The 1,153,433-nt window shown below is 36.3% G+C and overlaps 3 protein-coding genes, 1 long non-coding RNA gene, 3 other non-coding genes and 2 pseudogenes across 15 annotated transcripts in view; 5 read left to right on the forward strand and 4 right to left on the reverse strand.

The window, feature by feature from the left end:
• Nucleotides 1-37,993: 37,993 nt before the first annotated feature.
• Nucleotides 37,994-40,038, reverse strand: LOC101708152 (pre-mRNA-splicing regulator WTAP). Its single transcript, XM_004841945.3, has 2 exons — nt 38,513-40,038; nt 37,994-38,288 (listed from the first exon to the last, which is right to left on the reverse strand). The coding sequence occupies exons 1-2, from the start codon at nt 39,016-39,018 to the stop codon at nt 38,219-38,221; spliced, it is 576 nt and encodes a 191-aa protein (XP_004842002.2). The 5' UTR covers nt 39,019-40,038; the 3' UTR covers nt 37,994-38,218.
• Nucleotides 40,039-45,134: 5,096 nt separating this feature from the next.
• On the forward strand, nt 45,135-45,272 carry LOC147826562 (U4 spliceosomal RNA). Its single transcript, XR_015439021.1, has one exon. It is a non-coding gene; the product is annotated as a U4 spliceosomal RNA (small nuclear RNA).
• Nucleotides 45,273-99,804: 54,532 nt separating this feature from the next.
• Fbxl17 (F-box and leucine rich repeat protein 17) lies at nt 99,805-589,231 on the forward strand. 5 transcript variants are annotated; one of them, XM_021255850.2, is made up of 10 exons: nt 99,817-103,891; nt 113,831-113,953; nt 117,054-117,311; nt 131,819-131,950; nt 194,580-194,663; nt 244,153-244,260; nt 280,600-280,730; nt 428,024-428,100; nt 568,768-568,910; nt 586,371-589,231. In XM_021255850.2, the coding sequence occupies exons 1-10, from the start codon at nt 102,866-102,868 to the stop codon at nt 586,509-586,511; spliced, it is 2,223 nt and encodes a 740-aa protein (XP_021111509.2). In that variant the 5' UTR covers nt 99,817-102,865; the 3' UTR covers nt 586,512-589,231. The 5 variants fall into 5 exon arrangements, 4 of the variants coding, with proteins under 4 accessions (XP_087036814.1, XP_087036813.1, XP_021111509.2 ...); XR_015438886.1 differs by lacking the exon at nt 280,600-280,730 and having other exon boundaries at nt 99,807-103,891; XM_087180687.1 differs by lacking the exons at nt 568,768-568,910; nt 586,371-589,231 and adding an exon at nt 504,048-543,010 and having other exon boundaries at nt 99,809-103,891.
• On the reverse strand, nt 220,557-220,975 carry LOC101725112 (protein CEBPZOS pseudogene; annotated as a pseudogene).
• LOC147826563 (small nucleolar RNA SNORA73 family) lies at nt 247,038-247,238 on the reverse strand. The gene has a single exon (XR_015439026.1). It is a non-coding gene; the product is annotated as a small nucleolar RNA SNORA73 family (small nucleolar RNA).
• LOC147826564 (U6 spliceosomal RNA) lies at nt 509,436-509,542 on the forward strand. The gene has a single exon (XR_015439034.1). It is a non-coding gene; the product is annotated as a U6 spliceosomal RNA (small nuclear RNA).
• Nucleotides 530,310-530,790, reverse strand: LOC106009145 (V-type proton ATPase subunit G 1 pseudogene; annotated as a pseudogene).
• Nucleotides 589,232-763,268: 174,037 nt separating the features above from the next.
• On the forward strand, nt 763,269-1,038,112 carry Efna5 (ephrin A5). 5 transcript variants are annotated; one of them, XM_087180887.1, is made up of 7 exons: nt 784,578-788,576; nt 790,688-791,039; nt 793,918-808,104; nt 990,221-990,513; nt 1,027,916-1,027,981; nt 1,028,381-1,028,461; nt 1,033,711-1,038,112. In XM_087180887.1, the coding sequence occupies exons 3-7, from the start codon at nt 807,983-807,985 to the stop codon at nt 1,033,830-1,033,832; spliced, it is 684 nt and encodes a 227-aa protein (XP_087037013.1). In that variant the 5' UTR covers nt 784,578-788,576; nt 790,688-791,039; nt 793,918-807,982; the 3' UTR covers nt 1,033,833-1,038,112. The 5 variants fall into 5 exon arrangements, with proteins under 5 accessions (XP_004841817.1, XP_004841818.1, XP_087037012.1 ...); XM_087180886.1 differs by lacking the exon at nt 784,578-788,576 and adding an exon at nt 763,336-763,448 and having other exon boundaries at nt 790,688-808,104; XM_087180885.1 differs by having other exon boundaries at nt 790,688-808,104.
• A 113,906-nt stretch (nt 1,038,113-1,152,018) lies between these two features.
• Nucleotides 1,152,019-1,153,433, forward strand: part of LOC147826565 (uncharacterized) — a 4,957-nt gene continuing 3,542 nt past the window's right edge. Inside the window, exon 1 of the long non-coding RNA XR_015438911.1 lies at nt 1,152,019-1,152,124. This is a non-coding gene — a long non-coding RNA (uncharacterized LOC147826565). The remainder of the gene's footprint in view (nt 1,152,125-1,153,433) is intronic.

Consider the following 1,153,433-nt stretch of genomic DNA (forward strand, 5'->3'; position numbering starts at 1 on the left):
TTTGCTATGCAGGAGCAGAGGATGTCTGTCCATTTTCTGATTTCATCTTCAATCTCTTTTCAGAGTGCTACAGTTTTCAGAGAAGAGGTCTTTGATTTCTTTTGTTAGGATGATTCCTAGGTATTTCAGTTTTTTGGATGCTATTGTGAAAGGAATATTTGCCCTATTTCTCTCTCAGTGAGTCTGTCATTGGTGTAGGGGAAAGCTATTGATTTTTGTGTGTTGACCTTGTAACCAGCTACTTGACTGAATTTGGTTATTAAGTCTAGAAGACTTTTGGTGGAGTTCTTGGGGTCTTCTATATAGAGTACCATGTCATCTGCAAATAATGACAATTTGACTTCTTCATTTCCTGTCTTTATTCCTTGTCTTTCTTTCTCTTGTCTAATTGCCGTGGCTAATGTTTCCAGAACTATATTGAATAAGAGTGATGATAGTGGACATCCTTGTCTTGTTCCTGATTTTAGTGTGAAGGATTTCAGTTTTTGACCATTCAGTATGATATTGGCTGTTGGTTTTTCATAGATGGCTTCTATCAGTTTGAGGTAGAGACCATTTATTCCAATTTTTTGTAGGGTTTTTATCATAAATGCATGTTGGATTTTGTCAAATGCTTTTTTTGTGTCTATGGAGATAATCATATGGTTTTTGTCCTTGGCTCTGTTAATATAGTGTATTACATTGATTGATTTGCGTATGTTGAACCATCCCTGCATCCTTTGGATGAATCCCACTTTGTCAGGGTGTATGATTGTCTGGATTCTGTTTGCCAGTATCTTATTAATGATTTTTGCATCTATGTTCATTAGTGAGATTGGCCTATAGTTCTCCTTTTCGGTTGGGTCTTTCTCTGCTTTGGGGATCAAGGGGATGCTTGCTTCCAGGAATGAATTTGGGAGTATTGCTTCACTTGGAATTTCACTGACAAGTTTAAACAGTAGTGGCAGTAGTTCCTCTCTAAATGTCTTGTAGACTTCAGCAGTGAAGCCATCAGGGCCTGGGCTTTTCTTAGTTGATAAGTTTTTAATTACATTTTCAATTTCATTGGTTGATATTGGGTTGTTTAGAATTTTTAGGTCTTCTTCATTCAACTTTGATAATTCATCTATATCTAGGAATCTGTCCATTTCATCTGTGTTGTCCAACTTATTGGCATATAGGTTCTGGAAGTAGGTATTGATGATCATCTGGATTTCTGCTGGGTCTGTTGTAATTTCACCCTTTTCATTCCTAATTGCATGGATTTGGGCCTTTTCTTTCCTTTTTCTGATAAGGTTGGCTAAATGTTTGCCAATTTTGTTGATTCTTTCGAAGAACCAACTATTGGCTTCATTGATTGTTTTTGTATCATTCTCTTAGTCTCCATTGCATTGATTTCTCCTCTGATCTTTATAATTTCCTCCCTTGTATGAGCTTTGGGGTTATCCTGCTCTTCTTTTTCTAGAAGCTTGAGGTGCAGATGAGGTTGTTTAATTGGGCTGGTTCTATTTTCCTAATATGCGTATTCACTGCTATGAATTTCCCTCGTAAGACTGCTTTCATTGTGTCCCATACATTCCAATATGCTGTATTGTCACTGTCATTTAATTGAAGGAACTGTCTGATTTCTTCTTTAATTTCCTCTGTGACCCATTGGTTATTCAGAAGTGTGTTGTTCAGTTTCCACGTGCTTATGAAATTTTTTGAGTTTCTTTTGCTATGGATCTCCAATTTCATCGCACTATGGTCTGATAATATACAGGGGATAACTTCAATTCCTTTGCACTTACTTAAACATGTTCTATGTGTGAGTATGTGGTCTATTTTGGAGAATGACCCATGTGCAGCTGAGAAGAATGTGTATTCTGATTTTGTGGGGTGGAAGACTCTGTAAACATCTGTTAAATTCATTTGTTCAAGAGTTAGATTGAGTTCTAGTATTTCATTACTTATTTTTAGTCTAGTTGATCTATCTATTTGTGACAGTGGGGTGTTGAGGTCCCCCGCTACAATTGTATTAGTGCATATATGACTTTTCATGTCCGTTAGTATTTGTTTTATACAGTTGGGCACACTAGTGTTTGGTGCATAGATATTTATGATTGTCATCCCTTCCTCTTGGATTCTTCCCTTTACAAGGATGTAGTGTCCTTCTTCATCTCTCTTAATCAGTGTTGGTTTGAAATCTACTTGATCTGCAAAGAGGATAGCTACTCCTGCTTTTTTTCAGGTTCCTGTCTCATGCAGTATTGTTTTCCACCCTTTAACTTTCAGTCTATGAGTTTCCTTTTGAATTAAGTGTGTTTCTTGTATGCAGCATATTGTTGGATTTTGCTTCTTGACCCTTTCTGCCAGTCTATTTCTTTTGGTTGGTGAATTGAGACCATTAACATTGATGGTTATAACTGAAACGTATTGACTTGTCATTGCCATGACTTTTTCTTTTTGCTGGGTTCTCCCCATTTACATTTAATTTCTTGTCATGCCAGATGGGTTCATTCGGCTTTGCTTCCTGGGGTTGTGATCCTCAATGTCTGTTCCTAGGATATTGTGTAAAATTCTTTGGAGTGCTGGTTTGGTATTCACGAAGTTCCTAAGGTGCTCTTTGTCATGAAAGTACCTTATTTCTCCATCAATTTTGAAAGATAATTTTGCAGGGTACATCAATCTGGGTTGAAGGCTGTTTTCTTTTAGGGCTTGGAATATGTCACTTCAAGCTCTTCTTGCCTTAATGGTTTGTGTTGAGAAGTCTGCTGTGATTCTGATGGGCTTTCCTTTGTATCTGACTTGTTTCTTTTCTCTAACTGCTTGTAGAACTTTGTTCTTCTGTTGAGTTTCTGCAATCTTAACAATTAAATGCCTATGTGTAGATTTGTTTTGATCAAGGCTATTTGGAGTCCTATATGCCTCACTTATCTGTATTTCAAGTTCTTTTCCTCTGGTTGGGAAGTTTTTTGCCATTGTTTCTGTGAAGAGTTTTTTTTATGTCATCTGCACTCTCTCCTGTTTCTTCATTGACCTCCAATCAGTCTTATGGTATTCTTCTTTGCATCATCTAGCAGCTGCTGGATTGCTTTCTCATGTTCCCTTATAATTTTGAAGGAATTTTTCTTTTCCTGGTCACTAATTGCAATCTTCTCTTCTATATCTGAAATTCTGTCCTCACATTGGTTCATTCTGCTGAGTAGACTTTCAATGGAGTTTTTCATGTCCTGGAAATCTATTTGCATCAGTTTTATGGATTCCATTTGTTTCCTATGTTGGGATTCCATCATGTTCCTCAGCTCCTCTCTAGATTTTTTAATCATGTCTTGTACTAGGAGCACAATTTCTCCTATTATCTGAGAAATTATTTCTGATTTCATTTTTTCCAGATCCCGTTTTGTTGCCAGTTCAGTGGGTCCAGGTGGTTAAGTATCAGAGTGTTCCATCTCATTTCCCTTTGAGGTTGCTGTAGGTGATCTGGAAGTCTGGTTTTGAGACTTATTAATGTGTTTTCTCATTTCAGCTCGGGGGGGGGGGGATGTGCTGTTGGCGCCCACGAGGATTACCTCCTCTGAGCTGGGAGAGGTGGGATAGGGGCCAGGAGCAACAATAGGGATGGTCGCCCAAAAGCCCTTTTCTCTGGGCTGGGAGCAGTGGGAGGGATAGTGGCTGGGAAGCCCCTTCCTCTGGACCACGAGCAGTGGGACAGCGGCTCAGAAGCCCCTACCTCTGGGCCGGGAGGGGCAGGCCCCAGTACGGTGGTCTGGTGGTCTGGTGTCCTCCGCGTCTTTGTAGTGTGGAACCAGGTGACTGACTGTACAGAGGAGTGGGGGTGGGGGGGTGGGGGGGTGCTGGGGTGTCCAGTGAATTGCTGCCAGGATGCGGGCTGATTTGGCCTGTTCTGTGCAACTCGTGAACTTGGTAGGGTGTGCGCTGACCTGCCTGTCTGCAGCGGGCTGATTTGGTGTGAGTTCCGCGCAACTCTTGATCTTGGTAGGGTATCCCAAACAACTTCTCTTTTTGCCACTCAGTCTTTCATTGGTTACTTTTTCTTCCCTTTAGAAAGAACCTCTGCAGTAAGTCCTAGTCTCCTGCGAGCCATGGCAGCACTCGGCGAATTACAGGAAAGGTCGAAAAATGAGACCAGAAATCCTTTCTTGAGAGTAATGGTGGATTAGAAAGCATGAAGAGAGTAATGGAGACTTGGAATAGTCATCAAAGATGTAAAGAGAGCTGACTTGAAGAACTGAGATAAATTCTAGGCATCATAGAAGATCACCATACATGGGAGGCCATGAATCTGTGGAAATTCCTTACCAACCAAGTTGTGTGACTTTTCTCCCAGAGTGTTACAATGAAAACAGCAGGCCAAAATAGTTGAGAGCATTTATTTATTATGCATCTCTGACAGAAGGAAATAAAGCCAGGAGAAGTAAAGTAGGGACAGAGTGGTAGGGAGTAGTCAGTGAGAAAACGAAAGGATAGGATGCTCTAATTATATAATAACTTGAAAATGTTAAATACTTACCAGTGGGAACCAATCCAATTCAAGGAAAATCCTTGGAATAGGTACATAAATGGGACTAGATAAAAGACTGAGCCAAGGAGAATAAGAATGACATGAAGTGTGATGACTGACGTGTATGTGTAAATGCCAAGATCACGTAGAGGGACCGAAGGTGGAAAAGAATGCAAGAATGTAACAAACTTATTTAAATTCCCACTCTGTATCAGGTATAAATTGATAGATCCAGTATGAACTAAAGTAGTATATAATGTTGTTTAGAATAAAACTGGTAAATAAATATATTCCATTTATTATATGATAGATAGTAATTGACATGAAATACCCAGCTAAAGTGAGTATATGAAAGTGAAAGTATAGTAAACAACTTGGCAATTTTAGAGATAATGTCATTATGCAAGCAATGAGTGATATAGTTACTGGGTAGGGGTTATTAGGAATTAGATAAATGAAGAGGACTTAAGGATAGCTGTCCCTACAGATGAAAATAGGAATGCACGTAGTACTAAAGGTGTACAAGAAGGCAATAATATCCCCTTCCAACATCTATGGCTGCCCTACACCCAGGCATTCCTCACCTAAACAATTCAGCACACCAACACCACACCTTTGGGCCATAAATATTATTTTCAACATATGAGCTTTTCAAAAAAAATCAAATCCTTCAATTTTTCCAGTTCCTTTGCCAGTGAAATAATAAGCCTCAACTCTTACATCACAGAGAAATGAATGTTGTAAAGACCATTAATTTTACCTACCTCTCACTCCCTGTCCAACAATATTTTCCTTCATTTATCTTTTATATATTGCTATAATAGGTCATTTGCTTCTTTCTTTCTGATTCATAAACATTTATACTCATTCCCACATTTTCTCCATGTGATCTCCATGTCTGTAATATTTCTCTCAGATTTCCCTCCTGTATCAGGCAGTATTCACTAGAGGAACAGATTTAATATAATATTTACAAGGTAGGTTTTACAAGACCACTTGTAGAGTCAGATGTAGAAGAATGCACAAGTGCCATCTGGGTGCTGGAGATCAGAAGGTCCCAGTCAAAAGTCGAAGGCCTGAAGCTCACTTTAAAGTCCTGTGAGAGTCCATATCAAGAAGCCTAGGGGTCTGTGCTGAAAGGTGAAGAATCTGCACTGGAAGCCTGGAAATGAACATCCAAATGCAGTGGCTGGAAGATTGCAGCTCCTCCAAAGAAACAGGGCGTATTCTTTTCCCTTTTATTCCATCCAGGCTATAAGCCTATTGGTTGGTACCACCCACACCCAGGGTGAGTCTTCCCTCTTCAGTAAGCCTATCATCAATATTCAGAACTATGCTAACCAATCAACTTGGCATTTGTTATTCAAGTTGGCACCACGGTTAACTATCATACCTCCCAAATGAGGTCATTCTTCATGGTCTGGCTGAAGTTCCCTTGTTCCCATGGATCCCTTCCTTGACTATTGCTCAAACACTTTTCTACATTAGAGTCCTTAGAATTGTCCTATTTCCTGGTATACTCTCATGGTTCCTATGTGCTAAAGTTGTCTTCTCAAATAAAGTCCCTGAGGAGAGAAATCTTATTTTATATCCTTAGTTTCCCAACCTAGCATGTAGAGCACACAGTAGATAACTGAAAGGCCAATTAGTATGGTAGAAAAAGTACCTCAGTTGGGAGATCTTAGTTTTTAATTCAAGCTTTTGCTCCTTGGGCTGAATCTCTTTGTGAACTTAGGAGCTTGGATTCATGATCACTCAGAACTCTTCCAACTCCAGCTATCTGATGTGAGCAGATACTAATTATTTTACTTACTTACTTGTCCAGAAGCAATGATACTGCATATCATGCATATCATAATGCTTTGATTCTAAGATTCTATCCTATTCTATCATATCCATCATATTTAATAGGATAAAAACTATTTAGTGTTGTGTTATGTACATGTACCTACTACCCATAATAAATGCAATCATTCTGTATTGTGAACATGTGCTCATAAAAATTAAAAAATTAAAAAATGTACACTTTAAGATCAAGCTTAATCTAGGATCTGATGTAGATATTTAATAAATATTTATTAAATTCACTCATTCATTACGCAAACATTTACTAAGCATCTGCTATACATCAGAAACTGTTTTAGGTTTATAGGACACAGTCATATTCAAGATAGACAAGATCTTTGCTCTCTTGGAGTTTATGTCAAAGGAAAACAGACACTAAATAAATGTATTACATAATATCAGGAGTCAATAGTGCTATGAAGAAAACTAAAGCATGGAGCTATAGTTTGGATATGGTGTGTCCCCCAAATGTGGAACTTCTGGAAGCTTGGTCTTCATCGTGGCAGTGTTGAAAGAGTGAAAAGTTTAAGAAGTGGGGCCTAGTGGAAGGTAATTAGGTCATGTAGGCTTCATCTTCATAAAAGGATTAATGCTGTCTCTCAAAAGTGGGTCAGGGACTAGATTAGCTCCTATGAGTATCAGTTATAAGTGAGTCTCATACTTGTGCTCTATTGCTCTTCTGTATATGCTTCCAACATCATGATACCATTCCCTTGAGGACCTCACCAGAGCCAGGCAAATGCTGGCACCATGTTCCTGAAGCTCCAGAATTGCGTGCTAAATATATATCTTTTCTTTATAAAGTACCTAGTCTTAGCCAGGGATGGTGACACACACCTGTAACCCCCAGCTACTCCAGAGGCTAAGACATGAGGATTTTGAGTTTGAGGCCTGCCTAACATACCAAAACCACATCTCAAGATAAATAAATAAATAAATAAATAAATAAATAAATAAATAAAAAGTACCCAGCTTCAGGTATTTTGTAATAGCAACACAAAATAGACTAAGACATCTGGAAAAGGAATACAGACCCATAGGGATGGTTTTAGATGAGATGGTCATCTTAATTTTAACTTCATACATAAAAAATTGACATTCATACAGACCTAAACATGGACAAATATAGCTATAAACACAGATGCAGGTGTAGAGATATAGGTAAATACAAATGTAAACTTTCTAGATGTAGCATTATGTGTGACATACTAAGCTAACGTGGGTCATATTCTCCGCTTTATCTTACCTTCCTAACAATAGTAGGAAACAAGTATCATATTTTATAAGTGGAAAAAAATTAGATTCAGAGGCTTTAAATTGTTAAAGTCACTTAGCTATCATGTTAGTACATGAAAACTACAAGTACTATATTCACATGCCATCTATATAAACAAAGATGTTATGTTGACTTTCTTGTATGAAATATTCTAAATTAGAATAGGAAGGTAAACCATCATGTATTCTGCTTGCCAAGAAAGGAAATATATTCTAATTTTAAATATATCCTAAAATTCAGAGGTCCTTTGTGATAGAATCTTACACAGCTGTAGGGCCAACAAAATAACTGAATATGAAGAGAACTCTAAGATACACTATTATTTGAAAAAGTAAATTTATATACAAAAGTGGCTGGGGACCAGGGATTTAGCTCAGTGGTTCCAGTGCCTGCCTCACAAGCGCAAGGTCCCAAGTTCAATCCTTGGTACCAAAAAAAAAAAAAAAAAAGTGGTTGGATTTTTTATATGCCTGTATATGCATAGGATATCTCTAAAAGGATACAAAATTGTTGGCAGGGGCTGGAGACGTAGCTCAGTGGCACCGCACCTGCCTGGCAAGCACAAGGTCCTGAGTTCGATCCTTGGTACTGCCAAAAAAACCAAAATTGTTGATAGCAGCAGTTACCAGCCACTGTTGATGTGAGTAGAGATGAGCAGGTAGAAATTTGCTTTGCAATGTATATAACTTTCATAACTCATGAAACATTTTATGTATGCATGTATTATATATTAAAATAAAATAAAGGTTTTTTAAATTTAAAAAATGGAATAATTAAGGCCAACAGGATATCCAAAATTGTTGACAAAATTATGTGAGGCAAATAGATCTTTCTCTTTACAAAGTGTACAAAGTTTCCTTAAGAGAACTCATTAATGTGTAACATTGAAAATTGATATTATAATAAACTTGGCCTGCTTCGTAATTGTTGAATCATGATCCTCTATCAACAAATAAATGGACAACTGAACAATACCTATGGAGTAGAAAATGAGCACACAAATGATCTGAACACTATAGTTAAAAGCAGTAATTCTTCAGCATACATGTAAAGAATGATCAGATCCCAAAACCTATATAAAAATTTGGATTTTTTTTCAAATCCTTATAACATCTTTGCTTCAAACTTTCAAATCTCTGAAAATCTATTAAGTAACATATTAATGAGAGAGTTGTGGAAAATAAATGAGGTAAATATCACGGATCTCTTTATATAAAGCTATAAGAATGCCTAATATCACCATTATCCTGTTATTTAATGTATTTTAAATATAAAACACTATATACTTGGGGCTGGGGATTTAGCTCAGTGGTTCCGCCGCCTGCCTTGCAAGCAGGAGGATCCAAGTTCGATCTCCGGTACCAAAAAAAAAAAAACAACAAACAAAACAAAACAAAACAAAAAAAACAAAACACTATATACTAGTCATTTGCCCCTTTGAGTCATGAAATGTAAGTTTTTAGATGTAATAAGTGTGTCATCTAAAGAAGTTTTACTTAATTTAAATTCATGCTACTGCACTGAAATAGGAGGTGGGGTCCAGGGTACAATCTTAATACAACCAACTGGAAATCAGACCTGTAATTAACCATCCTTGGGTATAACCACTTGCTGTTCAATATAATTGCAGCTGAGAAAGCATTTATCTGGCAGTAAAAAGCTTTTTAGATGTTATATGTGTCAGATTTGTGTAGTTAGTCAAGTCTATAATTAACTCTTCTTTATAATAAGCTATGGGGAAAGAGTAGGAGTATAGGTAATGAAATCATGACAGGTTGATGTTTTGTATCATTTTATAGGCCAGTTAGTTACTAGGACGAGAAAAGTAGCAGGTCAACACAAAATTGAAATACACCATTATCTTTAATTTCTGAGATTACCTGAAAATAAATAAATAATTTATTTGACATACACTGACCTTGCATCCATGGAAATATAAGCTTTTCATTTCTGAAACTTTGTTCACAGTATTAAAGCTGCCATTCCATTTTTTCCTTTTCTTGATGCAGCAAGTAGATCATTGAGATGTCTTCCTAGAGTGAATAGAATACACACTTAGAGAAGAAATATTCTCAGCATAAAACTAATTTAATTGGGTTAATAAGAGACTCTTTTGACTATACCATCATTGCCATTATGTTGTAACAAAACAATTCAGATACTCTTGAATCTTTTGCTGTTTTCTATGAATTATTAAATGGAGATTCTGATGGCTAGTCCACTTAATGGTATTCATTTTGTTTTCAGGAAGGATTTTATTTATCTCCAACAACTGTTCACCAGGTTGGGAGATTTTTTTTAAAAAAGTTAAAATTTGGGTCAAGAAAACCCACGGGATTTATGTGAGTCATTAACAAATGGTTAGGATAAGAGTAAAATAACCTTCATCTGGAATATTAAGAAAAAGAACAAAATTTCCATTGGAATGATTTCAGAACAGAGAGGAAACATATTGGAAAACATCTCCTTTGACAAAACAGAGATTCAGACAAGGAATAACAGAAGTATAAAAAGCTGTTCTTCTGGAATTGGAATTATAAAGGGTCCATGATTACAGAGCTGTATTAGTCATATATCTAGATGATATGTCTGAGAAAAGAAAACTGTCTGACATCATTTAAGATTTCAACTATGGGTATGCAAATGAATCCTTTAAATCTAAGTTTCTTTTAAAGCTCTGTTCAAATATACATCTAATGACCAATAAATTACTTTTTCCTGCTCACTTCAATGTAATGTGTGATGTCCAGACATCTTTATACAAAAAAGGCTTGTCGGAGGAGAAATAAAAATATATACAAAGGACAACCAATTTTGGTCCTATTATTGGCCTTTTGCGATGCTCTATTGTCATTGACCAAATAGATGTTATCACATTTCTACCAGACATAGGACATGATGATGGGAAGAACATAAAAGGGATATTAACAATGTCATTTTTTCTGTATACTGAATAAAAAACATATATTTTCTCAGAGCAGATATTAACATACTTAGAAATATCAAGTATATACATTCTCAAATTGAGGACAAGAAGAAGCATTTGACCAGCTCTCCAGTACATGGGAAAGACTATATAGTTACAGGCAATTAGAATGGGAAGTAGTTCACATAGCTTAGACATCGATTGTGGAAACTTTAGTATGTGTAATAATTTAGGAAACATGAAAACATTGAGAGAGTTTGGACTTAACCCTAACTCAAAACAAGAGTTTAAAACTTTGCATTTGGGCAAGAGTAAGCAAAGTATATTCATATATTCAGAAAACAGCAATAAGACCAATTGTTGTTATCATCAAGAGAATGAAGAGAAGGCCAGTTTGGAAGAGCAATAAATATAAAATATAGAATCTAGATTTTTTTTTTGCTGCTGTCATTAAATACCTTTTACTATCATGTGCAAGTGCAAATTTTAGCTAAATAAAAAGTCCCTTAAATTTAAAATTTGTTACAAAAGCACCTTTGTTAACCAAAAGTCACACAGTCATGTGGATACTGTTAAGAAAACTAGTAGCTGTTTAAACTCTTCAATGAAAGTGTAAGGGAAGCAATACTCCCAAAATCATTCCTGGAAGCAAACATCACCTTGATCCCCAAAGCAGAGAAAGACCCAACTGAAAAAGAGAACTATAGGCCAATCTCACTAATGAACATAGATGCAAAAATCCTCAATAAGATACTGGCAAACAGAATGCAGAAGATCATCAAGAAGATCATACAGCCTGACCAAGTGGGATTCATCCCAGGGATGCAGGGATGGTTCAACATACGCAAATCAATCAATGTAATACACTATATCAATAGAGCCAGGGACAAAAACCATATGATCATCTCCATAGACTCAGAAAAAGCATTTGACAAAATCCAACATGCATTTATGATAAAAACCCTACAAAAAATCGGAACATACAGTCTCTACCTCAATCTGATAAAAGCCATCTATGAAAAAGCAACAGCCAATATCATACTAAATGGTTAAAAACTGAAATCCTTCACACTAAAATCAGGAACAAGACAAGGATGTCCACTATCACTACTCCTGTTCAATATAGTTTTGGAAACATTAGCCACAACAATTAGACAAGAGAAAGAAATAAAAGGAATAAAAATAGGAAATGAAGAAGTCAAATTGTCATTATTTGTAGATGACATGGTACTCTACATAGAAGACCCCAAGAACTCCACTAAAAGTCTTCTAGACTTAATAACCAAATTCAGTAGAGTAGCTGGTTACAAAGTCAACACAAAAAAAATCAATAGCTTTCCTCTACATGAACAACAGACTCACTGAGAGAGAAATAGGGCAAACAATTCCTTTCATAATACCATTCTCAAAACTGAAATACCTAGGAATCAACCTAAGGAAAGAAATAAAAGACCTCTTCTCTGAAAATTATAGCACTTTGAAAAAAGATATCGAAGGGGATATCAGAAAATGGAGTGGCTGGGGATTTAGCTCAGTGGTTCCAGCGCCTGCCTTGCAAGTGCAACGTCCCGAGTTCGATGCCCGGTACCAAGAAAAAAAAAAAGAAAATGGAAAGACAACCCTTGCTCCTGGGTAGAGGATCAACATAGTGAAAATGGCTATATTTCCAAAATTGCTATATAGATGCAATACAATCCCAAATGAAATCCCAGCAGCATACTTCATAGACTTTGAGAAAACAATCCAAAAATTCATTTGGAACAAAAAGAGACCCAGAATAGCAAAAGCAATTCTAGGTAACAGAGCCATGGCAGGGGGTATTACAACCCCCAACTTGAAAACTATACTACAAAGATACTATGATAAAAACAGCATGGTACTGGCAAAGAAACAGACCTGAAGACCAGTGAAACAGATTAGAAGATGCAGAAACAACTCCAGAAACACTCAGCCACCTCATCTTTGACAAAGGAGCCAAACACCCTCACTGGAGGAAAGACAGCCTCTTTAATAAATGGTGCTGGGGAAATTGGGTTTCAACTTGCCAAAGACTAAAATTAGACCTGTATCTCTCACCATGCACTAATCTAAAATCAAAATGGATTAAAGATCTAAATATAAAAACAGAAACACTGAACCAGCTGGAACAGATGTTAGGTAGAACTCTTCAAGGCACTGGGGTAGGAAAAGACTTTATGAACAAAACCTCAGTTGCCCGTGAACTAGCACAAACAAGCAACAAGTGGGATCTCTTCTTATTAAAAGGCTTCTGCACAGCAAGAGAAACCACCAGCAGTGTGAAGAGACAACCCACTATGTGGGAAAAAACTTTCACCAGCAGTCCTTCAGACAAAGGTCTACTATCTTGAATCTATAAAGAACTTAAAAAAATCAGACCTCCCAAATTTAAAGACCCAATCCAAAAATGGGCATCTGAAATGAACAGACATTTCTCACACAAAGAAGTAGACATGGCGAATAAACATATGAAAAAAATGTTCAACATCACTAGTCATTTGAGAGATGTAAATGAAAATAACACTGAAATTCTACCTCATTCCAGAAAGAATGGCTGCTATCATGAAATCAACCAAAAACAAATGCTGGCGGGGATGTGGGGAAAGAGGAACACTGCTCCACTGCTGGTGGAAGTGTAGATTGATGCAATCACTGTGGAAATCAATATGGAGATACATCAAAGAACTAGTACTGGAAGTCCCATTTGACCCAGCTATTCCTCTGCTGGGTATCTTCCCCAAAGAATTAAAAGAATCATACCACAGTGATATATGTGCACCCATGTGCATAGCAGCACAGTTTGTAATAGCTAAAACTTGGAAACAGTCCAAATGCCCATCAACTGGAGGCTGGATAAAGAAAATGTGTTTTTTTTATAAAATGGAGTACTACGCAGCCATCAAAAATGACAAATTAGAGACATTTATTGCTAAATGGATGCACATTGAGGCAATGCTCTTAAGTGAAATAAACAGGACACGCATATGTAAATACCAAATAGTTTCTCTAGTGTGAGAAACAGAAAGTATAAATAAGGACTAAAAGGTATAATAGATAATGTGAAATAGGAAGAAAAGGGCAAAGGGGAGGGGGAAGTGGGAAGGGTAGGGGAAATGAAAGAGGGGAATGGAATTAATATGAGAAAATGAAAAAATGGAAACAAAGTCTTTGTAAATAGAGAGGGATGGAGGGGTTGAAGGGATGGCAGGGGAAGGGGGAAAATAAGAACCAAGAGAGTATGTAAAGGTGCACATCTCCAATGATGAATGTCATTATGTTGTACACCTAAAATGTACCAATAAAAGGATATACAAAAAAAAAAAAAAGAAAACTAGTAGCGAGCAAAAAGCAGCCACTGAATACTGAGGGGAAAAGATTATAAATCCCTATAGGCCACCCAATTCACCATTAGAAAATTTTGACTTTCATTTATGGCTCATTTAATCTTATTTCCAAGAAAAATCAAATTTCCTTCCTCATTGCAGATTAGAAGCAAGAAATGAAAAGGATAGCATCTAGACTCAGGCACTGACAGTTGTAACAATGGATAGCTAACAATGGCAAAGAAAGCAGAAAAAGTATTAAAAGCAGCCATAAGTTAAAGGATGTGTGTAACTGTTTACTTGAAACTGAGATCAATTTTCCCTGTAAGAAAAAAACTTCATTAAATTATTTAATACTTCATTTTGTCTCTAATAATTTTGTTCCTATAATAGAAACTTATATACTACTCAAAAGAATAGCTTTAAATTTTTTTTTTTTTTTGGTACTGGGGATCAAACTTGGGACCTTGCACTCATGAGGCAGGTGGCAGAACTACTGAGCTAAATCCCTGACCCAATAGCTTTAAAATTTTCGAAAAAGGCCAGACTTGCCATGGATTTAGCTCAGTGGTTCCAGAGCCTGTCTTGCAAGAGCAAGGAACTGAGTTCGATCCCTGATACAAAAAAAAAAGGCTGGACTCTCTGATTTTCTGACCAATTTCAGATGTTACATATTTTTTCTTAGTAACATGTGGGTATAGTTACACAAGACATGCATAACATTTGCTTCAAGAGAGCTGAATGAAGGATATTGTATGACTACAATATCTTCCTTGTACTGTAATCACATCTTTTCAGGGAAATAAAAAAATTTTAAGTAAAAATGTTTAAAGGCATATGAAGAAAACATCTATTTTAAAACCAGGCACATTTCTTGCTAACACAGTTCTCTTCTCATTGATTTCATATCATACAAACTGGTTTAAGTGAGCGTATAAAAATGGAAATTGCCTAAGGCTGAACACAATCCTGATATAATCAGTCATACTTTGTTGCCTTTCTGTATTCACCATTGACCCACAAGAACTGAAAGAGCTAAAGTCTACAAAGCCTTGTGTTTGTACCTTGGGCCACCAGATCTGTTTCTAAATGTGGCTGGAGAAACAGATGAGAATGGTGTCATGGTGTGAGAATCTAGGTTCTTTTTGGGGACCAAATGCTGTGATGCTAAAATTGGAAGGGAATAATAATCACAATAAATGTATTTTGAGCACTTGTTACTATTGTAAGCTAGTTCTGTAAATTAAACTGTTTGGCTGTTTTTAAAGCCCTATTAGGCAGCACTATTTTTTTTTTTTTTTGGTACCAGGGATCGAACTTGCAAGGCAGGTGCAGTGCCCCTGAGCTAAATTCCTGGCCCAAGGCAGCACTATTATTATTATTCCTACTCTAACTATGCAACTATGGCTGAGAGGTTTAGCAACTTGACCATGATCACAAAGCTAGAAAGCAGCCAGGTGTGGTGGCACATGGCTATATTCCCAGGACTTGGGAGGCTGATGCAGGAGGATTGCTGCAAGTTTGAGGCCAGCCTGGGCTACATAGTGAGTTCAAGGCCAGCTTGAATTACACAGTGAGACCTTGTCTAAAAAATCCAAATGAAACAAAACCAAACCAAAGTAAAACAAAACAACAAACAAACAACAACAACAACAAAACAAAGCTGGAAAGCAGAGACTAAATTCCTATCAGAATTCTTCGGTACCTCAGTTGGGGTTTCCCTTTCATTTATTAATTATTATACCTTTCAATCAAATAATAGAATTTGTTTTTAAATTGAAGTGTCACGATGATGTAGTAACACCATTATTCTTTGCTATCCAGTTTTATGAAAGAAGTAGGATTTCAAAACAGAACCATCAACCTACAGCCTACTTGCTGATCTTCAGGAATATATCAATAGTTGGCCCCTTTAATATTAAGAGAGATCTGTTTACAAGGTTGAGAAGGCAAATACAGCCACATATCATACCTTGAGATTTGTAGTCTTCTTCACCATGTTATTCAAGATTCTTTTGGTTGCAAAGGATAGAAACCAATTCAACTAATTTAAGGTAATATAATTTAAAATGTTAAGGGTTTATTACCACTTTAAAATAAATCTAGATGTAGGTTCTCAAACAATGCTTCCCCTATATTACCTTCATTCTCAAGCTGACTTCAAGTGGTAACAAAACGGCTATCAGCTGGTCTAAAGTTTCTTTTTCCTAGTGGTTCCATTTTAGCCTAATGTTCATGGCTATGACAGACCTACTTGGGCCTGAGGCCTACTCTTGAACTAATCTCTACAGCCAGGGAACACACTACTCTCAATTATTTCATATGAACTACTTGACCAAGAGGATAGTTCAGTCCCAGCTGAAGTATAACCTTATGTGAACCAATGGAAGAGGGTGGTTCCCCAAAGAGTTAATTTTACCCCAATATAAGGAAATAGATGCTGAGCAGGGAGAAGCTATAGATGTCCATTATATTCACTTTGGCATGCAGAAGGATAAGATGATCAAGGAGATTTGAAGTTCTTGATCAAAATAACTTCTCTATAGTGAACTAACCTGTGGTGAATTAAATAAGGCAAGAGTAAGCCACAGAATATTAACAAGGTCTCAGTGAATCTCATCAATACAGCTTAAGCAGGAGAAAACTCAGTGACTGAGGCAATCAGAAATGATGTAGCTATTTGGGAAAAGGCAACTGTGGGAGCTCTTACGAGGTATGTCAGTCAAAGCCTGGGTGTCTGAGGACTCCCAGAGGACATGACCCTGACGTTAGCACAGGTGCACGACAGGCTTACTTATATAATCATATATCAACCACACATGCGCAGTATGGTCATACAAGGTCACACAGCTGTTGTTTTTCAGTATGCCTCAGTATGGGATAATGGACACCATAACTGCTGGGAAAAAATAAAGAAACTTATTGCCCCACACACTTTCTTTTCTTTGGTACCCTCATTTGAAAAAACACCCCTTCAGCCCCTCGACCCTGACAGCAACCTTTAGCACAGAGGGTAGAAGCATTGGTACCAAATCACTTTGCCACACCACAGTCTAGAGATGGACTTCACACATGTAATGCTTATTGTAAAAGTAACTAAAAAAAAAACAAAGTAACTGCAAGTCATATATGCATCAGAGTTTGTACCTTTGCAAATCTACTGAGAACAATGCCGTCAGCAGTAATATCTTCAAATGCCAAGAATAGTGCATGGAGATAAAGTATGAAAGAGCTTAATATTCTCTTGCACACACAAATTATTCTAATTCAATTTGTCATGCTGCATAGGTTCCCATTCATTAAAAATTGTAGTTACCTAGTTCAGACAGTTCCTCACTTATATTGTATTAAGAAACTTCATTTATTAATCAGTGCTTGAAAAGTTAGAACCTATTTTCCTACTGAAATGGAGGGGTTGAAAGGAGGGCAGGGGAAGGGGGAAAAATAGGAACCAAGAGAGATTATGTAAAGGTGCAAATTTCCAATGATGAATGTCATTATATTGTATACCTAAAACGTGCCAATAAAATTAAATTTTAAAAAAAGAAAATTGATTTTAAAAACTGACTGGGTTCTAAGACTAGCCCATGAGTATTAATCAAGTAATTTGAATGTGTTTAGCACAGTGATTAGCACAGTTTAAACACTTCATAGATCATAATTGTTATTATTAGTTATGATATAATAAACATAAACAAAATAATCAAAATGGCTTTTAAATAAAAAATGATAATTAAGCTAGTGACCACTTAAATATGATAGTAATACTCAGTAAAGTGCTATAAATAGTTAAGTCTTTGATACTACTTTAAAGAAGATATATATTTAAAGATTATTGTTACTAAAGGAGAAATTAGGAAATTATTTTAATATCTGTCAGAATAGAATATTATTTATTATAATTTAATTATGGGATTCTATATAGTTGCAAAACCAAATCAGATATTGTTAGTATAGCTAGATCCATATAAATGGGAATAATATTTAATGAATTGCTTTTCGGAATTTCTCTTTCCACATGCTTAGATCTGAATGCAGTTCCACTTACAAACTGACACAGTTTACTTCTATTACTAAAAAAAGAACTGTAATAGGGACACAGTTATAATTGAGCTTACATCTTAATTATTTACTCTTCTCTTTGCAGCCTGAATATTCTATACCTTGGAGCTGTTTTGCAGGCAAAATTTCATCCAAGATTAGTAATGTAGATACTCTTTTGACATAGATGACAAGTTCTTTTAGTAACATGCACAACTTCTTTGTAAAATTAACTTCATTTATATATTAATTTCACAGATCTCTTATGGAAAAATCAGATGCGAATTTCAATTTTTTAAAGATTATGTAAATGTCAGAGCTTTCTAGCTGCTATAATTTATCTGTCCACTTGTTTATAATGACACCTTTGGGGAGATTTTAAAATCAAATATCTGTTTATGAAATAAATATACAGAATTATGAGTATCAAAAATTCAGTGACTTAGTATCAATAAGACTACCTCATTAGGGTTTGAATTGCCACTTAACAAATATCTGCCATACAATGTGTCAGAGATGGAATAATCAGTTGACTGAACTTTGCTTCATTCTTTCATTCACTCAACAACTCGTTATTGAGAACCTAAATGTGTCAGGCATTTTTTTTCCTTGATGCTGGGGAGAAAAGAAGAAATAGTACAAAGTCTCATTCCTCTACAGAAGTTATATTCTGCTTGTCAAAGACAGACAACAAATTATTATCTTCCAATGCGGAGGGCAGTTAGGGGAGCTGGATAAGGCTAATGTAGGGAGGAGAAGTGACCAGGGAAGATGTCTCTGAAGAAGTGACACCTGAGAAGACACTTGAATGAGCAAATAAGCCATGCAAAAATCAGAAAGATGAGAAGTGCAAAAGCCCTGAGGTAGAAGAAGCATACTGTGCTCAAGGGACAGGAGGATCACAATAGGTAGAACTAAATGATCAGGGAAGGAGGAAAATGACAGGAGATGAAATGAAGGAAGTGGGAAGTCCATATCCTATAGGGCTCTGAAGGCCATCTTAAGGAGTTTGAATTCCATTTAGTTTTAAAGAGATGTCATAGGATATTGGGAATAAGATAATTACATAAAAGCAGTTTAGAGAAAAGGCTCTACAGAAGCCATTTCAGTAGTCTGGGGAAAGTCTAATATTATTTCACTATTATTATAGCATTGACTCTTCAATTTATTTCCAAGATAAAAAAGAAAAATTCTTTTTGTGCAAATGGTGTGTTGGAAACAGAAATATCAGCTATTTAACTGGAGTGGTACAAAGGCAGCCAGAATAAAATTCCTGTCTATAATGACTAGGGAAACTTGCCTACCTGAACTGCTAATTTACAGAGGTTCTTTGTGGATAGTAGATTAGGGAAGAATATGAAAGGTCAGAATATTTTGAAATGCATCTACCTCCTTGTGTCCCATCCTCTCCCCCTGTTGTCAGCCTGACTCTTACTCTTATGAATGGAAAAGCAAGAGGTATACTGGAGGCACCAAATGTCTTCTTCCAACGTAAAATGCTGCCATCTGAAGGCTGCCAGAGCAAAAAAAAAAAAAAAAACCCCCCCCAACACCTGTTTCTGTTTAATGTTTCTATATAGCAATTATGTAATTTAGAAAAAAATTATAACCCCATTATTTTAAAAAGAAATGAGGAGGAACTTCCTAGTCCCACTCTCTTGCTTTTCCTAGCCCAATCAGTTAAATGGAAACTCTTTATAGTTAGTTTTGAAGACTTCACTTTTTTGTGGGCTGTTAAGTTCACTATAAATGGTGTTCATCTTTTTCTTTATAGTCTATTAAAATGAACACTAGGACTTATTCATTTTCAAACAGTAAATATTCTCCATCTCTTATGTGATTATTGATCTATTTAAATTTTCTATTTGTTCAATTCTGATCATTTATATTTTTGAAAGAAAACATCAATTTCTTCTAGATTTTCAAATACATTGTTAGAGTTACATATAATATTCTTTTTTTTTCTGGTACCGGGAATCAAATGTCTATAAAAATTTTATGCTCTTCATAGTAGTTTTATTCACAACTTCCAAAAACTAAAAAAAAAAAAAATCAAATGTCCTTCAATAGCTGAATAGGTAAACAAACTCTGGTATATCCACACAATAGAATACTGCTTAGAAATCAAAAAGAATGAACTACTGATACAAACAGCCAGGATGGATCCCAAGGTAATTATGCTTAGTGAAAAATGCCAGTTTCAAATGGTTAAATACTGTATGATTGCATTTACATACCATTCTCAAAATGACAAAATTAAAGAGGTAGAGAATAGACGAATGTTTGCTAGGGATGGGGACTGGGTGGCTGCAAGTGTAAAGAAACCACAAGGAGGGCCGGGGACTTAGGTCAGTGGTTCTGTTGCCTGCCTCAAAGTGCAAGGTTTGAAGTTCAATCCCCGGTACCAAAAAAAAAAAAAAAAAAAAAAAAACCACCACAAGGGAATTCCTTTGCAGTGGTAAAATAGTTCCATATCTTGATTGTGGTGGTGGTTACACATATCTATACATGAGATAAAATTTCATTCTACATTACAAACGGAAATTTAAAATGAATAAAGTCTATAGTTAAGTTGACAATATTATATCATTGTTAATTCTTGGTTTTGTTGGTATAGTTGTAGTTGTACTATAGTTATATAGGATGTTACCATTGGGGAAAACATGGTAAAGTCACACTGTTTTAGCAACTTCCTGTGAGGCAATAATTATGTTTAAATGAAAAAGTTTTAAGTTAGTGAGTAAATGTATATGTCTAGAAGTAGAAATTACTAAATGTGGGAACACTGCTTTTAACCTGAGAGTAAACACAACTGTTTTTGTTTCATGTTTAATTTCATTATTTAATATGTAAAAATCAATAAATAAAAAGAGGAGAAAACCTATACAAAAATGATACATTTACTGAAAAATGAGCATGGAACTGTAACAGGCCACTCAGCAAGAGAAATACCATGAATGATCAAGATCATTGGTAAAAAAATATAAATTAAAATCATATTCTTTCTTCTTTTCTTTCTGGTACTGAAGATTGAATCCAAAGCCTTCATGCTGAGATATACACCTAGCCCATTTTTATCCTTTTCTTTCTTTCCTTTCCTTTCCTTTTGTTTCCTTCCTTCCTTCCTTCCTTCCTTCCTTCCTTCCTTCCTTTCTTTCTTTTCTTTTCTTTTCTTTTTTTTTCCATACAGAGTCTTGCTATGTAGTTTAGGCTGGCCTTGAGCCCACTATGTAGCTAGATTGTCCTTGAACTTATGATAATCCCTCCTGCCTCTGCCTGGCTACTTCTTTTTTGATTTGGAAACAAGATCTCACTAAGTTCTTAAAGTGTCCAGGCTGGGCTCAAATCAGCAATTTTTCTGCTAGCTTCCTAGAGTACTTGGAATTACAGATGTGTACAAAGCTAGATTCTATTTTTTACTACAAAAATTTAAAAGATGAGTAAAACTGTAAGGTTACTAATACTCAGAATTTATGTGATTATGAAGAAATAGGGGCATATATATACTTAATATATTTCTGGAAGATATTTTGGAAATACAGTAATTATTACACTTTTAAAATGGTCATTGTATTTAATGCTCACATTTTCAAAATTTTATCAGATACAGTCTCATAAGTGTTCAAAGAAGTAGCCCAGAACCTGGAAGGAAGCTCCCCTGCCACCATCCCAAGCTCCTAGGGCAGAGAGGGTGAGCTGCGCAGGCACCAGGAGCACCACCCCCCTCACCGTGGAAATGAGAAAACATGTAAACAAGTCTCAAAAACAGACTTCTGGATCACCTACAGCAACCCAATGGGAAACCAGATGGAACAATCTGATACTCAACCAACGGGACTCTCTAAACTGGTAAGAAAAGAGGATCTGGGAAAAAAGAAATCAGAAATAATTACTCAGATAACAGCAAAGATTTTGCTCATGGTGCAAGACATGATTAATAAATCTAGAGAGGACACAGATTAAAAAAATAGAGGATTTGAGGAACATGATGGAATCCCAACATAGGAAACAAATGGAATCCATAAAACAGATGCAAACAGATTTCCAGGAGATTAAAAACTCCATCAAAAGTCTGCACAGCAGAATGAACCAATGTGAGGATAGAATTTCACATATAGAAGATAAGAGTGCAATTAGTGACCAGGAAAAGAAAAATTGCTTTAAAATTGTAAAGGAACACGAGAAATCAATCCAGCAGCTGCTAGACAATGCAAAGAAGAATAACATAAGACTGATTGGAGTCAATGAAGAAAGAGGAGACAGTGCAGATGACATAAAAAAACTGTTCACAGAATTAATGGCAGAAAACTTCCCAAAGAGGGGAAAAGAACTTGACATACAGATAAGTGAGGCATATAGGATTCCAAAGAGCCTTGATCAAAACAAATCTACACATAGGCATATAATAGTTAGGATTCCAGAAATCCAATAGAAGAACAAAATTCTACAAGCAGTGAGAGAAAAGAAACAAATCACATACAAAGGAAAGCCCATCAGAATCACAGCAGACTTCTCAATGCAAACCTTCAAGGCAAGAAGAGCTTGGAGTGATGTATTTCAAGCCCTAAAGGAAAACAGCCTCCAACACAGATCGATGTACCCTACAAAACTATCTTTCAAAATTGATGGAGAAATAAGATGCTTTCATGATATAGAGCACCTCAGGAACTTCATGAATATCAAACCGGCACTCCAAAAAATTTTAGACAATACCCTAGGAAAAGACAATGAGGATCACAACCCCAGGAAACCCAGCAGAATGAATCCATTGGGCATGACAAATTAAACGCAAAGGGGGAGACTCCAACAAACAGAAAAAGTCATGACAAGGCTTTTAAAACTTTTGACTTCATCTCCCTAATAAGTGTATAATTCAGTATTATTGTACTGATTAGTATTTTTCTAATTCTAGAATTGCACACCATTCCTTGTGCTATACTGGCTATTTATCATCTTCTTATGTCTACATTTTAATTGGGTTGTCTATTAAAGAGCTCTAAGAATTCTTTATATATTCTGGTCATAGGTTATATGCATTGTAAATATGGTCTGTTTAAGGACTACTTTTCATTTTAATGATGTCATTTAAAGTTCTAAATTTTGATGGAATCTCATCAATTTTTTTTCTTTTATACATCATGGTTTTTGTATCCTAGGTAGTTCTTGCCTACCCTGAATTCATAAATATTTTCCCTTATAACTTCTTCTTAAAGTTTTATACTTTTAGGCTTTCTTATTTAGGTTCACAGATCCATTCAAGTTATTTTCATGTATAGAAAAAAAGGGTTGAGGTTAATTTTTTATATACGGATACCAGGTGTTCTAGTGCCATTTGCTGAAGACACTATCCCTTCCTCGGCTCTTGAATCGAGTTTATATTCTATAAAAAGCTAATGTTAAATAATCTTTCAAAACTCAGTGGACCATTTATGTGTGGTTCTATTTCTAGATTCTCTGTTTTATTCAAATGATCTATATGTCTTTCCTTATACCAACAATGCCTTGATTACTGTAGCTTTAGAAGAAGTCTTAAAATTGGGTGCTAAACGTCTTCCAACACTGTTTTTGTTTTTGTTTTTGGCTTTTCTGGGTCCTTTGTACTCCTATATAACTTTAAAATTTCAATATCCAGTTCTTCATTTATACCAAGTATACACAGACCTGAATTTTTATATATACCTTGTGTTTTCTAATCCTGCTAAATTCAAGTACAAGTTCTAGGGGCTCCTAGAGATTTCTTAGTATTTTCTCTGTAGATGATCATTTCATCTACATATAAAGATTTTGCTTCTGCCATGCCAACCCTATCTTAGTTGTGTCATTTTATTGCCAGACTATTTTGGTTTAGACCTATGTTTCAAAGTCTAATGGACAGATGAAGAGTAGGCATATATGCCCTTGTTCTCCACTTTAGGGAGAAAGCATTGTATGGTCTCCATTCATAGAAGGAGTTTTTGTTGGAAGTATGGAGTACATGTCTTTGTTCTGTTGAGAAGGTTCTGTTGTACATCTAGTCTCCTGATAGCTTTTACCATGAACAGCTGTAGAATTTAGTCCAATACTCTTTCTCCAACTAGTGACAGAATCATGTGGCTTTCTCCTTTCCTCTGTTAAAATGATGACTTTTGGGGGTGGATCTTCCAATGCTGAACCAACACTGCCAGATCTATAACAAAACCACTTTCTACATACTGCCAGATCTGACTTCTAAGAGTTTGTTTTGTTAAACAAATTTCTATCTATGTTCGTACTTTTTTCTTCTATTATCTTCATCCTGTTTTAATATTAGCACAATGTTGATTTCCTAAAATGAGGGGAGAAGTGTTCCTTCTTTTTTCTGCTTTAATTGTTTGATATAATTTATCAGTTAAAATGTTTATGAGCCTGCTGTTGTCGTATAGGTAGGTTTTCAAGCTAGGAATATACTTTCTTTAATAGGTGCTATTCAAATTTTATATTTCCTCCAGAGTTAGTTTCATTAATTTGTCTTCTAATTTACTTCTTAGAAGTTGTCCAATTCATTTCAAAACAGATTTTTGAAATATGCTTTCTATAAATATGCTTTCATATTTCTTTTCTGTAAAATCTGTGGTAATGTCTCCTGGATCTTAATATTGTAATTTAAAAAATGTATAACTGATATTGTGTAACAGGAAGAAAAGGTCTAAAAGAGCAGGGTAATTGGGAGGGGTAGGGGAAGGGAAAAAAGGGAAAGGAAAAAATATGAGAAGAGGAAAGAAATGGAGACAGGCAGGTCTGTGCACGCCCTACTGACGTCCTGAGTCACGTGGAAGATGCGGAATCACCCTGCTGCAGAAAGGCAGGTCTGCCCACACCCTACTGAGGTCCCCAGTCCCATGGAACATGCCTAATCAGCCAGCTGCAGACAGGCAGGTCTGTGCACGCCCTACGGAGGTCCTGAGTCACACCAAAGACACCAAATCACCCCGCTGCACACAGGCAGCCACCTGGCTCCACACTACAAAGACTCAGAGGACACCAGACCACCAGACTAAGGTACTGAGTCCCACTGTTCCCGGCCTAGAGGTAGGGGCTTCTGAGCCGGCGTCCCACTGCTCCTGGTCCACAGGAAGGGGCTTCCTGGTCACCATCCCTCCCGCTGCTCCCAGCCCAGAGGAAAGGGCTTTTGGGCCACCTTCTGTCCCACTGCTCCTGGCCCAGAGGGAGGGGCTTCTGAGCTGCCATCCCACTGCTCCTGGTCCAGAGGAAGGGGTTTCCCGGCCACCATCTCTCCGGCTGCTCCCAGCCCACAGGAAAGGGCTTTTGGGTCACCATCCCTACCGCTGCTCCCGGCCCCTGTCCCACCTCACCCAGCTCAGAGGAGGTAATCCGTGCAGGAGCCAACAGCCCCCCGCCCCAGTCGAAATGAGAAAACACATAAATAAGTCTCAAAACCAGACTTCCAGGTCACCTACAGCAACCCCAAAGGGAAATGAGATGGAACACTCTGATACTCAACCACCTGGACCCATGGAACTGGCAACAAAAGGGGATCTGGAAAAAAGGAAATCAGAAATAATTTCTCAGATAACAGGAGAAATCGTGCCCTTAGTGCAAGACATGATTAATAAATCTAGAGAGGAGCTGAGGAACATGAGGGAATCCCAACATAAGAAACAAATGGAATCCATAAAACTGATGCAAATAGATTTCCAAGACATGAAAAACTCCATTGAAAGTCTACACAGCAGAATAAGCCAGTGTGAGGACAGAATTTCAGATATAGAAGATAAGATTGCAATTAGTGACCAGGAAAAGAAAACTTGCTTCGAAATTATCAGGAAACATGAGAAATCAATCCAGCAGCTGCTAGATGATGCAAAGAAGAATAACATAAGACTGATTGGAGTCAATGAAGAAACAGGAGAGAGTGCAGATGACATAAAAAAGTCTCTTCACTGAAATAATGGCAGAAAACTTCCCAAGCAAGGGAAAAGAGCTTGACATACAGATAAGTGAGGCATATAGGACTCCAAATAGCCTTGATCAAAAAAAATCTACACATAGGCATATAATTGTTAAGATTCCAGAAACACAACAGAAGAACAAAGTTGTCCAAGCAGTCAGAGAAAAGAAACAAATCACATACAAAGGAAAGCCCATCAGAATCACAGCAGACTTCTCAACACAAACCATCAAGGCAAGAAGAGCTTGGAGTGACATAGTCCAAGCCCTAAAAGAAAACAGCCTCCAACCCAGATTGATGTACCCTGCAAAACTATCTTTCAAAATGGATGGAGAAATAAGATACTTTCATGACAAAGAGCACCTTAAGAACTTTGTGAATACCAAACCAGCACTCCAAAGAATTTTACACAGTATCCTAGGAACAGAAATTGAGGATCACAACCTCTGGAAGCAAAGCTGAATGAACCCATCTGGCATGACAAGAAATTAAATGTAAAGGGGGAGAACCCAACAAAAAGAAAAAGTCATGGCAATGACAAGTCAGTACGTTTCAGTTATAACCATCAATGTTAATGGTCTCAATTCACCATTCAAAAGAAATAGACTGGCAGAAGGGGTCAAGAAGCAAAATCCAACAATATGCTGCATACAAGAAACACACTTAATTCAAAAGGAAACTCATAGACTGAAAGTTAAAGGGTGGAAAACAATACTGCATGTGACAGGAACCCGAAAAAAAGCAGGAGTAGCTATCCTCTTGGCAGATCAAGTAGATTTCAAACCAACACTGATTAAGAGAGATGAAGAAGGACACTACATCCTTGTAAAGGGAAGAATCCAAGAGGAAGAGATGACAATCATAAATATCTATGCACCAAACACTAGTGCACCCAACTATATAAAACAAATACTAACGGACATGAAAAGTCATATATGCACTAATACAATTGTAGCGGGGGACCTCAACACCCCACTGTCACAAATAGATAGATCAACTAGACTAAAAATAAGCAATGAAATACTAGAACTCAATCGAACTCTTGAACAAATGAATTTAACAGATGTTTACAGAGTCTTCCACCCCACAAAATCAGAATACACATTTTTCTCAGCTGCACATGGGTCATTCTCCAAAATAGACCACATACTCACAAATAGAACATGTTTAAGTAAGTGCAAAGGAATTGAAGTTATCCCCTGTATATTATCAGATCATAGTGAGATGAAATTGGAGATCCATAGCAAAAGAAACTCAAAAAATTTCATAAACACGTGGAAATTAAACAACACACTTCTGAATAACCAATGGGTCACAGAGGAAATTAAAGAAGAAATCAGACAGTTCCTTCAATTAAATGACAATGACAATAAAACATATTGGAATCTATGGGACACAATGAAAGCAGTCTTACAAGGGAAATTCATAGCAGTGAATATGCATATTAGGAAAACAGAATGAGCCCAATTAAACAACCTGATGCTGAACGTCAAGCTTCTAGAAAAAGAAGAGCAGGACAACCCCAAAGCTTATACAAGAGAGGAAATTATAAAGATCAGAGGAGAAATCAATGCAATGGAGACTAAGAGAATGATACAAAAAATCAATGAAGCCAAGAGTTAGTTCTTTGAAAGAATCAACAAAATTGAGAAACCTTTAGCCAACCTTGTCAGAAAAAGGAAAGCAAAGGCCCAAATCAATGTAATTAGGAATGAAAAGGGTGATATTACAACAGACCCAGCAGAAATCCAGATGATCATCAAAACCTACTTCCAGAACCTATACGCCAACAAGATGGACAGCACAGAAGAAATGGACAGATTCCTAGATACATATGAATGACCAAAGTTGAATGAAGAAGACCTAAAAATTCTGAACAACCCAATATCAACCAATGAAATTGAAAATGTAATTAAAAACTTATCAACTAAGAAAAGCCCAGGCCCTGATGGCTTCACTGCTGAATTCTACAAGACATTTAGAGAGGAACTGCTGCCACTACTGTTTAAACTCTTCAATGAAATTCCAAGGGAAGCAATACTCCCAAATTCATTCCTGGAAGCAAGCATCACCTTGATCCCCAAAGCAGAGAAAGACCCAACTGAAAAAGAGAACTATAGGCCAATCTCACTAATGAACATAGATGCAAAGATCCTTAATAAGATAATGGCAAACAGAATGCAGAAGATCATCAAGAAGATCATACACCCTGATCAAGTGGGATTCATCCCAGGGATGCAGGGATGGTTCAATATATGAAAATCAATTAATGAAATACACTATATCAATAGAGCCAAGGACAAAAACCATATGATTATCTCCACAGACTCAGAAAAAGCATTCGACAAAATCCAACATGCATTTATGGTAAAAACCCTACAAAAAATTGGAATAGATGGTCTCTACCTCAAACTGATAGAAGCCATCTATGAAAAACCAACAGCCAATATCATACTAAATGGTCAAAAACTGAAATCCTTCACACTAAAATCAGAAACAAGACAAGGATCTCCACTATCACCACGCTTGTTCAATATAGTTCTGGAAACATTAGCCACAGCAATTAGACAAGAGAAAGAAATAAAATGAATAAAGATAGGTAATGAAGAAGTCAAATTGTCATTATTTGCAGATGACATGATACTCTATATAGAAGACCCCAAGAACTCCACCAAAAGTCTTCTAGACTTAATAACCAAATTCAGTCAAGTAGCTGGTTACAAGGTCAACACACAAAAATCAATAGCTTTCCTCTACACCAATGACAGACTCACTGAGAGAGAAATAGGGCAAATAATTCTTTTCATAATAGCATCCAAAAAACTGAAATACCTAGGAATCAACCTAATGAAAGAAATCAAAGACCTCTTCTCTGAAAACTATGGCACTCTGAAAAGAGAGATTGAAGATGATATCAGAAAATGGACAGACATCCGCTGCTCCTGGGTAGGAAGGATTAATAGAGTGAAAATGGCCATACTTCCAAAACTGCTATATAGATTTAATGCAATTCCAATTGAGATCCCAGCAGCATACTTCATAGACCTCGAGAAAACAATCCAGAAATTCATTTGGAGCAAGAAGAGACCCAGAATAGCAAAAACAATTCTAGGTAACAGAGACATGGCAGGGGGTATCACAATCCCCAACCTGCAACTATACTACAAAGCTGCTGTGATAAAAACAGCATGGTACTGGCAAAGAAACAGACTTGAGGACCAGTGGAACAGATTAAAAGATGCAGAAACAATGCCAGACACACTCAGCCATCTCATCTTCGACAAAGGAGCCAAACACCCTCACTGGAGGAAAGATAGCCTCTTTAATAAATGGTGCTGGAAAAATTGGGCTTCAACTTGCCAAAGATTAAAACTAGACCTGTATCTCTCACCATGCACTAAACTAAAATCAAAATGGATTAAAGATCTAAATATTAAAATAGAAACTCTGAACCAGTTGGAACAGAGTTTAGGTAGAACCCTTGAAGACATTGGTGTAGGAAAAGATTTTATGAACAAAACCTCAGTTGCCCGTGAACGAGCACAAATAATCAACAAGTGGGATCTCTTCTTATTAAAAGGCTTCTGCACAGCAAGAGAAACCACCAGCAGTGTGAAGGGACAACCCACAATGTGGGAAAAAATGTTCACCTGCTCTTCCTCAGACAAAGGTCTACTATCTTGAATCTATAAAGAACTTAAAAAGATCAGACCTCCCAAATTTAAAGACCCAATCCAAAAATGGGCATCTGAAATGAACAGACATTTCTCAGACAAAGAAGTAGAAATAGCAAATAAATACATGAAAAAATGTTCAACATCACTGGTCATTGGAGAGATGCAAATGAAAACAACGCTGAGATTCCACTTCACTCCAGAAAGAATGGCTGCTATCATGAAATCAACCAATATCAAATGCTGGTGGGGCTGTGGGGAAAGAGGAACCCTGCTCCACTGCTGGTGGGAGTGTAAACTGGTGCAAGCACTGTGGAAATCAGTATGGAGATACCTCAAAGAACTAGGACTGGAAGTCCCATTTGACCCCACTATTCCACTGCTGGGGATCTTCCCCAAAGAATTAAAAGAATCATACCACAGTGATATATGTCCACCCATGTTCATAGCGGCGCAGTTTGTAATAGCTAAAACTTGGAAACAGCCCAAATGCCCATCAACTGGAGACTGGATAAAGAAAATGTGTTTTTTTAAAAAAATGGAGTACTACTCAGTCATAAAAAATGAGAAATTAGAGACATTTATAGCTAAGTGGATGCACATTGAAGCAATACTCTTAAGTGAAATAAATAGGACACACATGTGTAAATACTGAATAGTTTCTCTGGTGTGAGAAACTGAAAGTGTAAATAAGGACTAAATGTATAATAGGTCATGGGAAATAGGAAGAAAAGGGGCAAAGGGGAAGGAAGTGGGAGGGCTAGGGGAAAGGATAGAAGGGAATGGGATTAATATGAGAAAATGGAAAAATAGGAACAAAATCTTTGTAAATAGGGAGGACTGGAGGGGTTGAAGGGAGGGCTGGGCAAGGTTGAAAAATAAGAACCAAGAGAGACTATGTAAAGGTGCAAATTTCCAGGGATGAATGTCATTATATTGTATACCTAAAATGTACCAATTATTAGAATGAATAATCAATAATGTAAAATAGGAAGAAAAGGTCTAAAGGGGTAGGGGTAGTGAGAGGGGCAGGGGAAAGGAAAGAAGGGAAAGGAAAAAACAATGAGAAATGGAAAAAATGGAAAGAAAGTCTTTGTAAATAGGGAAGGGTGGAGGGCATGAAGGGAGGGCTAGAAATGGGGAAAAAATAAGAACCAAGATGCATTATATAAAGGTACAATTCCCAATGAGAAATGTAATTGTGTTGTATGCCTACAATGTACCAATAAAAGAATTTAATACAAAAAAAAATAGAAAAAAAAAGAAAAGAAAAAAATAGAAACACGGTCTTTGCAAATAGGGAAGGGTGGAGGGGGTGAAGGGAGGGCAAGGGCAGGGCAAAAAAAAAAAAAAAAAAGAACCAAGAGACTCATGTAATGGTACAAGATCCCAATGATGAATGTAACTGTATTGTACACCTAAAATGCACCAATAAAGTTAATGGGGGGAAAAAAAAGAAAACCACATAAGCACTAATACAATAGTAGTGGGGGACTTAAATACCCCACTGTCACAAATAGATAGATCAACTAGACTAAAAATAAGTAATGAAATACTAGAACTCAATCGAACTCTTGAACAAATGAACTTAACAGATGTTTACAGAGTCTTCCACCCCACAAAATCAGAATACACATTCTTCTCAGCTGCACATGGGTCATTCTCAAAAATAGAACACATACTCACACATAGAACATGTTTAAGTAAGTGCAAAGGAATTGAAGTTATCCTCTGTATATTATCAGACCATAGTGCGATGAGTTTGGAGATCAACAGCAAAGGAAACAACAATAACTTCATAAACACATGGAAATTGAACAACACACTTCTGAATAACCAATGATTCACAGAGGAAATTAAAGAAGAAATCAGACAGTTCTTTCAAATAAATGACAATGACAATACAACATATCGGAATGTATGGGGCACATTGAAAGCAGTCTTACGAGGGAAATTCATAACAGTGAATACTCACAGTAGAAAAACAGAGCGAGCCCAATTAAACAACCTCATCCTGAACCTCAAGCTTCTAGAAAGAGAAGAGCAGGACAAACCCCAAGCTCATACAAGGGAGGAAATTATAAAGATCAGAGGAGAAATCAATGCAATGGAGCCTAAGAAGAGAATACAAAAAATCAATGAAGCCAAGAGTTGGTTCTTCGAAAGAATCAACAAAATTGACAAAGCCTTAGTAAACCTTATCAGAAAAAGGAAAGAAAAGGCCCAAATCCATACAATTAGGAATAAAAAGGGTGAAATTACAACAGACCCAGCAGAAATTCAGAGAATCATCAATATCTACTTCAAGAACGTATACGCAATAAGATGGACAACACAGAAGAAATGGACAGATTCCTAGATACATATGAATTACCAAAGTTGAATAAAGAAGACCTAAAGATTGTAAACAACCCAATATAATCAGTGAAATTGAAAACGTAATTAAATTCTTACCAACCAAAAAGGTCCAGGTCCTGATGGCTTCACTGCTGAATTCTACAAGACATTTAGAGATGAACTACTGCCACTACTGTTTAAACTCTTCAATGAAATTGAAAGGGAAGCAATACTCCCGAAATCATTCCTGGAAGCAAACATCAACTTGATCCCCAAAGCAGAGAAAGACCCAACTGAAAAGGAGAACTATAGGCCAATCTCACTAATGAACATAGATGCAAAAATCCTTAATAAGATACTGGCAAACAGAATGCAGAAGATCATCAAGAAGATCATACACCCTGATCAAGTGGGATTCATCCCAGGGATGCAGGGATGGTTCAACATACCCAAATCAATCAATGTAATACACTATATTAACAGAGCCAAGGACAAAAACCATATGATTATCTCCATAGATGCAGAAAAAGCATTTGACAAAATCCAACATGAATTTATGATAAAAAAACCCTACAAAAAATTGAACAGATATTCTCTACCTCAACCTGATAAAAGCCATCCATGAAACACCAACAGCCAATATCATATCAAATGGTCAAAAATTGAAATCCTTCACACTAAAATCAGGAACAAGACAAGAATGTCTACTGTTAGCACTCTTGTTCAATATAGTTTTGCAAACATTAGCCACAGCAATTAGACAAGAGAAAGAAATAAAAGGAATAAAGATAAGAAATGAAGAAGTCAAATAGTCATTATTTGCAGATGACATGATATTCTATATAGAAGACCCCAAGAGCTTCACCAAAAGTCTTCTAGACTTACAAGGTCAATACACAAAAATCAATAGCTTTCCTCTACATGAACAACAGACTCACTGAGAGAGAAATAGGGCAAACAATTCCTTTCACAATAGCATCCAAAAAACTGAAATACCTAGGAATCATCCTAACAAAAGAAATCAAAGACCTCTTCTCTGAAAACTATAGCACTTTGAAAAAAGATATTGAAAGGGATATCAGAAAATGGAAAGACATCCCTTGCTCTGGGGTAGGAAGGATCAACATAGTGAAAATGGCCATACTGCCAAAACTGCTGTATAGATTCAATGCAATCCCAATTGAAATCCCAGGAGAATACTTTACAGATCTTGAGAAAACAATCTAAAAATTCATTTGGAACAAGAAGAGACCCAGAATAGCAAAAGCAATTTTGGGTAACAGAGACATGGCAGGGGGTATCACAACCCCCAACTTGAAAACTATACTACAAAGCTACTGTGATAAAAACAGCACAGTACTGGCAAAGAAACAGACCTGAAGACCAGTGGAACAGATTAGAAGATGCAGAACCAACTCCAGACACACACAGCGACCTCATCTTTGACAAAGGAGCCAAACACCCTCACTGGAGGAAAGACAGCCTCTTTAATAAATGGAGCTGGAGAAATTGGGTTTCAACTTGCCAAAGATTAAAACTAGACCTATATCTCCCACTATGCACTAAACCGAAATAGAAATGGATTAAAGTTCTAAATATAAAAACAGAAACACTCAACCAACTGGAACAGAGGTTAGGTAGAACCCTTGAAGACACTAGGGTAGGAAAAGACTTTATGAACAAAACCTCAGTTGCCCATGAACTAGCACAAACAATCAACAAGTGGGATCTCTTTTTACTATAAAGCTTCTGCACAGCAAGAGAAACCACCAGCAGTGTGAAGAAACAACCCACAATGTGGGAAAAAATTTTCACCAGCGGTCCTTCAGACAAAGGTCTACTATCTTGAATCTATAAAGAACTTAAAAAAATCAGGCCTCCCAAATTTAAAGATCCAATCCAAAAATGGGCATCTGAAATGAATAGACATTTCTCACACAAAGAAGGAGACATGAAAAATAAACATATGAAAAAATGTTCAACATCACTGGTCATTTGAGAGATGCAAATGAAAACAACACTGAGCTTCCACCTCACTCCAGAAAGAATGGCTGCTATCATGAAATCAACCAACAACAAATGCTGGCTGGGCTGTGGGGAAAGAAGAACCCTGCTCCACTGCTGGTGGGAGTGTAGACTGGTGCAACCACTGTGGAAATCAGTATGGAGATACCTCAAAGAACTAGGACTGGAAGTCCCATTTGACCCAGCTATTCCCCTGCTGGGTATCTTCCCCAAAGAATTAAAAGAATCATACCACAGTGATATATGTGCACCCATGTTCATAGCAGCACAATTTGTAATAGTCATAATTGGAAACAGCCCAAATGCTCATCAACTGGAGACTGGATCAAGAAAATGTGTTTTTTAATAAAATGGAGTACTACTCTGCCATCAAAAATGACAAATTAGAGACATTTATTGCTAAATGGATGCACATTGAGGTGATACTCTTAAGTGAAATAAATAGGACACAGGTGTAAATACCAAACAGTTTCTCTAGTGTGAGAAACTGAAAATGTAAATACAGGATTAAAAGGTATAATAGATAATGTGAAATAGGAAGAAAAAGGGCAAAGGGGAGGGGGAAGTGTGAGGCTTAGGGGAAAGGAAAGAAGGGAATTGAAGTAATATGAGAAAATGAAAAAATGGAGACAAAGTCTTTGTAAATAGGGAGGGATGGAGGGGTTGAAGGGAGGGCAGAGGAAGAGGGAAAAAATAAGAACCAAGTGAGTATGTAAAGGTCCATATCTCCAATGATGAATGGCATTATATTGTACAGCTAAAGTGTACCAATAAAAGATATACAAAAAAAAATTCTAGGGCCAGTGATTTAGCTCAGTGGTTCCGTCGCTTGCCTTGCAAGCACAAGGACCTGAGTTCGATCTCCGGTACCAAAAAAAAAAAAAAGTCTTTTCCTATGCTAATGTCTTCAAGAGTTCTATCCAACTTATCTTCTACCAAGTTTAGTGTTTCTGTCTTAATATTTAGATCTTTAATCCACTTCAATCTTAGTTTATTGCGTGGTGATAGGTATGGGTCTAGTTTTAATCTTTGGCAGGTTGAAATACAGTTTTTCCAGCACCATTTATTAAATAGGCTATCTTTCCTCCAATGAGGGTGGTTGGCTCCTTTGTCAAAGATGAGGTGGCTGAGTATGTCTGGAGTTGTTTCTGGATCTTCTAATCTATTCCACTGATCCTTGGGTCTGTTTCTTTGCCAGTACCATGCTGTTTTTAATCACAGTGGCTTTGTAGTATAGTTTCAAGTTGGGGATTGTGATACCCCCAGCCATGTCTCTGTTACCTAGAACTGCTTTTGCTATTCTAGGTCTCTTCTGCTTCCAAATAAATTTTTGGATTGTTTTCTCTAGTTCCGTGAAGTATATTGTTGGAATTTCAATCAGCATTGCATTAAATCCATGTAGTAGTTTCGGAAGTAAGGCCATTTTCACTATACTGGTTCTTCCTACACAGGAACAAGGGATATCTTTCCATTTTTTTACATCCTCCTTGATCTCCTTTTTTAGAATGCTTTAGTTTTCAGTGTAGAGGTCTTTTGCTTGTTTTGTTAGATTGATTCCTAGATATTTCAGTTTTTGGGATGCTATTGTAAAAGGAATTGTTTCCCGAGTTTCTCTCTCAGTGACTCTGCTATTTGTGCATAAGAAGGTTATTGTTTTTTGAGTGTTGACCTTATATCCAGCTACTCTACTGAATCTTTCAATTAAGTCTAGAAGTCTTTTGGCAGAGTTCTTTGGGTTTTCTATGTAAAGTATCATATCATTAGCAAATAATGAGAGTTACACTTCTTCTTTTCCTATCTTTATTCCTTTTATTTCTTTCTCTTGTCTAATTGCTATGGCTAATGTTTCCAGAACTATAATGAATAGGAGTGATGATAGTAGGCATCCTTGTCTTGTTCCTGATTTTAGTGTGAAAATTTTCAGTTTTTGACCATTTAGTATGATGTTGGCTGTTAGTTTTTCATAGATAGCCTTAATCAGGTTGAAATAAAGACCTTCTATTCCAATTATCTGTAGGGTTTTTATCATGAATGGGTGTTGGATTTTGTTGAATGCCTTTTCTGCATCTATTGAGATGATCATATGGTTTTTTTCCTTGACTCTGTTAATATAGTGTATTACATTTATTGATTTACAAATGTTGATCCATCCTTGCATCCCTGGGATAAATCCAACTTGGTCAGGGTGTATGATCTTCTTGATGACACTCTGTATTCTGTTTGCCAGTACCTTGTTGAGGATGTTTGCATCTATGTTCATTAGGGAGATTAGCCTGTAGTTCTCTTTTTGGGTTGGGTCTTTCCCTGGTTTGGGGATCAAAGTAACACTTGCTTCCAGGAATGAATTTGGAAGCGTTGCTTCCCTTTCAATTTCCTTGATGAGTTTAAAGAGTAATGGTGATAGTTCTTTTTTAAATGTCTTGTAGAATTCAGCAGTGAAACCATCAGGACCTGGGCTTTTTTTTGTTCATAAATTTTTTACTACATTTTCAATTTTACTCATTGTTATTGGGGTGTTTAGAATTTCTGTATCTTCTTCATTTAACTTTGGCAATTCATATGTTATCTAGGAATCTGTCCATTTTTTCTGTGTTTTCCATTTTATTAGAGTACAGGTTCTTTAAGTAGGTATTGATGACCCTCTGGATTTCTTCCGCTGGGTCTGTTGTGACTTCAGCTTTTTTATTTTTAATTGCATGGATTTGAGTCTTTTCTTTCCTTTTTATGATAAGGTTGGCTAAAGGTTTATCAGTTTTATTTATTCTTTAAAAAAACCCAATTCTTTGATTCATTAATTTTCTGTATCATTCTCTTAGTCTCCATTGCATTGATTTCTGCTCTGATACTTATAATTTCCTCTCTCGTACCAGCTTTGGGTTTGTTGTGCTCTTCTTTTTCTAGGAGCTTGAGGTTCTGCATTAGGTTATTTATCTGAGTTCTCTCTGTTTTCCTAATATGGGCATTCACTGCTATGAATTTCCCCCGTAGAACTGCTTTCATTGTGAGGGACACTTAAATTCTTTATTAATGAAACTGAAAAACTTTTAACCTTAAATGAATCTGCTGATGTGTGTGTTCTTTTTGCTTTTTTCTCCTGGAGCTCTTGATTCACATAAGGTTAGCTTAATTTTAATTACATGGCAATACTACATGAAATGAACTTTCTTTCTTTCTTTTTTTTTTTTGGTACCGGGGATTGAACTCGGGTCCTTGTGCTTGCAAAGCAGGTGGCGAAACTGCTGAGCTAAATCCCCGGCCCTGAAATGAACTTTCTTTAATCATGAAAGAAAGCATCAATAATGAGCATGAAGTTACTAAACACATCTGATTCTATTTCTAGATACCATAAACTTCTCTCTCAGTTTCATGAATAATATTTTTTTTCTGACTTTATAGTGACTTGCTACAGTACTGGATACTAAACTTAAATGTTCTAGCAGGTTATTTAAATAGTACTATCTGAACATAATTTTTTATAGTACTAGGAATTGAACTCAGGGCCTCACTGCACAGCAGGCAAGACATCTACCAGTAAACTACATCTCCACCCCCATTTATTTATTTTATTTTATTTTATTTTTTTATTTCAAGGCACATTTAATTTAATATCAGAAGTGTGAACACAAAAGGCCCAAATAGAATGAAGGAACACATTCCCCCATTAACACCAAAGACAATGCTCTTTTAACATGTGCCTGTTGAATGAGATGAGGGTTTCATAAAGTTCATTTCTGAAAAAAATTTTGTAGTGAGTCTCATCACAGCCAATATCCTTATACAATCTAGTTGTGAAATGAATGTTTATAATGCTTTGAACAGTTTAACCCTGAAATCTGATACCACTCCTTCATGTTTGTACAGTCCTTAGTTAAGATTATCTACAGTTTTTGAAACCATTCAAAGAACAAAGCATTAATTAAAACGATATTAATTTAGACTCTATTAAGTAATATAGAGCCCTAAAGCTAAATGGTTAAATATATGTACTACTTTACCAACATCTGTTATTTCTTTTGTGACTATTCAAGTTGGTTCTTAGCAAATAAACCCTTTAAAGGCAAAATTAACCTCATTTGAGTTTTGACCCAGAAGTTCAACAACAATCATGAAGCCCACAGTCTTATTGGCAAAACTGATATACAGTGTCTCTAAGTCACTATGCTGAAGGTTAAGAGCGATGCATATTCCGTTTTTACATTTAACTGGAATTTTACATGTTCAATTCATGATTTGAAATCTCTAGGTTTTCAATCCTCCAAACTGTCTGAAGACACAGTGTGCCACATACTAAAGACTTCTGTTTCTCCCTCTATTTTCTTCAAACAGAAACATTTCTCAAGTGTCTACATGTTGTAGAAGGGAAATTTTTCAAAGGTGGCCTCTTCTTCGGAATAGTCTGATGGCATCAGGCCTCTGAAGCAAAGGGAAGGGGAAGAGAAAAAAGCTGAAACACAAGGTTCATCTGCTAAGTTTTACATTAACCATTAGAAGCTGGACAGTATAAGAATGTGGCTTTTTCTTTTTTCGCTCAAAAAGTCTGAGTCTTGGTGTGCAAATGAGTACTTGGCTGTCCCACCATGGCTTTCTCATAGTGGGACTGTCAGGGAAGTCTTGACTGGGGAGTATGATTTGTTTACGTATCAGGGATAAACTTCCAGGCACTCAGTTCATTTTGGACTTGTTCCCGTTTGTCTTTAGTCTGTTCCAGTTCACCTTTCATTTTCAGGAAAAACAAGTTGATTGCTGGGTCCACCACTGTTGATCTCAGTTGGGCAACACTCGGCTGCTGGACTTGCTTGAGGTACTGGATTGGAGTAGTACACTCTTGCATCTCTTGTTCCTTGGTTGCTAGTCTCATTACAAGGATGTTTTCCCTACATGCAGACTCTTGCTGTTGCTGCTTTAGCTTTTCTTCAGATTCCCATAAGTCAGTTACATCATTTGAGTTAAGATCTGTGTACTTGGCCTCCAAAGCTTGAACATATGCTTCATATTGTTTCCATCTCAGAATTAACTCATCTCGCGCCATAACTTTGAAGTCTGTTTCACTCAGTCGAACCTTTTTGGAAAGAGGTTCTTCGTTGGTCATCTTGAATCTGAGCAGTCGCCTCCAAGGCGCGGCCCCGCAGTCACCCTTGCCCATGGCTGGGCCCCGCAGGGGGCAGCCCAAACAGGGCTTTGAGGAGTAAGGGAACAGCTGCAGCCCTCGGGCGCCCCAACCCAGTCCCCAAGTCTGGCTCGTGCCCCGCGGCCGTGGGGGGTTCACCACACTCGCTGGGGGCGAGGAGGGAGCGGCTGAAGAGAGGGATGGGCTGGAGAGGTCCCACCTCCATTTATGTTAAGACAGAGACTAACTAAATTGCCCAGCCTGGACCCCAACTTATGATCCTCTTACCTCAGCATCCTAAATAGCTAGGATTACAAGTGTACATTACCATATCCTGCTCATAAAACTATTTTTAAAAACACACTTCTCTCGATACCTAAAAAACAAAATCAAACCAAACAAACAGAAAATCTAACCTAACCAAACCAAACCATACAAAAACCTCTCATTTCTCTTTATGCTTCCTGTGCTAATTAATTTTATGTATCCAATTGGTTAGGCCACAGTACCCAGTTTTTGGTCAAACACTAGGGGAGGTATTGCTGTGGAGTTATTTTTTAAAGACTTCTTCTAGTAGATTACCATTCATAATATGGGTTGGTTTCATCCATTCAGCTGAAGATTTTAAGGGAAAAGTCTAAAGTTCCCCAAGGAAGGAATTCTGCCTCTAGGTGGCCTTTGGGCATAGATTGCTACATTAATTCTTTCTTGTGTCTCCAGCTTGCCTACCTGCCCTACAGGTTTCAGACTTGATAGCCTCCAAAATGGCATGGCCATTTCCTTAAAATAAATCTTTCTATAGATACATACTTACATTAGATGCATTTATATACAATCATGAGCCATTTAGCAATAAGGATACATTCTGAGAGGCACATCATTTAGGTGATTTCATCATTGTGCAAAAATTATAGAGTAAACTTACAGAAATTAAGACAGCTACAATGTCACTGCATCACTAGATACTACCAATATACACATTTTATTGGATCTATTTCTCTGGAGAAGCTTGGCTAATAAATTTCCTAAATTTAAAATAATAAATCTTCAGAGGAAAATTCTATGTAATTTTGTTTGTTTAGAAGAATTTCTTCCTTGTTTTTCCTCCATCATTTCAGAAACCATGTAAGGGTATGAAGGATACAAATAAGAAAGATCATGGGTGTTTCTTTAGCACTTCAACACAATAACATCAGAGGTATGGCTCAAGGGAGCAAGCATTACTCCTGGCTGGAGAAGCTGAGGAAGCTTGACAGAAAAGTCACAGTTGAGCTGGATCTTGAGAGGTAAGCAGGTACTGGGTAAAGTAGTAAAGGAAAGAGGGGATCTCCCTTCTAGACAGGTAGTACATTTGATCCAAAAACATGCAGCCACCTGATATATTCATTCATTCATTCATTTAACAAGTATTTAATAAATATATGTTTTGTGCCTGAGATGGTTTTTGCCCTTAATTTTGATCAATGTTTTTATGTCCCCCTTCCTTAGGCTGGGAAAGGTCCATCATACTAATCTTGCTAACTGGCTGCCTCTTATAATACTGTTCTTCTCAGAGCACTTTATTTTAATGATAAAATGATCAGCAAAAACAAAAACAAAAGAAAAATATTTAGGATTAACTTTGCTAGCTAGTGAAAACCCAAAACAGTATGACTTAAGTAGGACAGAATTTTATTTTTCTGTCTTCTCAAAGTCCAGACCAGTGATCTAGACTGAATGATAACACTGGGCTACTTTTATCTTTCTGGCCCATCAACCTTATCACCTAATTACTGCTTGGTGACCCAAGATGGCTACTCCAGCTCCAATTCTCTTATCTATCTTAGCCAATTGAAAGGAGAAAAGGAGAAGATGAGCATTCATCTTCTCTTTAAAGATACTTTCTGGAAGTCACAAACATCACTTTTACCAATATCTCATTTTTCAAAACTTCATTATGCACTTGTTAGCAATTTTCATTCTTGGCATCCAGATCCCCAGCTAAAAACTAAAGGAAAAACAAATAGTGAGAGGCAGTAGACTGTAATGCAGAAAGGAGAAAATTAGGATGACTATTATTCTGAAGCCTATACCCTTTAGCTGAAAAATAAGCAGAAGCTAGTTGTTGTATTACATTGTGTTAATGATTGCCATTTAGAGTTAGTTGTTTAAAAGAAAAGTGTAGTTAAGTTTTTTTTTAAATCAAGAAACAAATTTAATTTTTTTCTTTGTAAGTTAACTGACCAATGGTTATGACAATTGGTTTTTAAAAGGTGAACTCATGGCCAGGTGTGACAGCATGTGCCTACTCAGCTACTCATGAGGCTAAGACAGGAGAATCCCAAGTTCAAGGCCACTCTGGGCACTTAGAGAGACTCTGTCTCAAAATAAAATTAAAAAGCCTGGAATGCAGCCCACTGGATTCAATCCCAGTATCACAAAAACTGGTGAATTAATGTTCAATAGGTACATATTTTTTTTCATGTTTTGAACCCTTCATATGATACATGTGAGAGGACAACACCAACATTAAAAGCACAAAATATAAGACAATAACAAGTGTGCTCACTAATAGCAAAAGTCTGAAATGTTTTAATCATTGTAGTAAATCATATCTATATGGTGACCATGGAGGAGCACTGGCCACACCTCCTCTTCAGAGAAACACTGTGAAGACCATTATTGATTGACATATCCCTATGTTCTCCATAAGATTTACCCAGAGGCCAAGCACCCCAGCTGCTCTTTGCTAATAACTGATCAAAATAAGGAACTGGAGAAGTAAGCTATGGGATTCCCAAGCCTAGTATTCAGAAGATCTTGCATCTTCTGTTCTTCGTCTTCACATGGCAACACCACTGGAGAAGCCAAGAGACTATATAGGGAGAGTGACTCAATCAACAGCTGATACTAATCACCAGGCCTGCAAGAGCACCTCAAACTATCTAAGTCCAGTCAAACTTCCAGGTAACTTTTAATCATATGAATAATCCTAGATGAACCCTGAAAAAGAACTGAGTTCAACACATATTGCTGACCTACAGAATAGTGAGCAAATCAAATTATTGCTGGGATACTACGAAATTTTGGAGCAGTATATTAAGCAGCAATACATAACTGATGCATAACTTCAGTAGAAGGCACATGGTGGATAAAGAGTCAAATATATATATATATATATATATATATATATATATATATATATACATGGCAAATATTAACAAAGTGAAAGTTCAGCTTTCTATATTAATATCAGACAAAATAGACTTTTAAGACAAAATCCTTTATTAGAGTTAGAGGGTCAATATAATTCTTAACTGCATATACCTTATAAAATGTCCTCAAAATAGATAAAGCAGGAAAAAAAGGTTGGAACTACAAGGAGATAAATTCAAAATAATACAACTTATTAAAATAAGTCAAGCAGACAAAAATAAATTTGAATAATGCAATTAAAATGTTGAAGACCCTTTTAGGGTGGAGAGAATTCTAAGAAAATCCCCAAATGACATGCCCTATATAACCCTCTCCTCTTGCGTGTGTGCAGAACCTGTGAATAGGATGGGATAGTCACTTTCCATCATTGTATCTGACTCCTTCTTACCAGACTAGGGAGAAAGATTCTTCTGCTGGTTTTGAAAAAGTAACCTCCTATCTTTGAAAGGCTCCATGGCTAGGACCAGAGTGGGTTATAGGTGCTGAGAGCAACCACAGATCAACAACCAGGAAGAATATGAGGGCATCAGTTCTATAGCCACAAAGAGCTGATAAATACTGACAACTTGAATTAGCCTGGAAGAAGATCCTCAGCTGCAATGAAAACACTGCTGGTGTACACTTTGATTTCAGTCTTATGAGATTAACAATTCCATGCCCAACTTACAGAAACAGTGAATTAATAAATGGATGACATTTTAAGCCTCTGAGTTTATATTAATTTATTATGTAAAAATAAAAATGAATATACATTAAACCATTAGAGAAGTATATTTTCAGCTATTCATGGAATGGTTATAAAAAATGATCACAAACCAGGTCTTAGGGCAAGTTTCAGCAAATTTCAAATAACTGATGTCAGACAGACTATTTTCTGATCCCAAGACAATTACATTACAATCTGAACATTAGTTTCAGGGAATCCTGAAGTTTTCAGTGTCCCAGTGTAGCCTAAAAGTGTTAAAAATACAATGAAAATACTGTATATGAGCAAAAGCCTGAGATCAAGAAAAAGAAGTCATAATGAGTGAAAATGTTGGAATCAGGGACAAATGACTATAAGCTGGGACTAGCTGTGGTGCCTATTCCTGGATAGTTCATGACAGGCCAGCTACAAGCTGTACTTCTGCAGTCACTAGTCCAGGGACCAACAAAGCAGCCACTCTACAGCTGGACCAGCAATTACTCTGAGGTCATTTTTCTTCCCACCATCCTAGACTCAAGAAAGCACCCCTAACACTTTCTGGAGAGAACTAGGTAAGAGGGAAGGGAGACAGAAGACTGAGTACTGGTTCAAAAGGGAATGTGAATCCTCATAAGACTATTTAAATGGAAGCAGATTGAGATATTACTGCTTAGAAGGTCTAAATTTTGTGTAGTGTCTCTGCCATACAATTTGGTGGCTGGCAAGGCATTTTTTTCCATATCTGAGAGGAGCATAAGTCTGAATACTTTAACACACCACGCAGTTTGCTTTAAGATTCACTTAAAAAATAGTTTTAAAAATCAACTTTTAGCATCTTGTGGGTGGTGTTTACTTGTTAGCTCTATCTCTGTACCAAGATCTCAAATTCAAGTGCTTACAGGGAACAGGTAGGTAACCTATATGAATGAATCAGACTAATTTTAAAAGAAAAGGATTGGTGGAATTTTTATTAAATGGAATACATGTCCCAAATTAAAGGTTCTCTAATTCTGTGGACTGGTTCTGGATGGTATGCCATCATTTCACAGTTTGGTCAAATTGTATCATAATTAAATATTTTTGTATCTGTTTTCCCCACAATGAGATCTTCCAAGTGTTGGAACAGTGTCCTATTCATCTTTATATCCCCAGGGTATATACCCTGGCACACAGTAGCCTGAAATAAACATTTGTGGCAGGAATGTTGAATGAATGAATAAATGAACAAGGGACCATGGCAACAAATTATCCAGATCAATGCATTAACTGAATGATAGCATGAGTAATCAAATCAGGGGTGTGAGCATGAGACACCTCACAAAGGTCTGCCGGTCTGTAATATGACATGCAAACAGCTGACAGCTCTTTGCTTAATGACACTCTGTAATCTGAGATTCTAGAAGCTCAGTGTTTGAAAAGGCACTAATTTCTTTCATTTTTAATTAGGTGACCAGTGATTAGATTATTATTGCTAGAGACAGGCTGATTAAGAAGTCACTGACTAGTCATTTGTCCTCCTCAGAGGGCTGTCACATGGGTACATTTACATAATGACAGCTACCCCGCTGGGAGCTCTACTCTGCTTCTGTCACTTCTGGTGATAAATGCTGGTTCCTCACTGCTTGGGACTTCAGTAAATTTTTCCAAACAGGCAATCTTTTTGAGGAAACTTTTATTGAAAAACCTTAGAAATGAAATTGCTCCCTAAAAGAATTTGCTACTGCTTCTGTACTCTCTTTCTTCTTAGAAAGTTTGTTAAGGTGGTTGGGGAAAGGGAGGGTTCACAATTTCCACCTTAAATGCTCTGTGGAAATTGGTTAAAAGTGCATCACTTTAAAGGGGGTGAGAAAGTTAGGAGAGTGTGTATGTAGAGATTGGGTATGGGTTGAGGAGCTGGGGATATATGGGAGGTTCGCTCCTAAATACTGTATCCGAAAAGCAGAGAAATACCTTTTCACTGGAGCAATCCCAAGACTTTAGGCTGCTTTATTTTTTTCTCATTTTTCATTTTCAAAACCTTTGAAAGTCTCATTGTGTATCTCCACTTTTGCAAAAACAGTTGATTACATTCAGAAAATGAAAGTCAGTGAGATATGACAGAGAGAGAGAGGGAAAAACTAAGAGGGAGAGAGAGAATCCTATGTCTGATTATTTCAGATTAGTGAAGCCTCAGTTATTTTCTAAATGGAATGCTATTAATCAAGTCCCCAAGTTGAATCACAGAAAGAACAAGTGGAAAAACTGAATTCAGGTGCAGCATTTAAAATAGCCAAGCTTTGCGCAGTGGCAGTATGGTAGCCAATGAGGTTTATCCAAGGCGTGATTATTGCTAGTTAAAATAGCCAAAAAATATAAGACAAATTAGCTCTTTTGGATTAAGTGTTCTAAATTAAGGAAAAGTCTAACTATGCAAAACAAGGAAAACTGATTTGCAGTACTGTCAACTAGGAGCATTCTGGATTATGTAATGATAGCCTACTCTTGTGCTTGAAACTTTTGGAAACAGGTAAAATATTTTTATGCATTTTATTTAAATTAATTTGTTTAACAAATCTATTTTTTCCATTATTAAGCTCAGTAAGGAGCCTGAATTGTGGGAGTATATTAAGATAAAAAGGATTTATTTCAAGGATATGTGTTCAATATCAAAAAAACCTACAAATGCAATTCACCACATTAACATATTTTTAAGAGGAAAAGCATATTAGTTCTGATCACTTATTTTGCTCATAAATCTGCAATTTTGACTGCATTTATTAGAGATAGATATTAGAGATAGATTATCTCTGCTATACACAGCTTCAGTTGGAGTGGCTTGACTGGAGTTGGCAGATCACCCTTAAAGATGACTCACTTAGTAGACCAGCAAGTTGGTACTAGCTGTTATTGGAAGCTCAGATGAAATTTTTAGGGGAGCTCAGTTCTGCTCCAAAGGGTTACCTGGATTTTTTTCCAGCTTGGCAAATGGGTTCTAAGATCAAGTATTCCAAGGGACCTGAGTTGAAGTTGCAAGGATTGTTATGATTTAGCATTAGAAATCCCAGCATGTCATGTTCATGCATTCTATTTACAAGCAAGTCTCTAAAGCAAGCTTAGATTCAAGGAGAGAGAACTGCTTAGTTTGGTTTGGGTGTGACATCTTTTGCAGGCGTTAATGAGAACACTGCTTATAGCCAGAGATCAGAGGTATCTGTGGAGGTACAGTACCCCCTCTGTCAAAGGATGGAAATTACTGATCTTATGGGAAGCTGAACCTGGACGCAGTCTGTCCATCCAGTGGAGGAAGTAGAATGGGGTCTCAGCTTATTGACAAGATCACCCACAGTGAGTATTTTGTCAATTCCCTCATTGCACTCCAGGTCTAATTTTTATTCATTATGGTGGACAATTCCTAGGTCCCTTCAATTTTCCCATCTTCAGGTTTCCTTGTTCTAGAACTCCTATTATTTGGACATTGGATTTCCTGAATTAGTCTTCTAATTTTCTTATCTTTTCATTACTATTTTCCATGCCTTCATATTATTTGTTCTATTTACTGGAAGATTACCTTAATTTTATTTTCTAATATTCTATTGAATATCTTGCCCCTGTTACTATTTTTAATTTCCAAAACTTTTTTGTCTCAAAAATTTTTAATAATTTTCTTGTTTCACAGTAGCATTTTTTTCATCACTTAGTGGATATTAAATATGGTTTATTTTTAAAGGTTTTTTTCTAGCTGGACAGCTCTGTTTCCTCCAACTTGCTGTTTACTGTTAATTGTTATCCTTATACTGTATTTTGTAGCAGCTTTCCTGGTAATACTTAATGGCATGCAGTTTGTTGAGCAGGGGGCTAAGAAGCTAATTAGAAGTTTTGAGTATGTGAGGCCTATCAATTCTGAACTTCCCTGTAAGTTTATCTGGATTGGCCATTTTGGAGAAAAGCTCTGGTGTTGATATTTTTAGGTATTTTCTCCTACTCTGATCATATTTCTCATACATGGTGAAGAATTTTTTCATACATGGTAGAGGGTGAAAGTCTAATTGCTATAATTTGATGCTGAATGTCCCCCTAAAGACCATGTTAAAGGATAGCTATTCTACCTCCTGTTGGGAGGTGATGGAACCTTTAAGAAGTGTGGCTTAATGAAATGTTTAAGGTCACTGAGGGTATGGCCCTGAAAGGAACTGTGAGATCCTGATTCCTTTCTCTTTTGCTTCCTGGCCATGAGGTGAGTTCTGCTCTGCCATGTTTTCCTTGCCATAATATGCTGCTTTGCCACAGGCCCAAAGAAACAGAGCCAATTGATGATGTACTGGAACTCTCAAACCTGTGAACCAAAATAAACCTTTTTTCTTTATAAGTTCATTATCTCAAGTATTCCATTATAGTGACAGAAAGTGTATTGTGTTCCGGAAGTCAGATGAAGGATAGAGGTATTCTGCTTTCAGTCTTACCATTCAGCATTCAGGTAAGTATGCAGATACTCATTCCCTTGCTTTGGACACAGAGTGCATGAACACTCAGTTGTGAATAGAATTCTTCTCTCTAGCAACTTGACATTTTCTGATCTATAACAAAGTTTGCAAAAACACTCTAAAATTGCTAAACTACTGTATACAGCATTATATGGCAATTTAACTTCTACAAATCTTAAAAAGTCTATTGGTGGGGGAAAAGAAAGTGGCAGAACAGTGAATGCTAACAACTCAGCTTCTCCAGGACAAAGTGTCTAGAATTTGGAAAACAGTAGCTTGGAGAGGAACCACAATAAGTGGAAGGTACATGGGAACCACGGAGGAACTGACAAGAGAAGAAAATAGGATTAGGCGATACAGAAGAAATAGATCAATGCTGCCAAGAAGGGTAAGTGCAGCAACCCTGCCGACAGTGGCTGGGTACTTTTCTGCTTACAAAGAAATAGAGACTGGGACCAGGAGGGTGTTATGCAGTTGGAGACAGCAGGAAGTACAAGACTCTGATTCTCAAGTGGCCCTCTAGAATCTCTGCTCCTTAATATGAGCCTGAGGAAAGGACCTACGTGCCCAAACAATAGAAGATTTTCTTTTACTAGTCTTTATTTGATTATATTATTTTTCATTTTTAAATTTTTTTACTCTTTGCTCTTTTCCTCCCTCTGTACATTTCCCCCACACTTTTATTCCATCATTTTACATTTCTCTTTTATGAGAATTTCTGTGTATATGTGCTTTCCTTACTACTGCTTTTTTCTCCCAATGTAGTTTATAGAGGGTAAGGAAATTCTCTCCTGTCCATTTATATCCCTGCTTACTTTTACCCATATCTGTTCGCCTGACTGCTTTTTCCTGTTTTATTCATTTTCAATTTTACTTTTCTCTCCTCTCCACCTTTTCAATTATCTCCCTTAAACTTTTTCTTTAATTTTTATATCGATCATAGAATCTTTTCCCATCCTCATTTCCCACTACCAATTTTGTACAGTTTTCCCTATGTACAAATATACATTCTAAATATGGACATACTCTTAACATCAATAGGACCCTTTGTGCCCTTCCTATTTCCTCCTTCCCATACCACGGAACAGAAGACTTAAAGTTTTTCCCTTTTTTCTTTTTCTCTTCTTTTTCCCTCTGGCATTACCTGGTCCCCAACCCCCTGAGCTTTAGATAACTGATTCTATGAAATTACTGTTGAGTGCTGTTTTTCACCAGTAGGGGAGACACAGTCATTGCATTTAGTGCGCATTAACTGTGGGTCAAGACTTAGGTTGTTATGATGCTTACACTATAGCTGTGGATTTCTTCTCTAGGCTAAAGGGAGACCAAAACAGCGGTATGTTATTTCTCAACCAGCCCTGATAGATACTACTGCAATGGATTAGCCAGTTAGTGCTGCAATTGAATTGACTTCCTAGAAAGAATCCTGATTCAGTGGACAATTTCATACCACTGAATTTGTCTGCCAGATCTACCATCAAGAGGGACAGCAAGGGACAACAAGAGCTCCTAACACAAGAACTTGGACTCTATCAGACTCTGCAAGAATAACTGCAATCTGGCAGAAAGAGGTCCTGAGTCTGAGTTAACTTCAGTATTGAGGTGGAGGGATCACAGGAGTTATTGCGGTGTGAGCACTTAGACTCTGGCAAAGAAGCTACTTGGGAATCACATATGCAATGTCTCATTGGAATATCTCATCTGTGTTCCCATTAGACATTTTATTGATTTAAATTTTTGTACATTTTTTGATTTATTTAGTAATGTGAGATTATGTTCTTTTATGATTTCATGTGTTTATTAAGTTGTTACTCTTATATATTTGTTCCTCCATTGGCTCTGATTTAATAGGTATCTAGGTTCTCTCCATTGTCTCAGATCTTTGTCTAGTTTCTTCACCTCAAATCCCTGAAGCAATATTATTAACACATTTCTTTATTCTTTTTCCAAACAAATAATCTCCTCCTCCCAAGTTTTTAAATTCACCATACTAAGGCCCCTCACAGGCACTCCTATCTTCACTGTATAATTCCTTAGTCCTCCCCCTCCAAAGCTGGTGGCTCTTCCATATCTTACCTAGCTTATTGTCCTCCCTATAAGCAAGTTCTGATAACCACATAACTTTCCTTAACCACAAAAAGAACCAACTTTCTCCCATATCTCACCCTTACCCCCACAAAATATCCTCTGAAAACCCTTAATACTAAACCTTCAACTCAACTAAAAGTACTCCAATAAAATCAGAATCTATAGCAATCTTCTTTTCATGTACCACTATTCTCTCCTTCAAACCTCCTCCTTAGTGCCTAGCATTACTCATCCAACCACCTCCCATTCTCATCATCTCACCTTATCTACCTCACTGCAGAACAACCACAAATAATAAACTGTCACAGGGTACAAAGAGAAAAGACAAAGGGGAGGAGAGTAACAGCAAGGGCTATCATGTAGAAGTGCTGTAAGATTGAATCTGTTGACATTGTTATTAATAGAAGCAATTCTTTCAGCATAACATAGAGACAGAGTCAAAATCACTCGAAGTAAATAATGGAGTAAATACTAGCATCAGACATACAAAGATGAAAATGATCCATGGGGAGGCAACATCCTACTAAAAATTTCCATGTAAGCCACAACTCGCCTCACTTCTCTAGTACCCAACTTACAGTAATACTAGAAGATAGCACATATGGATTCACTAATATCCTTACAGAAATTATGGAAGAAAATTTCCTAAACATAAGAAAAGAGTTTAAAATACAAATAAGTGATGCTTATAGAGCACAAAGCAATTATGATAAAAGGAGAAGTTCACTAAGGCATATCTTCATTAAATCTACAAATATCCAGGAAAAAAAAAAACCAGAATTTTTTTTTTTTGTAGTGGAGATCGAACTCAGGACCTTGCGCTTGCAAGGCAGGCACATAGTATTGAGCTAAATCCCCGGCCCAAAACCCAGAATTTTAAAGGCAGCTAGAGAAAAACAAAAAAATTACATGTAAAGGTCAACCAATTAGAACCACAGCAGACTTCTCAGCACAAACCCTGAAGGCCAGAAGAGGTTGGAGCAGAGTATTTAAAGACCTAAGAGCAAATAACTTCCAACCCAGATTATGCTATCCTGCTAAATAGATGGAGAAATAAAGTATTTCTATGAAAAAAGACCAGTTCAAAAGATATATGAGTGTTAAACCAGCTCTTGAGAAAATACTCAAGACTATTCTCGAGAGAAACAACAAATTGGGCACAGCTAAAAACACGGAGCGAAATGATGAGGGTAATGGATAAACAGAAATAAAAATCATCAGGAAAAAACAACAAGTATACACCAACAGATAAAGAAGGCAATGATAGTAAATAACCAACACATCTCAGGAATATCTCTCAATGTTAATGGCCTCAAATCTCCAATCAAAGACATAAACTGGCACAGTGGATTAAAAAACAGAATCCAACAATCTGTTGCATTTAAGAAATTTATCTAATCCAAAAAGATATTCCCAGACTAAAAATTAAAGGATGGAAAACAACATTTCATGCACCAGGACCCAGAAAACAAACAGGGGTAGCAATTTTAATATCAGACAGGATAAACTTCAAATTAAAACTGATTAGAAGAGACAAAGAAGATCACTACATACTAGTTAAGGGAACAACCCAACAGGGAAATAACATTTATAAACATATATTCACTGAATACTGGAGCACCTATCTTCATTTTTAAAAATGCTGAAATTAAAAGACCAAATAAACAAACAATCATAGTAGGGGACTTTAACAACCCATTTTCGTAAAGAGATAAGTCAACTAAGCAAAAAACCAATAAAAAAATTGCAGAGCTGAATCATACATACTTTGTATATACAGAGTATTCCACCCCTCTATAACACAGTATGCATTCTGTTCAGCAGCACATGACACTTTCTCCAAAATAGATCACATACTATTCCACAAAGCCTGCTTAAGTAAATACAAAAGAATTAAAATTACCCCATGCATGGTATCAGACCACTGTGCAATGAAAATAGAAATCAATGATAGAAGAAATTTCTGAAAAGGCAAAAGCTCCTGGAAAATTAACAACACACTCCTAAACAACCAATGGGTCAAAGAAGAAATTTAAAAATTTCTGAAAATTAATGACAATGACTGTACAACTCAACAAAACCTCTGGATGCTATGAAAGTAGTCCTAAGAGGAAAATTCATTGTAATCAATGCTTACATTAGGAAAATAGAGCCAGCCCAAATAAATAACCTTCAAGAAATCTTAACATATTTGAGAAACAATAACAAACCAGCCCCAAACCAAAATTAAGGGGAGAAATTACAAAGATGAGAGCAGAAATCAATGAAATTCAGACTAAAAATCTGTAAAAAAAATCAACAAATCAAATTGCTGGTTATTCAAAAGAGTAAATAAAATAGATAAGTCCTTAGCCAGACTCACCAAGACAAAGAGAGGAAAGATACATCAATGCAATTAAAAATGAAAAAGGTGAAATCACAACAGACACTGTCAAAATCCAGAAGACAGTAACTACTTCAAAAAATTATATTCCAACAAACTAACCAATTTTGAAGAAATGGACAGATTCCTAGACACATACAAGCTACCAAAGAAGACATAAATATGCTTAAAAACCCAATAACAAGCAATGAAATTGCCTCAGTATTAAAGAATTTACCAACCGGAGTCATGGGGAAGATGCCAAATAACCCTGCTGCAGACAGGCAGGTCTGCCCATGTCCTATCTAGGTCCTGAGTCACACAGAACATACCAAATCAGCCCGCTGCAGACAGGCAGGTCTGTGCATGCCCTACTGAGGTCCTGAGTCAGGTGGAAGATGCCGAATCACCCCGCTGCAGACAGGCAGCCACCTGATTCCACACTACAAAGACTCAGAAGACACCAGACCACCAGACTAAGGTACTGAGTCCCACTGTTCCCGGCCTAGAGGTAGGGGCTTCTGAGCCGGCGTCCCACTGCTCCTGGTCCACAGGAAGGGGCTTCCTGGTCACCATCCCTCCCGCTGCTCCCAGCCCAGAGGAAAGGGCTTTTGGGCTACTTTCTGTCCCACTGCTCCTGGCCCAGAGGGAGGGGCTTCTGAGCCACCATCCCACTGCTCCTGGTCCAGAGGAAGGGGTTTCCCGGCCACCATCCCTCTGGCTGCTCCCAGCCCATAGGAAAGGACTTTTGGGTCACCATCCCTACCGCTGCTCCTGGCCCCTGTCCCACCTCACCCAGGTCAGAGGAGGTAATCGGTGCAGGCGTTAACAGCCCCCCACCCCAGTCAAAATGAGAAAACACATAAATAAGTCTCAAAACCAGACCTCCAGATCACCTACAGCAACCCCAAAGGGAAATGAGATGGAACACTCTGATACTCAACCACCTGGACCCATGGAACTGGCAACAAAAGGGGATCTGGAAAAAAGGAAATCAGAAATAATTTCTCAGATAACAGGAGAAATTGTGCCCCTAGAGCAAGACATGATTAATAAATCTAGAGAGGAGCTCAGGAACATGACGGAATCCCAACATAAGAAACAAATGGAATCCATAAAACTGATGCAAATAGATTTCCAGGACATGAAAAACTCCATTGAAAGTCTACACAGCAGAATGAGCCAATGTGAGGACAGAATTTCAGAGAGAGAAGATAAGATTGCAATTAGTGACCAGGAAAAGAAAAATTGCTTCAAAATTATAAGAGAACATGAGAAATTAATCCAGCAGCTGCTAGATGATGCAAAGAAGAATAACATAAGACTGATTGGGCTCAATGAAGAAACAGGAGAGAGTGCAGATGACATAAAAAATCTCTTCATAGAAATAATGGCAGAAAACTTCCCAAGCAGGGGAAAAGAGCTTGACATACAGATAAGTGAGGCATATAGGACTCCAAATAGCCTTGATCAAAACAAATCTACACATAGGCATTTACTTGTTAAGATTCCAGAAACACAACAGAAGAACAAAGTTCTACAAGCAGTGAGAGAAAAGAAACAAGTCAGATACAAAGGAAAGCCCATCAGAATCACAGCACACTTCTCAACACAAAACCATCAAGGCAAGAAGAGCTTGGAGTGACATATTCCAAGCCCTAAAAGAACACAGCCTCCAACCCAGATTGATGTACCCTGCAAAACTATCTTTCAAAATGGATGGAGAAATAAGATACTTTCATGACAAAGAGCACCTTAGGAACTTCGTGAATACCAAACCAACACTCCAAAGAATTTTACACAATATCCTAGCAACAGACATTGGGGATCACAACCCCAGGAAGCAGAGCCAAATGAACCCATCTGGCATGACAAGAAATTAAATGTAAAGGGGGAGAACCCAACAAAAAGAAAAAGTCATGGCAATGACAAGTCAATACGTTTCAGTTATAACCATCAACATTAATGGTCTCAATTCACCAATCAAAAGAAATAGACTGGCAGAATGGGTCAAGAAGCAAAATCCAACAATATGCTGCATACAAGAAACACACTTAATTCAAAAGGAAACTCATAGACTGAAAGTTAAAGGGTGGAAAACAATACTGCATGAGACAGGAACCCGAAAAAAAGCAGAAGTAGCTATCCTCTTTGCAGATCAAGTAGATTTCAAACCAACGCTGATTAAGAGAGATGAAGAAGGACACTACATCCTTGTAAAGGGAAGAATCCAAGAGGAAGAGATGACAATCATAAATATCTATGCACCAAACACTAGTGCGCCCAACTATATAAACAAATACTAACGGACATGAAAAGTCATATATGCACTAATACAATTGTAGCGGGGGACCTCAACACCCCACTGTCACAAATAGATAGATCAACTAGACCAAAAATAAGTAATGAAATACTAGAACTCAATAAAACTCTTGAACAAATGAACTTAACAGATGTTTACAGAGTCTTCCACCCCACAAAATCAGAATACACATTCTTCTCAGCTGCACATGGGTCATTCTCAAAAATAGAACACATACTCACACATAGAACATGTTTAAGTAAGTGCAAAGGAATTGAAGTTATCCCCTGTATATTATCAGACCATAGTGCGATGAAATTCGAGATCCATAGCAAAAGAAACAAAAAATTTCATAAGCACGTGGAAATTGAACAACACACTTCTGAATAACCAGTGGGTCACAGAGGAAATTAAAGAAGAAATCAGACAGCTCCTTCAATTAAATGACAATGACAATACAACATATTGGAATCTATGGGACACAATGAAAGCAGTCTTACAAGGGAAATTCATAGCAGTGAATATGCATATTAGGAAAACAGAATGAGCCCAATTAAACAACCTGATGCTGAACGTCAAGCTTCTAGAAAAAGAAGAGCAGGAGAACCCCAAAGCTCATACAAGGGAGGAAATTATGAAGATCAGAGGAGAAATCAATGCAATGGAGACTAAGAGAACAATACAAAAAATCAATGAAGCCAAGAGTTAGTTCTTCGAAAGAATCAACAAAATTGAGAAACCTTTAGCCAACCTTGTTAGAAAAAAGGAAAGAAAAGGCCCAAATCCATGCAATTAGGAATGAAAAGGGTGAAATAACAACAGACCCAGCAGAAATCCAGAGGATCATCAATACCTACTTCCAGAACCTATACGCCAACAAGATGGACAACACAGAAGAAATGGACAGATTCCTAGATACATATGAATTACCAAAGTTGAACAAAGAAGACCTAAAAATTCTAAACAACCCAATATCAACCAATGAAATTGAAAATGTAATTAAAAACTTATCAACTAAGAAAAGCCTGGGCCCTGACGGCTTCACTGCTGAATTCTACAAGACATTTAGAGAGGAACTGCTGCCACTACTGTTTAAACTCTTCAATGAAATTCCAAGGGAAGCAATACTCCCAAATTCATTCCTGGAAGCAAGCATCACCTTGATCCCCAAAGCAGAGAAAGACCCAACTGAAAAAGAGAACTATAGGCCAATCTCACTAATGAACATAGATGCAAAGATCCTTAATAAGATAATGGCAAACAGAATGCAGAAGATCATCAAGAAGATCATACACCCTGATCAAGTGGGATTCATCCCAGGGATGCAGGGATGGTTCAATATACGAAAATCAATTAATGTAATACACTATATCAATAGAGCCAAGGACAAAAACCATATGATTATCTCCACAGACTCAGAAAAAGCATTCGACAAAATCCAACATGCATTTATGGTAAAAACCCTACAAAAAATTGGAATAGATGGTCTCTACCTCAAACTGATAGAAGCCATCTATGAAAAACCAACAGCCAATATCATACTAAATGGTCAAAAACTGAAATCCTTCACACTAAAATCAGAAACAAGACAAGGATCTCCACTATCACCACGCTTGTTCAATATAGTTCTGGAAACACTAGCCATGGCAATTAGACAAGAGAAAGAAATAAAAGGAATAAAGATAGGAAATGAAGAAGTCAAATTGTCATTATTTGCAGATGACATGATACTCTATATAGAAGACCCCAAGAACTCCACCAAAAGTCTTCTAGACTTAATAACCAAATTCAGTCAAGTAGCTGGTTACAAGGTCAACACACAAAAATCAATAGCTTTCCTCTACACCAATGACAGACTCACTGAGAGAGAAATAGTGCAAATAATTCCTTTCACAATAGCATCCAAAAAACTGAAATACCTAGGAATCATCCTAACAAAAGAAATCAAAGACCTCTTCTCTGAAAATTATGGCACTCTGAAAAGAGATTGAAGATGATATCAGAAAATGGACAGACATCCCCTGCTCCTGGGTAGGAAGGATTAATAGAGTGAAAATGGCCACACTTCCAAAACTGCTATATAGATTTAATGCGATTCCAATTGAGATCCCAGCAGCATACTTCATAGACCTCAAGAAAACAATCCAGAAATTCATTTGGAACAAGAAGAGACCTAGAATAGCAAAAGCAATTCTAGGTAACAGAGACATGGCAGGGGGTATCACAATCCCCAACCTGCAACTCTACTACAAAGCTACTGTGATAAAAACAGCATGACACTGGCAAAGAAACAGACCTGAGGACCAGTGGAACAGATTAGAAGATGCAGAAACAACACCAGACACACTCAGCCATCTCATCTTCGACAAAGGAGCCAAACACCCTCACTGGAGGAAAGATAGCCTCTTTAATAAATGGTGCTGGAAAAATTGGGCTTCAACTTGCCAAAAATTAAAACTAGACCTGTATCTCTCACCATGCACTAAACTAAAATCAAAATGAATTAAAGATCTAAATATTAAAATAGAAACTCTGAACCAGTTGGAACAGAGTTTAGGTAGAACCCTTGAAGACATTGGTGTAGGAAAAGATTTTATGAACAAAACCTCAGTTGCCCATGAACTAGCACAAACAATCAACAAGTGGGATCTCTTCTTATTAAAAAGCTTCTGCACAGCAAGAGAAACCACCAGTAGTGTGAAGGGACAACCCACAATGTGGGAAAAAATGTTCACCTGCTCTTCCTCAGACAAAGGTCTACTATCTTGAATCTATAAAGAACTTAAAAAGATCAGACCTCCCAAATTTAAAGACCCAATCCAAAAATGGGCATCTGAAATGAACAGACATTTCTCAGACAAAGAAGTAGAAATAGCAAATAAATACATGAAAAAATGTTCAACATCACTGGTCATTGGAGAGATGCAAATGAAAACAATGCTGAGATTCCACTTCACTCCAGAAAGAATGGCTGCTATCATGAAATCAACCAATACCAAATGCTGGTGGGGCTGTGGGGAAAGAGGAACCCTGCTCCACTGCTGGTGGGAGTGTAGACTGCTGCAACCACTGTGGAAATCAGTATGGAGATACCTCAAAGAACTAGGACTGGAAGTCCCATTTGACCCCACTATTCCACTGCTGGGGATCTTCCCCAAAGAATTAAAAGAATCATACCACAGTGATATATGTCCACCCATGTTCATAGCGGCGCAGTTTGTAATAGCTAAAACTTGGAAACAGCCCAAATGCCCATCAACTGGTGACTGGATAAAGAAAACATGGTTTTTTTTAATAAAATGGAGTACTACTCAGCCATAAAAAATGAGAAATTAGAGACATTTATAGCTAAGTGGATGCACATTGAGGCCATACTCTTAAGTGAAATAAACAGGACACACATGTGTAAATACCGAGTAGTTTCTCTGGTGTGAGAAACTGAAAGTGTAAATAAGGACTAAAATGTATAATAGGTCATGTGAAATAGGAAGAAAAAGGGCAAAGGGGAAGGAAGTGGGAGGGCTAGGGGAAAGGATAGAAGGGAATGGGTTTAATATGAGAAAATGGAAAAATAGGAACAAAATCTTTGTAAATAGGGAGGACTGGAGGGGTTGAAGGGAGGGTTGGGCAAGGGTGAAAAATAAGAACCAAGAGAGACTATGTAAAGGTGTAAATTTCCAATGATGAATGTCATCATATTGTATACCTAAAATGTACCAATGATTAGAATGAATAATCAATAATGTAAAATAGGAAAAAAAGGTCTAAAGGGGTAGGGGTAGTGAGAGGGGCAGGGGAAAGGAAAGAAGGGAAAGGAAAAATCATGAGAAAAGAAAACAATGGAAACAAAGTCTATGTAAATAGGGAAGGGTGGAGGGGTTGAAGGGCTCACAGGTAATGGGGAAAAAAGAAGAGCCAAGATACATTAAGCACCCAATGATAAATGTAAACATATTGTATACCTAAATGTACCAATACAAGAATTTAAGCAAAAAAAAAAAAAAAAGAAAAAAAAGAAAAAGAAAGTGAACACTGTTCTGCGGGACTGCATAACTCTGTAATCATAAAACTCCCCTAGCCCCAACTGTGATTGAATGTGAGTAAATAGATAAAGATGCTTGTTACCTCCCGGACACTAGATAAGATCTGTATCAGCCATAAGGTCCCAAAGTAAATTACTCAACTCTTTGTTCGAAAACTGATGCTTATAGAACAATTTACAAACATCTGCTGACCATCAGTACGTGTCAGCTGACCACTAACCTTTGTTCCTCTTCTGTAAATTTCACCTGTTAACTTCCCCTGCATCCCCCTATAAAAGAGCCTGGGACTCTGGGCTAGTTGCCTCTCTAAGCTACTTTGCTTTGGGAGTACTGTCTGGCCAGACTAAGGTCTGTTTTACTTTCCAACTTGTCCGGTGTATTCCTTCCTGGGTGTTCTTCGCTGCAGTCAGCTCCTCAGAGCGTTTGGTAAGGCCCTCGGTTTTACATTTTGGAGGCACCGCTGGGATCCCTGGGTGTTCTTCACTGCAGTCAGCTCCTCAGAGCGTTTGGTAAGGCCCTCGGTCTTACATGCTCTTTCTTTGGTAGGATAACTTAAAGATATTTATAACAATTTCTAATTTGTAATTACCTTCAAAGTCATCAGTTCTGACAAAGCTTAGGAGAAAATACCTTAATCTTCCATCACAAATTTAATTATATAAATTAAACATGTGAAGTAACCATTGTGTGTGTTGATTTAAGGAAGCCAGTACTGTATATTAACCATGAGGTAAGCCCATATATTAAATTCTTCATTCCTCGATCTTTTGATAATTAAAGCCAGTCAAGTTGGGGTTTTTTTGCCTTTCTACTATCAAGATGAATTCCATTTTATGTCTTGTTGGGAGCAATGCTACATAATTCTAGGGAAAAATCATTTGAGTAGGCCTAGTTCTGCCTTCAGCCCAGCTATGGAATTCCAGACATAATTGCATTTTGGCCTCGGGTCACAACTGAGACCTCAGTGACCCCTGGATGCTGTGATTCTCCAGGACAAGAGCCAGGGAGGAACCAAATCTTCATCTGCATAGTTCCTCATTGTTCTTAGATTTTCACTGGCCCCCCCAGTCTTTTGTTACACCTTGTTTATCCCAATGTGAGGTACTGAACTCTGCATTTCACTTATTACATCTGTTTCCCCATGTACTGAATAAAAGGTGCTGCAAGCTAGGGGGTCTTTGCCTTTGCTGTCCAGAGCAGCACTGATCAGACCCAAAGCTCAGCTTCTTCTCAGTCTCATTTTTCTACCTTTCCTGTAATTCGCCTTGTGCTGCCGTGGCTCTCAGGAGACTAGGACTTACTGCAGAGGTTCTGGTAATGTCCCCTTCCCCTGTTCCCTACAATGTCTTATTGCTTAATTAGAGGATATAAAGCTTCCCTTCTGATGAAAATGTTTCACCTCTAGAAAACCAGCACTGCACTGTACCTTTTCCATTTCCTAGAGGAAACTTGCCTTCACATAGTGTGGAGCAAGAGTGACATCTGGTGATCAATAAGTTTATCAATACCTGTGCCCTTAGAATCATTTCATTTGTGTTTTAAGGGCTATGTCTATTAAAAAATAAAACTTTTAAATGTGTACTTTCAAATATGTATGTATTTTAAAAGTTGGCTTTAGGTAAAACATGTAGAAGATTACAAAAGTAATAAGAGATGCGCTATGCAATGAAAATCACCTGGAATATTTTGAATTACAAAAAAGTTGGGTGTGGAGGTATACATTGTAATCCTAGTATTCCACAGGCTGAGGCAGGAGGATTACCATGAGTTCCACAACGGCCTGAACTCCATAGCAAGACCTTGTCTCAACAAAACAAAACAAAACAAAAAACACAACCCCTTCCTTTTTACATTACAAAAAAGTTTATTGATTCTTCTGAAAATTAGGGACTTTTCAGAAGATTCTTCACAAAAATCACTTTTTAAAAACCCAACAACAAAGAAAGCATAAAGACAATATTATCAACACTAAACTAAGGGAACATGTTTGATTTTCTTACAAACTTCAAAAGACATAAATAAAGAACAATTTAATTTAGACCAAAGTAATTCAATTTAGAACAAAGTAAATACAAATACCAGGAGTCAAAAGAGAACTTCCCTTCTGAACAATCTGAGTCTTAAGACAAGATGTTATAAAAACCTTTGATGCTATCTGGTTTAGAAGTACTAGAATTGGTGACAGAAACATATTAGGAAAAAGAGACGAATATCTTCTTTAAAGCCCTTTAGTCAACATTCCAAAGTAGGACCTAAAAGAGATACAAAACAGCAGAAGTTTTCTCCTTGACCCCCACAAAATAATGGGGCAATTCTTGCTTTTCAATGATAGTGGCAATAAAGACAGATGAGTACAGGAAAATAGATGCACATATATACAGACACACAAAAAATAACACTTTTCACTTGTCCTGAAGATATGAGCAAAATACACTGAAAGTAATGTCTTCACAACTGGTTAGGAAATATCACTGGCTCAATTCAGCTAGTTTTGGGTGCAGGGATTTCCGCAGAATTGTGAATAAAGAGATAAAGAATAAATTTCCCTAAATATAGTTGCTCACAGACATCGCTTTCTTTCCATCCATCTCATGCAGCTGCATAAATGGACAGAAAATATAAGCCAACAATATCTAATCTTCTTGTTTGAGCTCTATGTGAAGGAACAGGCATATAGAAAAAAGTTAGTAAATGGTCACATATAGTAATTTTTGGCAAATAAGAATCCTAAATAAAGGATCACCGTATTACAGACAAAAATTAGTGTAATCAAAATACACTGCACAAAATCATGTATAAATATCGCTACCCTTATTTAATTATTCAGCTCACTAATTGCTTTATTAGCAAAAAGTTCAGTATCCATCGTAAAGCTCCATCTTCTTATAGATTTAATCCATGAATTCTCATGGCCATCACAATCCCCAAATGGTCAGAAACAGGATACACCAGGTTCCAATTCAAAGAAGAAACAGAACTTTACTATGATCAGCCTATTCCTTTAGTGCAACTCAATAGATTTTTAGGCAAACAACATAATAATAAAGTCACAGGCAAGAACCATCACTGGATACTAAGGTTAGTGGGAAAAATATAATGGGAAATAGGACAGTCTGAAAAGGCCATCCCTCCAACATATTAATTGAAAAGAGAAACATAGAAATGTTATATTAGAAAAACTCTGCATACACCACTATGTCCTGATATGATACACTGAAAAGAGCATAACCTCACTTCTGACTAATTTTGCCCAAAATGTGTAACTCCAATCTAACTATGCATGAGGGCATATTAGACAAATTAAAACTGAAAAAAAACATTAAAAAAACCTGACCTGTAAGAACTCTTCAAAGATCATGAAGGACAAAGGAAGACGGAGGAAATGTCACAGATTAGAAGAGATGAAGAAAACTAATGCAATGTACATCTTGGACTAGAAAAAGAATGTTAATGAAGAAACTTAAAAATTTAAATGAGATCACAATTTAGTCAATATTGTTTTGGTGTTAATTTCTTAATTTTTATAATTATATTATGATTACATAGGATACTGTTAACATTATGGTAAGCCAGATAAAAGGTATGTGCAAATTTTCCACTGTATTTACAACTCTTCTATATGCCTAGAATTATTTCAAAATAAAAAAAAACCTTTTGTTTTAAGGTCATATAATTCATTAATCTTGATATCCTGCCTAAGACATACTATCCTTTTAAAAGGAATGATTCATTCTCTCAGCGCTGACCCAACTAAATTTATCCTATCCTCAGTGTCCTTGGAGAGGAGCTTTTTGTGCTTAGTTCTGTTTTTCATACATAGGCACATCCCCAGGTTTCTACTGGGTCATTGCTTGGGTGGGACTGGTTGCTGGTTTTGGCTTCCTTGTGATATTAAAATCATGTCTGCCTTTTCATGACAGAGAATAATCCAAAAGGCAAGCATCATTTTTTATTCTTAATCTTTAAAACATGAAGGTTCTGATTATTTTCCTTCCCCTAAATTATTCTATTCAGTCATTGAGTTGTAGCAGATATGGTTGATCCCCTGTTCCATTCCCCCTTAACCCAGTAAGTTCACTTGTACCTAATGTAGATAGTTTCCAACATGCTCAGATTCTTGCCTCTCGTGCTGCTTCTTACATTTTGTCTGTGATCTCTTTGTGGCATTGCATTCCCTTAGTCCTGGCCAGCAGGTGTAACCTATGGTGTGAGGCATTAAGTGTCCTTGGGCACAAACATTGGGGGACGATAAATGAATAAATGTTCCATCCTTCTCCTCTCTAATATTCAGAGTTCTTTTCCATGTGTTTTCTCAGAAGGCTGTCAGCAGGCCTGAGCCTCTGTTGTCCATGGTGGTTACAGGCTCCTTAATTGTACTCGTCAGTGATTTTCTGCCCCTCCTTCTCACTTTTATCACTTCCTTGCATGTGATCACCTTCCAAAAAACTACCTGCATTTCAACTATGATATAGAATTATATTAAATGATAGAAGTAAATTTTCACAAGATATTCAGAACTAAAAACTAAGACATTATAAAGCATCATAGCCAGTTAATGTCTAAGTAGCATGAGATGTGACTTCCTACCCAGCAATCAACTGAGACATGAAACAATCAACTGAGACATGAAACAATCAACTGTAGACATGATTCTGAAGCTAAAGAGCACTTAGTGTGTGCCAACACTCAAACTGTGGAAGGTAACAGGTCACACAGTATGTAATGTGTGTTGGGGAGAGGAATGTTTAGGTAGAGTAGATGAAGGCTAGAAACCAGGAAAAGGCATAGGCTGGAGAGGTCTTCCTGAGTTTGCCACACACCCACCCTGCATTTCCTAGACAAGCCTATTTGCTGTAGAAATGTCTTCTTTAGCAGGCCTATCCAAATGCCTGCTGGGTGTTGGGCAATATTGGGTAGTGCAGGAACTTTGCTACATGCTAGAGCTAATAAGGATCAGGGTAAGCCTTTACTTTCCAGTGAGACTGGATGTTATACTTCCTTATGTTATTAAGGCTCCAGCCCCACCATCCACACCTCAACACCCATGGATCAGGCAGTTACAATAAAAGAAGGTGGCACCTGTTTCCTGAACGACAGGCCTAGGTTTGAGGAAGAGGATGAGGTAAATGAAGAGTGATTGAGCCTAGACGGTTTTATTTCTATACACAGCAACTCTCCTAACTAATCTAGGGAGATGTATGAAAGGGTATGGATTTTCTTCTCTCCCCTACATAAATAATTTTAGTAGAAGAAATCAGGCCAAAGGGAATACAGTGAGCTCAAAGGCATCCAGACCACTGAAGAGTGCAAACACTATAGGAGATTACTTTCATCATTTAAAAAAATTAGAAAAAGACATGATAGGAAATAATTCACATGATTATTATGATGCAGAGGACCATCTAGGTACAAAGATTTGTGCAAGAGTAGTGGGAGGAATACAGAAAGTGTTGAACACTGTGGAGGTAAGTTTGTATATTTAGAAATGGGAAGATGATAATTGTGTCTATTTGGAATATGAAGTAAGGCACGAGATAATTTCTAGAGCAAAGGGGTAGCTTTGGAGTGTGCAGCATTTTGGAAAGACACAGAGGAGATGGGGTGGATTAAAAGTTAAAGGAAATAGCTTCATGGAGACAAAATAGTGCATTTCCCAAATGAAAACAGCAGGACTAAGATCAATGATCATGGGTTTGCAGCGGAGTCAATCTTCTCTGTTGTATGACATTCATTACCAATGCTCAGCTGCGCAGTTGTGCATGGAGCAGATACTTGGGTTTATTCAGACTAAGGATTTTGCCAGACAAGGGACAAAGAGATAAAAAGGAGAAAAAATCTTATTGGTGAACATATTACTGAAACGAGCCATTTAATTCAAAATGGAAGAGAAATATAGAAAAATAGCTAGCAGAAAGGGAGAAAATGGAGAGACATGTAACTAAATTTCCTATTATTTTCATTTGTATGCAGGTTTCCTACAGCTTGCTAGATGAACAAGCGATTCTTCTCTTAAAAGAGGCTTTAAAAAAATACACTTCATTTTTTTGTGTTGATTTTTGTTCAGAGCAAAATTGATCTGAAAGTACAGAGATTTCCTATACATCCTCTGCTGTCCTCTACTATCAGCATCCCCCACCACAGTGGCATTTGTTATAATTGATGGAGCTACACTGACACATCATTATTATCCAAAATCCATTGTTTACATAAGGGTTCATTCTTGGCGTTCAACATTTTATGGGCTTGGACAAATGTACAATGACATACATCCGCCATTACAGTAACACTAGATACTATATAAAATATCACAAAACATTTACATAGCCTAAAAATTCTGTGGTCAACCTATTCATCCTTCCCTCTCATCTAGCCCATGCAACCACTGGTGTTTTTATTTTTCCATAGTTTTGCCTTTTCCAAAATGTCATATTGTTAGATTGGCTTTTTCCTCTTAGTAATACACATTTAAGCTTCCTCCAAGTCTTTGCATGCCTTGATGTTCTGAATAATACTCCATTGTCTAAGTGTACCATAGGTTATTTACCCATTTATTTACTGAATGATAGATAATGTGGTGGTTTCCATATTTTGGCAATTATGAATAAAGCTGCTATGAACATTCATTTACATGTTATTGTGTGAACATACGCTTTTAACTCCCTTGGGTAAATACCAAGAAATGTTTGGTAAGAATATGTTTAATTTTATATATGCTGGGGATTTAGCTCAGTGGTTCTGGTGCCTGCCTTGCAAGCACAAGGTCCCGAGTTCGATCCCCGGTACCAAAAAAAAAAAGAATATGTTTAATTTTATATTAAAAAAAACACTGTCAAACTCTTTCCCAAAGTGGCCATACCATTTTGTATTCTCACAAGTAGTGAATCAGAATTTATATGTCCTGCTGGCATTTGGTGGTGTCAGTTTTTCTGGATTTCAGCCATCTAATAGGTTTACAGTGGTGTCTTAGTCACTTCCTTCACTGCTGGTACAAAATATCTAACATCCATAACTTACTAAAGGAGAGGTCCATAGTGAGATAGTTCCAAGGCAGAAGAACTGCTTGGCAGAGGGGTGAGGTGGAAGAGAGCTGCTCACAGCATGGCAGACAGAAAACAGTGAGTGAAGAGAGAGCCAGGACACAACCACCATGACCTGCCTCTCCAGACCAGATACCACCTCCTAACAGCAAGTCATAATTATATTAATTATATTATTATTAATTATGCTTCCAAATATATGAGGCTTTGGGGGCCATTCTAAACTATAACAAGTGGTACCTCATGGTTGCTTTAATTTGCTTTCCTTTATGACATATGTTACAGAATGTTTTCTTTTCATGTGCTTATTTGCTGTTTGTCTGCTTGTCTTCTTTAGTGAGATATCTGTTAAAGTCTTTGACTTTTTTATAATTGCGTTGTTTTGTGTTTTTCTTTGGAGATCTAACTCAAGGCCTTATGCATATTAGGCAAGTACTCTACCAAAGAGTTATACTCCAAGACATTATTGTTGAGCTTTAAAAGTTCTTCGTATATTTTCAATAGCAGTCTTTATCTGACATGTCTTTTGTATATTCTTCCAAATTGTGGCTTGTCTTTTCATTTTCTAGATAGGGTCTTTCACAGAGCAGAAAATTTTAATTTTAATAAAATCCAGAAATCCAGCTTTCTTTCTCTTTCTTTCATGGTGTTTCATCTAAAAAAATTCTCTCCAAATCCAAAGTCATTTAGATTTTCTCCTGTTACCTTCTTTATTTATTTTTTAAGATTTTTAAATTATTTTAGTTTATTAGTACAGGTGTGTAGTATGTATTTACATTTCTTGAGGGAAGTTGGTACATGTACATAACATGTCTTAATTCCTTTTTCATCCCTTTCCCTTCCCTTCCTCCCCCTTCATCTATCCTTTGATCCCTTCCTCTTTTTTTAAATACATGTTACAATACCTACTGTTTACATTTCTTGTGTGGAGTTGGTACATGTACATAACACATCCCAGTTCTTTGTTTTTCATCCTTTATCCCTTTCTTCTCTCCCCTTTTCTTCTGTTATCTTCTAAAAAGAGTTTTATAGTTCTGTGTTTTACATTTAGGTCCATGATTCATCTTGAGTCAATTTTTGTGAAAAGCATAAGGTCTGAGTCTAGATTCTTTCTGTTTTGCTTGTAATTGTCTAGTTGTTGCAGCACCACTTTTTGAAAAGACTATCTTTTTTCCATTTATCACTTTTGCTCCTTTGTCAAAGATCAGTTGACCATATTTATGTGGATCTATTTCTGGGCTCTCTATTCTGTTTACTTGATCAATGTATCTGTTAGTTTAACAATACTATCTTGATTACTGTCACTTTACTATATGTCTTAAAGTTAAATAATGTAAGTTCTCCAACTTTTTCTTGTCTTTCAATATTATGTTTGCTATTTTCAGTTTTGTGGCTTCCCATATAATCTTTAGAACCAGTTTGGCAATACCCAAAAAGTAACTTGATGGGTTTTTTATTATCATTGCACTAACTGTATAGCACCTAAGGAAGAATAGACATTTTGACAATTTTGAGTCTTCCTATTCATGAACATGAATCATCTATTCTCTTATTTAGTTCTTTGGCTTCTTTCATCAGAGTTTTATAATTTTTTTCATATAGCTCTTATGCACATTTTGTTAGGTTTATACTTATTTCATTATTGTGTGTATTATAATCGTATTATGTTTTATATGTCAAATTCCACCTGTTCATTGCTGGTATATAGAAGAGCAATTGACTGTTTTTGTCTGTATTAGCTTTGTATTCTGCAACCTTGTTGTTCTCACTTATTAGTTCTTAGAGCTTTTTAATTGATTATTTCAGATTCTCTGTATCGATGATCTTGCTAACCAATTCCTCATACAACATAATTCTTATATATGTTTAATTTTACCATATACTTTACAAAATGAGAATAAAGGGATAAAATTACAAAATTAATTTCTCTAGTAAATTTATTTACAAGGTAGAGTATATGGTTAATTTTCTTATTTTACAATTGTCAAAATTCATGCTTTGTCTCATAAATAGAAAACTTCCTTTTCTCCTGAACAGAGTAATCATCCTTAGCTGATTAGAATTCTGTATTTTCAAGTGTCTGCTCTCAAGGAGCTTTTGGTTGTACCAAAAATTCATTTAACATGTAGAAATGGCAAAATAAATATTATTTGTCTTTAGGAAAGCTTGCTGATCACATGTGATCATCATATTCTGAGGGGTTTTTTTATGCTTTTTTTTTTTTTTTTTTGAGTCAGGCTTTCATTATGTGTTTAAGCTGGCCTTGAATTCACTATGTAGCCCAGGCTGGCCTTGAACTCACAGCGATCCTCCTGCCTCAGGCTCCTCAGTGCTGGGATCACAGGCATGTGCCACCACACCTTGCTTTTTTTTTTTTTTCTTGCCATGCAAAGTACAATCTGACATGATAAAACCTCTCCAGCTATTTTGGTCTGTGCAACAAACCCAGGTTGAACCATGTGACAGACCAAATCATGTTCAAAATGGCTGAGACAAAGAAAGAAAGAAAGAAAGAAAGAGAAAGGAAGGAAGGAAGAAATAAAGAAGGGAGGGAGGGGAAGGGTGGGGAGGGAGGGAGAGTCTATAACAATTTGGCCCAATACTGAGACCACAGGCAGAATCTTTTAGTGAATCCCTAACTCCCTGAATGGGGATGCTCTCAGCTGCAGCCAACACAGCATGTTAGGAGATCCAATGAAGTAGCAGTGGTGGATGAGTATAATGGTTTAACCCTATACCGGAGTCTGGCCAGTGTCCTTCCTTTGTTGTCAGTGACCAGTGACCACAAGTGGAAATGTGGACCAAAACTTCCCTTAAATGATGAGGACAATGGTTTGATTCACTGGTTAGTCAGCCAAAAGAGAAGTATAGGAAAGATTTGCAAAGTAGAACTGAGAGGCAGCTATTGCTTCCTGAAGGATGCTGAGGGTAAAGAGAAAACACAAAAGACAGAGAACTCATTCTTTCCAAATTTGCTCACAGTTCTTCCTGACTGCTGACTATGCTGACCAAAGTAACCCCAGGCCCACCCGTCTCTTGCTGTGAATTCACAGGAGATAACCAACAAAAGAGAACAGCTTTCCACAGTCTGGGACAGGGACTTCAGAGTCCCGTTCTAGCAGTTGGGTGTGCCTAGTTCCCCAAGCTCTGACTTGTCTATATGTGCCACTGCTTTAGAACAACTGGTTTTTCATGATCCTCCAATTTGTTTATCAGAACTTTATAGCCCCAATCCTTCTCCTAGTTGTAATCAGTCCAATTCCTGAAATAAATCCTTGTCCCATATGCTTATAGTGGTTCTGCTTCCTTGAAAGAATTTCCTGAAATATTCCCTCTGCAATAATCCATGACTGCAAAATGTATGCCCTGTACATATCTGTTTCCCTGTGTAACTCAGCTCCAAATAAACATTTCAGGAGACTTGTCTGAGTAGTAGAATCTAATTCACATTAGCTTTCATGTAAAACAAGAAATTAGTAAATGTATGGTTTTTGTTGTTTTTATGTGTTTTGTTGTTGTTGTTGGTTTAAGTACAAAAATGTGGAGATGGTGTTTGCATAAGTCAGGTTCCAGTATGGAATAGTTGACACCATTAAACTTATAGCATAAGGATATTTTAAGGTATGAGAAGGGTTTGGGAAAGTAACAAGGGATAACTGGCTACTCTAGAAGCAGTAATAGTGGAGAAAGGTTATAATTGCTAGGCCTGGGGGTAAGCAGAGGAACCATCTGTAACACAACAGGAGAGACCATGTGGAAGGGCCCTCACAGAGAAAAAGGCCAACCCACTGTGACTTGTCAGGGATAAATATTGTGACCACTTTCTCTTCTGCCTTCTGGACCACGTCGGGTGTATTTGTGGTGGGTCTCACCCCAGCAGGCCTGGCAAAGCCCAGTGCTAGATTTTGTCCTCTGTTCCCCAGTGAGTAGTCTTGCTCCCTGTGCTGCTGCCTGAAGTTGGAAGAGGGGCAGGAGATAGTCATCCACTTGGCCTAATGAAATTCTAGTTGCTTAGTCTGCAACTATTGGCCTGATAGTAACCCTCGTAGTAGGGGTCATGGAACTTTGTGTTCAGCACTGGGTTTCATGGTAGTGGGCCGAATACTGGATTTCAAGTCTAAAACCTGGATTTAATTATCTTCCCTTCCCTAAATAGCAGCCTTAGGCCAGGCTGCTTGTTGGGGGAGAAGTGATACAGGCAGCTCTTTCCTTTCTGCCTTCTTCAATATGTCTTTTAGTTTTTCTATGCTAAAAGCACATACTGTGGTCTCTCACTTGACTTCCTTGGCTCCTGTGAGGGCAGTTTGGTGTGTGAGTAGCTGTTCAACTTGGTGTACCTGTGGAGAAAAGATGGATCACCAGAGGATCATAGCCAGCACCTTTCTCCAACTCCCATTGGAGTCCAGCCAGGGCAACTTAATGGTTAGTGAGACCCTGTCTCAAAATAAAATAAAAAGGGGTGGGAATGCAGCTCACTGTGAAGCCTTTAGGTTGAATGGGTTTGGGTTCCATCTGGGTTCAATGTCCCCCCACCCCCATACAACAGGAAAAGGAAGAAAATTTTATTCTGTGCCACCAGTGATCTTTCTTTTTATTTCTTTTCTTTTCTTTCTTCCTTTCTTTTTTTTTGCATTACTAGGGATTGAATACAGGAAGTGCTGTTGCTTGGCTATATCCCTAGCCCTATAATTATTTTTTTCTGTGAGGCAGGGTCTCATTAAGTCACTAAGTTGCCCAGGCTGGGCTCAAGCTTGCAGTCATCCTGCCTCAAACTTCCAGAGTGCTGGAATTAGAAGCATGCAACATCTAGCTCTGTCAGTGATTCTTAACCCAGCTACACACCTGAGGGTAACTTCACTGGGAGCAGGAGAGGAGGATTTTAAAAATTAGTACTTCTAATTTTTACTTCTTTATCAGTACTTCTTTCTTTCATACCCCAAACCAACTAAATCAAAATCTCTGGAAAATGGGGCCTGGAGTGTGTGCGTGCATGTGTGTGTGTGTGTCCCATATGAGACCAGAGCTGAAAATGAATTGACCAAACTGATGAGTTAGCTAAACAGGAGAAACCAATTCCTTCTTCCTTCTAGTTACTTAGCTGTAAAGCCTTGGATCCATCTTTCTAATACTAAATTAATTCACAAAACCTTTACATTAAAAACCTCTCTCCTAGGTATTTAAATTTAAATACTACAGGACACTTAAGATGTGATACTTTGCAGAAGTATTTTCTTATCTTAGGCTGAGAATGTGGCTCAGTGGTAAAACACTTCCCTAGAACATATGAGGCCATGGATTTAATTTCCAGTACTGCAAACAAATAAATAAATTTAAAGCTATGTCTTTTCTGAATTTTTTTCTCTTGTCATACCAACTCTAATGCCTGGTTATGCTTCTGGTAGCCTAGCTTAAAAAGTTAGTAATGGGACTAGGTGTGAGAGTTCATGCCTATAATCCCAGCTTCTTGAAGCTGAGCCAGGAGGACCGCAGGTTTGAGAACAGCTGGGGAACTCAGCAAGATCCTGTCTCAAAATAAGAAGAGCTAGGGATGTAGATTAGCCTTAACTGAGTTCACTCCCCGGTATCAAAAAAAAAAAAGGTCAGCAATGGGGTTCAGTGAGAACACTCTCTCAAAATATGGTCTTGGCATAATGAACATTTTAAGCTGAAAGAATTTGAGAACAATCACATAAGAAGGAAGATTTCTCTCTGAGCTCCCTGAAGTGGGTCATAAAACCTAGGGAGGTTAACCTTCCCCTGAAGCAGATCATTAGCCCCTCATGCCAGAAGTACCCTCTCCATACCTAAAAGAAAGGAGCATTTTTATCTCTAAGACATCTTCCTGATGAGGCTTTGGAAAATTCTTTAGGAGGCTATTCCTCAATCTACTTAGTTCTCTTTTGCCTAATACAGATTTTCTTCCTCCTCTGGGCTAGAAAGAGCTTTTAATGAAGCTTCCTCACTCCTAGTAGCCTAGTTTTAAAGGAGTAAATTTTTTAAACATAAAAATTTTCTAATGCTCATTTCTTCTTTTTCACTTTTAACAACCACTGGGTTCTCATAAGAAATGTGTTTTAGCAATCTTAGAGGCACTGGGGAATTAATTATTGAGGAAATTTGTATGAAGCTATAGTCTTCTTTCCACTTCAAGAACCTTATTTCTTCTATAAGCCTTAAGATCTGAGATGGTATGCTCTAATGAAGAACAACCTCATCTAACAAGAACTGATGACTGAACCTAGTGCTGCCTTGTGGTTGTGAAACTGAGGTGTAGATGAAAGCACATGAGTTTTAGATTCAGAACGCAGAGTTCAAGTTTTCTGTCACAATTACCTACTTATTGCATATTTTAATTGATTCTCAATCTCATTTCCTTTAGAATCATATTTACTCCCATAGAGTTGTTGAGAAAATTAAATTTTATAATGACAGGGTTCAGGACATGGTATCCCAATACATACCCCTGTGGCATACTCAATATTTTAAGCTAAACTAATTTGAAAAGACCTCAGAATTTGGAAGGTTTCTCTGACTTTCCCACATTCTTCTCTGAAGCAGGTCATAAGATCGTCATATGAGAGATGCCTTCTCTATAACCAGAGGAAAGAAGCATTCTTCCCTATGAAGACATAGGGACACAAAAAGTAATATGAACAGAGGCCTTGCTAAGTCTCTCCCAGATTATTGCCATTTGATTGATTATACTTTTGGGGGAGCAGTACAAGGGGTCAAAACCAGAGCCTTCCACATGTTGGGCAAGTGCTTTAACACTGAGCTACACCTCCAGCCCTAGATCATATACTTTTGCCCTATGTTTGTGCACAACTTTCCATTCTACATTAAAAAACTATATAAAACTTTTTTTAAAACTCACTGTTAACTGTTTTTTAGGTCTTCCTTTCCTTAAGTCTTGCCAGTAACATAAGATTTGTATTAAATTAAATTTGTATGCTTTTCACTAGTTCTCCTTCGATTTCTTTTTCAGACCAAGCCAGGGACCCTAAGAGTGTTTTTCCTTTCCTACAGTTTTTTATTACTGTACCTGGAGGGTCAGCTGAGACACCTCACTTACTCCAGTAGTGCAGCTCCTGGATAAAATAACAAAAGCCAGTGAAAGGTAAGAATTCTTACCAAAGTCAGCTGCTCCTAGATCTCTGTTTATAGGCACTATGGGGGCCCTATAGGGCCCTTCTTTTCAAATTCAGATTAGTAGGAGAAAAACATTTGATTGGATTGTTACTAACCTAGGATAGGTGTTATGGTTTGTGTCTAGATGTCCCCCCAAAGCCTCCTGTGGTCATAAGCTGTTCTGGAGGTTGCTGAACCTAGAGTGTGTGATGCTAGGATTAAGGGCGTGTGATTACTAAACCATTACACACCAGTGATTGGTTTGACACTGCCCTAATCCAAGTAGTCTGAATAAGATAAAAGGGGCAGAAAGACACTCTTAAGGTCTCCTTTGATGCTTTTGCTGCTTCTGCTGCCATGAACTGTTATTCCTCTGCCACCCTGCCTTGTAGCCAGCTGATTATAGACGAAAACCTTTGCAAACTGTAAGCCAAATAAACTCTTTCCTCTCTAACTTAGGGTGTGGAGTATTTTGTCTCAGCAACTAGAGAAAAGTTAACTAACACAATGGGTAGAAGAGAAGATGTTTTTCCTCCCATATAATAATATACATAAAAGTGTCTAACATAGGACTTGGCACACAGGGAGATATTCAAAGGAGAAGCAACTGGGTCCTGACATCTGAGAGTTAATCAAGGGCATGGGCTATTGACTCGTGAGAACAGAAAATATTATACAAACCTCACACTTTTATTCTCTTGTTTATATCTCTAATTGGTTGTGTACATTCTCTAACATGGTGGCTTTCAATACTGGCTAAACAATTATAACTTAAGGAATTTTATAATAACATTGAAGGAATGGGTACACTTGTGAATTAAATGAGAATCTTCAGAAGAGGCAGGGAAAGATAATTTTTTTTTTTTTTTTTTTGGTACCGGTGATCAAACTCGGGTCCTTGCGCTTGCGCAGCAGGCGGCGAAACCACTGAGCTAAATCCCTGGCCCAGGGAAAGATAATTTTTAAAGTTTCCCCGGTGATTGTAATGTGTAAGTCAGTATTGAGGATCAGTGAAATAAATGTTTAAGGGAAGATGTCATATAACTTTAAGAATGATTGTCTAATCATTAGCAAAAAAGCCTGCCACCAACAGGGAATAAATATTTGCAATGCACAAACTGGATAAAGGACTTATATCCAGAATTTACAAAGAACTCTTTTGGCTCAGGAGTAAACAACTCACTTAAAAAGTGAGTCTAAGATATGAACAAATAATTCACCAAGGAAGATATATGAATGACTAAAAAGTACATAAAAAGATGCTAGTATAATTTTCATTAGGGAAATGTAAATTGAAACAACCTTTCATGCATACTAGAATGGCGGTAATAAATAAGACAAATAATAATAAATGCTGATAAGGATATGGAGAAATAGGAACCTTCATACATGGCTGGTGGGAATGTAATATAGAAAATAGTTAATTTCTCAAAAAGTTAAATTACCATATATCTCAGCAACTCTATTCCTAGAAATCTAACCAAGAAAAATGAAATTATATTCACACAAAAAACTTATAAATATTCATAGTATTATTTATAATAGCCCCAAACTGGAAAAACACTAAATGTCCATCAACTGGTAAATGGTTAGGCAAAAGTGGTCTATCCATACAATGGAACATTGTTTGGCAACAAAAAGGAGAACACTATTTTCATGCTATGATATGGATGAACATTAAAAGCTTATGAAAGAAGCCAGAGAGAGAACACACATTGTAAGTTTCCATTATATGAAAAGGAGTCAAATCTATAGAGACAGAAAAACTAGTTATTACTTGGGTTGGGAGTGAAAATGGGCATTAAATAGAAATGACCATAGGGAATTTTACTGTGGTGATAAAAATGTTCTAAAATTGATTTGGGTGATGTTTTTACTACCTAATAAATTTACTAAAAATTTAGTGTACATGTGCATATGGTGAATTTTATAAAATATACTTCAGCTGTTTTTTAACTCATTTTTTGAAAGGTGCTGCCTTTGGGGAATGGGTCTCCGAAGGTAACTGCTACTTTACCTGATCATGCAGCTCCCCCAAGATCTCTTTCTACATTAAGAAAAACATTGGTGGATTTAAGCAATTTGTTTTATGCTACTGTCTCATCTCCTTCTTTCCTGCCCAATTTCAAATGAAGAGGAGAAAAAATGGGGAGATTTAGTAAATACCATTTGAGTTATTCTTTGGAAAAATTGAAAAGTAGATACTTGTGTGTGGATGCCTCAGGGACTGACCTTTCTATGCTGTTGTATTTCCCAATGCCTCTCACCTCTCCTATCTTCTCGGACCCTTCTAAGAGTTGCACCCAGGTCTCTAGGGCAATGATTTGCAATGCTTCTGAAATTTATTTATCTATAAAATAAATATGAAAATCAGTGTAAACTCTTGCTCATTTTTAAACCAGAGAAGACAAAATTATTTTCATAATAAAGCCACTTCCATTAACCTACTCCTGAGGTAATAGCCTAAATCCATTCAGGAGAGAGTAGTGTCCTTATGACTAGCCCCATTGTGGTGTTTTACAGTACTGGGGATCAAACCCAGATGTCTGCCCTACCATTGAGCCACACTGCTGGCCTTTTAAAATTTTATTATTATTTTTTTAATTTTGAGAGAGGGTCTCACTCAGTTGCCCAGGCTGGCCTCAAACTTGCATCCTCCTGCCTCAGCTTCCCAGATAGCTGGGATTACAGGTGTGGGCCACTGTACCAGCTCCTAATCACTACTTAAAAGTTCTGTTCTCAATGCAATCCCACTGACAATTAAATTTCAACATGCATTTTAGAGGGGGACATTTGAAATGAGGTAGGATGGAAAGATAAAACATAGATAAAAAGGAGGCAAGAACATTATAATTTTGAGAAAACTGCAGCTTTAAGACATAATAAGATTTATCTAAAGTTATAATATCTTTATACCCCTAGGCCTGTTTCATTTCCAGGCTCCTCACTTTTGAATCCCTAAAGGCCTTAAACATACTATAAATCTATAAATTGGGCCTATGTTTTTCTTCCAATTCTATAAATCTACATATTCCACACTCCTTTTTCCTCAAAGAAATAACACTATTAATTGGATACTATGTCTCTAAACTTTAAACCCATGCAAATATTTTCTATTTTAACTTTGTTCATAATGTCAGTTTTTACTACTAATGGGTAACCTAACAGACACTAAGTAAACGCTAAGTAACTCAAAAGATGAATACCATAGGACCTAGTTCATGCATATTGAGGCTATCCCAAGGCTATCCCAAAACTATACCTCATGGTTCAAGTTCCTGTACTTCTTTGATTGTGCCTAATAAATGCATCTCACTAATGTGTCTCAAAGATGTCTTTCTGCAATGTTAAGTCAAGAACCTACCTGTAGCTAGCTGAGGTCCACATATCCTCTTTGGGGGGGAACTCCTCAGACAGTAACAAAATCATAGCAAGGCCATTACTGATATTATCTTTGGCTACCTCTTAGATTTCCACTATACTTTGCCTTTTGTCTTTACTTGACTGCCTCCCCATAGGAGCATAATCAGCATATCCTGCTCACTCACTGTACTCATTCTGTTCAAGTGCCACCTTATCAAAATGCTCCAGTTCTTAACCCATATACTCTACTTTCTAGAACAGCCTACTGAGAAGAAGACATTTTGACAATTTTATTCAGTACTATATCTTAGAGGTATTTGATTGGGGGTAGATGCTCAAAACTATTTGTTGAATGAATGAACATATGGTAATCTGAAATGGATGTAGGTGAGTTACTACATCAAATAGTGATGCAGACCTAAAATGGTGCAAGTTGCATAGGCAAACTTAATCCTCACAAATATGTTTTACCCTGGTTTGTTAACAAAAAGATTTAAGGAAAAAAAAATAAAGTGAGTAATCCACCTGGGAATTGTGAAGGCATTTGTGTGTGAAATTAAATTACTGTTGGCTAGAGTGTTGGCATTATCTGTGATAGCTGAGGACACACCGAAGCCAGTTTCAGAGGATCATGGTGTATTGAAAAAGAGGCACCCGTGAGCTGGCTGGAGCAGAACCAACAGTGATTGTCACTTACTGGCTGTGTGTTAATGGGTCTTCACTCATAGGGTTTCATCAACCAACAAAAAGGCCTGTGGGGTGGGCTTTATCATGGATAGGGAAAATGATGCTCAGAGAGGTAATTTGCCTTAACTTTAACTTTCTTACACAACTAAACTAATGGGTTTCATAAGCAGTAAGACTGCCAGATAGAAAAACAATGTATCGGTGGTGTTTTGGAAAATAAAATTATTCCTGTTATTGAAATTCTTCAAAGGAGAAAATGTAGGTTAAGGAAAGTAAGAGGTAATATTACAAATCTTCTAAAAATTTACTATGGAAATACAACAGGGAAGGGAGTGGAGATTTGTCTGTGATGGCTAATCTTGATTTTCAAATTGAATGGATGTGTGAGTGAGGGTGTTTCCATGACGAAGAGAACTGCCTTGATTGTGAACAGCACCATGCTAAAGGGTGGGGACCTGGATGCAACAAAAGTGGAAGAAAGAAGTCCCCCAGCAATGCTCTCTCACTCTGCTTACTGACTGCCATGAAGTGACCAGCTTTCCTTTGCTGTGCCCTCCCATAATGACTTTTTCCCCCCCTTGGAGACAGCTGAACATGGACTAAAAACTTTGAAACTGTTAGTCAAAAGAAACTTTCCTTGATTAAGTTGCTTATCTCAGTTATTCTGTCACATCAGTGAAAACCTAACACAGTCAAAAATTGAAAGTTGCCCTGGAGAAGAACTAAATGGAAAAGATAAATGGGAAGTTTGAAGGGTTGATTTCTTAATAACCAGTGTTATAATCAGTCTTATTTAGCACATTTATAAATGGTGTAGAGGAGATTTTATCAGAGAGTTACTGATTAAAATAGACTTTTCCTTTGTGTAGTAAGGAGGATTTAAGAAAAGAGGTTTCAGTCACTGAGTTGCTGATGAATCCCATCTTTACCTGTGGGACTTAGAATAGCTGACTTTGAGCCAATTAAATGTGCTATTACCATCCAGATAAGGAAAAAGAACCTTGGAGGTAGGAGTAAGAGAGATGGGGGTAGTGGAAGAAGTAATTGAAGGTGGAATCAAAATGGAAACTTGGAAAATAGGGTCAGAATGAGTTTTGGGTTAAGAAAATTACTGATTCACTGAAGAAATCCTCACACTACCACTAACATGAAAAGAAAACCTTTTTACTATACTTTTTTCGGTGCTTTTGTAAAAGTGTGGTATTGATATACACAGAATATTGTGTATAGTGGACCCTCAAGTTACAACCTGCCTGACATCAAACAACTTGAGCTATTTAGGTTAACAGAAGATTAATTTGCTTCTTGTCGTCTATAGTGTGTATCCAGGTAAACATCCAGATCTCAGACTCAGCTGTATTGACTTACAACCAACTTGAGTTACAACCAGCCCTTGGGAATGGATCGAGTTGCTGAGTCAAGAGTCCATTGTCTTTTTTTTTTTGGATTGTTATTTGTGAAAAATGGGATTGTTGAAGGGCAGCTAAATTTATTGTAGGGATGTGATTAAGAGATTGCTACCTATAAGGGTTGAGAATATGAAAGCACTAGTCTGAGGAGATGGGAATGCAGGACATGTGAGGATTTAAAGTGACATGTCTGGTAATTTTTGCCAGTCAAGATCTGCTAGAATTTTTATATCTATTGCTGGGTCCCTGGCTGTATTAAAAACTTTACATAACCTAGATTCAAACTGTCTTTCCAAAATCATTCCTCATTTCAGCTTCAGACCACTACAACATGGCATTCAAGTGCACCTAGTTAACAAAGATTAATTGTTGTCATTATCATTATATTCCTTAAAAAAAGGATTAGCTGCTCAATTTTGTGACATGTTTCCAAAAGATCTCTTGTTTCTCTCAACAGCTTAACTTGATCTTTTTTTCTGTCTTCCCAAAGCACCCTTATTACTCCTTTCCTCAGTATTCCCTTTATTCTGCTTCTTTTTTGAGTTGTCTTCCTCTCCTTAACCCACTCTTCATGATTATTATCAAGTAAGGGAATCTTGTTATATTCAGCTTCAAGATTTCTACTAGATTTACAGAAAGAGTAAACTGATTTTTAATTTTTCTATGATGTAACTGATTTCCTATAAGATTTTAGGAAAGGATTTCATGGGAGGCAGTGAATATTGCAATTATGACTTCCTGGCACAACCAGTGAGGGGCATCAATTTCTGTCAGAGGAAAATGATTGTAAAATGCTAAAAATGTATGGTTATGTTTTGATATAAAGTACTTTTGATACTTCCTGAATATGTTCTTAAAAATACAGCATGGAGAAAGGCAAGAGAGAGAAGAAAAGGAATTCTAGTTGTTTGAACATAATAGAGAATACGAATAGAGGTTAAAAAGATTGATAGCATTCAGGACAAACACTAACCCTAAAATATGGAATCCTGGCATTTGGGAAAACAGCAGAAAAATAAAAATCACTCTCACTTTCTCCACACCCTTGTCCACTGAAGCAGGATGAATTTATCTGCCCATTCCCTAAAGTCATAAGACTCTCATGTAACAAGGACTTACAGGCAGCTTTTGCTAAAAAGTACTGACTTCACCTGGGTCTGCAAATGCCAAGTAGGTAACTAAAAGCAGGATAAAACCTTAGCATTTCTATCTTTATTTTGACTTGCCCTTTCTCTAAGTCATTTTCCACTGCGGCTACCTGGGATTCCAGGAACAACAGATGTGATGTATAAACATCTTGTGAGGAGAACTGAAACTACTCACTAGGCAACAGAAACTTTCTTATTACTGCTGCTCCTGATAATGATCAAGCAGACCACACTTTGATCAAAACTGTTTAATTACTGATACTTATTGCCCCCCTCACCTTTGCTCGTGTAATCTTGGAGCTCCTGTCCCCCCTTTCCTGAGCTAATGACACTTGTCCCCTTGTCTCCATAGTACATATAGCTATACTTACTAAAGTTCCTTTTGTCAATACTTTTTCTGTTGGTTTTTGGGGGTGAGTAGTCAGAACTGATTTGTTGGAACACTCAGAATCAAGTTCTAGCCTAGGACTCTGGCAAAAATATAAGTGATTCCCTCCACATGCGGAAATAAAAAGAAAAATTATGATGAAGATAATACGATGAAGCTAAAACATGCAGAACAGATTATGCCTAGAGACTCAAGATGTGTATCAACAGGTTGTCAGACTTTTGTATGGATATTTTTACTGAGTATATATACATTCTTTTGTAGCCTCTGACACATAGCAACTATTTTCAACTCTTCCCTACAAAATAATTATTATTGCTGTATAATAAGCATTGTGTTGGGGATAGTGGCACATGCCTGTAACTACAGCACTCTGCGAGGCGAAGGCAAAAGGATCACAAGTTCAAGCCCAGCCTAGGTAACTTAGTGACTTATGGAGACTCTCTCAAAATAAAAAATATCAGTGGAGATAGGGGTTGGGTAGGGACTGTAGTTCAGTACAAAGAGCAGGGAGTCAATGCCTAGTATCACATTAAACAAGCAAACAAAAAAATAAATAAATATTAACTGTTCAATATAAGCTCCCACTTTCCCTGCCTTCTTTGGAACACTGATTTAGAGCAATCTAAATTTGTGTTTCCTGAGTTTCAATCCCTAAGATCCTCTAAATAAAGTCCCTTTTACATACGGAGTTTCTGAGTTTGGATTGATTAACAGTGAATAAAAGAAGCATTCTCTGTGAAGACAAAGGAACACAGAAAAGGGATCTAAACAGCTCTTCTGATGTTTCTCCTAACTCATTGCCACTAGATCATATCCCTTTGTTCACCTGCCATATTTCTCCATGACTACCCACTGTCCATCAAACCTACTATGAGAAACAGATTTACGTGTTTCTTTGGATCTCCATTTCTTGTGTAATTTTCTTTTGTTAATCTATCTTTTATTTATTTATTTATTTCCCCATTAAGTTTATTGGTACATTTTAGGTATAAAATACAGTTACATTCATCAATGGGATATTGTACCATTACATGAGTATCTTGGTTCTTATTTTTTTTCCCCTTCCCCTGCCCTCCCTTCCCTATTTGCAAAAACTTTGTTTCCATTTTTTTCCTTTTCTCATATTTTTTCTTTTCCCTTTTTGCCTTTCCCCTACTCCTCCCACTTCCCCTGCTCCTTTAGACCTTTTCTTCCTGTTACACAATATCAATGATACATTTTTAAAATTACAATATCAAGATCTAGGAGACATTACCACAGATTTTACGGAATTTAAAAGGATATAGAAAGCATATTACAAAAATCTGTTTTGAAATAAATTTGACAACTTCTAAGAAGTACCTTGGAAGACAAATTGATGAAACTAACTCTGGAGGAAATATAAAATTTGAATAGCACCTATTAAAGAAAGTATATTCCTAGCTTGAAAACCTACCTATATAACAACAGCAGGCTCATATACATTTTAAATGATAAATTGTATCAAACAATTAAAGCAGAAAAAAGAAGGAACACTTCTCCCCTCATTTTAGGAAATCAACATTGTGCTAATCCTAAAACTGGATACAGAAAATAGATGAAAAAAGTATGAACATAGATAGAAATTTGTTTAACCAAACAAACTCTTAGAAGTCAGATCTGGCAGTATGTAGAAAGTGGTTTTGTTATAGGGATGGCAGTGTTGGTTCAGCATTGGAAGATCCAACCCAAAAGTCATCATTTTAACAGAGGAAAGGAAGAAGCCATATGATCCTGTCACTAGTTGGAGAAAAAGTATTGGACTAAATTCTGTAGCTGTTCATGGTAAAAGCTATCAGGAGATCAGAAGTAGAACAGAACCTTCTTAACAGATTAAAGACATGTACTCCATACTTCCAGTGAGAAAGCCTTATATGAATGGAGAAGATACAATGTTTTCTCCCTAAGGTGGGGAACAAGGGCAGATATGCCTACTCTTTATCTGTCCATTAAACTTTGAAACCTAGGCCCCACCAAAATAGTCTGGCAATAAAATGACACAACTAGGATAGGATTGGCATGGCAGAAACAAAATCTTTCTATGTAGATGAAATGATCATCTACAGAGAAAATATTAAGAAATCTCTAGGAGCCCCTAGAACTTGTACTTGAATTTACCAGGATTAGAAAACACAAGGTATATATAAAAATTCAGGTCTGTGTATACTTGCTATAAATGAAGAATTGGATATTGAAATTTAAAAGTTATGTAGGAGTACAAAGGACCTAGAAAAGTTAAAAAAAAAAGAAACAGTGTTGGAAGATGTTTAGTACCTAATTTTAAGACTTCTTCTAAAGCTACAGTAATCAAGGCAGTGTTGGTGTAAGGAAAGACGTATAGATCATTGGAATAAAACAGAGAATCTAGAAATAGAACCACACATATACGGTCCACTGAGTTTTGAAAGATTATTTAACATTAACATTTTATAGAATATAAACTCAATTCAAGAGCAGAGGAAGACATAGTGTTTTCAGCAAACGGCACTAGAACACCTGGTATCCGTATATAAAAAATTAACCTCAACCCTTTATTTCCATACATGAAAATACCTTGAAGGGATCTATGAACCTAAATATGAAAGCCTAAAAGTATAAAACTTTAAGAAGAAATTATAAGGGAAAATATTTAGGAATTCAGGGTAGGGAAGAATTACCTAGATACAAAAGACATGATGTATAAAAGAAAAAAATTGATAAATGAGATTTCATCAAAATCTAGAACTTCAATTGACATCACTAAAATGAAAAGTAGTCCTTGAACAGACCATATTTACAATGCATATAACCTATGACCAGAATATATAAAGAACTCTTAGAGCTCATTAATAGAAAATCCAATTAAAAAGTAGACATAAGAAGATGATAAATAGCCAGTACAGTACAAGGAAAAGTTTGCAACTCTAGAATCAGAAAAATACTAATCAGTACAATAACAAGATTGAATTATACACTCATTAGGGAGATGAAGTCAAAAGTTTTAAAAGCCTTGTCATGACTTTTTCTGTTTGTTGGAGTCTCCCCCTTTGCGTTTAATTTGTCACGCCCAATGGATTCATTCTGCTGGGTTTCCTGGGGTTGTGATCCTCATTGTCTTTTCCTAGGGTATTGTCTAAAATTTTTTGGAGTGCCGGTTTGATATTCATGAAGTTCCTGAGGTGCTCTTTATCATGAAAGTATCTTATTTCTCCATCAATTTTGAAAGATAGTTTTGTAGGGTACATCAATCTGGGTTGGAGGCTGTTTTCCTTTAGGGCTTGAAATACATCACTCCAAGCTCTTCTTGCCTTGAGGGTTTGCATTGAGAAGTCTCCTGTGATTCTGATGGGCTTTCCTTTGTATGTGATTTGTTTCTTTTCTCTCACTGCTTGTAGAATTGTGTTCTTCTGTTGGATTTCTGGAATCCTAACTATTATATGCCTATGTGTAGATTTTTTTTGATTAAGGCTAGCTGGAGTCCTATATGTTCACTTATCTGTATGTCAAGTTCTTTTCCCCTCCTTGGGAAGTTTTCTGCCATCACTTCTGTGAAGTTTTTTTATGTCATCTGTATTCTCCTCTTTCTTCATTGACTCCAATCAGTCTTATGTTATTCTTCTTTGCAACGTCTAGCAGCTGTTGGATTGATTTCTCGTGTTCCTTTACAATTTTAAAGCAATTTTTCTTTTCCTCCTCACTAATTGCAGTCTTTTCTTCTATATCTGAAATTCTATCCTCACATTGGTTCATTCTGTTGTGCAGACTTTCGATGGAGGTTTTAATCTCCTGGAAATCTGTTTGCATCTGTTTTATGGATTCCATTTGTTTCCTATGTTGGGATTCCATCAAGTTCCTCAGATCCTCTATTTTTTTATGTGTCCTCTCTAGATTTATTAATCATGTCTTGCACCATGAGCACAATCTTTGCTATTATCTGAGTAATTATTTTTGATTTCTTTTTTACCAGATCCTCTTTTGTTGTCAGTTCAGAGAGTCCAGGTGGTTGAGTATCAGATTGTTCCATCTCGTTTCCCTTTGGGGTTGCTGTAGGTGATCCAGGTGTCTGTTTTTAGGCTTGTTTATGTGTCTTCTCATTTCCACGGGGTGTGTGTGTGCGTGCGTGTGTGTGTGTGTGTGTGTGCTTCTGGCACCCGTGTGGTTCAGCTTCTCTGCCCTAGGAGCGTGGGATGGCGGTGGGGGAGCTTCCTTCCGGGTGCTGGGACCGGCTCAGCTTCTTTGCCCTACGAGCCTCTATCTTTTATTATATAGGCCTCAGCCATGAATCTAGAATGGACAGAGAAATATCTACCTTTCCCCCTACACAATTCTAAGACTGTTTAAGACAAAGCTATCCTGACACTTGCGAACATGGCACATTAGTCACTTTGGTAAAGACCCTTGTAGTAGGGGTAATGCAATAGGGAAGAGAGGTCAGGCACATCTCTCAATACAGCAAAGACATCTCGGGATTTATAAGCAGACAGGGTGAGGGGTTATTGGGTGGAAACCACTAAAAAGAGAGGTCAAAATAGGGAAGTTCTTGATAAACTGACCTAACTAGATTCTTGCTAAAGACAGGCCAAAAACGTATACTTCAAAAGTGAGGGATGAGAAATTTGATCAAGAATGACAGGAATACTTGCTAAACTGATTTAGCAAGATTCTTGCTAAAACTGGGCTAGGCAGGTCAAAGATAGGATGGGGCTAAGGTCAGAGCCTACCTTGAGACTAACAGGCAGCTCATAGCAGTGTAGGTTTTGGCCTCTGGTACTGTGCTGGTCTTTGTGGGCTCAGGGTGTGATAAAGCACTGTGTTGCTGTCTACTGACATTGCATCGGACCCTGGGGCTGGTCTCTCCACCGTGATTCTGACCTAAGTAGAGCAAAATTCCACAGTACTTGACTCTAAGGCCAGTAATGGATGAGGCATTTGGGCACACCCCAACCCCACAGAAAGGCTTGCAGGGATGCACTACCCTTATTAGGCACGTCCCTGGTTCATGTGGAAACAACACACCAGTTGCAGACTTGGGGCAGACTTGGGACAAACAGGCTAGGATTGCCTCCAGTGCTGAAAAAGTGCTAATGTACTCGGACTCAAGGCAAACCTGAACTTAGGGTGCCATCTAGTGCTGAAATAATGAAAATTATTACAGGCTCAGAGAAAATAAGCAGGGAGCCATCTTATGAAGGTCATGTCCAAGCTTGGGACCAAGTTTGGGAAACAAACACCCTTAATTTTCCTTTCCCACGGAAATCACAGCAAATATTGCTGCCCTCTTCTGGTTAGCTTCTTGTAGCCCAGTATGGTTCCAGTGAATTGGTACTGAAGCAGGGCCACTGAAGAATAAATACAGTAGAATTTGGGTTAGAATCATAAAAGGAAGTGGAATTTGCTAGCCCTTTAAGACTGATGATGCAAGTGGCAGCTGAAGAGGATCTGGAGGCTAAGCAGTCAAATGTGACTGCATGCTGGGACGGGGGCATGGAAAGCTGTAGCTTAGGTGGTAGATTGCATGGAACCTGCTCTACTCCTCCACCTACAGCAATTGGTTGCCTTGCCCTCTGAGTTGGCTTCTCAAAGGGCACCAGAGGCCCAAACACATAACAGAGCTTGGCATCAGCCTATCCCTTGGAGTTCACTGAACAAATCTGTCCAGAGAAAGCTCCTGCCAGTGGAGCTTCCTGTCCTGTACAACCTTGAATTTGGTTAACAGTGAAGGTGACAGACACTCCAGTCAGCTCCAATCCCAAACCCCTCCAGCTGGCAGTCAGGTGAACAGCACAAAAGGAAGAAGGTGTAAATAACACCAGCTAAGAAGATGTGGAAAGTACAGATTGGCAGAGGTAGTGAATATCCACTCTTGTCCACATGTTTGACCACCTCAGAGGAGACAATTCTTTCATTTTCATTAATTTGCTAATTAGGTCACACATACATTAAACTTTTTCTTTTTGTTTATTTTTTCTTGCCACCTTTTCTGTTTTCTTCTAATAGTCAAATTATTTTATTTTCATTTTATTTGATTCCTTTCTTAAATTTTTGATTTTTTTGTTTGTTTGTTTTTGGGCAGAGAGAGAGAGAAAGAAGAAAACGAGAGAGAGACATTGAGAGTGAGAGAGATTGAGATTGATTCTGGGCTACAACTGAGCTACCAAGCCTTTATTTATTATTTTGTTTTGATATGGGATCTCTCAGGGTTGTCCATAATGACCTTGAACTTATGGTGTTCCTGCCTTGACCTCCTAGGTGGTTACAACTGTAGGCATGTGACAACACGTTGAGCTTTTTTTTTTTTTCTTCTTTCCCTCACTTTCTACTTTTCTTCTTGTTTACTTTTTTGAATATTGTAAATTTTCTTAGCTGGGCTTGGTGGTGCATGCCTATAATGCTAGCACTCAGGAGGCTGAGGCAGGAGGATAGCCACAAGTTTGAGGACAGCCTGGGCTATGTAGTGAGTTCAAGGCCAGCCTGAACTACACAATAAGACCCTGGCTCAACAAAACAAACAATGTATTTTTTTTTTCCTCCTATGTCTCCCTCCTCCCAATTTCTTCTCTTAATTAACTACACTTTTGTCACTGTTTAAAATATATCATTTCTGCCCCTAGCATTCCTGTGCATGTTGTTAGGATGTCATAATTGGTACTTGGGTTGTACCCCCTTGCTGTATCTGGTTCATTGCTATTTGTTGTTGTTACTGCTATTCATTACTCTCTTTCTACATGGTGCTCGGACCAAGCATAACACTTTAAGTACTTTGGATAAACATGCTGCTCTTGAGCTATACTCTGAGTGAAGATAAAAAGCAGAACACTGTGGTTCCATGTACAACCCAGTTCCGCTTACCCATCAGCAAACACTTTAACTCAAAGAATAGGGGAGATAAAACCCCCAAACCAATGACCAAAATCAAAGTAGACATGAAGCTGGGGAGAAGAGGAGGCTGAAGATCTGATCATGGATATCAAGCCCTACAGCAATAAAAGGAGAATACAAAGGTTGTGGAAGCTGCACATATGAGGTGCTCAGCAAATATCACTTCCACATCTTTTCAGAATGTACATTTTTGGTGGAACTACAATAGTAAGCACAGGGTGCACAGCTTATATATTACAGAATCTGTAATTTCTTGGTCCAAGAGAAGGACCCCACTGATGTGATACTTATAGAGAAAGCAGGATTCTCAGGCTCCTACAAACTATGCACTGCATCAAAATACACTAATCACCACCAAAGAAGCAACAGGGAAACTATTCTACAAAATTCACTTGGAAATACATTCAATACTTCACAATAATCGAGTATCTCAGAAAACATAATAAAAAACAAGCTGTTCCCTATAAAGGCCCTCACATAAATCTAGAAAATATCTCCAAAGTAACACTGTGCAAATTTCAATACATAAGCCAGAAGAAAATAAAAAAGGCAAATTATGACTCCAAAAGTTCATAATTCTATAGTAACTGACTTCAGTGAATTGAATCATATAAAATATCAAATAAAGAATTCAAAATAATGGTTTCTAAAAATACCAGTAATAGCTGGGGCTGGTGGCACATGCCTATAATTCCATCACTTGGGAAGCTGAGGCAGGATTACTATGAATTCAAGGCCAGTCTGGACTACATAGGAAGACCTTGTCACAAAGAAAGAAACAAAAGCACCAGTGAATCCAAGAGAATACAGAAAAACAAATCAGTGGTTTAAGGAAGACAATACAGATTATAAATGAGAAATTCCATACAAGAATAGAGATTTTGAGAAAGAACCAAACAGAAGTTTATTTTGTGGTCCTTAGCACTTAGTGCTCAAATTTGAAAAACAAAACTAAGGAAGCACATATGGTTTGTTTATATTCCTCCTCCTAAACTTTTCTACAAGAGGTAGCTAATAAATATTTTAAGCTTCATAATAGGGCCAAGACCAAAGTGAGGTGAGTGAGATCCAGCAGTGCCATGCCAAGCTGTCTATGAGCCTTAGGCTATAGAGGAGGGAAAATATCTTTCCTTTCCTTTTTCTAGGTTCATAGCTGAGGGCCTAAAACAAAAGACAGATTAACAAGAGAAAAACATTAAATTTATTTAATGTAGGTTTACTTGATTAAGAAGAGAAAAGCATTAAATTTATTGACAGGGAAGTCTTCATAAGAAAATGAAGGCCCAAAGGCATAGTAAAACTTGAATTTTTTTTTTTTTTGGCACTGGGGATCGAACTCAGGACCTTGCTCTTATGAGGCAACCACCTTGCGCTGGAACCACTGAGCTAAATCCCCAGCCCCACTTGAATTTTTTTTATAGCAAGTTTGATGAAGAGTGGACAGTCTGACAAATATGATACAGCAAAGAGGATGATCTCGTGGTAAATCAGGGGAAACTTAGCGAAGTTTTTTTTGTTCAGATTCTTGTTGTCTGTGTCTTTGGAGATAAGGATGCTCCTTTCTTCTGGATACAGAAAGGGCACTTCTTGTATAAAGGTCTCATGATCTGCTTGAGGGAAGAAAGGTCTGGGGAAGATTGGAGTGGCCTTTCTGCTTCTGCCTTTTTTCTCAAATTCCTTCAGTTTAAAAAATTGAATATGCCAAGGTACTACATTTTAGGTTAGCATGTTCTGAGCTCTATCAAGGAAAAAAATCAGTAATACTGATCTTGTCTTTAAAATTTTGACATTGTTTATCTTTTGATTGTAAAATATACAGTTGTTCCCCAGTGCGTGTTAGTTTGCTTATGATTTTCCACTTCATGATGTTGTGAACGCAACATGTTTAGTGAAAACAGTATTTCAATCAATAGGTTATATGAGACATTCAACACTTTACTGTAAAATAGGCTTTGTGTTAAATGATTTTTGTCCAATTGTAGGTTGTGTATGTGTTCTGTGCATGTTTAAGGGAGGCTGACTAGGTAAGCTATGATATTTAAATGGATTTTTGACTTACAGTACTTTTAATTTATGATGGGTTTATAAAGGAGCATCTGTATTGCACCCTATTATTCACATGACTTTTGGTGCCTCTTTGAATCTTGTGCCCAAAGCAAGTACTTCACCAGCTTCATTCTAGTCTTGGCCTTCTTTTGTAAACCATATTGTCTCTGTGACTTTTCCATTGTAGAAAGCAAGCCACAAACTGTGTAAACAAATAAATGTAGCTATGCTCTAATAAATATTTAATAATTGAGACAAGTTTGAATTTTATGTAAATATCATGCATCAAAGAATTATTCAATTTTCCATGCTTTTATATTAACTTTATAGTTGTTTTTTATTATTTTTTTTTGGTACCAGAGATCGAACTTGGGACCTTGTGCTTGCAAGGTAGGCAATGGAACCACTGAGCTAAATCCCCGGCAATATTTTTATATTAAAAATGTGAAATCTATAGTTCTGAGGAGATACAAAATCAGGCTTTGAGTAAATAGGCTGCAGTTTGATTCCTGCCCTTGCTTCACTAATGTAAATAATCAGAATTTTATATAGTTAGTCTTTTTGTGTGTGATCAAGCATAGCCTTTGAAATTATTATCACAAGGGCAGGAAATTGGGAAAAATTGTAAAAACCTTTGAAATGACAGAAAGAAAATATTACTGGTGTTCTATGAAATGCTATGTATTGTTTAGCCCACTGTTCTATATTATTAGCGAATTTTGTTGTTTCTGAGCTATTTTACTACTTTATTTAGTTTAAGTAAATTGCTAGTATTGCAAATTATTTTTGGTGGTGAAGATTCAATTGATTATTTCCCTATGGAGTTTGAGTATTTTGCATCTATTAAATTCATTTCACACTCCTGATTGACTCTATTTCTGTCTTGCCTTTGGAATCTCCTTGAATTAGCTTTCTACCCTTTCCTTCCCTCACTAATTGAGTAAAAACATTCTTTACACATCTTTTACTTTGTAAAAGGTAATTTTATCTTTTTGAAAAGGCCATGCTTTAATAGTGGGGTAAAACATGAATAATTTATTTTAAAAGTCCATTTCCATACCCAGGGAAAGTGAGGATAGCTCTTCAATCATTCATTCAACATTTATTGAGAACTAGCCATTTGGCAGGATGCTGAGGATACAACCATGAATAAGAACAGTTTTTTCCTCCCAGAGTTTATAATCCAGTGAACTTTGAGTTCTTTTCTATTGATGTATCCATTTACTCCATCTTTTATACTACAAATATTTATTTTAAACAGGCCTACTGTTAGTACTACAGCTTAGTCACATTTGGGTTGAACAAACTTTTCCAATCTGGCTTCAGGGTTTATAGATATGTTTAACAATGTTGCTGTGGGAAAACATGTTGTGTGCTCCAAGCAAATTCCGTGATCTCAGGTTTTTCAAATAGAAGGGGAAAATGTCTTGCTCTCATAATTCCTAATCACTACAAGGTTAGTAGAAACTTGCAAATGAATTTTTAATTTCTTGGTGTATTAGTGTTCTCTAAAGGAACAGATTCAATATAAAATATATGTATGATTGTACAAGGGATTTAAGAGGTAGGCTTACAGCATCATAATCAGAAGAATCCCAACAGCTTCTGCCAGACCAGACCAAAGAATCCAAACCGGTCATCTGCATGATGGAGAGCCAGAGGATCCAGTAGCAGTCAAAGGTCAAAGGCCTTGAAATCACTGCAGTCACCAATGCAAGCCTGTGCTGGAAGGCTGAAGAGTCTGTGCTAGAAACCTGAAAGAACTGGAGACCAATGTCCAGAGGCAGTGGTGAAGACTGGGAGCTTCCTCAAAGGGAAGATTTCCTTCTTCTTTTCTTTTTTATTCTGTTCAAGTTATAAGTCTATTGGTTGGTGTCACCCACATCCGGGGTGGCTCTTCTTTCCTCAGTTTATGGCCTACATGTCAACAGTCCACAGACACACCCAGAGCTTTACTAATCCACTAGAAGGTTCTTACTCAAGTCTAGTTGACATATCACAATTAACAGTCACACGCTGTTTCTGTATTAGGAACTCCCTATAGTACCCATGGATGGCATGTACTTTTCCAGTGACGCCTCTATTGCTGAAAATGTTTCTTAAAATTCTTCTTCTGGTTGCCTTAAAGTGTAAAAGTTCACTATTATGAAAACCCAAATGTCCTCTTTATTTTTTTTTTTTTGGTACTGGGGATCGAACTTAAGACTATGCACTTGCCAGGCAGGTGCTGTGCTGCTGAGCTATATCCCTGGCCCATGAAAACCCAAATGTAGTTTTTTTCATCCACTTTGGGAGGATTTAATTATAGAAAGGGTCAAAAGTCTTTTGGAAAGAATTTTAGTCTCATTGTATAGATATGAGATTAAGGATCAAAAATAATAGGCTTTAGATGACCTTCTTTCCACCGCTATTCAGTCTTCTGCCACAGTAAAGATCATCCAAAAGCCTTTTACCATTTGAGGTAATATAATGTATAATGTATAGCATACTAAATGAATTTCCCACTTTAGTCCTTCCAATTCCTGCTCCTCTGCCTCATTTATCAGTGTGGATTGCTGTTAAGGATATGAAGTGTATCAATACCCTATTTTTCAGGAGTTTATACATAGATATGTGTGTACTAATTGAACATAGTTTTTAAAAACCTAGTATTATATGACATATATTTGTCTACAATTTTCCTTTCACTCATAACTATTTTTCAGAACTATCTTTTTAATCAGAATGAAAGATTTGCTTCTTTAATTTTAAAGGCTGTTCAATTGTTTTGTATAATGACATATCATGATTTATTCAATCATTATTCAACTGATGTTCATTTAAATTGGTTCAATTTATTCCCATAGCAAAAGTAAAACCCAAAAAATATGCTTCAATGGTATCATTTTGTTTATATCTGAATATCTTCTGCTATTATTTCTGGACAGATCGTGGGGAAAAAAAGCATTTTAAAAAATTAATTCCATTTCTTTCTTTCCTTTTTTAATTTTAATAGATTTTTCCAATTTGCTTTTCCACAAGATTGTAGAAATTATTACTTCATGAAGGTATAAGAATATCAGCTTCCACATAGTAACACTGAATTATATTAATCTCTTAAATTTTGACAATGTGTTGGGTGAAAACAAGAATTTCATTATTGTGGTAATGTGCATTTTCCTCAATGCTATCGTTTGATTATGCTTTTTCTGTGTTCCCCAAAGATTCACAGGCAGGGTAATTAGGTCATGTAGGCACTAAAGGGATTAATGCAGGTCTTACAAAGTGAGTTAGCTCTTGGGAGAGGAGGCTGTTATAAAGTGAGGCCATATCACATGCCTAGTTTTTTCTTTATGTGCTCATTTCCCTTTCTGATTTTCTGCTATGTTGTGATGAAGCCAAAGGTGTCCTTGCTGGAGGCTAAACCAATGGAGCCACCACATCAGGGACTTTCAGCCTCCAAACCTTTGAGCTAAAAGTGTCTTTTCTTTATGAATTACTCAGCCTCAGATATTTTTTTCCTACCATCAGAAAATAGTGAAGTCTAAGTCCTAACATATTTTCGTGTATTTGTAATGATTTTGTTTTGCTTAAAATACTTTTCATATTTACCACGATTAGATTTTATTAATTTCTAGAAGACTTCTAAGTATGAATATTAACTCCTCATTATATACATGCCATCTACTTTTTCTCAGTCTTTAAAATGTGTTCATGTGTCATTAACTATATGAAAACATGTTTCTATGTGATTACAATTATGATTCTCCTCAGGAGGAGATTTTATTTCCTTGCATTGCTTAGAAGGGCTGTATTTTTTATTTTGTTTGAAAAATAATAAAGTAATGAGGATTAGTGTTTCAAAAAGGATAAAAACTTCTCTGGTCTATAAATCAAATGAAAAATCTTATTTTTAAGTGAAAAATTATTTAAACTACAAACCAATTTAACTAACAAATATAAATTTAAAAACCTAAATAATTAAAAAAGACTGGAGTTCCACATTAAAATAATACAATATGATCACATAAAGTTTATTCTAGTAAAGTAAGCATGAGTTCATATTTTGAAATCTGTTAATATAATTTATTACATCATTAGGGCAAAAATGAAACACATATAATTATTAAGATATGTGCCAATCCCCTCCATAAAAAAGAAAAAAAATTGTATCCAAGTTCCACAGCTGCTATTTCAAAATACAGAAAACAGAAATGCAAGATAAAGCTATCTCTAACATCCAAAATCATACTCAACTTAGGAAGCACCAGTTATTGTTGTTGTTATTATTTTTTTGTTGGTACTGAATCCAGGACCTTGCACATAGTAGGCAGGCATTCTGCCATGGAAGTACAGCCCCAGCCTAGAATTATTAACGTTTAAAAGTTTCAAGTACATTATAATTTTGGTGCTTCATTGATATTATTTATTTATTTAATTTTGTACTGGGGATCGAACTTGGGACCTTGCGCTTGCGAGGCAGGCAGCGGAACCATTGAGCTAACTCCCTGGCCTTCATTGCTATTACTTGATATTGTTTGGTAATATTATGCAAATAAATAAGATATAAAAGAAAATTTACTTATATTGGAAAAGAATTAAGTTAGATAATCATTTAACTGAAGACTAGATGATTTGTTACCTAAGAAAATTTTCATTCAAAATAAGAGCTAATAAACAAATTCATTAAGATGGCTTATAATAATATAACTATATAGCAAACACTACATTTATATATATCAGGAATTACTAACTAAAAACCACAATAAAAAAAGTCAATTACAGTAACACAATTAAGTAGGTATAAAGAATGCAAAATGTCTTGGAAAGAATAATACATTAGAGTAAGGGACACGAAGATTTGAATTTGAGTAAAGATAGAAGCATATCATGTTACCCCAAAGAAAGATTTCCATTTAAAATATGCTTATTTCCACAAATTAATTTATAAATTCAATTTAACACTAATCCAAGTCCAAATAAGACAAAATCATTCTAATCCTTTTGAGAATTTAATGAAATGAATTCTGAATATTTGGAAAAGGTAAATAATATAGATAAGTACAATTAATAATATAGGATGGCATTAATATAGGTCAAAATAGACATTTCTATAAATATACTAATAAATTTGATATATAATAAAGGTATTTTTTTTCAAATCAAGGTATTATAACTAAACTTAAAAAAATTATCTGGTTAATGTAATGTGTTCCCACAAATTCTTCACCTAGTTGAACAATGATCAGCATTTCCCATGTTCCTCCTGCCAAGTTTTTTCAAATACCGTTTGAAATTAAGTTCTACACACCATATTTTGTCTTAAATATGTCATTATTCATCTCCTAATAAAAAGCATTCTTCTACATAAATATAATATCCTTTCAATGGTCCCAAATTAACCCAAATTATATAGCATCAGTCCAAGGTCAATGATTCAGTCCACATGTAAATACTCCCAATTATACAAATACAATTTTATTAGTTGTTCTTGAATTATTTCAGACCAGAGTATTTTTTTTTGTGGTTTCCAGATTTGCTATCTTTTTTTTTACATTTAAAAAAATTCATTAATCATTTTAACTATACAATATGATGACATTCATTATTGGGAATACCTTTACATATCTCTTGGTTCTTATTTTTTTATCCCCATTCTCTGCCCTCCGTTCAACCCCTCCACCCCTCCCTGTTTACAGAGACTTTGTTTCTGTGTTTTCCTTTCCTCATATTTATTCTTTTCCCTTCTTTTCTGACCCCTACCCTTCCCACTTCCCCTTCCCCTTTGGATCTTTTCTATATATCTACATCTATATCTATATAGATATAGATATATCTATATCACTTCTTTATCCAGTCTCCAGTTGGTGGGTAATTGGGCTGTTTCCAAGTTTTAGCTATTAGAAACTGTGGTGCTATACACGTGGGTGCACATATATCACTGTGGTTTGATTCTTTTTAATTCTTTTGGGAAGATACCCAGCAGGGGAATAGCGGGGCCAAATGGGACCTCTAATCCTAGTTTTTTGAGTTATCTCCATACTGATTTCCACAGTGGCTGCACCACTCTAATTTCAAGTTCATTAATGTCATTTGGTTGTTTCTGTAGTTTCCTTAGCTTCAGTTTAGATAACCTACTTCATTTTTATTTTTCCCATGACATTGCTAATGTGAAGAGTCTATGCTATGTTAGATGTCTTATAAACTCTTGTCCTATATTTCTTTCTTTGAGTCAGGTTTATGGGGATATAATTTATATAATGTAAAATCCATGAATTTTTACACATGTACTCAGTGATGTAGCTACCATCACAATCAAGACCTTTTTTTTTTTGACTGAGGCTGGGTCCTGGGGCCTTCTGCATACTAGGGAAGTGTTCTGTCATTTAGCTAGCTACTCTTGCTAGCTCAAAATAAAGAACATCTCTTAGTCATTCAGAAAATTCTATTATGCCTTTTTGTAGTAAATCCTTGTCCTAGTCTGCCAGATTCTGACAACCACTGTTGTATTTTCTGTTCCTACATTTTTGCCTCTTTAGGAAAGTACTAAAAATGGAATTATATAGTATGTAGTCTTTAGAGTTGGGCTTCTTTTACTTAGTGTAATTTGAGATTAAATCATTGTGTAGCTGTACCACAGCTTGTCTGCCCACTTTGAGTGATGTGCAGGATTTGATAATTATGAATAAAACTACTAAAAAATATTTAAGAAATTGGTATTGTTTTCCAAGACAGCCGTACTATTTTGCATTTCCACCAAAGTAAGAGTTTTAGTGGTTCCACATTACTTGCCATGTCAATCTTTTAATTATAGTTATTCTAAGAGTTGTGTGATGGTATCTCATTATGGTTTTAATTTGCACTACCCTAATGAATAATGACATTGAGCTGTATATTTCTGGGGTAGAAAGTGAGTTTCTAAGTTGAATGGTATTAGATTCTGCCCTACTGAAACTTTAGTCATTTCTCTATTCTCTATTATCTTTTTTGATTTCTTTCAAGCTTTTTCTTTCTTGGCTGAAATAAAATCAAGCCCTGATCCTTGTAGCAGACTATTCAGAAGGCTGCCAGATTTTTCCCAACACTGAAAGCTTTTACTTGTTTGTGTGGATAATAGTTTCACTACCAAATGAATCATTTGTAACTTTTTGAAAATGATTATTGATGGTGGCAGTCTTTCTCTGTCTCTTTCACCCATACTTATATACATACACCTCGTTTAAAAATGTTTTCCAGAAATGTATTCCATGTTCATGTTTTATTAGAGAAACTATTATTCCCCCCATTTACTCTTCCTTTAATGCTTTTAAGAGTAATCTCCAAAATAATCTTAGCAAATATTCCCTCTAATGTGCCCCAAAAGATTAGTTTTATTCACAGTCTATTTCCTAAAATTAAGTCTATAAAAAGATACTATGAGGCATATCTTAATATTGTTGAGGGGTAGGCAAAAATAGAAAGACAATAACGGAGACATTTCAGGGGTGAGGGACAGCTGGCTAGTAATGAAAATAAATGCAATAGGATGGAATAGGCAATACAATTGAAAAGTGGGTGTTAGGGTTAATTTCCCTAGAATTACAGTTCTTTTAGAAATAAATTTTTATTGCAGTTCTTATAGATTCTTGTCCCTTTTCAATGATTAATTGACCCTTAAATTTTTTCAGTGAAGATTTCTGACATAATTTAGTGTCCTTATGGCTTCAAAGACTTCAAAGTAAGTTTTCTTCTTCCCTTTTTTAAAAAAAATTTGTAACTATGTGCATTGCTGGTGATAGGGAGAACATTATTTGTCCTTTTATAGCTGACATGGGATACAACAACGTTATTTTAGAAACAATAATCCTCTAAATCCACAGACCATGAAAACAGGACCTGCCACTATCTGCTATTGTGTTACCTACTAGTAAATCAACAGCAGACATCTTTGATTTGCAGTGCAATAAAGATTCATTTCTTTTTTTTCTGGTACCATGGATCAAACTCATGGCCTTGTGCTTGCCAGGCAGGTGTAGCACCACTGAGCTACATGCCTGGGCCTCATCAATGTTAAGTGATGTCAATTTTTAAAAATGTTGAAGACAACAGGGAGGAAATATATTGATTTCAGGGAAAATTTCTGGCAAAAAAATTGGAAGAAATCCTGACTCCCATTTTCTTCAATACACACACACACACACACACACACACACACACACACACACTTCCAAAATAAAACTGAAATGAAAATATAAGATAGCTGTAAAGGGAAAAGGAGTCACAAAGAACAATATACTACCTATGGCAATGATTTTCACCCTTTTTGAATTAGTTCCCCTGAAGAGAGGAAAAGACCTTACCATTTTTATTTTACTCATTCTCATTTTTCAATTGGATTAGGAGAGGCAACTTAATAATAGACACTGCTGAACAAATGTAAGGATATTATGCTTCCATCTACTTTAATATTTGAGTTATACACAATTATAATTTAAAACCCCCGTGTCTTAACATATAATTAGTGGGTAATAATGGATCCCAAGTAAGCTTGATCCATTTGCATGTAACATACTGTTAAGAGTAACTGAGCAACATACAACAAACTAAATTAAAAATGACAAAGAGCCAATAATGTATATTGAAATAATGTATTGAAAAGCAAGTAGAACAGAAAACTAAGGCTACTCAACCCTGGTGATACCATGATAAAGTGTTTTTCCAGAAAGTTAAGGAAATTTATAGTTTACGAGAACAGATTTTTTAATTCACTTCTTCATTCTTTCACACTGAGGTATGACCCTAGCTTTCTGTTTTTGATAAGGAAAAACAACTAAGAAGAAAAAAAAAGTTCTCTTTATCCTTTGTACATCTAAGGAAACTTAACCATGCTTCAAATATTGACAAAGATGAAAGCCTTATCACTTAGTACATAAGGTAAAAAGTTCTGTAATCCAGTGATAACCCCAGTAGTTTTACACAGAGGATCAGAGGTGACATCAACACTGCCACTCCTGCCACCCTTCCCTTCTTTTGTTCCCCATCTGCCTTAGGAGCGACTTACATATACTGCAACTTAAATGAGTTTTTCATTCTTTCCAATTTGTGGCTCCTGATTATGACTGTTTTATCTCCAGACATAGGAAATGAGTTAGGAAGGGGCAATTTGCTATGTATCAGACTTGGGCAGAGTAAGCAAATTTGGAGCATAGACATTTGTTTATTATAATAAAACCACAAGGTATGAACGTGCCTTGCCATTTTTGAATCACTAAAAAAGTTTTAATATCTGGTCTTGGTTTATTGTTAGAAAGTTATGTAACAATTTTAAAATTATGAAATAAGAAACTCATATATTATTAAATTTAGGAGGAAAAGCCATGAAATTGGTTAGATACCCATATACAGTAACTTTTTTCTCTAGACACTTTCTACTTATTGAAAATGAGAATTATAAGATACAGCTGGGCACAGAATTGACAAACTAGAAATGGTAGAACACTTTTGTGTTGTATGAATTTCATTTAAGTAAAGAAAAAGTTAAATATGTGAGTCGAGCAATAAAATAATATAAACTACACCTTTGCCTTCTTTATCCCATTAATTTATATAAAATTGGGAGAACAAATCATCTGTACTAAGACTCGGTTAGATGTTTCCTTTTATAAGCTTGAATTAATCTTTGGAGAATTATGGATAATTGTTTGCTTTCTCCTATTAAAATTACTTCAGGTCTCCACGTAAAATTACTTAGGGCTATGTTTGAATACATTTTCCATTTCTATGAAAACACATTATAGAAACAGTGACTTAAAAAAACCTATTTATTCCCTCATAGTTCTATTAAGTTAGAAGCCCTATTATGTGCCCAACTAGTTTCTTTATTCAAGCTCTCACAAGCCTAAAATCAAGGTATCCCTTCTATAGTTCTGCCCTTCTCTCAAGGTCATGTGGTTGTTAGTAGAATTAAGAATTATGTACAACTGAGGGCCTGCTTTCTTGCTGGCTATCAAGTCAAGCTATTCTTGGTTCCTAGAGGCCATGTGAATTTTCCTGACACATAGTTCTCCCCACATGTGACTTTAGTTTTTCAAGGCCAAGAAGAGAGAGTCTCTGCTGGTGCTTTGAATTTCTCTGATTTCTCCTTGACCGTGACTTCTAGATTTTCTTTTAGAGTTCACGCCACTACAACAGGCCCATCTAGAATAATCTCCCTTTAAAATTCAATTGATTAACACAGGTGCTGATAATTCAGGAGTAAACAAAGTTGGGCTTAATTCTGATGGAGGTGATAGTTTGCAGTGGTCGTGTGTCTGTATTAGCCGACTTGTGAAGGAAATCTACAGGTTGGTGTGATAGACTAACTAGGTAAATGTGAACTTTAAAGTGAGTATATTCTATGTTAGCTAAGAAGAAAGAAAATGCTTTTCTTTTAAACTGCTTTATAGTTTAAATTTATATACTGGCTTGCAGTGCAAGTCTATGTCATAGGAAAAGTCTACCTCAAGCTGGATTATTCAAAAATGTATATGGTTTACATTACAGAATCCACTATTTTACACAGTAAGACTGGGATTAAAATAAACCATATGAGCATACAAATAGCCATGTGGAGGTTCTTCATTTTCTTTGTGCCCATCATTCGCTCTCCTCTACCCAGATTATAAATAATTCATTAAATCCTAAAAAGTCCACATCCCAGAAATGTTTCTTAATTTGATCCCTACTCATTATCCCCAGCATGTCTCAATTTTTGCTTTTAAGGTCTCTCCATTGACCCTTTTAACAATCTTTACTAGTCTCCCTGCTAACAACCTATTCCTACTTCATTTCATCTTCACAGCTGCCGTATTATTTTCCTGAAATCTGAGCAAAGTCTTGTCCTCATGGAGTTTATATTCTAGTAGAACGGACTGAACACATACATACACAATCAGGCCAAGTTTGGTTTAATGTCTACTGCAAAGAGCTAGAGAACACATGATAAAAACTTTAGGTACTCTCAGTAAAAGGGAATTGTAAAAGATGCTACAGAACAGGTCTCATGTTATATGATTTAGGGGAAGGATCAAAGCTTTGCTCCGGGATTGAATGCTGTCAAAGGGGAGAGATAATTTTGTAACTGGATATTTTAACATTTATTATCTATAAAGCAGGAAGAATAGAGATAAAGGATAAGGTTCAAGAAAGTATGGTCCTATACAATAGTCAAAATGTGTTTGTAAGTTCTTGTAAGTCTTCAGTCATGATTATGGAGGGGTCTTGTTTTCATCTTGTCTATTATGGTCACTGAGTGGCTGTACCTGATGTTTATGTTTTCTGAGATTATTTATGTTCAACGGAACACTGACTTAGTTGATGATGCCAAGCCAGTTGTCAGTATCAAGGCCTAGCTAACAGTACCAGTTTAGCTCCTGGCTGTCCAAGTCTGTTTTATTCTTTCCAGTAACAAACATATCAGGTGCTACAACTGTCTCATACTTGCAATTTATAACTCTAACTCATGACTGTTTCTTGGATATTTATCAGTATTACTACTTAGGGTAATGAGTTAAAAAAACTCATTACAGTTTTGGAGATAACAACAGCATCTTAATCACTGATAAACTATACAAGACTTTCTGCTATATATTGTGTTAAAGAAAGAAAAAGGGGGAGTGACTATCCTAGACCTCAAGAAATTTGCAATTTTTCTGGGGCGTAGTAGGGGCATGAAGGTAGGTGGTGAGAACAGATATCAGAATCTTTTTTTTTTTTTGGTACCAGGGAACGAACTTGGGACCTTGCACTTGCAAGGCAGGCACCAGAACCACTAAACTAAATCCCTGGTCCCAGAATCTTTTATCCTTAACACAACTGTCATTTTTTAGAACGGGGCACAGAAATCAGTTGACAGACCAAGGACAACCTGCTCAGGACTGAATGGCTTAGAAACTGTATCAAAAGTGTCAGTCATTCACCTCACTCAACTCTGAAAACAATTAGTTTTAGATAAATTGTATGCATAGTCCTGATGAGTCTGTATACAGGTAGTCTGTACAGGAATCACATACAAACCTTGGGAAAATAAGGTAGATTCCAGGACCTCAACTCCAAAGAGTCTGATTCAGCACACATTTCCCAGATTCATTTGTATTATTTTTTCTTTTATTGTTAAGTAGTATTTCACTGGATGAATATACCAATTTGTTCATGTACTCTCCTACTGATGGACATCTGGGTTGTTTGCAATTTTTTGGTGACCATACATAAATTCGCTATGAGCATTTTTGTACAAAGTATTTTTGAGGATATGTTTTTATTCCTCTTGGATAAATACCAAATGTGAGATTGCTAGGTCATACAGTAGATATGTTTGACTTGTATGAAACTGATAGGCACACAATTTTGACATAAATAAAGTTTTAGAATTAATCAAAGTGCAGCCTAGAAGAGATTACGAAGGATTGCTATAAGGTCTTAAGCAAACTCTGCCACTCACCAATGGAGCTCTGGGGCCCTGTAAGAGCCTCTTACATGCAGGCCGTGGGATGAAAGCTGTGTAGATACCTGTAGATAAATGTAGTTTGGTAGTGAATAATGGTTATGTGAAACATTTCAACATATTTTTTTGCCTCTAAATTTCTTGGAATTTTATTTAATTATGAATAAGTTCAGTAAGGGGAATTCCTGAATAGGACAGACTTAAGATCAAAATCATTTTGGACAAAGGCCAGTATAGCAAAGGTTTGATGGCATGTTTGGGTGAAGGCTGTTTGAGGCTGGCGATTGTAGTAGGAAAATTGTCTTGGCTCAAAAAGTGGTCTCTAAGCTGATGGGCCCTGAATATTTCACAATACTGTCTTCTCAATCAGTGCTCTCAGGTTATCCTTAGGTTCTAAAAACACCTGCCACCCATCAGCAGGTAACCAGACTTCACTTGATGGCAGGTAGAAAACATGAGAAAATAACGGGAACTTTTTTTCCCCCACCGGAAACATCCAGGTATCTGTCCCCATTCTTTATCCTTTCCTCTTTCTCTCCAAGGACAATGAAGGAGACATTGCCCTAAAGCAGTCTATTTATCTTCTCTTACTTTATCTACCTGTGTAATGGTCTGCTAAGGTTTGAAAAGCCTCTCCAAAATTCACGTTAAAATTTAACTGCCATTTTAGTATTATTAAGTGCTGGCTGGTGCCTTTAAGAAAAGTGCACAAGACTTGAACACTCCACCTTTATATGCGGATTACTACTGGTATCTTGGGAGTTCTTGATTTAAAAAAAAAAATGAAGACCAATCTTCCTTCTTTGTGTCTCTTGAATGCTCTCTTATCCCTTCCACACTGTAATAAAACAGCTGGACAATACTGTTGGACTACTCAGCCTCTAAAATTGTGGGCCAAATAAAATTGTTTACAATTTATCCAGTCTGTGGTATTTTGTTATAGCAGTACAAGATGGACTAAGACCAATATTGGCACATTCCCATCAATATCCAAGCTTCCCCTAATAGCTCCATTCTGAAAGCTAATTCCAACACACCACGAAGCGCTCTGGTTACCGCCCCTATCTCTGTAGCTCCATTGTAGTTAAAACTATAACATAATGGCCGAATTCCTCTTTCTCATCTGGGCCATCAAGGTTTGTCACACAGGCACTGCACGGGTAAGGCTGATGTATATAATGGATAGACAATCCCCAGGTGCAAATGGTAGTCACCGAAAGCTTGTAGCCTGCGACTCACTGGGTTGAGAAACGGTCTCTCCGCCGTATACAGGTATTTTGCTATATTTTCATTTGGAAATAGTTGTGGAAAGGCCGTAGTATGCAACAAGTATGAAAACAAGTGAGGAGCACAGTGGCACCGCACAACCAACTGGCCTCTCCCGTGATGACGGGCGCTGTCACCCAAAGACAGCGCATCTGCCACTCCTGCCAGAGGGCCTTCCGGTGGAACCCAGTTTGCGGTTCCGATGAAGCCTGTTTCCGAGTTGGGGGCGAGGATGGAGTGGAAGGTGAGGAGAAGAGCCCAGCGGCTCCCGGCCAATGGCAGCTGTTGAACTTACACCTCAAAACGTCAGCGCGGCTGTGGAAACGGATGTCACACAGCTGGCTCGGAAGTGTCTCCTCCCGCTTCAGAAGCGGGGCGCGCGCAACGGTCTGAGAAACCTGGGGCAACGAGAGGGAGGGGCGTGCGCTACACCCCGAGAGCTCCGCACCCTCGCCGGCCACCTCCCAGCCAGCAGGGCCAGTCTGGCCTCGGCCTCAGGGGAGCAGCTGAGCGCCCGCGTCCACGCCCCGAGCGCGCCGCCGCGACCAGCTCCGCCCCCTCCGGAACGGGCCGCGCGCTCCTGCGGCTCTGAGCTGTGTCTCGGGCGCGCGCGCCGGCGACGGCGGCGGAGCCGCAGTTAAAATGGTCCGAGCAGGACCCAGCGTCGCCCCCGCCGCGACGCTGGCTGACTGACTGAGGCGGCTGGCCGGTTCCGGACTGGTCGCCTAGCCGGCAGGCTCGTTCGCTTTCTCCCTTGCGTCCCCAAAGCTCGCGCTCATTATTCTCCCGGCTTCCCTGGGCAAAGCATGTAGCCCCCGTCGGGCGCCCGGGCTCCCACCCCGCCGTCGCGTGTGTGCTCAGGGCCGGCGACCCCGCTGCGGGCCCGAGGCCCAGCCGCGAGCGGCCTCCCGGGCCTCCCTCCCCGTCCTGTCCCGTCCCCTTCCGCGGGGCCTTCTATATGGGCCACCTTCTCTCGAAGGAGCCGCGTAATCGTCCAAGCCAGAAGAGGCCTCGCTGTTGCAGCTGGTGTCGCCGCCGGCGCCCTCTCCTCAAGCTGCCCCGCCGGACGCCAGCCAAGGCGACCCCCCAGCCGGCAGCGCCCCGGAGCCGGGACTGCTTCTTCCGCGGACCCTGCATGCTCTGCTTCATCGTGCACAGCCCCGGCGCGCCCGCCCCCGCCGGCCCAGAGGAGGAGCCGCCGCTCTCGCCGCCGCCGCGGGACGGGGCCTACGCCGCCGCCGCCGCCGCCGCCGCCGCCGCCGCCGCCTCCTCCTCCTCCTCTCAGCACCTGGCGCGACGCTACGCGGCCCTGGCCGCGGAGGACTGCGCCACCGCCGCCCGCCGGTTTCTGCTGTCCTCGGCCGCCGCCGCTGCCGCCGCTGCCGCCTCCGCTTCGTCTCCCGCCTCCTGCTGCAGAGAGCTGGGGCTGGCCGCGGCCGCTGCCTGGGAGCAGCAGGGCCGGGGCCTCTTCCTGGCCAGCGTGGGGCCCGTGCGCTTCCTGGGGCCGCCCGCCGCCGTGCAGCTCTTCCGGGGGCCGCCGCCGCCGCCGCCGGCCGAGCCCCCCGCGGGCCCCGATATGGTGTGCAAGCGGAAGGGGGCCGGGGTCCCCGCCTGCACCCCTTGCAAGCAGCCCCGCTGTGGCGGCGGGGGCTGCGGCGGCGGGAGCGGCGGCGGGGGCGGGCCTGCGGGGGGAGGCGCCTCTCCGCCGCGGCCCCCCGACGCCGGCTGCTGCCAGGCCCCGGAGCAGCCCGCGCCGCAGCCGCTGTGCTCCCCGCCCTCGTCCCCACCTTCCGAGAGCGCCTCCATCGAGGCCCGCGGGGACGCGGTCCGAGCCGGGGGCACCGCCCCCTCGTCCGCCAAGCAGCAGCCTGAATGCGGCGACACGAACGGTCAGGAGCCCCCCGAAAACCCTTGCGACTGTCACAGGGAGCCGCCCCCCGAAACCCCAAACATCAACCAGCTACCGCCGTCCATCCTGCTTAAGGTGGGTCTGGGCGAGAGGCGCAGGGAGGCTCCCTTTTCCCTAACCCAGGCCCCCGCCTCCGAGATTTTCTCTCTCCTCCCCTTCTGCGCAGGGGAGGGGGTCTCTGACCGCCGGGGAACGTCCGAAGGGGAGACTGCCAAGCCAGGAGTGCTTGTGATCATGGCCTAGTTAGAAGTAGAAAAACTTGGGAGTCTACCTAATGCCTTTTCATAGTTTAAGTCGTTACCTACAATTCAGGGTTCATCTGTCATTAGATTCCTAACCCATTGGTTTATAAACTATTTGTAGGTTTTCTGTGAAATATATATACACACATACATTTGTAGAGATAGAGAGAGAGAGTAACTTCTGCGATGTATATTTGGTGAGTAATGGCTTTACATATTATTTTTGGAAAGTCTTCCAACAGCACTTTCAGGTTGGATAGCTGCTGGTTGATAATAGTTAACTTTCACTGAGTGTTTACCGTGATCAGCTTTATATACATATCTCCCAGTTCATGCTGGGAGACAAATAGTGTTCATCCTTATTTTATACAAGGAAGAAACTGATTTTTCAGTGCTTTGGGCCAGAAAGCATATAGTGAGTCAGGCAGAAGGGGTCTTTGCTCCTGTGAAGTTAACAGTCTAGTGGTGCTTGAAGCTGTTGAATGATTTGTACATGGTCATGCAGATAAAGGGCAGATCTAAGTTTTGAACTAGGGCATTTAAACCAGCTTGAGGTAAAAACCCCATTTGTTTATGCTATGTTATATCGCTTTCCTATGTTTTTACCCTTACATAAAAGCAGATTACCAGGATAGCAGTATTTTTGAGGGAGAGAGGTGAGTGAAGAAGAGTGCCCTGTAGGAACTTTGTGTCACTTTAGATCACTAATTTTGCAGTTTTGTTAATGCTACTGATGATTTTAAATACTGTTTTTTCTCTTCTTTTCACCCTCATCTCTTCCTTTCTGGAGCTTTCTAAATCTATAAACCTATTTATATTGATATTTAAGATTAGCCAGAAATAAACTTGTTAAGAACTTAGATACTTTTATTGTTATCGAAGTAACTTCCTTGAATTACAATTGCCTGACACCAATATACTTTTTTGATTAACTTTTTGCACATTTATAATTCTGTGTGTTTGCATCTTTTTTACAGTGATATGAATGTTCTTGTGACTAATACAGCGAAACAGTGGAAAGCGTATATTTCCAGTGTCAAAATGCAGTGATTTAACTGTTATGGAGGTGTATCTGTTGAAAGAGTAATTGCTTACTCTGTGTAAAGTGTGTTTTAGGGCAGAGGGAACTTTAAATTCTTAAAATCACTGAATGACATGGACGAATAAAATAATAGTTATTTGGTGTAGAGTTTTCACTACAGAATTTTTTTTTGTACTGGGGATCGAACTCAGGACCTTGCGCTTGCAAGGCAGGTGGCAGCACCACTAAGCTAAATCCCTGGCCAGTACTGAATTCTTATTGGGCAAACAAGACTGTTTAAAAACAAACCAAATAAAAACCAGGTACTTCTTTCAACCTAAGCCACTGCTTACGTAGAGAACATTTTAATGTCAAAAAAGGGACATGATCTCATAATAAAGAGAAACTCTGTAGAATAAATTTATTCTATTTACTACATTGTTCTTTTTTTGCATTTTTGTTGTGGATTGTTGCAAACCTGGTCTATGGAACACATTTAGTAATTGCCCATGGACTTGCACTGTTATGTTGGATTATTGGGCATATTATGTAGATTCCCATTCCACCTTGAATAAACATTCTTTAAATCTCATGATGCTAGTGGTATTCAGTATGAAGTGAGTTGAATTGTCTGAGTTGAAATAGAGACTTGTCAAATGTCTGCCAACCCAAGTAGAACTTTTGGAAGGGAGAGGTGCTGTGCCTAGATATCTTATTCATTGCTGTATAGTATTATTCAGTAAATATTAATGAATGAATGAATAAGTCAGGTATTCAGAATCTGGGTGACTGTGCCACGTCATGAAAAGAAGATTCTTGAATGAGGTACTGCTCATTAAGCCACACAAGAGCCATGTGATGGTGAAAATCTTCCGACTGCTTTTGTTTAGGATTGTTGGTGTTTGGCTTGGAGAAGACAAGACTTAGGGAGCTTTGTCAATTTTTTCCCCGCTATTAGCAGGGTTGGTGCATACAGAAGCACAGATCCCTCACCCACATTGGAAAATGTTCTTAGAAAGTATGCTTCACTACCCCAGATAATGGTTCAGTAGCCTTCATAATTGTACTGGTTCTTATGAATTAGCAAATTGCTATCACTGTTAAAAAATGAGGGGCCAGAGGAAGAACTTGTGAGAGAAATATGAGGAAATGTGATTGAAAGGGTGATTTAGGGGAAAGCTGCCATTTACTTACTTAATTTTTTCCGGATATGATAAAACAGAAAAACTAAACTCTACTGGCTTTGTAAGCTAATTTTGGTTTAATATCATCAGGGTTGCTTTTCTTTTCTTTTTTTTATATAAATAATAAATATTTCTTATTTTAAAACATCCAAATAATGAAGGTAAAGCCAAACTGCCTTGCTTCACCCCTACCCTCCCATCGATTTCCACTCTAGAGATAACCACTATTAACAATTTAAATTGTTTTTTTAAACCTGTGCTGTCTAGTATATTAGGCACTAGCTATGTGCATTTAAATTTAAAGTAGAATTAAGTAAAATTTAAAATTCACTTTTACAGTTTTATTAGTCACATTTCAGAAATCTATATTCACATGTGGTTAGTGGCTACTGACCTGGACTGTGGAGATAAAGAGCATTTCTGTCACTGAAAAAAGTGCTATGTAAAACTTCATAGTTTTTTTCATAGATGGCCTCAAAATGTACGTCATAACTTTCTTGTTAACAATATGGGTTGGAGGTCTTTATTAGTGAGCATATAGTTTTTTCATTCTTTGTAACTGCTGCTTAGTAATTTATAGTATTATACCATATTGTATTTCTCAAGGGATGTTGCCTGTTTTTTTTTTTTTTTTGCTATTAAGAATAATGTTTATAGGTACTTTCTACGCACATTTGGTTATATGTTTCTAGGGTATATTTCTTTTTTTTTTTTTGGTACCGGGGATCGAACTCATGACCTTCCACTTTTGAGGCAGGCGGCAGAACCACTGAGCTAAATCCCTGGCCCTCTAGGGTATATTTCAAGAAGTGGAATTTTAGTGTTGAATAGAGTATGTTTAGAATTTTAGAAAGTTTTTTCTAATAATTAGAGCTGTCTAAAAATAAAATGAGTTCTTCCTTAAAAATATATAGTAAGACTTACTAGAAATAATAATTATGTAACTTCAGAACAGGAAGAAAGTTTTGAGATCATTTGGTCATTGCTCTTCCCTTTTAATGCATATAGAGATAGGGATGGTGAAGTGAATTTGCTTACCTCAAGGCATCATAGTAAATGGCAGACCTTAGTCTGGATCTCAGCTCAGTGTTTACAAGTTTAGAGAGCTTTTCAGAATATTGTTTCAGCGGCCTAAATACTCTCAGGGATTTTATGAAAGGGATTCCTGAATTGTGTGGGGCTTATGCCAGATAACTTCGAAACCACTGAGTATGCAGTTAATTTTATAATCGGGCCTATAGGGTTGAGTGTGGTCTTTAAATATAGAAATTTGAGAAGCAGAGAATGGCTCTTCAAAGGTCAGCTCTGGGAGTAGCATTTTTCTTAGGTAGTTAAACCTGGTACAGTTAGTCTTTGGTTACTGGATTGTTTTGGATCAAATTAGGAAGCTTTTGTCTTTATTTATTTATTTATTTTGGTACCAGGGATCGAACTCCCGTCCATCCTTGTGCTTGCCCAGCAGTCAGCAGGCGGCGAAACTACTGAGCTAAATCCCTGGCCCAGGAAGCTTTTGTTTTTCCTACTTGTTCCTTTTGTAACCTTCAGCAACTCTACCTATTGAAACCATAATTAGATTGTCATATGGCTGAAACATTATGCAACTTTTTTTTTTTTAACCTACTTCCTATTTGAGTAATTTGGTATATTGAAACCTATGTTTAAGTAGTAGAGACTTTGTTTTGTGGTTTATGTTTAAATTATATTGCTCTCTGTCAGCAGACCTGTTTTTTTCCAAAGTAAACTAGGTGGGGATGGGGGTAACCTAAAATCTATCACTACTATTAGAAAACCATCTCACAAGCATTTACCCCTGGTATTGTCAGTAGATATTAAATATTTATTTTTATAGGTTTATAACCATTAGTTGCTTCAGTGGTAAAGGCAGTTTTATGAGAGAATTGTATTTTGAAGGAAAATTTTAAGTACTCAATCTGTTTTTTTTCTAGATAGAAAAACATGAACAGGTGCCTGTGGAAATGAAAGTCAAAGAAGAAAAATGTCTCTTTTTAAAGCTCTAAGTGTAGATTATTAGTGAGCGGGAGGAATTACGTTACATGTACTGTTTATGAATATTTGATTTGAGGTTCCATTTACCACATTACCTGTGGAAGGGATGTCTTTGGAGTTCTAAGGATGGTTTTAATTAATACTGAAATGGAGTGACTTTAGGAAGTCAGATTCAGAGTCCTTTTTTTTTTCTGAAGGATATTAAGTGGGTTTAATTAACTTAAATAATCTACCAAAATGTGAGATTTGTTTACTTCTCATTTTTTTCACTTTTTTATTGGTCACACAGATTGATGAATTCTGTTTTAGTAGATTTGTAGGTATGCATAACATACTTTGATCATTTTCACTCTCCCACCTCATTTTCCATGCCCACCTCCCTAGTTTTACATTTTTTGAAGGGGTTTCAGTGCATATATTTTGCTTATATCGATCCCACTTATTATCCTTATACCTCCTCCCCTCCCTCTTATTCCCTTTCTTTTGTCTAAGAATAGTCTCCTTTCTACTTTATTGTCATCTTTTTTTAGTTTACACACATTAATTAGAGAGAACGTATGATATTTATCTGAGTCTGGCTTATTTCACTCAACATGATGGTTTCCAGATCCATTTATTTTCCTGCAAATGACAAAATTTTGTTCTTCCTTGTGGCTGAATAGTATCCATTATGCATATATGCCACATTTTCTTTGTCTATTTATGTGTTGATCTGACCATGCTTGATCTCATCTGTTTACTTCACATTTAAGAATTTTGTCATTTTTGCCTCCTTATAATGAGTAGTTGTCAAAAGGTAACCTTAAGCCTTGCTTTGTGAACTTGGGATACCTGGTTATATACATGATAGGGAAAGGAAGGGAGGGTAAGTGAAGGCAAATATGAAAGCATTTCACATTAGCATAATAGGTTCTAAAAAAGTGGCGTAATCTTTGGCCATATATCCTATTTTATACTTATCACCTTATTGAATTCCTTTTCTCTTCATTGAATGAAACTTGTCTAGATCCATATGAATTTAATCAATGATGTGTGTATTGTAATAGTCATCTTACTTTTACAAAAGAGAAAATGTTTCCAGAAGACATGCAGAAAAAGGACTAACCAAACAAGGTGCCCCTCAGTTACAATGAGGATGCTTTGCATATTATTTGCTAAGGGATAAATTAGTCCTTGAAGACTATATAGTTCTTTAAACAAATGATCTAGTCTCCCAAAGCCTTATTTTCTCATATAAAATGAGAATGAGTATAAAAATATCCATAAGAGGGATTTAGAGCAATGGCTCCATGAAGAATTTAGATTATCCTTTCCACAGAAAGCCAGTATAAACTGGCAACATTGCTGGAAATGATTTTAGAAATTAACCAAAGGTAGACAAAAAATTGGAAAGCATTTATTCTTAGGAAAACTTTTAGAGCTTCAGGTAAGAATACTGTCGTGGAACTCCATGGCATTTTTGAATGGGGCCTCTACTGTAACCTTCTGTGCCAGCACTTGTGGCAAGAACTATAGTTTGGAAAGCCAGCTTTGCTGCCAAAGGACTCTCAATTTTCGACAGTGAATAAAAATCAACTGAAAGTGGTGAACATGGTAGGAAATATACAAAGCCAAACCACGTATTTGCTAGTCTGAGATTTTGGCAGTAATGGGAAGAGTGAGGCACTAGCCATAAATCAAGTAGGCAGACTGTGGAAATGAGAACAGTAAGGGATAATCTTTCCACTCATCCTGGTTTATTGTAAAAGCTATGCACATTTATATATGAGGGTGGGGGGATGGTGGGGGGCTGTGAGTGTCTAGCAGAAAGTAAGTGTCCATGTAGGCAGATTTAAAAATTGGCTAGGCCAGGAAGTCCCCCTTCCCCAATTTGATGATCTCAATTGGGAGGCTGATGCAGTAGGATCACAAGTTCCAGCCTGATTCTGTAACTTAGCAAGACCCTGTCTGAAAAAATCAAAAGGCCTGGGCATGTAGCACAGTGTAGTACAGTACTGGGTTCAATCCCTAGTACTGTATAAAAAAATTGTCTAATTCATCAGATGTAGTGGGGCATGCCAGTATATGTAGACCGTCTTAGCTTACTTAAGACTTCTGCTTGTTCTAATCTTGTATTGAATCCCTATTATGAATTTAGTTATTGTGTGATTCAGTTTCAGAATTTTTATTTGGTTTGTTTCCACAATTTATACTTTTTATCCATATTTTCTATTTAATGAGCCATCTCTACATCTCTGTTTGGTTCTCATGATTTTCTTTTCTGTTTTTTTTTTCTTTTTTCCTTGTGGTACCGGGGATTGAACCCGTGCATACCAGGCAAGCACTTTACCATTGAGCCTCACTCCCAGTCCTTCTTTAGTTTTTTGTACATGATTTCCTTTATCTCTTTGAGTATAACTTAATTGTTGCTTTATTTTCTATGTCAAGTAAGTCCAATATCTGAGCTTCCTCATAGGGAATTTCTATTAAATTATTTTATTCTTGTAACAGGTCATGGTTTTTTGTTCTTTGCATACATGTCATATAAACATATACATATAAATAATTTTATTACATATATTTTATTTATCTTTTATGTATGCTTTAAATTGGTTACTGTGAATATCACAATGCAGCAATTCTGGAAATTATATTCTTTCCCCTCCCTAGGATTTATTATTGTTTCTCTTGGTTTCTGCTGTTTGCTAGTGACTTCTCTGAACTAATTTTGTAACATCTGGTCCTTGTATGTAGTCACTGAAGTCTTTGTTTAGTTTTGATAATTCAGTAGTGATTTGGTAGATTTCTTTGTGTTGAAACTCAGTTGCCTTTTTCTTGATTAAATATTTTCTTGGTTTCTGTAAACCTGTTCTTAGTTCTAAAGCTTTAATATAGTTGATCATGACACTTTTTGTCAATTTAAGCTGTTTTTGTGAATGAACAGACTTTTGAAATTCCCTCTTCTGTCATTTTTGCTGATGTCATCTAATACTTCTAATATTCTGTTTATCAAGGAAGACATCACAAGAAGTTAGAAAATATTTTAAACTGAACAGTACATGTCAACATTAATGAGATGCAGCTAAAGTGTTGATTAGAAAGAATTTATAACTTCTAGTGCATATATTATAAAGCAGAGGTCTCAAACCATAGACCTAGGCAAACCAAATATGCTGCCAGTCTTTGTAAATAAAGTTTTATTGGCACACAGCCATGCAAAAAAGGGGTGTTCAGGGCTGTATGCCAGTAAAATTTTATTTTATTTTTTGGCTAGAAAGATGGAATTTCTGTCAGGGATACACAGCTACCTTGGTTGCTATGTAGTTTTCTGTGACTTGGGCTGCTTTCTTGGTGAAGGGGTCAGAAAACTAATGAGTCCTTGCACATTCTTTGGAACACAGAGTTCCCTTTCCTCGTTCTTTTGGCCAGAAGTATGGGTTTACTTTTGGGAGTTAAGGTTCCCTCACAGCTGCCACATTGTAGTTCTGCTACTGAGGCAGCATTTAGGATATGAAAGCTAGGAAGAAAAAAGGGAGAGGGAAGAAAACAAAAAGTGAAGACTCTTCTCATATTTTGTGTCTTGCAGAAGTGCATTTTCCTAGTCCTCTGTCCAGAAAGGTGGCCTTTTCTCTGAATTTTGCCTGTTGTGCCTTCTGTACAGTTCTACCAGGGACTACCTTCAATTCCAAACTAGGAGATAAAAGAAAAAACAGACAAATGAACAGACACCTCCAAACCGAGAACACTCATTCCTGTTTTTTTTGTCATTCTTCAGATTTTTGCTCTGCTCTGTAGTCCATCCATTATTAACTTTTTTAGAGTTCTGAGGTAATTGCTTTTAGTATGTTGTCCAGAGATTTCATTTGTAAGAAGTGCAAATGAAAGGCTGTAATAGGCTTACTGCATGTTTGCTGGTATTGGAGGTACATTCATTAGGTGATTTCTATGTATATTCTTCACTTCTCACTGGACCCTTTGGGAGAAAAACCAGTGTTTAGGAAGGGTAGGCAATTGTTTTCCCAAGACTCAAGATTTAAACATAATAGATATTCTAGACTAGATATCTACATCTTCTAATTATACAAAGTTAAGTAATTTCAGCTCATAGTTATGATAGAAATTGTTTATGTCCTACTTACTCCTACTCAGTTTCAGACACTGTTCACAAACTTTACACTTTTAACTTTCACAATGGTCCTGTTAGGTAAAGTGCAAAGATACTATAGAGTTACCCATACAGTGATACCTTGTTTGTCCAATGGCTCCAAGCTCGAAATTTCCACTACTTAAACAGCTATGTTTGAAAAAAATCTGCTCAGTGTTCCTAACTTTGCTCCATAGTCAACTGAAAATCCAACTTGAAAAAACCTGTAGAGCCCAAGAGTGAGTCACGTGTCACTTCTCACCTGGGACACAAAGGGGTGATGCTTCAGTATAAGCAGCTCTCACCCAGACAACATGTAGTGCTTGTGTTACTGCATTAAAACATTCGTCCTTGTGCTTTTCTTTTTGCGTTATTTGTGTCACCAGTGTAACCGTGTTTACAAAAAGTGATACTACCAATAAAGCTAAGAGGAAAACTATGAGAACCACAATACAGTTAAAAAAAGAATTCATTGCAAAATTTATTAAAATTCTGGAAAAATGAATTTATAAGTGTAAATTTTTGGGCCTTAGAACCAATTACTTGTTTTCCATTATTTCTTATGGGAAAAATATGTTCAGTTCTTGAACTTTTCAGTGTTTGAACAGGAATTTGGAATGAGTTCAGTTAAATAACCCAGGTATTACTGTACTCTTCACCCAATTTGCTTTCCTGAATTTTATTATCTTACTTTACTGTGGTACATTTGCCAGAACTATGAAGTGAACATTGGTGTATTATTGTTAATTCAACTCCAATTTTATTTGGATTTTACCAGTTTTTCCTTTAATGTCCTTTTCTCTCCCAGGATCTGATTCAGGATTGCATTAGTTGTCATTTTGCCTTAATCTCCTCTGGACTATGGTAGCTCTTCAGCCTTTTCTTGTTTTTCATAACTGAATATTTTGAGGAATCTTGATCAGATATTTTGTAGAGTGCCCCACATTTGTTGCATATGGTTTTCTCAGAATTAGATTGGGGTTGTGGCTTTCTGGAAAAAGATACCATAGAGGTAAAGTGCTTTTCTTATAATTTGTTTTGTTTCTTCTTAAATCACATATAAAAAGTTCATATAATTTCAAGGTCAAATTAGAAAACTTTAATCTCACTTTCACCCCAGTCTTTTTCCTAGTCTTTTCTCCCTTTCCCTAAAGATAAGCAGTCTTTATTAGTTTTTGGCTTATCCTTCCAGTCTTTTTTTTTTTTTTTTTTAATACAAGCAAATACACAGACACATACATACATGCTAGTATCCCTTTGTTTTCTCCTCTGTCCATGTTCTTAGCTCCTGTTCTTACCTCTTTAATAGTGACTTTTCCATGGCCACTTGTATTCAAGATGATTTTCTGTTTTAAACAATTAATTTTTCTAACTAATAAAAAGCCTTTTCCTGTGCCTTGGAAATGTTTAGCACATATGTGGTTCCTTTATTTACAGATATTTTCCAATTTATCCCTGGATGAACGTTGCCTTTCTGCATCATTGGTTTGCAAGTACTGGCGTGACCTTTGTTTAGATTTCCAGTTTTGGAAGCAGTTGGATCTTAGTAGTCGACAACAGGTATGGAAATACTCAATCTCATTCCCCTTCAAAAATCTCTTCCATGTTGTTATTCAAGGTAGTTCAAATACTAATGTACAATTTTGTGTTTTCTTAACAATTTTTTCAGAAATTCAAGTTAAGGCTAGGTTGGCTTAGTGAACAAGATAATTTTAAGCATAGATTGATAATTTTGGATTGCTTTTTAATATTTCTTATTCCTTATGTCTTCCCCCTTTTTTCATTAACTTTTGAAAATTAGTAAACATTTCCTTTTTTAGGGGGAGGTTGTATTAGTTTAATAGTAGAAAATGATGCCAGCCTTTTATGTAGCACTGCCTTTGTGTCATGTATTGCTCTGAGGGCATTATGCATAGTAATTCGTTTGATGCTCTGAGCAGTGCCATGAAGAGATACTATTTCAGTGTTTCAAGGATGAAGAAATAAAAGTTATTAAAATATGCTCTTCTTAAGCTTTCCTTTTGCAGATTTTCCCATTCTTATTACACAGCTGTTCGATATATTGATATGGCTACATAAATATGGAAAAATATGGAAGTTATAGTGTTTTTTTTATTAGTGTATGTTTTGGCACATGATAATTATGTTTGTTCCAGGGAATTGGTACATGTATATAACACATCTTGATAATTTCTAATTCCTTTGCCTCTCTTTGTGTTCGTCCTCCATCCCCTTTCAGTTCTCAAAAACATCTGCCTTTTTGTTTCATACTATCTCTCCTTGATCTTTCCCTTTTATTTCTTTATATTTTAGGTTTCTCTTATAAGAAAATGTGCAATATTTAACTTTTTGTGTCTGAGTTGTTTTACTTACCATGGTTTCAAATGTCATCCTTTTTTTTTTTTTTCCTCAAATGACGTGGTTTCATTCTTTATGGCCAAATATTACATTGTGTATTTATACCACATTTTCTTTCTTCATGTTGATAGACCTCTGGAACTTATAGTGCTTATTGCAAACAGTTTGTTGGAACTTTTTGGATTTATACTTTAAAACTTGATAATATTTGGCATTAGGAATACATAAAAATATCCAGTAAGAATAGGATTTTATTGGACTGATAAACCTGCTCTAAATTCCTCTTTGGAATATTACTGTGGTATGCTGGTAGATATTTAACAACCAGCTTCCAAAAGAAGGTTCTGATTTTTAATATTTGCCAATTTCTATTGTATAAATAATTTTACTGTAACTAATTTCAGTCTATACATATGATGCCATTGAATTTAGATTTGGAGAGAAGTACACATTGTAGGCTCTTATGAGTTAATATAAGTCAGCTCTAATACACCATTGATAGTTTGTGATGGCCACATTTTGAACAGATGTGCTCCCGAGCACTTATATATGTTGTTCAATTTTTGTTTCCTATCTTGTTGGTAAGGGTACAGAATTAGTTCTTGCTTGAGTTCATTAAATGTGTGTCCAGAGAGAATGAGAAGCTAGTTGTGGCTAATAGAGTGAAAAACATGTGAAGTAACCCATTGGTCCTTTTACTTCATGACTCTTAGATATCTAAACTATTTAATAAGAAATCACACTAAGAATAGCTGTTCTCTGCTGATAGTAAGGTCTGGAGATGAAAAAATTAAAAAACGAAAGGAGAGGTATATCAGACTTCTATTAATCTTTTAGGGTGCTGTTTCATTGATGCTGTTTCCAGCAAGCATAAGCAAACAGTTTCATTTTTGGCTGTTATTCCTACTATTGCTCAACTTTCCATTTTGTTTTTCTTTTTCCATTTTAAATTTCGTGTGAATTTTTCTTCTTTATTATTTTTACCTCAAGGATTTGAATAACATTAACTCTGTTTCCCTTTGAAGTGCGATGATTGGTCAGGGAATATGTAGAGAATGACTTTAAAAAATTCAGATGTCTGTGTGAATATTTTACCAGGTGAATTTTAAGGTTACTTATGTTCTGAATACATTTTTTTGACATGGACATTTCTGTAGAGTTTTTGGTGTTTTGAAATTCAAAATAGTATATTTTCTAGGCTATGAATTACATGTGTTAGTATTCTGATAGTAGTAAAACAATTGAAATTTATGTATGATAAATAGTATTATCTGATATGTATAAAAAGTATTCATACATCATGACTGATATACATTACTTACTGGGTTAAAAGGAGAGAACAATACATTTAAAATCTCAATACAGTTTTGTTTGTGGTAAATTTTTGATAAGCTTGAACATTTAAAGTGTTGTTTCCCCAAAAGGATACATTTTTAGGCTTTTAATGAAAATTAATACATATATTTTTCCTTGGTATTTTCTCACACTGCTTTTGACTCCAAATGTGTAGTTTCTTTTACACTAACAACCAGTTCTACGTCACCTGGGTGTCCAATTCAGTTCCTTTCTGGCCCTGTGTGCCAAGGTTAGCACCTTCCTCACAAGTTAAGGGTCTTACCAGAATGCTCCCACTTTCAATGTCAGTTGCATATCTCTGAAGCCATGTATACCTCTGATCAAAGCGCTATAAATTCAGGAGTTCCTCCTGTGAGGACCTCAGATTCTATAAGTAGCTATACATATTTATTGAACTCAGAAAATTACTTATATTTACTGGATTATTGTAATGGATACAACTCAGGACCAGCCAAATGGAAAAGTGTCATTGGGCAAGGTAGGGGATATGGCACCCTGCTGTCACATGGATGTATTTACCAGAGGCCCTTTGAGTATCCTTGTTGAGTTTTTATAACCTAATTTCCAGTCCTACCTGGAGGACAGCACCCTTTAATCACCTGATTAATCCTTAAGGTAGCCAACCCAGTCCGGAAGCAGTATTTAGGGGCAGCCTCTGAGTCAGCTAATTCCTACCAACTCAGGTGTGGTCCAAGGATTTATTGTAAATAACAAAAGACAGGAATTCCAAGGGTTTTAGAAGCTCTGTCAGAAACTGGAGGACAAAGAGCAAATATATGTATTTTTAACCATACCACAATTCTTGTTATGCTTTAATATTAAGGTTTTTCTTTTCATTATGTTTTCATGCTATTATCTAATGAATATTATAGGGGGAAATTTAATTTAAAATGTGATTTTCTACATTTAGCAACAGTTTAAATTTATTGCCTTTTTTTTCTCATAGGTCACTGATGAATTATTGGAAAAAATTGCATCAAGAAGTCAGAATATAATAGAAATCAACATTTCTGATTGTCGCAGTATGTCTGATACTGGCGTATGTGTTCTAGCATTTAAGTGTCCTGGACTACTTAGGTATACAGCCTACAGGTGTAAACAGCTTTCTGACACCTCTATTATTGCGGTTGCCTCTCACTGCCCTTTACTTCAGAAAGTACATGTAGGCAACCAGGACAAACTTACTGATGAAGGACTCAAACAGGTAAATTTGAACAATGATTTTATTGAGCAATTCAAACTGTTCTTTTGGAGCAGCACTTTAAAAAGTTGTCATATTAAAAATAATGCTTAACAACTAAAGAGAGTCATCTTTTTATGTACCAATGAGTATTCACTTAGGTTCATGAACTAGAGTGTTTTGTAGTATGTGCATCAGCTTCTCTGACCAACCATTTTATATGAGTTTTTTAAAAAAGATTTAATGCAAAAGTTTACATTAAGTAACAATATGCAGTTTGAGAGGTCAGCAGTTTGGGTAGGGCTTTAAAGCTTAATTTTCAATTTTTCCATTATGTTACTTGATGACATACTTATATGCTTTTAAATACTTGAGTATTTCAAGACATAAGATGGAGGTCCAGACTGAAGATCATAAAATCAATTAAAAAGTGGTATTTACCTATATTTGGCCCAATAATTATGTTAAAAACAGGTTTATATATACTTTGTTCTTGATACACCTTCCTTTAGAAATGGCATTTAAAGCTTCTTCACCGAACCAGTGAAGATCCTTAAGATTAACTTTATAAATTAACTGAAAGCTCAGTATTAGGAGAAATTTGGGATCCTATCCTAATTGTGTCCTAATGACTACTGAGTTTGTCAGTTCAATTTATATATTAAGAATATTACCAATTTGTGATGGATCTTATATCATCACAAAGGCAAATTGTCCAGTTATAGTCCTTTATTTTAATAATTTTCCTGGTCTGTTTTTGCTTTCTACAGGATGATTCATGAGCAAAGTGTATTGTGAAGTTCTTAAAATATATTTAAGCAAATTAATCATTTATGAGGAAATATACATTTCATGAATGTAGCATGATTTTGCTTATTTTGATAGAAATTTTCAGTGAATTATATTGTACAGTGAAACGTTTAAAGGTTTATGCATTAAGAACTGGATTAAATGTGTTACATATTTAAATCTTTATACGTCACTAGGTACCAGTTTAGACAGACTTCTGAGAATGTTTCTTGTAATATTTGTGAAAAGGAATAAAAGCATACTTAGAATGTTCTTTAAAGTGTAGGACTTAGGGCTGGTGATTTAGCTCAGTGGTTCCTCTTCCTGCTTCACAAGTGCAAGATCCTAAGTTCAGTCCCTGGTACCAAAAAAAAAAAGAGTAGGACTTGGTGTGTCAGTTAAACATCATAAATTTTACAACTTTGAAACTAATGTAAATCTTCTCTAGAATGTATAATACTTTACAGTTTGTGATTTAGATGTTTACTTCAGATTTTCATGGTTTCAGCTATATGAGAAATAGTATTCTGATAGAAATAGTAAAACAATATCCCATACCCATCTTTATTGTGCCACTATTCACAGTAACTAAGGCCAAGGCCATCGATGACGTAGACCTAACACAGAGCTAACTAGAAAGAATAAGCAAAATGTTTTGTTTTGTTTTGTTTTGTTTTAGTTGTTTTTAAGCTTTTGGCGTTAAAGGAAATCTTTTTCAGAATACTGATTCTTTAACAAATTGTTCTGAGAAATAGGAATATATGTAGAAGATTGAAACTAGACCCCTGTCTCTCACCCATCCTATATTAAAAAAAATGGATCAAAGAACTTAATGGAAGACCTGAAACTTTGAAACTACCAGATGAAAATATAGGGTAAACACTTCAAGTTACAGGTGTAGACAATGATTTCCTAAATAGGACTTCAGTAGTTCAGGAATAATAGCAAAAATTGGCAAATGGGATTGTATCAAAGGAAACAACAATGAAAAGACAGCCTATATAGTGGTAGAAATTTTCTGTCAACTACTTTTCTGACAGGATTAATATCCAGAGTACTATAAAGAACGCAAAAAATTTAACACCAGAAGAACAAGTAATCCATTCAGTAGATGGGCAGATGAACAGAACTTCTCAAAGAGTTACAAATGGCTAAGAATGATATGAAAAAAATCTTCAACCTCTGTAGCCATCATGGAAATACAAATCAAAACATTGAGATTCTATTTCATTTCAGTCAGAATGGCTATCAGAATACAAAAAATAATAAATGCTGCCCAGGATGTAGGGAAAACATAATCTTTATACATTGTTGATGGGAGTGTAAATTAGCATGAACACCGTGGAAATCAGTATAGAGATTCTCCAGATCAAAATAGAACTACCATATGACCCAGCAACACTACTGTGGTGTTTTCTTGAAGTAATGAGAATCAGCGTTTGACAGAGATACCTGCATACTCATTTTTATTGTGCCACTATTCACAATTGCTAAGTTATAGATCAACCTAGGTGCTCATCAATGGATAGATGGTTAAAGATAATGTGTGTATAGAGAATGGGCATATTATTTAGCCATAAAGAAGAATGTACTGTTATTTGTAGGAAAATGGATGGAACTAGAGATCATGTTAAGTGAAGTAAGCCAGTCTCAGAAAGACAAGTATCTTACCTTTTTTCCCCCAGATATGATCAAAATATGTTGCATGCATATATGGAAATCTATTCTATATAAATAATATGTGCTAGTAAATAATAAAAGAAATTATCTTGGGCATTGTGAGAAGAAAGAAAAATACTTGCTGAATACAAACTACACTTTGTATAACCAAAACCAGCAAACTCTGGGAAGGAGGGGAAAATCTAATTTTCTAAGGTACCACATTATTTTGTAATTTTCTCATATCAGATTTTTCAACAAGAATGTCTGAAGCATGCAAAGAAACAGATATGGCATGCAGAAAGGGAGGTTGTACTGATATAACCTATTTTGAGGAAGCCTAGACATTAGATTTATTAGATAATGTTTTAAATCAGTTATCTTAAATATCTTAAATATGCTCAAAGAGCTAAAGAAGGCCACGGGCAAATAACTAAAGGAAATCAGGAAAATGATATTTGACAAAAAGAGAATACTAGCAGAGATACAAAAGGAACCAAGTAGAAATTCTGGTGCCAAAAATTACAAATACTAAAATAAAAACTTAGAGGGATTTAGCAGTAGATGTGTACAGACAAAAGCATCAGTAAACTTGAAGATAAAGATACTTGCCGTTAGAAGAGAATAAAGAAAATTGGACAGAGACAACCTGAAGTACTTGTGACTGAACGACATTTATCTTATAATAATCCCAGAAGGAGAAGAGATAAAGAGACAGAAAAAAAATTCTTAAAGATGTGAAGTCCAAAACTCCCCAAATTTGCTGAAACACACAAATCTTTATATACAAAAAGCTCAATAAACTCAAGCTAGATAATTTCAGAGTTCTGTACTAACACACATTATAGTTTGATTATTGAAATCCAGTGACGAGCATTTTGAAAGCAGTACCAGATGAATGACTCCTCAAAAATAAGCACTACTGAATAAAATTTATAATTGATTTCTCATCAGAAATCAGAGAAGACAGAAAACAGTGGGCTGGCATATTTAAAGTGCCAAAAGAAAAGTCTAACAGTAATTCTGTATCTGTCAAACTAACTGTCCAAAAGTGAAGTTGACATTAAGAAGTCTTCAGATAAGAAAAAGCTAGGACAGTTTATTAATTATAGAACTGCCCTACAAGAAATGCTAAGGTGAGTACTTGATGTTGAAGAAAAAAAATACTAGACAGTTACCCAAACCTATGTGAATAAAAAAATGTCTGATAAAGGTAACCACATAGAGATTGAGAGTCCAGAGGTAGGTGGAAAAATATATTCCATGCAAATAGAAATCAAAATAGAGCTGGAGTGACAATTTTATCAAGAAAATAGATTTTAAGTTCAAAAAATTCATAAGCGACAATGAAAGTTATTATGTGTTGTTAAAATTCAATCCATCATGGGCCAGGGATTTAGCTCAGTGGTGCCTTTGCTGCCTTGCAAGTGCAAGGTCCTGAGTTTGATCCCCAGTACTGCAAAAAAAAAAAGAAAAAAAAGATTCAATCCATAAGAAAGATACAGCAGTCCATCAGGAAGATATAACATAAATGTACCTAACAACATAATCTCTCTATATGTAACAACAACTGAAAGATTTGAAGGAAGAGAGTTCTACATTAATAGTTGGAGTCTTCAGTATTCACTTTCAATAGTAGAACGACCAGATAGAAGATGAACAAAGGAACAGACAATTTTTTTGGTACCGGGAATCAAACTCGGGTCCTCAAGGTTGCCCACAGGCACTGTCCTGCTGAGCTACCTCCTTGTCCTGGAACAGACAATTTGAACCTTACAATAAAACAAGTACACTTAATAGACACATGAAATATACATTGCTGAACAACAAAATACATATTCTCAAGTGCACATGGAGCATTCTTATGAATAGACCATATATTTTAATATATGTAAAAATGAAATCATGAAAAATATCTGTTAGGACCATAATAGAATGAATCTAGAGAATAATAACAGAAAACTAGAAATTACTAAAATGTGTTGAAATTAAAAAACATACTCTTTCACAACCAATGGTTCATAAAAGAAATCACAAGAGAATTTAGAAATTATCTTGAGATGAGTGAAAATGAAAACATTATGCACCAAAATTGTGGGATACAGCAAAAGCAACATTCAGAAGGCAATTTGTAGCTGTGAAAGCTTATGGTAAAAAAAGATTGCAAATCAGTAACCTAAGTACATTTTGAGGTAACTAGAGAATGAAGAGCAAACTAAACCCAAAGCTAGTAAAATAAATGAAATAATAATGACTACAGCAGAGATAAAATAGAGACCAAAACTAGAGAAAAACAAATCAATGTTAGGTTCTTTGAAAAGATTGAAAAAGAAACTGATAAACTTCTAACTAGATAGACCTAAGGGGTTGGGAGAAGAGAAAAGGCTCAAATTACTAAATCAAATGAGAGTGGATGTTACTCCTGACTTTGCAGAAATAAAAATGATTATATTAGAAAACTGTGAGTAACTATACATCAACAAATTGGACAGCCTAGATGAAATGGACAGATTTCTAAAAATACAAAAGTACAAAAAATGATTCGGGGATTCGAAAATCTGAATAGATTTATAAAAAGTAAGGAGGTTAGAATTAGTTTATTTAAAAAATCCTCCCAGGAAAGAAAAGCCAAGCATCAAATACCTTTACTGATAAATTTTGCCAGATATTTAAAGAAGAATTAACACTTATCTTCCTTAGATTCTTCCAGAAAGTTAAAGGCAATTCTTCCTACTTACTCCACGAGACCTTTGTTACTTTGGTTCTGAAAACCTGAAGACATTACAGAAAACAAACAAAACCAACTATAGATCAATTTCTTTAATGATTATGCAAAATTTGTCAGTGCAGAATTTGTCAACAAAGTAAGCTGAATAGGGCAGCATATTAAAAAGATTATACATCATGACCAAATGCAGCTTATCCCAGGGATGTAAGCGTGATTCAGTACACAAAAACTAATCAATGTAATGCCATAATAACAGATTGCAGGGGGAAAACCCAACATAAACATCTTAATTGGTAGAGAAGAATTATTTGGAAAAATCACTATTTCATGATAAAAATACCCAGCAAATAAGAAATGAGTGATACTTCTTCAACAATAATAAGAGTCACATGTGACAAACTCATAGATGTTAATAGTGGTGAAAAATGGCAAAGTTTCCCCTTAAGATCAGAAACAAGACAGGAACACATGCTTTTAGTGCTTCTATTCTACATTTTGCTAGAATTTCAAACCAGAGTAATTTGACAAGGCAAAAGATGTAAAATACTTTCAAATTAGAAATAAAATAATTTCTGTTTGCAGATATCATACTTTTTATGTGTAGAAAACCATAATTCATAAACTATTTGAAATAGTAGACATTTTCAGTAGCGTGCCGGCCTGCAAAAAATTAGTTGTATTTCTGCATATTAGCAATTGAACAACTTGAATGAAACCCAAACAATCTCCATTAATCATAATACCCCAAATTATAAACTTCCCTTTGAAAGCTATTTTTGCTTCTTTCCAAACATTTTGACATGTTGTACTTTAATTTTAGCTTAGTTGAAAATATTTTTAAAATTTCTCTTGAGGTTTCTTTGACTCATTTAGAAGTATGTTGTTTAATTTCTAAATATCTTGGGACTTTCTAGTACTCTGTTATTGATTTTTAGTTTAATTCCATTATTGTCTGAGAGCAGATACTGTATGATTTCTCTTCTTTTAAGTGTGTTTTATATCCCAGAATATAGTCTAGATGAATTTTTATTGAACTTGAGAAGAATGTATTTTTTGATGTTGTTGAATGAGGTTTGTAGTCTATAGATGTCCATTATATCCAGTTGATTGTTAGTGGTGTTGGAGTTCAGCTATGTTTTTACTGTTTTTTGCCTTCTGAATCTGTCCATTTCTGATAAGATATCAAAATTTTCAACTGTAATAACTAATATATAAATTTATCTATTTTTTCTTGCAGTTTAGTCAGTTTTTGCTTCACATATGCTGATATTTTGCTGTTAGGTACATAGCGTTAAGAGTTATTATGTATTGTTGTAATATTGTCCCTTTTTTCATTATGTATGTCTCTGTTTATCCCTGATAACTTTTCTTGCCTGGAAGTCTGCTCTGTCTGAAGTTACTATAATTTTTTAAGTTAATAATTGTAATTTGGGGCTGGGGATTTAGCTCAGTGGTTTCGCTGTCTGCTGTGCAAGCGCAAGAACCCAAGTTCGATCCCCGGTACCAAAAAAAAAAAAAAAAAAAAAAAAAAGAATTGTAATTTTTACAGTTCTGGAGGATTTCTTCTAAGTAGTTTTTCTTAATTTATAGTTTTACTGTAAAGTTTTTCTGCCTGTTCAGATCATTTTGGAATTAATTTTAATTTAAAAATTTTATTTGGTGTCTAATTTTTATGGATGGATTTTTAAAGAAAACTTACTTTAGAGAAGTTTTAGATTCATAGCAAAATTGAGAGAGTGGCCTAGATTTTTTATTTCTTGTTTCCACACATGCATGGCCTCCCTCATCAACATCCTCCACCAGAGTAGTTTATTTATTGTTCGTATATGTTCATCAAACATCATTATTCCCAAAGTTCATATTTATCTGTGAGTGCTGCATGTCCTATGGATTTCAACAAATATACAGTTACATGTATCTACCATTATAATTTCATACAGAGAATATTCACTGCCTTAAAAGTGCTTGGTGCTATGCCTGTTCATTTCATACTCCCCTCTACCCTATGGCAACCACTCATCTTTAAGGGTTTTTTTTCCATGGTTTTAACTTTTCCAGAATATTTCTGATTCCAGTTGGAATTGCACAATATGTAGTCTTTTCAGGTTGGATTCTTTCACTTAGTAGTATGCATTTACATTTCCTCTATGTCTTTTCATAGCGTATTTTTTTTCTTTTTTTTTTTTACCACTGGATAATATCCCATCATCTGTTTGTACCATAGTTTATTTAACCTTTCAACTACTGAAGGACAGTTTGGTTGCTTCCAAGTTTTGGCAATTATGAATAAAGTTGCTGTATGCTTTTGTGTGGACATAATTTTCCAATTTTGGGGAAATACAAGGAACACAATTGCTGGATCATATAGTAAGAGTCCCTAGCTGTTATAGTGAATTCATCTTACTATCCTTGTGGTTCTTTAATTTTTTTGCCTCACGTATTCTGAATCTTTTGTTAGGTATACATACACTAAAGATCGCTGTGTCTTTTTGGAGTGTTGACCCCTTTATCACTTTTTATGTAGTGTTCCTTTTTATCTTTGCAGACATTCTTATGAAGTCTGTCCTTTCTGAAATTACTATAGCTTCTTCTGCTTTCTTTTGATTGTTGTTAGTATGATATAACTTTCTTCATTCATTTACTTTTAATCTATATATTGCTTTATATTTATGACAAATTTTTTTGTAACATAGTTGGATCATGTTTTTTGATTCTGACAATCGTTTTTAGTTGGTACATTTATCCCACTGACATTTAAAATAATTACTGATATAGTTGGATTAATATCTACCATATCTGTTCATGTTTTCTATTTGTTGTTCTTTGTTTCTATTTTTGTCTCCCATACTTTTTCTGCTTTTTTGTGGTTTTGAGAATTTCATATGATGCCATTTTCTGTTTCTCTCCTCTTCAGGTATATCACCCATACAGTATTTCTTTTTTTTTTTTTTCCATAATGTTTTGGTGGTTAGCCTAGAATTCAGATACATGCTTACAGCTAATCCAAATACATTTTCAGTTAAGACTGTACTGCCTCATGGGTAGTGCAAACATTGTATAATAAGAAAATATTCCTAATTTTTTCTTCCTATCTTTTCCTTTCCATCATTATCATTAATGACACTTACATATAAGCAGGCGCGTGCACATATACGTACACACCTTCACACACATGATCAAACATGTTGCTGTTGTTTCAAGCAAATCATACCTTGTTAGCGCAATTTAGAGTAGGACAAGAAGAGTTTATTTCATCTTTATTATTCTTTCTCCATTGTTCTTTCTATAGATCTAGGTTTCTGATCTATTTTAATTTTCCTTATTTCTAAAAAATTTTTATCATTTCTTGTAAGTCAAGTTTACTATCAGTAATTTTCCTCAAGTTTTGATTGAGAAAGTCTTTATCTTTCACTTCTGAAAGATAATTTTCCACGTTAAAGAATTTTAGATTGGTGGTTTTTTTGTGTGTGTGTGTGTCGGGCATTGAACTTGGGACCTTGCGCTTGCTTGCGAGGCAGGCGCTGGAACCACTGAGCTAAATCCCCGGGACTGGTGTTTTATTTTTATTCCAAACTTTAAATGTTTTACTCTCTTGCTTGCATGATTTCTGAAAAATCATATAATTTTTATTTTTTATTTGTAAGTAAGGTGTTTTTATCATCTGGCATCTTTTCAGGATTTTTACTTTATATTTGATTTTCTTATATTTGATTATATTTGATTTTTCTTATATTAATTTGGGAAATTTTCAGTCATAAGTCCTTCAGATAGTGCTTTGTTCCTTTTTTCTCTTGATTTTGTGGAGTTGATCAGTGGTTCTTGGTTACTATGTTTTGGTTTTTTTTTCAGTCTCTTTTTCTCTTTGCTTGTCAATTTTGGAAGTTTTTGTTACCATATTATGAAATTCTCAGATGCTGCTTAGCCTTGTATAGTCTATTAATGAGCCAATTAAAGGCATTCCTTTTTGTTACAGTGTTTTTTTATTTATAACATTCTTTTGATTTTTTTTTTCTTAGAATTTTCCTTTCTCTGTTGTATTACCCATTTGTTCTTGCATGTGACTCCCTTGCATTAGAAGTGTTAGCATATTAATTACAGTCCTAAAAAATTCCTGGTGTTAGAATTCCAACATTCCTGCCATGTCTGACTCTGTCTCTGATGCTTTTTCAATCTCCCTAAACTGTACTTTTTGCCTTTAGAGTGCCTTGTAATTTTTCCTTGAAAGGTGTATGTGATCTATTGGGAAATGGAACTTTTGCGAATGGATCTTTAATGTAGTGGTCGTAAGGTGTGAGGGAAAGAAGAAGTGTTCTATTGTTGTATGAGTAGGTTTCAGTCTTTTGATCAAAGAGTCTATGCGCTTGGATTCTTAACTTCACTTGTGTTTCTAATTTTTTTTCTCCTCCCAGTGGGATAGGATGGCTAGAAGGGCCTAGAGTTCAGCATATTTCAAAATGGTTACTTTTCTTCTTCCAATTCCAGGAAGTGATTATTCTCTGTAAGGATCTGGTAGAGTTCCTGTAGGTTAAACTCATAAAAGTGTAGAGGCTCTTTTCAAACTGTATATCCCTGAAATTTTTAACTGTCTGACTTGTCTACACTGAAGCTCCAGGAATTCGTCATTCGCAGCTCAAATTTTCATATTTCAGCCTAGTTTTTGCTCTTTGTGTTAGTAGGCCTCAGTTCTGGTAAGTTGTGATTCTCTGTATATTTTCATTTCTCTCTTTCCAGCTTTGAGGACAGCAGTTTGCTCTGTTTTCCTTTCTCTGGTGAATAGGGAGAGTTGCTGATTTTTCAGTTTGTTTAGCTGTTTATTTTTCTAGATCACAGTAGTGACTTACAGGTTCCTCAGATGTCAGACTAAGAAACAGAAATTGATTTTCTTTTAATAGTCATTGCAATTACTAGATGATTATCTGTATCTTTTTTACTTTTGGTTTTATGCCTTCCTGTGGTGGGTCTGTGGAAAGTCCAAGGTATTTCCAAATCTCTCTAACTTGGATGGTCTAGAGTAGGCCTTTGGGAAATGATGGAGAACCTTTCAATGATAGAAACAGCCTGCTGCAGCCTGTGTGCCATCAATTTGGCACTATTGCTTTAGGCCATGTGTTTTAGTCCTGGTATACCAACTTTTTGGTGTCTCAGTTGGATGCTGGGGCTCTTGTCAAGATCTCTCCATTTGAGTCAGAGATCCAGTGTCTGTAGCTTACTCTTTCTGGGTAGAGAATTCTTCATTTTAAAGATTTGTATGTTGTGCTGTTCTATAAATTTTTTTAGAGGGAGGATAATTTAGGGCTTGTTAACAGGAATACCTTTTTTTTTTGGTAGTACAAGGGATTGAATCCAGGGTCTCATTTGTTAAGCAAGTACTCTATCATTGAGCTACACCCCTAGCAGCCCTCCAGGGGTGCTTTTTTTTTTTGAGACAGGGTATTGCTAAGTAGCTAAATTGCCCAGGGTGGGCTCCATTTGCAGTCCTCCTGCCTCAGCCTCCCAGGGTTCTGGACTTATAGGTGAGCACCCCTGTGCTTTGTGCCCAGTGCAGGGATATTCCTTTTTTTTTTTTTATTTGGTACCAGGGATTGAACTCAGGACTTGTGAGGCAGGCTCAGCACCACTGAGCTAAATCCTTGGCCCAAGGATATTCTTAATAGGGGTTGTTTGCTGCCATCTGAATGTTTTCTCTGGTTGTGAACAGATGAGAGATTTGAAGGATATTAGCAGAATTGGGAATACATTGGGTATAATGATTGATTTTATGTGCTTGCATAGTCTGAAATTTAGAATACTTATGGGTGAGATAATGGTAATTTGTACAAATAAGGAGACTTACATATTTTGTCCATTGATGTTGTCTAAAATAGAACATCAGTTTCTGCAATGGTATTAAATAACACTTATATTCAGTAGTAGTGAGCAATAATTGCTTGTCTGCTGAGGCACTCTTCATTACTAGCTGGACCATGCATGCTGGTAGTTTCTGCAGCCACCACACACATGGTCTTTTTCTTTGTGTGATTATGCATGTGGCACTTGCCTCTGAAAAATCATTTCCTCATAGACAAAGCCATCAAAACTGTCAATGTCAGCATGTCATGTAATCAGCTTATATCTTTTTCTGTAGCAATGTGATTTATATGTCTTAACATGAGGTTCTACCAACTTGTGCATACAATGACATTTATGACTCCATCAAAAACTTGAGTTACTCCTTAGTCTCAGTGTTCATTGCTGACATGCTAAATATTGAATTCCCAAGAGATCAGCCTTTTACTGTTCAGGATGTGGTCATATTGATAAATAAGACAAATGGTGACAGAAGAAAAAAAATCAACTTTATTACTCAGAAACTCTTAAGTGGAGAATGTTGCTTACTAGAGCAAAATGGGGTTGTTAACTTGACTGTGGAGTTTGGCCAACTGACTGAGTCATTGGCTAGGCCATACCAGCAGAGTGGCTCCAATTAAAGAAGTGAAGATTATTTACTCTCTGTAGGCAGTTTGTTCCTAAGGAGAGATATGGAGATAAATGAAGATGTCTCCTTTATTAAATACAAACTAATTAGTGGCAAGACTAGGAATTAGACTAACTGGACTTCCTCCTTTTCTCTGTCATGTTTATCTGTAATTTTATAATTAATCTACATTAGCTAGGTGGATGATTTCTAGCCATGGAGGATAAGAATTTAGTGGACTTACATATCCTCTGTTGCTTATCCTCTCATTCTCTTGTAATTTTCATTTTGTTAAATAAGAATTCCATATTCAGATTTCAAAATCATATACTTACCATTTTTTTTAGTCTGTAAAAAATTTTGTTTTGTTGGAATTAATAATTATTTCTTCTTTAGTTGGTTTTTAATTCTCTCTTTTTTTTTTTTTTTTTGGTATCTGGGATCGAACTTGGGTCCTTGTGCTTGCGAGGCAGGCAGGCGGCGGAACCACTGAGCTAAATCCCCGCCCCCATTCTCTTAACACTAATAGAATTCCAAGATTTCCCCAGTTATAATAGTATATTGGTATACTGATGCTTAATCAAATTTACCTTTAAGGTCTAGTCTGGACTTCTTGCGTGTAAGTGCTGTTGCATTAGTAGTCATCTTAATACCTTACTTTCAGCATTAACCTTAGGTTTACTTCATCTTGACGTTGGGTTACATTTCATCACCCAGATGTCTTGTCTTCTTCCTTTTGTTATGTGGAGACATATGCTCTCATATTTGTAGAGCACAGATTCTAATTGCGTCTTGATAAAAAAAGTATGGGAGATAAGTTTGAGAATTTGCTTGCCTGTAAATATCCTTAATTATACTTGCACAGTTAATTCATGGTCTGAATTGAGTGCATAATTCTTTATTAGAAATAATTTTCTTTCAGAATTTGATGGCATTGCTGTTTTGCTTTTAGTGTTAAGAAGTTTGATGCATTTTTAAATCCAATCCAAACCTTTTGTATGAAATCTGTTTTCCCGTGGAAGTCCATAGAATCTTCCTCATAGCTATAATTATGAAGTCATATGATAATTTGTGGTGCCATAGGTCTCTTTGTTTCATTTGTGATAGACATTTACAGGAACTCTTTCAGTCTGGAAGTTCATATTCTATCATCCTAAAAAATTGAATAGAATTATTTATTTGAAGTATTCTGTTTTTACTGTTACAAACTTATTCATAATCCCCGCATTTTCAGCAGTGTGCTTCTGTTCCCAGCTAGGACTGATGAACCCAGTCTGAAATTCCCCAAGAGCTCCAGTCTTTGGCCATTGAGTGATGAGTGCAAGATCAGGCTTTGCAGTAGTATGGAGGTGATCTGAGGGCTTAACTGCTATTTAAGCTGATTTTCCAGAGTCCTGATTGTTCTGTCCCCAGTCTCAGCCTTGCAGCAATATGTATGTGAGCCCCTGGAAGGTCTATAGCATACTTGCTTTGCTGATTTTGCCATTTTTGGCTTTCGATTCCGCTTTCTGAGATCTAAGTCATGTATATTAGTTCTGGAAATCTGTGTGTCACTTTTAATGAATTAAATAAGATCTGGTAGCTGGTCTAATGAGCATGATGAATACTAATGAGGAAGAAATGATATTTCTAGTTATTGGCAGAGAAAATGAAATACGAAATTATCTTTGATTTCGTTATATAGTCACAAGGCTATCTAAACTACTGTGGTGTTTTGCTTATATTATGTAAAAGAAAGGGTAAAGTTCAGTTAGAAGAGAATGGAAAATAAATATAAATTCTTTTTTTCTTACCAACTTTCCTGGGAACCTGAACTCTGTCCATGGACCCAATTTAGAACCTCTGAATTAACTAGAGCATAGTGATGTATGGAGCCACAATCATAGTTTTATATGTTTGTTCATCTTAAAGAAGCCTTCAGGGCTGGGGATGTAGCTTGGTGGTAGAGTTCTTGCTTAGCATATACAAGGCCTTGGGTGGTTCAAGCCCCAGCACTGAAAGAAAAATCTTAAAGAGGCCTCTGTACATGCATGACCCTGATCAGCATTTTCACTCATTCAACAAATATTAAGTATCAGATAAGTGTAAGACACTGGACCACGGATGTATTATTTAACAAAACAGAAAAATTCCTGTCTTCATGGAGTTTATGTTTTAAAGGGGTATTTATCGACTAGAGTATAGCCTAGATTAGAATAACCTAGTTTGTGTATACCACTGTCACTTGAAAAGTAACTGAACTTACATATCCTTCTAATACCATCACTTTATTTAAAATAGAACTTGGAACATTTTAATTATAAAAATATTTATTTAAAAAGTTAGAGAAGATTGATAGGCAGAAAGGAAAAAAAACTCTGCAGAGTCACTCATCAGAAATAACCACTGTTAATGCTTTGGCATACCTATCAGTCTCTTTTCTCATATATGAATGTACATTTAGATATACATTTCTTTATAAAGTTGGGTTATGCTTTAAAAACTAGTATGCATTTTTTCATTTATTTTGGTCAATTTTTCAAATTTTAATGGTAGTATAATATTGAATTTTATGAATACGCTGTAATTTATACCTTTAGGTTGTTCCTGCCATCCCTTTTCCCCACTATTAAGACTTAAGAGAAATGAAATGTGAATTTGAATGGTAAGGAATCTAAGTACTTGGTGGACATGTAGTATGAGTTAGCTGAAGCAAGGAAGAAAGTTAGAAGGTGAAAAGTTTTGCACGTACTATACTGTTTTAAGTTATAGATTGCTTCTATTTTATCTCCTTTTAAAAGTAATTTATAAATGTGTTTAGCTCTGGTATGGTTATTTTCAAATAATACAAGAAAATCCTAGTACAATATATGTTGTCTTTGTTATTTTTCTGAGCATTAAGCCAAATCCCTTTGTTTACAGCTGGGATCAAAATGCAGAGAACTCAAAGATATTCATTTTGGCCAGTGTTACAAGATCTCAGATGAAGGCATGATCGTCATAGCTAAGGGCTGCCTGAAACTACAAAGAATATACATGCAGGAAAACAAATTAGTAAGTACTAGTTTTCATCTTCATGGTGTTCATTTTGTTTCTAACCTTTGAATTCCTTAAATTTTGGTTGTACATTTTCTTCTGCATTTTTCTTTTGGTAGTTGAGAGGCAAATACTACTCTTTGAAAACATATTATCTCAAAACATTGAATTTATAAATTAGTTCTGTAACCAAATAGATGCTTTTGTGTGGTATTTGATTTTGAAATAGTCCTCATTAGCATGTGCTAATGTGTCTTTTCTAAATTCTGGCATTAGGCAAATTGGAAAATACAAAATTGATTTGCCAAATATGTCTGTGGTTATATAGTTCTTTTTGATTCCCCTAGGAATTATAATTATTCTAGATAGTTAAGATTTAATGTAAAGTTAAGAGTACACTTCTTAAATAGAGCTTTTTACTTAACATGATGTAAATGAGATTCGATAAGTTGGGTCAGATAGTCTGGATAATTACCTAGATTTTGTATGTTAAGCACATACATTTGTAACTCAGACACATGTATTTAATACATTTAAAAACATTCAATTTCCTTTTACTAGGATGTAATTCACATAAGACCCACCCTTTTTAAAGTGTATTACTCATAAAGTAACAGTTATCACCAATATCTAATTCCAGAACATTTTCGTTATCCTCACAAAGAAACCTTCTGTCCATTAGCTGTCATTTCCATTTCCTCCTTTCTTTAGCACCTGGTAATTGCTAATCTCCTTTCTGTTTCTATGAATTTGCCTATTCTAGACATTTCCTAAAAATGGAATGACTTAATATGTAGTCTTTTGTGTGTAGTTTCTTTCATTACATCATATTTTCGAGGTTCATTGATGTTGTAATCTGTATCAGAGTTTCATTCCTTTTATGACTTGATAATATTCAAAGTCACTTAATTTTCATTTGAAGGTGTACTATGCAAATTAACAGAAAAATGTGTCACAGGGTGACACTAGTTGGAATTTTCAATATTGAAAAATAGTATAATTAAAATGTGTTTTTTAAAGGAATATAAAACGATTGACCACTGATTACCATTATTCACAATAAAGTAAACAATATACAGTAGGAGAACATTCTGACTACTACAAAGTTATTTTTCTGGGTTCTGCTGAAGCAGTAACCCAAATATTGAAGATTGAGCCTACATGTAAGGAAAAAGTTGGGGTCAAGAAAAACATTCAGGTCAATGATTTAGATTATAAGTTTGTTCATTCATTTATTCTAGCAAGTCCTAAATTGTGACCACCTCTAGCCACTCAGTAGGTTTCCATGAGCCAAGTCTTAGACATCTACAAATCTTTACTTTGAGTACAGATTTCAACTTGTAAGGGAATGGGTCATGAGTAATCTTTAATGTTCCCTTAACAAATCTTCCTTAGCTAATTCAAACAAACCAGCTTTTGACTAGTTACCTTATTTGGGTGGGGAAGTTGTTGGTAGTGATAACAATTTTTTTCAGGAATTTTGCAAGCAAACTGCTGTATTTTTGTAGCTAAACACACAGATACGGATTCTGATATGGCTGCTTTGCAAATACCCACTTTAAGCTGTCCAATTAACCACAGAATCATCTATTTAACTTGAAAGGTTATGGCTTCAGGAAAACTTTTAATTTAACTATGATTTATTTCTTAGGTTGCTCAGAATGATGGCATCTCAAACATGGGCTTATCTATCACCCATAGTTTTTGTTTTAGTGAATGTTTAAAAACAAAACAAAAACCATTTACATAAGTATTTTATTTATACACACACAAAAAAATGAGAATGGTCCTTAAGCATGTGAGCTAAAAATGAGTTCTGTTTGAGTTTGACTATGGATAATTACCCCAATATTTAGAAAAGCAGAGGAAATATATCAGGCTATCAAATGCTGATTTCTGATGAAGAACTGCAACTTCAGAAAGCTTTTTATTTGTTCAGAGTAACCAGTGCTATTGATGCGAAACAAACAAAACCCAGCAACTTCTCTGTATACTTTCAGAACCAACATACTAAACTTGATTTTCAATAGAATGCTGTTTTCTTCACACTAGTGAATCAAAAACCAAGACCCATATTTTATATCTGTATAATAGTTTTTATGATTAAATGACATAGTATCTTCAGAATACATAGTATAAATTATTTATTTGAGATATTAATAATCTAGTGGTTTTTATGATAACACTAAATTTGTTAAAATGTTGGTTTCTACTTTACATTAAAAGTAAATTAGGGCTGTGGATTTACCTCATTGGCACCGCGCCTGCTTTGCAAGCGCAAGGTCCTGAGTTTGATCCCTGGTACCAGGAAAAAGTAAATTAAAGGATAGTAACCCTCAACTCAAAATTTTTCTGTTCTTTAAAAATATTTGTAGATTTTGACTAATATTTGTTTTCTTGTGTAAACACAGAGAAACTTTTTTTATAGGCACAGTAAACAATTTTTAGCTAGTGGTTTCCCAAGGAAGCAATTGTTTGGAACTTTTCCTTCACTTTCACTTTAGTTTTTTATCTAATGTTATCATACATTAAAAAGATGTTACTAAGTACTAAGGACATTGGTTCAGGATTTAGTGTAATCCATTAAACATTTTAATTTCCTTGGGAATTTGAAGTAATTTTTCTAAATCTTAAATGTCAATTCAATAAAATTCTCTCCATTAGAAAGAAAAATTTAGAATAATTGGTCTCTATTGGATAACTAAGTTATTGATAACTAACTTCCCATAAAAAATTTATATTCTATCTTTAAAATTTATGAAATAAGAAATATTTAAGTTACTTGCAAAGCTGCAATTTTTAGTAGTTTGGCTATTTTAAAAATAAGTTTTTTTATATTAGCAACTAAGGTAGGTTTTTATTTTTTATTTTTTATTTTTTGGTACCGGGGATCGAACTTGGGACCTTGCGCTTGCAAGGCAGGCGCCGGAACCACCGAGCTAAATCCCCAGCCCTAAGGTAGGTTTTTAGAACAGTGTACCTGAAAGGATACCAAAAGAATTCTACCTATGCTTTGACAAATACTCATAATTCGACTGTTTTCTTAGAGAGTTCTGGAGCTTCGTAGCATAGTTTAAAAAATCATTATTTTCTTTTTTTAAGTGTAAACTTTGCTGACTTGAAATAGCAAGTTGATTGGTTTTTGTATATTGGCAATATTTGATTTAGCAAACATCTCTTCATATTATATCTTGGCCTTTAGATGGCAGCATTGTCTTTGTATATTTTGGTGATAAAGCTTTTGTGTCCTTGATGTAACTTTAAAGATAAAATGCTTATACAGTTTCTGCTGATGTTATGCTTCATTTTTAGGTTTTGTCCTTTAGATGGTCTTAAGGGAAAAATTTCCTTTTCAAGTCATTTGAAACATCTAGTTGTATCTAGTTGATCAACAGGACAAACGACCATTTTACATGAAGTAGCAAGATATTTGAACATTCTTACTTTTGGCCCTGGTTTAAGCAGAATAAGTTTTAGAGTAGGGAAAGGATTCTTGTGTTTATCAGATGAAGAAGTTTTTTCATGTGGAAAATGAGGGAAATAATTTGATCTTTTAAGACTCAAATAAGTTACGATGAAACAAAGAATTAAGGACCTACATTCAGAATCTTCTCAAAAGAAAGTAAGTTTCTGTCTCAGTCATTTTTTGAGTAAGACTAGTACCATGTACCTACATAGATGCATTTTATGTTTGCTGTAAAAAAAACTTATGTAGACTCTAGATATAGGTTTGAGGAATTCAAGTGTAGTGAGAGTCTTAGCATATTGTATGCATCTGTCCTTTAGAGATAGCTTTTATGTCATTTCTGTGTAGTACTTGCCAGAAAGCTATTTTAAGTCATATTTATTAGACATTATTTTGGTTCATTTTCTGTTGCTATGACAGAATACTTGAGATTGAATAACTTACAAAAATGGAGATTTATAGTTCTGTAGGCTAAGAAGTCCGAGAGCGTGATACCAGCTGGTGAGGGCTATCGTTCCATGTAATCCTGTGGCAGAAGGTGGAAAGGCAAGGGAGAAAGGAAAAGAGAGAAAGGTTGGGTTAGGGAGGGAGAAGCTGTGAAAAAACAAGCAAGGGGGGAATCGAAGTGGCTTTTATAACAATTTCACTCTTGTGATAAATAATGAGTTCTCAATGTAGCAGCATTAATAAGTTACTAAGGACAGTTCTAATGAACTAATCACCTTTTAGTAGGCCCCACCTCCCAGTGGTGTTGCATTGGAGATTAGATTTCCAACACAAGGGTCCCATTCAAACCATAGCAGTTGTATAGTTACTGGTGATCTGGAAACCTCTTTCTCTGCTTCTTTAATCTCCCTGTACCAGATTCTGCTTTTCTGCTTTTTGGACATACAAGCTCTTGGGCTGGCTTCATATTTGGTTGTAAAATGATGAGCTCAGATAGATTCTCTCTCATTTGCTATACAACCTAATGTTTTAAAGTACTGGGATTTTGTGATTTATTTCAAGTATAACTTCTGTGATAACTCCTAGGGTCAGCTTATTTGTTACGGATTTGTATATTTTATGTGTGTCTTTGGTCTGGTGTTATTTAAAATACCTTTTACTCTGAAGAATTGAACTACTATAGATTTCTCAATCAAGAAAATACTAATGTATTATGAAAAGATTTTATTTTAGAAAGTTTCAGGGAAATGATAGAGGTATTCTAGTTAATTCTTGATGCCTGAAAGTTAATTTTGATCTTATATTTTTCAGTCTCCTGGTTGACTGATACTTGACTAGTTTTATAATTTTGTTATATTTATTAGAAATCTTTGGCTGCTAGTATAATAATATTGTTTTAAATGTTACTATCCTTTGGAGGCTTACATGGATGAGGTAGAAACTAAATTTGCCTCTTTAAAATTTCTTCTGCCGGACTGGAAGCTGGTTAGGAAGAGATTGATGAAAATGTCAATTTTGAATCACACTGAGCACAGTTCAAACCTAGATCCTGCTGTTTCTTACTGATGTGACTTCAGTTAGTTATCTTAATTTTTGTGCCTTCATTTTCTTCTTCACAGATAGGATATACTACTACTTGAAACATGTTCTTATCAGTGTCAGACTAAATGAGATTAAGAGGTAAAACAACAAATATATTTCATGGTCCCAACATAGGAAAGAGGCTTCTCTCTCTTTCAGGCTTTACTTTCTGCAGCCTGGAATTGGGCTGTATCAGTGCCTGATGTCACCTATCGTGGTCTGATTTCACTGAGCCTCTGACAGTTTCTACTTTTGCTTTGTTGTGATTTGAGACTGTTGCAGCAGTTAGGTCAATAGATTAGTGGCCATGTAGATCATTAGCTAGGATGGTATATAAAAGAAACATTTGTGCCACAGTTTAAACGGCAGTAGCTAATTCAGCATTATGTGAAACTTGAGCATCTCTGGATTTTTACATTCACAAATGAGAACTAATATATTCGGGAGATTGGTTGCTCTTTACCCCTCCTTCTCCCACTACACTCCTGGTAGAGTTTCTCTAACACTTCTTTTTTTTTTTTGGTACTGGGGATCAAACTCGAGTCCTTGCACTTGCGCAGCAGGTGGCAAAACCACTGAGCTAAATCCCTGGCCCCTCTAACACTTCTTATAAAGTAAATTTGTTTGCAATCCCAGACATAAATATTTTGCACTGTGATGAATTCTGTTCTTAAAAGTATGCCCTTCAGCCTCTAAAACCTCTTAGGGGTAGATATTTGCCTCCTATACGCTTTTATCTCTTAGTGGATAGACATTAGTTTACAGGGAACAGTGATATTTTATTGTGTCCTTCTAAACAAGGTTACCTAAAGATACTGAACCTTATTTTATTATTGTGTACTACTGTCTTAGTTTGTTTGTGCTGGTACAACAAAATAGTGTAAATGAGATAGCTAACAAAAGGCATTAATTTATTTCTTACAGTTCTGGAGGCTGGAAAGTTCACAATCAGTTGCTAATGAGGGCTTACATTCTGATAGATAGATGACTTGTTTCTAATTCTTTGTCCTCATGTGATAGAAGGGCATATTTTATAAAGGTACTAATCCCATTTATTAAGGCCCCACCCTCATGATCTGATCACTCCGTTAGAATGAAGGGTAGGATTTCAATATATGAATTTTGAGAGACAAACATTTAGACCACAGCAACTACATTACAGCATTTGCTGTCATTTGTTGATACTATGTAATATTTAATAGTTGTTATAAATATAAGGTACTGGCACTATGCTGTTTTGTATAATTCTCACAAACACTATCTGATGTAATTGTTCTTGTCCCATTTTACAGTTGAGGAATTTGAGGCCTGCAGAGGTTAAGTAAGAACAAAAGCGTCAAAGTCAAGAGTTTAACCCATATCATTAAGATTCCTAAACTGTTGTTTTCTAGCCCTTTGCATGAATTCTTCACAGATGGTGCTAAAACACATAGATCTGCACCAAACAGTAACTTCCAAAAGACTTTACTTGTCTTTACACACTAAGGGACAGGTGCTAATGTGACATTTAAGGAAGAAGTAATTGTAAACATTAGTCAAAGTTCTTTTTGCTGGGATGATCATGTATTTCAGAGGAAGCTTCAAATACCAGTAGAAATATATTGCAAACTGTTCTGGGAAAATTGGTCAGTATATCAAAGAGGATATCTTTGATAATTGTCATCTTCAAGGTGTTGTTTAGAATTAATCTTTTTTTCCTTTTTTTTTTTGATGCTGGAAACTGAACCCAAGGGCCTAACTCATACTAGATAGGCACTCTGTCATGGGACTGTATTTCCAGCCCTTTTTGTTTTACTTTGACAAAGTCTTTTTAAAAAAATAATTTTATTGGTACATTTTAGGTGCACAATATAATGACATTCATCATTGGAGATTTGTACCTTAAATTTTTTATTTTTACTTTTTTGTACCAGAGATCGAACTCATGACCTTGCACTTGCGAGGCAGGAGTGGTACCACTGAGCTAAATCCCCTACTTTGACAAAGTCTTGAGACAAAGCCTTGCTAAGTTGCCTAGGGTGGCCTTGAATTTACAGTCCTTTTGACTCAGCCTCTGGAATAGCTAGGATTACAGGTGTGCGCAGCTACATTCAACTGATGTTGATTTTCATCCTGTGTCACTTTAATGGTAAAGTTGAGCTATTTATACAAAGTTTTTGTTTTTTTTGAAGCATAATACTTTATATTTTTGTGAAATTTGGATTTAGGTTCTAGTACCATTTTATTTTTGTCCAACAGATTTAATAGAAATTTTAATGGGTTTATGAAAAGGTAACTGTTTGTTCCTTTACATTTGAACACTTGTTTTGTGACAGGCAATGTGAGAAGTGTGGAGAAATTAAGGTTATAGTGACAGAGGGAAGCTTCTGTTCTATTGATAAGTGCTATAGGACTAAAAATTGCAAAATGAGTTATTTCTGGACGAAAAGTAAGAGGGATCAGAAAAGCCTAAAAATTCTACCTGAAATTTGAACTGGGTCTTGAATGATATGATGATTATGTACTTTTTTGGGGGATATGATTACAGTTAAGGAAAACAGGGTTAACAAAGACAAGGTATTAGAAACTAGATGGAATGCTTATTAAGTGGTGGATGTTGTAGTGGTGTTAGAAATACAGTCTGGGTGGTGGGAGAAATGTTTGTATTGTGATCTGAAAAGAAAAGCAGGGATGAGGTTTTTAAATTTCTTGGAATGTAATACAAAATGTAAGGAATTTTGAAGTCTCTAAATAATGAGGATTATAGCAAGAGGTTTCAGCAAATGTGAACTGTGATCAGATTTTTCAGTCTTGCAGTTTTTTAATATTGAGAAATTAAGAAAAAGATAGAACACTAAAAAATGAATTACCCAAAAATTAACATTTTATTTGATGCTTCTTTTTGGATTAATAAGTCCAAAAAGGGATTTTTAAATCCCTGTTTTGCATTGCTGTCATCTCATTATCTCCTTCCAAAGGCAACTATGATGATGATCTAAAATTCTTTAAAAAATATTTTACATACATATGAATAACTAGACAATATTGTGTGTTTAATTGTGGTCACATAATTTGTATGTGATGTCATATGGTTAGTACTTGGTTTCACAAAAGATATATCAGTCTACACTTTGTGTTTTTAGTTTTTTGAGATCTGGCTGTAATGAATATATAATTCATTCTTTTTAACTGTTAGTGTTCTGTCACATGTATATATCTCCTGTTGAGGGACACTTATATTGACTCTAGTGTTTTACTATCATACGAAGTGTTGCAGAAAAATCCTCGTGTAAGTCTCTTATACTTATCTGTAAAAGTTTCTCTAGACATATATCTAGAAGGATAGGTAACTATAGGGGACTAAGATGTATACATTTTCAGAATTTTATTATACAATTTCATATTGTTCTTAGTAATTGAAATCATGGTTGGTAGTATTTCTTGCTGATGGACTCGCAACTCTTTTGAGGGAGGAGAGCATTTAAATGTCATCCTTTCATGTATTAAATCCTTCCACCTGTATTCATATAAAATAGACATTCAGCAAACGTTGACTCAGTGACCTAGGGTTCCCACTGAATTGAACATGCTTTTAAAATGTATTTTTTCAAGTATTTTAAGAACATATTTTTTAAAAGATGCATTTGAGTGTATAAATTAAAGGTTAAAAATAATTTAAAGATGCAATCAATAGTTTTTGGCTTTTCAAGTAGCTTTTTAATTTACTTACAATATTAAGCTTGCCATTTTTCTGTATCAAATTCATTCAGCCAGAGTCATTAAATGAGTATATTGATGGACAATTGTCTTTAACAACATGCTGCTCTGATTAACTAAGGTACAATTTCTGTACTTCTTGTCAGAATTATGTTGACTTATACAGTATTACTATTAATAAAATTATTTTTATTTTGTTGTAGTGGTACTTGGAAGATCAAGTTTAATTAAAAATAGAAATTATTTAATAGAATAATTTTAATCTAAGAATAAGTAATTTTTTACTCATTATAAATTCTTTGCTAGATGTCACCCTGTCATTCCCCTTTTAATTTGTTGGTATCTGTCTCATACAACTGATAACTTAGTAGGAACATAAATAAATGTATTCTATAATTTAAAAGGCACAGAAAACAATAAAGAATACATATATGTATTTTTTATTCCCTTGAACTCTGTTGTATGGAGTACAGGCAGTGACTTGGATAATATTCAAATAACCTTTTTTGGAATATATTAATTTCTTTACTCTGCAGATTGCTTAATATAAACAAACTTTGCTTGTTTATGTTAGTTTGGTGATATTAAAATTAGTTCAAAAATTCTATGGACTCATCAACTGATGATAAGAGATGCTCAAATGCAAACAATCTCAGGAGAAGTTAGTCCAGTATTAAAAAAACTCTGATACAGATAGGTACCCCAGTGTGAATAATGCAGAATTTATTATGGTTGAAATCAATCTCCAAATAGTATTTAGATGTTCTTTTTTATTTAAAAAAATTTTTGCATCAAATTCTATATTATTTGTTTTGGGTTAAAAATTTGATTGATTTCTTATGTGTACTGTGTAGTTTTCAGTCCTGTTTTTCATATGTAATTTTTATTTACCCTCTTTTGGGATTATGTATTTTTGTAAATCAGAAACAGATTTGAGTAAATCAAATTATGTCTAAACACTTAAGTGTGAAACTTCTGTCTTGGTCTTTGTGTTTAAGTGCTGGCAATGGGAGATGGTTGAGTTAAAGAGTTGAATCATTAGGCCTAGGTAATAGAAATTTTATAAGGTGAGATGCCAGTGGGAGGCTGGGTATACATCAAGCCTGTCATTTATGAGTACACATTCCTCAACTACCTTTCTAGGCTGTCAGTCAACAAGTGAGATATATTATATAAATCTAGGGAGAAGTTTTCGCTAATGCTCTTCCTTATCTATAGTGATGAGGTGCTAGGGTTTTAGGTTATCTAAGAATTAATCTATTTATTATTTTAGTGATTAGGCTTAAGGAATGAATTGGAGAATTAACTTTTTCTTTTTCTCAAGATTTGCCTTTCTGAATACAGTTTACAGACTATAACTGTTTGCCTTCCAGATGGTAGGATTTATCCCTTTATTGTTGTAAAAAAGATGCACTGTTGTGAAAGTTCTGTTCTACTTAGCCTTTAACTAGGAGATCATTCTGCTCGCCAAAGCTATAAAATCTACCCAAATTATGCTCTTATCTAAACCTGTGTGGTAAGTACTGTCCCTATTAATGCTGCAGATTTTGTTATTCATAATAGCTACATTGGCTTCCTTTGCTGTCTTGAAATTCCTGTTAAAGATCTGAATGTGAAGTTATATCATGGTCAGCAGAAGGATCAATAATCATGAAATGTTGGGGTGATTTCTTTTCTTTCGACATTATGTTCTGGATTTCAGGAGCTGAGATATTTCAAAGCCAGGTGAAGTCTGTAGCGCTTTGATATTTACTTTAAAAATTTTTTTTAATTTAAAAGTTTCTTTTTCTTTTCAACACCTTATCCTGTCAGATCTAATTTTATGTCACCATCTAGGTTGCAGAAAAGATCAATGTAATATTTTTCTTTAGTGGCTGCCATATTTTATTACTTTTGGGTTCTAAAATATAATAGTAGAAGTCAGGTTACTTCAGGAAACTTCAGGGCAGGAAAATTTACAGTATCTTTTACCAAATTTTCATAGGCTGATTTTTGAGCATAAAATCTAAGTCTTTGTCATAACTTTAAATAAGATGTTTAAATGAATATATTGAGAATCTGTAATCCAAAGGAAAGGAATTATAAATTAGAATCCTCTTAATTGAACAATGGTTGGTAGCTATTCTTATCTTTTATTTTCTTCTTATTAAATATCTTTGGGAATATAGACAAAAACATATATTCAGTGGTGTTTAAATGCCTATGTTGAATGCCTAGTGACTATAAAATTATTTGCATCTGTTTTGGTAGCTTTTGATTCTGACTTCTCTGAGATCATTAAGCTGTGATTTGTAGATTCTCTGAGGAATCAAAATATGTTTCCTTGTCTTTTTACTTGATTAATATTTGCTTTAAAGATTTGAAGATAATTTTGTAGTTTGATGTTTCATAAATTTTAAGTGGCCGTAGGACCCAATTTTATATACATACCCATATACATACTTATAACCTTCTTCCATTAATATACTAAGGAGTCTTTTTTAGTCACAGGTAATTGTAGGTAATTCCATTATATAATCTAGTGTGCAGTCTATAAATTACAGTTGTATTAAGCTTATTAGTGTATAGGTTAGTGGAAAATTGTATGAAAGGTAAAGGCATATTGTAACTGAAGTCCCTCATGATCTAAGATGTTTCCAAAAGTTGACTTATTTTTTATATTCACAAATAGAAATGAGCTTACTAAAACAAGTATTTTCATCATTTTAGAAATGTGTAGTGGGTCATGTCAAAGATTTCTCCAGTAACTAATATCCATGTACTTTTACTACTTGTCCATTTGTCTTACATTTCCTCTGATTATTTTGCTTTCTTTCAGTGTGTGTGTGTGTGTGTGTGTGTGTGTGTGTGTGTGTGTATATATAAAGAGAGAGAGAGAGAATTACCTTTGAGCTGTGATGATTATAGTTTTTTCTCAAATGTTCTTTGAGAAATCTGTTACATTTAATAGTTTTCCAAAGTCTGTCTGCTTCTTTTAGTCTGACTCATTCACCATTCACTGATAATTTGTGGTGGATTTGAGGGTTTCAGTTTAGTCATGTCTCCCAGTGTACCTCTTTAAATCAGTGCAGTAGGTGAGTATGTATTCTTTAGTGTTTTGACTAAATGGATAGTCGTTGGGGCTTCTTATAAAATGAACTTTTTCCTGTACAAAAATTATAAATTTTCTAAAAAAAGACTCAAGATGAACCATTTTATATTTTTTGTTTTAGTTCTGGCAAAATTCTTCTTAAAATGAGGAAAGCTAGCATGTCTTTCGAGATTACGTTTTAACTGAGGCTCATGTCATTAATCTTAAATGCAATTGTTTATGTTTTTTAATGTGTACATTAAAGTATAGCTTTTAGGATTATAAGATTCCATTTTTATTGACCCCTGAATTGGTGAAAAATGTTGCATTCTATAGTGAGGGATCAAGTGATTAGTCATTAGTGTTCGTATCAGAAGAATGGCAGTGATAATTTAAGGATATGTAACCACAAGTTAAATGTATCCTTTTCAATAATTAAATAGTTCTTGGAAATGATTTCTTAAAAATGAAGGTTGAAACTCATGGTTTTAAATTTTTTGAACTTGAATGTTGAATAGGTAAATTGCCTATTATATCTTTTCATTTCTTGGCTTACTTCCCTTTGAGGGTGTTTGGTTTTCAATATTTCAACCAGTGTGTTTCTTTCTGTGTTCAGAAAAGCCTAAAAAAAATTCTCTCAAGCTTGCTAAGTCATACTTTTGTTACCTGATTCTTGAAAAGATGAAATTAATTGCTTCCTAGGTTGAGTTTAGAGGAGCTTGAGTTTTATCATTGCACTTAGAAAGAGGTAGATCTTCATTGCTTGGTTCCACTAAAATGTAGCAAACAAATTGGCCTTAAATTTAGTTCTGACATTGTGTGCCTTGAAAGTAATATACCTTGCAGAAATTATAGACAATGTTTAAAAAAATTTTCTATGAAATTCTTAGCTTTAAATTTTATTATTTTTATCTTTTCTTCCCTGAATAAGTTCTAACAGCTTTATAGAATCAAGAAAAGGGGAAAGAATGCCCCCATCCCTAAACACATACATAGGTATCTTGGTAGAATAATGTAGTTTGATTCTTCATTTTTGGGGGGAGAGGGGTTAAGTGACATTGACATTTGGACGAGAGAGAGAGAGAGAGAGAGAGAGAGAGAGAGGGAAACAGTGAGAGAAACACAGAGAAACAGAGAGAGACAGACACACACATACATAGAGACAGAGACGAGAGAGACAAACACACCTTGGGCAAATATTGGTTCTGCCAGCTGTATTATTTATCCTTGAGTTAAGTTGCATTCCCCACTCCCATCTTGAAGTGATATCTTTCTCTAGTGTTCTCATAATGGCTTTAAAATTTTTTTTGGAATACAGTTAATCCAAGTATATCGGAATCATCTTTTTCATGTATCAAAATTATTTAAAATATTTTTCTAATATACTTTGTATTGTAATCTTTTTAGATTATAAATTCAACTTTTAAAAATGGAGATAATTTTATAAATTGTTGGTTAATGTAAGAATATGAAGTATTTTACAGACAGTTTTTTATAGTGCTAAATCATTTTTAGTCTGCTGTGTCCAGTTGCCTAGTGTCATGGATTAATTTTTTGGATGTGGGTACCTTCCCCCTTTCTATATAGATGTACCTTTCTCCAGTATTGTAGAAACCAATTTCCTCTAGTTATTAGAACCAACTTGTAACCACTTGGTTGCCCTCTACCTCTGAGGTTTGATTTTTTTTTTTTTTTTTTTTTTTTGGTACTGGGGATCGAACTCGGGTCCTTGCACTTGCGCAGCAGGTGGGGAAACCACTGAGCTAAATCCCTGGCCCTGAGCTCTGATATTTGTACATGTCTAAGGTTAATTACTCATTTTTGTGTACTATTATACTGCACTTATATTAAATTTGATTGCTTATTGTTCATATACTTCTAATCTTACTTTTACAAAGTTAATAAATTCCCTCTTTCTTTTAAAAAAATTGTTTTAACTTTTAAAATGATCCTAGAAGCCCTTTTAACTTGGTTTCTGTAAATCCTTTGATCCCAATGCTTGATAATAAGCTGTTCTTTATTGTATGTGTTGTGTGTGTGAGGGGTAGAGTGGAGGGAAGAGGTATTTGTATTCAAGAAGCCAATAAAATTTTCTAGTGGTAGTTGAAAAAATGTAAAATTTTACCAAAATGGCATTTGAACCGATTTTTCTAATTTATGATGATTAAAAATGTGATTAATATCCTACAAAAGCTTATATATACTCACCACAAATGAGACTAATGGAATTTATTTTTAAAACTCACTTTTTCTCATACCAAATTACTGTGAGAATCTGTACTTCAGCAATTGAAATGATTGCTTCTTCTGAGTACATGCATTGTTTTAGGAGTTCTTTCCATTTTAGGCATTGAATGGCAATATCCATTAAGTAGTGGTCCTCATAAAATTTCTGTGGTTTCATTTACTATTAACATGCTGTTTGACAGCTGGCCTTTACTAATCTCACACCATGAGTTTGAAACTCTTTTCCTTAAAGGTTTATAGTTGAATTACAATACACTGTATTCTTTGTTTTCTCCTGGAAAGGGATTTAAACAAACTTTCTATTGGACTTGTTGAATATGTATTTTATTGTATCCACCATGAAGTTTGCAGCATTTAAGAAGATGAAGAAGCAAAGATAAAAGATACACATTCAAGAAGGCTTGGTTTCACAGTTGGTGCATAATCCTTTCTGCTGTCATTGGTACCCTAACCCTGTACCTACCAGAACAAAAGAAACTGAATTAAAAATTGTGGGAGCTGGGGAACATTCCGTTGGCAGCACATCACATGGCCCATAGGCGTTGTCAGGTCTCAGTTTGATGCCCTTTATTCTTTCTGACAGACTTGAGGTAGGGTCTATGAGGGAGAAGTCATTACTAGAGAGAGGGCAGTGTCAGATCAAAAGTAACCAGTGATCAAACAAGGTAAAGGGCTGTGGAAAATAGGCTCTCTTTCTGGCCTCAACACCTGCCTGATCACTGAAGGGAATAGTCCTTGTGTGTCAGGGCAAGTTGATTTTCTTTGATGTACAGTGAATTAGAAGTCAGAATGGAAGCTTAGCTAGAGTACAGAAGATTTTTACTTCCTAGTTCTTGAGCAATTTGTTTAAATTTTTTTACTTCAATTACCTAGAAATTATAGAAGTTATTTTCTGTTGAATAGAATGTTAGAGTTTATCCACACAGACCTTATCACTATATATTTAGGGATAATACTAATAAACATGTTTCAGTACAGTATAGATGGACTTTTACATAATCAAACTCATTTCTTAAGTATGTAGCAGTCACATCATTTGTATGACTATAATGGTGGATATAGACTGTGTACTGCTGAGATTAGTACATTGTAGGTACCCTCACTGTAAAATTTTGAAAGTTACCCCACTAAGTAATTTCAAATACATTCAAATTAATAGTTTGTACATAAAGTACTTATTACTATATTTACTTTTAAGATAACCATACATAGTCAATTCAATGGAAAGAAAAATTAAACAGACAAGCCCATCAGGATTTAGTATATATGGTATGTGCCTGCCATTTCATCTTTAGAAGTATATGACTAAAGTCCTCAAGGATATAATTACATTCAAAGCAATGATATTTCATTGCCTCCCTGTGTGGATAAATTGACAGTTGAAGCATACTTTTATAAAATTCAATTATGGTTTTTTTTTTACATTTACTGGCTATCTTAACTTTTGATATAAGTAGTGCTGCATTTCATTATGGTTCATAAATAATTAGTATCATTTTGCCCTCAAATAGTAATAATAAAGATTTATTTAAAACTACTTATTTTCTAGTCAGAAGAATAAAGCATGTTAGTGCTTTAGTCTTTTAAAAGTGATTATTAACCTAATAATTTGTCTTATCTATTCATCTTTGTATTGAAGTCTCATGTTTGTTTTTGATACTTTTAGGTAACAAATGTTTTTCCTTTATATACTTAGAAATTTATATTCAAAATTATGCTGTATTGCTTTCACATTAAGTTAACGTATGACTTGTAGACCACTTTTAGATTATAAATGTTTTATACTTGGAAACTTCAATAGTATATAGTGAATCTACGTTTTTTTTTTTTTTTGGTACTGGGGATCGAACTCGGATCCTTGCGCTTGTGAGGCAGGCACTGGAACCACTGAGCTAAATCCCCGGCCCCAAGTGAATCTACTTTTAAATACTGATTTTCTTGTTTGACTCATAAAACAAGCTTGCTTTTAAATACATTTTGTTTAGGCTTTCATTTTGTAGCAATTCAACTTAAAGGTTCTAAAATTTTCCCTGAGTTAGATATAATTTTTTATTGTATTTGTAATAAAATTTCATATAAATTAAGATTCTGTGTTTTCAAAACTGGAATTAAAAATCTACATATTTATTATATAGGTTTCTTTTTCTTTTTTTGCTTTTGACTGTTTTTTAACATGTTTGCCCTGATCTGCCTGAAAGGGTTCTAAGTTGAAACCAATATTGTAATACTATCTCTTTTAGTGTGGAAATAATTTTGGCCTTGATTTTGATTGTCTAAAAAAATCCCTCCAATTTACACTTTAATCTGAATATTTATAAAAACAGATTGAGGTTTGATAATTTTAATAAGAAACATTTGTGAAAGATGAATTTCTGTAAATGTCAGTTTTTTCAAATGAATCTTAGCAACAGACTTTCACTAGTCCTAATCTTTGGTTCATGACATTCTATTGTAATTGGTCCAGGAAAGAGCTTACTTTATTATAAAAGTTAATTCTAAAAGTTACTTAACATTTGCTGAAGAACCGTCTCTTAAAGCCATTAACAAGAGTATTATCAGTAACTTTCATCTACCCGTGGATTCTTTTCTCCTTTTGACTTTTTCTTCCCTTCCCAAGGAAGAAGAGATAATCAGAAGTAAACGTTATCCCAAATTTTATCAATCTTTCCCATTAAAGTACATATGTATATATGCCTGCACAGTAAATTAGTTTGTACTTGTTTTTTAATGAAATGCATTTTTATTTTTTATTTATTATTAGTATATGTTTGTGATACATACTGATTACATTTATTTGGGGAATTGGTACATATACTTACTTATAACATATTGATCATTTGTACTTCCCCCTTCCCTTCTCCCTCCTTCTCCAGACTCCCTTCCCATCTCCAGAGTCTAGCTCCCTGTTTTCTACCCACCTCTCTTTTATTTTGTTCTTGTAATTATTTATATTTTGAGCCTTTTATATTAGATAAATAACCTAGGTCAATTTTATTTCACTTAGTATTACAGTCTCAAGATTCATTCATTTTCCTACAGATGACTCAAATTTATCCCTTTCAGCTAAATTGTGTGTATGTGTATATATATAATATATAATGTTTATATTATATAATTTTATAATATTTACATTGCATATATAATATACGTACATTGAATACATATATCTCTCATTTTCTTTATTCATCTATTGATGGGCATATAGGCCATTTCTGTAATTTGACTTGTGATTTGTGCTGCTCTAAATATGGTATGCATGTATCACTGTACTATGATAACTTTAACTTTTTTTAAAAAATAGGAGAGGTTTGGTTGGGTCAAGTGAGATTTCTATTTTTAACTTTTTTGGGGGGGACGCGTACCAGGGATCGAACTCAGGACCTCGCACTTGTGAGGCAGGCGGTGGCACCACTGAGCTAAATCCCTGGCCCTATTTTTAATTTTTTGATTAATCTCCATACTGGTTTCCATAATTTATTTCCACCAACAGTGTAAAAGGGTTTCTTTTTCCGCACTATTTTGCCAGCATTTGTTGTTTTATGATTCTTTGATAATAGCTGTTTTTAGTGTTCTTATGCACTAATATTGAACCCACCAAGAAAGAATTGAGGCAAACAATCTCATTCATAATAGCTTCAAAAATATTAAATGTCTAGGAATTAACCAAGGAAGTGAAAGACCTCTATAACCAAAACTACAGTGCTGTGATTGAGGAGGACATTAGAAAATGGAAAGACATCCATTGTTTTGGATAGGCAGAACCAGTGTTGTCACAGTGGCCATATGACCAAATGATGTAAATAGATTTAATGCAGTTCTAATCAGAGTACCATCAGCATTTTTCGGATCCTTAGAAAAACAGTTTTAAAACTTATGTGGAATCAGAAGAGATCCAGAAGAGGAAAAGCAATCCAAAGCAACAAGAGCAAAGCAGGAGGCATTATAATCCTAAACTTCAAGTTATACTACAAAGTTTCAATAATAAACTCTGTAATAATACACCATCTCTCTTTCATTTTGCTCTTGAAATTATTTATATTTTGGGTCTTTCATATTAGAGAAATCATGTGATATTTATCTTTCTGTGTCAGATTTACTTTGTGCATTTTACTGGCATAAAAACAGACATATTGACCAATGAAACGTAATAAAGCATGCAGAAACAAATCCCATGTACCTTCAGCCATCTGATTTTTGATAGAGGGACCAATAACATATGCTGGAGAAAAGATAGCATCTTTAACAAATGGTGCTAGGCAGCTGGTTACCCATGTGCAGAAGAATGAAACTGGATCTATATCTCTCGCCCTGTACTAAAATAAAATAAAAATAAATCAAAAGATCTAGCTGTACAAACAGAAACATGGAATCTGCTGAAAGAAATAATAGATAAGTTTCTTGCAGACATAGGCATAGGCAAGGACTTCGTGAACAGAGAGCCGCATTTATATAAGATATAATGGCAAGAGTCATCAAATGGGATTATATCAGATTATAAGCTTCCACTTGGCAAAGGAAACAGAGTGAGGAGACAAACTACAGAATGGTAAAAATTTTTCACCAGCTGCTCCTTTGACAGAGGATGAATATTTAGAATATATAAAGAACTCAGAAAAGAGAACCCCCTCAAAAGACTCAATAAAAAACGGGCACTTGAGATGAATAGACATGTCTCAGAAGAAGTAGTACAAAGGCCAATAAGTACATGAAGAAATGTTTAGCATCTTTGGTCATTAGAGAAATGTAAATCAGAATAACACCGAGGTTTCATCTTAAGTAAATTTTAAGGAGGTCATTAATGAATTGGTAAAAGTAGTGCTTCACTTGATATTTTAATGTATTATTCCAGAGGGATTTATAGTAAGGGCAGTATGTTTCTGAGTTTAAGATTGATACTATTCAAATCTAACTTTTAAAAATATCCTGTACTGTATGTTCATATTATTTATTTCAGATCTTTAGACCACATATGTAATATTTGTATGTTGGCCCCTTACATTTTTGCATCTTCTGTTTAAAGATCATGTTCATAGATATGGAGAATGAGATCTTTTTGTCTTAGTTTTGGTTTGCTACAATTGTAGCAATTCTAGTGATTTAATGTAGAAGTTAGAAAAGTTATATTCTTTTAGGTAGGAAGTGCAGTTGGTTAGGAATAGCTAACATCTAATCAGTTAGCTAGTGTAGAGTGTAGGTAAGTGAATTTTAAGTTTACCGAATGACTTTTATGTTTACTTATCAGTTTGCATTATTATCAGTAGTTTAATAAATCCAACCAGTGTTATTTTTCATAGAGAAAATTACTGTACTAAATTTCCTTTATTAACAGAAATACCATTGATCTAATAACAGCTTTTTGGGAAGAGAAACTATGTTAAATATTTATGTTGATTTTAAAATTTCTCTTTACTTCAGAACCTCCAGTACACAGTTTTGGTAATATCAAACCGAACCAGACACACGTATGTGCTATATAACTGTATTTTGGTCAGTGATTGACAGCATGTAATCAGGTGGCTCCGTAAGATTTTATTGCCTAGTAGTGATGTCATAGCTGTCTTGGTTTGTGTATCTAGAGTCTATATTTGTATGTTTGTTTGTTTGTTTGTTTTTTTGGTACCTAGGATCGAACTCCGGTCCTTGAGCTTGCAAGGCAAGCGACGGAACCACTGAGCTAAATCCCTGGCCCTAGAGTCTATATTTGTATAGTGAACATCATAGCGTATACTTACACAAAACTAGGTAGTAGGGGTCTATCACTTGAGATGTATGAGATGGGTACCTGTGTAATGTGGTCTATTTTTTAGTAAGCTTCTTATTTATAAATGGAAGGAGTATCTTTAAAATTAGTTACAAAAAGTATGGTGTAGTAAATATATAAACTGGTAATCATTTATTATTAACAAGTATTGTATAGTTAATAATTTTATGTGCTACACTCTTATACATCTGGGAATATAATAGATCTGTTTACCCCAACATACCACAAACATGAGTAATGTGTTATATTACACCATTATGATATCTGCTTTTTCACTGTGTGATAAGAATTTTTCAGCTCCATTATAGTGTTTTGGGATCACTGTTGAATAGAAGTCTATTTTTGGCCAGACTGCTGTTATGTGGCACATGGTTCCTTATAGTTTGACTATAGATGGGGTTTTTCTGTAGTTTGCATTTTTAATACATATTTCATTTTTATTTTTTGTAGTGCTGTCGATTGATCCTAGGGGCTCATGCATGCTAGGAAGGCACTCTTTCACTGAGCTATGCCTCAGCCCGTAGTTTCCATTTTTACCATGTAGTCTTTGTAAAATAAAAACAAATGTTCATATCTGCCTTTGTAGTTTTGCTACAAACAGTTTGAAAATATAGTTGGTTATAATTACCAATAATCCTTGGAATGGTGATTGGCGTTTCAGTTCTGAGTGAACTTATTGATAAAATATTAGTGGAGTCAAATTAGCATATTTTAACTTTTGATTACAACAGACTTTTCTTTTTAACAAGTTATGATTAATCACATTTACAAGAATATAAGCTGAAGAGTAAAAGTTTTCACTAACAATAAATTTTCAGTTATAAATTTACTAGTTTTCATTTCAGTCTAAATGGAGAGCTCATGCATGCATATGTATGTGCATGTAAACAATAAGAGGATGGAGTAATTTCAGATTAATATATTGTGAGTTTTAAAGGGAGAAAGTTCTTGGTTTTCTGGTTTCTTTATATTAAGTAATATTTATTACTTCATTAATTTTTGAAGGATTCTAAGAGGTTCACATTGAGTGTTAATTTGTTTATCTTCTCTAAAATATATATTGGTGAAATTGCTTATGAATGCTTATGAATGATTAATACAGATGGGATAGTTTGAGAAGTTCCATGTAGTTCATTGCATTGAGGTCTATTCATTGTTTTTAAATGTGAGACACATCTGAAGATACCATACCATGCCATATCATTATCCAAATAGTTTTATAAAAATACAGTGGTATAGTGCCTTGGTTTTTCTCAATGTAGACCAATTATTTGGATAATTTAATGGAGAAAAGTTACTCTGTGGTTATAGCATTCATGGATTTATGATATTTGTGGGAATAGAAAACAAAGAGGTAGAAATTACTATAGAGTAACATGACATTTTATGTCCTAAGAAATTACATTGAGAGCCTGGAAGTTAATGATGCTGTAGTTATAGGTGATATGATCCTGGAAAATACATTCTTCTTGGTTGCTTTGTTGTTAATTAACTATATCAACCAATTAATTTTTTTCTAAGTCCAATCTCCTACAATTCATTCATTAAAACATTGAGCACTAACAATGTTTGAAGTGTTCTGATTTTAGACCCTTTTTTCAAAGATGTCATATAAATCTACTTACTTTATAGTAATGTATAAAGGGAGTAATTTTTTTCTCTTTTGTATTTACCAACCTCAGTGCCTGTTGGGGAGAACAGTAAGATTCCCCATCAAAATCATTGCTCTAGAGCCTAGATTCTTAATCTCTTGTATACCAAGGACTATATTTTAAGAGTAAGAATTTGAAAATGATGGCATTTACATATTTAATTTCCTAAGATGATAACCTCTAAATTATTTCATCATAGCTACTTGTTTAAGATGAAATATTTTGAAGATTAAAATTAAATGATCTGTTTTATAGTATAAAACTTGATATGTTTATTAAGACTTGTTGTGATACTTTTCTATGAAGATGTTTTGCTGTTAGACTTGTTCCCTTGAGCTACAGTTGTGCTTGAGAAGAGCATATGTAGCAGTATACTTGAAGAATTAAATACAGTGAATTGAAGTTTGGCATTATTTGATCAGGTTGATGTTTATTTGTTAGGATGTAATGTTGAGAACATTGTCCACTACATTCTATAGCATCCACTTTTATGAGACCTCTCAGCTAAATATTTATTCTGGTCTTAGTACTCAGGAAAAGATAGATTTTTATGTAATTGTTTTCCTTTATTATGTTAATACTGTTTATTTTATAAAAGATGTATTGATCTTTTTTATGTCTTTGCTTTGACATTTAAGAGGCCAAGAAACAAATAGTCATCCATCTAGGTAAAAATGTTTAGGAGTTCTCCCTAAATAAAAACAGAAGTACTTACATAAGCACATTTGACTTTATTTTTAAAAATTTATTTATTTATTTTTTGGTACTAGGGATCGAATTCGGGACGTTGCGCCTACACGGCAGGTGGCGGCCCCACTGAGCTAAATCCCAGGCCCCCACATTGGACTTTAAAACACCTTCTTTGCATAGACAATTGTAGTATAATGGAAAGTTTCTTGGAGCTTGAATTGGGAAGAACCAAATATAATTAATTGCCTGTATGTCTTAGTTGAGTAACTTTTGACAAGTGAGTCTAAGGTGGTTTTCTCATTTGTAGCATGAGAAATTATTACCTTAAGTCAGACAGTTTATATAAAAGTGATAGTCACATATAAAGTGTTATATGTGATTTTTCCTTTAGTCAGTTACCTGTCAAGCTGTTGGTAAATATTGATGGCTATCCATAATTTATATATATATATTTATATGTGTATGTATATATACATATGTGTGTGCAACCTATAATATATGGATAATATATTTAATGTTTATGTATATGTACATATATGTGTGTGTGCATCCTGTAATATATGGATGTATTGTGTATTTTGCAATATATTGAGAACTACTAGAAAGAAGTTAAATAAGAAATGCAAGAGTTATATTATTTTTTATAAATAATATAAGAACCCTAAAAACTCCTGTCTCATAAAAAAGATGAAAAATACATGTGCATGGATATAAAATTCTCAGTATAGAAAAGTCAAAGCTCCTGTTAATTCCTCTGGTAATTTTTCGCAAAATTTTTAACTTACATACCAAAATGCATGTATCTGTCTCTGTTTAAAATATTAACTGCATATTTACTTTCATGTGAAAAGGTAGATTTTGTGTCAGATTCTAATTGCAGTGTTACTATTTTACAAGTTGTGGAATCCTTCTTAAACTTCTTGGGGCTTTTATTTTCTTATGTGCAAATTGGAGATGATACCATCTACTTTGGTTGTGGAAAAGATTAAATGCACCCAGTATTGTATATATACATTGCTCAGTAAGGCATTGTGGGAAATAGCAGTTTGTACCCAAAGTGTTAGCCCCCTCGCAAACTTTCCAGCTGTCATTTGTCTTCTCTTTCTTAATGACAAAAGAAAACCTACAATTATAACTTTGCTCATAGTGAATGGTGTTCTTACAACTTAGCAAGGGGGAGAAGTAAGTGATGGCTGCTTTATGTATTTGAGAGGGCCCAGTAAGCCTTTCATCTTGAGAGGGTCTTCTGGAAAAGTCTTTAACCTGTAGTGTTTGCTTGTTTTTGCAAACTGTGCCTACACTTGTTACATATTTTACAGTGTTTTTTACTTATCCACATGATTATTGCAGCCCATCAATTTTTTTTCTTGGTATCTGTTACTTTCTTTGCCATAAATTGTCATTCCTAACAGTTAAGTCACTAAGTGGGGAATATTGAAATCATTAAGTATAAGTTGTATCACATCTATAATTGATTTGATCGCAAGTAAACCCAACTCGGCTTACTAAAACAAGGTTATTGGCTTATAATTGGACTGTGTCGTTCAAGCTTTAGGGTTGATTTAATTCAGTGTCTGTGCATGGCTCTTGGCTTAGTTTTGTACTACTGGCATGTTCCCTTTGATCTACATCTGGATCTACTTGTGGTTCAGATTGTTGGCAGTTCCTAAGTGCATGTTTGTATATCATAATTCATTCCTTTTTATATCTGAATATTTCATTTAAAAAACTTACAATGATTTATTTACCTGTGAATGTATGTTTGCGTTGCTTTCCAGTTTTTAACTGTTACATTGTAAGTCTTACAAGAACATTCATGAACAAGTCTTTGAAAAGGCAAAAGCTTTCATTTTCTCTTGAGTAAATACCTAGAAGTAGAATAGCTTGGTCATATGGTAAATATATTTTTAGCTTAAATTTTATGAAAAATTGCCAAAGCATTTTAAAAAATAATTGTACCATTTTTACATTGCTGCCAGTTACATTTAAGAGCTCCATTTGCTCTATATCCTCACCAACAAGTAGTATTGTTAGGCTTTTTACTTTCAGCCAATCTAAATTGCTTTGGTTTGATTGTCCCTGATGTCTAATGATAGTGAGCATCTTTTTTTTTGGTACCGGGGATTGAACTTGGGTCCTTGCTCTTGCAAGGCAGGCGACGAAACCACTGAGCTAAATCCCCAGCCCAGTGAGCATCTTTTTATGTGCATATAACTTTATCAGTTCTTTCATGAAGTGTCTAATATAGATTTTTGGTTTGTTAAAATTTTTGGTTGTCTTTTTATCTTAATCCTTTATTTTTATGTCTGAATCTCAGTGTCTTCTTACATTGGTCAGATGCCACGACTTCCCCTCTACCTATAACCCAGAAAAATCAGTTAAGTACTTCCTGTTTCTCAATAATATTACTTCTCTGGGTAGGCAGTGATCAAAGCTCTAGTATAGGTGTTAAAGTAGGACTTGTCATGTTAATATTTCTGTCTTCCTTTGTTCTTATTTTTCATAGTTTCCAGTTTTGTTTGTCTTTTTTCCAGAATACCTTTCCTCCTTCTGAAATAAATCCCGCTTATTTTTCAGGTATTCTGCTTAATCTTCCCAGAATACTTTTTTTTCCTGCTGAAATAAATTCCACTTATTTTCAGGTCTCCTATATATAATTTTTAAGATCAAGTTTTTTGGCCTAACTTATCTTTCTGAGGATTTCATAGGTATTCTGTTTTTAGTCTCTCTGAATTGTTTCCTTCTTGAGTAAGAATTCTTGTATTCTGCTTCTCTGCTAAAGTGTTGGATGCAGAGACTGAATTTGATGGTGATATATTGGATGGGAGTACCTTCCTATTGGTTTTTCACCTCTAAATTTAAATTTTTTAATTGTAAAATATGTATCAAGAATTTTTACCATCTTAGCTGTTTTAAAGTGTACATTTCAGTAGTGGTAAATACATTCACACTGTTGTGTAAATAATTTCCAAAACTCTTGTCTTCTTGGGAGACTGAAACTCTATGCCCATTAAACAATTCACTGTTCTTCCCCCATCCCTCAGCAACCATGATTCTACTTTTTCTCTCAATGGCTTTGACCTATAGGTATCTCTTCTGAGTGGGATCATACAGGGTTTATCTTTTTGTGACTGGCTTATTTCCCATCTGTAAAAGATGTGTCTCCCTATTTCCTATTACAGTGGTGCCTCAGTTCAGGAACTTAATTCTTCCCATGATTCTGGTTGCAGAATTCATTCCATGATTCTGGTTGCATTTATCTTGTGTTTTGCTTTTTAATTTATTTATACTTTGAGTTTTTCATATCAGAGAAACCATGTAATATTTAATGCTTATATGTTTGATTTATTTCACTTAACATTGTAATCTCAAGGTGCATCCATTTTCCTACAAATGACTCACATGACTCAAATTTACCCTTCTTTATGTCAGAGTAGCACTCTATTGTGTATAAATACCACATTTTCTTTATTCATCATCTGTTAGTGACAATATAGGCTGCTTCCAAGACTTAGCTATTATGAGTTAGGTTGCTATAAACGTGGGTACACCTGTATCATTGTAGTATGATGTTTTTAACTGAGAAAAATATTGAGAAGGGGAATAGCTGGGTCAAATGGGGTTTCTATTTTTTTTTTTTTTTGAGGAATCTCCATACTGACCTCCATAGTTCTTATACTAATTTACATTTCCATCAACAGTGTAGAAGGATCCATTTTTCCCTGCAGATAAGGGTCCATTTCATTCTTTTGCATATAGCCATCCATTTTTCCCGGCATCATTTGTCTTTCTTCACTGAGTGGTTTTGGAAACCTTGTCAGAAATCATTTGACAGTATGCAGGAGACTTTATTTTTAGATTCTCTATTCTTTTGGACTGTATGCCTTTGTTCCAATATCATACTATTTTTATTACTGTCATTTTGTAATAAGTTTTGGAACCAGGAAGTATGAGATCTCCAACTTTGTTCTTTTACAAGATTGTTTTATCTGTTTGGAGTCCCTTAAGATTCCATTTGAATTTTAGGATAGAATTTTCTTTTTCTGCAAAACATACATTGAGGGTTTTGATGGCAATTACATTAAATCTCTATATTGCTTTGAGTATATTTGCCATTTTAACAATTTGAAATCTTACAGTCAATAAACAGGATGACTTGCCATTTGTTTCTTTAATTTCTCAGTAATATTTTGTAGTTTTCACTATACAAGTCTTTTGTGTAATTAAGTTTTTCTAGATATTTTACTCTTCTTGGTCTTTTTTGTAAATAGAATTGTTTTCTTCCTTTTTTCAGATTGTTTGTTATTGGTGTTTAAAAATGCAACTGTTTTTATGTGATTTTGTATTCTGTAACTTTTCTAAAGCAGTTTATTAGTTCTAATAGCTTTCTTTATATATGTGGAATCTTTCAAATTTTTATTTTTTCTCTCCATCCTCCTCCCCTCCCCCAACCCCTGAGTTGGCATCAAACTCAGGGCCCTGTACATGCTAGGCACTTCTTACTGTATATGTATCCACAGCCCAAGTTTTTTTTTTTTTTTTACAAAATATAACAAATATTTGATTTCTTCTTTTTAAATTTGAGCACCTTTTACTTTTTTTTGACTAATTGCTCTCATTAGAACTTTCAGTACTACATTAAATAGAAGTAGCATAAGTGAGCATCCTTGTCTTGTTCCTAATCTTACAGGAAAAACTTGTAGTCTTTCATCATTGAATGTGGTATCAGCTGTGGGTCGTTTCTATCAGTTTTTGTTGACCCATGTTTGTTGCATGTAATGTATATACTTTTTAAAGTCACAACTAAAAACTGATATTAGCATTAAAGTTTTGGAGCTTAGTCTTTTTCTGAGGAGACTTGCATACAGTAAGTTCTCAGTATCTCCAGTGATTGTGTAGGCGTTGATATGGCACTTGTTAACTCATCATCCTAAGTTTGAACATCTGTTAAATAATTGTTATCAATATAACAAGTGATTCGTCAGAGTTAAAGTAGTAGTGTATCACTAATATCTGGAAAAAGTCACCATCTTTTATATAATTTTTGGAAAGATTTATAATTCAAAAGTAGCTCCAGGGGTAGATTGCTTGCTTTGAATGTGCAAGGCCCTGAATTAGATCCCCAGCTCTGCAAAACAAAACAAAACAAAGAAAAAACACCAAGAAATCTTGGACCAATTTATTTTCGTCTTTTCCATTGCTTTCTATGTGTAATCAATGTTTCTTTATGAAAAATGAGAAGATAGAACCATATATTATTATGCAAAAAACCTATTTATGTCATTGAAGGCATGTTATTTACCCAAAAGTTTAGTTAGTATAAAACATTGCACTAAACAGATTTCTCATGAGTCCATAGGATTTTTCTCCTTTTTTATCTTCTCTTCTCTGTGGTGTGGTAGTGTGTTTTTGAAAGTAGCATAATTCTTTCAATCAGTACCCACCTGATTGTTGGACACTTGAGGTATGCCATTCTTTTCTGTTGTATAAGCTGTCATTTTAGATATTATTATATATATATTTTTATATATATTTTGGTGTATTTGTGGAAGAGATCATCAGAAATGGGATTACTAGATAAGTGGGTATAGGTACCTGTGATTTTGGTATAGAAACTGCCAGATTCCCTTCCTTAGGTGTTATACTATTTTGCATTTCCATAAGCAGTGGATTATGTATCATTAAACTATTCAATTTTTGTCATTTTGATAGGTAAGAAATAATATATGAATAAATTGTAATTTGCCTTTTACCCAATACAAAGTCTGATTAAACATATGTTTAAAAACCATTTGGATTTCTTTCTTACTATTCTTCCTTGCCTCATTTTTTCTGCTGAGTTGTTGAAATGTTTCTTGTGCATTCCTAGGTATTTTTCACATATTAGACAAGCTCCTTGCATTTGACAGGAATTGTAAACATTTTTTTTTCATTTGTTGTTTGTCCTTACCCTTTGACTATAGCACATTTACTATGCAATTTTTTTCTTTATTTTGACTTTAAAAAATACATTTACATTTATCACTCTTTTGGCTTGTGAATACAAATAGAAAGGCAGAAGCAACACCTTGTGAATGGAGTGTAATGTCCTCAGGTATTAGGAACAGTAGCAATATACGTTGCACAACTTGGTATGTGGCAGGGACATTGAAACATTTTCAGGACAATAACATGCATATGTACTCTGTAGAATACAATTCCATTTCCAGGTTTCTGTAAATCAGTAGCCATTTATGTATAAAGAAAGCATGAAAGCAGCTGGCCTTTCTCTTGAGTGTACACTGATAAAATCCTGCAGTTGATTTTGTCAGAGCTTGGAAAGCAGCCACTTCTCTTATTCTTCCATACTCAAGAAGCAACAGAATAAATATTTTAAAGTTATGAATATATCTGTAGCAGTAGATATTTTGATATTCATTTTTCCTAATTGTTCATTATTATTGTGTATTCAGTAAAGATTTTAAATGTGAATATGATTATAGATTTGAACATTCTGAAGCAGTAAAGCATGCAATCTGCTATATGATAGGCAAGTAGTAACATTTAAAAAAACCCATTGTTAGGCAATATGAAAATTATCATTATTGAGATATATTGTTGAATACATACTTTTAGGACATCCTGGCTAGATGTACCAGTTTGTGATCATTTATTTACATTTAGATTTTATTATTTATTAAACCTTGATATGAAGCTTTGTAGGTCAGCATTAAATTTGTGCTTTGATTTTAAATGATTTTTTTGAGTTAAAATTGCTACAGAGCTAATCGGTGCTTTAAAAATTGTATTTAAATATAGCCCACTCAAAAAGACATGCTGAAGATCACAATTTTAAAGGCTTATAGAATTGTTTTGAGTCTTTTTGGTTGACCTGTAAAATTTAGAGTTTTCTTTCTTGACTAATCTAGAAATTACATATTTAGTTACTGATATTCTTATAAGTTGGACCAAACAGTCTGGGAAAAGAATTTAGCTGTATCTCAGATATAAATATTTAAGTGAAATTAAAACTTCAAAAATCTTAGCTTATAAAGATTTCATTGAAAACATTTTCTTACTTAATAGACTTGAGAAAGAAATTGAATTATTATAGTCCGATTATTTGTTTAGGTCTCTTTACAAGACAGGAGCGCAGAGACCAAAAGAAATTTTTTGGATGCTTTCCAAGAGCTCTATGTGTGTGCATGAGAAGTTATAATCACTTGATTCGAGTCTCACTTTTATTGGACAGGCTTGTCTGGGTCAAAATCCCCTCTTTCTCTCCCAGTTGATAACTGGCCTGTTTTTTCTCCCCTTCATTATAGTTGAGTTTATTTTTTATAGCTATCTCAGACCTGATGACATAGGCCATGTTGGCTGTATGTGCTGCTGGCTTAAAGAAGGAATGAAATGTGAAAAGACAAAAACAAAGAAGGGCGTAAGCAAATGATAAGGCAAACAACAAAGCTAAAAGAAGAAAATGAGAACTTTGAGAATTTAAAAATAGTGAAATAAACACAAGGCATTAAGGAGAGATAAGTTTACAATGCTAAGTATTCCAAAGGAGGATCTCATAGAAAATGCTTTTTGAGGTAAGAGCAATTTTTTAAAAAGAAATATCAAAATAGCTTTATGACCTATCAGTAATATTCAAGACCAATAGGGCACTTTTGGACTATATGCTGCCATTTCATCTCATAAACTTATTTGTTACTAAACACATCCTAAATACACCTATTTGAGAAAAATATTACTTTTTGGTAGTGTCTAATGTGGTGTCTAGAGATAATTATCCTAATAATATCATAATATTAATAGCAGTTATGTATTTAAAATAAATTATTAAATATTAAAAGTGAAAGTTACCAAAAATTTCAAATGGTTTTTCTGAGATATAATTTTCTTAAACTAAAGTAACTGCTGATTTTTTTCTACTTAAAATGTGTTACTCTTAGGTATATGTATAATATTTTCAAAGGTAGTTTTCATTTATCTAAAATATTTTTAATTAGTTTAGAAGTATTAATTTAACTGAGAGCAAACCTTAAAAACTTTGTACTTTTTTGATGTCTTATAAAGTAAGTTATTTTCTGTTGAAAAAATGATTTATTTTGTTAATATATTTTGGATTGCAGTACATAGTTAAAATTTACTAGGTATAGCTTCCACCTAATGGTAATTGCTTGTCCCAGTGAAATCGGGAATGCTTTAATACAAGATGTTTAAGTCTTCTTTTATTATAAATGTAATGTGCACTGATAATTTTGATATGCAGAAAAATTTCAAATGGTTAATGTTTTAAGATAAGTCTTAATGGAAATGATTTTTTTACTTGTTTTTCTTATGCTATTTTTGCTCATTCTGCACTTAGAATAATCACTTTTCACAACTAGGCTCTCGATATAATTTTAACATGTAAATTATATAAATCATAGATAAAATTAAGTATAATGATTTATTAAAAAATATTTCTCTTCTTGTCCACAAGCATAGAATAAATCCAGTGGAAGACAGACCTGTGTCCCCACTCTTGTGTCTTTTAGGGAATTAGACAAAGCAGAATGTTCCAACTTTATCAAATCAGTCAGTCGTAGTTGGGTTTGCCCTTGATTTGGGGATGTGTTATAACTTATTTTTAAGTGATTATTTAATTTCTACTGTGGTTTTTTAAACTGTAAAATTAGAAGAATTTTTATAATACTAGTATAATTGTCATATCATTCATATAATGGAGATTAGGCAATTGTATTCATAACTACCACTAATTTAACTTATAATTTTGAGTGCCATAGATGGGAATATTAAACATTTCCCTGCTTGAGAACATCATTTTGTATCTGTTTTGTGTGATATTATGTGTGCTAAATCTGCAAACAACCTATAAAATTGGAATGATTTTTCTGTTTGCTATTTATAAATGCATTTAGTGTCATAAAATCTTGAACGGTTTTGTTTAGGGGAAATGTAAATACAGTCCATACTTGAAAATATGCACAAATAGTAAAAGATACTATGTGCTCTTCATCTTTAAAACTAGCTTTTACTTTATGTTCTGAATTCCAGGGCCTTTTTGTATGCTAGTTGTTGAGGAACTTTTTTTCTTCTTTGTGTCTCTTTTTAAAAGCATTATTATTTTGAGATTATTTAAAAATCAAAATTAAATCACAAATATATTAATACATAGCATCGTGTAAGGTATATTATAGGAGGTCATTAAATTCCTTTTGGCTCATATCTGTATATCTTGTCCTGACTGCTGCAGTAAACTCGTAGCAAGGGTTAAAAATCTAGTATTTCAGACATTAAGTGACTGCATATGTTATTATTCTATTACTAAATTATTGAATATCATTCTATTAATAACTTTTAATAAACTAGTTGATAATTATTAAAGATATGAGACATTTTTGTTATGTGTATGTATTATTTTTTAACTTTCTGTTAGGAACCTTGATGGTCATGTCTTAGGAAGGGAAACTGTTTAGTCTTTATAGTTATTAGTATATTATTTCATATTCCATATACGCACTGAAATATTTTGTGAACTGTTTCATAAGAGTCATTTTGGCCCAGAAATACGCAGAATTTTATTGTTACTTTATGATCTATTACTGTTTTTATGTTGGCAAATGAGTTTCAGTGAAAATAGTTAAATCTCTTATCATCATTTATTGGCAGATACACATATAGATGGAATATATAACTTGAAATGCTTTTGCATTTCTGTTAGATTTGTAAGATGCACAAACAGTACTTTTATATTAAAGTATACTGTCCATTTGATTGGTAGCTGAAATTCTGTGTCGGTATTGGAATAGATATTAAGTGATATTGTTTTAAGGTAGTGTTTTTAATATGATTAAATATTATGTGCTTATTGATCTAATTTTTGATGAATTTGGTGATGTTTTCTTTTTGTCTTAAAGTAGTTAGCTGTCAGCAAAACATATCTTCATTTTCATACTACAATACTTAAGTATTTTCTTTTTAGGATTATTAACTTCTAGAAAAATTAAAGTCCACTTTAAAAGTATGACATGTCGTACTTTCTGTGTATGACCAAAGTTTTGGGTGTATGACTCTTAATATAGTATCAGTTTGATTTTTGGAGAACTAATATATTAACTTTTTATATGTTTTTAAAAAACTCTGTAATGAAAACCATAGTGCTGAAAAATTTGACGTTTAACATTGTTTCTATTCTACTTAATACCTGATGGGGTTTGATAGAAATATTACTCAGAACTATAAAATGTGACCACTCTGTACAATTTCCACGTGAATATTCTTTGAAATTATTTTAATTTAAACTGTGATAAGTGTAAAAACAATTAATAGTTTAAAAAGCTAATGTGGAGAAAATTCTATCGATTGTTTATTTCATGTAATTAGGTTTAGAATAAATTGTAAGGCTTCTAATAGTTTAATAGTTTGATGATTTATTGATTACTGATCTTTAAAAATTCAACAGTATATATAATTTCTGATACATGCTATTTATTTTATGCTTTCTTCTTTTATACTATTATTACCTAACTCATGACTATTACATTTGGAGCATTATTGTACTGTTCAAATATGACTACTTGGTTGACAGGGATAAAACTATACTTAATCTAGTTTGCTTAATAATGAATGGTCATCATTAATCATAGGAATTAAGGGTTGTATTCTAAACTTAAAATTATCCCTCATTTTTTGTTTTGATATTGTAATGTTAAAGATTTTTTAGTTTATATTCAAAGGTGGCTACTGTGTATATATGTATACTTTTGAGTATCTGCTTCATAAAATATTCTTTGTGGTGATGGCTAGCACTTGTATTTTGAATGATAGAATTTTACTAATATATTTAGTATCATTTAGGCTTTATTACCAATCTAGAAGTATTTATTGTTATAGAAGTTATTTCATGAGAAGTTAGAATTTAAAATTGACATTGCCATATAAAATGGCTTTTATTTTTATTATAATTTATTGCTGATGATTAAAAAAACATTTGTTAGCAAATTATTTTAATAACAATATGGCACTAATTTTTCCCATTAATATTTTCAGAAGGTAAGGTGGACTCTAAGGATAGATTTTACTAGAATTCTGAATTTTTTTCAAGGGTAGAGTTTCATTGGATTCATAGTATCTAATTTTTCATGAATCAGTACATCCTGATCAGAATAGATTTGTGTGGGTCTCATTCAAAATGTTTCATAACTGAAGACCCTTCTACTTAAGACATGTACTTAATAAATGTCATGATATGGTCTCATCAGCTGTGTCCACATTGTGTGTGTGTGTGTGTGTGTGTGTGTGTGTGTGTGTGTGTGTGTTGGGCAGTGTTGCAGTCAGACTCCAGGGCTGTTTTTGTTCGAGATATTAACAAATGAAGGCTGTTTACTTCTAGGTTTTGTTTTCTGTATCAAGGATAATGTTTTATAATATTAATTCTAAAGTATTTTATATATGTTAATTGGTTTTTAGGTATTCTGAATATTTTAAGTATTTGGGAAACATTAGATTTACATTCTGATTTATTTACTACATGGTATAGGTTAGCAAGGCTGATTTCAGTTGTCTTTGGGAATTCATTGGGTATTTTATGAGGATGAACTTGGTGCTGAAGTGAAATAAGCACATGATTAATGCTTTGTTGCTTAAAAGATTTTTTTTTTCTTTTATTGACAATGTTCATGTTTTTAGAAGACAATTTTTTTTATATTTGGAAAAGAAATAATGAAAAAACATTACCAAATTTGGTTAAAATTATTCAATTTTGGGGTAAATGTTAGTGTGTTATTTGAGTTTATTAGCAGAAATATTCTGAAATACAGTATATTTATTCTGAGATGACACAATTTAGTGACTACATCGTTACTATATTTATGCATAACTTCATATTTTCTTCTCACTATTCAGAAGCCCACAGTATTGAATTATAAATGAGTTTTTGTGACTTATTAAATATTTCTATTTTAATAGTAAATTCTAAAAAAGGAAAATTGCAAATAGGTTAATCAAACTTATTTTCTCTTGGTTTCATAGAATTAGATGGAGTATAAAGGCTTCGTGAAAATTTTTTTGTTACTATTTTTTTCAGTAATGAAGTGGCTTAATTGATATGTTTTCTCACATTTTGATTAGATTTTCCTTCCTAATGAGTTGCCTTTTTGCAACTCTGTTAATTTTTAAAATTTAAAAGTGATTAATCTATCATTCTTGACTAAGTCATATAGTTCTCACAGTGAGCATAATGATGTATTTCCTGGCACCTGTTATTTACCTTTTTGTTCAAAAAACCTTCTTAAATTTTAAAAATAAGACAATAAATGACTTTAAATTTAATATTATGGTAGGTATAAAACCTACTAAATTGGTATTATGATACCTTTGTGCAAAGTTTTATGAGACTAAAATCATATTTACATTTTTAAAGTACTTTAAAGTATGAAATATTATAGAAGTCTAAGATACTAGTGTTTTCTTTAGGATTGTAATAACTTTCTTGCCTATATTTAAAATAATAAAAAATAAACGTCATTATTCTTACAAGTGATATTTCAGAAAATTTGAGTATTTATTTTTATTCTGATTGTTCTTTTCTTTGGCCTAATTTCCAGGTAGTATAGATAGACTTTTAACTTTTAAGCACTATTAATATGAACTCAGTTTGTAATATGGAAGAAGAAATGTTCAAATTAAGAGCAAAATTTAGGATTAATGTGAATAATGTCAGTGTGGAATTTGGAACCCAACGTGTGCCAACTGTATGAGTGGAATGTTAAATTATAAATTATCCCCCTTGTGCTTATTTTCTAAATCCACTCATGGGAAGGTGTTAGAATTTTTATGTAATACAAAGAATTAGTATTTCTCTGACAAAATTCATTCTTTGTAATATAATTTTAAAACTTTTTTACATCTGATTTCTATACATTGTAAAGGCTATGATAATTTAAAAAATTATATTTGAGTTAGTAGATTTATTTATTTTTAAAATTATAGTCTAGGAAAAAATATTTTTAAAAATGTAGAAAACATTTGAGGATGCTTGAATTTTTTTGAGTGATGTTATTAAAGAAAATGTTTTAAATGCTGGTCTCGGATTTTTTTAACTTTTCTTTTGTAATAATTTTAAAATAGAGGTGTTGTAAGAATAGTACAAATACATTTACCTTTCATGTAAATATAATAATTTTTGACATTGTCTTCCAATATGATACGTTCTGCTTTCTTTTTTGGTTGTGAAAGCATGCTTTTCTGTATAGTAACTATCGATACTACTAAGGACTTTATTTCTATATTTAAAAAAAATTAAGTTTCCAATACTTGTGCTATATAAACCTTTTATTAGGTAGTAAAATAAATACTCTATTGAATGTTCAACAATTATTTTTAGATGTACTTTGATACCAAGGCTAATAAGCCTTAAATGATTGCAATGTACAGAGTTTCAAATGGTATTATTTACCACTTTCTACATACAGTATTCATTATCACTGAGGCTAAGTGAAATTACAACCCTAATCTTAATGGTAGGTAGAGGAATAGTAGGAAATACAGTATGATAATATGTAAATATAAATAATTGAAAGAAAACCCTTCAAACCTGGTGCTGCCTGATTTAATCCTTCTTTGCTACTATACTACTCTTCTGGAAATGTTAATGAGCAGGATAGTATTGTTATTAAAGATATCATTTGGAGTTGTCTTCTTGCTCTAAGTGAATAACAGATCTAGGTCTATCTAATTCCTCCATCACCAACATAGTGGTAGCAGAAGGTAGAGTTCAAATTAAATGGCCTTAAGCCTCTGCTTTTGGAAGATGCTTGGCCTGTTATTTTCAAATTGAAATGTTGGTTCCCAGAGGATATATATTTGGTCTAGTTGCCCAAGGCTGGATATAAATGTAAGTGGTAGGTAGAACTTCTTCCAGAGAAGTTTTCATCCTACTTCTAAATTGAAAGGCCTATACGTATATCAATAATGTTGGAAGGGTCATTCATGAGGTAGAAAGTTGGATTGGATATATACTTCTAACAACATGGAACTGTCTACTTCATCATGTCTTATAATCTCCTTGTTTCTTCAGTGGGTAAGAAGTGAAGAACCGTAAGTGGAAGTCGAAAGGAGAAATAAAAGCTGTATAAGCATTGGCTGGACAGATCTTCACTAATGAAGATTTGATGACATTTGAATTGCTTTCTTTCATTTAAAAATATGGCTATTATCAATTGGAATTTGTAATTGATTAAATTCAAGTTTTTATTTTATCTGAGTAACCTGAGTCTGACCTAAAAGTAGGAAGGCAATATCTCTTGCATTAGCCCATTTCATCTGGTGAAATAGGAGAAGCACAGATTTTAACTGTTGAAATGACTGTGTACCAAGTTGGAAATTGTCAATTTTGAAGCATTTTAATTAGAGTGCTGGAAAAAAATCGTGAATGTGTAATGTGGAATAATTGAGTTTGGCATAGGATAATGAATCATCCTATCATATTTCCTTAAAGTAGTGAGAAATTTACATAGTTGTGTAAATAGGGCAGTTTTTTTGAACTATAGGATTACCTTACCTTTGAAGCAACACATTCAGAATTAGAATATTAGGCTTTTTTCCCTCAAGTTGTAAGGTGTTCTTTAAGTGAAACTTAGCTTATAAAAGTTAGCTTTCTGTTCACACTTTAGTGTTTGGGCAGTGTCATAACATGTGTGACTGCTTAAATAGAAGATATGTGTGAAATTACTCCCATCCTACTATTGCGGCTGCCTTCCAGCAATGGCTTGGACTGCTATAGTCAGGCAATCTGCTACTCAGGATATGTAAGTTTAGAAAAAGCAGATTCATTTTTTTATAGGAAGAAAGGAAATTACTTTTCTATATGGAAATGTTGCTATACTTACTCTGGTTGTATCAGAAGGGTAGTTGCTTCATGAAATATAAATGAGCAATATGCAAGAATTGATTTTTCAAAATTGTGCCTGTTTCAGGGTTTTAGGGGAGTAGGAACACTTATTCTTTCTAGGAGTGTTTTATGTAATGGGTCCTTAATCTAGTCTGCAGTAACCTTTTACATGAGCTATTCATGCTGATGGTATTATGAGACCAGATACCCTTTATAAATAAGAAAGTTTCTACTGAAAAATGTCTTCATGGCATTAGCTTAGGTTGCCCTAAAGACACATTTCTAACTTTTGATTTCAATAATGACCTGCACAGGTATTCCATTAATATGCCAACTGGGGCCACACGCATGTGAATCAGGATATGGAGAACAGCTTTATAATTTAAATGATAAGAGGACTGAGTAGAACTTCTTTTGCTAAAACCTAGAGCAGTGGTGGTGAACCTATGGCACACAAGCAGCAGTGGGGCTATTTATTATTAGAGAAAGCTCTCAAATATTCACCATCAGTGACTTAGAGCATGGTCAGTGTTACCTGGCAGTGGGCTATCATTCCTCTCCTCTCCCATAGATTTATTATTAGCCTCTTATCATACATACTTTTTTGTGATTAGGATTTCTTTCTTCACCTTTGTACTATAATACAGAATAATGCTAACAATTATCTTTTCCTGTTATCAGTGCAAGTCTTGCCTTTTTTTGAGATTTTGTAAGTTTATGCAAATAATACATTAGGGATTTTGAAATGATAAAAAGACACCTATGGAAAAACTAGAAACCAGAAGTCACAATGTGCATTTGCAAGGATTCTCAAATTCCTTGGTGCATATTTACAGTGAAGAGCATGAAAATAATTTGTGAGTTGAAAGTATGAAAGGAAAGGCTAGGTATGGTGACTTGTCTGCACCGGGGTCTTGAAGTTAGGATACAGCGATTTCAGTCGTGCTTACCTTTCCTTCATTTGCCTTTCCCTTTAAGTTGCACATTTTATGGTGTTGACTGGCTCTGAATTGTTCTGTTAAAAGCTAGGAATGGCAGTTACCTGCAGTTTGCTGGCAGTTTGCCTAAGAGGTAACACTGAAAGGAAAGGGGTTTAAATCTCAACTGATTGCAGCAGACAGTGAAGAATTATCTGTAGACTTATTGTTGAAATAGAGGCCCTTCATATGTAGAATACATAGTGTGTAAGTAAAGGACACTTGTAGGTCACTTGTTGCTTTTTGTTTAAAATAAACTTCAATTCCAAACTACGATTCTTAAATAATAGAATGTAATGGTTGTCTAATATAGCAATGGGAGAAGGGCTGTGGAATAAAGTTAAGTAAACTTTCTAGCACACATAATTTATTAATGTTAAATACCTATTTCTCAGCTTTTTCGGAAACTTTTTTAACTATTTCCCTGTTCTAATGGAAAATAATTTTTGTGTAATTTAGTAGACTGTTTCAAATTATATATTATAATTATAACAAGGTTATTTATTAAACTACACACTGTAAGTGGGCAGTTTCTGACATAATTAAACATTCTGAGATATGATAGCAGAATCATTAAATAAAAACAATATGGCCAAAAGTGGGGCAGAGGATTTAAAAGAATAATTTTTTAGAATAAGGCAGAGTTTTAATTTTATAATAGAAACATATTTGAGTAGAAAGTGAACTGTAAGTGGTTAGGTTATATTTTTAAGGTTCAGGATAAGTGTGTACAGTATAGTAGAGCTTTTTTTAAAATTTTAAACTTGGAGGCCTTTTACAGGACGGTAATTTAGAAATTTAGAACTGTGATTTTTGTGTAGGAAATCTTATATCAGGAAATCCTGGTCATACTTAGGAAGACCTTTAGTTTACTCTCAAACAAATTATTGAATGGTAGATCTTAATCTATAGACATCCATTCACCTCCCTTTAAAAAAGTTAAACTTTCAGTTTTTTTAGAGTGATATTTTGCTTTGGATAGAAATAGTTAATTGTAGAAAAACGTGTGACTGTTAGTCATCTATTTTACTTACTGTACACAAAATGGTTTGCAGTTTACTATTGGATATAGAATATTTGTTGTCTCATATATAAGTAGGTTAGGATTGGAAAATCCTTTTATTTCTTTATTTTACTTTTTAAAAACTATAGAATCAATACATTTCACTAAAGAAATGTTGGGAAAAAGAATAAAGCACATAATAGAAGCAATAAATTACCTGTAATAACCACACAAAGACAAATCAATCACTGTTTATACTTGAGTGTATATTTTCAGTATTTTGTGTGCATGTAAGTTACATTTTATGAAAAAGTTATACTTTATATATAGCTTCACTTATTTATGTATTTGGAACAGTATCCTGGGACAAATAATTTGCTAGAATGTTCTTCATGAATGGGAAGTATATCATTTTATTTGGTACCTAAATTATTTTTATTTTTTCTTGTTATGTTATACAGTACTTTAATGAATATTTCTGTACATACATCTTGAGTCTCGTTTCTAAAAGATGGAAAGGACCATTTTATTCATGATTATTAAAGTAATAAAGGGAAGGGATGTACTCAGTAGAGTACTTGCCTACCATTTGGTGATGCCCTAGGTTCAATCCCTAACATCGTAACAAAAACCAAAAAAACCCCCCAAAAACAAAAACAAAAAAACCCAAACTGCCCCACATTTATTGTAACTCAGTACAGAAATGTCTTTTTTAAAGTGTACCTTCTCAGAATTCTTATGACTACATAGTCTCTTATTTGATTAGTCATATTTGAGACTTGTTAAGGCATGTATACACAGATATAAACATTTATTTTCATTGAAAATGCTTTTGCTCTTTGAAACTTCCTAATATACATTACGCTAGGTCTGTAAATACAGTATAATATTACTTTTAAAGGCTGTCTTCTATACCGTTTTATTGGTCTGCCAAGATCTATGTAACCTGTTAATCATTGTTGAATGTTTACGTTGTTTTTGGTATCTCAGTATTATAAACATCCCTGTACTAATTCCATACTGGCATGCCAGATTTTAATTTTTTTCATTTTTCTTTAATGGGAATATAATTTAAAATTGAAATGTTGGGTGTAGAGGGTATTTGCTTTTAAAAACCAGATATTTTAAATTATTCATTTAAACACTTTTTTGGTTTTTTTTACAAAAATAAGATTACCTAATTAATTTCCTTTTCAATTGAGAATAGTTTTCCCATCAGAGGAAAAAGATGGAAGTGGAGGCAAAAGTTAATTCTGTTCTGAGCGGCTGCCTGAGATGCTCACACAGATTCTCTTAGTAGTTTAGTAATTTTGTGGAATAATTGGTCCAGTTACTGAACTTCTCTGAACCACATTTTTTCTGATCTGTAAAATACTAATGGTATTTTGTAGTGAGATTGTATATACAGTATACTTTATGTCACATAGTACCTCTATATTCTAGGCACTCAGAAATGAAACCCACCATTATTTGTTATCATTATTATCCCAACTACTTTTCTTACTATTAATACCACTGTTGTTATTTTTACTACTAATACAAAAATATTCTTTCCTGTTCTATAGTTTTAGTGGATAACGTCTTTAAAAAAGAGGAAGAAAAAAAGTTAGGATAGTGAGAAATAACAACAAAAGTTTTTTTAGGTACGTATGGTGAAAATTGGAAAGTAAGTGTTTCTGTCAGTTTATAGGGAAAGACCCACAAACCTGAATCTGTAAAGTTGTATTCATCGATCAACCATTATATAAGAAATTTTTTTATATGTCAGCTTATTGTATCTCCTGTCACATAATGACTTTAATGAAATTATTATGACTTTAATGAAATTATTATGTTGCCTTAATGTTGTTTGCATGTGTAGACAAAATTTAGACCAAAATTTATATATATATGTATCTTTTTTCAGAGGTTATTATATAAATAAAATAAGATTTTATGCTATAAAAGAGTAAACTTTCTAAATAATGAAAGGCTACTCATTTAGATTTAAAGCTCTTTTTCCCTTAAAGGCAGTTTTTCTACAGTGTCTTCTTAAAGAGAACATATTGAGAAAATACAGCCTTTTCTTGGTGATTTAAGTTCATAACTAAAATTATCAATGTTATAATGGCACTATGTTATGCAATGTGATACACCAAGGAATGTGAGTTTATGAGGTACTTAACCCAACAGTAGTCTCAGATTATTACTTTTTGAATTTCATCATAAATGCCAAAAAACCGCAACATACATCATAAAAAATAAGTAGAGGAACCAATAAATGATGAGGATTGAGCAAGACATAATTATTAAATTAATGCATATAATAATATATAGTAATTAATAGTGTCAATATTTATAGTATCTTTAGATGTTTTTATATACTCAAGTGAATTAATTACAGAAGAGGGAGAGAGTATAAAGATTCATGTTGCTTTTATGTAAGATCTACAGTTTCACCCAATTTAAAATACTGTGACTCATTGCTCTGTGAACACCATAATGGAGAAATGGTTTTCCTATTCCCCCTACTAAGAATAAAAAAATAGGGCTGGGGATTTAGCTCAGTGGTTCCACTGCCTGCCTCACAAGCGCAAGGTCCTGAGTTCGATCCCTGGTACCGAAAAAAAAAACCCAAACAAAAAAAGAATAAAAAAAACCCTTACATACCACACAATGAGAGACTCCGTTCATTTAAAAGAAACAAAATTTTGATTGGATAAAAAAGTTTCAACGTAAGTTATAAAAATAGTTAATATTTGAATGAAGCATTTTTCTTAGCCCTTTATATATTTTACCTAGTTTAATTCTCACAGTATTCCCATGGAGAAATAAAGACTATGTTGTCATCTATGTTTTCTAGCTCAGGAAACTTGAAGTACAGAGAGATGACAGCAAAGCTCAGGGCCAAAGTTAGAAACTAGGCAGGATGACATAAATTCATATTCTTAATCGCTATTCTTTGAACCACTTCAATTGTAGCAAAACATTGAATATAAAGTTTTAGATAGGAAAATAGTAAAACTTGTTCTTGGAGACTTGTATCTTTTCATACAGTTGGCCCATCATATCCACAAGTTCCACATCTGCAGATTCAATCAGCTTTGGAATGAAATATTTGTAAAAACTTGCAGCTGCACTGAACCTGTGTAGACCTTTTTAACTTGTCATTATTCCCTAAATAATTCAGTATAATATAGTATAACAACTATGTAGTATTTACATTGTCTTGGTAACTATAATCTAAAGATAATTTTAAGTGAATGGTAGAATATGTGTGGGTTATATGCAAATACTGTGACATTTTATATAAGGGAATTGACCACCTGTGGATTTTGGTATCTGCAAGGGTGCTACAGTGAATCCCACTCAGATACCAAGAGACAGCTCCAACTTATCAAATCCATCAGTTTTTCTTTTTCATTCATTTTATAGCATTATAAATTAAATCTTTAAGCCCACTTGAGGTACTGTAAAATATAATTTCCCATATCTAAATATTCAAACAGTGGTACCATCAGTGAACATACATACCCAATAATTTTGGGTATAATAATACCCAATAATAAAAGAATACTTCTTTTCTCCAAGAAATACATATATACAAATTTACTCTAAAAGTTAAAGATTCTTTTAACAATACACAAATGTGTATTATCCTCCCATATATGTAAACAGCTGCAGATAAGGTTTAAAAATGCAAATGTGGTAGCCCTTGGATATAGCAGTTGCTCAGATTACTGCATCAGGAACCTAGATATCCTTCAGTAATCCGTAGTCAGTGACTCAATAGAGAGTTTTGATATAAATTTATTGAACCCAAATTGGTATTTTTTAAAGGAATGGAAGCTTTTGAGATATATTATTCAATAAGTAAATATCATTTTATGAAATTTAGTTCCAGAAACAGATAGATAAAACAAATAGAGGAATGTTTCTTTCCGTCACTACTCTTTTGTAAAGAAAGATAAACAAGTGATTTCCAGTAAAATGGATGCACCTTGAGTCCATAATGTTAAGTGAAATAAATCAGACACACAAGCTTAAATATTCTTATATGAGAAGCCCATATTATAAATAAAGAACAAAATAAAAGATAGTAGGAAGTAGGGAGATCTTTTCCAGATGAGAAGGGGACCAGGAGTTGGTGGGATAGGGAGTGAAAAAGGGAATCGAGATGTGTTATATACATGTACCAACTCCACACAAGGAATGTGAATATCATGTACTGCAAACATGGACTAATAAAGAACAAAATCAAACAAACAAAAAGCAGTTTGAAAGGACCACCCAACAACTCCTGGAGTCTGGCTTAGCTACTCCTTTATGCTGAGATTGTCAAATAATTCTTAGCCTTTTTTGGTATAAGTCTTTACTTTCATTTCTAACTGAGCATGCCCAAAACTCAATTGAACTGAACCTTTATCAGTCACCTTGTCTCAGTATATTATTCTTCTGTGGTCTCATTCTTTAGTAAAACCCCTTAGTGGTTTTTACTGCCATACTTTGTAGAGTCCCACACTCCTTAGTAAACTTACCTATGGTCTCCTGGCCTGACAAATGCATAGAAAGCCTTATTTCTGCTATGCTGAAAACCTTTCAGTGTTAGCTGAATTCATGTGTGGCTTTTGGAGCATGCTGTTCCCATACATCTTTCTGCTCTAACTTCTCTTTCTCCTCTTCTCTACCTGGCTCATCAGCTAAGACTTTTGATTTATGATAGTTTATGAGGTAGATTTTATCTCATCACTTTTCAGATGAGGAAACTGAAGCTTAAAAATTTACCTTTTCCAACAGCTAATGATACTTCTCTTTAGGGAATTAGAAAATTGGCAAATTATGAGTTCCTAATAGAAAGGTGTTATTGTAGACATAGGGTAAAGAATTGATTCTTAGTGGGAAAGTTCATTTATTTTTTACTGTAGAGAAGGATCACAAAGAGGTCTCCCCACAGGAGTGGGAAATGGTTTTTAATCCAAAATACTTAAGGCAGAGATATAAGTTAACAGAAGGGATTATTGACAGTGTGGGAAAGAAGGAGCTTTCTTAGTGCCTTTTCATTCTTGTGTTGATAGTTTTGAGAGAATCCCTTTCTCTGGAGTGCATTTGAGTTGACTTTTATTCTTGGCAACTTAATGGGCAAAATTAAAACACCTGTATATTTATTTGACTAAGCTTAATTTCATTTGTGTAGAGGAAATATTTACTGAAAAGTGATTTTATTCCTTTTGAATTTCGTTGGAATTCAGAAAGTTCCACATAAACTAGTTATAAATGATTTGGTTAGCTTGTATTAAGTAAACCTATCAAGTTGAACTACTGAATATTAAAATGAAATAATAACACTTGAAATATGATTAGAAGGAAAAATCAGTAATTCAGATTAAGATTAAAATAGTTTCTCAAGAATGCTAATACTTGAAAAAAGTAGTCTTGAAGTTTAATGTACTGAATAGAAATTTTTATAAAAACTTGGTTGCTTTCAGTTTATTTCAAACTATCAAAACTGCTTACTGTCTATCATAGATTATTATTTTGGATTTTAAAATATAACCAAATTGAAATGGATGAAGATGCATGTATTTGGGCTATGAAACAGTAGAAACAAAGGAATATGATGGTATATGATATCTCCTACCCCCTCTTTAAAGCAATATTGAGGAGACCACATTTTCTCTAGTTTAGTGGTTCTTGACCTCTGATCTGCAGAGCCACTTACACTCTTAAAAAATTTTGAACTCCAAAGAGCTTTGACTATGTTTTATTAATATTTTTTTGCATTTGAAATTAAAAATGAGAAATTTTGAATATACAAGCATATATCCCATTAGTCAACAGAATGATGATGTTATTGTAAGTCAGGTAGTCTCTGAAAATAGTGAGAATGGAAAAGGCAAATAATATGTAAGTAATATTAGTAAAATAGTTTGGCCTTGCAGACACCCTGGACAAGTCCCAGATAAGAATCTCCAGCCCCTTTGAAAAGTGTTTCTTACTCAAAATACTTGTATTTTAAAACTGTATAAATTGGAGAGACTTTTAAAGAAAAAGAAAATCTCCAGAATAGTAGTAGTTCATAGTACTTCAGCAAACTCATCTGTGTATTTTAATTATTTTTTTCAGTGAAAGAAAGTAGACTTCCCTGTTTTCATTTATTCTTAATTTGGAAGACTAAAGTATAATGGAAAAACAAACAAACAAGGAATTGGTGGTTTTGAGTGTGTGTCTGTGTGTGTGCATGTTTTGAGGGAAGTGATGTGGTCGATTAAAATTGAACTGAGACTACAAATATTTCCTAGGTATGTTCATGGAGTTAGTATCTAATGGTGGTAATTTCTCATTTTGTCACATTTAGCTATATATTATACTAACCATATGGCCATTATTTGAGCCTTAGACCTGGTAATTTAGAGACTAGTTAGTAAAGCCTCTGAATTTTGAAACATGTTTACATATAAGAGAATCCTTTCTTGAGATGTATAAAGTATGTTTATATTGAGACTTAACTGTCTTGTAGTGCTATTGACACTAGCTGGATTTGAACCAAAATGTAGTGGTGAAGCTGCACAATTTCATGTACATTCACTTTCTTAATACTGTCTGCAGCTCTACTTTTATTAGAAAGCAAACTATACATTATTTCTTGTACATTGAGTTTCATGTTAATTTTTTGTGATGTTTTTGGCTTAAAAAGTTGTGTGACTTTTAATAAAGTGAACAATTACTTGAAGTGTGAATTTTCTCTAATTTGTCTTTCCACATAAATTTTTCTTAAAATTAAGGCATATCTAATGTGAATCCTATAGATTACATTACAAAAAGCTTCTAGTTTATACACAAAGGCTATATGTCAATGGTAAACAATTATTTAAAATACTGAATTATTTCTTAACCAGTTTAATTAGGTTAAGAGTTTGATGAGGAAAACTATTTTAATTACAGTTGCTTAGTTAGAAGATATCACATATTAATTTTCTAAGGTTTTTCTCAAGCCTCGGCAATTATAGGCTAATTGCCTTTTTAAAAAGGGTTAATTTAAAAGTGATTATTTCTTCAGGATAAAAACTAATTTAGAGAAGCTTCTAAGACTTAACTGAATAAAATTAGGAGGCAATATATATTCCTTTTATTTTGGGAGTTTGTTTGAAACAGTTATTCTATATACCAGAGATAACCTCTCTTTTTTCTGTATTGTACATGGAAGTATTTTTGACTAGTGATGACTTTAGAGTCACATAGATAAAGTCATTATACTCTTTTTAGTGTAAACTTTGTTTTTCTTTAGATCTATCAATTTAATTACATTGGATGACATTTGTTTTTTCAAATAAATTAGCCTTGACCAACTGCCTTATTGATTGGTCCAAATTTGTGACATGTTTTTCAGAAAGACATATGATGGGTTGGCGCACAGAAATATCATATTCCAATCACGACATGAGAAATGGTTGGATTGCCTGTCATACTAGGAGGTATTCTTAAAATTAGTTATCCTATTCTATCAGTATATATATCTCCCATTAAGAATGATACATATTGGGATTTTGTTATTATCTGAGTCAAAAATCATCATAGACATTTATAAAATTCACAGAAATTACCATTCTAGGAATCAGTGGCCCAAATATTTTTGGATTCTAAATTTTTATAGTCCCTATAAGTCGGAAAATCATGACCCCTAGTGGATCATTAACATACTCCAATTATACTAAGAACTGACATGCATTTTCCACAAATAATGGATTTTTCTCATTTATATTCCATGTAGGGATAAGTATCACTTCTCCAGGTTTTTTTTTTGAGATTGTGTCTGTGGCACTGGAACTTGAAAAATATTTAAAAATTTTGCCTATTAGAATTATATCTTCAAGGGCTGCTTAAGAAAGATATAAGACTCTGCAGCACAGGCAAGCTATTTAATGTATGCCAAAAGAAATTTAGTAAAATTAATATTAAAGTTTGATAAGTCAAACAGTATCAAGAATTTTCCATGAAAAAATGGCTTGCTATGTTTTAAAAATTCTTTTATTAATGTGCATTTTTAAAGCTCTAAAACTCATCTTAGATTTTTTCTTTTAATTAGTGTTTATATATATATATATGTCCTTATTAAGAATACTAGAAAACTAAGCAACAAAGTAAAGCCAAAGATCATAGATTAAAAAGTTGTGAGAATAATAGAATGCAGAGATATTTTTATAGTACTTTTTCTTAAATTCAGTAGACACAAAAATATTTAAAAAATTACAGTTAAAATCCCATAGTGAGTACTCCATGAATCAATTTAATTGTACAAAATGAATGTTTAGTAGATCTATTACTTATTCTGTACCTGCATATATACTATCTTGCTGTATTTTACTTTGTTATCTAGTTATAGGCTATATTTTATTGTTTTAGACTTTAAACATGTATATTCATTAATATTCATTTTCTTTTACAGTGATTTTTATAAATCATTTTCAATTAATTTTTTTAGAAGTAGCAGAACTTTTATATATATAAAACAATTCTATATGTAGGCTTTCATTATATAAAATCAGGGTAATAAAAATGTAGTTAGAAAATTAGATTTTTCTTTTGCTTTTTCTCTTTGCTGCTTTCTTTTGTATGTATGTGTAAAAGAACCTAAGAGGGGGCCAGGGATTTAGCCCAGTGGTTCCGTTGCAGGCCTCGCAAGTGCAAGGACCTGAGTTCGATCCCCGGTACCAAAAAAAAAAAAGAACCTAAGAGAGTTATTTCATGCTAATGAATAATTTTTAGGTCTAGGAGCTTGTCTTCCTGGTTGTCTCAAATTGTAACCACAGTTAAGTAAAACTATGTGGAATGATATATTTCTTCTGTTTATAGAGCATGGTAAATTTTACAGTAAAAAATCTACATGTGGAGATAAAATTATATAAAAGAAATAGATTTTAATCGTCATTAATTTTTATAACTATTCATAATTCTGTAGAAAATTTGATTTACGCTTAATTAAAGCAATTATCTTTCTCTTTAGAAGCATTTTAAAATATAATCCCGAAAGTTGAACATAAGAAAAAAAATCCTTAAGTTTGATTGGGTTGTTTTGAACAAATGGCAGAAAGTGACAGTCTGTCTCTCTGTAAGGATACTCCACTTCACATCTTTGACAGAATTGAACATTAAGTGTTACATATATTTTTTCTGCTGCAGACTGAAACTTTTGGAAATTATTTTGTTTAAATTCCTAAATTTTTTGAGTCATAAAGGTAAATATTAAATCATTCATTAGCATAACCAGTGGTTACTTTAAGATGCTTTTAAACATCTTAAATGATGTGCTGATATATGACCTTCTGTTTTTGGTTTCAAAAATTGTAGATTATATAAACTGAAAATGGTAATCAAAATTCTCTGTAAGAACAGACACATTCTTTTTGAACATTAAGAAATCACTTTTCTGAATCTTTCGAATGTTGGATCTAAATTTGGATATTTAGGTTCATTTACCCGTCATTTCAGATGTTCTGGGAAGAAGTATCTAATGATTTTTCCATGATATTTACCCTTTTTTTCAGATTCTCCACTGGCATTTTGTCGGGTTATTGTGTCCATGCTATTTAGTTCCTCCTGGAGCCTTCTGATTTTCACATGCACTGCTAGAGTCAGCCCCTGCAGAGCGGATAACTTACCTAGGGACCCAGGCCTTACTGGACAAGCAGCCAATCATGAGCAGAGACATACTGGCCTTTTTTTTTATTTTAAATTTTTCTATTTTTATCATTTGAAAGTATAGGTGTTTATTATAAAAATAAATAAAGAAATAAAAATCCTTGAGGCTTTAGGAGATACATAGCTTTATCTAAAATGCAGAAGTTTTCCTCTCTTGGCTTCTCTTTCCCTTTTCAATAACTTTTACGTTGTGACTGAAGCATTTTCTTTCTGTAAACTGGAATATCTTTGTTTTATAGTACATATTTTTGTAATGTTAATGTACTTGTGTATATATGAAAAAGCAGTTTTGAAACTGTTTGTACAAAATACACTTCAGTGGTTTCTTGGGGAAGAAGGGCAAATGAGAACCTCAGATTTAGTAAGAACTACAAGACAGATTTGCATAAGGAGCTTTAAAGGTGCAAATTGAGAATTTATCCTACATGTCATAAATGCATAAGAAGAGCAAGATTTTGGTAGCATCCTGACTAAGTGATTTTAACAATTTTAATGAATTTTAAAAACTTATGAATTAAACTTTGTTTTACAATAAGAAAATAAATTTGGGACCACTTCATCAGATGTGTACTCACATTCAAATTATGTGTCTTTTGGCAGTTACATAATTGAGGTAATGAATAAAAAAGTATTATTTTAATTAAATGTGGCTGCTATATAAAACTGACAGTTAATATTTAGTGTGGTACAGTTTCAGTGTGGATATAGAAGAAAAGACTAAAAATTGCAAGCATAAATACCTATTTTAAGGGCTGCAGTTTTAGGTTTTTCATTTTTTACTTTGAAAAATGTAAGAATAATTTTGGTTCGGTTAGATTAGGTTAAATTTAGTTAATAGTTACTACCATTTAAATGAACAAGCATCTAAATGTGAAATGAATTAGGAATTGTATGACCTTGATACTTCTGTTTAATATTCTGTATGACAAACATGTATTACCAAGGGATGAACTGTTTTGTGTTGAGAACTTTGCCATCAAACATTTTATTTATATTTTCTAGGAATAAAACATTGTTTTTCATCTCTCAGACTGAATTTGAGTGGATTTCATCTTGACACCATTAGGGAAGTTAGTGGCATTTAATTTTTGTTAAGGAGAAATTAAGGCTTTAGATGCTTCCAGTAAAATGAAAAGACCATTGACATGGTTTTATCTAGATTTTGTTTTCAATCCATGTCTGTCCTGCTTTATTTATCACTTTTGGCTAATGGAGTAGAAACAGTTTTTTCTGTGTTTGGATTGTGTACAAGATATTTTTTTTTAGTGCCTTCTGTCCTTTTAGATTTCTTAGGAGCTAAATATTATTTACCTTATTTTTACATTAAGTAACAAGATTGTAGCTTGAATGTACTAAAAGTTATTGTTGGAGTATTTTTTTTTTAAAACCACGTGAAGTTATATTTTTGAGAATTTCTGTGGTTCTTTGTTTCTTCTCCTCTAGTAATAAAAAAAGTCCTATACAGTAGAAAAGTTAAATTTATATGATATAATCTCTACCTGGATATTTGACAATTCTGGAGTGAAATTGTTGTATCATAATTCTGATAAGTAATAGTATTGCTTTTGGTGAGAGTAACTTACATTTGGAATTCAGTTTTGCAGTTGGGTCATATGCTGTTTTTATAAATAAAGACAATAATGCTATATAAATGCTTCAAGAATGCATCAGTCCTAATTTTGCTGAATTTCTTAGTTTTTTTTTTGTTTTAAAAACTTCTAATTGAAGAATAGAATGTTAAATGCTTGCCCAGTAAGAATTGTAGGGCCAGGGATTTAGCTCAGTGGTTCCACCACCTGCCCTCGCAAGCGCAAGGACCCGAGTTCGATCCCCGGTACCAAAAAAACCCAAAAAACAAGAATTGTAAAGCATGGGTTAAGTTGGAATGAAATGGCTTAAAATTACTATGCATACTGGAACAATATTTTGCTTATTTCTGAGTTACTTAACACTTTTTGTGGTACTGAATGTTCATTTTTTTGTTGTTGTTGTTTTGGTTTTTTTTGGTACTGGGGATTGAACTTGGGACCTTGCACTTGCAAGGCAGGTGACAGAAGCGCTGAGCTAAATCCCCAGCCCTGAGTGTTCATTTTTAAAGCAACATTTCAAAAATAGTATTAGCAGTTGTTTATAGATGGTGTTTCTCAGTCTGAAACTCTTTTGGAAGGTAGCCAAAATTATTTTCCCCTGCACAGAGTACAGTTAACTTGATGTTTATATTATATATAGGATTTCCTGATATTTGATTCTTTAACTTGGCACATAGTCTGAAAGTTATTTCATTGTATTAGAATTTTTTTGGAGATATTTATTTTCTTCGAAAGTGGAGATTGAGCACCACCTGTTGGTCAACCTGAAGTATTTTAAATTGTAAATTCAGCAAAAAGTTTTTGTTGAATGATAATATTCCTCACTTGCTGAGGTCTCATGTATTATATAATTTTGTCACAATACAGACATATATCTAAAAACTAAAATTTCATATATCTAAAAACATAACATTTATCAAAGTGCCTTTATTATTATAGATTATAAAATGATCCATCTTTATTACCTTTGCTGTTTAAGTTTTCCTAAACTTAAGTTTTGCCTTGCATTACTTAATTATAAATTATCCTTTTAAGGAGGTAAATGGTATTAACTCTGTGTTAAGAATAAGCCCTGTGTATTTATATAGTTTTCAAAGTATATGATTATTTGCATGTGCAGAGATTATCAAATTGAGGAAGAATAGACAATTTCAATGTTACTATCTATTCTTTACATGGATATACTAGATTTAATGATTAGCAAATAAAATATCTTTTACTTTGCCTTTAATATCCATTTAAAGGTAAAAAGTATGTAATTGCTGAGTGACAATGAAGACTTGTAAAAACAATTACTATATTTATTATAGTTTTATACTTATAATTTTGAACTTTTATCGTAATGAATTTTTACTTTTCTTTGAAATGGATACCCATAACTCAGCCAGGTATTAATAAAACAAAGCATTAATTTAAAAACATTAATTTTAATGGTAGATATTAATATAAATATTAATAAACTAAACTATTTTCAGAAAACAGCGAAGAATAAGACTGAAGGGACATTTGGTGATCTCAAATATATTTAAAATATATATTTTTTAAGACTGAGTAGAAAAGACAGCTCTGTTACTTCTTTCCTTTCCTGACTTCAAAGTGAGTGCTACAGCTATATCAAAGTCTTAACTTTCATGCATTAATAATATACAGTAAATAAATCAGTGCTTTTGGATTTTAGGGAGGTTGATCTTTTTATTTTAGGTCTTCCTTTCCAAGCAGAAATCATTCACTGCTTAGTATTAAATGTATTTTATTAAGAAAATATAAATAAAGCCATAAAGAAACAAGATTAAGAAACTTACATTGCATACATTCCGTGAGGCTTGGATTTGATCCCCAGCCCTGGGGGTGGGGGTGGGGTGGGGAAAAAGTTACATTACTATTTCATAACAGAAAATAACCTCTTCTCTCCTCCCCTCCCCTTCTGACCTTCCAGTCCCCTTTTCTTTTTGTGGTGCTGGAGATCAAACCCAGAGCACATGGAAGCTATACTTTCTACCACTGAGCTACATCCTCAGCCCTGATTTTTAGTACAGAATATATCCAAATGTGGAGGTTTTGTTTTGTTTTGGTTTGGTTTTGGTTTTTGAGATAGGGTCTTGCTGTGTATTTCAGGTTGGCTTTGAATTCACTTTGTAGCTTAGGCTGGTCTCAAACTCACGGCAATCCTCCTGCCTCAACCTCCCAAGTGCTGGGATTACAGGTGTGTGCCACCATGTGCAGCAGAGCAATGTTTTAAAAAAATAACTTCTTGTAGTAAAATATCATATTTTAATGTTAATTTGAAATCTTCTTTTTGGCCATCTTGGTTAAAAGCTAAATAACTGAGAATTATATAAAGATAAGAGTCAAAATGTTCTTCAGATTTGAAAAATATACATTTATAAAACCATATTAGTTTGTGTTAAAGTAATTGCTGTTTTATTTTACTAAATACCTATTTATTTTATTAAATACCTACTAAAATTTTTTGAGATACCGTAATACTGTTAAGAACATAAGAAACTGGCCATAGCTTTATAAGTTGACTTTTAAATTTAAAATGAAGAGGCTTCATTTTTTTTTTCTAAGGTAGGCTAATTATAGTGATGTCAATAAATGGCTTTAAAGGACAACTTATGGGATATAGTAAGTCATCCTATGTGAAGGTTTATCACAGAAATAGACTAGCTTATGATTGACAGTGTTTTCAAAGTTTCTAGTGTTTCTTGTTTGACTTTCATTTTTTACTTTGCCCTTTTCCTTTTTTTATTGGCTTGATGAGTTTTCTCATCACTTCTGGCTAAGATCTACATGAAGACTTACTTATCTCATTTGTTTTAAGTGGTATTTGGAGGATTTCATAGTTTTAGGTTTTACAGTTAAATTTTTGATTCACTTTGAGTTGATTTCTGTATATGGGAGGATACAGTGGTTTAGTTTCTGTCTTCCTTGTATGGATATCCAATCTTCCCAGCACCACTTACCACAGACACTTTTCTTTTCTCCAGTGCATATTCTATTGCTTTTTTAAAAATCAGTTGTAAATACATAGATTTTCTGGGTTCTCTATTCTGTTGCATTGTGTGTCTGTTTTTATGCCTATACAATGCTGTTTTGGTTAGTACAGTTTTTGCAGTATATTTTAAAGTCAGATATTATTATGCTTCCAGCTTTATTCTGTTTGCTTAGGATTGTTTTGGCTTTCAGGGTCTTTGTGGTTCCATACAAATTTTAGGAGTTTTTTGTTCTTTTTCAGAACAAAATACACTACTAATTTTTGTTTATGGATTTTTGTATTCTGCAACCCTACTGAATTTTTTATCAGTTACAGTGATTTTTGGCTGAGTCATTAAATTTTCTGCATATAAAAACATGTCATTTACAAAGAGGTATAATTTGATCTCCTTTCTTATTTGGCTACCCTTTATGTCTTTTCTCTGGCTAAGATTTCTAATACTGTGTTGAATAAGAGTGACAAATGTGAACATCCTTGTCATATTCCTGATCATTGGGGAGACAAATTCACCTTTCCATTATTCAGTATGATGTAAGCTGTGAGTCAGTCATATACAGTCTTTATTGTGTTGAGTTAAATTCCTTTGATACCTAATTTTTCGAGGTTCTTTTTTGTCACGAGAAGGTGTTGAATTTTATCAAATGCCTTTTCTGTGTCTATTGATCATATAGTTTTTATCCTTCCTTCTGTTGTGATATATTATGTTTATTGGCTTACATATGTTGAACCAGTTTCACATTCTATGATAAATCTTAGTGGATCATGGTATATGTGGTGTTGAATTTGATTTACTAGTATATTACTGAGTATTTTTTTTTTTTTTTGGTACTGGGGATTGAACTCAGGACCTTGAGCTTGCGAGAAGGCAGCAGCACTACTGAGCTAAATCCCTGGCCCTATTGAGTATTTTTGTGTCTGTGTTCATCAGTGATATTGGTCCATAGGCTTTTTTAAAAGATTAATTTTATTGGTACATTTAAGGTATACAATATGACATTCATCATTGGAAATTTGCACCTTTACATAATTCATCTTGGTTCTTATTTTTTCCCCATTCTCCTGCCCTCCCTTCAACCCCTCCACCCCTCCCTATCTACAAAGACTTTATTTACATTTTTAAAATTTTCTCATATTATTTCCATTCCCTTCTTTCTTTTCCCCTACCCCTCTCACTTCCCCTTCCCCTTTGCCCCTTTTCTTCCTATTTCACATTATCTATTATACCTTTTGGTCCTTATTTACACTTTCAGTTTCTCACACTAGAGAAACTATTCGGTATTTACACGTGTGTCCTATTTATTTCACTTAAGAGTATCACCTGAATGTGCATCCATTTAGCTATAAATGTCTCTATTTCTCATTTATTATGGCTGAGTAATACTCCATTTTATAAAAGAACCCCCACATTTTCTTTATCCAGTCTCCATTTGATGGGCAGTTGGGCTGCTTCCAAGTTTTAGCTGTAACGAATTGTGCTGGTATGAACATGTATTACTGTGGTGTGATTCTTTTACTTCTTTGGGGAAGATACTCAGCAGGGGAATAGCTGGGTCAAATGGAACTTCCAATCCTAGTTCTTTTAGGTATCCTCCATACTGATTTCCACAGTGGTTGCACCAGTCTACACTCCCACCATCAGTGGAATAGGGTTCTTCTTTCCCCACAGCCCCGCCAGCATTTGTTATTGGTTAATTTCATGATAGCAGCCATTCTTACTGGGTTGAGGTGGAATCTCAGTGTTTTTATTTGCATCTCTCGAATGACCAGTGATATTGGACATTTTTTCATATGTTTATTTGCTCTTTCTACTTCATTGTCCGAGAAATGTCTGTTCATTTCAGATGCCCATTTTTGGATTGTGTCTTTAAATTTGGGAGGTTTGATTTAAGTTCTTTATACTAGATGGTAGACCTTTGTCTGAGCGACAGCTGGTGAAAATTTTTTCCCACATTGTGGGTTGTCTCTTCATACTGCTGGTGGTTTCTCTTGCTGTGCAGAAGCTTTTTAGTAAGAAGAGATTCCACTTGTTGATTGTTTGTGCTAGTTCACGGGCAACTGAAGTTTTGTTCATAAAATATTTTCCTACAAAATCAGAATACACGTTCTTTTCAGCTGCACATGGGTCGTTCTCAAAATAGACAACATACATGTTCATAGAACATGTTTAAATAAGTGCAAAGGAATTGAAGTTATCCCCTGTATGTTATCAGACCATAGTGGGATGAAATTGGAGAAAAATAGCAAAAGAAACCGCAAAAACTTCATAAACACGTGGAAATTGCACAACATACTTCTGAATAACCAGCGGGTCACAGAGGAAGTTAAAGAAGAAATCAGACAGTTCCTTCAAATAAATGACAATGACAGTGCAACATATTGGAATGTATGAGACACGATGAAAGCAGTCTTAAGAGGGAAATTCATACCAGCAATCCTCACATTAGGAAAACAGAGTGAGCTCAATTATACAACCTGATGCTGAACCTCAAGCTTCTAGAAAAAGAAGAGCAGGACAACCCCAAAGCTCATACAAGGGAGGAAATTATAAAGATCAGAGCACAAATCAATGCAGTGGAGACTAAGAGAACAATACAAAAAATCAATGAAGCCAAGAGTTGATTCTTCGAAAAAAATCAACAAAATTGACAAACCCTTAGCCAATCTTATCAGAAAAAGGAAAGCAAAGACCCAAATCCATGCAATTAGGAATGAAAAGGGTGAAATTACAACAGACCCAGCAGAAATCCAGAGGATCATCAATACCTACTTCGAGAACCTGTATGCCAATAAGATGGAAAACAGAAGAAATGGACAGATTCCTAGATACCTGTGAATTACCAAACTTGAATGAAGAAGACCTTAAAATTCTAAAAGATCCAATATCAATCAGTGAAATTGAAAACTTAAAACTTACCAACCAAGAAAAGCCTGGGTCCTGATGGTTTCACTGCTGAATTCTACAAGACATTTAAAGAGGATCTACTGCCACTACCGTTTAAACTCTTCAATGAAATTGAAAGGGAAGCAATACTCCTGAATTCATTCCTAGAAGCAAGCATCACCTTGATCCCTAAAGCAGGGAAAGACCCAATTGAAAAAGAGAACTATAGGCCAATCTCACTAATGAACATGGATGCAAATATCCTTAGTAAGATACTGGCAAATAGAATGCAGAAGATCATATACCCTGACCAAGTGGGATTCATCCCAGGGAGGCAGGGATGCTTCAACGTGCACAAAGCAATCAATGTAATACAATGTATCAATAGAGCCAAGGACAAAAACTATATGATCATCTCAATAGATGAAGAAAAAGCATTCAACAAAATCCAACACGCATTTATGATAAAAATTCTCCAAAAAACTGGAAGAGACAGTGTCTACCTCAATCTGATAAAAGCCATCTATGAAAAGCCAATAGCCAATATCATACTAAATGGTCAAAAACTGAAATCCTTCACACTAAAATCAGGAACAAGACAAGGATGTCCACTATCACCGCTCCTATTCAATATAGTTTTGGAAACATTAGCAATTAGACAAGAGAAAGAACGAAGTCAAATTGTCATTATTTGTAGATGACATGGTACTCTATATAGAAGATCCCAAGAACTCCAGCAAGTCTTCTAGACTTAATAACCAAATTCAGTAAAGAAACTGGTTACAAGGTCAACACACAAAAATCAATAGCTATTCTGTACACGAAAAACAGACTCACTGAGGGAGAAATGGGGAAATCAGTTCCTTTCACAATAGCATCCAAAAAACTGAAATACCTAGGAATCAACCTAACAAAAGAAATCAAAGACCTCTCTGCTGAAAACTATAGCGCTCTGAAAAAAGAGATCGAAGAGGATATCAGAAAATGAAAAGACATCCCTTGCTCCTGGGTAGGAAGAATCAACATAGTGAAAATGGCCATACTTCCAAAACTGCTTTATAGATTCAGTGCAATCCCAATTGAAATCCCAGCAGCATACTTTACAGACCTGGAGAAAACAATCCAAAAATTCATTTGGAAAAAGGAAGGACCTAGTATAGCAAAAGCAATACTAGCCAATAAAGACAAGGTAGGGGGTATCACAACCCCCAACTTGAAACTATACTACAAAGCCACTGTGGTAAAAACAGCATGGTGCTGGCAAAGAAACAGACCTGAGGACCAGTGGAACAGATTAAAAGATGCAGAAACAACTCCAGACACACTCAGCCACCTCATTTTCAATGAAGGAGCCAAATACCCTCACTGGAGATTAGATAGCCTTTTTAATAATAATGCTGGAAAAATTGGGTTTTAACTTGCCAAAGATTAAAACTAGACTATCTCTCACCATGCACTAAACTAAAATCCAAATTGATTAATGATCTAAATATTAAAATAGGTCCATAGGCTTTTAAAAAATATTTTCTCATCTAATTTAAGTATGAGGCTAATACTGGCTTTTACGGTAATATTGGAAGGGCTTCCTCCTTTTCAGTACTTAGGACTATTTTAAAAAAACATTGGTGTTAGTTTTCTTTAAAAATTGGGCAAAATTCAACAGTGAAGCCAATCAATTCTGGGCTGTTATTTTTTTAGGAGACATTTTATTACTATCTCAATCTCATTACTTGTTACTAGTCTTTCTTTTTCTTAATTATTAAATTTTCTTAGGTTATATGTGTCCAGAAATTTATCCATTTCTTCTAGGTTTTCCAGTTTATTAGAGTATAGTTGTTTATAGTAGTCTCTACTGATCCTTTTTATTTCTGTGGTATCAGTTGTGAGGTCTCCTTTTTCATCTCTGATTTTATTTATTCAGGTCTTCTCTTTTTTTTTTTCACGTTAATACTCCATAAAGGTTTGTTAATTTTGTTTATGTTTCCAAAAAATTGCTTGGTCTCATTAATCTTTTTAAAAAGTATGTATATGTATGTGTGTGAAGTCCTTCTTGGATCTTATATTTTTTCTTTCTACTAAGTTCAGGTTTGATTTGTTCTTGCTTTTCTTTTATTTATTTTTTCTTTTACTAAGTTCAAGTTTGATTTGTTCTTGCTTTTCTAATTCTTTGAGTTACACATTAGGTTTTCTAATTTGAATTCTTTGGGATTTAAAAAAATTTAGGCACCTTTTGCTATAAATTTCCCTTTTAATAATGCCCTTGCCCTGTCCTAGAGGTTTTGGTGTGGTATTTTTTTTTCCCATGTTGATTTATTTGAAGACATTTTGAATTTCCCTTCTGGTTTCTTCACTGAGCAACATCATTCATGAGAATGTTGCTTAATTTCTGTGTTGTAAAATATTATGAAATGTTCCTCTTGTATTGATTTCTGGTTTTATCCCATTTTTCCAGAGATGATACACGCTATGATTTTTAGTTGTGTTGAATTTGTTGAGACTTGTTTTGTGGCTGAACATGTGATCTATTATGGAATACGTTCCATGTGTTGAGAAGAATATATATTTTGCTGCTACTGGATGAAATTTCTATAAATGTGTTTTAGGTCCATTTGGTTTATAGTGTAGTTTAATTCTGATAGTTCTGTGTTGATTCTTTTTTGTCTGTCTTATCTGTCCATTGATGAAAGTGGGAAGTTGTATCGAAAACTTTAGCAAAGAAGCAGAATCCAAAAATTCTTACTCAAGGAAACAACTCAGAGAGACCAAAAACAGAGTACTTGTGAAATACTCAGGAAGATGAGTTAGGCAAAATCTGTGTCTTATTGGAATACTAGTTAGGTTATTGATAGAAAATTAAAATATGATGTTATAAGAATCGAAACAAGGCATGATTCAAAAACATTTAGAGAATTGTTAAGTCTTGGAAGTTCATGAAAGATTTTTGTGAGGTAATGATTCTTCAGCTAGTTCATATTAATCTGACAAGTATTCCAAGTGAATAATTAAAAATAAATGGAACAGTACGTGCCAGGGGAGTGGAGGTATTTAGAAAGCAAGGTCAGGATGAGGGACTGTGGACCATGACATGTAGGATATAAAAGCTTTTTTGAATATTATATTAGCAATTTTGGATTCTATTCTTCAGTTATGTATTGTGGAGGCATTAAAGAAGTTTGAGCTTGTGAATAATGTGCACCCATTTACATGTTTGGAAGATTATTGTATTCTGGTTACTTTGTGGTAGAAAGATCTATTAAGGAAATTATTGGTGTAATACAGGAAAGAAATGATGACTGCTTGAACTAAGGCAGTTGTACTGAGTAACAATAGAAGATATTAGGAAAATACAATCAAAGAGCAGATCTTGATGATTAATTGGACATTGAGATTCAAAATGTTTTTTGTAGTACTAGAGCTAGACTTTTAGATTCCTAGCTAGAGGTGCTATTTGCTACATAACAACTAATCAAAAAAAGACCTAGTTTCAGGAGTGAGGTGGACTGTAGTAATAAACATGTCTTGTTGCAGGTATCAGAGAAGGAATGCTTAGGAATGTCCATGTAGGCAGTCAAGTATTTAAAGATTTGACACCCAGGGGAGTATGGTAGTCCAAAAGCATCACCAGCTTTATTTTTTAATTAGTTAATGGCCTTCAGTAAAAGTGTAGGATAATGAGAAAAAGAAGAATGTAGAATTTAAGTAGCAGAAATTTTGGAAAAATAAATGTGCACACACACACAGACACAGACACACAGTGGTACCTTGGTTTACGAACTCCTTTCTCTCCACAGTTCTGGTCACAAGCTGAACTGGAAGAGAACAAATTAAATTTCCTCATAAGGTCAACTTTGAACCTAACCACTGAATTTGATTTGATTCTTGTCCAATTTAGTTTACAACCAGAATCAACTTTCTATAATTCATTTCTAGTGTTAGTAAATTTCAGTTCTCTGCCATTAGCTATCATACATGTGATCAGTGGAGTTGTCTTAAGGGAAAGGAGAACAAATGATGATGATCTGGCTGTTCTGCATGCTTACAGATCTAGAGGATTCTTAACTTTTTAGTGTATCTTCAACTCATCTGGGTGGATAATTTGTGATTTTCAGTTGCATATATCAGTGCTTCTTTCTGTTTATGTGGACAGTTGAGAATTGACAGAATATAATCACAGAAGTGAGTGAAAATAATTGTTTTGATATCATTACCCATTACCACCATATTACTAATTTCAAAATTCAAGAAATGGAATTAGTTGAGTATTTAATAGTCTAAAATTGTATATGTAGAATACAGCGTACATAAGTCCTGGTTGCTTGTTCTTCCCAGAACAATTTAAATCTGTTCTTTATTAAGTGAAATTACATATATGTTATAAATGTTTTATTTAGACTTTTGTGATTTTAATATTCTTATTTCATGGGCTGGGGATTTAGCTCAGTGGTGCCACTGCCTACCTTGCCAGAGCAAGGTCCTGAGTTTGATCCCCGGTACCAAAAAAAATATTCTTATTTCATGCACATTTTTGTTAATTTTTAAATTGTGATCTCAACATACAGAAGAGCAAGGTTAGACATCATAATATTATTTTGCCAGATGTACTTTAGATTATTAGATATGCCATCAGTTTATATAATGTAATTCAAATACCACTTCTGATAATAACTTCCAAAAATAAAATACCAAGGAACAAGTTCAACAAAAGATGTGCATAACCTTTATGTAAAAAAGAATACAACTTCATTGAAAGACCTAAGATCTAAATGAATAAATACCATGGATGGGAAAACATAAAAGAATAGAAATTCTCCCAAAATCACTTTGATAAGTTAAATAAAAGTCCAATCAAAATCGCAGCTAGTGTTTTTTAGTTTTGACAGTGTGATTTAAAATTGATGTGGGGAACTAGATATGTAGCTCAGTGGTAGTATGATTGCCTAACATGCAGAAAGCCTTGAGTTCAGTCATTAGTAACAGACACATAGACACACACGCACACATAGACACACACACACACACACAGTCAAATTGACATGGAAAAGTAAGACAAGAAAGCCAATGATGTTGAAGAACACTAAGATGTATTCACCTTACCAAATAACACCATTTACCATACAACAATTAGTAAGTTAATCTAGTGTGATAATGACATAGTGGGAAGAAAGGTAATGTAGTACTCTGCCTTTTTAGCATTGCTTCCTAGTTCTTTTTTGTGTACAAATATAGGCCAACCAACCTGAATTATATGTGCCAATGTTTGTAACCTGGCATTTCTAGTATTGTACCTTTAGTATTGCCATTCTATAGCATTCTCTTTGTTCTTATGGACTGTACCACACAATCTGAGATAATTAGTTACCTAGAACTAAAAATGTTGCCTATTAAACTAACATGTCAGCATTGCCAGATACATCCTGTTTCACAGATGTTAAAATATGAAAATATGGGTTTTAGGAAATTATGGAATGTGGTATTTAAAATGCCAGTATCTCTAAAAAAATATTTTCTGCTTTTTCTTTTCTTATCTGAAAATAAATTGTCTTGCTATGAATTTATATAGTATTTCTGTGAACATTTTCAGAGTAACACAGATGCATACGTAGGCTGATTCTCCCCTGAATTTTTCCTTTCTGAATTTATCTTCTACAATAATTCTTTTTTTTTTTTGGTACTGGGGATTGAACTCGGGACCTTGCACTTTCGAGACAGGCGCCAGAACCACTGGGCTAAATCCCTGGCCCTACAAGAGTTACCAAATACAGAGAACCTATGTCACATGATAATAGCTTTAAGGACATTACCTTGACCCTTAGGAAACCCTGCAAGGAAACTTCTGTTATTCAAATTTTTACATAGACTGGATCCTGGAGTTTAAGAGTTTTTCTTCAATACACAGTTGTAGGATTGGAACTCCAGACTGACAGTCAAAGCCATGACATACATATCATACTGTGTTTACTTCTCTCTCTGCTTCTCTATCTTGATTACAGTAAGCTATTTGAGCATAGAAACTGCATATTTGTATTTCTCATTTATTCTTATGCTGTTCCTTGAAACATAACGTGTGGCCAATTTCTGTTGAGTGAGTAAAAATAGAGGTAGAGGCCAGAGCATGCCTACAAACTGATAATTCTTTTTTTTGGTACCGGGGATCGAACTTGAGTCCTTGTGCTTGTGCAGCAGGTGGGGAAACCACTGAGCTAAATCCCCAGCCCCAAACTGATAATTCTTTAAATATTTGTCCAGTGTTTGTTTATGTGTGGGTTCAGTTCAGGGAATATATGTAGGGGGCCGGGGATTTAGCTCAGTGGTTCCGCCGTCTGCCTCGCAAGCACAAGGACCCGAGTTAGATCCCCAGTACCCCCCCCCCCCAAAAGAAGTAGAAGCAACTTTTTAATTGAAGCAACATTTGAACATTTTGCTAAAAAATTTGAATTAAATTTACATATTCACTATAGAAAAATTAAGTGAAGAAAAATAAAAAATAATAACATTATTATGTGTATACCACGTAACAGATGCAATGTATCATTATAGATGCAGTTATTATTTCCTGTTTTGCGTATGAGAAAAACCAAGCTAAGAGAGCTGATAATACATTTGCCTGTCCTGACGTTACTAGTAAGTAGAGGAGTTCCAGTTTCCCTAATTTCAAAAGCTATATACTTCTCTCTTTGTTTTGGTTTTCTGCCTTTAAATTGGATGTAAATAGTATCCCACTGAACTTAACTTTCTCCAATTTTATTTTTTCCCCAACAGTCATTTTATTTTACTCTTACCAGTTTTGGCTCATTTAGCTCTACTTTATTCAATTAATTTTAATTTTTTCCTCAAAGTATACATTGTTGAAAAAGTCAGACTATGTTAGGCTTAAAGAGTAGATAATTTCTTTCTCCATTCCTTGGTCCTCTTCAGAGAGACAATTCTGTTCACATTTTTTCTCTTCAAGTTGCTTTCATATCTGCCCCCTTCCCTATTTCATACCACCCTTTTCTGATTTTTCAATTTTAATTACATGCCTTTTTACTCTGCAATAAAATGATTTGACACTTTTCTTTCTCCTACCATTTTTTTGTTTTACTTTTTTTCTCATCTTTCCAATATACTTGTATCATACCATTATGAATATGTAAACATTTGCAACTTAGTCTGTAGTGTACTATGTTCAGTTTTTTCCCCCTTGAGTAATTTGTTTTTATTTATTTTTTGAGAGAAGTTTACTGACTCCTTTTTTTCTGTTTGTTTAGTTTTCTAGCAGATACTGATTCTTTTAACTTTGCCAGAACTCTAAACCCTTTTCAATATAACTAGATAAATAACATAATTAGTTAGTCGGTTTATTTTTTTTCTCCCGGGACCTTCAGCCCTTCTATTTCAATTTAGATTTCTTTTCTGTGTTAGATCTCTGTTTTCATGGTGTCTATATTTTCCTCCTACTTCTTTTACTTCTTCAACTTTAATTACTCTCATTTTCTTGAGAAAAAATGCACAGAGGTTAAATTTTTCCCTTCAGAAAGTTTAGTCTAAACTGATTGGCCAAGTTAATTTTCCAAATGCAAGAAAATCTTTATTTCTTTTCCATGAAACCTAATAATAAAAAAACATTATTTCTACTCATTCGGTAGTCAAATAATTTGGGAGGAAAAATACAGTGAATTGTTAACTTGTTCAAAATTTTCATTTTACTTAAGTGCTGTCAAAGATTTCAGGTTAGTTGAGCTGAATAAATCATGAAACCTGGCGATGTAGAAAAGACTTAGTATATCTCCTTAAATAAGAGAGTCTATGTCAGTTGTAAAGCAGTATCATGGCTGTTTTTATAGATATAATGACATTTATTCTAAGTAATGTTGGTTTAAATGAAAATACCTAAATTGTAGTGTTTAAAAGCAAGTATAGTCTAGTTTTCATATAAAGACATCAAGGGTATAATCTAAATACATGTTAAACTAGTAAAATGTCTTTTTAAATTACCTGTGGAAAAAAATTAATGAGGATATGCATGTTGGCTTATGTTTTATGCTTTTTAAGTGGAAGCTTTCATTTCTGACATTGTAGAGAAGTCTTTTCACATAAATAACCTCCTATAAATCATTTCAAAATGTCTCAAGGCCTGAAAAATAATTGTTTTTTCTTGAATAGTCTGCAAATGACATCTCAGTCATTAGCTACTTTAGGATAAAAGCATTGTGCTATCATTGAGCTTCACTCAAAATTCTTCACTTGTTTAGATTGGCATATGGTGTTTATAATATTGTATTTGACTTGTTTGTTAGATGTCTTTTTTTTCTCCTTAGTAAGAAATTTTGCTGCTAGTTAGCTTGTCAGAGATCATTATATATTGGGGAATAAAAATCCTGGTGGTAAGACTTCAGTATTTTATACTGAGCATTATTGATCCATGAAGAGTTACAGTATATTATTCTGAGCTTGTCATTGCTAGAAAGGACTGAGGAAGGATTAAGAAACTACATCGACAGAAGTCATAATCTTAATGACAGGCAATTTAGTTTGAGGTAACTGAAGCAAGGAAAAATGCAATCAATCATCACAGTGAGGATTTTCACAAATGTTTACCAGTCTATAATGAATGTTGTGTAGATCATCAAGGTCATTTGATAGCTTCTCTAAAAGTAATGTTTTCATATTCTAACAAAACAATTCAAGTATTTAAGGAAATGTCCATTTCCTAAAGTTCTGTAGTACAATGAAACAGTGACTTATATAAAGGATTTAAAAATTGGGAAACCTGAAACAAAATAATCCAGCTAATTCCCTAAACATTTTGTTTCATACTCAATCAGACATGTTGCTTTCCCTTCAGTGATAATTTCCACACTCACTGTCTGGCAACAGAATACATGTAAAGACTAATTTGATATTGAATAACATTTGCTTTCTTGTTGTTTTCAAGTTTTAGTATGTTGTTAAAACATCTTTAAATTGTTCTATCACTGTTTTGAAATGGGAATTTATATGTTGTGTATGTATTTCTTCCTACACAAATTCTCCATTCATGTTGGTTCTGGGATAAGTGAGAGAAATGCAAAATTAGGAGATTAGCGTTGGTGAGAGTATGCATTGTCTGCAGAGCATAGCTGACACTGCTTCTGGAATCCCTGGTGGCAAGGCTTTAGAATTAGTTTCAAATTCAAATTCAGGATTTGTCTTTTACTGGGTGGGTGTTCTTGTCAATATCTTTTTGTTTTCATTTCCTAATTTCCGAATGGAAATAGTTATATCTTGCACATATAGTAATTGTGATGATTAAGTTTAAAACATTTGTAGGGGTCTTACTGGTTGTTTGAGATGTTAATTCATTTTCCTTCTCCTTTATGTCTGATTGAAAATGTAGTAAGACATAATGACCTCTTTAGTGTAATAGTGGTTGAGAGAAGAAAGTCATCATTATTATTTTACATTTCAGTGGGAATCTATTTAGGGTAGTTAATAGTATGTTATCATAGGCCAAAGCAAATTAAAGTGAAAATTGCCATGTTTTGACTTAAATTATTAAAGAAAATCCTTTGAAACAAAACCAAAACAAAAAAATTCTAAACTGTATATTTTATCAAGTGGTTTGTTGGAGTTGTGTTATCATTAGAACTTCTATTATAATCATAATTGAAGGAAATATCCTTGTCATCTGCTTTGAGTTACACATTTGCATTTCTTTCATCACTCATGATAAATAATCCTATAGGTCACTAAGTGGTATGTTGTGTATGTAAGTGATTGCAAAATTGAATTTTCAGTAGGTTGATACTTATTTGTGATGACAGTGTTCATGCTGATAAGGATCTCTGGTTTGGAGATTACATAGATCTTGGCTTTAATTCTGGATTAGTTAACACTTCATGTGAATTTGAGCAGTTAATCTTTCTGCTCTTCAATCTCCTTGTATGTATAATTAGAAGAATAATAGTACCCACATGTGGGGTTCTGTTTTTATTTAATATTACATGTAAAAGTCCTAAAATAAAGTACCTAACATTAACTATTGACTATAATTACTTTTTCATACTGTTCTATGGAGACTAAGTTATTTATGTACACATATATGCCAGTTAAGCTGGATTGTCAACTGGATTGGCTTTAGGGTCTGCCCAGTGGATTTGTGATGTGCACTTCTGGGTGTGTCTAAGTTGGTCATAGACACATGACCTTGGGATCTATATCTGGTCCCTTTCCCACACCTCTCTGGTGTTGTTCCTCTCCTGTTTCTTGCCCACCATGAGCTAAGCATCTTTGCTCCACCATCTTTGCTCTGTCTTAGAGCCAGCTGACTGAGACTGATTCCCCTGAAACTGGGAGCCAAATTAATCATCGCTTTCCTTAAGTTGTAGCTGTTGAGTATTGTATCGTAGAGAGGAAAGTGGACTAAAACAACCCACACATATACAAGGGGTGATCAGAATATACTGTGAATATTTAAATACAAATTTTTATTATAATAGATTGCCATTAACCTTCTTGAGATACTCTTCTTGCTTCGAATACACTAACCCATCATTCTTGCCACTTTCTAAAGGCAATTCTTGAAGTCTTTTGTTAGGCTTTTTAAGAGGTGTGCTAAAAAAATACAGTGAATGCTGTTGCCAAGTGGCATTCAGGGGAAAGGTAGGTTCTTAAAAACATTCCTCATTCACTTTATTCACTATATCTATCCCTGTGTGACTTCTGGCTCTTCTTCACAGTTAATATGACTCTGAAAGGTAAATGTTTTGAATCTATTCAGGATATCAAGGCAGCCAGGACAGCACAACTAAAGACACTCTTATGAAAAAATACTTTCAGGAGTAGTTCAGAAAGTGGCAAGAATGATGGGATAAATGTGTTTGAATGGAGAGAGAGTATTTTGAGGGGGATTATTGGCAGTGTATCTTTTGTTGTAATAAATTTTTAGAATTTAATTGATCATTGTATTTCTTGTTCACATGTCATCCCTCTCTATAAAATTCATGTTGATATAACTATAATCAAAATATGGCTTTTTAAAATTAAGTTATCAATCATATGTAATAGGTTTCTGAGAAAATCAAAGAGAATATTGATCTTTATCCCATATGAAGCCAGATACTCTGTTACTGGGAAAGCATATAATTTGTTAAAAAATTTTACTATTTATTGCTTGCTTTTTTATGTGCCCCACCTAGTGCCAATATAGTGGCTTATTTGATTTTCACTATGACCCTGTGAGATCTGTACTGGTATTACACTTTATAGAAGAAATTGAAGGAATGAGAGGGTAATTTTAAGCAAATCTGGGCTCTTTTTAAATCTTGGAAACATTCTTAAATAATTTATATTATTTAACTCTGCCATACTCACTCATCTATCACATTTTAAAGTTCAAGAGTTTGAAAGATTTGGAATTAGTTCACCTAAGTAACAGCTTAAGGACTACTCAGTCTACCCTTATCTGTGGTTTCACTTTCTATGGTTATAGTTATGGTTTGAAAGAGTTAAATGGAAAGTTCTGAAAATAAACAAATTTGAAATTGTTTGCTATTCTGAGTATTGTGATGAAATCCTGCACAGTCCCATTCCCTTTTACTCGGCACGTGGATCATCCCTTTTCCCCAGTGTATTGACACTGTACCCAGTGTTTTTCCCGCTTTCTGAAGCAAGTCTGAAAGTCCTCTTTTGTATATGCCTTGTCAGGGTATGATAAAAATACTGTGAATGCTGCTGCTGAGTGCCATCCAAAGGAAAGGCAGACATGTAAAAATGTTAGTGTGTCTTCATCCACTTTCTTCACTGGACCTGGCACCATGCACCTTCTCTCTTTCCAAAAATCAGTATTATCATGAAAGGTAAACATATTGAGTAGATTCAGGATATCAAAGTATCACAACAGCACATCTAAATACATTCACAAAAGAAGACTTCTAGAACTGCTTAGGAAAGTTGCGAGAATGATAAGAAACACATTTTCTAAGTGAAGGGAATATTTTGAAGGGGAATAATATCAGTGTGTCTTTTACTGTAGTAAATTTAAAAAAATTTAAACATTGACCATATTTTTTGACCATACCACATACGTACAGGCATTAAACATATGTCAATTGAAAATAAGAGAAAAAAAGAAAAAAGTTTGTTATGAATGCAGGTGCTCAGGGTCCACCCACTGAAACAGGATTATGTGTGTGTGTGTGTGTGTGTGTTTGTGTGTGTGTGTGTTTGTGTGTGTATAGTTTTTTTTTTTTTTTTTGTACTGGATATTGAACTCAGGATCTTGTGCTTGCGAAGCAGGTGTGGTACCACTGAGCTAAATACTTGGCCAGAGGATGGATATATATATATATATATATATATATATATATATATATATATATATTTTGTTGTTGTTGTTACCGGGGATCGAACTCGGGTCCTTGCACTTGTGCAGCAGGCGGTGAAACCACTGAGCTAAATCCCCGGCCCAAGGATATATATTTTTAATAAGTTGTTTGTAAGCATATTAATATCTGGAATGTTCTAGTTTATAATAAGTTCTTCTAACAAACAATGAAAACTGATTTTAGGATAGTTAAATTGGTTTTTCAAAGATTATTAAGAAATTTGATAATCAAATGCTTTAGGTCTTGGTGGAAGTAAGGATGTTATAGGATATGTGAGCCTTGATAATGGTAGTTGATTTAGTTATCTTTTTAATAAACTATATGGAGAGCAGTGGAACATTGACAAATCCTAAGTATATCTTTTTAGTATGTGATTGTATTCATTATTATAAAGTGGTATTGGACTGAGTGTATTTTAGGTATAATAAATATCTATGTATAATAGATAAGAAATTTTGAGAAAGTCAGTATTGGCAATGATGAATCAATTGTGTAGTTTTGGGCCGGGGATTTAGCTCAGTGGTTCCACCGCCTGCCTTGCAAGTGCAAGGTCCCCAGTTCGATCCCTGGTACCAAAAAAACAAAACCAAACAATTGTGTAGTTTTAAAAATTATGTGGTCCAAAGGTGAAGGGGAAGTGGGAGGGGTAGGGAAAAGGAAAGAAGGGAAAGCAATATGAGAAAAGGAAATAATGGAAACAGTCTTTGTAAATAGAGAGGAGTGGAGGGGTTTAAGGGAGGGCAGGGGAATGGGGGAAAAAAAAACAAGAACCAAGATATATCATGTAAAGGTGCAAATTTCCCAATGATGAATGTCATCATATTGTATACCGAAAGTATACCAATAAAATTAATGAAAAGAAAAAGAGTTGTGTTAATATTTTGAAATGTCAAGTTGGAGTTCCTTTGCTGAAGATGTATACAAATAGTTTTATTTTTCCCTGATTAGTGGAATTACTGGTAGATCATTATTTCATAAAATAAGTAACAGCTGTCTTAGCTTAATCATGTCATCAAAGCAACTAAAAGGGCAATGAAGTAGTGTCCTATCATGAAATCAGGAAAAATCTTTTTAATGTATGCAGATCATTAAGACAAATCTTCTGAATTATTCTGTTGCTTCTTCTAAATAGAGTTTTCTGTTCTCGACAGCATTAATTTGTGAGTCTTTTAATATAGAAAAAAACTCTTGGGTCATGAATGAACTTTGGCCCTATGACAGTGTTGATAAGAGTTACACCACCATGCCTGGCTAATTATGAGTTTTGAGGAGTTAATTTTTTTCGACACTTGTCAATTTTGAGACTTCTGTGAGAACTTTCAAAGATTAATGTTAAAAATACATAAATGTGTGAGTTTTAAAGGAAATAATATCATTGGCTAGCAGTAATCATAATGTTGAAATAATAATGAACATTAATGCTATTTCAAGACATCTGCAACTACTGTAATTTGGTATGGAAACATCTTTGATTTCTCTTTGTGAAAACTTGTGGTTTATTACCTAATCTTAATAATTGATCAATGTTTAATAATGTTACATAGAGAAGGTAAAAGTATAATGGAGGTTAGGGAAAGAAAATAGAAATATTTCAAATAGAAATTGAATGCTAAAGTGTAATTTATTTTCCCATCCAAATTAATTGGCCCACTCGTTTTCAACTCTAAGAAAAGAATCCCTCATCAGGCAATTTTACCTCGCTTTCTTTTTCTGATATATTTTTTTACTTTTTTTTTTCCCCCTCCTTGGGAAGTTTTCTGCCATCACTTCTGTGAACAGTTTTTTTATGTCATCTGCACTCTCTCCTCTTTCTTCATTGACTCCAATCAGTCTTATGTTATTCTTCTTTGCATCGTCTAGCAGCTGCTGGATTAATTTCTCGTGTTCCTTTACAATTTTAAAGCAATTTTTCTTTTCCTGGTCACTAATTGCAATCTTATCTTCTATATGTGAAATTCTGTCCTCACATTGGTTCATTGTGCTGCGCAGACTTTCGATGGAGTTTTTAATCTCCTGGAAATCTGTTTGCATCTGTTTTATGGATTCCATTTGTTTCCTATGTTGGGATTCCATTGTATTCCTGAGGTCCTGTCTAGATTTATTAATCATGTCTTGTACTATGAGCACAATCTCTGTTGTTATCTGAGAAATTTCTGATTTCATTTCTTCCAGATCCTCTTTTGTTGCCAATTCAGGGAGTCCAGGTGGTTGAGTATCAGAGTGTTCCATCTCGTTTCCTTTTCGGGTTGCTGTAGGTGATCTGAAAGTCTGGTTTTGAGACTTGTTTATGTGTCTTCTCATTTTGACGGAGGCTGTGTGGGTGCTACTGGCGCTTGCAGGGCTCACCCCCTGTGTGCTGGCAGGGGTGGTACGGTGGCCTGGAAGCCTCCTCTTATGCGCTGGGAGCAACTCACCTCCTGTGTGCTGAAGGTTTTTTGTTAGTGTCTTCATGATCTGTAATCAAAACTTCGGTAAAAGCTGCTGCTGAGTGCCATCCAATTGAAAGGCAGGCTTGTAAAAACTTTACAGTATGTCTTCATCACTTTAGTCACTGGATCTGGCAGTGTGTGACTTCTTGCTTTTCCCTAAAGTAAAAATGATCATGAAAAGTAAATCTTTTTCAACTGATTCAAGACAGGCAGCCAGGATAGTGCAGCTCAAGAAAGGACTTTCAGAAGTGCTTCAAGGAGTGGCAGGAACAATGGGATAAGTATGCTCAAAGTGAGGGGAGTATTTTGAGGGGGATTAATGGCAATGCATCTCTTATTCCAATACATTTTAAAAATTTGTACATTTACTGCATTTTGATCACAGCTCATATATTTGACTACCTTTCCAAGAATGTTTTCAGTTTGGATCTCTGTGAGACAAACCTGTGGTGCTGTATGTCTGAGTAATGTCTACTTTTTCCCAACATTTGAGTGATAATTTGGCTGATATAAAATTCTAGAATCAAAATTATTTTCCTTTAGTACTTGAAAATATTATATTATTATACTTTTATACTCTTGTTCCAATTTTTCCTCTTTCTCTCTTTAAGCTTTAAGAATTTATTTTCTTTTTGTTCTAAAATTTAACCACACTATATCATTGTATAGATTTTTCTTAATTTTTTTTCTGGTAATTCTTCATTCTGGGGTCCATCACTGTTTTTTGTTCTGGATTACTTAAATTATTTCTTTGAACATTTCCATATATCTCTCTTTACCTTCTCATTATTTTTTATTAGACTCCTATTATGTGGATAGTCACATATCCACTTCTATCCTTTGGCTTTTCTTTCAGTTATTAGGTTTCATCCTTTTCTGTTGTCTTTTAGGAAAGATCTCCAATCTGATTTTCTAAGTCAGTTTATCCTTTAGCTGTATCCATCTTACTATTTGTCCCCTATATTGTATTTTCAAATCGCATGTTGTATTTTTATGCTGTTATTTTAAAGTATTTTTTATGATTTCATATTTATACTTGCACATTGCTGATAATCTTTCTTTGTTGTTTTAGCTTTACCATGATTATTTTAAGTTATTGGTACATCTTTCCCAATAATTCTGCTTCATCATGTACATAAAACGTCCCTTTATAAGACAATTAAGCAAGTCCAAGTTTTCACTTATATAAAATACAGCACTGTGTGATACTAATATTGATGACATGGCCAGAACAAACTTGTTCCTCCAGATCTGTGGGTTTGCTGAGAGCCAAATTTGTTCTGGCTGTAAGTGCCATCTAGTGGCCATTGACTCATCTGGTTGAAATTTCCACGTGTATAATTTAGTTTTCTTTGGTGAGCTCTAGATAGGATAGCTGCAGAAGTTCCAGCAATCTCTTTCTAGTTTTTCTCTTTATTTATGGGCCTGACTGAATAATTGTTCTGGGAACAATCTGAGGTTGTAGGAATCCACTGCCTTCCTCCCTAATTCTAAAGATGGTATTGCCTGGCATGCCTTTGAGCTCTTCTCCATTGCCTATTTTCTCACCCTTTTCTCACTCCTACCATAAAGGGCTGCCTGTGTTATATGTTGAGGTTTCAAAATTTCTTCAATTAGGTGTAGGTTCTTCATAACTCATTTCTAGAGCAATTCTTATTGCTGCCATACAGCTACGCTGAATGATAATGTGAATTGGGAGAGGCCATAAGCCAGCCTGTGGTCACTGTTACTCTGGTAGAGAACTCAGGTACTATAGAATCCCTGCTTCTTCTCTACTCCTGGTTTCACTTTTACTTCACAAGATCCCTTAAGCAGTCCCATAGTAGTCTGTTGACACTTAACAGCTGAAACTGGGTCTAATTTGTGTGGTGTGGTTATGCTGTATGCTTTGCTTAGCCTCAGAAGATTAGCAAGATTAGCTTGGAAAAGTTTTCCAAAAACCTGTTCCCTTCCAAACTAGGCTGCAGTATCCTGACTCCAGTGCATATAATTTTCCTTCTCTTCTCCCCCTTCTGTCTTCTCCACTCCTCTCCCCTCCCCTCTCCTCCTATTCTTTTCCCTTTCCTTCCCTGCTCCCTACCCTTCCTTTTCCCTTTCCTTTCCCCTCCCCTTCCCCTATTGTTTTCTCCTTCTCTCTTGGCCAGCCCTTTTTTCTTCCTCCTCCTCTTTTTTCCTTTCCCTTTCCCTTTCATTCCTTCCCCATCACTTCCAGTACCTTATAGCTACTTTTCTCACTAAGCTGTAATTTTTCAGGATTGATTTTTACAGAGAAATCCAGTAGTAATCAGAGTTTATCATTTTGATAGGTACAAGGCGAGTTCCATCTTCGGTGAGGTTTAAAAAAATTATTAGTTCCTAGTAGGTAAACTTTATTATCTTGTTACATTGCCTTTTGATATTTCAATTTTCATTTTATTAGCTATTGAAAAAATGTCCTTCTAAGTATTTGGTATGTCCTCATGTGATTCTTTTGCTTTGGGAACTCTTCTTGCCTTTTGTTTTGCTATGTGTCTTTCACAGCTCATATCATATCTTTGATCTTGAGAAACTGAAAATGTCTTAGACATTAGAAATTTTCACTTTTTTAGCAACAACATGTTTTTTTTTCTTTTTGGTACTGGGGACCGAACTCAGGACCTTGCGCTTGCAAGGCAGGTGTGGTGCCATGGAGCTAAATCCCCGGCTCCAAGCAACAACATTTTTATAAAGTACTTCCACCTATGTTAATCATACTCATGTTTTAACTGGTGCAATGGGGAGGAAATTATAAGACTGAGAGAGGTTGAGTGTGTTAGAAATGACAACACAGCCAATAAATATAAACCTCAACCACCTTCAGTTTCAGGGATCTGTCTGCTACACTACAGCTACACAGGAGATAAGTTTTTTAAAATACCGGCATCCTCTTTAATTCTTTGAAAATAATTCTTAATTCTACTTTTTATAATAGTATGAATTTCAGTTTTGTTACTCAAACTTAATCTAAGGATTTCCACAGAACCTTCATGTCGATAGACATTTTTTGTTGTGTTTTGTTTTTGGTACAGAGGATCGAACTCAGGTCCTTGTGCTTGAGAGACAGGCAGCGGAACCACTGAGCTAAATCCCCGGCTAGATAGATATTTTTGATGAATTATGCTTAAAACCTAACATCCTTATCTTCTTCCTGGATCTGATCTCTTCAGTTCCTCTTACTGCTTCAAAAACAGTGATGTTTATGCTTTCCTTTCTCCAATTCAACTTATGCTGTGAAAATAGCTGATAGCATCCAATGACTTATTGTTGTAGGGGTATCTGCCATTTTTAAATCACAGAAATTTGGTAGTTCAGTGGAAATTATGTAATTGCTTTCATTTGACCTATATAGACTGCCTTAGAAATATGTAGATGCTAGATATAGCATATCATAAATTTGTTTATGTTTTTTTAATTAGATAGTGGGATTTTAATTTTAAATTCTGTGTTCCCACTTCAGGAATATATCCTGGCAAGTGTCTTCTGTTGACTACTTTTCCACTACCTAGATAGGACCTTGGAGTGTTCAACAAAAAAGTAGTTAAAGATCATCTACCTTGATTTCATTGATTGTATCTAAGGATATTGAAAATCTAAATGATTTGTCCAGGGACACACAGTTTATAAGGGATGATCCTTCCTAGGACCCAGATTTTCTGACTTCAACTCTACTTCCTCATTTTACCACTCAGTATCTTTAATGAATGGTACACTGCAGTGTATTTTTAAAAAATCTGTTCCTCTTCTAAAAATGTCATTTTTCATTTTAACAACTGAGTGCTCCTTTGCTGCCTATATTGTCCTCCAATATATAAACATTAGAAAAAGAACAAAAAAGAGAATAGTATTTAAGTTCTTTCCAATTTTATGCTCCGTGTTAGTCTGCTCAGGCTGTTACAACAGCATACTATAGACTGGATGGCTTAAACAGCAAAAATTAGTTTTTTTACATTTCTAGAAGATGGAGAGACTGAAGTTAAGGTGTGGAAGCGTTTGGTTTCTGCTGAGGGCTCTCTTTCTGGCTGATTGCTACCTTCTCCCAGGTTCCACATAGCAGAGAGAACTTACAAAACCATGGTCCTGTGGGATTAGGACTTCGGCCTTATAATCTTTCTTTTTCCTGTTAAGACCCTATCACCAGACAGAATCACATACAGGGTTATAGTTTCAACATACGATTTTGGGAAAGACATAATTCAATTCATAGTATGCTCTACAATGAAAGTAGCATTCCTCATAGCTACTGACATACCTGCCTCATTGTCCTTAATGTGATTAGACTTCAAGATCAATGTATGACTGGTCTGAGATAATATAAGCATAGTGTATTCTTCTGCAAAGCAAACACAGCTTTATATCATTGCTTTGGCATCAGAATTCCTGATTCTGAATCTTGGCTGTGCTGATTAGTACCTGTGAACCTGGATATATTTGTGCCTCAGTTTCTGATTTGTAAAGTGGACAGAATTATCTCACAGCAGTTGACATCTAGTATTACATGAGATAGAATCTGGTAAATAGTAAATACTCAGTGATAATGATTGTTATCATCTTTACTTGCTATACCCCTGTTGAGCTTTGGGGTCCAAATGATTCTAGCTTATTTACTCCAAGTCCTAGAGATTTCTCTCTGTCACTTAGGGCCTTGGTAAGCTTCAGTTAATTTTATGTTCTGTCTTGCTAGGTGTATGCTTATAGAAGATTTTATATAAGCCTTTTATAATTCTTAAATAATGAGTTCAGAGAAATCAAATCAACCTATGATATCCCTATGATATCCTGGAATCAATGATGCTTTTTTTTCCCTAAGAGATAAGGAAACTGAGGGTCAAAGAAGTTAATAAGTATTCAGTTAGGATGAAGATAGAATTCTGCCAGAACTGTCTCCATATCTTGGGGTGTTTCCATTACATCACATTAAAACAGTTTAACACTTCTAAATGATATCTAATCCATTTAAAATTTTCTAATATCTGGAATATTTGTAAATAATAATTAGATCTCCAGTAGTTTGTGACCCAGGCCCGATAGACTCCAATAGACTTGATTACTGAAGTGCTGTTAAAAGCCTTTGAAGTATTTCTCTTGCTCCTAAAAATGCCAAAGACACACAATGGTTATAATGCACAGGAAAACTTCTAAAATATACTGTAGTGAAGAGTTTGCAGTTAGATTTCTATTACATACTTATAAAATTAAGCAACAGTAGCAGCAAAACTGCAAGACGGGTTTACTTCAGTTAAACATAGAATTGCTTAGGAAAGGAGAAGTAATGATAGTCACTACAAGTCTTAGTTCTGAATATTGTTTATGTAGTCATAATTACGTAAACACTAAGAGTCTAACCAAAATGATAATTGAACAAAGTAGGAAAGATTATATGTTATACCTAAGTGGAAGAAATAGAGCTCAGTCCTTACTTTTTTTAATTTGAAAAATCATATGCTTGAAACTTGAAATCAAAAAGTACTCCCCAAGAAGTAGCAAAATAAGCAGGATGTTAGGAGGTAACTGAAATAAATTATAAAATAATCCTATGAAGAACTGAAAGTGCTTACCTCTGGAAAGGGGATATCTGGTGGGGATAGAGGGAAAAGACTAGTCTTCTGTCTTTTTAAGTCAATCTGGAGTTATTTTATAATTCAAAGTAAATATATAATTTCAATAAAATCAAAGCTAAAAGTATAGAAAAAGCAAACTTTTGCCTAATGATAAATATTTTGACTTTAGCTTAGTCAGTGTTTTGTTTGAATGTCAAGATAAGCATTGATTTTCTTTAAAAGGCATCATACTTAATTAATTGGCTAATATTAATTGAATGTCTGCAATGTGCTAGGCAGAGCAGGGGATATAAATGTAAATTAGGCAGTAACACTTGCTTCCAAGGAAGTTGTGATCCTGTCAGTAGATGAGATATATGCATATAACCTAAATGGAGTTTAGTACACAATACCTACTAGGATAGCAGGCTTTCTTTCCTCAGCTTTCATGACTCTGAGTTTTGCCTCAGCCTTAGGTTTATAACATGTTTTCAGTGATTTTGGCCTTATTTATGATTTATAGAGTTGGCTTCATTCCAGATCTTAATGTGTTTCCAGTCTTGGGGTTTTGACCCTTTTCTCACTGCTTGCTCTTTTTTTTTCCCCCATTAACTTTATTGGTACATTTTAGGTAGACAATAGTTACATTCATCATTGGGATCTTGCACCATTACATGAGTCTCTTGGTTCTTATTTTTTTTTCCCGTTCCCTTGCCCTCCCTTCACCCCCTCCACCCTTCCCTATTTGCAAAGACCTTGTTTCCATTTTTTTCCTCTTCTCATATTTTTTCCTTTCCCTTTTTTGCCTTCCCCTACCCCTCCCAATTCCCCTGCTCTTTTAGACTTTTTCTTCCTGTTACACAATATCAGTTATACATTTTTTAAATTACAATATTAAGATCTAGGAGACATTACCATAGATTTTACAGAATTTAAAAGGATATAGAAAGCATGTTACAAAAATCTGTTTTGAAATAAATTTGACAACTTCTAAGAAGTAACTTAGAAGACAAATTAATGAAACTAACTCTGGAGGAAATATAAAATTTGAATAGCACCTATTAAAGAAAGTATATTCCTAGGTTGAAAACCTACCTATATGACAACAGCAGTCTCATAAACATTTTAATTGATAGATTATAGCAAACAATTAAAGCAGAAAAAAGAAGGAACACTTCTCCCCTCATTTTAGGAAATCAACATTGTGCTAATCCTAAAACTGGATAAAGATAATAGAAGAAAAAAGTATGAACATAGATAGAAATTTGTTTAACCAAACAAACTCTTAGAAGTCAGATCTGGCAGTATGTAGAAAGTGGTTTTGTTATAGATCTGGCAGTGCTGGTTTAGCATTGGAAGACCCACCCCCAAAAGTCATCATTTTAACAGGACAGGAAGAAGCCCTATGATCCTGTCACTAGTTGGAGAAAAAGTATTGGACCAAATTCTACAGCTGTTCATGGTAAAAGCTATCAGGAGACTAGAAGTAGAACAGAAACTTCTCAACAAATTAAAGACATGTACTCCATACTTCCAGCGAGAATGCCTTATATGAATGGAGAAGATACAATGTTTTCTGCTTAAGGTGGGGAATAACAGCAGATATGTTTACTCTTTATCTGTCCATTAAACTTTGAAACCTAGTCCCCACCAAAATAGTCTGGCAATAAAATGACACAACTAAGATAGGATTGGCACGGCAGAAACAAAATCTTTATATGTAGATGAAATGATCATCTACAGAGAAAATACTAAGAAATCTCTAGGAGCCCTTAGAACTTGTACTTGAATTTAGCAGGATTAGAAAACACAAGGTATATATAAAAATTCAGGTCTGTGTATACTTGCTATAAATGAAGAATTGGATATTGAAATTTAAAAGTTATGTAGGAGTACAAAGGACCCAGAAAAGCCTAAAACAAAAACAAAAACAAAAACAGTGTTGGAAGACGTTTAGCACCCAATTTTAAGACTTCTTCTAAAGCTACAGTCATCAAGGCAGTTTTGGTGTAAGGAAAGACATATAGATCATTTGAATAAAAACAGAGAATCTAGAAATAGAACCACACATATATGGTCCACTGAGTTTTGAAAGATTATATAACATTAGCATTTTATAGAATATAAACTCGATTCAAGAACCAAGGAAGAGATAGTGTTTTCAGCTAATGGCACTAGAACACCTGGTATCTGTATATAAAAAATTAACCTCAACCCTTTTTTTCCATACATGAAAATAACTTGAAGGGATCTATGAACCTAAATAAGAAAGCCTAAAAGTATAAAACTTTAAGAAGAAATTATAAGGGAAAATGTTTATGAATTCAGGGTAGGCAAGAACTACCTAGGATACAAAAAACATGATGTATAAAAGAAAAAAATTGATAAATGAGATTTCATCAAAATTTAGAACTTTAAATGACATCATTAAAATGAAAAGTAGTCCTTAAACAGACCATATCTACAATGCATATAACCTATGACCAGAATATATAAAGAATTCTTAGAGCTCATTAATAGACAACTCAATTAAAATGTAGACATAAGAAGATGATAAATAGCCAGTATAGCACAAGGAATGGTGTGCAACTCTAGAATCAGAAAAATACTAACCAGTACAATAATAAGATTGAATTATACACTCATTAGGGAGATGAAGTCAAAAGTTTTAAAAGCCTTGTCATGACTTTTTCTTTTTGTTGGATTCTCCCCCTTTGCGTTTAATTTGTCACGCCCAATGGATTCATTCTGCTGGGTTTCCTGGGGTTGTGATCCTCATTGTCTTTTCCTAGGGTATTGTATAAAATTTTTTGGAGTGCCGGTTTGATATTCCTGAAGTTCCTGAGGTGCTCTTTATCATGAAAGTATCTTATTTCTCCATCAATTTTGAAAGATAGTTTTGTAGGATACATCAATCTGGGTTGGAGGCTGTTTTCCTTTAGGGCTTGAAATACATCACTCCAAGCTCTTCTTGCCTTGAAGGTTATGCATTGAGAAGTCTGCTGTGATTCTGATGGGCTTTCCTTTGTATGTGATTTGTTTCTTTTCTCTCACTGCTTGTAGAATTGTGTTCTTCTGTTGGATTTCTGGAATCCTAACTATTATATGCCTATGTGTAGATTCTTTTTGATTAAGGCTAGCTGGAGTCCTATATGTTCACTTATCTGTATGTGAAGTTCTTTTTCCCTCCTTGGGAAGTTTTCTGCCTTCACTTCTGTGAACAGTTTTTTCGTGTCTTGTGCACTCTCTCCTCTTTCTTCATTGACTCCAGTCAGTCTTATGTTATTCTTCTTTGCATCGTCTAGCAGCTGCTTGATTGATTCCTCGTGTTCCCTTGCAATTTTAAAGCAATTTTTCTTTTCTTCCTCATTAATTGCAATGTTATCTTCTATATGTGAAATTCTATCCTCACATTGGTTCATTGTGCTGCACAGACTTTCGATGGAGTTTTTAATCTCTTGGAAATCTGTTTGTAACTGTTTTATGGATTCCATTTGTTTCCTATGTTGGGATTCCATCATGTTCCTCAGATCCTCTATTTTTTTTATCTGTGTCCTCTCTAGATTTATTAATCGTGTCTTGCACCATGAGCAAAATCTTTGCTGTTGTCTGAGTAATTATTTCTGATTTCGTTTTTCCCAGATCCTCTTTTGTTGCCAGTTTAGAGAGTCCAGGTAGTTTAGTATCAGAGTGTTCCATCTCGTTTCCCTTTGGGGTTGCTGTAGGTGATCCAGAAGTCTGTTTTTGAGGCTTGTTTATGTGTCTTCTCATTTCCACGGGGATGAGGGGGTGCTTCTGGCACCCACAGGGCTCACCTTCTCTGCCCTAGGAGCTTGGGATGGCAGCAGGGGAGCTTCCTTCCGGATGCTGGGACTGGCTCAGCTTCTCTGCTGTAGGAGCCTGGGATGGCGGTGGGGTAGCTTCCTTCTGGGTGCTGGGACTGGCTAAGCTTCACTGCCCTAGGAGCCTGGGATGGCGGTGGGGTAGCTTCCTTCCGGGTGCTGGGACTGGCTCACCTTCTCTGCCCTAGGATCCTGGGATGGCGGTCACTGCTTGCTCTTAATTAACATTTTCTTTGGTAGATTTCACCTAAGAAAATACTTGCGCAGTTAGAGAAATTCAATAGTTAAGAATAGATCCTCTTCATCAGCAGTTCTGTTTTTAATTCTAATTTTCCTCTTCTTGTGTCAGAACAAGTATTTCTTCATTTGTCAACAAAACATTTTAGTGTGTAGAATGAGACAGAGATGAAGATGGTGAAGTAGTATATAAAATATTTATATATTTTAGAATAGGTTAAGCATTCCTAATCCCACTTGCAATATCCTAAATTCTTCACAATTTGAAACTTTTAATTAATTTATTTATATATATTTTTGGGTACCAGGGATCGAGCTTGGGTCCTTGCACTTGCTAGGCAGGTAGCAGAATTGCTGAGCTAAATCCCCGGCCCCATAAGAATGACCTTATGATTTGATTTCAGAGCAGCACAGCCTCTCTTCCCCTGACCTCCACTTCATGAATGCCAAAGAAGCTTGTCACAAGGAAGTAACAGACACAAACTTAGATTTTTTTTTTTGGTACCTGGGATTGAATTCGGGGCCTTCCACTTTCGAGGCAGGGGGTGGAACCACTGATCCCCTGCCCTAATTTGCAACTTTTTAAATGGAGTGTTTCACATTTCAGATTTTTGGATTAGGAGTACTAAAATAGTAAAATTTATGCAAATATTCCAAAATTTTAAAAACTCCAAAATCTAAAATACCTCTGGTCCCAACATTTTGGACAAGTAATATTCAACTTATATTACTTCCTATCTCTCCCCAAAATCTAGATAAAATTTTGGAATTTGTAGTGACATATTTAGTATAGGCGTATTCAATTAATTTGTATTCCCAGGAAGGTATACTATATTAATTTGAGATAGGTCATAATTTCATACAAATATATATTCCTCATAAAAATGAGCAAATAATAATGATAAAGCAAAAAAGAAAACAAAGTAGGCTGTACCCTCTGCTTTCTCCAATAGGGTTGTCAGAGGCACTGCATTAGGCCCTGCAGAAAATCAATTAATATCAATGTTTGAGTTAATCTCATGTACTCTTCCTTGAATGGGTTATGTATATGTGGGCTACTTGGTCATAATTTATTGCAATACAACACTGTGCAATGTGTACACTAATTTTTTTGCTTTATAATACGTATCTATGATGTTAGAAATAATTCAGCATCACTTTAATGTGTGTTCAAAGGGTCCATTTAACTTGATGGACAAGAGTGCTAAGTATTATTTCTATCAAAGAGATTAACCAGTCTTGTAAAAAAAAGTGTATATACATGTATCTTAATACATATTTATGATTTATTCTGAGACAAAAATTAAATTTTTCTCAAATCTCAAAGAATATTAAGTTAGAACATAATCATGGAAAACACAATTATTCTAAAAATTGATGTGACTGACAGTGTGCAGCATATTTAAAAAATGTGTATAACATAAAACAGATTTTAACTTTTTTATTTGTATTATTCAGGGCCCCAGATGGTCTTCTTATTAGCTTATGCCTTTTTTAAGAGTGAAAGAGTACTGTGATGGATTCATTTGGATAGTGGTCCATACTTGAGGAAAATTTGAGGATTTTCCTAATAGGGCATGACTTTTTACAATTTTGTTTGTCTTTCTGCTGCTAGAGAAATTTGATACCTGTAATCTCTCTTTGGGCCTCGTATCTGTTTTACTCTCTTATCAAATCCGAGCATATTATTTTACGTACTTTATGTATTTTATTGTATGTAATAGAGTATACTCAAGTGGTATTAAATTTCTAGGCTGATGTCCATTGTGAGCTTTCTGAAAACAAATGACTGCCGGAATCTATAACAGATATATTGCTATGCTTTTACTTGGTTTTGTTCATTTATTACAGATGTTTTAGAAGCAATTTGAAAATAATTGTCTCTCAAAATTCTAGTTTTACAGAATTTATTTTTCATTAACATGGTATTACATATTAATGACAAGATTGCTGATTTTATTTTGTACTTATGGATTTAATCATTCCAAGCATTGTTCTTCAATAAAATATTAGTATGTTAGTTTTTTTCTCACTGTAGTTTACTTGCTCTGAATACACCTAAGCTAGGCTTATAGATGATAACATGAGAAACTTCTAGATATAAAATGACAAGAGCATAAGGAAATCTTAAGGATAAATTAGAAGAAGAAACTTTGTAAGATATGGCAGCAGCTTGTAAACTGTCTACATGGTCACTGCAGCATCACCATAAACTAATCTTAATATTTCATGTGTTTCTTTAGCATTTTTTTGCAGGTTTGAAATAAAATATCATGTCAGTGTGTTGTTTGTGATCCATGATTTGTAACACTTTAAAACACACCTGTCAACCATAGCTCACAGTTTACTGACTGCACCAAACAAACTGAAAGCTGTGGCATACTGTACCAAGGTTTGATGTATTGCTTCTCTTACTGCAGATTCCCTGCTTTTCTGTTGGATGGTACTCAACAGCAGTACTGACTACATTGTTGATCGCATTTCATAGAAATATGTATTTATAGAGGCTATTGTATATGTGGTCAAAGAGATATGTACAAAAAAATTCTTTACATCTTTGTAATAAATTAAGCATCAGCAAGAATTGATAAGTAAATCATTGTATATTAAAGAATTGGAGGTGGTTAAAGTTAATGGTGTATATTTACATATATCAGTAAATATATTATACCTCAGCTACATACTGTTGATTAAAGACAAAAGCAAATTGTACAAGGATGTGTATAATATAGCATTTATATGAAGGATAAACCTATAAAACAAAGTATATAGGATTTATAAGGTATTATACAGTTAAAGGCTTTATATAATGTGAAGAGATGCATGTTATGGATAACAGGATAGATAATTGTTTAAGATTATAGCTACAGGAAAGCAACTGTATGTTATGTTTATGTTGTGTGTCCATGGTTTTAAACTACTTGTCTCATACCGTTCCCAGCTTCTCTTGGCTCAGTTTGAAGAATCTTGTGAATTTTGAAAGGGCCTGAAAAATAGTTCATCTGTGGAGAGATTTCTACTAAGTTATTACTGTATTTATCTAATAAGACCATAAGTATTTACTGAGTGGCTATTATGTGTTAGGCCCTAAAATAAAGGGACCAGATTTTATATTCCTGGTCCAAATAAGTAAGAAAATAATAATTTTTTTAAAATGTAGTCTTTAAATATACAATGTTTATACCCTTATTTATAATGAAAAACAAAAAACTCCAAAGGAGAACATTGTTTTTTATTTATTTTTTTAACTTGTCAGTTATCAGAAATGTTTGATAATTCCTGATGGTATCAGGGATGTGGAGAAAGAGACATTCTCTTCAGTGGCTCGTATCAGGTAGTGCAATGTTTCTGAAGCATAGTGTAACAAAATCTCTCCTCATTAAAAAGGACTATATGCTTTAGTCTAAAACTCAGACTACAGAGAATTACAAGGTTTCTAAAATATATGTGCAGGGATGTTCATTGAGCATTGTTTACAATAACAAAGCAAAATAAACAACAGGAGATAACTTAGATATCTATCAGTATAGAAGTAATTAAATAAATTGGTATTTTCATATGATAGAATATTGTGCAGCTATTAAGTAGGTGAGATAGATTGATGCATAGCAATATGAAAGGGTCTCCTAGATATTGTATGTGAAAAAGAAGGTTGCAAACAGTATGTCAGGTATGAATTTTTGTATAAAATAAAAAGGAAAAAAATTTTCCTTACCTAAGCATATGCATTAGGCACATTTAAATATACAATTTCAATTAATAATGAATACCTTTGGAGCAAAAAGTGAAGGGAGGATGGCTGTTACTTTTCATCTTGTACCTATTAGTTTTGTTTTTGTTTTCTAACCCAGTATGTTTTACTGGTATTTTCTAAATGTCATTAGAATTTTACCAGATTTTCTATCTCCTCACCCTCTACCATTATATTCAATTTTAATGATAAAATACCACCAACTGCAACAAGAAAACAAATGAAAATCAGCAATTGACTGATTATTTAAACACAAAAACAATTATGTTTTCAGTGAGCATAGTCACTGAGAAACACCCTTCAAAATAGGTCATTATTAATAGTTATTTATTGTCTTGTTAGTTTAAACCATGATGTAAAGGTCAGAACAATAATGGCTAAAGCCAGTTGGTTATTAACTGTGGTAATCATTGACCTTAAGGAGGATTGGTCTTCTGAATGATTTTTCTGAAGTTGTTAATAACTGTATTTGAAGATTAACAGTTATATTGTGATAGTGACAAGCCTGCCAAAAGACACTGGCCCCATTCATATGGAAAATTATGTTTTTAGTGTATAATTTGTGATAGCATTTATCAAAATTATGCATTCTTTCTAAAAGGAAAAATTGGTAGCAGTCGCAGTGCCAAGGTTAGCATTAATGGTGCTGAAACATCTGAATTTTCTGGCTTTTAAACGTTTTACAAACCTTTGAAGAGATTTATATAGGTTCTTAAATATAAAACACCTTTTAAAAATAGTAAGGTCACTCTTTGGTTGCATGCCAAAAATGTGTTCTCTGCATGTAGGAGAGTTGTCAACTCCTATTTTTAGTGTCTTCCTTCACTCGTGTTTATTTTTGGGTAACAGATAGACATTTGTTTCTCTGTTGTCATGTGGTGGCCACAGTTAAACTTTTCTTTGTGTTCGTATTTTGTTAATACAGAAACATAATTTCAGGCAGATGATCTCCAATCCCATGTTCTAGAAAATAGAGGTCATATATGTCTTGTTCTCAGCCCTGTATTTCTTCTCAAATTTTACTTGGAACACTGGAATATGAACTAAAGCCATATAGAGTGCATAACATTTGTTAATATGGGAATACAAAACTTCTTTTTTTTTTCTGCTAGTAGATTGTACTCTTATGCAAGTTCATGTCCTTTCAAAAGCGGTAGAACAGGCCCGGGATTTAGCTCAGTGGTTCTGTTGCCTGCCCTGCAAGTGCAACGACCTGAGTTCCATACTCAGTACCACCCCCCTCACCCCCCCGCAAAAGTGGTAGAACAAGTTTCAGTAATTGAAAAAATTAAATTTCAAATTCTCCTAATTTATCCTAAAATATGTATAACACTGTTTATGGTATGTTTCTTTAAATTAACTTGTTGCAGACTAGAGAAGCATGTTTAATTATGTTTGGCCAGATCACAAGTAGGAATTGGACTTTGGTTTTAGTCATTTGTTTGTGCCCTGGTTTAAAATCATGTGCAGAGATCTTTTATCAGTTAGATGCATTCCCAGCTTTTTTTATACTTACTCTAGCAGAGGAAGGGACTGAAATCCCTGTTTCTTAGAGCTCTAATAGAATGAGGCATATAACCATTGTAGCGTAGGGTTAGAGGAGTTAGATTTCTTGGCCCAAGTATGATCACTGTGCCCACTTGCTGGTTAAGAAAGGGAGAGAAATGGTAAGGGCATCATTAACTATGGCCAGAATCTAACTTTGAATTTTTCTCAGTCTGTACTTGCCTCGAAGGTTTCAATGTCAAGTATAATTTACAAAACTCAAGCAGAGAAGGAGAGCCTATTATATTAATCCATGTCTTTCCTTTTCCTGTTTTTTCTTTTTATTTCCTGATGTTTTAAGATTTGTTTATCATTTATTTTCCATTTCAAGAACTCCCTTTAGTTATTCTTAGGGTAGTAAATTGCCAAAAAAATTTTGTTTATCTATCTTTGAATGTCTTGAATTCCTTTTCAGTCCTAAAAGATATTTTTGCTGTACATAGAATTATGAATTGAAAGTTCCTTTCTTTCAGCACTTGGAAAATACTGCCCCACTTCCATTTGGCTTCCATGGTTCCGGATGCAAAATCTGTTATTCAAATTGTTTTTCTAACATAAATGGTAGCAATGGCTTGTTGCTTTCAAGATTTTATTTTATCTTTTGTTTTTAGGGCTTTATTATGATGTTTTAATATGTGTTTCTTTGAGTATTCTGTTTGAGGCTCATTTATTTTGAGTTCACATGTTCATATCTTTAACCAAATTTGGGCCAAATTGTGTTTATTTTTAATATTACTGCTTTAGTCCTATATTCTTCTTTCTAAAATTCCATGAAATGACTTTTAAATTTTTTGTTATAGTCACCTAGGTGTCTAAGATGATTAAGCACAATTGTCAGCTTCACTGGGTTAAGAGACTCTTGGAGATGTGAGTGGATCATAGGGGCACTATACTCATCCATTGGATATTGGTCACTGGAGGCATGCTTATATCTTTCACTGATGCTCTTCCTTTTCTCTCCTTCCTGGTCACGATGAACTAAGCAGCGTTGTTTCCCCACACAGTTCCACCATGGTGTTTCTGTCTTGGAGTCAGCCAATCATAGACTGAAAACCTCTAACCTGGTTAAACCTTTCTTTCTTCAAGTTGCATTGTTAAGTATTGTATTCCAGCAATAGGAAAGGTAACCCATACACTGTCTGAGTTTATTTTCTTTTTTTTCAGTGTACTTTCTCTGTATTTTACAGATTGGTTATTTTATTGTTCTGTCTTCAAGTTAAATAATTATTTCCTGTCTTGCCTTCATTCTTTTATTTATGTCATCTAGTATCTTAAATTTTGGCTACTGATTGTAGTTCTTGGTACGAAAACTCACATTTGGTTTTTATATCATATTATTACTTTACTGACTGAGGCCTTTTCTTATTGTTTCAAGTAGTAGTGTATGTCTAATTGGTGGTGGGAGCATTTTTTACAGTGACTAATTTGTCGAATAATTCCAACGTGCATTATCTCAGGGTTGATATCTCTAGATTATCTTGGCAATATTCCTGGGAACCCAAGTAGCAGTACAATAATGAATTCCCCAGATGTTCATTTTGCTCTATATATTCCAGAGTAGATGCTGGAGAAGCCAACAAACCAGAAACATCAATGAGCACAAAGTCTAAGCCAAAAGATCAGAATCTTCAAGTGTTTCTTTATAAATAATGTCCAGGTTTTTTATAAATAATGTCCAGGTTTTTGTACTTAGTAGGAAGAATGCAATACTTCATCTTGTCCTGAACTGGAAATGCTGGCTTGAGTATTAATCCCTGATATCTGGCTGATAGGAGTAATATAATTTACTAGCATTATATAGATAAATGATATAAATCTCTCAAAGCCATGGATTCTCCAAATAAAAGTTTGAAAGGCAATAAAGTTAAAGGCTATGAGTAAAAATTAAAATATACCCTTTTAAAAATCAACTTTGAAAATCAAAAGTTTAGTTTTATTATTTTTAATCCTTATTACATTTAAAACATATCTTAAAGTAACCTGACAGAAAAAGTTATTTTTTAATAATACTTTTATAATATTTTTATGAAAGTAACTATTATGAGAAAGCCTTCATCAGATAGTATCATCTCTTTTTACAGAAAACAAAACTGAGATACAGAAAGTGAAAAAATGTGTTCAAGGTAGTTATGTTGCTGTCAAGGGTAAAGCCAAAACTTGGCTTTTCTTTCTTTCTTTCTTTTTAGTAGAAGCCCAAGCTCTGTCCTACACCTGTTCCATCATTATCTTTCAGGTAGTGCACAAGGGCTGTTTTTTTTTTTTTTTGGTACCAGGGATCAAACTCTGGACCTTGCGCTTGCGAGACAGGCTGCGGAACCACTGAGCTAAATCCCCGGCCCTCTTTCTTTCTTTCATACACATTGTATAGTCATATCTCTGGGCCCTTGCAGGTATTCTCTTTTCTTACACTGGTTCTACCTCACTTCCATGTCTGGAATGATCTTTCAAAAGTCTCTCTTTTTATAACTTTTAGGAAACCTTTTCTTCTCTACAGATACAAAAATCTAATTGCTCTTTTTTCTTCTATCCCATGGTAATTTTTGTATAATGGTTCCAAGCATGTTAGTATGGATATCTCTTTTTCTTTTTCCTTCCTTAGTGTTTTATTTGTAAAATAATAGTCCTTGACAATAAAAGTAGAAGAGCAATGAACAGACAGTTTGCCTAGTGGGTTTGCATACCATGGGCTACCTGAAGTTCCCGTTACTCCGCAGAATGTTCTGTGGAAGTCCAGCATCCACAGTGTGGTGAACTTGTCTTTCTTTTCTAAAGGTCTCAAACAGCTTAGATAGGAGGCTGAATGTGATGATCCTAATTTTTGGTATCCAGCCATTTTTCTTGATCTTGCTGTTTGGTTCCATAAATTCCAGACTGTTCAGTGGAGTTGTAATAAACTTTAAAATGAAAGAAAATTTCTTATTCATTGTTTGCCTGAAATCTTGGCTTGTGTTCCTCTTATTAAACAAAAAATATGCTCCAAAAGCACCCATAAGTTCAGCTACTAAAATTCCATTAAAGATCATCTTTGTCAGTGTTTCCATGGTGTGAGCCATCCTGGGGCGCACACATCCTAGTATGGGTACCTTTATGAATTACCCCACCATTACCACTACCAGTGCATATTAAAATCAGGAGTTTGACTTTTTTAAGAGTATACATTTCACACAATTGATGATAAATATTTGCAAATTGAATTACATTTAATATCTGAATCCCCAAGTAAGTACTTGATCATGTCCCATTGCCTACAATGAATTTAGGGAATTCCACAATGTTAGGGAAGTACAAATTCCCCAAGACACCAAGAGACTGTCTTCTAAAAAATAATCCATAGGGCTAGGGATTTAGCTCAGTGGTTCCAGTGCCTGCCTCACAAGTGCAAGGTCCCGAGTTCGATTCCCAGTACCAAAAAAACCAAAATAATAATAATCCAAAGCCTCATTGAATTAAGAATGTTTTTGTTGATCCTTCTATGCTTTTTTTCTTTATGAAATGATGAAAACTTAGGGTTTCCCCAGATTAGCATATAATCTTTTCTGCATTTTGCTCAACTAAATTAACTGGTTCATTTTAAAGCAGTGGTACTAAGCTTGTACTACATGATTTTTTGGTTTTGTTTTCTATTGCTGGGTATTGAACCCAGGGCTTTTGTATGGAACTACAACACTTTCCATTTATTTGTTCGTTTGTTTATTTATTGAGATATGAGATCTTGCTAAATTACTAAGGCTGGGCTCCAAGTTTCTCAGCCTCCCAGAGTTTTGGAGTTACAGGCATATGCCACTCTGTCTAGCTGTCATTTCTTTACATGAATTATTTCCTCTAATCCTCATAACTCAATGTAGAATGCACTATAGTGGTGCTGTTTATGATGAATTTATTGGGATTTGGAGAGCATTAACTATATATCTCATACGTGTGAAACGAGTGAGTCAAGTCCAGTCCTTATAACTCCAGATCTAGTCTTATTCAGCTAAAGTTGTAGAGATCCTCATCCACACATTTATTTTTGTGTATTGTGTTAGCTTTCCATTCCCATAACAAAATACTGAGGTAATCAACTTAAAAATGTCAATGTTTAAAAATTTTTATTAGTACTTGTTTGTAGTACACAATGATTAGGTTCATTGTGGGAAGTTGGTACATGTAAATAACATCCTAATTCTTGTTATTTCCCTTTCCTCTCTCCCTCCATCTCTTGGTGCCCTTCCTATTTACAAAAGATCTATCTCCTTGTTTCCTATTATCTCTCTTGTCTTGTGCTCTTTAAATTGTTTTTACTTTGGGTTTCTCACATAAGAGAAGCCATGTGATATTTAAATGTATGCTTGATTTATTTCATTTAACATTATGGTCCTAAGTCACATACATTTTCCTACACATGATCCACATTTATCCTTCTGTATGGCAGAGTAGTATTCCATTGGATATAAATACACTTTCTTTATCCATTTATCTGTTAATGGATATATAGGTTTCCTCCATGGTTTAACTGTTATGAGCTGTGCTGCTATGAACATAGTATGTATGGATCATTGTAAAATGATTCCTTGAACTCTTTAAGGAAAATATCTAGAAAGGGAATAGCATACACTGTTTTGAAGATTTTATTCTATAGTGGGTTGTCCCTGGTTTGTTTTGTTTTGCTTGTTTAAGGTAGTACATCATGATGCAAGTATGTGGTAGAGGAAACTACTCACTTGATGGAAAAAGTAATAAAAAAACATGGCAAGAAAAAATGAAAGGAGAAGGAGAAAAGAAGGAGGTTCCTGTGTCTGCTAGCCTGCATCTTTGCACTTTTGGGGAAGGTTACCAAACCACAGCATATACATACATACACAAAGTGTTTGCCAGTTTCTAATGTATATATTTTGAAAACATGAGAGAGAGCTGAGCATGGTGATGGTGGGGAAGAAAGTATATAGCATCTCCTCTTTACTCAGTCTTTTGTTCAACCCTTTGTTTGGGGTTTTAATTGCCAGGGTTACAGGTAGCAGCAGGCCAGAAACTGAAGAACTGTGTGTGAAGTGGTGGGCCCCAATAGATAGTCATTGGGTGTTCATTTGATGAAGCTTTGTACAGAATCAGGAAGGAGGCAAGCCTCAGACTATCTGAGGTCTGGAGGCTATAGGAGATGCAAGAGATCACGTCTTGACACTGGAATGGTTACAGGAGGCAGACAAAGCCTCACACTTCAGCTAGTGGCTCTGCTATTGCATACATAGTCACAACAGAAACCAGAGCAAGTCAACAGTTGTAGAAACAGCAACTAACAGATGAGTACTTGAGCAGGAATGAGGTGTATCTCCGGCATCTTAGAAATGATTATGCAGAAAATTTGGAGATACTGATTTCTAGCAGTCATCAGGCTGATGGAGAATTCTAGCTCCCTATTTCAGCCATTATAAAGCAAATTAATTATATTTTGTAGTCCAATACAAAGAAAGTGTAGGGTATATATGATTTATATTGTTTTCAGATTCAACACAGGTGAGAAGCTGTGTAATTTAAGCATGTTATCACCATGTTGGTGAAGCAATTGGTTTTATAAATTCCTGGAGTATATCCAAGGATCTAAGCATCTCATATTCATGTACTTTCTTTCCCTCCTGCTCTCCCTCCTTCCTGTCCTCCCCCCTTCCTTCCTGCTTCTGGGGATTGAACCTAGGGGTTTGCATATACTAGCCCAGTGCTCTACCACATACCTACTGGCAGCTATCAAAAACCATGTAATACTAGGTTCTAACTGAATGACTTGTTTTGCATTCCAGCTTCATGTTGGAACAATGAGTTGATCTTATATTTCTGATTTGTATTTTGATTCTAAATTAGCAGGTTGCCTCTATAGCATTGTTTCTTTTTAGTTTTAAAAAAAGTTTACATTTTCTCAATACATATAAATTTGTGGCCTAACAAGAATAATTAGATGTAGTATATAGTTTGATAGCATTTTTTTTTAATTCCATAGTTTATAGAAGTTGCTTTGGAAGAATAAAGGCCAGGTAGAAATACTTATTTATACTTAAAATTCTATGTTAAATATTTTATAATCTTTCAACTTCTAAAAGATTTGTACTTTCTTTTAAAAAAATGTTTTTATTGGTGTATGTTTGCAATACATAGTGATTGCATTCACCTTGGGGTAGGGGGAATGAAAATGATCAACATGTGATAATGCTCTTTATTTCTTATATTTTCTAAACTTTTATGAAAATAATTTAGGGTAAAATAAGAATAAAAATAGGATAAAGTTGAAAATGTTTCTACATTTTTCCTTTTCCTATTATTTATTTTCCATGACTGTAATAGTGTAAAAATATTGATGTATAATTTTGGAAAATAAATCATAAAGACAAATAGAATTATACTGTATAATTGCACTATGAAAAGGCCCTCACTAAATTATACTTCTTAATGGAGTCATGTTTATACCCCTAATAATTTTCTATCTTCCTTTCTCAATTATATTGCATTTTCCTAGTTTATTAAATACTTTTAGTAAATAAGATCTCTTATGGCCACATTAACAGTCTATTAAAAATATGCACTGTCATTTAACTGTTATCCTATTTAATGCATTTGGGTAGTTTCAACTTTTTTGTTATTATAAATAGTGCTGCGAAGAGCATCCTAGTCTACAAATTTGTCTGCTTCTTTGCTTAGCCTATTCTGTAGAAGTTTACAAAAGTCCTCATCTTGGGATAAAATGTGTAGACATCTTTAAAACTTCTACACTTTAGAATAAACAAATATAAATCAAAATTATCCAGGACAATGCCTGGCACATGTGCACTAAAATACTGACTTTTCTGTAATGATAGAAATTGTGAATTGCACTTACCAGTTTGTTTTCAGTGATATATTTTTTCCATTACTTGCCTTTCCTGGATTAATTGCTTGATTTTATTCCTTCATTTATTCAGTAAATATTTCTTAAGCACTTATTATCTCATGTGTTAACTTGGACTTGAGTAGAATGTTCTTATAATTGTGTCTGAAAACCTTATTTGATCCTCTACCTGGATAAATTGTGTCTTGACATTGTACAACACAAGCCCTGCCTATTCTGAAGTTCTAACTGAGAAAAATGAAATATATTTATACCATATGCTTTCCTCTGCCAGAATTGACAAAGATAATGCCTTTACTGTTATTACCATGACTTCTTTTGCTAAGATAGTAAGTATATATGCTCAGTGAACTGGGTTAGGGAACATGGTGGACTCTCCATCTTTCTTCCAGTTATTGTGAAAACCTTATTTAAAGGAGGTGGGGTTTTATAAGCTGTTTGAAATGTAAGAAAGAACATTTAGTGAGCTGTGAACATATTTGTCTGACATGATGAAAAATGTATAACCTAATTTTAGCTTTTGTTTTTGATGATGCGTTTTCTTGTTTAAAGAATGTTAATATGAATATGTAAGAAATGCTCTATATTCAAACACCAAGGTGTTTGTATTCTTTTTTAAACAAGTGATTATTGCCTTTCATGTATGTTTAAAACATAGATTATTAGGGCTTTATGCCTTGGCTAGATTCTATTCATCTTTGGAAGCATTTTCTCCTGCTAAAATATTAACATCGAATCTGAAATATTTTTATAAGCACGGGTGACTTTTTGAAGGTTGTGCACTTGCTTCTGTGTATTTTCCTTTTGCTTATTATATATCAACCTTATGACTGTGTTCTTTGTTGTTATGGAATTCTAACATTTAAAATAAGTCTATTTCTATATATGAGTTAAACGTCTTAATGAAAACTTACTTTATACATTTCCTTGAGAAAGAAGAAGCTTTGCTATTTATTAAGTCCATTACAAAATTTAGTTTTGGGTGCATGTACTTTGTTGTAATTTATAAAGATTTTAACAAAAGTAGCCATATCCAAGTGCTATTAGAATAAAATATTGTATCATTTATCAAGTTAGAACATTTAAAATGGAATCAGTATACTATAATAAAACAGTTATTTGGGTTACTTCTTTTATAAACTGTAATTTAAAATATCGCAGAATATAGATCAACCTCTTAGGTATAGCTAAACTTGCTACTGTTATTTTACTAATTGAAAATTCTAAATTGTACTTTCCCCTCTCTTATATATAACTTCAGTCTAGTGAAAAAATATAGAGTAAAACAGTTTATGCATTGTCATTTCTATTTCTATTGGCTTGGAGGAGGGTAGGCATGACATATCATAACAGATTTTCACCAAATGCTGATTTATATTCTTTTGCATGTAATGATAGGAATAAGTGAATTTTGTATAACATTTAACATCTTATTTCCAAGGAAGTGGGGAAAGAAAGTATGTATACATTGAATAGTACCTTTATTGACAACTTTGTATAGTATATTCTTGGCATATGGGTATTCTCTTGGAATGTTCACAAGAACCCCCTTTTGTTTGATAAAAAAGTGTTTCACACTCTTTATATAACAAATAACTTCAAGGCCACACAGTTAATAAGAGGTGTAGCTAGATTTAAAGTTAGCCTAATTTTAATGATATTGAGTCATAGAATCTTAAATTTATTTTTGAAATAAATAAAAGTTTAATATCACTGATTTTGAATTAATATAATATTTGTATTTAAAGTGCTTTCATTCCTAATCAGACATAGTGGCACACACTTGTAATAACAGCATTCTGGGAGGATGAGGCAGGAGGGTTGCAAGTTCCAGCCCTAGCCTGGGAAATTTAGCAAGACCCTGTCTCTAATAGTGCCTGTTTAGCATGCATGAGACTCTGAGTTCAGTCCTCAGAACTGCAAAAACAAGACAACTAATGTCAAAATAAAAAAAAACTGGTGACATAGTTGATTGAGGAAGCCCTAGGTTCAATCCACAGTACCAGGGGAAAAAAGGAAAAGAAAAAAAAAAGAGCACTGGGGATTTAGCTCAGTGGTTCCGCTGCCTGCTTAGCAAGTGCAAGGTCCAGAGTTTGATCCCCAGTAACAAAAAAGAAATGGTTTTATTCCATACTATGACCAGTTAGTGAAGGAAGGATGACCCTGGGCAAAATAATTCAGGGGAAACATGACAAAAAGGAGAGATTGGAGGAAGGAGGTAAGAGAACACATGGAAATGCAGAAAGGGAGAAAAATAACAAATAGCATGGATGGGAAAAGATTTTTAGGGTTTGGGGAAGAAAAACAAAGAAGACAGGGTTACATAGATAAGGAAAGAACCACGAACAATTTGAAGTCTATAATGTCTGGCTTTCTCTTTGCTGTTTTTCAGCATCCTTTTTGAAATACTAACTACCTCTGCTGCTATTCAGAACTCTTTCACTGATCTTTGTGTATTAGCATTCTTGGACTTAAGTTCATTTCATCGTTTATGATGAGATTTCAAAGCAGTATGATTCAGAATTCAAGTTTTATATACCATTTCTATTTTTTCCTATTTTCTTATGTAAGTCATAATACATCCACACAATCAAATTTTGGTAAGTTATCTTCATGGTGGATTTAATTTAGCCTTCAATCATAGTCTTGTGAATTTCTCCTTTTTAGTCTTTGAAATTAATTCTTAAACTCAACATATCTGTTAACGTAAATAAAGGTTTTATTTAGAAATGAAAGCTTGACAGAATTGAAGAAAGACCTTCGCTGTCAGAGAAATGTAACATTCTTCTTATAATATAACCAAAGAATTATGTATGTTTATGAAACAACTATTGGGCTCACATATAACCTTGGGTAACTCACTTTAATTTTTCTGCTTCTTCATGTAAAATGGCAGTTGTACCTGCCTGTCTCACTATGCTGATGTACAAGTTTATGTGTCTGCCAAAAACTACTTGTAAATATCACTTCTATATACCACTATATTGTTGCATTAGTAGGTCATTTTTTATTACAGTATAAATCCTTTTCCTGAATTAAAAAAATGAGGGGATACATTATACTAATTTTGTTTCATTTACATTATACAAACACTGAATTCCAACAAACTCAAACACTATTAATCAAAGAAACTTAGCAAATTGAAAAAAAATAGTTAATAGCCAAATAAGAGGTCTTTTTTAATAGGTACAGGTAGCTATACCATTATTTGTGGACCAATTTCCCTTTCACAATGCAGAATTTAAAAACCACTCTTTTATTAACCAATCCAACTTTTCCAGAGAGTACGAGAATAGAATGAATAAACTAAGAAGAAGGTCAAATAAGTAATCAAATTATCAAATGTTCATTGGACAGTAATGGAATTTTAGACTTTTAGAAAATGATTAGTTATGAATTTCAGTGCTCTTGTTGACAGGGTCAGTTATATAAAATTATAGTAAATTTTTAATGAGATCTTTAAATCAACTGTTAGATTATCTCCATTAAAATATACATAGTTCATATTGCTTCACATGAACATTTTTGCTGAATTACTGTTTTGAAAACTATTTCTTAGAGATATATGGGAATATTTATAGATGAATATGTTTTAGAAGTGGATCAGGGCAAATATGAAACAGCATTGGCCACAACAATAGTTATTGAAGCTAGAGGATTGGTAAATGTAAGTTTATTTTATAATTTTATCTCTTTTATATATGTTTGAAACTTTTCATGATAAAAGTGAAGTAGTAAAGTTCATTACTTTATGGTTTTTACTTGCTTGATGAAGTAATTGCATTATGGTAGTTCAAAGTTGTATCAGTGAGAGAGAAGGTGAGCCGGTCCCAGCACCCGGAAGGAAGCTCCCCCACCGCCATCCCATGCTCCTAGGGCAGAGAAGCTGAGCCGGTCCCAGCACCCAGAAGGAAGCTCCCCCGCCGCCATCCCACGCTCCTAGGTTAGAGAAGCTGAGCCGGTCCCAGCACCCGGAAGGAAGCTCCACTGCCGCCATCCCATGCTCCTAGGGCAGAGAAGCTGAGCCAGTCCCAGCACCTGGAAGGAAGCTCCCCCGCCGCCATCCCACGCTCCTAGGGCAGAGAAGCTGAGCCAGTCCCAGCACCTGGAAAGAAGCTTCCCCCCCGCCATCCCAAGCTCCTAGGGCAGAGAAGGTGAGCTGGTCCCAGCACCCAGAAGGAAGCACCCCCACCGCCATCCCACACTCCTAGGGCAGAGAAGCTGAGCCAGTCCCAGCACCTGGAGGGAAGCTCCCCCACCACCATCCCAAGCTCCTAGGACAGAGAAGGTGAGCTGGTCCCAGCACCTGGAAGGAAGCTCCCCCGCCGCCATCCCAAGCTCCTAGGGCAGCATGCTCCTAGGACAGAGAAGGTGAGCCACGTGGGCTCCAGAAGCACCCCCCCACACCCCCCGTGGAAATGAGAAGACACATAAACAAGCCTCAAAAACAGACTTCCAGGTCACCTACAGCAACCCCAAAGGGAAACGAGATGGAACACTCTGATACTCAACCACCTAGACTCTCTGAACTGGCAACAAAAGAGGATCTAGTAAAAAAGAAATCAGAAATAATTACTCAGATAACAGCAAAGATTTTGCTCATGGTGCAAGACATGATTAATAAATCTAGAGAGGACACAGATTAAAAAAATAGAGGATCTGAGGAACATGATGGAATCCCAACATAGGAAACAAATGGAATCCATAAAATAGATACAAACAGATTTCCAAGAGATTAAAAACTCCATCCAAAGTCTGCACAACAGAATGAACCAATGTGAGGATAGAATTTCACATATAGAAGATAAGATTGCAATTAGTGAGGAGGAAAAGAAAAATCGCTTTAAAATTGTAAAGGAACATGAGAAATCAATTCAGCAGCTGCTAGACGATGCAAAGAATAACATGAGACTGATTGGAGTCGAAGAAAGAGGAGAGAGTGCAGATAACATAAAAAAACTGTTCAAAAAAGTGATGGCAGAAAACTTCCCAAGGAGGGGAAAAGAACTTGACATACAGATAAGTGAGGCATATAGGACTCCAGCTAACCTTAATCAAAAAAAATGTACACATAGGCATATAATAGTTAGGATTCCAGAAATCCAACAGAAGAACAAAATTCTACAAGCAGTGAGAGAAAAGAAACAAATCACATACAAAGGAAAGCCCATCAGAACCACAGCAGATTTCTCAAAGCAAACCCTCAAGGCAAGAAGAGCTTGGAGTGATGTATTTCAAGCCCTAAAGGAAAACAGCCTCCAACCCAAATTGATGTACCCTGCAAAACTATCTTTCAAAATTGATGGAGAAATAAGATACTTTCATGATAAAGAGCACCTCAGGAACTTCAGGAATATCAAACCGGCACTCCAAGAAATTTTAGACAATACCCTAGGAAAAGACAATGAGGATCACAACCCCAGGAAACCCAGCAGAATGAGTCCATTGGGCGTGGCAAATTAAACGCAAAGGGGGAGACTCCAACAAACAGAAAAAGTCATGACAAGGCTTTTAAAACTTTTGACTTCATCTCCCTAATGAGTGTATAATTCAATCTTGTTATTGTACTGATTAGTATTTTTCTGATTCTAGAGTTGCACACCTTTCCTTGTGCTCTACTGGCTATTTATCACCTTCTTATGTCTGCTTTTTAATTGGGTTGTCTATTAAAGAGCTCTAAGAATTCTTTATATATTCTGGTCATAGGTTATATGCATTGTAAATATGGTCTGTTTAAGGACTACTTTTCATTTTAATGATGTCATTTAAAGTTCTAAATTTTGATGGAATCTCATTTATCAATTTTTTTCTTTTATACATCATGTTTTTTGTATCCTAGGTAGTTCTTGCCTACCCTGAATTCATAAACATTTTCCCTTATAATTTCTTCTTAAAGTTTTATACTTTTAGGCTTTCATATTTAGGTTCATAGATCCCTTCAAGTTATTTTCATGTATGGAAAAAAAGGGTTGAGGTTAATTTTTTATATACGGATGCCAGGTGTTCTAGTGCCGTTTGCTGAAAATACTATGTCTTCCTCTGCTCTTGAATTGAGTTTATATTCTATAAAATGTTAATGTTAAATAATCTTTCAAAACTCAGTGGACCATATATGTGTGGCTCTATTTCTAGATTCTCTGTTTTATTCAAATGATCTATATGTCTTTTCTTACACCAACACTGCCTTGATTACTGTAGCTTTAGAAGAAGCCTTAAAATTAGGTACTAAATGTCTTCCAACACTGTTTTTGGTTAGTTGTGTTTTTTTTGTTTAACTTTTCTAGGTCTTGGACTCCTACATAACTTTTAAATTTCAATATCCAATTCTTCATTTATAGCAAGTATACACAGACCTGAATTTTTATATATACTTTGTGTTTTCTAATCCTGCTAAATTCAAGTACAAGTTCTAGGGGCTCCTAGAGATTTCTTAATATTTTCTCTGTAGATGATCATTTCATCTACATATAAAGATTTTGCTTCTACCTTGCCAATCCTATCCTAATTGTGTCATTTTATTGCCAGACCATGTTGGTGGGGACTAGGTTTCAAAGTTTAATGGACAGTTAAAGAGTAAGCATATCTGCCCTTGTTCCCCACCTTAAGGAGAAAGCATTGTTATCTTCTCCATTCATATAAGGCATTCTCGCTGGAAGTATGGAGTACATGTCTTTAATCTGTTGAGAAGTTTCTGCTTTACTTCTAGTCTCCTGATAGCTTTTACCATGAACAGCTGTAGAATTTGGTCCAATACTTTTTCTCCAACTAGTGACAGGATCATATGGCTTTTTCCTTTCCTCTGTTAAAAAGATGACTTTTGGGGGTGGATCTTCCAATGCTGAACCAGCACTGCCATCCCTATAACAAAACCACTTTCTACATACTGCCAGATCTGACTTCCAATAGTTTGTTTTGTTAAACAAATTTCTATGTTCATACTTTTTTCTTCTATTATCTTTATCTAATTTTAGGATTAGCACAATGTTGAGTTCCTAAAATGAGGGGAGAAGTGTTCCTTCTTTTTTCTGCTTTAATTGTTTGATATAATTTATCATTTAAATTGTATATGAGCCTGCTGTTGTCATATAGGTAGGTTTTCAAGCTAGGAATATACTTTCTTTAATAGGTGCTATTCAAATTTTATATTTCCTCCAGAGTCAGTGTCATTAATTTGTCTTCCAAGGTACTTCTTAGAAGTTGTCAAATTTATTTTGAAATAGATTTTTGAAATATGCTTTTTATGTTCTTTTAAATAATGTCTCCTAGATCTTGATATTGTAATTTTAAAAAATGTATAATTGATATTGTGTAACAGGAAGAAAAGGTCTAAAGGAGCAGGGGAAGTGGGAGGGGTAGGGGAAAGGCAAAAAGGGAAAAGAAAAAATATGAGAAAAGGACAAAATGGAAGCAAAGTCTTTGCAAATAGGGAAGGGTGGAGGGGGTGAAGGGAGGACAAGGGAAGGGGAAAAAATAAGAACCAAGATACTCATGTAATGGTACAAGATCCCAATGATGAATGTAACTGTGTTTTATACCTAAAATGTACCAATAAACTTAATGGGGGAAAAAAGTAAGTTGTATCAGTGAATATGAGTTAAACAGTTCTTATTTTTCCTTGATATATAGAAGCAACATTTATTATAATTCTCTACTGAAATGTTACTACTTATAAAATGCTTTTAATGAGGAAAAATGTTATTTGCAATAATTGATTAGAATTTTTGGCTTCTTTTCACATTAACTGCAAATTACATATGCAATTTTACATAGGCAATTTTACGTATGTAAAAAATAATAATTCATTGAAGACTTAAAATGATTACATTAATGTAGTGATCACACTTGAAACAAATGTTTGTTTAACCTATGCTCCTCTTGACAGATTGTAAGTCCATAGGGAAATTTCTCTTACTCATTGTATGCAACATAGTACTTGGAGCAAATAATGTGCTCAGTAAATATTGTTTAACCACAGTTGAAAGAAACTTTCTGTTTTTAATGATTTACTTTTATTTTTGAATCACTAAATATTTACTTTTATTAAGTGAAAAACATAGTCATAAATGTCTTATTGAAATATTTATGAAGTGATCCATATTAAGTCTTTTGCTATATTAAGCTATTTCTTTTTATGTGATGAATGCCAACTTTGTGTGTTTTTTACATTAGTATTTTAAATAAGAAGGCTTTCTAATACATTAATTGATAGAGCCTGGAAGACCTCTCATTGCCTTCATTAATAGCAAGTGCACATACTGCATTCTGTGAGGGATTAATACATAAAGGAAGGTAAGGAAGGAGGAAAAAAAATTTTACATTGATTCTGAGGAATTGAATAAACAAATAGAAAATTTTATTGTGTTCTAGTTTTAAAGTTCCTGTAAATATAATTTATATTTATTGAGGTTTGAAATAAATTCTTACATTTGAGATTTCTGTCATCACAGTGTTTCATGTACTCTTTGTAGTTTGTCAAACAGGGGTGCTTACCTACACTGGCATGTGGCCTGGTCTAACAAAGGTACCTTTTGGTGTAGTTGTGATACGGTTATGGACCTTGCTATTGTATGATCTCCTGGAGGCCAGAAAATCCCTTGAGCCAGTCTTGTGTATACCTGTTGGACTTTGAAGTATAGTTTTCCCTTTTTTATTCTTCCATCAGAGCCTTTAATGATAGGCTTCATCAAGTCATGGGCCTGCAGTGTGTTAGCACTCAAACGTACTTTAAGATCCATTATGCCAATACATTTCTCATATTTCTCTTAAGATAGATTTCTTCAGTATCAAGTCACAATTCTGCTTTGCCACAGCCTGTGTGGCAAGGGTCCAGGGCCTGAATGGGGCAATGGAAGATGAAGAAAACAAAAGAGAATTAAAGGGGGGCGGGTGGAGGATGGGGGAGGTCCCTGCCTGCTGAGCAGAGAACACCACAGCCTACGTGTCACTTTATTTAAGGCATGAGGAGGGGAAGTACAAACAAGGAGATGGGGCAGGGTGTCCTTGGTAATTTGTTGTTCCAATACATTGTGAGACTAGTTGACTGATAAGGCTGGTGGAAACAGGGACATGCAAGCTTGCTATTCCTAGGACCATGTCAACTAGGACTACAATAAACAGAGTACGCACTCTGGGCTATTTTGGCTGGGTAAATCAGCACAGAGAGGGAAGTCATGAAGTGCAGGAGGTGGGCAAGATGCCTCCTGATCATGGCAGCTTCCAACACTGCTTGGCTTTGCTTCTTCCATAATCGGGTTATCTCTTTCAAATTTGGTTTTGGATCTAGTCAGAAGAACCATGGGAAATTGAACTGACCTGGGATTATGAAGTGTAGATTAAAATATTCCCAAGTATGTTGCTGCTCATTTTGGGAGCTAGGCCTGTTCATATCCCAGCCTGTATCTCTGCTTCTAGAAGTAGGGACTGTATCTTATCTTCATATAACATAAGCACATAAAGCACACAGTTCACTCCAAACCTATCAGTGAAGAATCAAAGAACTCCTGTTGCTTTCTTTGAAAATTCTGTTATTATCTTTGTAAAGATATTTATCTAATTCTTAGCCACTGTTTCTTTGTTCCTTTTGGAAGCAATAAGATCAATAATTTATCATTTCTTGGCATTGAAGTATTTCCAATATTGCACCAAGAAGCTATTGGCATGCATCACAGCAGAACTTCATTCTCACATTCACTTAATTTTGGAGCTCTTGTTTTGTTTGATGCCCTATACCGAGCATTGGTTATACAGTAGTCAGTGGTATTGACAAGGTCTTCACATAGGAGTGGGAGAAGGGATAGTGGGATGAAATGAGGTTGAAGAAGTTGATAGGAGTCAGATTATGCAGAGCCTTGTAGATTATAGAAAGAATTTGGATTTTAATTCCAAAAGTAATTGGTACCATTAGAAGATTTTGAAAAGCAGAATCATATGGTTTGATCTACATTATATGAAAGATCAGTCTGGCTTGATGGGAATCAATTGATGGAGGCAAGGGGGTACTGAAGCTGTTCAGAAGGATGATATATATTAGACCATGGTGGAGACGGTAGAGATGTCGAAGAAATAAACTTGTAGGGAACAGGGAAAGAGGACGTTACTAGAACCTCTGCAGTAAGTCCTAGTCTCCTGCGAGCCACAGCAGCACAAGGCGAATTACAGGAAAGGTAGAAAAATGAGACTGAGAAGAAGCTGAGCTTTGGGTCTGATCAGTGCTGCTCTGGGCGGCAAAGACAAAAGCCCTCAGTTTACCGCACCTTTTATTCAGTACATTGAGAGAAACAAATGTAACAAATGACTTGCAGAGGGGTAAACAAGATGTAACAATCCAAGAACAATGAGGAACTGAGCAGATGAAGATTTTGTTCCTCCCAGGATGTCTTCAGCTGGCGTAATCTTGTCCTGGAGAATCACAGCATCACCAGATCATTGAGGTCTCAGTTGTGACTGGAGGCCAAAATGGAATTATGTCTTGGAATTCCATATCTGGGCTGTAGGCAGGAGAACTAGGCTAACCAAATGATTTTTCCCTAAAATTATGTAGCATTGCTCCCGACATAAACTCAGTATATAATCAGGGCCATCTTTAATACTAGTATTTGAAGTCCCTCTAACCACATTTGTTAGATGTATTCATGGGATTGTTTCTAGTTAATTCCATAAGAATAATTAAGAGTATTATTAAAAGTATATGTATTCTTGGGCTGGTTAGAAGGTTAGAGAAATTTTCTTAGTTTATGATCAAGAAATGCTATTATATTGCTTGGTACACTCATGTAAGATTACACAGAATAACTCTAATGACAGCAGCATAAAAATGTCCAAAGATTGTTTCAACTTTATAGAATTAATACTATAAATTGCTTTCTCCCCCAGATATGCTAACAATTATTTGCAAAAGTTTTTAGTATAGATTTCAAAGTTTTACTTATCTAATAAAAGATATATCCATTGGACTAGGAAAACTTTGTCTCAAAATAAGAATAAATTGCATCTCTTTATTCTAAACCCTGAAGTTTACAAATGTTTTATCATCCTTTTTTCTTCTCTATTTTTAATCCTTTCTAGACCAAAATATTTCCTTGGAGTCCAAACTGGACTACTTCCATTTTATAATTTACTGTCATTAAGCCAGCCTCTTCAACATTTCTGAACTAGATTACCTAACCCTCTACATGCATTCATCTTTCATGTGTGACACGTTGGGGATAGTTCCCAGTATATACAAGATTTTCACAGAGTCAGCACACACCAGTCTTCTCTGCAGAAGAGGAAAAACAAAGAGCATTTTTTTTTTCAAAAATTCCTTAGAAAATAGACCCATTGGTCCTTGATGCTTGACACTCGACTTCTCTTGGGGTGGAAGGAAAGCCTTGAATTTTAGCAGGGTTAGTACCATGAAAGGAATCACACTTTAATTTATTTAATGTAAAGAACTTGGTTCAAAACCTAAAAGACTAGAATTTATTTTTATTTATTTTTTGGTACTGGGGATCAAACTCGGGACCTTGTGCTTGCGAGGCAGGCTCCTGAACCACTGAGCTAAATCCCCGGCCCAAGACTAGAATTTATGATCCCTGTTTGTCAGGGCTGGGGATTTAGCATAGTGGTAGATCACTATCCTAGCATGCACAAAGGCCTGAGTTTGGTCCACAGCACCACAGAATAAAGAATAAACAACAAAAAAAACCCTTGATTTTGCCCCCTGCTGATGATTTGATATTTTAGAAAATCAGTCTCTAATAATCTTATTTTAGTCACCTATTAAATATGGATTATAATGGGTCTCTGAGCTGTTAGGATCCCAGATTTATTCCATTGAGAGGTCTTAGTTTGACACACACAGAGGCCTTAGTAAATTTAGCTGTTTTTATTGTCTGTTCCCTCTTTAACTCTGTGGCTATGAGTACCCCAAACTTAAACTCATTGTGCACTGTTTAGAGACTGAATCTCTAGGTTAAAACAGAGTAATCCATGAGCCAAAATCCCATTTATAAACAATAACTTTCTGTGTACATTAGGTCATCAGGTACTGCCTGTCTTTATCTTCTAGGCAAAAGTTTAATTCACATGAGGCCATTTTTACCACAGTGTGATTACAGTTGTCTCCCTATTCTAGATTTTTTGAAAAAATTATTTGTGTTTAATGTAATACAAGTAGATAGTAATAAAATATAAAAGCCATTCCATGAAAAAATAATTTTTCATAACAAAAATAGAGAATAACAATGGTAAATACACTGTGTATCGTGATCTTAATATGTTTTCATTTGCTAATCTCTCATTTTCTAATGATACTATCCTTTTTTGCATAAAATATTTTAATTATTAACAAAGTATCTCACACTCGGTTTAATTTTGAATAATTTCTTCCAATTTCATAATATCTATTATACTTTTTGGTTCTTATTTATACTTTTAGTTTCTTAAACCAGAGAGACAATGTGATATTTACGTATATGTGTTTGATTCATTTCACTTAAGGAGTACGGTTTCAAGGTGCATACATTTATCTAGAAGTGTCTCAAGTATATTCTTCTTTATGGCTGGGTAGTACTCCATTATATAAAAAGACATCTTTTTTATCCATTCATCGGTTGATGGACATTTGGATTGTTTCCAAGATTAAGCTATTACAAACTGTACTGGGTGCGTATATATCACTGTGGTATGGTGCTTTTAATTCTTTTGGGAAGATACTCAAAAGAGGAATAACTGGGTCAAATGTGACCTCTAATCCTAGTTTTTTCAGGAATCTCCACAGTTGTTGCAGCAGTCTACACTCCCACTAATGGTGCAGAAGGGTTCCTTTTTCTCCACTGCAGTGCCAGCATTTATTGTTGGTTGATTTCTTGATAATAGCCATTCTTTCTGGAGTGAGATAGAATCTCGTTGTTTTACTCTGTATCTCTCGAATGACCAGTGATGTTGAACATTTTTTTCATGTATTTATTTCCCATTTCTACTTCTTCATCTGAGGAGTGTGTATTCTCTCAGATACCCATTTTTGAATTGAGTCTTTAAATTTGAGGAGAATGACTTTTTTCAAATTTGTATATATTCTAGATATAAGTCCTTTGTCTGCGGAACCCCTGGCTAAAATTTTTTCCCCCTCGTGAAATGACACCTTTCACAATAGAATAAAAAAAACTTAGGAATCAATCTCATAAAGGAAGTAAAAGATCTTTACATTGAAAATTACAGTACTCTGAGAAAAGATCAAAGAGGATATCAGAAAATAGAAAGATATGCCTTGCTCATGCGTAGGAAGAACCAGCATAGTGAAAATGGCCATACTCCCCAAATTGTTAAATAGATTTAATGTAATCTCAATCAAAATGCCATTACCATACCTCACAGAACTAGAGAAATCATTCCTAAAATTCATTTGGAATCAGAAGAGACCTAGAATAGCAAAAACAATTCTGGGCAACAAAGACAAAGGCAAAGAAGCATTGCAGTCCCTGACCTGAAATTATACTGCAGAGCTACTGTGATAAAAACAGTATGGTACTGTCAGAAAACAGACCCAAGGATCAGTGGAACAGATTAGAAGATGAAGAAAGAACTCCAGACACACTCAGCCAACTTATCTTTGACAGAGGAGCCAAACACCCTCACTGGAGTAAAGATAGCCTCTGTAATAAGTTGTGCTAGAAAAACTGGCTTCCTACATACTGAAGACCCATGTCTCTCACTAGGCACTAAACTAAAATCAAAATGTATCAAAGATCTAAATATTACAACAGAAACACTAAATCTGCTGGAAGAGAGAATAGGTAGAATGCTCGAGGACATAGGAATAGGCAAAGACTTAATGAACAAAACTCAGACTGCATTGGAAATACTACAAAGAATCAACACATGGGAGCTCATCTTACTAAAAAGTTTCTGCACAACAAGAGAAACCACCAATAGAGTGAAGAGACAACCCACAATGTGGGAAAAAGTTTTTACCAGCTATTCCTCAGATAAAGGTCTACTATCTAGAATGTATAAAGAACTTAAAAAAGATCAGATTTCCCAAATTTAAAGACCCAGTCTCAAAATGGGCATCTGAAATGAACAGACATGTCTCCGACAAAGAAGTAGAAATAGCAAATAAACATATGAAAAAACATCCCAATTTTTAAAAGCCCCAGAATGGATAAAATTGAAATATTTATCAACTGATGAATAAATAAAATGTTGTATATTCATACCATGGAATTATAATCACCAAGAAAATGAATAAACTGCTGTTACATATAACAGCATAGATGAATTTCAAAATCACTATACTAGTGGAAACAAAAAGGACTACATATGACAAAAATTCTTTTTACATAAAATTTCTAGAAAAAGCAACAGTGCAGATATAGAAAACAGATCAGTAGTGCCCTGGATTTGGGGGTGGGAAATGTGATTGAATATGGGCATAAAGTCAAAAGTCAAAAGGGAATTTTGTGGGTGATACAATAAAAGTATTCCAAAACTGGACTGTGGTGATAATTATGACATTGCACAAACTAATTAAAACTCCATAAATCATATTCTTAAAATGGATGAACTTTATGGTGTGCAAATTCTACCTTAATAAAGTTGTTTAAAAAATTCTTCATAGCCAGGTGTGATGATCTTTAATATCAGCACTCTGACAGGCTAAGGCAGGAGGTTCTCAAATTTGAGGCCAGCATGGGCAATTTAATTAGACCTTGTTTCAAAATAGAAAATAAAATTTAAAAAAGGGCTGGGAATGTAGCTCAGCTCAAAGTCCTGGGTTCAGAAAACAAAGCGAAACAAAATGAAACAAAACAACCCCCAAACCTCATAATGCTTCAGTTATGGCACACCTATTCAGTTTTTGCCTCATCTCACCTCAAGATGATTTTTTTTTTATCCCTTGAGCAGTTTTTTCTCAAGCTTTAAGGTGTATAAGTATCATGTAAGGATTTTTTTAAAACTGCAGATTAGGATTCAGTAAGTCTGTGGAAGGGCCTGAGATTTTGTATTTTCATCAAACTCCAAAGTGATACCAGTGCTGCTGATCTGAAAACCACTCTTTGAAGGAGGTATTAGAACTTGTTCATAACCCAGCCTAGATATTAGAGTCTCTTGGGGGAGCTTTTAAAATAAAATGGATGCATGAATGAAGTCAGAAAGTCTCTCAGATGACTTTAATGTGTAAACAGGTGGAAACCCTTAAGGAAATGGGATTCATTTTATTAATTATCAGTAATAAACTTCATCCATTTTTTTCACTCCTCTACTAGAGTTTAGGTCATATCCTAGAGCTTCCACATGAAAATTGGGATCTCTTCAAGTAACCAGGAGAATAAACTAACAGGGTTCAATTCCATTGGTTTTGAATTATCCCCTTATACATGTCAACCCCTTCATCCTGGCTAAGAGTGTCCAGGTGAAAGAGAACCAGGACTGATAATAGTAGCTAAAATATTGAAGAATTACCACATTCCATGCACCGTTCAAAACAGTTTACATGCATTATCTTTTCTTATCTTCATACTTTACTCTGTGAAATAGGTATTTTTTTATATTATAAAAAGAATAATGTATTAGAGAAGTGAAATAAGTTGTGCAAAATCACACACCTGGGATTTAAAACTAGACAGCCCGACTCCATCATCCTAGAGATCCTGAGACCCACCAATACTTGTCTCCTGTGATGCACTTTTGTGTTTCTCCCAGGCCTTCTGCTCAAATCTTTACCTGATCTTCTATTTTTGAGAACAGAGCTGGACGCCACCCCAATTTTCAAGATCCTTTTACTGGCCTTCTAAAACATAGCTGAGCCTACCTAAAGTGTTTCTGTATCCTAAGGAATCACTCTGGCCTTGCTTTTCTAGGACTCTGTTGATGGTGGAGGCTGCTCTGGGTAGTTTTATTCTGATTACTTGAGCTAAAAGAAAAAGACCCACCAGTGAATTTTTAATGTCCCTTTTCTTCTCTCTGAAAGCTCTGGCCCCTTGAGCTGAAGTTTTCTTTTGTCCTTAGTTCTTGAGTTCCTTTCCCCCTTGAAGATGAGTATAGGAAAGACTTGATGGTACATTCAGATTGAGCAGGATGTTTAAACAACTGATTATATACTTAATCTCTGATACTTTGTTTTATTTTTGAAAAGAGATAGAGTTTCATTGAAGCTTCTGATGATTTTAAGGCAAAAGTATTTTTTTGTTAACAGTGTCTTTAGAAATCAATGTCAGGAAAGCCCATTTTTAATTTATCAATGGCACTCTTAATCTTAATATGCTTAAGTATACTTTACTTTTGAGGACAGAATTAATCTTTTATCAGACTTACTGTGGGTGCTGTTGGTTTCATTATTTTAGGAAATGTTCATGTGATTGTTTCAGAATTAATGCTGTTCACATACTTGTATTTTTCCAGCATCTGTTCAGCATAAAGAAGACAAAATAAGAGTCATCTACGCTACAGCTAATGCAGAAGAGTTGTAAATCTGTTTGAAAAATTAACAAAAGTGTTTAACTTGTTGATTTTGTCTTGACTGAGAAGAAAGTACATCTAAAATTAACCATATGTTACAGAGTATTTGGACTACCTGTTGTAAGTTATGTCTTTGTGAAGCTATGGAGAAAATTTTTGGAAGTAGAGGTGAAAAATAGGAAATTTCATTCTGCCTTTCATTTAGAGTAAGGATGGTTGAAAATACCAAAACTATTAGTGTAAATTCTTTGTGGCACTGAGAGTTTAAGCTTTAAAATGACTGAGTCACTTTAGGGCTCGTTAAAAATACAAATCCTTGAGCTCCATCCTTTTTGGCTCTGAATTTTTAATAAATTCCTCAGAGGATTGTAATACTCATTGTATTAGTCTATACTGAGAGATTTTATGGGGAGTTGGACTTTTGGTTCTAAGACTAAAGCCATCCAAAACAAACTAAAATGGTTGGTTACTATAGTGGAAGAGCAGATTCTGGTTAGCTTGAAGACAGCAAACTAATGATAGGTGTGTTATGTAATTAGGTAATGATTAATGGTATGGAAAAAAGCAGAGTAAAAGACAGCGACTGGCAGAATTATATAGTGTTATTTTCAGGAGATACCAATGAAGCAGAGAAAGGAATGAAATTAAGTGAATCATGTGGCCACCATTGGGGGTACATTTGGGGAAAAGGGTAGAGCAAATATGAAGACTTTGAGACAGAGACAAATGTGGCATATTTGAGGAAGACTGACACTACTTTGGGTAGAATAAATGAGGGAAATGGAAGGGAATGAAGAAAGTTGAGGTCTGCTGGGGTCAATTGTCAAGAGCTTTGGTAACCATGGTAAAGAGTTTGGATTTTAAGTGTGATAAAAAATTTTGTACTGCAAACATGTACTAATAAAAAAATTAATTTTGAACAGAACAGTGATATATGTTAGATCCTGTGGCCATTATGTGAAGAATAAAGAGAGGAAGCCAAATGTGAGTGCAGACCCCTGCAATCCCAGCACTCAGGAGGCTGAGGCAAGATCATCATGAATTTGAGGCCAGCCTGGGCTACATAGTGAGTTCAAGGCCAGATTGAACTACATAGAGAGACCCTATCTCACAAAACAAAAGAAAAACAAAAAAAGAACAAAACACAAAACAAAACAAATAGAGGAACAAGAATGGAATCAGATTCCTAAGCCTAAATTAGGCTGTTTCCATTGTTCAGGTAGGAGAAGATGCTAGTAATGGACCAAATTGGTAGCAATGATAGAGATGAGAGTAGCTAGATTTAGTATATGTTTGGAAGAATTGACAACATTTTTTAGTTTACTGGATGGAATTTGAAAGGAAAATGTTTTGGTTTGAATTCCTAGGTGAATATTGATACTCTTTGTGGAAGTGGGGGCATCCCAGGGAAGAGCAGGCTTGTTTGGAATGTGAAGATTTCTTTTGGATGTATTATGATTGAGGTGCCTATAGACGTCCAAGGGCAGAGACAGTTGGATATAGAAGTTTGAAGTAGAGTGCAGAGGCCTAGGCTAGAGATAGGAACTTGAGGATTAATACTTATTACTTAGTGCCATGAGATTAGATTATGTCAGCTGGGATGTGAAGTAAGACAGATAAGAGAAATAAAGTAATGACTGAAAGGAGAGGGAGATTCAGCAGAGTGACTAAGAGCCACCAGTAAGGAAGAAAAAAACTCAGGAGAATGTAGTTCTCATAGATAAATGAGTGAATTGATTGTTTCAAGAGAAACCATCAACTGTGTCAGATGCTGTTGAAAGGCTAGGGTGAGAATCTAAACCAGTAATGGTGAACCATTTAGAGCTTTCAATGATAACAAACAGCCCACTGCAGCATGTGTGCCATAGGTTTACCACTACTGACCTAAATTGACTGTTTAATTTGATGGGTGGTAACACCTGAATGATAGAAACAAAAACCTGATTAGAGGGAGATAAGTGTATAGTATTTTCCAAGGGCTGCTATAACAGTACCATAAACTGAGTGGTTTAAACAGAAATTTATTGTCTTACAATTGTGGAGTTGGCAGAGCCATATTCCTTCTGAAGGTGATAGAAAAGGATATGAATTATGTGTTCCTGGCTTGCTCATATCTTCTGATACTTAAAAAAAATCGACATTCCTTGCTCGTAGCAGCGTAACTTTGTATCTCGACATGGCATTCTCCCTGCATATGTGTTTGTATTCCAGATACCTTTTTCTATAAGGATAGCTGGTGTATTGGATTATGGGTCCACTCTATTATAATATGACTTCATCCTAACTTAACTATATTTACATCTGCAACAGCCCTGTTTCCAAATATGATCAAATTTTGTTGCACTTGGGATTATACTTTAAAATATGAATTTTGAGAGAACACACTTCATCCCATAACAATGTGCTGTATACATATAATGAAATATTCAGCAATATAAAGGAACAAAGTACTAATATAGTCTACTCCACGGACAAACCTTGAAAATATTATGCTGAGTGAAATAAGACAGACACAAAAGGTTACAATTGTATGTTCCATTTGTAGTGTCCAGAAAAGACAAATCCACAAAGAGAATATTGTCACGGGTTGGAAACGGGAAACAGGAATGACTGTTTATGGGCATGGAATTTTTTTCTGAGATGGTTCACAACCTTGTGATGCTTGCTGATGCTTTATTAACAGCATCTGAGCTATACCTTTTGAAAGAGTGAATTTGATGATATGTGAATAACTGTCAATAAAAATGTGAGATATTTATCTCAGATATTTCTCATACATGCACACACACAAAGCTAGACACAGATTGAGAAAGAGAGAGACAAAAGAGACAGAAGAAGACGGAAGAAGTAGACATAGCTGATGTCAGCATCTCTTTGGGGTATTTTTATGATTAAATACAAAACCATGAGGTGATAGGTAAAATGGGATATAAGGTCAAGTAGAACTTTAAAAAAGAAAACAGTACATATTGTACCATTTTGTATGTTGATTCAAATGCTCCAGTGGAAAGGGAATTGGTAATGATGCAAGGTAAGGCAGAGGGAATTTCTGGTAGACATATTCTTAAGTTCACTGTAATTTTATGTTGAAATACTTTCTTCATGTTTCTTCCCTAGGTGACAGACCAGTCAGTGAAAGCATTTGCTGAACACTGTCCTGAACTTCAGTATGTTGGCTTCATGGGTTGTTCAGTGACTTCTAAAGGAGTCATCCACCTAACCAAGGTAGGTGCCATGGCTACTTCTCCTTGGTTTTTCTGAGTATCATTCAGATGATGGGTCCTAACGTTGTTTTTGTTGTTTGCTTGTTTTGAATATATTTTGTTTTTATATTACTAGGAATCAAACCTAGCACCTTCTTGCTTGGGTACAGCCCTGGCCTTTTTTTTTCAGAGACTTGTTTTTAGGTACTTTTATTTTTCTTAGTATATGTTGATAGTATATAATTATTACATTCATTGCAAGGAGTTGGTACATCGCAATTCTTTTATGTCCCCTTTCCCTCTCCTTCCTAGAAATTTTTCATTTTGAGACAGGGTTTCACAGAATCACTAAGTTGCCCAGGTTGGGCTCAGACTTGTAGTCCTACTGCCTCAGACCTAACCAGAGTGCTGGCATATACTGGTGTGTACCACCATGCCTAGCACATTGGTTTTTTTGAGACATCTCACTGTGTTTCACTGGTTGATCTTGAAGTCGTGGTGGGTTCAAGTGATTCCCCTGCCTCAGCTTCCCAAGTAGGTGGAACTATAGGCATATACCACTACACCTAGCTCTCTGACTTTGTTAAGTGTACTTTAATATGGGATAGTCAGACCATTATAGAAATGTACTAGTGTTGATAAAGTTAAAACCAGTTTAATATAATAATATCAAACTTACACTTTCTGCATTGTGACAATCATTTAAACGAGAAACTTCTTGCTATTTAATTGCTGATCATTTTGAATATATGCGTTAAAGAAACTGATACATGTGACACGAGTCATTTAAATGTTAACTTAATGTACTGCTCTTAGAAGATGTATTGATTGAGTTTTAACTGCTTACATATCATTAGGTCACATATCATTGGCTTCAAAGTGAATATGGTCAGAATGATTAAGCTGAATATGTAAAGTGAAAAGAGGTGACTGTATATCAAAAATTTACCTGATAGTTCAGTTCACTCCTATACCAGATATAAGATGTCTCATATTTTAGCAGGGATGAAAAAATGCCAAGTCCTTTGTGATCTCTCAGCTCAACTGCTTTCCAGAGCTTTAGTATGATTAGGAACAAATTCTCACATTCATATAATGAAAAATCTGCTGTCTATAAAATTACCTGTGTATTGTTTGAAATTTTTTACTGACAGCTTGTAACTCTATCCTATAGAACTTAATTTATCTTAAGTGTTCCTGTTTACTGGCTGACTAAACCTTTTCATTTAAGCTTCCTTCACTTCTTAATGATTAGAAAACCACTATGTTTGCAGCACTATGCTGCAAACCAGTAATATCCCAGTGTTTTGGGGGCTTGATCTCTTCAAATCTCTTCAGGCTCAGTTTAGTGGGAAATATTGTCTTCTTTCCTTCCACATGAAAGAATAAATGTTTATGATTTATTTAGGACTATGGTAGAGATACACAGTGAGTATGACCCTGGACTCCATTGCTAGTTTGAATTTCATTCTTGTCTCTGCTACTTATTAATTAAGTGGACAATTTTTTTTTCTGGGTATTAAATAAGGTAATATATGCAAGATTCTAGATTAGTATCAGTGCCACAATAAGTACTAATGCTCACTAATCTTAAAATAGATTTTATGGTATCTAAATTGCTAGAAAAACAGTACAAACTTTGATTTTAAAAAAGTCAAATCACTTTTCTTAGCTACTGTATCTGAGAGCATGTGGTTATACTGAGTCTTAAATGAGTGATCAGATATTATTGTATTTTAAGGATCAGAGCCTAAAGCTAGAGGATAGATATGGACTGTTATTATTGCTCTATCAGAACATCTTAGTGTAACCAAGACCATATGTAACCATAATTTTTACTTATTTCCAATAACCTTGGCCTGAATATCTTGGTAGATGAATGTTTTTCTCATCTAATGCTGTTTATAGTATAGAGTAGAAATGCCGTTGGATGAACAGATTGTGCACAACAAATGTTGTAATGACCATATGTGGGATTTTTATGATCGCCCAAAATTGTACTCATTAAAGACAAAACAAGACTTATTAGATCAGTAAGCTTCTGTGAGCATTTTGAGATGGCCAAAATTTATGGTACACTGGTACTTAAGAGGTAGAATTATTCTCTGTGACAAAATAGCTACAGCAAATGTCTATATTGGGAAGCTCAGTTTGCTGAGAAAGTTCTTCTGAAGATTATAGAAGAGGGTTGCTGGTTTGGTCTGTTAACAATTGGACTCATATATTAATCCTAGTCCACAAAGTTCTAAAGAGTGTATTTTTCTTTTTTGCTTTGATGAGAATACTGATTTGTGGTGTAGTATTATACCAGAATAGTTTCCTGGATTCAAGTTAAAGCCAGATGTCATTTTAAACATATATAGATTTTTCAGAGCTCTTTTATTTCTTGAAAACCATGAATACAACTCTGATTTTAAGAAAATTAAAGATTTTTAGTTTAAAATATTTGCATTCTAATGTTTTATCAATTACTAAAATATTTACAAAATATTTGTAAATCTATAAATGTCCCTGAAAAGTTGTTTCCCTTATTTATTATCATCATAGTACATATAGTTTTAAAATAAATTATTCAGGACATGTGAGATATAGAGTATTGAGAGAGCTATCACCTAAATATGTTTACTTTTTTGTGATTTAGAAAGTCACCCTCACATATAACTTTACTGGCTGTTGGTTTCAAACTTTGCTAAAAGAGACACATTACACAAAATCTGTGTCCCCTTAATTTATTATTTTTCAAACCATGGGTCTGGATTTAATAATCTATCTGTAGATATAAAATTTCTTCTTTTAAAATATTGTTTCCTGCATGGTTTATCTCCTCAGTCATTGCCCAAAGGACTCTGAGAAGTTTTAGGAATATGCAGGCGCAGACACAAAGCCCAGCTTCTTCTCCAGTGTTGTGGAAAGGGACTGTATATCATGGGGCAGAACCCTATGCTCCCCTATGCCACCTGGACAGAGCCCGGGGAGAGATAAAAAGTTTCTTATACCTGAAAGAATCTATGAATTTAGGATTATTGGACCATAAGGGACTGTGAAGGGTGTCACTGAAACTAAGACAAATGTCAAAAGCCATGAATTAGAAAGGAAAATTGGAGATTTGTGACATCTTAGATTGTTAAACCAAATGCCAGAAGACAGCAGATTGGGAATAGATGGAAGAATATTGATGTCCTTTTAATTTGGTCTCTTAATTTAATTTCGTTTTGATATTTTCAGTCTTAACTGGACTCTCATTTACTTTATAATATTAATGACATTTCCTTAGTGTTAGGTAGATTCTGCTAATATCAAACAGTACTGAGCTTGGAAGCCTTCTTTTCAAACTGCTATTTCTGTATAAAAGAGAGTCCAGAAATAGCCAAAACCAAATGAACATAAGTTGAGAAAACAAAGTCAGTTTTACTGGACTGTTTGGAAGCATAGAACTCCATGTTTAGGATGGAAACTTTTGTGATCTCTATTTAACAGTTGAATATTAGTGTTGTATGCAGCAGAATTGGTTCTCTTCCACCATAGGTGTATTTTTTCATCATATTATACCTCCTTATACATATAAAAAATTTTCTTTGTTCTCTGTCCTATTTTTAAAAACAACTTCAGCAAATGCAAATATACAGTTAATCCCTAATGTCTAGGTTGGGGCACTTAGCTGTTATTTACCAATATGGGAAGTAGAAGGAACATGTCAAAGGAGTCAAAGCCAAATGGAGTGATTCCTACTGTCTTAAATAGGGGAACTTTGAGAATCAAATAGGAAGAGATTGATATATTAAAATAAATAAAATATCCAGAAATCCTGAGTTCATAATAATATAAAAAATAAAAAACGCTGGTCTGCTTTATCCTACTAAGATGTAACAAGAGAGACCAGATTTATTCTCATCTTCAAGACAAACCCAAAATAAAATATATGAAGAAGTGGTTTTCAAGACACTGGATATCAGACAACCAAGGAAGCGATCCCTGAGATATGAGAAACAAATAAGAGGAGTCCTCTGATTGTCTCAGTTTACTCATTGGGAGAATATTCAGATTGCAGCCCAGTGAGGGGTAACCCAGGCAAAACTCCGCAAACTATTTGAAGTGACAAGACAGAATGTCAAGACCAGGGAGACCAAGGCAGCTAGATTCCAGAGGACAGAGCCCTGGAGCTGAGAGGACAGCAGAGGAGCCCACCTGTCTGTGGGGTCCTCCATGTCCCATGCATCTCGATCTGTATAACCTATGAGTGAGGAAGAAAATAAGAGAAATTAAAAGGTATTTTGAAGTGAATGAAAATGAAAATACCACTTATCAGATCTCCTGTGATGCTGCTAAATTACTACTTAGATGTAATTAATAGAACTAAATACCTGTATAAGAAGAAAAAAAAGAAATCTCAAATCTGTATCCTCAGCTTCCATTTCATGAAACACTTTACACTAAAATTTAATTTCTGAACATGTTAGATGTGTGCCTTCTACATGATCTAGCCATTATGTAATTAGGTATTTGTCCAAGAGAAATGGAAGTATAGCTCCACATAGGTGCTTTATCTGTAATAGCCCCAAACTAGAAACAACTCAAATGACTATTAGTAGGTATGTATTTGACTGATCTGTTGTATGGATTACAACAGGGTACCATACAACATTTGAAACTAGTAAATTATTGATACACAGTGACATGGATTAATTTTAGAATAATTTTGCAAAGTATAAAAAACCCAACCAAAAATAATAAAACATGTTCAGGTCCATAAAATTCTAGGAAATGGAAATGATTGTATTTTGTGTGTGTGTGTGTGTGTGTGTGTCTGCGCACACGTGTGAGCTAAATCCCTGGCCGCCTGTTGTATTCTGATTGTAAACTGACGAGTCATTGACTGGAGACTGGGAGCAGGGAGAGCAGAGAAGGGAACAAAGGAGGGGACCCAAAAAACATGAGGAAACTTTGGAAGATGATGTGTAAGTTCATTGTGTTAATTGTGATGAGCATTTCGTAAGTATATGAATATGTCAAAATGTATCAAATTGTGTAGTCTACATATGTCCAGTCTTTGATATGTCAGTTTTACCTCAATAAAGCCCATCTTGCCTTTTGTTTTGAAGAAACATTAATTTTTGGAGTGTAGTAAGGTTGCTGCAGCTCATTGAGTGAATAAACAAACTGTGAATCACACATTTATCCTTTTTTACATACTACATAGAAATGACCATGCATTGCATAAGGAAATGTTCTATATGGAAATTTAGATAAATAATGGAAAAGAAATGATAGAATTAGAACACAATTTTTTAGTTATTGCAAAAGAATCAACTCAGGTAATGATCATTAATGAAAGCAGACACCACTAATGTGGATTGATATTCTTATATAGTCATTTAATGATATAATTTGACTCACTTATCAATCTTGGTATTGGGAAATGTGAGATAACTAGACTCTGTATGCACATGAAGTGATGTAAAAGAAAGTACACAACCCTGTTTGTGCAGTATTTTTTGCCTAAAAGTGCTTGAAATTAATTTTGCCTCTATAATTAGCCATTTAAAGAAAATATTGGGATTTAACATTTTAAATATCACCACAAAGAAACATTCAACTAAATGCATGTTTGTCCGAGGCAGATAACCTAGTTTCTTTAGTGAATAAACACTGAGAGAAAAAAATGGAGGAATGCTTGTTAAAAATTCAGCAAAAAACAACTAAATGTAATATGAAGATATTGCATGGATTTTGATTAAAGCAAAGTAACATTCAAAGGACATCTTTGATACTGTTGAGAAAACTTGAATGTGATCCAAGCATTGGATGATATTAAGAGATTATTAATTTGTCAGGGTTGACAGTAGCATATTTGTTATATTTTAAAAACTTTAAAAGTAAGGGTCACATACTTGAATATTGTTGAAATGACATGATATTAGGGATTTGGCTGCAAGGGAATAAAAGAAAGAAAAAAAAATTGGGTAGGCCAATAAAGGAAATAAAAAATGGTAAAATATTTATGATTGAGCCATTCTATGGGGCCATGGAAGTTCACTGTACTATTCTCAAACTTTTTTTTCTATTTGAAAATTTCTATAGTAATAAAATTTAAGATGTTAAAATGTTGATGTCAATTTGCACAATAAAACTGTAATATTCAATATTATACTTTTAAAGAATATATAGTATAGAAAATCCTCAGGATAATAATAATAATAGTATTTATTAACATATAATATTAATTTTAAAAATCAGTTGAATAGTCCAGTGGAGTCTAAAATGTTAGAATTAGCCAGTCATTATATTTTACATGCAGTTGGAGTTTAAGCCTTAGAAGTCCTCAGGTATTTAATGTCACAGATCCATTGTGGATCGATTCAAAGAAGATCAGTACACAGATGATTTCAGTCAGTAATCAGGACTTTATTCTAAGTGATTTTTAGGAAAAATGATGAATTTTTGATAAAAGTTCATCTTTATTACATGCTTTGTGAATATTTATTATTTGTCATAAGTCAGAGGTAATACATCCTTTTATATTGTTGATATATTTTAAACTTTCATTAACTAATAATTAATATTCTGGTGCTGCATTTGATTGTATTGTGGATTTAGTTATTCAGTTTATAAACATTAAATTCTTGGGCTATGTCAAGTATAGGTTGGTTGAGTTTGTTTTAAAAAACAAAGTTCATCATGAAGATAATCAGTTAAAATACCAAAGCTTCTGTTACATACTTGGACCATAATCACATTTAAAGAACTTTAAAAAAGTTTTTAAAGGGCTTATGGTTGAAAAATTTAAAAATGAAAACAAAATTGATTTTTTCAGTTGATTTAACATAAACCCCATTTATGCAGCTAACTCAATTTTTTTCTTCTTTTTCTTGTTTATTCAGAGAACAGAAATGAAAGATGAACTTTCTTGCTTTTTAAAATTTGAAACAACTGTTAGTTAAAATATCTTCTTCTGTAGAATATGCTGCTTTACTACTTAAGGGATGAGATTGCTGTTTAGTCATAGATTACCAATTCATTTGTTTCTTTTTTTTTTTTTTTCGTGTTATCAGGGAAAGATGAAATATTTTTTTTTGTATTAAATTCTTTTATTGGTACATTGTAGGTATACAACACAATTACATTTCTCATCGGGAATTGTACCTTTGCATAATGCATCTTGGTTCTTATTTTTTCCCCATTCCTAGCCCTCCCTTCATGCCCTCCACCCTTCCTTATTTACAAAGACTTTATTTCCATTTTTTCCATTTCTCATCATTTTTCCTTTCCCTTCTTTCCTTTCCCCTGCCCCTCCCACTACTCCTACCCCTTTGGACCTTTTCTTCCTATTTTACATTATCGAGTATTCATTCTAATCATTGGTACATTGTAGGTATACAATATAATGACATTCATCATTGGAAATTTGCACTTTTACATAGTCTCTCTTGGTTCTTATTTTTCACCCTTCCCCAGCCCTCCCTTCAACCCCTCCAGTCCTCCCTATTTATAAAGATTTTGTTCCTATTTTTCCATTTTCTCATATTAATCCCATTCCCTTCTATCCTTTCCTCTAGCCCTCCCACTTCCTTCCCCTTTGCCCCTTTTCTTCCTATTTCACATTACCTATTATACATTTAGTCCTTATATACACTTTCAGTTTCTCACACCAGAGAAACTATTTGGTATTTACACATGTGTGTCCTGTTTATTTCACTTAAGAGTATTGCCTCAGTGTGGATCCATTTAGCAATAAATATCTCTAATTTCTCATTTTTTATGGCTGAGTAGTGCTCCATTTTATTAAAAAACCACATTTTCTTTATCCAGTCTCCATTTGATGGTCATTTGGGCTGTTTCCAAGTTTTAGCTTTTACAAACTGTGCTGCTATGAACATGGGTGCACATATATCACTGTGGTATGATTCTTTTAATTCTTTAGGGAAGATCCCCAGCAGTGGAATAGCAGGGTCAAATGGGACTTCCAGTCCTAGTTCTTTGAGGTATCTCCATACTGATTTCCACAGTGCTTGCACCAGTCTACAAATTTATAGGTGCTTGAGTGGTATTCTGAGATGTGGAAAATGTGTTTTAAAATTCATTCAGCTCTGAAATATTCCATAATGAATATGACTCAGTATTATGAAAGGGCCTTTGTTGAATGACCATGGTTGTGGTTCTTTTAATCCTTTCACCATTGAAGGGTTGAGACATATTAATTGTTGGAGAATATAGATGATAATGGGTTATCTAGGGCTGATGTGATACATTAGCTGATTGTTTCCTTAGAAGTTTGTAGAGACCAACAAAACTATTTACTGCCCTTATCAGTGTTGATGTGATATGACTGCTGATGGAATTTCCTGGGCAAATCATCTAATCTCTCTGTTTTAGTTACCCCAGTTGTAAATAAGACAATGATAGCATTTACCTACATCTTTTTGTGTATGTATTTATACATAAATACATGGATTTATGTAAGGAAATATGTAAGGAAAATTCTTTCCTTCCATAAGGAAAAATGGTTGGCACATACCTAAAGAAATAGGAAATTAAAAAAATAAGAAATGTATTCATCACAATATACAAGAATTTCTTTTAACTCTTTAGTCCTAATCTTCTTTTGTTAAAATAATAAAGTGAAACAATTTTTATGAAAATAAATCTTAAAAACTTTGGGACCAAGTTTTCTACCTGAGTGCTAATGCTGAATATTATAATTAATAGTTATATATTTTTATCTTTGTTGTTATGTTTTTCCTTCCCCTCCTTGTCCTTTAAGGGTTATTTAATGGTTTGTCTAACACACTGAAAAACCAAAATTGTATTTTAAAACTCCACCTGTAGCAATACACTGAATCAGAAATGTACTATTCTACCTTATTATTACTCCAATTAGTAACTTTGATTTTAATTTTTCTAAATTATTATGGACAGTGTTTATATGTTTAGTAATTTATCACATTTATTTATATTTTTCTGTTAAGTCAGTAATATCTTCTCAACAAGGCTATTCTTTCTATATTTTGTAACTGTTATTCACACTCAAGTTGTAATATGTTCATGCTACATTTTTATTTCAGGAACAGCAATAACTAGATGTATGGGTATAATACCCATAAAATAAATGGATTCATCTTTCAAATGACTCAGCTTAGGGGCCTGTGATTTAGCTCAGTTGTTCCAGCCAGCACCTTCCTCGCAAGCGCAAGGTCGCAAGTTTGATCCCCCGTACCAAAACAAAAAACAATCAAATAACTCAGTTTGAGACAGTTCTTACAAGTAAAATAAGCAAATTAGTTTCTTTGTGCCACCTATCCTCTGATAAAATGGTTGCTTCAGGCTTTACTTATAAATATAAATACAAAAAGAGGAGAGGAGGCAGTGTTTTTGAAAGGGACTTTCTTAGATCCTGGTTTTAAATATTTAAATATTATTTTACTGCGCTTATATTATCTTCAGTTCATCAATCTTTTTATCACATATTTGCCTATGAATTGTGGATTTTGTTGCCAATATTCTTACAGAAAAGGATTTCAACTTTATTTTATCTGGTCTCAAACACATGAGGTCAGTCTTTATCCAAGAAAGATATTGTGAGATGTTGCTTTCATTCTTTATTTTACACTGTCAATTTCATTCACACTGCTTTGTGATGGGAATTTTATGTGAGGATTGCTGTGACTGTACTTCACTTATTCTTGTGGTTTAAAGACAAATAGTGGTATTTTAAAATGGATGGAGTCCCATTTCTAAATCACAACAGTCTATGAATTAGAGAAATAAGATTTGGGGCTTAATGAGAATTAAATTGATAATTTAGTGAAGAAATATACTACTGAGAAAAAGTAAATACACCTCATTTATTAATTTACATGTTTATTGATAATTATAGAATAATTAATGTAAAAACAATTGATAACATTGACATATATAGTCACATAATTTTGAACATTTAACTTAATAGCATTTTATTTGGAATCAATTTGGCTGTCTCATTTAAGTAATATTTTTACTGTGCATGGGCAGGCCCATTCAGCACAGGGAAGTACCTGTGGGCATGGATATGACTTACGCATTTACATACATACTTTGACATAGACACACTGTACTAATTTTTTAGTCAGAGTCCAAAAAATCAGATTTTATTCCAATGTCAACACTGTGTAATGTTTATACTAATGATCTAGAATATATAGACTATACCATAAGATTGTAAGGGGTCCTGGATACTGAGAGATAAATTATATTGTGTCTTTTTGTGTTGTTCTTTGAAAGTAGGGAATTCATTTTCATAGTAACTCCGTTATCCAGAAGTTAAGTTACTCATGAGAGTGTAAAGTGCTTTGAAATTTAGCTTAGAACTTCAACATTTAACCAGAGTTTTGGCCTGTGTATTATTATTCATTATTTTCCACAATAATTTATGGATTAGGGTTTAGTTCTGAGCTCTCCTTTCACTACACTCACCCAAAAAAAATGCCAATAGAGTACATTGACTAGAGGCAATTGAGCTCCTCACATGTTTGCTCTCCAGCCCAGAGGTATCACAGGCATTTACACAAAAGCTGTTGATCACAGTGTATTTACAAAACCTTCAGGACCATAGCTGCTTTCCCCACCGTAGATTTCCCTTCAATTGATTGTATCCCAGTGGGATGATTGGCCATCAACATTTTTTTTCCCAAGAAAAAGCTTCCTGCCGGAGCTTTCTCTGTTATATTCACTAGAGGAAATTCTTGGTTATTGTGTTTGATCAGAGGTACTTTTTCATCATGCAGTTGGCTATCAATCTTGGACTTTTAACAATGAAACAAATACCCCTGTGCTTGAGAAATCTCCAGTTATAACTTTTACAGCTTTCATTTTGCTCAAAGAAGGAAACAAACTGGTCAGCACACTGGGTTTCTAGGCAAGATACAGGAATACTCTGACAATTATTCCTGCTTCTGTGTTGTTATAAAAGAACTCCCATTAGATAGACTGTGCTTCTTTTCATTGTTGGAAACCTATATCTTGTTTCTCTCTCTTTTGACTTCATGCTGGGCCTACGCCTATTTGCCTGCAGGATTTTTCTTCACTCTTAAGTAAGTCCTTCTGTAGCTATATTCTGTAGGAGGCTTCACTCTGTAGTCTGTGTTTAGTTGGAGATAGGGAGGCCAAGTGAGGTAGAATGTATGAATTTTTCTACGTTTCTCTCTGTCTTAGGTAGTAGTATTGCTGGTAACAGTTCTTTCTTCTTTCTGGCTCCAGCTCTGGGTAGATCTCCTGCAGCTTCAGCTTGTACTGGTTGACTGTTGGTTCCAGCAACACCAAGTCTTACATTTCATTTGTCAGCTTTGGGGTGCTGGTGTTTTCCTACTCTTGCTGTATCTCTGTCTTAGACTACAAAATCCAGTTTGTCTTTTCAGCCTGTCCTTTACCAGAATAACCAATTCTCTTAATGAAATTCCCTTCTTGTAATTTGATACTCATAGTAGTTTCTGTTTTCTTGGTTAGGTCCTGAGTGATACATCTTCCTTTTGGCCTTATTTGTGTTTCTTACATAAAAGTTTATTTAAAAGAATAGAGATGGTATTTATTTTCTTTCGGGGAGGGGCAATTCTAAGAATTGAAATCAAAGCACAAAGAATAGAATTGGACATGTGATTTAAATTAAACTTGACCCTTCCTCAGATGACTGTGTACCTCTACTACTGTCTTGAATCTAGGAAAACTGTAGCTAGAATGATAAGGACAGGCCACTTACATGACAAGAATAATGAAGCAGGTGGAGGAGGCTTCTGAGTAGGCGTGCTGCAGCTCCCAGCACAGAGGAGGCTTCTGAGTCAGCATGCCACAGCTCCCAGCACAGAGGAGGCTTCCGGGTCAGTGTGCCACAGGTCCCAGACGAGAGGAGGCTTCCGGGTAAGCGTGCCACAGCTCCCAGTGTGGAGGAGGATTCCGGGTAGGTGTGCCATGGCTTCCAGTCCAGAGGAGGCTTCTGGGTCAGCTTGCCGCAGCTCCCAGCCCAGAGGAGGCTTCCGGATAGGCATGCCGCAGCTCCCAGCATAGAGGAGGCTTCCAGGTATGTGTGCCGCGGCTCCCAGCATGAAGGAGGCTTCCAGGTAGGCATGGCACAGCTCGAAGCAGAGACAAGGCTTCTGGGTAGTCATTCCACCACTCCCAGCACAGAGGAGGCTTCCAGGTAGGTGTGCGGTACCTCCCAGTGTGGAGGAGGCTTCTGGGTAGGCGTGCCACGGCTCCCAGCCCAGAGGAGGCTTCTGGGTCAGTGTTCCACAGCTTCCAGCGCAGAGGAGGCATCTGGGTAGGGGTGCCACAGCTCCCAGCACAGAGGAGGTAAGCCGTGTGGGCATCAGCAGAACCCCCCGCCCCCAGCAGTAAAATCAGAAGACATATAAACAAGCCTAAGAACCAGACTTCCAGATCACCTACAGCAACCCCAAAGGGAATGAGATGGAACACTCTGATATTCAACCACCTGGAATCCCTGAACTGGCAACAAAAGAGGATCTGGAAAAAATGAAATCAAAAATAATTTCTCACATAACAAACAGAGATTGTGTCCAGAGTGCAAGACATGATTCATAAATCTAGAGAGAACACAGATGAAAAAATAGAGGAGCTGAGGAACATGATGCAATCCCAACATAGGAAACAAATACAATCCATAAAACAGATGCAAACAGATTTCCAGGTGATTAAAAACTCAATTGAAAGTCTATGTAGCAGAATGATCCAATGTGAAGACAGAACCTCAGACATAGAAAATAAGATTGTAGTTAGTGACCAGGAAAACAAAAACTGGTTCAGACTTGTAAGGGACCATGAGAAATCAATTCAGCAGCTGCTAGACAATGCAAAGAAGAATAACATAAGACTGATTGGAGTCAATGAAGAAAGAGGCGAGAGTGCAGATGACATAAAAAAACTGTTCACAGAAGTGATGGTAGAAAACTTCCCAAGCAGGGGGAAAGAACTTGACATACAGGTAAGTGAGGCATGTAGGACTCCAACAACCCTTGATCAAAAAAAATATATACATAGGCATATAATTGTTAAGATTCCAGAAACACAACACAACAAAATTCTACAAGCAGTTAGAGAAAAGGAACAAATCACATACAAAGGAAAGCCCATCAGAATCGCAGCAGACTTCTCAACCGAAACCCTCAAGGCAAGAAGAGCTAGGAGTGATATATTTCAAGCCCTAAAAGAAAAAAATCTCCAACCCAGATTGATATACCTGCAAACTGTATCTTTCAAAATTGATGGAGAAATAAGATATTTTCATTACAAAGAGCACCTTGGGAACTTCATGAATACCAAACCAGCACTCCAAAAAATTTTAGACAAAATCCTAGGAAAAGACAATGTGGTTCACAACCCCAGGAAGCCCATCAGAATGAATCCGTCGGGCATGACAAGAAATTAAAGCAAAAGGGGAGGATCCAACACAAAAAGTCATGACAATGGTAAGTCAGTACATATCAGTCATAACCATCAATGTTAATGATCTCAATTCACCAATCAAAAGAAATAGACTGGCAGAATGGGTCAAGAAGCAAGATCCAACAATAAGCTACATACAAGACACACACCTAAATCAAAAAGAAACTCATAGACTGAAAGTTAAAGGGTGGAATATAATACTCCATGTGACAGGAACCCAGAAAAAACAGGAGTAGTTATCCTCTTTGCACCTGAAGTGGATTTCAAACCAACACTGACTAAGAGAGAAAAAGAAGGACACTACACCCTTGTAAGGGAACAATCCAAGAGGAAGAGATGACAGTCATAAATATCTATGCACCAAACACTAGTGCACCCAACTATATAAAACAAATACTAATGGACATGAAAAATCAAATAAGCACTAATACAGTAGTAGTGGGGGACCTCAATACCCCATTGTCACAAATAGATCAACTAGAAAAAAAATAATCAATGAAATACTACAACTCAAACTCTTGAACAAATGAACTTAACATGTTTACAGAGTGTTTCACCCCACAAAATCAGAATACAAATTCTTGTCAGCTGCACATGGTCGTTCTCCAAAATAGACCATATACTCGCTCATAGAACATATTTAGGTAAGTGCAAAGGAACTGAAGTTATCCCCTGTATATTATCAGACCATAGTGCAATGAAATTGGAGATCAATAGCAAAAGAAACCGCAAAAACTTCATTAACATGCGGAAATTGAACAACACACTTCTGAATAACCAATGGGTCACAGAGGAAATTAAAGAAGAAATCAGACAGTTCCTTCAATTAAATGACAATGACAATACAACCTGTCTGAATCTATGGGACACAATGAAAGCAGTCTTATGAGGGAAATTCATACAGAGTGAACCCAATTAAACAACGTGATGCTGAACCTCAAGCTTCTAGAAAAAGAAGAGCAGGACAAACCCAAAGCCCATAGAAAGGGGGAAATTATAAAGATCAGAGCACAAATCAATGCCATGGAGACTAAGAAAACAATACAAAAAATCAATGAAGCCAAGAGTTGGTTCTACGAAAGGATAAACAAAATTGACAAACCCTTAGCCAACCCTATCAGAAAAAGGAAAGAAAAGGCCCAAATCCATGCAATTAGGAATGAAAAGGGTGAAATTACAACAGGCCCAGCAGAAATCCAAAGGATCATCAATACCTATTACGAGAACCTATATGCCAAAAAGATGGAATACACAGAAGAAATGGACAGATTCCTAGACATGTATGAATTACCAAAGTTGAGTGAAGAAGACCTAAAAATTCTAAACAACCCCATATCAATCAATGAAATTGAAAACTTAATTAAAAACTTACCAACCAAGAAAAGCCTGGGTCCTGATGGCTTCGCCGCTGAATTCTACAACACATTTAAAGAGGAACTACTGCCACTACTGTTTAAACTCTTCAATGAAATTCCAAGGGAAGCAATACTCCCAAATTCATTCCTGGAAGCAAACATCACCTTGATCCCCAAAGCAGAGAAAGACCCAACCGAAAAAGAGAACTATAGGCCAATCTCACTAATGAACATAGATGCAAAAATCCTTACTAAGATACTGGCGAATAGAATGCAGAAGATCATGAAGAAGATCATACACCCTGACCAAGTGGTATTCATCCCAGGGATGCAGGGATGGTTCAACATACGCAAATCAATCAATGTAATACACTATATCAATAGAGCCAGGGACAAAAACCATGTGATCATCTCCATAGATGCAGAAAAAGCATTTGACAAAATCCAACACACATTTATGATAAAAACCCTACAAAAAATTGGAATAGACAGTCCCGACTTCAATCTGATAAAAGCCATCTATGAAAAACCAACAGCCAATATCATACTAAATGGTCAAAAACTGAACTCCTTCACACTAAAATCAGGAACAAGACAAGGATGTCCACTATGCCCACTCCTGTTCAATACAGTTTTGGAAACATTACCAACAGCAATTAGACAAGACAAAGAAATAAAAGGAATAAAGATAGGAACTGAAGAAATCAAATTGTCATTATTTGCAGATGACATGATACTCTATATCAAAGACCCCCAGAACTCCACCAAAAAGTCTTCTAGACTTAATAACCAAGTTCAGTAGAGTAGCTGGATACAAGGTCAACACACAAAAATCAATAGCTTTCCTCTACACAAACAACAGACTCACTGAGAGAGAAATAGGGCAAACAATTCCTTTCACAATACCATCCTCAAAACTGAAATACCTAGGAATCAACCTAACAAAAGACATCAAAGACCTCTTCTCTGAAAACTATAGCACTTTGAAAAAAGAGATTGAAGAGGATATCAGAAAATGGAAAGACATCCCTTGCTCCTGGGTAGGAAGGATCAACATGGTGAAAATGGCCATACTTCCAAAACTGCTATATAGATTCACTGCAATCCCAATTGAAATCCCAGCAGCATACTTCATGGACCTTGAGAAAATAATCCAAAAATTCATTTAGAACAAGAAGAGACCCAGAATAGCAAAAGCAATTCTAGGTAACAGAGACATGGCAGGGGGTACTACAACCCCCAACTTGAAGCTATACTACAAAGCTACTGTGATAAAAACAGCATGGTACTGGCAAAGAAACAGACCTGAAGACCACTGGAACAGGTTAGAAGATGCAGAAACAACTCCGGACACACTCAGCCACCTCATCTTTGACAGAGGAGCCAAACACCCTCGCTGGAGGAAAGACAGCCTCTTTTCTCTGCTGGAGAAATTGGGTTTGTCAAAGACTAAAACTAGACCTATATCTCTCACCATGCACTAATCTAAAATCGAAATGGATTAAAGGTCTAAATATAAAAACAGAAACGCTGAACCGGCTGGAACAGAGGTTAGGGAGAACTCTTGAAGACATTGGTGTAGGAGAAGATTTTATGAACAAAACCTCAGTTGCCCGTGAACTAGTACAAACAATCAACAAGTGGGATCTCTTCTTACTAAAAAGCTTCTGCTCAGCAAGAGAAACCACCAGCAGTGTAAACAGAGAACCCACAATGTGGGCAAAAATTTTCCCCAGCGGTCCCTCAGACAAAGGTCTACTATCTTGAATCTATAAAGAACTTTAAAACCTCCGACCTCCCAAATTTAAAGACCCAATCCAAAAATGGGCATCTGAAATGAACAGATATTTCTCACACAAAGAAGTAGACATGGCAAAGAAACATATGAAAAAATGGTCAACATCACTGGTCATTCGAGAAGTGCAAATGAAAAGAAAGCTGAAATTCCACCTCACTACAGAAAGAATGGCCTCTATCATGAAATGAACCAATAATAAATGCTGGCGCGGCTGTGGAGAAAGAGGAACACTGGTCCACTGCTGGTGGGAATGTAGACTGGTGCAACCACTGTGGAAATCAGTATGGAGATACCTCAAAGAACTAGGACTGGAAGTCTCATTTGACCCAGCTATTCCCCTGCTGGGGATCTTCCCCACAGAATTAAAAGAATCATACCACAGTGCTGTATGTGCACCCGTGTTCATAGCTGCACAGTCTGTAATAGCTAAAACTTGGAAACAGCCCAAATGCCCATCAGCTGGAGACTGGATCAAGAAAATGTGGTTTTTTAATAAAATAGAGTACTACCCAGCCATCAAAAATGAGAAATTAGAGATATTTATTGCTAAATGGATCCACACTGAGGCAATACTCTTAAGTGAAATAAACAGGACACACATGTGTAAATACCGAATAGTTTCTCTAGTGTGAGAAATTGAAAGTGTAAATAAGGACTAAACGTTATAATAGATAATACGAAACAGGAAGAAAAGGGGCAAAGGGGAAGGGGAAGTTGGAGGGGTTGAGGTAGGGGAAAGGCAAGAGGGAATGGCATTAATATGAGAAAATGAAAAAAAAGGAAACAATCTTTGTAGATAGGGAGAGATGGAGGTTTTGAAGTGAGGGCAGGGGAATGGGGAAAAAGTAAGAACCAAGAGAGATTATGTAAAGGTGCAAATTTCCAATGATGAATGTCATTATATTGTATACCTAAAATGTTCCAATAAAATTCATTTAAAAAAAAATAATGAAGCAACAAGGCCATGAATAGGATGGAATTCTATTCTTAAGGATAGGATGGAGGGCTGGCTGTGTGGTTATAGAAAGAGAGTTTGTACATATGCTCCCAGGAAGAGCAAAATTGGAATGTTTTCTCTTTGCTGTAATCTATAATGTTAATTCAGAAAGACAAATGCAAAAAAGAAAAATCAAAAGAACAGCAACAACAGCAAAAAACTAAACCAAACAAAAATCTGTGACTAAAGAAGTTAACTGTTATAAACTAGTTGTTATTGGTTGTTAGTTATTAACTGTTTGAAGCTTTGTCTGGGTTTTGTTTGACAAAAAAGAACATGATATGTGATATATTAGTACTTTTATTTTTCAGTTTTCATAAACCTTTGTCATTTTTTTTGATATGAGAATTTATAAATGACACCAAATTCATAATATTAAAGTAAATCATAAATCGATATTTAAAGTTTTACTTCAGAAGTACGCTAGAAATTGTCATTTTAAGTTTCAATTAGTTGAAGCTTTTGAACTCATGGATGAGGAAACAGGATTGTAGATGGATAATTGTTTGCGTAACAAAGTAGTGCTTTAATATACAAATCAAAATTACAAACTTTTGGAGATAATTTTGCAAATTTTCTATTTACATTAATTATGGTATAAATTCTTTTTCCACATATAGAGGAAAACTTCATAAAAACCTTCTCATTGTTATTTCTTACCCATAACTGAGTTTTTGCCCATGACATATTCATCAAGCTAAAATTTTAACTCCTTCATTTTCAGCTCTTAAAGTTAGTGTGACTAGAGGAGCCAAGATCTAAAACTTACTGATTCCAAATTTAAATATTTTATAAACCAAATGTGGTTGCTTCTTGGAACCATTTTGTAGAATGATATCATATAAAATAAAACAAATGAGATTTGATTCAGTCTTCAGTTTCTGACTTGGATATTGAGTATGAATTCTTACATTCCTTTTAAAAGATTTGACTGGTCTAATATTTTTTTCTTACCTGAAAAGTGCTCATTTCTTCACTATTAGAGGCGGGGGTACTTTGATAATTAATATTCATGAATAAATAACTGAAACACAATGCCAAAGGTTGTGGAAGAGATAGTATTTTTTTCTAGATATGCACTGTAATTTCTTTTAGGTCAAGATTTTGTGACTCCTTTTTCAGTATGAGTGATCTGATTGATTCCATTTTTAATTATTAATATCAGACTTATGGCTTTATTTGGAGACTTTAGGATATTGGTAGGGATAAAAATTCATTTTGGAATGTTTTTTTCTCATAAAATGTGGCTTAAAGTTTGTAAGGAGAGAAAGCTGTTGTTGAATGACTGAGTTATCTAGTTTCTTCCTGGGTAACTTGGAGTGTTCTATTGTTCTGTAGTTAACTGAAGAGAATCTGTAGGGACATACTGCTTGGACTCCTGGTGTTTCTTTACCTCTTAGAGAAGCCTTTTCAGTCAGTACAGAAGGCTCAGAAGTGGAAAGTAGCTCAGCTGTTGGTTATTAACGTGCATTTACAGCTTTTTGGCTCAAAGAATGGAAGGCTCTCACACATACTCCTTCAGGCAATGCCTGGTCATAAAAAATAGGAAAATTGAAATTTGAAATTAAGGTCTAGACACTTCTTGCTCTGAGTCTAGGCTTTAGACTGAGGCCTGTAAATGAGAATGTAAAACTAAGAGTTTTGATGTGAAGATGAGTCCCAGTTGTATATTCTAAACCAAGAAAAATGTTTATTTTAATTAAATTTTTTGAGGCTCTGGAGATTGGACCCAGGGCCTTGGGGTCATATTAAGCATATGCTATCACTGAGCTGTTTACCCAGTTTGGGACATTTTATTTTAGAGAGTAGATACAGCATTTCTCTAAAATTTTTGGAACACCAGAAAGTAAAAATTCATGTCAGTATGTTCTTCTAAGTTAAAAATTATTAATGTCATTCCATTGTTCTTCAGCTTCACATACTTAGAAATAAAGAATTAAATTGTTTTATTGTTTTGCTTTAATAATGTAAAATGCAGAGGCCTGTGTACATGTCACTTGGTTTGCATATGAAAAGCTTTTGCTTGGGCAAATGGCATTTTATTTATTTTGCTGCTTTTAAAAATAAGGTTGTAAAGCTTTTATTTAGAATGTACTTTGAACATTTTTGGCCCGTTGAAGTTGGTACATGGATACAAATGAATAAAATTGGTTCAGAATTTCATGAACTTCTCCTTCCCTCCCCTCCTCATCTTTCCTGTCCACCTACCACTCACCTTTCTCCTTTCTCTCTCTCCCTTCTTTCATCTCTGAGCTTGGTTATGAGGAAAGGAAAATAGTTCATAACCAGTCCAATTAGATGGAACAATCTCTCTTTGCTTACATTTGACTTAATTTACTTAAGCTTTGATTTTTTTTCTTAGTTAAGTGAAACAGTGTGAATATTTTATTTTTTAATTGAAAAGAAATTCTGATTCTTAGCTCCTGCTGAGTAAAAAAGTGACAGGCTGCTTAGTGCTGCAGACTGTAAGTTCTGTTTGTAGTTCATTATGAGCTCAGAAATCTTATATGGAGAAAAGAAGGAGATTGGGTAGAAAGAAAAGTACTAGAAAAAAGTCAATTAGGACTGTACTGCCTGCCAGAGTTTTAAACAGGAGGAGCAGAGCATCCATTCTGAATTGATATACTAAGAAGCAGAAATCTAATTAACAAATTCACATTTCTGCAGCAGAAGACGGTGATTAAAATTTTGGTGAACTACTCAAAATTCCTGCCATACACATCAAAACCCTGACAACTTACAGAGGCTTTTTTTTTTAATGTTCTGCATTTTAAGAACAAATATGTAAATAGGGAATTCATTATGCTTCTTGTTCTCAAATGGCCTTTAATTGTGTGGCATGAGAATGTTGTTTTTATTATTTAATGTTTACATATTAGTGAAGCTTATGTTCAAATAGAGTGCTTTAAAAAGCAAGTAGCTTCAGAGCTGCAGATCCTGTGTATGACATAGAAGAATGGAGAACTGATTTGTGGAAAATAAATAAATGCACCTAGTACTGTGTTAAGCAATGATGACACAGTGATGAATAAGACATGGTCTTGATCTGCAGTTGCTTACCCTTGACTCTGGTGGGAGGAAAATACACTGAATTAGACCAAATTATAAAGCAGCACATGTAACAAATTATAAGCAGCACGTGATGGAAGAATGAGCAGTATCAGTAGATGTATACAGAGCAGTCTCCTTCTCTGAGTGTGGGTGTCCTGGCTGGCTTTATGGAGGATATGCGCTGGGACTGTGAAGGATGAATTATGCACTGCTAAGATGAGGAAATGAGGCCAGCCTTTTAGCTAATCCTGATGGCTTGATAACACTATTACTATTAATACTTTTACTATTTTTTTTTTAGAATTGGACTAAGGTTCTATGTGTTATTCTTTCTTGCTGTATGTATTTCAACATATTAATTTAATAAATTAATAATTTTTTCACTCTTAAGTGGTAAGACTAGTGTTTGTACCAAGTTGACCTAATGAATTTAATATATTTATGTATAATTAACATAATTATATATTAAATTTATAAGTGTAATTATCATTTATGTGCTGAAGATCTACATTTATTTGATGTGTCTCCTTGAATATCTAGGCATCTCAGACATAGCATATTCAAATGTCTTTTTTACTTTCCCTCAAAATGTCAGTTACAACAATATCTTCCAGTTCCTGAAACCAAAATCTTAAAATCATTCTTGATTCTTTTTTTTTTTCATGTCCTGTTATAACCTATTTGTCAAATAATTCTATTGATTTTACTTTCAAATTTATCCATTATCTTATCTCTTTATATCACCTCCAAATGCTATGACTGTGGTCCAAGTCACAGATACTCCTTCACTGGATTAATTTAATTCAGTTGTCTGCTTCCAGCCTTTTTGCTGTGTTCTAGCTCAACACTGAAGCTAGTCTGATCATTCAGATGTTAAGTTAGATCATGGTACATTCCTGTTCAGTGGAGCCCCAAATCCCTTAGAGCAAAAGCTAAAATCTTTAGTGTGACCCATGCAGTTTTTTGCTCTTGCCTCACCTGTGCTCTCTCTTCCATTCATTTTGTTACAGCATAACTAGCTTTACTAATCTTGTAAAACCCTAGGCCTGCTTCCATCTCAGGACCTTTGCACTGTGTTATCTTTTGCCATAGACATCAGAATGGTTTTGTTTGCTTCATCACTTCCTTCAAGTCCTTGCTTAAATATCACCTTTTCAGTGATATAATCTCCTTTTATTTTTTGATACTGGACACAGAACCCCCAGCCTTCTGCTGAGCTACATCCCCAGACTTTTATTTTTTTGTTTTAAGACAGTCTCGCCAAGTTGCCAGGCTCACCTTGAATCAATGAGATCATTCTTGACTGCCTATTTAAAATTAGAGCCCATTTCCCTTCTTTCTTGTTCATAGAGAAACTTTGTTAACCTTTTAACACACTATGTAATTTACTTTACACTACATATTTTATTAATTGCCGTCTCCCCAACTAAGAATATAAACTCACCATGGACTTGGATTTTTGTTTTAGTTAACTGCTATATTTTTTAGCAATTAGAATAATTACTGATACATAAGAGCATGGCTACTCAATAGTTATTGACTACATGAATCATATCTGCATTCTCTTTTAATTTATTAAAGAGATTGAGCTTTATTAGTTTTGTACCTTCAGTATCTAGGTTTAAATATCAATCACTCCACTGGAGAAACAGCTCTCAGTACAGGCTAGGATCTACTGGATAATATTTTCATAAATAGCCCTATCCCAAGTCAATTAAGTCAAGAATTTCTAAGGATGGGGCCTCCCCATCAGTATTTTTGAAATTCTCCAGTTGACCTAAATACGTAGCCAAAGCTAGAGTCAGATGCTCAGTTAGATGCTCAGAGAACATTTAATTCCTGTGAGTGAATGAATGAAGGAGCTCCATATCCACTGGATTATATACCCAGATTTGGACCAGCTCAAGCATTAGCATTGGTTTTCAGATATTTATGGTGTGAAGTTGGTCCTGAGCAGCACAAGCCTAAGGAGGGCTGGTAGAGGAGGAAGGATATGGGGAAGGAAGGTGAAGGAGGTGGAGACGTCAAAGAGGGGATTTCTATCATTGCAGCAGGAAAGTTATGCCCTAGTCCCTTGGAAGCTGTTGCCAATTAATTATTCTCATTTAAAAGGCGTAGATCAGTCATGGCGGATCTTTTAGAGACTGAGTGCCCAAACTGCAACCCAACACCCACTTATTTATTGCAAAGTGCCAACAACTGCAATTAAACCTGAATACTGAGGTTTTTAGTTTAGAAAAAACAGCTGTTGTCCAATGCATGGCTGCTGCAGTGACTTTGTTCACTTTTCGACAGAGAAGGCCCTGCGTGCCCACTGTAGCACACATACCATAGGTTCACTACCACTGGTGTAGATGTTTTGGCATTAAGGGAAGTACATCATATTTCCAAGACATGTGTTTTTCTTTTCTCTAAAGTAATTGAGAAGACAAAATTAAATTTGAACCAGGTAGTTGAATAAATGGAAGGGAAAAGAGAAGAAACATTTTGAATTTATGAGTACAACTAGTGAAGTGAGGTCAGTCTTTAAATGATGAGAATGATTTACTGGGCACAATGAGAACAGGGATGGACAATGAAGGACTTTGATAGGGAAGCTCTGGGATTCCTTTTAGGAGCAGAAATATTTGTTTCCTGAGGGCTATTTGGTGGGAAATATGATCAAGATGATTTAAGAAAGATTCATCTGACTAGTGAGAGGCAAGAAGGAGTTAGAGGGGATAGTTCTTTTTTTTTTCTTTCTTGAGACAGTGTCTCACTATGTAGCCCAGGCTGGCCTTGAACTTCTGCCTCAGCCTCTGAGGGCTGGGATTACAAGCGTGCATCACTATGCCTGGCAGAAGGGACAGTTCTGAGAAAAAGCAGTGTAGTAAAGTGTCCTAGAAAGCAAACAGAATGTTAAAATGCTGAATGATGTCAGATCTGGTAGGAGAATCCAGTTCTTGGATTTGAAAACAATACAAAGAAACAGAAGTCTACATGTTGTTAGAAAAACGCAGCTGTTAAAATGAAATACACAGAGATAGTACCTGAAAATTAACGTAAAACTTACTTTAGATTCCATGATTCTGGAAGTTGTATTTTCATGGATAGACTTAGTGATTTTTATTGTATCTACCATGCTTTCAGGCTATTTAAAAGCCTTCTAATTCTACTTTGATGCTCTCAGTTCTGTGAGGTGATGGGACGGGTTTGTCTGATGTCCTAAATGTGGCTTATTTAACTTTTAAAAATATTACCATTTCTGATACAGAATGCCAGTCCTAACAAAGCTGAGGTCTTGGCCTGATTGATATGTAGAAGGGATGTGCCCTGTTCATTACCCAACGAAATTCTTCTTTAAGTGTAGATATAACACTCTGTGGTGGTGTGGAAGACTTCTGTGCTTGCAGGCAGAAGTGTTCTCTGTTCCTTTCCAGCAGTCTTAGTTTCTTTACTTACTTTCTTTTTGTACTCTACAAGATCCCTTCCCTTTCTCTTTGAGTCTTTCTTTCTGTCCTTAATAGGAAGTTTTCCCTAGTTTCCTTATAAATGCCTTTCTCTTACCTCATGTCCCCTTTGCCTTTGGACTCTTCCCTGGTCTCTGTCTTGACAAACCCTATGGGTGTTTGACAAAGCATTTGGTGCTGGTCTACAGCCCCAGTCACCCCTTCATCACCAAGGCAGCCTGTCTTTACCCCTGAGTTTGCCCCCCGGTGATTATAACAGATTGTTTAGACTTGTTTCCAATAGGACCAGTATTGGCAGGGCTGGTTAGAGATCATGTAGGTACTAACTGACATCTAATCATATTTAACCATGCAGAAGTTTGTATCTTTTTACAATTATCACCTCCAAATGGTCTCAAGTAAATTGCCTTTCTTAGTCTAAAATGGTGAAACACCCATGGTACTTTTTTTGTTGGTTTATCACGATAGTCAGTTTGCACAGTTGAGGGTTTTGTTTCTTTCTTTCTTTTTTTTTTTTTTTTTTTACTTTTCAGGTTTTTAGAAAATTTGGAAGCCATTTGAGGTCTTTTTATAATCCCCAAGTCTTATGTTTCCTAGGTAACATTTTAGATTTAAGTATATACATAGCCATACCAATCATTGACTAATTTTAGTCTTTTACATGAATGGTTAGAAGTTGCATATTTTTTTTTCAATAAAAGTAGTATTAAACTGAGAGGTGATTGATTACATACCTTCTACATTCTGACTTGAGTTTCTTTTAAAATATGTTATTTGAAAGTTGGAGTGAAGTATTTAAAAGATCTTTGTTGTAAGACTTTGTTTATTCAAATCCTTTATGATTTGTATAACCCAAGACTACCAGTAAATTATGAGGAAAGTAAGTTTAATTAAAATGTCAGTTTCCTAAATGTAATTATCTATTTCAGACTATGAAGGGTTATTTTAGGTAGCTTTTTATGAAACACTGCAGGGCACTATTATGATATTCCCATAGAAAGGGAAGGAAAATAATGAATTAGGCAGAGCAGTTTGTAGAATTTTGAATAAAAATGCCATAGAGAAGCTGGATCTGTGTCTTTTTTTTTTTAAGTCTTGCTATGCACTTCAACTCACTATGTAGCCCAGGCTGGTATTGATCTCTTGTGGTGATTCTCCTGTCTCAGCCTCCCAAGTGCTAGGATTGCAGGTGTGCACCACACTGCCTGGCTGGATCTGTGCATTGTGATGGTGCTGTTTACTGGGAGTTTGTCTCCTGGAACTGTTTTTGGATATTGACATGTTTCAAGTTGTGCTAGCCCAAATGGTCATCTGGAAGGCCATGTAAACAATAGTCAGTGCCTTGTAAGCTCATGAAAAAGCAAATCTTAATGAGTAAAGTACTCTTCAAGACCCCAGTAAAATCCTGGAGTAAACCTGTTTCCTTGTGTATGCATTCCTCCTATGTACAGTAAATGTGGGGCAGTGACAGTCATCATATGGGCCATTTTGCACTGTGTGGACCTGGATACAGGGTTTTTCAAACTTTAGAGTCAGTAAGAAGTCGAATTTTTGTCACACGTATTTACTTACTGGGATTGTTTACTTCTTGTTGTAGATTAGTTCTGTAAGGTATTTTTGAGTCTTCACAAGTCTATAAAAAGGTTTAGGTTTGCAAACATTTTTCTCATTATCTGCACTTTAATAAGATATTCAAACCCCTTTTCATCAATTTTGTTTCCCTCTATGAGGGACTGGACTAACACAAATAACTTTAAATTTTATTTTCTATATATTTTTTATTTTATTTTATTGTGTGCTCTCACTTTCTTATGGTTGGTGAAGTGTTGTAGTACAATATTTTTAGCAATGTTTATTCTTAACCCAGGTACCAGGGATCAAACTGAGGTCCTTGTGCTTACACGGCAGGCAGCGAAACCACTGGGCTAAATCCCCGGCCCTGTTCTTAACTATTTTGAAGTATATGTTTCAGTGGCATTAAATACATTAACACTACTGTGATGAAGACATACTTTACAGTGAAGGAAGCTAAGAGGTACATAATAATTCACATAGAAACTATTCTAGACCAGAAAGTGTACATGTAGGAAATATTTATATTTCTGGATAAAATTTTTATGAATTTTTATCTTCTTACATAAAGGGTGAATGGAAAAATAAGTGATTTTTGTATGAATTTTCTATTGTTGTGCAACAAATTATGACAGATTTAGCAGCTTAAAAGAAAGCCCACTTGCCATCTCATTATTTTTATGGGTCAAGAATCTGCGGGGCAAGGTTTAGTTCAGTGGTTCTGGTGCCTCCTTCACAAGTGCAAGGTCCAAAGTTCGATCCCTGGTACCGGAAAAAAAAAAAAAAAAAAGAATCTAGACACACCTTAGCTAGGTCTTATGTCTAGTGTCTCAGAAGATGTTCAAGGTCTCAGTTGGAACTACATTTCTCTCTAGAGCTCTTGTTCTTTTATCAGCTCATGTGGTGGTTGGAAGAATTCAGCTCCTTGTGGTTTAGGACTGAGGACCTCATTTTCATTCTGTGTCCACCTGATCAGGAACCATAATTAGAGCGGCAGAAATCTTCACATACGATTTATAAAGTGGATCACATTCTACTTACAGTTCTGCCCACACTTGAAGGGGAAGGGATATTATTAGGGATTGGGTCATTGGGGTTATCTTAGAATTCTGCTTATTATACCTATTTTATTTTATCAGTGTGTTTCTAAGGTTCAGGAGGTAGGAGCAGGATCCTCTTTCTCCTCCATAGCTGTTTCTGGAACACTATTCTCTTACCTCTGTTGAAAAATAACAGCAACAAAATCTAATTAAGGAAACACTGATACTTTGAGACTTGTGGTATTTGGCATGATTGCTATCTCTCCCCTTTTATTGCCACTTCCCATATTACTGGTATCTCTTGTTCATAAAAATACATTGACTCTTGACCCAGTTTTCCGTGCCCACCACATGGAGATGTTTCAGGTCTTTTAGAGGGAAGAAAACATTGCAAGGAGCAAGGGCCTTTTGATTTTTTTCAAAGTGAATTTTAGGCAGAAAGATTATAGAAGCTTAATTTTCTCTTTATATTACATTTTATAGTTATCTTTTAGTTACCTTAGATATCTGAAACAAATGTTTTATGTTGACTTTATTAACACCAGCCTGCCTTAGCTAAGAGGTAAAGGATAGGAATCAGAAACTGGAGTACAACTTTAGAGCTCCATCAGCTTGATTTTGAGCCCTAAAATTCTTTTACTGTAATTAACCAAGTGAAAAGGCCCTTAGAGAAGGAGATGCTGAGGGACTCAGTCCATATTCTGACTGGTCAGCTGCCTGGATCCACTGAGACAGGTAAAAAGGTTTATTTTAACATGGGTATGCCTAGTCTCTTACAGTGTGTTTTCGCTTCCGGGTATCAGTTATGTCAGTATCAGTATTGTCCTTACCCCATGGTGACTTGGTAGGAAGTTTGTCAGAACCCATTTTTTCCCCATACTATCTCTTTTCTTGAGTATTGTTTTCCTGAGTCCCATAATAGATTGGTTGTGTCTTCCTTGGAGATCTGACTTGATTGCAGAAAGATTTCGTAAAGCTTTATCTTCACAAATGCTCAGAATTCAGCTCTTGGAAGAGCCATTACAGAAGAATTTACTTACTTTTGTGGATCATTTTGTATTTTTCTCCAAAATTCTACAGCATACTTTCAAAAGCAGCTGCCAGTAGTTTGACTTGTTCTGAATTCTTTATGTAGCTTCTCCCTTTGTGATCTGGAGTGAGGGAGGTTAGGTGCTACCTGGCAGACTCACCTCTCAGTGGCCATTTTCGAGAAGGGCTGTGGTCAACAGTGTCATCACTAGCCACTCAGATGTGAAAATAAATGTGAATGGGTTAAAGTTCATTTAGGCCCCTATTATGCTGGTTACATTTAAGTGCTCAGTAACTGCATGTGACTGGTAGTTACCATACTGGACAGTGGAGATGTGGAGATGGAAGTGTCTGCTTTTCTTTTGGGGTTAGCTCAGCAACTCTAGGCTGGGACTTAGCTGTTTTTCTAAAGGCAGTTGAGTTATATAGTACTTGCAAGTCTGCTTCCTGCCCCATCTAAAGGATTTAATGTTGGCATAGAGAAGACCACTTAGTCCTTTGGGAGCTCTCTGTAATGTTGGAAATCTGCACGTGTTTCCTATTCATGTTGTAACAAATTTCCACACACCTAATTAGCTTAAAACAGCACAGATTTATTATCTCACTGGTTTTTTTTTGTATATCCTTTTATTGGTACATTTTAGGTGTACAATATAATGTGATTCCTCATTGGAGATATGCACCTTTGCATACTGTCTTGGTTCTTATTTTTTCCCCCTTCCCCTGCTCTCCCTTCAACCCCTCCATCCCTCCCTATTTACAAAGACTTTGTTTCCATTTTTTCATTTTCTCATATTAATTCCATTCCCTCTTGCCTTTCCCCTGTCCCTCCCAGTTCCCCCTCCCCTTTGCCCCTTTTCTTCCTGTTTCGTATTATCTATTATAACGTTTAGTCCTTATTTACACTTTCAATTTCTCACACTAGAGAAACTATTCGGTATTTACACATGTGTGTCCTGTTTATTTCACTTAAGAGTATTGCCTCAGTGTGGATCCATTTAGCAATAAATATCTCTAATTTCTCATTTTTGATGGCTGGGTAGTACTCTATTTTATTAAAAAACCACATTTTCTTGATCCAGTCTCCAGCTGATGGGCATTTGGGCTGTTTCCAAGTTTTAGCTATTACAGACTGTGCAGCTATGAACACGGGTGCACATACAGCACTGTGGTATGATTCTTTTAATTCTGTGGGGAAGATCCCCAGCAGGGGAATAGCTGGGTCAAATGAGACTTCCAGTCCTAGTTCTTTGAGGTATCTCCATACTGATTTCCACAGTGGTTGCACCAGTCTACATTCCCACCAGCAGTGGACCAGTGTTCCTCTTTCTCCACAGCCGCGCCAGCATTTATTATTGGTTCATTTCATGATAGAGGCCATTCTTTCTGTAGTGAGGTGGAATTTCAGCTTTCTTTTCATTTGCACTTCTCGAATGACCAGTGATGTTGACCATTTTTTCATATGTTTCTTTGCCATGTCTACTTCTTTGTGTGAGAAATATCTGTTCATTTCAGATGCCCATTTTTGGATTGGGTCTTTAAATTTGGGAGGTCGGAGGTTTTAAAGTTCTTTATAGATTCAAGATAGTAGACCTTTGTCTGAGGGACCGCTGGGGAAAATTTTTGCCCACATTGTGGGTTCTCTGTTTACACTGCTGGTGGTTTCTCTTGCTGAGCAGAAGCTTTTTAGTAAGAAGAGATCCCACTTGTTGATTGTTTGTACTAGTTCACGGGCAACTGAGGTTTTGTTCATAAAATCTTCTCCTACACCAATGTCTTCAAGAGTTCTCCCTAACCTCTGTTCCAGCCGGTTCAGCGTTTCTGTTTTTATATTTAGACCTTTAATCCATTTCGATTTTAGATTAGTGCATGGTGAGAGATATAGGTCTAGTTTTAGTCTTTGACAAACCCAATTTCTCCAGCAGAGAAAAGAGGCTGTCTTTCCTCCAGCGAGGGTGTTTGGCTCCTCTGTCAAAGATGAGGTGGCTGAGTGTGTCCGGAGTTGTTTCTGCATCTTCTAACCTGTTCCAGTGGTCTTCAGGTCTGTTTCTTTGCCAGTACCATGCTGTTTTTATCACAGTAGCTTTGTAGTATAGCTTCAAGTTGGGGGTTGTAGTACCCCCTGCCATGTCTCTGTTACCTAGAATTGCTTTTGCTATTCTGGGTCTCTTCTTGTTCTAAATGAATTTTTGGATTATTTTCTCAAGGTCCATGAAGTATGCTGCTGGGATTTCAATTGGGATTGCAGTGAATCTATATAGCAGTTTTGGAAGTATGACCATTTTCACCATGTTGATCCTTCCTACCCAGGAGCAAGGGATGTCTTTCCATTTTCTGATATCCTCTTCAATCTCTTTTTTCAAAGTGCTATAGTTTTCAGAGAAGAGGTCTTTGATGTCTTTTGTTAGGTTGATTCCTAGGTATTTCAGTTTTGAGGATGGTATTGTGAAAGGAATTGTTTGCCCTATTTCTCTCTCAGTGAGTCTGTTGTTTGTGTAGAGGAAAGCTATTGATTTTTGTGTGTTGACCTTGTATCCAGCTACTCTACTGAACTTGGTTATTAAGTCTAGAAGACTTTTTGGTGGAGTTCTGGGGGTCTTTGATATAGAGTATCATGTCATCTGCAAATAATGACAATTTGATTTCTTCAGTTCCTATCTTTATTCCTTTTATTTCTTTGTCTTGTCTAATTGCTGTTGGTAATGTTTCCAAAACTGTATTGAACAGGAGTGGGCATAGTGGACATCCTTGTCTTGTTCCTGATTTTAGTGTGAAGGAGTTCAGTTTTTGACCATTTAGTATGATATTGGCTGTTGGTTTTTCATAGATGGCTTTTATCAGATTGAAGTCGGGACTGTCTATTCCAATTTTTTGTAGGGTTTTTATCATAAATGTGTGTTGGATTTTGTCAAATGCTTTTTCTGCATCTATGGAGATGATCACATGGTTTTTGTCCCTGGCTCTATTGATATAGTGTATTACATTGATTGATTTGCGTATGTTGAACCATCCCTGCATCCCTGGGATGAATACCACTTGGTCAGGGTGTATGATCTTCTTCATGATCTTCTGCATTCTATTCGCCAGTATCTTAGTAAGGATTTTTGCATCTATGTTCATTAGTGAGATTGGCCTATAGTTCTCTTTTTCGGTTGGGTCTTTCTCTGCTTTGGGGATCAAGGTGATGTTTGCTTCCAGGAATGAATTTGGGAGTATTGCTTCCCTTGGAATTTCATTGAAGAGTTTAAACAGTAGTGGCAGTAGTTCCTCTTTAAATGTGTTGTAGAATTCAGCGGCGAAGCCATCAGGACCCAGGCTTTTCTTGGTTGGTAAGTTTTTAATTAAGTTTTCAATTTCATTGATTGATATGGGGTTGTTTAGAATTTTTAGGTCTTCTTCACTCAACTTTGGTAATTCATACATGTCTAGGAATCTGTCCATTTCTTCTGTGTATTCCATCTTTTTGGCATATAGGTTCTCGTAATAGGTATTGATGATCCTTTGGATTTCTGCTGGGCCTGTTGTAATTTCACCCTTTTCATTCCTAATTGCATGGATTTGGGCCTTTTCTTTCCTTTTTCTGATAGGGTTGGCTAAGGGTTTGTCAATTTTGTTTATCCTTTCGTAGAACCAACTCTTGGCTTCATTGATTTTTTGTATTGTTTTCTTAGTCTCCATGGCATTGATTTGTGCTCTGATCTTTATAATTTCCCCCTTTCTATGGGCTTTGGGTTTGTCCTGCTCTTCTTTTTCTAGAAGCTTGAGGTTCAGCATCACGTTGTTTAATTGGGTTCACTCTGTATGAATTTCCCTCATAAGACTGCTTTCATTGTGTCCCATAGATTCAGACAGGTTGTATTGTCATTGTCATTTAATTGAAGGAACTGTCTGATTTCTTCTTTAATTTCCTCTGTGACCCATTGGTTATTCAGAAGTGTGTTGTTCAATTTCCGCATGTTAATGAAGTTTTTGCGGTTTCTTTTGCTATTGATCTCCAATTTCATTGCACTATGGTCTGATAATATACAGGGGATAACTTCAGTTCCTTTGCACTTACCTAAATATGTTCTATGAGCGAGTATATGGTCTATTTTGGAGAACGACCATGTGCAGCTGACAAGAATTTGTATTCTGATTTTGTGGGGTGAAACACTCTGTAAACATGTTAAGTTCATTTGTTCAAGAGTTTGAGTTGTAGTATTTCATTGATTATTTTTTTTCTAGTTGATCTATTTGTGACAATGGGGTATTGAGGTCCCCCACTACTACTGTATTAGTGCTTATTTGATTTTTCATGTCCATTAGTATTTGTTTTATATAGTTGGGTGCACTAGTGTTTGGTGCATAGATATTTATGACTGTCATCTCTTCCTCTTGGATTGTTCCCTTACAAGGGTGTAGTGTCCTTCTTTTTCTCTCTTAGTCAGTGTTGGTTTGAAATCCACTTCAGGTGCAAAGAGGATAACTACTCCTGTTTTTTCTGGGTTCCTGTCACATGGAGTATTATATTCCACCCTTTAACTTTCAGTCTATGAGTTTCTTTTTGATTTAGGTGTGTGTCTTGTATGTAGCTTATTGTTGGATCTTGCTTCTTGACCCATTCTGCCAGTCTATTTCTTTTGATTGGTGAATTGAGATCATTAACATTGATGGTTATGACTGATATGTACTGACTTACCATTGTCATGACTTTTTGTGTTGGATCCTCCCCTTTTGCTTTAATTTCTTGTCATGCCCGACGGATTCATTCTGATGGGCTTCCTGGGGTTGTGAACCACATTGTCTTTTCCTAGGATTTTGTCTAAAATTTTTTGGAGTGCTGGTTTGGTATTCATGAAGTTCCCAAGGTGCTCTTTGTAATGAAAATATCTTATTTCTCCATCAATTTTGAAAGATACAGTTTGCAGGTATATCAATCTGGGTTGGAGATTTTTTTCTTTTAGGGCTTGAAATATATCACTCCTAGCTCTTCTTGCCTTGAGGGTTTCGGTTGAGAAGTCTGCTGCGATTCTGATGGGCTTTCCTTTGTATGTGATTTGTTCCTTTTCTCTAACTGCTTGTAGAATTTTGTTGTGTTGTGTTTCTGGAATCTTAACAATTATATGCCTATGTATATATTTTTTTTGATCAAGGGTTGTTGGAGTCCTACATGCCTCACTTACCTGTATGTCAAGTTCTTTTCCCCTGCTTGGGAAGTTTTCTACCATCACTTCTGTGAACAGTTTTTTTATGTCATCTGCACTCTCGCCTCTTTCTTCATTGACTCCAATCAGTCTTATGTTATTCTTCCTTGCATCATCTAGCAACTGCAGGATTGATTACTCATGGCCCCTTAAAATTTTAAGGAATTTTTTTTTTCCTGTTCACTAATTGTAATCTTATCTTCTGTATCTTAAATTCTGTCTTCACATTGGCTCATTCTGCTGCATAGACTTTCAATGGAGTTTTTAATCACCTGGAAATCTGTTTGCATCTGTTTTATGAATTCAATTTGTTTCCTATGTTGGGATTGCATCATGTTCCTCAGCTCCTCTATTTTTTTATCTGTATTCTCTCTAGATTTATTAATCATGTCTTTCACTATGGACACAATCTTAGCTTGTGAGAAATTATTTCTAATTCATTTTTTCCAGATCCTCTTTTGTTGCTAGTTCAGGGAGTCCAGGTGGTTGAGTATCACAGTGTTCCATCTTGTTTCCCTTTAGGGTTGCTGTAGGTGATCTGGAAGTCTGGTTCTGTGGCTTCTTTGCTTGTCGTCTCATTTTGACGTAGGGGTTGATGTGTGTGTGTTTGTTCCTGGCACCCATGCGCAGCTCACCTCCTCTGTGCTGGGAGCCGTGGCACACCTACCAAAAGTTTCCTCCTGCCTGGGAGCCGTGGCATGCCAACCTGGAAGTCTACTCTGAGCTGGGAGCCATGGCATTCCGACCTGGAAGTCTCCTATGTGCTGGGAGCCGTGGCCCACTGACCTGGAAGCCTTCTCTACTCTGGGAGCTGTGGCACGCCTACCCAGAAGCCTCTTCCTGCCTGGGAGTCATGGAGCACCTACCTGGAAGTCTCCTCTGGGCTGAGAGCTGTGGCATGCCGACCCGGAAGCCTCCTGTATGCTGGGAGCCGCGGCACACCTACCCGGAAGCCTCCTCCTGCCTGGGAGCCATGGCGCACCAACTTGGAAGTCTCCTCTGGGCTGGGAGCCATGGTATGCTGATCCGGAACCGATCTCATTCTTTTATAAGTTAGAAATCTATCTGGTACAAATTCATGAGGCTAAACTCAAGATATTGGCTGTTTCTAATCCTTTCTGGAAGTTCCTAAGGAGAGTCTTGTTTTCTTGCTTCTTCAAGTTTTCAGCAGAATTAAGTTTCCTAAGATTGTAGATCTGAGGTTATATATCCCAGCTCTTGAGCCACTCACATTCCTTGCCTCCTGGCCCCCTTCCTTAATAGTCACTGTTTTTAAAAGGCAAATGCATGATTCAGATATCTCCTGTCTCTTTCATCACATCTCTTTTACTTCGGCTGAGTAAGATTTTCTGCTTAAAAGGAGCTCATGTGTTTATACTGGGCATGCTTAGATAATCTCTCCATCTCAAGGTCTATAAATTTAAGAAATAATATGAAATCACTTGATTTATAAGGGAACATGTTAGGGCATAGGCATCTTTGATGGAGTGTTGGAGTATTATTTGTTGTACCACATCTGTCCAGAATATTTCTTTACCCATTATTAAGCAAAATTTATTTAAAATGTACCTTATTTGGATTGTCTTTAAATTTGGGGGGGGGGGTCTGATTTTTTTGAACTCTTTGTATATTCTAAATATTATTTCTTTGCCTGAGGCATAGCTGGTAAATTTTTTTTTCCTTCTGTGTGTTGTTTCTTGACTGTAGATTTCCAAAAATGATATATGAAATGAATAGTCCCTTCAGATGAAGAACTACAAACACCGAATACAAATAAAATGAAAAAAAAATGTTCAGCCTCACCGGTCATTTGAGAAATGCAAATTAAAACAACACTGAGATTCCATTTCACTGTAGAAAGAATGGGTATCATAAAGAAATCAACCAATAACAAATGCTGGCAGGGCTGTGGGGAAAAAGGAACCCTTCTCCACTGTTGTTGAGGTTGTAAATTGGTACAACCAGTATAGAAATCAGTATGGAATTTCCTCAAAAAACTAAAACTAGAGGTTCCATTTGACCCAAGTATTCCCCTTCTTGGTATCTCAAAACAGTTAAAAGCATCAACTTACGGTGATATATGCACACCCATTTAAAGCAGCGCAATTTGAAATAGCTAAATCTTGGAAACAGCCTAGATGCCCATTAATGGATGAATGGATGAAGAAAATTTGATTCTTATATACAATGTAGTACTACTCTTCCATAAAGAAGGATAAATGAGACATTTTTAGGTAAATGGATACACCTTGAGAGTGTACTTTTAAGTGAAATTAATCAGACACATGTTTAAATATCCTGTTGATTCTCTTATGTGAGATGCCAAAAGTGCAAGTAAGGACCAAAATGGATGATAGATTTTGGGAAGTAGGAAGAAATTTTTCAAAGAGGAAGAGGGATAAGGGAGGGGAGGGGGGAATGGAAAGGAGAAAAAGTAAAAAAAGAGAATGGAAGGAAAAAAACGGAAACAAAGCTTTTGTAAATGGGGAGGAAAGGAAAGGTTAAAGGGTGGGGAGGAGAATGGGAAGAAAAGAATTAAGATTTACTACATACGGGTACAAATTCCCTGTTATGAATGTGATCAATATATATGACAAGTATGTACTAATAAACGCAGTTTAAAAAATTAAAAAATAAAAAGAATGATGTTACCTTTGATATCTGAAAAAAATGTGTCTTATTTGAAGAGGATAATTAAGATCCTGTGACTTTTATGTAAATGATATAATAAATTTACTTTTTGAGACAATCAAGGAAGGACAGGAAACCTCAAGAGACTCATGGAGAAAATAAAGAAATTGGAGAAGTTCTATCACTTAGAGGAAATCATTGCATCTTAAATGTTTTGTCTTGTTACAGTGTTAAGCATTGTAATATCCAGAATAGTAGAATTTGGAGAAAATTGTTAAAATATTAGGAAAGAAGAAATGGGCTCTAACAAAGTTATAAATGAGCTATGTATTCATATTTTATTTTTTAAAAAATTAGAAAAGCTGCACAGACGTGGCATTATCATTATAAATATCTGAAATTGAACACTGTTAAAATAATCTTATCAAATTGTAAGTACTTTTTATTATGTATTAAACAGTTTTTTAACATATTAGACAGTTGATTGATAATACTTGTTTTTTATTATGCTTCATTAAAATCTATTTTGTTTGTTGCCATTTGTATATTGGCCATAGATTTATACTATCATTTTTAATTTACTGTATAAAAGACCTCATAACAATGATTGTAGATTATCATTTTAAAAATATAATATGGGGGCCGGGGATGTAGCTCAGTGGTTCTGCTGCCTGCCTTGCAAATGCAAGGATCCGAGTTCGATCCCCAGTACCAAAAAAAAAAAAAAAAAGAATAAAAATATAATACGATACTCTGTCTTTTAAATAAACTATAATTTTTTAGAATGAATATGCTATTTAACTTTTTTATCTTTGATTTATTTCATAGCTAAGAAATCTTTCCAGCTTAGACCTACGTCACATCACTGAATTGGATAATGAAACTGTGATGGAAATTGTCAAGAGGTGCAAAAATCTTAGCTCTCTCAATCTCTGTCTGAACTGGATCATAAATGACAGGTAATTGTTGGAACATCTTAAGAGTACTTTTGTAAAGGAAAATATAGCAAATATGAGCTACATTTATAACAAGGCATGTCAATGTTTAAGTAAAATTGAATGCTGCTTTGCTTTTTCAAATTGATATGCTTCAATTATGAATATCACCTAGATATATACTTTTGTTTTCATTGCTGAGGATTGAACCCAGGGTCTTGGGTGTGCTAGGCAAGTGGTCTACCACTGAGCTACATCCCTAGCTCTAGAGTTACAGTTTTAATGCATCCACTATTTATGAATGTAGCCAGATTTTTATGTGTGTTGATGCAAATGTGTGCCTAAATAATTATAACAGTAGTAGTTTGTTAAATTTTCTTGTTACCCACCCAGGATATATCGTTTGTCTTTATAATATTTTTGCAACTTTTCTTATTGATTTTGCTATTCACTTGTCATGGAAAATGATTCTGAAAAACTATCTCAAACATTATACATTTAGACCTTTTCTTAATGAACATCTTGTTCTCTGTGTAAATATACTTTGCTTTGGAAATGGAAGTGATGTGATGAAGTTTGATATATAGTGTTAAAATATCCAAAGTCCAAAACTTGTCTATAAATAATGATAGACCCTTTTTTATATATTGCACGAAGGAAGGAAAATTCTTCATAGTAGGCCTTTAAAAACATTGGCATGGCACCACTGGTTAGTTTAGGTCACTTTATAAACACAGGCATGAGTCAAGATTCTTGCCCACTAAATTTACAGGAATTTTTTTTTAAGATAGGCCACCAAGAAACTTCACACTTTCAAAATAGAAAGTACTATTTCTAGCTAATAGAACCTCTATAGATTGAAATGTTTTTTAAGTAGAAGTTTAAATTATAGATCAGATAATACTTTAAATGTAAAGCTGTCTTCCCCACTTTTAATTTCTTTTTTAGACTTTGAAAATAAAATCATATGGATTGCACTTTCCTCAATTTTGGGAAATTCAAATGATTTTTTTGATTGCCCAGAATTATTTAAATTATATAATAGCCTTGACTTTATTCCTTCTTAGTAAAAATTTTCTAGATTTTACTTTATTTATTTAAAAATTTTAACTTATACAGTATATAAAATTTATTCACATATATAAAATTTTAATTTATATGTAAAAATTATAAATATGGAGTACCCGTATGATGTTTCAATATATGTTTATATAATGTTTAAATCAGTTTGAATATGCCTGTCTCTTAAAAAATTTATCCATTTGTTAATGGTGGAAACATTCATGATCCTTTCATTTAGATTTATCATTATTTATAATTGCTGTTACTGTGCAGTAACACACCAGGACTTCTTGTTTCTGTCTGTGACTCAGTATCCATTGATAACCATTCCCATTGATTGATAATATTCTTAACTTTCAAGAGATCAGTTTTTTCAGATTCCATATATGAGGATCATCTAGCATCTGTCTTTCTGTGTTTGTCTTACTGCACTTAACATAATGATCTCTAGTTGCATACAAATTTCACAATTTTATGGGTTTTTTATGGATCAGTAGTATTCTATTAAGTACATGTACTGCATTTTGTTTATCCATTCATCACTTGATAGAAATTTAGGTTGATTCCATTTTCTTGGCTATTACGAATATGCTGCAAGGAACATGGAAGTGCAGATCTGTCTTTGACAATTTAATTTCCTTTGGATATGTATACATAATGTGGGATAGTTGGATAATATGGATGTCCTATTTTTAATTTTTTGTGGAACCTCTGTACTGTTTTCTATAATGACTATACTAACTGACATTCCTACCAATAGTTTGTAGGGGTTCCCTTTTCTCCACATCTCACCAGCAGTTGTTATCTGTTGCTTTTTGATATAGCTATTCTTACTGATGTGAAGTGATACCTCATTGTGGTTTTGATTTCTTAAATGATTAGTGATGTTGAGCATTTTTAATATACCTGTTGGTCATTTATATGTCTTCCTTTGAGAAATGTCTATTTCAGGCTATTGCCCATTTTTAAATTGCATTATTTTATTTAATTGTTTTTGTTGGTATTGAATTAAGTCCTTATATATTCTGAATATTTGTCCCTTGTTGTGTAGTTTGCAAATATTTTCTCCCATTCTGTGGGTTCTTTTCACTGTGATGATTGTTTCCTTTGCTCTGCAGAAGCTGTATAGTTTTGTGTAATCTCATTTTTTGTAAATTAGTGTTTGTTTCTTGTACTTTTGGAGTCTTGTCCAAAAAAATCTTTGCCCATTACAATGTCATGAAATATTTCCCTTATGATTTCTTATAGTGGTTTCTTAGTTTCAGGCCTCATGCTTAAGTGTTTGATCCCTAACTTTTTTTCCGTACATGTTTTCTAATATTTCAAAGTTTTGTATTTTCTTCAAAATTCACTGATGTACTATGGATGTGTGATTATCACTTATGAAAGGTTTTTATTATTTTACAGTAATACTCACCAAAGTACACTAAAATATAATGAAAATTGATCACAATTTAAAAATTCATTTTTTTCTGTATACAAGTAATTAACATTATTCTGTATAGACAATTATATGACAGTTTGTAGTAATCTTTAGGAAGCTTTTAATAAGAAATAATAAAATAAGAACATAAATAAACATTATCTTATGGTTTTAGTTTTTAACATTAACTTAATACTGAGGTAAATTTCTTAGTTTTGCTTTCAGTTAAAGGGATGACTTTTTCTGCAATAAAATGATTATATTCCATGACAGTTGTCTGTATATCTGACCTATATATCCTCACATTGTGACCTGTGGAAGAGTCAGTAACTGGAGAATACTGTAATTGGGAAATAAAAATTAGTCCATATATGATTATGTATATGGATTACTCCTAAGTAAATATTTGCATAGGTTTGTATCATTTTAACAGATATTCAGGGATTTCTAATCTTCAAGCTCTTTAAATGTTTAGTTGCCCATAATGGCTAATGTACTAATGAAAATATAGGCAGGATTCATATTCCCTTCCTTCCCTTTGTTAGGTGTTATGTACTCAAGCTTTTCATTGTTTCAATCATTTTTTTTCCTCCTACTTAACTGTAATGGTTATTTGGTGTTTGAACCTAAATATATGTATGAAGAGATTTATTTGCAAGAAATGAAAGTGTTATTTTTATGTGTTTATTGGAAAAGTTTGGATTAATTGAGAAAACATGCATTTTAATGAGGTTGAGCAGTAGAGTTTTAAAGATCAGACTCTTTTAGGTTTTAATTACCTACTTGCACTTATCCTGTGTACTGTAATAGAAGTTTCAAACATTAAAATCCACTTTGCAGTATCATCTAAATTACTCATCTCATTGTTCTTGCCATACTGTATTACTAAGCTAAGTAATATTTGTAATTATATTGGTATAAATCTAGCACTTCCCATCAGACTTAATTATAATTTCAGCACTTAGCTGAAATGGGTTAATAACCTTTAATATAGAGGGCACTGGGATGAACTAATGCATTTAGCCTATCAATTAGCTTCTGTTTTACATTTGTTCATTGTTATTATCCTTCAGTAAATCAGGAAGCATTTATTAACCTCCTACTAAATACTTGGCACTGTGTCTCAGACTGTGAGCACTGAGACCCTGTTGCTTTCAAAGGTCACTCCTCTTAGGTGACATATGACTTAATGATAATAATGAGCCTTGTAAGGATAGATGGGAAGAAAGAAACCTTTATTACCCAGGTAATTGATAGACACTTTACACATGTTCTCATTTGTGCCTTTCAATATCTTTTGTTCAAGGGAAGGTCATACTATTTCTGTTAAATTTAGACCATTTGTTTGACTTTTCTTTGGCTTTTCAATGGATGTACTTTTTGTCATTGTGTAATAAAAATTGGGTAAGGACAAACAAGAAAAAGTGAATGGCTCCTGATTCTATTTTTCATTTGATAGCTGCAATTCACACACAGTTGACGTTTATATGTAAAATTCTTAGTTTTTTTGTATTTACTGAGCTCATTTTTTTCAATAATAGAAACTGTGGATAATATTTTATATATAATACCTATTACAAGGATCTATATTTTATGTTGGTAGTTTTAAAAAAGGATTCCTCACATTAAAATTTGACGCTAGTCTCAGTTCTTCTTACATAAGGTTTATCCTAGGTTTTGAAAGTTATTGTCTATGAATATTATTTTTGAAGCTCAAAATTTAAAAATAGGTGATGATTGAACAACTTTTCTGTTATGCTAATGGTATATGTTAACATTTAGTCTTCCTGGAATTGATCTGTGTGACTAAGACATGCTGTTCTTTATCTTTGTTTTTCTAAAAGTACTTTTTATATTGAGAGAGTTAAACACCATGATATTTCCTTGTATTCAGAGGGATGGTCTAGTAGTCATTTGACATTTACCATTACTTTTGAATACAAATAAAATCTAAGTGTTTCATGAAAAGAGAACACTGACTGTTTCTATCAGTGCTTTAAATTAAACATCTGGTTATTATGTCTCTTCTACTCTCTCTGACTCTGTTTATTAAAATATTTATTTTTACTTGCTAAAATTTTTTTGTTATTTTATATCCAGTTGTGTCTGCAGCATTTTTGTATGTTTGACACAGAGTGTAAAAGTAGCATGTTTTGGGCCAGGGATTTACCTCATTGGTGCTATACCTGCTTTGCAAGCACAAGGTCCAGAGTTCGATCTCTGGTATGAAAAAAAAAAAGTAACATATTTTGGATATAAAAAGTTGATATGTAAAAACCTTAATGATTTTAAGCATCATCATAACAGTATGTTTAAAATGGCTTCCTATGGGCTTTTTTTTTATGCCAATAAGACTTGAAAGAAATCGTATTTTAAGAGATCTTAACAAAAGTTCTTTTTGAGTTTTAAAGCCACTATCAAACAGTCTTTCCATTTCAATTTTTAACATTGTTCCTGAAAAATATGAGTTCACTCCTATGATCTGTATACCTGTTATTAAATGGTCCTTTTATTGATAGTGGACCTTGCTTGCTTATGAACTAAGAGAAAATTTAAGGGTAATATAAGAGAAATTAAAGATTAAGTAGCATGCATTATGTAACATCACAAAGCATAGCAAAACCCATGGTTTTTCATTGCTATTACAAAATATGGGGGATCCATAATATGATGAAAAGAGGTTTATTTAGCACACAATTTAGGAAACTGAAAGTTTTAGGATGCAGTGGCCCATGTGTTTGGCCTCTAGCGAGTTCTTTGTGCTGGATGGCATCACAGTAGCAGGTGAGCCTGCAGAAGACATCACATGGCAAAACAGAAAGCCAGAAAGAAATTCTGGGGTTAGACTTGCTCTTTTACAACTCATTTGTGCAAGAACCAACCAAGGCTTCACCAGAATCCCCATGATCTCTTAAGAGCAGCAACCCCAGTGTCCTAATTACTTCCCAGCAGATTCCATTTCTTAAAGGTTCTGTCAGGTCAACACTGCATCATTGAGTACCAACCTCCTAGCACATGAACCTTTGGATAACACACTCAAACCATAACCAAATAATAGCAGTGGTTGATAAAATAAAGTATTTCTCTATAGTTTGCTCTGTGTCTTATATTTACTATGTAAAGTGAGCCACTAGATCAGTGTATACTCTAACATATAGGGAATTCGAAATTGGGACTGTTGTGGTTAGTTTCTTTCATGTATGTAGTAAGGCTTATAGTATATTGCTATTTTACTTTGTGTGTGCTGAGGTTTAGAATAGTAACTATAGATATTTTACTATATTAAATAAAAGTTTTAAGTAAGACCTTTTGAACATGCGAACTGGTAGACCACATCTAAGTCCAGACTACAAAGTTGTTTTGTTTGGCATGTATGGTACTGGTGAAATATTGAATTAGCTGCCAACACATTAAAAATTGGGATGGTCCTTGTAAAAATTCTGAATTTGGGTCTTCTTTTGAAAAAAGTTTTAGATCTAGTGATATCAGCCCCTCCCCTCTCTCTGTGTCTTTCTCTCTGTCTTTCTGCCTCTGTCTCTCTCTCTCTCCCTCTGTCAGTCTCTCTCTCTCTCTCTCTCTCTCTGACTTTCTGCAATGCAAAGTATTGAACCAGTGACTTCATACTGAAGTACAACTCTAGTCCTTTTTCACTTTTTGAGACAGAGTCTTGCTAAGTCACCGAATTACAGAGGTTGAGCTAGAATTTAAGATCCTCCTGCCTTAGCCTCCCAGAGTGCTGGGATTACATGTGTGGACCACCACATCCAGCTTACATTTTCATATATCAACACTCTTTTCAAGATATGAGTGGGCTGTTCTCTTGGACCACTCTCTAGTTCTCTGCCCCTTCCACCTGGCGTGATCCTTTTTTTAATATTATCTGTCTCCCACTTGGTCTATAAGCTTAATTCTCTTGCATTAAAATCCAGACTGTAGACATTTTTAGACATTTCATATTTTTAATCAAATATTTCTTTCAAAATTGAGTGGGATAGGATATATTAATAAGTAATAGAGTTAATTGCTCCACCCAAATTAGTTATTGTTTTTTCAGACATCAGAATTTCAAGCCACAGGTAGAAGTTATAGAGAGAAATGCAGTGCAACTTGCAGTATGTTAAAATCTTAATTTTCTTTGACAGATTTCTAAAATGGAAAGGTCATTCTTAGTGTTTAAACAAGACAACTGTGAAAGAGTTTCTTGAATTCTGAGGTTGAACTACTTTACCTAACTACTTCCAATTTCAAATCTATAATTTAAATTTATTCATTTATTTTGATGCTGGGGATCAAACCCAGAGCCTCACTCTTGCTAACCATGTGCTCTACCACTGAGCTACAGCCCCACCTTTTAAAGTTGTTTATTTTAAAATGAATTCATTGGCAGTACTTAGCATTTGATTCATATTTTGTTTTAGTATTAAGAAAACTCTTAATACTATTTTCTCTTTTCCTATATGAAAAAAACGTTTTTAGTCTTTTAGGTTTGTGAGTAGGTTAAAGTTGTACCTTGACACATTATTCCACCAATCCTTTCAATGAGACTGACAGCACCCCAGCTCATGTAAAACTCAATGAGGCTTTATATAAAGATTTTTCTAACTCCCTTGATCCTCTCTGGATGTTTATTTTGTTTCTTCTTTCAAATTTCCATTGATTCAATAAAAAATGGTGATATTTAGAAATAAAGTTCAGAGAGTATTTGAGCAGGTGTTGGTGATATAAAATATTTGCTGAGTGCCTATTGTGTTTTATTCCAAGAATTGTTTTGTGAACATATGCTATATGTTGTATTTATAAGTGTTGAAAGACTTGGTGGATAATCTACCTTCTTCCAGTGAATGTCATGTCACAGTGGATTTAGAATTTTATTTCATTTCAATCCTCTAATATTACTTAATTCTCCTAGAGACTGAGGTTTAAAGATTGCCCAAGGGGGACAAACTCCTCTATTAAAACCACTGGGCATAGTTGAGTTTGAGTTTAAGAATATTTTGCTTTCTGTTAAATTTAAGTGGTTTGAAGGAGAGGAATACTTTTTACCTTGGAGTATTGAGTGAGAAGTTTGAGCAGTGTGCTCATCTAAAAGCCTGAAAACTTGGAAATAAAGAGGGCAGAAATAATATTGCCTATTGACAGGCATGTTAATATGTGCCTGTAGTCCTAGCTACTTGGGAGGCTGAGGCAAGAGAATTGCTTGAGTTCAGAATTCTGTGGCAACCTAAAGGCCTTGTCTCTTAAGATAAAAACAAAAACAAAAACAAAAAACCATAAAAATGCTGACTATTGAAGCAACTTGGTAGTGTTTATAGCAACCCTGTTCTTCCTCATAAAGTATGCAACAGGCTGTTGGCATACTTTTTGTGCCTAATAAAGTGGCTAAGCTGGTTAGGCAGAGCTTTAGTAAAACTGAATTTTAACTTATTTCTGTAATCCTCTGAATACTTTTGTGTACGTTATATCATGCTTATTCATATTTTATAAAAAGTATAATAAAATATATTTTACTGAGTTCTGGGAGGATTTTAGTATCAGGTAGACATCTTTCTGAGCAAGTTTGATGTTAGTTTGCCGTAGTGTATATTTTTTTACATTCAAATATTTTTATATTGAAATATTCACAGTTGTTTGTAAGACCGTCCTCTAAGAACAGTATGATATTTGAATAACTATAACCAAAGCTCCCAAACCATCTAAGAAAGTGATATTTCTTTTGTCCTTCTATCCATCAGCTCTTCTGTTTAAAACTGATTGGGTTTGTAGTGCTAGTGAGGTCAGAGTGCATACCCCAACTTTCCTTTTATTCCAGAGCAAGGATAATAACAGTAGTTAATAATAACCACTTACTATAATCTGTACCAGACATCGTGCTGTTTACACACATTGTTTCATTTAATCACTACAATACCCCAAGAAAGGAATTATTAACCCCATTTTCACACTAAGAAATTAAGGCCAAGAGATGTTGAACAGCTCACAAGTACTGCCAGGACTGGATCCCATTTTCATGTACCATCAAAGTTCAATTTCTAGTCATTAGAGGGTCACTATCTCCTACCTTATTCTGCCTCAGTTTTAAAGGGGCCATCTATCCTGGTTTTTCCAGGACAGTCCTATTCCGTACAGGACATTCTGTCAAGTTTGACATTTGTGGAGTTTTTTTCTCTCTTCTGAGTTGTAAAATATTATAGTTTGGGTGATAATGGTACAATCTTGTGACCTCAGATAGATAACTATGCTTGATCATTCTGAACATCACTAGAATGTTACTTTGTCTTTTCCCAAGGGAGTATAACTAAAAGGTGATAAGTTTTGAGTATTTTACCACATACATAGAGTTGTAAACTGTTTTGAACAGCTTATTTTGTAATAAAAAGTAATTTTCCCACACAATCCCATTTGTAAGTGGCCTTCATTTCTAATGAACTTCCTTGAGATAAAGTGGAAAGTCTTGTCCATTTTTGTGTTTCCTACCACATCTGACTCAGAATCTGACTCATACTTGATCTCAAAAAGAATTTCACATGTGCACTTTGACAGGTAGTAAGTATGTAATGACATACTATTTGTTTTCACTAATATTTTATTTTCTGTGATTGTTCCCTGAAAGTTACAGCAAATACTTAATTATTGCAAATTAAAAGAGAATACTGGATATATATTTTGAATAAATTGCCTTTCAGAGAAAACAATTTCTTTCATGGTTTTAATGTCTTTGATAAGAAAAGATTGCTGTAACTAATCTCTACACTTTTCCTAGTATATGTGATTTTTTGATTAATAAGTATATTTTTCTATAAAAGGTGAAGTTTCTTTGCTGTAATAATTTGTACATTTGTCTGCACATGAATTTATTAGTGTGCTCAAATTTAAAGGTACTTTTTTAGTTGTTTTGCAGGAAATAATATTGGATATTAGTTCTACTATTGGTTCTTTCAGTACTTCTATTTATTAATATAATTTTTAAGAGTGTACTAGTTGGCAGGTAAACCCAGAATATTTACCCTAGTGAAATCACTTAAAAGAAACAATCTATATGAGCTACTGTTTCTTAATCTGCTTTGATTTTTAACTCCAATTCTGCATACAGGAAGGAAATTGAATTTGATATGGATGAATTTGGTTTATTAATTCTCTATGTTTATATTATTTTGTCTAATGAATAATGTGAATTTTTATTTTAGTTCTAACATGGAATGATTATTTTAGTTTCTACATTGTCTTTGGAACCTAGTAAGCAATAATACGTAAATGAACATTTCTACAAGTAGAATAATTAACAGAGCCTCTATTGAATAATATTATAGTATTCCTGGGTGTGTTGCTGGGTTTTTTGTTTTTTTTTTTGTACCGGGGATTGAACTCGGGACCTTGCGCTTGCAAGGCAGGCGCTGAAACCACTGAGCTAAATCCCCAGCCCTTCTGGGGTTTTTTTTCGAGACAATATATGAAGAAACAGATGTAGTAGGCATTTGAAGGATTTTTTTTTTTTTATATTTAAATTTCTTTTTTTTGGCGGTTGGGAGTTGAACTCAGGGCCTTGTGTTATAGTAAGCATACAATACACTCTGCTGCTGAGATACACTCCCAGCCAAGTTTGCAGGGTTAAAAAAAAAGTAATTTTCATGTTATGAAATCAGAATTGGTGATTAAATTATGGGAAAGAATAGGATATATTTTACATGATGATGACTGCAGTACTGTAAGCCCATGATTTGGGAAGCTTTATAACCTCCAATCTGTTTTTAAATTTCCAACAATGAAGAAAAATCTTCATTTATTGATGAACATGATAGTTTATTGACTGCTTGGCTGAATTTTACCATCTCTTCCATCCTAACTGCTCCCAGGAGTTGTCTTATTTTTAATTTCCCAAACTAGAAATGGTAATTAAAATAACTTACTGTTGTCAGAATTTTTAAATGTATGATAAATGAAGCTCAGTAAATACTGAAAATATGAGAAAGGTGATTAAATCTGACAATTTTCTTGTAAAAGACTTGAGATGATAAATATCTCCTGTGATTAGTTATTAATTTTGTTCAAGGGATTTTACTTCACCCTAAAATATTTTATGAACAGTGGCATAAAGAAATATTTCAGAAGATAGGTATACATGTGTTTAACCAGAGAAGAATTTGCTGGAACTTGATTGGTAATAATTAAAAATGGCAGACCTGACACACATGTACCTGGGCTATTTTCTGTATGATGGTCCTTTCAAAAATTAAGAATAGGGGGTATTTCCTGAAGACCTGAAGAATGACAGAGTACTTTCAGCTTGAACCCTGTGCCTCATGAAAATGGAATGGTTTTATGTATATCATTCTCTAACTGATAAAATATTTAAGGTAATATAAAGTTATTCCTGACTGAAGTATGAGAAAGGCTTGTTATATTAACAGTAGTTTCCCTGCTAGTAATAATGTCTCTTAAAATGAATATGAATTATTTTATGTTTACAGAAAAGTTGGAATAGTATTGGTGGTTGTAATGAAGTGCTGTATCATGTTACTGTCTAAATGAATTTATGGCACATTGTTCCATTGGTGGCAGATATAATTTCGTGACTGAGTGATGTTTGTTTGAATAAAGTTGATACTAAATAAAGTAAGGATGTAATGTCATTGTCTGGGTTCAATAGAGCTTGCTTTATGTATTACTCGCTATTTATCTGAAATACATAGTCTCATGTTTTGAACAATAAATAGAATTTCAATTTACAGCCACTGGATTTTGACCTTTTATTAGGAACTTCAGAATACTTTTAAAATAAAGAATTAGAATCTTCACTTGCCTTTCTTCTATAATAATAACTTGTATTAATTGAAAAGAGAGAGAGAAGACAAGTTATAGCTTTTATTCTGCTTCTTGGTGAGAAGAGTATAGCTGTATAAGAAAAGATGTTGGAAATTTTTCCTAGCTCTTCTTGTGATGCTCCTTAAATGTATGTTTAGTATTTGGTTAATTACTACTGTGAACCCAGACATACTGATTAAGGCCAGGTTCACATTAGAACAATTATCTGGTTAATTGCTCTGGTGCAAAAATATGCTAAAAAATCATCAGAACATCAAGTTGTGAAAACACTGGCAGGAGTTTCAAAACCACCAAGCATACCTACTGCAAATCACATCAGCAAAGCAATTAATTTAGGCTAATTGCTTTTCTGTTTGTTCAAGATGCACTTTGGAACTGTATTTTGAAATCCTGGCAATTAAGATTAGTAAGCAATCTAATTAAAAATGTTAGAATAGTCACTATTTCTCAAAAGTGATAACCATTCTATATAAGCTTACATAGTGTATCACCCATGTCAGACTTTGAAATAATTAAACAAAATAAGGTTATTTTAGACATTTATAAGATTTCCTTTTAAAACGAGGCATAGATTACCTATTTCTGAACTGTAGCTTGCGGTTAACTTTAACTTCCTGATTATCGTTTTAAATTATCTAATTTCACTAATTCATGCCACACTGCCTTGGCCAATGCAGTACAAAATAGCTGGACACGAAAGGTCTCATTGGCTATTGATATTTCCTCTGGGTGAACAGTATTTTGCTTCTCAAACATAATCAGAAGTTTAAAATGACTCAAAAAACCAGATAAGGCAGTTCACACTACTGAGGTTTTCGTTTTTCTTATAGTTAGCACAGCTCGGCCTAAAATTGAAAACTACTTGAATTTCCAACTGTTTCTTTATTAAACAATTATGTAACAGAATCTCAGCTGAAAATAATGGAATTCTAGGAATTGGTTCCTCATCGAAAATTGTGTAAGTGGCATTTGTAAGGGAATTAACCATTTCCCAGACTGCTTGCTTCTCTTCTCACCATGTTGTCAAACAGCAAGTTACTCTTGTGTGTTTCATAGCATACTTTACTCCCTGAATAGTTTCAAAGCAAATTCATTCCGTTTTATTAACAACTGTAGCTCTAGAAATGTATCTTTTAGAGACAGACATGTTAAAGAAAGTCCTAGAAGCAATTATCTTTTTGTAACTTTCTGTGGCTGTGACAAGAAATTTAGAATATATTCGGTAAAATGGGACTTGATACAATAAACTAAGGATAAATTTCAAGTTTTATTTTAGTATTCTACTTTTTATTTGTTAGTGGATATAGATGTAGATATAAAAGTTATTTATTGTAGTAAGTTTGACTCCTTCCTAATTGAGTATGAATAGATCTCTGGGCCTAGCTAATTAACTGCATCACAAAGTTAAATTTTCATCTGATGATCATTTCTATGGAAAAAATAAAAAATATGTGTACTTTTTACATTGATATATTTTTCTTCTTTAAAAAATTAATAATTTGTAGAAGTGCTAAATATTCAATCCAGATTTCTTGCTTATGCTATTTGTTGTGGAATGAAAATTACTTGTTAAAGGTAAAAGTATAAAAAGAAATTTAATGTTTAGATGAAATAAAGAAGTGTTGAAGACTTTTAGAGCACAGAAAAACCACCCGCCTAATTGACCAGTCACCCATTCAACTTACGTTACCAGCCATGTTCTCTGAATCTTAGTCTTTTAAAAGCTGTCGCCGAAACAAGTAGATCTGTATTACCCCATTTTGGGGCACATGCATGCTAGTATTTTCTTTTGCTCCTCTGCAGTTATTTATAGTTGAAAAATAACATAGGCACTATAAAAATTCTTCATTTTGCAGACTTTCTACAGTTTTTCTTTCTTCCACATATGCACTTCCTTTTGCAATGTGACATTACTTATTTTCCCATGAAATGTGGAGTTTGTTTCTCTCTTCTTTTGTATCTGGGCTGGCTCTGTAACTGCTCTGACCAACAGGATGTACTGAAAATTATGTTATGGGATTTTTCAGTCTTTGATCTCTTCTTCTGTTCTTGCAACTTCTGTTCTTGCGTCTTTGGAATCCTACCATCACCATGTGGATAAACCCCCAGACTACTCTCTGTGAGGATAAGAGACCATGTAAAGATAGAGGTCTGGCCAACAACCGGGACCAGCTGTCTTGTGAATGAGATCATCTTAGACCATACAGCTTCAGTTTAGCCTTCAGATTCTTGTAACATTGTGTAGTGAAACCAGCAGAATTTCGGCTGAGTGTAGTTCCAGTCATGTCAGTGTTGTGAACAAATAAGTTATTTTTTTAAAAGCTACTAAGTTTTGGCATGGTTTGTTATATAGCAGTTGGTGGCTAAAATAATGACTTATTGCCAGTCCTGTTTTGCAAATTTTATATTAAATCAGACAAGGTACTAAGAGTTTTTCATTCATTATCTTATTTATCACATTAATTCTGTGGTGTAGGTGTTAACATGGTCTATTTTATAAATAAGATGAGGCACTGAGAAGTTGTTTTTCTGAAGATCACAGCTACTAGGTACAGAGTCAAGACTAATGGTGATCTATCTGGCTTCAAAGCCTTTGCATTTTCCTAGCTATCAAACTGCTTCCAGTAGCTGATTCTGAGTTTAAAAATACAGTTGTTTTTGATTTAATCTTTTTCCCATTAGTAAATTATCAGTATACTTTAATATTTTTAATATTGTATACCAGATTATACACACAAATACTTTGCTATGTATGAATATATATTTTGAGACTTTTTAATTTAGGAAAAGGTAAGAAAGAATAAATTACATTTCTTTTTGGTTTAATTTACACTCAGTTGGATTATACATTTCTTAGATTTTTATATTGATGACAGTATTGGTATTAAAATGACATTACTTTTCAACAGTTCTGAGCTTGTCGCCAGAAGCTCAGGAATTAATGATTGATTGATTGAATGATTAAATAGCAATCAAGTCTAGTAAACATGATGTGTGTTCAAGTTAAGAGGGGAAGGAAGGGAACTATACAAATTGGACATAAAATATATTAATTTAAAATAAATCAGTCAAAATATTCACGTTCATTTAAAGGGTATGGACAGAGCATTTAAAATATTCTATAAATGTAATTGAAGAGTTAAAGAGGCATTCACTGAATTCGTCAACATAGGGTGTTGGTTTATGTGTGAGGTTCATAGATAAATAGTTTTAATCTAACTGTTAACCATTTATATTAAAAAAAATCGATTCAGACAGAGAGAAAAATCCCAGAGAAACCTGATATTCTTGTGGTAGCAATTTATTTGGAAGAGGGATGACAAATTATGTCAAGCAATGCCTTGGCTTTCTTCATTAAATTTAGTAATGAATTTGAAAAAAAAGTTACATTCTTCAACATTTCTCTCTGCAGATTTCTATATATTCATGGGATGACTACCTTTGAAGAAATATATTACTAGTGTATATAGTTAATGTTTATTTTACTCTTACTAGAATTAGCTATTAGTATTTTATTTTTAAATTGATAACCTATTTTTTTTCTAAGAGTTTTCTTTCACAGTACTCAGGCATCATTATGTTATAGAGAGGCTTTCCTTGTGATGGTGCTTAGCAGCCATCCATCTCCAGGTAAGACATAACAGTGAAGCTTGTTAGAGGAGAAGTATAAAGCATTACCACGCAGGCCCTGACAGGCATTTAGACATCTGCACAGACAGGGCTATTACTTGATGTTTGTCTCCCATTGTGAAAAATGTAGCTGTTTAAAAAGAGACAAGGTCACAGTAACTTTACAGTGCTACACTCCTATTGTTTATTATATGCACATATATTTTCTATGTAATTCTTTCCCCACTGACAGTATTTCTAATGTTTAATTTGAATGGTTGTATTTATCTTTACTGCTTGTCACCATTAGTTGTATACTACATTCCAGTCTTCTAAATACATTCTGTATGTGCACAGGTACTTGGTAAAATATTTAGAATTTGTGATAATCCATGCTTATCATGGCTTGAGGGTGTGCATGGAGAACATGGAATAATAATCCAAAGTCTTGGGAAATCCTAAAATGTAACTACATTTTATTAATAATCATATTAGCATAGATTTCACTTTAGAAGGTTGTTGGAAAGATGATGACCTGTACGCATATAGGTGGATCAAACTGTCTAGAACTAAACCTGGAGTATGGTTAATCTTCAAAACAGTTAATTCCATGGTGGCACACTCCTGCAGTTCTGTCTCTGAGGCAGGAGGATTATGAGTTCAAGGCCAGCCTGGGCTACTTAGGGAGACCCTATCTTAAAACAAACCCTCACACACACACACACACACACAAAAAAAAAACCCCAAAAAACTATAAAACAAGTTAATCCTCAGATATGAAAAGCTTACACATACATTATTTTGAAAGTTCTGTTCAAGCTGTTATTTAAAATTTGCCAGTCATATACAGATGAAAAGTGTATTCCATTCATCAATGATGAGCTACATTTTTTTATTTCAATAATAACATTTGCAAGTGAGGTCCATTTTAAATAAAAATCTAAAGATGTAGTATAAAAGTAATTTTCTCAGTGAGACCCCACACTTCTTTTTAAATTTCAAAGGTACACATAGATCCAACTAGATTGTTTGATTTTAAATATATGTGTAATTCAAACTTTACCTTCCAGCATCACAATATGAGGAAATCAACAACTGACTTTCTATTTTAAGGGCAGCAGGGAATGAATTTTTATTCAATTTTTATATAATTTTCTGTGACTACTCTTGACATTCAGAAATTATGTCATTCATTTTGATGTGCAAATAAGAATATGAATAACTTTGGGATTCAGATCTGAAGAGCTTCTCACAGGTGCTTAGACATGTTGCCTCTCCTCTTCCCATTCCTTCTTTCCCTAGGAACAACAGTCTGATCTCGAAAAGAAAGTTGTTTTTCCATAAGCTTTTCTACATAGTCTTTTCCCCTTTCTGATGGATTAAAGAGCACGTGCTTCTTGGCTGATTGTTTTCCCCTTTAAATTGTTGCCTTTTCCTTTTCTTAAAGGTGTATTTTGTTTACTTTTTTTGTTCATAGTCACTGATGACATTTTCTCCGATAGTTTTTCCCCTTTAATTTGGACCTTCTCTTTCTTAAATCTGTAGAATATTTTCTTTTATTGTTGTCAGTATCACTGATGACATTTTCATCTGATTCATGACATATTCATTTCATAAAACATAGCATTGTGAGTTTTTGGTCAGTGACATCTTGGCAAACACTTGCCGGTGGCCACCAGAGAAGGTCGGTTAGATTCAGAGCAAGGAGATAAATTACCCTGGAAGGCTTTTCTGAATACTAATGAATAGAACTCACAATGGGAGTTAGGAGAGTGAGGCCCTTTGTGGGGTTTTTTTTCTTTTCTTTTTCCTTTTTTGTTCCAAACTTTTATCATTGGGTCCTTTGCTATATAACCTTGGAAAACTTACTTGAGTTCTCTTTTATGATTGGGGTAATGGAAACCCACCTTATTGAAATGTTTAAAGGCTTAATCATGTTTCAAAAGCACCTTGAGCATGAATCATTAGTTCATTATTAGAATATTGGCTTGGGTGGTACCATCCATCATGGATGCCTTATCACTATTGTAGCCTTGTGGTTTCCTTCAAATGGACAGTGAAGGTCTTAAAACAAACTTTGTAAAGTTACTAGGAAATTCTTGAAGGTTACTTTTTGCTTAACATATGTTAACATTTGTAATTACTTGAGGGAAATAAGGTACTTGTAGTGTATTTATTATTTATGGTTATAAACATCTCTGTTTTCAGATTAAATGGACAAAGTGCACTCAGGTTCATAAATAGAGATTAAATAGTAGTGATCCCTTCTTATATTTTGTTTCCATAAAAAAAGATCCCTTGATTATATAGTCAATATATCTTTGTGAAATGTTTTTCACTTGGATTTTTCATCTGAATATATTTACTAGCCCACAGTTTTAAAAAATATATTTTGATTATCTATACGCACAATCAAAATGATAGATTAAATGACATTCACAATATTCTAGGGAACATAGGTTTTAATTTATAATTTCCAGTTTAGGTGAGAAAATGACCGAATTGATTATTTATTTTGAGTGTTTATATGCAATTTTGAGTTTAGTGTATTTCAAGAATCATAGAATCTGATTGGAAGCAGTGTCAAAGGACAGCTTATTCAGCCTTCTACTTAAAAACTCTGGGGTCTTCATTTGTTACATAGAGTTCACTGTTTTGGGTTTTTTGTGTTCTTCTTACCATTGTTCTTCAGCTGTCATCATGATCTATTTAGTTAATATATTGAAATCACATTTTGACTATCTGCTACTCAAGAATGCTGCTTATAAGTAAAAGACAAGCATTTTCTTAAAGTACAGTATTTTAAATCAGGTTATTTAGTCTCAGTTTTTAAAAAGACTATAACATATCCTCTTAAACATAGAGCTTGGGGAGATCTATGGGAGATTTTAAAATACAGAGATGTTTCCTTGGAGTACATGTGTTACTGGAGTGGAGCAGGAGGACACAGTGGACTCCCAAAGGGCAAACTGCTAGAGGTAAGACACTAACAGATGCTGATTTCCCTTTGCTCTGTCTTGCTCTGTTTTTCCAGGCCTATGGCTTGCAGGTTTATTAAAATGCTAATGATGTTTATTTTATTTTATTGGCAGCTCTCCAGATTTGATTATTCATATATCTGAATAACAGTGAAATGCAACATCAAAGTCTCACTTGCCTCTTTCCTTAGATTTTTGTCAGTACAAACATAAATTTCATAATGTCAGATAGAAAAAAAATACATGTATATTTATATAAAGTTAAATGTTATAGGGAAACTGTCAACCATTGGAAATGAGCTCTTAGTGGGGCATTTTCTTCCTTAACTTATTGTATTATCCCACTCTGAAGAAAAATCATAGTTCCAACACTTAGTACTCAAGTATATTTTGGGTTTCTATTGTTGTTCCCATTTTTTGGTCTTTGGTATTTTACTTTGGGTATGAACTGATTAAAGTGTAGACTACTATACTGCAGAATAATCCATTTCTGAGTGGAAGGTGATGGAGGAGTTGTTCTGCTCCTCTCTCATCTTTCTTTACTAGCCACTCATTTGTTAGCAATGCTTGTTGTCTTTTATACCCTAGAATTGACTGTAGTATCTGTAGGGTCGTGTATTTTTGTAATGCTCCTTTGAATGGCAAAATAAAATACAAATAGGGATTTAATAAATTTTTTTAAAAATCAAAACTACCTAAAATCCCACTATGTAGAGATTTCCACTGTTTATGATTTGGTGAACATCTTTTCAGATGTGTACATATGCATGTGTAACTGCGCTATTTCTTTGTGTAATTATACCATCCATAATATTTTGTAGTCTTGTGTCTATGATTATGGACTTCTTTTTGTTTTAATAAACAAAGCAAACAAATAAGATGCCATGGTTAATGGTCATATTTAACTATAAGTCTCTGAGTGATAGGCATTCTAATAATTTCCAATATTTACTCCTACAAATAACTGTATGACTGTACGAGGAACTTTTTTTGTGTATATCTTGGTATACTTTTATATTTGTCTCCTTAGAATTAAATAGTTAAAGTATAGTTTCTTCATTGAAAGACTTACATGTCAAAAATGCTTATGTATGTTGCTTAATTCTCCCTATAATAATACAAATACATATCTCCATATCCTTACAGAAGAGTATCTGTGTCTCTCTGTACATGCACCAGAAATGGCTGCTATCATCAACTATTTAAGATTATTTAAACATGACATTGGTCTGGGGATTAGTGGTAGAACCCATACTTAGCATGCATGAGGCCCTCGGTTCAAATCCCAACACCAAAGCACCCCAAAAAACAAAGATAAAAAGATTTAAAATCCTGCACTATGGATTTTCCATTAAGACTCAGTATAGTATAGTGAATATGAGCACAGGCCCTGGCATCAGACAGTCTAGATTTGAATCCTGGATCTCCCCCTTTGTACCTTTTTTTCGCTGGGCAAGCCGCTTAACACCCCAGTCTCATTTTATTTAATCTATGAATTGTGGATAGTAGTAGTGTTATATCATAAAGTTATTTTGTGACTTAAATATGATTTTGTATGTAAAGTACTTAGAATACTTCTTGGCTCATCATTAATTAGCCATTCAGTACACATCAGCTATAATATAATAATTTTATTATTAATGTGTATTGATTTCTATCTACATTTAATAGTCAAAAATATTGAAAAGAAATATGAAGCTTTATTGGCAGTACCTTCAAAGATCTACCATATACTAGAAGAAATAAGGCACAAATAAAATAGAAGTTACCTAATCAAGTTAAATAATAGAACTACAGCATCAGGATAGGCTTGGACTAAATCCAAATTATCAAATGATGATATATTCATGAAACCATTTCCTTATGGTATTTGGAATGACAGTACTGACGTTTGCTCTGCTGTTTTGTCTTCTTACAAAGTCAAATTTCTGAATTTGAGTACCTATACATCTAAAGTTGTATAGCACATTCCTGGTTTATGTCTGGCTAAATGTTAGGTGTGGATGATAAATTATATGCTTATCTTATTTCTAGTTGATATCATTTTTCTATGGACATAATTGTGATGATAATGTGATGTCAATTTCTCACTTTAGCATGGGAGTTATTTTGATTACTAGAGGTAGCTTTTCTTTTTTTTTGTCACTATAACAAAAAAACCTAAGGCTGACTTTCTTATAAGAAATAGGTTTTTTAATCTCATAGTTTTAGAGACTGAAAAGCTAAGGTTTGGTAGACCATCTGTTCAGACTCTGGTAAGGGCCCTTTCCACTGTGTCACAACAACATGGCAAAGAAGAAAGGGAACTGGTTGCATGCACAAGGGCTTACATGATGAACAGGAAGCCAGAGGGATTCAGAAGCCAGGATTACTCTTTTTATAACCACTCACTCTCTGTGGATGCAACTGGGTCCTGCAAACTACATTAATCCCTTCTGAGGGTTGAGCCCTCAAAGAGTTAACCATATTTAACCTGGCCCCACCTGTTAGAGATCCCAGAATCTTAATACTACCATATTGGAGATGAAGCTTTCAGCACATGATGCTCTGGGGGACACAGTCAATCCCTATCTAAATTATGGCAGAGAACAATGTTGGTAGGTGCTCTGAGCAAAGCTCATTAAAAAAATTACTAGTACATATTTCCAGTATGTAACAACATTCATTGCAGATAATTGGGATGTGTATATGAAACATCTCAATTTTTTTTGCCTTCCTTCACCCGCCCCCCAGAAAGCTCCTTTTTGGCCTATCATGTGCTGCTTATAAATGCTGGGAGAGAACATCTGGAAAAATAATTTATTACCAGATTTCACATGATCTAGCATGTTGCATTAAGACAACAATTTTGAACTTTACTTTTCTGTAACCAAAGAAAGAAATATCTCAGGCAACTAGGTAGAAATTTTTAAATTTAAAAATAAAACTAGCCTTTCATAACATGTCATAAGTCTTTCTAATATATGATTTATATGCAGTTATACTGTAATGCTAAAGATGTTTTGACCACTATGTAGTTCTCTGTATTTTCAGTACATTTAAAACAGTTTTTAATGTCCTGTATTATTGAGATCTCAGCCTGTTTTCCTGTATTTGTTCCATCAGTTGAACTTTTTTTATCTTCTTTCCTCGCCTTTACCACAATAATACATTTAAATGATTGAGAGCTTTTAAAATTATGAATAAATGCTTAGAATATAAAGGTTTATAAGTTGACTCTTTGATGAGCCCTGGAAAAATAAAACATTTTAAATTCTTTCATTAAAACTGTCTCCTTAATTTGATATTATCTAATGTTGGACAAAGACATTTGTCATCCTTGGGTTTATCATGTAGGAAATTCATGTTCTGAATCATAATGGGCTTACATGACTCTATCCTGATTCTTCAGAACATTGTAATAGAGATATTTGATTCAATATAACTCGCATTTCTTTATTAAAAAACATTTGTTATTCTGGGTACTGTACTTAGTATTGAGGACCTATAACTGATTCAAGATTTCAAAACCTTTCCATGATTTCAGAAACTTCTGCATGTTATTATAGAATGATAGTAGTAACCACTAATACTTTTATTACACTGACTGTACTAGTTATTGTTATAAGTGTTTTACTTAAATTAAATTTCCAACAGTCCTGTGAGGTAGATACTATTAATATTCACTTTTTCAAATAGTGGAACCAAAGCACAAGATATTAAGGAACTTGTGCAATGTCACATAGGTAGTTTACTATTACAAGTGAACACTTAAAAAGAATTGTTCACATATTCCCATTTGTGTCTCGTAATCATTGTGAGAAATACTTGCTTGTCCAATCCACGAAGATGTGAGAGAAAATAACTAAATATAATTTGATTTAGTAATTCATTTGCTTATTTTCCAGATTTATTGAGTGCCTGCTTTCACCAGATATTTGGCATAAGCAATGAGTAGAACATTTGGGTTCCTACCTGCACAGAGTTTATATTTTAGCAACCCTTGCCTCTGGTATCATTAAAGGATTTCTGGATAATTGTATAATACTTTTGCCACTTTTCATTTTCATCATTTCTTCTCACCCACTTTAGCTCTTCTGAGCATACTCTGAAACTGTTTTTGTTGTTCCTATAATTAATGGTCTTCAATTTTCATGTGTGGACAGTTTTTAATTATTACTGTGTATTATATTTTTATATAACCTGAATTTTCACACTTTGTATAAGAACATCCCTAATCTGCCTTTTATATGCCTAATTTCATTTCTCTAGCTGATGAAAGATGGTCCCTGGCTTTCACATTTTCCATCCTATTTTTCAGTGACTTATACTGATAAGTCCTGACTTACACTGATAAAATGTTTAACTAAAATTCCAATTGTAATCATATTTCTTTTTATACAGAGAGAAAATGAATAAGATTTTGTTATTCTAATGAAAAATAATACTGGATCCAAGTTGATTTATTATTGGTCAGTGATATAACATGTCAAGGACTGCAGCTGATGGGGAAGAATCTGACCTCTTTAGTAGTCTTGGGATGCCAATGGGTAGCAGTTTGTGATAAGAACTGACCTGCTGATTGTGTTTGTGTGGGTTTTCCTTTCAGTATGCCATGATTCTTTATCCAGAGAGCACAATCTTGGTTGTTGAAAAGAAACCCCCTTCTCCTGTATTGCTTCAAGGGATATAATGTTCCCCAGTGTAATACTTAGAGGTTTAGAGGTGGCTGACTGAGTCCTAGTCTTAAGGTAAAGAGAAGAGTTCCTGCTCTCGGGCAAAGGAAATGGTGCTCTTGCCCACCCTCAACTATGAGTCTTCTGAGATGACTGGAAAGTGACTTCCCCAGGGCCCTTATCAATATTATTACCTCCTCATGAAATTGCATGGGCCCAAGGCACATGTGCCTGCAAGAACCACAATTAGTGATGTTAAAATTATACTTTTTAAAAGATCTTTGGAAATAAACCTTCTTGGTTCTCCTGTCTTGTTTTTCTAACCTGGTCCTAGGTCTGGGGTTTATTGTCAGTCCTTAGGGGAAATGCCTGCCTAAAAGAGTATAAAAAGGACTTTCTTGTGGGATTTTGGCCAGTACTTTGGACAATTAACCAAACACATAACATAATTTATGAAAAACTATTTTCTTTTCTTTTTTTGGAGGGGTTGGGTACTGGGGATTGAACTCGGGACCTTGCTTTTGTTTTCTTACTGGTAATTCTTTTTGCCCAACTAGAATACCAATGTAATTTTATATCCTCAAAACTAATGACTGAGAGCTTTCTTCCTGTACTGTGTTTCACAAGTAAGTTCTGTTTTGTCCAATTACTGTACAGTAGTTACAAACATAGAGAAAAGGTCATTCTAGTCATTGGCAATTAAAATAGGAAAAAGCTACATTTATAACCACTAAGAGCTATTATGTCAATTTAATGCTGTTCATCAGCATGTAACCATTTTCTGGGATATATAAATGTGTTCCTGGTATTATAGTACACTTATTCTATTAAAGGCCTTTAGTGCTGCAAAGAAGATAATATTACAAGCAACTTATATTAATTGTGTATCCTTTCATTGTGACTTACCACAGATTTTAGGATCTGGGTTTTGTAAAACCTCACTACCACGAGTAGAGATAGAGACTCCAAATCACTGGTTGTCCCCTTTATTCTTACATATTTGACAAAGTTAAATAACCTATTGAGATTTTTTTAAGCTATTTTTTCTTACAGGGGTATACTATTAAAATTTTTCATTATAGTTATGTTTCTTTTTATATAATAGGGAAAATGTATAAATTTGTACTGTTCTAATAAGAAATAATTCTAAACCTAAGTTAATTTATCATTGCTATTTTTTAGTTCTATATCTTCATGTAGTATTTAAGTATTTTTAGCTCATAAAACATTGATTTATTATAACTTAAAAATATAATGGAAGCAAAATATTTTTGTTAATTTCACCCCATATGAAAAGTCTGTCTGAATTCTTCTCAATATATGGGATCTTTATATGCTGTTCTAATCTATTCAAACTGCTATCACAGAATACCATAAACTGTGTGTCTTATAAACAGCAGAAATTTATTTGTGACAGTTATAGAGACTTGGAGGTTCAAGATCAGGATGCCTTCCTGGTTGGAGTCTGTGAGGGCTCCTTCCTGTCCCATAGATGATCCTTTCTTGCTGCACCCTCCTCATGTAGTAGAGGGACAAGCTAGCACTCTTCATCCTCTGTTACAAGGGCACTAATTCCATCATGAGAACTCTGCCTTCATGATCTAATCACCTTCAAAAGACTCTACCTTCTAGTGTCATCACAGTGGAAATTAAGATTTCAACATATGAATTCAAAGGGAATAGAAATATTCAGAGCACAGTGTTACTGTGGAGGATATATTACTTATCATCAAATTTTTACCGATTTGATATGTTATCTTTCCAAGACCTTGTTTTACCTTAGTTTTTATTTGTTCAGTGGTGTTTGGGATTGAACTCAGTGCCTCCTGTGTGCTAAACAGATACTTTAGCACTGAACTACATGCCCAACCCTGCTTAGTAGCTTTTGGGTCAAATTTCATAGCGTTTTGAATCAAGAAAAGGGAGGAAAAGTTGGGTTGGTTTAGACTTATCAGGGATATGAAATCATATCTTCAACGTGATAGCAAGCAGTAGATTTTTCAGTTCAGAATAATTTCCCATGATATTAAGTCAAGGTTATTCTGATCTATATTTTCTGGTGCACTTATAAATGGAAAAGATTTTATTACTCATTGAAATATGTATTTGCTCGTGACCTGCCTATTTTCCTGGTTCCATTTTTTCCTTGTTTTGGTAAGACTCAAGGTATATCTTTAGACTTTTGAAGCTCTTTGCAGCAACATTTGCCTTCCCTGATAACTTTTATACCCAAGAGAAAATCTAAAATCCAGAAGATTTATCAAAGCTTTCTTTTCTTATTTTAGCTTCCAAATGATGCTATTGTTTTGAATTCCCCAATCAGAATATTTCGTAGTTCCCTCCTAAACCTGGTTTATGCTGAGTCAGACTAGTTACAGAATCATTTACCTTTGTCTTGACTCCTTAGAAATCAAATTCTGGAGTCAGTTGATGGGAAGATCTTTAATTGTTGGTCTGTGTTACTGGAATAGTGCTTGGCTCTGCTTTTTTTGCCCAAGTCCTCTACTTGGCAGTGTTTGTATAATGTCATAACACTCCCTTCCTCATACCCTTGTGCATGAAAGTACATTCTTGCACACATATATACATATTACAAATGGTTGTTACTACTTTACACTTGATCTTAGCCAAAAGGCCGAGAAGCGATGTTACTACTTTATACTTACAGTTTTACAAGTGGAATGTTGATATCTTTAAAATATTATTAGGTAGCACTTCTAATTGGCTTAAGCCCTTCTTTTTGAGCTATAGTGTTCTTATTAAAGGTTGTATATATTTCATGTCAAGTTTAGTATTATATATTCAATAATTTTATTGCTCTTGGAAATGGTAGTGGTTCACTGTTTTCTAACTATTGATGAATGAGAATATACTTTTTTGTACATTTTAAATATAATTTTGAACTTTAATTTTATAATTTGGCTTCTTGGACTTATGTAGTTTCTTGTACTTTATAGATGTTCTCTTGGATTTTAAAGGTACATACATCATTTGAAAATAATGATAAATTTGTATTCTCTTCTCTAGGATTTTTGGCTATTATTTCTTTTCTCTAATTGTATTTTCTAGAATATCAAGAGATAAGATTTGTACTTAAAGCTTAATTCTTTAAATCTAATCCTTGTTTTTCCTCTTTCGTTATTTTAATATTTTATCTAGAGTAGATATTTTAAGTGAAATAAAATGGCAATTTAAAAAAAATAATTTTATTTGTACATTTTAGGTATACAATATAATGACATTCATCATTGGAAATTTGCACCTTTACATAATCTCTCTTGGTTCTTATTTTTTCCCCATTCCCCTGCCCTCCCTTCAACCCCTCCATCCCTCCTTATTTACAAAGACTTTGTTTCCTTTTTTTCATTTTCTTACATTAATTCCATACCTCTCTTTCCTTTCCCCTATCCCTCCCACTTCCCCTTCCCCTTTGCCTTTTTTCTTCCTATTTCAAATTATTATACCTTTTAGTCCTTATATACACTTTCAGTTTCTCACACTAGAGAAACTGTTTGGTATTTACACGTGTGTCCTATTTATTTCACTTGAGGGTATTGCCTCATTGTGCATCCATTTGTCTGTGTCTCTAATTTCTCATCTTTATGGCTGAGTAGGACTCCATTTTAGAAAAAAACACATTTTCTTTATCCAGTCTCCAGTTGATGGGTATTTGGGCTGATTCCAAGTTTTAGCTATTACAAACTGTGCTGCTGTGAACATGGGTGCAAATATATCACTGTGGTATGATTCTTTTAATTCTTTGGGGAAGATACCCAGAAGGGGAATAGCTGGGTCAAATGGGACTTCCAATCCTAGTTCTTTGAGGTATCTCCATACTGATTTCCACAGTGATTGCGCCAGTCTACACTCCCGCCAGCAGTGAATCAGTGTTCCTTTTCCCCCACAGCCCCACCAGCATTTGTTGTTGATTGATTTCATGATAGCAGCCATTCTTTCTGGAGTGAGGTGGAATCTCAGCTTTGTTTTCATTTGCATCTCTCAAATGACCAGTAATGTTGAACATTCTTTCATATGTTTATTTGCTATTTCTACTTCTTTGTCTGAGAAATGTCTGTTCATTTCAGTTGCCCAGTTTTGGGTTGGGTCTTTAAAATTGGGAGATCTGATTTCTTTATGTTCTTTAAAAAGTCTAGGTAGTAGACCTTTGTCTGAGAATCAGCTGATAAAATTTTTTTCCCACATGGTAAGTTGTCTTCTCACACTGTTGGTAGTTTCTCTTGCTGTGGAGTAGCTTTTTAATAAGAAGAGATCCCACTTGTTGATGTTTGTGCTAGTTCACGGGCAACTAAGTTTTTGTTCATAAAATCTTTTCCTACACCAATGTCTTCAAGAGTTTTACCTAACCTCTGATCCAGTTGGTTCAGCATTTCTGTTTTAATATTTAGATCTTTAATCCATTTTGATTTTAGCTTAGTGTATGGTGAGAGATATAGGTCTAGTTTTAGTCTTTGGCAAGTTGAAACCCAATTTTTCCAGCACCATTTATTAAAGAGGCTATCTTTCCTCCAATGAGGGTATTTGGCTACTATATCAAAGAAGAGATGGCTGAGTATGTCTGGATTTGTTTCTGCAGTTTCTGATCTGTTCCACAGGTCTGTTTCTTTGCCAATACTGTGCTGTTTTTATCACAGTAGCTTTGTGTATAGTTTCAAGATGGGGGTTGTGATACCCCCTGCAATATCTCTGTGCCTAGAATTGCTTTTGCTATTCTGGGTCTCTTCTTGTTCTAAATGAATTTTTGGATTGTTTTCTCAAGGTCCGTGAAGTATGCTGCTGGGATTTCAATTGGGATTACATTGAATCTATATAGCAGTTTTGGAAGTATGGCCATTTTCACTATGTTGATTCTTCCTACCCAGGAGCAAGGGATGCCTTTCCATTTTCTCATATCTTCAATCTCTCTTTTCACAGTGCTATAGTTTTCAGAGAAGAGGTCTTTGATTTCTTTTGTTAGGTTGATTCCTAGGTATTTCAGTTTTTTGGATACTATTGAGAGGAAGTGTTTGCTCTATTTCTCTCTCAGTGAGTCTGTTGTTCGTGTAGAGGAAAGCTATTGATTTTTTTGTGTTGACCTTGTATCCAGCTAGTCTACTGAATTTGGTTATTATGTCTAGAAGAGTCTTGGTGGAGTTCTTGGGCTATTTTAAATAGAGTATTATGTCATCTGCAAATAATGACGATTTGACTTCTTCATTTCCTATGTTTATTCCTTTTATTTCTTTCTCTTCTTTAATTGCTGTGGCTCATGTTTCCAAAACTATTGAATAGGAGTGGTGATAGTGGACATCTTTGTCTTGTTCCTGATTTTAGTGTGAAGGATTTCAGTTTTTGACCATTTAATATGTTATTGGCTGTTGGTTTTTCATAGATGACTGTTATCAGATTGAGGTAGAGACCGTCTGTTCTGACTTTTTGTAGTGTTTTTATCATAAATGCATGTTAGATTTTTTCAAATGCTTTTTCTGCATTTATTGAGATCATGTGGTCTTTGGTCTTTGGTTGGCTCTATTGATATAATGTGTTACATTTATTGATTTGCACATGTTGAAGCATCCCTGCATCCCTGGGATGAATCCCACTTGGTCAGGGTGTATGATCTTCTTCATGATCTTCTGCATTCTGTTTGCCCGTATCTTAGTAAGGATTTTTGCATCTATGTTCATTAGTGAGATTGGCCTATGGTTCTCTTTTTTGATTGGGTCCTTCTCTACTTTGGGGATCAATGTGATACTTGCTTCCCAGAATGAATTTGGGAGTGTTGCTTCCCTTTCAATTTCATTGAAGAGTTTAAACAGTAGTGGCAGTAGTTCTTCTCTAAATGTCTTGTAGAATTCAGCAGTGAAGCCATCAGGACCCGGACTTTTCTTGGTTGGTAAGTTTTTAATTAAGTTTTCAATTTCACTGATTGATATGGGGTTGTTTAGAACTTTTAGGTCTTCTTCTTTCAACTTTGGTAATTCATACCTATCTAGGAATCTGTCTATTTCTTCTGTGTTTTCTATCTTATTGGCGTATAGGTTCTGGAAGTAGGTATTGATCATCCTCTGGATTTCTGCTGAGTCTGTTGTAATTTCACCTTTTTCATTCCTAACTGCGTGGATTTGACCATTATCTTTCCTTTTTCTGATAAGGTTGGCTAAAGGTTTGTCAATTTTGTTTATTCTCTTGAAGAACCAACTCTTGGCTTCATTGCTTTTTTTGTATTGTTCTCTTAGTCTCCATTGCATTGATTTTTGCTCTGATCTTTATAATTTCCTTCCTTGTATGAGCTTTGGGTTTGTCCTGCCCTTCTTTTTCTAGAAGCTTGAAATTCAGCATCAGGTTAATTGGGCTTGCTCTGTTTTCCTAATATGAGTATTCACTGCTATGAATTTCCCTCATAAGACTGCTTTCATTGTGTCACGTAGATTCAGATAGGTTGTACTGGCATTGTCATTAAATTGAAAGTACTGTCTGATTTATTCTTTAATTTCCTCTGTGACCAATTGGTTATTCAGAAGTGTGTTGTTCCATTTCCATGTGTTTATGAAATTCTTGCAGTTTCTTTTGCTATTGATCTCCAATTTCGTCTCACTATGGTCTGATAATATTCAAGGGATAACTTTAATTCCTTTGCTCTTATTTAAACATGTCCTATGAGCGAGTATGTGGTCTATTTTGGAGAATGACCCATGTGCATCTGAAAAGAATGTGTATTCTTATTTTGTTGGGTGGAACACTCTGTAAACATCTGTTAAGTTCATTTGTTCAAGAGTTTGATTGAGTTGTAGTATTTCATTGCTTGTTTTTTTTTCTAGTTGATCTATCTATTTGTCACAGTGGGTTATTGAGGTCCCCCACTACTACTGTATTAGTGCTTATTTGATTTTTCATGTCCGTTAGTATTTGTTTTATATAGTTGGGTGCACTAGTGTTTGGTGCATAGGTATTTATGATCATCATCTCTTCCTCTTGGATTCTTCCCTTTACAAGGATGTAGTGTCCTTCTTTGTCTCTCTCAGTCAGTGTTGGTTTGAAATCCACTTCAGGTGCAAAGAGGATAACTACTCCTGCTTTTTTTTGGGTTCCTGTCACATGGAGTATTATTTTCCACCCTTTAACTTTCAGTCTGTGAGTTTCTTTTTGAATTTAGTGGTTTCTTGTATACAGTGTGTTGTTGGAGCTTGCTTCTTGACCCATTCTGCCAGTATTATTTCTTTTGATTGGTTAAATGAGACCATCAACATTTTATAAGTGATACATATTGACTTATCATTGTCATGAGTTTTTCTTTTTGTTGGAGTATCCCCCATTGCTTTAATTTCTTGTCGTTCCCAAGGGATTCATTCTGCTGGGCTTCCTGGTGTTGTGATCTTCATTGTCTTTTCCTAGGATGTTGTCTAAAATTTTTTAGAGTGCTGGTTTGGTATTCATTAAGGTGCTCTTTTTCATGGAAGTATCTTTTTTCTCCATCAATTTTCTAAGTTTTGCAGGGTACATCAATCTGGGCTGGAGGCTATTTTCCTTTAGTGCTTGAAATATAGCACTCAGCTTTTCTTGCTTTGAGGGTTTGGGTTGTGAAGTCTGCTGTGATTCTGATGGGCTCTCCTGTGTATATGATTTGTTTCTTTTCTCTAACTCCTTGTAGAATTTTGTTCTTCTGTGAGGTTTCTGGAATCTTAACTCATATAGCTATGTGTAGATTTTTTTTTTTTTGATCAAGGCTAGTTTGAGTCCTATATGCCTCACTTATCTGTATGTCAAGTTCTTTTCCCTGCATGAGAAGTATCGTGCCTTCACTTCTGTAAACAGTTTTATGTCATCTGCACTCTCCTATTTGTTCATTGACTACGATCAATCTTATGTTATTCTTCTTTGCATCATCTAGCAGCTGCTGGATTGATTTCTCATGATCCCTTACTATTTTAAAGAAATGTTTCTTTTCCTGGTCACTAATTGCAATCTTGTCTTCTGTATATGAAATTCTGTGCTCATATTGGCTCATTCTGCTGGGTAAACTTTCAGTGGAGTCTTTAATCTCCTGGAAATCTGTTTGCGTCTGTTTTATGGATTCCATTTGTTTCCTATGTTGGGATTCCATCATGTTCCTCAGCTCTTCTATTTTTTTTTTCTGTGTCCTCTCTAGATTTATTAATCATGTCTTGCACTATGGGCAGAATCTCTGCTGTTATGTGAGAAATTATTTCTTATTTCATTTTTTCCAGATCCTCTTTTGTTGCCAGTTCAGGGAGTCCAGGTGGTTGAGTATTAAATTATTCCATCTTGTTTCCCTTTAGGGTTGCTTTAGGTGATCTGGAAGTCTGATTTTCACACTTGTTTATGTGTCTTCTCATTTCATCGGGGATGGAGGGAAAGGGATGTGTGCTGCTGGCATTGGCATGGCTCCCTCCCTGGCTCTGAGGGCAGTTGGCCCGGAAGTCTCCTCCTTAGCACTGAGGCTGGCTCTCCTCCTTGGTGCTGGGGGTAGTGGTATGGTAGCTCCAAAGGTTCATCTCCCAGGTGCTGTGGATAGCTCTGCTCCTTGGGACTGGGGTCAGTGGTATGGTGGCCTGGAAGGTTCACCTCCTAGCCACTGGGGGCGGCTCTGTTCCCTGTTGCTGCAGGTGGTGGTAAGGCCCAAAAATGGCAATTATTAATGGAAAGTTACCTTTGAGTCATTAGGATTAAAGGGTACTATATGAAATATTTTTACATTTATTCTATTTAACATTGAACCTTTAAACTGTTACCCTAAGCTGGATTTTTAAAAATTCCTATCAAATATAAATTTTGTCTTTCTTTTTTATCATTTCATTTTCTTTAGTAGCCATTTTAAAATATGACTCTTTTGAAATGATGCCACTCTGAACTTATTTTACATATAATGTACCAATAATTCATTTATAACTCTTTTAAGTTTTTTTAAAGGAAAATCTTATTTGAATTTACTCATTATTAAATCATTATATACTGTTCCTAAAATTGTTGACAGAGCATAGCAAACATCATTTTTTAAATTAAAAACTTTTATTTTTATATTTTCTTACCTCTCTCTTTTTGTTAAAAAGTGCCTTCTTGTAAGACATATTTTCATGACTAAATCTGTGTGAAAAAACTTAGTAATGATATAAAATTTAAAAAATCTGTTTACAGAACACATTTCAATATCTGTATGTAGCCAAAGTGAATTATTTATAATGAAGAAGTTTTTTGAAAAGAAACCTTCTCCCTTTCATTTATTTGAAAGTGATTTCCCTAATTATTTACCACATTGATACGTTGCTCTGAGCTCATTCGTCTTTTCTAGTTTGTTCAGTGCCACATGTAGGCGTGCATGAACTGAAAAATCAAACAGTAGATGATGCATATTATCAGAGAGTGGGTATTTGCATATCTAATAGATCTGTCCCTTGTTTGGATTAATTATAGAAATGTATTTATTGAAATTCTTGTTTCTTAATTTAAATGATATAGACCATTTAAGGAATCATTAGAAATAAATTTATATAGTTTCATTTTTAAAGATTGTTGCTTTAGTCCCTTGTAAAATTCTCTTTGCCTGTACTATGTAATTGTGTTAATTTTTCTGTATCTATTTGCCATGTAGAAGAGCTAACCTATTTGCATTAGAAGGAAATTATTATTCTGAGAACTTTAGATTATAGTAAAAGTCCAATTGCTGCTATTATTTTTTAATTTGATATGTAAAACTAAAAGTACATTTTAAGAAAAACCTATTATAGAATCATAAAATGATTCTTAAAAGTTTTTTTATGGAAGCAGATGAAAACTTGTTGATTTCAAGTATTTTTATGCCATCACATTTATAATTTCCTTATGTATAAAATAAAAATATTTAGGAATTTATTTTTGATAGAATGCAAAAATCTCAGCAACTTTTGTCTCTTCCAGAAGTTTTGAAATCCCAGAGTTGTAAAAAGACAACTATTCTGTTTTTTACAATTCATGTTTACAATATATAATGAGTACATTTATTGTGGGGAATTGGTACATACACATATCACATCTTAATCCTTTCTGCTTCCCTTTTCCCTTTATCCCTGGATCTTGTTGCTATTTTTTGTACTTCATTCTATCTAGTATATACGACAGGATTTTGACACTAACATTACTATACAGTTCTCCAGAAATTATGCATTCATGTTAAAGACAGACTTTTTAGGTTTAATATATTTACAGTTTACATTTTTGTGGTGGATTTTGTCCTCTCAATTAATTTTATGAATTCAAATATATATATTGAACATCTAACATACTCTGACATTATGGTAAGTTCTGGACACAAAAATGTGAAGAAATGGTATGATCTTTTGACTTAAGTTCTCATTAGCATCAGTAAGGGGAAGACCACATTATAAATGAATATAGCATGATCTAATGCCTTTTATAATTCATTATAATTGCATGAGGCAAAGCTAACCAATAAAATAAATGTCTCCTATTTGGAACATACCAAATATTTTCTCCAGGATTTAATAGTTTATAATGGATACTGCTGTACTGAACTAATTGAAACTGTGTATAGATTCCTTCTACAAAAATAACATAAATTATAATTAATGCACCCTCTTTTTTGTATAAAAATGGTCTTTTTATTTATAATCCTCTTAACTTTCCAGGGAGTATCTAAGAAGTATGTAATTTTAATATACGTGAATTAAGTTTAAAAGTAAAATATGAAAAATACCTGAAAATGTAATGTTTATTGCATGGTGGATTCCTTGAGGCACTTTTCTTTTGATTTTTCTTCTAAATCATAACTTGTTTGATATGGTACCCATGTGTACCCGAAGTCTGATGGTATATTACATGTTCATTTATAAATAAACAATTTATGCATTAGGAGAAAGGCACACTTGTAGGCTCATTCAAGATCAAGATTCTCAGCATTTTAAAGATCTGTTAATTAGGATTTCTTTCATTGTTTGAACTCAGAGAGGCCTAGCTATTGTCAGGTTAATTCTAGGGACAGGACAGAAATTTGTAACTCGAAACTGCCAACAGCTGTAGAACCTACTTTATTTAGGTCAGTTTCTTTCTTTTTTTGTCTGAGAAGCTTCATCTGGAGACACCTTTAAAATATGTATTAACTATCCCCTGCTATCCATGAGGGACTGGTTCCAGAACTTCCTTGGATACCATAATCCAGGATGCGTGTTTGCATAAAATCTATGTACATTCTCCCATATATTATATAAATCCTTGTTATACTGTATTGTTTAGGAAATAATGTCAAGGAAAAGTATCTATACCTTTAGTACACACAAATTCTTTTCAAATATTTTCAATCTGTAATTGATATTATCCACAGATGCAGAACTCATGGATACAGAGGACTGACTGTATATGTATTTGAGTGTATGTGTGTTTGTTTTTTTCTGAGTTATAAAAGGATTTGCTTAATTTATATAAATATGAATATTACATCAATTTTATTGGCAGCTAGTTAGGAAGAAGTCACAAATTTAGTCTTCTCCTTCTTAAATCATAAGGGAGACCTAACTTCTTGTTAGACTCTGATTTGTTGTGAAATTTGGTGAAATTCCATTTCTTGACTCCTCTTGTTTTCTTGCTTTCAGAGCACTCTGTTGCGATTAGCTGCTGCTTGGTCTCTGTCATTGGTCTGTTCAAGGGTAATAATTGAGTAGACCTCCCTCATGCTTCCTTTCACCCTTTCTAGTCATTGTATTTTCTTTTGTCCTCTTCTCATATTTTGTTTTCCTACCAGATTCCCCATTTTATCTTTGAGATAATCTGTGCTCCTTTCTACACCATTTCTTTAACCAATTCTGTTTCTATTTTATCCCTTTCTCTTCTCTCTCTCATCCTCCCATTTTGAAGATAATACTGTCTTCCAGCATCTAAATCAAAGGTTAATTTCTCTGGTGTTTGGTGGAAGCTGGAATACGACTCAGTATATTACTTGTTATTGTCATTTCCCTGCTATATACCTGCTGTCCCAGTTAATAGATCTGAGGAATGGACTTTTGGGACACAAGGGAGTCCTTGCACAATCCCAACAAGGAAACACTGCCTACAAGAAAGAAATTGTAAAAGTTAACTGGGTATTAGACAGCTAGGCAGAACACATAATTAAACTGTGACAGAGGTATTGAAGCATTTTGATTATTTAAAAAATTTTTTTTAATTAATTCAATCATATGTAGCTAGTTTTGAAAATAGTGTAGTGAGTCTTCTTGTGAATTTAACCCTTTATCAGAGGATTATCTTGACTTTAAATGAAGTCCCTTGTTCAAGAAGATAAGCTGGCCCAACCTTGATATATTTTCCAATACAGTTTTCCAACATTCAGTCGTAAATATAATGGTCCTTGGACCAAGTGCTGTTCATGGAACTATGTGGCATTACTAACTTATAGTTTATGTTTTAAATTTCTTGTTTGTAACGTTGTCTCTTCCTTCCTGGGAAACTGAAACCTCTTGGGGTAGAGGTGTTTAGTTTTAAACATCTTGGGCCTCCACCAGGTAAAAGAATGATAAATCTTTTCACAGGTAAATCCAGTGCCCTGGATTGAACCATATTAGAACTTGAGGCAGAAATACAAGAATAATATTTAACTCTATATAAATTTACCAAAATATCCTTCCAAATTTTGTACCAAATGTAAAACTTAACAGAAGCTCCACAATAAAAAATATAGATGTTCTTAAAGATCAACATTGAACACCAATGCCAATCTGTATAAACTTACTTAGTGAGGGATTCAGAAGCCTCATTTGTTGGGAGTCACTGCCAGTTGATTGGAAATGAGTGTTCTCATTACATAATAATGTAGTCAAACAAATAAACAAATACAGTAAAGTTTTCATATGGTGTCCATCATGGATTCTTACATTGATTTTTAAATATTGATAAAGCGTTAATAAAATACTAATTATCTTGAATAGCAAGCCTTTTGGGTGCCCCTTAAATTTTATGCTTCTGGATACATCTTTTAGGGGGAGTGCATGGAATTATTTTATTTTAGTATCTGTATTTTTTTACATCTTAGTCACCTGTTTATTCAGGCATGCAAATGACTTCTGAATACAGACTCTTGAGAAGTCATCAAGACTTTTTCTCTGTAAATGTAGAAAACTAGTCACAATGGCCGAGTTATGAGAATTGCTTGCTCAGCATCATTTCTGCTGACCATTTAGGCTTCTCTGTGGAAGAATGCATCATTTAATTCAAATATTCTTTTTTATCTTTGGTATCAAAGTTCTTGAGTATAAAGAATGTCATTGTACCATATTGTGCTCATTATTGGAGGCATTAATGCATACTGCTTATCCCTAGATCACTTACTCAAAAACCTTTCCAGGTTTTTTACAAAGGAAAAAACATTAAGTGGAAACATAGCTCTCCTTATTTAAATTGCTTTTCCATTTTGTGTTATAGAAAGATCAGTTTTGATTTTTGTGAATAACATTTGAGCCTAGGTCACAGTTATTTTCTCAAAAAGTTCCACTATTATAATTATCTGTCTTAGTGAAGTTTCTTCGAGGTGTCTATAGATGGTTATGCTCTTCCTTGAATTGCCCTCTTGACTTATGATTTGGGAATTAAGATTTTGATAGAAACCTTATCTCACCTTGGTATATAGTTTGCCTCATTAGAGCTGATAAGCGAAGATCCACAGCAATACAGAATACTGGAGATGTGACAGGCAACCTGGTACAAATCTTTAGGAGACAAGCTAAGAGTATGATTGACTGATTGTCTTGTAATTTTGTGAAGTAGAGAGAATTTTCTTTATTAACCAACAGTACAGATGGGCTCAAGTTGTATGGGTTTAGTTTAGTTCTGCTTGTGTTTGGATAGCTTCTTTTACTTTTCTTTTTATAGAAAGGCAAGCAGATATACTAGAATATTATCTATAGGAGCCTGAGACAACTATTATATAAAATACTGTATTTGAAACTCTAATTCAGAGAATTTTATACTATATTAAGGAAAAATTTCTGAGAAAGACAGATCAGCTAACATAGCAATCTAAAGAAATAAGGGATACATAAAAACTTAATTGTCAGGGCTGGGAATTTAGCTCAGTGGTTTTGTGGCCTGCTGCCCAAGTGCAAGGACCCTAGTTCGATCCCCGGTACCAAAAAAAAAAACAAAACTAAATTGTCAAATTCATCATTGATGCTAAAATCATTGTGTAGGAAAAGATAGTTTTACAGTGTCAAACATTTCATGGATTATTAATTATGAAAGGATAAAAGTACTTTTTTAGTAGAGGAATCTAGTAGATATCCCTTTAATCAAGTGATTGAACATCATCAGTAAGGGTCACAATGGACACCACGCCTTCAGATGCAATCCTGTGGGAAGTATAGGATCTCCCATAGCATTCTTGCCAAAAATGCTTAATCTGAATTTAATTTCAAGGTAGCATTCAGTCACATCAAGATTATACACATCCTACATGGCAACTGATATGGACTCTTCAAAATTGTCAGTGTGATGAAAAGCAAGAGCAAAAGTTAAAGAAATATGACAATTAAATGTGATGTATGATTCTTCATTGGTTCCTTTGCTAAAGTGAAGCTATCAAGCACATGATTGGGATGAGTGGAGATAAATTATATATGAAAAATGGTTATATCAGAGTTAAATTTCTTGGGCACAATAATGATATATAATGTGATTTAATAGAATATCCTAGTTCTTAGTACATATATATACTGAATATTTAGGTATAAAATATGATATTTGAAAGTTCATGTACTTGTCATCTATAATTAAACTTTTAAAAATATAGGTTTAAAAGAAATCTTGTACTTTTTAGAAGTGCTTCTGTAATTGGAAGTGAACTTCATACATTTCCCCCATCTTATTTTTTCTGATTTTAATCAGAAGTTTCAAAGAGTATTTGACACAAAAGTGAATTTATATTAAATTTCTTAGTGTTAGTCATTTAAATAAAAATAAAATATATTACAATTAGTCTTTTATCTATTTGATTCACTATCGTTACACCAAAAAGCTTTACCAATTTATTTAAAATAGAAAGCTCTTTTATATTTATTTAAGTTTAACTTGCTAATGAATTTAATATTCTTTTTAAAAATTTAATTACATTGTAGTAAGCCATATAAGGAAGAAAACAGAAAAATCCTTTGGAAGAAAATAAAACCAGTAGGATCAATTTCATTTTAAGGAAAATTCTTTTAAAGAAAGGAGGGCCTGGGATTTAGCTCAGTGGTTTCGCCACCTGCTGCGCAAGCGCAGAGACCGGAGTTTGATCCCCGGTACCAAAAAAAAAAAAGAAAGAAAGAAAGAAAGGAAATGCTTTAAGGTAATAATACTATATTTACACATTATTGGAAATTATGTAAAATCATGTGACCCTGAAAAGGCAGAAATAAGTCCCCAAGATATATAGTTTGAAAATGCCAAAAATTAATACTTATACAAAATTAGCTTTATAAAACATAAATGAAAAATGTAGTTTGATAAATTATGAACATGTTTTGTTTTTGAAAAGCTCTTCTGGAAGAGTTTTTCACTTTTCTAGAAGGAAAGTCATCAATATTATGTTTTTGTCTATTTCTACTAAACAGTACTTTAGTTGACTTTAATGGGGAGAGGTGGTATAGGAGACAGAGGAGGATGTCTTTATTGCAGCAGATATAAATTCTGCTCCCACTTCTTGCAGGCTGTGGGAAATCTCTGAGTTATTACTTCTTGCTGTGGTCTGAAAGCTGGTGTTCCCCCGAAACTCATATGTTAAAAACATAATCCTCAGTGTGATATTATTAAGAGGTAAGACTTTTGGGGAGGTGATTAAGTCATGAGATTAGTGCCTTTATAATGGAGGTCAAAGGGAGTAAACCTGCTCCTTTCTGTCCTTTGAGGATCTAGCAAGGCACCAAAGCACCAGACACTAAATCTGCTAGTGCCTTGATCTTGAACTCCCCTGCTCCACCACTGTGAGGAATAAATTTCTATTATTTGTAAATTAGCCAGTCTAAAGTGTTGCATTACAACAGTGGGAAAAGATTAAGATTGTGCTTTTCTGGCCTGTAATAGGTAAGATTTCAGAAATCTTTTATTATTTCATCCTGATTGGAGGTTTTTAGCCTACACTTCCAGTGTGCTACTGCAGGACATAGCTTCTTTGAATTTCTCTCTTCTTATGGGAAACTAGACAGTCTTAGGCATTGGAGAAATGGCTGGCTCTCCAGTAATCTTCTTGGTCTATAGGTAATGGTGTAAACCATATAACTTTAGTTTCTAATACTTTTGAAGCTTAAAAGCCAAGTTTTTGCATCCCAGAAGCCTGGGTTTATGAAAGTGAAAGAAAGGCTTGATTCATGTTTTCCTAAAGTTGCTTCTCTGAGACAGTGAGATAGATAACACTAGCCACTTAGATTGGAGAAAAGAATATGACCTTTAAGCAACTAAGTCAGGATGGGAAAAACTCCTATTAATATGATCTAATATGGTGATAGTGGAACAGAAAGTACACCTGAAGTTATTTGAATTAAATTAATGCTCCTTTGAATATGAGTATTTGCAAGTCTTTTTAAAAAGGTGACAGTTTGATTTAGAATTTAAGATTCTGGCTCAGCTTTGGTGATGGGGCTTAACCATTTACCGGTATAATTATTTAATTACAAGATGACCAAAAACTGCATATTTTTTGTTAATTTTTTGTTTTTGTTTTTGTTTTGTTGTTGCTAGGGATTGAATTCAGGACCTTGCGCTTGTGAGGCAGGCACCAGAACCACTGAGCTAAATCCCTGGCCCAATTTTTTGTTAATTTTTATAAGCTAATATAACAAAATATAAACATGCCAATTTTATCAAATTTATTCAGTACAAGAAGCAACTGGTTGAAATGACACCTGCCTGAGTGATGCTTGGGGTAAACTGTTAAGTGATTAATATCTTATTATTACCGCCACCACACTTATGTGTTTCTTTCTAAGATTGTTAGTGATTATCTCTAAATTGTAAAAAAGTTTCTTTGTTTTCAGGCAACAGAAATGTAGTGCTATATTCTATAAGCAAGTGATTGCTTTCCTTTAAATATACCCTTTAGATATTAACAAAGGCACCTAAAATTCTGATTTCAAATAACTGTTCAAATATGACACCTCTCTTGTTTATAATAATTTCCAGTGTCTGTTAATTTTGTAAAACTAGACTAAAAGTATAACCTATTTCATATCCTTGACTTTCTCGTAGTATTATACGACATTTCTTAACACTTCTGAATGTTACTAAATGGAAGAGAATGAAGATTTCTGAGTTAATAATACTGTTTAAGGAAATTATTATGTAAGCTGGTTTGATGGAGAGATAAAATCCAAGATGCCTTGACTTGCCTGTCATTCGATTTTGTGAACTTGAAGGTTGTCTAATATGTCTGAGTATGAAGGGATTTGAGATGCTGTGTCTCTAAAGATTGGAGTTCTGTTTGCTGCTGGGAGATTCCCACTCATTTTCTTATGTTAAGCTGATGTGTTCTTATTATTTTACTGTATTATTCCTATCCCCATCTATTTTTGTGGTGCTAGGAGTTTAACCAAGGGCCTTGTACATGCTAGGCAATTACCCTATTACTAAGTTGTACCTTCTAACTCAGTGGTGGTGAACCTAAGACCATGTGTGCTGCAGCTAGCTGTTTATCATCATCAGAAGCTTCACCATCACTGCCTAGCCCAAACTTCATACTTATCATTTCAATCACAAATTATATTCCCCAGTCAATCATTGGCAAGTGTCATAAACTAGGATATATCAGAGTATATAGAAAATTGGGTCCTGTTTTACTGTTTTCTTAAAAAATTATGTGAAATTCTGGTAATTAAGTACTGTCTTTCTATTTAATGCCATTTTTTTCTTTGTTCTGGTAACTGTAAATTTAAAGTGCATAATTCTTAATGTGTTCAAAATAGTATTTATCACATTTGCATTTTAAATATAAAAAGATAGCAAACTTTGCAGTCTAGAAGTCTAACTAAATTACTTGAGTATTAATCTTGTTTATTTTCAATATATATGGAGAGTCAGAGTCATGAGCTCCATTTTACTGGGTTTTCCAGGTAAAATAGGCCAACTAAAAGATTTTGTCAGTTTTATTCCTATTATGATTTAATTTATTTGGAGAAATTCAGTAGAATTTCTTAAAGTTTCTGATAAGAAAAATTATGCAAAATCTATTAGACATACTGTATGAGCAATGTTTATGAAATAATTTAAAAATATATCACCAGTACAGAATTGCTAGGTACAGTTTTTTTGCCTACAGCAGTTGACTATGAAATGATTAGGAATGTTGGAATGCTTGGTGTATCTTTGAAAGAAAAATCTGCAAAAGTCTGTATCTATCCTTGGCAAGTTGCCAGATCCATGTATTATGACATTTTAATGTAATTTTATTCCATCAGATCTTCAAATATTTGTAGCTGTGGGAAATTGCTTCCTCTAGTTGACAAAACGATTAAGCAGGGGACTTTTCACGTTAGAAACAATTTCAGTCTGTTTATATTGGTTCATGAGGGTACATAAATTGAAACCCAAATAATTTACTGTTTATCATATCATTTTGAGTCTGTGTAAAATTAGCTTGTTAAACAACTTTTAAGAACCACCTTTTTAATTGCATGTGCATTAACTCAGAACATTAAAGTACAATCTAGAAGGAAATAATTTCCTCCTTTGATAAATGTTTCAAATAGAAAACATTTTATTTAACTTACATTTTAAAAAATTTAGTATGTTAGAAATACCAAAGAAGTATACAGCCAAGGAGAGGTTTTAGAGATAACATGATCTCTTGATTCTGTTCTCCCCTTAGAAACGTGAGTTCCTGATCTGTTTCTAAAAGCTGCAAAGAAGGAGCTGCTACAACATTTCTTTATAAATTTTCTTTCATAAGTTATTTCAATTAGCCTAGAGTTTTGTGGGTTTTATTTGTATCAAAAACTTCACCAGTTTACTGAGATGTAGATTAAGGAATTAGAGAACGTGAATTGGTTTTCCAGTCCAAATTCATGTGGAACTACACTGCCATAGCACACTCAGGATGAATATCAGTCAAGAAAGCAGTACTGAATTTTTCCTTTTTATTCCCATTAAAAAATAACAAATGTTCACAGGAACCAAGAGCAGTAGAATCAGCTTTATTTCCATTAGGAGGCTCAAGGACTCTTTTATTGGATTTCACTTTTGTTGGAGCTATCTGGGCTTCAGAATATGCTTAAATATTTGTATATATAAAAGAGGATGGGGGCATTTTATGTGCAGGTACTAGTTTAAAAAGAGACTGAAAAAATCGGATATAATCAGCAGATTGAGAGTTCCATTGTGATAGCTAGTGTGGCTGTGAAGGGATGCCTAGGGTTGCGCCTTTTATAAAATGATTCAGCCAGTGAATAAAAATGTTGATTGCATTTTTTTGTGTATGTGAATGCTGTTCTTCAGGCAAAACGTGTTAAGACATAAAATTCTGCTTGGTGGTGTCTATAATATATTTTCTACTTTAAGCATTGGAATTCATCATGAAAGCGTGTTTTAAACTTTAAAAGAAATTCTGTCCACCTATTTATCAATATTATTTTCCCTTTAGCTGTCTTTGTTCCCAATTAGGTTTTTATACAGTGATTAAATGTTAGTTATGTAGGCTTTAGGGCAAAATTTAATTAACAAATTGATATTTATTTATAAACAGATAGCATTTTTGGACAGAGGTGTACTTGTGATTGCCAGCTAACTGGTGCTTGGAGCTGATTTAAGGAAAAAAATAATAAAGAATTGCTGGAAATTCAAGTTCATCTGATTTACCATTATCCATACTGTTTTGTGTCTGTACAGATTTAAGTCATTAAACACCTTTTAAGAATCTCTTTTGTTTTAAATAGAGTGGGAAAAAATTCCCCAGGTTTTGGAAAATTGCTATTTCCAAAAAAAATATGAGAAGCAAAATATTGAATTTAAAATAACTATAGAGTAAGTATCTTACAGTCATTAAGGTTCCAATGAAAAAATGATAATAGAGGAAGAAGATATTTTAAGTACAGTACAGACAAATTAATGCCAATTTGGAGTAACTATATTTGTATTTTTGTGTTTGTACATCTTATTTTCTTACTCATCCTGATAGCACTTGAAACATCCTCCTTTTGGGGGGGGGTACTGGGGATTGAACTTGGGTCCTTCCACTTGGGAGGCAGGCGACAGAACCACTGAGCTAAATCCCTGGCCCAGAAGAGAAACATCCACTTTTAAGTGCCAAGGATTAAAGATAAATGTAATATCCACTTCTTTGAAGTAGCTGACACTCTAGTAGAACAAATAAACTTTAAAAAAAATAGTTAAAATGCATTTTAATGATGGAACTTTTATAGAGCTATGTTGGAAGTATACCAGAGGGCAGGTGAATCAAAACAACCTGGGGTGGGAGTGGGGAGGTCAGAAATGCTGCATAGAGGTGAGATGGCTAAACTGCAGCTTGAAGCATGAGAGGGGCTTTCTGCATGGACCCTGCTGGTGCACAGTGCCCAGGTGTATGGCTGGAGGCATGAAACAACATAGCTTGTGATATTGCTGGAATCTGGTTTGAGGTTAAATGGCAGAAAGTGACTGTGGAGAAACAAACAAGCTTTTGGAAGGTATTATAGTGATTTGGATGCCTTGTTGGGGTGTTTGGAAATTACCTCAGGGGCTCCTCATTGCCTTCAGATTAATTAGGGAGTAACCTGATTAGAGATGTTTTGTAGATAGAAGTCATGGCAAAATAAAAGAAAGATGATAGGAAACAGAGGGATAGACTTTGTGGCAATGGGAAGAGAATCTGAGGATGGGGGGAACAGGAGGGAGCATGGGGAAAGGGGAAGGAAAAGTGATCAAGGAACAATACATGTATGTACCAATGTGTATTGAAAACATTCTAATAAAAATTTTTAAAGGAATTCATAAAAATATGTGGGAGATTGGAAAGATACCAGATTGAAGCTCATTTTTTTTCTTGAAGAAATACTGTTTCCTACACTGCCTTGCACATGATTTGTGATTTGGGGTTATGTACCAAAGAAGACCTGGCCTTTTCCGTGCTTACTAAATACCAGGCAACAAACACTTCTGCAGATCAGAGTATGGGAAAGTGTATAGTTAATACAGTCATTTTGATAATAGGGAAAGAAATACATAAAACTCCCAGTTCTGTGTGTGTATTAGATGTGGATAGTCAGGGGAGGGAAGCCAAGTTTGGTTTCACTAGGAAAGGAAGAACAATCACTTGAAAGCTAAGATAGAAGGCATTCTGGGCAGAGAAAACTAGATCATCAGAGGGAACACATTGTGTGAGGAATACACACAGTTCATTGTTGCTAGAGAATAAAGGATAAGAGATGAAGCAGAAGTAGACAAGGGCTACCCAGTAGAAAATTATGAGTAGAGAAGTGATATCATTACATTTCCATGTTAGGACAAATAGAAGATGTTCAACATCAAGGTTTAAGAAAATTGATGTAGAGAAACAATTTAGTTTGTTCAAGGTAGCAATGACAGTGTCTAAATTTAATGAAGGAATAGAGAGAGAATATTAGAAAACATGAATTAAAAATTAGGAGATGGAATTAACAATTTGATGGTGAGAGGTGACAGATAGGATGTCTCATACTTCCTGTCTGTTACTGGGTGGAGCCATAGGCAGAATGAGGAAAGTCATTTTGATTGGGGAAGGAGGTGGTTATCCTTGTGTTTATATCTACTTGGAATGTGGGGCAAAACTTGGTAGAGAAATTAAATAGGTGTTACCATACATTAAATCCTTGGGTGTGGATGACCTACCCTCTCAGGATTATAATACCTTGAAGGTCCAGAAGTAAACTCAGTGAACACTGTTGTTAAGGAAAAAAATAAAAATAATTGGCAAAGTTGTTATCAATTAGACCAAAGGAAGAGAAAATTTCAAGGAGATAGATATCAGATGCCTGAGTTATCAGGAGAATTGAGGAAGCATTTTTAATTTAGCATCCTCCTCTTGAAGAATCTTGCGGATTCTTTAACAAAGGAAGTGTTGGGGGAACAAATCACAGATTATAATGTATAGATTTTTATTTAGATTTTTAGAGTGAGAAACTGAACATATTTAGAGGCTGAATCAAAGTAGATGGGAGAATGAGAGAAAGTGAGAGGAAGGGGAAATTGGTGGGACTAGTCAAGGAGGAATTCAGGAAGAATGATTAGGAATAAGGGAATGTCAGAAAGAATTAACCTTGAAGAGAGAGTGCTAGTTATATTTTCTACCTCTGAGAAAGAGGATAAATGCTGATTAAGCATTTGTAGATTTTGTGGACTATTATAGGAAGTTGAGAGCATACAGGCTTGGCTTGATGGCTTCTAATTGTTCTTTGAAGCTAATCACATTCTGAGATAAAAGCCTGAGGCAGAAAAGGACTTGGTTAGGGTCCCTGGGACTGGAGATAAAATTTGAAAGAGGGTCCACGGGAAGCAGCAGAGGAAGCTGATGAGTAGAATGTAGAATTCCTGAATGGTTTTGAGAGCTTGGAAACCATAAATTTGTAGTGGCACCAGTCCACATGATTGCTGTATTTTCTCTAGCAGAACTCAGCAGCCCAGTTATGAGGCCTCTAAAAATGTTCATTGAAACTGAAACTGGAGGTGCTGTGAGCCCATGATAGGATAAGACAGCTATCAAATAGCATAAATTCAAATTTGTAGATGATTGAGTAGACTGAATAATTCTGTGATTTTTAAACTTAGCAAATGCCAAATTATGTAAAAATACGTAATTTCTATTCAGGAGTATCCTTGGTTTCTTAAACATTGTACACAATCACCATGTATGTACCTTTCCCTGTCCCCTACAACATTGGTGTTAATGCATACATATGCCAAGCATGTTATGATCTTAATATTTATGTGCCTGTTTTATGCCTAGAAACTTACTTCATTTAGATCATTTCATTCCAGTATTAGAAATTTCTCAATTGGTTATATAATAATATAAGATACTCTTGGTGAATGATGTCTTGTGAAGGGAGATGAAAGCTGAGTAAATCCGGAGTTAGTAAAGTTAGTAAATCTGGAGTTACTCTTATCTCAAAATACAGTACTTATGTGGCCCTCTATAAAATTTGCCCAGTGCCCCTTCCCCTTAAATGGAAAATTTAATCTCTTCTTTCTGCCTTTACTTACAGCCTCTTTTCCATACCTTGTTCACGCAGCATTTTTCACAGAATTATATGACTCTTTCCATATTCTTATAGGTTCCATGGGGAACTGAGCCTTATTCTTCTTTGTATTTTCAATGTCTCCCTCTCATCTGGTGCAAATTATATACTAAATTAGTAGTAAGTAGTAACTGCATAAATGATACATTACTTCACAGTGTAAAGCCCATGAGTGAGAGAGAAGAGAAATTAAAACTTTTGATAATCTATAACTTCTCTTTGTCCTCTCTTCACCTTCAGTATCCTCTGATTTACTTTTTTAACCTTTGAACAATCAAGAGAAGATATTTACTTAGCTATGTGATATCAGATCCACTTATTGTAGGCATTGGAATACATGGAAAACATGAAATCTTCACAATTCAAAAGTGCACACAAAATCTTCTGCCAAAGTTACTGATAGAGCAAAAAATTGAGAGCCCTAAATTTTCATATTTCTTCTCTATGTTTAAGTTCTATAGATAATACAAATTTAGAATAAGATCAGTGAAAACTTAACCAGACTTTCAGGGAGAAGTACAAACAGATTTCTATAAATGTCAGTTTCTTGATGTTTGTAGTCTGAAACATATTCTCTTTACTTGATCTTGTTTTGTTTCTGTTTGCCTGATGCCTTATTCTACTTATCTATTATCTATTTTTAAAATAACTTTGGACAAATTACTGAATAATACATTATCCTGCTAACAGTGTTCTTGATCTTTAAATTAACTTTGCATTTATAAACTCCCTAGTCTTGAGAACTTTTTTGGGAAGTTACATAACACAGGCACAAAAATTCTAGAAAAAAAGGACATAGTGACTTAAGATTAAAATAATAAATAATTATAAATAGTTATACTAGCTCTCAGGTTTTTTCTTGTATATATTGTACCCAGATTATCAATAGTCTAGATAGACATTGATTGTATGTTTCTTAGCAGGTCGCCCAATTCTCACAGGACCTAGAGTAAATGTGATGTTTCTCTTTTTCTCATTATTTGAATTATCATTTTTTTCAGAGATACTGTATGAAATATCTGTGTAAGTCCTTAGCCATTTATTATGAGGAAGGACACTACGATGATACATGTCCAGAAATTTTGGTTATCAATCCGATTTTATGACTTTTACTTGAAATAAAAAAATTTGCAAGCACACTGCATTTTGTGAAGTAGATAATTGTTGGTCAGTGATAAGCTCTGGAATAATTAATCTAATCAGTCTGCAGTTATCATCTATCACAGCATTTTCAAAAGTGCTATGCCACTTTATTCTGTTACATGATTGCTAGCAGGTAATCATACCAGGTTTTAAAACATAGTGGTTATGGGTGACATTCCTGATTATTTGTGAACGTGGGTAGTGAAGAGATCAGGAGCAACATGTCACCACATGAAGGCAAAGAGCAAGTAGGAGGCTCTTCCAAGTAATGCAGAAGAAAGCAGTGGTTGAGTCTTATACTCACCCCGACTCCCACACACAAAGCAGCCTTAGTTTGCCAACACCTGCTGTATATCATGTGCAAATAACTAATTTCCATAGAATTAGAATAAATAAACTGTGTTTATGAGTGAATACACTGGATGTAATTTTTCTTCTTTAAAAATGCCAAAGATATTTAAAGATTTTCCATGTTTCATGATTAGTAATATGATTATCATCTTAGAGAAGATGTATTTAGCTCATAGAAAATTCAGTCTAGGCAACTTTTACAATTCTGTAGGTTAACATACTATTTGGGATGACTTTTTCTTTATTTTTATTACCCCTTATTTGAAAGATTGAATAATACAGTGTGAGCATAAAAATGAATTTCTTGGAATTTGAAGTAACTATTATCTTTACTTTATATACATAATTTAACCTGTACTTTTCTTTTTTTCTCTTTTTTGGTACCAGGGATCCAACTCAGGACCTTGCGCTTGCAAGGCAGGCGGTGGAACCACTGAGCTAAATCCCTGGCCAGCAGTTGGGCTTTATTCACAGCACAAACTTAATATTATTATAGATTATTCTTCGTCCGATAAATCAAGTTTTTATGCATATATTTGGGGGCACAAGGAAATTACCACTAAATAGCAGATTATGTGTTTGTATGAAATAGCAGTCATTGTTGCTCATTGTTGTTTGAAATACTTCTTTTACTTTGCATGATCTACAAAGAACTATGTTGGTACCTGGATTGTGTGACACAGTGGTACCTGGGTTGTGTGAGATGAAAGTAATGAATATTTTAGAACTGATTTGCCTCCATTCTGATGCTTCCTAAAATGTTCATCTAGGGGCCTGAGATTTAGCTCAGTGGTTCTGCCGCCTGCCTCGCAAGCGCAAGGTCCAGAGTTCGATCCCTGGTAGCAAAAAAAAGTTCATCTAAAAAATTCCTTTTTATGGAAGATCAGAGATGTCTAATTTTTTATAGAGACTGGAGTGACTGAGAGAAATAATTATCTTATCCTGCTTTTGAACATCTGAAACCCAAATCTAAAATGGAGAAGAAACTGAATACTAAATGTAAATATAATATTTTAGAACAAAGACCCCCCCCCCGTTTAGTCCTTTTTCTAATTTTCTCAGAATTCCTTGTGTAGCTTGAGTTTCTTGCTGCCTACTCAGAAATAAATTTTAGGAGTGTGAAGAATTATGAAAGAAGATAGGCATTTGAAAAATCTAGATTTGTTCATTCCTAACAACACTTGAAGGATTAAAGGTGGAATCAATCTCTTACAAACAGGGATTGAATCCAAGGATGTTAGTCAGATTGTTTCTCACCAGGATCTAGACTTTGCAGAAAACTCTTATCCTTTCTAATGTAGGGATAAAATTACCAGGAACACATTCTGAGTAAATATTCCCAAATCTCACCTTCTGTTGTACTTTTTTCAATGAAATCATCTCTCTTAGATATGAAGGGGTTGTTCCAAAACTATTCTAGTTTTTAGGGACTCACCCTCCCTCAGAATCACCACCAGCTTTGTCCATTCTGATCTATGCTAAATGAACAGGTAGCATATCAAGAATTATCAACCAGCTATAGCAACATGGCAGTAAAATAATATCTATAGGTGCTTCTCCTCCTATCTGATTGACACTTCCAGATCTCTTCTGTAATGAAATTATGAAGCTGCCACTAAATATACAGATATATTACCTGTTTTTGCATTTGTGATTTTTTGACCCCAAAGAACTCTTTTAGATTGCAACAGATAAAGGTAAAACTTTTCCATTCATACAGGATGACAGAATACATTTAGATGATGTGATCATTGAAATATAAAATTACTAAACACTACTCAATTCATAGCATCTTTTTCTGGCCAAATTGATCACTAATCTTGATATGTTAGCATCCGTGGATTAACAAACACCTAGCTAAATTAGTAAAGTGTGCTCCTGGGCATATCTGTGCAATTCAAGGAAGTGTGACCTTGGGAACTGGTCCCTAGCCAGTTCCTCTCTGGCACTGATCTGCCCTGCTTCCCTGCTGCCGCCACCTGCTTTCAGCATGATATTCCTGCCTTGGAGCTGGCTGACTATTGACTGAATACCCTGAACAGTGAGCAAAATTGAAATTCTCCTATAAATTATAGGCTTCTCGTGTTGTGTCCCAAGGATGGGAAAGCTGATTAATACAGTCAATAAGGAAGAGAAAGAAAACGAAATATATGAGAGGCTTAATGTGTAGCAGGAGTGGCAGGAAAGACATCATGATCTGAGGATTTCTACAGAAGTGTCTGCCACCCTGAGAGTGATTTCAGAAACCAGGAGTCTGTTGGAATTAGGATTGGAAATCAATGGCTATATCAGTGTAATATACATCTTACACGTATGTGTGATTTTCAAAAGTGATTGTCCATCAAGACCTTCCCCTGTTTACTCTTGTCACACTTTTAAGGCTCTGTTGATAGAATTATGCTTTTCTTTCCTTCACTATACCCTGTCATGCATTCCCAGGAAGAGAATTCTGGAATTATCTGAGGGAGTGGCTGCAGTTCAGTTATGTGGCTTGAGGAAAAAATTAATTGTAATTTTTAACATGTCATTTTCTGACAGTACATCTCTGTGTTAATTTAAAATTTATGGGTAGATAAATAAGTATACCCCAGTTTAAGAAAACCTAATGTGTTAAATTATAAACTTAAAAGTCAAACAAGTTAAGGAGAACTTACTTTTATTATGAAATGATTTCTTAAAACAAAAGGGAAGAATCACCCTTTGGCTCCCTCAACATTTTTTTAAATCACAGTACTGGGGAATTAAACGTAAGGATTCATGCATGTTAGGTAAGTGCTTTACCACTGAGCTACATCCCCAATCTTTTAAATTAATTAATTAATTTTTATTTTGTGACAAATCTCCCTAAATTCCCCCATGCTGGCCTAGAACTTGGGTTCCTCGTGCCTTAGCCTCCCAAGTACTTGGGATTATAAATATGTGTTATTTCTCTGGTGTACATATATATTATTACATATATAAATATGGTATTACTACTATTACATATATTTGTTTTCAACTGAAATGCGATGTTTTCTTTCTTCCCCCAAATCTCCCTATATTTAGGTCATTTAACAGATACTAAAGATATTCCCCATTGACATCATTTGAGAATTATTATTTATTGCTTTTTGCAATTCTTTGGAAATAATGAGGTTAGACTTCTGGTCTTTTCTAAGCATGGTTATATGTCTTCAAAAATAACTAATAAAAACAGCTAGTGTCCAGCCTTGGCTTACTGGTAGTACTTAAATGTACTATTAGAGAAGGTGAGAATATAGCTTAGTGGTAGAGTTCTTGTTCAGCATGTGTAAGACTCTTGGTTCAATCACCAGTAACACAAAGAAAAATAAAATGCAGCATTAGGACATTAGAAGTAAGTTTTAAAAACATATATTTCTCAAAGTGTATTGAAGCATTAATAGAACATCAAGTATTTACACAGCACCTATGTGTCAGAATTCTGCTAGTTATTTTATATATGTCAACTCATTTGACCCATGTTTTTGACAAGGATAAAGGAACATAAAAATGTAAATACATTTATGACTTTATAGCCAGTAAGAATTCACACAGAATTCATGCTGAAATGTTTGACTCCAAAATCTAAGGTTATTTCCTCCTTTCTTTCCCTTCCTTTTACCTGTCCATACTAACCATTTTATATTTTCTTTCCCTTCTCCTTGCCCTTTCCATTATTCCTTCCTTTTTTCTAACAGTTCCCAGCTTCCTGCCTAGATTCCTGTCACTGTGGCTGGCCCTGGGAATTCAGAGTTGTTCTTGGGAATTTAAAATTCAGTCTAAGATGAACTGTACATTTGTGCTGTGACTGGCTGAATGAATGAATGAATGGCTAGAGAAAATAAAATAGAAAATTTATATTTTTATATTAATTCCATGTAGTTTATTATTGCTGTTAGTAAATAAAGCTAAATGCCCAATACCATTCAAATGCGTAAACTATTAAGAAATATTTAACACTCTAAAATCTCATGAACAGCACTTCCCCCCAGTCAGACTACTAGTTGAAGACCTCCAAAGAGCGAAACTAAATATAAAATATTTAAGACATAGGAATGGATAGAAAGAGAATAGAAAGGAGGTAGTTAATAGGAGAAGTTTAACACTTACCCTAAGATTATGATTTTTTAATCTTCTTCCAGCTGTAAATAGGTCCCTTAAAATCATAATCATAGCACTTACAGTTTCATCAGTACTCTGCATCCGTGTTCCTCCAGTATCTTCAGAATGAACATATTAATGTTGTCCACTATGCTTCTGAGTGAATATTTACCATAGTTTAATGAACCATTGGCCTTTTTCTCTTTGAAAGCATTTAAAGGTGCTTCTGATTTTTCCTATTCTTTACAACACTGCAGGCAATTTCTTTACCCATATATCATCTCATTCTTTTATTTTCATGGTTATGTGCTGAGTTAGTGGTAAACTGATGGCTGAACATCCAAATGATGGTATTCTATTTATATTTGGAAATACAGGATATAGGTTAGGGCAAGTAAAGTAAACTTCAGTGGTTATAGTGATATTTCTATACTGTGCCTTGAGGCATCAAACTATATTTTTGTACTATAAGACCATTATTAATAAATACTTAAAGTGTCAAAAGAAAGTAATAATGAAAATAGAAGATAATTTGTAAATTACTGTTTACTTGACCAAAAGACTACTAAAATATAAACTTTTTTGTATTTGGTAATCAATTAGAAAATAAAGTCACTCTGAAATAATTTTTAAAGAGAAAATGTAGTTTCTGTAGTCTTTAAATATTTAATGTTTATTCCAAATTGACAACCAAAATATAGTTTATTCCTTTGTAAAGAATACTCATAATTTTCCTAAGTAACCTTCTTTTTGGCAAATATGTATTAATAAGAAATGAGCATTAATGTATTAGCCAGTTAGTTTCTATTCTTTTGTGTTTAATACTAATAGACACAGATTTCAGTCTATTGTGATCATGGGTATTTGTATGTAAGGTATTTTTTTATTTTACATAGTTGGGTGCAAAGTGTTTACACTTTCGCATTTCTTTGAAGAAAGTGCTCAAGGTTTATATAATTCTTTTTGGTAAGACTGTTATTCTTTTAGTAGAATACTAGATTGAATAAGATTGTACATATAAATTTTTGTGCCAGTTACTCTTTTTAAAATTTTAAAAGCGAAATTAATCTTTTTTTTTTTCTGCTTGTGAGTATACCAAGAAAACATTTTCTCTTACATTGAGGGAGAAAGCTGTTTTGAAGACAACTTACTATTGATGAGTGTTAGGAGAAATATTAAACCCTTTTTGTCTTCCTATAATATAAACATTAGGAACTCCCTTATAAAAATGAGTACCTGAGTCCTCAAGCCTCTGTCATAGGAAGATTCAAGAAGGCCAAATGACTGGAGTGTCATTGCCTTTCAGATTACAGCAGTGTGCCAGTTACTCTTGAATAACTAAAATGATTTCATGAAAACTCTAAAATTCAGCCTTCATATTTATTGAAATTTTTTAGAAATTATAAATACACTAGAAATAATAATAGAACCATAAATATTGTAGTCATACAATTATATACATAATCATAACAAATATTATATAATTCTTTTTATTCATTGTTCTAAATTCACTTTGTAGTAAAGATTTATATTTTGATGAAAATATGGTTTATTGCTACGCAGAGAATTTGAGGGAATTCACAGTGGTGATTAGTTGGTAAGGAATAAGTCTCCTGTTATTTTTTTCCTAATGGAATGTTTTATTAGGAGTTTCTATCAAAGGTGTGGGTTCTCATTATTAAAACCAATAATGCCCATGTAAGTTTTCTTTCCATAGAAGCATTCTCTGTACTACAATTTTAAATCATTTATAGTCATCCTATTAATGAAGACTCTTGAGGTCTCTTCATTTCTGATTTTGGTAACTGAATTCTTGAGCTGCTTGCAAATTTTTCACAAATCACTCTTATAGCAAAATATTGCTACCAAACAGTCATTGATTTATTTATAATAGAATTCAAAACTTCCACTGTTGAACAGTCAGGGAAACATATTTATTATTTAAGATTCATTAGATGCTCAAGGAGCCTTTTAATGTAAGCAGGAAATAATAATTTACTGGTGTCAGAAATAACTCCAATGAAAAAGTTTTTGTCAGAATAGACATAAAACAGGAGTAGATCTAATCCTGCAAAATTGTTCCTATTCCTGTTTGAAATATGATATTTATTTCAGTAGCCAAGTTGAGAATTGCATAGAAATTTATGTGGATAGTATATCTTTTCAGTTTTGCTCTTTTTATAGAATTTGAATATTTAGAAAGATTTGAAAAATCTAGGGTAACAAAATCTATTACTTAATCTTCATTTTTCAGAAACAAAATCTAACTGAGAAATATGTTAAAATGATGACTGGAACTTCAGAGTCAGTGTTTCAAGTTAGTTCACTACAAGATGCTTCTATTAATTGAATTTTTAAGAGCTCTTCTCATCCCAGAACACCTGGCTAATGTGTGTGTGCCACCTTTAAGCCCATAAATCTTATTCTGTACTTAGAACACAATTGACAGCCTATATAAAGTTTAAAAAATAAAGTAGGATGAAAAAGAAAAGAAAGAAGACTTTAACATTTATCAACCTAGATGTTAATAAATGTTCCTGTTAGGTAGTAACAGAAAAGAAACAGTTTGAGAAATATGAGCATGCAGAAAAACAATCTTTACAAATGAACTTGTTTTGGATTTTTGCATTTTACTCCCTAAGTTAAAATCTTGATTAGTTAGTTGGGTATTTTTACTTTATCCATTTAAATGGAATCTACACGTAATAACAGTTCCTGACCTCCAATCTATAGGCCTACTAATAATTTCATTATAGTTTTATGGCATCTCCCAAAATTATGTTACAATATCTAGGCATTTATGAATGGTTTTTATTTTCCATTTCCACTCTAAGCTTTTTGAAGGCTAAGATGTGATTTTCTGCTAATTTCAGTACAGTATTTGTGCTTTTTATCTTAGAATATAGAGTTCACTTTTTATATCGGAAAGAGATTTTTTTCCTCCTCTCATTGCTTTCATAATGGAAGTCTGTTTTGACTTCATATAATCTTAGTAGTTCTTTTCTCACTCATAGTAAAAATTATATATTAAATGTAAATTATATTTATTTCTCTGTTCATGGTACATGAATATGAATGACATTTTTAAAGGGATCATGAAATATCAAAACAGTTTATGTATAATTATTCTAACACAATTATTTCTCTTATAATATTACTGTAGTGATCAGTCATGAAAAATAAAATTGTTTATATAGACTAATCAGAACTTGTACTAATTTTCACATTGCTTATTTTTATTAGATTATTAAGTAAATGTAATTAAAAGAGATAGCCTATTTAGATAGGACTGTGCAACCTTTTCTTGAAAAAGCATATCCAAGAAAATGGTAATTTAGTATTATCTTATATTTAAAAGATCTTAGTGTATCAGCAAATCTATTTGCATTTATTTTGAAAATCATTATTTTATTCTGATATTCCAGAGTAGATTTTAGCAATCTATTGTGGTAATGAATTATTGCTTTAATGAATGCTATTTGATATATCCTCAGGAGTTATGTAACTACCATGACATATTTTTACTCAGTAATTTCCATCTCAGTAGAGACAAATTTAAATAAGTAATGTTATTCAAAACTGTTCCTGAAATCTTTGACTTGTTTTCACTGTATAGGAAATATTAAGCTTAAAACTGCAAAGTGATTGAAGCTAAATGGGATCCTACTTTGATTATAAAGGAAAATTATATTCAATTAGACAGTTTCATACCTGTGAGACTTTTCAACAGATAGTGGGTAGAGTGTCTATTTTAAGAACATAAATCAGACTGCAAATGGATTCCTTAGAAAGGTATGTATGCAACTCTGCTTGAAGATGCATTCCCTTAATTTACAGTACTGTCACCTTATGACTGACAACTGGTGAATATGTTGCATTGATTTCTTAATACTTGACAGCTTATACAAGCTCAGAACAAATTGGTGAAATCCTAGCTCATGAAAAAACAGTGGTAAAAGAGCCTTTCTTTTTTATTTTTTTCTTAACTCATGTGCTCTGTCAGGATGCAATATAAGTAGATTAATTGCATACAGTTAAAAGAAAATGCTTAAATTCATATTTTCTACTAACAATAATCAAGATTGTTGAGTGAGTTTATATGTTAATCTTTTTGGTGCAATTCTCTGAGAATGCAGTTCTCTCAGTCACAAATTGGTATCATCTCTACTCAAAAATCACATCAACCAGAAAATTTCTCTTAAATAGATGAGGAAATGAATTCCACATACTATGAACATAAATGTAATGATTGAGCTTGATTATTTGTCATTATGTTACAGATATTTTACTATTCAAATGGTCCTTTTGAAATTATATGTAATTTAAGAAGTTTGTTTTTCTTACAGTTGGCATTATCTGCAGAAATGTGTATTGATAAACTGTAATCCCTGATGTTTCCCTGTTGCTATCTTTAGCTAGTGTTGACCGATCTATATCTCATTAAAATTTTACACTGCTGGACGTAAAATTGTGCTATAAATCTTCACGTTATTTTTAATTAGGCTTTGTAGACTCTTGTTGATTTTGGAATTTTAATATGTTATCATGAAAAACCATCCGAAGTGTTAAGGAAAGCTGTCTTAGATGTTGTTTATATTATAGAGTTTCTTTGTGCCTCAGGGCAAGTTATAATAAAATGACAAATTACTGACAGTAGACTATCTTTATTTCTCATCTGTTTCAGTCTTCATTCTTACTATAATAGCATTTTTTAGTAGCAAAGCTGAGCCAGACTAGTAGACTAAAGAATGCCCAATAGCAGCAGTAATTTTTAGTGTTAGAGAAAACAATACTTGAAATAGAGAACACTGGCCTCTATCACAGCTGGAAATCCAGTGGAAGCAAAGAATGACACCTGACTGATGATTAGATTTTCTGGTTAATCAAGGATTAAGGAGAAATTCCTAATACTTAATTAGTAGAAAACACAAAATACTGTTTTGTGAAAACTATGCCTTCTAATTTATATATTATCTAAAATCTTTTTCTGAAGCAGAGTTTTTAATTTTTATTTTTATTAGTACATGTTTTCAGTACACAGTGATTACATTCATTGTGAGGAGTTGGTACATTTACACAAGACATCTTAATTCTTTTGTGTCCCCTTTCCTTCCCTTCCCTTCCTTCCCTTCCTTCCCTTCCTTCCCTTCCTTCCCTTCCTTCCCTTCCTTTCCTTCCTTTCCCTCCTTTCCCTTCCTTTACCTTCTCTCTTCATCTCTTTGTCCCCTTGCCATTTGCAAAATATCTGTCTCTCTGTTCCTCTTATCTATCTTTTATTTTCCTCTTTATTTATTTTTAAAAATCTATTAAACAAAGGTGTTTTTGAATTGTCTGCCACAATACTTTATATGGCCTCCTGCAGAATTTTCCCATAGTAGTTCCTAGTATTTCCTGAGTACTCCATTCCTCATCATCTTCTGAACTTCAAGCACTTACCTTTCCCTAAGGGAACAAACATTATGTGTCAGTAACCTTTGAAACCAAGCTCTATCAGTTATGCCAATTCTACTCTGCATTCTACTTATATAAGAGTGAGCATTGATGGGATTTTCCAAAAGGAAGTAAAAATGGATGCTACCTGTGCCAAAAAACCTTTTGTATACTGTTTTTTTCTTATAAACTGGGCAGGACAATGACAGCAGTTTGGTATTAGGCAGGTTTAGAGTTCTTGAATATTAGAATTTATCGCTGGTTGTCTCACCATAGTTTCAATTTGTACTATAGAATAGATGACAGTTTTAAAGTTACCTCTATAAAGACAAACATTTGTATTTTCCATATTTATAATTATAATTATAATTTTTTTGGTACCGGGAATCAAACTCGGGTCCTTGCGCTTGCGCAGCAGGCAACGAAACCACTGAGCTAAATCCCTGGCCCTATAATTAAAATTTGGACAAACTGGCTTTTTAAATTTCATATTTATATCTTTCTCCTTATCCTTATTTGTACAAGCAAAAAGCTACAAAATACACACACAGCGCTATCAACCATATTACAGATAAACAAAAGTAAGATTGAAATTGTATGTTTTTGAAGATTTAGGCACCTAAAGGCTTCTGATGACTTTAAATAGCATCCCTTGAATGTCTTCTTTTTGGTGAACATGGGGATACTCTTTCCACTCTCAGTCATATATAATTTTTTGTTGCTAAATGAGTCTTAGTGAACTAAAGAACAGGCTAAACCATGTTATGTAAAATGCTATGCCATGGTTGCTTTTAAAGTCAATAGGCTTTTTTGTCTAAATCTTTTTTAAGACCCATTGTTATATATTAATCCTAAGATTTAATGAAGCACGCACATACATTCACACACACACATAAGCCACAACTGATGGTAAAAATACAAACTTGGCAATTCCTTCTAGGGTCCTAGCTTCCTAGAATGTTAATAAAATCATGTTTATCTCAGGTGAAAATAGTCTTAATTTGAATTGGATGAAATTTTCTGGTTTTTCACTTTAGCCGATAAACTTTTAAAAAATGATTATGGTTAACGAAAAAACCACTGAATCATAAATGAATATAGAGAGAAAAGTGTATGAACCTTATTTGGTTTCACCTATGAAATGTCCAAAATAATTTCTAAGAAAATGTGCCCTTGGAGAGTATCTCATACACTCTAGCCTAGGGCCCAATTTTTTTCACCCGATTTTAAAACTGATTAAATTAGAGGCTAAATTATGCTCTGTATTGCAGTTAAGCCATGTGCTATTAGGAGGGCACCCTAGGACTATCTCTAGTGTACAGCTGACCAGAAACCACTTGCCTTTGCACCTTTCATAACTGCACATGATTGCTCTAGAGGAAATTCTCAGAAACCACATTCCATCAGAGCAATCTAAAATTGAGGAGTTGAGAAATGGGATTTTTCTGCTTGTAGACTTGCAGAATTTTTTTAGACTCTGTGGGCCTTTTGGATTTTGAGAATATACAGGTGTATTTCATTTGGGTACATTTCTCAGGAAAATAGGATATCAAATATCAAAAAGATTTTCTAGTTTCTTTGGGATTTAGATTGTATTTGAATGATAACTGAATACCATAAACTCATCTACCTTAAAAAGATTTCTCTCTTCCCACACATAAACTGGTAACTAGTTCTGGTAACATGAATAACTAGCATATCAATTAATATACCAAATCAAAGCTATAACCTTTTTAGTTATCTGCCATTTTTAAATGGTCCCGTGAAATTTCATTACCTTCTATCCTGTACCCCAGTGAAGACTCTTATAGTACTCATTATTTAGACAGTTCTTACGTTTATCTAACTTAAAGTCTAATTGATATGCATCGTTCATTTTGTTCAGTTTTGTCTGTGATCTACTTTTCTTCTGGAATTGTCACAAATTTTCAGATTTTTCAAGCTTGTTTTTATGTGGATTTATTCTTTCTGTACAGTAAAAACAGAAAAAACCCTAATGTTTAAGATCACTTGTATATGTTACATTTTACTTTCTTATGTTACTTAGATGTGTGTATCTGTGGTTTTAAGTCCATCTTTTAAAGTAGGATTTTATAGCTTTTAGTATCTGAATTACAAGGAAAAGTATTAGCCAGTTGTCCAACCAAAAGCCCTTTTCTTGGATAACTAATTTGGTAATTCGGTAGACAGTTTAGATGGGCGTGGATTTTTATAGTAGTACTTAGGATATTGCTGTAGTCGTTTTGTTTTCTTGAAAAGGGGATATTTGATTGCTGTTAAATTGTGAAGTTCTAAAGCTATGTTAGCTAAATTTTTTACCATGTCAGCAAGCAGAATATTGTTTGCACTTCTTTGCTTTTTAAATGCTGCTCAGGGAGCTGCATAAGTTATAATTGATGCACAGAAGAGATTTCAAATTTTATATGCCTATAAATTGGCACTGCTACATAGACTAGAAAGATGAGATTGGAGAAGTTATTTTCCCATGAGAATGATACAAATTACTGTCAAACTGTTTATGCTTGCTGTAAAAATATTTTCAGTGTACAGGTATTTGCTTACTAGCAGGGTAGCACTCTTATTAGAGTAGAATAACATTTTGAGCCAAATGAATGTTTCTCAGTACCTTGCATATTGTGTGTAGTAGTCTGTTTTAGTCATTCCAGGACTTAAATATCAATAATTATATCTGTTCTTTAAAACTCAGATAATTTTACTTAAGATCGGAGTTTTAGAATTTTAAGGAACTGCAGAGTTTATCCAGTTCAGCTTTCTTATTTTAGATATGAAAAGGTAAGGTTAAGGGCCGGGGATTTAGCTCAGTGGTTTCGCTGCCTGCTGTGCAAGCACAAGAACCCAAGTTCAATCCCTGGTACCAAAAGAAAAAAAAAAGATAAGGTTTAGAGAAATTTAAAAATATGCCAAGGTTGGAGACTTCGAAATTTGTTTAAATGAAACAAAACTAAGATTTTTGCTACTTTAGTTCATTTCTGGCATATCTTACACTTGATGAAACTGCTATACTTAATATTCATTCATTTCAGAAATATAAAAGCTTTTCTTCTTATTCTCTTACATTTAACCTCCAGCTGACTTAAAATTTAGATGAATTTGTAGATCTTATTTTGGTAAAGAAGCCCAGAATTTTAAAAACACAGATGCAAGTGAGTATAACATGCTGTTTTCTTACTTTAAAGGCATTTTAGTAATGTCAGCATCAGGAGTGTGAAGTGATTCTTTACTCAGATAAGCTGACAATCACTGATTTGCTGAATTATTTAATGTAGTTCAAAAGGAATGCTGATCTGTAGGTGCTCTGTATTTGGGATCTAGAAGAGGAACTCACAACCTGATGTTATGTAGGCATTTCCATCCTTCACTTTTTGAGTGACTTCTAGTAATTAATGTGATATGTTTTGCATATGAAGTTACTGATTCTAACCGACCATTTATGAATGTAAGTTATTGTTTTGCTTCCCCTACCTAATAGCAGAATGTAAGAGATCTCATATTTTTGCAGTGATTTGTTGTTGTTGTTGTTGTTCTACTTGTCGTACAGAAGAGAAACAGGTAGGGAGCATTCAGCTAATGAAAGGTGACAGTGAGACAGTTTGAAGTGCTGTAGCATAGGAAGAAACTCGGGTTTGATTTCACTCAGATTATTTTTTTCTTTCATCTTAGAATGTAAGCTCTGAGGAAAAGACCACTGAAATCTTTGGTAAAAATTTAATAACATGAAAATACTAAGAAGTAATTTGTTTATATCAAAGTTATCTAATAGAAATATGAATATAGTAGCTGAATATGTTTCAGTGCCCACAGTGATGTTTATTTTGAGATTTGCCTTTAGGATTGGCCTACACATATTATACTGTAATTGCTGATCTGTAGGTAATCTCCCTCAATTATTTTAAGAGTTGCATGATATTACTTTGTGGAACTTTGCCTGTGTAGAAAGGAAAGGAAAACAGTGGAGAGAGAGAAATTATCAGGCTAATACACTTCTCCTAAGAGAAAGCTATTTAAACATAGAGATATTTGAGCAATTTTAGAGAATCTTGACTTTCCTACAAAGGGTTTTGCCCAAACTGAAAAAAAGAAAAAAGCTAAAATTAAAACAAGAAAAAGACAAAAACACCTTACCTAAGCACATACAACCATCTGCACCACAATTACCACCATCACCACAACAAAAAGGCTTTTCATAAAAGATCTGGTATGGTGAATATCAAAGTAATGGTCATACCAGAAGGTGAGAAACCATAGTGCTTATATTTCTCAGCCCCAGACTTTGGCCAAGAGAAAGGTCATGTGTTGGCAGTATCAAAAGCAGATTTTAGTGAACTCAATTTTAGGTTAATGGGTGTGGTAGCTCTACTGATAGTCAGAGGTGACTGTGAGGAACGTGTTTTCTTGCACATGCTTTCTCCAGTGCTCTAGGAACAAGAGCATGCAATAAGCAGAAGTGGAAACAGCGTTTTTTTGGGAGCATTTCATGGGCATTTTCTTTAAAGCTATTTGCAGATAAATAATGTAGACATTATTAAGAGTTATTTGCATTTGTCTCACTGACTTTGCTTATGTTACTCAGAGGTCTTGTTTTTGTGTAAATACACAGTTGGCCTTAGTTTTATATGTTGATTTTCTATTGTTAGGCATTTCTAGATAGAAGTTATTTCTGTTTCTTTCCTGCTATATCCATGTATCTCACATTCCTGGTTATGTTAGGGCTATATTTTATGGGAAACTCATGAATCTTTATTAAAGACACTGAAAATATTTATTTTTACATTTTCTAACAATGTACCTAATTTATGACTTTTCCACAAAAAATTAAAATACATTTCTCTGTGAAATGTGGCCTAGTTAAAAAGATCATGAACTCAGGAGCCAGACTATTGGAATGTGAATCCTGACTCTGTTATAGATTCACTATGTGACCTATTAGCAAATTATTTAACATTTCTGTGCCCTTGTCTCATGTTTAAAATGGAGGAAATGATAGTATCTACTTCACAGAATTTTTGTCAAGATAAGATATATATCATAGTATTTTATTTTTATAAATTATATAAAACTATATGAATTATGACATGTTAGTATAATACTTTTATATATACTTGTAGTTTAATAGTGTAATACATGGTACATGAGCTCTTTTAAGAATTTGTATTTATTGATATTTTTATTCTAAAGGATGAATATATTGTCAATATACAGTTATATAATTTGGAGAGTTATATTTCATTGTCTTCACAGATGTTTTAGTACATATTAATTTAATTTTATCCTTTTTCCATATATGGAATGAAGGTGTTAGCCAAATAAATATGAAATTTTTAGGTTAAAAGAGATATAAAAATACAGAGTATCACTTTTTAACTTCTTTAAAATAAAGAAAACATTTAAATTATAAATACATTTTTGTATTGATTAGATTTATGTAGCATTTTCTCTTCATATGATGGTTATTTTAAAATATACACAAGCTAATTCAATGTAACTTAGAAAGAGCTTCTTTCTTGCTTTTGAGTTTTGTTCAGTATTGTTCAGTGACTGTTATGTTGCCAGAAAATGCTTTAGACACCAAGGATACACTGGTAAAACTTTCAGATCTCATAAGTATTTTTTCCCTTATAATGTGGGAATTTTGTGATCTTAATTATTAGTAACATCAAGTATACATTCAGTATACAGAGCTGTTATTTGTGTTTGCAGTTAAAATACTTTTTATTCTCTTCTTATAATGTCTTAGTTATTAAATGCAATGGCCAAATCTGAAATATCATTTCTTAAAAAGGAGGATAAACACTGTGTAATTGTATAAATAACTTTCATCTTTATATAAGCCACCTTTTCATTGAATTTATATCATAAATAGTATTTTGCATCCTGATTTACACTACTTTTATTTAGACTATGTATACTTTTTGTTCCAAATGGATAAAAACCTGGAATAGGAGCATTTTCTTCCCCTCCCAGTCTTTTGGCAAGTTTATAACATCGAGGTGCTATTCTCAAGTGAGTTTCTCTTCTCTTTCTAGCATATACTTTTTAGAATGATATGAAGGGTTGGTGAATGTTAATTGTAAAGCCAATGCTAGTAATACAGTGCAGCAGCATATGTTACCAATATGGAGATTTCATGATGAGTGCACAATATAAGCAATGCTAATGCCTAGGCTTGATAAAGTAGTGCTCTGGAGCCAATTGGTGGCTCACCATTGGAGGCCACTTTCTTTAGTTCCCAAATTTTAATACTATGGAAATATACTCACATGTTAATTTTTATTAATTTTTTTCTCTGAATATATTTGTAAACACAATAAAACGATCAGAAATTATTACTGAATTAAACTTGTCTCAAAATGATAAGTTTAAGCCACCATGGTGGCTTCTGTTCTCATTTCATAAAACCTTCTTCAAAGTGTCTAATTAAAGTAACAATTTACTGTATTGCTTACTCCTTCTCATTAAAATATTAGAGGTTCTTATTTAATTTGCTGAAAAAATATGAATGATGAAATTTCATTGATCCTTAAGGTGTGTGTTCCATTCCAGGTGTATTTCTTCATTTGATCTTGGGAGAAAGGGAAATATACTCTTTCTAAAGTTGAGGTCCTGATTTTTCTCAGTGTTAACAATGGTCCCTATTATGCTGCTTCCAACTGAGCAAGGCTAGGAAGAACTTCACAGCTGGCTGAGCACCTGACATGCCTAAGGCAGGTACTCTGACCTGCTTATATAGCCCTAGTTCTTCCTGGGGAGTATAGCAGCTTCCATTCCCTAAAGTGCCTAATTTATTCCAGGCTATGAATAGAATGAGTTTGTTGATTTGGGACTAGTGACATTCCCCTTGCACAGCCTTGGGAGATGATTATCCACACCAGGGTCAGGCTAGAGCTCATCTGGCCCTGTGCAGTCCTCTTCCTGGGCCCTTAAGAAGACTGATAAGAGGCTATTAGAATGTCACATTCTCTGAATTTATTTATATTGGCATTCTCTTTTGCTTTTATCTGAGCTTAACTTTATTGAAACTTGATTACAAAAAGTCAGTTAACTTTTGTTACATGGGAGATATTAATACATGACTCAGGAAAGTCATAATCTTAGACTATTTCTTTTTAGAACACATGTGCTTTTTAAATTCATAATGTATGCAGAGCATATGTGTGACACAGAAATAAAACAGGAAATAATGGTCCTATTTATAAGGCAAGAAAACTTAGAGACAGAAAATTTGAGAAATAAGTAGATGAAATGTATTGATAAATAGTATCATATGTACTGTGGTCTGATTGAATACCTGATATTTTTTTAAACACACGCAGAAACACACACACACACACACACGTGGAACAAGGGTTGTTTGGAAAGTTTTCTTGTAGATTTGGAATTATACTCAGAGAGTATTTAAGTAGGTTCCAAAAGAATGGAAGGCTTCCTGACATGAGTAATTTTTGCCAGGTTGGCAAAGCTGGGGCTGACTTCTACTTAGTGGCTTCTTGATAAATATTTGTTGAATTGAATCAGTTTTCTCCATAGGGGAAGAAAGTCTAAGGTCACTGACACTGTCAGCAGAATCATTCTAAATTTTTCAGATCCTCATGTCCTTCATGCATATGGATTTGTCATCAAGAGGGAAAAGAGACATACTAAAATTAAGATTTTTTGAATCCATATTTTGTGCTATATTTTTAGATTTGAGTAGGAAAAGATGGAAGGAGACATTTATCTTTTACTCTTAGACATTTTTTAAGGAAAATTTAAAAATCAATTGAGGAAATAGATGAAGATTGACATTTCTGCGGGTGTTTGTAAGAGAGAATAGGAAAAGGAAGGAAATGATTGTAAACTTAAACTTTAAAACACTACTTTGGGGAGGTATTGAGTTGATTTAGGTACTGTGCTAGATGTTTAAATAATTTCCTGAATACGTGAAAAATAATCCATCGCTCTTAGTGGACAAAGCAGTTATATAAAGCAAATCATTGCAGCAATTTGAAATGAGTGCTTTTTGCATATGTGAATAAAATGTAGTGGATTGTACAGAAAGAGGGAAAGTATGCAAAGAGCATGGAAGATTCCCTAGAGAAGAATGTTAGGAAGGTTTCTTTGTCTTTTGGAAGAGAGTGATAAGGACATTCCAAAAAATGAAACCACATGAATGAAGATAGATCTGAAAGTGCAGGAAGATGGATGTGTATCTAGAACATAGCGTAAGTGTAGAGGTTGTAAGAGAGAGCTAGATATGTAAGTAGGCCGCAGCACAAGACATCATGAGTATGATAGAAGAGTACTAAGAAGTTAGGAAATTACTGAATAATGTATACAAAAAAGGAAACAAACAAAATTACCACCTACAAGGGATTAGAGAGAGACAGAGCACCCTGCCAGAGGTTTTTGCAATGGTCCAGGAGGAAAATCATGACAAATTGAATGTCAAAGAATGGAAAGAAACAGATGGATTTAAAAGGTATTAAGGCTGTATTGCACTAAAGGACTAAGAACTCTGCCATTTACTCTAGTTTTGGATTTGAGCGCCTGGGTAAATGGAATACCATTGCAGAATTGTAGAAAGTTGGAGTTCGAACAGATTTTTATATGGACAAGAATGAACTCAGTCTTGGACATGTTGAATTTAAGTTAAGTCAGTCAGTCGGGTATCCCTTAAGCAGTTGATTCTGAATCTGGTAATGAAAGTCAGGGAACCACCAGAGATATAGATCATGGTGAAAGTCATGTATCTGTATGGCGTTTTCAGAAAAGAAGAGACACCACTGTTACGCTCAGGAAAGCATAAACCAGTGACTTTGGACCCTAGAAATCTCCTGAGGAAAAACTATTTCATTTCATTAAGGCAGCCTCCTTGCCAGCTGTTCTGTAGTACTTCTAATAATGGAAACTTCTTTCTCTCATACCAACTTTGTCATTCCCTGTAGTGTCCAGCATCTGACAAAGAATCCTTAAAGAGTATTCCCTATCTAATATAGGATTTTCCAAACTATGTTCTCTGAAGGACTTTCTGCCATTCTACAAGATGTTAATGAGTATCAAATGGAATTCTATGTTCAAAGAAAGAAGAAAACATTTCTTTATGTAGGACTACCTCAAACCTTTAACACTGTACACGAGAAATTTCTAAGATATGGTTTGTGCGATATTGAAGTCTTTTTTTTTTTTACAATTACATACGACTTTCCCTCATGCAATACATATTAATAGTTCAAATTTGAAAGATGCTCATCTTTCAGAGATGCTTATCTCTTTTGAAAGATGCTCACCTCCTCAATGAAGAAATTATTGTTAGTCTTCAGAGCATCATTTGGAATTTTAATCTTTGAGATCATCTTTGCAATCTGAAAAAATATTCTTAATTTGAGTGTTTTAATTATACTCTTTTTTAAAAAGTTGGAAATGTTAAAGTTGGATGTTCATAAGCCGTAAAGTTCAATTTATAGGCCTTGTCATTTTATTCATAAATCTAGTAATTTGAGGTTATATTTAAAGTTTTCATTTTTTCTTAATTAGTGATCAATTAGTTTATACATTTAACAAACTAAGTTCCTCTAAACATTTTATACCAATTTTCAGACTTGATTAACTAAATTCCTTTAGACATTTCAAACTGTAACCCTCAATATACTTAATTTTCCAAACCTCTTTAAATCTCTAGCAAGCAGACTTACAAATCTAATAGAAACCTTCCTGAACACTTTAAGCACCATTTACAAACTGACATATGCACTAGTCAGTCAGTTTTCAAACTCTGTGTAAACTTAGTCAATCCAACTATTCTTCAGTATTTCAAATTAAATCTCAAGATTACCATTAGTTAGCCTCTTTTAAATATTTTAAATAAAAACCACAAGCCTAAGTGTCATTTTCTTATATCAGATGCTCTTAAATGTTTCAAACACCCTAAATATCCAAATATCCATAGCTCTAACAAAAAACTTTTATATTATTATTTTCATCCACTTCATTGTTTTTCTATGCATTCCTTCCTTCTGCGGGGTCGCAGGGATACTCACCTGACAAAGGACAGAAAATTATGTTATCAGCCTTCCCTGCTAAGGCCTAGGATTCAGGGATGCTTGTTGGATTAAATACTTGGGTTCATGCTATAATGGATCTACCTGAACTGCTATTTAGAGTGATGAGATTTTGTGTGTGTGTGTTCTTAGCTTTTGGTTGAAAACAGTCATGCATCCTTTGTTTTATTTGTCTTTATCTTCTTTTACTATTTTTTAGTTGTCCAGTTATATTACAATTAATTTATTCATTACTTAACTTGATTCTGTACTCCTTTGTATTTTGTCTCTATTCTGCAGTAATTTTAACTGAGATGATTCAGAGATCCTTATGTTTTTGATTGTATGCTTCTTTGGCTTTAGGGTTTCTTTTGTTTCTATTTTTTGTTGTTGTTCTCTATATTTCTTCTGTGCAGAGTTTTGTTCACTGTCCCCTTCATTTTAAAGTTTCATTTGTATCTTTTTTGAAGTTTTGGCTTATTCAGTAAAAATTTCAGTCAGTGGCTAAAGCTTAAAAACAAAAACAGTCACAGAAGGTGGTCATTCTAATATGCTGTTTAATTTCAGAGTGATTTTGGACAAGGTATTTTTAATCTTTTTGAGCTTGACTTTCTCAGCTTTTAAGCTAGTCAACTAATTTATCTGTCTGAAGAAAACCACCTACATGAGAGGTTGTCTTGTAGGCTTCTCTTTAATTTCTGATAGCTTTAACTCTTACTCCTTTTCATCTTGCTCAGTTGCTCTTTACAGATCTTATCTAAATATTTGGCTCATTTTATAAAATTATTCAGAGAAACAACTTCTTCAACTTTTAATTAGCTGCAGAAGTTTAAAAACTGTGAGGATTCTTCCTTTCTTTTTTCTTTAAAAAGGGAAATATATAAAAATTTAGTGTCTTCATTCCTACTTTACCCCAAGCAGCTTAAGCTGAGTCTTGGCTATCATCACTGGATGGGTCTGTGCTTTCCAGTTAGCACCAGTTCCCACCATACTTTTCTTGTTCTGAATTGGATCTATGGGCTTTACATAGAGACAGTGAATCTAAAAAATGAGGATAATTGTAGAATTTAAGGAACAGTGTATCTGAATATTGTGTGCACATTGAGCATTGTTTAAAAAAATAGAAATAAATTACTGTATTTTTGTATATCAAATTCAGCACTTATGTATACTAAACACTTACATTTTAAAAATAAAATTTTATTGAAAATTCAATGGATAATGTCTATGCTTCTTCTGTTTTTGTTTTTCTCTGTAGGATGAATTTTTTCATCTGACTGTACTAGGAAGAGTCAAATATTTTTGTTTGTGAAAGTTAGGTATTTCGTTCTCTCGGAGTATTGTACCTGAATGTATAGACACGTTCATATATTTCCTGAAAATTATTCCTCATTTTTCTAATATATCTTGAACAGTTGTCAGGTGATTGATGTAGTCATTTGAAAAATGCTTAGCAATTATGATCTCATACATATTTTTAAAAGTACATACCATATTGCAATTACTGTGTTTTGAGGATTAAATGTCTGTGTAGGATTAGAGGCACTCTTTTAATATTCCAGATAAGAAAAGAAATCTGCAACATGTTTGTCATTTACCTTGGTTTTCTGGACTTAGACATGAAATTCTATCCAGCAGCTTGAGAGCAATATTAAAAACTGATGTAGCATCAAAGTCAATGATAAATATTTTCACCCTAAGAATTTAAATGTGTTGAGTTGATGCCGCAGTGTGATTAGCATTCAGTGGTGTATGTCTAATTCTCTTTTCAGGCACTGAAAAGCCAACCAACCCTGAAATATTTTGCAATGTGCCAAGCATTTGTGTGCTTCATTCAGTATCAGGGTAAATTTTGCCCATTTGAATGTCTTTCTGATATACATAGCTTGAAAAACAAATGTCCACAGATAAGAATATAAAAGTCACTTAGTATCCTACACCATCACAAACAGCATGGGGCTACTGAACATACAACTTTATTTCTCATTATTGGCTATAAAATTATTTTCCTGCCTAATTTATTTCAATCAGACATTTAGTGATGTGTACCTAATTGTCTTTCAATAACAATAACCCTCAATTAATATAAATGATGATTTATGCTTGATGTCATACTGAATTTAGAATAATTTCGAACGCAGAGAAAACAACAACCTATAGAGAATGAAGAAAATGAACTCACTTAGATATTTACAAATTGAAAGTGCAAATTGTTACTATTCACAGTCAATCCATAACCAGTTATGAAATCAAGTTCTTGGAATTGGAATGCTTAAAATATGCATGTTATATTCACAAAATATAAATTCTTTTGGGGAGTGCTTTCTTACTTTTTACCAAGAATGACTACTGAGATTAGCTTGTTGACCTTCAATTGCAACAATGTTGTATAATGAAAATAGCATTGCCATAATAATGCTATTTTTACATAACTGAAACAATACATAAATAGTTTAGTTTAAATGACTCAAAATAATAATTATAAATATCTTTTATATGCAAAAGTTCTGAAAATACAATAAACTAAATTTGATGATTCTTAATTTTTATGCCTGAATTCTATTGTGAATTTTCTTTTGAAACAGCACTTTTCTGAAAGTAGTTGTACACATGAATTCAGGAATTATATTGAAGCTAAAGGATATATTGAGTAGAATGATTCTGGGGACACACTTTCCAAGTTTACACAAAAAAGATTTTAAATAGGTATGTCTTAAATTGTCCATTTTCAATGAGAAGAATGTTTAGCCTATGGGAAATTTCTCATAGAGATTTATTTTTGAGGTATCATTTTAGTGTTCTTCAGTAGTTGTTCTGCTTCTAAGAAAAACATCTTGCAAGTACCTTTTAAAAATTTTTCCATTGCCTATATTTCTTGTTTACTTTAGCTGATTAACTTTCATTTATTACCTAGTCATATTTCCTTTTATCTTTTATACATTGAAAGAAAAATTTAAAAACGGAATTTTCCAAATATGATTTTTTCTTCTCTGCAATAGTAATTTGTTTTGCTATATGTTCACAGAGGTGAGCCTTAGTTATCCTAAAACTAGTATGACTATTAGTAGCAAATATTCTTTATTAAACTTCTGATTTTATTAACAATAAACTGAACTACTTATGGCACCTAGATTATGGATTTAATAATATATTCTGAATACTAAAGTGATTTAGCATGTATTTACTTGATGCTAAAAAATGTTACATCATGCTTACTTTAGTAAAAGATGCAGAGTGCCAACCCCCTTCCCATCTTTCCTTATAGAGACCCTCCTTACCCCTTGAACTGTGACCTTCTGCAGAGCAGATATGCTGCCATATCCACCAGTATGTACCCAGTACCTTATGCAATAACTGCACACAGATGTTCAATAAATATTTGTTGAATAAATGGGAACATAAATAGCCAAGTTGAGAACACATTCCTGCTGAACCCCTGCCCATGTCTTTCCTACAATATCTGGGAGAAAGAGTAGGTAAAAGTAAGAAAAGAGAGGGCAATAATAGCAAATTCTAGATTGCAGTAAGCTTGATCATTGTATAATATGCAATTTTGAGAATGTAATCTTCTGTCTATAAATGGGGAATAGGGTACATGAGGACTATTAGAAAGATTAAGGATATGAGAATACCTACTTACACTTTTGCCCTGTATTAGAGTTAAAATATCAGAGGATATTAGGGGAAGGAAAAGCCTTTACAAAAATATAATATTGGTTAACTTTAGAATATTTAGGGCTCAAAGCATATCAGCATACCATTTCATTCTTACTGTTTGACTTGGGTCTTTTTGTCCTCCATTTCTCTCTTGATCATGCTGGTGCTTTCTTTCTTTGAGCAGTAGTATAATAACTAATTAAATGTCCATGTTCACTGGTTCTGTCAGCCATGTTATATATCTATTTTTGTTGATTGGCTTTTTTTTCTGGTTGTGAGATGTATTTTTCTGCTTTTTATGTCTGGCGTATTTGAGTGGATACCTGATACTGTAAATGTTATGTTGTTTGGTACAGATTGGTTTTTTAAAAATTCCTTTATTTCTTGGCCTGGTTTTAGGAAAAATTAGTTACTTGGACACAGTATGATCATCTATGGCTTGGTTTTAAGCTTTGGTGGGTCGTAAACAGCTTTTATTCAAAGGCTAAATTGGTCTCACTATTGAGGTACTGTCTTTCTGATGCATTAACTGATGCCGTATGAATGAGGAGGCCATTCTTTACTGACTTGTAAAAATATCAAATATTACTAGGCTTTGTGAACTCTGATTATTTTTCCATTCATTTCTTAATTACAGTTCTCTCTCTGGCCTCACTAGTTTCTTTTTATGGAGGACCAGACCAGAAGCCAAAGACAGGACTAGACTCCCATGCACATTTCCAGTGCTTGCTTACTTGGCTCTTGACATATAACCCCCTCCTTTCTTGTACTCTTTCAGTTGGTGTCCTGGAGCTTTGAACACCTGACATAAGCAATAGGGCTGGGTGGGCTGGGTTTGAGATCTCTTTCTTCATGAAGCCTCTGAAAATTCCCAGGAAATGAGTCTTGTACTTACAGGAAGGGGTTTTCCTACTTTTCTTCCTCTCAGAGATTACTGTCCTACATTTCCTGTTCTTCAGTTTTTGACAGCAGGTTTATGACATAGTACTAACATTACTACATGGATGAGTGTAGGTGGGTTCTCTGAACACTACCTGAACTCCTGTAAACACAAGGCAGTGACTAAGTAATCAATTCACTTGACCAATACTCATTGAGTGTTTATTATATGATGGAATTTTATTTGTCATTGTGATTACAAATATGAAAAAGCATGGTGCCATGGTCTAGTGGAGAAAGCTAGCATGTACAATTTTATACGCTGAAATTATAAAAATGAACAATTCCAGAGAAGAATTCAGTAGGTCTTAGAAAATATTTTGTTTAGAATGTAGCATATTAATTACACTTTGTATAAGATAGCATTTAATCAATACTTGCTAATGAAAGATACACTCACTAATTTATAGGCATATACTAAAAGAGATTCACAAATGATTTTTTCTGAGTTCTCAAGGAAAGAAAGCTCTAAAAATATACAATAAGAATATGATGATATGTATGTTAAGAAAAAGTTTCTTATTTTAGCTTAGACCATCATGAATATTATTTATTGACAATTCCAAGACTTTAAATGTAACATTGATATCTAATGTATACATTGCTATCTAATTATATTAGGCTTGTTTTGTTTCTAATTGTCAAATCAAAGAGTTGAAAACCTTCATTTTAAGCTACTGCTCTTGTTCACTTTTTTTTTTTTTTGCTTATTACTGTTCATATTTTGAAAAGCAGTGTCTGCAGATAGTTATTTATATGTATGAATTCACTGGTTCATTCTAGTGCGAAATAGGTCATTCTGGAACAGTGAGAAATGTGATTGCTGAATTTCAAGCAGTTTTTGCTGCTCAGCTGGATCTGTAGAAAAAGAAGAGGGTCAGGCCAGCACTTGTTGAAGATTTCTTGTTGCCATTGTCCTAGTGAAAGAGACTTGATGTGAGTGAATATGGACTCTTCAGTGTATTGGGAAGGAAGAAAGAGGCGTAGGTCCTAAGTTTAATACTAGGACATTTTATTTTTATCCCTCTAAGAGGAAACACATAAAATGCCATGCAGTTAAAGTTTAAGAAATTTTTCTACCTAATGTACAGCAAATTAGGGTGCTGTGAAATATTTTAGACACAGATTTTGCTTTGTTTTTAACAGATTGATGTAGTAAAGTAGAAAGAAATTTTTCTAACACAGGATTCACAAGTGATGATTCTCATTAAAAATGTTGAATTCTTGAACAGAAAAATAAGGTATACTCTGAAAAATTTCTACATTACTCAGCATTTGAAAATTGGAATTATGTAATCTTGTGCCTTATTTTCTTCTGTGTGGAAATTAGTATTCTAAGTAGGAAACCATATTCAAGCAATAAACTATTTACAAACTTAATAAAGGACCCATTAGTTAAAATTTAATTCTCACCATTAAGTGGCAGTTTTGTTTGTGAATATATGCATTAATTCATAGGTTTCATTTTTTTCTTGAATGATATAGCTCTGGTGAATTATAATTATTTTCATTAATGGCCAGTTAGGAAATATCCTAAATTCTATATCTGGCAATACCTATTTTAGTCTGTTTCAATTGTTAATATAAATAACCTGCATTACTAAAGAATTTATTTCAAATTAAATTTTAAAGATCTTATAAGAGATTAATTCAAAATTACGCTTCAGCTTCTGTGAGTGTGTCTTGAATCCAGTAGTTTTTCTCCTATTCATTTGAAAGAAAGTGAGTGAGAACAACAGCTGAGAGAGCAACAAGTTTTGCTTGGCTGGCCAAGGAGCCAGCTAAAAGTAGGGATGCATTCATTCCATCTATGGTCAGTGTGGAGGATCAGAACCACACCTTCATACATATTCACTATGATGTTAATTGCTTGATTCACCCATAAGCTGGAAGAAAATAAAGGTATCTGACTTTATTATGTGACAAATTTGTAAAAGAAAATATCCTAAGGAAAAAAAATTGTTTGTGTAGTTTTAACAGGTGGATGAGTTTCTTTTCCCACTCCTGCCACCCCAATCTTCTATGGGTTTAATGAATTGGATATTAGAAAAATGATTCACATAAAATTTAGTATTATTGTAAAAATGTAGCAAAATGTCTTAATCATGTATTGTTCTTATATTAATATAAACCATTACATTAAGCATATGCAATAAAAATCATTAAAGATCATAATACTGCATGTTTGGGGATCTTAGAAGTATAATTCTAGCCAGTATTTCATTCTGTGGAGGAAAAGAAATATTTCCTTACCCATTGCTAGAATTATGACTGAGTCTTCATAACAAAAGACAGATTAACATACAACTTTACTTAACTGTAAGTTTTATGTGATATAAGGGCCTTCATGAGCAATGAAGACATAACAGAACAAGCAATCTTGTGTATTTTTGTGCTAGGATTAATGAAATAGATAGAGAAAACTACAATTTTATAATTAGACAAATAGGTATGATCTAATGAACTTGGCAAGGCCTTTATGCTCAAACTTTTCAGTGTCTTGAGAGATAAGGATGATCCTTTCCTTTGGATATATGGAAGGTACCTCTCACATGAGTGTATTATGAGTGGATTCAGGGAAAAGCAAAATTTCTTCCTGGATTTTGTGATTTGAATGGGGAAAGTGAGAATGACTTTGCTGCTTCTGTTGTTTCCTCAAATGCAAGATACCATAATTTGGGTTGAGTGTGTTCTGAATCTCATAAAGTCTCTCAATAACTTTTGTCCTTCCTTTTGCAAATTTTGGCTGTTTCCCTGACTTTATTTTATTTTCTCAGTGGGTCTTAGAAATTGAGTCTTTTGGTTTACTGATGAAGCATATAATGAGAGGGTGCTTTCCCATAATTTGTCCTGTTTTAAATTAAAACATAGATCCAAGATTTCAAAGGAATGTTCAGTTTAGTACCGAAGAAGAAGTGGAAAGGATTTATGAAGGTTTTTTCCCATTAGAGAGCTAAAGAAAAATTTAAAAGTTTTAGTATAGCTACTCATCTTTATTTAACTATGTACATCTATCCTAACCTGATCATCCCTTAAAATAACAGTTTCATGCATTCATGAATGGTCTGCCTGCCCCAAGACATTCTAGCACAAGAGTACAAGGATGGTTTCTGTTCAAAGAGCATGCAATACTTTAGTTTTCCAAGCACTCCGATTGAAATTTATTTATTTATTTATTTATTTATTTATTCAACAAATATTAATGTCCCTATCTGTGGCACTGGCCTTACCACAGTGAACAAACAGAGACACTGTCTTTGTGGAGTTATATTCTAATAGGAGGCATGGATAATGAACAAGTAAAAATAATTCTTTAAACCAGGTAGTGGTAAGAAAAACAGATACAAAAGATACGGTATGTGTCTGGGGTTATTGTATGTGGGTTTCTGTAGCATGGTGAGTTCATGCCTCATGGAAGAGCGGGCAGTTGGTAAAGTCAAGGAGTGAGCCATGTGAATAAATAAGGAAACAGAACAAGGTCCTTGAAGCAGTAACACATTAGTATGTTTGAGAAATAGAAAGATGGCAGAACTGCTGAAGCAAAGTCAGTAAAGAAAGGAAGGGAAGCAAATAAAGTTGGGAGTACTGGGCAGCAGGCAGATTAAATTGTGTCTCATAGGTCATATGAATAAATCTCAATTTTTTTCTGAGGTTGATGGGAAGCTTTTGGGATGCTTTGAATGAAAAAATGAAGTATTTTCATTTATAGTTTGAAAGAATCATACAGGTTGATATCTAGTGAATAAGACTAGGGAAATGCATGGTAGCATGATATATGATGGTATGTATTTTGTTTTTTGGGTTTTTTTGGTACCAGGGATCGAACTCGGGAACTTGCGCTTGCGAGGCAGGCGCTGGAACCACTGAGCTAAATCCCTGGCCCAAGTATTTTGATAATAGAGGCAACAGCATTTGCTGCTGAATTGGATGTAGGAACTAAAGAGAAAAGTTGAGATGACCTCTCTCATCACATATTTCAGCCCTGTGATGCTGCTCCGCACTGCAGGCAAACAGTGGAGGTTTTGAAGAGATAAGTATTTTCTCAAATATCTTTAGAACCTAGATTAGATCTGGAAAAGAAAATATGTTTTCTGGTCCATTGTTTTTTCTTGCTTCCTCCTATTCAGAAAAGCAAGATCATTGTATATTTAGGTAAAGCGGTAACATTCTGGATATATGTTCTGAATATAACGAGCATTTGCTGTTTTGTCACCATCAGGATTATAGAAAGTTTCATTGTAGTATTTTTTAAAAATCAGACACTCGAGTTTCTAGATCAGTTTCTTTAAAACTATTTCCTCCTCTCCACTCCTTGTGGCCTTTCCTGAGTAGGACAGCAATGAATGATTGACAACCATGTGACTTGAGAAGAAGGAAGGAATAGAGAAGGACTCTTAGCTGTAACAGAATAGCAAAAGATAGCAAATTAAGAGTTAAAATATTTCTTATTTAATTGTGGATTGTCTCTGTTGCCTAACTGTTCTCTGTGGTGATGGTGACAGACACTGTTTTTCTTCTTTCCAGTATTGCCCCATAAGGCAATACAATGATTTTTGTAGTTAAGTAGCATGGGCAGGGTAGGAAATAGAGGCAGCAATCCAAATCTTTTCCATGTGCTCTCTCCACCTAGATGTCTGACAGGGGTAAGACCAGTCCAAACTACAAATAGTCCAACTTACAAATAGAGTGGGGAACTGCAGATAATTCCAATTTTCTTTACTAATTAATTAGCTAATTCTTTGGGTGTGTTTATGATGCATAACATACACAACAATGATCAGAACTCTTTACGTATATTAACTCATTTAATCTTCACTCAAGCCTGCAGTGAAATTACTATTATTTTTCTACTTCAGGGTAAAAACAAAATAAAAACAAAACCTGACCTCAGAGAAGGCAAGCAGCTTGCCTTGGGTTCATAGAGTTAAAAATGAGTGCAGAGGAGGGGATTAGAGCAGGAAGTCTAGGCCCACTTTTCTGCTCTTCCCTCTACAGCATGCTTCTCAAGAGGAATAAGCATGCATGTTGAATCAAATGTAAAAGGAGAATGCTATTTTATTTTCACAGTACAGATTCTCAAGTTTTGGCAAATGAAGAATACAGGATGAGAAAAAAATGTTACTTAGGATATAAATAACTCAATCTCAATAAAAATAGAATCAAAATAAAGGGAGTTTTTAAAACAGAACTTCATTGGAAGGATACATGAACACCAGAGGGATGAACAGAGTGACTGGGTAGGAAAGGCTCATCTGAGTCAGCTCCTGGGAAGTGGATAACCATCCTATCAAAATCCCTTGGCTTGAAAGAGGTGAATTTAATTTATATGTGTGTCGTATGTTCTTGTACAAATACCTTTTGCCTTATTTCTCCACATATTCTATTCAAATACTTTATAAAGACAGTTTGAATTCTGTAATTCCTTCTTTTATTTTTCTTTTTTTAAATTTATGTATTTATTGGTACATTTTAGGTATAAAATACATTTACATTTATCATTGGGTGTTTGTACCTGCACATGATGTATCTTAGTTCTTATTTTTTCTCCCATTACCTGTGCACCCTTCCCCCCTCCACCCTTCCCTATTTACACAGACCTTGATTCCATTTTTTTTTTCTTTCTCATAATTTTTCCTTTCCCTTCTTCCCTTTCCCCTTCCCCTCCTGCCACCCCCAAACCCTTGGGCCTTTCCTTCTTTTATTTTTCTTGTTTCTGTTTTTAAAAGTCTGTGGAATGAAAAGAATGAGGTTTCCTTTAAAGCCTGGTGAAATAATATATACAAAGCTGCACATAAATTGAATTACAAAGTAATCACTAATCACATACATATCTTGCTGAACATTTTAAAAACATACATGTTTTTATTTCATCTAATTAGCCAAAAACACTAAAATAATATACTTTTCATAGTTATGTTTAATATTCAGATGTTGTTAAAGAAGAAATTCTCTTGTAAAAATACTGATTTTTACAATATTTTTCTGACCATTCCTTTTTTACTTGTTTTCCTAAATAACAGGTTTATTATATTATACTTTGTATGCTATAAAAATCACTCTTCTGTGGTGTATAATCTAGTGGTTTTAGTGTATTCGTAGAGTTATACAACCGTCGCTATTCTCTAATTTTAGAATATTTTCATTTACCCAAAAAGAAATCATGAAGTCAACAAAAGTCACTTGTCATTATCCCTTTTCCCCAATCTCTGGCAACTTTTAACCTGCTTTCTGTCTTCATGGGTTTGCCTATTCTGGACATTTGATATTAATGGAATGATATGTATCTTTCTGGGTTTAGCTTCTTTTAGTTTAGCAGTGTTTTCTGTGTTATTCTGTATTGTAACATATATCCATTTCTATACATCATTTCTTTTTAGTGCTGAATAATATTCCATTGTATAGATATACCATATTCTGTTTATCCATTCATTAGTTGATGTACATTTGGGTCACTTCTACTTTTTATTTATTTATTTTTTATTTATGCATGACAGACATCTCATATTTATTCCAGTATAGAGTAAGAAAAGATCTTTTCTCAGCAATCTTATTTTCTTTTTTTTTTTAATTAAATTCTTTTATTGGTACATTTTAAGTATACAACACAATTACATTTCTCATTGGGAATTGTACCTTTACATAATGCATCTTGGTTCTTATTTTTTCCCCATTCCTAGCCCTCCCTACACGCCCTCCACCCTTCCCTGTTTACAAAGACTTTATTTCCATTTTTTCCATTTCTCATCATTTTTCCTTTCCCTTCTTTCCTTTGCCCTGCCCCTCCCACTACTCCTACCCCTTTGGACCTTTTCTTCCTATTTTATATTTTCAATTATTCATTCTAATCATTGGTACTTTTTAGGTATACAATATAATGACATTCATCATTGGAAATTTGCAGCTTTACATAGTCTCTCTTGGTTCTTGTTTTTCACCCTTGCCCAGCCCTCCCTTCAACCCCTCCATTCCTCCCTATTTACAAAGATTTTGTTCCTATTTTTCCATTTTCTCATATTAATCCCATTCCCTTCTATCCTTTCCTCTAGCCCTCCCACTTCCTTCCCCTTTGCCCCTTTTCTTCCTATTTCACATGACCTATTATACATTTAGTCCTTATTTACACTTTCAGTTTCTCACACCAGAGAAACTATTCGGTATTTATTCATGTGTGTCCTATTTATTTCACTTAAGAGTATCGCCTCAATGTGCATCCATTTAGCTATGAATGTCTCTAATTTCTCATTTTTTATGGCTGAGTAGTACTCCATTTTATTTAAAAACCACATTTTCTTTATCCAGTCTCCAGTTGATGGGCATTTGGGCTGTTTCCAAGTTTTAGCTATTACATACTGTGCTGCTATGAACAGGGGCACACATATATCACTGTGGTATGATTCTTTTAATTCTTTGGGGGAAGATCCCCAGCAGTGGAATAGTGGGGTCAAATGGGACTTCCAGTCCTAGTTCTTTGAGGTATCTCCATCCTGATTTCCACAGTGGTTGCACCAGTCTACACTCCCACCAGCAGTGGAGCAGGATTCCTCTTTCCCCACAGCCCCACCAGCATTTGCTATTGGTTGATTTCATGATAGCAGCCATTCTTTCTGGAGTGAAGTGGAATCTCAGCATTGTTTTCATTTGCATCTCTTGCATGACCAGTGATGTTGAACATGTTTTCACGTATTTATTTGCTATTTCTACTTCTTTGTCTGAGAAATGTCTGTTCATTTCAGATGCCCATTTTTGCGTTGGGTCTTTAAATTTGGGAGGTCTGATCTTTTTAAGTTCTTTATAGATTCGAGATAGTAGACCTTTGTCTGAGGAAGAGCAGGTGAACATTTTTTCCCACATTGTGGGTTTTCTCTTCACACTGCTGGTGGTTTCTCTTGCTGTGCAGAAGCCTTTTAATAAGAAGAGATCCCACTTGTTGATTGTTTGTGCTAGTTCACGGGCAACTGAGGTTTTGTTCATAAAATCTTTTCCTACACCGATGTCTTCAAGGGTTCTACCTAACCTTTGTTCCAACTGGTTCAGAGTTTCTATTTTAATATTTAGATCTTTAATCCATTTTGATTTTAGTTTAGTGCATGGTGAGAGATACAGGTCTAGTTTTAATCTTTGGCAAGTTGAAGCCCAATTTTTCCAGCCCCATTTATTAAAGAGGCTATCTTTCCTCCAGTGAGGGTGTTTGACTCCTTTGTCGAAGATGAGATGACTGAGTGTGTCTGGTGTTGTTTCTGCATCTTCTAACCTGTTCCAGTGGTCTTCAGGTCTGTTTCTTTGCCAGTACCATGCTGTTTTTGTCACAGTAGCTTTGTAGTATCATTGCAGGTTGGGGATTGTGATACCCCCTGCCATGTCTCTGTTACCTAGAATTGCTTTTACTATTCTGGGTCTCTTCTTGTTCCAAATGACTTTTTGGATTGTTTTCTCAAGGTCTATGAAGTATGCTGCTGGGATCTCAATTGGAATTGCATTAAATCTATATAGCAGTTTTGGAAGTATGGCCATTTTCACTCTATTAATCCTTCCTACCCAGGAGCAGCGGATGTCTGTCCATATTCTGATATCATCTTCAATCCTTCTTTTCAGAGTGCCATAGTTTTCAGAGAAGAGGTCTTTGATTTCTTTCATTAGGATGATTCCTAGGTATTTCAATTTTTTGGATGCTATTGTGAAAGTAATTATTTGCCCTGTTTCTCTCTCAGTGAGTCTGTCATTGGTGTAGAGGAAAGCTATGGATTTTTGTGTGTAACCTTGTAACCAGCTACTTGACTGAATTTGGTTATTAAGTCTAGAAGACTTTTGGTGGAGTTCTTGGGGTCTTCTATATAGAGTATCATGTCATCTGCAAATAATGACAATTTGACTTCTTCATTTCCTATCTTTATTCCTTTTCTTTCTTTCTCTTGTCGAATTGCCATGGCTACTGTTTCCAGAACTATATTGAACAAGAGTGGTGATAGTGGAGATCCTTGTCTTGTTCCTGATTTTAGTGTGAAGGATTTCAGTTTTTGACCATTTAGTATGATATTGGCTGTTGGTTTTTCATAGATGGCTTCTATTAGTTTGAGGTAGAGACCATCTATTCCAATTTTTTGTAGGGTTTTTATCATAAATGCATGTTGGATTTTGTCAAATGCTTTTTCTGAGTCTGTGGAGATAATCATATAGTTTTTGTCCTTGGCTCTGTTGATATAGTGTATTACATTAATTGATTTTCGTATATTGAACCATCCCTGCATCCCTGGGATGAATCCCACTTGATCAGGGTGTATGATCTTCTTGATGATCTTCTGCATTCTGTTTGCCAGTATCTTATTAAGGATCTTTGCATCTATGTTCATTAGTGAGATTGGCCTATAGTTCTCTTTTTCAGTTGGGTCTTTCTCTGCTTTGGGGATCAAGGTGATGCTTGCTTTCAGGAATGAATTTGGGAGTATTGCTTCCCTTGGAATTTCATTGAAGAGTTTAAAGAGTAGTGGCAGCAGTTCCTCTCTAAATGACTTGTAGAATTCAGCAGTGAAGCCATCAGGGCCCGGGCTTTTCTTAGTTGATAAGTTTTTAGTTACATTTTCAATTTCATTGGTTGATATTGGGTTGTTCAGAATTTTTAGGTCTTCTTTGTTCAACTTTGGTAATTCATATGTATCTAGGAATCTGTCCATTTCTTCTGTGTTGACTATCTTATTGGCGTATAGGTTCTGCAAGTAGGTATTGATGATCCTCTGTATTTCTGCTGGGTCTGTTGTAATTTCACCCTTTTCATTCCTAATTGCATGGATTTGGGCCTTTTCTTTCCTTTTTCTGACAAGGTTGGCTAAAGATTTGTCAATTTTGTTGATTCTTTCGAAGAACCAACTCTTGGCTTCATTGATTTTTTTTTTTTTTTGTATCATTCTCTTAGTCTCCATTGCATTGATTTCTCCTCTGATCTTTATAATTTCCTCCCTTGTATGAGCTTTGGGGTTGTCCTGCTCTTCTTTTTCTAGAAGTCTGAGGTTCAGCATCAGGTTGTTTAATTGGACTCGTTCTATTTTCCTCATATGCTTATTCACTGCTATGAATTTCCCTCGTAAGACTACTTTCATTATGTCCCATAGATTCCGATATGTTGTAGCGTCATTGTCATTTAATTGAAGGAACTGTCTGATTTCTTCTTTAATTTCCTCTGTGACCCATTGGTTATTCAGAAGTGTGTTGTTCAATTTCCACGTGTTTATGAAAGTTTTTGAGTTTCTTTTGCTATGGATCTCCAATTTCATCGCACTATGGTCTGATAATATACAGGGGATAACTTATTCCTTTGCACTTACTTAAACATGTTCTGTGTGTGAGTATGTGGTCTATTTTTGAGAATGACCCATGTGCAGCTGAGAAGAATGTGTATTCTGATTTTGTGGGGTTATATAACTCTATAAACATCTGTTAAGTTCATTTGTTCAAGAGTTCAATTGAGTTCTAGTATTTCATTCCTTATTTTTAGTCTAGTTCATCTATCTATTTGTGACAGTGGGGTGTTGAGGTCCCCCACTACAATTGTAGTAGTGCATATATGACTTTTCATGTCCGTTAGTATTTGTTTTATATAGTTGGGTGCACTAGTGTTTGGTGCATAGATATTTATGATTGTCATCTCTTCCTCCTGGATTTTTCCCTTTACAAGGATGTAGTGTCCTTCTTCGTCTCTCTTAATCAGTGTTGGTTTAAAATCTACTTGATCTGCAAAGAGGATAGCTACTCCTGCTTTTTTGGGGGTTCCTGTCGCATGGAGTATTGTTTTCCACCCTTTAACTTTCAGTCTATGAGTTTCCTTTTGAATTAAGTGTGTTTCTTGTATTCAGCATACTGTTGTATTTTGCTTCTTGACCCATTCTCCCAGTCTGTTTCTTTTGATTGGTGAATTGAGACCATTAACATTGATGGTTATAACTGAAACGTATTGATTTGTCATTGCCATGACTTTTTCTTTTTGTTGGGTTCTCCCCCTTTACATTTAATTTCTTGTCATGCCAGATGGGTTCATTCTGCTTTGCTTCCTGGGGTTGTGATCCTCAATGTCTGTTCCTAGGATGTTGTGTAAAATTCTTTGGAGTGCTGGTTTGGTATTCACGAAGTTCCTAAGGTGCTCTTTGTCATGAAAGTATCTTATTTCTCCATCCATTTTGAAAGATAGTTTTGCAGGGCACATCAATCTGGGTTGGAGGCTGTTTTCTTTTAGGGCTTGGAATATGTCACTCCAAGCTCTTCTTGCCTTGATGGTTTGTGTTGAGAAGTCTGCTGTGATTCTGATGGGCTTTCCTTTGTATGTGATTTGTTTCTTTTCTCTGACTGCTTGGACAACTTTGTTCTTCTGTTGTGTTTCTGGAATCTTAACAATTATATGCCTATGTGTAGATTTTTTTTGATCAAGGCTATTTGGAGTCCTGTATGCCTCACTTATCTGTATGTCAAGCTCTTTTTCCCTGCTTGGGAAGTTTTCTGCCATTATTTCTGTGAAGAGATTTTTTATGTCATCTGCACTCTCTCCTGTTTCTTCATTGAGCCCAATCAGTCTTATTTTATTCTTCTTTGCATCATCTAGCAGCTGCTGGATTGATTTCTCATGTTCTCTTATAATTTTGAAGCAATTTTTCTTTTCCTGGTCACTAATTGCAATCTTATCTTCTATATCTGAAATTCTGTCCTCACATTGGCTCATTCTGCTGTGTAGACTTTCAATGGAGTTTTTCATGTCCTGGAAATCTCTTTGCATCTGTTTTATGGATTCCATTTGTTTCTTATGTTGGGATTCCATCATGTTCCTCAGCTCCTCTCTAGATTTATTATTCATGTCTTGCACTAGGGGCACAATTTCTCCTGTTATCTGAGAAATTATTTCTGATTTCATTTTTTCCAGATCCCCTTTTGTTGCCAGTTCAATGGGTCCAGGTGTTTGAGTATCAGAGTGTTCCATCTCATTTCCCTTTGGGGTTGCTGTAGGTGACCTGGAAGTCTGGTTTTGAGACTTATTTATGTGTTTTCTCATTTCGACTCGGGTGGGGGGCTATTAGGGCCTGCACAGATTACCTCCTCTGAGCTGGGAGAGGTGGGACAGGGGCCGGGAGCATCGGTAGGGATGGTGACCCAAAAGCCCTTTCCTGTGGGCTGGGAGCAGCGGGAAGGATGGTGGCCAGGAAGCCCCTTCCTCTGGACCAGGAGCAGTGGGATGGCGGCTCAGAAGCCCCTACTTGTGGGCCAGGAGCAGAGGGACTCAGTACCTTGGTCTGGTGTCCTCTGCGTCTTTGTAGTGTGGAACCAGGTGGCTGCCTCTCTGCAGCGGAGTGATTCGGCATCTGCCGTGTGACTACGGACCTTGGTAGGGCATGCACAGACCTGGCTGTCTGCAGAGTTCTGACTCGGTGTATTCCGGGGACTGGGGACATCGGTAGGGGGTGCGCAGAACTGCCTGTCTACAGCGGGGTGATTCAGCGTCTTCTGCACGACTCAGGACCTCGGTAGGTCGTGCACAGACCTGCCTGTCTGCAGCGGACTGATTCGGCCTGTTCCGTGCGACTCAGGACCTCAGTAGTGCATCTTCTACTTTTTAACTATTATGAATAATGCTATCAACATTTGTACATGATTTTTGGGGGGGTGGACATATATTTTCATTTCTCTCAGTTATATATGTAGAGGTGATATAGTCAGATCATATGATAACTTTGTTTAATATTTTGAGGATGTCTCCAATTCCTTTTTAAATGCCTGTACTATTTTATAATTCCTCTAGTAATGTATAAGGGTTCCAGTTTCCCCACGTTCTCACCATAACTTGTCTTTTCAATTTGGCTTTCTTTAGACTTTCATATTTAAAAGAACTGGAAATCTGGCCTACTTGTTTAATCTATCATTTCCACCTGATGTATCTGTGGTTGGTTTGTGAGCCATGGTAGAGATAAAAGAACCATAAAGTTAGAATTGACTTTGAGTCCCTGCTCATCACCAGTTGCTTGAATGACCCTGAATTTGATTTATTTATTTGCTCACTTTTGTAAGCCTTAGTTTCCCACTATCAAACACAGAGCTACTAATCCCTCACTTTCTGATAATGATTCAGATACATTAGTGCACTCTTCCTCTCCTCTCCTCTCCTCTCCTCTTTCTCTCCTTTCTCTCTTTCTCTCCTCTTTCTCTCTCTCCCTCCCTCCTTCCCATATTTCTTAATAAATAGGATTGTTATGGCTGTATCTAGATGTCCCCCCAAAGCCTCAAGCAGTCATAGGTGGGGCTTTTTCAGAGGAGGCCAAATCTATAGTGTTTGATTGATTCATAGTGCAATGCTAGGATTAAGGTGCTGAGATTAAGGGTGGGTAATTACTAAATCAGTCCACTGATTGGTTTGGCACTGCCCTCATCCCAGTAGCCTCTAGAATATAAAAGGGACAGAAAAAGCTGCTAAGGTCCCTTGCTTGGTTTGCTACCTCTGCCCACATGAACTATTTCTCCTTTGTTATGCCTGTCTGCCATGCCTCCCTGCCTTGGAGCCAAACTTGAAGCTGATTATCTACTGAAACCTCTACAAACTGTAATCCAAATAAACCTTTCCTCCCTTAACTTTGGGCATTGGGTATTTTGTCTTAGCAACAAGAAAAGTAACTAAGTCAAGCATATATTAAGTGGATTTGCATTAATACTCTTTTGGTAATAGAACATAAAACCTAAAAGTGCTTTAAGTTTCTTTTCTATCTTTGCAACTGTTGGTTAATATTAGAAGTAATTATATCAGCAGAAAAGTTGAATGCTAAATGTAACCTGTCTTATTCCTTTTAAAAAAATACTATAATTTCTCTCAGATAGAAATGAATAGGATAATCTACATATACAGATAATCAAAAGTGGAGCATTCCTTTCTTTTCTAGCATTAAAATCTTTTCCCTCTTTTTTTCTATTTATACTTATAACTTGGGATTGTATTCAAAGAAAGCTATTTCTAGTTAAAGCCTTTGTAGTTAAAGGCAAATTGCATATGCAAGATCTAGGGGCTTAATAACAACACAAAATTGAAGCCTTTACCAGTTACAAACAGCCTGACTCCTGAAATACAGTTTTGCTTGAATCATTTTCTGAAGTCTGGTCGGCACAACTTACAGTCTTTCATAAGTCCTGACTACATTCCCTTCACCTGTTCTGCCCTCTCCTGTGCTGCCCTCCTGACTCATCATTCCCTCTCCAGCCTTCAAGGACCACTCCAGTCTGCCTCGTCCAAGAAACCTTCTTTTCATTCATTTGAATCTTTTTTATTTATTGTTGGCCATTATATAATACAAAAGGAAATTCACCCTTAAAAAAGCAAATATATCAGAATTATATGAACAAAAATGTATTCCCCAGAGTTCCCTGCATGTATCCATCCACTCATTTTATTTTATATTAAAATAAATTGTTTACAAAAATTCTATAAAGTTGTTGTGCACTTGCTTTGCCATAAAACTACAGACCATCTATTGCACTGACTGAAAGAATTCTTTACCCTTTATGCCTGCAATTTTTTCTTTTTGGATTTTTTCATGTGTGTTAGTCTTATTTTTTCCAGCTAAAGTAAGCTTTGTGGAGGACAAAGACTATATCTTAAGCTTTTAAGCTTTTTTCTCCCATCAGGGATACAAAGCCCTGTCCTATAGCAGATACTCAATAACCAGAGTACATTTAATTGGACATTTTGCGCCTATAGCCTAATTTGATTTTCTGTAAATTCAAAAGAAGTCTTAAAGGATTGATTAATTTCTTTATTTTTACTGCAGATTATCATTCTGTGAGGTATAACAATGAGAAATACAATTGCGTAGAAATTAATATTTGGGTTGGAAGAGAATACAATTGATAACGAAAACTGGAGAAGACCCATTGCAAGGCATAATGTGTAACACAGTCTGCTTTGAGACTTGAAGGAAAAGGATAGCAGCTAGAGGGGAATAAAAAGGGAAAAATCAACCAAAAAAGCATAAAAGTGACTTAGTTGGAGACTGAGAAAAAGATAGAATGAAAGGAAACTTTTTGAGAAATAAAATACATATATAGTCAACACAAAAACTGCAGAAGAATCCCGTTATCCTTTTAACTATAATAAAAGCCATACTGGCTTCCAAAATACCTGTTCCATCAAAGAAAATGAAAGATAAGCTTTGTGGTAAGTGAAAGAAAATATCGCCTTTGTCCTGAAACAGTTGAAACATAAAAAGTTTTGCTGCAAGAGTATGAGATTGCCTGATAAAATATGACATGACATAAAAACTCAAAATTAATCCTTTCAGTAAATTTGTTTTGCTTTGATTTCTCACTAACCTATTGACCAATGCTACATTTTATTTTTCCTTAGATTACTAGTGTTTTATACCAAAGATTCTCATTAAAGTTACCAGGGATAGGTTCCATTCACCAAAAGATAATTTCAACAACAGAAGCAGCAAGTATGCTGTTTTTGAAACAGAGGCAGTGGCCCAGCTTTGTGCATTTTCAAATGAATGGCGTTTGAATTTTAGACTTTTTTGCCACTGAAAAGTGGAATGGTTGATGCTTAAAATCATATACTGCAGGAAGTTTTCTCAAGTTTTTGAAATTGAATTACTGAATACAGGTTGCCTTTTGCATAATTGTGTGAAGCTGATGAAATAGGTCTCTTTTGCTCTTTCTTTCCAAATTCAACCCAAATGAATTCACAGCTGATGGTTTTAAAGCAGAGCAAGGACAGATTAACTAGCTCATATAAAATAAAATCTTCAGAGGCAAAAAAATGAAATAGTCGTACAGCTTCACAAGATGTTATACATATTTGCAAATTCTCAAGACAAATGTCCTTTCCTCCCTCTGACTGGCTTCATTGTAGTGTTTATAACAAACATACTTTACCTTTTCCTTTTAATCAATGTCACATCTTTTATTTAGTCTCTCAACTGTGCTTTCTATGTTTATAATAATAAATGGTGACAAGAAAAATCATGAGAAAATTGCTTTGTCATAAGATTTTCTATCTTATGAAAGGTGTTATTTACATATTTTTTCAGCTAGAATTTTTTTAGACAGTTAAACAGTGACACAGAGGAAAATTATTCCTGAGTTTGTATTTATAGAAATATCTTCTCTTGAAGGTAGGGTCTATCAGTATGTATGTTGCAATGATGAACTTAACAGCAAAACCAAGAAGAGGCTAAAATTGCAGAGTGCACTAAGTTGAAAAGTGAAAATGCCCCATCATCCAACATACACACTTGAAATTCAAATTAACAATGTAGGGATTATTGCCATTTTACAGATACAGAACCTGTAGTTCAGAAAGATTTAAATAACTTGCCTCACATACCAGTGACTAGTAAAAAACAAAATCAGATTCAGTCTGTCTAATTAGCAATTTGATTGCTTTACTCACTACACTCATGGCTTTGTTTCATTACATCTAAAACATTAAGAAATAAAGCTATTTTTAGTCAAAGGGAATTAAAATTTATAGTAATATATTATAATCTGAGACTGAAAACTGATTTGGAACTAAAACTTTATTGTTAATTTTGTTTGTTTCTATTGTTTTGGGACCTGCATCTCTGGTGTCCCTAATCTTTGAGCCTCACTCATTCTTTAGAAACAGAAATGATTTAGATAGTAATGGCCACTCCTCAAAGAAAAAAAAAACTATATTTAACCCTTCTTAAGGCAGAGTACAAGCTGTTGAAAATAATTCACTCATCTCACTTGAGCCTCAGCTACTTCTGTTCGGCAGTGCACTGAGTGTTCCAGCCTCAAAGGGCAGCTGCCCTAGGAACCTGTGAACCCATTCACACAGGTCTCTGTCAAATGTGTCCCTTTCCCAATGGTTGCTTGCTTCTGTGATGTCTGGTTTGGAATTTTTGCAAAGTATATCCTTAGAATTTTACCCATTTGAAGTGGCATGACTTACACACTTCAGTTCTGTATTTTAATGGCTTTGAAAAATTTTTGTTAATTAAAGCCACAGAATAGTATAGTTATTTAGTATAGAACTAAATAAAATGTAGTTCTTTTTGTTCAGCACTTTTCCTCAGTCCAGGCACTTTTGAAAAGCATGGGAGAAGATCATTTAGAAAATTACTATCAAGAATATATTTAAAAATGACCAATTGTAAATATTTTCTTCTTTTTCTATCAGTTAATATTGAAATACAGTAGAGTGGTAATTTAATTTAGTTCAAACGCCATTTTCTAAGTGAAATGAATTAGCTGGGAACGTTACATTAATAGTCAATGCCAGTGGCTGGATTCTGCATACAAAACACTTGTTCATGTTTTCCTTGACCTCCTTTGATTGGGCACAACACTAACTTTAAACTGAATGGGCTCAGTCTAGTCTTTGGCAAGCATCAGAAAATAATGAATAGTGGAACATCGAGAGGCTTAAATATCCTGGCACAAGCTCTGTGTCAGTATGATGAGCTAACCATAGCATTGTTCAAATAGAAGGCTCTGTGTCCCTTTGGAAATAAAATCTTGGCTCATGGACAGAGGTCTATGTACACATATTGAATTTCTCTGTCTTACTGCTATGCTATTCCATTCATAATTAAACTTTGAAAGCAAAGTTCTGAAGAGGTTCTTGAATGCTTCTGCTCCACGTATGCCCAGAAATAAGTGGTTGATGTAAAAAATGGCATAGCCCTACGCTTTTATTTGGTACTTCTCCGAAATTCACATCAAAGCCTTGAGGAACAAACTCTTGAAGCTGGGGAGCAGTGTAGACACTTTGTTTCTCTCCTTAAAATGTCTTTCCACTAAAAAAAAAAATCTTTCCTCTGAAAGCTGTGGTAATCACAGATTTTTGCTGTAGAACTTCGGATGTTCTGATTTTTTATGTTTACAGCTCCATCTGTATTTTTGAAATGTCTAAATTTGTCTCAGCACATCATCTGAATTCCAAGAATGAATTGATCTTATGTGCAGTTCCTCCTTGAAAGCAAAGAAAGGATGGAAAATTAAGCTCTTGATATTGATTAAAATTATGACATTATAAGTTGCCTTTCCTTTCTAATTTTCATTCTTAAAAACAACAAAAATTTCATAGGCCCTGACAGAAAGCACCTGAAGAAAATATTTGAGTAACAGAATCATATTGCTGCTGATATTGTAAAATTATCAAGAAGAGCCTCTTAGGAGTCCTTGTAAAACATATTTCAATCCTCTGTTATAAATCCAGACTCCTTGTGGGGTATGAATAGTTAAGTAAAACCATGAAGAACCTGCATTATTCAAATATTTAAAATCGAAGTTTCTTTCAGAAGTACATGCTGAAATATTTACAAATACAGTGACATAATTCCTGAGATTTGCTTAACTACAATTTGATATGGGGAAAAGTAGGTCAGCATATAAGTGAAACAAGCCATAAATTCAATGTTGTCCAGTGTTATGCATGAATGAATGTTCTTTATGCTGTTTCCTTTGCTTTTTAGATATTTGACATGTTTCATAATGAAAAGTTAACTATTTTCTGGACAGTTCAGAATCATAGTTCTATATGATGACATGTTTTCTTGCTAAAAACCAAACTGCAGAAGTCTCAGATACCTTAAAAAATTTATTTGCAAGTAATAATAATACAATTGTAAATAATAACTTTTTACTTAAATTGCATTAGCATGCTAGCTATTAAATATGGATATAAAACTCTACTCTAAAAATTTGAACCTGAAGTGTGTAGGTTATTGGGATAATTAGAACAGTTTAATTTCTCATCTTGGTTATCCACAGATTAGCAACCCTAAAAACATTAGTATTGACATATGTACCCATAAACTCATGCTAAATATAGTCTGATTTCTATAAGAGGTTATGATATCAAAACATGTGAACATGGAAAATTTTTACTGATTGTTAAGAGAATGAAAAGCAGGCCGGGGATTTAGGACAGTGGTTCTGCCGCCTGCCTCGCAAGCGCAAGGACCTGAGTTCGATCCCCGGTACCAAAAAAAAAAGAGAGAGAATGAAAAGCAATGAAGCTAATAACATGTTGCCCCCACATATGCCAGCTTGGCATATTGTTTATTTTGAGTTACAGACAGTAGAAAAACAGCAGGTATAATTAGATCAATCTGACCTTGTTTTTGCTTCTTAAAAGCTGGAGATGAAATTCTTGTATGGAAGATAGCCTCCCTGTACTGGAAAGAAAGCATCATTCTTATTATCAAAGATGGGAGGGGAATCTGAGGCCAGTGGAAATCTGTACATTGCCCAAGCTTATCTCTCTACCTTCAAGCAATTGACTGCTCTAGCCCAAGCCTCTTTGCCTTGTCAGATTTCCACAATTTACTGCTCTTTATCTAATAATTTTGTCTAATCTTTTGTCTATAATTCATCATATTGGGTCTTCACTTCCTTATGAAGATCTTTGTGCCACATAAAACTTACATTAAATAAATTTGTGTGCTCTCCTTCTTTATAATATCTTATGTCAATTTCATTCTCAGGCTCAGCCAAAAAATACTCTGAGAGTCTAGGTAAAGTTTTGCCTCTCCTACAATGTTCTGAGTGTCAAAAAAACTGACAGGTATGTTAATATTTACTTACATTACGTAGTAAACTACTTTATACTCTTTGTTTGAATTAATTTAGCCACTAATCAACTATAATAAATCTCACATGTTTTTCTTGAGATTCTGTGTTGCTATGTCACTCAGGCTGGCATAGAACTCCTGGGCTCAAGTGATACTTCTGCTGCATCCTCCTGTGTAGCTAGTATTATAGGTATGCTCCACCATTCGAAGGCAGATTTTATGAGATATATATGTATATTATTGCTTAGGTGGAGAATGGGCATATTTTAGTGTATTCTCAGTGGCAAAGCTGTTTTTCTAATGAGTCCATTAATTTTAGCAGTGGAAGTGATGGAAATATCAGATAGTGCTGATGACTTCTGGGTAAGCAGGGTCAGTCTTTGATGACTGTTCTGATCTGGTGTTATTGTTTGTATTTCCCTCAGTTAACTATTTTGGGGTCTAAGGAACTAGCCGTCTAGTTTTTCCTAAATGCTACATCATATGCATATAATTATTAATAAAGAGAGTCCCATGTTCATAATCTTTTACTTGTTCCATATAAAAAAAGTGTAGTTGTTTTCTCAAGCTTGGAAAGCTTGACAGCATTCCATTTAAGAGATATGTAAAAATAATAGTTTCTGTGGCGAGTTAACTCAGAAAGTTGACAGGAGGTAAATCCTCAGAAATCAAAGTCTTCATTAAGAAGAAAATCACTATGATTCATGGGCTTTAGTAGATACAAAAAAGCATGTCTATAATGTGTAGTAGTCTCAATTAAATACATGGTCTTTTTATAATACAATTAATCATTAAATATTTGTTGAAGATCTTCTGAAGACATTATTTTCATCTATGCATATATTTGTCTATTTGATCATTCAATAAATATTCATTTACTATAACTGACTTAATTTTAAGAAATCTAGTGGCCAATAAAATATATGTTTCTTGCTCTCATGGAAGTTACATTCCAGTGGTCATGAGTAAATAAAAATTCTATTACACACTATAAAATATGATTTAGGAGTTGTAATAACATGATATGATGGGGAAAAATGATGCTTGGTGGTCAGAGAAACCTCTTCTGAAGATATAATCTTTAAACTGAGATCTAAATATCTGCTGAGACCTTGGTCATGACAAAGATAAGCTGCTTAGTTCTTTTATTAAAAACTAAGAGCTACACATGACTTTCAGAGTGGTAGAGTTTTATCTAAATTATCACATTTATATACTTAAACATCTACATAATACTTTGGTTCTTTGGAACTGGCCAAAGATTCCCTAGAGGTACTGTACTCCTTCATTCATCAGCACACTGTAGACTGGCCTTCTTGCTCCTATACTATGCACTCTTTGGCATGTTCTCACTGGTTTGAACCACTGGTGGTACATGCATGACTGTCTCACCACACAGCTTGTGCTGGTGGATGCAATCACTTTTAAGAGTCTTTTTCCTAATAAAATTAATAAAAGTTGTCCAATGGGAGTATCATGAATAATATTCCCCTGGTGGTTCAAGCCCAGTTATGAAGTAGCATGCTGCTAATGTCCACTGCAAAATTTGAAGCAGGATGCTTATGCTTGACATGCTTGTTTTGGCCTGTCAAGCCATTGTCACATGGTCTGCCCTCTCTAACCCAGAACTTCATACTGTCTTCTGGTTGCTCAGTCTCTTATGTCCTGACAAGCCATCTAGACACATTTACTGCCCCCTACACCCCCTCACACACACATAAAAGCAAAAACCTATCTTGCCTTTTATCTGCTCAATGCCAAATTCTTGTTTTCCTGGAAGTCATCTCTGGATAATCTCTTATCATAATCTGGGCAAGAATACTTGATTCTCTTCTCCTTCTATCTCATATTTTACATCCTTTTACTTTGTATCACCTTTCACTCTATGGCCATAAAAAATATATTTTTCAGCAGTCTTTTGGGACAGTTGCCATGTATTTAATGTTAATTTCAATCAGCATCAGAGTCATTCAATAGAAAATGGGCTTTGTAATACTAAGATTCCCTCATGTGAATACCTGCCAAATTCAAGATCTCCTCCTGTTCAGGTCTGAGAAAAAAAATTCAGTGATATAAAATTCAGTGTTATTTAGTAATGAATACTGGTTTCTTACTAAGCTGAAAAGTTTTTTTGCTTGTACTTTATATGTGGATTCTTCATGCCTAAATAAATTATTACTTTGGAGCATATGCAAAGAATGAGTAACATTTATGAATGAAATCAGTTGGAGTATTTTTTGTTTCAGTAATCGCTCACATTTTATTTTGTACTCCTTAACTTTATGGAGTTGCAAACATAAAAGTTTTTAAACACCGAGTCTGTCTAGGAAGATAACTGGATTGATATAATAATTATTCTGTTTAAACAGATTTAGAACAGTTTAGCATCTTGGAATTTTAACCTTTTAAAGAACAATTTTAGTTATATTTTTAGAAGTTATATTTTGGCATAAAGGCTATGTCCATGTCTGGCATTGATTTTACCTGTCTAGGAAAATGATTTATAAGTTTTTCTTATTTCTAGGGAGACAGTTCTCTTCATAAAATTCCCTGGTTCTTTTCAAACAATTGAATTCATGTCATTTTGTTCTGGCATATGACTTAAAAGGTGAAAACTGTATGAATGATGCCATTTATCATCATCAACCCTTTTTGTGTATAAAGTTCAACTTCATTGCCTTTTTTTTTTTTTTTTGGTAGCGGAGATCGAACTCAGGTCCTTGCACTTGCGCAGCAGGCGGTGAAACCACTGAGCTAAATCTCTGGCCCTACATTGCCATTTATTACCTCAGGCCTAATAACAACAAAGCTAAATTGTACATAATAGGTTCCTAAGACATCATATATTCATATCATACCAAATAATGTTAAGATTTGTGAAGGAACAGAAAACTTCTCAATTATCAGGAAATTATTAAGATAGATGCTAGCCAACCTTTTGTTAATTAGCTCATCATTTTATTTACCCTATGTAAAGTTTATGAGGACTGGAGAAGACTTATTTAATTTATTTTTAGTAGTTTACTAAAATAATTTATTTAAATCATATGTAGCTTGAGTTTCCCCATGTAATGAGCATAAATACCATTTTCGCTCTTTCTTCCTAACAGTATGATAAAGATTAAATAAATACCACATATTAGAAGAGAAAGCATCTAATGTTCCCGTTGATTTCTGTCCTTAGTTCTTTCTTTATTCTCATATTTGAAATAAACAATTTTTGTTATCTGATATTTGTAAAAGTTGCTTTGGGATCTTCAAATGTAGAGTCCTGGTAGACACACAGAAACAACATTAGTAGGGAGAAAAATGTACCCACTTAGATGTAAAAATGTAACATGTTATGATTTTTTTAAATGAATGTTATAGGGCCGGGGATTTAGCTCAGTGGTTTTGCCGCCTGCTGCGCAAGTGCAGGGACCCGAGTTCGATCCCCGGTACCAAACAAAACAAAACAAAACAAAATGAATGTTATAAATTGACATTATTTGCTTTTTTGAAGACTCAGTATATAAAATAGGAAAGCTAAATATACCCATTATTATGTTTGGCCAGAGAAACAAGTTTTGTTTTCCTTAGTATGATGATTAGGAGTATTGCTTCCCTGCCAATATTGAAATAATTTGATAAAATGAATAAGAAATTCACACACCAGGATAAGCATTGACTTTTTTCCTAAAAGGTCACTTGCTTCCTTTTCCCATCCTTGTTTCTTTCTATTTTGATATAAATCTTTAAAAATTATTTTCATTTTTTATTCAACTTCCATAACTTTCCTAATAATAGTAATTCATGTAAAAATTAGTCCTCAGGACTAATGATTTGGAAAGTAACTCTTCGGGGGTTTTTGTTGTTGTAATTTTGGGGCTTTTTTAGCAACCTGGGAATTGATCCCATGGCCCTTACACTGAACTACATAGCTAGTTCTTTATAATTTTTTAAAATGATTGATTTTGTGAGGAGGTTTCACAGAGTTACTAAGCTGCCTAGACTGGGCTCAAACTTGCAATCCTCATGCCTCAGCCTCAATGAGTAACATTTTTAAAGCAGTATATGAGTGCCCACTGCTCTCATATCAAAAGTAATATATTTTCAATTATAAAAAATATATTTTCAATTATCTCCAACAAAGCAGTGGCAACACATTTGCAGCTTTGTGTTATTGAACCACAGATCCATTTTTCTATGTGAAACAACTTTTAAATATTGTCTATATGAATAAGCAAAATGGACTTTAAAAATAGTTATACTTTTCTTGAAATATGATGAAGGGAGGGGTTGAGCAATGGAGAAATTTTCTGAAGTTGTTTTCTCCAAAGTGCACACTGGTTTACACAGTGTTAGGTACTTTTCCTGCTGGTATGTGTATAACAGAAACGTGATCTCATAATATTAGGAGTTGCCCCTCCCTCATTAAATCATTGAGTTTACCAGGATTTAGTCAAGTTTCTAGATCTGTGATATACAGAGATACACAATTTTATCCTTTTTTATTAAAGAGATGATTTCTTAAATTGTGCCTAATAGCTTTTCCCTTGTGTATTTTACTCTTGCATCTTGTTAAACTAGCTAGTGACAATGAGCTTAATTTGCACCAAAAAAAATGCCTGAAAAAAACCTCTTCCATATGCCACATATTGGGTTTTGTGCCTATTCTATAGTAAAATGAACATTTAAAGTTTAAGTTCAAGGTCTTAACTGTACAACCATCTTATGAGCAAGTGCAGATTTTGATTTTTATACTATAAACTTTATGCTGATGTTTTGGAGCAAGTTATTGAGGAACATCAAAAAGGAATACAGACACTTAAAATTAAGAATTATGATAAGTGCCAGTGAGTTCTAGCTCCAGTGATTTTCAAAGTATTTAGTGGCTCTGATATTTTTTTAAATCATGTTCTATTTCATTCCACATTATCATACATTTACCTTAAATCTTGAAGTAAAGTTAAGCATTAGAATAAAACATAGACACCCTACTGAGTTAAAGATTTTAAATCTTATTGTATTATACTTAGCCTTAGACAGATCCACCCACTTAACTCTGAGTTCTGCATATAATCTTTACAAATATAAATGTAGTAAAATGACTAAATCAAAAGATGTTAAAACTGTCAGTGTAGGACTGTGAATTGAAATGGGTAGAAAAGGAAAGTTTTCTAAGATACTAAACATTGTATTGTTTAATACTTTTTTCATTACTGACCCTCAGGGAATATCTAACAGTGTAGATTGCCTTTTCAGCTTTTCAAGATGCGTTCCTTATATTATAAATTCAAAGAAAATCATCTTTGATAATCATTTTAATGCTGCACGTCAGTAGATTTGATTTTGCTTTCTCAAAGTTTTACTTTTCTTTAAGCAAATTACTGGCAAAATGCAGTAGAGGGGAGGAGTAAGTTTTCTTATACAACTCAGGGGGGCAGTAGTTCCAGTGAAAAATAACTATTTGCACTAATTTACTGAATTAAACTTTTTGAAAGTAGGTTAAAATTTTTAGTGAGAACATTCTCATAACAATTGACTATGGCTAGAAACATGCAGAAAAATTACATATTTTTCAAAAGTAAAATATTTACCAGTTTTGTTAATAAATTATGAAATTAAATCTTAATTTACTTTTCCTGGAGGTGTAGTTAGAATTATGTGCAAAATATGTATGGGAATAGTAGGGAGATAAGTAATCTTGCATACACAAGGTTACATTTTTAATTATTAATACTTTGTTCTTTGTAGACAAATAATAAATGGTTTAAGAATGCTATCTTTCTCTCTTTGATTCTCTGGGTAATTACAGATTAAGTCTATCTTTAATAATTTGGAAATTGGAGATAGGATATAATAATCTCTCAATTCATAGTGTTTTATAATTGGAAATAACAGAAATAACCAAATTCTCAAAATATGATGCACATCCTAACAGTATGCATAAATCTAAGAGTTACTGTTTATTTTCATTCTGTTCCTTTGGGAAACATTCATCCCTCAGGTATCCAGTTGAAGAGATCTTTTGTACACTCATTTTAGGGAAAGTGTTTACTCTGAGCTGTAAATAGTTCTTCACAGGAGAAAGAAAACCACTCCAAATTTTGAAAATTTCATATTTAAATAAATATAGATCTTCTAAGCCCCAGCCTCACCCTCTAGTTTCTGAAGGTGGAGTGTTGTGTACTATCATTATGCCTATCTTTTCCTGGCATGTTCAAGGTCTTTAGGGGAAAAAAATCCAGACATGGACTAACAGGGAGAAACTTTGTAGAGCTTATCTGATTTTTAATCACAAGAAAGACCCTTGTAAATTTTTGGTGGTACATTCAAGTAAGTTTATGTGGAACAAAAAGACTTGATGTCTGAAGTCACAATTTTTCTCAGCCTAGTAGATGGTAGAACAGTGCCGAAGCTAATGCCACAATATAAAGAGGAGAGATACTGTGTTTTCTAGGCAGAAGTCCCCAACACCTAAATTAACATAAGTAAACATGTTACTATAGATTAGGTTTAGTTTTAGTAAAACTAAATATTTTATTTTGCTACCTTCATATTACTAAAATTGCAATATAATGTAAATATTAGTGTATATTAAAAATAGTCCATTTACAAGGATTCTTACAGGTACTTCCATTTAACTGTAAGGCATTCACACAAAACACAGATGTAAGGAATTCATAAAATAAGTTAAAACATCACTTCTGTAAGCAGCAGTCCATTTCCTGGGGGTCTTCTCTGCCAAGTTCTGTTGTAAGGGAGTAAATGAGGTGCATGTTTTATATATAAACAGTGGAGAGAAAGTATAAGGTCCCATCGTTGTTGTCAAGAACCAAGGTTTATGTTAACCAAATAGTAGAAAAGCAACTAATAATTATAAGAAGCTGCTCTAAAGTGCTCAAATGGGTGGTGTATTAAAGAAAAAAATAAACTAAAAGTGAAACCTTCCTTAACAAATCAACTTGTATGCAAAACAGCAAACAGAAAACAGAGAAATGTGCTATTTTATTACTGTAATTTTGTTACACAAGCTTCAAATGAGTGTAACAGTTACTCAAGAAGTTATTCAAGAAATGAGACTAAGTAGCAAAGGGGACTGGTCTCTGGTAATGACTCACTGTTAATTATTGTTATTATTGTCACTAGTTTTGTGTAGTATACTTTGGATAACAGCTCCAATGCAGTGTTACCTCAGCTTTCTGTTTGTTTCTTTATTTTGTTTAGGTTACACATTTTGGGGGAAAAAATCTTGCTTCACACAGATAAGTAATAGTAGAGAGGATGGTTTTGTTCATTAAAAACAATTTGTTTTGCTAAGTCACATTGTGACAATTTTCAGTTAAATCAAGATAGCAAGAGAAGAATTTCTTTTGAATGTCCATCCTCCATCATAGAAAAAGAAACAAAAATAAAAACCTTGGTGGCACAAGTTAATTAACTCACTGAGTATATAAAAAGGGTGAGTGTTTGTATGACTGTTGTTTTAATGTTTAACAACCTACAAAATAAGGCCAGACACTTGGAAACCTTGTATAATAAAAACTGCAAGATGTGTACTTTGAGAACTCCTGGTGTGTTGTACATGACAGGGGTCAACAAACTACACAGACCACCTGTTTTTTTATGGCCCACAAGCTGAAACTAGCTTTTATATTGTCAAAAGTTGAAATATATATTTTTAAAAGTAAGAGTTTTTCATGACATGAAAAGTAAATTAAATTAAAATTTATTATCTATAAGTAAAGATTTATTAGAATACAATCATGCTCCTTCATTTACCTGTTGTCTGTGGATCCTTACATGCTACAGTGTTAAAGTAGTCATTGTGATAGAGATCATATAATCTGAAAAAGACAAAACTAAATTATTTAGTATCAGGCCCTTTGGAAAAAATGTTTTCCTGCCTTTGCTGTAAGAAATATTTCTGCTGAAAAGATGGGGACAGCTCAGTTCTGAAGTCAGGGGAAGCAACATGGAAACGCTGGTCTTGATCTGTGCTGTCTGGATGGGCTCAGGAAGGCCCACCTGGCAAAAGGAAATGGAAGAAAGAAGGTGTAGAAGACTGAGGGTGAAAGCTCTCATTAGATGTGCCATATTCAAACTTATAAATGTAAAAAAGGATTTTTAAGATACCAATAATTTATCAAAACATTAGCTTTATGTGTGTGTGTGTGTGTGTGTGTGTGTGTGTGTGTGAAGATGGTACTGGGGATTGAACCAAAAGTTTTCCCACTGAGTTATGTCCCCAGCCCTTTTAAAAATAAATTTAGTTAGTTAGGTACTGAGATCCAAGGTCTTTACACTTAGTAGCATCCCCAGCCCTTTTTTTTATTTTGAGTGATGTTTCACTAAGTCTGTCAGTTGCCCATGCCGGCCTTAAACTTGCCATTTTCCTGCCTCAGTCTCCCAGAGTGCTGGAATTACAGTCTTGTGCCATGACACCCATCTGCAGTTTTATGTATTCAAATTCTTTAAAAATTTTATGTGTTACTTATAATATTAAAAATTCTGCTTATATTTATTAGTTGGTCATTCTTTTACCAAGTAAGATTTGAATGCCTATTATGTAATAGGCACCATGTTGGGAATTTCAGGTGTAATGATGAGCAAAACCAAAAGTAAACCGGGCAGTGCTAGGAGAGGCTGTATATCTCGACCCTTTTAGGAGCTTACAATCTACAGAGAAGAAAGGGATTTCTCAAACAAATACAAATGTACACTTGCAAAACTTTTAATTGACCTAGGGGATCAGAGCGTATAATCAGGAGGTAATTGCAAAATCAGAGGGCCATGGAAATCTTCTCTGAGGAGTTGTAGATTAAGCAGAGATTCAAGGAAAAAGCAGGAGTTACCTGACAGTGGGTGTGAAAGAGTAGTTAGCACTGAATTTAGGGAAATGAAGGTACTGAGGGATCATGGTAGGAGTGAAAGTGGAAGCAAGTTCCAGTTGCCAGGTACAGGTGCGAGGAAAGAACACAGAGCAGGTTGAAACTGAGGCAAAAGTCAGAAGATCCATGGCCTGTAGCCATAGTCAGATTTTTTGTCTTTATCTCAAGAGCAGCAGTTTCACTGAAATTTTGAATTAAGGGAGTATGAATTGTAAACACAGGCCAGCTAGACCATTTAGAAGCTCATTGCATTCCAAACGAGAGATCAGAACATTTTGGATGTTGGGTATCACCAGAGGTGGAGAAAAGTTGAAAAATTCAAATATAGTTTAAAGACAGAACCAACAGAACTTGATGGGTTTAGATTTGGGGGAACAGAGAAAAAATGTCATGTAAGACTGTTTGGCTTTAGTTTGTCATAAAGGGGAGAGTGCTTGTATCACTCATCTGATATAGGCAACTTGACAGAGGGCTGTCAGAAGTCCACTTGGGGATATGGAATATGAGATGCCATTGGGATATTCCTTTGAAATTATTTGTGTATAAATGGATTTTGTGTCTGTGTATTAGTTACTACTTTAGATAGACATGAGTATAGTTACGAACACCAGAAATAGCTACTGAAAAAGAAGGTAAATAGCCTTTGGACCAAAACATAAAGGATATCCTTTGATGACTGGGTAGAAAACAAGCTTGGAAGGTATATAGAGGCAAAAAAGTAAGTATAAAACTGAAAGAACATTGTATCGTAGAAATCAAAGAAAGATAAAGTGAATTGAATGATATTGCTTTAAAGAGGTCAACAAAAATACATTATTGATTGTCTATGGATTTTGTATTACAAATAACTTTGGTGCCCAGAGTAAGAAAGGTTTTGAGGAGGCAGGGAGAATAGAATACCTAAGTGATTGTTTTATCAAAGTCATTTATACCTTTAGCTATTTAAATTTTAAAGAAAACCTACATTCCCAGGTGTAATCATTTTGTTATTCAACTAGTTCACCTATAACTTTACAATAACAATTAATTAAAAAATGGGATTCACTTAAAAAAAATTTGCTTCATGGCAAATTTTGATTGAACAGCATATATTTCTCATCACCTACTTAAAAATCTCACCTCAATTATATATCGAATCATCTTTAATAAAAGGGAGCAATGGCCAGGGATTTAGCTCAGTGGTTCTGCCGCCTGCCTCGTAAGTGCAAGGTCCCGAGTTCTATCCCCAGTATCAAAAAAACCCAAAAAAACAAAATGAAAAGGAGTAATAATAAGAAAAGGATTGTTGTTACAACATTTAAAATTGTTAAAAAGCACATGAAAAACTGGTGACTTATGAGAAGTATTACATTGCTCACATGCCTTGTCAATTTTAAGTAAGATCACAGAAAACTTAATTATACCATTCCAGTGTATGAAATAACACCTTCTTGTATTGTCAGAGAAAGATTGAAAGAGGGAAGAGTGGGACCAATTAAAATGCATGTTATACATTTTGCTTATAAGGATTTGATGGGGAATTTTCTTAAATGATATCTCCCAGGTATTGAATCGACTTTCTTTTCTCATTTTCTTATAATGTAAAATTGGACAGATTATCAAGGCTGGATTATTTGGAAGTTGCTATGGAGATGAACATTGAGAGTTAAAATAAATTTGGGGGAATCAGCTTCTAGGAAAGAAAATGTGAAGAAAGAAGAATTCGGCAGGGGTAAAATTCAAACTGTAATACAGGCACAAAAATGCCTTGGCCAACTTGTGGGGTGCTCTGAAGTATGTTGTGCATGTTGGGATGTCCTGCTTCCAGATGAAATAGATGAACTTTTAGTACTCTAAGGCTTTAGTACTTTCAGTAGTCTCAGCCTGCACTGTTGTAGGCCATTGGTTGGATAAAGTGGCTCTCTATAGACAAGGCGACCTTGAAGGAGCCAACAGCTAAGGCTGCCTGTTTTCCCTAAACCCACAGTGGCAGCAAGTTCCTCTTTGAAGGGTTTCTGAACAGTGTATTTATCTCTACTGCAATATATTGTAATCTTACACATAATTGAGTTGAATGACTTGTATACATTACATTAATTGGCTTCTTTATATTGCAAGTAACAAAAGCAGCTCATACTAGTTGAATCATAAACTTAATTGGCTCATATAAATAGAGGCCCAGAAGTTGGATGGGCTTCAAATGTTCCTTAATTTAGCAGCCCCATGGAGTTTTCTTGTCTTGTCTTCTTCAGTATTTGCAAAGTTGCTGACCTCTCTGGTGGTAGCAGGGTTCCTGTAGCCTTACATCTAGGTACCACCCAGTATCGAACAACAAAAAGCATATGTTGATGTTTCACATAGTTCTCACAAAAGTCCTAAGACAAACTTTGCCTGGACATCAGGTTAGTACAGTGGCAGGGCTGAAAGGATGGGGTGATTGACTTCACCTAGGCTCAGAGCTCTAATCCTAGGTGCAAGGGTGGAGTCAACTTCTGCTAATCCCCATGGATTATCAGAAGTTAGAGGCTGTGAGATAGAGAAGGGAGACCAGTGACAATGAGACAAAGGTTTATAATAAATGCCTGATAGAAATTTCTTCACGATGCTCTTTGAGCTGTTACTTGGGGTAAAATTAGACTTGTAGACTCAAAAGCTGTCACAGAATTGGACATCAAGTGCAGGGAAGGAAGATGTAGGAACTATGCCAGATGATATAATCAAAATTTGAAATTGATAGGTTTGACTTTCATCTTGTCATTTTTGGTCTGGTTCAACTTTGGGTGAAGATAATAATGAGGGAAAAGGTAAAGAATCAAGGAGCTTAGTCAATTCATAAATGTAAGCCAAAATTAAATCACTGAAAGTTGAATTTTGGGTCAAGTTGCAACTGCAAAAAGAAAATAAAAATGAATAAAACTGACATATAGGAGCTGAAAGTGTTAAAAACATTCATCTACTATTACAACTTTCTAGTCTCTGGGATACCTGCTGTATTGATAACAAGTAGACCAACCATATGAAAGTTTCATTTTCTTGGAGATTTTATTTCATTTTATTTTTTATAAAACATTAGTAACTTGATTTCTCTGCCTTTACTAAGTGGTTAAGATTGCAGACTGACTCTTATTAATTATACCAGATTCCTAGTTTTAATTAGAGAATCTCTTCTGAGACTAAACCTTTTTACCATTAGGCTGTTTGAAACCTATGAGATAAAAAGGGAGAGTTCTTTCAGAAAATTATTTACATGATTTTAATTAATGATTATAATCTCCATGGTCATTTTTGCAAAAGAGCATTTAATCCCTTAACCAGTTTTCATGATTTGCATTTTGCAAAAACATGTCAGCCCTGCAGGCTTATTATGTGAGTTGTGTTTTTTTTTTTTTCCAGATGAAACTTATTTTGAGTAAGTTTTATTTTGCTACTGCTCCAAGCCCCGTTTTCGTACCTTAACACCTGTTTCTCATGCAGAGCAAACCGATTGGTAGGAAAGTAAAGTTTGCTTCCTTTTGCCAAGACAGAACATAGCCCTTGGCAAGGTTACCTTTGAAAACATTTTTTCTTGCAGAGACCATGTACAAGTAGCATTGCTTTTGCCAAGATCCTCTGACTAATGAAGGGTCGCAGTGATGATGTATTCTTTTTCCTTGCTTGCGGCATGTATATGTAGCATTTCTTCTGAGAAAAGGCACTCTAGCGTTTCAAACAGAAGCTAGAAGTTTAACCTTCCAGGAGGAAGGTTAGTGTTAGTTTTTATTGATAACACAGAGAAAAGCTGCTTTATAAGAATACGGAAGATGAATTCTTTGCTAAGTAGGAACTATTAAACAGTGAATTTTCTAACTTTCTTATGAAAATCAGTCTGAAACTTACATTTTCTTTTTTTTTATTATTCTTTTATTGATACATTTTAGGTATACAACACAATTACATTTCTCATTGGGAACTTGTACCTTTACATAATGCATCTTGGTTCTTATTTTTTCCCATTCCTAGCCCTTCCTTCACCCCCTCCAACCTTCCCTATATACAAAGACTTTATTTCCATTTTTTCCATTTCTCATCATTTTTCCTTTTCCTTCTTTCCTTTCCCCTGCCCCTCCCACTACCCCTACCCCTTTGGAAATTTTCTTCCTATTTTCCATTATCAATTATTCATTCTAATCATTGGTACATTGTAGGTATACAATATAATGACATTCATCATTGGAAATTTATACCTTTACATAATCTCTCCTGGTTCCCATCTTTCACCCTTGCCCAGTCCTCCCTTCAACCCCTCCATTCCTCCCTATTTAAAAAGATTTTGTTCCTGTTTTTCCATTTTCTCATATTAATTCCATTCCCTTCTTTCCTTTCCTCTACCCCTCCCACTTCCTTCCCCTTTGCCCCTTTAAATCCTATTTCACATTACCTATCATACATTTTAGTCCCCATTTACACTTTCAGTTTCTCACACCAGAGAAACTATTTGGTATTTATACATGTGTGTCCTATTTATTTCACTTAAGAGTATCACCTCAATGTGCATCCATTTAGCTATAAATGTCTCCAATTTCTCATTTTTTATGGCTGAGTAGTACTCCATTTTATTTAAAAACCACATGTTCTTTATCCAGTCTCCAGTTGATGAGCATTTGGGCTGTTTCCAAGTTTTAACTATCACAAACTGGTGCTGCTATGAATATGGGCGCACAAATATCACTGTGATATGATTCTTTTAATTTTGGGGGAAGATCCCCAGCAGTGGAATAGTGGGGTCAAATGGGACTTCCAGCCCTAGTTCTTTGAGGAATCTCCATGCTCATTTCCACAGTGGTTGCACCAGTCTACACTCCCACCAGCAGTGGAGCAGGGTTCCTCTTTCCCCACAGCCCCGCCAGCATTTGTTATTGGTTGATTTCATGATAGCAGCCATTCTTCCTGGAGTGAGGTGGAATCTCAGCATTGTTTTCATTTGCATCTCTGGAATGACCAGTGATGTTGAATATTTTTTCATGTATTTATTTGCTGTTTCTACTTCCTTGTCTGAGAAATATCTGTTCATTTCAGATGCCCGTTTTTGGATTGGGTCTTTAAATTTGGGAAGTCTGATCTTTTTAAGTTCTTTATAGATTCGAGATAGTAGTCCTTTGTGTGAGGAAGAGCAGGTGAAGATGTTTTCCCACATTGTGGGTTGTCTCTTCACACTGCTGGTGGTTTCTCTTGCTGTGCAGAAGCTTTTTAATAAGAAGAGATCCCACTTGTTGATTGTTTGTGCTAGTTCACGGGCAACTGAGGTTTTGTTCATAAAATCTTTTCCTACACCGATGTCTTGAAGGGTTCTACCTAACCTCTGTTCCAACTTGTTCAGTGTTCTATTTTAATATTTAGATCTTTAATCCATTTTGATTTTGGTTTAGTGCATGGCAAGAGATATAGGTCTAGTTTTAATCTTTGGCAAGTTGAAGCCCAATTTTTCCAGCACCATTTATTAAAGAAGCTATCTTTCCTCCAGTGAGGATGTTTGGCTCCTTCATTGAAGGTAAGATGGCATTGTTTCTCCATTTTCTAATCTGTTCCGCTGGTCCTCAGATCTGTTTCTTTGCCAGTGCCATGCTGTTTTTATCACAGTAGTTTTGTAGTAGAGTTGCAGGTTGGGGATTGTGATACCCCCTGCCATGTCTCTGTTACCTAGAATTGCTTTTGCTATTCTGGGTCTCTTCTTGTTCCAAATGACTTTTTGGATTCTTTTCTCGAGGTCTATGAAGTATGCTGCTGGGATCTCAATTGGAATTGCATTCAATCTATATAGCAGTTTTGGAAGTGTGGCCATTTTCACATCCTTCCTACCCAGGAGCAGGGGATGTCTGTCCATTTTCTGATATCATCTTCAATCTCTCTTTTCAGAGTGCCATAGTTTTCAGAGAAGAGGTCTTTGATTTCTTTTGTTAGGTTGATTCCTAGGTATTTCAGTTTTTGGGATGCTATTGTGAAAAGAATTATTTGCCCTATTTCTCTCTCAGTGAGTCTGTCATTCGTTTAGAGGAAAGCTATTGATTTTTGTGTGTTGACCTTGCTACTTGACTGAATTTGGTTACTAAGTCTAGAAGACTTTTGGTGGAGTTCTTGGGGTCTTCTATATAGAGTATCATGTCATCTGCAAATAATGACAATTTGATTTCTTCATTTCCTGTCTATTCCTTTTATTTCTTTCTCTTGTCTAATTGCAGTGGTTAGTGTTTCCAAAACGATATTGAACAAGAGTGGTGATAGTGGACATCCTTGTCTTGTTCCTGATTTTAGTGTGAAGGATTTCAGTTTTTGACCATTTAGTATGATATTGGCTGTTGGTTTTTCATAGATGGCTTCTATCAGTTTGAGGTAGAGACCATCTATTCCAATTTTTTGTAGGGTTTTTATCATAAATGCATGTTGGATTTTGTCAAATGCTTTTTCTGAGTCTATGGAGATAGTCATATAGTTTTTGTCCTTGGCTCTATTGATATAGTGTATTATATTGATTGATTTGCATATGTTGAACCATCCCTGCATCCCTGGGATGAATCCCACTTGATCAGGATGTATGATCTTCTTCATGATCTTCTGCATTGTATTTGCCAGTATCTTATTAAGGATCTTTGCATCTATGTTCATTAGTGAGATTGGCCTATAATTCTCTTTTTCAGTTGGGTCTTTCTCTGCTTTGGGGATCAAGGTGATGCTTGCTTCCAGGAATGAATTTGGGAGTATTACTTCCCTTTCAATTTCATTGAAGAGTTTAAACAGCAGTGGCAGTAGTAGTTCCTCTGTAAATGTCTTGTAGAATTCAGCAGTGAAGCCATCAGGGCCCAGGCTTTTCTTAGTTGATAAGTTTTTAATTACATTTTCAGTTTCATTGGTTGATATTGGATTATTTAGAATTTTTAGTTCTTCATTCAACTTTGGTAATTCACATGTATCTAGGAATCTGTCCATTTCTTCTGTGTTTTCCATCTTATTGGCGTATAGGTTCTAGAAGTAGGTATTGATGATCCTCCTGATTTCTGCTGGGTCTATTGTAATTTCACCCTTTTCATTCCTAATTGCATGGATTTGGGCTTTTTCTTTCCTTTTTCTGATAAGGTTGGCTAAGGGGTTGTCAATTTTTTTGATTCTTTTGAAGAACCAACTCTTTGCTTCATTGATTTTTTTCTTCGTTCTCTTAGTCACCATTGCATTGATTTCTCCTCTGATCTTTATAATTTCCTCCCTTGTATGAGCTTTGGGGTTGTCCTGTTCTTCTTTTTCTAGAAGCTTGAGGTTCAGCATCAGTTTGTTTAATTGGGCTGGTTCTGTTTTCTTAATATGCATATTCACTGCTATGAATTTCCCTTGTAAGACTGCTTTCATTGTGTCCCATAGATTCCAATATGTTGTATTGTCATTGTCATTTAATTGAAGGAACTGTCTGATTTCTTCTTTAATTTCCTCTGTGACCCATTGGTTATTCAGAAGTGTGTTGTTCAATTTCCACGTGTTTATGAAATTTTTCCAGTTTCTTTTGCTATGGATCTCCAATTTGATCGCACTATAGTCTGATAATATACAGGGGATAACTTCAATTCCTTTGCACTTACTTAAACATGTTCTATGTGTGAGTATGTGGTCTATTTTTGAGAATGACCCATGTGCAGCTGAGAAGAATGTGTATTCTGATTTTGTGGGGTTATATAACTCTATAAACATCTGTTTAGTTCATTTGTTCAAGAGTTCGATTGAGTTCTAGTATTTCATTACTTATTTTTAATCTAGTTGATCTATCTATTTGTGCCAGTGGGGTGGTGAGGTCCCCCACTACAATTGTAGTAGTGCATATATGACTTTTCATGTCTGTTAGTATTTGTTTTATATATTTGGGCGCAGTAGTGTTTGGTGCATAGATATTAATGATTGTCATCTCTTCCTTTTGGATTGTTCCCTTTACAGGGATGTAGTGTCCTTCTTCGTCTCTCTTAATCAGTGTTGGTTTGAAATCTACTTGATCTGCAAAGAGGATAGCTACTCCTGCTTTTTGGGGGGTTCCCGTCACATGGAGTATTGTTTTCCACCCTTTAACTTTCAGTCTATGAGTTTCCTTTTGAATTAAGTGTGTTTCTTGTATTCAGCATATTGTTGGATTTTGCTTCTTGATCCATTCTGCCAGTCTGTTTCTTTTGGTTGGTGAATTGAGACCATTAACGTTGATGGTTATAACTGAAACGTATTAATTTATCATTGCCATGACTTTTTCTTTTTGTTGGGTTCTCCCCCTTTATATTTAATTTCTTGTCTTGCCAGATGGGTTCATTCTGCTTTGCTTCCTGGGGTTGTGATCCTCAATGTCTGTTCCTAGGATATTGTGTAAAATTCTTTGGAGTGCTCTTTTGGTATTCATGAAGTTCTAAGGTGCTCTTCATCATGAAATGTTGGGAACAATGCTACATAATTCTAGGGAAAAATCATTTGAGTAGGCCTAGTTCTCCTGCCTACAGGCCAGCTATAACATTCCAAGACATAATTCCATTTTGGCCTCATGTCACAACTGAGATCTCAATAATAGGTGATGCTGTAATGCTCCAGGACAAGACCACACCTGTGGTAGACACCCTGGGAGGAACCAAATTTTAAGCTGCTTAGTTCCTCACCACTGCCCTAGCCCTAGTCTTTTGTTACACCTTGTTTATCCCTATGTGAAGTACTGAAATCTACCTATTCATTTGTTACATTTGTTTCTCCTGTTGTACTGAATAAAAGGTGCTGCAAGCTAGGGGTCTTTGTTTTTGCTGTGCAGAGCAGCACTGGTCAGACCCAAAGCCCAACTTCTTCTCAGTCTCATTTTTCTACCTTTCCTGTAATTCACCATGTGCTGCCATGGCTCTCAGGAGACTAGGACTTACTGCAGAGGTTCTGGTAATGTCCCCTTCCCCTGTTCCCAACAGTGAAAGTATCTTATTTCTCCATCAATTTTGAAAGATAGTTTTGTAGGGTACATCAATCTGGGTTCGAGGCTGTTTTCTTTTAGGGCTTGGAATATGTCATTCCAAACTCTTTTTGCCTTGATGGTTTGTGTTGAGAAGTCTGCTGTGATTCTGATGGACTTTCCTTTGTATGTGACTTGTTTCTTTTCTCTAACTGCTTGTAGAACTTTGTTTTCTAGTTGAGTTTCTGAAACTTACATTTTCAAAGTTGTTTTTCCTTCTTCTCTTCCTAATGAAGTGTCAGACGTTTCAATGCTAACAGCACTGATCCTGGAGCTATAGAGATTTGGTAAGGACTCAAGGCCCAGATCCCCATGCATATCTGCCTGCTCTGTATTGATAGTGTGTTGCCATATAAATATTTTCAGTCATATTTAATTATTATTTTTTTCTTTTTGGTACTGGGGATCAAACTCAGGACCTTGTGCTTGTGAGGCAGGCAGCAGAACCACTGAGCTAAATCCCCGGCCCCTTAATTATATTTTATAAGAGCATTTATATTTGTGATACACTTTTAAAAAGTATCGAGAGCTTAATAGTTTTATAAACACAGAGGCTGATTTTTGTTTCACAAGTTGGAAAATCCTAGAGTTTTAGGAATTTACATGGAGTTGGAGAAGAAATGTGAAATGTTTTTTTCTATGTGTATGATAAAAGTAGATCCTGTCTTAATGGGATTGTGTGCAGGTATGTTTTCTGAGGTGAAGTATAAGCCATTGAGAAGAATCTTGTGTTCTTATTTTATTTTCCTCCTACCAAGTAGATGCTTTATACATTAAAGATTTTTCTAATTTCTTAAACATTGGTAATTTGAGAGACTGTATTTCACTTTTTTCTTATATTTTGTCCTTTTCATTCCTGGCCAAGGACAAAGATAATGATTTAATTTTATAAAATTTTGGCAGCTTTAGGGGCCAGGGATTTAGCTCAGTGGTTCCGCCACCTGCCTTGCAAGCGCAAGGACCCAAGTTCGATCCCCGGTACCAAAAAAAAAATTTTGGCAGTTCTGCAATACAACCTTGACTTCCTTAACAAGTATAAATATCTGGTAGGTTTATCTCCTTAGAGTTCATATGTTGAGGACATTATCTTCAGTGTTGATTTGGAGAGACCTTTAAGAGGCAGAGTCTAGTGGGACTCTTTAGGTCATTGAACGTGTGTCAAAGGAAGGGAGATTAATGTAGTTATCATGGAACTCCAGTTAGTCCCTAGTCATTCTTTCACTTCCTGTCTTGTGATAGGATCTCTTGCTTCTGTACTCACTCTAACCATTATGATTTCATCCACCATGAGGCCCTCATGAAAATTTGCAAGATGCCAGCACCAGGACCTTGAATCACCAGATCTATGAGCTCTCTCATAGCACAAACTAACATCGGATTTAAAAGCCATAAGATGAGATAGAGAATTGCAAAAAAAGCAGTCTGACCCGACAAGAACTTACAATACTTGGGGCTCTTTGAGGAAAATGGTCCTCAAAAAGGTTGAGCAGTACCTCTTCTGTGTTTCTGGAGGGATCTTGGGAGTTGTCAGCAATTACCTTTGGGTCCTCTGTCAGATGCCAGAGTGTAAAAAACAAAATTACAACGACGTCAGTGTTATGTTCGGATAAATTTCCCCCTAAAGCCTATATGACTGAGGACTTGGTCCTCAGGCCATGGTACTGCTGGGAAGTGGTAGAAACTTTAGAAGGTGGGACCTAGTGGAATGAAGTTAGGAAATTAGGGGTATAATCTAGAAGGGGACATTGGGACCCCATCCTGTCCTCATCCTCTCTCCCTTTTCTTTCTGACCATTATGTGGTAAGCAGCTTCCTCTGACATGTGTTGCCTTATCACAAATCCAAAAGCAGCTGGGTCAACTCACCACATAGTTTGATCATTGTCCACTGTATTTCTGAAAGAAATACTGAAGTTTTAACCATGGTTAGACTGTTATTTTTAGACGCCTCATAAATTTATCCATAGCTAAGCTTATATGGCTTTAATTTTTCTCTAAGATACTTCCCTAAATCCTCTTCCACCACCATATCCACAGTGTCACAGGGATGTGGTAAATATGTCAAATGCCTGCAGATGGTAGGTGGTGGTGTTCAAGCCTGTGCAACCAGTACTGTCTAACACTGAAAATACCCCACTTAATATTTGCCTCTCTGCCTTGTTTTAATTGGATTTGTGCTCTAGGGGGCATTAGGTTAAAGTATACAACAATGTAGAAACAACATTGCATTCTGGAAGCCAAGTCAATTAATCACACAATGCATTTTAAGAGTTACTTCTAAGAAATTACTGCATAAATTAGGCCCATTGCAATTGCTGGGTAGTAAACACAGAAAAGGCTGTTTCATGCAACCTAAAATACAGCACAAGTTTGCTACTTTAAACCTCCTGTGAGATAATCCTTAAAACCTCATTGTTGGCACCCACAAATGATCATACAGTTTTTTATACTCACATTGATTTTGCTTTCCCAGTGAGCCTATAATTACACATTTAATTTTTTCAAGCAGGGGATGATAAAATTTTTTAGTTTGAGGGTATTTTATTTTTCTCTAATGACTTTTCTCTCGTTTTTGTGTAACATTGAGGATTAAAACATAGGTAAAAGTATTTCATCTTTAATAGTATTAAAATTTCACTCAGTGGTTTCATCAAAGCAAAAAACATCAAATACAGTGTTTCTATTTTTATTTTCAATCAGGAGTTAGCAGTTTTATCTTGAGTCTTCTTATTTTGGGAATGTGTCCAAAATTGTAACACGGACTCTTTGTGGATTGAGTTTCAGGATCTCCTTGCACCATCATTATACAAATTATTTTTAAGAAGCATGGTTAAGGTACTCAGTAGAAGCTTCCCTTGATCTCATTAGGAAGTATCCAACTTTCTAGTAAGCATTCTCAGGAAGTACAATTATCACTGAACCAAGAATAAACATGTGTACTTTGTTATTCACATTTTCTCATCTTCTCCTACATCTGTTTGATTTCAGATCTCTGAGAAGGCTTGTTTAGTGATGGTTCTGAACCAGTTATAAACATAGCACAGACCAGCCACTCCAGGGGGAAAGGATGGGAAGGTGTGGATTCAGGGCTTACTCAGACATGGTTCTGAGATGTGGAGGAATGATTTTGAAAGAAGCCAATTTGCAGAGACAAATGGCAAGAGAAAGGAACAAAGTGGGTCTTCAATATCCTTGCTTCCACTTTTCCTGAATGGACTTTATTTTCTTGTGGAACACAATGAATTGACATTTTTTGCATGTTCAAATTGTGTTTGTTTTATGTTAAACAAAAGACCTTCTGGGTTGGTTACATCACCCTTAAGTGTCTATATCACTTCCAAAAACTTCTGTTAATCCCCACTTACCACATTGCTTGATGTTTGAGTGTCTCTTGTGAGGAGAAGCTCTGTCGCCATTATTGTTTGTGGGTAATAGGTAAGTGTTGAATGAAGAATGAATGAATTAGCAACCATATTGATTTCGTGTCCTACCTTTTGTCCAACAAGAAATGGATTTAAATTTACTTGACTTTCTGTGTTGTAGTTATATAATGACTTTTAAGACACACATATAGAAGTTGCGAATTTTTTTTCCTATTAACCAACATTCACAATATTTCTAGTACTGTAAAGCTGTAATAATATAGACCCTTCCACTTCTTTGTTTTAGCAAAATGTAGTGAGTTCCTGGAGGATGGTTTCTTGAGATTGTCCTAATCCTCTGTAAGAATTCATATCTATGTCATTTCAAGTATAGAAATATATTTTATATTTATTTATAAATATAGCACTGTATGCTTTCTGTAACAAGGATCTTAACATGTTGAATTTTCAGGAAAACTTGCTTATCCTGTAAAGCTTTCTTATAACTTTTATCATGTTCATCTGAGGAGTTTTCCAAGTAGCAAGGCTGGCCTTTGTTTTTTTAATTTTTACTATCTATAATTTTCTCTTGAGTGGTATTCTTCATGGTAAATGTTTTGCTTCAATTTGAGTTCTTGCAGATAATACCTTGTAATTGTTAGTAATTAAATTCATAAATAACATTTTTTTCTTTTTACTTATATCTCAAGTCTTCATAGATAGTTATTTTCAGAAACTAAGCAGGATGTTAATAAACATTTAAAATGCTTGCTCTCCGTACTCCTTGTCCCCACTTTAATTTTCAGTGTCGAAACTAGTGCAGTTCAGATATGTATCTGTTAAGACTTGTTTTCCCCTCAGTTTGGTATTATTCTACCTAGTAGGAGTGCAGATACCAAAGAATTTTCATTTTTTATTTGTCTTTTTTACTCTGCCTTTTCACCAATAATTGCTATGAAATATCACTAAAATGTAGCCTTATTCGCATTTCTAACTTTCGTAACTTGGCAGTGGACTAAGAGTTTTCTTCTTGAGACAAAAATATGAATAAGTAAAACATTTTAAAAAGAATAAGTAAAAATACAAATAATTAAAAAATAAAAATGTATTTCACTAATTTTATGGGCATTGATTACATGTATCTTCCTTATTTACTTCAGTTGTGATCTGCTATGTAGTTCTATAACATCTTTCTGATTAAAAACGAAATATTTCTTATTTAAAGAGAGTTAGTATACTTTAGTCCTCCTCTAGATGCCTAAAATGTTTCTAATGAAAAAGAGATAATGAGAAATGAGTTTAAAAGTAATGTTAGTGGTTGAGAATTTCCTTGTCATATTCTTTAGGAAACTTTTTGCAGATTAAGACCTATAACTGTTACTGTCTTGCTGTTTCTCATACTTGGATTTCTAGCAAAAATTATGTAATTTAAATAATACATTGTGAGAATTTTGGGTGCTATAATAATCATTTTAGGTATTCTTACTCCTTTGTATTTTGACAAGTGAACTCTCTGAAACTTTAGCTGGGTAAAATATGAAGAGATAAAGATGATTACTTTTATACATGTGAAATTTCAGTTGAAATCCATACAAACAAGTGTTGGGATAAAAATTAAGAATAAAGATTAGTGCCCTGGGTGCATTTGGGAATCATCCAGGTAGAGTAATGCACTAACATCATGTTAAGAAACCTAAAAGCATTGAGGAAGTTAGAGAAAGAACCAGTCCAATGCTACCAAAAGAGATAGTTTCATGAAAGAAAAATTAGGCAAATTCACATTCTTTAATTGTGTAAGTAAGAACCTGAGCTATGCCTTGAATTTAAGAAATTCTATGATTTTAGGCAGTTTTAGTGAACTCTGGAAATTAGATTTTAATATACCAATGAGTAATAAATGAAAGATGAGTAACAAAGGACAGTTTAAATGATTTAGCCCAGTGGTGGTGAACCTATGGCATATATGCTGCAACAGGCTGTTTATCATTGAAAGCTCTAAAAGGTTCTCCATTTCTGACAGCCTGTACACATTAAGAAAAGGGAAAAGTGATAATGACTTCAGGGTAAGGTAGAATAAGGGAAGTTCCTATTTGAATTTGGGAAATTTGAGCATGGAGAAACAAAGAGTGAGAGAAGCAAAAGAGGATAGGATGGAGAGAGGCAGATAAAAAGGAGGAGGCGAAAGAGGAAAGGGGAAGTGTCTTGAAATTAAATTAGTATCAGTTTGGATCCATATTGAGGTTGGCATGGACAAAGAGCTATACAAGCACTGTAGTGAAGTCATCCTCACAATTAGAGACTCCAATAGCGAGGCAATGTTTTCTAATTTGAAGTCGCATGTAAGATATATGACCCTTGAGCCAACTGTTCTTCAGTCTTGACACTGGTAATTCCTGTTAGATTTTGTGTCATTCCTTTACACCTGAAAACTTCATGCAGATGGGTCAAATGTATTAGAATTGTGGAAATCTTAGTACCTGCATTCTTGCTTTCAAAACAGGATAGATATTAAAGTATCTTTTTGGGCAACCAACCCAAGAATTACATTCTGGGAATTGCAATGAGAAGACTAAGTTCATCGTAGAAGTACAGCCTGTATCTGATAGTGCCATTTGTATCTCAATAACATAATATTTGTCACAAATTTATTTCGAGAAATTTTTTCTTGAAGTGCTTTGGATTTTAATTAGCTGAGGCAGTGCTTTCTCCACCAAGAAATCACATGTATTTGGTTTGAGAAATAAAAGTGTTGTGGCAATGCTTTATCTGCAAAATTACTGCTTTTAAAAGATTTATAGAGCCATATTCCTGTGTTGTTGTTTTTTTGTTTTTTTTTTTAGGATTCACTTTTATTTACATGAAAGAGTTTCCTTAAAATCTTGCTGCAGTTCCCAGTGGTAGTTACATGGTAGCAGGTATTCTGATTTGGGCCTCTTTATTTTAGAAAGCTTTATGCTCTGTTACACTCTGGTACTGTTCAACCCTAAATTATCTTAATCTTCTTGGTTGAGATAATAAGGACCTGGACTAAAAAAAAACTGTCCAAAGCAAACTATATATTTTTAATTAAGTGACATTAACTTGAATATCTTTATATCTATGTTTTCAGAAGTGCTGAGATCCTTGCAGTTGTGGTTTGGTTTACCCTAATGAGTTTACACTAATGAGTACTATTTTGATTTATAGGACAGTAGGATAAGCAGATGCATCGAGATGGGTTCATAGCATTTGTAGAGATAAACTGTGTTATTAAGTAAACTCTGTAGGTGACTTGAAAACAGTATAAATTTTCAGTTTTCTCTTTATGGCAGTTTCTTCATCCAATCCTGAAAAGATCTTTACATTTGCTGGCATGAAATGTAGGATTTTTAGTAATAGTAAAGAGCTGTTAGAAATATCTTTTAAGAGTTAATGTCTCTGAATACTACATTGGTTTTTAAGGACTATCATAGTTCCCAAAGATGAACTCAGTCCTCAAAGAAACCATCATTTATCTGACCAAAGCCTTAAGATTATTTGTATTATTGAATCTTATCTTTTGCAGAATTAGCCGTGGACCTTACTGGATATAATAGAATGGAATAATGAATACATTAATTTATGAGTTCTAACACTGACATACTCATTTACAAATATGTTATATGACAAAGTACTTCTCTTTAATCTGTTTTAATGCATATTTTAATTTGAAATATATGCCGTGTGTGCAAAGAAATATCTTAGGATAGCAATAGAGGAAGAATGACTAACTAGCTTAGATGAATAATTTTCTTTGTAAGATTATTTCTGCATGTTAGTTTTATTTGACCACTGAGGTGCTGTATAGCTTCAAAATAATTGTAGATAGTTGCCTAGAATATAAAGAGAAAAATATTTCTATTAGCACTATAGAACTTGGTTTCGGGCATCTATATGAGGAAGGTTGTGAATTAGAAATACATGTATATATTTATTTAAGAAGTAGTCAGCTCTCATTTCTTCCTCCAGCTGTGTAGGGCATGACATCCTTTGAAATCAAGAAAAGTAAAACAGCTTTCTTTGCCAGTGGTAACCAGTCTAAGGGGGAGAGAGTAGTCTTCTTTTCCTCACTGGATCAGCAGGAAGTGTACCTTTGTGATTCCTCACTTCCAGGTTATGGAATCTTGCTTTGTAATAAGAATAATTTCCTTTAGGACTTTTATCTATGAGGTCTTATTTTCTATTCATGCCTACTGTTATTAGAAAGTATATACATGAAAACATACTAAAAGAGCTAACACAATATTATCCTTTACGGGGCCAGGGCTTTAGCTCAGTGGTTTCGCTGCCTGCTGGACAAGTGCAAAGACCTGAGTTCGATCCCCGTACCAAAAAACAAACAAACAAAAAGCAAAACAAACAAACAAAAAATAAAACCTACTTTGTGGGCGGGGAATTTAGCTCAGTGGTGCCACCACCTGCCTCGCAAGCAGAAGGACCCGAGTTCGATCCCAGGTGCCAAAAAATATATATATATTATCCTTTGAAAATTATCTCCTAGAATTTAAAAAAAAGATTTTCCTTATTGGTTCTTTGCATGTACTTAGCACTCATTTTCCATTATCTTCAACTTGAAAAAGATATGTCTTTAATGTTCTTATGCTCAAATAAAATATGTAAGCACTCTACCACAGAGCCACTCTACTAATATCTACCTGTTAAAGTACAAACTCATTTATGTAATGTAGATGTAATAAAACACAAGCGAATAAAGTTTTAGCTGCAGTAAACATGATTCAGTTGTAAATTTTAGGATATGTTCTCTGTGTAGTTTTTCTTCTTTCTCTTGGCTTTGCCCTGAAGATACCAAATATCTTATAAAAAGGACCAAACTATTTCTTCATAATCTGTGTTTGTGCACACACACACACATATCATACAACTTCAGGCACTGGATTTAACAATTATTTTAGCAATTTGTTTTCAGTGGAATCAGATGTTTCTTAAGTGTTTTCTTACATCATTTCAATGCCAAGAGAATTCTATTCTTCTCATTAGTTAGCACTGCTATACAAGTTTGATGTTTTTTCTAAATTTTTGTTTTGAACTGTGTCAGTATTTCCACAGTAAATGCTATTTTCCAGGCATCTATTGCTCAGTGTACGCATTAAACATTCATTTAGGCCAACTCTTGTCAGAAAAAGTCTGTTAGCAATTAGGAGTATTTATATTTTATTGATGTAAAAAGAACTTTTTTTTGGCTAGCTTTAACAAAAACATCTTTGACTCAAAGTGTTTCATGGTACTTTCATGATAATTGACTTTTGATATTTTAGTAGAATGAGTATGTCAAAATATTTAACTGAAAATTGAATGTTATATGTATATTTTAATTAATGCACATTTTAAAAGCAGTGTGTTAGATCAGACAGGCAAAATTCAATGACTCTGATATATTCACATGATGAATAAAATGTAAAGAATTTAAACAGTGATATCAAAGGTCTGTTATTTTCAGTTGCCTTAGGCTATCTGAAAATATGAGTAAATGTGAAATGTCAACACATGAAATTTTAAAAAAAATGTAGTAAAGCAGCTGTTAACTGTCAGTAAATGTCCAAGCATTATTACCAAAAAAGAAAATTGCAATTTGAGAAAATGTGCTGATACAAAATTGAGAACTCACCACATAATTTGTTGTTAGACTATAAACTGTATTTAAGAATAATGTGCTTAATACATAACAGAATTGACTGTATTTTTATTTCTGAACAAATGACAGGTACTTATTAATGTAAACTCAATTTGTTACCTGCTCAAATCTTGTATCAGTTTCAGTTCTCTTACAAATATGTATTTAGTATACAGGGAAAATATGGAAGGGCAGATCCAAGTTTGTAGGGAGGGCCAATCATTTTTATAACTAGCTTTCTACTCCTTAAGAGGTAAAACACAAAATTACAAATACAAAATGAAGTTCTAAAATAAAATAATTATAAATATAAATTAATCTTTATACTAGTTAAAATATAAGAATTTATGAACACGTTTGACCATGTGAATAAATACTGGGACTCCTCCCATGCTTTAGAAGAAGCTCATGCAATCCAGAAGCCCTCAAGTTTGTAGATTGTAGGAACTGACATACTAAAAAAATTCCATTATTTCTTTAAAGTTTTGTAATTTTTCTCATTTTAGCACTGTAGGAGTGTTTTCCATGGGCTTATTCATTCAGTGCTTATTGAATGCCTACTATTTATGAGTTTCTGTCCTTATGTTTAAAAGGAATAAAATGGTATATGTTTCCAAAAGGAAGATAAAAAAGAAGTGCATTTATCACAATAAAATAGTATGAGATATGTATGAAGGCTGTTTCACATGACTCAGTATCAGTGTTATATAATGAATATTCTTCTTTGTTATATAAATTATTAATGATTTCTGTCGCCTTTCTATTAGAATGTTCACTCAAAAAATATAAAATATATCCTAGACTATGTATTTTAGGCCCTTTATTTAAAATATAATGTAGATTTAGTGTAGTATGCTACTGTGACCTTACTTAATTATAAGTATAAGAAGAAATTTAATAATTTATTTTTCACAAAATGTTATTTGTAGAATATATTTTTAATTTAAACTATTAGATTTTATACGTAAGTGCTCAGTGCTTACATCCAATGTTTTAATTTCATATATTTGTCACATTTATTTTTATACCAATCAGAAATTTACTTTCTAATGGCATATCTGTTGTGTTTTGAAAAATTGAGAATCTAAATGAGAAACTCATATCCTACTTAAGGTAAACATTGTGATTATAATAAAAAGTGATAACTTCGTGAAACCGTACAAATGGGTATAAAAGAGAAATACTAAAATGGAGGAAAATTGTACTTGCCTTCCAAAATGATACATAGGGAAGAAAATTTTAGTATTTTAGTACTCTCCTCAAATTTTAAATTGAAGCTATATACCTGAAACCTATTTTATACATCTTTATTTAGGAAAATTCATATATAGCCAAAAGAGCTGGTATTAGGTTCTCAAGAATTATATAAGTGTTTGAAATTACTTTAGTTTTTAAATTATAATTTCTTTTTTCTTTTTTCTTTTTTTTGTTTTTAGGTACCGGGGATTGAACTCGGGTCCTTGCGCTTGCGCAGCAGGCGGCGAAACCACTGAGCTAAATCCCTGGCCCCTTAAATTATAATTTCAATCAACCCTTTTAAGTCATGATAAGGCAGTGGCACTATGTGTAGTACATAACAAGTACAAATGTTTTCAATTCAAAAAAAGATTTAAAATGTATACATATATATAGTTTTCATGTCTTATAAAATTAGTGTTAATTATTATTGCATCTTGGATTTTTAATTTTTTCAATGTAATGACATGGATAAAAACAATACGCTTAGCAGATTCTGAATGATCTTTTAGATTTCATAATCTTCCTTATAATCAATGTCATGATGTCTCTTGCCCCCACTGATGACATTTTGGTTTATCAGTCTTTTTCAAAGTTTAGATTTACCCACTTTTTCTTCCTGTCTTCAACTTAACATTTGGAGAAATTCTTACCAGGAAGAGAAAGGAGTTTGTGAAAGTCCCAGTCAGTTCAGTGGTTCACTATCTCCTTATGAAGCTATTTCTTTTTCTAGATAGCATCATTAATATTCCTTTGACCAGTCATCCTTTCTTGATCTGAGATGCTATTGAAAACTTTATGGTTTCTAATTTAGTCCTGCTGTTTTATTTTACTCTTCTCATTTTTTTTTTCCTCTTTTCTTATTTCAGAGCTAGCCAGAGATTTTACCCTCAAACTCCACAGTACTGGAAAAGGGGACCCTTTTGTTTGTTTGTTTGTTTCTTGCTTATTTACTTGTTTATCAAGACAAAGTTTTGCTATGTTGCCCAGACTGGATGTGAACTTTGAACTTTGGAGTTCAAGTGATGCATTTGCTCAGCGTCTTGAATAACTAAGACTAAAGCTATGCATCACTGCACCTGGCACAGGGAACCCATTCAACACGCAGAAATTTTTTTCATGTTGAGTCCAATTTTTCCCCTCTGGTTTCCCATCTATTTGGCAGTACTCCATGTGATTGATGGTTATATTTTCTAGGGCTCTATAATCAGTCATAGAACTTGAATTATGAGCCTTCAGAATAAGAGAGTAACTAGACACAAAATATATTAATTTTGAATTGTCCTCCTCTTCTGTAAAAGTTCATAGTTAATCATTCTATAGTCACAACACAAAAGATGTTAATTGTTATGTTTTGTTTTTGAGTTCCAAGTTTTAACCTTGGAAAAGGTAAGAAACAATTTGACAGTATTCTCCAGGATTAAAAAAGTGTATGTACCTTTCACACAAAATTTCACTTCTAGTTATTTACCTAACACATAAACTCCTGTGTGTGAAATGATGTGTGAAGATGTTTACTGCATCTGTTATTTGTATATCCTATAAAACAACCCCCTTTTGATGCTGAGAATTGAATCCAGAGCTTTCCACATGATAATTATGTACTGTATCACTGATTTCACTCTCAATTCCGAAAGTAAAAAGTTGTATACATGAAAAGTTAAAAGGTAAAATGTAGAAACAGCATGAATGCAACATTATGATTTATAGGGAAGCACATTCTATAAATACATATATATATATATATAGAAACTACATGCATATATGTCATACTCAGATGTTTACATACACACTATATATTTACAAGTTCATAAGTTATATCTGGAAGGCTATTCAAAAATTTCTAATAAGGTACCCTCCAGAGAAAGAAATAAGGGTCTACGGATAGCAGGGCTAGAGTGATAAACTTCATTCTCACTTTCTTACTTTTGCAGCTTTTATATAATGTTTATCTAAAAGCACGCCTAAAGTTAAGTTGAAAAAGTAAAGATTAATACAAAGTGGCTCAGAGGAGAACCTGTGTTGCAAGGCATGTGTTTGAAAGCTCTGAATTGTTTAGCCTAGGCACCATGAGATAAAAATCACCAAGTCCTGTGCTCACTTTGGCAGCACATAGACAAAAAAAAAAAAAAAAATCACCGAGTCCTTTAGGTTAAACTCTACCCATCATGCAAACTCTGCACTATAAATTTCTGAATGGATGAGAATGCCCTAATCTGATAAGGCCAATAGTCCAGCTCCCATTATAGTCATGTCTCTAAATTAATAAATTAGCATTAAATGGCAGTTTCATTTTCATGAATGTTTCTCAATTTTTCTGTAAGAATAAATCATTTCTGGAGTGCATAGGTGAGGACTAGGTACTGAATCTTTTGACCTAGTTAAAATGCTGTCCTCAAGAGATCCTGCTAAGATTGTCTGGCACCCTGAGATGGCACTATAGCCAAGCTGGGTGCACACATAGGTAACCCACCCATCCAGGGTCTCTTCTTCCTTAAATTTTAGTTTCATTTCATCAATTTTTATTTCACAGACTAAAATCCAAAGTAAGGAAACCTGGGGTGGGTGGTGAACAACATTTGCATCCAGCTTTGATAACATTGAAATCCTAAGAGAAGTGGAAAAATGAGTGCTCGTTATCTGCATTACAGATCATGAAATTATGTCTCAGAAAGTGAAACTTTATGGACTAATAAAAGAAAATTATCTTTATGGAGAATTATTCAGAACAGAGTAAAAAGCACAATAAGTGATTGAGTGGCATAAATATAGGTGTGCCAACTATGCATATTAATAAAGGGGGCTATAATATTAAGAGACCAGAAGCACTATTTCATTTGCAAAATATCAAGCAAAAGTTATTCCCTACAATTATGAATATTTAAACAATATTATTGCTTCTCAGTATATAACACATGCAAACATACCCCATCATTTTTATTACCAAAAAAGAAAAAATAATTAAAACTATAAAAAGCAGTTTAGTGTCATTTTGATGTGCCTTTGTTATTGCCATTTATCTCTGTAAGATAATATGAAAAATAAATTGAGAAATAATGCATCAGTAAATGATGAATTTCATTCATTGAAAAGTGTTTTTTTAAAAAATCACAGTTGTTTTTTCATCCAGAGGAATAACAGAAAAAACAAGAAAGCCATATTTGTTATATAAATGACTGTTTTGTATTTATATAATTTTAACAGTAAAGGTTTGCTTCCCCCCAAAATTCTCAATTTAGCATATCTTTTGTATAATTTCCATCTTATCTAATTTTTAAAATATAAGCAAGATTTTTATTCATTTTAATGGATGCATGTATGAAGAAATTTCTTTCCTTTTAAAATGAACATGTATTTCAGATTACATACATAGATATTTCAATTGAGAATGTGGAAGATTAGGAATAGTAATTTAGAGATTGGGCTTTTTGTTTCCTTACATGCAAAGGGTCCTAGGTTGAGGGGCCCAAGGGTGGAAAAATTGCATCACAGAGAAACTGACATTTTAAATCTTTGAAAGCCAAATTAAGGTAAGACTGATGGATAGTTTTTATTTTATACTTAATCCCACCTCAGATCTTCCTGTTACTGAGATAATGAGGCTAAATTCTTAAGACAGTTGACTATGAGAAATTCTGGTCCTTCTCTATGGTTAGAAACTAAGGCACTAAGGTATTTCCTTTTCTCAGAGTGCTCCAAATAAGAGCATCACACTCATTTCTCAAACCCCAAGAAACAATAGTTAGGACAAAAGACAAAGTTCTGGATTCGTCTGTGCCTCTTCTCTTTGTTCATATAGAAATGTCTGCTTTCCACTGTGAGATATTAAAGCAGTTTTTGAAAAGAAAAAAATAGTGAATTTCAAATAAAAACATATGCTCCAGGTGTAAAACGCTTTTTAACATATTAACTGAAAAGAGCATGATGTGACATTGTGCCTCTAGTGTAACAGTATATGAGATACAAGAAAGAAAAATGATCACAATAAAAAGTAGCTACATATTGAAAAACTTTGAGAAGAAATAAATTATTAGTGACCAAAGACTACATGGGACTCATATGATAGTTTTCTTTTCTGGACTCCAAATTTTCTTATGAACCTCCACTTGTTGCATATTAATGAGGTAAAAGGAGAATCCTCTCTTTTGGAATTTGATAGTTTTATGTTGTTTATGTTTTTACAGTTACTTCTTGTGCACTATTTTAATACTTTATATAGTTATGTTTTATATGTCAAAATAATAGATGAAGAAAAAATAAGCTATAGAAAGTAAAAGCATGAGAAAATGTTTACTAAATGGCTAAATTTTAAAATATTGGTATGAAAATTGCTTTAATATTTTAATTACTAGATTGAGAATGTTACATTTCATCCAGCCAGGAAGTTTATGTATTTAACATCTTCCTTGTACTTGGAATTTAGCTCACTCCCAGCAGTTAAACAGTTTGTGATTATTATTTGTGACTCTCTTTAGGGAGATTCTCCTTATTGCTTTCTTTTCCATCCCTAATAGAATAATTGACTTTAATTGTTAGAAGAATTTGTGTTATTTTTTAAATTGATACAGTATTTATACTATTAAAAATAAGAATTTTATATAGATGGATTTTTAGCTTAAAGTTATATAGCCCTCATAACCATGGCTACAGCAGCATGATGTCTGTATGCTAATATGCTTACTTAATCTTTAATACATTATATTTTAATAATATAGGAATGCCAAGCTACGGAAGAGCAAATGAAAAGGTCATTTTTTATTCATGTACTACTGAATGTACCTTCTGCTTGTAGCTCATTATACATGCAGTCGAGCCCAATCTTTTAAAAGTGGAAAGCATACCAAATTAAACCACAAGTTTCACAACTGATGTTCCTTTTGTAAAGGGAGTGCTCTCCATCTTTTCAAATTTATTTATTTTGACTGCTTGTTACTCATTTGTGCTTCTCTCCTCTCTGTTATAGTCTGAATTTCTAATCCAATTTCAAGCAGAAGGCTGCCACTTTTCATCAGAGAAGAGGCAATAAATACACATCATACTTACATATGCAGGCTTTCATCTGAGGAGCTCAAAGTGTTTTATGCATAAGTAGCATTTCCCCTGGCTTTTTTTAATAAGTAGGAAAAATGAAGTCAAGAGAGCATAGGTGTCTAAAGAAGTCCACACTCACTCCAACGAAAGTCATGATTTTGATTAAACATATATCATTAAAAATACTCAGGATTCCTTGAACTGGATGTCAATTTATTTGCTTTACTTAAAGAGTAACAAAATTGTGGAAACTAAAAATGGTACTAGCACCTCCTTATCATAGCCCTGTTAGGGGAATGGCGATAGAACAATAATGCACTCTGATGTGATCTTATAAACCCGACTTATCACTCAATGCTTTAAAAAAACCAAAATTATTAAAAATAATTCAACTGGCGATAACAAAAAAATCTGTGAAGTGATTTATGTCAGTTGGGAACAATGGTGCATGCACTTTGGGAGATTGAGGCAAGAGGATTGCAAATTGGACCTTTGCTCAGGGAACTAGCAAACTGGTGATAATGTGTCTTAAAAGATGAAAAGAAAAAATAAATTTAAAAAGGACTGGGGATGTACCTTAGTGCGACGTATCTGGGTTCAAGCGAGAGAGAGAGAGAGAGAGAGAGAGAGAGAGAGACCCCAGTAGATGGCATCTAGCCAGGACAGCAGGACAGCACTGGCCCCACCTTTTCTTTTACTTGCCAAATGCCTAGGTCATCTCAGTGATACTAAATCAAATATGGACAATTAAGTATAAATCCATAAATAGATATAGGAAATTAGGAAATTAACAGAAAATAGAAATTTTTTAATTAAAAAAATCTTATTCTGAAAAGTCTGTAGTTTTCAGCCTACCTTGCACTATTGTTAGTGGAAGGCTTGATGGCTTAATTAAGGATGTAGAAAATCAAAGGACTGGGAACTCTGTAGATCTTTTTCTCCCTTCCACTTTTGGTGGTAGTGTGCAGATTTGTTTCATCTGTGTGTCTATGGAGTTGAATATGAAAATATTCTGGGAAGTTTGGCTTATACTGAGAAAGGAGGGAGAGAGTTCTATGTGGGCAGAGAGATGGAATGAGAGAAATGAAACCCACAGAAAGCTGTGCCTGAGAAAAAGTGATTTGGGAACTGAGGGATTTAAATGTAAGTATAGAGGTTGTACTTTGCTGTATTTGAGTAGAACTTTACAAAGACAGATTTCTGAAAAAGATTTCAAAAGTATAACTAGGCAATATGGCTACATAGAGTACTACTACATATGAAATTACTGAATTCAGTGGCATATGACACCGTTTTCCTTGTGAAAACAAATCGTCAGAAAGCACTGTGTCCCATATATTTATTAGAGATGGCTGGCAGGAAACAAAGCATAACAAATCATAGATTGGACAGCAGAGAGATGCCCACATGATTTCACTCTACCTCTTTCCCATGTGTAATCCAAAGTAGATTGATTTCTTAACATAACAATTCTAAGAAAAACCGTCATTCTCATTTAGTTGAAAAATGGCATGAAGTAGAATTCTTTAATATATCTGCATATACGCATCCATATGGAGATAGAGATGTTTAGATAATATGTAGAATGACGTCTGTTTAGTATAACACACACACATGTATGGGAACCTTGTGTTTTCTACCACATTCCAGGATACACACACACATGCACACACATGCACTTTCTTTAAAAACTCACTTTAGAATCACTCTATGTAGGCATGATGAAAAGTACTTAATCCCCCCCAATTATTCTTGTTAAATTTAGAAATGCTCCTGGGTATTGTAAATGCCCATCAATACAGTAGTTTGGGAAAGTTGTGGTTAGATTAGCCTAGAAGCATAAACATTTTAGGATGTCAGACATCTGCCTGGTATTGCCATTGCAAACATTTTATGCTTAAAGTTGCAGCCTGACCATAATATTCTGCATGATGCTCTTTGGAGAACACAAACAAGACAAGAGAGGAAAACAACAGTATGATGCCTAAGGCAATATTCAGTGATGCTTGCAGATATTCTTTCTTAGGGTTTCACCAGTGGGTCTTGGAGCAGACTAGCAGAGAATTTCAGTTTATATAGAATGGAGGTCTGCTAAGACATCATTATCAAGTCCAGTGATGAGAGGATATGAGTATCAGCATACCCACTTTGCAAGTTCCAGTGGTCTTGGAGCAGGTTCTCAGTTTCTGTAAGCTGTAGCTTTTTTCAGTTGTAAGTGGGAAGGGGTTGATAAAACCTTGCAAGTCTGCTGCTAGCTCTATTATTCAGAGATTATACCATTTAGTCACACGACCCTGGGATTGTTCTTTGTGCTCTTAAAGAATGCATCACAGACCAGTACTAAAGATTCCACTGTGTGGTAATTAATATATAGGAAAAGCACAGTGTGGTCCATACTCAGATTATTTTTTGACTCAAGTCTGAAACATCAAAAATTGTTCCCTGGAATACAAATAGGTTTTACGCTTGGGGAACACTTTGTCAAAGCAAGCGAACCAGGCCTTTGTTCACTAATACAGTTCACAGTTTTTTCTGTTTGTGTATGCATTGTAACACAAGGATCTAAGCATTCCAGAATGCAGTGTTTTCTAAGCGATTGGAACAAAGTCCTGTTTTTCAGTTTGTTTTCCCAAGAAGTCCCTCCAGTCTGAGAAGTGATGTTTTTGGCTATTCTCAATTTACCCACAATAGAATCAGCTAAACAGATGTCAGATAATACTGAAAGTTCATCTTATTAAAATCTAGCCTTCTAATAGCTGGCTTTATCCTCAAGGGGCAACTTTGGCAGAGGGATTGGCCTATGAATTCAGTTTTAGGAGGTATAGGAATATCAGAATAAAACGTTGCAGAGCTGGTTCCAGTGTGCCTGATCTTTCAGGTCCTTTCCCATTTTCCTGTTTTATATAAGAAATCATCTATGTAGACAAGTTGAGATATCTTAGCTTTTGAGTTTTTAGCTTTCTTTCTCTTAGGAAATCATGCCAAAAATCTGCCACATACTAGAAATAACAAGTGAGGCCACTGTCATATTGAGCTTCTATTTCTGTGATTATAAAATGGAGAAGGAAAAATGGTGAAAAAGACTTGTATTTTGAAAATCAAACTATCAATTTTTTGAGTGCACACTAATGTTATCTCTTTCATTGTCTAGCAAGTGGTCCCAGAGCTAGGAGATGAGTAACCTGGACTTACTGCATTGCTAGCTCATTGCTAAGTAGTACAGTATGCAATATTGTCAGTTCCAGGACTTAGCTATGTATGATTTAGTCCTCTTGTTTATCAAAAGAAGATAAAATTACCTCAGAGTGAGTCTTTAAGGGACGACTAAGACACCACACATGCAATTAATTCTGAAAGACTAAAATAAGATATCAGGTAATCACATTTGTTTTTACTACTAGCAATTATTGGTGATTGGCCTTACAGTGGAACATTTTCTTTCTAGTGATACAACTGTTGTAATGGGATTGCTGAAACCTCATACTATTTTAACAAAATCCCTTAGGACAGATTTAAGAAAAAGTACTGAATTTCTTGTTTTCCATCTTACATGGGAGAGTTTGTATAATTTTAAATACTTCTATACAAGTTCTTTCATCTTCAACTGCACAACTGTAAAAGATTTAGAGTTTTTGAAGATTTTGCATTTAATTTTTTTCTGAATTGTCTGTGGATCAAATCCATGCATCAGAAAGGCTACGGAAAGGGAATTTATAGAGCCTGGGGAGATAGAGTTAAAAATTTATAGATCTTTGAGACTCTTAAATGGGATAGCTGTGAGAAAGTGTTATTGAAAAGCTTAAAAACTATGTTTTAAAATTCAGAAAAACACTATAAATTCTTACAAAAGAGTAATATAGTTGATTTCCTCTATCACATTTAAAGAATATCATTAAACCTATTATTATAGAATATCATTATTAAATCTATTAATTTAACTATCATTAAATCTGTTACACAATATTGAACTTTTGTTCAAATTGTTTTAAAATATTTTAAAATTATTTTCTGATAGGAATTTTTTTTTTTTGCTACGGGCGATCGAACTCAGGTCCTTGTGCTTGTGCAGCAGGCGGCAAAACCACTGAGCTAAATCCCGACCCATTGAGCTAAATCCCAGGCCCCTGATAGGAAATTTTAATAATTTAGTGCTGGGCTGGGGATTTAGCTCAGTGGTTTCACTGCCTGCTACACAAGCGCAAGGACCCGAGTTCTATCCCTGGTACCAACCCCCCCCCCAAAAAAAATAATAATAATTTAATGCAGTGAATTTAGGCTTTTTAAAAATCGAAGTAAGTTCTTTATTTTGAGACACTGTATTTATCATACATTGTCAGACACTTTTTGGCCTAATTTTTTTATTTGTATATTTGATCTCTTTGATTATACTAATATTTTGAAGGCATTTGCAAATGCTTTTGGATGGTAGATACCTGTTTTTTTCTTTTTATTAAATCTCTATTTTTTTTACTGGATTTTAAGGAGAGAGATCTAGATTGCTAGAATACATTTCTAAAATGCTGGCTGCTGCTTCTGTCTGTTGCAGCTATTTACTCATAGTTTACTTTCCCAAGTGAGAAGTGAGATGGGCATTGCATGATTTCATGTAGGAGTTAATTGTATAGATAGAAAAAGTCTTAAAATTGGGGGGAGCTCTCCAAACATGAAAATTATTGTCCAATCTAAGATGTGCCTAAATTGGTGACATTTCAGAAGATCATATATTAGGGTCTATTTTCATGCTATAAAACATAATGGAGAATGTTCACTTTGCTGGTTTTTCTAGGGAGTCATTATGGAATGTATGAGTTTCTACTCCAAGTTCCATTTCTAGATATTACACTGTCTCAACACTATGACTGTCTAAATCTCAGTGATTTAGTCATCATTTCTTATCTCCACCAATATATTACTATCTACTTTGTGTATTTGTAAGAGTCATTACCCATTAACTGTCACTGACAAAGCTGGCATATCACCAGTCCTATGTAGGACCATATTAATGTTTGTTAATTTGCATATAACCAGACTCAGAAAGAAAGGGAACATACCTAGAAAAACTGTGGAAAAAAATTTTTTTATCTGAAATAAGAAACGAGGTTGTGTAGTGCAGTGGATTTGTTCCTTTGCAGGTGCATACTATTTTGAAATCTCTGCAGCACTTGAAAAGCAAGTATCTGACTAGAGCTCTGACCTCTCTCTAATGGGCAGTTGCCAGACAAAGTGTGAGCATCTACGTCTTCAAGGCAATTAAGGGACCATCACAAACACCCATGTAGGCCTTAAGATACCATGGCCTTTATTCTTACTCTCAGGGAGAGTGTGTGTGTGTGTGTGTGTGTGTGTGTGTGTGGTATGTGTGAATTGATAAGATGGGAATGGGCTGTTCTGAGGATTAAACCCAGGATCTCACACATACTAGGCAGGTAGTCCACTACTGGGCTACATTCTACTCCCATAGTCATTTTTTAACTAGATGGATCAGATAATTTTATGTTGAATAATCAGTCATGTTCAAAAATCCTGTCATTAAGTATAACATTAGAAAGCTACCTCTGGTCAGTCTCCTGTATTACATGAAAACCAATAGAGTGTAGGTGTATGATTTCATGTAGGCCTTAGTCTCCCCATACCTTGACGATCATGAATTTTATTTTATTATGATTAGTTGTTACTTTGAAACTAGGCTGAAAATAGGATGAGGACTAAACTTTAAAAAACAGTCTTATACCATGCTTTTTTTTTTTTAAGAGTTTGGGGAATACTTAATTTGAAAATCTTAGAACAAAGGATGAAAGCTGAAAAAGATTTATTTTATTTCTCTAAGAAAAGAATAATGACAGAGAATCTTAAGACTGAATGTCTATTGCTCTTTATTTTTAATTTTTCTTTTGATGCTGTGGGTTGAACCCAGGGCCTTTGCATACACTAGATAAGTGTTCTATACTTCCTCGGCCCAAGTTTTCAATTTTAAATATTCATTTTCTATTATCCATGCAACTTTAACACATATGAGGAACCACTTTTATTTTTAAGAGTATTTCCCCCCTGAAAATTCCATGTAATTTAAAAATCTGCCTCCATCAGTATGAATTTTAAAAATCATCTTGGAATGGACTCTTCTTGTAATAATATAGTAATACTTTGATTATCTATGAGATTTTTTTCATTATTTACAGAATAAGAGGATCAATGTTGAATTAAGGAATCTATATAAATGTTATTTTCTTTTAATTGAAGATGACAATCTTTAAATAGATCTTAGAATATAAATGTCATTACATGCTTCTTAGTAGAGAGTTTTAAATGTCTTCAAATGATTTTGTGTAGGCTTTAAATTCCCTATTCCTTCCATCACAAACTTACTCATACTTTCCCCTATTCCCTTTTGTAAGGACAAGTAACTCTCTGGACATTCCATATAAAATGTAGAAGAATGAATGGTGGAGAAGAAGCAAACTGGGTAGAAACCTTTAGACCTGAAGAACAACATGGTGATAGTTCCTTTGGTTTTCTTTTTACCTCATCTATCTCAGACTTGGAGCCATATAAAAATCGGCAGTCTAGAAGCAACAGTGGGTTCAGACAGAAATGCCCCAAGGCATACAGACTAGAGAGGAAGGAATAAACAAAATTGTTGCTATTTGCAAATGACCTGACTGCCTATGTAGAGTATCCCAAGAAATATATAAAAATATTCCTAGAAATAATAATCAAGTTTCCCAGACAGAAGCATGGAAAAATCATATTTCTATATGCTAGCAGTGAAAATGTGGACAACAAAATGTAAAACATATTCAATTCCCAGTACCCCCCCCAAAAAAGAAAAATATATTCTTTATATTTTTCAAAAAAAAAGAAACCAAGTGTAAAGCTAACAAAACATGCTTAGAAAACATATGCCAGAAACATAACCCTTAAAATGTCCAAGATTTAAATAAATATAAAGATATATCATGTGAATAAAATGTAAGTCACCATGGTAGGGTAATGTATATATTTTCAGCAAAGCCTGTGCCATAAAAGGAAAACTGATAAATTGGACTTGACCAAAATTAAAAACTGTTGCTATATGAAATATTTTAAAAATTAAATGATAAGCAGGGTGTGATATAATATTTGCACATCATACTGGACAAAGGATTGTGATCTAGAATATATAACATGTTTCTAAAAATACAACAATAAAAACAATCTAATAGAAAATGAGTAAATTACATAAAAGAGGCATTTCATTGAAGACATACAAATAAAAAAAAAGAAAGTACTTGAAAACATGTTCAATATCATTAGCCATTAGGGAAATAGAAATTAAGGCCATAATTGAGATTTGACTACAAATCCATCAAAATGTTTAAAAACTCAACATGTAACTATCATGTGTCCTTGCAGTTGCACTCCTAGTCTTTTATCCAACAGAAATGAAAGCAAACTTCTGTACACAAATGTTCATAGCAGCTTGTTCAAAAGAGCCAAAACTTGGAAACAACTCAGATGCATTGTAATGGGTGACTGGTTAAACAAAATGTGGTACATGTATACCCTGGAGTAGTACTCAGCAATAAAAAGGAGCAAGATTTTGATACATGCAACAACCTTGAGGAATCTCCACAGATTTATGCTGAGCAAAAGAAATCTATCCCAAAGGCAATATACTGTATGATTGCATTTCTTCAGATTTCTTGATATGACAAAAGCATACAAATGGAGAACAGATTAGTGGTGACCAGATTTTAATATGGAAGGTGTAGGGGAGAGTGTATGTACGAGGAAAGGAGTTGGACTATGAAAGAGTACTGTGAGGGATCCGTGTGATGGTAGAAATTTTCTGTATTGTGACTACAACAGCACCACTTCCTGGTTGTGGTTTCTACTATAGTTTTGCAAGATAATAGAAACTGAATAATAGATGTCACTATGTTATTTCTTCCAACTTCATATCAATCCATAATTATCTCAAAATGCAAAGTATTATTTAAAAAACTGTACAACAGAACAATGTATAGGTAAATAGAAATATAGAATAAGGATAGTAATATGTTAGTAAATTGTAGGTGATAGATATATATTTACTGTAAAATTCTTTCAAGGATTCTTTATTTTTCTAAGTTTGTATAAGAAGATAAAGAAAATGGAATTTCAAATTTTAAGTAACTTGCTTAGTATCAAAGGTGACCAATTTAAGGTGCTTAGCATAGTTTAGGCTGACAAATGAATTGTGACATGAGAAATCATTTCTACTTAACACCTAATCATAAAAGTTGATTACACATGAACCTCTTTTTTTCGAAAGGTCAGCATTCCTGTGTGAAGAATTTTAATGTAAAATACTAAAGATAAACCCTTAAATTTTTTGTAAATATATATTTTCTGATTTAGAAGTTATAATAGCTACTAATTAAAATAACTGAAAATACTATTCATTAATAGAAAGTACTATTCATGTATTATACCATTTAGTATGCATAACAACCCTATAGTTATTACCTACTTTTTATTAGGTGATAGACTATAGAGGTTAATTAACAGTGGTCATATATCACATAATGGAAGCCAGTTTCTAACCAAGTTCTGTGATTCCAAATCCCTGTGCTATAACTGAACCAGACTCTTGAACAAATGGACTTAATAGATGTCTCTGGGTTGCTCCACCCCACAAAATCAGAGTACACATCCTTCTCAGCTGCACGTGGGTCATTCTCCAAAATAGACCACATGCTAGCTCCTAGAACATGTCTAAGTAAATACAAAGGAATTGAAGTTATCCTTTGTATACTATCAGATCATAGCACGATGAAATTGGAGATCAGTTGCAAAAGAAACCATGAGAACTGCACAAACACATGGAAATTGAATAACACCCTCCTGAACAACCAATGGGTCACAGAAGAAATTAAAGAAAAAAATTAGACAGTTTCTACAATTAAATGACAATGCCAGTACAACATACAGGAATCTATGGGACACAATGAAAGGAATCCTGCGAGGGAAATTCATAGCAGTGAATACTCGTATTAGGAAAACAGAACAAACTGAAATAAACAACCTAATGCAGAACCTTAGGCTTCTAGAAGAAGAGAGAGACAAACCCAAAGCTCATACAAGAGATGACATAATAAAGATCAGAGCAGAAATCAATACAATGGAGACTAAGAGAACAATACAAAAAATCACCAAAATGAAGAGTTGATTCTTCAGAGGAATAAATAAAATTGACAAACCCTTAGCCAACCTTATCAAAAAAAAAAAAAAAAGGAAAGAAAAGGCTCAAATCCATGCAATTAGGAATGAAAATGGTGAAATTACAACAAATCCAACAGAAATCCAGAGGATTATCAATACCTACTTTGAGACCTGTACTCCATTAAGATGGAAAACACAGAAGAAATGGACAGATTTCTAGATATATATATGAATTACCAAAGTTGAACCAAGAAGGTATAAAAATGCTAAACAACCCAATATCAATAAATGAAATTGAAAACAATTAAAAATTTACCAACAAAGAAAAGCCTGGGTCCTGGTGGTTTCACTGCTGAATTCTACAGAGAATTTGGAGAAGAGCTAATACCACTAATACTCACACTCTTTAATGAAATTGAAAGAGAAGCAATACTCCCAAATTCATTCCTGGATTCCAAGAACTGAGAAAGACCCTACCAAGAAAGAAAACTGCAGGCCAACCTCCCTAATAAACATAGGTCCAAAAATCCTCAATAAGATACTCACAAACAATGCAAAAAATCATCAAGAAGATCATACACCCTGACCAAGTGGGATTCATCCCAGGGATGAAAGGATGGTTCAACATATGTAAAACAATAAATGTAATACACTATATTAACAGAGTCAAGGACAGAAATCATAGGATCATCTCAGTAGATGCAGAAAAAGCATTTGACGAAATTCAACACCCATTCGTGATAAAAATCCTACAGAAAATTAGAATAGATGATCTTTATCTTAAGCTGATAAAAGCCATCTATGAAAAACCAACAGCCAACATCATACTAAATGGTCAAAACCTGAAATCTTTCAAGCTAAAATCAGGAACAAGACAAGGATGCCCACTATCACCACTTCTGTTCAATATAATTCTGGAATCATTAGCCACAGCAGTTAGAGAAGGGAAAGAAAAGGAATAAAGGTAGGAAAAGGAGAAGTTAAATTGTCATTATTTGAGGATGACCTAATACTCTATATAGAAGACCAGAAAACGTCCACCAGAAGATTTCTAGACATAATAACCAAATTCAGTAGAGTAGCTGGATTCAAGGTCAGCACTCAAAAATTAATAGCCTTCTTGTTCATGAGTAACAGACTCACTGAGAGAGGATAGAGAAACAACTCCTTTCATAATAGCATCCAAAAAAATGAAATCTCTAAGAATCAATCTAACAGAGGAAGTAAAAGACCTCTACTCTGAAAATTTCAGTGCTCTTAAAAAAGAGATAGGAGAGGATAATCAGAAAATGGAAAGACATCTCTTGTTCTTGGGTAGGAAGAACCAATATTGTGAAAATGGCTGTACTTCCAAAACTCCTATATAGATTCAATGCAATCCCAATTGAAATTCCAACAGCATATTTCACAGAAATAGAGAAGTAAATCTAGAAATTCATTTGGAACCAGAAGAGACCTAGAATAGCGAAAGCAATTCTAGGCAACAAACACAAGGCAGGGGTTATCAAAATCCCCAATTTAAAACTATACTACAAAGCTGCTGTGATAAAAACAGTATGGTACTGGCAAAGAAACAGATTCAAGAATCAATGGAACAGATTAGAAGATGCAGAAACAACTCCAGACACACTCAGCCACCTCATCTTTGACAAAGGAGCCAAACACCTTCACTGGAGAAAAGATAGCCTCTTTAATAAATGGTGCTGGAAGAACTGGGTTTCACCTTACCAAAGATTAAAAGTAGAGGCCTATCTCTCACCATGCACTAAACTAAAATCAAATGGATCATACATCTAAATATTAAAACAGACAGATAAACCTGCTAGAAGATAGGTTAGGTAGAACTCTTTTATATATTGGCATAGGAAAAGACTTCATGAACAAAACCTCAGTCTCACATGAACTGGCACAAAGAATCAACAACTGGGATCTTATTAAAACCAACAGAGTGAAGAGTCAACCCACAATGTGGGAAAAATTTTTTACCAGCTGTTCTTCAGACAAAGGTCTACTATCTAGAATATACAAAGAACTTAAAAAAATTAGACCTCCCAGATTTAAAGACCCAATCCAAAAATGGGCATATGCAATGAACAGACATTTCTCAAAGAATAGAAATAGCAAATAAACACATGAAAAAAATGTCCAACATCACAAGTCATCCTAGAGATGCAAATGAAAACAATGCTGAGATTCCACCTCATTCCAGAAAGAATGGCTACTATTAAGAAATCAACCAGTAACAAATGCTGGCAAGCTTGTGGGGAAAAAGGAACCCTTCTCTACTGTTGGTGGGAGTGTAGACTGGTGCAACCACTGTGGAAATCAGTATGGAGATTCCTCAAAAAACTAGGATTAGAGGTCCCATTTGACCCATCTATTCTCCTGCTGGGAATCTTCCCAAAAGAATTAAAAGCATCATACCACAGTGATTCATAAATGTTCATAGTGGCACAGTATGTAATAGCTAAACCTTGGAAACAGCTCAAATGCCCATCAACTGGTGATTGGATAAAGAAGATGTGGGGTTTTTTTTTTATAAAATGGAGTACTACTCAGCCATAAAGAATGAGAAACTGGAGACATTTATAGCTAAATGGATGCATATTGAGGAATAAGTTATGTGACATAATTAATGTGAAATTATATAACTTTTAAAAGCTTACATATTTTTAATAGTAATTATTATTTCCCAGTGGCTTCTATTTTTAAATGTTAATCTTACGAAAAATAGCACAATAGGGCATAGAATTCTGAGTATATTTTTATGTTTTTATGAAATAAAGTTATAATATTTTTTTCTTTCATTGAATACCAGAATTTGGTTTTATAAGGTTTATAGTAATATGCCCCAAATTATTGTTATTTTAGATTTTGTATAAAAATGCCTTTCAGATAGAAATCCTCAAATGCAAAAACTATAGTGTCCAATTAAAAGTTTATGATCTTGTATGGCTACCCCCCTGGCTATCCAAGCTGCATGAGGCCCATGGGCCCTGGGTTAAGACATACCTGATCTAAACACTGGGTGATAGGTTTTTACTGCACAATTCTGCTTCAGTTTTTCCATAACAAAATATTGATGGGGGAGAGGAAATGAGTCTCTATTCTAAAAAGTTTAGAAACTTATGTTTTGGAATTTATTCTAATTCAAGTTGAAAATAGGTGGCTTTCCCTTTCATTTCTGTCACAACTTTAAATTTTGTCCTACCAAGCTACATCATCTTAATTGCAATTAGCTTATTGCCTTTATAAATCAAATTTGTTGGTGACAAACATGTAATTCAGTGATTAACAACATTTTAAAGCTTTGAATTAGTTTTCTTTTGTTACTGTAAGAAATTACCACTCTTTAGCTTAAAATAACAAAAAAAAATCATTCTTTCTAATTGTAGAGGGCAGAAATCAGTTTCACTGGGCTGAAATCAAGCTATCAGCCTGCCTCTGAAGACTCTAGAAAAGAATCAATCAATCCCTTTGCTTTCCTGCTTCTGGTGGCTGCTGGCATGCCTTATCGTGTGGCCACATCACTGCTAACTCTGCTGGGTAATACTGCCTTCTCCTCTGTTAGTGTCAGATCTTCATCTCCCTCTCTAAGAATGCTTATGATTGCATTTGGGGCCCACCCACATAATTCATGATAAAATCTCATCTCAAAAATCACATCTGCAAAAATACTTTTTTCATATAAAATAACACTTCTGGTTCCATGGGTTCTGACTGGATATCCCTAGGGATCATTATCAGCCTACTACAGGCCTTTTTTAATGTGACCTAAATAATACTTAACATTTAACTACATATACTGTGTGCCAAGCTGCTTCCCTATATACTTTTTAGTCTTTTTTTTTAACTAAAGGAAAAATTTGACTTGATTTAACATAAGCTTATCAGACCATACATTTCTTTCTTACATATGTTAACTCTTACAGCCCCAAAGTGCTAGTTTTCTGATAAATATACTTTAAAAAATACTGTTGCATTCTAAATATCTTACCTCATGAATGGAGGATGTTAAAGTTGACAAGATTATGGATTACCTTTGGAAAGAGACTTCTTTTATCCATCTTTGTATTCACATAGCTAGTTGCACAATAGGTGTTAGTGCATGTTGAATGTGTTAATACATGTTGAATGAGCAAAAGCATATTCCTAAACATTTTGAACTGTGACCTTCATGAATCCTTGTAAGTAGATAATGTAATTTACATCTTAAGGAAGAGACTTACAGAAGTTGAATTATATCCCTAGTTTCAGAATCATGACCTACACACACACACACACACACACGAGTATTTTTACATCAATGATGATATATTTCCATTATCCAGAGCCAAGATTATAAAAAACTTTGCTTTTTAATAAAATGCTGAACATTACAGCCTGCTATTTATGATACCACCTGGACCCATAGATGCATAAAACTGACAGATTGACTTCAAGTACTTTTACCTGATACCCCTTTTAAATGTCTGACATTGATCTCACTTATTTAATTCATTAATGACTAGCAAATACTAAACTATTTCTCCTGAACCCTCAACTTGCTTAGATTTCTAGGATGTGTTCCTTATTTAGTTAGGTACTTGAGAAAAGTGTTATTTTTTAATGTGAAGCATAAAGTTTTATACTGTTACTCCATCCTGCAACATGGTTTGTTGATTATGTAAACACGAACTATAATTATCAGTAGTAGAGCACTTAGTTACATGCTTGCAGATGGACACTTCATCTTGATTTATGCTTTAAAATAATAACAGTACTGGGGTTGGGAGTGTCGCCTGTTCCTGTTGGCTGTCAGACATGATGTTTCCTGTAGAGTTACCCACTGTCTGAAACAAATAGTGAAGTGTGCTTTCTCTTTTCTCCATGTTTACTTACTGTACTGCTTTTGCAACTTTCTGCAAAGAGAAAATGGGTAATGCTTCCCCCCTATGGTTTCTATCAGTTTTACACATTGGTTTCATTAACTTTCCACCACTTTCTCTATGAAAGAGATATGCTTTCCCTTCATGGGAATAGACTGATGACTAATCCCAGCAAAGCAACCTGAATTTTATTGATTATGGTATTTCAGATGCTACGCTGCTAAATTCCTATACCTCATGCATTTACAGTAATTATATATTTGTTGATTCAGTGACATTGGTAAGAAAAAATGTATCTGTTAAAATATTATATTTGTAAATGTTCGTACATACATCTACATTATATACTACTTACTTCATTGATTATGAATTGTTATTTATAATCAAGGTTTAAGATAAACTTAAAGGTTTTAAAAGAAACATGTAGAAGTATATTTTACAAGAAAATGGACTTTATGTTAGGAATCCTAAAACTAGTCCAATGGCTAAAGAAGCTAAGATTCAAGAGGCTTTCCCTGGAATTTCTCTCATTGTTTTGTACTTACTTGTATGTTAAGAAGAAAATGTATAGTATTTTGTTTCTCATTCCTTCATATTAATAAAAATGCATTTAAATCAACTATCCTTTGGGATTTAAAAACTTACATTGTGGAGTTAAAATGAGACAATTCTTCATTGATGCCCCATATTGTCATTTGTAGAAATACATGAACCATTTAAGTTTTTTCAAAATTTAAATATTATTTGTTTTTTTAAATACAAAAGCTTTCTCTCTGTGCAAACATAATGTACCAAGGCAGGTAAACTTGACCTGCTGCCTCTCTCTCCTATAAATGTTAGAACAAAGATGATTCACCTCTGACACGAATATTAATATATAATGATATGGGGGGAAATGGGAGTAAAGCAGTGGCAGTCCCAGAAATTTGGAAACAGGTTTTATGTATTCAGTGGTGGTGATCATTAACCCTCAAAGGGTTTCGAATTCCATCTAGCTTAGCATTCAATAAGGTCAAATTTATGTAGTGCCCCTTGCCTTGCTCAAGCATATGTGATCGCTCTTTTTTCTTCTTTCTATATATGTGTGTTACTTTGTTCCTATTGCCTACACCTTTTATGCTCCCTAATCTAAACGTTCTTTTTTATACCTTTCTTTTTAGAAGCTGATAAGATGTCTTGACCATTTTGCTCTTCTAATTGTAGGATTAATTAGTTTTATATAATGTCTGCTTAAAATAACCTGTAAAAATTCTTTTATTAGTTTTTGATCAGGCCAGAAGGTTACTAGGCTTAAAAATTAATGACAGAGTGCAGACTTCCTGAGTATGAGAGTTAAAAGCATATGGGAAACATTTGGAATGGAGATATTGACCTGTTTTACTTTGTATTTGATTATAGCTATTTAATTATAAGCATTCAAAGACATCAAATTAGTGCTCTCTTCTTTGCATCTTAAAAGAACTAAATCTTTTTCTGTATAACCAAAACCATTTTCTCAAACAAAATTTTGAGTAACATATTGGGATATTTAGAATAACTTTTAGCTCAAGAGAGAAACCATTCTTTTAACTTTTATAAAATTGTCTTTACTTCCTGTGTTCTGTAATCTTGTGAGAATTTGGCTTATCCAAAGAGACTCTGTGCCTTCCCAAATGAGAAGGAAACCTTTTGTCAGCATCTTGTCTGAGTTGCCTCCTTGACTATGCAGGTCATGGGAGGTCTATGCTGAACATCACTCTTTGGCTGTATCACAAAACTAGTATTGAAGCACAGGCCAACTCCCAGAGGACAGGGGTTAAAGAGGCAATTAGTCACTACAAAGCAGAGTGGTGGCTGTCTTCTAGTGAGGAGGTGCTTAACTCTTTCGTGAATGATGCCTGAAATCTCATCTTCTGAGTGCTTTTCTATTCCACTAGAATAATTTAGCCATTTCATATCAAAGGCGAGCTTAAAATAAGATATATGTTTGATACATTAGTATGAATTGAAACTTTCATATCAATGGTTACGCCAGTTAGAGTACTAGGAGGAGGCGTGGGCAGAGAGATTATCATCAGTTACATGTTTTATATTCCACCTAAATTTTGCAGCATTTGTTTTAGCTATTTGGAAGCCAACAAATCTCTAAAATATTGCTAGCTTTACCATTAATACTCTTATTTATGATTGGTGGTAGGATTGCTTTGGAATTTGCCAGGATTTTACTGGACTGACTTTTGCAAGAAAGGAAAGTCTGATAAATTATAATTCACTAAATTAGGCTATAGTTTTCAGTGTTTTTATATTTTTTTAAAGGCTGGGTTTTTGCATCCATGTAGTAAATTTCTGTTACCTCTAGGATATTAGATAAAATCTTCTTTTCTGCCCTCTATATTTAAATATACTAGAATGCCATAAAGAGCACCAACTGTAACTATATCAAAATTGTTAAAGCATTTTTATTCCTTGGGGTTATGTGTCAAGAATTGATGTAATCCTCCACAACCCCCAAAAAAAACTTGAAAGGAGGAGGTTTCTTGGCATTTAGTATTTCAAAGTAACTATATTATTTTCTCATTGAAGAATGAATAAATTGGTGAATTAGAAACACTTGTATTTAGTTTTTTCTTTTTCTTTCTGGTATTTCCATTAATCCTGAAATATGACTAACTTTGGTAGATTTTTAGTAATTATAGGGATAGTGATATGTTTTTTTCTATTCTTAGGCATGAACATTAATATTAACAATAACAATAAAAATAAGTAGTACGTTATCCGTCACAGTTATATTGTGATGTACCTCATTTTTAATAATGAGACTTGGGGAATGTTCCCAGAAAGTTAGCCTAACTTACTCCATAAAGTTTAGTGAAATTGTGGTAAAAGGATGAAAGAATGGCTAAAATTAAAAATAAGACTTTTGGATAAGTGTGTCTAAAACATCAAAGCCAGAACCAAGCTAATCACAAGTTTAGTTATGTCTCTATCCCTTCCACTTGAAAAACCTTTAACCATCTTGTTTCTTACTAATTGAAAGAAATGTGCATTTTAGGTATTATAAGCATTACTTTATCTGAAAAACATTTTAAAGTATTTTAAGAAACATTCAAATTAAAATGAGTTTTGCTATATAAATGAAAAAATATTTCCATAACAACTATTTTGTGATGGCCATTTCTGAATATATCAGAAATCACTATTTTATTGCTATATTATTCTGTCAGTACTGAATCCTACAAACCCAAGTAAAGTTAGAGCCACTCCAGGAGAAAATGGTCTAGAATCAGCAAATGACATCATCTGCGCTGCCTTGCTACCCTAAGTACTGTGATATCTGTATTGGCAAAGATGCAAACCTGTGGAATTTAAGTTTCAGTAACATTTGAGTTCATAATTCACTTCTTATGACATGTATCACTTTTAAAAACAAGAACAAGTTACTTTCATTTTATAAACTTTTTTCTCTGTATGATAAGATAGGCATCAGTTTGCTGCTGTTTAAGTAGCAAATACCTAAGTAGAACTCAGATTGACTAATCACACATTGGCTTTCCAGAGAATAACATTTGGTAAGTGAGAACTTAATGAGTACCCCAAGATAATTGTTGTTAATTGGTGGAACTGGTAACATTTTGCATGTCACTTGTACTCTTCGCCCTGTGATATATTAAGAATGTGCTTTGAGTAAATGCTTTAGTGTTTTAATTGTGAACCAACCTTTTAAAAATCTTTCAATGAATATCTTTCGAAGTTTACATGAAAAATTGATCTGAATGTATATTTCATACCGTGTTGTTAATGAGATCATATAGAAGAGGCTTTACAGGATACTGCACCAACAAATACAAAGTATACTCAAAATATCACTTTGGTACCATGTGTCACTTCCCTAAAATAACATTTACATTTGTCATTTATGTGCAGTTGTTTAACTTAAAGACAAAAATAAGTATTGCTTGTTATTTTTGAAAGGTCAAACTGTCCTGTTACTAGAAAAAGTACCTAGAAATGTAATGCTCAAAAATGAAATTGTATGCAAATTTAATAATGGGAAACAGGGTATTAATAGATGCTTGAATTGACTTATACATGTTTACCTGTAAATTTATCTTTTTTACTTAGTACAATTTCTGAAAGCAAGGTGTACCTATATATCATGCCCATTCATTTACTCTGCTAGGACTGGATTACTTAACTCAATTTTAAGCTTTAGAAAAACCAATCAGATATCATTCTTTTTGTAAGATGCCAAATTATGTTTTGGTGACCTTTCCTACAGACCCATACATGAGTTCGTCTGGATGAACTTCTGAGGCATATGTAAGTTTGTTTCAGTGTCACTCTCTGTAGATCTGATAAACCCTTTTTATTCCTTTTGGGGTGTGTGTGTGTGTGTGTGTGTGTGTGTGTGTGTGTGTGTGTCTGTATGTATGTTAAGCCTACACCTACTTCACATGTACATATCGTGACTTCACTTGTTGGCTTGTTTAACCTCAAGACATGATGAAAATGACGTTCTGTTTCTAAAACCAATACTTAAATCACTTATGAGATGTTGCATTTCAGGAATATGGAGGTTTGATCTACACATCAATTCAACCTAGGCAAAGCTAACTTCTTGTACTTAATTACCAATTACTTTACAACATTTCTCATATTTACTTTTGTGTTAAATCAGTGAGGTTTTTTTTTTCTTGTTACTTTTTTTGGTCTGCTTAAAGATATATTTATCACTCAAATATAAAAGCAACTTAGAAAAGAACATCCAAAAGTTTATTTAAAAATTCACCAACCCACATACTAATGCATCTCTAATGGGGACGTTTCTTTTCACACCTCTAAGGTGATCGAGCCTGTCCTTTAAAGTGAGATTAGCAAACCAGTGTCTGGCAGCTCCAATTAGCTTCTTTTTGGTTTGAAGCGCATCACAAACAGTAACAAGGTCTCCTAGGACACTTTTCTTGCAAGCAGTGTAGTCATATTTCTTCATTAGTCCTTTTCAATTGTCACTAATGCCTTGTTCTAGCATTTGAGTAGGAGACAAAAAACATTAAAATTTGGTATGTATGGGGAATAGGCCATTGTTTTCCATAATTCAAGGCTCTTTGAATTCCTGTGATAGTTTTGAAGCTTACACAGCTTAATTCATTAACCTTTACCCTTCACATAAATCAGGTGATTAAGAATCTATTGCTAAGGACACAGATCTTTCCTCTGGTGAAATTTAATAATGCCATCTCTTCTTAAAAACAAAACAAAAACCTTAAATAATTCAAAATAACCTATTGCATTTCAAATTTCATCAAATGTTTCAAGTGCATTTTTAGAACATTATCAAAATCAAGTGAGCATAAAATTACATTATTATCAAAAATAATTTTGGATGCTCTGAATACTTCAGAGCAGGTTTTCTGGCACTTTTCTGTATTCTAAACGATTTTATATATATGTACTCAACAGCTGTTACTCAAGAATTTACAATAGTGGCAATTTTTTAAAAATTCTCTTCAGACCCTTGCCAAAACATAAATGCAAGAAAATAATGTGAGAGGAGGCAATTCAAAATAACTAAAGACTATTTAAATGAGCCCAGGACATTAATCTGGAAAAAAAATTTTATGTAGATCTTCACTTTGCAGAGAAGATGATATAGAATCTTTCAAAAAAGATGAGTAGTTGTTTGTAGTTCCTTATAGGTGAGACTATAATTATGTCTTTTGATTTTTTTCTTTCCTTTTGTAAAAGACATATCTTCTGTTATTTCTCAGAATTCAGGAAGATGGTTTGGAAGCTTCATTTTGTTTCATATACATGGCCTACATTAACAGTATTTGATATTCTATGAAATTTTTCTACCATGACATTTTCCCACATTATGAATTTATCCCTAATGATCATATAGATTGTTACTTTTCCCAAAGTTATATAGTTCTTTCCCTGAGTTTAATAATTTCTTATGCTACCATGCATGAAGAAATCTTTGGTACTACTCTATATAGAATGTTGGTCATATGATATTCTAAAGTGTATCTTTCGAGATGAGGACAGGGAGTAGGAAGACATCAGAACAGTTTGAATTCTAGATTCCGAATTTAGGGTTTTATGACTTTTCTTCAGGGACAGATTTATAATTTATAACTGAGGTTATTGAATACTCTTCTGTGTGATGTCTGTAAGTATGAAAGGGAGTGAAGAAGGAAAGGTTTTAAATGGAGTCTTTGGTTCTGTCACTCTCCTCATTTAAACGATCACATTGCAAATATTTCTCTTTTATTAGTGCCATTTTTAAAAACCCCTTTGAAATTTACGTAAGAACTGGTTGTCAAAAAATTTCGATGCTTTATCACTTCATTTTATTTTCTGCATAACTGCTATACAGAGAACTGGCAAATGCTCTGACTAGGGGTCATGGACTAGAGCCAATACACTTTGTAAAACCATAAATGTGGTTCACAGACTTGTGTTATGTTAGTATACATCCTGTAAATATATTCTGGAATGGACTACCAAAGTTTCAGGAGAAAAGGACAGTAACTATCTATGGTCTCTCCTTATGGCCTGTTATCACCACATGCTGCCTGGGCAACTAGACCTACACAAATTATGTTTTCAGATGCTAGCAGGGAACATGACGTGGTATATACTATTGTCATCAGTTTGCACTAACAGGATAACACAAACTACTTCTATTTCACCTCTGAAATCATTAGCTATTGTAGCTGTTTACTTCAACTACTCAATTATTTTTGTTTTAATATTATGATAAGAGTTTCATTCTATGTTCACAGAACTTGGGATTTCTCTCCTCATAGATCATATCCATGAAAGATATACTGTACAATTAAATTTGGTTAGAAATCCTCCAAAGAATAGTTTGTTTCTCCATGTATTCTTATTCCAAGAATAGTTCTGTGTTGTACATAACTCCTAGCATACTGGCGGTGATTACAGGGCAATTAAAAGTATTTGGAAAGGGCCAGGGATTTAGCTCACTGGTTCCACTGCCTGCCTTGCAAGTGCAAGGACCCAAGTTCAATCCCCAGTACCAAAACAAAGAAGAAAAAAAAACCAAAGTATTTGGATGGTCTGTATAACTGAACTTTCAAGAACATAGAAAAAATCCTGTATGATCCTTTGTTAAAAGCAAAATACTCTTCTTTTTCTCCTTTCTTTCTTAGTCTCTGAGATATTTAGTGCTTTATTCCTGAATCATATATTGCTTCTTGGCTATTATATTAGCTCTTGAGTAAGCTACATAATTTTATAATATCTATTTATAATCATCCACACTTCCTGAACTTTTCTCTGTTGTGTCAGGAGGAAATATTATGCTTATAGCCTTTTGTCGGTTTTGGGGTTACCTTCATCCAGTGAGTATCTTATATAAATACTAGTTCTTGTTGCTTGTGAAATAGAATTTGATTTGCTTTTTACACTGAGATTATTTTGTATTATTTGCTACTTGTTATCTTTTCTATATTTTTTTTTTGTATGTGCATATGGCATATGTATCTATTATAGATTTAAATACAAGGAACACAAATAAGATTACATTTATTTAGTTTTTTCCTTAAACAAGTATAAAATCAGACATTTTATTCAAAAAGGACAGAGAACAAAATAGAATGAATACTTTCTAGTAATCACCACAAAATACTGAATCTACTATATTTTCGGTAACTGATAAGGATAATGAGATATATATCTATGATACGCAGAAAATGGTCAGATAATTTTAAATAATTTAAGATTTTACAATCATGTAGGGCCTTCATTCTTCACATGTGAAAATTAGTTAAGTTGTGTATAAAATGTGATTATTGTGTATACTGTTTGATTTCTGGTTTAAGCCTTTATTTTTATAAACATTAAAATATTGCCTTAAAGACAAATCTACCTTCACAATAATCTGTATTAATCATAATACCATTGTATTACTGTTTTAAGTTTTCTGCTGTAGCCATGGAAAAGCTTATCCATTTTTATCACAAGTGTTTTTTATAAAAACAGGAAAAAAATGATTTATTCGGTTATTCTTGAAACTTGAAGTGTTTATCATTGTATTAAAACAAAATTCTATAAAAGTTTTTTAAAAGAAATATATATCTTCTCCATAACTAATTTAACCTTTAAAAATGAATTATGTAGAGTAAAATTGTATAAAAATTCCTGACATTTTATAAAGATACCTACAAACAAGCCAGACAGCAAATAAAATATATGAAAGACAGAGATGGATACTGAGTAATTTTTGATGGATTATACACACAGGTATCAAATTACTTGATCCTTTCTAGAAAAGGTTAATGACCATTTTTGCTTTTACCCTTTTACTTAACTGTTATTTATAAAGAGTAAAACGGAGACTGCATTGGAGGATGCATATGCCTATGTGTCAGTATGGTTACACAGGTCTTTCTAATATAGGCAACCAAGCCACAGAATGGATAAGGTTGTTAATCGTTATTTTAAAAATTAATTTAATTCTGTACTACAAGTTACACTAAGGTTATTGGAGCAAAGTGCACCATTTAAAATCTTTTAACTTAAATGAGAACCAGAAAACATTTTAAATCTCACATACCCATATTATTAAAATGACCTAAGTCTACAAAATTCATTTAAAATATTACACATAAAACATATTAAACTAAATGTTTTTAGTGTGTCAATTTTAATCTTTCTAAATTGGAGATTTTTTAAACTTTTGTTTTATATTGAATAAAGCTTCACAGAAATATGTATTTCAGTGTTAACAAACTTAAACATTAATAACTGTACTGTGAATAATATTGCCATTCATCTAAAATGACCATACACCTATAGTCTACAATTTCATTTTAATTATTTTATGTGAATGATATATATTCATTACATAGCCTGTTTGCTGGTCTTTTATAACCATGCAAAACAATAATCTTATAGGAATATAACTTTTTCTTCACTTTGGTTTTAAAAGATTCACTGATCATAAACGTATTTTATTAAAGCCCTTTAGGAATTAGAGCAGTTAAGTTTAAAGCAGAGAATATAATACTTTTCCTGAAACACCTTAAAAGAGGTTTGTTGAAAGGAGAGCTATGGCATTCGTCAAATGCTGACCTCTTCCTGTTGTATTCATGGCCCGGTCCTTGCTAATTTAACTTGAAATGCATTAGAATAACTCATGACGTTTTTGTGTTTCAGGTGTGTGGAGGTCATTGCAAAGGAAGGACGGAACCTGAAAGAGCTATATTTGGTGTCCTGTAAAATCACAGATTATGGTATGTAATGAACCATTGCCTTAATCCTTTTCAAGAGTATGAAGTTACAAAAATCATTGAAATTTTTTTTGAAGAAACTAAGAATTATCTTGTAGACATTACTTATCTTCATTTATGGTAATTCTGCTGAGATCAAAAGAAAAAAAAAAGCAAGAAATCATGAGCTAATCACCAGAGTAAATGAGTGTGCATATCGATTCATTGTTGCATGCAGCCATATACATATGCACATATGTGAACATACACTCACATAGGATTAAATGATATGGATGAAAAACTATAAAATGAAAATTAGTTTCAGAACAATTGTTCGATATTGTAATTAAGGAAATTACTACACTTGAGTTTGTTTACTTTAATATGTCACATGTATTTCTACCAACATTTTAAATACCAGTCTGTTTAATTCTTTGTATTCTTTGCATTCTTTTAAGCATTGGAAACATCCATGTTTAAATGTATAGGAAGTAAGTATCTTTTAAGATGGATAAAACAAGTCGTCTTATAAAAATATGAAAATATGCAATCATCTTTTTTTAGAGTAATAAGGAAAAATGACCTAGCCCTTTCTTTCTTGTTTAGTTAATTTTTTTCTTATCAATTTTTGTATTGAACTTAAATAAAGAATTTTAACTGGATATTTGGCATTATCGGAGACTTAAATGTTTTCCTTTTCTTTATTCTTATTTTTTAAATTTGTTCATTTAAATTTGAGAACATGCTTCCTACTTTTAGGGACGTTAAGAATACATTAGTGTTGATATATGCTGATGACTACAATCCTAGAATGTCATGCTGACCATCTGCCCTGGGTGGAAAATTTATATCTCATTAGCCACTAAATTCATCATTTACAAAAACTACTAAAGCTATAAAAAAAAAATGTTGGATCTGGGATGTGCTCAGTGATAGAGAACTCGGCTAGTATGCATGAGGCTCTGGGTTTGACCCCCAGCTCTGCAAAAAGAAATGTAAAAATGGGTTAAATTAGAAACACTTCTCATTTATTTTCAGAGCTTATTTTTTGAGAATTATATGTCTTTTGTGAGTTTATTTATTTATAAGTTTTCTATGTTGTTGATTTTTTCACTGGTTCTAGTTTGCAAATAAATATTTTAATATATATTTTTTCTTTTCATATAATTTCTTTTCTAGTTTCACATTTAAATCTGCAGTAGAAAATGTCATTACAATTACACTTTGTTCTGAAGACATAGAGGTGTTTTGTCTCATAATAAACCTAGTGCCCTGTACTTATCTATTAAGTTAGCAAATGTAAAACAATATACAAGAAGATATAGGGAATAAACATTTTGGACTTGGGACAGATCTGGTGTTAGGTACTGTCTTTGTTCTTTGTCTATTCTTTGGCCTTAAGGCATTTCCTTCATATATATGAAGTTCACTTTCAATATTTAAAACAGAAAATTAATGTTCCTGTGTGTACCAAGTGCCTGTACTAGTGAGTATTATAGTGTACACTGCTACTCTAAGTTGCTCTACTTGGTTTCTTTTCCTAGATTTTGGAAGTTTTAATTGTTATTATTATTGGTATTGTTTTGTGATATGCTCATGTTCTAGTGTTTTGAGATTTTTATTTTATCTTGGTATGGTGAAAATATGTGAAAAACCTTATCAATACAGTTTACATTTATTTGTTTCTAAGAATTATTTAGGTGAGTGGCTCGCAATCCAGTCTGCCCATATAAATACCTAAAGAATTTCTGAAACATATGGATGTATCAGCCTTATCTAATTCAATCAAAATTAAGTATTCCAGTTAAATCAGAATTTATAGGTGATGGGGCTCAGGTAGTGATTTTATAAAACCTATCTAAATGTTGACAATTTTAACCAAAGTTGAGTATAACTGATCTAATCCATTATAGAGAAATGAGAAACGAGCATTTTATTAACATATCTCTCCCCATGGGTAATGAAATAACTTTTCTTGAACCTCAGTTCCTCTAAATTTTAAGGTTTCTGCTCTACTTCATCTCCTTTCTTCTCCCCTAGGGTTTGAAGTATTCAGAAGGTTTGTGGTGAAAGTCTGTAACTATTAATTCTGGCTCTAAAATGTTGGGGCACAATTGAGAAAGAGGGAAAGCATCAATACTTTTTAAAATTATACTATGTATTTGATACTTGATTATAAAGTGAAAAAAATTATGGAAAACTTAGCTCATCTTTTTCTAACATACTGCCAATAACGTATGAGTAATTTTTTTCAAGAAGATAACAAAATGATTATTCTATGTAACTGGAAAAATACCATGTTATTGGCCATAACTGTTCTACTAAAAGAGGCTGTGTATGTTCCCTTGCTCTATGTTCATTAAAATCATAAGAAGTAAAAAGAGATACCTTTACCCTTCTTTAACTGGACAAGTAGAAACATTGTTTAAAACTTGTTGATTAAAATTGTAAACTTTGATAAGCACCAGCTTCTGAGGGAATTTTACTTTTCAAAAGGCTACTCAATATTTGTACTTCCTACTGCTTTACTCATGTTCAAATTGGTCTGTATATCCCTTGACCCCTCTTTCTGTGGTCCATGATTTCACTATATTATATTGAGATTTTTAAGGATTTTTTTTTTTTGGCAGGATGTGTTGATTCTGAAACAATAGCTCACCTGGTATATCATTTTTAATTTTCATCAAGAATCTCACAGCTGTTAAATGTGGTATTAAAGTATTTAAAAACAACTGGCAAGGCTGTTATGAAGTTATGTTCATTTTAATTGCTATATATCAATATTATAGATATCACTGAAGAAAACTGTTATGCTAATTGACATCTAACTCCCCAAATTGAACATACATCTTTATGGTAAGGGATTGCAGTTATATTTTTTAGAAGAACCAACTCTTCGCTTCATTGATTTTTTTGTATTGTTCTCTTAGTCTCCATTGCATTGATTTCTGCTCTGATCTTTATAATTTCCTCCCTTGTATGAGCTTTGGGTTTGTCCTGCTCTTCTTTTTCTAGAAGCTTGAGGCTCAGGATCAGGTTATTTAATTGGGCTTGGTCTGTTTTCCTGATACGAGTCTTCACTGCTATGAATTTCCCTTGTAAGACTGCTTTCATTGTGTCCTGTAGATTCCAATGTGTTGTATTGGCATTGTTATTTAATTGTAGGAATTGTCTGATTTCTTTAATTTCCTCTGTGACCCATTGGTTATTCAGAAGTGTGTTGTGCAGTTTCTTTTGCTATTGATCTCAAATTTCATCACACTATGGTCTGATAATATACAGGGGATAACTTTAATTCCTTTGCACTTACTTAAACATGCTCTATGAGCGAGTATGTGGTCTATTTTGGAGAACGATCCGTGTGCAGCTGAAAAGAATGTGTATTCTGATTTTGTGGGGTGGAACAGTCTGTAAACATCTGTTAAATTCATCTTTTTAAGAGTTTGATTGAGTTCTAGTATTTTGTTCCTTGTTTTTTGTCTAGTTATCTATTTGTGACCATGGGATATTGAGGTCCTCCACTACTATTGTATTAGTGCTTATATGATTTTTCATGTCCATTAGTATTTGTTTTATATAGTTGGGCGCACTAATGTTTGGTGCATATATGATTATGATTGTCATCTCCTCTTGGATTGTTCCCTTTAGAAAGATGTAGTGTCCTTCTTTCTCTCTCTTAATCAGTGTTGGTTTGAAATCCACTTGATGTGCAAAGAAGATAGCTACTCCTGCTTTTTTTCAGGTTCCTGTCACATAGAATATTGTTTTCCACCCTTTAACTTTCAGTTTATCAGTTTCATTTTGAAATAAGCGTGTTTCTTGTATGCAGCATATTGTTGGATCTTGCTTCTTGACCCATTCTGCCAGTCTATTTCTTTTGATTGGTGAATTGAGACCATTAACATTGATGGTTATGACTAATACGTATTGACTTATCATTGTCATGACTTTCTCTTTTTGTTGGATTCTTCCCCTTTGCGTTTAATTTCTTGTTGTGCCCAATGGATTCATTCTGCTGGGCTTCCTGGGGTTGTGACCCTCATTATCTTTTCCTAGGATATTGTCTAAAATTTTTTGGAGTGCTGGTTTGGTATTTATGAAGTTCCTAAGGTGCTCTTTGTCATGAAAGTGTCTTATTTTGACATCCATTTTGAAAGATAGTTTTGCAGGGTACATCAATCTGAGTTGGAGGCTGTTTTCCTTTAGTGCTTGAAATATATCACTCCAAGCTCTTCTTGCCTTGAGGGTTTGCATTGAGAAGTCTGCTGTGATTCTGAGGGGCTTTCCTGTGTATATGATTTGTTTCTTTTCTATAGCTACTTGTAGAATTTTGTACTTCTGTTGGGTTTCTGGAATCTTAACAATTATATGCCTATGTGTAGATTTTTCTTGATCAAGGCTAGCTGGAGTCCTATATACCTCACCTATCTGTATGTCAAGTTCTTTTCCCCTGCTTGGGAAGTTTTGTGCCAACACTTCTGTGAACAGTTTTTTTTTTATGTCATCTGCACTCTCTCCTGTTTCTTATGTTATTCTTCTTTGCATTGTCTAGCAGCTGCTGGATTGATTTCTCGTGGTCCCTTAAAATTTTGAATCAATTTTTCTTTTCTTGGTCACTAATTGCAATCTTATCTTCTATATCTGAAATTCTGTCCTCACATTGGCTCATTCTGCTGCGTAAACTTTCAATGGAGTTTTTAATTCCCTGGGAATCTGTTTTCATCGGTTTTATGGATTCCCTTTGTTTCCTATGTTGGGATTCCATCATATTCCTCAGCTCCTCTATTTTTTTTATCTCTATCCTCTCTAGATTTATTAATCATGTCTTGAACTATGGGCACAATCTCTGCTGTTATCTGAGAAATTATTTCTGATTTCATTTTTTCTAGATCCTCTTTCATTGCCAGTTCAGGGAGTCCAGGTGGTTGAGTATCAGATTATTCCATCTCCTTTCCCTTTGGAATTGCTTTAGGTGATCTGGAAGTCTGATTTTCAGACTTGTTTACGTGTCTTCTCATTTCATGGGGGGTGAGGGGGAAGGGATGTGTGCTGCTGGTGCTGGCGTGGCTCTGCTCTTTGGTGCTATGGGTGGTGGTATGGCGGCCTGAAAGGTTCACCTCCTCTGTGTTGGGGGCCGCTCTTCTCCTTGGTGCTGGGGGCTGTGGTTGATTTCTTGATTACGGCCATTCTTTCTGATGAGATGGAATCTCAGCATTGTTGTCATTTGTATCTCTCAAATGACAGTGAGGTTGAACATTTTTTCATATGTTTATTTGCTGTTTCTACTTCTTTGAGAAATATCTGTTCATTTCAGATGCCCATTTTTGGATTGGGTCTTTAAATTTGGGAAGTCTAATTTTTTTTAAGTACTTTATATATTCTAGAGAGTAGACCTTTGCCTGAAGAACAGCTGGTAAAATTTTTTTTCCCACATTATTGGTTGTTTCTTCACTCTGTTGGTTGTTTCTCTTGCTGTGCAGAAGCTTTTTAGTGAGATCCCAGTTCAAACACTTTTTTTTTTTTTTTGGTAAATTCTCCCTTAGGGGAAAAATATATTCTTGTTATTAGGAAGTTATCATGAAGTAGAGATCAACTTGTATTGGTCAAGTTTATGGATGTTAGAACGAGTCTTTTTCTCAGGCTGCATGGTACTTCATATGGTATAATAAATAGGATGGATGAGTAAAGCACTTATTTGCATTAGCTTCACCATAGAAAAGTTTACCAATGTGACCTTTGTGTCAGTGGGCAGTTGTAAAAACAACTCAGGTTGTTTTGACTTTAGCACTCCTGAGGGCTTTTAGAAATACATCTATAGATACATTTTTGTTTCGCTTCTTAAATTGTCTATCTTTAATTAAAAAGACTATAAACACTGAACTGCTGATATAGTTCCTTGTAGATTTACTGAAGAGAACCTAAAGACTCACTCTCTACCACTCTTCATGATCCTCTGTCACTTGTACAGGCTCTTAGTCTACTCTCCTGAGCCTGTCTTTAGCTCATTCATATTGTTCTTGGTCACAGTGCTTTTCTGCCTAATCTGGGATTTTTTAACATAACAGCAGGGTTTTTCACAAAACTTTTTTATTACACTGCATTAAAGGACTCATGAGTCAAGGAAATCATTGTGACCCTGATTATCATTGGAGATCTTCTTTCCATTGACTTTGTAATTACAGATTTGATGTATATTCACTCTGTCAGAAAGTATTGATTCAGCACTTACCTTTCCTACTCCCTCTTGGAATTCCAGACTTCCTCTTTAGGAGTTCATTAACCCAAATTAAGAACTGGAATACATCATCAAAGTAAGCACACTAAAAAAATTCCAAATAAACATTCTCAGTTATACCAGTATCAAGAACATTTCCCTTTTCTTAACAAATGAACACTGATGAATTATTTAAGATAAAAATCTTGTACCAAAAATAATTTTATACTTCATGTCATCTTATTATTCATACTATTAGATATGTTATTACATAAAATGATATTCTATTTAAGATAAACTCCTAGTTTTCCCTTTTGAGTTTTGTTTCACTTTCAAATTGTATTTCACACTTTTCCAGAACTTCCGGGAAAGATTCAACTGTTTCTGTCAGCAGGAATGACTCTAATAGTTGAAAAGTATGGAGAAGAACTTTAGAATGTACATTTGCAAGTGAAAAAGAATTTTTATTTTTTGCTGTTGATTATGCACCCTTTTCTCCATTCTATTATTTAGAGATAGCTTTTATTGTTTCATACAAAATAGTACTAACCTGCTAAATTTCTGTTGCAAATTTCTTTTGTTTATATATCTATTTTAACACTTATTTTCCACTACTGCTATTTCTTTATTTTATTCTTGGAGTTCCTCACTGCTAGATTTATAGTCTTACTGTTGTATTTAGTAGATGTTCTGATCTTTTTCTTTGTCAGTAACAGACAGGAGTTTTTAGCTAACATTTGGTATTTTATTAGGAGCCTTTCTAAATACTCTTATTTGTCTAATAGCAAAGAAATTGTTGACTTTCTTCCTTATTTTCTAGGTCAGTCTAAGATTGCAGTACCTAATCTTGAAATAAAAGACTACACAATAGTAATGCTTATCACTGTCTTGCCATAAAATAGTACAAATTTTAAATCTATTAAGGAAAACTTCTTAAAATTTTCCTTCAAAAATACTACAATAATCAATTTAAAGATTAATTTTACCTTAATATATAAAGTCTTATTAGAGTTAAGAAACATTCTACCCTGTATATAAAAGACAGATGGACCTGTTTATGTGTGCTTCTAGCCCCTTTAACTTTCTTTTGTCATATATACTGTGCTTCCAAGTTAACTTTATATAACTGAATACTAAATTTCCATATTTAACTTACCTATTAACTGAAATATTACATTTGCAGCTTCTCTTTCCTCAATTACTTTTAGTATTTTTGAAGTAAAGTATTTAATTTTAATTAGGTGTTTTTAGCATTAGTCTTATGAAGGAATCTCTTTTGTAGATGCATAAAATTTATCCTGATTCACATAAAGAGTTTTTTTCACAGAGTTTCCATGTTTAACTTTCTTTGCATAGTATTTTGGGGTTTGCAGACTAGACATTTTTTTGTATTATGCAATAGTATAAATAAAATTATCATCAGTATATTATCACTGATGATTAGATATAAATGGAGCTGTGATGAACAAGAAGATAATTGCAATAGTGCTAGGGATCTATGGATCCTTTGGAAGAAATGACTTCTTTTTTTTTTTTTTGGTACCGGGGATCGAACTCGGGTCCTTGCGCTTGCATGGCAGGCAGCGAAACCACTGAGCTAAATCCCCAGCCCAAGAAATGACTTCTTAATGGTTAAAAATCCTTGAAAATGGATGTCTTGACTCATATTAGTTCTCTATTAGAAGAGCTTTTTAAGCAGAAATAATCTCTAGGGAATAATGTAGAAGGATGGAAACACTGGATAAGGAGTTGACCTATGTGATCTTTAAATCTCTCTCTAATCCTGGGGTTTATTGTAGACTCGTTTTTACTTTTTGTTTCATAAACCAAATGTTTCCTCTGTGTATGCACAGTGCTGGCTGAGTGTTGGAAAATACGGAGATAGAGAGATGGGTGAAATGTATGCACTTATGCATGAAAAAAGTAGATTTAGTCTGCGAACAGTTTTCTAACATATTGGAATTAATTTAAAAAAGATAAGACCTTTGAGATACAAGGGTTCAGGAGAGGACAGATCCATCACAGACTGCAATCACTGAGGAAGGATTTGGGAACTTGGGAGAACAGTGATGAGCAAAAGGGTATTTGAGGTACTTCAGCCCTAGGAAAGGCTCAAAACAAGAACAGGTGTCTAAATGGAAGAGTTTGTATGCATTGGTTAATCTAAAGAAAGAACAGAAAGCATCCAAAGTGATTACGTACACACACCGGCAAGTTTTGAAGAAACCTTATGAAAATACTCCAGTTGAAAATTCAGGATAAGTTCCAGTTTTTGTTGCAACTTTTCCTGTCTTACTCATCATTGCCATGGCAACAACTTCACTTAACATATATTTTTAAAAAGGAAACATTACTTTGGGTTATAACTACTAATCAAATATTCAGTTAAATTCCAAACAAATCAAAGGTAAACTTTCATAATAGTAGTGGTAGAATAACTAAAACTTACTGGATGTATTCTGTGGGCATTATTTATTTAATTCCCTCAACATCCCAATTTAGATAGTTACTGTTATTATTCAAGCTTATAAATGTGCAAAGTGAGGAATAGAAAGGCTCAGGTTCATATGTAGTCTGTGAATTACAGTAGTGTGTGAAGTTAATGTTATGTTAGTGTCTTGAAAAATCACCCATAGGTCAGTAATGTGCTTGGGAGTATTTACTTCATAATTATCATTGATATTCAATATACATTGATGTGTTCAACAAATATTTTCTTAATTTCAAAAGTATCTGTGATTATGAGGTAAAACTTTTCTTACATTCTCTTTATAAATTATTACAAAAAACTTAGAATTAGAACTGTTATCTCTTTTCAATAGATGAACAGATTGAGCTCAGCCAGATTTTAGTTAATTAGCAAAAATAGGGAAAAATATCTCCCCATGGCAGATGACTTCTAAAATGTCTGTGCTTTTCATGTAGAAATAATTTCTTCATTTAAATGGTAATTTTCAAACAACTTTAGACAATGTTAAATGAGATGATTTCATAGTAATTTTTTTAATCCAAATATTTCTGGATATACATAATGGTACAATCCTCAAAAACATAAGTAATTGCTCTTTTTTAAAATCCCTTAAACATGAACTCAGACATTCTCATCCACCTCATTTGCCAATTAGAGTTCTTTTGTATAGAGAGCCTGTGCATAATTGTTCTCTAAGAAGTCAAAATCATATCCTTCTTTACTGTGGACTTATGCTTTGTCTTCTCTGTTCTATTTAGCTTTAGTGCTACTCATTTACTGAAATATCTTGAAAAGTAGAAATAAAAAGGGAGAGCAAATTTAAGATCTGCATCTCTTTCTTCTAAAGCATCAAGCTGTATCTCCTCTACTTCTGAGTGCTCTCTTGTGATCATTCATACTTTATGATGTAATTTTTTCTTCCTCAGCTGATGTTTGATTAAGTCTTCCCCACTATTTCCTGGTTGTCTGTTTAAGACATTTGACATCTCATTGATTTTTACAAGGCAACGAAAACAAAAGCAAACAAATATCTTCTAAGTTTACATTAGGAATTGATAAGAACATTTCAAACATAATGTAAATAATTATTAAAATAATTTATTTTACTCTTTGCCTTTCACTGATTAGACATTCATCCTTACATCCCCTAATGTGAATAGGGTAAGCTTCTGTGGAAAGCCCTTCCCTTTTCACCCATTACCTGAACTTCTTTTATATAAAGAGGAATCAATTTTGTGGTTTACTGAGTTCAATTTATGTAGGAATGGCAAAACATACATGATTGTTTCCCTTCATTTATGACTTTTCAAAATACTGTACTACATTGGTTTATAGTATCTTCCAAAGGTGAAATTTGCTGAAATTGTCCTGTCTTTGGGCAGTGGAAGGTTATTAAAGTTGGCTTCTGTGCTCTTTTGACCTGGATTCATTATGTCAAAATATATCAGGCTCATTTTATATACTTTATGATATAGGCATGGGGTCATCCATTTTTTTCTAAAAACTAGCTATTTCTGTGAACTTTCCTAAGACTATGCTGTACTCTGAATCTTAAGTCATTGTATTTTCTGCTTAAAATTTCATCTTAAAACCTAGTGTAATCCTCATCACAGGTTCAACCTTACCATTATAAATCAGCAAAGTCAGCACCCCCCAAACACGCCAGATTTTCAAGCATTTTCATTCACGGATTTCCAGTATGCTAAAAATTTCTGTTGTCATATATCTAACTTAATCCTCAGTCCCATTTTCTGCTTTTGGAGAAGGAACTGGACTTGAGAAAGAGAAGTAGTTTTATTTTAGCTACTCCATCAACTTTCTGGGGATTCTGTCTAAAATCTTCTACATTTTAGTAAGTATTGAAAAAAGACTTTGTCTACTTTCTAAATAGAAAACTGTTCAAATTATGTGGTTTTGCATTCTTTAATTCAAGAGCCTTCTAACTTCTTTTACCTACAATGAGAAATATTTTGCTTTTAATGTGTTTGTTGGACTCTCACTAAACTGATTTTATTCACAAAGATAACCAGCAGTTTATAAAACACTGTTATAATTCTAAGACTGTCCCTCCGTCTATGGATATATACTGGATTTGTCAGTAAACAACCTGCTCAGGACCAGAAAACCAGTGGTTTCCTTGGTGCAAAGTAGATACTATTCTTAAGGTAAAATGTACCAACCTTTTCATCATATATGTGATCTTATTATACATAAAAATCATGATGAATATTTCTTCCATCTCAGATCTTTGGGAGAAAGAAAACCAAACAGATTCTTTTGGTGATTTTATTGCAGAATAAATAATAAACGGAGCTTAATCCTTAGGCAAAAAGGCAGTGTTGTTAATTTAATTTCCTCATTAAGAAAATCAAACTTTCTTTTAACTTAGATATTAAACTGTTAATTTTAATCCTTATCCTAAAACATTCCCTTGGGTTTAAGACTCAATCATTTAGAATTTATCTGTCAAATATGTTTCTTTTCTTAGGTTTATCCTCATGACATTAAATAAATAGTTTGAACTTTTCAACTTTTCAAACAATTGTGTTGAGTTGATGTGGCTGATCCAGCCTCTGTGCCTCTGTGTGACATGTGTGCCAGGTGCTTAAAGTGACTTGGTTGTCACTGAATATGACTGAGTATGATCAGAGGAAAGATTTCAAAAATTTAAAAGAAAGATTAAAAAAAGAAAATAGAAAATTCTATCCTCGGGAATCATCTATCTATGTATTTATCTATCTATGGTTCTCTGTGTGGCCCCTTAAAATTTACTACATTCACATCAATATAATGCAAATGTTGCTGACCAAATACTTTCATGTAATAAATAATTCTTAGAAATAAAAGAAAAAAATCGGTTCAATACTAGCTAAGTACTATTTAGTGATTGATCCTTGTATATTTTTAATCATCCCTATTTCTTTCTTAGGTTGAATTTCCCATGTTTTTTTCTTTCTACTCTTTCTTTTCATATGGCTCTAGGAACTTCTCCAAGAAAGCAGTTTTGCTTTGAAGGTATTTTATTTCCTCTCATAAATGATTCTTCTGTTCTATTATATTTTAAACCACAATAATACCCTAATAGGATCCAGCCCCTCGCTGGACTTATGTATTGGAAAATTTCTCCAAAGTCAGTCTTGGAAAGTTGGATTTGGAAGTTTGAAGGCCAAAAGTCTTGAATATCAGGATCCTCCTTTTCTGAATACCAGATTCATGCAAGGGGAAGTTTGTGACCAAATGACGGTCATCTAGAATGACAATTTCTAAACACACTTGAAGGGTATTTTTGAAATTTTAAGGTATTTCTACTTGTATTCTATAGTAACCAAATACCTTTTAAAGGAAAAAGAATAATTGGGGCCTTGGGTCTGATCCCCAACACACACAAACACACACACACACACATATACACACACACGCACACAGTGTGTATGTGTAATGGTTATACATTTATGTTATAACATGCATATGTGATATATACACAAAAGTATCAATGGTAAATAAGATTCCAGCTGCCAGTCTCGAACAGCAATAAGAAATTTAAAATTTATCTATAAAATAAGTGAAGAGTATGAGAATTCAATCAGTACTATTTTATGTTGAGGCAAATGTACTTGGCTTTTTTTGAGAATCATACCGTCTGCTCTGGTTTACATAGAAATTGGGCAAAATCCTCTAAAGAATTCATTTTCAACTTCGGCTTTATAACACACCTTGCAATCAAGGTTTTCAGATGATTAACTTCATAAAAAACTATAAATTTGAACAGATTCAATGATATCTTTTTTTACTCTCGAATTCTGATAAAATTTTCCTAAGTGGCAGAAAGAAGGGTGAATTCATCAGGCATGCTGAAATTTGCACATAAAGGCTTCTTTTCTATCACAGCTTTTAATGCATTGCATTTCCCAGGATAAATAATCATTAATTATTTACATGCCTGTGAAATATACTGTCTAAAGCTAGTTCTATATTACACCTCTGCATATTCCCCCAAATTTCAATCACATTCTTATACTTACACAACATTTGGGGGCTACAGCCAATTCAGAAAATGTGGCACAAATATGTGCTGCACATTGGTATTATCCATCACATTCAACATTCTGTAGAGAAACACATTGATTCTAGAGCTGGGGCCCTTTTAGGACAAATAGGACACCAAATGACATGCAAGTGAAGTAAGACGTTCTCACACACACACAGACATAAATTATATGGAAAGGTATACCCTTTACAGAATTATGCTGCTTTTTTATGACTCCCATACTTTTTTTCCCTAGACTGTTGATTTGAAACCTATTCTCTCTCAGATTTATGAAAAAATAATTTTAAATTTTTTATTCAAGAAAGTAGTCTTTATTTTAATAGCTTGAATATCATATACTTTTAAATTAGCTTTTTTATGATATAATATTTAAATTAGCCTACTAAAGTTTCTTAAGGTTTCCTGAACATGACAAGGCTCTTAAAAACACGTTTTTTGGATAGTGGCCTCTACAAACATTTACTTCTATTTTTTTTCAACTTTAGGAAACCAGTTGAAAGTTGTAGAATTAGACTTTGGAGCTGTATAGTATATTTTTACACTAGTACAAATCTATCTAAATCTATAACCTGCTAGGAAAGATAGACTCTCTTCCAGCTTGTGATTGTAATGTATGATTTGTGTGAACTCAAGTCTGCCTCACGAATGCATTCAGTATTTTCTGAACCAAGCTTCTGTTCTGTGTCAGGCAGGCTTCTAACTGTGCGTGTTCCGTTCACTGATTGACTGACTGAGAGCCAAATCGTTCTCACTAACACACACTCAATTCCTAGCTACTACAGAAAAGATGGACTCCAAGGCCAAAATTGAACCCTCACTAACAAAGCTTTCTTTCTGCCAATGGCAGTGCTTACACAGTGAATGAAAATTCAGTGACCTATATTCTTCCATTTAAATCCTTAAAAATTTAAATTAAAACTTTGTCAACAGTAATTCTATCCATACTGAGGCAAAAAGAGCGTTCCTGGCAATCTGGCAGCACTAAATGTAATTCATAACTATCAAAAATCCGTTTTCTCTGCATAACTTTTAAAAACGCTCCTGATGTCTTGAAAATTCCATGCAATTTTCTTTAAAAGTTGGTTTGGAATGCCACTGTGCATCTTGAAGCCCACATACAGTGAGTTAAATTACAGCAATAGCATATTTCTCAAGCACCATATAGTTGCAAATCCTTTATCCTGAAGTACATAGTGAAGGATTTTCTCCTTGAACAGTGAAAAAAGTTGAACTTTGGTTCTGTTTCAATTTAACACATGATGTGCTGTACATTTAAAGCTATGATTTACCCATCCTACTTTTTCTCCTTCATTCATCTCTGCTTCCTGTAAAAGGAATTAAATATGTAATACTTATTATATAATTATATCGGTATTACCACTATTTTCAAAGCATCATTTCCCTGCAGTGGCTTATGTGAGTTCTTCTTTTTCAGTGGGTTAATCTAAATGAAGAGTAGAAGGCTGTTTATTCTCACCATCATTGTTTTTTCACTTCTTTAAAACCACCTCTGATCTTCCTTAACTCAGTAAATGGCAGAAGCACTATTTTGTTATTGTTTATATTGTTACTGGACCAAAACAAGACTGTCCTAGATAATTCACTTTTCTTTATACTTGACATCAATCCATTAACAAGCCAGTTTTACTCCAAATATATTACAAATATAGCCAGATCCAATGATAACTAGACTAACCACTTGAGTATATTACCTATTTGTTTTCTACCTTTGACTGCCAAACTGATACCCCTAGCTCCCCCAGCATAGAGCGTTCTTGGATAAAAGGCTATCAGTTTTGTAATCATTTTTTAAAGCAAGTATTTCTGTTATCTGATCTATTAAGGATGGGATGAAGAGTAAGGATTAGAAACGTCCTAGGTAATATTAGTATTGGGAAAATATCACAGAATAGCTACAATGAACTTTCTAAAATATTTTGTGCACAAATAAATATATTAAAATGTTATTTAAGTTAATTTTTCATGCCATCAGAAATCTATTTATCTTGGGTTGCATGAAGAACTAAAAAATATTAAAAATTCAACAGTCATGTCTCTTGCCTACCATGAGATCTTATTAGGTTCAACTAAATATGTTGAGAGTGAGCCATCACAGGCCACCCTTGGTATAATGTATTCTAAAGAATGAAAGGCAAGAGTTTCCACTTGCTAGAGGGCAGTGCCAGGGCACCTACTTCTGTGGGACACTGCAGTAATCTATGCTACAGTTCACCCAACAGTCAGAGGTATCTTTATTCACCCACCAGATGAAGGAAGTCTGTAGTGAAAGGACTCATCTCCTTTTAAACAACTCATAGGTGCAAGCATTGCCATCCCTAAAAATCTTCAGGCCCCCCAGAAGCTAATATCCTCTGGAACAAATCAGTAGCCCTAACTTCATATATCCCTACAACTTGTAAGTCTAGTGACAAAATGATTGTATTTAGTCTAATGCAGAAATGTCCCATCAGGTATTTATAGTTCTTTCAAAGCAAACAGAATCTACCTACCAGTCAGGGGTCATTGTTTCAATAAGCAGTGTTGCCCGATAATATGGTCAACATACCATTCTAGAGTTACCAGGGGAACAGATCTGCAAAGTTAACCAAAGGTCAAATTCTATTTTAGAAAGGGAAAACATTTTGTTAGCTCTTTACTCACTCCAGGAATTTTTGAATCATCTTTAGATCTGACCTTAAATGTTAAAATGATTCTGTATTTATTTAAAGGCAGATATTTACCACTATGCATACCATATTTCCTGCCTCCACTTCCCAGCACATTTTTAAAAAAGAAAAATAAGGACTAAAATGTATAATAGATAATGTAAAATAGAAAGAAAAGGGGCAAAGGGGAAGGGGAAGTGGGAGGGATAGGGCAAAGGAAAGAAGGGAATGGAATTAATATGAGAAAATGAAAAAATGGAAACAAACTCTTAGTAAATAGGGAGGGGTAGAGGGGGTTGAAGGGAAGGCAGAGAGGAATGGGGAAAAAAATAAGAACCAAGATAGATTACATAAAGGCACAAATTTCCAATGATGAATGTCATTATATTGTATACTTAAAATATACCAGTAAAATCAGTTTTTAAAAAAAGAAACAGATGTTTTACTCCTAATATTGAAAGAGTATGTAGCCATATGACAGGATGGCATTATTGTCTCTGAAGATCTCCAGTCCAGCTTCTGGTCCAAGCTGAACCAATTGACCCTGGTCACCCAGGACTCTGATACCTTACACATACTGCAGACCTAGCCACAGGAACAAATACCTTTAGAATTTCATTTTACTTTTACATGAAGGAGAGAAACTCAGCAAATACCAGGCAGAAAAATCACTAAGAATATTGCTTATACTTATTGAATGAGTCTGGTCCCCAAATGACACAGGAAACATGAAAAAAGAAATAAAAATAAAAAGAGCTCATTGAAAAGTTGCCATTGTAGCAGTTGGCCTTGCTACAGTTAGAAAGACTGGCAGATTGGCACCTACTATCCCCTAACCATTGTGAAGTATTCTTGTATAAAAGGTTATCAGTTTTATAGTTTTCAAAGCAAGTATTTCTGTTTATCAATCTCTTAGGCCTACAGATGAGGATCCAGAAATTTCCTAGTTTATACAAATATGAGTAGGAAAATATTTCTAGACTCTTTTCATGTTAGCTTTCCCATCACTGGACTCAAAACCCAACAATCACAACTTAAAGGAGGAGCAGTTTAATTTGGCTCACAGTTTTGGGGGGATTCAGTCAGTGCTCAGCAGGCTCTAAAGCAGAAACATCATGGAGGGTGTGGTGGAGTGAAGATGCTTAGTTCATAGTGGCTGGGAAGAAAAGTAAGCAGAGAGTGCCAGAGAGAAAGGGGCTGGGGACCATGTAGAGTACTCAAAAGTCACGTCACCCTGACCAGGAAGGTGTGGTCCACTATCTGCACAAGTAGATGCCAAAGCCCATCAAGTTGAGATTCCACCCTAACTGCCACAGTCTTATATAATGTATTACAAATTCTATCAATAACTATTTCCCACTAGGTTGATTTTAGTCCAGAGGTTGTGAAAGACAGAAGCCCCCAAGCTCTCTTCTTTTCAGACTGGTGACACTTTCTCTCAGAGGTTAACTGTAGATACCTTTCTTCCCATCCTCTTCCACTACCTGCTCCTGGTTCCCTCCCTCTTTCCCACCAGGCTTCTGTGTTTGTGTGTGTGTGTGTGTACTGAGGATCAACCCAGGGTGCTCTAACACTGAGCTAAGCCTTTTTATTTGCCATTTTTACTTGCCATTTTAAGACACTGTCTTACTAAGTTGCCCCGGCTAGGCTTGATCTTGGAATCCTCCTGCCTTAGCCTCTTAAGTAGCTAGGATTACAATGAGGTACCACCACACTCTACTTCCTGGCTTCTTTGTAAAATGAACCAGGCTTCTCTTTACTCAGTAGAATTGCAAAAGATATAGAAAACATTTATTGTACAAATAAATCATGTTATATGATAAGAGTATTATTTTATTTCTTTGATGTAATGATTTTAGAAATTCTTCATTAACTTCTTATATGAACTTTTTAGAAATATATAATTATTTTTACTTAATTGTTTAGATCAGGCAGGGTAACATTATTTTTCAGCTTACTCAAAAACAGAGAAAATTGTGTTTCTTAGCTGAAATTGGTAGAGCTTACATATACTACAAATATTATAATTTACAAAATATAATCAGGGGCTGATCAGGAGGTGGAGTTAGAACTCAGTGACAGAACACATGCTAAGGCTATGTGAAGCACCCAGACCAAACAAACACAAGACCATATTGCAGCTTACCCATGTTCTTCAATAAAATTTACTGTGCTCACAATATTAAAAATTAAAAGTATTTTTTCTGTATTTTGATGATATTATTCCAGTGTCTTCTAGCTTGCATTGTGTGAAGAGAACTGCCAGCCATCATTCCTTTGCTAGTAATTATTTTTTATCTTTGACTCCTTGTAATAACTTTTTACTTCTAGTAGAAAAAAGTTTTCAGTGATTTCTCTTCATACAGTATGTGTTTTTTTGTTTTGTTTTATCATATTTAGAATTTGTAGAGCTTCCTAAACCTGAGGACTCAATCAGTTTGGGGAAAGTTTCAATCATAATTTTCCCAAACAGTGCCTTTTTTCTTCTGGGCATTATCCATATATTAGATGTTTTTATGCTATTTTTTTGTCTATTAATCTCTCTTTTATATTATCCCTTCTATGTGATAATATATTCAGATCTATCTTCCAACTCACTAATTTTTCTTCAGCTCTGTCCAGCTTGCTCAATAGGCCATATTTCATTTTTAATTCAATAATCATTTTTGTAATTTCTATAAATTCTGATTTTTTTTCATAAATCTGCTTTGTCTTTTTATAGTATCTTGTTATTTGTTCATGTTTTAAATTCTCTTTTTATATACTTTTATTACATTTGTGTCTGGTGATTTAAATCCAGAGTTCTCTGGGGTTTTATTCTTTCTTGTGTGTTTTATGCTTCACAGTGTCTCATGCTTTCTTGTTTTGATTTCAACTGTGAGGTTTTATTTTGGCTTTACCTATGAGAACCCAATAGGACCTTAGATTCATGGACATGTTTCTGAAGATGATCTGTGTCTGATTTCAGCTAAACACACTTTAAGATTATTTCTTAGGGATTTCTAGGAGCAGAAAAGAAGGGTAATTAATACTCAGAATTTTTTTGAAGGTTGGCCTATGGCTTTAGTTCTCAAAGAAAATGCTTTTCACTCTATTTGATACAGCCATTAAACTCAGGCCACAGATTAACAAGTCTCCTTAAGGTACCTATGCCACTCATAGTTAATTTTGGGTCCTTAACTTTTTTACTTTTCTTTTTCAAACAACTTCATATCATAAAATTTAAGTTGAAGATAGTAATTGTTATGTATTGTAACCTGGTTTAAATATCTCTGATTCTTCCCTAAGCCAATCCTATCCAGGAAAAATAAGAGCTGCAAAAGTGAGGTACATGTATACAAATTTCTAGTAGTCACATTGAAAAAAGTGAAAAAAAACTGGTGAAATCCATTTTCAAAATATATTTCATTTCATTCATGTCATCACAATACTCTCATTTCATCATATAATCAAATAAAAATATTACGAGTCAAATATACTAAGTCTTTGAAATGTGGTTTCATTTATATTGCATCTCAAATTGGGCTGTTCATGTTTCAGGTGCTCAATAACTATGTGTGGCTAATGGCTACCACGATAGGCTATAGATCAACCATCTTTAGTGTAAAACTCCATTTCAAGACTCAGTAAATATTTAGTGAAGTAAGCAAATGGTCCTCAGTATGAGCTTTTTGTTTCTTTCTTTGTGGCAAATATGCAACCAGTCACTGAATATGCATTTTATCTATTGTATTGACATGGTGACTCAGAGTATTAATTTGTCCATGTAGTTAAAGTCTTTATATCTTACCGCATCTTCCTAAGGCATTTTCTTTCTTTTTATAATCTTATCCTTTTGCTCTTAGTGATAGTATCATTTATAAATAAAGTAGACTGTTCATCTGACATCTTAGACAGGAACAAATCAGAAACAAGGAAATCATCTCCTTCATAACGCCTTACCCTCTTGTAGTGAAACCTGAATTATTTGATATGATAATGAATTCTTGAAGTTATTTTTAAGATGTCATTTCCTTAATACTCTTAGGTAATGAATAGCAAGCAGTACTGTTCTCTTATTAAGATTCCTGGAGGGGTCGCAGTCATGCATGTGAGTAGATGCACTGTAGAGGACATACATCTGATTTGAGGTGTGACTGGAATATAAGAGTTCAACATTTCAATATTGTATATAGCTTGAGAGGTACAGAAAGGCCATCCCTGAGTATTTTTTTAGTAATTTAAAATATATTGTGTCCTGTAGTGGGTTTGCACAGCTGTAGACCTTCAGTATTTGTGTTATTATTATTTTACTGATAAAGAAGTATGCACAGAGTATTATACTGATAAAGAAGTTTGTTTCCTAAGAATAAAAAGTAAATGGTAAAAACATGACTTAAACCCAGACACCTGTGACCCTAAATCTAGGACCCTTTCCACTTCAGTATGCTACTTGTTTATAGTTGTTCATCACTGAATATTCCATGCAATATATTTTCAGTGGGGCGTGGTGCATTGGAACCAGGAAATAGTTTCTAACATCAGCCCTGACACTAACTAGGTATGTGAACATGTGGAAATTCCTTATCTTTTTTCATTTACATCTGTGCCAGACATTGTGCTAAGAGTAGTGAAGTTAGAAATGCAACTTGTTTTCTAGAAGTACAGCAATGAAATCAGGTTCTCTGTGTTTTCCAAAATCACCATCTTCTTGAAGCTGGAGGCTTTGATGCTTTGAAGTCAGAGAGGCCCAAGTTCAGAAGCCTGTCTTGCATCCTACTATCTGTGAAAAGACAGGCAAATTTTCTCTCAATCTGTTTATTCATTTGTTAACTTGGTTATTGTAAAGACTCAGTGAGAAAATATAGTAGATATAATTTTCCTTTCTTTACTTTTCACATCAGATAAAAATGATAATTAAACTCAAAACTTTCTCATATAAGAGTTAAGTTCTTAGTGTCATAGGAATTCAGAGAAGGAAAACATGGTATGAGCTATGGTATGATGAGGGAAGATTTCAGAGAGAATGAAAAATCAGGGTGGTAGAGGAAAGAAGGAAGGATATGGAGAGGAAAATTCTGCAATGCAGACAGTGATAGTGTATGAATGAAAGTAAGAATCAGGCATGGTGCATATGAGAAACTTAAGCATTTGTCATGATTTATGAGCATTTGCTCAGACATAGTCCAAGCTATTGAGTTTTTTGTCATAAAGTAACCATAAAATAAAGTAGCTTCTTCTACTTGAGCATCTAAATGTAACTAAAAGAATATGTCAGTTTTGATGGGCTATCTCTTATAAAACTTATAGAATCAGCTACCACACTGTGTTCATCAGCCACAGATTTTGAATTTCTGACCCCTTCAGTGTCTTACTTTTCCATGTCTGCATTTTTCCATGTGCCATATTCCTGAAGTTTTATCTTCTTTTAGAATAGCCATTTTATGCCTATTACTAGGTTTCACAGAACTAATTTAACTACTCATTGATTTAATATTATTTATTTAATAATATTTATTTTATTTGATATTATTAAATTAAAATTTAAATGAGACCAGACTACTTGAATTTCTTAGTATATATCTCATATCATTTTTCAAAAATAAGTATTTTAAAGATCTTGAATAATTTATAAAAGCCTTCAGAAATTTCATTAAGCTTTTGGTCATATTGTTAATGCTCACACAAACTCGAGAGACATTTGATTGTTTTTCCTTAAAAGGAAAGGAAATTTTCTCTTCTCTCAGCTAAGGACCACTGGAATTGATGAATATAATCTTGCTTTTTAGTTCTTTTGGTTGACCTAATAGAGATAGTTTAAATATTCTGTACCAAAGAGTTTATTTAGGCACACTTGACTCCTAACAAAGGCTAAATTACATGCAGTATTATTTCTAATTCTTTCATAGGAGTATGCATTTTATAAATCAGGTTAAATATGGAATAATTAGCCTCATGTTGCATTGAAATCAGAAGAGCTACTTATATATTTTATATTTATGTACATGAAAATATTATATGAATGTATAAAAATTCAGAGATAGAAATGCTTTAGGTGATAGTTTAAAAATGCTCTAATGCCATTTTAGTTCTTTTTCTGATTTTCAAAAAGCTTTTGTGGAATACTACTTCCATAGAGAAAATGCATATTTATCGTAACAACAGAAATCAGTGACTCCTTACAAATTGAATATACCCTGTAACCAACATCCAGATCAAAAAACATTTTGGGTATACCACAGTCTCCCCCGTGATCCTTTCTTTTCCTTACCTTACTGCAATAGTAACAAGCATTGTTAGTTACCTCTAATGTCATACATTAATTTTGCCTTTTATTTACTTAAAAATATTCTTTTTAAACACACGTAACATTATAGAAATATCCATATGGGTCTTGTGGTATGCTTATTGCCATTTATGTTTAAATTTTTAAAATTTACTAATTATTTTAGTATTATTTAACATTATTTTAGCACTATCTTCAACCTGAAGGTGAACTATTCATTAATGAATTACTGAGAGGGAGAAACTGATACATACACACAGCTCTCTCTGTCTCTCTCTCTGTCTCTCTCTCTGTCTCTCTCTGTCTCTGTCTCTGTCTCTCTCTCTCTCTCTCTCTCTCTCTCTCTCTCTCTCTCTCTCTCTCACACACACACACACACATATATTTTAAAGAGATTTTCCGCTTCTTGCCCAGCACTCTCGGAGGCTGTAACAGGAGAATTACAAGTTTAAGCCCAGCCTAGACAACTTAACAAGACCCTGTGGGTCAATGAAAAAAAAGAAAGAGCTGAGGGTGTAGCTCAGTGCAGAGACCCTGGGCTCAATCCCTAGTACCACACACACACACACACACAGATTTTCCCTGTCACAAAATTCTTCCAATTTATACCAATGCAATAGTAAAACAACACATTAGTTCACTGATTTTGTTAATATTTTATGTTATTTGACATAAAAATGGAGGGTTTTCTTTTTTAAAACAATGTTTTGTTTGTTTTTGGTTTTGTTTTTGGTACCAGGGATTGAACTTGGAACCTTGCACTTGCTAAAACAATTTTTGATACTATGACACTAATTTTTAGTGGAAATTATTATTATGTAGAATAGAGAAAGCAGTCTGGCTTGCATCAGTGTGTATTCTGTATTTTCTAAGACTTCTTGATTAATACAACATAATTTTCACCTTTAAAACTTATTTTAAAGTATATATAATTAATCCTAATTATGTTTTCAGTATAATTTTAACGTAATTGTGAAAATCTCTCAGCTAATTCTTAGTCTTTAATCTCTACATTGCCACCCTGACGAGGACACTGAGGGGAACATGTATTAAGAAAATGATGTTAGTCTATCATTCTTTTTTTTTGGTACCAGGGACCAAACTCAGGTCCTTGAGCTTGTGCAGCAGACAGCGAAACCACTGAGCTAAATCCCCGGCCCAATGATGTTAGTCTGAATTGAACTTGCTCTGGTACGATGGTCTGTATTCAAAAATTGATTGACTGAGACATTATCAGATAGAAATTTAGGTTTGCCACATTTTGTTTTAAAGTTGTCATGACTTAATTATTTAAGATAGCACCATGATATCAAGGAACATAAATTGATGGGAAATTTTTTGAAAAATGATTTTAAAAATGAATCTTTTCAGCATAAACATCACACTTAAAGATCTTAAAAATATAAAATGGAAAATACTAGGAATATATATATTAGATTAAATATTTTGAGGAAAATATAAGAAATACTCATATTTATGTAGATCTTGACTTTTAGATATATGTAAAAAATCTACCTAGACTATTACTTAGTTCTCTCTGGTTTTTTTTTTTTTTTTGTAGCAGGGATCAAACTCAGGACCTTGTACTTGCAAGGCAGGCTCAGCGCCACTGAGCTACATGCCTGGCCCTAGATTATTACTTAGTTAAATGTAAAAATGAAAGCAATACTGACATTGAGGTTTTCTCATATGTCAGAAAAACTACATGTATTAGTAGCCTTGTTTAGAATATACATTCAAATGAGGGTTTGATAAATTACTTTATCTTTAATTTTTTACTTGATGATCTGTTTAGTAGAATTACTTACTATACATCATAAATACCCATGGATAAAGAATGATCACTCGTCATCTCATCTGTGCCCGTCTAATAGCCTTTCTCCAGAAGCAGGCTTATAACAGCATTAAGACATGAAAGGAAAAAAAATTACAGAAAACAGAAAAATACAACAGATATGCCTTGAAAAAGAAAAACAAAAAATACAGTTATTCAGATGCTGGGTAATAGCCTGATGTAATGCCTCAGCAAAATAATATGACATACAGTCCAGTCACTGTGCCCATCAAGGTAGGGGAAGTATGTCAGGGTATGCCATGGGTTAATTGTTGAATCTAGATGATAACTATATAGACTATATACTATATTATACTATATTCTATATACTATATTATACACTATATACTATATTATACTATATTATACTTTTGGGTATATTTGAAAATTTCCATAAGTTTTAAAGATTTGTCCACCAAAGCACACTTAAAACTGAGATAAATAACCCTACGTTATTGACACAAGGGCCATTGGTTATCTTATAGAAGGGCAAAGGTGAAACTGCTTGAAAATGTCAAGATTTTTAAATATTAACTAAATAATGATAGAAATTGGAAAATTTATAGACTCGTTCATATGCCTTTCTTAAGAGCAGCAGTTTTCTGATTGTAATTTCTATCTGGAGACAAACCATTATTTTCTTTTAAGCCATTTTAGAAAATTCTGCTTTACTTTATATTTAACTATGTTTTTCATGTTAGTACAATTTTTTATAAGTGATACATTAGTATCCATTCTACTCTGACTAAATGTGATGATCATTTAACTATATACATGAAAAGAGGCAATTTGTACCTGATTCTTGTTTGTCATAAGGAAAATCCTAACATTAGATGGTCATATACCAACCCAGTTTTGTATATTTTAAAATGTGTATCTCATTATATGTTTATGTATATGTATATTTATAATTTCATTTGAATATTTATAGATACAAACAAGTAAAACTAATTTCATCTCTCTGCACTTCATTTAAAAAAAATCTGATATTCTGATTTAAATAACTAGATTTTATTTCATTAAATGCTCCCTACCTTAACCAATGGAATGATATGCTTACATATGTTAAAGTTTATTTTATATAAGGTGCCTCTGAAAATAAATTATGTTGACTCATAATTTTCCAAGCTGATGAAAGGATATTATATAGCAGCAGGTAAGCCATAGAGGATTATTTTTCTCCCAGCATAAGCAGTATCTAAATGATAAGACAGAAAGAGATAAAATAATAAGAGAAATTTAAATCTGAAAGAGCATGTTATCTCTGGGAAATGGGAGAGGTGAGTGTAGGAATCTGCATACCTTCTCTCTATTTTGTAGTTCTGCCTGGACAAGAAATAGTAAAATTTAAGCCCAATACAGTCTTCCTTCCTAGCACTCTAAAACCAATGTCATCTCTATATATATTAGAAGGAAAACAGTTTAATCAAGACAAAAGAATTGAGTGAGAAGCAATAGACAAATCTTACCTAGGAACAAGGTATGAGTTATTTTAGTTATAAGGTACTAAGAGACAGAGACTCACTCAGACACTTCCTTCACAAATGAAAAAGAGGATTCATTTGTCAGCAGACAAATAAGCTGGGTATAAAACTGAAGAGCCATGAAGCAATTCTCCAGGTATCTTGACTCCAAGTTTATGGGCTTCCTCTCCTGAGGGCTCTGCAATTCTTACTATATGCTTAATTTTCCTCAAATGTCTCAGAATCCTCTATCTATGGGAGCTAGTGTTCCTAAAGTTTCCATCCTTTCAGTCCTTTTCATTTGTCTTTCTGGGCTTCACCTTTCTTTACACCAGTCTATAGGTACACCACAGTGATTCAGTTAGGTTATTTGATGCCATCTCTATGCAGTTCCTTTGCCTTTTTTTTGGTACCGGGGATGGAACTTGGAACCTTGTGCTTGCAAGGCAGGCGGCAGAACCACTGAGCTAAATCCCCGGCCCTCCATTGCTTCTTTAATAATGCCATCATGAGTGTTAGCTCCAGGCTTCTGCATTTATGTCTCTAGGTATACTCTTTTGTACACACTAACTGCTGTTACTCACTTATCCTTCTTTGGTGTGTTCATTTCAATCTTTGCCAATACATATGACCCATCTGAAGCATACTCTGACATTATAAAAATCTGGGAAATGAAAAACTTAAGGAACACTTTGTAGTTGTTTTTTGTTTTTTGGTACCGGGGATTGAACTCAGGACCTGGTGCTTGTGTGGCAGGCACTGGAACCGCTGAGCTAAATCCCTGGCCCCAGGGACACTTTGTAGATGTGCCTATAGAAGGACTTAAGCATCTTCTAACCTACCACACTTTAGGGAAGTTCCTATTGGTTTCCTGCCTCTCCCCTCTTTCCAGAATGGTCCAGTAAAAATGGTGCCTTCACTATGCTGCCTTCCTTACTTCTTGTACCTTACATAAAATTGTGAGGATCAAGGCTGAGGAATTTCCAATTATGTCATTGAGATTACTGTCTCCTATTTGAATATGCTTTTATCCTTCTCTGCTTTCTTTTTGTTTCACCATGCAGTCTCTTTCTTTGTGAGTGTCCTTGTCATGTCAAGTTGGCCCTTGCAAGAGCTGAGCAGTGTCAGTGCCATGCTCTTGGACCTATGGAAATGTGAACTAAATAAACCTCTTTCAGTTTTCTTACAAATTAAAAAAAAAAATGGCCAGTATGTGAGGTGATAGACTTAATTAGTATGATTTAATAATGTCATACTGTTAACATATATCAAAACATTACATTGAATCTCCAAAATATAGACAGTTATTATTTGTCAATTAAAAATAACATTAATTTTTTTTAAATGCCACTGCCAGGCCCCACTCCCAGAAAGATAAAACCAGAGTTTCTGTGGAGGCTGGAGGTAGGTCATGATTCTAGAGATCAGATTAAGACCAAAGCATTCAAAACTAGAACAGCCTTCAAATAGTCTGAGTAGCTTTCGTGCGTGTGTGTGTGTGTGTGTGTATGTGTATTTATATGTATATGTGTGTGTGTACAGATTATCATCCCTATATCAAACTTACTAAATCTGACTCTTGTGGGAGGCAAAAGGATAGGGCTAGAGCTGACAGAGCTAGAGCTAAGGGTGAGATGGCCCAGAGCTTTATAGATATTACTTATTGTTCTCATTTACTCTGGTGACTTTTATGATTAGTTAGATTTAGATATCGTTGGTCAAGATAATACTGTCCTTTTATAGCAAAACAATGTGGATGAAAAAATCTGTGGCATTTGTTTTCTGTGACATTTTTCAGGCCGTTGAGTATAAGAACCTCAGCCTTACTCCTTGAACTTAGCCTTTCATACTCTCATTTCCATATGCAGAAAGCCGATTGACCTGCTCCATCTGGCTGCACTATCAACCTGTTAGTTATGTTGTCATGTTGGATAAACCAAAGACTTTTAGAAAGCAAGACCTGGGGCATGAAGAAAAGTATGAGGTTCCTAGAAGAAGTCTGGTATCTTTTATGTTGTTGGTTTCCAATTATCTGCAGCCATTATGTTTTTTTTGTTTGTTTGTTTGTTTTCGTACCAGGGATTGAACTCAGGTCCTTGCGCTTGCACAGCAAGAGGTGAAACCACTGAGCTAAATCCTCCTCGGCCATTACGTTTTAATTCATCTTCAGGAAGTTTTCCTTTCACAAGCCTAGTAATTAACATTTGTTTAAACCTCTTGTTGATAAGTCAAACTTGAAAGCCTAAAATTAGACTTCTAAAAATAAAAACAAAAGGTTTTAACCAGTGAGCCTCAGAATTGGTCCTGGCATTTTTTTATGAGAGTTGATGTTTTTAAGGCTAAAAGGACACTGTTATTAAGACAGTGCTTCACCTCAGGAATCTTGCCTGAGACAAATCCTAGCCAGTCCTAAGATGAATGCAGAGCATATACACCACAAGACAGGTTCCTCCAGGAGAAAGAAACCTTTTCTTTCATGTTTATGTTTGTATTCTGTTACTTAGCTGGTCTCCAAGTAAGACTTAACATTATCATTTCTTATATTAAATAATTATATACAATAGTAACTAATGTTTTTGACTACTTGCTCTTTGTTAGATCTGTTTTCTAATTATTAAATTAATCAGCTCATAACAACTCTAAGAAGTTATTAGTAGGATTATTATTTTCATGTATACATGATGAAACTGAGATACAAAGTTTTCCTGTTTTTAAGAGATGGAACTAGAATTCAAATTTACAGAGACTAACTCCAAAATTTTCTGTTAAATATTTATTTCTGTTAGTTAATTATTAAATGAATATGATGGTGAACATGTTAGCCCAAAAGCTAATGTAGAACTCTTAATTTTAAAATTGTATGGAATTATCCTTTTGTCTTGGCTTAAGGACCAAATTTGTTTTTGCCCTCAAACACCAATCTTAGAATTACTATCCATTTTAGAACAAGTAATCACACCCATCTGCACCACCTCCAGACCTTTTCTCCCTGGAGAGATGGCTCCCATTCTGTTTGCTCAAGCTGAAGAGAAAAAGATGATAGGGAAGGCATTTAGCTTTAAGTTGTCTAATTACTCTTCTCTCCTAGTAGAATGCCAGAAGAAAAACATGTTTTTAGCAAATAAAGGAAAGTTTCTACTTCTTTTTAAGTTTCATATCTAGAACATGCTGCTCAGGTGCCTTTCTGGAATCCAGTTTCAGACCCACAACCTCTTCCTTGTAAAGAAATCTAAAGGGCTTTGAGGTGGAGCAGAAAAGAACTAAATACTTTCTTCTGGAGCCTAGCAATGGTGATCTTTAAGAAAGCATCTAGGCATGGTCCAACAGAAGAAACCTCATAGAGAAATTAACCAGTTTCATATTCCTCTTAATTCTGGAAGTCACAGTATGAGTTTATTATTCATCTAAAAATGCTATGAACTCTAAACATACCCTTATTTGCATGCTCTTATGAAAATACACCATGAAGCCAGATATGGCCTATGTATGTCACCCCAGCACTATGAGAGGCTGAAGAGGGAGGATCACAAGTTTGAGCCTAGCCTAGTCAGTTTAGCAATTTAACAAGACTATGACTCAAAAAAAAAAACACAGGGATGTCGCTCTGTGCAAAGACCCCAGTTTCAGTGCCCAGTACAGAAAAATAAGAACAACAACAAAACCCAAGTAAATAGGCATAATACAAATTTAAATTGCTATTTGGGATTATCCTCCTCCTCAACAAATATAATGGCTTATTTGCCTAAGATTCTTTTCTTGCCCAATTTCATTGCCCTATGAGAAAATTTAGTCTTGGGGTTAAATTCTAGGGTGAGTGTATTAGTCAACTCTGCCATCACTTAGACACAATACCTGACACCCACGACTTAAAGGATTTCTTTTTAGCTCATGATTTCAGTACATGGTTGGCAGGCCCCAAGACAGAAACCTCATGGCAGAGGAAATCTGCAGAGTTCATGGGTGCCAGGAAGCAAAGCAGAGGAAGAACGCCAGAGAGGAACAGGTGGGGGACCATATATAGTGCAAGGGCCACATCTCCATTCCCACTCAGACACACTCAGGAGCCAGGAGTGTGTCCTACGAATCTGCTAATTTCCTAATTCAATGAAGTGGACATATCAGGATTAATGGTCAAAATGGGCAATACTGTGTGATCATCATGCTAAAATTTACCTTTATTTTTAATTAACCCATAAAAATTTCAAATATTGTACAATGTCTAGATGAATCATTTCATTCTTTTAATCCATTTAAGCAAGATTTCACATTTAAAAACTAAACACCTAAATTTGATTTATTATCACTAAAACTAAACTACTAGGAAAAGGGACACTTTTTGGCAGCCTGTATATTCAACTCATATCAATTCTTCAGTGTTCTAGAGGTGTTGATTATGCTTATGAAAGCATTAACACCCTATATGATATCTTCAAGAGAAAATGATTGAAGAAATCTTTTTAAATTGCAAAAGAAAAAGGAAAGTGTTGACCAGTAAGTTCCAAGATTAATGTTTCCACAGTAGAAAAAAGTGGTAATAAATTGAAAGGAGATATCTTGCTAGACTCCTAGATGTAAAATTGCTTGGTTTAAGAATAATCACAGAATTCAGAATGTTGTAATTATATACAGGCTATTATGAATCGAATTTCTGAATATTTTGTCACTTGGTCCTTTTTTTTAAAGTATATTAAAATTGGCTCTGTGTACTAAAGAAAACCTAATGATATTTTTGCTTTTTTGGTGATCTTAAATGATCATTGATAAACTTCTTTGTGTCTCTTTTCAAGCAACTATGTGATATTTTTTTGCCTGAGTTTATTTGTAATTATAAACTTAAGATGTCAGTAAATTTGTATAGGCTTGTGAAAATTTTAGTAGCCTTAAAATTAGGCAAAAACTGTTCAACATTACATAGTTTTCTCACAGTTGAACTTACAGATTAAAATTGCATTTTTTTGCTAGAAACTCTCACAAATTTGATATTTATAATTCATTTTAAAATTTTCAGAGACTTTTCAAAATTGTCATTATAAATAGGGCTGCACATTTGTAAATGTACTACTCTACTAATTAGAAAGTTATAGTACATTCATATGTGATTTATTTTTTAAAACACATCATTATTATCAAAATAATTCAATCGAAATATAATGTAGTATTCTACTTTGACCCTACATACTAAGTAATGTGATTTAGGCAATTAAATAGTTTAATTGATTTCAATACATATTGTTAAATTCAAAAGACTGTTTCTATGAAATACGGGGATTTGAATTCTTTAGTATGAATGGAAATACTTGAAATCCTATTCATATTGCAAATAAAATGGTAAATATACCATTTTTGTTGTTTCTTTTACATTGTTGTAATATTTGATTTAATTGCTTTTTTCTTCATGTTTAATGTTTTTCTTCACCTTTAAAAAGGGATTAATTTGTGAATGTTGGTATCATTTGTAATTAGAAATCAAGCCTGCTAACAAAAGAAGTGTCTTATAATAATTGTTTCAGGTTTTCTTTTATTATCTTTGTAATATTTGGTTTGACAAAGCAAAGAATCATATTTATCAGTATAGAAAACATATTAAATATTGAAATATTTATTCCACCTAATGAATATATCTCATACATTTATTTTGGTTACTGTGTAAATTTGGCAATGATGATTTAATAGATTATGTCTCTAGTCAGAAAAGCAAACTTATTTAAGATAATATTATAGCTTTCTAATAAGTTTTATTTTTTATCATATCTTTTCAAATATTTTCAAGTCTTTACAAAAAACTGTAAAAATCGCTCATACACATTATCCAGCTTGAACAGTGACCAATAGACAGCTAAACTTATTTCATTTATACTCTCATCTTCTCGACTCTCTTCCCATATGATGTATTACTTTGAAGCAAATCCAGAGAGATTACGTTTTGTTTAAAGTTTTTATGATATTTAGTCATATAACTAGCAACATTTGAGACTGTGTTTAATATTTGGGTGAACTTTGTTGTTGTTGGGAGAGGTTGTAGTTTTTGGGTTGTTTTTTTGTTTTGGGCTAACCCAAATGTGTAGATGGTTGACCATTTTGCCCCTCATTTGGTGTTACTGCTTTCAGACAAATGGAAATCATTCAGTGTTCTCTTTGGGGTTAGTTGCCATAGTTTAATACAAGACCATTCTAACTTGTACCAGAAAAAGATACATAGACTAGATGGCCTGATACAAATACCTTAAATTGTTCTATATTCTGTTTCTGAGCAGTGTAGCAAAAATGGAGAAAACGAGAGACCAATTTATGAAGTCCACTTACGGCAGTCTAAAAACACACAAATCACAGGCACAAAGAGAAGAGATAGCAAACTTTGACAAGCTTTCAGCAGAATGGTAAAGCCAAAATGTTCTCCAAGTTAATCATGGAAGAGCTACACAGTCTGCACCACCTCCACTGAACTTTTAGCTTTTTCTTGAGACCTTTGGCAACATGCCACATCAGCCCAATGCCAGCAGTACAAGGACTAATCATCCTTAGATGTGGCATGCTCTAAAGGTGCATATAATTCTTTCAAAATCTGAAATAGAATCACAAGACTAAAGCATCTATTTCCAATTAATTTGGTAACAGGAGTTTATCTGTCATCTTTGTTCTGTCACAGCAGTTTGTGGTAAACCTGCTTCACATGGATTATCAAATGTTAAGAACAGTGGATTGCAGAATTTCCCCCCCGGTCAATTCCTATTTTGTCACTTTTGGTTTAAAGTAGATGAAACTAGCCATGGGTTTAAAAATGAACTTGACATTTTCAAACTTCCATGAAAAGGAATTGGTCAAACTTCTGGCACAGTGATGTAGTAGGTTATCATATACACCATACTAATTCATTCTGATTTTCTACAAAAGATTGGTATAAAGTTTTTACTCTACTAAAGTATCTGCAACTTCAGCAACAAAAAAGATCTCCTCTTTGCCCAAAAATGCATATATGAATATTTTATCCATAATATTGTATTCTTATTATGTGCTAAAATGAGTAATTGCTTTGTGAATAATATCTCTCAATATTTAAATATCTCTTATTTACCTGAAAGGCATTAAAAATGTTTTCCTCTGTGGTCATGTAATTCCAGTGCCAAACAAGTGGGAATTTAGATGCCATGATAACTATTTTTAATTTTTATTTGAATTTGAGTCAGTTGTTTAAGATTATTTGGGTTATAAAACAGTTTTAACAAGTAAAAGGAAAGAGCAGAAGAAGGATGCAGTTTATGATATAACACATAGGTACCCAAAACACAGGGGCATCTGAGAACTGAAATTTTCTGTACCCTGAAACTAGATCCATAGTAACTTTGGAGACCTCATCAGCATGAAGAACTAGTCCTTTGTTAATATTATTTTTCCTACTGTATATACTCTCTTGTTAATATACTGCAAATGAATTCTATAAAAATAAAAATTCAGTATTATTTGTTACAAATTCATAAAATTTTTGCTTTTTGAGATAGGGTCTCAGTATGTAGTTCAGACTGGCCTTGAACTCACTGTGTGATCCAAGCTGTCCTCAAACTTATGACAATCCTCCTGCTCAACTTCAGAAGTACTGGGGGGTCACAGGTGTGCGCCACCACACCTGGCATACAAATTTATAAAATTTGATTACTTGCAAGTTTAGGGAGATAGAAATAGGGCTATAACTCTTTTCAATATATTTTAAATATCTCAGCTTACCCTTATAATAGTTGTGGGAAGTTAAGATTATTATCCCTATGTAAGTTTTTCAGTTTGATGCATCAGCTCTGAAAGGGAAAGCTAAAAATTCAAAACCTTATCTGTACAAACTGCCAGGGCTATGCTTACTCATTAGACAGTCCGCTGGTAATAAAAATGATGACATATTTGAGGGGCAGGGTTGGATACCCCATTTCTTCTCTATGGTACCCTAATTCATTTTTTTTAACTTCAAAACAAGATAAAACAATCCAGAGCATTCCTCCCTCCCACATTCTTTCTCACTGTGTCTTCTTCCTGTCTCCTCCTTTACTTTCGTTATTACCTACTATGCTCAGTCTCTTCCATTTTCATTGCTGCCATGTTATTGCCAGTGGAGTATGATATATCTATGAAGAATGGCTGGGGGAATATAGCAAGGTATCAGTTTGCAGTCCTGTCCAGACTTTGCCTTTTTCTCTCTGCTAGCTTAAATATTGTGACATTCTTATAGTTATCTAACTAGATGGGGCCTCAGAAGACCCCCAAAGAGAAGATAGAGACCTTAGCTCTCCCAGATAGGTTCTCAACTCTCATCCTAGACAAAAAGGGATATGTCAGAGAGAGGCATAGACAGATTTATTAGGCAGTAAGTAGAAATAGGGAAGGGTCTTCAGTTTAAGAAGCTAATGAAGAGAATCAGAGTAGCCCATTATCAGAAGAAGGAGACAAGCTGTTACAGATTTGCTGGGGTGGGCTTCGGTCTGAGTGGTCATTATCCCAGTTCTGCTTTTGCAAGATGCTCTGGGAGAAAGCTTTATTTGTTTATTCCAGTTTCCATGAGATGATTGTTTCTGTTTGGGGCTGTATCTTTTTTTTGGAGGCTCTGGTAAAATCCAGGGTGACCATAGGTTGAGGGTAATGACTGGAAACTTGTGGGTGCTCATTAGTAGTTTAATGTCTCTGTAAATCTTTTATCTTGGTGTCCTCAGTCTTGAAGTGAGATGAGATAGGACTAATCAACATTGTATTGTCAGCTTTTAGACAGATAATCCCTAAATGATTAGCATATCTACATGAAGACCTGAGCAGGGATAGGATCCAAAGTTTATGGTCATAAAAGAAATAGATACAAAATGCAGGTCAAGCTTTGTTCTGCTTTTAGGCCCAGGTGAAGAATCATTGTTTTTCAGCAAAAACCTCTTAAGTTCCTTTCTGCCCAGGAAGATAGCACAGATCATGCATGGTTTAAAGAGTAACATGTTAAGGATCCAGGAGCTTGTTCTTTATCCCTAAGTGATTTCTGACTGTGTCAGTTAGAAGTACTCCTTTGAGATGAACTGCAGAGGTTAAAGTTTTATGCTTTAAAGTTTCTGGTACACTTACATTTATTTTGTGGGGAGGACTTCATCATCAACCATATTTCCCTTTTCCTTTGCCATGTTAGTACTGGTTTTGTTTGTGAAGTTTGTTGTTATTCAAAAGACAAAGCATACAGCACTGTGTAGGTCAGACACAAGGCAGCTAGGTTTCATCCAGAGGAAAGAGCTGGGGAACACCACATCCAGGTAAGAAAATGGCAAGAAAGGGTATCAGGTTTACCCCAGATAAAAGGTAGCAGGACTTCTATAAAAGAGGAAGAAAGAGGAGAAGCAAAGGTAATGAAAGAGGCAAGAAAGCTGGATAAAGAAAAAGAATGGTTTGATACACATAAATCACTAATAAAAACTTAGCCAAATTCTCAGATTTTTTTTCTGAGTGGAGCCTCCTAGATGTATTCACAGTGCCCAGCATGGCAGTGGGGCATGAGAGGAGCACTATTGTTGGGGCCAAGAAACCTGGAAATTGCTCCTTTTGTTCCTTATCAGAGTCTTGATTATAATGGAAATGCTGCCAGACCCTTAATTGTGAAAGTACAACAGGACATTAATATAATTCATCACCTGTTAGAAAGAGCACTTGTGGGCTATTTACTAGAAATCTATTAAATACAACATGAAGACAGATTGCACTCCATTTCTTAATGTAGCATTATAATCAGGATATATGCTCAGTAAAATGCTTTATAGAACCCTTGTCTGTATGTCCTATCAGTTAACCTAAAATCTGCACAAATGAAGTGTAGCCAGGCAGCAATTTTAGCAGTGCTTATTTTTTCTTTAGTTCTCAGCAAAGAAAAGTTTCATTTTAAAATATCAGTGTTGTTTTTATAGCAAGTTCATTGCCAGGTATTATACTTATCAAAGCATTGAGTGAAAGGATTATAAAGCAGAATACTCACTTCATAGTTGTGTTGTTGAATGTTGAAGGATTTGTTTTTATAGGAACCTGGTACATTTCCTTGACATACTAATATAAAAGTCTTTTGTACAAATAAGGTCAATATTGATAGTTCAGTACTATAATCCTATAAAGTATGCCCTGATGTACTTTAAAGTACAGATATCCTTTTAAGCTTTCTGTTTACAAATGAAAAAAGAAATTAATTTATGTATTATCTCCATACCAGTGAAAGATTAGATTCTCTCTGACTTTAAATAGAGAACATTGTATATTCATTGTGTTTAAAGTTCATCTTTACTTTCTATTTATTTATTTTTATCTCATCTAAAGAATATTACTGAAAGGCCGGGGATTTAGCTCAGTGGTTCCGGTGCCTGCCTCGCAAGCACAAGGTCCTGAGTTCGATCCCCGGTACCAAAAAAAAAAAAGAATATTACTGAAACTCTCCTCATTAAGATGTCATTATGGTTAGGTTTCCACTCTGTAATTCTCTGTTATATCAGAAATGATAAACCATGAACTAGCAATCATGTATAACATTTTTTCAAAATTAGCTCTAGTCTTTGTACATTTTTCCTAGTAAAGTTAAATTCGAACAGTTTTCTCCATGGAAAGGCCTTGCATTTTCAGCTGTAATGAAGGGAAGGAATGGGAGAGTAAAACACTCAAACGGGTTGGCTCTAGAGTAAATATTTGCTTTTACTTACTATATTTATTCATTGGGTTTTCCCCCTTTCACCTGCTGGCAAGAATATCAAGGACAATGTTTTTCCTGTGTAATATTTTCTCCCCTCTGCCCTAATTTGTTAAGCCTAAAGACAAGAAATTGCTAGGGCCAGGGATTTAACTCAGTGGTTTTACCGCCTGGTGCGCAAGCACAAGGACCTGAACTGAGTTCAATCCCCGGCACACACCCCCCATCCCAAAAAAAAGAAACTGCCATTGCCAACAGAGATTTTGCAAAGAGAATATACCTTCTTCTGGGCAGACGTATTCAATTAGACCAGTGGGCCCTCAAAGCCTATTGCCCTAGATACTCAGTGCCCTGATTAGGCAACTTCCCACCTCTACTCTTTTTGTTCTGCTCCACGTGAAAATCATTCCCATAGTCAAATATCTTTCTTATGGCGATAGAGAAGAATGCAATGACCACAGTTTGTAAATCTCTCTTAGGTGTATCTGTGACCAACATATATCAACATATATGTATAAACAAAAGAGGAAAAAAACCTTAGGTTGGTATCAGGATTCTGGCTGAGTTCTTTGGCTCTGAACAGGACCGCATCCATAGAGTTCATTTTACCCCCCAAGTCTCTATTTGTTTAGCCTTCTCCCCATGTGAATTTTGGGATTCTTCCCATTCTTTTTTTAAACATTTTCCCCTAGTGTGGTCTCCATGACCTCGCCCATGCGTCAGACCTTTCCTCTTCTCCTTATGATCATGTCTCATCTACAAGCATAGATTCACATTTGTAACCCTACCAGAATTTAATGTAATCCTTCCAGTATGAGAAGATATTTACTAAATATCTACTATATTTAAAATAGTATTTTATTAACTAAGGCTTATGTGTACTTTTAAATTTATATACCTTTAGAATTAAAGTTAACTGACGGTTTGTCATGACAGCCCTTCAGATATGAAAATGATTATTTTTCTAAGCCCTTTAATTATTTTGTTCCTAATGAAGTTTTCGCCATACTAAGGGCTTAGCATTCTATTTTTTCTGTGGTTTTTTGGTGTAGCTTTTGCAGAATAAAGCTGGAACTCCTCTCACTTTTAAAAATTTGGAAAATGCAGTTTAAGATTGTTCATTTGACGACAATGTCTTACTGGGCTTGTGGTCAATTGATGAATCTTGGTGTACTCCAAATAAACATTTTCCCCACCAAAAAAGAAAAAGGATTAAATTTAAAGATTTGTTACAGCATACAAGATATATTTACATTTATTTTTTATTTTCTAAGTCTTGCTTTGTAAATCTTAAACATAAGCAAATGCAATATATTTCTTAAAATCCAAAGGCATGAAAAAAATTCTTTCCGTTTATTCTGTTGTATCACATGATCTATTGATGTTCTCTGAAGGATAGCTCAGAATTCATGATGAGTACTTGTTAAACTGCCAAAGCCTTAGTTAGCTGTTAGTCCCAAAATAGAAATGGTCATTATCAACAATCAGGCCCCCCCTACAATAGATTCTTACTGTTTTAGAGACATCCACAATGTTTGCTTCCTCATTTCCAAGAAGGAGATTGTGAAGAAACCAGTTCCTGGAGTCACAGCTGTCAGAATCCAGAGTCTCAGCAAGAGATCCTGGGTTGGAAAACCAGCTTTTCAAAGGATCAAGGAAGCAGAAACTCATTTCTCACACACCATTACACAGTATAACTAAAATAACAAATGCCAAATAATTGCTGGTACTAATGGGTAGGTGGATGTTTACTTTGTGTGGTTACCATGGATTCCCTTAACATTGATGAGCCCACTGATTGAATTCCTGGAACTTTAAGGAAATAGTAATGATATGAGCTTGAGTACATAACTTGAAAAGGGTTTATTAATCTGAGTGATAATTATAACTATATTATACTCACTTTGATTTAATATATTATCCTATCCGGAGGATATTATATAAATCCATTTAATTCAAGGAGATCTATGTACATTTTATATATACAGTTTATTGAGTTATTGAGTTCATTGATTCATACACAAAGTTCATGGAGCTCGTATCCAGGATAGGCATTTCATATCCATTGTCCCATTTAATCTTCACAAGACATAACCATCCCAATTTTATAGATTAGAAAACACAGAGGTTAATTTGCACATTAATAAGAACCAGAATTTTAGCCCATTGGGCCCCAGACTTATCCAGCAGCATTAACATTACCTACAACCATCCACATTAGCCTCTAGAGCCCCAAGTGAATCAGAAACACTGGGAATATACTAAATCCTGGGCACACACTTCCTGTCCTCAAGTCTCTGCCACATGTGTCACCAAAATCTTGTCTTTAAACTTATGCTAAGTATAGTATCCTACTAAACTACTAATGCATCATGAATCCTCAGAGAGGAAAGGTAGGACAGGACTTTTCTGTCATTTTTGTGCAGTATCTAGTACTGCATAAAATTAGCAAATTGACCGAACAGTTCTTGATTAACTGAATATTATGTATTTCAAGTAGGCAAAACAATTCAAATAGTATTATTCCCTCTATATTTTAGACATTCTTGTACCAACTCCAGTAATTGCAGATTTGAGGGAGGTCTAACAATGGAAAGAAAAAATTTAGATAGAAAATCCTAGGTCTTTCTGCATTTTTAATGTATAATGTGTTCTTCATACTTCTTGTAACCAGTGGAGATAAAATACACTTTTAAAATAAAGTCATGATTCTTCCAAGTGGCTGTATATCAGCCCCATGAGAAGTTAGCATGCATCTTATAGAACATCTGGAAATTTATGATCCCTTGCAGAATGCTAGCCGAAATCTTAGTCTTCTCAGAATTGTATTTGGCTTTTAGGTTCTTTTATATTAATAGGATTTTTATCTGTCTGTAAAAATGATATCTATTTATAGTCTGATATTTGAAAGATTTAACAATAGTAGGTTAAAAAAAATCACCAGCACCAGCATTGAAACATACACCCATTCTAGCCTTTTGTTGAAATTTCTGCCATTGTGTTCCCCTTTGCTAAATACATTCTAAGAATTTGAGTATACTAATATTTAAATTAATTTTCATCTTATATAATCACTTTAGAACATGACTTCCTTTGGTATAATTATCTTCATGTTGGAATATTAAACATTTTTCCCATAACATTTGTATTATCTATTACGTCAACCATATGTAAGCTTCTTTTCTGAAAAAACAGATTTAATTAGGTTAGGAAAACTGACTTAACTAAGCTAGAAATCTAAGAGGAAGACTTCTCCTTAAGCTTTACAAATGAAATCTTTGATATATTAAAAGCCTGGTTTTTTTAAAGAAAAACTAGTTATCCTTGTAATAAAAGTAAACTACCAAATTTACATCTTGATTGGCTCAGATTCCATGCATCCTTACTTTTTTTGAATCTCTGTCTTCTTGAAGAACAGAGTAAATTCATTCTGCCTATTTTAATTCAAAAGTCAAATGCCACTAGTCTTAATGTCATTGTAAAGAAAACCATTATGTAAGAAAAGATATCCAAATCCCAGGCCAATGACATATTTATTTTGTATTCTTTAGTATAACAATGCCCAGCAAACAAAATCATACATATATATTTTTAAATCTTTCTCCTATATCTTTAGTCTTAAATATTGCATAGAATAAAAAATTAGTATTTAGCAGGAATAGACTATAAGATGATAATGTATTTGAATTGAAAATAGATACTGATACTGTTTCTCTATGTACTATTTACTTGACCATGGACTTAATCCTTTTGATTATTTTTCAGGAACTGTAATGAAAAGTAAGATTACCATAAACAAGCAAATTTCCAAAAGTTTTTGGCAAGTCTTCTAAGTAGATTTGTATCACCCAGCCTGTCTTGTCCTGGAGATGATAATGAGCAGTCAAAGCAAATACATGTAGAGGAGGAAGGAAAAGGAACACACTTGAGTGTATTTGTAGGCAATTCATAGCTCAATGACTACAAACTGAGTATCTGAGAATTGGTTTTATAGAATAGCATATTTTAAGAATAAGAACTTTCTCAAGTTCTTTTACTCCTAGAACAAAGGCTGTCATTTTCCTGTATTTTTAGGACTCTTGTCTGGAGCTGGCTTTGATATAAATAAATGATGCATTAACATTATATGCAGACAGAAATGTGTATGCCAGCAGAAAACTAAATGGGAGAGAATTGAATGTTTATACAATTCCAAGGCCAGTTCACTAACACTTTGCTGAACATCACAGCTCATATTTCTTTCTTCTTTTGATATACATTCCTTTTACTGTTAACAGATATTCCTTTATCAAACATTACATAAATCTCAGTCTATTAAGATAATTTCTTTGTAGTTCAGTAAATATCTGAAAAGCAATTGCACTAAACAACTTAGTCTGAAATAATTCATCTTGGAACTAAAAATAATTTTAAAATGTCCAAGAGACTATAGCAGCTGAATTTTCCATCAATGAATGTTTTTGATGAACAGAACACTGTTTTTTAAGAATACTACAATTGTCTCTAACTATATTGTTTGTATCTTTTGGAGATTTTAGCATCTGTGACAAAACTGTCTGATGGAAGTTGCTCTGGGATCAAATATTTTGAGTGGAAATTAAGTTTACTTATCTCCTTAAAAATTACCAGTAGAGAAAGTCTTTACAACTGTTAAGAGTAATTCCTATACCCTTTTTTGTTGTTGCTTAACTATATAATAGAGTATAGGGTTTACAGTCTATAAGGTAAAGGAATCATTTTAGCTGAATTCATTTAACTTTAAATTTAATTTTTTGTTGTTGCTCTGGGGATTGAACCTGGGACCTCAGACGTTAAAGGTATGTACTCTGCCACTGAGTTTTACTTCTATCTTCTAAAGTTAACTTCAGTTAGTTTTTGCTTCTCTGTACATTTAGTACTTTCTTGAATCAATCAGCAATCTAATCTCATGACAAGAGCACTGTCAAAGTCTCCTAGATTGATCAGGTCCCTTTTCTTAACTTCTTATATTGACTTAATATATTTCTGTATTTTAACTGTAATTTTACATTTTAAAGGGTTAACTTTTGATGTTTTAAAAGTTCCACAGTGATAACAGCTAATATAGTAAAGAAAACCTTTGCAAAACATTGGTCTTAATTTTATTTTCATGTTTTGCAAATAGCAGGTATTCCCAAAATGTTATCATTTCTTTCTCTGAACAAAAATATTAACCTACACAGGCTAAAGAAAAGCAATGGATAGAATAATTATTATTTTAATATCCACTTTACTTCAGCCTATAAATTGCTACCCCTTGTCAATAAATAAGATTTTGTCTAACTAGTTCCCATCATATTTAGGAAGGTGTGATTTACTCCCTAAAGTCCTCATCATAAGCCACAGGGGCCCGTTTAATTGGAGATCTTCAGGATTCAGTCCTAGTGCTCATGTTCAATTCCATTCTGCATTTTTATTATTTCATGGGTGACAGAATTAAAGGCATACTGATTAAGTTTAGAGATTATGCTAAGCTAACAGGGGCTACAGAAACTTGGACAGCTAGAACTAGAATTCAAAATCACCTTAATAAATTATATAAATCGCATTTGAAAATAGAGAACAAATTCAAGGTTATATCCTGAGAGAGAAAGCAAACTATACCCTCAGCCAACCATACACAGTGAGCATAGACAAGAGGAGAAGAGGACTGTGAGCTGATGGTGAGTCAGAGGAGTGCTACCCACTCTAAATCAAGACTTCAAAGGCAAACTTTGCTTCATAAAAGGCACACTTAACTCCTATGGCCAGAGCCAGAGAAAATTAAGACAGAATACATCCTGAACAGGCTCTACTCCCCAAGGACCAAGTGCAGTGAGCTGGTGAGAGTAGAGCTTTTAAGCTCAGCACAACTTTGAACTTCTGTCCATAGGGAGAGAGGGTGCCAGGCCTTTTGCAAAACTACGTGTTCTAAGAGTGCATGATGACTAATAGGCACAAAAAGAAGTTACAAGCTTGTTGGCCTTTAGTAAAGCATGCCATCACACTCATGTGATACTGGGATTTAGGGAATTAGAAAAAAAATCCTTTGTTATGTTTGGCATTGTGTAACACTTTATTAAACTATTTGTTTGACTTTGACTTTACACATTTTAAAGGGAAATGTAAAAGTTGGGAAGGTCTGTAAAAGAACAACAAAAAAGCTTATGGGATATAGAATAGGTCATGTGGGAAAAGATTAAAGAAGTTTGTTTGCTTAGCCTGGAAAACAAAGAGCCAAGAGATGACTTAATAACTGTCTTGTACTATACAGAGGCTTATCATAAGAATGCCGACCAGTTCTCCATCCCAATAAGAAGAAAGAATAAATGAAAATTAGTTTAAAATAGCAAGGGAGAGCTTGATTTTACATTTGGAGGAATTTCTTGATTATAAGATACTGTTAAGCATTGTCTAAGGGTACCAGAAGACATAATCTTTGAATTTGTTTAAAACAGAATGAACATATGCTTGGTTGGAAGCTTTTAGAGTTGACCTGCTTGATGGTAGTACTTAGCCATGCAATCTCTGTAGGAATTTAATAGTTCTAGCCTTGTTATAAAAATGTCATAGTACTCTTTCTTTCTTGTGTGCCTATAAAAATAAATTTACATTATTTATATTAAGGCTTCATTTGACACTTTCAAGAGATAACTTTTCTTACTGTTTTTTTGCTTTTAAATAATTACACCTTTTATTTTCTGTCTCCTTTTCTTTCATGCATTTGGCAAGTATCTATTGAGTGCCTGCTCTGGGCAAAGCCCTATGCTCATGGCCGTGAGTGATACAAAGAACTGGACATTCATTTCCTTCCCAAATATTTACTAGACACTTCCCCTGGGTTAGACACTATACTACACATTCAGAATCCAAATTGATGTACAAAGAAAACTTGAAAGAGCTCACAGTCTAGTGAATGAGAATAATAAGTAAGCAGACATTTGTAGTGGTATGTTAGGAGCGCTGTGCTGAGGGTATGAACAGGCATCTTTGAAGTACATGGGACATAGTGAATGACTCTCATACACATATGGGTGGCTTTGTATGGTGGAGCAGATTTGCTGGGGAGATGACATCTGAGCTGAATTGGAGTTGGTAGAGAGGGGAGCTCAGTGGGCTCTAAAATGCCAAGAACTGTAAACTAGTTATTTTTACTCAACAAGATGAAAGCTCTGGTAAATATAAAAATATTTGTTTCATTTTATCAATTAAAATGTTGATTCTGTCCTCTTCCCTTTTTTGATCTTTAATATATCAATAAAATCTGATCATAGTCAGCTGTTATAAGGTGACAGGTGTTTCTAAATATCATCATGCTATGCACAAAATTGTAGTGTACAGAAAAATGGTAACCACTCAAAAACTTCATCAGATATATATAAAGTTTTTAAAAGGTGGATACCTGGTTAAATAAACCACAATTTTACACATGTGAAATGTTTAGGAAATACATAATGATACTAAATACTCGACTATATACATATTACAATAAATGTAGCATTGCACCTTTAAAAAGACCTAAAGTAAAATCAGATTATGGGAAAGCAGCAGAAGCTAGTTTGCCTGAAATCTGACAGACAGATGGACCAGCAGATACAGATGAGTGTGGCTCATAATTGAGTCATAAAACAGGAGGTGAAATGAGGTAGCTGGTAGAAGTTCAAAATGTGTGCTGGCAGGTGCTTTGTGAATTTCTTCCTCGTCTGATGCCCCAGGGTACGGTTTTCTGTAATCACTTAGCGTTTTTTGACAAAGAAATCAGTGTAAGCAAATGCAACATTTGCATTATGTTTAAAGTGTTTTCTAACATATTGATCCTTTCGGAACAAATTTGTGATTTCAGAACAAGCATTATAGAAGAACTGACTACATTGTTGCAATTTAAGCTCATAGTTCCTTTTTACTTTATCTCCTAAAATTTGTAGCATACTACATCTACATTTTATTGGACATATAGGAATTTTCGTAGAACTAGTTTTTTTATTTAAGTAATGCTCATATAAGCAATTTCCATTTCTTGCAGAGCAACATTTTCCACTGAACTTCTCAAACAGTGGAGTGTCTGCAGGGAATTTGGCAAGACAGGTGAATACCATGCAAGTACAAATACTCTTTTGCAGTTGGAGTCTGAATCTGCAGTAATCCTTTGAGAGATGCAGTAATGAGGGTAGCAGGTCCTTTTTCACCCTAGCAAGATAAAAGGCCAAAGTCACCAATCACAGAATAGTAGGCCCTTGGCCATGGATCAGTCTCTACCATCCAACATGCAAAGAGAACAGTGCATGAAGAAATCAGTGTTGGCTTTAGTAGGAAGCCATTAGGTCCCAAGAAATGTTTTTTTCTTTCTGCTCTCTCCTTTTTGGTTGTGGTCATAGATTTTGGCTTAAGGAATAAGAGGGATAGAGCTACTAGAAGAAATTAATATTAAAGGCGGAGGAGGTAGCCCCTGGGAAGTCAGGTCAGGCATTGTCCCTGTCCAGGTACCTGTCCTTCTTTGAACTATTTCCCCCACAAAAAGAAAAATTTTAAAGGTGGTTTTGCTGTATATATATAGTCATTTTAAAATCTAACTCAAGTGTTTCTGCAACAAAAGCAACTCAGTTATGTTATCTAAAGCAGGGGAGAAAATAATTTTGATTATGGATTTGGTACAGAAATTCATCACTAGCACTTCAGATGTATTCTTGAAGTGGCCAGGTTGTTCCTTTTGAGTCCTAAAGTCTCCAGCCCAAATAGAAGGGGGAGTTCCCATCCAACAATCACTTTAGATCATGTCTACATAAAAATTGAGAGTTGAAGGGTTAAATTGTACCAGATGATAAAATTCTTACATAGCCTGAAGCAAACATTCAGATGACAAAAATGTTATTCTGTGTTCCCTCTTGAAAGCCTTAAGATATGCTTAGGTTAATTAGATTTCCAAATATGCAAATATGCCCTAGTGAGATTTGTTCTGAAATGCACTATTTTAAAATTATGTAGCATGGTATTAGTGTTCAAAATATTGAATTGTAAGACTATGCCTGAATAGCTTACTAACATATCATATAAATTCATAATTGATCAAACCCATTTATTCCCCACTGTCCACATTATACTGTTCAAATTGGGTTAGAAAGATTTATGGAAATTAGATTCTCTAGCATGCTTTGGGGGAAGATCAAGGGATAGTTTAAATTATAGCAGTAGTTCTTCAAAAATGCCAATTCACATGTCTAGTATCAGTTTTTCCAACATGCTCGGTTTAGGGAACATGAGCCTTTGGCAGCCCTGAGACTATAGGTCACATGAAGGAAATTAGAGCACAAACTTTGATCTTAAGGGGAAAAGTATTTTAGCAAGGGCATGTGAAATGATTTAATTTTGTTCACCTATGTGTATCAATGAATAACTTAAAAATTCAACTTTTGAATTTTTGTAAATATTTTAAATATCATTTATTTGGATGTTCTGTACAAATGGCTTCCTACTTAAATGAAATGTTTATGCTATGTCAGTTAAAAAATAACTCATCATTTTTCCTGGAAACCTTTCTAAAATACATTACAGTCCTCAATGCCTTATTAAGTAGTATATACTAAAGTATACTAAACATAAGCCAGAAATTTCTGGATGACTTAGATATGTCATGACAACAAAACCAAGTGAGGTATAGAGAGCTATTTATTCACACTTAACAAAAACCTAGATCACAGGGTTTGAAGACTTTTGTGCTAAAGGGCCAGATAATAAATATTTTAAGTTTTGTGAGGTATCTGCTCTTTGTTGCCACTAATCAACTCTGCTATTACAATGAGAAAATAGGCACAGATAAGGAATAAGTGAATAAGCATGGCTTATTTGTGTTGAAATTTTATCATCAACCAGGCAATGGGTTGAATTTGGCCCCCAAGCTAGTTTGACAACCTTTGACCTTTGCCACCATCTATCTTGAGTTGTTTATGAGAGGAGCTCATCAAGGTCATGATATTTGGGTGTTCTTATGTTCTTCATTCTAGCAATATTTCACCCTTCATGTTTACTGCTTTTGATGTGTTTACAACTTCAAGGAGAAAAAAACTAGTTTATCAAAATTGTATCTGAAATAAGAGTCACTAGACTCCAGGTGAAGGTCATAGACTGTCCTGTAAAGAAAGTACACAGTACATTTACTATAGTGCTTCTTCTCAATATTTGCTCACAGGCCACTTTAATTAATTTTTGGTTTATTGACCACATTGTTGGCATGTACAATAAGTTTTGTGTTAAAAGAATTTTGTTGTGAGTCATTGAGTTTTTGTAATGATTCATAATATACACTTAAAAGCAAGAACAAATTTTTTAACTACTTTTTCATAGGCATAGTTTAGTGTCTTCTCGTCCAGTGTTTTCCATATTTATGAATAGTTTATCAAGAGTAACAGATGTTTGTACTCAGAAAGAGACTAAATTACCTTTTCAGATGAGAAGAGATTGCCCTGCCCTCACTATGATCACAGTACTATAATATTTTATGCTTACTCTTAGGTTTACTTTATGTACTTAAGTAAACTTTGTTTTGAGGTTTCTGAGAATTCTTTAATCTGCACACATAACTCAGTTGCTGAAAATACTGGATCTGGGTTCAAGTCCTTGCTTTATCACTTATAGCTGTGTGATGTTAAGTTTCATAATTTTTGTGGGTTGTAGCTCTTTCATCTATTAAATATGAACCACAAGGACTCCTACCTGAAAGCATTGTTGTTCTGTTTTTTTATGCTGTTTTTCTCATTATTTCACCTATTTTCCTATAGTGACACTGAAATCACTTATAAGTTTAAAACTTAACATATAATCAAAACACCGTATTGTATATTTTAAATATATTCAATTTTTATTTGTTAGCTATCCCTCAATAAAACTTGAAAATATGTTTTTTTAAATCTCAAAAAAAAAACTTAACATGCTATTTAAGTTTTGCCATCTTATTGAATACCTTTTGCTTTACAGTTTGTCAGTGAAGCACTTACTCCTGAGATTAGAGAAAATAATTGCTCACTTTAGAATAGATGGCCACAGTGATACATAAAATATAGGAAGTTAGAGCGTATAACATAAAAAGCTATATGCAATTACAGAAAATGATATTATTTTTGCTATTATATTATTAAGATACTGAAAATATTTATACTTAACTCATTTTGCGTTTTAGCTAAGACATTAAAAATATTGTACTGTAAAGTTCCTAAAATATAGCCTGCCAGCTCTAGGAAGAGGGAATGAAAGGTTAGCTGTCAGCATAGGTCACCAAATTCTTCCATGCCTGCAAATTGAAGAAGTGCTAGAGATTTAGTTCAATTCTTCAATTATATAGTTACAGTCTCCACAAGAATTTAAGATCTAACTTACAAATCAGCAGTTGCCTAGCAGTTAGTGTTCTAATAATATTTACAGAAACACCATCCTCAATCTCTTTAGTGTACACAATTTAAATCTGTACCAAATGGGAAGGGGAGACCCCAATAATGATATGAATAATATAGTTGATTGAAAATGTCCTGGGTGGATTATTAGACAAATTGGGTCCTAATTTCATCATGATACTAAATCACATTGGTACCCAGCAAGTTAAACACTCCAGGCAAGAGTTGTTCCATCCAAAAGAATGAATGGGATTTTGGTTTTACAGTGACAAAATGAAGGTATCTCTACAGCCTTCTCTCATAAATCGTCCTTAACAGTGAAAAAAGAAATGCAAAATTAAAGTTCAGTTGTGATTAAAGTAGGGGATCACTGAAACACATCTGTGAAGCTAGAAAACCCATGAAGGATAATTGACTGGGGTTCTGAAAGAGTTTTGGAAATTATGGCCGAGTCTGTACAACAATGTGAGGATAATTGATGCCGCTTAACTATGCACTTAAAAATAGTTGAAATGGCAGTTTTTGTTACATCTATTTCTCTACCAATTTTTTTTTTAAAAAGATTAAAGCAACTTAATAGAAAAAAGTAAAGTCAAATAAAAGTGCTTTCAGGTTATAACAAAGAACAACCAATTTGCCTCCCAGAAAGATCTGAGGAACTGGAGGCCCAGTAGTAACAAAAGGTGAAGGTAGTGATAACAAAAATTACTTGAAAGTGTATACAGGTTGCATATAGACTTCCAGATCCCCTTTACCTCCAAACCCTCACTGACCAGGATCACATAACTTCACCACTTCTTCTGGAAGGAGATGGTGCTCAGGGAAAATTGATGAGAGTATCTCAGGACTTGGGGCCTTCAGGAAGACGGGCATACTGAAAACAAGAATGAAAATCTGATCCTAAATTTAAAACTCTAGCCTTTCCCAAAATGAGTTCCAAAACACCAGTAGTCAGGGCATATCCCTCTGAGCCTTTCTGAGACATTCCATCAGAGGAGTCTTAAGGTGATTTAAAAACAGGGAAGAGGCAAGGAGGGAATGGGACAAATATACTGAAATGTTTAGTAGACTTTTTCTTATTTGACTTGTAAGCTATATGCATGTGCTACTTTGGTTTTGAAATGATTAAAATAAATCTAAAAGACATAAAATGAAAGAAATTCTCAGATCTCATTTTGTATTTTGTTTTAGTCATATTTAATCAAATTATTGTTTATAGAAAATATTGTTTCCAAACTTGATTCCCCTCCCAGAGGAAAATGATTCTCCAAAATAGCTACTTTTAAGGAGTGATAATTGGTGTCATATTTTATTTGTAACCTATGTTCGTATTTAGATACATATCTTTCCTCTAATAATTGTAGGTCTATACACTAGCCTGTATCTACTTCAAGACCACTAAGTTAGTCCTCATTCAAAATATCTGACAGTATAATGGACTTGGTCTAGTTCCATTAATGATTTTTTTCTTTGAAGAAAGCATTTATCAAATAATGGAATGGGGTGTATTTAACAGGATATTTGAGGGAGAAATTTCCCACCTAACATCCAGCTGCTTTGCATTTGCATAAAAAATACCTGGTAATTTCAAAAGATCTTATCTGTACCTCAGAGAAGGGCTGGGAATTTAAATTTGCAGCATCTTATTTCCATATAAAGATATCTCATTGGCCTATATTTTAATTCATTTTAATGAATCTAAACAATGAATTGATTTAATAGATATAGTTATAATAAGCACTTTTCAGCAGACTTCTGTTTTGTTTTGTGCAGTCCTTTATGTTTGTTCCCATGACAAGACCATTTTCATCTCTTGTTTTTATTTTCCAAATATACAGGCTCACTAAACCTCTTTAGAAGTTGCTTTTGAATAGTCATTCTTTGTGTAGAAAAACTACAGTATATTCCTTAAGTGAAATTCAATCAACTACTTTTATGGTAACTGGGCTTAAAAGACATCAGTGAAAATACCCACACAAGCTCTTAAGATCAAGGCATTTGTTTCAGCTGACTTTAGTATGTACTTATCCATTGTGCATCAAATGATGAGCAAAATAGCCAGACTTCTAATAAGCAAGTACAATATAGACAAAAGAGAACACTGATTTAAGGTCCTTGTGTCAAATGTGGTAAAACATTCTGTTTATAGCAGGTCAGGCTTGGGTTTACAATTAGCACTAATTACTGAGAAAAAAATCAAACCTCAGCTTTAAGGAAGGACACTTTTCACTACAAGATCAAAGCCAGTCTCTGTAGAATAGGGAAGCCTCTGCCATTTAATTGCACTGAAGTGCTAATTGGATTGTAAGGTACTTTCATGAGTTCCTCCAATTAGCCAGCCATCCCTGACAAAATCCAAAAAAGAAGATTATGAGTTCTTAGAGCTTTTGTCTGTATAGTTGTGCTTTGTATACCTGAGTGAATGTAGCTGTCCCTTCTTTTTATGTAAATTGAAATCTTTGGGGTCCTACTTATTAGCTTCCTATAAATAGTCTTGAAGGTAAAGCTATCCATTCTATATAAAGTCTTAACTATGTATTAATGACAATGGGAAAACATTTAATAGAAACTATCATTTTTTAAGAGTCTTAATTTAAAATGTGAGAGTTGGATGGGTGCAGATTCTTTAGGATTATCATTTTATAGAGTTAGAATGTAGTTAGGATATTTGTATTGCATTTTATTACTCTTCACTTTGGGTAATTTTCAAGAGAAACAACTAATCAGTAATTTCATGTTATTTATTCTCTAATTATTTTAAACCCTGAAAGTAATTCTTGGCTCTAATTGACTTTGTTCATATGCTGTATCCCCTGCAATTTTTATTGGTGTTTGATTGTATAAGGTGGCAACTATTCTGCTGGCTCACCACATGAAAGCTTATACAACAAAATGATATCTTGGGGCAAAATTATCTATTTGCATACAGCAAATGGGAACTTTTTCTTGGATGCCAGATCATCCCTATAAAAGTGAGATAAAAAGGTAGCATCTGTGCTGTGAATTTACCTGTCTATATTAGATTGGTACTATTATAAATCGTAAAAAGCTCTTACTGATATAAAACTATTTTAGAACTTCATATACATTCTTCAAATGTTGCTTGGACATTTGTCCAGGTAATAAATGTGCAAGTTCGAGTTTGTATTGGTGAAAGAAGACAAATTTTCCAGGATTTTCAAGTGTTCTAAATTATCTGATTAAGCTTATTCATTAGAAAAGGATCTACTTTCCACGATTTGCTTTCTGCTGCATAAAGACTATGCAATGGTGGCAAACTTGGTACGTGTGCTGCAGAGAGCTGTTTGTTATCATCAAAAGCTCTAAAAGGTTCACCATCACTGGCCAGCAGTGAGTTTTCAGATCACACAATTGTTGATTTGTGTATCCAGAAGTTGTAGATGACCCAAAGTATAATAGAGAATTCACATGATTTTTCATGCTTCCAGAGTTGTGCGCTTGATGCTCACTTGTTATATCTTATAGTAAATGATGGTATCGTGACAATGATGGTACCTAATCATATGCAATTTTGACTATTAGGCATTTTATTTACTTCAACTCTTACATTAACCCTTGAGTAAAAAAGCAGTATTATCCTCATTTCACAGTAAGAAAATGGAAGCTTAGAAAGGTTCAATAGCACAGCCATTAAAACTGACACAACTAACTACAAGAGCCAGCATTAAAACCCATTTTTTTTCTGACTTCAAAGCTTTTGATCTCACCTCATTAAAATTAGATCACTCTCCTTATGTTTAGTCTTACCACCTGTTGTACGCTTCTTGTATAGGACCTATGTTCACAAATATATATGAATCCTACATATATATGTATATGTCATGTGTGTATATATGTGTGTCGTGTTACACATACACACAGTTTTTGGTTAACTTGTTTCCAATCTTGGAAGCAAGAGACAATATCTGTGTTGTTCACTGGTGCCTATCAGTTATCCCTGGCCCACAGTAGGTTCACAATAAATGAGTGGAAGAGTGTGCCAGTACCAGAAGCAAAAAGGCGTTACGTTATTCCTTTATGTGTTCTGGTGAAGTTTGGGAATTGATAAAATGTGTTTATTTTAGTAAAAGATTATGACTCTAGAATATTAGAAATAATAAGAAAAATCTTATTCATTGATGAGATTGGCCTTCTACATATTTTGTCTTCCCATTTTCTCTCTGTCTTGCTTTCTTTCTTTTTCTCTTTTTTCTCTTCTTTCTTTCTTGTCACCCTGAATGTGTACTTCCAGTTTCAAATGAAAATCTTTCCTAAAAGAGGATAGGTTTGGTACCATGAAATTACTGGTTTTTTTTTTAAGTTAGGTGTGGGTGGCTCCATGGTTTAAAATAACTTTTCTCTGTAAATTTTATATATTTCCCAAATTTGGGTCCATTCAGGACTTCCTATATAGACCTTGAAATAACTGAAGTCATTAAAAGAAATTTATCAAACTGTATAAATTCATGGTCATCCACTTCTTTGTTCTAATTTATCAAAAATAATTAGCTTATGGATAGATACATTGCCTTCAAATAAAAGCAAAGTTGTTAGAAACAGCCTATATGTCCAATAGATGAATGAATAAAGAAAGTGTGGTATTTATGCACTGTAGAGTGCTACTGTGCTGTAAAGAAGCATAAACTTGAGTTTTTAGGAAAATGGATGCACCATGAGACCGTAATGTTAAGTGAAATAAATCAGACACACAAGCTTAAATACCACATGGTTTATTTTATATGAAAAGCTCAATATATAAAATAAATAAAATAGAAGACATAATAGGAAAAAAGTTATCGTTATCTAGTATGGACAATATATCTCAAAGTGTATCTTGATTTACTATAATTGTCTTATGTGTTTCATATGTTTTTTGGTCTTTTAGTCTGATTGTTAATCTCTATATGATAATTAACTTTATAATGACTTATAAATAAATGAATCTGACACTGGCAAAGTAAAGGGGAGATGGAGGCTAAGAGAAAATAAGAAGACGTGTTATGTACAAGTACCAGTTCCCTAGAATAAATGTAATAATTATGTACTGCAAACATAAACTAATAAAAATTAAGAGAAAAGAAAAAAACTTAACATTCACCCTGATACTTTGTTCCTGAGAAAGTAGCTCATAGATATCTTTTTAAATGCATTTAGTAGCATAAGAAACAACAACATCAAAATTCCACTTGACATTCAGGGTAATAGCAGTAAGTTCTATGTAAAGGTCTTATAAATTTTGCATGTAAATGGTATTTCCTATCCTACCAGTGTGTATTCTTCCATTTAAAATAGGAATAACAGTCAGGCATAGTAGCACACACTATAATCCCAGCCACTCCAGAGACTGAGGCAGTAGAATCACAAGTTTGAGGCCAGCCTGGGAAATTTAGCAAGAACTTTGCTTTAAAAAATAATTAAAAGGGCAGAAAGTAAATACATACATAGATACATACATACATAAATGGGAATATTACCAGTATCAAAGAGCATACGCTGTATGGCTGACCTAATAAAATATATGGTCAACAATTGATAACAATTTATATAATGAGATGTTAGTAGACACAGTAAAAGCACGAGTTGCTAAATGTCATTATTGCTGTTTTCCTCTACATAAAATTTAGTGTACTGTAAATCATAACCTTAGGTACTTTTATATTTTCTATGATTGTTTATTTTGGCAAAATACACATAACAAAAATTACTTTTAATTAATTTCAAGTGTACAATTCAGTGTCATTAAGTGTTGTACAATTGTCACTCCTGTTTAGAACCTTTTCTTTACCCCTAAATTGTATATTTTCTTTTTAATTTTAAAATGATTATTCTCTTCAAAGAATTAGACAATAGTGTATGTAACAGATGTATAGTGAATATAATATTGTGTTCACATTTATTATTCAAAAAGCATTTCACTATCTTATGAGTCACATTTGCTATAAAAGATTAATAAATTATTATCATTATAGCAATGTAGCTCTTTTTCTTCTCCACGCCCCAAAAGCCCATTTCCTATCCTTAGTGTTCTCTCACCAATCTCCATATACCCCCGTCTCCTGATCATTTGAAATAAAAAAGTGTAGCTGAGAAAACTGTGCAGCTGTGAAGTAGCTTTTCTCATAGCCAAATGCAAGCATTCTCAAAACAAGTGTCTTTTAAAAGATAAAATATTTATCAGGAAAAACATTTTATATTAGTTGCATTTTGTCCATATCGTGCCAGGTTTTGACTCATTTTGTTTTAACCATGAGTGTGAATCATGTGATTTCTTTCCCTGTCCTTGCCCTACTCCCTCCCCATTACTTTGCTTAGTCAGAAGTTGACTGCTGTTGGTGTTCCCATGCCTGTGCCTTTTGCATATATTGTTTTCCTAGTCTTAAGTGTCTTTACCCAGCTTGGACCTCATGCCACAATGGCTCTTATCACCGTACTCAATAAACCTCACCTTCTTGCGTGAAACTTTTCAGGCACCTCACCTACCTTTCTCTCCCATGTCCCTCTGTAAGCACTTGTGCATACCTTCTCCTAACCTGCATCGTACTAGTACTACTGGGAATATATACTTAATTCTTCTTTTTTCCTTTTATATTTGGAGCTCCTTAAGTTTTAGATTATGACTTGTTAAATATGTGTATCCCTATTTCTTCCTAGGACGGTGTTCAGTGTAGAGGAGGAGAAGGTCAGTAAATAGTTACTGAATAGATGTTACAGTGTTAACATTTTCACATTTTCCTGATTGTAAGTTAGCCTGTCAAACTCAGGTAATACAATGGACCTTTGACTTATGAACTTGATTGGTTCCCCAGGGCTGGTTGGTTATAACCAACTCAAGTTGGTTATAAGTCAGTACAGCCAAGATGTGGATGTTTACTTGGGAATGCTATAGATCACAAGAGGCAGATGAATCTTTCATTAACCTAATTAACCCAAGTTGTTCATATGTCAACTCAGTTGCAACTTGAGGGTCCACTGTACTGTATAGATTGTTTAATTTGTAGTTTTTGCTTACTCAGAAAACTTTCGGGATTATTTTTAAGAAGAAAGTGTGAAATAAGAAATGTTATGTATGGACCGGGGATTTAGCTCAGTGGTTCTGCCGCCTGCTTTGCAAGTGCAAGGTCCCAAGTTGGATCCCCAGTACAAAAAAAAAAAGAAAAAAGAAATGTCTGAGGACAAGTTGTATCCCAGAACCATAGTAAATGAGTAAGCTCTGCCCCACATGTACAGCAGTGTCTAAAGGAGAAAAGCCAAAAAGAAATTGAGACCTAATAGAAACTACAAATCTCTCCGGTTTTCCTATCTATATCATTCTCATTCATAAATATCAGTTTCCAAAACAGAATAATGCCCAGGGACTTGTGTGTGAAATGGAAAGGAGGATAAACAGATTAATTTTAATCACTGAAAACAGATCTCTTGAAACAGTCACCACAAGTAAGTATGGATTTTATTACAAAGAGCTGAATAAACTTCCCGGAGCTTTTCTTATCTTTGTGAGACCATGTTAGTTCCACGGATGAGAAAATACTGTGTGAAAGATTCAGGGAACACAGAAGCCACTTCTAGCCACAACTTCAGCAAACTCCTCTAAGCTCTATTTGGCTTCAGTCAAGACCAGGTTGCAAGGGACCCAAAAACTGAAATGTTTTTAGTAACAAATGGCAGGCTCAGTCCCCATCTTATGAGAACTATTGTAAAAATCCATATCCAGGGGATATGAAGTTTATTACATGATAAAAGCCAGTCCTATTAAAATACAAAACAAGATAAGTGGTTAACATGCTTTCCACAATGTAGCTAGCTATTGAAATGTACCAAGCAAATCAGCTGGTGAATTTGATGAGTTAGTGAAAAGGGGGATGAGGTTGATTAGAACCAAGTGAAAGGGGGCCTGGGATTTAGCTCAGTGGTTTTGCCCCCTGCTCCGCAAGTGCAAGGACCTGAGTTCGATCCCCAGCACCAAAACAGAACCAGGTGAAAGGCATGTGAGGCAATTACAAAATACGAACAGAAATAAAACTCGTCTCAGTAATAAAGTGTGTGTGTGTGTGTGTGTGTGTGCATACAGTGCTTGTGTGATTATACAGCAGCTCTGTATGTTAATGATCATGTCTTGAAGCACATTAATTTTCTGTGTAAATGACTAAAAGTAAATTGAAAATACTTAAAATACTTCTAATTACTTTGTAATATTTCTTTTTACTTTTTACACAAGATGTTCTTTTTACTCAGCTATACTTTATACTCTGTAATTTATAAATTTCACCTGTCAGCATCCCTGAAGTTAATGGCAAGCCCTGAATGCAGAAGGCCCCCATCTATGAACAGAACAATTCCATGGCCCAAACACTTAACAAAAATATCATGGCGTATTGTGCATGTAAGAGACGGTCCTTTGATGTAAGCACCAAGGCTGTTACCATGGAGACCACATGATTCAAGTCATTTCCTAATGCTAAAGCACCTGATGTTCACATTTACACTAATTTCCACAGAACTTTGACCATGCTTGGCATTTTAAACTCTAATATGGCAGAATTTAAGAAAAGGATCTATCACTCCTAAGTTAAAATGTAAAATTTTGAAATATGTGGAGTAACCCACACAAAATTTAGAATATGAAACAACATTTTATTCTTTTAAAAGTTATTTTAGCATTATGACAGTATTTTCTATTTCATTTCAAAAGTTATTCTTTTAATTCAGTTATCTCTGAGAAAGCACAGTCCTGCCTAATATAAGCAGAAAGGGTCACAGACTATTAGCTGGTAGTTATAGTATCTTGGAAAACACGGGGGCTGGAAAAAGAAAATGTTATTTAGAGATATGTCAAGAGCATCTATGTAAGTGTACATTTTAAAGCCTTTGCACTATTCCACAGAAGAGAGGAACACATGAAAGCTATCTGTAGATCAAACAGCTAAGTCATTTATGTTATGGTGCTTTTTAAAGACAACTGCTAGCTGGCATAACTGTATAGGAAAAGATAGTTTAGGCATTGCTTTCTTCACAAAAGGAAGTAGGAAAAACTATTATGAGATGTAGATTCTCAGATTTTGTAGCTGGCTACAGTGCTGATCACTCTGAGGTCCACATAGTACATCTTTAGTTCTGAGAGTAAAGATTTTATCTTAGAACTTAGAGTCTTAAAGGTAAATAAAGGGAAACCTTCATAACTGCAAAGGGAGAGAAGATCTTTAATGTTATAAAAAAGTATTTTTTCCCCATTCCTCTACCAATAAACTTAATGAATTAAAAAAAAAAATAAAGGAGCAGTTCTGTCTGATGAGAACAACTAACAAGCAGAACCTGGGCTATCTTTTTGCTTTTTATTTCTAATCATGATTCACTTATTTCAATATTCATTATGTCTGTGTACCACAGTTGACTCATAGTTGTAAGAGAGAGAATTAGGCTGTCAGTCTATATTATGTGACCATAGAATTATTTCAGCATGGACATTTTCTCTACAGTTAAAATATCAACAGTTAAAATATTATTACATGGGCATAGGGTCTTACCCTCTGAACAGGATGCTCGAGTCCCACAGATATTGAAAGATATATTCCACATGTTTATGTCTGCCCCATCACGGGATCCACTGGTCATCATAAAACTGGGAAAATGGGAAATGAAGGTTCATTTTTTAAATTTTTGTTTTCTTCTCAATCCTATTGACTCACTAGGAAGTTTCTATCAAACTGATATTTTAAATATATGCATACTGTGTTCTCTCTACAGCCAAAATACAATTCAAAGTACTTTTGTTTTAAACACACATATGTGCATATGCACATATTGAGTCATATATCGCCAAAGAATTCAAATCTGTAAGAAGCTCTGAAAAATGACATGCAACTCTCATCACTAATACCAGTTTTGAGTATAGCACTTTTTTAAAATAATGTATTTCTAAATTTATATTCTAAATAAGAATTAAGGACTCTCATCTGAATTTTTTTTTTTTTGTAATTTGGCCTGAAACCAATTTTTTCTAACCAATGAGAACAATGAAGTTTTCCTTTCACTCCATTCCAGTGTTAGAACTGTTTACTAGCATGTTACTTTCGATCGCACTAATTGGCTGAACACAGAGAACAGTCTGTAGAACCAGATGTTGTTTACTCCCACTTTTCCTGGGCCTCTGTCCCCATTGTCCTAACCTGGATTACTTATAAAGCCAAGGCTTTTTGTCCCCTTCAGGACATACTTCCGATATAAGGGTTCTTAGTCAGTGACACTGAAAGTTTGAGGAAACACAAGGGAAAAAAGAAATAATCAAGAGCAAGGCAGTGAAACCATGTGAATTTAAAATTCAAGGAATCAGTCTCATAGTCCTCAAGGTGGCAAATTATGTCCTAATTTTAGTTGTGAAATCTATGCAAATTAACTTGCCACTTTCTCAAAGCTATCAGTTTTGAATTAATCTCTGATAAAACCCAAAAATTTACCATTGAGAACAACTTTTTCAGTACTTTTTCTTGAACTGTCCGGTTAGGCTCTTGCCCACCCCCACAAAATTAATTTTACGAGGTATTAATAAATTTTCAGGGTTTCATCAAATCACCTTGTACTGGGAAGTTAGGAGCACACCACTCCAAAATAGACAGTTTCTTTTATTGGTTGCTGTTTTGAGGTATGTTCTGTAGATCTGAGCTATACAAGTTAATTAATTGTCACTGTGGGGATTGAAGTAATTATGCTATCTTTCAGGGACTCCACTGTATCACACTCAATATAAATTTTCCTTAATCCCTAAAGTACCTCTATAAAGTCTTAAAAATCCTTATTTTCAGAAGCCAGATCTCAGCTTTAGTAACTTGCCCAAAGACAAGTGGACAAAGACAACAGACAGAGCTAAAGTTAGTGCCTTTGGTCTATCTGAACTCTCATCACTATATGTATGTCTTTAGAAAGAAAAGTAGATGTAATCAGTACCATGCAGGATGCAAGGGAAGTAGCCAATGAAATCCCTTTATAACAGTGGTTCTGAAATCATGTTGTAAGAAGTAATTCCCTGCGGACCATAATAATATTGCAGGTTCTTTGTTATATGCACAGAGATTTCCAGAACCTGAATTTTTACCATGTATCTAAGAGAATTCTGTAGTGGATTTCCACTTGAGAATCATTTTACAAGTTATTAATAATAAAATTCTGTCCATCCCTCCCTCCATTCATCTATCCATATAGGTGTATATAGAGAAGTTTCTGTGATTTTTTTTCTTGAAGGAGAAAAAATTGACTCCTCTTAACACATGATGGTTATGTTTTTGATAGTTTTATGCCAGTTCCTTTATGGGCTAAGATTCCTTTTCTCTCCACTTTCTTCCTCCCAAGAAAACTAAAGGATTGGTTATACTTGCTTCAAATTAATTCAAGAGATGGTTTATGTTTGTAGTGCAGTAATTTTATGTATTTCTAAAGTTGTTTTCATTTTGATGGGACCAGCATTTAAGATTGATATCTATTAATGTTTTGAGAAACCTTTCTTTTGACGGTCATATACATTGACATTAATTAGGAGGCACAACTTATTTAAGAGGTGGGATATACTGAACTCAGACATAAAAGTAGGTATCCTTGAGAATTCATGTCTCTAAAATAATAATAAATTGGGGAGAAATAGGGGGAGAACACTTTTTTGTCATGAGACAAATTTTTAATTTATGAAATTAGATTTTCCATAAGCTGGTACATTTTTCATGGCAAAGGGCTGTTGGTGACACTTACTAAACTGCTGCAACATTTTGCTAATTTAAAAAAGGTCTGCTTTAGATCGATTGTGACCTTATCAATAGCATGATCTCATTCATCTCCTTTGGAACCTCTTGTCACAGTGAGCAGCAATATCTCTGAGCTACATCTCCTGTGATTGCACAATTAACATTAAAGAGGGTTTCAGAATCAGTTTGTGGTAGAGTAAAGCAGTTTTGTGATCTTTCTTAGTTATTAGTTTTTAAAATGTGAAACATCTTGGTAATCATTCTTAGTTATTTGTTTTTTTTAAATCTCAAATTCATATTACTGATATCATCCTCTCTTATTTCTTCCTTAAGACTAAGAGCTATTTAGACAAGAGGGAAAATGATTTTATGACATGTTTTGAATTTGTGATTCTTTGGCCCAGTACTTCTTCCTACTTAGTGCATTAATTTTACTCTTACATATATTATTCTCTTTGTTACAAACAATTTTCAAATGTCAGGAAGTATAACAAAAGATGAAAAGACTTTTTCTAGCATTTACTTTTCCTAAGAAACTGTTTTATAATTAAAAAGAATAGTTTTATATCTTGAAATTACTTATGAAAAGAGAGTCAATTTTCAAAATGCATTACATATTCCATACTTACATCTATTTAAGGTGTGTCAGTAAATTAATGAATGTGAATTTCTTCTATGGCTTTCAGAATATAGCTCTGGTTTTAAAGTCATATTTTGTATCAGAGCAGAAATTGCACTATTGTTTGTGAGCCTACTTTTATAGATAATAATAACAATGAGAAGTTCATTTTCCTATAATTAACCTTCCTCCATTTCTCTTCTGCTGTTCATGTTTATTAATTTTGCCCAAACCATTTCAGCTTCCTAATAATAGCTTATTTCAGTTTTCCTTCATTTCCAGTCATCTGTAATCAAAACCATTTTTTTCTCCATCTGCTATCTTTTCATTCATCTCTCCTTTTAAATCTGCTTCCTCCCCTGTAGACTCATGAATATGCCATAGTATGTCAACTTTCTTTGACTAATTATAAGGAAAAAAAGAATTTTCTGCTTTGGAGATTGTCATTCACCCTGTGTAACAGCCTGAACAATTAAAATCAGCTGTCTTTGCCTACTAATGATTCTTCAGATTGGATGTAGGAAATTGAAATACTACCTTTTTTTAGGACCTCTGTACTCTGTAGCAGTGTTCCCTCCATCAGCCTACAGGCTCATGGACTAATACACTGCATGATTCAGCCTGATTTCTAAATTGATATTTCCTAATGAGACAGCACTGGCCCCTTAAAGCCATTGTTATTCTAAGTTACTTTTGTGTGATTCAAACATGTGTCAGAAAAAAATAGTTACTTAATGGCTCATTTTGGTGATATATATAATATTTGATAGTTATTTTATACCCATACCCATGTTATTTTGTGCATAATTATTTACCTTTTCATTTAGGAATATATATTAACAAAAATGCTCTTCTAAGAGAAATGTTTTTTCACAACTAAATTAATTTCCTTGTTTTTAATATTTTAAAGTAACAGAAGTATTTAAAAGCATCTTCTTCATGTTTTAGAAGTTTGTCAGCTGGTAACAGCAAGTTACAAAGAAGCATGATGGAGCGTAATGAGAATTTATTGAATATATATTATATACAGTGGACCCTCAAATTATGACCAGCCTGACATATGAACAACTTGGGCTAATTAGGTTAATGGAAGATTCATCTGCCTCTTGTTACCTATAGCATGTACCCAGGTAAACATCCAGATCTCAGTTTATTGACTTAAGTTACAACCAGCCTTTGGGAACTGTTGAGTCTGAGTAAGTCAAGGGTCCACTCTATATAAACTTTGTGGGTCTTATGAGAAATATAAACCAATTTAGAGTTTCATCATTAGTGACTCAATAAGATATATGATTAAGTATTAAAATAATCTAGAGCACTCAGTGCTCTAGGATTTTAGATGAAAGAGAAATCAATATAAATTATTTTGGAGGATTTCATTGAAGAGCTTGTATTTGCATTTGTCTTTGAAAGATGGAAATAATTTCAATATGCCATCCTTTCCAGAATCCTCTTATTGATTACATTTAGATAGTAAAAAGATTTCAAAGATGATTTTAAGATTTCACAAGAGGATAACCTAGAGAGATGTTGATGCTGAAGCTGATTTGAGAGAAAAACTAAAGAATCTGGTTTGGGCAATTGGAATCATGATTTCTACTAAAAGGGTAGGGATATGAAAGACCAGATGAAATCCCAGGGCTAGAAATGGAAACAGTATTGTATAAAAGAGAACAGACTACTGGAATTTTGGAGACCCATGTTCCCTTCCTCACATCAACTACGTGGGTAAATTAGTCAAGCAACTTGATGGCATTTAGCTTCCATTTTCTAAAGTATAAAATAAGAGCCTTAAAATTCCTTTAACATTCTATAAAGAAAAATCTCAAAATTTTCCATACGTATGCAATTACTGAACCCATGAAAGTACATCTGACCTCTGGGAGGGGAGGAGTATTTAGTGGGACTAAGGGAAGAGGGCCCAGCTTTGAGGAACATTGCAGTTTCTAACTGCCAGAAGACAAAGTAGAAGGCAGCAGGTTGTCATGGAGTAGACCATAATTTCAAGGACGAGCAGTAACCAGCATATGATATGACAGAAAGAGCATAACCGTAGTAAGCAAGAATGTCTGAAGAAGTGACAATTTATGTCTCCTGCCATCCTGTCTGCTCTTGTGTCTGCATTGGAGCAGGATTTCTCAGAATGGTGCAATCACAAGTCCCTAAATATATGAATTTCATATAATTGTTTACATTGAATATTTATATATTATGTATCAGGAAATGTAAATTAAATTCTTGACTGTTCTAAGAAAAGCTGAACTTCTTTAGGCCAAATCACATTAACATACACAATATAGTTTGCCCATAGTGTGTGAATATTTTAATATACCATTTGTGCTATTTAAATAGTTCCAATAACCTTGCTTCTATCTGATTATCTGTTCTAAGTCTACATTTTAGAAACATGTTAGTACTTTAAGGAGAACCACCAAAGACCTTTGGTTATCTTAGTTGTCTGGTGATAAATTAAAATACCACAATCCCACTTGTGAGCCCAAAATTTATATATATTCAGAAAAACTGTAATTTAAAGAGGTCCTAAAATTCCTAAAAATACTTTCTTTCCAACTTAACCCTTTAATAAGTGATTATACTAAAATACTCGTCATTTCTGACTACTTCTGTACCCAGTCTACAAGTAATTAATAAGGTTAATTCTTAGAAATGATGCTGGAGTAGTTTCAGTAATACTGGATACAGATGTGGAAAATTGCCAACACCTAAAGTGTCCACTCTAATTTCAAGTGTCTTAGCAATGTCAAAAATAATCAATTTTTTCTGATCAAAGGACATAAAATTATAGAAAATCATTATAGGAGAATGCAAAGAGTAAATGCAAAAATGTCTGAAAGGAACCATCAATTAATTACTATATTTCTATATTTGTCATATACATTCATACTTTTGTTTGTAGGGTTTTTGTTATGTGTTTTTATAATTGTATGCTCTGAAAAATCCAACTGAATTTTTCTTGTTCAAAACCAGTTTTGTACAAGTTAAGGTTGTTTGCACTTATAGACTGCTGTACAGAGAACTTTCATTGCTACAATTGATCTATAAAAATTACTGTCTTGGGCTTTTTCTCTTTTTTTTCCATACTCTGTATTTCCTAAGCAGCTTTCATCATTACAATGTATTTGAAGCAATGAACTTCCATTTTTAATACAACTGTGTACTAAATACTTTTAATATATTATTTAAATCTCACAGTAACTGATTTTCACTTTTGCAAAGAGAAATTGCCACTTAAAGAGCTAAATAAAGTAAGTCACTTGGGACCACACAGGCTAGTAACCAACAGAGCCAGGATTCTAAGCCTATTTGTTTAACGCTCTCATATACTACCCTTTATGTGTTGGCCATCTGCTCAGAGTACCATGCCCAGTGCTAGGAAGGTAAAGATGAAAACAAAACAAAAACAAAGACTTTCTCCCTGACCTCCTCATATTCAGGCTAGCCTCAGAACCATGTTGCCTTTCCTGCATGGCCCATCTGGCAGTGCCTGACCAGTGCTTGCCAGAGTAGGTGCTTCTTCCCCATATCTAGTGACTTCGGCTAAGCACTTATTCTGCCAGAATCTGCAGCCTGTCTTTCAGTGCCAGTGTGCCTATTGCTGAAAGCAAGCTACTTATACACAAATTATTTTAATTATTTTGATATCACTAAATATTTTCCAAGTCTTCTGGCATTCTTTCAGCAGAAGGATAGGAAAGAAATACTGTGTAATGCAGGAATTAAGCAGGAATATTACCTATATGCATTGAAAATATGTTTATGCAGTGTGAGTTAAAATTCTCAAGCACATTGAGCCCAGAGCCTGAGCCAGTAATGAGACTTACTTTTTTCCAGCTCCCTCTGACCCACTGTCTGGCTAGTCCATTATGACAACAGCAGAAGCAACTGTGCTCAGTGCATCACATGATGACAGCCTTTCCGGTGGGTGCCTGCCATTTATTAGGACATTAGTGTCCTCCAGATGCCTAACCGTGACTATCACACAAAGAAAACATTAGCTTTCTTGGATATAGCTATTATAATTTGAAAATTAGTTTTGCCTTCATGGCTGCATCACATTTAGAATCTCTCTTTGATGTTATTATTAGTTAGTGCTCATGGTGCTCATGATAACTGTCACACATTAATCACATCCATCATGTGATTCTTAATTTGCTCTATTATAACAAATGGATTTAGACACAAACTTGCAATTACTATTTTGAGGCTAATAGCAGATTTGGGGTTGTAATTGGTTCCCAAATATTCAATTTAGAGAAATTATTTCTTACCCGGGTCTAAAGCATGTTCTAAATGAGCAAATTGTATTTTTTATACCATCACTGAAAAATTGTGCCAGATGAGACCATATGAGATATTCAAGCATAGTAATACACCCAAAGTTCTTAACAAAACAATATTTGTGTTTTCTGGGGGTTGTTCTGCTCTTTGCCATTAACTCATTTGTTCACCCCATTCTTATCTGAATCTCTAAAATATCTTATACATTCTCTTTTTATGTGAATAGTATATAGTGTTTGTTTTCAAAATGCTGTCAGTCTTAATAACATGTAATTAAACTGATTTGCTCTAATAACAAGAAAGACATTTGTGAAGGTTGCAATATATGTATTTCTTTTTATTTTTCTCTTGGGCCTCCTTGTTAAGTATTAGATATTTGGAATGACTGCAAATCCAAAATTATCTCAAAAATTCTCCCTCCAAATGAGCAGAAGGGTCTTTGTTAGGTCCTCTCTAATTATAGCAATTTCTTTCTTCTCTTAGGTTTGCATAGATTAATGTTGCTTTTATGCTACAACTATCTCCCCCTATATATGAATTCCTGTACATCTCCAAGTACTACTGGTACTTTATTCTATTAAAGAAAAAATCTTCTCACAAATCTTAGTAACAAGAAATCATGGGCATATGGACTGTCAGTCAACATAGTAATTGCAGAAAGTTGTAAGAGATGGCAAGATGGAACTTAGAGGTGGGAAACACCTCTAAGAGAAATCAGCTAGTTTAGAAGTTCTGTAGCATGGAGCCTAAGAGCTTAACTTGGGAAACAGTCAAACTGGATTTAAATCATATTTCAGCTACTTACTATTGGACAGTGAACAGGGCACTTGTATCATTTTCCTTACTAGGAAAATTAGTGTATCTATCTTACAGAGTTGTAAGGATTAAATTAGTAATTCCGACAAGCTCTTAGCACATTACTATTAATATTATTGTCTTGCCCATCTAGTCTATGCTGTCATCCAAAAGAGTAGTTCATTCCACATGGTTTAGAGGATGCTCATTCAGCCTGTACTTAAACTTTTTCCTCTAAAAAGTCACTGTTACTCTCTCAAGTATTTTTGTCCCGTTTTTTGAATAGTTCTATGAATGAAAATTCAAGTCTTCTTCCTTGTGACGTCTATAATTTGGATCCAGTCCTGTTCACTTAAATATGTGATGTTTTGGCTGGGGATTTAACTCAGTGGCACTGCACCTGCCTTGGAAACACGAGGTCCTCAGTTCAATCCCCAGTACCAAAAAAATTCAATCATTAAATAGATAGATAGATAGATAGATAGATTATGTTTTTATACAAAAGCTTTTCACATGTTTGAAGTATCTTATCCATCTGCTCTACCAAATCTATTCTTACGGCTAATTACCCCAGTTCCCTTAATTGTTCATGTATAGTATTGTTTAACATAGTATTATTTCCCTTTTTACCTGTTCTAAATTAGATGTCTGTGTTAAAATATAGTACCTAGAATACACTAAGTATTATTTAACCAGCGTAACATACTGCATTTCTTGCTTTACTATTTTGCTTTTGTTGTTCACAGTACTGGGGTTAGAACTTGTGGCCTTCTCACTCTACTACATCCCTAGCCCATTTTTATTTTTTGTTTTGAGTCAGGGTCTTGCTAATATTGCCCAAGTTGGCCTTGAACTTGTGATCCTTCTGGCTTAGCCTTCAGAGTAGACAGATTTACAAACATGCACATTCCAGCTTGTTTTAGATATTAATAGTCTCACTAAGTTTGTTTAGATTTTCTGTATATACACATTGGCAAGAAGACTGTGGAGATCACTTGTCCTCTTAGGTGCTTGCAGTGCACCTAAAATCCTTAAGATCTTTTCACACTAACCATGAAAATGCCTTAAACCATTTTTAGTACTATTGATATTTTAGCCCCAGTGCAAGATTTTATATAGTTAAGTGCCTCCTTTGTTGACATAATGATGAGAAAAGGATATAGGTTGGGAGCCATTTTTTAACATTGTACACTAGCTTTTTGAAGTGCCTACCTTAATGTTATACACAAAGTAGATGCTCTGTCTTTATTGACTATTAAATATTCAGAGTGTTAACACCTATTGAGTCCTTGCTATTTTTACCACTTTGTGGATAAGTCCTGCCTCTTAGCTGCATTTTATAACATCCCATTTGTTATATAAAGAGAGCTCCTGTAACTTTCTCAAGCTCACATGACTATTTCACGATCGAAAGGTGGGCAGGAATTGAATCCTGAATATTTAGATGGTAGGGGAAGGAGTGTGGATTTGATTTGAAAGCCACTTTTATGACACTGAAGGGTGTGCCCAAGGGAGTGGCACAGTTTTATAGGTTAAAAACATGGCTGCTGCTGTGTGGAGAGGAGATTGTGGAGAATAGCTAAAGTGCCTACAAGGAGTCTTCCTGGAGGCTATCAAGAGATGGTCGTACCATGCAGAAGAGCAACAGGAAAGTGCATGTTTCAGGGCCTGTTCTGGGGTTTGAATCTGCAAGGCTTTGTGATTGGTTTAATCTGTACGTTCAAGAAAACCAAGGATTCCAGGTGACTCCAAGATTTCTAACTCAGTCACAAGATGATAATTGCAATGCAAAATACAAATTAGTTAAAAAGACAAAATTACTTATATGATTACGATAGGTTAGTGCTTAGAAAATAGTTAAGTGAATAACTAAATGAATATATAATATATGTTAAAGTTAAACTACTTTCAAGAGTTTTATTTCTCTATTGCCTCATATTTTTAAGGAAAATTATATGGGGTAATGCCTTTTTTAAATGAGTCTTTTTCTTTTTAACCATACTGTCTTGAGAGATTTTTCTCTCTAGAAGAAAATGCCTTTTCCCCATGAGAAAGTTGGCAGACAGCAATTCCCATTTGTTCCTTTATGTTTCCAAGGCTTTATAGTCTTTTCAGATATATTTCTATGAGATTAAATCCTGGGTACATGTGTTTAAATGCATCTGTTCTGCTTTAAGTATGTTTAAAATGTTTAAGTGCAAAAAGGACTAGAACTGGAAGGATGTAGGAGAGAATTTAGGGAGGGTCATAGAATTTTATCTCTACAAGGAAACTTAAGGGTAATGTCTACTAAACTGCTTACTTTAGTTACGGAAATTAATGACCATAGAAGTTATTCTTCATCCAAACCGGAGCCCTAGATACTCAGTCTGGGATTGTCTTGCCTGCCATGATTTTTCTAGAGGCTGTCTTCTAAAACTTCGCTTCTTACAAAGGATCTATAGAAGAGAAATCAAGTTGTAATTTAAGGAATTAGTAGCATCCACTTGAATGGTAGAACTGATCATAGTAGAAAAGAATAGTATGTCAGTGAGAACTTCACATTTTAGCAATCAGGTTATACAGGTAAAAAAAAAAAAAAGGGAACAGGAGCTTAGAGTCAATACCTTTGTGAGAAACAACAAACAATCAAGGTTAGCTAAACTTTAACAAAGATAAATGAGATTCAGTAAGCACCCAAGAACCTAGAGACCAAATGGAGTAATAAGCATATTCTGCACACACCAACAAAACCTAAGAACTTCACAAACCAGGCAACCCCTACACCATGTCACCTGGCAGAATTTCAGGCCCATAGGCAAAAAGGAATAAACTTCAGACATTTCATCTTTAGAGCTAAAACCAAAGTCTTAGTACACAAGAAGCAGAGAGTTTGAAATTGCCACTCATAGAAACACCAAGGCAATAGCCATTGTACTCCTCTAGGCCCTTTCAGCGGACATTTCCTGATCAGTTCATTTCAAAGGTCATGTACATGTGACAAGAAGCTGGATTCACAGTTCATTGAGATAACGAAGTTAGAAAAAACAATGTATTTTTCCTAATAGAGGATCTCATAGGCACTTTTCTTTGTTAATAAATTTTGAATAGGTTATACATTTATATAGTTAAAACTGCAAAAATGTGAAAAAGCATTTGGTAAAAAGCCACCCTCCCAGTTCTGTCATGGGATCTTCCCATTACCCAGTACCCATTACTGTTAACAGCTAAGCATTGTTCTTATTTATCCTTGCATGAATTTTTTTGCATATCCAAACCAAATAAATACAATGTTCTTGTTTCCTTTCATTTTTTCTTTTTTTAAAAAAAGGAATGCTATATTATACACAATTAAACAACCTTACTCTTTTCATTAAATCACCCAAAAGACTTCCTCAATAGTCATATCAAGTACAAAACTGAAAATACAAAACTTTCTAGATAAATACTTGCAATTCAAGATTAAGATTAAAATTACAAATGTTAGAATTTTGGACAGTTTGATTAGAATGCCTTTATCTAAATACATTCTTTTGTCTGGAGTTGTAGAGATGGGGTCCTAACCCCATACCTAGCATATCTGACAATATTAACGAATTGACATTAACCATTCTGATTCTTTATTTGCAGATGAGACAGAGGTGGAATGGCCATATTTTAAGGCAAATTTTAGTAAGTGTACTAAAACAAGTAGTACTGTATATTAGTATAAAATCTGTTCTCAGGGATTAGAATATGTCAGATTATCATTAACAAAGGTACATGTTATAGCAGCTGTCTCCAAATAAATATTTTTAAAGTGAGTGATGTTTAACTTGTGAAAATTTTAAACATTCCAAATCTCATAAAGAATGACATACAAACATCATTGCATCTTAGCTTTAAAAATAAATGCTGGCATTGCTTCTTGGCCTTTTGGCTAAGATCAAGTATAAAAAATGCTTGCAAGGATAATTGAAATCTCCAATAATTTTCTCTTTCCTCCAGAAGTTAACACCCTACTGATTTTGGGAATTATCATTTCCTTTTTCAATATATTTGTGAACAATACGTATCATTCCTTTGCAGGTTCTGAAATTTTATATAAGTAGTATGTCATTGTATACATTCTTCCACATCTTCCTTTTTTGTTGTCCAACATTATGGTCTTGAGATGTATCCACATTGATATATATGCTCCTAATTCATTTATTTTTGCCTTTGTATATTATACTATTATACATAACAACTCAAACTTAATTTTTCATTCTCCACTGATGGGCATTTAGGTTGTTTTCTACTTTCATGTTACTAATAATGTTATGATGAAAATCCTTTTATGTATCTCCCTGTATCTAAGAATAAATGTAAGCATGAATCTTCCACTTTACTAGATATTGCCCATTTTCCCACCAAAGTAAGTTTTGTTAATTTATACTCCCATCAGATGTAAGACTCCTCATTACACACCATCCTTGGAAGTGCTTAGTATTGCTAGATATTTTGAGGTCTGCCAATCTGGTTGGTGTGAAATAGAATCGCTTTATAGTTTTAATTTATATTTACTTGATTTCTGATAGGTTAGAGCATTTTATATATGTTTATTAAATGTTCAACTGTCACTGTATTTTAGATTGCCAGTTTATATATTTATTTCTGTTTAAAAGATTGTTTCTTTCCTATTGATTCATTGTCATTCTTAGTAAGGATTCTAATCTTTTGTCAGTTATATGCTTTGTAAGTATCTTCTCTAAATCTAGGGCTTTACTTTTATTCTTTATGCTGTGTTTATGAACAGATTTTTCATTTTAATGTAATTGAAGCTATCTCTGGCTTTGTTTTGTTCCTTCAATTTTGCCTTTTGAGGCCTTTGTCCAAAATATATAAAGATGACTTTCTCTTCAAATTTTAGTTTGCTTTGTATTAGTTCTTTTATCCACATATATCCAGTAGCCTATTTAGAAATGTGAATATCTGCTTATTGAGTACTCCATTCTTTTTTTAATGTCAGTTTAATTGAATGAGCAAAAAAAGACGTTCTGGATCCTGTAGCATTCCTGTCAAAGTTAATAGCCTAACCAAAAAGTGCATATCTGTTTCAAGATGGCTGTTGTTTTTCAAAATATTTTTAAATTTTTCTTTTAAAAAATTATATTCAAAGCCTGCTATATGTTATTTAACAACTACCATCATTGCTGAATATTTTCTGCTAAGGGAAGATTTGATTTTTGGAAATGATTAAAGCTCTTTTAGAATATATTTGCTGATGAAATTAGAAAATAACTTTTGGTTTAATTTGAAAAGATATAGCTGTAAACTGTTAAGATGGCTTTTCCTTAAAAGTACAAGTTATGTTCAGAATGAACGTTAATTTATTCTGAAGGTAGGAACATAGGAGAAATTCTAATACTACTTTAAATAGCATGGTTTTAATCTATATAAGGGCATAAAACCTCCATGGTATTCATTTGGAAATTAAATATAAAGGGGGTTCTCATGACTCTTAACAAAGCAACCAAATGTGTAAATAAATTATTGAAATTCTGAGTGATAAATGAAAAATAGACATGTATAAAACATTTGGTAAAAGGGTATAGAGGGAGGATCTGACTTGAGAGAAGTCAAGGAAGGCTGTATGGTGATGCCTTTTGAACTGAACTTAGGAAGGTGAATAGAAATTCATCATATGAAGGACATAATATACAAAACACATAGCATAGGCGAATGCACTAAAGGACAAAGTTGGCATCAATATGCAAGGCATGTTCTTCAAGATCAGGAAATTTATTTAGTGTTATCAGAAGTGCTATATTTGGCGACCATAGTTTGGTCTCTCACACCAAATGTGACTACCAGAGAAATTTTCAGCATGAATGCACCATGATGAGATTTATATTTTTCAATCAGAATTATCTTGACAATAGAAGGATTGGCAAACTCTTTTTATAGAGAGGCAGATAGTAAATATTTTATTTTATTTTATGAGCTAAGCACTCTCCTAGTGCACTATAATACTAAAGCAGCCATACATAAATGCATAAATGAGCAGGGAATTTTTTGCTCTGATTAAACTTGTACAGCAAAAGCAACAGGCTCCTTTGACCCTGCACCATCATTTACTAACTACTGCAGTAGATTGAAGATACATTAGAAATTGGAAGGTTAACTAGAATGATTGCATTACCTTAGAAGGAAAAAGATAAGATTCCAAACCAGATCTGTGAAAACAGGGGCAAAGAGAAAGGGATGACTGAAGACAATGTTGCAGAAAGTACACTTGGCGAAAAAAAAAAAAAAAAGTACACTTGGCAACACTGCTCCAGAATGAGCGGTACACTCGTGGTGAAGGGAAGAGCAGACCCAAGCTGAGCAAAGGGTGGTTGGTGATGGATTTAATGAAGGTAGTAAAGACAGGAAGAAATGCATGCAGTTTTGCCGGGGGGGGGGGGGTTCGGGGGGGGGCTGGCACAATGGAAAGGGCTTTAGTGAGGGACCTACAAGAACAGAATATATTTCACTTTTGGCCTGCTTAATTGAAAGGGTTATTAGGGAGATTGACATTATTTAATTTATGGCTCTAAAGCTTAGGAGGGTCTCAAAGCATGTAATTGATTGAAGCCCACATGATACAGAAAACATCAGTTAGGAAGAATGTTATGCAATAGGAGATAGCCAGTGACACACCCACCTATATGTAAATGATGTTAAGGAAAAGAAAAGCTACCAAGAAAATGTGAATACCCATAGAAGTACTCAAAACCCACAATTTAAAGGAGGAGAGGTTTAGTTTGGCTCACAGTTTCAGAGGATTCAGTTCATTTTCGGCTGAGTCCAAGGAAGAAATATAAAGGCAAAAGGGCATGGGCCAACAAAGCTGCTTTGTTCATAGTGGCCAGGAAGAGACACAGCACAAGGGAACAGTGCCAGAAAGGAAGGGGTAAGACCCCACGGCCATGCTTCCATAACCCACACAGACACTCCCAGAAGTGTTCTCCGCCAATCTCCTGGGCAGATCCCAAAGTCAATCAAATTAATACTCCTCCTTAACTGCCACAATTGGCATCAGTAGTAGTGTGTAGGTAAGAATTTGCAGGTCAAGTTTGGTGACTGGAGAAGACCAGTTGATTGTAGCAGACATTACACATGGAGATGAATGAAAGTTTCCAAAAAAGGCTTTGGGACCTGCCTCTGAGGAGTCTTGAATGTTATGGTCTCTCCCTTTCACCTCTGCTCTGAACTCTTAAGAGGACAAAGTTTTGGTTTTCCTTGGGGCCTTACATAATTTGAGGGACTAAAGTGGTGGAGAAGGGTCAAGTGAGAGAATAGTAGGCACTCTGGGGACAATCATGGGGCTCAGTAGATTTGTTGGGTTGCCCATGTCCAAACATGGATGCCTTCATCCCTAATCCAAGTGCTTCACAGGAACTTCTGTGCCCCTGGTCTTCCACAGACAGTTACATTATTGTATCTTTGAGGTAGCAGTGGACTCTGTTATATGCAGCTGAGTCCTTAGCCATTTGAAAGCCAACAGTCAGAACTGCCAAGGGCCAGTAGTTCAACAACAAAATTTGAATCATGACAGTCACTGAATGAAGTCCACAAATTCTGTCTCTTTGTCTTCCAACAGCTGAAATAATCTAGCTGTAATCTGCCACATGAGCTCTTTTGGGAAAGAGGGAGGGATGCATAAGATGCTGAATTAGGTTCCTTTTGAATTCTTTAGTCCTCTGGATGCTGAAAGGTTTTTCTTATCTTTTGAAATGTGAGTGCTAACTTGAAGTCAATAAAGAGTTTCTCTTTCTATATCTCTAACATAAGATCAAGATTATATTCATCCTCAGCCACCAAGTCTTGAGTTAATGGAACTAAAACACTCTGGGGAAGCATCCCAAACCTATTTGATGTTCCCAGGTGTTAAAATTTCCATTAAGACTTTTACATTAGCTAAGGTGTCAAGCGCAAGGACCCGAGTTCGATCCCCGGTACCAAAAAAAAAAAAAATACATACTTCTAGATAGGTCCACAGTGGCTTCACATCGGAAGAAATAGTGGCACATCCACGATTCTGCCCAAGGGCTGGAATAACTTTCACTCCTGCAGATACTTCTGTTATATAATTTAGCTGGTATTCTGTGATTGTCATTGGTAGTTTAGCTATAGTTTTGTAGAATAATGTAAAGACACCATTGATTTTTAACTAATGTCATTCAAGATGCATTGGTAGGGACTCCTAGAGTCTTTAGGATGAGTCGTTTATTTTGTCTCCTCATCAAATACCATGGCTTTCCCACATTGTTTCATCCTCTAGGTCTCTGCATTCTGGCACACATCTTGCCAGCAAACTCTTATCTTTGGCATACAATCACAAGCAAAGTACTTTTTATTTTTATTTAACTAAACAATAATTTCATTTGATGCATAGTTTTAAAATCTTATGTGAAATCTTCTCTGTCAGTAGTTTTGTTGTTTGTGTGGAAAATGTTTAATAAAGTACATTTTTTTCTTTCATAAATTAGATATTAGAAGCTGTGTTGCTCAGCCTAGGCTGCATATTTGAATCACCTAGGGGCCAGGGATTTAGCTCAGTGGTTCCGCCACCTGCCTCGCAAGCACAAGATCCCGAGTCCAATCCCATGTATCAAAAAAAAAAAAAGCAAATCACCTAGGAGCATTTAAATATACTGATGCCCAAGTCCTCCCTTAGATTGAGTAAGAGTCTCTGAGGTTAGAATTGGGTTTCTCATATTTCTTTCTCTTTGTTTAGCTTGTATGTATATATGTATTTATGTATGTTTTTATAAATATTTACTAAATGCCTACTATACTCCCAGGCACTAGCTTAGTACTGTACATATAATAATGAAAAATACCAAATTGATACATCTTTTCCTCAATAGACAAAAAAGACTATTACCAAAAAGAAACACAGATAATAGCGCAAAACTTTCTTTTTAATGAACTAAGAGAAACTGTTAGTATAAATGAAACAAATTAGCATATATATTGAGATACTTTTGAAACAGAATAGAGAATTGAGGGAATTATTTGAACTCTCTATTTCTCTATCTTCTATTTTGCTCTTTATTTATATGTGTATATATCTTGTTTCTCATATAAGCAAAACCAAGCAGTATTTAAGCTTATGTGTCTAAAAGTTACCCAGATTACTCTAATGTGCAAGCAGATTTGAGAACCTCTACTTTTAAAATAACCAATTGTGTATTTCCCCAGTTCAAAACTCTTCCTCCACAGAAAACAGCGTAACTCCTTTGCAAGACATTTAATGTCCTCCCCAGAATGACTCCACTACTCTTCCAGACAAGTTTGTGCTGTTTTCCTGTATATACCTGCCCTCAGACTACATGTTCTCAGAGTTCTAAGTCCCATCTCCATATGTTAGCACGTACTTTGAGGAAGAGACCCTATCCTTGTTCATGAAAACCTTTCCTTTTCTAAATATATCCCTTAAGCATCATTACCTTATTTAAACCCTCCCTGGTTCTCCCACACAATGTTCGCTTCTCTCTGTGCCTTACACCCTTATCATTTTGTGTATGCTGTATGTCTTATAGACTTGTACTTGTCTTTATATCCCTTTTCTCCAACAAAACTGATTTACTTAAGTCCATATCTTGCCATCCTTTGTATTATTTTATAGTGCCTAAAACATGAGTGTTCAAAATTTGAATAAATAAAATTTATTTTGATATGAGGATATTTTGATATTTATTTTTTATATGAGGAGCTGAATGTGAGTTCTAGAGTCAGCTGGCTTTAAATGGCAACTTTGCCATTTTACTAGCATTGTGACCTTAAACAAGTTGTTTAATGCTTCTAAGCCTCAATTTCCATATCAATCAAATGGAAATGATACTATTGCCTACTTCAGAGGCTTGTGAGAATTAAATGGTATACTGTTCATAAAGTAGCTAATATACTACCTAATGCATACTATGCGGTACAGAAATATTTGCTGCTATCATTTGCATTACCTTCTAATTGATTTCCATTTGGATGGAGCTGTAAGTATTATCTGTAACAGGAATGGAGCATGAATGGGTAAAATATAGGCAATAAGGTTTGCATCAATCTGGTGATCTGATGGGTCAGTAGAGCCCTCCTGCCTTTCTCTTCCAGGACTTTTTTTTCTCAGTACCAGGGATCTAACTCAGGACCTTGTGTTTGTGAGGCAAGCACAGTGCCCCTGAACTAAATCCCTATTCCTCGCTTCCAGGATCTTATTGGCTGACATTGAAGTTCATATGGGAGTCACGGTAGACTTTGAAAGACAAGGAATTCTGACTTTGAAAGAATATGCAATCAGAGGAAAGTGAAAATGCTTATGATATATGAAAAGAATTATCCTATATAATTTTATATGATTGGTAATAGGAATTACTGGAAATTCAGTGATCCCTCCAAAGTCTCACATGAAGTAATGAGAATCTTCAGAAAGTAGAGGACTCTGAATTTCCTACTGTAATAAATAAAATAAATTTAAAAATGGATATACACTAATACTTTATGGCACTAATGCAGAGGCACTTGTTGCAACATATCATCATGGTCCCTGGTCCATGGGCTGATTCTGTGGAGTTTCTGGTAGTTACAAGGGAAAGAAAGAAGATTGAGAAAGAAGACAAAGCAAGCAGAATCAGATCATTTACTTACTTTTTCATGTTGCCTACTCTTAACAAGCATTAGTACTGTGAGGTCTTAGATCTATAAAATCACTATTATGATGACTAAGAATTATAAAATAATGTAGCTGTATGCATTATTACTACATTTTAACCTACATATTAACTCAAAAATGACAGACTAGGTTGTAGCACAGCTGTGGAGTGGTTGCCTAGCATGTGGATTGCATGTCGGTCGTTACCCTGCAAAAAAGAAAAAAAATGGCATATCCTGTAGCATAATACCTATCCTCACATATCTACTCAGTAACTATAAACTGTTGCTAATATCAGAGGATTATGATGATTATGATTATCCATGACTCATTCATCAGTAGGAGAAAACCTACTTCCATAGTATATTTATGAACATTGGCTGGGATGGTGCACTAAAATTTATGTTAAATTCTATTTGACCTAATTGCAAATAATAATGCTATCTTGATATTTGAGCTTGAGAATTTCAGTATCATAGAAGATGAGTTTTTAGGTCCTAGAAATGCAATGTTACTAATAATTGAGATAATCAATTGACTTTAAAATTATTTTCATATTTAATGTATATAATATTTTTAAAATCATAGATGCAGTAATGACCACAGGATAAAGAAGGACCATTATATTGAGGTATAAAACTGAAACATATGGCTGTTTCTAGAAGATATGTTTATGGTAATATAACATGTGCAAAGCATATGGAGGAAGTCAGGTTGGAAGCCCTCTGGAGATTAGACTAATATATCACCACTAAATAGATGTAAATTGCAGTGCCTTAGTAACCTACTATCTCTTAGCTTTTCAGTAGCAAAAGTGAAGATATTTTTAAAAGTAAAAATCATTTAGACATGTATTTACATAGAATTTATTTATTTTTATCCTTAGTATTTAAAGATCATGCTACTGATTCTGACTGCCATTTGTGAAGACTGATGTGGCTAAAAGACAGATAAGTGACTAATAACCCTTTTCACCCTAGATACATAGAAATTAGTGACTTTGATGCCTAGAGTCGTGTTTTCCCACGTAATTTTCCTCAGTGTGAGCTGCCCCACTTCTTGATTACTGATAAGCAGGTTGATCTCAGCTTCTGTGTTTTCCCAGGATTTTTTTTTTTTTTTAGTAGCTTGCCTGTATCGTTTTGAATGGTACTTCACTGGGTTTTTTAAAGCATTTCTAACACTCATCCGGCTTACGTTAATCCCATTTCAGGTCACCATAAAGCAGTTGTTTTCATGTCTAATCGGCAGGCTTGCATAATCCACAAGAAGTCTGTTGTCAGGTGCACTGCTGCAAGCTGGTAAATTTGCTGCATTCTGGGATTGTGTTGTTTATGCTCCTCTCATTGTTTACTATTATCTAAAGTATTACTCACATGTGATGTTGATGAAATTGTGCAGATAATCAGATGTGATCAGTTCAGGTCTCTAGCCATGTACTAGAAGATTGGACATTCGTCATTTTGATCTTGACCTTGTTGCTACAGTGTGTGCACACCCTGTCTGTGGACTCAAAGGTCAAGCAGGCCTTCTAGATTTGATTTTCTACTCTGTCAGTCAGCACACCATTAAGCAGAGTGCTGCCAGTGACCCCTGTAATCTCAATATTGCCAGTGAGAGGTGTGTAGGGTTCTCTGATGGGGGTAACTATGTGATCTCAGCTGTAATTCAATTCTCTGTGTATTTATTGCACACCTGATGTTTGCCAAAAATACACAAGATGCCACAAAATACAAAGAAATAAGGCACAATTTCTACCTTCAAGGAGCTTGCATATTATTGCGTGATGATAAAACCCCATCTCATGATTAGAAGGAACAGACAGTAAGTGCCATTGGAGGACAGAGCAAGCTTATCAATATTCAACCACTGGACTTACTCTACAAAAAGGTCTGTAGTCATGGCCTGTCTTTCTATTTGTGCATTGTAGACACTCCCACATCAGCCTACAGCAGCACCTCTTGAATGAGTCCCACAGGCTTTTAATGATATTCAGTTCTGTTAAGTGGAGTTTCCCAGAGGACTAAAAATCACAGTCTAACACTGGCTTCAGAATCCTTTATTCTACTCTCAGAAAATCACTACACACAATAGATTGAATAAGATTGGACTGATTTGCATCCCTGATTCACCAATTGGTGACTGAGCACCTCAGCCTATTTAAGCTCAGATGACTGTTGGATGTTTCACATATATTGTATAATAAGTTTTTGTCACTAATTCACAAACTTTTATGATTATATATGAGACAAGGGATTTTGCTTAATAGTAGGGCTTACTCATTACACAAATATATTCTTGACTTTTATAAATTTAAGAAATATTTTCTTTTGCTAAGACTGGTTGTTTTTTTTCTCATCCATTTTCATATGATTAGTTACTTTTAGGTATTAATTGTTTAATTTTTAGTTTCTTTTATATTATTACTTAAACTCCTCTTAGACTGCTTCAGCTAATACACAAATCAGTACAAAAATAAAGGGTGACCATCTTGTTTCTCTTGTAATTTATAACCTGAAGATTTTACCATCACAAATATTTAGCAAAGTAGTCTTGCTATCCAGCCTTGTATTTACATATGGGATTTACTGATGCAATGTTAGGTCAAAAGTCAATATAAAACAGGAATGGAGGTTCTGATGTCTCGGCCTTTGGAAGTCTTTTCAGAAAATTGCACAAGCAGATCACTGCACTGTGAACATAATGGGCTGCTTAGCACATCTCCAGTCTTCACCTACATAGGGGCCTTTGTGTAACACATCAGCCATTCTTCCAAGGTAGTGTCATCAGTAGTTTGGAATTCAAGAAAAGTAGGACAAAGGAAGACTTGTTAGATCTGCCAAAGTAGAAGGTGACAAAAGAGGAAGAGGAAAAGTTAGCCAGAAGGCAAAAGAAAAGTAGCAAACTTAGGAGGATTCTCAGCCTTTGGGAATAATTTTAGAAGAAATAAATATTGAATTAACTCACAAGCTTCTTTGACCTCATTCAACAACAAGTTGAATAATCTTGTACATAAAACAAATAAAACTAAGGAGAAAATTGATACTCTGATTTTTTTGGCTATTAAGAATTTTAAAGATTTAAGAGTATAAAATAGAGAGTTGTATAAACATTAAAGATATGCAGTGCCTTAATGAGAGATTATTAAATACCGCCTTTGAAAATCAAGTTAATTTCCAATCTCATCCAATATTGCAATTGAATACAAACTAAAAAGAAATCATCAATGCAACAGAAAAACGGTTACCATAGTCACAGTAATAAAATAAACAAATAAGATGTCTTTGAAGCAGATGGCATACAGCAAAGTGGCCAGTATGAACTACAGTATTATTAATATATGGGTGTTGACAATACAACTGTTATGAGTGGAAGAGAATTTCCAATTAAGTTTTTCTGCGTGCTTGACCCTAGAGCCCCACTCGCATTCTCCAGGATTTCTTGAGCTTGCAAACAGTTCTCCTAATTGATTAGCAGGTGGCATGCAATTCTCTGCCTCCCCTCAGCACCCTCTAGGTTGCTATAGTAATACAATCCTAACTTACCCTCCATTGCTTCCCTGTTCTGTCTGATTTGTAGAAAGAGATTGTGTGAACCTACTGGACAAACTGGTGCTGGCGTTTCTATTCAGATGTGTTTCCTAACATTCCTGTTTGGCTTAGTAAATGCAAAATGCCCTTTATGCCAGCTTATGTGTTTACATCTTACAAAACTGTCAAAGAAAAAAATGACATTCTATTTGACATTCCACTTTACTTTATTATTACTAACTGAAGTACGAGAATGTTAAATGTTTTTAAGGCAAACATGAAAGCATGTGCACCTTTCTTAAAGATTCCTAACCTTCACGGTGAAATGTCTTCTGTTAACACTGACAATACTTTTAAAAAAATGTTAAGCACAGTATTTTGAGATAAAGCACACACTCATATATCTAAATGCCTCTTTGTTATTCTAGAAAAGCTAAGGCAAATCAATAATATTTATATACCTTTGCTGTAGTGTCTTGCCAATGTAAAAAGACCAGCAGTCACTTGCAAATAATTTCCTAAGAAATCTTTATTCTCTAAGGCTACTATTCACACATAAAAACCAATGAGGGCAATCTAGGCAAACTTCACATTTTCAATAAAGAAATAGATACTTAATACATAAAAATACCACTTTTTATGAGTAAAGGAAACCAAAACAGGTCATTGTATTTCATCCTCCTGACCATTCCTTTCTTTAGACAAACAGCAGCAGTGCCCTCCTTAGAACAACTCATTTCACAGACTACATAATATGAAGTCCACATTATCAGAACAGTGATTGTATTTCAAATTATATTATAATGAGACTATGTTTTGGACCAACATTTGACATCTGCAGTTTTAGTATTTTGTATACTTTACAAACTACATTAATGCACATGACAGAGTTTGTATAAATAGGACAGTAGTTCAAAATAAATTACCATATTTTTACAAGAAATATTAAGACATTTCACCTCTTAGGACCTCCTTAAGTCAAGGGATTGTCTGAAAAGCAGCCATAGCAGTTGGGATTCACTCTTCATCTTGCCCAAGAAAGATCTCATAACCAGAGCTAGTCTGCTAAATAGAATGTCCAGTGAAAGAATCAGAAGAAAGTGAAATTAAGAAAACAAAATAGGGAAAAAAACAAACTTCGAAATTGGCAGTGTGCCACTAATTTCAAAAACAGAAAGGACACCTTTAGTGGTTATACCACTTCAAAAAAGGTTCAAGGCTTAAATGTACTTTTCAATAATTGTATTGTAAGCTCAGTAATTTTAATCACAGTATCATGTCTGCTTGTTCTGTCATATTGATTATTTTGAAATCAAGAAAAGATTCATTTAATGTATTGACAATCAAAGAATGATTTTTAAGTAAAATGATTCTCTTTGATCTGCAATGCAATATATGTAGTTAAATACGTCATTTTTGAGATGGCATTTTTGTTCAACCTTCACTTTTAGATTAATATTATTTTACAATGAAACCAATTATCTTCCCAATACTTGGCTTTGTCATGGAAAGCAGAAGAGGTAAAACAAATGAGTCAAATATAAGAAATATTTCAGGTATACAAAAGACACAGTTTTTCAGATCTTCTAATGTAACACCTGTGATGTCCAAAGACAGGTAAGACTATAATGGTCCCTTCCATTTGAGAGGAGCCAAAATCATGATCTTACTTTAGGAATTTAGACTGATTTTTTATATATATTTTATGTATGATGCTAACCATTAAGAACATGAGTTCACATTCTTTCCTTCTCTCACCTAATCTCCATCTTTTTTTTTCTTTTGAGATTGCTGAATGAAAATAAATGTAATAATCAAAATCAAACAGCGAAAATGCATTCTGACACAAATCACAAATTCTTCATTTTTAACACTATTAAAGGAGGAACACAAAGTCCAGATGAAAATTCACACAGAGTCAAAGACAGATAATAATGATGAACCATTTACAAGGCACTTTACCACAGATTATAGCAGGTCCTCAGAATAATCCTGTGAATTTTGTATATCCCATATTTTAACTAAGAAGAGTGAGATTGAAAAAGTGGTTTGGCCAAGACAACATTGCTAGACCTCAAATTTCTTATCTTCTGATACTAAATCTTCTCCTTTCTTTACTGCTGTTTCTTCCTGTCTTCTGATACCATTCTATTTTACCTTGTTAAACTATTATATCTATTTTTTCCCCTTTTGTAATAACCATCACCTATATTCAATGCTTAGATTTTCTGCTTCATATCTACAATCAGAATTGAACTAGACATCTTGTATATTCCTTAGCAGTCACATTGCTTTTGGCAGTGATAGATATTTCACTCTCAGAAGTAATTTAGATTCTAAACTCAATTTTAAATAGTTTATGGGGTTTTTTTCTCTGTTATTCTCTCCAGCTTCTGTTTAAACTTACTTTACCAGAAAACTTTTACTTTGAAGTAAACTGTTTTCAATTCTAATTTTTTGAGATTGCCTGTGATTCTTAAAAATCTTTTCACTGTATGCTAAGGAGAAAAGAGACTACCTAGTTTAGTAATCTGAAATACAATTATGCTTTTAAAACAAATTACATTTGTTTTATTAAGTATATTTTTAGGGTAAGAGTTTATTAGACAATGGTCACCACTTTATTTCAGACAACTCAATAAAATCTTATCAACTAGATTGAGATGTAAAGAGCACTTTTCTGTTCTTCACAGTAATTCCACCTGCTGCCAGCCACATAGAGGTCATTAAAATATCTAACTTCTGTGCTTGCTTCAGCAGCACATACACTAAAATTAGAATGATACAGAGAAGATTAGCATGGCCCCTGTGCAAGAATGATACCCAAATTCATGAAGCATTCCATATTTTTTTAAAAACTTATCTTCTTCATATTCACAGAAAGTTTTAAATGTGTATTCCCCAAATGTAGTCCCTTTAAAAAAAAAGAAGTATTATGTTTTTTAAAGTGGTATTAAAAACAGTACTATTCAAAAAGTACACTAGTGAGACTATTCCATAGATGTATCCTAAAGTTATAAAATAAACTTTCGATCTACATGAACATTTCACTTAGCAAAAATTTATTGATGCCTGTGAAATATCATGTAATATGTACTAAAAGAAACATTTAAAAGAGTTAGATAAAATCCTACCCAGGAAAAGCTTAGGGTGATGTCTTTTAGAATGTGTCTCTTTCCGCCAGCATCCAAATTATCTGTGGAACTTGTTAATAATGGAGATTTCTAAACCCTACCCCAGACTTACTGAATCATAATCTACAGGTAAGATACAATCCACACTTCTAATAAGTAAGTCAATGATTCTGAGACTCATTAATTGGTAACACATTTCTATATCAAAAAGAAAGACAAAAATATAATTTTGAATGGTTATTCTAATAGAATTAACATCAGTAATGTAAATTTGTTTTGCATAGGTGTGAACACGTGGCTTATCATCATCTGCTATGAGCACATAGATAAATATCTAGATTTCTATGTCTTAGATCCCTTTAAGTTTAAATGAAATAAATATATTATTCTAAAGGTTCAATTTTGAACTAGAAGTGTCAAAATGAAGTTATGTTTGCAAGGAATGGAAATAGATCTGAACTATGAACATGTCTATATAAATCACTCAAAGAATTCTTTAGAATGAACAACAAAAAAATGATAATGAGATCTTGGCATCTTTGATGTTTAATGGCAATAGCAACATTAAGTGACTCCATTCGAGTCCAGCACTCCAGCCAGTAGTTCAGATAGTCAGTTCAGATGTATAAGTGGCTGAGGCTCAGACATATCCATCATTTGGATTTGCTCTTCTGCTCAATTCAACCAGTTCTGGTCAGCTCAGCCAAAAGTAATAATTCACATTGCCTATAATAGTTGTATACATAGCCCCAAGGAAAATTGTTCTTATTTGCATTTTACTCAGCACTATAAAATGTTAAGTAGAGCTAAATTCCAAAAGATGCTTGAACAATCAGTAGAAAATGCCAAGACAGGAAATATTGACAAACTAGTATAAATAAAACTTTTCCAGAAATTAAATGTAACTTTCCAATATTTTTTAATAAAGGGCTAATCACTATAAATCAGTCATGTTAGTAAATTTGCATACAGTGATGGTCTATGCTGTAGGTCATAATTCTACAGAAAATAAATAGATAACACAATGAAGTAAAATATAAAATATGTTCAGGATGCTGCTGGATATACTGTGTACCATGTTTCTTTTTGGGAAGTCTTTAGGCTCTGTTCTGGCATTGAAGCTGCTATCTAGAATAAGCACACAATACCACTTACCTCTTGAGGTTTGCATACTAGTTAGAGAAACAGTCCATAAAACATGAACAAATCAAGTAATAATGGAATTTACAAGATTAAGGAAATTTACAAGTTTCTGTGACAGAAAAAAATAGGGTCAGGATCTAACTTTACATAGACTTATCAGAGACTTCTCTTAGAAGGAACTATCTAAGTCTAGAACTGACAGATGAAAAAGATAGCCCACAAGGTCTGGGTAAAGGAATTGTGGGAACAACAGCCACAAAGGGATGGCAGAGGGAGAGAATTTGGTGAGGTGAAGAAATGATAGAAGACTGATACAACCAAAGTAGTAAGTAGTAAGGATTGGATATTTGGACTGGGACATGTCTCATATAGGCCTTGGTAATGAACTTGGTTTTTATTCTGGATCAGTGGGAAGCTGTTGAAGTGTGTTATGCAAAGAGATGTGATCAGAAGTTCTTTTTTTACAGTTTTACTGAAGCTGCTATGTACAGAAAGGATGGGGGTACAAAGAGGACCATTTGGGGTTGTTTGTTGTGTCCAGGGGATATGATGGTGACCTTGGAGATGGACAAAAGCAATGAAAAAACTTTATTTTGGAAATAGAGTAAAGAAACTATGCTTGTCCTTCTGGGATTTATGTGGAGTGGTTAAGTGTATCATTTTATAGTAAACATATAAATACAAATCCAGATGTTTTGAGTATAGAAATGTAGGGAAATAGGGAATAGAGATTTTGTAGCTACTAACTCCCATCCCCTCTCCCACCTTAGCCTCTGTCCTCATTGAGGTCTTCTTCTTCATAGAAACATTTGCCTCTGTATATACATGTGGACAGGTCACTCTCCTTCCCACAGAAATCTGCAAGCATTCTGAGTTCCTATACTTACATCAACAAGTTTTTCTTGAAACTATTATGTTTCATAGGTAACTTATTCCATTCCTGTTATTGCCTTTATAATCACTCATATTTTCAATAAATCAACATTTTAGATGGAGAATAAATGCCAAGAAAATCAGTGGAAGCTTTTAGAAACTTTAAATGTCAGATACATTTTATGTACATATATACTTAAAATATTATCATTTGTACTATTGCATACTGTACACATCCTGTCATAGATAAACATTGCTTTTATAATTTAATATGTTTTCCCACTAAGGAGTAGTAAAAGTAATTTTACCTTTTTTTTTTTTTTTTTTGGTACCAAGGATTGAAATCAGGACCTTGTGCTTGCGAGGCAGGCGGTAGAACCACTAAGCTAAATCCCCGGCCCTGCAAAAGTAATTTTAGAATGTTTAAGATAATTTATCAGACTTAATACTACCAAACAAATGTGGTTCATTTTAAATAATAAGACTACAGTAGGAAAAGAAGCATCAGGAAAAATAGGAAACCACAGAATAATTAGATTTATGCTTTCAAAAGCACTTGGCTCCCTGCCCTCCACTCCACCCACAAGGAAATAAAAGGACAAGCCATTTAGAAATGAATTCTTCTAAGACTTTCCCTATTGTGTCTGTTTAGTCTTTACCATTTTCAATATTGACAGTGAGTTTCTTTTCACCACCAACATGGCCAGTTCCTTTGAGGTAGAGAGAGATTTCACCTTTCATTGCCTTGTGTTATTTCCCCTCTACTGAACTATGTAAAGAAAGATGAATGGTAAAATGGCAGTGCATTAGATGGGTGCCTTAGACTATTCACTCCTGCATGGGGAGATTTTTTTTTTTTCAAGTGTTAGTTTATATTTTTTAAGTCTGCTTTAGCAAGAAACTGTACTTTCTGAGAGATAATTATGAAACACATAACTTGTGTTCAAGAGCCCATATTCTACAAATGGCTGCATGCACTTACAGTGATGACTGTATGACTATATAATTATAGGCAGGCCCACAGCTAAATAACATGAAAGAACCATGCCCATAAGGGTTGGGATACGTGCTTTTTGCTTTATTTATAGTAGTAATGTTGTAGGTATTAATCTTGTTAAAACCACTATCTCTTTCTCTTCAAACTCTGTCTTCTCTGTAAAATAATATTTTGAAGGTATTCATAAGTAAACTACTTGTTTTCTTCAAATTTGAATGTATATGATCAGTTAGAAGTAATAGTATTTTTTGAATTTCTGTATACAAAATATAACTGTGATATTATTTCAAAATGTACTATAGCCTCTTCAAAAGGATTATCTAGTGAACATTTGGATAGGGTTGGGAGAATCGTCTTTGCTGACTTTTTCAGGGCTTTTTTTTTTTTTTGGTAACAGGGATCGAACTTGGGTCCTTGTGCTTGCAGGGCAGGTGGCGGAACCACTGAGCTAAATCCCCAGCCCCTTTGCTGACTTTTTAAATGGAATGAATCCAAGAACCAAACATTCTTAAATAAATAAAGGTTTAAAAGAATAAATGTTTCACAACTAATGGTGTGATGGGTTGCTACTGTATATGTATTTCTTTGAAAACCTAGTCAGTCTTTTTTTTCCATTGCCTTTTTAATCTTAGTGAAAAAACTTTTCCTTACAGCTTGAGCAGTCCGCCTATTTTCTCTTTGTGTTTCTGCTTCTCTGCTCCAAATTTTAAGATAAACTCACGTTACCTACACCAGTGTTCAAAGAGCAATTATATTTTCCCATATTAATTGTTCTTTAGAATTTCTTTTGTTAAGGCTGAGAGGAATTACTCTCAATTCCTTTTTTTCCTATGATAGACTTAACATTTTTAAAAGCTTTGTAGATTATAAGAAATTTGATCTTATTTAATATCATTTGCCATTCTTAAAATATTTGGATACTTAATATATGCATACCAAATGAGGTCAGTTATAGGAGCAGGTGAAATTAAGAGTAATTGCTAACATGATATTTGTGTGTGTGTGTGTGTGTGTGTGTGTGTATTTTGGTACCAGAGATCGAACTCGGGTCCTTCCACTTGCACAGCAGACATTGAAACCACTGAGCTAAATCCTGGCCCTGCTAACGTGATATTTTAAAAAGCCATGAACAACCTCCTTCATTCTGTCATTTTAACTTCGTGGAATACATGTAGATACTAATTGACATATGACAAGAAAACGGGTTGGTTATTTGGGTGTCAGTTTATCATCATAAATAACAAGAAAGGGAGAGTTTTTCTCCCTATAAAAATTCTGGTTTGAAATTGAAGAAGCATTTCTAAAGATAATTACTACATTAGTGAAAAATATAACCTTATGATAGGGAATATGCTGTCTTACATCAACTTTATTTACCAAAGAATTATTATGTGTTCATAGTTAAAGGTCTAGCTATATAGTTACAAAAATTATTTTCCATGTTTTGTTCTTTGCATTTAGTTCATAATCCTTTGTATGAAGGAGAGTGGCTGTTTCTAGCTGTTGGTCAAAGGGCTGCTCAAGAGTGAAAGGCTTTATCAGCTACATCTGGAAGGCACCTCTGAGAAACAGTTATTTCCTAAGGGTTCTGAATACTGGCAATAAAGCTACTCACCATAAGCAATTTACAAGCATCAACCAGGAATTAAACTTAAAAAAAAAAAAAGAAAGAAAATGAGAAGACACTTAAACAAAATGCAACCCCCCTCTCAGATTTTCAGCTCACCAAAGGTTGTATACAGCCCATGGTTGGCCAGCTCCAAGGCAGAACATCATGGCAAAGCAGCATAACTGCTTACAACAAGGTGGCCAGAAACAGGGAGAGCAGGAGGAGCCAGGGAGGGAGAGCCAGCTTCCAGGTCATGCCCAGTGATCCCTTTCTGCCAATAAGACCCCACCTCCTGATGTCATGTTTAGCCATAGCACCTCCACAATTCAGTCACCTTCCAAAAGCCCCATCTATGAGCACAGGAGGTTCTTGGGGGACATCTAGATCTAAACCATAATAATAATTATACCTTAATACCATATCTCATCAAAGTCAAGATATCATTGTTAATTATTATTATTTTATAATTTTCTTTGCAAAACATTTATTAGTACATTTTAGATATACATAATAACATTCATCATGGGGAATATGTGCTTGTGCATGATGTAGCTTTCTTCTTTTTTTCCCATTCCCCTCCTCCAACTCTCGTCTGTTTGCAGGGCCTTTGTTTCTATTTTTTCCTTCCATTCTTTTTTTTTTCTTATCCCTTCTTTCTTTTCCCCTTCCTTCCTCCCTTGTTCTCCTTCTCGTCTGGACATTTTCTTCCTATTTCCCAATATCTGTTATACATTTTAGTCCTTATGTCTACTTTCAGTTTCTCACACCAGAGAAACAATGTGAAATTAACCATTATTAACCATACTACTAAGGAAGGGGGAAATTCTGCCAAACAGGATATGATACCAGCCATTGTTTCTAAGAGACATTCTTGTTTCAGACATGAAAATGTGGGGAAAGACATATGCTCCTTAGGCCTAACGATACTTGGTAGCTGTGTGCACTTGGATAAGTTATTTGACATCTATGACCCTCAGTGACCTCATCTATGAAGTGATAGGGATAATATCCACCTCATAGGAGTGTTCTGAGGATTAGAAAGAATGAATTTAGGCCAGGAATGGTAATGCACATCTGTAATCCCAGCACTCCAGGAGACTGAGACTGAGGGATCACAAGTTCAAGTCCAGCCTGGGCAACTTAGCTATATCAAGATAAAATAATTAAAAATGGCTGGGTACTCCTGTGAAATAAAGAAACGTTTTCTGGATTTTGGTGCCTGGAATGTTTTGTTGCTTAACTGTCATCATTTTTGTTGCCACTTCTGTCTCATAAGTCTTCAATTAACGCTTGATTTAGTGGAAACTTTGTGAAGCCAACCTGCAAGAGGTTATGACCTGTAACAAATTCATGGAATAAAATCACCAAGAGCTGGGCCGGGGATTTAGCTCAGTGGTGCCGCCACCTGACTCGCAAGCGAAAGGTCTTGAGTTCAATCCAAAAAAAAAAAAAAAAAATCACCAAGAGCTGTGTTGACAATGCACCAGGCTACGTGGACAAGAAGGAAACTTCTATTGCTGAACATGGAGATTGGGGCCAGTGGCTCTACAGGAAATGGGGTCTCGAGAAATCCAGGCAAGAATTTAGCGTTTGGAGAGTGATAACAATGTTCTAGAAGAAGATGATGTGACCATATTTGAATAAATGTAGATTTTTATACATGGAAAAAAAAGAATGAAAGGCTTTAAAGCCTATTTGAAGAGACTGAAGTACTTGGCCTGCTCAACAACAAAATCTACTTCTTGAGTAAAATAATTCTAGAGTTGTGGCAACATTGCATTTTTTTTCTCATATAATTAATTACCTAAACCATAGTATTCAATGTGGCTGTGAGCCATTATATAAATATTGCTATTATGTAATGCAGTTACAGTTCTTATTATTAGAGACCATTTATTATTTACAACATACCACTTTGTCATGGCTAGTTCACCAAAATAAATTAACCTTTAGCATTTTAAATATGTAGGAGAAATTGATTTAGCATTTATTTTCTATTTAGTGTTTTTATTACAAGTCATAGGACTTTGGGGGCATCATTTTAATATCCACTGAAACCTCCTGTGTAGATACTCTTTTAGCATGGTGGTTTATATTAAATTGATAATTCACCTATGCGGTTTTCAATTATTGTTTTTAGGTACATGCTTTATTGCTTTGTTTTATTTAAATGTTTAATCAGTAATTTTATTGTGCTTTTTTTAAAACAAAATTCAAGTCACCAGTCCAACAAAAATAAATAGGTTTCTATTTGATGGGCTGAAGAAATCATTAACTCTTTGAAGAAATTAGATGCAGATAGCTCAAAATGCACATTACTAACTGGAAAAAAATGTGTTGAAGTACTAAGTTTTCCTAACTTATTTTGAAGCAGAAAATAAACATTTTTACTACTAGTCCCTCTACCTTTCTTCCTCCATATTATCTTTTTTAATATAAAAGGAAAGAGATTTACTTCTTAACCTACCATAGGTAAGCTAATTATTCTCCCTTCCTAACTTTTGAACTGAGAACCAGCTATTGGAGTGGTAAGAGATTTGTGAGAGTTCGTGACACACACCAAATTAATCACCAAATTAAACATTAGGATCTTCTCACCATGCACAAAGGCAGATACATAATTTAACTATTCAGGAGATGCAAGCAAAAAAGAGTAGGAAAGGATGCCGATAGCCAGAAGGGTTATAGCTAGTATAGTCAGCAAATGAAGGGACAAGTAGTACAGATTTTTGTGTGACAATCTATGTTAGTATCTTTATAAATTACTTACTGTCTGTATAAACCCAGAGAAACTAATATTTGTGAAGAGGACTTCCTGCTCCTTTTCCCCATCTCAGTCACTATCTAGTCTTGGGTGGGTAAGAGCTTTAACTCCAGAGTCAGACCTGCCACTCTGAACTCCAGAACTATCTGCAAATTACTTACCTTTGAAGCCAGTATTACATCATCTGTAAAATTGGAATTATGTACCATATTGAGTGCCTGATATGTTTAAGGAATTTTCTTGGACCTGAGCTTTAGTAGTGAACTACAAGTAAAGTCTGTGCTTCAATAGTATCTACATCATGAGGCTATGGATATAAAATTTAGCAAAAATGCAGCACATACAGGATACATTCAATAAATGTTAGATGTTATCTTTATCAGTGCCACATTTTATGTACAAATGCACTGCATATTTAAGATACATATTTTTTAATTGTAATTTTCAGAGTAGTAGTCTGCAACAAAGATTTGAATGCATGTGTTATATTTAGGAGGTTATTTCTACTAAGGGAGTAGAGTCAGAAAAGAAGGTGGGGGAAAAGCCATTAGAAGGTACACTAATGAACTTATTTCTACTGTAGCAACTGGTACTCAGTCCCACTGGACGGTATCTGGAAGATGAGCCAGAGTGTGCCTGTGAGTTATCCCCCCAGCAAAAAAGAAACTGGGTTATTTATTAACCACCTTTCTGTTGATGACCAAGGGCTAGTTTTTGGCATTTAATTCCATATATTTGCTACCCAGCACCATGTGCAATCCAGACATGGTTTGGAGCCAGAGAACACTCTTGGCAAAGGCATAGCTACTTACAACAGGGAGCTGTTGGCCTTTTCAGAAACAGTGATTGCTGAAGGAATATGTTAGGGAAGTGGCAGCATCTGCTAACGCAGATCATCATACAAAAACTACAACATAGGGCAGCAGGTAGCAAGATCAAAATACACAAAAGCATAAGAAGTGTACAACTGTACAAACATTGGGTTTATAATTTTTTTAAGGGTAAGGATGAGAATTTAGTATGGAAGCACAACACCTGATTTACAGAGAAGAAATATACTTGAGAATTTTTCTTTCTGAAAGTATTGCCAGTAATTGGCCCTGAGGAACATTCAGGATGGTCACTACTTTTGATCAGTTCTTTTGTCAAATTGGAACTTAATTACATAACATTAATATAAAAAAATCAGTATTTTTTTCTTAGTTGCTGCAACACTTGAACATTCCAGAGTAAATTGAATCTTACATCAATTTTACAGGAAAAGAAAACTATAAAATCTTTGTCCTTGAGGTTCCACTTGACAGGGTCAAAAGCAATTCTTCCATTGTATTATACCATAACACAAATCAGAAAATGCAAAGACTTCAGAACCGCTCTATTTCACATATTATCTTCTTATCTTGCTGCTGCAGCTGAGCAAGGGTATTATTAGGCGCAAGAAATTTTGTTGAATTCTTAAATTGGTCTCAAGAATTTTGTGATAGGTGGTTTATTCAATTTAAAACATCATCTGGTGAAATTGCTTTTAGGTTAAAAGGAGGGTTCCTCAGATTATATTTAGGGCAAATTTTTTCAATTACTTGGTTAAGTTCAGAATTGCTAAACTGTAGAGTATGAAGACTCTGGATATATTGGTGGTTAATATGTTAAAAAGAAAATTTTAGAAGGAGAATAGAGAAGCCAAAGCCAAGCTTTGTCTGCTTGAAAGTTTTACACAGGATTAATACGGACCTGATCACTTCTTTACTTTTTCCAACCCAGCTTATTCTGAATAATTTAAACCTTAATTAATGATTACTAATTTGATATAAAAGCTCTATGCAAATGCCCAGATACCATCTGGAGCATTCTACCCAATTACATGTAATAAATATTTCTCGATATGACTCCTTGTACCCGATTAGAAATGAGTGTGGCTCTCAGCCATAACACTTAATTTTTAGTGAAACCTAAAACACATAAATTCAGACAAATAAAGAGATTTTTATGCCCTTTCATATTTTTGGTCTTTCCTAGCAAAGGCTATAAGCTGAAGTCTTTGAGGTCTGAGTTTCCTTTGAGCTCAAATCATTCTCTATAGGCAGAACTTCTCTGGTTACCTGATCTAACTTAGCTAACTGCTGAGCTGTGCCCGCGTTGATACCACCTCACCCTGTTTACTTCTCTTCAGCACATTCCTCAGTCTCAGAAGCACTTGCTCCTTTGTCTGTCTATGTTTGTCTGGTTCTTCCCACCAGAATGTTGCCACTGTGAATTGTCTGTCTTGCTGATTGCCACATCCCAGTGTCAAGGACAGTGCTTCCCACAGAGCAGAAGCCCAATAAATTTTTGTTGAATAAATCAATGAAAGGACGGTTATTAAGAATCCTGTGTCCTTGAAAATGAATGTGGCATATCAAGCACCTTAGTGTTTTAGGGGAGAATCTTAACTCTTTCTAGTTTTAAAAAAATTGCGTTTTATTTTACTACAGCAGTGATGTAAAAATTTGAAAGATAGCCTCTCAGGAATAGAATATTGAGCTGCTTATCATGGATTCTCTGGCAGGGAGCAGAAGATGAGAGAATGGCCAAGAGAATGTGCTCCTGGCTAGTATTCCACGGAGCCATGGAATTCTCTTTGGGAAGTATCTGGGGGTTAAGACTCTACAAATCAGCCAAGAAACAGTGTCACAAGCGCAAGAAATCCCCACTTTCCTAACACTCAAATACTGCACCTATCCCCAGGTTGCAGGGGCCTACTTATCAGGCCCAGGAATAAGACAGAAATACTAGCAGAAAGGACAATTTAAATTTATTTGAGGCAAGCACACCATGGGACTTCAGAGAAATTCAGTCTGTATTTTCCTGAAATGGTAGGTCATTTTTTGGGTTAACAAATACTTCTTGAGCACCTTCTATGGATTGGCACTGTTTAGACCCCTGACTTTACCCCTTCTTTCCCTCTCAGCCCCCACAGACTTGCATACCCATTGCTACGGAGTCATTTTTAAACTTTATTATTTATTACCCTTTCTTGTAAATTTTGGTTTAGTAGAAGGGCTGTGCCACTAATAACAAGCTTGACAAGCCTTCTCTGCAAAGCTTATTAATGCTGGTAGAAAGTGCTGAAGGCACTAGACAGAAACACCTGTTCTAAAACACAAAATGAAAGAAAAACTTGTAATGTCCTATGTCCTGCTGTATTCCTCTCTTCCCCCCAAGAAGTTAGAAAATCTCTGAGCTTATTCTTTGTATTCCATCATCTCTGTGCAGGCCTGTGTCTTCAAAGGTGGCAGATGACCTTGTGCCTTTGGAGTAATTGAGATAGACAGTTAAGTTTCTGCCTGTTATATTAAACTGACTCTGGTTTCTTATTTGACTGAATATGAAGAAGCTGAGCTTTTAGGATTTCTTCTGTTATATTTCCCAAGATATAAGTGTGACAGGAAATTTTATTTTAAAACAATACTGTGATCTGTGTACTTACTGACAGAAGATGTTGGCTTAAAGAAAAAAGACAGTGTCAATCTTAAAGAAACTGGATGCAGATAGACTGTTAAACAGACAAGTCAATTGTTGATACCTTCATTCGTTGAGCTCTCAGGGAATATTTTATTAACCTATTGTGTTTTCAAGGTTTATACAGTCTTCTGCCTACTGCTCCACTGCCCAGTGAGAATGCTGGTTGAAATCCTTGCATAGACTCAACATCTTCTTAAACAAAATAAAAACAACTCAATCTTTTTGAAGGTAGCAGTATTTTTAGAAGAAAAAAAGATAATTGAAAAGCTCTGTATTCATCTTTCTGTGCCCTAGGACATTGATTTTTTTCAGATGTTGTAGTGTATTACATAGAGAAATAGTCCCATAGACTTTCATACATATTAGTGACTCCAGTGCCCACAGCACACATTGCAAACCATCCACATTCAGATATTCAGCATGCCTTGTGGTATTTGTCTGACCTCAATCCATTTGGAAATAAAATGTTCTGTATGCTAAGGGGAAAAAAAGCAAGTCTTACTGGCATCTCACTGGCTTTCTCACCATCCCTTGGTACCTGTGTAGGGAAGTTAGCAGCAGGAATCATTGTTTATAATCAGCATGGTGGTACCTCCATCTCTGCCCCTAGCTTTAGGGTCCTTGTTTCAATCTGCTAGCTCTGACAGTACTACCCTACCTGTGTGCTCAGAGGAAATGTGAGCTTTATATTTAGCAAATGCTGTATAGAAATTGAATTTGAAATTGAATCAGTATTCAATAAAGCTAGGCCAAGTCAGTTTGAGTTATGCTACCTTCTCTGGCTTTCCAGTTGGTTGGAGGAGCAGCCAGTATGATCAGACAAAGAGCTGTCCAGGGTAAAGTACAAGTGGTGGGCTCCTCACTTTGGGCATCTCTTACTCCCTCATCCTGGTTTTCAGCAATCATAATTATAGCTGGCTTGAATTTAGCTCTAAGTCATACAGTACACGGAATTGTGTTTTATATAATAGCTAAGAAAACTTTTGACTTGTTCCTTCCATTTCCTTCTGTGATGGGCTCCTTTCTCTAAGTCAGTGGTGGTGAGCCTATGGCAGGCATGCTGCAGCTGGTGCTTATTATCATTGAAAGTCTAAAATGTTCATCATCACTGCTGTAAGTCATGGCATCAGCTATGCCTTGCCCTTTGCCATACTATTTCCTGTTTCTGAATTCTATTATCAGCTATACAGAATCTATTGAAATAGCTAAATGAAGTTAAATTGTATATTACTGATATCTTAATACTGTATTAAGTGAAAATTCATGGAATATAAGAAATATGTGCTAATATGTGAACCTACCTATGTGTTTCATGTTATTTGGCACATAAAATAGAAATAGGGGTGTTTAATTTTACAGAATTTCTGAATAAGATTCACAGACTATAAATAGTCATTCTGCTACCAATATGTAAATAGTTAATTTTTAAACTGTGTTGGAAATAAAAATTCAGTGACCACCTCCCCAATTCCCCTTTTAATCTGAAATCTTCTATTTAATAAAATAAATAATATAATGTTATTTTTACTCAGTTGAATACAGGCAAGCAGTGTTCATTTTCAAATAGTTTACCCTTTGAATTTTCATATGACTATATCCTATGACTTTGTCATATACACATTTTTTTTTCAATAAGCCATAAACAAAAAAGTTCTGTGAAAGTAGAAATGCATTGTAAACCATGGTCCTGACATGAACAGCATAGTTCCTAGTGGGATTGTAGAGCAGTTTTCATGGCTTTTAAGGCAAAGCAGAAACTTGTAGCAGTAACAAATTATACCATGGAGACCTCTTAAACACTTAGCCTTGGTGAACATTAAACTTGTCTCTTCAACAGGGTTATTGCAGGATTAGGTACTTCCTGGAAAAAGATTCACTCTCCCTATGGCATTGATGTAAATTTGGCTTCTGCTAGATTTATAAAGGATACTATACAGAAGCCACTCAATTTTCTTGGACGTTCATTCCAGAATTTTGAGTGTATGCTTACTCATATCACAGACATCACTTCATTGTACCTTCAAGTTCACCACCAAAGAAATCCACATTCATGCTGAGTTCAGTTATTCCAATCCCTTGTGGGTAATTCGTGTTCACTGAGAAATAGTATTAAGTCTTTGTGCTCACCAGAGTTTTGCTGATTAAGTGACAGAGCCAGTGATGCTAAGACTTGTGAACCATCTATTAAGATTCACATTGACAGTTTAAATATAAATGTAACAGGTCCAGGCACTTCAATTCTCAATATGCACATTGTTTTAAAAAGAGCCAATATGATATTTGAAATACCTACTTGCTAAATAAGAGTCACAAGGCCAAATAACTTTACGGTTATTCCTTAAGTTTTAAATACACATTTTGCAACTGTGGTATAAAATTAGATCTTAACAGGCTGCATAGTTGCATTACTTAGCCATCATTCTGATCATTTATTCTGAGCATGATACCCCGGCACTGTCGAAGGTGCTAAAGATAAAGTAGTGAAAGGGACAAAATTCCTTGTCCCTTGGGAATTTACATACTGATGTAAAGAAATACATAAAATAAGTTCATAAAGTGATACGGCGACAAGGCAGAGCAGAGGGGGGTAAAGGAGAGTGGAGGCAAGTGCCATTTGTGACAGCCAGGGAAAGCTTCATTGAATAAAAGAATTCTAAAAGTCTACAAGAAGTGACAGTGTGCCCTTGAAGATGAGGGGAGGAAGGAGGAGTATATCTGTATGAAAGATTAGGAGGATGAGCCATTTGTTGGTGAAACAGTGAAGAGTATGTGGTGGAAGGGAATGAGATCTGGTGGTAAGCATGTGATCCCATAGGAAGTGAAGAGATTCCTGGATTGATGGAAAGAGGAGCCAAACAAGACTTTCCTAATAAATCAAATATGAGTGTGAGAGCAAAGTAGGAGTGAAAAAGGATGCTAGCATTCTAGTCCAAAATATTTGTTAGGTAACCAAAATAAGAATCTCCATTTAGTTGGGTCCCTCTGTATTTTTTTCTTTCAGATTCAGTGAAAATCTGTTTCTCTGTCTATAAAAAGAACAACATGACATACATAGTATTTGTTGGAGTATCAACAAAGTTTTACTGTACTGTAACATAAAGCAAAAATGCTATGTTACCAAATGTTAATGAAAATTAAGTTATCAAGTGCCCAGGTTCTGAACAGGAGCCCTCCCCTAAAGTACAGTCCACATATAATAAAAGCAAAGGGAGTCTCAAGTTTGAAAAATAAGTAGAACAGAAACACTATCTTGTAAGTGATTTTCCTGGGTCATGAGACAAAACCCAGAGAAAGGCTAAACCTAGACTGGTTGATATCATCACTCAGCAACGCAAGGCCCTGAGAATCCAACGGAATATGACACATTTTTGTCTTTGAGAAGGACCTTAAAGTCTAATGGAAGCACTTTGCCTTCTAACTCAGTGGGCAACAAGGATATTATTTATATAATTTATGGAGATTTGTCACTATTTCAAAAAAGATATTGACATATTATATGTGGATAGATAATAGATAGGTATTTCTATGCATATTTTATATGTAAAGAGACCACTGTAAGTATGTGTATGCAAATTTATTTATATTTTTCTCCCAAATTTAAATTGTTTGGCTACTGTGATTAGTAAGAGCAATAGTAAAGTAAGTTTATACAAACTATTCAAGCTTTTTTGTACAAGAAAGTTCAGTTAGTCATCAAATAAATGATATCAGTCAAGATTCCTTAAAAAAAATCTCATTGAATAGTGGAATCCAGCAACTCTCCTAGATATTCCAGGAGTAACCAGCCAGGTTTTAAATGTACCTTGGCTGTGTGACAGGTCTCCAAAAAAGTTTGGAAGCAACTCTGTGAAGACTCTTAATCACTTCTCCCTTTGTCAGTCATAATCCTCACCCACCCTCCCAAGGAGAAAGACCCTCTTCAGAGCAGGTCGCCATTGCACCAGTTCTTCTACGGTGGAACTGGGGGAAGAAGAGTCTGCATTACTGAGGATCAGTGGATCTGCCTGCACTCTTACTGACAGGCTTCCTTGGCAAGGACTAAGGGACATTGAACTAGCATACCAAAGTGAGGAAAATAGAAGTTCTTTATTGAGGATTGTTAGTAATGTTCCTAGAATCCAATGCCTAATAGACATTTCCTAATAGACATTTAAACCATTTTCCCTCCATATATCCAGTAGAAAGTAAATTAAATAATCTACTTGTTTCTGACATTTTGAGACTTTACTGTTGCTTCAGTCTTAAAAGTTCTTGAGTTACCCCTTCCCGTCCTAGTTCTAAGCTTCCTTTAACTCATTCTGAAATAAGGCAAAAAGAAACAAATTCATAAATTCTAAATCGAGCACTAAAAATGGAACTTCATTGATTAAATATGAAAGGGAGCATCTTTAGTAAAATGAAAGCCAAGCTTTTAAAATCTTCACTGAACATTGGTTAATCTTAAACCTTCTTGGCACTAGTTTCTTCTTAAGATTTTGCATATCAGGTGTTTACAGACTAAATAGTAGCTGAGCTCCAAGTACACTATGTCACTTAATGTCAATGAGTTAACCCTGTTTATTTGGCTGTACACTTCGCAATTGAAATCATCTGCATGAAAGTGCTCAGTGTGGTACAATTAAGAAGTATACTTGTGAAAGACACAAGTTCATTTTTTAAAAAGACCATCTGTTTCTTGGTATGCTACTTGTGCAGGTTTTCCTTTCATCTTTCACCTTCCTTAAGAAAAAAATCCACAGCTTTCTAAAGCTTTGATATTATTTCATTCTTAGGTTTTATAGACTGTTCATTCTCTGGATTTCCAGCTGTGGTTTTACCAGCATCCTCACAAGATCATTTTAAACCCTCAGTAATCTTAAAAATTAGAATGGGAAAATAGGGAAGTCTTCTCCTATCTCATATTTGTTCTTTCAGCAAGCTGACAACTGCTGTCAGCAACCAGTCGTAATGGTGGGAATAGTGGTGGTGGTAGTAATCTATTCATATTTGCAAGTTAACAGGGTAAAATAAATACAAATTTTTTAAAGTGAACATATACTAGTTTCTTTGAAGAGTCTTTAGGAAAGGATAGAAATCCCCTGACAGGCTGTGAAATAGGAGATCCTATGTAGGATTCTTAGCCCAAAAGTTGCTGTGTCTATGTCTTAGTAACACACCTTTGCTCATAATGAAAGACTAAATTTTTAGTGTGCTACTGAGAAAATAGTTTCACATTCTGAAGTATTTTTAATTCAGAAAACAAACTTCTTTAATCATGATTGTTTGAGATGCTTTCTCATTCAATCTATTCTAAAGGGTAAGTATGTCCAGGAAGATAACAGGATAAAGAGAAAGGTAAAATATTTTTAGTTAAACAGCACATTTTATGCCCAGAAGCCAAAAGAAATAGGATAGCTTATTTAAGAAGTTTATTTTCTTATATAAGAAAGAATAAAGATGTTTATATAGCCTGGGCCCTAAAATAAAAATAGCAGATTTTAGATCTGACATAATTTAAAATGATTAAACATAATGCCTATTTATTGTTGAATTTCCTGGAGGAAAGAATGGCCTTGTTAGAAACTATATATTCTCAAATCTATTTGGTGTGAAATTATATTTTAAAAGTAAGTAGGAGGTGATGCAGGTTGGAGAAAATACATTATCAGAAAAGAGGCTGGAGTGACCCCACCCTACCCCATTAAGGAGTTCACCTGGAATGTGGGTGGATATGGTTGGATTCTTAGAGTGATTTTTGTCTCAACCCAGAGTCTTCCCAAAGTTGGTTGTAAATTTTGTTTTAGACTTTAAAAACATGACCTTAAAACATGTGTAGGTAGCCTTACACTTCGTAAAGCCTTGTGAAAACAAAGGATTGCTTATTATAGTCCCAAACCACCTAGTCTTTATTGAGTAAATACAGACGTAACACCTGGGATCTGGGCTTTGTGTTTATTGCACCACCTACACTACCCTGTGCAACTTAGGTGAGGTCTCCATCACACATAAGATCTTTAAATAACCAGTTTAAGTTCTAACTAAACTGCTTCATCAGAAAAAGTAAAATCTATTGTCTGAGCAAATACAATATTAAATAAGCCCTTGCCTTTGTAATATGAGAATGTATTAGTATAAAATAACAAAATATATACTATATAAAAAGTAAGAAAAAAATTAAATAAGCCTTTATACAGTGAGAGAAAATATCTGCATGAAGTTGAGGTCAGAAGTCCTGAGGTGCCTACTGGCAAGAGCAAAGATGTGGTACCAAGTGAAACCAACGGTTGTTTCTTTGTCTGATGGCAAATGAGTAAAGATCTTTAAACCAATAGATGTCAGCCTGATTGAACACAGACAGGTTGGGGAGACAGCAATAATGATGAAATGTTTGGATTAAGGTATTTTGTTCTTGCAGCTGAACAAGGCATCAGACAAGGCCAGAGTAAACACAACTCTCCTGTTTATTGATTTATTATAAGTGCCAAAATTACTTTTAGTTTGACATGCAAAAAGGTACATTCAGGTTCTAAAATTGCATGTCCTAGGACTAGATTACGTAAGAACAATGTGGTTCACTGTAAATTTGTTAGAAGCTAAGGGAGGGGATCTCATTACTTTCGTAAGTTTTTGAAGAAAAGATTGTTGTATATATTTTCCAGACTACTGGTAGAAATTTTTCTTCATGTATAAAGAATAAGCCATTCCCCTACCCTAGCTACCCAGCCTGGGAAAATGTTCTTATGAAATAGCAGTCCTCTAAAATAAAAACACCAAAGACATATTAACTAGGGTTCTTTTTTTTTTATTGTTGGCACTGAATACAAATCAACATTAAATCTGAGACCATTTTTAGTGTCAGATTCCCAGATCTAAAATAGGGTATACAAATAAAAAAATTGGCAAAAATGTTTTACTTATGTTTTATGCAGCTTGTAATGGTTGAGACTCTTCATTTAGAATTCAAACATCCCCCTCCAGATTCCATATGGAATAAGTTTTAGAGACTGCCAAAAATAATGAAGGGATGCTTGGGCCTAAGAAAATAATACAGTTTAAATTTTCAATTATAGTAAGCAACTAGCTTTTCTCTATACAAAAAGATACCTTACTGTTCTATCCATCAAAGACTGAAATATAATTCAGTATTTCATCCATGTTTTTAAAACCATTAATCAGGTAAGTGGAGTTTTGTCTGTTAGGAATCTTTTAGTTTCAGTTAATAAAAGTACCAAATCAACTGACTTAAACAAGAATAAGGGAGGGAGGGATTTGACTGGCTCTTGGGTCTGATGAGGCAGTTGTAGGTACAGGAGAGGGTAAGACTAGCCATTAGCAGTTCTTAGGCTGCAGCTGTTTTTCTGCAGTTCTACCTTGCCTTGCTCATTACAGTGGTGTTATCCTCAGGTGGACTCTGTGGTAGCAAAAGGGCTATGGTACTTTTAGACTTAATACCTCATAAATACTACCCTGAGGTTAAAAAAAAAAAATGTTTCCCAGCATTCTCAGCAAAAGTCCTGGCATTTACTGTGGTGGAACTGGCAAAAGCATGCTCATCACTGTGGCCAGATGGGATCGCATACACAGGTGTGCTTAAGCCCACCATGGCCTAACTTCAAATGTGAGGATCCCACCTAAGTACAGGTGAGAATTTGGCAATGATTTGATTCTTAAAGGAAAATAAGTGCTTTTCAGAAAAGGAACAAGGGTATTTGTTGAAAAATTCAGAATCAGCCAGCAAACATTCCTTGCACCTATATAACCTAAAAGTCATGGCTTTCTAACTGTAATCAGTTGGGGAAGTTTATCTTACCCATAATTTCCTTCACCATCCAGCAGAGAGAATTCATTCAACTCATTATTTGGGTATCTCTGTGAGTAAAAGAGGGAAATTCGCAGTTTAAAGGAGTAGTTTAATCAGCAGATATTAGAGGAGCCAAGCCCCATGACTTTGTAACTCATTAGTCCACTTAAATTGACACTACTCTGGTTTGAAACACTGCTCTGATTTCAGTAAACTACTTGTAGGGTTTAGAGAAAAGCTAGATTTGATAGAAAAAATATTTATCAGTTTTACGTTTAGATTTTCTACAAAATTTATAGTGAAGTATTCTTGTAGAACATGGTTGCACTTTACACTTACGTCATTGTGTGAAGCACCCTTTGTACCAAAAAACAAAAACTTAATAAATAAAATCTAAAGTCTTTCTCTATTTTTTTCGTGCTTCTCTACACATGATCATTCATATATTCCTATTTCAGTCCTATCTGGCACGTGTTTATGAGCTTTTTAAAAACTATCCTAAAATTGCCCTGTCTTTATCCTAATTTGTATTTGATTTCCACTCATGGCTCATCCTGTTTACATAATGATCAGTGACACATCTGCCCTTAGCAAAGAGCATCCCTCCCATGCTGTTTATGAAGCTAAGTACACAGTGCTGTCCCAAGACACAAAAAGCGAAGAATCTAAGGATAAAAATGTGTCCTTTTTTTCTTCCTACCCCACACCCACAGTCTCTAGGGTGTAGTGCAATCGAAGCTTAATGACCTGCTTCACTTAAGATGTAAATGTTTTCAGGAGGACTGTAAACCTTTTGTACATGACTAATGCTTCCTGAGGACAAGAGAACCTAAAAGGTGACACTGGCATCATTGCCATGATCATTACCATTGTCAGTGTCACCACCATCTCTGTATGGTTCTCTTTCTTCCCTATTTTGCTCCCATACCAGAAGAAAATCTTATTTCTCTTATTCCAACTGTCTTCACATTACTTTTTCTCATTTCTTCTCTGCCTGGCTCCAAGCTTTGACACACCATTTCTACACTTTGCCTGCTCAAAATGTTCACTAAGGTACAAAACCAGTCTCTCTTCAACCTGCCATTCCATAAAAATTTTACTTTCTTTTTTCCCATCATGGCTGTTTTCTTTTATTTATTTTTTTTTGAAAATGCATGACAAAGTCTTAACTTTTACTAGTAAATGATTATCAATACACCAAATAATAAGTAACAAGTTCTTGAGTCCTATCATCTAGTAAATTTTTTTGTTTTGTTTTGATTTGAGACAAGGTCTCATATAGTCCAAGCAGGCCCAGATCTAACTATGTAGCCCAGGCTGACCTCAAACTTGTGATCCTCCTACCTCAGCCTCCCGAGTGCTGGGATTACAGGCGTGCACCACCACACCTGGCTCATCTAGTAATTTTGGTTAAGATAAACTAAGTGCAGCCCAAGCAAGTATACTAGTATTAGCTGTTCTAATCCTTCCTCAAAATATACTACTTTAAGGCTGGCTGTTGCATAATGCAAGTTACAAATAACTGTTTACTACTTTTTCATAGATAAAGCCCCTGACCTTTAAGAAAGTGTAAGGGAAAAAAGTTATTTAATCCCTTGCTTTCTTTAAAGAACTGTTTTTTCTTTTTCTTACTAAATCTAAGAATGAAAAAGTCAACACTGATATACATGGTGGTTGAGCTAAAAGGTGTAAGAAAACACACAACATATACTCATTAAATTTCTAAGAAATACAAGATAAAAAGATGAAATCTTTGGAGAAAGTACTAAGTTTGTCCAAAGAAGCTAGATATGCTACTCTCCAAAAAGTGAAAGGAACTATTTATTACACAACATAAGAAATAATTTAATGCATTTCTTAAGAACAGAAATCAACTTTGCTAAAGCTTTATATTCCGTGAGAGCATCTACAATGCTAATCCACAGAACAGGTGTTTCTTTCTTCTGTCCATTGATACGGTAGTTTTCATGGATTTCTGGCCGTATGTCACAGACAAAGGCAAGGAGGTTATCCAGGACTTTGCCTCTATTCTGCTGGAAGTAGGTCTGGAGGATGGCCATCTTCTCCTGGGTCTCCTTCTCCACTTCACTGCTGCAGCTGCCCTGGGATCCTAAGGCTGCAGCTTCTTTGGCCTTGAACTCTTTCTCCCTCTGCAGGCAGTACTCTTCGATCTCAGCCTGAGCTGCTTCTTTGGCCTGCTTCGGCCTCCGGTTCTTTTCACTTGCGGGCCTCGGACACCTCCGAGGCCTGCTTCTCAGCCTGCAGCAGCTGTTGGATTCCCTGTGACTGGCTGGCCATGGCTGCTGCAGCTCACAGAGCCAAGTGAGCGTCCTAAAACCTGAGGACCACAAGTCGGATCGGCTGCTGTTTTCTTGACATTAAGCAACATAGTCTACCCAGGCTTCTTTAACTCCTGTTCACCCCATGCACACATACACACACACACACACACACACACACACACACACACACACATATCCTCCTAAAGTCTGTAACAGTAAGTATTGTAAGCCTATTGGGTGGAAAAGCTAATCACTGTTAAGATAGCAAATAAATAAAATACGTCTACTCTTTTTTTTTTTTTTGGTGCTGGGGATCGAACTAGGGACCTTGGTGCTTACAAGGCAGGCGCTGGAACCACTGAGCTAAATCCACAGCCCCAAAATATGTCTACTTTTAAAGCAGTTATAATCTTACATTAGCTATATCCCATAGTAATCAAATCAAGCTCCTCCCTCTCAAAGAGTTGACAGTATCCACCTGGGCTTCAGAACTTAGGTATTCCATATACTACTTTTTTACAACATTTGATTCTTTTACCAAATACAGAAATAAATGACAGAGGTAGAATTTGAAACCAACTCTTTTGGGCACCAAATTGTGTGTATTTTCTTTATTATTGTATGGTATTTTAATTGCACTGATAGTGCATGAATAACTTATCTGTGAAAATATATAAACCACTCTATTTTAATTGCATTGATAATGCATAAATAACTTATTCCTTAAAATATATATGCAGTGGTACACTGGTTTAGGAACTTAATTTGTTTTACAGTTTGGGGGAGATTGGCCACATTTGTGTTTGTGTGGGAAAGATGGCCATGGTATTGCTTGTCACCCGAAGTAGAGTTTGCAAATGGAAGCAAACTGTTGTTGAACACTTTTGTTTGAGAACCGAATCATTTGAGAACAGAAGTATTCATGAACTGAGTGTTACTGTGTATATATAATGTTATAGATAAAACTGAAATTCCTTTTAGCTGCCAGTCTCACTCCCAATTCCTTCTCCTCTCCTCTGCCCTAGTGGGAAATTTTAACAGGTACAGTTATTATTCTAGATTACTATATATATATATATAGTATTTATATTATCTTATGGATGTACACATCAAGAATGTATAATTTAGATTTATCTTATATAAATGGATCACAGTGTAAATATCTTTTTAGCAATACATTTTCTTCACTCAACAATATTCCTTTGAGATACATCTGTTTGGATACGTATAAATCCAGTTTATTCTTTTAACTACTTTGTGAGTCTCATAAAATGAATGTACCGTGTCTCATTTATATATAGTCCTATTAATAAAATTACCCCTTTTTTCATTTTTCACTATTAGGAACAAATTCTTCAGTGAACCTCCTGTGCACTGAGGCAATATATTTTGCTGGTTAAATCCCAGTTTTCAACTGTCTAACTAGCAGATCTTAGACAAGATATCCAAACTATCTGAATTTCTTTCTCCTCATTATAGAGTTGTGATGAGAGTTAGATGAGTTAATATATAGAAAGCACTGAGCTAAAGGCTTACTTAGGACACTGCAAGAACTCTGTATCAAAAGCCATATTAATATTGTAAAAGTCTGCATCCTGAACTGTGCTCGTTTTCTGTTTAGTTGGTAATTCCAGCTTGCCCTTTTGAGTGACCACATGGATCTGTGCTTCTCTCAGTAGTGTGAAAAAGTGTCCATTTGCCTAATTTTTGGCAATATCTTGTATTAGCAAACCTTTTTATTTGCTATTCTGCTCAATGAGAAATGTCCTCTCAATGACATTTTAATTTACATTTCTGTGATTACTAGTAAGGTTGAATTTTTAATGCATTTATTAGCTAGTTTTATTTCTTAAGTTATGGCTCTTGTCCATTTTTCTACTTTTGTAGACTTTTGCCAAATAAGGTATTCTTGACACTAATATTTTTTATGTGCTATAAATATTTCCTCTCATTCTACCACTTCACTTTGGCTTAAAATGTCTTTGTTTTTAAAAAGAATAATTTTGGGGGGACCACATTTATCAATTTGTTCCTTGATGTGTTTCCAACGTTGAGAGTTTAGGTTTGAATCCCACCTCTGCTATTTATTCACTCTGAGATCTTGGACAACTTAGATAATCTCTTGATACCCTCATTTCCTCAGCTATTAAATGAGAATAATGACAGTGTCTGCCTGATAGATTGATGCAAGGAGTTGGACTGAAACACCTGTAAAGCACCTACCACAGAGTGAACACATATGAGTGGTTTCTATTATTAAGTAAGCCTTCTGCAACCTATAGTCAAAATGATACTCTTATGTACTGTCATAATTATTTTATTTTCTTTTAAGAGTCTTTAATCCACCTGGAATTTATGTGTAATATTTATATGTGGATCTGTATATTTGAGTATAAGGATCATGAATTGTCTCTACATTATTTATCAATATATTTTCTCCTTTTATTTGATATAGTACTTCTCTCATTGATAAAATTTGCATATACTGATGGGGCTGTTTCTGGGATCTTTTCTGTCCAGTTGTCTATTTTGTCACCAATACTGTATTATTTTAATCATTATAACTTTATATTTTTACAGGTTATCTAGGTCCCCCTTTTCCAGAATTATCTTATTCTTTCATAATATTTTTCCTTATTAAGTTAGTTGTTACTTTTGGGGGATTACACTGAATGTGCAGTTTTTTTTAAAGAAAGGCCATATTTATACCATTGAATTTTCCTATCCATAAATTGAATAGAGTTCTCCATTTCAGATCTTTTATGTTCTTTTAATAAATTTTTATAATTTTCTCCACCAAGCTGTTTCATATTTTGTTAAATCTATTCGTATATAACATATGTTTTTGTTACTACTGTCAGTAGGATATTTTTTCTCTTATTAAGTCTAACTTGTTTTTGCTACTGTATTGGGATGCAGTTGGTTTTGTGTATCTTGTAATTGATTAACTTACTAAAATTTTCCTTGTCACTTTCTCATCTCTGGGATGCAATACTGAACATCAACAAATTAATGAAAGGGCAATCCATTTGGGACCCCTCCTGTCTCCCAGGAGCTATCCTTATTCTCCATTCCTGTTCTCCAATAAATTTTTCTACTCTTTAAAATAAAAACAAATTAGGGCTGGGGATTTAGCTCAGTGGTTCCGCCACCTGCCTCTCAAGTACAATCCCCAGTACCAAAAAAACAAACAAAACAAATTAATGAAAGAGAGGTTTGTTTTAGCTCACAATTTCAGACCATAGTTCGCCAGCTCCAAGGCAAAAAGTCATGGTAGAAGGGCCTGGGTGGAGGAAAACTGCTCACATTCATGGCAACCAGAAAGTAAAGAGTAAAGAGAAGAACCAAGGAGGAAATTACACTCTGCCAGATGAAGGGCCCAATGACCTGCCTCTTCCAACTTGTTCATCTTCATCGGTATTGATGTTTATCCTACCTCCTAGCATCACATTTAGCTATAGCACTTCCTTGGGCCATACAATCCACCCTCTGATCACATGAGGCTCTTGGGGTACATCTAGATATAAACCATAACACTTTCCTAGTATTCTTTTTTTTCAATTTTTAGTTTTTATTAGTACATGTTTGTAATACATAATGATTACATTTCTTGTGGGGAGTTGGTACATGTATATAACACATCTTAATTCTTTTTTCATGCCCTTCCCCTGGCCTACCCCCCCCCCCATCTCTCGGTCCCCTTCCCTTTTGCAAAAGAGCTGTCACCTTTTCTTAGTATCTTAGCAATCTGTCATTTTGGGTCTCTTTATTTTTTAGGTAAGCAGTTATATCTTTTGAAAATCCTAGTCATTTTGTCTCCTTCCAATGTTTATCTCATTTTTCTTCCTCTTGATTTATTGAAATTATCTAAGACCATGAGTAAACCAGGTACTGCAAGTATTAGAGACATTTCTAGCTTGTTCCTGGTTTTAATGAAAACTATGGTGTTGTACCAAGAATTCTGATATTTGCTATAGGTTTTCAGTGGATACTTTAGTGAGCCTGTCTCTATTATACCATGCTCTTTTGCATTTCGAACTTCTGAAGACTAGACTGATTACTGATTACTTTAAAAGTCTATGTCAGGCTTCTGTATTTGTAAAGCAGAAGTTCTAGTATTCTGTATATATTTGTAATCTGTCACTGATTAAGTTTTTACAAATGTAGGATTTTAAATTTACTTCATTTGCTTCTTAGTTTTCAAAAGAATTGGATCCAATTTGTTTTTTTTTTTTCCTTTAGCAGTTTCTTCCCTTGAATTCCTTGAATAGTTTGTCCCCTAATCCCCCATCACCAGCCTTTCATTTGTTCTGGACAACCTTCCTCCTACAACCTCCATTCTACACTGCAAACAAATGATACTGGAGATTCCGAGCTGCATTTATCTGAGTGAGTTATAGTGAGGCCACTTTAGTTCAGTGTGCTATGTAGCTCTCCAAGAATAATTTAGTGACTTTACTTTTCTGAAGAAGCCAGATTTGTAGGACAAAACCAATGTATATCATATATATCTTAATCCATTTAACAGCAACAATAGTAAAGAAATATGAACATACTTGTTACCTTCTTTAGGATTGATGTTTATTCCAGAAATGTTTACACATTTTTGAAAGTAGAAGATAGCTCTGGCTTGGTCCCAGACCCACAGGCATGAAGCCTGACGAATTCTGAACAAGATGCTTTGGGGAAAGCTGTGTAACCATTGGTTAACTTTAACAGATCTTCCCCTTTCTGTACTCAGCCCTTCCTCTTACCTTCTCTTGTCTCTGCATTCTAGCTTTTTAGTTTGTTTTTTAGAGCCACAGAATTCAGTGGTTAAGGATATAAAGGAAATCCTGCTATTTGTGTTAGGTGTTCTTGAAAAAAATCCCTCAGGTGGGAAGTCCTTAATTAGGGAGAAAAGTAAGAATTTGCTACTTAAGTTTTATGATGCAGGGATGCTGGAGAAATGTTTTAGTTCATGGAAAACTTTTCAGAGGCCTCTTGAACTAATAGCTATTGTTTGTATTTCCATCATTCTTATTGTTGCTTAAGGATTTTGAAGACAATTTCATTCAACTACTTTCCTAAAGTTCCTTGTGCTCATTAGGCAAGGCAGCTAATTATGGTTTGGAGCTGTGTTAGTCTAAAGAATATGCAAGTTATGTGTAGCTATTGAGCAATAAACATTGTTTAGATACAGTAGGTATCATTATTTGAAGCTAATTTGACAGTCTTAAAGTACTGTGCACAAATTGTGGTTCTTTCCATGGAAACTTAGCTCAGTTGTTCTTTCTAAAGTACTCAGGGTCCATTTAAAGGAGTTAATAATGAGTCTTCAAAGTGTTCTGATGGAACTATTCCCCTCATTGTTTTTGTTCAATCTACATTGATTCTGTTATAGAATTCTGTTTAATTTTGTTCATTTTTCCCTAGAATCTCTATTTAATAGAGATTGCTCTAAACATCAATTCGTGTTAATTTAAGTCCACAAGTGAGATTATTACAGGTTTAGTTATTCCTAGTTAAGATGGGGGCAGAATCTGTCATGGAGGCCACTTGCTATGGTGTGTTTGGTGTGGCAGAAAGAACTACGTCAGAAGATTACTGTCCAGATCCATAAGTGTGAGGTTGTTGAGGTACGGAACACAGTTCAGCTTCCCAAACAGGCACTTGACACCTTCTTTAGAGACCTCATCTGCATTTCTCTCCTGATGCTGGCTGTTTCTCTCTAGAGATTTATATGCCCCCTAATGAGCTTGTTGAACTCTTCACAAGTCCACCCCACTCACACACCCAGGGCCTTTGCCGCCTGTTTCACATCCTATTCCTCCTGAGTCTTTGAGGATTCCAGCACACACAAGCTTCTCCCTACTTTGGAATCCATAGCTTTTTCTAAACAACTAATTTTATACTATGGGTTTTTCAGAATATATCTCAGTCTTAATATATGGACTCAGACTTCTTTTAAATTTGAATATATGGACTTTTTTTTTGTACTGGGGATTGAACTAGGGACCTTGCGCTTGCGAGGCAGGCGTCAGAACCACTTAGCTAAATCCCCGGCCCCTGGACTTTTTATTTTTAAAATGATATACTTTTATGTTTCCCACTCAACCCTTTCTTTCATATTCCAGTTCCTAAGTATTTTACCTGGAACCTAGTAGATATTTATACTTATTTGTTGCACAGATAAGTGGAATTCTCTGTGTATGGGAGAAAGTATTTGCATTTTGAAATACATGAAAATTAATTCTTAATATATTGCCAAGTAGAATCAAGTTGGTTATTTGTTTGCTTGAATACATTTTTGTTGGTCTGTTTGATGTTGCTTGGAAAAGATACTGGTTTGCATCTGTCTTGAGCCAAGCACTATGCTGAGATCCCTTAGGTGTTTAGTACCGAACTGGTATGTATGCATTGTGGCTAATGCATAATGTAATTTGCAGTGCACAAAGAAGGTTTATAAAGTTATGTCACTGATCTTTAACCAACATACTAGTTTTTCCCTATTCAGATCACTGTTACTGCCTTCAAATTAGTCATCTTTTGAGACTATTCCTTATTCATCACACTGTAGTCACACTTCAGAGATCTTTACAAGGTAAATGTGTTAAGTATAAATGGATGATATGGTCAAGGAGAGGTAGAGGACAACAGGGTAAGAAGGTACAAATTGGCTATTAATATTTTGTTCCATTCATCAATGAATTACTGTGCATGTCATGGGGATTTTATCTATTTTACTAAGATATTAATTGTGATTAGAAAGTTTTACTGTATTTTTTAAGTCTGACTTAGAAATATCTGCCCTTGCATTTCAGTATCACATTATTTTCCATAAAGAATGGAAATTACATTAAAGATATGACCAATTGAAAAAAATCAAATTTAATGTAGTAATAGTATTAAAAGCTACCTAAATATTATTGCATAATGCTTATGAATGTGTAGTTTCTTTGTCTTATTCAGATTGTTCAAGTGCAGTTTTATTCCACTCCTTCATTGCTTTTCAATCTCTTTGATTAGTTTACTGTTCATAACAATTCACATTTGTTAGCCATGTTCCTAGACATGTTCTCCCTAGCCAAATTTTTTTGCCTTCTTTCCCCTATAGTTAATATGTTGTAGTCTGATATAGTCAGACAGACCTGAATTTCCATCCTCTTGCCTCTCAGTAACTGTGCTCCTGAAATTGTTCAATTTCATTTGCATGATGTGAATAGTATCTATGGCACAAAATGGGATGAAGATTAATCGTATAAATGTATTTAAGAGCACTTAACACAATGTTACCACATAGTAAATTGTCAAAAATTCTCCTTTTGTTGTTGTTAGGTTCATTTGTGTATCTTTTTGTAACAATATGTGCTATGTTGCTTTAATTTACCTATATTTAATATAGTTTTATCCATGATTCTTTAGTAAATGATGCTTAAAGTAATAAACACTGGATATATTTTATTTACATTTAGCAAGTATAGGTAAATACAACACAGTATATTGTGAATACTTGTGATGTTTAAGAAACATACTTTCAAAAAATATTAATAGAAATTATTCTGACTACTAGACTGGCCTGTCATCTAGTTTCCAAGAAAAGGTCAAAATATACATTTGGATCCCAGAAATTTAACCAGATTTGCTAAACTCCTCAAGAAAAAAAGGATTTGCTGTAGGCGCACAGTCTGCCTCTCTTCCTTTTCAGCTCCTTTGGGCATAATACTAGATTGGCTCCCAATGTGATTGTGCCCTTATATTCTTGCTGAGTTTAACTGCAGTCCCATACTTCATTCTCAAGAAATGTTGCCCAGAGGCACATATGCACAGAGGTAGACACAGAAATTACCATGGAGGCCTCAGCTGCCTAAGGCAGGTGAGGCCTAGAGAAAATATGAAACATATAGAATTTATTGAAAAGCAAGTCGCCACCCCCAAAAGTATGATATGAAATTTCATTATGAAAATAATTCCAGATGGAAGGCTTGAAATTGATCTTTTAATGTAGGTGAATTATACCTTTATCCATAGATCCAAAGAGATGAGATATATACATATATGTACATTGTGACTGTATGCTCAGGTTTACCTATTACTTGCTATATTTAACAAGAAATGTCTGCAATTATATGTATTTGCTGTGTTTTAAAGTCTCATTTCAAAAAATAAGCTAAGTATATATTATACTTCAAATAGTAAACAAATATTAGTTTGAAGTGTTCCACACATTTAATTTTAAATTTACTCTTAAGAAACAAAAGTAGATTGAAAAATAAAAGCAAAAAGATATTAATCACAATGATATTATACAGAATCTTGAATCTAGCACAAGCACTTTTTAAAAATATGTTGGATGTTTTGTCAACAAAATCTTTAAGAGACACAGAACAGACAAGTTTTTTACAGTTACAAAAGATTATTTTGTTAAAAGCTATTTTCTGGGGTTTTTTAACCCACACAGTTGCTGCACATTGAATTGAAATGTTTTTCATCTACGCTAAATTTTTTGGGCTATAGAACAATAATTTTAAAATTACTGTGCACTTTTCTATTTAAGTCTTAGGAAGAATCGTGGTATATATGTAGTTTGGAGCTTGAACCCACACACACACAAAAACAAAACAAAACAAAACAGAACAAAAAAAAACTAGCAAATGCTTCCCTCTTTGAATTGGAAGCAAGAAGTTAGGGATCCCATTTACTGAGAAATTTCCTTTTACTTCTTCCCCCTGATTTTCTTCTTCAATCTTCTCCTCCTCTCCTACACTCCTGGAATTGGTGGACCCAGAGGTACATCAGCACCATTGGGAGCTCTTTTCTGTTGTTTATTTTGTTTTATTTTTTACTAGTACATGTTTGCAGTACATAATGATTACATTCCTCATGGGGAGTTTCTACATGTACATGACATCTTAATTCTTTTTTCATCCCCCTTTCCTCCCTCACTTCTTCCCTTTGTCTCTTGGTCCCTTTCACTTTTGGGAAAAATCTATCTCCGTACTTGCCCTTACCTTTTATTTTGCTCTTTATTTATATTTTGGGCTTTTCATATAAGAGAAACCATGTGATATTTAAGCCCGTGTGTGATTTATTTACTTAACATTATGGTCTCAAGATGTGTCCATTTTCCTGCAAATGACTCAAGTTTCATTGTTCTGGCATGCCATTCCTAGAGTGAAAAGTCTAATAGCAATTCAGCATGTATTATATTTTTTTTAGAGTGATAATACATAAGCATTGAAATTTTTGCTGTTTTTTACCTTTAATCCTTTAGCAAATATGTTTAGGGGAAAGATACTTTTTTGCTATTATATTTGATTATTAGCATTCATAAATAATTCTATTCAAGAACCAAGCATATAGTTCTGATCTGTTTGTGAGTAGATATTACTTATCTTCCAACAGGTTGACTTATGTTGTTTATTGGTATGTTTATTGGTGTTCAGCTTTGGGTTTGTTATGGTTTAGATGGAGAATGATGCCCAAAACTCTCACGTGATCTGAGTTGGGTATTTTGGAGGGGTTTTGCATCATAGGGTGCTGTACTCGTAGGTAGATTCATCCATTAAGGAGCTCAGTAGCTAAGTGTGCTGTTAGGAGGTGGGGCCTGGAAGATGTACAGTATCTCCCTCCCCAGTTCCTCCCTTCTCTACTTCCTGACTGCCATGGTGTGAGCAGGTTTCCTCTATGCTGAGTCCTTCCATCACGCTGTTTCTCCCTCAGAGTCAGCTAACCATGGACTGAAAATGTGAACCAGAATAAACCAAACCTCTCCTTCTTCAAGTTGCAGGTGTCAGGTGTTGTGTCTCTGTGATGAGGAAAGTAAGACAGGGTTCCAGTCACAGGTGAAGCTGTGTAATAGAATAGAGAATAACACTCCTAATTTGGATTCATGGTGCCTTCACAAAATGCAGAATACAGGAGGACTAGGATTGGAGTCCAAGTGGTGAGTTGATTTGTGGACATTTTGTATTTGAGTGCCTCTTCACTTGGGGGAAGCCCTAGAGGCAGAAATGCAATGTGGGACTCTAGAAATAGGTCTAGTCCTGGGCTCATTAATGTTTTAGAGGTCTATTTGTTTTATATTGAGTTATACTGATTATGAAAGTCAAAAATGTTATTCTTAGAACAGATGACTATAACTGTATTAGAGAAAGCTGCCTTTGTCATATTCAGATCATGTGGCCAAGGCTTCTTTCCTGGCCTTAGCGGGAACAAAGAGGGGCAGAGGAGAGTTGCATCTGAAATTATAGTAGTAAAGCTCAAATTGTGATGTGAAAGCAAATCTCTATTATTTTTCATCTCATGTTATGATAGTTTATATTTTTCTTGTTGAATTGTAATATTACTGTTTTTTCCCTGAGCAAGTTGTAAACCTTTTTGTAGTTAAGGGACTGTCTTCCACATTTTTCCCTTTGTCTTTACCTGTCTTCAGATGCCCCACCACAGTATTTTGGTGTTAAGACAAAGGCTCTGGGACTAGATAAATCTGAATATGAGTCATGGCTGTGCTTCTAGCTAGGCACATGACTTTGGTCGGGTTGTTCAACCTCTATCTCCTCAGTTTTCTCTTATATAACACAAACGTTATGATAATATTACTTCTTAGGGTGAATCTTGCTAAAATTCATTCTAGAAAAGCAGCAGTTTAAAGTGCCTTGAAAGTGCTCATTAATACATTTTTCATAATTATTATGTGTTTTACTACTACTGCCATTATAAATGTACCTCAACTCTTTTCAATGCTAATTTCTTTTAAAGGTGTAAATATCAAAGAAAAGTCATACATACCAAGAATAAATAACATTATTTAAATTGAAAATCTAAAGCAAAAATAAATGAAAGGACAAATGTCTTACTCAAAGGTCTATGAAATATTTTCCAGAAGTATGTTTCCTAATTTTTTTGGTTAAGCTTAGATTATAAATCAAGTCACAATTACAAAATCAAAATGATTAATATTTTCATTTTGATCATGTAGAGGGCAATGAAATACACAAGGAAAATTCTTCAGTCATAAATTACTAACACAAAACACAAAATTTCTGTTCTGATTTTATTCAGGTGGTGTAATGAATGATAATTTTTATTATACAAACTACAATAAAATTGCAGTTGTCTGGAGATCAATTACCAACCACCTTCAACTAGAATACAAATCAAACGCCTTCAAGTTATTTTTTTAAAAAACACTTTATGCAAATAAAATAGGTACCACAAAGTTCATGCATAAAATCACTTGTATTTTTGTTCTTAAATTTCCATAGTAAGAACTTTTAAGAAATAAATAATGGCAGATGGGAAGAAAGTACTAAAAAGTATATTTTCCAGGAGTCTATCACCATCAAGTCACTTCTTGCTTTCTGAAGAAAGAGCACAGCCCCTTAGATACCCACACATTGCTTAGGCACAGAAAGTCAAATCCTAACTTAGCTGTTTTGAAATTGTACAGGAGTAACAATTTTGACCACAACTCCTACCCTAAAAAAAGAGATTTCGTGATAGGATGGTTATGGATGGCAATTTCTCTTCTTATCTCTCTGACACTAATAGTTGCATCAGCTGTATACCAATAGTAAATATTTCTTAAAAACCCACACTGTGATATCTTACTAGAATCAGTGTTAAAATATTTTCAAATAAACCTCATCTTTTACTCCTACAGAACCTATTCGTTGCACCTTGATATACCATTGTGACAAGTGAGATGATATGATTTCTCAAGCTGCCTTGTAAACTTAGGTACCACTGAAAAACATCTATGAAACTAAAGGAAGAGGGAGAAATAAATAGAAAGATTCAAGAAACCACAACAGTATAGAAACCATAATGAGCAAAAATTTCAAACTCCACAGACCATGTTCATCTCACAAACATGTTTTGTTTAGTTCCCACAATATTTATCTACACAATGTTTTTGTTTTATTTATTTTATTTTGTTGCAGTGGCTAACATGGTTAAGTAACAATTATCAAATGATTCACATTTTTTAAAGTTGATATCAGTTTTCGCTTGAAGAATTGAAGATCTGTCAACACCAAGTCTTTATTCCTAAAAGGCAGTAGTTCTTGGCAGTAGTAGATTTACTGCAGTATGTATGGTATACAAATGGCCACACACCCTCCTCCACTTTTAGAGGGGGCATTTCAGTATTTACAGTCTCCCCACTTCCATATGGTCTCCCCAAAACTGATACCCAGTGTTAGTTGCCATTTTTCTTTGTATATTTCTAAAAATACTCTGCAAAAAAAGAAATTGATCATAATATTTGTTACATCTGGTTCTCCATTTTTTTACAAATGAGTAATTGGAAGGCAGATCTATAAGGCTGAATCGTGTGTAAGGAAAGAGCAAATACACTTCTTTTTTAATGGAGGATGACATTTCTGAATGTAGTACGCAAACAAAGTATGTCTGTCAAAATAATAAAGAATGTCACTTATTTCCTTTACCTACGTAGGCCCTTTAGGCATTTGGGTTTAGTAAAAAGCCCTTCTATTCTGTTGTTCTTAGCACTGCTTCTTAATACAGCAGAGGGAAATCATAATCAAGGAAAAGTTTGACTGGACTCAACAAATGCTACTTACAAGATAAAGAATATAAAACTTTCAACAGTTACTTCTACCCAAGTAGTTAAAACAAGAAACTTTTGATGAGTAAGCTGAGCCACAGATAATTCCTGCTAATAATGTTTAACCTACAAAAGTAACAGTTTCATGTGAATTAGCCAACTTTAAAATAGTAAGCTTCTTCTACCTGTTTATTTTACTTCTGTAGAACTCCATCTTTCCCACAGTACCAGATGAGATTGCTTTATCCAGTAATAAAATTCATAATATGCTGTAGAACAATTGCAAATATTATGTAAATCTTACATAAAAGCAATTAAAATATAAATATCATGCTTCATTACATCTGAAATGTAGCTTATGTTCATGGATGTGGTGATATACTCTGAGTGAAATAATTGAAAATATTTGGAGTTGATAAACCCTTCATTATGAGCAGATAGTATTTTTATAATTCTTTAATCCCGAGATATAATGCTGTCTCTTGGGAGGCTTACTCTGTTTGACATATAATAGAATATGTTCTTAAAATTAGCTACATTGTGCTTTGTTACTTCTCTGTGGGTGTAACTTGCTACTTTTATAAGTATACTTCAAAAAGATATCATCACCTAAAATTTAGTAGACTTTATGACAAGCTTCAATAAATTCAAAAGATGTAAATGGAAACTTTTGGAGATATAATTTAAGTTTAAAATATTTCATTTCTTCATGTCTGAACAGTTCTTGCAAGTAATATATGTCATACACATAGAGTTACTATATGCTGTGTGTATATCTTAAAAAATGAAATGTCACAACTAGTGACTAGAGCTACATCATCTGTTATTCTTTTGTTAAAACAGTTTGCTTTTATTGAAAGCATAAAATCTCAGAGAAGTAAAATGTTTAAATTCTGCCTTTTAACTTTGAAAGCTATTATCAACAAGAAAATTGGATTTCTTAAACTAATAGTTTGTTCATTACTGTATATATAAATATTTATGATATTACTGATTTGGGAGGCCCGTCAATCATGGTCTGTTTTCTTGAAAGATCTCTCTCTGGACTTGAAAAGAGTTGGATGAATTCAATGACTATTACATATATTGTGAGTAGAAGATGGAAAAAAGTAAATAGATGCACAAGACTATATCATCAAGACTTGCTACAATTAAATGTAATTGAATTCTCTTACTAAAATGCAAGCTGAATAAGTCTTTTTAAGACATTTATTTTAACAAAAAGTTTACCAAAAATACTCTTTCATAAAATACCAGGTATTCACTTTTTTGTTTTCAAATATCTCAAACTGTTTAATGAATGTAGGGTGTTGGTTAAGAAAGAAAAAGTCTTTCAAATATGTTATAAAAGAAAGATTCAAATAATAGAAACAATTGACAGTAGTTAAGAATATATGAGAGTACTCGAGTATATATGAAGAATTTTCAAGCAACTTGATTTTAATTTTATTTTATTCAATGATAAATACAGTTCTCTAGTTGATAAAATAGTAAAATACATCCAGATATAAAGCTGACATTTTTTAAATGTCCATTCATTCCTATGGATTAACCTAAATTTAAGTTTTATAAAGAGAGTAATAGTGCAGGAACTAGGAATAATAAAAAGTGTGTGCTTATTTGATAGTTAGATTTATGTACATTTTCTAGGATATAATGCTCATCTTTGATGCCAAATTTTCCTGATTTTACTCTTCTGTTCTCTTTTTATTTTTTACAAGACAGAATATGTAGCACATATACAAAGAGTCTCACCTTGCCTTTAATTATGCATTTCAACCCCAAAGCAAGCAATTTTTAATCAGTGTCCAAAAGAGAAAAGTATTACAGACCATAGATTTTCCTATCCTCCCTCCCCCTTTTTATGTGAGTTCTGATTAAGTTATCCAGGCTGGCTTCAAATTAGAGATACTCCTGAATCAGTCTTCCAAGTGGCTGGGACTACAGACTTGTACTACCATACCTCGTTTGCCATGTAGATCACATGCATTTATATTCTTTGTCTTCTAAATTCTTGCCAAAATGATTTAAGGGATGTTTCCCCTCCTTTTTTTTTTTTAATAGGCAGGGTCTCACTATGTAGTTCAGACTGGCCTTGAATTTACTATGTAGCCTAGGCTGGCCTCAAACTTACAGCAATCTTCCTGTCTCAGCCTCCTGAGTGCTGGGATCACAGGTGTGTGCTACCACACCTGGCTAAGGGATTTGTTTTTTAACAAAGTAAATATGAAAAAAAGATAAGCAAGGTTAAGAACTATACAAATAAGAAATGCAGCAAATATAAACTCCAAATAAAAAGAGAAATGAAGGCTGGTTACAGTATATACTACATGGAGAGCAATGAGAACAGTACTTTATACAGACATAGTGATATGAATATCTTCTATTTATTGTCTCTGCCACATTGAAAGGACAAGGACTTTCTTTTTACTCCTTTTTATCCTCTGTTATTTTAAGTAATCATACAATAAATATTATTGAAATTAACCTAAAATTCAAGAATTCTCTACATTGTTATTTCTCAGTATTATTGACTGTCTTTAAATTCATACTACTTAAACAAAGAAAAAATCTGGGAGGATACTTCTGTTTAACATAAAATGAATATCCCATCCAGGAGATTATATCCAGCAATTCTTTAATTAGAGCCCTGAATCTCCAGTAGTGTACAAAGGTACACTTCTAAGGTAGGAATGTCTGTGTAGAGTCTGAATTTCACATCCCAGTGCTGTAAGGAAGAGATCTCCAAGAGAGGAGCCTTCCACATCATCTGCCATATTGCCTTCAAATGCAGAAGACTGCCAGGAGTGAAAGAGAGAGAAAGAGAAAATGCCAGGATTCAACACAAAATGACCCAGTTTTCTTATTAAGTAACATATAACTTCTCCACCATAAACACTGAAAGGGAAAGTATCTAGATGAAGGAAATAATAGATTTGTAGTAAGAATACTGGAGACAAAAGATTTGCGAAGAGTTACTGTAGACACCTCTGATTCATGATCACCTTCCCATAGTTCACCTAGATGACCAATCCCAGGCAACCAAAGAAGAAAGAATTTGAAAGGAATGGGCTGAATCATTTACAATGTCTATGACCTACCATTTTATTTCAGGGTATCATTTGTAGAGGTGTAAAGGTGAAAGAAGTGAGGCCAATAGAACAATAGTGAAACTCACGTATTTGTATCCAAAGGGTTTTGAATTCATAAAAATCAAAACATTCTATGAAATTCTAAGAAAATAAATTGCTACAGAATATATATCTATATTTTGTACATTGCCACAGAGTTCTGTACATTGTTTACATTGCTACAGAAGACATATCTTGATAAAGGCATATATCCCAGGAGATAAAGAAAGAAAGATGACTTCCAGACATTAAAAGCAAGACACTTATGAGGGGAAAGAAATCAGGTCAGATTTATGCTTCCCCACAGCAAAACTGAGACACCTGTTTATAAGGCTATGAAGGTAAAAAGTATAACCCCAAAATTGAATATTTAGACATGTGACTCCTTAACCATAAGTGTAACAGCCTTTATCAAGCATGTGAAAACTTAGGAAATACCTGGTGAGTTAGTCTTTAAAAAAGAATTCTTTAAAAGATGTCATCTGGTTGCCTAAAAGATTAATCAAAATAAAAACCTCAACAACAACAGCAGTCCTGCCTGGAATGACTTAAGAAACTGAAGCCCATCTATCCTGGGAGACAAAAGAGTCTCTTTAGGGAACTTCTCCCAGGATGGATGGGCTTTGGATTCTTAAAGTCACTCCAGGCAGGACTGAGATATGTACACCTGAGAATGGTTAGCTAGGATTGGGACACATGCCCACCCCTAGCCTGGGGTAGGAAGGAAACTTTTGATGACAGTCCTCAAACTCCATTGCAGAGAAAGGAAAAGTGAAGATTTGTTATCAGAAAGTGGGAAGAGATGCCAAGGAGATAAAAACTACCATTGTCTCTCATTTTCACCTTACTTTAAACTTGCAGTAAAGTAAGCTTCTCTACCACTCAGTATGCCGCTAGAGGAATTAACTGATTTATTTTCTTTATCAGATCTGTTCCTTCATTCCTTTCAAAGTAATTACAGGCTTCTTCTTTACTGTCTCATGACACTGATTATTAGCCAAAGCTAATTCATCAGTTGGATATAGGTGAAACACCTTTAGCTATCTTTCAGGAAAAGCTTAGTAAATTATTTGTCATTCTCCAACCCAAGAAATGTTCTGTCTGTAAGTAAAAGTTTATTAGATACCGTGAGAGGTCTTTGAGTTCAGCCATTTTCTGTTCCAGCTATAATTAGAACTAGACAAATTATATCAACTCCTAGGGAAAAAAATCCACACACATACTCTTTAATAAATCCAATTACTGTATTTGCTTGGTATTAACAACAGTTAATGCTGTGTCCAAATTCCCTTCCTTCCTTGTTGAAAAGAACTACATCACTACAGCCAGTACATACAAATAGATAGTTAATTACTCAACACAGAGGCCTATGTGATTCACCACTGCAATGTGGAAATGAATATTGCCAATTGTCAGCATTTTCCAAACTGCATAGTGTGATATAGTTTATGTCCCAATCATTGGTGGCAGTGCTCCAGAAAGAAAATACTACCTAAATGTCAGGGATTCATTAGACTGATCTGTCTGTAGTCCTTTATCAGTGATTTCCAAACTGGCTGTGTTATCAAAATCACTTGGTGACATGAAAGAAAGAAAGAAAAAAAGAAAGGAAGGAAGGAAGGAAGGAGGGAGTGAGGGAGGGAAGGAAGGAAGGAAAGAAAAAGAGACAACTAAAGAAAGAGAGGGAGGAAGGGAAGGAGGGAAGGAAGGACGGAAAAGACACATCATTACCCAAACCATTGAATCAGAATGTCCTGGGTTGGGTCAGGGATAGATTTGTAATTTTGCAGACATGAAGTTTATACATTTAAGGTCTTTCTTTAAGAAAAGGAGTACAGAGGGTATTAGTTTTAGAGATTTAATAAAAGTATATTATCATGTGAACACATTTCTAGGACCCAGGCCCTTATAATATAAAGTGCCATGTAAGTGACAAAGACTAAAGCTCAACCTTCATTATCTTAAAGGTAAATCTGTAAGTTGGAGCCTAGAGATAAATATATGCTTGTATGTCTGCATTATGGTGTATATGTAGATGTCCTCCCAAAACCTCATGCATTCATAGGTGGGGCTTTTTAGAGGTGAATCTGTGGGTTCGAACCTAGAGATAAATGTATGCTTTTATATCTGCATTATGGCTTATATCTAGATATACCTCCAAAGCATCATGCGCTGATAGGTGGGGCTTTTTGTTCCAGATATAATTAGAAAGTTAGACAAAGTATGTCACTTTTTAGGGAAAAAATGCAGGAGGTGGCTGGAGCTAGGATGTATAAATATGGATTAAGAAGGTATAATAACTAAATTAATTCACTAATCGGTTTAGCATAGTTCTGGGTGTGAATAATGGGAAGGCATCCCTGACTCCCCCGGGTATTGGTGGCACCAAGCAATGGGCTTGTAGACTAATGGAATAAAAGAGAAAGGCAAGCTCGCTGTTCACTGTCTTCTGCCTGCCCTCCATGGACTGTCTCTCCTCTACCTTGCCCTTCTGCCATGTTGCCCTGCCTTGGAGCCAACCAACTATGGACTGAAACCTGTAGAAACTGTGAGCTAAAACAAACCTTTCTTTTTTAACTTAGGGGGCTTGGGTATTTTGTCCCAGGAACAAGAAAGTAACTAAGACATTCTGTGTATGTGTGTGTGTGTACACACATGAATGCTGCTTTTATGTGCATAATGTAAGTTCCCAGGTGAGAACATCAAGAACTAGTACTCTCCTTTATGTAGGATCTGTACTGCTTATTCTCCATACCTCAAATTTTCCTTTCCTTCTCTTCTTCTTTGCTTCTTCTTTTGCTCTTTCTTTTTCTATTTCTCATTCTTCCTTACATGCACACATGCAAATGCACACACACACACACACACAAACACACACCCTCATTTTTGTGGTTAGTGTCTAGATGTCCCCCCAAAGCCTCATACAGCCTTTTTTGCAGGTAGCTAAATCTGGAATGTGTGATGCTAGGATTAAGGGCATGTAATTACTAAACCACTACATGTGAGAGATTGGTTTGGCACCACCCTAATCCCAGTAGTCTGAATAAGATATAAAAGGAGTAGGAAGACACTGTTAAGGTCCCTTGTTGCTTTTTGCTGTCTTCTGCCACCATGAACTGTTTCCCTTATTTCCTTTGCCTTCTTGTGTGCACCACGTTTCTGCTCTGCAATGCCTGTTTGCTATCCCTGCCTTGGAGCCAGCTGACTATGTACTGAAACATCTATAAACTGTGAGCTAAATAAATGCCTTCCCCTCTAACTTTGGGTGTTGAATATTTTGTCACAGCAACAAGAGAAAAGTAACTAACACTCATTTTAAAAATTAAGCTCTGGCCCCAGTGATAATACTCACAAGCCTTATTGCTGGATTTGAGGTTTAAAAGAATTGCTGGACTTTCTGAGAGATAGACAGTATTAGACAGTAAACTGATAGTGGATGGGGTGGTTAATGGAAAAATAATGAAGCAAAATTTTTTAAAAGAGCATAGAAATTTAGAGTTCTCTATAATTTAATCCAGTTCTCTGATAAATGATAAAAATTCAAATTTAAATGCTTTGAATTTCATGTTTTTATTTCTTTTGTCTTACTTATGGCAAAAATGCCCATAAGCAAAACTGTTGCCTCTACCTAAGCTAATCCACACTCCAGAGAACAGCCCTTGAATTAAAACTACTGTAGTTACCATTAGAAATAATTGAGTTCTATTTTTCTGTTTAGTTTTACTTTGTAAATAACTTTATGCTTTTTCCCACATGATTTCACATGGTTTGAAGTGCTGAATATTGGTACCAATAAATGTGTTTGCCTTAAGAAGCACTGGATTAGAAAGAAAACCCATTGAAAGAAATGTCATGTTTTTTATACTTTATACTCATGTTTGTTATAATTTTATATAATTAAGTGATCCACCTGGTCAAGACCTCTTAAAAACTGCCTTTTACTTTGTGAAAAAAAAAGCCTACTATTAAAAAATGTATGGGGCCAGGGATTTAGCTCAGTGGTTCCACCGCCTACCTCACAAGCACAAGGTCCTGAGTTCGATCCCCAGTACCCGCCCCCCAAAATTTATGTATTGCTTGTAATCTCCCCAACATACCTGAAAGTTATGACTGACATACTGAAGCTACTCAAAAAATATTTTTAGCAAAAAAGAATAAGTGTGGGCTCTAGTGAATAAACAAAACCTCTTCCTGAGTTTCCTCTTAAGTGTTTGTAAATTGAGATATCTAAAATTTACATATTTAAATGAATATAACATATTGAATACTAACAAATACAGGCTCTATGCTACACAATGGTGATACAAAGATGAATAAGGTTGGTCGTTGCCCCTCTCAGTGAAGTTTACATCCCGTAGAAGAAACCAGTATATTCCTACTGATACAAGGACACTAAGATGCACAAGAACACGAAAAGCAACAGGTAGGATCCTACATAAAAAAATTTCTTTTAAATCTAAATGCTAGGAAAATACTACAAAGTCTATTGGTCTCCTTGACAACACGTATATTTTCACCTACTTTTGTGTCTCCTAAGTCATGGTCACTGAAATCACATCCTACTCTACTGCACACGGGGTCAGACAAATTTTTCTGTCTAATGTCAGCTTGAAACTGATGTTCTGTATTTAGAGTGGTCTGGAAAAATCAGCTCAGAAAGGTAGACATGGTAGGTATATGAAAAAGACATGAATGTACTTTCCCACATCTATGAACTAAAGTATTTAAACCCAGAAATAATATCTCATAAAGTGAGTAAATCTAATATAATGTCAGGATTTTGAAAAGGATGCATAATTCTTTGATAAGTAATATATGTATTTATGCAGGCTAGAATAAAAAAGAATCACTGAACCAGGGACTTCAGGTTCTCTGCTAATGTTATAGAGGTAAAGCTGTTTTTCTTCCTCATCTTGAATTCAAAGATTTAATAAGAGGATTGTCAAGAGAGCCCAACATTCCCCTCAAAAGGTTGGTAACTACCAAACACAGCACCACTGAAAACCAGAGCAATGCATCAGATTCCTGTAAATGCAGGTTAGTTCTAAATACATCCCTTGTTTATTACATTTTTGGAGGTCATATATATGGAAATAATTTCTACATACCCAATCAGATTTATATCTTTCTGCTTGTAAAATAAAAAAAAATAGGAAAGGATAAAGGGAAAAAATACTTATCCTTGCTCTAATGCATTAAATGACATTTTAAAAAGAGTTCTTCACTTGAACTTATTTTTTTCACCAAATTGTTTATCTCAAAGGAAAGAAAGCAGATGCAGCCTATAAATAATGCTTGCATTTCTGTTTCAGGGTGTGAAGGGCAGAAGAGACTCTTCCCAGTAAAGGTCAAGGGCTACAGCCAGCTTGCTCCCTTTGTGAGTCAGACAATACTTCTGTGTTGCTATTCTGAACTCAGTAAGGAGAGTTATGTAAAATGAATGGCCCAACATACAGCATCTTGAAAATTCTAGCACAATTCAAAGTTTTCAGTCTTTAATGTTATACATCATTGTTAGACAATCATTTTTATTATATGTATTTTCCACTTGGTTTTCAGAGTTCCTTAAATAAAGCATACTCCACAATCTTTGAAACTTTCACAAATAATTGAGGATTTGAAAAGTTTTCTACACCTTTATCCTCTTTCCTGAATTTACTTTCCTATTTTGAGTTTCATGTCTCTCAGGATAGAATATTTATTTTACTGGTATTTTCCTTCACATTACATGGAAAATTACTTGTTGACAAAGCTGTTACAGTCTATTAATAAAAATTTATCTATAAGTCTTGTTTTCTTCACTTATTTAATTGTTATCTACTAAGTACTTCCAAAGAAAGAGACCCTATTCTAGGATTTTTTTAAAGTATGATATTATAAAAAGATGCACAGGGTCCTTTGTCCCTAAGGAAATGAAAATAAAAACCCATTACACGCCCATTAAACTGCCTGTAATTAGACATACACATTACCAAATTCTAGAAAAAATATAGAAAAACTAGAACCTTCCCCCATATTGGTGGAAAAGTAAAATGATGTGGTGACTCTGTAAACATTTTGACAGGTAAACACACTTAACATGTGACTGAGAAATACCATTCAATGTATTCATCTAAGTGAAATGAAAGCATATCCACATCAAAACATGTATACTAATATTCACAATAGCCAAAGGAGAAACCACTGATGTGCCCATGAGTAGAATGGAATACTGCAAAGCCTTGAGAATGAACACATAACATAAGCAGTACACACAATGTGGATGTATCTCACAAACATAAGTGCTAAAAATGCAGAAGATTGTTTGATGTTTGACTCAATTTATATGTTAAAAAACAGAAATGCTAATCTATATGATTGGAAGTCAGGATAATAGTTATCCTTATTGGACGAATAGTAGCGACTAAAGTGGGGACATCAGAAGTGCTGGGCATGTTGTTTCTCAATCCAGGTGCTGTTACACAACCGTGTTAGTTTGTTAAAATGCATCAAGTTATACTTTTAAGTATATGTGCAACTTTCTACATGTATTCTTTGCCTCCAGAAATTTCATTAAGCCTGAAAAGTTGATGATACTTGATTTTCAAAGATTCAGAGGTCCTGGATAACATACATCCACATTCACTGTTCTGGACTTTACTATTTAGAGAGGAAGACAAACATACTGATAAACAATTCAAAGATGAAACAAACTCTGATAAGTGCTACACTGGAAAATTAGTGTAATAAACTAAAGAATATTTATAAAGAAAGAACAATGAGGAACGGTAGTTTAGAGTACAGTCAGTTTCTGATTTTATAGTAGGAAGAAGACACTTAAAATTAATAACCAAATTCAGTAATGTAGCAGGATACAACATCAGCACACAAAAATCAACAGAATATCTATGTACTAATAATGACGCCACTGATAAAGAAATTAGAGAAAAATACCATTCACAATAGCACCAAGGAAATTTAAATACTTAGGAATTAACCTAAGGAAGTGAAAGACTTCTAAAACCAAAACTACAGTACTCTGAAAAAGGAAATTGAGGAGGACATCAGAAAATAGTAGATATAGTCCCTCTTTCTGGATGAGCAAACCAATATAGTCAAAATGGCCATACTTCCAAAATTGATATACAGATTTAAAATGTTCACAATCAAAATTCCAACCACATTCTTCACAGAACTGAAAAAAACAATCCTAAAATTTATGTGGAACCAGAAGAGACATACACTAGCAAAAGCAATCCCGGGTAAAAAGAACAAAGCTAGAAGCATCATAATCTGGGATTTGAAGTTATATTACCAAGCTACTGTGATTAAAAACAGCAGGATACTAGCACAAAAATAGACATGAGGATCAGTGGAACAGGATGAAGGATGCGGAATCAACCTCAAGTACATTGAACTATTTGATCTTTGACAAAAAGGGAAAAAACACACTGGAAGAAAGAGCGCCTCTTTAACAAATGGTGTTAGGAAAACTGGCGCTCCACATGCAGAAGATCGACTCTAGACCCGTAGCTCTTACCATGCACTAAACTAAAATCAACGTGGGTCAAAGAACTAGATGTTAAACTAGAAACACTTAACGTATTGGAAGACAAGATAGGTAAAAATTTGAAGGCATAGACATAAGCAAAGACTTTCTCAACAGAAATCCAGTTGTATAGGAAATAGTTCCAAGAATCAAAAAATGGGATCACATCAAATTTAAATGTTCTGCATAGCAAAAGAAACAACCAACAGAGTAAAAAGACAACCTACAGAATGAGAAAAAATATTTGACAGAAATTCCTCAGAGACATCATTTCTAGAATAACACTCAGAGTTGTTTTAATTTGCATTTCTCTAATGCCCAGCGATGTTGAGCATTTCTTTATGTATTTATTGGCCACTTTTACTCTTCTTCTATCAAGTGTCTATTTTGCTTACCCATTATTGACAGGGTCTTTTATTTTGGAGGGGTCTAATTTTTTTTGAGTTTTTATATTCTAGAAAATAGCACCTTGAGACCATAATGTTAAGTGAAATAAATCACACACAAACTTAAATATCACAGGGTTTCTCTTATATGAGAAACCCAGGGTAAAGAGAAAGGGCTAAATAAAAGAGAGATAATAGGACCTAGAGACTTTTCACAGATTGTTCACAAACAGGAAGGGGACCAAGAGATGGAAGGAGAGGAAAGGGATAAGGACGAAGAAAAGGAACTGAAACGCACCTTTTCTATAAACTGTATGTACTTGAGTTTTTAAATTCCTTTAAAGAAATTTTTTGCCCCCCCCAAAAAAATGGAAGGAGAAAAAAAGTAGAAGTGGTAAACAGATTTTAAAATATTGAACCATAAATAAGTAACTACTATTTGAGAGGCCAAATTGTTTTAAAGTGTCAGAACACATAAGCTATTTAATCTTTAAAATTGAGTTCTTTTGTGTTCAGCTGATTGACTTTGCCCAAGTTGTAGGTTATTCTCTTCCAGTGGTTTTCAGCCCTCAGCTGCACATCAGGATCCCAGCAGCTTTTATCACTTTTCCTGAATCAGAATCTCCAGGGGTAGGACTTGGGCATCTGTACTTAGATGGGAAGCCTGTGATTCTCCTCACCAGCCAGGGTGAGCTGTAGTCCCTGCGGGCTGTAGGGAGCCTTGCCCAGGGATCATCAACACAACAAATGTCTCTGAAAGTGTCATTTCTTTGTTTTTAGAGCTTCTGTGACTTCTACAAAGCAGAGCATTTTTCATACTTATCTCTTTGTAACTGTGCCAAGAAATTTCTTTGTAAATGGGTTTTATCCAAGTATTACATGAAAGATGTTAGTACTACTGTTAAATTTTAACCCAAATTCTTTCAAGCACCAGGACATTTCTTCTGATTTTTTTTTATAGATACCTAGATCCAAAACAGAAGATAGAACTAGAAAAGACAAAATAGCACATACAGGTCACTTGTTAATGCACTTGTATGACTAATCTTCCTCCTATGAAGGAAAAATGTATTTCTAGTCCTAAAATTTATATATCAGATCTTTCATTGGGAAAATAATACTGTTTTCACTTAGATCATTTTAGTTCTCTACTTACTGTTTACCTTTTTAGTTTATTCAAGCTTTTAAACTCTGTTTTGAAATAATTTTAGAATTGCAGAAAAGTTGCAAAAATAGTAGAGTTCATGTACACTATTTACCCAGCTACTGCTGATGTTAACAAATTATATAACTATAATCCAATTAGAAAAGCCAGGGAATTAACATTGGAACAGTAAGGTTAAACTAAGCTACAAATTTATATAAATTTCACTAGTTTTTCTTTCATTTTTTTATGTGTTCCAGGGTCCAGTACAGGAATCCATGTTGTATTTAGTTGTCATGTTGACTTAGTCTCATCCAATTTCTGATGAGTTGCTCCTCATTCTCATCCAATTTCTGATGAGTTGCTCATTCTTTTTTTTTTTTTTTTTTTTTTTTTTGGTACTGGGGATCAAACTCGGGTCCTTGCGCTTGCACAGCAGGCGAAACCACTGAGCTAAATCCCTGGCCCCAAGTTCCTCATTCTTATATGTGTTATTTACCAGTGATATTGACCCCATTATCTTTGGCTAAGGTGAAGTCTGCTGGGTTTACCCACTAAGGTTGTACTTTTTCCCTTTGCAATTGATAAAGGTCTTTGGCATTGCTCTGTCTCCCCTCCAACTTTCACCAATGACTTTTAGTATTCATTGGTGGCTCTTACCTATAGTTGTTACTCCAGTCTTTGCCTGATGATGTTTTTATATTTCCTTCATCGATTAGTTGGAATTCTTCTGTAAGGAAGAGCTTGTCCTTCTTTGCCTATTTTTACCTATGTGTGTACTTATTTATTTATATCAGTATGGACTTGTACATTATTTTATTTTATAAACTATCATCCAATTCAGTCATTATTTATTTTGCTGTTCAAATTAAAGCAGCTTTGACCATTGACAGCTCCTTCTGATTGGATCCTGAATCCTTCTGACAGTACCCCCCATTCTTTTTAAAACATTTCTTTTTCTGTCATTATAAGATATTTCAGACCTATGTGTTTCCCTGATGCAGTCCTAGAATCAACCATGTCTCTGAGCAGCCCTAATTCCTTTTTTTGGAGAAAAACACTTGGAAACTAAGATCTGAGTGCTAGTAGGGCACCATTGCTCCTAATCCCTGTCAGCAAAAAGAGCTGGGAATTATATATATATATATATATGTTACTAAACCAGACATGCCCATCTACCATATTTAATCATTTACTTCTGTTCTGTGTGCACACATACAGTGAAAACCATACGTTCATAATAAAGCTCAACTCCAGTTTAGTACCTCAGAGTTCACTAAGGTGTAAGACTCCTTTTCTTACTTGTATTTCTAACAGTGAAAAGACTTGTCATCATTTACAATCATAGTTTCCACATACGGTAGATACTGAAATGCTTATATCCCTATAGAAATAGATTTGCCGACTCGAGTACAGTATTTGGTTATCAGTTTTTTTGTTTTCTTATAATATTTAGTCAAAATGATGGTTTCCATGGCAGTTTAAATTATTTGTTGATACCATGCCTTTCTGTGTACACTTTCAATACAATTGAATTCATTTGTTACTGTATGGACTTCTCTTTGGGTTCCCTCACATTTTTATTTTGGGAAGTATGTAAAACATTACTGTGGTTCAGAGCATCAAAGCTATATAAAAAGCTATGTAGGTATTTTAAGAAGTGCCTTTCCCTTCTCAACTTCCCCCAGTCACATTTTGTGAACCACTTTCTTTGCCTTTTCCACCAACCCTTATAGTTAAATAGTCTTCTGTAGTTTCTGGTTTATCTTTTCCATATTACTTTTGCACAAATGAACAAATTCATGTATATTTTATTATATTCCCTTCTATCTTATATGAAGGATGGTAGTACACAATATACTCTTTTGTACTTTCTCTTTTTTCTTAATAATTTGGAAGAAATCATTCCAAATTAGTTTTTACTGATTTTCCATTTTCATTTTTTACAGCTTCATAGTATTACATTGTGTGGGTGTAGCATAGCTTATTCAACCACTTTCCTTTTATGGGCATTTAGGCATTTTCTATTACTTTGCAGTATACCAGGTAGTCTAATACATAAACTTGGATTTATGTGATTTTAATTACTAGAGTTGTATTTTCAAGGTAGATTCCTACAAGTGGGATTTCTTAGTTAAAATCAACTGTGCATGTGAATCTTTCAGCCACTTTATCAACTGTATGTTTATGGAAATGCCTATTAGTAGCTTAACATGTATCCTTCATCAGCATACAAGTTACTGAACTACAGTTCTTAATTTGTGTAAGTTTTTAAAATTTAACTTTCTTTACTAATTGCCCTTGGCACGTAAAAACATTAAATTTGCATTGGAATTAAGAATTAGTCTTGAATAATTAATTTATCCCTTTTCAAGGCTCAATAAATGCCATTGTAATGTGTCAACAGGCCCTAATGAAGATAGTAATCATATATTACACCTGCAGCCCTGTCATCCAGGTATAGTCTACAACTTCACAATCATCAATAGAAGGTAGATAGTTCAAGAACTCTAGCAGTGACATAATGACTAAGTACTTATATAATGCTCTCAGCTTTTTATTTTTCAAAAGTCTTTCAAGTCTTTTGATTTCATACCAACTGCACCACTAGAAGGGGGGTTGGGGAAATATTTAAAAAATAATAACATTTACGTAGTAAAAAGTCCCTTACATGTGTTATCTCATTTGTATCTCAAACTAACCTCCCATAGGCATAATGTGTAGTCAGCGTTCCCATTGTCCAAGTGAAAAAGCTGCGACTCAGAGAAGTTAAATGTTATCCTGGTGTCAGACATCTACTTAATAGCATGATTAGAACTGAACTGGAGACTACACCCTGCTGTAGTCTTTAGCCAGCTCATGACCAATGATGAAAAAATCTCCAAAGGCACTAAATATTCAGAGAAAGGTTAATTAGTACTTGGTATATATTTTGTAAACAAAATATTTCATTGGTCCTCTGCTATAGTTATGGTGTGAATACTTGGCTACCTGTAACCTGTAATATTTAAGTCCTAAATAGTGATACAAATAAATACATTCTAAACACAGCAACCTCCACGGCAACCCTGGAAGCCTTGTGATACAATACACACTAGCCATTAGAGCCAAACAATCTCAGTTTGCACACTGGTTCTGCCATTTTGTTGGATTTGAGCCTTTTTGAGCTCTTTAATCTCAGTTTTCTTCTCTGTTACGTGGGTATTGTTCTATAGGGCCATTGGAAGAATTAGAAATAATTATATTGGATATATCTATGCTCACCAGCTCCAAATATAAATGTTAGTTTTCTTTCCTCTGGCAGTTAGTCCAATTCCTTCTCATCATTTGTCACAACTTAGAATTATATTTACTTTTCTGTTTGTTTCTCATCAGTGTGTTCTACTAGAAGATATGCTTCATGACATTAAGGACTCTGCTTATTTTTGTCATTCTGTATCCCTGTTCCATTGCCTACCCCAATATCATTAGCCATTGAATAAATATTTCTGGAATGAATTGTGCACATAACCTTGAGCTTGTTTTTACTTCAGCCCCGTAGGATGACCTCCAGCTTCCTTGTACTTTCTCATTTCTCTGCCTTTACTCTCGCTATTTCTACTGCCCATTATACTTGCCCTTGTCTCTCTTTTTCTGGAGAGTTCTAGCTCACCCTTGAAAACTTCACCTGGCTTTTCTGTAAGGCCTCCTTGGTGAAGCTCCTATCCTGTTGAATTAGGGGCTATAGTCATTGGTGTACTCAATTAATATTTTTCAAAAGTTATTCTGTACCAAGCGTGTGCTGGGTTCTGGGTACAAGAACAGGGGCTATCATTTTAATGTGCAATATGGGCCATAAAAAGTATACAAATGAACCTTGTCTTTCTGTTTCACAATATCTACTAGACATTTTGGTCCTCATTTACACTTTCAGTTTCTCACACCAGAGAGACAATGCAGTATTTACACATGTGTGTCCTATTCATTTCATTTAAGAGTGTGGCCTTGATATGCATCCATTGTTCAAAGAGGAAGGGGAAGTAGGGAAGTGGGGGAAAGGAAAGAAGGGAAAGAAAAACATATAAGAAAAAAAGGAAAAAATGGAAACAAAGCTTTTGTAAATAAGGAGGGGTGGAGGGGTGGGAGTGAAGGGGAATGGTAAAAAACAAGAACTAAGATATACCATGTACAGGTTCAAATTCCAAATGATGAATGGGATCATAATGTATACCTAAAATGTACCAATAAAGTTAATTTTTTAAAAAGAAAAAATAAAACTACAATGACAGATGAACCATAGCTTAAAATAAAAGTTGAAAATAAAGGGAGAGTGGGACTAGAACAATGGTCCATAATAGAGTTATTTTTAAATATATCTTGCTTTTTAGATTTGGCTTTGAAGCCATGTGGACATTTTATGTAATTATAAAATATAATAAAATTTTAGAGGCAAGTCCTAAAATTCTAAGTCAAGCAAAACAACCCCCCCAAAAAAAATTTAAAAAAATTTTAAGAAAAGCAAACAAATAAACCCAAATTATATCCAATTAGTAACATAACCACACTATAGAAAAAAAAACTATTTCAAGTGACTTACTATGATTATTTGCATATCACTACTGGAAAAAATAAAACTACAAAAAATGGTTTTCAGTATCTGTTACTTGTCTCAGTATTGCTATTATTATTCTGAATTTGTTGCTTTTATTCTGTGGTACAAAGCAAGTGAGTAACTTTTGATATGTTAGAGTGGGATTTTGGGCATGGGAGAAATTATATACAACTATAAGATTAATGAGGCTAAGTAAAAAAGTCTGTAATACTGAATTTTCAATAAACTAATCAGCAAGAACCACCCCAAAGTATCCAAATGAGTAATAACATCCTCAGTTGTAAGAAATGATAGGATAGGATGAGAAGCTGACCTTTGATTTGAGATCTAAAAGGTTAGAAGGAATCAGAAAAATGAAGAGATGCGGGATCCATGCTATACTGTGACTGTTTATGGACGCTGAGCTCCATGAATCACTGTATTCCCAGTACCCATCAAAGGCTCACTATATCATCCACAGTTCCAGTCTGGGAAGTGCAGCCTATTAGAATTGCTGGGTGTCTAGCCCCCAAGTTTCTGATGTGTACCCTGGGCTGAGAGCTGCCTCCCAATTTAAAATCCACTCCCATGCTTACTATGTTGAGACAAGTAAATTACTCAAATGTCTCTGTGACTCAGTTTCCTGATTCTTAAAGTGAAAATACCACTAAGACTATAGAGTTATTGTGAGAGTTAAAACAGATAACGTAGCTGAGTCACACGGAAGACGCCGAATCAGCCCACTGCAGACAGGCAGGTTTGTGCACGCCCTACCGAGGTCCTGAGTCACATGGAAGACACCGAATTACCCCGCTACAGAAAGGCAGTCGCCTGATTCCACACTACAAAGACGCAGAGGACACCAGACCACCAGACCAAGGTACTGAGTCCCACTGTTCCCGGCCCAGAGGTAGGGACTTCTGAGCTGTTGTCCCACTGCTCCTGGTCCAGAGGAAGAGGCTTCCGGGCCACCATCCCTCCCACCGCTCCCGGCCCAGAGGGAGGGGCTTCTGAGCCACCATCCCACTGCTCCTGGTCCACAGGAAGGGGTTTCCCGGGCACCATCCCTCCGGCTGCTCCCGGCCCCTGTCCCACCTCACCCAGCTCAGAGGAGGTAATCCATGCAGGCGCTAACAGACCCCCGCCCCAGTCAAAATGAGAAAACACGTAAATAAGTCTCAAAACCAGACTTCCAGATCACCGACAGCAACCTCAAAGGGAAATGAGATGGAACACTCTGATACTCAACCACCTGGACCCATTGAACTGGCAACAAAAGGGGATCTGAAAAAAATGAAATAATTTCTCAGATAACAGGAGAAATTGTGCCCCTAGTGCAAGACATGATTAATAAATCTAGAGAGGAGCTCAGGAACATGATGGAATCCCAACATAAGAAACAAATGGAATCCATAAAACAGATGCAAATAGATTTCCAGGACATGAAAAACTCCATTGAAAGTCTACACAGCAGAATGAGCCAATGTGAGGACAGAATTTCAGATATAGAAGATAAGGTTGCAATTAGTGACCAGGAAAAGAAAAATTGCTTCAAAATTATAAGGGAACATGAGAAATCAATCCAGCAGCTGCTAGATGATGCAAAAAAGAGTAACATAAGACTGATTGGGCTCAATGAAGAAACAGGAGAGAGTGCAGATAACATAAAAAATCTCTTCACAGAAATAATGGCAGAAAACTTCCCAAGCAGGGGAAAAGAGCTTGACATACAGATAAGTGAGGCCTATAGGACTCCAAATAGCCTTGATCAAAACAAATCTACACATAGGCATATAATTGTTAAGATTCCAGAAACACAACAGAAGAACAAAGTTCTCCAAGCAGTCAGAGAAAAGAAACAAATCACATACAAAGGAAAGCCCATCAGAATCACAGCAGACTTCTCAACACAAACCATCAAGGCAAGAAGAGCTTGGAGTGACATATACCAAGCCCTCAAAGAAAACAGCCTCCAACCCAGATTGATGTACCCTGCAAAACTATCTTTCAAAATGGATGGAGAAATAAGACACTTTCATGACAAAGAGCACCTTAGGAACTTCGTGAATACCAAACCAGCACTCCAAAGAATTTTACACAATATCCTAGGAACAGGCATTGAGGATCACAACCCCAGGAAGCAAAGCAGAATGAACCCATCTGGCATGACAAGAAATTAAATGTAAAGGGGGAGAACCCAACAAAAAGAAAAAGTCATGGCAATGACAAGTCAATACGTTTCAGTTATAACCATCAATGTTAATGGTCTCAATTCACCAATCAAAAGAAATAGACTGGCAGAATGGGTCAAGAAGCAAAATCCAACAGTATGCTGCATACAAGAAACACAATTCAAAAGGAAACTCATAGACTGAAAGTTAAAGGGTGGAAAACAATACTGCATGCAACAGGAACCCGAAAAAAAGCAGGAGTAGCTATTCTCTTTGCAGATCAAGTAGATTTCAAACCAACACTGATTAAGAGAGACAAAGAAGGACACTACATCCTTGTAAAGGGAAGAATCCAAGAGGAAGAGATGACAGTCATAAATATCTATGCACCAAACACTAGTGCACCCAACTATATAAAAGAAATACTATCGGACATGAAAAGTCATGTATGCACTAATACAGTTGTAGTGGGGGACCTCAACACCCCACTGTCACAAATAGATAGATCAACTAGATTAAAAATAAGTAATGAAATACTAGAACTCAATAAAACTCTTGAACAAATGAACTTAACAGATGTTTACAGAGTCTTCCACCCCACAAAATCAGAATACACATTCTTCTCAGCTGCACATGGGTCATTCTCAAAAATAGAAAACATACTCACACATAGAACATGTTTAAGTAAGTGCAAAGGAATTGAAGTTATCCCCTGTATATTATCAGACCATAGTGCCATGAAATTGGAGATCCATAGCAAAAGAAACTCAAAAAATTTCATAAACACGTGGAAATTGAACAACACACTTCTGAATAACCAATGGGTCACAGAAGAAATTAAAGAAGAAATCAGACAGTTCCTTCAATTAAATGACAATGACAATACAGCATATGGGAATCTATGGGACACAATGAAAGCAGTCTTACGAGGGATATTCATAGCAGTGAATACGCATATTAGGAAAACAGAACGAGCCCAGTTAAACAACCTGATGCTGAACCTCAAGCTTCTAGAAAAAGAAGAATAGGACAACCCCAAAGCTCATACAAGGGAGGAAATTATAAAGATCAGAGGAGAAATCAATGCAATGGAGACTAAGAGAATGATACAAAAACATCAATGAAGGCAAGAGTTGGTTCTTCGAAAGAATCAACAAAATTGAGAAACCTTTAGCCAACCTTGTCAGAAAAAGGAAAGCAAAGGCCCAAATCCATGCAATTAGGAATGAAAAGGGTGAAATGACAACAGACCCAGCAGAAAGCCAGAGGATCATCAATACCTACTTTCAGAACCTATAAGCCAATAAGATGGACAACACAGAAGAAATGGACAGATTCCTAGATACATATGAATGACCAAAGTTGAATGAAGAAGACCTAAAAATTCTGAACAACCCAATATCAACCAATGAAATTGAAAATGTAATTAAAAACTTATCAACTAAGAAAAGCGCGGGCCCTGGTGGCTTCATTGCTGAATTCTACAAGACATTTAGAGAGGAACTGCTGCCACTACTATTTAAACTCTTCAGTGAAATTGAAAGGGAAGCAATACTCCCAAATTCATTCCTGGAAGCAAGCATCACCTTGATCCCCAAAGCAGAGAAAGACCCAACTGAAAAAGAGAACTATAGGCCAATCTCTCTAATGAACATAGATGCAAAAATCCTTAATAAGATACTGGCAAACAGAATGCAGAAGATCATCAAGAAGATCATACACCCTGATCAAGTGGGATTCATCCCAGGGATGCAAGGATGGTTCAGTATACGAAAATCAATCAATGTAATACACTATATCAATAGAGCCAAGGACAAAAACCATATGTTTATCTCCATAGATGCAGAAAATGCATTTGACAAAATCCAACATGCATTTATGATAAAAACCCTACAAAAAATTGGAATAGATGGTCTCTATCTCAAACTGATAGAAGCCATCGATGAAAAACCAACAGCCAGTATCATACTAAATGGTCAAAAACTGAAATCCTTCACACTAAAATCAGGAACAAGACAAGGATGTCCACTATCACCACTCTTGTTCAATATAGTTCTGGAAACATTAGCCATGGCAATTAGACAAGAGAAAGAAATAAAAGGAATAAAGATAGGAAATGAAAAAGTCAAATTGTCATTATTTGCAGATGACATGATACTCTATATAGAAGACCCCAAGAACTCCACCAAAAGTCGCCTAGACTTAATAACCAAATTCAGTCAAGTAGCTGGTTACAAGGTCAACACACAAAAATCAATAGCTTTCCTCTACACCAATGACAGACTCACTGAGAGAGAAATAGGGCAAATAATTCCTTTCCCAATAGCATCCAAAAAACTGAAATACCTAGTAATCATCCTAACAGAAGAAATCAAAGACCTCTTCTCTGAAAACTATGGCACTCTGAAAAGAGAGATTGAAGATGATATCAGAAAATGGACAGACATCCCCTGGTCCTGGGTAGGAAGGATTAATATAGTGAAAATGGCCATACTTCCAAAACTGCTATACAGATTTAATGCAATTCCAATTGAGATCCCAGCAGCATACTTCATAGACCTTGAGAAAACAATCCAAAAATTCATTTGGAACAAGAAGAGACCCAGAATAGCAAAAGCAATTCTAGGTAACAGAGACATGGCAGGGGGTATCACAATCCCCAACCTGCAACTCTACTACAAAGCTACTGTGATAAAAACAGCATGGTACTGGCAAAGAAACAGACTTGAGGACCAGTGGAACAGATTAGAAGATGCAGAAACAATACCAGACACACTCAGCCACCTCATCTTTGACAAAGGAGCCAAACACCCTCACTGGAGGAAAGACAGCCTCTTTAATAAATGGTGCTGGAAAAATTGGGTTTCAACTTGCCAAAGATTAAAACTAGTCCTATATCTCTCACCATGCACTAAACTAAAATCGAAATGGATTAAAGATCTAAATATTAAAATAGAAACTCTGAAGCAGTTGGAACAGAGGTTAGGTAGAACTCTTGAAGACATTGGTGTAGGAAAAGATTTTATGAACAAAACCTCAGTTGCCCGTGAACTAGCACAAACAATCAACAAATGGGATCCCTTCTTATTAAAAAGCTTCTGCACAGCAAGAGAAACCACCAGCAGTGTGAAGAGACAACCCACAATGTGGGAAAAAAATCTTCACCTGCTCTTCCTCAGACAAAGGTCTACTATCTCGAATCTATAAAGAACTTAAAAAGATCAGACCTCCCAAATTTAAAGACCCAATCCAAAAACGGGCATCTGAAATGAACAGACATTTCTCAGACAAAGAAGTAGAAATAGCAAATAAATACATGAAAAAATGTTCAACATCACTGGTCATTCGAGAGATGCAAATGAAAACAATGCTGAGATTCCACTTCACTCCAGAAAGAATGGCTGCTATCATGAAATCAACCAATACCAAATGCTGGTGGGGCTGTGGGGAAAGAGGAACCCTGCTCCACTGCTGGTGGGAGTGTAGACTGGTGCAAGCACTGTGGAAATCAGTACGGAGATACCTCAAAGAACTAAGACTGGAAGTCCCATTTGACCCTGCTATTCCACTGCTGGGGATCTTCCCCGAAGAATTAAAAGAATCATACCACAGTGATATATGTGCACCCATGTTCATAGCAGCGCAGTTTGTAATAGCTAAAACTTGGAAACAGCCCAAATGCCCATCAACTGGAGACTGGATAAAGAAAATGTGTTTTTTTTATAAAATGGAGTACTACTCAGCCATTAAAAATGAGAAATTAGAGACATTTATAGCTAAATGGATGCACATTGAGGCAATACTCTTAAGTGAAATAAATAGGACACACGTGTGTAAATACAGAATAGTTTCTCTGGTGTGAGAAACTGAAAGTATAAATAAGGACTAAATGTATAATAGGTAATGTGAAATAGGCAGAAAAGGGGCAAAGGGGAAGGAAGTGGGAGGGCTAGGGGAAAGGATAGAAGGGAATGGGATTAATATGAGAAAATGGAAAAATAGGAACAAAATCTTTGTAAATAGGGAGGACTGAAGGGGTTGAAGGGAGGGCTGGGCAAGGGTGAAAAATAAGAACCAAGAGAGACTATGTAAAGGTGCAAATTTCCAATGATGAATGTCATTATATTGTATACCTGAAAAGTACCAATGATTAGAATGAATAATTGAAAATGTAAAATAGGAAGAAAAGGTCCAAAGGCGTAGGGGTAGTGGGAGGGGCAGGGTAAAGGAAAGAAGGAAAAGGAAAAAATGATGAGAAATGGAAAAAAATGGAAATAAAATCTTCGTAAATAGGGAAGGTTGGAGGGAGTGAAGGGAGGGCTAGGAATGGGGAAAAAATAAGAACCAAGATGCATTTAATAAAGGTACAATTCCCAATGAGAAATGTAATTGTGTTGTATACCTACAATGTACCAATAAAAGAATTTAATACAAAAAAAAAAACCAGATAACATACCTGAACTTCTTAGCTCAAGGCCTGACACATGGAAAATAGTCATAAATTGTTAGCAGAAATGGTTTAGAGCTCATGAGGTATTTGTTGAATACATGAATGAGTTAAGGAATAATAGTTTAATTCTACTTCAGTAATTAAAATTAGATCAAAACAAAAACTGAATATCCTGATTCATCTTCATTTGTTTTATTTATTGTGTATTTTGGACAAGAACGAAAAAAGAAAATACCAAACACCCATGATTTTACAGACTCTGGTACTGCTAACCCTTTATTTGCTTATAAAGCACACTTTGAAAGCCTCTTGTATCATTTGATTCACCTGTTTCTGGATAGGTCAGAACTTTCATGTTCCAATCTTAAACCTCAGTAAAAACTGTAAACAATCTACCAACATTGGACTCTTGAAATGTGTACTCGCTCATCTTTTAAAACTCATGATTTGAGTGCTTTGTACTGAAAGAGATTTCATTTATGTATTTCCCACTTCATTTCTCATAGGAGATCTTTAGGATATCAGTAAAAGTTATAACAATGCTAGGTGGATCAACAATTTTCTTAGGTCAGAGATACCAATGGGATTTACCTGGGATATTGTTCCTACTACAGACAAATATTCAGAACATTTCACCAAACTATTTGTAGTTGGCAAATTGCACCATGCCCCCGCCCCGAAAACGTTAAATGCCAAAACAGCATGTACAGATGAAAGCATTAGCAAATTTGTGGCATAAAGCACTTAAAAAATGAATTTTTTTCTTTATCATATTTTTATTGGAAAACTCCAGGATCATGATTGTTGTTTTTATAAACATTAAATATCTGGCTGCTTGGCAGTACTTTGATACTGGAATGCGTAGATGTGAGTATTCTAGTAAAAAAAAAATTTTTTTTAAGTAATTAGCAAAAAGATTTTGGCAAGTAATCTTTTCTGCGAGTCATTTTTATTTATGTAAGTAATTCATTCTGTTGTTCCTCTCAATCTAGTCCATACACTTTAGAAAATATTTTCCACCTTTAATGTTACAGAAATGAACTTATGCTATCTTAGAATAAGGAAATAATAAACAATTTTTTTTCTTTTTTAATGCTTGTGGCATTGTTTTCAGAGTTTTTGTTCAAATACTAGTGCACCATAAACTTATTCTGGCTGGTGGTATTGAAATCTGTTTTTATGTTTCATAAATGTAGAAGTATGCCCACCTATCAAATCCCTGGAAAAGAGTTACATGCACTGATTGGTCACTCTGATGGGGTAACGGATTAGGAAGCTCTTGCAGGGATATGTAGGTACATCAGAGATTACAGGAGAAGCATCTGCATTTTAGTAGTGGTGCAGTGCTAAACAGCCAAGAGCACTAGACAAACTACCATAATACTCACATGGCAAGCTTCGTTTTATGTTAATAGAAGGAAGATTTCTGATATGGTAAGGAAATTTACCCTAACAAATACATTTCCTTTCCTGCACTATAGCATGGCACCAATTAAATCCAACTATATGCATAATATAGTCTTAATTCCTAACGACCACAAAAAAACACCAATTTGAAAAATATTATATACTCTTACATTTTACAGGTCATGAACAAATGGAAAAAAATTATACTAATTGGTAAAGAAATTCACACACAGTATAGCACACCTCAAAATGGTGTTTACATGGATTTTTCTTTTTAAAAATTATTAAAATTACCCTGGATAAAATTTAGTCAGTACTTAAGGTTTTTGTAATGCTACATCTGTAATTCATTTTAATTTATTCCTCTTTCAAATATGGATGTTTGAAAATATAAGTAACCTTATAATGAGTAAAACAGATGAAAGGTTGTATCCAATGAAAGAGAAATTATGGAATGATTATTCAGTTTACAAAAGGGTTTGTCATAGGACAATCTTTCCTAAAGCATTTCAAATTTAATTTAGTTCATAAAACACTCATTTACACACAAGATTTCAGGGACAAATTTATGAGGAAATGAAAGAAATCATCATAATAAAATAGATCCCTTAAACCGTTAACATTTATGTTCTTTTTCTCTCTTCCCCTCCTTGCAGCACTGATAGCCATTGGGCGATACAGTATGACAATAGAGACCGTGGATGTTGGATGGTGTAAAGAAATTACAGATCAAGGAGCCACCCTGATTGCACAAAGCAGCAAATCTCTGAGATATTTGGGGCTGATGAGATGTGATAAAGTAAGCATTGTCTATCAAGTTGTTTGTTTTCTACATGTCAGTATACTCATGAAGAGATAATGTATTTTTTTCTATGCATTGTTGGCCTGGTTTCCTAAACTAATCTAAGATTATTTTTCATTTCTCTGTTTAACAATGAATTTTGTGCAGAATGAAAAGGCAATCATACACACATCAGCTTAGATTTTGGTATCCTATTCATAAGTCCATGGACCAAAATTAAAAAGGTTTCATGGCAAACTGCAATTCGCAAGGTTTAACAGTAAAATTCTACTCAGGATTCCAAATTTCCTGCAACAGTAAGGTGAAAAGAACAATACCAATTTTTTTTTCTCAAGTGGGTAATTTTGGTGCTCAGCATCTATGTGTTCTCAATATTTGGGGGCCAAGAAAAGGTTGTTGGGGGAGGTGTGTGGAAATTTGTGTCTCTTTACATGACAGATGCCACTGCTATCACAAAACAAGAAGTGATCTCAGAGATTCCACTGAAGGCCTGAGGAGCTGGCCAGGGATTTCAGCATGAGTTTGGGAAATGCTGTTTTATTTAACATGGAATCATTTGAAGACTAAGAAGATAGTAAAATTTATATTGAATACCATGCACTAGACAGGTGTTTTCCACTTTGTGACTTCCATGTTTTCCCTATAACAAATCTAATAGTTATTTGTATTGTGAAGTTGTAAATATAGATACTTAAAATCAGGCACTGGCTGAAGGCTGCAGAGCCAAGAACTGAGAAATCTGTGCCCAAGGCTTCTGGCACAACCCTGGGTCAGTCTCCAGCCACATGACTGCTTTGTTGGGAAAGGTCTACCTCAGATACTTGCTAAGAAACTGTTGGCACCTTATACCAATTTGCACATGTGTACTACTTTTGCAGTGGTGATTTAGGAACACATCTAGGAAAAGAATGTGAAACTAAACACACATGCCTCTCAAAGTGCATTTGTTTTCTAAATTTAGCAAATTTGGGGGAAAATAGAAGAATGGCCCAAATCCTTTTTGTGCTTTGTCACTTTTATTAATTGACCTAAGTCTGTGTGTTCTCCAAATGTTTTTAAATCCCAGTTTATTCTAAACCTTTGGCAGATAGTTATGTTTTAGAGATTTTATTATTTATTCTCAGCCCACCCTGGAAAGCAACTTGCTTTGTAACTTAACAATGGCACTGAGACTCAGGGGTTACAGGTCTCATTTATATCTCACTGCTAACTAACCAAACCTCGATACCCACCCTGTCACTTTAAAATGACTTCTTTTAAAATAAGTTAAATGGTCTACATTAGGCAGAGAGCTCTAAAAACAAAAACAATCACAGTCAGAGCTCCTCACCTTCCGCCAGAAGGAAGTGCTACATGAGTGCTATCTAACCAAAGACACCAAAATGTATGCATGCACACACATTCATGTGTCCCCAGTCTTTTTCAAAAATCACCATAGTTTTAGCCCATCCTCTTTAGATTTGTTAAGATTAACCCCACCTTTGCAAGCGCAAGGTCCTGAGTTTGATCCCCAGTACCAAAAAAAAAAAAAAGATCAGCCCCACCTTCAGAGATGAATTGTGTAAGTTCTGTGTTCTGTTAATACAGAAGATTATTCCAGACATATTGTTGACCAGCATTTGGCTGATTTCAAGTTAAGGAATTCAGATCCTACCCAAGGGCAAATTAGTCCAAAATGAGATAAAGAGACTATTCCAAGTAGCACTATACCAGAAGACACTGGACCCAGCCTCCCCGCTGGCTTCCCGAGCCTCAAATCAGCTCAGAGTCAAACATGTGAGGTTCCTTGAGGATGGAAGTCATTTCCAAACCACACACAAAGGCCAATTTATGGCCTTGCACAAAAAGCTGTGCTTATTGGTTTAGTTGGATGGATACCTAGACCAAAGTAGTTATTCAGCTTTCAAATATTATATATGCCATTTATCTCCAGATTTTAAATGATTACTGTATTTGAATAGAGAAGAAAAGAGGTTGGTAATGTAGTTACTTTCTCTGAAGCCAGAGTTCGGTTCGAAATCTGGGCTTTGTACTTATTAGTTGTGTCATCTTGGGCCACACTCGTTTCCTTATTTGTAAAATGAGGCTGACACTAGTACTTATTCTGTAAAATTGTGAACATTAAATGAGTTAACATATGCAAACCAGTTAAAATAATGTTCATCATGTATAAAATGTACTGCTTGTTGATTATTCTTATTATTAATATTATTAACCTGTTCTCTGATTTTTGAATTTCCAAAAGAAAAACTTATATTGCCTGCTATCCCATTTTGAAGGAAAAGTGAAAATGCCAGAAGAATATAAAATCACATTAGAAAAGATGACTTTATAGTTTTTCTCATCAAAATTCAAAATTAAGTTTATTATTGTCTCTAAAAGATACTATAGTTGCACTTTCTGCACACTTTACTAAGGAATACTAATGCCTCCATGATATTCAAAATAAAGTTACTAACTATCTACTCAGGCACAGAGATGAAGAAAGGTTTGCAGTGCTAGAAATTGGCAAGTTGAAGATAAGACCATTCACATAAGTAGGAAAAGAGAAAGAAAATAAAGTCAAAATTAACACTAGGATTAGGATGTAGAGAAGATGCTCTGTCTCAGTCTGTAATCAACTGTGCCAAAAAGGCATTAAAGAACAAAATTAATTTGGGCCTAACAGTCTTCTCCCTGAACCTTAACCAGATCTTCTAACCACTGGAAAAACTCATTAGTTTAACCTCTTTTCTCATTTCTGCATACCAGCTGGAGCCAGTGGAGGAGCAGAAGCACTCAGCAGCTACACAGTTAACCCCCCATCAAGAAACTTGTCAGTGGGATCCCTGCTCTGGGGAGGGTCAGGACTGTGGGGTGCATGTGTCCCTGAACTCATGTTCTTTGATCCTGTGGTTCTGAGAAATACTGAAATCTAGACACATGCAGTAAATTTCATTTGGGCCCACTTTAATTTGGAAGCTGTTCCTTACACAACTGCTTTTGTTCCCATTGAAATCATTCTATTACAGAGATACATGCATACACATGTTTATAGCAGCACAATTTATAACAGCTAGATCTTAGAAACAGCACATATGTCCATCAACAGATGAATGGATAAAGAAAATACAGTATTTATATGCAGTGGAATACTATTCTGCCATAAAGAAAGATAAACTTGATGCATTTGTAGGCAAATGGATGCAACTTTAGAACATATTAAGTGAAATAAGTCAGATACACAAGCCTAAATATTGGATGGTTTCTCATATAAAAATTCAAATATATATGTAAGAGAGAAAGAGAAATAGAAGATAGAAAAAATAGGAAATAGGGAGAAATTCAAATAGTTCCTCAAGTTATCTGTTCCATTGTTTCAAAAATATTTTAAGATATGTGGTAATTTGCTTCATTTATATTTCTAGTATTTTTTTTCTTTGAAAAGGAAGTTTTGTCCTTTGTGTGTTCTTTGTAGGAGTTTTTTTCTCTGTGACTCTTCCACAGAATGTTAACCATTGTTTTTCTCTATTTTGTTATGAAATTTTGTTTTACTTTTTCATAGCAGAAAGTTTTTTATATTTTCTTTATCAATATCTACTTGTATTACATTAAGAGAAAAAAGAAAAAAAATTTAAAACCTGCCTTTTCCTCACATCAGCTTTTGAGGAATAGCAAAATGTCTTTTTTTTTGTTGTAGAGAAAAGTGTTTTTCTTCTCCCACTCCCCAAGTCAGGAGAGAATAGATGAGAAACATTAAACATATTCTTTGTAGCTGAAAGCAACATGTACTTGGATTATCAGACAATGTCTAAGCTAAACTGTAGTAAATCTGTTTGGCTGCAACATCACTGATTGCTAGGGAGGAATGCTCCAGCCATTCCACAAATTCTGTTCCCCGTGCAGTTGTAAAGTTAGGAAGTGCAGTAAGAAGCCCCTGTTTGAGTAGCTTTTCCAATTGCTGGTTGGATAAGCATGTTAGAGGGTTTTGAAGCTGATGCCATATAATCTCCTGAACTTTAGTGCATTGTAAAAACTAAGAGACGAAAACGCTGTGTGAGATGGCTTTGATGAATTGGGGTAAGCTTATATTCTTAAAGACCGTTCAAAGGCTTACTTGACCTTGGGAATTAGAGTTGACCTGCAATCACCTTATCAACGTAGCTCACATTTATTTATTGATTTAGTTTTTTAAAAATGCTTGTATGTAATCAATGGGACCCTCTAATAAGAGCAATATGGAAACTCTGGTTTCCACAATTATAAACAGTAACTTTGGTCATAGAAATTGTTTTCACAACTTAAATGAATTGTAGACTCTCTATAGATAATGTTTCTTCTATGATGTTTTCCTCATTTCTTACAAGGCAGTTTGGAAGGAGAACAAAACTGAAAAGGACAAAAAATTTCATGGGAAAGCTATAGGGCAGTGTGGGAAATGGAAATGCAGTGTTCAAAACTAATAAAAAATGTTGGGGTAAGAAGGCTGATGAGAAGGGAGGGAGCACAGGGCCACAGCACTGGCTGAGAAAACAGACCTCGCCAAAGGCAGCCTGACTGGCTTGAGAAACCTTTGCAGTGTGTGTTAATACCAAAGTTTGGGGACACAGGGCCTGAATTATGAACAGTGAATAACATCATAAACGTAGCAATTCTCAAATGCCAAACCCTTGTGAAAAGCAGTTGGATGGAGAAATACTGGAGCTTTTAAAAGCTCCCTTTCACTTTCAATTTTTTTTAACTTCATGCAGAACTAATTTTATACACTGTTCATTTGATTTGAAAATGCCAGCGTCTGGGGTATCATTAAAGAGCGTTATTGAGGGAGCCACTCTTGGCAAGGATCTTGCTTAAATGCTTAGTTTTTATGTTCCTGCAGAGTTATAGATGAGAAGAAAGCATACCTCAATTTACCCAAAGCCACTCCTCCACGTTGGCCTTGAGCAGGTAACTGCCTTTTTGCTGGGAGCTTCTTTGGCCAGTAGAGGCGCTAGGTGGACCATAGGGACCCCATTACTTCAGGAATAGACATAAATAGACTGTGAAAGGTCCACCCAAATATCCTATGACCAAAGCCTCTTGGAATTTCTTTGATTTCTAGTTGACATAAATTAGAATTACACAGGCGTGAAGAGTCTGCCCCAAAAAGATCAGAGAGGCTGCTGGAGGAGGAGCACTGCCTCTGTGTGAGCCTATTGATTATCCAGCTGCCTTCAGGCCAAGGGGCCTCAGTGGAGGCCATTATTGATCCACACCATGAAAATAATTGAATTAATTCATTTCTCATCAAATTGCTTTTGCCAAGACCTGCCCCAATTCGCAAAGTTCTTAGTTGAGGAGTAAAATAAGTGATTCATTTTAATAAATATTGGTAGCTTTATTCTTCAGGATATAAGAAATCCTGGGGGGGTTTTTTTGTTTGTTTGTTTGTTTTAATACTTTTATTGGTACATTTTAGGTATACAATACGTTTACATTTATCATTGGTGCTTGTACCTGTACATGATGTATCTTGGTTCTTATTTTTTTCCCCATTACCCATGTGCCCTTCACCCCCTCCACCCTTACCTATTTACATAGATTTTGTTTCCATTTTTTTTCTTTTCTCATAATTAGAAATCCTGGTTTTCAATTGGAGTTCTTCATTTAAATGGTATCAAGACTTTATTTAATTTTAATTCAATTTTATCAAACCAATGGGAAGCTAACAAAGAAAGCAAGTAATAGAAAGCAGTCAGTTCTTTCAGTCCAGAAATCTGCTTTACAACCTTAAGAAATCAAGGGCCGAGTTTTTTGCACCCCATTTTATCTAAAAATATTCAGGAAAATTTGACCACTGCAGTTTTCAGGAAGTAATTAGGTAAGAGAAAGGCTCAACGACCTAAATATTTCTGTGGAGAAAATGGAGTTTTTATCTGCTTATTTAGGAATCATGAGCAGGAAAGCCCTATGGGGAAAATAATACAGGACTCTTAACTAATATTCAGAACTGACTGGAAAAATTAGTTTAAGGGAAAAATGATTTGTGGGTCACTGTGTCCAGGACTGTTTGGGTAGCAATTGAGCCATGAAACAAAAGTGTATACCTGCAAGGACTCCCCTCTTCCCTGCCATGAATGCACAGCTGTTTTCAGATTGCCCTTAGCCAAAGTTTAAGATTTAAAATTAATGCTGTATCAAAGAAAATAAAGTGGAAAAAAGAGAAAAGAAAACATTTCACTCTAATAAGACAGGAGTGGTCTAACTGTATTGACTCTGCAGTCCTCTCCTGTGACTGACATGACCCTTACCCAAAGAGCCCACCATCCCATGTGCTCCCAAAAAAGGGGGTGACGAAAAATGGTGAGAGTATAGCTGGGGCTCTAAAATCTGAACTTAAGTCCTTCACTTGAACCATCACCATCTTGTTCCTTTTGCTGATAAAACAGTTTCTCTAGGTGATTTTCACATAGGAACACTTTAAAACACATTTTTACAACCCTCTCCTGATTATTCCTGGTAATTGAAACAGAGAAAAGCACATCAGCTGAAATTCAGAGGTTACCTCTCAACCTCATTTTATCCAGGCATTCCCATCTCCTCTTATTCTAACCCTCTTCACCTGAACTGCTAAGCAGTAACTGAAACAACCTTCTAGTATTGAAATATTAAACCAAGAAACACTGGTGTGTAGCTTTACAGGAGAGGTTAAAGTGGTGAGCACCACTGTCAGGCTGCTAAGTTTTCAAATTTTAGCTCTACCACTTTACTATCTGTAGGACCTTCAGCAACTTAATCTCTAGAAGCCTCAGATTCACCTGAGATCATCTGCAAAATGGGAATAATAACATTTAATCCAGAGAGTGTTAAAAGATTGAATAAAATACAGCATTGCACTAAAGCACTTACCCCAAAGTCAGGCACATTATAAATCCTCAAGAAATGTTAACTTCTATTATCATTGTTGCTACTATTTATTTATGTATACCTAGTTTCTTTGGAATCCTATCTGATATACCAAGTGCCTGCCTCTAGCAAGGTTATAATATTCTAGCCATGGATATAAATTCACATATTAAGATCTTAGTAAAACTAGCCTGCTGAGATTCAGGCAGGAATTCTTAAATAGTAGAATTTTCCATGTCAAACAGCCAGACAATATTCAGGCTGAGATCTGTTTGGTTTGTTTCTTCAGGAAAATGGACCTCTGTGTAGACTTAAGGGAACATGCTAAAAGTAGCTGCTTGTGTTTTACTTCCCTCTATTGTGCATAATGAAGTTGTTTGCTGGTTGGTTGGTTGGTTGGTTTTATAAAGAGGCGGAAGAAGAAAGCCTACTCTTCCTCCAAATACGGTAGGGTGAATAGAATGCTATGTTGGAGTGTGCCTGAAGATTGCTTTGTAATAAATAATATCCTTGGAGCTTTGATTTAGCTTCAGTAGTAATATGAAAGGATTAAATTATAGGATCATATTATCTTTTAAATTTAGAAATAGCAAAGATAACAGCAGTTCCTTAACATGGATCAGATTAGATCCCAGAACTCCTAAGCACTTGACCTAAGGATGGCCTTCAGGGGCCCAGCAGACTGAGGGACTTCCACAGGTTGGGAATGATACACAGTTAGGTGTGCCATGCCACATTCAATAAAAATGCTCTTCTTCTTCGTACATAGTTTTTCAGTGAAAACCTAAGCCTTTCTCCCCCTAAATTTATCATATATTTATTCATTTATTTAATAAATATTGAGAGGCTAAATATGCTTCAGTCACTGTAATAGGTGACAGATCAGGAAAAACAGTGAACAAATATATTTCTATTTCAAGGAACCTACAGCCGAGGAGACAGACAAGCAAACAGGCAACTAGGATACTGTGAAATTGCCAATTAATGTTTTTTAAAAGAACGTTCAAAATTATGTTTCTCCTGAACAAAGACTTTCACTTTGATTTCAAATCAACTTTCAGCTATGGCCCTCTAAAGTCCTTTTTTTCTACCAACCTAGTATTACATTTCTAAAGAAGATTGTCTAGAAACAGTTCTTACTTTCTCTCTGCTCATTACAATCTAATTCCATGCACCATGGAACTCATGCTGCTCTTTTGAAGGTCAGCAGTGACCTTTGTGTCACCCAATGCAGCAGCTACTTCTCTGTCCCTAACTTGCTCTATCTCTTGGCAGCTGCATCCTTATGGTAACCATTCCCCCTTTGTGCGAATACTTTTCTCTTGTTTTCCATGTCCCCACACTGCTGGCTTTCCCCCTATATATCTGTCTCCCCTTCTTGCCTCTCCATGCCGCCATTCATCTGTAAAATGGAAATAATAGCATTGACTGCAAAGGTTATTTGGAGGGGTGAGTTGATCCTGTGTAAACTTCCTTATAGGAAGTATGTAATGAATGCAAAATGAATACTGACTTGGATTTAATATACTTCCTGTAGTTGAGAAATCTGAGGGCAGCTGAAAGCCTCTTGAGCTCTGAACAACCAGACAGAGCTCAGGTACCAGCTGAGTGGTTAGACTTGCTGTCCAGAGCACAGCCCTGAAAGGCTCTGATTTATGTATAATTGCTTTCCTGAAAACAAACAAACAAAAAATCACTTTTTAGGTTTTTTTATCTAAAGATTTACTGATTTGTGTAGAATAAGTTTTTGCTGATAATAAATTTATTTTAGAAAACAGGTCAAATCCGTAAACCCTACCTGATGGAAACTACAATTTTAGAAAGACACTTTTTTCATCAGATACCCAGTTGGTGATTACCACTACCCTAGCCTTTATGTAAGAAAATAACTGAAGTCAATAAAGCCATTAGGCACAAAAGAAAACATTTTTTTTTAGTTCAGATAGTTTTCCCCCTCAATTATGCTTTTCAGCTTAACTTCAAGAGTCTAATTTAGAAACACCCAGATGTGTTCCATAAATACCTTGCACCTACCACTTAGTGACTACATTAGTTATCTTATTAGGGCCCAGGTTTTTTCAAATTGTTGTTCTTTTGCTGAACCATTTAGAGCACTGCAGATGACTTCCCTAAGTGGATTTTTCCATCCTGGTGTCCTACATACATCAGTTTTGGTTTTTATCTGTACTGCATGTGCAAATATAAAGATTTGAGCAATGGCTCAAGTCCACGACCAGCAGTCTGTGGCTCAGAATAGCCAACAGAAGACTGTGCACCTGGAGCTTGCACTTGATGTGAAACCTCTTTCCTGATGGAATATTGCTTGGAGATACAGGGAATCAAAATGTCATTAGTTTTTTTTTTCTCTGACAGTCTAGTTGTCGGGCTTCCTGTCACACTAATGTCTAATTAGAGACTTCAGGTTAGCGAGCCCCAATTCTCACTTAACACTGCAGGCGTTTCTGTGATCCCCATCCTCCCAGGTTCTTTGCTGCTTTCTCACTGTGCTAATTTAAGTGAATAGAAGCCGTGCTAGTGTTAACAGGCAACCTACATTTCATGAGAAAGAGACAGCATGAAGCCAGGCCTGTTGTGATATTGACAGTGCATAGCACTTTCAATCACTGCAGAGTCTGAAATGGAATGACTGCATTTGACAAAGTTGACTGAATTTATGAGCCTGCCTCTGTCAGGTTCATTGCATTCTCTGTATCTGTCTCTTTCTGTACTTTGGGATTTTTAGATGAGTTCTTTTTTTGCCACCCAAAAGTAATATTTCTTATCTCTGTTTAAAAAAAAACCTTAAAAGACCTCAGTTTGCGAATATGAGGTTCATATATGAAACATAGTTCATTATCGGTGATGTGTAATCAGCTGGTTTCCATATTGAGCAGGTGACTTTTAGGCTCCAATGAGATGCTCAGTTTTTCTTCTTAAAACTGTGTTAAATACTTAGTCATAAGTACTGTGTTTTCCCACATCATGGTGATTCCTTAAGGAAGGACCAGTTCCATATGAGAACTGAGTTTAGAGGAGTCTTTCCCTCTCATTACCTGTTGGAAAAGTCATATGGCAGCCTTCTTTGGCAATGCCAAATTAAGTATCTAAGGCTACATATTGAAGAAGGGGAATCCATTCCAGTTTTTCCACATTTAAAAAAATAAAACTCTTATTTCAGACAGTGAATAATATTTTTTAAAAGATAGACTAATAAACTATCAAAGCAACAGATACTCTCTTCTCCAGAACTGCTGACTCAGAATTTAATATAAAGGACATCATCAGAAGTGGGTCATTTGTTAGTTTAAATAATCTTAATTCAGGTCTTGTCCTCAGATACTAATGGTAGGAATCACCTGTACTTTCTAGGAGCATTTCAATCAGTGTTGGATCAGTAGGTCTCCACTTAAAGTGTGCACATGCATCTCCAGGAAGCTTTCAAAAAAAACTGATGCCTGAGTCCCTCTGATCTACCAAGAGTCTTACAATTGCCTGGGATATGGTCCAAGCATTGGAACATTTAAAAGCTCTCCAGGTGATTTTGATGAGCAATTGAGGTGACAACCACCACATTCTTGTTTGTACTCTTGATTGCAGACACAGTTTAATTCATCCCATGTCACTAAACATGTATCACATAGGCATTACTGTGGGGTTCCTGGCAGAATGCGTTGGTTTAACTGAGAAAGGAAGAGGGAAGGATGGAAAAGAGAAAGAGAGCGGGATGCTAAGCTAGGAAGCTGAGCCTTATTACTAAAAAGAAAGAGATGAGAGATTGTAAAGGTGCCGCCAAACTCTTGGTTTTCTGCTCTAACCATAGGAAAACTGCAATACAGTGTGGCATGTCACCCAAACAGGGACATGAGAAGTCCTCTACAAAGGGTTGGAGGGGTAGAGTCATAAAAATCTATGCAGGCCCACAGAGTGCTGGTACATGTTGTTGGCTATGGAAGGTCCTAGAAAAATCAATGTATCCTCTACTCATGCTTTTCTTATTGTCCCATTTAAAATATTTTGAACTGCACTCTGATGGCCCATCTTATTTACATGCAAATTTGGGTGGTACTAAACTTTACATTACTTTTGTTTTATCCTTTTCTCAGTATATGCCATCTCCAAGCCTTTGGGCAGTAGCTGAAAGAGTAGCATGGTTTATCTGAATATGCATTTTCCACAGACTTTTACTGGCACCTAGTAAACATCAGGTTCCAGGAAGACCCAGTACACTTTCCCAGAGACCCATGAAACTGAGAGAGAAGCAGACCCCTGAGGCATATTGCCCCAGAGACAACACTCTGCCTCTGGGCTCCCACAACTCAGCCCCTGGGGCTGTTAGCACTAAGTGACATTGCCCAGGGAGTCTATGAAGAATGACAGGCCAGCGTCAGGACAGAGCCCGGAATTAGAAGGCAAGAGCTGAGTGTGCTATTTGCGACAGTTTCATGGAGGCACTGTGATTATCTTACTTTTCCCACCTGAAGAGAGAGGGATCCATTTTTTTGTTCCTCCCCTCCTTCAAAGCAGAGCTATTTGAAATTAGAACTTACTTTACTTACACACTTGGATGAAGCAAGAGAGACACTGCATATTTTACAAAGAAAAGAACGGACTAGTTCTATACTAGCTCATGAACTGGTTCCTTTTTTTCCTGCATAATATGTATCGTTAATGGACATGGTGCAAGACTAACACTGCCTTGTCCTTCAGAAGTCCATTTAATGATGCACTCCTATAATTCCAGCACTCAGGAGGCTGAGGCAGGAGTGTGAGTTTGAGGCCAGTCTGGGCTACATAATGAGTTCAAGGCCAGCCTAAATTACACAGTAAGAATCTGTCTAAAAAGAAAAAGTTCACTTAAATATCATTTCTTTTGGAAAGCCCTTTCCTATATTCCTTGGAAACATCAGGCGCCTATATGACTTCAGTCCATGAAAACTTGGATTTCTTTGAAAGCATTTCTCAGGTGTTTTTGGTGCTGCTGCTACACGTGCCTATCATCCCAGCTGGATTGTAATCTCCAAGAGGGTAGACCCCATATCTGTCGCGCTGACCATTCTACCTTGGAATGTGGTGTAGTACTTGCTGGGAGATGAGAAAGAAAGCAGTGTCAACTTCTGACACAGTAGCAGTTGTTCCTGTCAAAAGGCCCCTTGTTAATCCTGCACCTTCATCATGTTTCCGTCATGTGTCAAAGTCTCATGCAGCCCCAGTTCCGTACCAGGATATCCCACAGGCCATGTGGGACCCATTGTCATTTGCATATCCACAGAGGAGCCATTTTGAAGATTGTCAGGGACTTGGAAATGTATGTACATGCCAACTGCCATCATTTTTTAAATATCACAAAATGAATGTCAGTAAACATTTTACTGAGCAAGTGATTCGCTAGCCCTTATTCTGACATTTCTTCACCACACTGTTTTAAGGAGGTGCCAAGGAAGTGCACTGAGCAGAGAGTATCATGTGTTAGGGTTCTGAATTCAAACCCTGGGTGCCAGTCACTAGCCCAGTGACCCTGTGTGACATAACAATTCTGCATGAGCTACCATTCTATATTATTAATTCTCAGATTCCTGGAGAATAGTAGAAGCTTATTAAATCTTACTCCATTTCCCTTCACCCCCATCCTTATCGGAATAGCAATATATGTTTATTTTACCTTATTCATTAGGACAAAAAACCCACAAGTTTATTTTTCAAGTATTTTACCCAAATAAACCATGCCAAAGAGAAAAAAGAAAAAGCTTAATTTCCTTACACATGAAATCCAGTACAGTGTGCTTATCAGTGGGAACATGGGGCAATTTTGATTGGAGATTTCTCCTATTCTGGGCCTGTATTACTTGCTACATGTTCTCCAGGGCAACATGACAAATGCCACTGTGACAATAGAACCAATGAAACAAAACCCCATCTGGTTTGTATTTGCTCCCAGGTAGGGGTGAAGCCATATCAATTCCAGAAGCCCAAGAAATGAAAATGTAGAAGCAGCATTGCTTTGACTCAGGAGACTCATACACAGTTTTGTCTCTGCCACCAAGTAACTGTGACATCAAAAAGGACATTTAGTCACAAAATTTTCAGATCTTCTGTCAGGTCCTCCTAGGTCTCTGACAGTGAGCAGGTTGCTGATGCTGTAAGCTAAAGCATCAAAGCCTCTGAATTATGTGGAGTTTTGCAAAGTTTTGGAAACCATTACTTTCACAGGGTTGGGTGCCATTGATCTCCCATAAGGAGGGTTGCCATCCTTTAAGCCAAAGTATAGCTTAGTTATTTCTTGAGTACTGCCTGACAGCCATATGACCCACCAAAACTGTTGAACCATCATCACGAGCTGCTTTGTTCTTCTGTGAAAATATGTTAGAAATTCCAAAGAAAGTACCCAGGCAAAGAGGTACCTAGTGGTGTCAGAAAAGATAATCGCCCCAAATCACCTGGGGTATGAACGTCAAAGGATTAAAGGAGTTGGGGTCTACCATAATGTCAAGACTTCAGAGACTAATACCACTGTAGCGGGAATGATCTGGGAGCAAGGTGAACTTAATCTGTAAAATTTCTGATGTAATACTATTTGTTGCTTATCCATTTGTTCAACACATCCTCATTAAACAACTCCTATATTAACTTAACCTAGCAAATATTTATTGAATATGTACTTTGTGCTAGGCATCCTCTAGGGTTCTAGAAATTTAGCAGTAAACAAAAATCTCCCATCTCTTGGAGCTTATATTCTAGTGGGGTAAGAATATACCAGACAGTGTGTATAGGACCGTAAACAAATAGATGACTAAAATACTTGTTGTTGTCAAGGAACTTACAGTCTGGGATAATGTAGGATGTTTTATTGTTGATACTTTAAATAATGTTCATTTTTGTGGAAACCTTTCCCCCATTAAACAATAAATGACCTTAAGTAGTTTATTCTTATGTATGACATAATATATTTAGATGTTATATTTCTTATTTCTTCCTAACAAGAAATATGTCCTATTTTACAATGAGAATTAAAGAGGAAATAAGAATCACTTGCTATAAATAGTTTCTTCCATAAGTTTTATCACAAATCATATTTTTTGAACAGCAGGTATCATTGATATGGTAGTTAAGGCCTAGATTTACATTTATCACCTGGAAATATGTGGAGAAAGTATTGATAAGGAGGTGAGAAAACTGTGACAGGCTAGATAAGTTGGTTAAGCTGAATCTCTGAACCCTGTCACTCTCCTCATGCTTGGACTGCTGCAGCAGCAATATAATGAAAGTATGGCATGATTTACCTTAATTAGCACAGCAATTTGCCTCACATTTTCAAAAAGTCCAAGTAGATGTTAACTCAAAATAGATTAAAATACCAGACAAATTGCTACTACCTTAAAAAGAGTTATAATTATTTTTTAAATGTAAATTATGGCTATACAGTCTTTAGAGAGAACTATAAAACACAATCTTTCTTATATTTTTGAAAAACCTGTGGCACATGCTTTTTTCCCCTTTAATCACAGTAATTTCTTCAAATGACAGCACTGTGTATTTCCTAAGGAAGGTACACTGCATTTTTCAAATCTTATGTGTAGTATTGGAGTTGCCATTGACAGTTTTCAGCAAGAAATTGAATACAAAATCCAGGTATTGTGGGGAAAATTTTTTTTAAATCTTTATCTTTATATTTCATTTTTATATTACATGTATTTTATGAGTTGGAACAGAGAATAGTTCTTTTTATTCTAGCACCTGGAATTGAGCATGACAAAATGTCTGTAGAAATGTATATTTAGGAATAACACTTTAAAATGATTTTGACTCTCCTGGTGTCTTACACTGAACCTACAGCACCAACACACATAAGGAGTCTCTACAAAGAGGAGGTGAGCATAATTTTACTTCTGAGGAGTAAAATAAACATAATAAAAACATAAGTTTTATATTAAATTCAAAACGCTGTGCTACCAGGAGAGATTATAAGCAAAAGATAAAAACTACCTTAGTGTGCATATGTACTTTTGCTGAATAACTTCTACCAACAAAGCACTAACAGAGAATATATGCATTTTCCTCTTGGCTTTGTTTTCTAGAATTTACAGAACATAGCTCACAAAAGGGTTGCCTAGAAGACACATTTTATCCACAGAGGATTACTGGTGCCATTTTTCATACAGCTACACAAAACCAACTTGTTATCTATTCTTACGCATAACTTATAAAAGCCAGAGAATTAACATAGTGCCATCTCTATTCTCAACCACAAGTATACCTTATTTTATGCAACAGATACAAATTGAATTTTGTATATCAAAAGATATATAAAGTACATTAGGAGGGCTGACAGAATACATTAACTCTGTACCATGAAAGTCTTTACTTAGGTGAAAAATTGTCCCCTAATTTATAGACTTCATAAATTTATATCTTCATGTATCAAGTTTGCTTGAGGTGAATTTATATGCCCCTTTCTGGAAAACAGTTATCACATAGAGACATTTTCTATTTTTAAAAAATTCCCTCTCCAAAACAAATTGCCTGTCAATCCTAAGTACAAAACTGTGTATAGACCCATGTGTAGACAGGAAAAGATGTACCATAGAAAAGAGTCCCTCTCTTGATGGTGAGTGTAAATGCTTTCTCTTCTCCATTCTTTTCCTGTTTGTTTTTAGCCAGTAGTTCCTTGAATGTGAGGTGACTTGGACTTCACAGATTTCCTTTGCAGTACCTCACAAATATTCCAAGGGTTCTCTCTGACCAAATGACTTCTGCTCTCCTTTGGTGAAAACTGCATTTTTCTGGATGTGTGTATGGCAGGAAGGAGAAAGGTGACCTAACTGCAGCATGAGGAACATCATTTAAGGGAAAGAGAGGGCTGGGGATTTAGCTCAAGGGTGCCGCCGCCTGCCTTGCAAGCCCAAGGTCCCAAGTTAGATCCCCGGTACCAAAAAACAAACAAAAAATAAATAAATAAAGGAAAGGGAGAATTTCCTGACACTGAATATTTTAAATCTGGATTACGTTATTAAGAAAAGTTCTGGCATCTCCTCTAGAGAGCATAAGAAAGAATACATTATTCTTGTATATGAAATATGTTCTACAGATTACTTCTTGCCCTGTGATGATTTTGTTTTGAACATTACAACTGTTATCAGTGTTTATTTCTGAGATATCCCATATGTAGAACAATATTGATCAGCACGGGAAAATATAAATTGCCCTAACATATCATTAATTTACTCTTACATTCAGTGACCATTTCTTGAGTGTCTAGTACAACAAGAAGAGCTACCATTTAGGGGGCTTTCTTATGTCACTCAGTGCTAGACATGTTATTACATTTGATCTTTATAACAATCCTGTGACACAAGTACTTTTTTATCCTGTTTTTACAGTTGAAGAAATAAAATCTCAAATAAGTGAAAGCAGGATTCAAATATGCTAGTTTTGAATAGAGAAATATCCTGACAAAGATTAAGTATCATGAGGATAATGTTATCAGTACTAAAAAAATTAATTTGGACCATATTTTTCCAGCTCGCCCAGAAGGCACCATGTTGTTTCAGAAACACGCAGACAACCAGCCTTCATGATCATCATACTTCTAAGCAGGCTTTCAAAGCAAACAACAAGGGTTTCGTGTTGTTTTAGGTTTTTCCTGGTGGTCTCAGTTTTTTCAGTAATGAACATCAAAAGGGATGCTTGAAAATGTGCGTTCCAAGTATCTTCCTTAAGACTTTCGCAGTATAGCTTACTCAGTATAAATGAAATATTGATGTATTTGAAAATGCCCAAGTATTCAATAAAGATTTTAAATAAACCTACCTAAAAGTTGTGGTTCTTAGGTTAATCATTAATTTACCTAAAGGATGAAGGAAGCTGTCTACTTCTGTGATATGAACTGCAATCAGCTTAAAAATAATTGACAAATTAATCCCTTCACAGCACAGCAATTGTAAAGGTGTTAGTTTTAATTAGGCCTGTCTGATTGCCTTGTCTAATCAAGAATCAAGGTGGTATCTTTGATGGTTAAGGTCTGTTGGGGCCATCCCTGACCTGCCAGCCATGTATGTTTTAATTATTGATTCCTCACATTTCAGCCCTTTTCACAAAGGGACTTGAAGTTTGCAATGCCTTAACATTTAAAGGGAAGAAAAATAAACATTTTTCTAGCACCTCTATCTAGAATCCTGTGTATTCTTCCCCCCATTATACAGTATTTCTTCTAAAAAGACAGTCATGTTGATGAAGAATTAAAATCCACATTGGAATGTATTCTTACTATTTCCCCACATTTCAAGCACTAGAAGTTCAAAGGACATTGTTAATATCTTGAAAAATCACAGTCATTTATGTTTCTAAAAAACACATATGATTTCTTGAGATCATGTCCTTTTAAAAAAATCCATATGGGCAAATGTGATTCTGAGAAATCAGAGAAATCAAACAAAAAGGAGACTGGTCTTCTCACAAAACACTTACTCATGTTGCTAAGCAGAAAAGCATTGGGCTGCAGGTGTCATCAGAAGCAGACCACAGCATGCTGGCGAGGTTGGGCAGCTGCGTGGTGTTGGTGGTCACCTGAGCATGATGATGGTTCTTCTCTGGTTGCAGGTCAACGAAGTGACCGTGGAACAGCTGGTGCAGCAGTACCCCCATATCACCTTCAGCACTGTCCTGCAGGACTGCAAGAGGACCTTGGAGAGAGCCTATCAGATGGGCTGGACCCCCAATATGTCTGCCGCCTCCTCCTAATGTGCATGCCCACACATGGGTACACTTGGATCCTTCTGCGGGGCAGAGAAGTGTAGATTTGGAATGGGTGATCTCATGGAAAGGTTTTAACTATCACCTGTCTGTGTGTGTACCAGAGTGTGTATATTTGTGTCTTGTTTGCCTACTGCATAGCATAAGCGCACTTGTTATTTGTTCCCAGGTGAGCTGACTTTTTTTTTTCTTAAAAATTGAAGATTATGAAAGCCACACAAAGTTAGTTTTTAAGTTTAAAGGCTTATTTCTTTAAACAACAATTTTTAATAGAGAGCCAAAGAATTGGACTATTTTGAGCTTCTGATTTCTGCCATTTTTAAAATGCCCAAAAAAGAAATCTTTCTTTTTTGATGGAATAGAATTGCGCACTTCAACAGGTCAGCCCAGGAGTGATGGTGTACTAATTGGAAGCCTGCAAATTAATGATCTTCAAAATTCCAAGCACATGTACACATATAGTTATTTACACTCTTAGATGCCCACACCTGTGGGTGTACAAACACACCAGGGTGGTTTCTTCATAAACCATTCCTGACAGAGGGGACTTCCTCCAGGCCATAGAGGGAGCACGTCATCCACTGTGGCACCTCCTAATTAAGTGTGTCCACAAGTGGGCAGCTTTCTGTCTGGTGAGTGACTTAGGGACTAGAAAGAATGAAGCCTTTTGTAAATTTTTTATATGGAGAAAACAATCTGAACTCCCTTGGCCAGCTCACAAAAATTAATTATTCATTATTCTACACATTCTGTTGAGTACTAAATATTTTAGTTGGTTTTACATTAATATTGTGTTAGCTTTTATTTTGTGGATAGCAAGTGATTGGGATATATTTTAGTGACATTTGGAGGTAATCTTAGCATTATCCACAATGAAGCCACCAATGTAATTAATGGTGTATAGTCATTTAAAAAAATCTACAGATCATTTCATTACTTTGTTAACTTTGATAATTATGAAGACATATTTCTGAGATTTGGGGTAGTCACATTAATAGACAGTTCATGAGTGAAATATAAGTAGACAATCTACTGAATTTTTTTTTTTTTTGCTTTGCTTTGGGTTTCAGAACAGATTTTTGGATATATGCATGTTATCGGTTTTTTTAATAGTTCTTATGCTACTGCAAAGATCTATTGCTAGCTACTGTATGAGTTAAGAAGAAAATTAGAAAATCTGTTCATTAAGATTCTGTTTACACTTGCCAGAAATAAGTATTTTTGTTTAATTGAAGATTGCCAGCTTTTGGTTAAGACAGTAGCTATCAGAAAATGGATATGCATTTGATTTCACACATCTTCACAATTAATTCATTGTAGGTACTCAGGCTCCAATAAACTTTCCTATATCTAGATTTATAATCAAGACTGTAAGGAGCCTTTTTAAGCTAAAAAGTGATTATCTTTCATAGTAGAACTAAAAATAAAACCCTGATTTGTCAATTTGCTATTTATTCCTCCCGATGTGGGCATAACTGTTATTTTGTCTTTAACAGATATAAAGTTTGAGTTCATTTCCTATAATTCCAAATATTGTTAAAATGATACTAGCTGTAAGAAACAAAAGATAGCCTTACATATGAATGTCATTCATGTATTTATAGTGACTTCTTTTTTATAAACAACTGTTTCTTTTGATTATATCAACATATTTCTAATGTGACAATTTTTGTTTTAATTCCAATCAGTTCAGAAAATGTAGTCAGTAAACACTAAGGATATTTTCCCATAGCTAAATAGATTACTAATTTAATTTTAAGGGAGTAAAATTTGTGTGAGAAAAAGCTGTTTACCATTAATAAACTACATTTCTTCTTACACAGTGAACTGTGTCATTTTCATATCCATTTCTCCACCACTGAAAAATCTTATTTCACAACATTTAAATTGATTTTTAACCCAAAACTAATTTATAGGACAGTATGTATAGTAATAGTAGCTTCAGTGAATAAAAAATGTTTAATTTTATATATGTCATACTATATTTTAAATAATTTTAAAAGGGACAAAAGAAGGGAGAACAATCTATGTTATAGAAGGTATAATTTCAGTTCAAAGTTATAATAATCTTTGGAGTGTTACAGTTTGGTTGTCAAATGGTTTCAGAGTGTATAATTGATTTTTTAAAATGTCTCATTGTTTTAAATAAAGTACAGCACTAAAACATGCTTTAGCTTGGGGGTGGGATGGGGTGGGGACTGCACTTATTCTCTAAGATGTCAGCTACTCCAGAAAGCCTGATGCAACATAACCTGGAAAACTGCTTTGGTACATTTGTAGAAATCTGTAGACGTATCATTTCTAGCCTCAAAGCATTAATCTCAAAAAACAGCCAGGAAAAGCATCACTCTGAGTGATTCTGTGATGGTTGTTGAATGTGTTCTCATTAGATGCTTTAAAATGAGGCTTGAAATAATTTTTTTCTACGCAATATAGTTTCTTTTTCTTTCCTTTTTTCTGTTTGTTTGCTTAGCGTATCATAAATACATGTGAACATGTTTAATGCAGGGCTTTTTATCCTCTCCAAAATGTCAACAGTATTTTCAGAATAAAACCTATGAAATACATTGCTGTAGTGAAAAACTCTGGTCCTTTGTCTTTAATGTCTTTTTGAGTGGATAAAGAAAATCACCCAGTTTGTAGTTTCTATATTTCTGTGAATCTTTTGACCTTGCAATGGGTTGCAATAAAAGAGAAACAAAACACTGTATCTTTTGTTTTATTTTAGAAACAATAAATGGCCTCTCCTGTCCTTGTTGGCTGAGTATGATGCATTCAGTAGTCTCTGTCCTTGTGTGTTTTACTACAAACTTATGTAGGTTTGACTAAGGCAGATTAATAAACAACATTGCATTTAGGAGGTGCTAATTTGGCCAGTGATTACTGAGATAAGATTAAAATCTCAAGGGTTTCTACAAGTGAATTGTTTAAAATCCCATTCCTTAAATAGTCCCTCATTTACTTAGCTGTTTATTCAATTTTTCAAGGGCAAATAAATGAAACATTCATCAAATAGCAAACGTGTCAGGCACTGGGAAGTTGAAGATAAATAAAACTCACTCCCATCCTCAAGTTGCTCACAGCCTACCAAGGAGACATTCTGGGAAATCAGCAGTGCATGGAGCATGGTCCATGTAATAATGTGCAGAATAATGGGCAACACACCAAGGAGGAGCTTTCAATGCCAGGTAAAGGAGCAGAACTTCACAAACTTATGCTGGAAATGAAGGAGGGGAAATGTAGAAAATGGCATGAGACAGAAACACAAGTTCGGCGTGGGAAGTAGATGAGAAAAGACCCTGCGTGCCTAGGGAGAGCGAAGGTGAATCATAACTGTTCGTGGACTTGTAAGAAAGATCAGATATGCTAGAAAAATCTTTCTATAAATTCTTTCAACAAGTCAGAATTCAAATGCAGGACTTCTATTTCTGGTAATTTCATGGAATACAAATCCTGAAAGATTTATCGGCTATTTCATGTCTAAAAATGTGGAATAAAATTTTTTAATCCGTATTAAAGGATTGGATGTGATAGTGAGAAACCTCTGGTGACCAGGAACACTTGGAGCAACAGTCTAGAAAGAGGGTTAGCAAATACCTGGGCCAAACATAGCCAATGCCTTTTTTTGTCAAGTTTGACTGGAACACAATCACACACATTTGTTTATATAGTCTCTGGCTGCTTTCATTCTACAAGAGCAGAGTAGAGTGTTTGCCACAAAGAATATTTACCAGCTGGCCTTCTATAGTCAATTTGCCAAACCTGCTCTGAAGGAGTGATTTTCAAAGTGTGAGCTCTCTAACAATCACATCACCATCACCTAGGAACTTGTTAGAAATACAATTCCTGGGTCTCACCCAAGACTACTAAATCAAAAACTAAAGGTTTAAGGCCCAGCGATCTCTGACTTAGCAGATCTTCCAGGTGAATTTGGTATATATACTAAACTTTTATATGTCTAGAGAGATATCTGTGGAAACACTCAGAATATGATAGGCTATATTGACACCAAAACCTGGAGAGTGAACAGGAAACTGTTGGTCAATAACTAACTGGGAGTCAGATCCAAGTTTACCTCATATAAAGCCTAGATGCCTGAAAGGCTATACCTTTTCTAAAACACTAAACTAAAATAAAACAAAAATTGAAGGACACATATTTGAGAAAATCACCATTCTCGGCCTCAGCTATTAATGGATTTTTTAAAGACTGTCTTGCAAATTGATAGCCACTGGGTATGTATACATGGGTATAGTAACTTAGTCTACACTATTTGCATAGTGTTTCTGATAATTATATTTTTAAGAGGATTCATGTCAATAGTACTTAATGCCCAATGAAAGCAAACAAAAATCATCCCTGGAGAAAGGTAGCCATAATCCAGGCTTCAAAAGAAAGCCCACAAGTAGTGGCAGCAAATATAAATTCACAATCTAAAACCACAGAGAACATTCAGAAATAATCTAGCATTAGTAGTGTAAATCAGCAGAAATAACAATATACTCGCATCTTCAAATATTAAATTTTCAGATACATAATACAAAGTAAATGCTTGATATAAGTTATTTAATATGTATAAGAAAAAAAGAAACTACCAAAAAGTGAACAGATAGATTTTAAAGAACTTAAAATGAAAAATACAATAAATGAAAAAAGTAAAATGGAAAACTTGAGTAACAAAGGAAATGCAGCAAGAATAAATGAGAGGTAAACCTGAGTAAAGTAAAAAATAAAGTTGAACAAGAAGTCTCTTTCCTTTCTGAATAGATAGTTTATAGTTTCTGTATGGATGACAAAAGTTGAGACACAAGGACTTTCAATCTGCATAAGACTTTCAAACATCTATCCTTGCAGAAGGAAAAATACAATAGAGGAAAGGCAGTATTTAAAGAGATGATGGAGTTTCCATTTGTTTGTGAAGAAGAAGAAGACAAACAGGATTTGGAGGAGGAAGTCCAGCTTGGGGTGAATTAATTTGAGATGTCCACTAGACAACCATGTGGTATGTTGAATATGTATTTGTAATAGAAGTTCAGTTCAGAGGAGAGAGATATATATGATATATTGATGGCATTTAAATCATGAACCTTTCTAAAATCCTCACCCTTGATCATCATCCATTAGTTTGAATAGAAAGAGAAGAGGTACAAGTAGAGTGACTTTGGGCACTCCAAAATTAGGAAGTCACAGAATTGAAGAAAACTCATCATAGGAAACCAAAAAGGACTAATCCGAGAAGTATGAGGAAAGCCATTACTATGTGTGCTGTTCTAAAATCAAGGCAAGAAAATCAAGGATGTAAACATGTCGTATGCTACTATTAAGTAAGATGAGTGTTAAGAATTGACCATTGAATTTAACAACATAGATACTATTGACATCTTTGATAATAGCAATTTTTTTTTGATAATAGCAATTTTTAATTGTGTGGTGCAGAGAAAAGCTTTATAGGAATTGATCCAAAATCTATGAGGTAAGCCTAACTGGAATCTCAAAACCACACAATAATAGTATAAATCAAATCCATAAGCCAATCTCACTCATAGACAATGTAAAAATCCTAAACAAGCTATTAGCCAACAAAATGTTCTAGTTAGGTTTAGTCTATTATCTTGTCTAGTACTGCTAGTATTGTCTAGTACTATAGTGAAATATCATAGATTAAGTAGTGAACAGTGGAAATTTCATTGCTCTCACACTTCTGCATGTTTGGAAATCCAAGATCAAGGCCCTAGAAGGTTTAGTGTCTAGTGAAGACTCTTTCTTTTCATCCAGATAGCATTTGAACACTCTCACCTCATGAGACAGAAGGAGAAAAGGAAACCAAGGCCTCTGAGTTCCCACCAATCCTTTTATAAGACACTCATTCCAGCTATGGGGGAAGATCCCTCGTCACCTGACCACATTCTAATACTTTGGCATTGCAGAATAAATTGCAGCATGAATTTTAGTAGGGACACAACTGTAGAGCACAGCACATTGACAGAATAAAGTGAAAAATGATATGTGTGATTTTCTCAATAGAGATAATAGATGCATGCAAGCAAATTCATATTCATTCCTGATAAAGAATCTTTTTTTTTTGGGTACCAGGGATCGAACTCAGGACCTTGTGCTAGCAAGGCAGGCGCTGGAACCACTGAGCTACATCCCCGGTCCTAAAGAGTCTTAGCACCTAACACAAGAAAGGAAAATCCTTAACCTGGTTTGGGTGTCTTTATCAAAAACCTAGAATAAACGTCACTCCACATTGAAATATAAAAAATATCTTCTCTGGCCCCCAGAGAAGAATGTTTGCTGTTATTACTACTTCTATTTAACAGAAATTGGGGAACTACACCTGCATAGAAAGATTCTTCCAGAATGAAACTAACTCTGAATTATATACAGCTAATAGGAATATCTACTGAGACAACCAACCTCCTCCGCAAATCTACAAACTAGAATTAACAAGAGAGTTTCAAAGATAGTTGAATATAATGTCAAGATACGATACTCATTTACATTTCTATGCCCCAATGGTGAGGTAGAAAAGTAACTTCAAAAACTATCTTTTGTAAAAGCAACAAATATACAGGCAGTATGGCTCATGCATAAATTATAAAACTGTATCAAAACACCAAAAACATATATAGAGTTAGCATGTTCAGTGACAGGAAGACTCAGATATTACATGGGGAGACAAAGCTCCATTGACCTCTTGCATTTCCACACATTTGCAAGCAGAGGTACTCACTGCCTTTCCTCTGGATTGTATTTTTAAGGGTGTTTTGTGATGAATAACCTTCAAACATAGTGTTTCCCTGTGGAACAAGGAGCAGACATAAGTCATGTACAAAATATTCACGTTTTGAAAACTCAGTGTTCCTCTTCTGTTTCACAAGCTCACATGTAGGTGTCCACACTTTTCCTATTTCTTCTGGGATTTTGACCTCAGAATCTGGATCAGAGAATGCTGATACTCTGGTGACTGCCCTTGCCATGAGTAATAAAGTCTTTTCTCTCTGACCAGGAGTCTCATGTCTTGAGAATCCCTGAAACTGTATTGAGCTGGTGCATGGGTTTGCAAGTGGAAAAAAATCTCAGACCTTTCCAGGTTCTTACCAGTTAACTCCATATCTGATCTATTAATATCACGTAATTCCAAACAAGATCCTAACAGGATTTTTTTATCAATCTTAACAAGCTTATTCTTAAATCAATATAGAAGGTTAAAAACAATCAAACCACATTTAAAGAACAAGGCCATAGAATATGCCCTACAGACATGAAGACATTATGAAACTACATTAATTAGCCATAGTAACTAAGATGATGTGATAATGCCTTAGGGATTGATAAATAAACCAAGGGATCAAATCATCCCTGAAACATACTTGAACAGTATAATGCGCAGTTAGCAACACAGATAAACAGGAAAAAGAGTGAGGACTCTAAACAATGGGCTAGTGATGCCTAAGATCCCTAGAACTTTCACCATACACAAAAATAAATTACAAATAAAGTAAAAGCAAATGTAAAAGGCAAAAATCTTAAGATTCATACAGGAAGATATAGGGGAATGTGTCAGCCATTATGAAATTAATATTTATGACACCTTGAAGAGAATTAAAAGGCAAGACACAGCTAGAAGAAAATACATGTAACACAAAAAGCAGAAAAGGATTAGTATCCAGAATATATAAAAAATCTTCGACAAGTAAGTTAAAAACATCCTCTCCACAGAAAATCCAATAGAAAATTGACAAAAGATGTGGATAGACATTTGGCAAAAGAAGAAACAGAGTGGCCAATAATTACATGAAATATGCTCAAACTTGTGTTCAGAAAAATGCAAACATCAAAATGCAAAGTTGATGTCCAATAGATTGGCAAAAAATAAAAATCTTGCATGATCAAGTGTTGACAAAGATGGTATAGAGCAATGAGAATGAACATTTATATACTGTGCACGGAAGTTGGAAGAGTGTGGCATTTATTTTATAGAGGCAGACTTGTGCATGCAGCAATTCTCCTTGTATATATACAGTGGAGAAAATCTCACAGATGAACTATAAGACACAGAGCAGAATATGCATAGTAACCTTGTTAAGAACAAAAGCAATTTTATTTTATTCAATGAAGCAAAGCAGTAAATTGAATGAATCACAGCTACGTATTTTAATACAAATGATTCTTATAGACATGCGAATGAAAAAAGCAAGTCGTAGAAGAATGGACAAAGATACACAGCATTTTATAAAGATCAAAAATAGCAAAATTAAGTAATTATTATTTAAGGCCATACATGTAATTAGAAAATGGGCAAAGAGTAGAAAAAAGATAACTCCAACATTTTAGAGTGGCTGCCATGTTTGGGAGGGCAAACAGGAAGCTTGGATTTTACAAAGGGCTTCACCCAAACCTGTAGGTTCTGTTTCACAAGTTGAAGGGTATCTTCAGCAGTACTTGTTTTAGTAATATAAAACTGTATGCTTTGTAATATATGTATGTATAGCATTATTTTTCATACAACATTATATGTGGATATAACATGTATATGTAACAAATCACTGTGCATGAAATATTAAATTGTAAATGAAAACAAGTTTGATAAACCTTGTTTAAATTGACTTACTGGATAGATATCAAGAGCTGTTAACCCTAAATGCGAAGTTGTCCATGCATATGGCAGTGGAGGCTAGCTCTGTATGAAGCAGAATTTACACAGTCCCATGTCTAAGCAGGTGGCATTGGTAAGAGAACCCAGTAGCCCCATCTTTCTTCTCCTTGCTGGCAACACAGACTGTCCAGCTTCCTGGTGTCTACCTAACACTCACTGGAATTTCAAGCAGACAATGGTCCATTTGGTGCCGGGACAGCTGTCAGAATTTATGTGGCATATGTGTCTTGTCATTACCACATAAATCAAAGGCTACTACATTGATTTTATAAGGCAGTGAGGGGCTCTTTCATTATCACTCCATTTTTAGTTACACTGATAAACCTGGTATCAGAACCTTTTAGTAATATAGAAGCACATTGATAACCTATAGTTGAAAACAGAAAGTCAGTTAGAAGCAAGTCTATTTGTTTCATGATATGAGTGAACCACAGTGTGCCCATAGCACCACCAGTGGATAGTAGGCTGTTTCTTATTGCTGCGTTATGCTTACTAAATTTCATCCCATTCCTTGAGATATTTAGTAGACACAAATTCAGCTATATAGGTTTCCTTGGTCAGTGAAAATGTGTCCTTGTGCACATGCAGCCATAAATAATGCTTATAGAATGCAGTCCATTTAGCCTTGTGTGATTAACATAATGGAAAATGGAAAATTAGTCACTAAAAAAGGGCTTTTTTCAAAAGAACAGTCTTGCAAATAGACACTCTCTTGATGGGCCTGGGTGGCTACTGACAATGGTGACTTTTTGTAAATAATGCCAGAATGAATGGAGAAAGCTTAGCAAGCTTCATTTTGTTGACAGAAATGAATCTAATGTACTTGTAAAAAAATATCTTGCAGCTATGTCACTTACTAAATGGAGAAAAAAGACATTTTGATAATTGGATTTAAATGAAGCTTTTATTAAAATGTTTCTTCAATTCTGAATCAAAAATTGGATTACAATACAGGACTCATGGATATAGAGACACAAATATGGGGAAGCGCACTTGTAGGTAACATAAATAATTGAGCTTAATGTGAAAATTAAGCTACTGGCATCCCTCATTATTAGATAATTCAGACGAATAAATATGCTCTAAAATAGACCATAAAATAGGAAGAATCCTTGTCTTAGAATGGATCTATCCTAATGAATGTTTAATCTACTTCCTTTTTTCCTGTGATTGCTATTGAATGTTACCATCCCAGTTTCTTCCTCATTTTACTTCATTCTTAAAATTAATGAAAGAGTTGAAGGGGAAGTGATTATAATCTTTGTGCATCTTGGGGCTAGTGATGCATTTGAACTTGATTCCAAACACAGATTTGGAGAGGGGGAAGAGATGACAGTGGCAGGAAGAGTTGAGTAAATTGTGCAAAAAACTCAGTGACGTTTCAAAACACCTTGCTGAAAACAGAATGCAAAGGAAATTACATAAGTGTACAGTCTTGATGCAGTTGTGGAGACAAACACTGTGCAACCACTCCTCAGCTCAAGGAACAGAACATCACCAGGCACCTAAGTCCATACCTCAAGTTGTGGCCCCCTCACAGATGCAGATGTCTCCCCCTTTACTGAAGTAACTGCTTTCCTGGCCTCTGTGAAAATGATTTCTTCATTTTCATTTTTCTCACATCATTTAGTGTTCATCCTTAAAAATGCAGTTTGGTTTTACTTGGTCTCCATCTGCATATGAAAGAGCTATAGTGTGTATTGGTTTGTGATCTTCTTTACTTGATAGTGCTTATAGAATCTATCGACTTTGTAATGTGTCACCTCATTTATTAAGTTTTGTTGCTGTATAATTGTCCTAATCCATTCAGGCTTCTATAAAAATATCAAACTAAGTAGCTTATAAACAACAGAAATGTATTTCCCACAGTTCTGGAGACTGTAAAACCCAAGATTCAAGATGCCGGTAATTCCATGCCTAGCCCACAGTGTCTTCCTGCTGTGTCTTCACATATTGGAAGAGGCAGTGAGCACTCCAGAGCCTCTTAATATGAACACCAATCTCATTACTGGTGAGAGGCTCTGCCTTCACCTCTGAAAAGCCTTACCTCCTAACACCATTACCTTGAAAGTGAGTATTTCAAAATACAAATTTCAGAAGGAGAAAAATACTTACATTCATGCTATAGCAACAAGATTCCATTGAGTGGATATGCCAATATGCATCTGTTCTATTATTATTATTATTATTATTATTATTATTATTATCGTTATTATTTGGCACGAGAGATCGAACTTGGGACCTTGTGCTTTGTGAGGCAAGAGGTGGAACCACTGAGCTAAATCCCCGGCCCATCTGTTCTATTATTGAAAAGCATTTGAGGACTTTTTTTCCAATGTGAGACAATTATAAACCTTGCTGCCAAGAACACTCTTGTACATGTCTTAGTACACCCAAGCACACATAACATCTCTCTAGGGCTCATACATAAGAGAATTGCTAGTATTAGCACATCTTCAATTTTATTGAGGGATGCTACACCAATTTCCAAAAGATTGAAACAATTCACATTTTCAGCAGAAATATATAGAAGCTCATGTTCATTATCTATTGTCTTCTGATTGCCAGACAGTGGTATTTTATCATGATTTTAGTCTGCATTGTCCAGAATATTGAAAAAGCAAGGTACTATTTCATATGTTTATTAACTATTTAGGAAATAATGTTTGTAAATACCTTTAAGCCAACATTTACCTTTATATTTCAGAGAATAGAAAGAATTTTTAAAGATTATTACATTTTCACAGTGGATTATAGCTGTTGGGGCAAAAACTATGCAAAGAGGGAGAGGAGGATGAAGGACATGTAAAGAAGATTTTAGATTTAAAAGAGCATTCTTTCTCCTGACCTTCATGTGACTTTTTTGCATCCTGATGTGTGAAAGAGGCCACTACCTTGGGTTTTCATGAGAAGTCATAGGAATCTGAGCAATACCTCAATGCAAGAATGTGTGGTTATTGTGATGCTAAAATTTAATTAAATTTCATGTAACCCCATGAACTAAGAAAGGGAAAAAGAAAGTTGTCATTCATCTTCTGTGAAAACAAAGTTGAATGCTTTGAAAATCTAGACGCCAGGTGAGTCACAAGACGATCTGTCAAATTAGTTGCAGGGAAAATTACAATTAGAATGTGGAAAAAATTATAAATTCCTAGAAGATTTTGCATTTAGTTTGCTCCAAAAATACATTTAATGTCTCACTCCTTTGTAAAGAAATTGGTCTTGGAAATTATAAATACTATGTTACAAAGATAGTTTACACAAGAATGACAGTGCAGAACACAAATAAAAGATAAAAGTCCTTGGCTATATGTCAAAAGATTAGCAGTGAATGCACGTGCGCTCGCGCATACAGACACATACACGTTTTTATAGGAGAAATGTAATAAAGAAAATATGTATATTTTTAATTAGTTTAATCAACTTTCTCAATAATATGATCAACAAGCTATTCTGACCATGCTGTTAGTAAGGTATATTTTACTATATATACTTAGACCAAAACAGATACCCCACTGATGGAAAATCACCATTTAGAAATCTGTTTTAAACAGTAACACTGTTTTTCCATTGAGTTATAATTTACCTAAAATGAAATATAAATATATCAAGGTTCAGTTGTCTGCATTTTGATTAAAGCATAGACTTGTGAAACAAACACTCCCCCAAACCAGTATGATATACCTGTGGTATTTGAATGCCAGCCCAGAACTGTTCCTAATCCTTTTACCCTACCACAATCACTGCTCTAAATTCTGTCATGTATTTTTTTTGCCTGTTATTGAACATCTTATAAGTGGAATCATACAACATGTATACTTTATGTCAAATTTCTTTCTCTCACATGTTGATTTTTGAGATTTATCTATGTTGTTGTGTGTCAGTTGTTGTGAAGTAGCATGCCATTGTATGGATAAACCATTTCATTTATCCCTTCCCACTAATAGACTTTACTTATTATGAGATTTGACTATTGTAAGCGGAGCAACTATATTTTGTACAACTCTTTTTGTGAACTATACATTTTCTTTAGTCTTATATGAATACGTAAGAGAATGATTCCTGAGTCATAGGATGTGTGTATAAACACAGACCTTTTTAATAAACTGCCAAACTGTTTTCTAAGTTTGTTGGACCATTTTCCCAATACCAATACCAATGAGTGGGAGTTCAGTTATTCTATCATCACTGTCATTTGGTGTTGGCAATCTTCTAAATTTAGCCATTTAAAAAGGTATGTGGTTGTATCTTGTGGTTTTGCCTTTCCCTGATGACTAATGATGTTAAGCACCTTTTTGTGTGCTTATTACTCATGCCTATGTCTCTTGTGAACCATGTCTTCGATCTAACATAAAGTATTTGTGCTTTAGCATCATATGCTTTCCGATTTAATTGTATTGACATTTAATTATAAATCAATTGAAAATATATGGGTGGACATATTTCTAGATTTTTACTGTGTTCCAATCATTTATTTGTCTATCTTATGACCATACAATACGGCAATCCTATATTGTCTTGATTACATAGCTTTCCAGTAAGTACTCTTACAATCAATAGCCTGAGTCTTCTAACTTTGTTCTTTTATTTTAAAAAAAGAAGTTTTGTAGTGCTGAGGATGGAACCCAAGAGTGCTGTTTTTTATTTTGAGATAGGGTCTATCCATGTTACCCAGGCTAGCCTTGAGCCTCCTGCCTCAGCTTGTTAAGTAATTGAAAATATTTCTTACTGATGTAGAGCCTCTGAATTCCTATATAAATTTTACAATCACACTGTCAACTTCTTAAATAAGAAGGCCCATTACAACTTTAATTGGGATATTTCAGTGTCTAGATTAATTTAGAGATAATTGTCATCTTAAAAATATTGAGTCTTCTGGTCCATGAACAAGATATATTTTTCTATTTATTAAAGTCTGCTTTATTCTCAGCAATATTCCATAACTTTCAGAGTAGAGGTTTTATGCTATTTTTATTAAATATATCCCTGTGAATTTTATGTTCTTTTGATGTACTATAAAAGGAATTTAACAACTTACCAGTCCAATTATTTTAATACAGCCTGACCAAAAACTGCACTTTTTGTTAATTTTTATAAGATAATAAAACAGGAAATATAAAAGTGCCAATTTTATCAAATTTGTTCAATACAAAAATTGACTAGTTGAAATGGCACCTGCCCCAGCAACACTCTGGATAGTAAACAAACACAATGCCAGAGTGACACTAGGGGTAAACTATTAAGTGATTAAAAGTTTTCATTTATGTAAGTTGTTTGCTACTATTAAATGGAGGTGCAATTTATTTTGTATATTATCTTTGTTAATATTTTCATATATTACTTTTGACCTTACTAAATTCACTTGTTGATTCTAGTTGTTTTTCAGATTCCTAAATTTTTTTAGTCCAATCTGAACAATAGTGAGAGAAAAAAAGCCTGAGAATAAAGAATAAACTACCAGTAACCTATAGTATAATGTCAAGTAGTTTAATATATGTGCACTTGGAGTGCTAGGCAGGAATAAACAAATGGGGGGGGGGGAATATTTGCGATGTAATAGCCAAGCCCCTGTAACTTGGAAGGACTTAAATTCTCAACCCTTCTTTGCCAGTGTCAGCAGAGCTAAAATACATTTTTTAAATCTTTTCAACTTTGCAATTCTTACTTTCGCTGGGCTCTTTGTTGTCTCCCCCACTGATAGTAAACCTTTTAAAGATGAGCACTCAAACTGCAACCCAAAACCCACTTATTTATCGCAAAGCGCCAACACTGAAATTAAACATGAATACTGAAATTTTAGTTTAGAAAAAATAATTCATACATTAACATATTTCATCTTAAAAGAAAAACAAATAGAGTAACACATGTGCCATAGGTTCACTACCACTGGGACCCTCGCCCACACAGGCACAGAATGGGAGTCATTAAAGAATTTTCAGTTTCTATACATATTCTGATGGGTCCTTTCCTTTCTAGATGTTCCCACACTCAATTTGCAGACTCCTTGATAGCCCTGAACTCCACTCTTTTACTCTTCAAGTCTATAATACTGCAGGTCTCTGCTCAGTTCTAACCTTCCCCGTGTGGACTGAGGAGGGTCCTTGAGGGAAAAGCCATATAAAAGTTTGTCTCACCCACTGAATGTGATTCCTTTCTCTAAATGGTGGAATTTCCTTTAGTAACTGCTTGTTTTTTCTTACTCAAGAAGGTCCTCCCCATCCCAATAGATTTTATCCATGGGAGGGTTAGTCTAGTACAAGCTGCTCTGTCACTACATGACCATACCTCTAATATACTGGTTTTAAAGAGGTCAAATTTAAATACATTAGTATTTTCAATACTACACATGCACTATGTACAGTAGGAGAGACAGCACCCCATCGCCTCCTAATATCCATGCTCTTTCTTCTACAGTAATAAAACTCCAGCTTGATGTAGAGCACACACTTCCCTGACTCCCCCATAGCCATGTAATTTCTGATGAGTGAAATATAAGCACAAATTGTTAGGGAGAAATTTGTACCAGTTGCCTTAAAAGAAAACTAGACAGCTCTTAGAAAACTAGAAGAAAGCAAATTTGTTCTTTTTCTTCCCATCTTTCAATATGTAGTATGGACATAATTTTAACACCCATCTTGGATCATGAATTGAGCAGAGAAAGATGGGACAGAAAGTTATGAGACAGTGGGTCCTTCATTACTACTATTGCACCAGCTATTCCTCCCACCTGGCTTCTTCTCCATAAATGCCATAAACGATCATCATGTTCTAGCTAATCATAACTGATACTAGTATAAGTAGGCCCTCATATAAGTAATGCAGCAATAAATATGAGAAAATGCATTACACAAGACTTTTACTAGGGGATAAAATAGCTGATGTGGGGTGGTCATAAGGATGAAAAGCAGGAGTCCTGAATTCCCTCTTACCTCTCATAACTGTTCTTACATACTTCTCTAGGGCTGCAGTTTCCTTATCTGTAAAAATGTCAAATCAAATGATCCTTAATTTTCCCCTATCATTCCTCTCAACTTCTCCATGATGTAAATAACATATTTTATAACTATGGAGGTTTTATACATATATGTAAAATTTTTTTTAAAAATTGATCTTGAGTCTTTATTTAAAAAGCTCATTTTATCTCTCACTTCCTAAGAATATTATGTGACCAAAGTCAAAGAGCCTATGTTCTCATAGATATTAAACTGTTGACCTTGTGTTTTATATTGGAAGAATAAATTTTTAGGGTAACTTTTTGCTTAAAAATATTTCCCTATTTGATCAGAGGCTAGAATCAGACAGTGGCACAAATAAAAAACATTTTCACCAGTGCTGAGGCTCAAAACTATGGATGAGACAGTGAAATGGTTTTATTTTCTAGATGACTATTTTTCAAACTAGAAATATGTTTTGCATCAGTGATGTGTTAAGGTCAAGTCAAGAAAAGAGACAATATGTCCCATGTCATGGAGACCAGGATAATGAGAGTGTTCTCTGGGAGCTGGCTCAGGGGCTGTTCATTTCACCGGCAAAAGGTTATGCCAGACAGATTGCTTCTCATTTGATGTCTTAAATTAAACTGCTGACATGGCCTGCCTCAGAGTAAGAAGCATACGCTTTGCCAAACAGACCCTAAAGAAGATCCCTGTTTGAGAGAGATGGCTCCTTTAGCTACAATCTTTGAGGCTTTTTGTTGTTGTTGTTTTAAAGTTCTGCTTAGGAATTAAAACAAGTTTTCAACTGCAGAGCCGCTCCTAATGTGTACACGAGGGATCCCTGATGGATCCGAGGCTTAATGCTTTGTCCAAGTGCTGTGGGATAGAAGGTAGATAAATACCTACTTCTAAGTAGAATTTTAAGATATCACACATACAAGATGCACATGTGATCAAAGAAGAATGCTGCAGGAAGAGCTCACCTGTAAGAGAATTGTTTTAACCATCCCCATCCATTCTGATCCTGCCTTGCCCTCCTTTATGACTGTCTTCACCCAACTCCAGAGCTAAAAGAAGACCAGATGTGATGGAGAACGGTAAGCAGACCAGCCCCATTAGCATCACAGGCACTACCCTAGGCACTGGAATCTGCATTGTAACAAGATCCCCAGATGATTCAGAAGTGCCAGTGAACAGGTTTGAAAGAAATGCAATGGCCACATGCCAGGCACAGCTCTAGGTCTGAGAGATACAGCAGAAATGTAACAGACAAATCTTGCTCAAAATGCACTTTTCATTGTGACGGGGAAAGGAGAAAGATCAATAAACAAGCAGACAAGTATTGGTATTTCTGGGATTAATAAACACTGCATAGGGAAAGGGGGAAAAGAGATATGGGAGTGGAGTGAGGGTTACTATTTAGAAATAGTGATCAGGGAAACTTTCACCAAGAGGGTGAAATTTGAAGAGAGATATGAAGGAAATGAAGAAGAAAACCAGTGGGTGAGGGGAGTCCATCTCTGAATCTCTCCCTCACTATATATTGCAACATTTTGTGACCTACTTAAACATCCTGACCTTCAGTCTCCTCATCTGTCAAACAGGAATGAAAATAATCTTGACCAAATTCATAGCTGATTTATGAGGAGCAGATGTGATGAATATAGGCAAGAGTTCTTAGTTTAATCTGCCAGGTTCCAGCCTTCTTGACCTCTGGCCTCTGACTCTAAGGGGACCAAATGTTCCATCTAGAATTCTTCATCTAAATCCTCCCTGAGCACCAGACACAACCTCTACCTTCACTCCCTGGGAATGGAGACTCCCTCCTGCTATGGACCTTCCCTACCTGATGTCCTACCTGGATATCCCTCCTCAACCTCATCCTTCTCACATGCTCACCCCCATGTCCACCATGACCTAAAAGCTGTACCCAGGCTTGTAATAGCCACTCTCTTTTAACGTCACCGCATCACTCTTTTCCCTAGCCCTGATACTTCCTTACTATGATTGCTACCTCCAGTTTCCTCTGGCAGACTCATCTCAGTAGCTCCCACCTAGTTTACCTCTGAGATGCATATCATTTTCCCATTCGTTTTAGGCCACATATGGTTTACAGTGTCTCCTCTCTGATACCCGAAGCTATGATATGAAGTCTTTTCCACAAACTGAAACATGGACTGCTTGATCTCTTTCTGAATTGCTGGGTCAACAGGTAAAGGGACAGCCACACTGACACACCTGTAAAGTGCCCCACCCTGGTGATATCTGAGGGAAGAGTCCTCCGGCAGGGGCCGTGCTGCAATTTAGGTCAAGGAGTTGAATTTGTTCCTCACTAACAATAAGTTCCGTCTGAGTAATTTGAGGAAATGTCTGTATTTGGTGTTTCTGTAATTTTATTTTGTGTTTCAGTTGAGTAAGTGTTGCTGAATATCTGTAGAATGTGTGATAATTTTTTGTAAAAAAAACTCAATAAAAGAAACATTAGCATAGAAAAATATTTTATGTTGTGTAAAACACTTGGCTGAGGAAATGTTTTAATGTATTATATCAAAATGCTACAGACTCTCTGCAGTTGGAGTGCAGAAGAAAGCTGTGGTGATGAAGGAGACCCAACTCAGCATTTCCAAACTGGGAGAAGGGCACTGAGGGAGCCCAGAACAGAAGGAGAATGAGTATCTTTTCAATAAACCAGCATTTGTTCAATACTTGGAGTGCAAATCATCGTTCTAGGTTCCTTGGGAAGCACATGAATGAGATATATGATCCATCTACCTTCCTGTGGCATACAAGCTGGAGATTGGGCTGGGTAAGAACATAATGAATTCAGCCCAGCCCATCTTTATGGGAGTTACTAGGAGCAAGGTACTGGGTAGGATGTCAGGAAATCAAGATAAAACAGATGTGGACCCTGGCCTCAGTTCCAGCAGGGGTGAGAAGGCAGGCCCTTGAGCTGTCATGAAATAACGTCAGGCATCACGATCGGAACCTTTTGACATTGATGATTTTATATCGTATTTTGCAGCCCAGCATCTCACAACACTTCACAGCCCTGTCTGATGGACTTTTATTCAGGGAGTTTTAGGGCTGCAAAGGTCACACTCCCCCTTGTTGTTCATGCTGCCAACTCCACTGACGTGCCCTTCTCAGCCCTCGCACTTCTCTATTCAACCAACCTGATGGGCATCTCCCATAGTAAATGCTCAATAAATATTTGCACATGGAATGAAATGGACCTGCTGTGTACTGGCTGAGTCTTATGCTAGTGTCCCCTTCTATTTAATTCACGTGTAACCTCCTGCCCTTAATAACAACTCATGCTGTCTCAACCCCACACTATGGGAAGAAGTTCAATAATAGCATGTAACATTCCCTTCACCCAAAAGGAAAAATTGCTCTGTATTCAACTTTATTTCAAAGTCTCAAGGCTTTCCTTGCAGGGGCCACAAACTGGCAGAATCCAGACCACGGACATTTTGTTTGAGAGCATTTATCTTTTAAAGGTCGAGTTATTTACCACCAACTCCGCTTCTAATATTCTTGGCCAGACCCTCCCTTCTCTCACATTACCTGACTAGAAACTGAAGACATTTGAGCTGTCAACCCCTGAGGGCCAATAATCTCCTGACTCAACCTGTCTTGATACCGGGTCTGAATTTCCAGTGGCATACAGACCACGGCTGTTCTTAGCCATGCCATTCCTATGACACAAAATTTAGCACTGCAAAACCTCTACTGCCAGCACACTGGGAACGAAGCTGAATGGCTTAGCCCAGTTCTGAAGAGTCACTGATCTCCTGACCTACACAAATGCAACAGCCATGGAGAAATGTTGGGAGAGATATCAGATGGAAGGCCCTGGATATTGAAGTTTTAATATGCTACAATAGAGGCTTTAAGAAAAAAAGTCCCATGGCTTAAAAGCACCAGTTTTTTTCATTTTGCATAAAAATAACCTAACATTGTAGTAAAATAAATAGGAAGTATATCAATTTTTAATAAATACAAGCCACAAAATAAATTCAATAAATTATAAATGATAAAATTATTGAAAAATTAAATATTAAACATTCTCACATAAAAATGTAGAACATTTATTAATTAGGGAACACTTCCAGAGTAATACTTGCACTTTAAATGCTCTTAACTTTCTAAACATGCAGTATCATAGACCTATAGAAAGAGGTCTTGCTATAGTACTTGCATGGCTGGTCACACCACAGCGATAAAAATCTTGGCCGGTTCCCCACAGGATGGTCAGTGTGGCCTGGGCCCAAAATGGGTACAGAAAGAGAGGGGGAAATGGGGACTGTGATGAAACTCCCAGGGCTGGCATTGCAAAATGAGAGAATAAATTTCCCTTCCCCTGTTTGATGATCCAAATTCAGAGAAGAGTAGCCATCATTTAACAGAACATTTCTGTTTGAAATCTGGAGGAAAGATCCACACAGATAAGTATGATTCTTTTTCAGAAAAGTTTAGAGAAATTCGTAGCCCAGATGTTCTTATTCTGGGAAAATATGGGGAAGAAAAAACACTGAAAGAGGGTATGTATATGGGGAGGGTTAAGCTTTACTTTTTTGGCCTCTTAGATTGTTGTGGTACTTTTTTTAACCTCCTAATTTACACACGATGATTCCTGGGTCCCCCCTGCCATCTTTCCCCTCACCTCACAATGAGAAAACAGAGGGTTTGGTTTGTAGAAACCCTGTGCCCACAATGACGGAGTGGGGTTAGGTTGTGTACTCACTTCAGGCCCTGGGCAATGCCGCCCCCCCATTTCATGAGGTCCTCTGAGTTGTCTGAGGAGGGTGGCGTGGTAGACACAGGTGCGCAGTGAGCAGATCCCTCTTCAGGGGGGACTTGCAGGCTGGTTGCAAGGAGTGAGGGCAGTTACAGCCAGCTTTGCACTGTAGCTCCACTGTCAGCTTCAGCTCAGCTGTGGAAATCACTCCCCCTTTGACACCTTTCCAGGACAGCCTGTAGAAGACATGAGTAAAAGCTGCCTGTTCTAGAGCACCCCACCAGGTCAGAAGAGGTTTGTTGACCTGCACTACAGACCACCTTCTTCCACTGACCCATCCTTTCTCTTCCTCCTCTTCGTAGGTATCAGTCCCTAATAAATACCTTGCTCCCCCAACTGTACATCAGAGTTTGCATCTGGAGAGCTAGGCTTACAACAGTTGGTACTGAGAGAAGGTTGAGAAAGCAGGTGGTGAGAAGATGGAGTTATGAAGCTGAATCACTCACAGACTGGCTTGTTTTTCTGGTAATAGATAGAGGACAGATGGCCCCCCTGCACCAGGTGGTGGTCCTATTGTTAAAACTTTCATCAGGGGCAAACTGGAATGGTATATTGGTAGAAAGGAGTATGGTAGTGAAAGAAATCTGTAGAGCACCTGAAACTTATGTAGATGTAGACATAATGTTAGTGGGATTGGATGGCTTATTACTGTGTGTTATTAATACTCTACAGAAAGATAATGAACAGCTGAAGAGTAATTACTGGCAACTGAAAGCCAGAAAATGAAAACCTGAGGACTTACAACAAAGATCTCATCTTGTTTTGCTGGAGACTGCAGAAAGCCACTGACCAAGACCGAGTCAGAATGAAGCCAAAATCAAGGCTCCGGGTGGGAAAACTTAGGATCTTGACACAGAATAAAAACTCCTGGGTAGAGTTTGAAATACAAATTCTGGCATACTAACTGGGTCTTCCATGAGACAGAGTAGCCACTTGTAGGATGACTAAATTCACACCAGTTTGCCCAAGACCTTCTCAGCCTTATCAGTTTTAGCACTGAAAGTCCATGTTACTGGAAACCCATCAGTTCTGTGCAAATGAGAACAGTCAGTCACACTAAGTATAGGACACTAACGTATCATGCACCCTGAACTGCCCATCATGGTTTAACTACCACATCACAAGGCTGAGCACAGCCAGTACCTGACCATCATAAGATGAAGGGATACTGCTGAGATTAAGCAGAAGTAGGACCAATATACACAAGCTCACGATCAGGAAGCTCAGACCATGGCACCTACCACTCCCCAGCAGCTTCAGCTGATGTTTATGAGTATTTAAGGCATCGTGAATGATCAGCTGACATTGGAGAAAGAAAAAAAAAAATCCTAAGTTTGGTTTAAAAATGACTTGATTGGGGCCAGGGATTTAGCTCAGTGGTTCCGCCGCCTGCCCTGCAAGTGCAAGGACAGAGTTCGATACTGGGTACCAAAAAAAAAAAAAAAAGATTTGATTCATTATGAGGATATAAGCCAAAAAAATGGACAGCATCTTTAATACAGCCTCATCAGTAGTGGCCTTGAGAGACAAGATGGTCTCTAAGTGAAACTCCTCCAATAGGCAGTTTCAAGGGAAATATCTGATCATCTCATTGTGTAGAAAAAGAAGTAATCCAACATTGGAATACATTTGGAATTTTAGATATTGGTGAATATTCCAGCTTGCTGGAAGGCATTTTTATACCCTTACATGCAGGGACGAAAGGTCTATAAAGGAATATGTGAGGAACTCCACTGGGTGCCTCTTCTTGCTTTCTTGCCCAGTTATAACCATCACTGGACAGGCTCAGCAGTCATGTCAGAGAAGGACACATGACCAGCAGCTCAGCCCTGCTGGAGAGGCTGGTATGAGCCCAGGCATCAGGATAAACAGCGATGGCACTTGAGGGTGAGTGACTAGTGGAGAACAGGGTGGTGCGCATAGGCTGTAGGCCTTGTCTTAGCCACTTTCTCCTCACTGAGACGCAATATCTGACACCACAGCTTCAAGGAGGAAAGGTTGACTTTGGCTCATACCGTAGAGGCTTTAGTCCATAGTCAGCTGGCTCCAAGACAGAATGACATGGCAGAGGGGCATCGCACACAAAAGCTCCCCACATCATGGCAGCTGGAAAGGAGAGAGAGTCAAGAGAGCAGCTGGAAAGGGAGACAAAGCCTTCCAGGCCACCCCCAAGAGAGCCGCCTCTTCCTACTAGACTGCAGCTCCTAACAGCAACACAATCACTTTCCAAAATTCCCGCCTCTGCGCACAAGACGTTTTTATGGGAAATCGAGACCTAAACCATAACAGCTCCAGAAGCACTTGCCCTGCTCGGGGCTGTAATTACTCACCAGTTTCCCTCTCTAAGTTTCTCCTCGGGAAGAGAGATCCGCAGAAATCTTGGAAGGCTGCTTCTGGAATGCGCCTGGCGAAACAGACGCAAGCAGCTCAAAGAGCAGGCTGCGATGGACACTGAAGGGCGGACATGCCTCTCGGATCCCCTCCAGAGGAGACCCACACTCCTAGCTGAGGGACTCACAGCTCCCCCGTCAGCTTTACAGTTCTGTCGTGGCTGCAGAGGTCTGTCTCTTTGGGTCACAGTCTCCTCAGGGAAGCTCTCACTGGATGACTGAGGCACACTGAGTATTGTGAAGGCCTGGCCATTTCAGCCCAACAGAGCAGGCTCTGATGGGCAACTGTTTGGACTGGCTGAGATTGATCAGTCCTGTCTTGGCTTCACTTTCCCCTTTGCTGAGTCCCACTTTCTCTGCCTTCTGTTCATAGCAATGTTCTGTAAAAACAAAACAAATACCTTGCAGCCTAAACTGCATCTAAGCTTCTCATGCAGGAGAACCCATTGCACTTCAAGCTTGGAAAGGAGAACCAGGGATCAAGAGGAGGATATAAAGGTTGAGGATCAATCCTTACCACAGACGATTTGGAAGACCTTGCAGGGAAAGGGCTGACTAAAGGAATCTGAGGGCAACCATTTTATATGACTTTCTCATTATCTTAAGATCAAATAAAGGCCGACATATCTCACTGTTATATTTAAAAAGCAGCAAGGAATGTGTTAGAAGTTTAGCTATGTGGTAATCTCAGATACAATAGAGGTGGTCAAAGTAGTTCTGCCATGTGGCGGAGAGGACTATAGAGAAAAGCTTCCAGTCCATCTCAGGGCATCAGCCTAAAGCTGGATGAGCAATGCCCCATCCTGGGATGAAGGACACTTGGGAGTAAAGAGCCAGAGCCTATAGTACTGGTACAGCCTGCTGACGGGAACAGCCAGCATGTCATAGACTTGGTCAGTACATCCGGAAAAGAATGTGGTGAGAAGCTGAAGGCTGTCTGCACATCACAAGGACAACCCCAGAACATTTGAAAAGGGTTAAGTTCTTTTAAAAATGAAAGTACTAAAGGAGGAGTTACTGCCCAGATGATCCTCAGTTTTTGGGCACTGGCTCAAGCGTCGGTGTGGACTCCTGGAGGTAATCAGTGTTAAGAGTGGTACCAATGACTGGGGGCTGGGGAGTGGAGACAAAGTTTCAGGAAATCTGTGTATGACTTTAGTTAAAAAAATGTTTTCCTTCATCTCTTGTGCTTGTCAGGGCCTAGAAGTGTTATATTTTGTCACATGGATGGATGGGTGACTAGATGCATGGAGAAAAAGAAAAACAAGAGAGAAGCAGATAACCTCTTCAGGAGTGAGTCAGTTGGGATTCTTTGGGCTGACAATAAGAGAACATATAACTAGTAGTAGCATAAAAATGCAATATTTATTATTTCACAAAAGAAGTCTCGTGACAGACTCTTCAAGCTTTAATTCTGTGTCCAGAGATGTTAGCAAGGGCCTTGTTTCATTATATTTTTGTGTGTTGTAGCCTCCTCTGACTTGAGTTGATCCACAGTCTGTCACCTCATGGTTATGAGAAGGTACCAGCAGCCCCAAAGTGGTATCCAGGGTAGGAGAGAGGCTGGTCCTTTTCACATCTTGTGTCTATTTTTTAAAAAGAAAGAATCACAGAGATGGGAGGAAACAGGAAGCATAAGAAAGGGAAGGAAGAAGGATCAAAATGCAAATTGTATATGTACCAATTCCCCACAATGAATGTATTTATTATGCATTGCAAACTACTAACACCCCCCCCACATACTAGAATAGTTTATGGTGCAGTAACAACCTCTAATTCTTAATGGCTTTTAACAATGAGAGTACATCACTTGCTCATGCGCCATGTCTTGCACAGATTTGCAGGCTTGCCAGGCTAACTGAGGCTCTTATCTTTAAAAGAACTTCAGATTTCATGGTGACAGAGGTAAAGAAGGCTGGGAGGTCCAGCACTTGCTGTTAAATCTTTTGGCCTAAATTGATACACATAACTTCCTCTTAGCTTTTATTGGTCAGAAAGCTACCATGGCCCTGCCTAACGTCAAGAGGAGTGGCCAGGCCCAATTTCCTGTGTACCTAGAAATAGAGGAGAACCAGGTATCAATGAACATTAGCAAATTCTTCCTTCTATAGAAGGCCTAAGCATCTCTTTTCCCTTTGATGAAAACTGAGTCATATGATCACAACTAAGTGACAACATTATCCAGGGATATAGAATCAATATCAACCCATTGAGCAAAAACAATCTACGTGCCAGCAAGCAGGAGCTAGGTTGATCTGGGTAGGCAGCCAGCACTGTCCAATGAATGCTATGAAAAGACTTATTTAGCAATATTTGTGTGTCCATTAAACATGTACTTCATAAAAGAAGTTTTTTAGGTTTAGGAAATAATGGTGTCCATGAGCTATTACTTTACTCACTGGCAATTTCTTAATCATCATGGGAGGATCAGGACAAAGCAGATTCTGCAGTGGTTGCTGCTCAGTATTTTACCTTTATTCCCTAATCATTTTCAGAGGTGAATGATGGACTGTGGAAAACAAGAAAAGCTCTGGTTTGTTAGGGGTTTTTTTTTCCCTCCAGAAAAATGAATTCAAGCTCATGACCAAGTAAGTCTTTGCAAGAATTCAATTTGTTCTCTCATTCAGAGTTAATGAAGGACAGTCGGATTTAGGGTTATTTTAGTTTCTTTCTTCTCCCCTTTCTACCATCCATCCTTCTCCTAAAATAAAGCAGCGTAAATCAAGTGCCAGTTTCGCCATAGTTTTGGTCCTCAGATGTTTGTGATTTTCTGGCAGCATGGGGCACTTCAGGCGAATGGCTGGGAGGGGAGGGGAGAAATGCAGCAGATGGCCGAAATTCCAGAAAAGTGCCCTGGGTAAGTCAGCTTTTAGGCCCCAGTAGATGAAAATTGCTCTATTTCTGGGTGGGTACAGACCTGAAAGCTTTTTACCTACAGCCTCTCTGAGAGAAAAAAATTAGGGGGAGGGAAGAGGAGCCCAAAGTCTATATTACCAACTGCATCCCAGCCCCCTAATGGGCATGTGTGTGGGGGGGTGCGCCTCGCATATGGCAATCTGAAACAGTTAAACATATGAAGAATGTTTTGCGTTCACAGATGGCAAAAAAAGCATTTATTTTTTCATATAACACATTCCCGGGGGTTTGAGCCAACAGCCTTAAGGGAGGATCACAAATCCACTCAGTGCCCCCAATGACTTGGGTTTATGTCTGAAGATCTGCTTCAACTGAAAGATGAGTAAAAATGTGGTTAAGCCCGAGAGCTCCCTGTTTCCTGTGGGATCCTAGGGGCACTGGTTATTTGAACAGGCTATATGAAAAAGTCCAATTCGTAACATCTGCTTCAGGTGGATCCACCTGTTTAAGAAAAACTCAAGGAACAAAATTGATCCAATTGGGCTAAACCCTTCCCAGGGCACTTAGTCAGTGCCTGGCGCCACAGCTTTCTGGAAGCACATTTGGGGCTGCAGAGTAGAGAATGGAGATAGGGTTCCTAGGGCAAGTACCTCGTCCCTTTCCTCAGTGAATAAAGCACTGCCAATTAGCAAGATTCTTTCCTTCAGAGACAGGAGCAAATAGGGACAGAGTACCCAAGCACGAAAGCAATCTTCTGCATGACCTGCAATGACAATTATTCCATTGGGGGCTTCTGACAGTGGGAAAGGAGTGTTAATTAGATCTCATTGTAAAATTAAGTAACATAACTATGTATTTTAGAACCAATGTAATTATGCCTTATCTTTTTGGAGCATCGTAAATTCTTTGCAACTGTGCTGAACTATTATCAGAAATTTTCACAGATTTCTAGAACTAAAGGAGTTTTAAAAATCCTGTAGTAGAATAACTTCATTTTATGAAGATAAGAACAAACCTGGAGAGATTTTGTGACAGACTAAAGCCTACAATGAGTCTCCTGACTCAAAAGCTAGTACTCTTGTCATTTTATATAATTTGTATTTTGCCCAAACCTGAAGTCTACACCAGGTGAAAATAGTAGATGGTCAAAATTGCCTCTGGAAATCTCCTGGGAATTTACCATGGTGGAGATGAGCACCTGTCTGTCATTGAAGCCCACATAGCCAAGTTTGTCTCCAGGGTCCCATCTAGTCTTTCTTTAAGTTGTGAACCAAATAAAATGGCAGGTTGAGGCCTTGTGGCATGGAAATTGAGTACTTAGACTCAAGAGCTACAATCTGTAAAGTTGCATCCACCATAGGAAGCACCCAGAATTAAGACCAACTCAGATCAGGAGAGTCCTTAAGTGGAGATTCGTGGCAAACTCTGCAATCTTTAAAATGCTCTGAGCTCTCACCTCTCTGGTACTTTGCCCTGTGAATTTCAGCCTCCCTACTCTCTCTGCATTCTGGATTAATTTTCCCAATTTAGCAAAACTGCTGGGTTTTAAGGAATCCCCCTCCTGGGGCTTTGGAAATTCTTTCTAGGCAGCAGGCAACTATAAACTATAAACTTGTCCATTTCTCTTCTTTCAACATTCATGGTTATATTCGTCAGGTTCTCTGGAGAAAAAGGACCAATGGGATATATACATATATAGAAAGAATATACTTAAAGAAATATCTCACACAGTTACAGAAGCTGACAAGTCCCTAGATCTGCAGTGGACAAACTGGAGACCTACTTAGAAGTGGTGGTGTGGTTCCATTCTAAAGGCTGAGAGCCCTGAGACCAGGTAGAGCTGATACTCAATTCAAGTTCAAAGATAAGAAAAAACACAAGGTGTCAGCTTGTTGTGTGTGTGTTGGGGGGAGTCTCCCTTACTATGCCTTTTTGTTCTCTTTGGATATTTGGATTTTCAATTGATTGGATGAAGTCCACTCACACTGGGGAAGACAATCTGCTTTACTTGGTCTACAAATTGAAATGTCAGTCTCATTCAGAAATACCCTGGCAGGCACGCCCAGAATAATGTTTGACCAAATACCTGGACACCTGGTGGCTCAGTCAAGTTGTCATAAAATTAACCATCTATCCTGTGCTGCCTCTTGTCCAATGTATGAAGACTTGGATTCAAATATTTGGTCCTTTTTGCTATTGCTGTTTTTTAGGGCGAGAGAGCACATTCAGTTTCTCTTATTCCATCAAGGTTGAAAGTGGAAGTCTGGTAGATGAGTTGTTATTTTGAAGGTTACTGTCAAATTCCCTCTCTTGAGAGTTAACTATTTTGCACTCTTACCAGCAAAGAATGACAGCACCTCTTCCCTGACCTCAACTGAAGAATGTGTTGTCTGACTTTTGGACTGTATCTATTCTTAGGGACAAATGGCCTCTCCATATGGTCTAATTTGTTTTTCTCTTATAGTGACACTGATAATCTTGATATATGTTTCGCATTTGTTTCTTTTTTCTACAAAACATTTACTCATTTGTTCATTTTTATATTTGAGTTGTTAGTCTTTTCCCCCCCTTTTCTAGGAGTTCTTTATATAGAGAAATGAACACTTTGCCTGTATATGTTACAATTATTTTTTCTCTTCTGATTTCCTTTTTGCCACTTTTCCATGGACAAGAGTCTGTATTTTTAAAATGTAGTCAAATTTATCAATTTTTTTCTTTATAGATTATGAATTCTTACTCAGAGCTAGAAAGGCCTTTCTTAAACCAAAATGTAAAAGGATTCTCCATGTGTTTTCTTTGTATTTTTCTTCTTTAAAATGTTGATCTTGTTGCATAAATATGGATCCAATTTAGTCTTTTATCACATGATAGTCCATTATCTCAACACCCTGTTTTAATGTCCATTTTTATTATATACCAAATTCCATATGTATTTGATTCTTCTTCTGTAATTTCTATTCTATTCCAGTGGCCTATTTATGTGGTGGCACCACAAGGTTTAGATATTCAGGCTTTCTGTTATGTTCTAATATCTGCCTAGGATATCTCTAACACTCCTTCTCTTGCCAATTGTTCTTAGAAAATTTTGCCAATTGTTCTTCAGAAATTTCCAGGTTATTTCACTCATTTATTTTTCTATGTAAATTTTAAAATCTGCTTTTTAGGTCCAGGTTACAACAATTGGTACTTATTGAGGTTATGTTTAATTCATAACTTAGTTTAAGCAGAAGTGATATAGGACAAGAAAACTTCTTGACTAAGAACATTTTGGAACCTTTCATTTGTCAGGAGTCCAAGGTGATTCTGATGGTTTCTGCCCTCTGCCCTCCAGGCTCAGCAGTGAGTTCTGCTGGACAGGTATCAGGGCTGTGTTTTACTTGATGGGTGCATAATGCAGAAAGACAGAGCTAGTAACAGCCAAATGTTTCTAGTTGTTTTGGTGGGAGTTACATCATGGTCGATAAAGCAGAACATACAAAAACTCTCAAACAGTAGGCTATTCTGAATGCTCTTCCACATAGTTCAGGAAAGTCATTTCATTGAATTGGATAAGGCTGGCCCTATGCAAAAAATATGAAGCAACCAATTATGGCAACCTCACTCTTTCCATTTGTCATCATGTCCCGCAAATGGTATCCCCTTCCATTCCCTGAAGGTCTACTTCGATGATCAATAATAACTCCACATTTCCATTTTCCTTATGTCAAAACCTATCCCTGGAAAAGAATCTGGTATCAATCATTTACACCTCAGTATGAGATTCCTTCTGACTGATAGTGGGAAAAAAAAGAGGGAGAGAGAATGTATTCATTTAAAAGAGCTTTGAGCACCTGGGAGCAATTGGAGGAGGCAGGCAAAAGAGCCTTTCAGGTGTCCCTGAAATATTACCAGGCAGATTTGTGCATTTTAAGCTCCTATTTTTAGGCTTAAGAGGACCCTACAGACCCCAGGAGATGGACTTGTTTCTTCCTTTCCACACTCAGAGAGGAATCCCAAAACAAGACAAGTGATTTCATTGTGACCACAAATTAACAGGAGGTTCTCCAGAAGCAATACATTTCCCTTATCTGCCAAGGCTTGGGAGTGAGCATCCAGGATCAGGGTACTCCCCCTGTATCCTAGAAATGGTGTGATTAGAAGCAAAAATATGAAGTGCATTACATGTGACTTCTCTTATACCACATGCAAAGCCATCAATCTTAACCTCTGGCAGCCAAACCAGGGAGTCTGTCTTTCCCTTTTTAATTTATTGACTTGCCCTTGGCCAGCCTTTCACATATTTGTTTTTGTCATCACAAGGATTTTTCTTAAAATTCAGCCAGTTCTATTTCCTTCCTGGGATATAGATGGCTCGTCTGTCAGCCTTTCTTGGTATTAGTGACCAATACCCACTCCGTATTGTAAAATAAAGCCCACATTATTCTGATTTAGTGACACAGACTCTTTTCAGCTCAGCTATTCAGTGTTTTAAAGAGCAGAGTCTCCCCCTTGGAGTCAGGTTCTTTCTGGCTCTACTTGGAGTGTCTGAGTCCCCAGCTCTTCTGAGCCCACCTTCTGGGGGACCTGACATTGCTCAGGACCTGGCAAGAAAACCTTGATGTTCCCAGGCTCCACTCTCCACTACCACTGCTTTGGAATGGAAACTTTGTGCCTGTCTCCAAACACTGCCTTGAACACTTGAAAAACCCAAAGCTTCACCCTCAGGTGGAAGGGGAGTCTTTGGAACACATGTGAAAGGAATTTGTTACTGAAGTTCCTGCATGGGAGGCGCTGAGAGTTGAGAACTGCACTTCATTTTTAAACACTGCAGCAGAGTTACTCTGCTTCAAGAACTAACTGCAGTGCACAGTAGTAAAGGCCCCAATTCCCTCTGACACTGCTTCTTTTCTCTCAGCTTAGATACTTAAATGAGACTTGGAATGAGAGGAGGGTGCAGTTCTGACGAGAGATGTGCTTGCCTCGTCCTTGTTATTCTCTGTCAGGGAAGCTTTCTAATTTCAACTCTGGACTTTTGATTAGGCTTGAAGATGAGTGCATATCACAAACCAGGTATGAAATAATTGTAATAATTTATTTTTCTTTAACTCAGGTTAATTTTATATTAAACCCCAACATTGCAGTGGTGGAGAAAATATACTCTCCATTAATCTACTGTTCCACCTCACCTTTCTCTCTGGGGCGGCGTCTACAGTGCAGGGATTTACAGAGGGGACAGGGAGGCAGTATGGAGAGAGGGTGGGAGGAAATGGCCATTCTGCTTTCTTTTTTTTTTTTTTTTGGTACTGGGGATTGAACTGGGGACCTTGCCCTTGCGAGTAAGGCATCAGAACCACTGAGCTAAATCCCTGGCCCCTGCCATTCTGCTTTCTGCTCAGTGGTCTGTCAGCCCTTCTGTCTCAGCCTCCACCCTCAGCTCCTGTTCAGTGAGACGCCTGAGGTCAAACATCTCCGCTTCTCAGTGCTACGCCTGATGACATCATTCTGGCCTTTTCCTGCTGAGGCATGAAAATCTCTGAGTCCTTCTCTGTCGAAGCACACTCACTGCGTAGCCATTACCCCTTGGGGAAGAACATCAGTGCCCTCTGGTCTCAGATGTTGGAAAGCACTGGGTTTTCCTTCTTCTACAGGGCTTAGCTCAGGATGCCAAGCCAAACACTTTCACGTAGAGGACACCTCCAGCTGTCTGGGTTTTCCTGGATTCCTCCCTGTTTCTCTTCTGTCTTCTCCTAGCCCAAGGAATTGTTTTCCAGTTTGAGGAGATAAGGGTAGAGGGATCGTCTTCTACATTTTCCACTCAAATTCCCAGCTGTCCTACTTTTCGCTGCCTCATCTCCTAAGGAGACTCAAGAGCCCAAGCCGTTGGTTATTTTAACTCTGCGTGTTTATTGCATACCGTGTGATAACTCAAAACAGTATATACAATATAGCTATCAAGTCAAACAGTTGACTTTATGTCTCCTTAAACATTTAAATTTTTTAATTGATGTAATAATTACGCACATTTATGGGGTACACAGTGTGATGTTTCAATACATGTATTCAATGTGTGCTGACCAAGTCAGGTTAACTAACCTTTTCATCTCTTTATCATTACTTTTGCAGCCTTTGAGCTTCTCTCTTCTAGTTGTTCATGAAATATATAATAGCTTAGTAAGTATAGTCATCCCATTGTGCTGTAGAATGCCAGAACTCATTCTTTCAATTTATCTTTGTTTTGGTACCCATTATCCAATTTCCCCCATCTCTCTTTGACCCAACCCTTCCCAGCCTCTAGTGTCACTATTCTACATTCAGATCAACTGTTTAAGCTTCCAAATATAAAAGAAAAAAAATGTGGTATTTGTCTTTCCATGTCTAGCTTATTTCAATTAACAGAAGATCTTCCAGTCCCATCCATTTTTCTACAAATGATACAATTTCACTGTTTCTAAGTGGTCGTATAACATTCCACTGTGTATAGATACTACATTACATACTACTTTTTTTTATCCATTCATCTATTGGTGAGGGTCCAGGCTTTCGGAAAACAAAGGCCAGGAACATAATTTTGCTTTTACCCTGGGTGGTATCCTTACAATGATGAACTATTCCAAAGTGGCTCAGCTACTTGAATGGATATAAAATACATTGATTAATATGTAAAAATAATTATGATTCTGCCATGAGATGAAATAGCTTAATAAGTAAAAATCTCTCCCTGAAGGGTCCCTCTGGTGTAACTCCTGGTGCCTACTTGTTAATAGATAAAGAGTAGCGATATATCAGGAAGGAGAGTCTATCCAAACTCTGAATTTTGGCATTTGTTTTTCAGATATGACTGGTTTCAGACACACTAACATTTGTATCATTTTTTTCTATAACACATATTTTAAATATATTTAAACATTTTTCTCTTTAGAATTCAATATTTTCTTGGTCTACCCACTTGGGATCCCTCCTGTTCTTCAGGAGCTTTCCTATCAATAAACATCTTCCCCCCCAAAAAAGAATTCAATATTTTCTTTAATATGTGAGTGAATTTGTAAAAGACACAAATTTTGTATGCCTAATTTTTTAGCATATTGCCACTCATTTAGACTTTTTGTTTTAATTATGTGTCTTTTTTCATATTGGGGTCAAAAACTGATTTAAAAATTAAAATGTTTTGGAATCCAATTCATGCTGAAGATAAAGAAATGAAAGAATTGGAAAAAATATTTTTTATTGATGGAATCAGTTGGAAACAAAAAATGGCTATTAAAAGATTCAAAATAACCTATGCTAAGTAATATTAAAAGGAAGTTATTTTGAAATTCTTAAAGGCAGTGACAGCAAAAATCAATGCTGATCACAATGTTCAGTGATATACATATGAAGACAAAAAATCCACACATACACACAAACTTCTAGACATGCTCAGCTATACTCAAAAGTGGAAAATAACAGAGAGGGGAAATTGGTAGATTACAAAGCAGAAAAGAAAATGATGCCTAGAGGGAAGAAAAGAAAGTAAATTAACCTATAGCGTTCACCTGTTAAGTGCCTGGTATTTTTCAAGCCTGTGAGGCAAATATTATTGCCACCATTTGCATAGGAGGAAACAGAGGCTTAGAAGGAGTAGGGAACTTCCTGCCCAAGGCTACATGTCTACCTAGCAACAGATTTTGGCTTTGAATCTAGGTCAGTGGGTCTCTCAAATATCCTCTTTTTCACAACACTTAATTGTGGGCAGGTACTGATACAGGTGTTTAGGTCTACTTATATTGTGTTTTTTATATTTATAATATAGATGCACACCAAAGGATTAGCTAAAAAGAACACAGTGTAAGAAGATAGCCAACTATACATTCTTAAGCATATTATATCCATTTCACACATCAAGGCTGCCTACAACCAATCTTGTTGAAGATATTGATTTGATCAGTGCAATCTTTCAAGATATGAGCCAGGTCTTTAGCAAAAGCTATACTATTTTTGCAATCCATTGAGTGGTGACAGGGGTTCACTTCACACCATCACAAATTTCCCAGGAGAGCTAACAAAAGCTTGCAGTTTGGTAACATGTGGAAAAGTGCAATATTCTACTCACAAAGTAAAAGTAATATGTCACCGTTGCATGGTACTGTAATAAACTATGTGTGTAGTATAAGTGAAGCGGAGTTAGGCAGAGGAGACAAGAGTAAGTCTTCACACAGAGGATGTACTGTGAACTCAGTAATAACTAAAGAAACTGCATTTATGCAGCCAGACACAATGGATTCACTCTGGGCACTCAGCCCAACAATTCGGGATAAAATGCTTTCTTCATTTCTTTATCTTCCTCATGAATTGGATTCCAAAACATTTTAATTTTAAAATCAGGTTTTCAAGTGCCACCCATTTGGTAACACTTTTGGTTCCTGAAGACTCATTTGGTTCCTTGAAGTAGAAATAAAATCTACTTCAATCTAATTTTCTTAAAAATTTCATTTTTTATATAAAATGTTTGGTACAATATATTAATCTTACATAACTAAGGCCTTAATCAGTGGCCTGAGATCTCTTTGCTCCTTTGTTTAAAACAAACAAACAAACAAACACCCATCAGATAACCCATGTCCAAGCTCAGCAGGACCAGTCTTTACAAACTTTTCTTTGTATTTTAGCAGAAGCTTCTTTCTCTGCTTTCCAATGAATCAGTATGTTGATTTCCAAACCTGCCAAGTGAAGGGGAAATTTCTTAAAGACGGTCAGTATATAGAAATGGAGCCAAGAGCTAGTAAATCTAGTAACAGATGGCTAACCAGCTACTCACCCCCTGCCAGAGAAACTGCATGAATTTAAGCTTTCCTATGACACGTATCTCTTCAAAGTCACAAAGAGGAAATCAAATATCCCAGGAAGACTGAAAATTTCTAGGTGAACATTTTACTTCTAATTTTAAATAAAATTCAGTGCTTTTTTGCAACATCTTGTATTACCCCAGAGATAGTCTCTTGTGTTGGGAGCCCAGGTTTCCAGTCCTGGAACAACCAGTTCTTAACCAGTGGATTCCTGCGAGTTTGCTTGGCCTTATCATGTCTGGTTTCCTAATTTATAAAAACCGAGATCAATAAGCCAGTGATTTCGTGAGGCCAAACAGGGTAATATTTAAAATTATTTTTTATACTACGAAAGTTAGTACAGATTTTTTAAAAAATGAAACATATGAAATGCTACCTATTTGCAGCGGTAGTATCCTTTGATTGCACTTTTCTTTGCCATTGTAGGGAATTGCAATCACATTAGGAGTTAATATTGTCAGGCATGAATTTACTCCAACCTTGTGAAGATTTTTTTAAAGGGAAAAAATTAATCAATTTCTAATCAAACAGTTAGCTCCCCCCACACATCTTTTTTTTTTCTTTTTCAAACAAAGCCTACTTGTTAGTTTAGGAGGTACCTGTAGAACAAATATTCTGGCTGGTGTTTCCTGGAATGCAGGGCCCATCTTGCAATCTTGCAGATGCAGCACTAAGCACAGTGAAAACTCAGTAAGCCTTAGAAATCAGCTGTTGAACTAAATGGACTTGAAATGAATGAAGTAGGATAATGGAAGGGGATGAAGGCAGCAACTGGCAATCTTTGAGCAGAAACTCCTGTTTTAGAGACGATCTACTCAGGGAACATCACCTGCCAGAATTGAGGCCAGAGGCTGAAATATGTTTATGTGTAAAGGCAAAGTGCAATTCTGCTTTTCCAGCAAGGCTGTGTCTATGCTTTGTGTAAATGTGTAATTAATAATGGTAAATGAAAAGTATACAGGTCAGAATTTAGATGCCTGGCTACATGTGCAGGTCCATTTATATGGTACTTTGAGTACAATCTAAACAATTCTTTAAGAAAGCAAGAACTCCTTCCTTTCTTGATCTTTTCCTTCTGAGTTTCCAAATCAAAATCTGTTTTGCTAATTTTTTTTTACCTTTTCATAGCTTAAAAATTTTTTTAAAAGGGAAGCTATAGATGAAGACAAAATTCAATCTATTTGTAAATATATTAGTTTGCTTCATTTCACTCAGATGCCTCTCTAGTCCGAGTTAGACTCTAATGAGGCCAAACACTGAGCTGCGCATTGGTTTCGTGGGGGAAAGCCAACTAGTCAATTTTAATTACTTGTTGCCATATCCTTAAACAATGCACCAACCATGGAAATGTTCAAAATATCTTCCCTTCTGTCTGATTTCACTTTAGTCAATCCAAATTTGGCATCACTTCTTTCTGAAATATTTTTGATTGTAGAGCAGTTGGTGATTTTAATAATTTAGTATCGAGGAGAGAATGAAGAAAAAGAAACTGGAATTTAAAACACAATGGCAAAAAAGTTAATCTAAAGTGATGTTCAGTTAAAAAAAACAGTGAAAACAAAGAGGTTCTCTTCACAGTGATGTCCTGTAATTGAATGGATTAAGGGAATTGCCGGGAACCTCGCCGGGTGTCTCAGTGGAGGTCCCTAGGGTCAGCCCTTGGCTCTGGAGCCTCACGTTAAACAAGTTTGTCAATTTTCCATAAGATTGATTTTTCTCATAGGTCTGAAGGCCTTGTCTTACTTGCCTTATTTCCACAAGGGTTCTTAGCATTGCAAATATCCATTTACTTTTGTTTCAAATTGTAAAGAGTGATTTTGATCTCTGAAAGATAATCAAAGAAACCTCTGGAATTGGAAAGCTTTATTTTATACATCGATCATGTTGGTTATCTACCACTTTCTTTCATTATTTTTCTCTATTAGAATGAAGTACCTTAAAAAAAATTTTTTTTGCAATACTAGCAATTGAACCTAGAGGCCTTCACACTGAGGTATATCCCCAGTCCTTTTTACATTTTTAAATTTTGAGACAAGGTCTTGCTAAGTGACTAAGTTGCCAGACTGGTGTCACACCTGTCCCCTCCTGCCTCAGCCTCCCAGAGTGCTATGGTTCACTGTGCCCACCTTGGAATAAAGTATCTTTTAGTGATGATCATATTTACTTAGTTTACCTAGAGATTTCCTCTGCATTTTAGTTTTTCAAATATCCACCAAGAACAGAGGCTTCTAAGAAGGTAAAATCGAAAGGGTTGCTTATTCCCAAACAAGTTGTTAAATATAACTATGAATAGCCAGATTCCAAACTGACTCCTGGGAAGTACATGTACTTACTAATTTTTAGGAGATGATCTACCTGGACCTGATGACATTCCAGGATTCAAACACTAACTTAGAGAACTAGCTCCTGGCTTGTAAAGCTTGGTTTCTTCATGTTATATGTTGGATCCCTTGTGGTTTTAAAAAAAATTTGTTCTTTTAGTTCCAAGAAAGAAAAATCATTTTTACTCCAATAAAAAAAAGAGTTCCTTAAAATGATTTCAGTCTTATGACTTCCTTTTGAGTGTTTTGGAAAGCTTATAAGAAAAACACCACATTTACATAAGCAGGATCAATTATATCTTCCATTGCTGTCCCTACACGTGCTCAGCTATTTCTTATTTAAATAGGGAACTACAAAAATGTACACATTATACATTTCTGTTTTCATAAACTTTCGAATGTTTCCTTCACATACATGAACTCAGTTGTTCCTCCTCACAGTGCTGTGAATTAGGGAGAATGGGAATCGATATCTCCCACAGGCAGCTGGCATGTGTGTGTCCTGCCTAAGATATAGTAGTCAGTGCAGAGCCGGATCCAGAACCCAGACCTTTGGACTCCTCCTTGGTCCATGCCCCTTCCACTTCCTCCTACTACTTGAAGGAGGTTGTCAGAGATGATGAACCCCTCAAACAGATTCCCTGGCAATATTTCCTTTCAAACAATGGCAATAGATTCTTCACTCTCAAGACTACAACCACTTTATCACATTAATATTTATCTTTCATTTGGAGAAAAATCTTCTCATTTCCAGGCTCTTGACAAATAGTCCAGTGAACAAATGAGCTCTGCTCTCTCTCCTACCTGCTAATTTATTAGCTATTTTGGTATTAATATGCAGGGTCAACTTTAGGAGGAAGCAAAACAAGTTTCCACAATGTCTGAAATTCTACTATTGTAACTTTTAATTCTTTATATATCTTTGTCCTCAATAGAAATTCTCAGAATCATGAAACATAAATTGAATTTTATTATATACTGGTCTCTGTGGTTATAGATACAAATAATAACATACTAAACTCTTAGTATCACCAAGTATTATGCTGAGCACTTTTCACATATTTTCTTATTGAACTATAAAAGCAAATCAATAGAGAGGTCCTATTATTAGTCTCATTATACAGATTAGGAGATTGAAGACCTCAGTGGTTAAATAACTTGCCTAAAACTTACAGCTAAATAAAGAGGTAGAGTCAGGACTTTGAACGTAGATTGGTTTCTAACCATTTGCTCTAAGTAATTATGCTTAGAATCACTTTTCCTATCCATGGGAAACCCTTGGGCTTGTCAGGGAGAAAATGATGTGTGAGGAGCAGGGCACCATGGGAACAAAGAGGACGCAGAGTTCCACTTTGCCTGTAGCATAGAAAGTGCTTATAGAGAGGAAGTTGGCTGGGTCTTGAAGGATGATTAGCAGTTCTCTAGGATGATGAAGGTACAGCGTGTATTTTAGGTGGCGAGAACTTCAGGACAAAAGACTGGATCAGTCACTTTCTCGTTGCTGGGACAAAATACCCAACACCCACAATTTAATGGAGGAGTGGTTTATTTTGGTTCGTGGTTTTCAGAGGATTCAGTTCATGGCTGTCTGGCTTCAAGACAGAAACATCATGTGGAAGGGCATGACAAAGGAAAGCTGCTCAACTCAGAGCATCTAGGAAGCAAAAAGACAAGAGAGAAGCCAAGGACAAGAATATACCCTTCCAGGTCATGCCCTGTGACCTACCTTCAAACACACACACACACACACACACACACACACACACACACACACACACACTGCCAGGCTAAGGAAAGGTAGTGCTCAGGTGCAATTTGCAATGGTACAGTGTGCACCACCTGATCTCAACAAACCTCCTAGTATGCAAAATGGGCTAGGACAAGGAGCCCAAACCTGCTGCTGCCTTCATTCAAGTAAACTCAGAATTTTTTTTTTTTTTACAAGGACCATAATCTGGCAGTGGCAGAGTTCATGGTCTACAAACTCAAATACATTATGGACAGAGACATTTTCTGCTTATGTTTACTCAAGGTGGCTTACATGGTTTGAAAAATGATAAACTGATCATTTAAGACCATTTTTAGGTAGTTTTAGCATTTTAAACCTTTCTATACCAGACACCATTACAATAATAACAACTTATACAATAGAAATCTAGTATCCAAGTGATGATTCACTTCTTGCAAACAATCTTCAAGACTCAAGATAATTAAGACAGTGTCTTAAAGTTTGTTGAAATGGGGTTTTACTTATATCTAGATAATTAAGATGAGTCTGTGGTTTTCCTGAAATCTCCAGGTGATTGCCTCACTTACGCTCTTGGGGTCCAGATGAGTAAATGAACCCATGTGTGACCCAAAGAAGAGTCCCAGGTGCTGCAGAGAAGCCGTAAGTACCTCACACTTTGGTACTGAATCCATTTCATTATTCAGAAGCAAAGAAAGTACAGCAGTCAGATAATTAAATGCCCAGCCTGTCAACACTCAATGTGATACATTATGTGTATCATATGAGAAACCACAGTGAATTACAACTTTGGGGAGAGGTGTATGACTAAAGCCATATGCAGCCAAGCTTTGGGGAAAAAATATCACCAGAGCCAGAGAAATAATATCACCCTTCTACCCAAACATGATTCATAATCTCCCATGCTGATAATTTAATTCGTATTTTGTTATTTTTTGTCTCCCTACCCAAGACTGTTGAATTGTATGGCATGAAATGGAGCTGTAGCTTCACTAGGAAGTGAAGCCCTTTGTCACCACACTCGTCCTTTGATGGCACAGAAACTTGTGGCCTTCCTTTTTCCAACTATTCCATTCTCTTCTTTCTTCACATTCTTCTTCACCCAACTGGACTTGCTATATGCCAGTGACTAAGGCTATTGTTAAGACCAAACCTTTGACTCACTTGTGTTTTACCAAGCTCCCGCTAGTGGTTGAAGCTAGTGCCCCACACATCTCTACGTATTCACAACACTGGTGTATTGGAAATATTTGAATGGAGAACCCCTGTGACTTGATATACAAGTAGCATATCTTGTATTTGCAAAGCATTATGTATTTTTCTAAGCCTCTGAATCTTTATACATTTTATTTTCATTGAAACACAAGGCAAGTATTACTGAGCTTATGTTTTAAATGAAGAAAAGGATGCAGAAAGTTGAGTCACATAGCTAGGCTCATACACATCTGGTGACAAGACTGGGGTGATATATTATCCTTTCCAGGGAAACAAGTACAAATGAATCCTTGATACCTCTCCATCCTGTTTTCATCAGTTAGCACAGCAGCGTAAGCCCTGTAGCTCTGTAGTGCATGGATTCTAAAGAAACTTACACCTTCACACGTCCTCCCTTGGGAGGTTGTTTTCTTCCTTGTTCTTGACCCAACTTCCTAAGCTTCACTCAACCCAGCACCATAAATGATTCTACCTTGCTTCCTGGAATTGCCATATTCCAACAAGCCAGGAAAACCATTCTCTTTTCTCACAGTGCTCTTTTTAGCTCTTTCCTTTAGTTGACACCTGAGGCTTCCCAATGATTTTACAAAGTCTGGCTGTTTATTCTCTCTCATCCAATGTGCTTTGTGGCTGGCAGGAGGGGTCAGAATCCTCTTTGCTTCTGATACTACTCCTTATGTATAACAGCCTCACCTTCTTCCTTACAAGCCAGTACCATTGTGCAATGAAACCCTTCAGCTGTGTCACCTTCTCCCCATCTCAGAGGCTACTTATTCACTGACCTATGAGATCCTCCATGTTACCTTTCTTATCCAATGTAGACTCCTTCATACATCTTTTCAAAAATGCATTCTTTCAAGTACCTTCAACTCTCTAATGCTGTACCTGTATGTTTTCCTTCTGGATGCTTTTCTTGATCATCTGAGCAGATAGACACTGTTCAGTCCTGAACTTCCACATCAGTTTTCATTACTACTGTCAGGTCTACCACCTTTACTACTTCCACAACTACTATTCAACTTCTATTATGAGTAAAGTATAATCACCACCATCTACTATTCACTGGGTGGATAACCTGTGCCTTGCTTTGAGATAAGTATTTCCCATGAATCATCTTTTCTAATATTCACAACAATCCTGCAAGGTAGATCCTACTATTTTCCCCAAATTACAAATGGAGTCTAGGATTTAGTAAGACTTACTGTTTGTAGGAGTTAGCACGTACCTATATGATTTTTTTTTAAAAAGCAACTTTTTTTTAACAAACCTGATCTACTTCCCTAATAACAAACTCGTAAAGAACAGCTGTGTCTTACTGAATTTGTACCTCGTGATCCTGAACTGTGGTGCACGTATCATAGCTCAGTAAGTTGCCATCAATGAAGGTGCTTCCAGTGACATGCAACACATTTCTAAGAAGATCAACTATAACCAGGATTATACCAAACACTTCAGTTACACTGATCAACAAAACAAATAATTGCCTTTTCAAAATTTGTGGTAAATATAAAAAAGACAGATAATTACACATGTGCAACTGCAGTCAGGCATGCTTATATTTCAGGGACCAGGACAAGAGTACAAATAGAGACCCACATAGCATATGCCTAAATGTTTAAAAGTAATAAACTGTCAAACAAAATATGTTCTGCTTTCCTTACTTGACAGTTATATTTCAGAAACAAAATTGAAAAATATGAGTAAAATCATGGTCTTTCTATGACTTAAAGTTGGCAAAATGTCAAAAATGACTGTCTTAATCATTATTGCATATGTCTGAGTAGTCTTGTGAAGAGCTGGAGATGTTTGAATGAGTAATAAAATACATACATAATTCATAAACTATCATAGATTCTGTAACATTCATTTTAACAAAATCACTAATCAAGATGGTGTATTCGACATTTTTCATATAATATATGGTCATCCTAATGTTTAAAGAGTTAAAATATTAAGATGTAATTATATTCAAATACAGTGGTTGGTTTCCAGGAGTTTTTGAGAAAGAGAAGAGTGGTTGGTAAGGGGTGCAGACTTTCAGTTTTGCACAGTGAAAGTTCTAGAAATCTGGTGCACGTCTAAGTGCATTTAGTTAGCACTAATGTACTGTGCAGTTATAAATGACTAAGAGAGTGGATTTTGTGCTTTTTTAACCACAATGAAAACACTTTGCTTTGAAAATATTCAAAATTATATTTTAAAATTAAAGGTAAATTATAAATTATAATTAATAAAAGTCAAAATTTTAAATAAAAATTATTTAAAGGCTACATATTTATTCACTTTTTTAACATAAGTTTTATTATATATTTTTATTTTTTAAAAACTACTTTAAGCTCCACTACTAAATTTTCACCTGTCTATAAAGAAGAGCATCACACTTTACTCATGTTCATACACCTACACGTATATACAAATTCAAAGTAATACCCATTAGCAGTCAAGTGTAACTGTGGTGAATGCCATGCTAATATGTGCGTACTTTTAGAATCCCCAGTTGGAGAAAGAAGAGAAGCAAATGGATACTTGGCACCACTGGGAAATGGTGCTTTGATATGCATGAAGCCATTACATTTATGCTTTGTGAGAGGAAGAATTTGACAAGTTAATTAATTTGGTTTTCTCTTGCCTAAGTGTTTGCGATCCACTCTGTATTATAAGGCAGAATCTACCTCCTGGATCCCCCACCTTAGCAGATGACACATCATAGCCCTTCCAGGAATTTGGATGTGGTCACCATTTTTTTTTTTTTTTTTTTGAGGATCTAGGGCAAGAAATGTAACAAGGTTTTCCCTGGGACTGAAAGAGATTATTTAGGAAATGGAAGTTCAAGATTACAGAGATCCTGTCCTGTGCTGTAATTGAGTCTAGAGTCTGGAATGATAGATGCCTACAGAATTGTTAGGTAAATAAAAATTAGCATCTCATGGCTTTCTCCATCTCCATTTCTTGAGTTCCTTCCTGTCCTGGCCTCACTGGAGGCTTCATGCTCTTCATTCACAACTCACTGTGGCACTGTGTCTTGTTAAGGCCACATGTTTTCTTCCTGTCTCTTTTCATTCCCCTCACTCTCTGCAGCAGAATTTTTGCTACTTCTGGTCCAAAGTTGTAATCCAATACGACTTAATTCTCTACTACACTGTACAGTGAATACGTCTTTCCCAAGAGTGGGTAACTAAAACAGGTTTCTTCCAAGATTATATTCTTGAGTCTTGTTGGTCCCTTCAGATCCAACGCCCTTTTCCACAGGACCAACTTCAGTACGTGAACTCAAGCGAGGGACACATTTTAGGACAGATGGGTGGATCTTAGCCTCTCCAAAACATTCATTATGAAAAATGTCACAATTCACTTTTCCCAATTCAAATATTTTTAATTCAGTTAACTGATTCCATTCTCATTAACCAATCTTCCATTAGTTTTGGTCTTATTCTAGATAATTTTGAAGGGTCAGCATATTAGCTTCTAACATAGCAAAAAGAATCTCACTCAGGTATTCTTTATTTTTTTAATAGTTAATCCCTCAGAGACAAGGAAAGATAAGAAACTGGTTGGGTTTTTAACAAGCCCCTGTATTGTAATTCATAAATTTGAAAAATTACACTTTGGGCCGGTCTAGACCACCACATGCAACATGTTCTTTAAAGTCAAACTTTGCAAGAAGCTCTACCTTCCATGCTAGTGACCTTACATGAGAGCAATAGCAAAATTAGTGACTATTTCAAATGCCAACTAAGGCTGGCAAGAAAACTAAAATTCTTATGAAAGATAGTGACAATTAATTTCCATAGACACTTTTCAAAACTAAATAGTTGAGACACCTTACATTTTTCTCATAATTCTAAAAATAATTAGATCACAATATGGATTAATTTCTTGTCACATTTAATTTTTGGACAAATCTGTTGTTCAGTTATAAGCACCAAAAAAAAAAAAATCATTCAAAGAGTGCTACTTCTTATTTTGTCCTTGCATCTCACTCTAAGAAAATAAAGACTAGACTTCCTAGAATTTGGACTGAAGATCAAGATGGGATTTGTATGCTGATTTCTAATTTTCTAAAATAATAATGACAATAATGTCATTATACAATCAAGTTGTTGATTAAAAAAGAAATCCTCACATTAACTCCTGACAATATTTCAGATGATGGATTTGACTGCTTAAAAAAATCTGATTCTCAAAAGAAAAAAATTGTTAAGGTTAACATACATTGTATCATAGATGCCTCTATGGGTTTTTAAGCCAGGTTTCTCTAGTTGCCAAGATCTTTGACACTACCTATAGAAAGATCTAGGTTCTGATCTCAGCTCCCTGCTTCACTACCAATTGCCCTTGCATCTCTGAGCCTTGGTTTCTTCATCTATGAAAGCGAGGTACTAATTATACTTGGGCATTCAGTACTGTGATGAAGTGAGAGAAGGCATGGAGAGCACTGAGCATTGGTCCTACTTCAGTTCATTTCAGAAAACTACACTGAGGAAGCCAGCTTGACTTTGAGGACATTACAATGTACTTCCCACCTAGCATCAAATTAAGAATCATAGGCAACAGAGTGGCTTTGAGATGGAAAAAAATCAGACTATCAGGGGAATCATATAAATCTCCAGGCTCCAAGAGGTTACAGAACACTTCTGATTTAAGCATGTGGTAATAGATTTAATGTCACCAATTTTCTAGGAATCAAATGACCTTTGAATTCCTAGACTCTTGACCTCACTCCTGTTGTGGAGATGTTCCCAAGCCCAGAGCTTCCCAGGTCAGGGTGACAGCCAGGAAGCTGCAGGGGTCCGGGAGGGACCTGCTGTAGAAGGGATGCCAGGGGAAATATTCAACAGCTTGAACTCAGCAGGGAATGTCTGGAGAGACCAGTGCAAGTGGGTGGGTAGCATCTGTGAAGGATGACCAGCTTCATTCACTAGCTAAAATACTCTCTGAACAGCTGAGGTGGAGGCGATCTAGTGGTGAAGCCAGGAATCTGGATCCCATAAGCCTAAATTAGAGAAAGGATCTCCCCATATCCCTACTCCCATACCCATCACTTTCTCTGCTTCTGCTGGTCTTGGTATACCAGAGAATGAAAAAGCACAGGCTCTAGAGTCAAGCAACCTGGGTTCAAATCCTAGCCATACCACTTGCTCTCATTTGGCCAGTTGCTCAATCTGTTCATTCTCCAATTACTCATTGTAAGATGGGATCAATTACTTAGCAGGCTGGGCAATTTAGAAGACCTTGTCTCAAAATAAAAAATAAAAAGGAGTGGAGATGTATCTCACCATAAAGGTCCTGGATTTAATCTCTAGTACCACTACCACAAAAAAAGGATCAATTAGCACTATTAGTTTTATAAGTGATGGTTGAATGTTGCATAACACAAACTTCTCAATAAACATAGTTCCTATAATCTTTCAAGAAATAGTTATTTCTTGAGTGTCCAGGCCATGCTGTGCAGGGTGAGGAAGGCTTCCCAGAGGATGTAACTTGGCTGACACCAGTAGAAAGCATCATCCACTCCCGCTCAGCCACATCTACCTAGTCCCCTACTGGGCCCCTGTAAGTCCTCAAAGACAGAAATTTGCCCTTCTCCAGCCTTCAGGGGTAAAGCTCTAATCTCTGGCCCCTGGAAACCATAACTCATCATCAGAGATCTGTGTCCTCCTTCACCCTGGCCTTGGCCCTGCCCATGAAATAAACAAGTAGTAGTTTTAGGTGTGTGTTAATCCATGGGGGAGTCCTGCCCCCGCATGGCTAGGCTGGAACTTTCACACACTTTGTGTAGAGGGACCCTCAGTAGCAGCCATGACAATGTATATCCCCTTAAATATGTGGGTACATTGGGAGATTGTCTTGAGGGGCCATGGTTCAAAGATGACACTTTGATAGGAGATTCAAAATGGGAGGTTTTAACATTAAGATTAATCTGCATGAGGTGAGCCAGAAAGGATGTATTCTCCAGGTGACAAACAAAATCTGTAATTTCAGCACTAATCTATGGTTATCACGCACTTTTGTCTAGTGACTTCATTTTTAATATTTATAATCTGCTTTCCATGCTAGCATCCTCTGCTCCAGCCTACTTGGTCCAGTTCTGGCTTTGTACTCTGACACCTGCTGGATACATTTACTGTTTCTGGGACCTGTCAGAACTTGAATCTTCCTGCCTGACCTCTTGCTAGTTGGACAGTGTAAATAGTCCTGTGTCCTTTCTATATACATGCACAATTCTTTATCAAAAGAGAAACTGACCACTCCACCTTCTACAACACCTATGGCCAACTACTTATCTGGCTTTCTCACCAGCCTAGGCCAGGGGCTGTGTATTCCTCATGTTTAGTATACAGTGGGCTCTCAAAAAATTCCTATAAAGGGCTCGAGATTTAGCTCAGTGGCTCCACCACCTGCCTCGCAAGCAAAAGGACCTGAGTTTGATCCCCGGTACCAAAAAAACTCAAACAAACAAAATTTCTATAAAATTGACTTGACTATCTTTGACTGTTCCCACAGCTCTGATTCACTGTAAGTTAGAGCCCTTCTTTTCATAGAAGCCAACACTATTTAGGAAGAAAAAACTACTTCTCTTTTAGCTCCTCTTTATTACATATTGGCTCCTAACCTTTAATCGTTTCATATATTTTCCATATCCTAAATCCTATCCTCATTTGAATTCTGAATACATCATTAGTTCATGACATTGAGAACGTGGGCAATTGTAAAAGTTTATAATAAGGTATTTTATCCTATTTTTACTTGCCAAAAACTATTCTCATGTGTACTTCTGTAGAGAGAAATGTAGTCGAGCCTCATGGATATTTATAATATTTGACTCACTCCAGAATGATTCTGGGATTTTTGCTGGGTCAGCCATCTGGCCCATGTAGTATGGGCTGTCTGGTGTCTCACTGTGGTACCTCCCAACCTTCCATCCCCTTGTTTAGTTGGGTGACAGCTTGCTTCAATGATCAAATCCAGCCCACAACCTCCTCGACCCCTTCTCTCATAGAAGTCAGTTCCTGAATGGTATAGTGGACATGGTTGAGGTGGTGGCTACATGTCAGGGATAGGGGTATAGATGAGAGAAGAAGAGAAAGGGGGGCTTCCGGCTGCATGACTGGCAGGGGCTTCTGGTGGGGCAATCTAACAGAGTCAGAAGGTGAGAGGAGGACCAGCTGCTTAGCAACTATTTATAAGACAGTCATATGGGGAAGTGTGTCTGGCCAGCAGAAGCAAAAGGGATGGTGGACTGAACTGGCTCCTTATTTAGCTTGATGACACACACAGCCCTAACTGTGAGAACCCACTGTGTGTGGAGACACCTGGTCAAATCTGCCTCCAGCAGATAGTGGGGGAAAAAAACATTGACATTTCTCAGTGGAATTTAAAAATGGCAGTGCAATTGGGCTTTCGCCAAGAACAATGAAATCTTTCTGCCTTAATTTCCTTGCTTACTTGATCTCTTGGGCCGCCTATCAAATGAACTGGTATTTCTCCATCTCCTGCAAGCAGGAGTCTAGGGCCCACCCTATTAGTCATCAGCACTAACTAGGAAAGAATAGGAGTGAAGGTAGACTCTTCTTTAAGCTGGGCAGGCGCAGTCAAAGGCAAGATTTTTTTTAAAAAAACAGTTAAATAACAGGAAAGAGTGTCTATTGGTCTCTGGGAGTGGGGAGAGGTTAATAGCAGGTGCATTTGGGGTCTGTTTGGGGACCAATAGTATTTAATGTGTTTATTATTGATTCAGAGAAGCGAGTGGATAGTAAGTTACTGAAGGCTGTGGAGGGCACTAAGTTATTTCACTTAGTAAACACCACAGAGAGTTATGGAGAATTCAAAAAGGATTTTTCATGGAGTTAAAGAAATTAGAAATGAAAATGTCTTGTTGGATGATGTACTCCATCTCAGTAGGCCAGCATAGAATTGTTACTGACAATAGGAAATACTTCCCAGAATTTAATTCCACTTCAATTTTTAAATGCATTGAATATGTTCATCTTCCTCTGAGAATTTGGAAGTTCTGTCTCTTCCCTAATGCCTGTCTCAAGTTTTTCTCTTTAAATTCCTATTCTGCCTCAGAGTTACCCATGGGCAGGAGGGCTCTTTGTGGCACATTCTGTGACAATACAACAAAAACAGACTATTAACATTCCTCCTGGCCAATTCTGACCCAAAGTGACTGTTTCATTTTTTTCTTAAACCATTTTGTCATTATTCACTCATCCTATTTCCCCCAATCCTGGTAGCCACCCCATTTCCAAACACTCCTTTTAGGTCTCAGAAGTAGTCTAGTTCCTAGGCCTGGCAGATTGTCCAGATGACCTCATCTTCATTTCCACGGGGAACAATATTCTGGAGATGTTATTCATACATGTACTTACACAAATACCTATTTTGTATGCCTGTCTAATACAATGGTCTGTGGTTGAAGCTCCAGTCCTAACAACCATGTTGCTATACTGTGATACTGAAAACTCATTTCACAAATTTGTATATTGAAAACTCATTTCTAATTTGCCATCCAAGCTCACTACCATGATTCCAGAGTTCCAAGTGTCTACCTACATTTACCTATTTGTGTTTCAGCTTATTATCTCCCAGCAAACAATTTGCTATTTTCAATTCCCAGAACAGGGAGCTCTAGGCTGCATAGAGCATTTCTTATTGTTTAAAATATTCTTGAACATGCCTGGAGATGAAGAGATGGAGGAGAAAGGGCTATTTAAATAAATGTAAAGTGAAAAACATAATTGATACTTCTCATCCTGAGTGTTTGACTACGATAGGAACGTAGATAAATGTAGATTTGTGGATGCAGTGTTATGTGTGTCCAGACAAGACCGACAGAAGGATCCCAATGTTTTAGCCAAAATTCAATCATTTTTCTCCCCATTGATAGTATCTTTCCATTTGTACCCCTCTGAGATTGTGAATAATGATTGATTGACCTCCTTACTCCAAAGCTTAGACAAAGAAGGAATGGGAAACATAAAGGGGGTAAAAATCTTCCAATTTTGTTGTTATTTTAGCAGAGTTTTTACAATGCTTCCATTCTGGAAGAATAGGCTTTTACTTGAAGATCTCCCTGCATTGCCTGGTCATCTCTGGGATGAAATCTGGTACTCCCAGTCCAAGAAAATAGATAGGCTTGAGGAATCAGAACCACGGAGTGTGAGAGCCAGTGTAATCTTACAGGTCAACCCTTCATTGCTGGATGTTGGACAGAAATAAGCAGGGCTTATGGTCTTTGTTTGAATGCAAAAAACAACTCCTCTTAAGTAGGAGGGTCAAGTAAAACATTTAATAAATGTGAATCAAAGAACTATCGCTTAGTAGCCGCAGTGCAAGTGAAACTACTAGCTTACTTAAAAGTATATAACAAAACAGCTAGCCTCATTTGTGTCTCTTTAAAAATCAGTTATTCTTTCCCAGGAAATGTGCCTTCTCTGCCCAAGTGTGAAAGTTTGGGAGGGAATACATAAAGAGCTTTGGAGGAAAAGTGGGATTTTTTAGCCCAAACAAACCAGAGTAGCCCAATCAACACTAATAATTGTAAGTTAGCCAGATCATTCTCACATCACAATTGAATAAATCTCAAAAACCATTTTCAAGATCACATTTATTTATGGGTTAATAACAGAAAATGAACTTCTTATTTATGGGTTAATAACAGAAAAATAACTTTTTATTTTTTGGAATATTTCCAATCTGCATTTCCGTATCTAGGCCTGCAGGATCCTGTGGAGGGTTATGTGGCAAGCCATCCCAACCCCCTTCAGCATGGAGGTCTTCATCCTAACGCTCCTAGGAGTTGAGGTGGAAGTGGTGACGGATAGCTTTCAGCCACTCACTCTCCAGGGCTGGGACCACAGTGAACTGCCTTCCTTCAAGTCACTTCCCCTTCTGGAAACAGCCAGTAACAGTTCAGTTTCAACCTCCAACAATAGTTTATGCTGACAGCACTCCTCATTAAACTTCCTACATCATCCTTCTCTGGGTCTGCCTCCTGGAAAACTTTCCCTAAGACGAAAATACATAACAGGTATCAGTACCTCTGTTACAAGAGTAGAATAACGGAAGCTCAGAGCAAACACTTCCCCTTTCATAGTACTTATCATATTTTCTTGTTTAATTATAACTCTTTACCACTCCAATCAGATACCACCAAAAACACTGAAGGGCTTCCAAAAATTCATATGCCCCAGAGATGCTACTCGGGCTATTCTATTCTATTAAGTTCAGGTTGGTGTCTCAGTGGGTGCATTTTTTTCAGTTTTTAGTTTTATTATTACACATTTGCAGTACCTAATGATTACATTCCTCATGGTTCATGTAAATAACACAGCTTAATTCCTTTTTCATCCCCTCTCCACTCTCCCCTTTCCCTCCATGTCTTGCTCCTCTTCCCTTTTGCACAAGATCCATCTCTCTTTTCCCTATCATTTACCTTTTCTTTTGGGTTTCTCATGTAAGAGAAACCATCCAATAGTTAAGCTTCTGTGTTTGATTTATTTCACTTAAAAACATCCAGTTGACTCAAAGCACTATCCTGGTTTTAGGATACCTGGGAAGAAGGGTTCAGTCTTTCTTGGTCATTGTTTTTCTCCTGAACCTAAGACAGTTCCTAGCATATGGCTGCACTCCATTAATGCTGAATGAATGAATGAATTCCCTAAGGTCCTGGGCTGGTTCTTAACAAAGCTCCAGAAATCCTGGCCCATTGCTTTCACGACTGATGGTATTAAAAAAAAAACAAACCAACACTTTCTTAGCTATATCTCAATCATCACGCCTTTGGCAATTGTTTATTTAACTTCTCCTTAAAATTCCTCTCATCAATGGCAACAACAATAAAACCACCAAAAAAGCTGCTTACAAATGGGCTCTCTTCATAATCGCCAAAGTATATTGCACACTCTCCCCTGCCATCCCCCACTTCAGAGTCATCTGTGCTAGATGATGGATCCGCATATTAGTTTCTTTTGGTAATGAGCACATCCATTATAAAAGCAATAGTAACTGCAATGGGGATTATGTGCTCTGCTCAGTGCAAACATCTCCTGTGCCTTGTAAACACCTCTGCCTTCTGGCAGCCACCCTGTGGGCCTATTTACTGCCTCTGCTATGCAAGGTAGCTACTGTCTAATTATACACAACTGGCTTGGTTAATCCTGTATAATAATAATTAAAAACAATTCGTATTTTTTTCTTTTACTCTCTTTATTAACTTAAAACTTTTAAAAGCCTCAGAGGTCCCTGTAGAATCAAAAGCTTATTAAAATATCAAGTCATGTGAGCCTTTTCAAGTGCATATTATTACATTTGTTTTTGTTAACATGACAAGGCCCCAAAGATACTCAGCAGACTTTTGTAGATCAAAACAAAGGTACTGTAAGAGAAACTACGATGCCTGTGCAATGTCACCCATAGTCATAAGGAAAACAGCAGGCTCCAAGGAGCCTCCCTCAGCAGTCGCCCAGATGAGGAGGGCAATGTCAAGGGAAAAGGAACGGAGCTGGGAGAGCCACTCTACCTTGAATGCTTGGAGCCTGCAGCCCTTTAAGCTGTCCTCAGGAGGCCCATCTGGGCACTGGGGCTTTTGGTTACCTTGGTTACCTGGCCCATGGCACCCTGGTGTCAGATGCAGGCTGTAGACAGGAGAATTGAAGAGAGAGTGTGGGGAAGGAAGGAGAAGATACAACCCCAGGCCCTGCTGGAAGACTCAAAGTGAACAAGAGGAAGGTGGCTGCTTGATTTGTGAGGGAAGAAATCTTACATAGGTCCAAAAATTCCTGTATGCGTTGCAGAAACATGCAGTGAGCACTCTGTACTATCTCCTTTCCATGGACCCATAAGTAAAGCAGTGGCCTGGTCTTCAAGCTGTGTGCTCCAGGCTGCCCTTCTTTGATTTTCTTTCCTTTTTGGAAACAGTCTTTTGCCTTATTCTGCCTCTTTCTAGGCTGAGAAGGTAGGGAGTTAGGATGGAGTTGTGTAAATGGTAGGACTGGGCTGCTGGCCTCCTTGAGGTGGCCACATGTCCTGAAGGCTCTCGTGAGACTCCTTACTCAGTCCCAGAGTGCACCCCTCTAATTCCCTAACCAACAAAGAAATTCACATATTCTATGGAGAATCGGAACATTAGAGTAAAATGTTTGGAGTGACTGGGGGAAAGAAAGATTCCCTTGCTTACCTGTACTGAGTAATGAACACTAAGTAATTTTAATTGGTCTCAAGAAGCAGAGGAGAGTGTGAATCCATGCAGGCCACACAGAGGCAATTACTATTCTCAGCAAAGAATTATCTATTGAGCACCTTCTTGGGTCAGGCACTGGGCTAGGTGTTTTACAAATACATAATCTGCTACCTGAGGCAGGGAACTATATGTTGGTCAAATTCAAGTACCTAATACAGTGACTACACTTACTACATATTTATTAAATGGGTTAACTCCTTTACATTTCCCACAATAACCTCACATATGGATTAGTCTTCCCCTTAAGGAAATGCAGAAAGTAAGGTTTGGCAATTTGCCTGAGTCCTTGCTTCAAACACATTCTTCCCTTCGCTTTCTAGTTACTCTCTTGATCTCCACCCTACCCCTCCTTTACCAGTCCCTCTCCCCCCCCCCATCTCTTAATTTTGCAGTGCCTCTCTCTCTAAATTTACTCCCTTGGTGATCTCATTGAATCCCATGGTTTAAATACTGAAAATTCCCCATTTATGTTCTTAGCCCAGACATCTCTCCCACACTCCAGACCTGTAAATGCAACTGCCGCTCAGCATCTCTTGGCTCTGTTTGGAGGTCTATTGGAGAGTTTGATCTCAACATGTTGAAAAGTAAATTTCTGATTTTTCCTTACCAAACAGATCTCACAAAGTCAGTGATGGCAAGTTTACCCTTCCTATTGCTTGGACCAAAAACTAGAAACCTTCTATTTTTTGAACTCTATCTATCCTCTATCTACAAAATACACCCAGTTTTGGACCTCGTGTCAGTCTTCCAGTGTTGGCACCTTGGGTGGGTCTTCCATTATCTCTTGCCTGAATTATTGCAGCAACTAATTGGTCTCCCTTATCCTTGCTCCTCTAACAATGTACCTGGATCATACCATTGTGGGCTCAAAATATTACAGTTTCCCCCATTTTGAAATCTTCAACAGTTTTCAGGGCCCAACATGACCCATTGGTCTTTCTTATCGTCAGAACCACCCCAGCTCCTACTTCCGTTCTGGTTGTTTCTGCTATGAAAATACTCTTCTTCTAGAGATTCACAAGGCTAACATACCTTTAAGTTTTGTGTGGTTCACACTTTCTTAATGTGGCCTACAGGACAATTTTATTTAGCAATTGAGATAAGGACAGAAACTGAAAGTGTGTGGGAACTTACAGCAACTTGCCATTACCCCTACATCCATGCATGTAGTCTCTTGAGCACATGGAGACCAGCTTGGCCAGATATTGCTGCATATGAGCTTGCACAGTAGTTGTACACAGTAGAAACATGAACTGGTCCACGATAGATTAGCGTTAAACAAGACAAAACAAAACAAAAACCCTGGCTCTTGATACAGTGAACTTGAGAAGAACTAACTTCTAGAGAGGGCACGTGGGTATTGAGGGGATTGTTTGATGTAAAACTGGGACTTGGAAGTTAAGGAAGAATTCTCTCCATTGTCTCCAGCTAACCTGACTCTTTCATGCTCCTACAAGTTTGCCCCCCCCCTTTTTCCCCTCAATTCTCATCAGGACATTTATTCTTTTTTATTTTCCCCCTAGAAAGTTGTATGTGATCCACTTCGTTAACTTGGAGAAAGAAAGGGGAGAGGTAGAACTAAAGAGACAAAGAACACAGCTGCTAATCTTGACAGCTGCTACTTCTGTTACTGAAACTGGGGATCAACTGAATTGGAGAGACTGGATAGAATTAGCAAGCTGTTGGATGGATCCTCTGGGAACTGAGCCCTGTGAAGCTGGTAGGGCCGGGGGTTTGGGGAGGAGGGATGGCATGAGAGTCTCCCTGAAGACCCCATGGGTGAGCATTTGCCTTGGTTCAGTTGAAGCTGCAATCAGCTCTCCCTTGAGCTGAGAGGGCTTAGTTTCCCCAGCTTTGCCCTTTATCAGAATCATTACCTACCTTCCCCAAAAGCAGACATTTTCCTCCTTTTCTTTCTATCACCTGTGGTAAAGTAGTTATCTTGATCAGGGAAGCATGAAGTGCTCTGACATTTTAATTATCATCTGTCTCCTTGAACAACAAGAATAAGAGGAAAAACAAATCCCCTAAGAGTTACCTGCTGGAAGGTTTTGCCAGGTCTCGTTTTACCTACCTCTCATTGTATAGTGAAGCAGGTCTGGGCTGGGAGTTACAGAAGGAGGGCCTTTGAAAATGTACAGCTGAGTGTAGCTGACAGAGGGGAACAGAGTGGACTTCAAGAGGCTGGGCCATGCCAAATCAGGAGGACGGGATCTTCTTAGCTCTGTTACTTGGCACTTTATGGATCCTAAGTTCATGACATAATTCCTCTTTGCCTGTCCTAATCTGAAAATAGGGCTAATACAAATACCACTAGATTGATGTGAAGATTAAATATATGTGCAAAATGCATATAAAGCCCATAGCACAGAGTCAGATACCTCATAAGTGCTCAGACAGTGGTAGCGGCTGCTTTTGGTGAATTATGCTTCATTTTTATCAATTTCTATATCTTTTATCCCTTTTACTCTCTGTCTCAGTGTGCTAAGCAGAATAACACCCTCCCCAAGATGTCCACACACTAATCCCTGAAATTGTGCATATGTTGTTACATGCCAAAGGGGAATTAAGGTTGTGGATGAAATTAAGATTACTAATTAGCTGACTTTATTGTGGATTATCCAACAAGGCCTAATGTAATCACAAGATCATTAAAAGCAGGAAAGGGAGGCAGAAGGGACGATCAGAGAGCAGCAATGTGAGATCTCAACCCCCTGCAGCTGGCTTTGAAGCTGGAGGAAGAGGACCAGGGGTAAGGAATGTGGGCAGCCTCTGAAGCTGGCAAAGGCAAGGGAATGGATTATTCCCTAGAGCTTCCAGAAAGGATGAAATCCTGTGAACACCTTGCTTCTAGCTCTGTGAAACCTGTTTTAGACTTCTGACCTCCAGAAGTGTAAGAAAATAAATGTGTTATTTTAAGCCACTAAGTTTGTTCGAGTAGCAACAGGAAACCAAGCATACCTCACCCTGTCTGGTATTTATAAATCTGTATGTAGGCAAGTTTCTCATTTAATAGTCATAGCAGCAAGTGCATGCTCACGGTGGCCCTGCTATGTACAGCCCTTGTTCCAGGGTCTCGGGGAAAATGGAAGGACTTAGTCCATCTAATTAGAAAAAAATGAACACAGATATGAAATCCATGATACAAAATGTTTTAAAGGATGGAGGGAGGTGACACTCATTATAGGGTGTAAGTTTGAAGAATGTGCTAGGATCTGGATATTTACAGGCATTCATATAAAAGAATTACGTGTGATTCGTGATGTCCATGTGAAGAAACACAGTCAGTTTGACTTTCTGCCTTTATGACAGATACACAGGGAGTGGGGTGGAGTGAGGATGTCTCCTAACTCCATTGATTCTTAGCTGACAGCCCTAAGGTGTATAACTTTTGTCTTCTTCATCTGTAAAACATGAAAAACAGAAAGAAGTTTCATGAAGGTTAAGTCAGACATGACCTATGAAAGTACTTTGTAAGCTATCAAGAAAACATTTTTTTAAAAGATTGTTTTCTTAACTGGATTTCAACCTGTCAGAAATTAAAACTAGACCCATACCTATCACCACGCACTAAACTAAGATCGAAGTGGATTAAAGATCTAAATATTAAGACAGAAACACTAAACTTGCTGGAAGATAAGTTAGGTAGAACTCTTGATGACATTGACATAGGAAAAGACTTTATGAACAGATCTTCAGTAGCACAGGAGCTAGCACAAAGAATCAACAACTGGGATCTCATTGTATTAAAAAGCTTCTGCACTGCAAGAGAAACTACCAACAGAGCTAAGAGACAACCTACAATGTGGGAAGAATTATTTAGCAACTGTAGCTCAGACAAAGGTCTACTATCGAGAATATATAAAGAACTGAAAAAAATCAGACCTCCCAAATTCAAAGACCCAATTCAAAAACGGGCATCCGAAATGAACAGACATTTCTCAGACAAAGAAGCAAAAGCAGCAAACAAATATATGAAAAAATGTTCAACATCACTCATCATTCGAGAGATGCAGATGAAAACAACCCTGAGATTCCACCTCACCCCACAAAGAATGGCTGCTATCAAGAAATCAGCAAATAACAAATGCTGGCGGGGGTGTGGAGAGAAAGGAACCCTTCTCCATTGTTGGTGGGAGTGCAGACTGGTGCAACCACTGTGGAAATCAGTATGGAGATACCTCAAAGAAGTAGGACTAGAGGTCCCATTTGACCCAGCTATTCCCCTACTGGGAATCTTCCCCAAAGAATTAAAAGAATCATACCACAATGATATATGTCCACCCATGTTTATAGCGCCACAATTTGTAATAGCTAAAGCTTGGAAACAGCCCAAGTGCCCATCGACTGGAAACTGGATAAAGAAGATGTGGGGTTTTTTATAAAATGGAGTACTACTCAGCCATAAAGAATGAGAAACTAGAGACATTTATAGCTAAATGGATGCATATTGAGGCCATACTCTTAAGTGAAATAAATAGGACACACATGTAAATACCGAATAGTTTCTCTAGTGTGAGAAATTGAAAGTGTAAATAAGGATGAAAATGATTAAAATCAATAATTGACAATTTGAAATAAGAAAAAGTCCAAGGGTTTGGGGATGGTGGAAGGGAAAGGGGAAAGGGAAGAAGGGAAAGAAAAAATTTATGAGAAAAAAATATGGAATCAAACTCTGTGTAGACAGGGAAGGGTGGCGGGGGTGAAGGGTGCACAGGTAATGGGAGAAAAAATAAAAACTAAGATGCATCATGTTCTGGTAGAAACACCCAATGATAAATGTAAATGTATTGTATACCTAAAATGTACCAATTAATATATATATTTAAACACACACACACACACACACACACACACACGCACACACAAAAGATTGTTTTCTTCTAATTTCTTTTATAAAATTTGGTAGCCTATATCCAACTGGCATCCCCAAGGGTTAAGCCTCAAAGCTAATGTAAGTAACCTCTGGCTCAATCCAGAGACTGCCAGATAAAGACCACAGTTCCTTTTAAGACATTGTTAATTACAAGCAAATAGCAGAAATCTCTGTAAGCACCAGGACAGGGCAACTCCTGGAAAAATACTTCCAAGAAGTAGAAATCATCTCTCAGTTTCACAGGGTATACTTACATGGCATGTGGTAGGAAAAGGCAGGGCTTTTGTGACCCTATCTAGACAGAGGAACTGACTTCACAAATGCTGGGGCATCAGGATAGCCTTCACTGTGCATATAAGATCTCCAGGGGATTACAGCCTCAGGGTTGGTCTTGACAAGGAAGTACAGGTAAATTCCCAGTGTCTAGATCCCAAGGCAGTGACTGTATGACACAATTTCTCATTCTTCCCCAGTCTGTGACCATGAGTCTCCATGGTAGCGGACCTTCCGATGGTCCCAGTCCACCCAAGGCCATCATGAGCAACAAGGGAGCTAACGCCTGTAGAAGGGCTTTGCAAGCTGGAAAACAATGGCTCTCAAAGTGTGATTCCAAACCACCAGCACCAGAAACACCTGTAAAACATGCAAATTATTTGCTTCCTCCCCCTACCTACTACTAAGTCAGAAGTTCTGGAGTTTGGATCCAGCACTATTTCCTCCAGTCTCCTGGAGGATTCTGATGCTTGCCACAATTTTAGCACCGCTGCCATCCAGTTATACTATTTACTCCTGAAGAATGTCCTGGCACCACTTCCTCATCTTGGAATGAATGACTCTTTCCACTGGGCTTTGGTTATGTGGGTCAACATTCCTGGTTTTCTACCAGTGACAGTCGTATGTCCTTGGACAACCTTGTCCTAGGAAAATCAGGTGGTTATTCACCTGAGAAAGGATTCATTAATGCCATGTGCTCTACCTCTCTGCCTTCTCTCCTATTGACCACACTGTCAACTTTTGGCATTACACCTCAGAATTTAGTAGCCTGTTATGCCCTACTGACACATCTTCCAACCCATGGAAGGCAAAGAATGCGGACTTAGCATCAGACAGAGCTGATATTCAGTACCAGCTTCTCTATCCTCCACCCATTACTTTATTCATCTATTTGTTCATCTCTGTCTATACCATACAACAAATATTTGGACGAGATGTTAGGATACCAAGTTAGAGAGGTTGGCAATTTGCTTAACCAGCTATCTCTGAGGTTTCCCCTCTGAGGATAAAATGAAATCACAGATAAAAGAGTATACCAGCCAGGTTGGTGGTATATACCCATAATCCCAGTGCTGAGGGAGGCTGAGGCAGGAGGATGGCAGGTTGAAGCCCAGCTTCAATAACTTAGAACCTTGGCAAGAACTTGTCTCAGAATAAAAAATGACAAGGGAGTGGGGGAACTGGGCATATAGCTCAGTGTGAATGCCCTGGGTTCAATCTCCAGCACCAAATAAAGAAGTAAACATGTACCATGGGCTTGACTCACTTGACAAATACTTGCACCTTTTCACATTTTAATCTCTCCTTGATTCTTCATGTTTAGACTATGAGAGCTAGGCACTAGCCATGTCACTTTGCAGCTCAGAGTCCTCCAAAGTGGTCTCCTTATTCAACCAAGGACTCACTTCTTAGCTCTGAATTGGTAGTTCTCACCTGTGTTTCAGACACACCCTATAAACTCATTGATCCCAAAATGTATTTCCAACATCCATCTCCTCCTCCAGGAACACATCCCCTCCCTCATCTTTCTTGTGAAAACCTCCACAAAGTAATTCAGATGTCAACTGCTCTAAGAAGCCCTTCTTGATCTCCTCAATTGAACTTGAATATGGCTTTTTTCATACTTTATCTCTAAGCTTTTCGTATATTTGGGACATATACTTAGCCTAGAGTCCTTGCAGGACCTGACAGAGATTAAGGGTTATATACCAATTTAGGGCAGCAAACATGTTATATTTATATAACCAGTTATATTTATATAAATAAAGAAAGAACAACAATAGAGAAACATACAAGGCCCTGTGGTTATGAGAACACCAAAGATGGGAGATTTTTGCTAGCTGAACAGCACTGGGCTTCATTCTGTCATCAGTATTGCTTAAGCTATTTCATCTGTTCATGCTCAACTTAGGGATTTGAGCTTTGCATTTTCTAAGGATGGAACCAAATCAAATGCCTATGGGTGTCAAGAAGGTAATACGAGTGAATGAGGCAGGCAAGGTGTGAAAAACCCTGTAGACTCAAGAACATGTACCACTCACAACCAAAGGGGCGGGCTCCTCCATCCCAGTCTAGCATTTCAGGGTAGGGACATGCACCATACGTTATCAGGCTTTGGAGCTGTGCAAGAGGAGCCAGAACTTCTGATTTTTAGCTAAAATCAATTGATTCTTTTGAGTTCTTTTATTGGTACATTTTAGGTATACAATTTGTTTACATTTATCATTGGGTGTTTGTACCTGTACATGATATATCTTGGTTCTTATTTTTTCCCCATTACCTGTGCACTCTTTACTCCCTGCACCCTTCCCTATTTACATAGATTTCATTTCCATTTTTTTCTTTTCTCATAGTTTTTCCTTTCCCTCCTTTCCTTTTTCCTTCCCCTCCCTTCACTCCTTCGTCTTTGGACCTTTTTTCCTATTTCAAATTATCAATTATTCATTTTAATCATTTTAACCCTTGTTTACCCTATCAGTTACTCACGCTAGAGAAACTACTTGGTATTTATACATGTGTGTCCTATTTATTTCACTTAAGAGTATGGCCTCCATATGCATCCATTTAGCTATAAATGACTCTAGTTTTTCATTCTTTGCTGAGTAGTACTCCATTTTATTAAAAAACCACATCTTCTTTATCCAGTTTCCAGTTGATGGGCAGTTGGGCTGCTTCCAAGCTTTAGCTATTACAAACTGTGCTGCTATGAACATGGGTGCACATATATTGCTGTGGTATGACTCTTTTAATTCTTTGGGGAAGATACCCAGCAGGGGAATAGCTGGGTCAAATGGGACCTGTAGTCCTAGTTCTTTGAGGTATCTCCATACTGATTTCCACAGTGGCTGCACCAGTCTACACTCCCACCAACAATGGAGAAGGGTTCCTTTCTCTCCACACCCCCGCCAGCATTTGTTATTTGCTGATTTCTTGATAGCAGCCATTCTTTGTGGGGTGAGGTGGAATCTCAGGGTTGTTTTCATCTGCATCTCTCGAATGACAAGTTCCAACAATATACTTCACAGAACTAGAGAAAACTATACCAAAATTCATTTGGAACCATAGGAGACCTAGAATAGCTAAAGCAATTCTAAGCAACAGAGACATGGCTGGGGGGTAGCACAATCCCCAACATGAAACTATACTACAAAGCTACTGTGATAAAATCAGCATGGTACTGGCAAAAGAACAGACCTGAAGATCAGTAAAATCTATTGATTTTTAAATGCTGTCACTTTTTTCATCCTTTCAAAAAATCACTGATGGGCTCAACTAGCCACTGGGACCAGTTGGTGAGCTCTCTCTGTCTTAATTCTCCTGAGGGCCTTTTTAGACCAGTGCTCAGTGATACTGGTGGGTAGTCCCTCAGCACCAGCACTCGTGTACCTATTGTTCCAGCTCCCACTCCAATGAGGCTTGACATAGGAATTGATGGGATTCCTTACTGAACTTCTCAAAGGATTTACTCTGATATTGTGAGGACTTCAGAAAGTACAACATTTCAGAGCCAAGAGACAGTGAGTAGTCCAATTCTCCTTCCTTATGATAGTGAATATATTTATTTCTTGATTGGGGCAAATCATATAATGGTTTTTGTGATTCTGGGAGATAGATGTATAACAGGTGTACTTAATTTTAATGATATGACTTTTAAGAAGGTTATGTGGAGTTAATTACTTAGCAAGCAACATTGTGTATTAAAAGGTGATATTCTTAATAAACTTAAGAGTAGAGCTATTGCTAAAATAAAATTATTCCGATTTTCACCTTTAGTTGGGCTTTGTTTCTAAACCAATGTTTTGGGAGAATTAAAATGTGCTCTAAAACATACACCACCATCACCAGAGATGCGTGTGTGTATACACACACAAACACACTCATTCACTAACTCATGATTGTACATGCAGACATGATGAGATCTGTTTGCCTGAGATTGGCTTCTCCTTTTTGTTACTTTGATTGACTTTCCTTGGTATCAGAGGAAATACTAAAAGCCTTATTTATCTTAAGTAATAGGAACAGTACAATTTTCACATTGATGGCTGTAAATATTAATTAATGCAATATTTGTAAAGGAGTAGGGAAACTTTTGTTTAAAATGTTACATAGGAATGTTTATCCTTAGGAAAATTTTAGATTATTTAAATGTCAATCAAAAGCCATGTAAGGCTTATGAAAATAAAAGCGTGCTTTAAATTCTGGTCTGTTTATTTTTCCCAGGTAAATTGCCTCTCTAAAAAGAATGCTACTGAAAAAAAAAGAGGTGAAAGTAGGCCAAGAAGCACTGTGGAAATTAATAAAAGCCCAGAGTGCCCTTCTTTATGGAAGGTATTCTCTATGTTTCCAGAATGTTCCCCAGTGAATGAACCCAATGTTCTATAAAATGCTCTCATGCAGTATTTAACTTCTGGAGAATTTCTACAGTAATTTTTTTTTTTTGGTACCAGAGATTGAACTCAGGTCCTTCTGCTTGCGAGGCAGGCAGCCGAACCACTGAGCTAAATCCCCGGCTCTATCCTGCATTTTTTTTTTATAAGCCATAATGTTTTTGTTGTTAAATTCTTTTATTAGTACATTGTAGGTATACAACACAATTACATTCCTCATTGGGAATTGCACCTTTACATAATGCATCTTGGTTCTTATTTTTTCCCCGTTCCTAGCCCTCCCTTCACCCCCTCCACCCTTCCCTATTTACAAAGACTTTATTTCCATTTTTTCCATTTCTCATCATTTTTCCTTTCCCTTCTTTCCTTTCCACTGTCCCTCCCACTACCCCTACCCCTTTGGACCTTTTCTTCCTATTTTGCATTATCGATTATTCATTCTAATCATTGGTACATTTTTTTTTTTTTTTTTTGGTGCCGGGGATTGAACTTGGGTCCTTGCACTTGAGCAGCAGGCAGCGAAATCACTGAGCTAAATCCCTGGCCCTATCCTGCGTTTTTTTTTTAAAAAGCAATTTATTTTGGAGGAAAGGAAAAAAAAACCCCATAGTTCTAAACCACATTTTATAGAAAGAACTAGTTTTGCAAGATTATTCAGCTTTTTAAGAAAAGAGAATTAGCATAAAGTATTTCCTGGGGATCTCTTAAGGCTGAAAACTGAAGAAAATTGAAATAATGGCTTCTGCATTTGGTTTCCTTCCTCCACAGCTGAAAACTCTTCCATGTGTTTCCTGACTTACCCTTCTCACCTGCCCCCTTACTCAATCTCTTTTTGTTTTCCGGAATGGCTGATGTTGTTTTCCTTATTCTCTGTCTGGATTGTTACAGTTTTTGAGAACAGTGTACCGGGAATCCCCCTCTGAAGGAAGCAGAGCACATTCCCCTAACTGGGATGTAGACCTTTATGACACCAATATCACTCAGCATTTCAGGGCCTCCAATCACTTACATGGGCACAGAGTACATTTTGTCATTTGCTTCCTGAGGTCCAAACTCCTCTTTATCCTTCTAAAGAGTCAAGGAAAAACAGTTCTTCGGGGTGAGCAGCAACAAATGCAGTCTCATGCAGGAGGGAAGAGTTAGCTCTAGAGCCACTCAGGGCCAGACCGCTGCAGAGCCGCTAATTACCACTGATAATAATGTGACTGCTTTTTCTTCAGGCTTAGAAATGGACATGCCAATTGAGCTGCAGCTCAGACCTTCTCAGGGAGGGTGAGTTGTTTGTGTCTGAGCACCTGGATCAAATTAGAGCTTGTTAAAGGGCATCTGAGAACCACATTGAATGGACTCACCTCATACCAGGGATGATTTAATGCTGAGACCCAATTAAGGCCTTATTTCATCCAGAATCAGGACATGTATTAGAATTTAAACCCCTATACCTCACTGTGTAAGGTCCTTTGTGACAGCAAAGACCATATCTAAAATTAATGCACTCTAGATTCGGGTTTAATTCATACATCCCAAAGCAAACTGTTTAAATACTATCCTTTAGCATTCCCTGTACTTAATACTTACTAACTTTTCTACTTAGTTGATTGTCTTTTCTCCTTGGTATTCAACTGTGCTCTTAGATTTGGTGTTCCCTCTTTTTCTATTTAAAAATGGTCTCAGAAATGATCTGGGAATCAGTCATTTCTAAGAATTAGAGCATGTGTATTTCTCCAGATGTGTGCATTTGCCTGTAGTAACAAGTTAAGCATGCTAAGGCAAACTTTAATGATAAGAAGTTCTCCTCAAATAGGCTGGAGTGAACTTAGATGTCTCCTACACATTTTAATCTCTTCCCTATCCATTCTCAGTTGGGGACCTGATACCTTCCACAACTGGAATAGCCTTGAACAGCTAGCCACTAACATGATGGCTCTCCAGCTGTATCTAGCTAACCATATAGAATTTCTCTGCTACTTTCCTCATGCTTCCATAGGAATCCTCTCCCCTGTAATATACAAGTTTAGTGACTTATGTCCTCAGATGCAAGGAACAAAACAATACTAAAGACTCTTGAAGGTCAAGGAGCTACAGGGCCAGGCATTTAGCTCAGTGATTCTGCTGCCTGTCTTGCAAGCGCAAGGACCTGAGTTCGATCCCTGGTACCAAAAAAAAAAAAAGTCCAGGGAGCTAAGATTCACAAATCTTGTCTCCTGCCTTGATAAAATGTGGGTTGCCGTAGTGATGGGGAGAGGTAGGAATTAGGAAGAGATGAGGATTTATTATAAAACTTTTGAGAATATTTCTTCCTCTGAGTCTAATGTGGACCAGGATATTGCTTAATTCTCATCACATGATGAAAAATAGTCAGTTAACATAACTGGATTTTTTGTCTTGTCATCTTTGCTTTCTCTGTGCTAGCTTGAGTCCTTAAAAGCAGCAGACCTGTCCATGGGCTTAGACAGAATTCTATGGTTTGCAATCTATGTCTTATTTTTCACTGTGAAGTAAACAACTGTTGGAATTTCAAGCTTCAAGTGCGTGGATGATTTGGGTAAGAGAGAGCATGCTTGGAGTTCTGTTCTAAAAGCAGGTAAAGTAGACCTCGTTCCATCCTCAGGCTACATAGCAGGAGGGGAAGGGGACAGAATGGGTCTATACCTAATAAGTGCAGAATGCTTCTGAAATATTTATTCTGACTAAGCATTCTTAGCTGAGAGCCACAAGTCACTTATATAAACAGAGATGACTGGAATACCCATTACTACCACTGATTATAGGGATCCAGAGTCACAAGAGAAATTCTAAGCAAATTCTAAGCATGAATATTTTTCTTGACTAGAGAATTTGGCTCCAAAGACCTCCACGGAATCCCTAGCCCTGGACCTCAGTGACTTTTGACCCTCAGATTTAAGTCTGCATCCTAGAACCTTATACTAGTCTTGGCTCTGTAGGTCCTAACAGCTGGAAGGCATGAAATGACAGAAAATGGTAGACATGAGAGCAGAGGAGAGTCATCTTCTCCCTCAAGTCTGGAGCATGTGCCCCCCATGTGTCCTGCTATCTGAACCCCACTTTGGATCCACTGGGCTCTCTACCAGGGAAACCAGGAGAGATGCAGATTTGCTCACACTCTGGAAGAACTCTAGCTCCTCCTCATACCAAGTGTGTGAGAGGGGACAGGGACAGGGATGAAGTGGGGGCAGGAAAACGTGCCTTCTGAGGAAATCCAGACAAGTGTTTGTGTAGGCAGAGGAGCTTTGAACTTCTTTATCTGTGTGTGTATCCGACAACACTTGGAACCAGCTGGCCTAGTAGTAGCAGTGGTCTTGATCAATATCACTCCGCTTCTAGTTCCTCTCTCCTTACCTTATCTCTCCGCCAGGCCTCTAAACTCTACTGGCCTCTGGGACACTTTTCAGAAACTTTAATGGGGTTTGAATGGTTCAAAGAAGTAATATCAACTGGTGAAGATTGGCAAGTGGATGCTGTGGAGAATTTGACGGCACAACTCCTTAAAGCTTACATATTAAATTTTTTTCTTCCAAAGTTGATCTTAAGGACTGTTACATGAAGACGTATGTTTGGAAAATTTAAGATAGAGTAGTACAATGAAAGCAAGTTGGGAAACTCAGATACAAGTAAAGAGAAACATAGCCTTAAAAGAATGCATCTAAGTTCTAATTCTTTGCTCCTACCTTCACCGCTAATGGTCCATGCCACCATTGTCTCTTGCTTAGACGGCTGCAACAACCCCTGAGTCAACTCCCTTCGTCCATAATTCACTCCTACAGCTTATTCTCAAGACTGCAGCCAAAGATCCTGTTAAAATATATTGGATCATGTCTCTCCTCTGCTCAAAGTCCTGCAACAATTCCCATTTCACTTAGAGCCAAAGCCAAAGCTCTTACAGAGGCCCAGAAAGTTCTCTGTGCTCTGATCCCCACTACTCTTTGGCCTCATCTGCTGTCCCTTTCTCCCTTGCTCGGTTTGCTCCTGCACTGCCCAGCTTTGCACCTTTCATTGGCTCTTCCCACTCACTCGAATATTCTTCCCCAAGATACAGATGTTTTTGAGTTTCTTTAATGAAGAAACCCACGCTAACTACTCTTTAAAATTGTTGTTCACTTTCTCCTGGGCAGTCTCCTACCCCCTTTACCATGTTTTATGTTTATTTGTCATCCAAAGCACATATCCTCTCAGAAAAATATGTAATTTACTTGTAATATGTATTGTTTATTAATTTCCCTCCCCACTAGAACGTACGCTTCACGAGGGTGGAAATATTTGTCTGTCTGTCTGTCTCTAGTACAGTGGGATAATTCAGTATACCTTTATGGTAAATGAATGAGTGAAGAAATTATTCCTGGAAACCCATCTCTGGAGAAGACCTATGCCCTAACAGACCTTAGTGCCATGAAGAATATATCTACAGCCGGCAGCCTGTTGTGTGGCTGGTTTCAGTCTGGAGATCAGGTGGCTGCTTACTGTCCTAGGACCACAAAGTGTGTGTGGTAGACAACAGTGAGCTCCTTGAATTTCGCCTTCCTGAAGGTGCTATGGGAGCACACAAACCTGGAAGTGGTTCATCTGAAATGGTGCACGGGGAACAGAGCCCAGCACTTCCACTGCCTTTTTGAAATCTGGTCTAGAATGACATCTCCTTGGCAAAAAATCATTCCCCACAGCCCTGACTAATGTTCCACTAAGACCTTGAGGTAGCAGAATCATTTCTCCCAGGAGCTTGGAGTAAGCCCTGGCAGACAGACAGGCAATCCATCCCTGCGTGCTGGCAGCTGGCCTCACCTCAGCATCTGCTCCCTTCATTTTTCCTGTTACCACACACATGCCGATTAATTTTTAACTCCATTAGCACACTCTTCCTGCCACACCACCCACCATTCTTGCTCCCTTCTTGGTGATCTTCCTTCAGACCTACTCTCCTCAGAGGGAACATTCTCCAGGCATGATCTTCAGGGAACCTTACTGAGAAGTCAATGTATCAGTGCAGTCTTACTTCAGCCTTAGCCCACCACACACTCTTTAAATGAAAACTGCACACCGCACAAGACAATACATAGCTTATGGGCAGAAATTTTATCTTGAAAACATGAATTGCTTAACATAGCAAAGAGGTCCTCATCCTGACTAAAACTCCCTACCATCATTTACCCAACCTGATTTGGCCTAGAGAAAGCTTAGGATTGATGGCTATGTAGGGAGAGGCCTGAAAGCCAGCCAGAGGCTAAATCTAGAGAAAGGAGTTTTTGTCTCCCAAGAGCAACAGACATTCCTTAGTTACCTTGATAGAAGGGGCCTCAGAGGACTGGTGTTCCTGAGAGTTAGGAAAGAAACCAGACTGAATTGCTTTAGTGGCCTTCTGGGAAAGGAGGTCAAGAGCTTCAAGGTCGGTTTGGGTTGGACCCTGCAGTTGGATTGGTCTCACACTTTCCCTGGTTTTGGCCACATCATATTCTCCCCTTAGGCCTTAGCTCACTTTATACTTTTACTTCCCAACCCAATTCCATCCTTCTTAAAGGCCAGCTGTACTCCCCTCTCTTTGTGCACCCTTCTTGAGTACCCCCTAGTCCAGTAACTCTAACATCTGGAGATTGCCTTTATTCCTTAGTTTCTTTCCCACACAGTTTAGCATTCTACTACTTTGAGCTATTTCATACACACTCCTTTTCCAACTACCTTATCAAATCATATTCTTTAGACTACAATGCTGATATAATGATGTTATAATAGGGTCTCAGGAGAGATGAAAGGAAATCTCAGTTAAGCAGCAGAGTATGACATTAAGGAATTTACTTTAAACTTCATCCTCTTATATTTAGAGTATATGATTTATTAGACATATATTGTACTAGTATAGCAATATACATGCACATAATTTATAAATTAATATAAATATATCAGAGAGGAAAAGTCAAAATTAGAGATGGGATGTGCAGCTAAAAAGGCTTTGAAATGATTATAATAGAAGTTCAACCAGAAACATAAACACCTTGATCTGTCTACATATTCCTAAATGAAAAAAGCAGCAATCTGATTTTTAAAGGCAACAGTCTGCTATATTTATTATAGCTTATAATACCAAACCACTGTTATTTCTTGCCATGATGAGTTCTATGACTTTTAAAAAATAGTTCCTTTTTAAAGTTTCTCAATATGAGCTTCTAACATTGAGATGAGGAATTTGTTGATATTTATTTATTGTGGGCCCAGATAACAGTGCATACTAAGCTCTGGATAAAGGTCAATAGATGCGTTGAAAGTGGATGGATTCTCTCAAGTCCTGAATTATCAAATGCAGCTTCCTGGATGTGAGAGTGGGGGTGAAGGAGAAAGGACTGAGTGCCTATTAAAAAAACAGGTTTAGGGCCGGGGATTTAGCTCAGTGGTTCCGGTGCCTGCCTCGCAAGTGCAAGGTCCCGAGTTCGATTCCCGGTACCAAAAAAAAAACCCCCCAAAAAACAGGTTTAAGGAGTGATCCAAGAGTTGATACACATTTCTTCTAATCTGAATATACAGTGAAGAGTTAACTTGCGGATTGGAGTTGTTCAATCCCTTTGTATTCCAAAGAAAGGTGTGGCCCTGACTGGCTCTCTCTGTACAACTTCTAAATCCTTGGAATGTTCAGCCTGCTAGGAGTGTCTTTGTAGGCCCTGGGCTTGGGCCAGGCTGTATCAGTTGGCTTTGGGAGAACTATAGTTAGCCATGTGGTTACTCCATGCCCATGTGACTGGCCCCCAATAAAAGCCCTAGACACCAGGCTCAGGTGAGATCCTAGGTTGGGAATATTCTGTAAATGCTGAAAATTAATCTCTAACTCCACTGGGAGGGGACAAGTGGAATCTTGTGCCTGGTGTCCCCAGGACCCTGCCTTATGCTCTTTTTCCTGCTACTGATTTCAATATGAATCCATTCAGTGTAATAAACTATAACCATGAATAAAACAGCTTTCCTAAATCCTGAGTCCTTTCAGTGAATCTTTAAATCTGATGGTGACCTTGAAAACTATAGAATAGTGTTGAGTGTATCTATGAGATACATAAAAAAGTCTATCAGCCAGGCATGGTGGCACATTCCAATAACTCCAGCTACTTGGGAGGCTGAGATAAGAAGATCAAAAGTTTGAAGTCAACCTGGCAACTTAACAAAGTCTTGTCTCAAAATAAAATTTAAGAAAAGAATAATACAGCTCAGTAGTGGAACACTTGCCTAGCATTGGTTGAGGCCCTGAGTTCAATTCTCAGTATCACACACACACACACACTCACACACACACACACACCCATCATATGATTTTATTGCATGGGGTATGAAGATCAGAGAGGTTAAGCAGATTGCCTCAGATTGTGCACGTGGGAAGAAGATACAATATAAAACTGTATATAAATCTGAGTATAAATCTGTATACTCAGATTTCCTGAAATCACATACTGGCTCTGTTACTTACTAGCTGTGTGACCTCCTTCTTCAAATTACTTAAGATTTCTGTGTCTTCAATTGCTTCCCCCATAGTGCAGTGATGATAAAATAGTTGTTTTCTCTGTATAGCACAGATGATAAAAATAGCCTCAAAGGGCTGTTGCGGTTGTGAAGATTTAATGAGATAGTCCTTATAAAGGTACTTAGAAGAGTGCTTGGCATATGGTAAACACTTAGCAGTTATTAGTTTATGTAATTGCCATGATGAAAACAGTACTTAAGACCAGATTTATTCTAAACTTGAAAAGGTGTACAGTGTGTGTGTGTGTGTGTGTGTGTGTGTGTGTGTTATGGTTCATATCTAGATGTCCTCCCAAAGTCTCATGTGCTCATGGGTGGGGCTTTGGGAGGTGATTAGCTCTTAGGGGCATGAAACTGATAAGTTTATAGCTAAATGTGATGTTAGGAGGTGGAGCCTGGTTGGTCACTGGGGGAGTGACCTGGAAGGGTTTATCTCCCGCCCTTTCTGCTTCCTGTCTGCGTTACTGTCAGCAACTCCCCTCTACTACGCCCCTGTGCCTTTATCCTGCCTTGGAGCCAGCCAGCTATGGGCTGAAACATGAGCCAAATAAACCAGTAATGAAAAAAGTGACTAAGACTGTGCGTGGAATAGTCTGTGTTCCACACGTGTACATAACACTATTCTCAAGTCGCACAGGGGTGAGACCTTCACCTGGTCTATTACTTCATGTTTTGCTGGTCCAGTTTGATCCTATCGAACTAAAGAAAAAGATCTGGGTGCTGTATTCTTTCTCTTTTCTTTTGGCTGTAGTGTCCATGGCCATTGGCCTCCCTCTTTGCTATAGACCAGAGCTCATGCTGATGTTAGAATGAGAAGGAAAAAAGAACTTCAGTTTTTGATATTCATCAGCTGCAGAAGCCTTAGAATCTTTCTTCTGGATTTCTGGCTATATGAGATGATACATTTTGTCATTGTTTAAGTCACTTTGAGTTAGGATATCTTTTTTTTTTAACTTGTAGCCAAGTGCATCTTAACTGATAGTTGAACCTCTTTGGTTGAATTTTGACTTTGCTACTCTGACTTGGAAAGTCCAAAAACAATGAAACTTTTCTTCAGTCATTGAGTGTTCTTCACTGACAGGAAAGAGAAAAACCTGTGTAAAATTAGCTTGACCAGGAAAGAGGTTATATCCGTTCATGTGATATAAAATCCTGACCTTCAGGTGAGCTGTAGGTGTGCCTTGATAAGAATTCTGGCTCCATTTCTCTGTTTTTACAATTTTTTCTCTGTGCATGTTCCGAATGGCCTCACAAGACATCTAGGTGGCAGAATCTATCTGTTGTTCTTCTAGAAGATATTTCCTAACCCTTGGTACCTCCATACTAGGTGGAGACCTACTTTTGTTAAGTGCGTGTTTTAGTCTGTTTGTGCTGCTATCACAAAATACTATTAACTATGTGGCTTATAAGGAATAGAAATTATTTCTGATAATTTTGAAAACTCAGAGTCCAAGATTAGTTACAGATTCAGGGTCCATTTCTTGGTTCATAGGCACCATTTTCCTGCTGTATCCTCACGTGCTGAATGGGATAAGGGAGCTCTCTAGGTACTAATCTCATTCATGAGGACTCCACCCTTGTGTTCTAATCAATTCCCAAAGCCCTCACCTGCGAATACCATCACCCTGGGTGTTAAGATTTCAATAGATGTATTGGGGGAAGGTGGCCACATTCAATCTCTAACATTCTGTTCCTGACCCGAATTGTCCTTCTCACGTGCACCAATCCATCCCAGGAGCTGCAAAGTTGTAAGTCCCCACAGCATGAACATAAAAGTCTGAAGTCCAAAGCCTCATGTAAATATCATCTAAATCATATTTGGGTGAGACTCAAAGTATAATTCATTCTGAGGCAAATTACTCTCCAGCTGCAAAATCAGACATGTTACATATGTTTCCAAAATATAACAGTGTGACAGACACAGAATAAACACTGTCATTCCAAAAGTGAGAAGGAGGAAGGAAGAATGGAATGGCAGGTCCCAAACATGCCTGAAGTCCAACAGGGAAAGTTCCATTAGAGCTCAAGGTTTGAGGATAATCTTCTTTGGCTCAATGTTCTACCTTCAGGTCCAGGTGGTGTCTTTCCCACCTTCTGAGCTCATTGAGGTGGTAGTTCTGCCCCTACAGCTTTGCTGGGGAGAGGTTGGGACCCAATAGCTCCAGGCAGCTCTGTCCCTGAGGGTATGCTGGGTACCAACCATGCTGCAAGGGACCACTGGGGCAACATGGTGTTAGTGTGTAGGGAGCAGAGCCTGTCATTCGAGGCAACGCAAGCAGCACACAGCACATTTTGCAGGTGCAGGCAGCCTTCTCTTTGCATTATCCCAGTGTCTTGGATAATAATTCCTGGCTTCTGTGCAAATGGCTATCTCTTTCCAGTGGTGTTTTAACAGTATTCCATCCTCCATGGGCTTTCTCATTCTTTTCAATAAGAACAGACTGAGAATGTTCCAAATCCTTAAAGTCTGCTTCCCTTTTGATTAACAGTTCTATAATTAAGTCATTTTTTTCTTATTTTACTATGCACAATAAAGAAAACCCAAGCTACATCTTTAATACTTAGCTTAGAAATTTTCTCAGTCAAATATGCAACTCATAACACACAGATTCCATGTTCTACTTGTTTGACAGCTGTACAATATTTTACATATTGTTGGGTAATTCGTTTAGCTCTTCCCTAAGTTCCAATATCTTGAGAGAAAAAGAACTTGTGCTTGGTGTGGTGGCCCAAACCTATAATCCTAGCATTGAGACATGAGGATTGCTGTGAGTTCGAGGCCAGCCAGGGCTACATAGTAAGATCAAGGCCAGCCTGAATTACATAGTGAGATACTGTCTCAAAAGAAAAAAAAAAAAGAAAACTTGGAGATTAACCTACTAAGACCTGTTTCCAGTTTTTAAAAACATATTTTTGAATGACTTCGTGGTCTCCAGTATTTGGGAGAAGTTAGAGCTCAAGGCCTCTTCAGAAAATCACAGAACATATCAGCATAACAGAAGCTCTGAGAATTCTGTAGTAAAAAGTAAAGACTATTTTAACTGAATACAGTTTTTCCCAAATGCACTTGCTCATTAAATTCTGCTTCTTTCTTTTATTTTGGCCAAAGGGTTATCCTATCCTCAAGACCCTAATATTTGAAGGAACCCACTTTGAAAATATTGTTACAGGGCTTTTCCATTGCAAAATGAAACCTAGAGGTAAAGCAGTATCAGCAAAATGCAGTTCTATTAGAAATACAAGTGACTTGGTAGATTTAATGGGTAATCAATAAATGTGAATATAATACACTTATTTGTTTTTATTACTTCTAAAGAATCTTTTTATTGCAATTAGGGAAGGAAGCAAAAATATGTCAAATAAAGATTATAGATGGTTACTGAACTGAGGTAAGAAACTAATTTACTAATCTTGTTACAATTGGGGTCTCAAAGAAAATGAAAGGGAATTCATCTGGTTAAGAGTTATAGATTTCTGTATTTTGAGAGGAATGATAAATGATGAGAATAGGTAGGATAATTTCAGAATGGAACATAGCAGCTGAATATTATTTATATTTGATTATATATCAAGAGTATTGGAGTGTTAAATTTCATCTTGAAGTATAAATCCAAAGACATAGCAATCTGTACCAGCATTTCTGAAACAGTGAAATCCTGACATGGAATTGGCACTCTGCATTTGTCAGTCATTGATATTCCTGTCATTTTGTGGAAACAGAGAAAAAAGAATGAACATTTTGTATTTTCCAAAGCATTCTGCTTCATTTTTCCTTTGTAGATTTACATTAGCAAGAATCAGATGAATATTCTTTTGTTGGATATAACCATTTTAGCATCTCTCTGTGAAAGGAGATTACTATTTTATAGCCAATGAAAAAAATTGAGCTTGCATTTCTAAATATAAGGACGTCATATAATACACCTTCATTATAAACATGAAGGGCTAGCTCTTGGCTCTATCATATTTAAACAACTTTGAGATTGTCATATTAGGAAGATGAAAGAGGTTTTATAGGGTCTAAATTAAATGCCATCAGCCTTGTAAATGGCACCAAAAATCTCATATACTACTTTTATTTTTAAAACTAGTGACTCTGGTCAAAAAAATTTGAAAGGATAAATAAATAAAATTAGAGAAAAACTTATTTTTAACTTGCATAGATATTGTATTTTCTTAGATTGCTAGAGAGTGATGAACAGGAAAACCAAGTGCCTGCTTTTCAAATAACATACACTCAATTTATATGCATGCATGCATGTCCCAGATTGATTGATACGTTAACAAAAATATCTATGTAAAATATTTTTCCTGGAGATATTTTTCTATCCCTTGTCACAGCAGTAAACTCTGTCCTGATCTCAACTCAGGCTAGAATACGCAGTAATAAGTAAATCCATTAAAATATATATATTTCGTTTGTTATCCTTATTAACTCACTACCTAACTTCTTTCAAGACTGAAATCCTGAGCTCACTCACATTTTTATTAGTGGTAAATTGGGCTACACTATTGCATATTTATAACTTTTAAAAATTGACCTTTTTCTAGATTACAAGTATAATCATCACATTATTTCTTTTCTAAGCAAAATGCATTTAGTTTTCCTTCTTCCAATTGGATCAAACTAGCATTTCTAAAAGTCACTAATTCCATGACAGGCAGTCTTGAGTTTGTGATAGCAATGGGAATTATGATTTTATAGTAAAGTTTTTTAAGAGAAAAAGAAGTGCCTGGATTGAAAAACTCATTGTGACTCATCTTGTCCTGTTTTTTCTACTGTTTTTCCTTTATCCAAATGCCATATGTCAATATTTGGACATGGGACCTTGTCCTCTACCTTCCCATTCTCCTTGACAAAAGCACAGGCCAGTATCTTGGCAATCAGATACTCATTTGGGACAGGAAGTACAACCTCTTTGGGTAAAGCTTACTTTCAAATGATCTATAAAAGAGAAAAAGCTAATGCCTCTTAGTGATAGAATGGAATTCAAAAATATGAAGTCAACTGAATATTGGAATTAGTTTTCTAAATTTAATCAGCATGGTTCTCTGGTATGAAGAGAGCATCATATTTCCCCCCAAACAAAAACAACGAAGTAAATGAAGAAAACTGCAAACATCACTTTCAGTTAGAAAATAGGAGACAGTTAATATCAACAAATTCTTTTTTTAAAAGTTTATTTATTTATATATTTATTGGTATATTTTAGGTATAAAATACATTTACATTTATCATTGGGTGTTTGTACCTGTACATGATGTATCTTAGTTCTTATTTTTTCTCCCATTACCTGTGCGCCCTTCACCCCCTCGACCCTTCCCTATTTACACAGACTTTGATTCCATTTCTTTTCTTTCTCATAATTTTTCCTTTCCCTTCTTCCCTTTCCCCTTCCCCTCCCACCACCCCCAAAACCTTGGACCTTTTCCTATTTCAAATTATCAGTTATTCATTTTAATCATTTTCATCCTTTTTTACACTTTCAGTTTCTCACACTAGAGAAACTATTCGTTATTTACTCATGTGTGTCCTATTTATTTCACTTAAGAGTATGGCCTCAATATGCATCCATTTAGCTATAAATGTCTCTAGTTTCTCATTCTTTATGGCTGAGTAGTACTCCATTTTATTTATTTATTTATTTTTTGCACTTTATTAAATTCTTTTATTGGTACATTGTAGGTATACAACACAATTACATTTCTCATTGGGAATTGTACCTTTACATAATGCATCTTGGTTCTCATTTTTTCCCCTTTCCTAGCCCTCCCTTCACTCCCTCCAACCTTCCCTATTTACAAAGACTTTATTTTCATTTTTTCCATTTCTCATCATTTTTCCTTTCCCTTCTTTCCTTTCCCCTGCCCCTCCCACTACCCCTACCCCTTTGTACCTTTTCTTCCTATTTTACATTATCGATTATTCATTCTAATCATTGGTACATTTTAGGTATACAATATAATGACATTCATCATTGGAAATTTGCACCTTTACATAGTCTCTCTTGGTTCTTATTTTTTCACCCTTGCCCAGCCCTCCCTTCAACCCCTCCATTCCTCCCTATTTACAAAGATTTTGTTCCTATTTTTCCATTTTCTCATATTAATCCCATTCCCTTCTATCCTTTCCCCTAGCCCTCCCACTTCCTTCCCCTTTGTCCCTTTTCTTCCTATTTCACATTATCTATTATACATTTTAGTCCTTATTTACACTTTCAGTTTCTCACACCAGAGAAACTATTCAGTATTTAGACATGTGTGTCCTATGTATTTCACTTAAGATTATTGCCTCAATGTGCATCCACTTAGCTATAAATGTCTCTAATTTCTCATTTTTTATGGCTGAGTAGTGCTCCATTTTATTAAAAAAACACATTTTCTTTATCCAGTCTCCAGTTGATGGGCATTTGGGCTGTTTCCAAGTTTTAGGTATTACAAACTGCCCTGCTATGAACATGGGTGCACATATATCACTGTGGTATGATTCTTTTAATTCTTTGGGGAAGATCCCCAGCAGGGTAATAGCAGGGTCAAATGGGACTTCCAGTCCTAGTTCTTTGAGGTATCTCCATCCTGATTTCCATAGTGGTTGCACCAGTCTACACTCCCACCAGCAGTGGAGCAGGGTTCCTCTTTCCCCACAGCCCCACCAGCATTTGTTATTGGTTGATTTCATGATAGCAGCCATTCTTTCTGGAGTGAAGTGGAATCTCAGCATTGTTTTCATTTGCATCTCTCCAATGACCAGTGATGTTGAACATTTTTTCATGTATTTATTTGCTACTTCTACTTCTTTGTCTGAGAAATGTCTGTTCATTTCAGATGCCCGTTTTTGGATTGGGTCTTTAAATTTGGGAGGTCTGATCTTTTTAAGTTCTTTATAGATTCGAGATAGTAGACCTTTGTCTGAGGAAGAACAGGTGAAGATTTTTTCCCACATTGTGGGTTGTCTCTGCACACTGCTGGTGGTTTCTCTTGCTGTGCAGAAGGCTTTTAATAAGAAGAGGTCTCACTTGTTGATTGTTTGTGCTAGTTCACGGGCAACTGAGGTTTTGTTCATAAAATCTTTTCCTACACTGATGTCTTCAAGGGTTCTACCTAACCTCTGTTCCAACTGGTTCAGAGTTTCTATTTTAATATTTAGATCTTTAATCCATTTTGATTTTAGTTCAGTGCATGGCAAGAGATATAGGTCTAGTTTTAATCTTTTGCAAGTTGAAGCCCAATTTTTCCAGCACCATTTATTAAAGAGGCTATCTTTCCTGCAGTGAGGGTGTTTGGCTCCTTTATTGAAGATGAGATGGCTGAGTGTGTCTGGCATTGTTTCTGCATCTTCTAATCTGTTCCACTGGTCCTCAAGTCTGTTTCTTTGCCAGTACCATGCTGTTCTTATCACAGTTGCTTTGTAGTATAGTTGCAGGTTGGGGATTGTGAAACCCCCTGCCATGTCTCTGTTACCTAGAATTGCTTTTGCTATTCTGGGTCTCTTCTTCTTCCAAATGAATTTTTGGATTGTTTTCTCAAGGTCCATGAAGTGTGCTGCTGTGATCTCAATTGGAATTGCATTAAATCTATATAGCAGTTTTGGAAGTATGGCCATTTTCACTATATTAATCCTTCCTACACAGGAGCAGGGGATGTCTGTCCATTTTCTGATATCATCTTCAATCTCTCTTTTCAGAGTGCCATAGTTTTCAGAGAAGAGGTCTTTGATTTCTTTCATTAGGTTGATTCCTAGGTATTTCAGTTTTTTGGATGCTATTGAGAAAGGAATTATTTGGCCTATTTCTCTCTCAGTGAGTCTGTCATTCATGTAGAGGAAGGCTATTGATGTTTGTGTGTTGACCTTGTAACCAGCTACTTGACTGAATTTGGTTATTAAGTCTAGAAGACTTTTGGTGGAGTTCTAGGGGTCTTCTATATAGAGTATCATGTGATCTGCAAATAACGACAACTTGACTTCTTTATTTCCTATCTTTATTCCTTTTATTTCTTTCTCTTGTCTAATTGCCATGGCTAATGTTTTCAGAACTATATTGAACAAGAGGGGTGGTGATAGTGGACATCCTTGTCTTGTTCCTGATTTTAGTGTGAAAGATTTCAGTTTTTGACCATTTAGTATGATACTGGCTGTTGGTTTTTCATAGATGTCTTCTATTAGTTTGAGGTAGAGAACATCTATTCCAATTTTTTTGTAGGGTGTTTATCATAAATGCATGTTGGATTTTGTCAAATGCTTTTTCTGCATCTATGGAGATAATCATATGGCTTTTGTCCTTGGCTCTATTGATATAGTGTATTACACTGATTGATTTGCGTATATTGAACCATTCCTGCATCCCTGGGATGAATCCCACTTGATCAGGGTGTATGATCTTCTTGATGATCTTCTGCATTTTGTTTGCCATTATCTTATTAAGGATTTTTGCATCTATGTTCATTAGTGAGATTGGCCTATAGTTCTCCTTTTCAGTTGGGTCTTTCTCTGCTTTGGGGATCAAGGTGATGCTTGCTTCCAGGAATGAATTTGGGAGTATTGCTTGCCTTTCAATTTCACTGAAGAGTTTAAACAGTAGTGGCAGCAGTTCCTCTCTAAATGTCTTGTAGAATTCAGCAGTGAAGCCATCAGGGCCCGGGCTTTTCTTAGTTGATAAGTTTTTAATTACATTTTCAATTTCATTGGTTGATATTGGGTTGTTCAGAATTTTTAGGTCTTCTTCGTTCAACTTTGGTAATTCATATGTATCTAGGAATCTGTCCATTTCTTCTGTGTTGTCCATCTTATTGGTGTATAGGTTCTAGAAGTAGGTATTGATGATCCTCTGGATTTCTGCTGGGTCTGTTGTAATTTCACCCTTTTCATTCCTAATTGCACGGATTTGGGCCTTTTCTTTCCTTTTTCTGATAAGGTTTACTAAGGGTTTGTCAATTTTGTTTATTCTTTTGAAGAACCAACTCTTGGCTTCATTGATTTTTTGTATTGTTCTCTTAGTTTCCATTGCATTGATTTCTCCTCTGATCTTTATAAAATCCTCCCTTGTATGAGCTCTGGGGTTGTCTTGTTCTTCTTTTTCTAGAAGCTTGAGGTTCAGCATGAGTTTGTTTAATTGGGCTAGTTCTGTTTTCCTAATATGTGTATTCACTGCTATGAATTTCCCTTGTAAGACCGCTTTCATTGTGTCCCATAGATTCCGATATGTTGTATTGTCATTGTCATTTAATTGAAGGAACTGTCTGATTTCTTCTTTAATTTCCTCTGTGACCCATTGGTTATTCAGAAGTGTGTTGTTCAATTTCCACGTGTTTAAGAAATTTTTTGAGTTTCTTTTGCTATGGATCTCCAATTTCATGGCACTATGGTCTGATGATATACAGGGGATAACTTCAATTCCTTTGCACTTACTTAAACATGTTCTATGTGTGAGTATGTGGTCTATTTTTGAGAATGACCCATGTGCAGCTGAGAAGAATGTGTATTCTGATTTTGTGGGGTGGAAGACTCTATAAACATCTGTTTAGTTCATTTGTTCAAGAGTTTGATTGAGTTCTAGTATTTCATTACTTATTTTTAGTCTAGTTGATCTATCTATTTGTGACAGTGGGGTGTTGAGGTCCCCCACTACAATTGTAGTAGTGCATATATGACTTTTCATGTCCATTAGTATTTGTTTTATATAGTTGGGTGCACTAGTGTTTGGTGCATAGATGATTATGATTGTCATCTCTTCCTCTTGGATTGTTCCCTTTACAAGGATGTAGTGTCCCTCTCCATCTCTCTTAATCAGTGTTGGTTTGAAATCTATTTGATCTGCAAAGAGGATAGCTACTCCTGATTTTTTCCAGGTTCCCATCGCATGGAGTATTGTTTTCCACCCTTTAACTTTCAGTCTATGAGTTTCCTTTTGAATGAAGTGTGTTTCTTGTATGCAGCATGTTGTTGGATTTTGCTTCTTGACCCATTCTGCAAGTCTATTTCTTTTGATTGGTGAATTGAGACCATTAACATAGATGGTTATAACAGAAACGTATTGACTTGTCATTGTCATGATTTTTTCTTTTTGTTGGGTTCTCCCCCTTTACATTTAATTTCTTGTCATGCCAGATGGGTTCATTCTGCTTTGCTTCCTGGGGTTGTGATCTTCAATGTCTGTTCCTAAGATATTGTGTAAAATTCTTTGGAGTGCTGGTTTGGTATTCACAAAGTTCCTAAGATGCTCTTTGTCATGAAAGTATCTTATTTCTCCATCCATTTTGCAAGATAGTTTTGCAGGGTACATCAATCTGGGTTGGAGGCTGTTTTCTTTGAGGGCTTGGAATATGTCACTCCAAGCTCTTCTTGCCCTGATGGTTTGTGTTGAAAAGTCTGCTGTGATTCTGATGGGCTTTCCTTTGTATGTGATTTGTTTCTTTTCTCTGACTGCTTGGACAACTTTGTTCTTCTGTTGTGTTTCTGGAATCTTAACAATTATATGCCTATGTGTAGATTTGTTTTGATCAAGGCTATTTGGAGTCCTATATGCCTCACTTATCTGTATGTCAAGCTCTTTTCCCCTGCTTGGGAAGTTTTCTGCCATTATTTCTGTGAAGAGATTTTTTTATGTCATCTGCACTATCTCCTGTTTCTTCATTGAGCCCAATCAGTCTTATGTTATTCTTCTTTGCATCATCTAGCAGCTGCTGGATTGATTTCTCATGTTCCCTTATAATTTTGAAGGAATTTTTCTTTTCCTGGTCACTAATTGCAATCTTATCTTCTATATCTGAAATTCTGTCCTCACATTGGCTCATTGTGCTGTGTAGACTTTCAATGGAGTTTTTCATGTCCTGGAAATCTATTTGCATCTGTTTTATGGATTCCATTTGTTTCTTATGTTGGGATTCCATCATGTTCCTGAGCTCCTCTCTAGATTTATTAATCATGTCTTGCACTAGGAGCACAATTACTCCTGTTATCTGAGAAATTATTTCTGATTTCATTTTTTCCAGATCCCCTTTTGTTGCCAGTTCAATGGGTTCAGGTGGTTGAGTATCAGTGTGTTCCATCTCATTTCCCTTTGAGGTTGCTGTAGGTGATCTGGAAGTCTGGTTTTGAGACTTATTTACGTGTTTTCTCATTTCAACTTGGGGGTGCTCTTGGCGCCTGCATGGATTACCTCCTCTGAGCTGGGAGAGGTGGGACAGGGGCTGGGAGCAGTGGTAGGGATGGTGGCCCAGAAGCCCCTTCCTCTGGGCCAGGAACGGCAGGACAGAAGGTGGCCCAAAAGCCCTTTCCTCTGGGCAGGGAGCAGCGGGAGGGATGGTGGCCAGGAAGCCCCTTCCTCTGAACCAGGAGAAGTGGGATGGCAGCTCAGAAGCCCCTACCTCTGGGCCAGGAGCAGTGACACTCAGTACCTTGGTCTGGTGGTCTGGTGTCCTCTGCGTTTTTGTAGTGTGGAACCAGGTGACTGTACAGAGGAGTGGGGGTGGGGGGCTGTGGATTGTTTCTGGGGCACGGACTGATTCGGCGTGTTCCGCGTGACTCCAATACTCCATTTTATTAAAAAAAAACCCATATTCTTTGTCCAGTTTCCAGTCGATGGGCACTTGGGCTGTTTCCAAGCTTTAGTTGTTACAAACTGTGCTGCTATGAACATGGGTGCACATATATTGCTGTGGTATGACTCTTTTAATTCTTTGGGGAAGATACCCAGCAGGGGAATAGCTGGGTCAAATGGGACTTCCAGTGCTAGTTCTTTGAGGTATCTCCGTACTGATTTCCACAGTGGTTGCACCAGTCTACACTCCCACCAACAATGGAGAAGGGTTCCTTTCGCTCCACACCCCGCCAGCATTTGTTATTGGATGATTTCTTAATAGCAGCCATTCTTTGTGGGGCGAGGTGGAATCTCAGTGTTGTTTTCATCTGCATCTCTCGAATGACCAGTGACAGTGAACATTTTTTCATATATTTAAGTGCTGTTTTTACTTCTTTGTCTGAGAAATGTCTGTTCATTTCGGATGCCCATTTTTGAATTGGGTCTTTGAATTTGGGGGATCTGATTTTTTTCAGTTCTTTATATATTCTCGATAGTAGACCTTTGTCTGAGGTACAGCTGCTAAAAATTTCTTCCCACATTGTAGGTTGTCTCTTAGCTCTGTTGGTAGTTTCTCTTGCAGTGCAGAAGTTTTTTAATCTGATGAGATCCCAGTTGTTGATTCTTTATGCTAGCTCCCATGCTACTGAAGATTTGTTCATAAAGTCTTTTCCTATGCCAATGTCATCAAGAGTTCTACCTAACTTATCTTCCAGCAAGTTTAGTGTTTCTGTCTTAATATTTAGATCTTTAATCCACCTCGATCTTAGTTTAGTGCATGGTGCTAGGTATGGGTCTAGTTTTAATCTTTGGCAGGTTGAAATCCAGTTTTTCCAACTTCATTTTATTAAATAGGCTATCTTTCCTCCAATGAGGGTGGTTGGCTCCTTTGTCAAAGATGAGGTGGCTGAGTATGTCTGGAGTTGTTTCTGCATCTTCTAATCTATTCCACTGATCTTTGGGTCTATTTCTTTGCCAGTACCATGCTGATTTTATCACAGTAGCTTTGTAGTATAGTATCAAGTTGGGGATTGTGATACCCCCAGCCATGTCTCTGTTGCCTAGAATTACTTTTGCTCTTCTAGGTTTCTTCTGGTTCCAAATGAATTTTTGGATTGTTTTCTCTAGTTCTGTGAAGTATATTGTTGGAATTTCAATCAGCATTGCATTAAATCTATATAATAGTATTGGAAGTATGGCCATTTTCACTATATTGTTTCTTCCTACCCAGGAACAAGGAATATCTTTCCATTTTCTTATATGCTCTTCTATCTCCTTCTTTAGAGAGCTGTAGTTTTCAGTGTAGAGGTCTTTTGCTTCCTTTGTTAGGTTGATTCCTAGATATTTTATTTTTTAGATGCTATTGTAAAAGGAATTATTTCCTGAATTTCTCTCTCAATGGGTCTGCTATTTGTGTATAAGAAGGCTATTGTTTTTTGAGTGTTGACCTTGTATCCCGCTACTCTACTGAATCTGTCAATTAGGTCTAGAAGTCTTTTGACTGAGTTTTTTGGATCTTCTATGTAAAGTATCATATCATCAACAAATAATGACAGTTTCACTTCTTCCTTTCCTATCTTTATTCCTTTTATTTCTTTCTCTTTTCTGATTGCTATGGCTAAAGTTTCCAGAACAATATTGAACAGGAGTGGTAATAGTGGGTATCCTTCAGTTTTCAGTTTTTGACCATTTAGTATGATGTTGGCTGTTGGTTTTTCATAGATAGCCTTAATCAGGTTAAGATAAAGACCTTCTATTCCAATTTTCTGTAGCATTTTTGTCATGAATGGGTGTTGGATTTTGTCAAATGCCTTTTCTGCATCTATTGAGATGATCATATGGTTTTTGTCCTTGGCTCTGTAAATATAGTGTATTACACTTATTGATTTACATATGTTGAACCATCCTTGCATCCTGGGATAAATCCGACTTGGTCAGGGTGTATGATCTTCTTGATGACCCTCTGTATTCTGTTTGCCAGTATCTGCTTGAGGATTTTTGCATCTATGTTCATTAGGGAGATTGGTCTGTAGTTCTCTTTTTGGGTTGGGTCTTTCCCTGCTTTGGGGATCAAAGTAACACTTGCTTCCAGGAATGAATTTGGAAGCCTTGCTTCCCTTTCAATTTCCTTGATGAGCTTAAAGAGTAATGGTGATAGTTCTTCTTTAAATATCTGGTAGCATTCAGCGGTGAAGCCATGAGGACCTGGGCTTTTCTTTGTTGGTAAGTTTTTTATTACATTTTCAATTTCACTCATTGTTATTGGGGTGTTTAGAATTTCTATATCTTCTTCATTTAACTTTGGCAATTCATATGTATCTAGAAATCTGTCCATTTCTTCTGTGTTTTCCATTTTATTAGAATACAGATTCTCAAAGTAGATATTGATGATCCTCTGGATTTCTGCTGGATCTGTTGTGGCTTCACCTTTTTTGCTCTTAATTGCATGGATTTGAACCTTTTCTTTCCTTTTTTTGATAAGGTTGGCTAAAGGTTTATGGATTTTATTTATTCTTTCAAAAAACCAACTCTTTGATTCATTGATTTTTTTGTATAGTTCTCTTAGTCTCCATTGCATTGATTTCTGCTTGGTTCTTTATAATTTCCTTTCTTGTATGAGCTTTGGGTTTGTTATGCTCTTCTTTTTCTAGGACCTTGAGGTTCTGCATTAGGTTATTTAAGTGAGTTCTCTCTGTTGTCCTAATATGTGCATTCACTGCTGTGAATTTCCTGCATAGAACTGTTTTCATTGTGTCCCACAGATTCCTGTATGTTGTACTGGCATTATCATTTACTTGTAGAAACTGTCTAATTTCTTCTTTAATTTCCTCTGTGACCCATTGGTTTTTCAGGAGGGTGTTGTTCAATTTCCATGTGTTTGTAGGAGTTTTGCAGTTTCTTATGTTATTGATCTCCAGTTTTATTGCACTATGGTCTGATAATATACAGGGAATAACTTCAGTTCTTTTACATTTACTTAGATATGTCCTATGAGCTAGCATGTGATCTATTTTGGAGAATGACCTGTGTGCAGCTGAAAAGAATGTGTATTCTGATTTTGTGGGGTAGAACACTCTGTAAACATCTATTAAGTCCATTTGTTCAATAGCTTGGTTCAGTTCTAGAATTTCATTGTTAATTTTTTTTCTAGTTGATCTGTCTATTTGTGATAGAGGGGTGTTGAGGTCTCCCACTACAATTGTGTTAGTGTTTATTTGGTTTTTCATGTCCTTTATTTTTTTTTTGTATAGTTGGGGGCATTCATATTTGGTGCATATATATTTAGGATTGTTATCTCTTCCTCTTGGATTGTTCCTTTCACAAGTATGTCATAACGATCTTTGTCTCTCTTAATTAGTTTTGGTTTGAAATCTATTTTGTCTGCAAATAAGATTGCTATGCCTGCTTTTTTCTGGGTTCCTGTCACATGGAGAACTGTTTTCCATCCCTTTACTTTCAGACTGTGAATTTCCTTTTGAGTTAGGTGTGTTTCTTGTATACAGCATATTTCTGGGTTTTGCTTCTTAATCCCTTCTGTCAGTCTATTTCTTTTGATTGGTGAATTGAGGCCATTAACATTGATAGTTATAATTGAGAGATATTGACTCATCCTTGTCATGATGTTTTACTGTTGTTGGCTCTTTTATTTCTTATTTCCCCCCCTTTCGCCTTAGTGTCTTACCTTGCCTGGTGGCTTCTCCCTGCTAGGCCTCATGGAGTTGTGACCTTCATTGTCTTTTTCTAAGATATTGCTTAAAATTATTTGGAGTGCTGGTTTGGTGTTCACGAAATTTCTCAGGTGTTCTTTGTCATGAAAGTATCTAATTTCCCCATCGATTTTGAAAGATAATTTTGTCAGATACAACAGTCTAGGTTGGAAGTTATTTTCTTTTAGGGCTTGAAATACTTCACTCCAGGCTCTCCTTGATTTGAGGGTTTGTGTTGAGAAATCTGCCATGATCCTGATGGGCTTTCCTTTGTAGGTGATTTGTTTCTTTTCTCTAACTGCCTGTAGAATTTTGTTCTTCTGTTGGGTTTCTGGGATCTTGACTATTATATGTCTAGGTGTAGATTTTTTTTGGTCATGGCTAGTTGGAGTTCTATATGCCTCACTTATCTGTAATATCAACAAATTCTAATGTACATATAAAGGCCATAAAACTTCTAAAGAAATAATTTCAGAATATCTTTGTGGCAACAGGGCAAGAAAAGTTTTATTAAGCAGGGCACAGAAAGCACTAACCACATAAAAAAGATCACTAATTAGAGTTCTTCAGTCTAGAAACTTTTGGTAATCAAAAGACACAAAAAACAGGCAAACCATTCACAGGGAGGAAATAGTTGTCTTATATGTATCTGGCAAAGTGCTTATATTCAGAATATGTAAAAAATATCTAACATTCCATTTTTTAAAGACAAAAATCTTATTAAAAATGAGCATTCATATGATTATCCAAATTGCAAAGTCCAAAGACACAGTCTTCTACATAACCACCCTCATTTTTGACACCAGATGCAACTTTGGGAATTCCAAGACCACCATGTGGTTTGATAATTCATTGAAAGTGCTAACAGAACTCACTGAAAGCTATTTTACTTATGGTGTGGTTAATTATAGGAGAAGAATGCAGAATATCAGACAAAGGAAGACACATAAGGCAGAGTCTGGGCAGGTTCCAATAAGAAATTTCCATTGGCCTCAGGATATATTACCCTCCCAGTATCAACCTGTGACAATACACACAAGGTACTTCCAACCTGGGATGCACAGGAAGGCAAAGGGTTCACATCACTTATAAAAAGAAAAATTAGACTGGCTTTAGATTCTCTAAAGAACTTGTCAGCTCCTTAACAATTTAAGATACTTAAGGAAAGAAAAGTGTAAGCCAATGATTTTATATTCAGCCAAACTTTATTTCCGGCAAGAGTAAAGACGACAGACAAAAGTTTTGAACACGCAAAACTCAGGAAATAAGAGAAGCACTACTAAATTGGCAGGGTGAGGACATCCAAAAATCTGCTTTATAGAAAAGCAACAAAAAACTGGCAAAAGTTGTCAAAATCAACTTTTTCAGAACTCTGGAAATTAACCAGAGCCATACGACAATCAGAGGAGCATTTATTCAAGAAGAGCAGCTGAACTTTGATAAGAACATTGAACTTTGTGGTGTTTTAATTTACCCTATTCCTATATCTCTTTCCCCATGAGATATCTGGTAGCCTTGAAAACCAGCAGGATCACAACCATGATAGTTATGGAAACAAGCCCCTGGAGGGGTGTGAGTTTGGAACTTCCCAGAAGCCACATCCTGAGAGAATTACCACTCTTTCATCTGTCAGTTCCCCCCAAAAAGCCCCATTCTGAAAGCTTTCCTTATTTGACCTTAGACCTCACTCAGTAAGACAGGCCAGATCCCCAGACCATTTGTTGACACCAATCAGTGGCAGTTGTTTAATATTGCAGCTGCTGAGACAGTGATTTGAGTTGGAACAAACAAGGTGTAGGCTGAGGTAATTCACAGGTGTGTGCACGTAGTGAACAGTCCATAGGAGGCTTTGGAAAGTATTCACATTCTCCTAGAAGGCCATGTGGATGTGTAGGACTGTGTATATGACTATCTTTGGCTGATGGTGAAGTTCTACACATGTAGAAAATGAAAATTAAGGCAGAGTTATAAATCTCTGAAGTATGGAAATATTCCCAACACGCACAGAGCCCATTAGCAAAGGGTGGGAGTCTTATTCATTAGGCATTTAAGAAAATGTCCTGTTATTAGCTGGGACAGACTAAGCCAACCAAGAAGAGACTACAAGGGTGGCACATAACAAAGAATGCAGAATTTAAGAATTGCTCCAAGAAAGTCATCAAACAAATACCAACAACAAACTTGTCAAGGAAAGTATTGGTTAGAATTCTCTAGAGCAGAGAGAGAGAGAGAGAGAGAGAGAGAGAGAGAGAGAGATACCAAGTCACTAAGCTGGAGACCCAGGAGAGCTGATAATGAAGTTCTATTATGAAGCATGGTATGTTCAAGACCCAAGAAGAACACAGTTTCATTATTGAGTATGAAGGTATCTTTTTTTCTATTCAACAGTGAATGTTGAAATTGTATAAATCGGGAAAGGAGGGATCTTGGCTCCTTATTTACATATCCAAGATTCAAGGCAAACTTTCAGTTCTCACCCTGACTGAAACAGGTCTGCAAGCTGCTGACTAAGCAGCATTCCCTAGCTACTTCTTGGATTTTGGTCTAAGAGGGGTCCCTCCAGTATACTGACCCCTATGTTTCCACAAAGGCCCTATAAAAATGAAGACTTCTTTGGTGTTCCTGTGAAAAGAAAAGTTAAAACTTTACTTAAAAAATAAAGTCAAGTTTATTTTTAACATTACTTAGAATTTTGATAGTCAGTATTTGTAATTTGTTATATTTTTCCATTTAGTTTTAACCTGTAACTTTTGAAAAATATAAAACTAATACAACTTTTTGATTAAATTTGGTACAAAAATATATTCAAATTTCATATATATTTATACCTACTACCTTTTACATTGAAAGCATTAGATAATGTTCGGCAAAAAACCAAAAATTATGTGATAATCTTAATTATTTACAATATAATTTTGCTCATGGTTGTCAGAGGTTGAGAAAAAGTAGAAAAAGGGAGTAAATGCCTAATAAATAGGTAGAAGTTTTCTTTTGGGGATCTTAAAAAGATTTTATAAGTAGATAGGGGTAATTTTTGCACAACATTTTGAATATACAAAGTGCCACTAAATTAATCACTTTTTAAAAGGTTAATGTTACATTGTATGAATTTCATTTAAAAATAAATTTTATTTAATTTTTAATGAAATTATAAAATACATATAAAATATAACTTTGCTGAAAGGAAAGCAAGACAAAAACTTTAAGGAATAAATATATAATACTTTATGAATCATGTATATCTTATTTTATTATTTATCTCAATATCAGCAGCACATCAACAAAGCATCCAGACATGTGCAATCCAGGCAGTAATTAAATTCTGACATCTTTTATATTTTGCTGACATTTAGGCATATAAAACCTATATCATTTTATGTATTATTCCATTCTGTTCTTGTGAATGTATATTTACCAAGGTAGAAGAAAGCATACTTTAGCAAATGCTAGTTTTAATGTGCAACTGTATAATTTTAGATATAATGTGTAACTTTGAAGTATTTAGAAGCATGAGTGCCCTGAATTTGTGCTTCTGCCTCAGACCCCACCAGGGTGAGCGATGGGCCTGTCCTACTCTATATGATCTATCAAAGACAGTGAAAAGGCCATAGTTCCAGGCAGCTCTTGAAGCAATTCATCCAGTGATGCACGGGAAATGCTAGAAATACTAAACAAATGATATTTTGGGGTAAATGATGAAATGCTCTATTGTGGATTAATTTTTTCAATCTGATTTCCATATGTTTAATCTGCATGACTCATTTAGTCATGTTTCAAAAGACAATTTACATAGAGGAGAAGTTACAAATTTATTACATTAGCAGCATTCCAAATAACTTTGCCAATGTCTTAAAAATATACATTAAAATACACATTGTGATAAGTACCAATCTGAATATCAGTATTTAAAATAGATGGTTATTTATCCATCAGTAAGTACTATAGAGATTTACTTACCCACTGATCTCTCAAATATATCCAATAAAACACAGCTAAAACAAGAGAAAAATACAAGAGGAGATTAATTACAGTTCAAGTACATACCTTGAATTAATAGGCATGGCACAACAAAGACATAAAAATATGGCTGCCACAGAAAACTAAATGATTGCTTTATAAATTTCATCTAGTGTTGTTGGGGCTATTGAGAACTCTACCTTGAAATGGCATTGGCCAAAATGACTTTTTTTCTTCTTGAGTCATTTCATCCAGTTTTACCTTCTGGAAATAATCTTAGGTACATGACAAACATCCTTTGGTAGCCCTATCTACAAAATAATTATTATTCTTAGTTCTTCACAAAAAGTTAGAGACTGAAGACATTACAAAGGTCACAGATTGATCTCCGTTTCTTTTGTGGAAAGAAAAATATTTAAGCACTCTATATTCCAGCTGTACCGAAGGCTGATGTCACATTACAATTCTAGGAGGGTTTGATTGACAATACTGCATGAGAGCCCATCCAAAAAATTAATCTGTGTTGGAAACTGTGAGACACCCTCGAGACAGTCAGGTGGCTCTTTTTCACTTTTTCTTAGAGATTTTAAGGATTATACTGATTCTTCTGTCCTTGAGAAAAGATACCATGCAGACATCAGAGCAGCATCTTATGTCTGTACTTTCAGCAGGTCAGTCATCTGATCTGTGAGCTTTAGTCTTCACAATCGTACTGAAATGTCAGTTTTGTCAAAAGATAGCATCACATCCATGTCAAATACCTGGGTGGTGGGGCCACATGAGGCCATGGAGATGCTATCTACAAGGATGGAGGAGCTGGAGAGGGGATCACAGGCATGGTTGCTAGGTCCAAACCATTTTCTTTTATCAGCCTTCAGAAACTCCTTCGTATCTGTGGAGTTTGAAATAATCTTTCAGGTGAAACATTTCAAAATATCACATTAAAATTGTTATTCTTCTAACCAGTGGTGAGTTTTCATGGAACAAAAAGAGCAAAGAGGAGAAGGACTTTTGAATGTAAACCCTGAGAAGGCAGGCCCCAATCCTTCTTCAGGATCTGATAGCAGTTTTAGTTTTGAAAGATGCATAGGTAGATGTGAGCGTAGGCATTAGATAACTTTGAAGCTCAGATAGCCTAAGAAATTGGAATGCCCTTGAAGGTGCAATTTTACTCCAAATCCACACGTCTGCTACTTATTTTCTCCATTTCCTCCCTTCAGCCTGCAAACTGAGCCCACTCTCTCTGACTTAGTCAATGACCTTTGTAATCAAAGGATGAACCGGGTCTTCCACAAATCCAAAGTCACAACTTGGTGGTTCTACTTCTGCCCCTCTTCCTGACTCTGAGACCTCTGAGAATGACAGACTTGCCTTAGCTTAGCTCTTGTGAAATACAAATGCTATTGAGAAGAGAAAAAATATTTCTCAGTTTGGGAATCTATTGAAATAGGGTCCCTTTATGTTCTTGTTTTCCCTCTAAACTATCAGAAAAATGACAAAAAACAGATCTTAAACACAAATCCTTTGGGTGGGTTTTGAGGCCCACCACAATCTTTGACGTCAGAATTGCATCCTATCTTGAAGGAAGGAAACAGCTATTTTACTTACTAAAAAATAAAAATACGACGTGAAGAACAGCTAGGCTGGAGAGCCTTCATTTCCCCTCTGACTTCTGCTTGCTGCAGTGTGCTGAGAGATGTCATGGCTGACCGACCCTCAAAAACAGACACTGATGGTGATTTATTGTGGCCCTTGAAGAATTTAATTGTCAAATTGGCATTTATCAAAAGCTTTAGTGCATTTAAAAGATAAATTGTGCAAGTTTGGTTCAGATCAAAGAGCGCCTGTCTTTCCCCATTCGTAGCCCAGACTAGCTTCAGCAGGCAAGTCATGTGTGAACAGTGATCCTCTTCCACTCTCAGCCCCTTTAAGTACTGCATTGCTGACAGATAATCAGAAATTTAAATGTTAGCCTCCTCTTCAGAAAGTTCTTAAAATAATGGAGGATCCATTGAGACCATTTGTGTCTGAAAAGAATGCTAAATAATTTAGTGTTCTGGAGCAGGATGCGCTGTGCTGGGCAGATAAATGATGAAACCCGGCAAAGGCTCTCTTCAGCAGTTGCCACACTAATTACAGATCAATTACTTCCCAGTTGTTTGCAACCTTATCAAAGAATAGTAAATTTACTGAGAGCGAAGTGTGATAAGATGACTTTTCATTATTACAGTAGATTTGTTGAAACAGCTCCAACACTGAGATTAATAAGAGCTCTCCCAGAGGTAATAGGATCTGTGCACATATAGGGAAAATTTAAGAGCTAAAAACCGGATGCTGGCCCTTATCATAAAACCCTTCCTCTCATTAATTGTTATCATGAGGATGTTCATCGTGCAAAAGTAAAGCAGGGAAATGACCCATTCACTGAAACTTGCCTACAACAATGTAGCTCTTTACTCCCAAAGAGGCATGCTGGAAATCAAAGGAGAATAGGAGTATTTTGGTTTGGAAGCAAGAGAAGAATCTGTATGTGCATGGGGAGGGTGGACTGTGTTTGTGTGTGAGGGGAGTATGCATGTGTTTGTTCTGTGTGAATTCCACTTTAGTTGGAACAATCACAAAGAGATGCTCTGTCTAGTGTCACTATTAAAAGAATTGTCATAATTTTTGAAGGGGAAGTCAGTGAAATCACTTCACAGCTGAAACCAATCACAAACGGCAGTGACAGCTAGGGCACACAGAAAATTCCTACTGGAAAGCAGAGGCCTGAGAGAAAAACTAAGGGTTCACGGAGGGCAAGGCATATTTTAGGTTGTGATAAATAATGTGTAATATATGTGTAGCTGTGGAACCCTATTTTTTCTTTGTTAAAATTGATAAATAACTCACTGAGTAATACTTGCATTGACTCAATTTTATGACTGGTATACCAATTTAAACCCAGAGCCTCATGCATGTTAAGCATGCTCTCTACTCCTGATCTATACCCTCAGCCCTCTAACCTGCTAGCCTTTTGTTAGGCCACCTCCACATCTCTCATAGTAACCCCAAACTGCAGTGGGCATGTGGACATCTGTGGCATTGTTTACTTGAATTTGCAAGATAATGCTATTTTAAAATTTCTGTTCTGATCAGAGGAGTCTGGGGAAATGAAGAGAGAATTTCTCCATGATTTGGATAAACTAGAATCATGTTTAAAATCCCAATGAAAATGGATGAAGCAAGATGCTGGGAGGCAAAAGTCAGCTTCTGAGGGATGGACACTCTCTTATAAGACATTCTAGTAGTCTTTCACAATTTTGGGGGGGTTTCAAAGGAAATAAATAACTATAGGATAAAGGTTAGATCTCTTGAATTGAAAAGTGGTTAGGCAAAGGAGAGGCAAGTCGGGCTTGTGAGACAGGATTTAGTAGAATATTTACCCCTGATCTTGGTGAGTGCTGCAGATAGATGTATAAACTGAATAAGGTTCATAAATAATATTTTAACTTCATCTCTCAGCAATTCTATTCAATTCATCCCTATATGATTATCTTCATTTTTTGAACATCCTCAAATAAGTAAACTAAAGCCCAAAGACAGAAAATAATTCCTTCTTACTACTTCATAACCAGATATGTAGCCTCATGGATGTTCAGTGACAGCGATTCTTTCCCTTTGGGGTTAAGCCATGGCAAATTTGAAGACTTCAGATGCAACTGGGAAAGAGGCCAGGGAAAAGCATGTAATATTTAATTTGGACAAATGAACAGAAAGATGATAATGACTGGGAAAAAATAATATAAAATTTGCCTACTTCAAACTTAATTCATATATATATATATATATATATATATAAACTTCATTCATATGCATCCCTGTGGAAGGGTCTTAGGAATAGTGGTCAACTAATCTAGTATGGTGAGCCACAAACACCAAGAAAACAAGGTGAAAAAAATATGTAAATGTGACTAAAATAGTGATAGTTTTTTGTGTTCACCTTGCATCTTTTTGCCACTGTGAAGAAACATAAGCAAAAACTCTGTAAGACAAATAAAACATGTTTGAAACTTTCTCTATTAAAGTCTAGAAGAAGGTAGCAAAAATGAATGTTTGTGTTACAGTCTTTTTAATGGCTGTAAGTTAGGCTATTTGTAAGGTGTTCATGGAGAAGAGAAAGCTTAGAAAAGCCTTTGAAAAGCCTTTGAAAATCACACAATGGAAGCTCAGGCCTAAATTTCTCTCCTCTCCCTGGATCCTGTCCATTCCTATCTCCCCTCTCACTTGCTAAGTTTGATTTAATTTACTCTTGATTATTTGGACATAGCAGTATACGGCTTCATACACTTTTGTTATAAATATTTTCCCTTCATTTTATATATCAGACCAGGAAACCTATTGTGTGTGTGTGTCTCTGTGTGTTTGTGTGTACCTATTACATAAAGGGGGCAGAGAGTAAGGGACCTTGTGTTGTGTATGAATTACACATATTGAGAATATTTAGCATGGACTATCTTGAAGCAGATGTGTCTGATGTATTCAAACATGTGCATATTAAAAAATCATGAGAGGTGTTAGGAAAGCTGATCAGTTTTCTCCCTACTTCCTGCCCTGAATGTTAGTACAAAGGATCACTTGGTGAAATGGAAGGACAAAGATCTATGAAGGGAGGGGGTGGAAAATAAAAGGAAATTACACTTCACATTGCATTCATTCAACCTTCTGAATCTGCTTCCATGGAAATCCCTGATTTAATACTGTAGTTGGATTTTAATAAAGGTTAATTTTCTTACTACTTGTACAAGGTTTAGCTGAGATTATGATAAAAATAATAAAAACCTCATCTCTGGGTTGTAAACCGTCCCTGGAATGATTAATTTGATTCTGTGCAGAATGTTGGCAAAGTTATTTAAGGGAAGAGTTGGATTTATTTTCCTTCCTCAGAAGCAGTGTTTTCTGATCATTATGGAGCTGGAGAACATTTTTGCTTTAGAAAAATCTTATTTATGATAGCCTGAAATCCACATAGTTGAAAAGACTGCTTCATTTGAGTGTTAACTGTCATTTTCTAAAGCATTATGTTTAAATCTCATTGTAAGAATTTAGACTTTTTTGTTAGGAAAGTAATGATCACTTATGAAAATGTGGAAAATTAGGGAAAAAAACCAATGTAACAACATAGCTACGGTTAACATTTCAGTTAATTTTCCCCTAATCTTATGCTTCCTATACAAAGGAATTTTCTGTGTTATTGTATAACCTTTATAATCATTGCATTAGTTGTATAACATTTCACTCAGATCATAAACTGTGGTTTACCTAACTATTTCACTACTATTGAATATTTAACTCGTTTTTCTATTTTTTGCTATTATTTAGAACTGTTTCCTTGGAACAAGTTCCTACAAGTGGTGTTACCAAGATGAAGAGTATGAATATTTAAAGTGATTTCACTGATTTGAAATGTAAATAGCTAGGAGAAATAGATTTGATAGGTTTGTTTGATTCTTTATTACAATATTTAAATAACAAGGCTTTTTTTTTTTTTAGGCAGAGGAATAGCAATGACATCAGTTGAAAACCATTTTGAGTAAACTGATGTCTGCTCCATCATAAAGATAGGGCCTGAAGTTTCCTCTGGGTTCCAATGCCCTTTAATGGCACCCGTACTATGACTACTGGCCATCATTTTTATGGGACATCAACTTCCATACTGGTTTGTTGACTGTTGCTTGGAATCTTTTGTCATTTTTACATAGCAGATTCTCAAATTCCTGTTGTAGAAAACATCTAAAATTACTGCCCTGAAGCTTCTTCATGGTATTTTCCTTCACTACTTATGAAAATTGAATTTGATTTTTTTTTTTTTTTTTTTGCTTCTTAGAAGGCAGAGTAAACTCATCCACAGATATTCAAGGGCAAATCTGCTAACATAAATAAAGAGAATTGGGCTGGATTTCAGAAAGAGTGTTTTAGAATGGAGGAAAAAGTTTTAGACCACATTAAGTACATTTGTAAGAAAATAATTATGACTTACTCAGATCTCCTACTCACAGCTTCTGCTTTGTGTGCTCCTATGGTACATTAACAAGCACTACAGGAGGGAGTGCCATGGGCAGAGTCCTCTCCTTGCAATTCTGGGGCACTTGCACTGTCACAGTAACACAACTAGGAGGTCAAAACGCTCTCTATGTTGAAAATGGGATTGTCCTCATTCTACCTTTGCCCCAAGCTTGTGATACAACATAATATAATGTCACCATTTGCACCAACCACCTCCATCCCATAGGCTTCCTGCTGGATAGGGGAGGGTAGAAGCAGGTGCTTTCTAGAGCATAGTGAAGCTCTGGCTCACAGATAAAGTTAAAGAAGTGAGGATCCCTGAAAGGGCATCTTTTATAGGAGGAAATATGCTCATACCCTAAGGCAAGCTGTAGGCAAGTTTTTTCAATCAAGTGTTGTTAAATAGTTTTAATAAATTTCTAAACTTTTAAAACTGGGCAAATTCTTAGGAAAAATTAGGACTCTTATTTCTCCTTTTAAAAATCCAAAAGATAGCATTAGGCTGCACATCCATAAAGTACTATTCTTAGTAGCAACTCCCCTCTCACCCCATTACAGTCTTTCCTAGTCACGTGGTTCCCACCAGTCCCTATTCATTTTTCACTCCTTGCTACTTCAGTCACTTTCATCTCCTGGCCAACTAGGCACCTGAATTTGTGACCTTCAAGATGCAAGAGCATGCCTGAGAAGAATTGTGGGGTGCTGAATCCTGTATCAGACATGAAAGTGCCTTTCCTTTCTCATGGATGCTATAGTCTCTTTGGTAGGGGGTCAATGTCGCTGGCTCTTCTAACTCTGAAAACATTCTCCAAGGCTTTTGCATTTAACTATACAAATCCTTCGTTGTTCACCTGCATAATCATGTAAGTGATCCCACTCACAATGACAATGGATTTGGCTCCACGTTTTCTTAGAAGTACAGTATGGGAACGTTTCATTTTTCATAAACACAAATTCTATGGGATATTTTGCTCACTGTATTAGTATGATACTAATTTAGTAAGAAAGTATAGCTCAATCCCTAAAAATTGATGTGTATAAGCAACTTGGCCATGGTTACTCAGCCCGGGGAAATAAAACTGAGATCTATGACGAGAGAGAAGCTTACTTTCTCTCATATCACATTTCACTGTGCATTGTTTTTTTCCTACCACACGAAGATGTCATTTTCATCTAAAAAAAAAGCTAATGTTAATTTTTAAATAACATGATGACAGAGAGAAGGGATTTTAATTTAAACAAAACATCAGTGAATAATATTATGTATATAGAAGGATTTCAAATTTTTAAAAAATGATGTTTCATGTGCATATTAAAATCTGAAAGGGAATCATTCACAGTGTGAGCTGTGATCCCCTCTAAGTGGTAAGAAACATTATTCTCTTTATATTTTATGTATTTCTTAATTAAGAAATAGTTGTTGCCACTATAATATTTTAGAAATTATGTTAGGATACCTAATTTTAGAGTAAAGCTGTCTTAGCCTATTTGAACTTTTCTCTCATTGACTGCTCCAATATGAGGCTAGCCCATTTTTTAGACAGTACAATTGAGGATATACAAGGACATGGGGACACCAGGGGTAGACCTTACATCCAATATTTATAAGATTGTGGTGCCTCTCAGATAAATGGTAATTTTCACTCTTTTCCTTCTGGTTTGAGGAAAGATGAATTCATTAAAAGGTCAAAGCAATTGAATATTATCATTTAGTGGTATGAAAGGTAAATACAGCCTCCTGTCTTTATTGCTTATGACATTTGACTAAGTAGTTCTAACAACAAAATGAGAAACAGTAGATTACAAGAAAAACATTGTCAAAGTACAGGTGTTATTATATGGTACACTTTTATGCTTTGTTTTGTGAGAAAAATAGACCTTGTATTAATAGCTTTTCACTTTGAACTCTAATTAAAAGATATTAGATAGTATTTACTATCATGAGAACTAGACATTAGAGTTTTAAAAATGAATATCATACAGTATCCATTAAAATATTTCAGTGCAGTATTAATAGGCAAAGATCTCAAAGGGGAGAGTGTTCCAGAACCTTTCACTGATTTATTTATTTTACCAAGAGAAAGCACTGCATTAGATCAAAGTTAAGCTAATTACCAGAATGTATTTAGACATCCCTAAACAGAGGTTAGGATCTTTATAAACATCTCTTGCATTCTTGTCTGGAGATGAAACAGGCGTATACCATTTAGAAGACCATGTAAATTATTCTTAGCAAATCACTGAGCAGGTTTGAAATGACTTTACAGAAATGTTCTCCCTCAGGTGTCAATTGTCTCCTGGTGCCCACCGTGCTCTTTGCATGTCTGATCGGCCCTCTAGGCTCTTTCCCTGGCTTCATCTCTGTCTCAACCCCTACTTCAAAAGCAGATGATAAGGGCCATTCTCCCAGGCATATTTTCTAGCTGCAACTATTAGCATTTTTTCCTTATTCTTTTTTGCAATTTAAGGGCAAAAAAAAGTAGAGCTTTTTTCCAAAATTGGTGCATTCCTTTCAGCTGCAGATGGGGCCACCTGCAAGTCATTCTGCTTGCCCTCCATTTCCACAGAGGGGAAAAAAGGCAGGCATTGTGCTCTCTGCTCCATAGCTCTTCATCCTTGTGTCTATTGAAGGACACCCCAGAAACATAATTGTCGCGTTTTAAACAAGTGGGTGGGAAGTGAGAAAGAAATTTCCAATGTTTTATTCTAGTTCGCATTCTGTTTTGCCAGTTCTCCTCTGGTGGAAGAGGTGTCTGGGTCTGACAAGTATCTCTCCTTTTGTGGCAGGGAGGCCCAGGGTGACACGAAGACAGACAGAAATGGACCAGAGCTGCCTTGTTCCTTAGTTAATTCAATGACCATGAAAAGTAAACTTTGCTGACACAGTTTTGTGGTTCACTGCTTTTATTCCCCCTGTCCTCTCTGATCACAGAACAACTTTTAACTCTCCCTCAATAATTAGCATCCAACAGCTGAAATTTAAGGCCCTCTGAGAAGTGGTGATAAGATTCTACAGAGTTTTGAGTAAAACTATTAGCCTACACCACATTTTCAGAAGCTTTTCTTTCTTCAAAATTCTTCCACTTCAAATTTGAAGAAATTAGAACCTGGGCAGAGTTATAAAAACTTAATTCTTGATTCCTAATTTGAAAATCCAGCCTACTAAGAAAAATGAACCATTTATTCTGCTCATTAACAATCTAATTCCTAGACATATCAGAAGTCCAAGACTGAGAATCCGTTGGTCTCAGGAAAAATTCCAATCATCGTATTAAAAATCCCCAAAAAACTAGATTGGTGATCAAGACAAAAATCATGCTCTACCTTAGGGACTAGCATCTAACATTCTATTTGTCCCATGGATATAGGCTGTTTTCTTATGCAATCTATCAACTTTGACGTAAATATACTGAAATAACACTGGTGAATTTCCAAATCGCTAACAAAGCCAAAGTTAGGGAGAACTTGGGAAGTAATCAACCCCCATGGATTTCTCCCCTCTTCTATTTTTCTTTTTCAAAAGTTCATCTCCTGAATCTTTCCCCCTAAGCAGGAACCCTGGGGCTCCCTGACAATCCTTCATCTGGCTCTGTAACTCCCTGCTCCAGACTCACTAATTCTCATTCTGTATTGCTGCTGAGATCGAGGCCTCCCTTAATTCTCTTGAAAAATGTTCAATATCGCTTCTCAGCCTTTTGGCTAAGATCAAGTGAAAAATGTTCAAGATTCCTGCCACTCTCCAGGTGAAACTCTTGGTGCACACTGCTAATCTTAAGACATGTATCCTAGCTGAATCTAGAAGAGAGTTGGTGAGAACCTGTTCTCTGACTCAGAGATCAGTCCCTTGGAGAAAATACTCCTAAGTAAGTCCAATCACAAGAAGGCAGCTGCCAATTTCTCCGGTGTAGCAGGCTGGCTTGGCCCATAAGTATGTGCAGGGAAAACTGGATTGAAATTAGTAAACCTAGTATTTATCCTGACCTGAAATTATTTATGTGGAGGTCTCACTGATGCTTCCTTTCTGTCATGCGTTATAAACACAATTCCCTAAACTTATTTATGCTTTTTCCTTTCTCAGCTACAAGAGCCATTCTCAACTGCACTCACTGTGCATATGTGTCATGATCAGCTGTGAGATGTCACAAGAAATTTGTTACCAGTAATAGTTTCTCTGGAGCCTGCAAAGTATTTGCTTTTCTTTTCTAGGAGGAGAGATTTCCTGGCTGTAGCAACCATCTCACAGTCTTGTTACAGCTAGAATAACCTTCACAGTGCCCTTGGGAATGTGCTGTGTGCATGAAAGCTATCTACCATGGATGATAAGAAAGAAAAAACATCCACACACTGTGCTACTACATTGGATCCAGTAATTGAACATGAAGGAGATTATTAGATCATTTATTCCAAAGGACTCCTATTCAATTAAACCTTATACCTAGCACAGTAAGGAAGACAATTGACAAGAAGAAATAGGGAATGATGGTGATTCTGTGACCTAAGAACATGACAAGTCTAAAAGGGGCAGCAACTATTTCCTTTGGCTGATTGTTGCCAGAGAAGAATAAAACCCAGGGTTGCCAGCCCTTCCAGTTTTTCCAAAGAAACTAGAGATGCAAATTTTAGTTAAGAAATACTATACACATGAGTATGAGGGTAAAATATAGAACCTAACTTTTTAATACTCTGTTTAGACCTAATGAGATACAACAAGTCAGATTGGTTTGTAGGCCACAGTTTGGGGTTTCTGAATTAAACAAAACAGTAGCTAGGAGGTCTCAGTTGTACTCCATTCAGCATTCAAAGACGAATGAGAGCTGGGGATTTAGCTCAGCGGCACAACGCCTGCCTGGAAAGGTCCTGAGTTCGATCCCTGGTAACGAAAAAAAAAAGATGAGTGAGACTCAGTGTCTGGCTGCAAGGGACTGCTAAAGGAGGAAAGGAAGGCACCAAATGTGGGTTACATTAGGCAAACTATGGTAAACTGCCTTAGGAAAAACACAAAGACTGGCTGGGAAACAGCAGAGTTCAGAACTTACGTCTCGCCTCAACATTACTCTGCAGCTGAGCTAGGGTTCTGAAAGGTCTAGCACTTGAACCCTGCCCTAGCGGAGAAAAATCCTCCAACAGATCCACTTCCACTCATGAGTCAAGAGCAGATGGAGGACTCCTTACGAGGGCCACCATTAGTGAGATGACTTATGGCACAGAGTCATACCCAAGAAGGTTGGGAACGATGACGTATGTGCACAGAATAGGGGAAAAGGCCTCATCCTCCAGCCAGTTGCAAACCCCATAACAAACTGCACAGCTTGGCCAGCAGACTTTAAGAGAGACTTTATTCTCCTGCCATGACCCCAGCTGGGCACCCTTTTCCAAGACACAAAATGCAGGGCACATTTGCCAATTTGCTCAGTTTCTTACCAGCCTGTCTGCATTTCCAGATGTGCTTTTTTTGAGCCTGATAAAATGTAGACTGTGTTGAAAATTATTTTCCTGCAGTCTTCCTACCTGCCGTGTGGATGGAAATCAGGAGCCCTTGGGATGTGGAGCTATTTAAAAATAAATGTGGCATATGTAACCATAGCAAGCGATTATATCAATTCTAAATGGACTTTGCCCTAAGAAAAATAAAAAGCCAAGCTTTGGGGTTTTATTTCATTTACCAGAACCCAAGTGAATTGAGCATGATTGAAGTGCCTGTGTTGGCTGTGCTCCTCTATGTAATGCTGGCTTGTTGGACTAGTTTGAGTGGACCCAGCTGTAAAACTAAGAAGCCCCTCTGGACACAATCTCTTCCCAGATGCCAAAAATACCTCCTCTTTGAGGAGCTGGAGGAATAATTCTGCTCCAACAATAGGACATTCTTTCTTCTTGAAGGTTTTATTTTTTCAGGGAATAGGAATGGAGCAGGAGGTTATTCTCTGCCACAAGGCAATGCCCAAAGCAGGGACCGAGTCCTAATTTAGTTAGGAGACTGGGAATTTGATCCAATACCCCAAAGAGAAAATTTTCCTGTGTTTCTCATTAGACACAGCACCCTTGTCCTACTCTGTGCATCTGCATGCACGTGCATGTGTGTACATGCAGGCAGGTGTGTCAGTGCTGCCGGATGGAGACAAGCATCACTAAGATTCTTGGAAGTTGGCTTTGTTTTTATTTCTGAGGGCATCTCACTCTGAAACCTCAGCACTGAATATTTCACCAAGGCATATTATAATAGCACGGGTTATGCCGTGGGAGGTATGAACATTCTCTTCTACACAATGCTTTGTGGATTGTTGTGTAGCTATAACCTCTGATGGAAATGTTATCCTGTCTTTCTTTTTCTCTCAGGGTATACTCAGTAGATCTCCCACACACCCTTGTAAAACGATGTCTCCCCGTTTTATTTTAGCTCACCACTTAGTTTGAAAGTCTTGTTTCTTGATTCAATTTGAACAACCGTGAGAGTTCAGATTGAAACAAAACAAAAAAGCATTATCCCTCCATCTGATGTTGACTTTCAAATTGGCTAGAGGGCTCCTGGGATTAAACAGAAGATGTGTGGATATTCTGGTAAGAATCATTCTTTTCCCTTTCTTTTTAATAGAAAATCTCTGACTTTAACAAAGAGACTAAGAGAGTCTGTTGAAAACTCAGAACATCTCATGTGACTATTCCAGTGGAAGATAAAAAAGAAACATGAACTGTGTCTAGCACCTCACTCCCTAGGCAGGAGCCTCGAATTTAGGAAGTTAGGAGTGGTAATTCAGCTCACTGGGGATCTCAGGTAATTAAACGGGTGTTGCAAAATCTGATTCTGAGTGGATTTAAGTTGTCACTAGGGATATGCAATCCCTTTTGGGGGGAAGAAGGTGAAAATATGCATTCCAAAGGCAAATAAGAAAGTGTTCAGGGCCTGGAGTTGTAGCATAGTGATAGAGCCCTTGATTAGCCTGTGCAAGGCCCTGGGTTCCATCCCCAGTACTTATAAAAAATAAAATAAAATAAATAGGTTTCAATTTGATTTTGTACCTCTTACAGCATTTGCTTCTTTTCTGTCTGTCATATCTGAACTATCTTTCTTACTCTCGCAATAAGGAAGCAGTGTTATAGCTTGTTATGTTGAAGGAAGTATGTTCCTAGCTGAAGAAAGCCTGTTGTTATTTTTCTTAATTATTTCAGAAATGTCATCTGCAGTACTATCCACTCTTTTGTAACTATGAGGAGAAAATTGAATAACCACCCGTTTCCCAAGACCTGCTTTAAAAGTCTGCAGTCCATTTTTTTGCAGATGGCTATGAAACAATTCAATGATATGGGTAAGCTTGTGGGATGATAGGAGACCTGTTACATGTAACCAGGAAAAAAATACTATGGTGTACACAGGCAGACTATTTCCCATAGTTCAGTTAGTTTAGGTTAAGAAATGTTTTCTCTCAGGAAATGCCTTTAAACCAGGGCTACATTTTATTTAATGATGTGGAAAAATTCCACAAAATATCCTTATGAGAAATGTATTTAATTTTCTCTTTTTAAGCCAGTCAGCAAGTAAAGTGAGCTGCATATTGGTCGCATTACTAACACCGCCTGGCAGACCGTATTAAAATATGCCTGGTCATGCACATTCAGAGGTAATGGTAGTTGGGAGCCCTTGGTATGGCTGCTTAGCACTTTCCAGAAACTGATTGACTTCAGCTGCTGAAAATTTCTGCCTAGATATTGACAGATGTTGAAACCCAGAGTAAACTTCCCTTGCCTTTTTCCATCCCTGAGTAAAAAGGGATAAACAGAAGTGCATCTTGGTATCACCAAACAAGATCCTCGCCTTCTCCCAGCTTTAATGATTGCATTGAAGAAAGCGTTTCTACCCTGGTCTAAAAGAGCAGTCATCAACCATAGCCTCATCAGGATAGGCGGGGGGAGTGACAAGGCTTAGGAAATATGATGGAGCTCTAAGTGAGCACCTTACTTCCCTCCCACTCTGGCTACTGTCATAACTCAATTTATTTTTTTCAAGGTTTAATCACAAACAGGTCACCCTCTGTCCTTCCCTGGGTCATTCAGTTTCTTTTTCTGCCCTTTGGTGGAGGTGGGCTTGCTCCACTCTACGCTTTCAACACTAAAATGTAATAATGACAGTCTCAAAATAAGTGGGATTCGGTCATGAAAACCACTGGGTCGACAGTGATAAAACAGTGTGCTAAATTATCTTTCCCCCCTCTATTTACAATTTGCAAACTCTAATTTTCACTCCAGGTAAAAAGTAAACTGTAAAGATAGGCTGATTTTTGATAGAGGCAAGTGTGATAGAAAATTCTTGATGCAAATGAAATAATATGAGATTTATTTAAGATTTCCACTCTCATTTGACCTTCACTCTTGCTTCCAGCTCAAGGCTACTTGCTTGAACACTACAAAGAGAATGTGTGTTTTTCAGATGTCAGATATGCAAAGGAAGGTTTTTATGGGAAGGGCTGCTTAGGCATTTTAATTCTATTAAAGTTGTCATGGAATAATGTTTTTTATAGAATCAACTCATGAAAATTTTAAATATATATATATGAAGCCTAAAGTTCATACACGATCAGCAAATTAATAGAAAATTTATGTACTAACTAAGGGTATGAAGACAATAAAATAGTAATCCTTAATTCTGGTAAGGACATTACTTGTGCTTATTTACCTAAACTCCAAGGTTAATTGTTGGAAGTTTTCGAAGTGCTAATAGCTTTTTAGGAGGGGATGTCAGCTATCAGTTAAAATGAATTATTTTTGTTGCGTGGAAAGATCTTCTGTCCTCCAGACTGGACTGCCATTAGGCCATGGATGACCTTTGGGATATGTGATTGGTGCAGCCCTCACTTGAAGCCAAGGGTTTGGGCTTATCTTGATCCCATGAGAACAGAAAGGAACCAGTGTCTGGCAACACAGTATTTCATCTCTTTGACCTGGAGACAGATGTTATCTCATGCTCAGTAGAGGTTGTTTTACACACAGCTTTTGGATCCTTGAGAAATATGCTGACCTTCCTGCCAAGGACTAGAAGATTCTCCTAAGGAAAAATCTTGCAAAAAAATAAAAATATCTCCCATGATGGTCAAATCTTGGTCCCCCTTTGCCACCTGGCTTCTTTCATTAGCAGCCAATACCTGATTATTCCAAGTTGGCCATAATACAATGACCAGTGAGTATGTGTTCCAGGTGACATTACTGAGCAAGGGAAATAAATGTACCTCCTTTGTTGTAATCAACTAACACCCTATGGCTTTTGAGTTTTCTACTATCATCTTTGACATAATACTTTATATTTAGCTCTGTATAGAGTAAAATACTCATTCTTTTTGTTTTGCCAGTTTTCCTGGTTATTAATTTCATATAGTACCCTCTTTTCCTCCTTAACACATACAGGTTAAAATATGGAGTTGCTCAGATTTCACTGAGGGTTTGAATAGCTCAATAAAGTCTCTAATAATTTTTCTGTATTGAGGAATAAAACAATGCTAGATTGTTCAATTTCATACCATGTAGTGGGGCATACATCTTACATTTTCTATTTGGAGTCCTAACCTAGAGTAGTTGCCTTAACTCTTACTACGCTTGGCTGTCCTAAATCTTTTTTAATAAAGTAACCACAATTAATTATACTCTTTAAAATAAATATTTTAATAAGTGCATTAATGTTATATTGTAGTGCTTTATTTATTCATCTTTTCTAATTACAGGCATAATATATAGTAATTGTAGGAAATTTGGAAAATTTTTTTAAAAAAATACAAATCACTTTTAAAAAGTAATGCTGGATTAGTTGTTCCCCACCGTATTTTGTTCTTCTTCCCCAGAAACAATTTAAATTGAATATTGATTTTATTTTTTACTTCAGAATATATTAAGACTATGGCTGCAAATTGATTCAATTAGTCTTTGAAAGAAGTGTTTTAGAATTCAAGAGGCTCAGACTTTTTAAAATTTCTTGTATCTCTTGAGAACAGAGCAACTTTCTAATTTCCCAAAATAATTCCTCTGGACTAATAGATCAGGCGACCCAATTCTCAAACCTTTATTCAAGGAAAAACCCCCAATGGATCCTGATGTTTAGGTAATAACATAACCTTGAGGCTGTATTGTATGTCCTGACCAATACTATGGCCATTCACATGTGAGTCCTCCTGGGACCTCTCAGTGAATACCATCTGGCTTTGGAGATTTGAAATACTTACATGTCTTAAGTGCTATGTAATGACTTCCTGGAAGATTTTATTTTCCATCAATGTTGTACTAAAAGTGATTGCAGGAGAAATTTTTGTTTCACCTTGAACTTCTGTTCAAACTGTATCTTTTAACTTACCAGCTTGGAATCATACTCTTTGTGTAATTTATTTGTAGAGACATAGTATTTCATCCAGCTTCTGATCTACAAATGTGGTTTCCATAAAAATTCTCAATAATCTGTTTTGTGTTCCTCTGTTGATCCTCCTCATCCCATCTGAATTTAATATATATATTTAATAATTCAATGTCTATAATTATGTCCAAGAAGATTTTTATTTTCTACATTATGTTTTATTTTAAAGAATTTCTGTTTTCTTTCTAATCATTTCTCTGCTTCATCACACAGGAATTGCTCTTTATTGCCCTCACGCTTTACTTTTGCAAAGTATAGTGACCTTCAGTGCCTTTAACTGAGATACTTAAACAACCTTAAGGCTGATTCTACCCTGTGGGGTATGTTTATTTATTTTCTCTCTTTTTTGGGGAGGGGGGTGTCCTCTTTTCTATGCTAAATTTGACTACAGGGCTGTTGCAGCTGCTTATTATATCAATAGAACTGTAGACTGTCAGTATTGCAAAGCTTCTCTGAGATTCATCTAGTTTAGTACTTCTTAATCTTTTGTTTATTTCCAAGCAATGTACCAAAATAGTAAAATCCTTGAAGGCAGTGACTATTGCTTATTTTTTTTTTTATTATATTATTTGTTGTGCTGGGGGTCTTGTGTGTGTGTGAGGCAAGCACTATACCACTGAGCTATGTACCCAGCCCTAGTTTATTAACGTTACCATAAATATCCCCAATCCCCTAGCACAGTGCCTGACATTTATAACACACCTAATAATACTGAATAAAAGAATATATGTTCCTGAAATGTAACCATAATTCAGAATGCTCACTTTTTCGCTTGGTTTTTACTAGTTTATGTATTGTCTATGGATAATTTTTAAAATATTAAGATTGCAAAAGTATTTCATGAAATGAGTTTCTGTGTCTTTGCTGAAACAAAAACAAAAGTATTTTATTTTAGAATGGGGAAGAAGTCATGATGCTGCTGCATGTGGAAAAAGAAATGGTGGAGAACAAATCTTTGTATGGTTTTTCTGAGATCCTTTGTCCACCTGCACTACTCTCCAGCCCAGAAGTGGTTTGTAGCCACTGGCTGAAAATCACCTGTCTGGTGCCATCACCCTTCTACCATTGTTCCCTCTCATTACTGTGACTTCCCTCGTGGGGTCTGCACACCTTGGCTAGGACCCTGGCTCAGAGGGTGTGCTTCATCCCTTAAGCTGTCCTTCCATCATCAGCAACACTGATACCAATAGCAACAGCGACTACGACTTCTGGTATTTGTTGTCTATTTAGTGTGTGCCAGGCAATGTTCTAGTTATTTTACCACCATTAAATCATTTAATCTCATAGTAACATTATTAGAAGATACTTTTCTTAGTGCCATTTTACTGGTTAGGAAAATGGGATACCAAGAGGGTAAGTAATTTGTTTCAAGTCACCACAGGACTGAGGTTCAAACCCAAACATCTTTGTTCTAAACTCTGTGCTTTTAGTGTTTAGTTCTACTTCCTAGAAAATTCCTTCTTAGATTGCTTCCTCTGATATCTATTGCTTGTAGTATCCACCCATAAGCTGTACTTGTATATCCACACATGCTTAATCTCCTTTCACAGGAAAGACCTTTAGATGTTCATTGAGATTACCACATACCTCTGAGTTGTCTCTTCTTATGGATTAGTATCATTGTCTTTTTTTTTCTGTCAGATAATAGATTGCATGACATCAGGCCCCATGATTCTCTGAATTAATCCCTCTCTTTTGTAAATATCTTCATGGTAAACCAAACCTAGTTTGGTGGAGTAACAGGATGGGTTATAGGAGCCTTGTATTATGGTGATCATGCATCTCTAAATATACTAGAATTAGATAATTTCATTTCTCTGGTGGCTCAGTTTGAGTTGAATACCTTCTAAAACTCCTATGTGTCTTACAAATATACTTCAGTTTGGCCCTGTCTCTACTGCTGTGCACAATTCTCCCAGGGTTATCTTTCTTAGCTGGTGTAAATGCCTCTCAGGATTTTGACCTGCCTTCAACAAACTCAGTATCCTTCTTACCATGGCCTTTGTCATGGGGCCCTTCAGTCCTTGCTTCAGACTCCTTCGATCTTCTGATCCTCACTGTCCTCTTCCATGTGCCTCTTGCTGGCAAAGGCACAGCTCAGCTCTTCTCCGGCACCAGTCTCAGGAGCACGTGGGCACGAAATTCCCACTCATCTCACCAACATGCCAACTTTGCTCTTCCCATGCTATCGTGGCACTAAAGACATCCAGAAGACCTCCACAATCTCAAGATTTGTGAAAAAGGAGGCGATTAAAAGCAATTCCTTCTCAAAAGTAATAGGCACTCTAAATTCCTTAATTCAGAAAAAAAGCAACATTCCTATTGCTGATTAATTTTAATAATTGTCTAATTAGATTGTGTTTTGCTGTGTTGCAGACCTGTGAAAGAGATGAATTTGAAATAAACACAAACTTAGCAGTTTTCTAGGAGAGGCCATAATGTCACCAGGGTCACCACTAGACCAGGAACGGTTGTGGAAACTTTGACATATCATCACCTCTTTTCGCTTGTTTATTTTACTGAGCAATAATAACAGTGCTGGCTTACCAAGAAGGTAAATCAATGTAAATAAACTTCACAATGCATGAAACACCCAACAATATTGTATTAGTTTTCCTAAGTCTAGTAATTTCATCCAGCCATCAGGCCCTGTGAGATAGCCAAGGACAGGGAGAAATTGCCAAGAATGAGGAGAAACATGTAGTTTTCTCTTATGCACATCACCAGGTTGTGTGAACAGAGGATCCCCAGGACTCAGCATTCCTGTTTTGTTGAAAAGAACTTAGCCTCAGAGATTTCCAAAATTCCTGTAAGGTGAAGTTTAATTAAGAAATTTGCATCTACCATGAATGTGAGCAGGATGTAAGGACTATGTGTGAGACTACTGCTTTATCCACAGTAAAACCAGCATCTTCTGACAAGGAAGGCTTGCCCCAAGAAGCTAATAGAGGTCTAGCATAACACCCTCTCTTCACCCTTCCTCAGTGGTTCTCAGGCTGTGTCCTCAGATCAACAGGATTAGCATCATCTGGGATCTTGTTAAAAATTCTAATTACCAAGTTCCACCCAAATCCACCCAGTTAAATATCTTATCTGTCCATCTATTGTACCAGAAACTCTTCAGATGGGACCAGCCATCTGTTCTTTTTTTTTTTTTTTTTTTTTGGTACAGGGGATTGAACTCCGGTCCTTGCGCTTGTGAGGCAAGCGGCGGAACCACTGAGCTAAATCCCTGGCCCCAGCAATCTGTTCTTTAACAAGACTTCCAACTGGTTCTGATACACACTAAAGGTAGTAAGTAGTGGTTTATATCAGTGGCTGCTCTTCCCTAACACCAGGACCATATTCCAACAGTCTCATATTCTGTGAAAATGCCATACTCCAGTTCCTAATCTAGAATCCATCAGCCATTGTCCGAAGTTCCCCAAACACACCTCAAAGCTTCTGGCCTCTTGTACTTTTCCTTCTGCTTTTCTTTTATCTCTGCTGCTTGCCTGTGGGGGAACTCCATTTCACTCTTTGAAGTCCTATTCAAGAATCACCTTTGTAAAAACTTTCTCAGCTACCCTCTTCTCACCCCAGCAGCTTTGAAAAAGTTACTTGCACTGTCCAGTATATCTCCAAACTGGCTTTCTTCTCTGAATTCTAGATCCACAATGCCAACTCCACCTGGATATCTCTACCTCAAGGAAACCTGAACTTCAACATGTCTCCCATGGAATGAAACATCTTTTCTCACCCTTCCACCAGGCTTCTCTCAGTCTCTCATTTGCTTCATCTCTCACTTTACTCTCCCAAGTTGTCACTGTCACTCAGTGAGCACTACTGGAAACCTGGGAGTCATGTTGGACTCCTTTGCCCTCTCTCCTAATATTTAACCATCACCTACTGTAATTTTCTACATCTTCCCTTGTTCATACACTATAGGGACAATAGAAATGGTTTTTTCACTGTTTTCCTTGAAGTTAATTCCTACTCCCATGCTTATAACTGACCCTGTTCATCAGGCAGAGAGGTCATTATAATTGTAAAGTTGATGATAGCACTACCCTCCGTGGCTTCCCATTCTATACTCGTGAGAAGGACCAAACTTGCTTATCTGGATTTTGGCTACTCATTCAACCTTAACTTTGTTTCCCACAATTTTAATATGAAAATGTTCAAATATAAAAAAAAGCTGAAAGAATTTTACACTGAGCACACATACATAAACCCTCTATTTGGATTATACAATTAACATTTTACTATATTTGCTTGACCACAAAATGTACCTCTTAGTTCTGATTGTCAATTTGACTGGATTAAAAGACTCATGGAGAGCCACCCCCAGCACTGAGAAGAAGCCTTCTGGGCCACTGTACCACAGCCCCTAGTGCTGAGGAGGTGAGCCGAGAGGGTGGCAGCAGCACCCCCCACACTGAAATGAGAATAAACAAGTTTCAAAACCAGACTTCCAGATCACCTAGAGCAACCCCAAAGGGAAAAGAGATGGAACAATCTTATACTCAACCACCTGGCCTCCCTGAACTGGAAAAAAAAGAGGATCTGGAAAAAGTGAAATCAGAAATAATTTCTCAGATAACAGCAGAGATTGTGCCCACAGTGCAAGACATGATTAATAAATCTAGAGAGGGCACAGATAAAGAAAACAGACGAGCTGAGGAACATGATGGAATCCCAACATAGGAAACAAATGGAATCCATAACACAGATGCAAATGGATTTCCAGGAGATTAAAAACTCCATTGAAAGTCTATGCAGAAAAATGAGCCAATGTGAGGACAGAATTTCAGATATAGACGATAAGATTGCAATTAGTGACCAGGAAAAGAAAAATTTCTTTAAAATAGTAAGGGACCATGAGAAATCAATCCAGCAGCTGCTAGATAATGCAAAGAAGAATAACATAAGAGTGATCAGAGTCAATGAAAAAACAGGAGGGCAAGGGATTTAGCTCAGTGGTTCCACTGCCTGCCTCAAAAGCACAAGGTCCTGAGTTCAATCCCCAGTACCAAAAAAATAAAATAAAATAAAGAAACAGGAGAGAGTGCAGACAACATAAAAAAAAAAAAAAACTGTTCACAGAAGTGATGGCAGAAAACTTCCCAAGCAGGAGAAAAGAACTTGACATACAGATAAGTGAGGCATATAGGACTCCAAATAGCCTTGATCAAAAAAATCTACACATAGGCATATAATAGTTAGGATTCCAGAAACCCAACAGAAGAACAAAATTCTCCAAGCAGTGGGCCAGGGATTTAGCTGAGTGGTTCTGTCACTTGCCTTGCAAGCACAAGGACCTGAGTTTGATGCCTGGTACAAAAAAAAAAAAAAAAAAAAAAAAAAAAAAAATTCTACAAGCAGAGAAAAGAAACAAATCACATACAAAGGAAAGCCTATCATAATCAGAGCAGACTTCTCAATGCAAACCCTCAAGGCAAGAAGAGCATGGAGTTATGTATTTCAAGCACTAAAGGAAAACAAATTCCAACCCAGATCGATGTACCCTGCAAAACTATCTTTCACAACTGATGGAGAAATAAGCTACTTTCTTGACAAAGAGCACCTTAGGAACTTCATGAATACCAAACCTGCACTCCAAAAACTTTTAGACACTGTCCTAGGAAAAGACAATGAGGATCACAACCCCAGGAAACCCAGAAGAATGAATCCATCAGGCACAACAAGAAATTAAAGCAAAGGGGGAGAATCCAACAAAAAGAAAAAGTCACAACAATGAGAAGTCAATATGTATAAGTTATAACAATCAATGTTAACAGTCTCAATTCACCAATCAAAAGAAATAGACTGGCAGAGTGGGTCAAGAAGCAAGATCCAACAATATGCTGCATACAAGAAACTCACTTAATTCAAAACAAAACTCACAGACTGAAAGTTAAAGGGTGGATAACAATACTCCATGTGACAGGAACCCAAAAAAAAGAAGGAGTATCTATCCTCTTTGCAAATCAAGTGGATGTCAAAGCAACACTGATTAAGAGAGACAAAGAAGGACACTACATACTTGTAAAGGGAACAATCCAAGAAGAAGAGGTGACAATCATAAATATATATGCACCAAACACTACTGCACCCAGTTATATTAAATAAATACTAATGGACATGAAAAATCAAATAAGCACTAATACAATAGTAGTGGGGGACCTCAATACTCACTGTCACAAATAGAAAAATCAACTAGACAAAACATAACCCACAAAATACTAGAACTCAATCAAACTCTTGAACAAATGAACTTAACAGATATTTACAGAGTATTCCATCCTACAAAATCAGAATACACATTCTTTTCAGCTGCACATGGTCATTCTCCAAAATAGACCACATATGCGCTCATAGAACATGTTTAAGTAAGTGCAAAGGAACTGAAGTTATCCCCTGTATATTATCAGACCATAATGAGATGAAATTAGAGATCAATAGCAAAATAAACACATGGAAATTGCACAACACACCTCTGAATAACCAATGGGTCACAGAAGAAATTCAAGAAGAAATCAGACAGTTTTTTCAATTAAATGACAATGACAATACAACATATCAGAATCTATGGGACACAATGAAAGCAGTCTTATGAGGGAAATTCATAGCAGTGAATACTCATATTAGGAAAACAGAGTGAGCCCAATCAAATAACCTTATGCTGAACCTCAAGCTTCTAGAAAAAAAAGAGCAGGACAAACTCAAAGCTCATACAAGGGAGGAAATGATAAAGATCAGGGCAGAAATCAATTCAGTGGAGGCTAAGAGAACGATACAAAAAAATCAATGAAGCCAAGAGTTGGTTCTTCAAAAGAATAAACAAAATTGACAAACCCTCAGCCAAACCTATCAGAAAAAGGAAAGAAAAGGCCCAAATCCATGCAATTAGGAATGAAAAGGATGATATCACAATGGACTCAGCAGAAATCCAGAGGATCATCAATACCTACTTAAAGAACCTATGTGCCAATAAGATGGAAAACACAGAAAAAATGGACAGATTCCTAGATAAGTATAAATTACCAAAGTTGAACAAAGAAGACCTAAATATTCTGAACAACCCAATATCAATCAATGAAATTGAAAATGTAATTAAAACTTACCAACTAAGAAAAGCCTGGGTCCTGATGGCTTCACCACTGAATTCTACAAGACATTTAGAGAGGAATTACTCCCAATACTGTTTAAACTCTTTAGTGAAATTGAAAGAGAAACAGTATTCCCAAATTCATTCCTGGAAGCAAGTATCACCTTGATCCCTAAAGCAGAGAAAGACCCAACCAAAAAAGAGAATGATAGGACAATCTCACTAATGAACATAGATGCAAAAATCCTTAATAAGATACTGGCAAATAGAATGCAGAAGATCATCAAGAAGATCATACACCATGACCAGGTGGGATTCACCCCAGGGATGCAGGGATGGTTCAACATACACAAATCAATAAATGTAATACACTATACAAATAGAGCCAAGGATAAAAATCATATAATCATCTCAACATATGGAGAAAAAGCATTCAACAAAATCCAACACATATTTATGATAAAAACCCTACAAAAAATTGGAGTAGACAGTCTCTACCTCAATCTGATGAAAGCTATCTATGAAAAACCAACCGCCAATATCATACTAAATGGTCAAAAACTGAAATCCTTCACACTAAATAAGGAAAAAGACAAGGATGTCCACTATCACCACTCTTGTTCATTACAGTTTGGGAAACATTAGCCACAGCAATTAGACAAGAGAAAGAAATGAAAGGAAGAAAGATAGGAAATGAAGAAGTCAAATTGTCATTGTTTGCCAATGACATGGTACTCTATATAGAAGACCCCAAGAACTCCACCAAAAGTCTTCTAGACTTAGTAACCAAATTCAGTAAAGTAGCTGGATGTAAAGTCAACACACAAAAATCAATAGCTTTCCTCTATGTGGACTCACTGAGAGAGAAATAGGGCAAACAATTCCTTTCACAATAGCATCCAGAAAACTGAGATACCTAGGAATCAACCTAACAAAAGAAATCAAAGACCTCTTCTCTGAAAACTATAGCACTCTGAAAAGAGAGATTGAAGATGATATCAGAAAATGGAAAGACATCCTTTGTTCCTGCGTAGGAAGAATCAACATAGTGAAAATGGCCATACTTCCAAAACTGCTATATAGTTTCAATACAATCCCAATTGAAATCCCAGCAGCGTACTTCACAGACCTTGAGAAAACAATCCAAAAATTCATTTGGAACAAGAAGAGACCCAGAATAGCAAAAGCAATTCTAGGTAACAAAGAGATGTCAGGGAGTATCACAACTCCCAACTTGAAACTATATTACAAAGCTACGGTGATAAAAACAGCATGGTACTGGCAAAGAAACAGACCTGAGGACCAGGGGAACAGATTAGAACATACAGAAACAACTTCAGACACTCAGCCACCTCATGTTTGACAAAGGAGCCAAACACCCTTACTGGAGGAAAGATAACCTCTTTAATAAATGGTGCTGGAAAAATTAGGTTTCAGCTTGCCAAAGATTAAAACTAGACCAATATCTCTCACCATGCACTGAACTAAAATCAAAATGGATTAAAGATCTAAATATTAAAATGGAAACACTTAACTGGCTGGAACAGAGATTTGGTAGAACTCTTGAAGACATTGGTGTAGGAAAAGACTTTATGAACAAAATCTCAATTGCCAGTGAACTAGCACAAACAATCAACAAGTGGGATCTCTTCTTATTAAAAATCTTCTGCACAGCAAGAGAAACCACCAACAGCATGAATAGGCAACCCATAATGTGGGAAAAAATTTTCACTTGCTGTTCCTCAGACAAAAGTCTACTACCTAGAATCTATAAAGAACTTAAACAAATCAGACCTCCCAAATTTAAAGACCCAATCCAAAAATGGCATCTGAAATGAACAGACATTTCTCACACAAAGAAGTAGAAATAGCAAATAAACATATGAAAAAATGTTCAACATCACAGGTCATTCGAGAGCTGCAAATGAAAACAATGCTGAGATTCCCCCTCACCTCAGAAAGAATGGCTGCTATCATGACCAATAACAAATGCTGGCTGGGCTGTGGGGAAAGAGGAACACTGCTTCACTGCTGATGGGAATGTAGACTGGTGCAAACACTGTGGAAATCAGTGTGGAGATACCTCAGAGAACTAGAACTGGAAGTCCCATTTGACCCAGCTATTCCCCTGCTGGGGATCTTCCTCAAAGAATTAAAAGAATCATACCATAGTGATATATGTGCACCCATGTTCATAGCAGGACAATTTGTAATAGCTTAAATTTAGAAGCAGCCCAGTTGCCCATCAACTGGAGACTGGATAAAGAAAATGTGGTTTTTAAAAATAAAATGGAGCACTACTCAGTGGTGAAAAATGAGAAATTATAGACGTTTATAGCTAAATGGATGCACATTGAGGTGATACTCTTAAGTGAAATAAATAGGACACACATGTATAAATCCCGAATAGTTTCTCTAGTGTGAGAAACTGAAAGTGTAAATAAGGACTAAGAGGTATAATCAATAATGTGAAATAGGAAGAAAAGGGATGAAGGGGAAGGGGAAGAGAGAGGGGTAGGGGAAAGGAAAGAAGGGAATGGAATTAATATGAGAAAATGAAAAAATGGAAACGTCTTTGTAAATAGGGAGGGATGGAGGGGTTGAAGGGAGGGCAGAGGAATGAGGAAAAATAAGAACCAAGAGAGATTATGTAAAAGTGCAAATTTCCAATGATGAATGTTATTATATTGTATCCCTAAAATGTGCCAATAAAATTAATTTTAAAATAATAAATGATAGAGTCCTGGAGAGGTGATTGGATTATGAGGGTAACCTCATTGATGTACTTGTAGCTGAATGGGCTATTAGGAGTTGGAACCTAATTGGAGAAAGTGGGTCATGGGGCATGACCTTGGGGATTTATCTTGTCCCAAGCCTCATTCTCTTTGCCATTTCCCCTGATTCCTGCTTACTGGATACCATGAGTTCAGCAGCTTTTCTCTGCCATGCGCTTCTGCCATGCTGTTTCTGCCTTGAAATCAGCCAATTGTAGACTGGAACCTCTGAAACTGTGAGTGAAGATAAGTCCTTCTTCATTTAAACTGCAGGTGTCAAATATATTGTTCCAGTGATAAAAAGCTGACCAATACTCATAATAATCCATCTACTCATCTCTTTATACATCTATCAACTTATTTTAATTTTTAATGAGTTTGCAGCCAGTTTCAAATATCAGTACATTTCTCCTCAAACATTTCAGCAGGCATATCATTAACTAGAGTTCAATATTTGTTTACACGGTTGTTTTATTCTTTTAGGTAAAATTTACATATAATGAAACGTGCACAAATCTTTTAAAAATTGAGTGAGCCTATGACAAATATATGCCCTTGTGTAGGTCAAATTTCTATCTAGATATATAATATTAACCAATATTCAAGTTCCTTCATGCCCCTTCTTAGTCATTTGTTCTCTCAGCCAGCTACTGTTCACATTTCCACCACAAAGTACTTTCTGCCTGATCTAGAAGAAATTCTGTGATTCTCACTTAGCATTGGTTTTGAAATTCATCTACACTGTTGTATGTAATCGATTATGTTTCCTTTTAATACTGAGTAGCATTTTACTATGTGAATATGGCAGAGTTTATTTTTATATTATCCTAGTGATAGAGTGTTTCTGTTTTATAGCTATTATGAATAAAGTTGCGGGGCCAGGGGTTTAACTCAGTGGTTCTGCCGCCTGCTTCGCAAGCATGAGGTCCCGAGTTCTATCCCCAATACCAATAAATAAATAAATAAATAAATAAATAAATAAAGTTGTTGTGAACACCAAGTTTTTGTTTGTTTGTTTGTTTGTTTTTAAGTCCTGGGGATCAAGCCAAGAGGCTTACAAAATGTTAGGAAAGTTCCTCCAGCCTTATTGTAGAAGTTTTCACGGACCTGTGTTTTAATTTTCTCATGGTAAGTACCTATGAGTAGAATTTCTGAGTCATAAAGTAGGTTGTACCTACTCTAGATTGTATTACTTTTTACCACTACATTTAATGTTTGAGAATTCTAATCATGCCATTATCCTTGCCAATTTTTGGTTTTGTCGGCCTTTTAAATTTTAGCCTCCCATGGATATGCAATGTTTTTTGACTGTGGTTTTAATTTGAATTTCTCTGATGACTAATAATGTTAATCATGACTTCTTATAGTTAGTGATTGTTTATATGTTTTCTTTTGTAAAGTGTCTGTTGAAATCTTTTGCCCCCTTTTTTATGGAGCTATTTAACTTTGGGTTACTGAATCTTTTGTCCAGTAGATTTTTGGCAGATAGCTTCTTCCAATCTGAAACTTGCTTATTCATTTCACCAGCAGCATCATTTGATAGAAGATTTTCCTTTGGTGAAGTCTATATTTTATTTATTTATTTTTGGGGGCAGGTAGTTTTGCTTTCTCTAACCTAAAAACAACAATAACAAAAAACTTTAGCTTAGCCCCAAATCATAAATATATTTTCTTGTTTGTTTTAGCTTTTTTGTTTAGGTCTATTGTCTATCCTAAAATAATTTATGTGTAAGACAAAAGGTAGGAATACAGGTTTACTTTTTTACATATGCATATCAAATTTATTGACATTTATTTCCTTTTATTTTTTGCATTTGGAAATAATTTATTTTCCTATTGGATTTCTCTTGCACCTTCGACAAAAATCAAATGCTTGCATAAATACAGATCTATTAGTCTATGCTCTGTTCTGTTCCATTGATCTGTTAATCTTTATGCTACCACTGTACTGTCTTGATTACTACAGCCTTATGAAATACTGACATCAGGTAGTATAAGTCCTCAAACTTTGTTTTTCTCCTTTTAGATTTCCTTAACATTTGAAGTCTTTTACATTTCTGTATAAATTTTAGGATCAGCTTGAAAAGCCTACTCACTCAGCCTTAATTTTTGATGTGATACATACTTTCTCTACAAATTCTGCGAACTAGGAAGAATGAAGAAACTGCTTTCTTTATTAAACTCTTGACCACATAAAGCATTAGCCAAGGACAACACTTTTTAACAGGACGTTTAAAGTGTGGTTTTAATTTTACATTAAAATAATCCTCTTTCTACCTGACACAAGCACACAATTCCATATTAATTTATAATGAATAATTTTCTACAAAGACAGGTAAAATAATGCAGCTAAATTTTTCTCTATATTTTATTCTTGGAAAAAGTGAGAGAATTTCCTCTCCAGGAAATTGTTTCCTTTGAGTAATTGGTTTTAACAAAGAATAAGGATGTCAAATCTACCTGATTTTCTTCTTTATTCCCTTAGTCCTCCTCTTCATCACCTTTACTTTTGTCATTATTAATGCCATAGCTGACATTTATTGAGCACTCTATTCCCCTGACCCTAGGCTAAGACCTTACTCGTACCTCATTTTAAGTCCTCACACCAGCCCCATGTGGCCAAGTCTTGTTTTTATCTTGACTTTGCAGATAAAGAAATTAAACTTAATGAGGAAAGAGACTTTTCCAAGTTCCAACAGTGAGGAAGTCATAGTGCTGGGGCTCAACCTTATTCAGAAACCTGACCTTTCAACCATCTTCTATAAAATAGTGCTATACTGAACCTAATGCAATAGGGTTATCCATTTCAGGCTCCTTCAAGGATCATTTAAAACCTTTATCATTATTGTTGCTGTTTCTGTAGAAAAGTATCAGGAATCATCCTCATACACTCTTCAAAATTCTGCAATTATGCAGTCCTGAAGACATCTGGAAAAAAAAAGATGATTCAGTTGGTTTTTGCATTACATGTGGTTTTATAGACAAAGTAATTTAACCTTCCCCTTTTCTCTTCACAGTGGTAAACTATTTTCATAGTGTCTAAAACTTTCTTTATACACCATGCATGTCTCATTCAAGTCCTAAGCTATCTTTATGTATAAGTCAAAGTAAAGATTGTCATGCCCCACTGCCTTCTATCATCCAAACATGTTGTTGAAATTCCAATTATGATGACTTTTTCTGACTAGCCATATAAATTCAACCCTACAGTTTGGACTTTTAAATTTCACTATTAGCATAGAGAGAGTTATTAATATATTTTGCATTAAGCTATATATAACACTTTGTACTGAACTCTTTGTTTTGCTAGGAATTGAGCATATGCCTCATTATCCTTGCTCTCAGGAATCCAAAATTTCCTTTGAAAAATACACACATACACACACACACACACACACACACACACAAACTCTAATAACAGCTGCATAGGTAACTTTAGCATTTTGTGCTTTTTACTAACTCTCAAATGGGGAATTGAAACTTTACCAGGTGTCTGTATTGATATACAATAACTGCTTCCAAGATCAGAATGATGATCTCTTTATTTGATATAAACAGAAGAGTTAAAGAATTCATACCCTGGGAACCTTGAGAAAATGACTTTTTCTGAAGGTAAATGGTAGAGGAACAAAGGAGGAATGACACAGAGAAAAAATATACTTTGTGTCCTAACCACTGGCTATAAACAAACATTATATCGCAAGTTCACCAAGTAGTGAGAAGTAGATTATAGCTCAAATTTTTCCTTTTTTATTAGTATGTCTGTGATACATACTAAATACGTTCTAAATATATACTAAATACATGTGTATTGGCACATGTACATATCACGTCTTGATAGGTTTTACTTTCTTTTCCCTCTGTGCCCTCCTGCCATTCCATCCCCAAATCACATGGATACAGTAGTTAATATAAATATTGGTTTGAAGATGTGAAATTAAACATATATATCCTTTCATTTTGTTAAACAGGCATCATCATATCTGTGAGCTTTATGGCTTTGGATGAAAGCGTAATGGAAAAAAGTTAGTACATTCTCAGTTTAATTTTATAAAGATCACATAATAATGGTGACAGGTGGAGCCACGTGGGGGTGGAGGCAAATTGGTCTCCTGTCCCAGACGTCAAAGACATGCTGCAGACATCAGGGAAATGTCTCATGGTTGAGAAAGGTAAGGGAACTCAGCAGGCTAGTCTTTGATACCTAGGGTTTTCATTTTTAATTAAAGAACATAACGCTCATGAAAAGTCATCATATCATCGTATTTTATATAGGGCTTGGATGATTTCTCTGTGAAGGAGATAATGATTGGGAAAATGCTTAATATAGTGCCTAGAAGGTGTTTCAGGTGTAATAAAAACATAAAAGTTGACATTTATTCATTATCATCCTGATAACCACTCACAAAATCTCTATGAAGAAGTCACAAGTATTATCCCCACTATGAAGATGAGAAAACTGATTCTTAGAGAAGTTTACTGACCTACCTAGGGTCACAAAGCTAGGAAGTGATGATCCTGGAGAAGCAACCAGATTGTCTGATTTCAAAAGCTATACATGTATCCACAATGCTGTATTTTGGAACCCTTCTTCCTTTTTTGGGTGTAAATTAGATTCCTAACATGTTTACTTAAGGAGCTTCCTGGTATGCCGTATGACAGAATCATTTATTTCTCTCTATATATGACCTCACTGGAACAGCAGAAACTGGTGTGAGCCTTATCTTTAGCACTTTTTTCTTCTAGCACCCTTTCTTCCAGCCAGGGTACCACTAACTCAACCCCAGTATAGAAAGATGTCCCGTTGCTCTTTTGTTGTCAACATGTTGTCATACTTCACAATTGTACCAACTTTGGTCTAGAGACTTTTCTCAGTGTTTTTGGATGTCTCTTGCAATAGCCCAAAGCATCTGTCCTGCTCTGAGTTGGAATATGAAACAGCTGCTCGCTGTCACTCACACATTTTTTTAGATACTCAGAAAGCAGTTCCTCACGTTTTCTATCCCTGCCTTTCCTAAGTCATAATCCTAGCTGCAGGACCTTTTTCTCCTTCCTCTTCCTCCTTACCAACCTCCTTTTTTCTCCTCATTCTTTTTTTGCTTTACATATAAATTACTTCCACAAAAGGCCTATTTCCAAAATTGCTAATCGTTTTAGTTCCCATCTTCCAGATTCTTTTGGCATCTAAATGTCCAGTGGGTGTCATGAAGACATTGCCATACAGTACTGAAATTATAGCATCTGGGAAAAATTTTAAACATGTCCACAGGGATATCTTCTGTTGTTATACAGATTACAGGCAAAACGTTAAAGAAAATTATGGCGTTCTTGGTTCTCAGATGGTGTTTTGTCTAAACCAGTGTAAGACAAATGTGGTGTAGTTTATATTGTTTCCATTGTGTTATAAAGATATGAGTGTAATTGTAGAAAAATGTTATATTCTCTAAAGTTAGCAATTATTGACATTTGTGTATTTTAATGTATATCATGCTGGATGCCAACAGACTGGAAATTTGGAGGAAAGAAATACTCTTTAAAGGAATCAGGCAGGGGTTCATGGAAGAGGTATCATCTTAAACAGTAAGTATGATGTAATACAGTATGACATAAAGAAATTGGAAGGAATAAAAGTTACAAATGAAAAAACAGTTTAATCAAAAATTTGAAGGAAAGAAAATATCTCAGAAAAGAGGAAATAGTTCTATTTTGTGCGGATGTGTCAAAAAACATTAAGTGTGAAGCTAGAAATAAATACTGGGGTTAGTATACTGAAGATATTTAAGCCAAAATTGAATTTTCTTTAGGAAGACAATTCTGACAATGGAGCATACGGTGAATAGAGAAGTTAGTTTCAAAACTGATACAAGTATGATCACGGGGACTGAGATAAATTGAGGACTTACTATGCATCCTAGGCAGAGTCAGGAGTATAAAATTAAGCCAAGCTTCCAAAAGAATGAAAACTATGAAAAGGCCTTTGGATTTTATGATTAGGAGATCACTGACCCTCTTTGAATGGGAAGTTGTCAGGAGAATGGTAGAAAGTGAGCAGAGATGGATCAACAGGAGTGAAAGAAGGAATGAAACATGATGGCAATTTGGAGGCCAAAGGATTTCTTGTTTTAGTTTGTTTTGGGCATATGACGTTGAAGCATGTGTTTTCTCTTTGTTTAGAGGAAAAGAAATGAGAGTCCTGTCCAGTGCGTTGGGGCGTGACTATACTCCCAGCACCGTGAGAGGCTGAGGAGGAAGGACTGCAAGCTTGAGTCCAGCTTTGGGAATTTAGCAACTTAGTAAGACCCTGTCTCTAAATCAATCACTCAATCAGTCAATCAATAAGTAGGCTGGAGCTGAGGATATAGGCTCTGTATTTGATCCTCAGTGCCACAAAAAAAAGAGAGAAGGAGGAGAATGAAAAGGAGAAGGAAAAAAGAAAAATAGAAAGAAAGAAGAAAAAGAGAAGGAAGAGAGGAAGGAAATGGAAATCCCAAAGGAGGTGAGGAAAGATAACAAAGATGAAAGCATAGTCTTTATTTTTAGCAAGCATAAGAGTCTTCTGAAGAGAATGAAAAATGAGTCACAATATGGGTCTCATATTGTTTGACACTAATTCTCGTCAAATGGATGTGGAGTCATCTATAGGGAGAGAGAGGAACAAATGGTGGCTCAGCTTTCAGAAGTGAGGAATAATTGTCATAAGCTCATGGAGAAGTACCAAAGAGTTAAGAAATCACCTGCTAAGCCACAGTGAGTGTCCAACCAGGAGGGTGAATAACACAGATGTGTAATAAGCATCTGCAGGATGTTTAAGGCAAAGACAGTGGAACATCTGATAAATTCTTCATTTGCCTTGATGATTATTTCATCTCTCAGATATAGAGGAATGGGCCAGGAAATTAGTAATCTCTTCTTAATTCTGATCAACAAGAGGGAAAAATGTTAGGAATAATGGGTCAGTGATTATTTCACCTGAAAGTATATAGTAAAGTCAGATAGATAGCTCAGTTATTAGACAAGGCGATATCTGGAAACTTCCATAAGTTTAGCAATGTATGAATTCAAAAAGGCAAGAGTGGCACATAACCACTGTAAATATAAAAGAGAAGTAAAAGAATCTATTTTAAAATTGACACAAAGACCCAGCTAAAAATAAATATGGGGAGACATGACTTAACAGGAGCATGAGTGAAAATGATGAAAGAGAACTGACAATATATCCCTTACATATCAAGCGTGTGAGGTGGCCACTGTGAGCTTGGACTGGATTACTAAAAATGGTGTGAAGAACAAAGTGCAGCCACCTTATTGGATTGAGTTTTGGTTGCCATGTCCAAGCGTTTAAATATAACTTTTCTGCTATCTTGGATTTTTGCCACAGGCCCCAAAGTCATGAATAATACAAGAGGTATCAAATCCTCCTATATTCCAAACAGGACTGCTAGCTCATTTTTGTGGAACATGTTATCAGACTGTAAATCCAGTTTTGTCAGCATGAGCTCATCACCCACCTCAGCGGAAGATAAAAGAGGGGCATGCTCCACTCCTCTAGGCAAAACAGAGGCTTTAAGAGAGCTCCTCAAGAGCATGACTTTATCTCCTGGAGTCTGAGGCACAGGGACACTCACATCTGCCTTTCCCCAGAAGTCTGAGATGGAAAATCTGGGTGCAGAGACCTTTGAGGTATACAGCAATGAGGAAAGGACAAAATTGTGGGCAGACCACACTGCCACTGGCTGAAAGGAACATGTGTTATCCTGGGTTTTAACATTGGGCTCAGCTCAGCATAGAGCACAGGCCTGGAGATGCCAGGTGCCCAGAAGTCCTGGGCCTTTCCAGGGCTCTAAATGGCCAGACAAAAGAGGATCAGTGTTTCTCAAACTTTCGCCTGCATTAGAACTACCCAGAATCAGGCCAGGGATTTAGCTCAGTGGTTCTGCCGCCTGCCTCACAAGCGCAAGGACCCGAGTTCGAATCCCCGGTACCAAAAATAAAAAACACAAAAAAACTACCCAGAATGTGTCTTTAAGATATACATTCCTGGGCCATACATACCCCTGGAGATTCTAATTCCTTAGGGGTGAGGTGGGGTCCAAAATGTGCAATTCTAATAAGCTCCAGGGTGATATTAATTTTGTCATCTCGGGACTATACTTTAACAGAAAAAGGAGTTTAAATGTCATCTGTGGGGCATCTCCGAGGAACATGTAATAGTGCCACCTAAGAGAATCAGCTTTGCATATCCATGATGCCTAGAAGACACTCTATCAACTTTCTCATGTCCTTTCTTCTCCTCCAGTCTAACCCTCCCCAGTCTAACCCTACAGTGACTGGAAACAATGGCTTTTGAGAAAAAGAGGAAGAGTTGTGAAATGAGCCTGCCACCAACTCCAGGGTTCTAAGACCAGGGAGAAACCCTAAACTGGACATTCACTTAAAATTTTGAGTAGACTGCAGTAGACAGGACTGGAGTTACAGAGTTACTTGATTTTCAGTGCCCAGGGGACTGTTCTTAATTCCCACATTAGAAAAGCTAGGAATCTGTTTCAGATTTTGTCACAAGTATAAGAAGAATGGATAAAAGAATATAGCTGAGGGCCAGGGATTTAGCTCAGTGGTTCCGCCGCCTGCCTAGAAAGCGGAAGGACCGGAGTTCGATCCCTGGTACCAAAACAATTTTTAAAAATTAAAAAAAAGAATACAGTTGACAAACCTCAGCCTGTTTAATCAGCTGATCACACAGATCTTAATTTTTCAAACTGTTCGCAGGTCCAGAGAAGTGCAGCCAGGAAAACAGGGCACTAGAAGCTTCGCTAAAGATGGGGCCATGCAAGGAAATAAGGACCTCCAGCCTGAAGAAGATTGAGCCGACACAATGACACACTTAAAATACCAAAGGGTTTTCTTGTCAACAAAGTATTAGCCTTCTCTGTGGCTTAAAGTTTTAGCCTTCTTTATGGCTTCCGGCCCCACAATTAGCTTAAATTAGAAGAGAAGTCGGCTTGGGCTCAATTTAAGAATACATAACAATTAAAGCCATGACACCTAGCGGTGGCCACTCGGCCTGGAATGTTGAAGAAAGTTTTAGACATGGCGGAGGGTAGGTTTTGGGTGCCTGTAAGAGCACACCCGTTTCTTCAACAATGCTAGGCAGCCTGGAGCTGGTGAAAAGGGGGTTTCCCAGACTAGGGTCACTAGCACTTCCGGGCTTCCTGTGCTTGCGTCCCTCCGAGCTAGTTGAACGTAACACCACCAATCCTATACTGCAGCTCAGCCCAGAGACTTCAGAGTTCTTATGAGAACAATAAGTCACTCATGTTTTAAGTTCCAGTTGATTGAAATTTGGTAAATGGTCCTTTGTAATCAGGCTTTTCTCTTTTTGTTGTTTGTTTTGCAGTGCTGGGGATTGAACCTAGGGCCTTCTACATGCTAGGCAAGTCTCTACCATTCAGCCGTATCCAGTCCATAATCAGGCCTTTCTAACACAGAGTTTGTAAGCCTGTCAGAGAGGACTAGATCCTGCCTGCTATTCAAGGCTCTGACTTGCTCTTGCCAGTTCCTCCCCATCCTCTTTAACCAGGCACGACAGCATTGTTGTTGGTGGTGGTTTTTTTGGGTTTTTTGGTACCAGGGATCAAACGCAGGTCCTTGTGCTTGCAAGACAGGTGGTGTAACCACTGAGCTAAATTCCCGGCCCAAGAACATTGTTGAAACAACCAGCCAGGAGCTGGAGTAGTGATGGGAAACCAGGGAAGTCAGAGGCTGGGTGAGAAGCATGAAAAGTCCAGTGCAGATAGGGAAATGAGAATGATGCTGAGCACATACAATTCAGGGATGGAAGGAGAAGAGTAATGTGCTATAGTGGCTAAGTTTAAATGCAGAAGTTTGTTAGGCCTTGTTTGTATGCTCATAGACAAGAACAGAAACTAATTGTGCCAATCAAAATTTTGAGCAAACAGAAAGGTAGTATGTCTGTAGCTCAAATGTTGACATATAATAATCTGGGATCAAGAAATTCTTAATCCTCCACCAAATAGCTTCCACATGTCCTCACGGATGCAGAAAAATATTAGTGGAGTCAGGTGACCACAGGATAGTGATTGTGACAGCTGCAACCCTTCACATTTACTTAGTGAAACAATTGGCTTTCAGACAATGTCTTTCCAATTTGTTTTCAACATTGCAGCCAGAGTGCTCTTTTCAAAACACAAATCTGATCATGTCACCAACCTGCTTAAAACTTTTGAATGGCTTCCCACTGTTTTGGAATAATGACCAGATCTTTAACAAGGAGCTTTGCAGCTTGGCCCCTGTGGAGGTTAGGAGCAGGGGTGGAGCCCACCTTTGCAGGCCCTTCTCCTGCTCTGGAAGCTCTCCCTCTGCACACCCTTTCTTATTTTGCTTTTGGTCAAGCTTGTTCTTTAGATAAAAACTCAAATAGCCTATGCTTAGGGAAATTTAGGGTACAGTCTGCACACTACCTGGAGTCCTTTGTGATTTGTGTTTTATCAGTCTCCATTCTTTTCTTTTAAGGCACTTATCTGGGTTTGTAATTATACATTCATCCAAGCCATTGTTTGTTTACTCCTCTCCTCCAACTCCACTAGCCTCTCAGCTCCTAGAGAGTGAGAAAGATCTTTTGTTTACCACCTTATCCCTGAGCCTAACACTGTGCCTGGCTTGAGGGAGGTCTTCAATGCCTTTTTGTTGAGTGCAGGGTTGCCTAAATTGTGCCTTCTCTCTAAAATTTTGATTTCTATAAAGGAAGGAAAGTGTTAACCAGAATACTAAGAATAAAATTCTTAGCTATATGTCCTCTGCTTCCATGCAGTGATTTATTTTAAAACACAGACCCCTATGAGCTCTAATCTTCCTTCATATTATATAGAAATAAGTTCATCAAAATAACCCTCTAACTCTACTTGGTATTCTCATTTATTCCCCATTTTCTCTGGAATGAATTTAAATAGTCCTTCTTGGGGTTCATCTTCTTCTGGGAAATCATATAGAGAGCATTTTATTTGAGGTTAATTCAGTTGAGATTTTATTTAAAGGCACCCTAACTTACAGACACTGACAGGTAAATGTTTATGAAAAGATAATATATATATATACACACACACACACACACACTCTGTATGTGTGTCTATCAATCCATCTAAAAATATGTGTTTTCATGGCTTGAAATGGAAAAGATTGGAAAGCATTACAGTGTGGAAGTTCCCACCCCCAGATTCTTACTCTCTCCAGCAAAGGATTTGGTGGAATAAGCAGGCAGTCGAGATTTCCTGATGAGCGGCTGAAGGACATGTACTTCCTTCCTCTCCTAATGAAATACTCAAATAGTGAGTCATAATGCCAGAGGCACTGTTCTCCAAGACTGCATCTCTGTTTATTTCTAATCCAAATTCTGAAAAGAGCACAAGTCAGGATCTAACCCTTTAGATCTCTATGTGGGACTGAAGTATAGACTTCTTTTCTAACTTCTTTCTCTTTCGTGCATCTTCTGCAGCAAAACTGACAGCCACTAGGCAGGAGCCGTCAGCTTTAGTGACCTGATGGCAAAAGAGAAATAAAGACTCCTGTTGTCATGGATGACTGTGTTGTAGTGGAGAATGTTTCTTTCATAAAGCCACAAAAATGGAGATTTAATCATTTGCTGAATCATGCTCAGCCAAGGCCAAGTAATATAGATGAACAACTTCCACTAGCTGGCTCTTTGGTTACAGAGTATCAATGTGATCCTTCTGCCCCTGGGAAAAGGCATTCTCTTGAGCTACGTGGACTGAAAACAATGCTTTATTTTATTCTACAACACCTTCTAGTTATCTTCATATTTCTCACCATCTTCCTCCCAAATTTCTTTAGAAATGGGTTTCCAAGAGCACTGCTTCCTTTTCTTCACCACCTCTATTTTTCTCAACTTCTTGTTTCTTTTCCCATCAGATGACAGAAAGTTTCTGGTAGCCCACTGCAACAGCTTTTTAGTACTTGTTTCCTAACTTCATTTCAGGAAGTTGTCCATTGTCATTCCTGCTGTCCTCCCTAGTCTCACTGACCCCAGCTTGGCCTTGCTCTGTAGAGATGGTGTCTGTGAGACCTTCCTGTACCTTAGATGTTGTGCTCAAACACCATTAACTCCAAGGTCCAAGTCTTGGTTTCCTTTGCGTAACTTTTGCCCTTGGAGTTGTCATCCATCTTCACATTTTCATCTATCATCTGTTTCCAGTAAATCCCCAAATGTTCTTCCCTCACACTTAATTTTTTACCCCAGAGGTTCAACCTCACAACTTTATCATCCAGCTGACTATCTATAGAGCAATTCACATGTTCTGTCACCTTCCCTGTTTCCTCTTCTCATTTCTCCAAGTCGATTTCTTCTAGTCACTGAGACGCAAAAGCTCACTTTTCCTTGACTCCTTTTTCTCTCACAATCTCTGTATCTCCTTAGTTACCAAAGTCTTCTTTGTATGCCTCTAATGTCTGTCCTGCTTCTCTCCTCTAGTGCCGTCAGCAATACCCCATATCTAATACCTCATATCTAGATTGTTGCAATGAGCATCTTACTGGCTTTCCAATAATGCCTTCCCCTCCCTATTCATAACAGACAATTGAAAGCATCCTTATCTATAAGAAAAATCCCAAACCTCTCCTCTAGGCATAGCAGAAAAACATTTAAGATATCAATCAATAGAATGTTTTCTCTCACTCTCCAATATTTCCCCCTTCCCTATTCCATAGAGGCAGCCCTACCTTTTGGATTTCTTCTTTTTTGAGAAGGATGTTTGTGCTATCTAGGCCAAAAGCAGAGGTACTTGCAAGGCACTTCTCAAAAGCCTGGTTCCCCTAACCCAATAGTACTAAATATTTTTGAAAGTAGTAGAGAAGAGGAAAAGTGATATATTTAGATTCAGAAAACAGTGTGAGAATGCAGTGTGTCTCTCACAGCAAAGCCCCAAAAGGAGATGAGATTCAGAACCAATGGCTTTAGGGTCTACACAGGAAGTGGCATCATATCCACATGCTGAGCAATATTCCCATATGCCAGTGTTTTGTAAAACAGAAAGAAAATCACAGGACTTCAAGTGTTTTTGATGAACTTCATAAACAAGAATGGTTAGTAGCACCTGCCTTAAAAGCACAAGGTCCCAAGTTCGATCCCCAGTACCAAAAAAAGAAAGAATGGTTAGTACCTTCCCAGTGGAATAGGCAAAAAAAATCTGATCTTTTTTTTCCTGGGTTCCAGATAAGTTTTCCTGGGTTCCAGGTAATGTGATCCTAGGATGGGTGATGGGAAAATAATGAGCAAGCTGGGTTTCCTCACATCTTGGAGAGCTCACTCAGAATGTAATCTAATTTGAACTAAGATTCATACCCTCTACTAATATACAGTATTTTCCAAAATCTGTAACTCTTCAGCCATTCACTCAAGAAAATATGTGTTGTGATATGGTTTGAAAGCATCCCTTCCAAAACCCTGATGTTGCTGAAGTGATAATATTAAGAGATGAGACTTTAAGAGATCATTAGGTCTTGGGACTCTTCCTCCTATGAATGGGATTAAGGTTCTTATCAGTAGTCCCTGTGCAAGTTGAGCTAGCTTTCCCTGCTGTCTTCTGCTGTGTGAGGACAATGCGAGAAGTATCTCAGCAAACAGTGAATGCTGGTACACTGATCTTGGATTTCCTCATCTCCAGAAATGTGAGAAATAAACTTCTATTCTTTATGAATTACTCAGTCTGTAGTATTTTGTAATAGAAAATTATGTTGGCTGGGGACATGAAAGCAGAGTGGGACACTGAGTCTCCCCAGGGAGAGAAAGAGGCAAATTCCCTCCTTTCTTCCGTTTTTCAGAGAAACCTTCCCTAGACTTCCTTAATCTTGGTCAAATCCTCGTGAGTGCATTTTTAATAGCATGTGTGACATATATTAAGTGTCCCTAAGGAGAGGTAATTTTACATTTATTTGAGTGATTATTTAATTAAATTCTATCACCATCTACAGACTAAGTCCCAGAAAAAAGGGACAACGTCTGTTTCTGTGCCATCACTGTTTGGAAGAGATAGTGCCTCTGGTGGACATTTCCTTTCCCAATACTAATGTCTGTATTGCTCTTCCAGCCTCTCCCGTAGTTTCCTAGACATCCTTGCTCTCTTGGGAACCTTCCAATGTGCTTTATTTTTTTAAGCAAAACATTTACTGGTACATTTTATTTTATTTTATTTTATTTATTTATTTTTTGGTACCGGGGATCGAACTTGGGTCCTTGCGCTTGCGAGGCAGGCGGCAGAACCACTGAGCTAAATCTCCAGCCCTATTGGTACATGTTATATATACATAGTGATAACATTCATCATAGGGAATTTGTATCTGTGTATCTTGCTTCTTCTTTTTTCCCATTCTTCTCTCCTCCCTTTGACCCCTCTTTCCCTCCTTTTATACAAAAGCTTTGTTTCCATTTTTCCTTCTATTTTCTCTTTTTTCTTGTCCTTTCTTTCCTTTCCCCCTCCCTCTCCCTTGCTCCCTTCTCATTTGAACATTTTCTTCCCAGTGTACTTTAAATCTTCTTTTTGCTACTTTTTCTTAAGTGAATGCAAGCTCCTGTGGCAGCTCTCTCACCGTCACTCTTGAAACACAGGTTACATACAGTGTAACATTTAAGTTATCCCTTTTTAAATATCTGTCCCATTTTTCCAACTGGTTAGTAAGCTCCTCAGTTGTAGGTATTGTATTTTAGACAACAGTAAGGAACACAGTAGGTGCTCAACTAGAGAGTCTCTGATTTTCGTATCTCAGGTTGGAGGGATTATATTCTCTGAAGGGGAGTCTTTGAGGGCTAAATATGCACAGAAGTCCGAGTTAATACTTCTTGAATGCATGTGGTCTAAAGCAGGGCAACAACTGTGTAATGTCTCACTGTACTGAATTTATTCCAACAAGTCAATTCATTTCAAAAAATGTTTCTTAAGTTTCTACTATCTGCTAGGAACTCTTCTAGGAAACTGGAATACATCCAAAAATAAAACAAAGATCCCTCTTCTCCTGGGGCTTACAGTTGAGTGGGAGAATCACTAAACTATAAACATCACAAATATGACAATTAGAATTTGGGAAATTCCATAGGAGAAAAAGAAGAGCAAATATGGCTGAGCCTGTAGCTCAGCGGTTGAGAAAGCATGCAGGAAGCCCTGATTTTGATCCCCAGCACCAAAAAAAAAGAAAAAAAAAGAGTGAGTTTATAGTGAATGATGTTTGGTGAAAACTAACCTTTTACCTCCATGCCTTAAGTCCATTCCAGTCCTTGTTATGCTAGAAGTCAAGTCCAAGTCTAAATCACCCATTATCAAATGTACTGAGAAAAGACATGGAACTATTTGGAAGCTCACCTGGAATTAGTTGACCGTGGTTAGGGCAATTAGCGTAATATTCAGTGATAATACTACGAAGTTGTAGTCATGGCACAATAATGTTACTTTTGCAACCATTTTAATTGTAGTTAATATAGTAATTTTTACTTTGGTGATAATAACAAGCAAATACTTTTCATAGCCAACCATAGGACAGATATTTGACTTAGTTTTTCTTATATTATTATTGTTAATGTTCACAACCATGTACAAAGTATGGTCTACTATTGCCTTCATTTTGTAGATAAGGAATCATAGAGACAGAGACTTTGTACAAGTTACCTAAGGCAACACAAATGATAATGATGAGGTGGTGATATGCATACAGCATCCTACTCCAAAGTCATATATTCAACCACTATGCTGTCTAGTCGTTGCTGAAAAGAAACTGGGGAGTCAGCCAACGGAAGGTTTAAGTACTGAGTTTACATGCCTTAAGTGACATATACTGTATATGTAACTAAGGACATTGATGGATGACTACAACTAAAACATGGCTTCCATGAGGCAGGGAAGAAACTAGCAGAAAAGAAATACTCAAAGATAAAGATAGTCACTATAAGAAAACAGAGTTCGTGAAGCAAATCTATTCATTTGCCTCAGCACATGAACTAAATGTCTCATTCAGATACATCCAGAATATCTGGCACTGATCAATTGGAAAGCTTTTAAATCTTAGTGAATGTAATTTTACTAAGCAACTTGTCTTAATTTATTTCAATTAGTTTAATGTAAATCTCAATATTGGTAGTTGTGATTCATTCAAAAACACCCTTTGTAATTTCTTGAGACACTCACTCTCCCTCTTCTAAATATAGTATGTTTTCATTTTTAATGAGTTATATAATTTTCAAATATGTTTCATTCTCCAAGTAATCTTTTTTATATGAGAGAATTATTATATTCTTCTGATGTTTCTGTGGGACAGGCTGAGCTGCCCTCCAGTTGCCAATTGTCTGGTTAGGGGTCACCTGGAAGTTGTGTGGGACATTCCTCTGGCCACCTCCTCAGCAGAGTTCTGCTGGATTCTCTGTAAAAACACATGTCTAGTTCCAGAAAACATCTTTCTAATTTACCAAGAATATCCCCTAGTTGTCTTCTTAATCCAAAGACAGTTCGGGCCAGGGATTTAGCTCTGGTTTCGCCGCCTGCTGAGCAAGCACAAGGACCTGAGTTTGATCCCCTGTACCAAAAAAAAAAAAAAACAACAGACAAAGACAGTTCCTACTGTGTATATGAATTGAAACACTTTTTCAGTAATACCCCAAGTGGATGTATGCTTGCTGAGTTCAGAAGATGACCCCATCATTTTCTTCAAAATTCAATTCAAAGCTCCAAAAGTCTTTCTTAATTGGCTACATTTATTCATTATCTCTTTATGTAGCTTGATAAATATTACCATTTTGCATTGATCTTGTCTACTTAGCTTATGTGTATATGCTTTGACTATTTCCCAGGTAATATGCATTTCAAGAATTGGCATCATGTTTTTAAGATTTTATTTCCGACTTTCTTATTGCACCTCTGTACTTATGTGTCGATGGAAATTTAAGCTGTTGTGAATAGAACTGGACCCTTGAATTGACAACCAAATATCTGGATGGTTTTGTGCAGCCCTTGAGTAGATGCACGTCTCACACCCTTGTTAGCTCCAGAACATTAGAGTCTCCACTTGTCCTGTGTATCTAGAGCACAAAGAAAATTGACAGTTTCAGATCAGAAAACAGCAGAAGCAGAAGCCACATAGCCAACAAGATATTTGTTCTTATTGTAACTGGGCACTATTATTTGTTTGGCCTCTTATGAAATACAGGTTTTAAGGCAACTTCCTGCTAGATTTTGTTCATTTTTATTTGTGCCTAATGAGAGTGTTCCAAGAATGTTCATATAGAATCTAGAAATATTTATTAGGTATATATGTTTTACTGTCAGAAATATTAAATCCAAAGGGGACTCATTCCTTATGTAATATGGAAAAAGAACAACCCTAAAAACAAAAGTTAACTATATTTGAATGAATTATCCTTTCATGTTGGTCTCTGTCTCCCTATTCTTCATTAAGAATTTATTAATTTCTTAGAAGGAAAACCTACTATACAGTGACTCCCTATCAATATTTAATGAAACAGTGCCTGGAGCACTGGATTGACTTTCTTATTGTGAAAATGGGAAAGGAAATTAAAGCTCTACCCTATTTTCTAATAGTTGGACCCTTGGATAAATTACAGTTTTCTTGTTGTTCTTTACATCGTAGGAGTGATAATTATCAAGTTCTTTGTGTTCATTGATATGTTCTTGTTAGTTTCATTTTGTTAGACTTAACTGCAACATTTAATGTTATCGATTAGTCTGGGAAGTACTAGGATGCCCTAATGTTTGCATGGCTATGTGGCAAGTGGCTGTACTTTGTTACAAACAAAGTAGTTTGTTGGCTTTTCCCATTAGGTTCCTGAATCATACACTTTCTTCACTATATTTTCTACAGGTAATCTGTCATGTGCTAATAATATTGTATATTATCAAAAATCTTGAGGGCTGGAGATTTAGCTCAGTGGTTTCGCTGCCTGCTGCGCAAGCGCAAGGACCCGAGTTCGATCCCCGGTACCAAAACCAAAAACAAACAAACAAACAAACAAAATCTTCACACATTTTTGCTTCTTTTTTACATCTAGTACAGACACAAAAGGCTTAATATCTTCCTGACAGTCGACATGTCTCTTATCCTTTCTGTACTGCCTGCTGATCTTTCAGTATAAGATATGGCAATTATGTTGCTGTCCAGATGTATGTAGACTCTAATATAACTTTAGCTCACCTAACCCAAGAAGCAACACCCACTGTATAATCAGAGCAGGTGGACTATCCAAAATGAAGTATTAAGTGGCAACAGAGATACAGTATTCAGGCCAAGGCCATATTATATTAACTGAGGTGGTCAAAGTGGAGAGAGGGTCTTACTGCTGTTGGCTTTCCTTTTTGGATGACTGACAGCATAGAGTTGAGAAAGCTCTTCTCATCAGTCATAGTAGAAGTATCCTCATGCAGTTATTGAGTTTGGCTACAAATGATTTTAAATCAACTGTAATTTGAAGACCCCCAAATTTCTTCTGCCGAAGTGTGCTCTGAAAAAGTTTCCTAAGAATTCTTTCAGCCCTATATTTTCAATTACCAGGATTCCACAAGGTGATTGATACTTCTCTGTGAACTTGGTTGTGATTGGGATAGATAAAATTAAATGCCTAGGAAAGTGTATCAGTGACAAACCAATGAGATCATTAAGTACATTTGGAGAATGAATTCATCTCTGAAAAAGCAACTTTCATTCTCAGATTTTAATAATCATTTGAAGTCAAAATATAGCTCTTGTTCTTACATTTTTTAATCCCAATATTTCCTGTTGTTTTAATACCACTATATTCTGGACTGAGAATTAGGACTGAGAAATTATCTCTTTATATCAGGATAGTTCATCACAGAATGGTATCCCCACCTCTAATCTGTAGATAGCCTTTTGCCCAGATTCCTGTGATGACTAGGTTTGAAGTTAGTTAGCTAGCTGCCCAGTGGAGAATATTCATTAGTTATATCTATAGAAAGAAATGTCTAGTAATTCATTGTTTTTGTTGTTTTGTTTTGTTTTGTTGTTTTTTGGAGACAGGGTCCCTCTGTGCAGTTCAGGCTGACCTTGAACTCACTGTGTAGCTCAGGCTGGCCTTGAACTCATGGCAATCCTCCTGCCTCAGCCTCTGGAGTGCTGGGATTACAGGCATGCACCACCATGCCTGGCTAGTAATTCACTGTTTATTCAAGTATACCATGTCTTCAACTATAATAGCTGGATAGTTCATATATGCATATATAATAATTGGCTATACAAGTATATATGAAATGTGAATATTCTTTGAGTCAAGAATAGCAATATTTTCAGATATTGTGGAGCCTCCATGGAGAGCTAAACCATTTTTCCTGAGCACAGAAAATGTCTGTTTATTTTTCTTTTGGTATTATTATTATTATTATCCATGAGGCTTTCCCAGTTCATGCAATTTGAATATAACAGAGTTCAACTCCAGGGTCAAGGGTGAGTGTGCGGACCAGGGCTAGTCACTCGGATCATCTGATCTTCCTGGGTTCAGCTTAGAGATGAGTGCAGGATCTAGTCAGAAACAATGAGATTTAGTTCTAAAGTATTCGAGGAAATGGCTGCCTGGTTGCTGGTAGCCATGTCGGCTCCAAGAATGAAGAGACTGCATGAAAATGGAGCCATCACAGAGGCAGGAGAGCTGAGAGGAGGAGAGGAGGAGAGGAGGAGAGGACCAGTGCTCTGATGGCATAGAATGAACACGGTTGGGTGAAATTTTAAGTTATCTCTCTTTCTTAATCTAGTTTAAATTGGAAACTGAAGTAGAACTGATCAATACATGAGTTTAATAATAGGATAGGTCAAAAGAAATGCTAGTTTTTTTTTTCTAACACAATGTTAGTATTTCAACACAGCATCTGACAGTGTTTCTTATGAAATTCTTGTGGATAACATTCAGAAATGTGGAGTGGAAGCAAGTACGGTCAGGTGGCTTCATCAATAATTGAAGAATCATGTCCAAGAATGCTAATTCCATGTCAAGCTGAAGGAGACTTTGTGGTGGTGTGCCTCAGGGTTTTTCCAAGGCCTGTCCTTTCTGACATATTTATCAAAGGTTTGGTTAAGCACACTGATGGCATTCCTATCAAATTCTACACATGACAGGATGATTGGAGCACTGGATAGTATGTTGGATAATAGAGACTAGCTTCTAAAACTCCTCGTAAACTGGAGCATCAGAACACAATTCTAAGAACAATGTAAAATACTTGAATTAGATCCAAAAATGAATTACAGAAATAACTGGGTATATGTAGAGTGGAGTAGGAAAAGATGACAAAATAGAGAATGAAACTCTGTTTGGTACATATCAAGGAAGAATTTGGGGGTATTTAAAAACAGAGGGACACCAGAGTACTTATTTTATTCTTTGTTGTGTAGCATAATTTAATCTGTCTCTGAGCGAATAATAACTTGTTCTCTTTGGGAAGGGGGAAATAAAATATCCAAACAACAGGCTGTAATTTGTATCCTTTCTACTTACATACTTTGGCATATTGAGGATAGATCATTACATAATCAGGTAGAAATACTTGAAAATTTTAGTTCCTTTAGCTCTATGTCCTCTGCCCTATCAGTATAACCCCATGATTTGTTCAACAAAGCATCTGCCTCCATCTCCAATTTGTCCTATTTAGGCAAGCTAAAGTAAATTGCCATTGCTTATAGACAAAATATTCAAACTATTAAAAGTAATAAGAAAATTCAGGATCATCAAGGTTGAGAAATAAAATATCATTAAACAAAGACAAATTTTAGTTCTATACTAAATTTTAGTTCTATAGCTAATTAGAAGATGCAACAGAAAATAAAACACCATTTATAACACAGAATCTATAGGCTATCTAGGAATTACCTGTTAAAGATCTTTACAGTTCTATCCCTGGTACCAAAAAAACAAACAAACAAAAAAAGATCTTTACAGATGAAGATTTAGCACTCTATTAAAATAAGATAGACTTGAATTATGTCAGTTTACAACATGTATATATATATATGATGAATTTTCAATTTAAAGATATGCATATGTCTGCGAATTTCAACAAAAATTCCAGCAGAAAGTTTTGAGGGAACTGGATAAATTAAGGCTAAGACTAACATAGAACAATAAAAGCCCCCAAACAGCTGAGACCATTTTTTTTTTAGATGCTTTACTTCTTTTTTTTTTTTTTTTTTTAAATTGGTACATTTTAGGTATACAATTTGTTTACATTTATCATCGGGTGCTTGTACCTGTACATGATGTATCTTGGTTCTTATTTTCTTCTCTATTACCTGTGCACCCTTCACCCCCTCCACCCTTCCCTATTTACATAGATTTCATTTCCTTTTTTTTTTTCTTTTCTCATAGTTTTTCTTTTCCCTCTTTCCTTTCCCCTTCCCCTCCCTTCACTCCTTCATCTTTGGACCTTTTTTCCTATTTCAAATTATCAATTATTCATTTTAATCATTTTGACTCTTGTTTACACTATCAGTTTCTCACACTAGAGAAACTATTCAGTATTTACACATGTGTGTCCTATTTATTTCACTTAAGAGTATGGCCTCAATATGCATCCATTTAGCTATAAATGACTCTAGTTTTTCATTCTTTATGGCTGAGTAGTACTCCATTTTATTAAAAAAACCACATTTTTCTATATCCAGTTTCCAGTCGATGGGCATTTGGGCTGCTTCCAAGCTTTAGCTATTACAAACTGTGCTGCTATGAACATGGGTGCACATATATTGCTGTGGTATGACTCTTTTAATTCTTTGGGGAAGATCCCCAGCAGGGGAATAGCTGGGTCAAATGGGACTTCCAGTCCTACTTCTTTGAGGTATCACCATACTGACTTCCACAGTGGTTGCACCAGTCTGCACTCCCACTAACAATGGAGAAGGGTTCCTTTCTCTCCACACCCCCGCCAGCATTTGTTATTTGCTGATTTCTTGATAGCAGCCATTCTTTCTGGGGTGAGGTGGAATCTCAGGGTTGTTTTCATCTGCATCTCTCGAATGATGAGTGATGTTGAACATTTTTTCATATATTTGTTTGCTGCTTTTGCTTCTTTGTCTGAGAAATGTCTGTTCATTTCAGATGCCCATTTTTGAATTGGGTCTTTGAATTTGGGGGGTCTGATTTTTTTCAATTCTTTATATATTCTAGATAGTAGTCCTGTGTCTGAGGTACAGCAGCTAAAAATTTTTTCCCATATTGTAGATTGTCTGTTAGCTCTGTTGGTGGTTTCTTTTGCAGTGCAGGAGCTTTTTAGTAAGATGAGATCCCAGTTGCTGATTCTTTCTGCTAGTTCCCGTGATGCTGAGGTTTTGTTCATGAAGTCTTTTCCTATGCCAATGACTTCAAGAGTTCTACCTAACTTATCTTCCAGCCAGTTTAGTGTTTCTGTCTTAATATTTAGATCTTTAATCCACTTCGATCTTAGTTTAGTGCACGGTGATAGGTATGGGTCTAGTTTTAATCTTTGGCAGGTTGAAATCCAGTTTTTCCAACTTCATTTTATTAAATAGGCTATCTTTCCTCCAATGAGGGTGGTTGGCTCCTTTGTCAAAGATGAGGTGGCTGAGCATGTCTGGAGTTGTTTCTGCATCTTCTAATCTATTCCACTGATCCTCAGGACTGTTTCTTCGCCAGTACCATGCTGATTTTTATCACAGTAGCTTTGTAGTATAGTTTCAAGTTGGGGATTGTGATACCCCCAGCCATGTCTCTGTTGCCTAGAATTACTTTTGCTATTCTAGTTTTCTTCTGCTTCCAAATGAATTTTTGGATTGTTTTCTCTAGTTCTCTGAAGTATATTGTTGGAATTTCAATTGGCATTGCATTGAATCTATATAGTATTTTGGAAGTATGGCCATTTTCACTATATTGTTTCTTCCTACCCAGGAACAAGGAATATCTTTCCATTTTCTTATATGCTCTTCAATCTCCTTCTTTAGAGAGCTGTAGTTTTCAGTGTAGAGGTCTTTTGCTTCCTTTGTTAGGTTGATTCCTAGATATTTTATTTTTTAGATGCTATTGTAAAACGAATTATTTCCCGAATATCTCTCTCAATGGGTCTGCTATTTGTGTATATATTAGTTATTTTATTATCTATTAGTTATTATTATTGTTCATGTTCACGATACATCATGATCACACATGTTGTGGGGAGTTGGCACATGCAGATGAGACAACTTAATTCTTTTCACATCTTTTCCCACCATTACTTGGTCCGCTCCCCATTTGCAGAAGTTCTCTCTCCCTCCTTACTGTCATCTGTCTTTTATTTTGCTCTCTCATTCTTTTATTCTTTGAGTTTCTCATACAAAGGAAACCAGGTAATATTTAAGCTTGTGTGTCTGATTTATTTCACTTAACATTACAGTTTCAAGGCACATCCATTTTCCTATGAGTGACTCAAATTTATCCTTCTTTTTTCAATTTGTATTAGTACGTGTTTGCAGTACATGATAATTACATTCCTTGTGGGAAGCTGGTACATGTGCATAGTACATCTTATATTTTTCTTCCCCTTCCTCTCCTTCCTACTCCCTCCCTTCATCTCTTGGTCCCCTTTCCTTTTACAAAAGATCCTTCTTTACAGTACAGTAGTACTCCCTTGAGTATAAGTACCGCATTTTCTTTATCCATTCATCTGTGGATGAACATATAGGCTGCTTCCAAGACCCAGATATTATGAATTAAGAGTAAATTTTATGGGGCCAGGGATTTAGCTTAATGGTTTCATTGCCTGCTGTGCAAGCGCAAGGACCCGAGTTCAATCCCCGGTACTAAAAAAAAAAAAAAAAAGAGTAAAGAGTAAATTTCATGGTATATCAATTATCTGTCAATGTAAAAGGTAACTATATATATTGCCCAGGCTAAGAGCCACTATGAGACTAGGCTGCACATTAAAAATACTGGATCCTAGTCTTGACCACCATGGATTTTGATATTACTGGTCAGGGTTGCAATTTGGACACTAGGAGTTTTAAATCCAGGTAACCATATTGTTTAGTCAGGGTTGCAATCACTGATTCTGAATACAGCCCTCAGGGTGTGCTCCTCCAACAAGCAGCACCTGTGTCACCCAGGAATTAGCTGTGTAAGTGCTACGTGACTTGTACCAAATCAGAAACTCTAAGGTAGGGCCAGCACTGTGTCTTAACAAGCCTTTCAGGCTTGATGCACACTCAACTGTGAGACCCACTGTTGTAACACGTAATGAAATTGCATTCCGATACAGTCATTACCTTAAATTTCCCTGAATCCTAAGCCTTTAAGCAGAACCTGTTCCATACGTAAGAAACACCTTTATATTTAGCACTATGCTGGATAATAAAAGCTGAAAGACTAGGGGAGAGAGACTGGAACCAATTAACGAGAGGAAACTACGTACGATACTGAGTTGTAAATATTTCTCCCATCCACAAGAGTGTAATCTTAGTTCTCATTCTAACCCTTGAAATTAGAATTACAAAATAGTACCTATGTGGTCTGTTACTCCTTTACTTTCTTCATTTTCAAACCCAAAATATATTTTGTAACCTCACTTCCTCAACCTTAGCCTTTTGAGACAGTGATTCTCTTTTTTCTTGGTTTTGATAAATAAATCATTCTTCTTTCACCTTATGCAACCATTTGAGAATGTTATTGGAATGTCTGTGACATTTTAGAGACTACATTGCCTGGAATTTTGTTTTCTAAAAGTTTAGAGTGAAAATATAAATTTAAATGTGTACTGAACAATCTATGTCCCAGTTTTGGGATATGTTTTCTACCAGCCCACCATGGCATCATTCATTGGTTATGAACTCTTAATGAAGTGGGTTTCTCTAGCTTTTCAGAATTTGGGGGGACATCACTTAACATTATTGTTCTGAAATCAGGCTGTAAAGAAATGGCTGGTTTATTTATCCTATGTGCAGGCACGTTGATATAACCAGGTAGCTGGTAATTATTCCCTCCCCTCTCCCAACACTAATTACTCCCAAACTACCTTTACAATAGAAGATACAGAAACTAATGTTAAGCTTAGTTTACTTGAGAGCATTATTATATTGCATGCGCATACACACACACACACACACACACACGCACTCTCCAAACTCATTAACAGAGAGGTGATACAGTAATATTTCTGGAGCCTAAATTTTGTTTACCTTTTCACTCAAATAGTGAGATGAGTTGAAAAAACCAAGATTTATTTCCCTGAAATACTGAACTAAATGTGGTTTTCAAGGCCTGTCAGCATCAGAATCTAACTTTATGAAGCCCTATCTACCTCCTATTCTCTCCCAATGAAGACAACTTAAACTCTCTGCCAGAAGTGTACCTCAGCCCTTGAGACCTACCCCATTCCCAGTAGGTCCTTGCTCTGGTACCCTATCTCCATGGTGACATTCAGACATCCCTCCAGAGGCCTGAGTAGGCAAGTGAAAGCAGAGAGCTCATTATCCCTACAGAGTCGAAGGAATGAGTGATGAACAGAAAAGTAGCTGGAAATCATGGGAGATAGGTAAAAGATAGTTAGGACCATTTATGGAAATTCTTCGGAGAATAAACAAGTAAAATTAGAAGAGAATGAGGTTGAAGATAATTGGAGGTTAGGTCAGAGAATTTGGTATGAAGGAAATACTCTCTAGTGGTGAATGAAGTTTTGAAAGATCAGATGTTTGTTTCTATAAATATGTGGGTAGTTACTTTCTAAAAATCATATGTGTAAAGATCTCAGTAGAATCTTTCTACCCTAGAGACCCTAGAAAGTTGTTTGAAATATGATTTCTCTCTGGTTCCCAGAACTCCCTGTCTTCAAAATGGATTTCTACACATTCTTCAGAGAGTTTGTTGTCCAAACATTACTGGTAACATATTTTTTAAAATTACAATCGCACAAACTGACTAATTCATTATCTTTTCCTCATAACATACTAATAATCTCTCAAAGTAGACAATTAGATCATTATTTGTAACATGATCTCTGAATAGAACAGGTGCAGTTAGAACACAGACTTGTATGACAGCAAAAGATCTGCTTAGGGATCAATGTTAAAAAGAAAAAAAATGTCTGATTCTTTATAAACATTACCACCTGCAAACAATCAGAAAAATATACCTGATAGCATATACTGTGCTTTGTTTCTTTTCTGGTACTTGAATTACTTCGTCTATAATTTTTAAAAAAGCACAATGAAAAAATGTTTTTTATTACATGACCAATTTAAACACATTGTATCTTAGGTATTACCATTAAAGTACATTTACGGTACTTTTATTTTCATGCTACTCTTAAATTTAAAAAATTATAAAATAACTAAAAGGCTATGTACATTTTAGAACTTCAATAGCAATATCCAGAAGCTATATTTTAAGATGGGTAATAAACTATAATTCTCTCTAAAAAATCTGAAAATCAGAGAGGATTATTTAAAACTATGCAATTAAAGTTTCTACATTATAATGGAAACTGGCATGTAGTTTAATACTCAAGTATTGTTAGAGGGGTTTTCTATACTTTTGCTCTGAAGGAAAGCCTTGGCCCAGACATCAAACAGGAAGATTGTAAGTGGCATTAACAACTTTAAAAGCAGCTGAATAAAATCATCTCTCTAGTTTTCCTACACAGTTCAGTGTGTACTGAAAGTTCAAATGTGAATGTGAAAATTGGTTTGTTTTCTGTATCTCTTTTACAAAAATAATAAACATTATTTTTAGAGATGTTTTAGTTTCAAGGAAAGCTTGAGTGGAAAGTACAGAGTTCCTATATACCCCTGTCCTTACATACATGCAACCTCCCTGTTCTTGAAATCCTCAAACTCCCACGCCACAGTGACACAGTGATCATGTATGACACTTGATTAACCCGTGTTGGCTTAGCATTGTCATTCAAAATCCATAAATTACATAAAGGTTCACCCTTGGTGTTGTACATTCTAGGGATTTTGACAAATGGATAATGACACACACCCATCGTTACATTACTGTAATGAATAGTTCCATGGCTAGCTATGGTTTGAAGGTGGTTTAAGTGTCTCCCCAAAAGGTTCGTAAGTTGGAAGCTGATTTCCAGCGTGACAGTGTTGGAGGCAATGGACCTTCGGGCAGGGGGTCTTGTGGGGAGTTTTTAGGTCACTGAGGGGAGGTGGCCTTGGATGGAATTAACGTAGTTTTGTGGTACCCTGGTTAGTTCTTGCAAGAGGGCAGTTATGAAATAGCAGGGTTATCCTCTTCCACTGTCTGGCTTCTTGTCTCACCATGTACTCTCCCCCTCTCACAGGCCCTCCTGTCATGATGCCATCTGCTATGCAGTGACTTGGCCAAGGGAGCCTTTAGCTGAGGTTACACCAAAAGGGACTGCCTAAATTTGACTGTTAGGCTCCAGGACTGTGGACTAAACAAACTTGTTTTCTTTATGTAGCACCCAGCATCAGGTATTTTGTAACAGAAAAGAGACATATACATTGCCCTAAAAATCTTCTGTGATTTCCTATTCACCTCTTCCTTGCCTCACCACTGATCTATATAGTCTATATAGTTTCGCCTTTCTGTAATGTAAAGTTGGAATCATACAGCATATAGAGCTTTCAGAGTAGCTTCTTTCACTTAGTAATATACAATGAAGTCTCCTCCATGTCTTTTCATGACCTGATGGCTCTTTGCCTTTCAGCATTATAATATCATATAATTTGGATGTACCACAGTTTATCAACTCACCCATTGAAGGACATTTTGGATGCTTCCAGATTTTGCCAATCGTGAGTAAATCTGCTACAAACATCCACGTGCAGGTTTTCTGTGGAAATAAACTTTCAATTCATTTAAGTAAACACTAAGGCACACGATTGCTCCATCATATGCTGGTAAGAGTATGTTTAGATTTCTAAGAAACTGACAAACTGTCTTCCAAAGTAATGATATCACCAAAGTAATGATATCATTTTACATGCCCACTAATGACGAATAAAATTTCCTGTTGCTTCACATCCTCACAAACACTTGGTGTTGTGAATATTTGGATTTTGGCTATTCTGATAAGTGTGCAAAGTATCTCATCGTTACATTTTGCACTTCCCTGAAGATATGACACTGAATGTTTCCATATGCTTGTTGGCCACCTGCATATCTGCTTTATGAAATGTCAGTTCAGGCATTTCACCCCTTTTTAATTGAGTTATTAATTTTTATTGTTGAGGGTTTTTTGAGCTTCAAGGGATCAAACCCAGGGTTTCATGCCCAGTGATCTACTATTGCGCTACATCTTTATTGCTTCTTGCTGAGTTTTAAGGGTCCTCTGCACATTTTAGGTAACAGTCTTTTATTAAATTAAGCATTTGAAAATATTTTCTCCCAGACTTGTCTTCTTATTATCTTGAAATTGTCTTGCACAGAGAAGAATTTTTAAATTTTATTGAAGCCAGATTTAAAATTTTTTTTCTTATGGATCATGTCTGCAATGTTTTCTGAAAAGTTATCACCATACCCAATGTCATGTAGGTTTTCTCTTACATTATATTCTAGAAGTCTTATGGTTTTCCATTTTATATTTAGGCCTATTATCTATTTTAAATTAATTTTTGTGAAGAGTGTAAGGTTTGTGTCTAGATTCATGTTTTAGTATATGAATGTTTAGTTATCTCATTCGTTAAAAGGCTATTTTGTCACATCATGTTGACTTTGTTTCTTTATCAAAGATTAGTTGACTGTATTTATGTGGGTCTTTTTGTAGGCTCTGTATTTTTTTCACTGGTTTATTTGTCTCTTCCCCCAGGAATTCCACACTGTCTTTATTACTGTAGATTTATAGTAAGCCTAGAACTGGGGTGGCAGCAGACCTCCAACTTTGTATTTCTCCTTCAGTATTAAGGGGTTATTCTGGATCTTTTTCCTCTCCATATAAATTTTACAATCAGTTTGCTGGTATCCACAAAATGGCTTGCTGAAATTTGACTGGATTTGCATTAAATCTATAGATTAAGTTGGGATAAATTGATATCTTTTATGGATAGTATCTTTTATTACATTGTCTGTTTGGTTTTTTTCCTTCTTGCAATAAGCTACCTTGATGTTCCAGTACTGCTTTACCAAGCCCCTTGGCATCTCAGCTAAGAGTACCTGTACCAGCTCTATCTGGAAATCCACCACGTGAACTTACTTCTGAGGCCATCTTGGTTGCTCAGTGAGGGTGCTCTTCTGCCTTTGGCTGGGACTTCCACCTTGGGCCCATACAGCTCTGTGGTTTGCCCGAGCATAAATGATACACTGCTTGCTCCACCGTGTCTACGGCTGCTCCTGCAATGTCAGGTGTCTCCAGCAGCCACCCATCTCTGGTTCTGCCGACAATTGACATTTGGTCATATCGAATCTTCCTATTCATGACCATGGAAAATATTTCTATTTATTTATTCTTTGATGTTTCATCAGAATTCAGATGTTTTTCTTCATATAGATCCTCTACATATTTTGTTAGATTTATATCTAAATATTTCAGTTTTGGAATTAATGTAAATGGTAATGTATCTTTAACTTCAAGTTCCACTTGTTAATTATTAGTATATTAAAAACTGAATGACTGCTTGTTTTGGTACTGGGGATCGAACTCAGGTCCTTGCGCTTTCGAGGCAGGCGGCAGAACCACTGAGCTAAATCCCAGGCCCTTATTGAATGACTTTTGCATAATAATCTATAATCTCTTATTAGTTCCATATTTTTTGTCAATTCTTGAGTTTTCTACATAGATAACCATGTCATCTGTGAACAAAGTTTTATTTCTTTTTTCACAGTCTGTATATCTTTTGTACCCTTTTTTTGTCTTATTATACTAGTTAGAAATTTTCAATACAGTGTTGAGCAGTTGTGATTCTCTGTATTTATCTTCTGTCTCTAAAATTTGGGACAAATTTTATAATTGATCTGAGTTGAATTCCATAATTGATATGAGTTGAATTTTCAGTTTGTTCAGCTTTTACTTTTCTAAGGACACAGTGACAACCTCTATACATCCTTCATGTTAGATCAGAAGTCAAAGTCATTGGACCTACTTTTATGGGAAAATTTAAAATTGTCTCTAGAGAATTTTTTTTATGTTGTACTGGGGGTTGAACTCAGGTCCTTGCACTTGCAAGGCAGGCATCAGAACCACTGAACTAAATCCCAGGCGAGAATTTTTAATAATATGCAAATCATGTGAAATTTCAGGGCATCTTACCTACTATGTACATACTTAATGTAAATTTTTTTTTTATTGGTATCAGGGATTGAACTCGGGACCTAGCGCTTGTGAGGCAGGTGTCGGAACTACTGAGCTAAATCCCTGGCCCCTTAATGTAAAATTTTAATAAATATTTGCAGTACCTAGTAAAAAGCAGACAGATCTTAAATGTACAGCTGAATGAATCTTCATGGATGAAACATTCTAAGTTATACAGCTGCTAGATTGAGGAACAAAGCATTACCAGGAACACAAAAGCCCTCTGTACCTCCTTTTTTTTTTTCTTTTTCTGGTACGAGGAATTGAACTCAGGACCTTGCGCTTCTAAGACATGCGCAGAGTCACTGAGCTACATCCCCAACCCTGTACCTTCTTTTTGTTTCTTATATTATTCTTGTCCTCCTACTTAATAAAAGTAGCCACTATATTTTCTTTTAATAGTTTTGGGCTTGTTACTGTCTAAGCCTACTGTATTTATTATCTTGTCTAACTTTTTTCTCAACAGTTATATTTACAAGGTATATCAAAGTTGTTACATGTGGTTGTAGTTTATTCATTTTCATTGCTACATGGAGTCCATTATATAAATATACTAAGGTTTTATTCATTAACAAAATGACATATGGATTATTTCATTTTGGGTCTATTATGAAGAGTGCTACTATGAATGTATTCGGCACATATGTAGTGTGATCAAAATACAGTTAATGTTTAAGTTAAAACATTTTATTACAGTAAAAGACACATTGTTTTTAATCTCCCTCAGAATACTCCCTCTCACCTTGAAGGCATACTTGAAGGCATTTATCTCATCATTCTTCCTACTTTCTGAAGCAGTTCTTTTGTGTCTTTATAAGGTTGATCAAAACTGTGGTGAACAGGGCCGGGGATTTAGCTTAGTGGTTTTGCCGCCTGCTGCGCAAGTGCAAGGTCCTGAGTTCGACCCCCGGTACCAAAAACAAAACAAAAAACCCCCCCAAAAGCATTAAGTGTGTCGTCACCCACCTTATTCACTGGATCTGGCGCCATAGGACTTCTGGCTCTTCCCCAAAATCAAGGCAGTCTCATTAAAAACATTAAGTGTAGGCCATCGGGGATTTAGCTCAGTGGTTCCGCTGCCGTGCAAGCACAAGGTCCCGAGTTTGATCCCCGGTACCCAAAAAAAACAAAAACAAAAACAAAAAACAAAAAAAATTAAGTGTGTCGGGCCAGGGATTTAGCTCAGTGGTTCTGCTGCCTGCCTCGCAAGTGCAAGGTCCCGAGTTCAATCCCCGTACCAAAAACAAAACAACCCCTCCCCCCCAAAAGCATTAAGTGTGTCATCATCCACCTTATTCACTGGATCTGGTGCCATAGGACTTCTGGCTCTTCCCCAAATTCAAAATGACTATGAAAGGTAAACCCTTTGAGGTGTTTCAGGAGATAGAGGTAGCCATGACAGCTCTAATAAAGGCACTCACACTCAGATAATTAATGGTTATGATTACTATTGCTACCTTAGTGTACTTCTTAGTTTATTTAGTATTGGTGGTCATTCTTGCTTAATACATTTGTTTCTTCTGGGATCTTTAATATTATTTTCTTATTTCTATGATTATCCTTATGATTTTCTCTTTTCGTGACTTAAAGTCAATATTCTTCAGGGGTTTGACCTTGGTCTCTCTCTCTCTCTCTCTCTCTCTCTCTCTCTCTCTCTCTCTCTCTCTCTCTCTCTCTGTCTCTCTCTCTCTCCCTCTCCCTCTCCCTCTCCCTCTCCCTCCCCCTCCCCCTCCCCCTTCCCCATATGTGAATCATTTGTTGACAACATTGACTGATTACTACACAGAGCTATACCTTAGACCAATTAAATCACATCCTCTGGGAAGGAGAACCAGGCATCAGTATTTTTTTATAGCTTCTCAGGTTATTCTTCTATGCGAGAAACGCTTGGGGCCTCTATCACAGAATCTCTCTAGTTGAGTTCAATCAGTCCAGTAGGTTCAATTACTATTTGTAACAGTGGTTCTCAACCCTGGCTACATGCCTGCACCTGGAGTAGTTGTATGTCTTTTAAACTCAATGCCTTTGCTTCCCATCCACAGAACTTCTGATTTATTTAGTCTTATGTGGAGCATGGAGATAAATATTTTCCAAAGCCCTTTATATGATTCTAATGTGTATCCAGTTGAGAACAATTGATCCATAGATTGATGATTCCCACAATGATATATCTCTCATCCAGATATTTTCTCCTGAATTTCAGCCTATATATCCAGTTCCTACTAAATTTACCCTTGGATGTAATGTGAGTATATTATTCATTTAGTATATCCTTTTTATTCCAAGCTCCTCCTGAAGCCAAACACCTTTGTGTCACATTTGCCTACCTCCTTTCCTATGGGTTATAAGGAATAATTGCACACCCAGTCCTGCAGTTCTTCCTCCTAAAGATTTCGAAAGTCTGTCTACCTCTGTCCATCTCCACAGCCACCATTAGGTCATCTCAGAATTATCACAACAGCTTTTGAGCTAGTCTTTTACTATCCAGTCTTACACACTGATACTGGTACAGTTTTACACACACACACACACACACACACACACATAGAGTAAATTCAACCATCTATCCCACAACCTTGCTTAAAACTCTTTGATAGTGCCCCATTATCTTAAAGATAAAAATCCAAAACTCCCACATGTAAGAGCTTTCTGATTTAGTCCCATTTATCTTCACCTTACTCCTTTCCCATCTATTATCTCTCCTCTCTTTGGGAAGTAGGACATCTTCCTAAGGAATGCATAAGAATTTCTGAGATAGGAATGAATAAATCATGGTTGACTGAATGTGTATGTATCTGTTGTAGTTGTGGAAACCAAATGATTAAGTATATTAGAAATATATTTGAAGAACAAGAAGGCATCAAATAAGAACCTGAGGAATTTTCTAATAATAAAAAAAGGAAAGTTGTTAGTGCATGAATTTTGGAACATAGAATTTGGCTGCTAAGTGTTCCAATTTTCTTCCTTTCTGACAATTGTCTATCTAACTTTAAAAGTGTGGATTAGTAGGTATCATGTTTTTTAAAAAAAACTATTTTTAAATAATTGTAGATACACAAAGAGTTACAAAGTTTATACAGTAGAGTCTTCTGAATTTTCCAAGGTTTCTCCAAGGATGACACCACCATTTGATCTGAAGTACAAGATCAAAACTAGGAAACTGTTATTGGTACAAAATTGCTCAATAGACAGCAGATTTGTTAAGTTTTTGCCAGTTTTTGCATGTACTATTTTCTGTGTGTATTATTCTATGCAACGTAATCCTATGTGTAGATTTCTATAATTACTACCACAATCAAGATGCAGCACTGTTTCGGCAACACAGAGGAAGTGTCATATGCTACTCTCTTATTCGCCGCACCCACTTCCACCCCACACCTTGACAACCACTAATCTCATCTCCATTTCTATAGTTTGTCATTTCAAGGATGTTATATAAATGGAATCATAAAATATATAACCTTTGAGATTGGCTTTTCCCACTTAGCATAATGCCCTTGAGATCTATCAAAGTTGTTGCATATAATTATGTGTTTTTTAAACCAGAAAATGCAAACAAGATACAAATAGAGTGAAAATTTGGAAGAAACTTATGTTATCTAAAATATATTGATTTGAATCTTTAAAAAAGCATTTGAATATAGTCATCCTAGTTAATGATTAAAAACATATTTTAAAATTCAGGAGAGATTAATTTCTATGTTGTTGGAGAAATATTAATGAAGGTTTCAAGTATCATTTGGAAAGAAATATAAACTCATATCGCACAATTTTGAAATTATGCCCTGCAATGTGATATATTCTTTCAATATAAAAATTCATAAAGTAAACTCAATTCTCCACCACTACACATTATCAGGGCCAATAAGTATTTTATTGACTGTTATATTTGGTGGAAATACAGCTCTGGTGAGGCTGATTTGGGAATTCATTTAATTTAAAGAAAGTTTGCTTGATTTCATTATTCTTGAGTATTTTTCTTGTATGACATAACCTTTTATTATCATTACCTCTCTAGAAAATGCTATCATGGTTCTCATATTCAAATGCATTTTCGATTTTATTCACATTTTTGAGCTACTGACAGCTATCAGTCTTGTGACAGGTAGTATTTATGGTAATACACTCACAAATTGTTTGAAAGAAAAGTGAGTGATTTATGTCTTTGGTTTAAGAGGTTAAATTTGATTTTATTTTAATAAGATACTTTGAGACAGACTTAGTTTTGCCACTGTGAGCCTGCTGGAATTATTATGCCATATTGAGCAAAAACTATTACCCATGTTTAGCCAAAAGACATATCAATTCTTAAAAAGAAAGATTTAAATTGTTGTTTAAAAAATTGACTTTTGAGTAGATTTTTGAGAGAGCATTTACTCTGCTAATGCCTTACTAATGTGATACAAATTTATAAGAGATTCCCCAAACTACATCTTAACCAACAGAACAATTTTCTTTCTGACCCTTCTTGATTCATGGGTGCCATCTTCAACTATATTATTAGATACAGCCAGGATGAAGGGAATATAAACTTCCTACCAGGCCCTTTGACCCTTGCTCTTCACTTATGTTTCCATTCCATGATATTCTTTCAGGTAAACATGCATCATTTGTCAAACAAAAAGAACAAAAAAAGAGGAAAAGATAAGTTGTTTTTATTTTCTTAACTTATTAAAGTCCTTATACATTCGTAAGAAAAAGATGAAAACAACAATCAAAACTGGAAAAAATATGAATGTGCAATTCATAAAAGGAGGAAATAAAATAGGCAATAAGCATATGAAGAAATTCAAAGTTTAAAACTAAAAAGTTACAATTTTTTCTCTTTTGAATGTTGAGGATTTTACAAAAATGATAATTTCCAAGTTTGGCAAGGGCTCGGTGAAACAGGTATTTCACAGAGCTCCTGGTTTGTAGGTAAATGTAGATAACATTTCTAAAGTTGATTTTGCAATAAGAATCAAATACCTTTAAAATGTGCAAATATTTCACATTCTTATGATATTTATACCATTTATAATAATTTTCAAATGGAAACAAATTTAATGTTCAATATTAACACAGTGGCAAACAAATTATTGACCATCCATATGACAGAATATTATGCATTAAAATGATTTTATAAATCTATACTTAGCTACATAAGGTGTCCACAAAATATTACTGAATGAAAAAATTCACTTAATTTATATGTATAAGCTAGTATGTAAGATCCCAATTTTGTCCTTCAGAGTGTATACATGGTGATTGAAAAATAGAAAGCAGTAAGAATTCTTAACTAAATACTAATAGAGGTCATCTCTTCTGAAAAATTGTGGTTGGTTTTTCTATTTGTGCCTTACTATGCTATGCAAATTTTCTATAACACAGGTTCTTCATTTAAGAAGACAGAGAAAGCAGAAGTGATTTTGAAATGATAGCATGCAGTATTTAAAAATGGATGCATACAGATTAAATGATAAAAATTACCATGACACATCAAAAGGCCTGGCTGATTCATCTTTAATTCATTTTGTGTATGGCTTGAGATGGGACCAAGTTTCATTTTTTTCACATGGGTATTTAAATTATATGTCTCTTCTTTCTTCTTCTTCCTCTTCCTCGTCCTGTCCTTCTCCTCCTTCTTCTGTCTTTTGCACACGCCTTCCAGCATTCATTAAAATAATGAGACACAAAGAAGAAAGGGGAAAGGAACATATTAGCAAGAGATAAAGCAGTCAACAGAAACAGACACGAAGAGTGATGCTGTGAGATCTGATTGTGAGGTTCCACACACAGCTAGGACTTGTAGACAGGTGTTACACTGTGAGCATCAGGTGGCCAGTTGCCTTTTCTTTATGGGAACCCACAATATCAGTTATTTTAGGTATTTTTTTCAAGAAAATTCAGTTTCTTTCATAAGGAGTGTCCCACTCCCCTGACCCCATTGGCATAGTGAAAGGGAGCTGGAGCCTCTATGATCTTCTGTCCCATTGTTCTGCTCAGACCTGCCCCTCATCCCTGCCACTGTGGTGTTTCCTCTGGTTACTGAGTCTTTCTGAGGTGTAGAAGAAGGTAGTTTATCCTGCTTGTCACCAATGTGAGAGGTAGGTTTTCTGGGTTTATGAACCAGTTCTGCTATCTGACTGCTTTCTTATTAACCCACTGTGTCTCAGAGTGTTCATATATTAAGTGGAGATACTTCTACTTACCTTGTGGTATTGTGGGATTAGCTGAGTTATCTTATAAGAAGTTTTCATAATAATGCTTAGCACATAATGAGTACTCAAAAAGTGTTAGCAATTGTTACCTTTTACTTTTTAACTTATTTATTTACCACTCCGTTTGCTTTCATCCTCAAAAAAAGAAGTACATAGACCATCTCTGGATGCTATCTCCTCACACAATCTCACAATTTCTTCATTATTTTAAATTTATGTGCTGTGATTTTTTAAAAATAAGATTTATGTGAGGGCCGGGGATTTAGCTCAGTGGTTTCACCACCTGCTGCACAAGCACAAGGACCCGAGTTCCATCCCCGGTACCAAAAAAAAAAAAGAAGATTTATGTGGAGGGCTGGAAGTACAGCTTATTATTTGCCTACCATGCACAAGGCTCTGGGTTCCATTCCCAGCTCTCCAAATTAAGAACAACAAATAAGATGTATAAAGGAATTTTATGTAAAAACATGTTCAATACACACAAGTAAAACCCAACTTAAAATTTTGCAAGTTTAAATTCCTACACAAGCTCTCTAAATTTTTTCATGCCATGACTACATAATCACTGAGTTAGATGATCTCTAAGAAGCCTTCCAGTTTGAGAATTTTATGAACTAATCATATGAAAATTCTCATGAAGATGGTGAATTTCATTTTTTTAAAGAAAATTCAAGTTATTCATTTACTTTTCCTTTTTTTAAGATATGTATTTTCCTCCCTGATTAGATATTAGCTGATTGATAGGTGTGAAAAATACCTAAAAGGACACAGAAAACTGTATAAATACCTAAAAGGACATAGAAAGCTATATAAATCCTTTGATCAAATTTAAATACCCTCAAGCAATTTCTATTAACCTTGAATATCCCAAGCAGTTCTCCCAGGTTCTATAACTTACTCAGATCTTAAACCATATTTAGTATAGGAATAAATGCCTCCACAAAGAAAATATGAATCAGTGTTGTTTCAATGGTTGCAGAAAGGTTTGAATACAATACTTTCTATAAAATATTTATAGCATTGGCACTTTATTATGTACATGATTTACACTAAATAAGCTTAGTAAATACTATGTTAAAAGGTCATAATACTTTATGCACATTAAAGAAATATAATATTCACAAAGCAAAATGACATTCAATTTACATTTGCTATCAGTTTTAAAGCAGTAGTTTATCAGTGTTTTCATGATGCCTTTGTCGAAGAATGTCCTAAAAGTTAGGTTTTTTAAATTAATTTTTTCACAAGCACATTGTGGCTGTGTAATATTTCTTAAATGTGGACCTATGTATATGAACATGTGTGTTGGTGTATGTAAGCTTATTGTGAGCATATGCATCTGTTAAAGTGTGTATGTGTGTGTAGGGGATGTATATATGAGAGAGTAAAAGACATTAACCTATCTCTAAAGACCCAGACTCATCTGGATTTAATTACTAAAATGTAGATTGAATTCATTTAAAACTAAATTCAAATAATGTTAAGGTAGATTGGGAAAACACAAAACAGAATAATAGAAATAAAGCAAAGAAAAAATATATGGGGATTCCCCAGCAGTTAGCTATTTTGACTGTGAAATGATATCCCAAGAGAGGCTGAGGAGGCTCCATCACTTAAATCATTTAAAATTGGACTGGACTAAGCTCTGAAGAATATACCATTGGGAGGAATCATGCTTTGACAGAGAAAGACTGAAAGATCTTTTCCAATTCTAATTGCCATGATCCTCTGTAATTCAATTTGAAATGCCCTTGCTATTCTAATTCACAAAGATCCTATTTTTACTCTTTCTTTTTCATAATCCTACTTCTGATATCACTACTCCTTTAAAAGGAAAAAAGAAACCCTCGAGCCTGGTTCCCAAGTAGTCATTGAATTACACTCCTTATTTCCTTTTTCTCCCTCCAGACGACTGTTGTGCAGACTCAGGCAGCACACTCGGGTTGGGCAGACAGACAGCGATTATCATCACCCCCTGCTTCCATCCATTAGCTCGGGTGTGAGCAGGTAAGGGTGAGGACTGACAAAGAGCTTTTTAAAACTGGTCAGCATAAATGCTTCCAGGAGGCCAATTCGGGATAATCTATTGAAATATGGGTCAGAAATATTGCCAGCCAAGGCTGAATACTTCTATCTGCTGCATTTAAGCCAAAGCAATAGAATGTTTTCATGGAGGGAAAATAACAAAAGCCATAATTACATGTGGAGAATTGTCTGCTCACATGGTTTGGGGTTAATTTTGTGAAATGGTTGCCATTCTGCCTGAGTCCAGCTTTTGTCTCGGAGACTTTATGTAGTTGGAGATGCTTCAGGGGTAAGATCCCTGGAGACCTGAGTCCAGGAGGCCTTTTGGTTTTCAGGAGCCAATTTGTGATGAGATCAAAGGGGTGTCTGGTCCCAAGAGTCTGAGTTGCACTTTAAAATTTACTGGTATATCTCATTTTACACAGCACTTCCACATTTGAAAAGTATTGGAAAATAAATTTTAGTAAATTAAAACTTACCATGAACATACAATACGATCCATTGGTAATGGCTCCTGAATTCCAACTTTAATTTTTCTTTGTCTAGTAATTAATGATCAAAATTGAAGGAGAGCTATGCAATGGAAATTTTACTTTTTTCTTTTTGCGGGGCGGGGGGAGGGGGTGTACCAGGGATCCAACTCAGGACCTTGGACTTGCAAGGCAGGCAGCAGCATCACTGAGCTAAATCCCCAACTCTGCAATGGAAATTTTATAAGCTAAAAATGTTTCTGTGATGTTAGAGTTCTAAGGTAAGTTTTCTTTCCCATGTTATTCCTATTCAACAACTTGGAAAACAGAACAAAAACAAAACAATCGTTCAGAAAATTTGAAGTAAAATGTCCAAACACTCCCCAAATGGTTATTAATAATGCCTTGAATTCAAACGGTTATGCACAGATTAATATTTAAATGATTACAGGGATAAATTTTTTTCTCATTCTATGTGTCTAACACTAGTTATTTATTTTAAAATATTTCAAATGTACAGCAAAAATACAGAGAGTAATATAACAAATACTTATTACACAGCACTCAAAAACTTGACGTGAAGTTCAAGAACATTTAAGCCCCTTATTTCCCTTTCTCCTTCTCCAAAAATAACTTCTTGTCTTACCTCAAAAAGTGACTTGTTCCTTCCTACTGCTTCGGAAATGCAAACTTTTGCCTTGAATGTCCCCTTACTCTCTACTAGGCTACCTCTCACCTTCTTAGAGCCATGGACTTTTAAAGGATGAAACTAGTGCTGCTACTGTTACTGTTCTTAAAAATAATAATAAAGCTTGACCCTTGAGAAGCATTACCTCCCCTATAGACACAGAGTAGAGGCCCAGGGAAGTGACCTGCTCAGGGCCACACAGCCTTTAGTAGACCCTGAGTTTCTTGGGACTCCAAAACTCATGAGTTCACCACTTTTTTCTGTGCCTCTACCTCTGTCTTTGGCCCTTATTAGCTCTAGATTAGCTTTGAATTCAGTTGAACTGGCAATTAGATGCTTTAGATGTATCTTTACCCTTGTCAGAAATGTAGGTAGAACCTTCAATGCATTTCCTCTGAATAAAGGATCTTTTAAAGCTATCTTTAGATCACCCTACTCTCCTTAGAGCTCTAGTGTAAAGCACTGCTCTGAGCCCTCCTCTGACTGATGAGGGTCTAATTAGCCTAGAGATTCCTCTCTGACAACCAGCCAAGAAGCTTCTATGTTGAAAAAATTCCTATCTGGCAGAGATTAAAACTGGGATCTATAGTTATTATGAAAGGGTGACTGGAATGTCACTGAGAAAACAAATTTACTATATTTCAGTTTAATAACTTGTTTGCTATTGCAAAGTCTAAGAAAAAGCTCTCTGGTTTATCACATTATTGTATTTTAACTAGCATTCCATGCTGTAACTTAGGAACTCAATCTGCCTATCATGTGCAACGCATTATAAACAATGAATGAATTGTACTTCAAAAGTTATTTTTGTGAAGAGAAAACATAAAAGTTTGAGAAATTGCTTAAATGAAGAAAATGCAAAGTATAATGCACTGTGAGGTCCACTATTCACAGTATTGTAATTGTATTTTCCAGGAGCTTGGGTCAGGGTGCCTGTGGCCAGGTGTGGACCCGGATGGAAGTCCTCTCTATCTACACTTCATCTTGAGCAATCCTTTCTCAGCAGTGAAAGAAAATAAGCAGTGAGCTTGAGGTAGGAGATTAGGGGCAAACTGGATAACTAACAGGCAGAATGTGTCAAAGGTCATAAAATCTCATAGCTAACAGGTTGAGCGAAAATGTTTCCTAAAAAGAGAGGACATGTGCAGAACACAGGAGCAAAAATGATTCCAGGGTTCTTGAGTACTGTGGAACCAATCAGAAAGCGATGGCTCAATCCTTCATCTGAATCAGACACTACTTGGAGGACCAATCAGAAGATGCTATTTTTATTCCTTCACTTATGTGTGGGGACAGCCAATCAAAAGATGCTCTTTCAGGGCTGGGGATTTAGCTCAGTGGTTCTGCTGCAGGCTTTGTGAACACAAGGACCTGAGTTTGATCCCCGGTACAAAAAGAAAAAAAATGCTCTTTCAGATACTTCATTTACATCCAAGGAGAAGACAAGTGAATTTTTCAATAGGACAGTTTACACCCAGTGTAAGGTCAAGTGAATTTTTGATAGAATGGATGTTCCACTGCCTTATTTGCAGGAGGAGTAGGTCAATCCAAGTATTTAATACAAAAGGCCCTTTGCCCCTTATCCTTGGGGCCCCTGTGAGCCTTTTCACTGCTTCACTGTCACCCGCAGAGTTTACTTCTTCTGTGCCTTCAATAAATGTTCACCTTCACTTCCTTTTCTGTCCAATTCTTGGTTTGGGACCCCAAGAACCTGGAAAAAAGCCCCATGAGACTGATTATTTGGTAACAAGATGGCCAATCTTTAAAGGCCTGTTTAAAAGATACTTTATGAATTGTAATAGTTTTTTTATGAATTTATAAAATGGATTTTTATTTAATAGGTTATTTCTTATAGCAGTTTTAGATGTACAGAAAAAGTAAGTGAAAAGTAGCAAGAATTCCACTCATGAACTCTCACCCCACCTCAGAGTTTCCCCTGCTATTACTGTCTTGCATTATTATGGTACATTTGTTATAACTGATGAAACAATATTGATACAATATTGTTAACTAAACCCCATAGTGTATAAGTAGAGTTCACTTTTCTGTTGTATGTTCCATCAGTTTTGATAAGTGTCTAATGACATGCACCAGAATTACAATATCATCAATACAGATTTTAAATTAATAACATATTAAAAGAGGCCTAGAAGATGCCATTTTGAAACAAGTTAAATAAAATAAGACTCAACACAAACTTAGTGAACTTATTCTTCATAGTTCTTGCCAGATGGAAAAGCAATATAGTAAAAATTAAGCAGCCTTTTCTTTGAAAATTGTAGTTATTTTGATAAACAGTGATGTCAAAAGAGAAAACGCGAACAAGTACTCCAGTTCATTCTCTTTTGGCTACTATTCTCTAGGCTTGGTGTGAATGCTTCATAGTTAAAGTATGTCTTCCCTTGAGGATCACACAGCCGTTTAATTTCTGTTCTGGTATTTGGCCTATTGTGTTTATGAGGTCCTACTGAGAAATGGAATTGATGATGTCTTCCATAACCACAAAGAAAAAATGAAATTTCCTGATTTCAAATCAGAAGTATACGTTTTCAAGTTTTTCTGGAAAAACATTTTCTTTCTCTCTTGTTTTGTTTTTTTCTCGGTACCGGGGATCAAACTCCAGACCTCGTGCTTGCCAGGCAGGCGCAGCGCCACTGAGCTACATCCTAGCCCAGTGGAAAAACATGTTCTTTCAAAAACCAAAAAAGAAGGCTGGGGATTTAGCTCAGTGGTTCCGCCACCTGCCTCGCAAGTGTAAGGACCTGAATTTGACCCTGGTACCAAAAAAGAAAAAGAAAAAGACCAACAAAAAGTAAAAAAGGGGCATCTTATTAAATATCTAACTGAGCTGTATGGTCCCATTTCTCAGTATGATGAAAATTCGCCTTCGTTTGGCTAGCAGAAGACTGGAGTTCCCCTCGTGTAGTTTGGAATCTACAGAAGATGTTGCTGCCTGGTCTGATCTCTATGCTCCAACTTGTTGGGGCGTTACTTTCAAGGACATTAGACTTCCCATCTGGGCCCCTCCTTCCTGCCACCCACCGCAACTCTCCTGTCCACACACGTTCACTGTTCTGGCCTTCCTTTCTAGTTTCCATAGTACCCTGGGGGCTTGGCAGCAACTAGTGGTGATGTTTTCTCCAATGTTCCTTCTCTTATGAGAATTGCCATTTTAAGACACTCTTTGAGGCTCAAAATCCAAGTTTCCATGTAAAATTCCTCTGGAGTAACGGTTCTCAGCTGAATGAAATTTGAATCCCAGGAGATCTTTGGCAATGTTTAGAAATGCTTTTTGGTTGTTTCAAAGGGGCTGGGGAAGGTACCACTGGCATCTAGTGGGTGAAGGCCGGAGACGCTGCTAAGTCACCTAGAGTGCTCAGATGGCCTCCCACTTCCAAGATTATCCGACCCAAAAGGGTTAATAGTGTTGAAGTTGAAAAACTCTGCTCTAGAATTTTAGTCAGTGGTCATTTTTGTCATCCCATGTTGAAATACTTTGATTTAAAGTACTGTATCTTAAATCCTTGTTGAAGATAATGTCCAATAGTAGTGGAAATTGTGGAAAATTATATATTTTCTTATCACCTTGTTCAAGAATAAGGCTAGGAGTGTGCTGCATGCCTGAGATCCCAGCATTGTGGGAGGCTGAGGCAGGAGGATCCCAAGTTGCAGCCCAGCTTGGGCAATTTAGCAATATTCTGTCTCAAAATAGAAAATGGCTGGGAATGTAGCTCAGTGTGAAGGCCCTGTGTAAAGTCTCCAGTAACACACACACACACACACACACACACGACAGAATCAGGCTACAATATTCACAATATAGATAACCTTAGTTGTCACTCAAAATGTAAACTGTCAAAAGGGATAAGAGATTAACTGACTTCACTTCCAACTTTTACAGTGTCATTATTTTCCCCTCTAACTTCCTCCTCAATATCTTTGCTGACAAAGACATTTTAAAATGGAAGACAATTAGAGCCTTTTTGTTTATGAAAAATGAAGTGTTTAGGCACAAAAGAATGCACAGTGGACCTCTTTAGGATGTTTAAAATATCCTTTCACTAAGATTTTCCTAAGAGGCTGTTTGTCACTGTGTTGCTACTACTTGTTGTTTTCATGCATAACTACCAGCATCTGTAGATTTCCAGGGTGTTCTTTAGAATCTCTCACCACTTGACTTCATTGTAGGTTGCCTCAGATGATTTTTCATTCTTAAAATCACATTGTATAAAAACTTGTCTCTAAGTACATTATAAAGACATTGTACACCAGCAGCCAAAGAAACAGAACCTCCTCACTGACAAATTTTGTTTAGCCAGGATGGAATTTAAATCTTTTTAAATTAGTTGCTAGTATTTTTTTAAATAGTCAACTGCTTATATTCTAGATTTCTCTCATTTTTGAAAAAAATGGAATGATCTTATTTTAGAGGTTAACTTTCCTCTGTGGCAATGGTTTGCTGCAGAAAAACCACAGTTTAAAATCAGGTGCATGCTAGCTTGCTGTAGGTCCCATCCAGAGGATCAGGTACCTGTCAGTCTGCCCTCTCCGGTCCTTTAAGTTTGCTCTCCCTACATTGTTGCAGTGGAGTTCTGCAACCACAAATGCTTGATAGTTAATACTATCCAATCTTTGGCTCGTCAAGGAGTTTAACAACTCATACAGGAAGTTGCTGAGGTCATCAGAAGAGTGGTAGGAAATATGCTCAGGTGGGAAGACTGAGGTGCGGCTGAATGGAAGGGCAGAGCTCAAAGGCAGAATCACAGTGTAAAGTGCAAACAGATGCAGAGGTCTCAGAGGCTTTCTAGTATCAACCCTGCAGAGAAACCTCAACTTTGGTAAGAACAGGGCAGACCAGGCAGTAAAAATGAAGCAAATTACATCTATGACCATGTTGGAGGCACGATGTCATCTTTACCCTCAAGTGGTTAGTTCCTAGTCTTCGTTTTCGTTCTTGGAGAGTCATCACAATGAGAAGTGAAATCCAGAAAGAACTCCACGAGGTAGGAGCCAATACAAGGTGAAGTATTATGCTGTATGAGATTAGGACAGAAGACAAACATGGAGGAAAAACAAGCCTGTAACTCAAAAATAAGGGATATCAGATTAGAGTCACGGGATTGAAAGTTCAGAGCTCAAGCCAAAAAGAAAAGTCAGCCTAAGAAAGATGCAGGACAGGGAAGAATAGTGATGAGTTTCTGACCTCTGTGTTGCTTGTGGGAAGCCTGTGATTTGGCTTAATTTCCAGAGGACTCAGGCCAACTTTAACCTCTGTGGGTAGTGGTCTGATGTCCATTTATCAGTGCCCAGTTCCCTCCTTGGTCCCAGCACATTTCCTGTGGATATTATGTTTGATAGAACATATATTTATTTAGTCATCCAAGGGCCGGAGAAAAGCCCAGACCAGACTGGCCCACAGAGCTTCAGGACACTTCCCCTCCCTGCCTCCAGGTCAGTACGAACAAGAGAAAATCCCTAAGCTGCGACATCCACCTGGGCTCTGGAAGTGTGGTGATGAGGAGAAGAAATTCTAGACAATGGAGGGAAGGCAGGGAGTGGTTTGGAAGGTCTGACAAAAGCCTTGTCTGATGAAAGAGAAAAAAGAAAGATGTTTGAAGAAGAAAAAGAGTGAAAAAAAAATTTAAATTATCACTGGAAGAAATCCCAGGAAAATACCATTTTAGGCATGGTTTCCCTTGACTGATATGTATAGAAGGACCATGTACAGTAATTTACTGTCTACATCTGGAGTCTTCTAAGATTGAAAGTAAGAGCTATTATTAATTCTTGCCAAGATAACATAATGACCTGAGATTGGTCACAGCACCTCAGGGTATAAGGTCTCCCTACACAGGTAAGGTCAAAGCCAGGTGGCCTTTAGATTTACAGCCTCAGGCTACAAACTGAGTTAGAGGCCTGGGAAGCCTGGGTTGTAAACAATTGTATTATGATGCTGAAAGTGAAGACTCAGATTGGTGAGGATGATGGAGAGGTCTTTAAGCTTTAAGACCACCCAGGGATTTTTAAGTTACAGAAGCCTAGGAAATCAATTTGAATTACTCTGGGTTGGGGCTATCTAGTAGAGGGTTTTATTTACTTATTTCTTTTTTTAGGCTGGCCAGTGTTTGTAAGGTGCAGCCTGCCCAGAACTCCATAGCTTCTCTCAGGCTTCTAGGAGTCTGCCTTCTCTTTCCCTTCCCCTGTGTTGTTCTGTGTGGATAGGGTGGTGGGGAAGCCAGCACCTAGGGAATTTGTTCTCACAGGGGCAAGAGGACGTGGGACCCGAAGTAGAGTAAGCTTGCATACTTCAGGTAAGCAAGTGTATTTCTTGTCAACTGAATATTTTAAAAAAAAACTGAATAAAATCTGTAAACCAGGTCTGTGATGATAGCACTTTGTGTCACAAACAGGAAGACTTCAGAATGCTTGGATTAGCATTAGCTTTTTATCATTGCCTAGAACCTCACGGGTACTTTTATTAAATTGGTTTCTGTGCGATTTAGAGTTCAGAGTTGTCCATGTCAAATCTACTTCCAAACCCCCAGGATTTTAACTCAACTCTTATTTGTGAAACATGTTTTAGGGATAGCGTGCAGGAGACTGCCACAGGTGCTGCTGGACTACTGAGACTCCTGGGATGTCCTTCATTTTCAAGATTGAGCCCAGCTGAGAAGGGAAGCAACACCCAGAACTGGAGAGAGCTGGCTCCTTGGAGTTGCCTAGTAAATAGGATACATTATTGAAAGGTGTTTTACACCTTCACTGCAACCTCTCGAAAATCACCATAAAGGATTAGATAGTCCCCAGCAAGGCTTGAATCTTGCTTCTGCTCACTCTGCTTTCTTCTATCTTCTCTGAGAACCTCAGTAGCATCTTACCGCTTATCAGTATCTCAGTATTTCAATTTCATCTCAAATCTCAATCTCTTACACAGCTTGCCAGGATAACTGTTTCTCTCTCTCCCTCCCTCTCTTCCTCTCTCCCTCTTTCCACTCTTTTAAACTCTGATTCCTTACTCTACCTCCCGTAAGACTTTCCTTCCCCATCCTCCTCCTTCAGAAAATGGTTTCCAGGGCCAGAATTCTGTTTCCTTTCAGATGTAAATCTTGCAGGTCTGCCCTATTCTTATCAAGACAAAAGACAAGTCTTAGAGCCACCCCAGCCCCAAGTCCTCTTCACAGCAGCCTGGAGGTGGAAGAGGAGGGAGGAATGTTAGTACTGCTCAAAATTAGCATATTTATTCTCTCGCAAACAAACAAACTATATAGAAGGCCGCCTACTGTACTGTGTCAAGAAACACTGTGGCAAGATTAAGGAATGATTTGTGTGAGAATATGTGTGATGCAGAAATAAATGCCAGATGAGTGCTTTAAATGAATTTTTATTACTGAACACCTTTGTCGTACATTAGTAAATGAAATTTTGCCAAAGAAACTAAACTGCCTTTCCTTACACAGCTGCTATGAATTTTTCACTATAACAAAACAGAACTACTGTTTATTGTTCTAATGAGGGTCAGATGTGGAGGTATGCACAAACTCTTAGAAAAATATTAAAACATAATATCTTTTAGGTCCGAAAAGCAATTCAAAATACTAAAGTCTGCAAATTTTTGTCTTGCTTTTTTATTAGTGGTTAGATTGGGAACTGTTGGGTAGACTGGTTTGTTTATCATGTAACTCTAGCACATGCCATAGTGCGTAAATTATGGAAGATCATCTTACACAAATAAATAATACAAGCTGGCATTAGTTTAGCATTTACTAAATACCTGCTATTATTCTATAATCACAATATCTCAAGATTTTAGATTTTCTGCTATTGATAGTATACATAGACAAAATTATTCTATCAGAAGATCTTTTAAGGTTTACGTCTTCTGATTCTTGAATATTCTTTTATCCCCTCCCTCCCTTCATTTGTTCCTTCCTTCCCTATTTCCTTCTTTCCCTTTTTTCCTCCCTTCCTTTCTTGTTACATTTAAATATTTGGACTACCAGTAGAAACATAATGTAGAAACATAATGCTAGCCAGAAACAAAATTTTCATTTTCATAATAGCCACATTAAAAAAGCAAAGAGGTGGACTTCACTCTAATAATATATTTTATTTAACCCAAAATATACAAAATACTTTCATCTCAGCTTGTACTCATATGAAGAAAATCTTTATGAGAGATTTCTGCAGTCTTTTTCATTCTGAGTTTTCAAAATCTGGCATATGTTTTACATTTTCAGCACATCTCAGCTTAATATAGTCATATTTCAGATGCTTGGTAATGACACATAGCTAATGGCTATTGTATTCGACAACATAGTTTTAGGCCATCTATCTGAATTGAAATTGCTAACTGGTCACCCAAGCCACTTTGGAATAATCCGTCTTTTTTTCCCCTACATCGAAAATGACTTATTTATTTGTGTACTGATATCTTGTACATATGCGTGGCATTCATTGCACGTGGGTAGACAAAGTGATAGAATGACATTATGATTTACTTTACAAGGATGAAATATTAAAGAACTTCAATGAGAGGGAGGACTTAACATTAATAATAGGCACAGTATTAAACATGTGTCGTATCCTTGACTTTAAACCAGATACTTGATAAACATTGTGTACTGCTCACAGCATATTTTACAAGACTGATATGATTAGCTTCACTTTTACAAAGAAATTGATGTTTAGTGAAATTTAGTAACTTGCCCTAGGTTAGCATCATAGTAATTTGCAGAGCCAGATTTAAAACTACATTTGTCTGATTCCAGACTGAACTGTTCTCACCACACCATATTGCCTTTGTAAGATAAGACCACGAAGCTAAAGAAATAGCAGAGTTCATTCTATCAAGTTAGAAAAAGACTTCTGATTACTTTGCTGCTGAGATTTTCTCACTTTAATGTTATTCACAGAGCAAGAAATATTCTCATTGTTTCTATAAATGTTTAAATTTGTTTCCAGAACATTTATTGGAAAAGTATTTTGAAAATGATTTTGAATTCTGTTAAAGTGGGGGGAGGAGAGACTGTATAACCTACATTCATTACATAGTTCAAAGTGGAAGCATAAATGGTTAGATCATTTCACAAAGATGGAATTAGAATGAAGAAGTTCCTCTTACTCATTTTTCTTCTGAACTCTTCTAACCACCAAAAATGTCCTTGTTAGATTGAAGTTACAGGCTAAGATGCTAAATTAGGTAAGTCCCTTCTTTCCCTACTCTGTAAGGTAAGCTGCCTGTTGAAAGTCAGAAAATAATGCATTCCTGTGCATATGTAATTGTACAGATAATTGCCTCTATCATTTAAAAATATCATTTGCCAAAATGGTGTCTATGATTAATTATGTACATTTATCACTGAGTCAACTCACTCGGGTACATTATAAAAACCTTTCCCTAAGCTCATGCATATTTCCTCCCTTCTTGTTTCTTTCCATGTAAGTCATTTAGCAATTCAGAATTTTTTGTTATTCTTTAAGCCATAATTCACCTGCAGAGGAATCAGCAACCAAGTTCCTCTTTGGTTACCAGGAGGTTACCTTTTTACTTAGAACATCAAGGAACAAGAATAATGTTTAATTCTCTCTTCTTGTTTCATGGATGCTCCTGGGAAAATGATGTAGACCACCCTGAGAGAGCTACAAATTCATAAATTGGCTTTTCATATTAAAGGCCTGAGTCTGCCTAGTAGCCCACAATGGCTTCCCCGAAGAGCCAGCAGTTGGTGTGTGGGAAAGGAACACCTCCCCGCCACTGGTTAGAGCGTAGGTCTCAGTGGCCCATGAGGCTGTGATGTCTTGAATGGCAAGACAATAGCTCAGCTAAGGGCAGCATGACTCGTACACAAAACTCCCATACAGGCAAAAATTAATCCATGGGAAGAAACAAATTTCCCACTAATAATGATCTGCTCCTACTAGAAGGTCTTGTTCCCTTGCTGCTGGGACCCTGCTCACATCAGTGCTCTCCACCTCACTGTCTCCTGCACCATCCCTTACCCCTTCTAGAAGCTGCGCATTCAATAAATAGTGGTGAGCTCCAGGAGATGGTGTCTTAGCCAGATGAGAGCTTTGACTGGCCTGGGCCCCCCATTTATACATTAAGATCTTGGCTTGTCTTTTTAAAAATCTGTCCACCCTACCCTTGGTCATGTGATTGGGGGTCTGATCAGCTTCTAATAGGAAAGGACCATTTATTGATATTCCAGTATTTCCAGTACCATTTCTGTTGATTCAAACTATGTATCACTGGGCTTGAAGTCGAATGGCAACAAAGAAAAACAATAGTGAGTTAAAAATACAGAGTAACCCTGCAATCCTGACATGTGGAACATAACTAGTATGAATGTAATAGAATTAATGGTAGTAGCAGCTATTAGAGGGTAGCCTAAGACTTTAGCATAAATAGCCTCCTGAGGTCTCTGTGCTTCTGCCCTGCCCTGGAATCTCAGAGAAACACCCGGAAAGTTAACCTAAGTTAGGTTAATGTTAACCTATTAAACCCAAGTCTTGTTCTCATCTCTGAATCCCCCGCCCTTTTCCCCTTTTCTGGTTTTGAAGTAAAAGTCTCAGTTTTTCAAAGGTGTATGATGCGTAAGTGAGCTGGCCCCTCCTAATGCCAGTACTTTATCTCCTGTTCATCCATTCAGTGGCTCTCCCCAGACAATGCACCCTCCCACTACACCTCAAACACTGGGCCCAGTCTCCTGCTCAGAGCCCGAGGGCTCCCTGCTCCTTCGGCCTGGATTGCCATCCTGTCCTCACAGTCACATGGCTGCTTCTTTTCTTGTCTGTGACATTTACTCCAACGTCATCTTTTCAATGAAGCCTTCCTTGCCCCTTCCCTCTAAGACTGCAACCCTCTCCCTCATTAGGGACTACCTATCCCTATTATTTTCTGGGTGGTCTTTTTCCTTTCTATATCATGCTTTAATGTAGATGTTTCATCTATCTGTCTGTCTGTCTGTACGTTTGTGACACATCATGAATGCATTGATACATCATGAATGAGTTGGCCCATGCGCATGACACATCTTATTTCTTTTCACATCTCCTTCCTTCATTTCCCCCTCCCTCCATCTCTTAGTCCCTTTGCCATTAGCCAAAGATCTATCTCCCCATTTCCTATTGTCTATCTCTTATTTTGGTCTTTGATTTATTTATACTTTGGGTTTCTCATGTGAAAAAAACCATATGATTTTTAAATTTGTGTATCTGATTTATTTTATTTAACATTATGTTCTCTAGGTGTATCCATTTTCCTACAAATAACTCGTTTATCATTTTTTATAGCAGAGTAGTACTCTATCATGTACAAATACTACATTTTCTTTATCTGTTCATCTGTTTCTTTTTTTTTCCCCATACCAGGGATTGAACTCAGGACTTTGCTCTCATGAGGCAGGCGTGTCACTGAGCTAAATCCCCAGCCCCCATATTCATTCATCTGTTGATGGACATACAAGTCACTTTCAAGATTTAGCTATTATCAGTGGTGCTGCTATAAACACAGGTTTGCGTGTACCACTGTAATATGATGTCTTTAACTGTTTCAGGAACATAGCTAGAAAGAGAATAAAAAATATGAAATGCTTCATGAATTTGTGTGTCATCCTCGATGAAGTAACATCTGAGCTGAGGTCTAAAGGATGAACGCAAGTTAACCAGGATGGAGTGTAAATGTGGCAGGCAGAAGGGACAGCATAAGCAAAGAGCCAGAGACAGCAAGATGCATGGCTTCTCCGGGGATACAAGGGGAGACCCAAGTGGCTGCAGTTATTGAGTATGGGGAGGAGTCTATAAGATGAGGTCAGAAAGGAAGGCAGAGATCAGCTTGTTTGGGGGTTGGTAGCCATGTGAAGAAGTCTAATTTTAGTTTGAGAAGCAGCAGAAGCCATTTAAATGGTGGAGTGTGACACCATTCAGCTGTGACATCATTCCAGCTGCTAAATAGAACAGATATTAGAGGTTGACAGTGGATGGTTGGAATCTGTTAGGAAGCAACTTCATACAGAAATGAGAATTAGGTGTTGCAAATATATACCAATTAAAAATAAATATAAAGTAAAAATGAGAGAATTTGGGAAATTAAATTTTACTTTCCTTTACTGAGTCCTCTGCTTTATCCAGTCTGTCAGCTATGGGTTTTCATTTGGGAACTGGTGAGTGCTTTTGCCCTGACCTTGGCATACTAGAGAGGAGTAGTGTCCAGAAGGGAGTGGCCAGGTCTGTTGGATGAAAAACGCACTTTTTGAACTTGTTACCTTTGCAATATCAGAATCCAGTCCTCTGAAAAAGCCCATAGAAGGCTGGGAATGTAGTGGGATGGTGGCAAGCTATAAATTCTAGAGCTAAATCTTGACAGCCAGGCACAAAAACAAAACAAAACAAAACTATACCTGGAGCTGAGTGTGAATACAATTGTTAAAGAAAATCATGTTAGTATAGAAGGAAAAGAGGTCTATAGAAAAACATCCTACATTTAAGGGATGGATATTACGTATTTCCCCATTCCATAAAAACTTATTAAGTGTTTTCTATGTGCCTGGTACTGGGCTGTGTGGTGACAGGAGAAACTTGTTGGAAATAAGAGAACTCTGCAAATGTAAAATAATGAATGTCAAAGGATAAGACAGTTTCAAGAGGATGGCCAAATATTCAGCTGCTGCAGAGCAAGAGAGGACTTTGAGTTTGTGGATTGGACCTCATGCTAGATAGTGCGCATTAGAAACTCAGATCAGTAAGTAGGCTAATAAACAGGCTCAAGGACTATACATAGGGGGCTCTGATAAAACCTTCTGCCCTTTTAGAACTTTAAATTATGAGAAGACGAGACTTGATATATAAAATTTCACTTTATATCTCATTTCCTTGAAACACCTCTTTTCCATCTATGAAAAGAAAGCTGTACTACCTAGGGCCTGCCGTGGCTGTCAGCCAAGAGTAGAGATGTTGTAATTTGAAGTTGACAGCACGATGACCCTTACAGGGTCACTATAGTTTCTGTCTCATGGCAGATCTTCCTGCTAAAATATGGAGGTGCCATGATGTTAAATCAATAGTTGTGAGTGATGTGGAGATTTGAGATGGAGCTAAACACAGCTTCCTTTGATTTCACCATTTCATTTTTCTTGCAGGACACCATTTTAGAAGAAGAATCACCTCTGGATAAATCATCTGCTCAGGTTTGCTATTCTAACCAAATGACATTACCCTAAGAAGATTAGAAAGTCCTGAATATTAATTGTACCCATTTAGGATTCCATGTAAGGTTTTTGTTGAAACAAAGGCTCTTTATGAAATTTACAAAGAAGCAGGAACAAGCATTTCTGTTAGAAATATTCACATGGTTGTGATTGTTGGTTACAGATTTAAGACCCCAAATAATTCAGTAGTGAAAAACAAAGTTGTGAAGGAGTAACATTTATTCTAAAGAATATTCAAGTTTTTATTTTCCATTAATTACAAAGAAGGTGTACGTGGTATCTGTTGCTGTATAATAAAGCAACTCAAAATGTAGGGGCTTAGAAAAAGAGTTATTTGTTCAGTTTGGGATCCTGAGAGTTGCAATTGAGTGGCCTCAGTGCTACAGTTCTTTTAGTCTTCTCTGGGCTCGCTCATGTACCTGCAGGCACCTGCCAGTCAGTGTGGTAGCTCTGCTTTCTGCTATCAGTGTGAAGATGGGGATGACTGGGCTGTGTGTTTCTCACCAACTGGAAGGCTAGATGGGGCTCATGTGTGTGACAATGGGCAGGGATTCTAGAAAGAGCTGAAGCCTGAATATGTTAGGAGGCAAAGCTCAGAACTGGTACAACACTGCTTTTGCCAGATTCTTTTAGCCAAAGCAAGTTGAAAGATCAGCTCAAATTCAAAGGGTGAAAAAATAGACTTCATCTGTTGATGAGGGGCTGACTGCAAAGTGATACTGTTAAGGAGCCGTCTGGGCCATCTTGCTGTCTGTCACAAGTGATTTATCTTATTTATTCCATCTCATTCACCTATAGGCGGCAAAATGTACAATATTTAAATGCTATTTTGGAAGGGAGAATATTTTTATTCTTTTCTTTTTATCAGTTTAAAACAAAGACCTCTCAGCTTGGCATGGTTTCGCACACCTGTAATCCCAGCACCTGGGAGGCTGAGGCAGGAGAATTGCCCTGAGTTTGAGGTCAGCCTGGGCTACATAGTGAGTTCTGAACTACATGACCAGACCTTGTCTCAAAAAACAAACAAACAAACAAATAAATAAAATCAGGGCTTCGCTTAAAGCAACCAGTTATGATGGGATTGTGTTCATTGAATTATTTTCTACTTCTGTCTTTTCTGAAAAATAAGGAAAAATGCTCATTTTCTCACTGGCTGTTAGTCCAGGTGTATGTGACATAACCAATGGCAGAAACAGAGTTTCTTAACAGTAAGAAACAATAGCTGCAGGCTTTGTACTCTTGCATAAAATTTCAGAATTGCCATTGGGAAAAGGACATTTACTTGACACATAATGGTATTTCCATTTTTGTCTGCCCAATTTAAAATTCTTTCTTATTAAAGTGGCAAATCCAGTCTTCAGAATATACTGAACAAATGAAATACATACCTGGAAGATGTACCCTTCACCACTTTGCTTTGTAGCATGTAGACTTCTTATGGATGCAGGGATATTTCATGGAAAGGGAGTTTTAAAATTATTTTGTATGTGTATGGAGAAAATAAAACTTTTTGATGTCTTGGCTCAAACTGAATAGGTTCTCACTTAATAGCCAATGTAGTTCTTTAAGACAATTTATTATTATGCTAATATTGTAATGTAATATTTATTAAGCATTGGAAGTGTGCAGAATACTAGATAGACCACATAAAAGATCCTGATGGATTTCAAGGAAAAGGGCTAAGAAATGCACTCTCCTAATCCACAGGAAAAGGGGTAATTCAGAATCTAGCTGAACCAATAAATCCTATTTAATTTAGCATACATCACATGCCCAAAAAGAAGAGGGGGGAGACTAATGGAAATGGAGAGTGATAATCTCTGATTAAAGGGTAGTCATTTCAAGAGCATACTTTCCTCTATAGACTTGAGTTTAAAAAGACTCAGTTCAGTAAAAATATTTCTTATTTTAAGAAAGTTTTGGCCAATAATCCTCTGCATTATTATCTGATGTTCTAAGATCATAAGTTATAGTAGTTTCTATAGAGACTAGCTTTATAACTATTATCCCAAACTACAAGTGAAATGCTTTAAAAAATTATACCTTCACTGTATCTTTACAGCATGACAGTAAAATTTACAATGTTGGCATAAAGTATTTGGAAGTCTCAAACTAGGGTTATGAATCTGTGGTGAGAGGAAACTTTTTCTAAAACTTATTAGTGTATTTTAAAAGACCGTCTTTAGTGTGGCCAAGTGAGATGAAGAGGGAGAGAGAGATAGAGGGAGGGAGGGAGAGAGAGAGAGAGCACAAGACTTAAAATCTCCCTAAAGAAGCCTTTTATCTGAAAAACAAAAGCACATAATTTAAGGAAAGAATATGTCAGTTTGCCATAGTTCTACATTTTATTTTGCTAAGCTAGTTTAGATCAGAGGGGGGAAAAATAAAGCTAAAGCTAAAAAGGGGCTTGGAAACAGCATTTCCTATTTTATATAATCATGCTTATTGACCAGGGGTTAGAGCCTCTGCTCATCTTTAATTAGAATTCTCACAGAAGCTGATGAAAATCTTTGGTGAAAATTGATTGAGATATAAGTTCTCTCTCCCTCTGTTCTCTGTTTATATTCTCATCTATATCTTACAACTATATCTCATACACACATATATGTGTGTAATGATTTCAATGAATTTCTAAAAAATGATGTACCACCTTCTGGGGAGTCTTCAAGCAAGTAAAAGAATACAAAAATGCATACTTACATTTTTTTTTGGATAATGGTAGGTGAAGTTGCCTGGAGAAAATACCATAATAGTTTGAATGTGGAAATAAGGCATAAATTAACCATTTCTGTAACAGCTCCTTAAAATCTTTTATTTAAAAAAAAGGTAGCTATAAATGGCTGTGATTATAAAACGGGAATAGAAACTTTTATTTTCTTGATAACATAAATTCATGATGATATATACTCTTTTAAGCAAAGAATACAGTGTGTAATTTAATAATACACCAAGATATTTTAAGGCAGTATACTTGATGTTAATTGGCTGATTAGATTTGTGAAATGCAGGTAATTTTTATTCAGTGAATTTTATTCAAAAATTTGAAGAAGAAAATACAAAGTATATGTTCAAATAATAAAAGAGAACATGAAAATTTCCCATGGGAATAAAATCATGTATCAGTTTCAACTTTATGATTAAAAACTGGTCCAATAACTTAAAGTTATGTAATAAAAAGTAATACGGAAACCAGCTCTTCATTTTAGAATTATACATGAACATAGACACATTTGTAATACATACATATTTACATATGTGCCTGATCATATGATCTAGGTGTTTGTCAACGTGTCTGCTAAAATATCTGTCTGTTTAATGAGTTTGCTATATTTGTCTTATTTAAAATATGGGGTTTTTTTTGGTACCGGGGATTGAACTCGGGTCTTTGCACTTGCGAGACAGGCGGCGGAACCACTGGGCTAAATCCCCAGCCCCTAAAATATGTTTTGAAACGAGCAAAATAACAATACATCGACTTTAATGCCTCTTTCAGAAGACTGCAGCACTGCTTCTTTTTATCTGTAGACTTTAAGGGAAAGGAGGCTGTGAAATCAACTCCAGCAAGCCCCAGTATGGTGAAGGGAGAAAGAGGAGAAGTGGAAAATTCATGACAGGGTCCAAAGATCGTAGGATTGAAGGGAGAGATGTAGTTCTCTATTTAGCAGAGTTTTCTTCTCTGTTAGGTTGCACACAGAAGCGCCAGACCAGAAACAGGAAAAGAATGTTTCTTAAAGTCTTACAGAGGAGAAAAGCTAGCATTTATTTCTATATATTATAAGAAACTTGTAACAAAGGGAGATGATAACAGAGAGGCTTCATTTGTAACTTCAAAGTCTGTGGACAGGATAATTGGGTGACAGGTTAGTGATGGGACTTGGGCATCCTGAGGCTTCAGAATGAATTCGAAATGTTCCAGGAAAATAGTAGGCTTAGCTTAAATACATGCTAGTCATCTGCTAGAAATTTTTGTGTATAATTATTATTTAATCTTTGCTGTATCATTTATTTTATTTATTATCTCTGCTGGATACAAATTCTAATCTAACTTTTACTCCATCATTTAATTTTAGTATATTAAGAGTTACTTAGTCTGTGGGCCATGAGGTTTGATTTACCACCTTATTTCATTTATTTGTTTAGACACCTGACCTGACAGAACTCTACTTCTATCTAGCGGCAGCTAATTCCAAACAAAAACAAAAACAAAACAAAACAACAACAACAAAAACTAATCTAAAAGAAAAAAAGAAAGGAAAGATTAACCCACATTTAAAAGCATGTGTTATCCCTGCAACCACAGCCCAGAGATGATACTCATAAAAAACTGTGTGCCATGGAAAATTATTTAAAAGTATCATTTCATTTTAATAGAGAAGGTCATGAAAATCATTTCAGTAAAGTATCACCATTCTGCCTTCCTGGTTGGCTGGAATACTTCTTCAGATAAATAAGAACAGAACTTACTTTTGCCTGAAAGATTGAAATAATTAAGCCAAAAATAAATTACCTGGATCAGTGGTTCTCAGTTCTCAGTACTCATTAGAATTCTCTGGGGAGCTGTTAAAAATTACAGACCCAGGTCCCCACCCCTAAACAACTAGAGCAGGAAGTGGTCCCTGGTATTGTCCTTTTCCAAAAAGGTCCCCTAGGTGATTCAAATTCATATGCAAGGTTAGAACACTGAAAATTAATGAAATAAATCTCAGTTCATGCTGTGATTTGAGGCATATAGATTATTGCTTCGATGCCACTTGTTTTAACCAGTGTGCTCAGTTGCCTGTAACTTGAAATATAAACATTTCCAGAATGGTTGTTAAGCCCCCTTACAGTCTGTTACCAAACTATTTTTTGGGTCTCAGCTCTACATTGTTTCAAGCTTGTTGAACCCAAAGCATTTAAACATTCCCTGCACTTTTATTCCTTCACATTTGTAGTTTCTTGCTTATTTTCTTTCAGTCAGACATAAGCCTGTTGCCATACTTGGCGAATGCTACTTATTCTGTAAATGCCAGCTTAAAAGGCTTTGCCTTGGTGACACTGGGATACTCATAATTATTTTATCTAATGCTAATTTGTATAGATTAAGTCATGGGTGTGTTTTCCTGAAGAGACAAAGCCACATTATCTCAAAGTAAGTGTACAGTTAATATCTGTTTTCAAATTATAGTGATTCAAGTACATATATATCTTATTCTGCTTAGTAACTCCAACATTAATAGTTGTGTGGGAGTAGAATCCCAAAAGGAGGCGTTCGATTTAGGTTTGTGAATATTTCATATAGGAATCTGTTATGTTCTGAACAGTTGCAAATTCCAATACCTTATTCCAACCTCTTAAATCATTTTAAAGATGACCACAATGTACGATATTTTTCTATTTAAAATGAGACTATTCAGACTTTAAACAAATTAGAGATATTTAAAATAACAAGGCATCCGTATTCTTCTGATATGTTGACTTTCCAAATTTGGTTACAGTATGTGTTTCAAATGAAAAATAATGGGTATCATTTCTTTATTTCTTCACCTCTTTCAGCTTTGATGCCACAAGAAGCCAGCTTGCTATCTCCCTGATACCTGATAGTTGTCTGACTAAAAAGATTCTGCGACGAGAATCAGCATTTTCTCTAAGACAGGAGTCATAAATTCTCTTCTTCTGAAAGATACATATGTCCTTTAAAAGGTCCAGAGGATTTCCTGCCAAGCTGCCTCTGTCATATGAGCACCTATTAGAGCCATGAGAAGAAAGGCTGAGGGAAGAGGTCTTTCCTTCCACAGCACAAGAAACGAACACACCCTAACATAGGCCAAGAACTTGAACATCGGCAAGATTACATACCAAGGATAAACGCAGATAACATTTCAAATGAACTTTTTTTTAAAAAGCCTATCCTGTGATCTCTTCCTTCAGTTTCCCCATTGCTGGAATTTTTTGAAATATACAGATAATGAGGAAACATTTTTGTTAATATTCTGAAACTTAAATATTAAATTAGGAAGCTGATTGGCTTTGTAGAGTGGTTTGTTGTGAGTCACAATTACACAGGTTGTAATTTACATCTAGATATTCTAAGGATAGTTTCAGGACATTCGGATAGGAAAAAAAGTCCTGGAATTGAGAAGCTACTTAATTTTTAGGCAAGAGCCAATAACATTCAGCTAACTCATGCCTAAAGGGTCTGTTTCTTTCCCCTCAGGACTTTATTGAGCAAGACCCTAGATTTTCCACCAGACTGCAATACCCCTGCTGAGTGCGGAACGCAGGCCCACCACTGGAGGGCGCTTGGACGCTTCCAAACAGCTCCGTGGCGCTGGAAATAAATCCCGAGCCTGAGGACTGGAAAGCAGAGGAGAATGGGGTATTTGATTTTATTAGGCTAATAAGTAAAAGGGAGAACTGCTAGGTTTGGGAGAAAAGCTAAGCTGCTTTCTTTCTTGGGATCAGCCTTCCTACCGAAGCAGCAAACTCACTAGAGAGCAAAAGAGAAAAATACCGCGCCTCCCGAGACTGCGAAGCCCGGCGAGGACGGGTCTCTCGGGCCTGTGTCCCCGCAGCGCTTGGGGCGCCTGGTCCCCGAGGCCCCGGGACCGCCCGCTGCTAGGCGACCGCGCTCGGGTGGCGAGAGGACCAACGCGCTGCAACCTGTCCTAGAAGTCCAGGAACGTGAGGCTTTTTCCAGTCATAAAGGAACTCCTTCCCATCCCACCTCTACCTCCCTTTCTCCCCGCAACGGGTTAGTTCACGGCCTTTCTTTGGGGGGAATGGACAGCGACTCCTGGAAAAGGAGTAGAGCATTTCTGATGGGCCCGCTTGCCGCATTTTCTTCCTCCCTTCCTGTGGAAGGTGCACTCGGAACTGGAAGCACTTTAAACTGAGATTTCCCACGATTAAAAAAAAAAAAAGTGCCTTCTGGGCATCACTTTAAAGCAAAGTCTTGCTTCCTACTCAAGAACCTTTACGTCCCGGGCAGGAAGCGAGGACTTGAAAGGCGCGGGAGAAATGCTCACATTTCCCGATAGCCCGGCGCAGGGCGAGTCGCGCGAAGAACCGGGCGGAGATTGGCCAGCACGCGCGGTGGGCTTAGAGGTCTGTCCCAGCCCCGCGCCGAGGCTGCGTGTCACCCGAGGGGCTCCGGGCTCCGCTCCCAGCTCTCCATCTGCGGAGTGGGAAGGAGCTCCTCTAGAATCAGAGGAGCCTACACTCCAGTAAAAAGATGTCAACTCATTCCTGAGCCCAGAAGCAATTCAGCACCCAAAGGGTTACACGTGGCTGCCGGGCGCAGGCGGAGGAGAGTGCGCCTCGGCACTCCCAGTAATTCAATTAGTCAGGTTTCGGGAAGGTGGGGCGCTGGGGGGGGGGTAGGAGGCGTGGGGAGGGAGGAGATTAGGAAAACGCCTCTTTCTCGTGGAGCAAACCAATCCGGTTGGAGTAAAGAGGAAAAAAATCCCGATCTGTAAGCAAACAGCAGGCCGTCCCCTGACTGGCTGCTCCAGCCAGCCCCCACCTTCCCAAGTAAACTGCTAGGAAAAAAAAAAAAAAAAAAAAAAGGCAGCCCACATGACCCGGGCCGCGACGGCGGTGGAGCGGGCTGGGCGCGGGCTGGCGGCGCCTCCCCTGCTGGTGCAGCGCTCCCCCCGCGCCGCCCGCAACCCCGCGCCCCGCAACACGCCCAGGCGGAGCCCCCTCCCACGTCCACGTCCACGTCCACGCGCGCGGCCCCGCGCAGTGCTGAGGCTGCCGCCGCTGGGTCGCCGCCGCTGTGGGCTCCACACGCAGGTCATTAACGAGGGGGCGTGCCCGAGGAGATTTTTCCCATAAAGCATTTTTCTCCCCCCCCCCTTTTTTTCTCTCTGTCTTTTGCAAAACTGACTTTTACTCCTTTTCACTTCTCGCCAGTCGTTCCAGCCTCTCCAGGGCGGCTCGTGCTGGGCACTCAAGTTTATTTATTTTCCCGCCTGGGTAGGGGTTTTAGGATTCGGTTGGTGGTTTTCACCTCTTGTTTGCTGCTGTTGCCTAAGGAGGGAAAGAGGAGCAGCTGCGGGAGGATCGGGAAGGTTTTCTGATGTAGTCATCGAGGAGGTGCCACTCGCTCGTGCGCGCGCGCTCTCCTTTCCCCCTTTTCAAACTGATTGATGCATCTCTACAAGTTGCTGGGCTCGGGGCCGGACCCGTCGGAGTCACAGGGACACTTCTGAGAGCTCGCCCGGGCTCTCAGCACCGCGTGTGGGGCTCAGTCTCGCTCCCGGAAGGCGATCAGAGCCTGACACCAGCCCGTCCAGGAGTTGGAGGGATCCATTTGAAAGTGATTGTTTCCCCTCCCGCTCGCCAGCGGAACAATTGGGTTAGCGTCGTCCTGCAGGTCTGGGCATCCCAGCTCTGCCTGGCTGACTGGTTCATAACCTCTGCTCTTCATTCACTCCGGTGCATCCACACCCGGCCTAGAAATCCCTGAGACTCGGCCCGCGCCCAGGATACAGGCTCCACCGTCCGGACTCCACTGGGGACCTGCTGGAAGACGCGAAGACCCAAACTTTTCTTTGAGGTTTTCGAGGCAAGACCGCTGCTGGCCAGCGCAGCGGCCGCTTCAGCAGTTCCAGGACGCCGGCGGGGCTGGGCTTGCGGCTCCGGATCCCCACCCTTCTCGGCACAGCGCCCGGTACCGCAGTCAATACCTACGACTCTTCCGAGATTTCCAGGGGTTGCCCGGTGAAGGCACAGAGGCGGCTGCGAAAGCGCTCAGACTCCCGGGGCCACAGGCGTGCCACCCCTTGCCTGCAGGGCACCCTCCTTCTGCGGTTCCCACCGGCCGTCTAAGTAACTTGGAGCGGAGCGGGGCGCAGTACGAGAGCCCCGGGCGGCCGCGGAGCCTTGCACAGCCCGCGGTGCCGACGCTGAGCCGGGCCCCGCGGGCCGGTGTATGTCTCCCCGCGGCCGCGGCGCGCAACTCCTGGTGACTGTGCAGCGCGCGCCGCCGCCTGCCCCGACCCGCGCTGCCGCCGCCCGGCCCCGCACGCACCTCCCTCTCCCGGGGTGACCGGCCTGCAGCCGCCGCCCGAGACCCAGCTCGGCACCCCTTCCCCCGCCCTCGCCGCTGCCACCATACACGCACGCTCCTCTCCATCTTGTGATTCCTTTCTCCTCCGGAGCCTTCCAGAGGGGGCACGAGTTGTCTTTGGCCCCCCCTCCCATTCCACCGCCTTTTCTTCTCGTTCTCCTACCCCTTCCGGGCTCGGCGTGCGCCTCTTTGCGTTCTCACCCCTGCGTTTTATTTATTCATATTTATTTGGCGCCCGCTCTCTCTCTCTCTCTGTTCCCTTCCCTCCCTCCTCCTGGATCCCCGCTCTCTCCCCGGAGTGGCGCGTCGGAGGCTCCGCCGCTGGCCAGGCGTGATGTTGCACGTGGAGATGTTGACGCTGGTGTTCCTGGTGCTCTGGATGTGTGTGCTCAGCCAGGATCCGGGCTCCAAGGCCGTGGCCGACCGCTACGCTGTCTACTGGAACAGCAGCAACCCCAGGTAAGGCGGCGAGGGGCGGAGAGCTGGGGCTCGGCGGGCCTCCGGGCCCTGAGGCAGGAGCGGCGGCGGCGGGGACGGGTGCGCACCAGCCGGCGGGAGCGCGCACCTCCGAGCCCGCTCTCCCGGACACTGCCGGCTCGGAGACCGGGGAAGCGCTCTCCTCGCGCCCTCTTTGTTAAGCTGCACCGAAAGGCCGGGCGCTCCTGGAGTCCCCCGGGCTCCCCAGACCCGCCGCCTCTGCGGGGTGCGGGGAGACGCGGAAAAGGGCGGGAGCCTGGGAGTTGGGACATCTCTGCTTCCAGCCAGGCGCGCTGACCGACAACTCCATCCCGGCGCCGGGCTCGGGCGCGGGAGCCCGCTTTGCGCCGCCGGCGGTTCTGACTGGAGCCTGAGTGCGCAGGGACTGCGGAGGGAACCCGCCAAACAGCCCTAAAGTTTTTTTTTTTCTTTTCTTTTTAAAAATGTTCCTTCTCTTTACCCAGCGCGCACAGAGAGCGCACTGGCTAGGGGAAGTGAAGGGGGCTGGGAGACGGAAGCTTTAGGGTTTTATTTTTCTCTTTAATTGCCAGAAGACCTCTCGGCCCGGGAGTCGGCCTGGGCCTGGCGCGCTGGGCGGTGGAGAGGATTCTCCCACCGCCCGAGCCTACTCCCGCAGTGGGTTCCGGGTACTAGAAAGTTTGAGCCAATACCGGCTACGTCATGTGTGCGGAGAGGGCGCCGGAGTTGGCCGAGCCGGGAGGTGGGAGCCCGTCGCCCGCGGCCTGGCGCTGCGCAGCCGGAGGGACGCGCGCGGTTACCTGGAACGGTTTTGCGGGCGTCCCCGAAGCCCGCGGGAGGCAGGGGTGGGCGCCGGGCTGCCCTAGCGCACGTGCGGACCCCAGTCCCCGAGACGCCTGGGGCTGTCCGACCCTGCGCGAGCGGGCGGGGAGGGGGTACCCCAAGGCCGGCAGAGCCTCCCGGGCGCGGCAGCCCTCAGCCCTACTTTCTCCCCAGCCTGTGTGTGGGCAGCAGCCGGCCCCGCTGGGCCCACATCGCTGCTTCTCCGGGACACAGGCCGGCTTCCAACCGCGGGCTGGTCTTGGTGCCCGCCTAGAAGCGAAGTCGTATCGATTGTACCTGAAAGCACGGGTTCTTCCCCGGGCTGGCGTGGACTTTGGGGGCAAAGAAGCAGGAGGCCAAGGGATGAGCTTGCGGTTGCTGAGCCCAGCGAGCCTGGGGAGAGGGGCCTGCCGGGCGCCTCCCGTTCGCCCATCGCCGGCCCTCTCCATCGCCCTCCAGGCTTCCTTCGCTGTGCGAGCCTGAGGAGAATTCCCAGTTTGAGTAGTGTCAGCTCAGATGAAGATGGACGGATTTCCCCGCGAGCCGTCCACGGGTTTCGGAGCTGAGAGGGAATCCCCTGCCCCGCTAATCCAAGCTACTCGGTCATGCCCAGGTAGCCCAAAGCCCAAAGGCATCCTCACCTAGTAGAAGTGGAGACACCCTGAAAGTTTGTTAAGTCTCGGGGAGGTGGATGGTGGGATGGGATGCTATTTCTTCTTTGACATGCCACTTACCACTACTAGGAAAAGAGAAAGAGAAGCCATCCTGCCAGAGGAGGTGTCTTTTATTAAAGCGGACAAGACAAATAGAGCAAGCTTTCCAGTTGTGCTGGTGTTAAAAGCAAGTCTCATTATGGTGGTTGGTTTTATTCCCTTTGGGGCTTTATTAGACAGCATGTATGAAACAGGAATTTATAGTTCTAAACTTTAGCACTTTATTAAATAAAGGAACAGTGAGTTAGTTGAATTTAGGACCTTTTGTTCTTGATTGTCCCTCCAAACTTCAGTGTGAGCTTTTCCTAGTGGTACTCATTTATTTTGGATAGGTGGGGGTTCCAGTCTCCGCTGGGTTAACACAGAAAGAACCAGCAACATCCTGATTCTAACCCCTCTTCTTAACCTGTCAAGCTAGTCTGAGTTAGCTTGGGGATGTTTTGTCTCAGGTTATCTCTGTTTTATGCTTTTGGTACTGTTGTTTGGTTTGAGATTAGCACATTGATTTCTGTCACAGGTCATGTTTTTTAATAGATCTGCCCTGCCTGGAGAAAGCTCTTCTGCTCAGACGCCATGGTGGCTTTGAACCTGCCTAAAGTTAATCTGCAGAATTTAAAAGTACTAGGAGTATTCTTAAGTCAGTGTGCTAGTTTAATGGTTGTGGAAATACCTTTCTATTTGATCATTATCAGTTTGATAATGTTCAAAAGAGGGACTGAGGTACCCCCATCATACTCAAGAAATTTAGCTCTAACATTTAACATTCTTAGAAGTTTCTGGAGGCATTTATCTTTTATTTATCTATGTTACTACAGTAAAACTTACTCTTAAAAATAATATTTAAAAAGTAGACAGCGGTAGCCAGTTTTAACTCAGAAATGTTGAATAAGAAGGTACTTTTTGAAAAGTCAACTTGGATGTAATTTTTTAAAGTCCAAATAAAAAAGTAATTCAAAAATAAAAACTAAGTGTATCACAGAAGATAGAAAATGTTTCATTTGTGTATAGATTTATTAAATTCTATAAATTCAGTGTTGCATTTCCTTATAATTTTGCAAAATAAGTTAGCCTTAACTTTTGGTTTTATATAGAAAGTATCAAGAGTTTACTAAACTAGTAATATGATCAAAAGACTCCAGTCTTTTAAGAAAAATTAGACAATGTTAATTGCAACTTAGATACATTTTTAGATTTCTCTTTTAAAAGAAAGTTCAGTGGATACATTAAGCTAATAAGAATGGGTACTATATCTAAATGAAGTAAACACATTTTAGCTTTATGAAAGATGTGATGTTAAAGTATATTTAGTTAGGTAAAATTAGAAATTAAATATGTCCTGACCACAGGGATTAAGTATATTATTGTGTAACCTGTGTTACAAATAACTTGGGCAGCCAATGGAAATTTATCTGCTACTCTCCTTGACACCATAAACGTCCATAAATCTGGGCTCACAGGAAAAATACTAAACTTATTTGCTGTCAGAATAGTTTTACTGTTAGAATATATGTTCTTGGTAGTCACTTCTGGAAAGTAGATACTCAGTTTTCACATCTTGCTAACATTTTAGTTGCCAGTTTTTATTGGGCGGTGGACCAAACTGATTTTATGTGTTGAATTGGCATCACTCTGTGAAATAACAACTGAGATCTATCAGACTGAATAGAAATACTGAATAGAAATATGATAATATTTGCCTCCATGCATCTTCCACATCTAAAATTTGAAAACTTGCGTGAGTTTCACCTAAAAGCGTGAATGCTGAATGGTCCTTTGAATGTACTTTGTATTCTAAATTGGAATGTTACTAAGTACCTTTGAATAATCAAAGTCCAAATCAAAGAGGGTATAATTTATTTTCTTTAATTTTTTTAAGGTTGTAGAAAGCTTTTTAGTAACTTTAAAAGAAGACTTTTGGTAATCTAACTATTTATATTCTCCCTTAGTACCTATACTTACAAAGATAAACATTACTTAATATAAAGAATATAACTTTTAAGCTGAAGCATAGTATTGTTTGGTGCCTACAATAAGAATATTCTTTTGAATAGTGTGTATAGATTGGAAAATTCTTGGATTCTTCTGACTCCAAAATGGTGCTACGATAAGCAAACATTTCTCCAAGTTGGCATTTTAGATGCAATAAATAAAATAATACACTAACAAATATGATGAACACACTTTGGGTAGTACTAATTTTCCTCCCTTGGTGCTTGGAGTATACTCAATTTAAAATGTTATTCTCTTTACATGAAAAATATCTCTGGTAACTCATCAAGGACTTTGTACACTTGAACCTAATCACATGTTTTCTTTGGATTTTTTTCAATTCTTTAGGAACTTGTAAATTAAACATTTCATATTAGAGTAGTAGGTAATTGACACCATTTAGTTTTGCTGACATATAATCTTGGAGTTGTAGAAGTAACACGATTGATTTCTAGGTCAACACTCCCAAGTCCTCTGACAGTGCAGGTCATGTATGTGGCTAAGTAAGAGAAGTAGTAACATTTCCCCCCAATCATACTCCCTTGGGTGTTTTTCTTCTTTCAAAATTCACTTGCCTCATTTTAAAATATTTTGATGTATGAACAACAGAATGCTGGCATTGTGTTTTTTTTCACTGACAAAATAAATGAAATCATCATGGTTTAGACCTATGAATTTGTTATGAGAAAAGAGGAAAGGTTTACCTCGGTTTTGAATAAATTTTGTTAGTAAACTTGTAAGGAATTTCCCTTGTTTTTAAAATTTTAAATGTTTAATGTCTTTTTTATGTTAGAAACATAAATTTTTTTCAAGTAAAAACATTACTTAGCATCTTAACTTTTATTAATTCTGAGCCTCAATGTCACTATGATTTTATTAGATATATTAGGATATTCTTGTCATTTTGATACTTATAACTGAATTTATATAAGCACCAGGAGAAGAATAAGGCAGTACAGTTGCTTACCTATTTATCGGGACCTGAAATTAATTCTTTCCCTTGTTTAAATCTTGACATTTGTAAAAGAGAAGTATACTCCTTGTTTTTTGGCTACCTTTCCAAAGAATTTTGAAAAGCAAAGTTTGCTACTGCGATGTTATGTTCCAGCCACTGTATGCATTGTTTTACATAATTAAAACAAACTATCAAATGAAGCTATCTGCCTTTTGGGTGACTAGAACCTCAGTGCTGTTTCAGGCACACTTGGTTGTACAGGCTCATTTGGCCTTTCCGATGTTAACAAACCACTTGTGATTTAAAGTATCAGACAGAGTCTGTGGTAGTTCATTACTGCCTGCGTGACTTTAGTTGTATTAACTAGTCCAGTGGTTCACAGAACTAATATCTTATTGTCATGTGTGTTGAGGCTGATAAACAATAGCTTTAGAGACTTCCATCTTTGAAAACAACTGAGGATCAGGGTTGAAGGAAGCACTTAGTTATCTGGGGACAAATTAACCTTGTGAGTTTTCTGTCATTTAATCTTGCAAAATGTTTTTTGAGCAGGTAGCTCATTACATTCTGTCCACTGGCCTGATTTCCTGTTGGATAGGGACAGATAAAGATGGGCACCTCCTTTTCTCCCCTGTTGCTATGAGCCAAGCAAGCTACCAGCTTCATGCTGGGCCAAGAAAATGAATGAATACAATTAGTACTTTAAGAGTCTTGGCCTTTGCTAGCTTGAGAGATGAAGATACCAAAAGAATTTACCTTTGAAACAGAAAGAAAAAACATTAAAATATAAAATGAACAAAACAGAATATATTAAAACATAGTTTTACATATGTAGTAGCATTTGGTCTATTACTTTGGGGTTTTTTTTGCAATGTAAATCATTAATAATTTTTCAAAAGAGTCCACTCACTGTCTTCTTTACGTAATGTTTTGAGGGACCTCCATGCGTAAGTTCTTTTTTTTTTGGTACCAGGGATTGAACTCTGGTCCTTGTACTTGTGGTGCAGGCAGCGGAACCACTGAGCTAAATCCCCAGCCCATAAGGTTGTAAAATTCTATGATATCTTGTTTTAAGTAATGAATCACTCTATGTTGACTGATTCCATATTATTGATTTCTTTTCAAAAGTGGTATACAGACTGTTAGAATAGCAGGCTCACTAGAATGTCTCTGTTGGAGGAAGGTGGCCCTTACCTTTTGCCCAGGACAACTCCTTCAAATCAGTTTTCTGCACCAAGAAAAAAATTGTCCTTTGGTCATTTGTAATAGGTGATACCTTCCTATTTTGGTAGAAAAATCTCAAAGAGGAATATGAGATAGTAATATTCAATAACCTGTCTTATGATGGTGGTTTTAGCCAAATATCAATAAACTACTGTCTCTCTTAAGGGTCTGACTTATATTAGTAGATTTATATGTTAGTCTGCTTTTCAACCTATGTCTTGAGCTGTTTTGTAGAAAAGTTTCTTGTGATTAATGTGAACTTCCAGCGTTTCTGAGTAGGATATTACTCAATACTGTACTAGATCTGTTTGCTCTTAAATTTGTCTGCATTTATGGTTTCGAGATTTAGTCATTCACAAGCAAGGCAGCACAATGACACTGACCCACTTAGTTAAAAATTAAAAAGTAAGGATGCAAATTCTCTGTACGATTATGTATAATTTTTAGTAAATAAAAGTTTCTTACATGGTAGTATTCTTAATAGTCTTTCCTCTTAATTTTAATCCCAGTGGATGGTTATAATACTGCTGAGATCTTTTGTGTGGAAGCAAACTCTTGATTTTTCTTTTGTTTGTTTGTTTTGTTTTTTGGTACCGGGGATCGAACTCGGGACCTTGTGCTTACGAGGCAGGTGGTGGAACCACTGAGCTAAATCCCTGGCCCTACAAACTCTTGATTTTGAGATTTCTGAATGTAGTTTTCAAACAGAGAGCCCTGTATTTCAATAAAAACATTAAAAATATTGAAAACTCTGACTTGAGTTCACTAGTTGCTGAGAGGCAGTGGTGCACCATAGTGATGGTTAGTTCTGCTCTCATTCAGGTAGAATTCTATCATTTTCAATACGGAAAAATAAACCTTTGTCATCTTTAGAAACATCTTTCATACAATTGACAGTTGACAGGTTGAAGAAAATGTTACTGTCAGGTTTTATTTTCCACTCAAGTGAGGAATAAAAATAGGTCTGAATGATTTTTTAAAAATCTATCTAGAAGTTATTTCAAAATGGAGGAAAATGTTTTTAATTTTTATGTGTAGGTCATAGAATTAATCTGCCATTTGCTTCAGGGCAGGTCAGCGAAGTGCAATTCAAGGAGAGCTTGTCTCACAGTTCATTTCGTATGGTTTTTTACTTTAGAAATGATATATAAAGTCAGATATAGTTAATTGATTCTCATATTACTGGATGTTTTTATGATTGGATTCTTAAAAGATATATGAATTATTATTAGTGTTGTTTTTTATCAAATGACCTGATTTTCATGACTTGATGATCATGAGTTTGATATGAAGTAAAAGTGAGAATTTACCCATATGTATTGGATTATCATATTAATAACAAGCAAAGATTAGACCTTTTAAAAATTTGCTTTGTTTTTAATGATTTTAAAGAACTGCACAGTATGATCCATGGGTTTCTATGTAGAAGTACAGGAAAACATGGGAATTGTAAAATATATGAGTAAATTCACATATCCTTACTTAGAAAAGCTAGGATTTTGGCTTTCAGTTAAATCAATGTGTTTCTTTTTTCCATTCTAGAAGCAGCCATCTTGTTTTAACACCAATTTTATTTCTTTCGTGAAAATGGTCCGGAAATGAATATGGATGATAGAAAAGGACTAAACCACTTTATAATCATTTTGGCAGGTCTCTACATTTATATCTCTGTCTTACTTGCAAAGTCACTAAACTGCTATCTTCTTGTATTTTAGTTGACAAAAATGGATGTTTTAAATAGTGATAATATATTAAAACTCAGGCATATGATATTTTATTGTGGAAGGTCGGGCTGTACCATGTTTCCATATGTATTTTTCCTTAAAGCTTCTAATTCATCGTTAACTTTAAAGTAATGTACTAATAGTCCCTACTGTCCCCTCCTCCCCTAGTTTTCTTTTTCTGACTTATTAAGTAGATTTTGCTGCTGTTGTTGTAGGTTTTTTTTCTCCCAAATTACTTAGCAGTACCGAGAATCCAGTAAGAAGTAGTGATGAAAATGTAGGTACCTTCCAAGATAAAACATTTGTGCTATTTTAAGAAACATATGAAGTCAGAGCCTTTTAATTCCTGAAATATAGCCTCTTACTTTCTCATCAACAAACCTTTCTTGTAGGTTCTTATAGAAAAATATTTTAGAAGTAAATTTATATTTGTTATTAAAAATTATGATACTATGTCAGCTGAGTCTGCTATATTTTCCACCATGTTTTGTATGTCTGGATACATTGAAAAGGACATGTGTTCTAGTAAACTTTACCAAAAATGTTTACTACATTTCTTGTTACTGCATCTGTTTGATAATATCTGGGAACATTAGCCCCATGTTTTGCAGTAGAAGTGGAGCTTCCTTAAGATTAATTGCAAAAGTCACCTGACTCAGTCTAATTTAAACTGGGCACTGATGAATACAGTATATGTCACATTCAGTTCATTAGAAGTAGAGTTTTGGGTAGTCGTAGAAGTAGTGTTAAGGTGATAAAAATAAAAAACATTTTAAGAACAAATACACATATCTTATAGTTAAAGTCCAGGTAGGAGCTGATAGGTTTTTACACTGAAAAACTTTCTTCTGATATCCATCATCCATTTTTCTTTGAGTGGCTGGTGGAAAAGACTAAAATAATTGAGTGTTCAAAGTGACCTTTTAGTTCTAAACTAACAAATACTTTTGTTTTCTTATACTGTTTCCAAGCTGTCAGAGTTTCCATTTTGAAATTTATTAATGACATATTTGTATATGGAAAAGCTGTAATTAACCGTTACCTCTTGCCACTATGAAAATACATACGGTGAAAGCATTTTTGTATTAAAAATGTAGTGTTGTGTTTTGAATAAAATCAAGTTATGGCTTTGAAAACTTCTGGTGCACATTGCTATCTAGATTTTGATGGTGGAGGATATGATTCTTGGTGTCTCATAGATGTCAGGGGAATGTACAGTTTTGTTGCATTAACTGCACTAATAATGTATAAAAGAGTTAACCTGCTAGTTAAGTTTTTTTCCTAACAGTACTTAATGGAGACAAATGAAAATGGGAAGAAAAGGTAAAATAACCCTAAATAGGGGGAAATTATCTTTGTGTTTAACAATTAGGTTAAACAAAGTGAGGGCAAATGAGCCTCGGTCCCCTTCTATTGTTTCAGGGCAAGAAAATACAGACAGATGTCGGAATGTGGAAGCGGTGACCTCTGACTCGCACAGCACGGCCACTGCCCCGGCACACAAGTGTCCCGAGCCACCATCGTAGCAGGATACTTTTTTGAAGTGACTGACACTTTGAGATGGAGATCCCGAAACTGATTTTGAGGCTATTTGCAGTTCCTCAAAGTCTCAGTTTTTCTAACTTCAATTTTAAGTTCCTCACCTTAGCTTTTATGAAAAATGTTTCTTTGGCTCAGACAGAGCTTTAGTGACTTCTGGATGAGTTCTCGATCTGTGTAGTCACGATAAATCTTGCCTCCCAATAATTTTATTCAGTGGGTTGGAATAATAGAATAATGAAGGCTAAGGGAAACTCAGACGTATGGTTCTGCTGCAGCAAAGTATTTGCTTGCTTTATTTAGCTAATACTTTTTTTAAAAGATAGATGAAAGCATAGGTTTTTTTTGAAGGCCTTTTCTTTTAGTCTCTGCTCTGCAATCTTGCCAGTAACCCCTGGGTTCAGACAGACCATTAATGTTTTAGATACTGTGGCATTCAGTGCTTTCTTCATGTATTTGTTTACTGTTACTGCTTCAATAAACTTTTATTCCTATTTCTGTAGTTTTCTGGCAGGGGCTTCATTTATTAAAATTTAGTGACCCAGCACTAAGAGGGGTACAGTTCAAATAGTGGTGCTTCTGACAGGGTTTTGTGTCAAACTAGAGAAAATAATAGGGAAATGAAAGCTGCCAAAATGTGTCTCCCAATTACTAATTAATCAGGCGAGAAAGGCCTCAGTGACAGATCTTATGTCCGCCATGGCAGCAACTTGGGGATGCTTTGTTTTAAATACTGTATAAAACAAATTAAAGCAGGCCTCAGGAAATGTAGCACCCAGACATTTGATATTACCAGCGCTAATTTTTTTTTAGGCCTCAGGAAATACAGCACCCAGATATTTGATGGTACAGTGCTAATTTGTCTGAGGTCTGTGAAAAGCAAGGCTCAAATCCAAAAACTGAATCTCTGTATTCTTCACAGAGAGTGAAAATAGAATGCTGCTTAAAGAGTATTTTCTTTATTAATAAGCAATGCCTTTATTTTTATTAATATTTAACTGCAGACAGGGTTTTGGATTTAGTATTGCTGAAGCATTGTATTGAAGCATTGTATTGAAGCATTGACTTTACCGTCAACAGGAACTTGGGGGAAATTCAAAAATCAATTTTTTTTCTATTGTTTGCCTGTCATAAATATTTTGAAGATTATTATAATAGAAGTACAAAACTTTCCTCCCATATATATATGAATATATATATGAGTATATATATATGAATGAGAGAGGGTGGGAAGAGGGACAGAGATTCTAATCTTCTCTGCCACTGTTCTCTCTATGGCTGCTGGACTCATAATTAAATGCCTGTTATTAGTGTATTTTTTCCGTAGCATTTACAACATAAAAAGAAAAAAAGGTCTTGTATGGAACTATAGCTGTCAGGGGAACAATGAAAACTAATTACACACTCTGCTGTCCCATTGCCAACTATACTCTTGGGAGACAACAACATGACGGTGTGTGTGTATATGTGTGTGTGCACGCGTATGTGACTATGTATGGGATGTTCCATATGAATATGTACACATTGGGTCAGACATACTGTTGGTTTAAACTTTAAGCTCTGGGTTTTCTGAAAACAAAAAAATAATAATTTTTTTAAAAAAGCAGTTCTTTGCTGGGGGGAGAATTCCCTACTTTAGTATCTTTTGTTTATAATATAGTCTTTGAGAACAAGTCATATTTATGAGTCTCACTTTGAATATTATTTTGAGGTGGTCTTGTTATTGATTTACCAGTGATATTAATTTTCTGATTATTTATAACTTGTTTTGAAAATTGTTATTTCTTAGCTCTTGATTTTTTTGTTGAACATCTGATTATTTGAAAATGAGTCATTCTTTTTATAATGTAGAGTTCTCTATCACTGTTTTCTTTTTTGATGATTTTAGTCATTTCACTGACTCTGGTAGATGGATCTGGTAGAGAAATATGAAAACTAACAAGATGATATTTCTCAAACTTATTGCAGCTTTGGTGTATGATTTGTTAAGAAAAGACATTGAAGCTATTGAATAGCATGGGGTTTAGAATCAATTTTGAATTTCAATCATTCACACCATTCCACTTCTTCAGTTTCATGTAGAATCAGGACCTGGCCCTATATAATATTTTACAATTACTATTTTCATTGGTTGGCTTAATTTTCTTTAATATGTCTAAAACCAAAGCCACATGGGTGAATTTAGGAAATATATGTTGATATGAACTTATCCAAAGTTTTCACATTAAACTAGTATTATAGCTAATATCTATTAGTGCTTTTATATTTATATGCTGAAAGCCTAAAAGTTATAACTGATAAAATATTCATTGAGTGGAATTATGTGGAAAACATTGGGAACCATACAGATTTCAGAGATGAATGAGATAACATCTGTGCCTGTAAGGAATTTAAGTTTTATGCAGATAGAAGAATTTTATAGATGTAATCACAGTATGAAGTAGAAAGTCCTGTAAGAAATCTTTACACATCAATTTATTCACCACATATTTACCAGGACTCCACTGTGGTATTCTTCAGGTATTGTTCTTTGTGCTGGGAATACTGCAGTAAACAGCATAAACCACATCCCTGCTATCAGAAAGCATTTATTTAGTGATTTATAGATCATTGTTCCTTTCCCCAGAGGTGGGCCCAGACCTTCTGGGATGTTGTTGAAATGTAGATGTTAATTCAGTAGATCTGGGGTATGGACCTGATCCCTGGTGATATTGAGCCTGTGGACTATGAATCACAGTATGGACGGCAATGTTCTAGATAAAATTTGGTGGGGAAAGAGATTGCTTCTGGCTTCTCATCAAGGACTCTTCCTGGTATTGGCCCTGAATTTTCTATATAGTTCTATAGTTTCTAAAATGGCTCAGTATTTACATGAGTGAAAGTTACTTGTAAATTAAAAAGCTTAAAGCCTAGTAGTCTTCATTTCTAACCACTATCTTCCAAATCTCAGACAAATCTAGTAAAATAGATTTTTACATTGAGGTTTTGGCTTCATTATAAGTACACCACTAGTAAAGGTAAAGGCCAGGAATTTTGTTGTAATTCTTGCTCTCTAGACAAATTCTACTGGAGTGAAAATATTGTCCTGATGTAAAAATTGTAGACAATTCTGTCATGAATTTATGTGCAACCCTCCCCAGATGTATTTTGTATGCCAGTGCCAGAATTACACCTCAGAAACAGATTTTTAACACTTTCCAGTTTAAATCCATATGGTTAAATGAACCCAAAATGTTTATTTTGCATTCAGCAAAGAAGATGGCTTAACAGTTTTTCTGCTTCCACTGGCTAGGTTTCTCGTGGGTGGTTTGCAGGATCCTGTACTTCCAATGGAGTTGTAAAAGACATGCAGAAAAAATGCTTTCCTGCTTTAACATTCTGTGATTCTACTCAGCAGTCTTTGTTCCTAAAGAGTCTGCATGTATGCTTCTACTTCTTTTCCCCACAGCATATATATAATTTTCTTTTACAGTTCAAATATGTGATGATTTTATTAACAAAGAAGGAAGGAAACTAGCTGAAGTCAGATTACTTTGCCTGGTTTTGTTTGTTTGTTTGGTTGTTTTTGCTCTCCTTCGTTCCATGCATATGAATAGAATATTACTAATCTAAGTGAACTTTTTTTTTTTTGCTTAAATTCTTTTATTGGTACATAAATAGATATATAATACCTAGGTATATAACACGTTTACATTTATCATTGGGTGCTTGTACCTGTACATGATGTATCTTGGTTCTTATTTTTTCCCCATTACCTGTGCGCCCTTCACCCCCTCCACCCTTCCCTATTTACAAAGACTTTGTTTCCATTGTTTTCTTTTCTCATAATTTTTCCTTTCCCTTCTTTCCTTGCCCCCTCCCCTCCCACTTGCCCTACCCCTTTGGACCTTTTCTTCCTATTTCAAATTATCAACTCATTTTAATTTTTATTTACACTTTCACTTTCTCACACCAGAGAAACTATTCGGTATTTGCACATGTGTGTCCTATTGATTTCACTTAAGAGTATGTAGTCTAAGTGAACTTTAAAGTCTTGATAAGCATCAATAAGTAGACAGTGTTTCACTCTGGAACAATTTTAAAAAGAAAAATGAAACTGTTTCCACTATAAATCAGTTGTATTATTATGAAAACAAAAAGAGGAAGAAATTTAAATATCCTTATATAACAGTGTTTGTTAATAATTTTCATAGTTAATTATAAAAAAGCAAATATTTTCCTTGTTAAATTCGTGATATAATGAATTTAATTGAAATATTATGTAGTATTATGTAAGAGCAATGAATGTTATTAAGAATAGTAGGTCAAGACGATTTTTGTTTGTGGGGTTTATATTTATGCTCATCATGGTAGAAATAAATGTTTTTGGACAGTAACTTGAACAGATACCTTCTTAGGCTTTCTAGTTTTATGATTCTTATAGATCGAGAAATTCAAGAATCTTCTGGGGCCGGGGATTTAGCTCAGTGGTTTTGCTGCCTGCTGCGCAAGTGCAAGGACCTGAGTTTGATCCCCGGTACCAAAAAAATAAAAATAAAAAAGAATCTTCTATGACTATGGGTGAATTTATGTAGCTCTTAATAGAGAAGTAATATGCTATGTATTTAGAAGACTGTTAAATTTAGGTATAGGATATCTTTATTGATTATCATGAAGTCATTTGCATATCCCTCAGGAATGGCTTTGTTCAAATTATAGTTGATATACCAAAGATTTATAGTCATTGGCATGTTTAGAGTAGAAGGTATTCAAAAGTTCTAATTAGTGTCTTGCCCTTCCATTTTTTTTTAAAAAAGGAAAATAAGTATTTTAAGTGTTTTAAAAATTAGATCAGGTTATTAACAGTGATTTATTATCAGATTAATAGGTTATAACTCAATTTTTAGGTACACTGATATTTGTACATATACAGGTCATTTTGACCACACAAAAGACATTAAATCCATGTACATTTTCTGTTTGGAGAGTTTTTTGAAGGGCAAATGTTGAGAATAATGTTTCAAATGTTTTTTGAGTGTTGAATGTGCAAGGACTCAGAATGAGATATTAAAAGTATATCTGATTAGATTCGTCAATTGTCTATCAAATATTTTTGGGTTATATTTTAATACATTTACATTTCAGCTTGAGTTGAATAAGTATACCATGTATAGTGGTGAATCTGAGCCTCAATTCCTCCATTCTAATAAACAAATGGGAATAATAAAAATAATGTCTCATGAAAATTTAAACAAAGGACTTTAAAACTGCTATAAAACATATAAAAAGAATAGAGTTAATCATACCTCAGTAAGGCTGGGAAAAAGAACAAGTTGAGGAGGGAAAAGACTTCATGCAGGTGGATCTCATTTTATAATTCAGTATATTCTTGTAAGTTGCATAAATGCAAGTTCTTAGAGATAAAAACTTATTTTCAAAGCGTCACGGAAACACTGACTTTTTAAAAGACAAGTTGTATTATTTTGTAGTATATGTTCTCTCTGAAAGACAAGATTTAAGCATTTACACTGGATTGTCTTTTAAAGAAATTCACATTTCAGTTTTTATTTTTACAATAATAACAACATGTGAGGAGTGATACTTTAGGGGACAAGACTGCTAGACCTTTTCCCAGAAGTGAGTTTTGGATCTCCTTTGTAAAACTGGTTAGGTTTCTTTTTCTTTTTCTTTCTTTAATGTTCTCTTTTCCCCTCTCAATTTGTCTCATCTTTACCATTTTCTATACTTCGAGCTTCCTAGGTACAGTGAGATATCTCCATCTCAAAGGAGAAATTAATGAATACTGACACCCTCTTGGAAAAATGCTTGTATTTCCAATGAGGACCTTGTTGAAACAAATCAATTCTTGTTCTTTACAGGCAGCCAGACTATTCCTGGGATCCTAGGATTTTTATGTAACTTACTGCCAGAGGAATAGGATTTAGTCTCTCCATGCCTGTCTGCTTAAGAACTCTTATATTTGACTTTAAAACTTGATACGTATTAATTATGCACATGTTGATATTAGGAGGATAATAATAGCTAGATCATAATGTCTAGCTGAGAAAGGAAACAAAATCTGTCAAGGAACACATATTTTAATGCATCGAAACCTGAGTATCACATTACTGTCAAAGGGCAATTTTCTCGTAGAATTGTCTGGTGGTTATTCAAACCAGCTCTTTATTTCATATGTTTACAGTTATTCAGGAACATAGCAAATGTGCTTGTTATTGTTTTAAAATTGCAATCATACACTTACACATTTTTTTTTTTTTTTTTTTTTTTTGGTGCCGGGCATCGAACTCGGGTCCTTGCGCTTGCGCAGCAGGCGGCGAAACCACTGAGCTAAATCCCCGGCCCTACATAATTATTTATAACATTGTTTGACTTCTATAAACTCCCTTAGGTTAAAAAAAAGAGAGTAATTTGTAAGGGAAATTATCAATGATCCTTATGTGTCATGCCCAGAAATTTAGTGATACCTGAGGCCAGCAATAAAAATATCAGGTGTGGTATTAGCAAGACCAAAACTATTCGAAAGAGCACTGCTAGCTCTGCATAGCAGATTTCCTTTACAAGTTCAATGTTTTAATACTTAGAATTGCTATCATAATGGGACACTGGGCTTATCTTTGCTGCTTTTATATCATTTTATACAAAAGCAGGTTTCTTTTGTCCTGCTGAATTAAAGTTAAGATTTCTCGAAGGAATGAGCTTGCTATCAGTTTGTTTCAAGTTTAAAACTTTGTAATTTAATATTACTTTGTGCCTGTGTCTCATGAATGATTAATAGATACAAGCTCTCCCCTGTACCAAGTTTTCTTTTTTGGCAAAGTGTAGTCAAGAAGTTTAAATTTTGATGACTTACTTACTGATACTTTGTATTATTAAAAAATGAATTCCTTATACTCCTGTACATCAATTGAAAGTACCAGGCAGAGACTTCATCTTACCCAGGCTTACTTCGTATTTTCTTTGCACGAGAGCATGTCGACTGAGTGTGCAGCAATCCAGTATTTCCTTAGGATGTTGAAATGATTGGATTGAGTTGCATTTTAATGACTTAGCTTTTATTAATATGTTAAACACTATAGTAAAATTAGAGCTGAACATATTCTAGTGTCTATGATGAATGTAGACAAACATAATAGAATAGGCCAATTCTACTGCACTACCTTTTACTTCATACTTTTTTGTGGTAGGGATAGTTGAATTTACTCTGTGTCTTTGTGAAGATTAAATTGTGTCACTTTTCCTCTACATGTTTAGAGTACAGAAGAGAACAGAAGATTAGAATACTACCCTTTAATACTGAAGTTGTCATATACCAGAATTTTAAATTTTGTACAACTGCAAATCCTCTTTAATTTCTCTTATTAAATGTTTTAGATTATTTGGTTCTGTCCTTATAGAAATACTATAAAATGTGAATGGAATGTATGTTTATCACTTAAAAAATAGCAAAGTCCATTTATTGATTTGGTGTTTGTTTGTTTGTTTGGTATCGGGGATCGAACTCAGGATGTTGCGCTTGCTAGGCAGGCAGCGGCACCACTGAGCTAAATCCCCGCCCCCCCCCCCAGTCCATTTATTGATTTGAATGGAACAATGAGCTTTACAATTGGTAACAGCAGAAGGCTATGAATTTCTTTCCTTAGGTATCTAATAGAAATATTTAGTAGTCTCATACAGCCTTAATTATTTTAGTAAGCTTTCCCAACTGTCACTTTGGTTTAGTTTTATAATAATTGAACTTTTAAAAAAATGTTTAAATCAAATGGACCGATAGAAATATTTATGATTAACTCATTTCATTTTTTTTTTTTGGTACCGGGGATCGAACTCGGGACCTTGCACCCTCATTTCATTTTTTAATAATCAGAGCATGTCCACGTTATCACAACAAAACATAATGTAAGTAACAGGAAAACGCCACTGATTCTCATATAGTTTTGGAATCAACCCTTCATCCTGCTTCCATGTCTGTCTCATAGTAAGCCACTCTCACTGGTAGAAAGGGAATGTTCTTGATATTTTCCTAGGTACTCGCTTCAGCACCATACATTGACCTTCCCAGTCTATTTCCAAGACAGTGGGCACCCTTACTAGCATTTATCAATTCACACTCTCAATTCATGAGGTTTGGTACTTACGACTTCATTTGGACATACTTGGATCAACATCATATGCACAATCTGGCTTAGAGCTAAGTGATGGGGCTTGGGTTAACCTCACACAGAGCCCTCGAGTGCCATTCTGGGTAGAGTAGGCAAACATTGGCAAGCTCCGGGTGGTTGATAGGATCAGGGCCCCCTGTTCATAACATACACCGGGTTCACAGTAAGTGGATTTGCACTGCAGCTGATAAGGAGTTTAAGACTGCAATCTTCAGTGTTGGAAGACAATTGGTTTTTCTTGTTATAAATTGCTAATTAGTATTGAAAGTCTAACCTGTTTTGTTGAACAGCCTCCCTTATTTTCTCTGAGAAAGTAGTTTGGACAGTAATCTATTTACTCTATCTCTACACCTCTCTTCCCTCTTGTTAAAATAAAATCTAGAAACCTCTTGGGACTCCCCACTGTTGAGTTCTGCTTGGAAGGAGCTTTAAAACAGTGGCTTCAAACTGAAGTAAATATTGACTGGGTCTGGGGCTGAGCCCTGCTCAAAGCCTCCTATTGTTCCTCCTGAGTCAGCACTCCAGAGCAGGCTCGGGTAGGCATGTGTTAGGGAGAGAAGAAAGGCTGTGGAAGGAAATTAACAGGGCCCACAGCTGAACTCGTAAATGCGCCATACAGAGGAAAGGGAAGCTGACTACAAAGCCAGCAGGAGCTTATGCTGGGTTACTGAGAATTTAGGAGACTGAAGTGCAAAATCACTGGCTGTCCTGTCTGTTTCAGAGAAGTTTAAGGTACACATGAAGCTGCCTGTCTGGTGGGTCCTGCCTTTCTCTGACTGAAACTTTCATACCAGTGATGCTGTCTTCCCAAGGGCACAGGAAATACAGCCTTTTGGCGCAAAGGAAAATAAGGGGTAAAGCTGGAATCCAGAATAAGAGTTCTGTCTCCCTGGTACCTGTTCTGATGCTTCCTTGAGCCTTCCCTCCTTCAGCTGTCATGTCGGATTATACACTCTCTTGGGTCTCCTAAGTGCTTTGGCTTCCCTGGGGTATCAGATGGGTGAGGGAGAACCATGTGCCATCTGAAATGAGAGTTCTGAAGTTCTGAAGAGATGTTCTTATTGTATGATAGATTTAAACTTTTTCTAAAGAAAAAAGAAAACTCAATCACTTAAATATGGAACAGATTCCCTTGTTGAAGTGGAACGCTGTGAGTAAAAGCTGTCTGTATTTTTACCATTTAATTCAGGAACCCAAACAAACAGCTGGCTGACTTGTGTTTTAGTGAAAACCATTCCAGTACATTTACTAACTGGAAAAGTAAACATCCTTAAAAAGAAATTCTCATGTGTCTTGACTGCAAAGTGATTTTTAATAAATATATAGTAAAACCAACAGCATATTTGGATTTTTCATTTCCACTGGTATTGTGAGCATCACTTTAAATGTGTAGTCTTCCGTGATGTTTGATGTGAACATATCAGTGCTAAAGACCACATGCAGGCAAATACCAGGGCAATTAGAATATTCATTCATTGCCAAGGCAATCACCAAACTGTTCTGCTTCACTAACGTATTAGAACAAATAATGTCACAATAGAGCATGGAATGCTATGGACAGGGAGAAAGCACATCTGTTCAAGGGTATCAGGAAGTACTTCCTGGAAGAGAAATAATTTAGTCTAGGACTTGAATAATGGATATGATTTTAGTACAGATGGAAGTAATATGAGAATATTCTGGGAATGATAAGCAACAAGAGCAAAGGTCTGTTGGCTGTAACCTGGTAGATAGATTTGGGGAAATACATAGAAAGTAATTTATTCAGAGTGAAAGAGATCTAGTGAAAATATCTGAGGGCCAGAAAAGTGCGTTGGACATATCATAAAGTATCAGTGTAAGGCTGTGCTTCTGTATTTTTAAGACTTCATTTTTTTTTTTTTCTTTTCATTTGGTACCAGGGATCTTGCACTTGCAGGGCAGGCAGTGGAACCACTGAGCTAAATCCCCGGTCCTAAGACTTCATTTTTTTTTAGGGCAGTTTTTAGTTCATAGCAAAATTGAAAGGAAGTCCCAGAGTTTCCCCATATGCGTCCTGCCTACAAACTCACAGGATGCATTTGCAGTATCAAGAGAGAAGGTTGTTCCATGATATAATTCTTTATGATAGATGGACTAATGTGCAAAATGTTTATTTTAGTCACAGTGTAATTGTTTTGTAAAATATAACTGGATACTGGTAAATGATGAAGATCTTCAAATTCGATGTTTTGTAAGTGGTTAGGAGGTGGTATGATAAAACTCCGCACAATTCTAATATTTCCAGTTGAAATCCAGGATGCTATATTATATCTGCATTGTTTCTCCAACTTACGGATTAAGGAGTTATTTTCAACTAAAACACTGTTGTTCACAAAAATCATCAGCGGAAGCTTAGTGTGTAAAACAAGACAAACCAAACACCAGGTTATATTTCAGAGAGCTGGGGTATGTGCTCTGCCCACCTCTGTTCCCAGGTTCTGAGGGGACTGAGGAGCCTCTGTAGCTCCTTGCATTACATCTTCAAAACCACCCCACCTTAGAGTGCAGGGCTTGGCCTTTCCTGGGGCCAGTAGGAGTGATGTTTAGAAGAGCTTCACTTTTGTTTTTGATTTCCTCTTTTTTTTTTTTGGTACCAGGGATCGAACTCGGGACTTTGCACTTTCAAGACAGGTGGCAGAACCACTGAGCTAAATCCCCGGCCAGAAGAGATTCACTTTTGATTGTATATGCCACAGAAGTGCTTGTGTTCCTCTTTGGGAACTGACGTGGATGGCTCCTATTTATTGAGCACATACTGTATATGACATACAGTGCTTTGCAGAATTCACAATCATCATTTATTTAATCCTGACAAGAGCTCTTATGAAAGTGGTATTATAATGATTCTTGCTTTACAGATGAGAAAACTTGAGTTTTGCATATTTTAATGTAGCTCAAGGCCACTTAGATGGTAAGTGGCCCTTAACCACTTTCTGGGCTGTGTAGAGTGATATACTTAGTCTAACAGAACTCAGTGAAGTGTTGAAGGGTGACCTTGGAACAGAATTTCTGAGGGGACACAGTGGAGAATGATAGGGACTATATGCTAACATGAAAGGAGTGTTAGGATGCACATTTTAATTCTTCCTTGCTGAGTGTTTAATGGAGGGAGGTAGCAAGCCACAACTGTTGCACCCATAGCAAGTAATTAGGACACCCAGAGGTTAAATGCTCATGGACCTGTTCTTTGGAGCTAATTGTGAGGTTGTAATGTGTACATAGGATGGGAAGGTGAGGGAGTCTACACCCGGCCAGCCCTATTCCCCTGCATCCAGGTGAGCTTGCTTCCCGAGAGCTGGCTAAGGTAGAGAGTGACTGTGGAAGACTTTCAAAAGAAATTCTGTGTACTCTCTGAATAAAAGTTTCAGAACTTGGCAATCATATAGTCAGGAACTTTTCTCCTGTTTTTAATCTAAATTCCTACACTTTAAGTCAGTTTTGGTTAGCATAATAGCAGTATAGATTTACATAAAATTTTAAATGCAGGCTTTGCTTACTGTATTATAGTTAGCAGATATTTAGCATGAGATAATCATTTTTTAAGTAATAGGGAATAGCAGAGGTATGCTTGACATAACTTTATGTTCTTTTATGTTCCAAATTCTTCTACTCGTGTATTTTCCTCTTCCATTTATTTTCTTCCTTTATAGAAGACTTTGCCCCATACTTTAATAATCAGTAAATTATTCCTGATTAACTTTCAAGACCAAAGTCTCTTGATAGTATTTGCATAGATCAGATTCCCGCCTCATCTCTAAAGAGACAACACGAGGAAGAAGAAAGAGTTTTTGGCTCTCTCTCCCTCTCTCTTCCCCTTCCTCTCCCTCTCCCTCTCCCTCTCCCTCTCCCTCTCCCTCTCTCCTCTCCCTCTCCCTCTCCCTCTCCCTCTCCCTCTCCCTCTCCCTCTCCCCCTCCCCCTCCCCCTCCCCCTCCCTCTCCCCCTCCCCCTCCCCCTCCCCCCCCCCTCTCCTTCTGAGACAGAGTCTTGCTATATAGTTAAGGCTGACCTCGAGCTCACTATAGTCCAGGTGGCCTCCAATAGCAATCCTCCTGTCTCAGCCTCCCAAGTGCTGAGATTAAAGGTGTGCTCCACCACACCTGGTTTTGGCACATTTTTAAATCCCTTGTCTGTTAGCTAAGTCATGTGCCTAGAAAAGTTAAGCAGTTATCCTTCCTGCATGGCCCTTTGTACCTCTCCAGTAGAAGTTGTTATCCGTTCATTGAGTTCAGCTGTTCTTATGAATAATATTGATGTATGTGAATAATAATTAGTGTACAGTGTCTGCATCTTTGTAAATGTTCCCTTCCCAATACTAGATTGTAAGATTCTTGAGGTCAGAGATTGTGGTTTCCCTGCAGAGACACTGCGCACAAAGGTGGCTCATGACAGTTACAAGTTTGGGAAGGGTTCTAGGACACTTCTGCAGTGTTCCACTCACTACTTGCTAGATTTTAGAACAAGTTAATTAACCTTTCCATGTTTCCACTTCCTCTTCCGTAAGTGAAAATACTAACATATTTATCCAATAGAATTCTTGTAATGATTAAATGATACATTAGCATATATAAAGCTTAAAACAATAATTTGTACATAGCATGTGGAAAATAAATATTAAATATTAATATTCTTGAGTGAATTTTTGTATATTTTTCTTCTTATGTACAACAAAATCTTTTTTTTTTTTTTTGGTATTGGGGATGGAACTTGGGACCTTGCACTTTTGAGGCAGGTGGCAGAAACACTGAGGTAAATCCCTGGCCCTGTACAACAAAATCTTATAATGATACAAAGCTATGTCCAGGAGAAAGGATAGTCTATCTTTAGAACTGGATGACCTGGGTTCAAATGATAATTCTTTCTTCATTTTCATTTATCTAAAATAGGGAGCATATGTTGTTAAATTGTGATGATTTAGTGAGAAAATAAATGCATGTAAAATAATATGCCTTCAGTGAAATCTAGGTATCATTATAATTTTGATTCACTAATTTGGAGAATTAATCAATTGTGTATTGATTTTGTTTTCTTGGCTGCCTGTTGCCCGGTGTTTAGGTAGCCTAACTGATCTCGTGTGCTAAGTGTTTGAAAATTTTCCTTTCTGGCTTTGTCAGTTTGGAAGATGAAGTAATATCTTTTCACAAATTATCAAGGCCCAGAGGCAGGTGATGTGGTCGTCACTTTTTCCTTTCTTCTAACTGTTCAACGTTAAGCAAATCATCAGATGCCCTGGTACCCTCTTTTTCATCTTTACAAGGTGATTGAATTAGTTGATATTTTAGGCAAGAGCTTCTGACTCAGAAGATCTGGAATGTGTCAAGGCTTTGACATTATTAACTGTTTGACCTTGGGCAAGTCACTTAACCTTTGGTCAAGTTGAGTTTCCTCAACTGTGAAATGAGGGGATTGTTGTCCTCTACAAGGTCAGTTTCAACATCATGATCCTATCAGCCTTTTTCTTGGTTAGAACATATAATTTACTTCTCCAATTTTGTTTTATTAGTGCAGAGCACTAATTCAAGTATATTTACAATATATTGCCAACTTTTAAGGTGAATACACAGGTTTTATTTTTTTAAATTTTTTAAATTTTTAAATATGACTCTAAAGATTTTTTGAAAGTAATTTTTTCTGATTTGCTTCCAAAAATGACTTTAAGGATTTATATCTGGGAAACGAAACAAATTTAGTCAGTAAAAAAAATAAAATATGACATGCATTCATCTACCCCAATTACTTACAGTTGTCTTAGTTACTTATCTCTCTTTGCTGAGACAAAATACCTGACACTCAAATTTAAAGGAGGAAAGGTTTGTTTAGCTCACAGTTTGTAGAGGTTTCAGTCCATAATCAATTAGCTGGCTCCAAGGCAGGGTGGCATGTTCATGGTGGCCAGAAGTGAGTAAAAACAACAGGGGAACCTAATAGTGTCTGTCTGCCTCTTTTATTTTATCCAGACTAGTTAGGGCGAGTAGAGTAGTGTCACACCCTTAATCCTAGTGCCCTTGGGTCTGGCATTGCACCATGAATCAATTCCAGCATCACACACTCTAGATTCAGCCACTTCTGAAAAAGCCCCACCTATGACTACATGAGGCTTTGGGGGGCTATCTAGACACAAGCCGTAATACCACCTTTATCAAGGTTGATGAGCGGAACCCTGAAATTTGACAAGTTAGATTTTGACTGAATTGTGTCTCATTAAACTCATAACTTAGATTGATTCCAAAAATGAAGAAGAGTTTAAAAATATTTAAGGGCTTCAAAAGAGAAAAAGCAAGAACTGTGAATTTAAAAAATAAATATTTTACTACCCATCCATAAGTTGACTTACTAAAACTGTTTGATTTTCATTTATTTTTCCTTTGCCTTGGGCGGTGATATGAAGTAGAATAAGGAAGACTTTTAAAAAATTTGGCAAATGAGTACGTATTGGAATACAGCATGCAAGTATACAATATAAATATAGTTATATAAATATGATTCCACTCTCATTCTTTATTGTAATTTTAATATAGTTCTTCTAATTATGCAGATTGCTTTTTCAAGTATGATTATTAAAATATATAATATGATGAACTATCATATGAGACGAGTATTTCAAAATTTTTTTAATAATCAGGCAAAACCTAGACAACTTCCAAGATGTCAGTTCTCTATGCAAGAAAGAATGACTCAGATAAATTCAGTTAAATTTTAAAGTAAGTTATTAAGTGCATCCATATACAGATGATGGCGTGATTAAATAACAAGAGTAAATCTATATAAATACATATTATGAGTAATTATTACCTAACCCACCTCTTCTATATTCCCTGCATTGGATGATCCTGCTTACAGAGCTCATTTATTTGGAGATGCTTGGCCCACTTTAAGGTCTATTTTCGTAGCAGTTTTTAGTCAAATTATTCCTAGCCGGTTCCATGGGTGGACTGGACTGGATTCTCCTGATTTCCTGTGAAGTGGTGGGTTAATCACAGTCACAAAGCATGAAGATGTGTTCTCTTGGAGGTTAGGTCTCATTCTTAGCCAAGTGGATTGATTTGTGAGCAGCAGCCATTACTGTCAGTGGAATGTGTTTTTGCCAGTGTGTTTTTGCATTTAGTAAATTGTTGGACATGAATTTAATGTTTTTCATTTCTTTGTTATCTAATAATAGGTATCTGTCTGACTTTAAGAATCCAAGTTTTACTTCTGTGTAATCTGGTTCTTTTTCTCATTAGTTTATGATTCCCTAATTTTTGACTGTTCATTATCAGCATGAGTATTAAAATAGATTTATTTTACTGGTATTTATTTTTGGTTAAAAATACAGTTATTTTCACTGAAAGACAATCTTAAGAGCTCATGATAACATTGCTAAGTGTGGGACTATGATTTTAAACTGTTCCTCTTTTATAGGTATTGCGTTACTGTGATAAAATTAAACTGTGATAAAGAAAGGGGACACAAAAAGAATAGAAGGATAAAATGGAAACAAAGCTTTTGTAAATAAGGAAGGGAAGAGGGGTTGAAGGGAGGGGAGGGGAATGGGAGAAAAGAAGAAGCAAGATATATCAGTACAGGTACAAATTCCATATGATCAGTGTTATCACTGTGTATATCTAAAATGTACCAATGCAAAGAGAATAAACTGTGGTAGACAGTCATGCATGATACAATTGTGAGCTGCTGCTGAAAGTGTATATATTGTACATATAACTGTATTTACACTGAAAGATTGAGTGTCTACTTCCTGTTTCCAGAATGGTATAAAATAGAAATGTTGATATTATGATGCAAAATAAATTATTTTTTGAACACACATATACAGTACATTTTATATAATAAAATACTATTCCTGGAAGAACTTGGAGAACTGATCCCAAATTTCTGTACTTTACATGAGAAATCCTACATGTTAAAGCTTTTTCAATAAGGTTTTTGTTTTTTTTTTAGCATTTCTTTTGGAATCAAGGAAATGCTATTTTAAGAACCGCTTTCAAATGTGAGTACCCGCTGGCAACAAGTGTCAGTATCTCCCACCCCCTGCTCTGTGCACAGTATACATTTTGGAAGCAGTGTACCATCCTTTCAACAGCTGCCTCTTTCAGTATGATACGTATAATATGGATGAATGTGTGTGATCCCTCCTATCTCTGTGTTTACAGGGAGACCCACGAACTCAATTAAATTAATAACAGGAAGAGCTAGCAGCAACATATTTAATCCGTGCCCTCCCCCATTACCCTTTACTATCCCTCAGTAGTAATTGTTTCACCTCACAGAAGATAGCAAAACCAGACACTTGTAATCTACTTGCTGCCAGGGTCATGAGTTGTCAGTCTTTGTGTTTATGGTACTTAGCATAGTGCTTGGCACACAGTAAGCACTTTGTAGAATTTTTAAAATATGTGAATGATAATGCCTTTAAGCATTTAGTATATTTCAAAAACTATTTTAAACTATTTGTTTTATTGTATGTATTTAAGGTGTGGAACATATTTTGATATACCTAGTGAAATAATTACAGTAGTCAATCAAATTAACACATCCAGCTTTAACAAAATTTTTAGTATTTTTACCTCTAGTTGTTATGCTGTACCTTAGATATTTAAACTTACTCATCTTGCATAACTACAACTTTGTATCCTTTGACCTACACCTTAAATACTAGATTCTAAACATACAGTATCTGTTGAGATTCTACTTATTAGAATCCATGTCATTATAAGAAGAGCTACATGTTAGCCCATTTTTAATTTGTTAACTGGAAGTCACAGCCAACCTGTGGTTATCATTCACAGTGGCATTGTTTGGGCTCAGCCCCTTAGGTATTGAAAAGATGGATTGATGGCAAAGCAGGTGATCGGCTTCAGGCCACAGGGAACGAGTAATCAAATGAGTTTGACTTTCTTAATGTTACTGAATCCTCCGTAGTAGTCTGGAGAAAACAATGAGTAGCTGGTCACAATTCAGAATGATCCTTTTATGGTGGTGATCATTGTTACAGCAGTCTTCAAGTCAAGAATTGCATCTTTAAAAATACCTTACACTTTTGAACACGTGGGTGCTATTCTGTGAAGACTCGATGACTTTTCAGTGTACTCAGTGTCCATAAAGATTAGAGTAATGAGAGAATAACTTCCTTCCACAATACTTTTGAAATAAGATTCAGAAAAGATATTTATTTGGCCTGATGTCTTATTTAATGATAGAATCAGACTGCCTATAAAACTTGATTCAGTGTAGTGTAGACATATTGGTTAAAATGGTACTAAAACACTTTTACACACACATAAAGATTTTATAGGAATAAATTTGATAGGTTCTATTAACATATGAATAGTTAGCTCACAACTGTTTTTTCTTGTGGTATTGGGGCTTGAACCCAGGACTTCATGCATGCTAGGCAAGCACTTCTACAACTCAGCTATATCTCTAGTACTAGGGAAACTTTTAAACCAAAGATCATGAAGTAGTCCAACTTGAATTCAGTCATCAGGGAAAAACACTTTGGATAATATTCAAGTGGACTATTTAGTGTTATGCAAGTTTAGATGTGGCTAGGAAAATAACACCTTCAAGACAGATGTACTTAAATTTATGTCCCCCTGTTCAAAGCTTTCCATATAATAGGCATTTTGCAACTTTTACCTGGATGAATTATCTCATGCCTGAACAGTTGAAAACATTTGCAAGTCATGACATTACATAATTGACATTTTTTTTTCCATTTTTAATGGTAAACCACAGTCCTTTACAACTTTTGAAGGAAATTTTTAACTTTTATGAGGATCAATGAGGTGTCAGGTACTAGAGAATTGACATTTTTTAGATGACAAAGTAAAGTTATTCATCAAAGAAACTGGGTTTATCTGCTTGTTTTGCTTTACAGTAAAAATTAAAAGAGTCTGTTTACATTTGAGATTTCTTTGGATAAAATTATTTTTTCTCTTGAATGAAATTTCTAGGCCTTTGGACTATGTTTTGTTCACAAATTAGAATAAATAATTTTTGAATTATACAAAGTGTTCTCGTTATGTAGTTTTCCAAAATAATGTTTCTTCCCCCCTCCCCCTTGTTTTTAAGTAAGCACTAAATTTTTTTTTTCTGAAGGTTACTAGAAGATAACAAGTAGCAATGTAGCATTTGTCTGAGGAGCCTGAGCCAAGGTGACTATTTATCTCTAATGGAGGATGACAACGATGGATTTGAGAAGTCATCCGCCTTATTGTCTCCAGCACAAAGACCTTCCGCCTGCAGCTTTCAGCTTGTATCACCACTTCTAAAGGATCCATGGGCAAACTGCTGAATTTTTATTAATCAGCTTAACTTAATGAGATGAAAAGACCTTTTCAAAAGAATGGAGAAGGGAGAGACAGATACTGAGCACTACCCTAATTCTTTTCCATGAAAATACCATTTCCTTCCCTGATGTTTTAGGGAAGCCATATTCAGTCGTTTCCAGGTAATCCATCTGACTAGTCTTTCTAATTTTCACACACTTACGGACTTTCTCTAGTCATGGGCTGCCTTTATCATTATTATTTCTTAAGGAAAATAGACAGCTATGAAAAAGAATTAATGAGAGTTGAGGGAGGAAATACCTTTGGAAAGAAGGCAGGAAAGCGTAAGCTGATAAAACATGACTCTTTCTTGATGGAGGCTCTGTTTGGATAACTTGCCCTTGTCTGAATTCTCTCCTCCTGTCTTCCTGCTCCCCCCTCTTGCCCTCCCCCTCTCTTGTCAAGCCTCCTTCATAAACGGTAGCAGCTGGAGATCTTTTAGTGGCATTCAGGGATTACTTCTCTTTGGGATTTTAATAAGCCCCGATGCTTGAAACACAGCAAAGGCGCTCTGGAGACAATCACCATTCATGCTGGAGCCATGGGCCCTTCGGGGACTCAGATGGTTGTACCCAGACAGCACCCCAGGATGTGCTGTGGACGGCAGGTCGCTGAAGCCAGGAGGGCATGGGCTGGGAGGATAAACCAGGAAGCAGTCACAGAGGGATGGATTCTATGCAGTCAGTGGACAGTGCTTTCTATTATTTCTGTACCCACATGATTCATCTTCCCTTACATGGCTAGACTTGAATCTGTGACCCGCCAGAAGTGACAGCACTAAAGTCACAGGGTCCAGGGCCTGTCAGAACCCCTGTGATGGGGACTGCACCGCAGAGCTGACCCTAACCAGACCTCATTCGTGAGATCTACTGAGGTGTTGTTTAAAGAGCTAAGCCTATTGGATGTCATATGGTGCAGGGTGTATCTGAGGAGAAATGCATTATTGCCTCCTATTTTTTGCGAGTTTATTTTTTTTAATTACCCAATAATTGGTCTTAATGTGTGGCTTTTAAAATTTGGCTCTGAGTAAATCAGGAAAATTATGTAAAGATGGTACCACATAGATTTTTTAAAGTTGTTTAGGGCTTTTTTTTTTTTCAAGTGGAGAAAATTGGAGACAAAATAACATTTTAGAGTAGTAGAGAATACGGGTCTCTGTTTTGTCATGTATGATTTCTAAGTTTTTCTCTTTTCTGCTTTCCTGCATGGAATTCTTTGCTTAAAGGGGTCCCTAAAAGGATTGCTAGAAAATCACAGTGTTCTAGGGGGCTTTGTTTAAAAACAGTGGCCTCTCCTCATATCCTTTTCGTTTTGCAAGCATTTTACTTTTCCTTCTCTCACCTTCAAGAAAGTACATTTCCGAGAATTTTATAGAGAATGTTACAACTGCCTAATTGTCTGTCTGCTGTCTTCGAAGAAGTTGAACGGATTCCAGGGAAAGAGCCCTTGTTTTAAAGGGAAGACACTTGATCATTCTCAATAGTTCCTGGATTTTTTTGACAAGTAAAATTGTTTCTATCTATGCTGTACAGTGAAATATTTTCATATTTGTATAAATTGTGAAATGCCTAAATCAAGCTCTTTAATGTAAGTATTACTTCACATACTTACCTGCTTATGCTTTGTGGTGAGAACTTTTCTTTTTTTTTTTATTGAACTTTTCAAATATACTTCCAGCCGTTTTCAAGTACACAGCATATCTTCATTAAATATGGTCTCCATGCTGTACAGTGGATCTCTTGAACTTACTCTTCCTGTCTAGCTGATGCTTTATGTCTTGACCAGCATCTCCCCAATTTCCTTATCCCCTTCTCTGGCCTTTTAAAACAACACAAATGGGTAAATTATCTCATTTGGTAGATTTCTGGGCACAGAAAATAAGATTGATTCTGATTTTACTGAATTACTGAGAGACAGTGGTAGAAGGCGCTTCCCAAAATGCCGTCTTCTTGGACCAGGGCAGCTCTACCATATCCTCACTTAACCCAGTGCATGGTTTTCAGATAGTGTCCTTCTCTGATGGTTTTTACTGGGAAAACGAGAATGTGGGCCGTTTAAGCTAGCTATTGGGTTGAGCGTGGGCTCAAAATGGAGCTGGTATATTAGGAAACAGCTGTTCTTTGTCTGGGTGGACAGTCATTGATTTTTAAATACTTGGGTCTCCTGATGGCATAAAAACCCATTTGTGCCTCTTTAGATTAAGGTTAATTTTTGTGGTAGTGAGTGCAGATGCAATGAACAGATGCTGCACACTTGCTTTGGCTTTTCTACATTCTCTTTATACTTTAAAATGAAATTTAATTAAAAATTAAATGCATCATTAGGTCATAAAAAAGAAAAGGAAAATCTTTAAATAGGACGTATCGCATCAAATAAAATCACAGTCCCAGTAAACCTGGGGAGTTGATGTATTAATAAAGTCCATAGATAAAAGTGAACTGTGCATTATTGATTGGCTGTTTTTTCTCCTTCCGTACTTCACAACATGCAATGGTCTTGCATAGGGATTTCCTGAAACTATAGTAACCTAATCAAACAAATGTAAGAATTGGAAATTGATATTTATTCATTTACTCTAACACAATGAAAATCAAAGTTTCAAAGCATTATGAGCCTTATTTGTGCATACATTTTATATATTACTCTGTACCAGGTTGCTGAAATTCAAACTCAGAGATGTAGAACAAGTGACTGAGGTTGTGGTTTGTGCTCCGGGTCATCTCCTCAGGATGAAGAGGCACCCAAGTTGTGGGAGATTTGTGATTGACCCTGCGTGTGGCAGCCTTCTCATTTGTCTTTCAAAGTACCTGTATGTGTGGTGGTTACCTCTGTGGTTAGGAAATCATTTGTAGCTTAGAGTTGTAATGCTGCGAGACAGTCCGCTCACCTGCAGATAATGTTTCATTAGCCCCTTTCAAATTGACAGGGCTGGCTGCTTCCGTGTATCCCTCTGGTGAAGCTGAATGATCACTCTGTTTGTTTTCTACTTTCTTGTTACAGGTCACTTTCAGTAAGGATTCTCCCCTCAGGCCTTATTAAAGTAACCACCAGATAAACAAACTACACTTCCAAGTCAAGGTGGAAGGTGGGACTTTGTCACTATCTAAGTCACTGTGCTTTTATTATTACTGCTTGTTTTCACTCTAGATGCAGCATCACATTCCAGAAACATTTGTACATAATTCCACATGGTGTGTTGGGATACTTCCCCTCTGAGCCTCTATCGTGTAACTGGCTATTAATGAGTTGATTGAGTTTAGTCTTTTTTCCCTAGCATAGTGTTTTTCTCTTATTACTGGAGGAAGCACACTGTGTAATACTGAAAACTACTCTTGTCAATGACTGCATATATTTTCATCAAGAAGATCAACCAGCACCTACTTAACCCATACTTTCCCATCCTGTTCCATCACTGTGTGACAAATGGGAATCTCCCTACCAAAGTTTCTGTTACTCACTATGTTTGGGAAATGATGGAGTAAAAAAGTAGCATTCAATCTAAGCCTCTCAGAACCTTTAATATATAAATAACTTCTGCAGACCTGGACTGAGAAACCTAGTTATATGCAGCATATCCCAAACCTCTTGTCTATTTTAAAATAGCGACTTACTTTAGAGAAACTATTCGGTATTTACACATGTGTGCCCTATTTATTTCACTTAAGAGTATGGCCTCCATATGCATCCATTTAGCTATAAATGTCTCTAGTTTCTCATTCTTTATGGCTGAGTAGTACTCCATTTTATAAAAAAACCCACATAAGTGTAAATAAGGATTAAAGCAATTAAAATGAATAACTGATAATTTGAAATAGGAAGAAAAGGTTCAAAGGGGTAGGGGAAGTTGGAGGGGAAGAGGAAAGGAAAGAATGGAAAGGAAAAATTATGAGAAAAAAACCCAATGGAAACAAAGTCTATGTAAATAGGGAAGGGTGGAGGGGGTGAAGGGCGCACAGGTAATGGGGAAAAAATAAGAACCAAGATACATCATGTACAGGTACAAGCACCCAATGATAAATGTAAACGTATTGTATACTTAAAATGTACCAATAAAAGAATTTAAGCAAAAAAAAACCTTACTGTTCCTCACTTTTAAACTTTCATATTGGTTAGTTTTTAATAACATAAATGACATACATATAAGTACCTTTATTAGTATTTTGCTTAAATCTTTCCCCATATTTTGTTTTTTCAGTAGGATAGAGTAGTAGGGTGGTGAAGTAGTATTAAAATTACATATTTTTTGGTAGTATAGTCAGATTGCTTTATAGTTTCATTATACTGTACCAGCACTATTTTTTTTTTTTAAATTTTGGACATAAGTTTAATTATCTGAGATCAGCAGATGACAAGATGTAATAAATGAATGGAAACAAGGTTTACAAACTTGGGAGAGAGATGAGAACTTTTATACCAGTTTAGGTTTAGACATTCACCAGATTGGACTGACACTGAAAATAAGACTTTTTGTCACAAAAAGCAAAACAATATATTAAAACTGGTTCCCATCAGCACTATTTTTTTTTAAAGATCTCATTTCATAAGAGCCATTTTCTTAATACATATTTCTTTGATAATCAATAAGTTAAATGAGATGCCCGCTTAATTGTGTAGTCATTGTTTATAAAGGCACTAATAGATAAAGCTTGCTCTTATTAACCTGTGCCATTAGAATAAGAATACTACTACTGGCTCCCACACTGCTGAGTTGGGTCTTGTGCAGTGCACTTGGCTTCATTCCTGGTGTGCACAACAGCTTTAAGATAAGAAAAAATTACCCAGCTCTTATGTGCCAGTCTCTTTAAAGCACTATGCATATGTGAAGTCCTATTATCATTTGCATAATGACCCTAGGAGGTAGATACTGTTACTAACATCTTCATTTTGCTAATGAAAATGATGGAGGCACAGAGAGACTAAATGTATTAACCAAGGTTACATTTTTCTTTTTTTTTTATGGTACCGGGGATCAAACTCGGGACCAGCAGGCAGCGGAACCACTGAGCTAAATCCTTGGCCCCAAGGTTACATTTTTGTAAGTGACAGAATTTTGATTACAGAGCCTGGCATTTGGTTCTAGAATCTTTGCTCTTAACTGTTTTACTGAGCTGTCTCTGGTATCAATATTGGTTAAGTAGGTATACTAGTAAATATTCCATCAATAAATTTACCTAACAAATACTACTGTTTTACTGCCCTTTTCAAAGTAGTAGTAGTGTAGAAAATATGAATTATGACCCTATATTTAAAATTCCAATTTATTCTGGTTATTCTTCTGTATATGATGGTATAGGATGGAGGAAAGTGGCAAAGGTTAAAGCAATACACTTTGTTTTCAATGAAACTTTTCTAACTAAGAGCTGAATTTGAACTAGAAGTAGTGTTTTTATTTTTATTTTTATTTTTTGGTATGGGGATCGAACTCAGGACCTTAGACTTGCCAGGCAGGTGCGGTGCCTCTGAGCTACATCCCCGGTTAGTAGTGTTAATATGTTCCTGTACAATGTGCCACATGGAAGTAACTTTTTTTCTATTTTATTCTTTTTTCAGTATTTTTAATTGACAGGTAAAATTATATATTGATAGCATATACAACATGATTTAGTATTTATGTACAATGTGAACAGCTAAAGCAAGCTATTTAAAATATGTGTTATCTTGCATACTTCTTTTTTGCACCAATGTTGCTTAAAATCTATTTTATTAGCAATTTTCAAGCATGTAATATGTTGCTATTAAATGTAGTCATCATGGGCTGGGGATTTAGCTCAGTGTTTCTGCTTCCTGCCTTGCAAGTGCAAGTGCAAGGTCCTGAGTTTGATCCCCTGTACCAAAAAAAAAAAATGTAGTCATCATGATATACAATAGGTCTCTTGAACTTATTCCCCTTAACTGAAATTTTATATCCTTTAGTCAACATCTCCCTATTTCCCCAACCCCTCGCTTCTGGCATGCACTGTTTTATTCTCTGTACCTATTAGTCCTACTATTTTATATTTCACATATAGGTCAGATCAAGAGGTTTAACTAGATCCCCTGTATGGTGGATAGAAATGCAGAAACCATTAAAGGTGGCTTTATAATTGAAGCTAGTTGAAATTCAGAAGTGACCTAAAAAAGTGAACTATTAGTTTAGGTTTTTAAAATTGACTTTCTAATTTTAAACTCATTACAATAATGATACAACAACAATATGTATATAAAAAGGAATAATATATAATTATACTTCCATTTTGAAGACTTTCAACTAAAAATAACTTGTTTTTTAATTTCTGTATTTTAAAAATTCACTTACTTGTATTTGAATAGCAATAGCAATCACAAAAATGCCTTTCAGCTCTCTGAATATTTGGTTTTAAACATTTCTAATAGTATGCTTTCTCCCTCTGAAGCATTATTCATCTTCTGTTAGCATTCTCTCATGAACGGAGTTAAGTTTCTGATTTTCTTGACAGATGCTGGAAGCAACCTAGAGTCACAGGACTTCCGGTCATTCTAGATACTATAGAGTGAAAGGACTGAATTTAACAAAAAAATTTTTTTGGGGGGAGGGAGGTTAAAGATTGAAGAGGATTTGGTCATAGTCTTATCTTTTCTGTTTTTTTTGATTTTCCTTATAATTCTACAAAGATTCTATTTTTGGGGGTTATATTTTATCTAAAAGAAAATTCTCAGTAATGAACTCACTGTCATTGGCTTTCTAGAAGAAATTTAAGTCTCCCACACAAAATTTAGGGATTGAATCTTTTCCTAGTTCAGCATGTAGGTATTTGTCATGGCCATTACTAGCCTGAGTAAAATAAAATAAGCAAAAACCAGGCAATATTTAGAAAGAGTTATAGTAGTATGTTCTTATAAAACCAGAAAGTTTAAAATCCATTTGATTTAAACCAGAAATGCTTGCTTTGCCAGGGATTTAGCTCAGTGGTTCTGCTGCCTGCCTCACAAGTGCAAGGTCCTAAGTTCAATCCCCGGTACAAAAAAGAAAAAAAAAAAAAGAATGAGTTGCTTTTAAAAAAATAAATAAATAACTAAATAAACATTAAATACTTTTCATGCTTTTTTTCTGATGGTTTATAGATCATTGCGGTGTATTAGCATACCATGCCTCTGCCAGAAACTTGTAACCTTCACAGCTGGTTATGATGGGACTGTGTGTGCCCGTAGCTCACTTTTCCCCTTTTAGACAGTCTTCGTGAGAGTTAGCTTTCTATAGGAATGTTGTTATGCAAGGTACATGGCTTATGCTATCCATATTTGGGAACATGATCTGATCTTGAGAAAAAATTGGATAAGATATTCCAAGTTAGTTTAGCTGTAATAAATAATGTAATGAGAAAAGGCAGCTCTTCTGGAAACAAATAATTTAAGGTAAGCAGATAAATCAAATCAGTCCTTTATTTCTGATTTTCCTATTTCATTTATATCTTGAGGGTGTCCAGAAGAAACTTACATATCATTTGATTAAAGTGTGGCATGGCTTTTTGAAGTTTCTCACTGTTTTGTATTATTAATCTATTAAGGGGGAGATAAAGCATTTCCTTGTATTGAATTTGAACGTGCTTTGTGCTTTGTGCTCCATAAAATATTAAGTTCTGTTTGCCATCTTTGTAGGGAAGCTGGATGAGAAAACGTTTACATGCATATGCTTGGGTGTTATTAGGATTGAGGTCATGGGATCTTGAGGGTGAGGATTCTGTTTTTTCTCATTTAATAGTAACATTTATCTGGAACTTTCGAGAGGCTTAGTGATTCATAAATGTATGTGCAAAACATGTATAATGCTCTCAGACAGGCATACATCTAAAACGTTTTTATGGTTTAACCATGTTTCATGGGGTTTTTTTTTGCTACTATTAGTTAAGAACTTTTGATTCTGTTTGTCTGAAATTATGATTCAGCATCAGTTATGGCACACAAAATATCTAATGTGGTAGCTTGAGTCATAAAATGGATAAGAAAGAAGAGAATGGTATTTTAAGCATTGATGATTTTAATCATATTTTTAACCAGTGGCCCTTAGGTTTAATTGTCCACAGGAAGTTCCACTGGTTCACAGTCTGGACAAACTAGGGCGACCTTGCTGAGTGGTGGCTCAGCCCTGACACCAGCCATCCCAAGGGCGAATGATTTTTCCAACCCGGACGTCCTTGTCTATCTGCACAGAGCTGAGTTGATACATCTCCATTTCTTAATGAGGAGTTTGGTCTTAAATGTAGTGAACCCTCTTACTGTGAGGCTGTCTGTTACCTAAGGTTCAAAACCTATGATAATTACTATTTCTCTTAAACACCCATCATTAAGGAGTGCACAAAATGCTTGCCTTAAAAGGATAGTTTCATAGGGATTGCTCTTTGGGTATGTGTCAGCACAAAATGAAATCCCTGGGGTTAAGAAAAAAGAAGCACTCACACATCGAGAAGTGGTGAAAAATCTACAAATTCAAATACTGCCAGCTGAAAGGCAGTTAATGGGTTGCATGTTGATGCAACCAGCGACAGCAGCTCTGGGCCCTGCTGAACTGTTGGGGGCAATTTCTCTCACTGGTGGTGGGAGACAGTGAAAAGCGGGAGCCCTTACGTGAGAAGTAGCTTGCTTTGCCTAGACAAGAATATACATCTAACTTTGGGCTAAAAATTATAAGGAGCTGGTTCAAAGCAAAAATAAAAGCAGTCATACATTAAAAAGCCTGCATCGTGATTTATTGACTTTGGCTATATCAATTTGCTAGATCATATGGATGCGATTTAAGAAGAATGTTGTTTTAAGAGGCTTTGCTCCCCTTTAATTTGATGTGACTAAACCTGAAGCCTCCTGGAAACCACAGTTCAAAATGGTTTTTCCCCCTAGAGTTTTCATCAGTTTGCATTTAGAAGTGTAATATTATCTCTCATGTAGACTACAGAATTATTTCGGAATATTTCTAGATAATGGAAGTCTCATTCCCGAAGTGAAGCTGAGCATCATTTGAGGTGAATTTAGTGCTTTTGTTTTGAATCTCATGTATTTTAAGGTCAGTGTTTGATTTATCAACATCCCTAGTAGTGTCTAGTTTTATTCATTTCCCTTTCATTCTTGTATAGACTGTTTGGGGTTGTTCTACCTTTTCAAGCATTAGAAATGCTTTCGTAAATTTTTTTTTGAGACAGGGTCTCAAAATGTAGTATAGGCTGGCCTCAAACTCAGGGCAATCCTCCTGCCTCAGCCTCCTGAATTCTGAGATTAGAGGCCTGTGCCACCACACTTTGATGAAATATTTCATTATGTCTTGAGAATTATCTTCATAAAGGTGATCAATAGATTTGAGATAGTTACCTGAATTTTTAAAAGTTTGAAATACTGTATTTTTTCTTTCACCTTTTTTCTTTTCAATTTGAGAAAAAAAAAAAATCTTTCTCTATGTAGATAAGGAACAAAATTCTCCCAGCATTTAGATACATCAGTGTTTCTCAGGTTTGAACTTCCGAGGGCATTGCGCAAGGACACTAGTTTTCTTTGCAGGTTTTGAACGTATGAAAGTTTCTTCAAATCACAGTTTAAAAACTAGGCTAATAAAGAGGCCTGAATAGTTTCTGGATGACAGTTTAGAGATGGTAAGGCATTGTTTTAAAAGTAAGAGTCAGGCTAGGGACTTGTACTATATGTGTAATCCCTGCCAGATCCCAATTATAATTTATCATTAAACAAATGTATATGCTGTGTGGTAAAGAGCTTGCCAAGTTTGTATTTTGTTAAATCTTGAATAACCTTATATGGAAACTGCCTTTTTAAAAACTTTGTATGTGAATGGTTTACTATTTACTGGAAGATTAAAAATATCACCCACCAATAAATTTTGTTCCCTGTAATTCTTGGACTGAATAAGCAAATGGATGAATGAATGTTATTTGGATCTGTGACCTCCATGATTCTTACCCATTGTTTGCAAACGTGAGTACGCTGTGAGCAGTTCATTTGTTTCACCCCTTTCCACACCATGGGCAGTGGACAGGAAGTTCACAGGTAAATGCACTTTGAGCTGTCCCCAGCCTGGTCATTCTGGTACGTTTGAACCTTGCATCAGCACTGGTCTCTAGCACTGGTAAAAGGAACATGGTGTGCAGGTGTTTAAATTATTTATCATCATAATCGGCCTTTATGTTACACTGCCTCGCCAGGCCTCTGTTATTGCAGTGCATAATTGATGGTGCTCAGAAGTGGAAAAGTTAGAAAAGCAGAAGTAATGTGTAGCCACGCAGTGAGGCAGTGGGGGCTATGCCGGTGGGGCTAGGGCGAAGCTGCTTCTTGGGGCTTCCGGGGCAAGTTGTCGGGGATTTCCCCAGGATGGGGGAAAGAATCAGCACATTGGACTTTTGCAGCTGAATTGCATGTCTGCTCCTGGCTCTTAAGGAGAACTGGCTGGTACACGTGTAATTTGTCACGAAAACCACATTTATAATGTTTTTGGAAGAGCAGTTCATTTCAGAAAAGGACCATGAGTTTTGACCTGATAATGATGAAAGCAGGAAGAAATTTTTTAAAACATGGAATGGACTTAAGAAATTAACGTTGTGTAGACTACTGAAAGTCTTTGCTCTATTTATGTGTGCTATTTATTGGAAGCGAGAAATGGAAAATATTCTGTGTTGTACACAAAAGCCCACTTGTAATGAGAATGCGTTTAGGGCAGATTAAATGCATAGGTAGAAAAATTACTGAATTATGAGATGACTTCTAAAATGTCATCTTGGCCAAGTTATTTTGAAAGGATAATTTTAACTTAATTTAAATAAAATATTTTTGGATACCTGAGTAGATTAGGAAAGTATTTCCAGTGAATTACTTCAACAACCATAATGGACACTGGGAATGGTTGAAAAGTATTTCTAGAAGACCGTTTATTTTAAATACATTTTCTCAATTGCCCTTTCCTTAATAAGCCTATAATGGACAAGGAATATATTCTCTGGAAAAAATTTGGTGAAATTTTACATAAAGGAAAAGCTTGTAGACTGCTTGGTTTATTATGAAGCATGTTCTTGAGTAGTAAAAAATGAGAACAAAGAAGAGGGAGAATTGATGATGGAGTGGAGAATAAGTGAGAAAGAAAGTAGAGAATAGTGTGAGTAAAGGAAAAAAGCACATTGACAGGATGGAAGGTTTGCTAGTCTTGTTCAACTACTCTAGTTGCTGCAATTTTGCTGAAGTAATCTTTTATGTATTCTTATATGTCAAGGTCTATTGTGAAAGGGTGCAATATCTAAATAAATGAAATGTGTTAGAGGAGAGGAAAACATAGATTGGAGAAGGGAGTAATGGAGAGCAAGTAAACAGAAAAGGAAAGAACAGAATGAAATAGAGACAAAAAAAGACAAAATCATTAAACAGAGAAAGCAAGGAGAGGGGAGAGAGTAGGAGGGAAAAAAGGAGAGTGAATAAGATTAACCATCATTTCTAAAATGCTGTGACTTGCTTGTACTTCCTTCTCACCAGGCACTGGATTCCTAGTGGCCAGGGGCTGTGCTGTGAGGCCAGGAGTTCTCATCCAAGCCTCTGGGACAGGCGGCTCAGGGCTTCTAAAATGGCCGCCTGACTTGTTTCCCTTAGGAACCAGGCACCTAGCTACTTATGCAGCAGTGGAGGAGTGGAGGAAAGCAGCTATCTAAGAAATTTCAAATAAATCCACAGCATTCAAATACATGCATTATCTTGTGAAGGCAGACCTCTACAATAGCCTTGATAAGCTTTTTTGATAATTTTATTTTTCCCCTCCATTTTCTTTGTAGGGGAAAATTAATATGAATTGTCAATTTTTTTCCCTAAGTTGAAGATTGTAAAAATATTTTATGTTATAGAGACAATTTAAGGGGGTTAAATAAATATTTATCTTTTATTTTTGCTAGGAAAATATATATGCCCACACCTTCGATTATACTTCTTTGTATAGAAAAGTAGGTACACAATAAATGTTTTGATAGCACTTTCTTATTTCATTTCCATCTGTGTTCTAGGAAAAGGTTAATTCTTGTATTTCCATACAAAACAGTAGATTTTGTTTAGTGGCCAGAAAAACTATGTTTATTATGTGTATGTGTATAAAAGACACATGTATAAATATACACGTATATAAACTGTATACATAAATATGTATATACCTCCATATATATGTATACATATTCCATATACATATATGAAAACAGGATGTATATGTATTTATGAAATGCTTGATTTTTAAAAACAGTTTAAGGTTCAAAGAAAAATTGAACAGAAGGTGTAGAGATTTCTTGTAAGTCCCCTATCCACATGGCACAGCTCTCTCTATCATTGACGTCTCCCACTAGAGGGATACATTCATTACAAATGATGAATCTCCACCGGCATGTCATGTTACCCAAGTTCATAGTTTATATTAGATTCACTCTTGATACTGTGCATTCTATGGGTTTAGGAAAATTTATGATATGTATCTACTATTATAGCATCGTGCATATTAGTTCCACTGCCCTAAAATGCAACATATATGTATATGTTTTCCATGTATTCCATATACAGTCATGTGCCACATAATGATGATCAGTTAATGATTTGACAGTAGTCCCATAATACTGTATTGTCTAATGAGTCATTGCAGTCTTAGTTCATGTAAGTGCACTCTGTGATGTTTGCCCAAGGAGAAATCGCCAAATAATTCATTTCCCATAACATATTCCTGTTGTTAGAAAATGCATAACTGTATATGGAAAGGACAGAGCATAATGTATTTTAAAAATATCATTTCTAATTTTCTCCTTGGCTTATTACTTAGAATCAGGATTCAGAATTATATACTAATTCTTTAATATTTAAAATTACTAAGAATTTGCTAAGTTCTGCAATTTTTATTGAGTGCAGATTGACACTTAAAGCTTTAGTTTTATTAAGATAATAGAATGTATATATATCAATTTTCAAACAGTACAAAATTCATTCAGAGTTATAAAACTTTTGAAAAATTGTCCTTCCTACTCTCATTCCATTTTCTAGAGGCAAATAATTAAGACTTTAAGAAATCACTTAGAACTCCTACAAATTATAGTTTTAAATAATGGGCTAGCCCCCTCCCATTTATTTTCTGTATATGCGGAAAATAAAATAATCATGTGAGGTTGCTTATCCAGCCTTCTGTTCTCATGTCTTCCATGTATGATTTGATTTTAGTATTGTAATAATGATCAGAAGTGATATCTTTCCCAAACCTCAAAAATATTGCCTTCATTTGTCCTAGGTAAGGCCTTCTCTTTTCACAGGCTTCGAAAGAGTGAATGAGTGACGACTTGACTGGGACTTAGATCTATTTTATTTTGGCCTCATAGCTCATCTTTGAGTTCCATTGTAATTTAGGGTTCAGTTGCCATTACTCATTGTTGATGTAATATTTTAGTATTTATCAAAGGTTCTCGGGTACAGTATGCTGTGGCATTTTAAATAATGTATAAATTGGCTGCTTTTTCAGACCTTGAATAGCTTGTAGTCTAAGTAGGAAACAAAAAGAAACATTTGAAATACTCCATGTACCTGGTGGAAAATTTTCATAATGCATGAATTGGGGGAAGTGGAGAAAGAAGTACTCGATTTATGCAAAATATTTATTTCAGTTATCCTGGTTTGGAGTTCATTTTCTGTGCTAATATGTTTTTAAGACTATGTCTAACATTTACTTTCTAAATTGCTACCACAGGCATAACTTAATAAGCCTACTATTTTATTTTTAGAATTACAGTTCTCTAGAAACATTTATCTGCCAATTACTAGCTGTGCACTCTTAGGCAAGTTCTTGAATTTGATCCATTGTTTTGCCTATCTGTAAAATAGGGGTGATAACATTACTTACCTCCCAGTGTTATTGTATAGATAGCACTGGGTCAGTATACATGAAGTGGTTATTTCTGTGTATGGCATATAGTAACACATTAGTAAGCATTAATTTTTATTATTTAAATGGTGGGTAACTGTAGACATAGCCCAATTAATGTCGATACTTTATTTCATTCTTATTGAGTAATGACATAGGCATGAAATTAAATACTGTATACTTCTGATGGTGAAAATAAATGCATTTCATAAATGACAATGATCAGTGTTAATGAATAGGGCTTATCTCTTCTAGCTAAAAAAAACAACAGCAAAAAAACCCCGTCACAAATGCTTGCAGCTTGTGTAAACACCATTGATTATTGAAAATGACATTTGTCATTATATAAAATATATAATTCATTAAATGACACATTCCAGTTAAATATATATAAATGTATTACAGCTGAGAATTGGTACGTTATGACACAGAAACTGGCTTAACGCTCTTTAACTGCTAATTTACTCTCATTTCAAGTTATTTTTGGTGTGTGTGATAAGTGACCAGTAAAGGTACTAGCTATTGAAGGCTCAACTTGGATTTAGTTGAAGGTAACTCTGATAATGGCATTTACATGCTAACCTTTCCCTCTGTGACAATTCCTCAAGTGATAAAGTGGGTAAATAACATTTATTATCAAATCTATGTGGAGAAAATGAATGTTTCATCCCCATTTTTGGGGAAGAGGGGAGTTGAACACTCAAATAAAATCATTTAGATACTCTAGTATTTCTCTTTAGTAATAGTTTTATGTTAATTCCACCAACCTAACAAACAGAAAAATGAAACATGGAAACAAACTACTTCAGTGTTACAGACAAAATGACTGTAAAGGTGGTACATGATTTTAATAGGAAAAAAACAGTGAATGAAGTTTCAGGAATCATTGCAGCCTATTGATGTTATGCAAAATCTTCTAGTAGTAGCCATGAGGAGGTACTGTTACCTGTAAGGACAGTTTAGGGGTTAATTTGTAGCTTTAAATTGGTGAGGCAGAATGATGTGGGAATGGTCTGGGAGTCTGTTCTTTTTTGTTCAGGGCTCTGCCAACTGTGATTATGAAGAAAATGCTGTTTGAAATGTTGAAATGTCTTTCTCTAAGATTAAAAAGTCAGAACCAAATCCAAATTTCAGTGTGTTGAAAGTACTGCTGAAACAGGCAGTTTAATAAGCTTGTTCTTTGAAGTTGTTTATTATAAATGTAACACCAGTCAGAAATTTTTTGAGGAGAAAGCACCCAATAGGAGCTCTAAGGCCAACAAGGCTGCTGTCTGCTTTCTGTATATTTAAGAGTTTTAATTGGCAGCGCTGCTTTCACCAAAGCTATTGTCTACCAGTTGTATACACTATGCATTTTAATTGGCTGGGGGCTTCCATTTCATGCCAGGACATAGGTATAGCAAGGCTGGGCCGAGGATTTAGCTCAGTGATTCTGGCGCCTGCCTCGCAAGCGCAGGGTCCTGAGTTCGATTCCTGGTACCAAAAACACACACACACACACACAAAAAAACAAAAAAAAGCAAAGCTTAGCTCAACAATGTCAGTTCCTATGATTCTGCTTCTGTGAGTGATCATCTGTCACAGTGCATTAAACAAGGTCGGGATGCAAGAATTTATCTACATTCTTAAAATGGTGAAGAAATTGGCTTTTACTGTGTCTGTAGCTGTGGCATTGAGCTATCTATGAAACCTATATATAATCTATATTATAATTTAAGAAACTCAACTTACCTGGGTACCACTGAATTATACGTTTTATTAAAATTTGAAAATCATAGTAATAAGACAGCGATTTCTGAGTTGTCATCCGTAAGACTAATTTAATTTAGGGGTAGCTGAGGAGAAATACAAAAATCAAGTACTGTAGTTTGAATTATGGAAAGTGTCACATTTAATTTCACAATTGGTTCTGGTGTGTTTGGGGATTTAGAATAATTTTATACCTTAACATTCAATCTTTATTTTACAGTGAATAAGCTAATTTTAGATGACTGTTCAACCTGCATATGCTTGGTATTATGAAATATTAGCTTTGGAATAATCTGGTAATTCTTACTTAACACCAATTAATAAGGAATTACAATTATACTTTTAAATGTGAATGAATTGCTTCAAATTGTAACACATAGTTTATACAAATTAGTACTAGTCATTGGAAAGATTAAAAATGTGTTTCCTGGTGATTATATTGTTTCATTTATCTTGGTCCTGTTTTGTACAAATGTGTGCAAAGAAATTGGTTAATTGTGAGTTTAATGTTCTTGCTAACTTACTGATAATTATTTTTTTAAAAAGTGTGTAAGAAAATTTGACCAGACTTGCCAAATTAAGTTGATTCCAGCCAGCAAATGAAGTCAGGACCGTAGACTAAACTCATTCCAGTGAGTCAAATAACTAGCTACTCAGCAATAATAATACTTCCTTACTTGTTAGCTCTGAGTGGAATTTTACATACTAATTCCAGCAGCATAAGTTTAGAAATTATTTCGGTGGGAGTTTTCCTTTTTCTCCATTGAAAAAGTCTCTCAGCACTGTTTAGGTGTTTGAATTTTGAGTTGTGTTAGGGCCAGTGCAATGCATGCCAGATAAAAGTCACAGAAAACCTATGCAAACAGTAAAATTAACCTGGTAAAAATCATTACAATTATTTTTGAATTGTTTGGCTTTACCTATATTAAGTAGTTGTCAAGTTGAATATTTATATATAAAATACAGTCTTTATGAAAATGTATTCTACCTTTTGAATAAAGTTCAGAAAGAAAGTTTTAAAGGTAAACAACTAACACTTCACATACAGCAGACACTAATTTTGCCGGGATACTTACATGTAGAGTATTGTTACTTACATGTAAGAGCACTACTGAAATGAATTAGCGCAGGTCATTTGTGACTTTGGTGGGTTCCTTTTCAATGAAGCTGCTCATTTATGATGGTGCTAATCCTATGATTTTACTTTCATTCAGGAAAACTATTTATGCTGTAGGTAGTCACTACTAAGTTACTGAAGTTTATGGAGAGAGTATTTTCAGTCAATAACGTTAGTAAAAGTGAAGTGTGGCATTTGGCAAAGGAAGACAAACACCTGTGCTGGACCACGGGTCCAGAAAGAGATGGAAAAATCAATCTTTCAAGTGAGACTTAAGCCAAATAAGTGACCTACTTTACAGTAAAATTTGTGCTGTCAGCATAATTATTATGTTTAGCATACTGATAGTTAAACTTTTCAATTCTATTAAGTCTGCAGTTAGAATGAAGAATGAAAGCTATGAAAGTTATGTGATGTTCCTGGCTATCTCATTGGGTTGCATCTTATGGAGGTAAGTATGCTAAACTTTGACCATTGACTTTTGCCTTTATAACTTAGTCTGTAGTCACATTTTTTTTTTGGTACCGGGGATCGAACTCAGGTCATTCCACTTGCAAGGCAGGCGGTGGAACCACTGAGCTAAATCCCTGGCCCTGTAGTCACATTTAAAAACATAAATAATATTTTCTCAATTGCGGCATTTATCACTGTCCTACTTTTACTTATTAATGAATGAATAGAATGAATGCCTTGACAAAATTAAGCTGTTAGTGGTATTGTAAAATTCGGTTTTGTTGGGTAAAACTCTGCTTCAGATCTGAACTCTTCGCATGTTTCCAGAACCCAAAAAGTCCTATTTTAAGTCTGTGAGTTGGCTGAGGTAGGCAGCACTCTCACTTGGATCCTGGAAAAAATAGTTCCGTATTTTTTTGGTTTTATTTTACTGACAATCTTTGGGATTTGGCAGGGAGGCAAGTTAAAAAAATAACCCTGTTTAGAGAAATTAATTTTTAAATTCTATGAGGTTTTGCCACAAACCTTCTTCCTTGTGATTTTTGGGTGGCAGGTGAAAGAATTAGTACATCTTTGGAATCATGAATGATTTTTCTATCTTTCTGATTTATAGTATTGGCAAAGTAGTGAAGAACTTTGTTTTGGTAACTGGCTGTTTCTCTTTAAAAATGTTTTTGGAAGTAATAAGGAAGAATTACAAACAATAAATTATGCAGTAGTTGCTGTTCACCAGTCTCCCCCCTCATTCATGCTGTACAGTACTTCATGGAAAGTTATGTTTAATGTCACTTAATGAGTCCTCAGAACTGGTGTGCTCTCAGACACTTTGATGGGCTGTTAAATTTACAAATGTTCTAGGGTCATAAATTATCATTAAACATCGGGAAAGAAAGAGAGTTTTTCTATGCATTTCACATGATTGATTTAAACTTCTGAGCCAGGAAGCTGAATATAGGTGAGGATTTGTTGCTCTGCTGACGTTTTGGAATTTAATCTGAACTTGGTACCTTTTTGGATGTACATCAGAGAGAAGTTGGCTTGAAAACAAATGTAAATGCTTATTATTAAATAGCTCTGCATGGTGGTTAAGTGAAAGTAACTTTCATTTAGGTCCATTATTGAGCAACCAAATCACAGGACCCCAAACTAAAGCTGATTAGTTGTTCAGAGCACTTAGTTTTAAATAGTACCAGTGACCTCCTCCTTCTGCTTCCTGTCCCACCAGCTCGCTGCTCACAAGCACACCTGTAGATGAGACAGAAGGACGCAGGCCACAGCTGGAGAGGCAGCACTGAGTGGTAGTGAGGAGCGCGGTCTTAGGTTTAGTTCTGGAGTTGGATGCTAACTTCTGAGACTCCGAGTCCATTACTAAGTAAGCTCAGTCCCCCTCAGTTTTCTAAGAAATAAAAGAAAAATAATAATATTATCCTCAGAGTGCTTTTGAAAGTATTATGTTAGCGAATATAGTAAGTTGTGTTGGAAGGAGCTGCGCCAGCATTATTATTATTTTTATATTAGTTAGACCATTCTAGCATAATTCTCGACTGAATCAGATACTAAACAATATAATGGAATGATAATCATGTGATTAAATCAAGTCTAAGCTTCATGGTTTTATTCATCTGGGAAGCTTTTAATACTTACACCCAAATATTCAGAGGCTGGGCCCAACCCAGCAATTAGTTCAAGATATTAGAGCCTATTTTACTAAAAGTTTCCAACATGATTTTGTGTAGCCAAAGGCGATAGTAAAGCAGTTGAGATTTCTGTTACTCTGCTGTTCCTTATTATGTGGCCTGTGTCCTCATTGCCCATGGCTCGTGGTGGTTGTTAATGCTTTGGTTCTGAGACAGAATGAAGAGCATGTCCTTCCCTCTAAAAGATCCCTTATACTAAATTCTGCTTATGACACATTGGTCAATAATTCATCACCTTGGTACAAGAGGAGGTAAAATGTAAAATGGAGTCTTTTTTGGCAGCTATATATTCAATAACAAATTGAGAGAATGATATGAGGTGTATTAGTAGTTCTAGAAATTAGCAAATAAAGGGAACATCAAGTATCAGAAGAGGGTATTATCTCCTCTCTACATGCCTCTATCTCCAACACCAAATCTCTCTTCTTCATAAAAATAGCTCATTTAAAACCAAATTTACATTAGATTGTTTCTTCTTTCACATTAATATCAACTAAAATCTACCAAAAATAGTACCTGAGATAGATTCCTTTCCTTCTTTTTAATCCCTCATTATTTTATCCATCATAATTTAATGATGGTGATAATTATGTTGTTTAGTTTACTGATCATTTAACCCTCATAACAAGCAATAAATGAGATATCATTCTTATCTTACTTGTAAGAAAACAGAGTGGAAACTAACTCCTTCAAGGTCAGGCAGCTCAGAGGGGTGCAACCTGGATATTATTCAGATTTGGCCAGTCCCAAAACGTAGTCTCTCAATCCTTTTACTCCAAGGCTTCCCACACATAATCAGTTACTGAATTTTGTTGACCTTAAATAGCCAGCATTGTTTTAGTTGGATTCTTTCGGTTGAGATGACAGAAAAAGGACGTTTCAGCATTTTATTTTCCTTTGCTCTAGAATCAGGTGCTGTCCGAGGGAGATGAACAGGAACCTCTGGGCACATGTGGCCCAGCCCTGCTTTCTGGGGCAAGAACCTGTGTCAGTGCTGCCAAGGCTGGAGCTAGAAGCTGGCTTCCCAACCCCCAGCCCCCTCTCCTTAGAGCTTCTTTGTCTCTCTTTTCCCTTACTCCTGCTCCATTGGTCCATTTTCTGCTAGTTAACTTCTGCCAAGCCAGTGTGCCATAATTACCTTCAAAAACATGAATCTAAGCACATTTTTGTTTTGCTTAACATCATTGGATTGCTCCATATTTCCTAAAGGGTGACTTTTTACTTTACTGCCCCACCTTAGCATATTGTTTACCATTGGTGTTCCACCCATTATTTTCTAGATATCGCAAATTACTTTTCTTTGCCTGACAAAGTTCTGTGCTTTCTCACCCTCATTTGCACATGATGATCCAAGTATGGGATGGCCTTATCCCTTTTCTCCACCTAATTGTTCCTATTTATTCTCCAAAACTCAGGCCATATTAGTTATTCTTTTATCCACGAACCAGAAGTTTTGCATACAAAACTATTATTTTACCAATTATTTTATAATATAGTTATTTGGTCTTCTGTTTCTCCTTTAACCTCTAAATAAGCAGTAGGGAAAATCCAGCTGTGTTTTCTTCTACTCTTCTTCCTTAACCAAGCATGGTGAGAGCACAAATGTGTGCTCAATAAATACTCACTGAACAATACATATCCTGAAATGATTAGCTCTTGGAATATAGTAGGATAAGGATATTTTTGCATGGTTGTCTTATATTACATTATGTCACATTTGTGCAATATAGTGAAAAAATTTTGACTTTGCTCCCTTGAAAAAGAAAAGGATTATGAAGCCATGCTGAAAATCCAAGATCCATATTAAGTCAGATAAATGTACTTTTTAAAACCATCTATTTTAATTGACTTTATACTTCTTTCATTTGGGAGACTATAGGTATAGACTTAGGCTATAAAGAAATAATTTTTAGCCTTTTTCAGTGTCTAGCATTCATAAATACATAAATGCACAATTAGTTTGTGATAAGTAATGAAGAGTATCTGGTAATTTATGGTACAAATATTGACAGATTGCTGCTGAATTGGTGGTGAAAGTAAATGAAACGTGGCCAGCACAATTAGGAGTTGGCTGAATGGGGATCTTGTTTTTGTTTTTTAGAAAATGAGAGATGCCAAGTGTTAACAAAGATTTTATCAATAGTTTTTATTGTTGCAGATTTCGGCAACTTCATTTATAAATGAAAATCAAATGAAGGTTGACAGCACTAAAGTTGTTAGAGGACCTGGAGGGAATGTGTGTGAGTCAGGCGCTCTGCTCGGCCTGTCTGAGAAGCTCAGTGGGGTTTGTGATTGTCAGCCCATGGTGCTCAGGCTGAGATCCACAGCCATCTAGTGCCCTCCGGCTGATTTCTTTTGGAGATCTATTTTCAAATGGAAAATTGGAGGAGTCAGAGTTTTGTAGCCAGAGGTAGAAACGTGAGCCTTAGATCCTTGTAATGCGTCTTGGAGAACTGATTAAGCTGTTTTACTGTTGCCCCTTTTTGTGTCATGAGTTTGCATGCATGTCTTTGGGTGGAGGGAAGGACAGTGGTGATGGAAGTTAGAGGACAGTTGAACTCATGTAGACTTCAGAAAGGAGCATGACAGAAACTAGCATTGCCTTCTTGTGTTTCATTTGGCTTTGATTTTTAACAAATTTTATTTGCCAAGGCTAATGGATGCCATGCCAGGTAGAGATATGTCATGTAATATATTCACCTGAGTTTTGACTTCTCAACACTTTTGCATGATGCTTTTGGTTCATCCCCTCATTTGACACATTTTTATAAAAGTGCCCCATGGGCATAAGGGATGTTGGAATTTGAAAGGAATAAGGCTGAGCACATCCCTTGAAGAGCAGGTAGGGTGGTTTGCATAAATAAACATACAAAAAGATGTCTTAATCCTTATAATCTTAGTGGACACTTTCCAAGTCGTGGGTTTCATTAATTAGGCATTCAAGCCCTTTATAACATCTTTGTCAGTGACTCAAGTGGCATGTCATACATTTCCTTTTGTTGCATGCAGTGGTTTCCTCCAAAATAGCAGATGAAAGTGGCTTTTTCCCTCCTCATTCTAAGTTGGACTCTGAAACTTTGGTGTGCTCAAACTGTCAGGAAAACTGTGCCTATCCTGTCATCGCCAAACCTGACATTTCTGAAGATTATGCCAAATGTATTTTCTGACACATTTCAGTTGATTCAAGCTGAGAGGTACTTCTTATCTTTTGATTTGTCAGTCTCCTGGCCTGAGGAATATAGCTAAAGTCCCTAGGAATCATATGACATGCAGAAGCTGAATCACTGTTTTCAAGTGCTGTCAATTAGTTTGGAAATGGAGGGGAAAAAAACAGTGCATGAGAATGTCACAAGTTCATTTAATGAATTTTGTCTAAAATGAATTTCATGCTCACACATTTTCTTACCAACATAAAATAACTGGAATACATCAAGAATATCTTATTGAATTAGCACTGAAAGCCTCAAATTTTCCTTCTGTGGCCTTACTTGTTCAAAAGAAATAGGAGAATTGCTAATTAAGATTAAATATGCAAAAAAGATTAAATATGCAGTCTTTGGATTGCATATGTATTATGCACATAATGATATTGTGCCTGGAATAGGCTTGGTACATAGTAGGAGCTCAGCACATCTTTGTTAATACAATGAATACAAGATAGTAAATAGTATACTGTCTTTTCTTTCTCTTCTTCTTTTCAAAAATCCACAAATATTTCATGGGTCCACTTACATTAAGTGGGTGCCTTTCTGTAAGACCAAGAATTAAACTGTATTTTGTTGGAGACTTGGAGACTCTCTGTGTGTGTATGTGTGTGTTCACTTTTTTATGGATTGAAATTTAATGGTAAGGTAATGGTAAGGGTAGCAGTATTGGCTGAGTCAGAATGTCCTCTGGGTTCAACATGGAGAGATGCATTATGCAAAAAGCCTAGGTTTGTTTCTTGGTGATCCTTCCATAGATAAGATTCCTGATTTGCCTTCTATCTTTCAATCAAAGGATTAGGCAGAAAATGTAGAAACTGATCCCCTGTTGGCTCCTAGAAGAAAATGAAGATATTAGGTCTGGCTACTCTCAGATGTAGTCAAAAGCACCCGAACTCATCCGAAATATTATTTAAATTCTTTAAAATGTGATTTTTGTTTGTTAAATAAAAAGGGATTGGCTTTTAAAACATCTCAGTGGCATTTTCTAATACTATAACTTATAATTAGCATGGCTAATCTTTACATAAAGAAGCCTCGATTAGCACAACTAATTGCTCAATACTATTATTTGGAAAATTCTTAATTGGCAAGATGTTTTCCAGTAGGAACTTAAATGTGGCTCTATTTGTTTTTGTTGTTGTTGTTTTTATAACATAAAAGCTTTGGAGTGTTTTTATTATTTTTTAAAAAGAGAGTGTATGTAGACCTTATATATATCTCATCCACTCCTAGTTACCAATGTGGTTTATTCAGCCTTGGGATTTATCTGCAGAAATTTGTCAAATCCTTGGCTGCTCTCTGCTATCCTCATTTGTATGAATTATGTTATTGTCATGGATGTGTGCTGCTGTGTGTAGTGCAGCATAAACCAAGCATAGCTGTGAAGGCAAACCAACCCATCCCCTCTGTATCACATTGTAAAGCAAAATATTTATCATCTTTGTCAATCTTTTTTTCCATTGGAATCATTCTACCTAGCAACTAACACTATTGACGATGAGTTGTACTCTATGTGCTCTGATTAAAGATAAAGCACCGCATAATACAAAATTCTTATAATTTATTGTAATTCTTCAAACTTTCTTAGTGAAATTAAATTATTTTGACTCGATCAAAGGGACTACATTAAAAAATTTGATTGAACTTGGTTACTGGTGTCAATAAAAAACATTAATTCTGTACATAGTTTCTCTGATTACCTTTAACCACCTACTTAAATAAATTAATAGATCCCAAAGTGAAATATAATCTGAAGAATAGTTTACAAACAGAAAATGATTCTTTGTTGTTTGGGTATTAACCAGCTTTGAGCTTTAATCATGTTGTATTTTCCTTATTCTGTGTAAGTAAAATAAGGTTGTCCAGCTTCTGACCCGTTCATTCAATGTAAAACATAGCTGTTGTCATAACTGAAGGAAAGAAAAGATGGAAAAAATACTCCCGCCCATATCGATTGTATCTCCAACTGACTGAGGTTTCTGATCATATGATAGAAGAGTGATTAATCAGATTTTAAGTGAAGCCAGCTTTTAGAGTGCAAGAGGATTTTTTTGTTGTTTGTTTTTTGGTCTGCTCTCGAGAAACCCAAGAGGAAAGGACGCATAATGGGATGCTGTACTTGTGCATTTCGGCAAAGATCTAATCTTTTTGAATTCATTGCTTGTGAGTTATTATTTCTAATCATACGCTTGATTGACTCCAGCTAAATGACTGTCTGACTGCAAAGGCAGGAGTGTTAAATCCGAAACTGTAAGTGCGCATTTTAACTGAAAATAGGGATCATCACGGAATGCCTTCTCAATCAGTAGTGCCTGACACCCCCCTCCCCAAGTGTATTTTTAAATAGAAATACTCTCGCATCCTCATGTAGGAGCAGCACATCACAGAGCATGATTGAACTCAAAGAGAGAAGATTGAAACCCTGGAGAGGATATCAAAATGATAAAAACCAAGGTTCCCACGGTGCCACATGAGTGTAGTTAATATGGTACTTTCGTCTGACAGGCTGGTCAGGTCCCCTTAAAACTCCAATATAAGATTACCTTGTCATGTTAAAGATTTTTGGAAAAATAAGGTGGAAGAAAAAAGAGGGTCAAAAAAAGAGATGGTAATTTTTAGAAACAGGATGTGGCCATTTCTCTTTGTGTTTTCTGCATGGAAATTAATAGATACTAGGTCTTTTTTTTTGGCAATTCACATAAATATTTCCCTACATCAAAATAGGTGGTTCCCAGATAATTTGTGTTCATTTAAAATAGAACAAGACAAAGTAAAAATCATATATATAGGAAAACAACAATAAAAGCTGAACTGTTACATTTTTTTGATATCACTTTAAAAACTTGTTAAGGAATTTGAACATTTAAGTATATTGTTTGTTATGTTATAACTTTTTAATAAGATCTGCTTAGTATATTACTTGGATTTTTGTCTTTCCACCTGTAATATGACACAAATAGTTAAAATTTCCTTCTGGATTTTTGAGTGAGAAATGTTTATGGAATGAGGAGTCTTACAAGAAAATTCATGTGAACATATCTGCTTTGGCTAAAGTAACCATTGCTCATAGAGAAGAGGGCCTTATCTGGGGAGAGCTGCAGGTACTCAAAGATGTGTGTGTGTTGCCTTCAAAATAGTCAGAATGTTAAAGGGACACACGATAAATAGTCTGAACACCTCTACTTGGGACAAAGCCTGTGGAAGCTGTTTCCTTATATGACTAGTTTTTTTCTTTTTATCAGTAAGTTTCAGTGGTAATTTGAAAATAATTGCATATTTTACATTACATAGTACTTTGTACATGATTTGAAATTCTATAAAATACCACTCAATTTTATGAAGCCACTTGAAATTTAAACACTGTCAATGCTATGTTAATATTCAGGGCTCTATGGTTTAAAGGAACGATTTAAATTTTATCTCACTATCACAAAGCTTCTTTCTGGAAGGCCTATTCAGTTCTATCTCATGCCTGGGGAAAAGACTGTAGTTGCTGTGAGTCAGTTCCAGCCAAAGCATTATCTGCATAATTAGCGCAGCCCTGGTACTGTGGAAGATGTGGATTATGTGTGTAGACGATGCTGGGTGTGATAGTTGGGTGTTAATCTTTTTATGAAGGTCATCGGATGCTGAGTAGGAACAGATGCTAGGACAGCTATGAGTTCTCTAAGGATCAAAAGGTTAGATAAACTGCTTTTAGGATTTATGCAGGGTAGTGATTTTTATGTCAGTTTAATTATCCTTATGTTTTATAAGACTGTCAATCAGGGTACCTAGAAATCTTACAGAACTGGAGGCTCTGAAAACTTTTGAGTCTTTTCTGATTGGATTTATTTGATAATCATTCTTTTCATGATGACCTTAGTTGAAATGAGCTGTTAGGACTACAAGGCCTGCTTTAGTGTCAGAAGATTTAATCAGGAGTCTATCATCCACTGAGAAAAATGCCTTTCATTCTCTTTTCATTTATTTGAAATTACTTAGTGATTCAGGAATCTCTTATTGGGGTCATTACTTTGATTTTTAACTGAGCAATGTAACTCTTGAAATACTTTATGTAAATGATTTTCTTCAAGGTGTACTGTGTTTAAAAAGCTACCAATCAGTTGAAAATTGTTTTAAATTTATTTCACTTTGGAAGCATGATCTGTCAGAAGGAAATGGAGATAGAAGAGAAGTTCATACAGCAAGGGCCATACCGTACCATCCAGTCCTCAATAGTTACAGATTTTCAGTGTTCTTTTCCTTTTTAGGATACTTACAACATCTTGAAGATTATGTTTATTTTAATTTGGTGGTAATAATTACACTGTCCACATTACAGTTAATATCTTGCATATCATTTCTTCATCCCCAAAGGCAGAAAAATAAAAAGAAACTTATATGATATTAAAGAAAACTCTCAGCAATTTTTTTCAGAGCCATTACTTTTATAAAACACTTGAGATTTTATTTTTATTAGTGTAAGACACTTAGAGATGAGTAAGTAGCAAATAAACTTAGTGATATAATTCAAGTTTATATTGCTTGGTTAATAAAATGAATAAAATCACATCCTTTCCCAAGATTTTTCTTCATCCTTCTTATTTTTTTTGTCGTTGTACAAGAAAATTGTTATAGTGTTTCAAGTCTTTTAGGAAATTATCTTTTGTAGTTTGCGTTACTTTATCACTTTTTGTAGATGATGAGTCAAATTTTGTGGCTTTTGCCAAAGCAATCTTTCAGAAATTTTTCTGGGGAACTGTTTGTTTTATTTCCTACTTTGTTACTGAGTTTGTATGTCTGCAAGGTTATTTCCTTTAACTTTTATTCATCTAAGCGGATTCTGGGATCTTATTGCAGATTTTATAGTCTGGTAAACACAAAATGTATTCTCATAGTGCCTCTGTTCTGTTCTCAGCAGTTCATTAAGTGGGCTTCCCTTGTATTAATACAGCGACTGACAGGAATATCGCACCCCGGGCCCCCATGTGAGAGCCTGCTCACCGTTGTTCTCCAGCCTTTCCTATGCACTGCAGTGATGTGCCTCTCTTTGCATCTATATCCTAGTTAAACATACAGCAGGCTCTTCTTGATAACTTTTTAGTACTAATTCCATGAAAGTCTTGACAGTTACCAGTGAGGTTTAGGAACTAATTGAAGTAGATATTTTGGATGAGCTTCTGTTTTAAAAGGGAATTTTCACTTTTCTAACTTTACTTGCTTGAACTATTAATGATTGCCTGTTTTAATAACAAATAGGCTTTCCTGGTTGTAACCTTCCTGGTTGTAAGAATTCAAGAGCTCACAGTCAGAGGGCCTTATCTGACATTCCTCAAAGATTCATTTATTTTCCTGCTTCTGTAGAATTGCATTATATTGCTATAATACAACTCAAAAATTACACAGTCTAATTAAATAAGTTTCCATATTTATCAGTAAAATTTGCCACCTGAAAATAATCAGAAATTTGTAAGAGAAATAAATATAATCCTAGTATAATTTAAAATAATTTTCATGCAGATGATTATATATAACATAACCATGGCAAAAAAGCTAGAAATTCCCTTCTGAATAGTAATATTTAAGAAATGTAGAATTTACATTAACATTCTTTGTTAACTTCTGAGAAAAGTGGATAAATTTGAAGGATATCTATTAAACATCACGACTCCCTCTTTCTATCATGTGTTAATGCTATGTTAATATGTTGTCAAACTGCCGGTTAGCTTGGAACAGAAGCAGTTCCTCATTCAGTGTTCTGATATGAAATCCAGTGAAGAAAATGATTTGAAATATCTACACTTTGCACATTCCCTCCTTCCTTGCCAGTACAGTGCTTTTTGTTCCTAGTCAAGTCAAGGATTTGGGCTCAGGCATTGGACAATTTAATATCTTTCCAGTGCCCAAAGTGCCTGCCACCGCCCATCAATTTTTTGCTTTGGAACCATCTGAAAGATCAGTGTGGCTTCAGTAGTGCAAACTCAAGTCCTCTCTGAAAGAAAAGTTTTAAATTCATTCTCTGTACCTTGTCCTACTCACGTAGGGGCAATTAAAACCTAGAAAAAGAATAAGCTTTTGGACACACGCGTTAATGAAATAGAGTAAAAAAACTTGATATATCCGCCTATAAAAATGGAATGATTGTTAAAGTAACCTCAGCCTCCTCTTAACTGCATTAAAGGCCAACTGTGTTAAGATTTGGGCAAATAGTTTGATAGTCTCTTGTATGACATTTTTACAAACATCTGTTTTTATACATCACACATGATTTTACCTAACAAAAAGCATATGCTGTCACAGTAGTTCATTGTGAATTAAAATATCTACTAATGTTTCATTTGTAGTTGTCAACTGAATATAAAACTATTTAAAATGCTCTGTTCTGTGCTGTGAATTTTGCAGCCTTAAGTGCTGTAGCTTTTTCAGTGTGGTTATTACGCCATTCTTTTATCCAGTGGACTCGGGCCTCGCTTGCATATGGAGTGATGAAGCTGTGCTGCTAGGCAGAGTTCTTCCGGGCAGCTCATGCTGGGCTTTGTATCTGTCATTGCCCCACTTTCATGTTTCTATGAGGATGGAAATGATTTGAGACAGAATATCATTGGGAATAGGCTCATAGTTAAGTGTCCTGGTCTCCTGCTTCTCCATTGAGTCATCAGGAGTGTCTCTGAACAGCGCCAGTGGTATTCTTGGCACGCGAGACTCAGCGGGAATAACACTGAAATAGCAGAGATCGAAACCTGCGTTGCTAGAAAATTCTCTGCTTGTTATATGACCTTTTGTGTCTTCCACCTTTGAATATGTGCCTATGTGTCTGTGTTGCTATGGAAGGCTCAGTACTGCCATGAAAAGTGCCAAGGAGAAGACAGGAAAGATTTGAATAAAAGGAACATTTGGTGATGTGATTATTATTAGATTTTTTCAATATTCACAGAATTATATCAGATTTGGGACTTCGACATCTTGTGCCTTGAATAAAGAATCAAAGGGCAATTCAAGTTTTTCAATAGCAAAATTTAAGAAAGGATTAAGAAACATAAGACCCTTTTTGTGACAGTTCAATGATTGCATGACAGCTCTATGAAAGGCGTAGAGTGGCCCCAAATAGTCTGCTTTCATAAAGATAAGGTATCATATTGAATCTTAGTAGTTGACAAAAATAACTGATCCTCTGAATTTTACATACAGTCTTTGGCGGTATGTATATATAAATTAACAAGATCTTGCAGTTGAAGTACTGTGTGTTTATTAGCCTTTTCAAAATGTCTGCCATGCTGTGGAACCTCAAAGAGGGGCGGGTTGGCGTGAGGCCGATCTGCTCAGCACTTCTCTGTAAATGCTCCTCTCATGATATGTCTGAAAACCTTCAATATTATAATAATGCTAATAAAAATGGAAAACTCTGAATTCTTTATAGATGCATAAAGAAGTGTAATTTCTCTGTGACCTGAATAACTCTTCAAACGGCTGCTCTGGCCCTTTGAAAGAAGGCAGCTCTACTATACTTCTTTGTGTTTCTTTGAACATCTTGCTATCTGACTATTTTAGGGATGGAAATAATAGAAGAGAATTTAGCTCGTGGTTAGACCTGAAGGGCAGGTGGGATTCCCTTCCACACACACACAGAGACCCTGCAGTTTTCCCTCGCCCCATTGTATTGAACTGTGCTATCTAGCCTAGGTTCTTAAATGAGAGGTGATCTTGTTGATGAATAAAATTAAATGATAATACAAGTTTTTCACTTATTCACACTCTTCCACCTTCTGGCTTTGTCCCTTTGAGAATCGTAAATTGGATTTGTTATCTCGACCTTTCAAGAGGCACTGTTCAGTCACCTTATTTCTTTGGGCAGTGGGACGGTGCGTGGGTGGCTGGGAGGAAAGGCAAAGGTGGAAGGCAGAAGGCCTGTATGTTTGGAGGCCTGTGGCCTTGGGAAGCAGGGCTTGTGCCTGGAAGGTAAATCTGGGGAAAAATATTTCCAACAGTGACCCGCTCTTTCTGCCTAATGCTATCTCTGAGTGGAGGACACAGGGCGAGGCATCTTCGATAGTATAGTTTCCGGCCCCGAGCTGGGCTCTGGGGTGATTTCGCTTCTCTGCTTTGCATGGATCAGCACTGGAGGTGCTTGCTGCGTTTCAAGCCCTCTTTTGCTTAGGAATTATTCTTCTCATTTTGACGTGGCTCTGCTACTCCTGCCACTAGTGTTACTAACCGGGGGGAGAAAGATCAAAGAAGGGGGATCAAGTCCTGGGATGATAGGAGGAGGGGAGCCCGGTGTGGCGTGGTGGACAGTTTTATATGGAATGTTAATAGTGACAGTTTTGGATTGCCGCTTATGTGAATAGAGATTATTGATAGTAAATTTTCATTGTTTTTGTTTCATTGATTGAGATTGAATGCTGGGGTAAAATCTATCCACAGTCATACACAGTAACAACCAAACACACTTTATGAGAAATTTAGAGAGGACACCTTTTTAATTATACTGTGTAATTTTAGCTGGTCTTCTTCCAATTTCTTTCATATTTAATTTAATGGCCACTTGATTATTTGAGATTTTTTTCTTTTATAAATTATGATAGCTGCACATAGATGTGTATGGAATATATAAAATCCATGTTTCACAGGAAGAAATATTAACACTCAGAATTCAGTGCATGAGGAGAAAGACCAGAAAGTTTTGTAGTAGTACCCCATTCATTTAACATATTGGAATTAGAAAGCACTATATAGAGTGAAATTAAAAAGCTAAAAAGCTTAGAATGCTCCCCATTCTAGTAAAGTGTTCTGTTGGCTGGGAATTTGGACAGTCAGGATACCGGTCACTTCTAATAAACCAGGACTTGGGACCTACTGTGGGCCATCATTAGTGCCGCTGTGCACAAAGGACAAAGGCTGTGGCCATGTAGGGCTCAGCTGCCGCTTTGTGGGAGGTGAACCCAGCTGTGGAACCCTAACTAGGTTCGTCTGGCAAGGAGGTGAAGCACAGGCACAAGATTATGCTTGCCTTGTGCCTCCATCTCCAGCTCTCTGGGGAACACGGGACTCCTGGGATTGAGGCCTCCTGGCATCGTGACATGCAAGAGACAAAGAGAACAGTTTGCAATGAGCATTCAGCTGAGATAGGCAGAGAGAAAGACCCGCCTTTAAGGAACATAACATTTGAAAGTGTGCCTGTGTGAGCGAGGGGGAAGGTAGGGTTTGAGCAATTTATTCCTACAATGGATGAGACTTCACATCCTAAAGTTGTATATGAGGCCGTGAGTCCCAGCGTGAGAATCCGGCTTCATTTTGTTGCCTTGATGGCTAGATCAAGTCTCCTAATGCCCCCAGGAGAGGGTAGGATATGATTTGCTGAATGAGTCTAGCAAATGTGGAGCCATCTGGGGACTGAACTGAGAAGCAGGCGTTCTGAGCGGCAAACAAGACACCTAGAGGCCAAATCTGTCATTTAGTTTTTGGAGCCCTTGCTTCAGGGAGAGTTACATGATTCTGTGTTACAAGTGCAACTCATGGTTCAGAATTAACTGCAGCACAGTGATGTAATGGTGCGAGCCAGCCCGCTTTAGCAAAGAGCTAGATATGCATTCATCTTAACACTGCTGAATGTCGTTTTCCTCCTTTGGTGCTGAATTTTAAAAACTCTGAAATCTGTGAGCAGATGGAGAGTGGATTGCTTGGACTACCAGGCTCTGACGGCTTATCTGCATTTTACTGTGAAGGTGGCAGCTTTTTGGGAGGGGATGAGGGAAAAAAGGGAGGGGAGGAAACGCTGAGGAATGTAATATGTTTGTCTGGTCCAACTCTTTTTATAGATGTGGACCCCGCACCCTAAGCAAGATGAGGCCCTTTTTTTTTGGTACCAGGTATTGAACTTGGGACCTTGCACTTTCGAGCCAGGTGACAGAACCACTGAGCTAAATCCCCAGCCCAAGATGAGGCCCTTTTTGACGCTGCAATTTTTTTTTTGCTTTCTTTTCTCCTTTGATCACACACTACTCCCTCCCCCGCAAATGTTGGGATAAACTTTTTTGAGAGTTGAAAAAGAAAAAGAAGACAAACTAAATTTTTAGCTAAAAAACATAAGTTCAGCCACCAGATAGCATAGTCTCTGTCATCATGAGTATTGATTTAAAAGTACAGCAGCAGATTATTTTTCATTATCTGTAAGATAAGCTAGTAAAACCTGAAATCCTTGAAAAAAATCACTAGTTTTAAAAGTTTGTACATTAAATGGCTAGAATGTAAAATAGACAATGTTAAACAGTTTTCTTAAGGTATCGATTAACTGGGCTCCAACGCTACTGCAAATGTTTGGAGAAGGGGCAGAGATGAGCCTGCGCCCTCTCCGGAAGGCAGCATGTTGGCCCTTGCACGATGGAGCGTGGTGTCCGTGCCTCCACCTGGGGTGGGAGGAGGATCACACACTTCTCCTATTTTTTATCCTAATGTGTTGAAATATTATTAGAGTAGTCCTTTCTGACATGTTTGCATTTGTATTTCAGGGTATAAACTCCATGTTGACTTTCACTGCATTTGGAAATTTTTAGGATTTTAAGCATAACTTTAAAACAAAGCTGATAAGATGACTATATTTATGATTTTGTTTCGATTAGAATATATATATGTATATTTGATCATTTTACCTTTGAGAAAGGTTGGATAGAGCAACAAAGAAACTATTAATATATTTAAGCGAAAATAGATTTTTATGAAAGAAGGGGCAAGAAATATTTAAGTAAGAAAGTGACCATGGAGAGAAAAAAACATTAGGACTATTCCCAGCATCAGCAAACTTCAGAAGAAATACTTTCCTAGCCACAAAGTGTATTTTATAGAATGTTGTATATGTTATTTTTGTGGAAGGAGAAAACTGATATTTATAGAGTGCCTACTACTTCCATGATATTACTTAGCGGTCCTATGAGGCAGGAATTATCATCTCAATTTTATAAAAAGGGAAATTAAAGTTTCAGAGATGTTATATAACTTGCCAAGAGCATACACCCAGTATCTGGTTCAAGTAGAAATTCTGCCACATCACATTTCTAGCTGTGTGTGTGTGTGTGTGTGTGTGTGTGTGTGTATGTTTGTGTTATATGTGGATGTGTGCATCTGTGATGGGGTAGAGTAGCAGACATCAGACATTGAAACAAAGCAAAACAGGTAAATAGATGGGAGGAGGAAGAACTGTTTCCCTTTGTAAATTAAGTGGATTCATTTACCCAATCACAGTAGGAAAAGAAGAGGTATTTTAAAACTGAAGATCAATATTGTTCTACTCCATATGACAACCTTTAGGTGCAAGGAAATCTTGTGAGCCAGAGAAAATCAGTTTTGATGTTCCTTTTGTTACAAGTTATAATACCAGAGTTTGGGAAAGGACTTTCTTAAGATGTAAGTAAAAAGTGAGTTCGCTGCTTTAGGTATTTGCAATTGCTATTCGAGCACACGGAACTTAGATGTGCTATGTTGAGCAGCTGGAGGATTGGGAAAGAGCTTGTCTTGCTGCCTGACTTGGAGCGTGTGGACGCTGCAGAGTATGCTCCACAAGTGTAGTCCCCTGTGCTTGTCTCTGTTTCTGATCACCTTCTCACCTTGGAGTGACCTGAGTGATATTATAGAGGAAACAGGAGTTTTATTAAAATAGGAGTGATATTCCATCCCCTAGAAATCCATTTTATTCAGTGCCAAGAGAAATAGAAATACTTCCCTTCCCCCGCTTCCTCTCAGTGCCCCATATTGGCTTTACAAGGAGGGAAGAAAGCCCCTTATTGAGGACAATATTGAAGGGAAGAGAGGTCAGGGCAAGCAGGGGAAAGGGAGGCTCTTGTAAGAACAATACATTCTCTGTGTTATTTAAAATAGTATGTGACTTTAATTCTTGGTTAAAGCTCAGAGTCAAAGCCTCTTGAAATATGTATAGATCAGCGGAACCAATTTTGCACCCAAGAAAGGAGAAAGGTGCTGGCAGTGAGCCATATTGAAGCCTTGGGTTGAAAGTTTGAAGGTGGAATTGCTGGGAGGAGGAGGGCAAAGGTCACCACAGCAACAGGATGTACCATTTGCAGGCTGTAGGTCAGCCTTAAATCTCTGGTTAACTTGAGTTTATTGCTCCTGTAGGTCTCGCTCAGTTAACAGTCATCGTGACTGCTATCTGTTAACAGTGCAATTTTCTGCCCTATTAGTGTATTTAGGTAAAAGAGAACTTTAAAAAATTATCAAATAAAGGTTTACAGTAGTTTACCTCATTCTTCTGGCAGGTAGCTTTGTCTCTAGCATGCTGAGTTATGGTCTCTGGCTTCATGTACAGTCTGGAGAGCTGATCCTCTCCACTGGGTCATGCATATGCTTTCCTTCCTAATACCCATAAGAGGCTTTGGGGGGAAAGGAGAAGAATATAAACACAGAAACCACATCCTCACAGCTGCCTCTAGTTAGCTGTTCCCCCTCCCAGCTTTGAAATCTTACAGCAGCACCTAATTTGTCCCACATGGCTTTCTTCCCACAGGAGCCACTGTCCCATCCCTCACTGCCCTATTTGATTAAGAGCAAACAAAGTATTAACTCATTTAGGTCACTATCATTATGCTGGTGGTTTGCAGGTGCCTGTGAATAGGGAGGAGATAGCCATTTGTAGACCATGAGAGATTTAGTACAAAATCTGAATCCATTTGGGTGCTAGTGGACATATCAAAATATCCACCCTGAATAAATGAGACTGTCAGCCGATGATGGACTACTGTGATTTGAATAGGTGAGTGGCTGGATGGCTGACACAGTGGGGCGTAGCCCAGTTATCCACGGAGCTTACGAGTTTCACACACATGCCCAACTCCTTCCATGTACATTCTGTCTCTCTTTTAAGCCCGAGAATGACAACTATACATAGCACAAATATGTGTTCCAACGTGTCTCCATGGGAAGTGAGTTGCAACTGGTAGAATAGTGTTCATTTTTTAAAGTGCTAAGTTTTTCTTTTATGTGTTACTCATGTATCCATCCCCCCCGTTTTTTTGGGGGGGGTACCAGGGATTGAACGCAGGCCCTTGTGCTTTCGAGGCAGGCTGCTAAATTCCACTGAGCAGGCACCACTGAGCTAAATCCCTGGCCCTCCCTCTCCCATTTTTAATATAGTGAGGCCGAAGAGAAATGCTTATAGGGCAGACAAAATATTGAATGGAGTTATTTTCTTCACTGAAACTGGAGTTCCTCTAGTTCCAACTCCTGTTTATTTCTTATTGCTGCTGAGAAGACATGAAATCCACATGGCCAACATCCTTTCCTTGTGTGTGTGTGTGTGTTTTTAAAGGAAGCTGGTTTAATTTAAACAAACAAAAAAATCACAGCATTAGTGACAGGGAAGAGCCATTCTCTTATAGATGCTTAGCTCTCTACTTATCATTCAAAATTTATTGATTATCTGGGTTTTATTGTATTTACCTGCAGTACTATTGGTTCATGTCCTTTAAGATTTCAGACATACGTTCACTTCACCTTGAGAAGGGAGTACCTGAATTAGTCCTTACCAAATCACCTTGTCCTGGCCATTCTGCTAAAGAATTGATGTTCTTTTTGTACAGTAAGGGATAAGTCCATCACAGCTTGCTTTAAAAGGTCATTGTCTCTTGCAAAGTAGATTAGCTCACTTTGTTCTATGAGCAGCAACCGTGCTGGCGCCCTGTAAAACTGTACATATAAAATAAAATTCTGCAGTCATTTTAGCTTGCTCTTGTAAACGAAATTTCATGCTTACCAGTTTTCACTTGCTAACATGAGTCACAACTCCACAGATAGAGTGTCAGGATGGATGAAAACAGTGTCTATAGTGTGCTTGTACTTCTAACATTTTTCTGCTCTTAATAAATGCAGTTTACCAAGCATGGGAAACATGTATAAAAATACTGATGACAAATTTGGTGACTGAATATTTTTGATGTTTTTGAGGCAGGTAGTTAGTAGGTGAGCAATAGTAGTAATTGAACTTGTATTTTATGAAACTGAATGACTAAAATGGAACCTTTCCTTGGTTCATGTGTACCGCTCAGAATGAGAGCTCTGTTCTCCTGAGGTATAGCCTATTAATCTCTGTAATATATAAACCTGCATGTAACAGAGACAGTGATTTATCCTGTCACTTAGGAAAGCCTCTAAATGTATGTGAATGTAAGGGATAAACCATGCCATGACATATTTTGAAGAACTATAATTACTTCTGTTTATTCTTTCCTTTCCAAGCTAAGAATGGAATGGGGAAAAATTCCATTGAAAGAAATAGTGACTCTTTGATACACCTTAAACTGTAACTTTCTTTACAGTAACTAATTCATCTAGAGTGTCCAGGAAGGAGAAATTCTGCTTAAATCTGCTTAATCCTTTAGACAATGAAACAGTTATAACTGCTTTCATTGCAAATGGTTCTAAAATGTCACAGTCATTACAAGACGTGGTCTGGTAAAGTATGGAGAGTTTTCTCAATGAACCAGGACCTTCATTAAGAGCACCAGTTATTGAACTTGTTGGAAATACTGGAATGCACTCGGGAGCCCTTTGAGCTATGTAGGTTATCCTGACTTTTTAAAATGATTTTTCCCAGATGGCTGGCTCTCCTGCCTCTTGCCAGTATGTAGGACTTTTTATCCTGAAACCCATAACCTCTAATCACTATGCTCTTCTAATTAGTATTTTTTTTTCCTTCTTGCTCCCTTATGACAATTTCCATTCTCCTTTGCCACTTTTAACCACTGGGAGCCTGCTCTAACATCCAGGATCCTGAATCAGCTTTTCTTTCCTTCTCTTTTGGTAACCTAGAAGGAGTTTGAGATTTCTGGTTGAATATAGATTAGCTATGTGACTTAACTACAAGGTAATACTCATCATTCTTTGCAGTCTATGAGGTGTTTAGTGGGGAGGAGGGAACAGCCGAATCTATGGCTATACTGTTAAATAAAGTACATAACCTTTGTAATTGCTGTTTTTATTTTGCTTAAACATTTCTTTATTTTGTTTCTCATGATCTGGGTTTCTTAAGTGTTGAACAAAGCCAAAGCAAACAAAACAAGAAAAGAAAACAAAAGAACCAATTCTATTTTCTTTTCTAAAAGCAGATAAGAGGCTATAATTTCTTTCTTTGCTCTGTAGTCTGTGACTTTTTGCTTTTATGAAATGGCTATTTGTTAGTGCTGTATATCCATATACATTAATAGGCCTGTTTAGTGGTAATGAATTTTCAAGCCCTACCTACTACCTTCTTAGCATTTTCAGATTTTAGATAATTTTGTGAAATATCTGTCAGTTTTCCAAATTCAACTCCTGTATTAAATGAAGACTGTTCAAAGGGCTATTCACTGAACATATTTTTGCTATGAATTTCATTAATAATATGCACTTTTCCTGAGTGATCATAATATAAATTACTGTTCCTTCTTTGCCACATCTATGAGCTTACATCTCTTTTCCAAGATTAAGCAGTGTTAAATTTAGAGTAGTGGTTATCATTAGTGCTTACTTAGTAACTTAAGGAAAATTTAAGTACATGCACTAAGGCTAGAACAGAGAAAAGTAATTGGTTCCTGCAAAGCTGTGAATTACTCTATCCGAAGGCATAGGTTTTTTGTTTTTTGGGTTTTTTTTGCTTAAATTCTTTTATTAGTACATCTTAGGTATACAATACATTTATCACTGGGTGCTTGTACCTGTACATGATGTATCTTGGTTCTTATTTTTTCCCCATTACCTGTGCGCCCTTCACCCCTCCACCCTTCCCTATTTACATACTCCGTTTCCATTTTTTTTTCTTTTCTCATAATTTTTCCTTTCCATTCTTTCCTTTCCCCATCTCCTCCCACCACCCCTACCCCTTTGGGCCTTTTCCTGTTTCAAAGTATCAAGTATTAGTTATTAATCCTTTTAGTCCTTATTTACAAGCTATCTAATGTGTTTAATGACTTTTCTGGCATGCTTATTCTGTTGTCTCAGTAAGCCATTCTGGTGTAGTCAGATTCATAGGCCTGTAGTTTATCTCTATAATGTGTCTCATTTTTACTTTATTCTTATAAATAGATGAACTAAAAATAAAAGGAGAAAACATGAGTTAAAGAATTTAGAGCACCTGGCATAATGTCTATCTACTAAGTTCTAGGTAGGTTAATACCCCTGTGAAGTGTTTTTAATGTCAGCTCCTGGCAGTTCTTTGTTTTAGGTCTTGTAGACACTTATTTTCTTTAAAAATATAGTCAAGGGCTGGGGATTTAGCTCAGTGGTACCATGGCTGCCTTGCAAACACAAGGTCTTGAGTTTGATCCCTGGTACCAAAAAAACCCAAAACAAATCAAAACAAAAAACTCTATCTATCTATCTATTTGTAGTCAATGCCTTATCTACCTCAACAGCTGAAAAAAAATTTTCATGTTATTTTGCTGTATTCTTCAGATTAAAGATTTCCTGACCTATTTTGCTTTTGTATACTTGATTTATTTGGGTTGTTCTGCTTCTACAGTGATGAGAAGATGGTGCATCCCAAAGCAATGGTGAGTAGGACTGGTAGTGGATCACCTTGTGCTTCTTCAATGCTGTGCCTTGTGGTTCAAACAAAAGGTCCATTGTCATCACTGCCAGTGGGTGGAAGGGCTGAGATCCAGGTGGGACTGTGTTATGAATTCTTTGCTTGCCAAGGGGCCAAAAGATTGTGGACAGTCAAAGATCCCTTCCCTTGGAATATGCCACAAATGGTTTTGTTCCTAGTAATATGAATGCATTCCCTGCAAAACAGTGCAGATATCTATAGAATTTATTAGCTCATATCTTCTCTAAGCTAAAGACTTCTCTAATTACTACATGCTAAGTATACAGACTTCTTGCTTTAATATCTCACATTTGCCATATTTGAAGGTATTAAGAACTTGAACATCACTTTTCTTAGCTTTCATTATTCTAGATAAAGGTTTTCTAATATTTATAACTCTTCTAGGCCTCTTCTGTCTTGGTTAATGTAGTTCTCTTCTTTGGATGGTCTTTGGCTCTTAAAGGGATGGAATTCAGATTTAAGATGAGAGTGCCAGGTGCAAACAGAATTCCTATTTCTGTATAAGAAGGGAAACATTTTAATAACTTCCCTGAGTACCTTCAGCTTATTGTTGGCATTTGGGCTACCATAGTATATTAGGCTGTAATCTTTAGTGAATAGTCATCAGTGGCCAGCAGTTCCTCTTCTTGGGTTGTAACTGTCATTTTGTAGCCCATTGATCATTCTCCAAGTGTAATTTATATTCATTTCCCTTAAATGCATGCCATTACAGTTGTCCACATTTCAGCTTCTGTGCCACTGTTCTGTCTATTCACATAGCCCTGTGAAACCCCACTGCAATTCATCTCTTGTCAATTTGGCATTCATTTTCCTTTTTGTCACCTTCAAACCTTGGCTCAAATTACTTCCTCTGGGAAGCAGTCTATGATTAACCCTGACTGGTACTGATCACTCATATTTGACATCTGGATGAGATCAGAGGAACTTCAGCATCCACCTTCTGTCATCCTGGGTTTTGTTGTCAATGGTCTTTTCTTGAGTCTGCCTACGTAACATTTCTTTTCACGCAGTTTGGAAGGTATTCATGAGGTTGGGGAGCTTCCTGATGGGATGCTTTGGCCTTGGACCATAGCAGACACTTTCAGGTTTTTCCATGAGCCTTCCTATCACAGGTGCCTTTGTGTGTCTACAAGGCACCTTCTCGGAGATTCATTTCTAAAAATGAAAGCTCTCATGGGAGTCTTCATAGCAATGTCTCTATGGTAAGATTTCCTTAAAAACATACTTTGGCAATTACTCTTTTTTTCCTCATCAATTCTCTGAAGTTTTACCACATGCTCGATAGGTAGCTACTTTTCATAAAATATTTAATAAATCCTTCTAGACTGCGGTGATATTTATGATTGCTATACATTGTTAAAAGTTTTCCATGAATTTCTAGTTGCCTACAGATCTATTTAACTTTACTTTTCAATATTAATACACTCAGAAGGTTCATAAATGAATATGACTTAAAAAGATATATATTGAGGAGTGTTTCTTTCCATCCTTGTCTTCCTTGGCCTGTTTCCCACTTTCCTATAAAGGGAACCAGTTTTATTAGCTCCTTGATGATTCTTTTTTGTGCAGGCATACACAAATACATATTTTTAAAATCCCTGCTTTCTTACTCAGAGACTATGATAGTTGCAGAATGTTAATATATTCTGTTCTGTACCTTGCTTTTTAATCTGGAGATCTTTCCATACCATTATTTGGAGAGCTGCCTCATTTCTCTTCTCAAATTCATATTATCATGTTGTATGGACATGTTACAGTTTATTTAGGATCCTTGGAAATGGGCTGTTGCAGTCAGGGTTTTGGCAAGAGGATACATTTACTACAGGACACGTAGTTTATAGGATTATTTTATGCTAATTACCCAAAAAGTCAAATGCAAAGGGGTGCAAGAGATTAACCGCACACTAGGGGCCCAAAGAATCCAGCCGAGGGCCTGGTTCCCAGCCATGTCCCGCACAAGTCCAGCTAAAAGCTGAGTCCAAGGCAATGTTCTCCATGAGTCCAGCCAGTGGCCTAGAGCCCACGGCAGCGTCTCATGCTTTTTCATATTGAGGCCCTGCACCTGGAAGGCCCAAAAGCCAGTGGTGGAAGCCAGAAAACCTACACTAGTGAGATGAAGGATTTGTGCCATCAAGCTGAGGGATCCAGATTGGAGCCAGGAAGTGATGCTCACAGTGAAGATCAGAACTCCCCTGATGAAAACAGCAGCCATTCCCAGCGACAGTGAGGCCCTGAGCTCCTCCTCTGACGAGAACAGCCTAGTTCTCATCAGGAAAACCATCTGCTGCAAACTTCTCCTAGAAAATCAACAGCCCATGATCTTCCCCTCCGGTTCTGTTTTTATGGCTATTGACAATCCTCAGTGGATCCTCCATGCCCAGACCACGCTGATTGAGTTCAGCTGGGTGTTACAAGTCCACTGCATGGACCATTGGGTTGTTTGAATTATTTTGCTATATTAAAATGTTGTAATGAATAACCTTGCATACATACATCATTTCAAATACATGCCCTCTGATCTTCTGTTGCCTTACCTGTTTCCTTATGTCCCTCTTAGGCCACAGGAAAACTAAGTGTGCATATTTTTATCTCCTTTAATATATCCACAATGACTTCCTGAAAAGGAAAGCAGTTCCTTGAACTGTAGGAATGCCCTTAATCCAGACTGCTTGTGTCTCATTTAAGTCTTAATCCTGGCCTCTTGGGACATCTTGAACTCAGCAAATTGAGCTAAAAGAGAATGACCATAATTCAAAAGAAATGCTCCACAGTTAGATGTAAAGAGTTAAATTTCATGGAGTTTTGCCATTAAGTACAATATTAAAATTTCAATTAGCTAGATAAAAAGAATACATAAATCTTATTTGAGATTAACAGAAAGTTTAATGTAAGTGTGTGAACAACATATTTGTGTCATAATATACTGGTCAGGGTTTATAATTCTGATTCTGAATTCTGACCATCATAAGACCATCTGTTATGTTGATTTTTATGTGTTGATAGATTCAAAGGTTGCTTTGTGGGTGCATTTACAATACGTACCCTTGCAAAGGAAAGACTGTAAACTTTTCAAGTGAATAATTCTATTTTATTTTCCAGTTTTTCTTTTTCTTTTGTATTTCTTATCACATTTGGTTTTGCAGTCTATGGCCCACTCTGAACCTTGGTTTTTCTATATTTAAGCGTAACTACTCTTTTCCTAGAATTTAACTTCTTCCATTCATAGATCAATTCAGTTAATTCCTTATTTTCTTTCTCTCTCCTATTTACTTTTCCATTCAGTTTGGTGTATGAACTAATTATTATGCATATGATGTTAAAAATAACACAGAATCCAGGGTAGAACTACAGTAAGGACACTTATTTGACTCCTCAAATTTTTTATCTGTGAAATGTGTATAACAACACTGTGTCTTCCTCTTTGTGTTATTCAGAAAGAGATAATGATGAGGTATGGGAAGGGCCTAGCATGGTGTCTGACAGGTGGTTGGTGCTGGATAAATAGATGTTCAACATTATCTCCAACATATATTACTTTATGAGTTTCTTTTGCCTTTGAGAACTTTTAAGGGTTATTGTTAATGGCTGCATGTATTACTGTATTTAAGTGATCTTTGATGATCCTCTCCTTCAAAAATAGAAAAGTGACTATAGAGGATTTGTTACAGATCTGTGTTAGCATGCTTACATATAGTGATTGTTTATTCTCTGGTTTATTTAATACGTCTCCATTTTTCTGGCAGTTCATTAGGAATTCTGTGAGGAGGATGCACCTCTATCAGCACATTATCAGCAGCTGAAGAATTTTCAGTTTTCTGCTCACTCAGTGCTTGTAAAAATTGAATATATATCATTTTCCCTTTATCATGTTGAAAATCTCTGGTTCATGGTCTGTTGAAATTCATCTTGTTATAGTCAAAATGCATCTCCTGGAAGCAGCAACAGTGCACAAGGTTTGGGCACACTTAATTCTCAGTGTTTTTGTTTCAATTCTTTTCTGCACTTTTTATTAGGAGATATTTTGTTTTAATCTTATCTTCTGCTTTTTTCCTAGCCAAGTTTTTTTTGTTTGTTTGTTTGCAAAAAGTAGTATTTTTCCAAGCTGTATTCTGTGTGATACAATATGGCTATGATTCAAGATGTTCTTTAGCTTTTGCAGCCCAGCTACTAATTCCATGCTTTGAAGAAACTCGCTGATGTTTGTGGTGGTGGGTCAGCGCCAGGGGAAGGAAATAATTTTGTGGAAGATGAATCCATTTCCAAGTAATGTTGGCTGAATAGAAGCTTCCAGTGGAATTGGTTGGGTTGTTTGATAAAAACCAAATTTGACCAGGAGGAGCTATGCATGTTATCTATCTTTGCCTATGCATGTATACCTTATGGTATGTATGTTCATATGTATATCCAATATATTTTCACTTTGCTGGTTAACTTTAGTCCTTTAAAAAAGATTAAAATTGTAGTTTTCATTCTCCACACTGAATTCTTTTTTGGTGGCTCTTTTAAAAATATTTCTAATCCAATTTTAAAATGATGAGCTATTCTCTAAAATATATATATATATATTTTTGGGGGGAGATTTTCTTTTTTTGTAGTACCGGGAATTTAACTCTTGGGTCCTTGCGCTTGCAAGGTAGGCAGTGGAACCGCTGAGCTAAATCCCCGGCCATGTTCTAAAATATATTTTATGTGCTTGGCTGTTTAACTGTGTTCTTATTCAGTCATTGCAAGAATCCTGAAAGAAGTGAGTGTTATTAACTCCATATACAGATGAAGAAATAAACTCAGAGATGATAAATATCTTGCTCCAGGCTACATAGTAACTATTAGGTATCAGAGCTAGATGTTGGCTCTTAAGGGTCATGATTTACCTTCTTCAAATTTTTATTGAATTTCTATTTTATTCAATGAAATGACAGTGAGATTTCACTTCAGGGCTGTTACTTTTTGTTGATTTTCTCAACATATAAAGTCTCAGTGGCATGAAGAGTGAAACCATCTGCATTTCCTCCTTCTGTGGTTAGGACAAAGGAAGGTAAGGAAGTGTTATTAAGACTTGTTGATTCCATATATCTTCCATTGTGGGGAGATGAGGAAATCTCAATTTTCCAAGCTAAATCACTTTCAGATATTTTGAGAGCAAAGATAGACCTAGGTTCTTTTCCAAAATTTAAAAATTATTATTGAAAGTTACTTTAAAAAAAAAAGACTTTTGCTTTTAGTTTCTATTAAGAAAATTAGCACTCCCTTGCTGGGAGAGATGGTGAATGCCTGCAAACCTAGCACTCTGGGAGGTGGAGCAGGAGGACCACAAGTTCAAGCTCAGCCTGGGCAATTTAGCAACATAGCAAGATCCTATTTCAAAACAAAAAATGAAAAAGGGCTAGAGTTGCAGCTCAATGCGATGGTTCTAGATTAAAGCCCCAGTCCTGCAAAACAACCCCCCCTCCCCAAAAAAAGTCTCAGGGGGCTGAGGCAACAAGGTCCTGAGTTCCAGGCCATCAGAGCTACATAGTGGCACACTGTATAAACAAACAAACAAATAAATGGAGGAAGAGGAGAAAGAGAAAAAACAAAATAAGCATTAATGCAGCTTTAATCATAATACTCAAGAGGTGGAAACAACCTAATGGTTAAAAAAAATGTGGCATAAATAACATGGAATATAATTAAACTTTACAAAAGGAAGGAAATCTTGTCATATATAATAGGTGGATAAGCTTCAAAGATATTATGCTCAGTGGAATAATCCAGTTACAAAAAGATAAATAGTGAATGAGTCCACTTATAAGAGGTATTAAATCTTCAAGCTTGTATGAGTTGGGAGGGGGCTATGGTTTAAGAGGTTTAGAGTTTCGATTTTACAAGATAAAAACTCAAGATGTGCTGTACAGCAATGTGCATGTTGTTAATACTACTGTAAGGTAGGTACACTTAATAATGGTTAAAATGGTGTATTTTATATTGTTTTTGGCACAATAAAATAAAATAAAACTTTCTTCTAACATAATACCTTTAAGTAAAATTTTAGCTATACTGCTTACCCTGGCATTTTATTTTTCAGTCCTGTTTTGACAAGTAGTACTAGAAAGAAGGAAACATTATTTCCTAGATAACTTAAGAAAAATATTTGGAGTCTGGATTATTGCTTCTCAACAATGTTGGTCTTTTGCTTACACCTTCAAATGTAAATGCTTTTTTTCCACTTTTTAAAGTTTGCCTATCATTTTCTCTCCGTGTGTATTAGTTATTATTACATGCCAGACACTTTGAAGTACATGTTTTACCCTATTTTAGAAATTAGGAATTTGAGGATTGGAAGGTTTAATCAACTTTCCCTGGGTACACAGCTGGCAGCGAAATACAGGGAAAATTCTGAATCTACCTGATACTGACTCTTGTGTATTTACTCCCTGGCTGTAATGTGGATCCTAAGGACAGTGGATGTTACTCCTGGCATTGTAAGGCAGCTACTCAGGTGGGAACCCTTCTCTAAATAAGTTTTATAGCTTCAGAGAAATTGTAAAGTTAAATTCATAGTAAATTAACTGTCTTTCCTTTCCCCAGCTTCCTCAAATGAGTTATTACTTCTTTTTTCTAGAATATTTATTAAATAATGAATTTCAAAAAGTACATGGTGATATATAACAACTGACTTCATATTAATGGTATATTTAAGCTTTACAGGATAGGGCAAAGGGATTTTAATTATTGGGGTTTGGTACAAGGTTATATCAAACACATCTGTTTCATAATGAGCCCCCAGTCATATAGTGAGCCCTGCCTTTATTAAATTGTACAGAGAAATTCCTTTGTAAAGTATGAGTGACTTTTTCTCCTCTTAGGAAGACAGATTAATAATATTTCACTATTAATTAGGTTCCATCTGCTCATCCTGTCTTCCATTCTAAAGGTTATACTTATTACCATATTCACAAACCAACCCAACTGTGTAATCGAAGTTAAAAAAAAAGATTAAACCAAAGTTTTAATCTTGGTTTTTATAATATATTTTTTGGCTACTAAAAAGGGGGACCAGTGACTCCACTTCCATCATCTTCCATATTTTCTTTGATTCCATTTTCTTTCTTCTTGTAATACAGCCATATGCCACAAATTACCCCAAATCAAATGATCTGATACGAGATACAGTAATAAAAGAAGTGGCACACCCACTTAGCCGCCGCTCTGGCAGAAGTCTACTTCAGTATCCAGGTCATGGAAATGAACAATGGAGCCATGCAAGAATAAAAATGCCTTCTGTATTTGGGAATAGTGATTTGCATTTCATTCTTCTTTGTCCTCCCAAATTCGAGTGGCACACCTCAGTATCCACAGGGTCAGACACCGGCTGCGTTGGCCCAGGCCTGGAGGGCAGGTCTGTGGAATGCTCTGGGAAGGGGAAGGATGAGAAAATGGTTGGAGAGAGCAGGCCCTGACTTTGTAGCTAAAAATATGAAGAAATGAAGTTCCATACCACAAATTGAGTAAAATTTGATGATAGGGGATTACTGGAACATTTTATTAACTGGGGTTTTGCTTTAAAAAATTAACTTTTAAAAAAAGTTGACTTTCTGAGCTTATGTGTAAGGGTTTGGCTTGTGGACGGTGGTGATTACAGCAGCTGGCAGAGTTGTCCAAACCCCTTACTGTCACACCCTGCAGTGACCTGGCTCATTTTTTCCTCTCTCCTCCTCCCTCCTGCCCTGCATTTGAATTCTGGCTGCTTGCCTTTCGGCCTTCCCCTTGTGGTCTCAGTGCTTCTCAATACCACCCCCAGATAACCCTTCCTTAACTCCTCCTTATGAGCCTGGGGTAGCTTTGGTGATTCTCCATTTATAACATTATTTAGAAGGTGTTTATGAAAGAGTGTGTGTGTATATAATCTTTAACAATCCATCTTACCTTCCAAAGTGTTCTTTGATATAAGAATCTCACAGTTTTCAACACTGTTATGGATGCTGGCATTTTCAGTACAGATGAAGCAAGTTGTATTAAGGAGGCAAATATATCCAAGCTTACAGTATTATTTGAAACAAGAAGCTTTTTTTTCTGTTCCAGCTTAATTATTCAAAGAGCCAGTAATGAAAAGGAGAGGACAAACACATATCTTGCTTTGTCTTATCTCTTACTAAGCAAATAATCATTTTATGAGAAGTAAGTATTCTCCAGTAGGCTAAATGTAATTCTAGTTTAGTAGCTTAAACAAAGGATTATAAATAACAGAAGGATTTTCAGGTAGAAAGAGGATGACAAGCTGGGTCAGGAGTGGAATGAGATCTGAGCTATCCTGGGAAATCTAGGGTAAGTTTGTAATGATTTGGTAGAGGTGGTGGGGTCTTTTTATAGCAACAATCCTGTCTTTTACTTTGCCTTTTTCTTTTGAGTAAGCATTTCCTTTCTGGCTGTTTTCCTAGTCACTCTAATCCTTCTAGACCCAAGGTTCAACCCTGGTCACATGTTTAGAGTCACCCTCGGTGAGGGTGATGCTAAGACCCTTCCCCCAGAGTGTCAGATTTAATTTGAGTCAGGTGAGGCAGGGTATTGGTAGTTTTAAAAGCTCCCCAGGTGATTCTAATGTGCAGCCAGAGTTCAGAAACTCTGCTCCAGAGGTTTGAAGCCCTCTGACACAACTGGGCATATCTTAGGAGCCCGTAGTAGGTTGGGCTTTAATTTAGAAGCAGCACAGCTTACTTTTGTAGGCTTGGCATTATCAGCCCCGTTAGAGTAATCAAAGCATTTGGCTGGGAGTCTCCTGTCTTTCCAGAAAGAACAGATTTGGTGTCCTGGTGCACAGCCAAAGAATGTCTTGGTGCCCAGGTCCAGTCCTGTGCTGGGAAGGCACTGCCTCCTGCAAGCAGTCTGGCCGTGGCTTGACAGTCCCAGGAGGATGATTGACAGCAAGGAGTGGCACAGTGGCCGCATTTCTGCATCTGGCTCGTATCTTCTCCCAGCCATGGCTTGCTCAGCTGCTCTCAGCCCTTTCAAAACAGGTGCTAATGTATGTCCATGGACAGCAAGGAATTACACAGAAATTGCTAACTAGGAGTGTAAGTGGAGATCACATGTGCAGCCCCTTCCGGAGGTCAGTTTCTCATATCCCTTTTCATGCTTTTCACTGGTGCTTCTGTGGAACATTAAATTTGACAGGTTTTACTTCATCAGAAAAATTAGACAAAAAAAGCCAGGCTTTTCCCTGTCTCCATTATGGCTTGTGAGATGGAACTCAGCAGAAAAAGTGGCAGTGGGGTCTGTGGTTTGTCATTTTGGTGGAGATATTAGGAGTGTGATGGTTTATACTCAACCACAGATTTTAGTTCACTTCCCTATCTGGGTACAGCTCCATTGCAAGTAGTGGTAATGGAAGTCAATCTGTTCGTGCTGAGAAGGTCTTACTCCAGCTCTGGGGTCGTCCCATTTTAAAGAACCCCTCTGTTCAGCCCCTTAGGAGTGGTGTTTCTGCCTCGGAGTCCCCTAACCTACATGGAGTAAGGACAGAGCTTACCAGAAGAAACCATATTGTTGTTCTACCTCTTTTCCTGAGTGAGATCAACTTGTGAGATTAAAAGAGCGTAGAGCATTCATAGAGTATTTAAAGTATATTTGTGCTACAGATAATTGTGTGATAGTGGTCTTAGCTTTACTCAGAAATGAGGGCTGTATTTTCATCCTTCCACAGACTTGGTCCAATTTGTGGGTCAAATGAATGCTATGATTTAGTGAAGATTGTATATTGGTACAATTGAAGTTTACTCTATATAAACTATTTTTAATGTTAGAAATCCATTTGAAAGTATGCTCTAATACTTCTGTGAAAGTGACAGTAAACACAATTGCTCCTTTGAAAAATAGACTGGAAGATATTTTGGGCCTACTCTGATGGATTTTGTTTGATTCTTCATTGGACCGTTCATTCAGCAGATCTTTGTTAAGCACCTATCATGTGTTAAACTCTTTGATCTATTTGTCAGGAGTCTCACAAATGCCAGTATGGTCCAAGCCAGTCACACACATAAGTGAAGAATATTGGGTGCAGTAGAACAAATAGGAAGCGGTGGGGACTGTGGTCAGGTTCCACCTCAGGGGATGTCTCCTGATCAGCTTTATGCCTGCACATGAATATTAATAACAGAGTTACCAGATGTTACTGTATTTTTATGAAAAACTAATAGTGTAAATTTTTCAGTCATCTACTCACTAACTTTTAAATGTTGGATCAGCTTTAAAAAATTCAGTACCAGCCTAGTAAAACATGTATGTAGCCTGAGACCTTTCTGTGACCTCTCATCTCCATACCTCCATTCCTCTGTTCCTGCTCCACATCCATCCTCACCCTGTCTGAAACACATGGATACCATTTGACCAGGGTACCTTACTTTAAAGCTTTACTTTAAAATATACGCTCAGCACTGAGAATTCCATGTTAAGTAATTAAAAATTATTGAAACAACAGATGGTAGTAAAATATGCACAATGATAGCTTCATTTCACACATACACTCCCCTCTTGACCCACCCACACAACTGTTAGAATTTTTGCAGTAAGAACCAAACGGGTTACAAGCATCTATGATTATTGGTGTGGAAAATGCCCATAAATATGGGCACATAAAATATCCAAATGACTAAACGAGTTCTGGTAACATTATTTCTGAAAGCAGTTGTGGTTTCAGTTATGTCTGTGGAACATGTGAGAGTCTTGCCTTATGCATGTACCCATTTACCTTTAAGATAAACTCACCTTGGTGACCAGAGGTCCCAGATCACTGGCATCGGACACAAAAGGGTCCTCTTGGGGTAAAACTCATGAGACTATCATTCTTCCTAAGGCTCTGTTTGGAGGGCACAGATTTGATTACAGGAAGGAACTACTACTGCCCAAGAGGAAGTGTGTTATGTCTTTCATTTTAGCACATTTATGAAGGTCTTGAAAGCTGTATTTAGTCTTTGCATCATTTATTCACTTAGTGCTCTGGCGAAAAGCATATTACTCTTGTTACTTGTGTTATACAGGTGAGGAAAGCAGGTTATAGAAGTAATACTTGTCTATCCAAGTCACTATCTCCATTTAGAGCCATGGATAATAAATGGCTACACTCTGTGGTCCTATATAAATATTTGGTGGGATATGTATTTACACATGATAAGAGAATATAGCTATTAATTGTCAAGAGAGATCAGAAACACTGAGAGAATTCTTTTTCCTAATTTTAAGGAGAAATTTTGGAATTAGGAACTGTAAGGAAAAGAAGCAAAACCCAAGTTGTGTAAGTTTACTTAGGAAGGGATAAATCTCAAGCACGCAGACACTGTAGTTCCTAAAACAATTGCTTTTATTGAAACCCCTTCCTGTTTCTAAAGCAACATCAGTGACCAAAGTAGAAAGTAAACAGCATGTTGAAGGAAGTTCTCTACTGGAACTTTTTTTAAAAAAGTAGATAAGGCCCAGGGATTTAATTCAGTGGTTCCAGCGCCTGCCTCTCAAGCGCAAGGTCCCAAGTTCAATCCACGGTACCAAAAAAAGTAGATAAGATAACAAAGAAATAGGCAAGCAACATCTTTTTACTCCAGGTCTTATTGTGAAGCCACAGAGAAACAAGTTGGTAGATGGTTCATTTACTAGCATTTTATCCCTGTGCAGAAAAATCTCCATGTATTTCCACTTCATTCCACTATTTGTAAATACCTACTGTGGCAAAGGGTATTTATTGTCTTTACTGGTATGTGGTTATGTGTATAGTTAATTTTTAGTTTATTTTTAAATTTCTTAATTCATGTGTATAGTACCAAGGCTCTTGATAATATCTTTTCCCTACTACTTATTGAAGTCACTTTAAAAAAACGAATAGAAAGGGGTCTGGGAATTAGAATGAAATGACTTCTGTTTCTTTTCACAGTTTTGGGCTTAGTCTATGGGAAAGTTAAATCTGTTGCTGATATTTAGAGTTTGTGGTTATCTTAATTCAGTCATCCTGCTTTCCCTTGTCAAGCATGATTCAGTTGGCTTTACATAACTAAATCCTATGCTCATCTGTATAATTTCTCTTTGAGTTTATTCTGTTTGCTCCAAATTCTGTTTGTTGCCTCGTGAAATAGAAGGTCTCTGGGTTTCATTTCCCTCTTACACTGCCACATACCTGGTAGGGGCTCAACTTAAACTGTCAATAACGGCAGTGCCAGAATATGTTGGAAGTCTTTTTTAGAGCAAGTTGAGGACCCTTGGTACCTGTTTAGAAGCCAGAATAGCGTGCACGCTTTTCACTTTGCACTGCAGCCAGAGCACCTGTTCAGTGAGAGGAATCAGCTAAATTACTAGATGTAATTGATGTTTGTGCAAAACATAGAACATTTGTTTTTCTCTCCTTGTGGTTAATGCTCAGCTTGATAATTTAAATGAGCCTTTCCCCTCTCTCTTCCCATCCCTTTCTATATATTATTACACTCATTTTTTCCCCTTAGTTTTTGTCTCCTGGGCACTAACAGTTGCTAAATGCTTCTTATGGAGGATAATATATTTAGGAAACAACTTCCATTCAAGATTGTAATGCTACCTGGCCCCTTTCTACAACTCAGGCAATGAAATGCAGATATGATACAGTTATCTTTCCCAAATTGAGTCATTTAAAAATGTATGCACATAATATATAGTTTTTAATAATCTGTCTGCTATGGAGCATAAACTGGTCTATGAACAGGATGGCCTGATGAAACTCACTTTCCTGTAAACATGGCTCGAGCGGAATCAGCCAATTTCAAGGCAGATTAGTGTCAGTGCAGAGAGACCAGGATAAATAGGCGATGAACATCACTTGAAGAAAAGAAAAATTATGAGAAGATACTCTTCCAGCCTATGAGTATACAACTGGGGTGACTAGACTGGGCCTCCTAATTATGTATTAGGTCAATACAATCAGTATGTCAATATGTCAGAGGGCCTGGTCACTGCCTGTATAGTTCACATTTTTTTTAAACAAAAATAAAATCTAGTTATTTTAAAGACTAATTCAGACCATGTAAACAGTAAGTAGAATTTAAACACTCTTCCCGGACAGTGGTTGGTTTGTCTAATTTCTTACCAACTGATATTTCTAAGTAAACTAATGCATGAGCCAAGGTAGAGGGTCATTTTGAGTTTTCAGCTTCTTCCTTGCACATGTTACATCGCGTAGCCTTCCCAGTTTGTTTGGTGTTGATTGCTTCCTTTTGCATGTTGGTTTGCAGCCTGGTCCCTGGCATCATAATGCCTGCAGTCCTTACTTTAGTGCATTGTGGGTCCGGTCGTCTTCTCTTAGCATTTCCTGTGGCCTGGATTGTTTTCTCAGTGATAAGGAGTGGCAGCCCCAGGCGGGAGGCCCGGTAATCATATCTTAACAGGGCACATGACAAGGACAAAGAGAAAACTGATGACATTTGCGTAGAGCGTCATCACTGTTATCGATACGATTTCAAGCATAAATGCTTGATTTTTATGTCTTTAAAAACCCCACATATTATTTCTGCCACATTTCCTTCCCCCCTTTCCCAGCATACAAGTAGGTCAAGAAGTCTTCTGAGAGTCCTGAAATAACTTCCAGGTTTCTTTGGAGGCCAAGAGGCTTCCACTTTTACTTCTTTCCTATTTTCCATCAAAAGAAGTGCATATTATCATGTGCATTATCTCACATGTGTTCATTGGCTAGGTGGGTTTGGTATGTTATTATGATTTTACTTAGAAAATGAATCCATGTTTCCTTATTTTCATTTTGTTGAGATATAGGTGAAAATGAATGTGACCTCTAACATAATTGGTGTATCCATTTAGTCTGCACTGACTCATAGGTTTGGGAAATTTCTATAAGAAATAATCTAGTTGATTCTTGTGTGTGCATATAAGATTACCCCTAGTCATACCTACAAGGCAGTTGTTAACTCTTAAATTTACTTTTCCAGAAATAGAGACTTTGTGGTATTCTTTGGTAAGGCACTGAGGTGCTTGAAACCTAAAACCTCTAAAGACAAAATTATGTCTAATTTTTAACCTAGGTTTCTCCCTTAGAATAGCCCATTTTTGAGACAGTATTCTTGGTTCTCTTCTGAACAGATTTGCTTTGCTTTGTAGAGTAGAGGTACTGTTTTCCTTTAAGATTGGTGAATTTCTGTAAATATACGGGGAGCTATTTTCCCATTGACTTGTATCATAAAATTGGAAACCACATTTAAACCACTCCTTGAATTTTAAGTCTACACATTAATGGATAATAATTATTTTGGATGGAGGGGTAATAAAAACAATCATCAGTAAGTAAGAGCACTCTGGGGACATAGCACAAGGAACATTCTCTTGGGTCCAGATGTATGAGAAGAGCAGCGTGTCCTGCATTTTTACCCCTTATTCATGGTTCTGTGTCCTCCCTCAATCTCATGCTATTAGCAGATTTATGAGTTCTGCTATTTCAGTTGTTTACTAAATAGCCCTAATTAGAGCTAGAGATATGTTTATCATCTTTTGTTTAGTTCTTTATAGGAAAGGCCATCTTGCTTTTCCTGGCTTCTAGGTATGAGGTATCTTTAAAAACCATTACTGTGGGGAAAAAAATTACTGTGAGCAATTATTCCTATAATTGCAGATTTTTATGTAGTGAGTTTTTATTTAGGCAGGCTTTATTCTTAATTGAGCATGATTAAATAAAACAAAAATACCTGAATTTGAGCAGTCCCTTGAGTCAAGCAAAGAATTCAGAAACAAAGGAAAACATTGTAAACACAGTATTTTTTCAGGCCAGTGGTATGAGAAGCCACTTTTTAAAAAGTGCTCCTGCCCTAGCACTAGTTTGATGAGGATTTTGATGTCAGTCTGATTTTTCTCTTTGAGTGATCTGCTTTGCATAGTAGTCTTCATTTCAGCACTTTTACTCACTGTGCTATCCAAAGCATTAAACATACCAGTGAACTAAACTGTCCCCAAAATGTAATTTGATTTTATGCCATATAGTATCTTCCACTGATTTATCACCATCCGGATGTTCTTATGTAACTTGACTTCCAACCACACTTCTGAAACATTTAGGGCTAATTTCTTCTATGGCACCACTCAACTTCTCTAATGGAAAGAGAATTATCTTTTTCATATTTGGGGGTTGAGTTGATTTTAACGGTTTCACTAATTCAATAAATTCTTCCCCCTTTCCTTTTTTTTTTTTTATTATGGTTACTTTCACCTGTCTTGCATAATGGGAGTAATGTCTGGTCTCATGGTTTGATTCATCCCAGGTTCATTCTGAAAACTTTCTTTATTTGTATTTTTTTAGGAAAGAAACAGATGCTATCCACAGGTTTTTCTTTTATATATATGACTTAGTATTTAAAATTTATCAGTGCACTGACTCAGCTGTCATTCTCTTTAAGCAAAATTTCTCTCTCCAGATCCCAAAACTGTTTTGTGACTTGCCTTGGACTGGCTGCTGCTGCTAATAGAAATGGGAAGAAATTCAGAGTATGAGGAAAAGCCCATTTTCCCTTGATGTAGTGTAATAGGAATGAGCCAGCTGCTGAGGTGCCTGTGAAAGCGTCCTTGGCTGTTGTATTTTACAGGAGTTAACTTGGAATCCCCATTTAGTAACTCTGAATATAACTGAGAAGCAGAAAATTGTACCTACTCCCTATTGCCATGGTTATTCCGTGAAGCTGTTTTTTCTCCCTCAAATCTCATCCTGTTTTTATCCACATCTAATGGTGTATGGAAGGCATTTAGTACCAGGGTAGATTTTCCCACCCACCTATGAGGATTGCCCAGTGCAATCAGGATGCTTACTGGTACCATAATATTAGCAACTCATGTTTGTTTTCTCCTGATCAGGGAATATTTTCTATCTGATTGCTTTTTTAAATTACATTGGAATAACCAGAAGAAAACTTGTTACTGTTAAGCCACTGACTCCCTTCTCCACCATCACTGCCTATTCTGCACTTGCCCAGAATTATGGAATGCTTGCCTTGAGTCCCAGGCCTTCTTATACTCCTTATGTGGAATCTCATAGTGTTCTAGCAGCATCCAGGTTCATTCATTCTTCATTCATTCATTTCTCAAATACTTATAGAGTCCTTATGACATTCTAGGAAATTCATACAAAGTCCCATAGCTAGCAACTTTGAAAATTGATAGAAAATTGCTCAACAATAACTGTTAGTAAGTGCTGTCGCTTGGGGTGGTGCAAATCAGAGACACAAATGGTATCTCTTAAATTTCTTAATGGTTGAGTTTTCTGCAAGAGAAGAGAGACTGGTAATATTTTGAAAGTGGTAAAAGGCTCAGATGATATTCAGAATAGAAATGTGCAGGTTTTGCATTTAGAGGTTATTTAGGCTTAAATAGTAAGTGTAGGGAATATGGATAGTGCATGGCTGTGCCCCCTTTTCTGACAGGACTGGTTTTTAGACTGCCACCGATAAGGACATCAAAATGGGCTTCATCTTCAGTGAACCTGGTTTTCTGGGAATTAGAGGCCACTGTTTTAGGCAAATATGACCACTAGTGGATTCGAGTCACCATAACAGTTTGAGATCGGTTCAAAGTATAACTCAAGCAAAGTTCTTGGGTGAGTGCCCAATCCATTTGTCTCTGAAGGACAGAGTTGTTTTTGTAGATTTCCTAAGGGGATTCTGATTGGCTCTTTGGGGGAAATCTTGATAGTCCCAAAGCAGCCTGGATCTCCTTAATATTCTCCAGGAGCTAACTGATCCTTTGAGAATGTTTACATGTGGTCTTTCCCTAGAGATGCATTAACCCCGTGGACGTTAAGGCTGCCTGGATCTGCAGTAGACTCTTCTGGAATCATGAAGTAGGAGAAAAGCCCTCATCTTTGCTTTGAAGTGTAAACTAATTGCTCAGGTCAGCGGGCATCATATAACTTACATTCTTTCATCCTGCATGTGTCATGTATGGTTTACTGTGAATGTCTTCCACGGTTGGTGGTCAGAAAATGAAAACACTCAATATATGAGTGCCTCAGTGAATGCTGAAATAACAGATATATACTTCATTATAATTGGATAAGAGATGTTTTCTTCCAAATAAAGTACTTGTTAAGAAGAAAGCAATTTCCATGTCTGTCTTCTTCTGGGGCATATACCAATTTTCTATGACAGTGTTATGTCCCATTGTAGACCCCTTTTCTCCCTGTGTGCACTCTGCTTTTGCTCTCCAGCCACAGCGTGACCCATACAGATGTTCCTAAGGGATGGACCAATTCTGCAGAATGCCCTTTTTGATTTTACCAAGCAACAAGCATTTCCACCAAAACCGTCACTCACTGGAAAGGTGTCCAAAGAAGCAGTTCATGTTAAACAATGGGAATTGAACCTATCATATGGTTGTTGTCTTGCCAGTGCCTTGTACATAATAGTGCACAATTAATATTTTTATATCCAGAATATCAGTGTCCATTAAGACCTCATATTTTCACAATTTTTTTTTTTAGTTCTTCAACCTGAGCTAGAATTTTTGGCGAATAAATTTTTCCCATTTCTCCATTTTTTGAATTGTTTTAAATTTAGCCTAATGTATTAGCACAGTTGTCTTTGGATGCTATATATTTTAGGGAAGGAGGGCCACTCCTACAACATAGACTATTAATTGATTTTGATACCTTTCCTCTCCTCTCACTTTTCCTTAGAGAATGTTTATTTATGAGTCTCTTCGGTCTTTGTGTACCTAAATTTCATAGGATTAAAATTCTTTATCCTGGTTATTGCTAGTTCATATATATAAATGTTATACACATGACCCTGTTTTTGATCTTTAGAAGACATCCTGTTGCTTCCCTACAGGAGGGAATTAAGGTTTTTGATCAAAAAAATTTGAGGACTCCTGTTGTTATAACCTTTCAAGCCATAAAGGAATCCTACTAACTAGATTATAGTTATTTACAGCTGTTTCCTTGGAAAGTTAATCTTCTGTTTATCTGGGGTTCGAGATGGAATGTGGAATTATGGACTTCAGTCTGGCCAGAGAGTGGAAGGGAGAGGAACAGGAAGAGGGGAAAGAGAATGTTCTTATTTATTTTGACCTTTATTTTTTTTTAAACAAGACCTTCATAAAGTCTTTAGAAACTATGCTCAGTTTTATCCTAAATCATTTACTTTTGGGGGCTGACTGAGAATGAAAAATAACATTTAAAATTTTTCTCAAAGGAACATCATTTGGACAGTTATGTTCCAGAATATTATACTCAGGGACCTATATAAGAATTTGGTCAAAAATTGTTTCTCATTGCCTAGATTGAGTAATACCAAAACATTTTTTTGCTTAGTTTCCCAAATTGACAAACTATATATAATTTATAATTTTCAGAAGGCCCCTATTTTGTTCTCCAAATATTTGCTGAATCATTTATAATTTGTACCCTTTTGCTTTAGATTGCTAAAATGAACAAAACATGACCACAGTCCCAAATGAATTTGACTTCCTTTGTAGAAAAGTTGAAGAAATAATGAATACAAGTACAGGTTGAATTTCCCTACTCCAAAAAAGCCAAGATTTGAAATGCTCCAAAATGGAAACTTTCTGAGTATTGACGTGATACCACAAGTCATGTATTAATACTTCTTAGTTACCTGAACACATTATATTTTCAACTAATGGTGTGTTTTAGATTTAACAAAACACTTATGGGAATACATTTTAGAAAATGCTTATTGACAGAATATAAATTCCGAGTCAGAAGTGATGGTAATGCCAAATGACCGCTGATGTCCCCATGGGTGACTGAGAGAGTGACACTGTTGCTTTCTTAGGCTTTGCTGTATACAAGTTTGTTTTATGCCCCAAATTGTTAAAAATATGGTATGAAATTACTTTCAGGCAATGTGTGTAAGGCTTATGAAACATAAGTGAGTTTCCGTGTTTAGACTTGAGCTCCACTGATTGTACATATGCAAAAATTTCAAAATCAGAAAGCAATTTAAAGACTAAAATACTTCTGGTCCAAAACATTTCAGATAAAGAACATTCAACTTGTAGCTAAAAAACTATCTGTTCAGCCCATCCATATTTATTGAAGACCCACTGTAGTTAAGGCTGCGTCCTCAGTGGGTTCTTTAGCATATCAAAAATCGTTAGCACCCCACTAATTAAAAGGTGAAAATGTACTTGCGACTAACAATGTATCACTCTGTTAAAGCTCCTACCAATTTATCTTTGCAAAAGTCTTTATCTTTTTTTCACCCATTTTCCACTTTTCTGCAATTCATTTGTATCTGTGTACTTAGAACAAGACTTTAAGCTATCTTGCTGGGATTTGTTGTCTAGGTACACATAAAAAGCATTTTTTTTTTTCTCTCCCTTTCTTTGCAGAGATAGGATTTGAGATGTGTTCTGTCTTGGATTCTCCTTTACTTTAATTGATGTCCATGATCTGAGGAGAGTCTGCAACATGCAGCGAAAAGCCTCTTTTGAATATTGAGCACAGATGTTTTGGCTGGTAAAATAATGTAGGAGCTTTGGTTCTCAAGAGGCCCCAGGACAGCGGGTTTGTCTCTTAAGATATACAAGGATCTGGAGGCCTAAACTCTTCTCTGTTCTCATTTACCCACTAAGGCAGGCAGCTGTACGAGTGGAACTTGAGTCTAAATCACAGGGTGTTATAACATATGAAACTTGAATGTGGCAACTGTTATTGTCTGCAGGAGTGAACTGTCTGGGGAAATTCAATCCCAGCCTTGGGCCTGGCAGTGGAGGCTCCAACAGCACTGGGTCATCAGCATGGATGGGTTCAGAATTGATTTAAACACTTCTCATTGGAGTGGAAGTATAATTCTGGGCTGTGGCTTAATCAGATATTCGAGATGCTCTCGACTAGTGGAATTTTTTTTTATTGTTTTTGGTTGTTCGCATCCCTAAAGATTCAGCGTGTGTCTCTGTTGCTCTTTGTTATTTCTTCGTATGTCTCAGGGGTAAAGCACCATGATGATGAGTAATCTCTCAGGATCATATCACAGGGGGATTGAAACTTTAGCAAGTGGGGAAAGAGGTAGACTAAATTATTTCTGAAATATCTTTCAGTATTATGTCTATGAAACAATTTAACCTGGATAAGTTTATTCCAAGGTGAGAAATGTGATGTTTATGGAAGTTATTAATGCAGTTTTGGCAAATGAGCACACTAGGGAGGAGAGAACTAGATCTGAATTATAAAGGCTGGCTGGCAATGTTGTTTACAGCTTGTACTGCTCAACTTTAATGAGATCTTGCTAAGCTGTATGATATAGTTTGTACACACATACACATCTTGAAAATTTCTTCTTCTAAGTCTTTCCAGTTTCATCCAAAGCACAAATTTACAGTAAAAATGATTCTTAATATAATAGCTGAGTGCGGAGATCAGGAAATTCCCTACATTAATTTTTTTTGGAACATGCTGACTTCAAGATCAGAGATTCCTACAATTTAGAGAACAGCACATTGACCAAAATAGCCAAACTGTTGTGTGGACACAGATAATGGAGGGGTAAAATGTGGGGTGTGTGCATGCATTTTGCTGGTTTTACTTCCCTCCCTCCCTCCCTTCCTTCCTTCCTCCGTCCCTTCTTTCCTTCCTTCATCCCTCCTTCCCTCTTTCCTTTTTTCCCTGTGAAATGTCATAGGTGTTTTCTCCTTTTTCTGCTTTGCTGTTGCTCACTCTAACTTACCATCATTTCAGAGAAGATTCCTACAAGGGGAAATATATAGCAGGCAAAAATGATATATTAAAATATAAACTCTGGGGGCCGGGGATTTAGCTCAGTGGTTTCACTGCCTGCTGCGCAAGCACAAGGACTGGAGTTCGATCCCTGGTACCAAAAAATAAACAACTCTGGTCTCATGCCTATGTTCCTACTTTTCAAATTTGGGTATAGAATTCAGTATATTATCAGGATTGTCTCTAAGTAGAACACTCTTAACAGTGTTCATGAGGTCTTGTCACAGATGTAAATTTTAGTATTAAGTATCTTCAGCTGCAATGTCAGTTGGTAATTGAAAAGAGCTGTTTAAATTATAATTTGTGTGCTGCTATGTAGACTTGTCAAGTACCTTTAGAAGTGTGATTATGTAGTCCACTAATATACCTTTCTAAGGGGCTGAATTATTGTTAAAATCCTCAACAAAAAATGTATAACATCGGCTTTCAAAGTCCAGAAAATGCTATGGACAACAATAAGCTAAGTATTAATGGATAAAGACTTTTATTGTAAATATTCTGGGTTGTAGTTGATTAACATTCTGCTTCTTCTTTATGTAGTGAAAATATTGTAAAGAACCGAGGAGAGTATGATAGATCAAAGAGTGCAATCTTTAACTGATGCAAAAGGTCTGATATGTAGCTGATGCTGCTAAGGTAGGTATATGAAAATTCTGCTGGAAGTAAATCAAGGGTGGTGCTTCTTTAGTGGATTAAAGCATTTTTAATAAGTGATGAATTTGCCTTGTGTTTTTTAAACTGAAACTACCAAGTCACATTGTTGATTTTTGCTGGGGAGGAAGGAGATTGACATTGCAGCATTATTCACTGTGGCTTTCTTTTCTTTTCTTTTTTTTTTCTTTTTTTCTATTTTGCATAGAATGACTTTATGCAAATGGTACATTTTTTTAAAAGATGGAATCACAAACTGTAGGATTTCTTGGAGTTTTGTTTGCCATATAGGTCCAAAAATTCTCACCATGGGCATAAAGAAAAAGTCCAAGTAGCGGACCTGAGTTGGAATGCTGATTCAACCACTAGCTGGTTAGTAATAATTATAGTAATATCATTATTTCCTCTTATTCTGTGCTAGTTCTTTGCATATATCTTAATTTTTTTAACCCTTGAATGTTATACCTGGCCCATTGTCATATAGTTGTTAATGGAAGAGCTAAAATTCCAATCCAGCTATGATTGTGTCTAAAATCCATACTTTTTCTTCTGTATGATTTCAAAACCTTTTTGCATGATCTGGCAGTGTTCACATGTACAAAATGAAGACACTGTTAATTCTTGATATCCTGAATTGTTGGAAAGAATAGAGAGAGTATGTAAGTTAACGGGCCTTCAGTAGGTATATAAAAAGTACAGGACCAACCAGGGCCACAATCTGCCTTATGCTATTGTCTGTGTGGGACATTTCCATCCTTAAAAAATATTTTAAAAATTGTAATTTATGACTTACGTTGCTGTGAAGATAAATATAATTAAGGTTGGATTTTATGCATTTTCCCTTTTGATTTTAAAAGAAATAAAAAATTTGTGAACCCTGGGTACTGAGCCTTCCATGCCCAATACTGAAGTTGGCTTGTATCATCCCATACTCACGGTCAGCTTCAGGGAAGGGTCTTTTGCTCTAGTGAATCATGTTGCTGTTATATCTTTTTCCCCAAAGAAAGAATTTTACTCATCAGATGTACATGGGCGGAAGTATGTATTTGGAAAGAACAAAAATTGTCACCAGTAGTATTAGCTGGTCAGATATTCTTAACTGTATTTTTTAGGGTGATTCTTATTTGATTAGTCTAACTTATGCCATTTTATTATATACTTTTTGTACTGCTCTTTGACATATATTAAAATTCTCATGTTCATACTGAAAATTATTTATAGAAATGTCTGGAATAGTTCCTTACTTCTTTTCTTTCTTCTGCTGATTAGACCTGGCAGCTGATATTGGGCCCCTCTTGTGCCTCTCTGGGTTGGAAACTGGTCTCCAGGGCAGCTTCTCCTTGCCTTGTACCCCTTAAATCCTCAACCGAAAACTGATTATAATCAACAATTCTCAACTTTCAAAATGAAACTCGCGGTTACTTTAGACTTCACGGATTTGGCCTGGTCTACGTGCATAACTTGTCTGATTGACTCATAACTAGTTTAATTAGTTGCTGTTCTGCCTGGTTGAGATTGCAAACTTCTCTAGGAGGGGCACTGTTTTGCATCTTTTCAACACCTAAGCATTTAATAAATTCTTTGTGAATGACTGATGGAATGACTGGTTGGCAAAGAACTAGTCAGTTATGTCAAAAGTGCCAATTTGATCATGTGTAGGTTCAGTCCATTCATAACTCAGCTATTTGGAGGGAGACTAGAGGCCTCACCAATTTTAGAATTTGAGAGAAACCTTTGAGAACCTTATCAGGATCCAGCCTGTGTTCTTTGATCTGTTAAGGAAAAAAATATCAACTGTCAGGCATAACCCAAGATTTCAGGAAATCTTCCCCAGTGATGCTGAACCCCAGCATTCCAAAAAGATTTTATTCCTCCTGTGGAGGGCAGACAATATGCTTGCTGATGCAGCAGGTGATATAATTAAACTTTTGACCACATGCATGACTTTAAGCAAAAAAGTGGCTAAAGCTCTGTGTCTAACGTGATTGAAGGGTGGAATCCGATGCTGAGGCCACCCCATCTAATCTCTCTTTTCAGCATTCTGTGGAAGCCAGCCTTCTAGGGGTCCAGAGTTTACAATAAGACTCTTTTATACTTAAAATGTCAGCAAAACACTAAGACTAGCTCTTCCTGAAGCACGAAGGGGTAAGCCTGTCCATTCTTTCCTCTTGACATTTGGTCTAATTCTATCTCAGATAAGTGGGTCTTGGATGTAATCCAGCTCGAAGGGGCATCCTGAAATTTCCCCCTGTTTCTGTGTGCCTTTTGGATCTAACCCCCATCAGAAACTTTCTCTGAATTTTCTAAATTAGAAAGGGCACATAGGACTTCTTTTTTGGCCTGCAGTAATATCTGATATTTAGATTTCATAGAAACTTTGAAATGTTGTTCATAGATACAACAGCCCAGCTGAGAAACTGACTTCATCTGGGAATGGCAAATTTCCCATTTTCCCAGGCTACTTTCTCAAGCAAGGTTTGGATTTTATGTTCATAATCGACTTGTTTCAGGGTGACCAGGTGGCCAGAGTGCCTGCGAAAAGCTCCTCAGGGTCTGAGGAAATTTGTATTGGCATTTATGTTAGTCCTTTTGCAGGTGAAAGGTATTCTGATTTACAGTTCACAATCTGATCTACTGCCAGCCAACAGTGAAAAATGGGTGCAATTCGCCACTAGATCTTTTCAAATGAAGAGTGAAATATAGATACTTACTATGCAGGCAAATTCTCTGACGAAAGCCAAGAGAGGTAGGCAAGTTGTAACAGATTTCTGTGTTCTGGACTGAAGATAACCCTGGAATGTTAACTTTTATGGGACGAGGGGAGTTTGTGTGTGGAACAACTTAACTGTCAAGAGTGTGGATTACAGAAAGGTTTTAATCATACCTTAGCATTGTACAACTTAGCAGCTGTACTCCTGAGACGCTAAAGGAAGAGGGCTTAGTATTTGGAAAGTTAAGTAACAGTAAGACAAGCTTCTCTGTAAGTATTCGCTCATCACCCTGAACTAAAGAATTGGGGTGTTAGCAGCTTTACTTTATATTTATAACCAACTAATGTATTTTCCACTCAAATTGCTGAGTAACAGAGTATTAATTGATAAAGTTATACATATAACCCTTTTATATAAATGGGTAGATTTAAGTTCAGAAAAAAAATCTAAATTAGTTCTAAGACAATTTAAAGAAATGTCAACATAGTTCTTGAAGATGGATTTTAAAATGCAGTTCTTTTGTATTTTGCATGTTTCAAAATTGATTTTATGAATAGGTCTACCGATTAACCTTTCTTCAACAGGCTGGAAAAACGATCACTTGAAAACATGGTGCCCCCTAATAGCATTCTTTGTAGCAATCAGAGATAATCTGCTTGTTTGCAGTCATGTTATTAGCTCATTTCCTTAAATCCTTTCCTGAACTTGTTATCTGATTGCCATGATGGTCCCAGTTATTGGATTGGGGGATAGTTCCTTACTGGACGCAACTTTTCTCACTTAAAATGAGTGTGATAATGATAGTAGAAATGGACAGTTTCTTTGAGAACACTGCAGTGAGAGTAGAAGACAAGGAAACTATGCTGATGCATTTAGAGAACTAGGCTTTTTTTGCTTAGGTGAGTTCTGGGCTGTTACCATTAACGGCATATTTGGGTGTTTAAGTTACTGTTTGCCCAGCATTTCCTCCTCTAGGAAATGAGGCACTTTGCAGAAAAGAAATTAAATAAATCCTGCCTTTCCTTTTTATTGCCTTTGAGGTTTCCATGAAAACTTTTATTTCTGGGGACCTCTAAGTATATTTGCTATTAGCAATTACTGAAGTTCTTTCAACTAAATGATTTTGGAAACTGGTACAAATAGGTCAAACTAAATAGGTAGACATCCAGACATTGTCCTTTTCTTTATAATTCTCTTCTTCTAGTGTCTTGAATCTTTACTAAAATTTTTCATTTTTGGGGTCCAGTTTTACTATTGGGATATAAATTCCTTTAGGGTAGGGATCATGTGCTATCCACTACTTGTTTTCATTGTGCCTGGTAGTTCTACAGTAGGTTATTTTATCATTTTTAGGATCTCATCCATCAAGACTAACATGCTTGAAAATAAAAACTATCCGGGAAAAATTTCACCTTTGTGAAAATTTTAATAGAAATCTTAAAAACTGTATAGCAAGTATATCTAACATATTTTACAAACAAATTGGTCTTTAAAAAGTCTTTATGTTCTTCATATGATTTGAAAAAAATGTTTTTCCTTTCCAAGAATGTAATTTCTTTTTTTGGAATACATGGACTATGCCCTGGTGACGACAAAACGACCCATTTTGGGAAGGTGTCTGCTTAGCTTTCTGGATTTTAAGTGTACTTAAATGTTCTTAAAGTTTTAGCTGGGTCAGTCTGTTTATAATGTATAATATTTTCCCCAGTTATTTAGAGACTACTTCCTATCTGTTGGGAAAAGAATCTCTTGCTTAGTAAAGGTGGTTTTCATCTCTTGGATCTCTTTGAGTAACTACTTGTTATATTTATACCTCCAGATCAGGACCAAAGAAAGGTTCCCTTTTTCTTCTATGTTATAGTTAAAGATTTAATGTGAAAGAATGTTGTGTGTTGTCAGGACATGATTTTCATGTTAGCATTAGTAGAACAGAGTAAGTGTCCTCTGCTGTGGCTTTTTACCATATTAGACAGGGGTGTCCTTCAATGTCTTCTGTGATGATAGGCATAAATCAAATTGAGAACAGTGGTATGTAGTGAATTTAGTGCGACTGCATTTTTTAATATGTAAGTAGGCTTAGGTTTTTATCTTCCTTATCTTAAGCCCCATCAAGATCAAACTCAAGCAAGCATTCACATCCACAATTGAATCTCACCAGCCTTTTTCTTTAAGTTAACATTAGTTCAAACTCTCCCCACTGCTTCTGTCAATAGATCTTTTAAAGGCAGGCATTAGAGTTAAGTTTGCCTTAGTCTTTTTTCTCCCCTTCCATAGATTCAAGCCCAAGGGCTTCTTTTAATAGGCATTAGTTAAGGCCTAGAATTGAGTAGACATTTGTGAAGGAGACTTGAAGTTTGGAACAGAATTGGCCTTTATAGTTTTTCCACGGGGGGGAAAAATCTCCTTATGAGAATAAAAGCAGCCTACTAATCTGCTACCATCTGGAGAATGGAGAAGCCAGAGGTTGTTGGCATTGGGTCACATCCCTTATGTAAACTGTCAAATTCTTTTCATATTAATGGCATATTGAGTTTAATCTGAGGGGTATCAGTCAGGGCTTATTTATTGATTTTTTTTTTTTTTTTGCAGGAGAAGACTCTGAGAATTGTTACAATCTGAGAGAAAGACATTGTGTATCTAAAATGAGGTTTTCATTCATAAAGGACTTTTTCTTATGCTCACATATTGGTTACCTTTTAGTGATGTTTGAAGCCATGAGTAAAAATCCTGAGTTGCCCAAACAACCCTTTCCATTTGACTTTCTTGAATAGTTTGACTACTTCAATTCAAGAAGAAAGCCAGTTGATAGCTATTATACTTATCCCCCTACTTAAAATAAAGTAGTAGTAAGAAAAAGTCTGTTTTTCTCACAGATTATTCTGTACATATGTGCATGTAAGTATAAATATAGATGTGCAGTTTAATGCTTTAGAGTATGCAGAAAAACTAAAATCACCCCAAGTCTTACTGGGCACCTGCTACATGAGTGGTAATGAATAAAAGTCCTTTACTTTTTTATTATGAAATCTTTAGCCTTCTGTGGACACAGGGCCAAACAGATTGTGAATGTCTTGACAGCTCTATTCAAATCAGAAGCTTATTCCCCAAACTGGTACAGATTGATTCTAAAACTGTTCTGCTCTCCCCCCATTGTAAATAAAGAGACACACATACTTACTCTCAGGTCTTTTGATAGGTAAAGGTTGCACTCTACACCACAGCATGGAAACACAAATAATCACATTATTCCTGCGGACAGATCCGTGCAGTAAAAGCTAAAAGAAGTGAATAAAAGCCGTGCTTGTATTATCTGTTGTCCACATAGGCCATGTGGCCAAAACACTTCTAACATTTAGTAAATATTCATTGAACAAATAAAAGAACGACCCTTATTTTATCTAGACAGTCATTTGGAATATGGAGAAATGAAACTTTAAAATTCCAGCAAACAGAATTAATAGAAAAAAAAGCCCAGCACAGGAGATTTCCAGTATTTGGAAAATCTTTTTAAAATTCTGAAATGAGAGCATTTGTCAGTGGGGCCTATGTTCCCCCAGTGCTGCTTCTTACTCCCCTGGTTTCATATGTAAACCAGAAAATGAAAACCAGACCCAGTGACCCAAAGGAGATGAAGCATGTTTGTTTTGCCCATAATATTTCTCTGCTCACGCCAGATGCCTTGCCTCCTCTGTCCCCTGTGTTTGAAGTTGAGAGCTAGGAACAGACATGAGATTGAGGTCCCAGGGAGAAGTCAAGTTCAGCCTGAACCGGTGAACTCACCGAGACTATGGGCAGATAACGCGAGCTGAAGATACTCAAGTGTGACATTTGTGCTAGCAGGGGAGAGATCCACTGTGCCTTTACAGACAGGTTGCTTTTTGCTTGACTTAATGAATGGTGCCCAGCAGAAGGCACTGGCAGTTTTCCCTAAGTGTCTCCACTGGGTGATGATGGGAGTGAGTCTACATACAAGTCTCACTTTCTGTAGGGTTTTCTGCTGAAGACAGCACGCTGTGCTTATGAAGGGAATCATCAGAGGGATGGTGGGTTCATGGTATACAACAGCTTCATTTTAAGAGCCTAGCAGCAAAAGAAGTGAGAAACCACTAGGTAAAAAAAAAGAAAGGGAATGGTAACTTGGGAAAGAATATGAAAATATGTGTGCGTGGTGTCATAGCTCATGTGAAAAAGAACGGAATGCATCCTGAATTTAGTCGTATTTGGTAACAATAAATCGTAGCCCGACGTTTGAAGGATTTTAATCCTGTGTTGCGGTGTGCGCTAAGGACTTCATTACTGTGAAGACTGTCATGACAAACTCTAGTATTTCAAAGGGTCCTCTAGATTTTCTCCAGTGATCAAGCACAGTATATGTAATTTAATTTTTTTTTTAATGGCCGGTCACCTCTTCCCCATCTTCGTAACTTCTCACCTGCAGTCTTTGCCGGCCTGCTCGTAGTGTATCTGACTGCAGAGAGCCGTGACTACGGTTTGGGCGGCGACTGGAAGGCTGGCGTCTCACGCGTGAAGCGCTTTCCCAGAGACCTGCCTGCCAGAGCTCTGCTTCTCCCCAGTTTTAGGCAGTTATCAGCGGAGGCGGAGTTCAGCGTGGCGGCCAGCAGGGGGTGCCCTTGCCAGATGAGAACAGATTCCATGCTACAGCAACTCACCTCAGGTCCTCTGCCATCCTGTCCTTATTATTCAGTTTGGCTCAAGATACGACTCCAGAAACATTTCATTTTGCCTTCGCAGACGCCGAGCCACACCCGGATGACTGTTTTGTCCGCATTGCTGTTTTCAATTTCTTTTTGTTGTTCACAGTGTGGGCTCTGCCTGGCCGGAGCTTCGGTCTGGTCACCTTTTTCTTAGAAATAAGACAGTGGTTTTATTTCCTTCTCCTTGTATCACAGGTCAAGTTGAAGGGCACAGTCACCTGCGGGGAAGAGGACTCAGTGTATTCAGGGAGCGTTTTGCTGTTTTACATGACCTAGCCACAAAGGAATGCCTCTCTGGGAAAGGAAAAACCTGTTTCCTAGCGCAGCACGGGCGCAGAGCCTGCTTCTCTCGGCGACAGCCCCCACGGTCCTGCCGTGGGTTAGGGTTAGGCTGCAAGGTGGGACCCGGACTCGAGAGTCCGTGACTGTGCATTCTTTAGCTTCTAGCCGGGAGGGGAGCTCTGGTTCCCACGCCGGCTGAGTGCAGTCTTTCAGGCTGCCTGGATCCAACCTGGGTGATTAGCATTTTGTTCTTTAAGCAAGGAGGACTCCCTTTGGCCGCGTTCACGCAGCTTCAGCACAGTCTGGCGGGCGGGGAGTGGTCTGAGGAAGCGTTTTGTTTCTTGAAATCTGGGTCTCCTGAACTTGTTGACTGGACTTTGCAAGATAATGCTTTCCCCAGACCGCGAGCCATCTGTGCAGGAAAAGTTCACCCAGCGGGGCTGTTGACCACAATGCCTGCGGTGCTGTAGGGCGGAAAGCGCCTCTTGAACGCCTGAGCCAGTAGGTTCCTGTGCTCTCTGCCCCGTGCTGGATTACAAGCTGCCCCGACGCTGGAGTGGTTCCCACTCCGGCTGGAGCAGACACCAGAACAAAAGCCCGCAGCAGGTACTGCTGCTTCGGATGTCCTTTGCCGCAGGCCCCTGAGCCCTCTCCCTACTAACCTCACCCTTGCTGCCCTAGGCTCCCAACTGTTGCATTAGTTCTCAGGCAGCTGCAAATAGGAATGTGCTGTCTCCTGGTAAAAAATGAGAGAGAGAGAGAGAGAGGGAGAGAGCGAGGGAGAGAGAGATCCTCCAGCAGCCCCGTCCTCCAGAGAAATGTAAAGTCACTGAGCTAAGATTTCAGATGTCTTTCCAAAACCTGGGTGCAGTGGGTTTATTTTGGTTTGTTTTTAGCAGAGAGCAGTTATTTAAGGACATCAGGTTTCTTTGTTTTTCCAGCCCCTTAGAAGTATCTCTTGAGTCACAGCTGTCTCAGGATGTAGAATCATAACTCTGGTTATCAATGGGTTCTTATTTTGCTCACATAAATGGGCCTGTTTAAGCCAATCATGTGCAAAATAGAGTTCCAAAATTGAATTTGTTTGAGAAACTGACATTTATTTCCTATCTTCTCTTCCTGCTATTAACAGAATCATTTAATGCCTGCCCTTCCAACCCTTTTTCATTTTAAAAGTCATCTTTAGAAACTGTCTTTCCCAGCGTCTCACTGTTCATGAATTATATTGTGAATCCATTTGGACACCGACCAGGAACTTGCTATAATTGCTCACATGCAAGTAAAAGCTTTCTCTGTGTTAATTAGTTGATACAAGGGATTAAGATGATTACATGAAAGGCATTGCTGCTTCCCTCTGAATAGTTACACCAAGGTGGGTGCCAAGGCTGCATTTGATCCCATTTGCTTAGCGTGTACCCTTGATAAAGGCACAGAATTGGAACAGTGAAGTTTCCCGAGGCAGCGGAACACGGGGATCATTTGGATTCACTGTTTCTGTTGATGTGAAATGTGGGATATTAATCAAAGCTAATTACATGCACTGAGTTTGGAACAAACTGAAGGCCAGTTCAGGGCATGATGCTCTCTGTAATTATGGACTGTAAGGTACCAGGGTAATTACGAGAAATTAGATGCCCTTCCTTTATGGGTCTTGCTTCCCAAAAATGTGGAAACCCTTTCTTTCACTACTAAGAGGCTGAGCTCTACTCAGAATTTGGTGTTAAACAGATATACTCAGCTTTTATTTAAGCCTTGGATATGCTATGTTGAGTGTCTGCAGAGAGAGCCTAATCTGTATAATTCTGGCCTACTTTTTGCCCTGTCAGATAACTTCTAATATTTGAATTTGAAATAAAAATTGGCATATACTTGGTTACAGCCTGGAATTTTAATATTTTACTATTCTTTTCTAGAAGACCATTTCCTTAAACATTATATTCTTTTAAAAATATAATCTTTGATCTTTTCTGCTAATAAATTTGGTTGTTGTTGTTTTTTTTTTTTGGTACCGGGGATCGAACTCGGGTCCTTGCACTTGCACAGCAGGTGGCGAAACCACTGAGCTAAATCCCCGGCCCTCTGCTGATAAATTTCATGTCATACTTTTTACTTGAAAAACCATGTATAAATGCTTCACAGTACATAAGTGCCTCAGAACACAGTTGTCACTTATATGGCAAAGCCACTGCTTTTGGAGGAAGCCTCTTCCTAGCGGGCTGCGAGAGCCACTTTTGTTGGGCTCTTGTGGGGAGGTGAGTGGTCAGCTCCAGCACAGAAAGCCCCAAAGGCCAGATTCTTATTGCCTGCCATCTTGGGCAGCTAGGATGCAGGCGTAGCCCAAGCTTACCAATCTAATGTTGCTGGCTAGGACTTGGAGCCCAGAGAGGACAAAGAGGATTCCTGTCATTTGTGTGTCCTTTAGTGCCTGACCATCGGGGACAGAAGTGGTGATGGGGTCTTGGGTCTTGAACCTCAGCAGGGATTGTGAGGAGGTCCAGGAACTGGTAACTCCAGTGGCTGCAGTCTTAGGCTCAGAACTTTCCTTTTAATCTAATTGATTTTGGGAGAGGCTTGATTTTTCTTACAAGGAATACGGTTTCTGTTAAGTTCACTAGAGTTTGCCTCTGTTGAAGCAATAAGAACTCTGACTTACATGAGCCCTCTCCTAAGCCTTTGTGTCCATCTTGGGATTGATAGAGGGGTATAGATTAATTATAGATTTATGTAGACATCCGTGCTGCTGTAAAATGTGCATGCCTACTTTGTGTGTATATGCATGTGTTCCAGTTCAGGGAAAGGACTCAAGTCACTGGGCTAAAAGGAAGCAGGATAAGGCAACTAGTGATTTTTATAAAGTTGTACTTTTGGCCATCCCAACAAGTCCTTTTAAAAGGCTTTTTAGAACCAATTTCTATTGTAGATCTAGTGCTGCTGAATCTGGAAACTGAGAAGGATTTGCAAAAATGTGGGAGACTTACAACAATTTTATGAAACTGAAAGTTTCATTATTTTACATATAGGACAAAAATCTATATTATTAAATTTTAAGTGCTTCTCAATTGGCTGATTTCATCACAAGGCTCAAACCTTTAGTAAACTCTGAGTTTCTTTTATGCAGACACTCGATTCTTTCACATCACACAGTTATTTATTTGTTCTGCACTCGGGAGGTCTGCACTATCCTTGCTGAGAGGCGCTTCTGCCGGCTCCTGATCGGGCTTTCGCGATGGGGCCTGGAAGAGTAGCTGCATCTCTGAGTTCAGACAGTTAAGCACTGCAGCTGTTGGGCGTTCCATGGCTTCCTTCTTTCCTTTTGGTTTTACCCTTTAATTGTATTATCACTTAAATAATAAAATCGTGCTGCTGTGACATTATTTCACCTTGTCTTCCCTGTAGGACTGTGCAGGCTTCTCCTGGGTCCGGCTGTCTCTAAATTCTGTTTCCTGGCTTTCCCATGGGCTATTGAATCTCTATGATCTTTATCTTTCCTATTTTTCTATCCCCCCTTTCTCTTCCTCCCCTATAGAAAGGTAGAGCTAGATATCTCTTAGTATACTTATTGAAGGGTATATGTCTGCTTGTACAACACTTGAATATAATTACTAGAAAAACACTCTTATTCCAAACCACATGCCACCTACTTCCTGTGCCCAAAGCCACACCCTTTAATTTCCTAGTGTGTCCTAAAAATGTTGCATAGACTTCTTTTTTTTTTTTTTTTTGGTACGGGGGATCCAACTAGGGTCCTTGCACTTGCGCAGCAGGCACTGAAACCACTGAGCTAAATCCCCGGGCCCTGCATAGACTTCTACTTTGCTTGTTTTTTCCTGTGGTATTCAGGGAACCTGGCTATTGGTGTGTTAAGGTTAATGGCATTGCTACTTGTGCGAGGTCAGAGAGAATGCTGCTAGAGCCCCATGCGGGAATGTCTACTGTCATCTTCCCTTTCTTAGGACACTTGGGTGGCTTGGTTCCCATTATCCACGCCTGGAGCTGGACGGAGGGTGCTGTGTTCCAAACTCCATTTACCTGATGTGGTGATTTCTCATCATTCCAGAGTACTGAGATGATTGTTCAGGTTGTGGGGACTGAGGAAAGGCACACCTCTTTAATGTGCACACACACACACACACACACACACACACACACACACACACACTGCCTCTAGCAGGAGGGTAAACCCAAGGGTCAATGAATTAAATCAGCAAAACTGAGAACTGGATCAGTTGATTGTTTATTCCTTGTAGGCTCCCTCAAATATTCTGGAAGAACTTATATACATTTTCTTCTCTTCGTTTTAAAGATTTATTTCATCTCTGGCTCTATAGAAAGGAAGTAGAACTTGGTCTGTGGGGATGTTTTTGTACGGACTACCAGTGACATCATGGATTGACCAGAGCCCTGCTTTTTATTAAAGGACACACGGAATGTGTGAGACACAAAGGACTGCTCTTTCTCATCCTGCTTACCTCAAATAATTAGGATGTATTTTTAAGTTCTTTGAAGCACCTGGTAGAAGTTGGAGTGCCATAATAGAAATTTTGTGGATTTTTTTCCAGGAAATATTAATTTAATTCAAATGAGAATTTTAAAAGGGCAACTATAGTAAGAAGGTTAATGTGCACACTATATTTTGCTATCTCTGTTCTTTAAGGATTAGCCAAGCTAAATTGAGGGAATCACAAAAAATGCATTTAGGATCATATTTGAGACTTATGTAGTAAAAGTAGAGAACAGTATTCTGTTCCTTAAATATTTTCATACTTTTGCAAACATAACTGGAAGAGCCCAAAGCTTAAAACCCAAACAATATTACAGACAGTGTTTATCCTCTTCTGCTTCTCCTACAGTTGATAAAAGTTTGACTGATGGGATTTGAACGGAATCCAGGAACCTCTTCTGTATGTGTGTGATGTCTGTAATGCAGTAATTTTGGGCATTCCCTCTTGTGAACATCTATGTAGGCGTGATGAGGAATGCAGCATTTAGGCATTTGCTTAAATGTTTTAAAATATCACTAACAAAGGAATTGGAAATGATAGTGGTGTTTCTTTTTTTAAAGCTAGACTATTTATTTATTTATTTATTTATTTATTCTAAGCTGCTTTTAGCAAGCTGGAAACCCTCTCCACTGACACAGCCTTTTCCTTTAAGTTTGAACTTTCCTGGCAGAAATGGCTTGTCGATAGAGTCCAAGCTGGTTCATTCCCTTTGTGTGTAAAGAATTAGACACATGAATGCCACAAATTAATCAAATGTAAGGCCAGAATAGAAAGCTCTCACCCACTAACATGACTGTGAAAGCTGCTTTGAATAGCAAGGAAAGGATCCATCAAATATACATGAAAAATAGTGGGTTTATGAAGGCCCGGGAATTGTAGAGCTTGACCAGACCTGCATGCCACCACTTAGAGGGGGGCAGGCACAGAGGGTGGGAGCTGAGGACCACCAACCTGTGAGGTGGGGTTTTTCTCTTTTAAATGATCTTCTTCCATTGAGAGAAGCTTCTGGGAATATCAATGAGCCCCTCACTGAGGCAGGGTTGGAGGTCAAAGTGCAGAGCCAGCTGCCAGCCTTCCTGAGGGACAATAGCAAAGCCCTTCTGTACATATGACAAAAGGATATTCCAAAACAGTGTTTTTAGACACTGAATGAAACCACAGTTAAATTAAAATTATGCAACATCATGTAAAATTAACCTTTTCTCCTCCCTCTTCTTTCTTCAAGTAGAAAGTCTATTGATTTGGCTCTTTTTTATTTTGTTTGTTTCATCTACACCAGTTTTTTGATTATAGAATGTTAATCACTTAGCCACTTAAGTTTAAAATTTTTTCATGCCCCCTTTAACACTTAGATAGGAATGTGATAAAGGAAAAAATTATCTTGTGGGTTTATGTGATGAATATGCCTGGCATTATTTGGCTCTTACAGATTGGAAAAAATATACACATTTCTAAATGGATATAAAATATATATTAGTCACAGCAAGTCTTGTACAAATAATGGAAAAATAATGTGGCATTATAGTAATGTAATTGAAGTAAATTTATACACTCAGGTATTATTTTTCAGAGAAACTTAAAAAATTAAAAGTTGAACTCTAAAAAATATTAACAATAATTATTCATTTTTATTCTGAGATGCTCTAAGTCTGTATTTGATATAATATAATTTATGTAAACATAAACAGATGAAATATGAGAAGTCCTAATATTACTATAAAACAAAATGAAAACTTGGCATCTAAGTCACATAGCATGGCTATACATGCTATTTTCTGACTCTATCTGGATAAAATTGAAAGTTACACATAAAAATACTACTTTGTGGTCTTTTGGCCCATATTTTCTGTTCCTAGTGTGGTTTAAATTTCATAATATATTTATTTTTCTTCATTCTCCTCATCTTCACCCTGAAACCACAGAAGGTTTTCAGTGGAAGGGAGAGTATTGTATCACACTTCTTTGGTTGGTGCCAGCTAGTTTGTGTGCACTTTGTGGCTTTCTGTTGGAATTATATCATATTACTCATCTTCACATTTGTCGGAAGAGTTGCAGCTTTCTTTCTTCTAGCACCAAATCACTGAAAAGGTCACATACAAAGTACCTAACTTCCAGGGACACATGCTGAGGAGCGTATGGTTTCTTGGTAAGATAACTAAGTGGAAAGTTTGGACTTTTCATGAAAGGCCTTGGAGTCACAATTTATGGAACCCTTCCAGATAGTTACAGACTTCTGAGATCAGACAGTGATAGTAAAGTGGTACTGGACATTTAGTACTGTGTAGCTTTAGCGCATTCGTAATTCTCAATACGAGAAAAGACCCTAGAGAGAGCTAGAAGATGACAAGGATCAGTGTGAGAGGCTCTGCAGGGAACCTCTGCGACCATTACTGGTGATGTTAAGATATTTAGATCGGATTATTGTCTAATGAAGAGTATTGGATCAAAAAAATGAGGCAAAACAAAAGTATCCCGACAGTGGTTTTAGTCATCTTTAATATCTTGACATTTGACAAACGTTTATTAGGTGGCTATAGTGTGAATTAGGTGCTTTTGGGAATATGATGCAGTTTCTATCCTTATATGGGAAGCAAGGCAAGTAAGTGATCATCCATTAATAATAGGACAAATGCAGCTAATACCTTCAAACAGATATCTGATGCTGTTGGGATTTAAGGAAAGGGGAAGCCACATGTGTTGTGTAGGTCAGGAAAGATTACTTAGCAGAAATAGGTGTGAAATACTAGGATTTTGGAAATGTAGAATAAAGAGAAGGTCAGGAGACCAAGGTGGAGAGACAAGAAGTTTTGCCTGTAATAGTAATTTGTCAGGCCACTTTGCCTGGAGCACCTTCCAGGAAATGATTTATGCTGGACACTTGGGTAAATAGACCCAGCTGCTCAAGGCTGGGAAGCAACAGACCTTGGAAAGTGTCTCTCCTGCACCCCCATGGGCCTCCCCACCCCCTGCCAACTTCCTCTCTTCATGTTGAGGAGATGAATATTTCTCCACAGGTGTAATCCTTTTGGAGGACATTTGTTCAGAGGCTCTGACTGGAGCCTGGTGGAGGTAAACTGTGGGCCCTGTGGGGGAATCCTCAAATCATAAAACAAGACGTAGCCTGTAGGGAAGGTGGGGGAGGGCTCTAATGACTTTGAGGCAGGATGCTGAGGAATTGAAAATTGTGCTTTAAGAAAGAGGAATCTCAGTGGGAAAGAGACTGGAAAGGCAAAGCCCAGCGAGAGGGCAGCTAAAAGAGTAGAAGTGAGAGGGCTGTGTGCGATGAGCAAGCCAGTAGGTGCCTCAGGGCTTGGAAGAGAAAGCATCTGACCACTGGAGGGGACACAAGGAGAAGCAAGCAGGTGGTGACTCTCAGATTTTAATGGTAGGGACAGGGAATTGGGGAGCTTGGAAGAAGTCAGACTTGACTTCAGGCAGGGGAGCGAGGGGTGAGGTGTTAGTGTGGAATTACTAAACAGCAAAAAATATGAGTGATACTTTCTTCAGATCTGATCATTAAAGAAAACAAACTGCTAACTGAGCCTCACCTCTTCAAAAGGACTCTAGATCTGGTTTTTCAGAGTTGGCTGTGGCTTTAAGAAAACATTTGTGTCTGTTTCATGACATCATCAGGAGTGCTGCAGAGCCAGTGGATGATTATCTTTGTACCCCATGGCTTTCCTGTTGGTTTTTGAATCCACTGAAAATGAGGCCCTTCCCTTCACATTTTACAGCACTAACAGGCAGCTCAGTAATTTAATGCTAGTTCTTCCAATACAAATATTTCATTAGGAGTATAATTCCCATTATTACCACAAGAAATTATCTGGATGCTAAGAATAATTCGGCTTTATAAGGTCATATACCAGTATATTCTTTCCAAACCCAACATAAATGATATAAAGGGAGGCACTTCTTCCAATTTTATTTCTTCTAGTAGATGAAAATTTTCTTGGGGGCTGGAGATTTAGCTCAGTGGTTCTGCCGCCTACCTCACAAGTACAAGGACCTGAGTTCGATCCCCGGTACCCCCCCCCCCCAAATTTTCTTGATAGAGAAGTCAGTTTTTTCCACAGTGGGTGCTTAACAAAAATTGTTACTCATGGTGGTCCAGTGAATTCATTACAGATTTGGAAACCATTTTTGGAAAATAATATTGATGTTCATCTACTTCCTGTAGGTTTCTTCACTACCTCAAGCCTAATTCCAGGTTTTTAATGAGCCACTGAATCTTTCTAGAACGCAATAATTACACTATGTTCAAATTTTATTTCACGTCAAAATTTGTCACAGAAATGTGTCTGTGCAAATGAACAACTTCAAACCATTTCTCAAAAAATAGAGTATTGATTTAGAAAAATATGACTTCAAAAATGGTGGTGTAATGTGTGTGTGTGACAGAGAGAGAGAGAGTGCACATGCAGGGTGGAGAAAGGGCTAGATAGAATGATAAATGAAAATCTACAAAGGCGGGCTTCATTTCACTGGTATTAATTTGGTAAATTATCCATAATTTATTAGAGCTTGTAAACATTGTGGCAAAATTTTTTGCCTTGTCAGTAATGAATTGCTACATCATTAATTTTGTCAAGGGATCAAGAAACAGCATTGCTAAGCTGAAAGAAAACTCCTAGATGAATGTCCTTAGGTCTGAATTGCTGGTGTGGTTAATGTAATTCGGGGATGAATCCTTATGACTGTTTCTTGATGTGGGGAAACCTTTCCTCTGAGTGGCCTGGCACCAGCTGCCATCAATGGCTGGATGCCCTGGCTCAGTAGGAAGTGGGCTATGTGGCTGACACTGCCTTGGGTTCCTTGTGACACCACCCTGGCCATTACAATATATGTCATCATCTTGGGAGAGGATTGGTTGAGAAGTTGTTCTATATTCACATATTTATCTACTTATATGAAGTGGTAGACAAAAAGATTTCTAAAGTCAGTTGAGATAAAGATCATAAAAGAGGTCAGAAAATGTTTAGATAAGAGCAATTCAGAGTACAGTAGTACCTTGGTACTTGTCATTAATTGGTTTCAGCAGGCATGTTGAGTGGCAAAAATGACAAGTATCAAACAAATTGTTTGGCTGGAAAGAGTAGCCAGTCACGAGGCAGTTGATACAGGCAAGTTCTACCTTTTGCATCAAGAACCTGGACAAAATTTTTGCATCATAACACATTGAGTACCAAATTCAAAAATTTCAAAACAGTCTAGTACCAACCTGTGATTTTCTCTGTTTAAGCGCTGAACCTGGGTTTTAGTTTCCTATTAGCTATGGGAAAAGAGAAACCTGATTACTCAAATAGTTGCCATTTTCCCTGCTAGGTAAGGACCAAGAGGTAGTTATCACATAGCTCATAATGTAAGTGGTGCCAGGTAGGATAGCACAATTCAGTTTTACAAATTATATTTTATGGCTATTGAAGGATTCTAAAGGCAGACTCATGGCTTCGCATTGTAACTCAGAGGAGATGTAAAGGTAGTTTGCGCATTTCTCAAGTGCTGTGATTGCCTTTTCCGGGTGTGCTCAATTTGGTCATCTTCTCTGAAAATCAGTAGAGTTTAAGAGTGAATGGGGTTATATCTCTTATCCTATGTCTGTCTACTAGCTAATACTTCACCTATTGTTATAGGAGTGGTTAATTGAGGTTAAATTCCCAGGGTAATTGTTCTCTATTGGTTGAAGAAAGAAAATAAGTCTCAAGAGACCTGATAGGAAGGTAGCACTCATGTTGTAGAACTGCATGCCCAAGTGCAGGCCCATGCTGTGGTCCCAGGTCCTGAGCTCTGATCTCAGTGTCTTCCTCCAGGCACTGAGCACTCAGTTTTCATGATACGTGAGGTGTTCGTGCACTATGAGATGAGGAGTAGGCGGCAATGCAAAAGCAAGCTCAATTCTCATCCAATCCCCTTTTTGACAGATGAGGAATCTGATATTCAGGGACATTAAGCCACTTGTCCATGTCACCTCGCTGGGTAGTAGCATATGTAAAACTAGAACATATACAAATAAACAACTTGGCTTACACTTGTGGCAAGTCAAAAGGTAAGGTCACTTCAAAGCAGCAGGTCAGAGATGACTCAAGTAGTTGAGTGGAAAGAAGGACAACTAGGTAATGTTATAGGAGAACATATTTTGACTAATCAAAATATAATAAGTGTCTTTGCTGATAGCTTTATACAGAGACACAAATCTGCTTGTTGTTTACCATTCATGCTGTACAAAACCTAAACAGGGGCTCCTCCGCTGTGGGCAGGAGGGTGGCGAAACTCCCGCGAGTGTGTAATGTAGATCCACGTGCATTTCCTAACGTGATTCTAGGGATCTGAAGAGATTTGCTGGATGTAAAAATTAACTTTTCCAAACCACCTTGGTGTTGTGCTGTGTTTGTTGGGACAGTGTTTGGAAGACTGAGTCTTCTGCAGCTGCTTTTTGCTGGCATCGTGGGAATTGCTGGAGGAATATATATTTATCAACCAATATTTGAACAATATTCCAAAGATCAAAAGACATTTTAAAAAGAAGGTGGAATTAACAGAGGAACCAAAAGAGAAGAGAAGTTAATGCTACGTGGAGTTGAATTGTAATAACTGCATAAAGTTTGATTGGACTAAACATTCACAATAAGGAACCTGGTAAAAACTTAGATAAGTATTTTAAATATAAATAAGTCATAGATAATGATTGTGGATGATTTTTAAAAGTAGTACTATCAGTTTTAATGTTTAGCATACTTTTATTTACCATTTTTTGGTCTTCATCAGGACACAGCAGTTTTTCAAACTAAAATGAATGTTCTAAGGAAAACAAACAAACAAAACCTAAACAGAAGAAATTTCATAAACTTGTTAGTTACCTTGTTCAAAGATTAAGGTCACTTTTTTCTTTTATCTGTCCATCTCCATTTTATATTTAAAAACCTTAATTGACCCATTCTTTTAACACAGCAAGTATTTTAAGTAAAAATGGAAAATTTTCATAATATTGACTGATGAACATTATATAAAATTTGAAGATGAAAGTAATTCATTCTTCAGCTTTCAGTGTAAAAGCAGTTATTAAAAAATAAACTCTCAGAATAAGAAGCTTGAATCCTCAGTGTTGGAGCCTTTGAGGAAACAGAGTAATCTAGTTTAATACATCTATTCTAATACTCTTACAATACCAAAGTGCTTTACAATAACAAGTTTGAGATAGGATCCAATATGAATATATTATCCTCACAGCCAGACTGTTCCTTTAGTCAATCTCATAACACATATTAAACAAAGTAATATATATGCCCAATCCTTGTTTCAAAGTACATTCATATTCTCAGATTTGGTGCTGGAAGGATTCAGCAGGAAGTATTTTTTAAAGTAAATAAACTCTCCAGAGGATAATTGGCCTTCCACAGGCATCTATGTATATCTCAATATGTATCTTTGCAGTGGGGTACATTTCTGTTTTCTTTCAATAACTTCATGCCCAGCACCAGGATGGTTTCAAGAGGACTCCTTCCAAAGATGTGATAAATTACTTTTAAAGAGCTCTATTTTAGACCACATTTTCCCCTCTGTAGGAGTGTAAATATTCTTTGGATTGTATATCTTACTCAAAACTTTATATGTAGTGAAGTGACTTAAATAGATATAATCACATCTTTGGTAAAATGTAAAGTTAGCATTCTGCTATGAATTTTATTGTAGAAGAGTCTTTGGGATGGGAGTCTTTGGGAGTGCTCTATACAAATAGAGTTATTGTCAGGAGGAATTAATTCATTCCTTCATCTTGTGAGTAAATACTCAGTGCTCATTTGGTCCCACTGCTGTACTAATCCCAAAAGGTTTGCAAATAAATGAGATATCCTCAAGAAATGCATAACTGGTGTTTCTTTTTGGTGAGACAGTTATATGGGAAAGAATTAAATAAGGGATTAAGAAGAGTCACAATGAATGATCCAGAATATGAAAGTCACGATGGCAGCTAAAGTCACAATCAAGAAGGGTCTTAGAGGAAACAGGACAGATTTGGGCTGCAACGGGATGTGTTGGAGAGGCAGTACCACTGAGGGCACAAGGGAGGAGTCCTGCGTGGGAATCAGCATCTGGATATGACTCTGGCAACTCCCAGTCCCACCAATTTACAGAACAGTTTCCTGTGCCTGCTCCTCAAGCGTAAGATTATCATTAACGTCCCTTCTTGCCATCTGCCATTCAAGTGCCCATCTTAGCTATGGGACTTTTTAAATTTCTATCTCTAATTTTTTACTTAAATATAAAAGTGACATCAAAAAACTCATATAAACCAATTTCTTTTGTTCTCTTTCTTTAGCTTCAGACTGGATTCTTTTGGTATATACCTATTTCCCATTTGTAAAGTAATTACATCAAGGGTAAGCTATATGTTTAAATATATATGGCTTTTATTGTTACCTGATTAATCACTGAGTCTAAATTGGATGATTCTGATTAATAAAAGAACAAGAAAATAAGTCTGCCAAGACATAATTAGGTCATGGCATTTGACCATTGTGATTTAACCTTCACTTTGCCCTTATCTGCTAAGGCTTTGGCCTTAATATGGACAAAGGACAATTTAAATCTCTTTCCATTCATATCGTTTTCTTAGAGCTCCTTTGAATCTAAAACTCTAATAAAGAAAGGGATAATAAAATAGCAGGGAAAGTATAATGGGAGTTATATAGACTCTCAAGAAGTTTTGGAAGAGGAATATATTCTCTTAGCTCCATAATAATATAATCATAGAGTGATTTCCACTTTGCTAGACTAGGGACTATTTTTAAAATCTTTAATGAATATAATCAGATGGTAAGCATTTAAAAATTATTATTTCTCGAAAGCCAGGAAATTATTGTTCAGTGTAAAATGCAAAAGGAAAAGGGGGATAAAGCCAGCTACAATCTTTTTTACAGCATAATCTTTGTGGGATGGTGTAGTGAAGTTGGGCTTTAGCCCTCTCAAAGCCTTCTCATATAAGCTTAGGAAAGTCACCTATTCTCTTTGGACTCAGTTTTTTTTAAATTGCAAAATAATAATAGCAATTACTTATTTTTACTATGTACCAGTTGCCATTCTAAACCCTTTGTATTTAATCACTTAATCCTTCCAACCACATCATAGGTTGGTACTATTATATGATTGCAATTTAGTTCTTGATTTATCTTTCTTAACTTTTCAGAGAAATTATTTGGATCCAGATCTTTGATTATAAATCTATGCTGTGAACTACTGTACTTGACTGCCTGCTATTTATATCATTGCTATAGAGCTAAATATTTTAATTATTCAGAGGTGAACACATTTCTACATACATAGAGTATGAACAAAATTTTGTATGTACAAACTATTTTGTCTTTAAAGGACCTGTGGAAAGGTCACTTGTCATTTTAGTTATAGTGTTAGTTACTTTTCTCTCATTGCTGAGACAAAATACCTGACACCCAAAGTTAAAGGAGGAAAGGTTTATGTAGCTTACAGTTTGTATAGGTTTCAGTCCATAATCAGCTGGCTCCAAACCAGGGTGGCACGGCAGAGGGGCAACGATGCATCGGGGAGAAAAACAGCAAAAGCAACTTAAAGATGGCAGAAAGACCTTAACAGCATCTTTCTTCCCCTTTTATCCCTTCCAGACTACGGAGATTAGAGTGGTGCCAAACCAGTCTTTCACATGTAATGGTTTAGTAATCATAGGCCTTTAATTTCAGCATCACACATTCCAGATTCAGCCATCTCCAAAAAAGACTACATGAGGCTTTGGGGAGACATCTAGACACAAGCCATAACAGTTATCGAGCAAAATATCTTTTATTATTATTAGTAGAAGAAGCTACTTTAAAAATCCCCACTGTACAGATGAGAGCTACAGCACACATAGAAAAGTGCTGGTGGAATTAGGATGACCCAGGACTGAGCACACTTCCATATTGTCAGTTGACAGATGTCATTGTTTAGACCTGATGAAGCAAAATAGCTCTTACCACATTGCCCCAGGCACCGTAGCCTCCAAAGGCCACTGTTCTGCATAATTCTTGAGACTGCAAATGATAGAGTCATGCTAGAATGGCTGTTACCTGACCTTTGCTGTCCCATCTCCCACCCCTTCTCATTTAACAAATATTTAGGGAGGAAGAGGGAAGGTCTTGAAGGGGATTAAAAATAAAAAAGAAACAAGCTGTGGTATGTACATGTAACCACACCCCAAGATGATTGTAAACTACATGAACTGCAAACATATACTAATAAAATAAAATAAAACCCAAATATTTATTGAACACCCACCACATATCAGTGTGGCCACTATCCTTACATAACTTACAGTTCAGTAGGGAAATGAGCATTAAGCAAATAACTGCATAAAAGATTGTAAAATTATAGAGATACTAAAGATAACAAAGGAGATATGGGTAGTTATAGGAGAGGGGTTTGGGATAGGAACCTTGAGGGTTTGGCTCAAGCAGTCCTTCAGTTTCGTTCAAGTAGTCCAGCCTTGTTATGACTAGTTTCCATTCACATAGTGGGTAATTTACAGCAGAAGAGATGTGCTGGGGGGATTTTCATCAAAAATGTATTCCTGGGGCTTTTCATTAGTGAAATGGGAAATGGAGGAATGAACTGGCTTTGTGAGGGTTTTGGTTTAGGTAACTTCCTCTTGTTGTAGACTACCAGATTTGAGAAATTTATTTAAGAATATTATGGATAGGGGAAAGGAATTCAGGTTGAATGACAAAAAATATGAATTTTATTTAAGGTGTGTTGCTAAATAACTTTTACAGATTTGGGTTTTTTTTTGAGGGGGATGCTATTTGAAAGTCTAATAAGACTCTTGTAAAGATTCAGAATGCATACATGTAATAACTCACATGGTGTCTGGTATCTAGTAAGTGGTGATTAAATGTAGTTCTACGAGTTGTTAGTTGGTGCAGGGGAGACCTAAGTGGATGAGCTACTGTATGTGGCAAGTCTGGACAGCCTAGATGGGGATATGTTTATCAGCAAAGGCAATGTGGGCTAAATGGGGGCCAAAGAAAGGGGCAATGGACTTGATTTACTGACCAAATAGGCAGTTAGTGTTGTGAGGGTTTAGGAGGAGTATATTCTAGAGGTGGCAAAGTGTGGAGAAGGAAAATGTGGATTTGTCCAGAAGCACAGACCGAGTCCAATGTACCTGAAATGCTTGTTCTTTATGGGGGTAGTACTGCTGCTGAACTGTGTCATGAAACTTAGAAGGTTTCATGAAACCAGGAGGTTTGATCTCATACCCCAAGGGAAGCTTTCCTTCCTTGAACAACCTCCTGGATGGAACATGAGAAAGAAGTAGAAAGAATGCTATTTTACTTTATTCTTGAAATGGAGCTTTGTACTAAGTTACATTGTTTTTAGCTTGAGACTTAATGAACAGCTGTAGTCAAATCAGATTATCTGCATACGTTCCTATTCTAGAAAAATATGTGTATCTTACATCTAACTTTAAACTATTAGCCATTCTTTGCATTTCTTTCTTCTGTCACAGGTTAATTAATGACTATGTTGTGGTCATCACTTACTTTATATGGCAGAGTATTTAACATTCAGTTTAAGATGACTAGATGAGAAGAAAAGGAGTAGAAATCTCTTTAAATTGGTGACTTTCAAGACTCAATTGTAGAATAAAGTAAAACAAAATTAAATGTGTAAAAAGTAAAATAAGATCATTATCCTCCTGCAGTACACAAAATGGCATATAAAAATAGACACAAAAGCACTGAGAAAACATTGAACATGGGTAACTGCACAAATAGGATTACAAAGCTGCATGTTGGCTGACCAAACAGATTAATGGATGATGTATATCTGGCTATATGAAGGTTCTGAAGGTGTACCAGAGCAAGATAATGAAATTGCCTGTCAGGTAATCTGATTTGAAAATTCCAGTCATCTGTGAACTGGTGTGTGGGCTAATAAGCCAAGAGTTTGCCAAGACTCATTATTTTTTAGGCTGCTCTGCTCTCTACATCTGCCTCTATAGGACATGTTAAACAAAGTGTCCTGCACAGAGCAGAGGTGGGAAACATGCGAGTGTGCCCAGGTTACAGAGCATCGTTGAGGCACGGCTCCAGATTGAGTTGAACATTACTCAGTTGTTCAGAGCTCAGCTAGGGAAATGCACAGCTGCTAGGCAGACAACATGTTGACCCCCGCCCCGCCCCCCCCCCAGTCCTCCTGGCTGGCAGAAGCTGCTGTTGCAGACTCTGAGAGTATATGTCCCTCCAAAGGTGTGCAGTGTGGGCGTTTGGATCTTGGCTCTGGCATTTAGCAGCACTTTGCCCTTGGCCCAGGCACGTGGCCTTTCTGAGACTCAGTTTTCCTGTGTCCAGAGTGTAGATGATAGAGTGGTTGATGGGACTGAAGTTGATCACACAGTATTTGGCACACAGTAACTGGTAGATATAATCAAAGGATTAAATAGAGGACTCTGTGCACATAATTTCTCTTTGCCTATAAGTTTCTGCCTACCTCCTTTTTTCTGAAATAATTATAATTATTTTTCTTTACTTTGGCTTAATTTTTCTGTGAGGAGAGACCTCATAGTTACTTATTAATATGTTTTTGCTTTATTAGTATCTTACATGTATTATGTGAATATTAATTTTTCCCACATCAGTGACATAGAAAAATCACCGGCAGTAATACTTCTTTTATTTTGGGTACAAGATTCAACCGGAACATCAGAATGAGAGGATTCTAAAAAAAGGTGCTCAAAGCTTTATTTTTCTTTCTAATACAAATGAGTTGCATGATTTTAATGTACATCTGTTTATATTCTAGAGTAATTAATTTCTCCCTTTTGTAATTTGTTAGCCTTGAAAAATTTTATAGGATAAATAAAATAGAATGCTCCAGTAAATGAACTGCTATTACTGCTACCATTTTAGAAAGAATGCTGACAAATGATAGGATGATCAACTAGCTTCCTGGACATTAATTACAGCTTGCCTTTCTTTAAAGAAATTTTTTATTCTGCATACAGTATTTATCATAAAGTTGTTCTACTTTTTAAAGGAATTATTTCAGGACCCTGAGTATTACTTTTCTTTTATAAAGAATCATGATAGATATTTTTGCATTCCAGATTAAATAGCAACCAAAAAATAACTGCAAAGATAGGAAATGTAATGACATGTGGAAGAACATACTAGATGTAGAATTGTCTTTATGAAGAATTCATCTCTCAAAATTCTTATAAGGTATATATAATTTAGATAAAATGTTCAATATTCAAAGTGGAAGCAAAGTAGATAGTGAAATCTACTGAAAACCCATTTTTCAAAGGTCTCCGTTCTCTCATCACACATGTTATTTGATAATAGGTTTCAATTAAAAATAAAACACTAATATCAGGATTGTAGAAGTATCATCTCTATTATCTCCTTAATGAATGCTGTAGAATTCCCACTGGATATGGAAGAAGATACATTAATTTCAATAGCAATGGCTACAGTATACAGTGTCCTGCCAGACAATTGCTCTATCTCTAGGAAAGGGCAGGTTGTGTTAAACCAACCAGGGCAGCTGTTCAAGGCCAAGGTTTCCACTGAGTGTTAAAACAGCTGTACCTTGGGAGAAAATAAATGGAGATGGTTTTTCCCCATTGGGGATATAAAATCTAATGGATAATTTTCCTTCCCTGAAGTTACTGTAGTCATGAACTCATGGAGATTACTCTCAGCAAACTTGAAAGCAGGAGAGGTGGGGAAGTAGGGGAGCAGGATGAGATCTTTCTTTCTTGGCTCCCGTTATTCCTCTCCTTGTGTCACAGACAGTTTTCCCGAACATATCCACAGCCCAGCCCAGTGGCAGGGTCAGTGTTACTGCAGAGTAGGAATTCAGTTCTTGTCCCAGTGTTAGCAGTGGCTGCTGCCTGTTCACAGTTTAAAGTCCATAGGGAAACCCAAATAAATACCTTAAATTCTGGGTGTTTAGTTGAGTTATATAAGGGGAAGAATGTTTCTTCTCTCTACCACACTTTCCTTCTTAGTGTATTTATATTGCCTTGTGATTAGGATTTCTCCTCTGGAAGAAAATTTATACCTACATTTAATCCTTAAAGAAGAGCTGTAATAATAAAATCGCAACTGGCATTCATTTATTATTTTGCAGTTTACAAAGTGCCCTCACACATATTGTTTCATTTATCCCCCAAACTAACCCTCACAGGTAAATTATTGTTGATTTCTTGCTACAGCTTATAGAAATTGTTACTCCAAGTGGCAGACCCGGGAACTGAACTCCAAAATCCTTTTTCAGGAGATAGGCTAGGCTTTTGCATTTCACCATGTCTGTCTGATGACACCCAACATCTTTCTCTGGACTTCATCCCCGTGGCTTCATAAAATAGAGATATCTGTGAATATACTGAGCTGTGTGATGAGATGAAGACCATCTGTATAAATGCACTCGACCAATACCGTATAAAATTACCAGTTACTATATATCAGTGCAAGTTATATTTTTAATAGTACCCTACTCTATAGATTTCAGATGCTACTCATTAATGGATCAGTGAGAATGATAAACATAGACCTTGGAGTGTGTAGACATAGCTAAGTATCACTCCCCAACTTTATCCTCCCTCATCAGTTACCTAACCTTCACATGCCTCAGTTTGCTCCTTTGTCAAATGGAAATGATGATAATAGTCCTCCTTCATTGCTGCTTATGGATCAAATGAGTTAATACATGTGGAGAACAATGCCGAACTTATAATCAACCATCAGTTGGCACTCATCCTTAGTGACAGTACTGATATTGTAATTCTTTCTCCTCATTCTTTCACCATAAAGCTAGTATGTGGAAGGATCTTAAGCAACCTTCCCAGCAGAAATGCCCACAGACAATGAGAACACTGGTTATGTTGTGCTGAGTCGTGAGACACAGTGAGTGGCCAGGATTGCATAACATTGCTTAAGACATGGTTTTGAGAAAAAGCCATTTTTATTGTACATATAAAAAAGATTTCAGGCTCAATAAAAAAGAACGAGAGGAAGAAATGTTATCATAAAAGTATACATTTAACTGAACCTTTTGGTCACTGAGGGAGAGTAGTGGGGATTTCTTCAGCTTTGTAAAAACCTGACAGCCTTTTTCTTTTCTTTTTTTAAGCATACATATTTTGCTTGTAGTTCCTTCTCAGACTTAAAAGAATTATCATGTCCTAGGAGACATGATATGTAGGAAAGTTTTAAAGTATATGTTCAGAAACATCAATTCTTCTGTTGCGGTAGGCGAGCAAATGAGTGAATCAGTATTGCAGAGAGAAGTAAAATGAGGGTCATAACTTCCCTTTGATAATCTTGTATCATAAGAGTACTGTTTTGTAGAGAAGAATATAGAGATGGGTAGGGAGTTGTGAGAGTAGATCAAAGAGGATCCTTGTATGGGTCCCTGGGTCCAGCCTCCAGCACATAGCTCCCATCTAGTCTCTGTGGCTAGATATTTCAGGGAGACACTCATAGTGCTGCAGGGTCCAAAAAGGAATAATAGAATGTCATTACTATAGAATACAGTCATGAGAATCAAAGGAGGTATGTGTAAAACTGCTTTGAAAAATATAAAGCATTGAAAAGGCTGAAGAGTATAATGCTTTCAAGCAGGAGTTGACCAGCTCCAAGTTGCAGATTGCCTGTGGCAGAGATCATGTGGCCTATAAAGCCTGAAATATTTATGCTTTGGTCTTCAAATTAACAACAAAAAAGCTGTTAGACACCTTTGTATGGAGTATGGGCTCTATGCTAGTTAACCTGGGTTTGAACCTTAGCTCTGGACCTCCTACTATCAGACTTTGGGCTGGTTACTTAAGCTCTCCATATATCCGGCTCCTTATCTATTAAAAAGAAGATGATCCTGGTACCAATTACACTGGGTGGCCAAGAACGTGAAATAAGTTAGGACACATAACCAGACTGTGGAAAGCTCTTAGGCCTTGCCCGGCACTTATTTGCCTACTTAAATTAACCTTACTAGTAGCTGGGTGTGATGGCACACACCTGTAATCCCAGCACTCTGGGAGGCTGGGGCAGAGGGTTGCAAGTTCAACCCAGCCTGGGAAATTTAGCGAGACCCTGTTTCAAAATTAAAAAAAAATAAAAAGGGCCGAGGATGTAGCTCAGTGTGAAGACCCTGGGTACAATTTCCAGTACCAAAACAAAGCAAAACAAAATATGTTTCTAGTGTTTTAGTAATAATATAGGGGATTATTTGGTCATATAACAGTTTTTAAGCTTCTGATTTTTTGTGATTTTTTATTCTAAAGGTTTATAAAACTACTAAAGTGGGTTGGAAATGCAGCTCAGTGGTAAAGCGTGCTCATAGGACACCTAAGGCCCTGGTTTCAATCCTCATTACTAAAACAAATTTTAAAAAATAAACTGACAGTTGTGAAACTATGTATTCTTCATTGTACTACCTAGAATTCCACACTATTATTCATTCCTAGAACACCAGAACACTGGTTATGACCTCGTATTCTAAGAATCTATGTAAGTCACATCGCCAATTATCTAGTAATAGCATTTGAGGTGGCTTTAGCTGAGGCTAGGCTGTCTTATGATAGTGACCAAACTGAAGTGAAACCACAAAATTTGGTATTCTGCTTGAATAGAAATTTGTAATAAAATGCTTATGTTTTATTTCAATAATAGTGGGACAAAATTATAAATGTATTATAATTAAGGTGTGTTACATATATTTGAATCATTTAGCCTTCATACCTGTACTGGGAGGTCTGTGTTTCTCTTCTCACTTGAGAAATGAGGAAGTTGAAGCTCAGAAAGATTAGAGAATTTGCCTAAAATGCAGGTGGTAAGCACATCATTATTACCCTCTATAATACTGTCCAAAAGAAATAAATTCAAGTCCTCTGTGTTCAAGTCCCAACACTGTCTGTCAATATAAACATGAAGAAACTCTGCTGGATTACATCGATGGCAAGATAATATTAATATTATTTGATGCAGTCATTAAAATAAGCTTTCTAAATTATTGAGGTGTTATAATATTTTCATGTTAACCTGACACTTGACCTCCCAGCATATTGCTGGCAAGAGTTGTTGCTAATGGTTAAGGACCAGCAATTTTGTGTGCCCATTAGAAATCAGAATGCATCTAAAAGTACCTTTGCATTTAGTTGAACCCTGTGAGAGCACTCAGCCTATGGTGAGAGCTATTTTAGAATATTCTTTGCAGATGTCTCTTAGTTTAAGAAAAACTTATAATGAGCAGTAAGTCCCCTGCTTGAGAACAGATTGCTAAAAATGTATTAGCTGTCAAAAATCCAAAAGTGGAAAGGTGGACATATACATTAGAAGAATGACTTCCATTTCCAGAGAGCCTTGAGTAGTAACCAATCCTTTTTTTTAACATCTGAGAGGCATCGTTTCTGTTTGGACCAGGCAGCCCTGTAGGTGGTGAAAATCTTGACAGTATGGGCACCTTGAGAAGTAGGGCTTTTTTGTTCTAACACCAGGGAGCGTGTACAGGGTTCATTGCAGCCATGGTCTTAGCCTGGGTCAAGTCCTAGGCCACTGCCAAGTCTCCTCCACAGAGGTTTTCCATGCCAGGGGAACATGTCCACTTTCCCTCCTGCCACCCTGGGAAACCTGGGATGTATCATGATTCAGATGAAGTGAAAAATATTAAATTTGTACCTATAAATTAATAAAAGATGAGGGTGTTCAATGTGGATGATCATGGAACGTGATATTTCAGGCCCATCTGTTCACAGAAACTTCAGTTTACTCTTTGGTCCTTTTTTTCTTTCTTTCTTTTTTGGTGTGAGACTCGAACTCAGGGCCTTGCACTTGCTGGGGAGGCACTGTGCTGCTGAGCTACATTCCCAGCCCTCTCAGTTACCCGTAAGAGACCATATACTTTAACTTTCCATTTGCTCTAGGCACCAGAAAGCTGCACTTCCTAGCTCTATAACTATGGCAAGTTATAACCATCCATTTCCTGGACTGTAAAGTGAGTATAATTCTTACCTTGCTGGTCTCACAGACTTTGTGAGAATTGAATGAATAATGTCTGGTGTATGTAAGTAAAGGGATTATGGCATATAATTCTTCCATGATTACCAAACAAATTGAAATTGATAACTAAAATGCCTCAGCATTTTGACCACTATTAATTGTTCATCAAAAACAAACATTCCTGAAACTATCATGTATGTGAATTATAATTTGGGCTTACTCCTCCTAGTATTGGTGGTAGTGGTAGTCTAAAATTTAGTGGGACTACTGTTTTAGGAAACAAGGTTCTTGGCACACTTTGACTTTCGTATTTCTCTTGAGCTTGATTGTATAAAAACAAAATATCTAGCTTGCAAAAGTGTGTATGTATGAGGGTATACATTTTCTTCCTCAGTGTGTAGATTATCATGTTTTATTTAATTCAGACACGTAAGGGATCGGGGATCCTAATCTCTGGAGTAAATTCTGTCAGAGTCTTTTGCTTGACTGCACTGCTGTCAGATTCCACTTAGCACTGTTGAACTTACTGGAGTACTAGTCCTACCAACATAATCCACCAAAGCCAATGTGCTTGTTCAAGACTGCTTCCTACAGATGAGGAAACTGACAGGTGGTTTCACATTTTGCACATTTGAGCCTAAAACAAAGGACTGAATTCAGCAGATACTGCACTTGGCATTATCTCTATCTCAGACACTTCTAGTCACAGCGTCTTTCAGCTGTGCATTTCAGCTCTGGGTTATTTATATGAGTATCTTATAGCTCCTTGGATAACAGAAATCCAAGCAAGTATTTCCCAAATTTCAAGCTTTACCAGTTGATCTTTTTAGAAGCTTACTCTCCTTACGAAAAGGTCCTAAAGGTTTATGTGCAGCATGCCTTTATTTTCAGTTGTTGTTCTGGCACAAATCATAATCATTATATATTGGGCCTGGGATTTAGGTCAGTGGTTCCACCGCCTGCCCCACAAGCTCAAGGACCCAAGTTTGATCCTTGGTACCAAAAAAAAAAATTGTTATATATCAACTATGAAGCAAAATTATAATGAAAGATGTTTTCATTAATAATAGCATTATTATGTAATACCCAATTTTCCCATACAGCTAGGATATGGAAAGAGATTGTTTTAAATGTCCATTTGTTTTATCAAATATATGTCAGTTCTCAACAAAAAATTAAAAGACAAAGAAGCCTTTTCCAGCCTACCTGAGCTAAAATAATGAATTGCAGCCCAAGTTTTACTTTGAATTTAATTTCAGTAATGCTAGCTGTGTTTCTTTGAGTGGGTCAGGTCACCTCTCTGAACCTCGTTTTCCTCAGTAAAAATGAAGGCTTAGACTGCTTGATTTTTATGACTTTTTCCAGGTTCTATCCTAAGTGAAGTTTATTCTTCACAATTACTTTGAAGATAGACAGCAATTAAGCAATTTTATATAGTCCTTTTTAGGAACTTGGAGCCCACTCCTTAAAACTAAACCACTCTCTCTAAAATTGAATGCAGTTTCAGGGTATAATATTTGTTTATCTAGACAAATGATTCCATTTAAGCCAAAATACTTATTATAATAGCAGATGTTTAGGTGATTTTACCAAAATTATATTACTATGAAATTTCTGGACAAAATTATATAATCTCATAAGTCACCTCAAGTAACTATTCACACTTAGTATATATATCATCATACATGCTCTCTTTTATGGTTAAAAATCATAGCGAATGTCTTATAAATATATAATCTACTCAATTGTAAAAAAGTGCCCTTTGGCCACCTCAGCCAAAAATGGTTGGCCAAAGGTAAACAACAATTCTGGATTTATTTGCACAGTATGCGTTGGTTTCACAAAGTGGCCCTGTATTTCCTTCTACAATATCAGTGTCTTGCCCTAATGATTCAATCTGTAAACCTCAAACCCCTGACCCAAGAGAGCTTTATTGTTAGAAGGCTCGGAGGAAGTTGTGTGACACTGTAACACCTGTGTAGTAGCCCCACAGGTTTCTGTTGTAGAAGAGAATGAGTGCTATTAAAGGAAAACAGCAAACCTGTCGATCTCCCTCTAGAAACAAAGATGGAGTATGAATTTCTAGTTCTGGCATCTATGGAAAAATGCCTTGCTTAAAAATCCTTCCTCTAGGGAAATGAAGGAAGTTGTATCTTCTCTTCTTTTTCCACTGCATTCTAATATTCAGCCAGGTCAATGGTACAGTATATTCATGGTCTCTGTGTACAGAATAGGAGAATGAAGCTATAGTGAGTACTACAAAAAGCTACTTCTTCTGTGGCTTGATTAAAACAATCCACTTGTAGTTGCTTGGTTGTCAGCTTGAGCTTGTCCCTGTGACTTCTTTTCTGCTTCTCACTCCGATCCATCATTGCAGAGAGCACAGAAGAAGGAATATATATAGTGCCCTGTGCTTGCTTAGGCCTTACCAAATATCAATTCATCACCGACTTGGCTCTACAAGGGACCATTCATTGGCATGTCAGAACATTACAATTTACCCAGTGTTCCCTGGTGTCGACAGAGTCATATGACCGGATCTCAAAACAAAAAGAATTCCACAATATGTTCCTGGAGTTATTAATAAAAATAACTGCTGCCTGACAGGAAAGACATATGGTGGATTTAAGATGCATGGTTCCAGTATTTTGTTTAAAAAATTTTTTTTCCTACCTCAGGGGGTGGGGGAGAGAATGAGAACTATGTACCAGAAAAATCTTCAACCTTGAGAAGCCATTGATGAGGTGTTTCAGTCTTCATGAGCCTCCTATTTCTTTGCTCTGCCATTGAGCCCTTGTAATGTGACAATGAATAAATGTAATCAAAGCAATTGGCTGCCTGAGATCTTTTTTAATGCACTGCTTCGGACGCAGTACATATGCTGTGCAAATAAATACAAAATTAGTGTTTCTGTTGGAAGCGTTTGGTGAGAATGAGTGATTTGTCTTGCTTATGAAAGGTGCATACATTTCTGCTCATAGCTGTTTATCTCTGGGCCCCTTTCTGCTTAGGGATTCAGAGATGGAATTCATCATTTGTCAGTGCCTGAGCAGATGTGCTGGAGATGACCAGATTGATCCATGAGGCTGAGCAGAGCAGCCACACCAGTGCTAAGAGGGTGGCCCCTACAAATTGTATTATCTTTTGAGACGGTTGTCTACCAGCTCTTTTCCATACTGAAGGAAAAAAAAGGAAGGCTGCCCTTTTCTACTTTTCAGTCCCATAGCAGAAAGAAATTACCACTTTTGATGTAGCTTCATGGAAATGGAAAACAGCCCAATCCTTCTGGGTAGGGAAATCTACTGAAAACCCATTTTCCTAAAGGTCCATTCTCTTCTGGCGACAAATTTATCTGATGTTGGCTTTCAATTAAAAACAAAACACTAAACTCAGGATTTCAGAAGTGTCATTTGCTTTGTTGTCCAACTGCTACGGACAAAATTTCCTCTTAGTTCATAGAAATTATTTCCACCAGAACAACATTAGGAGGCAAGAGACACTGGTTTATGGGAGAAAAATAATGGCTTTCTAAAAGCTTGACTTGCTTTCAGTCTGTGCAAAAGGCCTGTTGGAGCTGAGTTGATTACAGAGCCATCAAAGGCCCTTCTGGCCAACAAAACTCCTTTGCACTTGTGTACAGCTGAAAATTGGGGTCTGATGCCAGTAGATTGAAGAGCTAAACACGAGATGCTTGGAAACTCCACGTGGCTTTCTAGCCACAAGTTCTTGACACTGCTCTGAAATAACCATCTAGGAGTCACATTACTCTCTAAGGGCATCAGGAAAAAGAAGCACATCCACATTTTTAATTAATGGTCCCAGTGAAGAGGCAGAGATAGCTTTCCTCAGGAAGCAGAGATGCAGCAATTGCTGAGACCTGTGGTGGGAGGCATGGGGGTGCCGTAAGCTTTCATTGCCTTTCTGTCTTCCGACACAAGTATTTTCCTTCATGTGATTTCTTTTTAGTCAGATTGGTAAAAAGAAAACTAAACAAAAAACAATTTCATACTCAATATTCCTAACATGCAAGGCCACCTGAAATATTGTGTGTTTTTGAGAATGTGGTCCATAGCTCTAGACACATCCTTTTACAGCCAACATAAGACTTCTGGCTGAGCTCTGATGTTGTGACAGGCTCCCACACACATCTTCAAGGCAAGGCAAGTTTAGATGTGTGACTGTAATTCCTCAGCTGAGGCCTAAGGAGAGCATTAGGAGGTAAAAAAGAGCATACAATTGCTTATTATTCACCTTTTAGATGTTGTCAACTGTGTTCATCATTAGTATTTTTTTTTTCTTTTTGAGTTACATGGCTTCAAAGACAGTGTAAAGGATGGAGATGTGGAGAGTGATAACTGAAATAATACTAAAGACATTTTATAAGATGAAGGATGACCAGACAATGGTCTTCTCTGGAGTTTCTCATATATCTGAGAAGATTCTTCAAGTTGGTTTCAGCATATGCTTTATATGGCCATTAAAATATGCAGGCATAATGCTGCCTATTTGGGTTAAGGTTTGAGTAAGATATGCTTCTGCTCTCAAAGCCTCAGGGAGGATGACTAGTAAATAAATGATTGCAGTATGGGACCGTAAGTGCTATAGCACAGAGGAAGGAGTGGGACTGCCCTCTGCCTGTTCTTATCCATTAAAGCTGTGTTAAGTAGGTGCTGAAGACAATTTTTAAAGCTTACCAGGATTCCTGTTTTGCTTTTTTCCAAGTGCTGCTTTTGTGTAATATGAAGTTCAGGGTTTTATTTGTATTCACCGAACACAACATCTCTGAGAATGTACTTGCTCTTGGTCTATGAGGAGCCTCGTGTTAAGTACCCCAGAGGTCACCCCTAAAACATATGTCCTTGTTCTACTTGGTTCCCAGGTGTTCAGGGGGCACCACATGCTAGGTGACAGCCCCGTGATGTTTTGGGCACTGCCCTCCAAGAGATTTTTCAAAGCCACTGTGGGGCTGAGCCCTAGCATTGACTCTAAGTGTTTTCTTCAGCAAATGCAACATCTCCTCCACCAAGCTGTCTTCAGAACTGTTTGATTGAGCACCAGCAAGAGCTCACTAGGAGGGAGATCCTTATTGCCCATTTTCTCTGTTTCCTAAATGATCTTAATTGCTTGAATAAGGAGGCATCCATTCTAAATCTCCCTCCCACCAGGGGTGATTCACCCAGTAACAAGGTTCAGATTACCCCAAATGTCAGGACCCCCACAGATATAATGGGCTTCCCTCTAGGGCCCACCTGACAAGCTGCTTCTCTTTTATACCTGTGCTGCCCAGAACCAAACCTTGTGGACAACACCCTGATTCCCACCCTCCTGAAGGATTAGAGGAACAGAACTGCTTCTCTGTACCTTAGGACATTTGTTTTAAATTGCAGAATCTGTGGCACATGTGGGATGTTTACGTACTAGGTAGTCTTAATCCCACTTTAAAACATACTTTCAAAATATATCCATAATAGTTTCACTAAGGTTAATACTCAGTATAGTTGAAAGTTATAATTGCAGTTTGCATTTTGGCTTAGTAGGTTCTTGAGAATAGGAAACCATCAGAAAAACAATTTTTAAAAATTATTCTTTGGATGATCCACCACTTTCTCTGCAATCCTTGTCCTTTTCTTTTAGTCAGCTATATTCTCAACCTTAGAAAAAAATTTACACCATCTATAGACAGTTTGTTTAATGAGACCACTTCTATAAGAACAGCAAGTGAATAGAAAACAGCTAAATTAAACACACATACACTAAAAATAAAGCATTTGAATTACTTGCCCTTGCTAAGATGTTCTTTGTGTGAATTTTAGGGTGAGGAAAATACTTCCCCCTCATTTCCATCAAGCCATGAGAAAAAAAGTAGGGGTAGAATAGCATTGTCATATTTGAAAAAAGAAATGATTGACACTGTCACTTAAATTCAAATGTCTCCTTAAAATAAATATAAAAGAGCCTTTGAAGAAGTTGCTTTGAAAAATCTTTTTTTCCCTTAACCGAGAATCCCAACTTTTGTTCCTTTCTACTCTGTTCTCTGACTGATAGGGGAATTTAGCTCCTATCAGAGTTGAGGCTCAGGGAAAGTACATCCCTGATGTACTTTCAGATGTTGCCACGCCTGCTGGGCAACCCTGCTCAGAAGGTGCCTGGAGCAGACCGGTGGGTGGTTCCCTGCTGGTTTCTACCATTCTTGGGAGCACAGGCTGTGAAGTCCGTAAGCAGGCCTTGTGTGGGGCCATTGCTTTTATTGTAACTTGTCTCCGTCCTCTTCCCTCTGAGGATGTGAGCCCAGAAAGAACAAGTCTCTTATGTGCTGCACATGGAGATTTGTGAGGCAGGCCTGCTTACCTCCTCGTGGGTGATTAAAGACTTCCAACAATTGAACAATTGAATATTTATTACACCCGCGATTAGAAGCAGCACCTTCATAGCCCAGATATTGTGAAAACTGATAGACGTTGCTCTAAATAGCAGCCATGGTTTCTGGATTCCTGGTGCTTTCAAATGCCAAGAGACATGAATCAGGTCACCTGATAAGAGGGTGAGCAGTTTCCCCCCTCCCACTACACACATTAGTCACATTTGCCTGCAGAGAGGGCATGACCCCCAGTGTCTCCCACACCTACCCCTCCCCACCCTTACTCCACAACACAGATATAAAAGTCAAGTGAATAGTTAGGGAGCAGCATGTATGCAAGTTGAAGGCTCTGCTTTCAGTACCTGGAAATCTGAGCTCACCACTTTCATTTTCAAAGGACAGACCCTGAATAACTATATCCTTTTATTGCTACCTTTTACTAATTTGACGCCAGCTGCACTTGGCCTTTCCATAGGAAATTCTCACTGTGCCCATAGGACCAGAGGAAATAGAGCTCTCATTGCAATTGACTTTATGTTCTTTTTGGCAATTTCTTTTCAGTACAACATGGGGAACAAGAGGCTCTCATTTCTTGTTCTTCAGGACTTTTTCTGTAGTCTTATGATACTAAGAATTTTAAACTTAGACATAATTTAAGAAGACAGGCTGTGACATGTGTATTTTTACTATTTGCTTGAGAACTTATGGCTCGAAGGATATTTACTCTTTCTGTAGACCCCAGATACAAAAAGTAAAAATAAAGTTTACTTACCAAGCACAATGCAAAAAATAATTTAGTTGGCTAAAGATAGCCTTATAACAAAATCACAGCATAGGTTGATTTTTACAGGTCAGCCATGAAAATTCCCCACATGTAACACAGCTAAGTTCTCAAAGTGTAACTCTGGTTTTTAATCAATTATAAAATGTGTAAGTTTAGCTTCTGGCAACTTAGAAAATTGTTTCTTTTTCCTCATTGCAATTTGTAGGGATTGAGGTGGAGTTATGTGCAAACACAAAAGTTCCTGCCTGACAAAACTACCCAGATCTCTTAGTGCAATCTATAACCAATGTAAGTTTCAGATCAATATTATATTAGAGAAAACCAATCATACCACTATTTAATGTATTCTGTGTTATTCAAATTAATTTATGGAGTAACTGTGGTGAGTTTTCTTAATTGCTACTCTTAGAAATATAGACATTGATTCTATTTTTTGATCATAAAATTTATCATTTGTAACATGTTTAAAAATTCTAATGGGTCAAAATATGAACTAAGATAATTGCTATTAACATTTTTATGCATTGACTTTCAGTATTTTTTCTGTTTATATATGAAAGTTTTGATTCTTTTTCAATTTAGCTATAATCATAATGTGAATATAATTTTGCAAGAATTTTTGTCAATATTATAATTTTTTCTACCACAGATAAAATCTTTAAACAGAAATGTTCACTTTTATTCTTATGATTTTCTTGGGATAGAGTCCCAGAATTAAACTTTCTCAGTTTATGAATATTTTGAAGATTTTAATGTATATTGAATAATTAATTTTGATAGGCTCTTAAAAATTTTTATTTTTAAAGTATTTAAGAGTGTTGAGTGATCTTTTCATTGGCTTTAATCGGAGCAACAGTGATTTAGTTACTACATCTTTGATTACCTCTTTGATTGGGGGGCATTTTCATTTATAATGTGCAATTGCATTATTTCTTCAGTCTGCTATATTAAAATTATTGCAAAAGCTCATGGGTAATCATTTTTTCAGTGGCATCACCTTCATTTCAATGAGATGTTTTTCCTTTTTTAATATATGAAAGGATAGGATTATTTTGATATTGTATTCTTTTATAGCGTTTGCAAGCTTAGATAAACAAGTTTTGTCATGCATTCACAATCTGGTTTTAGATTACTCATTAGAAGAACTGTTCTGTATTTCTTCAGTCTCGACCACATATTTTAGTCATGGGCATAATTATGTATGTTCTCAAAGCTCAAGAGTTGCATGCAGTTTATGTTTTCCTTGTCTGGGTTTTATTCTTCCCCCTTCCCCCTTTTCAGCCCCAGGATAGATCCTGCCTCCCTTGAGTCCATCTGTCAGGTCATCTGTCTGAGGAGTTAGCATTCCTTCACTCTCTCGGAATATCCAAAACAAATAGCCCATGGCTAAAGAAAAGCTGATGCATATTTCTGTGAGAAAGGCAGACTTAACACCTTGAGGGTCCCTACATGTAGTCTGAGATGAGAAGCCATTGACCAAGGTACAGTTTTCAAACACTGTTCTGACTTCCGGCTCTGGCACTAGTGCTTCCTTCAGTGACTCCCCTCCTTGTCTGCCTTCTTTTAACCTTAGAGATTTCCTCAGTGGCATGGTGACTGGTTTGAATCATTTTAAAAGCTTTCCAACTCACCTGATCTTCCTCTCCCAACCCCATCCCCTTAAATCTGCTTTCCTTCAAAGCATGGACTCCATGCCTATAGTGGCCATGGATTCAGCACATTACTAGTGACCACACTGCAGCTAGTGTTTCCTATTGCTCTCTCTTTCCCTATACTCAAAGGAGCAGTGAATCTCTTGTGGATACAGAGTTCACATTCCACTCCCTGCACAAATGGTGCAGCTTTTTTTAGCACCATAAATTAAATTAGCACATGTGGTATTAAACAGTCCAGGCATATAAAGCATGATTATCTAATGATCAGGACCACATTCAAAGAGCCCAGTGTCTCCCAGGCAGCTCCCAAGGATATATTGGTATGATGTGAACTGTCTGGGATGTGGATGGGATTTTAAAGTGTGCTCTTTTGTCAGTGTAGTAGTGTACACTCTGTATATTATCCCTTGGAGGCTGGCAGTGTTGTTGATTTTTCTCCCATGTATGTAGTTATGAATTGTATAAGCCAGAAATACAGAAACCATAGTAAAGCAGGCATCCTTAACCAAACAAAGAGAAAGGCTGATTGTCTCAAAGGTGCATATTCTCCCTTAGCTTTGACAACCAAGACCTAGATATTCCTATGATATCATTGTAATTGAATTTGGAATTTACTGATGGAACATAAAATTATGAACATTACATAGAGCACCCACTTCTTGTCTTCTAGAATGTTTTATTTCTGCCCTGCAGATTCTGGTGAATTTTTTTCTCCATTATATTACAAGTTTGTAGGGCAGAGTGGACATTGCATGAAGTCTCAGCTCTGCTTGTGCTGTGAACTGGCCAAGGCTGATCTCCCCAGGATCCAGCTCATCTGACTTTTACTCTTCCTCTGTACATTCATGGCACGTACTGCTCATATCATCCTTGTGTTCCTTATATAATATTTAATTTGAGCATCTATATTTTTAGGTCTGTGCTCAATGCGATTATAATCTTGTAGAAAGTATACAATACTTGTCTTAGAATCCTGGTATCTTACATCAGAGAGATTCAGTAAATAAAAGATGAATTTGTTATTTTTCTTTAAGGAAATAAATTTGAATTGACATGTCTGAGAGAAGAATCTTGGTGCTCCCTTATGTTGAATAAACCTGGCCATGGTAGTAAATGTTTCTTGACTTCAAATTATATATTAAAATTGGGGATATATCCTTTGTGGAATTACTTTTAGCCTAAACTTTCCAAATGGGCTGTAATGAGATACATTTCTATAGAATTTCTGCCTTATCTAGCTTTACCTATCTTTTAGGACTCAGACAAAGGTCCAGCCTATCAAAAGACTTTCTGCTTTTTAACTTCAATTTTTTCCTTTTCTGCAATCCTAGAAGACAGCTGACTTTCCTCCATTGTTTAGTGTTTGCAAATAGAGTATATTATATGCTAATCGCTGTGTATATCTGACTTTCTTCTATAACTAGCTTGCAGCCTCTTTTGAAGTTTCAGGATCATAGTTTAATCCCTTTGCATACTACACAGTAGTGAAATGTTTGTCCCTAAATTTAGGGGAAAGTATTCAGAAATTTGGTTTGCTTGACTCTGTTAACTTGTTAACTCTTGTTAACTCTTGTTAACTCTTGTTAACTTTGGTAAGCAGAGCAAATCATTCTACCTCTCTGAACCTTAGTTTTTTCATAGGTAAAGTGTTCACAGTCTCTCAGAGTTAGAATGAACATTAAATAAGATTATGGATAAATAAATGTCTTAAATTTATAAACCAATATACTAATAGAATAAATTATTATTATTTGTTGATCAACTTAAAACAAAATTGTTCTTTATCCTAACAAGTAGAAGTTCTTTGAGTATGTTCTCTGTGTCTCCACAATGAGAATTATTCCTGGCTTATAGTTAGTGCTGAAAATTTTTTTTGACTAACATACTGGTAGGCAGAGTGGAAGATGTCTAAGTTTCTGTTTTATATATTTTTAATAAATACTTTCTGACTTAAGAAATTGGACATTTTAAGGATGGTATATTGACTATCCATTAGAAATAAGATTATAAGAAGTACACTAGGTGTGCTAGGCAAAAACAAAACCCAGCCATATATTGAATAGTTTTTAATAACTGTACACATGACCACAAGCAGCAGAAAGATGCAGTTGAGTGGCTTGTGGCAGGAAATAAGGGAAATGATTTAAAAGGAGTTATAATTCTTTACATCAGTAATTTTCAACCCAATTCTGTATTATAATCACATGGGTTACCTAAAAAGAATTCAGATGTCTGGACTCTGGACCAATTAAATTAAGATTTCTACTTTGTCATCGCTTCTTGATCTTTTGGCTAAGATCAAGTGAAGATTTCTACTTTGTGTAGAAGGTTGACCGTTGTTGCTACCAGAGAATGGTATGAAGTGAGCAGATTATTTGGAGATTTCTGCTACCATTTAATGTCTTATTAAATTAGATTTTTCTCTGGCAATGAGAATAGCACAGGAAGAGTTGAACAGCTTAGGTAGTTGCACCTTAGTCTTATTAAGTATAGCGAATACCTCTTCCATACCAGTCAGGTACACTGTGCTAAGTATGCATAATTGCCCAGCAATGGTTCCTGCCACTGGGAAGTATTTGGCTGTAAACAGCAGATTACAGAGGATGGCGCGGAATCAGAGGGAAGAGGGAGTGCACTATGCTTTGAAGGAATAAAGAAAGGATGAAATAGGACAAGTGTAGGTTACATGTTGGTTGTGGAATTCTAACTACTTACAAAAGAGACCATATTAGTATTTCTTCTAAGCTTTACATACAGTGGCTGATCCATCAATATTAATTGTGAATAATGATAGTGATGATCTTCATGAGTAAAATTAATTGCTGGCTTGTTTGTCCATAAGGACCTCAAGAGACAATTGTCACTGAGCAAGAAAATGGACCAGACACTATATTCCTTGCATGTGACTTTTCTACATCTGGAAGTTACTTCATGTAACTAATAAAAGTATTTCTGCTGCTATGATATAACACTATATTCTATCCTCAATTTAAGAATACCTAATTTCTGTTGTCCATGGTTTTTTAATTCATTTAATGGAGATTGACCCTATATTTTTCTTTTCAAAATTTTATTAGTTTATTAATTTATCCAATCTTTTAACACTTTTATTTCATTCTTGTTTCTGTTTTTCATCTTTTTTTGTCTCTTTTCTGTAGAGTCATTTTAGTCTTAGTAAGGGTGCAATGAAGCCTGTATTATGGGAAGAATCCTTTGAAGTTCTTTAGTATTATTTGTCATCTGACACTACTGGTAAATTACTTTCTTTTTAAACTGCACACTGTGTTGTTTGTTAGCTGGGGGGTCATTAGGCCTCCAGTCTCTTTCTCCTGAATCTACAAATAGTCATTGTTCACCTCGTATATGTGACATGTATTTTTCCTTTCTAAGTCTGCAGTCCTTTATCTACCTACCTACCTCTCCACCACTGCTGAATACCCTTCTGCCATTACCCACCTCTCTTGGACAATAGGGGTTATTATCCTCTATTTATACCCCAGGTATGAGAGTTGGCCAAATGAAATCGGTCCTAATATGTTTCTCCCTTTTCCTCAAAAAGGCATACATGTAAGAGATTATACATTTTTTCTCAAAAAGCATAGAAAGTCACTTTTAAAAGAAAATAGAATATTTTCTAATATTCTAATATTTCTAATATTCATAATGGACAAACTTCCATTATGCTTTTATTTATTTATTTTTCAGGAAAGAAATTCATGCTTTATAGAATCAGGCTCCCTTTGAAGCTATACCATTTCCCTGTCTATCAGTTTTGTTTTCCTTTAGAACATCATTTGGTTGACAAATTTCCTGGCATCCTGTTCAGCTGTCGGATTTTGATATGCTTTCTGCAGAGCTTACGCGCACTGTTCATTTCACCCTGACCCAGTGCTATTTCCCTTACCTGTGGTGGACCTGGAGTAACTTGGGATTAGGGTTTGGCGCTTCTGCCTGGGTTTTGGCTTTGGCTTTGCAAAGCATATCGCAAAGCAGAAATAGCATGTGTACAAACAGCTACAGACACTTGTAGAATATTGTCAGCAAAAAAAGCAGAAAATCCTCTAAAATGGAGAAAATTGTGCTGAGTGTGTTTATGATGACATGTCTATCATTGAAACCACACCTAGTGTTAAAAAATGAGTTAGATTTACATTCCTTATCATCATTTGCTCTCCAACACCAGATAAAAGAGTAATTAATAGCTCATGCAGTTTGCATGTGTTGCTCTCTCTTAGCTCATGTGTTTACATGGACACACTCATCCACATACACAAAAGGAAAGAAGCCCCAAGTAATGTTCCTTACGTATGAGAGATAGCATCAGACCTCTCATAGTTTATATATCCTCAAACTCTGTTTATGGTGAAAGTCAAGATCTTGAAGTGTTTGCTGCTCCCAGGTTTAATTGGTTTTATCTGCTGTTATCATAACAACCTTATCTCTGCAGACAGTTGCATGGATAATATTTGGAGATCAGAATTCAAGCCCAGACACATAGTGTCATCTAGCAATTAAATGTTATTTGATAGTTTTGTGTGTAGCTCAGGTGCCAGGGAGCTCCTGTCTCTGGTTGACGGTCTTTATAGCATCATAAAATAGTTCTCAGGGGAAATCTGGATATGGAAAGCTTTCCAAATAGAAATGGCTAGAAAAGCCAAGGTAAAGTGCGGTTCAGGCAGTCATGGCAGTTCCAGTCATTGACTGTTGCCTAATGACTATGCATTTCAGGTCTGAGAGATGTTTAATTATTTCTGTTATTGCATTTTGGTGAAAAGATAAAGAAGCCATCTAGCTCCGTGACATGGATGCTGATGTATATTTGGGGGGAGTTCATTAAATGGATCAACATTGCTTTCCATATGCCCAATTTAATCCCTATATCAGAGCTACATAAAACATACCCTGTGCTAGGAAAATTCTTGAGGATGTTTAACTGCATGGATTTAATTAGATGCAGAGTAAGACTCCCCCCCCAAATGATTAACTGGCAAGATTAGGTAGACCTTCCTCTGTTTTGTTGGGGTTTGGGCTTTCTTCTTTAAAATGAGTTTCTGAAAGTAGAAATGGAGGCAAAGCAAGCACTTGACACAGCTAAGGTTTGAAGAGCATTACAGTTATTCTTCTGGGCTCTTTTGGGAGTGGATTACCTCTTTAACTTCCTATGGCCTGTACTGGGGAGACAGAGAGAAGCCTGATTCAGACTTCACTGTAGGTGAAACGCTAAGTGTTCTGCTCATTACATGTTTTAATTGCTCAGTTGTGCCTGGAATGTAGATTAACTCTAACCCTGAAAAAAAGAATCCCCCTTCATATCGAGAGCAGCAAAGATGAGAGACAATAGGATGACAAATGAGATCGCTAAGTGGAGCCCTGATCAATAGAGAGTGCTGTCCATTTGGGTAATGGACACCCCTGTCATCTCAGCTGTTAAAGAATTCAGCAGAGATGAGTCCCCAAAGGTCTGAAAAGCATAAGGCATCCAATACAGGAAACATTACCACCTCCCTTCTGCAACCCCAATAAATAAAAAGGTGCATCTCAGGAGCTCAGTCTTTAGCTGCAGTAAGCTGTCATGCATGGGATTTATTGCATTCTATTTTCAAAAATCTGTGCACAAAGCAAAAAGACAACCTGGAGACTGGGGTGGGGGTAGGCAGGGGGATGGTCTTTGTTTTCTGAGACTTAATAGTGGTGTGACCCCCTTAGGTAGCCTTGTGTGTTGAAAAGAAATGTCTTCAGATTTAAAATTATGAGGGTGTTTAAAGTGTGCTCTTAAAATGTTGTCCCTTCCCCCTGGTGATTTCAAGCCAGTGTATTTGGCAACCAAGAAACTTGACAAATCGCTTTTGTCAGACAGCCATATGGCAGGTGGGGTGGTGGTTACTGTGGTACCCAGCCTTCCCCACTCACATTAGTGCCCTTCTGTCCATGTGTCCAGTTCTGACAGAGGACTGTTCATGGTCTTTCCTTCCGAAATACCTGCGCTATGGTCAATCTGTATTTCTGCTGAACTCCATCGTCTTGTAGCCCATGTTGTTTGGTGGAGGTCGGTAGAGTCTCTTGATCTGTCTAACCACTACTCATTTAACCTGGCTAATTCCCTAAGGGATTGCTGTTACCACTGGCAGCCAGATTCCCTGCTGGAACGTGAGTGTGAGGATTTCCGGACAGTTGTGAAGAGGAGTGCAGTTTCATGGGCAGTCAGGTGTGGGTCATTAATTTTCAGTGCTGTTGTTTAACTATTAATAATGAGGTCATGGCCCCAGGGCCAGACTGACTTTACCTATCAGATGTCTCCCATCTCCCAGCAGGCCATTCACCTTTAGTCAGAGCTCTCACTAATAATTGTCCCATGCGGCGTTCACACACCATTGCTTCATCTCTTAACCTCAGCTTCTTCTAGATAAGAAATAATTCCTGCTGCCCATCTCCCCCAGTCATCTATCTTCAGTGGGTCCCATAAAACACAGCCATTCCCATTTTCCATTAACCTCTATGTCCTGAAACGAAGAGGCATATATACTTTCTCTTCTTCCTCAGCAAGTGGCATCTATTTGCCATCACTTGCAGGAGGTCTTAAATTATGCAGAAGGGAAGCCATCACCCCTGTTGACCTAGCCATCTACTTTACCTTTTATTTCTCTCCTATTTACCATTACAGTTGATAACTTGTAGAACTCAGTAAAGTAATTCACAACTGTCAGCATCTTTATTATATTGCAGCCAGCAGCAGAAATTGTAACCTGAAGGGATATCTACTAAATCAAGATTTCTGTAGCATAAGCAGTGTAAATGAATTCCTGCACGTTACATTATTATTTTTATAATGTCTTTATTAAAAAAGAAAGGAGAGGATGCCTATTTAGAACAAGTATAGCACATCTGAGGGCTGATAGATTCACAGGATTAGAAAAAAAGCACATTAGATTCTAAGCCCCAGTTTCTGCCTATTTGGAATCACTGCCATATCCTCAACAGGTCAGCAGCTAGCTTCTGTTTGGCCATGAACTTACCAGCATTCAAGGGGTAATTCCAATTGCTTCATCCTTCTCCTGTTCTTTAGAGTGCCACAGAGAAAGGTCCATTGTGCTTGACAGCCCTTCAGGTGTTGGAGGATAGGTATCATGTTTTCTCAAACAGTCTCTCTTCAGCCTCAACCTCTCCAGTTTTTCTCAACCATTCCTCACCTGTCATGGTTTCTGTAGCAGCCCTACTGTCCTATCTGTCCCTTGCATTTGTCACCAGAGTTTTAAAAGGGGTATTCCAAGCACTGCATTAGTGTGTGGTCTGGTTGTACAAAATAAAATTGTAAGCAATGTTTATATCCTTTGATCTGGACTCTAGATATTTTTATTCAATTGGTTAGGATTAACCTAGGAATTGGGAAAAGCTCCCTCATTCATGCTGAACTTGCAGTTGACCAGATTCCCTCAGACTAATGAACATGAACATAATAAGTTAGAGACCTACCCCCTTTTGGCTTTTATGTAAATGACTCTTTTGAACCCAAGTACAAGACTTAAAGAACATTTTATAGAAATCTAAATCTACTGTCTTTTACAGCTTTGATTCACTAGAAAATTTCAGTTTTGAAAATTCTCTTTGTGAGTAGTGTTTTTAGGTTGGTAAAGTATATGAATATGGCAAAAGGAAATATCAACATGCCTGGTTGCATCTGTAACAGGAGAGACAATGGACAGGTAAGACTAAGAGACATTCAGTGATTTACCCGAGGCCACGACACGAGTAAATGGCATGACCAAGATTTGATCACAGATCTACTCTTTCCCTCTTTTCACTCTGCCTTGATGCCTGTGTTGAATTTTATATGTTCATTTGTTTTTCCAATAAATTTCAAAATTTTCCAATATTGTCTATAGGCCATTTGCAGTCACAGCAGAGCCATGGAGTAGAGGCTAAGAACAAAATGTTCTTGTGGTGGGGATAACACCCTGTAAACTACTTGTGGTAGCTGTTTGAACATTTTTACAAAGGCTTTGGTTCTCTTACCTTCCAAGCTTATGGTTGAATTGTGCTTTTCCACCCACTTGGAATCCCCACAAGGAATGTGATCATTGCGTACTATAAACATGTAGTAATAGAAAATGAAAATTGAAGAAAAAACTTTGTCTAACTATGTGACTAGCTGTGGTCAATCAAATGTGAGTGGAATTGACCCATGTCGGGAACTTTAAGAAGCAGAATATGCATTGCCATGGTATTTGCCTGCCTCTGACAGGATCCAGGATCGTGAACAAGTTCCAAGGTAGTAACTATGAACCTAGTCCCTGACTAAATGAATAGAGTCCCCACTGACTTACAGGAGGCACAGAGGGTGAATAAGATAAGTATTTTTACATCACTAACATTTGGGGGTTTGGTTGCCACTGCTTCATAATCTTAATCTTGTCCTGAATGTTACAAGTAGTTAACCAAAGTGAGAACACCAATGAGATGTCTGTAATGAATTTTAATCCTTGTTTAAGACAAAAAGGTTGAAAACTTGCACTTACCTAACATGTTCTTGAAATTAGAGTACATAAGGTAATGCTATATAGGGGCAATAGCTAAAACCTCTATTTTTTCCATTATCTTTGTTATTAAAGTACCATGAAATCAGCATTTGTATATCAGACAGTGTCTTAATATAAACTCCCTGAAAAGCAGAAATTGACCTGGGAGACTGAGGTAGGTGGAACGAAAGTTTGAAAAGTTTGCCTGGGAAATTTAGTGAGACCCTGTCTCAAAAAATAAAAATAAAAAGGGCTAGAGACATAGCTCAATGCAAAGGCCCTGAGTTCAGTTTCTAGAAAAAAAAGAACAAAGAAAAATCAGAATATGTATCAGCAACATATTTGCTCATACTTTGTTGGGGAATGAGTGTAGTTGGCTATCCAGTTGCCGGGAAGCAAGAATGAGGTGAAAAATAAATTGAGATAGGAAAGCTAGGGGAGCAATGAAAAACAAGGTGATGTGTTACCAAGAAGCAGATTTAGAACAAAGCAAAAATGGTCAGTTGGCTATGCAGAATGGCACCAGAGAGAATATTTCAGAATGGTTCAGGGAGAGGGAAAGCAAGCAATTCATTTCTTGCTTCTTGTCTTTTCCTGTCTCTTACAGGTCAAAATCTCATGCAGTTACAGGTTATGCTGCCTGGTTACTCCTTGGCAGCTTCTGGGGGTAGCTAAAGCCCTGAAAGTCCAGTCTGGACAGTATGTAGGCATAGTGGGCTCTCCTTGCCAAATGATTTTTGGGCTGTAATGTAGTTGGTGAAAACCAGAGTTAATCTGACCCGATGCATAAGCAGAATGTAATACTGACACTTAACAAACCTTGGATCTGGTCCTTCACCGTTCAAGACTTCTGTTAACAGCAAAGAGTACATTGAAGTAAATTATTTGAAAGACACTATTAATTATAATATCCCAGTGTTTTAGCTTAGAATTTTCAATTGTACCATTTGCCTACCAACATTGGAATAATTAGCTGTTCTAATTTTATTGTTGAGAAAACTAAAATAACTTGAACATGAACAATCTTAAGAGAAAAACCTATGAAATTTAAACCCTCAGATAGTGCTTCTTAAACACCTATTTTTAAAAAAAGACCCATAGTAAGTAGTTTTATAAATGGCCAAGTAAACACATATACTCAAACACATGCACACACAATTGAAGAAAAATTTCATAAAAGACATTGTCCCTTATAATATGTAGGTGATGTGTTTTTTCAGTTCTGTGCTATATTTGAAAAGCTGCTACTCAATGTATTCATGAGACTCAGTTTGAAAACATTATTGGAACATTTTATCTATCTACTATTTTTGGTCAGAATTTATTGCTTATCTATACCTAAACTTAGGTAGATTAATTACTAAAATATTAAATTTCATTTACAATACTTTTGACTATAATAAGATCACTGAGAAAAATGTTAAACATTTACTTTACAAATGATTTTTGCTGTGTTTAGGAAGAACATTTTAGCTGTGAGAAGGTGGAGAAAGAAAATTCGTGGACTCAGTATAACCAAGAGTAGAAGTGTGTGGAAATAAGCTAGAGGGCTTCTTGCTTTGGAAACTATTACTATTAAACTAATAGTATTCACATGAGACCATGCAAGTTTCATCCTTCCATTTCTATTAACTTCTGAATTTTACCTTTTTGAAAACATTATAGAGTTGTAAGTGCACTTGAGACGCTCTCAGTAATTTAAATGTATTTTGATTGTGATGGCAATAAAAAATAAAACAAAAACAGTTTCCTAAACAGGAATAAGCTGTGTGCCTGTAGCTTAGTAAAAGCCATTGCTATTTCTCTCATAATAAGTAAAGACCCATCAAGTAAGGATCAGAGACACTGTTTTTGTCTGTGTTGTTTTGGTATCCAGTTTGGAGATGGAGATGGGTGTTTCACATGTCTTCTTAGCAGTTGTCATGGCAACCCTGTGAGGTAGGCAGGGTAGGTACCACTGTTCCCATTTTACGGATGGCTGAGGTGAAACATAACTCCTGGCTTTCCTGTAAATAGCCAGCTCTTTGTCAGGTCAGAGATGTGATTTTATGCCAGCAGTGACCTAATATTATGTCCTCTGGTCCACCTGCCTGGCTTCATTTCCTGAAGATAATTTTATTTCCTGGGTTCTGAAATAATATTTTTGGAGAATGTTCTGAACAGTGTTTGTTTCTAAGGAAGAAAGTTGTTGCAATTTTTGTGTTCTAAGGGAAAGTGAAGGCCCAGGAGTCAAAACTGGCTAGCCATTGTGGACACGTGGTCAGTGTTAGTCGTTTCCTGACCTTCCTCATGACACGTTTCTCCACCTCAGTTTCCTCATCTGTTAAATGAGGTTATTATGAAACTTCCCTACTTGCCGCATATGGTGGTTGCACTTATCTAAAATACGGTAATATACATGAAATTACTCCGTGAAGGTTAATTCATATTATCAATTTAATGCTATTAAAGTTGTTGTAATTTCCTCTGATCCCATGCCCCCTCTAATCAGGATGAATTTTAAATAGTTATTTCAAAAGAAAATAAAGCTTTTCTGATCAATTTATACATCTATTTACATGATTATATTACACCATTTGACCTTCAAGTTTCATACATGTAAACAAAACAAGAACCTGAGGTGTTTGGATTTTCTATTTCATAAAAAAGTCACATTATATTTAAGGGGAGGGGAAATGTACAAATAATTTTTCCTAGCACAAAGGTTTTTTTTATGATTTACACAGGAGAAAATAAAATGAAAATCTGACATTTGTGGTTAGTATTATTAGTTATTCAAAATTTAGAAATGAAACTATATGTGGTACCTGTGGTGATTTTTATTCAGAGAATACCATAAATAGAGGCCTGTTTTTCCTTTAAATCATCTTGTCATAACTTGAAGAATTTTCTAATGGTTCTATAGTATTTTCCTGGTACTATAAATTATTGTACTACTGTAATTGAAGAAACTATAATTTCCTCTTGTAGGTCCAGTTTATCCTCATATTCCCATTATTACCAGAGCACCTTATTATTTAGGAATTTGCCCTCCTTCTGATCTCCTATGATAACTTGCTACTCTATTCACTTAAGTTTTAGAATAAAATCATGTAATTTCACATCTAGAAGTAAATCCTGTTCTCTTCTAAATACTTTTCGCTTGGGAAACTATTCCACCAGAGAATCCATTTATTAGCCAAGTCTGAATATAAAGGGACATGTAAAGATGGATCCAGAAAATCCTCTCGTTTTTGCCTTGTGGAATGTAGCAGAGTAAAAGAGGGCAGGTATGTTCATATCTAGGTGTGTATGGGCTATTTGCTTTCTCCTGTCAGTGTGAACAAAAATCATACATAAAGCCTCACCCTAGTTTCAGGAAAATATTACGATGTAAACTTCATGCTGAAATAAGCTGATGTAGATTAGATACAACTCTGGTTGTTCACCTATAGAGCTACGAAGGATCAGGCTTCTCTTTGGAGTTTTTGAGTCTTCCAAGTGAAATCTACTATAGTTGGAAGAAACAGTGTCTTCATTCTCAAATCTAGAATTTACATTCTAGAATGACACAAGACCTATGGTGAAACAATGAAAACCTGCTTGAATCTCTGTAACTTCTGGATAAACTAAATAATAAATTTGTGTTGCTTTCTGGAGCCCTATGTGGATGATTATAATCAAAGTGGCACCTTCTTTTGATTGAGTTTGGGGGCATTTTCCGGTCTTCTTTGCATATCCATCATAAACATCTTTGACAAGACAAGTAAAAATTTGATTATCAACTATATACAAGACTTACAAGAATATTTAGAAGTAGGTTTTTAAGAAAATCTTTTGCTTCAAATTTAAGGCGCTCATTGTTTAAAAATTAGGAAAAGTGAAGGGAGAGCAGTAGGGGGATAGCTAAGATAAAGTGTGTTGTATGCATGTATGAAAATGCCACAATGAAACTCAATATTTTGTCCACTAATACAAATACATAGGAAGAATAAAATTGGAATATTCTTTTTAACATATGAATTAAGGAGAAAGATAAGAGAGCAACATATATTGGCTGTATGCCATTTACATTATGTATATGTACACTGTGTATTTGCATAGCCACTGTGTGCCAAGAATTGTGCATTCTTCAGTAAATTAGCTCATTAATATTACAATCTCATTAATTTCATAGTCCTTGCAAGTTATTGCATAGCTGTCTTCATTTTCACATAAGAAACAGAGGCTCAGAGTGGTTAAATTTTCATGGCCTCCTAGGAAATGCTTGGATATGGAGGAAAAATGCCTTTAGGGCGTCTCAGACGCCAAAGCTTATATTCTTTTTCCTTATGCTGTGCTGTTATTCTACGATTAATAAGTGCAATTCCAGAAGTATAATTTTTTATCATTCAAACATATGCCTACCCTGAATTAACAATATAAATTTAGTTACAAGCTATGAGCTCACAGCCTACTCACTTTCATAAATTCGAAAGCTATAAATGATGCCAAGTGACATCACTCTAGGCAAAGAGGGACAGCTATGGCAAAATAGAGGTCCCTTCTGCATCTGTAGGTTCACTGTTGGCCTGAGAGTGTTCCTAGGAAAATTACCTCTCCTTGGATTTAGTTATAGGTCTGAGTATAAAAACCCAGTTTGGCTTTTAGGGAAACAAATAATTTGAAAATTGTCATTGCATTGTTTGACCTGTATTAAGTTTCTTATTCTCTGCCAGTGGTAAAAAATGTGTTTGCATTAATGAAGTAAATAATAGATGATGTGTAAATAGTATAGCATGCCCTTTATTAAAATTTTTAATATGCTTAGACACTTGCCTATTTGGTAGGGTATTTTCTGGTCATCTGTAACTCACTCAACCTGTATTCTGGGCCTTTTTCTGTGACCAGGCAAACAATAGCATTTTGCTGTTATTAATAACCCTTCCTACCTATTGAGTAATTGTTCCTACTGTGACAGCTGGTGCCAAAAATAGCCTTTACATTACCTCCAGTGAATTTTGTGCTCACAAATTTGTTCTGCCAGGAACTTAGGTGAGTAACTTCAAGTTAAAGAGTCACTTGTGGAAATTTCAAGTTAGGGTGTGCATGGCTGAGTGACTTCATCTACAGTAAACATTGGCATAGGTGGAAAGAGGTTAAACTGTATTATTTTCGTTGATTAAGTACATGATTTATAAAACAGAAGACCCCCCCAACAGTTTGATTTTTCAAGATCCAAACCACTGGTATTTAAAAAAATACCTTTAATTGCTGTTTTGTGCAACCATAAAGGTTGTTCAGAATGTAACCTGTTACTTTAAATCACACAGCAGTTTAATTACTTTCTAAGAGAAGAGTGAAAGAAATTGGATGCTAAGAAGGGAGATATATCTGCTCTCGCTAATTGCACATGGTAACCCACTACCTGTTGTCATTCTTCTCTGCCAACCAAATGTAAAAGCACCCATGCATCCCTCGTCTGCATAAGGAGAAAAAGGAAACTCTCACTTATTATTACAAAGGGATTTATTTCAATAAAGAAGTAAAGGGATGACAGATAAGTGCACTTAAACCTTCCGAGTATTACAGCAAGCTTGTAGAAGTTGGGTACCGAATATAATCTCTGTATTCTCTATTAATGGGCAGAGCCTCTTGGGCAGCCTGAAGTTGTGCCTGAAACTGTAATCCCCTCTTTATGCTTCTGTGCTGCTTCGAAGCAGGGGGAAGACTCGTGGCTGATTGTTTCTCTCTCCACCTGCTGGCCTCCTTGTGAAAAAGAGCTTTGAGTCTGATGGAGCCTTTTGGGTATTTGCACAAAGGGGGCCATACATTTGTGAATGAAGTGTCTGCTGCAAAAAAAACCCCAACAAAAACAACAAAAGCCTTAAACACATTTGAGATGTTTTTGAGCTTAAACAAATGGAGGACAAATTGAATATCTTTGATTATTTATTTTAAAATTCCCATTTTCATAACTGTTATCATGGCTGTTTCCCAATTCTGGACACTGCCAAGATTGCTGACCTGTATAAAATCTTTCAAAAACAAAGGCAAGAACAGGCAAAAATAGGGGATTGTATTTTTTAGGCTGTGTAAAAATTAGCCGTTGTGGATTTCTTTTTAAATACTTGTAATAGAGCTTAATAATATTACCTTGAGATTAAACCAGTTGATCTCTTTATTTATCTTGTGGAATCTGTACAGGTTGTCTCCTTCATCTAAAATGCTTAGGAGCAGAAATGTCTCAGATTTTTTTTTTTTTGTAATTTTGGAATGTTTGTGTAGAATTTACTGATGGAGCATCGCTAATTGGAAAATATGAAATCCAAAATGCCCCAGTTGGAAGTGCTCTGAAATCTGAAACTTCTTGAGTAATGAATGACATGACGAGTATTCACTATTGATCTGAAATTTTTTGATCATCATGTCATTACTCACGAAGTTTCAAACTGCAGAGTAGGTCGTACTTTGGATTTTAAGTTTACGGATGCTCAACCTGTATCAGTGGAAATTAAACGGTCTTTCAATTTGGTGAGCCCTGTGTAGGTATTGGGAGTATTCTATGCATTAACAAGGCAAAATACCTTCCCCCTTAAGCTTCATTTTGAATGGATGATGCACACAGCCTTCAAACAAATGAATAAACAAAATAATTGGAGACTGTGCTACAAGTGAATAAAAAATGAAGTTTATAAAAGCCAGAGATGTGATCAAGCATAGAGAGAAGAAGAAAGATTACTTCAGTGGCTTGAGTAGACAGTAAAGATGACTTCGAGATGATAGTATTTGAACCAAAACCAGAAAAATGAGGAAGAGGTAAGGAACGTAGGTTTTAGTGGCTTGGAGAGGCATAGAATTCTGGTGGCCCATGGACCTTTCAAAGTGTTCTTCACATCTTTTTGCATCACAGAATTTGATGATATACTATAGTATAGTATGTGCAGATGTACCTTGGTGATATGTGTACTATTATCTTTTAAATACATAATTAGGGATTAGAAAATTATACCTTCATGTAAGATATTACTGTAATCAGTACATTTTACATTTTTTAGTGTTCAGATAAGAGAAACGTAACCACTTTCATGTAGGAGTTTCATTCTCAGAAAGATTGGGAACTACTGCTATACAATATTGTTAGGTGGCTTTCTACTGCATGAGGATGATTGGGCTACTCTTCTAGCAGAACAAGGCAAAAACCAGAATGTAGATCTACTGATAAAATGGCACGTATTTATTTCCTATTTAGATTTTAAATCATATTATATTTATCTAATCATTGTTTATAGAATAAATTTAAGAGGGCAAAAAGTTGGAAATGGGCAAATATGGTGTTTTCTTCAGTATGATGTATTGAGCTTTTGAGCATGAGTATATGGCTAGATTAAGAATGAATAACTAGTCTGAGCTATCACTATAAAGATAATTTATTAAAATAAATACCAACAGGGCGGGGGATTTAGCTCAGCAGCACCGCACCTGCCTCACGAGCGCAAGGTCCTGAGTTCAATCCCCAGTACCAACCCCCACCCCCAAACAAAAAAACACCCAACAAATCCTGATCCATAGCCATTATTATCAATTTACTCTGCTCTAGGAAGACTTGAATAATACCGAGCAGACAGAAACATGTCATTCTTGAAAACTTGGTAATAATAGTTTGAAGCCCAACTCTTCATGTATTTTAAATCCTGTTTAGAAGAAAAACTTCACATGGAAGACTTATAACCCAATCCAACAAACTTTTAAAATTTTTAACTCAGTAGGAGTCTCCTTTTTCTTACTAGGTAAAAAAATAGTTGATTTGGACTGACTCAAGCACAAACTCCAATAGAAGCTGTTATTTTGTACCTCTTACACCTTGAAAATAGCAGAGCATACTACAAGTAACCAGGTACTGACACCTAAAATTTACCATGTATATATATTAAGGAATTCTCATTTCACACTTGAGTATACGTTAGCATTTTGATGTTTTTAGTAACTGGTTCCTTGATTTCTTATTAAGAGAACTTTATTGTATTCAGAGTGCAGACGCCACCCTCTTTTCACTCCTGTTGATTCATTACATTTATGAAGCTTTTAGGGACAAAGCAGATGTGGTATGCAAGCAGACTCCACCAACAAGTCTAGGGAGAGAAAGCCTCGGTACAGTACAGGAGGCCAGTTTTTGTTATTCCAGAGTGACATGGTGATTTATGAAGTGTCAAATCCTCTTGCCTTTGAAGAAATCTGGCCTTCACATCTGTCTTTTGTGTGTTTATTTCAGTTGCCCTGGTGACACACTGTCCCTGTAAGACCTGAAATCATTCTGTGGGTCTTGTGGCAAATGAATGGAAGGTCTTTCCCCACTTTTTAAGAAGGGAAACAAAGCTATGAATGAGAAATCAGGACAGAATGGGAAAGTGAGTCACTGTGCTTTGTTGCTGTGGCACCCAGTTCATCACCTCACAAGGCCAGGGTAATGCTTACAGTTCAGAGGGGAAGAAGGAAGCCTTTTAAGATTTAGTTCCAGTTTTGAGAATTTCAGATTGAAAACGCATTAACAATCCTTTCGTTTCTACAAAATTACCTTATTTTTAAAGTGAAAATACTCATATTCACTTTAGCATACTTGCATTCTTTTCTCAAGCTTGAATTGTTTTTAAAAATACCTGCTTTGTGGCCCATTTGTAGTATTCAATGAGATGTCTAGTTTTATGGGTTTTTTTCCTTCATTCCTGCTTCCTGAGGAGGTGATCTCTTTACTCAGAACCCCAAAGAAACAGCACTTGTTTTCTCAGTGTGTTATTTTAGAAGGAAAACACTCTTTTAAGGACTTCTGTATATTTTTCCCTCGCAACTTTCACACCCTACATGCCTGTTTATTGTTTCAGTATCATATTGAAATTCTGAAAACGGCTTTCTACAGGATGAAACAGATTAAGTAAAAGTTTTCCAAAAGGATTAGGCTAGGAAAACCTGGTATGACCTTGTCAAGACAAGATTATTTTTATTCTTTTGTCCTAAGAAATGGTCTTGTGTTTTCAGGGAAAGGGGTCCTGAAGAGGTAAATATATGTTATGAAAATGTGCATCTCAGCATATAGATACCTGTAGGCTTACTTGATGTTCTATGAAGCAGAATCAGCAATTGCACCATGATTCTGCGTACCAGATTCTGACTTTTAGAATGAGGGACTTTTGATGGTTAAACCCTTACATGAACTGCAGGTGATCTCATTAAGTGGGAATTCAGCACAACAACAGGATAATACAAGTTCTTGGGGGAGTTGTCATTATGCATCTAGAAGAGGGGTATCTCTTGGCTGAAGTCATAATCATTAAACTAATTTAATGACATTACAGAAATAGATTTATTCTCTGCAACCACAAATTCCAAATATCATTATATCAAATGAAAGATGCTCAATACTATTGTTAAATGTGGGTCGCAGGGATCTTCAAGGGTAAGAACTTTGGGAATAATTAACCCGATTCCTTTCAAGGACTGGAAACACAGAAAATACTTGCATTAATATGACAAGGAGATTAAAATTAGGGCAGCTTTGTGATTCAAAGCTGTGGTGTTTTGCCTGTCAGACGTGTCTAATGAAAATAACATTGCCATGCATTACAGAAACCAGTTTTGCTTTTCCAAAATGACTGGAGCTTCAGCAGCTCATAAAGATGCTTTTGGGAGCTGGGGTTACTGGGGTGTACCTAATGGAAATGGCTACAAGGTGCCTTGTCTTTGGCAAAGGAAGATCCTTGCTCTGGGAAGTTTTAGTTTTCTTTTCTTTCTTTCTTTTTCCTTTGGCATGGTGTACCTCGGCTTCCCAATGGGCGCTAATTGACTGGGAATGTCATTTGCAATCCTTGAACATCCTTCCGCCCACCAGTCCCCCAGGCTTTGCCTGTTATATTGTTCTCCATAGTGGCTGCCCTTCTATTAAGCATGGTCAGGACTCAGGAGCTCTGCTCTCAAGAGATGTGTGTGCATTATCAACTCTCCTACCAACACCAAAATCCTGTCAATCACAGTGACCTCTGGGGGCCTCTAGCATGCCTGGTAAACAAGGGACTGATGTCTGCAATGGCTTTTTATTCACTCTTTTTTTTTTTTTTTTGGAGTGGGTCTTTCTAATTACTCAGTTGTGTATGCAAACACTGAAGGAGCACTAAGCGCATCAAGTGGGGCTCTGCTTTTATTAGGAAACCCTTTTATTTCTAAATAGAATATGTCAAACATATTCTTTCCTTTTTAGACAGTTAACCTTTCATCTCTCCTGTAGCAGAAATTTCAGTCTCTAGGGCTTACTAATTTTGTATTTGAAATATTCTAAAGCAGAAGGGAAACGTTGTTTACAGGGCCTTCATTAAAAAGCTTTTAATCGTGTTTTGTTGCTGCATATATAGTTTGGGTCCCTGCTGGTTACAGTTCATTTCATGAGAAAAATACAGTATTTTTTAAAAGACACACTAACCCAATTCTACTCTGACTCTGACAATTAAGTAGACAAAGTACTCTTATAGTATTCATACTTGCTAGATAATAATGAAAATATGAATTCAGTATATCCTTAGCAATGTGTCCCTAGGTGACCTCCAACCTTAATTTTGAGAAAATTCATTTTATGTAGCTCACTTTTTTCTCATACATTACCTCGTTCATTAAATAATATAATATACCACTTATAATAGGACTTGTCATAGAACACAATTTAGACATAATGCAGTTTAAGCCTTGTGTGAGACAGTGCTTTCCAACTTTTTATCGTATTTTCTTAGAAAACTATTTATTGGATATCCCAGAAGAGACTATAGAGATAGCAAGCATTTTTAAGCATTTTATATTTACAACAACCCTATCAGGTAGGCACTATTATTATTTTTGTTTATAGATGAGGAGCCTAGAACATAGGAAGTACCTTAAAATGACTTCCCTGAGGTCAGAGAGCAGGTAAATGGTCAACCCTGATTGGTACCAGGCAGTGTGGCCTAGAGTTCAGTGAGTTTACCTTAGCACAATGCTCAGTACAACTATAACCCGCTCCTGGCTCGTCATGCATGTACAGCCCTGGGAAAAGAACAGTATTTTGCGTGATGAATACTGTAGAGTAGCTATACAGATATATAGAGCTCATATAGATACTGGGCTTTCTTCCTCTCACATTTTAAAAAACAGTTTTACCAAGATGTCATTTACATACCATAAAATCCATGGAGTTAAAATATATAATCCAATGAACTTTGGCATATTTGCAGAGCTACCCAATCATTCCCCAACCTAATGTTATTTGATTTCCATCCTAAAAGGAGGCTTGTTACTCTATCCCCTGCCCCAGCTCTAGACAACCTGAAATCTACCTTCTGTCTCTATATACGTCCCTTTTTTGGACAGTTCATATTAATAGAATCAAACAATTTAAGTTCTTTTGTGTCTGACTTTTTTCACTGAACATAATCTTTTTGAAGTTCTAGATATTAAGCTTATATAAAATGTTTCATTATTTTCAAACATCTTTCAAATGTCTTTTGAGCCTGCCTCCAGGCAAGCAGAGTAGTCCTGACTTTACTAACTAAATGTTGTGAATTGCATTTGTCTTGCCAGGTTTAGGTTGCCCTGCTGGGGGGCCCTGAAGAGTTTACCGTTGAAGGGAAACAACACCACCAACATTGTGAGCATCGCGGATATTTAATGAAGTTCTTGGATGTGGGCTTTCTGCTATTTAAAGCATCCTTAAATTTTTACAACTCTGTGTATAGTGTATCAAACAAACAGTCTGGGAGAACCAAGAGCTGTCAATTCTGTGAAAAAAAAAATGAATTGAAGTGTTTATCTCATATTATGGTTTAAAAAGTTGTTTGATTACCAGGTGAACAGACCAACAGGTTACACTGTGCAACATTGTGCAGTTTAGCCTGAATTGTTCCCTATTATACTGGCTTTTCTTTTTAACTTTTGAAAATTAAGCTCTTTTGATTTGCATATATTCTAGCTGCTTAAAAAAAATCAAAATTCTACAGTGTCTAGGATTGTAGGCTGTTTGAATTGTAGGGATAAGTAACACAACAAAAGGGGTAATTCAACAAATGGAGGATATAACAAGCTATTTAGTAAAATCAGCTTTATTCATTCAATTACTTTGCAATGATTTTCAGTTGCCCTGGCTTGGATTCTCCTGTATATAATATGTCTCCTAGATAGATGGTATCTTTGGGGCGTGAGCATGAGTAGGAAGCGGTTATGAGATTGGGAAGTGCCCAGAGTTCTATATTGTAATCCACTGATTTGATTTGTGGAGCCTAGGCCTTAAGTAGATAAAGTAGAGCACTTTGAAAGCTCCATCCTGCTCTCATGCGGAGAGTTGAATCATATTTTATGTTGGATATAATTTGGGAAGATACCTCTTCAATAAATAGTAAATTTCCATTATAAAAGAAGTACTTACTGAACACTTCATAAGAGCAGGCACTGTTCTAAGTGCTAGGGAGCCAGCGGAGGAGCTGGAGTTGCATAGCTTAAGTGCTACAAAGGAGAGGAAAGAGAAAGGGAGGGAGGGGCCTGGCCCAGCCGGCTTAAAGGTCCAGAAGTTTTCTTGAATTAGGTGCGGTAGGAGGAGAAACCAAACCCTGGGGAAGACCAATTCAGGCAGAAGGAATAGCAAACTTAAATGTCTTGAGGTGGAAGCGTGTTTCCAATGTGCCTGGAGTGAAGCAGCTGTAAGAGAAAGAGAAGTAGGAGATTAAGCCAGAGAAGTAAGGAAGGAGGTGGGTCATGGGCTTCTCCTCTGCGTGAGCAGGGAGGGGCCGGGAGGGTTCTGAGCATTGGCTTCTCCTGTGAATATAATATGTTCTTTCTTTTTTCCTTAACAATAAAAGAGTTAGCACATCTTCATTTTTAGGGTTACTATTGGCTATGATGTTGATGGTTCCGTCTCGTGGAAAATAAGTCTCCACTTGTGTGTCGGCTTTGTAGGTCTCTCACACACTGGTCAGGTTGTAGAGAAGCTTGAATTAAAAACAAGCATTTCACAAATGACTCACGTTCCAGGTGGGATGATGTGTTCTCTGCCTGCCACAGAGAAGGAAGAAATCACTTCACATGAAATAGTAACCTTTTCTTTCTCTCCACATTCTCCTTGGGGCAGAAAAGCACACAAATACTTTCTTTCTGATTGTGTATTTGGAATGTTCCTTAAGACAGATCTCTGTTGAATTCTCAAGTGAATATGCCAATCTGTATTTAGTCTCAAATTCTGACAAGAAAGAGAGCCAGGTCCTGATGGGAGAGCTCGTCTCTCTGTGCTGTTTTCTTTAGGTCTGGGAGATCAGGAGATCCAGTATGCTTCATAAGTCGATGCCAGGAAAGAACGGGAGATTGATTGGGGTTTTATGAGGTGGCAAAATACATAGCTAAACCTGGGGACAGGGATGTCATTTAGTATGACAGACACAGCACAAAACAGAAGTGTGCTTTATTTTGTTGTTTTTGTTAAAGCAGCATGAGATTTGTTATTCTCGCCCTACAGTCCTGCCTGATTTTATGTTCAGCACAGATGTTCAGGAAACGAATTTCAGCACCAGCACCTGTGTGACACTGACCCAGGCCTACCTTGCAACACCCGCTTCGTGCTGTATCAGCTTCTTACTGTATCAGCTTACCTGGGACCCTTGCTCCCCTCTCCCCCTTTCTCAACCTTCCACAACTGTCTCCTGAGCAGATCCGTTGCTCCCCCTGAATACTTGGAATTAAAAACAAAAAGGAGTCCAGTAATCTTAGGGTTGAGTCTGTTTTTAATGGACAGATACCACAACCTCTTTCTGCTTTGAAGCATCTTATGAATCCATGGGTGTCATTTTTCAGGTCTGCAAGAACCTGGTGCCCCACAGCACCAGTCATGTAGAATACACAAATGAACAGTTGATTTCAGTGGGGTGTGAATGCCCTATTTTTAGAATACCGTGTTTTCACCCAGGGCCATTCAGGTAGTTCTCATTTGAAATCTCCAACATCTGCCTAGCATACGGCTCCTGACATCTGGCTTCCACTTGCTGTGCAGGAGACACTGACTAATCTCTCCATCTTTGCAATGGGACAATATCTGTTTATGGTATGCTCCAAAAGAGGGTCAGGTAGCAAGTGATGCAAAAGCACACTGTAAACAAAACATAGAGAGTCAACATGCACATCACATTTTATTATTGAGTTCCCAAGTGAGTGTTTCCTTATAAATCTTGACGGGTATTTTCTCAATAACTTTTTTTTTTTTTTTTTGGTACCAGGGATCGAACTCGGGTCCTTGCACTTGCAGGGCAGGTGGAGGAACCACTGAGCTAAATCCCCAGCAGATGGGCATTTTATGTGATAGAGTTTAACTCTCTATTTTTCTCCTCTTGGTTCAGGAGGATGCTAAGCCACCACACTGGAAAAAGCCTTCTTTCTTTTTCCTGTCCCATTATCTGTGACTACAGCAGGATTTAGGCCCAGCAGGCAGAGCTGGAGCATGTCATCCTCGCAGCTGAGGCGGGTTCTGCAGAGGTGTGGGGAAAGCGCAAGCCACCTCTCCCTCCGGGTGGCTGAGAACCTCAGGCCTGTCCCTGACTCTACTCCTCTCTTTGGGTCCTGGAAGTGAGGACATAAAGTCCCATTAGGAAGGGGCAGAAGCTCAAAGCATCAAGAGATCTCATCAAAATTAGCCCACTCTGGAGACTTCTTACTTGACTTAAATTTACAGTTGATTTTCTAGACAGCAATTTATGTCTTTACAGGGCTCCAAGATTTATTTTTATCACATTTTTCTCCCTGGGTATGCAACCCATGTTGACTTTCTTTAAAAGAACAACTGGAAGCATAAAAGAGGTTAAGTGATTTACTTTGAGATAGTGGTTGGTAGGGTCACATTTAAATTCTGAACAGTATGCTTGGTGATTACTGCATGATGGAGCTGTCATCCCAGAGTGAAGTTCTTGTGTGTACTTCTGTGAAAATACCACAGTGTTTTGTGTTGCTCTGGCAAATTGTTTTCTCATTGCTTAGTCTGACCCAGTATTTGGCAATAATCACTGAGAATTTGCACACTGTCCTCAGCCTCTTAGCCTGCATGAGAAGCTTCAGCCTCATGCCTTCTGTGACTCCTGAAATGGTGATTCCTACAAGACCTTTAAGCGTCTAGAGAAGGTAGAAAACAGGAAAGAATATTGACTTCAGGATATGTGAAGAAGAAACCTGTTTTTCCCACCTCCCCTTTCAGCTTGCAAATTCAGCTTGCTGCTACCTAGACTATTGGAACAATTTGCACCCTATGGAGAAGCCTACTTCTGGTTCTTTTTAAACACTGACAGAGGATTGATTGACAGCTGCTGTCTTCAACTACAACAGAGATGGAGCGAGGCTTATACAGACTCGGTGGGGTGGGACTTCCCTGTTGAATGCTGCTTTATGTCTTTTCAGCCAAATGCCATTTACATTTGCCCACCATTTGAAATCTCCTTTAACTTTCTACTTCTTACAAAAAGAAGTGAAACAAGGGTTGCAGCAGCCATAGATAGCATCATGGCATTTCCTTCATTTTTTTCAAAATGCACCTTTTGGATGTTTTGTGAGCAAGATCTTAAGGAAAGTACGTAGGTCTTTTCAAATGAAAATTTTGTGAAGTCTTACTATGATGTAAGCTAATGAAAATTTTGGAGAATGCACTGTAATTTGATCTATCTATATTGCTTCTTTGCATTTTGAACAACCCATGTCTACATATAACAGGTTTATTGTGCCAAATTATTAGTCAGTTTAAGGGGTTTTTAATAAAGAAAAATAGTATGTGTAAACATCAATAGATAAAAACAGGTTGGTTTTTAAATTTGTTTTAATAGATGGCTTTGATATCGGTGGTTAACATAAATTTACAGTTATATTGTTAGACGGTTTAGGACAACTTAATTTACAGATTAAGATTTAAATTAAATTTAAATTTAAATTAAAGGAATTTTTCATTTTTAAAGAACCTGCTTTGGAAAGGCCAATGTATTTTGCAAAATACAGTTTACTTTTAAAAATTAATGTACAGGACCAGGGATTTAGCTCAGTGGTTTCGCCACCTGCTGCGAAAGCGCAAGGACCCGAGTTCAATCTCTGGTACCAAAAAAAAAAAATTAATGTACAAATGTCAACCTCATCATCATGTTTTTAAACTTGGTGAGAGAATCATACCAGTCATGCAACTATATTGAAATAATTATATATCCAGTGTGATGAGCATTTAATCCACGTGGTTGAGTTAACCATGTGGTTTAAAATTCTTTGTACCTGAGAGTATTGTAACTCAAGAAAAGATTTCTAATTGTCACAAAATCCTGAGGGGGTACCTTTTTGTTATCCTAGTTTCAGTATGTAACTTTGGAGATACTGATCACAAAGTTTGTGAAATTCTGTATTCAGAGTTGTATCTAGGAAGTTTATAAAAAGACTGGTCAGTTCTGGTCTGTACCACTTCATGACTCATTTTCCAAACTCTGACCCAGTCTTTGCAGTTTATTTCATCTTCCATTTATTCAGAAAAATTATTAAGCACCTGCTATCATTAACACTTAATTCTGGTGACAACCATTTAAAGTGTTCATATTTTAGCACACAATGAGATGGTGATTATCTAGCATGTTGTGAATAACTAGTGGCCTCACCATTGCCATGAATTATTCAGTTATTAATCATTTATATTCTGAGCATCTATTATGTGCTGTTCAATAAATCAGTATTTATTGAGCATGTATCTAGGACTCTTCTGGGTTCTAGAGCTATAGGAATAGATATAATAAAGATAACAATAGATATAATAAAAATTTCTCCCTTCATGAAGACCATATTCTAGTGTTTTGCAGTTTACAATTTAAAATCACCAACAACCAATCATATAAATATAAGTATATCTTTAATGAATATGGAAGAGTCAACTTCCCTATTTGTTCTTTAATGTTGGTTCTTTTAAATAAAAGCAACAAATAGTTGTTTCAGTTTATGAAGAGGACTCAGAAGACATCAGCTGTAATTTTTTAAGAGGATGTAAGAAGAATTTGTTAAAGACTAACATATCATGATGGTTAACTTTGTTATGTAAATGACACACATCCTAAGTGTCTCAAGAGAAAAGTCATTCTAAAAATGTATAAGAATAGCTCTTTATTCAAATACAATAAAAAACCTCTGAAGTTTATTTGCTTTTAGTAATTAAAACAGCTTACCTAAAATATCCATTTAATTGAGAAAGTATAGATATCAGAACAATTACATACAATAAAATACTACAATAAAAATGAATGATTAAATTAAATGTTTGAAGTAATATAAGCTTAATTTCTAAACACTGGGTATGAAAAAACAAATAAATTATTAAAAATAAATATTGAAATACTTTTAAGTGGAATTCTAGAACTTTTTTCTCATTATTACAAAAATGAGATTTATTCATTGTGTATACTTGTGTTACAGATGTTTAAGATACTATTTTGTTTGATAAAAGTGTTAGTTTTAGCTTATTAACCCTTAGTGTTGAGAAGAATCTAGCTAATTAAAGCTATTGCTCTACCTCAGTGACCAAAGAGGATTAGAAAATGACAGAATTGACCTTGCTATTTTAGCTATTAAACTACTTTTGGTAGTGTAATAACCATGAAGATTATGAAAGTTTGCCTGCGATTTGTATATTCAAGATTGGCTCATATAGATGAGATCCTCATTTATATTTTAAAGACCTATTAAAGGATTAAACTGTGTAACAGAAGACATGTATGGGAATACGTTTAACATCAAAGAATTCTGTACAGTGTTTTTCTGTGTGTGTGTGTGTGTGTGTGTGTGTACACATGCGTACCGACGCATATGGTAAGTACATAATTATCTGGAGAGCAGATAGTGTGTGTTCCTGGTGTGTGTACATGTGCATGGTCATGGATAGTAAGTACGCAATTATCTCGAGAGCTGTTTCTATAATGTGATGCCCTCACCACGAGAGCCTCTGATGTTCACATGATAACCATGGTCACTGCGGGTGGATTCTATTCTAACATAAGGACTGGCGTAATTTCAGTTCTATTCTGAGAAGTTATCCATCTGCACTTCACTGGGCTCCAAGTTCCACAGAGAACAAACAGAATGATAAACTGCTAGTTTAGTTCAGTAGGAGGAGGCAGGAGACCTGATTTGGCCAAGGCATCATATTGTGCAGTTTTAGAGATGATGGGAGAGATTCTTTTCTCATGGGTAACTCCCCACATTTTTTACTTTGAGATAACATAATATCCTGAAGATTAGTCTTTTTTTCTCTCCAGAACCTTATCTCTATAGTGGTTAGATTCCATCTTGTCTTCTTGGACCTCTTGGAACATGCCCTAGTCTGTAGTCTGTTTCCTGTTCATCTCCTTGGTCATTCTCTAGAGCAGTAAGGTCCAAGGGAAATGTAATGTGAGTCACGTAGGTAATTTTAAGTTTCTTAGTACCTACATTTTTAGAACTTAAAAAAGTCAAAATACTAGTGAAATTAATTTTAACTTTAATTCGTTATATCAAAAATATTATCATTTTACTGTGTAATCAATTTAAAGTTTTAATGAGATGTTACATTTTGTGCTAAGTCTTTAAAGTCTTGTGTGTATTTTACATTTATAACACATCGACTGTGAGCATTTAAAGATGCTTGGCATCTTTCACTATTTATATCTAAACCCTTCCTCCATCCCCACATTATTTGGTTAAGTTCTTAATACAGGCTCCTAATTGAATGAATGGCCTGATTTTGTTAGCCCTCTTGTTTACATTTATACAGATATTATTAAAGAGTTAAACTTTGTTCCAGAATATAGCAGAAATTCTTTTCTCTAGTGCAGTCTCATTTAAAGTGATGAAAGATAGCAGAGACAAGCGTAGAATAGAGTTAAAAGACGTATAACCTGTATTATCATGGCAAGGTTTTGTGTGATCTGAAGCTATTGGCATAAGTTCATCAGTCCATTCTTCTCATCCATAAAATATTGTGGGATTAGACGGCTGCTGATATGTATTATGTATTGCTCATGTATTATCTAATTTGTTTTTAAATAAATGATATTTTTTGACAGTTCCTATTATAGAGTAAGAATAATAGCTCTCTTTCTGACTTTCACAAGCAAACCTGTGCTCATTTTCATGAGTTTCTTCTTTATTTCATCTTCTGTACTTCATTTTCCAAATCTGATATATCCTTATTCTTGAGTATGATGGCACTGTTTCTGGATCCTTACCTCATGGGATAATAAGGCAATGATAAATGTTAAATGACTTTTACTTATATTAAAAGTATCAATTGTAACTTATTTGTTGGAGAAATTAGGATATTTAATGGGCGGTAAATGTTTCACCTGTCTTTTATGTTACTAAAGGGGGATTCTGAGTGGGTTTTACCCTTAAAAACTGCATTACACAATTTTCCTTATTCACCTTTGTCTTTTCTGCAACCAAAAATGTTTTTGTCCTGGCTTGCTCTTCTGGTCATGTTATTCTCATACTCAGGACTCTCTGCAAGGAGACATTGGAGGCTCTGCAGCTTGCCATTAGTGGATCTTCCCATCCCACCAGACATTCCCCCAGACAGTCCTTCTTCTAAGCTCTTGCTCAGGCTCTTTTTTTTTTTTTTTTCGGTACCGGGGATCGAACTTGGGTCCTTGCGCTTGCGAGGCAGGCGGTGGAACCACTGAGCTAAATTCCCAGCCCTGCTCAGGCTCTTTTGCCCCTAGACTGCCCCTCCTTTTCTCCAACCACTTGAATCAGTCCCTGCCTTTAAAGCCAGACAGAATCAGATTCCAGCCCTCTTTACTCCAGTCCATAACTGAGCAACTTGTGTTAATATAACACTTACTCTATTTGTCATTATCAGATGCAGGCATTTATACCTCTAGATTTTGGTGTATTTGTCCAATTAAATTATTGTGTTTTAAGGACAAGTTAATCTATTTACTAATCCTTACATGTGTGTAGATTCTAGGCTAGCCACATAGAGAGAAAGGGTAATCATGTAGGTAAATAATTATAGCCTACATTCAATAAGTACAAACAGTGAAATCTATATAAGGTACTTAGATGATCGGGGAGAAAGTAGACAGCTGCTTCTGAAGGAAATCTAGGAATGGCTCCCGGAGTTGGTGAGTCTGAGCTGGGAGTCATTTCAGGCAGTGGGAGCTACTGTAATAAAACATGGTGCCAAAGAGCTAGGAGGGTTTCCTGTGCCTCCTCATGCCTCTGCTTTAGGGTGACATAGGGTAATGTCTGAATGTGCAGACTGGAGCTGCTGCCTGGCTTCAAATCTTGACTCTGCCATTTATTAGCTCGGTTAACTTGGGCAACTTAATCAGTTTATGCTTCAGTTTTCTCAAATGGAAAATAATAATGTTACAACAATTATTATTTCACATGAGAGGGAGGTTTTAAATGAATAACTTAAGAATTTAGAATAGCAAATACTCAATAATTGTTAGTTATTGCTATATCTCCTGCTGTTGATTGTCACAGTGCCATCAATGTACCAAGGTGGTGCTCAATGAATATTTGCTGAATATCAAACATTTCTGCCAATCACATAGTTATATATTCATACTCTTTGCTATTACAGAGACATACATTTGCTAATGATATCTCTCAGTGACATGCTAGCTTTTTGGGGGTATGGGAGGGATGAAGGGGTGTGGGGAGGGCAGAATGAGTGAATGATATGTATTGGATTCTTTTTTTGGGTCACTTGGGAAAATTTCCAATTGTGAGATCAATGACCTGAAATTCCTTGTCTGCTGTGTTTTCCAGCTGCCCAGATTTCCCATTCCACATGCCCTAGGCAGCGTTTGCAGATTTGTTGCATGGAAAATCAGTACATAGTAGACAGTGCACCTTAGAGTTTCACATCCTTTGTGTAGGACTCAGGTTCTTCCCTCATGAAATCTATATAAAACTAATAATGTGAGGATGTCATGAAACTCTCCTGTGTCCTTTAATTTAAGTCATTTGGTTTTACTTACAATTGCCTTTCATATAATGAACACTATTTTGCTCAGTTATGCAATGTCTACTCCTTCACAAATTATTAATCATGAGTATTTACTTAAGATATAGCTGGTTCCTCATCTTAAATTTCATAGCGTTTTGTCTTGAACTGAGAATATTGCCAAGTCCTTGTTAGGTGCTTTCTCTTTGCAGAGCTTGTCTCTTATTATTAATGTCGCAGTAGTTTTTTTAGAACAAATTTCATGAAAGAGACAGCTAAACAAAGACTACTTTATTCATGCATACTATGACACATTAAAGCAGAAATTGAAAACAAATATGACAATATTATAGAGCCATAATTTTACTATTAGTTGTATGGGATTTTTCTGTTATAACTATATTTTTCATGCATTTAAAAATGAAATGGTGAGAGTTATTCCTAAAGATTAAAATTTAGATTCCACTAAAATAGTAATAAAAATCATTATAATCGTGCTTCCACAAGTATGTGCCAGACATTTTAGGCTTGCTGTCTGGGCTTCATTAATACTTTTTCATGTGCTCTTACCAAATATCTTGGAGATAGGTAGCAGAGGCTGTTCCATTGATTTTACAAATGGGTGAACTGAATCACAAAGGAGTTAAATGATTTGCCCAGGGTAATCTAGTAATTAGATATCAGTAACTGTGCTCTTTTCATTAGGCATTTCTGCCATGCAAAATGTTTATTCCTATGAGTATGTATATTATTTGCACTTCTATAATTCATTTTCTATTTGTATATAAGAAGTTAAGAGGAAGTAACAGTTAAAGTTCTCTATGTAAAGGATGCATATTTTAGTAAGCTGGGTCTATCTTCTAGTTCATTTTTGTAACATAGCACTAAGAATATATCCACCTTAAGTGTAAGAACACATTTTCATTCATTTAATAGCATCCATTTACAAAAATGCTTGTTTCATTTCAAACCAGTCAATTTAAAAAATAATTCTGTTAAAATATATTACAATTTTTGTCAGTTTGTACTTCAAACCTTAAAAATGAAACTCTTTTTTGGATAATTTAAAAAATACCACTTCCCTTAATACTTTCATCCTACCACAAGAAAGACCTTTATTTGGGGATTCCTTTTCTGCATGGCAGAAAATTCCTTAACACCAAAATACCAGAAGAAACCAGAAAGCTCTTCAGACACTTTTGATGTAACTGATATTTGAAAATACAATTTCTGTGGTGTGATTTTAAATCATGAGGAATGAGGAGAATTGTCTGATTATTAATTTAACGGCAGCTAATTTAACTCCTGCTGTCAGTTTTGAATGGGAAATCGAAGTGATACAAAATATGCACAAAATACACATCTTTTTATTTCCAAAGAATATTTTAAAATAATAAAATATTATTTACATTTGGTTTTAAAAAGTGGTTTTAAATGGGTAAACAATTTCCTTAGTAATAACCAATATTAACAATTATACAGATAATAATTTTAGAGTGACTGCTAACAGTTTGGGTTATCCTTCAAGAACAAATGGCTTTATCCTTCAAGAACTTATCTCTTTAGAACTTAAATGCTTTTACATATTTTGCCTCATTTACTTTTACTGCTTTCTTTTACAGTGATTTGCATGGGTGGCACAGTTCTTACTCTGTAGGTAGTGAAACCAAGACATAGGTTAAATGATTTACTTTTAATTTTATGGTGAATTTTTTTTCAGACAATTCTTAGGATTTTATGTTGCCATTATTCTGCACAATGCTTAGTTCAAAACAGTGAGGAAATACGGGTACAGGCATAAAAACACCAATGCTTTGAAGATCAAGATCATTCAGAGTCCTTAATAACTCTTATCTTTTGAACGACAGAGTTTTAGTGGACTTAAAAATATTCCTAATAAAAGCAGGATGAAGAGTATTGACATTTTACAGTGAACACTGAGTGAAGGTGTAGCCAGGCAAACCATATTCAAAATACTGGGTAGTATTTGTTCACTGTGTGTCTGTAAAGGCAGATGATTTCATTAGCTGGTGAAAGTTTTCCTAATTCTGGAAGCTTTGATAGTGAGGGAAAACAATTCCTCACTGCATGGTAGAGACGATTATTGGAAATAGATGACCTGGTAGTAAATAGTGGAGTTCACAGTGGAGACTTCTCCCTAGGCCGGTCCTTTCCCAGTGTGCAGTGATACATTCTGAGCTCTTCCATTTTAGCTTCCATTATCCACCACCCAAGTTCTCAATTCAATTTCAGACTGGGGCAAAAGCCTGTAATTCTATTTGTTTTGGGTAAATTTAGCAAGCTGCTCCTGATTACACCTTAGCCAGAGACCATCTGTTGACTGGTGTGCCTCTCCAAGGAGAGGTTTCTGTAGGCGATGAATGGGAAGAGGTTGAAGCGCGGCTACTATTAGTAAGCAGATGCACTGCATCAGGGATAGTCCTTCCCGCCTTTCAGCCTGCCAGCTCTCTGTATTGATGGAGTGTCCCATGCCTGCAAGTCATTCCATCCTGAGGCAATGAGAAGTGCTCTCCTAGGGCCCATTTATCAAGTGCTTCTCCTGGCATTTGATGGAAAGGAATTTAGAAGTCATAGTTTGATACACTTAGAGCACAGCCATACTCTCCTTTGCACGTCCCAAGCATGTATGCCTGTGTATATATATCAACTCTGGGTACATGCTTTTCAGCGGTTATAGCCATGTGCTGTCATAAGCCCCCAGACGAAACAACAGGATACAGCTGTGCCTTGTAATGTAACGTGTAGACCTCTGCAGTGTCGGGATCACAATTCTTTAAAGCGCTGCTTCCTCTACTAAAATGATTGATGGTTCATTTGCATCAGATGGGGACGATGTGCTAGATAAATTCAGAATGTTGGGGAGCAGTTTGGATGCTGACTGTGGCATGCCGAGGGTTCTTTCTAAATGACCATGATAAAGTTAGCTCACGGCTGAGATGAGACCCATCTAAACACAATGAGACAGCAGTTTCCTGTTGTAGCAAGGCATGAAGGGAAATGGATAAAAGGAACATAAATTCACTTCATCTAATTTTCTAAGAGAACTGGAGAGGGAAGGGAAAGGAAGGAGGCAGTGGGTTGCTAAGGTACTTGAAAACTGGAATTAGATCTGTGAAGTGAGAGGATTGGTTTCTGCCCCGCACTGGGTGAAAGGAGCAGTCCTCAGGGCTAACAGCTACAGGCTGGTGTAATTAACTGGCTTCTGTAGGAAATGCCCAAGGTTCCTCTTGGAAACTCGTCAGATAGATAGGATATTCCTCATTGAGATCATCTTTTGGGGAGAGGTTGGGGGTGTTTCAGAACTGTATCATGGCTGTAGTACTTTTATTTAAGACAAGAAAGAGTTTAAATTTGATAAACCCTCACAGGAATTTTTCACCTTGGGTCACCTATCATTTTGACTTTCTGGCCTTTATTTTAAATGGCATGAATTAAAGTAGGGCATTTCCTTCTGTCTCTTTCTCTCATGTCAGCTTTCTTTTTTCCAGGTTATGAAAGTTATTGAAGGTTCAATGAGGTGAGTGTTAAAGTAGCACCTCAGAAACGCACTCTACAGTGTTTATTTTGAATTGTGCTTAATAATGACAGTATCAAAGTATTAGAATTTTACGGTTTTTCAGACATACCGTAAATGGCTGTGCAAAATAAAGTACTGAAATTTTTTTAAAGAATTAAAATCACTAATTTTGACTGAGAAAAATAGTTTCTGCAAATTTCTTTGCTAATCAGGGCAATTTGATTCCTTGTCACCAAACCGATGAAAGAGAGGCTGATTTAATAAGCTATAATATTTGCACTTTCATGTCATCTCTGATATAACAGCATATATTTAAAACTACAGATCATCACCAAACCATGTAACAATTGTTACACAAATAGAATGAGAAACTTGCTTAAAAATAGAAGCTGTATTTTATTGATTATATACTTGATATTTTGCCGGTGGAAGTATCCTGAATGAGAAATAGGGTATTTTTAAAGAGACATTTGGAAGTCATATAGTTGAGTTAGTCTCTATAATTAGGCTTAACCTATGCAAATAGTTTTAACAAGGGTCTCTGGCCTTTGGGAAATGATACTTGATAAAGTACAAGCTTTATAGAAGTTGTTCGCATGTTAGTTTATATTATGTACACAGTATCTCCTTACCTAGCCTGATGAGTCCTCCCCAAAAGGAAGCATAAAACCAGCATTGTGCCAATATGAAGAAACAGTGAGCCTCTTGCTGGTTCACGAATTTCTTCCCATAGGCTCCAGGATGACTAATCCTGGTTGAAACACTCACAGGATGCATGTTGTATGTATGCATTTATTTATTTAAAGGAACGATGTTCACACTCTTGCTATTTAAAAAGAGTCAAGGTGATTTAAAATAAAGGAAACATCCCTGAAAGACCTCTTATATAATAAAGCCCTTTTATCACATTTGAACATATTCTCAGTTGCCTACAGTGTCTCATGTTCCAGTCAGGGTGCAACAGGCTAATTTTTTAGAGGAATGTTCTTCAGTGACACAGATAAGGAAGGAAATACATAAGATTAATGAGTGTATGTTCAGGGTAGATTTAGAGAAAGAGAAGCTGGGCCTTACCTGGAGAGTGCTGGTTGGAAGGAGAATGCTGGGTGGAAGCAAGGCCACTGTTTCCTGTATCCTTTGGTCTAGGAAAAAAAAAATCAAATTCAGGTGAGTAAACTGTGCAGAACTTTGGGAGAGGCAGGTATCTGATAGGTCTTTACCTTGAAGCTTGCAGGAGGACCCTGCTTACACTACAAAAAGTACTAGAGGACAAGAAAGACTTTGCAATAAAGAGCTATGATAAAAAGGAACGCAAAGCTACAAATGCATTCTTAAGGGAGTAAATTCTTAAGTTGTAGGGAAATATAAATGATCAACCTTCATGCCCTACAGATCACAGTTGCTTTGGATACATTTGTGTTAGTTTTGCCTTCTTGCAGATTATAAACAAAGACCCAGAAAAGAAAATAATTACGAGTGATCAACTTATATGTGGAGATTATATTGCAGTGGTCTCCCAGGATAAAGGATCGGATTTAAGAGACAATACCCAAGAGTGACATTTGGGATAATTAAAAAGAGAGGGGAAGAGAAAAACTGTAACTGAAGCTTTAGTTAGAATGGTGTCAGTGCCAAGTCCCAACTGCCTGTGTTGTGGATTTCTTCCTGCAGGCCGCAGGATGAGCATTCTGGTCTGAAGCACACATAGTACATAGTAGAAGTGGGACTGTGACCCATGGGCTTTTTCTTGTTGGCCCCTCCCAGATGTTCCAGTCAGTGTTGCCAGCTTTACAGTCTCCATGGGCCTATTTACTTTAGTAATTTGCACCTGATGCATTTGTATTGGTAATTTTTTTTCTCCGTGGAACCCTGAGATCTCATTTATTCACTAGTGCAATAAAGTGGTGGAGTGCAAATCCCTCCCTAAAGCAAGGAGGGGAAGAACTGTTTAGGGAAAATAGCAATCATACTAACTGTGGCTCTAATTGAAACATCAAAACAAGCTTTGTTCTATTTAGATGGTGGCTAATACCTACATCTCTGTGCCCATGTAAGCCAACACTAGTTCATTTGTGGGCATCATTGCTGACTTTGTTATTTTTTTTTTTTTATCCAGTATCAGTATGGTTTTCTTTCAAAACAAAGCTCTAACAGCCCTAGGATTGAAACGCAAGAATTCTTTGGCCACAGCTTGCAAAAACCATGCTTGATAGTGTGTGTGTGTAGGGAAAACTACTTTGAATTAAAAAAGCACAAACAAGAACTGATAGAATAATAAGCAATTAAGGTAGATTAACAACAGTTGCTGGATTCCAGCTGTTGGCTGCTGGTGCAGCTTCTTAATTTGTACTGGTTGCAACTCATTGTTATTCAGAGACCAAAATGAAAAAAAAATGCATCCTTGGCAGTGACCATATCAGGGTAGCTTTATTGATTTCATTTGTAGGGAATTTATGTAGTATTTAGGTTGTTTAACTTTCTCCTAAGTTATTATAATAATATTCATCTTTTGTTACTTTCTGTTGTTTTAATACCTGCCTACATATTTTTTGTACATACTTTTTGGTTTAGAAGACTAACCAAAATCTTTGTGGTTGGTGGTTTTTTTGTGGCTAACTGAAAACAAAAAACCAGAGCAAAGCAGGTGTCTGTCTTCATTTCCAGTGGGGAAGAGAAGCTCACAGTAAATCAAACATTCCTTTGGCTTCTATCTATCTATCTATCTATCTATCTATCTATCTATCTATCTATCTTTATCTATCTTTATCTCTATCTATCTATCTATCTATCTATCTATCTATCTATCTATCTATGTATCTATCTGAATTTCTCCTGGGCCAGCAGCTAGGCCACACTGGGAGCCTCCTTAATGAGAACATTATGTAATTATGCATCAAACTACACAACCCAGTACAGGTGATTTACAAGGTAATCGCTGTATGTTGTATACCCAGTGCAACTTTACCACAACTTGTTTCATTGGCATCAAACCTAAGTCCTTGGAAGACTTTGTGATTTGGTAATCAGGAATAGACCCTCTTATGATAATGGCCAGAGGTCTGAGATACAGGGCCAGTTTCATGGTGTGTACTTGTGCAAAAACCCAGGTGCTGGAGTTTAGCAGGGTCCTGTACTTTGTTGAAGGTTCTGCTTCCACTGTCTCTAAAGTCTTACTTTTATCTTAGATCTAGTGTCTTGTAGGAGAGCTTCATGTGAGCAGAGGTGATATGAGTAATAAGCATGTTGGCCTATATTTGAGATGCATGTCATATTTGGGGCACAATTTGCATATCGTATTTGAGATATGCTCCATTCTTGAGATGTGCTGTGTGTTTGAAATGCTCTGTTCTGGAGGACTATGATGTGTCAGAATTTAGGGACATTCCATGATAGTAAAAAGTTAGCATGTTGTGGAAATTGCCTGTTTCTGTAGAAAGTTGTCAGGATATGCGTGGATCCGGAAGTAAAATGTGTAAGTTGTTAGTTTTGTGCAGTGTTTCCACTGTCCCGCTAAGAATGAAATAAATACACATGTTCAAGCTAGGAAATAAAGGTTGTGTCATTTTGGTAATTTCATGTAAAGCTAAGCACTCTTGTATTTGCATTTAAATTGTATTTGTACCCTATAAAGATGAATGATAAAATTCATGCTAATAATTAAATAGCTTATATTTTCTTCAAAATCAAACTAAATAGCAAATAAAAAACATCATGAGAAACTGAGAGAAGGACCGTGGAAGAAAGAAAAACACTGTGTTTTAGTTTTGTTGAAGTCTGTTCCCCCCCGCCTTGCGTCCTGCATTTTCATTTCGTGCTGTATCCTGAACCTTATGTAATGGACTCTACTGAGGCCCATTTAACTGGGAGACACTGAAGAGGTACCTGCTGTCTCCTGATGCTCCCTGGGTGGCCTATGAGATACAGACACCAAACAAAAACATCTATTATCTTCCCATTTAATCAGATCCCACTGCATGTCAAAGCTTTTACCATTCAAACAAGTTTTCATATTTTTTATGTCTAAGCACAGTATCTTTTTTATGACTGTTATTTTTTCCAATAATATATGAGGGTCCTTTGAAACTTGAGACACAGTTAAGCAAAGCAGGAATGTTGTGCCAGCACAGTAACACCATACTTTCCTTACTTAGGGCTCTGTCTTTGACCCTTTGTTTTTGTTTTCAGCAGAAGGTGAACTTGCTCCTGTAAACGAGATAGGAGAAGTGAGTGGATTGACTTTTTTGTCTTCATGAAAGTCAACAGTTCTCTGATGAAAGGGTGCCCAGTATTACAGATGGAGATGCTACTGAGACTGATGCTTTGCTCCTGATGTCATACACCACTCCCACCTAAGGCAACTCACTAACCAGCTTCTCAGTACAAGCCATGTTGATAAATTGAAGCAACCTCAGGAAACTAGTTCTGAAACTACAGGTGCCTACTTTGGGCCGGTGGGAGAGCTGGTCAGGAAAGCACAGGCAGTGAGCCATGCCAGAGGAGCCCAGGGAATTTTGTTTCCCAGAGTTTAGCCAATGCCAAGACTCAAAATGGGAAATGACTTGCTCCTAGCAACCAACCACGTAAAGTGTCTATTTTGTGCTTTCTGAAAACTGCTTCATCTCAGCAGGAGAGATTATGGCCCAGTGTGAGGAGGAGAAGCCAAAAGCCCTACCTCATCTGGATTTTGCAGTAGGTTTGCTGATACAGGTTTCTTCTTCAGCGTGTTCCTCCCTGGGAATAGGTTATGCACTTAAGGAGACTGCAGTTATTCTTTAACTACACTCTATTGCTTAAAAGCACCAGACAGAGAACAGTTCTGTTGTCCCTGGGTGGAGTTTGCAACATTTTCCAGTGAAAGGCATGCTTGTATCATCTGCTACAGAACGGGTTTGATGATGGAAGGTCTGCCTGACATAGAGCTGGGGCTGGGATAAGGTGCCTCATGTCCCTTCCTGGAGGCCAAATGGTCATCCTCTACTGAAGAGCAAGCCGCCTGAGATGGACTAAGACACGACCTCTCAGAAATTCAGTATGAACCAGACCGTTTGATCTTGTCTGTGCCAGAAACCTGTTGGGTAGAGCATTTTTTAAAATTAATTTTGGGATAATTAGGTTGAGGTTAGAGGAGAGAGAAAAATAGCTACATGGATAAGTAGTCAGGAGGTCCACTTCTGGATCTAATGTCAGGCTGCTAGAGGTAGGTAGGGCTTGCTTCCAGTTTCAGGGATGGAGATCATCACCTGTTCACTGTCCTGGAAGTCACCTCTGAGTAAACTGGGCCCAGCAATCCAGTACTCTAGACCCAACCAAAGCCATTTTATACCAAAGGCCATGGGCATTGGAAGAACCTGACTACCAAGGATGACTGTAAATGTGATGTTTTAAAATATTGTTTGATTTCTTTATAATCCTTTTGGAGGGAGAGGAGAGGCCAAAGAATTTCAGACTATTTGAGAACATGCATTATTTGTCATACCTCCTCATGTTCTCCTCAAGTACCTGACATAAGACTTTGTATATTATGGGAAGTCAATAGCTAATTTGTTAAAAATTAGTAGTATTCGTAGATAAAGAGTTCATGGTTGCTTGCTACCGGGTAGCAACATAAAAAGTATTATTGAGGTAAACCATTTATGAGATTGTTTTATACTTCATTTCTGATCATTTTAGGAGAAGTACAGTATATCATTGCAGAGAAGTGTTTAGAATGTAGACTGTAGAGTCAGAATGCCAGGGTTCCATTCTTGGTACTAACACTAACTAGCAGTACACCCTTCAGTAATTATCTGTGCCTCTGCCTTAGTCTACAAAATATGGATAATAACTATATGAACTTTCATAGGTTTGTTGTGAATATTAAATGATTTAATGAATTAAAGTACTTAGGTCTAGGCCCATGTTCAATAAATAATATTCTGAAGATTAGATACACAGTTGTAGCCAGAGGAATTAGGAAAAGGGGCCTACAGCTCATCATAAAGCTTGTGCAGGTAGTTAGTGAAGTTGATCTGTTTGCACATGAAGTCTTTTTAAAAGTACAAGTTAATATTGTCCCGCCATGTAGCAGTTTGCAAATTGAAATAAGTACAATGTAAATGTATGATTGTCATTTTTCAGATTCCTGTTATTTAGGAATTTAGGCCTCAGGGCCATTATACTTCAGGAATTTCCAGCACAAGCAGGCTGGTAGTGGTGACTATTGGGGTGGGGGGGGCAACAGAACAGAAACAGGGTGTGGGGAATACTCTGCAATTACCTCACACATTCAGTCTGGGTCTTTAATTTTTCTTATCAGTAATTCACTTCAGATAACAACTCTGGAGATAAAATAGGCCTGAGGGGTTGGCTGAAGGGAGGGAGAACAAAGAATTTATTGGTCTTTTATCTCCTGTTTACTGAAAAGTATTTGGTTGTAAAAGATAAAGACAAAACTATTGTGTAGGCTCTAGAAAATGAGTAAATAAAAGTAATTATTGCAGAGAGGCATTAAGTAACAAATAGGATATATGTACTTTTCCCTAGAATAAAGAATAATTATGTTTTAGCAGTTTTTGGCTCTCTAGTTGAAAAATCTCACAAGAATTGGCCTTCAGGCTAATTTTCCCTCAGAGTGAAATTGAGAGTCTTGACATATCCTCAACCTAATTTTTGTTCTAGGAGGGATCATCAAATGGTGGCTTCTTTCTGTGACTGGGAGCCTCTCTTGCAAGAGTAAATGATGGGCAAAGCACATTCCTCAAGGTTCTTAGGTCATATCAGAGAGAAGATGATCACAGTAGATAAATGAAATAATATTTATTTACCTGAAATGCCAGCTATTTATCAGGAATACCTTAGAGGGAAAATATAGTGTTTTTCTTCAAAAACACATTATTTTTAAAAACTCTAGCTTTTATAATATTGTACTAGGTAATGATCTTTCTGTCTGAAATAGTAACAATAAAAAGATGACATACAACTCCTTCCTAACAGGGGCCTGTGCAGTGCTTTAGATACAATTTTTGAAACATTTGTATAAAATCAGCCATGAATATTGCTTTACTTTTTAAAGATTGGATTTATTTTTAAAGTTTCTGTGTCTTTACAAGGCCACTGATTTCCTTTAAACTTAGTTTAGAAAAGGTTTTGGGTTTTTTTCCTTTATTTTTCTAAAATTAAATTGTGTGTGTGTGTGTGTGAGAGAGAGAAATACACGGGCATGGTACAAAATTCAGAAGTCGTAAGAGAGTATGCAGTGAAATATATCTCTCCTCTTTTTCAACTATCCAGTTCCTCTCTCAAGAGGTAACTTTCATTTTAAGTTTCATGATTATACGTGGAAAGCCATAAAAAAATTGCAGAGTTTCCTTAAATAATCACAAGGAAAAAGAAAAGAACATCATGGAAAGTCTAGTTATTACCATTGAGAAAATGGTAGAGCTAAGAGTCCTGCTGCCTGGGCCCGCATCACGCCAGCCACACTTTTTAATATGCCCAGAGAAGGAAACTTGTCCCCTCACTGTTACCCTGAAGGCCATTTGGCTAGACTGTGGAAAACCTAGCATATATCGTATTCCCAACTGTGACAGAGCCAAGAGTCCCTGAACATTTTATAACTGAATTCTGATAACACATATGCTCCCTAATTCATAAATCACTTCTTGTCAAGATGTAGCTTGCATGAGAATAGATATAAAATGTGCTGCTAAGTTTTAAGTAGGTATAAAGCCCAGTTTGCTGCCTGGGAACTGGATTTCAAGATTATCAAGTAAAGAGTTAATGAAATCTCATCCTGTTTTCAGATGTGTATTAAATAGCATCTCTGCAAGGAACCATAACTTTCAGAATGGTTAAGATAATGTCAGCTTGGAGCTTGTGTAAATAAGATTAGTACTGCATTTCTGTTCCCCACTGAGTGGTTACTTAGCAAGTAAAGGTGAATTTGAGCATCTGGTGTAATACACTGCCCATGACTGTGCACATCCAGATTTCTTTGCCTTTGTCAGTACTCTTTGCCTAGATAGTGACAAACACAGGTCTATGATTAGTGTCCTCCCACCCTCACCAAAGAGAAGTCCCAAGTGTAATGGACTTAGGACTCTACTTGGTGACCTATCTTGTCCCAGAAGATGAGCAGAACATTGTACCCCTTCTCTGGCAGGCCCACATCTAAGTATGTGGGGGTAAAGATGCAAGAAATATCGGGCTTCCTTTGAAATGATGATTATTTTTTTGTAAAGTATTCTGTAATTATGCATATAGAAAAATTGTTTAACACAAAGTGTAGATAGCTGGGTGAAAGACAGATATACCGAGAAGGCATAGTGTGAAGCAGGTTCATTTTGCACTGCTAACCAACTTGTGAAGCTGGTATGATAGAAAAACTGTGCACCCAAGAAGTTATATGAAGTAGATGTATTACTCACAGATGGGTAGCAAAAGGTAACAGGAGCCTAGGATTCATTGCTGAGCAGTCTCCCAAAGCTCAGGAAAGCTACCCAGGAAGGTCAGAGTTTCGTGCATGCACCACAGCTGAGGGAACATGGGAAGCAGCCTACCCTGAATTTATACCTTAGGTCCATGAAGCACACTAGCCTAAAGTATGGGGGATTTCCTGTTATAGGGGGGTCTTGAACAGTGTTTGGGATTTTCCGGCCCTGATCCTCTCCCTTATCTGACATATTTCTAGTACATTCTACAATTATCCTTGAGAACTAGGAGCAAGAAACAGTGTGAGGTGGAAGCACTCAATCATCCACAGCCACCCAAAGAGTGGTCTTGCTCACGTCTGTGCCATGAGCATGTGCTTTTTCTCTTTTTATCATAAGTGACATGAAAAACTGATTATGTTTGGTTACAGGGGTAAAACAGTGACATTAGCCTTTGTGGGTGGGTTGACGGGGTCAAATCAACCACAAAATTCTCCAAACCTGTAGGGTTCAATAAAAGGAGTTCTAGGTGCCATTGGAATAATACTTTTTCAAGTATTAAGATTAACCGGAGGAAAATTTAAATCTGTGAAATTTTATTTCAATTGTATCTCGTCAAATACATGAGTTTACTATAAATGCTATATTAAATGTATCAGTAACAATGGTAATGGTTAAGCTATTGGTGATCTTGAATTTTATTTGAGACACATGTTGCTTTGGGAGATTTAAGACTGAAACCCTCAAGTTCAGGCTTTGGACAAACTCTTGAAATTTTCTGTTTTGCACGCTTGATGTTTCTTTGACGCATATAATTTCACTAGTTTAGTGCGTGCGTGTGTGTGTGTGTGTGTGTGTGTTCGTGTTCTAAAGAAGAGGGTCACAGTCAAGCCAGGTATAGCATCTGAATGGAGTTCTGGTTTTGACTTGAAATTTATAAAATAGTTAGATGTGTATAGGATTCAATGGTTATAACATGGTGTTAAAAAGTTCAATCAGAAGGGGCTTTTCCAGACCCTGTCTGAGTGAATAACCAGAAATATCTGGGAAACCAAAAGAAAAAGTGTAGACAAACACAGCATTTCTTTATCTCACTCATCCTCTTTGACTTTGGGAAGTCAATGAATACAATCAATGTGAAACACACAATAAATCCTGTTGGAATATCCGATAAACTTTGGAAGCAACACTGCCTGCACAATATAAGTAATTTAAAGATAGAAAATAAGTGAATGAATGAATGATCAAAATAAAAAAAAACTTTATAGAATCTCAAGGTGGGAGACCAAATTTTTATATAGCAGTTGTAATTTCTATTGGCTTGTAGCTATAGTGTATTTTCTCTTGTTTGTACCACTGACACTTTAGAAGCTGTATCTCCAGCACAGAATTTACCTCTCCCATTAGAAAAAAGAAAATGTCTTTCTCAACATTTGTGTTTTAAATATACCACCATATTTTTCCAAGATCCCATTCTCAAAACATAAATTTATATTAGACAACCTGAAAGCTGCTGTCTGGGCTATTCAACTATCTTGGATTTCTAATTCTGCATTTCCATAGGCACTACTTTCTTTGAATCCACTTTCCATTTGATGTTGGATATAATACAATAGTCTGCTAGCTGGCCTATCCAGCCTTGCAGTATAGGGAGTAATCTTCATAGAATTAAATTCAGAGAATATTTGTTAGCACCTGTTACACAAACATCGTTCTTGTCGCTATGGGGGATACAAATATGATTACGACATAGCCTCTGTTTTTCAGGAACTTTATAGTCAAAGGAGGAATCAGATTGGCACAAGTATAGCTATCATTCAAGTCACAAGGTGCTATAAAGCTGAACAGAATTTACCTCATCTCCCTGCTCAGGAAGTTATAATGACTTCTTATCACCTTTTGGATCAAATGAAGAATCCTTCCTCTTTATAAATTGACACCATCTTAACTACTTAAATTTAGGCCTTACATTACAATAAACCTCTACTTTGCTCCTGTCCGCCTAGCCTAATACTATCGTAAAACACATCCATCCACACATTCCTTCCTTTCCTCATTCATTCATTATTTCTCAGATACCACCTGCTGGTGAGATACTGTGCTGGATACTCTGAAGGAAACAAATGTCATTCAGTCCTTGCCACGAGCAACTCACCATCTCATAGGCAAGAAAACAAGTTTTTAAGGAACAGTGTGTTCTTTAGAATGCACTAAATACTAAGTGTGAAGAGAAGAGAGGAGAGGGGAGGGGAAAGGGAGAAGGGGATAGGAAGGAAAAGAGAAAAGAGAAGAGAAAACAGAGAAAGAAGGGAAGGGAAGGCCTCACAGAGGAAGTGAATCTTACCAGAAGTTGATTAGGTGTTTACCAGGGAGGAGGCGGGGGAGAGCATCATAGACAGAAGCAGCATGCAGCAATTCGTGGAGCTGGAGCAGAATGTGGTGATTTCAGGGTGCTGGAGCAGGACAAAACTGGTTAGATCACAGTGAGCCTCTGAGGTGAGGGTGATCTGGCTGCGACACGTGTCACCCCATTGATTGCCAGGGTGGACTCCCCTGATCTGGCTGGCGGGCGGGTGTCCCCTTCCTCCCTCACCACTCCATGTGTGTCCCTCCCAAAGCTGTGCACTCATCGAAGAGGACGACCACCCCCGACAGAGGATAGAGGAGGACCCTTTCCTTGGTCAAAGGTATGCGAGGAGCTGCACTCCCCTGCTAGAACCTCCAAACAAGCTCTCAAGATCACAGTGAGCCTCAACTCCTATGCTGAGCGTGTCCTTTAACTTTTGTGTCAGGAACATCCCCCTGCCATTTAAAATAGATGTAAGTTTTAGACTGTTCAAGCAGCAGGGAGGTGGATTCAAGTGAGAGCTATGGAGACAGGCAGGGTGGAGAGTAGTAATATTCCCAAACTAACACAGAAAGAGTCTAAAGTAAATAAATACATTGAGGAGAACCTAAAATCACATTCACAATTATCTCTTCTAGGTCCTCTTTGCCTTGGAATATATTAGCCGGGACAGGGTAGGTTCTACTACAGTAACAAAGAGCCCGAGCATCAAAGGGATTTGCCACTGAGTCTCCATGAATGACTCAGTGATAGGAGCTGTTTCAACCTTGTGGTTTTGTCAGGTCAGCACAAGCCTTTATGTAAGAGAGCATCCAAGAGTCTTGCTTGAGTCCATGTGAAACTCACATTCTTTCTGCTCACAACTCTGCCTTCCTGTGAAGTAGTGGGAAGGCTTAATATTTTCATGTGCCCAGAAGAAGAAAGTAGATACAGATCAACTCTAGAAATCCCTACTGCTTTTTATTCGAATGACTGTTTTTCTTTTATATTCTCAGGATTTCTGTATATTAGTTGGGCCACCCTCTATTGTTTAATTGTGTATTTCCTTAGTTATCATTTCGTTCTTTCTTATGGATGGATGTGTCTTGTTTCTCTAGCTACCTGAACCTGATAAGTTTTCAAAGATAGAGTACTATCTTCTGCATCTTTTAACTTTAACAATCTCTCACCCATTCTGATCCTAAACGAAAAGCCAGGACACTGAATATGTGCCTATGACATCGCACAGGTTGAATTTGGCGGTTACTTTTTTCCCCTCAGGGCCTAGCACCTCTGTTACACACACATTCAGGAATCATTTGATTTGCTTTTCCTTTTGTTAGTGATTTCACACCCATCAGATGATTGGAGTTTGATTTTAGCAAAAATGGTCATTAGAGGCTGGACTCTGTTTTATGCCTTTAATGTCATTTTGCCTGCGAGACCCTCATTTCTCATCCTAATCTAGTAAGAACTGCACAGCATTTACTCTGAATGTGACATTGCCTTGGCACATTCTAAAGGTGAATCTGAAAGTTTAAGGGCATCTAAATATGCCATCCTCGCTTTAGAATCCAGTTGGCGAGGTTCAATAGAAAGCAAATCAATTGCCATCCTCTGTTGAAAATAAGCGCACAAAGATCTAGAGTTAAAAAGGAATATTGCAATATGAATTCATACACAGAAGGTGAGGCTGAGACCTGTGGAGCTCTTTATCTGAAGCCATGTTTGCTTACCTAGACTGAACATTTCATCCTTTTTGGTAAATCTCTTTGACTTTTTCTTCCCTACTAAGCCTGCCTTTTAAAATGTAAGAGTCAGTGAAGCAAACCTGGTTCAGATTAGTTCCCTATAGTATAAAGACAGAATAAGTGAGTATCTGTAGCTTTTGAACATAATCCATAGGAAGTATGTATAGCAATAATTATTTCTGGCCCAACACAAAAAGCTAACAGATCAATTCATTCTTTCCTGAGGAGCAATTCTATCACATTTTCTGCCTTGAAAAAGAGAGAGAGACAGACAGAGAGAGACAGAGAGAGAGAGAGAGAGAGGAATTCATTCAGTAAGTAACATGGCTAACTGTTTATCTGTCAGCAAGCAAACTTGAAACACTTGTATTATGCTAGTACACCTCGGGGGTTACTTGCTGGCTTCCACTTCTGCCTGAGAATTCGCTACTGTGAAGCATGTGTATAGTCATGCTTTCTTTTTTTTCTTTATCAAATTTGCATTTTAACGTTTTTCAATCTTTATAGCTAAGAAGGAACTTTCTTTTTTTCTAGTCATTTCTACCTCGGGACTATTCCACGATGAAGCTGGGCTAAAATTGGGCCATATAGTACAGACAGAGTTGAGAAGCAGAAAAGAAATTTGAATAGATGTTCAAAGAAAAGGGACAGGATTAGAAATTCAAACCCTCCTCTTAGACTTTTATTTTCTGCCCTTTTCCTTTTTAAAAAATTCTGCCTTATTATTATTCCATTTCTCCTGAAATTCCTTTTTCTTCCTTCTCCCTCATCGTTCCTTTTTCCACATTTTACTTTTCTATGACACCTTTATTTCATACACATAATTCCTTTTCTATTTGTACTTCCATTGGGCCATGACTATACCTGCTTGCAAACATCTCCCATCTCTCAGAAATGAGATGCAAATGCAAAGTAATCATGAATATCACCATAACACCTCAGCTCCTCCTTTACTCTGCCTAAATATATCTCATTCAGTTCTTCACCATCATTCTATTTAATGAATTTGTCTGTGGTCAGTTAAAAAGTGTCAGAGCTGGTTTTCATAGTGGTGTCACTCAGTGACAGTGCTCTTATAGTAGAACCTTGGGGCAAATATATAGGACTCATAATTTTAAACCCAGAAGAATCCTCAAGAGACCATCTAACACCATCCTCCCTGGCTCTCCTCTAAGTCCAGTGACTGTATGCACAATGCAGTTGGAATAGATCCACTTCAATCTCTCAGGTTAGTTCTGAACCAGATCTGCAACCTGATTCGGGAGCTGTGCAGTGAGGGTGAAATTTCTTTTGTGTTATCTTTTCTAGGAACTGGTAGCTGCCTATGCTGGCTCCCTAAGTAGTAGGTGCAGTGGTTTGGAGAACCAGGCTTCCTCCCACACTGTGGGTGCCTACCCCATAATTCTCAGAAGACTTCAAACCATTAACCTTGGAAGAGAGCAGAGAAGGCTTCGGAGCTCAGCTTGATATAGGTGCTAAAGGTGTTGAGCAGTTGCAGAGTCGCAGCTGTGTTACCTGTTTTGCACTAATTAGGACTTACCATGAATCTGTTTGACAATTAAGGACAGAGTGAACCTAAGGCAGATTGGTACCATGGGACAGAAAACAGTTCTCAGGCAAGCAAAATGAAAATTTGCACCAAATACTGTGTTTTACCGAGACCATCAAATTCCCTTGGTGATGTGCATTCAAATGTATAAATAAAAGTCTGAAGTTGGTTTTCTGCCACCTGAAAAAGGTCTCTCTTGGGGAATAACTGCTTCAAATTCTGGGTAGTGCAAGCAGTTATGTGTGTGCTATGCCACCTACTAAATGAATAATGATTATTTCAACAAGAGCCTTAACTTGTTCTTGGATTTCATTTGTCTGTTTTTTTTGTTTTCTAACTATACCAAATGTGTATATCATAGCAATTTAGCAATTAAATATGTATCAAGAAAAAGAAAGCACAAAACTTTTAGTATCTTTTAAAAGTCATACTTGAGATAAAACTTCCCTAGGGTTGGTTTTCTGTTTTTCCTTGCTTTTTCTCCCCAACTAATTTGTACGCACGGGTATCTGGGTCCATTTACTTGGATTTGATTTGGTCATGAGTTCTTTGGAGTCGTGTTCTGGTACCTGAGGGGGGATTTATCAGGAGTCTTGTCTTTAAGGTCCTAATGCTGTGTTTCCATCATCACTCAGAATCCAGGTAGGAGACCGTAACCAGGTTATGACTTATAGCTAGGATTCAGGAAGATGTGACGAGTCTGAGAAAAAGCTGCATGCTGTGTGTTAGAGTTGAAAGCCGTAAATATAATTAAGCCAGGTGGATTCCATGACAACAAAGAAGATTTGGGCCTGGGTGGATCTGGTCGACCATCGAGACCTGTGCGAGTAGATGTCAATTTATTTATATCCCTTTCCTTTCGGAGTGGGGGGAACAACAGCATAGTTTGATGTCTAAATGAAGTAATCTCTAGGAAGAAAAGGGAGATTATATTTGTTAAACTGTATAAAAAAATCGGAAGATAATACGGCTTTGCTCACAGTATTACATAAAGAAGATTAAAGACGAGGAACAAGCTGCTTAAACACTGTAAACTAATTAGTTCTATGAATTGTTTTCCCGAGGTTCATGTGATATGAAACATTGGCACCAGTGCGTGAAATACACTCTGCCTCAGTGCTCTTTTCAATTTATTTTTCTGTTAGTGTCATGTGTGTGTGTGTGTGTGTGTGGTATATATATATATATATATATATGAGCAGCCAAAAAGAAAGAGGTTACAGAGAGAGACCAAAGCCTGTCAGATGACTGAGGCTGACATTTTGTCATCTTGAGCCTGGCACAGGAGGGTCCTTCTCTAATACCCTGTATAAATGCCAGCTTCATTTCCTGCCATCATCGGCTACATTGTGCAAATGATCTCGTGACGAGGCCCAGAAGAATTCCTGCTGCTGCTCAGAGCAGTCTGGCAGCTCCAGATGCAGGTAGGCCCAGCCCGGCAGACACATCCTCCATTTGTTTCTCCAGACCTGGGTCTTTTTTGAGAGCAGCCTAAGAAAACATCGAGTGAGAGTGGGGCCGTGGGCATAGGGCATCACCGATCCCTAGATCAGCGAGACAGTTACTGTTTTGTTTTGGGTTTGTTTGGTCTTTGCATTGAATGTTTAGAGTAAATTTTTATTCTCCAAATAACAGGTATCTGTAAGAATATTTGCTTAAACTATAATGATAAGCATTTTTAGGCAACATGTTTTATCATTTTCAGAAATTTGTCTTTAAATTGTACGTATATTATGAAAAGCAATGGGGTTTCTAATGCTTAGAACTGTTGTAATGAGACCATGTTATAGCCTTGACGCTACCATCTCCTTTTTGCTTCTTTCCCTGCATATAATTTGAAAAACAAGAGAGATCCTCACACTTTACCATAAGCATATCAGATCCCCTAGAGTGACTTTCTCCTATTCTCTGAGAACAATGTGTCAAAATCCCATCCTCTGTCTTTTCATTTTACTACCATCAAAAAACTCCAACTCTTCCTCCTCTTATTTATCTATCTATCTATCTATCTATCTATCTATCTATCTATCTATCTATCTATCTTACTTTATTTTTGGTGATATTGGGGAATGAACCCAAGGTTCATTCTGAGCTACATTCCCAGCCTAGTTTTGTATTTTAATTTTGAGACAGGGCCTGGCTAAGTCTCTGAACTGCCCAGGTCAGGAGCAAACTTGTGATGTTACTGCTTCAGATTCCCAGAGTTCCAGGCTTACAAGCATTTGCCACCCTGCCCGGATACCAGCTGACTTCAGAAGGCACACTTGATATTGGTTCTCCCCTATGGGACCCCAGGCCAGCCCTGTGGTGAAGACTGTTGGGAAGAAAAGATATGATATCCTTGTTACCAAATCCATTGACCTCAGTTTTCATGGAGCCAGATTGTCACACACCCCACTCTAGCATTCAGTGCCCTAGCCTGTCTTCCTCCTTCGTAAAACTCTCTGGAATACAGGAGAGCCATGAGGCTTTGTCATTTTACAGTGGGACATCTCTACAGTGGGACATCTCTCAGTCTATATTTCTGGCTTTTGCATCTCAACAGGAGATTGTATCTTCTTGTTACGTAGTACATACCTCTCACATCTCTCCAGATCTAGAACAGTGCCTGCCATGTAGTAGGAGCTCAGTAAATATATGCAGGATGAACTAAATGCACTGATGCCCTCTCCGAGCTCCTCAAACTCCACTAGTCAGTTGCTACACCTCTCCTTTGTTTTGTTCAGATTTTTGTCTCTTCCAAGTTTTCCTTTCTGCTCACTTCTGAGCAATCTGCATTCGGTGAGGTCAGCTTCCCACCCTCCCACACTGTATAAGTCCCTAGGTAGTCTTTCCTGGACCATTTACTTCAAGAATCTGGGAGCTGCTTTTCTTGATTTCTATTTGTCCCTAATTTTGCTACTGGAATGACTTACTTCAGTCACAAGTCTGAATATATCAAAAAACGTGTGATCACTCCCAGCTGCAACAAAGCCAAGAGTGCTCTTGACAGTCGAGGAGCATCCCAAGCTGCCTTCAGTCTGGTCCCTGTTTGTGTCTCTCACCCTCCCATCTCTGTCTCCTCCCACCCCAGCCCAGACTTCCCCGTGTCTCCGTTCTTGGTTCTGCTTCAACTGTGGCTTCTTCTGACAAGGCCCATGCGAAATTCTTGAAAGTTTTGTTTGCCTAAATGCACTTATCAAAGGGAACCAGGTATTCAAGTTAATTGGAGCACTTTTCTCTCAGTAGAATACTTTGGAGGACAGAGCCTGTGTCATCTGTCTTGATGTCCATATTGGACAGTATTTTACAATAGCCTGTGTTACATCTTGCAGACTTGAACTCTTTATTACACTCTACCATATTGTATGGCTGGTGGTATTTTTTGTGTGTCATTAAACAGTTTCTTACAGGCAGACAGTATCTTGGATACATTATTTTTCCCCTGTATGGGCCATGAAGTAAGTAGTAGGTTGACGCAAAATGCCATTGAATTTAACTTTAAATAGAAACAGTGACTGCTGAGTGGATAAAAATGTAAAAGGTTTTAATACACCTATTTATGGAAAAGTTTTTTAATTCAAGCACTAGTGTATATTTCATTAAGCAATCATATAAGATGGTAATATGTCTGCTTTTCCAATTTCAACTCGACCTTTGTATGTATGAAGGATATTTGTAGAGCACTTTGGATATGGATATGTATTATTTGGTATTTTCCAATGATTTTCTAAACTGCTATAAGGAGGTATTTAGAGTACTTAGTCATCATATGATAGAATTAAATCAGTATTTCAACTGAACTTTGGGATTTTATTCTTTTTTTGTGTGAAAGGGTATTTTTAGAGTGTGCAAATAATGCACATTGGAAATCCTGTTTCCTTTTCATTGTTTTTCAAAATGTACTGGTATGTATTTTTCCCATTACTTTAACATAGTGGAGTAACTTAAGACTATGGATCTGGAGTCAGAATATATGAAATTCAGTTTCTTTATCTGTAGAATGGGACTAGTAATGATTCTATTTTAGGATGCTGTGATGATTTCAGATACTACTTATAAATGTCTCAGCAATGTGCCTGGGACACACTCACTTCAAAATAGGTTTTGTAATACATTATTCTTTCATTCTAATTAAGATTTGTACATGGGGAGATGTGTGTGTGTGTGTGTGTGTGTGTGTGTGTGTGTGTCTGTCTGTCTGTCTGGCAGGGGATGACTCTGAATAAAAGTCTCATGGACTTTTCTGACACCTGCTTGTTCATGAATAGCAGTGGTAGGCAGTGACTCCCTAGAAAACTTTTATGTCTCCATAACCTTAAAATCCATAGTGACAGTAAATCACTTGTTGACCTGAATAAGAATAGCTCTGATTTAGTTTTTCAGTGTGTTTTCATTTTATTGAGGTCAGTGCATTTGTGTCGAACAACTGAAACCTGCAGAAAAAACCAAGGGTAGCCTGGGCACTGCTCAATTATTACTCTGATCAGAGTTTAATTAGCACCAGATGTGGAAGGGAGTGCTATTTTTATTATCCATTACTGTGCACTTGCTTACATATCTATATATCTAGGGTTAGAGGTGTTTTATTAATTATTTTTGTTGGAAACCAAGACAATATTTTGACTTCTGAATTGAAAGTTTCCATCCTTTTAAAGTACTAATAACCACCATAAAAAATGAGCAGTGCTACTTACCAAATGTGAACAAATCTTGGCAAACTAGACTAATTCATTGTTAAGATGAGGTCACTAGCCTTAATTTTATTTGAAAGGTCATTCCAAGCCCTATCACAAATTATTTTAAAATCCAAATTAAAATTAATCTCTTGAATTTGACCCTTTTAATCAATATGACTTGTCAACATGTATTTGTATCTCTTTGGGTATAGCATCCTTTCCTACTTGAAAGGTTAGCATCGCTTAATTATGTGTTTTTGAAACAGCCTTAGAGAAGTATACAAATTCCATAAATAAAACAAAAGTTTCATTTTAGAAAGCAGACTAATGAAGTATGAACCAATCTAATGTCAGCAGTAAATGGGAGTGTGAAAAAAATTCAATTCATTTACAAAAATAATTAGATACTAAGGGACTTTTATTGGCTTCAGAAGTAAACTCAGGTGACCCTGTCTTATTTATCAAGACTGATGAGCACTGGCTGGTATGTTTCTTCCTTTGGCTCTGCCAGTTTTCAGCATTTTTTACATGCTGTCTAGAAGTTTGCACCTCTCATGCTATATATTTTTTCCTGTCTGACTTTTATGACTTCCCCCATAAAATGTATTGGTTGTCTGAGTCTCACAAATCCTAAACTACTTAATGCCTGTGGCTGCATCCATTATGCTGTTGTGTGTGTGCATGTGTGTGTGTGTGTGTGTGTGTGTGTGTTTTCCTGACATCTGTGTAGATATCTTCTGAAATTTACAAAACCTTTGTAACTAATCCCTAGGTTGACCTGAGCAGGGGCAGTGTTTGTTGCTGCTAATTACACAGTGCAAACCTTGGGGAAATAGGCCCTTTGTTGATGATGAATTTGAGCAAGCTACTAAACATTCCTAAATAATGCTGAGACTATTACATGCCTCGGTCTTTATGTCCATGTATCTCATGCCTGCCTCTTTTTCCCATGGATGTCTGACCACTGTGCTTGATATGCATATTAATTGGTGGATCAGGAGGAGAAGCAGGGTGCATCTTTGGCAACAAGGTGCAACACAAACAGCTGTGTAATGAGGCACATGTGGATTATTAGGTATGACAAAATGAGTGGTATTTCTATCATGGCATTCTGTATCTGTCAGGTTTTTGTCAGGCTTTTTCCTTCCTAAGTCTTGAAAACCCACTCCTTTATTTCCGTAGTTATCACTAAAAATGGCCAGAAATCCCACTGCTACCAATCAGTTATGCTACTTCTGAATATCAGCCTCAATTGATAGCTTCTTAAAGTGAGTTTCAAAACCAAGGAGAACTCTCTTGAGGGGAGGTATGTATTAGATTTAAGGTGCATTGATTTGCATAATTTAGCAAACAAACTACTAACCAGTTAAAAGTCTCAATACATTTACTTTTTACCTAACTTAAAAAAAAATACATAGGAAAAAAATACATAGGAACTGTCCTGTGAAAAGGAAATAGTACAGGTAGAATTTAGTCAAGACTACCCAACAGCCACACCTCAAGACCCCTTTCATCTATGGCTTGGCTATTATCATCAGGCCTACCCAAAAGAAAGTAGGATTATATAGGGAAATAAAAAAAGATTTATATTTTGTATCACCAAAAGACACCTGAAAAATAAGGGACTGTAATAAATGCAATCACCAGAGATTCTTTTACAATTACAGTGTGATATAGAAAATGTTCTAGGGCTATAATACCTCATATAAAGAAAGCCCTTTTACAACATGCCCGTTCTGCTTTTTTATAGTCACACATGCATCTTTGGGTCTGGATTTTACTGTGAACCATCCAAAAAGATAAGGAATTTTTTCAGATATTACCCTATGGATGACTTAGTTTAAAAGAGCACAAGTTATTTCATCTGTTTTAGGGGAAGAGAATGCTGTAATGTAGATACATAGATATCTACATTTTAAAACTCCTATTATCCTGTTTAACATCTTTTATATACATACTGAACTATTTATTTTGAGAGTCTCACTAAATTGTCCCTATTGACTTGGAACTCGTGATTTTTCTGCCTCAGTTTCCAGAGTAGTTGGAATTCCAGACATGTTCCAACACACCTGGTTCTCCTTAACCAAAAAATGAAAGCAAAAACAAAACAAGAAAAACCTCATACTGTCTTTGAGCTTGGTTTGTGTTCAGTTGCTACACAGCCTCTCCTGCTCACTGGCATAGCCTGGCAATGCCTAGCACATAGTAATACACATGCAATAAAGAGACACTTAAGCAGCAAATGTAAGATTTGAAGGAGTTTTTCATCATCATTGATTTCCCATCCCCTGGATATCTGGCTTTTTATGTTTTAGGCTGTATAAGTTCTAATGATTTTGTTATGTCTCATTCTTGTTTGTAAGCCACATCAAATCGTTTCATAAAGGAGTTAGGATATAATAAACAGAAAAGGGCTATATTTCTGCTGTATAACCTAACAGTGTAGTTTAAATGTTCATGTGTGTGCATTTGAAAGTAAACATTTTTAACGCAGTAAACATAAAGTATTTCTATAGGGATTTAGACTCAGAGAATCCTGAGACCTAAAATTCTAGGAATTAGACTTGATAGAAAGGCCATGAACTATTGCTCCTAAATTTAACTCGGATCATCTTGTTGAGCCGGTCATTTTCATTTACTTTATAGTTAATTAAACCAGAGGGGGAAACAGCAGGAATAGAATGGTCTGTGTTGCAACTCTAAGGAAGCCAGCTGATACCTTTGTTTATCAGTAAAACAGTGCTGGATCTTTGCTTCATGATGGGGTCTATGAAAATATAGACTCATAACGGTTTACATGTTTCCATTCTAAGTAGTGTTTCACTCTCAAGTGTAGTTCTTTAAAAATTTTCAAGCCAACCTGGCATCTTCCATCTCATGTTTTATCAATTTTTCAAACTACACCATTTCAAACAGGTGCCACACTGTGAAAAACATCAACAAGTTTGAAATTCACTCTTGTAAAATATTTTGACATTAAACATTTTAAAAGGATCTAGGAAGTATTGCTTTTGGGGGGGGGGTACCAGGGATCGAACTCGGGTCCTTGCGCTTGTGCAGCAGGCGGCGGAAACCACTGAGCTAAATCCCCAGCCCAGTATTGCTTTTAATTAACAGTATCCCATTGCTCCAGAAATCATTCAGCCTGATATTTTGCAACTCTGAACTGCAAAATCTCAGGAAGAACAATCCCAAAGCTCTCACTTTAGGATGGTACAAATAGGCTGTTCCCCTGAGAAATGTTTAATCATATTGTGGATACCCAAGACAAATCAATCCTAAGATGTATAAGTCTTATACGAGGTTGTAGTATCACCGGCATAGTCCTTCAATAGCCCTTAAAATTATACTGGCTTTTCAGGCTCTATTCCCCTTTTAGCAAAGCAGCAGATTAAAATAGCTTCTCAAGCACTTTGAAAATATTGTGCTACTGAGGGCCTTAGAATCTTTTGACATTTTTCTCCCAAGATCCTCACCAAACCCTTTGACATGGACAGCAGTGACATTTTGTTTCTCTTGAGTTTCTTGGAAAGTTCAATAATGAACGACCATTCCCTACCAAAACCCTAATATGGTTTCTGGTGCTAAATTTTCACAGGGCATTACTGAGCCCTGTAAACCATCTGCCATTTCACACTTAGCTCGCTAAGGCCAATGATACTGATAGCTGGGTATGTGTGAGGTCTGTGAAATGATTCGCTACCTCACAAGGTGGGGTGAGGTGGCACCAGTGCCTGTTTGAAAAGCTCATGTGTGTTAATTCACAATGGCAAATCAATTATTAACATTTAATGCTGTATAACTTACAAGGGGAAAAAAGGATTGTTTATTCACTGTGCTACCGTGACACCTTTATTCAATGGGGAGCATGTTACAAATGCCACAGGTAGTAACTTGAGGATACATCCTTTAAGCGCTTATTGTGTAGTCATTTCCCAGCCAAGTAAACATCTTGGTCTAGAAGTTTATTTAGTAAGGCATAGTCATGTGATGTGTAGAAGCAGGAAGTAGCCTCAAATTGCACAAACACTGTCTTAGCAGAATCTAGTCTATTAGACGTACTTTTCTGTAAATTTAACAGCCCACAAATGACAGCCATAAAGCATCATAATTTGTTTCAGTGAATTCACTTAGAATGGCCTTAAGTGCTCATGGTTCTACCTTGCCTTTGGTCTTTGTGGCCTCTCATTCTTCTTAACCCTGGCAGGTCAGCCAGTTATCATTTTGGAACATGGTGACCTATTATAAGTAGTTTTCATTCCAGTGTAGATTTAACAAGTTAAAGTGGTATTCTCTCTATTAGCCAATACTCAATCCAACAGGCCTGGCATCTTTTCACAAAGTTGATGGCCAATAGCTATGCTATCCAACAGGTTAAAGCCATCAGGGATGCTATAGATGGGTGAATTGCCGTTGAGCCATTTCTCTCTGTCAATGCAGAGATCATAGCTGCATGCCAGCACTTCCCTGCATTGTATTAGTCATGCTTGGAGGAAAACTCAACAAGGGTTTCCGATCCTCTGGGAAATTTTTACATACAAAATTGGAATTCAGACTGTCTGAAATCCTTGAAAACTCTATTCTGGCTGTAATGTGCCGATGACCATTTCTTAAAGTGGAAGAAAACCTGTAAAATATTATTGATTTCATGGTGAACTCTGAGAGGTGACAAAGACACAAGTTCTTTGGCAGGGCATGCAAGCTTACATGGCTAATGCAGCCAGGCAGATATCCAAGAGAGAAAAACCAGGCCCGATACATAGTCTGGATGAGTGACAGTTGATGAAAGGGGAAACTGCTCCCCCCTTCTCATAGAATATTTCCATGGAAGAAGAACGTGGAGCCAGTGATGCCCAATCTTATTTTTCAAGAGGAGATAGAAACTTGTGCTGTATATGAAATCTCTAAATATTAGTTCAGCTTACTTTGAAACAGTGTGCTGGCTAAAAGATAGACATTCAGAACTGAAGTTGTATCACAGGCCACCAGTTTACAACCTGTCCTTCATTTATATCTATCTAAACCATGACAGCGGTGTATTAACTATGTGAATGTTAAATGTCAGATGGGCATCCAGTTATTGTTGAATTAGAACATTGAACCAGAACACTTTAGCTTGGAAGAATGTATCATATTATGATACCTATTCCACTCCAAGTGGTAGAGTGTTGTGCTCATTGTGTTTTTCAGATTCATTTTGCTTTGAAAATTAGATCTATCATAGCTACAGTTCCCAACTTTGGACATAGTTCTGTCAGCCTTCTCAGTGAGCTATCGTTGACATTGAGACAGAACAGGATCCCTACTAATAATCCAGAGAAAACAGACTGGTTGTCATCTGTGAAGACACATCGCTTTTGTTAGTGTACGTATGCAAAGTGGAATCAGTGGAATCCTTAAGAGACTACCTGCTTTCATTGTTTTGGAATTTAAGAATAACTTCAACATGGAAGATGAGTAAAAATATATTTTAAAGATCCAGACACTGCTAATATCAGTAGAGCCAGACTACTAAACGCCAGGGCCAGTATGCAGTGATTGAAAATGATGTTGCTTTCCCAAGCCAAGATTGGAGTTGTGTGGAGTTAAGTACCAGAGGCAAAGTTTCAAACAATGTCAGCTGTACAAAGGTTACAACTTCCAACACTAGATCTCCATCAGTAACAACATCTTGGAAGAGGGCAGAGTTGTTTGCAGAAAAACAGTGACCCAGGGTCCTTTAAATGAGTGAGTGCAACCCCAGAAGGTATTGTATAGGTGAATGAGGAGTTCAAGCAGGTGCTGAGGGGAGGGGTCAGGGGCTCCTTTTACAGTGTTGAGATTCCTACAGGGGCTAAGAATATCAAAGGTTTGTTCAAATATCCTTCAGCCTTTTCATCAGCTTGACATTTGCGTCCCTGGGCCCTACCAGCTTTATTTCACTGCTGAGTATGCTCAGATGACTGAGCCAGCTCATGTTACTGATTACTATCTGTTTGTCATTCTAGCTCTCTTACCTCCCACATGAGTTGTACCTTTTTGGTGCAAATAAGCTGCCAGAGCTGGCTTGGCTTGATCCCTGTGCTGCAGATGTCTCTAATTAACTTGATTGAGACAGGTCCATGAGATCCTATTGCATAGTCTGACAAGTCCCACTGTCCTTGGAGGCACTGACTGTGCGGTCACCTGATGCATGCCTCTCGCTAATGTCCTCTGGGCAAAGTTTATTAACGACTAAAGTCTTCAAGTACCTAGTGCTTTAATATGAAAGCTGTGGAGTGATGGCTGCTGATAAGCAGCCAGGAATATAAGAATTATATCAAGTTTTTGTTTAAACTCTGAGACCTTTACTAGTAATCTCTAGAGTGTTTAACATCTAAAATGTTATAATTTTTATCATTATTCATACTTTCAACATTATTATGTGTAGTGACTGGGAGAAACATGATCTTAACTCATTGCAAGCATAAACCCTTAAAGTAGAAAATACTTGATGACTGCATTGTGAGATAGTCGTAAAACACATAGTACAACAGGTGCTTGGAAATGCTGGTTCGAGTAGCTGTGAGATCTGCAAGATGTCCAATTGCCGTAGATGAAACTAGTCCCAAGCATTACAAATAATTGATTTCTTTCAGAATACACATTAACTCTCATTTCTATAGAATAATAAATTATTCAATTGGATTTTATATTTTGTGTGTGTGGTTTTGTGCATGTGTGTGTTTTCTATGGCTATAGCTTTGTCTACAATGTCTAGAACTTTTGCATGTCAGAACAGATTTAGGACTATTTATTTTGACTGAAAAAAAGCATAGTGATTATTTCTAAAATACGTTGACACAGATGTGACTTAGGTTTTGAAAGAAACAATCAAGACATCTTTAAATACATATAAAAACTTGTACTATAGTATCAATAATTATTCTTTGCTACAGATACAATATCAAGCATTATATAATAATGCCAAACATTATAGTAAAGGAGAACACTACATTCTTTAATTTTTAATTCTATTTTTATTGGTTACCATTTTTATGGGAACTGATTGCCAAATACAACCTCAAAATATACTTTTCCACAGCAAGTGTACTGTCAGGAATCATCACAATCCATCATCTAGTGTCACTAAGCAACATAGCCTTACCCTGCCCACAATTTTCAAGGAGATTAACCTATTAGTAGTAGTTTATAACTACTTATCCACTCCACATTTTCCAGTAAGAGGATTAATATTTCTATTCTCAACCGACTAGCATGACTTTGTACAGTATGTGCCCCCAAAATAATGTCTTAAAAAAGATAGAGCTATGGTTCTCATCAGTGCTAAGGACTAGATAATGTAATTTGGGTCCTGCTCTTATATTTGAAAAAGATGACTTCTATAATTGGACCTTTCAGTTCAATAATATCCTCAGTCCTATGTGATCTCAGGAAATGAAGAGCTGTTGGTGGGCTATGAAGGAGGTAAAAGCTTTGCAGAGGAGTTTCACCATGGAGAAAAGGCCAGGAGAGAGATTTAGGGAATTGGAAGCAAAGAGAATTGATAGAGGCATGCAGGTGGGAGTTTACACAGCAGGTATAGAGGAGTCCCGGGTTGTGGTACCAAACCCTGCAGGACATGAAAGACCAAGCATGATCAGAATTGATCTCATAGAACAGGGCGTCGCTTGGGTTCTTAGCCTGGGAGGGTCTGATGAATTGGGTGGGGGATGATAAAGAGAACATGAGAGATTAGTTTTGAGCCAGTGATGCTGATTCACATAGATGACAGTAAGTCCTAAGTGAGCCTGTTGCATTGGCGTAGGTTCTGATAGATATGAGAAAGTTATCAAAGAAAATATCAGAATTTGCTAACAAAAGGAAAGACACAAAAAGACATCTTTCTCTTGATTTTATTTTACCAGTCTTCTTATGGGCAAGTTCACCAGAGACTACAGAGAAATGAAATTATAAAAAGTTCATTTTATCCATTAGTGGCAGTGTTAATTTTTGACAGATAAAAGAAGGATTTATAGATTGTCAAAGGACTACTGAGGTTTGATAGAGAATTTAGAGGCACATTATAAACTTCCATCTATGCCCTGTTAGGACAAAAATTAGCAATTGACTGATTGTGTCAGCATCTGTGTTTAGTCCTCCAATTTTAATCAGATAAAACTGAGATAGGCATTAATGGCTCATTTGCTGTTATACCCCTATTTCTTGTCAAGTCTCGTATGGAAATGCATATGGTATTTGGAGATTAGTCACTACCTCTGATACACTTCATCATCCTACGGAGCGGTGCAATGGGAATTGGATGTCACTGCTTTTGGTTCAGTGTGGAGGCTTAAAAGGACATCTCTGGCTATATAGATAAGCTCTTTTTGAGCACTGTATGGCATGCCTAGGAGCAGGAAGTTAGTTCAGGTAGTCCCAGCACCCCCTCTGCAGCCATTTTTCAGGAGCAAAAGCAGATGGCATGCAAGTACTTGCTTTGCCTTTGACAGGGCTAGTGTGAGGTATGTATCTGAATTTCAGAGCCCCTCCTAATGAATTTTAGACTGAGAATCTCATTCTTCTGCAACTGTCACTTGAGAATCAGAGTAATTATTTCCTATAGCCCTTTGTGGAATATAGTTATAATTGCATTACTGTTAATGGTGTTCACGTTAACACTTAATTGTTAATATCCTCCCAATTTGGAGGAAATCATCACCTCTTCATATTTCATTGCCAGAAAGAGTTGTTAAACTCAGAATAATTCAAAGCTTCCAAATAAATAAGAATGAACACTATAATTCAGAAATAGAAGTTCTCAAATGTTTTCTTTTTCTGATATGTGTGTGTGCGCGTGCAAGTTTTCTTTCAAGGTATTGTACATCTGTTTCATTTTGAGGTTAGACCACCGTGCACAGTCGTGCACTGGAAAGTAACAGGGATTCCTGTGGCGTGGAAATGCCTCTAGGGTTCATGTTAGGAAAGGGGCAGTAACTTTCTCTCAGAGCTGATATCCTGTTTGAGTGTTGAAAGACACATTAACAAGAAAAGAAAGACACCACTGTGGCAAGGTCAGCCAGACGGTGGTGGGCTACAGGCCTTGACTTTCAGATGATTGTTAACTTCTTCCTTCACCGTATACTGAACTGCCTGTTGTTAACAGTCACGCAGTTCCTTAGCTTAGCTCTCCAATAGGAAACTGAAATATTTTGAGAAGTCTTTATTCAGGCTTGGGGGGACAGGGATTAAAACAATCTTAGAATCTGTTAAGGGAAATATTGCTTAGGGCATTTGAAGATCTACTTTCATTTGAATCTATGACGGCCAACTCTCCGATACTGGTTTAAAAAGAACTTTCTTAGGGCCGGGGATTTAGCTCAGTGGTTCTGCCACCTGCCTCACAAGCACAAGGACCCGAGTTTGATCCCCGGTACCAAATAAAATAAAAGAAAAAGAAAATTAAAAGAACTTTCTTAATGTCCAGAAAGAATAACTCAAGTTAGGGAGTAGAGGGTACTGCTTCATGGATGTTGAGCCTGTGCAGCCACACGGGGCCCAGTGCTCAGAAGGGCCTAGTTCTTGGTTTAATACTGTGCTGCTACTATAATAAAATTCTTAAACATTTTTAACAAGAGGCCCACATTTTCATTTTGTGCTAGATTCTTGCACATTCTAAGCTAATCATTTAGTTGGTCTTGCTAAACCTGTGGTGATTGCAGCAAAATGTGGTTTAAATTTCAGCAAGTGTGTTAGAAGCCAGATTTTCCTTAACCACCCATAAGTAATTAAATTCTCTACTCTTATCAACACACAGACCGGTTTGACAACATTTCAGGTTGGTGCCTTTTTAAAAATGTCATTTACTTATGCAGCTGTATTTCTTCAATGCTTACAGGATGCCAAATAACCTGTTTGACCTAATTTTTCTTTAACAGTTCAACCGGCTATTTCTACATCAAGTGTAGCCTATAGATCATTGTTGAAAATGTAAGGGATTGCTTAATATATTTAGTTTTATAAGTTTCAACCAAAACAACTGTCAAAGCTGATGGTCTACCAAAAATGCAGTGGTTTTAACACTTGTACACTCCGAAATGTGTTCCTTAATTTCTGAGGGCATGATTGTTTATATTATAGACAGCTAAGTTAGGTAGACATATTATAGGTAGTCAGATAAGGCTGGGCCCTTGAGAGAGTCCTTGCAAAAAATGAAAACACATTACAACTCTGGCCGGTGGTGGATCTTTTGGAGGCTGGGCCTCAAGATAAAGATGAAATGACCAGGCCTACATACTTCCCCAAGGGATGAGATAACTGGTAACACCTGGCCCAATAAAGTCTATATAGACATCAGTCACCCCAGTGGGTGACTTAGACGTCCAAGCCCATCCCTTCCTAAAAAAGTTCTTTGTTCTTTCTATGTACACTTGCTACGTGACTGACTTGCTTCCCAGTTAGATCAATATTACCTAAGCGACTATACTTGTAATCTTATTGGTTGATCACAGTTTTATCCCATGTTGTGGGAATTTGCTCTATAAAACTTCCCCTGTGAAGTGGGGTCCCCAGCAACCCACTTGGCCCCCTCTTATCTCTCTCAGGAGCTATATGTTTATAGAAATAAATATTTCCTACTCTTAACCTCTATTCCTTAGAATCCATTCTTCAATTTTGGGAACACAAACTCTGTGTATCTGACATCCAACAGGTTGGGAGTTATATTATTTCCCTTATATCATTTGGAGGTCCTATATGATTTAGACCTGGAAGACTTCAAAAACACCTCCAGGGTAGGCGTGGCTTCCTTCTAAGAAAGGTCACCTGGCACCATAACTGCCAGGAATGGACCTTTAATTGATTCCTACTAGAAGGTCTTGACTTCTTATCAAGTTAGGCACTGACAAGTAAGGAACAACACCACTCATTTTATTTTGCTCTGTGACTCATTAGCTTTATTTCTCATAAACACCCTTCTCTTCCAAGTATAGTCTAAAAAGTTCTGTCATTAAAAGCAATTTTGTTTTTCCTGCCTACTGGTGACTATTTTCATGAAAATATGTGCATTTTGACAATGTGAGTCTTGCGTATTTAAAGCTGCAAGGATAATTTCTTTTTTATTGGGTGATAAACTTTCTTTCTGATGAAACAAAGGACAGTCAAGATTTCTTCCTTTTGAAAAAAATTGTGATTTTGCATTTCTTTACCCACATTTTAAAGCACAATATACATAACTTTGCTTTTAAAAAAGAAAGTTATATGACTTTGTGTGTGATCATTTCTATAAAGATGGCATTGAGTGTTAAATGAAGCATACATAGATCATGAAAGAGAAAAATGCTGTGTTGCAATGGAAATTCCTATAATTATGAATTCGGTGTAAAAAATCCTAAGCCAGATTTTGATGTCTGTGTACGCATACACTTGTTAGCTTTTCTTGATTACATTTGACTTGCTGTGCCAAGGGAAAGAACTTTGGATAGTGGGTCACCGGCCTCTTTCCTGCTTTTGCCTGGGAAAGACAGCATGACAGTGTTTCCATGCCCCGCCTCTGGGTCTGCTGCTGTTGGTCCTCAACAGCTGGCTGTTCCTACTGTCTCTAACCCTTATATATTTTACTTCTGGATCAGTGAAGCCAAAAGGTTGTTTCTTTACAAATAGGTTCCGAGAAAGGGTTTCTCAACTTTGCTCATGCATGTGCCCCCTTCAGAATTTTTGCTATCTGTACATATCGCTTGTGCTAGAATTTACTTAATATTTTTCTGTATGGATCCTAGTATTTTTACCTAATAGTGCATTCATGTGTGTGTGTGTGTGTGTGTGTGTAAATCTCTTAGCCTTCCCTAAATTTCCCTGTGCCATGCGTAAATAATATTTCCCACAAGTAAGCCAACAAGGCTCTGATCCTGATGCCTACTCTCTCTCTGTGTGAAAAGTGGAGATTAGCCAGTGTTAGAGAAGTTATAGAGACCTATTTGCACCAGGCTGAGACCTTCTCCATTACTAGTTAAAAGAAGATCCATAAAGGAATAATCTTCTTGTGGTATGATTCATTGTTTGCTAATGTTGTGTCCACATATCACCTGTAGTTCTCCTAATACTGTTAGAGGTCTGGGTCATTCACTTGACAAAAATGATAGATGCTGAGCAGGTCCTGCCACTTGTCATTTTATCTAAAACTCCACCATTATAATCATTGCTTTAAATTTATATTTCGATTTTGTTCAGTAATTACCTATTTAAATGTAAATTACTCTGTAACCTCTTAGTAGTCTTCTAAAGATTGGTTTTCCTTATTATCAAGGCTAAGGCTCCAACAAAGGACACAGACTAGAGACCCAGGCTGTGGAAGAAGTAAAAGAAGAGCTTAAGACAAACATAGCACCTTTCCCAATTAATTTAGGGTTGTAGCCTTCTCTTAAGGGTTTCTTTTAGCCTAGGAAACTCTATCTTCCATTTCTGCTGACTCCACCTGTCATACTTTCTACAACACTGAAGTCAAATGCCAAAACTTTGGAAGCCTTCCTTCATGACCCACCCCAAATGCTGAAGGCTGTGAGCATCTTGCTTACCAAACACACTAAATTACCTAATATCCGTTTGTAAGCTCAACTTATCTCCTTTCGTAGACACCGAGTGAATGGTATATGAACACCTTATGTAGACAACATTGACAAACACTGAATCATATAATGAGAAGATTAGTCCTTTATGGACCTAACTTTATTGGCAGTGACAGAAAGTAGGAAAGGCAAATGTTATAAAGCAATTTCCTATAACCTGATTTCACAAGAATATTCCTCATGCAACCCAGCTGGGAAAGGTAGCATTCCATCCACCCAGATTTGGCCCAGTGACATCAGCCTTGTTCCCGTAGGTATGAATCATTAAAACAGGCAGACACTGAGGCCTGCTAGGGTGTGGGAGTGGGAAAGGAAATTTGAAAGAGAAACCATTTCTATTCTTTCAGCTCTAGTTCCCAGCTGTGCTTGACCTATCTTTCTCCACGCCTAGCTGACCGGCTAGAATTCGTGGACAGGAAGGGTAAAGTATTATCTCTGCCAAGCATAGCAGTGACTCAGCATTTAATACTTGCACCTTGACACAAATTATGGCTTATGACAATTTATGAGCTGTCCATTTCCATTGTTTGTAAGCCCACGTGGAGCTTTGGTGTCATAGCAGAAGATTTGGAAGCTTGAGAGAAGACTATTTTAGTGAAAATATGAACCCCTACATAACTTGAGCATCATCTTTAGAACCAGGGTGTCATGAAAGTGTTGGAGTCAGAAACACCTGGGGTTGAATCTTAGTTTTCTGCACTTGGGAGCTAGGTGACTTGATGTGAGTTACTTGGCCTCATAGTACTCTGCATCTTTTCATATAAGTTAGAGATGATGATGAGGTCATGGTTCTCACACTGCAGCGTTACCATGTGTCAGGTAAGGTCTGGTGGTTGCAGAGCACAGAGCAGTAAGGCACCAGAGTCCTGAAACTGTAGTTCATCTCCCTTTTCCTTGTTATTTAGTGCGGATCTTTAGCTCTATCTTGCTTAGACTGTGTGTGTCGTTGTGAGCACCCTTTTCATGTGAACATATACCACACTAATATATTTAAAATAAGAGTCTATCTCTGTAAGTAAACTGGAATACACAGAGCTCAAGCCAGCTATATCACCACTATTTCTATGATCAATTTTCTTGGGAATAAAACTTTTGATAATTAGTTTCTATTTGTTTTATTCTCAGTTATATTGGACTTAAGTTCTTACAACCTAATTATTATAGCTTTATGATCACCAGTCTGGCTTTGCTGTCATCCTGGCTCACAGATTCTGAGGCAAAGCCCAATATTTATGTGGCATCTTTGGAATAAAGCAAAACCCTAGTATTCTGCCATGTGGTCCAAACTCACTTGTCTGTATTAATTCTAATGATCCATGCAAGTTGTGACAGAACAAGATCTAGGAAGAAATGACATTGAGTTGTCATCTTAGGTATCCTTCAACCATTATCTTTAGAGGCTTAAATGTTGATATTCATTCTCTCTGGGTGTGCAAGAAAAGATGGCTTGGGAGGAACTTGGAAAGCAGTGAAGGTGAAATCTGGTGTAATATAAGTCATAATTTGGGTCACCTTTGAAACTAAAAAGCTTTGCTGTCGCTGCTGGTAACCATTGGCCTAAGGAAAAGCAATGGTTCAGAAACTTCCCCTGAATTGTTTTTCTTTAGAAAAAAATCTCATACAGAATGACAAGTTTGGGTCACAGGTGTAAACCCTTAGGCCATGCTTCCTCAGTGAGCTCAGTGTTGGTCTCAGGGACAAAAAAGAGAAAGAGCAAAAGAGTTTTGCATTAAAAACAGATTTATCTCTTCAGGCGGAGGGACGGCTGGGAGCACGGTCTCTTTCAGGACACAGAGTCAAGCTCGAGAGTGGAAACAGTAGCCATGGACTCACGGTGTTTATTTTTCCCTCTCGTTACTGGCATGATGGATTTGGCTTAGAGATTTGGTTTTGCTTCAGAGTTCTTTCTGTGTGATAAGTGAGAGTTTGCTACTTGGGGACTGGTAGTTAATTTGAGTCTATGGGCAACTCCCCTCTTGCCTGGGGTTCTATTTGTAACACTTTGCTCTGTGGGTTTAACTAAACTGTCAGGACACAGAGGGCTGAGTGATTGGAGTTCACTGTAGAAAGCTTGGACAGGAAATGAAACTGTTCACCACCTCAGAGAAGGAGACTTGCAGCAGGGAAGGGAGAGCCTAGGCCCAGAATCCTCTGTGATGATTTCTTCCTCTGGAAAATTAAGAGCACGTTTGTCCCCTGAGGAAGTACGAACGATAGATTTTGAAGCAGCACCATTGCCATCCATGAATGGCCTCACCTTTTCGAAAGTAGTCTTGCTCTTTTTAGTTTATCCAGGGGTCGGGGCAAGGATACTTGTCACCTTCATCACAAAGTATCTCAGGGCCCAAGCTGTGACAGCGGTGGCAGAGAGTGAAGGTGTATTTGAGACATATAGTCCTGTAGGCGAGGACTGAAGCTTCCTCAAAGCTCTAAAACAGCTGATACGCTGACCCTAGGGCTGAAAGTTCAAGCCAGCTAGGGCTCCAAATGCTAGAACTTTAGAGGAAGGGTGTGCCTAAGTTATTTTCCTGCCTCCTTCTTAATCCTTATAGTGTTCTCATCATCCCCTCTCAGTAGCCATTGCTTCTGGTTTAAAAATTGATATTAAAATTTCTTCAAAGCTCTCCTGAGCTTTGAAATTATTTTCTTAATGCTGTTAACCCACTTGCCATGCTGTTCTCATGCAGAGTAAACCTAATAGAAGGCACTTGATACTGCATGGGACATTTTCACAATTAGGTGCTTAGATAAGGCTTGGTAGATATGGCTTTATGCCTTCAAAGTCAGTGTTAATAACTTCAAATCATCCTCACAAGGAACCAAAAATGCATAGCACTTGATGGAAAGAGTGATCAGGTAGCATATGAAAGAATATAGAAACCTCTCTCTTAATGAATTTTAAATTGATTGTAAGAAAATACTTATAGCTTCCCCAAGCAATAGGTAGTTTTTAATACTAAAGTTTATCACTCCTTTGATTATCAGATGCCTTCTTATCCCTATAACATATTCTAATATTTTATTTGTACCCTAAAATGTTTAGGTCAATTATTTTTACAAGGTATGAGAACTTCTATCACCAAATCTAAGTGTTTTGTAATATATGAGTATACATACACAAATGTGTATGTATGGTATGTCACAGATCTTTGTTAGGAAAATATTGGAAGACAGTCTTGAAAATAGATAAGTGTAGTTGCTTAGCTTTTCAATTCTAGTATTATTATTTTCTGATCATAAAATAAATATACTGTCATTGAAGAAACCTAAAAAATATATCTTAAAGCACGGTGATGAAAATAAACTTTATTTGTAATGCCACCATCCAGAATATATTACATTGATAGGGTCTGAGATATGTGTGTGAATATAACATGATTAAAATCATTCTATATATTATTTTATAACATTCTTTTAAATTTAGTGATATGTGACATTCATTTTACTAGAGAAAGTAATCTATTTCATAATCTTTAAAGAATGGCTGGGAATATAACTCAGCAGTGCAGTGTCTGCCTGGCAAGTTGAAGTCCCTGAGTTCAATTCCTGGCACCAAAAAAAAAAAAAATCCATTGTCTTTTAAATGGGGAAAAAATAAGAACCAAGATACATCATGTACAGATACAAACACCCAATGATAAATGTAAATGAATTGTATACCTAAAATGTACCAGTAAAAGAACTTAGAAAAAAAAGAATGGTTTTAGTTATATTTTAGAGCAAAATAAAAAGTAGGCCCGTAGCATTGAAGAATGTTTATAGAACTAGATCTGCCCCTGCCTCCTAATCTAGTTCCAGCCCCCTTTCTTCACAGATGAGGAAACTGAGCCCTGGAGAATGTGTGATGTATTCAGCATCACAGTGTAAGCTGGTGACAGGATAGAAGCTAGACTCAGGTCTTCTGCATCCCAGCAAACTGTGTTTTCTCTGCAATTTGCTTCTTTGTATAGTATTTCTCTCTACTCCCAAGCATGAACTTCAGACTCATGAACATTTTGAAGCTTAATGCGTGTACACACACATGTGTGCACATGTATACACATACACACACACACATACAAAGGGCAAGCCATCTATCATCTATGTAATGGGCTTGGGAGAATAGGTCTGAAGGGAGAAAACCAAACTTGGCTTAGCTGAGGGCACTGAGTTGTTTGTTGGAGAGGCGAAGCTTCTCCATCATAGGAAGCAGGCATTCTGGCACATGGTAGGCACAGTGTTACACTTTGCTAGGTGTTTTCGTCTCTGTCTTCATGTTTTAATCATCACAAAGCCCCTGGGAAGTTGGTGGGGGATGTTGTGGCCTTTAAACTGGTGACTTAAATTCTGGGAACTCAAGAACATACTAGTTTCACAAGGGCCATGCCGTGTGTGACACTGTAGGTGTAGCTCACAGCATAGACTTGAGGCTGTTTACCATGGGCTTTCTGAACTGTAGGTGTTCATTATGGAGCAGTTTCCTTTTAAAAATACCAGTTCATGAATACAGCATTTGTCCCATTTGTTCACTTGATTTCTCAGCATAAAATAAAAATCTCAATCCAGAAACTTAACATAGACAAAGATATCCCTCTCTTTCCCCCATCTCTTCCCTTTTTCTCTTTCTTCTCTGGTTCTTTTTGCATACCTCCTCCCACACAGACTCTTCTATTTACCACTTTTGAATTCTCTCAGTGCTGCACTCTTTGCTATGAAGACAACTGCATGCAGCTTTAGAGCCATGGAATTTTTGCATGGTATGTATGTGCGTGTGCCTTGGCATTTTCAGGATTTCTGCAGTCATCTCAGGGTCTAACCACATACTTGGCAAAAATGGACGTTCTAAAGAGTTGCAGGAAATAATTGATCGAGAGGTTGCTCTGTGCAGGACACATTGGAATTTAGTTAATGTGTAGCCTGAAGCAGAAAGTGCCTTGCTGCTTTCAGGACCCTTTGAAAACACGAACAAGAATTTGGTGAGAACTTCAGAGCTGAGTTAAGCTGTCTTTGATTCCAAAGATATCCCTAGGGCCAGTGAATAAATTACAGGTGGTTTTAAAAAAATTTAACGCCTATATTAAGTAATTGATTCTTTATGAACCAACATGACTGAATAGGTTAATCAAGTTATTGCTGGACTTGCTTAATTTTTGCCACTTTAAAAATAATACTTTGCTTAAAGAAGTAATAACAGAATCCTTTGTTATTCTTGTAAAAATTTAAACACTTGTGACCTATAGAAGCAATACTGCGCCTGAAAGCAGATCCAGGTTGATTTAGCTGAGTGCGAGATCTCCCCTGTTCTCTCTTGCCTGTATTACAACCTCTAGAAAGGTCTTTTTCTCTGTATTTAATAACAGGCATGTGGAGCCTCTCTTTAGGGGTGTATTGACTGAATTGCCAAAGATGCTATTTGGGGCTTGAACTCAGTGACTTACTAAGTGGTACCTTGATACTTTTAAAGAACTCTACTGAATAGCTCTCTCTCTAAGGCAAGTTTAACTATATGTGTGTACTTTGTCCTTGCTTCATCTGAAAGTTGCTTACAACTAACTATATGTTATAATGATGTTTTTCTTGTGATGCTGGGGATCAAACCCAGGGCCTCAAGCATGCTACGAAAGCACCCTACTATTGAGGTATGCTCCAGTCCAATTATGAACATCTCAACTTTACTTTCTATCTCTCTCTTTTAGGAAAATCTTATTCTTATTTATTTTTCATTTGTAAATGTTAAAGTCTCTTGAAATCTGGGAATTGGAAGAGATCTTAGAAGATCTTAGTCTGATTCTACCTGTTTTACTTAAATGTATTGATGGTCAAAATTTGAAATTTCCCTGCTCTGAAAATACAAAGGAATACAGGATACTTTTGAACATACTGGACTCCTATGCCTGAAATTGTTATTGTTGTCCTTGGTTTTAGAGGGTACACCTACCATTATTTGCGTGGAAGATATGGAATAAATGTGAAATGTCCTTTTGTTTTTCTTACTGCAGATCATAGGATACTGTCCGAAAGGGAAGATTAGTAACAAGATCATTTTCTCTTGTTTTAACAACTATATTTCTCTAACCATCATAGACACCCATAGGAAGACAGCTTTCCTTAGGGAGTTTCAGTTGATTAGTACCTCTGATGATTTTTCAAGTTATGATAATGTTGGTATCATTTATCCTCCCCCTCCATCCCCTTTTTTTGTTAAGATACTGAAAGTAGATAAACTCTGTGTTAGTTTCAGTTTTATTTTTCACATTTTAAATTACAAAGGGTCTTAGTTTGGTCAAATTTGGGGTTTTTTTAACCAAAAAAGTAAACAGCTGATACCTTTCTTTAAGAACGAGGTTCTACTCACTCAAGTTTTCAGTAAATCAGTTACAATGATATGCTTGCTGTGTGACAGACTGCAACCGAGCCTCATTATTCATACATGTCTGTGTGATGTTACTGAATCAATTTGTGTTGTATCCATTTTGCACTCATGGATAGTTCACGGTCCCTTATGAACAGAAATAGTCAGCAGGCAATAATAAAAGACACAGAGCAGAAATGGATGAGGCCCGTAATCCTTTGCTTCATAGTGCTAGGTCCATTTCTTAAATTCATTTTTAATATTTTTCTTAAAAATTCTGGTCTCACTAATATCAGGAAAACTTTAGCAAAATCACAAAGCAGATACTTTCCAAAACTTTACATATCATCCTGCTTTTATTCTAATACAGATTATCAAATGAGGGGACAAAAAAAGGTTTCATCATCTGATTAGCAAAATAGGTCATTCCTACATGTAATTCCTTATTGGCTCTCATAGCTTTCCTATAGTACAGTAGTATTTCCTGTGTGAAACCAGAAAATTCAAAACCCCATGCAAAATGTTGCCTTTATAGTGTCTAAACATTTTCTAAAGATAAAAATTTGAGTTGAGCACTGAGTAGAAGAAAGAATATGAAATGGTGATAGTCACCTGTCCAAATTAAGCAGGCTGTGGTGTCTGTCGACAACTGCAGACAGAGTTCTGGCCATTAAAGCCAACTCCAGTGAAGTGCTTATGAGCTGTTGTCTCCTCAAGTGGGATTGCAGGTAAACTCACCTGTCACACCGAAGTTAAGAACATTCTTGTGTGTATGCCATTGTTGGACACCTCAGCTCTGACCACCTCCCTTTTGCTTTTGTGCAATGATGATTTTCTAGAAAAAAATGCCAACTTCACAGGATATTCAACTACTTTACTCTCAGAGAACCCCAGGAGATAATTTTTGTAACATTACCCTGGAATTCGGGAATTCAATCTTCTGTGAACTCTGAGATTATTAAACCTGATGATTTTAGCCAAGTGACTCCACCTCTGTGGGTTCCTGGCAGTTACTGGGTTACAGTGTAGGTATAGGAGAGAGGATCTTCAGGGCCTTTCTTACTGTAACCTTCTCTATTTGTCTGTAGTTCTAGACTTTCATTGTTCCCCCAGGGCATCTCATTTTTCTGTGTCTTGAGTGTGAAAAAAAGATGTGTTCCAGTTGACATTTGACATACTAAAATAAAATATTTAATTTCAAAGTAAATTTGAAGATAGAAATGCTCTTCGGGCTAAATAATAAAAAGTCAGGTATGTGTTTTTGAAAAAAATATATTTTGTCAAGATAAAAAATTAAGACTTGTACTTAGCCTTTTAGAGACTCAAAATAAAAAGACAGAGATGTAGAATATATTTATTAAAATACCAGCAATATTCTACTGAAGTTTCCAAAGACTAAAATTCTTCTGTTTTTTCCTTCCTGATATATGATGGGTGATTAAATTTTCTATTGAATACAACAGAAGGCAATACAAAAAGTATTTCCTAGAAAGCCCAGTGTTCCATATGAAAAACTTGATCACTTTAGCAGTGTTTTAAAAAGGGTTGTGAAGTAGAAGGGAATTCAAGGCTTACTTTCTGTTGTGATTTCAGTAAATAATTCATGACACTGATCCACATTAAGGTTTTCCAGCACCCTGTTTTCTGCATCACTAAATTGCTACACAATGTATTTATTTAAAATTATGGTTTATTATCTTTCATTATCTTACTACTTATAAAAAAGGCTTTTGTAGTCCATGTTCTGGGCCTCTTCTTTCTCATCTCATTGCCTTTTTTCCCCTCCTGCTGTCTACCCTACCTAGAATGTCTCTGCTAACTTTAGATAACTCCTAGTCAAACTTTGACTCTGGTAAGCCTTTTCTTATCTTCAAGGCTATATTTGGGATCCCACCTTTATATGTCAAAATGTAATTACAAGTTTCTGGGTTTGTCCCCATGACTAGGCTGAATTCTGTGAGCACAGAAATTGTACCATATTTATCTTGATACCCTACTGTGCAACATGATGCCTGACATGTAGTGAAAGCTCAGTGAAGGCTTTTGAGTGACTGATTGAAGGTGCATCACATGGGACCATTCAAATAATAATAATAATAATAATAATGCAAACAGATGCAGGAAAACAAATATAACAGAAGTAACATCTTATACTGAGCATTAAATTTAGCCCTAAGTTGTCAATCCCAACAATAAATCCAGTATGAGCAAGCAAAGTGGCTTAGAAAAAAGACAAAGATCTTAGAACAAGCAGCATGGAATTTGCAGGGAGAGGTGGAATATGAACCTTGACTTCGTTTGACTAGTGACCTTAAATAAATTGTCAAATAACTCTTTATCTCAGTTACTTCATCAGCAAAATGGGAACAATGCCATTCATTTCATAAAGTTGTTTTAAGGAATAAATGAATTAAAATGTGTGAAGTGAAGACATGTAGTAATGAGTTGCTGCTTATAAATAAGGTAATTCAGAGCATCACTGTGTATTTTTTGGTTCCAAATTAGTTTTAACTTTTTAGAGTAGCTGCCACTTTACAAAAATCGTAGATAGTGTAGTGTTCCATTTATCCCTTTTCTCTCCAGCTCACTGTATCCCTTATTATTGTTTTTCTTAAAGTTAACTAAATAATTTTTTCAAATTATATGTTTAACATATAAGTAATACAACTAGAGGCCAATTAAATAAACTAGAGGCTTATAATGCTTTTGTCTCTAAAGACTATTTGATCATTTACTACTTTTATGAAGTGCACTGTTAAATGACAAATGAGATTTCTTTGGCGATGATAACAAGTCAGCAATGAAAGTTAAAACAGGAGAAGTTGGAAAAGTTATGCTTCAATAGTATTTGAAATGTTAAATTGGCACAGTTTGAGCCTATTAAAAGCAACAAAAGGGAGATTTCAAGTGGAGTTGGGTAGGGCACTGAGGCTGTGCACCCAGAGGTTAACTGGAAAGATTGAGACTTCGTGGGCCCGGCCAATTTTGGGCCAAGTGGAAAGAGATACAGAGAGTTTGACTTTTGGGGGGATTTCCCCAAAACTGCAATGAACATGAAGTGCTGCAATACCCGAGAACTGTACAACTGCAGAGTCAAGGTGTACATTCAAAGTCATGCAGGTTCTTGGAAAGGTGTGATTATAGGAACAGCATTTATCCTTAAGGAAGTAGATTTACAAACTTCAAACAGATTTCTTTCCCCAGACTTCTTGCATGGTCGTCTTGAAGAAGGAGATGAGCTCCAGCAGAGACCTCATTTAGATAGAAGATGAGTTGTTGAGAGAAGCAGGAGGTTATGGGTCAGACCCCACCCAAGCATGAGGGGAGCCAGATGGATTTGCTAGGACAAGTGTGGTTTGTTCAGCTCACATAGGCACACGCCCCAATCCCTGGCACTGTTGTAGCAAAACTGGGTTTCAAAACGTCTTTTCTTAAAATGGAATATTTTTCAGCTCTCTAGAGGTTTAGCAAGATCTGAAAAGATTTTGCTCCTGTTTGCTGGCTGCTACACATGCCACTTTTTACACCTTTACCTAGATGGGAAAGCACTGTAACCCACTGCTTTGCATGTTTGAACAAGCTTGGCTGGATAGATGACAGTGCACGAACAGCTGGCTGCTTCCAGAGCTGACTTGCATGGCTCTGATGTTACCTAAACAATCATTACTTACTTTTTTTTCTTCCTTCAGTGCTTAAGCAAGTTTCAGCATGTTAGTAAAGAGAGATGTGGGAAATGGCTTGGAGCTCAGCGATAAAAATATGTATCACACCCTAGTTAGTTTAGGTTACATTAACTTCAGCTTGATAAAAGGACACTTCCTTTTAGGGGCTGAGCCCCCACCCTAACATCTGGGTGCTCTTCCTCAGCCTTTTCCATGTGAAATACCACGACCTTTAAACCATCCACTTGGTTCTTAAATCTATTTCAATTAAGAATTCTAAATGAAAGGAAGTTAATACCTTAAACATTGTATTATTATCCATCAAAGCTAAAACTGTGTTATTCTAACAACAGCAGAACATGACATATTTCCAGCAATGGATGGCATTTTCCTGTAGGAAACGCTCAGAATCAGAAGGTTCGCTCTACCCAGTCAGGGCATTAGCCCATTCAGGTTACCCTGAACATATGCTAATGTTAGCTGGACCAAAGTGGCAGTTTTACAGATCATTACAAAGCTTGTGGAAACAATAATTCACACTGAGTAAACTGGCGAGAATTAATCCATTACCAGATTGCAACAATGAGCTTTAATAGCAAGGAAGGAGACAATTAGGGTGCATTATGTTAGATGTCGGTGTCTTGTCCTCTGAAGAAGGAAGAAGAGAGGTTAAAGACAATGAGGAATTTTCCATTGCAATCTGATGCATTATTTTAGATAATTTATTTGATAAAGGCAATGTCCACTTATGAATTCATATGGTACATAGGGTCATCCCTCACTTAAAAGTTTTCCAGAAAAATGCTGGACACATTGGAATACCAGCTATTCACTGGTTCTCAGGGTAGCTGGTCCGTAATTCCTTATCCTGCAAAGAATTTTAAAAATGTGCCAGCTTATGGAGGTCAGAGGCCAAAGCATGGAGGTGTTTAGTGAGTCTTTTTTTTTTCTATCTCGCTAACAGACTGTTGACATGGATCTTTTCTGAAGTCCCCGGCTAACTAAATATATTCTTGATCTTAATTGAGGGGAGGAGTAGAGAAAGCTCAGATTTCAGGATGTAAAGTTTTGTTTAGCTCTAGTCAATCACTTGTTGATGGCAAGCATGCCAGATGAAATGCATCCCCTGAATGAGCACTGCGATGTGTGGGTCTATGCATATAAATCATCTTGCCTGCCACGATACCGTATCCAACAAGGCCCGCTGACACCGACAGGGACCAGATGTGTAAGGCCACGGAAATGACATTAGGTTTTAACGGCAGCTGACTGACAGTTACATTTGGAGGGACTAGTGAGGGCTTTCAGATTTTGTTGAGTCCGGCAGGTAGGTGGAATCTGTATTTAATGTTATCATGTGCTTTAAACACTTAGCTGGAGATAAAAACATCTCTGTTCATGGAATGGGGCTTAAAATAACCTAGTTTTAGTTCTTCAGAGTTAAATATTCCACTCACTCCCCCACTTGCTCCTCTCTCATCTCTCACGCTCTGATTTTTATAGCTGCAGTGAGCAGAAAGTTTAAGAAGTAAAAATAAATTTACAAATCATTTAGAAAGTTCTTTGCCCTCCGAATGTATTCTTTATTCTCTCCCTGCCTATATCTAAATATACTAAACATGTCAAACTCATAAGCAAATAAAGTATTGCATACTACTTTTTATATTCTCGTTTTAACAAAACAACTTCAACATTATTATAGGGACTTAAAATGTGACTAATTGCATATTAGAAAATTTCCCTACCCTTTGAGAGCTTAAATTTAATATAATTAGGTTATATTACATTTAATCTATCTAAATTTAAGATATCTAAATCTTGAGGTTTAAACATTTCTAACTTGGAGATAGTACACTTGATCTTAGCCGAAAGGCTGAGAAGCGATTCTAACATGGGGATAGTAGTTGAAATAAATCACCATTTGGTTTAAGGAAAAAAGATTCTTTGTACAGTTAATGGGAAACTGACATCATTTTAATCTGATATGGAAAGAAGCTTACAAAAGTAGGTTTCAGAGGTTGAACTGAACTGATTTTAATGTAGCATTTCCAGTGATTAAATGTTTACTCATTATTTTAAAATAAAGTTAGGCTTTTTATGCATTTTTATTTATATTTTGATTAAAATAAATAGAAACGGTTAAGGAAAAAGTTGTTTTTAATCTTAAAACAAATTTTCTTACTGAGTTTAGTTCAAAGTACTTTAAAGTAACTGTTCAAGAGTGAATTATAGAATTCCATTCAATTTTCAGTGAAAAACAATGTATTTTGACTTAGGAAGCCTGAATATAAGCATTTGCTTTACTTTGTATAAAATCAATTGAAGAGTGACAGAAGGAAAGTGTCCGTGTAGTTATGAGGGGAATTGTTTGCATGGAACCCCTTTACTGTTTTAAAAAAGGGTTAATGTTGACCTAGTATTCTTTTTGCTATGCACGAATCAATCTCTCTCTCTCTCTCTCTCTCTCTCTCTCTCTCTCTCTCTCTCTTTCTCATTTTTGAGTATAGGCTGCTAAGAGCTGATTAATCTTCTAATCAAACCCATCACAATCAGGGGAGATAATTAGCCAGGTTAGGCCTGTGCTGCTTTCAGAGGTGGCCTTTAGTATTAGATGGCCTCGAGCACTCTTGAATCATATCAACATGTATGTCAATAAGACCTACTCCAACTGCTGCCGTTAGGGACTGCCTTGCATCTCTGGAATTCCTAGAGTTTGTGAGCTTGTGTTTTTTAAAAATTGAGACCACAGGTATTGAACTTGTCAAAAGTGGAAACTTGGCAGACCATGTTACTAGTGTAGTTTTAAAATAACCTAGTCAATAGCTCCAAAAATCATTAAATCAATTACCTATAAATAGACTTTTATTTGCTTCTTAGGCAGTTATGGAACTCAATTCTAGAATTTGATTCCCATGTAAAATGCGTATACATGTAGTGCATAGGAGGCCCATGTATAACAGACTCAGCATATTTTAAGTTATATTTAAGTCAGGATAACATAAGATCAATTTGGCAATAATACATGCCCATATTTTTCAAATGAGATAAATAATGTTTGAATATAAGATTTATTATAATAGGCTATATCAGATACTGAGTTTTAAAAAGAAAATGATGAATTTTATCTGCTCTTTCCATATTAATGTGTCCGAATAGCCTTTACATATTTCTATCTGAACATTTTGGCAGTTTTAAAACTTAGTCTAGTATGTGACTAATCTAGTTTAAAAAATATGTATCATATATTTCAATATCCAATTTAATAGCATATTTTCATTTAGAAATAAAATGTCTTTAGAAGGAAGCCAGAAAAATCAAGTGGATATTTATTTAAAATAATATAGGTATTATTATTCTTATATGAGAATACAACAGTCATATAAACTATTTTAAAGCAAGAAGGAAACCAGGAGGGCCAGGGATTTAGCTCAGTGGTTTTGTCGCCTGCTGTGCAAGCTCAAGGACCCAAGTTCAATCCCCGGTACCAAAAAAAAACAGGAGAGATCTTCTTTTCACTTATTTGAAGGGTTAATGTGTTGTGTTGAAATATTAATTTTATATTTTAATTAGGCCTCCATGTGTACACATGCAGAAATTTCCCCAGGTATATGTACTGTAATTCTTACTTTTGGCTAATGGTTGTAATGGGAAGATCAATTAGAAAACTCTTTGGAGGTTTAATATAGAAAAGATAATAATTTGTTTTATATACAGTATTTTTCTTTTATCATAGTGCTAATCATCAAGTAAAAATGGGCTTGAATTTCTGTAAGTAAATGTCAGCTTTATAGAATTGACCTTTCTTAAATGGGTCCTGGTTTGGATAATTTATATGTTTTCTCTATGAATGTTTATTCGTTCATTTATCTATTCATCACCTCTCATTCTTTCCTTATGTATAAATAAATCTACATTTATAAATGTATACTGACAGTATGTATTCTCTGCCTCCAAAACAATGAAGTAGTCAATTTCGCCAAGCAAAATTTTTAATGAATTTTTTTTTCATTTTTCAAAATCTAAAAATATCTGTTAGGTCAATTTGTGGTTCATAGGAAAACATTTTTGACTCTAATCATTAGAATTTATAATGCAAACAGTCTTGCTTTTTTTCTTTACACACATCTATGCATGAACAGCTAATACAAACCAACATAGCTGATTTATCCAGTTGCTCTATGGGCAATTAAACTGGGAGCATTATCTCAGCAGGAATAAGTGGGCAAATTACACATGTGAAATAAATGGATCTTTGAAGCTTGAGCACATAGGTATTACTATATAAGAGGCTACATTAAGATTCCTGTAGAGATCAATGGGGGTTTATTGATGAATACTAAGAAATAACAAAGTGATGTCATAAACTTTTAATAGTCTAATAAACTATATTTAACATTTTCCATTTTGGTTAGACTCACAGCTTTTACGCTAGAGAATAGTTTGGTCCACTCCATATTTGAAGGTCTCTGACCTCCCAAGAAATTACCATTCAGGCCAATGCCAAGGCCAAGTAGCTCTTAAGTTTCTTGCAGTTGTCTAAAAAAAAATGAAAAGCATCCAGATTTATTATCCAATTTCTCTTAATAAATAGGGGAAATGATAGGGCATTGTGACTTTTGAAGTGTTAGTTTTGAATTGCCACATATGAGCATAACTCTCATGTCCTCATTGGTATGAGTGGTCGCTGATTGATCTCAAGAATATTACATTTATAATTTTAGAATTCTAAATACCCCAAGTGTTTCTTACAGAGTTCGGTTGATATGAAATAGTGAATACTTTGTTGCAGTATTTAGTAGATGAGCCACGTACATCCACTGCCCTGACTTTCACCCTTAGCCCTCTAATTGCTCAATATTTCATGCTTTCTATCAAGTACAATATAGGCAAAATTTCATGAGCAAATGTAAAAAAGAAAAGAAAAACTAAAACAGATTTTACTTATTGAACAGCACCTAGGCATTAAGCTCTCACAAATGCTATGTGTCAATTATAACTTTGAATGTGCTTAAAGATATCTTAAGTAGAAAATATTTAGTACACACAACTGGTTATAGAAGGAAGATTAGAGAAGACCAGAAAGCATTTTACTGTTCCATATCTGTGATTTTATTTAAAACAAGTCACCATTAGGCTTTCTGGGAAGTGAAGATTTTATTGTCATGTGGAGAAGTGAAGAACTTTGATTGTGGAATCCTAAACAAGCTTATAGAGATCCCATCGTGTTCAAAAAGCAGTTTTGTTTCAGTGAGTCAAAATAACCAAAGCTCCTTGGCATACCCCTTTCCCTCTCCCATAACTCCATCTTCCTCCTAAGGTAGAACTTAAAGCATGTAAAATATTGCACGGTTTCTGTCATAGTTAACCCAAATTTATTGGCAACAATAACAGATCTTTTGAAAGGATGTGATTTGCTTTGCAGGACCTTTGGGACCTGCAGGCCTATCTACCACACATAGCAACAAAACACTTAGGTCAGCATATCCTTCAACAGAGCCAAAAAAGGAAAGTTAGGAGAATACCAGAAGTGACCTCCATCTGCTTAATGTACTGTCAACAATTTTGGAGACAGATGAAATCTTAAATTACCCTTGCACTTATGACATCCAATTACCTTCTGAAAGATTTTGGAAGAGAGTAAGTTTTATTTGTCCATAGAGGGTAATACAGATTTTTTCTCTATCATTTTTAGTAGAAGGGAACAGGTGTAAAATAATTCAGATTAAGAGTACATCACATATTTGTATTTCTTTGTTGGGGATGTTGGAACCTGGAAAGCTTCTCAAGGACTTGGATGTTATGAGACTCTATGAAACAGGTGAGACCATACTTGAGGGAAATTACTAAAGGGTGACTTCCATGATTTTTCCCATCATTATACTTGCTGTTTCCTGTTGTGCTTGCTGCTTTGGCCCTCAGGAGGGTTGAGAACAGCTGTTGGGAAGAAATGACGATGCGATCAATTATAACTACAGATTCTCTTGTAGCTTCTCATCAGGGGTGGCATTTTTATAAGTTAGCATCACTTAAATTATCCCTAGTTCTGTTACTTCCTGTGCCAGAAGAGTACAATCCTTTTTATGATCTTAGCCATATTTTTGCCTTGCAACTACTTGTGCCAGTCACTAGGCAATTGTTATGGCTTCCTTGTTTCACCTGGGCACAGGACAGTGTGCCAGCTTTGAATGTTTGGTTTTATCTGCTCCTCACTCAGCAGAAATGGATGTCGTGAGTGGAAATCCAGGAGTGGTTGGGAGTCACTTCAGTGTTCAACTAAATCTTATTTACTTGCTGAAATAATTTAGCCACCAATATATTCTGACTATTGCTGTTAATTTGAAATGGCACTAAAGAAACTTTGGGACAACCAGGTTTTCATTTATTTATTTATTTAAAAAGTAATTTACAGGGGAATTAAGTGATTTGTCCAAGTCACAGTTTATAAAATGCCGATGTATTTAAATCCAGGTTTTTAAAATTTACATTCAATGTTTTTCAGCTCCTGTATATTTATCCTGTAATATGTGGTGAAATTAAAAGCTCCAAAATAATAAAGAAATGTTGGGAATTATTTTTAACCCTCTTCTAACATTTAGGCCTCTGTGTAAACTTTCTCTTGTTTATCTCCTTTTCTTTAATTCTGCAGAAGTCCTACTTTAAGTCCTCTTCAAGTCTAGGCAATCATAAGAAGCTGAAGTGAAGAGTTATTATCTAACCTAATTTGTAGCCTACCACACTGCCAAGCATCTTGTGTGCAGAAGGGTCCTCTACAAGTAGCCACTGAACGGGTGCCTAAGTGACTGGTTTATTGGCAGGTGCTGGGGAGTCAGGAGTCCTCAGCTGAAGCCTGTGAGGTCTGTGTGTTTACCTGGCCTATTGCAATAGACTCCTAAATGATCTTCCTGCTCTCAGCTCTCTCTCCATCCAGTCTGCCTTCTCCAGGGCCAAAAGAATGATTGAAAATCCAGTCATGGTCTGTATCTTCTTAAAAAACCTTCACTGGTTCTTGATAAAGTTTTAACCTTTAAGATAAAATTATAACTTTCCTTGGTAGCCTTATTGCTCCCTCATCAAACTCTGATTCCAGCCTCTTTGGTGTTACACACATCACCTTGCCTGGGAAGCCCACCCTCCCACCCTTTGAAAAATGATTTTGTGTAGTCAGGGATTTAGCTCAGTGGTTCAGCCACCTGCCTCACAAGCACAGTTTCCTGAGTTCGATCCCCAGTACTAAAAAAAAAAAAAAAAGATTTTGTCCATGCTCCAAGACCTGGCTCCTCCAAGAAGTCATCCTGCACTCTTTCAAAGTATGTTGCTCTTTCCTGTTTTCCATAGCCATTCAAACAAATTGTCTTACAACATTTACCACATTGTATTGGGGTAGTTTACTTGTATGACTGTCTCCCTTCCCACCTCCCTAGATTATCAGTTTCTCTAGACCAGAGGTGTGTCTTGGTCAGTTTTGTTTCTGCACCTTCAAGTGTAATGCCTGAGCCACAGGAGGCAATCAATACACTTGTCTGGAGTAAATTAATTAATTAATAAAGAGAGTACATAAGCATGTGAAAAGTCAATCAAATTAAGAAAGGATGGGAGGTCAATAAAATATCATATTGCTTAAGTGAAGTGTAATTGTAAAGTTGAAGTTAAAACGGGCCTTCTTTAGAGAAACATTTATTCTAATGCAGGGTGAAGACAATTTGTCGAGTCAACCTCAGCAGCATTGAGAATTCAGAGTCCCTCTAACATCTCACTGTGCACCTCCATCATTTCTATGCCTCTTTCCTTTCCAGAGGCCCCTTTCTTGTCCGGATCTACACACCATGATTAGTAGTTTCTCTGAGCTCTTAATTCTGCTAGGGGACAGGTATTAATGGATCATAGAAATGAAAATATGTTAATGCACTAGCTGGCAAGTATGATTTCCTTCTGAAACAGAATAACATTTCATGCATATTTAAGGACCAACATTCACTTTTGGGGAAAGTATTTTTGTTTAATGATTGTGTCCTAGGAACCATACCGCACAGGCAGTGGTCCTCCATGTATTTATACTGACAACACACTTGCAAAAGGTGACTCAGTTGCCTTTGTATATGTAGAAGCAACCTCTTAAAAGAATCAGTGTCTTCTGCCCCATGCTAAAAAACTTCCCTTAGAAGTCACTTTTTCTTATTTCATAAACAAATTTGTTATAATTATACTCTACCTACTCAAGATGCATTGCAATTACTGTTGAAATTTTTGTTTCTAAACAGTTTTGAGTATCTCAACATGTTTTTCAGAGAATTCAAATTTTTCCATTATAGTTGACAAAAATATTTATGTTACGTAAATAATCTATTTGTACATACTCTTCTCACCTTGTGTTAATACCAAGAGTGACAAGAACTATGGTGAAATATTTAAATTAAAACAAAAAATGACAGTAAAAGAGACATTGCCAGCAATCCACCTCAAACTACTACCCCTTGCTTTGAACACACTTAACCTGTTCTTGTCACTTTCTGAAGCAGTTCTGGAAGTCCTCTTTCATGAGCGACTTTAGTTGCACTATCATGGCTGCCCTGATATCTTGAACTGATTAAAAACCTTTGCCTTTCATTGTTATTTTGACTTTGGGGAAGAGCCAAAAGTTCATGATGCCTCATGTGGTGGGATAAGGTGAATGAGGATGCACATAATATTTATGAGCGTGCCTTCTTGGTGGATAGTACTCAGTACCACCATTCACCATATATTTGATCATGCCTTTTAAGATATAAAAGAACACTTCCAGAACTGCTTCAAAAAATAGCAAGAATGATGGAAGAAGTATGTTTGAAGCAAGGTGGAGTATTCTGAGGGCGATTAATTGCAATGAGTCTTTCACTGTAGCACATTTTAAAAATTCAAACTCACTGTATATTTCAGTCACCCTTTCTGTTTTTTGAGAACTATTTGTCAAGTGCTGTACATTTAATTCTTATCTGTTCATTTGCTTGATTCATTTAACCCTAATTAATGTCCTAGAGGTAAGGCTTTTTTGTTTGTTTGTTTGTTTTGGTACCGGGGAGCGAACTCAGATTCTTGCGCTTGCGCAGCAGGTGGCGAAACCACTGAGCTACATCCCCGGCCCTAGGCATTATTTTTAGTTTGATGTTAGAGGTAAGGAAACTGAGGCACAGAGAGGTGACATTATGTGCCAAAGCTACAAAATCAGTAACAGCAGAACCCAGATTTGAAGCTAGGCAGATGGCTTGTATCCCTTTTTTTTGGACCCCTTTCCCTACACTGCCTGCCACAACCAATAAGATAGTTGTTTCTTCTGTTATAAAATGGATACTTATAAAGTTGAAATATCTTTAATCATCTCTGATTTCCTTGATAACCTCCAGACATTAGCGAACTTTATATACCATATGTGCTGAAAAAGCCAGGTGCCATGAAAAGGATTAATGAGGAAATTTTCTTTGCACTTTGATTTCCACTTTTTATTATTGACACCTCCCAAGTGGTTCAGAGGACGCCTATTAGTGTTCCTGGACATCTTGTGCTATTTGCAACCGTCCTTGGAGAGGTGCAGGTGGCTGACCTCCACACCTGCCAGGTGTCCCTGTGCCTCTGTCAGACATCCCTGCCTGAGCAGTTCTAGAATGCTCAATAAGCTGAGAAGCCTCCCTTTGTGTGGGCTCTTGAGCAGCTTGTGATTTCTGCATTGTGGATATGCTGCTTCTGAAATAGCCTAAAGGAGGATGAGGCTAGATTCTTCCTGGATTTTCAAATTTCTCCTCTTCCTTTTTGTACATAGGTAAATTAGAAAAGTAAAAACCAGAAAGGATGGTTATTAACTGTTCAACAAAACATATCTGAGCCCTGTACAAAGTAGACTAAAATACTTTTTGGAGTTTAAAAATCACAATCCAAGTTGTCAACTTTTGTCCACTTTCGTGTTATGATTAAAAGCTCTCAGATCATTTTATGTTCAAATAACTTATTTTATCATAATTTCTGAGACTAAAACTTTTTGCTTAAGCCCTTCAAATGGAAAGTGTTTAGACTAATTAATATGGAAAAATACACATGAATATATATCTCCTACTGAAGGAATAAATCAAGAATTATTGAAGACTAAGGGCAAATAAGTAGCAAACTGCATCTGAAAATTGTTCTTCTGGGGTTAACCGTTTTGGCTGGTTTTCATAGTACAAGAAATTGTACTTCTAAGTTTGACTGTCTTACACAAATGGATTTGGAAAAGGAAGACCCTTTCTGTCCTGCATATAGCAGCTGTGCTTACTGGTTTTATAATCTGTAATCTCAAATTGTGTTTCTATTTTAATTTCAGCATGCCTAAAGCACAGGATTCTTTTCGAATGCTCAGACATGACTATTTAAAATTGAAAAGTAAAGTTCAACCATTAAGTATTCTCATCTTCTTGAAGATTTTCTTTCTGATGTGATGAAGTGAAATACTTTTTCATGTCACCCATAATTTCTACTTACACTATCTTGCTTAGGCAAACTTTTAAATATGCTAGAGATGCAAGAGCATATGAAAATCTGTGCAAATTTTTTCTGGCTTTGCATTATTGTTAAGTCAGCGAGGATTCTAATGGAGTACAGAGGATGAGACAACAAGAATCCAATCAATAGACACAAAAGGCAAATGAACTTGCATAAATTAGCACTCTAATAGGAAATGATAAATGTGTGCTCCCTTTCATCTTTCAAGTAATATACATTATTGAAAAAGGTCTAGCAGTACCCTGATTTATTTTTAGCTTTTTTCAGGGGTTCAAAAATGAGAAAATGCAAGTAAATTGAGCATCGAGGAGACTGCTCTGCGCCATTGGCATCAGATCAATATATCAAGTGCAGCTCATAGGGCTCAGCATGTTGTGTCCACATGGATGATGTCATCATCAGTGTTCCTCATAGAACTATGAATAATTGCAGAACCCCAGATGGTTTGTTCTGTGACTAGACTTTTTTTCTTGGGGAAACTTTTCTCTGATCATGAAATTCCAGTAAAATCTACATTTAGACCCTGTTCACTGAAGAAGTAGCAAGGAGAATTTTTCAGATGTTAAATGTCTTAGTAGTTTTGAAATAGGGCAGTCACAGATCATCTGCCTCTACAGCACCAGACAGTCGTTTCATTAACTATTAGAGGCTCAAGAAATGCTTGGGAAGTGATTACGCTGTGTCCCTTCCCCCATTATTCCAATTATACTCTCTTCCTTAGGGGTATAATGGTTCTAGTGTGAATGTCCCAAGTGCCTGTCACAATCCTTCTAGCTGTAATAGAACTAGTGACGCCCAGGAATTTTCTCTGTCCCTTTTGCCCATTTCTTCCAACAATTTCTTTGCTGCTTGTATCTTTGGGAATGGAGCTGAGCACACACGGGGCTGCCGAATCATCTTCATTGCCTTTACTAAAAGGCAGAAACCTCAGACATGGATTTGCCATCTTGCTTGGGCAGCCTCCAGCCCAGCACAGCAACCTGATCATCTGCGTTGCTGGTTGATTTAATATAGGGCAAATAAGCAAAGTGCTAATGGTTTCATGATGGCACTTTTCCAAAGAGATCACCTACCGACATGGAGAAACCTATACCCTAGAGAAAATTTGAATATCCTCTTTCATGATGTTAAAAGAATACTTTGGTTTGAAGTACACACTTTTAAAAGATATGTTTAAGATTCAGTTACTTTTTTAGTACCTGAGAAACTTGCTCTTTGGGAAACCTCTTAGAAATTCTGTCTTAGGGGAAATACCATCTGTATTGTTGGAAGAGAAAGAATTCATTTGTCAGTGTTGTTTGATCCCAATCCAGAAAGCCAAAAAGAGTTAAAAAAAAAAAAAAAAGACTACTGTGTATCAGAATTTATCATTTTCTTTGCATATTTTAAAATAGGCCTTTCGTTAGCTCTCTTCCATTATGGTTAACTGTAATCAGTACCTTATGGTTATATTATATAGCTTTGTTTCATTAGGGCAATGAAAATGGTATTGAACAATAGTGATATAATGCAGGGAAACAGTTTGTAATTCAGTTGGAAATTGCTAATGCAGTAGACAGTCGATAATACAATCAGCTTGACTTTCCTAGGAAAACATGAGCTAAATTTCCACCACTTTTTTCTCAAATCTTCTTATAGGACAGGGATGAAAAGAATGCTCTGAAGCACACAAGAAACCTGAATGCCCTTGAAAAGAGAATTTCTTTATAAATTGAATATCGAATGAAACCTGTATGTTAGGGGGAGTTACCAGTTAAGACTGAAATTCTTCCTAGAGATTTTCAAAAAAAGAGAGTAAATAATTAACAGTCCTGAGAGCAATAGCTGGATGAAATGAAACCTCAAAATTTCCTCTACTAATATATATCTCTCTAGTCTTAATGCAGAACTTGGGTTCTTGATGTAATTAATGTTGAGTATCAAGTACCAAGGGAGAACAAGCAAGCCATCTTTTTACAAGATTATGTCATGCATGCTGCTTGCATTTATAATTACTGTAGGTTGAGACTAGTAAACATGAGTAGTATCTGGAAATACAAAGGCGAATAACCTGGTATTTTTAAGAAGGGCCGAATAAGACTTTTGTTCTTGACTCTAGTGACTTGGTTGTAATTGCTGTCGAGTGAAATTGAATATTGAAAGTTATATGTGAGAGGAGTTAATAGATTCAATAGCATACATAAATACTTAACTATAGGCCGGGGATTTAGCTCAGTGGTTCTACCGCCTGCCTTGCAAGTGCAAGGTCCCAAGTTTGATCTCTGGTACCAAAAAAATAAATACTTAACTATATAATGCTGAGAATTCCATTTTTAATTCAGTTAATACTTGAAGATGCTGGGTTGCAATTTTCCATTAAAAAAAGAAGTGAAGTGTCTAATTTTGAGTTGCTCTATACATTTTTCTAGTCAGAACCAGTTTTCTCACATGTGATATGAATTTTAATGTCCTAATTGTCAAAAAATCGCAGTATTTCATGTTTCCATATACTTCAAAATATCTCTGACATCTCTAAGATTAATTGTATCTCAGAGGGGCAGGGGAGAGGGAGGAAAGGGAAAGGGGATATAAAAAGAATTAAGATGTGTTATATATACGTTTCAACTCCCTGTGATGAATGCTAAGTTATATTAATAAAAATTTAAAAGTTAAACAAAACTAAATTTAATGTCCCACCAGGAAGTTCTAGGTATATGTCAGTGTGGTTCTTCATTTTTTATGTCAGAAATTCAGATTTATACCAAAAAATTATGAAGAAAAACAAAAAACATTTCCTATAGCCCCTAATTTTCAGTTCCTTTTCTCTAGTGTGTCAGAATAGTTTGTAACATTTAAAACCCTAGGTTGAGGTATGTTGCAAGCTGCAGGTCATGTCCTTGTCATATGGAGGTAAACTGCTCTGGCACCGCCCCACTGCCTTCACAAGCAGAAAAAGCAAAGATGTTTCTTCAGGTAGGACAAATCTTCCCCCTTCCTCCAGCCTTAGACGGCAGTGTCTGCTTTGGGACAGGTTTTTCAGCACTAGGACTGGATGTTGCTTTTTGTTAGCCTTGTAGACTGTGTTTAAAGGTTGCCCATCTGCCCAGTGTGTGCCATGTGTTAATAAAACCCCAGTAGCCAGCAGTTGTAGTGCCCATGACTTAGGCCTTTCAGTTAATGGCTGGGATTCATTAATATTTGGGTGGTTGTGAATATTTTCTCACCTACCAGGTGTCCTGAGTCAAAAATCTGAGAGGCTAATATTAAAGTGCGGTATTGAATGTGTACTTTATATCTGTGGAAACAGAAATAGAAAAAAGTATAAATTCCTTTTAGCAGATAAAATTGGTTATGATTTTGAATATCTGGGCTGTATAAAGTAGGTACCCAGATGTTGTATTTAAACAACAAATGGAATTGTTCTTTGCTGTAAATAAATAGAGCAATGAGATTTAGACACATTTACCCTCATGTCGGAGTCTGTGCTAAAGTCCCAGGCCGATTCAGTGTCTCCCACAGGTTTCATAAATCCCTGTGTGGTGTTTTAACTCAACTCATCATCGCCAAGTTTGTGACCAGGTCACATCCTCTTTATCTCTTTAAATATAACGGAGAGTTTTAATAACAATAACATGTTAGTGTGCACATCGTGACACCTTGGGGTTCGGGGTTGTACGGCTAAGCGTTGGAGAAAGCCAGGTGTGACCCTGTCTTCTCAAAGCTCAGAGTGCTGACTCGTCATCCAGCATGTGGTGCCCGTTGTTACCTTCTTACTTCCTCATCTTTGTGTCCTGGCATTAACTATCTCTGAAACCTCAGTCTACACAAGGGGCTCATTCAGACCCTTACAGCAAAACCCAAACTTCTGAGAGTTCAAGGGGAGGATCATATGTGTTTGCTCTGAATGATGCTTCTTTTCCAAGGTAGACATTTTGAGAGTAGAGTTAATTAAAAGAAAAGTGGAAGCAGAAAAACAACAACTATATTCTCCATCATTGAGATAGACAAGCATTTTAGTAGGTAGAGATATTATAGCACTTGAGAATCCCCTAAAGTGCTTAGATTTATTTCTAAGAAATAAATGGTGAATTGTTTATTTCTTTCTCCCCATATGCTTCCTTGGGATAGAGCAATTAGTTTCTTATTTTTTATGATTGCATTATTCTTCCATATATCTTTCTGTGGTCCAGGCTATAAAAGTAAATAGAGGATTCAGCTGTATGAATGAATATCATTTTAATGAGTGTGGGGAGGAAATAATAATACTAAATAGTGCAAAACCATTTTTATGTGATGGACGGCTGTGCCTAGCTTCCCAGTCTTAAGCCACAGGCAACCAGTAAATGTGTGCATAAAATAGCAGCTTTGTATATTCCGGTCTTGACAAAGGTACCTTGTGGGATATTTTGTTCCTAGAACAAACTCACTATGATTTTTGAAGGGTGGTGGCATATTCTGTTTTAATTTTCAGGGTTAAGGAAGGATAAAATGGAGTGTATGACTTTTCTATAACACCATTCTATCTCTGGGCAAAAGCCTTGCTGAAACAGTGAGATAACACAGTTGCTGGGTGATAATACAGTTGTTTTTGTAGTGCCATGAGTTAATTTCAGAGGTGAAACTATCCCTACTTAGGAAAATAATGTGTCTTCTCCCCTCACACCAGCCATTTGCTCAGAAGAGCAAACGGCTATTGAGTATCTGCCATGTACAGGAGAATGTGGGAGGTGCCAGCACTGGCTTAGCTCTGTTTTCTTCCTTTCTCTCTTATTTCCTTCCTTCCTGGCCATTTTTATTTGGTTGTTTTTCATTGATTTTTTTTATATCTCTAAAGTCACTGGCAGTAATATAATTCAAAGCCACCCCTCCCCTATTATATCATTAATTAAATTTCAAACTGCCAATATTAGTCTGCTTAGGCTGCTATAACAACAAGCTACCATATGTATCTTAAACAACAGAAATGAACTGTTCATAGTTCTGGAGTCTAGAAGTCCCAGATCAAGGTCCAGCAGGGGTTAATTTCTGGTGAGTGTTTACCTCCTGGCTTGTAGAAAGTCATCTTCTCACTGTGTCCTCACGTCACGGGCCCAAAGCAAACTGATATCTCTTCTTTAAGGGCACTAACCCTTTTTGACCAGGGATCTACCCTTGTACCCCCTTTTAACTTTAATTATCTCCATAAAGACCCTACCTCCTAATTAAGTTATTATATAGGAAGTTGAAACTTCAACATGTGATTCTGAGGGAATGCAAACATTCAGTCCATAGCACCATGTACATAAAAGGAAAAAATCCTTTAATAGAGAATATACCATGAATGAACTTCCTGTAACATTCTAAACTCTTTTAACCCATTGCTCTGTGTTTTCTTTACCTATAACACATCCTGATAATGATGGTTGCAAGAGAGAGCTACAGAGTCCCAAAATAAAGTCCAAGGAAAAATATCAAGTATCTGTTTGCATTCCCACCTTCTAATGGTGACTTGAAATGACTACAAAGGGATGGAAGAGAGATTTCTAACCCTCAGACATGTCAGAAACTCTGGCCCAGTAGAGCTCAAGGAAAATGGATCAATTCCAGTCTTTATAAAGATTTGAGCAGCTCTTGATAGCTTGCTGGTAACTGACTGGCTCTTAAGAGAGTTCCTTTCCTCTCCAGACTCTGGCTTGAGGCACAGAGGCTGGGTGTCTGGTAGGAGGAGTGCAATCTGTATTCCCCATGACACTTGCCTACTGGAGCAAACCCCTTGGCATATCCCAGCTTGGTCAAAGCCTGACCTGAGCAGAAGGGAGCCTCCAAACCCAAAGATCCTCTGGATTGCCAATTCATGGTTGCTGGGACACAACTTGAAGCAGAACAGTGGTTGGCAGAGGCTGAAAGGGTGTCCTGGATGCTCCTGCCAATGTGATAGGCTGTTGCAGGATTTTGTGAAGCAGTCTGATGAACCCTCTCAAATAGAGGCACCTAATGCTGCTCAGCTGTGTAATTGAGATGGAAATGGGCCAATGAAAGGCAGCAGTTTGTGCTTAACCTTTTGGGAGTCTTGTTCCAGGAGACTATGTATGTGTGTGTGGAGGGGGGCATTACAAATACGAAGCTTCTCCGCCTGATTTGTAATGAATTGGTAATAAATGGCCCTAGTCCTCTATGAAAGTCTGACGACTACAGAGCAGCTTTAGCTAAGTGCACGGGACCACATCTTATTTTGATCAGCTCTAGCATAGCAAAGACATGTAATTATCATAATCTAACAATTAGCCTGGCATCACTTTCCAGTGTTTAATTACCCCGATAAATGGTAATTGAATAGAGGACTTAATGACAAGAGAGAAACTTTCATTCTGCCTTAGGTGCTTAAGTTGTCTACTCAGCTAGGCATAATTTTCTAAGATTGCTTGAATAACAGTCCTGATTATCATTTTCCTTTTTGCAGCCTGCCATTATTTTGTTTCCTGATCTTGACATTTATCATATTGTTTAATTTTTCTCAATATTTGATACTAGGACCTAGCATATAGATTATTAGATGCTTTACACCATTTTCCTAATTTTAAGCCTCATTTCTAATATCCTTCACCTATAATTTGCCTTATTTGGATGTTTTTGGAATGATTACCATATGTAGTTACTGTGCTAAATACTGGGGATTGTGTGACAAGTAAACTAGCCCTAACTTCAAGGAGATTTTATCTATATCTATATCTATATCTATATCTATATCTATATATATATCTGAGTGCTGGGATTACAGGCATGCACCACACCGGGCTCCAGTTATATTTTTTATGACTACAAACACAACCTAATTTCTAGTTACTCTAGAACTATTTTCTCTTGCCTTATTAGCCTCATTCCTGCTGAGGATTTGTACCCACCTTTTCAAGAAACTATTTCTCACATGTCAACTTGCATAGAAACAAAAGTATCCTGGAGCTTTGTATGAAACATTATTATTACTATTGTTATCCCCTACCATTATCAATACATACTTCTCTTTAATAAAGATCAAGCATAAAATAAAGAAATAAACCAAATGTATTTTCTTTCTTGCTTGTTTTTAATTCATTTAACAATAAATTAATAGTGATTAATTCCATGTCATGTAAGTCTTAGCTATTCCAATTATTAAATAGTGAAAAACAAGTCTGAGAAAGGAATGATTCCAATAAGCTATCATCTGTTCCTACCAGTATTTATTTCACTCTTTGCACACCAAGTACTTAAGAACTATTAAATCCTTATTTTCCAAAACTTCCTTCTTGAATCGGTTAACAAGTGGAGATTTATTATTGGTCTTTTGGTATTATAATCTTTGAAACTAGGAGCAGTCTGAACTTCTTCAGGGTAATTCCCTCCCACTGGGATCCAAAAGGGTTACGTGGAAGTGAGCAGTCGGGCAGGGGGCTTATTTGTTTGATTGACTCTTGCATCCTCTGAACAGAATCGGTTTGTTTATTCCTGTTCTCCTAGGACAGTGGCTGAATAACCCGTTCGATGATTTTCTGTATCTGCTTTTGCTGGATCTGTGTCTATGTGACAGGTGCTCTGTTCCATTTGCTTGACAGCCTGTAAAACTCTAGATAACTTAGAGTGTGATGTGCAGCTTTTTGAGAAAGCTCTTGGCCTGAGGATATGGAGAAAGAGCCGGTTTTGCATTATGGGAGGAGCCACTGTTAGGACTCTACTGATTGCCAGGTGTTAATTCTTTATTTTTGCTTCAAATCCCCTTTTGAAAACTATTTGAAGTGACCTATGATGGGCTGGGTCTGTTAGAGCCCTGGCTGGTTAATTCTTTGGCTGAACTGACCTGTTGATGTTGCCACACTGCTGCTCTGTGCCCCCGGCCTCTCTGGGGGCTTAGAAGCAATTAGACTGTCACCCCACGCTTCCAGCCCCTTCCCGAAGGAAAGTCTTGTTTAGGCTCTACCAATTTAATGCTTTGTTTCCTTTGGAACTTCTCTGTCAAGCTAATAAAACAAACTCCAAATGAGTTAAAACACTGGAGGAGAGAGCATTTTGTGGGCTTTTATTTGAAACAGGTGCTGCTCTGGGAGATGCAATTTTTAAGTCATTCCGACTGATGTGACATATACTAGAAAAGTTACAAGCAAAAACTACTTAGGATTCTTACCCATCTGTTTGATATGGGTAATTAGTATTAATTATGGGATTCTTAAAACAGTTTTAAAGTACATTCACATAACACACACAAAAAAAGTGATAGGTGAATGTATTAAAATGCTGTTGAATTCTAAATACCTGGATAAGAATACTATGTCTTATTACTATTGCCAACAGTTACTGAATTAAAGGCAAAGCTTTCATGCTGCAGAAACATGCATGTGTTAAGAATTCTGTTGGAATTTTCATTAATGGATAAACAAAGCTCCCATGTCTGAGTTGCAAATATTTTGTCAGTGTCTTTATGCTTAATTGGATGAAAGAGTATATGGTGTAGTATTCTGCATTACAGCTGCAAAAGAGTAAGTAGGACACAGCTCTGAAATTCATCCTTAAACAGTTTTTGTTTCAATTTGTCAATCTTCACTTCTGTAGGAATGTTACTATGTTCTAGATCCTGGAAGAGCGAGATTGGCCTGCTGAAATTATATATTTCAGGCATCATTCAGCCTCAACAACTGGACTGGTCAGGATGAAACTGTCCATGCTTCTGACTTTCTCAGAGCTGGAAGTGAAAGCTGATTACCAACATGTTTCAAAGATGGGCATGTTTCAGCCTATGAGAGAGAGGAAAAGTTAGAGTTAGAAACACATGCATTGTTCATCTCTTTGTGATGCTAATATTATTTATCCCCACCAAGTTTGGTTTGGTGTTTATATTTCATGTTTTAACCTCTACAGAGAAACAAAAAAGAGCATCTTCAGATTTAGGATAGGAGAGCCATAAGGCTTGCATTCTGTGCTGAAAGGAGGAACAGAAGGAGAAGACAAGAAGCATGTTATGCAACACAGGCTGCTGTCCTGCTCGGCTCACAAACATATTTAGGAACCAAATTCCATATCTGTTGCAGGGTCCATTAGCCCCTTTTTGGATAAATGAGAAATTCTTCTGGTTAAAAAGTGACAATTTATTCAGAAACTAGCCTTTCAATCAATAAGAGTAGAATTGAAAGACAGCACTGCCAAAGATGCATTCACTTGAGATTTATTTTAAAATCTGGGAGGAACCCTAAGGTGATGAATTTGCTTAATCTTTAACTATACATCATATCTTTCTTTTATATTTCAATTTCAGACTGTAATACATTAGGTTGCCTTGTAATTAAAGAAATGAAATTGGAGTACTGTTCAAATAGGAATATTAAAACAATCACCTCTTTGACAGATTAAAATACATTTACAATGTAATAATCAAGGATCCAGTTGGTGAGAAATAACACTTTCATTTTTGAATCCTTTAAAACATTACATGAAGGGAAATGTCTCACAGCTTCCTAACTTCTAATAACACTGTCTTCTTTCAGTAACACTGTTCCTATATTTATGGAGTGAAGAAACTCCACTCAGGAGCTGCTTGATAAAATACCTTAGTACATATTTCCCTGGAAGCTGGCTCTCTGCTGTGCCAGCAACATATGCTAAAGGCCAATTTAGAACATTTTAAATATGCACCATACCCTTCTTTTCCCAGCTACTGAAATGAAATGCATTTTGACTTTAGCAAATGAGGATGGAGGAAGAGAAGGAACACTGCAGGCGAAAGTAGCTAAAGACGAACTTAGAGGATGATTAAGACACTGCTCTTCTGCACACTGAAACCTAGGCACTTCTTGTGTGTCCTTTCTATTTGGCCTTCCCAGCTGGCAATATGCACAATGTAGGAGCATATGGTAGAGAAGGAAATAAAGTCAGTGCCATGAGAAACCATTCATTGAGCAAGAAAGCTGGGTCATATCTATTTGTCTTAGCAAAGAGAAACCAAAGGACAGAGTATAAGTTGAGAACTTGCACTTGAGGCTGTTAAAGGACCTAGACGCTCAAGAATTAGCTGTTCCTATTTTCATGGACCAAATCTGAAAGTATGTACTGAGAAGGGGCAATGTCGTTGGCTCAGGCTGACTACTGTCAGCAGGTGGAGACTAAACTGTTGATAATTAAATGAAAGAGCATGGCGTCTCTGTTGCCTTTATTTCATTGGAATTCTGAGATTCAAGGCTTGATTCACTTCTACCCCACAGGCCAGTTAAGGCGACAGATATTAGCAGTAGTTTTAAGTTGATAATCAAAACGTATTTAGCAATGTGATGGATAGTGGTCAGGTAAACACAAGACAAACCCACTTGTGCACATATAGACCTACATGTTCCACCTCTAATCCCAGTCTCAGCTGTTGCTTTTGCCATCAGTGCCCCTAAGATGTGCTTTTTACCCGACCTTTCAGGTGTCCTCTAGATCATGAAGAATTACCGTAAAGTCCATAATTCGTTTTTGGTATTTAATATAATTACAAAGGACTAGTTGCCATGCTGAATCTTATTCTTCTTAATTAACTGAAATGATCCTTGCATAATGTAGATGACTTGATTCTCAACAAGTCTACTGCCACATCTTGACAGATGTATAAAATGAGTTCTTACCATAACAGAATATATATATATATATGTATATAATATTGTATGTCATATGAAACATTGACCTGAGCAAGCCATGCCACCCACCAGGGAACAGGGATCACCGCCCTATATATGTAACATGTTCCCCATAATTGTTTTATTCAAACACAATCACTTTTCCAAGTGTGGCAACTATGCACACTTTTGCATTGGGAAGCATTGTGATAATTTAGTAGATATTGTATTGTAATTATCACTGCCTTAGTAGTAGTGTGCAGCCAGATGTTATAGTTAAAATAGCCAGTGATCTCAGAGAGGTACAGAACCACACACATAATGGGAAAAATTAAGAAAAAAAAAAAAGAGAGAGGAAAGAGGAAGCATTTATAAGAAAATTTCTAAGAAATTCACAAATGTGGTAAAGTAATGGCTATGCTACCCATGGAATTTGTAAATATTGGCATGCAGAATCATAATTTGTAGATGTAAATTTCCTCTTTTAATATGAGCTAAAGTTCATGAAAGCCATGTCCTGATGGAAAAAGAGATCTCTTTACGTGAATGGCTACTGAGCCTAACAGCACTGCATTTTGGAGAAAGACTACAGGGCTATGCACAAGTCAGGAGCTAATCCTGTAGTCTGAGGCTTATTCTAATGGTGACGTACCCTCAGCTTTCAGTTTAGGGGTTTAGAACCAATCTAGTGAAGAGAGTAGGGCTAGACATCTGGGTGCATCCCTCTCCTAGAACATTAGTGTAAAACTAAGGTGACCTGGGGCTGGGGATTTAGCTCAGTGGTTTTGCTGCCTGCTGCGCAAGCACAAGGACCTGAGTTCAATCCCCAGTACCAAAAAAACCCCCCAAAAAACTAAGGTCACCTGATGGTACCCAGACTGTTAAGAGGGCCCCGCTGAATGGAGGGAGTTATAAAATGGGTGAAGCTTTGGAGCCTTTGTGGTTGGGAGGACAGAGAATATGCTTCAGAACTGTATAAGACTTACGTTCAGATTTTAGCTCTGCTACTTATTTACTGTGAAAAACCAAACTAAAAGAACAATATCATCTCTGAAATGTCATTTCCTCATTGATAAAATTAATATGGTTGTTTTGAGGATTTTTACATAACATATGTGAAACATAGAGATCCTGGAGGTAACACGTGCTTATTGCATCAGTAAATGGAAGAGAGAAGTGAAAGTCTATCAAGAATGAAGATTGTCCCTCTTTGAGGCTACAGAACAGAGCTAAGGACCTGATATTTGTGATTTAATCTCTCTCAAAGTGGAGTGGTAAGGAGCTTTGAATTCTGCTTCTAACTTTTACTAGTTGGGCACATTGCTTGATTTCTTTATCTCACATTCCCCATCTTTAAATAATAATAGTGTGTATTCTGTGGGACTTTGAGGAAGAGTAAATTGAAATAATGAGTGTGACATAATAAGCACTCAGTGATGGTAGTCACACTTATGCACTTCTTCATAGTAAGAGCAGAGAAGAACAGATCAATGCTACTTTGTACCCAAAGAACAAGATCTGCTATAGTGTTAGAATATCTAATTGTAAACTTTCCTTTGAATAATACTTGACTAGATTATATAGATGCCTCTTATGGGCCCAATTTGCCATGGGTTTTATGCTTATATTATCCAGTCATTCAAATTTACATTCATAAACTAATTTATGCAAATCAAACATCTGAAACAGAAATGTAAATTTATTGTATGGCAAATCATAATCTTTTCTTTGTCAGTTGATAGAAAGGTAGAAATTATGATCACAGGAATACTCATATGTTTGAAATAGGCACCACATTAATTCTTTGAATGTAAAATGTCACCAGAAGGGATTACTGGTCAATCCGCTATAGAATGGGTCTTTAGTCCCACTCCATTAAAATTTGTTAAAAGTTGTTTTTTTTTTAATTTTAGGAACATTAATATGGGTAAAAGTTGAAAAGGGGAAACTAAATTTGAGGTATCAAAAACTGTGACAGTGTTTTAAAATTGTAGAATAAAGGAATAACAGACTGGGTCCAGGTAATGGCAATTTTAATTTTAATTTTCACTTTTGAGCAGTGCCAAATGCTAGTAAAAGCTAAAATGAGTGACACTTAAGAAAAGAAAAATCTTCCCCCTTGAATGTCTTTAAAATCTATAATAGTAATATAATAATATAAAGTGCATCTGGGCATTGCCTTCTGCTGCAGTTCTTGTCTGGCTTGCATCCAAAACTGTCAGGCTACTCTGAGTGCTGATGATTCATATCCCAGCACCCTTTTATCTGAACATTGCAGTGTCTTTTCTTTGTACTTTGGCAGCGATCTTACCTTGATGTTCAAAAATCTTAAAAGCAACACAGTCTTTCCTTGCATCTTGACAAATCATTGTCTGCCCGTAATAAAGAAAAGTAAGTCCATGATTATTGTAAATATGAAGAAATAAATACATGTGGTTTTTTGTTTTTGTTATGCATTTTGTATCTGCAGAGTGAGTATCCTGATAATATTTCCTTATTTCTCTTACAAAAATTAGCATGCATTTACATTCACAGGGTACTTTTCATGTGTTTCTTCATCTGGGGCTTGAAGCAGCCACGTGATGATAGCAAGGCTGGTTCTCATTAATATTCTAACTTACATGTAAGGAAATTGAGGCTCAGGATGATTTATTAGTGTTCCACTCAATCATAAAAGATCCAGTCCTTAAATCTAGATCTTCTCACTCAAAATGAATGGTTCCTCCATTTTTTAACGATGTTGTCTTTCAGGAGAGAATGTCAACTTTGCCAATGAATGTTTAGTATCTAGAGCAAAAGTGGTATATTTTTCTGGAGTAAACACTGGTCCCAAGCTGCCAGAAGTCATGGTTATGTTTGAATCCTACACTTTAAGGAGAACACAGAGGGAAACTAGAGAACACAAGGAAAGCCAAGAAATGAGAATGATGAGGAGCCTGGGAAGTAACCATAGGATCAGAATTTTCATGCCTAGAGAAAGGACAGTACAGAAAGATATAGCTGACATCTCCGTATGTTTATGGACTAACTTGTGGAAGAGGAAGTAGGTTTGTTCGTAGTAACTTCAGGCAGCAGAAGTAGGATTACTGGGTACAAATGACATAGAAGCAGATTTATGCTCAATAGAAGAAACTTTCTAACATTTAGAAATGTCCAAAAATGGAATAGACTAGCTCACCACCACTGGAAAGTGTTTGTGCTGAGACTGCCTGACTTGAAGATTATATGACTTTATGAGTGTTGTATTTTAGCAGTAACAAAGTTTTAGGATGAACTTTTTCTAAGAGCTCAGGGAAGAATATTTTCGCTAGCTAAAAATAAAAGGGCTTTGTAGGCTTTGCCACTATGATTTTAGACTGAGAGAATTATATCTGTAACAATTATTGTTTCACACATCACAGGGTCTTGTAAAGTTTTTTCAACTGATAGAGAAGAATTATATTAGTTAAAACAGGTAAGGAAAAATTTTGTCAGACTAGAATTGAAGTAGACAACTATGAATTTCGTCATAGTTGTGGTAGTGGTGTGTGTGTTTGTGTGTGTGTGTGTGTGTCTGTGTGTATGGCTAGTGTGCATTTTAATTTTCAGGATGAATTTGCCATGGGATTTGTTATTATCTGGCTTGTTACTTTCACTACTTACCAGTCCCTAGGACATAAGCAATAATTTGAAAAGGAATAGAGGAAAAGTCTTCCAATGGATGGTTTTCGGTTTCTTAGTGTGGAAAAGGATCAAGCAGCCACAGAGTGATAAGCTAAAATGATTTTGTGACACAAGTAGACCTAGTGAGGGGCAGGTTGAGCTGGGACCTGAGGTCACCATTCTAGGTCTAGCTCAGGCACCTACTCCTAATTGATACCTCAGGTTTTTATTTTCTTTTTCCTCTAAAGTGAAAATGTTGCTCTAGGAATCTTTTCATTTCAGCTTTTAAATTTTATAATTCTAATTTTTTCATTTTTATAGCTTTATTTCTCTCTACCGTTGACCCCTGAAATTAACTGAGGTTACATTCCTAGAGCACCTGCGAATTGTGAAAAGCTGTGAATTTCAGATTTGGTCAGAAGCATCCCTATAAATGGTTATTTTTATAGTTTAAATCCTAAATATGCTATGTCTCCTGCAGTAATGTAATTTAATTTCATAAAACACTGTCTTACTAAAGCCTTAGAAGCTTTTGGTGGCATCTTAGGGATCTTGGGGCTTTAAGAGGAACAAAACCAACACTCAAGATAGCCACATGTGGAAGAGCAGCCTGTTATGATGCTGGAAAGCTGGTGCATCTGAAGGGCAGCCAATCAGCAGCAAGTAGAACTGGATAATACTCTCAGATTGGCTACTTGCAAGCCCCCCTCCCCCATTGAGGAAGCTTCTGTAAAATTGTGAGGGCTTCTGCAAACAATTATTAGTTAAGTTCTAAGGAAAAATCCGTGAAGGACTGAGGCCATGAACTCTGAACTGCGACTTCTCTGGGGTATACTTTATTTACATAAGAACTTGAAAATGACCTCAATTATAACTGAAACAGTTTAGTACTTTGTTGTTCTTTAATTTGCTAAAAAATCTTTATTAAGTGAAACTTACAGAAATACAAAAACTTCTTTTCAATATAATACGATTTTAAGAATAAAAGAAAACCTGGGAAATAGCAAATCATGTACTTTTTTGTTTTGAAAGAGTAATGTGTAATATAATAATTAGAATGAAAGTGATGAACATCATTTGTAGGGTATTTTGCAACAAATATAATAGAATTTCTCTGGAAAATGACTTATTGTTGCTTGGACTTGAAACTAATATTTCAGCTATGCCCCAAATCATAATGGTGTTCAGTGAGAACACCAGAATTTTTAAAGTGTTCAACCATTGATTACGAGCAAAAACTCTTTCCTCTGTAAATTACCTCATCATTGTATTCTCTTTTCAACAGATTCCAGAGGGGTGACTACCACATCGACGTCTGCATCAATGACTACCTGGATGTTTTCTGCCCTCACTACGAGGACTCGGTCCCAGAGGATAAGACTGAGCGCTATGTCCTCTACATGGTGAACTTTGATGGCTACAGTGCCTGTGACCACACTTCCAAAGGGTTCAAGAGATGGGAATGTAACCGGCCTCACTCCCCAAATGGACCTCTGAAGTTCTCGGAAAAATTCCAGCTCTTCACTCCCTTTTCGCTAGGATTTGAATTCAGGCCAGGCCGAGAGTATTTCTACATCTGTGAGTATACAGAGATTTATCATGCTATGGGGCAGCTGCAAGAACCCAAACTAATTTTTTACCCATGTTTCAGAGAATTGCAGAGCTGGACGCTACGTTATAGATGCCTCCTTGTAAATGCATACATCACAATCCCTAGATACATTAGCTGGGAATTGAGAGCACAAATTAGATTAAAGACACAGTGTCTCTCCCCTTATGAAATTGTGTGTCAGCCTGTTCAGTGAACCACTGCTGACTTGTATTTCTTTTAAATGAAAATTGCCAGGACTTCTCCAAAGCTCAGGAAAAGAAAAAAAAAGAGTCCTGAAAAAAATTAAAGGAAATAATTAAATTTACATAGCTTGGAGTCATTGGATTTCTTATTCAGGTGTCAGCATATCCTTTCAATCATCCACATTTGTAGTGGAGAAAGCCGAAACGCCTGCAAATGTCAGCATGCTGACAATAAATACTCTCGGCACCAAGGAGAAAAGACAATTATTAAGAGCAGCTGTGTCTTTAAGCATAAAGAGTGTGAAGCAGTATCTAGCAAGTGTTCCAAGGGAACTGGAATGAGTGAGTTTTTCACCTGTGTGCATTGACTGTCCTGAGAGAGCTCTGAAACTTTCTCAGCATTAATCACAATGTCATGGGCTGTTTTTTCTCTGTTATGTATGCCATCGCTTCTCCAAGCGTTACTTTAAGCTTTATACTATTCTGTATGGTAGGTAAATGCTTCTCAAGCTTTTGCTGTACCTTAGAATCATCTGGGGATCTTGTAGTGCACATTCTGACTTGGGGTCTGAGTCAGGGCATGAGATTCTTCATGTATAAAGCCCCGAGTAAGGAGATGCTGTACAATTACAGACGACATGCTGAATAGCAAAGATCTAGATAATACCTGCTTTAGGTAGTCTCCTATCAATCTGGACTCCCTTGGGCTGGTGTCAAATATTTAAACTGTGTAGCCATTCCCATGAATTTTCACCGTCAGAAGGAGCCAAAAACCTATTTGTTCATAAGTACACTTATTGAACAGTTTATGTTGGCTCAGAAATGTTGGGGGGTATGAGATGAAAAGACAGTCCTTGTTTTTAGGGAGTGAGCTTTTAGTAGGGAGCAGATATGCAAATAGGCATAGTAGAATGTAAATAGACAATTGATGAATAAAGATAAATTCGGGGAGCAGTGTGAACTTGGGAGAAGTTATGCCTCACCTGCTTGGGAGAATCAGGAAGTACAGCTGTACCCTGTGTGTGCTGATCCAAGGAGTATGGCTCAGCCTTCTCAGCACTGACTTTTCACCCCAGCTTGCCAGACGAACGAGATAAAGAACATTCCTGTTTTTCTGACTCATTTCTCCAGTCCAAATGTTCCCACCCACATGCTTTGCATCTACTGAGATTTCTACCTCTTCTTTTCCAGAAAACAGAATTTTATAAGTCGGATTTCACTATCAAAAGGGCTCTCTCCTTTGTATTGAAAATGAATTTAAAAAGGAAATTGAGCAGTACTAGTTTTATTATTTCAGAACATATTTCTGTTAGTCATGAGGAAACATGAAAAAGCCTCGATACTATCTCACATTCAATACATAAAATAAGGAATACTGAGTCCCACAGATGCAGGATACTGGCATCCAGTGAATTCACACATTCTCAGGCAGCATGCTCTTGACTTTTCCTAATTTCTTACTTTGTGAAAGAATCCCATTCAGTAAATAAGTAAAGGGGAAAAGGAGATCTTCAACTGTGGGGCAGCATCTTACTAATTGCCTAGCCATAAAATACTATACCAAGGTAGGAGGAAATTATTACTAGTTTTGAATTTTCTTCTTGGTTTCTCAGATTAAAACACAACAAAGGCATAAACCAAAAATGAATATAGAGCACTAATATGGGAAACATACCCACCAGCTAATAAGCTGATTGTATGATTATTAAAAATTACAGAATCCATTGAGGTTCATAAGCAAGATGCTATTATTCAAATATACCCATAGTGCTTATGACTGGTTTCTCCTCATTTGTGGTTAAATTCAATATTTCACTAAAAATCATTATGTGTCTTCTGTAACATTCATTTAACAGAGTCATTTAACTGTCAAGGGCTCCCGTCAAAGTAATTGTTCCAAAATGCTTCAAAATATCAAGAGCTTTTTGCTGTTCAGCTGAGTTTAACTTGAATTACATTTTTTTAATGAAAGGTAAAATAGCATAAAATTAGCAGCAAAGCAATGTTCATTTACAAGAAGTAGAGTAGCCTGATGTTCAATTAAATTGAATTTTCAACCATGATTTTGACCCACAGAAGCATTCGTCCTTGTCTTTTCAGTAACAGAGGGGTTCTCTCTCTTTTGCTGCTGAGAGCAGTAGCTGCAGAGCTAATGTGGACTTCTTACAGACGTTTAATGTACTGTGGTCATAATTAAACTGAAGGATTCTTAGGGGAGAATTGGACCTCCTTTGAATTTTCCTCTCTCCTAATAAGCATGGAATGAGCAAGATGATTGGGAAATGGCCTTTTTCATACTTAGCACATTACAAGAAGCTCTATTGCTGATCTGAGGAGCAAGCTTGATGGCCCACTAGCCAATTTCATCAAATATCGTTGCTAGGACAGGAGAACATTTCAGTTTCTCATGGCTTTAATGTCTCTTCTAACTTTTCCAAGACAACAAAGAGGGAAAAAACTGCATAGCCTATTGTCTGACCTGCTTCAGAGTGTCAGAGGCAGGGTTTGGTGTAACTGTCATATGGATTGTCAAAATTCAGATAAAAATGTGGATTTGTGGGAAGGGGAAGTATTTCATGGCCAGATTACCAAGACTCAGAAAGGATACATGTCAGGTTTCTTATCAAGTTCTGCTCTATCTTCAACAAGACTTATTTTCTTTGAGTTATATAAAATGAAGATAATGCAGTGATTGAAAACATCATAGATAAAGTTTCCAATTTATTTTAAAAACAAAACATCCTTCACCGTTCTAAATATTCGACTCGACTCCAAATGACTCTGTCAGGTTATTCTTCCCCTTGGATCAAACAATATTTTAAGTAGTTATAGTCACCGATCATTGTTGAGGCTGACTGGGGCCTTTCCTGATTATGACATACTGCTTTTTAATCTATAGGAGTTATCTGGTAAGATATTGGCGCACCAAAGTCATTTTTAAAAATCAGTAGCATTACTACCAGTGATAGATTTGTAGAACTGCCAGTTGATTAATTAAGGTAATTGTCATTTATGAAGACTTCCTAAAGGAAAGAGGAATTTTAGAAACTTAAAAAATATTCATTTATGAACTTCAAAACTACTTACTTTAGAAATAATTTTCATCAATATTAGGCTAATGAGAACATATTTGGAAAGAGTTTTTTTCTGGGGTTATTGTGAATAAAGTTAAATCTTTAAAATAAGATACAAACTATCTTTGTAAAGTTGGTGGAAACTTTTGAGTGTACCGTTTTGTAAAGTAAGGAAAATTGAGTCCCAGTCCTTTTTTTTGCCCTAAGTAGCTATAGAATCACGGGAGTAAATAATTTATTCCCTCTAGATTCCTATCTCTACCTCTATACAATAATTCAGTTATAATTGATAATTTCTGAAATCTCTTAGAACTTTGATATCTTAACCTTACTATATTTTATCTGGAGATCTGCAGTTTTGGGGTAAGAAATAATTTCTGTATAATGGCCCAGCCCAGTTCCTTTCTTATTAGGTGTCAATAAATACCAGTTAAAGGGAAATCTTTAAGGAAAATGCAGAGTGGAAAGATGTGTTAGAATTATTGAACTGGTTTTCTTCCTACCACCCTGTACAAGCTACTGTAACCTGTGGTCTCTACTAGTGCAACAGTATTTTCACAGCCCCCCCCACCACCATATGTCATCACTTTGTCAAAGCCCTCCTGTGGTTTCATTTTTCACCAGAACCAAAGTCCAGTCTCTGACCTGGCCAGCAAGGTCCTCCCTGGCTGTGCTCTTCTCTCCTTTACCCTCCATCTCTGATTTCCTCTCTTACTATTCTCTACCTTATGGTCCCTCTGCTCCAGCCACCCTGGCCTCCTTCCTGCTCTTTGTATCTGGCAGTGCAGTCTAGCATCAGGGCTTTGGCACCTTAGTGTCCCCCTGCTTGAAGTTCTTATTGCCCCAGGCATCCATGTTCCTTGACCTCATTTTATTTAGAATGGTACTCAAAAATGTCTGTTCTGACATCCCAGTATAAAAATAATACCTCCTTCATCATTCTCCACATTCTTACACTCCTTTATTTCCCCTCAGGTAGTAATCAGCCTTGATATTGTATCTAGTTGGTTATTCACTGCTGATTCTGCTGTACACCATATATTGTATTGTTTGGCATACCATAGACATTCAATAAATAAGGGTAACTGGTGTTCACATAGCACTTAATCTGCTTAAGGCACTGTTCTAAGTGTTCTGTAATTCTCAAAAACGACACTGAGATGATGTTCTTTTTTCTCTTTTTATGGGTGAAAAAATTGAGGTACAAATTTAGGTAACTTGAAAAAGGCTCACATAAATAGTAAGTAGCTGACCTGAGAGGAAATTGATTAAAAGAAGTAAAAATATATATAGTCCCAGTCTTATATAGTTCAGAATGAAAAATATATTTTATAGTATAAAAATAGAAATAAATAACACTCACTTTGACATCTACTGTTTAGAGAATACTACTGTATAAACTCTCCCTACCCCAAATTTGATAGTAGAAAGATATATTTTAAACATGTTTATGCACTTCCAGCTCCATAAAGAATATCCAGAAGATATTTTAGATAACTTCAGAAGCCAGAAAGTTGCATTATCTAAGAAGTTCTTTTCAAATTTGCTGAAATAATGCATTCAGATTGAATTATGATTGCACACTTGATTCAGGAATTAGTGAATTTTAATGAGAAAACTACTAAAGAAGACAAATGCCATTTACTAAAAATAATACTAAAAAGGCAGAGTTTTTTTAGCATTTGCTAAGTCAAATTTATAGCTGATAGCATTCTGTTACTATAGATAGCATTCTTAAATCCATATTTTATAGTTACTTGAATTCATATAGTTAAATGCTAGGTATGTATTTTAAGTAAAAGTTTACAACGTTCTCTTAGACCATGAGGCAAGTTTAATATACTTTACACAACTTTTTAAATTAACAAATAAGTAACCTAAAATCCTAAGAAAAATCTTATTAAAATTGTGAACATGAGCTTCAGAAATCAGTTGATTGTACATATAGTTATTGACTAATCTTTTAAAGGTATAAGAATATTCAGGGAAACAGAGTGCTAATATGAAAAAGAAACTTCTTTGCTTGCCAATCTTATATCTTTCAAAAGCCTTTTTCAGGTTGGTTTTTAGGATGTGGAGTGTTATTTCCCATAAAAGTGTTCACAATGTCAGGCAAGTATTTTACAATATGTAGAATCTACTTATTTATAATACTGATACAAAACTATATTTTAATGAAAAATAGTAGAAAGCAGTATCTAAAAGAGTTGCTTGATAAATATTATTTGAATAAATAGATGCCATAGTAGTAACCCCATAGAAGGGAAAAAATTTTTTTCCAAAAAAATTCCTTATATGGTAATATTTAAGAAAAGCAGATAGTTTTTACTGTATACTCTGTAGCAGTTCCCTAGTTGGTAGTAATGGTTTTAATTGTATGCTAGAAATACATGTCATCAAAGGAGAAAGTGAAACACAGTTTTAAAAAAAAGCACAGATTCTGGTGAGTACAGCTCTGCATCAGGCCTGAATCCTCTCTCTGTATGGCTAATAGCTATGTGACTTTGGCAATTTATTTAAACTTACCAACTTTTCCCTTCTTCCTCTGTAAAATGGGTGTTATAAGTTCCTTATTACAATCTTTTCTATCTTCAAAACTCAGTTAATGATTTTTGTGGATGTGTGTGGTGTGGTGGATCAAATCCAGGGGTATTCTACCACAACTGCATTTATTTTTTATTGTAATAAAGTGTCTTGCTCAGTTCCCCAAGCTGTCTTCAAATGTATGATCCTCCTACCTTAGTCTCCCAAATAGCTAGGATTACTTCTGCATAAAATATCTTTTTAAAGAGCCAGTTGACTTCTAAGAATATAACTTCATGAATCCACATCCAAAATATTTTGTATCCTTTGAAAAGTTAAGGCAACTTGAATAGCCCAGACTGATACTTTAGTAAAAAAATTTAAAAATGCATAAAGTTTAAATTTTAAAATTAATTCTAATAATCTTAAAGGGCTTTATGCTAGGATTACTTATGCTCAAGGATGTCTTCATTCCCCTTTAGAAGTCTGTTTTTTCAGTGGCTTTCCCTAGTGATCTACATTAAGAATTATTTTGATCCTGACAGTTCACATGAATCCACCTTTTACTGAATTTTTCTTATTGAAATAGAAGAGTGTCAAAATGGCACAATTTTAAAAGCAGGAGGTAATCGTTTTCACTGTTCATAATCTCTTACTCTTGCAGAGGAGGTGACCTGTAAATACAATGTACTTGCTTAAAATGAACAACTCAATATCTGCTTCCCTGTGTGTATGCATTTTACTTTTGTTATTGAAAAATGTCTTTGATTACTTTAGTCTTATTTTAGCATTATTTGTTCTAGCATCAACTCTGCTGAGATTCAAGAAATTTCTAACTGGAATTTCCAGTAAGACTGTGGTCAAATGCTAGTTTATGTCCTCTAGCTTTTTAGATATGTGACCCCAGAACATAATATTTAAAGGCACCTTTATATTAACACAGAAAAGAACTGAAGGACAGTGTTAGGAAATTGAGAAATTTCAATATTTTCTAAAATAAAAAACCTAAGAAACTATATAGGCTTGTTTTGTTTTGTTTTAAAAATAGGATGGAAATTTTTCTCCACTTGGACACAGGAAATTTTTCAGGGATTATATTAGTCTCTGTCTGAAAATAGTCCTTCTCTGCCTTTTGAATACTTTCACAGGTCTTTAGCGGACTGCAAGAATGCACTTTTTCATTTAAAGAATGAGTTTAGAGAATTGTGTCAGTTTCAAGTTGTCCCTAGCCATCTTTTGGGATAGAATGGATAGATTTCAAGTGCTCTTAATGAAAGTTAAATAAAGAACCTGAGAGAGAATATTTAAAGACTTCTAAAGACTTTATTTATTTTCTGTGTTAGTCGTAGTTTTCTCTTATGAAAACAGTTGTTTATTGCTGAGTGCCCTGTTAACCATCTGAACCAGAATGCTCTGCACCAGCTGGGTACTGTGGAGCCTGGATGCTGCTCCCAGACTTTGCAATGGCTTCGCCTAGCATAGTTCACATAGCCCGAGTGCAATCTGAAGAAGAGGAGGCAATTGACAGAAACACAAGATATTAAAAATACTATATTTAAAAAAATTTGGCAGTATTACTTGGTCAAGTAATGAAAACTTGAAAATGTAGTTTACTGCTAAAAGAATCAGATTAACGCTAAGTCTGTGAAAAGGAAATGAGTGAACATAGCTGCTTAAAAGGTCTTGACATTGGAAGCATTCTTTAAGTTTGCAAAGGGAGCCTTAAAAGCTATTGAATAATTGGGACTTTATCGAAATTCATGGATCAGCCACAAGAAACTGAAGTCTCATAGGCACTGCTCCCATTGTCTAAATTTTTCAAAGGCTGTGACACTCAGATAAGAAGTTCAAAAACAAAATAATTTTCATTGGTTTTTCTTTTTAAGAATTCAAAATGCTATTATGAGACTGAGGAAGCATGTAGAATTCTGACCTCCTATAGGGTAGGAAGAAATTATGTTACCTTTTGCTTCCTTTTGCCACACTAAGAATAAATGCTGAAAGTGAGGCAAATTGAAGGATTGTTCTTTTTATCCCTAAATGTCAAAAGTAGCCATATCTTCTAGAGAATTAATACACCTGATTAATTGTGTAATTTCACAAAGAGGCAGTAATACTCAGCCTTACAAACATGTAATACACTAATCTGGTTTCAGAGTTAACTGAAAACAGCTTAATAAGCTGTTGTATTGCATGTATGTATGGTGTTACACACAGCAGATGCCAGGAGAAATGGAAATAACACAACCGTGACACTTGGAATAACAGTGTTTATACTTCATTGACTTTGGGATGTCAGCATGCTATTCTCTGTGTTTCCCTCAGTAACTTATTAAGGCAACTGACTTCAGTGTGATGATGTCTAAGTGTCATTTGTTGTAAATTACACAAGCATGCACACACCAAAAGCATAGTCAATCTTCAGGGGAAAAATACTTTCTAGTTTAGACAATCAAAATCTTATCCACAAGACATACACAGCAGAGCGAAAGGTGACTCTCTGAATATGGTGCGTGCTGGAAAAATAGGATTGTGGTCTTTCATCACAAGAAATACTATTTCTACAGACTTTCCCACTCATCTATTTTTGCTTTATTTTACCAGAATGGTCGTGTAACTCTTGGTTTGAAAGTTGTCATACAGCCTCACAGCAGGCCTATATTATCTACAGAGTTCTTTATGAGGAAATATAAATCACTGCAAATGAGACTTTTCACAGCCAGAGATATGTAGAAATTTGTGTCAGTGCTTTGCTGGCTGGCTAAAAAATATCTCCAGGCTCTGAAGCGCTCTCACAAGTCATCCTGGTTCCCTACCCTTTTGGGAAGCAATTCTCAAAACTTGAGATTTATGGTTCAGAGAGCTGATAGTGGCTGTAAAGTTTTCTATTTTCTCTTTTCTTTAATATTAATGTGGAGAATGAGGCATTATCATTCATTATTTTAGTTCATGAGCATCCTCTGGGCTTGAAATATTGGTTCTAGGAATACAACTTACCTCTGTCTAATAGGGGAAACATGTGGGCTTTGGCAGCAGGCTGCTTTTCCATTGAATTTTTTTTTAGGCAGATTGTATAACATCCACATTAGGAACAAAACTTTAATATATAGCCTATAGCCAGGTTTGGTTTTAAAATTTAAAGCTTTATAAAATATTAATTATCTCTGAGCCCTGAAAGTAAAATATTATGAATTGGAAAACAGCCAACCAGTCTATTATTGTTAGAAATTGGAGTGATAATATCTTTTAATTTTACTATTTTCAAAGATGTACAATATTTCCAACCAGCTTTATGTACATTAATGTTAGCTAAGATTTAGTTTTTAGTGAGCGTTTCCTTTTGCATGCACACCCTTAAAAATAAATAACATGCTCTGAGTCATACAAAATGAAGGTATATTGTTTTCAACTTCAATTTGCCCAATTTTAATTACCTTCAGTACCAGGCTTCTAGTATAAAATTTACTTTGCACTTTATTTTTAAAAGTTAATTTTCTCTGGAAGTAGATTGTTAGAAATTTTGACTGAAATCTGAATCAATGAAGTTTTACTACATGTTTTACTTTAATACATTCATTGGGTCCTCATCCTTCAATTCAGAAATGCTTTCTCCATTTTAAGCGGCAATTTAAGGAGCAAGTTGAAATCAAGGAAAGTAAACGAGAGGCCAAAATGTGGATAGGTTGATGTTTTACTTTCAATACATAGCTTCAAGGTCTTGGTGTATACACCTGGGGCAGGGCAGGTCAGCCAGTTTTAAAACACTGTGATGAATTCTGCAATGATTTAAGTGAAGCTTAGTTCAGTGTTTTGCTAAAGGCTAACATGTGCCTTAATTAATAACTACTCCCCTACCACTTGTTCTGATCATCATAGTTGCAGTACCTTAGCATTTATTGGCATGTAGCCCTTGTGCCAAGCATGATTATCAAGCACTATACATTTTAACTCATCAAATCCTTATTATGCAGTGGTATTGTTATCTCTATTGTATAGATGAAGAAATTGAGGCTCAGAGAGGTTAAATAACTTGCTAAGGATCACATAGTAATGATGTTCAGATACCAGCCCATGTAATTTGCCTCCATATCAAAACTTTTTATTCTCTTATCATATTTTTTTTTTTTTTAAATTGAAGTGCTGGGGATTTAACCCAGGGCCTGTTGCATGCTATGTCTGTACTTGTCTACCACTAAGTACACCCCCAGGTTCATAATAAAATTTTAAAAGAAATTAAAAGGAAACATTTCAAACATCATTGTTAAATAATTATTTCATTCCTACTTTATTATATAAATTTATCTTGGAAATTAAGGCAAACTTTGTTCTAAAAATAGCTGATGAGAAATATGTAGCGAAATGATCTCACCTTCTGCCTGATGTTCACATACTGAAAGGTGCATAGGGTTGTAAAACAAAGTTGGAACAGAATTTAATGCTTTGTGAGTTCACAATATGATGACATAATCAGAAATGTCATTCACTATCTCTCTTCCAGTTGTACTGTAGACATTTAATGATTACAAGACTATTGAGACTTATTGTCTCTTTGGCTCCCTGAATCATTTTTCGGAGGTTAAATTTCATTAACAGAATCAATACCACAGTGTAGACATTGGTGGATATATTACAGAGCCTTGTGACCAACTCTCAGAATTGCAGCTTGTTAAATGACCTACCAGGGATTGCTGTAGTCTATCCTTACATAGCACAGCAGCTACAAATTGTTGTTACAACTATTATTACTTGTAATTGCTATTGCTGTTGCTCTTGTTATTTAAGATCCACTACCTTTTCATAGATTTGGAGTTATTACATATCTGTTCACTAGAAAGAGGGCTAGAGGTTATATAAGGAGAAAGGTCACTTTGAGAATTTATAACATTTGAAATCCTTTAAGCATGAGCAGCACCCGGTTTTTACACAGGAAGAGTCTTGGCACTGGTTCATGAAAGAGGTTTCCAGAGTTGGGAAGACCATTTGGCTGCCCTCCAGCCTCCTCTCTCCTGATAAGGAAATCAGAACAGCAAAGACAGGGATAAATGAAAAGATACGTGTGAGTTGGATAAAGAGTATTTGGAAAATAAAATCAAATAGATTGAGCCAGGTGTTGATGGCCATTAATTCTAGTCTGAAGAGTTTGGAATTTTTCTAACAGGCAATAGAGAGAAAAAAGTGCATTCTAGAAGGGAAAACTGATCTGGGGCTTATCATATAGATACACTGAAATTATTTGTTGTAAGGCTACATACTTGCTGGTTGTATAATGATAGCATGTGAGCACTTATCTAGCCTATGTGTTCACGTATACTAACTCATACATATCTTCTCACAGCAATGCGTTAGGCACATTTGTTCTTTCCATTTTACAAATGAGGAAACTGAAGCACCAACAGGTCGAGTAACTTGCCTAAAATTACACATTTGTTGGGGTGGAGTCCAGACTTGAGCAAAACCATTCTGACTCCAAAGAGCCCATGCTCTTAACTCTTATCTATGAATAGCAAGTGATATTCAAAAGCATGTTCCATGAACAGTACTGGTACTTATGACAAATTATTCTAATCTTAGAGATATTAATACCCTTTACTTGAATTTCTGCTATTTATATAATGTAATGCCTTTAGTTCTGATGCCATAGTTGTATAGTTTTAATTTTTTTGCATAGGCTTTTATTATGTTTATATTAAGTGGAATTGCTAAATCAATAATGTTTGCTGGATTATTAGTTTAGTCAAATGGCAAAATTCCTGACCTTTTAGTATGATGTGTTTATTATTAAAGTCCATTTTAGAAGATTTATTAAAGCAATTTCCTAAAGTATTTATATTCAAAATGCTGTATAAATCCATTTATTGAGCTGTACTTGGGGCTGTCTGTACTTGTGCATCGTTATATTTGCAGAAAATCGACTGTAGCTGCAGAAAGACACACTTCAGTATTCCATATTATTTTCTTATTAGTCAGGCAGTGCATCAGTGCTTACTGAGCTGTGTTTACCTAGTAGGCCAATGTAGTATGCAGTAAAGACTGTATAGTGACAGTGGAAAGTACTTGTCACCTTTGTTCTCCAGGAGCTCACAATCCAATGTGGGAAACATGTATCCATGAAAATAATGTCAAAATAGGAAATGTAGTGTGTTGCAAGATTAGCACTGCTCATAAAAGAGAAGGAAGATTGCTTCGGAAGGATGAGATTAAAGATGTGAAGTATTGATTTGAGGAGAAAGGTGGAATTTGGATCTCAGGACTTAAGACTGAGTGATCCATCTGTGGGGATAGAGGTATAAAATTGCAGATTCTTGGAACTCACTTCAAGAAAGCCTGATTCACTCAATTTTATGATGTGGCAGAATAGAGATCCATTTTAAACAAGCTCCCCAGCTGTTTTCCTGTAGGTGATTGTACTGCACCTTGGGAACTGTTAGTTACTTTCTTGTTGCTGGGATAAAATGCCCAGCACCCACAAGTTAAAGAAGGAGAGAGTTTCTTTGGCTCACAGTTTGTAGAGGTTTCAGGCTGTAGTCAGTAGGCTCCAAGGCAGGCCGGCATGGCAGAGGGACGTGGCAGAGCAGAAATAGTTCAGGGCATTACAGGAAGGCAGCAGAGCCTTCCTCTTCTTTTCTTTTTTATTCCATCCAGGTTACAAGCCTATTGGTTGGTCCCTCCTACACCCAGGGTGGGACTTCAGTCTTCAGTAAATCCATTCAAGACACACCCAGCACCGTGCTAAACCAATCAGAGGACTAATCCAATATCACACACCATGATCCAGTCACTCCCCAAAGCCCCTCCTATGAGTGCATGAGGTTTTGGAAGGACAGCTAGATGTAAGCCACAACAGGATCAGTGGCTTAAAGTGACAGTGGATAGGTCTGAATTCAAGACATGGAACAAATGGGTACTTGAGAATTTGAGCAAATGGAAATTTCATTTCAGCAGCAGCTTTAGTCTTGAGAAAGGTAAACTTTATTATGAGAATGTTTGTATGATACAGGGAACTTTGGTTACAAAGAGACTTAGTCTAAGATAAAGACTAAAATTCAAGGCATCATTTTCTTCATGGTGATTGATCATAACAAATCTTTCCTTGTCCCTCACCAAGCAAACTGTCTCACTTGATTCATCCATGCAGTTTCACTTGGCTGATGCAAATATGAACCATGCGTGTAACCCTTTGGGGTTTTGTATTACTCATACAATTTTAAAATTTTTTATTATAAAATGAATTTCTTGTATAAAGTGATAAGCTTCATAAGGGAGGATAAGAATCAGAAAGCCACATGAAAATAGAAACAGGCAAGATATCAAGTTACAATAAATATTCATTTTGGACTAACACTTTAGAAGGAAAGTGTGTACCTGGGGAATACTAAAGGATAGCGAACAGGCCCTGCAATACTCTAGTTACATAATGTGAGGTTTTAAAAGCACACTGCAGAAGTTGATGCCTATTGTCTATGACCTTTTGTGCTTGTCAAATAATTTTCCACTTCCTTATGTCAGTTAGAGCCTAATGAAAAAGGAGTATATCTAAATGGAACAATGATTTGGTTATGATTAAAGGTCAAGAGTGGTGTATGTATTAAATCACTACTTACTACTGGGTCAAACAGCACTCATTTCAAAACCACATAACATGGTCTGATTCCTAGAAAATAAGTCTATTATATCATAGACTTCTCTTTAGAGAGTATTATTTTTTTTGGTACCGAGGATCGAACTTGGGTCCTTGCACTTGCAAGGCAGGCAGCGGAACCACTGAGCTGAATCCCCGGCTAGAAAGTATCTTTAACTTTAGCAAAAGGTCTGAAATGAGGACGACATCTGAGTGTTGAGCTGACCACTCATTAGATGTATCAAGTTGCACAGGTGAGTCAGCCTCGAGTTTTCTATATGTAAATGTGTTGAAGTGCTCGTTTAATAAATGGTATTTTTCATATTGATATTTGAAAGGTAATTGGTTACTTTTCTAATTCTGTCAAAATTAATGGTAGCTTCTCTGACAAATTTTTATGGGAACTTTAAATTATACATTTACGTGTATCAGAAATAGTTCCTGTCTATCATCAACTAGTTTGAAATACACTGGTGGTCAGAAAGAGCTCACTGTCATTTACTCACAAGTGCACTATTCTCACAATTTTGGCAGAATCACCCTCACCAAAATATATTAATTCAGTTCAAAAGGTAGTAATTCAGTTCTCTGGGTTCTTTTATTTTTCCACAGTGGTGAAGAGGTAGAGATGTTGGTCTAGCCACTTAGAGAACCCTCCTTTGAGTCACATCCAAGGCTGCAGTGGTCAGTTAAGTGTGTACAAAATATTTTAAGGGTCTAACTAGGAAATCACATTACCATTTACAGGTTCTGTGCACCTGTTTTTTCCCCATAGAGTCTTGTAGCTAAGAAACATGGAAAAATACTCTTTTCCTAAATTGAAGAACTCAGCTGTGGTCTAAATGAAACGGGATAAATCATCTTTTTCACAATTATCCATTAAAGAGAGAATTAGAATTAATATTAATCACAGATGTTTCATCAAGTTTTATTATCAACCAGATTGACTGCCAAAGTGCTTTCTGGAAGACATTTTCTCTCCCTCCCCCACCTGCTACTGAGAACAAACTGTTATTATGGGTCCTTAGATAAAGATTAATGGTTTTGACAATTCATTTGAGGAAATCCATATTTTACTGTACATGCTACTTCAGTTGAAGGCATTGCTGAAAAGCACAGCTTGTCACTTTACTGATAAAATTATACAGTGGAGACACATAATAGGATAATTCTTTCTACCATCATCTGAGGCAGGTTAATCAGCTGGTTATCACCCAGCCCCAGCCCGTACTTTTAAAACTGTGGCAAGCTTTATTTGTAGATAAAATAAACAGATTATCTATGTAATCTTAGTATTTTTTAGGAGCTATGTTTTTACCTATCATACTTAAATTACTTTAATATCATTTTCATTTTTGACTATTCTGGAATAATTGCTGAATATGTGGCCCTTATAATAACTATGAACATTTGATAACATTCCACCCATTGGCAAAGTATGCCCTAGATAAGTGCTATATTCATCAAGGTTCTTTACTTATAAGCAGTATTTATCAATTCCAAATGAGGAACTTTTTCCTTCTGTTAGCTTGAGGCCTCGGGATGAACAGGAGCCAAGACAGTGCTGGAGGCTGCCTCATCAAGACACAACCATTCCGTTTCCTTAAATCTAGCATTTCTCCCTCCCTTGTGTCATTCTACTCAGGATCCAAGTTCCTGGGATAAGGGATTTGATTGACATATATGCATTTCCTCTGGAAAGAATAAACAGTAAACCTTGTCTGACAGCCCCAAGACTGTGTGGAATAAGGAAAGAAGAGTTCTTTAAAGATTTCTTGGTTTGTTTTTCAACCTAAGGAAGATAGGCAATAATGCGGAACAGGCAAAAACAACCACCGGCCCAAACGGGTATATTTCATTGAGAAATTAGTGTTGAATATGTGGAATGTTTCATATCAAAGAGAAAAATCTATGTAATAAATCATTTAAGTGTATTAGAGACAGAACATCATTTCACTACCTATATTTATAGTGTTTGTACAATGATATTCTATCTATGTCTAGTGCTTTTATAGTTGTCTATTACTTTTGCAGGCTTAACTGAAGTCAACAAATTAAGGAATGTAGCTTGAATTTTTTAGTCAAGATTTGCCTCACATTAAATTGCGTTTCTCTTTTTTTCTTTTGATGGAGATAACATGAAAAAAATGATTCCAAAAGAATGGAAAACATTCTATTTCTTAATTTTAAACTTTCTTTCTTTCATATAATAGAATAAAAGAGGTGTAGTGGTTTGGTTTAAGGCCAGTGCCTGTCACTACACAGCTCTATGGGAATCTAGAACCAGTCATAACTGAGTCTGCTTCTTCAAATTTAAGAGAGGAGATTGGAATAGATTGGGGATCCCAAGGTAGTGCCAAAGAACAAGAAAATCATTAAGATGCTACAATTTTGAAGCCCAGCTTAAGTCCAGTTTGAGAAATTCTGTTACAATTAATTTCTTTCCTGCAAGACCTACTGAGGCTTTGAATAAGATATTATACATTGTAACTCCAAAACAAGTGATACAGCATGCAGTTCACCAAATTTAGACCTTGGAATGTTTTTTCATGTATCATCTTGAGGAATCTGAATTCATGGGTCAAGGTTAGATTATATATAAATCCCATTCAGATTTAAAGAATAGTAAATATATACTTCTCCCTGTTGTAAAAAATATAAATTGCATATTAATATCATTCAGTCCTTTTTATATGGTCAGTGTAGCCAAACTTTCTGTATTGTTGAGCCCACAGCCTTGTGTTTGTCCCTCTTTTGAGATGAGCAACAAACCCAGGCTAATGGATTATTTTCAAAGATTGGCATGTTTGTAGGAATTATGGCACTTAAATTCTTCTGGCTATTCTTACAAGAACTCTTTTAAATCCTTTAAATAACTTTTATCTCTTTTAAATGTAAATCCAGAGCATGAAAATAAAACTTTGATTAGATCTGGTCAGTATGCCAGTATGATGCATTTCACTTTGTATTCTGCTTTGGATTTCATTTTACTGAAGATATGCCTGCTGTTCTTCTGTACTTGTGAGGGGCTATATGCTTTTGAATCATAGTATGTCCTTTATTGTTTTTATTGAGCTTCATCTCAGTTTAAGGGATCATTTCACTAGTTGGCTTCAAGAACTAGTTACCCAAATTATTTTACTTATAACCCTTTTCTCAAGCTCAGTTCACATCTTTGATGAAAATACTAAGTAATTTCTCAAAAATGACCAAGCTGGGTGTCAGAGGAGGAGAGAAACTCACTAGCATGTCTTCCAAGTTGGTATTGAACAGTGATAATACTTGCAATGAATAACTAGCCAATCTTCCTCTCCTTAATAATCCATAATAGTTTTTCATCTGGCACCTCATTGTTCTACAAAAGGCATCATGCTGCCTTTAAAAGTTACTCCAGGGCATTTTACTTGGTGCACCCTTAATGCATCGCTCTGGTCTCTCACTGGCCTCATGTTGAGGGTACTTGTGATGCTTTCAATGGTTAGGTTCTGACTGCTGGATCCAAAAGGTTTCCCAAACCTTAACATTTCAGAGCTATTCTAAGATATAGGTGGATACCTAGTGGTGTCCAACATCCCAAGCACTATAATTAAAAATGAACAAGAACTCTTGAAGACATTGGCATAGGAAAAGACTTCATGAACAAAACCTCAGCAACACGGGAACTAGCAGAAAGAATCAACAACTGGGAAACAACTGGGATCTCATCTTATTAAAAAGCTTCTGCACTGCAAAAGAAACCACCAACAGAGCTAACAGACAACCTACAATATGGGAAAAAATTTTTAGCAGCTGTACCTCAGACAAAGGACTGCTATCTAGAATATGTAAAGAATTGAAAAAAATCAGACCCCCAAATTCAAAGACCCAGTTCAAAAATGGGCATCTGAAATGAACAGACATTTCTCAGACAAAGAAGTAAAAGCAGCAAACAAATATATGAAAAAATGTTCAACATCACTCGTCATTCGAGAGATGCAGATGAAAACAACACTGAGATTCCACCTCACCCCAGAAAGAACGGCTGCTATCAAGAAATCAACAAATAACAAGTGCTGGTGGGGTTGTGGGGAGAAAGAAACCCTTCTCCATTGTTGGTGGGAGTGCAGACTGGTGCAATCACTGTGGAAGTCAGTATGGATATACCTCAAAGAACTAGGACTAGAGGTCCCATTTGACCCAGATATTGCCCTGCTAGGTATCTTCCCAAAAGAATTAAAAGAATCATACCACAGTGATATATGTGCACCCATGTTCATAGCAGCACAGTTTGTAATAGCTAAAGCTTGGAAGCAGCCCAAGTGCCCATCAACTGGAAACTGGATAAAGAAAATGTGTTTTTTTAAATATAAAATGGAGTACTACTCAGCCATAAAGAATGAAAAACTAGAGTCATTTATAGCTAAATGAATGCACATTGAGGCCATACTCTTAAGTGAAATAAATAGGACACATGTGTAAATACCGAATAATTTCTCTAGTGTGAGAAACTGATAGTGTAAACAAGGGTTAAAATGATTAAAAGGAATAATTGATAATTTGAAATAGGAAAAAGGTCCAAAGATGGAGTGAAGGGAGGGAAAGGGGAAAGGCAAAGAGGGAAAGGAAAAACTATGAGAAAAGAAAGAAAATGGAAATGAAATCTATGTAAATAGGGAAGGGTGGAGGGGGTGAAAGGCACACAGGTAATGGGGGAAAAAATAAGAACTAAGATACATCATGTACAGGTACAAGCACCCAGATAAATGTAAATGAATTGTATACCTAAAATGTACCAATAAAAGAACTAAAAATAAATAAATAAAAATGAACAGTGAGGCATAATTTTGCCTTAATGAATTCAGTTCTTGTGATGAACATGGTGGAGGTATTCAGTAAATGCTCTTTAAACCACCTTCTGTCTGGCACTCTTTTCACATTGACAAGGGCATCTAGCTTGCCATAATTGCCATAAGGCTCTAAATGAATGTACCTTTTGTCAGCTTTTAATGTTTGAGCTCAAACGTGATGTGGGGCTCAGCACCTTGCACTATGTCCTTAGGTTCAAAGAACACTGATGACAATTTCAAACTGTATCTTACTCACTAAAAGATAAGGTCCCAAAGTCAAGGACTGCATATCTCTTCTTTCCTATTGTAGAGGCAGAGGCAAAAGGAAGGAAAGAAGGAATGGTAATGATGGGATGACCTCTTCATGTGAGAGTCCAGGGCATCCAAGGTTCTCTCACTCAGCATTTGGGCAAGGATGGAGCCCACCAAGCCTTTGACAGGAGGGTCCTTCCTTTCCAGAAGTTTTGATCTGTTCAGATTTTAAAAAGAATGAGAAGACAGATGCTACTAAGTAAAATTCTGATTTCTATACTAGAGGAAGTTACCACCGAACTGGGATAGAAAAAAATTAATGTTAGTTTTATCTTGAGGAAATCTGTACAGGTCTATATCATTTTAAACAAGCATGACATAGAAAAATTAGGATTTTACAAATGATAAGTTGCAGAGCAGTCATTCAATTTACAAAAAATATTCTTTTCAATAGCTCTAGAGCTTTTTAAAAAATATATTTTTCAGGATCCAGTTGGATATAAGGAGCCAAAGAAGATGAAAATTTTGAAAAAATAGCTGTAGATAAGTGGTAAGAACAGTTCTTTGAGAGTAAGATAAAATTTTTATGGCCAATTGTTAAGAGGACAGTTTTATAAATTTCATTGATAAGATAATGCTGGTGGCAGTGATGCATGTGAGTGTGTATGTCTGTGTGTGTGTGCGTCAGTGGTGGTAGCGATGGTGGTGAGTGTGATATTTCATAGGATAGCTCTGGTCTTGGCTGAAATCACACTTTTGTTTTGTTTTGTTTTGTTTTTTTGGTACTGGGGATCGAACTCAGGACCTTGCGCTTGCGAGGCAGGCGGCAGAACCACTGAGCTGCAACCATGGCCCTGAAATCACACTTTTCTAGACACATTATTGCACTATGTAGACTTTAGGAGCTGGTAGCTACTTATGAGAAATAACGGCTCTATAACTTCATTAGTTTTTTGAATTAGTGTCATAGACAGCTCCCACGTTTCAACCCTGTGCTTCTTTGGAAACATAATCATGAAGCAGAAGTTGTAAAGTGCCTCCCATTTTCCTTCAGGAGTAATATCTTAATTGAAACTATGTCTCTAAACATATATTTGAAAAAATAAATCATAAGCATGACCAACCCTATGTCAGAGGCAAAGATGCAGTGGCTATAACCTTCTGCAGTTATTTAAAATAGTAAAATTTAAAAAAATAAAAATAAAATAAAATAGTAAAATTATATTCTTTTCTATAAAAGAGATGCAAATGTATTATACACATTGATTTTACAAGCGCTCCAAAGAATATGGTCAGTAAATAAAAGATTCAACTAAACTATTTCATAAATTTTATCAGAATTAGCTATAATATAAATTACTTAAACATATAATTCCTAATAAATTGGTTCTTGTTTTTTAAGAAAAGCTCTGGGGAGGATCACTTAGTTCTCTTATCTGTCCCAGGTTTGATAAACACCTCTCTTTTTTTTGATAAATGTTTTTGGGCTGGATTAGCCATTCAGTATAGTTCTCCTGAGGAGGATGAGCTTTGGTGGGGTAATTGGCCTCTCCGAAGTGCTAAAGCCAAGTTTCTTAAACCTATAAAGTGAGGAAACTGAACTAGATGGCCCTACATTCATAGATGTGAGTTTTGTGATTCAAGCTTTCAGGTTGCTCTGAGGATTCAGAAGTGTTAATGCTGGAGGAGGAGGAGGAGGAGGAGGGGGAGGGGGAGGGGGAGGGGGAGGGTGATGGTTATGATGTTGATATTTTTTCCAGGTCCATGTCACTCCATTATGCATTTTCAGGTTAGTCAGGGCAGCTGCTAATGCTCACCATTACTCCAGAATGAAGGGCACTAAGAAAAATTAAGCCTCTCCTCCATCAACTTGCTAAATGCTTGATTGACATTTTTGCTACCATCTGCCTTCTCTCTTCACAGGAAAGTCTTAAACTACTACAAGGTTATTAGCAGAAGCATTATCAAAAGTACTATAAAATAAGCTGCACATGGTGGCACATACCCTAATTCCAGCAACTTCGGAGGCTGAGGCAGGATGATCACAAGTTTAAGGCCAGAGTGGACAACTTAGCAAGGAGACTCTCAAAGTAAAAATAAAACAAAAAGAGGTGGGGATGCAACTCAGCACTGGAGTACTTGCCTAGCATTCACAGGCCCTGGGTTCAATCTTTTTTGAGGGGGGCGGGTACTGAGGTTTGAACTCAAGACCTTGTGCTTGACAGGCTTGTGGCACCACGGAGCTATGTCCCCGGTCCCTGGGTTCGATCTTTAGTACTGTACTAAAAACCAAGCAAAACAAAACAAAACAAAGCAAACCTTTAAAGTCCTTTTGCTTTTGCTTTATACAAATAAGTTTTAGTGCACCCTTATTGAATATGAAAGAAAACCCCAGTCTATCTTGAAAAATAATCTTCTGATTCACATTTATAACAGAATTAAGAACCTACTTACATTGCACAAAACTCATAGGCCTACTCAGTGATTGGGTGTTTTATTTCACTTTTTATTCTCCAAGGTTGTAATTTTGTAGGCAGGTATAGTAGATCAGTGAGCAAACAAGCATTTTTCTAGGGATGACTTTGTCTTTCACTCACGTATTCTTTTATTTCTTCCTTACTTCATTGATCAGATATTTAGTGAGTGTATGCTGATGTCAGATAGTATTATAGACTCTGTGAATACAATCTTGAAAAAAGAAATACGCAAAGGCCCTGTTTATTAGAACCTACATTCTACTGGGAACAGATGATGGGAAAAGGGATAAGCAAGTAAATAAACAAATATGAAAAGTATCATGTGGGTAGTAAATGTGATGATGAAAAAATAAAGCATAGTGAGGTAAAGAGATAATATGAAGATGGTGACATTGCTATTTTGCATATGTAATATTTTATATTGAGTAACCAGATTGCATTGACGGGGGAACATAAAAGAAGTGAGGAGGCAGTTCCTGTGTCTATTTGGGAAGATAATTTTCCAGGCAGAGGGAATAAAAAAACAGGGTCGTGAGAAGGCTGCATGCCTAAAGTGTCCCAAAGCAGGGAGATGACCCTCAGAGCTGAAGCAGAATGAACAAGGGGAGAGCTCTGTTAATCTGTTCAGAGTCCATAACATTTATGTCAGTGTGTACCGTGGAGTAAGGAGTCATTATAGACCATATAGGGTTGTAAGATCTCACTCTTGTCATGTGTGAGCCATTGAAAGTTTTTGAACACAGAAATAATGTGATCCAACCTTTGTTCTTGGAGGATCACTCTGGACTTTTGTCCATTTGCCCAGAGTAGAGCAGAATCCTCTGTTTATTTAACTGGATGAGAACTTGTGCATTCAGTTGGTAATGGAAAGAATCTTGCAGGAATAGATGGAGCAGAAAAATGTCACACATGCCAATAAATAAAACATTCATTGATCAAATATCTTCACTACAGGAAAAAAATAGAAAGACCCAAAGTCATTCTTGGTACACCTCATCAACAACTGTATCTTTATTGAATTTAGAGTAAAAGCTAATGAATCTGTTACATCTATTTTTCTGAGGACTCACAACAGGCCTTGACTTTATCTGTAAATAGACAAGCGGGTTTGGGCTCGGCAGATCTCTCCCTGATGAGATTAGGTGCTGATAAGAGGAATTTCTGTTTTACCCATTACTTTAGTTCATGTGCCACAATGTTGGCTGGTTTGCTTCTCCTGGCAAGGGCTAAGGCACCTCAAGGGTGAGAACAGGCTAAAGTTGAAGGTGTCCAAATCTCAAGGGATGTGCCATGAGGTCAGAGACTGCAAGGTCACCATGGGGAATCTCTCCTTCCGTGGGGGAGTGTGTCTTAAGAACACTGCCAATTTTCTCAGTTTTCTTTTCGGAACATTGGATTACTGTGTTGTATTTCCTATTTCCTCTTACTATGGTACATATGGGTACTTGGGAGTACATCAGTTATGGTAATATAATATTAAAAGGCTTTTCCTTGACATGTTCTTGATTAGGCAATATGCACAGGGCATGTCTCTGCAGGCAACTCCCCTCTTGGTTTTCCTACTGAAACCTATTGCAAATACCTAAGATTACACAGTCAAGTCCTACCAAGTTTTAACCTCCCCCTAGACATTTTTTGGAAGGACTTTTAAGAGCTTCTGGGAAATTATGAAATACGTATTTGAAGTAGGGCAATCATGAAGAAAAGTATGATTTATACTGTAAACTGAAGTTGTGTAGTTTTGGCACCAGAAAGACTTGGAATTGAATATCCATTCTGCCAGGCACTAGCTTAGCATGACATTGGCTAACTACTAAGCCTCAGTTTCCTTGTTCCTAAAATGAGGATAATACCTGCCTCAATGAACTGTGCTGAGGATTAAATTTAATAATCCTGGAATAGTGCCCAGTGCATGAAATAATAGATAAATGATAGCCATTATAAAAATATTATTGGTATGGTGCATCCTGAGATGTAGTTCCCTCCCACCAAGCTCCATGTCAATTAAGAAATAATTTCATGATTCTAATTTGTATTTGGTCCAGTTAAATGTCAAAAAAGAAACATTATGAAAAAATAATATTCTAGAGTAGTTGGTGCCAAAAGAATCCTAAAATAAAAATATGTCTTGTTATTAATTCCTTAAAGCAATCATTTGTAACCATTCTGTAACAGATTTATTGACTACGATCTTCATTTAGAAATGCTAAACTAATGAGAACTTGCCGTGAGTTGTGATAATGGTGTATCATTTCAAGCTTGAACCATGTGTACTTATTTGGCCTCGTTTCAGAATAATAAATTATTTCTAACTAATTTCATTTCTTGAAAATATCCTTATTATTTAGGCCATAAATTGAATTATATGAGTAGTATCTCAATAATCCATCATCTAAAATAAACTATATGATTCTGAGCTATTTTAAAATTGAGAAACTTCAAACATTTTTCAAAAATTACATAAAAGGGTTGCAGGTTTTCTCTAGCTTCTAATTTACCTTTTTATGCTTATTCTTGATTGTTGTTCCATATTAAGGTTTATTTTCCTTCTAAAATAGCTCTGCACAAAGAGAGTATACTGCTAAATACTACTGCAAGGAAATGTTTACACATGCAAATGACTTCTATTTAGAGAGCTCATGATTAAAACTTGAAAGAATGTGGCACTAGAAAGCATGTGAATAACCTTTCAAATATCTCACAATAGAACTGAGTATGGAATATTCATAATCTAGGATTACAGCTATAAGGGTATGTTTGAATATGTATGTTCTGTATACTGCAAAGGACCTCAGAGTAAAGCTTATTTGTCTCATTTTGCTTTAATTTAGTTAAATTAACTATTTTGTCGCTATGAAACTGTGATGTGGCATGAAGTAGAAGGTCAGCACACTAGAAGGAACCAGAGTTACATTTGCCTGCAGCAGGTGAGCCAGGCAGTTTCTAAAAATCCATCCTTAGACACAGAAAGGGCATCAAAATTGTTGTGATGGGCTGTTTCAATCTCTCAGAGATGCTTTGAGACTCAGGATACATTTCATTTTTTCATTGTTTTAGTGTTCACAGAGCAAGCTGCTAACAATGTCAGAGGGGAAAGGTGTAAGCTTGGCAGACATTTTTTCTGTATGTCTGAGCCTGGGAAGATCTGCTCATGGCCTTCTTGTTTTAAGGACTAACCTCCTGGGCTCATCACAGAGGTCCCCACAAGTTGTCATCTCCTTTAGGTGGAAATCATGTCTTGTAACTCTTTTGGGTGTTGTAAACACTCCTCCTGCTTCCTTGTGCATGACTCTGGAGACTGACTTCGCTCCGGCCCTGGCCGAACAGGGGACTAATGAACATGTCATGCGTGTCTCGAGTTCTCTAGTCTCTGGCACAGCTGTGGCACTTTCCCCCCCTGCTGTGAGGCACAGCATGCTGGCCATTTGTTGGCGAGTTCATATTTCACACTGCAGGGAATTGGAATGATTGAACAGACAGAAGAAGAGTTTTATTTGCAGTAGCCTACGTATCCCCAGACTCTGATTTGGCATAAAACATCTGCTTCATGATCTGCTTCAAGGCCAGTTCCTTTTCTTCAACAAAGGTTACGACTTCAGGCAAGCTGTGCTTCCACTGGCAGGAGGAAATTTGCCCGAAGACTTGATTTAGTCAGAATCAAAGCATCCTGCCACAGAATTTCTTTTTTCAATTATCTCCGAAGAGGCAGCCAGACTTTAAATATATCAGTATAATAAATGTAATGAACTGAAGCAGACACCCCTCCCCACCATTGCTATCAATGGGAGGTACACATACAGTTGTACTTCCACACCCAGACCTTGCTGTCTGCCTGCACATGTACCTGGGCCATAACACACTGTGAGGATGGCCCCTGGCTGTCTGTTGGCTCCCTAGCGTGGTAACTAAGTGCCTACATTGGCTTAACCTGCCGTGTTTATATTTTTCAGGTTATGAAAGCAAATTGGCATGATGCTGGAAGTAATTATTACTATTTTTCACAGTGAAGACACATCATATAGCCTTTGTTTCATGGAATGGTCCTAATTACTAATTATGTTTACTCGTGGATTTTGTTGTGCATATTTTTTGTTCAAGACAGCACTCACTAGCCTTACAGACACATATACAAAATTAAATCCTGGCATTTTATTATGCTAGAGCAATTAGATGCCATCCTCATAATGAGAAACATGACATATTCATCACTCTCCTCTATATTTTCATGTTGTTGTAATGCAGACATTTACCAGAACTGAATCCTGTCTTGCACACACACACACACACACACACACACACTCCTAACTGAATATCTGCATATCTTCAAGGAGTCCTGTGGGTGAAACCATGTATTCATCTTCTTTAGTTCTTAGGCCACTTTGGTTTAAGAGTAAGAACTGTTGCTTTTATGAAGTGCCTTTTTCTATAAAGTCAAAACCTCACAGCAGTGCACAGAAAACTGATGGTATAAAGGAGCTAAGTAGAGTCTTTAATAGAGAGAGCTGGGTTGTAAGTGTTTTTGTTCCTACCGAGCAGATAGATTTGGCTCCATCTGTTCCATATTCATAACAAAGGCACACACTTACAGGAGGGCCAACTTCCCCAGAGCCGCCTGGTAATGATCTTTTTGACCAGAATGAAAGCATCTGAACCCACTGGCTTGGCCGGGCAGAAAGCCGCTCCCAGGATTGCCCTTCAGAATCCCGATTTCCTTGTAAATCAAGTTGAAATAAATTTTCCTAATATAGAGTGAAAAAAAAATTTACCAATTTTTCATCTCCCCGCAGCACTTCATAGTTAGGAAGCTCAAAATGTACACATTTTACCTTCTCTGCCTGCAGGAAGAGATTGTAATTAGATAGTATGGGGAAAGTTTGCACTTCAAGTGTCTGAAAGGTATCAGGGGGGAGAGGCTGTTCTTCAGACTTTTGTTTCTATTCAGACTTTTTAATCTTTTGCAAACTGGGGTTAATGAATAGAAATATGAGTTACACCAAATAAGGAAAAACCCCTGTTGAGTTTTGTAATTAGCAAACTTCAAAAGCCAATTTCAACGGAGACCTCTTAGATTAAAAAGATAAGTTGACCCAAGAGTTTTCTTTCACTGAGCAGAGGAAAAATAGAATGAGTTTCCCCCCCAAATGCCAAGGAATACAACAAATCTTATTTATATGACATGTAAAGTCAGCATAGAAACATAAATGTTTCCTTAGAACTTAAATAGCACATTGGCATTAAACAATTGGCTTGAAACATAATAGCACATCATGGCTTATAGATATATTACTTGTTTTTATATGTTAGCTTCACAACTTTCTTTAAAAACAGAAACATATTTTGAGGGATGGTTATCCTTTTCTTCATTCTGCAGACTTCAGAGGCTAGAAGCTCCTAAAAATACATCATTGATTTATTTAATACACTTCATGTTAAAGTTATAATTGTAATTTATCAACCTATTATTATCCATCTTGCTACCATCTGTGCATTATCTGCTTGCTAAACTAGGGTTTTTGGCAAATCAAATAGTAAATAAATCTCTCCAAAAGTTTGCAGCAGCAATAAAGTGGGTGAAGTTTTCATCTAGCTATTGGTGAGATTGCTCTGTGCTTTTGCAAGACAAAATATAAAAGTAATATTCACGGAGAATGAAAAACATAACAAATCAATCTCATGATTTTGGAACACATTTGGCAACTTTGGCTAGTTTTTGTAATATATTTCTAGCTCGCTCAGTTTTCAGTTCATTCACTTATTCGTTTTTTCAAAAATAGCTTTTGGGTGCCTACTCTGTGTCAAACACTGGGTTCGGTTTCCGAAACATTATGGTGTACTGGGAAAAAAAATGTTTCTGCTTTTGGAAGTTACAATTTAATCAGGAAATAGACAATAAGCCAGGAAACAAACAAATCTATAACTGCCAGCCATACTAGGGGCCTATAGAAAGCTGTATGTGGTGATAGAAATGTGGAGAGAGCCTTCAGCTGGCTGGGCATGGAAGGCTCCTCTGAAGAGACAATACATGAGCTTTTCCCAAAAGGATCAATGTGAAGCTTTGGTACACACGAGGGTGGCTTTGCCCATAGAATAGTTTAGTTAGGAGATTATTTTGGATGTAAAATTTGATATTTGGCTCATTAGAGTTAAAACATTTGAAAAATAATTCTTCCTGAAAATTTTAAATCTATGCTATTCAAATTAGCTTATACATCTTAATTCATATATAAGGCTACCAAATGTAAATTTTTGGTTCCATTTACAAAGTTAATTAGTATTTTAACCATTTTACATTGAATTTAAAGATTTAATGTGTTCTCTATCCTGTTAAAATATGTCCTCTGTCATTTAAAATGTTTCAGTTGTCTGAATGTAAAATATTCCCAAGTGCTTAAGTGATTCTTGTCATTATAATAAACAACATATTATGAAACTTTAGTTCTCTTACATGTTCTGACATTGTATGTAAACCTAAGATTTCATTTTGTCACAAATCTGAATTAGTTTTTTCCTCATATATTTTTAATTGGATTACATATCTGACCTGGTACTCAGACTGGCCAAAGTTTTCCTTTACTTTCAAAATATCAAAGCTCCACATATAGAGATTTTTTTTTTTGCCTTACAGAAGAAATACTGATTCTGTGGTTTTGATTTTCTTAAAAATGCCTACCCTGCTGTGATTAAAGAATAGTTATGTCCCTAACACAGTTTGGGGGATTACAGCCTCGTATAAGGTCCCTTGCCTTGCTGATGCTCCTTAGATCTTTGTGGTACACCTGTCAGGAACAACAGACTACCAGAGCCAAGCAGCCCATGGTTCCTGTTCTTGTAGAACTATAGCTGTAGTAGCAGAGATAAGATGTAACAGCTAGCTCTAAAGCAAACAGCATGGTGTATGTGCTGTGAGGGAGATAAGAGCAGATGTTTTCAAGAACCCAGAAGAGGGTTATTGCACTGGAGAAAAGGGATGTATCTGAAGTGGCCAAATGGAGCTGGAATTTCAGGAGACAAAAGCAAGGTCATGTGAGTTTTAAAAATCGTACTTTCTCGGAGGTTCTGGGACATAATGTCATTGGGACTAGCTGTTAACGTGTACTGGGGAGGAGAAAAGAGTGTGAGAGATAAAGAAGGAAGTCAAGACTGGGATCAGATTATGAAAGACTCTGGCTGCTGTGCTTAGGGTGATGGATGAGAATGCACAGCCCTTAACTTTACTGGAAATGGTCCTGCTCAGAGATAGTCAGAGTGAGCTAGAATTTAGTCCCCGAGATTGGCTTTGGTTTTATTCACTCTGTCAACATAAAACCACCACCAAGGAAAGAGTTTTTGATGTGAAACAGAGTGCGTAATCCTGGTACCTAAATGACTCCATCCATGGAGAGAAAATATTCCTTTGTTCAGGCTTCTATAGTTCCAATAGAAGCCTGGAGCCTAAACCAATGGCTGTTCCTGCCTAGGTACTTGTACTCTTGCTGGAAATGACAGATGCCAAGAAGAGCATGGCCTCCTGGTTAAGGAAACAACCAAAAAATCCTTGATTTGCATAGTTATTTACTTGAATATTGTGCAAAAGAACATTGAAGAGTGGAGTGAGAACCATCTGTGTGTGGTAGCACAATGCCTGGGGACTGGTTAGGGCATTGTGCATTGTCTGCATTCACCTGCTGGCTGGTTTGCCTTAGCAGCATGGCTCTAGTGGGTCAAGCTGTACAGCTGTAAAGGTAGAATCAGTGCCCAGGCTGGTTGTTTCTCTGTAGAATTTATATCTTCTACTTACACTCTTAAAGTAGATGGGGAAAACAGTTCACAGAATCTTAAAAAAGTGTTCAAAAGTGAGAGGGTCTTGCAGTCTCCTAATTCTCCAAACACTGTCAGCCTCATCACACAGCCTCACACAAACATTTTCATCATCACAGTCACAATCCTCACTAACACAGTAAGGTGGAAACCAGCTTTTGAAATTTAGGCTACAGAGCTGGGCTTGGTAGTGCATGCCTATAGTCCTAGCTCCTTGGGAGGCTGAGGCAGCAGGATCACTTGAGCCCACAAGTTTGAGGGCAGCCTGTGTAATATAAAAAACACCATCTCAAAAAAACAAAAACAAAAAACTATACTAAAATTAAGGCTACACAGCGTCACATTTTTCCCTTTAGTTTTCTCCATGGCACTATAAATCACTCTTTATCACCATTACCCATTCCTGTCCCCTCCCTCTCTTACATATTTCAACTCAGATCCAGAGACCCAAGCAGCCCCAGCTGGGCCTTGATTTTGAGAAATCCCAATGCAGAGGGGAAAAAAAAGGTGCAGAGCAGATGATATCAATCTGCAGAGTAGTGAAATAATATTCTAGATCTGTGGGGATCCATCACCTGAGATTCCAAGTGCACTATAAAACTTTACAGCCCCTCTAAAGGTCATACTTAGAATTTGTTTTGAGAAGGGGAGGCTCATGGGGAAACTGAGGTGCAGGCAGGTTAAGCAGCTGGCTCAAAGCCACAGAACAAGTCAGAATGGGTGAATCAACGAGGCAGTGTGGTGCACCATTCTGCTTGCACTCAATCCACCAAACCATGTGATTTCCAAGGAGGAAGTTAAGGATGCAAGGGGTTATGAAAGGCTCAAAGAAATATTAACATTTTTCTAGGAGCCTCTTTGAATTATATTAACTTGGTGATTTATTAGTTATTTACTGTCATGCTACATTAGTGTATGAGAACAACCTTGTTTCTGTTATTAGAGTACAAATGAGAAATGGGGAAATCTGTGGCTTTTGTTGATAGCAGTTCACAGTCACCCTGATGGCATATCACACATAGTGGTGCAAGGAGCCTGCGGAGAGGGAATCATATAAAATGCCCTTCTTGTGGAATTCCGGGCTTCAACCTGTTATCTGAACTATTATTCTAGTCATTACCTTTATTATGCAGGTTCTGAAGAAGACTTTTTCTAATTGAATAGCTCTGCTTCTCATTTTTTAAATTATATAATATTTCTCTGGTCCATATAATACCTATCTGAACCAAGTTCACCAAAATCACCACAAGCAAGAAGAAAAGAACCATCTTACTATCTGGTATTAAAGGCCTTGGACAGTCACTTAATGTGTCCACAGCAAGGCCAGGACTTGGAGAATAACAGGATGCTAGTTGAGCATAAGAAACTTATTTTTTTTCTAACTGAAGATATTCAGGAATTCTTAAAATAGTCCTAAAATATTTAATAATAAAATGAATATTTGTTCATGTTCAGGGCTTTTAAAAAATTTAAATGATATCTAAATGTTATCTTGCTTTCTGTGGCTATATAGGTGGACTAGATTTTCTCATTCAGTGAAGAAGGAAGTAAAGTCTAGATTTTCACACTTAGACGTCTTTAAACTGCCTTGTTTTCCTTAGCAATAATTAGAAATGCTTCCTATCGGGGGCATTTTTAAATTGTTCTCCAAAATATGGGTTACTTTTTGCTCATAATTCAGTGCTATGAAAGACATATCATACCCTTCTTCAGTGGAAACAGGTTTCTTGTCATTGAGCTTTTAAAAGCCAGTGAAAGTTTGCTCATACTTCAAATAAATGTGTACTTAACCGTGATAATGTCCTATTTATTTATTCTCAGTAATCAGTGGAAAGAAACTTGTCCTCAACCATTTATTTGAAGTTGCTGAGAAAAAGTAATTGATCTACTGAGACTGAGCTGCTGGAATTTAAATAATACTTAAGTTTGAATTTGCAGTGAGAACTTTGCCTGAGGGGGCAAAGGGTTGGGGGGTGGTCATGGGTGGGATCAGCTGTACCTTCCAATTTTTCTTTTGTCTGAAGTTGCCCAGCTGGAACTTATTTTACCTCCCTTGCCCAGGGTTTTCACTCTAATTATTTGTTCCCTGTTATAGTCCCCTGGTGTTGAAACCAAGTTTTCACTTGAGGAGTGAGTTTTCCTCCCTTCTAGGTTTATTGTGGGAAACACATCTCTCTCCCTTCCTCGTTTTTATTCTCCCTCCCCCCCACAGCACCCAGAGCCATATCAAAGTATCTAATATTTACCTGGCATTTTTAATTTCTCCAAGGTCTCTGTACTTGGTAACCTTTCCAATTTTTACATCTGGGGCCTCGACCCTGACCCTCCAGTGATTTAAGGCTTGCAACATTGCACGCTGTAAGAGGTGAAATGTGTTGTCAAATTTAGCTAGCTCCTGTGGTTACTCTTGGGATGTGAGCTCTGTAGACTGCAAGTTTGGGCCAGGGATCAAAGCATGGCTTTTGGCCTGGGGGATGCGCCTCAGTGGTAGAGCACTTGCCTAGCATGTGCAAGGCCCTGGGTTTGATCCCTAACACCACACACGCAAAAACGTGAATTTCCAAACTTGGTCAGTAGAATGGCACAATGTATTCCATCATAACAGGTGATCTTGTTGTTAATTTGAAAATTAAGTGTGGTGACACAATTAGCCAGTTGCACACTGTTGCTGGGGTATTCTCCCTAAGAGGCCTAACTTTTGCTTCCAGAATTTTTCTATGTGTCTGGTAACCATTTTCTAAGAAGCCCATATGGTTTTGGTTAATCTCTATCCTATTCCCACCACTTCTGTTCCCCACCCTTCACTCATATGCACAAAATGGATTTTATTGATTCATTAAATTCTAAGAGACATTTCCATTACTGCTCTATATTTAAATAGGCTTTATTTTTTCAGCACTTTTTGTGAGAGGAATATTAATGCTTAATTCTGCCATCACCTACCTTATTTGCATATATTTGTGTTGTATGTTACAGTGTAGGCAAAACCTACAGGGGAAAAAATTGGGCCTTGGTAACAACTAATAACCTATCTTTTCTTTTGACTTACTTAAATTGAGAAATATTGCCTGTGGCAAACATAATGGAAAACTGCATTTTTAATGCTTACATACACATTCATGTCTTTAAAAAGAAGAAAGTGGCTGACTGTTCTTAAAAATAAAACTTCCCACAGTACCCAGATTGACATGGGACACAAAAAAGAAGGATCTAGGTCTTTGGAGTTAAGATTTGAGGCTGAATAAGGTTAGGTGGAAATGTTAAAATTGACTAACGAGCACAGTTTTGGACCTGAAAATGTGAAAGAAATACTAGAGTCTTGTCCCTCTCCTGTCAAAGTTTTGGTTCTTCACGAAGATGAATGCTCGGTCCTTTGCTTACTGGGGAATTTCTGAGTTGCTTGAAGTCTCATAGTATTTATGTTTAATTTGATGGTGTATGTAAAACATAATTGATAAGTTTTTTGTTAGTGAGAGAAGTTTTCACTTATTTTAAAATCCTTTCATTTCAGATGTTTTCAGAGCTCACTTTTACATTCTATTTCTCATATTTGAGAAAAGGCATTCACTCTTCTGATTTAAGTTCACATTTTGTATCAAAACCATTTAGGTTCACCTAGCAATTCAGAGTTAAAGTGAGACATCATGCTAATTACAAGGAATAGTGCAGGTTGACTACATTAGCAAAAACAAGCTAAGTTGCATGAGAAGGAAAATGAAAAACGGTTTTTAAATGCTGGAGTGAGAACAAATAGATGTGTCTTGTAGTATGTCTTCAACATCAGTTTATAATTACCTCTCTTCAAGGGATATTTTCAGTGGACTTGCAACGGTAGCTTGAAATATAAACTAGAAAAGGATCCAGTTGTTCAGGCATGGCAACAGACTGGGGAGTGTGTAGCTCCATGGGAGAGGGACACAGCGGCCATGTCTTAATCCTTCAGCATAAAGTCGGTCCTGGGAAGCCTGTGATTGTAGAGATGTGTTTGTACACTGCATTGTATCCATTAACTCTTACAAATTACTCCTAAAGTTTGTGGCCAACACAACAACATTATTTCAGAATTTGTGTGACACAGGAATCTAGGTTAAGCTTAGCAGGGTACTTTGGATCTCTTACAAGGCAACAGTCTTCTCAAGGCTCAGCTGAGGGGGATGCACTTTCTAGTTTACTGAGGCACTAGTTCCTTGATACTCTTGGCTGGAAGTTTCCCTTGGTTCCTTGCTACATGGGCTTCTCTATTGAGTGTCTCACAATGAAAGGGAGCTTATTAGCAGGAAGGAGGTCTCCGGCTTTTGCAACATAATCCCAGAGGTGACACACCATAACTTTTGCTGTATTTTACTCATTAGAAGCAACTTACTAAGTTCAGTCCACTCTCAGGAGGAGGGGATTACAGAAAGCCCTGCATACAGGAGGTGGGGATCATTGAAAACCAGGTCAGAAGCCACATCTAATGAGCACAATGCTCAGTGTTCTCTTGCTATGTTTGAGTGATGAGACATGTAGTGAACTGTGGCTTGGCTGCAGTGCTAAGCATAGCTTTTAGCAAGATTAATTTAGGAGCATTGAATATGATCCCCCTTATGTACCACACTGGCTAAGTGTTGAGTCGAGCTCCTGAACCCCAGAAGACCAAAGGAACTGGTCTGCAGAGATGGCCTAAGTCAGGGCCCCTCTCTGAGGTCATGGAACAGAGAGAAGATAAGGGGCCCTCTTGGCCTTATTAGCATGGTGCTCTAAACACAGGGAGCCGGAAGTCCCCGTCTTGAATTTCACTATGTGTTGCAAGGTTTTAATTGGTACTTTACAGCTTATTAGGGGGAAGGGACCCTATGCATTGATGTATTAAGTTGCTATTAAGATAATGGAATGGGAGGTTTTGCTTGTTTTAATGGTCCCCATGTCCTCACTTCCAATTTCCTGAGTCCAATTGTACATTTTTATCAGTGAAGTGAGTAAAGGAATATGAAATTAGATTTTGCAGCAACTGATTGTGAGTTTTCTCATTTTGATTTTTAAAATTCTGTTAGAAAATCCATGCATCTTTATAGGAACAATTCAGGTCTAGGGTTTCTTTGCCTGTTGTAGGTTAGCACCTCTTTTTGGTTGCTGCATCTCTATTTGGGGAGGTAGAAATGAAATATTTTAATTCTTTTGTTCTAGTTGCTGCTAGCTGGCTTCTAGAGGACCAGTGCAGCCTCTGTTAAGTCCCTCTGATAAGTGTGCCGATGGCAGCTTCACACTCCCAGACAGTACCACCCCTTCCTGCGCATGCTGCGGTACTTCTTCATGCAAACGTCAGTTCTTACTTGGAGACACCAGGCGTCCTCACCTATGGTTTGCTGGAAAAAGCACAAAACACAGCATGATCAGTATAGCTTATGTAGCTTAGCATCCACAGCTTCCAATAACGAAGCTGGCACACAGTAGGAATTTTAAAAGTATTAGAAATGATGCACAAAGTTGCAGTAAGTAATATATAGGGTATTTAAGTCATTATTCACTATCAGTCTTCAATGTTGATTGTTAATTTTCTAAGGAAAGCAGTATAAGATTATATTTATAATATATCTATTACTTTATTATTAAAAATAATGCTGGTCATTATAAAGCGATACTCCTGTAGAATCATAGGGATTGATATTACCACCTTGTAACAAAAATTGGGCTTATTTTAAGTTTTTACTCCCTCACTTCTATCCTTTGCTTCATCATTTGGTTATAAAAGATCATGAGGTAATTTTCTTTCTATGTTTGTGGAAATATTACCTGTTTCATTTCCTCTCTTATTGTGTGTGTGTGTGTGTGTGTGTGTGTGTGTGTGTGTGTGTGTGTGTGTGCTTTGAGACAGGGTCTTACTATGTAGTTCAAGCTGGCCTTGAACTCATTATGTGCCCCAGGCTGCTCTCAAACTTGTGGAGATCTTCCTGCCTCAGCCTCCCAAATGCTGGCATTACAGACATGTGCCACCATGCGCAGCTCATTATTTTGTATTTTTAACACTCAATTCCCTCCCTTTTGTGTACTCGTGAATAGTCAAGCACTTTTGTATTACCTTATATTTTCAAATATCACTAATAATTAGCCACCTGTGTTTTAAGTGGTATAAAGGCATCCTACATCTGTCAGCCAAGGACTGTAAGGTGAAGAAACCTTGAATTTAATTTGGAATAAAGTCATTCTCTCCCTTTTAAAACTATTTGTAAGAAATGGAGTTTTGCTGGTATATTGAAATTTTTTTTCCTTTTTCTTGTTTTATTTTTGTATTTCAATATGGTGAATAAGAAAGAACCCAATTTATACTGACCTTGTAAAGCCTATGTCTCAGGTTGGTTCTTAGCATTAGGAGTTCACTCTGTGAGCTCAGGCCAGAAGCTGTGGAGCCAACCAGTGTAATTTGGTCTGACAGGTAACACTGTATTTTAATGTTCCCTGTCCATCAGGCCTAGGTGGTAACAAAGTATCACAAGGCATCAGTCATGTCGACATTGTTCCAGCTTTTCTGATGAGAGGAGATGAATCAGTAATAGGGGAAGAGAGGTTTTTATTTTACATTTTATATAAACAGATTTGGTATTTTTAATTCACAAGAACATAGCTAATCTAGTAGCTTAAGCTGCAGTCTCTCCTTGTGAGCTGAGAAGAACTCTAGTATTTTTCTGCATGGATTATCACTTTGCTGCTGTTTAGTTATTACAATAGATGCTACAATAGTTTTTATGTCCTGGATTTATTTTTTTAAATAAAAATCAGAAAGAGCTATTTTAAATCCAGGAAGCTTCTCACTAAAACAATTAAACATTTGATCCTGCTTTGAGCCTGTTTCCCTTGTGGTATCATGTGTAAAATCAGTTATTTGCATGTGGCAAATCAAGTTCACAGGGCTTGAAGTGAGTTCATCTCAGCTCAGAAATCTATAGAATAGTTGTGCGAATGGCAGTGTGTCACTCTTCCACAGCACTTCGTATGAATAAGACAGACACTCTCTAAAGAACCCATGGTTTCCTGATGAATTGGAATCACCTACATGTGCTGTATTTTTGACAGACACATTTGCAGTTGGGGTCCACAGGAAGGACACCATTTCCTGGATCAAACCACAGAGTGCAAATATTGTGCCCTAAATAACACACTAGTTACTGTAAATGTCAGGAGAGGGAGTTTTTCAGACTTTGATTTAATGAAAGCCTACTGCAAAGCCAGCTGTTAGCACTTCTTAACTGCTTGTCATAGGGGCCAGGGGAGATGGGAAGGCCTGAAAACATCTTTTCTCTTACTTTTGCCTTAAAATTAAGAATTTCAACAGGTGTTAAGTAATGACACCAGGGGTCCTTTAGTGCTTGACTTCTTTTAGGCGGTGAATTTATAAGCTCTCCTCCAGGACAGTTACACAGATCTGTAGGTACATAAGGATACTCATGTAAAATGAGTTTGGAGTTTGCATCTTGAATTCTCTCACCTGCAAAGTAAGCATTTTTGTTTTCTGAGTTCCTCATGTAGAATAGTATAAAAATAAAAGAGAGAGAAGGCATACCAAATGCTGGTTTTCTCTTTGTCACTTTGGTTATTACCAAACTAATTTTAAGCCATGTGTGCTTTGATTGATGTCATCTGCTTTTTTTCCGAACAAAGAAACCACTTGAAGTAAGCACACAGAGAGGAAAGTATGCTGTCCTTTTTCTGTATTTTTTGTCATTTCTAGAATGCCTTAGTAAACACATGTGGTTGGTAAGGGTCTTACCACCCTTGGAAATCCCTTTAACATTATGCTGTGAGGACTCAGGGGAGATAATCTTTCAAACGTAGGGGAAGTTTACAATCTTATTATTTTGAAGAGCAGAAGAATGTTTCTTCCTTGAATGATTTATAACTTGAAACATGTCATGTTTTGGTAAGCCCGCTTTATTAATTCCATCCTTCTCTGTGGCAAATTTAAAAAAAAATAAATGTGCCATTGCAACATGGTACTTTCTCAATAGCATATTGTACCTATAAGAGCATGATGGAAGTTACTGGGCTTGGTTTAGTCCGATGGAAAGTGGAGCCAAGTTCTGAGTAAAACCCCTATTTGAATTACCTGAGGAGCACTGACAGACAAGCTTTTGGGACAGACAAAGCTATGCTTTCCCCAGCAGAAGTAGGTCATGTTTAAGTCTGCCTTGCCTTACAACTATGTGTCACCAGTTTTCACCAGCACTTTCACCATCAGTCTTTGGCCTTTGGTGGCCCCTAACCCTGCAGAGGAGGAGGAGCAGCTGATAAAGCAAGAGGGCTCAGGCATTATCCCACCGATTTAGAGAAAATTGATAACAGATCAAGTTAAATGGAAGCACCTTTGAAATAAAAATCCAAGGTATTTTCTTTTTGCCAGATTACCCACATTCTAGCTTGCTTCTTTGCTGTAGTGAAAGGAGAAGATAGGGAGATGAGAGGAGTCCTATCCTTAGCAGTTAGATCAATCCACTGGTATTGTTTGTTTTATCTTCTGACAAGAATTAAGGTAGGCACCTAATGTCCAGTGAAGAGTGTACTGCAGACCATTTGCATGTGAAAACTAAGAGTAATTGGTTGTTGTTCTCTCCTTTCTCTCTTGTCCTCTCTTTGTCTTATCCACAGCCTCTGCAATTCCAGATAATGGAAGAAGGTCCTGCCTAAAGCTCAAAGTCTTTGTGAGACCAACAAGTAAGTTCCCTAGAATGGGCTTCAAAGGATGCCTTCACTGCGCATGCTTTATCGTGTGGTCTGGTTCAGAGCGGTAAAACTTTTTTTTTTAACTGTTAAATCTTGTGTGGTATCTGTTTTGTATATCAACATCCATGTTTTAGTTTTCATCATATTTTTTCTCATCATTCTTCATGATGCTTTTATTTAAATACACAGCAGTTGCTAACTTGTTGTTTCTTAGATTGTTGTACGTGCACAGCAAATGGGAACAATATTGGCATTTGGATACATGCCATTGATTGTAAAAAACAATCTCTACATAAATAAAAGGAAAACTAGAGAGAAAGAAAAAAAGAAATGGGAGTTTAAGGGTGTCTTCACTAACATATTTGGCTGTTATCTCTATTTTTGTTATAGATAGCTGTATGAAAACTATAGGTGTTCATGATCGTGTTTTCGATGTTAACGACAAAGTAGAAAATTCATTAGAACCAGCAGGTTAGTATGCTTAGAGAATCTCTTTTAACAAATGCATCTATCTCTCTGGTGCTTCAGTACTTTTTTTCCTTTCTTCTTCTCTGCATGTTTGCATGCTACAGTGGTTCTGCTTTTGCCCATTGCTAGCAATGCTAATATTACTTATATTCTACCTCATTCCTCCAGTATCTTTGTGTAATGCATGTTAGATAAAATATAACTTTTCTTTTTTGGACATGGGTTTCGTTTAATGCAGTATCCTAATGTAGAAGCCCCATCAGAATGCTAAAATCTCACTGGCTTTTACCATATCCTCAGAGCATGCTGGTGAATCACTGAATCATAAAAGATCTGTTTTCATATAAGACAGAAAACATTTCTGTTGTTTATGTTTATAAAGTTTTCTTTTTATGATAGCCCGGTCTGTGGATGAAAGTAGTAAGACTGTTGCACAAAATAGCAACTAATCCAATATACTTAATTTTCCCTAGGAATTCACATGCATCATGGAACTGATCTATTTTGTTTCAATATTATTTGTGCTGTTGTCAATAGCAATTGGTCCAAAGAAGTATAATCATACTGCCACAAGTTCCTACACCTGCTGCTCCCACAAATGTTCAAGTAGCCCATTGAGACAAACGTGATTCCTGAGGCAAAATAAGTTTTAAGGATAAAAACATTTTTGTACTATTCACTTTCACATACCCAAACTTTCCCATTACTGTGAGAGAAAAGAAAGCCCACACAAGGACTCATTTAAGCATTTGCACTGTAGCATAGTGTGGGTAATAACCTATAAGCTATCCATTTCGTTCTAAATTCAATCTGACCATTCAGTGCAGCTTGACCTACTGTGAGGGGAGGAAGCCTTCTGTCCATCACTGTTGGTGGAAGAGTGCCTGGGAGCTTCTGTGTGTGTCCCCTCCTATGTCGTGTCCTTTTTCCACCTCTCTGCTCGAGATCTTCGTGGCTGTCCTTAATCATCTCCCGAGATCATCTCAAAGCTTAAAGAAGCTAAAATTATCTTCTCTTCACACCAATATCTGAGCCCCCTTATATAAAGATTGTTTTCCCTTTTGGGGGTCTTTTTGTATATAGTAGGACTTCTCTTTCTTATGGTCCTAGAAATTAAAGGGACTGGAGGTCCACTTTATCCCAAGTGTTGTTAGGGGGATAACAGTCATGGAGCCTCAGAGAAACTTCCCCTGAGTATGCTGTGCCTCAGGACATATAGTAGCTTTCAGATGTAACCCACAGGAAGGGTTGGGTTTTTCCCCCCAAGCATTCTTGTCTTTCTAAGGCAGGCGTCTCACCCAGAGCACAATGAGAGCCATAGTGGCTCCCCCGGGGGTCAGTTAGCCTCTTTAGAAAGTGGCAAGGAATGAGTGCTGACAAGGAGACGTGTCCTGGAAATCTGGGAGCTTTACTGTGGCCTTTCAAAGGACCAGACTCCTCCCAAGTGTGTGGACATAGGCCATCATAGACACTACAAGCCCAAAAGGATCTCTTTTAAAGACTACAGCATCTGCAGTCTTCCTCCTGTGACTGGGGAGAATCACCCAGGCCGTACAGCCAGTTAGATCCAAGTTTAAAGTTCATATCTGGTCGCTCCCTTTCCAATATTAGCATAAAAGTGCTATTTTTTTTTAACCATTTCTAGAGGTAAAGGCAAACAGAACAAGTACTTAACTTTCCTGGCTTTGTTGATAAGTCACAAAGAGAATGACCAGCAGAGTTAGGCATGTTACAAATAACGTGCCCAAGCCTATGATTTTTTGATATATGTGTAGAATGAAGATGTATCTTTCCTACAATCTTTTTTCCTGGTAAACTTTATTGCCTATCTAGAGGGCAAGAGGTTGTTTAAAAACAACAGATTGCATGTTTTACTCTGGGAATGAAGAGGCACTTTCTTTCTGTTGTTTTTTTTTTGGTGCCGGGGATCGAACTCGGGTCCTTGCGCTTGCGCAGCAGGCGGCGAAACCACTGAACTAAATCCTCGGCCCTGAGCACTTTCATATCAGCATATGTCATTATCTTTTGGGTGACCACATCTTTTTTCCTGAATATTTAAAATTCACAGTGCCCCCAAATCTATGAATACGTAACTGGTGGAAGTTTCTCAAACTATAGCAGGATGTACTTGAGTGTGTGCGTGCGCATATGTGTGCACGTGTGTGCACTCATGTGTTGGATGATAGAGCACAGGATACATGCAGGAAGAGCTCTTTGAGTCTATATTTAATATAGCTCTTTGAGCTATATTTAAGTATTTGCTGGTGAACAACTTTACTAAAAAAAGTGAGACAAGGTTAAGCCACAATGGCAGTGTGGATACAATAACAAATTTTAGTGCTTCACTTTATTCCTTAGAAAATTCAGCCCGATCTGGAGTTTTTCACCCCGGTTGAGTGTGAATATTTACCTTTACCCAGCTCTGTGAATAGAGGCAGACTGTGAATCCAGCGAGCCTGAAAGGATCCCACTGCATGTTCTCGGCAATGTACTAATTCACCTGTCTTTGGAATGTATTTGTCTTTTTGTTTGCTTGCCTACTCTGCCTGCCAGTTTCCTATCATCAGGGATGCAGGATGATCTCAGGGCAGACATATGCCACATCACATGCTCCAAAATCTTGCTAGTGTTCTCGCAGTTAACATTGAAACCCCCATGTGGCAGAATCCTGTAGCCAGGAGACAAGACTTGATTTGGCTTCTGAAGAGGAACATTTTCTTCTTCCAATCCATGTTCACTGTTATAAGAGTTAGAAATCCTCTCATATTTAGGTGTAATTGCCATTGAACAGATGTTGCTTAGGAATTCCACCTTGGAATTTTGATAGTGCTCGGATTTACCCAAATGATAGCCACTTCCTCATTTCAATTTTGGGGGTCATAGAATCTCTCATCATTGAGGCTCTGATTTAATCAAAGGATGCTTTGTACAATCCTAATTGGAGAACATCATGTTACAGGAACAAGAGAAGAGTCATAATGTCCTAATGTGTGGCCTGAGTTTTCCCTTTGGGGATCATGATTGTATATATTCATTTATTGCTCAGGAAAGGGCTAATTCTAGAGATGGCCAATGAAAGGCACAGTTAGCCTCACGCTTCACTTAGATGAAGAATGAAAGCCTTCTGCTCAGTTACCCTGCAAGCTTCTTTCACCATGTCTGGTGCTGAGTGAGCTGAGAGTAATGACTCTGGCTCACAGAACACCGGGAGGGGAGCAGAAGCAGTAGAAGAGTTCCCTTCAGGCTTAAGCTGAGCAACTCAGTTCTGCTTGGCTACCTTTTAGCACTACACTTCCAAACTACACAAGAAGGACTGTACAATATGTTAATAAGAATAAGGTAGACAAGATCCCAATAGATGATGCAATTTCAGTTGTATGAGTGATGTTTCAAAATGAGTTTGGAATCCTGTGGGTGTACGGTTCTTTCTTCGTTAGGCTTGAAGTACTCCACTGTTTTGGCTGACACCATTTTGGTTCTCTTAAGAAAGTGATTTGGATTTTAATTTCAGGGCTATTCAGGGCCTTTACTTCTACCTCCTGTTAACTACAGATTTATTAATACCATGGCAAGGCTAAAAAAGAACAGAGAAAAAGGGAAAGTCTGCAAGTACTTGGTTACATTTTGCAGGGCTTCATATATTTTTCTCTGCATCACTCATCTTCCCATTCTTGCTTCCTAACCTTGTCTAGTCTCCTAAGCTAAAGCCACTGCAAATGGGTTTGCTAAGGTCCAGGAAAGGGAGCAAATCAGACAAAGGGGTGCAGCAGCTTCTACATGAGGACAGGCCAGAACGATATGAGTACTTATGGCCAGGGTAGAATATGCCATACTGAGAAGACATATTTCTTAGCTCACATGGGGAATGAATGTGATGGACAGAAACATCTCCAACGAGCATGTCTGAAGCAGGGTCCAGCCAGTCAGCCCCAAAAGAGGCCATTTTAGGACAAATAATAGGGACTGTTACTCTACCCTATTGTGACAGGTTATGTGGTAGAAAAATATAAATGAGTTTAAAATAATGGATAGTTAATCCATGGAGAGGCTCAATGTAGGTCATTCAGGGATATTTAGAGATTGTCTTTTGAGGACTACGTAACAGAGCAAGCACCAGAGTCTCACTTATTACCATTCTCTCTGATTGACCACTGAGTGAGTCCCAGGTGGCAGTTGCTGAGCTCCTACAGGAAGTTCCGTTGATGCTGGATAAAATCTGCACAGAGGCCCCTGCTGTCCTCAGGAGCCTGTCATTCAGGGGCTGCTTGGTGTGGCAACACAAGTTGAAAGAAGGGGGCCAGGTGGAAGGAAGAAGATGGGCCACACTGGAGAATAGCATAGATCCCGGGCGAGCCTCCATCTATCTTTGGGCACTAATTACTGCAAAGTTCCCATTTCGAAGTTAAGCCTGTTAATCATGCAGATCAGGGAGGCTATCCAAAGTCAGAGGCAGCCTTGTAGAACACTTGATAGCTAAATAAAAGAAGCTTAACTCACTTAATCCATTTTATTTAGAGGAAAATTTGCATCCATGCTGATAATTTATGTGCCAAGCTTCAGCCTGATAAAAATAAAAATAGTCAAGTTCAAGTAATTTAATCCTGGAGATACAGGGCCTGTAATAGAAATAGCACCATAATTGATTTCTAATTGTAGGCACACCAGTGGGTACTAGTTTCTTGAAGTTGCTGGGCATTATACATAGTTTATTTAAAATGCTCTTGTTTTGGCATTTAACTTTTCATATTTAAAAATTCACCTAGGAATCCAACTACCAAGCAGTCAACTCTAATCCTATGAAATGGCTTAAAAGAGGAAAATGAGCAACCCTTTCTGGTTAACCACTAATATGCCAACATAACTGCCTCCTTTCCCTGTGTCCTCCAACACGTACTTTCTTTCCTGTGCATCTCAGATTTAACGGGCACATTCAGTGTTTCATGTTCATGCAAGGTGTATCTGACTGCTAGCAAACCAAAGTAGTTCATGTTGCAAAAGTTCTAGTGTATGCACTATTTCCCCCATCCGTATTAAGGGAAAGTACTAATACTGCCATGAAAGTCCAATTTTTTCTGCCTCTCTTTTGTTTGCTGTAAATAATGAGTGATTATGCAGACATGAAAGTCAATGGTGGCACAAGGTTCATTACCCTACTTTGCAGAGGGTGGCGAGGTCTGTTAACAGCAGGCTGCTGCGAGAGAGTTATTAAGGATGTGAAATCTCATTGGAATGTGTGCTTTCTATTTGAACAGATGACACCGTACATGAGTCAGCCGAGCCATCCCGCGGCGAGAACGCGGCACAAACACCAAGGATACCCAGCCGCCTTCTGGCGATCCTACTGTTCCTCCTGGCGATGCTTTTGACATTATAGCACAGTCTCCTCCCGTCACCTGTCACAGAAAACATCAGGGTCTTGGAACACCAGAGATCCACCTAACTGCTCATCCTAAGAAGGGACTTGTTATTCGGTTTTGGCAGATGTCAGATATTTGTTTTCTTTCCTTCGGCCTGAATTCTAAGCAACAATTCGGGGTTGGGAGGCTAGACTAGCTGCTGCCTCCCTCACCCCACCCTACCCCCAGCCCTTGCCTTCGACTTCTCTCACCCTCTCCACATTAAATGGACTCCAGATGAAAATGCCAAATTGTCATAGTGACACCAGTGGTTCGCCAGCTCCTGTGCATTCTCCTCTAAGAGCTCACCTCCGTTAGTGCTCTTGTTGGCGGGATATGGACAAGGAAGAATAGTGGCAGATTCACCCAGCGATGGCCAGGCCCGGGGGGTTTGCTCTCCTATACAATATTTATGCCTTCTCATTCAGGACTGTAAGATGATCGTGCAGGGCATCATGTCACCATGTCAGGTCCAGAGGGGAGGTATTAAAAATAAATATAATATTACACCATTTCCTCTAGGAGTGTATAAATGAACAGGCTTCTAAAAGGTTGAGACACTGGGATTTTTTAATATGACTGTCTTAAAGCATTCTTGACAGCAAAACTTGTGCTCTGTAAAAGAAGCCTTTTTTTCCAGGAGGCAGGTTGGGTGCAGGAATGCTAACACAGAGCTCCTGTAAAAAGAGAGAAAACTCTATGTTTGGTGGGGGTGTGTATGTGTGAGTGCCTCTAGTTTTTTTGGTGACTGGGCAGTGCACACCAGAATTTTTTTTTCTTTGAATACAGATCACCATGGTGCTACAACTTTTTTTTTTTTTTTTGGAAACTCAAAGAGGCATTTTTATGAATAAAGTGACCTTCCCCAAGGCTGACAAGCCAGGGTTGATGAGTGCAGAGTGAAATAGCTTTGGCTGCTCCTCTGGGGGACAGTGTGTACCAAGGAAAGGAAGTCAGTAGCCAGAGGAGATGTGGCTTGGCTTTGCTGGAGCGCCAGTGTGCCGTGGCCTTTCCCCGACTCCCACCCCGATGCCCACATTTTGCTCCACAGGGGGCTCAGACACAAACCCCTGTCACCAAGAGAGTCAGCACTACTTGGGAGGGCTAAAGGGCAATTTGGAATAAAAATTCCAAAGTTTGGAATAAAAGAAATTCAAGTGTTGATTTTATATTCTTTCCCTTTCTGACACAGCCTAAAGCATAAGGGGAACATGTGTTTATCTGTGGGAGATAAACAAGATGGAGTCCCAAAGACTTTAACAAAATATTTTTTTAAAAATCCACTAGAATAGAAAATACATTATTTAGATATACTTTATGCTGAGAGTGAGTATATATGCTTGTCCTATTTAAACATGTGAGAAAAAGTGGTATCCCTTGATACATTTAGAAACACAGGGGGGCTATCTTGTTTCATTGTGGGGGTGGGGCAGAAGGAGAATAAGCATAGGATGACCCTGTGTAAGGAATTTTAGCATGGCCAACAGGGGACATTTCCAGTTGATTACCAGGAAATGTAAGCCTTGGGGTTTCTGTTAGTGGGGCTCTCATGAACTTTAAACTCCAAAGCCTAGAGAGAGAAAAGTGTCAGACCAATGGAAAAATGATCTAGCCTTTTTTGCTGTTGCACGACATGTCAATAGAAACCATGCCTTTCAAAGTACGTAAATCAAAAAATGCAACGATCGTGTAAAATGTGAAAAAGTTGAAAGCATTCCAGCAAAATAAGGATTTTTTTTATATATTCGTTTTTTAAGATGTATATGTAAAAAAAGGGGGGGGTCATATTATGGACAGACTTCATGAATGGAAATTTGCTTAGAATTGTGAGTAGTTTTGAATTAGGAAAATATGTGAATGAAAGGCAGCTGTAAAAGTACTGCACCCTAGAGAGTTGTACACATGTTGAAATGTAATCTGGGCTTACCTGATTCATTTGGAGTGGATGTTACTACTGAGTCTGCTCTCACTTGGAACCATGAGTGGGCTTGCCAGCCTCACAAATACATTCAACCCTTTTCCCCTGACATCAGGAACTTTTCTGGAGTGGCAGAGTCTTATCACAGAAGGCACCCAGCGTTTCACTGAAACAACAGTTCACAGCATTCGATTCCTTTTTCCTTTAGCTATTTATATGCTCAGTACTCTCTGTAATGTGAAGAAATATTCTTGTTTTTATTAATAGTCACAGACTTGTTGGTCCAGTAGGATTTGAGTAGGGGGAAAAAAGATACCTTCTAAAATGGATCAATAGTCAGAAACAAATAATACTGCATGTTCTATAACCAAGGAAATCAAATGATCCTGTAATGATTCCAGTTAGTCATAACTACATTAGCAGTGCTAAGTTCATTTTAGAAATGGTGACTTCTGTGCTTTTTCTAGCATTTGTCTCTAACAAATGATAAAATAATTACTCATGGCCCTCTTTGCCATTGTCTTTCATTTTTCATGGGGAAATTAGACCCTTTTACTTCACCATTGTGCCACCACAAATGAAGTAAAAACAAACAAAAATTAGCAAGACTATCCACACCAGTAGACAGTGTGCTTTCTACCTATAAGTGACGTATTCATAGCTAATGCACTTGCCTTGAGGTTTTCAAGAAGATGATTGATGCCAGACAGTTTTCATCTTGTCCAAAAAGTGCTGGTGGCCTTTTGTGGTGGTGTTACAATCCTCTGGGGGCATAGGAGGATGTCGATGCAACTTTGTAGCAGCTTTTAATTTAAAAAACAATTCAAGAGCTTGAAGGGCAGCCATAGCTGGCCCTCAGCCCCAGTTGGTCAAACCCCAGCGACCTTTGCCCCTGGTTGCCAAGGGCTTTGCTACATGAAGCAGGGAAATAAGGATCTGTCTGTTTAGTGGATACCGTGTATCCTTTAATAGACCAGGTAACAGTTTGTGTTAGTTTAGACTATTGTTTTGTACTGTACTTTCTTGGGTGGCAGAGGAAAGAAAAGTAAAACATTAAAAAAAAAAATCTGCGTTCTTTAAATTCTGTATTATTAGCAATCTCTGTTGTATATAGTGTTTGATAATAAAGTATTAATTTGATTCTTATGTCTTTTGTAAGTGAGAACAATAGACTTTCAGGATACAAAACATGCATTGAGGCTTTGAAACATCCAATGTGTCCATGGCCGAGAAAAGTCACAAATGGCTGAGACACTGCTCCATCTAGGACTCATGTGTGGTCATCACCCACCCTATCCTAAGACTCCATCATCCTGTGACCTGGAACAACATGACTTTTTGATCAATATTGTGTCCTCAATGTTTTCAAGGTCTGATGTTGGAGCCCTGTGATCCTTCCTTACCTTACGCATGTGGTTTGAAAAAAGGTTTAGAGAACTAAGTAGCGGTTCTGTACTTTGGTTTGGTTTTCTGTTTGTGGTTGTTTCGTGGACTGTTCCATTTTCTCCCCCAAGAAGAGTCTTGTCAGTAGGAAGTGCAGCCCAGGCACGGGAATGGCTGCACATTAATCCCTTTAGGAAGGTTAAATGGCGGGGGGGTGTTCCCCTGTCTGTGTCGTTGTGAAAGGAAGAGTCACACAGTACCTGTGGATTTTCAGGGACTCTGTTTTTCTCCAGTGCCTTAGCAACGGCTGCAGTCATTTTATTTGTTTAAAAAAATTAGAATTAAGTTCTCCCTTCCATTCATTGCTCTCAGAGTTGTGGTCGCTAGCTTTTCTTTTGAAAACACCTCCACTGATATTCCCGTTTGCCTACCCCTCCATTGACTTTTTATGTTTATTTTATTTTTTTGTCTCTTGACTTCTTCCCACATATTCTTTTCCCTCAGAGCCGTGAATGGGCAGGTCTATCTCTGGTTTGGCATCACTGAGTTTTTCCCACGCGTTTGCCCCAGAGCTGCTCGGGTGTGAGACAAATCTCCCTACAATGGGCTTGCTCCCATTGTCTGTACAGTTTAATAGATGCTGGCATGTTGGAGGTTACCCATAAGTCAAAATCCGCTTTCCATGCTTACTCTTGACACCCCATTGAAGCCACTCATCGTGTGTGCGTCTGGGTGTGGAGTCCAGCTCCGTGTGGTCCTGTGCTTGTACTGCCCTGCTTTACAGTTCCTTTGCACTTACTCATCGAGTGCTGTTTTGAAATGCTGACATTATATAAACGTAAAAGAAAATGTAAAAAAAAACTTCACACACAAACAAACCCATACGATCTGTATTTGTATATACACGTGTCCGTACAAGTATACCTAAATAAAAATTAAAGATTTTCACCATTTTAATTGGATCCTTCCTTCTACTTCTTTGTTCCTTGAATGATGCCTTATTTTAGGGGCTACTTATACTCTGCTGATTTTTCAAAATCTTTGTGGACAAAAAAGATAAAACAACATGCACAAGAGAAGGCCTGTGAAGCTCAAAGAATGCAGGGTTAGAAATGGCCACATATGTAGGCACATTGCAGTTATCCTGAGGAGATAATGGTGAGATTCATTCTTGTCTCTGTATTTGAGCCTTAAAATAGGCACAATGATAAGCCCTGCATCTTAAAATTTAACAGGAGCTATACACAAATTATATTCTTTCATTTTGCACATATTTTTTCGCCCTATCAAAAAAAGGACCAAACATACTTCAAAAAGAATAACAATAGTAAAAAAAACCAAACAATCACTTCAGTAAGAGCCCAAACCTCAGTTCCCATTACCAAGGAAGAATCGACTTACCAGTGTGTGACCTTGAGCAAGTCACACAATGTCTTCAGGTCTCAGTGCCATTGTAACAGGAATTTAGAAGTGATTTTTAAAGATATTTTGGGGGGGGGTTGATTTCTAAATTCCACTCTCATGCACTGAGAAACATGTTTTATATCCAAACAATGAGGTTTTTGTCTTTGATGATGACATTGCTATAAGCACAATTTGAGAATTTCACCTGTAGAGAGAAATACACCAAATACCTAATGCATTTCAAGACGTGGCTTTAATTACACCATGTTAACATTACACTCATTGTGAGCATTTTATTATAGTTAATTATTTGGCAGGGCACTAAACAGTAATTATAAGTTACTATCACTTTTTTTTTCTAATGAGAAATGACAGCTTTATAGAAAACTCATATTTTAAAGAAAGATATACTGGACTATCTATGTGACATTTTCTAACCAGAACAACATTACGTTATCATTACCATCTTCATCATCATCATCAAAAGCATTTAAGTGATCATGACATTGTGCTCCATGCTGTACAGACTAACGCCTACAATCTGTACTTTCAAAATTTACAACATAAGGCAGAAATTATGTATAAGCATAACATTGTAATGATTTATAGAGCAGGAAAAAATATAAAATCCAAAGACTTTTCCTATGTATAAATAATAAGGGAGATTGATTTATAAAAACAAAAATGAACTTTAAAAAGTTTGGAATTTTAAGACTAGAAAGTTTGAGTTAAAAGAAATCACATTTAAAAATCAAAGTGAGGTTAGAAGCTTCTTATAAAATTAAAACTTGGTGAGTTATAAATCGTAGGCTTTACTAACAGAGTGATTCAATGTATGGAGTAGATTTTTATAGTAGCTACAAAGATGACTGTGGAAATGAGGAAACCTAAATAAAAGCGTCACTGAAACAAATTTTGAAGATATTGGTCCAGAGAAATCACCATTTCTTCCCCTAAGGAAATAGAGAAAGTGATGAAAAGATGACAATTCCAGATTCCGCTTTATGGAATAATCAGATAGCTGCTCCTGAAGCTGAGACCATATCTATACAAGATGGTTACACATTCAGGATCTCGGCAGAGGTGAAGCCTGCACACATACACAGACCAAGGGAACAGGGTAAGGTAGGGAATGCAGATATAGGGGGAGAGATAATTTGGTAGTGGCTGTGAGTTACTGATTAAGAGGCGAGTCTCAGTAGACAGTACTGTGCCGTCTAACGGGAAAGCAAGCTGTACCAGAGATGGGGCAAGGAGCAGGGTTGCATGATACATTTGTTTTGGTAAGAAAGCATTTGGAATACTTGAGCCTTATGAGGAGTTGCAAAAAAAGAATCACAGGGGAAATCTTAGAACCCAGATTTTCCTGAATTGGTGAATAAAACATATATTTGAATCTTATAGGAATGTATACTATAATGTAAGTGTCATTTTAAAAATTTTGATAATTTTGATAAATTGTTCATTGACCATTCTGTTTTCTTAGAAGCCGTTTGGAAAACAGTTCTCAAAGAACAGTTCTAAGTTCTTAAAGCTTAGTTTCATATTCTGATAATAATATAACCATCCTTCAGGAAAATTTCAGCCAAAATGCTGTGCAAAGCATTATGATTTTCCTTTTGGAAAACAAGTATTTCTGAAAATCATAACTAACCAATCAGACCAATATTCTGAATTGTAACTGCTGGACCCTGTCAGCAGCAAATTTATATCAGCTGTGTGACTTTTTGAAAATACAAGTGATAAGAAAATGTATAAGATTTTTTTAAAAAGGCAGGGAATTGCATTGCCCGAGGAATCAGTCAAGAGTATGATCAAGAATCCAATTGGTATGGGCAAGAGATGAGTAGCCATGCTAGTCTTTCAAAAATAAAATATCTAAGAAAAAACAGTGTCTTGATGTGCAGGTAAATCCTCTATCTTCCTTCTCTTTCCCAAATAGAATGCAGTTTCTAAGCCTTTTGTAGAATTTCTGGAGCCCTCCCTTAGAACGGGGGAGAGTTTATCCCAACATAATAACCCATACAATAGTTTTCCATCAGAGGTCACTACACTGTTTCCCCAAGAATCTCGAAACATGCCAAGAGTAAAACCTGATTTTGCTACTTTGTATCAAGAATGATCCCTGGTCTAAGTGTCCCATGAATTCCTCCATCTCACTGCCAGTGACGGCATTATTTGATCCATGCTAAGGAAAGATGAAAAAGATTGAGCCACCCACCTCAACAAACAAAACTTCCAGTTCTTCTTGCCATCTGTTTATTTGGTTCAGAGTTCACTTTCTGAACATGTGGTTTTCTGTAACATTAATAAGAGAAACATTTCTAGCTACACAAATGGTATCATAACTACCCTGGAGTGAACATGCTACCCCTGGAGGGACAAGGGCGGACCAGATCATTTGGAGTAAAAGCACTACTTCACTGATGCTGTCCATCGATGTTAATTCAGAATACTTCAGTCTGGTGGGTGGCTCTCTGAGTCAATCACATGCTTTGAAATATCCTGGATTTTAGTCACGATTATTCAAACAAGAACTTCATGTCACTTGGTAACACACGGGTGCTTGTCAATCTTGACAAAAACACAAAGGAAGGGACAAAAAAATATCTTGAAAAGAGACTAACTACAATGGGAAGATAGAACAAAGTATGTTCATATGCTGTTCACAAGTGCTGGGTGCTCCCTCAAACTGCACATATGATTTGAAATATGGATAGCCAAAGTCATTTTCTTTCCTTCACAACCATGAAACAATACCCTAAAATAGGAAGTTTCTTCCCACACACATTCTAGAAAATGCATTTTATCATCACCCTAGTGTCCTCTCTTTTTGTGTGTGTGTTTAGAGCTTGTTCTTTTGGACCAAAAATATAAGCAACAAAGGAACAAACAAAAAACATGATTTGTGCAGCACAGAGTGTGGAATAAGTAGCTCCTTTGAAATGTGTGCTTTGATTTGCTAGATCCAGACATGTTTTCTGCAGCAGACAGAACAGGACGATCCATGTCTGTCTTTATTTTTTTTACTAAAGACAGTGTGCCAGCCCGAAAGCTGACTCCATTTATTTCTCCTGCAGGAAGCCAGCATGTTCCTTCTCCTGGAAGATGCAGGTACTTAAAATAGTAATAGGCTTTGTGGCTTACAGAGAGTATTTCATCCCAAGATCTCACAGGCATAAAGAACAAAACATAAATGAATGGCTCTTTCCAACAAGCTTGGGAAGAATTAGCTGGAAAGGAGGATTGCCATCATTCTTCCCCAGAGAAACCCAGAGAAGAAAGCTGCTTTACTCAGGTAGCTCAGGGAAAGAACAAGAGTCAAGTTGATCTAAGATTTGGACAGAGGCCCCTGGTCTGTTACTCTTCATTCCTAAGAATTTAGGCACTCCAGCTGAAGGAAAGCAAATGGCATGTTTATCCTTTCTTTAGGAAGTTTCCAATGTAATGTAATTGGGAAAAGGGCACTGGGAAACTTCCCAAATTTTTATTTGTGAGTCAGTGGTTTTATTTTAAAAGTTGACTTTTCAAATGTAACTCTCTTCTATAATTTTTCAAGGTATCTCCTGTCTTTTGTACATATTCAAACATATCTATAAAAACTAAAAAGAATTTAGAAGAATACCGTCATTTCTAGGTATCTGCAAGGGATTGGGATTGGTTCCAGGACCCCTGCCGTCACAAAAATCTGTAGTTGTTCATGTCCTTTATATAAAACAGTGTAGTATTTGCATATAACCTCCACACATCCTCCTGTATGCTCTGAATCATTTTTCGATTACTTACAATACCTAACACAATGTAAATGCTATGTTAATAGTTGCTATATTTCATTGTTTAGACAATAACAAGAAAAAAGTCTATGCATGTTCAGTACAGATTCATTTTAAAAGCTCCCTTCCTTCCTTCTTCCTTCCTTTCCCTTTTTCTTTCTTTCTTTCTTTCTTTCTTTCTTTCTTTCTTTCTTTCTTTCTTTCTTTCTTTCTCTTTTCTTTCTCTTTTCTTTCTTTTTCTTTCTCTTTTTCCCCTCCCCGCCCCCTTTTCCTTTTTTGTCTTCTGGGGATTGAATCCAAGGACTTGCCCATGCTAGCATAGCGTGCTCATGCTGACCTATATCCCCAGTTTGTCTTAAAACTTTATTTTTAGATAGAGTCTCCTAAAGTTGCCCAGGCTGGCCTGGAACTTGTGATCCTCTTGTCTCATAGCTGAGATTAAAGGTATATGTCACCATAACGAACTCAATTATTTTTAAAAAGTGATTGGCTGAATCCATGCATGCTGGAACTGAAGATGTGGAAAGGTAATGGTAATTTGTAATATTGTCACTGCTTTCAGTAATTTCCCCTGCCCCACACCAATGGTCACCCTCTTTTACATTTTGTTTGTATATTTGCAGCACATTTTCTCTCTTGTCATTGTCTATGCTAAGCAATGTGGTATTTGCCAGGATACTTAGGGTCACTGTAGACACATTTGAACATCAGTCTGATAACATCTAAAGCCATAGGGCAGGTATGTGGTGGTTTAAAGAAATCATGCTGGGGAGGCCAGCCAGCCACTATGAAGTTTGCATATCTGATCACACAGTGGAGATTTTTCCAGAGCCCCAGTTAGCAGAATATCATCTGTGCTGGGCGGGGGGGGGACTTCACTGGGTGTTTTGAACCCTTGTGTCTTCTCAAGTTTGCTCACTTTTTCACCCAGAGTTATCCAATGTGCCAAGACCAGGTAGACCCATTATTCTGCCAGTGTTTGAGCCCCAAACTTTTCCAATCAGGCTAGCTAGCTGAGTATGAGAGAGTGCAGACTCTGAGATAGAAAACTAGGTCCTGCACATTTCTGACCAGTTTGGGCACAAGGATCTGTAGAGATGACCCAAATTCATGTTGATTTGGAAAATCCTTACTTTCACTGTCTAGGTTTACTTTAGTCTGGACTTGGCTGATGGCACAAATGACAAGCCCTCCTAGTTTGCTCCTAGTTCAGGTTTTTAGGTTACCTGAATTAGAGTGACCTGCATTCTCTGTGGGTCCTGCCCTTCTCTGGTCCTTGTCAGTATTCAACAAAGTAAGTTAATCTGGCTGGTAAGTGACAGCTCTGCCCCTTGTAACTGACATGGAATCAATTTTTTTAAACTTGATTTGAGAGGTGAAGAGAGTATCAGGAATTCAGTACTAGCTAGTGGATTCATTAGCAAGCAAAACCAGTTTTAGCTGGAATCTGTTTGGCTGTCCTCATTTTTTGGTGTGACTTTTTCCCCTCTACATTTTATTATCTATCCTGGCCATAAGACTTGTTACCTACTCTGTCTACTGAGGACACCAGCTTCTTTTGCTAAGCTGTTCGAAGGAGACATGCACACCCTATGCTGGTCTGATCCCAAATTTTTTTAAATTAATTTTATTGGTCTGGTCCAAAATTTGACAGCTCTATTGAAAGGAAGAAGAAAAAGTGGGGCCCCCAGATACTGACAAAGACTCCCTAGAGTTCTATGAAGCAATAACAGAGCATAAGAGAAAGCAAGGTAATTGACATCAAGACAACAGGTTACTGTACGCTGCAGGCATATAGAAGCAGCACTCCCCCCCCCAACAAAATCAAGTTTTCCTTTGAAGAAACAGGGAAAGAACCTCCTATGAAGGAACTGACATTCATTTTGGGTAAGAGATTTGCAAAAAATATTGACTTTGCAATCACTGTAGTATTTCCTCTGCTTCCAAATACATTCTCTGCCCTGATCAACTTCATGGATGGAGAAGAAGGGGCAACTGAAAATGATGACAATGTAAGGGGAGGTGGTCCAAGCAGCTATATATTTTTGTCCAGCACATACTTGTCCTTGGTGCTACATCTGAGAGCTCCACACTATGATCACAGAATCTTAGTTCAATTGTTGTTTGGAACAATAATATTATGAAATCAGCCTGAAGGACTGAAGCTATGCTTGCATTTCCTGTGAGGAGAGGTGGGAGTTGCTGACCTATGCTTCCTGTCCACAGCATCCATGACGTCTTTTCATGTTCAGCTTAGAGGAAGGAAGATGTGTTCATCTTGAGGGAGGGGCTCCAGCTTTTCCTATAAAAATAGTTTCCTAGCCTCTTAAAGTCAGAATACAAACTCGCATTCTTCCACATAGGCTGGCTTGTTCCTAGAGAAGCTACCGAGGGCTTATTACAGCTTCCTACAGAAAGTGACTGGAGAGTAATAGAAAAATTGGGTGAGGACGTAGCAAATTTTTCATCTGAAAAGAGGTTTGGCATTGATATCATATCATTTTGAGTTGGTGACTCTATCACCGTGGCTTGATTCTTAGAGATAAAGTAAAAACACTTTCTGGAAAGCATAAAGAAAAAGTAAGATATACCACATCTTAGAATCCAAATATTCAGTGATTTCCTGCTGTTGATAAGTAAATATCAAATCACCTGTATACTACAAGTTACTTCACTTTACTGAAAACTAGCCTCAAAAAAGAATATAAAGATTCTCTTCCTTACTTCAGCCATAGTTTATGGAACATATGCTACATGCCAGAGCTATGCTAAGCAAAGTGGACATTTTTAATAGGAGCCTGGCCCCACCCAGATGAAACTCCTCGCCTTTATGAAGTTGTACATATTAGTCATGGGGCTTGTCATTTATACAGCCCTTTTCAAGAAAAGAGAAAGGAAGCAATCAGAAGCCACGTAATACCCCAAATCACCTCAGTCATAGTCATAACTGGTTGGACAGTTGTGCAACTGACACAAAGACAGCCAATCCATGGACTGGTCAGCATCCTGCATGTGTTCTGTCAAAGGCATTACTATCTCTCTTCTTAACTTACTACTTAGTAATTACCCAGGTCAATTAATATGTCCCTCTTAATAGGTAATATAAACAGGATAGGTCAGAAGAGAGGGGCATAAACAAAAACAGAGTAAATGTGCAGAATATATCTTAGGTACATTTATTTCTTCCAGCAAAGCCCAAATTTTTTTTTTTTTTTGTACCGGGGATTGAACTCAGGACCTTGCACTTGTGAGGCAGGCATTGGAACCACTGAGCTAAATCACCAGCTTAGCCAAGCCCAATTTTGATTGCTTAGTTCCACAGAGTTGCTTTTGAAACCCAGAGTCACTTCCCAGTTACAGTCATTGTAATGCCTGGTCATTACTTGGCTTCTATTTTGAGGATTTCATAAGATTCTGACTCCATTATTAGCATAGTCATCCTTAAAATAAGCTCTCATTATTTGAACTACCCTTCTTGAATCTCAGTTCCTTGCAAGCAAAATAGTCTATTAAACAAATAGGATAAGAAGGTTATGAAAAGTGCAATGGAAGCACAGAGGGAGTAATTAATACTACTAGAATTTAAAAACCTGGTTTTGAATTTTAATATATTACATACTGAAGAAATTTGCCATATTTCAAAGGTCACATCTAAATTGACACAATGAATTACATAAATCGGCACACTTAATTTTCTTGAAGATGTAGACTTTTTATGGGGTTGAATATAAAATGAATAGTGAAAAGAGCCCCTTCTCCCTTCTGATATTCCATATCAGTTGGCAGGAGGAGGAGTTGCAAAAGTAAGACTCTAATTCGAGAGTCTTTGAGACGGGCCATCAAACAATGAGATGAATGCCAAACACCACTACAAATGAACTCAAGGATCCATGGTAGAAAAACAAGACTCACTCTAATTCCAGGGGATGGGGACCAAGGAGACCTTCCCTTAATTGATCTTCTGCTTGGGAACCTGGAGTGCTCCCCATTAAGACATGACATTTCCTGACAAAAGTGACATACATTATCAGCCAGTCTAATACTGGGACTGGTGGTATCTTGCTTCAACTTGGCATAAACCCTTAGGGAAAGCAGGACTTGTTGAGCAGTTTTGAACATTACCAATATTTTCTTGCATCCATTAGCTACTATGCTGGAAAGGAAACTCATTCTGGAGTATAAATGCTGTCAGTAATGCCATGGTAGACTCCTGAACAAGTGCAAGCAAGAGCGGCAAACTCTGTTGGTGTATATATATTCTCTCTTCAAACTCACTCTGTTTAAAAATTCCTTTTCAGTGGTGAGAATCCTTAAGATGAAAGAGAGGAAAGAAACATTTCAAGGCAAGAATTTGTGGTACAAAAGATGCCCCCACTAGCTTAAATGTGTGTGCTCTGAAAGGGAGGGGGTGGCTCCCCCTTCCTCAGTGGGGAAACACATTATTACAATTCCACTTGGCTGCTGTGGAAGTTTGCTGGGTTTTCTTTTACTCCAGTGAAAAGCTCTCAGTACTGATGGGAGAGTGCACAGTTTAGATAAACCGGATTAGAAGAAGAGAAAGAGAGAGATGGATATAAGTCTTTCTTACACTCTAAAAATGGGATGGCTGCCTGCTATAATAAGTCCAAGAGAAGGGGCTCGCTTATCTCAACTTCAACCTGACGTCAGTAATTATACAGAACATGAGAAGAGAGTTCCCAGTTAACCAAAGCAAAGGGTTTATCTGGCCTTTGTGGGTTCCTAGATAAATCCATTAGGAGTGTAGCCTCGCAACTCCCCGTCTTGTTGTACAGTGCTTACCCTTATCTTCTGCTACGCACAAAAGCACCCTCAAGACAAAGCTGAAGAATGTGTGGCTCTTCATAGCAAGTGAACTTGCCTTCCCTGCTTATCTCTTTTAATTATTATTTATATTCTGCATTTGTTTTCAGGTTAAAATAAAATAACATAAAGTAGAAAAGCCACCACTGCATTTCCTGGGCTCTGGTCTCGTTAGCCAGATTCCTTAAAACTCCAGTACTTCAGAGAAGTTTTGCCAAGTGGCTAAATGAAATGCACACAATTGCAAAGTGTTATGAATATTTATGATGGGTTAATGATGGGATTTTTTTGTATCCATGAATAATAAAGATTTTTAACAAGAACAGATAACGAGATGCGGACAAAACAGTGAAGTGGTTAATACAAGAACTGCTCTTGGAGGGACCCCACTGGGAACAGCAGGAGCTGACCGCCTCTCCTCCCTCTCCACCATAACCAAGAGCAAGAGGGGCACAAGCTTTAGGCTGTTTTCTCCCCCTCTTTTAGATATTGTCAGCTAAAATAGGCATTTTATCCATACTCTTTGCCTAAGCTCATGTCTCCCCTGAAGAGGAAGGGAGCTCAGAGTGACAGACAGCACTGCTGTAAAGTGACCTTCCAGTTCTAAGGGCAGTATTTATTTCAGCCTTGGGTCTTCAGCAGAATTTGCTGCTTTTCCTTCTCAGTAGCCAGCTACTAAATAAAAAGCACTTGATTGAGGCTGAAGTCACTGGGCCCTCTTTCTGGAAGATGCTGACTCTCTCCCAGGCCACCAACCTCAATCTAGGTAGGGACTTCAGCACAAGTTTCTGAAAGGTAAAGGTTAAAGTTGATGTTCCCAACAATATTTTACGTATTCAAGGCAAGTAATTCCCAATGCAATCTGGCCATTTGCTGGCATTTAGAGATGTTCTATGTTACACTCCTTGGTCTTCAGCAGCCTGTCCGAGGATTATTCTCTCTTCTTACAAACCCTGGTAAAGACTCAAATAAGAGCCACCAACTTAAAGGGTGTTAAATTAAGGAATTCTGGGTTGGCTGCCACCTTTGGATTGGGCAGTTTATTTATATAAGGCAAACTTCCCCAAGCCCCCAAGTAGATATTTCATTTGCACCGACTATGTGCCACAAAGACTTCTAAGCACTCAGAGTACATCAGTGAAACAGGCAGTGATCTGCTCTTAAGAATCTTACTGGGTAGGGATTTAGCTCAGGGCCACCGCGCCTGCCTTGCAAGTGCAAGGTCCTGAGTTCAATCCCTGGTACCGGGGGGGAAAAAAAAAAGAATCTTACAAACTGTTTTGTTAGTTTGCTTGTTTGTTGTGCTAGGATCAAAACCAGGGCCTTGTGAATATTTAATAAACCGTCTACCACTGAGTTACACACCTAGCCCCAAGAACCTTACAAATTGGTAGATGGAGACAGAATACAAATAACAAGCACAACAAAGAAGTAAAATGTAGGTCACTGGTAAAGTGACCTATGCAATAAGGAAATAGGACTTTCATGTTTATCATGATAACAGGCTTGTATTACGTGGTGGTAGATACAAGAATTTCAGAAAAGCTGTATGAAAATCAAATGATATTTTAAACCCCTTCAGGAGTGTGTGTGTGTGTGTATTGTATAGACTCACATGATGAATCACTTCATTAAGTAATGACTATGTCTTGCTTCCTCTCCCCTGGATCTGAATTTTCACATGTTGTTTGTTATACACAGATATAAATTCCTACTCTTTATAAACTACCTTTGGGATTGGAAATCTTTAATACCAAACCATACTTTCCTATATTTGGTTAACTTCTTGTGTTAGGAAGTGCACCACCATTCTCTTAAATCCATCACTGAAAATTCATAGGAAAACAATTCTCATCTGAAAACTCATTTAGAGAATAAATTAGGTGCAAGGAAAGAATGTCCAATATAAGAAAGGCCTTGTGATTCCTTTTCTTGTTCTCTGTCTCTATATTCCTCACCAGTATTCTCAGCTCAACAACCCTGCCTGCCAATTTTATTAAAGCCTGCTGTGTGGGAATTTCCTTTCTCTGCTTTACTAGCTACCAAGACAACCTCGTCAACGTGATTTTTCACACATTTTCTCTTCCTGTGTTCTGCATCTCGGTGAAATTTCATCTCCCTGACTCACTGTTAAGTGTTTCTCATCTGAAGTCACACTCACTCGTACTCTCAAATAAAGTGCAAAAGAGGAAGTCACAAAAGGAGAAAGACAGGCCAAAGTCCTTCTCCCTCCAATTACTCAGATATTAAGCAAAAGCTACATGGGAATTACCCAGTCAACCAAGACTAACAGAGCACCAGCATCTACAGAATTGAAGATTAGTCTTGGCCCACAGCACACCACATTCTACAGCACTTCTCCTTTAATGGAGTACATACATGAGTCTAGGCTTTAAAAATCTGAGGAACAAGTGATAGGTTTTTCATGGAGCAAAAAGAGTAATTGGAATCTAAATTCTGACAGGATAGCCCATGGACTGCCTCCCCAAGGAATGAGAAACAGACCTGGAGGAGGAGGGCTAGAAACAAAGGAGGCAGGAGAGAAGTACTAAGAGGAAGGAAAGCCAAGCAGAATGGAAACCACAAAGTAGCTTTGGAAGAAAAGCCCTTGGTCTTCCTACCTAACTAGTAGGAAGAAAACTATAAAATTTCTCTTGAAGAAAGTAAGCAGTCTCCTATGGTTTATCAGATAAAACAAAAAGCTTAACTACCCTCAAAATATGAGGTTTATATAGGTATATTCTAATCCTACTATTCCAAGGAGTCTCAATTACATATTTATGTGACACATCCAGTATTGACAGAATGAAAAAAAATCACCATATTTTGAAAAAGAGCAGGAATGGGGGAGTCCTGACCTTTGCTTCTGTCTAGTCCACATGGCTACACTCAGTTGGACATTCTTGCATTGTGTCAACAGTGGTGTGTACTGCTTAGCTAGACATGAATTCTACTATTGAGGGCTTGATATCTATACCACAGATAGACTACCTATGATAGACATTGGAGGAAACTAATTAAAATTGGCTGTTTTGTAATTATGTGTGGTCAGAGTCAGGTAGAAGGACGATGTCATCTTTCTTCATCTTTTGTTTGATTCACAGAGGGAAAGTGGGAAGAGATATGTGGGATGATGGGGAGAAAGGATTGGAGGATACCAGCCATTCATGTTGTATGGAGAAATATTAGTGCTAGACTATGTCAACTATTTCCATTCACCAAGTATGAAATTAACTCCTAATAGTGACTTAACATGGCATAGGAAATGTTAAGGTCCTGGAAAAAAATAGTCACGAACTAGAATCATGGGAAAAAAAATTATGCAGTATTAAAAGAGAAGTTAATAAAATAAAACAATTGTACCATGACAGTTATTTGGTGTCAACAGAATTTAACTAGCAATTCCCGTGATTCCTGGAATATATAAAGAGATGGGCCAAGACCATAATAAAAGTACCTGATACAATCAACAGAAATCCTACTCAGGAGAAATCAGGCTCAGAGTGATAGATTGTCCACATCCCCTGAGAAAGTATCTAAGTTGTATCTGAATTTGCTGATTTCCTAAAAATCTCAAGTGAAGTATTGGTTTTCTGTTAATTTCTTAGTATGAGTTGAGAGCTCACTGGCTTTGGAATCATAGGAAACTGAAGTCTAGAGTACTGTATTTACTTACAGGAAAAAAATTGTCTGCCTGCTCATCTGTAAGTGACTGCTAAGAACACTTCCCTTGGATGCACTTACTAGAAAAGGTTATAGAAGATACAGTACATCAAGTAACAAGGGTGATGATTCGCTCATGCTAAATGCTCAGTGGTCATTGCCTCCAATAAGAACATTTGAAATAATACCTAAGAAATATTCGAGCATAGTAACTTCTTTGTCTGACTTTGCCTTTTAGTGCTTATCTTCTCTTTTCTCTTTGCTGCCTTTCTTTTCCTTAACCTGGGATGCAGATGGACAGGTTTTCTAAATTCTCCAAACTGCTAGCCTGGTTTCTGTGGCTTGGCAAACTTCCTAACAATGGAAGAAATGATGAAAATGTTCTGCTTTGACAGAATCAGGAAGGCTCAACAGATGCCACACCAGAGGTGACTGCTTTATACAAAGAAACCCATAGGGATTAGCCTTCAACCGAGAGTTCTCTTGCTTTAGAACAGTCATGGAGGAGGCCTTAGATACATGCACAATCTTACTACCTTTGTTTTAAAAATATTTTTAAATGCTCTTTTGTGATGTTTTCAGAATCTTTTCAACTTTCTCAGTGAAAATAAATCTTCATGCTTAAAGAAGCATTTAATTTTGAGAGATATCAAAGAGTCCCCAAAAGAAAGTCTGATCAGTAAAGTAAGTGAGCCATCTAGATAATATTGTCTTTAAGCAAAGAAAAAAAAGACATAATTTGTAAAATATCAATATATTTTTTTTGTACGGACTTTGAACATATCCAGTGGGAAGTCAAAGTCCAATGAGATCTTGAATAAATTCAGTATTATTGGAATCAACAAAGGTTTCTAAAGTTACTTCTCTGAAGGACAGCTATTTTGGATATTTAAATTCATTGTGTTTAAAATTCACACACACACCGATTTATCAGACATCATTTTATATCATTCCTGATAGACCCAGAGACATTTCTTATCTCTATGATATACTAAGTAATGAGAAATGTGTGAAAATTTAGTTATTAGAAATGTTTACTAATAAGTGGCTCAGACCTTTTAATTTCAACAGCTCAAGATGTTCATTTTATATGTTGTGTGAAAGTACTTATGACCTAATGGAAACATCTTGATCTGAAAACTGGTTTAATAGCACTTGCAATGCATGTGTAAATTGATGGTGTCAAATAAAGAAAACCCCTTTTTCTGAGCATCCTATTAAACAGGACACTCTGTTTTAACCAGTATTTTTTTGTACAATGAAAATCTCTTGTAATTTTGACCATACCAAAGTTGTACAAATAGTGAACTATGAAAAGAAATAAAAGTGATGTTCATTATAGTGGGTTTTTTGTATATGATTTATTCTCTCAGAACTAATAACTCATGTCAATGACTCAGAGTATAGAGAGCAGATTTTTTTATTATTGCCCGTGTCAGACCATCCCACCCATCAAGCAACCATAAAGGAACAAAGACATTGTCTGAAAGTCTCCTCTTGGTGCCTAACTCTTTTCTCCCTGACATCTAAGCTATTTTCAAACTGCTGTTATGTGCCAGGTCTACCCCTTACACATATTTGTAACATTTTAGAGTGAAAAACTGATCACCAGAAAGTCAGTCTTTCCCCAAAGCTTCTTGCCTCTTCTTAAGCAGTGGGGCAAGGAGTTGGAGCCAGTTCATATGTGTGAATAGAAGTTCGAATTCTACTAAAGACGCCCTGGTGACTCAAGCTGGGGTGAGCAAAATCCAGGAGATGACATATGGAAAGGTCTTAATTGAATAAGTGCAAGAGGCTATAAAATTGTATAACAAATTCAGGAGTTTCAGGATTGCTGGGGATGCTTTGGAAATTTAAATATGTCCTCCCTTTCTCCTTTAGATTGCTTTATCCATGTGCTTTCTTTCAGCCTTAACTCTGGCTTTACTCAGAGCTTACCATTTGGATCCTCATTAACCCCTCTTTCTTAAGCAGGGAAAGGCAAAACAGAGAAAGGAGAAAGATATTACCATAGTTGTTTATCCCCAAATGCTATATAATCACACCAGTAAAGTAAAATATTAAGACAGTTTTCTTGACAACTTCCTTTAAACAACAAAAAGAATCCTTTCTGTCTTTTTCACTTATGCAAACTATAATTTTCTCCTGTGTGTGTGGGTTTGTCTACAAGTACGGAATTTTAAATTATTTAGAAAAGTACTTGGTTTCTTCATTTATTTTCACGTGTGAGATTCAACTGATAATTTAAAAGAGGATTTTTTTAAACTCTGAAAATTGGAGTTTAGTTTGGGAATATCACCAGTTTTCTCTATATTTTTTAATCCATGACAATCTAATATCTATCCCATTATCATGAAAGATTAAAGCTTGCCTAATCATGGAAGACTAATGAGCAATAATACATATGATTAGTTAGCCATTCTCAATATAGCTGATAATAAAGAATGGATAACATACTTGATTATGGGACCACATGTTTCATTCCTTATATTATCTACGTACAATTCTGGCTGCTTGAAACAACCATATATTTATCTTTTTGAAAAATGGCAGAAAATGGGCTAACAAAGAGGACTGGGTTTGGACATCATTGAAGCATATAGGTAACAGGAAATTTGCATTTTAAGAGATGTAGCAGAAATTCCTAGTTCTTTACGCAATAATTGTTATCCCCTTTTATTCTTTTTTTTAATTTTTTGGTACCGGGGATCAAACTCGGGTCCTTGTGCTTGCACAACAGGCAGCAAAACTACTGAGCTAAATCCCCGGCTATCCCCTTTTATTCTTGATGTGAAAACCCCTGAGTTTATTTTAAGCAGAAATATTCCCAAACAAAAACTTATGGTCAGATGTGGTGGCATGTGCCTGTCATTCCAGATGCTCTGGAAGTTGAAGTAGGAGGATTACTTGAGCTCAAGAGTGCAAGACCAGCCTTAGCAACATATGCAGGACCCCCTCCCCAAGGAAAAAAAAAAGTTGTAAGCAGTAATTGTAAACAGAACTTCTGAAGAAACATCAGAACCATTTGTATCACCAACTTTCCCTGCTTGAAGGTGGACAGCATGACAGCACCAACCTTAAACCAGGATCCAAACTTGAGGATGAAGTGCTGGAAGGGTGAAGAGGCAGAAAAGTGAGAAGAGCCGGGTAACTGATTATCATGGTGCTGATCACTAGACTTCTTTCATATGAGAGAAGCCCACTTACTTAAGCCATTGTTATTTCTAGACTCTGTTACTAGCAAACACAAATTGTCATGGATATCTGAAGTAAAATACTCACTACTGTCTAAATTTAGAAAGCAATGGGTTGTCTCAATCTTAAGTCTTGACCTTTGTTGAAATGCAAAATCTCCTGGGAGAGGTAACATATTAGGGAATTTAAGGTCATTTCTGTGCAGCAAGTTTTGCAAAAGTAGAGATAGACTTTTTTAGAAGGCTTCAGAGTGAAGAAAAAGGTGGTCATGGGAATCGTTGGGGGGGGCACTCAAAAAGAAATTTTAAAAAAGCTCCTTTAAATATAGTTGGTGGAGCAGTTGAGAGTTCACCTTGAGATTTTCAGAAGATTTACACAATCAAAAGCAAAAAGACTGAAAAAATATGAATCACCTAAGCAAGAGAAGCCTGTGCTAAACCAAGAGAAAAACAATAAGGTCCTTTTCATCTGACACGTTTCTTCTCAAATTCTACATTCACATTCCTGCCCACACTGCTCCCTCTCCTCCAATCAGGGGTGGACAATAACTAGACAAGAAGGCTCCACCTGGGGGCACCTTCTTATCACCAGACATTGAGGCCCCCTGGGTCACATCCTGAAGTTTTACTCTCTCATTCTCATGCTGTTCAACTCCTGCCGATTTTTAAGAGTCAGATATTTCTACAAAAATATTTTAATATCTTTCACTCTTCTTTCTCTTTGAAGTTCCAGTCATTATAATTCAGCTATTTTTTGGCTCATAAACTTGGCAAGGCTTTCTGGATTAAAAAAAAAAAAAAGTCATCTCATTGGCAGAGAGGTTTCTCATATGCTGACAGTTTTCAGCTTACATGAAATCGCTGAGTAATAGGAAGGATAAAAGAAGAATTGTAAGGGCAACAGGAAGCAGAATGCCCTCCATAAATGAATCCCAGACACTGATTTTTGCTTACCTAAGAAGATGAAGGGTGTTTCCTTTGAAGCAGCATTCAGTGACCTCTTGCTAAAATTGTTTATTCAATGTGATTTCTCCACTGGATAGAAAGTGGTCTCGTCTTCTTCTCCAAACCTTTCCTTAAGTGCCGTTTCAAACATAATTCTGTGCTGTCACATTGTGAGCAGCCTTCTCTAACCCCTTCTGCTAAGGAACACAGCTGGAGGCTTAGGACCACTTAGGATATCCCACACTCAAGGAGTCCTTCATCTCAAAACAAATCTCTTAAAAATATTCCTTGGAGCGAATCTTTGTACACTGTTCTGCCTGACATGTCATAAAGACTGAAGGAAAAAAGGGAGCTTTGTGAACCTCTGAAGAGAGCACATCTCCATCTCTGTGTCTGAAGCACATGGAAAATATTAATTAGCTAAGTCCTTGAGTACACAATGAAGGAGACATCTGCCCTTGTTTTCTCCATGCTAAATCCCTTTTCCATGCTTACTATAACTAGAAAAAAATCACAGGAAGTGAAGATGGCTCAAATTAAAAACACACTGTTTCACACAACATCCTGCCCTGCTTAACAGCACCATAATTCTACAGCACTGTAAACAATTAGATAGGAATATTGCAAAATTAGCTCCAATTTGCATAATAATGCTTTACTATTATAATTTAGTGACTGCATTTGCACAAATTTAATAACAATTCAGCTTGCATTTTTTGTTTTAATCTATTTTATACAAATAACGTCAAATTTATAGATCACTGAGTTCCTCAAAGCAAGCCAGATGAAGACATTGCATTTTTGCAAGTTTAATATACCACATGATATGATAATACTAGCCTTCTAAATTAAAGGTCACTTCCTTTCTCAATTTTTTTTCCTCCCTGCTTAGGTAAGAAGACAGCGTTGGAGACTCCTAATGATCTGGAGCAAAAAAGAAATATACCCATTATAAAACTGATATTTTAAATATATTTTTCCTCATTTTGTTTTCAGGGAGCTATAGAATTCAATCTTAAAAGCATCTTATAATGATATCTCAAGTTTAAAAGCAATCCCATTTGAATCCATTGCACTAAAGGGTATTTTTATTATATTTATTGTCACAGATGTTAATTCAATGGATGTAACCATTATTGTCTTTTGGATTTATAGTGTAATTCCACCTGATAGAAACTGAATTGCCACAAAAGCTCTGCTCTCATCTGGGGCTTTGTGCTCCTAGTGCCACTGGGTCAATGATGAAATCATTGGGAGTCCTGAATCAGTGCTTTCCTTGAGAAAAATTTCAATGATCAAAGTAGTTCATCTCTTTTTCAACAATGAGATGAGCAGTACTTTTTTTTTTTTGGTAAAAAATTAGAAGGGTTATTAGTACATAGAAGTGTTACTCAGTTTGTCAAAATAGTTGATTAGCTATTAAAAAGATACTCGAAACAATATTAGTTTTTGAATATTCAAAAAATGCAAAACAGATATATTCTTAGTTATGCTTCAGAAAACCTTGGTCCTATTCAGGGATGTGCCATACAGTTATGTTGGTTACTGGCTAAGGGAGGGGTAAAGTAGGGGCAGAAGTCCAACCTGCATCCTACTTGCCAAGCTGGAACTGCACAAGACCAAAGAAGCATTTCTTCATTTTGTACAAGAGCATTGCATAGACTCATGACAGTGCTTAGTGTGGTATTTCAGGCTGGTGAAAATGTGGGTTGGCTGAGTGAAAGAAATGCTTCCTATGGTCTCTCCTTAGCACAGTTCTGTAATTTCAAATAAAGGCCTTTTATAAGAAAGAATATAACCTGGAGTCATTTAACTCAAAAGGCTAATCTCACAGTAATTGCAATAAAGAGGATTATTGAAACTATTAGCACTAGCATCCAAGTCAATTCTGGTTCAATGTACATTTATATCTTCTTACAGTTTCATTGAGAACTTGTGATTACATCCCTACCCAACAAGTGGTGTCAACACTCACTCAATGAATTTGATTAATGTGAACAATCGATCACAATGATCAGGCAGTAGTTCAATTCCCACACACCTCCATCTGCTTCTAAATGATGGCAGTTTTTCTGGTATTTTATGTAAACTTTTAAATAAGTACTTCAACTGTTCATTTTTATTTTCCAAATAATGAGACTACCCTTTAACTTCCCAATTTTGATATAAGGTTAGTAACATTGACCAAACTACTTCATTTATAGAATCATCTAGAAGATTTATTGATAAAAAAATTATTTTGGTTTGGAGATATTCTGCAGTTTTTAAGAATTTGTGCAATTATTTACCATGTATATTGCTTTATTTTCCATGTATTCTGGTTTATTTAAAGGCATCTGGAGCTCTAGCAAACAGGGAAAAAATGACAGGTAAATAATAATTAATGTAGATTTCAAACCATGAGAGGAAAAATGGATAAGGTAGTAAAACAAAAATGAATGTATGGCTCAGAACATAAATATTTGTTTTATATATGTCTTGCACTTAATTGTTTTGTTAGTGGTCTGAAAAAATATATATTTGAATTAATCCTGAATCTCTTGACATGTCTTCTGTAATCATCTTTGCAGTATGTAAAACTTTCTCTGGAAGCTTACTTGGAGTTAGTCTTTCCCAGGCCTCCATTGATAAACTGTAAAAGGGCAACTAAGACATACTGTGCCAAAAAAATAAAGACAACATGTTTAGGTATCACAAACAGAGTATTATAAGTAAAAATATGACTAAAATCTTCCTTAATTGAGCCTAGAGCTAGCTAAAGTCTGGTTCTGCGCGGTCTCTGATGAGCACTGCTCAGGAGAATTCTTCTTAACAGCCACACCCTATAAAGAAGCAGGTCTGGCTGAAAGTCCTCTATGATGATTTGAGGAGAAAATATCACTTTCTAAATGAATGCTAAAAACTTGGGGCTTTCTCCCTAAGATTCTCCTACAATTATGCTAAAAATTTAACTAACCATATAAAACAAGATAGATAACATTTATTAGCAAATTCATTTTAGCCTACAGAATGAGATCTCATGGATTTGCAGAAGCCTAGATAACAATTCCCAAACTCCACTCCTGAAGTTTTGCGTGTTTACTTTTAAAATCTATATACTATGGGTAATATTGACTTATATTTTTCCTTAAAAAATTAGCTCATTATTATTTTAAAAATTACCTATATACAGTTTTATTTTCCTTTTTTCTAAGAGCAAGGGCGGGGCATGGAGAAGTTTGGCAGACATTTTTTTTTTTTTTTTGGTACCGGAGATCGAACTTGGGACCTTGCACTTGTGAGGCAGGCGGCGGAACCACCGAGCTAAATCTCTGGCCCCTGGCAGAGACATTTTAGCAACACCGAAGTTTGAAAGGGAAATACATTTCTTCCTATGGAATTCAAAGTCATTCAGTATCAGGGCTCTCTTCCACTCAGAATCCGTCTTCAGGGTAGTATATGTACAGAGGTTCCAAGCTTGAAAACAGTGAGCAGAGCTTTGTTCCATCATGCAGCTGCCCTTCTACCCACTTCTGATGCAACACTGGCTCCATCTCTGTGCAGTGGATGGGTACTTAATGGAATGCCCCAATTGTGAAAAAATGTTTGGTAAGAGCTCAAAAGTGTCACAGTGTAATTATTCAACTTACTTATTTGATTGCTCAGCAGATGCATGGTAAATACAGACTGTACTAGCTGGTGATTGCAGACTCAGTCCTAGTCATTTATGTGCTTACTACAGTGGAGAACTTTTTATTAACTAACATTTCATGGTTGCAGTTTTAAAATACAAAAAAGAAAAAGTCTGGTATGCCTTGATTTTTGTGTCACACAGTTCTTCTATCTTCCTAAAAACAGTGCATATATTTGAATCTCTATTATCTATTTATCATTATCTATGTATCTAAACAAAAATGAAAGTGTTCATCTCAGATGATCACTTACAATTCTTCATTATGGTTATTCTATCAAAACACAGTTATCCCATATTCTTTCTAAATCATGTTAATTCTAATATATGGAAATACCTCAAAATCTGAAGAAAAAACAAGCTACCATATAAGCCCATAATACCAAAACAATAACACTTTGGTTTTACTATTTTCAGAGCACTCCATATTTTCTCATTTGAGCCTCATCCGATTCAGATGCAATTCAGGATCTCATTATATAAGGTAAAAAAAACTGAGTATCTGGAAAGTTGCTTAATGGGAACATTAAATCACAATGTTTTGGCTCTTCTCTCACCAAAAATTTATCTAATCTCAGGCAGTTTGGGTGTAATTTTTCTTCTCTCCAGTTTTCTCTTCTATGTTCAAGTCAGTCTATATTTATTGGGCACACCAGTTGTGCCAGGCTTTGTGATGGTAAGATATAAAGATGAAGGACAGGCCCTGAGTACCTTTTGTGTAACTGGACTTCCTCCACTAACCAGAGCCTGAAGCAGTGTACTTATGGGCCTTTCATGCCACTCTAATTTGTTATTCCTGGGATTCCGAGTGAGGGATAGGGCAGTGAGGTAGGGATAGGGCAGTGAGGTAGGGATAGGGCAGTGAAGTAGGGAAGGGAAGAAAGCAAGCTAAGAAAGCATTACTAAGTTATCCAATACTAAATGCAACTGACTGCTGAATTCCTCTGAACCACGCTCTAGTCTAGATGCTTTATAACCTGTGTTTGCAGACATCACATAGTAGGGGGTTGGAAAGTTGTGGGAAAAGGGCAACAGATTTATCTACCATCTTATCTCGCATTGGCTAAGGGTTTGCTCCTTGGAGTATTAACTTTCTCACACTTTAGTTTTGAGCATTTGTAAGCACCTTGAGGACTGTCTTATCCTCCATGATTTTGACACCAGGGAAGCCTCAGGGGACAGAGAGGGAACATGGTGTGGGCGTGGATTGACAAACTATCTGGTGGTGCCAGTAGAACCTGTGGGCTCCCCTCCAGGGCAATGATGGGACAAGAGTAAGAATAAGGGAAATAAACCCGAGGTAGTGCAGAAAAGGAGTCTTGACATCATTTGATGTGAAGATTTCAACACTCATCACTCATATTTCCAGTCCTCATGATGCCTCCTGGGAATATTCATAGAGGCAGCTCCTAGCATCTCCAGTCTTAATAGATTTCCAAACCAGAACTCTTCAATCCCTCACCTCAGAGTCAAATCTCCTCCAAAAAAAATGGTAATGAAAGACTTATCTTTACTCTAGGGAAGGTTACTTTACCCTTACAATTAAATATACCATTATTTAGATTAAAAAAATGGGACCTCCAAGGAGCAAGGAATAAACTTGGGTCCAATTCACTCAGGTATGTAACACTGAGAACTAATGTACTCTGTATTAGGTTTTGTACTAGTAGGTGCTGACATCAACCTTGCATTGAAGAACTGACTGATTTGCTTTGCTACACTTTGAATTCACCTGAGGATTTTTAAAAAGACTGCTGGCCCTAGTGCCACCCAGACACTCTTGCTTAATTGGATGGGGGTACAGCTTGGGAGTCAGAATTTTTAGAAGCTCCTATGTGATTGTATTGCGCAGGAAGGTTTTGCAAACCACGGTCCACTGAAAACAGGTTAAAGTGTAGCCTAATGGATCCTGAATATGACAGCCTCAGAACCCCCTGGGGAAATTTGTTAGGAATTCTGATTCCCAGATCCATAACCAGGATCATGATTCACAAAGTCTAGGGTGGAACCCAGGAATCTGCATAGTTAACCAGGGCTCCAAGAGAAGAATTATGTACAGAGTGCTTGGATCTCACCTTGAGAAATATTTCGAGTCTCACAAGAGTAGGTAATAGTGAGAGTGAAAAGATTTCAGAACAGTGGACACAGTTGCTCAAGGATTAAAAAACTGTATAAGGAAATATTGTTTATTTTATGATAGGACCAAAAGAGGATTAAAAAATAAAAAGAGGCTGGCGATGGTTCCTCCCAGAGAGGAAGTGTTGTATGGTGGCCAGCTGTTCTCTACCTCCTCCCTGACAGATGATGAGAAAAGGCCTTTAAACTGTAGCACATGGGCTTTAGGTTATGTGCAAGGAAAAGATTCCTGGCAGTGAGAGTTGTTAAGCACTGATTTAGGTTATTAAAGGAGGCTGTGAAATGTTTTTTTTTCCTCTGGAAGTTTTCAAAACCAGTATAGATTTTCATCTATCTGGCTAGCTAAGGTATTATCCTGCCCAAAGGCAGAAGGAATAGACTAGATAACTCTTTAAGCTCTCGAATGTTGTGTGACTCATAGATTTGTAACTAAGAGCAATGGAGGTTAAATGTGAGTATGGAGGGCCTTGCAGAAGGGTGAGTTAAACCTTCAGTAAAACAAACATTTAACTGGTAAAAATAATAAAAGGCTATTTAAAATTTCTGGAAATTGTCATAGGTCATCAGTAAATGGAGAAATATTTATTTAAGAAAATCTACTGAGCAATGAGATTAGCAGGGCATTTGAGTCAGGACCCCACCTCTTCCCCAGCTTCATGTCTGGAAACTTACCTGGGTGTTCTACTCTGGGTGGGTGTAGTCAAGAAATGGGGGATAAGAGAGCAGAGAGGAGAGGCCTCCCTGTTGCTCATGGTCCCAGGACAGGCCTGTTCTCACCCTTGGAAGGGCAAGTTACAGTGGCTCTTAATCCCCCATCTCCCACAATACAAAAGTTCTATTTTAAAAAGGTATAGTTAAAAAAAAAGCAAAACAAAACACCTGAAGGTATGCCCCTACCCCAAGTATGACAAGCTCAGAACAGTGTGATCCCAATGGCCCAAGTCTTGATAGTGTGGAGGTCACATGCTGGGAGGGGCAAGATGAGAAGACCATGGGCTATCTGGTGCCCATTCATAGAGTGGAGATGTCACTCTAGGAGAAGGGATCCACCGGTCCTTTCTCCAAGCTCCTGTGCATTGTTGTGGAGACTGATTAGAGAGAAAGCCAGATTGTAAAAAGCTCTGCTGGAAGGGACCAACTTTGGTTGGAACAGAGCTTGGGGAATATCACGTCTAAGGATGTTGAAAACAATGCAGGTCTTGGTGAGAGCAATTAAGAAGGTGTTAGTAACTCCATGATACTGGTAGCAATAAGTAAAACAGCAACACAGCCAGAAGTTTAACAGAAAGAACTATAGAAAGAGACAGCCAAGAATAACCTCCTGAGACCACTGTCAATTCTGTGGGTCAGAAAGGCTGTGCCCATGTGCTAGACACCTATTCAGGGGCAATGAGATCAGGACTTGGAGGAGACTTAAAATCATTCCCCAAATTGTACAAAGATCTCTGTACAGAGATCTATCAGCACATGGCAAAGCTACACTGGCACAAGCCCAACCTCTGTCTGAACACTGGCTGAACAATAGGCTACTCTGGCCCGGGGACAACACTTAGGAAAACAAACTTAAAGTTACAGGCAGCTCTGGCAGTGTGCAAGGTGTGTGCCTGCCCAAAGTGGGATCCTCTCAGGAACAGTCAGGGAGGGCACTTTAAAGCTACCAGTCCCTTGAGAATTATGTGGTAAAAACATCAACTCCCTGAATTGTGACAGCAGCTCCCAATCCTGTACCCCTGCCCCTTATGCAATAATACTGGATAGAAATCCAACAGACCAAAGGGGCTGAACACAAATTTTGACTAATAAGCATCTTATGTTCAGTTGAGGACAACCCCCAGAAAAGTAGGCTAAAAAGTTAAAATAAGGGGAAAATAATTCCAACAGAAACATTAGAGCCTACACTCTACAGGGAACTAGGCCTTTTTGGAAAGTACTGTAACTCAAATGAAAAATTCATGAGAGAGGCTGAAAAAGATTTGGGAGAAGAAAGAATCAGCAAACCTGAAGTTAGATCAATAAAGAATGTGTACAGCCTGGTGAATAGAGAGAAAGAAAATGAAAACAAACAAACCAAACCAAACCAGTGCCCCAGAGAAATGTGGGCCACCATTAACACAAGGACACATGTATGACAGGAGTAACTGGAGAGAAGAGAGAGTAAAATGCAGAAAATACATTTGAAAAAATTATGGTTTAAAATCTCCAAATTTGATTATAAACATTAATCTATATACCCAAGAAACTCAACCAACTCCAAGTAGGATACATGCAAAAAAGTTAACATCCAGACACATAATAATCACCATGTGGAAAGCCAAAAGTAAATAGAAAGGAATTCTTGAAAGCCATGGGAGAGAAATGACTCATTATGTACAAGGAAACTCCAGAAAGACAAACAACTAACTTTTCATCAGAGACAATAGAGGGCAAGAGGCAGGAGGACAACACACAGTAGGCAAAATGTGAGTGAATATGGGATTGGAATTTGTGAACACATTCTCCCAATGACTTCATGTTGCACGTTTGTTTTTCTCTTCATTCTGTATGACTTTCTCATTACTCCTTGAATTGATGTCCCCCGAGAGTTTCTAAACCTTGGAGGGGGAAAATGTTTTAACTATTCCAATAAGTACGAATTCATCAAACTTTTCAAAACTTGTTCTGGCATCTCTCCTAGGATTGAGTATATGTCTTTGATTCTTATCTAAATAAATAGAAATTTTTAAAGTTAATATCCTGTTTTCAGTTTGTGATGACATAGTTCTCTTTCATGAATGTCTTGCTTCTGTTTGCTTTCTATGTGTTCCTCCTTATAGTGGTACACCTTTATGAGATTTTGGAGATCCATGTTTCCCTTCTTTTCAGCCCACGTGGTCTAAACTTCTGGATCCATGAATGACCATATAACAGAAATGAGCTCATTCAGAGATTATCATTCCTCTAGCCAAACTGATGGGCACAGTTAACGTATGGACTCTTAAGTGAAACCATGATAATGTTAAAAATTTAGGAACTTTGGTTAAAATAATTGGGAAAAAGGAGATGTCATTTCATTGGGGTTACTCCCCATTTCATTGAGGTTGCTTGAGGGTCCTATCATGGGCCACCAGGAAAAGAAAGCCTCCTGGAGATACTGGCTGAAACAGGGAAAAAAATAGAACTGGAGATTGGAGGAAAGAAGCCTTATTATCATAGCATTTATTTGAGCACACGAATCCTGTTGTGCCTAAAGCCTCTGGTGGGTACAGGTTTTTTTCTATATGCTCTGCATCACTAGTATCATAGTTAAACTGGCCTTCCACATTTTATACCATGGTGCTTCCTTTGCATCACTACTCTTGTGTTTGGGGCTATTTGCTTTAAGTTAAATAAAGGTTACTTAAACAAAAGCACTGTAATACACCAATAGTTGACCTGATAAAGGAGGTTACTAAGTGACTAATGAGGGGGTAGTGTATACAACATGGACACAGTGAACAATAGGATGATTTGTGTCCTTTGGTGGGTCTGAGCAATTAAAGAATTTAAAGAATTTTGTCATGCTAGTCAGAAAGAGTGCAATTTAAATCTTATGAGTTGTTTATTTCTTGAATTTGCCATTTAATATTTATAACAGCTGAAATTGTAGAAAATGAAACTAGACAAGGAGAGATCTACTATATTCCACTATGCCTATCAAGTTTGAGTTGGGTTTCTCTTAGTCACAACTAGAAGACTCATTTCAGATAATGTACTCTTCTATACTTTTCGTGCACCTATGGATCTGTTTCTTTTATTTATAACTAGAAGTATAATTTATATGAGACAAAACAGAAATGGGTACAATGAGACTAAAAAATGACATGATAATATCTTAGAAAGCCATTGTCTCTTTTTGTGGATTTTTTTAAAAGCAGGAGTAACTTTAATAATGAACTCAAGAAACTGGTGCCAGCTTGATCTTCTAATAGCTTGGTTGCTGGGCAGTGCCCGGTAGGTGATGTCCACCTGAGAGTGAATACATCACCATTCTTGTACCTGTTTCTTGTTAACCATCCAGGCCTGGAGAGACTGCTGGGGTTAGGGATGAGGGCAGGGTGGGCAGAGGTGATCAGCCATAAAGCCCTGAACATTAACTCGAGGGCTTGTTGAGCTATGTAGGACATCCTAAAAGATCCAAGGAGGCCACATTTAAAAATAGCATAATGAAATTAGTACACTGCAGTCTGCCCTGAGGAGCAGACATGACCTGACTTGATGAAGCTTCACGACAAAATGGATTTTATTTTTAGGGCATTCTATCTGGGATAACAATGGCTGTGCTGATAAGAAGGTGGTGGGTATAGTTTGTCTTAGTGGCTGGCACTTACGCTTGAAAAGAACGAAATAGCATATTTAAACTGTCAAGCCTAATTGTTTCATTAGATGGTGGTAGTCTTTGACAAAAGGAGCCAGCTCACTGCTGAAAGCAAGAATGATGAGCAGTAATTCTGGCAGGGCACTGGGGCGCTGCACTGGTTACCTCTCCTCCTTTGTTTCTTACCAGTTCATCTCTGTTACAAGGGGAAGTCTCATTTTCCAACGTAATGACTGCTATTAAAATCAGTTAAAAGCTTTTCGTGAGCTCTGTGGTATATCTTCTACATATTTTTAGATATGAATGAAGTACAAGCCAAGTTCTAGCATTTGTATTCATCTATTGGATCCCCAGCATCCAGTTTAATATCAATTATACTAATGAAGAGTGTTTAGGGCTTTGAACCCAGCAGGATCCTAAAGTGATTTACACATTTTATACATTATGGGTGAAATGTTTTGTTTATCACTAAGCCATAGCTCCCTTACTTTTGAGGGGAACGCTACACCATCACAATAGTCTCCCTATATAAAATGGAGACCCTCCTGTCTGACAGAAACGAAGGAGAACTTTTTGTAGGCAGAAGGCAAAAACTCAGCTTAATATCTTGACAGGGCACTGTAGAGAAAGCCCCTGGCTAGGCATTTATGGTAAATAATCAGTTTCCACATATTAATTTTACAAAGCATTTCTGTTCTTCCCTTGAATGCTGCACATCTGCGAGGTATCAGGGGAGGGACTGAGTGGGGGTGGCCAGGAAGGGGGAGCTCTGATTTATTCCTTGCTGCTCAGTGGAATAAAGACCCACAGCATGTTTTCCATTTACACACATTTGAGAATTTAGAGGCTGCTTAGAATGAGAGGGTGGTTATATTTCATCAAGAGACATCATAAAAGCTTTCTCTAGTTTGAAACACAAAAAAATCAGATCCCATAGGTAGTTATTTTTTCTCAGGTACAAGGAACCAAATGTGATTAATGCCTGTTTCAAGGGCCCAAGCCTGCTTTTCCCCATCCAGAGAGGGCTCAGGGAGGAATCCTCCAGCAGCCCCAGGCCTCCCTTCTTGGCAAGGCGGGAGGGAGACTCCTCCGCTGGGTGGGCTGCATGGACCTCTGCTTTGGAGGCTTCTCCTCAAAGATCAGAGAGCTGATTTATCTTTGATTCAGGTTTTTAAATTACTCTTGTTTAAAATCGCCTATCTTTTTCCAAGGGCAGCTTTGCTTTTAGCCAAGCTTCACATTACATGCTGTATATAAATTTCAGCTGAGTTGTTTTCCAGATTCAAGAGTTTGAAATGTCGAAGCCCAAGTTTATGATCACACAGGCAGAGTTGGAGTAAGCTTGTCCTTGTCAGACATGGTTTCCCGGCCTGAATGTGCTGTCTGCTTTATCAGTTGGTTCTTACTCAGAGGGAAATGATGGTTTTATTGGAGAGATGCTCACCATTGAAAGCCTCCTTGCCCTAGCTTAGATGTGGCTAAATGGGGAAGGGGCAGTCTTAGTATTTGAAAAGCTCTGTTAAGTGGAAGAAGCCAGTCTGTCTAAAAAAAAATGTGGAAAGCGTGTTAAGGAAGAAAGGGACTCTCCAAGCTTAACCAGAAACTGAAGTGGAAAGAAAATACTTGCAGTCTTTCTCTCTATTCTGGTGAAGACAGTTGCAAGAATTCAATCACAGAGGAAGAAACTGCCACGTGGGTGCAGCGTGGCCTGTGGCTCAGAGAAGAAGCACGCCAGAGCTGACCATCCCAGGTAGAAGCAGAGCGACCCTCAGGTGCAGCAAAATGCTTTCCCAGCAGTTTGTCTTGGTACCAGTATGGACAGGACTTCAGCTTCTGCTTTCAGCTTGTGCTGACGCCGGGCTTCCCTGATTGTATGACTCACTGCGTTTCCACAGGCTTAGCTGCTCCATGGAGATGAGAAATAATCAAAGGCTGAAGATGGGGCCCTTGCTATTGGGGGTCATTGAATAGAGGGAAATATAGTCTCCTCTTCCAACATGTATTTGGTATGATATGTGTAAGAATACATTTCCATGATATAATTTGCTATCTGGTTTTCCAGGCAATAAGACCAACCAAGAAAATCCTTCAGGAATTATCACTTATCATTTCCATGTTTTCCAACAATATACAAATAAATGTGAGGAGAAAAGGATTTATTTAATATTTAAAAATATTTCAACTCTAAAAAGACTAGAAATTAAATCCCCAGTTTGTTTCTTTCCTAAATAGGCTGGAAATCTGAAAGTTACTGTCAGTAACCTGGTTGTGAATATTGAAGTAAATTTCTATTTAAGATGAAATTAAAATACATGGAAATAATTTTTTTCAAGTCTATATAGGAATATACTGTTGATCAAAATGGTCCTCTGTAGGTTAATAGGAACACTTCAATTTTCCTTGTCTTCATGTGTTTTCACTCTGGAAACACAGTATTCACATCGTTTTCATGAGTTGTGTCATTCACATGAATTGATTAAATGTTAAATAAGCACTTTGGATGGCAGCCTTTCGAAGCTTAGGAAGTTATCAAGCCATTAACAACAACTCACAGTCCCATAAAATTGCCAAATTGTGATCTTGGCTATACATTGAATCAGGAGTCTTCTATCATGAACCCTTTTGACAGGCTTCATAAAGACTGAGACTATGTATGGAATTATATAATTATGGAGCTGGTAACTCACCAAAGGGAGAGACAGACCTAGCAAGGTTAAGTGAGCAGGTAGTTAAGAGACAAAACTGGCCTCCTTTTTCCATTTGTAAGAAGAAACTTTGAAAGGTCATGTAGGAGTATCAACTATAAAAGGTAAAAATGATCTTAGGATTCTGCTCCTTTTTTTGGTGATCTTTTTGTTTTAAATAACCCCTCAGAGTTTCTTTAGGGAAAAGAATGGGTTTTCTGCTAATTTTTTTTGGTACTGGGGATTGAACTCAGGACCTTGTGCTTGCAAGGCAGGCACTGAGCTAAATCCCCAGCCCTGTGCTAATTTTTGAAGGTTATCTTTTAGAACTACTCAAGTGCCATGCCTGAATTTCTTCCTCAAGTTAGAATAGAATAATATAAGAAAGAGATTCCACCAAGAGAATTCCCTGGCATGTTCCCCAGCTGTAATCCTGCCTAAGAAATGGGAGCACTAGAGAATCTCTAACGTGTCCTCCAACACAGACATCTAAGAGTCCATGATAAAGCACGTGGAGAAGTGCTATTTGCCAAAGTGCTTTACTTAGGGTTCGCATGTATAACACTCTTCCTCTCATTCCCTCCCCCTCATCCATTAAATCTCCCATTTTTGCTGCTTTTTTTTTGTCATCTAGGACATCCAATCTTTATTCCTGGGGCTCCTAAAAGTTCAAATGATTTGGCCAGTGTTGAAAAAATACAATATAGCTTAAAATAATTCCCTGTTTATATTTGGGGTACACATTCTAGATTTTAACAATAATAGTATTATAAAATGGCTTCAGCGTAACTGCTAAGACTCAACTAATGGGAATAGGAAATATCTAAACACACTGGTGTACTCTTATGCTTCAATGCACTTACATGGAATAATAGTGTATGTAAAATATTAATGTTTCAAACTAACACCAAGTCAGTCTTCATAGAAAAAAATAAAATCTAGCATATTTTATGCATAATGCTGATAAACTCCATGGATACTGGAAAGGGGAACATTTAAACATATGGCTCAATTTGCCATAATCTATCAGAGTTGAACAATCATTTATGTAGAAAATAGGGTAATAATTCAAGGAGTTAGGATGCAGCTCATAAAAATGCAGCTCATAAAAATTCTAATTTTGTATTAGGAGGTGAAGAGAAAGATGTTTAATGATATTTAGTAAACTACTAAAGGGAATTTTAAATGGTATAACTTTCATGCTATAATTCCCGGATCTCTCTCTCAGGTTTTGTTCTCTAGTATCACCTCTCCTTGTGTCGCAACCATCAATAATGAAGCATTTTTCTGTCAACCCAACTCTAATATCTCTTAAGTAAAATCTTTCTTGTTTTTGTGCTCTGTTCTCTAACTCCTCTGTCTTTGATAAAGATCTTCAGGTTACCCAAATTTGAAATCGTGTTGTCACCCCTAACGTGTGTTCTATGTTTCATCAAGGAACGTGGGTATTTTTCTGAGAATTGAGTTGTTATTCTTTGTGCATCTTTAGATGATGTTATTATCATTATTTAGGCCAATCTCTTAAATGACCCAATGGCATCTGATTTCAGGAGATTTCATTCACTGTTCACCTTTCCTCTGGGTTCTGTGAATCTATCAAAGTTTAGCTCAAGATATTTTTCCATACAATTCTGCTGAATTTTGCCAAATGTAAGCCTTTAGTCTCTTCTTCTCTAATCCTTGATAATAGCTGATTTTGACCAAAAGCCCACTGAATTATTGCCCGCCTTTTGATAGTTGATGTTATTTGCACATACTATAATCTTGCCTCTGAAATGTAAGCTCCTAGGATGCAGAGACTGCCTCTTGTGTTTGTTCTAAATTTCCTGCAAAACCTAGATGGTGCTGAGAAGTAATAAGTATTCTCAGATAGTATGTTAATTGGTTTCATATTTACTGAGAGCTAGCAAAAACATAATTTATATTTTCCTTGAAAATGATCTCATGTCTCGTTTCAGAAAATCTAGGTGGACAGACATGTAAAAATATATGTATGCTTGAACTTTGGATATTTTTGTTTTTATTGTGAAATCATGTGCCATTTTCACTACTCTAAGGGTTGGTATAATTTATGTCATATCAGATTTCAAATTGAGGGACCACAAAGTGATATGCCAATAAGATGCCTGATAGTCAAATGGAAATTGGTAAACCTAGCAAAAATACAGATATTTTAAAATTCTCTCATGTTCCATGTTATACTGAGATTATCTTCTGTAACTGACTATGTATATTAACACAAATAGCTTTATCAACATTTTAGAAAAAAATCAGTTCAATAGTGTGTCTATTGTCCAAAAAGAGAACATGAGCAATGATATATTTGATTCACAATAAATTTGTGTGAGACTTTGAATTTTAGGCAATAGCTGTTTTTTTTTTCAATTGTATTTTTTATGAGGAGTCTTTGGAAAAGCTTATGTTCCAGGATCCGATGTTTATGGTCAGTTCAATCTTTCTTTGAAGATGAGCTATACCCATAAAATAGGCTATGAGTCATCCAGATACTTATGACTACGTGATGCTCATTTGTGAGGTTCAAATCTTTACAACCTTATGGACACACCTCCTTTTGACAAGCTTGAGGTGCCCAGACTCAGTAGGGGATATATGTATGTGTCACTACAGGCTCAGGAATGAGTATGCTCTTCCATTATCCAGGCTGACCTCAGTGTCTCTGCCTATATAAACTAGTTTGTCTGCTCTTAATATTAATCATGCTCACTTTAAACCTGGGAGTCTTGAAACAGAGACGCTTCCCACTCCACAACAATAACAAACAATTTAACATTGTGTTTAGCAACTTGTCAGCTACTCCATCTCTGTCGAAGGCATCTCTTTGGTTATTATATCTCAATCGTGGCTAGACCATTTGCAATACACGTGATAGAGAGGTGAGGTATCTGCAAAACAATTCAATATCATTTCTTAATGTGAAGAAGAAAATGAAAGAAGAGGAGGATGAAGGGAGGAGGAGAAGGACAGAGAGAAGGAAAAATGGAGAATATTAATTATAGTCAACATTTCTTGGATTCTATCTTTTAGGATTCAGGCTTTTAGGAAGTTTGTATGGATCCACTCAGTCTTCACAAAAACTCCATAAAATAGCTACTCTTAGTATCTTCATTTTTTCCTAATGAAAAAAATTAAAGTACAAGGAGTAAGTACAGATTTAGAATTTGAATCTAGGCAGTCTGATACCAGAATCCAAGTTATAATCTTCTATGGGAGGTTTTTTTTCTGTCTAGCAATAGCTGACTACTCTGAAAATAGAGGCCTAATTTAAAAAATAGTCATAACGTAAAATAAATTCACATTTGAGCCTTCTATTTGCTTAAGCATAGTTCTGCAAGATGCCTAGACAATCTATTGAACATCAATATATTTCACTAATCATTTGATTTTGAATCCATTTGTTTGATTGATGGTGGATAGAACAAGCTGACAAAGAGTTTTCATAAAATGGAGAGACAATGACTGTTATTTGAAATCTTATAATGGTTAAGAAATTCATCTACTTCTTGGATCCAATTGGCTTCTTATCATCAAGTCTTATCTTGATCACTTTCCTGATTTTATTTTAGAGTTTCATGCAGATGTGCCCCAGACTTCGTAAATGCCAAAGCATTAGCTAGAAAGTATTAATTGATTAAATTTTCACTTATTCTCCTAATGGGCATGTCTAGAGTTTAAGGTTTTGTATGTGCTTGAGTAAGGATTAATTGGTAGCATTAATCATTCAACCAAAAGTAAAGCATATTATATGAATATGAAGTGTATAAAGTTTTATCTACAGACCACTGAAAATGTGATTTGATTTTGATAGTATCTATTTATGTAAGGTAAGCAGGGAAAATTAGATTATTTTATTATCTTCTATGAAATTGCTTTCAGTCATGACTAGTTGAGCACTGTGTCATGTATAATGGACATTTGTTGTTTTTCTGCTGGGCATCCAGGGTTTACATTGGCAAAGCCTCACCTTCTCTGGTCCAGGCTCATAGGAACCTTGTAGATTAACTCTATTCCTCTTTCAGGGGCTGAACATGTGGCTGAAGCCTAAACCAATCAGTAGATTATATTCTTCTAGAACTTGCAATGAACTCCAATGCAAGCTAAGCCAATTCATTACCACCTTTGAGGACCAGTTAGGTTCATGGAAACTTAGACACGGGAGCTCCTGGCAGCCAGTCTGAAACCATGAGAACACTGAGGATATCAAGTTGAGAAATTATGAAGCAACAAAAACAGAAACTCTTGGGAAAACCATTCGGGCTCTGGATCAATCCTTCCTTATATTCAGAATAACTCTGTGAGACAGATTTGAAATTCTTGAAAGCAAATTTGGGATTTCAGAAACTTGCAATTAAAACAATTCTACAAATAAAAAATAAAAGAAGTGGAAAAGGAAAGAAAATTATAAACTTCTTAAAGCATATTTAGCATTTCTGTGATGCTATTAAGGAGGTAAAGTTAGATGTGACTATCTGAAATTATCTTATTTAGCATTTTTTATTTTTTTTTAGCAAACACAGTTTGTATCTATCAGAAGCCTCCCTAAGTTGTCATCAGTATCATTGACAGCACCTGCTTAAGTGGTCAGCCTAGAAGCCTATGTTGGTTTCATGTGATATTGAGCCCCTGCTGCCTCTTTGGCGACCTGACAAAGTTGAGTCAATCTAGAGGCTGCACTGAGCCAAAAGCGGTATCTCACCTGAGAATTTGAAGTGAGACATAGAAGTACTGGATAGCTAGAAAATGATGAGGTCGTGCTGAGTCTGATTATAGTTTTCAGTTCTCAGCTGTATGCACATTGGTTAATAAATAGAAACACCTCCAAATATGAGGGAGAGAGAGAGAGGGGGAGGGAGGGAGGGAGGGAGAGAGAGAGAGGGAGGGAGATTGTGTTTACATTTGACAATTGCAGACAGCGATGCAATAGGCTACTGTGATACTGTGATGGCTGGAGAAAGAGAGGCGAGAGCTGGCAGGGAGAAGGCAGGCGATGCCAAGTCAGGAAGAATACTGGTACAGGGGACCATCAAGATCGGGTGGGAGTGGCTCGCCATCGCAAGATACCCAGGCAGGAGAGACAATGTTGGGCCTTGAAGGCCATATTAAGAACATTTTGAGCAGGCAATTTGGAATTTCTTTTGTTTTTCAGTAATAATAGTCTAAAAATTGTGAATATTTATAGTATGTTTCTCTTTCTTGAAGATTACGGTTGGCTAGAAGAGCTGTAAAACATTTTTCATTAAACCACCCTTTTTTCCTAAATCAATATCATGTGAAAACCCTTATGTATAAAAGAGATGAAAAACTGTTACTGTTGAAAAATTATTTTATATGTTTATAATATTTTTTACTACTAAGACAAATTAATGAAAAAAATGACACTGTATCAGTGAACATAAAAATATAATCGCTGGGCTATGCATTATAGGTGTAGACACAATTTTCAATTTTATTTTTCTATTTTGCATTGCTTGCAAGATATTGGAAAAAGTCTTGATTCACACCAATAAATAGGTCCAAATGGTAAATGACTTCAACAGCTCATCTTGAAATCTCAGGATTTTCTTCAAATAAACTGACCTAGAAACTTAAAAGTGGAGCAATAGTTAATTTTCTTTAAAAATATGTAATCTTATCAGTATCCAACATATCAGTATACTTTACCATGTATTTAAAAAGAAGGCAGTAACTTTATAAACTGTAAAGCTAATATTAGAAAATTAATTACATTATTGGATTACAGAATATGTGTTAGCCTGACTTGTTACTGGTAGCTAACTGTTAGACTGTAATAGAATCTAACAAAGTGCATTTGAGTTGGGGCTGCCATTAAATAGTGCAGAGCACAAATAATTTTATATGAGATGTGTGTAAGCAGGAACAAATTTTTTGAAAAATCAGATCACTGGTACAAACGTCTTCATTGATAATCTGATTGCTAGAAGTTCAAGTGTGTGCTCAGAGATCATTAAAAGGACTATATAACCAAATGTGCACCTATATACATAAATTATTGTGTTAGGCTCCAGTGGGCTAATTTTGGAATAAATATTATTTGATTATGCTCTTTGCTTTATTATCTTCTAAGCATAGTTTTTAAATTATTTGAAAAATTAAGTTTTCAACTTAAACTTCCGCAAGACCCAAAGCTTCTCTGAGGAAAGTTGGTAATAGCTGAGCAACTCTTTAAAAACACAATTGATTGAACTGACCCTCAAAATCGCAGATCACATATCCATATGTAGAAGATTGGAACTAGATTCTTATCTCTCACTCTGTACAAAAATCAATTCAAAATGCATCAAAGACCTAAGTTAAAGCTTAGAAAGTTTGAAACTGCTAGAAGAAAGCACAGGATAAAAACTTGAAGTTACAGGTCCAGGCAAAGACTTCCTGGGTAAGACTCCAATTGCACAGGAAATAATAGCAAGAATCAACAAATGGGACTACATAAAATAAAAAGTCTCTGCACAGCAAGGGAAACAATAAGTGAAGAGGCACCTACAGAATGTGAGACAGTCCTTTCCAGCTACTTTTCCAAGATAGGTTTAATATCTAAATTATATAAAGAATTCAAATTTAATGCCAAGAAAACAAATTGCCCAACTGATATATGGGTAAACAAATTCAAAAGATGCCTCTCAAAGGAATTGCAAATAAGCAATAAGTATATGAAAAATGTTCAACACCTTTAGCCATTAGGGAAATGCAAATCGAAATTACAATTAGATTCCATCTCCTACCAGTTAGAACCCAGTTAGAATTGTTGCCATGAAGAACACAAAAACTGTAAATGCTGGTGAGGATGTGGGTGAAAAGGAACTCTTCCATACTGCTGATGCGAATGTAAATTAGCATAGCCTCTATGCAAATCAGTAGTGAACTTCTTCAAGAAACTAAAAATATAACTATCATATGATCCAGCTATACCACTCCTTGGTATATACTCAAAGGAATTAAAGTCAGCACACTCTCGAAATACCTCCACATTCATGCTTATTACTACACAATTCACCATTGCCAAGATATGAAACCAGCGAGGTGCCCATTAGTGGATGAGGAGATAAAGAAAAGAATATATCTATGGAGACATCTATGGATATATATGTATGCATTATTCAGTCATAGAGAACAAAATTATGTCATTGGCAAGAAAATAGATGGAACTGGAGATCAGTTGAACAAAATATCCTGATTTGGAAAGACAAGTATTTCATGTTTTCCCAATATGTGGAATCCAAAAAGATGACATAATAGTAGATGAAAGACTATTATTAGGCAAGGAAAAGGAATAAAGGACAGGGGGGTGAGGGAGGATAAAGGGGGATGGATATGATCAAAGTATGTTATATGCATGTATGAAATTTTCATATTGAAACCCAATATTTTATAAAATTAATAAGTACTAATAGAAATCAGCACAGAGCACAAAGCCCAATGGGAAACTTAGGGAGTTCGGTAGGATTCTAGGACTAGAACACAGAGATCTGCTTTTCTTGTAGTTTTATGATGTTTTCCATTTTGCACATTGTTTCTTTATTCTTAGTAATAAATGATGAAAATAGGTCCTAATACTGTTGACCCCATAATAATTGACTTTTTAGGCTCTTCAGTATAGTTTATGAAACACATTGTATCATCTTTACATTTATTTCTATGGTGTGTACAAAAGGTTCTTAAAACTCAGAAGGAACTTCTGGTTATTAAAAGTAATTCTTATACTAAGATACACAGTATGTAAAAAACAAAACAACTCCAAACCCTCAAATCTCTCTTATATTGAGTCAGACACCTATTTCTGAATTGAGAGATGTGTGACTGTCTCATTCCGCTAAGAGTAATGGAGTAAGGACTAATTCCAAGAAATAAGGACTTTGCTTTATTTACATTTGAATAATCAGCTTCCAGAACAGTGTGTGGCACATTGTAGGTATTCAATTGGTTTTTGCTGTCTTTTCAGCAATATAGGCAGAGAAAGCAGCTCAAAATTTAATTTCCATTGGCCTTAGCTGAGTTTGTAAATAAAAAGTTATAAGATTGAGCTTTACTGAAGGTTGGGGGGAGGTGTTAGTCTACATTCCCATAGCATTATCATGTAACCTGTAGTTTCAGATTTTAAATCGCTTAAGTAATAGTCTATTCAATTTTACAAAGTTGAGAGAACACTACTCTTATTTCTAAGATCTCTAAAGTTTTCCAACTTTTCTAATTCAGGTGTTATAGAACTGCACTGTTAATGGGCAATGGTGATTTCAACAGTGTCTTTGTTTTCATTTAAGACCATTATTCTGAAACATCCACTATTAATGACTGACATTCCTAAATGATGAGTGACAGTAGGTTGATTCATTTCAGCTGATTGTGATTGACATAGATGTGTAAGTGTATTGATGTTGGCCTCTTCTCAATGGATACCATAGATAATTTGGTTTCCATTTTTTCAATGAGTGATCTGTTAATTTGTTTCTTTACATTACATTGAATTTGGATATATATGTAGCAAAAAGCAAAAGTGGTAAAAACTATGGAATAAAAAAACTATTTGCATGTTAAATATATCTAGTTGCCATCCCAGGTCGTGATCTTGTTCAGAGCCTGTCTTTCGTTTTGTTTAGTTTTGTTTTTGTAAGAACTGTCTTATAAGCCTTCTTTTGTCTGGTATTATGGTTATCACTGATTTGCTGTGCAATTTACTTTGTCTCTGGGATTAGCTCTTCTCTTTCTTCCTTATTCCTGAGCTGCCACTCCTGCGCCGAACAGTGGTCCTTTGTCTGTATGCCAATGCCTTAGTGTTGGCTCATGCGTTGGATTATTGCCAAGGGTGAAACCCAGAAAACTTTATGGAAAACCTAACGCAGCTAAAGCTCCAAATAGAAAAACATAATAAGAATATGATCATAAATATCCAAGAGTTCTTTGGTCTCATAATCACGGTGATAAGTTTTCCTCCATTGTCTCCTTCAGTTGAATGGCTGCTTCTCCTGTGTGAATTGTGGGAGGGCTCTGGGGATAATGATCACTAACATTAAGGTATCACTGCTCTTTGGATAAAGGCCATTGTTGGGGGTAGAGTTGTATCCTCCAAAATGAAGTGTTGAAGTCCTAATCCTCAGTAACTGTGAATGTGACCTTTCATGTAAGTAGAATCTGTGAGGCTGCAATCAAGTTAAAATGATGTCATTCTCAATTAAGGTGAGCCCTAACCCAAGTCCTCAAGAGAAGAGAAGAGACAGACGTACAGGGAGAACACATATGATGACAGCCAGAGATTGGCGTGATTTGTCTAAAGCCAAGCATTGCTGGCAACACCAAAAAACAGAGAAAAGGAGTGGACAGAATCTCCTCTAAATCCTCAAGGACAGCAGAGCCCAACTGATATCTTGCTTGAGCTTTTAGCCCCCGGAACTATGAGAGGACAAATTTCTGTTTTTTTATGCCCGCAGTTGTGGTAATTTGCTATGACAGCTCTAGGAAACTAATATATGAAGGTGAAAATGGTGGATGATCTGAAGATAATGAATTTTGACCTTGGTCATTAGATTCTGATCTCTTTCCCAGTAAAAGTTTTTATGTTTCATAAAACATGTATTTTTTTGTGTTTTCTCCTTTCTTGGATTATCTAGCACATAAAAGCATCCTCCCCTGCTCCCCTACTTTGCTGGCCGAGTTACTTGGGACCTTTCCACGGGCCCTTTTGGAAATGTCTTCTGGATCCCAAATGCTCTGTCTTTTCAGAAATAACCGTGCTCAACACTGCGCATTCAGGACAGTCCCCATTATTCTTTTTCCTTTCCCCCATATTTCGCTAGTAAATGTACCCATCTTGTGTTGTATCCCCTCAGATCGCCGAACTCTGTTTGAAAATGTGGTACCTGGTATTCTAGGTAAATACCGGATCATTGTGTAAGTGACCATTACTGAGTTAAGGTGTAATATCTTCAAACAACATATTTATTTTCATAGATTCCATCTTCAGAAATGACTTTGGCAAAATAAATAAATAAAGTTGAAGTGGAAATTTCATGATAAAGATGGTGTGTGTGAAAAGGCAGGCAGTTATCTTGGGGCAACACACTTGTCATATCCTTCAAGTTATGTCACACAGCCAACCAACTACTGTCCCTTCATTTTGAACCCTGGTAGTACCATCCCAAGAAAAGGAAAACAAATGGGAAGCCTAAGTATACTGATAATTACTCACTGAACAGTAAGAGCTTAACTCCAGCTCTCAGTCTTTGCACTTGTTTTTATTTTATGTTCTCTGTAATTGGACACTTCCTTTTATGAAATTTCTTCTCTGTGAGGTGCTTCCCTCTACCACCAAATGACATGAATGACAGATCCCACACACTGAAGAACACACGAAGCCCCTGTTGCAGTAATAGCCTAAGTTTGTTTAATTTATCAAACACTCAAATAGATGGTTGCCAAGTCTTGTCAGTAAGCATTTCTCTTGAGGGTATGTGTGTATATTATATGCAGACAGTTGCTGACTTATGATGGTTTGACTTACAATTTTTCAACTTTATGAGGGTGTAAAAGCAATAGACATTCAGTAGAAACCATGCTTCAAATTTTGAATTTTGATCCTTTCTCAGGCTAGCAATAATTGGCAGGATATTTTCTTGTGATGCTGGACAATGGCAGCAAGCCATTACTCTCAGTCAGCCACATGGTCATGAGGTAAACAACTGTTAGTCTACAGTGTATTGTTGCTAAGCTATCATGCTCAGTTGGTGAAGTGCATTAAATCCATTTTTGGCTTGGTATTTTCAATTTACAATGGGTTTCTCAGGAGAAAACGTCATTGTAAATTGAGCAGAATCTATACACAAATATACTTAGAGGCTAGTAAATAATCATTGTTTTATAATTTTGACTAAATTTGGGACTGATTTGAGTCGACAAATTAACAGATTTTTTTCTAGCATTGTATAGACAGAGCCCAATTCAAAGGATAGATGCCCAGTGCTAATTGCATGTTCATCGTGACCTGGTCTGGCACAACTCTGCATTTTTCACTTCTGTTTTTCTGGGGTCCAGGTGATTGAATAGCTGTCTTGTATCATTGAGCACCCACTCAGGAAATAGCTCTGTGAGTATAGTGCCCCAGCAAAAAGATTTAAATAATGACAACTCCTACTGATTTTCTGCCAGAGTAAATAGCTGTAAGTAATTTTTGAGATAATAATGCTGGACTAAGTGATCATCTTCAGTTAATCAATGTGAAACATCCTAAAACTAATTCAGCTCTAAAAATCCAGAAAGTATCAATCCTGGAAGTTGTTTTTTCAAGTAAAATGCTAATCTCCTTCTATTGTGATGGCTGACAGCAGTCTCAGGTTTATTATAAATAAGCCATTGCTTATCAACATAAAATAGAGTCCTTTAAAGGGAGAAAATGTGTAACAGTTCATGTTCTGGAGACAGAATGTGCTAGTTCAAATCCCCGCTCCACTACTACATGTAGGATATTCTTGGGAAAACTACTGACCTTTTCAAATGTAATGTTTCATAAAATGGAGAAAATAATAGTACTTATATGTTTGTTTGTTTTTTGTTTTTGGTACCGGAGATCGAACTCAGGTCCTTGCGCTTGTGAAGCAGGCAGCGAAACCACTGAGCTAAATCCCCAGCAATAGTACTTATATGATATCTATGATGATTAAATAAGTTACTTTATAAGAAACTAAGCATAATACCTGGTAGTAAGCATTTAATAAATGGCATCTGTTGTTATCAATATTGTATGTTTTGATAAAGGGATTCAAACCCTTCAGACCTCTAGGTGAAGTTGGAAATGGAGCTGAAACTCAAGTCATTCTTGCTGAGAACAAGGAGTGCTTCTAGCAAGGAAAGGCTTGTGGCAAGGCTTGAGGACATAGAAAGTTATGGAAGGGAACCAAATAGACGGTAGCAGGGTAGCTGAGGAAAACTATGTAGCTGTTAAGAGGAGTGGTTTCTCTTCTACCAGTCATTGCCTAAGCTGATCTCTATGACCTTCTCTGAGTCTATGATGTACATATCAAAATCTCTGCTTCAGGTATCTTTTGGTTCCGTAGAAAATGACTGCCTTAGAAAACATTTGAAAAAGTTCTATTTTTATTTTCACACTTACAGAAGATCAAACTCAGGCTACTGAACAAATAGACTTTCCAAAAAATAATGTTTGTTGCCAAGTTGAAGATGGATACAAGGATCATGACGGAAAGGAGGTAATAAGGTCAGGATGCAGGGAGACTAAGATGATGGGTCATCTTAATGAGATGACCCATGAGATGACTGTGGAAATGAATCTTATCAGGGTGTCCAATGCAAAAGCCAGCACTTGAAAGAATTGCAGAATCAAAATTACCTTTAAAATATCCCTTTCGTTCCTCATGAAGAATAATATAGATGGCTTTGTAGATACAGTACTATGTAATATATATATATATATGAAAAATTAAATAACATATTAAACGCAGTACACATACCAAATGTTATTTTGCAACATTTTATAATATTTTAAACTGAATCTTGATCATGAATAGTAAATTCACTTATATTACATACCTTTATTTTATGATCCTTAAAGCCTTGGTTGCCACCTTGGCTAACTCTTATTTTTTGTTGCGTATGTTGTACTGTTTTCTTACCTTATGTACTGTTTGTTTGTTTGTTTGTTTTGTTTGGTACCAGGGATGGAACTTGGGACCTTGTGCTTGCAAGGCAGGCAGCAGAACCACTGAGCTAAATCCCCAGCCCCACCTTATATACTTTATAATGCATCGTGACTCCTTGAAGACTGATGTATTTTTTCAGGAAAAAAAAGGAACAAAACAGGATTTGATAAACTGTGATGTAACATACAGATATTTTATTCTCCAAGGTCTTCAGATTTACAAATAGTTCAGTATCAGTTTTAGCAAATGTGCCTGTAAGCATATAAAAGGAAACTTCTTATACTTATGTCAGTTATTAAGGGGACTGGCAAAAACAAACAAACAAAGCACATATGTTATCACTTTAATTCATGCCACCAAAAAGAGTGAACATCTCTGCTTAACTCTTTTTGGTTGTTTACTTTCTAATACAATACAGGTCGTTAATATAGAAACAGTCTTCAATAGTGAATGAGAAGCCAAGTGACTTTGGTATAATTCACAAGGTATCAGGGAACCCCTTGTAATCCATAATAAATGTGGAAATTCATTGTGAGGGGTTGAGTTCTTTCTTTCAAGGTTAGTCCCTCTTTGAAGTGGTAGCACATTAGAATTGTCATACTGCTAGAGGCAAGTTAGGTGAACCTATTTCTTCTTCCACCTGTAAATGACATTCTCAACCTCTCTTGCGGTTAGGATAATATTAAAGAAACATCACCGGAAGGGATGCCTACCATGTCCAGGCCTAAGCTTTAAAATCCCTGCTTGTCTTCCAAACTGTTTTCCTATTGTGGTGACAGAGACAGTTCCACCACGAAATGGAAGCAACCTGAACCCTTGGGTCCTTGTGGGGACTGCACTGTCCTTGGGGAGCTGCCCATTCGTATCAGACTGGACATAAATGATAAATATGCCTTTCAGTGTCAAAAATTTGTGATCCTTGAAGTTGTTGTAGTGGCTAAGGTTACTTATCCTAATAGGGCCAATTATATCAGAAGTGCAGTACTGCTCTTAAATTCTAATCAGGGGCTGGGTGTATAACTCAGTGATAGAGCACCTGCCTAGCATTTGTAATGCCCTGAATTTTGTCCTCAGGAACAAACAACAAACAAACAAACAAACAACCTAAATTGGGTGAGGTTGACATAGCTGTTGAAAGGCAAGTAGATATCTGATGTTGAAGAATGTAAAGATGACTGTTCATGTGATTTAGTGGCAAAATATTTATTAATGCTGTCACTTGCAATAAATTGGAGGACAGAACAAGTACCTACTCTGCCTGCAGCTCTGATGGTTGAAAAGAATCAAAGCAGTAGTGTAGGCTTGCCATTTCCGGCTTTATTTTCAAGGTATTACAAAAAGAGATGAGCTCAGAAAAGAATAGGTGGATTTGCAAGCAGAAATGAATGGGAGTGGATATTCTGAAATGTCTGGTTAGAAAGCTATTTTGAAATCCAAAACAAGAAAAGTTGGGTTTAAAAAATTGGTAGCTGAGTCAAGTAGCTCGGGAAATTAGAAATCAGATTAAGAGTACAGCATTCCCTTAGATGATTATGAACTAATTCTTGGTGGCTATTTACTGATAAGGAAGATTCTCTCACCCTCTAGGTTAAATTAGCAAAAGAGACATGATGGTGAGAAAGCGAAGTAACAAAACTGATTTAAGAATTATATCTCAAAAATAAAGTTGGAATTATTTACTAGCTTGTAGGAAATGCATTGGAAGCCTATTTCATAAGTTATGGAATTGTATTGCTAACAAAACATTGAATGTAGACTATTTGAGTAGCCTTTGACAATTTGATTTGAAGCAATCCTTGCTCCCTTTAGCAAATGCTGTCATCGCATACTGTCTTCATCTCTTCAGCACATGCCAGGATGCAGTAGACACATCCCGTGTCTATTTCACTGTGCTCTGGGAACTCTTTCTGGCTACAGGGATGCTTGGAATTAGTACCTTGGGATGATCTTAAATCCGTGAGAGAGACAGGAGATTTCACATTTACTTCAGCCTCTGTGCCTCCCAGGGAAATCATATTCTGTATCGTCTTTCAGACGGTCCTCAGAAGTTTTGAGCTCCAGTTTCTCTAAGTGATGACCTACTTATGAATGCTCCCCTTATTGGCTTTCCCTCCTTCTGTGTCTTAGTTTTACACTACTCATACTGCTTCATGACATCACTTCCCAGATAAATTGCTTGAATGTAAATCCTTGTGCAAGCATTTCATTTTTATGGAACATATGCCAAGCAAAGCAGTTCTCCACCTTGCCCGAATAGCAAGAAAAGCTTCAAATGCTCTATAGTCTCCAAGAAGGTCATTCTCTGAAACATCTCTATCAGATATGATTGGGAATGATAATGGGCAACAAGGCCACCCAAAAGATGGAGTTGGGGGCCATAAAGAAAGATCCACAAGATACTTCCAGAGAGCAGAATCAAGGTCAAATTAGGAATAGCCTCCATCAGCCTAGTAAGACTTCAGAGTCATAATGGACCAAAATAGGAGTGTTCGTTGTAGTAATCCTGCTTCTATGGCACCACTGTATAAGGACAGTGCATGTGGGGAACATATTACTCGTCCTTTCAGTGCCTATGCAGTAGGAACTAAATTAGTCATATGCAGCCTGGGGGAGAGGATTGTGCTTTGCCCATGGATATAAGAGTTTAAACTTGATGTAGTGGCCAAAAGAGACTATGGGAGGAAAATCAGAATGAGTGTTTGATGAACAGAAGGGAGAACCGTGTAAGGGAGTAATCAGATGTTCATCCATTTTATTTCATTCTCCTAAGCACAAAACAAAAAGACTTAAAAAATTATTTTTTTGGTGGTATTGGGTATTGAATCCAGGGCCTTTATACTGAGATATATTACCAACCCTTAAAAGTTTTTTTTGAGTCCTGGTCTCATTAACTCACTAAATTTCAAACACTGGGCTCAAACCTGCGATTCTCCTGTCTCAGCCTCTCAGAATGCTGGGACTACAGGTGTGTGTCATCACATCCAGCTATGCAAAAACACATTTTAAAAATTTCCCTTGCTCTTATTAAAGGGCCACAGAATATGGGCAAAGGTAACTTCCAGTCCTTATTATAAAATCTCCTGTATTAGTTATTAAATTGTCTGTATGAGTCATTTTCTCAGTGCTGAGACATAATACCCAACACTGTCAATTCAAAGGAATAGGCTTATTTTTTCTCAAGGTTTCAAAAGATTCAGTCTAAAGTTGGTTGGCTTCAGGGAAGAAACAACATGGCAGGAGGGCAAGGTGGAGGAAAAGCTTTCACCCCCATAGCAGTCAGAAAGCAGGGAGAGAAAGGAAATCATGCCCTAGCAACCTGCTTCTTCTCACCAGGCCCTACCTCCTAATAGCATATTTAGCCATGAACTCATCAATGGACTAATCCTCTGTTGAGTACAGCATCCTCATGATCCCATCAGTCTTCAAATACATGAGACTCTTGGGGGACATTTTAGATCTAAACCATAATGTTATGCATGCTTTCTCTTCTCTTTCCTTGGTGAAAATGGAGGATAGTGGCATAACAAAAATAGAAGGAACCTTTACCCAGGAGGCACTATTTGGGACAGAGCTGTCCAGGGAGGATCTCCAGCCTTTTTGGACTGTGATGTGAGCAATAAATAAGCCCTTATTTTGTTATGCCACTGAGATTTTGGGGTTTTTGATTATAGCAGCTAAATAACTCATGAAGATTCAGAAAGAGATGTTTTAAATATATTGATTCTTCTCATCCTTAGTTGGCTATCAGCTAATTTTATTAAAACCCAGAGACCACTAAGTGACATGTCCAGTCTTGTTATTATTATTATCTTTTAAAAAATAGGGTCTTACTAAATTGCCCAGGGTGGCCTTGAATTTATAATCCTTCTGCTTCAGCCGCCTGTATAGCTAGGGTTGCAGGTATGTGCCACTATGCCTGGCTCTTTTCCCAGAAATATTTATATTTCACTTACATTTCAGTTGGAGCTTCCAAAAGACCTAAAATTTTACAAAATTCTTTTCTTATTCAAAAAAATTTTAATATAAATTTGAAAATTTTTCATAGGTGATTGCCTGATAATTTTGTGCTGCTATTACAGGATACCCTAGACTGGGTAATTTGGAAAGAAGGGAATTTGTCTGATTTGTAGTCGTGGAGCCTACGAAGTCAAAGCATATGTATGGCTTGGCATCTAGTAATTGTCCCTGGTGCCTCATCATTCTGTGGTGAAAGGTAGAAGGGCTAGAAAGCACCTGAAGAGAGATTGAACTCACAGCCTTAAACGCTGGTGCCCTCATGGTCTAAACACTGCACTCTACCCCGTAACACTTTCACTGATGATTGTGTTTCCAACACATGTTTTGTAGGCACACTCAAACCATAGCATTCATACATGGTCATACATTCAAAATAAAAATACAGGGCTGGGAATTTAGCTCAGTGGTTCCGCCACCTGTCTCACAAGCACAAGGTCACGAGTTTGATCCCCAGTACCAAAAAAAAAATGCATTGAGAAAAATTAGTTTACATTCTGTATCTCACCTCTATCTCCCATAAGGAATCACTTTTACTAGGCACTTAAGTAAAAAAAAAAAAAAAAATCATTTTTTCTTCCCCAGTGCAGGGCAAGTATTCTACCATTGAGCTACACTCTCATACACTGAAAATTAAACTTTTAATGATATGAGTTTATGTGCCAAAAGCTAATGGAAAAACACAACTTTAGAGAGTGTTCTTTCTTCAAGTGAAATACTATAAATGGTCATATATTCCTACTATTATACAAAATGGTCCTGAAATTGATAAACATTGAGAAATTGCTTTAACACTGCTCCCCTCCACCACCAAAAACCAACCACTTGATTTTCATACCATCAGATTAAAATCAGTTAATTTTAAATTCTTAGTTTGATGAAAGATAAACTTTCAATCATTAACTCACAGTAAATTTCAATTCTGAGAAATTTTAACTTGTATTACAATGATTTACATACTCATCCCTTCTTCTCAGGCATATTTCCTATGCTTCAGCTGGTATCCAAGAACAAACATAACATAGGGATCATATAAGTAATAATATCATGGCCTTGCTGTGTCTCCAAGTGGGAATGTAATCAGCTGCCAGGCTTCCTGAACTTTTTTCCTATTGATTTTCCTATTACTTTTTGCTATGGAAACAGTACCCAGGAATTTAACCTTCCTTTTACTTAGAAAAATCAATTTGATTTAAATTATAAAACCTAGAATAAATTTAGTCTTAACAATATATTCGATATCATCTTTTCTTTAAATTTTACTTCTTGTGATAGTTTCATTCAAAATTACAAGTCTTAAAAAGTGAACATGAAGTTTGAATGTTAAATATTAACCATGTGTTTGGGATTGTCAGAGGTGAGGTAGAAATCTCAGTGTCTTCTAATCTATGCAACAGCAGATGTAAAGATCAAAAAGGGAAAATCGGGAGGATAAATACAGGGGAAATACTTTGAAGTTTAAATGTTTTTTTTTTTCTTCAGAGGAAACCAATTTCTCCAGCTTACATAAAGTTGGGACGAATAAACTCTTGGTGGATGAGCTGACGCTGAAAAATTGGTAAACAGACTAACAGATGGGAGAGTGTGCTGTTCATTTTCTGCCTTCTCATTTTCTTCGTTATATGAGCCTACAAAACCCCCCCCCAATAACAAGAAACAAAAACAGGTTGGGAAGACTACCTGTGACTACTTAGAATTCTGAGTAAAAGGATGAAAGGATGAATGGATCATTTTGAGAAACTGTGTATGTCTCTGTGAGCAAATAATTAGCATTTCTAATATTTTTAAATCTCTATATCCCCTCAAGTTTTCAGCATATTATGGAAGTCCATTTTTGAGGTATAATCCTTTTGGACAATATAATATACATAAATTAATTTATGGTTTGGCTTTTAGGACTATCGTATTGTCCACAATTTTGGCAATTTTGTTACTGCCCTAATTTAATGAGTACTTATTATTATTTGAAGATCTTTAAAGATTGCCTGGCCAAAGGTTGCCTATCTATAGAGTTTTAGAGTAGGAGTGTCATGTGGTTTTTAGAGCCCTTTGCTTTTTTTTAAAGGGGTTTCAAAATCATCTGTTTCCTCTAGTTTCTCATGAATGACTCTGTGGATGACTTTGTCTCTTCCTTTGGTGTATGTGTTATGATGATCTCAATGAACAACATATTGGACTCTGTGAATTTGCTTCCATATGGAACAAGTTAGCAGCTATTTAATTTCTAAAAATGTTTATGAAGTCTACAGTCCATTGTTATTTTTAGGGAGGCCTGTTCAGATCTTCTCTGGATGGTTATTTCAGGACTCCAGAGAGTCATTCTTTCTTTTCTTTATGAAACTCCTCCAGTAAACACACCACTTTAAAACTACAGCAAGTTTTTTTAAAGACTAAAATAAAGATATTGACTCCTTGTCTTATTCACATTAATTCTTTTCTAATAGAAGTCAGTTTGTATTTTACCATGTGACAAACAGGATTTTTTTTTAAACTAAAAGATTTGCATGTAAGCTTATTTGGTTTTAGAATCAGTGAATGAATTGTTTTCCTAATTGATAAATACATATTGTCATTTTAAAAATCATATAAGCCATCAAACTAAAAAAAGTGCTGATTTAAATTCATCTGTTTTTAGAATGTATCTAAACATTTACGCTAAAGTTATGGTTGTTTCTAAGTTTCCAATCTCATGGTCATTAAGTGGTTTAATGTTTTTCAGAGTTACTCCACTGTCAAAGAAAGGCACTTTTTAGTAGTTAGGCCTCATTGTTCCTTCTGCCTCTTGTGGTTGAATGTTGAACACTCACAAAAGCTGAAAGGTTTTAAATGCGAAAATGAATTCTTATAATTAGATTTACTCTTTTTAATCAAGGATGCAAAATACCGTTGCTTTTTCTCAATGAAATTTAAGCAAGGAATTTGAGAAAATGTAAAAGTAAATACATCTGTTTCTGCCTATTTGAAAGTCTGTGCCTCTGTTGAATTGTCCTCATTTGATAATGTTCTTCTCATTATGTGATTGCTTGCTTAGTTGTAGCTGTTAGAGAATATTTGAATTACAAAAATGCTGGTCTGGTGGCATCAGAGAAACATACTATGAGCGAACCTTATCTCTGGGTGGCAACTTAGGGTAAAACAATTATGAAAAAAGGAAACACTATGAGCCAGGAAGTAGGAAAGGAAAATGATTCATGTAAGGAAATACAATTTGGCATCTGATAAATTTGGGATTATAAGGACCTTAATAATTTTCTACATAGAGTACTTATTTGAAAGACATCACAGGCAAAATAGTAAAACACAAGCTCTTTGTTTTTTCTTTTTAAAGCTGGTAGGGATTCAATGGAATATTTTTCCTTAAAACATTAATTTTAAAATAAAATGAATTTGTCAGTCTCAGGGACCAGTCTCTCTCTCTCTCTCTCTGGATGAAAAATAATTTTGTTTTGATTTATGCATTTAATATTTCACACTGGAAATGTAAAACTACAGCAGTTATTTTATAGTGACTGAGATCAGGAAATATGGAGGCAATTCATTATATTTATTATATTTCTTTATAAAACAATAAATCAATGTTATTGAAAATTAAATGTATGGTCTACTGTGAGGGATTTTGGGGGGTATAACAGTACTTTCCATTAGGCTTTCTAGGATCTGACAGAAATCTGAATTATTCATTAGAGTCTTGGATTTTTCTTCACCCTAATCAAATTAATAAAACAATTTCAATTCTAAAAGCTAGTAATGCTCTGTGGAAGAGAGTAGAAAGCATGAATTTATCTTCAGTTTCTGTTTGAATTTTGTATACTTCTGAGTATCACAAAACTCAAGCAAGTAGACTTTAAAAAAAGGGTGTAATAATAGATACTATTATTGTTACTTGGCTGGTGTAATACAATAGTGTGATGATTTTTGTTTTTTCATTGTCATTGTACTTCAAAGGAAAACTATTGCTTGAGTCCCTTGAAGGGTCTTTCAAACTCATTTTAAAAAAATAAAATTATATAGAAGCATTTTAGATTTTAAGGTTAATTTCTATCCTACCTCCAAAATGTTTGAAGTCTTTTTTTAAATGGAATCATAACGTCTGATGAGACAAATATAAACAACTATATAAAATAAATATTAAAAGCAATAGGATTATCTCATTGGGTACAGTAGATAAACAAATTCTTTTGTTGCTTACTGAACTGAATTGAGTTGAAATTTTTGGCTTTTAATGTAAAAGGGAAATAAGTTGGTTATATAACTTGCATTGCTTAACCCCCAAACAAACACATGCATTAGTGTGTGGAAAAATCTTATTTCAGGATATAAATTCAAAGAGTTTTTTTTTAAATGTGGATCCCTGTACAATAACATAAACAATATCTTCAACTCCAACTTCATCTTATATAATGATTGTTCAGATTGACCCCTCTTGAATTAGTCCTCTTTGAAAGATTGAGAATATGATATTAAACCATAACTCAATAAAGATATTCCTAAGAGGGCTCAAATAATAAAGTGTAAGTATCCCACTTTTTGAAGATCTGACTTAATACAGGGATAGAGCTGGAAGAATCCAGAAGGAGGAAATGCTTTCAACTCCCTTGGGTGGTCTCTCTCAAATTCCAGATACTTTCAGCAGGCCTCTCCTACGTGTTGGATCACTGTCAGTTTCAGGATGCAATTCTGGTCCAGAAACCAGTAAAATAGAATGAGGCACAATTGTTGTATAATGAAGATCAACTTGTATTCTCACCAAGACAAAAAGTGCTACACGTGTGCAGTCATGGCAAGCTACAATGGATCAATGTGTTCTCCAAACTTTCCTACTTGCCTAGCTCTTGCAGCCACAGAGCATAATTGATTTGAGATAGTCAGAAAAACATTTATGGTACTTATGGAAAGTGGAACTGCATTTTGCTAGTCTTGTCAGGAAGAGTTCACTGCAAAATACATACAATGTACTTAAATCTATTGAATTTTGTTATTTTAAATTTCTATTTAAATGTTAGAAGATGCCTACCAGATGTTCCCAATTTTTGTAGAAACTATATCAAGTGACCTTTTTTGAATTTATGAACTGATGAGTCTAATGCTTCAGACTTTTATTTGTTTTATGGTCAGAGAAAATCCAACTGTTTGGCTAACAAGAAGTATGCCTGACATCTTGCTTGCTATAGCAGGAAACCATATTGTGTAACTGAAAAATAACAGTGAGGTTAGGATATGGCACTCTTGGAGACCAACTTAAAGTTGACAAGTGCTAGCCACAGTGTCCATTCATACATTCATGGTTTAGTAATCAGGAAATTTGGATTATTATGTCCACAAAGCAAAGAAAGATAGATGGGGGGGTGATAAGGTGATTGTGGTACAACCAGTTAGGTTAAGATGAGATCCTAGTGAAGTAGGATGGGCCCTTCATCTCATGTACCTGGTGTTGTTAAAAAGAAGAGGAGAGACGCAAAGATAATCACACGAGGGAGGAAATATGGTGGCTGCAGGTATCATAAAAGGGAGACAGATTAAGACTTTGAAAATTGAATACTAGTGCTAATGATCAGTTTCAACAGTTTAAAGCTCATGTCCAAGAGATTAAGAATTTGAAATCTAGAATGCAGTAAAGAGCGTCCTTTTGTAAAAAGTGTCTATTTTACAGGGCTTTGATCTCCAATGTAATAGGGAAATTACTGAACATAGTTAAAAATAGATTGGAGATAGTTTGGGGCATAAGAGTAGAGTCTTTTAAAATACTAAATAATTTATCAAGTATTTTGTCTTGGTTGCTGTCATTGGATACCATCTTGGGAGGTTCATTGATTACATGAAATTTGGATACAATTGTGTGAATTTAAATGAAGATTTATGCTTATATTAATTCCTTCAAAGGTCAAATGATAACTATATTCCAAATCTTCATTGTTAACACTTGATTTCAAAGCTTCTCACTGAGGTCTTAATATGCATGTGTTTTAAAAATGTATGATATATATTCATATGTTGTATAAATATATCATGTATTTTATTATATATATAAAGGTATTTTGAATGTGGAAATGAGAGGAAGAAAGAGAGAGGAGTTAGTTTTTTAGGGCTGCCATAAAAAAGTACACAAGGTGGGTGGCTGTAAAAAATAGAAATTTATTCTTTTATAGTTCCAGAGACTGGAAGTCTGAAAGCAAGGTAGTTTAGAAAACCCATGTCCCTCCAAAGATGCTAAGGCAAAATCTTTCCTCTCTCCTCTGCCTTGTCACAGCCATTGGCTTTCCTTGCTTTGTGGCATCATTAATTCCAGACTCTGCTTCCTTGTTTGTGTATCTCCTTCTGTTTATAAGGACACCAGTTGTATTAAAGGTCCACCCTACACTAGTATGACCCTATTTTAACGTAACTCATTGTGTCTGCAACCACATTTTCCAGATAAAGTTACAATCTGCAACACTGGGAGTGATGACTTCTACATATCTTTTTTTTTTTTTTTTTGGTACCGGGGATTGAACTCGGGTCATTACGCTTGCGCAGCAGGCAGCAAAACCACTGAGCTAAATCCCCGGCCCCGTTTCTACATATCTTTTTTGAGACGGATGTAATCCAGCCCATAAACAAGAGCTATTTCATTTTATCTGTTTTGAGAGTGTGTCACTCTTTATAAAATCAAGAGTCAGGTAAAGCTAGACTTTTGTTTTCCTGGATAAAAATTAGCAAAGACTGGCTTCAGATCTCTATTACCTGTTATTTAACAAGAATATGTAGAAGTTAGCTGAGGAATTGATGGGATCCACCTTCTGTTTTGACCTTTTCACTGGACTGTATGTAGTCTCTTCTGATTCACACTCACCTGATTGTAGAGTCAGTCTCACAATAATGATATTGAAATTCAAATTACAAATACTTCTCAGGAAGAAGGAAAGAAGCAATTTCAAGAGAGGCTATGGTATCAACTTGTAGAATGAAAATAAAGTAAATTATAATATTAATTGATCATTAATGCTGATGTCCCCCAGATAGCCCAGAGGGCTCCATCCAATGCTGTCAAAATAAAGAGAATGAATTTGACCAGCTATTTTTATCAAAGTTTCACATATTTATCTCTATACAAAGAGCCCATGGGAAAGCAATTTTCTGATCTAAATTTCCTTTGCTTGGATGGAGACGAGAATTCACCATTCATTAGTTTAATGACCTTGGGTAAATAAGCCCATTAATCTTTGGATTTTTCTGCATTCGTAAAATAGGAATAATAGTAACTTAACCATTAATTTAATAGGACATTTTAACATAAAAGCCATTTATGCCCTTTAATGATATATATGTGGATATAATAATTTATTTCTGAATAATGTCTTCTAGGGGCTTAAATTTAAGAGACATACAATATAACAGTTGTAAGTATAGGTTCTGAGTCAGAGTGATTCAGGTTGAATTTCAGTTCTACCACCTGCTCAGGGCTGACTTTGACCTCTGTGTACCTCTGTTTCCTTCTGTGTAAAGTGAGGATAATAGTATTTACTTCCTAGGTTGTTAAGAGGATTATACAAGTTAGTAAACATGAAGCAATTAGGATAGTGCCTGGCACATAGTAAACACTCAATAAATGTAAACTGAGGATGTTGTTATTATGATTACCATAAAATCTGGAATCCAAGTCACCCCAATAAATGCTTAGAATATATAATATATAGAATAGAATGAAATTGGTTCCAGATATACAGATGTGAATTTATATGTACAACATAACTATAGTCACACAAATGCATGCATACATACATATATACATACACACCGTATATATATATGTACTATTAAAATTTGGAAGTTTGTAGGGAATGGGGATGGAGGAAGTCTCCTAAGGAAATTCAAATAGAGCTGAATCAGAATGAGGGTGATAATGATAACAATGAGAAGAGGCATGAGGACAGTCAAAGAAGTTTTAAAATAATCACAATTGTGAGTAATTAAGGGGTTAAAGGATGAAGGGTTGCTTTAAAAAGTCCCAAGGGTATTGTGAGTCTGGTCGAGAGGGAAAGCCTGTAGCCTATGGTACAACCAATCTGTGGAAAGGTACTAACTAGCCCATTAGTGTTATTCTCTTGAGATTTTTACAGAGTAGGAAAGCCAGGATTAGGATAGTTGAAAGGGCACAGGGGAGAGAGAATAACCCGATGGTCAAAGGTGGTAACAGGACCGATGATTCTAATTCTAAACCCTTCAACTTCAGAGACCAAGATTTTAATAGACACTTTTAAGACTTGGACTTAATTTATTAATATTATTGATTTTAAGGATTAATAATAGTTTCATTAGTCAGAAATACGTATTGGCTTTAACGAACTTGGGTAAGTAGGATATTTTCCATTGAAAGCGGGGCAGAACAATCTGAAGCCAATTTAAGCCAGTACAAATGAATGAATCTAGAGCTCAAATCATGGCGACACTTTCTCTCCACCTCTTGTGGTCTGTCTCTTCTATGCTGTCTCATTTCTGTGTCCTAGTGGTGGCAATAGAGCTGCAGTGACTCCAAGGTCTTGATCATTTCAGGGCAAATCCAATGAGAAGGAGTGAACTCTATCAGGCAGCTCTTACGACAGATCTAAATTTTAGTGATTTAGTGATTTTGCTCATATCCTACACTTGAACCTGATGTGCAGACTGGTTTAGAGGAGTTTGGCAGTTGAGATGGTAGAAAAGTAGAAGTCAAATGAAGTTTGGGGGCTTCTGCTTAAAGAAAGGAGACTGGATGTTGGTCAGGTAAGCACTAAAAATCCATTGTATTTAGAGAGTTGCCTAAAATATACTTGATGTAATTTTGTGTTGAGCTAATTAGAAGAAAGTTGTATAGAAGTTTAGATTTTAACTAGAAAAAGAACTAGGAGATGATGTGCTGTAAGTTATATGAACATATGTATCATTAAATTCCAAGTGTCTGACCATGAGGTTGCTTTATGTTTGTTTGGATGAGGCTATGGCTGAGAACAGGGCCACCTTTATTCTTTTTTATTTCAGAATATGTATTCAAGCTGGTCACAGAATTGGAAGGTTAATTTTAGATGAACTGCTTTGTATTCTTCTTGTCTGAAAAAGCAACAAAGTTTGTCAAATGTTCTTTTCATTTAAATATGATAGATTAAAATGTTTAAAATCAAATTTTCAAATGGATTAAACATTGAAACTGGCTTTGATCTTTTAACATGTCTTCATTAACATTTTGGTTATATTGTTAAAATAGTAAAGGTAGATACTTAAATTTAATTAAAACCTGGTTTGCTATCTAAAAAGAAATAATTATGATTGAAGGAAAACCAAAACTGTAGGCATACATTTTTGTGACTGTAATCCTTAAAGAAACTTGGTTTAGTGACTATGGACTTCTTAAACTATAATTTTAAAAGTGACTACAATTACATTTACATAAAATATAGCAAATACAAGAAAAGAGTATATGGTATCACATTTTCCACAGTATTCTAAAAAACAAACTGGCTTTGCTATGTTATTTTTCTTTAAAGAGAAAAATAATTTTTAATTTAGTACTATTAGGTAGTCGGGGAAATTTTTTTTTTTTTTAAAATAAGCTTTGAAATTGGGCTAATGTAGGTGGTTTTTCTCAGTTCTTTCCTGTAAGGAAAAAACACCATCAATATTCGCGGAGCAAAAAATGACTGAGAAAATCACAGAGCAAGATATTGAATGATGCATGGAGTACTTCCAGAAAAAACATGTTCAAAAATGCCCTGAGAATGATTTAATAATACAACAATGTTCTATGGAGTCAAGTGGTTTGTATTTTGATAAGTTTATTTATATGAGTTATAATCACATAAGGCCATTGGAAAATTTGTATGGGTTAAGGATTTTGAAAAGTCAAGATATGTCTTTGAGTTTATTAGAAATTTTGTTACTGATTATTTCAGATGGGGGTGTGGTATTTATCAAAACTACTGGAGAGAAAAAACTGTGGTTCTTCCATGCTGTCCAAGGTAGATGCTGTGCTGCTCAATGTTCAAGGACGATAACCACAAGAGTGTGCTGAATACAATGCCCTTATTACTAAATTGTTGGCCAACCAACTGACGTTCACTGGCAAGCTCTCGTCTATTGTATTGCAGCTTGGTGTCCGCCTGAGGACAACAGTCTGGTTCAGGGCTGACCAGACTGAGGTCGGTGGTGTTTGCCTAACAGAGCTGGTTTGGCCTAGCCAGCTACTCCAGCAAGAATGTGTTATGGGAATCAGTCTGGCCTCTCACAGTGAGGGAATTTTCCAGCCAATACATTTGATTGTTCTTATGTAAACAATGCAAGTATTAGAAGGGGAGAACTGACATAACTTTATGTGAAACTAGCTCCTGCCTGTTTCTGGTAGACACACCCAGGTTTGAATGCTCTTTGTTAAATTACAGAGGGTCTGGGAGAGAGGGCAATGCAGATAGCATTATCAGGATGCCAGAAGAAGAGTTGTTAGAACAGCAAATTACTTCTGTACCAGTTTGTAACATCCACTCTCCTCAGTAGCCTTCTGTACCAGCACCCTGGCCATTGTGGTCCACTCCTTGGAGCCCGAGGAATCTCCATGATACAGCGACTCTAGGCATGATTCCTAGCGTGGCAGAACACACAAGGCCCTGCTCCATCACTATAGTGTTTGTTCTGGCTGGGCAGCATCTGTGTGCTTCTGATTCTGAATCTACCGACTAAAAGCTAGTGAAACATCATTCCAGCACCTGGCTGGAAGACCAAAAACCAAAGCCTTTAGGACAATGAAAGCAATTAAAAGAGAGGAAAAGGACCCCAGCATGAAACCAGGTGGCCTTCAGATTCCCATGCCTCCCAGGGACAGTGTCAGTATTGAATGTGATGATTTGTCCTTCCCGCTTTTCACCTCCTCTGCTTTTGGAGCTGTTTCTGTTTATAATCCTTCCTTGAGTTTATAGCAATTGCTCTGAAGTTCCATGGTGGAGCATTTCTGCTAATGAGCATATGCCGGAAATGTGTGGGTAGAATGATAACAACACACCCACTTTTAAGCTTATTTTAGGAGATTCAAACATGAGAAAATAAAAATTAATTAATGAGCAAATTACAGCAAATGCCAAATTATCATGAATTAGGGATTTCCATGTTTCCTTTCGCCTAGAGACTTTTATAAGCTTAAATTATATCTTGCCTGATTTAAAGCTCTCTGTCTTTATTCCTTATAAGACCTTCAGCATTCTCCAGGACCTAGTCATGGGTCAGTGTGGAGACCAGGCTGGTGTTTTCTGTGCTTGGCACAGAATACCGATTGCTCTTGCCCAACCTCACACTGCCTGCCTCTGGCACACCGACCTTCCTCAGATGTGTTGAGAGGATTCCGTGCCTCAGGGCCTTTTCCACCACCTGTATCCTCTGTCCTAAATGTCTTTTCCTCTTCCCCTTCTATCATTCAGTACTTATCTGCTTAGAGAGATTTTTCCGGATGATCTTGTATGATATTCCTCTCCTTTCAGGTATCCTGGTTAGAGCTCTAACCATTATCTGAAATTATTATATTATTTGTTTATTGCCTGTTTCCTGCCTCAGATTGTAAATTATCATGGGCGGGGCTTTTTCTGGATTATACCATGGCAGCCCAGTACTTAAAAGAGTGACAAGTAGCATGATGTAGAAAAGGAACTACAGAATAGTGTTTAATACACAGACTTCAGAGCTAAATAACCTGGAAACTCAGCCCTACCATCTAATTTTACTTGACTTTGGAAAACAATAGGATCAAGGCTGTAGAGATCTTATGAATGTTAAAAGAGCTACAGATGTAAAATTCACTCAGAACAGAATCTGGCACGTAAGAAGCACCTCATAAATGTTTGGTATTTTGTTTGTGAAAGTTTAAAATTAGAATAGAAGATTCAACAGGGCAGAATTTTGTTCTTTTGTTTATTGATCAACCCCTAGCAGTGTGTGGCTCTTTGTTGGCACTCAAGAACAAATGTTAAGTTAGTTTTGTTAAATTGTTAAATAGTCCTATAGTCCTATAGTCTCCATAAATTCCTCCTGTTGGGTGTGCCTGTAATCCCAGTACTCAGGAGGCTGAGGCAGGAGGATTGCTGCAAGTTGAAGTCCAGCCTGGACTACATTGCAAATTCAAGGCCAGCCTGCACTACAAAGTGAGATCCCATCTCAAAACACAAAACAAAACAAAACAAAACACAAAATTGCTCCTATGTATTTTTCGACTGATGATAATGGTCTTTCTTCCTACATCTGGCTGGGCTTTAGAAAGCATTCTCAAAGCAGTTTGCAGGATTATAATACTGATCAGAGTAGGTATGCAAATAAAACCCCAGAATTGTATTGGTTCCAGTACTAACATATGGCAGTTTTCTTTTCTGTGTTCATCTGGAGACTTATCTGTCCCTGCTTCCTGTTGGTCACTTGAAAAAAAAACCAAAATGATGGAATCAGGGGAAACAAGGAATGCTATTTCTGATTTCTTCTGATATCATGGTACTTATTTTTATCTTAGGGCTGAGGTGTGTTCAGATCACAAATAAGATACTATGAGAAATTATTAAATGTTACTGCTTTAATTAAATGTTCTTCACCTGACTAATAGCAGCAGAAGAGGTGTGAACTTGAATTCATTCTGCACTTCTTAGGTGTTAACATTATCTAAATATGAAAATTAAGTACTAGTGGCTTCTCTCACTCAAAAAAAAAATAGAAAAAAGTGAATGATGTATATGGGAAAATTCAGAGACACTGATAAGATTACCCAAAACATTCATAGTAGAAAACTACAGTTGTTTGAAAAGTCTTAATTTTCTTTACAATTCAGAGAGTTTTCAGTTGTAATGTTGAAGTTGCATTCCCACTTATTTTTCTCTTTCTGACCCAGGTATCATTTAAGTTGGTTGCTTGGAGCTGGCCATTAATGAGCTCGTAGTCAGGGGTTCAGCTCCTTTTCTTCCTGTCAGAGTCAGTTAGATCAGCAGAGAAGGATCCTCTTCATTCCCGGCCACCACCATTGCTCGAGTCCGTGTTCAGTTGTTTGGAAGGTATTCATTCTTGCCTCCAACTCACCAATAAATATTTTACATTCACTTTCATATTAGGAATAGAAAAATATAATTGAATTAAATATCCATGTATTATACAATGTATCGAAACTTATCATATAGGAAAATGTATATGTCTTAGAATTTGGAAGATATACTTTGTAATATAACCCGGTATAAGAAAAGAAAACCACAAAGAAGCCTGTGTTTCGTACTTTTAAAAAAGCTATATTGATGTATAATTGACAAATAAAATTATGTATATTAAGGTATACAACATGGTATCTTGATATATGTGCACATTATGAAATGACTAAATCAGGCTATCACATCCACAGCCCACATTGGTATCATTTCTTTATGTGGGGACCACATTTATAGTATATTCTCCGCAGATTTCAAATACACTGTAGTCACCATGCTGTACATTGGGTCTCCAGAATTTACCTTATATGACTAAAACTTTGTGCCCTCTGACCAACATCTGTACATCTGCTCTTCCCTCTGACCCTTTGCCACCACTTTTGATTGTACTTTTAGCTTCTTATGAATGTTACTTTTTAAGATTCTACATACAAGTGAGCTCTTGAAGTTCTTGTCTTTCTGTGCCTGACTTATTTCATTTAGTGTAAATGTCCTCTAGGTTCATGTCCTCCATTTTGCAAATGGTAGAATTTTCTTCTTTTTAAAGCTGAATACTATTCCATTGTGTATATCACTTGCTTTTAGCTATTTATCAGATCAATGGCCAGTTAAATGGATTTATGTCTTGGCTATTGTAAATAATACTACAATGAACACTGAAATTCAGATAGCTCTCTGAGATACTGATTTCATTTTTCTTTGGATATATACTGAGAAGTGGGGTTGCTAGATGATATAGTAGTTTAATTTTTAATTTTTTGAGTACCCTTCATACAATTTTTCACATAATTTATTTCCACACCAACAGGGTACACCTTTGCTCTACATCTTTGCCAACTTGTTCTCTTTAGTTTTTTTGATAACAGTCCTTCTAATAGATATGAGATGAATTTCTCATTGTAGTTTTGATGTGCATTTCCCTGGTGATACTAAACATTTTTCACCTTTAATATATATATTTTATTAGATCTAAAGCTCATTCTGTCTGTGATACTAAAGTGTTAATGTGTTTGTCCTATTCCCAAAATATTATAAATTCATTTATATATTTCAGCAGTTATTAATTATATAAAATATACCTTATGAATATATTTGCATATGTCACTATATTTAAATATGTTATATATTTATATTATTTCTTATCCATATTATTTATATATTCATTCAACAAATATCTATTGAGCCTCAAGTGCTAACTAGGTGTGGTAAAAATATTTCACAGCAAAAGTCAGATAAGGTCCTGGTTTTCATGTACCAGTAATGGAGGAACAGTAAATATAAACTTAGAATAAATGATTGCAATAAAGTTCACAAAATTAAACAGGATAGTGTCTTCATGAGTGGTTGGCAAGAATTTGGTAGTCTATTTTGAGAGAAACATCTGAGGAGCTAGCGGTTGAGCTAAGACCTGGTGCTGAGCTGCAGCAAACAACAAAAGCCACTGAGCAGCATACTGGTCAGGTTTCCTGTCACTGGTACACAATACCTGATACCCACAACTTAAAAGAAGCAAGGTTTACTCAGCTTATGGTTTCAAAGGTTTCAGTCCATGGTCAATTGGTTCCAAAGCAGAAATATCATGATGGAAGGGTGTGATGGAGTAAAACTGCTCACTTTGTGGTGGCCAGGAAGCAGAGCCCAAGGGAAGAGTGCCAGAAAGGAAGAAGCCAGTGACAAGCTATAATTTCCAAAGTCATGATCATGTGGTCCACCATACACACCCAGAAGTGTGTCTTAATAATTTCAGCATCTCTCAAGCCAATCAAGTTGACAATAAAGCTTCACTGTCATAAGCAGAACACTTATAGGCAGAAGGAGCAGAGCCGGATTTCCAAGGTTGACAGGAAATGGAACATTTAAACAAAAACTACCATTGCACTAAAATCACAGTATTTGGAGTTAGAGAAAGAGGAGATGATATGACAGGAGCTCAGGAGAACAGAAGGGTAGAGGTGGGAGAGTGGTTTGTAGGCTATAATAAAAGTCTATTTTATAATCAATAGGAAACATTGGGGTCTAATCAGAATTATAATGTATTTGGCCTTGCATTAATAACATGTTTTTCTTAATTATTGTTTGTCCTGAAACAGGCCGGAATGGAGGTAGGAAGACAAGTTAGGAATTTATCGTGGGATAGAAGTGATGGGGCTTGACAAGGAAGAGGGCAGTGATGACGGATAACATGTGGTTCCGGGGTATGTTGTGGGGACAGAGGTGATAGAACTTGGTGATGGATGGTCTTTGGAGTGGGGAAAAGATGAATCAAATAGAGTTTTGACTTGATCAACAATGTACACGGTGATGCCACTTTTTGAGTTGGCAAGAATCACTCTGTTGGTAGAGGGAAAGAGAAGTCAAAACTTATGTTTTCACTGTGATAGCTTTGAGAAAATCTTATAACACATTTAAATAGAGAACTCAGTAGTGATAAGAACAAGATCAAGCAAACTGATAATATAAAAATGTTAGTTTTATGTCACTTTTGAAAATGTGAGATATTTAAAATGAAGAAACTCAGGTTATTGAGGCTCAGAATTATCTAGCAAATTGATTTGGGAAAATCACCATTTCTGGTCTCTTAATTCTTCGTAATAATAGTTCAATCAGAGACATCATTAGGTATGGATAGACTATTATATAATGTAACACAGTATAAGATATATTTTAGGAAATGTCTACAACAGGAAATTACAGAGCAAAAGGTTCTGTGTTGGCTTTTGAGCCACTGTCTACAGAACAAAGGATATTCCAAGCACTGAATCCAAGGATGATAAAAAATGTTGAGCAAAAATTTAAATAAGATCTACTCTGGCAAATATTTGGTAGAGTATATCATGCACAATAAGTTATTTTTAAAACATGTTAAGTTGTGATCTAGACAGAATATGCCTTGTCCTTTGGAATTCTTGCAGGTGAATTGTATTTTGCTAGTGTACAAATATTTTTAAATTTACCTAGGAAAAATAACCACAAGGCTCAGTAACTTGGTCCTGTTTATAACACCAAAAGTATGACTTATTGATGCTCATACAATTGGGGCTTTTATTTATACAGCATTGTAAATGTACAGAAGACTTAATAATAGATTGAATTGTGCCAAAAAAACAAAAAAGAAGCCAATTGTTATAATTCAGGTTTGATGGGAAGCAGACTGTAGAGTTGGGATTTGTGAGCAGCTGGTTTGTTGGGCGTGGACTTGAGAATAGCACTTTTAGGGGGAAGAGGGAAGCCAGATTTAGAGGGAGACAATGAACTGTGATGTAGTTGCAACAGAGTCCTCAGCCAATCCCCCGTGGGGTCTTAAACAGGGATGGTTCTTTTGAGATGTCCTGCACTGAGGCAAGGGGTTGAGGATTTTGTAACCCCTCATTGACTAGTGATTTAATGTGAGTGTAACCTTGGACAAAGCAGCTTCTAGCTACTGAGGACAGTCCTTGAGGAGGGAGTCAGCTGTAGGTTGTCATCAGACAACAAACCCAGCAGCTGCGAAACGAGTGCCTCGGTCCTGAAAGGAGGTGCTGTGCAAATCTACTTGCTGTATATAAAAAATACATCTCATCTGGGAATGACTCTTCTAGGAATCCGATTAGTACAGTACAGATTTTAGGATGAACAATAGACACCACCACAATGCTGAGTTATAGGCCTACAACTGATCCTGATCACTTCCCTCTTTTACTACCCAATCTGTATTCTTCTTAGGCTTAGCTGGCAACTTTCTTGTTCTAGGTGGCCTAGGTAATGGGAGGACTCAAACTTTAATCCTGAGCTCTTTTCAGCTCATAGGTAGTACACATGCTCATTTGCTTTTAAATAAATGAGACCCTAAGGAATATGATTCCTTTCTTTCCTAAGTGGTCATTAGGCTCAGAAAACTCAAAGTAATGGGTTGTGGCTTAAAATGAGGTAAGACTCCTGCTATCTCCCCTCATAGAAGTCACCTCCTTCAGTCAATTCCATACAAAATGAGTTTCCACCAGCAATAGAGACCAATATTTGGTTCCTAGTATGGCACAGTCCCTTGAGGAGAAGAAACATTCTTTGGTGGTAGTCTAGGATTTGCTGGAATTTTTTTTTTTTTAAATCCTGAAATCAACTCTATTATACTACCTCTTCTAGGATGGAAGGAGCACAATGTAATTGACTGGTTACTATGTGATGTTTCATCTCCATAAGGGATGGTGCTACAGTGGGGCTTGCTTGTACTCTTTGCTGCTGCCAGGTTCTCTATTGAGGAGCAGATTAAGTAGCCAGTGACACTTAGACCATCATATTTTCCATCTCTGCTAATGTGAGCACTCTATTTATTCCAATATTGCTCCAGCATCAGAGTGGCTGGTGGCATAGATTGTATAACATCTTCTGTCCTAGTCATCCCATCTATTTTGCTAATTCGTGCCTTTCTGGAGGGGGTGATTTCTGGTGTCCACTATAGACAACACAAAAATCTTCAGATTTTGTTCATATTTCCACATCTTCATACCTCTTTGCCTCATTGTCCTTGATCTTTTAATCTCTCTCCTTCTGTGAACCTGACCAACCGGCTGAGCCATTTGCCAATGCTTGTAATTTATTGCCTCAGGCTGTTTCTTTTTCCACACAGAGACCATGACTAGGAGTACTGCCTTAAACAACACTTGGGAAGGAAATTTTCTTCACTGATGTTTTTCAGGGTCATTCTTAAAATGGGCAGCAGCAGCTGTTTTTGGTTTGTACCTACAAACCATACTGAACCATCCATGATTTTCTTCTCCATCAGCATAAGATGAAGGGAAGCGATATTCCCTATGCACATAGGACTAGTGCAATTGTGGCAGGTATTTCATCTCCTTAAAGGTTGATGGCATACTAGGAAATGGTATGGAAAGTAGGGTTGAGCAGAGGGAGAAATTAAACTGTGACTCAGTTGCAAAGAACCTTCAATACACCCTATAGAGATCTGTGAAGCTGGTATGGCCTTTAGATATGTCTCAAATTTAAGTCAGATGATTGGGCCTTTGTTCTCTTACCTGGTCTAGTCCTTCAATGTGGACTGCTTTGTGGGAGCGGATGTAACCTTGATGAGGCAGTTTCCCTCACTTCAGGACAATTCTTGGAGTGGGGTGAACTGTGACTTCAAAAAGCCACCCTCCAGGTAATTGGGAGAGCACATGCCTAAGTCTTAAAATATAGGATCTTGGTAAAAATGCCAAAGATTATTATACCAACCTCAATCCATGTTAATTTTCCAAAAATTTTCCTTCTGAATAAATAATCCAAATTTTTTTTAAAAAAGAAAGAAAAGCTGGACTAATTGACAAAGTAACACACAATCAAGTAGCACTTTGAATTGGAGGAAGAGGGATTTGGGGACATTCCAGTAATCTCAACAGTTGGGCATCATATAGGTAGATGTTGACATTAGAAAGGCACAAGTGAAGGAGCAGAGAATTAGGAAAGCAATGACATTTACTATCATATTTATATCCATCTGCATCCTGGTCACCCTCCCCTCATGCCTGAGCTTAGTGAGAGCACTGAGTGGAGCATCACCATGTACACAGTCGCCCAAGACGGACGCTTCATTATCACCCTTGACTTTTTCCTTTGTTCCTTCTACCTTAGATTTGGTCACCATATCTGCGATTTTTCTTGAGTCTATTGCCCTAGTTCAGGTTCTAATCACGTTTTACCTGGATTGTAAAAACAGCTTTCTTTTTTTGTTTCTCTTCCTTCAAACTTCACAGCTTCTTTGTGCATTTGTAGACTGCAGTATTCTTTAGCCAGAATGATTTTTCTCAAAGACAAATCTGATTATGTTAGGCCCCTATTTAAAATTCGTGGATGGATACTATTGCTTTCATAAAATTCACTCCTTAGACTGGAATGCAGGGCTCTTCCTGGCCTGGTTTCTGCTTGCCCACTGAGCCCTCTCATCATTCCTACCATGGTTGCCTTTTGGCCTACTCTCATTCAGTCCAGGGTTCACTCACTTTCACAGGTCTCTGTTCCTTCTCGGCTTTACCTTTGCTGTGGCCTTTTGCCTGGAGTTCTGAATGGTGGCCACTTACCCCAAATATTTGTGTCCTAATCACTGAAACCAGTGAATATGCTGGCTTAATTAAATGATAAAAGGGATTTTCCAGATGTGGTTAAACTAACGATCTTGAGATGAGGAGATCATCCAGATGAGGGGCAATGTCATCAAAAGGGTTCTAATAGGACGGAGGACTAGAGTCAGAGAAAGTGATGTGAAGCAGAAGTCAGGACAATATCCTCCTGCTAAAAGGGAACCACAGACCAAGTCATGCTATAGCTTTTAGAAGCAAGAAACTGACTTTTCCTCAGAGCCTGAGAAGGAATGCAGCTTTGCCTTTACCTTAATTTAAGTCTAGCTGAACCATTCCAGCTTTCTGACCTCCACTATTGTAAATTTTTGTTGTTTTAAACCACTATATTGGTGGTAATTTTATACAGCAGCAATAGAAAACTAATATCCGTCCCCTGTGGCTAAATTCTATTAATCATTTAAAACTCAGCTGAAGCAACAATTCTGGTTTAGGAGGCCCTCCTCTATGTTCCTACAGCTAACACAATATTCCTTATTCTCGGTTATGGATATGTTTATTGTCTCTCACTCTACACTTGTCTTTCAAACCCCTTATACTCTACTCCAGAGCTATAACAGTGTCTTAATTTCTTTGGGTCCACGTAGCAAAGTGCTGGCACATAGGCACGGGGAAGGTGTAACTCCTTTTCCTCCACTTGTCCCTTCACCCTGAGCTTTCCCTCTATACTTTAAAGCTGCCACTGCTACCTGGGTGTTGACAACCCTGCTTGCTGGGGATTGTGTGGAGAGAGACAGGAATAGTACAGGCAGGTTAGCTCAGATGAGCTTAGAAAATCCTGTGTGTGGCAAGGGAGAGGTTCATCTGCAGAGGGTTCTGAGAGGTAGATGGCCTCCTCACTCCCTACCCATCACCACAGAGTATTTCCTGTAGTTCTCACTGCCATGGTGAGCTCTTGGAATCCTGAGAGGTGGCCGTCAGCTTTGCCTCCAGCTCTCTAAGCCGCACCTGGTCCCCTCTTTCGGGGTTCCTAGGCTTGCCCTGCCTCAGCTTTTCTCCCGCATACGCCTCTTGATTCTTTTACCTTCCCTAACTTTATGGCCTGAACTCGATCATTTTCCTTTCCTTGGCTGCTCTCTCATGATTCTCTAGAGACTGCTTTAGAAATTAAAAACAAATATACAAGACCATCTTCTCCTCAAGGGTATGTGCTTGCCTCTGGCTGACTGAGGGGAAAGTCACAGAAAGTTCAGAAAGAAAAAAACACAAATGTTGGAAAAAAACAAACTTGCTGCATTTTTGTCTTGATATAAATATTTGTTAAATGAATGAACAGTGAGAGAGAATGGAGGAGGACACCAAGGTTTTGGTAGGGGAACTATTTTTCAACTCAAGACTTTTTTTCAGGGGGTGGATTGTCCACTGGTAAACTTGTAGCGTTGACTGATAAGCAGCATTTCAGAAAGGGCTGATAAGCCCCTCCAGGGCTATTTTGGCTAGAAACTGAGTAACTTGAAAGATGATACCAAAAAGCTATAGTGAAGATAGCTCTAAATTTTAGGCAACTAGATAAGAAAAAAGTAGAGTACAGGTAACCTGAACATTTGCCTTTCCCACATTCCTTGTCATGAGTCACGTTTTTGTTTCTAATGTCTATCTCTGTCCGGCTCAGCACCATGAGCTCTTCTCTATCTTTCCCTTTCCTTCAGGCCAATCTCCCTCTGCTGCGGCTGTCCACTTCAACTCCTGCATGCAGACCCAGTGGTGACATGAATACATCATATTATTTGCCAACACAGCCTGGCTGTGTGGGAAGGTTTCACGTCCCGTTATAATCCTCTCTTCATTTTCTACACACTGCCATGCCAGGAGTAGATGGGGATGATACTAAGATGGATTAGGTTAACTAAAGGCAGTGGCAACACAATAGAGGAAAATTTGAAGCAAAAGCTTAATATTGCCCATTGTCCCTCATGGAGATCATTGTTTTGATGTCCTGTGAGGAATCAGGTGTTTTATACCCACCAGCTGTTGAGAAGACTCACCGTGTATCTGTAGGTTTTGGTCTGATCTCAAATTCCATCTCTCTCTCCATCCTATTCCCTTCCCCTCTAGCAACTGAGGACAGTTCAAGAGGAAGGGACTCAGCTGTAGATTGTTATCACACAACACACTCAATAGTTGGGAAATAGTGTCTCAGTCCTACATACCTTCCCCTCTGCAATACCTATGACTCATATCTAAGATTTTGAAATGCTAGCCTATCAAGACTACCTATGTTCTTAATCTGGGACCCTCAGAATCCCAATCTGCCTCTGGGGAAGCAAGGGGAAAGTATTAGTCCTCCAGCTGTGTTTGTTTCATTTGTGGATGGCAGAGAATCCATGGTTGTTGCCAAACCTCTGCTAGTGCTTTTTAATTGGTGAGAGCTGAAGTTTTCAGAGAATTTCTAAAGAGAGAACATAAATTCATGAAATCTTCCTGAGGGGGTGTGTGTGTGTGTGTGTGTGTGTGTGTGTGTGTGTGTGGTGGGGGGAACTTTGATATTACTCAGAAAGGACATTTTAATTTCGATGGTTGCCTAGTTTTGTTCCCCCAGAGAGTTTCTCTTATTTTCTTTAAAGATGTGAGGATAAGATGTAGAGTGATCCCCTTCATTTCCTCCTCCTTCCTTCCCACACTGCCCAGAAACTGGGTTTTAAAAGCAAGCTCAGGTATTTCACCAAGTGATGGGTCCCTGGTGGGGAAAAGTCATAGCTTTATTGATTAAAATCTTGGTATAACATCCATAATTGGAGTTTTCCTGTAATTTGGTGCCAGGTTGCCTCACCACTTTCTCTAGGGGCTATATATCAAATGCTATTTTTCATGTTCCTATTTTCTGATAAGGGCCCCATAAAACCACTAGTTTGACCTGATATTAGATTTCTGGAGATGAAAGCACTAGTACAGATTGCCAAATGTCCCCAAATACACTGACAATCCATACCAATAATTTAAAAGGAATGTCTGACTCATGGGTTAAAAAAAACACCTCTAGGTTTGGATGTGTTTGTGTTTTTTATCCCCTACCTTCAGTGTGTGTTTTTATCCATCACAACAATTTTCAATCAATAATTAAAATTGGTAAACAGATCTACAGGGGGAAAGACTCATTCAGTTTGAGTTTAATAGATCGCTTCTCAAAGTCATTCCCTGACACAGCAAGTTGCTGAGGGAGTTCGTGCCAGTAAACAGGATAGAATGGGGTTGATTAAAAAATAAAACAACACAAAATCTGACATCCTGTTGTGAGTTTAAAAATAAAGCAAAGTGACTGTTAGCAACTCATGTTGATTTCTGTCAAGCTCTCTTTATCCATGGACTAAGGACAAGAAAAAATAACACATGGCTTCTAGTCAGATCAACTTTGGGGTTTATGGGAGTTCATGATTTTTTTTATCCTCAGTCTTCTGTCTTTTTTGTTTGTTTGTTTTCTTAGGATATTGCTCCTTCTGTGGAGGCTCATGAGACACCTGTTAGTCAGTCTGGAGCCTATAGGTATCTGAGTTGCTGCAGGAGGAGAAGTGGGATATCTTTCGACTTTTCTTTTCGTGTAGATTTGTTGCATGTTTACTAAGGTGAAAGGATTAGTGCCCTGGAGATCATTTGCTTTCATGAGCTTTAAACTAGAGCAGCAAAAGTTTAATGCTTTGATTTTCTTCCTACAGCTCTTTCTCTCAGCAAGGCATAGAAGAGCAAGCGGAGACCTACAGATTGCCAACAGACTCTCCCAACAAAATTGCCCTGTCTCATTGAGTTAAACTGGGTGGGAAGGGGCTGCTTCTGCCAGGTCTCTCCCATCTCTTCCACCATGTGGTGAGACACCGAAAGCATTCCACAGGGCTTTAGGATCAAGATGAAATATTCCAGATTTCTAAGTCTCAATAATACCCAAACCCCAGACCATATGTACAAATAATTCACGTACTTTCTAACCTTTGTATTTTGCATGTAAACTCCCTGTCATGCACTGTTTTTCTGGAGGTTCATGTAGAATACAAACCTATGAATAAAATAGAACAAAAGTTTTTTGTATGCTAGGCACTGTTTCCATTTTATGCAAAAAAAAATAGATATTAAGTATAGAAACTAAAAATGTTGCTCTCCAGCAATTTATACAGAGATTTTCCCTTATGACTGGCATCTGAAGGATAATGATTTAAAATGTTGGTTTTAAAATGGATATAATAGGAGATAGAATGACAGCTGCAAAATAAACAATAACCCTGAAGTTGGCTTGAAACAAATTCAAAATCAGGTAAATGCAAGGAGAACCCTGTTCTCAAATGACTTTACTTAAGAAACAAAATAAAAGGGCCGGGGATTTAGCTTAGTGGTTTCGCCGCCTGCTGCGCAAGTGTAAGGACCCGAGATCAATCCCCGGTACCAAAAAAAAAAAAAAAAAAGAGAAAAGAAAAGAAAACCAAAGCAAAGAGAAAGAAATTTAACTTGTACTCTTCATATGGACTTGATCCTTCCCTTCTGGAAATTAGGGGTTGGCTACAAGAGTCTATACCCTTGCACTGAGGTATTTATGTCATAATGGACATCACACTTCCTTTTAGAAAGCAGTGATCTGATTCCCAGATGAGCTAATTAAATGTCCTTCTACAATTTGACCTTTGGAAATAAACCGTAGGAGAAAGAAAAATGAATTTCCACTGAATTCACAATTTTTTTAGGCCTTTTATATTATTATGCAAGCACAATTTCAATATATTCAGAATAATAAATACCAGAAACTCTAAATATTAAACTCCAGTTCTACTGATCAAGTCTATATTGGAACAAGTTAAAGTTTGTCGGTTATCCACCACTCCACTTATCTTCAAGAATGATTTCACCTCAAGGAAAAATAGGTAAGATTTCCTCCAAATCCTTGTTTTAAAATGTAAAACACTACCCACTACTTTCCCCAATCCTCCTTTTCTTTCTTACATTTCTTATAAAACAGGGCCTGTTATTTGTAAGGCCACTCACTGCCTTTAAGTCCTGTTTTCCTTTACCATTACTCACTTTTCTTTCTCTTTTTATTTCTTTGTCGTAGATCTTTTATTTTTTCTCCCTAGTCTGCAATGGCAAAACAAGATAAGGAAACATAAAAATATTTTCTTAGCTCAAGCTCGCTTTGTCCATCTACTATCTACTTTCTCCTTCCTTTACAGAGAAGGATAGACTTCTCTGTAGTGTTATTATCAAGTGACCCCAAATTAATTCACAGTTTAACAATGGTCAGTTATTTTGATCATTAAGGATAGATAGAGCTTTATGGCTCCTCTGAACATTTTCACCTCCAGGTGGTGTATTATAATGAATACAAGTGTCAAATTTGCAAGTTTCAAATTTGCTACTTATTTAATGGCAAATTGGCACAAAATTCATACAGCATTTTCTGTAAAATCAATTGAGTCCTTAATTGTCTTTTCATACTTAGATGAAAGATTAACACTGCACATGATCACCTGGCAACTCCTCCTTGGATCAGGCATCAGAGCTCAATGTGTGGGTTAGATACAGGAGCAAATGGAGCTGGAGACTTCAGCCCTAGTCAGAAGGTCTTAAGCTATTAGGTTTGTTGGATTCTCTACTTTCTTTCACGTGGGAATCATAGCCTCTATGTGATTTCTTTTGCTCTCCTGAATCCTACTCATTGTACAAAAGAAAAATTTATTTCTAAGATTCATTATGCTAATTATCTTATTATCTGGAGTGGATTGACAAGACTTGAAACATGTGCCTTAGTATCCCTGAAGCCAGATTCTTCATTAAGTTCCTCTGAATTCTAACTAAGTTTCCACTGGGGTCGGATCAGAGTTAACTTATATACATTTATAAGCCATACTACTTAACTCTGAAGAATATAAAACCTGCTGTCCACTAATTTAATAGCCATCTCTTCTCCCTACTTCTATTTTGTGATGCTTAAGCTTGGTTGTCAACTTGGCTGAATTGTGAGACTTGGAGAGGTGATTAGATCATGGGGCATGTTGTGCTTTGGATCTGGAATGATCCCCCAAACTCTCATGTTCTCAGAGGCAGGGCTTTTGGAGGGTGACTGGATCGTGGAGGGCCGTAAATGGTAGTTTCATCTACTGTGAATTCACTGGCTGATGTGCTGTTGGGAGATTGGGCCTGTTAGAAGAAGTAGGTCATTGGAGGCATGCCCTTGAAGGGCGTATCTCTTCTCCTGTCTCCTTCCTTTGCTCACAGCTTCCTAGCTGCCATGATGCAAGCAGCTTCCCACTGTGGCAAGCCCTTCCACAATTCTGTTTCTGGTTTCAGTTTGCCAAATAAGGGTTGAAATTTATGAAACTATAAGCCAAAATAAACTTCTCCTCCTTTAAATTGTGGGTATTGGGTATTGTGTTTCACCTACAAGGAAAGTGACTAAGACAGGGCACTATACTCATCAGTGGATGAATGAGTTGCTAAGAAGTGGGGACCAGCTGGAAATGGCTCACTGGGGGCATGCCTTTGGAAAGCATATCTCTTGGTGGTACTCTTGCTAACTGCTCTGCTTTCTTCCATGATATTTCTGCCTTGGAGCCAGCCAACCATGGACTAAAATCTCTGAAATCACAACATAGTTAAACTTCTCTTCCTTTAAATTGTGGATGTTGGGTAGGTCTTCTCAATGATGGGAAAACTGGGTAATAAGTGGTCCTTCACTACATATAGTTAGATTCACTCTCAGCTGACTTCTTTATCCATCAAACCAATAAACTGGCTCTCTGTAAAGTTATTACTAACTGCTGTATTAAAAAATTGGACATATCTGACTAGTCATTTTGATGCCATGTGCACCAGGCTTGTGGTTCTGTACATGCTGAGGAATGAAGTGGTGAACCAAAGGAGGAAGTTAGGAGAGTTTTATTGGAAATAAGCAGGAGAATAGCTCCTGAATTTCCAAGAGAGTTCCCAAATAGGGTAACCACATCCCCTCCCCTTTTCCCATCTAGAGCTAATTATAGATAAACAGAGAACAGTGGTTGCTCAATTGTTTAGTGGTCACCTATCACAGATGGCTCTGTGAATTTAAAATGATCATATGAGACTCAGGTTTTTAACCCAATTCTATGACATGTGGGGTTACAGGAAACTAGGATCTCAGAAGGAATTGGTTAATTTACATTATAATTTCCTCAAATTCAAGAACTTACTAGGGAGTGGCTGCACTTTCCTTTAGTAGGGGGTAGGTTGCATTTCAAGCTGCCTGAGGAAATTCATTCTTTGTGCAAAGTCCTAGCTCACAGGGTGTTCCTCCTAGAATTCTGGGGGAGGGACTGTGACATGCTATAGAGAGGTGCAGTCCTGGATTTCAACATGGCCGCTGAAGGCTTCGCCAGGCTCTCTACCCAATGCCCAGGCCACCATCCTAAAGGGAAGTGACATTGTGGCAGCTTGGCCCATTCCCCTGGGGGTAATGGATTCATCTCCAATCCCTGGGGTGGGGGGTTAAATTATCCCCGCCACAATCCTATCACAGGATGAACATGTGGCCTGTATCCTTCCAGAAGGGCAAGATCTCCCTTTGATGGTATCTCTTCTTGCCCTGTCCTTCCAACCCAGAGTAGTCAAGCCAATGGCATCGTCTCCTGGGCACATATTCACTCTTGTGCACCAGCAAACACACTGCTGGGTGCTCACTGAACTCCTGGCACATGCAACAGAGGGCCTTCCATGGAGAACTGCACTGGCGTCCCTGCTCTATCAGACTGACTGGCAGCAGCAAACTCAGACCAGCTCTGCCTAGTATCAATATCGCCAGGCTGTTGAGGCACTGATCCAAAAGAGCACAACCACCCCACAGGGACTTGGGCCTGTGATGTATAATGGCTGGGGGTGGATGATGCGAACCAAGTAACATTGCTAGATGCAGCCCTGCTTTGTAAGTAAGAGGTAAATACATTTGGTGGGGAGCTGAACAGTGGGATGGATTCCACCTAACCTGTGTAACTACATGTTACTGATAAATGATACAAATACTTGAGATGGCCATAAGCTCACAGGTACAGTGCTCACCATTTGGCCCACTGCAGAAGGATTATGGGTCTGTGTCACCATGGGTTGACCATACCTCCCTGTGTACTGGACAGGGTGCTGCACCTGGGGATTCCCCTCTGCTAAAGGTACTATCAGGCTCACTATTACAGATACACCCTACAATTGGAACACTGTAGTGCAGATGGCACTGCACTCAACAGATGGCCTGGTGGTTTCATCCAATGGCATTGAGGATAACAGGGGCAAGGACTATAGACCTAGCCCTCCAGGTTGAAGATGTTACTCAACAGATAGCTCAGGTCCTGACTATCACACACCAAACTCTAATGTTGCTTGTGGATGAAACATCCCAAATGAGAAAGGTGATTTTACAAAATCACATGGCCTTAGATTTGCTAACCACAACACAAGGAGGGACTTGTGGCCTCTTGCATATAGAATGTTGCATTTTTATTCCTGACCACCAGACACAGGTACAAGAGACTCTGAGAGAAATGGATGCAGAAGCATCTGCTGCCCAGACCTTGCAACAGGATCCCCTAACCCAGTGGTGGGAATCCCCAGGACCAACCTGGCACTGGATGGCCACAAGTGGTGCTGCGGTAGCCATGGGATTAGTGGTATATGTTGTTCCCTGTGTTGTTGCTGTGGTCTTTGTGTACAAGGGCCAGCCCTGTGGGCTGCTCACAAGAAATGGCAGTCCCTCGACCTTTGAGGGGGTGGGATGTAGAGACTTGCTTCAGGGCACTTCAAAGCCCAGGGGCATTTGAGAACCCATAAGGACATGACCCCACCATGTGACACAGGTGCATGACTCAGGCCTAATTATGTAGGAGTGACTTAGCATAGACAATCACATGTGTGCAACATGGTATTTTCAGGACACAATGCTGAAATGGCTGGAAATTTGTGAAAATAATGGTTAAAATAAGGGCCAAGAAATAAAGATGCTTTCTGCTGCTGCTTTTACTGTCAGCTCCATGTGCTTTCTTTTCCTTGGGGATCTCACCTAAGAAGGCACCTCCTTAGCCTGACCCCAATAGCTGGTCATCACACACTCTCTTAGGCCCTTCCACTAGGTAGTTGCACTACTCATAAGCTACCTAAACTATTTTCTACAATTTCACTTAATCTTTGGTTTAATTTAGCATTATTGGTCACATTCACTTTCTAAATACTAATCTCTACAGATTTTCTTTTTGCCCAACTAAGCTACCTTGGCCTCCTTGGCTGGCTCACCAAGCAAAGAAGATGGAGAATGAGCAGAACATTTCTTAAGGAATGACTTACCTTATTTACCTTATATATTGCTATTACTCCCACTAGAGGATGGTGAGAAATCCAGAACCAAGCCCTAAAGCATTGTAAAATGGAAGTTCAGTTAGATATCTAGGAACAAAGAAGGGAACCTGAGAAATAACAGCCAGAGAGGTAGGGGGAAAACTCCACTGAGAAGAGAGCAGGGAGTATATTTCAGGACTAGGGAAATGGGCATCATTATAAAGTTATGGAAAATTTGGATAAGATGAGGTCAGAAAAGTATAGAATTAATGATATGGTGCTTGTTGTTGGTAGTTGTGAAAATGACATCAGTGCAGTAATAGGAACAAAAATGGGGCAAGGGGAGAAATGAATGGGAGATAAGAATGTGAAAATTTCTTTTGAAAATATTTCCAATGAATTGAAGCCAAGAAATGAAGTGACAGTTGCAGGGGGATACTGGGTCTGTATTAGTTCAGGCTGCTATATCAGAATACCATAGATTGGGTGGCTTAAACCCTAAACATTTATTTCTCACAGATTTGGAGTCTAGAAGTCGAAGATCAAGATGCCAGCAGGCCTGGTGTCTGTAAAGGATACTCTTCTTGGTTTGCCAATACTGCCTTCTCATTGTATCCTCACATGGTGTAGAGAGGGATCTTGGATTTTTTCTTTTGTTATAATAATATTCCATCCCAGTGGCTCTATCTTCATTTGCTAAATCCCTTCAAAGTCTCCAACTTCTAATACCATTCCAGTGACATTCAGGGTTTTGAGGGGAACACAGACATGCAGTTCATTACAGATCAAAGGAGTACTCTAATGTAAGCAAAACTGGACCATGCTGCATACTGATGGGAAAGATCCAAAAAAAAGGGAAAGACATTCTAATATAGTAAAAAGGGTATGAAATCCTAGAAAAGTTGAAAGGATGAATTTCCTAACCCTAGTCTAGGGATTAGTCCTTGATAGGAAAAGGGTACTCCTTCAAATGTAACAGGAAAGAAGAGAGGAAATGATTAACTTCATAATTTGGGGGGTAGGGTGAATAGGAATCTAATTATTCTCAAAACTTGGGAATTTTCAAATAGCTGGAAGGAAGAACTTTTGTCATCTATCAAAATTGGGTAAACTGTCAGAAGGCTTGAGGTACATTGCTACACATGCCTAGGGAAAGACATTTTCTATAAAATATAAAAGTAGAAATGGAATAACAGGAGTTGGAGGGTAGAGAGAGAGAAGGAGAGGCATAAGCCAGCTTGGTTTTGACTGGCTTAAATATGCATGTTGTCATTACTTTAAAATGCTTATATTTTTTCATATGATTTGAAAGATACCTGTTTCAATGAAAGATAACAATTTAGAGGCAACAGGAATAAACAGCTCATGATTCAATAAAGCCACTTCCTTAAATTCTAAATCAACATGGAGGCAGTGGTAACACCATGTTGATTAACAACTTTCTGCTCACAGAAGAGCAGACCTGCCTCCTGGGTGCCCTAAAGAAGGGTGTGTCCTGCTCTTGTGAGAATTTCAGCTTAGAAATGTGAAGCACTGTTTGGGAAGTTTGTGAACAGGCAATTTTGCTACAAAACCACCACTGTCATAACACAGGGCACTCCTGCCTTTTTGAGGAGAAATTGAAAATACCAGTACCAATGAACTCTGGTGTTTAAACATAGTATCAGCAGCATCCTGCTGCAAGCATTTATTTAGTCTCTTCATTTTCCCTTTAAATAGAAACACCTATGACTTGGATTTTCCAAATACATGAGGTTTTTACTACCACTGGGGAGAAATTGAGCCAGTGTTTTGGTTTCATGCACAGTCTTGCACCAAAGTATTTTTCCTCAAAGGTAACTAGATATTCATGTTACTATTGCTTTTCCTTGGAAACACAAGTCTCTCGATGATAATTATAGGCTTTGAGCAAAGGAAAGAGCAGTGAAGAAACCCAGAGCTTTGTAAACATTTCTGAAGAACTGTATCAAATGTATGCACAAGTTCAGGTATGGAAAAAATCTGGGTTTAACATTCTTAAGATGATAGTTGAAGAATATCTCCAAAACGTAAAGTTTTATAAGGGATTTTAAAAATTTGTTTGTTTTTAAAGGAAGTTTTAGCCTGTCTGGTAGCGCAGATAATCTTCCCTCCCTAAATCAGTGCCTTACTGTTTTGTTAAGTCCATGGCCCAGCAGACTGAAACAAAAGGTGTGAAGTTCTTCTCATCCATCTTAATGGGGTGTTAATGATTGCAGAGGTTGACTGTGGCCATTTAAATGTGAGCACTATTAATCAACTAGAAAAAACACAAACACCCAGCTTGAGCCACTGAAATACAATTGCAAGGGACAGTTAAGTCCAATTTTGTTTTTAAATTAAGACTTGTATTTTTTTTTTAAATGAGCTGCCTCCAAGCCAGCCTGGCAGATTTAAGCCAAGCCCATAGGCAACTGCCTGCCTTCTAACCTTTTATTGAGATTTTAAGAGCCAGTTTTTCTGAAAGTGTAAATAAGGACTAAATGTATAACAGGTAATGTGAAATAGGAAGAAAAAGGGCAAAGGGGAAGTGGGAGGGCTAGAGGAAAGGATAGAAGGGAATGGGATTAATATGAGAAAATGGAAAAATAGGAACAAAATCTTTGTAAATAGTGAGGAATGGAGGGGTTGAAGGGAGGGCTGGGCAAGGGTGCAAAATAAGAACCAAGAGAGACTATGTAAAGGTGCAACTTTCCAATGATGAATGTCATTATATTGTATACCTAAAATGTACCAATGATTAGAATGAATAGTCGATAATGTAAAATAGGAAGAAAAGGTCCAAAAGGGTAGGGGTAGTGGGAGGGGCAGGGGAAAGGAAAGAAGGAAAAGGAAAAATGATGAGAAATGGAAAAAATGGAAATAAAGTCTTTGTAAATAGGGAAAGATGGAGGGCATGAAGGGAGGGCTAGGAATGGGGAAAAAATAAGAACCAAGATGCATTATGTAAAGGTACAATTCCCAATGAGAAATGTAATTGTGTTGTATACCTACAATGTACCAATAAAAGAATTTAATAAAAAAAAAAACCAGCCAGTTTCTCTGATGAATTTGCAGTTTAGCTGTGCTGCATCCAGTAACTTTTACCAGTGTTGTAAATTTCTGCTAGGCAGTCACTTGCCAAATTCTATTTCCCTAAGAGGACGTGTAATGTATCCTGGATGTGGAAGAGGATTTGAGTGCATGTGTGGGGGTGTCAGTGCTTTTCAAGGATACTGAATTCAAGGTGTGAAATTATTTCCCACATCTACAACTTGGTCACTTTGGTTCTTCTTGCAATGTGCTTATCATGTCTAAAATTGTTTTCCTTAGCTGTTTTTTTTTTGGGGGGGGGTGGCGGGAGTCATGGCTTTATTATGTCAAAGTTGGCAAAATTTCTGTAAAACTAAATAAAAAATCTTTTTATTATTTCTATTTTGCAAAGTGGGGTAATAGAAGAGTAGAAATATATTGATTTCACTTTACAGAAAATGAGAGGCTTCCAGATTCAGATGTTAGTACTTCTATTAATGTATTGGATTAACATAGTACAAGTGAACAGTGCTAGATTTCTGTTGAGGAATGTGCAGTTCAACATCTCATTTACACATTACCTGCAGTTTGAGATTAGTAATCAAGGAGTGGTGTATTTATTTTTGCTTTTCTATACATGGCCTTAAAACCATACCAAAGTGCACAGGTGGCAAGTGCTTTCTTGTCTCATGTTTTTCCCTGTGACATTAAACTTCTCTAGCAATAACCACCATTGGGAACAGTGACCTGGCTTGGCCTGATCTGACCTTGCTTCATGTACAAGACGCAAGTTTGGAGGGTATTTATCTCTATTACTGGACATATTGTTGATTTTTACTTTTTGACAGGAGCAGCCAAGCCACTTTTGGTTTTACCACTTCTTAAATTCACCCCTTGTTTGTTGCCTACAGCAGAAGGCACTTGGAAAGTTCACAAAGGAAATAAAATACTTCAGTGGCCTCTGAAGTTAAATAAAATACTTGTCTATGGGTTAGGTCTTTTCCTCCCCACTTTCCCAATGGAGAGAGGCAGAAAAGTTGTGGATTTTAATAAGGCTAACATTCTAGGTTTGGAAAAGGTCAAGTGACCACAAATGCCTGATAAAGTATTTGCTTTTTTCAGTATGATATTTGAATTTTAAAATATGGTATTTAAAGCAATTATTCTTCAGAAGTTCACTAACATCAAATGAGTAGGTTCTAAGGGCTAAAATGCTCAGGGTTCTCCAAGAGTTAGTTGTCACTGATGTTGTCACTGGGGACTAAGGGAGGGTTTGAAATGCAATATACTGAAGATATTGCCAGACCCTTATCCAATACTTAGCAGATGGGAAGAGAAGAACAGACTGAAAGGCAGTTTGGGGGATAAAATAATATCAATATGTACATAAAGTACAGGTTATATATTGTTGTTTGTCTTCTTCAACCCTCCATCGTGAAAGTTAGGAGCAGACTTTCAGAAAAATAATAAATGAGCTTGGCATGGTGGTACACACTTGTAATACCAATGCTCTGGGAGGCTGAGCCAGGAAGATGACAAGTTCATGGCCATCCTGGGCAATTTAGCAACTTAGGGAGACTGTGTCTCAAAATATAAAATATTAAAAGAGCTAGGTATGTAGCTCAGTGAGAACGCCCTAAATTCTCCACAGTACCACAGACACACACACACACACACACACACACACGTGTGCGAAGAATGTTATGTTGCCTGCTTTCTCTCTTTCTCCTTCTATCCCTTTTGTGGGTTATCAGTGAGCTTTTTCCTTCCCCTTTGAACTGAAGTATTCAGAAATGATATTATTCTACTTCTTTTGGATTGGCTTTTTAAAATTCTGACTTTCCGATTACAATACAAGGGAGAGTCTCACGAAACACGCTGAATCAGCCCGCTGCAGACAGGCAGGTCTGCAGAAGCCGTACCAAGGTTGCGAGTCGCGCGGAACAGGCCGAATCAGCCGGAGGACAACCCCCCCCCCCCCGCCCCCGGGCCTCTTCTCTGTACAGCCACCTGGTTCCACACTACAAAGACACAGAGGACACTGGACCACCAGACCACTGTACTGGGTAAGTTGGAGTCATCTTCACCTCCCATCAGGACCAGGACTATCTTCAGGGGGAAGGGCAGCTGGAACCTGCAATACAGCTCTGCAGAGTTCAACCCTACAGGAGGACAGGGAGCTCAACTTGGGACTTGCAGCCAGAAATCTGCCTGAATCTCACAGGTCTGCGACTAGCTTGCTGAGACTCATTGACTTATATCTGCACACTGCTACCGATGTTGTCTATTGTGACAGCAGAGACATACCCTGAAAGAGGCCCTCCATCTTCATGGTTATTTTTTATTCCCAAAATTAGTATTATTAGTTTGGTTTTTTTCTCTTTTCTTTTCCTTTGCTCCTCTTATCTTTAATTTTTTTCCTACTCTTTGCAAATATTTATTTTTCTCTCCTTTTTTTGCTTTCCTTTTCTTCTTTCTTTTCTCTTTCCTTTCTCTCTCTCTTACACTCACTCTCTTGATCTCCCACATTGTTCATCTTCCCTTTTTGTCCCTGTTTCGGTCCTCATTCAGAGTTCTTCTTTATTTTCTTATTATTCTCTTTTTCCTTCTCACCTATGTCCTCTGGCCTCACTGCTAACCTTCCCCTATCCTTCTTCCCATCTGTCCCTCCCTCCTCAACCCCTTCTAACTCCCTATCTCAAAGGGTAAAGTTGTTATATTGAAGAGTTTATTCACTATAGGTTGGCTTGGTCCTTGATCTTGATTTAATTCACACAGCTAAAGGTGATAGATTAATAACTACCACAAAATGTCATTTTAGAAGATGTACTTGATGCAATGGTGTTGCTGATTGTATCACTTGGGCTAAGGTGTTGTTATTGATCTAGTCAATGAACCTTCCTAGTATAAGGAAAATGAGATAGCCTTAGAGTCATTAGAGACTCAAAACTTAAAGACCAGATATATCTGGAAGACACATCTGAGGAGCAATCATTCCATAAGGGTTCTAATTACAAGCAACAAAGATACCTACAATAAGCAATTTCAAACTATCAACCCAGGACTTAAACCAAGGACAGTACCAAAAACAAAAATGAGAAGACGTTTAAGCAAGGCACAAACTCAGACTTCCACCCCACCAAGGGTAAATCCTGGGGAAAATGAGATGGAAAAGTCCCATAACCAACCACCTGGATACCCTGAACTGATAGCACAGGAAGTAACAAAACAGATGAATGAGGCTCTAGAAAAAATTCAAAACAGAAATAATCTCCCAGATAACTATAGAGATGGTGAGCAGAGTGAAAGACATGATTAGAGGATCTAGAACAGAAACAGATAAAAAAAATAGATGAGCTCAGAAACATTCTGGAAGCCATGAATACCCAGCATAAGAAAGAAATGGAAACCATGATCACCCATCATAAGAAAGAAATGGAATCCATGAAACAGATTCAAACAGATATTGAGGAGATCAAAAGCTCCATTGAAAGTATCCACAGCAGATTAAGGGAATCTGAAGATAGAATATCAGATATAGAAGACAGGATCATGGTTAGAGACCATTAAAATAGAAATTTCTTAAAAATAGTAAGGGACCACAAGAAATCAATCCAACAACTGCTAGACAATGCAAAGAAGAATAACATAAGACTGATAGGAGTCCATGAAAAAACAGGAGAAAGCACAATTGACATAAAAAAACTGTTCACAGAAGTAATAGTGGAAAACTTCCCAGACAGAGGTAGAGAATTGGACATACAGATAAGTGAGGCATATAGAACTCCAACTAGCCATGATAAAAAAAAAAATCTACATCTAGACATATAATAGTCAAGATCCCAGAAACCCAACAGAAAAACAAAATCCTACAAGCAGTTAGAGAAAAGAAACAAATCACCTACAAAGGAAAGCCCATCAGAATCACGGCAGACTTCTCAACACAAACCCTCAAATCAAGGAGAGACTGGAGTGAAGTATTTCAAGCCCTAAAAGAAAATAACTTCCAACCTAGACTGTTGTATCCTGCAAAATTATCTTTCAAAATTGATGTGGAAATTAGATACTTCCATGACAAAGAACATCTGAGAAATTTCATGAACACCAAACCAGCACTGCAAACAATTCTAAACAAGATCCTAGAAAAAAGTAATGAAGGCCACAACTCCATGAGGCCCAACAGAGGGAAGCCACCAGGCAATGTAAGACACTAAAGGGAAAGGGGGAAAAATAAGAAATAAAAGAGCCAAAAAAAGTACAACATGATGACAAGGATAAATCAATATCTATCAATTATAACCCTCAGTGTTAATGGCCTCAATTCACCAGTCAAAAGAAATAAGCTGGCAGAATGGATTAAAAAGGAAAATGCAACAATATGCTGTATACAAGAAACACATCTAACTCAAAAATAAACTCATAGACTGAAAGTAGAAGGATGGAAAACAGTTCTCCATGCCACAGGAACCCAGAAGAAAGCAGGGGTAGCAATCTTATTTGCAGACAAAGTGGATTTCAAACCAAAACTAAGAGAGACAAAGATGGTCACTACATCCGTGTGAAGAGAACAATCCAAGAGGAATAGATGACAATCCTAAATATATATGCACCAAATATGAATGCCCCCAACTATACAAAACAAATATTAATAGACACGAAAAACCAAATAAACACTAACACAATTGTAGTGGGGGACCTCAATACCCCACTATCACAAATAGATAGATCATCTAGACAAAAAGTTAAGAAGGAAATTCTAGAACTGAACCAAGCTATTGAACAAATGGACTTAATAGATGTTCATAGAGTGTTCCACCCCACTAAATCAGAATACACATTCTTTTCAGCTGCACATGGGCCATTCTCCAGAACAGACCACATGCTAGCTCATAGGATACCTCAAAGTAAATGTAAAAGAATTAAAGTTATCCCCTATATATTATCAGACCATAGTGCAATAAAATTGGAGGTCAATAACATAAGAAACCACAAAACACAAACAAACACACGGAAACTGAATAACACCCTCTTGAACAACCAATGGGTCACAGAAATAATTAAAGAAGAAATTAAATAGTTTCTACAAGTAAATGATAATGCCAGTACAACATACAGGAATCTATGGGGCACAATGAAAACAGTTCTATGCAGGAAATTCATAGCAGTGAATGTCCATATTAGGAAAACAGAGAAAACTCAGATAAATAACCTAATGCAGAACCTCAAGCTCCTAGAAAAAGAAGAGCATAATGACTCCAAAGCTCGTACAAGAGAGGAAATTATAAAGATCAGGGCAGAAATCAATGCAATGGAGACAAAGAGAACAATACAAAAAATCAATGAATCAAAGATTTGGTTTTTTGAAAGAATAAATAAAATCGATAAACTTTTAGCCAACCTTATCAAAAAAAGGAAAGAAAAGGCACAAATACATGCAATTAAGAATAAAAAAGTTGAAGTCACAACAGATCCAACAGAAATCCAGAGGATCATCAATACCTACTTTAAGAACCTCTACTCCAACAAAATGGAAAACACAGAAGAAATGGGGAGATTCCTAGATACATACGAATTGCCAAAGTTAAATGAAGGAGATATAGAAATTCTAAACACCCCAATTACAATGAGTGAAATTGAAAATGTCATAAAATATTTACCAACAAAGAAAAGCCCAGGTCCTGATGGCTTCACTGCTGAATTCTACAAGACATTTAAAGAAGAACTATCACCATTACTCTTTAAACTCATCAGGGAAATTGAAAGTGAAGCAATACTTCCAAATTCATTCCTGGAAGCCAACGTTACTTTGATTCCAAAACCAGGGAAAGACCCAACCCAAAAGAGAACTACAGGCCAATATCCTTAATGAACATAGATAAAAAAATCCTCAACAAGATACTGGCAAACAGAATACAGAGGGTCATGAAGAAGATCATACACCCCGACCAAGTCAGATTTATCCCAGGGATGCAAGGATGGTTCAGTATTCATAAATCAATAAATTTAATACACCATATTAACAGAGTCAAGGACAAAAACCATATGATCATCTCAATAGATGCAGAAAAGCATTTGACAGAATCCAGCACCCATTCATGATAAAAACTCCACAGAAAATTGGAATAGAAGGTCTTTTTCTTAACCTGATTAAGGCTATTTATGAAAAACCAACAGCCAACATCATACTAAATGGTCAAAAACTGAAAACTTTCATGCTAAAATCAGGAACAAGACAAGAATGCCCACTATCACCACTACTGTTCAATGTAGTTCTGGAAACATTAGCCATAGCAAATAGAAAAGAGAAAGAAATAAAAGGAATAAAGATAGGAAAAGAAGAAGTTAAACTGTCATTATTTGCTGATGATATGATACTTTACATAGAAGACCCAAAAGCCTCCGCCAGAAGACTTCTAGACTTAATTGACAGATTCAGTAGAGTAGCTGGATATAAGGTCAACACTCAAAAAACAATAGCCTTCTTGTACACAAATAACAGACTCACTGAGAGAGGAATTAGGGAAACAATTCCTTTTACAATAGCATCCAAAAAAATGAAATATCTAGGAATCAGTCTAACAAAGGAAGCAAAAGACCTCTACACTGAAAACTACAGCACTCTGAAAAAAGAGATCGAAGAGGACACATGAAAATGGAAAGATATCCCTTGCTCCTGGGTAGGAAGAACCAATATAGTGAAAATGGCCATACTTCCAAAACTACTATATAGATTCAATGCAATGTCAATTGAAATTCCAACAGTATACTTCACAGAACTAGAGAAAATAATCCCAGAATTCATTTGGAAGCATAAGAGACCTAGAATAGCTAAAGCAATTCTAAGCAACAGAGACATGGCTGGGGGTATCACAATCCCCAACTTGAAACTATACTACAAAGCTACTGTGATAAAATCAGCATGGTACTGGCAAAGGAACAGACCTGAGGATCAGTGGAATAGATTAGAAGATGTAGAAACAATTCCAGACATGCTCAGCCACCTCATCTTTGACAAAGGTGCCAACCACCATCATTGGAGGAAAGATAGCTTATTTAATAAATGGTGTTGGAAAAACTGGATTTCAACCTACCAAAGATTAAAACTAGACCCATACCTATCACCATGCACTAAACTAAGATCAAAGTGGATTAAAGTTATAAATATTAAGACAGAAACACTAAACTTGCTGGAAGATAAGTTAGGTAGAACTCTTGAAGATACTGGCATATAGGAAAAGACTTCATGAACAAAACCTCAGCAGCACGGGAACTAGCAGAAAGAATCAACAACTGGGATCTCATTTTATTAAAAAGCTTCTGCACTGCAAAAGAAACTACCAACAGAGCTAAGAGACAACCTACAATATGGGAAAAAATTTTTAACAGCTGTACCTCAGACAAAGGACTACTATCTAGAATATATGAAGAATTGAAAAAAAATCAGACCCCCCAAATTCAAAGACCCAATTCAAAAATGGGCATCTGAAATGAACAGACATTTTCTCAGACAAAGAAGTAAAACCAGCAAATAAATACATGAAAAAATGTTCAACATCACTCGTCATTCAAGAGATGCAGATGAAAACAACACTGAGATTCCACCTCACCCCAGAAAGAATGGCTGGTATCAAGAAATCAACAAATAACAAATGCTGGCGGGAGGATGGGGAGAAAGAAACCCTTCTCCATTGTTGGTAGGAGTGCAGACTGGTGCAACCACTGTGGAAGTCAGTGTGGAGATACCTCAAAGAACTAGGACTAGAGGTCCCATTTGATCCACTATTCCCCTGCTGGGTATCTTCCCCAAGAATTAAAAGAATCATACCACAGCAATATATGTGCACCCATGTTCATAGTGGCACAGTTTGTAATAGCTAAAGCTTGGAAGCAGCCCAAGTGCCCATCAGCTGGAAACTGGATAAAGAAAATATGGTGTTTTTTTTTTTATAAAATGGAGTACTACTCAGCCATAAAGAATGAAAAACTAGAGTCATTTATAGCTAAATGGATGCATATTGAGGCCATACTCTTAAGTGAAATAAATATTTACACATGTGTAAATACCGAATAATTTCTCTAGTGTGTGAAACTGATAGTGTAAACAAGGGTTAAAATGATTAAAAGGAATAATTGATAATTTGAAGCAGGAAAAAAGGTCCAAAGGTGAAGGAGTGAAGGGAGGGGAAGGGGAAAGGGAAAGAGGGAAAGGAAAAACTATGAGAAAAGAAAAAAAATGGAAATGAAATCTATGTAAATAGGGAAGGGTGGACAGGGTGAAGGGCACACAGGTAATGGGGAAAAAATAAGAACGAAGATACATCATGTACAGGTACAAGCACCCAATGATAAATGTAAATGAATTGTATACCTAAAGTGTACCAATAGAAGAACTTAAAAAAAAAAATTCTGACATTCCTTCAGTTCTAAGGCTACCTGCGGGTGAAGTGAACTGTTCAGGAGGAATAGTGGGGAAAATGGACTGATTTAGCTTTTCAACCAGAAGCCCTGGATTCAAGTATTAGTTGGCTCTGATTCTGTCTCTGCAGCCACCTTTGTGTGGTCTTGGCTACATGCTATGTTTTTGTCTCAGTTTCCCTAACTGTATCAAAGGAGGTAATTACTCTAGCTTGCTCAGTAGGTTTTAGCCTCCAACAACAAATGAATAATTACAAAGTACTTAAAATTACAAGACAATGTAGAAATTCTAAGTGTTACAGTCTTATTTCCTTATTGGAGGTGATAAAGTAAAAGTGAGGTTTAATAGGCAAATGAAAACTCCTAGATGGAAGGGGCTGGGAAAGTTCAAAGTCATTTTGTTGTTATTAATAATAGGTGCTGTGCCTCTCCCACACCCTCCTTGTCTCATCAGCACACATTCCTTGGATTAAAGGGAATGTTCTCTTTCTAAGTAACTTTTATCTACAGTGTTGAGACTTTGCTTATCCTGTTTTATAGATATGAAGTTTTGAATGACTATAAACAACTCCCTTTTTCATAACTTCTTTTTTTGCTTTGAAAAGAAGAGGGGGCAAGTTGGGCTTCCTAAGCCTGTGAAAATATTTATATGAAGTTCCTTTACAAATTCAGTTCCTCTTTGTGAGACCAAACAGTCTTTGCTTGTGGGTCCTTGCTGTTCACTCTGCAATCATTCCTAAGTTTCTCTGACTATGTGGAGAGATTCCAAATTTATTTATATATATAAAGTTGCAAATTGTATCACTGATTTTAACAACAACAAAAGACATCTGTTAAGTTCGAATAAGTAAAAAGCATAAATATTTTACTTTAAAATATTTTCACTTAGCCGGGCAGGGTGGTTCCTGCCTGTACTTTACTTAAAAAATTTGCAAGAGTGCAGCACAGAAGTCTCTCAGGTAGAGGGAACTTGGTATACATGACAGGTGAGATCCAGACCTGGCCAAGGGGAGGGGAAGACACAGAGCCTGCATCTTCTTCAGACTGAGGATTTGTACATGGAAGAACTGGCTTCCCACCACTCACGTTCTGAGTCTTTTCACTGCCTCACAAAAACCATAATGAATAAACCTCAGAAAATTTATTTGTGCAAAAAACAAACAGTACCTCACTGAAGCAGTATCTGGTGGGTAGTTCATTGGCTCTTTTATTCAAAACACGTATGTCTTCATCACGCTGAACTATGCTGGGATCAGGAACAAAAGCATATTTAAAATTTAATGAATAGACAAGCAATGCAGTGATCATTTAGGTAAGCAGAGTTAAGTAATGAAAGAAGTGCTATTCCAGAGTGGTACATAATTAAGTACCAAATGAGCGTGGGAGGCAGGTAATGCTGTGGGGCTGGCCTGAGACATTGTAAATATTCAAAAAATAATTTGGATGAAGTCACAGGAAACAGATGTCACTGAGGGTTGGGATGGCTGCAAAATCTTAGTAGTCATTGTAACAGTTGAGCTGACTCTTGGGAGTCAGTTTGGGTTTTGGATTGATGTGGAGAGATGATAAGAAAAAACATTCAATTTGGAAGAATGGGGAAAGTTATAAGGAGGATGATGGCTGTGTTTTCATGAAAAATAAATAAATGCTGGACCAGAGCAGACGACAGGCAGTGCTTTGATAAAATCGCGGCAATGTATAGATTATTCATGGAACAGCACAGTTTCTAAGCACCGTACTTCATAATTTTCCATTACTTGCTCAAGGCTGAGCCTACAGAATGAGCCAAAATGACTGTCTCTGGAGAGCCTGCAGTCCTCTGCTGGGTACTTCCAAGGGAGATGCAATTTGGGACTCCTCTTCAAGGCAGCGATAGCTAATAAGATGTCAGTGTTGGTGTTCCAACAGGAGTTAAAGCCTTAAGCTAAATATGTCCCCTTTCTAAAGTTCTTTTAAGACACTGTAAATGCAAGCAGGTGGGCAAGAGGAAGTTGAGGTGACAATGCAAGAACTGTAAGGGCTTCCTTATCTTTGCTCTGGTTAAACCATGCTATAGACCACATCCTGCATTGTTGAAGGATGTGGAGCACTTCTCACTGCCTCAGCATACATGAAAGAATATTGGAGAAATTCCTGATAATTAGAATCAGGAGCTGGAATGAAGAATCATTTTGTTAGTGACCAGCTCAGGATGCCCGAGCTGAGTTCATTTTTATCAACTGAACTTTACAATCCCAGTGATGATTAAAAACACCAAGGAAGAAAAATACTGCCTTGTTTTCTTTCATTGTTTTGTGTAAATGTAGCTGCCACTTAATGAGTACCTGATACATTCCAGGGTTTGTGTATGTGCTTTCAGATATTATCTCTAATCCTTCCCAAACCCTCCAAAGTGGTTGCTGCAATTCCCCTCTTATAGGAGGAGAGCGGGTGAGCAACATTTTCATGGTTTCCCAGCCAGGATTCAAAGGCTGGTGTGAGCTCAAAGCCTGTGCTCTTTCTATTATGCCATTCTGAGTCTTCTCTGTGTAAAAATCAATTACAAATATATTACTTCTCCTCTTAAATCTGAAAGGAGTATTATCCAGAGTACTCAGAGCATTTACCTATTTTTGATACCTGTTTAGCCCTTTGTAAGCCTGGAGCCATTTTTCACACAAGATAGAGAATGCACTTCCAGCCTGCATGTTATGCTTGTACGTGTTAACGCTGTTATATAGGTGGAGATTTAGTCACAAAGGAAAGTTAAAGCCCTGTGTGAAGAAGTCCTCACCCTTCGCCTTGCTGACTCGGCTTCCCGAAGTCTGCTGTGCTGAGCAGAGGCTGCCAGAAACCATGTGTGCGTGGAGATATCGGTCCTTAAAGCAGAAGTTGGCAACGTTTGAAGAATGGAAACGGCTGCAGATGTTGAGGGCTGGGAAGTTCAAAAGCAGCCCTGCTATGTGGAATCCCACATTTGAGACTCTCTTTCTTTTGGTCGGGAAACTAATAGCCCTCCAGTTTTGAGTTAAAACATTGTGCTTCTTTCAGCGGAAATATAAAAGAGCCCTTGCCTTCTCTGTTTAGGCTGAGGCAGCCCTACCCCTTGTGGCTCATCAACCTTGTGCTTCAGCCTTGGCCTCAGATTCACACCTCCTCCTTGTGACTGGCACTGCTTGAGAGGAAGGATCATGGCCAAGATGTGATCTGGCTGAACAGAAGGGTGTGGTGCTGGCCTGAAGCCCCTCTCTTGTCTCCAGCCCCTAGCACTTCATCAGACATAAGACATTTCTTTGGCTTCCAATTCTTCCATAGTTGCTATTATTATTATTATTATTATTAATATTTAGTTTTTAGACTTGGCCCCCCTCCTCCCACTCAATAGTACATACATTACGTATTAAGCACAAGTCCTCAAATATGAAAACATCAATAGATTGCCTATTTCCCCCCTTTCCCTCACCCTACTTCCTCTACCTCCCAGGAAGAACTCATGTTCCAAAATCAACTGAACAAAATCTGACCATATTGTACTTTCTAGACACTCACTTATTCCATTGACAATTCATTTCTCTTAATGAGCTATTGGCCAGGTGTATGTGCTGTCTTTGTGGAGCCCCATTTCCCGTGCCTGTGTGTGTGCATGTCAGACCAGTCAACCAGCTCTCATCTGTGTGTCAATATGCTAACCACACCACCCACTCATCAATTTTTCTTTTGTGCACTAGCCTTTCATTTCTCAATTTCTCACTTACGTTCAAGCACTCCTATGACCTAATGAATAATTCCTTCTGTCTGTCTTCTCAATCACCTTTTGTTCCAGCAATAAATTTCGATCCTGTGACTTGGCCTTTGAACAACCTTAGGACCTCATGCTAGAGCTGGGAGAGAACTATGGGTATTCATAATCTGGAGACAAGGGTATCTTTTCTGGTTCAGCAACTTGTGGCTTTGAGTAAGTGTGTTTGACTCTCTGAGCTCCAGTTCTCTCTTCTGAAAAAGGGGAGGATGATTGGTCTTTAATGTCTATTATGCATGGAAGCAGTGGCTAATGAGGACCTACCTCTTGGACTCCCTGAGCTAGATGCTATGGACACAATGCTGAGAATATAGCCATGGTCTCTGCCTTCATGGAGCTCATAGTGCACGAGGGTATCAGCTGTCACCGAACAACTCCATAAATAAAACTTATTTATCAGTCATTATAAGTACTGTGAAGGGGGAGATACAGTATGCTGCAGACAGACAACAAGTAATAATAATCTAGTGGAAGCAGAGGAAAAGGTGTCTAGAGAGGAAAATGTGTCTGAGATTTGACACAGGAGTTAGCTGAGCAAAGTTGAGGAGAAAGAAGGACATTCCAGACAGAAGGTATGAAATGCAAATGCCCCAAAACAGATGGAAATTAAATATAGGGGGAAAAGAAATGAAGATTGCTAAGACTGAGAGAGACCACTGTGGGCTAGGGGCCCTTCAGATGAGGCTGCAGAGGTAGAGAGGCTAGAATAGGTGAGGCCTTGTAAACCAATTCAAGGACTTTGAGTTGTATTCTAAGTACAATTAGAGGATTTGAAAACAGTGAAATGGCATGAGATTTGCATTTTAAAAAGGTCCTTCTGGCCCCTGAGGAATGTTTAGAAGAGTGTAGACATAAAAGTGGGTCTCTTTAGGATTCTAGACAAAGCAGAAGAGTATGGCTGAGAAGAAAGTCAGGAAGGAGGATGGAGAAAAATAGACCATCCTTCCAGGCTCATTTCTGATTCTTTTTCTTGTGACCCTACCCTTCCATTCCCAGGAAATGTGGTTTTGATTCTTCCTGCACTTACCTGGTCTCAACTGCAGGCAGACAAAAGGATATTGTTTACTTTGTTTTGATTATTAATTGTTTCATCTCCCTCATTGCTTGTTATAGTAATTACAATCTGTGGCTTATCTTTTAATCCCCTGAAAACCTATCCTCGTACTTAATGGGCACATAGTGGCTATTCAGGAGGGATCTGTGATTTTCGTCATGGATAACTTCATTACTTGGTGTGACATAGCCAAACCCAGAACAAAGCTGAGAAATTCCCTAAGTGATATTTTAAGTCGTGTTAAGTTTAATTCTTTCTTCCCTCCTTAAGGAAACAAAGAAACAAAAAGTTTTTGTGGGAAGATGGACAAGAAAGAAAATTTCTTCTTTAAAAGCCTAATTTGCCTTCTATGGTGGCCCATGTCTACAATCCCAGCTACTTGGGAGGTTGAGGCAGGAGGATCACAAGTTCCCCTGGGCAACCTAGCAAGACCTTGTCTCAAAAAAAAAAAAAAAGAGTAATTTGGAATCACACGCTTCCCTGTTCCATGTTTTTCTGAACCCTGTCCACAGAATTCTCACACACACATAGATGCCAGGTTGTTTCATGTGTTGTGAAACAATGGGGAAAAAAATCTGAGCTGTGAGGGTCATTGACTGAGGCAGATAAAACCTGACCTGGCACTGTTTTAGCACTTTCTACTAGGGCACTACTTTCTCTTCTAAGATCCTCAAAGTTAGGGTTCCTGTCAGCCACTCTGTCTCCTCCTTTGCTCAGAAACAGAGGTACTCTCTTCAGCTCCTCTGTGGCTGTTGGCAGAGAATAGTCCTTTCCTGTTTAGATCTCAGACTTACTCCCTTTTGGTGTCTGGTTGAAACCCTTCTGTGGATTGCTAGGTTCTTTAAAAATTAGGAGTTCTATGTTAAATTCTCTTTCCATGAATTCAATTTTTTGAGGTTTCTTTTCTTTCATACTCCTAGAGCCTTAGAATAGTTCTGTGACTTCAAAATAGTTCCCTTTTCTTTTCTGGGGGGCGCGGAGAGAAACTTCAGCCTTTCTCAGCTCCTTTCCTTTTTCCTCAGAGCTCACTTCCAGCTCTCTGCTTTACAGTCCCTTTATAGGTCTCTGTAATAGATGATAATGTGCTAAAAGCAATCTCTGTTAGACTCTGGGAAGTCCTCATTGTCTTCAATTAAACTCTTTAAGATTCTTAAAACCCCCTAGACACATTTAAACTTAGAAGCCCAGACCTCTGTCTGGGATCACGCTTCATTCATATTTATTTTCTGGTGAGAGTAATACTTTTCTCTAGTTGATAGTTTCTCAACCTAGAATTACAAAATGTGCTAGCACCGGAAGTAACCTTAGAGACTATTCTAAATTCGTGTCCATACTCTTATTCTATTGTTGAGAAATCCAAGGGCCTGGTGAGTCAAGGATTTTGCCCTAAGTCATTTAGTTATTTAGCACTAATGATTAAAATCTTTGTCTTTAAAGGCCAAATTCTCCCTTTTGTGCTTCATAATTCTCTACTTTAATTCTCTGCCAAAAGTCACACAGAAAGACAAAGACGATGTGTACTCACAGGGCCTTGCATCATTCATTCTACCAATCACTTCCCAAATACCAGTTGACCAGTGAAAACAGGGCACTGTGCGGGAGCATCACTAATGTACAGAAAGAGCTTGATCGAAATGCAAACCTAATATGATTAATTTCTGTTCATCATTTCCACTTGTAAGCTCTTTCCCTAAGAACTGAGGAAATAAAAACAAAAAAACATTAGTTTTGTCATGTACAGCACAGTCGTTGCAGGAAGGACAAGAATACTATCTAGTGATTATGCTGGGTTTCAAATTTCTTGAGTTTTATGTGAGTGTTTTGATAGGAAAAGAAGCAAGTTAAATTTTAGTTTTTGCGACATAAATATTGGGAATTAAGGCAATTCTTATAATAGCCATGTAGTGTATATAAAGTTTGGGAAATTTAGGTTTAGAAAGAAAGTGCTGAAATATTAATTCTCTTTGAAAACTGATCGGGTTGTCTATTTGTTTGTTTGTTTTACGAGCAGCTTATTATGGCTGGAAAGAATTGACCATCTGAGTATTGTCTAAAGTTGCCTGGCTTCATTGGTGCCAGTATAGAAAGAGGTTTTTAACTCAGTAGTGTCTTTATTACCTGCTACCCTGTAGACTTAGCTTTCAGTGGTCATTTTAAATAGCAACCCTCTGAGACAATAACCAAGTTGGGCAGTCATCACAAAGATGGAAGGGGCTATGCCAAAGCCACAACCCAGGGTCAAAAGAATCTTCATCTATCCGGAGATAAAAATCATGATATGATGTTAAGAGAGCATTGAGTCAGGAGTCAGAGGGCCTGAGTACTCTGACAAGCACCAGCTCTTCATCACCTGGGGACTCCAGCCGGCTGGCTAAGCTGACGGCTACTCTGTCCTCACCTTGAAAGTATAAATAAAAGCTTCTGTGCTACCCAAGGCACAGTGTTTTTTCTGAGGGTCTAATAAGATTGCTAATGCAAAAGTGCTTTGAGAACTTAAAGACGTTGGGAAATTTAAGGCAATTTTATTCTAAAAATCTTTTACCAGGAATGGAAATATTTGCCTTGCAAAAACTAATGTTTCTTTTGTGTATGTTGGGCTTCTCTGTGCATATTTGACTTTGTCGAAAATATTTCTGTTATCCTTCCTTTGAAACTGGTGGATGATAAGCTCCATTCTGGCAGGAAGTAGCACACTTCTTATCCCTTCAGAGAATGAGAACAAGACTAAATTTTACTAGAGGAGCTCAGTTTGATGGATTCGATGAGACAGAAACCACTGGATCACCACCAGTGTGCACCTGTTCCCACGGGGTCCTAACACTTCACAGACAACACAGTAAGGTTGTGAGTCCTATTTGCAACATGTTGCCAGGCGAAGGCTGAAACAAATGAATTTTTCCCCAGCACTGTAGGTTCTATTGTGTCATGGTATAAAGAGGCAAAAATATTATTGCAATTCCTGATTGTAAAGAACAAGCTTTTTTACATTCCCTTGACTCATTCAAGAAGCACACATGGAATGGGCACCAGCCTAACTATTTAGAGATACAATCCAATATTACTGGAAAAATAGATGTCATGGAACAATTATGTGACACGGTGGCCAAACTATGGGCTTAGATAGTAAATGGTGAAACGCTTCCTCAGTACCTGTGTCCTTTTGATCTGTAAACATCAGAGGGTTGTGTGTTCTAGAAAATACAGTCCCAAGACAGTAGAGATTCTGTCAGTTTGATCTCTTTGAAACATGTTTTCCTCCCATACCACCCTTGTCTGTTCCCAGGGGATTCAGTATTGTAAATGTAACAGAAGTGAGAAGTACGTTTGGAGGTTGTCTGAGGTAGTAGGTATTTATTTCAATACATTTACTTGGCAACTATTGAATTAATAAGAAAGATCTTTGCTTTTAATCATCTTAGATTCTAGCTAGGGATGTAATGGTCATGTAATTTAGAAATACCTAACCTATTAGGTATGGATTCATGATAGGAGTAGACGTTTTATTGTAAAGGACCTTGTCTTTGTTATGTTTCTCATCACTGAGACAAAATACTCAACACCCACAACTTCTGAAGAAGGAAAGGTTTACTTTGGCTCATGGTTTATAGGGGTTTCAGTCCATAGTCAGCTGGCTCCAAGGCAGGGCAACAAGGCAGAGGGCACAGGACATCTGCTTACAGCATGATGGCAGGGAAGTAGAGAGAGTGAAGGGAGAAACCGGGGAGGGAGACCTGCTTTTCCAGGCCACACCCTCAGCGACCCATCTCCCTCCACCCGGGCTCCACTACCTAACCTCACATTTAGCTGTAAAGTCACTGATGGTTAGCATGCCTCCACGATTCAGTCAGCTCCCCCAACACCTGCTTACGAATGCACCAGGCTCTGGGGGTACATCTGCATATAAGCAATAAAAGACCTGCACTAGTATACCAAGAATAATCTGAATGAATGATATGCATATCATTATTTTTAAACTACATGTAGGAGCTATTGTGATTAATATAATAAAAACTTATTTAAAGTTACTAAATTCATTGTGTCTCTTTGTCATTTCACATTTTAGTTTTGCCTATGTGATTATTTTCTTATATATCATTCTCCACTGGAGGATAAGGTGTATGGATTTGTTTTTCATGCCATTAGGTCTCTAGGTACTCAAGGAATGTTTGTTAACTGTTGAGTAAGTGCATTTTGTCAACCAACAGGCGGAGTGATTACAAACATACCACTCCTTGAAATTTTATACAGTTAAAAAAGGTGTTCTTTGAGTTGAGGTTGAAATTCTCTGCATGCAAGTCAATAGATGAAAGATAAATAAGTTAAGAAAAAATGCATTTAGAAAGAGAAGGACCCAAATAGTTAAGGTTGATAGGTCATAGATGATTAACTGTGGAATGTCACATCTGCCTTCATCTCTAATTGTCTTGCATTTCTTCATGCTGTTTACACTTCAAAGAGTTCTGACAAATCTTGCCTCATATAAAATGTAAGATAACTCATGAGGTAAATGGATAAGAAACTATGCAAAATGGATACTGCCTGAATCTTATCTTAAGGCTTTACAAAGCTGCTGATGTCTTGAAAGACAAAGCTGAAAGCAACTAAAGAGGTCATCTTGTCCTACAAATGTTGTTTTAAAGGAAACAGAATTCCCCAAATGCTAATGATCCTGTCTAAGGTTGCACATCTAGAGTGTAGCAGAGTCAGGACCAGACCTCAAGATCTAGTCTAATTCAGACTTTTTCACTCAACTATTTAAGAGGAGAAAGTGGTATAACTCATGAATTAAGAAAGTATATATTCAAATAGTTTATATCATCAGCCTTGTATTTTCTTTCAGTCAGTCTCTCAAAATATATGCTCCTGTAAACTAGCAACAGCTCAAAAGTCAGGCCCACATACAGCTTTGTAAATTTGAAGTTAATGTTTACCTAATCCTACTGAAGATCATCATCTTTAAGTCATCATGTATTTATTTTGTGAAGTCATTACAAATGTGCTACTCACCCTAATGAGTAAGTAAACATGTCCTTTCTTTGCTTGGGCATTCTTTTGTCACACTAATTCCCTCCTAAATCCAATATCAATGCTAATTTTGCATTAAAAAGATAAAGACATAAAACACAAATGTTGCAATAAATATCTGGCAAACCATAGAGACACTATTTTAAAGAAAATTGTTTCAAGACACTTTAATGCTTTCCATTGCTCTAGTTGAAGAATTACTGAGGGAACATTGCTAAGAGAACCTCTATTACATCTATTAATGAGATTTATAAGAACACTAATAGGTAAATCCAAAACTAACTCTGTCAATAGTGATGCAAATTAATGTAATTCTAACTATTCAACTCGGGGTTATAAATATTAATGCGAATTGTCTATTATAATGAATACAGACTCTGCATGTTCTAAATATATGTGCAAGAAATATAATGTATGTTGACATCATGACAAATCGTAGGCTATCAGTTACATGTTGAATATTCTGATTTTAGTTAAAAATATAAGGTCTGGTGACACATCTGCTCTCATCATTAAAGAGAAAATGTATACTACCAGCTAGAGATTGAAGGAACAACAGCTTAAATTTTTCCAACTTTCAGTGCCATTGATCCATAGTTTTTATCATCAACCCAAGTAGTACACAAGACCATCTGCTGAGTTCAGAGGAGCACCAGTCATTTGGTAGAGTTAAGGAGATTTATAAATAATGCTGGAAAACAGCTCAGGCGTGGAGAAACTGGAAAAATGTAGTACCATGGCAGTATGATTAACTAGCATTCTCTACATGTCTGAAAAGGGAAAATTCTATGTAGGTGACAGTGAATGTAAGTCTATGCTATAGAAAAATGTACTCTTAGTGAACTTTGCCATATAATGTTTTAAGGAATCTAAGTCATTTCAAAAAAAATTTATTTTCATTACAGACTTACTTCATTGCTCTCCTTGGACATCCTGCTTGATAAATAAGATTATCTTTTTTGAGGTCTCTGTCTTCATTAAATATCAAAATTCATTTAGATGGAGATGAATACAAGCCTGATTTTTACTTAATCCTGGCACCACATTCTGGTTCTGAGATGTTTATTTCAAATACATGTGTTGTTACATTATGTGACAGCGAAGAGTTAGTACTGTTTCCAATTCAGGACAATTAAGAAAAAATACTGTATTTTCAAGGGCTATTAAATAAGCAAGTTCATTAATTATGTGGTTTTAAGAAAAGTTGTTTACATAGATAAAATTATTGGATATCTTATTCTCTTTATGGATTATTTTAAATATACTTGAAGGTTTCTATGTTTATTTTAAGATTCAATTCACACATGTTTAGTGCTTTGGTTTATGTTTTGTGTCTTAAAGCCCTCCTCTGATGGAATTTTGGTTTCAAAGCAAGCCACTGGTCTGGACACAACATAAGCACATTCAGGGAAAATCACACTGGACGTGAAGATAAACTGTCTTAAATGCTCCTTTGATTTGTGATCATCTCATAGGTGTGTTTGTATTTGTGTATGGGTATGTGCAACCATTACTTTCACTTTATCCTATATATTTTAAGTCTTTTGCCTTCATCATCTCCCTCCTGTTTCTCCGTCTTATTCTATCAAATGTTTCATCAATGGCATCTTGGTTTCATGTTGCAAAACAGCTAATATAAATGCATGTGTTCTGCTCCAGATGGTTCCCAACCCAGGAAAAGCATCTTTCTTTGCTCATGAATGACAATATTCCTTGGCATTCCAGTTCCATAATACCTGCAAATTATAGTCCTTTCCAAGTTTAGCCAAACTACCTAAAGACAAGAAAGAGATCTAAGAAAATGAAGAATAGCCAACTGCTTAATGATTTTCTTACCCTTAGATTTTCCACACCTAATAATCACTACTGTCAGTTTAAATAAATTCAACTGCAAAGTGGTATATAAAGAAATAACTTCAATGTCTCTCTCCAGACACACACACACACACACACACACACACACACACATATATCAGAAGCAGCAGCAGCAGCTCCAAAGGAAAAAAATCATGAAAAAGGAATAATGAGGCATAGTGAAAGAATCCCAAATTAGTACCAGCTGCTGAACAATTAGATTCAACTGCTAACAGGTGTGGAGAAGAGCCCACGTACAGTGTTACCTTTTGTCAATGTGCCTCTTGAAAGGACGTTTGGTTGTAAAATTCTCAGAGCCCTGGAAGTCTTGGAGGAAGTGAATATATATATATATATATATATATATATATATATATATATATATATCCATTTATCCATTATATCCATCCAAGAAAAAGTTTACTTTCTTTACAGATCTCTGTTCATAACGAAAAGAAATTAAATCTTCATATCATCTAAGTCATGGACCAGTGCAGGGAAAGGAGGGAAGTGGTGATATTCACAATCTGTGGTGATTGGATCTGGAAATTTGTAGGGAGGGCTTCTGGGAGGAGAAAGCTTTCATAGTACATTCAAAACTTAGGGCTCATTTGTATCAGTGCTTGGGCAAACGTTCAAAGATTTCATCAGTCTTTGAGAGAGTCTTTGAATCCCTTTTTTCAATTTTAAAACTGATGCGGTCAAAAGAACATGAACATATAAGTCAGTCATTCATAAATTAGAATCTCTGTATAGCGCTTGACCTTTCTGAGCAAGTTCTTTATCTGTGAAATGCAAATAGTGTCACTCAGCTGACTTGTTTATTGGGTTAAAGCAGTTTCCTAAACTTTAATGTACATATTGATCACTGGGGAGCTTGTCAAAGTGAAAATTACCTCAGTAGGTCTGAGGTGGCTTGCCCACGAGATTTTACAGGTCTCAGAAACTCCTAGATGCTGTTCTGTACACTAGGCTTGAGTAGCAAGGATTTCAAATCCTTGTTTTGAATTCTGACTGCACATTGGAGTTACCAGAGGAGTTAAAAAATACTGATTCCTGAACCCTACCGTCAAGGTTTCTGATTTAACTGCTCTAGGGTGCAGCCTGGAGATGAGCACTTTTTAACACTTCCCAGATGCTCTGAATGCGCAGTGAAGTTTGAGAGTTACTGATTCAAAGCGCAGTGTCTGACATCTGCTAGGTGCTTATCAATCATTAGTTTCCTTAGGAGACTCCTCAATTATGGGATAGAATAATGAAAAATGAAAGACTCAAGTGTTCTTTCTAGTGTTTTAAGGGCTAAAAAACTTGCTAGAGACTATAGACAGTAGAACCCCATTGTGCAGTAGATGAGTGCTGAGGTCAGGGATATAGTTTCTTATCATTTCTGGGTTTCTTACATTTAAATAAACAGGAGAAAAGGGATAATTATGCTTTCATATCATGTATTTGCTAGATCTTAACAAAATGCTTTGAGATCCAGAGATGAAAGGATATTCAAGACGTTTAAAATGTACAAAGCAAAAGGATGGATGTGCTTTAAAATTTTTCAGTGATTACCTCAAAACAGGGCAAGATAACCATTGGACAAAAAGAGGAAAATGGTGGTGGGGATGTTGACATTGGCATGTTTTCTCTAGATGCTTGGAGAAACAGCACAAAACTTGTTTGAATTAGTTCATTTTATTGGCCCTGATAATTTTTAAGGGCTTTTCTTTTCACTCAGAATATACATTTCTGAAGTCTTTTTGCCTAGGCACAGACGATGGGAGCCACCGCTGACTAAGCTGTTATTATCACAGATCCTTGCCAGAAAGAACTCTCACCCTTTCATGCTCCATCACCAAGCCTTCGGGAGTGTTTTAAGCAAGTGCTTTGAAATTTGCAAGTGTTGATCTCATTTATGAGTGTCCAAATTCTTTGAGAGTGAAGTTTTTTGCTATTACTATAAAACATCAAATATTTGGAAAGGCTATTTATTGGGGTGGGGTCTAACATGGTGTGTGTAAAAGACAGCCAGCTCTTCTGTGCATTGGACTGAAGTAGATGGAATGTGGTGATAGGAATGGAGGCCGGCCATGATCCTTTCTGCCCTCAGAATTAAGCCTTCCTTCTCCTCTATCTACTCAGCCCTGGAGGCTGACCTGCATGGGGTGCAGTATTGGGCTCCCTTGTCTTCTAGTCTCAGGGTGGATTTGGTCAATATGGCATCATGTTAGGAGACACAGAGAAAGTGGAGAGAAAATCAAGGATTTTAGTCCCCTAGTTCCTTTCCTAATAATCTGTTTGGACTTGCTCTTCTCCACAGCAAAGTCATAGGTCTGTCAAGAGGGTCCTCTCTGCATCACTGCTCTTTTTGGTTCCAGTAATTGCTCCTTTTCTTACTCCTTCAGGCTTATGATAGTAACAGCCCTTGTGCTACCGGACCTAGAGTAGTGCACTATACCTTGTGGTTTGTTTTCCTCCTGACTGATTTTCTAAATAGTCCTTTATTACATTATCTCTAGATTACTCTTACTTGGTACAAATGGGAATACTATGACCTCATCTTTTTTGTTCACTGGTATGTTTTCAATGGTATTTGCTGAATGAACAAATATATTAATATTTGAGATTGTTGTTCGTTGGCTACATTTGTGTGCTTGATTTGGGGTTTTGATTAGTTAGTAAGGAGCAGCTCTGTGAGTGATACCAGTCTCCCTGTGGCTAAATTTTTTTCAGAATTAAGGCCATGTATAGAACTTCTCCATGTTTCTACTTCCTAACTTATTTAAAAATTTGTATATGTCACATAGAATTTTAAACAGATAGTAGGGGTTTGCATTAAAACAATTATTTGTTTCTAATATTCCCTTTGCATACCTAGGCTAGTAGGTTACCTTTAGATAGAAATGAATCTGTAGCACCAAGTGGCTAAGCAGTGTTTAGTAAGCATTGATCCACATCTCTTAAACTTCATTCTTTGTAGTTACCCTCTCATCTTCTCTGCATCTCACTTTTTTCCTTTAGCAATACAAATTACATCCACATTCTGAGATGATGATTGGCATATTTCGTTTTCCCATTTTGGGCTAAAAACATGTGTGTTCAATTTTAGCCTCCATTTGCTCAAAATAGCAAGAAATCCAAACTTTCCCTAGTAACACTCTTCCCAAATTTTTCTAAGGAGCAGCTTATGTAAGTCTCAGTTACTGCACCTCAGAAGTTGTGTCAGGGTTTGAGGTCTGCAGCTGCAGATGTTCAGGCAACTGCTGGTCCACTCTGGCCTGCCTCCTCCATTTCCTCCTGGCTCTGTATCCACAGGAAACTTCTGTTGTCATTTCAGGAATCTGATATCGGGTTGTTCTAATGGTTTGAAAATAAACCTAGTATTTTGGGCTGATTTGTGGTCCCCCACTCTCCAAATTAATATGTTGACATTTTAACCCTCATTAATATTCTAATTCTCAGAATGTGAATACATTTGGAGCCAGGGCCTTGAAAGAGGTGATTAGAGTAAACTGCAGTCATATGCATGGATCTTTGGTCATTGTGACTGCTTCCCTCACGTAAAAGAGATTAGTACACCGACTCACATGAAGAAGAACTCTTAAAAACAGAGGGAGAAGGTGGCCATCCTCAAGCAGAGAAGGGAGGTCTGAGGATGAAACTAGCTCTGCTGAGACTTTGACCTTGGACTTCTGACCCCAGAACTGTTAGGGCATACATTTCTGTTGTTTAAGCCAAGTCTGTTTATTTTGTCATCGTTCCTCTGGCTCACGAGTACATCCAGTATCTTTTGGTGTCCATCATCCTGAGTGCCATTCTCGGCCAATCAACTAAGACCTTGGTGGAGCCTGTAGGGATAGAGAGGTGTTCTATGCCATCCTCCGGGAAAGAAGCACCAGCTCTCGAGTGTTATAGTCCTGTTGAACAGCAGCTTTAGCTCACCCCTGACCTAAGTCCTAGGTCGACAGATTTCCAAAGCACTCACAGAAGCAGTTATCAGTAGACATCTATTGTGCACATTCTTTACGTGTCTCCATTCTTTGGCTGGAAATACAGATCCACTCATGTTCCAGACACCAGTATGACTAGCACTTAAATGTGCCCTCTTGAAGAAATGGCTTCATTCACAAAATGGCTTTTTGCTGCTGCCATCATTAGTACTCTTAGGCCACTGTGCTTTGGAATTTAGATTCCCAAGACAGAAGTCCCTCCCCTCCCCAGCTCCAAAACCTGCCCTTTGCTAGCCTAGGATTTACCATTATCTATGATTGCTAAGGTGGATGTATCCATTTTCTTAAAGGGAATTTCACACCTATCAAGATATGATTGTTTGATGTCACTGCATTTCCTGAAGTCTGTATCTTTTAATAGGCTTTAAGGTGATTATTAACATTAAGGTTCACACCGAGAGCATGTATAATTCTGCTTTTCATTCTTGGAAAGAAATGTTCACAAATCATATTTTAAAAACTTACATTTTTAACATAAATTAAACAATTGATTTAATTAAGGAAAATTCTTACCTGTATTTTTTTTCTGAATGTTTCTTCATCATCGTGCTTTCTCTTTTTCTGTAGAAATTCAATCAGATGATTTTTTTTTTTCAGTTTCTGAGATGAGGGTTTTACTATGTTGCCTAGGCTGGCCTTGAATGCTTGAGTTGAAGAAATGCTCCTGCTTCAGCCTCCTAAGTAGCTGAGCTCCATGCCACCTCACCCAGGTCCATCAGGCGATCTTTACAATCTCATTTCATACTCCATAACCTCTTAACTGTTCTTTTTCTTGCTTTCCTACATTTGCCTGAGTTCCTTAACACTATCTTGTAATGCACTGGGTTTTTGACACCTTCTAGTCTAGAGCATGCCAAGACTATTGAATTTTTTCTTTTAATAACTGTAATATTTCATTTCTAGAATTTTTTTTGTTTTGTTTTTTTAGACAGAATCTTGCTATGTACCCCAAGGTAGCCCAGGCTGGCCTTGAACTCCCTGCCATCCTGCTTCAGCCTCCCTAGTGCTGGGATTACTGGCATGCACCACCACTCCCAGCTTCATTTCTAGAAATTTTTGGTTTTTTAATGTTCATTTGTTCTTATTCATGGTCTCTCTTTTATTGCAGAGAGTTCCTTTATCTCTTTGAAGATTCTAGAATATTTTAAATTATTTTTAATGTCACAATGAAACCTATTTTTTTCATAATTAATATGCACTAATAAAATGTAAAAAACAAAATTATGTTCAGACTGTTCTGAAATTATTTTCATTTAGTAATGAGTGAATTCATCTTTCAATTGATTACTTGGGTTCCTTCCCTCTTTGGCATTAGTTTTTGTTAAAGAGTTTGCCATTTTGACTCACAGACTCCTCTGGAGTGGGCTGTTTCTCTGTAGACCTATCTGTTCTTCTGGTGCCATATATCCCAGCTCCCCAGGAGCCCCTCTGTCTCAGCTCAGAACCTCACCTTGGGTTTTAGCCTTGGAGCTTTGGTCCCACAGCAATGTTAGGGCTGATAATGCTTAAGTGACTGACTAATGTGAGTGCATTTGCACGTTCTGATCTTTTCTGCTGCCTTTCTTGGCCAGGGAATCCTATCCTGATCTTATTTTCAAGCAGTGAGCCAGCTTCAGCCCCAGCTCCCCCCATGAATTCAGTCTGCATTCAATGCTTATCAAACTCCTGGCTCACAGTGCCTGGTTCTCAACCTGGAACCCATTTCTGCTCCACGGTCTTCTTTGGGCTTCTAGTCCATAGACCTTGTTTGGAGCTGAGCTCTAATTTTTAAACTTTCTCTTGTTATATTTTGTCTATCATTTTTGTATTTGAATTGAGGCAGAGGGTTGTCAGTGTGTGACAATGAGTGTAATTTTAATGAAGTTCCCATGATTATTTATTAAAGAGAAAAATAAAATTTTTATTGATACCACATTTTCACAGACAAGTATTGGTTAAAAGTATATGTAGCCAGGGACGGGGATTTAGCTCAGTGGTTTTGCTGCTTGCTATGCAAGTGCAAGGACCCGAGTTCGATCCTCGGTACCAAAAAAAAAAAAGTATATGTAGCTGTCTTAGCAGACTGGCACTATTGCTCATAAACATGAGTTATTAATTAGCTTCAATACAACAATGTTTTTCCAAATATATATCTAGTTAGTGATTGAATGATTGATTGAGACGGGATTTTGCTGTGTTCCTCAGGCTGGACTTCAACTCTCAAGCTCATGTGATCCTCCTGCCTCTTTCCTACAAGTAGCTGGGGCTCTAGGCCCATGCTATTTCACCAGGTTTCCAGTTAACTTAAATAAATACTAGTACAACAATAAATACCACAAACATAGCCCAGATTTTAAACACTGCATAATGTAGTCAGTTATTTTATAATTTGAACAACTGGGATACAAATCATTTTTGAAAGTCTGAATTATTTATGTTAATGGAAGGGAACATGATAAAGATAATTCAAGAGTAGTAATTTATATTTTGTTTTGCTTTGCATTTCTGTACTCCATTTAATCCAGGTTTTGATGTGTTCAGGAGTTTATACCATTTATATTCAAATGATAAAAGAACATTCTAAATATCTGATTTGGAAAATTTTCTATCTTCTCCTACTGTTTTATTACTTGCCAAAGTCATTTTGTTACTGATTCCTTGTTTGAGAGAGATGCTGGGTTGGTTCCGAGTGCTTCTCGGTGTCCGGAGTTCACCTTATCTCTTTCTAAGCTCTTCCACAATCTGGCTCACATCTTCCTTTTGGGAGCATATTGGAAGGTAATGATGTGTTTTGGCTTCCACGTCTTTCCAGAATCTGAACTTGGGTAGAAGAGAGAGAGAGAAATGTTTTAAAATCCTGCAGATGTTATATTTGGAATAAATCAAAAAGACATGGAGTTTATACATTCTCTAAGCAGATCCACAAAGGAGCTAATTCCTTCATAATATGACTGTTATATCATTGAAAGTTGAAAGTTAACTATTATGCTTTTGACAATGACTTCAAATTATCAGTCTGCTCCAGGTCACCAGTGTAATGAAAACAAAATGACAAGGGACCTTGCTCAGAACTGCTTTGGTGACTGGAAACATTACATACATCTTGACATCTATTATTTGCCATTGCTGTTTATGAATCACAGATTGGCATTCCTTCAAACATGGAAGAATGGAAGCACTTGAGTCTCCCAAACGGTACATGATCTTTAATCTTGACCTATAAAAATGTACTGAAATAGTACTTTCTTTTACAAATAATGTATATGCTAAATTCCTATTATTTGTTTTTCAAGTACAGCCGTAAATACAATCAAATTACAGTGTAAAACCTATCAATAAGATAGTAACTATGTAGTCTTTCTCTGTAAAAATATTCTTAAGTGCTTTGAAATCTAAATTTTAAAATTCTAGTAAGGTAAGTTTAGTGGAAATGTGGATATGTTGTGGTCAAATTTTCTGATAAAAGTTTATAATTCTGTTATTATTCTTTTTGTATTAAATTCTTTTATTGGTACATTGTAGGTATACAACACAATTACATTTCTCATTGGGAATTGTACCTTTACATAATGCATCTTGGTTCTTATTTTTTCCCCATTCCTAGCCCTCCCTTTACACCCTCCACCCTTCCCTATTTACAAAGACTTTATTTCCAGTTTTTCCATTTCTCAGCATTTTTCCTTTCCCTTCTTTCCTTTCCCCTGCCCCTCCCACTACCCCTACCCCTTTGGACCTTTTCTTCCTATTTTACATTAATGATTATTCATTCTAATCATTGGTACATTTTAGGTATACAATATAATGACATTCATCATTGGAAATTTGCACCTTTACATAGTCTCTCTTGGTTCTTATTTTTCACCCTTGCCCAGCCCTCTTTTAAACCCCTCCAGTCCTCCCTATTTACAAAGATTTTGTTCCTATTTTTCCATTTTCTCATGTTAATCCCATTCCCTTCTATCCTTTCCCCTAGCCCTCCCACTTCCTTCCCCTTTGCCCCTTTTCTTCCTATTTCACATTACCTATTATACATTTCGTCCTTATTTACACTTTCAGTTTCTCATACCAGAGAAACTATTCGGTATTTACACATGTGTGTCCTATTTATTTCACTTAAGAGTGTTCCCTCAATTTGCATCCACTTAGCTATAAATGTCTCTAATTTCTCATTTTTCATGGCTGAGTAGTACTCCATTTTATAAAAAAAACACATTTTCTTTATCCATTCTCCAGTTGATGGGCATTTGGGGTGTTTCCAAGTTTTAGCTATTACAAACTGTGCTGCTATGAACATGGGTGCACATATATCACTGTGGTATGATTCTTTTAATTCTTTGGGGAAGATCGCCAGCAGTGGAATAGCGGGGTCAAATGGGACTTCCAGTCCTAGTTCTTTGAGGTATCTCCATACTGATTTCCACAGTGGTTGCACCAGTCTACACTCCCACCAGCAGTGGAGCAGTGTTCCTCTTTCCCCACAGCCCCACCAGCATTTCTTATTGGTTGATTTCATGATAGCAGCCATTCTTTCTGGAGTGAAGTGGAATCTCAGTGTTATTTTCATTGGCATCTCTTTAATGACCAGTGATGTTGAACATTTTTTCATGTATTTATTTGCTATTTCTACTTCCTTATCTGAGAAATGTCTGTTCATTTCAGCTGCCCATTTTTCAACTGGGTCTTTAAACTTGGGAGGTCTGATCTTTTTAAGTTCTTTATAGATTCAAGATAGTAGACCTTTGTCTGAGCAAGAGCAGGTGAAGATTTTTTCCCACATTGTGGGTTGTCTCTTCACACTGCTGGTGGTTTCTCTTGCTGTGCAGAAGCCTTTTAATAGGAAGAGATCCCACTTGTTGAATGTTTGTGCTAGTTCACGGGCAACTGAGGTTTTGTTCATAAAATCTTTTCCTACACCGATGTCTTCAAGGGTTCTACCTAACCTCTGTTCCAACTGGTTCAGAGTTTCTATTTTAGTGTTTAGATCTTTAATCCATTTTGATTTTAGTTTAGTGCATGGTGAGAGATACAGGTCTAGTTTTAATCTTTGGCAAGTTGAAGCCCAATTTTTCCAGCACCATTTATTAAAGAAGCTATCTTTCCTCCAGTGAGGGGGTTTGGCTCCTTTGTCGAAGATGAGATGGCTGAGTGTGTCTGATGTTGTTTCTGCATCTTCTAATCTGTTTCTATGGTTCTCAGGTCTGTTTCTTTGCCAGTACCATGCTGTTTTTAACACAGTAGCTTTGTAGTAGAGTTGCAGGTTGGGGATTGTGATACCCCCTGCCATGTCTCTGTTATCTAGAATTGCTTTTGCTATTCTGGGTCTCTTCTTGTTCCAAATGAATTTTTGGATTGTTTTCTTGAGGTCTATGAAGTATGCTGCTGGGATCTCAATTGGAATTGCATTGTATCTATATAGCAGTTTTGGAAATATAGCCATTTTCACGATATTAATCCTTCCTCCCCAGGAGCAGGGGATGTCTGTCCATTTTCTGATATCATCTTCAATCTCTCTTTTCAGAGTGCCATAGTTTTCAGAGAAGAGGTCTTTGATTTCTTTTGTTAGGATGATTCCTAGGTATTTCAGTTTTTTGGATGCTATTGTGAAAGGAATTATTTGTCCTATTTCTCTCTCAGTGAGTCTGTCATTGGTGTAGAGGAAAGCTATTGATTTTTGTGTGTTGACCTTGTAACCAGCTACTTGACTGAATTTGGTTATTAAGTCTAGAAGACTTTTGGTGGAGTTCTTGGGGTCTTCTATATACAGTATCATGTCATCTGCAAATATTGACAATTTGACTTCTTCATTACCTATCTTTATTCCTTTTATTTCTTTCTCTTGTCTAATTGCTGTGGCTAATGTTTCCAGAACTATATTGAACAAGAGTGGTGATAGTGGAGATCCTTGTCTTGTTCCTGATTTTAGTGTGAAGGATTTCAGTTTTTGACCATTTAGTATGATATTGGCTATTGGTTTTTCATAGATGGCTTCTATCAGTTTGAGGTAGAGACCATCTATTCCAGTTTTTTGTAGGGCTTTTATCATAAATGCATGTTGGATTTTGTCAAATGCGTTTTCTGCATCTATGAAGATAATCACATGGTTTTTGTCCTTGGTTCTATTGATATAGTGTATTACATTGATTGATTTGCATACATTGAACCATCCCTGCATCCCTGGGATGAATCCCACTTGATCAGGGTGTATGATCTTCTGCATTCTATTTGCCATTATCTTATTAAGGATTTTTTCATCTATGTTCATTAGTGAGATTGGCCTATAGTTCTCTTTTTCAGTTGGGTCTTTCTCTGCTTTGGGGATCAAGATGATGCTTGCTTCCAGGAATGAATTTGGGAGTATTGCTTCCCCTTCAATTTCACTGAAGAGTTTAAACAGTAGCGGGAGCAGTTCCTCTCTAAATGTCTTGTAGAATTCAGCAGTGAAGCCATCAGGGCCTGGGCTTTTCTTAGTTGATAAGTTTTTAATTACATTTTCAATTTCATTGGTTGATATTGGGTTGTTCAGAATTTTTAGGTCTTCTTTGTTCAACTTTGGTAATTCATATGTATCTAGGAATCTGTCCATTTCTTCTGTGTTGTCCATCTTATTGGTGTATAGGTTCTGGAAGTAGGTATTGATGATCCTCTGGATTTCTGCTCAGTCTGTTGTAATTTCACCCTTTTCATTCCTAATTGCACGGATTTGGGCCTTTTCTTTCCTTTTTCTGACAAGGTTGGCTAAAGGTTTGTCAATTTTGTTGATTCTTTCAAAGAACCAACTCTTGGCTTCATTGTTCTCTTAGTTTCCATTGCATTGATTTCTCCTCTGATCTTTATAATTTCCTCCCTTGTATGAGCTTTGGGGTTGTCCTGCTCTTCTTTTTCTAGAAGCTTGAGGTTCAGCATCAGGTTGTTTAATTTGGCTCGTTCTGTTTTCCTATATGCTTATTCACTGCGATGAATTTCCCTCGTAAGACTGCTTTCATTGTGTCCCATAGATTCCGATATGTTGTATTGTCATTGTCATTTAATTGAAGGAACTGTCTGATTTCTTCTTTAATTTCCTCTGTGACCCATTGGTTATTCAGAAGTGTGTTGTTCAATTTCCACGTGTTTATGAAATTTTTTGAGTTTCTTTTGCTATGGATCTCCAATTTCATCCCACTATGGTCTGATAATGTACAGGGGATAACTTCAATTACTTTGCACTTACTTAAACGTGTTCTATGTGTGAGTATGTGGTCTATTTTTGAGAATGACCCATGTGCAGCTGAGAAGAATGTGTATTCTGGTTTTGTGGGGTGGAAGACTCTGTAAACATCTGTTAAGTTCATTTGTTCAAGAGTTCGATTGAGTTCTAGTATTTCATTACTTATTTTTAGTCTAGTTGATCTATCTATTTGTGACAGTGGGGCGTTGAGGTCCCCCACTACAATTGTATGAGTGCATATATGACTTTTCATGTCCGTTAGTATTTGTTTTATATAGTTGGGTGCACTAGTGTTTGGTGCATAGATATTTATGATTGTCATCTCTTCCTCTTGGATTCTTCCCTTTACAAAGATGTAGTGTCCTTCTTCATCTCTCTTAATCAGTGCTGGTTTGAAATCTACTTGATCTGCAAAGAGGAATGCTACTCCTGCTTTTTTTCAGGTTCCTGTCGCATGCAGTATTGTTTTCCACCCTTTAACTTTCAGTCTATGAGTTTCCTTTTGAATTAAGTGTGTTTCTTATATGCAGCATATTTGTGGACTTTGCTTCTTGACCCATTCTGCCAGTCTATTTCTTTTGATTGGTGAATTGAGACCATTAATGTTGATTGTTATAACTGAAACATATTGACTTGTCATTGCCATGTCTTTTTCTTTTTGTTGGGTTCTCCCCCTTTACATTTAATTTCTTGTCATGCCAGATGGGTTCATTCTGCTTTGCTTCCTGGGGTTGTGATCCTCAATGTCTGTTCCTAGGGTATTGTGTAAAATTCTTTGGAGTGCTGGTTTGGTATTCACGAAGTTCCTAAGGTGCTCTTTGTCATGAAAGTATGTTATTTCTCCACCAATTTTGAAAGATAGTTTTGCAGGGTACATCAATCTGGGTTGGAGGCTGTTTTCTTTGAGGGCTTGGAATATGTCACTCCAAGCTCTTCTTGCCTTGATGGTTTGTGTTGAGAAGTCTGCTGTGATTCTGATGGGCTTTCCTTTGTATGTGATTTGTTTCTTTTCTCTGACTGCTTGGACAACTTTGCTCTTCTGTTGTGTTTCTGGAATCTTAACAATTATATGCCTATATGTAGATTTCTTTTGATCAAGGCTATTTGGAGTCCTATATGCCTCACTTATCTGTATGTCAAGCTCTTTTCCCATGCTTGGGAAGTTTTCTGCCATTATTTCTGTGAAGAGATTTTTTTATCATCTGCACTCTCTCCTGTTTCTTCATTGAGCCCAATGAGTCTTATGTTATTCTTCTTTGCATCATCTAGCAGCTGCTGGATTGATTTCTCATGTTCCCTTATAATTTTGAAGCAATTTTTCTTTTCCTGGTCACTAATTGCAATCTTATCTTCTCTATCTGAAATTCTGTCCTCACATTGGCTCATTGTGCTGTGTAGACTTTCAATGGAGTTTTTCATGTCCTGGAAATCTCTTTGCATCTGTTTTATGGATTCCATTTGTTTCTTATGTTGGGATTCCATCATGTTCCTCAGCTCTTCTCTAGATTTATTAATCATGTCTTGCACTAGGGCCACAATTTCTCCTGTTATCTGAGAAATTATTTCTGATTTCATTTTTTCCAGATCCCCTTTTGTTGCCAGTTCAGTGGGTCCAGGTTGTTGAGTATCAGAGTGTTCCATCCTATTTCCCTTTGGGGTTGCTGAAGGTGATCTGGAAGTCTGGTTTTGAGACTTATTTATGTGTTTTCTCATTTCGACTGGGCCAGGGGGCTGTTAGCGCCTGCATGGATTACCTCCTCTGAGCTGGGTGAGGTGGGCCAGGGGCGGCGAGCACGGGTAGGGATGGTGACCCAAAAGCCCTTTCCTGTGGGCTGCTAGCAGCGAGAGGGATGGTGACCGGGATGCCCCTTCCTCTGGACCAGGAGCAGTGGGACGACGGCTCAGAAGCCCCTACCTCTGGGCCGGGAACAGTGGGACTCAGTACCTTGGTCTGGTGGTCTGGTGTCCTCTGCATCTTTGTAGAGTGGAACCAGGTGGCTGCCTGTCTGCCGCAGGGTGATTTGGTGTCTTCCGCGGGACTCACGACCTCGGTAGGGAGTGCACAGACCTTTCTGTGAGCAGTGGGCTGATTCAGCGTGTTCTCTCTGTTATTATTTTTGCCACACACAGTTTTAGTCAGTGATAAACATATGTATTTGTAGTTGTTATATAAATTGGAGAATCAAGGAAATAACACAGAAAATTTAGAGGGAAAATGTTGTTAGGAAAAAAATCTAGGTTTTCTTAGACTGAAAGACCCATTACTCAGATTTACAGAATAATTAAATGAATTTCTATTTTGCTTTATCCTTTTAGACAAAACCAGTGAGAAAATGTTAAAAAGGTGGGGAAAATAAATTCCAACTTTTCTGATGTAAATGACTATTTTCCCCATAAACTCATTTTTATTATTTAACACAATGACAAAAATTTACCGTAATAGAAATGTCATACAGAAATATTTCACAAAGACGTTGAAATCTGCAGTTTAAAAAGAGTAGATCCAAAGTCTGCATGGAAATTTTGTGTGGTTCCGATATTGTGTGGGTGGATTTAGGGATTGGCTTGGAATTACTAATCTTTTTGGATATTATATATAATATATAGGAAATTGCTGAAAAGTATATATAGTTCTGCACTCCCCAAACCTTCTTGTATTCTTTGAAATTAAACATTAACTCCATTTCTCAAGCTGTGATTTATGAGTCTTAGCTTAGAATTACTTTACCAGATTACTAGGTTCCATATCAAACTCAAATCAGAATTGTCATGGATATACTGAATCTTAAAATTTACATTTGAAAGGAAGAGTCTAGGTGATAATAATATATACCAAAATTTAGAATCTCTGTCTTAACCTTATCATGTTTCATATGCTTCTTTGTAGAATTTATTTACTGCTTTGTGGAATTGTCTTCTGGCTTATATATGTTTATATTATTTTACTAAGTTTTTAAAAAGTTAACTTCAGTTTAGGCAGTTAAAAAGCCAAAGAAAATATTTATTATGGAAGATTTTTTTTCATTTTAAAAGATAATTCACATGATGGGAAATACTAACTTCATCATCATCCATATATCCTCAATGTTGATTAATTGTAGTAATTAATCCAATTTAGCAAATGTGGCTTTGTAAACTGATGTTACAATTAAGCTCTTAAAACATAGACCCATTTTATTTTGGCTTGTATAATAAAAAGGGAAGACATTTAATATATCCTTGACAAGAGTGATTAAGTGTATAACTCATTTGTTTTTTAGTTAATTACATTTCTTTGTAACTGAAATGGAACTTGGAGCACCAGGTAGCACGATTTCCACAGAGAATCATATTCAAAGAAAAGTATCCAGCCAATAAATACAATTAAGAATGAATTCCAATGCATATGTACTTTCCTTATAGCACATTAAAGGGAATGAATCCTTAGATTAGATTTTTCAAAAGTCCTTCCCAACTCCTTCAGTTCTTTGGTTACCCTAAAGCTGTTATGGAAAAATCCCAAATCATAAATCTCAAACTCTTTCCCCATCTCTACCCTGAAAATTCTTTTCTCTTTCTCTTTCTTCCTATGTAGATAGATACTATGGATGCCCTCCTTTCTCTCCAGCCTCAGGTCTCACTAGCTAGTCTCTTGATTACTGTAGTTTAAAATCTTGAGAATTAAATTGACACATGTTCTCTGTTACTCACTGCTAATGTAAACAAGTAGCATTGATTCAGAATGTGATTTTGGAAGTTTTGATGGTAGTTTGAGATTGAAAACATTTTACCTCCATGAATATGTCTTTAATGTTATAGCTACCAAATAAATTTTACATGTGTGCGTTCAATGAAATAACAAATACTTATTTTTGTCATTTTGGCACCTATTAAATGGCTTAAAATTTGTGGTATACACTTTAACTATGTCCTATGAAATATAATATGTAATTAGAAACTGAATGCCATATATATAGTACATATTCATTGTTAATTCCAAATCTTAGCAAAAATACTGTCATGTAAGTATTGGTACTTTCATAGTTAAATATGATCTAAGCACTATGGAACTATATATGGGCCTCAGATTGTTGCCACAGGGAAATTTTTATTACATGCTTTGCCTTTAATTTACTTTAATAACACTTAATAATAATGCATTGTGTTTGTGTAACACCTTTTATCCAATGATCCCAAAGCACAATATAAACATTAATTCTTAAAACTCTCTAGGAGAGCAGTAAATATTTTTATACTCATTAAAATTTTTAATAAAAATATAAATGCATGCTATAGCTGGAGCTAACATATTAAATAGCTTAATTTGCTTGGGAATAGAAGCTTTACAGATTTTGCTCCTGGAGTTTGAAATTCAGTGCTTATTAAAAATAAGACAAAAGATTCTTTTGTGAGTACACATTAATATATTTCCATTGTAGAAAATCTGGACAATACTTAAAAGTATGAAGAAGATAAAGTTACTCATAATCCTATAACATAGAGATAAGCACTTATTATTTGATATGTTTTCTACAAATCCTCTTTACATGAATGTATTCAATTATATATTTTTAGAACACATTACTAAGTGCATATGTATATTTTTTACATAATATTATATTCAAAGCATTCTTCAATGTTTTAAATTATTTTTGAATTAGGAATCTTTCTTTCTTTTTTTTTTTGTAACAGGGATTGAACTCAGGACCTTGAGGTTTCAAGGCAGGTAGCGGAACCACTGGGCTAAATCCCCAGCCCATGGAATTTTTCAATGAACGTGTAGTAAATACCAGGTAAATGATACTAATTTAACTACTCATGTACTTTAGATACTGATGTTCTTCTAGGTTTCTAGGATTACAGTAATTTGATAATGTTTATTCTTATGCAAAACATCCTTGTATTTCCCTCTGTTTATTTCCTTAGAGTCAGTTTTTGAAGTAGAATTACTATGTCAAATGGCATTAAAACAACTTAGGGCATTTGTGTGTGCTAAGAGATTTATTTCTAAAAGGTTTTTACTTCTTTGCCTAGGAATTTGTCAAGTTTTTAATTTACAAAATTAAAAATGGGTTTTAAATTTCTGACAAAACTTAATTTGTAACTAAAGAAAAGTAAAATAATATCACAATTGTAGAGTCAGTTTTGGGGTCACTCACTCTTAGATTTGTTTTAGCCATGTGATCACAGGCAAGATTATTAATTTCTGAGTCTCATTCCTCATTTCTGTTTTGGAGATTATAATATTATAATGACCATTCTATAGAACTACTGTAATCTTTAAATGATGCAACCATAATTTTGGTAAATTTCTCATTGGTTTGATGTTTTATCCATCCCCATAGCTTTAAAATGTTTGTGCTGACAAAGTATAGCTATTTAGCTCCAGATCAAACCTGCCTCCTGTGATTTGATTCTGAATTGTATATCCAGTTCTCTATCTGAGATCTCCATATGAATGTCTCACAGTTATATTAGTCATAAAGTTTCCAATACTTGTAAATATAGTAGCTTTTCTATAAGTCTTTACATGCATATATAAAATATATTTTATTTTATAAAGTTATGTCATTACTAACTGCATATATCTGGGTTCTTCAGAGAAACAGAACAAATAGACCAATAGGACACACACACACATTACACATTCTTTCTTGGCAAGTCTGAAATTTGTAGGACACTAATTTGCTAAGAAGAATTGGTGTTGAATTCTTGAGTCAGGGTGGTCTGGAAGGATCAGTGCTTTTTCCTCAGGACTTCACTCTTTCTTTTAAGTCATTCCACTGATTGGATGGGGATTACCTACATTACAGATCAGTGGTGGCAAACTAGGGCATGCATGCCACATCAGTGACTTTGTATCTTTGAAAGCTCTAAAAAGTTCACCATCACTGTTATAGAGGATAATCTGCTTTATTCTATGTTTAACAATTTGAATGTTAATTCATCAAAAAAAAAATCTGAGCATAGCTACATTTGAACGAATCTAAGCCTAATTACATTTGAATACATTACTAGGTGCCACACCCCAGACAGATCAACACATAAGGTTAATTATCACAGAAAGTTTTTGTGTATACTAAGTATTATTTAAGTGATCCC

The sequence above is a fragment of the Heterocephalus glaber genome, unplaced genomic scaffold, assembly GCF_053883595.1.
Source record: "Heterocephalus glaber isolate CG9 unplaced genomic scaffold, H.glaber_assembly_v1.0 deba00001465, whole genome shotgun sequence".
In the NCBI taxonomy this organism is placed as follows: domain Eukaryota; kingdom Metazoa; phylum Chordata; class Mammalia; order Rodentia; family Bathyergidae; genus Heterocephalus; species Heterocephalus glaber.

Bases quoted from the DNA above. Each gene is read 5' to 3' on its own strand.
- LOC101708152 (XM_004841945.3), bottom strand. From the start codon at position 39,018: ATGGGCAAGGGTGACTGCGGGGCCGCGCCTTGGAGGCGACTGCTCAGA. The intron at 38,289-38,512 runs GTAAACAAATCA...CCTTTGCTTCAG, and splicing joins TGGAAGTTTATCCCTGATAC to AGGCCTGATGCCATCAGACT.
- Fbxl17 (XM_021255850.2), top strand. From the start codon at position 102,866: ATGGGCCACCTTCTCTCGAAGGAGCCGCGTAATCGTCCAAGCCAGAAG. The intron at 103,892-113,830 runs GTGGGTCTGGGC...CTTTATTTACAG, and splicing joins CGCCGTCCATCCTGCTTAAG to ATATTTTCCAATTTATCCCT. The intron at 280,731-428,023 runs GTAATTGTTGGA...TTTGTGTTTCAG, and splicing joins AACTGGATCATAAATGACAG to GTGTGTGGAGGTCATTGCAA.
- Efna5 (XM_004841760.3), top strand. From the start codon at position 763,324: ATGTTGCACGTGGAGATGTTGACGCTGGTGTTCCTGGTGCTCTGGATG. The intron at 763,449-990,220 runs GTAAGGCGGCGA...TCTTTTCAACAG, and splicing joins TGGAACAGCAGCAACCCCAG to ATTCCAGAGGGGTGACTACC. The intron at 990,514-1,027,915 runs GTGAGTATACAG...TCTTATCCACAG, and splicing joins CCGAGAGTATTTCTACATCT to CCTCTGCAATTCCAGATAAT.